Source organism: Syngnathoides biaculeatus, chromosome 4 (genome assembly GCF_019802595.1).
Source record: "Syngnathoides biaculeatus isolate LvHL_M chromosome 4, ASM1980259v1, whole genome shotgun sequence".
Classification (NCBI taxonomy): domain Eukaryota; kingdom Metazoa; phylum Chordata; class Actinopteri; order Syngnathiformes; family Syngnathidae; genus Syngnathoides; species Syngnathoides biaculeatus.
Genome location: NC_084643.1, coordinates 687533 through 1840965, shown reverse-complemented (window position 1 = coordinate 1840965; position 1153433 = coordinate 687533). Strand labels below are relative to the sequence as shown.

The 1153433-nt window shown below is 44.1% G+C and overlaps 34 protein-coding genes, 3 long non-coding RNA genes, 4 other non-coding genes and 1 pseudogene across 135 annotated transcripts in view; 22 read left to right on the top strand and 20 right to left on the bottom strand.

The window, feature by feature from the left end:
* Positions 1-15989: 15989 nt before the first annotated feature.
* hmcn2 (hemicentin 2) lies at positions 15990-65811 on the bottom strand. The gene is made up of 81 exons (XM_061816502.1): positions 65042-65811; positions 63430-63500; positions 62777-62935; positions 60429-60551; positions 56072-56243; positions 55881-55987; positions 55695-55815; positions 55346-55609; positions 55082-55226; positions 54611-54732; positions 54057-54329; positions 53595-53736; positions 53187-53314; positions 52210-52323; positions 51980-52138; positions 51710-51904; positions 51126-51221; positions 50893-51020; positions 50656-50800; positions 50237-50349; positions 48581-48740; positions 48334-48493; positions 46209-46336; positions 45793-46044; positions 44845-44928; positions 43209-43400; positions 43003-43133; positions 42701-42845; positions 41949-42075; positions 41698-41855; positions 41314-41592; positions 41095-41231; positions 40805-40955; positions 40508-40729; positions 40328-40441; positions 39330-39517; positions 39145-39241; positions 38861-39022; positions 38215-38328; positions 37836-38032; positions 37656-37737; positions 37450-37581; positions 36994-37137; positions 36729-36888; positions 35211-35335; positions 34941-35124; positions 34762-34859; positions 34321-34599; positions 34030-34220; positions 33625-33706; positions 33279-33415; positions 33056-33197; positions 32832-32976; positions 31097-31224; positions 30865-31021; positions 30664-30785; positions 30425-30589; positions 28519-28626; positions 28300-28434; positions 28090-28224; positions 27735-28004; positions 27136-27326; positions 26859-27072; positions 26534-26668; positions 26273-26463; positions 24474-24555; positions 24157-24327; positions 23661-23813; positions 23354-23491; positions 23031-23152; positions 22710-22950; positions 22566-22625; positions 22345-22464; positions 22089-22223; positions 20541-20660; positions 20297-20422; positions 18108-18236; positions 17731-18024; positions 17427-17546; positions 17223-17349; positions 15990-16902 (listed from the first exon to the last, which is right to left on the bottom strand). The coding sequence occupies exons 1-81, from the start codon at positions 65301-65303 to the stop codon at positions 16524-16526; spliced, it is 12606 nt and encodes a 4201-aa protein (XP_061672486.1). The 5' UTR covers positions 65304-65811; the 3' UTR covers positions 15990-16523.
* A 1090-nt stretch (positions 65812-66901) lies between these two features.
* On the bottom strand, positions 66902-85748 carry ncs1b (neuronal calcium sensor 1b). 3 transcript variants are annotated; one of them, XM_061816512.1, is made up of 10 exons: positions 85385-85738; positions 82269-82490; positions 81618-81733; positions 80876-80962; positions 78477-78501; positions 72102-72240; positions 70217-70295; positions 69726-69814; positions 68869-68946; positions 66902-68456 (listed from the first exon to the last, which is right to left on the bottom strand). In XM_061816512.1, exons 1-10 carry the CDS (start codon positions 85471-85473, stop codon positions 68358-68360), a joined length of 1023 nt encoding a protein of 340 aa, XP_061672496.1. In that variant the 5' UTR covers positions 85474-85738; the 3' UTR covers positions 66902-68357. The 3 variants fall into 3 exon arrangements, with proteins under 3 accessions (XP_061672496.1, XP_061672493.1, XP_061672495.1); XM_061816509.1 differs by having other exon boundaries at positions 66902-68946; positions 85385-85748; XM_061816511.1 differs by having other exon boundaries at positions 66902-68946; positions 81618-81730; positions 85385-85748.
* Positions 85749-88354: 2606 nt separating this feature from the next.
* adamts13 (ADAM metallopeptidase with thrombospondin type 1 motif, 13) lies at positions 88355-101097 on the top strand. Of its 3 annotated transcripts, XM_061817305.1 has the most exons (28): positions 88355-88535; positions 88774-88834; positions 88923-89056; positions 89678-89761; positions 89845-89969; positions 90037-90183; positions 90294-90428; positions 90659-90809; positions 90891-90995; positions 91061-91212; positions 91289-91352; positions 91658-91784; positions 91858-92006; positions 92075-92195; positions 92400-92480; positions 92561-92742; positions 92819-92975; positions 94716-94845; positions 94927-95106; positions 95173-95465; positions 95538-95667; positions 95768-95947; positions 96034-96238; positions 97802-98117; positions 98191-98334; positions 98433-98612; positions 100681-100853; positions 100942-101097. In XM_061817305.1, the coding sequence occupies exons 1-28, from the start codon at positions 88431-88433 to the stop codon at positions 101095-101097; spliced, it is 4167 nt and encodes a 1388-aa protein (XP_061673289.1). In that variant the 5' UTR covers positions 88355-88430. The 3 variants fall into 3 exon arrangements, with proteins under 3 accessions (XP_061673289.1, XP_061673288.1, XP_061673290.1); XM_061817304.1 differs by having other exon boundaries at positions 100681-101094; XM_061817306.1 differs by lacking the exons at positions 88355-88535; positions 88774-88834; positions 88923-89056; positions 89678-89761 and having other exon boundaries at positions 89846-89969; positions 90071-90183; positions 100681-101094.
* Positions 101098-101161: 64 nt separating this feature from the next.
* On the bottom strand, positions 101162-128301 carry LOC133499365 (carnitine O-acetyltransferase-like). Of its 7 annotated transcripts, none has more exons than XM_061817309.1 (16): positions 128236-128301; positions 119723-119808; positions 112416-112650; positions 110994-112335; positions 110717-110835; positions 109925-109978; positions 107112-107277; positions 106867-107041; positions 105319-105497; positions 105125-105225; positions 104912-105031; positions 104703-104825; positions 104474-104609; positions 104098-104160; positions 103863-104000; positions 101162-102347 (listed from the first exon to the last, which is right to left on the bottom strand). In XM_061817309.1, the coding sequence occupies exons 5-16, from the start codon at positions 110818-110820 to the stop codon at positions 102132-102134; spliced, it is 1575 nt and encodes a 524-aa protein (XP_061673293.1). In that variant the 5' UTR covers positions 110821-110835; positions 110994-112335; positions 112416-112650; positions 119723-119808; positions 128236-128301; the 3' UTR covers positions 101162-102131. The 7 variants fall into 7 exon arrangements, with proteins under 7 accessions (XP_061673293.1, XP_061673294.1, XP_061673295.1 ...); XM_061817310.1 differs by having other exon boundaries at positions 112201-112335; XM_061817311.1 differs by lacking the exon at positions 110994-112335 and having other exon boundaries at positions 128236-128300.
* On the bottom strand, positions 115029-116773 carry LOC133499367 (immediate early response gene 5-like protein). The gene has a single exon (XM_061817314.1). It carries the CDS (start codon positions 116100-116102, stop codon positions 115152-115154), a length of 951 nt encoding a protein of 316 aa, XP_061673298.1. The 5' UTR covers positions 116103-116773; the 3' UTR covers positions 115029-115151.
* Positions 128302-138435: 10134 nt separating the features above from the next.
* On the bottom strand, positions 138436-220514 carry asb6 (ankyrin repeat and SOCS box containing 6). 5 transcript variants are annotated; one of them, XM_061816670.1, is made up of 9 exons: positions 220434-220514; positions 199664-199733; positions 184356-184455; positions 143942-144085; positions 143610-143782; positions 142564-142670; positions 142151-142259; positions 141604-141690; positions 138436-139545 (listed from the first exon to the last, which is right to left on the bottom strand). In XM_061816670.1, the coding sequence occupies exons 4-9, from the start codon at positions 144049-144051 to the stop codon at positions 138830-138832; spliced, it is 1302 nt and encodes a 433-aa protein (XP_061672654.1). In that variant the 5' UTR covers positions 144052-144085; positions 184356-184455; positions 199664-199733; positions 220434-220514; the 3' UTR covers positions 138436-138829. The 5 variants fall into 5 exon arrangements, with proteins under 5 accessions (XP_061672654.1, XP_061672653.1, XP_061672655.1 ...); XM_061816669.1 differs by lacking the exons at positions 199664-199733; positions 220434-220514 and adding an exon at positions 186222-186432; XM_061816671.1 differs by lacking the exons at positions 184356-184455; positions 199664-199733; positions 220434-220514 and adding an exon at positions 144987-145194.
* Positions 152324-296659, top strand: si:dkeyp-14d3.1 (transmembrane protein 132C). Its single transcript, XM_061816667.1, has 9 exons — positions 152324-153163; positions 176707-177598; positions 218390-218536; positions 251949-252138; positions 273166-273309; positions 281764-281972; positions 287809-288082; positions 290901-291092; positions 295071-296659. The coding sequence occupies exons 1-9, from the start codon at positions 153118-153120 to the stop codon at positions 296220-296222; spliced, it is 3246 nt and encodes a 1081-aa protein (XP_061672651.1). The 5' UTR covers positions 152324-153117; the 3' UTR covers positions 296223-296659.
* Positions 278739-290986, bottom strand: LOC133499105 (uncharacterized). Of its 2 annotated transcripts, XR_009794548.1 has the most exons (6): positions 290569-290986; positions 287120-287202; positions 281851-281980; positions 281649-281780; positions 279307-279480; positions 278739-279206 (listed from the first exon to the last, which is right to left on the bottom strand). It is a non-coding gene; the product is annotated as an uncharacterized LOC133499105 (long non-coding RNA). The 2 variants fall into 2 exon arrangements; XR_009794547.1 differs by having other exon boundaries at positions 278739-279480.
* A 7951-nt stretch (positions 296660-304610) lies between the features above and the next one.
* slc15a4 (solute carrier family 15 member 4) lies at positions 304611-334045 on the bottom strand. The gene is made up of 9 exons (XM_061816115.1): positions 333765-334045; positions 332917-333558; positions 328512-328804; positions 327393-327537; positions 327156-327236; positions 324463-324643; positions 321873-322031; positions 316164-316322; positions 304611-307297 (listed from the first exon to the last, which is right to left on the bottom strand). Exons 2-9 carry the CDS (start codon positions 333499-333501, stop codon positions 307146-307148), a joined length of 1755 nt encoding a protein of 584 aa, XP_061672099.1. The 5' UTR covers positions 333502-333558; positions 333765-334045; the 3' UTR covers positions 304611-307145.
* A 277-nt stretch (positions 334046-334322) lies between these two features.
* glt1d1 (glycosyltransferase 1 domain containing 1) lies at positions 334323-360354 on the top strand. 2 transcript variants are annotated; one of them, XM_061816116.1, is made up of 12 exons: positions 334323-334523; positions 340071-340222; positions 340349-340454; positions 342476-342527; positions 343352-343388; positions 346164-346220; positions 352571-352669; positions 353093-353142; positions 355755-355798; positions 356074-356194; positions 357389-357487; positions 359864-360354. In XM_061816116.1, exons 1-12 carry the CDS (start codon positions 334420-334422, stop codon positions 360008-360010), a joined length of 1068 nt encoding a protein of 355 aa, XP_061672100.1. In that variant the 5' UTR covers positions 334323-334419; the 3' UTR covers positions 360011-360354. The 2 variants fall into 2 exon arrangements, with proteins under 2 accessions (XP_061672100.1, XP_061672101.1); XM_061816117.1 differs by lacking the exons at positions 340071-340222; positions 340349-340454 and having other exon boundaries at positions 359864-360353.
* Positions 335219-356155, bottom strand: LOC133498879 (uncharacterized). Its single transcript, XR_009794485.1, has 3 exons — positions 356023-356155; positions 349996-350083; positions 335219-335369 (listed from the first exon to the last, which is right to left on the bottom strand). It is a non-coding gene; the product is annotated as an uncharacterized LOC133498879 (long non-coding RNA).
* Positions 360355-360518: 164 nt separating the features above from the next.
* LOC133499629 (transmembrane protein 132D) lies at positions 360519-406552 on the bottom strand. 2 transcript variants are annotated; one of them, XM_061817855.1, is made up of 10 exons: positions 405518-406552; positions 397226-397572; positions 396693-397123; positions 386326-386463; positions 377603-377789; positions 372582-372725; positions 367477-367682; positions 366035-366299; positions 363465-363656; positions 360519-363376 (listed from the first exon to the last, which is right to left on the bottom strand). In XM_061817855.1, the coding sequence occupies exons 1-10, from the start codon at positions 405588-405590 to the stop codon at positions 362096-362098; spliced, it is 3264 nt and encodes a 1087-aa protein (XP_061673839.1). In that variant the 5' UTR covers positions 405591-406552; the 3' UTR covers positions 360519-362095. The 2 variants fall into 2 exon arrangements, with proteins under 2 accessions (XP_061673839.1, XP_061673838.1); XM_061817854.1 differs by having other exon boundaries at positions 396693-397572; positions 405518-406551.
* Positions 406553-412027: 5475 nt separating this feature from the next.
* Positions 412028-431279, top strand: LOC133499942 (uncharacterized). Of its 6 annotated transcripts, XR_009794787.1 has the most exons (6): positions 420271-420630; positions 425622-425837; positions 428354-428447; positions 428628-428819; positions 428902-430628; positions 430720-431279. It is a non-coding gene; the product is annotated as an uncharacterized LOC133499942 (long non-coding RNA). The 6 variants fall into 6 exon arrangements; XR_009794786.1 differs by lacking the exons at positions 420271-420630; positions 428628-428819 and adding an exon at positions 412028-412315; XR_009794782.1 differs by lacking the exon at positions 428628-428819 and having other exon boundaries at positions 420278-420630.
* Positions 431280-451865: 20586 nt separating this feature from the next.
* Positions 451866-454942, top strand: fzd10 (frizzled class receptor 10). Its single transcript, XM_061817245.1, has one exon. It carries the CDS (start codon positions 452562-452564, stop codon positions 454314-454316), a length of 1755 nt encoding a protein of 584 aa, XP_061673229.1. The 5' UTR covers positions 451866-452561; the 3' UTR covers positions 454317-454942.
* A 31265-nt stretch (positions 454943-486207) lies between these two features.
* Positions 486208-522982, bottom strand: LOC133499090 (RIMS-binding protein 2-like). Its single transcript, XM_061816632.1, has 21 exons — positions 522836-522982; positions 518795-518845; positions 518566-518586; positions 516790-516991; positions 515229-515380; positions 514800-514879; positions 513956-514065; positions 513006-513881; positions 509624-509775; positions 508252-508932; positions 507866-508015; positions 506497-506685; positions 501738-501846; positions 501290-501415; positions 497973-498154; positions 496448-496616; positions 496301-496363; positions 495905-496008; positions 494566-494637; positions 492835-492969; positions 486208-488543 (listed from the first exon to the last, which is right to left on the bottom strand). The coding sequence occupies exons 1-21, from the start codon at positions 522935-522937 to the stop codon at positions 488385-488387; spliced, it is 3885 nt and encodes a 1294-aa protein (XP_061672616.1). The 5' UTR covers positions 522938-522982; the 3' UTR covers positions 486208-488384.
* LOC133499094 (peripheral-type benzodiazepine receptor-associated protein 1-like) lies at positions 522842-581165 on the bottom strand. Of its 3 annotated transcripts, XM_061816651.1 has the most exons (10): positions 581075-581165; positions 580853-580953; positions 579786-579940; positions 579568-579699; positions 565991-566128; positions 531730-531813; positions 525201-525290; positions 524351-524473; positions 524091-524222; positions 522842-522940 (listed from the first exon to the last, which is right to left on the bottom strand). In XM_061816651.1, exons 3-9 carry the CDS (start codon positions 579786-579788, stop codon positions 524187-524189), a joined length of 606 nt encoding a protein of 201 aa, XP_061672635.1. In that variant the 5' UTR covers positions 579789-579940; positions 580853-580953; positions 581075-581165; the 3' UTR covers positions 522842-522940; positions 524091-524186. The 3 variants fall into 3 exon arrangements, with proteins under 3 accessions (XP_061672635.1, XP_061672634.1, XP_061672637.1); XM_061816650.1 differs by having other exon boundaries at positions 580853-581147; XM_061816653.1 differs by lacking the exon at positions 565991-566128 and having other exon boundaries at positions 580853-581147.
* Positions 580407-637847, top strand: adgrd1 (adhesion G protein-coupled receptor D1). 11 transcript variants are annotated; one of them, XM_061816634.1, is made up of 28 exons: positions 580407-580523; positions 589713-590069; positions 592647-592776; positions 595915-595951; positions 596234-596350; positions 596867-596965; positions 599769-599891; positions 600016-600192; positions 603229-603486; positions 606430-606497; positions 609276-609425; positions 609499-609549; positions 611425-611548; positions 611747-611854; positions 612712-612787; positions 614781-614922; positions 626303-626376; positions 627875-627998; positions 630937-631040; positions 631395-631506; positions 631608-631761; positions 634325-634391; positions 634577-634643; positions 634785-634876; positions 634994-635120; positions 636160-636201; positions 636333-636425; positions 636520-637847. In XM_061816634.1, the coding sequence occupies exons 3-28, from the start codon at positions 592711-592713 to the stop codon at positions 636613-636615; spliced, it is 2748 nt and encodes a 915-aa protein (XP_061672618.1). In that variant the 5' UTR covers positions 580407-580523; positions 589713-590069; positions 592647-592710; the 3' UTR covers positions 636616-637847. The 11 variants fall into 11 exon arrangements, with proteins under 11 accessions (XP_061672618.1, XP_061672620.1, XP_061672624.1 ...); XM_061816640.1 differs by lacking the exon at positions 580407-580523 and adding an exon at positions 580860-580962 and having other exon boundaries at positions 596234-596326; XM_061816633.1 differs by lacking the exon at positions 580407-580523 and adding an exon at positions 580860-580962.
* On the bottom strand, positions 585240-595004 carry stx2b (syntaxin 2b). 7 transcript variants are annotated; one of them, XR_009794545.1, is made up of 11 exons: positions 594694-595004; positions 594540-594617; positions 594369-594468; positions 592923-593146; positions 592637-592745; positions 587673-587746; positions 587385-587522; positions 587039-587149; positions 586637-586752; positions 586452-586555; positions 585240-586330 (listed from the first exon to the last, which is right to left on the bottom strand). XR_009794545.1 is itself a non-coding variant. In XM_061816648.1 (11 exons), exons 1-10 carry the CDS (start codon positions 594721-594723, stop codon positions 586657-586659), a joined length of 885 nt encoding a protein of 294 aa, XP_061672632.1. In that variant the 5' UTR covers positions 594724-595004; the 3' UTR covers positions 585240-586555; positions 586637-586656. The 7 variants fall into 7 exon arrangements, 5 of the variants coding, with proteins under 5 accessions (XP_061672632.1, XP_061672630.1, XP_061672631.1 ...); XR_009794546.1 differs by having other exon boundaries at positions 586470-586555; XM_061816648.1 differs by having other exon boundaries at positions 585240-586555; positions 592923-592996; positions 593072-593146.
* Positions 637848-639322: 1475 nt separating the features above from the next.
* Positions 639323-658940, top strand: ulk1a (unc-51 like autophagy activating kinase 1a). 5 transcript variants are annotated; one of them, XM_061816616.1, is made up of 28 exons: positions 639323-639669; positions 640015-640215; positions 640307-640399; positions 641015-641056; positions 642843-642875; positions 642963-642999; positions 646111-646284; positions 646943-647016; positions 647099-647200; positions 648971-649029; positions 649633-649715; positions 651397-651447; positions 651535-651623; positions 651733-651889; positions 651973-652033; positions 652460-652552; positions 652713-652829; positions 652925-653061; positions 653794-653894; positions 654228-654340; positions 654457-654572; positions 654725-654850; positions 656091-656245; positions 656331-656506; positions 656606-656724; positions 657910-658067; positions 658161-658296; positions 658398-658940. In XM_061816616.1, exons 2-28 carry the CDS (start codon positions 640126-640128, stop codon positions 658439-658441), a joined length of 2736 nt encoding a protein of 911 aa, XP_061672600.1. In that variant the 5' UTR covers positions 639323-639669; positions 640015-640125; the 3' UTR covers positions 658442-658940. The 5 variants fall into 5 exon arrangements, with proteins under 5 accessions (XP_061672600.1, XP_061672599.1, XP_061672602.1 ...); XM_061816615.1 differs by having other exon boundaries at positions 639323-639673; XM_061816614.1 differs by lacking the exon at positions 639323-639669 and adding an exon at positions 639749-639932.
* Positions 658941-659256: 316 nt separating this feature from the next.
* ep400 (E1A binding protein p400) lies at positions 659257-689806 on the top strand. Of its 12 annotated transcripts, XM_061816610.1 has the most exons (54): positions 659257-659545; positions 660287-661646; positions 662042-662149; positions 662240-662321; positions 665125-665366; positions 665433-665519; positions 665609-665911; positions 666722-666907; positions 666998-667138; positions 667235-667313; positions 667382-667416; positions 667487-667544; positions 668109-668192; positions 668916-669029; positions 669298-669485; positions 669555-669732; positions 669817-669953; positions 670035-670204; positions 670314-670488; positions 670597-670733; positions 671111-671297; positions 671611-671780; positions 671895-672076; positions 673316-673480; positions 673801-673953; positions 674081-674136; positions 674223-674512; positions 674732-674934; positions 675042-675211; positions 675610-675806; positions 675913-676024; positions 676121-676414; positions 676505-676579; positions 678315-678449; positions 678541-678585; positions 678703-678856; positions 679499-679734; positions 679856-680029; positions 680119-680166; positions 680277-680413; positions 680555-680611; positions 680731-680809; positions 681987-682157; positions 682252-682297; positions 682376-682482; positions 682562-682769; positions 683089-683216; positions 683497-683718; positions 685513-685687; positions 685786-685943; positions 686873-687034; positions 687115-687195; positions 687803-687847; positions 688823-689806. In XM_061816610.1, exons 2-54 carry the CDS (start codon positions 660321-660323, stop codon positions 689120-689122), a joined length of 8952 nt encoding a protein of 2983 aa, XP_061672594.1. In that variant the 5' UTR covers positions 659257-659545; positions 660287-660320; the 3' UTR covers positions 689123-689806. The 12 variants fall into 12 exon arrangements, with proteins under 12 accessions (XP_061672594.1, XP_061672587.1, XP_061672588.1 ...); XM_061816603.1 differs by having other exon boundaries at positions 665125-665519; positions 667385-667416; XM_061816604.1 differs by having other exon boundaries at positions 665125-665519; positions 679502-679734.
* LOC133500085 (small nucleolar RNA SNORA49) lies at positions 675367-675494 on the top strand. The gene has a single exon (XR_009794834.1). It is a non-coding gene; the product is annotated as a small nucleolar RNA SNORA49 (small nucleolar RNA).
* Positions 689807-690795: 989 nt separating the features above from the next.
* sorbs3 (sorbin and SH3 domain containing 3) lies at positions 690796-723690 on the top strand. Of its 10 annotated transcripts, none has more exons than XM_061817127.1 (23): positions 690796-690936; positions 692246-692585; positions 694375-694467; positions 707927-707984; positions 709508-709681; positions 710182-710254; positions 710398-710507; positions 710641-710704; positions 711059-711097; positions 711697-711781; positions 713565-713676; positions 715865-715918; positions 716001-716129; positions 716677-716735; positions 717730-717800; positions 719346-719401; positions 719497-719543; positions 719873-719987; positions 720077-720202; positions 720800-721309; positions 721425-721510; positions 721603-721709; positions 722752-723690. In XM_061817127.1, exons 4-23 carry the CDS (start codon positions 707973-707975, stop codon positions 722811-722813), a joined length of 2091 nt encoding a protein of 696 aa, XP_061673111.1. In that variant the 5' UTR covers positions 690796-690936; positions 692246-692585; positions 694375-694467; positions 707927-707972; the 3' UTR covers positions 722814-723690. The 10 variants fall into 10 exon arrangements, with proteins under 10 accessions (XP_061673111.1, XP_061673110.1, XP_061673118.1 ...); XM_061817126.1 differs by having other exon boundaries at positions 694353-694467; XM_061817134.1 differs by lacking the exon at positions 694375-694467 and having other exon boundaries at positions 720800-720901.
* Positions 715290-715363, bottom strand: trnan-guu (transfer RNA asparagine (anticodon GUU)). The gene has a single exon. It is a non-coding gene; the product is annotated as a tRNA-Asn (tRNA).
* A 510-nt stretch (positions 723691-724200) lies between the features above and the next one.
* On the bottom strand, positions 724201-724274 carry trnan-guu (transfer RNA asparagine (anticodon GUU)). Its single transcript has one exon. It is a non-coding gene; the product is annotated as a tRNA-Asn (tRNA).
* A 539-nt stretch (positions 724275-724813) lies between these two features.
* pdlim2 (PDZ and LIM domain 2 (mystique)) lies at positions 724814-762345 on the top strand. 3 transcript variants are annotated; one of them, XM_061818533.1, is made up of 11 exons: positions 724816-725098; positions 725210-725262; positions 734926-735050; positions 736661-736812; positions 740176-740245; positions 741067-741218; positions 743333-743396; positions 752716-752834; positions 759038-759186; positions 759764-759875; positions 761395-762345. In XM_061818533.1, the coding sequence occupies exons 3-11, from the start codon at positions 734958-734960 to the stop codon at positions 761585-761587; spliced, it is 1104 nt and encodes a 367-aa protein (XP_061674517.1). In that variant the 5' UTR covers positions 724816-725098; positions 725210-725262; positions 734926-734957; the 3' UTR covers positions 761588-762345. The 3 variants fall into 3 exon arrangements, with proteins under 3 accessions (XP_061674518.1, XP_061674517.1, XP_061674516.1); XM_061818534.1 differs by having other exon boundaries at positions 724814-725262; positions 759041-759186; XM_061818532.1 differs by having other exon boundaries at positions 724817-725262.
* adgra2 (adhesion G protein-coupled receptor A2) lies at positions 759882-826302 on the top strand. Of its 9 annotated transcripts, XM_061818524.1 has the most exons (21): positions 759882-760312; positions 766851-767757; positions 767840-768463; positions 799968-800039; positions 813657-813728; positions 815443-815514; positions 815601-815672; positions 815987-816150; positions 816228-816441; positions 816534-816698; positions 816773-816971; positions 817060-817209; positions 818107-818268; positions 818369-818569; positions 818660-818849; positions 820911-821119; positions 821189-821316; positions 821429-821552; positions 821630-821778; positions 822367-822456; positions 822612-826301. In XM_061818524.1, exons 3-21 carry the CDS (start codon positions 768204-768206, stop codon positions 824029-824031), a joined length of 4113 nt encoding a protein of 1370 aa, XP_061674508.1. In that variant the 5' UTR covers positions 759882-760312; positions 766851-767757; positions 767840-768203; the 3' UTR covers positions 824032-826301. The 9 variants fall into 9 exon arrangements, with proteins under 9 accessions (XP_061674508.1, XP_061674509.1, XP_061674504.1 ...); XM_061818525.1 differs by having other exon boundaries at positions 766851-768463; positions 816570-816698; positions 822612-826302; XM_061818520.1 differs by having other exon boundaries at positions 766851-768463.
* On the top strand, positions 769198-769306 carry LOC133500121 (5S ribosomal RNA; annotated as a pseudogene).
* trnat-agu (transfer RNA threonine (anticodon AGU)) lies at positions 819736-819808 on the bottom strand. The gene has a single exon. It is a non-coding gene; the product is annotated as a tRNA-Thr (tRNA).
* Positions 826303-827045: 743 nt separating the features above from the next.
* Positions 827046-844406, top strand: rab11fip1a (RAB11 family interacting protein 1 (class I) a). Of its 2 annotated transcripts, XM_061818531.1 has the most exons (5): positions 827046-827706; positions 836930-837354; positions 838981-839845; positions 842918-843023; positions 843181-844406. In XM_061818531.1, the coding sequence occupies exons 1-5, from the start codon at positions 827357-827359 to the stop codon at positions 843376-843378; spliced, it is 1944 nt and encodes a 647-aa protein (XP_061674515.1). In that variant the 5' UTR covers positions 827046-827356; the 3' UTR covers positions 843379-844406. The 2 variants fall into 2 exon arrangements, with proteins under 2 accessions (XP_061674515.1, XP_061674514.1); XM_061818530.1 differs by lacking the exons at positions 827046-827706; positions 836930-837354; positions 838981-839845 and adding an exon at positions 839872-842654.
* A 1424-nt stretch (positions 844407-845830) lies between these two features.
* prlhr2a (prolactin releasing hormone receptor 2a) lies at positions 845831-853724 on the bottom strand. The gene is made up of 2 exons (XM_061817529.1): positions 852947-853724; positions 845831-846988 (listed from the first exon to the last, which is right to left on the bottom strand). The coding sequence occupies exons 1-2, from the start codon at positions 853387-853389 to the stop codon at positions 846352-846354; spliced, it is 1080 nt and encodes a 359-aa protein (XP_061673513.1). The 5' UTR covers positions 853390-853724; the 3' UTR covers positions 845831-846351.
* Positions 853725-859181: 5457 nt separating this feature from the next.
* Positions 859182-942433, top strand: LOC133499155 (AP2-associated protein kinase 1-like). Of its 12 annotated transcripts, XR_009794569.1 has the most exons (22): positions 873500-873667; positions 878406-878578; positions 920242-920454; positions 923718-923836; positions 924380-924488; positions 924683-924825; positions 924928-925049; positions 925133-925214; positions 925299-925431; positions 925746-925849; positions 926113-926192; positions 926278-926441; positions 926590-926759; positions 927834-928021; positions 929201-929394; positions 929482-929544; positions 932369-932461; positions 932627-932728; positions 934903-935076; positions 935915-936004; positions 936471-939337; positions 939626-939752. XR_009794569.1 is itself a non-coding variant. In XM_061816790.1 (21 exons), the coding sequence occupies exons 3-21, from the start codon at positions 920295-920297 to the stop codon at positions 940333-940335; spliced, it is 3000 nt and encodes a 999-aa protein (XP_061672774.1). In that variant the 5' UTR covers positions 859182-859271; positions 878406-878578; positions 920242-920294; the 3' UTR covers positions 940336-942433. The 12 variants fall into 12 exon arrangements, 11 of the variants coding, with proteins under 11 accessions (XP_061672774.1, XP_061672773.1, XP_061672780.1 ...); XM_061816790.1 differs by lacking the exons at positions 873500-873667; positions 936471-939337 and adding an exon at positions 859182-859271 and having other exon boundaries at positions 939626-942433; XM_061816789.1 differs by lacking the exon at positions 936471-939337 and having other exon boundaries at positions 939626-942433.
* On the bottom strand, positions 873366-885410 carry adrb3a (adrenoceptor beta 3a). 2 transcript variants are annotated; one of them, XM_061816799.1, is made up of 4 exons: positions 885056-885410; positions 884689-884967; positions 883484-884613; positions 873366-873506 (listed from the first exon to the last, which is right to left on the bottom strand). In XM_061816799.1, exons 2-4 carry the CDS (start codon positions 884773-884775, stop codon positions 873479-873481), a joined length of 1245 nt encoding a protein of 414 aa, XP_061672783.1. In that variant the 5' UTR covers positions 884776-884967; positions 885056-885410; the 3' UTR covers positions 873366-873478. The 2 variants fall into 2 exon arrangements, with proteins under 2 accessions (XP_061672783.1, XP_061672782.1); XM_061816798.1 differs by having other exon boundaries at positions 883484-884967; positions 885056-885409.
* A 628-nt stretch (positions 942434-943061) lies between the features above and the next one.
* med22 (mediator complex subunit 22) lies at positions 943062-952643 on the top strand. 3 transcript variants are annotated; one of them, XM_061817297.1, is made up of 4 exons: positions 943146-943708; positions 947147-947227; positions 947443-947651; positions 952110-952643. In XM_061817297.1, exons 1-4 carry the CDS (start codon positions 943586-943588, stop codon positions 952303-952305), a joined length of 609 nt encoding a protein of 202 aa, XP_061673281.1. In that variant the 5' UTR covers positions 943146-943585; the 3' UTR covers positions 952306-952643. The 3 variants fall into 3 exon arrangements, with proteins under 3 accessions (XP_061673282.1, XP_061673281.1, XP_061673283.1); XM_061817299.1 differs by having other exon boundaries at positions 943691-943708; positions 947403-947651; XM_061817298.1 differs by lacking the exon at positions 952110-952643 and having other exon boundaries at positions 943062-943708; positions 947443-947661.
* Positions 952644-952708: 65 nt separating this feature from the next.
* Positions 952709-955709, bottom strand: c4h9orf78 (chromosome 4 C9orf78 homolog). Its single transcript, XM_061817295.1, has 9 exons — positions 955570-955709; positions 955352-955411; positions 955069-955120; positions 954900-954970; positions 954732-954809; positions 954123-954320; positions 953606-953742; positions 953426-953533; positions 952709-952949 (listed from the first exon to the last, which is right to left on the bottom strand). The coding sequence occupies exons 1-9, from the start codon at positions 955644-955646 to the stop codon at positions 952852-952854; spliced, it is 879 nt and encodes a 292-aa protein (XP_061673279.1). The 5' UTR covers positions 955647-955709; the 3' UTR covers positions 952709-952851.
* A 21-nt stretch (positions 955710-955730) lies between these two features.
* nfu1 (NFU1 iron-sulfur cluster scaffold homolog (S. cerevisiae)) lies at positions 955731-961826 on the top strand. Its single transcript, XM_061817296.1, has 8 exons — positions 955731-955857; positions 957111-957193; positions 957272-957407; positions 958714-958780; positions 958863-958980; positions 959066-959129; positions 959205-959379; positions 961486-961826. The coding sequence occupies exons 1-8, from the start codon at positions 955778-955780 to the stop codon at positions 961516-961518; spliced, it is 756 nt and encodes a 251-aa protein (XP_061673280.1). The 5' UTR covers positions 955731-955777; the 3' UTR covers positions 961519-961826.
* Positions 961827-962729: 903 nt separating this feature from the next.
* Positions 962730-987005, top strand: LOC133500049 (glutamine--fructose-6-phosphate aminotransferase [isomerizing] 1). The gene is made up of 19 exons (XM_061818609.1): positions 962730-962884; positions 966678-966785; positions 968655-968762; positions 968869-968994; positions 971897-971955; positions 972044-972178; positions 973390-973451; positions 973564-973643; positions 973741-973849; positions 973951-974114; positions 975499-975594; positions 976911-977008; positions 977124-977244; positions 977492-977649; positions 980559-980673; positions 981739-981866; positions 982103-982270; positions 983309-983470; positions 985742-987005. Exons 1-19 carry the CDS (start codon positions 962878-962880, stop codon positions 985784-985786), a joined length of 2049 nt encoding a protein of 682 aa, XP_061674593.1. The 5' UTR covers positions 962730-962877; the 3' UTR covers positions 985787-987005.
* Positions 987006-992988: 5983 nt separating this feature from the next.
* Positions 992989-1025965, bottom strand: antxr1a (ANTXR cell adhesion molecule 1a). Its single transcript, XM_061818610.1, has 19 exons — positions 1025622-1025965; positions 1023940-1024538; positions 1020953-1021024; positions 1020798-1020869; positions 1019595-1019676; positions 1019435-1019468; positions 1018365-1018444; positions 1017929-1017997; positions 1016179-1016259; positions 1015514-1015574; positions 1015297-1015395; positions 1012826-1012895; positions 1012653-1012731; positions 1011408-1011503; positions 1009187-1009228; positions 1007127-1007222; positions 1006873-1007040; positions 1005591-1005671; positions 992989-997340 (listed from the first exon to the last, which is right to left on the bottom strand). The coding sequence occupies exons 2-19, from the start codon at positions 1024095-1024097 to the stop codon at positions 996924-996926; spliced, it is 1857 nt and encodes a 618-aa protein (XP_061674594.1). The 5' UTR covers positions 1024098-1024538; positions 1025622-1025965; the 3' UTR covers positions 992989-996923.
* A 604-nt stretch (positions 1025966-1026569) lies between these two features.
* On the top strand, positions 1026570-1035785 carry LOC133500051 (MOB kinase activator 1A). Of its 2 annotated transcripts, none has more exons than XM_061818611.1 (6): positions 1026570-1026761; positions 1029483-1029649; positions 1030343-1030436; positions 1032016-1032149; positions 1033912-1034075; positions 1034249-1035785. In XM_061818611.1, exons 1-6 carry the CDS (start codon positions 1026748-1026750, stop codon positions 1034324-1034326), a joined length of 651 nt encoding a protein of 216 aa, XP_061674595.1. In that variant the 5' UTR covers positions 1026570-1026747; the 3' UTR covers positions 1034327-1035785. The 2 variants fall into 2 exon arrangements, with proteins under 2 accessions (XP_061674595.1, XP_061674596.1); XM_061818612.1 differs by having other exon boundaries at positions 1026571-1026761; positions 1029486-1029649.
* Positions 1035786-1038859: 3074 nt separating this feature from the next.
* trafd1 (TRAF-type zinc finger domain containing 1) lies at positions 1038860-1051408 on the top strand. Of its 2 annotated transcripts, none has more exons than XM_061818263.1 (12): positions 1038860-1039327; positions 1039572-1039620; positions 1039710-1039845; positions 1040274-1040327; positions 1042493-1042925; positions 1044679-1044945; positions 1045034-1045098; positions 1047481-1047732; positions 1048113-1048245; positions 1049986-1050202; positions 1050303-1050346; positions 1050618-1051408. In XM_061818263.1, the coding sequence occupies exons 2-11, from the start codon at positions 1039586-1039588 to the stop codon at positions 1050307-1050309; spliced, it is 1599 nt and encodes a 532-aa protein (XP_061674247.1). In that variant the 5' UTR covers positions 1038860-1039327; positions 1039572-1039585; the 3' UTR covers positions 1050310-1050346; positions 1050618-1051408. The 2 variants fall into 2 exon arrangements, with proteins under 2 accessions (XP_061674247.1, XP_061674246.1); XM_061818262.1 differs by having other exon boundaries at positions 1038862-1039327; positions 1050289-1050346.
* Positions 1051409-1056009: 4601 nt separating this feature from the next.
* smtnb (smoothelin b) lies at positions 1056010-1116138 on the top strand. 4 transcript variants are annotated; one of them, XM_061817226.1, is made up of 21 exons: positions 1056010-1056520; positions 1076271-1076428; positions 1077697-1077775; positions 1079544-1079622; positions 1081210-1081283; positions 1088001-1088094; positions 1092022-1092695; positions 1093999-1094041; positions 1096239-1096817; positions 1098459-1098535; positions 1105826-1106005; positions 1106253-1106328; positions 1106466-1106498; positions 1107881-1108060; positions 1108175-1108237; positions 1108355-1108427; positions 1109659-1109829; positions 1109902-1110028; positions 1110129-1110280; positions 1112796-1112975; positions 1114970-1115109. In XM_061817226.1, exons 1-20 carry the CDS (start codon positions 1056461-1056463, stop codon positions 1112941-1112943), a joined length of 3120 nt encoding a protein of 1039 aa, XP_061673210.1. In that variant the 5' UTR covers positions 1056010-1056460; the 3' UTR covers positions 1112944-1112975; positions 1114970-1115109. The 4 variants fall into 4 exon arrangements, with proteins under 4 accessions (XP_061673210.1, XP_061673209.1, XP_061673212.1 ...); XM_061817225.1 differs by lacking the exon at positions 1112796-1112975 and having other exon boundaries at positions 1056014-1056520; positions 1114970-1116138; XM_061817228.1 differs by lacking the exon at positions 1106466-1106498 and having other exon boundaries at positions 1056015-1056520.
* Positions 1116139-1117921: 1783 nt separating this feature from the next.
* Positions 1117922-1121834, bottom strand: selenom (selenoprotein M). Its single transcript, XM_061817509.1, has 5 exons — positions 1121506-1121834; positions 1119311-1119346; positions 1119179-1119213; positions 1118618-1118696; positions 1117922-1118459 (listed from the first exon to the last, which is right to left on the bottom strand). Exons 1-5 carry the CDS (start codon positions 1121596-1121598, stop codon positions 1118229-1118231), a joined length of 474 nt encoding a protein of 157 aa, XP_061673493.1. The 5' UTR covers positions 1121599-1121834; the 3' UTR covers positions 1117922-1118228.
* Positions 1121835-1122920: 1086 nt separating this feature from the next.
* inpp5jb (inositol polyphosphate-5-phosphatase Jb) overlaps positions 1122921-1153433 on the top strand; it is a 31951-nt gene continuing 1438 nt past the window's right edge. Inside the window, exons 1-16 of the mRNA XM_061818580.1 lie at positions 1122921-1122966; positions 1123284-1123339; positions 1123402-1123722; positions 1132541-1133046; positions 1134357-1134464; positions 1134593-1134701; positions 1141273-1141389; positions 1145560-1145735; positions 1145901-1146012; positions 1147376-1147485; positions 1147758-1147956; positions 1150485-1150622; positions 1150719-1150802; positions 1150874-1150978; positions 1151053-1151389; positions 1152563-1153433. The exon at positions 1152563-1153433 is cut by the window's right edge and continues 1438 nt beyond it. Coding sequence (XP_061674564.1) covers positions 1122921-1122966; positions 1123284-1123339; positions 1123402-1123722; positions 1132541-1133046; positions 1134357-1134464; positions 1134593-1134701; positions 1141273-1141389; positions 1145560-1145735; positions 1145901-1146012; positions 1147376-1147485; positions 1147758-1147956; positions 1150485-1150622; positions 1150719-1150802; positions 1150874-1150978; positions 1151053-1151364 — 2499 coding nt within the window. The 3' untranslated portion in view covers positions 1151365-1151389; positions 1152563-1153433. The remainder of the gene's footprint in view (positions 1122967-1123283; positions 1123340-1123401; positions 1123723-1132540; positions 1133047-1134356; positions 1134465-1134592; positions 1134702-1141272; positions 1141390-1145559; positions 1145736-1145900; positions 1146013-1147375; positions 1147486-1147757; positions 1147957-1150484; positions 1150623-1150718; positions 1150803-1150873; positions 1150979-1151052; positions 1151390-1152562) is intronic.

Below are 1153433 nucleotides of genomic sequence, written 5' to 3'. Positions count from 1 at the left end.
GACTTACATGAAGCCGTGAGGAATTTCCTGGACCACATCAGACAAGTAGACAAGCCTAATAGCCCCGCACATGTGTACTCTTGGTATCCTCGAAGCGCTGGCGGCTGTCAGGGCTCATGTTGATCTCATAATTTGGCTCCATGTCCGCAGGCTTTTTGTACGATAAGGTCAGGCTAAAACTCAAAGCCAGACCTGCGCTTGCAATGCGAACACCATTTGTCTCTGTTTGGTTTGGTGAAGGTACCTGGGTAACACCGACGGACATGTAACTGAAGCATTTGACTCTTTCAACCTCTTGAGTTGCATGCACGATATTTAAAGACACGAGCCTTGGATGGGGTTTCTCTGGTAAAAGCATTGAAGCAAAAGTGCAAATCATGGTTTCCATCCATCCATTTTCAAAGCTCTCTGCCTATTCTTGTTCAGCATCAGATGGAAACTGGATCGTATCCAAGCTTACTGAGGGTGAGAGGAGAGAACCCCCTTGTACTGATCACCTGGCAATCACAGAACTGAAACAGAGAACCAGAAAACCGCTCCCACTGGCCTCTCACAATTCACCCACTCAAGTTAACCCCTTTTACGAGTTTTGCTCTGTGGGACCATCTTGGAAGTATCTACGCAAGCACACGAGGTCAGGATCAAACGCAACCCACAGCCCAAGCGCACAGTCTCCAAGACTTAAGATTTAATTACCACCGCTATGACTACATACAATTAATTTCATCATAATCAATCAGTTGGGCTGAGGATATAATCCTAATTGCATCCGTTCCTTTCAGCAATGTTTAACTTCTGGAGCAACATTTTCCCAGTGAGTAAGACGTCAGATGAAACCACAATCTAATCTGTGTATTTTATTGACCGCTGAAAAGCCAGCGTGCTCCATGCAGATGTGTACAGTTAATTGTGTTTTCAGCTTACATTTCTATAAATAATGCCCTTTGACAGATCATTGGAAATGTCAAATGTCATTGGCCAGGACTTGAATTTAGTGCATAAAATGACTGCTGAAAATACTCAATTATTATATTCAGTTGGCAGTAGCAGTCACTGTTTTGGTTTCCTTCCATCAAACTGTAAACCAGATTAATTTTGGAACAGTTAAGTTCCTGTTCTTCTTCTTTTTTTAAACCCCTAAATAAAACTGAAAGTGAGGGTTGGATTCTGCCAAAGCTGGCCTTTGGCACCAATTCAGAGGCACAGAGGGGGTCATGTTTGGTGGACTCAGTATGGCACCGCTACTTTTTGCAAAATTATGTACTTCTTTTGGTTCCATTATTCTGCAATCTTCATTTCTCACTAGAGTGGTTTGCAGCCATGTGTAAAGTGGTTAGGATGAGAATCAGCCACTACAAATCTGCGACCACGGTGCTTAGTCAGAAAAGGGTGTAGTGCTCTCTCTGCGTCAGGAATGAGACCTTGCCCAAAGTGAAGGAGTTCAAGTATCTTGCGGTCTTGCTCACGAGAGAGGGAAGAATGCGACGGGAAATCGACCAGCTGATCGGTGGATCATCTGTGACGATGCGGTTGCTGCTTCCGTCAGTCGTGGTGAAGGAGGATCTGAACTGAAAGTCAGAGCTCTCGATTTACCAGTTGTTCTAAGTTCCTACCCTCACCCAGGGTCACCAGCTGTTCAAATGTAATGTTGCATTTCAAAGAACAAGATTGCGGATACAAGCGGGCAAAATGAGTTTCCTCTGCGGTGGTAGCTTGAGAAGCTCTGTCCAAATCGAGGCGCTGCTCCTCCACATCGAGAGAAGCCAAATGATGTGATGAAGATGCCCTCTGGACACCTCCCTGGTGATGTGTCCTGCGCACTTGCCTCGCAAACCGACCCAGCAGAAGGGATAGACGGATGGATAAAATATATTCCCACAGAGCAACAGTCCCCGTGTCCATGGATCCAGTTCTGTGTTTTGACATGCTAGATCTCAAGCTAGCTGTTTGAATAGCATAACCTGCAATGCTTTATTGTCTAACTCACTGCCTGAGTGAGGTGCTTCATCATACGTATTTCACATCGTAATTTGCTCGCTCATTGATTAACTGTGTGAGAGCAGCCAGATTCGATTACTGGACCTCGTGTAGAAGCGGCGACAACAAGGTATCAGGTTACTCCATTTACGCAACCATGGGAACAACGTAACCTTTTACCCCAACGCTGATTAAACCTTACCCCTGCCTAATGACAGTAAATTAAAAGAGAAGAACAGTTTTTAAGATGTTTGAGCCAAAGAGTGAGCCACAGTTATCTAATATTTGAATGTCATAACTTCCCCATATTAGAGCCAATGTTTAGTCTTGACAATTTTACCAGTACCTTGCAGGCTATTTCCACTGGCTAGGCGGAACATTTCCGTTTGAAAGACCAAGCGCTCTAGACAGACATTACTGTATTACACTCATCGCTCTGTCTGCTCAGTATGCCCAAATGATGTAAATCTTGGGTGGTGGTGGTGTTGGTGGCTGTTATGTAACCAATTCATTTCTGTTTATTTTTAACTGTTGTAAGTTTCAAGGCTAAATTCGTCTTGACTTTAACGTTGAAATTAAGGCCTGGAGTGACGGGCTTAATAACACATGACCTCAAACGTGGAAAACTGCTGCACTGTTCATTTTGCACGAATCATGTGATTTATCAAACCTGAGAGGAATTGCAACGGCTGATTTTGTGTACTGTAATACTGCATCTGAAAGGCAGGCATGAATGTTAGTTGGTGCTAGCTGCACGCTTGCTAATTTTAGCCTTTTCTTTTTTAATTTCTTTACATTTACATGAATCTTGTCTATTTTAACTATATTTTTTAAATTACAACAGTTGGTCTTCCGAATTCCAAAATCAGCATAACTGAATTTACATTGTGTAAAATAAACAAATAAATAAATACAATGCAATGCGAAAGCGTTGCCAATGCATGACGTGATGCAGTTGCATGTAAATATGCCTGGCAGCATGTGTGTTACATGAGACTGCTGGCTGTTCTTTATTTAAATCTGACTTAACCTTCAGCCATGGCTATCTTAGAACTAAAACAATCAGTCATGGTTGGTTATTTAGTCCAAATGTATGTACAATGTTTGACTCAAGTCTGACTTTGTCACGATTCTGGGCTGATTGCATTCATTTTTGTTGCGTCCATTGCATCTCTTGGCTCAGTTTTGACGCTTCTTGAGATCTCTCCACGGGCCAGATCGGTGCATCACTTTTTTTCCGAAGGACATTTCTATCGTCATTCTCATGGAACAGTGTCATTTGCGTTCACCTTACTCTTGGGCAACGCAAGCATGTGCGTCGTCATTCGTCTTCACCATTCATGTCCAGTTTCTAATCCAACCCAGCACTTATGTCTCAATGTACTGTAGAGGAACAGGACAAAAACTAATCAGAGTGGGAGACACATTGATGTCTTCTGTCTGTGAAATCTCATGAAACTGTTCTTCATCCCAACTAATACCCATTTGTTGGCCCAGTGTACATTTTAAAGTGTAAAGACCGCGCTAAATTTAAGTGTGGATTGGATTTCAGGCGCTGAGAGGAACTCCAGAGAGTGTGCGGCGTGGCCGTGCCCCACAGCACGTCCCAGGGCACTACTGACTGTGAGGAATGGCAGTCAAACACTCGGTACCCGCCCATTCTTGGAGGCCGCACAGCTGGCGGTCTGGTCTCCCTGTATGTCAGCCACGAACGCTCACAGTTCCAGGTTGGTAAAACTCCCAATCAGAGGATCCGGGCTACGGTAACGCTGTGAATGCCTGGCTAATGACAACGCATCGATAATGCAAAGCAGAACTACGTTACTCATGACGTATTTTGTTGTCGGTATTAAGAACCGTCACTCCAAAGTCCAAAGCAGTTGTAGAACGCATCTTTCTTTGAGCCGTTTTTTTTTTTTCTTTTTGCTTCAGGTTTCATTCTTTTGTCTTGAGCTAATGGTGTGAGGTTGCAATTACATCCCGTCTGTATCCGCTGACCTCAGCCTGCAATTACTCTGTGCTTTCCTGTCACTGATAAAAATAAATAAATAAATAAATAAATAAATAGACAAGGAAATGGAGACCCCCGCAGCAGAAGCTGTAAATGGTTAGTGTTCTTGCTGTATGACGGAGTTTGGTCACAATAGTCCCAAAGGTGCTCGAGACAGTTGATGTCAGAGTTCTTCCGCGTTGAAACTCTTTGGTTGACCTCTCTGAGTTCACTGAGACTCCCAACTCACTGGCCTGGAGACGAGTTGGCAATGCGTCTGAGACGGTCTTTGCAGAAGAGAAAAAGGATTTCACCAAGGTCTAAATCATCAAACTGCCCGAGATGTCTTGGTGAAATGACAAATTAAGATTCAGGGAGAACTAATGTGTCCAGGCCAACTATTGAATTATTTCATATTTGATTTAGTTTCGTCACAGCGATCATATCCATATAGTACATCATATCCACATCTGTTTAATGTCTCAGAAGTCTACATGAAATGTACAAGCTGAAAATATATGACGTTTGGAATGATGGCGAGGATTTGTGCTACGTCTGACTCCTATTACTCATCGAGTCGTCCGGGATATCCTGCGCTAAGTTATTCCATCGCGACAATGTGAAAGGATTAAGACAGCACCGATGCTGTTCTTGGCTTTCCCTTGGCCTTTGCATCGTTCCGTTATTTCCGGGTGAGATATTTCCATCCATGCTTTGATGTTTTGCCATTGCAGTGCCACGGATGAATCTGTAAGTATTGTGTTCAATCTGTTGTGACATGTTCGTTGCAGATGTATTCACGGTATTTATTATTATTTTTTATTAAAGATCATCGCTCGGACAACTAGCACTACGCTCACAAACATAATTGAGAAAACGTGTTGAAAACACTAAAAACAACAGCAACTTGAGGTTTTAAACTTTTACAAGTGTATGATAAGAGTTGTGGGGCAGTCGCTTGAAAACAGGGAGAATAAATTTGGTCTGAGTTCCTCTTTTAAATTTTGAAGCATTCGTTTTGTTTTGTTTTTTTAACATTTGAGACAATATATTTTAATGCAACACGAGTAAGAACATTTTAATTTACATGTGTAGCGCCTCTCAAGTATATATTACTTTCCTGAGAGGTGGGTAACCTGAGTTCTTTCCTCAATCAGAATTAGGTACTAATCAATTAACTTAATGGTGATTACTCTAAATTCTATTACAGCTTTACTCTGTACTTGTGGACTTAATCCCTCTCAAAAGGTCTCTGAAATAATATATCCCCTTATCAGTTACGGTTATCCCAATTTAAATAACCAAGCTACCTCAGAAACTCCCCACTTCTTTAACTCTCTTGCAGCTAGTCAAATAATAAACTTGGTTACGTAACAAAAAAGTGTGAACATTTAATAACAAAATAAAGGATGGAAAATCAAATATGTATACAAAACAAACAGTAAAATAAAGTCAACATAACAGGTACACAATGCTCACATGAGCTAAACTAAGCTAATCTACTTTAAGGCCCCACACAAATATGAACATTGCCGGCAAAACAAATGAAATTCAAACCCCAATGTCTTTGTTTCAAATGGCAGGAATGTAGAAAGTCGAGGGGTGTGTCCAATTGTCCAGCCTCATCCAAGTCCTGATGGTCCCATTGGTTGCGAAGCTTTTTCCTTGTGCTCCAATGCAGGCCTCGTTAGCGTTTGCTCATCGCTAGCGTCCTCGTCTTCATCCACGTGGTCCTAACCTTCTCGTTTTCTCTCCCGCGTCTCCTCCACAAGTCACTTCCTGTCCTTCCCTGTCCTTCTCAAACACTGGTTACAACAACAAAATGACAAACAAAAGTATTTCTTTTCACAAATTAATCAAACACATTTAAATACAAATCCCTTCAGCAGAAAATAAATTCAGCACACACTTCAACAAATATTCCACCACCTTGTATAAAGAAAATCTATAACCTAATTGCTACTCTGTTTATTTTAACTTTTAACTATAGCAATTATTAACTGGGTTACACACGCAAGGTTATTTGCATCTGCCGAGGAAGAGTGGTCGGTCCGTTAGCTAAATTCTTGTACAACGGTTTAATTAGCAAAAGTTGGCTTTTAACTTGATGTGTCGTGTGGGAAGTTTCCACCGTATTCTTTTTGTAGCTTGCCGGAGGTGTTTTGCTCACCGCTTTGGCATGAGAAGGTACCGCACTGCTTTCCTCGGAGCCTCGCACAGCTTGCTCTGTGTCTGAAAGTAATCACTGGAGCAACACTGACAATTACCTGTCTACCAGGGCAGTAAATCTCAGCCGAAGGATTAGCTGAACGACTGCAGCTCTGGCAATAGGGGGCTTTGGTCTCATGATACAGCGGACACAAAATATCCTGAGGGGGCAGTAAACTTGCTCGCTCTGCCAAATGTTTTGCCTGCTGGTGGTGAGCCAAGTTTTGGAACTTGCTGATGCAGTGATCCTGATATCTTCATCAAACCAACTGTGCAACTCCAACCGGCCGGTCGGAATCTGCAGGAGGTTCTTATCGGCGCTCGAGCTGACATCCCGGACTTCTTTCAAACTGTTTTTTTTTTTTTTTCCCACTCCCAGAGAACAGCAGTGTTGCTGCAGTTGCTGTTGTTTTGGTGGTGATGTTACTATTGTTTTAATGGGCTTCAAAATAACAGCTCCCTTTACTGCCACCACATTTAGTTGTTTTTCAGACCTGCTGCTCTCACACGCTGCAGTACAACTACATCTGCTTCTGAATAAATTTAACTTGCAAACTGGAGGAAGGGGGCAGGGGGGGGAGCAAAACCGAAAAACTCCAGATGAAAAAATCTAATCCCAGGAATCTTTGAGTTGCTTTATCATGAACTATAAGAAGCTATCAAATGCTACCTCAAAACTTGGAAGCGATTCCATGTATCTTATATATTAAATACCTCGGCGTTCCGTCTCAACCCAGAACAGAAGCTTTGAGTCTATTTATGGAAAGCTCGTGTGTGGTCTCATTTTACTTAATCACGTGTTGATCTTCCACCGCTTTCCATCTGCAAGTAAAAAAAAATTAGTTGGGTTCAGCCACTCATCTCATTTTCCCCTGTCGGCAGCCCCAGGGAGTAATGATAGGAAGCAGGACTTGGCTGCGAGGTTGGGAAGCAGGATGGATGGAACTACTGTGGTCAGCATTTGTGGCAATGAAGTCAGAGTCTGGCCCACATTAAAAACCGAGCAGACGCATGCACTCAGACAGCAGCTCCGCTGCGAGCCAACATGTTTAGAACACATGAAAGTGTTTTCCCCCAATAGACTCCATCTCCTGTGGGCAAACGCCGGGCAAGTGGAAGTGGGGATCACGGCAGCGAGAGGATATCTCGACCGCATCGATCGCCGTGCGCGGCCGTAAATCCTCTCGTATTTAGAGACTTGCTCCCGTGTGTATGCAAGAAATTTTGTCAAGCCGGCTAAAAGAAATACCAGCAAGGAATACGGCGTGGCGCGCCCCGCGCTACTCGTTTATCGTATCGGCCCACGGAGGAGGCCAATTGCTTCGAGGGCTTCCTTGATGTGCGGTCTCGTTCCAACGCTTTTTGTACTGCGTGTTGCAATGAGCTCATGCTCAATGGCACTTCTGTTTGGCCTCCACACAAAGTAGAAGCATATCATTATGAGTGATGACTAAGGTGCAAGTTAGAGCATTAAAAATGTAATTTACCTTTCATTACACACGATGACTGTATCAACTCCGCACTTGTGTATTTTGCCTCTGACCTACTTCTCCAGGTTTTTATAAGTTACAGTTGCCATGGCAATGAGTAAATATTACCCAACCACTCTTTTCATGTGTGCAGTAATTTCCAACAGGGCATGAGGTTGTTCTGGTTAAGAAAATGTGAACATTTCATATCGTATTAATTAATTAATTGCTGTGGCAAATAGATGAAAAGTGAAATCTAATGTCATCAACAACTGTCCTCCAGTTTAATTCGTTTGTCTCCACAGTCCGTGCAGCGTTGACAAAGTACCGTACGTCAACGTAAGTTCATATTTCAAGGTCTAGTGTCATCCCTACTAAACATTCTAAAAAAGATATTGTAATGAAAAATACATATAACGTTATTCACTTCCAATGTCTATAAGAAAAAATAAATATGAGCGGAGAGCGCGTCATCCATGTGCGAAGTTGCGGAAGTGTCATTCGACATCCAAGTGGTCGCCATATGGGCTGGATCTCCTGTCTGTGACGTCACCCCGGACATACTCCATTGAAAACATGCTGTGGCTCCTACTATGGGAGACGAACACAACCCTTCTGACACAGAAGCTCTTTTCGAAGAAGAAAACATCTCACAATCGAGTGAAGTGTCCGGGGCAATAGTATCCTATTGTTTCTAGCCATATTTAGATGATATGCGGGTCACGGCCAAAACAGTTCCTGCCCGATCCACCTCTGGACGGCGGTGATAAACGCCCATTTCGCCGCTACGAGCCCAGGAAGGCCGAGCCAGCCGGTAGAAATCCACAATCCGGAGGCCGTCCTTCAGCGGCTGCTGCACGGAAGCCTTCCGGTGCGCACATCGACACATTTACCACCCCTGACTTACAGATTACGCACCCCCCCAACTATTTTTATTAATAGCTGTATACACACCTACCTGTCATTTGGAACCCACAAAGCTCTTGTCCTTTGCACCTGTGCAATCCATTTTTCACAACGAACCGGGTCTCTTGGAAACTTATGAAGGGTAAATCCATCCTCCCGAGTGTTTGAGCAATATCCAGCAATGCAACAAGCCGGCATTTCAGCTAACACGAAGGATCAGCGCGCTACCTTCCCGCAGGTAAAACTAATAGAAACAAACAAGCCCGCTTGAGGGCGCTCCTGCCCCGTACGTCACTTCCTGCTTCTCCTCGAAAACAAATCCCTCAAGAGGATTTTCACGGCGGGAGTTACAAAAAGCCATATATGTCAAAATCATGTTTTGTGGTGAAAAAAGGCACGGGTCCATACCGGCTGCCGATTATTCATTAATAACATACTAAAATTCATGCATTTCATTACAGTGGCCCTTTAACTTTTGCTAGCATGTTGCTAATATTGCTGCCTTTAGTCACGGGAAGCACAGCCTGATTGAATTTAAACTCTTGGTATGCCGTGAGCTAATAATTCTGTGAATTCTGTTGGAGATGTTGACAACAATCAGATGGAAAGACATCACAAAGTTGAGGAATCCCACGTACTTGAAGCTCACTCTGTGCCCAACACTCCTGGAAAAGTTGCCACTTAAGCACGGCGAATATCCCGTGGCGACGCCGCATTTGTATTATAATCGCTACATCGCAATGTTACTCAATACCCTCAAATCGAGTTCGACAGCCTAGTGCAACCGTTGCATTACTCATCGCTGAAGCGCGATTTTCCAGTGACACCCCTGAATAGAAAAAAATGTCTTGGACGCGTCTTCCATCTTCTTGGAAACAACTGACCTCATTTGCTGGTTCTCGGCCATATTGTCATGTCAATATTGCACCTTGGCCTATCTAACTGTGTTCCATGACAACACTAACAAAGCTTGTCAGTGCTTAGACTGAGACCTGCCACCCACATTCACAGCGCTCCACCCAAAGTCGCTCGCAAACACCCGAGCGCACTTACACAACGACCAACACTAAATACCATTAACGGCTCTCCCTGGACTGTTGGTGGCAGCGCAACACGCCGAGATAACGACCAACATCTGTCCGTTCAGTCATTCAACAAACCTGTGAACACATTAGCATTCATGAGAACTCTTTCCAGCCATTGTGAAAAGTCCTCTGAAAGTATTCATAAGCACTTGCCGGACTTCTCTGCTTGTGTGGCTCCCGATGCTACGCTGTGTTGCAAAACGCGTGTTGCTAACATTGTCGTCTCTCCGTCACTGGAGGACGTCAGCAGGCCTAGAGTCAATTTGTCAGAACAGTCGAGATGTCGGGAATGTCTGCTCAGCAGAGGTGTGCGACGGACCTTTTATTATTTTACGAGATGACTTAAGTGCAGAATGACATAATAAAAAATAAACATTCAAACATAGTCAAAGAATCCAATTCAGTGTGTGAGCCATCAATTTTATTCATCATAGCAGTATGGGTAATGTGACATGTTTATTATTATTAAATCACATGTTCCGAGGTCGTCATGATCCCGCTCACAACTCTAGGGGGCGTGTCTGCATCAAGCCTTGGTATTGTTGTGATATGATGCGACGCTTTTACCAGCAATTACACCCTCACTAAGTCCTTAGTCAAACACCAGTTTAATGAAATTTCTAGGGTGTTGCAAAGCAAGAATCCTTCACTGGAGTTAATTTTGTGGGCCCTATTTTTATGACTGTTGAAAACTTCCAATCCCAACCTCTAAACATCTTCTTTTTCTTTTCCTTTCGGCTTGTCCCGATAAGGGGTCGCCACAGTGTGTCCTCTTTTTACCATCTAAGCCTATCTCGTGCATCTTCCTCTCTAACACCAAATGTCCTCATATCTTCCCTCAGAACATCCATCAACCTTTTCTTTGGTCTTCCTCTCCCTCTTTTGCCGGCTCATTCCTCAGCACCCTTCTATCAACAGACTCACTCTCTCGCCTCTGGGCATGTCCAAACCGTTGAAGTCTACTCTCTCGAACATTGTCTCCAAAACATCCAACTTTAGCTGTCCCTCTAATGAGCTCATTTCTAATCCTATCCAAGCTGCTCACTCCGAGCGAGAACCTCAACATCTTCATTTCTTGTACCTCAAATTCTGTTTCCTGTTGTTTCTTTAGTGCCACCGTTTCTAATCCGTACATCATGGCTGGCCTCACCGCTGTTTTATAGACTTTGCCCGTCGGCGGAAGGTGTCTGGTGTTCTATGCGACAGAAGAAGAAGAGTTATCTCCGATGCAGCTCTGAAATGATGTGAAGTTTTCCTTCTTTTGCTAATCATTTATTTGCTTAGTAAGCCAACATCTGTCAGGGTTGCCAGACGAAGACCAAATTAAGTGCAATTTATAAAAACGGGAGGCACGATTTAGAGTGATTCCTGCGGGATTCGTGATCATGTTACTGATCGTGGCTACTCAAGCACTGCGTGCATGCATGTGTGCGCGTGTCAAGTATGACAACAATGTGAGAGGTTTACGATTACGCAGAAAAACACATGGTAACTAATCTTAACTTTACCCAGGCTTAACAGTTTTCTGTCAAGTCCCATTTAAAAAAAAATAACGTTTCGCGACTTTGACTGTGATTGAAAGAACAGACCACCCTCTCAAAAAGAGAGCGTTTAAGAAATAGAGTCAGTGCACCCTGAGTGGGGAGCTTAATTTAGCCGGGATTCACCGCCAGTTTAAGGTTTATTGCTGTCTTTACATATTTCCCCTACACTGTTAAATTCCCAAATATTGTGTGGTCAAATTTTATATGACATGTTTCAGCCATCACGAGCAAACATACAAAGCAAAATGTGTCACTAAAAAAAAGCAATACTAAGGTGTCAGTAATGAAAAGGAGGCAAATGTGTCTGTTCAAACAGAAATAATCTCGTTAAATGTGTTAATGCTTAAACATGCATTTTCTGATTCAAATCACAAAAGAAGGGACAACTTGGCTTGTGCTCGGTAAGGAAGTGAAGAAACAGGTCCAAGCGGGGTGGAACAGTTGGTGGAAGGTGTCTGGTGTTCTATGTGACAGAGGAGTCTCCGCTAGGATCAAGGGCAAAGTCTATAAAACAGTGGTGAGGCCGGCCATGATGTACCGATTAGAGACGGTGCCTAACGGGAAGCCTAACAGGAAGCAGAACTGGAGGTAGCAGAAATGAAGATAACCCTAACACCTCTTCCCCAACACTGACTCTAATCCCCAAACTCCTTATATTTGAATGCATTTAAAAATGTGGCAATTCCAATTCAGTGCGACCACATGCTAGCTCATCTGTCTCACAGTTCTGAGGACCCAGGTTCAAATCCAGCCTCGTGTGTATGGAGTTTTGCCTGTGTGGGTTTTCTCCGGATACTCCGGTTTTCCAAAAACACGCATGCAAGGTTAATTGGAGACTCTAAATTGCCTGAAAGTGGGAATGTGTGTGGGAACTGGTATTTGTTCGTGTGTGCCCTGTGGTTGGCTGGTGACCATTTCAGGGTGTATTCCGCCTCTCAGTCAGAGTCAGATGGGATCGGCGCCAGGATGACCGTGACCCGTGTGAGGAGAACCGGTATGGAAGATAAATGCAGGAAAATTGTTCAGTGCTTGAAATGTTGCGTGAGGCCATATTCGCAGAGTTGTTTTCTCTTCATGTTGAAAATTGATCTTTTTTCCAAGTAATATCTAGTAATCTGGTGCTCATTAGTGACATCCAGACTGTGTAAAGCAGTACGAGAGATGCGACCGGAAGCCTCAAACATTCGATTTTTGTTTTACGGGAACGGCCTCCGGTTGGTCATAAGGCATCACATATGCGACTCTGAATTTGTGAAACTTTATTAAACTATCATGACACACTGGACTACAAATTTATTTGAAGGCCTGTTGTTTTTTTTTTTTTTAATGGAAAAGATGGGGATTTGTTTATTTTCTACTTTCTTTTATTGGCATTTTGATGGTATACTTCCCATACATCTGTCTGATAAAGTCTTATTTGAACTACCGATTGCTGGCTGATTAGATTAATGGCTACAATTCAGCCAAGCATTAAAGATACAACACAGATGGCATTAACTAGCTTCTTGTGTAGAATAAGGCGCATGGCTTTTTGGTTTAGGAACTTGGATATTGAGAAGGCGGCTTTCTATTAATATTTGACATGGAAAGCACAATGATCCTGCGCTTCCTGTGCACAGTTCCACTAAACAATTATTTGAAAATCTAGTAAATCCACTCAGTTGTGCTAATATTAGTGGTACGATCATGTGATGTTGATCTTTAGGAGTAAGTAAATAGACGCATAACATTCTCATCCTGTAATGTCAGGCACCAGTAAGCATCGCGTCCAAGCTAATACATCAGAAAAGCAGCAAATAGCCAAACAACTCCAGGCAACACACAACATTCAGCAAACACTGAGCTCAGCTCGGCTCAAGCTAACTCGATGTTTGCTTTTGCTCGTTTCCAAGAAATGACGAGCAACACTTTTTTTTATGTGCGACTAACTGCGTCAACATTCATCCACGGAACAGCGAGATGGCAAAACCTCACTAACTGCACAAATACACTTGGTTTGGTTTTGTATTCATACTAGCGAGGATGCTGAACACGTCCTGCTGAGAGAAAGTGCTGTTTTGTTTTGTTTTTGAGGATTTTTTTTTTGTATTTTCAACTCCAAACACTTCGAGTTATTCCAACCAACAGCTCACATCTGACAGCAATGACAGCAAAGAGACACAACAGCACTCAGCACAGTAGCGCCGATGAGCCGATAAAAAACATTTCCTGAGCAATCTGAATCCAGCTCCATCTCCTGAGCAGTTAAAGTATTACCCGAGCCAAAAAAAAAATGTTTTCAATAAAAAACCCGATCAAAGAACTCTCAAGAGGAGAGATAAAACCGTGCTTGAAAAAAATTCATGAGCCATATTGTGCATAACTGAAATACAAGGAAAGAGTGAAATTCAACATGCAGTAAGATGTCTTTGTTAACAGATATCATGATAGTGTTTATGCAACTGTTATAAACGAAAAGACAGCAGACATCTGCTGGCGGTGCTGACACTTCCATCTGATTTTTTTTTCCTCATGGGTCCTTGAGTGATGCCTTTTTTAAACCGACACTACTACTTCTATGCACAGAATAAAGGAAGGGATTTTGCTTTTGTACAATAGCTATAAAAAGTCTTCACACCCTTGTACAGGTGCCATTTTGTATGATGTGAAAAAAACGAGACCAAGATTAAAACTTTTTTTGGAATTAGCATGACCGGTAACCCATTCAATTTGATTATTTAAAAAAAAAATAATCAGGAGATTAAAAGGAATTGAGAGCATATGTGTGCACACCCTCTGGACCCTGCTAAAAAAAAATTCTATAGAACATTTCTAAAGAATTTCTAAAGAACTATAGAACTTTAGGACCCAAGTCCTCTAGAATTTCTATAGAAATTCAATTGTTCTGCCGAAATTCTTTAGAAAATCACAGCCAAAGTTCGATAGGACAATTTGTTCTGTACAAATTCTTTAGAATTCTATTAATTTTTTAGCAGGGGAGATGTGGAAGTATTTAAAATGAAGCAGTCACGTACAAACGCATATTCAATGGGAGTCTGCACATACCTTGAGACAAGTTAGTTGGCTAATCTCAAGAGGATAGTACAAAGGACCCCCCGCATATTCACCTATTTGGGGGAACGGTGGTGGGGGTAGCAAGGAACCAATCCCAAATATGTTCATTGGTAATTGTTCATCTCATTCTAGTAAAGAATTTGGTCGGGTTGAATTTAAAAATCAGCGTAATTGTGATGGGCATCAATTATCTGCAACAAGTCCCAGCAAGTCTCGATCTGATCCGAATAACGAGTGTCCACTGTGCACTTCTATCATGTCTTCCGTTTTTCAATTCAAATTTGTTTTGATGTAAATTGTTAAAATCTTAAAACCGTGTCATTGTTGAAATGCTTCAGAAATTAAGTGTATGTTGATGGTTTATTAGTCTATAATACCTACAAGCATTCCCCCATATGTATAACCTTATTAGGCTCCTGCGCTCCGAAAAAGCTCATGGAATCCAGGTTTTTATGGAAATAGTTGTTTCCTTATGACTATTCCAGATAGCAGTCGTTGACCTGGATATGACTGTTCTACTGTGGAACACATCCATAGTGTGTGCTTGACGTCATTTCTACCTCTCCTTTCCTTTTATTAGTAGCCCGCAGGAGCAGGAGCAGGAGTACCTTGACGCCGGGATTCTGTCCTCAATCTGCTAATACAAAAATGAGTCTCGTCTGAATGTCCCAGCACCTCATCTTGAACAAACATCCATCCATCCATTTTCTTAGCCACTTATCGTTACGAGGGTCGCAGGAGTGCTGGAACCTATCCCAGCAGTCAACGGGCAGGAGGCGGGTTACACCCTGAACTGGTTGCCAGCCAATCGCAGGGCACAAAGAGACAGACAACAGTCACATTCACAATCACACCTAGGCGCAATTTAGAGTCTCCAACAAATGCCATGTTTTTAGAAGGTGGGAGGAAACCAGAGTGCTCGGGAAAAAAAACGACACAGGCACAGGGAGAACATGCAAAACTCCACACAGGTGGGGCTGAGATTGGACCTTGGACCTCAGAACTGTGAGGCCAACACTTTACAGCTGCGTCACCGTGCAGTCTTTTCAACAAACAGATTAAAATTAACCAAAGATTTTTCCACATCGACTTTTTAGAAAAAGACGTTTGACCAAGTGTGTATTTGTTCGCAGATAATTATTGATGGGTTAATCTGTAGGTCTCTTCTGAGTGTAAATGGCAGCGCTAGAAACAAGATTAGGGTTAAGGTTATTTGCTGGCGGCAGCCAAAGAAAATCCAAAAGATTGGTTGAATGCTTTTTTTTTTTCATGCTATTTCCCAATCTTAGATGTTAGAACGATGGCACGGGGATAACAGACATCTTAAAAACTGTACTCATTTTATTTCCGCAGTTACTCAACATACATACAATTTACAGTGAAACGTGTGTTCGACATTTGAGTCGGTTCAACACTTATTTAGCTTTTTTTCACAGGCAAACATGGGTTGCAAATGATCTTTTTCCTCTCCCGTTCAAAAATGTCAGCTCGGCATTCTGTATCATGTCATTAATGCAAAGGAAGGCATGCCCGTACACCCATAAGTGCAATACCACTTCCTGTAAAACCGGCCTCAATAAAGTCCACCCAGATACATTCAGAAATGCACTTTTAAAAATATTTACATTGGAAAAAAAATGAAAAAAATACCCCAAAAAAAACTGCATTGATGAACTGCTACCACATACTGTTCCACTTGGTCTTCTGGCTTGTTGCTTTAGATACTGTAGGGAGCTCAAACAGACTTGGGTTTTTTTTTTTTTTTTAAAGAAATGGAGGTTTAATAATCGAAATATTGTCCAATGCCATTCAAGGGCAATATTTAAAACAGGATTTGTGAAATATTTTGCTCCTTATCCATTTTATATTCACCCTAATCAGACAGTAACCGTACCAACGAACAATGACTAACTTAAATACACCAAGAGACAAGTTTCTGGTACTTTCTGATCAATAGTAAATAATATTATTGCTTTAATGGCTGATGCGTCGAATTTTTGATTTTTGAGAGTAAGTACAGATTTTGTTTTCTTTGGTCAGGCATATCGATGATAATATTTATTTCTTCTCCACCATATTTCAGTCGCAGATTTGTAAGTCTCTGCAAGTTTTGCCAGTCACAGATACTTCCACATCTCTGATTGACCGTGTCCTCTTGATCATTTAGCCTACTGTATGTCAAAATGTCTTCAAAAGGACATAATGACGCTCACGTTTCATGGGAATTGCCTTCGGTTTAAAAGTATCTCAAGATCTTTCAGGGGCGAAGTCACCTGTGAGCAGTAGCGGCTCAGTAGGGAAATGCCGAAACAGAGATGTAGATGATGAAAATGCTCTGGTAGGTCACACGGCCCTGCTGCGAAACAGTGGCGGCCCGCACCTTGAGCCGCACCAGTTCCGGTCTGTCGAGAAGACGCAGTGTGTAGATGATCCCCCGGCCCGTTTCGTCCCGGATGCCAAACGCCCGGGCCGGCAGATCCGCCTCGGATTCTTGCTCTAGTATGGTAAAAGTTGTGCGTTCTTGCAGGATGCCAGACTCCGAGAAAGCAGATAGCCGTACTACGTTGTGATTGGCTGGTATGCCGGAGGGAAGTGTGAGGAGTTTGTAGTGCAGGAGCATCGACGAGGCTCCCGCGGCGCAATCGAGAGTGCAGGGCTTGAAGCATGTCCTTTGAAAGAGTCAGAGGAGGGACATGTCAAGGCACTTTAATGCTTTTGCTATTCGGTCTCTTCTTCTTTCCTTTCGGCTTGTCCCGTTAGGGGTCGCCATAGAGTGTCATCCGAGATGAACGCATATTTGTTTGGCATAGTTTCACGCCGGATGCCCTTCCTGACGCAACCCCTCCGCATTTAACCGGCGAGAGGAGCTTACCGCACCTGGTATACTCCCATCCAAGTACTAACCAGGGCCAAACCCGCATAGCTTCCGAGTTCTGATGTTTTGCTATTCAGTCTCGTTATAATAAATATGTCTTTTTGTTGAACTTACCCTGGGTTTCTTCCACGCTGGAAGGAAGCAGGACAGGGAGTGTCCAGGCACTGGTATCCTCCTCTGGTGTTAAAACACATCTGACCGTGGCCACACTGAATCCCTTGCTCTAAACACTCGTCAGTGTCTATATTGTGGAAGGGAACTTGTAGTTGTTGTAGTAAAAGACAAATGACATATCATTGCAAATGGATTTTTTGCTACCTTTACAGGTCCTGCCATTGGGTAGCAGCTGGTAGCCTGGAGGACATAAACAGTGGAAACTGCCAACAGTGTTTCGACACTCATGTTGGCATGGCTTCCTCAGCAGACATTCATCCACATCTAAACAAATAACAAGACAGTAGAGTGAGAAATATGTGAGTGGAAAGCGAAACAGCCAACTCGTCGACAAGTCAACTTCACTTCTGTTCGTCTAAGTTGAAGGCTCCAATTGAACGAACCGTTACTCTGCATTAACCCCCGTTAAGTTAGTCAAGGGCACAGGCAGCGTTTGACACATGCTTACCAACACATTTGCCGTCTCTGCCAGTGTATCCTGCGGGGCAGCTCTGCCTGGTAATACGAGACACCCCGTGAGGGCGGGACAAAATTGGCCTGCCGAGGGAGGACACCAGCTGCGGCCGAAGTCTCGCCCTGACTCTGGTTCCATTGGTGAAGATCTGCCCTCTCTCCAGCCCTGCACAAGAGCGCCCATCGCCAAGCAGAACAGTTCCAGGTGGACAGAGGCACCTGAAGCTGCCTGGCACATTGCGGCACTGATAGACGCATGGGCTCGGTGTCTGCAGGCATTCGTCAACATCTAAATGTATATAATACAATCATTAAAGATAAGGCATGGCACTCAATTTGGGTCTCATCTGAAAGAGACAATAAATGTCCCACCCAGACATGGCAGACCAACTCCTTGAGATCGATAACCTCTGGGACATATACAGCCATAACCCCCGACTGTGTTCTGACAGATCTGAGAGTAGCGACACATGTGACTTCCGTCCTGACACTCGTCAATATCTGAAAAACAATCCAAAAAAGGCCCATCAGTTTCCTAAAAACGCGACAAGAGTGTTAAAACGCACCTCTACAAGTACAGATTAAGTAGGGTGTAGTTTGCAGTTAATGCGGCTTTTCCAAAATTCCAGAATTACGGACCACCAACAAAATCTGGTCACTGGCAGAATAACAGTATCTAAATGGAGAACTTCGACTCACTGTAGTGTCTTGATTGGTCAGGAAAAATATGAAACTTGGGTACAACAGAAGGAGAAGAAGAAGACCACTTATTTGAATTGCTCAGGCGATTGTGTAGTCTTCTCCCAAACTGAAGGTTGTGGGTTTGACCCTCGGCCCTTGTGAGCAGGGTTAGGTAAGGTTAAGTGCGCTTGAGTGAGATACTGAACCCTAAGGTGCTCCTGATGCCGCGTCGTCACTATACCAATGAGGAGACAGCATTAAAGTGCTTTGAGTACCAAGAAGATGGAAAAGTACCATAAAAGTGAAAGCCCATTTATCAAAACATCCAGTTTAAAAATATTGTGAATTATGGCAACGTACAGCACTGTACAGAGTTGCACTCATTTTTAGTTATGTTGTGTTGTGTAAATATCGTGTCTCACTTGTTACAAACCAGCAGCATGATGACGCATCTGGTTGGATTGTTGGCCTTACAGTTCTGAGGACCAGGGTTCAAATTCCAGCCCCGCCTGTGTGGACTTTGCATGTTCTCCCCGTGCCTGTGTGGGTTTTCGCTGAGCACTCTGGTTTCCTCCCACATCCCAAAAACATGCATCCATGGCAGATTCTAAATTGCCCCTAGGTGTGATTGTGAGTGCGACTGTTGTCTGTTCCTATGCACTCTGTGATTTGCTGGCAAGCAGTACAGGGTGTACACTGCCTCCTCCCCAATGATAGCTAGGATAAGCTCCAATACACCCATGAACCCTTGTGAGGCTTAGCAGCTCAGAAATGGGATGGATGGATGGATAGTTACAAACCACAATTTCAATAATGCTGGAAATGTACCGAATTTTCCGCACTGTAAGGCGCACCTAAAAGCCTTTAATTTTCTCAAAAGCCGACAGTGCGCCTTATAATTCGGTGCGCCTTATATATGGATCAATATTGCGCCTTTGGTGCAGCTCCATCTAATGGATGTATAACATAACCCCAGCCTCTACTGTCGCATCTATTCTATGCGCCTTATAATGCAGTGCGCCTTATATATGAAAAAAGATTTACAATAGGCCATTCATTGAAGGTGCGCCTTACAGTGCGGAAAATACGGTACATAAAAACAGACAACAATGATTGGAATACAGTTTTTTGAAAAACTTTCATCTTTCATTGAAACAGCACTCAACAAGCGTGAAGACACTATCGGTAAAGGTTTGTTGGTGAAATTTTTCCCCATTCTTGCTTGATGTACAACTTCCGTTCAAAATGATTGAGTATTTGGCCCCCATCCCCAAAAAAAACAATTAAGTTTGAACATTAGGTAGCTTGTCTTTTTAGTATATTTAATTGAATAGAGGTTGAAAAGGTTTGTATTCTGTTGTATTTTTCTTTTTTTCATTGGAACTGAGATTTGTACGAAACTGATGCAAACTATAGCGGTGCTGACTACACCCTCCTGAGGTGTAAACAAAAGCCAGATCAAGGTTTACGATTCCAAATGTAACGTGGCGAGCGGAACCAAAGGGTACCACTTGTTTGAAACGTGGCTTCATATTTAGTCTCTTTGTACTCCTGCTGAGGATCTTTCGGTGGAATCTGTGCGACAAATTATAGCATTTAAAAATGCTCTCGCCGACTTTAAGGAGGGAAACCAACGGCTTTGTGCTGTCTCTAAGCAATGTAGCAGATTTCCTGTGAAATCGGACTCTTGTTACACAATGTAAAACGCAGTGCCAACAGGATCATACTCATCTCTACCCACTCAAGGAGAAAGTGTTTCTAAAATTTCCTGGCGCTTTCAACGATAATATTGCATAATCTAACCTCTGTAGAGTAGAAAACTGGAATGGCTGTTGGCATTTTTTTGAAAATGAATGAAGTGAGGTAGAACAGACACCAACCCACGCACACGCCGTTCTCGGCTTTGGTCATGCCAGCAGAACAGCTGTCGAAACACTGGTACCCTCCGTCGGTGTTGTGACACTGCTGGTGAGCTGGACACACATTCCTCATGCATTCATTGATGTCTGTATTTTAAAACAAAAACAAGGTTGTTATGTCATCACTCGAGTTAGATCACAGTTTCCAGTACCTGTGGTAATTACAAAAAAATTTAAAAAAAAGAGTTGTGTTTAGATGACTGACCAATGCATTGCTGTCCTGAAAGCTGGTATCCAGGATGGCAGATGCAGCGGAAGGAGCCCAAAGTGTTCAGACACTGGTGTTGACACGGTGAAAGGGTAGATTCACGGCACTCGTCCAGATCTAAAGCACAAAGTTAGCCTTTGGATTTATCTTTAAGTATGTGTGCTCAGTGCTATTTGATGCCTTTCAAGTCCACTAGCTTACTTTGCTAAACGCTAGCAGAAATGCATTTGTGATCAGCAGGTTGCTATTATTGCCGTTGTGGCCTTTAAATCAAAATTTGTACCTTTTGAAAGAACGCTAGCAGAGTACGGGTAGGAACTTTGATCGACAAAAGAGGGGAACGAGTGACAACGTTAGCTACTGGATCCTGTTTCCAAGCCTCGTGTTCAGCTACACGGAGCAGGTTCGTTCGCTTATTTAGCTCACGAGGTATTAACGCTATTCCAAAAGCTTTTCCACACGGAAAGTTTACAGTGCTTAGTTTCTATTGCGGCACGATGGGTCAGCTGGTAAAGCGTTGGCCTCACAGTTCTGAGGTCCCGGGTTCAATCCCGGACCCACCTGTGTGGAGTGTGCATGTTCTCCCCGTGCCTGCGTGGGTTTCCTCCGGGCACGCCGTTTTCCTCCCACATCCCAAAAACATGCAACATTAATTGGACACACTAAATTGCCTCTAGGTGTGATTGTGAATGAGGCTGTTTGTCTCTATGTGCCCTGTGATTGGCTGGCAACCAGTTCAGGGTGTACTCCGCCTCCTGCCCCTTGAAAGCTGGGATAGGCTCCAGCACTCCCCGTGACCCCCGTAAGAATAAGCGGTGAAGAAAATGGATGGATGGATGGATGGATAGTTTCTAGTCATAAATATTTTATTGTTTAGAACAGGGTTTTTTAAACCTTTTTGGTCCAGGGACCCCTTGAATTGGAGATTTTCTTTACTAAAACCCCATGTAATTGAAAATCTCTTTGGCTGGCAGTAAATTAATGGCTGAAATAATATAAATGACAATAGGTTGCTTTTACGTTTTGTTGTATTGCAAGTACTGTAAATCAGCAAAAGCTTTAATGACCACCATTAATTTTACCTGGTTCCCCTCCAAGAAACACCAGGAATCAAGGAAGTTTCACCTGTGAAGTCTACTGTGCAGGCATAGAATCACAATCCCACAGGTTGAATTTATGCCAAATAATAATAATAATATTTTGTTTCGTTTTGGATCATGTCTTTTTAAATGGGCAGAGAACGGTAATGACGAATGGTAATGTAAATTGTATTATTAAAAGAAGTGAATAATAAACTACAGCTCTTTGTAATACTGCTTTTGTGGGTTTTCTCCAGGTATTCCAACTCTTTGCCACATCTCAAAAACATGTGCATTAGATTAATCTGAGACAGTAAATTGTCCTGAGTCGTGAATGCGAATGCTTGTTTTGCGTGCCGTGAGATCGCCTGGCGACAACTCCGGCCTGCACCTGTCCTCATGCCTGTTTTGATCCTTCCAATGAATCGATGGCTCAAATAGCGAACGCGGTTGAAATGCGACTTGCCTTCGCAGCTGTTTCCTGTAATGCTGGGCTTAAATCCTGCTCCGCACTTGGCTTGGCAGCGGTAAGTGCCCACCGTGTTGACGCACTGCTGGTTGTAGTGGCACATGTGCGAGCCCTGGGCACACTCGTCAATATCTGTTGGGTTTAGTTGATGGATATGCACAAGATTTTTCACATGTATCTGCATAATCAATTCTTATTAAAAAAAAATTAAAAGAAAAAAAAACTATATATATGTCATGTGTGCCTGGTTAACCTTGGCATGTGTTGGTCTCCGTGGAGATGGTGAAGCCGGGAGGGCAGACACAAGAAAATCCTCCCATGATGTTGTTACACGAGTGAGAGCAGGGAGACTGAAGAGCGCATTCGTCTTCATCTAATCATAACCACACATTGAATTACAATAACAAAGTGGCACAGTGATATATATTTCAAGTTACATATTAGCAAACCATAAAGGAGGCAGAGCCCACCTACCTGCACAGTACGAGGTCGTGTCGAGGACGAAACCCTTAGGACACGTTTCTTCGTGACCATCTGCAAACACAGGCATATAACTTGAAGACCTTCTCACCCTGTTTTGTTCTTTGACTTTTATCCCCCAAAATAATTTCCTCTGACCTGGTATGAGAAGGCCGGCAGTAAAGTGGAAGTCCAGTGTAAGAGTCATCATATTGTAGACACTATTGATTCCAGAAACCTTCAAGAGCTGGAGCAGAGGGCCCTGGCGGTTCTCCTCGCCCTCGTAAATGATGGTGTGATTGCAGTGCAGTACCATGGGGGTACCTCCCTTTTGGTGGGTCTGTGATGACCAGGAGTACATCTGCCCGGGGCCTGTCTGCACGTAGGACTCATCGAACTCCTTCAGGATGCACAATTTAATGGTACAATTTGAGAAAACTGATGAAAATCCTCCGATAACAAGGAGAGCTCTGAACACACCTTGAGGCTCACATGTGACGTTGTCAACGAAGGAGGTACAAAGCCGTTGATCACGATATCGATCAGTAAAACTCCCTCAGAATCCAAACCTCTGGCGACATGAGTGAGACGGAGGACCTCCCCTGTTTAAAGGAGTGCCAAACCATAGCTCGCATATTTAAACATCCCACTTCTGAAACTCGGTCCTTGATATCAGCACTATTGAATGCCGCCATCTTCTGGTTGTTTTACCAACAGCAGGAATACAGATGCTAATTGCCATTGAGATAAGATTCTAAAACTGATTTCGGATTGTGCGCTGGGGGGTAAAACGCTGAACAAACCTGTGTCAAATTCCATTTGGGACTCCTGCCTGAACTGGCCACGTGCGAAGGAGTAGCCGTTCCTGGTGCGCTCACTCTGCAGCACGGTGGTCCAGTAGATGGGAGCAAAAACCGACACCAGCACCCGCAGCAAGGGACCTAGTCACATCACCATCAATAAAGTGGATGACAGCAAGAGTCAACCCTAACGCACACCAAACCGCAGGAGCACCACAAAATCAAGCCAAGCGGAAAGATGTCCCTTCTCGTGCCAGAGGTGCATAATGTACTCCATTTTGAATCGTTTGTATTTGTTGCGAGCACGAACCCACGCTGGGCGGAACGCTGTCAAGACGGGCCTGCAACGTGCTGCTGCCATCCTCTTCGTTGTCTGTGATGTTCGCCTCCAGGAAGGACACTCCGAACTCCCTCTCGTTGACCATGCCGATCAGGCTGCCTCTGGTCGTGCGAGGGGATTCACCTTCCATCAAAAAACAAAAAAACTGATGCAGCATGTACTATATTCTATAGCTCTGTCACCTCCACGAGTGTAAATACAATTAACACGTATACTTTTATTATGGACACTTGGGTGTGTAAAAATTCAAATTTGTGGTGCAAAATCTTGTCTTGATAACAACTCACAATAGAGCATCACATAGTAAACTGATTTCCATGAGCTGCAACATGACTTCAATCTCCTCATGCATCTTTCTAAGCCTTTTAAAAAAAACCTGAATAATTGAATAATGAATAATTTATAGATTGACTTTTTTAACTTGCTAATTGTATCTCTGACGATAAAGATTCTATTTCAGTTATACCCGGACAAAGGCCAGCCCGACATCTCCTGGAGTCGACACTCGGCCCGGCGCATGATCGTCCACCGTTAGCCGGTTCGGGGTTGTTGCAAAGTCGTACGCGCTCTTGGAAGCCTTCGCCGCACAAGCTACTACAAGGACCCCAGTCCTGCCAGTTGGAGTAGCCTCCGTTAACTGAAACATAGAAAGCAAAATTATTGCTGTGATTAGTGGACATTTTTTTTTTTTTTTATAATAATAAAATGAGGTTACAATAGTTTCGGGTACGAGATTTACTTTGACATTAAACACTTTAATTAGAAGCAAAAGTCAAACCTCACTTTGAACCTTGAGCGTTATGGTCCGCTCAGCTGTGCCAGCTTCACTTTCAGCCACGCACTCATAATCTCCTTCATCCGCAGCCTGTAGGTTAAAGTGGCAGACAGGAATTATTTGATATGATTGGCAATGCTATGAAAAGTTTTGGTCCCATTAAAAAAAAAAAAAAAAAAAAAAAACATCAAGACCAAAATAAGACTTTCAATAGACCCATCAGTCCAAAGCAGTTATTATACTGTTGAGAGGCCAAAATTGATTATATTAACATTTACAAGGTTTAATAGTTCTGTCTTGTTGGAAAGTCAAACCCGCTTTTGGAAGCCTAATTTTTCTACATTATTTGTGCACTTATTGCACTGTAGCAGTCTCGCCAGATGGCACTATTTGCATATCTATTTACCGCTAGTTTGCCTGACAATTTTTCCTGCACCATTTGCACAATTGCCACTCTTACAGATTATTGCACCACTAATCGCATTAAACTGCTTAAATTTCTTGAAGACTGCAGCAATTCCACATTGTCACTATCTCAGATTATCGCTGTATTCGTCATTTTAAAGAGTTCTTAATTGCTCGAGATCTCTGCATCATGTGCAAAATTATCATCAGCATTATTACATTACCGTTGTCCCTCTCCAATATATTTTTATATCACCAATTTTTTTCACCAAGAGCAGCTTCTACTACCGGGAACAAATTCCTTGTGTTTTTGATATACTTGGCAAAAAAAAAGAAGATTCTGACCCTAATGTATTCTTATATCATTCCATAGCTCTGGTCTGACTTCTCTGAGCAGTTCATCCTTGCTAAAAGCAGCTAGCCATTATTTGCCTTTTCCAAAGGCACTCTCAAGTGGGCTCCAACACCTTGCGGGAAAGATGGTGGGGGTGTTTTGATTATGGGAATGTACTCAATCTGACAAAAAGACCTTCCTTCTAATCTGTTTCATTTTTCAAGTTTCGGCTTCAGAGAGAGTGTGTGGGGGGGCTTGCAAAAGAGCACAAAGACAGATGGCCATCACCCCTTCTCCCTCAACTTTCACCTTGTCCTTTATCCCTTTGTATCTTTTTGTCCGTCATGTAAATAGCTCTTTGTAACCCCCGCCCCGCCCCCCCTCCATCTAAAAAAAAAAAAAATAAAGATAAGATAAGATTGCTTCCTTGATTATTCTGGGAAAGAGGAATTTCAAACACACTGTTCAGTGTCAAAACTGCAAGACCTTATCGACAACAAACCATTTAAAATCACACGTACACCGATGTCTAGAATAAGGTACTTCACTGGATTGTCAAAGGAGGACTCCACTAGCAGCCCCTGGAAGCACAACGATTTTCCCCAGCTCTTAGGCTCTTATGTATGAAAGAAATATTATTCTAACTTGTTGGGCAGTTAAGCATTTCTGTGACTAGCAACACATCATCAGAGAAAGAAGATGAAGAAGATGTCACACAGACTGCAGCGTGGGAAGAAGCGTCATCTGTCTGTGAGAATCTCAGCTTCAGTCTATGCAATTACGGCAGCAGTTTAAAGGACATAACGAGGTTAGAAGCTAAGCGTAGCAGGCTAGAGTCTGGGAACATCCAGTTCTCTGTTCACCTCCTCCCTCTGTTTTAAGTGCTGTTAGCATCTAACTGAAGCGGCTCCAATCAGATTGCGGTGGGAGGAGGACACAATTGTCAGCCACACAGATAAAAGCCGCATTGGTTGAATGGACCTGCATTCAGTTTCCTCTTGGAAGATAAATGATTTAAACTTGACTAACATGCAAGGAATCAAATGAGACAGTGGACTTTATATTTACTGTGATGCTGTAAATGATCAACGATCCATTGTGAAGCGTCTGCACGCGGGAAGAGCGCGGCAGGGGGTTTCCATTTCGGAGCCAGCGGAGGACGGGGCTGGGGTCTCCATGGACCGGACAGTCCAACACGGCGGAGCTGCCTTGTTTAACCGTTTGAGACGTGTGGGCTTCACCCTTCAGCACAGGAGGCTCTGAGAAAAGCAGAAAACATCAAGTTGATACAGAGCAATCCTGTTTTCAGTTACAGCTTCCACCGATCACCTCGAATGCGGACGAAGGAGAGCGCTCGGATGGAGCCGACGCTGTTTTCCGCGACGCACACGTACGTCCCGGCATCGCTCGTGGCAACGTTGTCGATTACGATTGTGTTCCTGCCCGCTTCATCGACCGAGGCGCCTACAAAATGTGATTGATCAAAAAAAGAATGAATCCGCACGTTCAGTGGTCAAAATCTTGGCTGGAGTGGAAACACAAACGTTTTATTTACTTTTTCTGAACATATATTTGGATAGCTATTTAAATTCTTACTAAGGTACTCCGCTAGTCCTGAGAATTTTACAGCAACACCATCGAAAGTAAACGGTACCTAGGTAAGGTATGTTGTTGACTGTCCAAGAGATGACAGGAGGAGGCGTTCCCTGGGCGTGACAGGACAGGGACAAGTCCTGTCCTTTATTCAAGGTGATGTCCCCGGGTAGCTCTTTAAAGGCAGGCCTCATATTGACGGACAGGTGAATATTCTGTCTCGCTGAGCCTGCTGCGTTGGTGGCTACGCACGTGAACTTTCCAGCGTCTCCTGGCTATGTAAAAACAGATAAGAGTCATTTGTAGATTCACAGCGGACTGAGACCGAAGCCGCTCACCTCGGCCCTCTCGATTATCAGCTCTCCGGATCGCAGGGATGTGAATTTGCCCGGAACGTTGACGAGAAGCGCGCCGTCCTTTTCCCATGATACTTTGGGATCTGGCGAACCCTGAGCAGCACATGGTAACAGGGCCTGGAATCCTTGAATGACTGACATCTCCGTTTGACCGGGAGGAATCATGGGGGAAACTGAAACACAACGACAAGATAACTACAACTCCGTTTTCCCAAACTCTGATCGGCTTTCATTCCCACTTTTCCAATCTTTCATCTGATCTTGTTAGTTATTTACTGTACAAGGCACCTCTCCTAAATCAGACTAGGACATTCTTATCCTGTGGACATGCATTGTCTGTGGGTTGTAGAGTTACAACTAAAAAGAATTGGCTTCATATTTTGAGAGTTTTACAGTCGTCTAACATAACACATTTTGAATTCCCATCTTGCCATACCCTTAAACCTAGCATTTTTTTCTCCAGCTGTCTGGTCTCATCTGAATTGTCAGTCTTTAACAGTTCTTGGGTTTCCTATGTATTTGTGATCAACATAGCTATCGTAGAGCATTTTCATCAGGTGAAGCTAAGAGTCGTAACTCACTTTGAATAACCAGTCGGATATCATGGCTGGTTCTGCCGGCAAGGTTCTTGGCGGTACACGTGTAGGTCCCTGCGTCACTGCGCTGGGTAGAAGTGATCACCAGTGTACCGTTTGCATATATATGAATATGAGCACTGTCAACTATAGGCCTCCTGTCTTTGTGCCACGTAACTTCTGGTTGGGGTTGACCATCCGCTGCACACTCCAGACCGACCGTTTGGCCCAGCACAGCAGTGTACTCGGCACGGGGCACGCTCAGCACGGGTGGAACTGAGAAAACACAGCAGTTGTGCGATTAGAATGTCATACGGTTTGAATACAACGGATGAGGGATGTATGAGCAGCTAAGGTATACCTTGCAGGACAAGTTTGGTTCTTCCTACAGCCACACCAGCTTCATTTTGGGCCAGGCACTGGTACGTCCCTGCATCTCCAAGAGTAACACGTGCAAATTTAAGGGCGCCGTTTGAGAGCACAGCCAGCCTGTGACCTGTAAAAGCGGTGAAAACATTTTTAGAATCATATTGTTGGACCATTTCTGCAATTCATAATGTGCTGTTGTTACCAGCTGCTATGGGAACGCCTTCTCTTTGCCATGTGATGGACGGTCGAGGAAATCCTTGAACCTCACAGGGTAAAATGGTCCCATGATGTAACACCACTTGCACTTCCTCTGCCATCGGCCTGATCTCAGGAGACTCTACCGGATCAATGTACACTTATATTCCGTTTCCACTTATGTGATGATAAACACTACAATATAATACAGTAAATGGGTCCCCACCTTGTACCGTGAGTAAGACGTGTTTATGAGCCACTCCGGCCGCGTTTCGAGCTGAGCAAGTGTACCGTCCGGCATGGCGTGGTAGCACGGCGGTGATCTCCAACACCCCTGCGCAGAGTATTGGAGTAGTACGTTTACACACGTCATATACAAACAGAGGTGAGTTGGAACACACTACAATTACTCCTTTACACTTATAGAAGTCACTTGTGGGAAAAGAAATTACTTGTCAGAGTAGTTTCAATGCAACATATCTTGTTCTTTTACTTGAGTGGCTTTCCATCCATGCATTTTCTGTACTGCTTCTACTCTTGCAGGTGCCGGCGTGGTGGACCCTATCCGAACTGGTCACTAGCTAATCGCAGTTGCGTAGTTTTATTGAGAAGAAAACCTTCATTTAATCTATAACATTGAACTGCATTGCATGTCCAACTTTTATTTGCATTTATCTCTTGCTCCGCCAATCTGTTTATTTCGGTTTGTATGAGAGCCTTGTGCCTCGGTCCCTTTCACAAAACTCCGTTTCACTCATCCAACATAGGCACCGAGGATGTTTGACTCCATTTCACCAATCATCCGGAGTCAGGCAGTCACATGACCAGACGCAAAGTCTTTATGGCCCACACAGAAGCTTCTTTGTCTTCTTTTCCTTTCGGCTTGTCCCGTTAGGGATCGCCACAACGTGTCATTTTTTTCCATCTAAGCCTATCTTGTGCATCTTCCTCTTTAACACCCACTGTCCTCATGTTCTCCCTCACAACATCCATCAACCTTCTTTGGTGTTCCTCTCCCTTGTTTGCCTGGCAGCTCCATCCTCAGCACCCTTCTACCAATATACTCACTCTCTCGCCTCTGGACATGTCCAAAGCAAGTCTGCTTTCTCTAACCTTGTCTCCAAAACATCCAACTTTGGCTGTCCCTTTAATGAGCTCGTTTCTAATCCTATCCAACCTGCTCACTCCGAGCGAGAACCTCAGCAGCTTCATTTCTGCTACCTCAAGTTCTGCTTCCTGTTGTCTCTTCAGTGCCGCCGTCTCTAATCCGTACATCATGGCCGGCCTTACCGCTGTTTTAAAAACTTTGCCCTTCATACTAGCGGGGACTATTCCCACAGCCTACACTGAAGCAAAGTTTCAAAATGACAACAATGGCGTCGTTATGGTCAGAAGGAACACAATACGCCAGGCCTCACGTTCGAATTTTATTTTACACACTATGAAAAAAAATGGCTACATCACGCGCTGTCATCTGTCTACCAAAAAACATCCACATTACAAGAAGTCCTCCCACTTGGAACGTGAAAAAACGTGTTTCAGTTTTAATGTAGTGTTTTCGCGGTGAGCATTTTGTGCTGTTTCAAAAATGTACAGTAAACCAAGAGAGATTTCATGTGCCTGAATTTGCTTGAATTTGTTATTCTATAAAGAGTTCATTCATTATTGTTTTAGTTAAAGTGACAACGTTGGACGGTATCTTAAGTGGCACGAATTCCAATGTAACATTTTTGTTTTTTTGACATTAATGCATCATTAAAAATATATTTTTAAAAAACGCTAAATTAGTCACCAGTTACTCATTTCATAACTTTAATTTGATGTGTACTTACTCAAGTAATTATTTGGAGGGCTACTTTATACTTTGACTTGCGTCATGTATTTCTGAAGTAACGGTTCTCTTACTTGAGTACAACTTTTCCCATCTCTACCCACCAAAGCGCACAAATAGAGAGACTTTATTTTATTCCTTCCAGCCTTCTCCTGCTGTAGCTGTCATTATCTTAAACCAATAATCACAATTTGCAGAGTACAAATAATATACCTGCCTCTGAAATGCGGTAATGTTGAACAATAAATACGATTTTTTTTTTTTTTTCGGTAAGGGAGGGGTGATCGAGACGTTATCTTACCAGTAGGAAGGATGCGATAACTTCCTCCTCGAGATCCCAGCTTGGCTCCACCTTTTGTCCAGGAAACGGTCGGATCAGGTCGTCCTTTAACGTGACAAGGCAACTCCACAAGAGACCGACTCACCGCCGTCACTGCTGTGACGTCGTCTTCGATGGTCGGGGGGACTACAAGGGCGTAGAGCAAATGTGCGATTTATTCAATCGAATCATTTCGAACCTTCCACTCTTGGAGTCCGTACCTTGGAGCTTGACCTCAATGACCCTGCGCTCCTCTCCAACATCATTTCCAGCCGTACACTCAAAGTAACCTTCATCCTCGTTGGACGGTGATAAAAGTACCAAGGACCCAGAAGATAATAACCTGCAAAAACGAGCACTGATGCATGCTTGTTTCTTGTATTTTTTTTTTAAGTAAAGCAGCTGCCAAAGTGTGTGTTTACCTGTATGCACCAGTTTGCTGGCTACTATCAAGAGGAGAGCCATTCCTTTTCCAAGATACTTTAGGAGGAGGTATGCCTGTCGTCTCACAGCTCAGGACAGCTCTGATGCCTGCGGTTACTGTTACGTTGAACGGGCCTGGACTGATCGAAGGACCCACTAGGAGCACAGAGACCAAATTCCGACATATTGACCACAGTCACCAGATTCAGTTTCCACTTTTACTATATTTACCAAAGACTCTGAGATCTATTCCCCGGTGGTCTGAACCAGCCTGGTTTGATGCGGTGCAGTGGAAGCGACCGGCATCGCTCAGCTGGACCTGGTGCACACGCAAGGAGCCTTCTGCTAGGATGGTGTACCTGAAGTCGGCCATATGCTGAGTCATCTTCATGAAATACATCCAATGCGATCTCAATGCCATCCATTAACATCTACCAGTATATGTCAATTGGAATATTGTTGCTCAGTATCTCCTTGGGTTTTTGATCATTTCTGATTACAATCCATCTTCAGTTAAGTCCCTTGAATCTAAATTTTTGGAACTTTAATTCTGACTATCTTAGCTATGCAGATAATTCAGTTATATTTAGCAGTGTCTCTAGATGGCTGCAGTTCCCTTGAGGTGTTGTGTCACTGTCTAAAGGAGATAAATAACTGGATGAGCCCAGACTTTCTTCAGCTAAACAACTAATGCACTTTACCAGTAATGTGAAATTCGGCAGAGCTGTTACTGGAAAAGCTTAAAGGTCAAGTGTCATGAAATGGATGACCTTTAGTATGTTATTAATGAAAAAACAGCAGCCGGGATGGACCCATCCATTTTTTTTCACCACAAAACGTGATTTTGACGTATATAGTTTTTTATAACTCCCGCCTTGAAAATCCTCTGGAAGGATTTGTCTTTGACAAGAAGCAGGAAGTGACGTACAGGGCAGGAGCGCCTTCAAGGGGACTCGATTGTTTCTATTAGTTTTATCTGCGGGAAGGTAGCTCGCTGTTGTGTTAGCCAAAATGCCGGCTCGTTGCAATGCTGGATATTGCTTGAACACTCGGGAGGATGGATTCGCTCTTCATAACAGCTACTAAAAAAAAGTAATAGTTTTGGGGGGAGCACGTAATCCGTCTCTCATAACGTAACAAAAGATACGCGTACGTATGACAGGGTTGCTAAATGTGTCGATGTGCGCGTCGAACAGCTTCCACGTCGGGCTCGGCGGCAAAGGGTTCCGCGTCGTGCCTCGCGGACGAGCATGGCTTCGGCCGGGGCGGCTCATACATACTGTCTGGGAGTTTGTTGTTAGTTAGAAGTGATCCGCATATCATCTAAATATGGCTCCAAACAATAGGGTAATCTTACCCCGGATGCTTCACTCGATTCTGAGACGTTTTCTTTTTTGAAAAGAGCTTCCGTGCCTCATAGGAGGTGGGCGGATGAGCTGCCAGCCAAGCCATGCCTCGCAGACGAGCACAGCTTCGACCTGGCTGGCTCATACATACTATCTGGTAGTCTGTTGTTAGAAGTAATCCGCATATCATCTAAATATGGTTCGAAACAATGGGGTAACATTGCCCCAGAAACTTTACTCCATTGTGAGACGTTCTCTTCTTCGAAAATAGTTTCCGTGTTTGAAGGGGCGTGTCCTACAGTAGGGGCCACAGCGTGTTTTCAATGGCGAATGTCCGGGGTGACTTCACGGTCAGTAGATACACCCAATATGGCGACCACTTGGATGTCGAATGACATTTCCGCAACTTTGCGCATGGATGACGCGCTCTCCGCTCATATTTATTTTTTCGTATGGACATTGAAGTGAATAATTTTACATGTATTTTTCATTTCAATATCTATTTTAGAATGTTTATAGGGATGACACTTGACCTTTAAAAATGAATCTTTCTATGGTCTAATCGTGGGAGAGGTGCACAGATTCTGGCTGGCCCTTCTTAACCATCCATAACGACCTACTTGTTGTTATCGTGGGTTATGGGGAAGCCATCTTTTCTCCACATAATCGCAGGAGTCGTGCCATCCTCGACTTCGCAAGGTAAAACCGCATCTTGGCCCAAATGAGCAGTCACCACCGCGCTGCTGTCCTTGATTACCGGTGGCGCTGAGAAGCAGAAGCGTGATTAGGGTCTAATGTGAATAACTTGTTTAAAACAATATCTAATAAAGAGAGAGCAACGCACAGACAATCTCAACTGTGAAGAACAGACTGGTGCTTCCGGCCATGTTGGCAACCACACAGCTGTACTGGCCGCTGTCTTCCGGTCTGACGTTTTGAATTTCAAGGTACTGGCCTCCTGCGAGCCGCTGAATACGGCCACCCAGCTGATTGGACACAACGATGGCAGGAAGGGTCAACCTTCATTTACTTCAATAGCTGTTTGTGAATGCTTTGACATCCCGTACCTGCATCTGGACCTCGTCTTTGTACCACGCGATATCGGGACGAGGGTCACTGTCAGCCAGGCACTCCAGGGTCAAATGTCCATTAAGCGGCACCGACAGAGTCCGCACATCTTCAGAACCAAGCAGGGTCGGAGGGACTGAAGTATGAACAATGTTTGTATCATCACTATTTCGGAGGACACGAGATTTCAAGAGCATACAACTCATTTTACGAAATCTACACTTATGAATATGTAAATGTTGGATGGAACCTGACAGCACGAGAGGTGCTCAGGGAACCTTGGCTTGCAAAAAGCGGAGTTCCCATAAAGTTTGCAGAGCAACGTGCAAGTACAACTTGTATCACCTTGTACTCGAACCCAGTGGTTTCTTCCATCTTCTCCAGCCGGGCTGCTTGCCAAGCAGGTGTATAGACCTGCATCCTCAACCTTGACACACACACAGGTTGTCATGTTGTGTACTTCATGCCCAGTTTTGGATTTGGAACTAGTGTACTGATGTATTATAGTACCTTGTCTATACTGGCTAATGAGAGTCGAATAATGAGGATTCAAATTTTAGCACATTGTAATGTGTAAGTATTTCTGTTGGACTCAACTGTGTTTGAATCCCAACATCTGCTCTGAGTGTTTCTTTTCTTTGAACAAGTCCAACAAACCCTAGAGCTAGCGTAGAGCTAACAGCTACACCACACGATTTTTCAGGAAAGCTTTACTCTGTACATGCACTACTGCCAGATGTTGGTCGGTACCTGAATTTTGGTAATACTGAGGATTCGTCCGTCGTCCTGAATGGCGTTTGTCCCTCCCAGTGGGCGACCATCCTTGAGCCAACTCAAGGTGGGGGGTGGAACTCCCTCTGCAGAGCACTCCAACTCCAGTGGCTTGTTCACCGCAATCGTCAGCTCTTCTGGTGCACTAAACTTGGATATCTTTGGTGGCTCTGGATCAGAATTGAATAAAGTTTGGGTTCTTGCTTGGACAAAAACAATATCTTACGTGTTGAGTGGATTCAGATATTCATTTTTTACAATTATTATTACCAAGGATGGTGAGATTGAAACTCTTTGTGCTGCTTCCAGCCTGGTTGCTGGCCACACAGCTGTAAAGGCCTGCGTCCGAGGCTGCCACGTCAGGCAGCTGCAGTCGTGTCTCCTGACCATCCAGCAGCAGATTCCGGTGAAGTGACAGCGGCTGGCCGTCCTTCATCCAAGTCAACGTCGGAGGAGGAACGCCGCGCGCCTCGCACGTAAGCGTCACCAAGGATCCTTTGATCACCGTCACTGGTTCCGCTGGTTCCACATGAGCCACACCAGGGGGCACTGTGCAACATGTAACGGTGAATCTGAAGCCTAACTGCTATACTGTAATAATAATAATAATAACAACTTTGATGTACTGTAGGTAGCCGTGTTTTAGGGTTTGGGGGTATATTGCAGGTTTTAAAGTTAATAGAACATTAACTTGATGTTGAATATTGCTACCTTGGACCTGGACATCATAGCTAAGCTCAGCGAGACCAGCTCGACTGCGAGCTATGCAGGTGTAAACTCCAGCATCTGACAACTGCACAGGAGAAATCCTAAAAGAGACAAAAGGACAGTCGGCATGACCTTCTGCCGTAATTTTATGACATATTCACAACTCAGCACTGTAGCCAGACCTCAGTACGGAGTCCCCAGAGATTAGGCGTGTGTGGGGCGATAAAAGTAGAGGGTGCCCGTTCTTGAGCCAGGTGATCTGAGGTGGAGGGTTTCCATCGGCACGACACTCAAGAGTCATAGCACTGTCCTGTACGGCCTGCACCTCTCTGGGCTCACTGCTCTCACCCAAGATGGACGGCTGAACTGTGAAAAAATGCACAAAAGCTTTAAACAACAACAACATTTAATCTGATCAACAACTATGATGAAATATGAATGTTCAAACTGACCAAGGACAAAGAGGGTGTATATCTTGCTCTCCTGACCAGCAGGGCTCACAGCCAAACAGGTGTATGTTCCAGAATCCTCTGGACTAACCCGTAGTAAGGTTAATGTGCTGCCATCAGGTGTCAAACTGGTAAACAAGTCCAAAAAGAGTTTACATGAAGACCAGAATCTTTTTCTTTTCCTTTCGGCTTGTCCCGCGAGGGGTCACCACAGCGTGTCATCTTTTTCCATCTAGACCTATCTCCTGCATCTTCTTCTTTAACACCCACTGTCTTCATGTCCTCCCTCAAAACATCCATCAACCTTTTCTTTGGTCTTCCTCTCGCTCTTTTGCCTGGCGGCTCCATCCTCAGCACCCTTCTACCAATATACTCACTCTCTCGTCTCGGAACATGTCCAAACCATCGAAGTCTGCTCTCTCGAACCTGGTCTCCAAAACATCCAACTTTGGCTGACCCGCTAATGAGCTCGTTTCTAATCCTATCCAACCTGTTCACTCCAAGCGAGACCCTCAGCATCTTCATTTCTGCTACCTCCAGTTCTGCTTCCTGTTGTTTCTTCAATGGCACCATCTGTAATCCGTACATCATGGCCGGCCTCACCGCTGTTTTATAGACTTTGCCTTTCATCCAAGCGGAGACTCTTCTGTCACATAACACACCAGACACCTTCCGCCAACTGTTCCACCCCGCTTGGACCCGTTTCTTCACTTCCTTACCACACTCTCCATTGCTCTCTATTGTTGACCCCAAGTATTTGAAGTCATCCACCCTCGCTATCTCTTCTCCCTGAAGTTTCACTACTTCACCTCCGCCCCTCACCTTCACGCACATATATTCTGTTTTACTTTGGCTAATCTTCATTCCTCTCCTTTCCAGTGCGTACCTCCATCTTTCTAATTGTTCCTCCGCTTGGTCCCTGCTTTCACTGCAGATCAAAATATCATCTGCAAACATCATAGTCCAAGGGGATTCCAGTCTGACCTCATCCGTCAGCCTATCCATTACTACTACAAACAGGAAGGGGCTCAGCGCAGATCCCTGATGCAGTCCCACATCACCTTAAATTCTTCTGACACACCAACGGCCTTCTGCTGCCCTCATACATGTCCTGTACTATTCTAACATATTTCTCCGCCACACCAGACTTGCGCATGAAGAACCAGAATAACACTCTTTATTATCATCAGCATCCCACATCTCTCTCACGGTCAAACACGTGGTGGTGTCTGTTGCACTTGAGCGATCATTCAAGCTACCGAACATTTGTAAACCAGCTGCTATTCATGTCCTCCGTGATTGTACCGTAAACAGTTCCATTTGTCTTCCTCCACATCTAACTCCAACCTTCAGCACTAATGATTTATAGTTTATTCTCCAAATCTTTAGGGAATGACAAAGATTAATAGCTGTGGCTATAGTAAAACAAATTGAGCTACTTTGTAAAGGCTAATATTGTACTATGGTATCATACAGTGTATTAAGTGTTCTGTCAGAAAATGAGGACTGGAAACAACTTACACAATGTGACGAGTACCTGACCCCTCCAAAGTCAAGCCGTCTTTAAGCCAGCTAAGGTGAGGTGCGGGGTTTCCTGCTGCACTGCACTCCAGCGTCACCTCTTCTCCCATGGGTGCGCTGACTTCAGATGGATACTCAGAGTCCAGAATAGTCGGCGATACTATGTAGCCAAAAGTTGAGCTCTCAATTGAAATAATATTACAAGTATGTTCTTTCATGAATGATAATGATGAACATTCATTCTTTCAGTGAATTGCTGCCATACCCTGCACTGAGAGAATGTAATCCTTTTGTTCCTGTCCTTCACTGTTCTTGGCCACACAGGTGTACGTTCCAGCATGAGAAAGAGTAATCGGCCCCAGCTCGAGGTGGTTCCCTCGGTTAGACCACTGCCACTGCAGGCTGCTCTCTGGAAGCAGGCACGGAACGTAGAGGAAGTCAATGCTGAAACATATATGGATGGTACTGCACTGGACCCCCGCTTTTAGCAGGGATAGGAACCGGACCAAACCGTAAATACCAAAGAGCCGTGGATAATTGTCGCACATTATTATTGAATTTAAAAATAAATGGCAAAAAAAAATCCTGAATGTGTGGATAAACCAACACTGAGCATTTCTGGGGATGGTTGGACAAAAAAAATGAAGACAAAAAAAATCCACAGATAGGTTCATCAGCAGTTTCTGTACTAAAAAAATGTACATTCCTTTGCTAATCTTACCAATGGGTGATCCATCTTTCAGCCACGTGATGCTTGGTACGGGGACTCCTGAAGCCTCACACCGAAGCAATGCATGAGAGCCCAGGGTGAAATTTTGGGCCACTTGGAGAGGCCCATCAAGGACAGGAGGAACTGTGAAAATAGAACTGTGCTGTACTTTCAACAGTTTTCACCCCTCTTTTCTGGAGCACAAAAGGTGTTCTCACCATGAACCGCCAGTCTGAATGTCCTGTCTACCTGGCCAGCCACATTGGACACTTTGCAAGTATAAGTGCCAGCATCTGCCATCTGGGAGCAAAACCATGTTCAAAGTATAGATTTCACATACAAGAGTGGAGTAGAGTGACGGCACGACTTTGGGGCTGGACAAGTCGTGTTTTCCAGACCTGAACTCCTGTGATCTCCAGCTGGTGGCGATCTGTCTTGACTCCGTTCCCCGTGGCGAGCTGGAGCCCATTTTTATACCACGTGACCTCGGGCTCAGGGACACCACGGGCCTCACATCGCAGGGTGATGGAAGAACCAAGCTGCGAGGTCACCACATTTGACTCAGCACCAAGACGAGGCTTCAGGGTGGGCACGACTGTTGGTTTGCATTTAGATTGAGGACATGATCTCATTGTGAATCACCCGCCTTGCAATGATTCACTTTTAAAGTACGTATTAGCCATCACAGCTGTGATGAACTTTTTTTTTTCTTTTGCTGAGACAACGCTTTCAGATTGGATCACCCGTGTACGACGCTGATGTGTGCAGATGGCTCACCGTAAACACTGAGGACAAGACTCTTCTGGTCCTGGCCAGCTGAGTTAGTGGCCGTGCAAACATATTGTCCTGCATCCTCGACTCTTGCCCGGGGCAACTGGAGCATCTGGCCACCTATAGTATTAAAGGTGATACTTTAAATTTTCTATACAGATTTTCTCTTTTAAATTATCTAACAGTGTTATCTTCTGATAAGTTGGCACATTGCTCGGTCCAGGTGTCTGTGCAGTGGGAACGGGGTTGTGCGGATGGGGATAAGTCAGCTGCAAGTGCCATACTCTTGCATATGCACGCTAACTGACAAGTATAATTCAGCTTCTCAGCTTAGCCGCCGCTACCTCCAGCCCTTATTGTCATGGTAACAAATTCTATATTAAACATCGGCCCAGCAGTATACGTGGCAGTGTGACCAACTGCGATTTCAACAAGACACACAATAAGTTGGGCAAACCACCCTATAATTATTTTTCGCTTTGGGTGTTTTGGTAAAACCACGTCACAAATATTCTGTTAAGACACCCGGAAAAACCTAAGAATAGTGAAGAATATCCTAACAAAAACTTCCATTTGGGTTAGGGATGGGGTAAGGGGTTGCAGTTAGTTTTACACCATTTTTGATTGTTACTTGTTATTTGCTAGATCGAACCTGGCAATATGTTGAACCCAGTATTAAAATGGAGGATCTGCCCATCTTTGGTCCAAGTGATCTCTGGTGGAGGATACGCTTGCACGTCACACAGAAATGAGACCATGTGACCCTCGGTCACGCTCAGCTCCTCCTCTTTAGGGCCTAGAATTCTTGGTGGTACTGTAACAAAAAATATTCAATTGTACCTATATTACCGACATCTGTCACCATGTCAAGTACAGCTGACTACTTCAGCTATAGTGTAATCCATTTGAACAATATCAGAACATTTTTTTTTTTACCTTGAACAGTCAAACTGAAGAGTTTCTCAACGGATCCAACCTTGTTTTCCGCTATACAGAGGTACCCAGCCATGTCTGAAACCTGCACACTCAGGAGCTGTACGAAATAAAATTCCCAGACTTATTCCAAAACACAGCGGGACATGGTTTAATGCCAGCGGCTCAATGGGTGGTCACTGCTTTACCTGCAGTTTTGCCCTGTCCTCACTGATGACATGCTGTGAATCTGCGTGAACGGGCTGTCCGTCTCTCAGCCACGAGATAGTCGGGCTTGGATTTCCAGTGACATCACAATGGAGGGCCACCGTGCTGTTGACCACTGCTCCTATTTCCTCCATAAACTCCTCAGACGCACCCACGATCACAGGTGACACTGAGAATTTCAAATGTTGGAATGGATTGGTTACATTATTAAATGTACTTCTTCTTCGCGACTTGTGCCATTAGGCTTCGCCACAGCGAGTCACCTTTTTCCCTTTAAGCCTACAACTGCCCTCGTGTCTTCCCGCATGACATCCATCAACCTTCTCTTTTCTCTTCATCTTGCTGTCTCGGCTGGAAGCTCCATCCTCATCATCATTCTACCACCATTCTCATTCCCTGGATGTGTCCAAACCGTCGAAGTCTGCACTTTGTCTCCAAAACATCTAACCTTAGCTGTCCTTCTCATTTCTAATTGTATCCAATCTGCTCCCTCGAATCATCATACCGCTCCACTCTTCTGCTGCTCTCCTACATGTCCTGTACTATTCTAACATAATTCTCCGCCACTCCAGACTCTTCTCTGGGTAGTCTGTCATCAGCTTTCTCTAGATCTACAAAGACTCAATGTAGCAGCTTCTGACCTTCTCTGCATGGTTCCTTCAAAACCCTTAAGGTAAAGAATGCATCTGTGGTACTCATTGCAGGCATGAAACCATACTGGTGCTCGCAAATACTCGTATCTGTCCAGAGTCTGACCTCCACTATTGTTTCCTATAACTAAATTGTGTGGCTCCAATTCTGTTGAACAATCTGGTCAAAAAAAATCCACAGCCACGTCTCTTGGGTGCTTCCACACCTCCACAGGAATGCCATCAGAACCAACTGCTTTTCCATTTTTCATCTTCGTCAATGCCTTTTTAACTTCCCCCTCACGAACCATCGAAAATTACAACACAAATAGGCATATGTTCATGCTTACCCAAGACCTCCAAGTCAAAATGCATGTGGTCCTCCCCGGCCTCGTTGACGGCTTCACAGGTATACCTTCCGGCATCTTCTCTCTGCACCCGAGGAATTTGTAGCACCTGTCCACCTGAGAGGACCAATCAAAATGAGCACTTAGAAGCAAAGCAAGATCGCACAAGACTTGTAATCTGACCTGGCTGTAAAACTGTTCCATCAGCGCTCGTGAGCTTTTGTCCGTCTTTGTACCAATTGAGTTTGGGTGGTGGTATGGCGTTGCTTTCGCAGGACAGGCGGATGGGATGGCCGAGGACTACCTCGCGCTTCTCGACCATCTCCTCATTGTCCTCGTCCTCCTCCCTGTCATCTGCTCCCCAGGCTGCTTCTCTGTTGGTCACACGATGGAAGACTGGAGGAACTAACAAGGCGGTGCCAAGTTTCTGTTAGTTCGCAGCCTTGTTCCACTTGTGGATCACATAAATTTCACACATACCTTGTATGGCGACATGAAAGTTTCTCTTGTCTTCTCCTGCCGAGTTGGTGACCACGCATGTGTACTGCCCTTCATGGGACAACATGGCATTCTCGAGGTGCAGGAAGGCCCCGCTCGCCTGAATGCCAACATGGCTGTTTCCTGTCAACAGCTAAGGAGGACAAGCAAACTTAGATTTGAAGTTATGCTCACATCTTGCTTACTATACAACACTCATTGCAATAAGCTGGATATGTCGTGCTGGAAAATGTTGAATGTTATGAATATTGCCAATGCTCTGTCTTACAAACCTGCCCGTCTTTGAACCAGGAAACTTTGGGCTCAGGGAAACCTTTGGCAACACAGGTAAGAGTTAAACTGCCATTGATTCGTACTTTCTCTTCCCGAGTGCCTGAAGATGTTGCGTTACCATCTATTTGTGGGGGCACTTGTGAGGAAAAAAAAAACTGAATCAGATGCATAGTGTAACAAGCAATTAGGCCTCATTACCATGTGGAAATCGGTCTTACCCAAAACACTGAGAGAATAGTGCTTGACAGCGTTGCCGGCCGGATTGGAGGCCCGACAGGTATAGAGGCCTGTGCTGTCCCCTTGTGCCGAGCCCACCCTTAAAGCCTGCCCACCCTGCGTGTACGTCAGCTGGGGGCTCGACACAATGGGTTGGTTGTCTTTCAACCAGGTGATACTCGGTGTGGGTGAACCTTCTACGTCACACGCAAGAACTATCGAGAAGCCCAGTACCACAGACACGTCTGACGTCTCACTGGGACCCTTAATTGTTGGAGGAGCTGCATAAAAAAATGAAATATTTCACCCTAAAACAACAAGATCTCCAACTAAATTGCTCAGTAATTCATTTTTCCTGTTCTATGTCCTGTTGACAAAATGGACACCTTGCACTGTGAGTCTAAACTGGCGCATCTGTGTCCCTGCGTTGTTGCTGGCCAGACATTGGTAAAGTCCTTGATCTCTCAGCCGGACCGATTTCACTTTCAGCACCTGGCCGTCTTCCAGAAACTCCACATGCGGATCCCCTTCACGGGAGAGAACCCTGTGAACAGGAACGCCAGATATCGATTTTGGCTAACATCAAACATCCAAGTCATTATGCAATTGAAGGTCTGAGCTACTGATGAATGCATACTCTCCGTCGCGGCTCCATTCCACTCTGGGTGCTGGACGGCCACTGACCCTGCACTGAAACTCCACTTCCTGTCCCAGGATGGCCGTTACCTCCTGTCGTTTGGACGTTCCTGAAATCACTGGCGGAGCTGCAACAGCCGATTAACCACAAGGGTTTGCTCACTCTCGTCTTCACGAGGACAAGTACAGAGTATTGTCATTTGCAATAAGGCCTACTGCAGTAGATTAGCAAGGATAAAATGGATTCTTTCCTTTGTATGTACTCGATGACAACATCAATGGGCACAGCTAGCAATATTTTAAATCCAGGTGAGCTAGCTCAAGCAAGCTCAATTCATGTCTTTTTAAAAAGTAGAGAAACCCTTTGTATTGGAAAATATGTTCTTGTAGAAGCAATACAGAGCGCGTAATGCACTTTGCAATGCGCTATGAGGTAACCTACTCAATTATGGATCACTTATTCAGCTAAACAAAATATTAGACGCATCACTCGGTTTGATAGACTGCAATTCTTCACCGTTGCAAGCTACTACCACACTAGATTATTGATAGAGTGACACAAATGGCAACAAATATGTAAATGATTCTCTTTTTAAATCAAAAGTTTACAATACATCCCTTGCATTTCCCTATCATGAGATTGTGCAGATATGGTAATGAAGTTGTCATCAAAGTTATATTTTTCTCGGGGTCTGACATGTTTGGCAACGTCCCTGGCAAATGATGCAGTCAGTGACAAAATTGTCAGCTCACCTTGCACCACAATACGATATTCCCTTCGTGCTTCCCCGGCTGAGTTTTGGGCGGTGCAAGCAAAGATTCCGGCATGTTCTTGCTGGACCCTGTAGATTCTGAGCAGGCGGTTCCCATTTTGAAGATACAGCCCAGCTCCGTCGACCTGGACAGATGGAAATCAGTTTAAAGTATCTCGACTGTCCCTCACATCATCTTGTAGTTACAACAAGGACCATATGATGACATTGCAGCGCTATTTATGGCTTGACTAGATTAACATGCTGTTCTAAGTTCATGCCAAGCAAGTGTCACAAACTCACAGGATGACCATCTTTAGTCCAGGTAATTGCAGGAGAGGGAATACCAAAGGCATCGCAACCCAGAGTGAGAGGCTGCTTTAAAGTCACTGTGAGGTTGCGTGCCTGCCCATCATCTTGGATTTCAGGAGGAACTGAAATAATACAGGACAACAGAAGATTTGAGTTGTGTTTTGTCATTCCCTACAGCGATGGGGCTGAGGTCTTACCATTCACTTTCAACCTGGTCTTCCTATCCACAGAGCCTGCCTCATTCGTAGCCACGCATTTGTAGTCACCGCTGTGACTGGCAGTCGCTCTGCTAATGACAAGATCTCCATTGTTCGTCACCGAAAAGTCGGATTGTCCTGCGTGTATCTCCAGGCCATTCTTGAACCAGCGCACCTTGGGATGTGGGGAGCCTACGAGGTTGAGACGGATGATGTTTTAAAGTAACATATTTGATTCTCTCCGAGCAATGCGAAACCAGCCTGGACAACCCCCCAAAAAGTTCTACTTTTCAACCTCGTACACCAGCTCAGGCTCCTTCCCCGCCAGAAAGGTGACATGATGCATCCCTAGAGCCACTTTCTGTAGCCACGGATCGGATCGCCAAGGTCCCCTTCTTTGGCCACGACCCAGCTCACACTGCAACCAACATGTATGGGATTCACGTAACCCTTCCGGGCTGTGGCCGGCCAGACCCCATGGTTGCAGGCCCAGCCAGCATTTCAACTCCCAGGCCTGGGTGACCCACATCCGGGCAAGGGAAACCTTCATCCAAATATTTTATTCATCTTAAGGGTGTTAAAGTAGTGTCTTGTCTGGTCCCTCACCTTGGATCTGTTTGCCATGCGTGACCCTGCCAGGGGCGTGGAACCCTACACAACTTTGTTCGTCGGATCATTGGGACACACAAAACCCTTCCACCACAATAAGGTGACGGCTCAAGGAGGGGCTGATGTTGTCATTTGGCATCTTTTTTGGACACCTGTTTACAGTTTAGGATCTCCGAAGCAAATTTATCTCATTGCTGTGAGAAACGCAAACAGATGTTCTGTTTAACGTTAGACGTCATTTAATAGATTCTTGGATTTATTTGCTGCGGCCGACGTAGACGGATTGATATTCACCATGTGTTTCTGAAATGATTACCGCTTTTAAAATGCAGTGCTTTAGCCGGAGAAGCAATAACACCCCCTCGGGCAGAAACTGGGTTACAGCTTTCTCTTAAGGAAGTTATCTGGAGAACAACCCGGGGGATTCTGACTTCCTGCAGCCAAATGCGTCTCTCTCTGGCTGTGCAAAGCATCACGCGCTTAGTTTCAAGTAGGCTAAGGTAGCCCGCCTGTCTGACTTGGATGCAGGGAGGGGAAGGTGGCTTCCGGTGGGTCTTTGTGTGCATCATGGTGCACCTCGGACCTGGAGTGTGAGGCCTTTATCTGCTTGCAGCAGCCTGTAATTAGGATTCCTCTCCCAGCAGGCCCAGATGCAGACGAGACCAGATGTGGCTTAGACGCAGGCCTCACTTTCTCCCATTGAGCAGGTTACCTTGGCCAGAACTATACGTACACCCCACCGTTTTGGAGAGACCGTCACAAGGCAAGCATCCACCAGGAATTCTGCTGACAAAGACTAAACGCAATGGAGTGACAGGAAATGGCAGGCTCACTACATCACACCTGAAGGCTAATGAGTTCACACCGAATCAGTGAACTGGCACAAAGGCAAAAGTGCCTCACTAGGGGTCAAAATGATGATCAAGAAAATTGATGAGTACAAGGATGTGACAATAAATGTCGACCTAATGTTTTCAATCCCGTAATAATATTTAATTGATGTGTGATTGTTTAATTTCATCGTTACCTTCAGCAGGGCAAGGGAGGATAACCATGCTGTTAGTTATTTTCTCCATGACTGCATCTCCTGGTTCTGCAAAAGAGGGGGGCTCTGTGGAGGCGGGGGGGTGGGGGGAATACATTTTTTTTTTTAAAAAAAGGCCAAATGCAGAGTCAAAAGATTGTGAAAGGGCTGCAAAGGCCACAGTGGTATTGCGATGGACCAGAGTTTCAAGACACAGGCAGTTCCCTTCGCAGAACCCAAACTTCAAATTCTACATGAACTTTATAACATCAGCATAATCATATAAACTAAGCATGTATTCAGTGGAAGAAACTTAAGTTAAAATCAACTTTCCAAACATTTGGGTTCCTGCTTGATGTGTAAAAAAAAAAAAAAAATTACAGCATTCAAATGTTTTGGAAGCCCAAAACAAAATAACCCAGGTCCAATTATGAGGGTGGAAAATGGTACACTAGAAACGTACAAATTATTTCCATCCATACATCCATTTTCTCAACCGCTTATCCTCACAAGGGTCGCATGGAGTGCTGGAGCCTATCTCAGCTGTCAACGGGCAGGAGGTGGGGTACACCCTGAACTGGTTGCCAATCAATCGCAGGGCACATAGAGACAAACAGCCGCACTCACAATCACATCTAGGGGCAATTTAGAGTGTCCAATTAATGTTGCGTCTTTTTAATGTCGCAAACTCCGCACAGGCGGGTCCAGGATTGAACCCAGGACCTCAGAACTGTGAGGCCAACACTTTACCATCTGAGCCACCGTGCCACCCAAATTCATTCCACTTTTTGAAAATCATTGAAGGAAAAGAAGACCCCATTTACGCATTCATTTTTCAATGACAAGACAAAGGTTAAAAGTGGAACCCTGGTCAGTTTTTTAAAACTAAACTGCATTAACATTGACGAGGTAGACTATGCAAAAGACCGATATTCAGCCCCAGGTATTCACCAAGAATTTCCAGTGCGATCTCCAAAATCTCCTGTCCGATGTTGTTTCGAGCCACGCACTGGTAAGTCCCTTTGTCAGCCAGGCTGACCCGCCGGATGCGAAGGGGCGAAGTGTTCTCGATCCCGACAGGAAGACCATTGTGAAACCAATTGACCTCTGGGATCGGCTCCCCCTGGACCACACACGGGAGCGTGACGGTTTGCCCGACCAGCGCTTTCAGCAGACGGGGGGCGGGCTGAATCCTGGGCTTGGCTGGGGACAAAAGAACAGCCTTAACAGGCCTTGTAAACTTTCTATTTATACTTCTAACTTCGATTCAAAAGAGAGAAGCGACACTTTAGCATGCGATTGAGCAACATGAGTGCTCTTAACAGACATGTTCTAGTGTTTCTGGCTTCAAGTCCACCCAAAGATACCTTGGATGTGCAAATTGTAGCTTAAAGACACATTTCCAGCTGGGTTCTCTGCAGTGCAGGTGTACAGTTTGCTATCAATCAGTCGGACGTCAGTTATCTTCAGGGAGCCTGAGGGCAAAACAGTGAACCTGGGGAACGGCAAGGGGCAAAGGGCAAGAAAATTACACAAAAATAAACAACACTTCATGGGCCGGTGAAGATTTACAACCTTTGCAGAAAGAAAAGTCTCCGGGTTTGAGGCCAAACTCCCTTGTTATTTCAAGAAAATTTGTAACGGGCACAAGGACATGTTCCTGCTTCGAAGAAATATTTTTTCCTCTAACGTGTTTTTTTCTTTCAAGAACATTTTTTACACCAAAATATACCCAGTATATTGGATTGGTGTATTTTGAGCTCAAAGGGCCTGTGCCTCAAGCATTGTACTACTAGATAACGGGTCAAAGGAGACGCAAAGTAGAGCGTGTCGTAGAAATATTTTGCAAACTGATGACAAGTTCTTTTTTTTAGGGGGCAGGGGATGCCCTGTAAAAAGCCGTTTGAATCTGAGTGGTGACCGTGTGCCACCCTGAGAGATGAATGAAAAGTCTAAAAAAGGCAGCACTCAGTGGAATGCAGACTTCCTCCGGGGTCGAGTGATCTCCCCTGTGACTCGCTGCCATTGTCCGAGGTAATTACGGCGCAAAAGGGGAGCCAGAGTGGAAGTTGATGGAGTCACTCCGGGAAAAGTCGCAGGGAGGCCAACGTCAAGAGAATACGCCGTGTTAAGCTTATCGCCAAAGAGTCACAGGGGATTTGAGCTAAAGAACGGCCTGACAATGGTGTTAGCAGCATGTACATCACTTCGACATCTGCTTGTGGACGGCTAACGCAAATGTAGCGATTATTTGGACTGTAAGAGACCAACGAAAAGTATGCTTTGTCGCTACAACGCGCCCAGCTGTTTAATGTTTCAAGGGACTTGAAAAGAGTTTGTGCTCATCTGAACAGCATCAAAATTGAGTTGTATACATGCAAAATACACGCAAATGTAAACAGGCCGCTCCCAGTTATGGTAGATAAGTGTTTCTGCTAGGCAACTGAATTATAACAATAACATGTTTGCTTGACTGGAAATAAGCTTGAAGCTGTTGCACACTGTGACTTATCATAGTTACCTCGAGACCGCCAACCATGTAAAGGGACGCAGCGATGTCCGACAATGTGGCTAAGCAACAGTGATTCGCGCAAAATCTTGCTGTGCAACATTTCATGAGTTCAAGCACCCGGGACAGGACAGGCCAGGACAAAGTCGCCACAGTCCCCACATAGATGAGCACAGTCTGCCACAAACACTGACTGTTAAGAGTCAGGTCTTGAAAACACAAGACCACGATAGGTGGCCTTGCAGCTTGAATGGATGGAAATCTGCCGACTCCCCTAATTTGCATGAAATCAGCACCTCAGTCGCCCGTTCTGTACCGAGCCGCTTGCATGTGTCTGCTGTGGCTACATTTGTAGAGTGCGGGGGCCGTGTGGGGGTTGCTCACACAGACATGTTATTCTCATCAGACAGGACTAGTAAAGAGTCAACATGTTGTTTTATTGCTCACGCACCCCAGGGATTCCCAACTTCAGGCAGACGGGGCTTGTATCTTTTCTCATCTGTCAGTTTTCTTCCCCTCTTCCTGACATCCCCCGCACCACCACCCACATTTCCCTTCTTCATGACGCCGACGAGCCTTTCTGCATTTGAGTCAAGCCCCCAGTCGTCCTCCCGTCCGCCCATTTCGTCAGCGAGTCTGCCTTCTATCTTGTTTGGCGCGTACTGAGTCGGGCCGCCTGTCCGCAGCCGGTTTGACCACACATGAACGTGAATTGTGCGGGTTCCAGATGTTCCACCTCAGTATAGCTCGCACATGAGGGCTACACAAAACTCCCTCGCGGACTGTTGGCTCCTGCGCCAGGCTGCACTTTGAAGGGCATCATCAAAAACTTGAGTGTCAATGACCGGCGGGCAGACTCCCATGTCGAGTCTGAGTCACATGCGAGATCAGATGTCGGGCATGCTGAGCAACTTTGTCTTTTACTAAACACACTGTTGCCACAATGATTAAAAAAAAAAAAAAAAAAAAAACCTTCCACTTACCCTGCTGTGACAGGGGGAATGGGGTGACCATTTCTGTTCCACGTGACAAGCGGCGACGGACTCCCTTGGGCCTCACAAGGTAGAACTACCTCCGTTCCCACCTCTGCAGCCATTTCCACCGTGGCGTCACCGTCGCTCACCCCCGTTATCACCGGCATTGCTGGGAAAAGGGAAACGACTCTGTGTGCAAGCTGTCAAAGGAACCGCTGCGCTCGGGTGGCTGCGGTCAGACATTTATTTGCCTTACTGTTAACACTGAGCTGGATTTCTCGACTGGCGTAACCCACGGCGCTCGTGGCGGTACAGACGTAGATTCCTGCATCGTCGGCGGTGGGGTGGGGGATGTGGAGGTGTCCGTCGGGGTTAGCCTGAAGCGAGGAGCTTTCCCGAGGCAGAGGTTGCCTTCCCTAAAGTGACAGCATGCATTCAATGCACTTCGGCACATGCATGACACTGAGCTCCATTTTAGGCGCACGGCAAAACCTTTCATGTCGAATATAATTACAAGGCGACCCACTGACCTGTTCTCTATCCTCACGACGAACATACAAGAAATCAGACCGCTGCCTTCTCACTCACTTTAAACATTAAATAGCTTTTACACAATCACACTTAATTGGCAAGTCGCCTCCTGTAATGTATTTGAGCGTGCAGCAGCATGCTGATGAAATTGTTTGGGGGGAAAAAAAAGCAAAGAAATCGGGCTCCAAGCCCTGATGTGACATTTATAAGCACAACACAGCCTTTGTAGAGCATTTATGTTTTATAGTTTTGAAAGCTCGACGGAACTAAACGAGTGCAAAAGTAAGCAAAACAGCAGAGAGCTAAACACACTGCAATCAAGGGTGCAAAGAGAACCATAAAAGATGCATGACTGAGGGCAGCATAAACAAAATGGGTCTTCATTTGGTATCTATAGCGCTTGACTCTGGAACAAACTACTTTTGAATTAACGTTATTCGATTCATGCACTCGGGCGGCACGGTGGATCAGTTGGAAAAAGCGCTGGCCTCACAGTTCTGAGGACCCGGGTTCGATCCAGGCCTCGCCTGTGTGGAGTTTGCATGTTCTCCCCGTGCCTGAGTGGGTTTTCTCCGGGTGCTCCCGTTTCCTCTGACATCCCAAAAACATGCAACATTAATTGGACACACTAAATTGCCCCTAGGTGTGATTGTGAGAAGGGATGTTTGTCTCTATTTGCCCTGCGATTGGCTTGCAACTAGATCAGGGTGTACCCCGCCTCCTGTACGTTGACAGCTGGGACAGGCTCCAGAACTCCCCGCGACCCTCGTGAGGATAAGCGGCTAAGAAAATGGATGGATGGAATTCATGCACTCTATCATTAGATTAATTCAAAATGATATTGTGCCATGGAGCAGCACAGTGAAAAACGTGGCTCACGTCTCTGCCTCACAGTCAAAGGTTCTGGGTTGCATCTCAGATCGGGGAGAACATGTAAGCTTTACTCCACTCAAAAGGGTACAAGCTGAGTTTCCAACCCAGAAAACTTTGAGTGTGATGCCAACAATGGAATAATGAAACATAATTGATATTCGGTTCAATATATTTAAAGAATATCATATGAAAAAGAAGTTGGCAAAGAAAGGGGGAAACCTAAGGCAATACGCTGCTATTAGATATGTTTGGGATATGTAATCTTTTCATCATTCTCTCCGGCAAAAGATGGACAACCTGTACAAATAAGTACCACCTTGAGAAAGTGCATATCCCTTTTCCATCATGTTTAATTGAGTACTGCTTTTATATATAAGTTGCAGGCCAGTAGTACTGTTCTGTATTTACATCTTGATGCCTCTCTTTTTTTATTATTATTACAAACCAGAGTAAGGAATACATGGCCCAGAAATGCAGCCAAAATAATAAAAAATGTCATTAGGCCTACCTTGGACCAGACCACAACTGGCTTAGGAACGCCACTGGTCTCACACGATAACGTGATGGCTACTCCCTCGTTGGCGATGTAGCGGTAGGGCCCAGCGTTGATCTCGGGGGCCACTGTGAAGAAAGTAGGGAACAGCTGACTATTTGCTGGGCCCTCGCAATTATCACTGGCCTTAGAAGGCCAACTGCATCGGCGCTTGAGGCATTTATTCATTATAAAGTGATGAGCCACAATCTGGCTTGCCTGTCATCATCCTCTCATGAGCAAAATGACCCCAGTGCTCCAAGCATGTAGCAACTTGAAGCTTCTCACTATGATGACAGCAGGTGCTCAGAATTACACTTATCCGCAATGACTTTCCTTCAAGTCTATCTGGAGTCTTCAGCACGGCGAGGCCGTGAAAACGGAACATTTCTTACCGTGGACCTCCAGGGACACCGTGATGTTCGCGGAGCCTGCTGGATTCACTGCGGTGCAAACATAGGCCCCAGAATCTTCTGGGACCGCTCTTTCAACGTATAAACTTCCATCGCTCCTGACAAATATTCTCCCATTCAGCTGAACCTTTGCAGGGGGGAAAAAAAAGACAGCCATCACACAATAACTACCGTATAATATACTGTTATCAAATTTCACAGTTCGATACGCCGCCTTACAGCTTTCCCATTCCGTGACCAGCGTCTTTCTGGGAGAGGTATTCCCTCCAGCAGCATACACGGGATGCTCAGGGATTGTCCGACGCCAGCGGTGACGACGGGGGCACCTTGAGCTAAGAGTGGGGGCTCTGCAATTGTGATTCATGCGTGAACATTAATCAAGACGCTTCAAGAGTTTGCAGTTTGTAGGGATGCAGTCAGGCGCAAAAGAAAAAAAGTGTAAACATGCCCACCCAGTCCAGTGACACTAACTCTCGCCTCGGCTTTGACGGTTCCGAACTGGTTTGTGGCCTCGCAGATGTACGGCCCCTCATCATCCAGCCAGACACCTGAAGTAAATGTGAACACCAGCACGATCACCTCAAATACAGCGACACGACACCCCCTGCACTGCTGAGATAAGCAGCGACTCCGCCAATTACGAGGAACAAAAGTCCGCACTCGAACAACAAGTGGCCCTACGCAGTAATTAAAAGTCAAAAATAGAAAGGAACAGGATTAATGGGTTTGCCTGTGCTGACAGCACACGTCCCCCTCAGTCATCCTGGCAGATGAGCGTTTGTTAGATCGAGTCTTTAGATTCTCGCGTCAAAGTTGGAGCAGACCGTGACCAGACATGCAAATTTAAAGCACATGGAGTGAGATATTAATGTCTCCTTAAATGAAAACAGGCTAACCAAAAAAATAATGTGTCGTTGACTAAGAATGATCTAATTTATCAGGATGTATAGACTGTATAACCCTTGACATGCCAGTGTCAGGCGATCACGGCATTAACGATGCTCAGGACTGGGGCAATGCCCCGTGGGAAACTCACTCTGAATCAGAAGGAATCCATTCTCCATTTGCATTTTCCTGCTGTGACTTTCCGTCCTTGGGAGAATCGGTCTCCCATCTTGAGTGTACCAGGTGACCGTCGGTCGCGGGAAACCTCGAGCGACACAGGGAAGGGTGACGTTCTCACCTACGTTAGCTGCCCTGTCGACCGGTGCCTCGGAGAAGAGAGGGCCCGCTGCGGTGCGAAAAAGGCGTCAGACGGCCATTTTCCTTTGTTTGGGTTGACTTCAGGGGGCGGTCCCGGTCTTACCTCCGACCTCCAAAGTGACTGTAGCAGAGGAGGTCCCGGCAGGGCTGCTGGCCACACATTTGTACTGACCGGCATCTACCTCCTGTACCCCTCGAATGTGCAGGCTCCCGCGTTGGACATCCTGCTCAACAAAGGGGGCGGATCCCACCTCAAGTTTCCCTGGAAATAAAAAATAAATACTTTCTTGCATTTTATCTAATTGTATTCAAGTAGGTTATACTGAAAGTTACCTTTAAACCAATGGACAAGAGGAGGTGGAGTCCCACTGGCCTGGCACTCCAGAGTGGCATCCCCTCCAACAGCTACAAGCAGGACCTGCTGGATCACTTTTATAATAGGCACCTCTGGGTGGGGGTGGAGGGGGGACAACAAGAGTCAGACACAGTTCAAGTGCAATTATAAATTATTCAAACAGTCTGGTGTTTTGTTTTGTTTTTTCCGATTCGTGAGCCAAAAGTTGCAAAACAAAACTTACTCTCAAGTCATGACTAATGTAACAGCATAGCTTTGACATTCAGTATACAGTACCAGTGAGTTTCAAAAAGCCTGTTGCCAAGCTTACATTAATAAATATCATTGTCAGAAGAGCCACATTGCTTTGAGATCCCGGAATACATAGTGCATAATTCATAATGCTCCTACTGCTCTGTCAGATTATTGACTTTTTACAAACAATATTGGCAAGTCATTTCTGAAACTTGAAATTTTAACACATCCATCCATCCATCCCTCCATCCATCCATTTTCTTTGCCACTTATCCTCACAAGGGTCACGGGGAGTGCTGGAACCTATCCCATCTGTCAACCTGGCAGGAGGCAGGGTACACCCTGAACTGGTCGCCACCCAATCGCAGGGCACATTGAGACAAACATCTCCACTCGCAATCACACCGAGAGGCAATTTTGAGTGTCAAATTAATGTCGCATGTTTTTGGGGTGTGGGAGGAAACCGGAGTGCCCGGAGAAAACCAACGCAGGCACGGGGAGAACATGCAAACTCCACACAGGTGGGGCCGGGATCAAACCCGGTTCCCCAGAACTGTGAGGCCAATGTTTTACCAGCTGATCCACCGTCCCGCCAATTTTAACACTAAATCAAATTAATAATTAAAAGAAGAGAGAGATCATGTTACGGAAGAACATGGCCACAAGTGCCATATTTGAAGCGTCATTAACAGAAGCCTTTAAAAGTTGTTCAGTTAGATACCTGCATAAGTAAGTAAAGCAGATTGCGAGGCAGTCCCAGCCACATTGCTGGCCAGGCATGTGTAGTTCCCAGCATCCTCCGGGGTGGCCCCCTTTATGGTCAAGACTCCATTTTGGTGCAGACTCAACCTGCATCAGGTAATTGGCAGAATTCACGTTGCTGTCTCACATTGATTACATTTGCAGGTGTGCTGCAAAGCGCACTTTAGTGCAAAACTGTTTTTGGTTCTCTTGTGTAACAAGTCATGCTGTATACGTTTGCCTCAATACGCACATAAACACTGTTTGGCAAAGCATTCTTTACACCAGAACAATGATTCAAACCGGATGCAACAATCTCTCGTAGCTAAAGGGGAATGTAATGAGTGCTTTGTGCGGGAGGTGTTGAGCGGGCTGAGAGGCCTCTTACCTCGGCCGATTAGCAAGGAACGCGTTTCCATGGCTCCAGAAGAGCAAAGGAGGGGGAGAGCCGGACGCTGAGCAGACAAGGCGGATTTCGTCCCCTCTGGAAAAGAGCTGCCTTTGGGGGTGAAGCACCACAGAAGGTCCCTCTGCAGTCCGAAGGAATCAAAGATTTGCGACAGTTATGACACTGTGGCATTTATAATTTACCAACTTAAACATGGGGAAACAATCCAACCCAGCGGCACTGAGGCAGCTGTTTGCGAAATTCATCAGGAAAGTGTGAGGCCGCGCTACAATTGAAACCAAACATTCTTTAACGTGCATCATGAGAAATGATTTCTGACAAGGATGTGGCTCAATACGACTGTCGGATGGCTCAACCCGTAATGGAAACCAGATGACGGCGTACAGACGGGAACCAGGAGGCCCCGGTTAAGTATTCAGACAGATGACCGTTGGAGCGTACCTGGGACCAAGAGCCACACGGTGATGCTGGTGTCTCCGTGGGCATTCGCCGCCACGCAGCGGTACTCCCCTGCATCCTGAGTCCGCACGTCGCTGATCTGCAGGGATGAGTCGGACAGCAGCCTCACCCTCCCTGAGCGAGCTCGGATGGCGCGACCTGCTCGATGCCAGGTCAAGTTGTAGCGCATGGTGCCCTCCACCTGGCAGGACAGCGCGGCCGCGCCGCCCACTGAAGACGTCACGTTGACTGCTGCCTTCAGTACAGGAGGAGGCTCTGTTTATGGGGGGAAAGACCAAAATACAACACTTTGGAGCAAAAACTGCAATAAAAATGAAAAAAATGCAGTAGAAGAAAATGAAAATAAAAATTTGACTTTTCCATGCTTGAACAACAATGAGGAAGTGTGTGTAGCGTTGTTTGTTTCCACCACGGTGTACAGCGAAGTACAGGCAACAGAATAGAATTTTAGGGAGAAATATTGTCCAAATCTGGGTTTAATGTTACACATCATGGTTAGGCAAGCTGAACTCTACCCTGTAAGTGTTGTGCAGTACCTCTGACCGTCAGCTGGGTTAGCGCACGTCCTTGTCCCGCGCCGCTCTGCGCTATGCACTCATAAAAGCCCTCATCCTCCGCTGAAGCACGGTCAATATCCCATGATGCAGTGGCAGACTTCCTGATACAAAAACCAGCAAGTTTGGTTCAGCGGCTTCGCACGCCAGTAGCAGTGAGATCTTATTTCACGTCACATTTAGTTAGTATCGAAGGTTCACACTTGGATTTTCCCCAAAGGTCTGCGGTAATTCAAAACAGAGCATTTGGGATAGATGAGACATATTATTAATTGATCAAGACAAGTGAGCGTTGTTTACACTCTATGGTCTTGCTCCCTGTGACATATGAGCCGATGCTAACCACCTCACTGCCAGAAATATGTGTGGTCGATATAATTATCTCATTAGAACTGCAGCGTGTTCTGAAGTAAGAATGTAATGCCCTTTCAAAAGGTATAAAAGAGAAGTTACTGGAAGAATTTCTCCTCCCCCAGTGTCGTTCCACTTCTGGCGAATCTTAGCCTGTAAGGTAGGTCGCTCTCCACCGAACAGCCAATCGTAGCAGGCTGCATGTAGAACGCCTTCACTGCATCAGGCATGTTCACAGCTGGGGGAGCTACAAAAGGGAGGAAACAAAGGTCAAAGGCCACTTGAGAGATTGATGAGGTGCCGCAACGTTCGCAGTACTGTATAGCCAAACTAAGAGACACGTCTGGAAGGCAGGTAGACCCGTACCTGGAACGATGTTGGTGTACGAGACACTCGACAGGCGCTGGAAGCGATAGCCCTCCTCGTCTCTGCCCGTTGTCTTGATGAAGAAACTCTGGGAAGGCGTGTATAACTCTGGGACAGGCCAAAGCCCTTGTTGGCCAAGGTCAGAGGGCAGAGGCACTTGGATGGTACGTAGGGAACGTCCTGACCCAGACATTAGCTCGACGTGACTCAAGTGACCTGGAGGTTTTAGGCCTGTGCATTTTAGCAAAACATATGCTGGAAGTCCTGAAATGCACAAAATCCATCAAACTGTCATTCCACTGCACTGTTTTTTGGACAAACAAAGAGCTAACAAGAACATGAGCAGCACCTTTGATTGGCCTCTCCCTGGTTTGGTTGAACTCTTGGACAGGTGCGCTTGAAAAGCCCGCCCGGAAGTCGAGATTGCTGACCCCTGTGACCCTCAGCGTATGGCGACCACCGCAACTCACCTTTAGGATGAACGCGAAACCATGAGCCCTGTTGTCATAAGTCCAAAAGATTCCAAGTCGGGTACCTTCAGTTTCCATGTGCCAGGCCTGGGAAGCTTCAGGTTCACAACACGAGCTGAGTTGGGAATGTTCAGAAGCTCTGTCAGTCCCTGATCAATGCCTACAACACGGCCTAAAAGGCAGAGTAAAAAAAAAAAAAAAGCAATTCCAGCTTTAATGTGTGTTGAGACACTAGTGGAGCCGTTGTGTTGTATACCAAGGGGATCGGTCAGCTCGATTTGCGGAGCAGGCCCACTGAGTGACACCGTGACCTCTCGGAGGCTGGGGTCAAAGGGCACTTCCCACTGGTTCTCCTGAGCGCTGTCGTGATTTGAGGACAGTAGATGGACCTTCATGGTCTGAATAGTCTCCTCGACCCACTTTAATACCTAGCAAGCGGAGAAAAGCACGGGGGGAGAAAATGAAATTTCATGCTGGTGAATGAGATGAAGCTGGGATCTGTCAAACTTCTTCTGTCAAGGTTTCCCTCCCAATAGGATAAAAGCAGGAAGGATATGATCGTGACCTTGCCCAAGCATCGGTCTGCTCTGTGTTTTTGCATTTTTCTTTTTCGTCATCATCTTTTTAGACTGCTGAACTGTCAAAGTGATAACCCCAATTTTTTTTTTTGCACTTTCCAGGCACTATTCCCAAGACAGCCAACAGCATTTCACTTTTTAGGAATCATATTATCTCTGCGTCTGTATGTTTTACAAACCCAACTCTATTTTCAAATCAGTTATATCAATATATCGATTCCCTTTTCCCAGACAAACGTTATTTCTCACATGTTCCAAAAGTATTCAGAACGCTCCTAAAACAACATGTGATGGCTCGATTACATTAAATTGGAAAAGCAGCCATCATGGCAGACTATAAATCCTCGTCTGTAACTCTCCAGAAAAAATGAAACTCAGACGACTGTAGTATATAGAATTACAGTTTGGACAGGTGCTCGACTACTTCCTTTTGTTGTCTGAAAAATGAAAACAGAAGCAGTAAAAAAAAAAACACTGACATTTCCCAGTCTCATTGTGGTGGCCACAATGGACCCAGTGTCCTCCACCTTCCAAACGCTTAATCACCAACCGCTGTCGAGTATTTGTTTTGACCTTGTATAGCGAGCCGTTGTGGTTATGCTGCATCTGTAAGGAAAACAGAACCTGCAGTGGGCCCTTCGATGAAGGAGCCAGATACAACACATTTTTAGACATTTACGGAAACCCCAAAACAAGGAAGCCTTTGATAACATAATCATCAGACCTACACGGTTTTGTCTATGAGGTCTACCTAGTGCTGACAGCAGCTGGTTCCTCTTTGACATTTTACAACTGGAAACAGCTGTAATGTCTGCCATATGTGTAGTCGTCACCTGCAGAGCAGGATACTGCTAAGAGGTGACCTACATCTGGCCCGAAATGGTCTCTCTTGCCTCCACAAAAGAGCACAGAAGACTACGGCATGAGTCTGCCCTCGCGGCCCAGATCAAAACAAGTGGAGGGCTGACATGGAGGGACTGCCGTCCACGCAACACTGCTCATCTGAAGCACGCTGAACTGTGCAGCTACGCCCCGTTTCAGCTCTTGGGAATTGTGAAACCTCCTTTGAGGTTTTTCCGTTGAACAAGGCTACAGGGTTCTCGCAAAGACTCACTTTGCTATTCATAGAAGAATGTCGAATGGACTAAATTAACCGACCAGAGGTTGAGACTCTATTGAACAGCTTGACTGCATTGTTGGATCAAGCGTCCATTTTGTATTTGGAAAGGTCTACCAACTGCACTCACCCGGATTTGCAAGAAACTGTTCTACTTCAAAAGAAGATTACCCGAGCCCAGATGGACCGCGAGACTACACGTTGAGCTGCAAAACACCTGCCGAGACCTTTTATGTGAGTCCTTCGGTCTTTCCAGAGAGGCGGTGTTTGTTTTGCACACTCACAAAGATGTCTTGAGGAATACGTGTAACCTTGGTTTAATTTTATTGCAAATAACCATTACAGATGCTTGAATCCCCCTGCATCGACTTAATGAGAAAACCACGGGGCCGAGTTTAGAACGATGTCTTCAACACACAAATGCATGTATAGAACACACACACGCACACACAAAACAACATGCTCCAATATTTAATATGCATTATATTATACTTTAAAACAAGCATCTTCATTTCTGACCAAGGCTCAAGGCTACTAATGATTAATGATTGCATCCCAGATTATGATCCTAGCTGGACGGTACTTTAATGAGCTACTCCAAAATATTATTAATGAGCAGTCAAATTCCAGTACTGCAAAGAACGCAAAACGCAAAGCTAACAATGATCCGCTGTGCGCAGAACCGGGACGAGCCCCGTCGGGCAGCTGTCGGACGGAGAAAAACCGTGACAGATCATATCCTGGGATTAGAAAGTAATATAAGAGTGTTTGCTCTTCGCTCTCACTCCGTGGATACCACAGACAAAGACGCTTGGCCACAAAATGCAGTCGAGGGTATTTTATAGGACCCGACAACGTAACTCTTGTTAGAAGATTGAACAATTTGCATTCATTTGCCAAATGCACGCTACCGGAGATCTGTGGCTAGGTAATCTTGAAATACATTGAATTACATTGATTTAAAACATGTCAAGATGCTAGTTCCAGCAGCAAAGCCCACCTGGGGTTGAGATAATAGCACTCTCCTGTTCCCTACACTAAAAAAAATAAATCAATCCAATTCAAATGGACATGCAGGCACTCATGAAAATGAAGTCGTGCCACACAGGCCTGCATGTTTGGTTGCATGCATGCATAACTTGATGGAAAACAGAACTCCCCTCCACCCCACCGACCTTAACACACACACATACACAAAGATGTTGGAGTTCATGGGTTCAGTAGAAAACCACAAGACAGGGCCGTTGGCTCGGGTTCGGCACGGTCCAGCCCGGTGCTGTGCTGACAGGCAGGAAACTGGCGTCTCCTGTCCAGGGAAGACGGATTTCTCTTACATTCTCCTTGGAAGCCAGCACGGCCATCTTCGGCAATTGTCTAATAATGCCAACATATGAAGCATCATCTTTACAATTAGATGGATCAGGAGAGATTTTCTGCAATTGTACTTCTAATCCCTGCCACACAATGGATTTGGGTTTGCTCTATCAGCATTTATAATGTTTCCTCATTAGTCATCGGCACATCAGTTTCCAGAACCACTGTCCTATATTGAAAACGGACCAATTGCAACATGAAGGGTTCTATGGCTAATCAACTCTTGATTTAAATTAAAACTATCGTACGGTACAGTCCACAACCATGTCCAGAATCCGAACAAAAACTATGTGAGAAGGTACCTGAACCTTTAACATCTTTTTGCTCCTACATAACAATCAAAAGGGAGACAATTTTCTATCCATGTTCTTTCAACTTGTCGGGAATATCACGGCAAACTGAGACAAGATGTTTGAGGTATCTGAGGTCAAAGATCTCTCCATCCATCCACTTTTTCAACTACTTGTCACGTTCAGGGCCGAGGGGAGCTGAAGCCGACTGACAGTTGACTTCAGACAAAAGGCAGACGACACCCCGGACTGGTCACCAGTCAGTCACAGGCAAGATGTCGAGACGTCACAGAAGGGGAAGAGCTAAATCAATTTCCTTATTCAATTTTGTCACAAGAGCCATGGCCAAATTTTGAAACATTTTAGTGGCGCCTGAGCGTCTTTAAATCAAATCTATGTTAGTACGCCTAAAAATGTACCATCACTGATCGAGGTGGGCGGAACAGTGGCTCAGCTGGTAAAACGTTGGCCTCACAGTTCTGAGGTCCCTGGTTCAATCCCGGCCCCGCCTGTGTGGAGTTCGCATGTTCTCCCCATGCGTGCGTGGCTTTTCTCCGAACGCTCCGGTTTCCTCCCCCATCCACATCCCAAAAACATCCAACATTAATTGGACACCCTAAATTGCCCCTAGGTGTGATTGTGAGTGCGGCTGTTTGTCTCCATGTGCCCTGCGATTGGCTGGCAACCAGTTCAGGGTGTACTCTGCCTCATGCCCATTGATAGCTGGGATAGGCTCCAGCACTCCCCGCGACCCTTGTGAGGATGAGCGGCAATGAAAATGGATGGATGGATGGGAAATCGAGGTAATTAGAATGCATATTAGAACAATGTCTTCGACTAATAGGAAGCAGACAAAGTGCAATACAATTTTATTCTTAGCACAAAACATTTTACAATTGTTTTCTGAACTGGCGAGTTTATTAGTAGTTAATACATTCACAACTGGGACTTGGCGCGCTACCAGTGCAATGTCATATGCTGCACTTGTGTAGTTGTGTCCCCCACAATATAATTGCAATTAATGCGCTTCAGGTTCTGAAAATATGTTGAGCGGTTTCACTCTCGTTCGACAAAAAAATTTCCATTATCAAGCTGTCCTTTTATTTAAAAATGACAATGCACTGTGCGCTTGAGGAACCAATGAGAGGCTAAACAACCCCAAAGGTTCCGCTCAACTGACGTTGACTGTCCAATCAGACGTCGCTTCTGTTTGTCGAAGGACTGAAATGGAAGACTTCTTTGTCACGCTCTCACCTCATTGACCTGCTGCTTGTCCAAGTGAAAGATCTGCCCTGAGGACGTGGCTGCAATCTCCTCGTAGACCTTGTAGCCAGGCTGGGAACGGTCACCGCAATCTCCGGTCAGCACAAAAACTACCTGCCAACACGAGAGAAGAGATAATCGACTTTCTTTTGAAGACCTTTGAAGACCAAAGTGACACTGACGCCTTTTGTCATGGAGAGACTTCTATTTCAGTGTACTTAATTTTATTGTTTTCTCATTGCCTTGCATAACTTTTTTTTTGTCCTTAAAAATGGAGTGACACTTGATATTGATTCAGTGACTGTAAAAAAATTCACAATCTTTCACTACACACTCCTCCCATATTTTATTCCTTTGAATTCTCTGAAATTTAATCACATTTTATTTTGTGTAAACCCTGGCGTGTATGTTTCACAACACCAAAATCTAAATGGATTAAATGCATAATGGCTAATCAAAAACGGAGACAATCAGTGACTGTTTTTTTTTTTTTTTAGTGCTTCAAAATATAATCCTCGTATGCCTTCATGACTCCAGAGGACAAAATCACTTTGTGGTATGAGTGTTTCACAGTTTTCCAGATGAGACTTACTGACAACATGTGAGGGGAACAAAGATCTTCTGTATTCTTTATTCTTCTCAAAGCTATGTCAAAGAACCGAATTGCATTCAAGGGGGGACTGAGAAAAATACAACAATGGAGTGTTGTTGCAACAATGTCCTGAGGCCCAGACCTAAGGAACACTAGCTGGGTAAGCTAACGTTAGCAAGCGTGTTTATGTTCGCATTTCAAACAGCTTATCCTCAAATGTTACAACTAGTCAGTGGTGCCAAATCTCCTTGGCCAGCCAGCCGTCCACAAAAGTTTATGCCCTAAACATTTTTTTGTCTCAATTAGGGCTGGCCTGTATGGGTGGTGAATCCAAGTGCATTCAAGTTCGTAGAAAAAAAACATACTGCATTCAACATTTCACATCTGACTCACAACGAGTCAAAGAATAAACTAATTGCTGTACTTTATTCTGACAAGATAAACAGATGCTATAATTTCTTCAAAATTCACAAAATATTTCACAATTTTTAGCCTTCTCTACATAAAATGTGTTTAAAATATAAATATAAAACATATATCGCTGCAAAAGGAGGCATCCATTAGCCAAGCTATGAGTAGTTGCATGGCTATTCATGGCAGCGCCAGGATTAAAGCCAAACAGGAGCCAGAATGAGAGAAAGATGATCCAGGTGAATGTGAAAGATAACGAGGAGCCGGCTAGGTATCAGTACCCAGCTTGCTAACGAGAAAGGTGGAAGGGTTAACGTACCAACACGCACAAAACTAACCTACCTATGGCCAAGGTACGGTGAGGGATCCTGGTTAAAGCAAGTCATTTTAATTTTAAACTAAAAAAGAAAAACTCTACTCTTTTTCCGGTGCAATAATTTTAAAACAATCCAAGAGTATTTTTCATATGCTGGACTATTATTTGAAAATAGTACAAGGAGCAATGATTCAATTCGGACTTGAAAGTCATTCGTTGCTGTCAATGCAAGTATCCAATCGGGATTTACAGTACGAGCCCGAGCGCTTGGAAGCCTTGGTGTGTCCTACAAATAGCAACTGGTAGTGTCAACTGTTTCCAATGCAAAAGGGAGCGTCCCTTGTGTCGTGGCTGTGTCCAGCCAAGTATGTAACGTGCTGTGGAAAAGGAGCGATTTGGAAGTCGTTTACTTTCTGGTTGCTCCTAACTTCCCCTCCGGCAATTAATCGCTCGTGGCCCGTAACGGAGCCTCAAGTAGAAACTCGGTTTTCATCTTTCTGTGCCTGTTCATCTCATTCCTTGAGTAAGCCCCAAAATCTATGAACATGTCATGTCATTATCCAAGCCGCTTATCCTCACAAGGGTTGCGGGCAAGCTCAAGCCTATCCCAGCTAGCTTCGGGCGAAAGGCAGACTACACCCTGAACTGGTCGCCAGTCGGTTACAGGGCAGATAACACCATCACTGAGCAGGAATCGATCCTACTCTGCTCGTACCAAAGGCAGGCATGTGTACCACTTCATCATCAGTGACTCCCAATCTATGAATTTTTTTTTTTTTTATTTTATGCACAATTCTTGTTGATCTTGTTCTTGTCTTGACTTTGAATACCTCGGACTTAGAGTGCGCACACCCATCCGTGTACACTTTCTCTGAACTTGTATCCTGATCCCATAAGCTCACCTACTAATTCCATATTTTGTGCCATGTTTATAATAAAATGACTCATATCTGGTGTGAACGAAACCTTTGAGATACATCATTTGTCATTTCCCAATCGTGTACGGTTATTCATGTTTACCTGAGACTGACGGAGTTGCACCAGCTGGAGAACGTCTCTTTTGAGCCGGTAGTCTTTGGCTCTGGCGTCAGTGAAGACATAAATGAAGGATCCAGGAAGAGAAACCTCCAAGGCTTTCTTAATGGCTCCAACACTCATCTCAGGGCAGTCACCCCCACCCTGCGTCAAATGAATTCAACATTAACGTACTTCATCTTTAAACGGGAAAGGATGACAACCCCTAATGGGACAAGCCGAAAGGAAAAGAAGACCAATGTGCTCCGTCAAATCCCGTTGCACAAAATTACTCATTCAGACTCGGTTCTATACGGCAACACATCCGGACATCGTCAATGCAAATGTAAAAAGATGAATCATTGTACAAAAATTCCGTTCCTACAGCCACACGTAGTGCAGCATGAACAGTTGCTAAAGGTGGCTAACATAACTGATGTGAGTTTCTGTCCAAAATACAGATGATAGAAGATTCTCTTTTGAAATTGGCGTGCCAGCTTTACCTGCCTTCAACTTTTCAGAGGTCAGAGTATTGTTTAGACTGTGTTGTACAGACTCTTTCCCGGATACAGTCCACATACAGTACACCCGTATAAAGCCTGAGATAATATTGTGGCGCATTAATGGCGCAATAATCGCCGCACGTGTTCTCTTCCCACCTGAACAAACAGCTCTTGAAGATCCTGCTGGAACTTTTTAGGGTCGGTGGTGATGGACACGGGACCGATATCTGCAAGGATGATAAGATAGACCAAGTAATCTCTAACAAAGACATACTCTGGAAAACATTTTTTTAAAAAAATGTTGAGTTGCTCTTTGTTTTTGGAAGGTGCGAAATATATCATGACGCTTTTGGAAAGATGACAATTTCTGTTGTCATCCATCAAAAACATATAAATATTTTATGGTGTTACTGGAAACCAGAGGTGGGTAGTAGTAGGCAGTAGATGAATACTGTAATCAAGTAAGAGTACTGTTACTTCAAAAATAATGCGGAAAAGATCCGTTTCCCTTGTCACTTCTCATTTTGCCATCCTGCTCGCCAAAATCATCGTTCCACAAAACAGTGTCGGTTTGCACCTGCCTTGCTTGATCCTCGGTGCGCCCGGTTAGTAGATCGGCTTCCACGTCTGTTGATGTCAGCAATCAAGTGTGCGCTCAGTTTTGCACGCACAAACATTTTGCAAATCAGGACTGCGAGTCTCATCTCAGAGTGGGTAACGACGCGGAGCTTGCATCGGGGGTCTCACTGTGGTGCCAAACGTCAGGACCCGTAAAGGCCTGACAGCGCCGTGACGTGTTTGTCAGCCGTCGGAGTTTCGGAACAACCTTTTCAAATTCTTCACGGGGGGGGCGCATTAAACAAGACGAAATGTGTGATGTTACGGCGACCCACTAGAACATTCCCTCCTTCCAGCGCCACCCCCCCCCCCAGGCTGGCTGAATTGTTTTTATTCCGGAGGCGAGGATGGTGGAGAGAGGGCGGGCTGCGGAGGGTGATTGGGGTAATTACACACAGGCAGACAGCATGTGCTTCTCATCAGGGCCCAAAACACCCTCCCCCATTAGAACGCTCTTATTTTCAAGCTCCGTGAGCTTTTTCCCGTATAGGCCATACACAGGGAAGGTGCAGGGAGTCTTACCTGCCCCACTTTTGCTTCCCTTTAACCACTTCAAAGGTCAGTTACCAGCTTGACCCACACAAACAATACAATTTGAAGGTGAAAGCAAGAGGAACTGCTGGCCTTGCTTATTTGCTGCTGTGTCAAAGTGACTATTTTGAGAAAGACCCCATGATTCATTTATGTGACATAATATTTAATTCAATAGCTGCTTTTAAAAAAAAAAATCTGGATTTTTTTTTTTTAAATGAAATGCAAATAATAGCACATTATTATTAAGACTCATAAGGTTTGATGAGGTTGCAGTATATTTAAAGTACACCCCATCATCTGGAATGGGTTTCAAATATTTGGTTGTCATTTTTAGCTACGTGAGGCAAAATACCACATGTAACGTTTTACAACAGTAAAGTACATCCACAATATTACCCAGCAATATGCAAGCATTTTTTCCTGCAGCTCATTAGATGTGCCTAATATTGTGACGAGCCCGTGTGCATTAATTTACGTTTTATACTGGTGTCTAATGTATTTAAAATACATTGCAACATTTAGTGGTGAAAGTTTTTGAATGTACTCAAATCCCCACAATTCATGAACAAAACGTGCATTTTCTCCAACTGAGCGTTTCCAGGGTTGCAAACTGTACCTGGATCGTGGAAAGGAACCAGAACAAAGTTTTTGATGGGTCTGGTCCTCCGGTTGAGGGTCTTGTGCAGGATCCGCGAGGCGCCGTCGATCACCTGCTTGAGGTCGTCGTACATAGAGCCCGTCACGTCGAACACGAACGCCAGGGTCGAGGCGCTGTCATCCGCGCCCTCACCCTGCTCCGAAGAAGCCGGGGATGCCCGCAGCCTGTGCGCGCCGCTGCACAGCGCCAGGACCAGGCACGTTCTCAAGAAACCCGTCATCTTTTTGGGGGTTATTCTAATGCATAAATCTGCTGCAATCAGACGAGGCGCTGGGAAAACTAGATCAAAACACGTATGAAGAAGATGGGGTGGTACTCAATTTTAAACTGTGTGCAAAATGCATCCAGTTGCGGATTAAAAACGCGTCCAGAGGAGCAGCCCCGTGCGTACACTTTGGAGCAAAGTGTGGGGAGGCCGCCTCCGCTTTGCGAAGCACCCCTGGAGAGCTTGGAGCAGGCCCTCTGACGCTCCAAACGGGGCGGGGAAGCTATGCAAAAACTGCTGCGGACGGCCAACCCGACTTGCATGCGACGTGTAACTCGACCCCGCCGTGACTTCCAGCCTCTCACCCAATTGATTACACTGCACGGCCGCGCTCCAAGCGTCGTCTACATCGGTCTATACTACTTTTTTTTTACTACTACTTTCTTCAATGGGACCAGTCTCGTTTGAAATAGAACACATAGGAATCGAGTAATTAACATGTTAACTGTTCTGTGCATGTACATTTCACGCATAATAAATTCAAACATTTCATTCATTAGCAGGCTGCCTCCTAACTAGGTAACAACTAGATAACATTATGAGAATAAAGGTAGTGTAGGAGATTACATTTAAGATCATTTTAGCAATTGTTTCATGAGAAAGAGTCAAAAACCTAATGTGGTGGTTCCAAGATGAACGAGTTAAAAATCCCAAATGTGTTTTCACAACTCGAACGGGATTTGTTGCTGTATCTTTGGACTCTTCCAAGAATAAATTGCTGTACTGGCATTCTAACGTCGGGAGAAGCAAAGGCGTCAGGCAAAAAAAAAAAAAAAAAACATGCAACCACATGAAAACATCAACATCAACAAATGCACATCATCATTCATTCCATTCAGTCTAGACAAGTAGAGGGGAGAGATAGCAGGGGTGGATGACTTCAAATACTTGGGGTCAACAATCCAGAGCAATGGTGAGTGTGGTAAGGAAGTGAAGAAACTGGTCCAAGCGGGGTGGAACAGTTGGCAGAAGGTGTCTGGTGTTCTATGTGACAGAAGAGCCTCCGCTAGGATGAAGGACAAAGTTTATAAAACAGTGGTGAGGCCAGCCATGATGTACTGATTAGAGACGGTGGCACTGAAGGAACAACAGGAAGCAGAACCGGAGGTAGCAGAAATGAAGATGTTGATGTTGAGGTTCTCGGTCGGAGTGAGCAGGTTGGATAGGATTAGAAATGAGCTCATCAGAGGGATAGCCAAAGTTGGATGTTTTGTAGACAAGGTTAGACAGAGCAGACTTCGATGGTTTGGACATGTCCAGAGGCCAGAGAGTCAGTATACTGGTAGAAGGGTGCTGAGGATGGAGCTGCCAGGCAAAAGAGTGAGAGGAAGACCAAAGGAAAGGTTGATGGATGTTGTGAGGGACAACATGAGGACAGTGGGTGTTAAGAGAGGAGGATGCACGAGATAGGCTTAAATGGAAAAAGATGACATGCTGTGGCGACCTCTAAGAAAGAAAAAGAAGTCTAGACATGTATATGTCAATAGTCCTTACAACTCCAACCTTAACAAAATGCGGCAGTGTCGTAAAATGACCTTGACTTAACACACGTGGCCATTTAAATGCATTTATTGTGTGCTCTCATACTGACCAATGACAGGTGAACGGCATTTGCCATTCAGTAAACTATCATTTGCATAAGGCATAAAACATCAGTGACAGTGCGAAGACGTGTGACTGCTGCAACGGAAATGATTGAGGATCGGTAGAAGGCTCGAGCTAAACACAGCTGGGCAAATATCACGTGGACAACGGTGGCCACAGAGGCGGCAAAACCTTTACAAGGGCAATTGGTGTCTGTTTGTTTCTGCCACTTGTTGTCTACTTAAGGTGAATGAGGGTCTCGAGCCTCAATTCGAACGTCAAGTCTTCAGCGATGCCACCCGGTTGTTGCACCGCAGACGTCACTCACTCATGCTCACGGGATTTGGAAACACGACAGGAATCGCAGGCCGCAAACACGGTCAAATAATCCTTAGAAAGCTCGTCGCTCCCTCAACAAATTGAAAACTCAGTTCTCACAGAAGAGGAAACTCGTTGTGAGGACAAAAAAATAAAATAAATAAAAAAAATACCACAAGAATAGTGAAAAAGGCAGTGCAAAACATTTCAAGAACTTTGATATAAAGTAAAACTTCATTCTTTTTTTTGTAAGAGATGAAAAAATCTTGAAGGCAGCAAAGCAGGAACTACGGCACGTTAACATAATACACTTTTTACACATTACAAGACACCACTTTGTAAATTTCCGTTAGTGTTCAACGTGTAACACACGTTTCCATTTTCGACTCTAGAGTCCAGGATGAAAGCAGAGCTTTCTGCTTCTCGTCGCGGAAAAAGTCTGGAAAATCCTCCAGAGGGATTCGTCGCCTGGGACTTTTGGCGGGGGAAAGCAGACGGCTGCGACATTTGCACAGACAGCACACAGCAGCGGCAGGAACACGTTGAAACGGCGTCAGAAGGTGTGTCCGCAATCCTTGTTGGAGAAACAAACTAGTCTCTTGTGATTGTCAGTCCACCCCTGGATGTGCGAGATCCACTGGCGCGCTTGTTTATGGGGGCCGCATACTGGATCCGTGTTGCAGGGTTAGGAGGAAACACATCTTTGCTCAGACCATGCAGGATAATCACTTGAACGCCGCGTTGAAAATGTGCATTCACAAGCCCACTTCACAGCTGACAAAACGGCGAGTCCCGTGTCAGCAAGAGTTGGCAGAGGGGACGAGAGGCTGGTGGATTACGAGGCGGCGGAAGAGGCTCCTCACTCGGCATTCAAAGACCGTTTGATTGCCAGCAAACAAGTGGGTCGCTTGAATAATTCATAAGAACAAACTGTGAGCAGAAAGCAGCTGCTTCGCTCTGGATTCAGGCCATTCGCTGATTTGTCTTGCTTTTTTTTTTATTTGCTCAGATGACAGGAGGATGGCAAAATATTGGATTGGCGCAACTTCCCCTTTGGCGAAGCGCGCACGTGGCTTGGCACATGAATACGCCGCTCACCTTACATTCTTAGACCAGACCGTCATAGAGAGACAGCGCTTGAACAATAGAAGGGTCAGCCTTGGAACCCTCCTGGAACTCCTGCAGGGTCAGTTTCCCGTCCGCGTTCTGGAAGAGGAACATCCGACAGAGACGCCATTAGCGCACCATTACCAGCAGGGGGCAAATGCGCCCCCCCATCAGAGCAGAGCACATCGCTGCTTTTCAGTGCTTTTGGTCTGAGGTCGGATCGGCGGCCTGGGATTCTAGCCAGTTCGCTGACACGAATCACCAAGTGCATCTTGGACACGCCCAACCAGGCTTCACTGCATCATTTACACGAGACAAGTAGATTCCCGTGAGCTCAGAGAATGGCCACTGGCACTGAGGGCCAGGGTGCAAAGAGACGATAAAATGCTGACAGTATGAACGATACTGTGGTAGATATAGCATGCATTTCTAAATATAACAGTGTCCATCCAGATACCCTGGAGGAAGCAGCTACGCATTTTTCAATGCTAAATAAGACGCGTGCACGAACCTTGTCCATCATTGCAAAGATGCGGTCCACTCGCTTTTCTGGTGTGTTTTCTTCTTCCGGCAACTCCACAGTGTTTCCCTGAAATACCGACCAATGCGACAGCAAGCAGGCTCAAGTACAGTGGAAGTGCAAATTTAAAACAGCCCAAAAGAAAATTGTGACCTCAAGATGAGATCTCAAGAGCTTGGTTCTGCTAGCAAGCAATCATTCATATGTTCTGTTTTTTGTAGAACATTTAATTAATTTTTGGTTGATTAAAAAGTGGGAGCTTAAAGTATGTTCTATTATTGTAACATACAATATTCTACTTGTATGATGAACTATGCATAAATTTCTTAAAAACCTTTTTGGAAAAAAAAAAAAAAACATTGAGCTGCACAGATAACACCAAAGCACTACAATGGAAAATGAAAAGGAGCCCTCGCTGGAGAAGGCAACCACGGCCCGGTGGCATATTTAATGGGACAAAGGCGATCCATATCAGTGTGGCGCATGAAGCCTGAGAGGCTAGGTAGCCAGCAGGCTAAGCAGCAGCGGGCTAGCTGGAAAAGTAGCAGTCGATGAGGATCTATGGCACCAATTAGCGCAAAGCAGAACTGGGCTTCTACCATAGACCAAGGTACAGTGAGGGATCCTGGTTAAAGTAAGTCATTTTACTCTAAAAAAAAACAACAAAAAACTGTACGGCAATGCGAGAGCTAAAATGTGTCATCCCAAACTCGCGTGTGCGAATTTGATTGTACACCAGTCGTTCCTTACTGTCGTGACAGATAGGAATTGGGGTTTTAGGGTGCAAGTCCGACCAACTAGTTTTTGACCCTTAAGGTTCCACAGTATGTATTGCGTGGTCAACTTACCACCATCTGATAAATGGCATCTACTATGTTCAACATCTCATCGCGGGTGATGTAGCCATCATTATCCAAGTCGTATAGCTTGAAAGCCCCTGAAAAAAGAATTCAAGTATTAAAGTAGGTGGTTTACTACAGTCCAGAGGTCTCGGCCAGCAATATGAGCTGCTGGGCAAATGCCAACATTCCAGAGTTACAGTCACCTTAATAAATATAACAATAAAACAATTGAAAAATATACATTATGCAACATTGTGCTTCAGCAAGGAATAATAAAACATTTCTTTGCTAGTAAAAAATAAATAAATCCTAAGTGGCAGGAAACTAAAAAATCCTTTTGATAAAGTAGTTTTTCTGTTAGCAATTAAAAAACACAAAACGTCTTCACATCAGGTCACGCGGGAGTGTCTTGCAAATCAACCAGCACAAAGCAGTAAAGCCCGATTGAAAATCCAGTCGTGTAATGATCAGCAATAGTGATAGAAAACACATCTTACATCTCAGTTTCTCATCCAGAGTTCCCCGAGAAGTCACAGACAACGCCTGGATGAACTCCGAGAACTCGATGCGTCCGTCCTAGAAAATGGCACAGGCGAGGAAACTTCATATATTACACTTCCTCAGAGAGGTCCTTGCTACATCCTGCTTAAAAACAGGTCCAGGTGTCTCCTTCAGGTTTGGAGCTATTTTTGCCCTGCACTTCGATCTCTCCGGGGGCAGAAATATGTCACCTCTGGCTGTTAGTTAGACGCCTCGCAGATTGAAAGGTTACATACATTGAGCAATCGCAGGTATTGGAGAGTAGTCCTTGCAGGGATTTCAAGAATATGGCGTACATTTCATCGTGATCTGCAGCTCTTAATTTGTGTGGTTTTGTACTGTGGATCGTTACTCCGTGACTTGGTTGGAAAGTCACGAGCTGTGGATTTACGCCAGCCCCACATTGGTCACTTCGCGGCTACCTTCGCTTAGCTATGTGCTCTACTCGCCCTGTTGAGACACTCTCTACGACAGCTGACTCCGACCAAAAAAAAAAAAAAAAAAAAAAAAAAAAGACTTCATTCTTCAACAACGGGGTGTCTGACGTCAGCAAAGGTAGTAGATGAACATCAGCCCCGGGGGGAACGTCTCATTTTCAAGACACAAAGCATCGTAAACAAAGCCAATCCTGCTGCAGGGCTGACTTACATATAGGCAGAAAATTTGTCTCCTAAATGACACTCAAAAGGTCTCCACAGACTGCGATGAAAAGAATATTAGGTAACGTGAATAAAGTACATACACTTTAGGCCTTTGCTCAAGAAGCTAGTCAACTACAGCAAAAAGAAAATCGAATTTGGCATGAACGTGTTGCAAACATCTACCATTGACCTGTGAGTCTAATAACCAGCCAATGAGCATACATTTTCAGAAAACTGAATCTTATGAACGACATTAATGCAAAGAAAAGCAAATTTATTTGTATAGCGTATTTCATATACGAGGTAACTCAATGTACTTTACATGATGAAAGGCACTTGAAAACAAAGAGATTTAAAACGGGATAAAAACAATATAAATGATAAACAAAATATTTTAAAAAGGCAGTTAAAACCGCATACAGTGCAAGTAATATGATCAAAAAGTGGATATATACACTAAAAAGCATGATTAAAAAAAGGAGCGTTTTCAAGCTGAATTTAAAAACATTCACACTTGGGGCTCACCTCACCTCTTTTGGGAACTTATTCCATTTATGTGCAGCATAATAGCTAAATGCTGCTTCACCACGTTTGCTTCGGATTCTGCGCTCCACTATTTGACCTGAATCAGTTGATCTCGGAGCTCTACTGGGTTTGTATTCTGTAAGCATTTCTTTCATGGATTCAGGACCTAAATCGTTTAGTGATTCATAGACCAGTAGCAGAACTTTAACGTCTATTCTAAAGCTGACTGGAATCCAGCGCAAGGACTTTAGGATTGGCGTTATGTGCGCTGACCGCTTTGTTTTGGTCAGAATGCGAGTTGCACCATTCTGAATGAGTTGCAGCTGTTTAATACTCTTTTTGGGGAGTCCATTCAGAAGACCATTACAGTAGTCAAGTCTACTTGATATAAAAGCATGGATGAGCTTTTTCCTGGTCTGCTTGACACATACAAGACATGACCTCTAGATATGTTTTCCAGATGGTAGAAGGCAGTTTTTGTGATTGATTTGATATGATTGTTAAAAGTCAGGTTGGAATCAATCAGAACATGGCATATAATGAAAAAGCTGACTTTTGTACTCTGCTCTTGCAAGCCACTGTCCTCCTAGAAGAATCTTTTTGACATAGTACTGAATAAATGGACTACAAATGGATAATTTTTTGTCCGACATAGCGATGATAGTAAATGACAAACCTTGTTTTCATCAAAGACGTTGAAAACAAAAGAGGCGAACTTTGTGGGATCTCCAAAAGGAAAGAACTGCTTGTATATCTTCTGAAATCCCACAGAATCCAGCTGTCCACTGGGACAATCTTTAATGAACCCTTTGTACCTGTCAAGAAAACGGAAAGATGCACATAATAACGAATCAGTAGACCGTCACAAAGCCGCAAAGAAGAATAGAGGGTGGAGTAATTATGGTAAACGTCAGCAAAGGGTATGTAGTTCAAATGTGTCTGATGGAAAAGCCGAAGAGCTCGGCTATTTGTCTCATTCGCAGGTAAGAAAATTGTTCTTATCCAACTGCGAGCCCGCGGTGGTTCGCCCGTAACCCAATTAGCCTCTCGTCTTTATTTGATAATTTGCACGACTGACAGACAAGTCTGATTGTTTCTCCTTACCCTTGAAAATGACACATCCAGAGAGCGACGTAATGTGCATTAGACTAAATATAGCAGCAATTCATAAGCAATTTCAAGTGCAGTCACTCAAAGTTGGGCAGCTCTCTTGTACGGTTCAATCAAGAACCGAGGCAGCGCCGCTGAACACTAATAACTTCGAGCGACGGCGCCTCAGCCAGTCGACAACTGCTTGACTGCACAAGTTCAACGATATTTTGCTCCTTTGCACCAAAGAGAATTCAGTCGCATTTGGATTGCAAATGTTCCCAATGTGTTAAAATGTGCTCCCGGAAAGAGGCTAAGGCACATAAGCGGAAGAAGCAACCGTGGCGGGAAGTTAAAACGGCTGCGTTCAATGGCACAGAACGTCAACCGTCTTTTTCACTCAATTTAGTTGCTTGAACTACTTGCGGCGCCTGGTCTAGATCGGACGTGAAATGTAGACCCGTTGCACTGTGCGCCAAATAGCAGCGTGCACTTTTTGGGTTCTGGAGATTTTACAACCCTCCTTTCCAGTGCTGTAAAGCTCAAAGGCTGTTAAAATCGGGTCAAAGCGCAGAAAGCTGCAGTGAGAGACTGAACAATGTTTCTGTTTCATCTGGTTGCAAACAGTCACAACACTGAATTGAGGAAGCGTCTCAAATTCATCCTTTTCCGTTCCACGTCAGTTTGACACATTCATGACTAAATTGTTTTTTAAATTGCAATTAAAGAACTGTACTTTTTTTTTCAAGACATCCATTTTCTATACTGCTTATCCTTGGGAGTTGGAGCTTATCCCGTCATCCAATCACAGGGCAAATGCATGACTCTGACGACCTTTCACCTTCTTTCTGTTCCTGAGTTAATTGACCTCAAAACATTGCCCGCACAGAAGTCATGAGAGTGAAACACGACGCCGTCAGTGACTCCTAAAAGAGGCATTATGCATTTCTTTTACAATTTAATTCCCAATAAAAGCTCTCTGACATTTGATACTCAAAATACACAAAAGAAAACAAATTCCAGCACGCTTGACAGCAAGTTGAAACGAATCATTTTTGTGTGTGTGTGTGGGGGGGGGGGGGGGCAGTTCTGTCAAGTGAGCCCCAGCTCAACCCACGGAGCCAAAGAAGAGTGGAGCTTGCATCGCCATGACGACCGGGGCAGAACGATGGCGACGCGACGAGGAGTCGGCGCTCGTTTTTAAGTCTGAAGAGAGACGCAATGGACCTTTCTGACCTGTCAATCACTCGTACAATAATAGCCAATCAGATAGCCGCATTTTCTTAACCCCTGGCTTGACACGCCCGTCTTGTCTTCATGTCCCACAAGCAATGCGTGCGCTTTGAAAAGTTAACGTTATGAACAAAATGGTCCTCAGATGCGCTTGGGGAACGTGCAATTCTGATTAAAGATATCCGGCTCGGTCACAAGGGGCCCGCTTGATTCATTTTCCAGAGTCTAAAACACAGTTGACGAAGTGTCTACAATGGATTAAGGCTCGCGGAAGAGTGGGCGTACAACTCAATGTGGAGAATATCAACAAACACAAGGCTGTATGTTCAAAGGTAAGCGAGGGAGAAGTATCTTCTCTGAGTTTGATTGAATTATTATCAGTGCTTTATACATACATTGCAGGAGAACAACTTTCACTTTGTTAGCGTATCACTGACCTGCTGAATGTGTCATCTTTTACGCCAAAGAGTCGGGTTAGTGATACATAAATGCAAGAGAAATATCCGTTTGTATTGCATCGAACTTTTAAGACAGTACTGGGTTCCATTACGAGCCAAGCCAAGTGAATCCACCCACTCACTTCGAAAGACTACAATGATATTGCTCGTGATCTTGCCAAGTAAAAAGTACTCACCCTGCTTTACATGCGCAGTACGATTCCACTATTTTACCCTGTTGGATATCAATATGAAGTTTGTGAGGCGTCGAACTTTTTTTGCATCGATCGCCAACGTTTTCCTCTAACTCTGACATTGCGTCCTGCTCTGTCCAAAATCTTAATTTCGTGCACATATCCTTGCGTGAAATAGTTGAGACCTCTCTGTAGAACTTTCTTGGACAAGTCTGGCGCATTTGGCAAAAAAACATACCACAATGTTACCGGAAATACGCGATAGAGAATCCACTTCAAACCTATTCTGTTCAGTCGCCATTTTGGAAGCTTGTGCGAGATGGGAAGTGTTGCTAAGGGGGGCAGAGCTGAAGACCGCCAGTTGGAAATGACCATTGTCATCAAGACAAAACGAAAGCTATATTTGTGTTTGCACTTTCAAGGAGGCAGCACTACATCACCATGCCACTGAATCATGAATGGGTGGAGTCACCTCGCTCCATTTCCCCAAAAAAGACACAAAAGTAGAGCTTGGGTTCAAAATAGAAATCACTAACCTACACAAGGAATAAAAAGAAATGTCTGGAAAATAATATCGCTCCCACGATGCTTCTCGCATTTGATGAACAGCACAATCAGCCCAAGTTGACTTGAGAACGGCGCTCTGATGAAGATGATGTCTGCTGGCTCCGCATTTCTTTAAAACTACATTTAATCTACTCTGGCGATGACGAAGCGAGCTCTGTGTCATCTGTGCTGCGATGCGCTGCTGATCCACGTCCAGAAAAAGAAGCCAGAACCATCTCACATTTAAAATATCAAAGGATGAAAGCAGGGTTGAGCTTTTAGCATGAATACAACCAAAGTGAGATTCACAGTGCACTGTGGATTAGGAGAATCATATTTCAAGCCCAAAGCAATTTACCTGGATTCCTCAGTCCGCATTAATATTCAGTGATTATTATATCTAGCGGGCACAATAATGCCTCCATTGAGAACACAGTGGTGCACGCAAGCTGTTCTTCGACGCAACATAAAAATGGAGAAAGAGTGTCAGAAGGCATTTTAGGTTGAATACATTTTGCGCTGGCAGCAAATCAGCTCAATTTGGGATACAATGGAAGAAAGTTTGAAAAAAGCGTCTGGATGGTCTCGTGTTATGCATGGTAGAAAAATGAGGTTGGCGTTTAATAAATTAGTCAAGTAATTCGGTGTGTGCAGAATAAATGGGTGGCAAAATGGATAGATCACATTGTTTAATTTGTCAGCAAAGGGAAACTTTCACTCTATATACACAATTAATCCAAAAAATATATATTTGATTACTTTTAACCAGTCTATCGAGGAGGTTTTAGTGCAATACATATCTTGGAAAAACTGACATAGGCAGAGGAAATCACCATTGTCATGCCTTACTAAAAAAAACTTTCTTTATCCAAGCCGCTTATCCTCACAAGGGTCACAGGAAAACTGGAGCCTATACCAGCTAGCTTTGGGCGAATGGTGGACTACACCCTGAACTAGTCGCAGGGCATAGATCAGCAACATCAGTGAGCGGGAATTGATCCAAAGCTGCCCACACCAAAGTAAGGCATTGACCTTTTTCACACAGTTTCTCTCCGGCATCAACAAATGCATTATTTGCTTTGAGGATGCTTGTGGAAAAGCCCATGACAGAGTACCAAGAGTGGAACTGTGGTACTGCATGCGCAAGTCTGGTGTGGCGGAGAAATATGTTGGAATAGTACAGGACATGTATGAGGGCAGCAGAACAGCGGTGAGATGTGCCGTAGGTGTGTCAGAAGAATTCAAGGTGGAGGTGGGACTGCATCAGGGTTCCGCGCTGAGCCCCTTCCTGTTTGCGGTAGTAATGGATAGGCTGACAGACGAGGTTAGACTGGATTCCCCTTGGACTATGATGTTCGCAGATGATATTGTGATCTGCAGTGAAAGCAGGGAGCAGGCGGAGGAACAATTAGAAAGAAGGAGGCACGCACTGGAAAGGAGAGCAATGAAGATTAGCCAAAGTAAATCTTAATATATGTGCGTGAATGAGAGGGGCGATAGGGGAAGAGTGACGCTCCAGGGAGAAGAGATAGCGAGGGTGGATGACTTCAAATACTTGGGGTTCAACAATCCGGAGCAATGGTGAGCGTGGTAAGGAAGTGAAGAAACGGGTCCCAGCGAGGTGGAACACTTGGTGTTTGGTGTTCTATGTGACAGAAGAGTCTCCGCTAGGATGAAGGGCAAAGTCTATAAAACAGTGGTGAGGCTGGCCATGATGTACGGATGAGAGACGGTGGCTCTGAAGAAACAACAGGAAGCAGAAATTAAGATGCTGAGGTTATCGCTCGGAGTGAACAGGTTGGAAAGGATTAGAAATGAGCTCATTAGAGGGACAGCCAAAGCTGGATGTTTTGGAGACAAGATTCGAGAGAGCAGACTTCGATGGTTTGGACATGTTCAGAGGCGTGAGAGTGAGTATATTGGTAGAAGGATGCTGAGGATGGAGCTCCCAGGGAAGAGAGACAGAGAAAGACCAAAGAAAAGGTTGATGGATGTTGTGAGGGAAAACATGAGGACAGTGGGTGTTAGAGAGGAGGATGCACGAGAGATGAAAAAGATGTCCCTCACGGGACAAGGCGAAAGAAAAAGAAGAAGAAGATGATCAACAATTTGCTTCCCATTTCCCAAAATAATAATGAGGAATTACAGCAAAGCGGCCACACATTGTCAGCCCGCTTGCGTCAGCCGGTCTTCACAGCCTGAATCAGACTCGGCTTCACTTGTCAAGAACATGCGCGTGTATCGGAACTCTGGCACGATGACAGATGCACAGCCTATGCCCGGAGTCGTGCTGCACTCGCAGGGACAAAGTAGAATCCCTGCTGGGCGGAAGGTTAGCTCACGCTAAGAAGCGGCATGCAGAAACCACAATGCCCGGGGACAGGTCAGTTTCGTGAATTCTGTTTCTTTTGTGGATAATTTGAAAGGGGAAACGATTCTGTGTGCAAGACGGGCATTTTTCGAACGCCGCTAAGTCTCGCGTCGGGTGCTTGTGCTCCAATTGCAAGCCATCTGGCATTTCCTCTGGCAAAATTCTCTCTCGATCCCTCACCCTCAGCAGCGTTGATTGCTGCTAATCTCCAAGCAGCCACTGATGCGAAGGATGTGATGGTGGGTTAGCTTGCTTCAGAACGCATAGCCTGAGGTGTGTGGGGTGTGTGGGGTGGGGTGGGGGGGGGGTTGGAATTCTGCCCCAATGCACTGAAGAGACAGGCCAAAGACAAGCTACCTTCGAGGCTTTAGCCCGTCCAGCGCTCCATCTCTTGAAAAGTGACCCCTCTCTCAAAGACGGAGCTCCTTTCAAGCATGATGATTAGCTTGTGAAATGCAAAACCAAAGCAGGAGAATTCAAGTGTGAATGTGGGATAATGATCGCTATATTACAGTGAGACTTTTTTTTTTTTTTTAATCAGACGCGCTATTCTTTGTTGTTGATTTTTCAGGCCGGCCAACAATAGCCCGGCAGCAGTCAAATGAGAGGACTGCACTCAAGCTTGAATCCTCTTTTGTGATGAAAGCGAATGGGTTGCTCCTCCCGGCGCCCCCGGCCGCCAGATCGTGCCTTCGCAATTACATTTGGGGACGGGGGGGGGGGGGGTTTCGCACCTCCACGGTAATAATCACTCTCAACTCTGTTGTGTGACTTCTTCTAGTCTGGGGTGCTTCTCGCGCAGAAATATGTGTCACTTCGATGGATGCGAGTACTGTAAATGTTACATCATCGTGTGGGCTCTGCTCTGAAAAGATGGGGGTACAGATGGAAGGAATAGTTCCCGGCAGTCGTGTGAAGTCTCAACTTCTGCCGTGATTACATTCTTGAGAGTTGTCTTGTTCCCCCGCCATTCTTTCCTTATCGGACATTCCTTGTCCAAGTTCAGCAAAAAGCTACTTGACACGTTTATGTTACTACACCTGAAAGCTATTCGGTCCCGGGAAGGCTTCCAAGTCCTTCAATTATCAGAACAATACACAAAAACAAAACAATAAACAAGTCAACTCTTTGGGCTCATGCAGTTTGGCAACGTATCATGAAGAAAGAAAGTCCACACTTACCACTGTTGCACCTCTTTTTCTGTAACTGCAAAAGAAATGGAGTCAACTTAGATTTAGAGACAACATTCATAACGCCATGAATAATTATGTTTTTAGAAAGTAAAAATGTGGCATCATGCACCGAAGTGAGCACAGCAAACATTCACGTTACATCGAGTGGATTATCAATATACTAACTGATTGCATTAGAGGGTTTGGTGAAAGAATCATTTATCCAGGCCAGAAGAGAACTAGTGCAAGTGAACCCTCAGGACTTGACAGGAGGACAAATAAGGCTGAGCGGCGAAGGGGTCGGCTGCAGCAGGAACAAAAACAGGACGCTTGAAAAGGCTTGACGTCTTGTCTTGCCTTTTTTTCGACTAATGGCCAATCCAGGTTTGCGTTGACTGTCCACGTAGCCAAAGCAAATTTACACCTTTGACCTTATAAATGTAAATTAGTAGAATGAGGTCAACTAGTCGAGACTTTCAATTCATGCTGCTCAGGATGGAAGGCGTCTTCAAACCCCCTCGGTTTGCTCGAAGTCAAAGGCAGGGCTTCATAACGTCCGGCACAATTTCGATGTTTCTTGCTGACACAAATTTCGGATGTCATCCAAACCGGATTCAAGCATAAAATTGCCCCGTCTTATTGCTGCTCGTACGAGCGCTTTGCTGCACGAGGCCCGAGTCGGGTGGCTTTCATGTGTGCAACTCACCTCGAAAGGCTCCATGTGCCCCTGGCATTCAATGTCACGGTCCGTCAAGATAAACCGCCATTACGTTTCCGCCCGTGTACACACAAATGCGGGAAGTTCAACGCAGCTATGATTTCCGTTTAAAACGTTATATAACTCAGTCGGAGCCAACGTGCAATAATGCAATCCGTCCATGCAAGAAAGGGCCGGGGCCTGGCGGGCCGGTTGGCCCTGGAGGGTCTGCTAAAACCAGTCCCGCTTGCACTCTGTCACTGCGAAACCTCTTCATGGCTCTGACAACACAAAAGAATTGTCACGCCATTTGATGGGCCAAGCCTACACCCTGGAGACCTTTGACTATACGCCGGTGTTTCCATGTGATTGCCACACTGAACGCTAATTCTGACCTAATCTGGGATGTCTTGAAGCGCTCTTGGGCTCTTTTCGGGTGTTTCAGTGACTGTACAACATCTTCCTATTTAGTTTAGAAAAACGTCGCTGCCTTGAAATCACACACTTGACAGCTCTCACTGTTGGCCAGGCCTCGGTTGGTTTTCTGTCAACACAAGCTATTATTTTTACAGAGAAGAAAAAAAAACACCCTCCTTCTTTTCATCACAGACACAAAGAGCCACTTAGAAAGAGAAATTTCCTTAGTCCCCCGATCTGTCAAAAATCAAAGGAAAGCGGTGATGAAAATGGAGACAAAGCTCTTCGCAGGGGACCGAAAATAAGGCAGCGGGCAGTATCCAAGGAAGAAGGATGGGCGATGAGACGATCTGGAGGAGGACAGCTTGGAGCGACTCTCAGCGAAGATAACCAGATAAGATCCTAATTGCACCGTTCCCCGTCCCCGCTCGAAGAGGGCAATTAGTGGATGGAACGAGAGGAAAAGAAACGACAGCGGGGAGCAGGCGGACCCGGCACGAAGCCGCCTCTCGCTCGGCAGCAATTTCCTGCCGCAGCGGCAGCCCCCCTGGCCTCCGCGGCCGGTCATTAGCCTGCTCCCACTCACACCTCCACGCCGCACCGCTGCAGCGGCAACAATCACAGGAATTAGGAGAATAACGTTGTGCTCTGACAGTAACGCGCAACAAAAAGTGCGCCTTCCAGTGGAGACATCATTATGGTAATTGCCAAACCGAGCTGAGCGCTAATCTGATTGAAAACCGAGGGGGAGAATTGCAATGTGCATCTTGTATTCCGGAGGCTGAATGAAAGAATCCTCGAGAGCAAACAGAACACTCCGCCTAAGATATGGATGAGCACTTCTGTCCCAACTGAATCATTTCTCCCTACAGTCTAACGGTAAGGCACTCAAACTACATTTATCTTTGTACAAATCCAATTAGTCAGAGTGAAGGAGCACAGCTTGCAAGTAAAAAAAAAAAAAAAAAAAAACAAAAAAACCTACAATGGAAGCTGCAGCATGATTACAAAATGTGTGTAAATTAGCGCATGACCATTCACAATTATAATTTGTTCAAGTTGAGAGTTCTTCAATTCCCCCAGCTTGGTGAATCTCGTTAGTGGCATTTGTTCTATTCAATTATAATGGAAGCAGCAGGATACGGCTATTTGCTGGAAATGACGCCCGTGGAAAGAAGCATGACAGTGCCCGTTTCGGCCTTTTTAACTTTTTGCGCAAACTGTCATTCCGTTTAAAAGTTTCATCAAGGTTTGCACGTTGAAGACAATCAACAATCCATCACGGGGTACTCACAGTAGGTTTTTCTGGTCAGTTCCTCGACCACCTCCGGCTTGAGCTTGCTGTTGGATTTCCCCATGATCGCTACCTCAGCCTGCTCCTCTGCCACAAACATACACAAAGGAAAGCCGGTTCAGGCCAGTGCCACGACCAACCGGGGAAGCGCGCATCAGTCGGGCTCTGGCTTAAATCTAACGGAGCGCAGTCTCCGCCGAGCCAAAAGGATGGAGTGCCGTCAGCTTGTTGACATATTTCACATTGCCGCGTTTGTCCTGGGAAACCGGTCGAGTGATGCGCACTTCCAAGCTTCACGTCTTCCCACCAGCACTTGACTGCTTGAGAGGAGACCCCGCCTGCCCCCGCACTCTTGACACAAGAGAAAAAAAAAAAGGGGGGGGGGTATACACGCACGGAGCTTGCCTCATGCATGCATTTTGCAAAAGAGAGAGATTTGCAGGAAAAATACAAATAGCAATAATGTTCCAATCATTGAAGAAAACAATAAGGCAGGTTGCCTAATGAACAATATTGATTTCCCGCTGTCTTGTAAAAAAAAAAACACATTTAAAGAGTGAAGGCTCTCTCTCTCTCTCTCTCTCCTCCTCCTCCTCCATTCCGACTCATCCTGTTGCTTGCTTCAAGACCACCTCGAGGTAATTTGCAGTAGACACCAGATGAGATGATAACGCAATTTCTCCCGAGTAGAGGCTGCGTGTTGGGATGCATCAGCTAGAGAAATTCGGAGGCGTGCGAGCACCTTCACTGCAAACATCTGCACGCGTCCGTGGCCGGCGCTGTCCGGCTGATGGGCGACATGCTGGGCATGACCATCTCCAGTCCTCTCCGGTCCTTTCCCGAGCTGGCCGGGTACTGCTATATGAACATGAACACACAAGAGCGCAGGAAGAAATGCTGATGACCTCGCGGAAAATGAGTGGTTCGGCCACCACAAACCACAGACTTCTGACTGAGAAAAATAAAATGAAAATAAAACAAAATAGTCCAAGCACAACGAAAGAGAAGTGTTGGCGGTCACATTTCAGAGAGATGAACAAACTGATGAGCGTGGGAATAGCAAATGAATGGCGAAGAGACATTAGTTGACTTATGACGTGGCAAGAAAAAAAAAACTACATGATGGCGGCTCCAAGCGGGCAGGTAGACACGACGTTGCCTGGCAATGCCGGAGTAAGACGCTAACACTTCATAAAGGCTGGCAGGTAGGATGTTTTCTGGCAATGCCATAGCAACACACCAACTAACTCGCGCTTCAGCCACTGCGTGTCTTTCCGATCACCCGGCTCGCGCGACGTTTTGCGCAAAAAAAAAAAAAAAAAAAAAAAAACGCAGTCTCGAGATTATGTTTCTACCCCTCCCGCTGCAAAAAGGAAAACATTGAAAATTCTACCTGGGGTCGACAAGACGGGAGGCGCCGTTTGGTCGGTCGGGCCGAAAAGGGAAACGGAGCGGAGATGCGAGCGTGCTGCCGGCGCTGCCGCGGCCGACGCCGACAGGGGAGGAGGACCCGACTTGCAAGGCGAGCTGCTGCTGCTGCTGGCCTCGGCGCGCACACGTCCGTGAGTCACGCGTGCCGCGCGCACGCGCGCGTGCGTGACCCGACTGGTTCCTCCTGCGGCCACGTTATGAGAAATTGCAAGCATGCAAGCGGCACTTTGACTTTCAACTTCAATCTATTGAATGTCCTTTAAAAAAAAAAAAAAATTCCATCCTCTACTTACGAAATTATTCCGTTCCGGAAATAGTTAGGTGACGTATATTTTTCGTAAGTAGAAGAGATTTTGTTTGCCATTTTTATTGTTTGTATCCCATTTTAAATGTTTTATCTATTTGTTTTCAAATGCTGTTAATCATGTCAATCACATTGAGTTACCTCGTGTATGAAATGCGCGATACAAATAAATTTGCTTTTCTAAATGTAATAATCCTTCCAAGCCCCCACCCCTATCCCACCAAAGCCAAAAATAAACATTCAAAGTACATAAACTCAATTTACGATCATAAATTTAGGTTAATTTACCTTTAGCCTTGGGCAACTATGCGAAGACAAGGATGAGTGACAATCAAAAGCCATCTAAGAAATATATTTGGTTTTCTTGCTTTGTTTTTGGTAGGCTCAGACCCCCTGCTAACCCCCCAAAAAAATCTGCATAACCACAAACAACCAATTAATTTTAGGAGTGCATAAGAACGTTTTAATATGTTTACTGGTCACAGTCCGGTTATCCCACTCAACTTAATCCACTCTTATTCTTATAATTTCAGCAAAATTACATCTCTACATTCCTATCCAAAAAGGAGAAAGATGTACTCGAGAAACTCAAGAAAAGTAAAGAAAATAGAGCAAACAATCACAACTCCCTCAATTTGCTGCAGTAACTATATTGATTGTGGTGTAATAACAAAAAATATCATTCCAGTTCTAGTGATAAATGTATTCTGTGTCTTTTTTGGAAAAGCTCTGTACTTCAAAATGTAAGTAAAATCCCGGCAAATGATTTAAGCCCCCTCAAGTGTTAATTTTAGTGTAAGCCGCTAAAAAAATGGACGCGGGTCCGCAAATGGCCCCGGGGATGTAGATTGGATACCCCTGGTGTGAAGTCTCTTCTGCCACTTAGCGGCCATTGTTACACCTGCTTTGAACGGGACAAGTACAGAATCTCATCCGAGGAATTCTGATATCTTCTTGTTCTGAATTTTCTTGTCGGTGTATTGAGGCTGAGGTCTCGAAAGGGAGCTTGAATAGTAACAGGAACGGTTACGAAGGTCTAACTTGGACTTTGGACAGTGGACTTTGTCACACAGGAGCCCGAAGGAAGAGAAAGTGTGTGCATCAGTTGCTAAGAGAAGTGGTTTTTGCGGACTACGGCCGGCAACATCTTGAATTCGTCAGGTGCAGACTGGCCAAAATTGAGCAAGCCAGTCAGAGGGACCGAGTTGTATGAATTGGACATGGCGTTGCAACGTTGCTGACACGAAAAGGAAGTTGCTTGTAAACATGTCATTCAATCTATACACGGTACCCACCATAACAGAAGAGGCCTTTGTTTCGCACATTTAGGTGCCACTGTTACATTGGAACTGTTTGGGGATCTTGGGCAGGGGTACCCAGACTTTTTTACCCCAAGATCTACTTTTCAAGCAGTCAGCCTCTGGCGACCTACCGACGAGGGATTATGGTGGATTATGATGATGCACCCAAACCGTTTTAAGGTAATGTTTTGTTGCCTCCTATATTTAAAATACAGAATTAGCTTTTTGTGTACTGTATTGTCTGTGTCAGACCAGACCTTTCCCATTCAGAAAAGAGAAAATCTCGTCCCGTTTAACCACTTTTTCTTCGATTATTCCCACACTTCGACAGTCACTGCGTCTTAAAACAACAGCATTTATTTTTTTTTAACTCTCTCCATTAATATCAAAAGTAAACATAAGCAGCATGTCTAGCTCGTCTTTGCTCTACGTTGCCCAGACTGTGTTGCTAACTAAAGCACAGGTGGTGGTCGCTGTCTTTATAAAACACATTGATGGGCTGCGTAAGTACTGTAACATTTGTAACTATGAGTGTACGTCTTTAAGAGTGGAGGGGGTGGGGGAGTAAATCAGGAAAAAGTGTGTGTGGCACCCCTGATCTTGGGCCTTCCCCACCAGGCTGGAAGCATACAAGTCTCCATTCTGTCTTTTCATTCCGAAGCAACTAAGGAGGGGGTCTCACTACTTTGGTCAATACGAGGCTTATCCTTCCTCGTCTGTATGTACAGTGCCTTCGAATAATTGCGTTTTTGCTGCTATCTGAAGCCATGTGAACACGTCCGACTGAACCAAATGATAATCCAGACCGTCTCCCAACAGGACAATTTCTACCCACGCACAGGAGGCTGCGACTGCACTTATCGCAATCGACCGCAGGAAACAGGGCTGGGAAAACGGAGGGTTGGGGCGGGTTAAACTCAGCAGAGACTCCAAATTTTAGTCCTGTCATGATCAGTGGGATTTCCTTGATTCTCTTGAATGTGCATCACAGGATGAAGCTGATATTTAGTCTGACAACACCTGACAACACTTTGATGTCACTTCTGTTGGCAACTTCTTCCATTTACGTGGCGCATGACAGCCAAATCCCGCTTCACCAGGTTTGCGTTATTTGACGTGAGTCTGCCAGTCTCAATGGTTTTGTATATATTTAGCATTTCTTTCATGTATTCAGAACCTAAACCATTTCCTGATTTATAGACCAGCGGCAGACCTTTTAAATTCCATTCTGAAGCTGACGGGGACCCATTGCAGAGACTTTAGATTTGAAATGCTGGGACAGGCTCCAGTATTACTGCGACCCTTGTGACGATAAGCGGCTTGGAAAATGAAAGGGTGGAAGAATGGATGTTCTGACCTCTTTGTTCTGGTCAGAACCCAAGCTTCACCCTGAATGAGGTGCTTCTGTTTAATGCTCTTTTGAGCGTCAAAATGTTTTCAAAGAGGTCACGGACGGCGCATCGGCTGACTCACTTGACTTCTTTGCCGGAAGCGTTCCCTTCGTACTTGTAAAAACAGCAGTGAGGAATGTTCTTAAGGTCCCAGATCCGCAAGATAGTCATGACTGTAAGAAAGATCTATAGACGGTATTTGTAAGACAAATCGTACGTGACCTGTCATTGGAGAGTTTGCTTCGATTTCTCGTGGACGATCGCACCCTCCTTTCGGAATAATCCTTCATTGTCAGTTTATAAATAAATGCTGCCCCGACTTTGAACAAAAAGGCCACCAGTGATGAAAGATGTGCGAGATTTCGGCAACAACCCTCGGATCAGACTGTTCTGACAAGTTAAGAAAGAAGCAGGACCAAAGTCAGCGATCGGCATACTGACGACGCCGCAGCCGTCTTTAAAAATAAGATTTCCAGACCAGATAGTCAACTTAAGATCACAGCGTTCGGTGACGAGGGGAGGAAAAAAAGAAACCTGAACAAGAGCCCGCATTCGGCGTAGAATGTCTAAATATAGTTGATGTGAAGATATGAATCTTTTACTCGCGTGACAGATGGAGGGATACGCAGTGACGAGCAGATGAACGGGAATCTTTTTATGTACCAGACCAGAGCCACTCTACATTAAAACCATCTCCGAGTGAAAATACTGAAAGGTTGGACTTAACAGCTAAAACTTTCACCAGTTAACTGTCAGTCCGTGGATATGATTTGGCAGGATCCATTTTTTTAATGTCTGAGAGTTTCTTATTTAAAACAGAAGCTTCCTTTTCAACATGAGAAGTAGAAAAGTGGCAAACGGAGATGTTTTTTTTTTTTTTAAACTAAAGCAAAAGAGCAGATATTTTGGGAAGCATTCATTATTTTTCAAAAACGTCAATTTTCCCGCGGCATTATACGTAGTGCCCTGTTGGAAAATCCCATATGGCTCTCAATATATAATTGATGACATCATAAATTTACAATAGCCACGTGGCCACGATGGAATCCGCCAGCTTGCGTCACGGTCGAGCACGCTCTGCCCGTCCGGCAAAGAACTCAGCTCGATTGCCAGCCGTGGATGTCAGACGGGGCCTTGAGCCGAGTTTCGCGCTGAGAAAATCCCGTTCGGGGCTGACGCGGTTGAGAGGGACCGGAAAAGAGGAGGGGCTCACTTCTCGGTGGGCAGCTCATGTCGAAAAAGGAAAAATGTTGAGCTTTTTTTTTTTTCCTCCAGCGAAAAAAAAAACCTCATGCTAGGTTTGAGTTTGATGGGGAAGATCTGACATCAACCCCATCAAACACAATTAAAAAAAAACATCTTGAATTACACCTTTGATCAAATTATGCACGGTGGATCAGCTGGTCAACCGTTGGCCTCACAGTTGTGAGGCCCCCGGTTCGATCCCTGTGTGGACTTTGCATGCCTGCATGGCTTTTCTCCGGGCACTCCTTTTTCCTCCCACATCCCCAAAACATGCAACCCTAATTGGACACTCTAAATTGCCCCTAGGTGTAACTGTGAGTGCGTCTGTTTGTCTCAATGTGCTCTGCGATTGGCTGGCGACCAGTTCAGGGTGTACCCTGCCTCCTGCCCGTTGACAGCTGGGACAGGCTCCAGCACTCTCCGTGACCCCTGTGAGGATAAGCGGCTCAGAAAATGGATGGATAAACGTATCAAGTGTTCTTTACTTCAGCATTGTCTATGTTCAGTGTTGACGAGTAACTAGTTACGTGTAAGTCATGAAAATGTGTCATTATATTACTTACAGTTGCTGTTAGAAAGGTCCTTGATTACAATTTTAGGTACATTAAGGAAAAAAAGCTTGGATTTTTTTTTTTTTCATCTTCCTTCCTTCTTCCCACTACAGCCAACACTTGTGATTGGCTCTTTGGTCATGTGCCTGCCATAATCTCAAACATGACATACTTTTCCAAATCTGACGTTGAAGCGCCACCTTGTGGTGCACTCTATTAGTTTGTCTGAGGTTTTGAAAAGATTCGACTCATTTGAGCGCATAAAAAGAAAGAAAAGAAAAATTACTCTTTCGACAGTTCTATCTTCAAAATTGTGGACTTTTTAGGGAACATTTAGTCAATGTCATGTGTCACATGTCGAAATTGTGCAAATTTGTCAATATTTCATCATGCTATTTTGTTTTCCATATGATGGACACATACAGAATATTTTAATAATCTGTATATATGTATAATGTAACATTCAATTATATCAAAATTAAATTACATTTCATCATGTTTATCATTTTCATATTTTTAAGGGTCCTATTGATACATTCATTCAAAATTAATTAATCAAATGTAACTAAAATGTAAATAGTTACATCTTGCCAACACTGTTACACAAACTAATAAACCTGCATTTATTGTTTTTACCTCAAATGAAATGGATTAAAATGACCTTTCCATACATCATAATTATGTTCACTATGATAGTAATATATCATTTCTCCCATAGTCTCTTTTTCTGTCCATGCATACAGATGCTGTAATGGTATTAAAAATTTACATTTAATTTAAATTAAATTGATTTAAATTTAATTTAAATTAAATTCTTATTATTAATTAATTTAAATTGAATCCCAGATGTCCTGGTCATGCGCTGTATTCTTGTGTGTGCACAGATTTTAATGCTCGTATATATAATTTTTTCATCTTTAGGCTTATGTCTGCCCTCTATTGGTAATAATAGATAACAGCACCAGTGTGCTTTTACTAAATTTGAAAGTGGGGGCGACAAGCTAAAGGGGGGGGGGAGAACATTGAGGAAATCATGTACGTTTATTGATTAAGGAAGAAATCCCTCATTGTCGCCATGACAGCGTGAATCAAATGGAAGAGGGACGCCAGAAATGCTGAAATTCAAACTGCACGATACACGCAGGTGAGGCAACCAATGAGGGGCCTCCCTGCGGTCCCGCGCCAGGAAAAACAGCAAATGAAAGGTCCCATCCATCAACGTTGTCCCTGCTGTTTGCATAAAGACGTTAGTTAGTCATTCCACCTCGGTCGGATCCCCAGCCTGCAGGGTGGGACGGTCGCATTCTGTTTTAGTGCTAAAGCAGACCGGGTATGCGCTCAGGGACGGGGGCCAGAATGGCGTCCGTGACTCCCCTCCGTCTGCTGCTGTTTCTCCTAGCGACCTTCGGCGCGCTAATGAGATCTCCGTTGGCCGAGGTAAGAGAAAAGCCAGCGGTCGCCGCCAGCGCTGTGGCTTCTCATTCCACTCCTCGCGGGCCTCTGCTAAGTACATTGGACTTTTCAACTTTAAACTGTTTATCATCTGTCAAACGCCCACAACCTGCGGAGTTGTACTACATTTTCTGGGAAACTCACAATACGAGCATGATTCAAATATGCCGTTGCTAAAATATCCAGAATGAACATGATTTTTTTTTTTTTTTTTTTTTGCCAGCTTTTTGATTATTCAAGCAGTCAAGGAGACATAGCGCCAAATTCTCCTTCTGATATCTCGGGTATGTGAGGCTGTCGCTATGTTTAAAAAAATAAAATCAATCATAAAGGAAACGTCTTGGGCATAAAAACAACGTATATCTTGCACAGCGAGAGGTCGGCCCCGCCGCTCAACTCCGATGCCCGCTGTCACGTACTTGGAACTGCTGGTAGTGGTCGGACCCGACGTCCAGCACATCCACAAGCAGGACACGGAACGCTACATACTCACCAACCTCAACATCGTAAGTGGGGGCAACTGGCGGGAATACAGGAAGGAGGAATTTCCCCTCTCAAATGTGAGCAGACGTATCAAGCTGTGAACAGAAATATTCATGCGGAGAAGGGTGAGACTCAATCATGGGTGTCGTTATTATTATGAAGAATAATAAATAACAACCATTAACGTGAATAAAGTGTGACATGGGACAGCAAAAATTGAATGCACACTGAATGAGAGAAACAAAATAAATATACACGCAAACCGATGAGACCACGAGGCACACCTGGACAAGACACGATCGCTCGATACAGGTCGAATTGAGAACCTCACGAGCAAGATGTAAACACGGGAAAAGAGGATGGAACGTGCAATTAAACTCACAACAAAAACAGTAATTAATGGCCACGAGCATGAGGAGGACACACGACCGCCACACATCATTTGAAAATGATGAACAAACGATCTTTTTTCCAATTTTCTCAGCTTTCAAGGCGCATTTTTGAGAGGAAAAAACATTGTAAAATGCACTTTGCAGCTGTTGGATCAATTGAGGCTTTGTGAAATTCATTCGACATTATAATTTTCGCAAGAATGTTGAGATGATTGCGTGGGACAATTTCCACCGTGTCCACGGTCCCCGCAGGCCTCGGAACTGCTGCGGGACACGACTTTGGGAGTCAACCTGAGGGTGCAGCTGGTTCGCATGATCATCCTGTCAGAAGCAGAGGTGGGCAACTCCTTTCAAAAGTGGGCCCACGTCGCGGCTTTTCCCAACTCGAGAGATTCTTGTTCTTTTTCGCCCGATTGCAGTCCGAGATCCAATTGTCTACAAACATCACGGCTTCTCTGCAAAGCGTTTGCAAGTGGGGCTCCCGGTTGAATCCGTCCGATGACACAGACCCGTTGCACGCCGATCTGCTTCTGTATATTACAAGGTTGGTGGCACGCCGTCGGTGTGGAGGTCCGAATCTGATTATAGCGCTTGTCACTGGTAACAAATAGGTATGACCTGGTGTTGCCCAACGGCAACAAGCAGGTCAGGGGAGTGACGCATCTGGGAGGTGCTTGCTCCGCTGAATGGAACTGTGTGATCACAGAGGACACGGGATTCGACCTGGGGATCACGATCGCTCATGAGATTGCGCACAGGTACGAACGCCCAGGAAATCACGCACAAGGCAGTTGGAAGGGCGGTGTAACGGCCAACGGGATTCCTACAAAATACAATGAGCCGACTAAAATTGATTTTATTCCCCCAGTTTCGGCATCAACCACGACGGAGTGGGGAACACGTGCAGCCGGAGCCGCTTCTTGATGGCTTCCGATGGAGGCTACAACAGCGTGGATCTGAAATGGTCACCCTGCAGCAGACCTCAGCTGCTCGCCTTCTTCAGGTCGGCGGCCCTTCCAAAATACACACTTAGCATGTTTCACTTGAGTTACTGATCATATGCTTGCAAGAACGTTCACGTCAGGTCTTTCCAATCCAGAAAACCAAACGGTCTTGGTATTTCCCAATGTAGCGCTCGCTTCCCTTTACCCATTAAACCAGATCGGTTCTCCAGGGTCGTGTTTTAGTTCTCTAAACGGAAAAGGGTAGATTCCAATGCAATTGTGTCGCCAGAGAAGGACATGCTGAATGTGTGAAGGACCTGCCGGCCCACGAGAGTTCCCTGCAGGACTGGAAACCCGGCCTTTATTACGGGGTTGACGACCAGTGTCGAATCGCTTTCGGAAGTACCGCGAGAAGTTGCTCGTTCACCAATCCAGATCTGGTAAAAAAAAAAAAATCTCCATTATTACAGTTTGTAAAGTAGTTGACCATTTCTACACATTATTCCTGCCTTCCCCATCAGCCAACGTGCAGGGTTCTATCTTGTCACACGAACCCAAACGATGAGAGCTCCTGCAAACGTCTTCTATTACCACTCCTCGACGGGACGGAATGCGGACCTAATCAAGTAATATAAAACCTTAAGTAGATATGTAATCGAAGCACACGCGTGACTTTTATTGTTCCTTGCAGTGGTGTCTGAAAGGACGCTGCGTGTCCCCGCACCAGCTCAGTACCTCTGAGGTGATTCACGGGTCTTGGTCCAGCTGGTCTGGCTTTTCGGGTTGCTCCCGAACCTGCGGCGGGGGAATCGCTCACCGCACACGCCAGTGCAACAACCCGAGGTGGACGCCATTCACAGTCACCGTCAAGACCGGAATTTATCAACATGTTCCAAAATAATAATTATGTTGTTTCCAGACCCGCTTTCGGGGGAGATGATTGCGTGGGGATGAGTATTGAGGCTGAACTTTGTAACCGGCGGGTGAGTACGGACTCTTCATATTTACACAGGGCCTCTAGGTCCTAGGTCAGTGCCGTTTACTCGGTGGATTGTTGGAAGTTTATGCTTTTATTTTGGACTGTCACCACCGAAAAAAAAAACCCTCACAATTATTTCAGTATGGATTGAGGCAGAGGAAGTTTAACAGAAGTTGACCAAAGTCACCCGTCAACAAATTAGACGGAAAAAAAAAGCCTCAACAGCTCTTGGCAGTTGTGGATGTAAATTCATGATGTCAGCATTAATACCGGAAAATGTATTTTTATAAGGCATGTTTGCCGTTGCAGCCGTGCGGGCGGACCCAGCTGGATTTCATGGCCGAACAGTGTTCCGCAACAGACCCGGAACCGCTTTTCCTTCGTCCGCGCCAGGCCTCATTCTACACCTGGATGCCTGCGGTGGGCTTCTCAAAAGGTGGGAAAACACAAAAGCCCCTCCCACCCCATCCCCCGTAAACGCATTTGTGAAATATTCTTGCCGTGGCCAGGTGACGAGCAATGCAGATACATGTGCCAGGCCAAGGAGGAGAACTTCATCGTGAGCCGAGGGTCTCAGTTCGCGGACGGAACGCGCTGCGAGGCCGACGGCCAAGCTGCTTCCGGTTCCGTGGCTGCTTGTCTGCGCGGGAAATGCCTGGTAGAGACCATTTTCATACCAAAACAAAACACGCGCGGCAGTCTTACATACATTTCGATTCCGATCAGCTGTTCGGCTGCGATGGCGTGTTGCATTCTGGGAAAGTAACAGACGCGTGCGGTTTGTGCGGGGGAGACGGATCTTCCTGCACCTTGACCTCTGACTCCTTCACTGGAGGTCGGGCAAAAGGTAAGAACGAGATCTTTGGACTGAACATTTATCGGAAACAACATCTTGAAACGCCAACGACACACATTTCAATGTGCTGCATTTTGCCGACAGTTTGAAATCATAATTATTAGATGATTGGATGAATAATGCATTTGTGTCGTGGGATCGCCTTGACTGACAAATTGTCTTCGGTTTGTTTTTTTCATTTGTATTTCCTTCCAGACTACACCACGTTCCTGACGTTGCCATTAAATGCAACGCAGGTTTATATTGTCAACCGGGCACCTCTGTTCACCCATTTGGGTGCGTGGCATCGCGTCAGCTTTGGAACCGGACCGGATTGTGAATTTCACGTCGGACTGTTTTGCACTCTGCACGCACAGCTGTACTTTACGGAGATCGATATATCATCGCCGGGACGGGCAGGACAATCACGAACGTGACCCATCCGTCCCCGCTGGATGATGACTGGCTTAAGTACAGCCTCCATCTGACCCCTGACCTTTTACCTGAAATGGAAGAGTTGCTGCTGGTCGGACCAGTACAACAGCAGATCAGCATTCAGGTCTAGAAGATGCTGTAAAGTTCCACATCGCGCAAACGGAGCTGTCAATTCAAATGTGGATGTCTTCGTTTTCCAGGTGTATCGCAAATACGGGAAAGAATATGGAGAGAAAACAAACCCCAACATTAGCTATCAGCTTTATGTTCCCAGTGCTCAGAACCACGAGACAGAAATCAAACGCGAAGGCACGTGGAGCATTGTAACAACACCCTGCTCTGTCTCCTGTGGTTCAGGTAAGCCAGTTTTTTTTTTAATTTTATTTTATTTGCCGGTTCATTCAAACCCTCCGCTAAAATACGTCCTCATCATCCCAGCGTACGTAGGTTTAGTCTTGCGCTGATACTGTCACAAATTGTTAAAGGTTGACATCTTTAACTGTGTATTGTCTATCTGTAATTGTATCTTTCTCAAAAGGAAATGAACATTTCCTGAGAAATTCTCAGCAAATATATTCAAACAATTGCCAGACGCTGGTTCAACTTGTAGCGGTCTTATACAGTGAAGAAAATAAGTATTTGAACACCCTGGTATATTGCAAGTTCTCCCACTTAGAAATCATAGAGGGGTCTGAAATTTTCATCGTAGGTGCATGTCCGCTGTGAGAGAGAAAATCTAAAAAGAAAAATCCAGAAATCACAATGTATGATTATTTTTAACAATTTATTTGTGTGATACAGCTGCAAATAAGCATTTGAACACCTGTCTATCGGCTAGAATTCAGACCCTCAAAGACCTGTTAGTCCACCTTGAAAACTCCACCTCCACTCCATGCATAATCCTGAATCCAACACATCTGTGTGAGGTCGTTAGCGGCATAAAGACCCCTGTCCACCCCATACAAATCAGTAAGACTCAAACTTGGAATAGGTCCAAGACCAAAGAGCTGTCCAAAGACACCAGAGACAAAATTGTACAACTCCACATGGCTGGAAAGTGCTACGGAGAAATTGTCAAGCAGCTTGGTGACAAAGGTCCACTGTTGGAGCAATCATTAGAAAATGAACGATCACTCTCAATGGAGTGGAGCCCCATGCAAGATATCACCTCGTGGGGTCTCAATAATCCTTAGAAAGGTGAGGAATCAGCCCAGGACTACATGCCTGGACTTGGTCAACACCTGAAAATTGCTGGGATCACGGTTTCCATTATGACTGTTGGTAATACACTAAGACGTCACGGTTTGAAATCATGCATGGCACGGAAGGTTTCCCCTGCTTAAAGCAGCACATGTCAAGGCCCGTCGTAAGTTTGCCAATGACCATGTGGATGATACAGAGGAATCATGGGAGAACGTTTTGTCATCAGATGAGACCAAAATGGAACTTTTTGGTCATAATTCCAGTAACCGTGTTTGGATGAAGACAAATGATGACTTCCATCCCAAGAACACCATCTCTCCTGTGAAGCATGGGGGTGGTAGCATCATGCTTTGGGGGTGTTTTTCTGCACATGGGAACGTACGACTGCACTGTATGAAGGAGAGGATGACCGCGGCCATGTATTGTGAGATTTTGGGGAACAACCTCTTTCCCTCAGTCAGAGCATTGAAGATGGGGCGTGGCTGGGTCTTTCAACATGACAATGACCAGAAGCACACAGCCAGGAAAACCAAGGAATGGCAACGTAAGAAGCATATCAAGGTTCTGGCGTGGCCAAGCCAGTCTCCAGACACTAAATCCAATAGAAAATCTTGAGAAAATCAGGGAGCTGAAACTCAGTGTTTCTCAGTGACAGCCCAGAAACCTGACTGATCTAGAGAAGATCTGTGTGGAGGAGGGGGCCAAAATCCCTCCTGCAGTGTGTACAAACCTGGTGAACAACTACAGGAAATGTTTGATCTCTGTAATTGCAAACAAAGGCGACTGTACCAAATATTAACATTGGTTTTCTCAGGTGTTCAAATACTTATTTACAGCTCAAGACAAGCACATAAAAGATGCTGCAGTTCAGGCTCATGCAAGGTTGTCTTGCAGGTGTGCAGAAGCATCAGCGTGTGTGTGTGGACAAAGAAAGCAACACACAGCTGGAGGAGCAGCATTGTCACGCGTCTCCTCCGGTTTTAGCTCAGGAAACAGCGTGCCAGCTCCCGGCATGCCCACCGAGGCCAGTACCGCAAAATAACAGCACAGGCACACGTTTTGGCCAGGGGCGCTGATTTGTGGCACTTGTACAACCAATTTCCAGGTGGGTCACAGGAGAGTTCGGACCCTGCAGCACTTCCTGCGGCACAGGAGAGCGAATCCGTTCCGTGACATGCGTTCGGCGACACGGCGCAGATGTCGTCAAGGTTCAGGATTCGGACTGCCCGGCCGACGCGGCTCCCGATGCTGTTGAAACCTGTCACCTTCGACATTGTCCTGGCAGGTACTAAGTGCAAACTAAACAGCAACTCGTCGTGGAGAAGAAGGAACTAACTCTTTGTGTTCTAAGATGGCGTGTGTGGGAGGCAGGGAAGTGTTCAGCAGTGTGCGGGCCCGGAGAACTCAAACGAAACGTGTCGTGCGTGCGACAAGACGAAAGCCGAGAAGTTGAAGTCGATGAAAGTTTTTGCTCAAATCAGATAAGACCTCCTGAATTTGTGCCTTGTGTCGTGGACGTCTGTCCCGTCGGGTGGGAACAGGACCAGTCGGCTTCTCAGCTGAGCTCAATGCCGAGATCCAGACTGGCCCCCATCTTTGTGTGGAGCCCGGTTGTCACTCAGTGCTCAAAGACCTGCGGAAACGGTATGGACGGCACATTCGGCCACCGCGATCGTCGCGTTCTCATGACTCACTCAAAGTACGTTCCGTCGATAGGAACGTTACAAATGTGGTTCTCATGTGTGGACCATCAGACCAGAGGGAGGATACCGGACGTCTACTGTGACCCTTCGACCCAACCGCCTCCTAAAACTAAGAACTGCAACACACTCCCTTGCCCTCCCATGTAAGAGAATCCTGTATGAAAATTGACAAGTTTTCTGGCTCTGCCAATATAAACAATCTAAATACTTTATTAATAACAATAATATATCCTCCACCACCAGGTGGCGATCTCAGCCAGGCATCTGCAGCACAACGTGCGGCGGCGGGGTCGCCAACACAGTCCTGTACTGTTCTCGGCAGGCCGCCGGACAGCAAGAGGAGGTCCTGCGGGATTCGGAGTGCGAGGACTTACCAAAACCCACAGCAGTGGTGTCGTGTAACACCCACAGCTGCCCGGCAAGGTCACACAAACGCACAGCGTACTCGTTTCTTGCCGCGTTTGTTTGCCAATGCAAAAATCACGGGAGCACGGGTTTCTTGCGTCCAGGTGGAAGGTCGAGGTCGTGTTGCCCTGCTCTGCGTCTTGCAACCTGGGTGTAGTCCACCGCAACGTGTCCTGTGTCCAGTTCGTCCGAGGCAAGGAAAGTGTAGTGCCGGAGGAGAGCTGCCGTACGTTGGTGAAACCGGCGAGCACGGTGCCCTGCCTGGTGCAGGTCTGCACTTTGGGATGGGAGGCCAAGCCGTGGAGCCAGGTACAATTCTTTCGAAAAACACACATCTGTTGACACCGCTGCTACCCAGCAGTCCTTTTTCTTCGACGCTTTTCCTTATAAAAGCCAGCCAGTGACTGCATATAACCACACAAACATCCACGGTTGCAGAGAAGGAAGGCAGGCAGGAGCCAAGAAGTGAATCAGGAACCTCTCAATTGTGAGCCAGATGTGTTAACCGCTACCGCACCGTGCTTAGCCACATCAAATTATATCACATAAGCAGTAGATGAATCTAAAATGAATATAACACACACATGAGTTAGTTTCAGATTAAATGCAAATGTGTTGATTTTAAAAGTAAATATAACTTGACTGTACTTAAAATATATTTTAAGTACAGTATATAAGCATGTATGCATTGTACTGGATAAAAATAAAAACCAAAAATATAAAAATCAAATAAAAAAAGTTTCACCCGCTGTAACCACGGACCTAAAAAAAAACAAAAAAAAAGACTGGATAGCACATCGACATCGAGCGGTGTGTCGATTGGTTGAAGCCAGTAAACCGCTGCCGTCTTGGTACTCGGTACACGGTTTACAGGTTGGATTATGGCTGGGGTTTTCTCAAATTTGGCATGTAGAATTAAAACTGGTCGTGTGAGCTTGACATTTTTTCAGTTCTGGCAACATGACGGGTTTTTAATTCGACTTGGTAAGCCAAAAAAGGCAAAGTGCAAAGGAAAGACATAGGACACCGTGATTAGTAAGAAATCTTGCATATTACCTAGGGCCCAATTTCCATGAAATGTTAACTTTTCCCAAAATATCACCATAACATAGCAAAAAAGTAAGCATTTTTTTGTCATAAAAAACTTTTTAAAGTCAATCAGTTTGATATATATTTTTTAAATAAGGACTCGCAATGGGAAAATACATGCTAGTTTCAGTTTGCAGAGTTCTGTATTATGAAATTCATCCAAAATTTCACAGAAAATGTGTTTTCTTGTTTATCCACTGATGAAGTTTGGGAAAATATTTACATTGTTTTTTTTGCAAAACACGTCATCTTATAAAGGTGAAGCAGAGAGTGAACGGTGAACAACAACGACCGTAAAAAAATTTTGAATTAAGATCATCAGAAAATAAAAAAAAAGTTTACAAACAAACTTTAACAGTGTCAAAGTAAATCTTTCTAACTTAGCTGTGGAATGTTTTCTCACAGCCACGAAACTGGCGATTAATGCAGTTTATCGCTGTCACTGCACAGGTCGGCATGGTTGTTTTGGGAGTATCAAGATGGCGACTTAAGTTTTGGTGGCCAATGAGCCATCCAGTCTTTTTTGTTGTTGTTGTTGATGTTTTTTTAAATCAGTGACCGTAACATTCTGCAAAAATTGAGCATTTACTGCGGCGATTCTCTCACGTACCACTAGAGGGAGCCCGAGCGCCACTCGTGATACTCGTCCCTCTATTTGAGAACCGACAATGTACATACTGTACAATAAGTTAATACAGCTGACATTGTGCTTTGCACCTCTGTGAATCTTTTCATCCATGTCGGGTGTGTTTTCACTCAACTGCCGTTCCTCGGTGCACGCAGTGTTCGGTGTCGTGTGGCTACGGCATCCGGTCCAGAACCGTGTCGTGCGTGGCCCCCTCCAAGCCGGAGCCCCTCAGCCCTCTTTTGTGCATGCACATCCCCAAGCCCATCACCATCCAAGGCTGCAGCATGGAAAGCTGCCCGGCTGTATCACCCACCGGGCCCGTCATCCCGGCACCGAGCCCCGCACCAAAGAAGGATTTTCACCCGTCTCCCAATAGAATTCCTAAAAGGTTCCGCATGCGCAAGCCTCTTCTAAGTCCATCACTCAACCACGGGAAGTCCAACACAACAGCCAGACCTTCCACTAAACCAAGTAACAATTACGCTCGATTGCGCGCTTTACTCACCTTCATTAGCGGCAAAACAAACTCTTCGCTCCTCACCAGGTGCGTGCGGAAAGCTGCTCCTGCAAGAATCCGCCACAGTTGACTTGAGCAACGCCACCGGTCCCTGCACGGTGGCCGTCGGTCGACCTCTGGGGGAGGTCATCCACGTCCAAGTACAGGCGAGCTCCCTGAACTGCCGGAAGCGTGAGCAACAACCCAGCACGCACGCATTCGTTAACTTCCCAATTAGACGGAAGCCGAATTAAGGACCGACTCACTTGTTGAATGCGTCCCCCCCACAGGAGAATATGCCGTCTTTTTCGACCGGCTGGTGCTTGTGCGAAAGTGCGAGCAGGCAGCGGGCAGCGCGCTGACCACCAGGACCAACGTCCTCCTTGTGCATCAGAATCTGTTCACGTCTGGGAATGGAATCGTCTTCACCTACACCTCGCGGAGGAACGTAAAAAAAAGCCCCAGTCAACGTAGGTCGAGCGTAGGAAGTGTCTGCAAGGCTGAGAAAAAAAAAGAAACAAAAAAACATCTCCCGTGACCATAAATGCGGGATTTAGATTAGAAGAACGATCATTGCACCACAAAGGAAGTCAAAAACTTACCAACATGTTGAGTGTGTGGGCTCATTTTGAGTCGCCATATCATTGAGCTCGTGGCACCTACGTCATAAATTTACGCGACTTGTTTACCGCGCCATATTGCCGGTCAAGCTAAGCATAGCTCAATGCTCAGTCAGTCGGAGATGACACGGAAATATGTCTTGCGGCACAACACCCGGATTCTTGTCCGATAGCGTCAGATGTTTAGAAGGTGAAAATAAACTAAGGTACGTGGAAAAATTAGATAAACTCGGCATAGAGGACCCGTATTTCATGCCGAAATTGATGTTTTCACTGATAAGAAATTGGATTGTTTATTCGCTTCCGCTTGTCTTGGACAACTGGATCTACACATGGATCTGGTGAGTAAGTCATCGAGATTTACACGGACAATTTTGAAAGCGCATAAAAGTCTGGAAGCATATGAATACCGTTCTCAACAGGAATAAATGCCACATAGTGACGGTTTTGACGGCTTGTGAAGGCGGAAGTGTGTGCGGCGACACATGAACCTTTCCACCAATCAATCTTTTGGTTTAGTATTCAATACAAATACTAATATTTAAACAAATGACCCCTGGTTTAACACAAACTAGAATTCATTAACTATGATTGAAACAAAAAAAGAAGACGTGTCGTCTCCATGGAACATACATGGAAGCGATTCTGGTCACACTTTATCTCTATAAATCTCTGTGACTGTTTTTTTTAAAATACGCATTGTTCTCAAATGAGCTAATTTAGCGTTATAAATACTTTTTGGTAATTTGAGATTGAGAATAATAAATCCTACTTGAAATGAAGCGATCGCTACACAGGCGTGTGTGTATTTTGGTAGGGCCATCCATCATGTTTAATTGCTGAAATCCATCGATATTTTCTGGTCTTTTCAACTGGTATTCCATAGAATGCTCTCGTTTGTTGTGACAACTAGCAGCGCAACAGGTCTCGGGTATTGTAAATATTCTCCTCCGGTTCAATGTCTCCCACAATGTCGAGCAGCTCTGTGTGACCGGCAATATGGCCCCGTGAAAATGGTGACGAGCTCTGTATGACGCCCTTACTAGAAAAATGTTTTTAAAATGTCGCTTTTTAAATATCCCGATGCATAAGAATCTTTTTGGGGAATTTTTGCCATGAGTTCGGTTCCCACTCAGCGATGGCGTCTACACTTCATACAGTAGTACATCCCCTGCGACTTGACTGGCGACCAGTTCAGGATTTCAGGATTCTGCCTTTCGCCCAAAGTTAGCTGGAAGTGGCTCCAGCACTCCCGCGACCCTTGTGAGAATAAGCGGCTTGGAAAATGGATGGATGCTATTGTAAACTGATTTTTACTATTAACCCATTCATGGGCAGGGTGGTGATTTTTTGCCTTATTGAGATAAAAGTCTCCTAACAGGCCATAATCAAGGAAATAACACTTCTTTTTTTATTTATGGCTATATTATATGATAACTTTACTCATTTATAATCTCGTCCACCAGAATCAGATTAAAACACGTCAATATTTTGATATACTGAAGGATATAATGCGTGAAAATCATGATGTCCCAAAAATGGGACGCTGCCCGCAAATGGGTTAATGAGCATCTTGCCCATTTTTTTTTTCTCTGTATGAGAATTATGGCATGAAAATGACTATAAAGTACTTGCCAATTAGGGTACTTTTAGTAAATATTTTGAAGCCGCATCCGCTGTGGAGTAAATTAGCACAGTCCCAACCGCAACAATACCTTGAATTAATTCCGCTCATAACACATTATCTTTATGAAGGCAGAATTATTGTTGGAGTTCTTATAATATTGTGGGTAAAATGGCCGCCGGTTAGGTTTATTTAACACCTCGCAACACAAACAAAATTACAAATATGTTTATGGTCGCTAAGCAGATGATGTAGGTTGCATCGGTAAAAGGCCATTTTTGCTTTTCCCCGAAGATTGCGACAAGCAGTTGTTCTCCTCCAGCGGGGTATTCGAGAATCCGACTTCGGACTCCAACAGCCCTTGTCGGGTGCTAATCAACGCTCCCCCCTCGGTGAAGATCCGAATCCAAGCGGTGCACATCGGCTTGCTCTTCAACGCCACGAACTCGCAGTCATCCTACATTACGGTGGGCACGTGCAGCCATCCTATTACCGAAAACATTCAGCAGAAAAAAAAAAAAAATGCGCGAAACCTGTCTTGTATGTGTTGTCCAGATCCGGGACATGGACATGCTGAAGACCAACGTGTTTCAAGGCCCACAGCTCTTTCGGTGGCAGTCCTCGGGAAACATGGCGGAGGTTGAATTCCATGGAGATTACCAGCACACAGCCGGAAGCTTTAGAGCGGAATATTCCTTTGTACAAGTTTAAGATTTCGCAATTTCTTAAAACTTTCACTTTTTTGTTTTTTATGTATGATACATCTGATACAGCTAACTTAAAGGGGAAATCCAGTACTTTGCATGAACAATGTATCCAATAGGTCATGTAATACGTACTCTATTTTGACAATGTGATGTTAAATCCTCTCTCATTTAATAGTGTTTTGAGAAGATTTTCATCCACAATTAGGAATTTTCAGGGGCGCTGCCATTTTCGCGAGTCACAATGACTTACGTGTGCAGATGTGGTGTGTAAGGGGCCGCAGCAAAGGCTCGATTACATTGTGCCCAGTGCTGATTTCTCGGATTCATCCTCATCTGATGAAAAAATAGCAGTATTGGTTGATCGGGAAGACGGAGGAATAGTTCCATACAGATTTGAACCTGTGGCTGGAAAGAATGTTGAATATTCGGATGGTCCTTCGGGCAGAATGACGCCCGAGTCTGACTACTCGGAGGCCTGCACGGGACGTAAGTGCGTAAACAAAGGCCCCCGGAACTCGGGGCCGGCAGACCCGGATGGTTCTTCGGACAGGAAGGACGCGGAGTCTGACGAGCTTCGGCATCCGGCGGAGGCCGTCATCCGAAGCTCGGACGCCGAAGCTCGGCGGAGGCCTTTAAATCTTCTCAAAACACTATTAAATGAGGGAGGATTTAACATCACATTGTCAAAATAGAGTACATATAATATATATAATTGTTGGTTAAATGTCACATTTAAGAAGTGCATAAATGCATAAATGCAGTTGAGAATCTTATATATATCTGTCTGTGTGTGTGCGTGTGCGTCCATTCAACAGCATTTAACAAAATATATCATATTTCCATGAGTGAGACTTGCGTTTCATTTAAATGGCCCTGCCTCAACAGTGCCAACTTCGGCTCCTCAGAAACTTTACAATGTGTTTCCTACGCAGACTCTCAGTGCATTGCAGTTCCTCGTCAGTGCGACGTCCTCAGGTGCTACTATAGTCCACCAGCCCCCCCACCCCCGACCCCCTCCCCGCTTGCGTGTGGTTTGTTTCACTGCTGGGCCGTAGCTGTGTCCTCCAGAAGCGCTCTCATGTCCACCAGAGCGTCGTTTACAGTCTGTGCGTACTTGGCCGCGTTGGTTTCTTCACAGCTGTTGAAGGCTGTGACGGCGATGTTGATGTGCTCGTCCATGGGATTGTAACACACTCCGTAGCCGTCTGGCACCATCGGACCAAAGCACATCACGCAGTCGGTCTTGGAACCAACCTGGGAACCGACAGGCACCGTGAGGATGACGGCGCGTGCCCAAGTAAGCAAATGGGATGCGACCCCAAAAAGGAATGCAAAATATAGGATTGGAGGACATTTTTGACATCAGCACAAAAATTGCCACATGCGGTGTAAAAATAATGGAAGGAAGAAATCTTGACGCATTCAACATCTATTCGTATCCCACCGGAAACCAGTGACACGTTCATATTTTGTGCTTCTAAAACTGGAGAGCTCATTATTTTTAAATCTATTTTTATGATTTCATGTATGTCACAATCAAAGTACAGTCGAACTACGATTTAACAAACCTGGAAAAACCGACTTGGGTTTTAAAAGACAAAATTGGCGTGGATGGCTAGAACTCAAAAGTTCCCTTTTGCAACGGGCAAAGTCCGTTAGTTCCAGAACTGCCGCAATCAACTGGCAGCTATGGGAACTCGTCGTTCCACGAATAGACGGCGATCTTTACTTGGCTGCTTGTCGGGTACAACCAACTATGTATCGATTATGGTTATTGTTATTGTGAGGTCCCTGGACCCGGCTGTGTGGATTTAGCAAGTTCTCCCCATGCCTGGGTGGGTTTTCTCCGTGTACTCCGGTTTCCTCCCGCATCCCTAAAACATGCACCATTTATTGGACACTCTAAATTGCCCCTAGGTGTGATTGTGAGTGCAGCTGTTTGTCTCCACGTGCCCTGCAATTGGCTGGCAACCAGTTCAGGGTGTACCCTGCCTCCTGCCCGTTGACGGCTGGGATAGGCTCCAGCACTCCCCGCGACCCTAGTGAGGATAAGCGGCTAAGAAAATGGATGGATGGATATTGTGAGGTCCTTCACTATGGCGCCCAATCATAACAAAGGTGAGAAAAGGAAGCACAGCACGCCAACTTCGCGGCGTCTGAAAGCGACGCCGAGGCGCCACCGCACCACAAGGACGTTTTCACCCCTCCCAATCACTGCGATCACGGCATTTTTCATGGTACTATTCAACCACCATCAATTTACATTTACTCATGCTTTGGTTTGTATGGAGAGTTTTTTGACCACAAAAACAAAACTGATCCAGATTAATTAACAACTTTTACGGGCGACCCCTCCCCACTACTAGTCCGTTTAATCGAGGTTCCGCAATAATTGAAAAGCAGCCGTCTCACTTAGGTGAACATGAGTGCAAAAAAAGCTGCACAGAACAACTCTTATAGCACATACAGGGGGAAGATTCCTGGTGGGATACACGGACATCGTAGATAATTGCACTCATTCATTTTCACTACAACAGCAAGATGAAATGATCACTTGGGGCTGTGAGCAGAAGCACGTAGCTAAATGCTAAGTGCAACTACAAAGCGTCAACTCTGAATTATAATTTTTTTAGGGCTCAGGATTTTACATTTTATCCTCTGGTCTGGCAAAAAAAAAAAACTTTAAATATTTCAAAATACCAGATGATTGGCCCGAATCACGAAGCATTCACGCAAAGGGCTTTTTTCGGTGTGTACACATGAAAGTACCTGACTGGTTAAGAGATTGTAATGGTGAGCCACAGCGAAAGAAGTGTCCATAAATATCTCGGGCATCGATGTGAGGTCTTCAATAGCCTGCAACCTCAATCCCAGAAGATGTCTGTCAATGGCTTGTCCGTGAATGGCCTTAAAAAAAAAAAGAGAGAGAGAGAGAGAAACCGTTGCTTAGGAGCCAAAACCACATCAAGTGTGTATTTGTGAGATTGCAATTTGGAGTTCTCACATTGTAGGCATTCTCCTTGTGCCTCTGAGTAGCTTTCTGCAACAGCGCCAATCGCTCTGCGTTCTGTGGGCAAGATTTGATGCTCAGTCGGACCACGTAATGATGGTTAAAAATTGCGTTTCAACAGGCCTGTAAATATTCCCAATCCTACTGAGTCGATTGCAACTGGAAGCTTCCTGTCTTAGAACGCATTTGGCCTCTTATCCGAGCAGGCTTCATTGGTTCCTGCACCAGGCTCGAGCTTTTCCTATCGAGCCCTGTTGCATGAACCCAGGAAGCCTGCCAGGAAGAGAGCGGAAACATCTTCTAAGACACCCTCAACACTCCACTCGCGATCGATTCAATGCCCTGATAATATTTCAACAAGGAACCACACCTGCTTTGACGGGTCCTGCATTGATTGGACGAATTTCAACGACTCCTTGGTGGTTACGCGTATTGCGTCTGTTCTTCCGTACTGGAACATTCGTAACGACGCGCTCTCATACGTGGCGCAACACACGCTATACATCCTGAAATGGGGAAAAAAAAAAAAAAAAAAAAATCAACAACGTAACGCTATGACTGTGCACCACCATTTTTTATGCTAATTTTGAATGTCTTGCCTAAAGTAGGCAAGCTGGAAAGCCATTTGAATGAAGGCATCCGGACTCAGGTTATGTTGCTTCGGCACATTTTTCCCATAATCAGTAAACATGAGGACGTTCACATCCAGGTCATGCACCATTCTGCCGATGCAAAGCAAAGAAATTGCGTGAAATAGTTGACGACGACAAGCTGATGATTCTGCTTTCTTCCCTCTCCGCGCACATACATGTTCATATTTTGTTTGGCTTTTTCAATGTCTCTCTTGACTTCGGGCGTAATGTTAAAACGCAGCTTCTGAGGCATGCTGAGAGGAACCATGGGGGAACGGACTATTTCTGTCTTCTGCCTGTGACAAAGCAAAAGTAAAAATATCTTATCATCCTGAGTCCATTTGACAATGGCGGGAGTGTTTATGTGAACAGAATAAAAGTCAGCTTACATATACTTAACAACATAATCAATGAGAAACACGATGGGAGGACCCTCCGAAGGTGCGTGTTCATACACCAGTCCGCAGGTTCCGTCTTCCCCGACAATAAACTGTGGATGATTTATTCAGATAAAAACAAATGTTATTCTTTGTCCTCGACGTGTGTGTTATCAGTACAGCAATAGATGAAGATACGGCCTCACCTGCAAGGTCTTGTCAAACCAGCGGTTGCCGCTGTTCCACCGAGCGCCGCCGCCATGCAGCATCTGTGCGGCCACGCGGCTCATGTACAGCTCGTCGGACACGCGAGGCATCGGAGCGTCCAGGCAGACGGTGAAGATGCTTTTTTGGATGGCGCGGACTGACTCTTTATTTGTCTTATCTTTACAGGTAAGGGGGAAAAAATATAACAGTCAATCATTTCAAACTACAGTAAACTTGTTTATTGTAGGCCTTACATTCCAGAAAAGCCCTTCGGGAGATTTAAAAAAAAAAGTACTTGTTTTATATATGCATTCTATACTAGCAATTTGTGAAAATGAACTTCAGAGCGTGTTATTAGTCCACATGAGGTTGCCATCCAAAACGCACAAGTCCGTTAGGCGTGCCCCGCTTAAACGACGTGAACAACGGCCCACGTGGGCATGATGTGAAAAAGGGTTAACAGTTCCTCACGGTCCTGGCAATGTAGCCAGCAAAAGCATGATGGGTACCCGCAATTAATTTTGACGATGTTTTAAATTACAGTACCGTATGTGTAGAAAATCAAGTTACCGTAACTTCTGGCTTGTAAGCCGCGACTTTTTTCACACGCTTTTAACGCTGAGGCTTGTGCGGCAGTGCGGCTAATTTGTGCATTTTTTCTAATGGCCACAAGGGGGCACTCGAGCAGAAAAGGTTAGAGTGAGACCAGTGGAATATATGTGCCGAGGAAGTGACTTATACCGGTATTTTTTTTAACTACTGTTTAGCTGTCGCGGCTATTTTTTTTTTTTTACCAGTATGTTGTTTTTTTGTTTTTTTTTAATGTTAGTGCTGTGCTAGCGTGTTGCTGCTGTTTCACTGCCATGTCTGTGATTTTTACCGGGATGTTTTTTTTTCTTTAACTGGTCCTGTTAGCGTTGTGCTAGCATGTTGCTGCGGTGTGACTGCCACATCTCAGTGATTTTTACTGGTATGTTTTTTTTTTAACCAGCCCTGTTAGCACCGCGCTAGCGTGTTTCTGCTGTTACTGCCATGTCTTGGGGATTTAGGTATGTTTTTTTTTTTTTTTTAAACCAACTCTGTTAGTGTTGTGCTACCGTGTTGCTGCTGTGTAGCTGCTGCGGCTGTTTAGATTTTATTTTTTTTACCGGTATTTTATTTATTTTTTTCCTCCAGCCCTGTTCGTGCTACTGTGTTGTTGCTGTGTTAAGATAGGTATTAAAACTTTGAAAAGTCTTTCTGTGTACCGTCTTTCTTTTTAAATATCTCGTGATGCAATATGGGCACTGGCTGCTTTTACACAGGTGCGGCTTATGTATGTACCAAATGGTATTTCCTTTACAAATATAGTGGCTGAGGTTTATAATCCGGTGCACTCTGTAGGCCAGAAATTACGGTAAACATTGCTCTTTACTTGCATTTCAATATTAAGCATTAGCGATTCATCAGACTAAGGTTGAGTAATTGGACCACGTTGCCCACCGAAAAAAAAAAATCTCTGATAAATGAACCAAGGTACAGCACGGGATTACAGTAAGACCTCTTACCCTTAATGAGATTATTATACGCTTTTCCCCAGGTGTTACGATGTTGTGACGTTAGAATACCAACAGGCTCCTTGTTGGTCTGCAAAGAAGTGTTCCAAATCTTTTCCAGTTGCATGTAGAGCTGATCTACCGTCAGCGGGGTGCCATCACTGTTGTACACATCCAAAACAAAAAACTGCAAGGGAAAACAGGCAGGATCACTTTGTGGCTTTGCGACAGAAGTACGGATAGAACAACGAGAGTACCTGGAAGTTATGAACTACAGTTATGTGAGTGGGGGGCGTTTTGCCAATCGCTTGCTTCAGAACGGTGTCTCTCTTTGGTCCCGGGATACGGCAAGAAGACAGGATCTGGTAATATTGGTCCATACAAAGCGGCTTCTTGCTCAGGTACTCTACAGGCAGGGTGTCACTGGGATAAATCAATCATTCATGATAATCACTTTGGTTTTGCTTGATCAGCAGGATGCAGCCACAACACAATCTACGATCAATGTTGAATTTTGTCTGCATTTAGAAATCTCTTTCGCCCACTGGAAAGAATATCCCCCCCACCAAGGTCAAACTGTGACCATTACGTAACGTTTTACAATGACAATCAATATCACAATTCTTCGAGAAGGAGCAAAAGCCCATTTTACTCTGGAACTGGACAAAGACATTTAAACTAAACTTTTGAAAGGTTTTGTTCACACCATCAAATTTTGCATTGAGTTTCCCTCTACAAAAATAAAAAAAAAATAAAATAAATCACTACCAGTCACTCACATTTGACGAGCATGATCGCACTCGCGCGTCTTCACGCTCGCAAATCTGCAGAGTCGAGCACGAAAATCACACGCAAAATTTGTTACGAGTAGAAAAAATAGATATTGAAAGACGTCACTTATTTTGTGTGGTATTGACATTAATTTACGTGTTTATTTCATAAACGTGATTAACAAAACAAGCCTGCTCCTAAACAAACAGTATTCACCCGGTAACAGGAAATGCAAGTTAACCATACTGAGCATGTCTGGAAGTGATGCCAAAAGTGCATGTTCAGAGCTTCTTCACGAACTGCGAGCCCAAGACAGACTATCATCCACTTCGTTGCCTGATTCAGGTGCGGCCAATACGTCGAGCGCACGCACATAAAGGCGCGTTCTAGCAAGCCGGCCAACTATTTACGGCAGTCGCAGTGACGCGTGCATCCCCCCGACCCCCAACAATACATCACGATTGCCGACAGGAATGTTTGTTCCAATGTATCGCTAGCTTGTTGCCACTAACGCCGATTATGTTGAACTAAACTTTTCAGTATTTTCAAAACATTGCAGGTAGAGACCGCTCGTGTTAATTGACCCCAGAGGCCAGAGATCTGCATAAACCAAAGCCCGTTTTTGCTCCCACCATTTTCTCAGACAACATTGCATGGTCCAGTATAGGTTTAGTTAGCGTTTTTATCGCGTATTTGGGTTATTTAACAAAAAATATGGTTAAGAGGTGTAGTCACGGACTTTGTAATAGTGACGACAGGTATCCTGAAAGGCTAGTTGGTGGAGTTCGATTCGTACCCTTTCCAAAACCGAAGACCCAGTACGAAAAATGCCTTCGATGGATCAAACTTTGTGGAAGACCGCATCATCAACTAAATCCATCTAATATCAACCGGAACACATATGTTTGCACGAAGGTATGCCCTATATTTGATTTTCAATAGATGTCTCGTATAAATGAATTCGAAGTTCTTCGCTAGCATAACACCGCTGCGTGTGAACGATTGACACACTTATTCTTTGTTGAGCGATATTTAGCGATGATCGGACTGCACAAACGTATTGATTTCTTGCTGGCTCGCGGCTGAAGCTTAACCAGACTGTGTTTGCACGAAGATATGCCCTAAATTTGATTTTTAATACACGTCTCGTATAAATGAATGAGACGTTCTCCGCTAGCATAACACCGCTACGTGTGAACGATTGACACACTTATTCTTTGTTGAGCGATATTTAGCGATGATCGGACTGCACAAACGTATTGATTTCTTGCTGGCTCGCGGCCGAAGCTTAACCAGACTGTGTTTGCACGAAGATATGCCCTAAATTTGATTTTTAATACACGTCTCGTATAAATGAATGAGACGTTCTCCGCTAGCATAACATTGCTATGTGTGAATGATTGAATGAAATCAGAAGCATGGCGTCTCTCTCAGTTAAGAATGTATTGTATTTAGAATCTATAATATATCGTTGATTTGAATGAAATCAAAAGCATGGAGTCTGTCTCAGTTCAGAATGTATTGTATTGTATTTGCCATTTTTACTGTTTGTCTTACGTCAGCGCACGTGGCGGGACGTCACTTCAGGAGGCGTGGTTAAGTGCCCTGTACGGAGCGGTCAATTCCTTGACAGGCCAGTGCATTTAACTTTTATTCAGATAAAGTTTGTCAAACCAAGAATTTTATCGATGAAAATTTTTAATTACCGTTTTATATCATGTTCTACTAATATCAGTTGAAAGTGGAAATGATCATTTCTGAGTTTTCAATTTTTATCTATTTTAGTTATGTATTTATTTTATTTTTAATTTACATTTTTGTTATATTAATCTAGTAAGTTATTTTAAGGTCTTGAGATTCCATCCCTAATCACACCCGTAACTTTATCTGCAAGCATGACTGACCACACCTGTACATTTTTCAAATGTGAGTGACCGATCACTACTACATTACATTCACAATGACAATTTTTTAAACATTTTTTTCACACCAGTGTAAAAAGATGCTAACCCATCAAACGCCACACTCTGCTTTAATCTTGCTTCTAAATGAAAATGCATAATATCCATATGTTTTGTCTTTAAGTTAAAGCGTGATCGCGTACCACGAGAACGTGACTGAAATATGTTGAGGGTGGCACTTTTGGAACTAATTGTTGGAGAAACAGAAAAACATGCCGAGTTAATTTTTTGTTGCTCGTGTGATAAGCTGACATCAAACCATAATTCCAAGTTTGACTTATGGAGATATTCAATTTAGAGGTTCCGCTGTACTATTTGTAACATCTGCTCAAACTCACCTGTCAATCAGTTTTTTAAACTCCAGCACCCCTGCGATCAATTTAGCTGCGAACCTGCAGAGGAGACGTACGTCACTGCGTTATTGACACACACAGAATGACAAATGGCGGCGTGAACTAATCGCACTAAATTCCGCCCTGTGCCGAATGAAAACAACGTACTGCTGAATGTCACGATGAAGGCACGAAGCCGTCGCGAGGGTCGCGGCGGGTGCTCAAAAACAGCCGAGCGGCGCGCCTGAAATAGCCGGCACGGCAAAAAAAGTGCGCGGAAAGGTCGGCTTGAAACTGGAGCTGCGTATCAACTTGTTTACACCAAGTTGGGTCGGGAAGATGACTTTGAAATACGTTCCGTTACAATTACAACTTACCTTGTAACATAACTAATTACATATATATCACCTTTCTTAATTTTGAATGAATGCATCATTCACTGCATGTTTCTTTGGAAAAAGTTTCAAGATTAAATTGTTCGATGTTATTTTATGTGTTCCAAACAGGAAGTGATTTTTAGAAAGCTTAAAATCTTAAGACGAACTAAAAGATTGCACCAGAAGGTGGCATGCCAAGGTCATAGTGTATTTGGAAAAGTATGCCATGTTTGAAATCACGGCAGAATGCCAAATGGCCAGAGACAGCCAATAACATCACATGCGTCGGCTTCATGAGGAGGGAGTGACACGAAAAATAGAAATTAAATTTATTGAAAAAACTCTGCGCTATTAGGACTGTTTTTCAAATGCCACTAAAAGTGGAATCATATCTCAAACAGGAGCAACGCCGGTTTCTCACCTCATCTGTCCTTGGCGGTCTTGGAAGTGCATGCGTGGCAGAACCACGCCGGGGCTGGTGTAGACGGCCACCGGCATTCGGCAGTCCAAATAGGCTGACTGCATCCACCATTCGGATAACTAGAAAATAAAAGTATTTACAATACGATTACAAACGTATTCAAGTTGCATACGCCAAATTTTCCAGGTATATGTACTTTATTAGAGTATTCATTTTTACATTTTTTTGTTACTTTTAATCCATCCATCCATCCATTTTCTTTGCCGCTTATACTCACAAGGGTCGCGGGGAGTACTAGACCCTATCCCAGCTGTCAACGGGTAGGAGGCGGGGTACACCCTGAAGTGGTTGCCAATCAATCGCAGGGCACATAGAGACAAAGAGTCGCACTCACAATCACACCTATGGGCAATTTAGAGTGTCAGATTAACGTTACATGTTTTTTGGGGATGTGGGAGGAAACCGGACTGCCGGAGAAAACCCATGCAGGCACGGGGAGAACATGCAAACTCCACACAGGCGGGGCTGGGATCAAACCCACGTCCTCAAAGCTGTAAGGCCAACGCTTTACCAGCTGATTCACCGTGCGCCCACTTTTAATCCCAGCATTTGAAAATATAACCGTGCATTGTTCATACGGGGTCAAACTAGACTTTTTCCAACCTCTGTGGATGTATTTAAAAAAAGAGGTCATCAAGCGGGTTGGATCTTGATTAAAAGATTGATATTTTGCAAACTAATAATGCGTTAAAAGACACAAAAAAATAGTGAGATAGAGGGACGTTAACCAGGGAGCATAACGACAATGGCGACAGATTCAGAGACGCAAGATATTCCCCATCCATGGCATTATTAAAGATAATTGTTTCATGCTGCGTGTTGTGCCAGCCTAAAAACCACAAAGTATGATTTTTTCCAGTCCTCATCACTAACTAGTTTAATTTTGGTGGGTGAGCAAAGCTGTTTGGATTTTTTTCCTGTCTGACTAAGAATTACTTTTTTTTTAACGTGTTTCGAGGCTTTCTTTTTTTTTTTTTTTTTTTTGCATTGTGCCAATTTATTAAAATAGGTACTTTGCATAACAGAGAGCAAAATTGCATTTTTACTTTTCATGTTTACTTTGGTGGCACGGTGTCTCAGCTGGTCAAGCGTTGGCCTCAAAGTTCTGAAGACCCGGGTTCCATCCCGGCCCCGCCTGTGTGGAGTTTGCGTGTTCTTCCCGTTCCTGCGTGGGTTTTTTCCGGGCACTCCGGTTTCCTCCCACATCCCAAAAACACGGGACATTAATTGGACACTCTTATCTAAATTGCCCCTAGGTGTGATTGTGAGTGCGACTGTTTGTGTCCATGTGCCCGGCGATTGGCTGGCAACCAGTTCAGGGTCTACCCTACCTCCTGCCTGTTGACAGCCGGGATAGGCTCCAGCACTCCCTGCGACCCTCGTGAGGATAGGCGGTGAAAGAAAATGGATGGATGGATGCTTACTTTGAGGGCGATACGGTGGCGCAGCTATAAAGCGTTGGCCTCAGTTCTGAGTACGTAGTATTGAAAAATAGAGCAAAGAAGTTAGTGGAGCTGATAAGATCGATCAGCATTGCGTGGCCTGACACGAGTTCAATCCTGCAAGACAAAGACGTGATACTCATACGCCAGCCAGCCATCTACCCAGTTGTGGGTCTTTCGGGCCCGCCGCTCGAGACCTTTCTGCAGGCGCTCCCCGACGCCGCCTTTGAGGAACTCCTCCACCAGCTCCCGCGTGTGGCCCAGCTCCTCTTCGCTGACGATGGGCTCCAGCGTGGCCAGGTAGTTTTCGCACGTCTGCTTCAAGGGTGGCACGGGCAGCTTGGGCAGGCCCGCCTGGTGAACCAGAGGCCTCTCCTGCGTGTGGGGCACGGGGCCCGGCAGGCGGCGTGGCTTCACCGCGCCTGGCCTTAGCTGGAACACAAATATTTTAAAAATTGTTTGGAGATTACAACCACAAAGACTTCCAAATAAATACTTGGGGTCATCATCCAAGTGTGGATCTTCACATTACAGACAGAGTATTTATATGATCAATAGGAACAAAAATATTTTAAAAATTGTTTGGAGATTACAACCACAAAGACTTCCAAATAAATACTTGGGGTCATCATCCAAGTGTGGATCTTCACATTACAGAGTATTTATATGATCAATACTAATGCAGGAAAATGTGTTATGTAATGTCAAGATATCTTACACTGCATTCAATTGGCCCTCTACAAAGCTCTGGTTTTGCATAATCCTGCCGACAAAAAAACAATTACGACTATCGAGCACCTCAGTTGACTCAGCCATGTGCCCAACAAGTCTCGAACATTTGGCTACGCACTCCAGCCCAATCTGGCCTACATATCTGCTCAATATCAGATGAGCATCAATCAATATGTCGCCCTGTTGTCAAACATTAACAAAACCTATCAGGAGTCTCGGATGGTAATGAGAACCTAGTTTGCAATGCGATAAGCTTGTTTAGTGTCATAAACATTATTTTTACATGTTTAAAGAAAAGAACCCGAGTCTTTGAAAACTGACATCAAAACTACAAAGCAGATGTGACGGTGCGCACCGTGCTAACTTAAAATAGACGCCGGACCTTTGGAATGGTGCAACAAACACGGGCACATGCAAGGGATGTGTGAAGCCAAATAAAGTTTGCGCTCGTCACGCGTGGTCTTCTCACATAAAACGTTAACGCCGCAAACATTTTTCAGAATCACAGGCAGCTTTTATTGGCTTTCATGACACACAAGGAATTTGGTACATGGTATTTGGAGCCACTTTATAACTTTTTATATAATTGTTCATAGAAAAATATATTGTCTCTTTTGGCTATAAGTAGTAATACGTCATTACTACTGCTACTTCTCATACTCCTCTACATTAAATGCATGTTATTCATGTATCCATTTTCTGTACTCGCTGTTGTTATTGGACTGGAGGAGTGGGCGTGGCTGTCGTCCAGCCCATCTTCAGGACACATGCAGACAAAACTTTCCCACTTCTGGATAACTTGAGTTACTTTAACCAACCGACCGGTTTTTTTTTTTTGTTTTTTTTTTTGGGAGGGAGGGGGGTGACACACACGCAAACTCCAAACAGGGGCTAGCAGCAAAGTTTAGAACCCACGCCCAAAGAACTGCGAGGCACACGCGCTAACCACTATGCACTTATTAGTCCAATAATCCCATGATTGCAAATGTGAATATGTGCAGACCGCTTACCCATTTTGTATATTACACATGTTGCGTGTTTAATAACGAGCCACTACGCGGGTCCTTGTGTCTTTTATGTTAAGAGCGTGTGTTTATTACGGAGCTTCCGGTTTATCATTCTCACATAACATAGCAAAATAGATTTGGACAGCATTAAGCGACAGCGAGGTACAATAAAACACCATCTATTATATCTATAAATGTAAATGTAGCAAGATTCGAAAGTGCCGTTTAGCAGCCTTCGCGGACGGGCACGGACCAGCCTGCTCCAAAAGCAGCCGTGTGCTACCAAGGACGAAGCCAACTGGGTTTCGTTTGGCTAGCGCCACGGCAAAGAGACCATGGCCTCCAAGTCAATCAGCGAAGAGTGCCAAAACAAGTCGGGGTGCGTCCATCCCTGCAAACCCGATGCCGTGCATTGCCCGCAAACTCCACTCACCGTGGTTCTGACAAAAAGGGCCAACATGGTGTCAGATCGACGACGCGCCCGAGTCTGTGAAGACGTCAAAGCTTGCGGCCGTCATGTCCCAACTGCCGTCAAGGACGAGCAGCTCGGCGCGTTGGGTTTGCGATCTATTCTAAGCCTCGCGGGCGCCCTCACCCCCTCCCGTGCAGCCCAGACAACTGCGAGCCCTTTTACACGCCATGCAGTCCTACCTGCGCTTCCGATATAAATCCAACTCATTCTAATGTGCTTCAAATATGTTCACCTTTAATCACGGAGAATGCGAAATGATCTTATTTTGTCAATAATTCGCTTGGAAACCTAATTATGCTTTACGTAGATGTGAATTGTGCCCCGGATGACGTATTTCTGAATTGTTTTGTTTTTGTTTTTCCAAACAAGGGCACACGGCCGGTGCGCGTGGGCGGTGGGCGTGCACTTCTTCACGCTGGCCACGTGGGGGAGCTCTTCCAACGTGGCTGCAAAAATCCCCTCCAAATGAAAATGAGCTCGTCGTCAACAAGCCAGAGACGCTTGCTCGCAACTATACTCCAACCCACTAGAAAACAATTTTGCTATTTTATTCTGGTGCACACACGTCGTGTATACATCGGGCTATCTGTCAGCTTGTACTTGAATTTGTCTCCATGTGAAATCTGTCAAAAACAGAGCAGAGGGAAGCGTTTCAATGGTGACACGTTTGTTTTATTAACAAGCAACCAAATCAAACAGCACAAAGCAAAGCGTAATACAAATCAAAATGCTTCGATTGCTCGCGTCCACCCGCTGCCCGTGAGCAAAGTGTGTTTTAAACTCAAAGTTGGCGAGGCAAATATTTGCTCCAGGTCCGCGTGCTGCCAGCTGACAAACTCAGAGAGTCCACCTGAGCCCAAGACCGAGATCAGGTTGGAGATGTTGGTGGAGTCCAAGGGCTCCGAGTCTGAAAGTGCGTCCTCGTCAGTCCTCGGCCGTTTGCACGGCACCGGCCCAAAGTCCGACAAGTACAAGTCTGACTCCGCCACATGCTCGCTTGTGTCCAACCGTCTCTTTTTGGAGTAGCACTGCGCGCCCTGAAAGTGTTTGGGCTGCGCGCAACAGTCCGAGTGGAAGTATCCATTGGTGACGGTGGTGACCACATGCGTGTCCAGGTCCAGGACGGTCTTGTGGTTGACCTGCGCGCTCGGGCCGTGCAGTGAGTCCCAGGCGGGTTTGTCCGCGCAAGTCCAAAAGCCTTCCGCCACTTGCATGAGCTCTGCGGAGTCGCTCGGAGGAACCATCGCGCACGCCGACGCGCCTTGGTGCGCCGCCTGTACAGACTGGCAGTCGGGTTGCTGGTGCTGGTGGTGGTGCTGCCGCTGCGACGGCGGGGGTTGCTGCTGCTGCTGCTGCTGCTGAGCCGCTCCGCAGCGCCAAGTATCCGAGTCGACGCCGCCAAAGTTGCAGTAGAAGTCACTGGCCAAGTCCGTCAAGCCCCCGCTCAGCTGGAGGTACTCTTGCGTCTCGCGGGCCGCGGCCACATCCTCGTACTGCCGCGTCCGCGGCGTGGGCGACAAGTTCTTGCTCATATAAAACTGCCTGGCGTTTCTCAGCACGTACGTGACCAGCAAGTTCTTGTGGAGCTTGATGCCTCCTCGCTGCGTCCTGGAGCTCTGGATTTTCCTCAAAGAAATGGAGATCAGATTCTGTGCGTCAAAAGCACTCTCCATCCTCGACGGGCCCGCTCTGCTCCCCAAGTGCGCCTTTTCAAACGCCGAGCTTTTCTACTTTTCTACTTGACACAGCCGCCCGTTTGCTCGGAGAAGAATCCCGTGTACACGGCGCTCCATGTCTCCTCGCGGAGGGCATGGCTTCGCGAGGCTCACATTTCTTGCTCGCCGCGCCCTCGCGCAGAAGCTGTCCAATGGGAGGGAGGCGGTGCAAATTTCGCTCCGAGCCTCACAAGGCACGTCGACGAGCTTGCTGCATCTCACCAAAATGCGTTCCGGGAGTTTTAAATGTCGGCGAGCCAACAGCCGTGCTCGCACAATACAACACTGGAGTATGTTACATGAGAGAAAAATGAGGTACAAGTACAAAGGAGAACAGTACAGTCTGCTAAACAAACACACCACAGTGTAGGATTGTGCCACAAACCTATTAGGATGGTTACTGTCTTGAAATACTGTTTCAGAGTATTATGAGGAAAGGACATTTTTCAAATCTGTGTGTGGCACGAGAAGGTACGCTGAAGTAGGATGTATTCAAAATAGATGGACATTATAGAAAGTACATATTGAGCAATACACTATTTGTCAGCTTGCCGTGTAACAATGTGCATTAAGCACACTTTCATAATGAGGTGCAATAAAGAGATGAATTAAAAGTCATCCCTTTATAAAGGAGTCATAGTCATTCATCCCTCCATCCATTATCAACCGCTTTTCCGGGTCAGATCGCAGGGGAAGTAGCTTCAGCAGGGATATCCAGACTTCCCCTTCCCCAGCAACTAGTTCTTACAGAGGGGTCCCGAGGCGTTCCCAAGCCAGCCGAGAGACACAGTCTCACCGGCGTATCCTGGGTCGTCCTCGGGGTCTCTTTCCGGTGGGATGTGCCCGGAACACTTCATCAGGGAGGCGTCCGGGAGGCATCCGGATCTGATGCCCCAGCCACCTCATCTGGCTCCTCTCAATGCAGAGGAGCAGCGGCTCGACACTGAGCCCCTCCGGGATGACCGAGCTTCTCACCATCTCTCTAAGGGAGAGCCTGGAGGAAACTCATTTTGGCCACTTGTATACGGGATCTTGTTTTTTCAGTCACGACCCACAGCTCATGCCCAAAGGTGAGGGTCGGAGTCATACTCAATTTTGATTGAAATCTTGGTGATTATCCTTTCAAATCATTTTTTGCTTTTTATTAATGTTGTACTGGTATACTTTAAATTTCAAAAGATCTTACAGATGTTTGAATAATTGTTTGTTTTTTTTTTTGGGGGGGGGGGGGGTAATTCAAATGTTTACAAGATCTCTTGGCATGATGTGATGCCACAAGTGCAGTCGTAAACATTTTTCTAAATCAGCAAACTTATCCTTGATATTGGATCACATTTTGCACTTTTAGGGTTGACTACTTGGGTCGCACTTGAGTCTTGTATCTGCCAAACCGGATAAAACAAGTCAGAGCAAGAAACGGTGAAGATCTGCATAGTGCAGAATACAGGGCGACGGGTTCAAGTCCCTCCCTTTACTTGCTTACTTCCCAAGAAAACAAATCTGCAGGGGTGCCGTTGAGCAAGGTACTGAACACTTAATTCCTGAGGTTTGCGCCAGGCGTCTCACGCTGACACCTCGCTATTAGTGCATGTCCACCGCAGCTGGATTGTATGAGTGTATTTCTAGCTAATGTTGGGTTTAAAAAAAAAGAAAAAAAACTGTTCAAGTTTGACCTTTTGGGCGTATTACAAGATAACTGCCTTCATGTACAAGGCAACATTCTTATTTTCATTACATTTTTATTTAATGGTCTCAGCAGGATACTTGGTGGACCTGACCTGTAAGAGCTGTCAAATATATAGTAAAGTTTTGTATAAAATAGTATAGTCAGGGATGAGAATGACCAATTTGGAAAAACACTGAAAATGTCTGTCAATGGGGGGGGGGTTTCCCTCCTGGATATTTTTTGCTCCTATCGGAACACAGCGTCCACAACACTTTGCTGGGAATGTTCACTTTTTGTATGTGTTTGCTTAGATATGTTGATACCGTTTTCGGTCCTATCTGCACGGTTACACTTTTTTCAAGCCATGCCCGTCTGAAACAGTTTTTGATTCCAGCATCCTTGTCAATTGCCCTCGCTCGATCTTCATCCTTTTTTTTTTGTCACACTTTCGCCATCGTAAAACTTTGAACACACCGTCGCTCAGTTGCCGCTATCTAAGTCCCACGCGCCATTACTTGGCTAACTAACAAGTTACACTGCGATTTCTGAGAACCGAGAACGCAAAACTCAATTAACCACTAACACGATTGGATCGTTATACTGTATAACTCTGTTGTCCAATCGAGTAATCTGCCGCAAACAAGTTTTAATGTTTATGTCGCAAAATGCAAACATTTACACTACCGAACAAGTTAGAACGGCATATGATAGTCGTGCCTGTGCGAGCACTAAGCTGAACTTGCAGCTCGAAGATCACCACCGAGAGGGAGGCGCACGATAACCCTGAAATTTTCTCAACGGATTTGCGCTTATCTCGAGAATGGCCATTTTGGTCTGAAAAAGTCGGAAATCCGCCGATCGGCGGAAAATTCTCATCCCTGTATAGTATAGTGCAGTGTAATGTAGTATAGTGCACGCATACCATAAGAACAAAAGAAAAAAGAGGAACATTGTTGTTCCGTAACAGAAGATGATATTTCTCTTTTGGTTCATCTTCAATAGCACTAATAACACTTCGGGGTCGCAACGAGTTCGACCCCATCCAGGCCGCTAACGCCCCGCACTGGTCTCCTGGTATCTATCAACCTATAATTTTTGTCCTATTGCCAAATTTGCCTTTTCTGTGAAAATTAACACAAATGTATCTTTGTCTTCTCAGTTGTTTTTATTTCTATTTTTGGGATCTTTTACACTGACTTTTACACCTTTTTTGTCACTCAAGCTGTCTTTCGCGTTAATGCCACTGTAATCTTTTTGTTGCTATACACCAGAGGGATCTGTGAGCTGAAGTGCCAGGATGAGGCAGCCATTTTGCATCACACAATAACGGACTGTTTATGTGCGAAAGTGAACTCTTGCACGCAATTTTTCTCGCTAAATATATTTCCAAAGGTGCTACTGACCTGAAGAATTCATCAGAGTAGAACAAATAAGATCTGAAGTTAAGTTGTGTGTAAAAATGTGAAACGACACGGGGAAAAAAGTATTGAACACATGAAAGGAGGTGCAAAACAGCAGGGAAAGAGAATACAACACCTAAAATCTATCAATAATCAAACAGCAATCCTGCCCCTTGTCAATGCGAATAAATATCAGCCGGTGCTCATTGGCAAGGTATGATTCAAGACGCATCTCATGATTGCCAAGAGCAGAGAGCTGTCTCAGGACCACCGCAAATTAATTGCTGCGAAACATAACGATGACATTGGGGACAGGCGCACATGTAAGCTGCTGAACCTTCAGGTTAACACGCTCGGGGTCACAAAATCAACGTGGAAAGCCAATCATACCAGCATAAATTTGCCTCCATCAGGTGCTCTTTGCAAGCTTTCTGACAGAGGAACGCAAAGAATAATCAGAAGACTTGTGCAAGTGCGAAGGAACACCTAGAGAGAGCTTCGAAAAGACTTACCAGGTACTGTGGTCACAAGGAAAACTGTGAGCAATGTACTCCACAACTATGGCCTGTATGCACACTCACGATGCAAGACTCAATTTCTGGAGGGGAAAAAAAACATGTCAAAGATCATTTAAAGTTAAATAATGTGAGAATATTAGTCTGGTTGAATGACAGTAAAACTGAACTGTTAGGATTCCATAATGCACACCACGTGTGGAGGAAAAATGGCACTCTTAAAAAAAAAAAAAAAGGTACCAACAGTCAAGTTTGCACGTTGGAACGTGATGTTGTGGGGATGCTTTTCAACAATGGTACTGGTAAACTTCAAATTATTGAAAGAATGGGGGAATGTACAGACATTCTTGTCAAAAATATGCTGGCCTCTATGAGGACGATGAAATGAGGGTGGACATTTCACCAGGGTAAAGATCCAAAGTTTACTGCTAAGGAAGCTCTCGATTGGTTTCCAAGAAATAAACGAAGCTGCGAGCATGGGCCAGCTACACACCTGAAATAAAATACAATTGGAACTCTATGGCGAGAACTGAGACTCAAGGTCCATAAAAAGTAGCCCACGCAGCCTTGAAGATTTACAGACCGTTTGTGTGGAGGAATGGGCCAAACTCACATCAGAACAAAGCATGTCACTAGTTTCTTCATGCAGGAGGCAACTTGAAACTTTCATTGCAAACAAAGACTTTTGTACAAAGTATTTAGTGAATACCCGTTGGCCTGTCCAACACTTTGTCGCTGTGTCATTTCCCATTATGACAGACAACTTAATGTTTTATCTTATTTGTTAAAATTTTTGTACTTATGGATTACTTGGGTTGTTCCCAACACCTGGTGAAATGTAGCGCCTTTGGAAATATATTTTAAATGAGAAAAATGGTGAGGGTAAATACTCGTTTCAGCCGCTGTATGCATTTATATTCTCAGAAATTGAAGGGCAGCGCATGGAAATTGTGCAACTCTCGTGATTTTGATGATAATGTTTAATGTGGGTGTTAGTACGCTGTGAAAGTCCAGCCGATGGAGTGTCGTGTTCTCGGCGAGGATACGTCCATGTACCTTCCTCGGAAAATGAGCCGGAAAACGAAAACCGCACAGTCTGGACCCGCCAACGACGGACTGCCGAGGACTGCCTCCGATAACGGAGATGTTGCGATAGAACTCGGAGGTGTGAGGTGAAGGCGCTCAGTTGGCGAGAAGATCTGTCATCCGTCGCACATCTGTTTGTGCGCGCGTGCAGATGGCTGACATCATCGCCAATACCTGGATCTTACTTGGATTTGCTGCCACAATAGGTGAACGAGAGCTGCCGCGATTATGTTATCACGCTCGGATAATAGCGGAAAGTAGAGCCTGGCGTGCGCGTCCTCTCTCGGGAATCAAATATGAAATTGCACGGAGCAAATTGATACAAATGGGTGCCAAGCTATTGAATTGTTGCTTCAGCAACTCATGAGAAAGTATTAGCGGGCCAATTAGGTTCATTTCTTTAATGGTATTAAATAAGAACGGCATTAGCTGGGGGTTGATAAATGGCCAGCGTTACGACATGATTGCATTTTGGGCAACGGTGCTGTCAGTAAAACAGTAAAAGTTATATAAAAGTTTGCCTGAGGGACATAAAGGCCCGGACTAAATCAAACAAAACACATTTGCAGAACGCCGACTTTCATTCATAACGTGTGCATTGTCAAAAGAGCAAAAGTACATTTCTAAATATAGAAAACCAAATGTTCATATTCACACTTTACACATGCATACTCAAAACCGTATCAAAATTGTGCCTTGCAAAGATACTGCAGAGCATTGAATGACATCATGAAGATGATACATATTTTAGATTTATGTTTGTTCATGTGGTTGTACTTTGCAGTGGTAGTCATTCAAATTTTCTCCTCCTTTTCATTCTAAAGAAAGTATTAACATAAAAAAAATATTTGTGTTAGTTATCACTGTTTGCTGGGTGTATTCCTGCGATTTTTATTATTTGGAACATAACATACATCTATACAGTACACCTAGTATCTGGTACACTGCTGTGATAAATATATTGTTAAAAATTAATATACAGTTAGATACTTTCTATCAAATCTGAGCATTATTATCTTTGTATGGCGCATTTTTTTTTGCTACAACTCTTCAATTAAAATGAACTTTAGTAGTGTAAATATACGCGCTTATTGTTGTGGCTGACAAGTAGTACAAAAACAAACAAAAAAAAGAAAGTAAACGGTGCAAACAAAATATATTTTCTTTAAAACAGGCTTTGAAAAAAATTCTAAGGAGAGCAATAAATATCACAAGGTAAAAAAGAATAAGTACAATGGTGTATGTATAGTTGTTTTGGGAGGAAATAGAATTTAACTACTGATTGTTAATACTACACGAGAGATATTTTCTTAACATTTAAAATGCAAGAACATTTTTTCAATATATCATGCACGTGAAGATGATTTGCAATAAATAAAGGCACTTAAATGTGATTTTATTAGATATTAGATATTATTAGATATTTTGCAACTGCACTTTTGTGCATTTATTTATTTGTTTTAGCAACAACCGTGCCTTGATGTTTTATCTATTGTTTTGTTTTGGTTTTTTTACCCAAGGCGAGGATGTTTGATTTTTATTCTGTTTTATCGCACCTTGCGGAGAAAGACTCATCATTTCATTTTATGCACAGCATATAATGACAATAAAGGCTTTTAATTTGATTTGATTGGGAAAAAAAAACACACTTTCCACACTTCAATGTCTCAAAGAATACGATTAAAATCCTGTTTAACATTACAATAGAATATAGTAATAGCATTTATACTGACAGTTTAAGAAGTACACGTTTTTGCAGTTAATTTTGATGGAATATATTTTAACAATAATTAGGTACTTTACATAAAACCGCTTTGAGACTCAACCCTAAACTCAAATGACTAAAAAGCTATGAGGAAATTGATTATTTATTTTAAAATTAGATGATACAGTCTTGTGTGAGGACAAATGACAGCTAAATTTTGGGTCGAATGAGCCCTTGAAGAAAAGAACGTCTGCTACCAAAAGCACTCCAGTCTTCGGCCTCCCCAACTTGCGGGAGCTGGAATCTGCGGCCGTGGAGAGGATGCGCCCGATTACTTCGGAGGTGGCTGCTGTTATTTACATATGCAATATGCATAAGCAAGGTTACTGTGAGGGTGAAATAACTGCCGGATAGAAGGAGAGAAAGAAGGAGGGGTTTGCTGTGTGTGTGTGATGGGGATGGAGAGAGGGTGTGCGGGATAGGCAGAAAATTGGCGTTATCAATATTTAAGCAAGCCTTGCAGCATATTTACGCCAGACAATAGAGCAGACATGCAACTGTCTCATTTGAGGGGAAGTCTATTTATTACACGCTGAAATTGAGCCCGTTTATTGCCGAATCTCTGCCACTCTTTCACCGCGAGGAGCCCAGCCCTTGCTCGGCGGACGTCACGTTTTTTTAACATATCTTCAAATTGCTCTTTGACAATCCAGAGCGTGTTGCAAATATACACGGAGGAGATATTTCTACATGTGGCCAGCACATGTATGCAATTTAATCACATGAAAAGTGGGAGGAGAAATAAAAGGTCTTGAGTTTTCTTTTTTTTTTTTTTCCGAAAACCCCCCCCACCCTTTCACTCAGAGAGCAGTGGCCTCTCAGAAAATGTTTCCATGTGTTGTGTCTGAGCACACTGAGAGCAATGAAGGAAAACATTCTCTCCTCCAAACCACATGCAACAGATTCTTTCTGAATCCAAATAAATCAACTTTGTGCGTCAGATCATGGGACATTTTTTTTCCTGCTTTTTTTTTTTTTTTTTTTTTAGCTTCGTGTTATTCCCAACATATCCTGTGTCGGGACCCGTTCCCGCCCCCGTATCCCGGCACGCATTACACATGCGTGTGTAGACGCCGCACGCACAAACACGACAACAAGGAACACACTGGAAGGCACGTTCAGAGTTTCCATTTCCCGTGCGTAAAATCACCTGCGCAGACAGAGCGGCGTGCTCGACTGCGACGTGCTCAGGCAGGAAAACAGGAAAGGAGTTCAAGGGTGTCCGACATGAAATGCGCAGAGTTAGGGGAAACCCAGCGCTCGTGGCAGCGATCCACTTTCAGAAGAAAAGTAAGTGGAGTTTTTAACTTGTGCTCTGGATTAGCTTGTGAGCGTCTTCTTTTATATTTCGGCAGCACGCACTTTGTGGAGTCCAACAAGCATGGAAGACACGAGAGATTTCAGTGATTGCTTGCAAAATACATTAAATACCTTCGAAGGTTAGTTGCTGAAAACGTGCGCTAACGCTGACCACATTAGCATTGATTTCAACAAATTACTTGTGTGTTTTCGACATATTTGGAAAATAAAGAGGATTCTGAGTCTGACTCGTTATTTCAGCTGTATGTATTTTAAAAAACAAGCGTAAGTACGCACTCGGGATTCCTGGCACGAGTCGGGCCTCCTGTTGTCCCAGTTGACCCGGCCACCGGTGCACTTGCTAGCTCACTAGCCTGTCAGCTTGCCACATCGCTACACTACGTGCACACACATACAACACAAAAACTTTTTCATGGGTGGGTCCACATCGATATATTTCCAAGAAATTTGAACCGTTTTCTAAACTAGTTCATTTTCTTCTTCTTCTTCTTTTCCTTTCGGTTTGTCCCGTTAGGGGTCGCCACAGCGTGTCATCTTCGATGATCGCATATTTGTTTGGCACAGTTTTACGCCGGATGCATTTCCCGACGCAACCCCTCTGCGTTTTAGCTGGGAAGCTTACAGCACCTGGTATTCTCTCTAGGCGGTCTCCCATCCAAGTACTAACCAGGGCCAAACCAGCTTAGCTTCTGAGATCTGAATAGATCGGGTGTTCTCAGGGTAGCATGGCCCTAAGATAGACTAGTTCGTTTTCGAAATCAGATAAATGACTGGATGAGCCAAAATTTTCTTCAACTAAATCCCAACAAAACTGTTTTTGGCAATAAAGAAAAGAGAATTGCTGTTAGTAAGCCCTCTCTATCTTTAAAAACCAAAGACCAAGTTCGCAACCTCTGTGTTCTGATTGATTCCGACCTGACTTTCAACAATCATATCAAATCAATCACAAAAACTACCTTCTATCATCTGAAGAACATATCTAGTCAAGTCTTGCATGTGTCAAGCAGACCAGGAAAAACCCATCCATGGTTTTATCTCAAGTAGACTTGACGACTGTAATGGTCTTCTGACTGGACTCCCTAAAAAGAATATTAAACAGCTGCAGCTCGTTCAGAATGCTGCAGCTCACATTCTGACCAAAACTAAGCGATCAGAGCATATAACTCCAATCCGAAAGTCCTTGCGCTGGCTTCCAGTCAGCTTTAGAATAGATTTTAAAGTTCTGCTACTGGTCTACAAATTACAACATGATTTAGGTCCTGAATACATGAAAGAAATGCTTACAGAATACAAACCCAGTAGAGCTCCGAGATCGACTGACTCAGGTCAAATAGTGGAGCGCAGAGTCCAAAGTAAACATGGCGAAGCAGCATTTAGCTATTATGCTGTACACAAATGGAATAAGCTGCCAACAGAGGTGAGGTCAGCTCCAAGTGTGAATATTTTTAAATCCAGGTTGAAATAACTTCTTTTTTCTCATGCTTCTTAGAATTTATCCACTTTTTGATCATATTACTTGTACTGTATGCGGTTTAAACTGTCTTTTTTTTAACATTTTGTCATTTTTATTGTTTTTATCCCATTTTAAATGTTTTATCTCTTTGTTTTCAAATGCTTTTAATCATGTACAGGTGAAGCACATTGCGTTACCTCGTATATGAAATGCGCTATACAAATAAATTTGCTTTGCTTTGAACGACAACAGTTCAGAGAACAGAGAACGAGAGAGATAAAGAAAGTGAGGGAGAGACTTTCGCCCATATTATAAGGAACACAATATTTTTTTTTTTAAATGAATCTGAGGGCTAACTAAATGAAAAAGCTATTTTGGAGGCTGGCATTTGTGATGCTTGGCAACGTTGCTTCTGTTTTGTTTGCCCTCATTCAGACAAAGTGCACTAAAACAACAACAACACAATATTAAGTCAGTATACTTGCCCAAACCAATGGTGATCAATACAATTACATGGTTTCTATAACCACCATCATTGCTTTGCAAATGAATGTAAATGAGTATGGTTATTATTACGGTTTAGTTGGTGATGGTGTACGTTAAAATAAACTGCATCACATAGAGTAAAGGGTAGTGACGGTTATAAAAGCATCAAATTTGATAACGTTTCTATATTTAACGTCGCAAAATTGTGCTACTAACTCTTGAGATTCCAAATCGAATTTATGAAGTGCACCTCCTGAGAAAAGAACTGCACGACAACAAAGGAAACCGTTTTTTGTTTGACCTGAACCAGAAAAAGTTCAAAATGCCTCCCAATCTATGATTTGGTCGACGTAGTGGCATGGAAACGACGTGGTATTGTTCAAACCCGAAGCAGCTACATGCGGCAAAGTGATCAATCGGCCGGGCCTCTGAGGGGCGCCGCGCTCCCCGTGCATCTGTCAGCCGTTGCGGGCTTGCTCATTGTCAAATAGGCTGCGCGCTCTTTGCCGGAGCCGAGATGCAGATTTATGCCAGAGCAATGCCGGTTCTTGCATATTAGATGAAAGCCTTGTTTGCATATACGCGCTCCCCCACTCCTCCCTCCCCTTCTTTCTCTCTCTTCCATTTTTTTTTTTTTTCCGAGGCGTCACTTTAATATGTATGCAAATGGGCTCGGCTCCACGGGCAGATACGTTGTGCAGTCCTGTCCTGCAGTCGGGAGGTTGCAGGAGAGATTGTGTTTGTATTTATGAGGCTGCCGGCCCTGCCGCTCTCGGGAGGAAAATGCAGCGCGTCGTGCGGCAGAGGCTCTGCAGTGCAGGCGGAATGCAGATATGCCAATAACAGAGGTCACGCTTGTCACTAATGATAAGAAGAGACAATTAGGATGGAGGATAGCTGTAATGTAACCTCCCCGTACGCCCTCTTTTTTGCACGCAAATCCATGAGCCTGCACATCTCCGCTCTGACGTCGAGAACAAAGCAAAAGGCAACCGTGTGAAGCTTTTTGTGAATGCTCGACGGTCTTCGCTTAGCGCTGCGCGAGGATGGGAAATCCGAGGTGATTGGCTTGCGTCAAAGACATAAAAAAAAAAAAAAAACTATTGATCCGTCGCATCCCTTTAGGGGGGGAGGATCGCTGTCGGAGGCGGAGACGACAAGGTCGGGTCACCTATGAGAGTGGAAAATCTTGACCCCGTTTCGGCGGTCTGACGAGTCCCGGACGGGATGAGGGTACCTCGGATCACATCCTCAAATTAAAAAAAAAAAAAAAAAAAATCACCCTTGCTTTCACATCTGAATGCACGCAGCAGCTATCCATCCATCCATTTTCTTTTGCCCGCTTATCCTCATGAGGGTCGCGGGGAGTGCTGGAGCCTATCCCGGCTGTCAACGGGCAGGAGGCTGGGTACACCCTGAACTGGTTGCCAGCCAATCGCAGGGCACATGGAGACAAACAACAGTCGCACTCACAATCACACCTAGGGGCAATTTAGAATGTCCAATTAATGTTGCATGTTTTCGGGGATGTGGGAGGAAACCGGAGTGGCTAGAGAAAACCCACGCAGCCACGGGGAGAACACGCAAATATCCACACAGGCGAGGTCTGAGATCTAACCCGGGTCCTCAGAACTGTGAGGCCAACGCTTTACCAGATAGTAACTATCCTGACAAAACTAATTCCACGTTCAACATTTTATATATGCTGTACATATACGGTCTGCATATATATATATATATATAAAAACACACATACATACTGCATGTGTCTGTACATGAACTTGCTCACATGGGCATGATTATATTGAAACCATAATAATACCTTGGCCTGGTGCCAATCAGTAATCTACCAATGCATGCACACACACACACACACACACACGCACTCACACAAGACTGTGAAAATCAAATGTTCTCTCTCCCTCACACACACCCCTTCCTCCATCATGAATAAACCATAGTGTGTCTATGAGTCATATACCACCCCCACATCCCTCTGACCCACTCCCCCTATTTGGTGCTGTTGGAGAGACGAAAAAAAAAAAAAATACGCTAATTAACGTGATGGCTAGCTGGAGCTTCTGTCAGCAGCTTGTGGGGGCCTCTCAAGCAGTCAGACTCTTCTGGTCTCTGGCTTTGAGCTGCTCTCTCTCCCCAACTGGCATCTCTGGAGAACCGGGGCCCTTCATTCGTATGCAGCCCCAGTCGCGGGCACCTGGAAGCAGCCACAACCGCATCGGCACCTCCTCGCTACGCCCCGCAACGTCGATCACCACCGCCCGTCCTCCCCCCCCCTCCCAAAAAACAAAAGACACGTTTTTTTGTTTGAAACTCACAATTCACCCCCCCCCCAAAAAAGTGAAAACTACGTCGAAGAGAGGTTGGCAGTTGAAAGCTCACCTAGGCCGAGTGCCGGGTTGAGTCACCCCGCAGTGGAAGGGGGTGGGGGTGGGAGCGATTGTGAGAGCAAGAGAGAGCTTGCCTCTGTGGACGAGCGCGGTAACCATGGCAACACAACCGGGCGAGCAAGAAACAGGAACATACAGAATGTGTTTCTGCTGAGACTTGCACATGTGGCACAGGGCTGCTTTTCCTCCGAGAAGAGGTGGAGGGGACGAGCGCCTCGGCCTTATGAAACATACATTGCCTGCTGACTGACTTGACTGACTGTCCAACCCCCACTCCCCCCTCCCTTTTTTTTTTTTTTTTTTTTTTTTTTTTTTGACTCACAGACATGATGGCGCAATGGAGGAACCCAAGCAAGCCTCTTTCGGTCAAACGCGCCGAGGCACAATCTGGTTTGCGCTATGAAGAAAGAGACAGAAAGGCGCAAATAAGACGCGTATTTTTTATTATTATAATTTTTTTTTGCCCATTTTCTTTCTGCGCGCTTCAACGCCTGCCTTTGCTTTTTCCCTCTCGCCGCCTCTTTCTACAGGCTCAGGCGAGCCTTCCCCCCCTTCCCCTTCCCCTCACCGCCCCTCCCCTTTCCTCAAGGGAATAAAGGTCGTAACGCAAATGATTACTCAAACCCGAGTTGCCATAGAAACGCCGTCACGTGACTGGCGCAGGCATGCATAGACCACAACAAAGGGGTGGATCGGGAACCAGCCGCACTGGAAAAAGAGCTGCTGTGGCGCCCGAGTGCATTTCGCTCAAATTCAAGCTTTAAAAAAAAAAAAAAAAAAAAGGGGGGGGGGGGGCAAGCAGCAGAGGAAAGCACGGGAAAGTAGACTCCAAAGAAGCCGGGAGCTACGATTAGAGACTTTTATGACTGCGGGCAGCAACACTGCAGTCTGCCTTATATTCACGAGCATACCGAGGGTGTGTCCTATTCATCATGTCCTTCTCGGAGGCGCAACTCCGGCGCCAGTTGTCTGGAATTTGCAGAAATGGCGTCACTCGCAGAAATGGCGAGGGGGGGGGGGCAGATGTGTCTGCTTCGAAAATAGCAACCTCTGGGCGCGCGACGCTTTCAAGACCCTACAAAACTTAAACGGGCTGTCACTCGGAGGATGATTGGTTACTTGCTATCCTCGGTTGTTCTCGTTTCCACGAGGAAATACGCATGAAAAGGGAACGTGTAAAACAAAAAGTAGTTGGAGTACAAGGATTGTCCCAGCAGATACTTAAGGATAGACGTAAAGTGAAATGTAGGCGCAGTCGGCGTCCATCATAAAACGCCACCAAACTCGGTCTATGCGCAACCTACTTCCGCATTGGGCAAAACCGGTCCGAGCATTTCCTGCCGGTTCGTTTAAATGCCGAAGGGGCCCGTGACAAGCACTTAATGCAATATCTAAATTGCAACAGTATCTTTTTTTGTCCCCCCCTCTCGACAGAAGACGTCACCATAGAGATTTCTATTGGATGCGTTGAGATACATTTATAGAAGTGAATGATATCCATGTGTTTAACTTTTGTCTGAAGACAGCAGCCCCCCCACCAAAAAAAAAATCTAATTACCAAATTTGGTTTTAAAAAAAGAGAGCTATAGCTATATAAGTATACTTAGCATCGCCATAGACACACAGGTCATTGGCAGTTTTCTATCTACAATGTCTACGATCTTGACTAACTTCTGCTTTTTTTTTTTTTTGGCATTGTGACTCCTGATATTTAAAACTAAGTAAGGAGTAGAAAGTACATGTACTTGGTTTTTTTTTTTTTTTAATGAGGAATAAAAGTTAAAAGTCACCATAAAAATAAGCTCACGTACGAAAAATCCATTTCAGTACACCGTTACAAATCAAAATCTTTGGTTACTTCCCACCTCTGATTGAATCAAAGCTGAAACTGAATCAAGCTGTGAGATGAAGTGAAACGACTACTGCGAATAAATAAATACAATTGGAAAGAAGGGTACACATGTTGGTCAGCACTTCTAATAGGCAGTTTTCGACCACATGACTACATCCGAGGCACCTGGCCATGTTGGATGGGTTCACTCTACTGACGCGCAGTCCACGCTAATGCTTTTGCATATAGACCAGAATTACACAAATGTTCGTACGACTCGTAAAAGTGACGTGTGATGGCTAAAAATACTTTGGAAAGTTATCAGTGCTCATTAGATGTTGTTTCAAGAAACCGTTACGACAAGAAGTGTGCTTTGATCGACAATATCGACCCATGAGCCTTGGAAAAACACAAACGGAGGACACAAATGTGGGCGTCGGTAACCTATCCAGACATCGTCCGCTATCTCTTCTTCTTGACAAGCGCTTATACCGTGGACCAACTAAAGCATTACAAAGGTCTGGAGTCTTACAACCAATTCATCAATGGCTGGGTTCGTCATGCGGCGGTATCTATTGTAAGAACACTGCTAAGGTTAGTGTACAGCACAATACAATTTAAATATGTACCGCGTGATAATAGTCAGCGTTGTGTTAAATTATGTTGATTATGCCAACGAGAGAGGAGTAGAATATTATTTTCGTTTTTGTTACCGAGAGAGAGAGGTTCGACCGGGACGAGTCCCAAGGGGAGCCCACACCTTTTTCTCCACTTCCACAGCTACATTTTTAACTCAACTCACAAAACAGCTAGCGGTGCGGTAACTCGTTTTTGCAAACTTATTATCATAAAACGGAAAATACAGATTTTGGAGACATGCATTGCATCCACACACGAGTATTGTGCTTGGCTGCTAGCTCGGCTCTGCTAATACGAGACAGCCACAGTTGTCGCCCTTTGGTTGCTAACTGCTCCGTTTTCTCGCACTGGCTCTTAATCAGAGATGGTGGTCGAAACAAAGACGCCCGTTTGAGCAATCGATAACATAGCAGTGTGGCCCCATTCATACGCCTTTCTGAAATGATTCATGTTTAGTTACGTGTGTTTACGCGAATTCACCAAACCAAGATGGCACCCACGTTCTAAATCGGAAGGTGTGTGACGTCAGTTGAAAACCGTCTATAATGGTTGGGAAGGTGGAGGCGCTGTGGCTTACCCTGACGGTTTGCCACAACAGTACTGAGCAAAAGCCTCGGGCCACTATTGTTATTGAATAACACCATCGTGACCATATATGACGCCCAGTATTGTAAATATGTTAACTCTGCCAAAATAGGAGGATATTTATGGAAGTAGATTAGTGCCAGCAGGATTTGAATTTGAAATGTAAAGTGATCACATCTTCAATAGTTGCTACAATTCCCTGTCTGAAATTCACTCGGCTACAATTCGCTGTCTAAAAATTCACCATCTATGCCACCAGGCAGAACACCTAGCCAATCGCAGTTCCGCTTTCTTAGTCACGTGATGTCACATACGAAGAAAGCGGAACTGAATGGATCTTTCCGACCTGTCAATCACTCTTACAATAATAGCCAATAAGATAGCCGCATTGTCTTAACCCATAGGTGTCAAACTCTGGTGTAATTACATTTGACGCGTGAGGCAATTTCAAATTAATATTAGAGCTGGCCTGCCGGTATTACAAGTATTATGCACTTGTTTGGTTCCATATTAAAAGGTTAATTTGTTCAAACTTGGCCCATGTCTTTGTTCAATTTCAAATTCTGTTCCACTATGAATTTGAGTTTGACACCCCTGTCTTAACCCCTGGCTTGACATGCCCCTCTCGCCGTATTGTCCCACAAGCAATGCCGGTTGTCACTATCGTGCGCTTGGAAAAGTTAATGTTACAAAGAAAATGGTCCTCAGATGCGCTTGGGGAATATCCTGCCAGGTTACAAGGGGCCCAGTTGATTCATTTTCCAAAGCCTAAAACACAGTTGACGAAGTGGCTACGATGAATTAAGGCTGGCGGAAGAGCGCACATACAACTAAATGTGGACAATATCAACAAGCACAAGGCTGTATCTTCGAAGGTAAGTGAGGGAGAAGTGTCTTCTCTGAATTATCAGTGCTTTATTTATTGCAGGAGAACAACTTTCACTTTGTTATGTATCACTGACCTGCTGAATGAAGTGTGTCATGTTTTATCCCGAAGAGTCGGGTTCGTGATACGTAAATGCGCGATGTCATGCAAGAGAAATGTCTATTTGCCCATTTGTATCCCGTCGGACTTTTAAGACAGAACACTGTGTTCCATTAGGCGCCAAGTCAAATGAATACACCCACTCACTTATAAAGACTACAAGGATATTACTTGTGATCTTTCCAAGTAAAAAGTACTCACCCTGCTTTACTTGTGCAATACGATTCGACAATTCTATCCTGTTGGATTTCAATATGAAGTTTGTGAGCTGTCAAACTTTTTTTTTCCCACCAACATTTCGCTGTAATTCTGACATTGCGTCCTGCTCCATCCAAAATCTTAATTCTGTGTACATATTCTTGCGTGAAATATTTGAGGTCTCTCTGTTGAACTTTCTTGGACAAGTCTGATGCATTTTGCAAAAAACATACCCAAATATTATCTGGAATAGGCGATAATCGACTTCAAACATTTTGGCAGTTTGTGGGACCTGGCTAAGGGGGCGGAGCTTATGGTTGCCATCGGAAAGGTCCACTGGATGGGTGTTCGGTTCGGACCTGAAGTGGTGGCACAGATGGTGAATTTTAGACAGCGAATTGGAGCCGGTTGAATTGTTAACGTTGAAAAGTTACACTGAAATACAACTATTGAAAATGTGATCACTTTACATTTCAAATTCAAATCCTGGTGGCACTAATCTACTTCCATAGATATTCAGCTCATGCCGAGTTACTGTTTTTAGGACACGAAAATGTCAAAAGAAAAACTGTGTGCATGCGGGCAACGGACAAACACCTACGAATCCAAGCTATTGTTTTTATCATTTCACTCCAGGAGAACCCGATTATTGGAAGTTTGTTTGACACGGGCAGAGATGTTTTACTTTAAGGACAGCTTCTTTTTCTGTGGCTGCACAACACATTCCAATGTGCACTACAGTTTCACACAAACATTCATCAAAATAAAGGTTGTAACAAGGGCATATTTATCCATTTGTGTAGATTTGTTACTTGCAAGTCATAAATCTGCACAATCAAAATCAATTGTGAGCTCGAATCCTGACTTTACAAAGCATTTCCCCCACAAGTCGAACGAGAAGGTGTCCTGTCCCAACAGGATTCAGCACTTCGGCGTCGCGTCCACCCCCATGGAGATTAGTCCCCGGCCCGGGTTGAACCTGTCGACCTGCAACCATCTCTCAAAGCTGAGAGAGCAACCGACATCCCCCTACTCTCGACACGCACTCGCACGCGCGCGCACAGAATAATTAGGGATGAGCTTACAACACAATGTTTAGGCGACTGTGGGATGGTTTCATCTCAGTTGAGAGCAACCATTCGCTGTCGTGTTCTCCATCAACAGCAGAAGCGCAATAGGACGCGGTACATTTTCAACTGATGAAGTCACCACATCTGCGGTTACGAACACTGAGCGCTCTGTGCTTCGACTCCGGCTCTCCCTCTTTCCTTCGTTTCTTTCCTCGTCTTGCACACGACGACCGGGCACCGCTCGCCCCCCATGCTAGCAAGCGCCTGGTTCACACCGGCAAACAAATGAGCCCTCAATCTGAAGGGGCGTGAGCCCCAAACCGACTCTCAAGTCCACCTCCGGTCCCGTGAGGCTTGAGGAAGCAGCTGAGTGTTTTGTGATGCCTGCAATTATCCCGTGTCTAGACAACGTCTAGTGATGCACGTTCTGCTCAGGCACCGCTCTAGAGGAGAACAGGCCTGCTGGAACACATATCGTGTTTTGCAGCTGATGACTGTCGAAAATTTAAAAAAAACAAAAACCAAAAAAAAAAAAAAAAAGTCAGTGCCAGGCTAGGAGGAAGAAAGAAGGATCCAAATTACAGTTTTGTTTTGGGGTTCTCAAAAGAAGTCCTAATGTCAAATGCACATTTGTTAAGGAGTAATAACACAGTCATGTGTCATTTGCTGTAAGATAGTTTCCATTGATCTCATGCATGTGACGTCACCATTTTCACGGTGCCATATTGCCGGTCAAAAAGGGCAGCTCGATGGTGTGGGGGACATTGAACCGGAGCAGAATATTCACAATGCCCGAGAGTTGTTGTGCTGTTGGTTGTTACAACAGAGGTCATTCTACAGAATACCAGCTGAAAAGACGAGAAAAGATCGATGGATTTTGGCAATGAATTCCCAAGAAGTATTTATAATGCCAAGTTGGCACATTTCAGAACAATGCATTAAAAAAAAAAAAAAAAAATAGGGAGTCATTTCCAACGTACACAGAAGCGTGTTGCGGTCACACGTTAAACTTCGGTAAACTTCTTCCCGACAGACTCCCCCCCCCCCCAAAAAAAAATATGCATTGTTCTTAAATGAATCCAATGCGTATTTAAAAAAAGAAAAACCATTGGTCACACAGAGGTTTACGTAGGTTAACGTGTGGTCACAACACGCTTCCGTGTACGCGGGCTGACGCCTATTCCAGCGGTTTATTTTCTTTTTTAAAATTCGCATTGGACTCCTTTGAGAACAATGTATATTTAAAAAAAAAAAAAAAAAAAAAACGTATGTCACGGAGAGGTACACCGAAGTCTAATGTGTGGCCGCAACAAAATAAATAATAATAATAAATAATTCTTGGGAAATGCTACAGAGGAGCTGACTTGCTTGTACCCCCCCCCACCCAATCATAGTTAATGAATGGGAGTTTGTGTAAAACCAGGGGTCATTTATTTTAATATTGGTATTTGCATTGAATACTAGCTGAAAAGATCGATGGATTTCGGCAAAGGTTAATGTGTAGCCGTCTCCCCGTTGATAACAGATCCAGCAACGAAGTATTTGTATGCGTCCAGACTTTTCTACGCTTTCAAACTCTTCCGTGTAAATCTCGATGACTTACTCACCAGATCCACGTGTAGATCCAGTTGTCCAAGACAAGCGAAGAGGGTTAACAATCCAATTTCTTATCGGCGAAAGCATCGACTTTGGCATTAAATATGGGTCCTCTATGCCAAGTGTGGTATCTTGGTTATGGCTATGTTAGACCGTCAATATGGCCAGTCACGTGACTTCGGTGATGTAGGTGCGCAAGCGCTATAATTTTCATGAAACGGTCTATTATTATATTTTCCTACTGCTTACAGTAACTGACAAAATGCCAGTCAAAAATGCATTTTTAAAAAATCTGCAATTTAAGAGAGTTTGCATATTTTTGGTAAGAAAATAATTAATTTTTTCTCCAACTCAGCCAGAGTTCTGGTTCCCACAGATTAGCTGGCCGCATGTAACACACAATAAAATGATTTCCAAGACAAAATCAGATTCTCCTTCATTTTGACTTGCCGTGTTTGAAATCGCCAGCACGGTGGCCCAGCTTGTAAAGCGTTGGCCTTACAGTTCTGAGGACCCGGGTTTGATCCCGGCCCCGACTGTGTGGGTTTTCTTCGCGCACTCCGGTTTCCTCCCACATTCCAAAAACATGCAACAGGAATTGGACGCTCTAAATTGCTCGTAGGTGTGATTGGGAGTGCGGCTGTTTGTCTCCATGTGCCGTGCGATCGGCTGGCAATCAGTTCAGGGTGTACCTCGCCTCCTGCCCCTTGACAGATGGGATAGGCTCCAGCACTCCCTGCGATCCTTCGTGAGGATAAGCGGCAAATAAAATTGATAGATGGATGGATGTTTGAAACCTGCGCAAGGAATACATTTTTGACATTCCATTCTACTTTGTCAGTGAGAAGCTCGCCGACCTGCACGAGGCTGAAATTCATTACAAAAACCCCTCGGCAAACGTAAATCTTGGAGACACAAAAATGAAGATTTCAGTAATTGCCCACAATACAATGTCTTGTGACATCAAAGGTGCTAAAAAGTAAGGGGACGGCCTCAACGCACACCGCACAACACTTGAAACCACAAGCAGCCACCGAAATGACGTGAAGTCTCGAGGCGCCTGTCAGGGGCCTCTGCTCAAGGAGGCACGCGTCCAGGCCAAAATTCAGTTTCCCAACGAATGTTTAAAAACGCACACAAGTACTGGGAGAATATGTAAAAAAATAAATAAATAAAATCTATAGAAAAGTCCAGATTCAAAGAGTGTGAGGAATACATGCTAGCTGCACGACTCGCCCGCCGTGCTGCAGAACCGCAGAGCATCAATGATATCCAGAATGCTTTTTTACACTATTCACAAAAAGTTGGCGCATTCGGTTAGCAAGTGAAATCTCACAATGAACCTAAAACCCACTCTAACCTTTACAGGCGAACTTCATTTGAGCTCATCGAAACTTTCGAAAGCATGACAAATAGGACGTTTGTCCTGCCCCAATAAATGTTCTAACTCTACAAGTTTCATTTGCTTCAAGAATGGGATAAATTACTGTCGTCATCTTTTCAAAATTCCAGTCCACGTACTCTAAGCTCAAAATGAAATATTCCCTAGCCAGTTTTGGAGTGAATATTATTTTTCGATAGGCTGACACACACACGGCAGAACAGCGATGATAAATATTTGACAAAGGCAATGACAAGGGCAGAATTATTGATAACGTTCGCATTTGAATCTCCATCAACTGAAATGTGTGTTAAAAAATATGTGAGTCAGAAGTATCAATAGCACATATTCAGCACCACAAGTAAACAGAGGTCATGTAATTTTTGTCAGGAAGTTGCGGTCAGCAATAGCTGGGAGGAAGCTTTGATGAATATGACTGCTTCTTTAGTAGTACATGCATCAATGACGTTAAGAAGATCAAAGTTTCTCCTACAAAACCAGTGAAAGACAATAAAACACGCTAGGCTTTACTGTATTTTATGAGATTATTACTTTGGAGTTAAGAAAAAAATGTGACCAATAAAATATGCGAGAGATTCTTTTTCTCCCCACAGAAATCTTTTCTGCTTAGCACCAAGGTGTTAACTTTTTAAATTCAAAACCCGCGAGTCATTCCTTTTTATTAGGAGGACCCAATTATGTCTATGTGAGAAAAGTCTAATTTGATGAAAATAAAGGCCTTTGAAAAAAATGGAGGGGTTTGAATCCAAACTGGTGCGCTACAGCGAAAGGAAACGGCTGAGGGAGAGAACGAGCAGGTGTGCTGGAAAGACCCGTGGGCTTCAGGGAGAGAAGAGATCAATAACTAATTTCAGCACCAAGCTTCACCCGCACCGTTTTCCAATAAAGGCTGGATGGAGGCTACGGACTCCAGCCCCCGACCGACTACCTCGATGCTATCGCCTTCCTCAAACTGGAGACCGTGGAAGGAGGCCGTTTTGTCTTGAATGAAAACAAATACGGCATTGTGGAGTGAGCGGATTGTGTGGTTTTTTTTTTTTTTTCCTCTTACATCTTGTTGACTGTTCAAAATGTTAGCCAGCTTCGCTCATCCCTGTATCTTTAAAAGCTTGTGCCTCCCGCATTCCCCCTCCCTTCTTCAGCTTGGGCCAGGGCCGGTGTTGAGGTTTTGTCAAGAGGATGCAGGCAGATTGAGGCAGACAGGAGAGTGAAGCGTGTGTCATGCAGGGCTGCTGCTGCTGTTGCCGCCGCTTCTGCTGCCGCTGAGGCGCTTCTCCTCAGAGGCTGTGACCTAGATAACCAAGAGGAGCTGGAGCGCCTGCAAACCTTGGAGCCACTCCAGCCTCGGCAATGTCAGGATGGGGTTAGTTGTGTAACACAATGTCCTATTTAGTTTGCGTGTCGCACATGAGGATGCCAGCACCATATAGCGTATGGAGCCTACGTACGAGTCGACTTCCGTTCTCGTGCGTGCCGCGGCCCGAGAGGAGACGGACGGAAAGGCTTCTGAAAATGGGAGGGGAATGAAAGAAATCATCTCTCAGCTCATTTAAATTTAAACATAAGCATTGAGAATGCTTAGTCAAACTTTCCATCCCACTGCAGCTACAATGTCACTGTGAGGCCATAAGCAAAGCACAAGCAAGCATCCGTAGGACTTCCTTGCAATCACATTTCAACACTTCACCTCATGGCGGTCAGTTTTTAAACATTAACTTCAATTTTTTTGGTGTATTATGAAGTTTATATGTGTGAGTATAACACACTCCTGTCTCCAGAGTCGGTGAAGGTAGCTATGATGCATTCTCATCGCATCATTTAGGAATTACTACGCCAGAATGTGTGTGCGCGCTCAGCGTGGACTAACAAATAGTCCATCACCAGAATCTGTGAGACTTTTTATTAGTCCAACTTCATTTTAAGCGGGAAGAAAACTAATTTCACATCACAATAATGGAGGCGATAGGTCGAAACAACCATTTTAGCTGGCTGTAGCCAAAATACCCAATAGAGAAATACTGCCACCTGGTGACATTTACATTGAAGAGCAGTACAGCTGACCACCTCACATCGCAGATGCTTTCAACCATTGATCGGATCACAAATCAAAATGATTAGTTTGGTCAACTACTGAAAAAGCGAAGCCACAAAAAGGACATGATTGAATCCAAGCCGCGTGTCTCAATGAATTTCAGTTTTTTCTGGTGTACTTGATGAGCGTACAGGTGCTTCACATTTATGTAGGTACTTTACGAAATCGGGATAGTACACGTCAGGTGATCAAAGCGGGTTTTGCTGAGGCTTAAAACAGTCCCAACCAGGTTTTGGCTTATATGTGCGCTCGGGAAGAAGGAATCCTTTCAGTCTGTCCGGTAAGGGCAGAGCATCGATTCTCACTTCCAGTGGCCAGGGTTGGAGGTGGCTCCGTATAAAAGCCCTGCAAAGGCATCTGAGAGCAGGAGGAGACGCCTCATGTTTGACCGCCCGGCTGTACAGATCTTTTATATCTTGAGCATGCGGGTGAGGGTCTTGACCAAACGCAAGCGGTTCCAGCCTGGAACGCAGCCTGACAGCGGGGTGGTTAACCCTCGCTAAGTCCAGCAGCACCTCAGCTTGCTCGAGGAGCTCGGAGGCATGACCGGGATCCGAGCACTGCCGCAGGGCCGTCTGCAGCCTTTGGAAAATAATGCCGGAAGCCCGCCAGCAGGAGTCGCTGTGGGCGCACGCCAAAGAGGCTCCGCTTTGGATGACCAGCACGGCCAGGGGGAAGAGCAGGTCAAAGTGTTCCAGGCTGGTTTGGGTCAGCGAGGACTCACAGTCGTTCCCGTCACAACTGGGATCCACGCCGTGGGCCAGCAGTAAGCGTGCAGTTTCCAGGCAGAATTTTCCAATCTGGGCGGCATCCTCGGGGTCGGCATCAAGCGCCTCTTTGACCAGAAACACCAAGGAGGACTCAACTGTTTCACCATCTTCAGTTACGGCGTTCACGTCAGCACCTGTGCAGAAGGTGCACATTCTTGAACTGAAGTTTCCTATCTTTCGATATAATAATGCTTACCGATTCCAACTTTTTTTGTCCCCTCACTTTTTTGGTATTCCAATATGACTTTAGTGACCGGTCAAATCAACTATCTCATCGTGCATCACATGGTTATTAATTTATTCACTGGGCTAACCGAAGAGCAGCACTTCTAACATTGCAGGTCACAATTTTGTATACAGTAATACAGTTTAAAAAAAAAGTACGGTCTCAACGTGGACATGATATGGCACAGTCCTCGTCTACAAACACAAAATCACGCTAATATTTCACTGCATATTCAAGCAAATGGCAAAACACAACACTGTGTGCCAGTTATGGGTGTGGCGAGCCGATATTTGATATTGTTTAGATTGCAGCAAAAAAAAAATAAAATAAAAAGAACCCCACCCCCCCAAAAAGTATTGAAGTTTTTTATTGTTCTTTCTCTATTTACGAGTCATTCCCGTTGCTTCTATGCCATCTAGTGGTGACTATTGGTAAAAACAATTTGTAAACCGGAAGCATTGATTATTAACCACTAAGATAAGGTCACAGAATTAATAGCTATTGCCAACAAGGTAGAATGAAGGGGACAACTTTGATGAAGTACACTATTTAGCCCCTTGTGGATGTGAGCCCACAAGGTTCGTCTACCTTGTTTTAATACTTTCCTTCAAAAGGTTTTTTACTCTTTCGTAAGGGCAATGTGTATTTATTTAATTTATTTTTGTCTTTGTGAGCAGTTCTTAGAACTTGTGAAAGTGAAGAATGAACCCCTTATTTTTTTTTTGTTTTACTAAACCCAATTTTGAGCTTATCTGGAGGGTGCTACATACTGGAATGGATCCAATATCCCCAATATCAACACGCTTAGTCAATTTCAGGCTGAAAGAGTGCATGTGATCACAACAACAGGTTACTGAGGTGCCAAGTTATACTAATGAAGTAGCAAGGAATGGAGTTAGCATGAATCATGGTTGCTTAAAGTCAAAGTCCATCTGAAGTTTACTGGGAAAGGAAATGTGCTAAATATTTATCACTATTGTATGTTCAAATACATCACAGAGTTGTTGTTTTTTTTCTCCACAAAAATTGCCAGCTTACAGCTAACCCAGAGTGGGAAAAACACCACAGAGAAGCTAACACTATTTAGCAGTACACTAAACAGTAGATCTCAAAGCACATGCACACAAACAGGCAATATAAGGATACGCTGAAGCATATATTGTTCAATGTGAAAAATCTCATTAACATTTGATCGTGTCGCTATCTACTTTGCAAGCGGATTGCGAGCGCCACATTGCGTGTCAGAGGTCAAGACACGCAAAGCAGGAACAGCGCAACAAGGCACACAAACGCGGCCAGTAAGAGCACCTCCGGCCTCACGACAGGATTAAAATTCACGTCTACCACAACATTGGCCAGAAATCTAAACGCCAGATCCATTGATTATAGTGTTGAGTTTAGATTTTCATATGCATTCACATCGAAAAAGATGAATGCACCAAAGAATATGTGGGGAAGTTCATTAATTTAATAAGTCTTCAAAGGGGACATGTAATGGGAAATTGACTTTATATTTGCTTGTATAGTATACTAAAATTCAGCTCTCTGGTGTTCCTTCATCTGCATCTAGTGTGAAAATACACAGCCACGTAATGTTTTTCTCAGTTCTTTCTGAAAAATGAGTCTGTGAGCCAGCAATGCAGATTTTTGAAAATGCTACATTTCTATGGGTGCTCGAAAAAGTACTCCTCGTACAGCAAAGTATGTGCAAAGAGTAGTTAAGATTTCTGGGAAGGGATTTAATTATGGAAATGCTAACTGTGCTAATGTGACTGCAGCATAGATGGACAGATGGAACATTTGGGGACAGGTGGGGGTTTTCTACAGATACAAAAATCTTTTATGATACGAACAATGCTCAGGTGGGTATCAGGTCCAGGTCTTTAGGATGTATCATGTTGTTTTGGGTTTTTTTGCAATGCACCAACAAGACCGATAAGTGATCACAGCAACGTGAGGGCAATACCTCTCTCAAGGAGAAGCCGGATGTTCTCAGTGTTGTTCACAGTAAGGCCGTCGGTGCTTGCCAAGGCATGAAGCAAAGGCGTTTTACCTTTAAAAACAATATCAAAACCATAACTTCACAAACATGCTCAATCCAAAACAATGAAGCTCTATTTACACAGGAATGAAACAATTCCCTCCATAAACAAGGGGGCATTTTTGTGATCAAAATGCACCCCATTAAAAATGGCTCTCAATGTGGATCTTGTGAAAATGCTGCGTAAATTGAACCTCTGTGCGCATACCTTTCTCAAGGTAATCTCGATAAAGTCGCAACAACAAAGTAAGGGGATGTTTACTGTGACTAGCAGAGAGACGTAACTCCTATGACAAATTCTCAAAGCGCACTTGTGGTGAGTATAATCTTAAAAATACGTCTTACAGTAGGACAAGCAGGTGGGACATTACATGGTACACTTTGGAAGCTACAGTATCTTGAGGTGTGTTTGCTTGGTAAATACGCAAAAACATGCCATTATCACGGACTTAAGAGGTGAACATGAATGTACCTCGTTTATCCCGCGCATTGACATTGGCACCCAGGTCGAGCAACGCCTGCAGGCAGGGAAGGCGGTCCAAATCCTCACAGGCAAGATCCAAGGGGCTGCTCTCGTGGATCTGATGGGGGGGATTAAAGATTGTTTGATGTGCAAAATACAACTAACAAACCATAACATGTGTACTTGGCCACATTATCTAGAGCGGAAGTACACGACTTACATTAATAATGCATCAATGGAGAAAAAAGATAGCCACATCCTGCCATCAACGAAATTTTGCAAACTAACTTTAGACAGATCCCTTGTGTGTTACATTGTAGAGCAGCACTATGCCACTCCAAAATGTGAGAATTAACAAAAACATTTTAAACAGCTCTAATAATAAATCCCATTAGCTTTATAATTCACATTGCTTGACTTACCCGGTCTCTTTTTTCAATGTCAGCCTTGTGCTCAACGAGCAGTTTCACCATGTTCGGTCTGTTCCTCAGAACTGCTATATGCAGTGGATTGTAGAAAGACACCGGGTCTGAGGAATTGAAAAATGAAAAAAGGAAGCATTACATTTAAAAGGACAGGACAAAATGCACCGCCTTCTCCTAGCTCCATTTCTTCCCTTCATGCACGGGTTTGTTTTGCATTTTTCCCCCCTTTAACGTGCCCGGCTTCTAGACATTCCACCGACATGCATTCGCCGTCCAGACCATTGGAAATGTGTGCGCCGCCACCAAAGAGGAGTTAACTCACTGAAGTTTGAGGCTGGCTGTAAATCATGGCACACTGAGTTTTCCTGAGATTTTTGAATGGCATATAACTCAATTTGGAAAAGATAGCACACTTGAAATATTTAAAAAAAAAAAAAAAAAAAAAAACACCAACCGTAATGTATCATCACCAGAAAGACACGCACACAAAACTCAACATGTTATACTTTGTAGGCATGTATTTGTTTTTATTCTGTACAAAATAAATACAGTCAGAGTATTGTGCTGATGACTGAAGACATTTTTAGAGATGTCTGTCTGCTGTTCTTATACATCAGCAGTGCTGTACAAGCTTCCTTTGCGCAACAGACTGGCTGAAAAACGTTACCATACTAAAGTCCTTGAATTAAGCTTACAAAATCAGATCAACTAAAATTTTACAAGACTTTATCATCTTCATTCTTTGTCAATTTTAGGATGAAAAGCAAAGAGTGCAGGCCCAGAAAGCATAAAAGATAGAAGAAGCATAAATATTTAAACTCCTCAATATGCTGAAACTAATGACCTAGGATGGGCCATTATATTGCATTTTATATCTAAAATCCAAGCATTTTTAATCTTAACAAAAATTTGTAAATAAATTAATAAATAATACTGAATTATAAATGTTAATAAAAATAATTTTATTATTATTTTATAATGTTATTAAAAAATAATAAATTTGGAGGCAATTGCACAGAGATCACAAAAGCTTATAAACTCACCCTCAAAATTAAGATCTGCTCTGTACCGTAGAAGCACTTGAGCTGCTGGCACCAGTCCTCGCTCAGCCACCTTAAACAGAGCGTAGCTGATGCCTTCCAGGAAGACTTCGGACTGGGACTCTCGCTCGAGCAGCGCCACCAAAGAACTGCACAGACGTCGCTCGTCTTCAGGACTTTTGTGTCAGGAAAAAAAAGGAGAAAGTAAAATTATATTTTAACTGAGTAAGATGCTGATTCTACCTTACTCTTAATACTGTCATGACAGGACCCATCTCACAATGCTTTTTTGTTTTTTGTTTTGTTTGTCTTTTTAAGGTCAGTATCATATTTACCTGCTCATGTGACTCCCCTCTAGTTGTTCCTGGTCGACCACACTCATGACAGCATCCACCAACGGCTGATATTCATATATGATCCTTCGAAATCCGTGGAGGAAAGGCATGGCTCCTTGACTCCTTCAAGCAGTGTTTCCCAACCTTTATTGAGCCAAAGGACATTGTTTACATTACAGAGAGCCCAGACAGCTCCAAAGAAAAACGTCACAAAATACTGATGAGCTCGACTCCATTTACTCACAAATGTACTTAAGAGTATAATGTAGTTGAACAACTAGCGAGCATTCAGTTCCATGAATGACAAGTGGATGCATACACTGGGTCAGCAGTTTCGAGAAAGTCTTGAAAAAACCTGGCCTGCCCTCCACCCCAAGCACAGAATTCTGCCTATCTGGACCCTGAAAGTGACTGCTGTCCAAGCCACATCCGTTATCGCCACCATTTTGTAACCATACGCATCCTTTTCTGTCTTGTTTTTACTACTTGGGCTTTTTAAAGTGGATTTCTAACAAAATATTTTGTGTGTGGCTGTCGGTTGTTCAACCCGTCCAATACAAGTCGTGCAGTTGCAGTTTCAAGGAAAGGGAGAAAAATAAATAAATAAAATACGGTTTGTTTGTTTTGTTTTTTTAAAAAGGAGGGGGGCGACGCCGGTGGGAAATAATATATATATATATATATATTAGCAAACGCTAGCACCAGTATGTACACATATGAGGAAAGGGTTTATTTTGTGTCAAAAAGTAAATATCTTCGGGAGCAACCGCAAACAAGACCATGACGGTCCTAAAGAGTTTCAAAGTCAAAACACCATCAAGACATTTAGAATGTGAACGGATCAGAGCAGATATAATCTTGGTTTAGGAGACGCCCTTTTCAACTTGACTGGCAAAGCACACTCAAACAAGTCGGACTCAACCTTCCGCCACCTTGATGTTGCAAAAGTCGCTGGCCATCAAATATTCATAAACGCTTGCCTCGTTTGGTGCTTTCGTTCCGTTGCCTGTTCTAGTGAAACGCTGCTAACGTCATGGAAGTGCACCTTCATGTCAGCAAGTTGCAGAAAGAACCAGGCGCGCGCACTCCCTGTCGCTTTTATCATTTAAACAACAGGAAACGTCCATTGTTCCGTTATCATTCTCTTCCCCATTGAAACACAATTCTCAAATAAAGTTCCGCTTGCTCCTCTTCCTCCTCGTGACATTGAAATTTACAGCAAAATTATTTTACGTCATTGGTAAGAAGGGATACCAAACCTCTAGATGGCAGCAGTGGTGTACATCCTTTCATTCTGTATCCGAGCCTGGATCAAAAATAATTTCCGGTTCTCTGTAGGTTGCTCGCCATTACCAAACCACCTGCTTTTTTAAAAAAAACTATCTATCCATCTATCTATCTATTTTCTTTTGCTGCTTATCCTCACAAGGGTCACGGGAAATGCTACAGCCTATCCCAGCTGGCAATGGGCAGGAGGCCAGGTACACCCTGAACTGGTCGCCAGCCAATCGCAGGGCACATCGAGACAAACAGCCGCACTCACAATCACACCTCGGGGCAATTTAGAGTGTGCAATTAATGTTGCATATTTTTGGGATGTGGGAGGAAACCAGGGTGCCCGGAGAAAACCCACGCAGGCACGGGGAGAACATGAAAACTCCACACAGGCAGGTCCGGAATCGAACCAGGGAACCAATGTTTTACCAGCTGATCCACCGTGCCGCCCCCATTTATTTATTTATTTATTTCCAAACCAATTCATTCGTTCGTTTGTTTGTTTTGCAGGAGCAGCCAACAACTTTGGAAGCAGACGGTTCCAGTCCTAGCACACGGTTTTCATGCTCCTTTCACTCTGACATTTTTTTTTTTTTTTTGCATGGCTGCACGCACAGTACTGCGTTACATGTTTTTTCTCCGTGCGGTGCGCCGTGCACGGCAACAAATGATCATCAGAATGTAAATTCAAGTTACCCTAGAGGGAGAAGAGAATAATATATGAAATGAATCATTTGGATTTCACCTGTTCCAAATCAGTTACATGCTGTATTTTTGAAAGACTTTGTTAGCAGGCTTGCTAAAGAGATCTCTTTCTTTTTTTCGGGTAAATTTTTACCTTTCCACATGCAACAAAAAGGACAAAAAGGCCTATTTCAGTACTTAGACAGTAACTATTAACATGCTTAAATATATATTTCTTCCATTGTTTCATTCACATTTCACTGTTAACCATGATTCAATTTATTCTAGTACTTTACTCCATTGTGCCACTGGGACCAAATGGAACGCTAATAAAGTTTTTGTTTTTTAAGATTAGCATTCATAATTAAATGCATTAAGCGGTTGATCTTTCCCGCGCGTAGTAATTTACCACACTCAAGTGTGTCGTTAAACTGAAAAAATGACAATTGGAGGACCAGAGGAAATAGACTCTTAAATGTAAGCCTCATCTATCAATACAAAGAAGAATATCGAAATTATTTTGTTAGCGATTGGCTCTTGTGAAGCAAGGCCATCACTTATCTGGTTAACGTCCCCTCTCGAGGGTGAAGAAAGTAGGCCGTCGCGTTGTTGTTTGTTCTCTCTGTGATCGATACGGCGCACTCCGACCTCTGATTATAAGTTTACCACAGGTAAAAAGAGAAATTTTTCTTCGCCTAAAATGTTGCATCTCTTTCAACTGGCGATGTCAGTAGCGCTATACACGGGTAGATTATCTCATTCTAGAAATAGATGAAACCACAATGTCTACTGGACAATACAAATGTGTTAAATTTTTGTCCCGTGAGGCTGATGCTAACGGGTGACTTTAATTGCTGGATATGAGAAAATCTACTTTCATTTGCGATCACACACAAAAGTCGTTCTTGAAAGAGTTGCTCGCCTGGGTGAAAGGTGCCCAAAAAGCAACAATGCGGTGAAAGCCGCGGCAGAGAAATGATATTAGAGCACAAGAGCATTCCGGCGCGGTTGCGCTCGGAGCTGTGACGACATTTTTGAATTATCGGACCAGCAGGTCTGGGCCTTAATATCCCTTTGTGTTAGCAGCGCATTGCTGGGTGGAGATTGTGGCTTGAAATAATCAGCCCCTTTTAAAGGGCACTGGAAGTTAAGGACACATAAAGTGGACCACGGCTGGAGAGCTGATAAGACGTGCGGCGTTCCTCTGGGAGGAAGAATGAGGACACCTCACTTTCCTTTCTCTTGAGCGCGGAGAATAATCAGAATTGGTTGCAGAAAAAAATAAAGGAGAGGCCGTTTCAAATGCAAATGGTTGGCTGGTGACCAGTTCACGCAAAGTTAGCTGGACAGGCTCCAGCTCTCCCGGAACCAGAATGAGGAAAATGGATGGATGGAATCCAGTCGTTGAACAACAATTGGCTGGCGACCAGTTTAGGGTGAACCCCCCCTTTCGCCCCTACCGAGGTAGGATAGGCTCCAACCCCTCCACCAGTCACTCACTCGAGCCGAGCCACTCCCTTTTTCATTTATTTATCCATTTTCTTTTGGCGCTTATCCTCACAAGGTCCGCAGGGAGTGCTGGAGCCTACCCCAGCTGTCAAAGGGGCAGGAGGCAGGGTACACCCTGAACTGGTTGCCAGCAAATCGGAGAGCACATAGAGACAAACAGCTGCACTCACAATCAGACCTAGGGACAATTTATCCATCCATTCATCTATTTTCTTTGCCGCTTATCCTCACAAGGGTCACAGGGAGTGCTGGAGCCTATCGGGTACACCCTGAACTGGTTGCCATCCAATCACAGGGCACATTGAGACAAACAGCCGCACTCACAATCACACCTAAGGGCAATTTATCCATCCATTCATGTATTTTCTTTGCCGCTTATCCCCACAAGGAGTGCTGCAGCCTACGGAGGCACAGGGAGAACATGCAAACTCCACAGAGGTGGGTCCAGGCTTGAAGCCAGGGCCTCAGAATTGTGACGCCAACGCTTTACCAGCTGACCGCCATGAATAATTGTGTAAATACAATAAAGCTATGCAGTAACACTTTAGGTTTAAAATATCACAAGAACATGACAACAACAAATCACTTCCAATTCCAGCAGAGGACAACCTGAATGGTTTCCCAGCTGGGTAAAAACAAAACAAAAAAAACATCAGTTCACTCCTGCCAAACCACATAAACAATGAGCTGCAATTAAATGTAGCAAAAAAATAAAATGAAAAATGAGCGCTGACGACAATAACAGTGTGTTGGTATCGAGTGGTTAAATTTTGCATTCAGAAATGTGCCACATATGTTTAAAGATTTACAAAAATGGATGTAAATTTGTATGCTGACAGCACTTGAAAGAGCAAAATGTTGTCAGACTTTTCACGACTGATCCTGGGCAGACGTTTTATACAATATTACAAAAATCTCACAGCACACATACATAAATTATGATGCCCTCCACACAATTTACCACAAATGAATTTACTCAATGTGTTGGTGGCCCTTAACAGGATGAGCGCTACAGAAAAGAGATGGTTCCATAACAACTTGCGTGCATAATGCATTAATCATATCATCTCTGAAAAAGTAAACATTCAGATTAAATCACTTACATGAATGGACGTTGCCCGTAGTTGATGCAAAGCCATTTAACGGCAATTATCAGCGCTTCTTGCAGAAATACGACATCAAATTAAAGGACGAACTGTTTGAAGTCGTGAGTCATCGCCCTGTAGGCCAAAGGAAGGTCACTGGCTTCCTTCCTTCTGGGTGCCAGGCTTGAAAATGAAGTGACAGGCCCAGAGAGGCTGATAAGTAAATAGAGTTTTAATGGGCTACCGATGGCCGGCGGAGATGCGGACGGGGCCCGGAGGTGGGCGAGGCGCAAAGGGCGACTGGGTATTCCGCAGCCGCTATTATTAATGCTATCATACATCAGATAGACCCAGAGAGGAGAATAAAAAGGCTGTGATGAATCTGGGCCTCCTGTCCCCGACTGACATGTGGAAAGCTGCCGCGGTTTGGTTAAGGTCGGGGATGAAGGATTCCTCCCCAAAAGACTCGCAATGGAACCGTTCATTAGACTGAATCCAAAGAACACAAGGACACAGCGAAGGTCGTAAGGTGACTGTGTAAGCATCCTCCATGAACCTAATCCAGTATTTGGTTCTATCTGACCATCGAGTCGCCCATTTGCTAAACCGCTTTTTCTTTTCAGGGGAGAAATTGGAAATCTCTACGAGAAGATTTAAGGTGAAAAGCAGGCTAGGGACTCCCCTCCCTGGACTAATCCCCACCAAATGAACTTCAAGATGGATTGTGAACACAACACGGGAACCCCGAACAACATGGATGGCCGCTCAGTCTGCAACTTGCTTAAGACCCATTGGCAAGGGACCTCCGGGAACACTCGATCGCAGCCCGTCTTCTCCATCGGGTGTCAAAGTCTGGCCCATTTTTTTCATGAAAATCCCTTCGTCAGGTCATTTTCAGCTAAGTCCTCTTCCATCTGGACCAGGGCGTGGGGTGGGTAGTTCATTTTCGGGCTTGTTTTATGATGTTTGATGCCGGTTTTTGATGGGTGCGGCAAATGAATCCACCATGATCTTTTTCTTCCAATTCCACCTGCAGCTGGAGCTAGTTGTGCCAGATGTGGACTTTGGTTCACGAAGGTTGCTACTTCACCTTGACATCAACACCATCACCAAATCAGTCAGTTTTTCGCCTTAAAAACATTTTCCGACATCCTGCCAACACTCGCTCATCACTTTTCATCTGGACGAAAACAATGGAGTCCTGTACCGGCGCGATACGGCATGATGGTTCTGGACAGGCTCCAGGACGTCCACAGCTCCACCACCAGAGTTTTTACCTGCTCAAAATCCCGTCCGATCATCAGATCCATCTTCATGCTGTCCTACTGAATCCCAATCCCGTAACCCCACCATGCCGACATCCTAAATCCCGACGACACGGCGCTGACGCTGGCCCGCTCTCCATCCCAAGCAACAAATTCTGTCAACCCCACTTCTGAAACGTGTCATTGTGCTCCCCTTGATTTGTGAAAAACACCGTAACGCACATCCAGAAACAGGAACACACACACAAAAAAATGATAAAGTGTTTAGAATTTCACTCAAATCTATTTGTGTCCCAGGCCAGGCGCCAAATATCTTTTTTGTGCATCCTTACACGAATGGCATTTGTTTTTTTTTTTTGTTTTTTTGCTTGACTAACCAAGGCACGAAAGCGTCGGAGACATCACAGACCTGAGACCTTTCTTCAAAGTCTTCAGTCAGTCTTCCCAATACCGAAATACCACACGAGTCGAGAGTCGCAATCCGACTTTCAAGCCGCAGCCTCCTGTGCGGCTCATTCTCGGACACCGGATGGACGATGCAAGTGTTTTTACAGCGGCCAGAACTTCTGTAATTTGGCCTGGGAAATGCAATTTCCACATGGAGAGTCTGGAGGAGTTCAGACCTTTTTTTTTTTTTTTTAATGACTTGCAGCTCCAGAAGATGTAACCTAAGCTGCGGGGGCCCTGCACGTTGCTCTGTTTGCTTTCCGGCTGTTCACCGGACCTCAGCGCGGTCCGGAACTTCGAGGGATTTATCAAACTACATTTGGGCGGCTATATCGGCACTCCAGCTCACGATTAAAACGGGCAAAGGGGGGGTTGTCTCCTGCAACACCTTTTGCTCCCCCAATCCTAATGCTTTCGCCAGAACGCTTCCTGCATCTGGTTGCACACGTCTTGGCAGACACAAACGAGGGATTTTCCCTGAAACTAAATGAATAAAAATTCAACAAAACAGATGTGCTAAAACTCAGCTTGGAAGTACAGGCATAGCGTGACACGCATTTATAAAAAAAAAAAATACGACATTCTGTCTGTGGATCTTTTATACCGCTCATCCTCACAAAGCATTTCACGTACTTCTGACGGCCAGAGTACTAGAGCTCCAAATTAAATGACTATCCCACGTCTTATTACTCTTTTCTATCTTTGGTGTTCAGTATTCTTTTGGGCAGTGTCATAAATCATATTGTGGGAGAAAGAGCTTTCAAATCCATTCTTTGATGAGGAAAAACATTGAATGGTTAGGCTGTTGCTGACTCAGCAAATCTGATATTTCTGTACGAAATGTTTTGTCATCTTGCTTTATCCTCCAAGCATTAAAAGGATTTGGTGCGCTGTTCTTGATCATCCATCCATCCATTTTCTTTGCCACTTATCCTCACATAGGTTGTGGGGCGTGCTGGAGCGTATCCCAGCTGTCGACGGGCAGGAGGTAGGGTGCACCCTGAACTGGTTGCCAGTCAATCGCAGGGCACATGGAGACAGACAACAGTTGCACTCACAATCACACCTCGGGGCAATTTATAGTCTCCAATTAATGTTGCATGTTTGTGGGATGTGGGAGGAAACCCACGCAGGCACGGGGAGAACATGCTAACTCCACACAGACGGGGCCGGGATCGAACCCGGGACCTCAGAACTGTGAGGCCAACACTTTCCAGCTGATCCGCCGTGCCGCCTGTTCTTGATCCGATTTTTTCTTTCTTTCATAAAAACCATTACGTATACATTTGATTTTCTCAAGGAGAAACCAAATCATCCAATACTCCTACCATACAATGATGTTTCCAACAGAGTAATTGTGAGCCTTTGTCACTATCGTCTTCACGAATTTTTCAATTCTGTGGAATATGTTTCATGGATGGCACAGTGACTCAGCTGGAAAGCAGTTCTGAGATCCCAGGTTCAATGCCAGACCCACCTGTGTGGAGTTTGCATGTTCTCCCCGTGCCTGCCTGGGTTTTCTCCGGGCACTCTGGTTTCCTCCCAGATCCCAAAAAGATACAACATTAATTGGACACTCTAAATTGCCCCAAGGTGTGATTGTGAGTGCGGCCCTTTGTCTCAATGTGCCCCGCAATTGGCTGGCGACCAGTTCAGGGTGTACCCCACCTTCTGCCCGTTGACAGCTGGGATAGGCTCCAGCATTCCCCAAGACCCTCGTGTGGATATGCGGCAATGAAAATGGATGGATGGATGTTTCATGGAGTGGAACAAAATATTTCACAATAAATACATTCAGTCAACTAATTCGAATACTGGACCTTCAACTACATCAACGTGGAATCGAATCAAATCAACGCCACGACTTTGCAAGCCTGACGCCCACTGTAATGGTCCATTTTATTTGGCAGTTCAGGGTTCGAACCGCAAGGGGTCGCTCGTGCCCTCCGATCTTTTGACGGGACAACTCACAAGGAAACAAAGCGGCGCATCATCCAAAACTGCAAATCAGAAAATTATTTCATTGTCACGGACGACGCGCGCGCACGTGTGTGTGTGCATGTCCAACAGTGTATTTCAACGACGCGCGTGACACGTCATTATTCGAGTGACGACCGGTCGTGGGTGGGCTTGCGCCCCGTTTGTTTTGCGGCGCGCGCCAGCCCCCGGTTGTTTTTTTTTTTTTTTTAATTATTATTTATTTTTCCCCAGCCCAACTTCGTTTCACCGCCATTGGCTTCCGTCTTTCAGTCTGCAACCAATAACGTTCCCGCACGCACCCGATCTCGTACTGAGGTCGGACTTTCGCCGAATATTTGAGGCACCTGATGCCAAAGTGGGCTGGAAGCTCCAGTTTGGTTCATCTTCGCCTGGTGAGCAGCGGCGGCAAAAGGGAGCAGCTGGAGTTCTCATCCGGACTGGATGAAATCTTGCAAGGGGACCAAATGACGCGTACTCTCCGGACTCTATAAAAAAATGTTTTTTTTGGGGGTGCGCGTGTCCATTATTTTTCCTGCCGCCAACTTCAGGAAGCTTTTATCGCACTAAAGACAAAGTGTCGCTTTGAGGAGACGCCGTTCAACACATTTCTCACCTTTTGCTTCTTCGCGGGAGTTTTCACACATCATATCTGTTTTCTTTTGCGAAAATGATTGAAAGGTGCGCGCATTTTCCCGGTTTACATCTTCATGCCGAAGAGAACAAGCAACCCACCATCAAAGGCACCTTTTATAAGTTGATTTTCAAATATTTTGTTTAACATTTGTTTGTGACCGGACCCGATTTGCATCGTCTTGTCTTTTTCTCTTGTCAAGGAGGATGCAGCGATTACACTTTTGGAATTTGAATTAAGACATTTTTTTGCCTTCATTTGATTTTGGGGTGAGTTCCCCTGATATCACTCCTGAGAAACATGTTGCATATCCTTCTGCCTCTGTCAGTGCTGACACTTTTCAGAGGTAAGAACATTTTCAACCTACTGTGTTTTGCTACATCTAAAATTTGCTTAAGAAACAAGGAATGGATGGAAGTGTGTCATATTTTATATTTATATTTTGGAGTTGCCCCAACATAATTGTGATCCGACATCAAATCGCACCCGATTTGCACCCTAAAAAGTTCAGGAACTCGTGTAGACGACGTTCATTTCCTAAATATTTCCACATGACTGTCCTTAGACTCGGCGGCACGGTGGATCAGCTGGTAAAGCGTTGGCCTCGCAGTTCTGAGGTCCCGGGTTCAATCTCTGACCCGCTTGTGTGGAGTTTGCATGTTTTCCCCCCCCGTGCCTGCGTGGGTTTCCTCCGGCCACTCCGGTTTCCTCCCACATTCCAAAAACATGCAACATTAACTGGACACTCTAAATTGCCCCTAGATGTGATTTTGAGTGCGGTTGTTTGTCTCAATGTGTCCTGCGATTAGCTGCAACCAGTTTCGGGTGTACCCCGCCTCCTGCCCGTTGACAGCGGGGGTAGGCTCCAGCACTCCCCGCGACCCTCGTGAGGATAAGCGGCAAAGAAAATGGATGGATGGATGGATGTCCTTAGACTTATTAGTGCATGATGAAGGAAAAACCTAGAGACTTCCACGGTGACAGACTTTCAACTGAAATTAAGTCAGCGAATGAGGGGAAAAAATATGAAAGTTGGAGTTTGCCTCCTGCGAATGGCAGGCGACCAGTCCTGGGTGTACTCTGCCTCTCACCTGAAGACAGCCAGGATAGGCATGTCCGCGTCCCTCTTGTGGAGAAGCGCTACAAATAATGAATGAACGGATGGACAGAGTTTGTACCAGTCCATATTTTGCCGACTTGGCACATTTCAGTTTCATCACTGCCAATCAATCACACAGGCTGGAACCCGGAAACAGATCCAAGGGCAATCGAAGTCCCGTCGTCCGTCATCCCGCGTTTAAATATAGCATAGCCATTCATCAATATTGTGATGAATTTTACGTTAGCATCTTTCCTTTTGGATTTATGAATCGCTGAGTCACATTTGTGCAAATGCTTTAGCACTTATTTATTTCACCCTACCAGCCAAAACAAAAGTTCCCTTTTCTTTTCACCTTCAGATTTAGATCCGATCAGGGCTGAAGAAATTTAATCGCGTCTGACAAGTCCAACGTCTGCACCCACCTTGAGAATATTTCAGTCCTCACAGGCGAAGACTTTGATATGACAGCCGCGATATGACGCGGCTGACTCAGTGTTTATTAATGATATTTGCCGTAGTCCGAGGCCTCCTCAGCAACTGCAAACTATGATCCTAATTGACGCGTCGTGCCCGAAAGCTGCAGGGCGCCGTTTCTCACGAGATGACGATGACAATTGAGAACGTTATCTTCGGGTGGTCGAGCGGCAAATCCGTACGACCAAAATGTCCGCGCGCCATCCAGCAGCAATCGGGGAGGGCGATCGTCCGGTATCGCACTTCAACTTTGACCGTTTGTTTTGGAAAATGTGACAGTGAGCGTGAAAACATCTGACAGTGAAACGAGACTTTGCTGTTTGTGAAAACACTGGAAGATTACCAAAAAAAAAAGGTTCATCTCTTCAATTTAGTAGAAGGTTCCAGTGAGACTCGGCGGGATTTCCTCAGAGAAATATCCAATCTCGTGTCAATTCGTCTTATCCGGGAGCTTAACAAGATCCGGAAGGGGATCAAGAAAGGATATGCGTCATTCGACATTTCTAAGTACTCGGTGCGCATCCCACGCTGTCGGCCCTCGCACATCTGGATGCGGCGTTTCCTTTAAGATTTTCCAGTAGACGCCAGCAGTTTATGTAGCCGCGGCGCAAGGTTTTCATCCCTGGGTGTCCAAAATAAACAACCTCAGTGGGCCTGTACCTCTTCTGAACAACTACTGCAGGCTCCGTGGAAAAAAAAAAAATCTGAAATGATGAAGTAGCTCATATAAAATGACGTTTCTATTTTATTTGTTGTCAAAACACTTTAACAAATTGCTAAAAGAAGACAATTCTTAGAAATGCACAAATCAGTTTTAATTGGTCATATCAGCCGTAAAACCTACAAGGCAGTTGACGTATCAAGATGTTGAAGGTTGTTGTCTTGAGGTGGACTTGCACCAAGTATGAGAACAATTTTTCAGTTTTTCATTTTTGGCAAGATTGTCTTGCAGGGATGTTTTATGTGCTTTCGTGTGTGGCACATGAGACTTGTGAAGGAAGGTCATGATTAGAAGAGGGAGATGTTCCATCCCCCCCAGAGATGAGTTTGGCACGCCGACGGTGTTGTTTGCAGCGAATCCTCATTCGGAGGGGAAAAAAATGGCAGCGGCGCCGTCGTACTGGGCCGTTTGGGCTGCAGTTCGCTGTGGGATAAGAGGAAGGAACTTTGACTTGTCACACACAAACGTGCAATTAGGCAGGAAGTCAGAGTGATGGGGACGTGCAGGCAGGTGCCTCGCTCTGAGGGCGTCATAGCAGTCTCACCAGCAACCAACCCGTCATCGCATTCCTTAGCTCGTACGCGTCTGTCGTCGTCGTACCAGGAGTGACGGTCTACAATGTGTATGCGGCTCAATGATGTTCTCAACTTGCCAAAGCGAGTCATTGCAGATGAGCCGCCGCCACCCGTGCACGATTCCAAGGCCTTGCCGCGAAACGTCCGTCACCTTAATGATTTTCTGAAACACGACGAGTGGGTGGACACTTAGCTCAAGCTCGTGTGGCCGTCCTTATCTCTCAAGTGGGAAGCTGACAGCGTTGCTTGCCATTCATTGAGTCCAATGAAGTCTTTTTTTTTTTCTCATGTAAATTCATATGTGATCATTACAAAGTGCCGTATTTGCGCCAAGTCCATTTGCCCGATGGTAATTGGGTCTTTATTACAGCCTTGACCTCCAATCCCATTGAATTAAATTTCATAAAGGGAGGGAAATTAGGGTCGGCACGGTGGAGCAGCTGGTAAAGCGTTGGCCTCACATTTCTGAGGTCCTGGGTTCAATCCGGACCCCCCTGTGTGGAGTTTGCATGTTCTCCCCGTGCAAGCGTGGGTTTTCTCGGGGCACTCCGGTTTCCTCCCATATCCCCAAAACATACAACATTGATTGGACACTCTAAATTGCCCCAAGGTGTGATTGTGAGTGCGGTTGTTTATCTCCAAGTTCCCTGTGATTGACTGGCGACTAGCTCTGGGTGTACCCCGCCTCCTGCCGGTTGACAGCTGGGATGGGCTCCGCCACTCTCTGCGACCCTCGTGAGGATAAGCGGCAAAGAAAACAGATGGATGGATGTTGAGTTCCTTTACAATCTTGTAGAGTCTTTTGTGCAAAGGCTTCTATCCTACTGCCATCCATCAAGATCCAATGATCTCATCAACAAACAAACCATAATTAAAACCTAAAACATTTTTATTCTAAAATTGTTTCCTCCTTTTGTGTTCTTCACTCTATGATCATTGGTTAATAAAAATATTTTTTATTATATAATATTTTTTATTGTCACATTGCAGCATTTTTTCATGCAGTCATTTTTGGTTTTAAAAAAAACTTTTTATCCTACCTAGTTGGAAAGCCAATCAAATAAATTAAACTCTAGAGCATAGCAAGTCTTTATTGTTTACAACAAACGTAAATTATTGTCAGGGACTACATCAACATAAAACATAAGTGGGCCTTCATATTCATACTGCAAGTTATTTCCCCCTCACAGGCGGTTGTATGAGAACAGAAATACAATTTTGCAAAAAGCAAACAAGAAATATGTCATAATGCAGCACTGTTTTATACCATCAAAAATAATAACTACAATAATAAATATTATTGAGTGTGGCGCAACGCCGGCGGGTGCGAGCACCAACTCACATGTGACCCTAAGAAGGAGGAAATATGGATGCGTGGATATTGTGGTTATATCGTGCTGTGGTGTCATTTTTTTCCCTCTCCCCACGGCAACATCTGGAATTTGGATTTGAACGAGCCCGGAGATCAGGTCGAACCAAACCTTGCTTGGATGTGTGCAGGGCTGTCGCACTCGATCACAGACATTCGAGGCGAATGCATGAGAGCCAAACAAGTGACAGCTATTCATATTGTCAAGGCTCATTGACTTGTCGAGTGCATGCTAGAACGGTGCTCGTGGGCCTCTTTGTTACTCAAAATGCTGTGCTAATGCACCACAATCTGGATTTGAAAAATAAAATATGCTTTCATCTTCTCGTAGTGGCTGAACATTATGCTTTTAAAAAAAAAAAAAAAAAAAAACATCTAGTCAAGGTGTACACCCTGAAGTGGTTGCCAGCCAATCGCAGGGCACATGGAGACAGACAACAGTCACACTCGCAATCAAACCTACGGGCAATTTAGAGTTTCCAATGAATGTATCTTTTTGGGAAGTGGGAGGAAACCAGGGTTCACACAGGCGGGGCTGGGATTTGAACCCCGGTCCTCAGAGCTGTGAGGCCAACGCTCTAAACACTTGCCTCACCGTGCCGCGAAGAGATTTTCATCGAGTAGAAATATAAAATGTTGCTCTATCGATTTGTTAGCTTTGGTTTGCTTCTGCTTAAAATTTCCAAATTGATTTGATTCCTGGCGGCACGGTGGTTCAGCTGGTAAAGCGTTGGCCTCGCAGTTCTGAGGTCCCTGGTTCAATCCCAACCCGCCTGTGCGGAGTTTGCATGTTCTCCCCGTGCCTGCGTGGGTTTCCTCCAGGCACTCCGGTTTCCTCCCAAACCTAAAAACATGCATTCATTGGGGTCTCTAAATTGCCCCTCGGTGTGATTGTGAGTGTGGCTGTTTGTCTCTATGTGCCCTGCGATTGGCTGGCAAGGGTGTACCCCGCCTCCTGCCCGTTGACAGCCGGGATAGGCTCCAGCACTCCCCGTGAACCTAGTGAGGATAAGCGGCAAAGAAAATGGATGGATAGATTTGATTCCTCTCTCGGGTCATGTGCAATTCTGTTCTAGTTTAAAAAATGAGAAATTCTTCCAAATATGACCTCCAAGCGTTCTTCCCACATCCCAAAGACACGCATTACTTGAAGGCTAAATTGCCAGTAGGTGTGAACGAGAGTGCGAATGGTTGTTTGTTCTTATGTGCCAAGCAATTGGCTGGCGACCACTTCGGGGTGTACACCGCCTCCTGCCTGGATATAGCATATTGATTGGTGTAATTGGAACGCAAGTGCATTATTGTACGTGCGTGTGTCCCTGTTTAGCCTCGAGATGATAACCAGCAACTAATCAGTGTGATGGGATGCTAATGCCCCCCCTCGGACTGTCATCAGTCAAATGTTAGCCTGGCAGGCGTGGCTCGAATTTAATGAGCTGCCTTCCCACACGGCGTGAATGTATTTATTGGCACGCACAACACCCCTAAAATAATAGCAATAAAATAAATAAAAAATAAAATAATTAAAAAAAAAAATATATATATATATGTAAAATAAAAAAATACAAAATAAATATAATTCTAAAGCAGCCCATGAAATACAAAAACAATGTATTCCCTCCCAAAATGTCAGACACCAAACCAAATTTGCTGTTCATGCAAATATTTTACTGCAGTCATGTGAAGTATATTTGATTGGTGCAAAAAGTACAATTGTAATTTTTTTTTGGGGCCCAAAAAGTTTTTTTTTTTTTTAGATTGTTTTGCTTGTTTTTCTATTGATTACTTACATCATAATAATCCTGGTAATATTGATGTCTCCGTGGCGATTCCAAGCACCTCGTTGCGTCCAATCACATCGCTCTGACGTCATACCGATGCTTATAAATTTGTTTGTAGAGGTCATACTTGTATTTGGGGGTAATTGGGGCATTTTTTTCTTCTATGATTGTTACGTTAGTGTTTATTTAGTTTTTATCTGATGTAGTCTTCCAATATTTTCCCTGGCTCACGGACGGTATTACAAACTTCTTCTTACATTCAACGTTCAGCCTCATGTATCCATCCATCCATTTTCTATGCCGCTTATCCTGACGAGGGTCGCGGGGAGTGCTGGAGCCTAGAGTGTCCAATTAATGTTGCATGTTTTTTGGGATGTGGGAGGAAACCGGAGTGCCCGGAGGAAACCCACGCAGGCACGGGGGAAATGTGCAAACTCCACACAGGTGGGTCCGGGATCGAACCCCGGGACCTTAGAACTGCAAGGCTAACGCATTCCCAGCTGCTCCACCGTGCCGCCCATCCTCATTTACTGTACATTTTATTTTTGGCACTCGAGCTGCCCAGAGTCTCCCAGATCTGCCGACGAGGGGCACTTGCATTCAGATTCATCGAGTCACAATATTGTCAGCGTTTGAAGCGTGACTCAGTGGCAGTTTGGTGCGCAGCGCCGTCATCCAGGCCAGCGGGGGCGGAGGGGCGGGGGGCCCGCGTTGGTCACTGCTTGTTCCGACCCAATATCGTCTCATGCCGATGCCCTTCCGCTCTCCCAGAGGGCTTTAATAATGCTCACAAGTTGGATAGTCACAACGGGCTGAATGGAAGTGACACAAATAGAAATAAAGATCGTTGACTTAAGTTGGGGAAAAAAAGAGAAAACCTAATATGATAGACCAATGTTTTAGTCATTCAAGACAAGTTATTAAATGGATTATAGGTGATGAGTTGAACTTTAGTTGGCTACAGCAGGCGGGTTCAGTTATCTCAGCACTCATTATAACCACAACAATTGCTCCTGTAGTTTGTTTGCAGAGGCAGTAACACACTGTTGGGTATCATTTTAGCAGATGTTTTTTTTATTTTTCATTTGTTTACAATTACCCCAACAAGATCACTTGTCTTGCACATATGGGCCTAGATTTAATATCTTTTGTCCTCCTTAAACACTGCTGCTGCAGATCATTTGGCAATAATAAGGCAGATCTTGATGTGGTTCTCTCAGAGGACGTGAAAACTGTTCCCACGTGCAAGACAAGTGCAAAAAAAAAAAAAAAAAGCTTCCTAAAAGCGATTCTTTGGCCCGCTGAGCTTCTTGCGATTCATATTGCCGTCTCTTTTCATGCTGTTCCTGCTCATTCTCGGAGAAAGCAGAATTGGACTTGTAATAAGATATTTAGCCACTGTAGCAACTTCTGAAAGTCAGGCTGATGTAATCTACTCGTGATCCAGAATTTCAAATTTTATTTAGCGAAGGCTAATTTAGCCTGAAAGAGTTAAGGGACTGCAGCGATTTTGTCATCTTACACCGTCCACATGCTCGACTTCTTTCACAAATTATATTTTCTCCCGGCTTTCATGGATTAACACGAGCGTGATATATATTGCTTTGACGTAGGGGCACAAGCGCTAAGTAGGCATGATTCTTTCAGCAATAACCGTGCCAAGGACAGAGAGCAGCGAAAAGGATAAAGGACATGTAAAATTGCTAAGCTTGTCACTTGCTGTACTTATCTAGTCTTGTTGCAGATGGGAGCGAGCGGGTTTATTTAAAAACTTCTTAATCTGACCTCTCAGGAAGCCTGCAAATATGCTCGAGGCAGAAATGTCGGTTTAAGTTTATGAATGGCGGCAAGGTGGACGACTGGTTAGAGCGTCTGCCTCACGATTCTGGGGTCTGGGGTTCAACTCCCGGGCCATCCTGTGTGGAGTTTGCACGTGTTCTCCCTGTGCCTGCGTGGCTTTTCTCCCGGTGCTCTGGTTTCCTTCCCCATCCCAAAATCGTGCACGCAAAGTGAACTGATGACTGTCAATTGCCCGTAGGTGTGAATGGTTGTTTATGTGTGCCCTGCAATTGGCTGGCAACCAGTCAAGGATTTACCCAGCTTCCTGCCCGAAGACAGCCGGGAAAGGCTCCAGCACTCCTCCAACCCTTGTGAGGATAGGCGGCTTACATAATGGATGGATGGAAGTTTTTGAATCTCAAGATGAGGGGAAATTTATGGGTCAGATACCAGATAAGTTGACTGTGAGCGCAACAGTCTTAGAATACAATTTTCTTGAACCAATGCTGAGTTTGAGTAAGGCAAAGATCCTGGTATAGAGCTCGTGCACCTACGTCAGTGAAGTCACGTGATTGGCCATATTGTCGGTCTAACAGAGCATTCTTCAATGCTCAGTCGGTTGGCAGACGGCACAAAAATGTCTTATAGCACGACGCCCAGAGTTTTGTCCGATACCGTTAAACATTTAGAAGGTGATAATAAACTAAGGTAGGTGGAAAAACAAGAGACACTTGGCATAGAGGACCAATACTTAGTGCCGAAGTCGATGTTTTCGCCGATAAGAAATTGGACTGTTAACCTGCTTCTACTAGTCTTGGACAACTGGATCTATACATGTATCTGATGAGTAAGCCGTTGAGATTTACACAGAAGACTTTGAAAGCATAGAAAAGTTTGGATGCATACAAATACTTCCTTGCTGGATCTGTTCTCACTCAATCCCACATACTGATGGAGCCACTCGGATTTTTTTCAACACAAATACCAATATTTAAATAAATGATCCCTGGTTTTACAAAAACTTGCATTCATTAACTATGATGGGGGAAAAAAAAAAAGACAGCGAGTCGGCTCCTCCATATACAGAAGCGCATTGCGGCCACACAAACTTCGGTAAACCTCTTCGTGACAGACGTTTTTTTAGATATGGATTGTTCTCAAATGAATCCAATGTGTATTTAAAAAAGAAAAACCGCTGGGATAGGTTTCAGCCCACTAACACGGAAGCGTGTTGCAGCAACACGTTAACTAACGTAAACGTCACTATGACTGACGATTTATTTTCTTTTTTTAAACACGCATTGGACTCATTTGAGAACAATACATATTTAAAAAAAAAACAAAAAAAAACATCGTATTTCGGGGAGAGGTTTACTGAAGTTTAACATGTGGCCGCAACACGCTTCCATGTATATTGGAGACTCCCTGTTTTTTTTTTTTTTTTTTTTTTTTATAAACACATTGTTCTCAAATGAGCCAACCTGGCATTATAAATACTTCTTGGGAATTTTGTGTATATTGTGCTCCGGTTCAATGTCCCCCACACCGTCGAGTAGCTCTTTTTGACCGGCAATATGGCGCTGTGAAATTGGTGACATCACGTGCACGAGCTCTATAGGATCCAGAAACACTGATCTATGTCACTCATAACCTGCTCAGTCGCAAATGCAACATAAGTACAGTAATATTCAAAGGTCATGTATCTTCACACATTTCAAAAACATGTTTCTTAGAGTAAATAGCTGTCCACCTGGCAAACGCTCCACGCTGTGCCTGAAGTCATCTCCGATTGGCTCTGCTTAGCTGCGATCCTAATGAGGGCCAGCGGTATAGAAAATTGAAAAATGGATGTGCACGGACACCCGAGGAACCGCTGAGGCTCAATTGTGCTGGAAACTGATGGAGCAGCAGTGTCACTGCTCATCGTAAAGCGAGTTTTACAGGGCCTTGGAATGAGAGAAGAAAAAAAATGTGCCAAATCCAAGAACACTTTCCTAACTGTCAAGCAGGCTGACGGTAGCATTGTGCTTTTGGGCTGCGGCGATGTTGCTCGCCGCAAGGTTGACTGAACAATGAAAAACGAGGACTGTGAACAGCAAAATCCCATGAATAATTGACACTCCCCTCAAAGTGATTAGAACGGCCTATATTAAATTCATATTTATACCACAAACTGTGATTGAAAAAGAAACCTTGGAACCCTTGCAAAGAGCCTCAAAATATCGCCTTAAAAATACAGCGCAGTAAACAAAGTTCAGCGACATGCACATACAGAACGTGGGGTACCTCTGCGTCAACAATTTTGATATTTTAAGCACAGGAGCTATAATGATCATGCCGATGATCCTGAGGTGGATTTGTAAGCAGAGGTTGCCGAAGATGGCCAGCACTTTGGTGTTTACCGAGCTGAAACCCCCCGGTGACCACGAGAATAGCCCCTCGGCTATTCAACAGAGCTGTTGATACGGATGATGCTGGTTTCGATGCTGCGTCTGGTTCCTCAATCCTCTACCTCTTATCTGAGGTCCAGTCGCGGGGTCATTAGATTTCGCAGGTATACCCAGACTTCCTTCTCTCCAGCCACTTCATCCAAATCTTCCGGGGTTATCCCGAAGCATTCCCAGGCCTGCCGAGAAATATAGTCTCAACCACGTCCTGGGTCATCCCTGGGTTCTCCTACCGGTGGGACGTGCCCGAGAACACCTCGCCAGGGAAGCGTTCGTGAGGCATCCGGATTAGAAGCTCCAGCCACCTGATGTGGCTCCACTCAATCCGGAGGAGCAAAGGCTTGATTCCAGTGGGCGGGTTCCTATCCCTCAAAAATATATTGAAATAGTTGAATTTGGGGCGGCACGGTGGGGTCAGCTGGAAAGCATTGGCTTCACAGTTCTGAGGTTCCGGGTTCAATCCCGGACCCGCCTGTGTGGAGTTTTTGCATGTTCTCCCCGTGCCTGTGTGGGTGTTCTCCGGGCACTTCGGTTTCCTCCCACATCCCAAAAACATGCTACACTGGACACTCTAAATTGCCCCTAGGTGTGATTATGAGTGCAACTATTTGTCTCGATGTGCTCTTCGATTGGCTGGCAACCAGTTCAGGGTGTACCCCGCATCCTGCCCGATGACTGCTGAGATAGGCTTCAGCACTCCCCGTGACCCTCGTGAGGATAAGTGGCAAAGAAAATGGATGGATGGACTTGGTTAATTATCAGTTATTTGATATGAATGCTAAAATCTGATGAACACAGGATTCCATTTCTCATGTTCCTTCTTCATATAGTAAAATGCTGTGGAAATCTTAATTTTGATGATAATGAATCATCTGGCTCAAAGTTTATTACATTATAGAAGGCGACTATAAAACTTTCATTTTTTTCCCCACTTGCTTCTTGCTTGAAAAAAAGCAGTTGTGACATTCTTTGTTTTTTTTTGGTGAGAAGGTTTTGCCTTTTTCCATTTAATCAATTAAAAAAAAAAGTCCTTTTACTTCAGTGGTAATGTAGCCCTTTTGTGCCAAAAAGAAGCCCACAGAGGCGGGACTCAAACACCGCTGTGGTTTGATAGTGGAAAGCAGCACGATCCAAAATGATTGACCGCCTGCACGTACTCCCATCTTCAGAAGTTAATTGAAATACTCCAGATTTTCTTTATTTATTGCAGCAGTAACACCCACTTGCTTGTCAGTCTTTAAATTGACTGAATTGACTGATTTTTATTGATTGTCATTTAACTGCTTGCTCAGCCAAATGTTTACGATCTCCTCGCCGTATCACACTGTTAGCTTCTAGCACAGTGAAGAGTACTTCAATGCAGTCACTCACACAAATCTATACAGTCGAGCACGAAAAATCACACGCGTAAAATTTTTTACGAGGAGAAAAAATAGATATTGAAAGACGTCACTTATTTTGTGTAGTATTGACATTAATTGACACATTTATTTAATAAACGTTAACTAAACAAGCCTGCTCCTAAACAATCGGTATTCACTCGGAAACAGGAAATGGAAGTTAACTGTACTGACCATGTTCGGAAGTGATGCTCAACGCGCATGTTCCGAGCTGTTTCACGTACTGCGAGCCCATTTACGTCGAAAGTCGTCAACATAATGAGCCATGTCAAAGGAAATTCAAATTCTAACGGTCATTTTCCCGCCGCGTTATCTTGAAGTTCAAAACTTTTCCCCTCTATATGCTTTAGTAAAATATAGATCATCTACTGCTTGCTTTCATCAATGGATTGACAATAGATACTGCCGTAAATTACGATAGATTTTAACAATACATCATAATTCACGATTTGCTACAATGTATCCCGAGCTTGTTGCCACTCACTCCGATTATGTTGAACTAAACTTTCAGCATTGCGAGTTTTGACCGTTCGTGTTTATTCCTTGACAGGCCAGAACATTGAGCTAAAGTTTGTCAGATGAAGAATTTTTATTGATGAAAATGTTTGAATACCATTTTAAATCATGTTCTACTAATATCAGTTGAAATTGGAAATGATCATTTGAGTTTGAAATTTTTGCTTTCTATTTTAGTTATGTATTTGTTTATTTTATTTTTAATTTACAGTTATGTTACATTAATACAGTAAAATACTTTAAGGTCTTGAGATTCCATCCCTAATCACACCCGCAACTTTATCTGCGAGCATGACTGACCACACCCGTACATTTTTCCAAATGTGAGTGACTGCAAGTGAATTTACAGTTTAGGCCAGCCAAAACCACACCAGATTTGTTTGCCATCATGAGTTTGCAAATTGGGGGTTGAATATAATACACCAAAGTCGTCGTGAAACTCAATGAAATAATGATAGCGACAAGGAAGGGGCTACATTTTCCAAATGCCGTCCCGGTAATTTTTCAAGCAATCGGCGTTTTTCTGTGCACACCGCAGGCAGTGAAGTTTGTGCAACTGCATTTTTATTGCACATTTTACAATCCTCTGTTTAATTTATAAAGCAAGCTGTGTCAAAGCCATACAGGCAGACATATTTTACACCGGGAAGTACTTTAACCTGGGCCGAATGACTCCGCCGGCGCAATAAAACGACGATAAGGGATAGACGATAACGCGCTGTCACGGCGTAATATTTACTGTTTCGCACAGCAAAGAAATGATGGAGAGTGCGCAATATCGGGAGACGCGGCAGAGAAGGTTGGCAGTTTGTGATTGTCAGAAAGAAAACCAGATTACTGCACAGCACACGCACTTGAACCGTCCACCCCCCCAAAATGAATATTCCAAATGGTTTGTCTTCCGCTGTGGATTTTCATATAATAGAGCATGAGTGATGGTCTTGCGCCGCGTACTTTTCAAAGGGAAAAAAAAAAAACAAAAAACCCCAGCCTGTATTGGCCAACAGGGATCATTTAATATGGGTAGCTTTCAACCCCGTGTCTTATTTGCACAGCAAGACATTCGCGAGGGCGCATCATTGGGAGACGATGCATCTCCCTTCCCTGCTTGTTTTTGCAATCGCACGTTAGTTTTTCCCAGAAAAATTGTGATGCGTCGGTTAGGCCTGCTGAGAATTAACTCTGACAGAGGGTTTTCTATTCTTCCTGCGGAGTAGCATGAAATGATGATCATCGTCCATTTCCATGGGAGTTACCCCCCCCCCCCCCCACCACCGCAAACAAATAAAGCTTTTCTTTTTTCCCCCTTTTTCTTTTCCGGAGAAGGAGGACTGCTACTAACGACTTAAGCCGGATGGTAAGCTACTGTCAATCACAGAATGAAAGTTCCTCTTGGCAGCTGGACTGGATGAAAGTAGGGGGGGACAAAAAAAAAACCCAGTAGTGTCCCTTGTTGCGGGCTGGAGATGTTTTTATTTGTCACTGTTGCGTGAAACCTCCCCAACATTTCCTGTGATTTCATCTCGCTAAGAAGCACTTATCTGTCTTTGCTGTACTATCTTTGGATCTCTCATCAATAGAAGTAGAACACTTATTTTGGAAGTTAGCGTCTGCCGTCAAATGCTTTAGCTGTGACATTCTGTGCAAACAAATAGTCCGGAGGTTGTGTGCACACGCCGAATAGGCGAAGCGAAATAAGATCACCGAGATTGTGGAAGCGAAAGACGGGAGTGTTCAATGACAGAACACCTGTGACGGGCAGACCTTAATAGCTAAAAGAAACAGTAGCTAAGTCCATATTTTTTCCTCCTCAGAGAATCAGAATTGACTAAATGTGTAAAGGGTTCATGATGAAACTAACGAGCACATCTGCCTCACAGTTCAGAGGTCGCGGGTTTGACTTCAGGCTCTAGCCTTGCTAGGTGGAGTTTGCGTGTTCTTCTTGTGCTTGTGAGGGCTTTCTCCAGGTATTCTGGCCTCCCGATTTCCCAAAACATGCGCGTTAGGTCAATTGAAGATGAAATTCGAGTGTAACTATTTGCCTATGTGTGCCACATCCCATGTGTGTGACGGTCTGAGCGCTCCCGGTGCTGCAAAGTCTTTTTTTGAGTAATATGCATTCTGAAACATCCCCGCCATGCTTCAACATGTGCCATTCGACAACTTGTCGCCGAGTGTTCATGTTCGCTATGGACGTCTCAGAAAGATGAACACCGCGTACGTACATGTGTGTGTATACTTTCGTTTTAAGGTTAGGTTAGGGCAGTGGTTCCCAAAGTGGGGTCCACGGACCCCCAGGGGGTGAGGGGGTGAAAAACATCTTTCCAGGGGGTCCGTGACGTGAAGACGAAAAAAACAAAATTGTCTGGAAGCGAATCATGATGTGAGAATTGCCCTTTCCAGTGTTGAACCACGTTGATTTACTTATTGTGCAAAAATAAAAAGCAAGAGCACGTGAGTCACTAAAATTGAGTATTTCTTTGTACCAGAATGAAATAGCTGTGTCCAGCACTACATGATTGGCGAAAGTTGAGGTTGGGGGTCCGGGAGCTTTTTGAACGACTCACCGGGGGGTCCGGCCCAGGTTGACTTTGGAAACCACTGGGTTAGGGTTAGGTTATAACATGTTAGCTCCCTCTTTGTAGAAGAAGGGAAAATGTTAGACCGGGAGAGTTCCCAGTAAGAGTCTGGTACGTACCCAGAGTTCCGCTATTAGTAACGAATGCGCATTCATCACAAGGAGACTTTTCAGCACGGGGGAGCGCTGAGACCGTCACACCGGCATCCTTTATCCTTTTTCGCTCTGTCACAGTCCTAAACCGTCATCAGCAACAACGATTGACAAACGGTTGAGCTCGCTTAATCTGAATGTCATGATTTGGCACAGTTTCAACAACATTTCCCTCACGGTGATGAACTATTGAGGTGGCTTAGCTGGGAAAGCGCTGGCCTCACAGTTCTGAGGTCCCAGGTTCAATCCCGGGCCCGCCTGTGTGGAGTTAGCATGTTCTCCCCGTGCCTGCGTGGGTTTTCTCCGGTTTCCTCCCACATCCCAAAAAATGCAACATTAATTGGACACTCTAATTTTCCCCTAGGTGTGGTTGGGAGTGCGACTGTTTGTCTTTATGTACCCGGCGATTGTCTGGCAACCAGTTCAGGGTGTAGCCTGCCTCCAGCCCATTGGCAGCTGGGATAGGCTCCAGTACTCCCCGCGACCCTTGTGAGGATATACGGTTAAAAAAATGGATGGATAATCTTGATCTTTACATGACATGCTAAAGGGATGTAATCCTCACGTATAAACCGTTTTAAGGAATTCTCGTATTTCCTTTTGGGATTTGTGCCCTCGTCCTTTCTTCGCACAAGTCTCTTAATGTTAAAGTTCGCTCACAAAGAGGCCAGATGACGTCTTGCAACTGCCGCTTTAATTCATCATGGTTTAAAAACAAAGTTGTGCAATCGAGGCGCGTGTAGGGACGTCAAGATTTAATTCCAGGGCACAGTTAATGTTTTGGAGTCCGGTCCATCCGCAGGAATACTGATGCGTCCACAGATATTTGCTTGTCTCAAGCGTGGAGGGCCGAATACATTCAGCACTTTTGGCCCGCAGCCACGTGGGCACGGCGGCTCAAAGGATGCGTTGTTCTCAGGTTGCTCTGGGCTTTTGCCTCCGACTCTGCCGTTCACTGTGGCGATGACGCCGTTCCGGGCGTATTGCGGCACCTGGAGGTTTTCCTCCGAAAAGCCTCGACGACGGCCCCCCGCTGACCATAACAGTGATACAATTTCTCTGTCCCCCCGCCATCCAACTCTCTCCAAATAGGCCAGCGGCTCAGTGTTGCAGTATTTACCCTTCATTGGTCGATACGCTTTAATCCCCGAGATGATGCTTTCTCTCATGAACTCAAAATAGCTCTTCCTCCCCCATGAGAAGCCGAAGACCCATTAGTCTTTATTAGCTCTTAGCATCGTAAATGCGGCCATCCATTAGGGGGGAAGGCAACAAACACCCCCAGCAGTTTTCTTCGTGGCCTCCAAACACACACACAAACACACGTCTGAACGTTGATCAGGGGCAATAAGTGCACATTTAATTCTGGTCATGTCAGAGATTAGGAAGCACGTTTTCCTTTGAAAACTCCTCATGATGGCGTTACACCCCCCCCCCACTCCCCTCCCCTCCCCTCCCCTCCCCGGTATCATATACTTATCAGCCAACTTCTATTTGCCTGAATGATTCTTTTTCTATGGAGGCTGGCAAGGAGTAATACAATACTGTGTCATTGTATTGATCCCTCCCCCCACTCCTCTTTTCTTGAATTTCTCAGCTACACAAAAGCATAAATCATCCCCAAATGATACCTGAAGGAAATATTGTATTTATTATTCTTGACGCGCAGTCAGAAATTCAATAGCCCTTATTAATTGAACACGGTGAGAAATACGATGCAGGTGATTCGATGGGACGAGAGGACTTTCCCTCATCCGTCACGTTTAAGACTTCGGTTGTCATGACAAATGGAAGGGTAATTGTTTGTTCGGTAAGCTACGGTCAGACAATCGAGACAAACAAAAGAAAAAAAAAAAAACTCGAGTTTTGATCATCATTGGAAAGTGAAGATAATTCAATAAACGTGCTGATTCGTGTTTATTTTCCGAGCATTTTCTCTTCTAAGTCTTGACACGTGTGATGAAGCAGAAATTGACCGGCCGGCCCAGCCAGACCGCTATTCCGCTGTGTCCCCCGATAGTATTTTACAAGTGGGAAGGAGAAACCGGGCCCTTGTTTCCCCGGTGACCTTTCATAGTCAGATGTTGTCTTACTTTGCTTTTTGCTCCGCTGGTCCCATTTCAACTCGACAAATCGCCAGCCGTGCAGTTCCCAAGAGGTGGCTTAAGTAAGTCCAGATGAGACTTCAGGGTCCGACATGAAACCCTTTTGAGTGGTGGCCCTATGGTGTCACCATAGCCGCTCACCACCGTAACTGGCTTCGTGTATTCATGATATAATACACAAAGTTTCAATGATTAGTCATACACAGACAGATTCATAACTTCTTCATAAGAATCAGGTTTTAGAAAAGCCCCTGTTTGAATCGCTTTGGGTAACTAATTCATTTTGGCTTTATCTGTATTCCATCAATCCATCAATTTTCTTCGCCACTTATCCCCACAAGGGTCACGGGGAGTGCTGGAGCCTATCCCAGCTGTCAACGGGCAGGAGGCAGGGTACACCCTGAACTGGTTGCCAGGCAAATGCAGGGCACAGGGAGAACATGCAAACTCCACACAGGCGGTGGCCGGGATTGAACAAGGGACATCAGAACTGTGAAGCCAAGACTTTACCAACTGAGCCACCGTGCCGCCAGGAATCAAATCAATTTGGAAATTTCTACCAGCTAAGTCGAGTCAAAAAAAGATGCTTAATGAAATTATGACATGGGATAATTTATCTTGGAAGCATGGTGGAGCAGCTGGTAAAGCATTGGCCTCACAGTTCTGAGGACCCGGGTTCAATCCCAGCCCTCCCTGTCTGGAGTTTGCATGTTCTCCCCGTGCCTGCGTGGGTTTTCTCTGGGCACTCCGGTTTCCTCCCAAATCCCAAAAACATGCAGCATTAATTGGACACTCTAAATTGCCCCTAGGTGTGATTGTGAGTGTGACTGTCTCTATGTGGCTTGCGATTGGCTGGCGACCAGTTCAGGGATAGGGGAGCTGGGATCGTGAGGATAAGCGGCAAAGAAAATGGATGGATGGATAATTTATCTGTCTGCAGTCGCCTTGACAGTGGAAGTCAATAAGATTTAAAGAAAAAAAGAAGAGGCACGTATTATTATTATTATTATTATGGTTGAAGATTGAGGATCGTTAACCCGCCACAGCCACCTCCCCCAGCTCTTCCGAGGCTTTCCCAAGCGTTCTTCAACGTAACCTGGGTCGTCCCAGGGATTTCCTTCCTTCCTGTTGGACGTGCCCGGGAAACCTCACCAGGGACACGTTCTGGAGGCATCCGAATCAGATGTCGCAGCCACCTCATCTGGCTCCTCTCGATGCGGAGGAGCAGCGGCTCGACACTGAGCCCCTCCCGGATGACCGAGCTTCTAACCCGTTTTCTACGGGAGAGCACGGACACCCTGCGGCGGAAACAAATTGCGGCCGCTTGTATGCAAGATTTTGTTCTTTTCGGTCACGACTCGCAGCTCGTGAGCATAGGCGAGGGTAGGAACATAGATGGATCAGTAAATAGAGCGCTTCGGCCCTCGTCTTAGCTAATTCTTCACAACAACAGAGCGAAACAAAGTCCGCATTACTCCAGACGTTGCACCAATCCGCCCGTCGATATCCGGTTCCATTCTTCCCTCACTCGTGAAAAAGACAGATATTTGAACTCCTCCTTTTTCAATGTGGTCAGCAGATATGATTTTCTATAAACTGTAGAATTGGGGTGGGAGTCCTTTTAGATTAACAAGAAAAGGGAATGATAAGATGCTAACATTTGATTTCTTTTTTTCTGGCTCAGCATTTTGCGAGCGATTCTACAATTAAATTCTATAAGAGAGGTTAATTTAATTATGCATGTTGTGGATTACAATTTGTATGCTGAATAAGATATTTTTCTCTCTTTTGTCTCCATTTCCATCCTCCTATGTTGCTATTATTTCACCCCTTCTTTGTTTAAGCAATAGGAATAGCAAATGTGGTATCTTCCAACATGTATAATTAATACAACAGTTTCCAACTGTTGCCGTAATCATTCCGAAATCCATCATGTAGAGTTTCTCTTAGATTACGTTTTTTGTGATGGAAATATTTATTTTTCATCTTTTGTAGCCCTTGCTAGATAATTTGTTGAACCGCGATCACTTGGAACACTGATTATAGGTATAGTTTTGATATCATCACATAGAAGTTGTGGTTGCAAAGTGCTCTGTTATTGAAATTTGTATTTTTCAGCTGTCACCACAAACTACATTCATTTGAGGTTATTTATTATTTTCAGTGTATATTATTTACAAGTAGCGGCAGTAGTCTCAGTCTTTTTTTTTTCTTTTTTTCTTCTCCCAGAAACGAGGTTTGCTTCTGCTGAAAGGAGCTGAAATGGCTTCCAATTCCAGTTTTGTGATTTGTGTAGTACGTGCGGTGCTACACACGGAAAGGACTATATTTACACCTCAATTCATGTTCCTGAACTGAGGACTTTTTTTTTTTTGGGGGGGGGGGGGGGTTGAAGGATGAATTACGGATGGTTTAGAGCAGACCTGAGCATTTTGTATCGTTTATTACTGATTTGAAGCAATATCAAATATAGGAGAGCAATGTGATTCGAACTGATTACATGTTTTTGAAATTTCCTCATCTTCTTTGAATGAAGTTGAATCGACTGTGCTTGTGCACAAGATTGTTTTTTTTTCTTCCTTATAATTCACAAAGAAAGCATTTGACTTCACAATGGGTCGGCTCAGCAGTTTGACCAAAGTATTACATTCCTGAATACGCTCCACACACATTTCTTCAAAAACTCCTCGAGTTGCCACCATGCTGTAATTTGAAGTAGTTTGGAGGGTGATTCATCTTGTCTGGATCATCATCATCTCCCACCCCCCCACTGGTGTCATTATTAGAGTATTATCACAGCGCCCCTTCAGAGCTTAAAGAAAATGCTCCGCCCCTCTGAGAATTTCATTACTGTCGCGATAATGTTTTTTGATCTCATGCTGAAAAGCGGATATTCTGATTACTGCAGATTACCTGCTTTGAAAAAGGTAACTGTTTGATTTTGATCCAAAAATAAAAGTTCTGCCAAAGAGGTGACATTCCATGTCCCTAGAGCTAGTTTCTGTGGCCGGAGATCGGATCGCCAAGGTCACTGCCCAGCTCACATTGCACCCGACCCCTATGGCCCCTCTCACAGGTGGTGAGCCCATGGGAAAGGGGACCCGTGGTACCCTTTTGGGCTGTGCCCGCCCGAGCCCCATGGGTGCAGGTGCTCGCCTTCGAGTCCCACCTCCAGCCCTGGCTCCAGAGGGAGGCCCCGGTGACCCGCGTCTGGGCAAGGGAAACCAAGATCCAATGTTTGTAGTCATCATAGGGGTTTGGGAGTCGTACTTTGTCTGATCCCTCACCTAGGACCTGTTTGCCATGGGTGACCCCTCCGGCGGGGCATGAAGCCCCAGACCACTTAGCTCCTAGGATCATCGGGACACACAAACCCCCCCACCACGATAAGGTGACGTAGCGTGGCCGTAAGCCTAGCGCTTGCTGCACTATGCTCCAGAAATTAATGTTTCATAATAGACCCCAGGTATGCCCATCATTTCTATATGCTGCAATCCATACCTGCTGTTTTGTTTACTTGGCGTGTGCGCACACAAAGAGATTACATCTGCTGTGAAGACAATAAATTGCGGCAAAGGCAGTGAGGTCTCGATTCCAGGGGGCTTTTGCTTTGACTTGAAGGCTCAGACATAAGTGTAGCACTGTTGTTACCCTGGGACGCCGAGACAAGTCTTTGTTCCCGTCCGGGTTTGCACATTTGTTAGCAATGTAACGTAACGCCTACAACAACGCTTCTTGTCAACAAACACCTCCAACCTGCTGTTTGTGTGTTCCCATGTTGCTCCAATCTCATTTTCCCCTCAAAGGCAGTCTGGATCTGAAGCAATGAGGTGATGGTGCTCGTCGGAACATCGCGACATCTGGGTTTAAGGTCAATGGCTGCATTTTGTCACGGCGTACAATTACAGCGGTGATCAGTGGAAATAAATCACGTGGTAGATAGCGAGTGCGCGCTGCAAGAGGATAATCACGGAGCAAATTGGGCAAAATGCATTTGACCTTTTCTGATGTATGATGTACAGCTTCTCAACCAGGAGAATCTTTTTTTGAACCGCAGAAAACATGGGACTTTCAGTCAATATCGAACTTCCATTCACAGGGTTCACACTCAGTATGACCCAAAAAGTTTAAGGGCTTTTTAGGGGCATTCTTAGGGGCTGACACGAAAAATTTAGGGCCATCGTGGGAAATCATGAGTAAGGAAAAAAGACTCACCCAATGGTGCCATCAACCGTTCTTGGTTCATCATATGTTCCAGTATCTCAGTACCTGTGACAGTGATCACCTGTCGCCCCTTGTGGTAGTTCTCATTGATATGACCATTGTCAACGTCTTCACATAACAGTCTACAGAAAAACAGATTCTAACTACAATTGCAACTATACACACAAATGTCTTCTACTGATGTCTGTCTCAGCACCCCTACTCTAGCTCCTTGAGCCTACCCAGTGCCTCCTCTATTTGTTGCTGCAGAGGTGCCAAAGTGGCTCTCTTGTCCTTTGCTCTGCCTCTGAGTGCATTGGCCTCGGTGATAAACCTTAGATTCCTCTTTTCTTCTGCCTCCTCACACAGCCTGTCACCCTTCTCAATAAGCGTAGATATGCCAGTCTCTATTCTGGCTTTTTTGGCTTTGAAGCAGTAAAGATGAAAAGTGGGCAGCGATGCCAAATGTAGCCAGGTACGAAGTCTTCCTTTCCCCAAAGTGGTAGTTTTTAGCAATGTCACTGTCTGGGAACATGACTGCAAACACTTTCGAATTATTTTCACAAGATTTGTAACTGTAATGGCTGCAGATCACTTTTAATGTCCACACGATCTCTGCCTTTAACGAGTCTGTCTTCGTGTATTGAACTACGTTCATAAAGCCTGACTTTTGGCTGGTTGAAGTCCATGGCTGGACAACTGTAGGTGCGCATGCACTGCTAGTACCACTGCCTGAAGTTGATGCTTCACTATCTTGACATTTTAGAAACAGATTCATACCAACGGAAGATGAGAGAGTCTTCGCCAAATCACCGTGTCTCCTGTTTTTCCGGTGCGACTCCAGCGCTTTGACGCCCATCTTTTCAAGCTGGTAACTCTGCTTGCACAGGTGGCAGTAAAACATGTGCCGATCTTTTGGATCTCGACGAACCCAGCTCCCAAACTCCTTACTTTCAACCCAAGCTTCTTGAAAAATGCACTTCCCCGTGATACAAGTTGGATCGATGAAAGAACTACGCTACGTCGTGACGAAGACGAAGTGAAATGCCGACTCATGGAAACAAACAATGGAATATCGACAAGATGGCGACTAGTTCTCAACACGGTGACTTCTGTTGACAATTTCTGGCTATTCTGGACGCCAGACAGATCGCTATTTTTTTTTAAATAAAAAATAAATTTTTGGGAGGGGGGGAATTTTGGCGGTAGAGGTCTTCCCTTTGATATTTTTTAATTTAAGGCCTTTTTAGGGGCTTGACCGGTTTTTGCAGATTTTTAAGGAATTTTCGGAGCCCCTAAATGCACCTTCGAAAATTTAGGGTTTTTTAGGGACTTTTAGGGCCACGTGCGAACCCTGATTCAACTTTTGGTTCAGTAGAAAATATTTTCGTTTATTAAACTTGTTTTCCGGAAAGTAAAGGATAGTTTTGGTGTTGAACACATATACAATGTATCCATCCATCCATTTTCTGAGCCGTTAATCCTCACGAGGGTCGCAGACGTGCTTGACCCAATCCAGGAGGCGGGGTTACACTTTGAACTGGTTGCCAGACAATCGCAGGGCACAGAGACAGAAAACAGTCGGACTCACAATACATGTTTTGTGGATGTGGGAGGAAACCGGAGTACGCGAAGAAAACGCCCCAAAAAACATGCAAACTCCACACAGGTGGGACAAGGGTTTGAACCTCAGTCGTCAGAACTCTGAGGCCAACGCTTTAACCAGTTGCTTCACCATGCCACTATATAAGTTCTAGGGTCCAATTGATCCACTTTATATTTCCATTCTCTTGGTGACTTTAGGGACGAAACACAGCTGTACCACATTTGAACATTTTAGCCTCTCTCTCTGTCGAACGCGCCACAGCCATTACTGAAAATATTCTCAGAGGCTGCAGTTCCGGTCCGGGTACTTTCTGGATATGTTCCATTTACAGCTGGGTTCCCACACTGGCGGCCCATGGGCCATTTGCGGCCCGTAAGATGATATTTTGTGGCCCCCATGTTAATATGAAAATGTAATGTTCGTGTTGCCCTCAAGTTTTATAGGATTGATATACTTCTGCACTGTTGTGTGTGGAGGTGAAGAATCCAGCAATGACAGTTGGATATTTGGCTTTCGGTGGCGTGACATTGACCAGGCTTGATGCAGGCAGCGAAACATTTTTCAATGACTGGAAGTTACAGGAGGATTTCCACAGACAGTTTTATTGGTGGTTTTTCACACAGCTTCCCTGATTACCTTATTTTATGTTAAAAAAACAAAAGACGTAAAAGACTGATTTTCTAATTCAAGTTGCACATGTGTGGATGCGTGTCTCAGCCAGACTCAAGGTAAATTGAGTTTGAGACCCCTGATTTACAGTCATCACTAAATGTCATTAAAGTGTTATAAAATAATGTGGCAAAAATACATAGCTTCAATTTTGTCCAGGAATGGTTCAACTTTGCTAAAATATATGTAAACAAAGAGGAACAATTTCTACTCGTTCAATTTTGTACATTAGTCAAAAACCTGCTGTTCCATTTTTTTTTTTGAGTATCTGTCATTAAACCTCTCTTGAGACCTGTGTTAACCTAAAAATGTAATAAAAAAAAAGTTTTGCATCATCTCCATGCGCAACATGCCGTCGCTCATAGCGAGCTCAGCACGGCTTTGGCTCAACTTGTCTCTTCTTTCCTGCAGTGGCCGACAGCCGAGTGGTAGAAGGATTGCAAAGATATACGTCCATCCCCACATATCTACCTGTCACCTACCAGCTGCTCAACACCGACTTGGCGTTCTTCCTAAAGGAAAGCAACCAAGACATCATGAGGAACTCGAGCCTGATGTCACGCACAGAGTCTTTCTTCATCTACCAGGCCAGGAGTTTGCCCTCAGTCAACTCCAGCTATGGGCCCCTCTCCGTGGAGCAGACAATCCCTTTAGAACTCCTCCAGAGTCCGGGATCCTTTCCTGCCTCTTCACTTTTTACGGTTAACTGGAAGGTTCAGACTTTCATCATGAATAGCAAGATTTACCTGGCCAAGCCCAAAGTTCAGGTCCTGTTTTACATTGCAGGCAGGGACTGGGATGACTACAGCGCCATCGACAAGCTCCCCTGTGTGCACATGTTTGCCTTTCACGAGACGCAAGAGGTGCACGGCAGCTGCCAGCTGAAGGGCGACCTGGGGCTTTGCGTGGCCGAACTGGAGCCTTTGGCCGGCTGGTTCAGCCCCCCAAGTGTGGTGCCGGGACGCCAAAGGAACCTAGAAATATCTGAGGGCACCCCGGTGGAGCTCTACTACATTTTGCAATCCACGGAGGGAGGAGGAGAGTGTCATTCTGAGGAGGCCAAGAACGAAAACTTCCTGCGCTCAAGCCAGGAAGGGCTTTTTGGTTCCTATACTTCCACGCCTCTGAGAAGGATCGGCGGTGTGAGGCTCTACCAGAATCCCAGTCCACTCCAACTGGCTGAACACAGATTGGATCGTAACTTCATGGTTTTGGTGCCCGCCACCCCAGTGAGTCAGAGAGAAACCGTCTCAGCCTATGTCACCGTGTCAGCCACTTCTTCTGTGGAGATGTTCACTCTCAGGTAAGGATCAACCTTTTGGGGATTATGAAGTATTTTACTTCCTCAGTTCTCTAATTCTTTCACACAGGTGTGAGTTATATTTACGCCTGTCGTACGTCACAATGGACCTTTCCGAGCTGCCAATCACTCGTACAATAATAGCCAATCAGACAGCCGCATTGTCTTAACCCCTGGCTTGACGCCCCTCTCGCCGGATTGTCAGTCGAGTGCGTGCGCTTTGAAAAGTTAATGTTACGAACAAAATGGTCCTCAGATGCGCTCGAGGAACGTGCAATTCTGATGAAAGATATCCGCGTAGTTTACAAAGGGCCTGGTTGATTCGTTTTCCAAAGCTTAAAATACAGTTGACGAAGTGTCTACGATGGGTTAAGCCTCGCGGAAGAGCGCACGTACAACTAAATGTGAACAATAATCAATAAACACAAGGCTGTGTGTTTGAAGATAAGTGAGGGAGAAGAATCTTCTCTGAGTTTGAATTCATTATTAATCAGTGCTTTATACATTGCAGGAGAACAAATTTCACTCTGTTAGTGTATCGCTGACCTGCTGAATGAAGTGTGTAATGTTTTATGCGTTTTTGAGATTTGGGTTAGTGACACGTAAATGTGTGATATCATGCAAGAGAAATGCCCATTTGTCCATTTGGATCACATCAGACCTTTAAGACAGAGCACTGGGTTCCATTACGAGTCGAGTCAAATGAATACACCCACTCACTTATAAAGACTACAATGATATTATTCGTGATCTTTCCAAGTAAAAAGTATTCACCCCTGCTTTACACGCGCAGTACGATTCCACTATTTTATCCTGTCGGATTTCAATATGAAGTTTGTGAGGCAGGCGCCAAACTTTTTTGCATCGATTGCCAACGTTTCGCTGTAACCCTGACATTGCGTCCTGCTTCGTCCAAAATCTTAATTCCGTGTACATATCCTTGCGTGGAATAGTTGAGACCTCTGTCGAACTCTCTTGGACAAGTCTGGCGCATTTGGCAAAAAAACATATCACAATGTTACCAGGAATACGCGATAGAGAATCCACTTCAAACCTGTTCTGTTACGTCGCCATTTTTGAAGACTGTGGGAGATGGCAACTGTCGCTAAGGGCGGCGGAGCTGAAGATCTCCAGTCGGAAACGTCAATTGAGACAAAATTAAGTAAAACACAAATAAATTTTCAGATCGGCTGTGTGGCTCGTCAGAAGACAATTATACATTTGTGATGTCAATAAATTGTAAGTGATGAAATATAGAATCTTTCCATCGGTGGACTAAACATCTTTTTATACCTGTAGTCACTGTTATTGCATCTGTAAATATCAGCACAGATTGCTTTAATCAGTTTTGTTTGGGGTGATCAAAACTGAGTTGATAGTAGGAGGTCATTAGAGCCAGAGTAATTAAAGTGCAAATTTTGTATTAAATGTTTTCTATGTAACTTGCCCAAAACCAAACGGTGTTCCGGCTTCCCATCGTTTCAATTAAATGCAAACCCCTGAAATGAAATAAAAAAAAGGTTGGCGGGTTGCGTCCTGGATACGGCTACACGGGGGGCAGGATAATTGCAGGGCACAGAACTGTCAGAATGATCCGGGTAATTAACATGTGATGGAAATGAGGACCTCATTAATTAAAATACATGTCCATTAGTGTAATGACTGAATGTGATTTTAATCACACTAAGATGAGAAGATTTAAAAACCCGGGGAGGAGACGCTGCTGCGAGGGGTCAAGCCAATTTGTTACCCTACAGAAAGATAAACAAGCCGTACCTTTTCGCTTTGCTTGGTAAATTAAAATTAATACATTTCCAGGCTGAAGCTGGGTATTCACATTTTGTGTTGCCAAGGAAGATTTCTTAATTTAAAAAGAGGAAACGTTGCTTTTGGTTTAAAATTTGAAAACATCATCGGAAGCGAGTGAGTTTGATTTACAAGATGCTAAATTGGCGGACAACGTTCGGTTCACGTAATTACCAGGTACTTTTTTCTTTTTAAATGACGCCTCGTAAAACCTTTCCTTTTTCAAAAAAGGTTAACTGGAAGATGATGTGAATTATTTATTCCGTGAGTCAAATGAGGCGACTGGCCGCAGAGGGAATCCCTGTGGTTGTGTTTTTTTAATTTTTTTATTTGGCAGCATACAACGTTGCGGGCACAGGTTGGCAATCTGAGAGTGACCGATATGCAAAGGCCTGTGTGGGCCAAGGTGATAAGGCTGGCCTTGTGTATGCGTTCGCTCGGAAATGTAATCACCGGAGCGCGGAGACTTGAAACTCCGCGTTCATAACATCATTATCGGCTGTGTACTACACAACTCGGTGACGGCCATTGTTCGGCGGGCGGCTCTGGATTGCGGGAGCCAATCAGTCAGACCTTCTGCTCCGCCTCAAATGTTCCTTTGATCAGACGTTTGACGCATTTTTAAACAAATCAAAGCTCCAATCCTGCTTTCCTATTAGTAAGCTTAAATAAGTCAAAGCACGGCTGACTGCAACAAACCCAAATTCTTCAACGTTTCAAAGCTAGTAAATTCCACAAACATTTGCCTTTAAGTTCCTCCAAACTGTTGAGCCTTCAGGTATCCTAATCAGTCAATGTATGATATGCTTTTCTTTTTCTGTCTTTGGACTCTGAAAGGATTTTTAATTGACAAAGAGTATTAAGAAGAACATGAGAAACATGAAGCTAGTTGGCTCACATTCAAAGCATAAAAGGCTCTGACGGTGTGCAAATACTTTTATCAGGTGAACTAACGAAGAATATTACCTAAAACCATACTAATATCCTGTTCTCTGCTAGTTTATTCCTGATTCACGAAGGCTGGATGGTGTCAAAAGAACTGCAGAGAGTCAAAAATATTATTTTCAGAGCACCACTATTGGTGGAGCAGGAAAATGATGACGTCCTCCACTCTGACTTTCTCTTGGTTTGTAAACGGCAGAGGGTCAAGGCGATCGTGGACCTGCAGTCACAGCTGGTGACGCAGCAGCTGTTTCAGGGTCTTCCATCACATGCGATCTTGTGATGCAGGGGATCTTCCGCGGGTTTGGGACCGTGCCCTGTTGCGGTTGAAGACGCGCTACAGAGGGTCTCCGGGTTCCGAGGTGCAGGTCTTCAGCAGTCGTGGGGACACTCCAGAAGGAACTGCTGCTTGGTCTCGACCAAACCTCCTCAGCTGTTGTAACTTTGGGCCAGCGGGGGATTCTCCTCTGTTGGTGTGACTGAGCTCTGTGGTAACCGGTTGAAAAACTGGTTTGGTATTGCATCTCCCAATGCCGACCTTGCCCGTGGGTACCTCTCTCAAACATTTAGGATTTCATAAATCGGATGAGCACTTTTCATGCTCCAACTGTGTAGCTTCTGCTCCAAGTTCCTATTGGACTGCTCCTTTGCCTCTTTCAGCTGGACTCTATAGTTCCTTCTGCCCATCCTTGCGCTCCAGTAGAAAACCATATTTGATTGCCTTCTATTTCTGGTTGAGAAGATCTTTCATGCCACTCGTGATCCAAGTTTTGTCATTTTCAAAGCAGACTACAGTTCTTACAGGAGAAATCTCCCACCTCATCCGCATTCCCAGAGGGGCACCTCGCCAACAGTTTTCTTTTTCATTTGTCACGTTACGCAGAAAAAGCCCAATGTGCCGATATACGCGGCTGTATCATAAAATGAGCAGTAATTCCCCATATTTTCAGTTGCTTAAAATCTTGCCAGTTTTTGGCTTTTAAAGATTCCCTGTATGCTGACTTGCTGCTCTTTACTTTCTCCTGACGTGGCAAGCCACATTTAATTTGATAGTCTCACCGCTCAGTTTATAGGCTTTGTCAGTCCAAAAAGTTGGACTGAGACTGTATTTTGGTGTTCTCTCTTTGGACAAGTTGTTCGAATAATAAGTACTTTTTTTTTATTGCAATCTTGAGTCATCCTCGCTATATTTCTATTTCATGTCCCGTTCTCTTACACGCGTGTTATCCGCAGGAAAGACGTGATATCATTTAGGAGAGTAAAGTTGTCCACTTAAAAGCAGATTACATAACACATTTTCTATCTTTAAACATGTATTATGGTATTAAAGATGAGGTCCGGTGAATGCGTCTAAGTGGAGGGGATTAACGGCCATGTTTTAGGCAGGTTTAAGCTTCACTCTGTTGTTAAAATCATTTTGAAATTGTTGATGCAAGAATGACGCTTATCCTTTGCCCTTGAGCCTCGGTTAGCCACTGAATCAAAAACATTAAAATGAAATTTTCAACAGTATTTCTGATGGTGCTCATGGTAGTGGAAATTATACGCAGGAATGTGCTGAATACAAAGTAAAAAATATATCATTTGTATTTTCTATGCGCCACAGTCATATTCACTGATGCATTAGATGTCATTCCAAAATTCTAGATTGTGTTGCAATGTAGACTTCCAAAGAATACTTTGACAGTAATTTGAAGATACCCATTATTCTTTGTATAACAAATGCATAGTACAACGCCAATCCTAATGAAGTTGGGACTTTGTGTTAAAACCAGATCATCGTAATTCCCTGCCCATAGAGCGCACCTGGTTACAAGCCTTACAGAGTACATCTGTAAAGGAAATACCATTTGGTACTTGGTACATACATACGTCGCAGCTGTGTAAAAGCCGCCAGTGTCCACATTGAAACACGAGATATTTACAAAGAAGGAGTTCCACGCTAGCGCAACGCTAGTGTTAGTGCTACCATCAGTGCTAGTGTTAGCTAGCGTCAGCTAAAGCTAGCACTAATGCTACCAGGGCCGGTTAAAATAAATCTTACGAGTAAATATCACTGAGACACACCAGTAACACAGCGGCAACATGCTAGCGCAGCGCTAACAGGGCCGATAAAGTTCACTTCCTTAGCACATATATTCCACCAGTCTCATTCTTACCTTTTTCGCTCGAGTGCCCTCCTGCGGCCGTTAGAAAAAAAAAAAAGCACAAATTAGCTTCATCACCGCATAAACTGCAGGGTTGAAAGCGTGTGGAAAAAAAAAAAAAATCGCAGCTTGTAGGCCGAAAATTACGGTAGAAAGATTTGCAAATCATTTTAAACATGTATTTTATTGAATACACTGCTGCCACCACTGGGCTTAAACCAGGTTCACAGAACTATTTCATACGATTGTTTCTTGCACCATCATGGTTGCTTTCATGATTGTTTATTTTTTATTCACAATTTAGTGTGAGATGAAGTTGGAAAAAAAAAAAAAGGAAAATGACATCTCGAAGAATGAGTTAGTTCAGTACATTAAGAGTTTTCAAGCAGTCATTTGAATTGCATTGTAAAAGCCCATGCTGTCCACTGCTGGACTTGAACCAACAACCTTAAATTCACAGAACATCATAATTCTCTATGCCAGCGGTGGGCTGGCGATGCCAGGCTGGCGGCCCGCGGGCTAAAACTCAGCATCAAAACATGGCATTCCGACAGCAACACTTTCAAACATCTTCAACGAGTAAACACAATTTCGCACAGCAGCAGATTTGCCACAGACGCAAAAAAAAAAAAAAACCTCAGATGCAGGAAAAAGACACTGAAAAAGCACATTAGACGTGAAGGCCAATAAATACTGCAAGTAATGTAAAAGTCATTATCATAATTAGTTTTTTTTCCCCCTTGCATCGCTGTGCGAGCAGTCTAGATGTAGAGTGCTATTGATAATTAATTATAATCTCTTTGTGTTAGGTATTTCATATGCAAATTAAATGCAAGGAAGGAAATTGTATCCTACTACGTTTCCCCGTGTAGTCCCAAGTGGCATGTTGAGAAAAAAAAAAATGGAAATTGTTCTGTATTGTTTGTACATTACTGTCAAACATTGGCAATTTGTTACTTATACATCACCCGATTGTAAAAAACGATCAGACGTTTATCTTAAGTTAGAAATGAGAGGCATGCTCCACAAGACGGAGAAAACGCTGTGAGGCATGTTCCAACTCGGGAAAGTCTGGTAATGGTAGACTAAGACACTCTGGGCCCAATTTACTAAGCTCCCTCCCCGATACTGGCCGTTAATTTGCGATAAATCACAATTAATTATACATTTTCTCAAAATCCTCCCAAATTATGCGTGATGAAGTGGGCTGCAATTTTGTGCATTTTGTCGTCTTGTCTGAGCTCGGGTGGGTGAGCCATCCAGTTTTCGGCTGTCTTTAAACGTGAAAACCTTATAGATCAGCCATGATGAGGATTCTTGTGCCAAGTTACTGTTGTCCAAAATTAAGATAATGTGGCGTCCCTCAGGAATCTATTCTGTGGCCCACTCCTTTTAATCCGCCGTAAAGACCGACAGATAAAGTGTATGGCTGCATTAGTGGCTAATCCCATCTAATTTAATACATCCCACAGATAAATATCCAAAGACTGGATACAGATAGCCACAGATAGTATAGATATTATTATTTTAGTTTCGTGGAGAAAACAGAGTATTTGAACAATTTAAACTTAAAAAAATAAAATAAAATAAAATGAAAAAAATCTGATTCTATCCATTAAACTTGTTGCTCCGCAACTTGTTGATATTAAAGAATTAACCACCCGAGTTTAGGGCTTTGCCATCACAATCAGAAGTTGTAAAAATTATACAAACTAGATAATCTTACTATGAGTAAACTAATGTAAGTTATGTACAGTAAGTACTGTATACCCATTTCCTTTCGAATTTTAGGTTGATCCGAATTATGTTCCACTGTAAATCCATAATTGGGCATTAGAGTGAAGTGGATTAATGGAAGCACTTACCTGAAAGGTCCACGGTTTCGGGGGTCTTTGTCCTTCTGTCTGAAACAAATGTGGTTTTGTGGGTGGGGATAATGTCCGCCCCGCTTGATGGAACGGGTGGCTGCAATTAGATGAAATGCATGTTTGAACTAGTTTAGATGTCAGATTTTTTGTCAGCGGTTGTGCCAACTTCTACTGCTTCTATTTGCATGCACCGCAGCGGAGGTGAAGGCTTGACTCATTTTTATCGTGCCGTGTGTCGAATGGCCCACTTGGGATCTGCGTTTCTGCCTGCTTATTTGAGCTCATATTTTCTGCAGCTTACAAAAATCCTTTCATTTTGGCACGTTTTATTCCAAGGGAGTGCATGTTATCAATCCAAAGTACATCCATCCATTTTCTTCGCCGCTTATCCTCACGAGGGTCGCGGGGAGTGCTGGAGCCTATCCCAGTTGTCAACGGGCAGGAGGCGGGGTACACCCAGAACAGGTTGCCAGCCAATCGCAGGGCACATGGAGACAAAAAGCGGCACTCACAATCACACCCAGGGGCAATTTAGAGTGTCCAATACATGTTTTTGGGATGTGGGAGTAAACCGGAGTGTCCGGAGGAAACCCACGTAGGCACAGGGGAGAACATGCAAACTCCACACAGGCGGGTCCGGGATTGAACCCGGGACCTCAGAACTGTGAGGCCAACGCTTTACCAACTTGCTCCACCGTGCCACCATCCAAAGTACAATTAAAAAATAAACAAACTTTAGTGTACCATTATTGCTTTCTGCTCTACTCATGTTAGTGCACATACAATAGCCATCCATCAGTTTTCTTTGGCGCTTATCCTCACAAGGGTTGCAGGGAGTGCTGGATCCTATCCCAGCTGTCAACGGGCAGGAAGCAGGGTACACCCTGAACTGGTTGCCAGCCAATCGCAGGGCACATTGAGACAGACAAACAGCCGCACTCACAATTACACTAACGGGCAATTTAGAGTGTCCAACACATGTTTTTGGGATGTGGGAGTAAACCTGAGTGTCCGGAGGAAACCCACGTAGGCACAGGGGAGAACGTGCAAACTCCACACAGGCGTGTCCGGGATTGAACCCAGGTCCTCAGAACTGTGAGGCCAACCCTTTACCAGCTGAGCCACCGTGCAGCCCCACATACAATATATTGTCAAAAATTAAACTTTTACCATATGTTTACCTCTCTTCTTATTCTGATCCCCCCCCCCCCCCCGATCTACCAAAACTATCATCCACATTCATAATCGGCTCAAAAAAATTTTTTTTTCATTTATGCTATCGGTGTCGAAACTTTCAGTCTTGATTACCTTGTGGGTGTTTGATCCAGTATTTTGATTAGGATTAGCAGGATGTGTGAATGTGTATTTTATATTATATATATTTGAAGGTCTGGGCTAATCGAGGTTACGAGATCGTTGCTGTTGGATATACTGAGAGAAGAAGAGAGCCCAAGAGATCAAAGTTCGACGTCGCAAAGACGGTCGTAGTAACCACAGAATTCAATTTCAAGAATTTCATCCTCAGAGCTATTAAATTGGCCACCTTATTCAATCTGCTGTCTTTTCGCATATCGTTATTTCGAAGATGAAGGAGGATCAAAGTGCCCATCCAATAATTAATTATCATCCAGTTTCAGTGTTATTCAAATGTACTTTTAATGAATTTTCCCTGGTTCACATATCATGACTCCATTTTTAGTATTTGATGGCAGGAGGTGGTTGCGACGTGGCGCGCGTAATTCAAAAGTTTGGAAAGACAACTAACAATAACGATATTGCGTTTGTGCCCTTGTTCCAAATTTCCTATTTTTCACTTTCAGAATCATGTTCAGGTCTCAGCAGGATTTCAATGCATTCACTCACCATTTGTTTGTTCAGGTCGGGTCAAGAACCGGGTTAAGGATGGTCGATGTGTTGGTGATATACAAATTATATTTCAAAATAATGCTGCCAAACTTTGAAAAACCTGATCTTGCTGGAAGGCCTGCTTCCATATTTGTCCTGAGCACACATGCACTCACACCTGGTGAGAGGCAGCCATCTTACTTTCAACCCTTGACCTTTGCAGGGAGTGCACACTTTGAAGCGCAGTAAGCGTACCTGGCCAGTGGGTGGCATTGTAAACAAAAATTCTGATGACAAAGCCATCAACGTTCGAACTTAACTATGACTAATTTACAATAACATCCATCCATCCATTTTCTTTGCCGCTTAGCCTCACGAGGGTCACGGGGAGTGCCGGACCCTATCCCAGCTGTCAACGGGCAGGAGGCGGGGAACACCCTGGACTGGTTGCCAGTCAATTTCAGGCCACATAGAGACAAACAACCACACCCAATCCAATTAATGTTGCATGTTTTCGAGATGTGGGAGGAAACCGGAGTGCCCGGAGGAAAACCCACGCAGGCACGGGGAGAACATGCAATCTCCACACTGGCGGGGCCGGGATGGAACCTGGGTGCTCAGAACTGTGATTGACGCCAACGCTTTACCAGCTGAGACCACCGTGCCGCCTTGTACAATAACATAAAACATAAAAACACAAAGTCGCTTCCACAATGGCTCCAACACTTATGCGGTGATGTGGCTAATTTGTGCATTTTTCCTAACGGCCGCAAGGGGACACTTGTACGGAAAAGGTAAGAGTGAGACCGGTGGAATATATGTGCCGAGGAAGTGACTTTTACCGGTCCGGCCCTGTTAGCGCTGCGCTAGGATGTTACTGCCGTGTCTCAGTGATTTTTACTGGAATGTTGTTTTTTTTTTTCAACCGGCCCTGTTAGCATTAGCGCGACGTTGCTAGCGTTAAACTCGTTGTGTACTGTCTTTCTTTGTAAATATCTCGTGTTTCAATGTGGGCACTTGCGGCTTTTACACAGGTGCAGCTTATGTATGTACCAAATGGTATTTCCTTTACAAATGTACTAGATGAGGCTTATACTCAGGTGAGCTCTGTAGGCTGGAAATTACGGTACTTGACTTTGTTCCGGGATGTCGCTTGAACTCAATTTCAACTTTCAGCAATTTTCAAAACAAAAAACAATCTACTATAAATGCCTATAATAGATAGAATAAATAAAATAAATACAATAAAACATCCTTGAATTAGTTTCTTAGCTTTGATGAAGAACGAGCAAGTGTTTTAAACCTGTTGCTGATCCCTCTAACCGATCAAGTTAACTTGTACGATTTAAATCAACCCCTAAATGTTAAAACATTCATCGCACAGCTAGCAGCTAGCTAAAGCTGCAGTCTTGACTCAGAGCTACTTGTTGTCAAAGAGCGCAAACAGAGTAAATCGTAATCTTTTGTTGTTCTTTTCCTTCATTCTTCTTTTTTCTTCTTCTTCTCCTTCATGTTGCCAAAAAAAAGGCAAAGGGCAATTCGGACCTCACGCAGATTTGCACGCTGCGACGCTGACGCTAAGTGAATTGATTGCTGCCGAGGTGCGCTGACCTTTCCCACAATAGGCTCATCCCGTGCATTGTGACAGTTGTAATTCCAAAAACTGTTTATGGCCCATCTATTTCTATTTCATTTGTTTTATCCGGTCAAAGTTTTGGGAAAAAGTTCAAGGTTTTGTCCTCACCTTTACCTTTTATCCCGGCCGGAACACGTTGCAAATGAAAACATTGGGTTGTCAGAACCCGGCGCAATGATCCGTCTGTTGCCAGGTGAACGTCCCATTACGGAGGAAATGTCTTGCTAATTGGAATGTTCGATGGCTTATGTCCGATGAGAGATCCAGTTTGCTCGTAATTTAGTCCCCATTTGACGGTATAATTAACAGCAAAGCAAAGATAAAGAGTAAGCGTTCCCTTGTTGATTAACGGCTGCTCGTAATTTGTTTAGTTTATTATCCGTCTGTTCATCAATGTAATGAGACGGGATTGTCTACGTGGGGTACAGTGCATGTACGACTAGTATAATTTCCTTTCTGGAGGCGGGTGCCGCACTTGGCCTTTGGTTAATTTTTGAAAATACATTTTCCTTTCTTGCACCGAGTCACAGATGTTTTATCTGCGAGCAGAGGAGCGTCGCCAGCTTGCGTGGAGGCTCGGCATAATATTGCATACAAACACGCCGACAGTGACGCTGCCGTTAAGCGCAAAGGCCGCGTAACGTTATCCATCACAATTTGAACTAGTTACGTTTGAACATTTGATAATTGCGTCGCTTTTTTTTTTTTTTTTTTTGGAGTGCAGCGGAAAGCGCGTATTCTAATGAACGGCTTGGAAATAGGAGTCAACGGTGGGACTGCGCGGAAATGGGATTACTAATGCTGAGAGGAGAATGAATGTCTGCAGCAAATGTAATTGCCCGACGAAAATGCACGGAAGTACAAAGTCACTGACTGCAAATATATATTGTTCAGGGACCAGTTCAAATCCATTCACCATTCTTTGCCAAGACTACTTGGATGTGCCAATTTGGCTCGGTAGAAAGTCTTAATGGTGAAAATTGAACAAAGACATCCGTCGTGTTTGAATTCAAACTGTTCCATTCCCCTTGCTAAAATGTTTTATCCAGTAATTTTTATCAAAACATTTCAATCTACAAAGATGCCCTTTTATTTTCATTAAGAGGGCAGCAGAACAGCGGTGAGGTGTGCCGTTGGTGTGTCAGAAGAATTTAAGGTGGAGGTGGGACTTGTTGGAGGACGCTTTTTTTTTTCCTCCACGTGTTTGTTTAATTTCGGGTAGTAAGAATGTTGGTTGTCCAAATAAAGGCTGGAGATGATGATCAGTTTCTTCGAAGAATTCGCTTACAGAATATTACGGGCACTTATGAGTTACAGACAATGGCTGTAGAGAGCAGCTCACAAGTACGAAGGTACAGAGAAAGCACACATCCTTTATCTTGTCAGAAGGGCGGACTATGGGTGGTATCAAACCCGTGGTGTGATATCAGGGCTTTCCACTTAGACAAATAGTTTCTGTCTCAACCGGTCCTAGCTGGCAATGGATTATGACAAAGTCTCCTGTATGCAGTTCATCAAGGTTAGCCTACGTGCAGAGATGCGATCAAGGACACATCTGGCTACAGAACTGAGCCACACTGAGGACATGAGTAAATTATGGACTCATGACTAAATATGGGCATAAGACATACTTCAGACTGCATCAGGGGTCCGCGCTGAGCCCCTTCCTGTTTGCGGTTGTAATAGATAGGCTGACAGATGAGGTTAGACTGGAATCCCCTCGGACTATGATGTTCGCAGATGATATTGTGATGTGCAGTGAAAGCAGGGAACAGGCGGAGGAACAATTAGAAAGATGGAGGCACGCACTGGAAAGGAGAGGAATGAAGATTAGCCGAAGTAAAACAGAATATGTGCGTGAATGTGAGGGGCGGAGGAGGAGGAGTGAAGCTCCAGGGAGAAGAGATATGAGGTGAATGACTTCAAATACTTGGGATCAACAATACAGAGCAATGGAGAGTGTGGTAAGGAAGTGAAGAAACTGGTCCAAGCGGGGTGGAACAGTTGGCAGAAGGTGTCTGGTGTTCTGTGTGACAAAAGAATCTCCGCCAGGGTGAAGGGCAGTTTATAAGACAGTGGTGAGATCTGTCCTAGGTGTGTCAGAAGAATTTAAGGTGGAGGTGGGACTGCATCAGGGATCCACGCTAAGCCCCTTCCTGTTTGCAGTAGATATGGCGGTAGATATAGGTAGATAAGAGATAGCGAGGGTGGACGACTTCAAATACTTGGGATCAACAATACAGAGCAATGGAGAGTGTGGTAAGGAAGTGAAGAAACGGGTCCAAGCGGGGTGGAACAGTTGGCGGAAGCTGTCTGGTGTTCTGTGTGACAGAAGAGTCTCTGCTCGGATGAAGGGCAAAGTTTGTAAAACAGTGGTGAGGCCGCCCAGAGCGAGAGGAAGACCAAAGAAAAGGTTGATGGATGTTGTGAGGGAGGACATGAGGACAGTGGGCGTTCGAGAGGAGGATGCACGAGATAGGCTTCGATGGAAAAAGATGACACGCCGTGGCGACCCCTAACGGGACAAGCCCAAAGGAAAAGAAGAAGACTATGAATAGTTATTTTAACGTATGAAAGAAACGTTCTTGATTGTCCTTCAAGGGGGGATTCGTATCATCTCTTTTCTTTTTTACCTCCCTCTAAATATCCGAGCCACACACAAGAAAACACATGACATGCATTCAAAGGAGCGAAGGCTTTCAATGTGGCGTCTGTTTAATGGTAAATGGGCTTAGTGCTCGTCTTTCTTCAAGTTGCCACTTTTACACTCCCACCACATTTACCCATTCAGATAAAAAATGTCATGGTCATGAGCGGAAAGTAACAGCTGAGTCACACAGTTAGTAGAATAACATGCACCAAGGAACACCAAAGCCTTGCATTGAGTCACTTCTGTACAAATATTAGCAAAGCACCTTTATCTGACTGTTGACCTTTTGCAAAATTGGCGGCGGTACAGTAGCGCAACTGGCTAAAGCGTTTTCTGTGGACTGGGGTTCAAATCCCGGCCCTGCCTGTGTGGAGTTTGCATGTTCTTCGCGTGCCTGTGTGGCTTTTCTCCAGGCACTCTGGTTTCCTCCCACATCCCAAAAACATACATTTATTGGAGACTCGAAATTGCCCTTAGGTAGGTTGCGAGTGCGAATGGCTGGGTTGCACGTGATGTCATGTTTGTTCATCTGGGTACTTGACCGCCATTGTTGCAGTCATCGTGACAGATTTTTGTTGTCTACGGATGTGGAAATCGTAGAAACAGATATCGGGAAGCGATTTTTCTGTGTTCCAAAATTAGATTGCATGAAGGCGAAGATACTGTCACGACCCATCGATACAGAGGGAGGACCTAAATGCAGGACTCGGGAGACGCAGAGGTAATTTGGGAATAACGTTTATTGTTCCAAAGTCGGGGACCAGGCAGACAGTCAGGTGCAGCAGCGGTAGTCAGGACGTCGGGCGTAGAGAGCAGGTCCGCGGGCAGGCAGGAGTCGGTACACGGGAGATCGATCAAAGAAGGCAGGAGTGTCAAAGGAGTCAGGCTTACGGGGTCGGTCAGCGGGCAGGCGCAGGTCGGTACACACGGGTTCACGGTCAGAGAAACGGAAGTGCAGGAACGGGGCATGAGTTGCAACGATCTGGCGGAGGACCTGTCGTCCCCAGGGTCCTATATACACCGGGACCAATCAGCCAGCATGAGGCGCAGGTGTGTGTGTACTGATTGGCTGGCTACGCCCAGCCCGGGCTGGAAGCCAGGAGCATGACAGATGCAATGGAGTTAACGAAAAAAAGGGCAACAAAATTGGCATGAAAATATACGACGTGCAGAACTGAACAAAGCTCGAGTACGGAAGGCAAATGGTTATTTTAAAGAATTCTGATTATTTTGTAAGCAGTAAGCATGTGTATTTCTAGTGTCCGGAAATTCTACTTCAGGGAAGTCTTTCAGGTCCTTTGAAAGTACGTCGTTGTGGAGAGTATACGGATCAATATCTCCTGTACATATCTTACGTTAGCGCGACACCTTGAGTTGTCTTACCTCTCTTACAGGAACAATTAAATGCAATTATTTGCACTTGTTAAGTCATATAAAATACTGTGATTTCTTGTCATTGAAACAGCAATCATTTGCTGATTTTTAATCCTAAAAGAAATTCGGGTGGGGTTCGGACTCAGTTTCCCAATGTTATACTGTACAGAGAGCAGAGAAAAGAGAGAAAGCAGGCAGAGTCAAAAGGATACATGAACAATTGTTCTCACCTCTCACAAAATTACATATTACTCATAAATTAATACAATTCTGAACACAATAATGCCACGAAATAGACTTTGATGATTATACATTAACTTCAGATATTATTATTATGGAGATCTACAATAAAAATCATTGAAAAACTTTGTTTTTTCCTCTCCATTATTTTTTGCTCTCCATGAGGATTTTTTTGGTAGTTTATACAGTTTGGCACTCCGAAAAGTTGACAGGTATGCTGAGTCAGTCCCACCACACGTCAGTTCTATAGTCAGGTTCACGACCCTTGTCCTGCATGCTTCTTCTCCTTTCCTTGTCCTGTCCATCGTCCCCCACAGGGTGTAACGCCACAGCCTCATGCAACATCCATATTTATTGTTTCCTTGTTTAATGATATGACTTTTCTCATCTTGTTTACAATTCGCGCTTTTTCTTTGTCTCTCTCCCACTGTTCTGTTCGACAGATCGACTGTTTCTCAATAGATCACAATTATAATATTGAGAAACCACAGAGGAAACTTTAAACCTCCTCTGTGACCCAGTAAAACTGTTCCGGTCTTAAAGGGATAGAGATTCTCCGCTCTGCTTGACCTAGCAGCCGAACGGGATGGAAAAACAACAATAAAAGGATATGTAAATGGACGTATGTGGCTATTTGAGATGTAAACATTCCTGTTTAAAAGAAGTGATATGACTCCAGATTTTATTGACATTTGAAATAAAGCAAACTATGAATAATACAGTAAGTCTGCATTTTGTGCATTCGTGACACAAAGATGGGTTTTTCCATGCGGTGTGCAATGTACAGAATGGACCTCATCCTCGGATTTACATGAAAGGGAAAAGGTGCACTGTCTGACACTTTTCTACCTGCACAGATTCTCCCATTTTACCTCGGTTGTTTACCCACTTTCACACCAGATATACGTGACCTGTACGCTCGCAATCCTGTGGGCGATCCCTCTCAAATCTGGTCTTCTGCGTATTCTGAAGCACCAGTATACTTCCAGAACGCTATCAAATCTAATGTCTATGTTGCGAGACTAAATAAAATAAAAAAAAAACATTTTATCGAGTTGCTCGGAGAAGTTATTTATTGGAGAATAGATAAAATTTGTGCCAAGGGACTTTTTCCCCCCGTGAACAATTCTCACAACGGCAAGGTGCAATTCGGCCTTGAACATGGTGCTGGCTGACATTAAAAGATGAACCTCTAAAGTTTTTGAAAATAAAAAAAAAAAGATTTCCCCAAGATTGTCATATTAAAGACAAAGACATTTAAGCACAGCTTAAACTCCAGCCTCCCACTATTCACAACTATACTCATCACAATTTCGAGTTATATTGTCAATTGTTTATAATCAACTCATCTAAACCATGACACTGTCAAAATATCCATCCATCCATTTTCTTTGCCGCTTATCCTCACGAGGGTCGACTGGAGTGCTGGAGCCTGCCATTTGTAGGACGCGAACGCCAACCGTCATACTTTTTTCCCCTCATTCGCTGACTTTTAATTTCACTTGAAAGTCTGTCACCCTGAAAGTCTCTAAATTTTTCCTCCAACATGCACTAATAAGTCTAAGGACATCCATCCATTTTCTTCACCGCTTATCCTCACGAGGGTCGCGGGGAGTGCTGGAGCCTATCCCAGCTGTCAAGTGCAGGAGGCGGGCTAAACCCTGAACTGGTTGCCAGCCAATTGCAGGGCACATGGAGACAGACAACAGTTCACACCTATGGGCAATTGAGAGTGTCCAATTAATTTAGCATGTTTTTGGGATGTGGGAAGAAACCGGAGTGCTCGGAGAAAAGTCACGCAGGCACGGGGAGAACATGCAAACTCCACACAGGCGGGGCCGGGATCAAACCCGGCTCCTCAGAACTGTGAGGCCGATGCTTTACCAGCTGAGCCACCGTGCCGCCACTGTCAAAATATGTCATTGCGAAACAGCTGGTCTCAAACAGTTGGTCCGTGGTGAAAAACAAGATTGTAGCCTGCCAATCTAGAGATAGGCACACCCTCTTTTTTGATTGATCGACATCGAAAAATGCAATTAATCATAAGCATAGTATTCTCATGTAATTGCTGTTACTATATTGGATTTTTTTCATACGGAATGAAAAAAACGAAACAAAAACAGGAGAAAAAAAACAAGGAAAAGCAGGAGTAGTTCACATGTCTTGAATGGACAACTTCACACGCCATAAGCTACTGTGAATTTTCAAATTGAAGTAAAACTATAACTTTTTTACAGCTACCAGTGACACAAATCTCCAAAAAAGTACACATTCCAGGATCTCTACACAGAAGATGATGTCAATACGTCAAGCGTGTTTCTCCGCAGTCATTCACAACCTGCACGCGGCGCATGTGTCACGAGTGTTGACGGTGGAACGTGCGCAAATGAAAAGCAGTCCAGTCCAGGCGCTCGGAACAGGATGTGTGCAAACGGGAGAATATGGATCTGTGTGACAAGTCAAGTCGTGCGTCTCAAATTATTTACTTTAACGATCCATCACAGGTGAATTACGCAGTACATTGTCAGAGTTGGGGAAAAACACTGCTTTGGAGCTGTAGTGTATTATTATTGTTATTTTTAGAACATAAAAACATGCCATTTGTCCCCCAAATACATTTTTTGACAAACTTGCCGCAGGAATCGATATCTTTCTGTGGCAGGACGAGTGTGGCGTTTACAATGAATGGTTTGTCTCCGGTGTCGAAGTTACAATTCTTTGGCCGACACGATTGCTTACCGGTGCAATGCTTCAAAGTGTTGATTGAAAACTGCTCTCGTCAATCGCTTTGGGGCACAACATATTCATCAGGCGCAACTCGGAACGTTTTCAAAGCCGAAAAACCCTGGCCCTTTGGTGGTCGTCATGGTTTGAGTATTTAAAGGGGAAATCCAGTGGTTTGCATGAACAATGTATCCAATCGGTCATGTAATATGTACTCTATCATGACAATGTGATGTTAAATCCTCTCTCATTTATTAGTGTTTTGATAAGTTTTTTTTATTGACAATTACGAATTTTCAGGGGCGCTGCCATTTTCGTGAGTCACACGACCTTCGAGGACGTGTTACGTGCCGTTCCAAACGCTGGATTACATGGGACACCACTATGCCCAGCGCCGATTTCTCGGATTTATCCTCATCTGATGAAGAAATAGCAATATCGGTTGATCGGGAAGACTGAGGAATACTTCCATACAGATTTGAACCTGTGGCTGTAAATAATGCCGCCAAGTGGCGGAGCCGTGACCTCGCTCCCCCGCGAGCGAGCTCCGCCGGTCCGCTGTAAATAATGTTGAATATTCGGATGGTCCTTCGGGCGTAATGACAGGTTTGCTACCCCCCGGCCGAGCGAGCTCCTGGCTCGCCAGGGAGCGAGCTCATCGCTCCCCCATTCTGTATGGACGTATTCCTCCGTCTTCCCGATCAACCGATACTGCTATTTCTTCATCAGATGAGGATAAATCCGAGAAATCAGCACTGAGCATGAATGGTGTCCCGTGTAATCGAGCGTTTGGAACGGCACGTAACACGTCACATCCGCGCACGCAGCTCATGTGACTCGCCAAAATGGCAGCGCCCCTGAAAATTCGTAATTGTCAATAAAAAAAAACCTTCTCAAAACACTATTAAATGAGAGAGGATTTAACATCACATTGTCAAGATAGAGTACATATTACGTGACCTATTGGATACATTAATAACGGAAACCACTAGATTTCCCCTTTAATCAGTGGCTGGCCAGACGGGGACCGTATCAGGATCAGACGTTGTTTAAAGGTTTTGTAAAGACTTGGCATGTGCACCTACACTTTTGGCATTTTTGCTGGGTACCATTTAAACAATTACATTCGCTAAAACGTTTTTGTGATACTTGTCTTTTGAACGATGAATGAACAAATTCATGTCCCAGCTCGTCAAATCCTTGGCCCTGGATTGCATCAACCAAACAATGAATGTGATTTTTTTCGTGACATCAAACCTTGATCCAAGAAAATTTTGAAGACGGTCGGTCACCTTGCAGGGTATTCACAAAGGAACATCCACCCATCCATTTTCTTAGCCGCTTATCCTCACAAGGGTCGTGGGAGTGCTGGAGCCTATCCCAGCTGTCTATGGGGAGGAGGCAGGGTACACACTGAACTGGTTGCCAGCCAATCGGACGGCACATAGAGACAAACAGCCGCACTCACAATCACACCTACGGGCAATTTAGAGTGTCCGATTAATGTCGCATATTTTTGGGATGTGGGAGGAAACCGGAGTGCCCGGAGGAAACCCACGCAGGCACGGGGAGATCATGCAAACACCACACAGGCGGGTCCGTGATTGAACCCGGGACCTCAGAGCTGTGAGGCCAACGCTTTACCACCTGATCCACCGCGCCGCCCACAAGGAGCATGCACCTTTGATTTCAGCTGCATCAGCTATTTTCCAGACATCACACAAACTCAAAACTGTTCTCCCTCTGTCATAAATATACATAATCATTGATAGTTTGAAGATATTTATTGGAGCGTCATGACAGCGAGACGCTGCCATCATATTGAAGGTTAAAGTTGATGAGTTGTGCCATAAAAGGTCAGGCAGTATTTTATAAAGCCATCCCGCAAATTGAAATATTGTAATAATTGATCCGTCCTGATTCATTTCTTCTTGAAAAGCTTTAATAGCAGCGGGGAGTCTATTCGATCCCATTCTTTTATTTATTGTTCGTCAATGGGTTTACGGTATCATCAAGCGCGGTTTCCCGACTTTTGAATTATTCAGCGGGATTCAACCACTGCACACTGTGAATCTGATACATGTTCAATTAATCTGCACGTTTCATCCTCAGTACAAATATTTTAGTTGTTGCTGTTGGGCCAATTTTGATGCTGCACTGCCACACTGTTTTGCCACTAAAGGTCTCAAGCTGTCGATTTTTAAAAGTTTTATTATCTTTGATGTTCTTTTAGCGGGTTTATAAGATAATTTGGGGTAGAAATAATCTCAATGCCCTTTTCCAAGATATTACAGTTTGTCTTTTTTACCAACCAGTTGAAACGTACCGTAATTTCCGGCCTATACGCTGCAACTTTTTTTTCACATGCTTGCAACCCTGCGGCTTATGCGGTGATATGGCTAATTTGTGCATTTTTTCTGATAGCCCCAAGGGGGCACTCAAGTGGAAAAGGTAAGAGTGAGACCAGTGGAATATATGTGCCGAGGAAGTGACTTTTACCAGCATCTTTTTTTTTTTTTTTTTTTTTTAACCGGTTAGGGCCACGCTAGCGTTAGTACTGCGCTAGCATGTTTCGGCTGTTTATTTTTTTTTTTACAAGTATGTTTTTTTAAATTTTATTTTAACCAGCTCTGTTTGTGCTACCGTGTTGTTGCTATGTTAAGCTAAAATAAGGTATTAAAACATTGAAAACTCTTTCTGTGTACCGTCTTTCTTTGTAGATGTCTCGTGTTTTAATGTGGGTTTCAATTTGGGCACTTGCGGTTTATGTATGTACCAAATGGTATTTCCTTTACAAATATACTGAGTGACGTTTATAATCCGGTGCGGTCTGTAGCTCGGAAATTACAGTAGTTCTCTTTAATATTCAACATGTACATGGGCTTTGCTCTGATTGGATTGCTCATCTACTCAGTTTTGCTCCGATTGGCCTTTGGCAGATCCTTCGATGCGGAGTCTTCTGATCATTGTGACGCAGAATTCAACCAGCAGCACCCAAGCGACGAATAAGCCAAACTGCGACGATTTCAAATCCACCCGTTTTGCAAGCAGTTTGCCGTTTGTTCAAAGGTTCTTGCAGTTAATTGGATTTTGATGGCATGCGATCTTCCATGGATGCAGTGGATTTCAAATCATAATCATAATGGTCATTAGATTTTACAGTGATTTGATTGGTCTGATCGGTTTAGGCCAATAATTAGCACTTTTTACAAAATGTGGATATACAGTGGTGCCTTGGTTCTCGAACAGAATCCGTTGCAGAAGGCTGGTTGAAAACCAAAACGTTTTCCCATGACAATGAAACAATGCGTTCCAAGCCTAAAAAATTGGTTTTTTTTAAGCGATTTTTTTTAGCTTTTCCTGATAATAAACTGCATAGTAGAAATACGTTTAGTTTAAATACTTTATAAAATTAAATCATTTAAGAAATATATTTAATTTTTTGCTAAAAATCCATGCTTTAGCCTAGTATTCTAGGCTGGGAGTGCATTCCTGAATCTGGAGCGACTCGGCCCCCAGCCTTGTAAACTTTTTTTTTTTTTTTTTACAAAAGTGCAGAATAACTTTAAACAAGCAATGAGGGGGAAAAAAAACTTTTTTATTTGCACAGAAAGTACATAATGTAAAAAAAATTAACTTGCAACTAGAGGTAGGGTAATGGAACAAAAGAAAAAAGCAACGCAAAACAGTTTCAAATGTCTTCGGTGGGGGTGACTCGCCCCTTTTTCACAAAGAACGAATAGCATGTTTGTTCCTGCTGTCTTTTAAGCACTTTTCTGAAGTGGCTCATAACAACATCTTTAAAATTTTGCAGTGCTCTGCAACATTCAGCTATATTCGGGTGATGAAGTTCTACAAAATTATGGATATCGTTCCGTTTAGCGCAGATAGCTTTAATATCGGCACTTGAGACATCCTTCTTGCCTTCAGTCTCATCAGACGACGTCTCCTCCCTTCCTCGCCGACACTATCCCCAGCTCACTGCTCCTCGTTCACGAAAATAAGAAGCAACTTTTCGACTTCCTCCGCGATCTGCGGCCTCTGCTTGGTCAACATGGTTGCTCCTTTAGCAACATCACTTGCTTCGAGGGCATCCTTGCGTTTCAGAACGGTGGTAGTCCTTCGATAACTCAGAAACACGCACCGCAGATTCCTGTTCGGCTATCAAATCCTTCTTGAAGTCGACAGTTTTACGTACCACTTTCCTTTTTTCAGCACCAGCAGTTACGCTCGCCTTCTTTGAAGCCATGATCGGGGGTTTAAAAAAAAAAAAGTCACTCCCGGGACACGTCCGCTTGCAGAGGAGTGTGTGGGTCAACTGGTTGCGTCACGCGCGTTACGTCGTTTCCGTTTTTTTTCAGGGGTGCGTTCGAAAGCACAATAACTAATCGCCGTGGGTCAGCTGGGTGTTCGAATACCGATTTTTGTTTGAAAACCAAAGCTAAAAAAAAAAAAAAAAAAATCTCGAAATTTTTGTTCGAAAACCGATTTGTACGAAAACCAAGACGTTGGAAAACCGGGGTACCACTGTACTCATTTCTTTACGTACTGCCATCTTATAGCGAACCATCCCTATGACCCAAATGACATCTTGTGATCGGATCAGTGGTGGGTTATCATTTTTTATAAACATCCCGATCGGTGATCCCTCCCCCAAAAATCCTGATTGTTTAAAGCCTCACGGTCATTTTCCCTTCTTCCAATGTGTTGATTGAGCTTTCACATACACCCCCAGTCTGATGTTACACATCCACTATTTCCGAGAGTCCAGCACACTTAAGGATTGATCTCGAGGTGACGTAATGGTCTTGGTCTGTCGATAGCAAACGTACTTACCGGTCAAATGTGTGTTGTAGTTGTAGAGCCCTAATAGAAGATGTGACAGCGCTCTATGTTTTCCTTGTGTCTGAAACAAACAGCATTTGTGCATGTAAGAAATACCATCAACTGTTTTGATGAATCATTTTAATATGTGCTGGCTCCTCAGATTAGAAATTTCAGCACAGCTTTGCACGATCATATTGCTGCTTCCTTCTTTGCATTACATCCGCTGCCACCTGTAATAATCTGCGGAAGAAATTGTTATTAACCTGACGTGACCCTGTTCTCATAAAAGAAATAAGAATCTAGGACGTGAAACTACCGATAGATGAGAATGCATGTCAGGAAGTTAGCAAGGAATAATGTATAATTTAGCTCGGACTTTGAAATCTTATTTCAACAACCGATTTATGGAAAATGTTGCATCTCCAAATAATCGAATCATGCGGTAGCGCCATGATTCCATCAAGCAAAGCCGGCAGATGTGAGTGCTCTGCATTTTTCTTTTTCACTCTGCAAGATAGTGAAGAGACTCGCATTTACTCAGCGATTTCACAACCTCATTTAGGCATTTTCCACACATACCGTACTTAGACATGGATTTGTGTTTATTTACTGCTTCTCGGGGCCCCAGCCCATTTTTTTGCGAGCGTGTGCCAGAGGTCGTGGCCTGATTAGTGCTGCACAAGGAACTGATCAACAATGGCAGTCAATTATATGTTGTTGTTTCTTTTCTGCCCGCAACTTCCTCCGATTTCTGTCTTTAATCAATTCCGCTTCACCTCAGCCAACAGCTTTGACTACTCCAGGGTTAGCAGATCTTGAGATGGATGCGCTCATCACCACAACCCTTCCTTTAAGTTACATTTTCCGCTGTAAAAAAAGAACAGTTTGAATTTACCCAGTAAATATAGTGTAACAATTTGCAGCCACTTTAATTGGGTGAATTTAAACCACGCATTTTGGGTGAAATATACTTTAATTCAAGAGATGTAAAATACTTGGGTAAGGTTTAGAGGGAAATTTGGGATTACATTCCACATGCCCCCCACATCACACTGTAGCTCGCATACTTTATTTTTCCTAGCATGTACCATATTTATTTCATTAACGTAAGCCTTCTCATTTTGACAGTGTCAACCAGTCAACCAATAAGATGTCTACAACTGGATTTTCCCTTCACATTTTAGTGAGTGTGGCTGAGAAATGATTGTTTTTCATACAATCCACAGGCTTAGTTTTATTAAATAGACTGCACATGTAACACCTCTCAACTATATAATACTTTGACGAGAGGTGACTAACCCTAGTTCTTTCCTCAATCAAAATTAGGAACTAATCAATTAACTTAATGGTAATTACTCTAAACTTTTATTACAACTTCACTCTTGTGCACTTATTCCCTCTCAAAAGGTCTCTGAAATAATATTTCCCCTTATTAGTTAAGGTTATCCTAATTTAAATAATCAAGCTACCAAATAAACTCCCCACTTTTTTTTTTTTTTACCTGTCTTGGAGATAGTAAAAAAAATAGACCTGGTTATGTAACCAAAAGGTGTGAACATTTAATAACTTAATAAAGGATGGAAAATGAAATATGTATACAAAAAAACATTCTAATAAACTAAGTCAACATAGGTACACAATGCACACATAAGATAATCTGAGCTAATTTAGGAGCCCATAAAAATATGAACATAGCCGGAAAATCAAAAGAAATTCAAACCCCAATGCCCCTGCAGTGTTTCAAACGGCAGGAGTGACGTACGTCGAGGGTTGTGTCCAATGGTCACGCCTCAACCAAGTCCTCACTGGCCAATCCGTTGCGAAGCTTTTTCCTTGTGCTCCAAGGCAGGCCTCGCTAGCTTTTACTCGTCGCTAGCGTCCTCGTCTTCTTCCCCGTGCTCCAACACAGGCCTCGCTAGCTGGCGTTAGTTTGTCGCTAGCATCGTAGCAAAGTTCCAAGCATCCACTTAGCCTCTGTATTAGCGGCTAACTCCACCATGTTACGTCATGATCCGAGTAGTCCACTCAAACGACACACGATCACAATTGAACTGTCAACAGTCCTTGTCGAACACGATCAATGTTGATAAATGTTCGTTCTTAACTTTTCTTTTCTTCAATCAACCAGTTGTACTTGCACTTCTTTTCTCTCTCTCCTGTCTCTCTTCACATCACTTCCTGTCCTTCTCAAACACTGGTTACAAGAATAAACTGACAAACAAAACTATTTCTTTTCACAAATTAAGAAAACACATTTGAATACAAATCCCTCCGAAAGAAAATAAATTCAGCTCACACTTTAACAAATATTCCACCACCTTGTATAAAGAAAACCTAGAACCTAATTGCTACCCTATTTTTTTTAACTTTTAATTGTAGCATTTTTTTTAACTGGATTACACAGATGTAGCCTGCTAAGCTAACACGACACACACATAATACACGCAGGAACACGTTTAAGTATTGTTTAGCCAAGCTTGTTTTAGCATGTAGTGCCCTTTCTTTTTGTAGGTTCGCTGGCGAACAGCCAATCAGAGAGATATTTTGTCACTGACAGGTGACGTTATTTTGATCATTGAATCTAGCGAAAACGTGCGAGCCACATGTGAAAACGTCGTACCAATGTCTTTTAGGTAGATTTTCTTTCATTTTTATTGGTACTACTTTTTACTGTTGTCACATAGGTAGGGTGGGTCAAATTTACCATATATTTATTGGCTAATATAATCATGTCAATTTTGGATGATTTTCGTGAATTTACTACAAGCGTTGGCCTCACAGTTTTGAGGTCCCGGGTTCAATCCCGGACCCGCCTGTGTGCTGTTTGCCTGTTCTCCCCGTGCCTGCGTGGGTTTTCTCCGAGCGCTCCGGTTTCCTCCCACATCCCCAAAACATGCCACATTAATTGGACGCTCTAAATTGCCCCTAGGTGTGATTGTGAGTGCGGCTGTTTGTCTCAATGTGCCCTGCGATTGGTTGGCAACCAGTTCAGGGTGTACCCCACCTCCTGCCCGTTGACAGCTGGGATAGGCTCCCGCGCTCCCCGCGACCCTTTTGAGGATATGTGGCTAAGAAAATGGATGGATGGATGGATTTACTACTGTCCAAAATATTTTTTTTTCCCCAGTGTAAAACAGACCACTCCATCCGCCACCCCCACCCCAGAGTGTAATATGAATTTTTTTGTTTGTTTCACGGGAATTTACCTCTCAACCAGGTTGTGCAGCAGGAATAATACGATGGCTCATCATGTACAAATGCGCATCATCTGACATTTGGGAAGGGGAAGCGGAGCAAAACGGTCGGTGTGAGTGGCTAAAGACCACGGTGGCCTTACCCCCCCAGATCTTCCAGGGTCAGGGATTCACCACTGACCAGGTAGCCACGCGCGAGTGGACGGACACAGCGGCCGGCTCGGCGTGGGTCAAACGGAAGACTAATGGCGAGCGAGAGCAAACCTGACGTGCGGCAAGGAAAGCTGCTCCCGTTCCTTCCACCTGCCATCCATCACACTCGGCGCTGATAGCGAGAGGAGATGGTTGCCCCGTGCCGACGGGGGCGGGGCTCCAAAGGAGTGGAACAGCTGAGGTGTCCACCGTCTGGGCAGTGGGCACGTAAGGGATAGGGACTGATTGAAGGGGACGTGGACCTGGCTGCATTTTACAACCGCAGACAAAATGGAATACTGTTATGCGCATTCTGTCAGCGAGTCCAAGCTCAAGATGAAATGCTTTTATTTCATGAGGAAGCTTTTTTTCATAAGTAGATCAGACGATTTTTGTCTTGTTGGTGTATTTTCTTTTCTGGTGAATTGTTATTTTTTTCAGTGAGGAGGATTCAGTTGAAGATTTTCAACTAATCATTTAAGCTTTTCTAAGTGAAACAGGGGACGCCGGGGTCTTTAACACACTCGCACAAAATTGGACTCTGGTGCACACGCCCGCAACAAAAGCCAGTCAAATGGCTTTTGCATTTCCTTTTATATCAGCACAGATAACGGTTCTTTTGAAACAGATGTCACCTTGAAGGCAAAGAAAAGAGATTATGGATTTTTTTTTTTTTTTTGATCACCTCTCTACAAGGGCTACTTTACCAAACCCTGCGGCAATATGCGCTTCAAAATCAGCAACATTCATCAGAGGTGCGCCTCCAACATTAGAGCTTATCATAGGAATGTGGATGGAAATTGAACAAGTCATCCAAAAGCTACAATCTGATAGCGATGCAAAACGATGATGTGCACTTATAATATATAAAAGTATGCTTCTGACCATCCAGCTATTTATTCTTTGGGATGTTATTTATCTTGTCCAAAGTCCTGGCCAGTGGCGCTTAGGCTGCATCCAAAGTGACACAGAGCATTTTTTTGCCACTTTTGAGAGATGCAAAAACTAATTCAACACGTACTTGTCGTCTTCATTGTATATTCCACGTAACACTAAAGTAAAGAGTAAACGCAACTGAAAGTTCATCCATGATTGAATTGCATTTATTTCAACTAACGGAGACCGTCTATTAATCACGTTCCACGCGCTCTAGCCATAAGAGACATAACCCGGGTTTTCATCGAGTCTTCTATTCCAATTAGAACCGGACTAGACGTCCAAACTGGATAAAAGTGCTTCATGTCAACACTTCAGTTGGAATAAAGGGCTGCAAGCGGGTGGAATTTCATTTGGTTTCATGGGTTTTTTGTTTCCCAAAGCAATCAAAAGCATTTTTTTCATCATGTACAAAGTCATTAGGGATATGAAATATGTTAGAAAAGTACAGGACACGTATGAGGACAGCAGAACAGAGGTGAGATGTGCCGTAAGTGTGTCGGAAGAATCTAAGGTGGAGGTTGGACTTCATCAGGGATCCACCCTGAGCCCCTTCCTGTTTGCGGTAGTAATGGATAAGCTCACAGATGAGGTTAGACTGGATGCCCCTTGGACAATGATGTTTGCAGATGATATTGCAGGTGATGTGCAGTGAAAGCAGGGAGCAGGTGGAGGAACAATTAGAAAGATGGAGGCACGCACTGGAAAGGAGATGAATGAAGATTAGCCGAAGTAAAAGAGAATATATGTGCATGAATTAGAGGGGTGGTGAGGGAAGAGTGAAGCTCCACGAGGAAGAGATACCAAGTGTGGACGAGTTCAAATACTTGGGGTCAACAATACAGAGCAATGGAGAGTGTAGTAAGGAAGTGAAGAAACGGGTCCAAGTGGGTTGGAACACCTGGCGGAAGGTGTCTGGTGTTCTATGTGACAGAAGAGTCTTTGCTAGGATGAAGGGCAAAGTCTATAAAACAGTGGTGAGGCCAGCCATGATGTACAGATTAGACATGGTGGAAATGAAGAGCGAACAAGAAGCAGAATTGGAGGTGGCAGAAAGGAAGATGGTGAGGTTCTCGCTTGGAGTGAACAGGTTGGATAAGGATTAGAAATGAGCTCATTAGAGGGACAGCCAAAATTCAATGTTTTGGAGACTGTCATGATCCTGCCGCTCCAGCACGAGCTGTGCGGGTGCCCGCGTGGGTGCGCTGATTGGGAGGTGCACACCTGCGCCTCATGCAGCCAGCCTGATTATGCTGTGGATTTATATGATCCCAATGACAACTGGCCGGGGCCAGTTCGTTGAGCTTCATGTCCCGTTCCAGCACACTCGTATCCCTGATCGTCAACCTGTGTGTACCGACCTTCGCCTGTTCTCCGACCAACCTTGTAAACCTGAGTCCTTCGTTACTTCTGCCTGCTTTGATTGTTCTCCTGTGTACCGACTCCTGCCTGCCCGCTCACCTGCTCTCTTCGCTGCTGCACCGGACTGCCTGCTCGATCCACGACCTCGGCATATAATAAACGTTTCTCCTTGAACTACCTTGCATCGTCCGAGTCCTGCATTTGGGTCCTACCCCCGATCCGATGGGACGTATTCATACCTCGCTGGCGGAGCGTAAGACACGGAAGCGGAGGACGTCAGGGAGCCAACCCGGATCGGACAGGCTTGTTCCTCCGGCAGACGGTCTACCGTGCGTCGGTCCCGGCGACGCCGGGTCTTTCCTGCTGGGTCCTGTGTTGGCCAGTTCGTTCTGTCACGTCCCATCGGATCGGGGGTAGGACCCAAATGTTGTCAGGTTGCGATCTTTGTGTCTTTTTGACATTCACGCGCAGTGACCTCATCCTTTACGCACTTCAAAATATGGCAGATTTCAAATAAATTAGTCTGGATCGTCACCAAATTATGTCTGTGTGTTGCAACCCTCCATAATATTCACTTTAAAAATCAATGATGTACTTCAGTTTTTGCATAGCCCTCCTGCCAAAAAACTACCAGCAAACAATATCGCTTGCCTCTGCTTCACAACACTTGGAAAATGATTGATGTATTACCTCAGTATATCCCCGATTCATTTGAATCAATCATGCTGCAGCATTTGAACATCACGTGCGCTTCTCGCAAATGTAGCGCAGGTGAAATGCACACAAACACACGCTTGTCTCCATCTTGATGATGACACGCACACATGCAAACGCAGGTCAGTGTTTACAGTTCTTCGCCCGTCCTCGTGGGCAGGACCCTTGTCTTGGTGGGATGACGAAGCGCTTTGTGCTGCGGGGTTGGGTCTGACAGCTAAGTCTATGGGCCGGCTTCTGCTTTTTAACTCGGTACACGGGACAATGTCAGAACTTCCATGGCCCACTTGAGGGCATTGTAGCAGGCTCTGTCACCTGTCACTCACACCTATTTCTCGACCTGTGATGATAATCAACTGATCTGGTAGTTCTGGGTCAAATAAGTCTCAACCGTAACTAGAGAATCAAAAGGTTAAATTGCTTTATCAAATATTTGCGCTGTCATCAAAATTCAACCCCCGTGGCATTCAAAAATGTAGTCAGTCACGGCTGTCGTATTGTAATTAACAGCTTGCTGCTGTGAGTTTCTTTACAATATCAAATCCTGGTACCGTGTTACCACAGAAAGGTAGAAATGTCGACATGGGTCAGGCAGCCATATTGGGTGAAATGTGACTCATCCATCTGAGACAAGGGAAAATTGCTTCACTGTGGGATCGGCCACTCCTGGTCATGGTCTGCTCTGGTTGGGTTGGTTTTGTTCCATATTTTCCATGTCTCGTGTGCTCATTTTGTCAGCTGTGTCAACCTATTCGCATTCATCCTCCTCCCTTGTGTTGACCAATCAGCTCCCTCCGGCATCTTGCATTTTGTCCAGGTTTTCCTCGTTTTCTCACCAATCTACGTGTATTTAACTCCCTGGTTTCTTTCAGTTCTGGTCAGTCCATTGGTTGTTGACGTCATGTTTGTCCGTGGCCATGCTATTATCTCTCTGGCACGTCTTGTCTTGTGGCAGTTTAGGTTTAAGGTTTTCTCTGTTAACATATTTTCCACACTATAAGCTGCACCGTATTATAAGGTGCACCGCATTATAAGTCGCACCACATTATAAGGCGCATAGAATAGACGCTACAGCAGAGGCTCGGGTAACGATATGCATCCATGAGATAGAGCTGCACTTAAGTCTCAATATTGATCCATATATAAGGCGCACCAGATTATAAGGCGCACAGTCGGCTTTTGAGAAAATGAAAGGCTTTTAGGTGCACCTTATAATGCGGAAAATAGGGTACTTTGATAATTGGTTGTTGGACTCTTGTTGGCTGTTTTTGGCCGTTAAATGTCATTTTTCGAGATTCCTGGACTCCTACCTTGACTCCCTGGTTCCCTGCACTTGGGTCCTCCACATCTTTGTCTCGCCTTCCAACGTGACACATAAAACGTAATAATCGATGCAATGTGAGAATGTCCATTTTCTTTGCAAAAAAATATAGTCTATAATTCCCACTCTTAGACATTGTTGCATTACAATAACATTCCTTTTTCAAATGATCACAAAATAACCTGCTATGCAGTATGCAAGAAGGTAGAGTCGAAGAGGCAAGCGTAAATGACCAGGAACTGGCAATGATGAGTAAGGGGGAAGTTAGAAAGGCAGTAAAGAGAATGAAAAATGGAAAGACAGTTGGTCCTGATGACATACCAGTGGAGGTATAGAAGCAATTTGGAGAGGTGGCTGTAGAGTTTTTGACCAACTTATTCAATGTGTCCGCTAGGATGAAGGGCAAAGTTTATAAAACAGTGGTGAGGCTGGCCATGATGCACGGATTAGAGAGGGTGGCACTGAAGAAACAACAGGAAGCAGAATTGGAGGTGGCAGAAATGAAGATGCTGAGGTTCTCGCTTGGAGTGAGCAGGTTGGATAGGATTAGAAATGAGCTCATTAGAGGGACAGCCAAAGTTGGATGTTTTGGAGACAAGGTTACAGAGAGCAGACTTAGATTCCCGGTGTGAATAGTTGCTCTGTTTATATGTGCAAAAGAATATGACTGATAGTGTAGCGGTCCATTTGATCTCAGCGCAGTGTCGTGTGGGTTCAATTCCTCCCTCAGCGGCGCCGTGGAAGTGTGAATGTGAGTGCGAAATGTTGTCTCTCTCCATTTGCGCCCCGTGAATGACGAGCAAGCAGTTCAGGGGGACAGTCTGCTTTTTCAACCCAAGTCAGCTGGGACGGGCTCCAACTTTCTGTGACCTTGATCGGGATAAGCGGTGTAGAACACGAATAAGTGGATGAAGAAGACTGTTGCGTTGGTTGAATTATTTTTTTTTTGTTTCAGGGGTAACAAGATGTCTTCATCGCATTCATAATATAAACAAGGGCCGGCAAGTATAGTGCTTTGCTCTGTGGCGTCAGCGCTGCAGACGTGATCTGATCGGGTTCTATTTACTCTCCATGCTACATCAGGCCGAGCGTGGCCGCGCATGATTTGAAGTGTTATGGCGCTACATTATCGGGCCGTGTCTCTTTCAAATCTCATTTGACTTGTGGTTCCAAAAAAAAAAAAAAAAAAAAAAAGGTGCCAGCGCCGACACTCTACAGAAAGAACAGGCAGCGGTTGCCGGGGAAGAGGCAGCCCCGCTTCACTTGACATCACTGGCTGACTTTAATGCCTTTTATCTTGTGAGACTTCAGAATGAATATTTAAGGCCTACCCCGTGCAGTTTACGCCTCGCGAAAAGTCGGGAAGAACACAGTTGGATACAAGATAGCAAGGCTGTAACGATGTAACGCGGTGGCCCAGTTGTCTGCCTTCAGCCTATTCCATCCATTTGACGTCCGATTGCTTTTGGAACCGGAACTACCGCGGTGCCGTAGTTCACGTAACTCGAGGCATTTGCGCACCTCTCGCAGACCTCTCCGTCACCTCGTTGCCGTCTCATCTCGCAAAGATGTTATTGTTTTACCGCGGAGTCTGTTGATGTGTCGCCAAGGTGGGCGGGAAGTGCTTCTTCTGGAAAGGTCACTGAGTCACGGAGGACTCTTGTTCATCAGATGATTGACAGCTCATTTTCATCAAAGGAGCAGCCGTGGGCGAGGAGTCCCAGAGAGCCCGGGGAGGAGGGTGGGGGTTGATGGTTGGGGGGATGGGGGGGGGGGGGGGTGTAGCTACTGTACTCTCTCACTCATTGCATGTCCACGTGGCCTTGGATTCTGCACTTGCAGTCTACGACAGTAGCCAAGTCATTTTGTTTTCCTAGAAAAACTGCATCAGATTATTTTTCTCCTTTGAGCAAAATCTTTGCCAGGCCACACTTGTGAAACTAAAAAAAAAAAAAACAAAAAAAAAAAAAATGACAACCTCCGCCATCGTACAGCTTGTTTGTGCTCAACAGCAACAGAAGTCGGCCATACAAGTTTGGGTTGATATGTAAAAGCAAAATGTACTTTTACAGGGTTGTGGACTTATTTGCTGTAATAGCTTGGATCACTCCAATCATTGTAATGTATTTACACATGCAGAATATAAACACGTCTCTCCAAATGCACCCTTATGTCTATGTCCATTGTCACAGCCGCTTATCCTGGCAAGGATCACGGAAGAGGCGGAGCCTATGCCAGTTAACATCGGGTGAAAGGTGCACTACACCCTGAACTGGTCTCATTTATGATCCACATTTTTGTGTCTATCCAAAATAACATATGAACAACTGTTCTTTCACATCCACGTACAATAAAAGCATATCCATCCATCCATTTTCTCTGCCGCTTATCCTCACGAGGGTCGCAGGGAGTGCCGGAGCCTATCCCTGCTGTCAACGGAGAGGAGGCGGGGTACACCCTGAACTGGTCACCAGCCAATCGCAGGACAAATAGAGACAAACAGTCGCACTCACAATCACACCTGGGGCAATTTAGTGTTCTATTAATGTTGCAAGTTTTTGGGATGTGGGAGGAAACCGGAGTGCCCAGAGAAAACAAACTCCACATAGGCGGGACCGGGATTGAACCCGGGTTTTGGGAACTGTGAGGCCAACGCTTTTACCAGCTGATCCACCGTGCTGCCGATAAAAGAATATATATATATATATATATATATTCACACACACACATCTATACTGTCACACAAATTATGGTTTACGTTGCAGAGGATTAAACAATGCCAGTGTGACGTAATTGGTTTGCGACCGAGAGTTTATTTCGACTGTGTGTGTTTGAAGAAAGATGTCAGCGAATTTCGGAATTTCCTTTTTTCTGACTCCGTAAGCAGCAGATGGGCACGAGCGCGTCTCAGAGCGTCCCCGCCCGCAGAGGTCAGCGGTTCCACGTTCGCACGCTAAATCCCCACGTTGTTCAAGCCGTGTCAGTTGCAGCTACGGCGATCCGAAGCTTATCTTTTCGGAACGGTGCGCCTTTGCAGAGGGAAACGTGTAAATGATGCACACGGCTGGTGTAAATAACTGTGAGCTTGGGGGAGCAGTAAGAACTTAATAACACGTTGAATATCAAGAGCTGTCCCGAAAAGAAACCTGGACTTATTTTGAACGTGACAGCTGGAAACAACACATCAGTCATTGATTAGAATCATCTTGGTCAGTGTGGAATTAAAGCCATGAAAAGTCGGAATTTTCTTTTGACCTATTTGGAACGCCTCTTAAGTATATAATACTAAGATGAGAGGTGGCTAACCTGAGTTCTTTCCTCAATCTAAATTAGGAACTAATCAATTAAATTAATGGTAATTACTCTAAACTTCTAATTCCAACTTCACTCTTTACTTGTGGACTTATTCCCTCTCAAAAGGTCTCTGAAATAATATTTCCCCTTATGAGCTAAGGTTATCCTAATTTAAATAGCCAAGCTACCAAATAAACTCCCCTCTTCTTTTTAACTGTCATGCAGATAGTCAAATAATAGAGCTGGTTATGTAATATAGTGTGAACATTTAATAACAAAATAAAGGTTGGAAAATCAAACATGTATACAAAAGCAACACTCATTCAAATAAAGTCAACATAACAGGGACATAATCCACATCTGAGTTAAGCTAAGCTAATTGAAGCTAATATAAGGGCCCATACAAATATGAACTTAGCCGACAAAACAAAAGAAATTCAAACCCAAATGTCTTTGTTTCAAAGAGCAGGAATGGAAAAAAGTTGAGGGTTGTGTACAATTGTCCAGCCTCATCCAAGTCCTGACTCCGAAACTATTTCCTTGTGCTCCAATGCAGGCCTTGGCCTTACCGTTTGCTCGTCGCTAGCGTCCTCCTCTTCTCCCTCGTGGTCCAACACAGGCCTCGCTAGCTGGCGTTAGCTGGTCGCTACCGTTCTACCAACGTTCCACTTAGCTTGTGTATTAGCGGCTAACTCCACCACATTACGGCGTGATTTGAGTAGTCCACTCAAACGACACACGATCACAATTAACCCCTCTGTACAGGGCACTTAACCAGGCCTTCTGAAGTGACGTCACGCCACGTGAGCCTACGTCAGACTAAGAATTAGCAAAAAGGGCGGCGCAGCAAGAAAAGAATAGAGCGAAACTGTCCGATTTACCGGTTGATTTCTCACTCGCATTCTTAGCTAACAGTGAAATATCGTTGAAAAGCAGACAGCAGGGTTCAAGTATTTCAGCGAGGGGTATTTCAATGGTATTTACATGCATATCGACGGAGAAACCATTGATATTAGCGCGAGATCTTTCCACAGTCAGAGGAAGACCGAGAAGCCACATAATATATTATAACCCAAAGACGAATTCGTCATTGACAGTTTCCTATTTTCGTGTTACATATCACACTTGTGTGCAGAACCTGTATACGTATCCGTATAGCCGTTTGTCAACCGCCGTATGAAGGAAAAGAAGAAGGCGAGGCTTGATTTTCGAGTTGTTTCTCTCGTTTTCTTTGTGTAACGTCACGCGCTCCCCTCAATAATTATTCTTGAATTAGTGCCGAACCTACGTAAGTCCCGACAGAGTACGACAATCACTACTTTAGTGTCCTCAAACATCCTTCCTTCAGTCTTGGTCTCTCGGTGCACGTCGAAGGCTTGTAGGACTGCTAGTCCGGTTTAGCTTAGCTCATTAGCCGCGAACAAAGGGACACGTTTGTGCCTTCAGATCATCGCAAAATATCGCTCAACGTAGATCAAGTGTGTCAATCATTCACACTTAGCTATGTTATCCAAGAGAAGAACTGCTAATTCATTTATATGAGACATGTATTAAAAATCAAATATACGGCATACCTTCGTGTAAACACAGTCCGGTTTACCGTAGCCGCGAACAAAGGGACACGTTTGTACAGTCAGATCATCGCAAAATATCGCTCAACACAGATCTAGTGTGTCAATTATTCACACTTAGCTATGTTATGCATGCAAAGAACTGCTAATTCATTTATATGAGACATGTATTGAAAAATCAAATGTCGGGCTTACCTTCATGCAAACATATCTGTTCTGGTTGATGGATTCAGTTGATCATGCGGTCTTCCACAAAGTTTGATCCATTGAAGACATTTTTCGTACTCGGTCTTCTGTTCCGGTTGATTTTAGATGGATTCAGTTGATGATGCGTTCTTCCACAAAGTTTGATCCATCGAAGACATTTTTCGTACTGGGTCTTCGGTTTTGGAAATGGTACGAATTGAACTGCACCAACTAGCCTTTCAGGATACCTGTCGTCACTATCATAAAGTCCGTGACTACACCCCCTTAACCATATCTATTGTTAAAGAACCCAAATACGCGATAAAACGCTAACGTAAGCTATACTGGACCATACAACGTTGTCTGAGGGAACTGCGGGTCCTAAAAGGGGCGTGGTTTATGCAGATCTCTGTACTCTGATTGGTCAGCGACACAGATGACGCAATTTCTACGGAGGGGTCAATTGAACTGCTAACAGTCCTTGTCGAACACCTTGATCAATGTTGATAAATGTCCGCCCTCTCTTCTCCAAACCTCCTTAACACTTCACTTCCTGTCCTTCTCAAACACTGATTACAACAATAAATTGACGAACAAACGTATTTCTTTTGACAAATTAATAAAACACATTTAAATACAAATCCCTCCAAAAGAAAATAAATTCAGCACACACTTTAACAAATATTCCACCACCTTGTATAAAGAAAACCGATAACCTAATTGCAACCCTATTTCATTTCACTGTAGCAATTTTTTAACTGGGTTACATAATCGACTTATAATCCTGTCAAAAACATGTTGAGACACAAAGTTTGGTCAAGTTGTTACCAAACTTGTCAATATGAACGACAATGCATTTTTTGTATTTTCTTTTGTAGCTATCCATACTCCATACAAAACATTTGACATTACTTGCAAAAAATAAAAAAAACAAAATAAAATAAAGCCAGCGATATGAGCAACTCAGGCTTCAGCTCAGCTTCTCGTGTGCCGCAAACCTCCTCCGGGCATCCGACTCTCGAGTTCCCTTAATTTTCCCTACACCGAAAACAGTCGAAAAGGAGAAAAACAAGTGCGACTGTAAAACCCTTTTGCCGACGGCGACTTTGCTGAGTGGTTGGTGGCTTTGTCACGAACGTCTGTGCAGACGCACGTGGCGGCCATGCATCTTTCCGGCTGTGTGTTGGCACGCGGCAGTGCCACTGTGACTTTTTGAGAATCTTTGCTGTTGTGCTTCGAATGAAAGCCTTAGCATCCTGCCTATTTTCTGATCTGCAGATTAGCCTGCAGCTGACTGCGGCGGCCGCTCCAGCGCAGGATGAGCAAATACGCGCTCTCCCGCAGCCTTTGTTAAACGATCACTCGAAATCAGCTTCTTTTGGATACACCCAAAATATCCTCCTGTCGGGACAGCAGTTTTCTGGCGATGAGAATTTAAATCTGATGTGCAATATTCCTTATACAGAGTGACCTCAGTTCAAGGAATTAATAAGTGGGGAGGGAGTCATCCATTAAAGCCATTGGTCTGTTAATTTGAAGCACTTTTTTGGAGGTCAGCATCATATAAAATGAATGGCCATTTAATATACCGTATTTTCCGCACCACATTATAAGGCGCACCTTCAATGAATGGCCTGTTTCAAACCCCCCCCCCCCATATATATTACGCACCGCATTATAAGGCGCATAGAACAGACATTACAGTACAGGGTGGGGTTATGTTCTGCATCCATTGGATGGAGGTGCACTAAAGGCTCAATATTGACCCATATATAAGCCGCACCTGATTATAAGACGCACTGTCGGCTTTTGAGAAAATAATACAGTAAATTTAATTTAAGCATCCATTGGTGGTCGAATAACACGATAAACGTGCTTTGCTCTCCGCGGTGCTTGGAAGGGGTGATAACGGCTAGCGAGTGGTGGCAGAAAGTTGTTGTGCCACCGTCGCATTTCGGCATCGCTTTCATGAGCTCCAAGAGGACAGACACTGCGCTTCCATTTTGCCGCTCTGATATTGTGGGATGCCATATCTTGAAACCCACAACCCCTCCTCTCCAGAGCCGAACTTGTCCTCTTCTGGGTTAACGCGCCTCCCCGGATGGCGACGTGAAGTGAGCGGTGAGGCGGCCGGCCAGGCAGAGATAAACTGCAGAATGCGGTTTGTTGGCCGTACCGCACAATTATACTCGGGGACTGCAGTAAACGCTCGTTTATCGCAGGGGTTCCGTTCCAGAAAAGCCCCGCAATAAAGGAACTCTGCTGAGTTTGCAATTTCCTGGCTTAAACGTTGGCACCGTTCCTCATAGTGGCGGTCTAGGCAATGGAGGCTGTGAAAAGCATTGTGGGAACTTCAAACTCATCTCAGTCATGTTTCTAAGTATAGGACTGTAATTGTAGAAAAATCGATCTGTTTACTTGCATTTGTTCTTTTTGATTTTATTATTTAGCGGTTTGTTAGGCTACAGTTGGCATTTGTAAAATAAAACTCTGACTGTGGCTTGTACTTCAGTCATCTTCACTGTATATTCAAGCAATTTGGTGACATTGCAAATGTATTAGTTGAGATGAATCAAGGTCTAAGGGTTACGCTAAAGGTACTGTGCAGTTTCTACGTCCTCCCCATGCTTGCCTCGGGTTTCTCCAGATCCTCTGGTTTCCGCCCATGTTCCAAAGACTTGCATGTTGGGTAAACGGAAGAATCTAAATGATTAGGAATTAGAGCAGTCCAAAATCAATACCGGTAGTACTCAAAGATACTCGACCAAAACGAGCTCTGTGTTCTATCTAGACTTTTCTTTTAGCCATCTAGCATAAAGCAGCGTACTGTCTTGTTCTTGCTTTTCTCACCACTGCGGCTTTTCTATTGTGACGTTGCCTGGCGGGGTTTTGCCGTCCTCGCACACTTGCTGCAGTGTGCCGGTGAAATGGCAGAATAAAACCAGAAGTCCCTACTTGGGAGAGGGGGTGGGTTGGGGCAACTTATTATGAATGCCTCTGATCCAACGTGGAGTTTTTAAAAAGGTGGTGGGGCCGGATCGATCCAAGCAGTCCTGGCTTGTTTCCGGACTTGACCTGTCATGGATTTCCCAAGGAAATTTTTATGTACTCTTTCTCTGACATCTGAAGACCATTAAAGAAACCTCGCCAAGCATTCTCTAAGTTCTAAGGAAGGATATCTATGAAATGAGAACCGTTGCAGTGTGCAGTTTTTTTTTTCTTTTTAATGGAGGAACGGATCATGATGAAACGGTCTGGCAAAATATTCAAGAGCGAACCGCTCAGAACTCGCTGAAAGGCTTTTTGATAGCCGCATTCGCAGTCTTTGTTCGACTCAGTTTGGCGCCGACTCACAGCTGCGCTGATGAAGCCCTGTCAGGTTTTCTGGTGATTGCTGACACTTTGGCGGAGTTGGATGGAGGGGTAACTTGAAGCTGTCAGCTAAACGCTGTTACCTTTTTCACATCTTTCCCCTCTGCAGGCTGTTGTTGTGGGCTTCTTTTTCTTTCCCCTCGGGCTACGCGATGCTCGGCATCCAGAATGCCTTGATGGGGAGTCCTCAGCTTCAGAAGCGGCGCACATACAGACCGAAGAGAACTGGTACCTTGGTTTTGGGTATCCTGGGAACGCGCTTTTGCTTTTTTTTCCCTGATTTTTGTTGAGCTCGCCTATGATGTGTAAATGTAAAAGGGAGCGAGGAGAGTTTGCAAACTATTCCCCCATCACGTGCCCCCCCCTCCCTCAAAGATGCCGAATGCTATTGTCGATGATGTAAAAACAATACACTGAAGACCATTGTTACCTTCTTCCGACGCTGACATAACCCAAATTTTCACGTCCATAAATGCCAATTGTGATATTATACACCAAGTAAATAATACTGTGAGGTCTCAAACTGGCGGCCCGCGGTCCGGAAAATGGCCCGCAAGATAATATTTTGTGGCCCCCACCTTAATATGAAAGTTTAATGTTAGTGTGGTCCTCGAGTTTTACATAAATGACACTTTGACAGTGTTGTGTGCAGAGCCAACCAATCATATGGCTCTCGGGCAAGTGCAAGCAGAGAAATATATTTGAGTGAAAATTACAGCAGCGTTGCCATGTAGCGTTTTACTAGTAGTTTTGTACACAAGTTGTTGACACAAGCATCTTTATCTTTTATCATTCATTTGTTTTCCGAGCTGCTTATCCTCACCAGGGTCACAGTGGTAGTTGCACCAATTGGGCGCTATCATCGGGCAAGAGGTGGGGTACACTATAAACCTGTTGCCAGCCAATCATAGGGCACATAGAGACAGACAATAGTCGTACTCACAATCACACCTAGGGGCAATTTAAAGTGTCCAATTAATGTTGAATATTTTTTGGGTATGTGGGAGGAAACCAGAGTGGCCGAAAACCCGCGCAGGCACGGGGAGAACATGCAAACTCTACAAAGGCGGGGCCGGGATTGAGCCTGGGTCCTCAGAACTGTGAGGCCAATGCTTTACCATCTGAACCACGGTGCCACCCATGGTAGACATATTTGTTGTTGGTTTTTTTACTACTCATTCCACCACCGTTCCTAGCATTACATCAATTTTAGAATAGCAAAAGTACTACACCTTGTACGTAGCTAATCAGTTTTACTTATGTTACTTTGTGTGAATTTTCTATCCATCAATTTTCCATGCAGCATCCTCATTAAGGTTGTGGTAAATTCTAGTTACTCGCACCCTGGACTGGTTGCCAAAGTAATCACAGGGTACATGAAAATGACCACACAATTATGGGGTATTTAGGTCTTAGGGTGGCACAGTGGATCAGATGGAAAGCTTTGGCCTCACAGTTGTGACGGCCCGGGTTCAATCCTGGAGGCACCTGTGTGGAGTTAGCATGTACTCCCCATGGGTGCGTGAATTTTCTCCGGGCACTCCGGTTTCCTCCCACGTGCCAAAAACATGCAACATTAATTGGACACTCTACATTGCTCCTAGGTGCAATGTTCCCTCTAAGCTGCGCAACTGCGCATTGGCGCACTTGTCGCACACTCTCAGCGCAGATAAAAAGAGATCCAGCGCAGTAAACTACAGTCTGATGTTTTTTTTAGTTTGTTTTTTTAATCACGGCAGCACACTCCCTCTCACAACGAGCTGCTGCTGGGCCACACACGCTACTTCCTGGTTTACCTGACTCCGCCCTCTCCGCTTTAAAGGGGTAATTACAATTGGTGTGTAATGTTAAAATTCCACATTGGCACAGCCTGATCGAGGCTGAAAGCAGAGACGATACAGTGCCCAAAAAGCTAATTCCGTATTTTAAATACAGGAGGCAATCTAACATTAACCCTAAAACAGTTTGGGAGCATCATTCAGCGTTCAACATGGATTGCTAAAGATATTCTGCAAGCAAAAATTCAGTTTTACACCAAGAAAAACAGACGGGGATGTCATTGTGGGTTTAAAAAAAATAAATGAAACATTTTCAGTGTAAGTTTAGTGTAAGAGAATCAAACCCAAATCTCCTGACTGTGAGACTGCTGCCCCTGCCTGAGTGTTCTCCTCAATAATTTTCCAATCTTTGAAAATTGCTGCTGTAATTGTCCATCTTACAACAATTTCGTTTTGTTCCGTAAGGGGAAATGCAAAAGATGCAAGTCGCTGGCCGCTTGCATCTACTTCAACCCTTAAAATACTGAATGGTTAATAACATCCTGCTACTAAAAGTACATCATATGGTGTTTTTTTAGGCTGATAAAACACAATGTGTTTAAAAAAATGAAACAAAAAACATGCATCAAATAGGATGTCAAGAGAGCCAATGTAGCATCTGGGCCATCTTTGGAAGGAACATCTGGATAATGTTTTGCTGAAATGATCAGTTCCTCTGTGGACATCCACGTTCAGATCAAAAAGCCGCCGGCGTACAACGCAAACTATGCGTCCATCCGCGGAGATGCATTCAAAATGTCTTTCTTCCCGCACAGGGTGAAGTTGAGAGAAGGCGTGACGTTCCTCGGGGCCCGCCCCGCCAACCCCGCGCAGTGGATGGTTAGCCAGGATGTGAGGAGTGAAGGCCACCGTGTGGTGACCCTGCGTTGCCAAAGGAAGGAGTCCAGCTTCGAACAGGACAGGTTAGTCCGTAAAATTACTTCGCGCACAAGCGTTTGGAAACTGTGCTCAGTTTATCCTGAAGATCTTTTTCTACCTTGTTAAGTTTGACCCACAACCCAACAATGTTGTAGCGTGTCAACGGGCAAAACACATTTTCCTCATCGCATTGCACTTCGGCTGACTGGTTTGCGCCTCTGCCTCAGTTCAAATCCCGGCCTCACCGGTGCGCCGTTTGCATGTTCTCCATGTGCCCGCGTGGCTTTTCTCCAGGAACCCTGATTTCCTTCTACATCTCAAAAACATGCACGAGAGGTTAATTGAAGACTAAATTGCCTGTAGGTGTGAATAGTGGTTTTGTTTACATGTGTTCTGCGATTGGCCGGTGACCAGTTCGGGGGACACCCAGGGATGAGAATGACCAATTTGGAAAAAGACTGAAAATGTGCACTACCCCCCCCCCTTTGGGCACGAAATGTTTTTAATCAAAAACACTGTTAAACGGTGACCTCTGGTTACTTCTAACTGTGTAAATACAGGGCAATCTTAATATTTTGAAAACTTAAAATATGAGTCCAAACAACCAAAAAATTCTTCCCAAACTTCAGACATAAAAATGTAGACTGACTGAAATTTAGAACAAATGGGCTACTGCACTTAAGTTATACTTATGTAATAAGTACACAATTATATATATATATATATATATATATATATATATATATATATATATGAGAGAGAGAAAGAGAGAGCATGAGTGATAAAATGCGTGATAATGCAAATCTTATTAGCAGTTGTCAATTATATAATATTTGAGAAATTTACGTCCAACTTACCTTTGTGTTCCCTGGTTTGGATATACTCCTGGATATTTTTTTGCTCCTATCGGACCACAAAAGTGCACAGCACTTTGCCGGGAACGTCCACTTTTTGTGTTGATACCGTTTTCGTTCCTATCTGCACGGTTACACTTTTTTCAAGCCGTGCCCATCTGAAACATGTTTTTTTACCCCGTGATTTTTAACAATTTCCCCGGCACGATCTTCATCTTTTCGCTCCAAGACTTTCGCCATACTGGTAAACGTGGAGACCGCTCGATAACATATCCGTACTTATGTCTATAAGTTATATGTATGCCGAAGTAAACAGAATGCTTCACTAAGAAATGTTAGCATCACAGTGAAAATACTGATGAAATACCACCAAAATGCTGCCGGAAACTGTAATGTTGTCGTTATCATAATCACCAAATTCAATGCAAACAGGTAGCAATGCCATTTTCCGCTATCACACTTGTGACTAATTTCACGACGAGTGTTGCCAATAGATGCTGGCGGCTGGTATTGATCACAGCATCGCCCCGCGCCAAGCCGTACACCCCCCAAATTTACATGTTTCATAAAAATGACATTTTCAGCAGAAAAAAACTCAAATTCTCTTCCCTGCAGCATATTAAAGTTATTTTCTTTCTGTAAACAGCACAGAATACACATTTAGCTAACAGCACATAAATAGCATCCCCGAACATTTCTCACATGCGATACGTTTCAATGTGCTGCAGCTTCTTCTGCGCAATGTATGGAACAAAACTCTTCAAAACAACATTTTCATTACAAGTGAGTTGTATCCTAATTCTAGTGTTCAAGAACATACCGAAATCAAATATGACAAGTTAAACATCGAAAATAATACAGCCGGATGAGACATAAATATCACTAAAACACTCCTGCCGACCTGTCGCTCTTATTGTGAAGCAACAGGAAGTTGCACACTTTTTTCCTGTCCTGTAGTTCTTTTTACGTGGGCTTTATAATGTTCAATTAACGTGTCAAAACTTAGAAAGACGTTACAAGTTCAACAGCAATGCATATCAACAGCAGCAACGACGCCCCACTCCACCCACTCCCGTGCGTATCTTACCTTTAAACAGGACAGAATACACGTTTAGCGCACAGCACATAAATAGCATCCGCTGACACTTTTCACATTTCACTGTACTGCATCTTCTTCTGCGAATGAACTGGGAAGCGTCGGCCGGCGGACGCAACACAGCGCCCACCGCTGGCGAATTGCTGTTACTATAAGAACGAACACACTTAAACGAAACAAATGTAATACATGTCCAGTCACACAAGAGTTGAATTTGAGGGGTAAAGTATTCTAAAAAATGTTGTGTGTGCTGTGTAGTGGGTGGGCCAAAAATAATAATGTTTACAATGTTATTAATGCCTGAGCCATTCCACTCCAAACACAATGTGCCACAGACATTGCATGATATGCTTTACTTTATTGTCAGTTATGATTTCACCAGTTGAACATTTTACTGGATAGTTGTTCCCATAGGGGTCACTAAGCATCATATGAACCATAGTGACATTATTTTATAGTTACATTTAAACATTCTTCTTCTTTTCCTTTCGGCTTGTCCCGTTAGGAGTCGAGCAATTTGGAGAGGTGGCTGATGAGTTTTTGACCAACTTATTCAATAGAATACTAGCAGGAGAGAAGATGCCAGAAGAAAGGCGGAAAAGTGTGCTAGTCCCCATTTTTTTAAGAACAAAGGGGATGTTCAGAGCTGTGGAAATTATAGAGGGATAAAGATGATGAGCTACACAATTAAGTTATGGGAAAGAGTAGTGGAGGCTAGACTCAGGTCAGAAGTAAGTATCTGGGAGCAACAGTATGGTTTCATACCTAAAAAGAGTACCACAGATGCATTTTTCGCAGTACAGAGAAGGTCAGAAGGAGCTGCATTGTGTCTTTGTAGACCTAGAGAAAGCAGTACCAAGAGAGGAACTATGGTACTGCATGCGCAGTAAAGTCTGGTGTGGGAGAGAAATATGTTAGAATAGCACAGGACATGTATGAGGGCAGCAGAACAGCCGTGAGATGTGCCATTGGTGTGCCAGAAGAATTTAAGGTGGAGGTGGGAGTGCATCAGGGATCCGCGCTGAGCCCCTTCCTGATTGCAGTAGTAATGGATGCGTTGACAGGTGAGGTTAGACTGAAATCCCCTTGGACTGTGATGTTCGCAGATGATATTGTGATCTGCAGTGAAAGCAGGGAGCAGGCGGAGGAACAATTAGAAAGATGGAGGCACGCACCGGAAAGGTGAGGGATGAAGATTAGCCGAAGTAAAGATAGCGAGGGTGGGGGACTTCAAATACTCAGGGGTTAACAATAGAGAGCAATGGAGAGTGTGGTGAAGAAGTGAAGAAACGGGTCCAAGCGGGGTGGAACAGTTGGCGGAAGGTGTCTGGTGTTCTATGTGACATCTGTTACTCTACCATTCGTATGTGCACTCAGCCGTATACTCAACGACTAACGTTTGCAAAGGGAGGAAAGTGACAACTACACGGCTCATTTTATAATGTACAATTAACGGGTGCTTTGAGAGCCCCAGAAACTGTTACAAAAGTCTAAACTGAGGTCATGTGGGGGGAAAAAAAAAAAGTTCTCAACAACCAGTTTGTGCACGTGTCCTCAAAGTGGTGAGTTAATCAAGTCCAGCGTGCAGGGGACGTTGATTGTGTCGGCCTCCTGAAGTGATTAGACGACATCCTGCGTGACGCGATCGGACATGAGACGATTAGAAAGTGACAAACGTCGCGGATCAATGTGCCACTGGGAGAGTCAGCCCCGAACTGATCAAGAAAAAAAAAAAAGCAGAAGACGTGACATACGTTGGTTGACAGCGAGATTTTTGATGGACTTTGATTGTTCCAATCAGCAACCACAGGAACCACTTTACCTGAAAATGATTCGGTTTTGGGATTCCAGCTTGAAGTGATTAAATTGTTTTTGCATGAAGGGCTGGCTGTGTTTGGAAGGAGCTCCGAAAACCGCACGACGCCTCCTTGTCAGACGTGATTGAGGTCTCGTTGACATGAGCATAAACTTGTTTTCACCGAGAACGTCACACCCCGCTCTGCGCCAGGCTGAATTTGTCAGTCGGCTGTGATCCGCGTTCAGTTCTCGGCCTCGGCGGCCCCGCGGATGTCGCCCGGCATGCCGGTCGGCGCCTGACATTGACTGGAGCCGCGGCATCTTGAAGCACAGAAAAACAAGTCGTCAGCACAGTGCTCACGAACCGCTTGACAGTCGGCCTTTACAATTCGTTGTCTGGTTTCCTGGACTTCTTCTCGTTTGCACCTCGCCGAGCGACTGGACACGCGCGCTTCTTTGTGTTCTAATTATTTTCGTATTGATTGCGCAGAAGTTTTATTCCGACCGTTTAGACCGCTTACGGCGGGCCGCCGCTTAATCCCTCCAGCTGTCAAAGTCAACGCCGAGAGGAGAGCGAACCTGTCTGGCGATGGCTGGACAAAGCGCAGCGCTCAGCTCTCCTTCTTCTCCTCCTCCTACTTGATCCCCGTCTTTACAATGAAGCTTTTTTAGAAGGGGATTAGGCGCAGCTATCTCATCTGTCGAGCTGTCATACGGCCGCTTTTCTTCCCTCTTTAAGGATGAAAGGAGGACTGCCTGTGTTCCAAGTTGTGTACTGTAGGTCAAACAAACTTGCTCGAGCTATTTATTTTCTTTTCGTATCAATGCAGTGAACATGAATATCCATGAATTTGCGGTGAAAATAACGAATCGAAACTGCACCTGCTGTTGATGAGCCAGCCGGAGTCTTAAAGGTCAAGTTTCATCCCTATAAACATTCTAAAATAGATATTGTAATGAAAAATACATATAACATTATTCACTTCAATGTCTATATGAAAAAATAAATATGAGCGGAGAGCGCGTCATCCATGCCCAAAGTTGCGAAAGTGTCATTCGACGACATGTTGTTTCGAGCCATATTTAGATGATATGCGGATCACGGCCAAACCGCCTCCCCGTCCGATCCACTTCCGCGGCGGAGATGAGCCATCGCGGCCCGGCGTCGCGACCAGCCACTCCGGCCTATAAGGCCGGTGGCCGGCACCGCGACGAGCCACCCCGGAAACCCCGCGACGAGCCGCCTTGTCAGCCGGGATGGCTCATTTTCGGCGCCGAGGTGGCTTATCACGACGTTTTACGGCGGTGTCGTCGCACACGGCTGAGTGCGCCATTGCCGGTAGCATTGATTATAGCCGCCGCCGTCCGCGGCAGCTGTCTGACGCGCACATCGACACATTTAGGACTCCTGACATATGCGGATCTTTTGCTACGTTATGAGACGGATTACGCGGTCGGCCCCAAACTATTATTGTTTTTTTTTTTTTAGTAGCTCTATAAACACCTACCTGTCATTTGGGATCCACTAAGCTCTCGTCCTTTGGACCCGTACAATCCATTTTTCACGACAAACCGGGTCTCTTATGAACTTATGAAGGGTAAATCCATCCTCCCATGTGTTCAAGCAATATCTAGCAATGCAACAAGCCGGCATTTTGGTTAACACGAAGGAACAAAGAGCTACCTTCCCGGAGGTAAAACTAATGGAAACACACGAGTCCACTTGAGGGCGGTCCTGCCATGTACGTCACTTCCTACTTCTTCTCGAAAACAAATTTCTTCTAAAAGATTTTCATGGTGGGAGTTACAAAAAGCCATATCCGTTAAAATTATGTTTTGTGGTGAAAAAACGGACAGGTCCATACTGGCTGCTGTTTTTTCCATTAATAACACTAAAAATCATCCATTTCATGACACTTGACCTTTAAGGTGCTTAAAAGGTGGAGATATAACATACACGGTATACTCTGTGAAAGACCACAAAAGGGGCATTTTCAAGAATATGATTCCAAAGTGTTTGTGTGTTGTGTGTTTGTGTTTTGTGTACACGGTGAAAGTACAAGGCCATTAGGGATTACACTTCCGAACATAACCGCGGCGAGCTTTGCGTGGTTAAAACACGGCTGAAGGTCACGAAATCAATGATGCTAAACGCAGCAGGGGAAAAACTAAAGATAATTATGGTGATGACAATCCAAACTGAGCATTATTACCTGCACCATTTGAATGAAGGTTCATTAGTTGCTGCTTAGTTATTTAGGACTGCAAACGAAAAACCCCCAAAACTGACCCAACCAAAGTGGAGGGGTTGCCCAGAGAACAATACGGAGGCCACTACATTTTGGTAAGGATCTGAAAACGTCTTCTGGTCAGTATAAGTGCTACTTAGGATTTACTCTTTACATGGCATAAACACCGGCATTCCTGCGACCCTTGTGAGCATAAGCAGTTTGGAAAATTGTCATATCATTATCCAGGCTGCTTATCCTCACAAGGGTTGCAGGAAAGCTGGAGCCTATCCCAGCTAACTTCAGGTGAAAGGCAGACTACACCCTGAATCGGTCGCCAGTCAGTCGCAGGGGGGATATCGACACCATCACGGAGCGGGAATCGATCCCACGCTGGGTGCACCAAAGGCAGGCGTGTGTACCACTACACCATCAGTGACTCCCTCAGTTTGGATAATTGATGGACTGATTCTCTCTTTTTTGCAAGGACAGAACTGGAAAGGTGGCCAAGTCTTGGTGTTTCTAATTTATCTTATTTATTCTCATTTTAATATGGAATAGTTACATATTTTTTGTTTACGGTTTTGTTATCTGGTGTCGCTAGTTAATTACTTTCTCGATAATGGAAAAACTGCATGAACTATTTTCACAAAACACTGGAGAGGTTTGACACAAGGGTCAAGAAAGACAATGTTGCATTTTGATCCAGATAATCATCCATCCATCCATTTTCCAAGCTGCTTATCATCCATCCATCCTTCCATTTTCTTTGCCTCTTATCCTCACGAGGGTTGCGGAGAGTGCTGGAGCCCATCCCAGCTGTCAACGGGCAGGAGGCGGGGTACACCCTGAACTGGTTGCCAACCAATCGCAGGGCACATAGAGACAAACATTGGCACTCACAATCATACCTAGGGGAAATTTAGAGTGTCCAAATAATGTCGCATATTTTTGGGATGTGCGGTGAGTGTCCGGAGGAAACCTACGCAGGCACGGGGAGAACATGGAAACTCCACACTGGCGGGGCCGGGATCAAACCCGGGTCCTCAGAACTGTGAGGCCAACGCTTTACCAGCTGATCCACCGTATCACCAGCTGCTTATCAGATTGTGAAATGTATTTTTAATCTTTTCATGCTTTTTGCTGATGAGGTGACCAGGGCATCCAGTTAAACTGGATGCTCACTAGTGAGGTGTTTTGGGCATGTCCCGCCGGGAGGAGAACCTGAGGATTACCTGGGACGTGCTGGCCGTACTACAAACCCTGGCTGGCCTGGGAACCCCTGAGGATGGATGGATGGATGGATGGATGGACATGCTGAGGTGGTTCCAGCAGAGTTTTCTTTGAAAGACAACATCTGCTGGTTATTGTCACGAACTATCGGTGCACGGGCGGACCCAAATGCAGGACTCCAAGACAAGGACACGATGTTCAGTTTGTTTTATTATAAACTAATGTTGTGCATGAAAAACGCAGTCCAAAAAGGCAGGATCCAAAACACCAGAAACAATGCCCGATAGCTATGAATCAACTAAAGAGCATAGACAAAAGCGTCACTGGACTACAATGGCGGAGTAACCCTGGACGCGGGAAAGCATACTCCGCCAACTGGAAAAAAACAGTTTTTATTAGAGGCACATAAGCGACAAAAAGGAAGAATGGATTGGATTACTTGAGATCACGATGGCACGAGGGACACATAAGATCCGTTCCCTCCCACTGCAACGCTCCTCGCTCAAAGGAAGTAACGTCAGGTAAGCGAGATGTCGTCAACGCCCGCACACAACAACACGCCGATACACGCACACCAAGACACACCAACAGTGCACGGGCCGACCCAAATGCGGGACTCCAAGACGAGGAGATGATGCTAAGTGGGTTTCATTATAAACTAAAGTTCTGGATGACAACACAGTCCAAGAAGGCAGGATCCAAAACACAAGAAACAATGTCCGAGAACTATGAGTCGACAAAAGAGCATAACCAAAAGCATGACTGGACTATAATGGTCCAGCCTTGCTCGTGACAGTTATGGACTTTACCTCCACGTCAAACACGGCGCCTCGGGCCAGACATCTGTTAGTGGCTGAACTCATGAAACCGGAATTCATACAGAATATGTCATCAGTCCTGATTCTTTTATTAGCTGACACAGACACATGCACACACGCACACAGACAGAATACTCGCAGTACACACTGACTCGTCTAATCGATGCTTGAACTCATTTGCTCATTTACAGCCGGCGTTTGCGCCACAACCTCTTCTTTGGGTTAAATAAAGATGCCGCGCACGTCACTTGATCTTCCTTCTCGATAAGGCCCACCTTTCAAATTCAGACACGCGTGTGCATTATTTAGGATAATATTAAAACGCTTAGCCGTCGTTAAGCAACCGCTGTGGAAAACCGCAAATATTCATCAAAAAGTATTATTTATATTCTCACTGAATGCTTTCTTGACCCTGCAGACACAGACCTGCAACTCTTTCTCTCTCTCTCTTGCCGACTCTCTCTTTCTTTCTGACTTTTTCTCCCCGAATGGCGCCGCTGAGCCCCGTAAAGACACTGCAAGGTCATTATTTGTTCTTCAAGGGCTGCGGCGGTGTGCAGATCGCTTGTGCTCTTTAGAGAAAGAAAAGACAGAAGGCGAGGGACTGCAAAACAGTTTGTTTGCAGAAAATGTTGCAAGCGAGCAAACGTAACGGTCGTCAACTTTGGTTCGGGGAGCGTGGGATTGATTCCCAGTCAGGGACGGTATCGATATGTGTCTTGTGACGGGCTGGGAACCAGTAAAGGGTGAAATCCCCCTTTCGCGCAAAGTCGGCTTCTTCAGTCCTATGGCCCTTGTGAGGATAAGCGGCTTGCAAAATGGATGGATTTTTTTGTTGGGAAATTACAGAATTTCTCATTTGCTGAAACAGGAAATCCATCCATACATCCATCCATCCATTATCTACTGCTTTTCCGGGTCGGGTCGCGGGGGAAGTAGCTTCAGCAGGGATACCCAGACTTCCCTTTCCCCAGCCATTACTTCCAGCTCTTCAGGAGGGATCACGAGGCGTGGCCAAGCCAGCCGAGAGACATAGTCTCTCCAGCGTGTCCTGGGTCGTCCCCGGGGTCTTTTTCCGGTGGGACGTGCCCGAAATACCTCACCAGGGAGGCGTCCGGGAGGCATCCGGATCTGATGCCACAGCCACCTCAGCTGGCTCCTCTCAATGCGGAGGAGTAGCGGCTCCAGGTGACCGAGCTTCTCACCCTATCTCTAAGGGAGAGCCCGGACACCCATCCATCCATTATTTACCGCTTTTCCGTGTTAGGTTGCAGGGGAAGTAGCTTCAGCAGGGATACCCAGACTTCCCTTTCCCCAGCCACTTCTTCCAGCTCTTCCGGAGGGATCCCGAGGCATTCCCAAGCCAGTCTCTCCATTGTGTCAAGGGTCATCCTCAGGGTCTCTTTCTTCATATTTCAGATGAAATAAAAGCATTCATTCGCCCAGGTTTTTGGAAGTCCTCCAGGATCTAGGAAAAAACCCTAAACACAGTGTTGGATACCATACTATACAATACATAGACCAGCAGATAGTATGAATTTCTCATCATTTCACGTTCCCCTGAGGCAGCCAGGAGTTGTACTTTACCCAACGGGGAGATTTAGCACTCCATAATCAGACATAGAGTATTCAAATCACACACAATTACGACTTCTCATCCTGCAACACGGAACCATCTAAAATATGTGCCGTGTATTAAGGGGGGAGCGCTTTGCTTAGAGAACACGGCATGCTTTCTCGGTCAAAATGAGATTCCCCGTGATGATTCTAAAACATCGAAATAAGGGCCCCGTGGGAACGAACAATTTTCGATGTGCGGCGCACATATTTTGTGCCACGACGCACTCTAGTAAATTGAAAAGTCCACTCTGTCGCTATTGAAGGCCGGCCCATTCAAAACAAAGGCGGCCACGAGTCAAGAACGCCGTCTTCAGCGAACGTGCCGCGTCCGGGTCTTCGGAGTTCATTAAGAGTGCCCGCACGCTGATGGATTTCCCCCGGCGAGTGGACACCGCTTCATTAATCGCCCACGCCGCAGCCAGCCCGGGATGGCAGCCGCGAAAGAGCTGCCCAATTCGGTGGGGGGTGGGGGTGGTTCCGTTTCGCTTTTCATCATCACGGCACGCGTGCGGCTGTCTTGCTCGGATTGGCAAACTGAGGAAACTTGCAGCCAGATCATAAAAATTAAATTAAAACAGCGTACAGTGCAAGAAAGGAAATGTTAGAAATGTTCTAAAAAGTGACCCACTAGTTAGCGCATGTGCCTTACAGTTCTGAGGTTGCGGGTTCAAATCCCCACCTGGGTGGAGTTTGCATGCTCTCCCTGTGCCTGCATGGCTTTTTTCCCCAGGTACTCCAATTTCCTCTCACATCCCCAAAACATGCCCGGCGAGTTGACTATATACTCTACATCACAGATGTCAAACTCAAAGCCCGCGGGCCAGATCCGGCCCGCCGGATGATTTTATGTGGCCCGCGGACGCAAATCACGTTTATCAACTTCCATGATTTTTGTTCAAATCTGTCCCTCTTGTCATAAATGATAACGCTGATCTATTGCAACCATTTTTGTGTTACCAAACAACAATAGTTGGAAAATCCCATTACCCTTGATTTCTGATTCCAAAAATAGTTCAGAAATTTTGTGTAAATATCACGAGGCAGTTAAAGATTTTTGTGGTTTCACAGTCAAAATGATCCTCTGAGGGAAACCCTCAGTAAAATGTGGCCCGTGACAAAAATGAGTTTGACACCCCTGCTCTAAATTGTCCATAGGTGTTAATGTGAGTGTGAATGGTTGTTTTTGATTGTATGCGCCCTGCGGCCGGCTGGCAGCCAGTTCACAGCGTACCCTGCCTCTTGCTCATAGTCAGCTGCGATGGACGACAGCACGCCCGTGACCCGTGTGAGGATGAGTGTTTCGGTAAATAAATGAATAAAGCATTCTAAGAAGCGTGAGAAAAAAAAAAAACACGAAAAAACGTGTTCCGTTTGTGTGCAGCATAATAGCTAAACGCCGCTGCACAATGTTTGCTTTGAACTATCTCACCCGGGTCTATAGACCTCCGAGTCCTCCTGTGTTTATCTCCCATTTGCATTTCTTTCATGTATTCAAGACCTCAACAGTTTAGTGATTTATAGAGCAGTAGCAGAACTTTCAAATCTATTCGAAGGCTGATCAGGAGCCAGCGTAGACCCTTCAGAATTAGAGTAATATGGTCTAACCCATTTGTTTTGCTCAGAACCCGAGCTGCAGCTGTTTAATGCCCTTTTGGGAAGTCCAGTCAGAAGACCATTACAATGGTCAAGTCTACTTGAGATAAACACATGGATGAGCTTCTCCAGTTCAAAGTAAAAAGTTGTTATTCAAATATTTAATTGACAAAGTTGAACTGAGTAACTTATGATTTAAAAACTAAATCAGAGCATGTAGGTCAAATAAAATGTGAATAAAATCAAGAATACAGGTAAAGCGTTGGCCTCACAGTTCTGAGGACCCGGGTTCGATCTCGGTCCCGCCTGTGTGGAGTTTACATGTTGTCCCCGTGCCTGCATGGGTTTTCTCCGGGCGCTCCGGTTTCCTCCCACATTCCAAAATCATGCAACATTAATCGGACACTCTAAATTGTCCCTAGGTGTGATTAGGAGTGCGGCTGTTTTTCTCTATGTGCCCTGCAATTGGCTGGCAACCAGTTCAGGGTGTAACCCGCCTCCTACCAGTTGTCAGCTGGGATAGACTCCAGCACTCCCCGCGACCCTCGTGAGGATAAGCGGCAAAGAAAATGGATAGATAATGCAGTCCATACACACGTGCCACAATGTACACTTTTGAGTGGCCCAAAATTAACAACACATGCATTGAGAGAGAGAGAGAGAGAGAGAGAGAGAGAGAGAGAGAGAGAGAGAGAGAGAGAGAGACTAAGAAATAAAGATAACACCATGGCAGGTATCCCCAAGAACCCCGTTTTACATTTTTTTTTACATTGATATATGACCGTAAAATAGGGCTAATGCCCCCATATGCACTCCCAGAACAACAATAGAAATACTGCAAGTTGTAGGCTGAAATGTCCATGTTTGGGCAAATGCAAGACTCCACTGCGTCATAGAGTTTTCTTTGTTTTTTTTTTTTTTCCAGATTCTGTACACACTCCAGGGCTATTTTTTTTTAACCCCCACCCCACCCCCCCGCAAAGTGAGTCACTTTGATGGGCCCACAAAGGCTTTGTGTGTGCTCACGTGACCGCCTTGTGCCATCTAATCTGTGAATTGGGAGTCAAATGACCCGAGTGACAAGAGAAGAAGAGGAGACGGCACCCTACGTGGAAGTCGAGGATGAAGTCTCAAAATAGAGTGCGCGTGCAATAATGGATAAATAAAAGTAGCGAGTGGAATGTTGATCATTCCAACCAAGTAAAAGTATTGATTCGTCTTCACACAAATTCTCATAAAAGTAAAACATATGGTGCATTCAAACTACTCTGATAAACAATTGATCTCAAAATGCTATATGAGTAAATATTACAGAGTAGAAATTACGCTTTACTACCCATCTCTGCATATAACCAAATCGGGAGTATTCTAACTAAAAATAAAATACTCATCTTGGGACATAAGTGTCATCAATCACAATAATGAAAACTCACAGAATTAACAAGTGGGCTTGGCCAGGACGTTATCGTTGGTCTACATTTCTCAACTCAAATCTAAAACGACTGAGCAAATGTTTTGTGCAAAAGATGCTGGATCAACCCTTTCAGGAAAGGAAATTTTTCCTTAAGATGAAGTCAAGAATTCTTTGAAAAAACATCGACATTTCAGCCTACAACTTGCGGCACAACCAGAGGATTTAAGGCTTAATGCGCCACACTTTGCTTTTTACATTTTGCATCCAATAACATATTATACATATGTATATACATCCATTCATTTTCTTCGCCGCTTATCCATATGAGGGTCGCGTTGAGTGCTGGAGCTCATCCCAGCTGTCAACGGGCAAGAGGCGGGGTACTCCCTGAACTGGTTGCCAGGCAATCGCGGGGCATATCGATAAACAGCCGCACTCACAATCACACCTATGAGCAAGACAGAAAAATAATAGGTTCACTGATCAAGAATTTAATGACTTAATTGCTGGAGGGAAAAAAAAATGTTTGAGTACCTGCTAGCTTTGACTTTCATTGATCGGAATCGCTATCCCGACGGAAGGAGCCGGAAGAGCTGGTGGCCAGGATGCGGAGGGTCCGAGTGGATCCTGCCTGCTCTGGACCTAGTTCGCGTTGCATGCAAGTCCTCGATAGTGGGTAGCGTGGTGCCGACAATCCGTTCAGCGGTTTTGATTATCCGTTGTAGTCTCAGGTTATCCTTTTCAGTGGCGGCTCCAAACCAGACTGTGATGGAGGTTCACAGTACCGATTGGATAACCGCTGTGTAGAACTGTCTCAGCAGCTGTTGTACTTCCTCAAAAGCCGCCAAGTAGTACATCCTCTCCTGGGCTTTTTCGAGGATGGAGTTGATGTTCGTCTCCCACTTCAAGTCCTCTGAGACTCTAATTCCCAAGAACTTCATTCATTTCATATTTTAAGCTTTGTATGTCGAGGTAAACCAGTTGAGAACAGATTCTCAACGGAAATTTTAAAACTTATGTTACCTTGGCATGACTGGATTCAGTGGACTGCATTGAGTGAGCCCGATGAGTTCCAGCTTTAAACTATGTGGTCAGTATTGCAAACAGCGTTTGTAATGGGGTGTAAGACTTCTGGACAGTACCATATCCTCCAAATAATGAATCAACTCTTTCCCATAAGTGGGTTGACAGCCCGTTGTCAACACAATTTAGTTTTTCTAACTTTCAAGGAGTCAGTCACAGTTCGGAAGCATGCACCTATTGATCTGGAAGTAGAGCTATCTCGTGATGGGATGACACGTGGATGCCGCCAGACTTCAGTGACACTTAACACCGTCCAGATTTCGACTTCGCAAAGGTGACCCACAGTTACCACTTGAATGCTAATGCTAATGCTAGCGTAGCTAGACTGCGCCGTTCACCACACCAGGTTCCTCTTTTGCATGACATTGTATATTCATACTGTCCCGGACAACTTGTCACACCGACAAGAAATATTGAATTGCTTGTCGTCAGCGGTCGTGCGGTGAATGCTGTACGGCGCCGAGCGCTAAACGCTTTTATGCGCGGCAGACAAGGGACAGATTGAGGTTTGCGTGCATCCCCCCGAGTTCATGTGTTTCAGATTTATGAAGGTTTATGAGAGAATAGCCTGCTCTCAGAGGTAGAGGTTAATCCTCGGGGAGATTAGATTACCAGTAGCACTGTTTGAAGGGCTGCTGTACAAGTGATTACCAAATATGGTTATTGTTTTCCCACATAAGTAAACATACTCTCACAATAATGTCGGAGTTATAGTCATTTCAGATCCATAAGCTGAACTCAAGAATTCTTTTTCAAAACATGGACATTTCAGCCAACAACTTGCAGCACAACCAGTTGATTTAAGGCTTAATGCGCCACACTTTGCTTTTTACATTTTGCATCCAATATCTTATTATACATATGTATATCCATCCATCCGTTTTCTTTGCCGCTAATCCTCACGAGGGTCGCGGGGAGTGCTGGAGCCTATATCTTAATGTTGCATGTTTTTGGGAAACCGGAGTGCCCGGAGAAAACCAGCGCAGGCGGGGCCGGGATCGAACCCGGGTCCTCAGAACTGTGAGGCCGACGCTTTACCAGCTTCAGCACCGTGCCGACTTTTTTTATGTAAGTGAAATGTGTAAGGATTTTTAAAATGTATTTGAGTTATATGAAAACGAATATGCAGGTGCATTTCATTTTTCCATCCATTATCTGCTTATGCTCATAAGGGTCGCGGGGAGTGCTGGAGCTTATCCCTGCTATCTTCAGGCAAGAGGCCTGGTACACCCTGAACTGGTTGCCAGCCAATCCCAGGGCACATCGAGACAGACAGCCGCACCAATGGTCAATTTACAGTCTCCAATTAATGGAGTGGATGTTTTTGGGGGCGGTACGGTGACTCAGTTGGTAAAGTGTTGGCCTGACAGTTCTGAGTTCAATCCCGGACCCCACCTGTGTGGAGTTTGCATGTTCCTGTGTGGGTTTTCCCCGGGCACTCCGGTTTCCTCCCACATCCCAAAAACATGCAACATTAATTGGACACTCTAAATTGCCCCTAGGTGTGATTGAGCGGCTGTTTGTCTCCATGTGCCCTGCGATTGGCTGGCAACCAGTTCAGGGTGTACCACGCCTCCTGCCCGTTGACAACTGGGATAGGCTCGAGCACTCCCCCGCGACACTTGTGAGGATAAACAAAGAAAATGGATCGATGGATGGATGTTTGTGGGATGTCGGAGGTAACCGGAGTGGCCGGATAAAAGCCACGCAGGCACGGGGAGAACGTCCAAACTCCACAGAAGCGGGGGGCCAGGATTCAAACCCTGGACCTCAGAACTGTGAGGGAAACGCCACCATGCCGACAAAATAGGGCCCTATATATTTTAAATCAGCCTATGAAAAGGCCTGTCGAAAAATGTACCCAAGTGTTCTTATGGGGAAACAAGACACAACGTAAGGGACCGATCCCCTCAACAAAGAGACGTTGACACACCGTTGAGATGCAAACGGACAGCGCGAGGGAAATTGAATCTGCCGCAAAGAGAAACACGTTTAACGGTTGTTTCGTATTCTGGACCGAAGCAATTCTATTTCTCGTCGCTCCGGTCATTCATAGTTTAAGAGGTTTAAAGCAGCAACAGCTCCGTTGAGCAGAGATGGCGCACTTGGCAGCCCTCAAGATGGGCAACATTTACCAGCCCTGACATGCAATCAGAGCATGTTCACACCGCGGTGGGGCCAGAAGAGGCGGCGAGGATCTGGAGCCCCGGCGACTCAGCGGGCCAGGACCGCTGGCCTCGCGCCACGTGAGATGCGACACTTCATACATGTAACGTAGTGTAAACACGGGAGCGTGCGCTCGTCCTCGTGAAGGTCACTAAGCGAAGCGAACCCACGAGCTCGCCAGCCCAACGTTGAGAGTGACGCGATCTTCGGTGCCGGCCGCCGTGACGCCGATGCCGGTTGAGGAGCAATTTGGAACCGCGGCGCTCGGAGAGCGCGGACGTGCCGAGGCTTCGACATTTCTCACCTGCAAAATCAATGCGCTACCATCTGGAATCTTAACTAGGGGCCAGTTTTCCCATGATATTGAGTTTTAAAAAAAAAAAAAAAAAAAAAATTTTACGGATAATGATACGGCTTCGCCAGCATGACCTGTGTCACACAAAACAACGCTACACCCGAATTGTCCCTTAGCAAAATAGACTTCTATCCATCCATCCATCCATCCATCCATTTTCTTTTGCCGCTTATCCTCACAAGGGTTGCAGGGAGTGCTGGAGGCTATCCCAGCTGTCAACGGGCAGGAGGCAGAGTGGACCCTGAACTGGTTGCCAGCCAATCGCAGGGCACATAGAGACAAACAGCCGCACTCACAAATCACACTTCGGGGCAATTTAGAGTGTCCAGTGAACGTTGCACGTTTTTGGGATGTGGGAGGAAACCCACGCAGGCATGGGGGAGAACATGCAAACTCCACACAGGTGGGGTCCGGGATTGAACCCGGGACCTCAGAAACTGTGACCCCAACGCTTTACCAGCTGATCCACCGTGCCGCCAGTTATTAACTCAAAATCTAAAAAAATTCTACGGATAATGATACGGCTTCGCCAATAAAGTTTACATAACCTGTGACACACAAAACAATGCTCCACCCGAATTGTCCCTGAGCAAAATACATTTCCATCCATCCATTCATATTCTTCGTCGCTTATCCTCAAGAGGGTCGCGGGGAGTGAACCCGGGTCCTCGGAACTGTGAGGCCGTGCCGCCCAAAATAGACTTGTCTAATCTAATTTTCTCAGGTACACCAAATAATAGCACTTTTTCACACAATTAAAAAATGGTTAACTGCTCATCATATCATCAAATAATATGTTAGCTTACCACGTTTTAAAGTGCAACTGAAAATGTTTGAATTTAAGAAAAACAAACTTCAAAGGACTTTTTTTGTCAGTATAGTTCCATGTTAAATTTAAATTCAACACCATATGCAGTATCGATTAGATTCACCGCCCAAAACGCGGGGAAGTAGCCATTAGTGCCTCGACTGATTACAGATACAAAAAAAAGTTTGTTGTATAAAAACTTTGGTGCGCAGTGACAAATTCATATTTATGATAACAGAACCTTAGAAAAGGTAGAATAAGAGGTAAATAAAGGAATTGGATTAAACCTCCACTTCTAATTTCCACATGTAATTGAAATCTTTACAAAGGGCCTCTGCATAACAAAAAGACTCAACGTACATCATATTTCTGTTCATTTTTTGCGACATTACATGCTGCGATCATTTCAAGTGGGACAGCGACGCGCCTGCTACAACCGAGCCAGGGACAGCAAAAAAAAACCCTCAAACTGCAAGAGGCCTGCCTCACTCTGTCGTGTGCATTAAACGCAACTACAGGGCAACCGTGGGCCAATATGACCCATCGTGTCGTGATTTTGAAGACAGATTCATAGATAGATAGATACACAGAGTCGATGAGTTCAGCGGCGGGCAGCAAAGTCGCACCACCGTCTACGCGGCTGACGATAACCCGGCCCGACGTTCCAGACGCTTGTCGTTAGTCTATCATTTTGTGATCTGACTCAGCCCCTTCAACTCTTTCCAGATCATCGCTCCGACCCTGGCGGGGGCTGGCGGGCGGCCGCCACTTGATCGCTGTGCTGAATATGTAAATGAAAGACGTCAAAGCGCTCTTTCTTTAATTATTCACCGAATTTCATGACTGACTGCTTCCAATTATGGATCAATGTCTCATTTCTGCACCCCTGGCTTTGTGGTGGCAGTGGGGGTTTCATTCTCTCCCTTTTTTTTTTTTTTAACCACACTTTCTGTCACAAAATGTTGCTTCTTATGAGTTTGCCTCTGCCGAGATGGCCGACGTTCATATTACAGTTGTTAGCTGCCGATCAGCGAAAGATCTGACTGATCCAAGGCCTCTGGTATGGTATTTTTCCATTCATTGTAATGGGAAACATCGATTCAGTTTTCGAACAAATCACTTCTCGAACCGTTTTCTGGAACGGATCGTGGCCGAGAACCGAGGCATCACTGTATGTTGTTTGGAAATTTTCTACATGTATGTGTGACTTTGTTGTTCGGAAGTAATACTGTCCTTGTCATAATTTGGTGAAGGTGTCCTCGCTGGCAACAATATCAGTAAAAAGAAACTCGCCTACAAGAAAAGGGGCTTGCAGTCCTCTGATAAGATTGCTCCAATACATTTTGTAGTGAGCGTGCAATCATTAAATACTGGAGTCTTGTGCTGAGTAACTTCATTTAGGAATTTGTTCATTTAAATTGCAGCAATCCCAAATATTCCCAGACTGACCCCCCCCCCCTTAATTATGTAGACAGCTACAGGTTAAAAAGAAAACTACGATCTTTAAAATGAGATCCCCCCCTAAAATCTCAAAACGAGAATGCCTAGCGTACTCTACTACTTTAGCATACATTACAAGCAAAAAATATATTTTTTAATTACTTTATTATAGAAAGTATTTAAACTGTATTTCTATTATGCAGTTTATTATCAGGAAAAGCTAAAAAAAAACGAAAAAAAAAAGCCCATTATTTTTAGGCTTGGAACGCATTATTTCTTTTTCCATTCACTGTAATGGGAAACAACGATTTGGTTTTCAAACAAATGACTTCTCGAACCGTTTTCTGGAACGGATTGTGATCGAGAACCGAGGCATCGCTGTATTGCAAACAAATGCAAACTAATAATATAAATGATAAAGCTTCACAGGCCAAAAAACGTGTGGTTCATTTTTTGCAAGACCCTTGAATGTATCATTGCTTTGTAGTGATGGGAGTGACACTGGGAGAAATAAGTGGTGTCACTAACAATACTTTTTCTCCTACTTTTTCAATCATTATAACATAGCCGCGGCTACTGCCAAAAACGTGGGACATTACTTTAATTACTGGCTCATTGAGGCTGTTTTGATCAGACCAACTGGATCTGCAATAATCATGCTGTCTAATCAGCATCTGGGCAACGACCCAGCTGGATGCCAGGATGACAACTGGAAGCTGTTTACAACACTCAGACTGAGTTATGCGGCAAAGACCTGAGCGAGGAAGAGGAGCGCGGACACCGAGCCGCCATCAAGCCGTCGGGGACGAGCGGCCGTGCCGCCGCCAGCCGGCTTTCCTGATTGCCTCTCTGTAACGATTCCAAAGGAGAATTGGCAGAGACGCCGGCGGCTGCTGCTTCGTTTACGGACCTCGCCGCGCTGTGCCGCTTCGGCGCGGGGGCGTCGGGTCCGTCGGATCTCGTGTTTGCGTCAAGCGCGTAAGCTCTGGGCCAGCGCGGCCGGAGGTTCGTCGTGTCGCACAGTGTATTTTGCAGAAACTTGGCACAAACCGAGGATATGCACACCTACTGTGCAGTCCGCGTCAAAAATCTGGACTGCCATATAAATTCCCCCTAACCCAAATTTCCTGTTTGCCAAAACAGTCCAAACCGAAAGACTGTGTTCGGAACGAATTCCATTCAATATTCTGATCTACTTTGGAATGTCAAAGGATTGTCTGCACAATGGTTACAGAAAAACAAAGAGATCTTCACTGAATACGTTTACTGCTCATATTTGGCCAAATATCAAAATACGAAGGTACCGGTTGATAATGAACAATTAAACCGCTGTGTAAATCTTGATGATTGTGTGATTTCAACTGTGTTGGCAGCCCTGTGTTTGTTAAGTCTCTCCAAGTTATCCGAGGCTAAAAACCGTTTTATTTTCATTTCTGTGATTCTCCAGATCCCGCCGTTCCGACAAATGAGACATCTGGCCGTCTCTTGTTTACCACTGACCTGTTTGCTAAGCTCGCGCTGAAAGATCAAACTGATCTTCGTCTGATTTGTGTCAAACGAAGACAGTGCTTGTCCCCTCCGCAGGGTGGAAAAGTCTGCTTTTCAAGACGGCAGCGCTGTACCTGAACGACTTCAAGCAACCAAAATTCATGAAGTAGTTCATATTTTGGGCGAACGTGATCTGGACGTAGCTCATTTCTATCTGATGAACGTCGCTGAGCTCGCGCTCATGGCGTCTGTCTACACTTTTCGGACAAAAATTCTGTTTCATCCAAGAGTGCTCCGTTTTGTTGAGGACTTCCAGGAAAACCCCATCGGAACACATTATATAGGAGCCTGCATATGATGGCGGATAAACGCCATATTTGGCAAGCTATTACGTGCCCCCATGGCCGCCATTCAAGGCGGTCCCGTCCTAGGTGGATTCAGGGACACTGCGTAAATGGGAGTCAATGTGTTCTTTGGTGGTTCTTTTGCAATATAGTACATATTTAAAAAAAAAAATGTTGGTATTAAAACGCTTTAGTTAAAACTGCTTGATCATCATGAAATTGCTTTTGTTTTGTACTATAAGAATCAGCGGGGGAGGCCCCGAAGCTCAGTGGTTAGAGCACTGGTTTGGTAAACCAGGGGTTGTGGGTTCGTATCCCACTGGGGCGTCCACTCCCTGAGAAGGGTTGCGTCAGGAAGGGTATGCGGCGTAAAAATTGTGCTAAACATATATGTGCGTTTATCTGAGATGACACGCTGTGGCGACCCCGAAAGGGACAAGCCGAAAGTAACCTCCATTATAAGAATTGGCGGCACGGTGGAGCAACTGGTTCGAGCATTTGGCCTCCGAGTTCTGATGTTCGGGATTCAAATCCCGGCCCCCGTCTGTGTGGAGTTTGCATGTTCTCCCCATGCCTGGGTGGCGTTTCTCCGGGCACTCTGGTTTCCTCCCGCATCCCGAAAACATGCATTAATCGGAGACTCTAAATTGCTCGTAGGTGTGATTGTAACTGCAATCGGTTGTTCGTCTGTTTCTGTGACCTGAGACTGGCTGGCAACCAGTTCAGGGTGTACCCTGCCTCTTGCCGGTTGACGGCGGGGAGAGGCTCCAACACTCCCACGATGGATAATAAAAGAATAGATCAAATTATATTGTTAGAATTGTGAGGAATGCAAAGTCATCAGTCCTTTCAAAATCATTTCCTGTCATATGATGTTTTTGTCTGCACAGTAAAGACAAACGCTCTGGTTTTGTCTAAATTCCTCATTTCAAAAAGAACATTCAAGTGGGATGTTTTTCCTCATGCTTTTGAGATAAGCGTGAAAAATGAAGCTGGCCACTATTGAGGACTAAATGGGTGACAATGATGGGAAAATGAAAACGCCAGGATTTTAAACGGAATAGGGCGTCAGTAACATATTGAGAAGAAAACAAAAAAGAAATGTGAAATGGTTCATTTTTGGAACAGTGAACACGGTCCAAAGTTATGAGTTAGGAACTGTGAACTGAACTAGGTAATTTTTGGAAGGTTGTACTGAATTTTGTACGAGTTCACGTAGAACTTTGCCAGCACTGCAAGGTTGGACTGACCGTCTTTGACCTTGAAGTCTTTAGCCCTGTCACCTGTGGTAAAGCTAAAGGCACCAAGGTTTTATGGATCCGTGAGGACCGCTAACGACACCGCGGAGCCGCAGAAAGAGTCTCAGCGCTGACAGACTCAAGGACGAAATGTCACGTCGCGGCGTCCACAACCCAACTCCGGTCAGACACTCCGTGGAGAATAACTCGCTTTTAGCGCGCGCGCACACACACACAAACACACACACTTTTCTCCTCCGGGGCTCAGTCATTGTCTGCTGCCCCCTAGTGTTTGTATGGACCAGATCTAGAGCAACTGTGGTCAAAGCTTCTTCTCCAGCTTTGAGCAGAAAATTGAGGGGAACGTTGGGCATAACGAGCAGTTCATTTCATCGCCCTGTGCTCCGAAATGCTCATTTAGCGGACTATTTTCCGCCAAATGAGACAAATATTGCGTGCAGCTGACTGGGAAGTAGCGGCTGCCGCGGGTCCGAGGTCACCAGTGACGCTAACTACCCTCATTAGGTGTCCATTACATTGACTTCCACTGATGGAGTCTAATGCCGCGCTGCGGGTGGAAAGGCGTTCAGTTTTGATTAGGCAGTTGTTGGCATGGCGCATTTCATTAAGTCCGTGATGAGATTTTGCAGCAGGGGAATTGGGACGAAACCCTGTTTAAGACGGCCGGATCCGTCAACCCGTTTCCCTTGAGGCCACCTGAGCTACAAGTTTTGCCATGACATTCTTCTTCTTTCCACGGGGCTCTAATGTGTGACACTAAAAGTATGTTATGAGTGTAACACACGCTTTTGTCCATCACTTAATTCAATTTATTTCCTTTTTTTTTTTTTTTTTTAAATTGGACCTGACCAATATTACAGTAGGGTTAGCTTATTAAATTGATGGCAAGTATATTTTAAAAGTTCTGTGGAGATCGTAATACAGGGCGTCCTCGGGTTAAAACGGTCTCGACCTAAAACGTTTCAACTTTACAACGCCTGTTCCCCGTCCGCCATTTTGTCTCGCTAATGTGCATAGTGCTCATCAGTTTTTGATCTCCGGGAGAATCTTCGCATTTATCGCCCTGCTTTTTCGACATTATGGCCCCGAAGAAGAAAACTGTGTCTTTTAGCGATGTGTCTGCAGCCAAAAGAAAATCCATTACCATGGAAACAAAGCTTAAAATCATAAAAAAAAAAAAAAAAAAAAAAAATGAAGAAAGAAGAGACGGCGACGAACATCGGTTAAGAGTTAGGCTTCAGTCGGTCAACCGTGGCGACAAACAAACACAAAACCTGTATTTTAGCGCATGTGAAGGGTTCCGTTCCTATGTCGGATACAGTAATGACAAAACAACGTTCTTTGGTATTTGTCGAGATGGAGAGGCTACTTCGGTCACGGATTGAGGACCAGATTCCGTCAGAATAGCTAATATATAGCTGTAGCTAGCTTTATTCCAATGTATTTGTTTTCTTTATACCAAATATTTTGACGTTAATTCAAACTTTAACGGTGAAATCGGATTTACAACGGAATTCGAGTTACACTACCAGTATAGGAACGGAACTCGTTCGTAACCCGAGGACTCCCTGTGTGTAGGAATACAATAATAACAATAATAATGTGTTTTGTTTGTCTTGATCTTTTTTGACTCCCTAACTTCAATGATCAAAATGGAATTTTATATTTTCTTTTGGGTGACATTTTCATTTCTTCAGTAGCGATCCTCATGAAGAGCATGTGCAGATTACTAAAAATAAAGGCTTCTGGTAGTTTTTCTTCAACATACAAAGTGCTTAAGATATGATCTCATGGCATGGTATTTTTTATTTATTTATTTTTTACATATGCGGTGTATATTGCATGAAGTACATTTATAAGCGGAAGCACGGAAAGCCTCCAAAGAGAGCGGTTGGTTTCTCATAGTCTGCTTGGGTTGAGCCAGTTTAGATTGCTGTTGATGGATGTCAGCTGACGTGCTATAAGTCCATGGTATTGGTTTATTATTTCGGAGCAAATGGCAGCAATATACTCTCTCTTCTGCTGTGTAGGAAACACTTGAGCATGTTCAAATGAAGTGTAGCGACCTTCTCCAACACTGACGTGCATTTCCTGTCCTCGGGAACCCAACGGGCTTCCGTGTCAGCGCCGTCGTGAAATGCAATCAAATGTCAATTTTGCTGGGAAGGTACTGACAAGATGCCGTTGAGGGCTGCCGGTGACGTCCGTCATCGGGTGCTTTTCCGAAGGTTCTTTGTGGGTGAAGAGGGTACCGGAGGCGCGGAGACGTGCTCGAGAGAAAAGTATTGCTTCGGTAAAAGTTGATTTCATCCTTCGGGGTGAGGTTTTTAAACAAACGAGACATGAAAGAAGTTCATAATTGCTTGCGATGACATCCTGGGACAAGGTCCTGTCTCTAAATGATCTCTCTTACGATAAAACGTCAACTTGAGCTATGATTTAAACAAATTTGGTCATGTTGATGAAGTCCGGTCCTATTTCAAACCTCAATGATACCGACAACGCGTCTGCGTAAGCAAGAAGGTCCAAAGCCGCAAATGCGGGTGCGCCCCCTCACATCCATCACAACCTTTCTCATTCCTATCTCCGATGTTTCATGGACAGTCGTCACCATCTTTCTTGTAGTTCTGGAAAAGTTGAATTGAAAAGCTTTGTTGGGGATCTGCAGTGTGCCTACCGCCTTCATTCGCAACTCCACACACCCCAGTTTCTGAGTTTCTGCCCCCCGTCACCGTGCATCTTTCGCAGAAAAACTTGGTCTGACCGAAAACCCGCTCGGAATATTTAAAACAAAATACAATTGTGGAACACGCATAAATGTATTTCCTTTTCAGTTTGGACTTTGGAAGGACCACAAGTAAAATGTTACTTGCACCAGCGGGATACTGGCAAATAGTGGCAACGACATATTTGAAAGTTTTGCAATTGTATTTACTGCAGTTCTCTTGAAATCTGTCACCGCATTAATTTTATTGTTTTGCATTACTGCAGAAAAAGTCACGTATAAAAAGTTGTTAGGTTCAGTGTTGCATTTTTTTTTTAAAGTTGAATTTTGCACCTTTATGCGCTCCTTTGTGCATTTGACATTTTGTATCTTCTTCCAGCGGTTGGACAGACTAGCCGCCGAGTTGATTGGTCGGTTTTTCTTCCCTCCGATGTTTGGACGTGACGTCGACAAGCCGCTAATGACGCGTATTTCTTTGAGCTGATTGAATTTCGTATCTTAACTGATTAAATGGACCTTTCCGACTGCCGATCGTCAGCTCCGTCCCCCTGAGCCACAGTTGCCATGCCCCACAATCTTCCAAAATGGCAACTGAACATAACAGGTTTGAACTGGATCCTCTATCAAGTAGTCCAGATAATACTGTGTTATGTTTTTTTCCAAAAGTGTCAAACTTGTCCAAGAGAGTTCTACAGACAGGTCTTAAATATTTAACGCAATATATGTGGATATGTACACGGAATTAAGATTTTGGACAGAGCTAGTTAGAGCAAAACGTTGGTGATCGATGACGCCTCACAAACTTCATATTGAAATACAACAGGATAAAATAGTGGAATCGTACTGCGCACGTAAAGGCGGGTGAGTACTTTTTACTTGGAAAGATCACGAGTAATATCATTGTAGTCTTTCGAAGTGAGTAGTGGGTGTATTCATTTGACTCGACTCGTAATGGAACCCAGTGCTCTGTCTTAACAGTCTGATTTGATACAAATTGGCAAATTTGTCTTGCATTACATGGCGCATTTATGTATCGCTAACCCGACTCTTCGGCATAAAACATGACACACTTCATTCAGCAGGTCAGTGATACACTAACAAAGTGAAAGTTGTTCTCCTGCAATGTATAAAGCACTGATAATAATTCAGAGAAGATACTTCTCGCTTACTTACCTTCGAACATACAGCCTTGTGTTTGTTGATATTGTCCACATTTAGTTGTACGTGCGCTCTTCCGCCAGCCTTAATCCATCGTAGACGCTTCGTCAACTGTGTTTTAGGCTCTGGAAAATGAATCAAGCGGGCCACTTGTAACCTAGCTGGATATCTTTCATCAGAATTGCACGTTCCCCAAGCGCATCTGAGGACCATTTTCTTCGTAACGTTAACTTTTCGAAGCGCACTCTACTTACGACCAGCATTGCTTGTGGGACAATACGGCGAGAGGGGCGTGTCAAACCAGGGGGGTAAGACAATGCGGCTGATTGGCTATTATTGTACGAATGATTGACGGGTCGTAAGAGCAAACTTGGAGGGGAAAAACACAAACTCAAAACATTTGCAAAGCCAAAGGAAAGTGGGGTATTACTCCACTGCACACGAAGAGGTTCACCATGATTGGCAGAAGCTGCTGCTGTGTGGCGCCCGTTGGATTATCAAATACCCATCCATTTTTGGATTTTCCATTTCCCCTCTAAATTCAGGCCAGAGTTCAAGTCGCAGTCTTAAAAGCAGGTTTGGCGCGAGCTCTCCTTCTCCATATTTTGCTTTGTGCCGGAGAGAAGAGTAAAGAACGGCGGCTGCACTTCTTTTCGAATGCTCGTCTATTTCACGCGCCAAGTTTTGCATACCCAGAAGCCGACCCGGAAAGATCCACGTCGTGTCCCACTGGACATTTGGTCTGGTTATTCAAATTTAAGAAGACCAGCCACGCGTGTAACCAGCCGACATTTGCGTATGCCTACTAATGTAAATCCTTGCATTGCTTTGTGTGTGTGTGTTCTGACTTTATTCTACTGGCTGTTTTCTGCTGGATCCAGTTGACAGCGCACGTCAACAGCCGAGTTTCAAGCACCAGTGAACCCATAAATTTAAAGTTTTCCCTCTACGAGTCATTTGGATTTTGCTTGTGAATAATCCACTCACGTCTCCTCGGGTTCCGCCCGCCTACGTTTTGCCATTTTCGGCTGCCGTTCTGTTTGCATTCAACGTCCCGTGTTTTTGCGCATCCACACGGTTGCGTGCTGAACTGCGATGACTTGTCACGGGCGCCGCGTGGTATTTATACACCTTGTGTCTGATACACACAGCAAATTAGACCTTCCCTGACCTTCAAATGTTTCACCCGAGATCGCCATAATACCGTGACCGATGGGGCAAGAAAACAAATATTTCGCGTCACTTTATTGCTGAGACTAAAGCTCTTCGTGCAGCCTCTCTTATTCCCTCAACACAATCGTTCGGGCCTCTCCGGTCGAGATGAAACAAGGACTGTCACAATGGCACAGTGAGTTTGATCACTGGGCAAAAGAAGCTCTTTCAATTATAGCGTTGGAACAAGAACCTTTCCCACATTTCTCGCGTGACTGTTTATTCTTTTGGACACTTCAATCCGGTTTTCTTGAGTCTGGTTTCAAGACGGGCCTGTTGAGATCTTTCAAGGTTAATCTTCTTCTTTTTCTTTCGGCTTGTCCCGTTAGGGGTCGCCAGAGTGCGTAATCTTTTTCCATCGAAGCCCATCTCGTGCATCCTCCTCTCTAACATCCACAGTCCTCATGTCCTCCCTCACAACATCCATCAACCTTTTCTTTGGTCTTCCTCTCCCTCTTTCGCCTGGCAGCTCCATCCTCACCGCCCTTCTACCACCATCGTACTCACTCTCTCACCTCTGAACATGTCCAAACCATCGAAGTCTGCTCTCTCTAACCTTGTCTCCAAAACATCCAACTTTGACTGTCCCCCTAATGAGCTCATTTCACTCCAAGCGAGAACCTCAACATCTTCATTTCTGCCACCTCTAGTTCTGCTTCCCGTTGTTTCTTCAGTGCCACCGTCTCTAATCCTTACATCATGGCCTGCCTCACCACTGTTTTATAAACTTTGCCCTTCATCCTAGCGGAGACTCTTCTGTCACGTATTCCACCAACTGTTCTATCCCGCTTGGACCCGTTTCTTCACTTCCTTACCACACTCATCATTGCTCTGTATTGTTGACCCCAAGTATTTGAAGTCGTCCACCCTCGGGATCACTTCTCCCTGGAGCTTCACTCTTCCTCCTCTGCCCCTCTCATTCACGCTCCAATATTCTGTTTTACTTCGTCTAATCTTCACTCTTTCATTCTTTCAAATGTATATTATTCTTATTCTTTATACATTTGCTGGAAATGATTGCAGTTCCGAATAATCATGTGAGTATATGTTGCGTTCTTATGGATGTATAATTTGTCTCATCTTGGCAGTTCGTTGGCAGCATTGTGCAAACCATCAGCAGGCTCTCCTCGTCGACACGTCATCTTTGCTATCGACCCAAAGAGTTCAACTTTCAAGCCGGCAAAGACGCGAGCATCTGTCGTCGGCCGGCCTGGCCGCCTCTCGAGTCAGACCGCAGCGATTTTGCCGATAATTATCGGAGCGAGGCCACAGGCGTGGCGTGCATCCACGGGAGCTTTTGTTGCTAATCCAATTAGAGCCCGTGCTGCAGTGACAGCAAAATGAACACCCCCCCCTTGAAGGCTGCGAGCAGGGAGGATGCGGGCTCAGGGTGCCACAGGGGTGCCCACTCAGGCGGGGTTCTGTTTCACGAAATATCGTCGAGGGTCATATGCGGCAGACAAAAATCACCAGACTTTCCGTGTGCTAAAAATGTTTTTACCGTTCCTCTTTTTTTGCCATCTGCTTCAAAGCTTATTAGCAATCAAGATTCACTGCCAACAGCTTTGTTTTTTTACGACACCGCAAATAAAATCTCATAATGGACTCCTTTACTTTGTATAGATGGAACTGATGGTCCCAACAGATTTATCCACGGCGAGGAGGCACGATATGATCCAAATGGACTCTTTGAAGTGACTTTGGTTCACCCCAATGTGTCCAGAAACATAGTGCACCACGCAACTTCTTTCCGCCTTACTCAAGTCTTGCAAAGTTGTCGGACGGTTGTTCACGATACTCGGTTCTGCCACCGTTGGGCGTCTGCTGCAGTCCGGCAACCCCAATGTCCTGGCACACTCTCATGGGATCCCTTCTGTTTCTTATACGCCGATCAAGTTCTGACATTTCGCGCTTTCTACGAGTCAAACATCGGCACAGGGCAACTTTTGCACCTAAAAAGAAGGCCCGAAAACGTTATCAGTCATTGCGGTGCTGGAATTTTGTTCAAAAACTATCGTCTAATAACGTTTTAGGCGAGGCAACATCGAGGGACAGTGTGGGTTGATGCTGCCCGAACCCATTTGGATGCCCACCCAAGTGTTGCAGTCTCTTCAACAGATGGTTCATTGTGGGATGATGAATGCCGGGGTAATGATTTATGTATTTATTTGAATTCAGAAGCGATATTTTGTCCACTCGGCTTTGACTTTTGTCTTTTTGGCAATGAATCCCCTTGGCTGTCAAGCGTCACGAAGTGTACATCAGAGTGTGCGTTGAATTTTTAATAAACCCGAAGCTCGGAGACTTCTGCCTTTCACAGAGCTGAAGGGAATCCTCAATTATATTCATGGAATTCAAATGTATTAAACTCTTAATGACAAACAATTATGCCAGCGTTTACTTCTGCGAGGTATCACTGTGCGTACTTGTAAATGTTTCCCAAGAGGCAAATCCAGAAATAAAGGGGGCTGATTTGGGGCTCTACAAATACTTGACAATTGAGTGATAATGGTGGCTTGTGGAATACTGCATACTGTCGTAGTGCAGTGACGTTTCATTCAACTTATTTTGGAGTGGGCGGTACAGTGAACTGGCTCACAGTTCTGAGGACCGGGGTTCAAATCCCGGCCCCGCCCATGTGGAATTTGCACGTTCTCCCCATTACAAAAACATGCATCTGAGGATAGTTGAAGACTCTAAATTGCCTGCAGGTGATGTGTGTTTGTATGTGCCCTGCGATTGGCTGGCAACCAGTTCAGGGTGTGCCCCCCACCCCACTCCCCTCGCCCCAAGAAAGCTGGCATGCCCCACATGAGGAGAAGCAGGACAGAAAATTGATGGATGGATTTTGGAGGAACGGCACAGTGGAGTCGCTGTAGAGTGTTGGCCTCACAGTTGTGAGGACCGGGGTTCAAATCCCGGCTCCACCTGCGTGGAGTTTGCATGTTCTCCCCGTGCCTGCCTGACTTTTCGCCGGGCACTCCGGTTTCCAGAGAGTTCTCAACTATTTCACGCAAGGATATGTACACGGAATTAAGATTTTGCATGGAGCAGGACGCGATAGTCAGAGTTACTGTGAAATATTGGCGATCAATGCAGAAACGTTTGACGCCTTCAAATTGAAATCCAACTGGATGAAATAGTGGAATCGTACTCCACATGTAAAGCAGGGCGAGTACTTTTTACTTGGAAATATCCCGAGTAATATCATTGCAGTCTTTATAAGTGAGCTATGTTCGATTTTCTACATTTAAACAATGGTGATTAACTCAGTCAGTACCGTAGTCACCAGATGAAAAAGTTTGACTTGGCTCGTAATGGAACCCAGTGCTCTGTCTTTTAAAGTCTGATGTGATACAAATAGACATTTCTCTTGCATGACATGGCACATTTACGTATCCCTAACCAGACTCTTCGGCATAAAACATGACACTTCATTCAGCAGGTCAGTGATACACTGACAAAGTGAAAGTTGTTCTCCTGCAATGTATAACGCACTGATAATAATGAAATCAAACTCAGAGAAGATACTTCTCCCTCACTTACCTACGAAGATTGTTTTGTTGATATTGTTCACTTAGGCTTTGGAAAATGAATTAATCTCGCAGGATGTCTTTCATCAAAATTGCACATTCCCCACGCACATCTGAGGACCATTTCCTTCGGAACATTAACTTTTCCAAGCGCACGCTACTGACAACCAGCATTGCTCGTGGGACAATACGACGAGAGGGGCGTATCAAGCCAGGGGTTATGATATTTTCGCCTATCTGATTGGCTATTATTGTACGAGTGATTGACAGGTCGGAAAGGTCCGTTCCATGTCTGTTTGGTGGCCGTTGGAATTGCCTTTGAGCGCAACCTGTTCCGGAGTTGAAGAAATCTCTTTCATAGGCTGCGGAGCGATGGAGCGTGACAGCGTAAAAAAATGTCACTTAATAGCCAAGGCGAGCATCAGCCACTGTACGAAGCGCGTTATACAGTACACTACACATCTATCTTATTATGCAGTCACTGCACATGCAGTATGTGCATGTGAGTGTGTGTTTAAATGTATATATTTGGCAAAGCAGCTTCTATGCGCATATCCTAGAGAAAGTAGGGCATTCACGCACATGGTTAACGCAGGTTTTAGCGACTTTCTTGCCAGGAAGTTGTTTTTTTTTTTGTCTGGTTTGCAAGCAGAGGGCATCATCTGTGGCTTTTTGCAGCATTATGGAGCAGTTATATAAGTCTGCGAGGTCGCACAACAACCTCGTATTCTCGCTATCGCTATGCCGCGATGAAATGTGACACAAGTTATTTGCATGTCATCTTTATTATTTATACACTTCCTGTTGTATGGGAAACACTATTTTCCTTGCTCCGTTGCCCAACAGATCTTTCGCTCGCTTAAAGCAAGCCTGAACAACACGAGAATCATGCAAAAAGGAGTGTAAGACTTACAGTATGTGAATCTACAAGAACAAAACATGTTATATTATTTATCATTTTTGTGTTTTAGGGCTTTATCTATAATTTAGGATGTTACAAAGTACATTTCCACTGTTGTCTTTCCAAGATGTTCCTCTCTTCATGACATTAACATTTTTGGTTTGCTTTTAATGACGGTAGACCTCAAAAGGACTTTTTTGGGTTCTTTTTTGCTATGGATTTGATTGAATTGTTTTCAGTGGCATTAATAAACGTATTTTTGTCACAACAAATCTTTGTATATTATTTTATTTGTGAAGTAGGCTTGAAAACAAAACAAATAGTTCTATAAGGATAAATCCAAAATGATGTAATTTTTTGAGATTTATCATTTTGCCAACAATATTATGGGAATTTCATTTACTCAAATGTTATGATTAAAACTGTTATACATGCAGACTGTTGAGGACGTTTTCACAATTCACGTTTTAGGATTTATTCCTCATTATAATGCAAAATGAATAGCCCCTCATTGGAAGATCAGATGAAAAGAGAGAGCCACCTTCTCAACGCGCTCACTTCATAATTGATATTGTCTGTCCAATTGTTTGATCTTTTGGGATTGACTTGATAAGTGCAGTGATGTATTCATGTTTATGCAATTCATAATATTTCTTTCCTTTGACATTTTGGCTGTGTAACTGCGCTTTTCAGCATTTTCATTCAGTTCCTTGTCACCAAATGCCATTTCTTCAAAAAAGCATAATGGATTAGCCCTTTGTTTAACACACACGTCACCCCCCCACCCCCCACCCCCCCCAACATGTTTAAAGCTGACCTTTCCTATCTCCGGTCTATTTAACACCAAAGACTTTCTTTTTTGATTGGAGCTCTTCGTTCGTCTGCCTTAATTCAGGCGTGTTGTGTATTTCCACGCTGGTATGGCAAACAGGCACCTGTGACCGAGTCCGGCATCAGCTTTGTAGCGGGGCGAGCGACAGGCACGTCAGAAGTACCGCCTTGAAGCGGTCCGAGCTGCCGGCGCAAAATTGAAAGCGAAAATCCAGTGGTTTGCATTAACAATGTATCCAATAGGTCATGTAATATGTACTCGACAATGTGATGTTAAATGCTTTCTCATTTAAATAGTGTTTTGAGGAGATTTTCATCGACAATCACAAATTTTCAGGGGCGCTGCCATTTTAGCGGGTCACATGACCTACGTGGGCGTATGTGACGTGTTACGTGCCGTTCCAAACATTTGAGTACATGGGACACCATTTATGCCCAGCGCGGATTTCCCAGATTTATCCTCATCTGATGAAGAAATAGAATCAGTTGATCGGGAAGATGGAGGAATACTTCCATACAGAGGGGCGGAGCCGTGAGCTCGCTTCCCGCCGTGCCAGGAGCTCGCACGGCAGGGGAGCGAACTCACGGTTCCGCCGCTCGGCGGGTGAAACTCGCCAGACTCTGGTCATTCCGCCCGAAAAACCATCCAAATATTCAACATTATTTACAGCCGAGCGGCGGAGCTCGCTCGCAGGGGAGCGAGCACATGGCTCCGCCGCTTGGCGGCATTATTCAAAGCAACATTTTCCAAATCTTTATGGAAGTATTCCTCCGTTTTCCCAATCAAATGAGCGGCCCAGCCACTCACGGCTCTGCCGCTCACGGCTGTGTATGGAAGTATTCCTCCGCCTCCCAGATCAACCGAGCGGCCGAGCCACTCATGGCTGTGCAGGAAAGTTTTCCTCAGTCTTCCCGATCAACCGATACTGCAATTTCTTCGTCAGATGAGGACAAATCCTAGAAATCAGCGCGGCGTCCCATGTAATCGAGCTTTTGTTGCGGCACGGTACACATCACAGCCGCGCACGTAGGTCATGCGACTCGTGAAAATGGCAGCGCCCCTGAAAATCCATAATTTTCAATAAAAATCTTCTCAAAACACTAATAAATGAGACAGGATTTAACATCACATTGTCAAGATAGAGTACATATTACATGACCTATTGGATACATTGTTAATGCAAACCAGTGGATTTCCCCTTGAAGGTGTTTACACTGCACGTCAGCCTTGGTAAAGTGTGAGAGGAATGCGCTAGAAAGGTGATCTAATGCCACAAAGTAGAGAGGTGGCCTGAGAGTTAAACACAAAGGGACTTGACATTTCCAACAATCGCTCTCGGGAAAATGTCACAGATTGCAGCCGGCGTCTAGCGTTTGTCATCATTAGGGCAGATTGCGGGTTGCGCAAACTCATGTTAGCGGGTACGCGCATACACGCTTTGGCTCATTATGTCCTGCTTCATCATCAAGTGGCACCTTGTCCTTTGTGTGCTCTGCCAGGGAGGATCTGGGCGTTCAGAGGGTGCTGCAGGTGGATCTGAAAATCGAGAGCTCCCTGGAGCTGCCGGGCGGCAGCCGACGTCTGGCGTGGCAGGTGGAATACCCGGCCGCCCGTGCTGCCACGCAGGAGGCTGACACCGAGATCCGACTGGCGCAAGAGGACGTGGCGGGCATCGTGCCCTTGGCCATGGTGAGGTGACCACCCTCCACGCACACTCATAAATACAGCGGAAGCGCCAATGTGGAGCTTTTGGCCTGCCGAGTAACTCATCTAGATGATTCATCACCAAATTACAAATTGTGACACAGTAAAGCAACGTTTTTGCTTCGCCTGCTCGGTAGCGAAGGTGAAAATGAGAGGAAATGAGGCGCATCCACTGGAAAGGGAGTTTACTAAAATCCTCATGAGAAGTGACTCGCCTTTCAATCCTGCCTCTCCACTTGTTCAGAACCACACATCTCCGTTGTCATCCAAGGTCGAGTCCGCGGTTTTTGCATTTGACGATTCACGCCGGTAAACTTGCTTTCATACTTTCATAAGAGTTAACAGTTTTATAAACGTTCCATCAGTCAAAGATCACCTGTTGTTACAGGCTGTGTAATTCTTAGCAAAGATTAATTTCATCTAACCATTTTATTTGCCGCTTACAACCGGTTTGCGACCATCTTTGTTTTTATCCAAATGACTGGTAGCAAAAGTGTATAAAAAAAATGAAATTACATTACACAAATGTATGCAAATGCAGCACAGAGGCATGATAACATCCATCCATTTTCTTTACCGCTTATCCACACGAGTGTCGCGAGGACTGGTGGGGCCTATCCCAGCTGTCAACGGGAAGGAGGCGGGGTACACCCTGAACTGGTTGCCAGCCAATCGCAGGGCACATGGAGACAAACAGCGCACTCACAATCACACCTAGGGGCAATTTAGAGTGACCAATTATTGTTGCATCTTTTTGGGATGTGGGAAGAAACCGGAGTGCCCGGAGAAAACCCACGCAGGCACGGGGAGAACATGCATGCTCCACACAGGCGGGGCCGGGATCGAACCCGGGTCCTCTGAACTCTGAGGCCAACGCTTTACCAGCTGAACCACCGTGCTGCCATATTAATTTCAAATCCTATCAAATTAAAGATTGAACAACGACTGCGTGTCTAAAGTTCCACTGTGCATCAATGGAAGTCTTCCAATAAATATTACAGCCATTGAGGAAAAAATGTCCACAAAAGAAAAACCTGGAATTGGTCATAAATCAATAATATTTTGACCAATTACGTGAAATGCAAGAATTTCCCTCGGCACACCAGAAGAGCTCTTTAGGCACACTTATGTGCCATGGCACACTGCCTTAGAAGAACTCATTATCAGGTTTATTTATTTCTTTATTTTTTTGCCCTCCACTTGTGCTCACACTTCGGAGCAGTTTGCTCAGCAGACATATTTGTGAAACAATATTTGGGATAGTATTGCAGTAGAGCAGATTGCTTGGCACAAATGAGTTACATACCCCGGAGGATTTGCAAGATATTCTTCAGTTTCCCCATCAACACCATTATTTTCTTCTACAGAAATATAAACATGGAAAATATAGCAGGTAATCTTGTCATTTGGCAGTTTACCAAGGCCCCCCCGCCTCACTAATTTCATGTTGCAGTGTTATAAAATTGAGTACACTAGATGTCCAAGCTCCATGTTCAATGGAAATATATAAATGCAATTCATATGGTATCAAGGACAGTCTTATCATCACTATTTTGACTCCAAGTGGCCACCATATAACCATCTCAGATTCAAATTCAAAGTGGGGCGACAATTTGGACCTGTGCTGCTCGAATTCGGAAGCAAGACGGGAAGCGAAGAGATCTGGCTTTGGGTCCCGGTGGGAATTCAGGATCCGGGGCCGTCGCGGCCAGAGGGCGAGCCGTCAGATGAGCCTCCCTCGGCGGGCAAAAACCAAGATCGAGGGAAGTGGAGCTTGCGATTCGGACGGCGAGCATCCAGATGCAAAATGAGCACCGTCGAACGCGCGAAGACAAAGACATCAGCGCCCGATTACTAAAACAAAGATGGCTTCCGTTTCTATTTCCGAGCCGCGCGCCAGAAGCCCGACTGCGGCGTCGCGTTATCCTCTAAGCAGAGACGATAGCGCCGGAGATAATAGACGCCTGTGGGTGGCAGCCGCTGGATGCAGAAGAACGCGACGCATCCGCCGACGACGCCTTCTCGGGATAATTGAAACTACGCGTTTAATGCCGGATTGTTCCACTCGCTTCTCTCGCGTCCTTTCATGTCGCTGATGTTTCGACTGCCTGCTCGCTTGCTCTAAGAATAAATACAGTGGAAGGCACCCACACGTGCTGCTCAACAAACCCCCCCCCCCCCCGTCCCCCCAAAAAATGCTAATATTTGAATGAATTCTCAGTAAAAGCTTCGGTTAAGGTTGGCAATGGAATCAAGCCTGACTTCCCGCACAAGGCGAAGTGTGTCCACCTTTTATCAAGTCAAACATATTTAACGTGCTTTAGGGGACCATCACGCAAGGAAAAAAAAAAGACAGAAGTAATTCCGCTGTTGTCTCCGTAAAATGAATTCCTGGAACTCGTCCCTCGTCTCAAATATACCGTCATCAATCCAGCCGAACAGCGTTTCCTCTTTCGCTCCCTATTATTCGGCTCTGTCTACATTGAGGAAGGATTTTATGGCTTACTATAAATCATAAATCAGGCATTATCCGCTTCACTTATCTGATATCTCAAACAATTTGCCGAAGCTGGCTAAAATCGACGAGGAGCGGGCGGATCTGGGAGGAGATGACGAGTTGTTGCTAAGTGTTAGAACAGACGACGGACGCGAGCGCTGATATTCCCGTCGCAGACTTTCGTTTGCATCCGGCTGCTCATTATCAATCCAATCCGTTCTCCACGCTCGCCAAAGAAATGCGCCGCACAACTCTACTGCGGCTATTCCGAGTTCTTGTCATGTTGTAAATGTTGAAAAATGGTCGTCACATGCGCGTGTCTTTTCCAGTTTCTAATAGCGGTGGAAACGTGACAGATACATGGACTGTAGTCTCTCTCCCCTTCTTCTCTCTTAACTAGTCAGAAAAACGAATGCTGACCTAATGATGTGACGAGAGGCGCGCTCAAGTCTCATTAAGTCGTCCTGTCCCACGTGCAGAAAAACACCCCCAAAGCATGATGTTACCACCCCCATGCTTCACAGTAGGGATGGTGTTCTTGGGATGGAACAATTATGACCAAAAAGCTCAATTTTGGTCTCATCTGAACAGAAAATCCTTCTCCCATGACTCCTCTGTATCATCCAAATGGTCTTTGGCAAATTTCAGACAGGCCTTGACGTGCTGGTTTAAGCAGGGTGTTTTATTGAAAGGATCGGTGCTGGTCGGCGCTCAGGAGACAAAGACGACACTCAACAAAAGACCAACATTCCCAAATGCTATTTAGGCTCAATAACTGGCATATTTATTTCGACCAAATGCAAGTTCTCAAAACACAGTCGACATTGCGTGAAATCAATCATATGAGCCCCTTACCTATGCCGAGAAGGTGGAGAGCCAGTCACCCAGGTAGAGGTCCGCTTTGTCAACCAGCTGGGCGTCCGTACGAAACCCGCAGCAGACTCTACCTGTTTGTACTCTGCATCTCTCTATTATACTTTTCACTTGGGTGCGAGAGAAAGGACGAGTGGCCTACCCGTCCCACCTGGCGCCGCAACAATTGTAGCCGATTTACTATTGACACCGAAGTGTGTCCTTCAGGCTCTGAGAAACATCTTACACAGCCATAACTGTCAAGACATCCCACAACAATGTTCGTCTTTGGTATGCATGTGAACAAGATAGTGAAAAACAACTTATATGCCAAAAACAGGTGAGTGTATGCATGCGAACACAATAGTGAAACGGTCAAGACGTCTTGACCAGAAAAACAAGTGAGTGAAAAACAGGTGAGTGAAAAACAACTTATATAACCATGGTTGCACAATACATTCGGGTATTCGATGGTTATGGGAAGCATCACTAATTAACACTCCTTTCACAGGGGAACCTCCCGTGCCATGCATGATTTCAAACCATGATGTCTGATGCATTACCAACAGTCGCCTTGGAAACGGTGGTCCCAGCTCTTTTAAGGTCATTGACCAAGTCCTCTCGTGTAGTCCTGGGCTGATTCCTCACTTTTCTAAGGATCATTGAGACCCCACGAGGTGATATCTTGCATGGGGCTCCACTCCCATTGAGATTGACCGTCTTGTTTAGCTTCTTCCATTTTCTAATGATTGCTCCAACAGTGGACCTTTTTTTCCCCACCAAGCTGCTTGGCAATTTCTCCGTAGCCCTTTCCAGCTGTGTGGAGTTGTACAATTTTGTCTGTGGTGTCTTTGGACAGCTCTTTGGTCTTGGCCACGTTACAAGTTTGAGTCTTACTGATTATATGGGGTGGACAGGTGTCTTTATGCAGCTAACGACCTGACACAGGTGGATCTGATTCTGGATAATACATGGAGAGGAGGTGGACTAACAGGTCTTTGAAAGTTAGAATTTTAGCTGATAGACAGGTGTTCAAATACTTATTTGCAGCTGTATCACACAAATAAATCATTGAAAAAAAATCATACATTGTGATTTCTGGATTTTTCTTTTTAGATTATCAAAGTGGATATGCACCTACGACGAAAATTTCAGACCCCCTCATGATTTCCAAGTGGGAGAACTTGCAATATAGCAGGGTGTTCAAATACTTATTTTCATCACTGTACTTGACATTGGAAACGTGACCAACAATACCTCTCCTATGATTACCGCTAATTAAAAAAAAAAAAAAAAAAAAAGAGAACCTGACATAAGCATCTAATAAAGCAAATAAAAGATTTCTTTTAAAAAACACGATTAAATCTATAGAAAAATGCGTTCAGAAGAATAGCAATAGCAGCGAGTAGTTCAGCATCCTTGTAATTTCAATACACTCAAATGCATTTGAAACGCAGCACATGTGATTCCAAATCAAAACTTGCAGAAATGCGTCTAGTGTAGAAAACTGAATATTCCAGCAGTTCCTGGATTTTACCTTTGAAATTTAACCCGACCAAGCCCCCAAAAATACAAAAAAAAAAAAAAAAAAAAAAAAAAACATACAGTATGAAGTAAAAATAAGTGAAGACTGAATATTTTCTTTCCCCCACCAACATTGTGTTGCCTGGCCACGTGCTTGACGTCTGCGCTGCACGGAAACGACCGACTTCTGGCACCTGAACCCGCTCTTTTGTAAACAGTTTTTCTTGGGTCTTTGCCAGGCGGATTTGTGAAACAAACTTGTAAAGGCAACCGTCTGGCTTGTTGGCGATATAGAAATGCTCATCGTGTTGGCGCCGAGTCGCTATAAAATTGCCAACATCTGGACCGGGCGTAGGTTGTCAAGATTTAAAGGGCCCAATACTCTCTTTATACATGAGCTTGCGGGACACTTTGAAGGAAGCCAGAGAGCATAAAAATGAGTAGTCGCATTTATACTTTTACTATATGATAATTTTACAGAATTAGATTTAGCACACCGAGTCACTGATGGTGGTGAACTCGGCTGACTTTGTTGCAGGCAGCGCGGCTTCAGTTCTGACTCTGTGACTGACTGGCGACCACTTCAGGGTGTCTGACATTTGCCCAATGTTAGCTGGGACAGGCTCTGGCAGCACTCCCACGACCCTAATGAGGATAAGTGGCTCAGAAATGGGTGGACAGACGTATCACTTAGTTATTAGAACATGTTTCACCCTCAATCATTTTTGAGCTTGCTTTCTTAAATCAGTTCAAATTTACATTTCTGTGTTTTGTCTGATCCCGAAAACAGGTCATTTGGTCAATTCAAATCTTCCGTCCATCCATCCATCCATTTTCTTAGCTGCTTATCCTCACAAGGGTCGTGGGAGTGCTGGAGCTCATCCCATCTGTCAACAGCCAGGAGGCGGGGTACACCCTGAACTGGTTGCGAGCCAATCACAGGGCACATAGAGACAAACAGCCGCACTCATCATCACACCTATGGGCAATTTAGAGTCTCCAATCAATGTTGGATGTTTTTGGGATGTGGGAGGGATTGCCTGGGGAAAACTCACGCAGGCACGGGGAGAACATGCCAACTCCACACAGGCGGGACTGGGATTTGAACCTGTGTCTTTAGAACTGTGAGGCCAACGCTCTAACCAGTTGCACCACCTTGCCCCATTCAAATCTTAAGAATGCTTACTAATTTTGTGTAGGTGTACAGTGAAGAAAAAAAAAAAGTATTTTAAATCCTATGAGTTTTTGCAAGTGTTGTATATCATGCAGCGGCACAGTGAATCAGCTGGAAAGCATTGGCCTCACAGTTCTGAGGTCCCGGGCTCAATCCTGGCCCCGCCTGTGTGGAGTTTGGATGTTCTCCCCATTGCCTGAGTGGGTTCCTCCAGGGATTCCGGTTTCCTCCCACATCCCAAAAATTGGACAATCTAAATTGACCCTCGGTGTGATTGTGAGTGCGGCTGTTTGTCTCAATGTGCCCTGCGATTGGCTGGCGACCAGTTCAGGGTGTAACCCCTCCTCCTGCCCGTTGACAGCTGGGATAGGCTCCAGCACTTCCTGTGACGCTTGTGAGGATAAGCGGCTTAGAAAATGGATGGATATCATATCATATCATGCAAGTATAACTCAAGAGCTTACAAATATCCTCAAATTGTAGCCAGTCGCGTTTATTCACTCAATTATATCAAGTGTAACAGATGTTTATTACAAGAGAGGTCTTTATTAATACAAATATGTCTGCGAAGGTGGAGCGAGACAAACTGCTGACCATTGATTGGTTGAGAATCGTTACGTTTAAACTTTGTGAATGTGAGTGGAATGAATCACTGCATGGCTGTGATGGGGGGGGGGGTGCGGTGTGGCTTTTAATGTATGCACCTTTGGAAGCGGCACTAATCAGATCTGTATTTAATTTTCTGGATATATCTTTAGACCGTCCATACCGTATGGACGCATCCGCCTGAAGGGTTTGTCGCCTGCCCGGCAAAGATTCCTCTTGACAGTTGTGCTTGTTGCACAGCTGCACGATCTATTTTTATTTGTTTGCCGTATATTTCGTTACAGTGCCGGCATGTCTTTAAAAACTGAATTAATCACCGGATGTGTCAGCCCATACAACCCCCCAAAAAAAAAAAAAAAAAAAAAAATATATATATATATATATATATATATATATATATCAGATCTGTCAACTAAGACTAAAATAACCCCTTTTCTCCCTGAAATGTGAGCCGTTCTCCACCCCGAGATGCGCGCCTATACATGATATTTCCCATTTAATTTTCTCGATACGGCTGCACTTTCTTAAGGTTTTTTTTTTTTTTTTTTTTTGGTGCACTTGAAGTTCCCAAGGTGCACGGTGTCTGCATCCACTCCAGAGTACTTAACGCACTGCAAGAGTACTCGTACATGCAGACACATTCAGAACTCATTAACTCTCCGTCTCCCCCTACTCCCTTTTGTCGCTCGTCCGTCCCTCGCTCCTACACACTCGCAGACAAAACACGTGCACGCGCGAGACGTGTGCAATCTGCACGCGGCGATATGAGAGAGGCGCACAAGCGACAAAAAGGGAGAACAGATTGGATTACTTGAGATCACGATGGCACCAGGGACGCATGGGATCCGTTCCCTCCCGCTGTGACACGCACACAACAACACGGCACACACACTAAGACAACAATGTCACGAACCAATGGTGCGCGGGTAGCCCAAAATGCAGGACTCCAAGACGAGGACATGATGTTCAATGTGTTTTGTTATAAACGAAAGCTGTGCATGACAACACAGTCCAAGAAGGAGGGATCCAAGACACCAGAAACAATGTCCGACAGCTATGAATCAACTAAAGGGCATAACCAAAAGCGTGACTAGACTATAACGGCGCAGTGGCGGAGTAACCCTGGACACGGGAAAGCACACTGAACGAACTGGCGAATGCCAGTGACAACTTTCCAACTTAAACACATTGTCTAATCACAGTGCGTCATGTGACACAGCCGTGACCGGCAACAGGTGTCAGAGATGAAACAGCTCGCAGCGGTGGATAGGCCACGCCCCTCTTGGCCGTGGTCTCAACCCTTGCTCTTAAACACACACCAACACATCAATACGCACAAGTCAGGCGTGCTGTTAACCCACATACAAACTCATGCAATAGGAATTTTAAAAGATCTACCCATTTTCTGAGCCGCTTATCCTCATGAGGGTCCCAGCTGTCAACGGGCAGGAGGCGGGGTACACGCTGAACTGGTTGCCAGCCAATCGCAAGGCACATGGAGAAGGACAACAGTCAACGGGCAATTTAGAGTCTCCATTTAATGCATGTTGGGATGTGGGAGGAACCCTATGGAGGCAGGAGGAGAACATACAGGCGGGGCTGGGATTCGAACCCCGGTCCTCAACGCTCTACAGCTGTTCCACCGTGCCAGCTCTTAAAGCATCATGAGCAAAAGTCTTAAAAGCTTCCTGTAAGTCTCCAAAATTTGACAGCACAGAGAAGTGTTCTCGGCAACGCTGCCAAATATCAAATGATGACAAAAAAATGCAAAGTACACAAAACGAGGCTTCACAAATATGAAAAATCAATCTGTTGTCTCCGCTCTTAAAAGCTGTGGGCGTGTCCACTCGCCACAATTGAGTACCGCATGCACTCCTTGAGTATGTTTTTAGCAATTATCTTCAAACATGTACATAGTCTGTAACCGAATGGCACAAATTATGAACAAGCGGATCACGGACGACGACGTACGTTGACAGTGTATCATTTATTTTTATTGTTTTCCGAAGGAGAAATGGAAAAATAAGTAATAAGATCGACATCATTAGCCATTGCTGCACTTCTGGTGCTGTCTCAGTTTGACAATCGTGCTTCAACGAGGATGACACAAAGCGGGACTTCGACGTCTTGGGCCGAACGCTTCAACTCTGACTCAAAGACAACATACAAAATCATACATTTGCAGAAGTAATCATTTCATGGTATCTTTTGCCCAACTATGTTCGTCGGAATTGTGTAATCAAACAAACAGCAATCAAGACGATACACCAGGCCCTTTCAGTTGTCACAGGGTGATTGGATTTTTTTAATCCCCCGTAGTAATTTCCAAGATTCCAGATCACCTCGAGTCTGCGGACTCATTGTGGCGAGCTTTCGCTATTGATCCGCTATCCAGAAACAACCGAGCGCTATTGACATCCTGTCGGGGTCCGCTCTCGGCACCAGAGGAAATCAAGCTTGATCTTCGGTTGTTTAAACGAGCAGTTTCGTCCTGGAAAATGATCTTGCTGTTTGAACGGCGCCAACGCTGCGGTGGGAGATGTTGATCCTTCCGTAACGTCAGCGCTTTCAGGTCATCACAAAACATCACTTTCAGCTAGCGGCACGATGGAGCAGCTGTAAAGCGTTGGCTTCACAGTTCTGAGGACCCAGGTTCGATCCCGGACCCGCCTTTGTGGAGTTTGCATATTCTCCCCGTGCCTGCGTGGGTTTTCTCCGGGCACTCCGGTTTCCTCCCACATCCCATAAGCATGTATTAGTTGGACACTAAATTGCCCGTAGGTGTGATCGCGAGTGCGACTGTTGTCTGTCTCCATGTGCCTTGCGATTGGCTGGCAACCATTTCAGGGTGCACCCCGCCTCCTGCCCGTTAACAGTTGGGATAGGCTCCAGCACTTCTGCGACCCTTGTGAGCAATGTTCCCGCTAAGCTGCGCATTTGCTACTTCATACTTTACCTGACCCCCCCCCCCCCAGCTCTTAAAGGGGTACACCCATCATTACAAACACTGCCCATCACAAAGTGGTTTAGTTAGCATCGCAGTCTGGGCAACGGAGAGCAAATACGAGTTAGACATGCTGCATATGTTTACTCTCGAAAAAAAAAAAGTGCTGTTGCTTTAATGAATGTCGGGGTGTGTGAATAATGGAAGAAAAAATGGTGGAACTGGGTGAGATTTTCTCTTTTTTGACTGTGAAAGATGTAGTCTGAAGCCAAAATAGAAAGTCCAGGATAAGATGGTGTGTAATGTTAAAATTACACCTTGCTACAAACCCGAGGATGAAAGCACAGATGATGCAGTGCCCAAAAAGCTAATTCTGTATTTTAAATATACGAGGCAACATAACATTAAGCCTAAAACTGTTTGGGAGCATCATTCAGCTTTCAACATGCATCGCTTAAGATATTCCGCAAGCAATAATTTGTTAATTTTTACACCACCAAGAAATACAAACGAGGATATCATTGTGGGTCAAAAAAAATAATAATAAACGAAACAAAGTTGAAAGTGACATTTCACATTTATAGTTCATAGTTGGTTTGGTTGGCAATGTATTTTTTTCCTCTTTTGATATTTTCGCGTGTAAGTTTGCAGAAACAAAATTGTTCTTAAAAATGTTCTGATGGGAATCTAATATGAATCTTTTAATGAGACATGTGACTTCAATGGATGACTGTGACATGTGACCACAATGCATACGTCTGTTGCTAACAGTGGCCAAAGGGGGCGCTCACTGCCTGAGTGTGTTTGCTCAGACACGTCAAAAATTAGAGGGAACATTGCTTGTGAGGATAAGCGACAAAGATTGATGGATACTTTCAGCTGATTCACAACAGTTGTTATTTTCGAGAAGGCTGACATTGAATCAAGATTTGAGACTAAAGGAAGAACCTCACGAGCACTCATCGGAGAAGAAAGACCGCTGGCGTAAGCCGAATTTATGGCAACGGAGAAACAGCGGCTCGATCTGTCTTTTTTTTTTTTTTTTTAAATCAAATTGAGAGCCGAGACTTCACAAAGCTCGCTGAAGGCATCTGTTGACGCAACACTTCTGTGGTTTTCTTGGGGGAGGTCCTTTTATCTGTGATTAGCACCAATTAGTCCAATAAGCTAGACGGTCGTTTGTCATCACGGAAAAGCCGCCGTAATTAAATAACGGCTTTCGACCTGGAATAATCTCGTCAAATGAAGAAAGATCCGTGACTGACTGCCTCCAAAGACTGGAATATGATAAAAACAAAAATAAAGCCTATTGCTAGTGGGAGGCTAATTTTGAGCTTCTTTTGCATTTTTCTGACGGTTTGCCTTTAACTCGTGATGCCTGGGAAGTTTTTTGTAACCTGATGAACTTGAAAGTTGTCACAAACGCACGCTCTAACACGCCACAAATTTCAAACCAACAAACTGGAGTCAGAGTATACATCCCATTATTACATTATTGTTGACGCTAACATTAGCTGCGCATCCCGGATTCTTCTACTCTTTCTCTCATCTAGCCTCGATTTCTAGCAGCTTCTTGCGCTTGCAGAGAAACATTCAATTTATAGAATTGCCTCCATGGTCACCTTCTGTCCTCGTGTGTTGCCGCATTCCATTACACTTGAAAGAGATGTATTTTTTTTTTTTCTTTCAATTTTTGGGTCATCTCCAGATGAATCTTAAAGGCAGTAATTGGATGTCTGAGCGGATTCCGCTGCACAGTAGGAGGCCGCTCCATTATCTTTTGCCATTGTAGAGTAACACGTTCCTGTCCGGCGCGCCCTCATCATCGTTAGCCGAGCCGAGGAAGCGCCGCGACGGAGCGGGACCGGGAGGACGGGGCATGCATCATATCTGGCTGGACGCATCCGTCTTTCTGCTCCAAACTGCGCTCTCGCAAGGAGACGAGGCGGCGCGACAGCGGCCGGTCAGCATTCGCGTGCCGTTTCCGATGCGTCCTTAACCGATATATCAAAAAAATGCTTCCCGCGGTGAAGCCATCGATCAACACCCGCCGACGAGCGGCTTATTTTATTCTTCGATTCCGCTCGCTCTGCAATGCACGTTTTCTTTCCCCGCCAGAGCCAACTCGGGAGAGCTATTTATCAAACGTAGAGCCAGATGTAGAAACAAACATTTATATGCTGAACCAGAACACATGTAGCATATAAAACAACTGGACATAAATTGCGCATGGATGTCCCGTGACCATCGTGAGGATAAGCAGCTCAGAAAATGGATGGATTCATGTATGGATGTGCATTGATATATCCAGCATGACTTTACATTCTTCTCATCTTTAGCATCCATTTGTGGTCTGCTCAAGCTTTTAGAGGCATGAAAAAGAACATTTTGAGAATTGTGCGTGGAACCCAAATATTTGCATTTTCATTCAGAAGCGTACAGATGCCAGCGTGTGAATCTTTTAGTTTAAATGTTTTAAAATTGTTTTTGATTCCTGGAGTCACAGAATCGTTTCAGATTCTCCGTTGTTTACTGAAATCGGTGACATCAAATAATTATTAGTCACCGTCGTCCCATTACCGATTTAAAAGGGTTCAAAAATTACATGTTAAAATTGCAACAATTTTCCAAAAAGGCTCGGATGTGTCCCCTTGGAAAGCATTTTATGTAATTTTCTCTTCGCTAATGTTTCGGAGACAGATACCAATTCAGTAGATTTTTCAATTCTCTTTTTAAGGAATGTTCGGTTCTCGGCAGGGAGGAAGTCCGAAAACTCTGCTGCTGTGTTGTTGTCCAAGCAGCCCGCTTCTGCTCGCTCGCTGAGCTTCGGGCCGAACGTGCGTATTTCTCGGTGGTAATAGACTTGAAAGTGAGGCCGACCTTTGCGCCTGCTCAGGGCCGCTCAGCCGAGCCAAGATGACGCACCTGGATCAGAAACCCGACCGCAGATCAGGAGGTCGTAACCCACAAGCACGGCCGGCCGGCGGCGGAGAATTCTTCTTGCCATCGATATATCGACGAAACTGATACGTGGCTGAAAATGAGCATGAGATCGGATGGATGTTTTCCGGATAATCGCCGTCGAGGCATCGCCTCAGCGTTGCCGGAGTCAAAGCTCTTAGGGCGGCGCCCTCCCCCGAGCCCCCCACTCATGAGGTGAGACGAGAAATGTCCGCGTCCCCGCGTGCTGCTGACCTTGATTCCTCCCCCCGGATAAGCCCTGCCTGTTGTTGACATTCACAAGGGTTCTCCCGCTCGCCCCTTCCTCCTGGCAACTTGATCCAAGTGTATTCCAGGTATGCAATTCAATGGGAATTGCAGAGGATTTGTCCACCAAAACTTACAATGTACTCCTTGAAATTGGGCTCATCCATGTTTTATTCACAAGCTCATTTTCGCAGCGTGAGGTATAATATGTGGCCGGCGAGACCGGGAGAGCGCTTTCCAACTTCCCTCAGCTCCAACCTGCAATCAAGTCTACAAACTATAATTTTAGGACACTAACTGTTCACGGTCTTTGACGCTGGATAGTCACCTTGAGTTTACGTTTGAGGATAAGAATATCAAAATACAGCTATTAACAAATAGACCGCATGAAAACTCACACAGACCAGTCAACCTGTCCGGTTCAGCCGTAGTTCATACGGATTTTGTGGTGAATCTTACGTATACAGCCGTCTATCACAAATCATACGGATTCTGAAAATTTCCTATTTGCATTTGCCCAGAATGGCGCTAGTCTACTCTATTGTGGGGGAAAACCCCAAAACTGGGGAATTCCAAACGTAGCCTGCAAAGATTTTTGTCGCAGCAGGTGTGATGTTTTAGCGCAGCGGCGAATGATGATTTAGATTAGCAAAATACCTTCATTTCCGGTAACTTTCCAGTAAATCCTCGGCCCGGATCGAGGACCGCCGAGCCGGACACCTCACCACGGGAAACGTGGAGGCTGAGCCCGAGGTGCTGCAAGCCGGCTCTCGGCTACCTGCCACAATCGATCAAATCGTTAACGATACGCTATTGCCAACGCCGACCTATCGAGATAGGAGCAATACGGGGATATTACTTGACTGCAACAAAAAGTGTCTTTTTTTTATCTTGACTTTGATCATTTGTGACTCAAATTTTTTGGACTTAGCTGGTAGCTAATGTAGCGTGCAGGCTCGCTAGTTGGCCGCTCGGGCCTCGTTACAAATACATGGGATTATTGTAGCTCTCTTGCTAACATTCTAGCTCATGGTCGTGTTTTTATAAACAGCTGACAATGATATAATTGAATGCTGTGTTTTCGCCACATATGTATGTCAAGCTAGACGTTCCTTTGACTATGATCAAGAACGGCTTCATAGGAACAATAGCTAATGTCAGTGAGTTCATCTATAGCTTACTGTTAGCCTTATCATACAGATCAGCGCCTTCTTTGTTCACTAAAAATAAGGAATTCAGTAGATATGTAATCTTTCAAAACTTTCTTTTCCCCATCACTGATTCTCTTCGGTGAATCTCTCTTACAAATATCTGAGGTATTGTAGCCTGGCTGATAACTTTTTTTTTTTTAATCAATTCCACTTAGTAGAATTAGACATTAACTTCAGATATTATCATTCTGGAGATCTACAATAAAAAATAATTGGAAAAACTTTGTTTTTTCCCCCTCTGTTATTTTGACATATAATTTATTCAGGTATAAGGATTTTTTTGGGGTATTTTTTACAGGTTGGTGCTCCGAAAAGTTGACTGCTATGCACACGGACTACAAAATAGGGCGGAATTAAGAACTGGGAGGGCATTTGTCATGTCAGCAAGGTGTCACTAAGATGCTTCCCTGCAAAGTTTACCCATAAATCATGTCCCCTCAAAACTCATTTACATTGGAGAGCGGTTTGGTGTGACGGAACCATCAATACCGTCCATGAAATGCCAATATTCAATAACAGACGGCTCACCGATGCGGAGAACATTCCGGGTACAAATTTTGTTTTGAAGTGAAAGCAAATCTGGAATTCAAGTTCACCAGTGAGTCCAGTGGGCTCGCCAATGTGATCAAAAGGGATTTTCTCATTTTAGGCACGCTCTTTTGCACTTTGACTGCCTTTTTATTTTGACATGCTGCTCAGATATGAAATGATATGCTTTCAATTTCTTTCAACTTATTCAACGATACCAACAATAAAAGCATAAAGTATATATTGGAGTGGGTAAGATGTGGTGAATGAAGAAGATTGTCGGAGCTTATGGATAGAAAAACGATACGAAACTACTGAGTACAATACACGGAAAATGTATTCACCCGCTTTTCAGATTGTTTTTGTGTATCACATTGAAATGTTTTGTCCACAAACAACCCAAGCGAATACAAAATGCAGTTCCTCAATGATGACCTCAATAAAGGGTCCGCATATAACATCAAAAAATATCCACGATGGCATGAACGTTGCTATTCAAACCTGCAAATGTATTCAAGAAAATTCACAACGCAATCTGGAATCAGAAGAAATGTATTTATTCACGAACATAATGCTGGTGATGGCAATTCAGCAATCGTCAGAAAGAAGACAAAATGCCCCCGAGGCGTCAGGAGAAGCGCGAGGATGCCATCGGAGAAATCTGATCAGACGCGCTTGGTGCTATGAGCTTCTGGCAATGCCCTTGCATAATTGATCTTCAGGGGGGCAGAGCAACTGATTTATGTTCCGGACGCTTCAACGCTGTCGGATGAGATTTATTCTCTTCAATTTTGGAGATGAATTCTGCTGACAAACGAGCAGCGATTCGAACCCATCACCTCTGGACTGTGAGGCGCAGGTGGTAACCACAGGCCCCACCATGTTGTCCACACACATGATTTATATTTTTTTGTCAAACGCTGTCGTTTCAGCAACAAGCGAATTTATGCGTTCTGACAATTCTTAAATGCAATGTCACAGTTTGCTGTACACTCTTTTACGATGAATTAAAATGTTAGCAAAACAAAAAGTCTTCCGTCGGGCTAAAGCTACAGCACATGCAGTTTGTGCAAGCTAATTTTGGGCTGCCAAGTCTTCCTGTTCATGTGACGACCATCTTGATCCCTCATTAGCAGTCTTTTCCAGGTGATACTTTCTGCAACGGACCACTTTGTGGCCAAGTGCGAAGTTAATCTTCTGCTCACCTTGCTCAGCCGTAATGAGCAAGCTCCTGTCTCTCCGTGGCTTGTACGGTACCCCAGACAGCCCAGTTAGCGTGAGCTGTTTCAGAAAGCAGCCTGAGTCTCATTGCTGAGCAAAGAGCACTTTTTGTGAGCCATGCAACTGGCTGCGGCCACCTAGATTCCATGAGCTGGAAAAGAAGGTGGAGGGGGGGGGGGGTTGAGCTGAAAATGGGTTTATCCTCGGAGAAACACCAAGAGAAAGAGACGGGAAAATAGCGAAGAGGGAGACTCATTAAAAGGCAACGGGTCGTCTCCACAAGCATCCCTCGACTTCAATGTGCTTTCCTGCGATGATGTATCACTCTGCATGGGGCTTCCCAGGTCTTTATTCCCACTCTCTTCCTTGTGTCTTACTTCTGACCAATTAAAGACCCGCTGGAATAAGGAAGTGGAGGTTTCCCCATTGTGCACGAGGATTGAGGCCGATGAAAGGTCTTCTTCGTAGCTCCGGGGCACTCTTTGATTTGTGTTTAATGTCTACGGCTCCTAACCAGCGATGCCCCTGCTTCCATTTTGCTGTCCTTTTGCTTCTGTCTTCCATAATATATTATCAAGCAATGGAACTGTTGATTAGAACTGAGAATATTTCATTTATTTCACCTTAGTCGGCCATTCATCACATCTTTATTGCATTTGTTGTTGAGAGGACAGGGAAAATGATCAAATGTTATTAATGGCTGTGAGGCAATGTACTGCATTCCAGATTTATCTTCCAGACGGTCGTGACCGAAAGAACAAGATCCCGGGTAGAAGCGGCCGAAATGAGTTTCATCCGAAGGGTGTCCGGGTCTCCCTTAGAGATATGGTGAGAAACTCGGTCATCCGGGAGGGACTCAGTGTCGAGCCGCAACTCCTACGCATTGAGAGGAGCCAGATGAGGTGGCTGAAGCATCTGATTCAGATGCCTCCCGGACGCCTCCTTGGTGAGGTGTTCCGGGCGTGTCCCACCGGAAAGAGACCCAGACGATGACCCAGGACACACTGGAGAGACTATGTCTCTCGGCTGGCTTGGGAACGCCTCGGGATACCTCCGGAAGATCTGGAAGAAGTGGCTGAGAAAAGGGAAGTCTGGGTATCCTTGCTGAAGCTACTTCCCCTGTGACCCGACCCAGAAAAGCGGTAGATAATGGTTGGATGGATCTTACAGATGTGCCCTCTTGCTCATAGATCTACTCAATTATCTCAATATTTAAGGACACACATAATGAGAGATTCACACACGAAATGAAATTGTGGCAAGGAACGGCAGGTAATCAGCTCATTTCTGCAAGGATTGATTGTTTGCTGTAGACCAGACGTGGCGAAGAAAGTGGCCAGGCACAAAAATTGTAGTTCCTTCATAAAGTATGAATGTATGAAAAAAAATAAAAAAAATTGCATGACAACTAAAGTATCTCGACACTGTAGCAAAATCTTGTTCCACAAAAACGGCATCTAAAATTTACTGTATAGCCCAGGGAACCGGAACCAGGACAGAATGTGGCTGCGTTACTGCGCCCGAGAAGGAGAAGCTAATCACGACAGCAGAATGGGCGGCGTTCCTACTTCTCATGCTGCCCGTGTCACTCAGGCTGACACCATAAATCTCACTTATTTTCAGATCCAGCTGAGACACGGCAGAAATTACGGCCCAGAACACATTACCAGCAACTGCGGTGCGCTGAATGCTAAAAAAGAGATCCTTGATAAAGCAGACAGCCCCGTCTCCCCAGATTATAGGACACAAAGACATTTCTGTAACACAGAGAGGCACATTGCCAGGGAGGAGCAGCACAAACAAGGAAGCTATGTAGAAAAGTACTTTCCTCCCTTCAAATATTTCCAATCTATATGCATTATGTCTTGCCTCAGTGCAGTTTGGGAGAGTCAGCATTCGTTAATTATATTCTGTTATACTGTGATGACCAATCACTACCCGACCGCTTTTGGGTGCCTCCGTTGGGAAATGAGGTAGTCGGGTGTTTCGTGCTGATTTTGACCCAGTGAGAATCATTCCAATTCACAAAAGGGACTGGCATGGGGAAACATAGAAAAGTAGGGTTACAACCGTGAGCTGTTGAGCAATGCAGAGGTCAACCAGGATATATGATTACCATTCAGACATTGCAAACTGTGCAATTTTTAACTCGAGCCTCATAGTAAAACCCTGAGAACGCCGGATCTAAGCTAAGCGGGTTTGGCCCTGGTTAGTACTTGGATGGGAGAGCGCCTGGGAATACCAGGTGCTGTAAGCCTCTCTCCCCGGCTAAATGCAGAGGGGGGGGGGGTCGCGTCAAGGAGGGCATCCGGCGTAAAACTGTGCCAAACAAATATGCGTTCATCTAAGATGACACGCTGTGGCGACCTCTGACGGGACAAGCCGAAAGGCAAATAAGAAAGAGTCTCATAGTAAAATGAGACGATTACCTTCCCGAGCTTCACTGTGATGGGATATTCATTCAGAAAGCGCTGTTAACATCCTTCGTTTCCATTTTTTGCAGCTAATTATGTTGCCCACGTCTTCGTGTGTGGCCCACTGCTGCATCACTGAGAGATCCCACTGAGGCTTATTAGGGCCCTGCTCTCATTTTCCTTTTAGCCCGCTGGGTCGTCTCCCGCTGCAGTAATCTCACACTCGTCATTTCTCAACCATTTACCAAGTCATTTAGAACAGACCACCCTCTGGAAATGGAATTAGTTGAGGGTGTCGCCCCGTTTAAAAGGAGAATGGACTCATGGGAGTGTGGAAGGAAGTATGTAGAGGCTATCCTTTCGTGTGATATTAGAGCTTTCATGCTCTCTGCAGTTTTATGAAACAAGATCTTTAAGATGACTTTGTCACAAATTTGTACTGGTTGCCTTAGTTCATAATTATCTCAGCCCAATGCTAAGTGGATTCTACAAGTATCATTGATGCTTTAGATGAACCAATGCTAGTGCTAAACATTGCCTAGCACAGAGGTCCCCAAACTTGTTCAGTTTTGAGATGACAACCCTCAACCACCACACACACCAGGAAAAGTGTACGAGTAGATGCTGATTCTCATTCGGATGTCCAAAATTTGTATGAGATATTTTGACTGACAGACAAGGTTAGACTGGATTCCCCTTGGACCATGATATTCGCAGATGATATTGTGATCTGCAGTGAAAGCAGGAAACAGGCGGAGGAACAGTTAGAAAGATGGAGATACGCACTGGAAACAGAATATATGTGCGTGAATGAGAGGGGCGGAGGAGGAAGAGTGAAGCTATAGGGAGAAGAGATGGCGAGGGTGGATGACTTCAAATACTTGGGGTCAACAATACAGCGCAATGGAGAGTGTAGTAAGGAAGTGAAGAAACTGGTCCAAGCAGGTTGGAACAGCTGGCGAAAGGTGTCTGGTGTGTTATGTGACAGAAGAGTGTCTGCTAGGATGAAGGGCAAAGTTTACAAAACAGTGATGAGGCCGGCCATGATGTACGGATTAGAGACGGTGGCACTGAAGAAACAACAGGAAGCAGAACTGGAGGTAGCAGAAATGAAGATGCTGAGGTTATCGCTTGGTGTGAGCCGCTTGGATAGGATTAGAAATGAGCTCATTAGCGGCAGCCAATAGGTGGATGTTTTTGAGACAAGGTTAGAGAGAGCATACTTTGATGGTTTGGACATGTCCAGAGGCGAGAGAGGGAGTATATTGGTAGACAGAGGCTGAAGATGACACGCTGTGGCGACTCCTAACGCGACAAACCCAAAGAAAAAGAAGAATTTTGACTGATACATTTATTTCTGAGCCCCAAATGTAATGCGCTTTGTGCTTGAAGTGTTGAAAATAGAAGATCCACTGTAATTACTAACATCAAATGTGTTTGATTTTTCTTGTACACGAAGACTCCGGGCTGCTCCTCAGTAGAGAGAGAAAGCAATATTCTGCGGTCTCTCCAGTGTGAACTCAGAGAATCTCGAACGCATCGCTCCGTGAGCGACTTTATCCCGGCTGTCTGTTGGCAGCATTCTTCAACGTCAGCCACCGCCTTGCTGCTGAGAAATGATCTCGCAAGCCACGTAATTGCGGAGTTAATTTCTCTCAGACTGAATAGGTGTTCAACGGGTGCCCGCAGAGAGCAAAATGTTACCATAAACATATCTCAGCAGGGCCTCATTATCTTCTGTGACAACCTCAGAGTCTTGAAGGTGTGCACGTGTGATTAAAGGTTAAGGCTTGTGTTCAGAGTGATGAAGCAGCGCTGATAGCATTTGAAAAAAAAAAAAAACAGGCTGTCGTTTGTGCTTTTAAGAAACCCAATTAAAACTGATGGGTTCAGTATTCCCTCCTTATTTGCATCGTGCTCCTTGCAGCGCTCGCTCGTATAACGGCTCTCCCTTTGCAGTCAAATTCCCCCAAAAATTCTCCTTGTTGCCATTTGCGATTCGCATATTGGCAGCACTTAACAACAACATGTCCACCTCAGTGATCGCAACCTTACCGCGGGGGCACGAGACAAAGACACGGTGTGCGGCCCCTGTGGCTTAAAGAAGATGGATGCTTGACGGTATTAGTCTCCCCTGAAGCTGAATGATTACTCAGAAGGTTTGCGAGAAAAGAGGCCAGAGCACGTGGCAGAAGTGGCATGTAGTCTAAATCCTCGACTAGCACTGATGTGTCCTTGCCATTCTTTACTTGCCAACCGTAACTACACTGATGTATTATCAGATACGATTGATTATTCTATTTTTCGGGGGAAAAAAAATAAACGTTTCACACGGGTATAAAAAATAAGTCGTGTTAGACCACTTGGCAAAATACTATTCTTAACACATTAGTTTTTCCTGGGTAATCAGCAACACATTTATTTCAAGTCCCATTTCAAGGCTAGTCTGTCCTGACTAATTGGGTTTTGTTGCGTGAACCGACGAAATGAGAAGGGAAGCATATTCGAAGACAACCAAAATAGTCCAGCTGCACTCGATTTAGTGCCCTGACAATGAATTGTCCTGGATGAATGAAGCTATTCATCAGCACATTTCATATTTTTTCAGTTCGAGGGTCAGTGGACACTGCCCACACCTCATAAAATCAAAAGAATGGAGGTTTAACCCCAAATATCACCAGACGATTTATTTGAATTCCATTTGTTGATAAGCGACAGCATTGCCTCTGCCTGTTCGTCCTGGGTCTCGATTCCTGAACTAACTGTCGTCTTCCCTCCATGGCAGACCGGGATTTGTTTTAATTTTTTTTCATTTTTTGGAATGAACTTTTCAGAATACTGAGATTTTAAACACAGCCGTCCTGACCGGGAAGACTGTGGCTGTTCCCGTGAAGGTGGTCACCATCGGAAAGGACACTTCCATTGTTGATGTCTCCGAAGCGGTGGAGTGTTGCACCACAGATGAAGACGTGGTCAAGGTTAGTGAAATTATCTGCGTCGCTTCCATCATCAAATATGACCTTTATGCAGGAATCAAAGATTTATCTGACTTTTAGTAGTGCAAATATACTGTTTTGCGTCAGTTTAGAAGATTTATGGAGCACAAGTGATCCTCTTACATTTACTTACATTTTTTTTGAGGAAGGGTGGGGGGGGGTTAATTAAGATTTAATTCAGGGTTGCCCAGACTTTTTTTTAACCCCAAGATCTACTTTTCAAACAGCCAGCCTCTTGCGAGGTACCGACGCCGGGCGGTTGGGGAAGGGGTGATAAGGATGATCCCAAACCATTTTAAGGTTAATGCTGTGTTGTCTCTTATATTTAAAATACAGAATTAGCTTTTGTGCACTGTAGTTTCTGTGCTTTCTTCCTGGATCAGGCTGTGCCAAGGTGGAATTTTAAAATAACACACCATCTCATCCTGCACCTTCTACTTTGGCTTAAAACTAGACCTTTATCACTCAGAAAAGAGAAAATCTTGTCCACTTTTACCACTTTTTCTTAGGATTATTCACATACTCCGACAGTAATTGCATCTTAAAACAACAGCATTTCTTTAACTTTCTCCATTAACATTGAAAGTAACATAAGCAGCATGTCTAGCTCTTCTTTGCTCTACGTTGCTAACTAAAGCAGTGGTCTTTATAAAACACATGGATGGGCTGCGCAAGTACTGTAAAATTTGTAATTACGTCTTTAAAAGCTACGGGGTGGGGTGTAAGGTAAACTAGGAAAAAGAGAGCGTGGCGGAGCAGCAGTCGTCGTTAGAGAAAGTTCCCTGTGCTGCCTAAAAGAAACCAGTGGCTTCTTCTTTTCACAGTCCGTATGTGAATTGTGCCATTGGATGTAGCAACCAATCATCCCTCACTCATTGAATCACATTGCAAAATGCCACAAACTGAATAGCTGTATGTTATACTTTCAATTTGCACAACGCAGAATATCTGCAAAGAGACTGAATCAGCGGTGGACCATTGCGCATGCGCGCAGTTCAGAGGGAACATTAGCTGACTTTTTTTTTTGGCACACCGTCCCGCGATCGACCAAGACTGCCTTGTGAGCGGCCGGTCAATCCTGATCGATCCATTGAGCGCCCCTGATTCAATTGATTTGGATGATTATTTTCTCCAATCAAGGAAACTGAGTAGCTGGTGACCACAATATGTCTAGGACATATAGGACTTGACTTGGAGTCACAGGTTCTAATACTGTTGCAAAACAAATATAGGCAGCCTCCAATGTCAAACAGTACTTGGTAAGAAGCAACAGTATTCAGCTGTACTCAGTCGTGTACGGTACCATACAACGTTATTTTCAGGAGTAGACGTTCTGAGGTCTTCGTATTCTCGACTGTCGTGCAGATGTAAACTTAAAGGTAACTCGTGTCAGGATACAATACATTATTCGCAATCCAATAATATGTTCATTTGGGCATATTGATGACACCCTCAAAAGACAGTGGTGAGCAAGCAGCGTGAGGAACGACGCAAGGTCTCCAGAGTCACATTCCTCCCCAAACCAAAATAGTGTGAATTCAAATTGGATAGAAAATGAAAATGGAAATTGGTTACTGATGATGACATATTGCAGCATACTTCGAAAGCACTGTTATTGTACCTCTTAAGACCCCACTCCGATGTTTGTTTGGAATACAATGCATTCTCCATAAATTAGTATAAGTAAACAGAAGCATACCGCGTACAAACCCAACACACATTCAGTACCTTGTCACTGTCAAACCCAGCTCAGAAAGTATCAATAACAGACCAACGATGATGCGTTAAAGTAGAGAAATAAACATTACGCAAGATCAATAAATATGTGGCAGATGCCATGATTTCTATGTTTAGCAAGCGTGTATAAATTCCTCTGAAAGGATACGCAAACGCCAGGAAAGCACATGAAAGCGTGTTTGATAATCATTGACAGCTGACGGCCTGCTCCACTCGTCTCGTATTTTTAGAGGGCCTCTCAAACCTGGGTCACGAGACTCGACGGCACGACGCTTTCCTCGTAACTGAGGAAAGTCGAGGCGTGCAAATCAGCGACTTTGCTGCCGTAGATTCCCACTAACTCCTGAATAATCCATGCGCGAACAGCGCCCGCATTGTGTTTCCGGCGAGGGATGCGGTTAAGGATTCGCGCAGAAGCATCTTGATGTACCGGCCTGCTGTGCACACACACCAAAAAAAAAAAAAAAAACAAAAACAAAAACAAAAAAAAAAAACTCTTACCGCTTTGGTTGTCCCGTTTGAAACCGGACAGCCTGATGAGGCATCTCGAGCTCAAGTAATGTTCTGATAGAACCAAGTCAAAAAAGGACCAAGTTTTGTGACTTGGATCCACTTCGTCATGCCCGACGTGGGACTTTGGATTGTTAAGGGGACTTCCGCAGGGAAATTAAACTGTCGGCAGAGATGTACGAAAGGAAAAAGTTGCAGCCCCGCCTGTGGGATCTCGGGTCAGAACGTTCATCCTGCACGCTCATTGCTCTCAGTGAATGGGAACACAGAGTGACATTAAACCTGAATAATGAATCAGTGTGCGCATAAAATGATGCACTCACTTGTGGCCTTGTGATTATAGTGAATTTGGAAAAAAGAGAAGGTCACGACATTTTCTTTCCTTTTTAAATTCTGGGGAGTTCTGTGTCACTTCCACAAATCTTGTCAGACACTGAGACAATAATAATGCCGTGCAATCGTTATTTTGCACGATCGTTCCTCCTTCCGAATTTATAGTTTTGGCAGCTCCAGGCCCAACTGTATAAACAACTACATCCAGCTCGTCCCTCGCATAAACAGCTTTATAAGAAGGTGCTCTGGCCCTCTCCTTTTTTCCCCCCTTGTGGTTGTCTCAAAGTCCATCCAGCCATTTGTTTACCACACTGCATCCTAACCCTGACCTATTTTGTTGTTTTCATTCGTATTTCACGCGAGGCAAGCAATACCTCAGTAATCTGTGGATACAGGTGCATACGGTGACATTTTCATACGTAATCTGGGTTTCTAGCCGTTATATCCTCTAATAAACTCTCAACAGATCAACGCACCAAAAGACGAACTTTTCACCTCAGTGATCAGACTTCATTTTATTTCTTCACTGTTTCCACTGCTCCGGTTGTTTGAGCAGACTCTCATTTTTGTTTAAGCAGACTCTCATTTTTGTTTAAACAGACGCACTTCTTGTTTGAGGAAGGCCCACATTTTTCATCGACTCGTTCAATCTCTGACAACACTCCTCGAACATCAAGGACGATAACACAAAGAATGCTTCAAGCTCAGTTGTTTGTTTTGACTGCAGGAAGCAAGTGGCTGTTAACAGTTATCGATGTCTACATTTTTGTCCGACACGTTATCGTGCCACATTTACACACATTTGTGTAATGCTTTTAATTTTTTTACATTTTTGCTACCATTCATTTGGATTAAAAAAAAAAAAAAAGATGGTCGCAAACTGGTTGTAAAACAGTGTCATCATTTTACAACGGGACGGACGCGGAACATTTCCGTGTAACAAATGGTATAAGAACACCGACCTTGACTTTGCGTGGCACAGGTGGAAAGCGTTGGCCTCACAGTTCTGAGGTCCTGGGCTCAATCCCGGGACCAGCTGTGTGGAGTTTGCATGTTCTCCCTGTGCTTGCGTGGATTTTCTCCAGGGCACTCCGGTTTCCTCCCACATCCCAGAAACATGCAACATTAATTGCCCGTAGGTGTGATTGTGAGTGTGATTTGTATTGTCTGTGATTGGCTGGCAACCAATTCAAGGTGTACCCGCCCTCCTTTCCATTGATAGCTGGGATAGGGTACAGCAGTCCCGTGACCCTTGTGAGGATAAGCAGCTAAGAAAATGGATGGATGACTTTGAATGCAAATGTTTTCAACGCAAAGATTTAGTGTAATTATGAATTTAAAACTATATTTGTGTGCATAGGTTAGTGATCAACAATGGCAAGTAGAAAGTTGGGTTAAGTTTTTAACCGCAGGAGCAGGTAAGGCATTCCCAAAAAAACGATTTCTTCACAAAACCAAAACAAAGGCAACCAAGGATCACCGAGGCAAAAAGCTAAATTACCAAAATCCAAACACAAAGTTACAATGGAACAACAGGGACCAAAAAAACTAACCACTGGAGAAACATGAAGTGAAGTGACCGACGACAAACGACAGACTGAATGAAAACGGGGCCCTCAAGACTAACACATGGAAAAGACAACGAGGAACACCTGGACAAGGCGGGTGGGGCTGGAGGCAGCTGATTGGTTGACACAAGGTCAAGGGTTGCCCACAGCAGGTGGACACGATCACCAAACGAGCACACGAACAAAGTGGGATGCAGAAAAACATGAAACAAAACTAAACATAATCAAAAACAACACTGGACTTTCATCTTGATATTCGTAAATTGCATGTAGGCATTTAATCCACAATAGGAATGGTTGAAGGGTTTCGTTAGCAGACTTGTTTTTTTTTTTTTTTTCAAGAGGCCACTGATTCTTCATGTTCATTAGCTTTGCCGCGTCCCCTTTTTACTTGTACTCTTCACAACTGAGTGTTCTCGGTAAAGTACTGCACTCTTATAGTGTCTATTGTTTGCTGCGTAAGGACTTGGCAATTTGCAATTATACTGACTTTGGTGCGGGCAGCGTGGGATCGAATCCCGCTCAGTGACGGTGTTGATTTGTGCCCTGTGACTGACTGCGGACCAGTTCAGGGTGTTAAGTCCACTCTTCACCTGATCTTAGCTAGGATAGGCTCTGGCAGTCCCGCGATCCTTGTGAGGATAAGCGGCTTGGGAAATGAACATTGACTACATGAACTGAATCTCATGACCACCGTTTCCATGGACTACGTACACACTGAAGGCTCTGAAGTGAGAGCAGTGTTGTCAATGTATACGAGTCTGAGTGGTTAATTGCTTCTGTCAAGGCAGAGACAGCCCGAGCCCACCTTCATGGTGTCTGGTCCCGTTGTTTCATATCTTCAGCGGATTGTCTCTGTCTGGTGAGTTGTTTAATTTACTGGGCCGGATCCAGAGACGGCCCTAATGTGCGCTGTAAGTATTCTGCCGTTAGCCGGCTAATGTGTCTGATTAATGCGTCAGCGCAGCCTCCCCGACATTTACGCTTCTTCGAGGACCGGAATGACAGAGATCTAATTCACACGCCACTCGAGGATGACCTAAGGGTTGAGTCGGCAGCTATTTCAATCTGGGTTGTTCTGGTAGATTCATTGATTTGTAAGCGGGAAGGTGAACGTGTGAAATGCTATGTACAAAATGTGTCAGCTTACACGTTTTTCATAATTGTTTTATTTTTAGATTGTTGATGCAGCCGTAGCTGGATGATGATAATTATTACAAACATAAATAAAAGTTCTTTGTTATATCACAAGAAGCTGGCTTTTGAACACGGGAGTTTAGACTTTTTATAGCCATTGTTTATTACAAGATGTTTCAGACGAGACAAGTGAAACTAATATAAAGAAAATGCAGAAGACCAGAAGAGTAACGGTTAGCTTGCCTTCCTCACAATTGAGAGGTTCTTGTTTGAAATCTGTTGACTGTCAATCAAACAGAATCTATGAAGCACTTTTCATACACCGAGGGCGTACCTGTTAAGGTGCTCAAAGCATGTGCTGACCATGTTGGCGTTTTCGCCAACCTTTTTAACCTGCGTCAGGCACAGACCACCATACCAGACCGCCATAAAGCCTCCACCGTCATCCCCGCCCCCAAAAACGTCAGCAGCGGTGATTCTCAATGGCTACCGGCCGCTGGCACTGATGCCTGTGATCCTGAAGCGCTTTGAAAGGCTGATCTCACGGCACACCAGAGCCCGTCTGCCTTCCACTTTGGACCCCCACCGGTTTGCCTTAAGGGGAAACCGATTCACAAAGGTGGCTGTAATCATTGCACTCCACACTGCACTGAGTCATACGAAGCACAGGAGGAACTACGTAGAGTTGGTCTACCTGGAGTCGTGGAGATGCCAGTCCAGAAACTGTCTCACCTGAGCATTTCTGAAACACCATCCTAAAAATTGTGGATGGTACCGCCGTGCTCCGGCTCATCTAAGACGTAGATCAGTCGAAGTACAGAGATGAGGTCACCCAAATGACAGACGGTGCTTATCAAATATCCTGCCACTGGACACAGAACCGAAAGAAATAATGAATAACTTCAAGGAAGGGCAGGGCAGACCCATCGCTGCTTTACATCCGCGGAGACTCCATCAGGTTCCTGGGAGTGCAGCACCCTATTGATGAAGGCGGTGAAGAAAGACCAGCACCGACTGCACTTGCTGAGGGTCCTCAAGGAACTCTGCTCAGATGATCAGTGGCGGTAGTTTGCCCAGCCCTGAGGACATTGACAACTCTGGCTACCTCAGCAGAGCTGCCATCATTATCTGGGACACATCTCGTGTGCGCTAACCATCTGCTTGACCTATTAGGCTGTTCCCCGGATGGGGCTGTGAAACTGGAACTCTGCCACTTGCGACCCATCCAGGGTGTAGTCTGCCTTTTTTCCTGAACGTGAGCGTGAATGGGCATTTGTCTGTATGTTCCCTGTGATTGGCGACCAGTCTGGGGTGCGACCCGCCTCAAGTCAGCTGGAAAAGGATCCAAGTTACCGCACCCTGAATGAAGACTCACTTTTTTTTTTTTTTTTAAAGGATGGATAAATAAGAACATTTTTCTTGGGAATGAAATATTTCGAAATAATAGCTTCCTGAATTTCATTAGATTGCAGTTGAAGATAAATATAGCTTTAGCTGAAGAAAAAAAAATGTTTTTGTGGCAACATGCAGGTTGCCATATTTATATTGGAATGTACAACTCATTGTTTTGTTGTGTGTCAGTGTCGGTTCCAATTTCACCTAGACACATAATATTGTTCAGAAACCTTAGTCCATAGCTTTTGTCTATGTTTTCTGGAATCAATTCCCATCAAAACACATTTCCCGAGTATTACATCTGCCTCAAATATTAATGCATTTTAAGGGATGTTCTTGAATCTTGAAGTCTTCCTAACAGCTGAACACATTGAAATATACGCAATATGCTTCACACGAATCGTCATTGAGCAATAAGTATGTTTCATGAGTTGATTCAACCAATTTACGTATCTCTCTTTATACGTTACTGGGATGTCAGCCCTGACCATGACCTCACCCGTTCATGGGCGGCGTGGCAATTTTTTGCCTTACTGAGATAAAAGTCTCCTAACAGGCCACAATCAAGGAAATAACACTTCTTTTTCATTTCTGGTTAAGTAATATGATAACTTTACTCATTTAATCTCGTCCCAAAATTGGGACGCTCCCCGCGAGAGGGACTTGGGTTTTCTTAGTAGATAGCCCCAAAAACAGAATCATAATCAGATTAAAACACTTAAATATTTTGATATACTGAAGGATATAATGCGTGAAAATCAGGATATCCCAAAAATGAGACGCTGCCCACGAATGGGTTATTAATTATGGTTTTTCTCTGAGGGTTGTTGTGACTGTGAAAACCAGGTAAAATGGGGAAAGGGCATGCATGCAAATATAAAAATAATAAAAGTTTGCTTCCTGGGCAGAAAAAGATGGAAAGATGCTTTGGCAACGTGTCTTGACAAATAACTGTTTTTATATCTCACAGTAGAGGAACACCCATCGAATTCAAGTCATACAAAGTTGCTATTTGATAGGCTCAATGAGGCGGGCCTGAGAGTCCCCCACCCACTGTCCGAGAAACAAGCAATATCTGTTTATACCTCTATTATTTACCTCTCAAAGAGTGCATGCTTTTTTTCTTGATAACCCTCTTGAGACTTTTTGCATTATTTGTTTGTAGCGCCTGCTGCTGCTGCTGCTGTACCATAAAGCTTTAAAAGAGACACAGAAGGGAAGGGGGAGGGGGAGGGGGGGGGTTGTTGCGGGCATCCTTTAAACTCTGCCACAAGTTAAAAAGAAGCAAAAGATAGAGTTCAAAGACAAACACGGCAAAAGAGTTGCGTCTTTCTATAGCGCAAAATTGGCCCGCCCGTCCTTTTTCGTAAGGCAATTTATGAAACAGATGGCTTTGAGTTTGGTCATTTCATCAAGTGCTCTCCTTTTCCCCATTTCCCCATCTGTTGGTTTCCTCTTTTAGCCATAAGAAAAATTTCAACAGAAACGTCTTCTTTTATTCTCGAGGTTCAAAGATATCCTTGCTGCCGTTTTTTATTTCTTTTTTTTTTTTTGTTAGGAGTGGGGTGGATCGAGGACTTTTCATCTTGTTCGAAGTACAGGTAGTTAAGTTACTAAAATATCAGGAGTGTAAAGTCTTACATTCAACGTGGAGGGCGGAATGACGGCACTGTTGGGTGTAGCCTCATTCGCTGCCGTGCAAAAGCTGACCTTGACGACCGTCGCCCTTCTCCCACCCGCTCGTCTTCCTCCGCAGGTGTCGGAGAGGTGCGACTACGTTTTCGTGAATGGCAAAGAGATGAAGGGCAAAGTGAAGATGGCGGTGAACTTTACCTACGCCCACCTGAGTGCTCAGCTGGAGCTCGACGTGTGGATCCCTCGGCTTCCCCTCCAAATTGAAGTGTCTGACACGGAGTTGAGCCAGATCAAAGGGTGGCGGGTGCCCGTCGCGGCCAGCAGTCCCAGGTAAAGTGCTGCAAGAGGCTCTTATTAAGTGACATTAGTCTCTCCCGGGCCCCCCAACCCTTTGAACACACTTGATGGGTTGTCCCTTATAGCTTACGAACTGGACCACATCACTGGACCACTTGTCTTAATATTCAAAACCATTTTTGATCTAACTAAAACGTGTCAATCTTCAAAATTTAGGATTGCCCAGTCATAATTACAACAACGCTTTTTGCAAACTGTCAAAAAAATGATTGTGAAAGGATATCTGATGCTAAGGGTTCGCAAATCTCCATGGATTCTGATCGTTCTCACAGCCTTGCTGTGCCTGTTTGCCAATTTGGCAAACTGTTTTTTGAAATTTGTGGCTAATCGAGGATGTCTCCGTGAAAAGATGTGCCCAGCACAGTGACAGTTTGGTGGTAGGAAGTTGTTGTAAATTTTCACCTGCTTGGACTATCTTGATGCAAGGTCGACGGCTGGTCTAATGCAATTTATGTGAATTTGATCAGGCACACAGATACTGAAGTGCACCAATGGATTTAAGTCATTCATTCTTATTCTGTATTTAATTCTCTGTTCTACATTTATTAAGGGGCGGCTGGAAAGCGTTGGCCTCGCGGTTCTGAGGACCTGGGTTCAATCCCAGCCCTCCCTGTGTGGAATTTCCATGTTCTCCCGGTGCCTGTGTGGGTTTCCTCCGGGTAATCCGGTTTCCTCCCACATCCCAAAAACATGCAACATTAATTGGACACTAAATTGCCCGTAGGTGTGATTGTGAGTGTGGCTGTTTGTCTCGATGTGCCCTGCGAGTGGCTGGCAACCAGTTCAGGGTTTACCCTTCCTCCTGCCCGTTGACAGCTGGGATAGGCTCCAGCACTCTCGTGACCCCTGTGAGGATAAGCGGCTATGAAAATGGATGGATGGATATTTATTCAGCGAAGTGACAATGCTCCACTCATACACAGATTGCTGCGATAATCCTCTACTACACAGACGTGTCTCCGCCGAGACTGTCATTGCGCCACGTTTAAAGGGAACGAGAGGAGCCGCTTTGATTGGCTTAGAACGAATACAGCCGTGAACAGACGCACCCCGACTCTCGGAATCGCCCGGCTGCCCTCACCTATAAAATCAGCAGCAAGGGCATCAGGACGCATGAATAAATAGCAAAGGCAGGCAGTAAAAAAAGAAAAAGAACTTGATGCTGGTGTCTGGTGTCACTCGAATTCAAAAGGCAAACCACGGGGCGGGGGTGGCACCAACACGCGCTCATCACACCACTGCAAAGTTGCAGATACCCACAATCTGAAGAACAAAGGTGCCCTAGAACATCACTCATTTCAGTGTACCTTGATGGGGGAATAGAAAAGACTTCAAAAAGAACAGCGTCCATAGTAAATGTAAAACTCAGAGATCACACAAGATCTTTTTTAGCAGGATTCATTAGGCGGATCAGCAATGATCACGTTTCGCATGACAATTGGTGTAAAGCCACACTGCTCAGCCAAAAGCATTTTGTCACTCCGCCAACAGGAAGTGAAGAAAATAGTTACTTTTACGTCAAATAGCTTTCATTTTTCAGCACCTTTTCCTAGGTTGGACCTTGGAAGTTCCAAATTAGATATAGCTCATGTCATAACATTAAGAATGTAACAATAAATGTGAATTCTGTCTGTCACTTTAGGGCACAAGAGTAAAACTGAGTCAAAATGATATCTGTGTCTGATCTTTCTTTCTGTCCGCGATTCACAAATTCCAATCAGTTTTACCCACTTCACATCATCTGTGACACTTTTCTTTACTTTGTCTCTGTGGCTAATTCCTGAAATGTTATCAGAACTGTTCTTCTATGCCTTCCAGTCTTATGTAACATTCATATCCATAATTGTCCTCTGAGCAAAAACAAGCTTAATTTTCCGACTGTAACGATGGCCTTTATTACTGCCGCTATATCAAGTGTTGTGAGAATTATGCTGTTCCAGGTGTGTATGAAGTAATGACGAGCGCCGTCCCTCGCCACCTTCAGGCGCGCCGATACTTCCAGACCGATCCGAAAATGGCTGAGCTGTGCAATACAGCGTGTCATTACAGCCGGCTTAAGGTGGCCGTCATTGCACCTCTCAGCCGTCAGCTGGCCAGAACATTATTAGAGCTGTATCGAGGTCAGATAGCTCCCCGGGGTTCTCATCACCGGCAGCATCTGCCAACACCTCGACTCCGGAGCTGATGAATTACATCAATTGACGGAAAGCAGACGCTTATACTTGCCGTAATTACTTTTGGAAAAAAGTTGAACTTGGAGTCACCGGTGTGCTAATTACTTGTGCCGTCTTCTAGTGACAAAAGTCGAGGGCTGGCAACGGGTCCCGGGTGTACCCCCGCCTCCCGCCCAAAGTCAGCCGGGATAGCCTCCGGCTCACCCGCTACCGTAATGAGGCCGAGCGCTGTAGTGAACGGACGCAGTGAAGAAAGTAAAGAATTCCCCGAGGTGTGCTGGATGACTTTATCGGGAGGGACAGCCGGGCTGGCTTGTAATTGTTGATGCCAACGTAACTGCTTGTTTTCTTTGTCCTTTCCCTGTTTTGGTTTATCAGGGGGTAACAGACATGACCTTTTAAAGTCGCACTCTGTCACTCGGAGAGAAACGCCGATGGTCCATTTTGCACAATCCTATGAGGAAGTGAGCCAAAGAGCTCCGATGCTAATCGGAGGCAACTTATTCTCTGGGCCGGGCTGGCGACGTTGCGGCTGCGCTGAAGGGAAACCAGACGGCGTTAGTTGCATTTTTTTTTTTTTTTTGCGAAAGCTCTCCTCTCTCTCAGTTTATGACTGGCACTGGGTGTACGCCTCACCCCTTCCCTCCCTAATCCCCGTCAAAATGGAGACACGATAAGCCCTCGCAGAAGACAAACTTGTGTAGGAGTGGCGCTCGGCATAACTCTTCTTCCCCAAAAACTATATTAAGCTTCTTTTGCTTCCTTTATACCATTAAGATTATCTGCATCTTGTGGTTTTTCTAATTTAGATCTTGTCTTCACATCTCATCTTTTGATTTCTTAAGAATAAAAAAGAGTTGCATTTTAATCAAATTCAATTCAAACAAAAATGCGCGCCCACTAGAATAACAATTGCCAAGTGGAGACCCCTTCGAGTGTATACAAAGATTGTTCAGGATCACACGCCCTTCAAAATAAAAATTCAAGCGTGCGAATTGAATTGCTGAACCAAAACAGACCTGAAACTCGTCCTGGAAGTCAAAAGTGGAAAAATGCTGCTCTCTGGACCCATCATTCGGTCTTCTATTCGAGTGTAACTTCTCCATTCGATGAAATCTAAAATGGAGGCTACTGCAGTTTCCCCTTTTATTGGCTCATAATAATGTTGACAGAATAAATGGATAGAAATTAATCACAACTAACGAGACAATACAGTTTGTTAGGGTAAAGTTGAATTTAGCTAGCTGGTGTGGTAAATCGGTGACGGGGGGAAGAAAACGTTGCAGTTGAAAAACAATGTGATGTAATGAGAAGAGAAAAACAAACTATAGCCCTTCCTCAGAAATTAGGAACTGTATTCCTTTTTATGTGAGGAAAAAGACATAAAAGTCATGAGTAGGGGAGTTAGCGTTCATAAATATGCAAAAAAAAAAAAAAAAAAAAAAGGCCTTGCCTGCTCAGAGATAACGGATCTGCTATTTTCAGCCAAAGCAACAAGCATTTTTAATTTAGTGTTGGAAATTGCGACCGTGGGACAAGTTTGAAGTGTTTTTGCAAAGAGGAAACAGCTGCTCTGTAAACCAATTTAGTGCAGCGGCACCTGGCCGCCGTGCATTTCTTCTTTTGCTCGATATTGCGCTGATAGTTTCATTGGTACTGCAGCGTGAATCCCAATTTATGGCATAATAATGAAAAGCAAATCAGCCTTGCTCTCCTACTCCAGGTAGCTTTGGCAACGTCTGCTTAAAGATGAGGTAAAAATTGACTCATGATTGGGGGTTTGGTAAATTTCAAAGCACTTGATCTCAATACTATCCCAAAATGTAACTCAGAATTGTGCGGCCTCTATAATGGGTGACCCGTTGTTCTGGAGCTAAAGCGGATGCAAAATGATTTCTACTCTCGATCATCCATGCACCCAAACATATCTTAAACTCGAAATCTCACAAAGGTTCTCAGAGTGGACATTACCACACCAAAAAAGCCAGTTCAGGGCGTTGGATACCCCCCCCAACCCCCCGCATTTTATGATAACGTCAGTATCGATAAAGGATGAAATAATGACAACAAAAAAATGGTGGGACTATTTGACCTCGGAAATGAATGACAAAGCAGTTTTGTGATTACAAGGATCCACAATTGACTGAAGACCGGCGACAGCCGTTGTCCTCCCACATCTGTCTTTTATGAAAAGATCAAGGCTCGAAAATCAAACGATAAATGTCAGTGACGCTAAGAGTAGGTGAAGGAGCGATGCTGAGGGAGGATAATGTTATGCGCGCCGCATTGATCCTCCCACCGTTTTGAAAATCATCATCTTCATCATCACGGTGTTAGTTTGCCTACTTTGCCTGAACACTTGTCCGTTAAGATGTGTCAAATTTTTTCTATAGCATCAAACAAAGCGATATTTTTCAATGTCGCTGTTATGACCAAGTGAATTTTTAATCACCTCGGCATGCCAGGGTCTGCGCCCATCTGAGGCCGATACCTTGTCCGAGTAGAACCTTATTCCATCCCGACTTCAATGGTCACCACAGTCCCGGGAGTCCCTTGTCCGCCATTTTGAGCGTCTGAAGCAAGTTAGCGTCTATGTCAACAAAGCGAGCAAGCCCCTTTCGTCCGATCATAATGGGCCACACATGCCTAGTTTGGAGCTGTACTAACCGCGTACTAATCTGGGCAAACAAAGAGGTAATATTTTGATGTCAGGGAAGTAAAACTTAGCGACTGTCAACAGAAAGACGGAGTTTATGGTTGTCGAGGATCAACCGAGCCGGATTTCGTCCTGATCCAACAAATAGACGCTATAAAGTTTGCTCGGATAATTTCGTAACACGTAACGTTTTCAATTAAATACTTGAGGCAACAAGGAATGACTAAAGAAGAATTCTTTATTCTAAAGACTTAAAGACTTTAAGAGGAAAAAACAAAAAATCGACTTACATTTTTAACTGCTGAGGCCAGTAAACAGTCAGATCTCTCTTCTATAACTGTCTCGGTATCCCGTAATTTTACTGAAGCCTCGACTGCAAAAAGAAGGACAGCCACGTGTGAACAGAGTTCTCCAACACCGTCCATACAAGTATAATGACCGCAGAGAATGCAGTCATCTTTTTGGGATATGATCCAGGGAAGTAGTAGTGGATCGGTAGACCTCTGAGAATGTCTTACTCGAGCCCCCATTACACACTGATTTGCGATCACCCGTTGCCGTACATCTTGAACCCACCCACTTACAGAGTCATTGTAGGCTTGTAAGAGTTTAGTTCATTAAGGGTATATGTGCTCACACAATTGACGAGATAATTAACGATATCGGATATGTAACGTCAGGGTAGCCTTCCACATTGTCACTCCAGTCGCTTGCTTGGAATTCATATGGATCTTTGCCGCCGATGTCCTTCGATTTCTCCAAGTATCTGAGTCTGCTTAAAGCATCAAACGTGTTTTTGTCCGCTACGTTTGCTTTAAACGATGTCATAACTTTCACATCAAATGGAAAAATTAACAACAGAAAAAACTTCACGCTTCACCATTCACCTACGTTCTCTGAACTCCAAGACACACAGTATGGCCTCCCTCGCAAGGCATGATGGGTAATCGGAAACCGAGTCTCGTTTTGTAATTGCCAGGTCCACACGGGACAGTGAGGATGATGACGATGAAGAAAGACGAGGACGAGGCTGCGTCCTCCAGTACCAGCACGCCATGGTCAGAGTCCTAACGCAGTTCGTGGCCGAATCCGCCGATCCCAGGAGCCAGAGAGGCTACATGTTGGGTAGCGATTGGCAGGTGGACATCACGGAGTTAGTGTGGGAATTTCTCAACGTGGACAACCCTCAGATCGCAAAGCTACTGGACAGACGCATGCTTGTGGGACGCGGCGTGGGGATGACCACGATCCAGGTAGGTAGGTCGTGCGCTAGCATGAAATAATAAATACACATTTTTATCAAATAAAGTGCACATTCGCTTATTCCACTTGCTTAATCATATGCAAAACGGTGGGGTGCTTAAAACCAGGACGGTTTCATGTCAATAATTCTACTTTCTCATGACAATCCGTGCCAAAGTTGGGTTGCACTTTCCATCAGTATTGTCTGACTACTGCCCTGCGCTGCGCTCAAGCGAGCTACACTTCCATGCAATCTGTCCTCCCGCTAGTTATTAATAATTGCTACCTTGCTCACAGCACCAGCGTGAGTACGTCCTGACTGTCGACTTTTTTCACTTCGCATTTATCTCCGAGCAGTAATGGACTAAACTGCAGAGACAACACATTAGCAGTCTCGCTCTGTCCCATTATTGTCTGTTGTCTATGTGGCGCAACATACAATGTTAAAAGTGACAATTCAGTTTAGTTAGCTGGAGGAACGACATACGAATGAACAGAATTGCCTTGATTTATTTAATTAAGGTGAAGTCTCGAGTTTATGCGACCACATAGAACACTGCCATACACCAGTACAGGCAACGTTGTTGGATTTTTTCTGGGGTTCTGTCAAAGGGCTGAGCTGCCCACAAAAGCGAGATCTGACCAAAATACTGTCGGACATAGACAGAGATTAGTCAAAACTGCTTAGAGAGAACAACATAAAGAGGTCTGCAAGCTGCAAATTTTTAGTGTGAGCGGAAACGGAACTGGGCCATTATTGTTTGCAAACCCATCAACTGATTGGAGTCCCCAAAAAGGGGGGAATTACAGGTGTGCGTTCAGAACGACGCTTGGGGTGCACTCTGCTCCACGTTGGATCGTTCGGAAACTCAGAGTGTTGTTGGGCTGTGATGTTTAGTTCATCAGAGCGCCAGAAGAGAAGAGTTAGGGGCAGTTGGGGTGTTACCTTAGGTTACCAGCAGGAACTGATAATTGCCTAAAATGGCCACCACCTGAGAATACTGGATATTGAAGAACTATTCAGTTTTACCAAATCCACTCTTTTGAGTATTTGAGATGGAAAAATATTTTAATGGGGCGTCAGGAATTCCTCGAGTTTATCTACGTCGCTAGCGAAAATGTCCACGCGCCTCTCCGATCCTGAGGGAGCAATGTTGACTCTCACAAGACGGAAGCAACCAATCAGAGGAAAAGAAAGGTGGTCTGATCCTAATTAGGACTAAGCGGATACAAAACTGGGTCAAACAGAGGTAGCTGTCAGAGGGCCTTTTCTGGACACTTATGATAAAACCAAGATATTAGTTATTCGATGAAATTGAAATGATTTTCCTTCGCTGGGTGTCCGGGATCTCCCTTAGAGATAGGGTGAGAAGCTTGGTCATCTGGGAGGGGCTCAGTGTCGAGCCGCTACTCCACCGCATTGAGAGGAGCCAGGTGGCTGGGGCATCTGATCCGGATGCCTCCTGGACAGCTCCCTGGTGAGGTGTTCCGGACATGTCCCACCGGAAAGAGACCCCGAGGATGACCCAGGCCACGCTGGAGAGACTACGTCTCTCGGCTGGCCTGGGAATGCCTCGGGATCCCTCCAGAAGAGCTGGAAGAAGTGGCTGGGGGAAGGGAAGTCTGGGTATCCCTGCCGAAGCTACTTCCCCCACGACCCGACCCGGAAAAGTGGTAGATAATGGATGGATGGATGGATGGATGATGAAATTGACATTTTTATACCAAGATGACGCCCTGTGGCGACCCCTAAAGAGTCACTCTCTGGTTATCTAAATAGCAAAAATTTGGGACCTGAAATTCTTATTTAACAGACGCACTATTAACCAGAATACCGTGTTTTGATTAGCGGTGGCGCGTAGAGTACAGTACTGCGTATTCTTGAAAAAAGTGGGTAGACTTCCACTTCAATTGAACTGCTCATCACCGTATTCATTACATCAGCAGTTTTTCTCAGGTTTTTCTCAGACTCACGCAGACTGACGCAATCCTTGTCGTCCTCCCACTTCGATGGGAAATGTGTCACATCTCCAAACCGAACGTATGTGCCTCCTTGTTTGTGAACTTTGTTCCACTTTCGACAAGGCAAACACAAATGAGCATGATGAGTTGACGGCAGGGTTGCCTTTGTCGCGCACCTCCCTCCGCCTGACAGACGAGCAGCCTTTCATGTGGATACGCGTGGAGGAAATAAAGGTAACGCTTCAGTCACACGACATTCATCTTAAACAAAGTGTGACTCCTTGTCTCTGATTTGAGGGTTAAAGTGTGTTTCTTCTCTGGATTACAAGTATGAATCAAAGAAATTGATTCCTACCTGCAGGAGGTTTTTGGGGGTCAGGCGGCAGCCAAGCAGAGTTGTTGTTTGATCTACGCAGCTCGAGAGAGCGGATGGAATAAAAAGTAGTTTTGGGGTATCATTTCGGATTTCGCACCGAGACATTTATGTGAGATGAAACACTTGGTGAGACGTTTTCTTAAATCACCCGTAACTCACACTAATCTGCTGTTTTTCGCTGCCAAGTGCCCGTTGACGTGACGCTGGTGCCTTCCGTTGCGAGGAATCGCGTGTCAGTCAAACGGCGGCTTATTTCTGTTTGGATTTTCTGTCGATGAAGTTTTTCTTTGTGTAGTTTCAGTCGTTCTCGCTGATGATTTCTCCAGGGGGAGACCTCCCCCGGCCACAATGTCTGCAAACAGGAAATTAAAAAGATTTCACGAAGAGACTGTAGCGTAGATTGAGACACTACTTTCCGAGGCCACTTTTATGATCCGTATCGAAAAATTAGTTTTTGGCACTTGCTGTACTATGTCTCTGTCTCGGGGTAGGTGCTGTCTCCTTTGTCAGACTCGATCCTGGCCGAGAGGACCATCACGGTGGTGGATGACAAAGTGACCATCACAGAGTTGGGGGTCCAGTTGGTCACGGGACTCTCCATGAGCCTGGAGCTCAGTCCCGGCAGCAACAGAGCCATCGTTGCTACCACCACCGCTCAAGAGGTTCTGCAGACCCCCAAACAGGTCAGGCCAGAACTTTGCAATACAACAGTAAAGGAATGTTTATGCTCATTATGTTTTCATGCTGAAAGGTGAAATTGCTTGTCAGCTTTTGGCCACTATCCTCAAAGTATATCTCACTCACCAAGATGGCATTACAGTGAAGAAAATAAGTATTTGAACACCCTGCTATATTGCAAGCTCTCCCATCTTGGAGGGGTCTGAAATTTTCATCCTAGGCACATGTCCATTGTGAGAGTGATAATCCAGAAATCACAATGTCTGATTTTTTAGCAATTTATTTGTGTGATACAGCAGCAAATAAGTATTTGAACACCTGTCTGTCAGCTAGAATTGTGACCCTGAAAGACCTGTTAGTCCGCCTTTAAAAGTCCACCTCCACTCCATGTATTATTCTGACTCAGATGCACCCCATACAATCAGTAAGACTCAAACTTGTAACATGGCCAAGACCAAAGAGCTGTCCAAAGACATCAGAGACAAAATTGTACAACTCCACACGGCAGGAAAGGGCTATGGAGAAATTGCCAAGCAGCTTGGTGAAAATAGGTCCACTGTTGGAACTGTTAGAAAATGGAAGAAGCTAAACATGACGGTCAATCTCAATCGGAGTGGAGCCCCGTGCAAGATATCACCTCTTTACTTCAGTCAGCGCATTGAAGATGGGTCGTGGCTGGGTCTTTCAACATGACAATGACCCGAAGCACAAAGCCAGGAAAACCAAGGAGTGGCTCCGGAAGAAGCACATCAAGGTTCTGACGTGGCCTAGCCCGTCTCCAGACCTAAACCCAATAGAAAATCTTTGGAAGGAGCTGAAACTCCGTGTTTCTCAGCGACAGGCCAGAAACCTGTCAGATCTAGAGAAGATCTGTGTGGAGGAGTGGGCCCAAATCCCTCCTGCAGTGTGTGCAAACCTGGTGAACAACTACAGGAAATGTTTGACCTCTGTAGTTGCAAACAAAAGCTACTGTACCAAATATTAACATTGGTTTTCTCAATTGGTGTTCAAATACTTATTTTCAGCTATATCACACAAATAAATCATCAAAAAAACCATACATTGTGATTTCTGGATTTTTCTTTTTAGATTTCTTTCACAGTGGACATGCAGCGACGATGGAATTTTCCGACCCCTACGTGATACCTAAGTGGGAGAACTTGCAATATAGCAGGGTGTTCAAATACTTATTTTCTTCACTGTAAGTGTAAAAGACGTTGTATGAAATCAAGTCTCACTTTAAAGCTCTTTTATCCCCCCTTGATAGCGACAAATATTTCACTCCAAAAACAATTTGTGGTTCTTATTTAACGGAACGCGGTGATTATTCAATCGTTTAGTTTAATTAAGCGTGAATCCCACTTAATGGGATTGCAATACATCACGATCTCATGATAAACTAGTGCTGTTCACTAGTGCGGGGGGGAAAAAAAAAACAATTGCCGAGGCATAGAGGTGGGGGAAAAAAAATATGAACATACAAGTGATCCTTCATCATAGCCCTGACAAGTGCACCGGGAGAATTGTGCACCGAGCGCACGCGGGGCACGTGGCTTTCTTGCCCGTTATGCTGCGAGCTGTCTTTTCCCGGGATCGCAAGAAAATGAAAGGGGGAGTCTTGAGTCTGGATTGATTGCCCGTAGTCAACGTCGGCCTTGACGGGAGTCGCCTGTGGGAGATCGCGATACGGATCATCAGATTATTGAATGAACATGAAGATGATGTGAAGTGAGATAATTTTTTTGCCCTCTTTTATGCATGGTTATCTGTCAATATGTGCGAGAAATCCAGTAGTCTGGCTAATTTATGGATTGATGGATGGATGGATGGATGACATTTTCAATTACAGTTCTAGTGACTTACAGATTCACTTCGTTAGAATGTGTGCGAAAAGAGTTTTAACCTAAAATAGCAAAGTTACACAAGTATGTAACCATAAATAATATTAAAAGTAATGCTTCCCTGCCAGTGTCAGTCCAAACTCAGCAAAGTTATCTTTTATTAAACCGCTCATATATCGGATGTTTTTAAATACAGTAAGTAAATCATACTTGAACCTTCATTATAATTGAACAGAATGGTGCTAATATTATAAAAAAAAACAATAAAATTACAAATAAACATCTGAAAAATGTTGTGTTAATTGAGCACAAATGCCACGTCCCTGGTTCGAGACATTGATGAACATCATTCCCGATGATATTTTATGAGTGTTTTGCAAAAGTCAAGGGTTGTTGCTTTCTATGAGTTTGTCCCGCACGCGCCCCAACCCGCGTTGAGCGAAGACCTGAAAGTGACAGCGTGACCGAATCCGTTTCCTCGGGCGGCTAATAGAAGCAGCGGCTTAATCTGAGCGCGTGCAATTGCAACAGCACAGTCTCTGTACCCAAATATGATTTCTATCCCCAACGTGGCCCTCAAATCATATTCCGCTTCCCCTTCTCATTTCCCCGAGCTAGCGTCGTTGAAGCCGCTTTGATCTTGTTGTCAAACCTCGTCTCTGAACTGCTACTTCATGTTTCTTGCCACTCGGTGCCTTCAGTTCAGAGAAAATGGAAAGATCACATCGCTGTGTGCAAAGTCTTCTGGTTTGAAGTCGAAATGAAAGCAACTTCAATTGCTGTTGTTTTGTCTGTTGTTTTCCACACAACAGCGTCATGCAACAAAAAAATAATTTGCCGTTGGATCACCGCAATAGGTTTGCACTGAACTAACAACACGATTGTGAGGAACCAAGAAAAGGTGAATAAAACCAACATAGTCGTCGTCAGGGTCCACGTGGTCACCAAAGTCAGGGAAAATTCAATATACACTGCATGGATGTACAGTATTTGAAAACTGATTGTTTTGTTTTCCATGTACAACTGGTGCTACCTATAGCACACTTTAAAGGTCAAGCGTCATCTCTATAAACATTCTAAAATAGATATTGTAATGAAAAATACATATAACATTATTCACTTCAATGTCTATATGAAAAAATAAACATGAGCGGAGAGCACGGCATCCTTGCGCAAAGTTGCGGAACTGTCATTCGACGACATCCAAGTGGTCGTCATATTGGCTGCATCTCCTGCCCGTGACATCACGCCGGACATTTGCCATTGAAAACACGCGGTGGACCCTACCATGGGAGACAAACACGCCCCTTCTGACACGGAAGCTCTTTTCGAAAAGGAGAACACCACACAACTGAGTGAAGTTACCGGGACTATTGTTTCGAGCCTTATTCAGATGATATGCGATCACGGCCAAACCGCCTCCCCGTCCGATCGACTTCCGTGGCAGAGATAAGCCATCGCGGCCTGGCTCTACGACGAGCCACCCCGACCTACAAGGCCGGCGGTCGAGGTGGCTCGTCGCAGCCGGCCGGGGTGGCTCATTTTCGGCGCCGAGGTAGCTTATCATGGCGCCGAGCCGGGCCGCCTTACAGCGTTTGTTCATTGCCGCACACAACAAATCTTGCAAACTTATGAAGGGTAAATTCATCCTCCCGAGTTTTCAAGCAATGTCCAGCAATGCAACGAGCCGGCATTTTGGCTAACACGAAGAAACAACGAGCTACCTTCCCGGAGGTAAAACTAATAGAAACAAACAAGTCCACATTGGGGCGGTCCTGCCATGTACGTCACTTCCTGCTTCCTCTCGAAAACAAATCCTTCTAGAGGATTTTCATGGCGGGAGTTAAAAAAAGCCACATACGTCAAAATCATGTTTTGTGGTGAAAAAAACGGACGGGTCCATGTCAGCTGCCGTTTTTTCATTAATAACGTACTAAAAATCATGCATTTCAGATTAAAAATCTTTGCTTTAACTAATCCTGAAAAAGTCGAGCTTGTGTTTGGGCTAAACAATACTGAACGTGTTAATAAGACACTGAAAAGTAATTTCTGCCCAGTTTGTGAAGTGAAGGTGGTCGTTGCAGTTTGGCACCACAATGTGTCACGTTGTCCGTCTTCACCGTTGTGCTGGTCTTCTCACAGGAGGCCTTGATCAGCGCCTGGTTGCAGTTCAGCGACGGCTCCGTGGCTCCTTTAGACCTGTACAACTCGGATTTCTTCATCCTGACGGCCTCGTCCCTGGATGAGGACGTGGTGACGGTGCAGCAGAACCCGGCGTGGAAATGGCCCGTCGTCGTGACAGAAGCAGAGGGCCAGGGCCTGCTGGTCAGGGTGGAAATGACCGTATGCGAGATTTGCCAGAAGTTCAAACGGCGTAGTGTCCTGGCAGCGGGCAACTGTTACGTCAAGGTGAAGTTCGGTTACGCTGACAGCTCCAGGGGAGGGAGCAATGACTACAGCACCGACGGCGAGGAAATGGAGAACAGAGGAAGGCCGCCCTCTGCCGACAGGATGGGACTGGACAGCAGCTACTACGGCAGCTCGATATCGGACTTGGAGCAAGGGGTGTCGAATGGGGCCACCACCACGGGAAACGCAATCATGCGCAGACCCAACGGGGATAAACTCTCCGGTGATGGGAGAGAGACAATCCCGATCGACTTCGCTGACTTCCCCGCTCAAGTGGACCTGCCCCGTGGGCGCAACATGGAAGATGACCTCGTACAAACCGCCCGTGGTCTCACCGATCTGGAGATCGGCATGTACGCCCTCCTGGGGGTCTTCTGCCTTGCTATCCTGGTGTTTCTTATCAACTGCATCTCCTACACGCTGAAATACCGCCACAAAGAGCTGTCGGTCGAGGGCCAAGAGAACGTGAACCACGCCCACGACTGGGTGTGGCTGGGAAACGAGGCGGAGGCGCCGGAGAGCGAAATCAGCTTGTCGCCGCAGCAGGAGGAGCAGACCTCCACGATCGACTCCAGCAGCGGGCCGGAGGAAGGCGGCCGCCTGTTGAACGGCGGCTCGGCCCAGAAGAACGTTCAGAGCCAAGTGCACCGGGCGGCCGACACGGGCTGCCCGACCAAGGACGGCAAGGGAGAATCGCCCACCACAAAGCGGAAGCGGGTGCACTTCACCACATTCGCCGCCGCGCCCTCCGACGGCGGCTTCGGCACAGTTAGCACGCTCACCCGTTGTCACAATCAGGACATCAAGTGGGTGTGCCAGGACGTGGCGCTCCGAGACTCCGAGGAGCTACGCAATTACATGGAAAGGCTAAACGACAGCACTTGAAAGGAGCCGGCGAAATACACGGACGCGCTCGTAACAACTCACCCTTTTGCCTTTCAGGGGGAAAGTGGCTCAAAACTTTTGCTGGAGAATCAGAACCAACCTGCCAAAGGCTCAATTGTCACATCGCCACAAATGTCACGTGTGACACGCGAGAACGACGTCACGGAATGAGGACTCGGTGGATTGTTTCGTTTAGTTTCCTTCATCGGTCTTTGTTTTACGATTACAGGAGCGGGAACTTTCCCCGTAACGATCTGCTGCCGACAAACCTGTGAAATCCCAATGGCAGAACTGAAAAGAAACCATAGATGTTCAGAATGTTTATGGAGCGGGTTTGTGACACTTTTGAGAAAAAGAAAGGGCAAACGAAACGCGTGCATGCAATTTGGAAAGAAATGTTTTGTTCCTCATCGTGGCCCCAACAAGGCCAAGTGTACAACCCCATATAAAGTACTGTATTGTACCGTTTCTCTGTATATTGTATTTTCATAACATTTAAGGAATATACGACAGTGTCAAGAGTGTGTAGCAGCTTTTTATTGAGTGCGGCGTCTTCAAACATCTCATTTGTCTGGATAACTCTTGCTGTTTCACACGCGGGGGTGAGAGGAGGTGGTGGTGGTTTGAGAACGGCGACCATATTGCGCGTTAATCCTCATGTTAAGAGAATTTTATACGGCGCACTTTAGCCAGACGGCAAGCGCTTTAGACCTTTATTGCCGACCAGTGAAGGAAAAACAGCGGCCATTAAAGCACCCCCGTCCTTAAAAAAAAAAAAAAAAAAATCCGTCCTCACAGGACAGCGAGAGGATTGCGGGGGTTTTTAAACGGCGGGACAACATGGTAATGTGACATTTCTTATGCCGGCCCACAGTTTTGCGAGCTTTGGAGAAAATACCGATAAAGGTCTCGTTAACCTCCGCCGTCGCCAGATGGACGACGCTCGCAAGACGTGAAAGATAAAGAGCTATAATTACAAGCAAGTTTGGACGTGGTGGGTTTTTTTTTCATCATCGTCGCACAAATAATAATCATCTTTCGAAATGTCCCAAACAAAGCCAGCCGTCTGAAAAATTGTATTTTCTCACACTGATCACAGGGTTATCAATTTATGATTGTTTTATTTTATTTTTTTCATTCCCATGTGTGCGTTTATTATTTTCCATCTAGCGAAGAAATGCACCCGTTGTGTGAACCATCGCTGCCGTGTGGCTCAGGTTATTAATCAGCAACACTCGCAATATTATAATTTGGACGAAGGGATACTTAAAATACTTGAACAGCCACAACACACGAACATTGAAAACGTTTTCTTGGCTCTTTTTGCACTTGCTTAATTAGTTCAAGCGCCTTGTTGGCATTCACTTTTCATCTTCAATATTCTTGAAATTATTCCAAAAACAGCACATGGAGCATTTGCTAAAATAACTACAGTATGATATGATAGAGCAACATTTCATATACAAGAAATGTGCTCAAGGGGCTATTTGAGTGTTAAATGAGAATATCAGATAAGGTTTTTTCACCTCCATTTCAAATCCCTCTTGCGTTACATATTTCGGTGTGCGCACGGTGCGACGTTTTATGTTCGCGGGGCCAGGCGGGCACAAAAGTAGCCCCCGTGAGGAGGAGGCGCCGCGTTATGGTCCCAACGCTGAGCCGGCAGCCTGTGAAGGGCGACGGGAGGTCTGGGTGGATTGAAGCGTCGGCCACGAGGGGCATGATGGATGGGGGGGGGGGCCCCCGCTGCAATTAAAGCAGCGCCACCGCCGCTCGCTGCGACCGTCAGGTCAGAATAAAGCATCCCGACGTCTTTAGACCCCTCGAGTTCCGCTTGAAAAATAGACCACTGGAGAATAACGATTCCATTTTTGAGGCTGCAAATTGAGCACTTGGTCAGCTAAGTCTGGACTCCCAAGGAAGAAAAGTGAACAAGATATCTCCCCGAAGGCCTCAATCTTAAATGGACTTTTAATGGAATTAATGATGTGAGCACAACCAGCTCTCGCTAATTCTTGGCCGTTCTCCCTGTGGTCTTTGTTTGCAATTTCCAAATGATTCAGCGCCTGATTCGTCCCCCCACCCCCCCACCCCACCCCCCTCCTGAGCCGTTTTTGAAATAAGAGCTCTGCATTTTCTGTGTAACTACAAATTCTATCCAAAGAAGAATGGGAAAAAAGTCACTGGCATTGAACAATGCATATTTTAACAAACGAAGCTTCAAAGCACACGGATGGAACGCATATCCTGGTAACAGACCCAAACGTACACTATTGATGATATTCCTCCATCAAATCTGGAGATCTGTGATTGGCTGACATCCCGTCCAGGGTTTGCCCCGCCTCATTCTTGAATTCAGTAGGGATTGGCTCCAGCTCTTCCGTGACCTTAATGGGGAAATCCACTGGTTTGCATGAACATTGAATCCAATAGGTCATGTAATATGGACCCTATTTTGACAATATGATGTTAAATCCTCTCTCATTTAATAGTGTTTTGAGAAGATTTTTAATCGCCAATTACGAATTTTCAGGGGCGCTGCCATTTTCGCGAGTCACATGACCTACTCGCGCGGATGTGACGTGTTACGTGCCGTTCCAAACGCTCGATTACACGGGACACCATTCATGTTCAGCGCTGATTTCTCGGATTCATCCTCATCTGATGAAGAAATAGCAGTATCGGTTGATCGGGAAGACGGAGGAATACTTCCATACGGAGCCGTGAGCGGCTCAGCCACTCGGTTGATCGGGAAGAGGGAGGAATACTTCCATACACAGCCGTGAGCGGCTTGGCCATTTGGTTGATCGGGAAAGCGGAGAAATACTTCCATACACAGCCGTGAGCGGCTCGGCCATTTGGTTGATCGGAAAGACGGAGGAATACTTCCATACAAAGCCGTGAGCGGCTCGGCCATTTGGTTGATCGGGAAGGCGGAGGAATACTTCCATACACAGCCGTGAGCGGCTCGGCCATTTGGTTGATCGGAAAGACGGAGGAATACTTCCATACAAATCCGTGAGCGGCTCTCTGCCGCTTGGTTGATCTGGAATGAATACTTCCATACAGATTTGAACCTGTGGCTGTAAAAAAAATGCCGTCGAACGGCGGAGCCGTCAGCTCGCTCCCCGCGGACGAGCTCTGTCGCTCGGCTGTAAATGATGTTGAATATTCAGATGGTTCTTCGGGCGGAATGACGCAGTCTGACGAGCTCGCTGGGCTGGGGAGCTGTATTGAAGTACTCCTCCGTCTTCCCGATCAACCGATACAGCTATCGGATGACGATAAATCCGAGAAATCAGCGCTGGGCATTAATGTTGTCCCATGTAATCGAGCCTTTGTTGTGGCACGGTACACGTTACATCTGCGCAAGTAAGTCATGTGACTCGTGAAAATGGCAGCACCCCTGAAAATTCTTAATTGTCGATGAAAATTTTCTCAAAGCACTATTAAAAGAGAGAGGATTTAACATCACATTGTCAAGATAGAGTACATATTGCATGACCGATTGGATACATTGTTAATGCAAACCACTGAATTTCCCCTTAAAAGGTCACGGAGGAGCTGCAGCCAATCCCTACTGAATTCAAGATGAGGCGGGGCAAACCCTGGACGGGATCTCAGCCAATCACAGATCTCCTAAACTACAAACGTAAAGCAAAAAACGTTCACACCTAAGTACGGGTTACAATCTTCACTCAAGCGAAACTGCATATTTGAAATGCGCCTTTTGAAACTAAATGGCACACGAACAGACGAGAGATCATGCCAGGTCCACAAAGCAAGACCCACGTCTGAACCCTCAACTTCAGAACTTCGAGACGAATGCGCAGTCACCACGCTGTCGATCGATAATAGCGGACCACCCCGTCAACACCCGAGCAGCCTCTTATTTGTTTGTTTTCTTCTCTTATGTTAGGAGCCAATAACTGAAATGTTTTTTTGGCGGTTATTTGAGATTTTGGGGTTTATAAATTCCAAAACTATTAAAATGGGTATCAAGGGATTTTTGCTATCAGTTGCCTGGTCCGGTTGCCATCCCCATTGTATTCCTAAATATTATCTTCTACCCTGCAAGATGTGATTAAAAATAATAAAACAAGATATCTGCATCATGCTCTTTACTTTTCAATGCATCTGAATAAAATAATAAAAACACAGTAAGTAGTTCTTTCTAACATTCTTGTTTGTTTCTCTTGTGTGAAACATCCGTCCAACCACTGGCGCTTATTCAACATCGGGTCGCTTGGTCGGTAGCTTTAGCGGGGACGCCCAGACTTCTCACGTTCCATTCTTCCCTTGGTTGTGAACAAGATCTCAGGATACTTAAACTCCTCCACTTGAGTTAGGATCCCATCCCCGACCTGGAGAGGGCACGCCACCCTTTTCCGATTTAGGACCATGCTTTCAGATTTAGAAGTACTGATTCTCACCCCTAGTTACTTCAAAAGATGTGGAACATCCATCCATCCATTTTGAACGGCGCTAATCGGGTAGGGATGCGGAGGCCTGGAGCCTATCCCGGCTGACCAAACCCTGAATTGGACGCCAGTCAATCACTGTAATAACCCAGCGGCAAGGGGGCGGACCCAAATGCAGGACTTCCAGACAAAGGCATAATGTTCAGAGTGGTTTTATTCCAAAAGCAGGTCAATACCAAAAAGGGCCATCCAACACAAGTAGAAGCACAAAAACGCTAGGCTAGTGGCAAGGTCCTGAAACATAAACAGGGTCCAATGACAATGAGGCAAAGTGACAAGGGATTGCTCTACACTTACTTACCCACAGTACCGGAGTGTCCCAGAATACAGTGAAGCATGAGTAACAAACTGGCAAATGCCAATGAGACATTTACCACTTAAGTACTTGGGTCCCAAATGTGACAACTGTCCGAGGTGGCACCACCCAGAGCAGTGGCCTGGCGGCGCCCCTCACAGGAAGCGCCGTCCACGGCAGTGGCCAGACCATGCCCATGACAGTCACAGGGCACATACACACACACCTTCACTGAGTGGGAATCGAACCCGTGCTGCCTGGTGAGTGTACCACTGAAGCATCAGTGAGCTTGAATGTGAAACTGACTACTATCTGTTGGAAAACCAGACCGAAATGATCGCACGGCAATGAGCATGGAACGGTACGGAATTTCACCTTCAGGCCTCAAATGAAGATCTACTAAACAGACCAAAGATCTGCAATGCGTTTAATTATACGGCTCAGCAGGACTGGATTGAACAAGACGGTATTATCCGAAAAAGACTGCGATGTACTGTAGCATCAGACAAGGAAAACACTTCCAGTGAAGAGCAAACTTTTCCTGCTGACTAGTTGAGACGCACAACCGCGGTCGCGATGGAAGAAATATCAGGCCTGAGTCTGAAAGCCAAAGGCCAAAACACAATTCCATTTGCTGTCCGACTCCTTCTCGCAGCCGAGGCCGGGACCCCATCCACCACGTCGCTCTCAGTCCTGCAGTACGGTCGGGCTCTGTGCGTGCAGTAAAAATAACACCCAAAACAAACCGGGGTTATTTGCCGCCTGCCGGAACGCAATGTCAGGCCTACCGAGTCACCTGGTAGAATTTTGCTAAGAGGGTGACATGTTTATCCTGATACCTGTACCTTCGTATGCAAATCTAGTTCCACTGTGAAAACTGTGCTGTAAAACTGGACCTGCAAAATATTCTTCCACACGAAGGCATCCTATAAAATGTGATTAGGATGCCGCTTATCCTCAACAGGGTCGCGGGTAAGACGGAGTGAGATGCGGGGTACGTACAGGCCCGTATTCTCCCGTCCACACTTCTGACGCAACATGCATCAACTGCGAGCGAACACGAAGCACGAGAGGGGCGTTTTTCCACCGGAAGTCATCCATCCGTCATCTGAGCCGCTTATCCTCACAAGGGTCGCGGGAGTGGTGGAGGCTATCCAAGTTAACTACGGGCTGGAGGCGGGGGGTACACGTTGAATATGCAAGGCACATAGAAACAGACAACCAATCGCATTCACAATCACACCTATGGGCAATTTAGAGTCCCCAATGAATCTTCTTGGGATGTGGAAGGAAACCGGAGTCCCCGGAGAAAAGCCACGCAGGCCCGGTGAGAACATGCAAACTCCGCACAGTCGAGGCTGGGATTTGAACCCCAATCTGGGGGAACTGTGAGGCTCACGCACTAACCAATTGTGCGCTGCGATTGGCTGGCAACCAGTTCAGGGTGTGCCCCGCCTCCTGTCCGTTGAGAGCTGGGATAGGCTCCAGCACTCCCCGCGACCCTCGTGAGGATAAGTGGCTAAGAAAATGGATGGATGTTTGTACAATGACGCAACCTCGACAAAGATTAGTCTCCGCCTTCAGGACAACTCTTCGAGAAAGACAGTTCTGCTAACTGATCTGATTAATCGAGCCTCCGCAAACGGGAGCGATTAGCGGCCACAACGGTGACGTATTCTTAAACATTACGTCTGCGGTAGTTCATCTTAATTATCGCGCAGCCGGTGCCCACTAATCCCCCAATTACCGAACGACCCGTTGTCAGCGGCATCTGCCGCCGCTCGTTCGGCAGGTGAGACTCACTAATTCAATTAAAAGCCGACGTAGCGCATGAACGTCATCTAGAGCAGTGATTCCCAACCAGTGTGCCGTGAGAGCTGCTCTGCTGGGCCGTGGGAAATTCCACTCGATTGATCAAAATATTGTGCCTTTGTTCATCTATCTATGGCAGCCGCACGTAAAGATTACATAACGTAAATTTCCGGCCCATAAGCCGTGACATTTTTTTCCACACGTTTTCAATCCTGCGCCTTACGCGGTGATGAGGTTCATTTGTGCACTTTTTCTAACAGCCACAAGGGGGCACTCAAGCGAAAAAGGTAAGAGTGAGACCGGTGGAATATATGTGCCGAGGAAGTGACTTTTACTGATTTTTTTTTTTAAATGGCTCTGTTGGCGCTGCTAGCGTTAGCACTGTGCTAGCGTGTTGCTGCCGTGTCTCAGTAATTTTTTTACCGGTATGTTTTTTTTTTCTTTAACCGGCCCTGTTAGCGCTGCGCTAGCATGTTGCTGCTTTGTTACTACCGCGTCTCAATGATTTTTACCAGTATGTTTTTTTTAACCGGCCCTGTTAGCGCCGCGCCATCGTGTTTCACTGTGTTACTGCCGCATCTCAGTGATTTAGGGATGTTTTTTTAAAACCGGCTGTTAGCGCTGTGCTACCGTGTTGCAACTGTGTTACTGCCACGTCTCAGTGATTTTTACCAGTAGGTTTTTTTAACCAGCCCACTAAGTGCAGTGCTAGTGTGTTTCTGCACATTTCTTACTCCCGCATCTCAGTTATTTAGGTGTGTTTTTTTTTTTTAAACGGCTGTTAGCGCTGTTTACCGTGTTTCTGCTGTGTTACTCCCGCATCTGTGATTTAGGTATGTTTTTTTTTTTTTTAAACCAGCCCTGTTAGTGCTAGCATGTTACGATATGTTAAGCGAAGCTAAGGTATTAAAACTTTGAAAAATGTTGTGTACTGTCTTTCTTTGTAAATATCTCGTTTCAATGTGGGCACTAGCGGCTTATACACAGGTGCGGCTTATGTATGTACCAAATGGTATTTCCTTTACAAATGTAATGGGTGAGGCTTATAATCAGGTGCGCTCTGTAGGCCCGAAATTACAGTAAACTGTCTTCTTTCTGGCGCAAAGTGTATAATTGACTTGAGTGTCTCTTTTTGTGAATGTAAGATGTGTGTCTCAGCTCAATAAAGGTTAGGAATCACTGACGATGAGGGCAAGACACGCACTAAGAATAACTGAAGCGATGCGAGGGGCCCATATGCCCGCATCGACGTGACCGATATTCCTCTCAACGCGAGAAACACCGCGTCACACCCGAGTTGTGAGCCGGGGGCATCGCGTTACTTCGAAACATCAGGCCGCCGTCTGCTCATTCGCAGCGACTGATTGGGCGTATTATTTCAGCGGGGAAACGCTTCACTCCGAGCAGTCAACAATGATGACTCATTCATCTCAATTTGTATCCGGGAAATTCAGGAAGTTTTCATTCCAGAGTCGAGCATAAAGCATAAAGCGAGGCTTGATATAAATTGGTGAGGTCGCAACTTCAGCCAAGCCCGCGCCTGCCTAGGGGGATACTTTTGTTGTATAAATAGTTGTGTTACTCCACTTTGAGTTCACCGTGAGGCCAATCAAGCCTCGTGCCTGCCGCGGCCTCCTGAAACCTGCTCGAGTTAGCATTTGCTCCTGGAAAAACAGTCTGGCGGCCAGACAAATTTTAAACAATCATAAACAAGAACTGAAATGTGTCAGTTTTTGTCACTCGCACGTACGGAAGTGCCAATTAGAGAAAACGAATCGTTCAGAATTTGAAATCTTTTAATGTACAAAGATACCGCTCGATTCTGCAAAAAATGGAAAATTGAAACTAGACTCCTAAAATAAGGATCATTTGTTTCATGGATCAAAAAACGCATACAAATAGGATCCTAAAGGCCAAGATAAGTTTCACAAATGTAACTCAACAGTGCTACTGTCAATGGTAAAATATACAAAAAAAGTCAAAAGGCACCTTTAAATGCACAAAGACGCAGTGAACATTTCAAATTTTGGAGAAAGTTTGACATAAATTCAAATGGAATTTTGACAACAAGTCTAACACTAAAATGGCAGAGAACAGTCCTAATAATTATATATATATATATATATATATATATATATATACACACACACACACACACACACACACACACACACACACACACACAACACACACACACACACACACACACACACACCATAATTTCCGGCCTACAAGTCGCGACTTCTTTCACACGCTTTCAACCCTGCGGTTTATGCGGTTTTGGGGCGCTGGTCAGCATACCTGGTTATAAGCCCCGGTACACAGAAAGCGCTTATAACCAGGTGCGCTCTGTAGGCCGGGAATTATGGTGTGTAATAATATATATATATATATACTGTATAAAAATTGAATAAAAACAGTCTATGCTTGTGGATAAATTTGCTGAACAAATTTTCCATTACAGTTTATCTTTCTGACCACTGATAGTTTAGTTCCAGTTATATTTCCAACTTTGTTAATGAAACTGACCTGAATATTGCAGATTCGCGCCCCCCCCCCCAAAAAAAAAAATAAAATAAAAGAATCTTCATTAAGGCTTCATTCAACATGTTTTCGGTATAATCCGTGGATTTAAATAAGTCAAATATATTCAAATGTATAAGCGACTGCGGTCAATAATAATGCAAACATTTTCAAATTCCTATTTAAATTGCAACTGCATTGGAGAAATTTCATATTAATGAGGGGAAACTGACACTCGCTCCCAATGGCCCTTCAAAAGAAAAGTGTCCATAAAATGCTTATAAATTAGTTGAAGGATATGACTAAATACTGATGTTTCACACCAAGATCAGGAGTGAAGGTGGTTAGAAAAATAGCGCACCCATACTGCATATTAAGAACGACAATTTAAAAAAAAAACGTTTTCACAATATTGAGTGGATTTAAAAAGTCTAAACATCTTGTTCAAATGCCAGATTTTTGGAATCTATTAAAATGAGAGAAAAATAACTCATTTCAATACTTTCTCTCACCATTGATGTGACCATTAACCTGTATTCAATACATTGAAAAGAGGGAAAGTAAAAATAAAGATAATAGGGTTGCAAAAGTGTGCACACCCCTTTGTACGTGGGCCTGTGTCTGTTTCTCTGAACTTTTTACATTAAATGGCAGTCAACACTCATCTCAAATTATGTTTTGCTGTTCTAGTAGGCTCTCCCTGACATTTTTTTTTGCTTTGTAGCATAAGGCTGAAGGTTTTTTGCATACACTGACTGAAATTTGGAAGTGTTCATAATTCCCTCCATCTTGACAAAGACCCCATCTCCAGGTGAAGAAAAACTGGCTCAAAGCATGATCCCAAGGTGCATTCTTCAACCTTGGTTTCGTTGGACGATAACACATTTTTCCGCAAAGCGTTTAGAAGAGTAGGTTTTTTTTTCCTTTGTAAAATGAGACTTCTCCTTTTTCATTCTAACCCCAGACATAGGAAGAAGTCAGGATATTGCTGTCATATGTACTAAACGTCCAGTACTTGCCAGAAATTCCTGCAGCGTGAACTTTTTTGTCGGCCTGTTGGCAGTTTTGTGCCATATTTTGTTTCCCACTTGATAATAACTTTTATTTAATCCCTTGGAAATTATTTTGTACTATTTTTCTCACTGATATCTTTGCATAATGATTGTTGTAGAAGCTTTCTGCAAGCATGCTGTTAAGATGAGACTACTAAAATGTCAGTAAAAGCCTACTAGAACAACTGAACTTGAATTGGTTTTGTCAGAGGCACTTTAAATGACGGCAGATGTGTGCAAACTCCCACTTATCTCAATTCTGAATATTAAATCAGAACGCAGCCACATCCCAAGTTATAAAACTGTGTGAATTGTCCAACTCTAATATGTTTTTTGTTTACTTCATCATTTTTTTTTTTTTTAAATCGGGGTTTACAATTCACAATAGTGGAAAAGTTTAAAATTACAACTTGGTCTCTTTTTTAATTGTTATATTAAAATTAATATCACAAAAACCTGCATTTGAACAAGGGTGTGTAGACTTTTTCAAACCTTCAAATCTTCTGGCACCATTGCAGGTCAAGTGCAAATGAAAGAGAGTAAACACACTTTTTGCAGTTAAGCCTATCATGCCACACAGTCAAATAATTTTTTTTTTCTTTTTTTTTTAAAGGAAAACGGAGCCCCTTAAAACGTACCATAGCATAAACGTATTGATTCCAGTGAGTGGAGAACTGAAGGATTCGATTAGTAGGCAGCGTTTGGATCGGACTGGACACGGCCAGGTAAGATGTGAGCCATACGGATTCACGTGTTCGGGTCAGGACGAGATGAGTCTTTGCCTTCGGCTTCCTGCTCGGCCTCTCTGCTTGTCGTATTTCACGGTCACGATCAGGAAGATGAGAAGGGTGACGCCCTGAATCCCGGCCAGGAGGAAGAAGTAGTAGTGCAGCGAGCAATCGTTGATGTTTCCTAGACGGATGGAGAGGGAGACAAACAAGAGGCCAGTTCAAAACAGGCAGGTGACAAAATGACACGAGCAAATTGTGAAGAACAAAAAAGGCCGCCTGGCGCGTTCCGTAAAAGAATACTGCAGACGTATTGAGTGACCGCCGTTTTTTTCATGTTTTCGACGGATAACGTTCAGTCATGACGCGCGAGTCTCGGCAACGACGAGAATGTCAGGAGGCCCCGCTTGGCAAGCCAGCTTCTTACGTTTCAAAATCAAATATGGTTGATCGCTGGGCGTCACGACAACAAAGCGATGACTGAAGAATCAGAAGTTACAGATCGCTGTGACCTGTAATTTGAAAACACGCTTTGATACCTATTAAAAGGAAAAACTCGTTTTCCCAAGGGAATGGGACGCGACAAAATAAACTGCCTTCTCTTTTCAAACTCAACTGCGAGAAATAGATTTTTTTTAAAAACAACCATGCACAATGAAAGTATGAACCATCAAATATGGGAGCAATATTTTATATGATGGGAGAATGGAAGACTTTTGATGGTGGTCAGTGGCACAATCTAGAGGCGACCGTTTATCAGTCCTCGGGATCATCCGGCTCGTCAGTCCTGGCCAACCACAGGCAACTATATGAAGTTATGTATTATAACAGCAATTAAAAAAAAAATCATATCGTACATCAAATGTCCCCTTTCCTTAAATGTGATTCACTTTTTTTTTTTTTAATATAGCTTCTAAATTAGACTGAGGCACTCCAAACTGCATCGCAAAAAGAGCCCAATTAAATGTGACATTTTGGAAAATGTGAACAATAATTGCTTTGCTCTAAAATCTAAAAAACCTCCATCTCTTAAATGCGTCCCAAGAAGCGTTCGCAGGAGTGGAAACGTCAGCACCTGAAACCCGGCAAACCCCAGCACTGGTGCTCCGCTTGTCCTTGTAAGGTCAAGGTACACTGAGGGGTCAAACCTCTTTTATACTGCATTGTATGTCAAACCCAAGATGCATTTACTCCTTCTCTCCTGGATTTTGGGTTAGGAAGAAGGGAAAAAAAGGCAATAAATAATAATCAAAGAGGAAAAAACTAAAAAGTTTATTTCCTTGACGGTCATCTCGGGCAGAGCAGTGGCTTCGATAGACTACCCAACTGCAGCATATTCAATAACAAATGTTTCGTTCGTCGAACAAGCTGCACTGAAGTCACAGTTTCTCCTGTGAGTAGATATAGTACATAAAGTATATGCTTCTGGACCGCATTATTGTCAACGCAAAGCCCCCGGAGCGACATGTTCCCCACAAAGCGCCTATTAGCTTCTCCAACTTGAGCTGTCACTGCACATAAAGTTGCCGGAAGACACTCAAGCTTGGCGGCAGTGAAACATGGGTGCAACGTCTGCGTAGGCTAATGCGACGAAAGAGGACTCGAAAATGATCTTTTGGCTATGTTATTAAAATAAAACTGTTTACATATACCCTTTTTAACCAGTTTTGACCAATTTGATAATCTGATGTCGATATGTGCCCTGCGACTGACTGCCGACCAGTTCGGGGCGTAGTCCGCCTTTTGGAAGTGAGGGGATTCTGCCTGAAAGTGTCGATTATATAAAATATGAGTAATGGCTTCCACTTTCTGTTTTGGTACGATCCTCTGTCCACACCAGCCAAGCACTGAATTTGGCTCCTTGCTCCATCGCTGACGTCGCACCAAAACGATGAAAAAAGGAGCGCTCCAAGAACATTTAGTTTACTTATAAGAATCAGCTATGTTGGCCAAATATGTGAACAATGCACAAGGAATTTGTCCCCGGTAGTTGGAGCCGCCCGAGTATGACACACATGTTGAGTATGACAGCAGACGGACATTTTTTTTTTTTTTAACTCCCAGTTGTGCAACTAGTGTGTCTAGCATTTAGAAGACCCATTAGAGCGGTAAATCCAAAGGGTGTCAAGACTTCAGGGACTGTATGCTGTTTAAAATGACTAGTCCTTCCATCCATCCATCCATCCATCCATTTTCTTTGCTGGTTATCCTCACGAGGGTCGCAGGGAGTGCTGGAGCCTATCCCAGCTGTCAACGGGCAAGAGGCGGGGTACAACCTGAACTGGTCGCCAGCCAATCGCAGGGTACATGGAGACAAACAGCCGCACTCACAATCACACCTAGGGGCAATTTAGAGTATCCAATTAATGTTGCATGTTTTTGAGATGTGCGAGGAAACGGGAGCGCCCGGAGGAAACCCACGAAGGCACGGGGAGAACATGCAAACTCCACACAGGCGGGGCTAGGGTCAAACCCGATGATAATCTACTGTATATATTACTAATTGGCCCAGCAGGATGTGACAACAAACTCGAGGCAGAGAATTGGCAGCATATTGCAGTGGAATTGTACTAAGTAATTGATTTTACTGGAAATGACTGCTAGTTTTATTTTCTCATGCAGAAAACTACAAGGAGGACTTGTTAGTGAGATATCTGGATACTATAGGCGGATACAAGGTACTTATGACCGGATTTTCCGCACTATAAGGCGCACCCAAAACCCTTTAATTTTCTCAAAAGGAGACAGAGTGCCATATCATAAGGTGCGCCTTATATGTGGATCAATATTGAGCCTTTAGTGCAGCTCCATCTAACGGATGTATAACGTAACCCCAGCCTCTACTATGTCGTCTATTCTATGCACCTTATAATTCGGTGCGCCTTATACATGGAAACAAGTTTTAAAATCGGCCATTCATTGAAGGTGTGCCTTATAGTGTGGAAAATACTGTATATAGGCATATGTACAAACTTTGTACATTTTATTTTATCCAGTTTTGCTCCTGGTTCGGGCTTATTGCCATGAGAATCTGTGGTAACCAGTTTAGAAACGTAATCACAGAAGTATGATTAAAATAAAACAAAACAAAAAAAAAAAAAAAATCAAGAGAAGCTGCAAAAAGTGAGCCTTAATATTGCGACGGATGACTGCATGCCCTAAAATCCGTAGCGTGTACATTTGAAACAGCCATTCTGATCACACAGCAGGCATAGCCTAAAAATGTTCACTTTTCCTCTTTGAAGGCAACGGTGGCAGAAGATATTCTGTGCTAACACAAAACCTTCATGTTCTTGTACATGATTTAACAGCCGGATCTATCCTGCGGATCAAACTACAGGGATAACACATATGAAACGAGATCGTCAAGTCGTGCGTGATCAGTCGGGCTCAACGAAGCGTCACAACATCGCAATGTGATTGCGCAAAGGTTGTTTTACCAACGCATACCCGAGTAGATAATTAGACATTCTGTGGAAGAAAGAATCACCGGGATGACAGGATGTAACATACACAACTGATGCTCCTATCGATGGACCGTCAACAGTGTGAAATATTTGATCGTTAAAAGAGCGCTGGTGAACGACTGCGGTGTTGTTGCACATCATTACTAAAAGATAAGAGGTAGAGACAAAAATCTGCCACTGGCCATATTTATTCTGCGATCATCTTAATCTGGTCAAATGTTTAGACTGTGACAGGTGGACCAAAATCTCAAAAAGATTCGTGAATAATTTATAAGGTGTAAAACAAAGTTGCTGGAGGTGGAGGAAAATGTGGTGGTGCATTTGCTGAGAGAGATACTTGGATAATCATTCAATAATTGAATTTATCAGGTGATGAAATCATAGTCAAACTGCCACAGCCTAAATTAATCAACTTTATAAACAAATTTGCAGACTCAAGTAACGAAAAGAAAAAAACACCTCTGTTGGTAAATGCTGATCGAATGTATGCCCAACCTACTTACCGGTACTTCTTCTTTTGGCAAAACGGGTTGTTTCTGTGTTCTCACGTCATATTTGTATAAATCAACGACATATGTGTATTTATCTTTTGTCTGAAGACACTAGCCATAAGGAATATGAAATTTGAGCAAGTTTGACTTCAACCTTGTTATCAAACCAGTCAGCAATCCGGTTTTCCCAGGCTCGTTTCCCATGGAGCAAATTTAGAACAAACCATATAACAAATCACAATATTTTAATGTCTTCAAGAGAGGTTTGAATTCTCCAAGGATTACACTCCAAGGTACACATTCATACTCCAAAATCAAATTTCGTCTTATGTCAACTACAATAATTCCCAGCCTACAGAGCACACCTGGTTATAAACCTCACCCAGTACATCCATCCATTTTCTTTGCCGCTTATCCTCACGAGGGTCACGGGGAGTGCCGTAGCCTATCCCAGCTGTCAACGGGCAGGAGGCGGGGTACACCCTGAACTGGTTGCCAGCCAATTGCAGGCCACATGGAGACAAACAACAGTTGCACTCACAATCACACCTAGGGGCAATTTAGTGTCCAATTAATGTTGAATGTTTTTGGGATGTGGGAGGAAACCGGAGTGCCCGGAGAAAAGCCACGCAGGCACGGGGAGAACATGCAAACTCCACACAAGCGGGTCTGGGACCTCAGAACTGCAAGGCCAATGCTTTACCAGCTGATCCACCGTGCCGCCCACCCAGTACATTTGTAAAGGAAATACCATTTGGTACATACATATGCCAAAGTTGTGTAAAAGCCGTAAGTGCCAACATTGAAACCCACATTAAAACACAAGATATTTACAAAGAAAGACAGTACACAGAGAGTTTAGTGCTAGCGCCGCTGCGCTAACGCTAATGCTTGTGCCGCTGCGCGAGCGCTGCGGTAAGGCTAGCAGCGCGCTAATGTGGCATTAATGCTAACACCAGCGCTGCGCTAACAGGACTGGTAAAAAAAAAAAAAAAACACCGTTAAAAATCACTGAGACGCGGTAGTAACACGCTAGCCCAGCGCTAACCGGGCCGGACCGGTAAAAGTCACTTCTTCGGCACATATATTCCACCGCTCTCACTCTTACCTTTTCCGCTCAAGTGCCCCTTTGCGGCCGTTAGAAAAGAATGAACAAATTAGCCGCATCACCGCATAAACCGCAGGGTTGAAAGCGTGTGAAAAAAGTCGCAGTTTATAGGCCGGAAATTACGGTACATTAGAAGTTCCTTTTCCACAATCTGCCACATAGGTGCCCAGCCAGCCGATTTCACAGTCAACAATACACGTGGAATCGCTGGTAAAACTATGAGGAAGCCCAAATACAGTATATTTGCAGGCCCAGTAAAGGGAAATAATCTGGTCTAAGTATTTTGAAAAATGACTGAGACTTGGCTTTGACCGGGCCAGTTTACCTCGCCAAGTAAGTAAAAGAAAAGTCTGTGATTACACAGAGGGCCTCTTATACAGTATGTGGGACAATTTACCTGACCGTGGGAATCCAGACAAAATATATCAATATCAATTTAACATTTGAAGATGGATCAACCGATCCAAACTCAGAAATGTCAGGACTCAACAATCTAAATGCTTCAATATCAGCTTGAGCTGCAGAATTAAATTTGAGAGGAAATCAATGCATCTTTGTTTCAGCTATAAACTGGGTAATTTTCTGCAAGTCACTTGCTCATAAAACGTAATTTGAACAACGGTCTAACAGTCGACAGTTTGGCGCAATAACCTGTGGTGCAAACCGCCTTCTTACGACTCTTCAAATTACGTTTAAAATACAGCCCATGTCAAGTTAGCCGATTGTGATATCAAAGGCCTCCATTAAAACGTTGACATTTCACTCAATGTGACCCTGAAACTGGTCTAGTGGGAAGTGCGAATGTCATCTTAAAAAGTCCCCGACATCTGATATTAGATAAGCGACATCTACAACGCTGGTCAAATGCAAGACCATTTGCCACCTTGGGACTGCGAGAAGATGTCACAAAAGAGCTCACTCGGAATTAAATGCGCCCACATAAAAGGGTTTCAAATTAAATGCAGGAAACGACATTTCGTGAAACAAAAGCTTTGTATGTGAAGGACACGCTTGTGAGAAGAGGAAGAGATGCCTGTGAATGTAAAAAGCCTCCTGCTGGACCTATTCCAGACCAATATGGAGCACATGGGGAACAACGTATAGTGGGGTGAGAAGGACAAAAACATAAACATTGAAAGTTGAACCAGCAGAAATTATGTTTTCACCCCAACTTTGTCAACTGATGAAAATATACTGCAACAACATACTGAACATCCACAAAATGATCTGCACTTGCCCAATAGAATGATTACCAAATATTTTAGCATTACATAGGCAATGATGTTCAGTTTTGACTGGCACTGGCAGAGAAGAATAAAAAGTCCACTTCCATCAGAATCCAATTTTTTGGAACCTTTTTTATGCTCATCATAAAACTCTTGGGAGGGACATGAATCTCAATGTTGCATCGAATCAAAAAGGACATTTTTGGGACTGCCAACAAAAGTAAACATGCAACCCCGAGAAAAAAAAAAGACAAGGAGAAAATTAAAAAGAAAACAGTGATGAAGGGGGACATTAATTGAATGTGAATATGATTTTGGTTGATTACAGCACAGTGGTAATGAACTGTAGTGCTGAGTCATGAGAGAAATCTTGACTATTTTGGTTAGATGAGCCAAAAATACAAGGAACACGTCTGAGTACAATGATGTTGAATGAGTACCTCTGACCGTTTCAATCAAAAAGTGAACATTATTATTATGCAATTGGGGACTTTTTTGTTACAGCTTTTTATTTGATTTCATTATGCTGTGCAAGCAGGCAAAATGTGTGGGTGCTTGCTGTACTGCTACGTATAAATTGGTGATACTGAATATAGTGTTATTACATTACATCGCTGTTTTCTTTTTTTTACGAGGTATGACTAGATCCTCTCGTTTAAATCGTTGGTTCACATTTTGGGAGCTCAATCCTGCACCACTGGCAGCTGTTGCAGCAATGGATCAGAAAGAGGCATAGAACCTTCTTATCACACACTGGTCTAAACATTTGGATCCTCATTTCCTTTCTGTTTTCCAAATGTTTTATCTCGGATCAAAAAAAAAATATAGGTATTTTATGCCACTCAGATTAGCGAAGACAGCTAGAATGAAGTCATCTGAAGATCTTTTTCCCGAGTTGGTCTAATTCAATCACAGTTCATATGATCTATACCGTAATTCCCGGACTACATAGTGCACCTGGTTATAAGCCTCACCCAGTACATTTGTAAAGGAAATACCATTTGGTACATACATACGCCGCAGCTGTGAAAAAGCCGCAAGTCCCCACAATGAGAACCCCCATTGAAACACGAGACATTTACAAAGAAAGACGGCACACAGAGTTTAACGCTAATGCTAGCACCGCGCTAACAGGGTCGGTTAAAAAAAAAACATATCGGTAAAAATCACTAAGACACGGACGGCAGTAACACGCTACCACAGCAGGGCTGGACCGGTAAAAGTCACTTCCTGGGCAGATATACAGACGGTACACAGATTTTAATGCTAATGCTAGCGCCACGATAACAGGGCCGGTTAAAAAAATAACATACTCGTAAAAGTCACTTCCTCGGCACATATATTCCACCGGTCTCACTCGTATCTTTTCCGCTCGAGTGCCCCCTCGCGGCCGTGAGGAAAAAAAAATGCACAAATTTGCCGCATCACCGCATAAACTGCAGGGTTGAAAGTGTGTGGAAAAAAAAGTTGCAGCTTATGGGCCAGAAATTACGGTACTTTGAATAATTAACCTGATCGAAATTATTACCTTCTTGTGACCTAAACCTGTTAGTTGACATCCTGAACTTCTTTTAGCAGAATGTACTATTACAAATGTAAATTCAAGTCAACATAAAAACGACTGTTGACTTCACTGAAAACATACCGGCTAACTTCATCAAACATGGAATTTTAGCTTTTTTCAACAAGCCGGGAGAGTGGAAGTCTTAACGCAACACTGCTGAGGGATGCTGACTTTTTTTGGGACAAGCAGGTGGAGCCAGAGTGACAGAATCAAGGCGCGTGTTGCCGGACTAGCACTTCAATCTCCATGTTAATGCTCAAGGGACAGCTTTACTGAAGTCGCGCAGGGAGGTGTAATCAGACCCCCGGCCTGTGATTAATGTTGCTCATCTATCTTTAGGCCAGTGCGGCTCAGTAAGACTCACAACAGTTCACCCGGGAAGCTGTTTACTGAACACCGTCATGCCTGAGGCCATGGAAATGAGTTGAATCTTTTCCACCTTGACAGCGAAAAGGACGAAATGCTAACATCGAACAAACTGTGGAAAAACGGCCACAAAACAAACTACAATTTCTGACTCTACCTAATACCAAAGCTTTTTCGTGTGTGTGCGGGGCGGTTCGTAATCTGTGGCCAGGAGGATGTTTTGTTCCATTTTTTCAGCTCACCATTCAAATGATTTGCTTTTGAAAAACAAAAGACGTCTTTCAGGCGATCTGGTTCAACTTTAACTGCCCCTTAAATGAAGTTAAGATGAGAAACTGGTGGATTTATGAAGCGTGGAACGCGGCTTCCAGTGCCGACATCTTCAAAATCACACTCATACCCAAGGCACGCTGTATTAATGAGCAATCAGAGTTTTGTGGGTAAATTATTTACATGTTTAGATGCTCAGAGAGAAGGGATCTGGTTCAGCAACATTCTCTTGGTAGGAACCCATCAATCTGCTGCCCACACCTCCTGATTCAATCTCCCACTTGGGTATGCTCACGACGTTTTACATTTTGGATTTTTTTAAGGAATAATTCCCTGAAAACAACAGTACGGCACAGCCACTTCTTAAGTGTTTTCATATCACCACATTATTCATTAATGGGGTCTTTTATCTTACCGAGAAGTATTTCTAAAATTCTGACCCTCCCATGGAGCTAAATAGGAACATTAAAGCACTGACAAAAAACAAAAACAAAAAAACAACATTAAAAAAAAAAAAAATCAATCTGGGACCCACAGTAAGATGGAGGTTTAACTCACCAAAATCTTTATGGGATGACATCCAGCCGATCTCTTTGAGGGACACGATGGCCAACAAACCTGAGCCCACAAAGGAGCCCATCCCAGAGAAAAAGAAGAACAGCCCCATGATGGCGCTCTGCATAGATTTGGGTGCAGCCGAGTATGCAAACTCCAGTCCTGCAGACGAGAGAGAACATGAATTTCATTAGTGAGAATGAAAACTGTGAACAGCTTGGCTGGTTGCTTGATTGGCTGAATGAATGGAAGGGTACAAGGGTGAGGTGCATTTATGCAGTTGGGATGCACAAAATAACTGATTCATCAATTGATTGGGAAGAATTGATTGCGTGGATACAAATATCTGCACAATCGTATCTTGAAGCAATTGAGGCAAAACAGAATGTGCCACTTTGCTGCGACATCAGCAAAGCATTTGTAAATTTTGCATTTTCTGCATTTCAATCTACATAATAGATACTTTTCACTGACGTCACGCCGATCGTGTATACGTATCATGGCAAGGAAGCGATCAATCACAGTTCCTATGAAATACACCGGCCTACATCGCACACCTGTTTATAAGCCTCACCCAGTACATCTGTAAAGGAAATACCATTTGGTACATCCTGTACATGCGCCGCAGCTGTGTAAAAGCCGTAAGTGCCCACATTGAAACCCACATTGAAACACGAGATATTTACAAAGAAAGCCGGTATACAGTTTAACGCTAACGCTAGCGCCACGCTAACAGTGCCGGTTAAAAAAAAACATACCGTCAAAAATCACTAAGACACGGCAGTAACACGCTAGCGCAGCGCTAACAGGGCCGGACCGGTACAAGTCACTTCATAGGCACATATACAGACAGTACACAGTTTGACGCTAACGCCGCGCTAATGCTAATGCTAGCACCGTGCTAACAGAGCCAGTTAAAAAAAACATATCGGTAAAAATCACTAAGACATTTCACTGACGTCACGCCGATTGAATCTACATATCATGGCTAGGAAGCAATAAATGTTTAAATGTAATGTTTTGGCTACGGTTATCGTTGGAGCTTTCATCTTGAAAGTCCTTTGACATACGAACGCTGTGACCAGAAGTGATTGAGGCACTTGTGCTGGCGTGAGGAATAAAGAAAGAAAGAAGCCACATGTGAATCTGAGAGCATTGTGTCGACGTCAGCGGGTCGCAACGAGACAGGACGATAAGGAAGTGAGCTAGAGAGGTTGGGAAGCGAAATAAATGTCACCACATTAAAAAGTAGTTGGACTCACGTCTACGTTATTCAATAACACGACAGCCATATCATAACATGGTGTCAGAGTGATGGAAGCATAACTACGGACTGGCGGGAAAGAAAAAAAACCAACGAAGACGACCAGGAGGCGTTCGGTGTTCCAACTCACCCAATCTACCAGATGCGTGGCGGAGATTCAAACGACACGCCAAACTCATGTTCACAGCACCGCTTAAAAACAGAGGTGAAGAGGAAAAGTGCACTTTCCTCCTACTGTGGATCGGCGAAAAAGGATGGGATACGTGGACACTGACCGGAGACGAAGATAAGTTGCTAAAAACCTATTCCGAAAAATTCTTTGATTACCTCATTCCGAAAGCAAACCCCATATTTGCTCGATATCAGTTTCAGAGAAGGCGCAAGGTAAGTCATGTGAGCACTTTGTGACAGAACACAAGCTATTGCTTAAAGACAATAACTACACAAACAGCCATGAGATAGTCAGAGACCGCATACTTTTAACTATCAACTCACCGAGTGTGCGCGAAAAGTTACCCAGCCAGGGGCCGGCGCTCACGCTCGAAGAAAGCGATCGGCACAGCCCGCTCCCACGTGTTAGCAATGGCGCAGCTAAAGGCTACGGCTAGCGACAGCCAAGAGGTTTACGTTTTCCACCGCAAACCTGGAAAGCAAAGTTTCACTGCGGGTGCTAGTAGGCATATTGATAGGCCAAAAACCTCGATAAAAATATGTAACAAGTGTGGAGGATACCGCAGTAAATTAGCTGAATGCCCAGCAAAAGGTAAACAATGCCTGGAGTGTCAAAACCCCTTTTCTGTCTGTTCTTACAACCATAAGCCACACAATGAAATACCATGATGAAAAGGCTGTAAGACGCTTATCATCAGCAAGCCAATATTCACAAAAAGATCACTAAAACACGCCAGATGTATTGTAGTTTTGCCGTCCAGTGGGCTGGGTAAACAAAACATGACGTCAGGTGAAAAGTATCTATTGTCACGTGACATAGGTGACCTTGCCATCGGTCGACTGGCTATCCGCTAGCAGATAGCCTGGAAGTCAACCGCATTTCACATTTCTGGAAGACAAATTTCTGCTGCGGGGCAAAGGTAAAAATCCTAAGAAAATTGTCACAGACAGATTAAAAGAAGACTTGCAATGGGGCTGAGTCTTACTTTCCACCAGCAGACCTGTCTGCCTGCAAGCTGACACTGATCATTTCATGGCACCTCATGTGATTTTTCAAATGGGGCCCGATAGCTACATCTGTCTGGGGAGATTACACAACATTTGTTGAATGTGTCTTTTTTTTAAGACTTTAAGGACCACTTCCTCACAGATATCCATGTTCTGGAAAAGGGGCTACAAAAAGGTTGGAATTCGAGCAATGTCGACCTTAACCTTCCAAGGCATTGTATGGGCACCTTGTAGGTCACTAGCTTATGGATTTTAAAGCACCACCAACTGAATACAGTATTACTTTAGGTAATACAGTGGTACCTCGGTTTTCAAACGTCTTGGTTTTCGAACGAAAATTTTGAGATTTTTTTGCTTTGGTTTTCGAACAAAAATCTGTATTCGAACACCCCGACCAGCTGACCCATAACGATGTTATTGTGCTTTCGAATGCACCTCTGAAAAAATTTGAAAAAACGTAACGCGGGCGGCGCAACCAGTTCACTCACACATTCCTCTGCTCGCAGATGTTTCCCAGTACTGTAGTAGTGACTTTTTAATCTTCAAATTCAGCAACATTAACCTCCGATCATGGGTCTAAAGAAGGCATTTGGAACTGCTGGTGCTGAAAAAAGGAAAGTGGTGCATAAAATTGTCGACTTTAAGAAGGATTTGATAGCCGAGCACGAATCTCGTTTGCGTGTTTCTGAGCTATCGAAGAAGTATGGCGAGGCGAAAACGACGATCAGCACCATTCTGAAACACAAGAATGCCCTCGAAGCAAGTGATGTTGCTAAAGGAGTAACCGTGTTGACCAAGCAGAAGCCATAGATCCTCGAGGAAGTCGAAAAGTTGCTTCTTATTTTCGTGAACGAGCAACAGTTAGCTGGGGATAGTGTCGGCGAGGAAGTGAGGAGATGTCGTCTGACGAGGCTGAAGGCAGGAAGGCTGTCTCAAGTGCCGATATTAAAGCTTGTCTGCGCTAAATGGAACGACATCCATAATTTTGTAGAACTTCATCACCTTATATAGCTGAATGTTGCAGAGCACTGCAAAATTTTAATGATGTTATTATGAGCCACTTCAGAAAAATGCTTAAAAGATGGCAGAAACAAACATTAGATTCGTTCTTTGTGAAAAAGGGGCGAGTCACCCCGACCGAAGACATCTGAAACTGTTGCTTTACATTGCTTTTTTCTTTTGTTTCATTACCCCTACCTCTAGTTGGAAGTTTTTATTTTTCTTACGTTATGTACTTTCCGTGCAAATAAAAAACAATTTGTTTTTCCCCCCTCATTATTGCTTGTTTAAAGTTATTCTGCACTTTTGTTAATAAAAAAAGGTTTACAAGGCTGGGGGCCGAGTCACTACAGATACGGCAATGCACTCCCAGCCTAGCATACTCGAAAGCATACATTTTAAGCAAAAAATAAATATATTTCTTAAATTATTGAATTATATAAAGTATTTAAACTATAGGAATACTTAAAAAAAAAAAAAAAAAAAACCGCTTAAGAAAAACTTTTTTAGGCTTGGAACGCATTATTTCATTTTCCAGCCACTGTAATCGGAAAACGTGGTTTGGTTTCCGAACGTTTTGGTTTACAACCAGCTTTCTGGAACGGATTGTGTTCGAGAACCAAGGCACCACTGTACTTGGATACAATTCAAGATAAAACCCAGGGGCCATATTCTCTTCAGGCATAACCTGAGAATGTGTTCGCCAACACTCGAGAGGCGTGACTCATTGACGTCTGCATCAGGAGTGCGAAAGAGCAAGAGTGCTCAAGTCTGTTGGAGAATGGACGCATGTTCAACATGGGGGGGCCAGGTTTGACAGGGGAAGAAAGCCCGCATTTTCCAACCCGGCAGGAGGATGTGGGAATGACAAATGTCAGTGGATAGGGAAAACGTGCGCAGCCTTTTTCTGACTTACAAAACATGGGATGTGAGTGATTTATCTTCCAAAGGAACTAGAAAAAGTGATTTTTTTTTCCAGCAAACAAAATGTCCTGGATCATTCCAGGAAAACAAAATAAAACAAAGTGGCATGGTACGTAAGTAAAGGTTCCCAGTTGCCTTTTAAGACTCGGGAAAATGAATATGTTTGATGGCAGCGGCTTTTAACAGCTTTATTCAAACAAACGAAGACTAAAGCAAAATATTTTCTTTCATTCAACATACTTAATGTCACAATTCTGTCAGACTATATTCTCCTTGAAGTAAGCTCTAAAGAATGATGATAGAAACAGGGATCATTTTTAAGGATTTTAGGGAACGATAGCTTTGTCTGCATTTGGATTTGATACAAAGCCTTCCTCTTTAGCAGACCCGTGAAGATTTTAAATTCAGGAGCTTCATTCAAGGAAAAAAATGTCTCTGTCCATGCATTGTAGTTATAAAATTGATGATTAAATAATGTTAAATCCTAGTGACACGATGATGATTTTTGGAGTAGGATCTGTCGGATCACAGGAGGCTCAAGCGACAACATGGCAATCAACTCAAATGCAAAGACAAATTGAAAATATAGTATTTTCATCATCCAGTGCCCGAGGGAGTTACTGAACTGCAGAGGGTGCAGACATTCAGAGGTTAGACAGATATGAGTTCTTCTTGTGTAGACCATGTCCAAAGTGCTACGAATCCATTTTTATACTCTCAGAAAACGACATTACGCACATGTGCAAATTTGAGAAAACACTTTCTTGTGTGCTTATTTTTATGTTTAATTTACCTACGACGGCGACTGTCGCATAAATGTTTGTAACACTTCATGTCGAATGTGTTTGTGTGCGGGTACGAGACAAGAGAGAGCGCAAGAGTGTGCGCTAGCGAACTACGCTGTGTGAATTACTGAACTAGTTGTTGACAGAACATTAATCTTATCATTTATTAAGCAGCGGTACGTGCAGACGCCGACTCTGAAGTCTGGTTCGGCAAAGAGGCTTTTGACTCTGACGGGGGCGACATACGTAGTCAGAAATTGACCGGCATCCATGTTTTATTGGTAGAAGTCCTTGACAGAAGGTGAGAAACCAACCGTGGGCCGAGTGGCGGTGCGCCTTTCAGCCCCTGCCTTGAACTAACAGCAGCATTTTTCATGCGGTGATTAAACACGCCTCCTCTGAATTGAAGCACGTGTCACGGTTGGTGTAATTGATGGGATAACGTGAGGATATTTGTCACTTTCAACTGATGATCCGGTTTGAGTGACTTGAGTTGAGGTGCATCATACTCGTTATTTCTATTTCAAATGAAAGGTCACGCAGTAGAGCCAAATTCAGTACCTGCGATGCTGGCGAATATTTCGCTGATGCCGATCAGCACATATTGAGGCACTTGCCACCAAATGGGTAAATCTGCGGCGTAGTAGATGACGTTGCCGAGCACTTGGTCGATGGGCCCATTTGCTTTGATGATCTCCAGGCGTTTTGTCTCCAGAATACCTGATGGGCAGACAAAAACAGGCAGTGAATATGAGGACAAGTAGAAAGGAAACAAAAACAAAAAAATCAGTACTTGTGGCCTCGCTGACAATTTAATGACTGAGCTAGTTTTGATCAATCCGAGCTATTTCAATACAATCGCATCAACGTCCTTTTGTATTATGGCCACTATGCAAACTCAAATTCGAATGAAAAGAGTGACTGTCAGTTGACACATCAACAACGTCAACATTCTTCATTTTATTTGATGCTATTTGATGATGATGATCCATAGTCCTGGACAGGCAACTGAACTCCAGAAGAAGCACATTCAAATACACACTCAAAAAGAGGAAGTAAAAGATATTGTAAGAAAAAATACTTCACACGCAATGTCCTTCCTGCTTTCTACATTCAAAAGCTTAGAAACACTGTACAAAAACAAAACTCAACTAAATTATTCGATCATTCTCTGCACGCCAGCATATTCTTTGGTGGCCTCTTCTACCGCTCAAGTGTGCCCGTCATCCCTGACAGCAAAATCCCAAAAACTTGTACTGCACCCTTTCCATTACGAGAAATTTGAAGGCTGAAGATTTTGTTACACAGTAGATTTTTCTGGTAAAAATGACCCTGATCAGACAATAGATTCCATCCATCCATTTTCTTAGCCGCTTAACCTCACAAGGGTCATGGGGAGTGCTGGAGCCTATCCCAGCTGACAACAGGCAGGAGGCGGGGTACACCCTGAACTGGTTGCCAGCCAATTGCAGGGCACATAGAGACGAACAGTCACACTCACAATCACACCTATGGGCAATTTAGAGTGTCGAGTTAATGTTGCATGTTTTTGGGATGTGGGAGGAAACCGGAGTGCCCGGAGGAGACCCACGTAGGCACGGGAAGACCATGCAAACTCCACACAGGCGGGGCCGGGATCAAACCCGGGTACTCAGAACTGGAAGGCAAACGTTTTACCAGCTGATCCACCGTACCGCCACAATAATTTCCCATTTGTTTATTTTAGGATGACATGATTTCATCCGATTTCTTTGAGGTTATTTGTATATGCCCCAAGGATAACCTCTTTGGGTTATAGGAGGGAAGACTCGCAAAATTGAGGATGCCCAGGAATCAAATTGTGAAAATGAATGCAAGGCACAGACAGCAACGGTGCTGATTTACGGCATTCAATCATTTGTATGATGTGTGCCGTGCACCGCTTAAACGCTGTCACGAGGCGTCGCGGTGGTTAGCACATCTGCCTCGCTGTTTGGAGGTTATGCGTGTGAATCCAAGCTGCAGTCTTCCTGTGTAGAATTTGCATCTTCTCCTCGCCATGTTTGGGTGGATTTTCTCCTTACAGTACTACCCTTCCTTATGCATTCCAAAATCCTGCATGTTTAGGCTCTAAACTGTACATACACTGTGTGTGAATGTGGTGTGACTGATTGTTTTTCCATATGGGGCCTGCGATTGGCTGGTGATCAGTTCAGCCACAACGCTGGTGAGGAAAAGCGGTATAGAAAACAGACGAATGGAAAATCTAGAGTACGTTTTTGTCAACATGACATCCAAACTGACTGAGTCCAGCCACATCGCTTGCATGTAAACTCACTGTCCTGTGACCAATGCCCACACCGCCACTCCGTCGTAAACCCTTTCTCTCCACTCCTAGGAATTGCTCGCTGCAATATTCTGAATTTATTTTGCAGCGGAGCGAGCTTTACTTTCACCCGAGAAGTGGGGGGCGATAAAAGCAGATACCGAATTGGTATGTCCACATCGTAACTGAAGATGTTCCAACGTTTTTCCGATGCAGAAATGTCCATGTTCCCTGACGAGAAAAAATCTTAAAATTTAGCTAACGTCACATACACTTTAGACAAATGTAAAATATTCTTCCCTAGCACTTCTCAATTGTATCAAAACTACGGAACAAAGATGCAGGGCCACTTTTTTTTTTTTTTGGACTGTCATCCTCTGCTGTACCTCTATAGTTGCCCCCCCCCCCCCCACAGGACAGGTTGGACTTACACTTTCAAAACAAAAATCCACAGGCTAGAACAGAAAATGACAGTGACAAAAGGGAAGCAGTCATTCAGGGCCAACCAGTGGGATGCCTCAACTGCTCAAGGAAAAATATCTCGGCTGTCGCTGGGAAAGTGATGTTCACATTTAGGGACAATATATCAATCTGTGACAGAATACGGGGATATTAACTAGATACCGTCACATTACGTTTGCTTCATATTAAAAACATGGTGCCATTTGCAGTTAGGTAACATGTTTTTATGGACATGAAGATGTATTGTGATATGAAGGAGAGTTGGTTCCACCATGTATGCGCTTTGAAACGTGATAAAACGATCCATAACTTGTTTTGCTGTCCTAGCTTGCCAGGTCAAATTCCAAGAAACAGCGCACGGAGGAAGTCTGTTTGTGTACACACCCGCTGCCACTGCAGACCACATGACAAAGAACATCCCCACTGCGATCCTCTTCAGAGAGGAAGGCAGCAGGCCACGCCGTTTCAAAATAGGGTCCACCACTTTGTCCTTAAGAGGAATCAGCATGAGGATGAGCACGGCATCAAACATCGTGAGCCAGGCTGCCGGGAAGCGAAACATCATCTGTGGGATTCAGAGAAAATAGATGAGATCAAACTGTACAAAATGCAATCTAGCATGAAAAGGTGCTCGGAATTTTTGCAGTCTAACGACACAGTTGACTGAGTTTGTATGTGTGAGCTGTTTGCGCGTTTGGCTTGCTATTACTTTGGCACCCCCAGGTGTTCATAGTTAAAAGTGACTGAAGAAAAACAACAACTCCAAACCGTTATATGCATTATGTGATGCATTAATGTAATATTGTATCATTAAAAGAATACATTTTGGTCTGCATGCAGACTACGAGACTCCGCCAGAGAGGAAATCAAATGGAATTCATGAAGCACATCTACACACTTAAATTACGTACACAAAAACTGCAAAGACTTCAATTATATAGAGAAAAACTGCAAAGATTTCAGTTCAAATGTTAAAGTAGTGCGTCCCTAGTTCATAATTATGTATTTCCAAACCAAGCTCACTTTTGTTCACTTCTTCTTTTGTTTGAACATTCTCATTTTAAACTTCATCAATTTTCTTTCCCGCAGAAAACCTGGATAAATGAAGCGAGCTTGAGCTCCTTTCCGCTTATCCATCGCGTATTATTTCCGACATTTCTCAAACGTACAACAATTCTATTGGAAGAACACCATAACATTTGGACTCAGCTCAATTTTATGCTTGCGTGTAAATAAAATTCGGAACAAGAAAAAGCACAGGGAAAACCTAAGAGGCAGTTAATCGAAGTTAACTAATAAAGCAGGACGATGACTTCAAATCAGGTCATGAACAATAAATGATGGGGGGAAAAAAATAAATTGAAAAAAAAACAAAAAAAATCAGACCAACATGCATTAGTTTTTCTGACAGTTCTAAATGCTTCTCTGCATCTGAAGCAATGCGCTTAACGTCACAACGCACAAATTAACCAACTGCACAGGGCCAATTTCTGCCGCGAAAGTACATGACAAATTGCTCCGTTCCTAACTCATGCATATGTATTCACGGGAGGCCCCGGAGAAAAGCGTGGGTTTCGTGCAAAGAGGATGAGGACGCATAAAGAGAATCTGATTTTACATTCTATTATACCTATGACAACGGCGGGGAAATGCATATTATTGTTTTATCTATTTTTAGATCATCAAGCCTTGAATTCCTGTTTGTTCAGTTTTTCTCTGGGCACGCCAGTTTCTTCCCACGTCTCAAAAAAATCATGCGTGTTACGTTAATTGAAGAATTTCTCTGAGCTGTGGATTGCTTGTTTGCATTTGCCCTGCGATTGGACTGCAACCAGTTCAGGGTCTACCCTGCCTCTCACCCGGAAATAGCTGGGATAAGCTCCAACACACCTGCGACCCGTGTGAGGACGAAGCTGTACAGAAAATTAACGGATTGACGGTGTAGTTTGCATTTGCAGGTGATTCAATGGATTCGCTCAGTCCGGACTAACACAAAAAGGTTGTGAGATGGCCTTGATGTGCTCACTACTACTGTAAATGTAAACATATCCGTATTAGATTGAGTAAATGTATATTAAACAGGATGAAGTCTGGCCACGCACTTCCAATATTGTCCAGCATGCCTCAGTAAATAATATAATATCTATCCATGCATCCAACCATTTAATAACACCTTACACAAACGGGCAGGCAGACAGACAGATGGCAAGGTAGCGGAAGACGTGAAAGAAATGCATTTCATTTTGAATGCATCGCACCATAAGTAATTACAACAGATTCACCCGCGTGCAGCTCCACTTTTCGTGTGCTTTGTCTTCTTGAATAGATTTAATTTGTTCGGTTGTGCCACCGAACTGTGTCAGGTGAGGAAGTTAAAAACACTGCAGCCTCTAATCTCATTTCCCTTTTCGTTTTGAGAAGTGTCGAGACTTGTCGCAAAACAGTCTTGGTGGGTGTAATGTATGTAGGGGAAGAAAATAAGATACGGTGTTGGTTTTGATACGATTAGTCAAATTGCTGCTTGGCATGGTCTTGGAGAAATATGAGGGCAGACGGATTCACATATGACATATTTGAGATTACTCAAAAAGGTCCCTGAAAAAATAAAAACAGCTGCGCAATATAATGTATCTTTGTTGCAATTTTACTCTCTACATTGGAATGCAACAATGAAGCTGTAATTGGTACCGCGTCTCATTATCGCCTCCCGATATCTATGCCAAGATGGAAACGCGCGCAAAGCAGACTTCCTCTTTGAGAGCATATCGGATGGAGGCGCTGTTGCGGAGTGTTCCAACTACAGACGGGTTGCTAATCTGCAAGGTATTAGTCTGTTAAGTAAAGTTCTGACTTAATCCCCAAGGCATTACCGCAACCTTTGCCGCAGCCTCCAGCTGTTACCTACCCACTGTCGCTGTGACACAGAACTCCGCTTTCAAACGTGGAACCATCAAGTTTCGTTTTGCAGGAAAAACCCCACTCGCTATATCGCCGCACCCTAATACTTTGTCTGCATGTACACTGCAACCTTTGCTCAGAAATGTGCGGTATTTGCACCATTTCTTCTTTCAAGTTACCATGTGAGAGTCGGTGGAGCTATTCGACGCAGCGACCGGAATCTTTAGATGGAGCCCTTGCAGAATGTACGTCGTCTGCATCTGCAGCATCAGAGGGAGATAAAAGTTGCCGCATTAGGGAATTTATTTTACATCCCTACGTATGCTCTGACATGGCAGTACTTTAGTTTTACATCTTGAATTATTTTGGCCACTGGATAAACAAATAACACATCCGTGAATTTGCGGTTGATTTACCTGGAAATACACCGTCCAGTATGGGATAAGGGCGAAGAAAACTGGGAGGATTTTCACCAAAGACTTCACTTCCTCCACTTTCTCTTCTGGGAATTTTCCTCCGTAGGTCACTTTGGCACCATCCAATAGTGTTGGTTTATTGCTTCTAAGAGAGCAACAAAAAAAAAAAGTTTGACAGAGTTAAATCAAAGTAATGACATATTAATTAAGATATTCAAACTTTGCGAATCTTAATTCTGCCTTTTGTAGAACATTTTATCAAACTTTAAATAACAGCGCTTTTAACACATTCATGAGCAGGGTGGCAATTTTTTGCCTTATTGAGATAAAAGTCTCCTAGCAGGCCACAATCAAGGAAATAACACTTATTTTTTGTTTATAGTTTAGTTATATGATAACTACTCATTTATAATCTCGTCCCAAAAATGGGCTCGATCCTGGCCCCACCTGTGCGGTGTTTGCATGTTCTCCCCGTGCCTGCGTGGGTTTCCTCCGGGCACTCCGGTTTCCTCCCACATCTCAAAAACATGCATTGGACACTCTAAATTGCCCGTAGGTGTGATTGTGAGTGCAACTGTCTCGATGTGTCCTGCGATTGGCTGGCAACCAGTTCAGGATGTACCCAGCCTCCTGCCCGTTGGGAGCTGGGATAGGCTATGGCACTCCTCGCGACCCTCGTGGGGATAAGCGGCAAAGAAAATGGATGGATGGATGGATGGATTAATGATGGAAAAGAATCTTTAGACTATAAACCCTATAATCCCCATCTCAGGAAAAATAGTTGAATAAAGCTTTCACTGGGATTTTGTAATTTAAGATTCAAAATCCAGTTTTTACACGTCAGTTTTCATCTAGTTTTGGTTTTACCGCAAGTCAAGTAGAATCTCGGAAAAACTAGTCAACAAGGGGAAAGAGAAGTGCGAATAAAAAATATTCTCAGGATTAAATACACGATCAGGTTTCGCCGCAGTACCTCGAAAACTGCAGCGGAGACCTTTTGGCTTTGTATGTTACAGTCCCCACTGCAGTCATTTGAAACAAAGCACATGCATTTTTATATTCTATTAAGAGGCGTAACATTAATCCTTATTAAATGGACAGAGATGGGTGACGTCTTACCGAAGCAGGTCAGGCTCCTTGGGTTTTGAGGAGCAACAAGCAAAGCTCAGTATCTTGAACATATCGGTGAAAGCGCTGCCATCGGCGGGCTTGGTGATGAAAACGGTGCGGCCCAAGAGGAAGACCAGGAAGGAGATCCCAAGGCACACGGTGGGAATGATGTAGCCCAGCTCAAAGCTGTAATTTTGCTGGATGTAGGCCACACCTCCCAGTGACAGGATGGCTCCCAGATTGATGCACCAGTAGAACCAGTTGAAGAATCGGCGCGTGGCTTCTGGTCCTCGGTCTTTGACCTGTTGGATTACAAGCAAAAAAAAAAAAAAATCACTGCCGTGGATGTGATACATTGCGGTTAATAAATCATAAAAGTCATCTCATATAAAAGGCTCACAGCCTCCGATAAAGCAACAATGCAAGTTGTAAGCGAGTCAACCATCCACAGCTGCACTGGGCAAGAGGACAAAACACAACTTAAAAAGAAAAAAATGTTCTGTTTCATAGCGAAAAGATTCAAAAAGCTGAACAAATCAAAATTAAAAGTGGTGTAAAAACGTTCTGCATATTTTGATCTGTGTAATATTAAAGACACTTGTGATGAGAACGTACTAACAAAATTAAAGAGATTACTGTGTCTTCAATTCAATCTACAAGTAATATTGCGACAGCCCAGCAGTGACCCGCATGACATCGGCCCTATGGAGGAAAAAGATTTTATCTAGGTGATATAATGGTGGGAAAAGAAAGAATTGTGGTATAGAACTGCAGCTAACATCTGGAGCGAGATGATATCAATGATGCAATTCCATTGAGCTCCATTGCTGTTTTCATTTGGATTTGGATCTGCAAGATGATCAGTTTGATGGTATTAACTACAATTTGTAATTGTAGGGTGCAGGAATTTCATTATCCACAGAGTTTGTTATTTTGCGCTGTTGGTTTGTGCTTGTTACCTGTTAATTACCCGGGATGAAGGTTTTGTTATTCTATTGCTCTGAGTGGAGCGAAATGCGATTAATGGTCACTTAATGTAACAATGTTTATAAGTATACAAATATACAGTAATGCCTCGCTCCATTGCAGTTCACCCCTTTTGCAGATTCAATGCATTGAACATATTTTTTTTCTCTATTGTGCAGCTACTTACTCATCTCTAGTACAGTTAGCACCGCTGGCTCCTTGACTTCAACAAAGCAACACTGAGGACATGAGGACGAATGGAAACATGATTTTTAACTTTATGCACGTTTTGTTAAAAAAAAAAAAAAAGTCATCTTTACCCAAGCTATTACTAGAGGAGATGGCACAATGTAAAGTAAGCCAGTCAGTTCCTTTAACTACTTGCTGTATTTGTCAACATCTTTTAATTTTTATGTTTAGTGAATGCGCTATTTAATTCGCACACTGGCACGTGGTGATGCCGCACGGAAACGATAGCACGGAAAATGACGCGTGTCCTTCAGACCATAAGTAAAATGTTGCGTAACTACATGTAAAGGGCATACCACGAGTTGCCTACGTCATACTGAGGCGACGGCTCTCTGATGCAGAATTTGGGTTTCGAGGGAGTGCCAAAAGTTATAGAATTTAGCGTTAATTAAAAAAAAAAGTCCTTTTAAATCTGAATGCTACCGTTGAACACATGCATAGCAATTCATTAAAATTCACAAATATACACATAAGCAGATGTTTAGCTAATGTCATAACAACATGGACAGGAATAAAATTGAAATAAAGGGGAATGTTTACAAAGTGGCTTTATTTTCTCCTACTCCAGTACCATACTGTACTTAAAAAGAGTACCGCAAAGATTTCTGGGAAGCAGCAGGATCTGCTGGCCCGACTTCCCATGATGCTTTGCACTACCTAAACGCCAGGACCGTCCGTCACTGTGGAGCACAGCGACTAATGCTTGAGACATGAAAAACGCCTGTTTACGCCCTGCCCGCATGGACTGGTGTTCACATCGTGGCACGGTGGCGCAGCTCTAGAGCATTGGCCTCACAATTCTGAGGACCGGGGTTCAAATCCTGCGTGGAGTTTGCATGTTCTCCCCGTGCCAGCGTGGGTTTTCTCCAGGCACTCCGGTTTCCTCCTGCATCCCCAAAAACAATTGGACACTCTAAATTGCCCTTAGGTGTGACTGTGAGAACGACTGTTGTCTGTCTTCATGTGCCCTGCGATTGGCAACCAGTTCAGGGTGTACCCCGCCTCCTGCCCGTTGACAGCTGGGATTGGCTCCAGCACTCCCGCAACCCTTGTGAGGATAAGCAGCTCAGAGAATGGAGAATTTGTGGGGTTTGTCCGTTACAAGGAATGATCATCAAGTAGTAACATCCACCTTTAGTTATTGGAACTTTATACTGTCACTAATTATTCTAAAAAAAATAAAAATAAAAAATACACTGCCTTTGACAATCAGTTAAACGCAAATGTTCTACAAATGTTCTGTGTCTTTGAGTGTTGTGAAATGCAAGATCCATTTATTTCTGTTTTTCTCTTTTGTTTCCTATAACATAAAGGTCCTATTTGAAGCGGCGCGTCGGTGCAGGATCAAAAGCATTGACACAAAGTCAGAAACATGTAATGAGGGTGGGCCGCTCGCTGGCGTAATGATATCAGCCCACCTGCGACAGTTTTCTCATGGCTGCTGTGATTATGTTCAGGAAAAAAACAACCTTTTTTTTAACAATTATATGCATGTTTACAGCAAAGTTGTTTTTTTTTGCTTCAGTTTATTTCATGTATTATGTAAGGTACAGCTCTTGGCTCGTGTTTTTGGCTGTGATTTTGTGTTTGTGGCAGACTTATGTGTGTACGTGTCTCCCTGTCCATCCAAATATAATTTTCTCTGACACTTTAGTAGATGTGTCCTAAATAATGGATTAATCGACTAATAACTGATCATCAAAATAAACAACAACTATTTTCAGAACTGATTAATCATTTAGAGCCATTGTTTAGCAAACACAAAAGTGTTGAAACTGAAACGCTCTGATTTCTGCAGTCCTTCATAAAATCATCAGTTACCTTTTGCAGAAATCTGATTTTACTTTTGAAAAAAAATATTGATAAACATTTTTGCCTATTTTCTGGCATGTTACAGACCAAATGAGTAACTGGATTGCGATCAATTTGTGGAGAAAAAAAAGTGTCACTTTAATCAATTACAAAATTTTTCTTTGTAACTGCGGTATGAATAATCTGAAGTGACATAGTTGAAGTTGAAGCAAAATCTGATGTGTACGTCGAACCAGAAGCCAAGGAGTAGCGCTCAGTTTTTATCCATTTTCCAAGCTTATCCTCACAAGGGTCGCGGGAGTGCTGGAGGCTATCCCAGCTCACTTCGGGCAAAAGGCGGACTACACCCTAAACTGGTCACCAGTCAGTCGCAGGGCACATCCATCTATTTTTCTTAGCCACTTATCCTCATAAGGGTAGCAGGGGTGCTGGAGGCTATCCCAGCTGTCAACAGGCAGGAGGCGGGGTATAGCCTGAACTGGTTGCTAGCCAATTACAGGGCACATAGACATAACGGTCACACTCAGAGTTACACCTAGGGGCAATTTAGAGTCTTGCATGTTTTTGGGATGTGGGAGAAAAACTGAGTGACTGGAGAAAACCCACGCAGGCACAGGGAGAACATGCAAACTCCACACAGCCCAGGCCGGGATTTTAACCCTGGTCCTCAAAACTGTGAGCGTGATGATCTACAGCTGCTACACCATGCCGTCCTATGGAATAATCCATCCATTTTCTTCACCGCTTACCCTCACGAGGGTCACGGGAGTCCTGGAGCCTCTCCCAGCTGTCATCGGGCAGAAGGCGGGGTACACCCTGAACTGGCTGCCAGCCAATCACACATAGAGACAAACAGACGCACTCACAATCACACCTTGGGGCAATTAGAGTGTCCAATTAATGTTGCATGTTTTGGGGATGTGGGACGAAACCGGAGTGCTTGGAGAAAACCCACGCAGGCACGGGGAGAACATGCACGCAGGCCGGGCTGGGATTTGATCCCCGGTCCTCAAAACTGTGAGGGTGATGCTCTATAACTGGTCCTTGGGAATAATCGATTCGAAAAATATTTGCTAGTGATACCGCAACGCTTATCCTCATTCGGATCACGGGTGAGCTGGGGACTCTCCCAGCTGACCGGTTTCCAGCTACTCGCAGTGTGTGCACGCCTGCCTCTGGGTGTGTAATGCAATTAGTTGGCTGTGACGATGAAGGATGCGCTTGCCTAAGTGAACTCTCATGGCAAAGATAAAGTCAATCACATGTCTTGCTGCATTCCCAATTACTCGGGTCCAGATCAAAAGACTGATCACATTGAAAGACACGACAAGGATGGGATTAGTATTTGCAAATCCTAAATCTCAATACGACACTGTTCATACTCTACCTGGTCCGCCCCAAATGGAGTGATGTTTGACTTGACGGTTCCGACACCCAGCGCAATCAAAAAGAGTCCACTGTAGACGACGGCGCCGCAATAGGGCGCGCGAATCGGGCAGGTCACATTGCTCGGAGGGGTGCTGTTGGCGCCGAGACATTCGGCGGGTTGCACGGGAAATGCCGCCTCTTCGCCGCATAGATTTACTCTGGTGTCATCATTTGAAACGAACGGGAAAAAGAGAATGCCAATGAAGTATAAAATCAAACTCGAGGCTATGGTCCAAAACTTTCCAAGGTACGCATCCGCCAACCAGCCTCCAAACGGGGATATCAGGTAGGTCACCCCCATGAACATCAGAGGAGCCTGGCTGGCTTGCGTGCCCTCCCAATAGAAAGGGCTGCTGTTTAAAAAGAGAACGAGGTTGGAAGTGATGCCGTAGAACGCGATCCTTTCCAACGCCTCGGCCAGCAAGATGGCAGCACACGCCAGTCTTCTCCCCTGGAAAACGGATGGGGGTGAGGCTCTCACGTGAGTCCCGGGGTCCGAGTCCAAGAGAGGGGTGCTCTCGTCGGCATGCTTGTTGAGAGCCATAAGCGTCGACGGAACCGACGAAAGCTTGCTTCTTAAATCAGAATGAACACTCCGGTGCTACAACAGAGAATACAAGCCATGTTAATAATAATCACATCTACTCGTAGCTGATTTACAATGTCGACATTAAAACTAGGTGAGAGAAATACAAACACATGAGAATATGAGGTTAATATTGCCACATAACGACTGTCTTCATCGAACCGTAAGCTAACTTTAGCATGCTGACAGTTCGGCGCGAGTTGAAGTGTACGTTACATTACCGTCAATATTATTGACACACGTCCAAGGGGTGAGTCGTCTCCATGAAGCTTTAGGTTGTTGTTTCTCCTTCAAATGTTTACTTTGTCGATCTGGAAGTCGACCAAAAGTGTCACAGCACTACCCCGTGACACGCCAGCCCAGTCAACAATCTGTTGCATTTGCGCGTGGTTTCACAAGCGATCTACAACTAATGTGCTACGCAGTGCCGAACGCTAGGCTGTCGCATCCGTGTCTTATGGAGATCTGGTAAAGCGCTTCTGACAACGCAGAATCGAAAGTAGGAAGTGGAGTTCCGGCATTGGCGAGAAAAAAAAAAGTTCCGGCGTTTACACGCGAACACTTTTTTTTTTAAAAAAATTATTGTTAATGCCGTTGATACCCGCACTATTGTGATTAACTTTCAAAAAAGAATATTTTTCTGGTTGAATTGTTTATTATGTCTTGTATTTTTAAGGGGGCGGAGTTGGAGGCCGTATCGTCATCCGTTTGCAAAGCTTTGTTTCCTGGGACCCAAATGGCAGACGGACACGTAAACAGTCCTGAAAGCTGAGGTAAATTCACAAGTCATGAGTAAGCCTCCGGGAAACCTGTTCCGTCACGCTTGCTCGCCTGCAACGTTAGCACACACGGGCTTGCTTGCCCTTCTATTTATTGATGCATTTGCGCAGGCACGAAGCCGTCACTGAAACCATGAAATTACTTTTTATCGCTTGTCTCGAGCCCAAATCAGGGAACCACACCACAGCTCAGCGAATCAGGTAATTTTACCCCCTACCGTAGTTTGGCTGCAGCTGAGCTCATGCAATGAGAATTCAGGCGAGATCGGATTTAAAAGAGCAGAGGTCATTGTTAACCCCAAGCTTGATCCATACCTGTTGTTAAAATTCTAGCCTTGGTTTGTCCCCACTCCCACAGATTCTTGTACGGTACTTCTGCTTGTAACTGGTTTGTGTCCAGAAAAACTTTTTTTTTTTTTTTTTAATTCACCTTAATATTCCTAACAGGGCTTTCCAAAAATTAATTGCAGTTGACATATTGTTGAACTATAGAACTTCAGGACCCAAGTGCAATAGAATTTCTATGGAAATTCTATTGTTCTGTAGAAATTCAATAGGAAATCACAGCTAAAGTTCTGTAGAACAAGTTGTTCTGTACAAATTCTATAGATTTCTTGATACATTTTTTCGCAGGGACGATAATGAAACATGGTTGTATTATTTTTTTTCTTGAAAAACTAAAAAGTTCTGTGCTGAAGTATTGAGCCACTGTGTAAAGTACAATTACAACTGTAATTTCTGTACGAGGTACATCTCGACCACCTTGAAACATCTTTCCGCTGGAATGTTTGCTCGTTCGTCATACAAAATAGTTGCCGCTGAGTCGGTTTTTGTGTGACGCCGCAGATTGTCAGTTTGGTCTGCATTTGACTGGGCCATTACTGTAACCGCATGAAGTGTGAATGCGTTTTGCTCTAAACTGGAGTCGCCTACCTTGTGTCTTCTGTGAGATGCTTTGACACAGTGAAACGTGCTGGCATGCTGTTGTAGGGTAGCTTTTCTTTACATGTAGAGGGTTGGAATTCATTTCTCAGGTGTCCGCAGTCTCTAAAACCATACATAACCACCACAATCTACTGTTTAATAATTCTTAACATTGCAAATTGCCGTAAGACATAAATATGCTTGTTTTGCAAAAATGCATATTCAAAAATGTTGACGCAAGATGTGTCAAAGACCTTAGATTTACCAATACAGTTTAAAAAACTAAAGTTGTATACGACTGTGTAATACTTAAAGCTCCACTGTCATGCCTATAAACATTGTAAAAAAGATATTGTAATGAATAACACATAACATTCACTTCAATGTCTATATGGAAAAAAATATGAGCGGAGAGCGTCTCAGTATGTAGCGTACTCAGCCGCGAGCGACAACAATGCCACGGCCCATGCACGGTGGCTCGTCGCACCCGAGCAATAAACAACGGCAACGACGATAGCGCACTCAGCCGCGAGCGACGACAAATTCAGCATCACTGATTCACGTACGTGGATATTTTGTTATGTTCTGAGAGGATTATGTCCCCGTTCCCCACAACTATTTTTTTTAGTAGCTCTACACACCTACCTGTCATTTGGAACCCACGAAGCTCTCGTCCTTTTTACCCGTGCATCCATCTTTCACCACGAACCGGGTCTTTTTGAAAAGTATGAAGAGTAAATCCATCCTCCCGAGTGTTCGAACAATATCCAGTAATGCAATGAGCCAGCATTTTGGCTAACACGAAGGTACAAAGATCTACCTTACAACAGGTAAAACTAGTAGAAACATACGTCTGAGTGTGCGTCTGCTACTAACGTCACTTCCTGCTTCTTCTCCAAAACAATTCCCTCGAGAGGATTTTCATGGCAGGAGTTACAAAAAGCCATATATGTCAAAATCAAGTTTTGTGGTGAAAAAACAGATGGGTCCATTCTGGCTGCCTTTTTTTTCTTTAATATACTAAAAATCATGCATTTCATGACAGTGGAGCTTTAATACTTTATAAGTTCTTGTATTAAAAACTCAAATTTATTAACAAGCATTGTGCGAAGTGCATTGAAATCGTTTTCAATCATCAAAACTGAGGTAGCGCCTCTGAGGTCGTCTTCGTTTTCAGTGTATTATGTCCTGTAACAAGGTCACACATCCCTATTTAAATGCCAGGTTTTTGTCAAATAGAAATGTAAGACCCAGTTAAATCATTTCAAAATGTTTTCTTCCATTCAGGCGACCTACTATACAACTCATTTGGACAAAAGATAAATCTTTTCGATTTCAACGGCGATAATGTGGTCGCTTCGGTGTGCAAGTGTGCCTGCGTTCATCATATTCAAACTAAATGGGAGTCAGCACACACACCTGCCACTATTTGGAGTGAAAGCTCCTGGATTTTGGCTATTTAGACCTTCATGGAGTGACTCTCGAACATGGACTAAGTATAAAAGTGTCAACAGCCTTTCCAAAAACACCTTGATTTTGTCCTCAGAGCATCCATAAAAGCCTCCTCCCGTCGACAGCTACTTCTGTTTAAAGCAGTTTTTTTTTTAATCTGCTTTGTCCATATTTAGCTCTCCTACGATTGGTTGTTTCGTCTTGTAAGCGCACATAATTTTGTTATGTGGACCGCACCGGCTTGGCAGTTGAGAGGTCAACGGACATCTTCGCTAATGATGTAGATAAGCCAGAGAAATTCGAATAGGTTGATTTCAGGTCTGTACACAAAATAGCATCTGCAACTCATTTTAATTCATATGTGCCATTTACCACAGTGGCCTCACGGTTCTGAGGTACTGGGTTCAATCCCTGAACCGCCTGTGGAGTTTGCATGTTCTCCCCATGCCTATGTGGGTTTCCTCAGGGCACTCCGGTTTCCTCCCATATCCCAAAAACATACATTAATCGGACACTCTAAATTGCCCCTAGGTGTGATTGTGTGGTTGGTTGTCTCGGTGAGGCCTGCGATTGGCTGGCAACCAGTTCAGGGTGTACCCCGCCTCCTGCTTGTTGACAGGTGGGATCGGCTCCAGCACTCCCTGCGACCCTTGTGAGGATAAGCAGCTAAGAAAATGGATGGATGTGCCATTTACTGATGCATACAGACTATTACATCCCACATCCCAGAAGAAAACCTCTAAGATGCTCTTTTTGGCCCTGAAGGTTTTTGAATGAACACCGACTTATATTTGGAACTATTTCAGAATCAGAATCATATTTATTTTCCAAATATGTCAAAAACACGAGGAATTTGTCCCCAGTAGTTGAAGCTCTTCTTGTACGACAACAGGGCCCGACACACAAGTCAACCTTTTCTAGTATTTGGGATGTAGTATTCTTTGTATGGTGGTTCAGTAAACATGTCAAATATGAATTAAAATCCTCCACACGTTTGTGAGTTGGAGACATTTTTCTGCCGATAGGTATGAAATCCGGTCATTGGAATTTCAAGCTTATCTATGTCACACTCCCCAGTTATCAGAGGGTCCTCATGCTTGTGCAATGGCACTCTCATTTTTATTTCATTTTTTTTTTTTCCATTCCCCTCAATTGAGTTATCTAGAATATCGGTCACATTCATGGTGAAAAAAGTATTGAAATCATTTGCCTTGGTCTATTTTTTCCAAATCATAAACCAGACATTTGAACAGGGGTGTGTAGACTATTTATATGCACTGCATCTGCACGTCATGTTGCCATGGCAGTGCTGTAAAAAAAAGTGATTGCCTCCTTGTTGATTTCAGGTTTTTTCAGCTCGTCAAACCAAATTTAAAATTGCAGAAAGACAAACAAAATATTATAAGTAGTATATAGTAGTTTCTAAATGATGGTTTTATTCTTCAAGGGGGAAAAGAAAATCCAAAACTATCCAGCCCTCAATAAAATAGTAAACACCAGAACCTTGGAACTGGTTGTGCCTCCTTGGCAGCAATAACAGATATTTTTACTGGTGATGAGTCCTTCAGCATCGCTGTGGAGGAATTTTCTTCTTGGCATGATTTTTTTCCCCCTCATTTAAAGTCTTATTACAGCATAACATTTGTATTTAAATCCAGACTTGGTCACTCCAAAACCTTCATTTGCCGGAGATGTACCTGCTGTTATGTTTCTGGTCACTGTCCTGCTGGATAATTCAAGAGCACTTGAATCCGAGGACCCACACTGGTGGCAAGACATTCCCAGGCAGGATTTTCTGGTCGACAGCAGAATTAATTGATGAAATAATGACAGTAAATCGTCCAGGTCCTGAATTGAAAAGCAGCCCCAGGTGACTGTTTGTTGGTGGTGTTATTCTAATGGCTGCAACGGCCCGCACACCATCCAAGTGTTCAAGTTTTTGCTCCCAAGTGAACAGAGTGTTTCTCCAAAAAGTCTTCAGTATCATCAAGATGTTTCTTGCCATCATTTTTTTTTTTTTTTGTCAGCAATGGTTTTCACCTCGTTTCACTGGCGGAAAGGTTCCATTTGTGCGTAACGGTGCACTGTTTGTAGCTCTCTGGAGTTGTTTTTGAATGGGTTTGGGTCGTGATATGATCTATTTCTTTTGTAGATCTTGTAGCCTACTTCACTTTGACACATTCTATTTAAGTGACTTCTTGATTAAAAAAAAAAAAAAAAAACATTTGGCTGTAAACAAGCCAGCATGTGGCCATTTAAATTGAACTCCACTTTCCAAAAGCTGTGGTTCGTGGCAGTTACCGTAATTTCCGGCCTAAAGAGCGCACCTGATTGTAAGCCTCACCCAGTACATTTGTAAAGGAAATCCCATTTGGTACATGCATAAGGCGCACCTGTGTAAAAGCCGCAAGTACCCACATTGAAACTCACATTGAAACAAGATATTTCCAAAGAAAGACTGTACACAGAATCTTCAAAGTTTTAATACCTTAGCTTAGCTTAACATAGCAGGAATCAATAGCACGAACGCAAAAACATACCGGTAAAAGAAAAAAAACAGCCACGGCAGCTACACAGTACCAACATGCTAACACAGTACTATGGAGGCCGGTTAAAAAAAAACATGCCTAAATCACTGAGACATGGCAGTAACGCAGCAGAAACACGCTAGCGCGGCACTAATGTTAGCACGGCGCTAATGCTAGTCCAGCGCTATCAGGGCCGTTAAAAAAAATATCCTGGTAAAAATCCATGAGACACGACAGGAATACTGCAGCAACATGCTAGCACATCACTAACAGGGCTGGTTTAAAAAAAAAAACGTACTGGTAAAAATCACTGAGACACGACAGTACTACAGCAGCAACCCGCTAGCGCAGCCCTAACGCTAGCGCAGCCCTAACAGGGCTGGTTTAAAAAAAAAAAAAAAATACCGGTAAAAGTCACATTCTCGGCACATATATTCCACCGGTCTCACTCTGATCTTTTCCGCTTGAGTGCCCCCTTGCGGCCGTTAGAAAAAATGCACAAATTAGCCGCATCACAGCATAAGCCGCAGGGTTGAAAGCGTGTGGAAAAAAGACGGTTTATAGGCCGGAAATTACAGTCATTTGTGATTTTACAAGCAGGAAGACGACCTTTTCCGATTGGGCCAGATAGGTTTGGAGTCCCCCTCTAATTAATAAAATCATAATTTAGAGACTTTCATTTTTCATTGACATGGGTTATCTACGTGAGGTATTCAAATTGACTTTGATTGCCCAAAATGAAGTGTGAGAAATATGGGGTGAAAAAACAAAAACATTTTGAAACTAGTAAGGTGGCTCCTACTTTTCCTTGGACGTGTATGCATTTAATTCCCCTCATTTGTAGGTCTTACATTGAATCAGCAGGACACACATGTGAGCTCAGACATGTAGAGGAATTTGAGTCTCCTTCTGATGTGGCAAACCTGGTTTCACAAAATCCTCAAATTGAGGCTGCGCTGGCTATTCATCTTTTCAAAGCAGGCAGACTCCTACTAGGTAAAGCGCATGTTTCTCTTTCAATCTATTGTGTCATTCAGTAAAAAACGTGAACAATATCAGGAACGCCGTTACCATTCCCGTATATTCCTGAACAAATGTCTCTATGTGTAACCTTCACAACAGACATCCGAGTACCCTTCGGCATTATCTTTGGCGGAACAGACCTCAATGAAGATGTGAAAGTTGAGACGAGACGTGTGGTTATGGAAAAAGTTCTACATAAAGCACGGTGATATTATGATAAATCTATGAATCGCATCATCTTTGGTTTGACACATCACAGAAAATATTGGCAGCGGGCAAAAAAAGGAGGGGAAAAATCACGGAAAGGCAAAGGAAATCTTGCTCGTGGTTCTGCCATACATTGCCTTGCAAGTAATGGGTTGTTTTCACTGACGTCACATTTTTTTGCCAAACCACTGCGCGCCGCCATTTAACCTCTTTAACCCAACGCGTACCCCATGTGGAGATCTATGGAATACTCTCGGTTACGGTTTGTGTTTTTGTGTTTCACGGGCGTCTCAGGACTCAAGTACACAAGATAGGACTTGCTAACCATCAGAGAGCCTTCTTGTAACTTTTCTTCTGACTTTTTTCACAACTCTCGCCAATCCGCTGAAGCTTTTTTCGAGAGTTGCTCGTCGGCGCGCTCTTCAAAGCCTCGCCTGTTTGCGGCAAAATTCAGACTTGGTTCATTTCACGTACATAAAATATTTTTCTTTTAATTTATTGTAGTAAATGACATTACAGGTATTTTAAAATTTTAATTCACGTGAGCAAGTCAGATTCAGAATTTAAAGCACAAATAATACTAACAATTTGTGACCTATGGTATTTTTAGAACATACCTCACTGGCGCCTTATATGGTCCTCGCGGGCTACCTTTCGCCCGCGGGCACCGTGTTGGTGACCTCTGGTCTAACGCTTCCAACGAAAGACTTTGGACGTTCTGCGGTTCTGTGTTTCACCGAGACTTGGCTTTGTGGACGATTGCCCAATTGCTATCAAGCTGCCCGGTCTCACCCTCCATCGTGCTGATGTGTCGCTGAGCTAAGCTAACAAGCTTAATCGACACTCTTTTCAAAAGGCCAACATTACAGTTAAGATCGTTTTTTTGTTAGTCACTTGAAAGATTCGAGAATTTTGTGAAATAAGTGGTAGCTCGGTTTTCGAACGTCTCGGTTTTTGTACAAATCAATTTTCGAACAAAAATTTTGAGTTTTTTTTTTGCTTTGCTTATTTTTTTTTTTTTACGTTACGTACTTTATTTTCAAATAAAAAACAATTTGTTCCCCCCCCCCATTATTGCTTGTTTAAAGTTATTCTGGACTTTTGTTAATAAAAAAAGAGGTTTGCAAGGCTGGGGGCCGAGTCGCTACAGATTTGGCAATGCACTCGCAGTGATTACTAGGCTAAACCATACATTTTAAGCAAAAAAATAAAATATTTCTTAAATGATTTGATTTTCTAAAGTATTTAAGCTATGCATGTATTTCTACTATATAGTTTATTATCAGGAAAAGCTAAAATAAATTGCTTTAAAAACCATTTTTTAGGCTTGGAACGCATTATTTCATTTTCCATTAATTGTAATGGGAAAACGTGCTTTGGTTTTCGAACGTTTTGGTTTTCAACTAGCCTTCTGGAACGGATTGTGTTGGAGAACCAACGTCGCGTGAAAACAACCCATACAGGTCAGAGAAGCATGTGACGTGGTGTTTAATGTCTCCCCAAGTTTCACTCAAAGGCACTTTTGTTATCTTTCGGATTCAATAACGATCTGTGTTCGCTGAGCTCTACTTTGATGTGGCGGATGCGCATCTCCCAGGTGCGACAAAGTCAAAACTCCATTGTCGTCTTTATTCTGTTAAGATTCAAATCGACAGAGGGCGTCTGTCGTTTAAAAAGTCAGGGGCCTGTGGGAGGTCTTAAAGCTAAAACCGTCTGAATCCACGCAATCCCCCATTAGCGCTTTGACGATTATGAAATGAAGTCATTTTTGTTAGCCTAATGGCCTCTGGAAAAGTCACTCATGCAAGCGAATTCCCGTTGTCTTGCTTCTTTTCCCCATCGCCTTAATTTGCTTTCAAATGCTTTGCCATTCTTGCTGCTTGCATTTCATTTCCTGTTGGGATAGTTGCAGCTGCTTAAGGCAAATTGATAGCAAGGTTTTTTTTTTTTTTGGTTGTTTTTTTTTTAAACTGAAATAGCATCTGCAAGGGTAAGTGACAAATTGTATTCTTCGAACAGGTTTGCGGTCGCGTTCACGGACAAACTGAAAAAAGAGGCAGAGCTATATTTGGTAGGGATTTACTTTTTCTAAATTGCATTGGACCATCTGCTGTATTTAAAGTACAGTAATTGCTTCACCGTTAGTTCTGTAGTCTACGGGTCCCCCCGCCCCCAAGCAGTTACAATTATTTCCCTCTTAAAAAGCGATTTATTCATGTGATAAATTATTCACCGCTATGTTTACTGTCAGCATGCATTATTCTTCATGCTCACACAAAGTTAAAAGGAACAAATATGTGGCTAAAATGAATGCTCTAGATGGTATTTTAATTTATATAAAATGCTGTTTTTAATGTATTTATTTATTTGCATTTATAGTGCATTAGCAAACAGTAGTAGCCTGACTACTTTAATAAAAACAAATAAAGGTTTGTACTACACAGACAATTAATGCACACCCCGTGGCAATCTGGCATTTTAAAAAATATTAGATTGTTTTATTTTGCATTCTAGCAGTAAATTGTGGCTTGCTGCGTGCTTTATTTGCGTTTATTTAACGCAAGTATTATTACGTTGACAGGGCACGTACTTAGTCACGGTCACACTTTTTACTTGACAGAAAAAAATGGGTCATGTGCGATAACACAAAATCAATTTCCTTTCTATTTACTCTTGATCTTGTATGTGGAAGTTCCAATCGTTCTCGCGTTATCTTTTTTGAAGGGCAAATTCAGTTGGAAAATCTCGACAGCGCAAGATAATCGCCTTGTCCGTCATTTCCTTCGCACAAAACATTATGAAGCATTTACTGTACTTCATCATAATCATAAGTGCTGCAGACAAAATGGAAAACTATTACCCATGTTATTTTTTCCAATTTTGTCTGTCCCAAAGCATTCCCAGACTAGCAAAATCTCTGTCCAGCCGCAAGGTAAGTAAAAAAAAATAAAAATTCACGCCATATGTGTGCATCGCTTAATCACCTTTTGACAATTTTTCCTCGTTTCACTAATGCGAAGTTGCACTTTTGGATCGCATGCTAATGTTAAGAAAGCTCAAGTGCAGTAACTTTCCCATGTTGTCTGCTTTGAGCGTTAGGTGTACATAATCGTGTTCATTTTGTATTCTTGCCAGCAAGTTTTCCAAATTCAAACATACTGTACATATTTACACACACATGCTACACTTGAAAAACAATTGCATTCGAAATATTCAATGGAAAAAAATAGCATCGTGACAAGTGGCTGTCGTATTTGTGGCATTTACTTAAAAAAAAAAAAAACATTGAATGAGCAAATCAAATACCTCCAAAATAACAAATAAAGGAAAAGAACAAATGTTGATTTAAGCACGTGATCTACTGTCCATACGGCTCTTCTAACGAATAGTGTTGATTTGCACTATTTATGTGGAGCTTTAAGGGTAAGTGACGCTTAGACTTGGAGAACTGCTCAGAATTTCATCTTCTACGAGCTTCTTGGTGGGTAGTTTTAACTGATAATTGACCCCTCCGTACAGGGCACTTAACCACGCCTCCTGAAGTGACATCACGCCACGTGCGCTCACGTAAGACAAACAGTAAAAATGGCAAATACAATACAATACATTCTGAACTGAGACAGACTCCATGCTTCTGATTTCATTCAAATCAACGATATATTATAGATTCTAAATACAATACATTCTTAACTGAGAGAGACGCCATGCTTCTGATTTCATTCAATCATTCACACGTAGCAATGTTATGCTAGCGGAGAACGTCTCATTCATTTATAGGAGACGTGTATTAAAAATCAAATTTAGGGCATATCTTCGTGCAAACACAGTCTGGTTAAGCTTCTGGCCGCGAGCCAGCAAGAAATCAATACGTTTGTGCAGTCCGATCATCGCTAAATATCGCTCAACAAAGAATAAGTGTGTCAATCGTTCACACGTAGCAATGTTATGCTAGCGGAGAACGTCTCATTCATTTATACGAGACGTGTATTAAAAATCACATTTAGGGCATATCTTCGTGCAAACACAGTCTGGTTAAGCTTCTGGCCGCGAGCCAGCAAGAAATCAATATGTTTGTGCAGTCCGATCATCGCTAAATATCGCTCAACAAATAAGTGTGGCAATCGTTCACACGTAGCAATGTTATGCCAGCGGAGAACGTCTCATTCATTTATACGAGACGTGTATTAAAAATCAAATTTAGGGCATATCTTCGTGCAAACACAGTCTGGTTAAGCTTCGGCCGTGAGGCAGCAAGAAATCAATACGTTTGTGCAGTCCGATCATCGCTAAATATCGCTCAACAAAGAATAAATGTGTCAATCGTTCACACGCAGCAGTGTTATGCTAGCGAAGAACTTCGAATTCATTTATACGAGGCATGTATTGAAAATCAAATATAGGGCATACCTTCGTGCAAACATATGTGTTCCGGTTGATATTAGATGGATTTAGTTGGTGATGCGGTCTTCCACAAAGTTTGATCCATCGAAGGCATTTTTCGTACTGGGTCTTCGGTTTTGGAAAGGGTACGAATCGAACTCCACCAACTAGCCTTTCAGGATACCTGTCGTCACTATTACAAAGTCCGTGACTACACCTCTTAACCATATTTTTTGTTAAATAACCCAAATACGCGATAAAACGCTAACTAAACCTATTCTGGACCATTCAATGTTGTCAGAGAAAATGGCGGGAGTAAAAACGGGCTTTGGTCTATGCAGATCTCTGGCCTCTGATTGGTCAGTGACGCGGATTGCGCAATATCCACGGAGGGGTCAATTGTCAGCTCAGAGAAGGGCTTCCCAAAGTAGCACACAAAATTCAATGGCCAAAGAAATATGTTGAGGAATAATAAACATTACATATACTCGTCTACCGTAATTTCTGGACTTTAAGCCGCACCCGATTATAAGCCTCACCCAGTACATTTTTAAAGGAAAAAGCATACATACATAAGCCGCACCTGTCTATAAGCCGTATGTGTCCACACTGAAACAGGAGATATTTACAAAGAAAGACGATAGACAGAGTTTTCAAAGTTTTAAGAATATACCTTAGGTTTTCTTTCCAAACAGTGCTTGTGACGCAGCAGCAACAGGCTTCAGGCCACCTGCTTTTATTACCTCTGAAAGCTTTTTTCATCTTTTTTACATTACTCCAGTTCTTCCCGCTGTTGTTTTCACTTAAAAGGTGCGTCATACGCATTTCTTCTTGCATTTTCCATGATGAGGGTCTGTTCTTGCTAATTTCATTCATGCACAAAGCGCAAAGTTACATTAAACTTGCGTCTTCCTTGACACATATTCCACCTGTGTCACTCTTACCTTTTCTGCTCGAGCGTCCCTGGCGGCCGTGAGAAAAAAAATGCATAAATTAGCCGCATTATTGTATAAACCGCAGGGGTGAAAGCATGTGACAAAAGTCGTGGCTTATAGTCCAGAAAGTATGGTAATTTGAAGGTATTTTTAAGCTGATTTTCTATAGGAAATTTCATACTAAAACATTCTCAAAATTTTCCCCAACCCATAAACATTTTCCTGCAACTCATCATCTGATTTTCAAAATTCTTAGTGTCTTGTCACATTGCCACTTAAAGCCTCTTTTTGTGAAGGTGGCCAATCGATCGTACAGTACTGTAAATATGCCTGAATTTACTTTTACAGCTTCATGAAATTGATTTTGGTCTTCAACTGCTTTTATGTTAAAGGTGTTGTGACGCAAGCAGCAGAAGATTTCAGCTGGTCAGAATTCTTACGGAAATCAGGTACCTCAAATCAGTAGGACAGCACGGAATGATTTAAAGTTTGTATTAACAAAAACATAATGCCAGACAGTTGTACAAAAACATTTGAATAAAAACAGGCTCCAGTAAAGAACTGAGACCAACTGCACACAGTGAACACCAAGCGAGAAAGAAATGAGCTGGCACTGTCAAGGGCAGAACACAGGATAGGGCCCAAAATGCACGACTCCACAAACAAAGGACAGTTCCAGAAGAGGATTTTGATTGCAGGCAGAGGTCGGTACACAGACGGGTATTCTGTAAAGGGAACGGTATCCAAAACGTGACGCAGAAGTAGTCTTCTTTGTCTTTCGGCTTGTCCTGTTAGAGGGTGCCCACTGTCCTCATGTCCTCCCTCACAACATCCATCACCCTTTTCTTTGGTCCTCCTCTCGGTCTTTTGCCCGGCTTCTCCATCCTCAGCACCCTTCTACCAATATATTCACTCTCTCGGTTCTGAATATGTCCAAACCATCGAAGTCTGTTTTCTCTAACCTTGTCTCCAAAACATCTAACTTTGGCTGTCCCTCCAATGAGCTCATTTCTATTCCTATCCAATCTGCTCAGTCCGAGCGAGAACCTCAACATCTTCATTTCTGCTACTTCCAGTTCTGCTTCCTGTTGTTTCTTCAGAGGCACCATCCCTAATCCGTACATCATGGCCGGCTTCACCACAGTTTTATAAACTTTGCCCTTTATCCTAGTGTGACGCAGAAGGCAAGGTCCAAAAACAAGGCAGGGTCTAAGCTTCCAATGAGTCAGTGACATGGAACAAAGAACGCTGGAACGTGATGACAAAGTGTGACGAACTGGCAACAGACAGAATGAGATACCAGGCATATATGCATGGAGTACTTCGGGCAGATGAAGCACAGGTCTGGAGGCTGCTCATGGGAGCGTTTGCGTATGGGCGAAGAGAGTTGGGGGGGAACCACGCCCTTGGCAAGCCCAGATTTGCTGCGGTGCTGAGGCTGAAGACCGGGAATTGATTGCAACTGCTCCGTGGTGTGCACCTCCATGTTAAACCCCTCCCTGCCTTACCAACACCCACCAAAGTCCGACCCAGGCAAAACTGATGAGCAAAAGCAAAAATCTAAACATTACTCAGACAGAACAGGAAACCACTCTTTCTCCTTTTGTTTGGTTATGTCAAAAAGGCTGTCGATCAACTGTTCAAATACAACAAAACAAAGGAAACAAACAAAAACGAGGGTTTGTAGTTGATGACGATACCCTTTCTACACAAAGTCACGCTCGTGCAAACAGTTTACAGAGTGCAAAGAAAACAAACACTTGTTGCTAAGTGTTTAGTGGCTCAGTTGTGGAGTGTAAACACCACATGGCTGGCCAAGTTGGTCATGTTGACAGATTTCGTTGAGTTGCAGATGCCTTTCATAAACATGAGACATAAGGTACATCATAAAACAGTAATAGTACAAGTATACCCTAGAAATTAGTTGCAGCGCAACTGTTTTGTCAGCTAAAATTTGCATGGTGAATGTACTCGATGCATTCATCTTTAACTTGGACTCTACAACGTGCTGGTACCTCAGCACTGTGAACAGAGAGGAATACTTGATTACTAGCGCTCCAGTCTCAGGCCATTTGTCATTACACGTCACAACTGCTGCGAGTCAAACTAATTGCTAAAAGCCTCTTCATTTGTTATTCTGGAAGTCTGAATTCCGCGCAAGTACTCAGTCCGAAGGAAAAAGCACCATATTATGATTTCCAGTGTTTTCCTTTCACCGCTATCATCTAAAACCTACCAGTTTGTACTTTCATATAGTACTGTTCTCATCATAATCACACCATTGTTTGTCATTGGGTGACTGACTAATATCTGGATGATAGTTAACTGAAGGAGGAGAGTTTATTTGCGCCTTCTCCTGAGAGTAGTATTGCCTGAATGATACTACTATGTACCGTAATTCCCGGCCTACAGAGCGCACGTGGTTATAAGCCTCACCCAGTTTGTAAAGGAAATACCATTTGGTACATACATACGCCGCAACTGTGTAAAAGCCGCAAGTGGCCACATTGAAACACGAGATATTTACAAAGAAAGATGGTACACATAGAGTTTAACGCTAGCGCCACCGTACTAATGATAACGCAAGCACCGCCATGCTAACGATAATGCTAGCACCGCGCTAACAGGGCTGGTTAAAATACCAGTGAAAATCACCGAGACATGGCAGTAACACGCTAGCGCAGCGCTAACAGGGCCGGACTGCTTGCGGCCGGTAGAAAAAAAATGCACAAATTAGCTGCATCTCCGCATAAACCGCAGGGCTGAAAGCGTGTGGAAAAAATCACGGCGTATAGGCCGGAAATTACAGTACATTGGAATGAAAAAGAACTGGCTTCACAAATTTCTCAGATTCTTTACAAAAAATGAAACTTTTTTTGCTGCCCCCCCCACACACACACACATTTTAATGTTTAAGATCATCAAACAAACGCAAATACCAGACAATGATAGCCAAAGTAAACGTAGAATGCCATTTTTAAATGGTAATTTTATTCATTAAGGTGGAATCAGATTTGAGCCTTCTCCTCAGAGTAGTCTTGCTTAAATGATGTACATGTACGTTGCAGTAAAAAAGAATCTCAAATTCTTTTTTAATATAACTTTTTTTTGCAAAGTTTTCCCCACTCTAGTTTTTAAGATCATCAAATAGGATGGCCCAAGTAAGCATGAAATCCAATTTTCAAATGCTGAAAGAAAGATGGTACACAGAGTTTAACGCTAGCGCCACCGTGCTAATGATAACGCAAGCACCGCCATGCTAACGATAATGCGAGCACCGCGCTAACAGGGCTGGTTAAAATACCAGTGAAAATCACCGAGACATGGCAGTAACACGCTAGCGCAGCGCTAACAGGGCCGGACTGCTTGCGGCCGGTAGAAAAAAAATGCACAAATTAGCTGCATCTCCGCATAAACCGCAGGGCTGAAAGCGTGTGGAAAAAATCACGGCGTATAGGCCGGAAATTACAGTACATTGGAATGAAAAAGAACTGGCTTCACAAATTTCTCAGATTCTTTACAAAAAATGAAACTTTTTTTGCTGCCCCCCCCCACACACACACACACATTTTAATGTTTAAGATCATCAAACAAACGCAAATACCAGACAATGATAGCCAAAGTAAACGTAGAATGCCATTTTTAAATGGTAATTTTATTCATTAAGGTGGAATCAGATTTGAGCCTTCTCCTCAGAGTAGTCTTGCTTAAATGATGTACATGTACGTTGCAGTAAAAAAGAATCTCATTCTTTTTTAATATAACTTTTTTTTGCAAAGTTTTCCCCACTCTAGTTTTTAAGATCATCAAATAGGATGGCCCAAGTAAGCATGAAATCCAATTTTCAAATGCTGATTTTATTTCGGAAGGAAAAAGACGTTTAAAGCGATATGGCCTTGTGTGAAGACGTCATGGTCTCTTAAACCTAAGAAGTGGTGGAGCCACTCGTATGAGCAACAACTGAAATCAAGCCTTTTCTAGAACTGGGAATGAGTCTTTTACATCTCTGTGGAGATACTCTGGCCCACTTTTCTTTAGAGGATTCTTTGAATTCAGCATGAATGCCCTATTGAAGACCATGCCAGTGCATTTCAACCAGATTCAATTCCTGACTTTGACTAGGTTCCACTTCATATCCTTCAATTTGCTTTTTCATTCATTCAGGAGTTGATTGTTAGTGTGGTTTGCATCATTGCCCTGCTGCAGAACCCAAGTACTCTTTACCTTGTTGATGACCAATCATTCTCTTCTAGGGTTTTCTTGTAAAGAGCAGAAATAAGGGTTCCATCAGTCACAGCAAGTTGTCCAGGTCCTGAAGGAGAAAAGCAGCCCCAGAACATAACACTCCCATCAGCATGTTTGATTGTCAGTATGATATTCTTTTTCTCATTTATGCCAAATGTAAAGAAGCAGACCTTCCAAAAAGTTCACATTCCATCTTGTCAGTTCATATATTATCTATCATCCTCAAAAGTCATTCTGTTTTTTGGTGTGAAAGTAGCAGTCGTTGTGATTTGATGGGCGCGTACGCACCTGCGTGCCATCACACACGCAACTCTGCACAGTTGAGCACGAAAACAACAACAAGTAGAAATACAAAGATATTAAAAGACGCCGCTTATTTTGTGTAGTCTTGACCAATATTTCCTCTAAGTTGCCATTTGCGCACTTGTCACACTCTCAGCGCACATGAAATCCGATCCAGCGCAGTGAACCACAGCCTGACGTCTTTTTTTTAATATTTAACAAACAGCTGCTGCTCAGCCTACTTCTACTTCCTAGTTTACCTGACACCGCCCCCCTCCGCTCTTAAAGGGGTACACTCATAATTAAAAAACAAGACACACACCCGCAACTTTATATCTGCGGGCATGACTGACCACACCCGTACATTTTTCAAACGTGAGTGACTGAAGTAAGATGTGGCGTTTTGTTACTTTCTTTTTGGTCAGCAGTGGTTTTGGCCTTGAAACTCTGCCATGGATGCCGTTTTTGCCCTACATCTTGCTGATGTAGTTGGTTGCAGGTGATTCATATAAATTGAAGTACGGTTTTTATTTTGTCTGTGTGTATTAATGTCTGCTAACACTACAACCATCAATTAGAACAATAAAATTCAGGCACCATGACTCACACTCTAAATCCAGATTCTGGTCTGTTCACTTATGAGTGAATCTGTTTGTCCTTTTGATAAGTGCTTGACTGTTTTGGCTGCATGTCAAACATATTCAAACGCATTTCTTATGATTGTTGAAACGGGCATGAATTAACCCCAAAGACCTGCACTTTAGGTTGTCTGCCAGAAAGAATAGAGTATTCTACCTGATCACAGCTGCTGCTTTTTATTCTTGCCACAGTGTCAAAATGTCTCTCTTGCTATGACATAAGGTGTCATCATTTTAAATCCTCACAAACGATTTCCATGATTGGGGAGGAAGGGGAGAGATTAATTTGAGCAGTTCAAGTAAAGACCACTTTCATGCATACGCAGACAAATCTAATCTTCTCTTCGGCGCATCACGGATTGTACGAAAAGCCCTTCTGAAGTCAAAGGGAAACAAACCAAAAACATTTTTCATCGAGCTCAGTGAAAACTGCGCAAAAGGGTGGTGGGTGGGGTTGTTAGCCATGCTTTACATTCTTATCCCCATTGAGAAAATGGATTGCGGCAAGATTTTTGCTTGTTTGGACAGATCTCCACTACATTTCTTAACCATTATTTTAACGCACCTTGTTGTGATGTTAAAATGTATTCTGTGTTAATGTGGTTTTACATGCCCCCCCCCCAAAAAAAAAAAAAAAAAAAAAAAAAAATCAACACAAGGCCTTCCCGAGAGAATGAGGCACTCCACTGACAATAGGCTCCAAGGATCAGGGTCAATGCCCCGACTCCGTGCTGTCATGTTTAGATCCTCTCTAATAGCTTTAAACAACTGCCTCAGCCTCCTGATCTGGACTTAACTGGCAGCAGGGGATTTCTCCCGAATGTCGTGGTCAGCTACTTTTATCGTGTCGCTGTGCGTCTTTGTAGTGGGTGTGTTTACAATATACTCTTACTACCAACATCTAGGGGAATGCTAATCCCTTTCTAATGTTGAGGGATTGCCATTTCTGGAGTTTGCTTGCGTTTTGTCAATTATTGTTGCTAGGTCACGTAACTTGATCCCAGACATTCATTCTGTATTTATTTCTGACAAAGCCGAATAGCTCTAATGGGTCAAACGTAGTGAATGTTGGGGAAATCAACTCCGAACTGTCACTGCACGGACAGCGCTTCTCCGACGCACGACGGGGAAAGCAACCGTTTCTAATTCATGCAGTAAGTCGGCTGCGTGCTTGGGTTCTAAGGATTTACGCCTTTTGAAGGTCAGCTTGCTGAACAGCAGTCATTGGCATTGTTCTCCTGCAAATAATCTCTGGATCGCATCCAACGTCGGACGCGTGGGGGAAAAGAGCTGACTCGGTACTTTTTCCCCAAACAGTTTGACACCGTGACTCGTTTTGCAGCAGTCCGCCGCTGCTCTTGACACTGTCACGTTGTGGCTGTGTAGTTATGACTTTTTTTTTTTTTTTTTAATACAGTGATTAGGCCGCAGCCTATCCGACGCCTCCCAGTTTCCCCGCTGAGCGTTACAACTCTGTTCGGGGAATTGCGCAAACACATTTGTCACTGCTGTCTTCTTTTCTTCGTGACCTTGGTTGATGTATCACTTTCATTAGCTGCCAGTACTTTGGCTCTTCATTATGCAGCGTTTTGTTATTTTAGCACTGTCGTTCTTTGCGCCTGGCCCCTTTCCAGGTGTAAGTGGCGGCCATGTGGAACGGCTCCGTGTCTTCCTGTTGATCTGCGGCCTCAGAAGAGTCAAGGACCCTCTTTATTTAGTGGAGACTTTTTCAGGTACTTCATACATACGCACTTGTGAATTTTGGTACCCCCTTCGTTTTAGGGAATGAGTTTCTTAGCTTATCTTCACAATCAACGAAATTGCAAAGCTGTTTTTATTGTAGCTCATAGCTAAGGCTTATGAATTAAAAGACGGTTTTTGATCTGTGGTTGACGATGCTATCATCAAATCCATAGGGGAAAAAAATCTGAAAACTCTGATCCAATTGATGGGAATTTTCATAATTTTTTTGATGTGCCACCATCTTTTCAAAATCAAACATTATTTTTTAAAAAATAGTTTTACATCATTGACACTGCTTTTTTAAGGTATAAATTTCTCACCAGAGGCAAATCCTCACATTCCGAACACACGACAAAAGAAAAATTTAGGTGCTGTTGTTCCTCTTCCATATTTGCCTGTTTTTTGTCTTCCAGACTGGCATAATGAGAATCCCCAGAATGTGCTTGTTATAATTGGTCCAAGGGTAAGTACACAGGCACTTAGGTGTCCAGTTGTGTCTTTAAACGTCCAGTTGTGTGTTTTTTGTCCAACATTTTCTCTATGTATCACCACCACGATCGTGCTATTACTCGTGGATTATACCAAGGCCTTCAGGTATTGAAGTAGATTAGTGCCACCAGGATTTGAATTTGAAATGTAAAGTGATCACATTTTCAATAGTTGTATTTCAGTGTAACTTTTTCCAAAGTTAACAATTCAACTGGCTACAATTCGCTGTCGGAGATTCAACCGGCTACAATTCGCCGTCTGAAATTCACCGTCTGTGCCACCAGGCAGGGTTACTTAAGGTCAGAACCAGACAGCCACAGCCAATCCAGTTACACTTTTTTAGTATGTGACGTCATGTGACTAAGAAAACGTAAATGCGATTGGCTGGCTGTTTGGTTCTGACCTGAAGTAACCCTGCCTGGTGGCACAGACAGTGAATTTTTAGACAGCGAATTGTAGCCGGTTGAATTTCATACAGTGAATTGCAGCAACTATTGAAAATGTGATCACTTTACATTTCAAATTCAAATCCTAGTGGCACTAACCTAGTTCCATATTCAGGTGGCTGCTGATTGGACGTCGTCGTTATTCCGCTTTCACTATTTCGCTGCAATTGTATCCTGCACTCAGCGTAAATCGTCTTCGAGCAGGCTGAGTCATCGGGCATTGTGCCTGTTCAATTCCCTTTTGTTTCTAACTGCCATCTGCTTATTGCATATTTCAGATGAGCGCTTAGCGAGCTAGTCATGTATACGGCAGAGCTGTGCGTCTTCTTCGATGCAACGGATGGATGAGCAGAGATATGCAGAAGCGCTGGCTGACTTGTCAAATGACGGAAATCACTTGTTGCCCCGTTTCTCACATTGTTTCTGCCCTTTATATTATTCCTTCAAACAGTGAATGGATCTTGTGGAATTTGATCCTGAAGCAGTTTTTCCAAAAGTCATAGCACAGTAATGTCAGAGTCCTGAATTGTGAAGTCACAAAGTCGCAGTGCATCCACGAACAGCAGCAGCTGCTCTTTTCTTTTTTCTCTCCCCAAATTCATTTTCCATTACTCATTCATTGATGTCACACTGCATCTTTATCACCTTCCGAACTGCTTTGTATGACATCAGTGTACAGTATTTCTGACGGTTCTCCATTTCAAAGCATATTGTCAAGGAAGAGTTTTGTTTACTTTACGGTTAGCCTTGGCCAAGATCTTCTCTCCTGTCTCCTGCCGCAGCAGTCGCCTCTGTTTTGTCTTCTTCTTTGATAAAAAAAGATTCAATTGAAGCAGAGATGTATGATTAGTCTCAACATGCCTGAATCACACTGGACACTTTCTTGTTTCTTGGTTTTGAGGGTTGAAAAAGTGTTTTGTATGATTGTCACATCTGCCCAAAATGGTGTTCAGCTCCGAAAATCAGCATTTTCAAGCTGCATTATAAGATAAGCATGACATCTAAAAAAAGACTAGTGACTGTATAAAATGATACATGCTTTGCCCAAGGTGTTGTGGTGCGCCACAAATCCGCAGGAGGAAAATTCAGGTCAGTTTGTTACTGATGACACATCTCACTCCTCTGTCACTGCACCGCAGACGACATGCTCTTCCACACTTGAATGAAAATTGTTCCGAGCACGCTTCTTTATTTGTTGCAGTAACACTCTAATAAACCTAATAAGTGTACTGTAATTCCCGGCCTACAGAGCACACCTGGTTACAAGCCTAACAGAATACATTTGTAAAGGAAATACCATTTGGTACATACATACGCCACAGCTGTGTAGAAGCCGCAAGTTCCCACATTGAAACAAGATATTTACAAAGAAAAACGGTACACAGAGTTAGCGCTAATACTACCGCCGCGCTAGCGCTATCACCGCGCTAGCACTAACTCTAACAGGGCCGGTTAAAATAAAACTTAGCGGTAAATATCACTGAAACACAACAGTAACACAGCAGCAACACGCTAGCGCAGTGCTAACAGGGCCGGTAAAAGTCACTTCCACCAGTCTCATTCTTACCTTTTCCGTTCAAGTGCCCCCTTGCGCCAGTTAGCAAAAAAAAAAATGCACAAATTAGCTGCATCACCGCATAAACTGCAGTGTTGAAAGCGTGTGGAAAAAAGTCGCGGCTCGTTGGCTGGAAATTACGGTAATTATTCTCCCAAAATTTTGCACCACTATCCCGACCGCTCCTGGCACAACTGCAGAATGACTGCAAAATCCCTGATTATAGTATGATTCTAAAATGCTGTGTTTTTAAATGGATCTGTTCTTAAATGTTACCACACTTGTGCTCCTGTTTAATTTAACACGGCATGGGCCTGTAACGGAAAAGCTTGCTTGGCAACATCTTTGACCCAAATTGATATGTGACTTTTTTTTTTTTTCTGAGGTTAAGCTAATGCACACAAATCCCACATTGCAATTAATCAGATTGGCCATCCACCCTACGCTGACCCCAATCTCTTGAAAAAACAGACCAAAAAAGCTGATTTTCTGAAACTGATTTACTTTCTGTAGAAGTCATCAACTTTATCATTGTCTATTTTGTCCTCGCGTTCTTAATGGTTCTGAAGCTTTTCTGTCTCCCAGATCGATCCTGTGCTCACTGATGAAGTCGAAGCTGTTGTGAGGAGGTAAGTGGCCATTAAATTTTGATCGTCAGTTGCACAGTGTAAAGACTTTGGGATTCGGGAGGCTGCTCAAGAGTCTTGCTTTTCTTCCTCCTAAAATGTTCAAAAGTGAATGCAACAAAATAGCTGCATCTTTTAGTTTTTGACCGTAGGATTTCAGGCGCTCTTGTACATATCACGAGTAGCGCAGCCGCGTTTGTTGCTGTGAGCTCGTCGCTGCTGCTCACCGTCATTCATGCCTTCGTGAGCCCTGAGTCACGCCAGAACTGCTTCTCCAGAACGCCGGGGGTCTTCTTGGCCCGGGAGAGGGGCCAGCCGGAGCTCCACGCTGCCATGAAAAGGTGCTTTGCCGTGGTCAACAGTTCCATTTCAGAGGGGATGTCGGCAGCCATCCTGGAGGTAAACACCTTGAGGCCTCGTAGGGAACTGCAACACTAATTATTGTATGCAATGAAAACAGCATCAAACATTATCTGATTTGATTTAAACCCACACATCTCTTCAAAACAGGTTTCATTTCTATGTTAGCATGTTTGTGTCAACCTGCTGAATGAGCTGACATAGAATCTTCAATTTGAAGGAGAATGAAAAATCTCATTAATAATGATTATTCCAATAGTTAGCTAGCTTGTATAATTGAGTACACTTTTTAAATGGCACATGATGAAATATTTCCAGCCCGACATCACATGCATGGAAACATTTGGCTGGTACGGAATGGTACAGTAGGTTTGGTGGTGTCAAAGAAAACGGTCCCACTTGTCACGCATGGTGGGTCTAACTCCGGTGGGATTATTTTGCGCAAAATGGATAGAATACTTGCTAAAAAAAAAAAAGAACCAAACAGTGGAGTATCTAAATGTGTGCTGTAAAATCATTGCAAAAATAATGCCAAGATATAATCCAAAAGCCCCAGTGGAATGCAGTGTTCATGGCTGTGATTTAGGAACGTTAACGTCTGACCGGTGTGACGGTCTGAGCGCTCCCCCGTGCTGAAAAGTCTCCTTGTGATTAATGCGCATGCGTTACTAAGGGGGGAACTCTGGGTACGTAGCAGACGCTTACTAGGAAATCCCCCGGTCTCATTGTTCCCCTTCTTCTACATAGAGGGAGCGAACATACGTTATAACGTAACCCTAACCTAACCTTAAAACAAAAGTTGACAAGTTGTCGAAAGACACATGTAGCATGGATGGGGATGTTTCAGACTGGCCGGATGTTTACAAAATATACGCGCATCTGCATTAATCACAGGGAGACTTTTCCGCACCAGGAGCGCTCAGACCGTCACACCGGAACTGAGTTCTGTATGAGTCATTCTGTACTCCATAATAAATATAGTTCAAATAACACAATTTGCAGATTTTGACTCCTCTTAATAATGACCAGGTGTTTTGTCACGGATGAATGTGCAAGATATGCCTGTAGAGAAAGTTGCGAGATTTGCTCTCTGGTCACACACGTAGATCCTCTTCTGTTAAACAACACACGTAAGACAGCAGTAACAAGACTATTACGATGGTGAGGAATCTAGCAATGACCTGCGCCGCGTCTGAGACGACTCAATAATCTAACGCTTTGTCCTGCCGACAGGCAATGGATCTGGGAGTCCCTGTGGTGGCCAGGGATATTCCGGGAAATAAAGCTGTGGTACAGCACGAGGTCACAGGTCTACTATACTCTTCCCCTCAGGTATACAACAAAAATACCGATCACACATGAAGCTTCAATACTGACTCGCTTGATTTACACTGTGAAGGCTTTGGTCAAAAAGCTCCTGCTGCCATCCCACTGAGTAGTTTCTGCTAACAAGTTGCTTTGAAGCCACAACCGGCAATGAGTGTGTGCCTCATCGTTGACGGTCTCTTAGCCATTTTAACTCAGTATGTACTAGACTTGTAATTTGTGTAATTCAGACAGATGCGCCAGAGCGAAACTGGAACTGAAAGGTAGAATATTGCAAAGCAACAGAATTTGGACTAGGAAGACAGTGAAGAAAATAAGTATTTGAACACCCTGCTATAGTGCAAGTTCTCCCACTTAGAAATCATGGAGGGGTCTGAAATATTAATCGTAGGTGCATGTCCACTGTAAGAGAGATAATCTAAAAAGAAAAATCCAGAAATCACAATGTGATCGTATGTGATGATTTTAACAATTTATTTGTGATACAGCTGCTTTGTATTTGAACACCTTTCTATCAGTTAGAATTCTGACCCTCAAAGACCTGTTAGTCCGCCTTTAAAAGTCCACCTCCATTCCATGATTATCCTGAATCAGCTGCACCTGTGTGAGGTCGTTAGCTGCATAGACACACCTGTCCACCCCATACAATCACTACGACTCAAACTTGTAACGTGGCCAAGACCAAAGAGCTGTCCAAAGACACCACAGACAAAATTGTACAACTCCACACGGCTGGAAAGGGCTACGGAGAAATTACCAAGCAGCTTGGTGAAAAAAGGTCCACTGTTGGATCAATCATTAGAAAATGGAAGAAGCGAAACATGAAGGTCAATCTCAATGGGAGTGGAGCCCCATGCAAGATATCACTTCGTGGGATCTCAGTGATCCTTAGAAAGGTGAGGAATCAACCCAGGATTACATGCCTGGATTTTGTCAATGACCTGAAAATTGCTGGGATCACAGTTTCCAAGGTGACTGTTGGTAACGCACTAAGACGTCACGGTTTGAAATCATGCATGGCAAGGAAGGTTCACCTGCTTAAACCAGCACATCAACACCTGTCTTAAGTTTGCCAATGACCATTTGCATGATACAGAGGAGTCATAGGAGAAAGTTTTGTGGTCAGATGAGACCAAAAGGGAACTTTGTCATAATTCCACTAACTGTGTTTGGAGGAAGACGAATGATGAGTTCCATCCCAAGAACACTATCCCTACTGTGAAGCACGGGGGTGGTAGCATCATGCTTTGGGGGTGTTTTTCTGTACATGGGACAGGACGACTGCGCTGTATTAAGGAGAGGATGACCGCGGCCATGTATTGTGAGATTTGGGGGAAGAACCTCTTTCCCTCAGTCAAGAGCATTGAAGATTGGCCGTGGCTGGGTCTTTCAACGTGACAATGACCCGAAGCACACAGCCAGGAAAGCCAAGGAGTGGCTCCATAAGAAGCATATCAAAGTTCTGGTGTGGCCTAGCCAGTCTTCAGACCTAAACGCAATAGAAAATCTTTGGAGGGAGCTGAAACTCCGCGTTTCTCAGCGACAGCCCAGAAACCTGTCCGATCTAGAGAAGATCTGTGTGAAGGAGTGGGCCAAAATCCGTCCTGCAGTGTGTGCAAACCTGGTGAACAACTACAGGAAACGTTTGACCTCTGTAATTGCAAACAAAGGCTACTGTACCAGTTATTAACATTGGTTTTCTCAGGTGTTCAAATACTTATTTGCAGCTGTATCACACAAATAGTTAAAAAAATAATAATAATACATTGTGATTTCCTGATTTTTCTTTTTAAATTATCTATGTCACAGTGGACATAACCCCTTCTTTATTTCTAAGTGGGAGAACTTGCAATATAGCAGGGTGTTCAAATACTTATTTTCTTCACCGTATGTGGGGTCCCGTGAGCCGGATGGGCTGAGGTGAGCTGGAGTGCGTCTCCGTCTGCTGTGAGCCATTAGGTTCATGGATTGATTGCGGTGGGGACGCGCCATGTGTCAAGTAATGGTGCCGTCACTAAACATTGATCATCTTTTAATTGGTCTAATTTTCATCCTCGCTCTCCCACCCAGCAGGTCTCTGTAACAGATGGCGGCTCACGGTCTTCAAAGTTGGGAGTTTGTTCTTCATAAGAAAATTGCTAGTGACAGCCATTATGGGATAAACTGAAAAAAGTCCAGCGGACTTGATTTGGGCCCGGAGCCACAAATAGCTCAATCCTTTTGAAGTATTTACTCATCAATGCAAATACCTCGATCTGCATTCTACTCTCATGTCTTGTAATATTTTTTCGCTTTTAAAACCTCCGCGGGCGACTTCAATGGCAGGCTTCAAGCGGCATTTGGCAGTTAAATGAGATTAATTTTTGCCTCCATCCCCGGCAGGAATTTGTACGTCAGTCTCAGAGGCTGTTGTCAGATCGCGAGCTGAGAGGCCGCGTGATAAGGAACGGAAAAGCCTACGTGGGGAAGCACCACAGCCTGAAACGGGAGCGGGAAACCTACCAGAGGTTGCTGGACACGCTGCACTGAGGCCACGACGCCTCTCAACTCTTTCGTTTCGTCGGTGTGACATCACAGTGCCAAGATTCTTAAACTCTCTTGCGCTGGCCGGATTTGGGCAATACATACTGTATTTCGTCGGTGGATATATTTGTAATAAACTGCCATATTTGACGACGACACACTTTAAACGTAGTAAAATATATATATAATTTTTTTTTATTGGCGTTTGGATCCAAAAGGGACTGATGCAAAAACAAAAAAAAAACAGCAAAATGTTCATTTGCTACAGTATTGTATTTTATACATTTGAAAGTCTACTATTTATTTTTTTAAATGAAATAAAGTCAAATCTTGGTGTACTGCGTTGTCAGTCCCTTTCCTTGAATTGGACCACAAGTTCATTCAGACCAGTTTTTGCCCGTTTGCAGAGACTCAAGGGTTCCTTTTCACAGAGCACACAGTAGGCTACATACTTTCCATAGCAGGTATAAAAAAAAAAATATATATATATATATATATATATATACACCCCAATCATAACTGTACATATTATTAGGAGCTGCCTTTTAGAACAAATCTTAATTAAAACTGCCATAAATGCTTTCTGGGCGGCACGGTGGTCAGCTGGTAAAGTGTTGGCCTCGCAGTTCCGAGGTCCCGGGTTCAATCCCGGACCCGCCTGTGTGGAGTTTGCATGTTCTCCCCGTGCCTGCGTGGGTTTTCTCCGGGCACTCCGGTTCCCTCCCACATCCCAAAAAAAAACCATGGAACATTAATTGGACACTCTAAATTGCCCCGAGGTGTGATTGTGTTTGTACCCTGCCTCCTGCCTGTTGACAGCTGGGATAGGCTCCAGCACTCCCTGCGTCTCGTGAGGATAAGCGGCAAAGAAAATGGATGGATAAATGCTTTCTTAGCAAGGTTTTAGGCCATTTTTGATTGACCGATAGAGGAATTTGCATTATTTACTTTTGACAATAACAGTGTTGATGACCTGCATTTTTTTTTTTAATCTCATCTCTTCTGGATTATATACACGGGAACATTTGCACATTAGGAACACATTTTGACATAAGAGACTTCATATAACACATGACCTCCAACATGCACACTTGAACATTTGAATATTTTGCAAAAGGCCCAGTACTAAAAAAATAAATAAAATGGTTACTGTGGGTAAGAGGTTTTAAAGTCTTAATACAGTTCAAATGAAGTAAAATATAAAATTACACAGAAAAAAAATGGCTACTGTTGAAAAGAAAAGCGCTACTTGTGACTTCCTGTATTAGATTTAACCCATTCATGGGCAGGGTGGCAATTTTTTTGCCTTATTGAGGTAAAAGTTTCCTAAAATAACATTTCTTTTTCGTTTAACGCATAAAACAAAGGGTAAAAAAGATATACCCTCTCGCGGGCAGCGTCCCAAAACGGGTATGTTATCAGTTCTGTGAAGCGGTACATACTAGAGATATGTTTATTAGTGCATTCTTATTCTAGAACGACACCTCTGTATTAATAATACTGATGGATTTAGCATTTTGAAGACAAACCTGGTTGCATACTGACCTTTCTCTCTTTCTTCTCTTGGAAAACGCTCTTATGTGGACTTGAGGCAGCCATGTTGGGTCAGGAAGGAAAAGGAAATAACTCCGCGCTAACTTTGACCGATGAGTTATCCTCTCCTGATACCAAATCGCGGCTTCAGATTAAAACACTTCAATATTTTGACATACTGAAGGATGTAATGCGTGAAAATCACGATGTCCCAAAAATGGGACGCTGCCCACGAATGAGTTAATTTCAAAAGCTCGTCAATTCCTGTCGTGTCGGTCGCTCATCAGGAAGTGCAAAATATAAAAAAATTGGAGATCCGCATGCAGCACAGCATTTGGTGCCTTTTTCTTTGTGTTAAGTAGAACAACCGGCTCATTTCTTCTGCATTATACAATAGTCTAGGTGTACAGTTGTGTACATCTAGAAGGCCTTGGTAGGTTATGAAAAGGTTGCGTATTCCCCCCCCCCTCCCTATTTCCGACAGTGAGTCAGCAAAGGCATTGAGGTGATCAAAGCCAGATTTCCCGCAACGTGAGATCCGATCAGACTTCTTCTTTCTCACGAGCCGTCCCGACATTCCGCAACGGGCACCTGACGTCCCCCCTCGCGGGCGTCGTCCTTGCCGACCCAGTGGATGCCGTGTCCGTTCTGCCTCGGCGGCGGGTGCGGCGAATGCGTGGAAAAGGTGGTGAAGTGGACTCGCTTCCTCTTGCTGGTCGGCGAGTGCAGGGACTCCGCCGGCGCAGGTTTGCCCCGGAATGAACCCGCGCGGCTGACGGGAGAGTCTGTGACCGATGCCAGGCAACTGGGCCTTCTGGACAGCGTCGCGGTCTTATCGGGGCCAATGTCGATCACGGTGGTCGTAGTCTGCGAGTCTTGTTGAACGGGACTTCCCGGGACGCTCATCACTAGTTCAGCATCGGTACCGAGCCACACCCAGTCGTGTCTGTGGCCTGTGGGCTCCTGGCCATGTGACTGAGACTTCTTATGTCTGAACTTTACGACATATGATATGCAATTTACGAGAAATACCATGATGGCCAAGCAAAAGACCCCTAAAAGCGCGTACATGCCGATCTCTAAGTCAGAAAGGGGCCTGCTGGTCAGCGTATCGTCCTCGCCACTGATCTCGACCTCCACCGACTTTTGCCCGGGCACGACGATTCTCGTGGGAAAATTATTGGAGTTGAGCAGGTTACCGGGAGCCTTCACGGTACTTGAGAAACGGACACTGTCCACTATCAAATTGTCGGAGTCAAACGATTCGCCGGCGTCACCGGGGCTGCCCTTCACGCCGACCGCGCCGGTGGGACGGCTTCCCGAAGTGCTCGGTTTCCCCACTCCGCCCAGGCTGCCGCTGGTCCCGAACGTCCATTCGGTAGATTTGGTTGTGGTCTTTGCCGAGGCGCTCGGGTCTTTCTCCGATGTGGTGATACGCAATGAAGGGACCTGCGATGGCCTTCTTTGCTTCCTGTCCCTGTCCGTCTCTTCCCCGTCATTTCTGAAGTCCCCGTCGCTGTTGTTTTTTTCGGCGGTTTTGCCGCCGACGCCGTCCGGTCGTCGACTTTTCACCTGGAACTTGACCTTAAGACTGCCGTTGCCCACAGCGAAAGTGCTTTTCCGTTTGGACTTCTGGCAGGCCTCGCAGATGGAGATTTCCACCCGTACCAGAACGCCTTCGCCCTCTCCCTCTGCCACCACAGCCGGAGGGGTGCCCCTCACTGACACCACGCCCTCGTCCAGAGATGACACCGTCACTCGGTAGAAGGCCGGATCATAGACGTCAAGCGGTGTTTGGCTGCCATCACTGAACTGCAACCATGCGGTGACCATGGCTTCCTAGTAGGAGAGAAATCAAAAACCAAAAAAAATATGCTTATTGGCTTTCGAGCATTCATTCACGTTTGTTTAAGATTAAAATTGTTACCTGTTTGGGCAAGCGCAGAACTTCCTGTGTGGTTGTAGTCGCCAGAATGGCCCGGTTGCTCCCCGGGCTGAGCTGGAGGGTCATCGAGAGACCCGCAACCATCTGCACCCCCAGTTCGGTAATGGTCACTTTTTCATCTGTGACTTGCACCGTCGTTTTTGCCAAGATTGCGTCAGAAAGCGGAGAAAACACCTGTTGGGCAACAGTATCACGTACGGTTAAGTGCAAAGACCATTTGGTTTCATCAGACTTTAAACTTTTGTTAATTTTCCCAAGGAGATTGAGATCAGATTCTCATTTAATATGCCGACCTGGCTACAGACTGCAGAGTGAAACAAAAATCTACTACTACTGTAATTTCCGTTTTATAAGCCGCGACTTTTTTCACACGCTTTCAACCCTGCGGCTTACGCGGTGATGAGGCTAATTTGCGCACTTTTTCTAATGGCCGCAAGGGGGCACTCGAGTGGAAAAGGTAAGAGTGAGACCAGTGGAATATAAGTGCCGAGGAAGTGACTTTTACCGGTATGTTGTTTTGTTTTGTTTTTTTTTTTTTTAATAGCCCTGTTAGCACTGCGCTAGCGTTGTGCTAGCATGTTGCTGTTGTGTTACTGCTGTGTCTCGGTGATTTTTACTGGTGTATATATATATATATATATATATATATATATATATATTTTTTTTTTTTTTTTTAAACCAGACTGTTAGCGCTGTGCTAGCGTGTTGCTGCTGTGTTACTGCCGTGTTTCAAGTGATTTTTACTGGTATATATATATATATATATATATATATATATATATATTTTTTTTTTTTTGTTTTGTTTTTTTGTTTTTTAAATCAACCTGTTAGTGCTGTGCTAGCATGTTGCTGCTGTGTTACTGCCGTGTCTCAGTGATTTTTACTGGTATTTTTTTTAACTGGACTGTTAGCGCTGTGCTAGCATGTTGCTGCTATGCTACTGCCATGTCTCAGCGATTTTTACCAGTATGTTTTTTTTTTTTTCAACCGGCCCTGTTAGCGCCACGCCAGCATGTTTCTGCTGTGTTACTGGTGCGTCTCAGAGATTTGGGGATGGGTTTTTTTATTATTATTTTTTTTCATTGGCTCTGTTAGCCCTGTGCTAGCGTGTTGCTACTGTGTAGCTGCCACGGCTGTTTTCTTTCCCGGTATATTTTTTTTTTCTCACGAGCCCTATTCGTGCTACCGTGTTGTTGCTATGTTGAGCTAAGATAGGGTATTAAAACTTTGAAAAATCTTTCTGTGTACCGTCTGTAAATATCTCGTGTTTCAATGTGGGCACTTGCGGCTTTTACACAGCTGCGGCTTATGTATGTACCAAATGGTATTTCCTTTACAAATGTACTGGGTGAGGCTTATAACCAGGTGCGCTCTGTAGGCCGGAAATTATGGTAGTTATGGTCATAGTTCTTAATTTCCCATGTGCGTTTTATGGCCAAGGATGAACTTTACAGCTCACCGTCCACTTCAGAAACACAGAATGACGATCGCATCAATTTGGGCCAATGTACAATCGACGTTTGAAATGAGCGATGTCATCGAATGCGGTTCTCCAATGTCAACATCTCTTCTAGGAATGAGCAACTATTTGGCACCCATAATCCCAACTTTGTAATTGACTTTACGCGTTCCTGTCTGCTCTGAACGTCGCCTTTTAATTCCATTTGCATAAGCCACTTTGACAGCTGTCTCGGGCCCGGGGAATGCCGCTCCGCTAGTCAGCTTACTTTTGCTTTTTACCATTCTGTAAAAACTGCACGGAAGGGCAACGTATCCTGGTGCACCCTACTTGACCTTTTCGAGTACAATATGGAAATAAAACAATTCTTCATTGCTTCAATACATGTTTTCCGTTGAGTGCGACTGAGTGGAAAATACTTTGGCGCAATCATCTCCTCCTCGACGAGGCGGTTGTAATGTCTACCGTTTCAAAATGAAGACTATAATTGTCAGCCACATCGCAATATCTAGGGCCCTCATCTCGCATCTGTAGTACTTCCCGCGAGTCCCTGAATGCAACATAATCAGGTCTTCTGACTTGTAATGACTCAAATCACCAAATTGGGAGATTGAAAAACGTGGCAACCTTTGCGGTCGCCGTTCTCGGCCGGCGAGCAGGAATAATGAAGGTCAGTCGGTCAGACGTCATTTTCTCAGGGAATTTTGATTATATCCTGGCTTCACCGAGAAAATCCTCGTGGCACCCAGAGGGGCCTTTGCATGGAAATCGGTGTGTCGATATATACTGTCTCCAGATTTGATAAAAATCTGTATTTCCCCTCCCAAAAAACGGAGGGTACTGAGGACTGCTGGGAGTAATATTTTTCTTGCATCCAACATGGGGTCTGTGAGCTTTGTCATTGTGTTTTTGCACCATATTTCCAGGGAAAAAGGAGTTACAATAGCACTCAGCGTGTCACAAAAGTGAAATCCTGCTGAGTCTGGTCTCGCTGACCTTGACAGACAAGTCAGACACAATCCTCACACAGCGCTCACGCGTTCTATTTTCCATCCCGGGGTTCCCGTTTTATTGGATTGATGCTCACGCTTACCTGGACGGCGGTAGTCCCAATGTCGCGCCCCGATAGGACCCTCCCCGCCTGGAGCCAGGCCACACGGGGGTCTTCCACCTTCATGAAATATCTGACCAGTTTTGTTACATCCACCTGCCAGTCAGAGCCCAGGAAATAGGCTTTCGGGTCCCGGGGGTCCGCCTGCTCGGCCACAAAGTGGGTTAGCACCCGCACCAGGGCGTGCTGAAACTGCAAGGTGCAGCCCTTTGCCTTCTTTTCATCCACTTCACTCTTCCAGCCAGATCTGAGACACAGAAAACACACCACGTCAGATCTTTGAGTCCTTGGGCAACCCTGATTTTGACGCAGTGCAAGCAAACTCGTACTCGAGCGGAAAAGGTAAGAGTGGGACCGGTGGAATATATGTGCCGAGGAAGGGACTTTTACCGGTGCTGTCCTGTTAGTGGTCCGCTAGCCTGTTACTGCTATGTCTCACTGATTTTTACCAGTATGTTTTTTTCTGTTAGCGCGGCGGCGCTCGCATTAAAACACTCTGTGTACCGTCTTTCTTTGCCTTTTGTCTTTTCACATGCTTTCAACCCCAACTTTTACGGGCCCTGTTGGCGCTGTGCTAGCGTTAGCGATGTTCTAGCGTGTTGCTGCTGTGTTATTAGCGTGTCGCAGTGAAATTTATCTGTAAATTTTATTTTAACCGGCCCTGTTAGCATTAGGGCTCGCGTTAAACTCTTTCTGTGTAATGTCTTTGTAAATATCTCGAGTTTCAACGTGGGCACTTACGGCTTTTACACAGCTTCAGCTTATGCAGTGATGCGGCTAATTTGCGCATTTTTTTCTAACGGCCGCAAGGGGGCACTCGAGCGGAAAAGGTAAGAGTGAGAATGGTGGAATATATGTGCCAAGAAAGTGACTTTTACTGGTATGTTGTTTTTTTTTAACCGGCCCTGTTAGCGCTGCACTAGTGTTAGCACTGTGCTAGTGGGTTGCTGCTGTGTTACTGCCATGTCTCGGTGATTTTTACCGGTATGTTTTTTTTTTTTTTTTTTAACTGGCCCTGTTAGTGCTGTGCCACCATGTTGCAGCGACTGTGTTTTTGTTAATTGGTATGTTTTTTGTTTTGTTTTTTTTTACCAGGCCTGTTCGTGCTACCGTGTTGTTGCTATGTTAAGCTAAGCTAAGCTAAGGTATTAAAACTTTGAAAACTCTTTCTGTGTACCCTCTTCGTTTGTAAATATCTCGTGTTTCAATGTTGGTTTCAATGTGGGCACCTACGGTTTTTACACTGGTGCAGCTTATGTATGTACCAAATGGTATTTCCTTTACAAATGTACTGGGTGAGGCTTATACCCAGGTGCGCTCTGTAGGCAGGCAATTACAGTAACTGAGATGTTTTGGACTGGAGTAATGAATGCTTCTGGAGGGCACACAATGTTGAGTTTCACAGAGACAAATATGTAACGCACCTCTTGGAAGTTAGTATGGGGACCCTCCAGCTTTTGATTTGGCTCAGCTCTGAGTCTGACACCTCAATCTGAAGGGGGAGTCGCGGCATCCACACGTTCAGCTCGAGTTGAGCGCTGAGGTAGCTGTAGGTAAAGTTCACCGCCATCTTGACTCTGCCTTTTGTCTCCTTACCGTTTACAAAAACATAGTCACAGCTGTCCGAGACCTGCGGAGGAAGAGAGACAGGGATAATTTATTGTTTAATGAAATTGGTTGGTGAAAACAACCAGTTTGTCCAGGTGCATTTTTGGGAAAAAAAAACTGCAGCTGGAATTGGGTTGAGAGTGAAGGTTATGTCATTTATGAGCTGGAATGCTATGCAATCTCTTAAGTATTTTTATGGATAACTTTTTTTTATATTAGATTATTTATTATAGGATTTATTTTATTTTACATACATGGTGAACTGAAAGATGTTTGAATCTAATTGTGCATGTGTATGATGACAATAATGCCTACCTGCCTATCTACCTAGTGACGAACATGATGAAATTGTCTCATAAATGTCTTTTTTTTTTTTTTTTAAATGGTCGATTCCCACCATGATAAATGTCCTTGAGGTAGTTTCACGCTGCATTTGTCACCGCGGCGATTGGTAGTTACCAGCAAAAAAATACAGCGATGATCGCTGCTCCGAAGCTTTCGGAAGACGGCGCGTTGCAATTTTGTGTTACGTAATCAAAATATCACGCGCACTCCGTATCTGTCCTTCACAGCCAAGCGCATTTATTACATGATCATTTCAGAAGCGACCTTGGCGAGATGAATCGACTACAGCACGGTTAAGATCGCGCGGCCGTTCTAAACCGCGAAGCGGGAAGTTCCCGTCGGTGCTCGCGTCAGGCCAGGCGAGGCCACATTTAAATTCAGTCGCCAGCCTCTGGAAATGCACACAGGAGTGGGGAAAAAAATAATAACAATGTGACTTTGACTGAGGGCCTAAGGAGGAATACGAATAGCAAATCTGGCTCTTATTTGGACGAATGCGGGACTTGGCGACACGATGCGCTGCCATGTGCACATGTTATTTTGGATAGGATCATCGGCGCATTTCAGAATCCCCCCTTTCCCCCCATCCGTAGCTAAAGCTTTTAAATGACCCCGTCGCTATGTGTCATCCTGTTGTGGCCTAACTTCCTGACAAATAATCTCATGCATGAATTCAATCCAAACGGCGCATTGACACTGTGGCAGTGATGGAGACTTCCTAATGCAAACGTGGATCAATAGACAAAAAATGGAGTCGTTTTCAAGTGTTTCGAGAGCTAAACTGTCCTCCTTTTTTCAGACACTGGGAAGGCAGCCATCCGTTCATCCATATTCAGGCGCACATTGTTCATTTCTGATTTTTAATGAAAACGTCAGCTTCATGCTTAAACCGAACTACGAGCTACAGTATGTTCAAATAATACTTTCCAAGATCATTTTAAAGGGAATACATTTTAATGCGGCAGCCACACACTCTTCTTCGTCACAATCCCATTCTGTCAACAATAACAGCACCCGGCGGGGGTTTTTTCAGTCATAAATTGAAATTTGTTTTGAATTGAATCTTCTTTTCATGAGACAGTACACACAGATTGCACTGATAACTACAGTAATTTCCGGCCGATAAGCAGCGACTTTTTTCACTCGCTATGCGGTGATGAGGCGAATTTGTGCATTTTTTCCTAACGGCCGCAAGGGGGCACTCCAGCGGAAAATGTAAGAGTGAGACCAGTGCGATATTTCTGCCGAGGAAGTGACTTTTACCAGTATGTTTTTTTTTTTTTAAACTGTCCATGTTAGCGCTGCACTAGCATTAGCACTGTGCTAGCGTGTTGTTGCTGTGTTACTGCCAAGTCTCAGTGATTTTTTTTTTTCACCGGTATTTTATTTTATTTTTTTTTAACCAGCCCTGTTCGTTGGCACATTGCATCTTTCCTCCGAAAAGTGGATAAAAAGCATAGATTTACCGTATTTTCCGGCCTGTAAGACAACTTTTTTCACAGGCTTTCAACCCTGCTGTGTTACTGCCGTGTCTCAGTCATTTTTACCGGTATGTTTTTTTTAACCGGCCTTGTTAGCGCCCCAATAGCTTTAGCGTCACGCTAGCGTGTTTCTGCTGTGTTACTGCAGCGTTAGCGTTGATTTAGGCATGTTTTTTTTGTTTTGTTTTTTTTTTTAAACCAGCCCTATTTGTGCTACCGTGTTGTTGCTATGTTAGGCTAAGCTAAGGTATTAAAACTTTGAAAACTCTGTGTACCCTCTTTCTTTGTAAATATCTCGTGTTTCAATGTGGGGACTTGCAGCTTTTACACAAGTGCGGCTTATGTATGTACCAAATGGTATTTCCTTTACAAATGTACTGAGTGAGTCTTATAATCCGGTGCACTCTGCAGGCCGGAAATTACACTATGTTGTTTTTTTCTGAAGATATCATTTAAAGATTTGAAGAATATTATATTACTGTATTTGATAGTAAACTTCAGCAGCTGGCCAAATGAAATTCGGCAAGGAAAAATTGACGAATGACAACATAAAGATCCTAACACACGTCAAGAACCTTTTACTGAAGTATCGGTTCTTCAGTTCTCACCTGACTAAGACATCGAGACTCCCCTCCGAGCATATTGTACAGGAGATGAAACATTGAGGTCTAGTCTCACATTCATCTTTTGATATCAAACACAAAAGTTTCCAATCGAAACCAATAGTAAAGGAACTGGCCTCACTGTTCCGGCAAGCTCGTAAACTGAGCGCTCCTCTCGGCTTAGAAACAAACAACAATCCGTGTAGGATGATTTAGTGCGCAGACCGTGTCTTTACAGTTATTTATAATCCTGCTCTCCTTACAACCGACACTACTTAACGTCATGTACTGCATACCGCCAGCCGTAGTCATCAGTAAATCCCATCATAAAATACAGTAGGCCAAAAATAAAAATACAAATGCAACACTTATTTTTTTTTTTTGCCCCAATTTTTCACGAGCTGAACTCAAATCTAAGACCTTATGTCCACAAAAGGCTTTTATTTCTCAAATATAAATACAAATCTGTGTCATTCTACTTTTGTAACCATGTCCTTGCCGTATTTTCCAAGATAATCCATCCACTTTCCAGATATGGCGTATCAAGATTTCATCAGACAGCGAGATTATTGGCAAGTGGGCGGGCTCCACTGTCCTTCAAACTGGCCTCCCCACCACAGAATACAGCCCAGATCCTCCACCTTCAGCATCTTCATCTCGTCTAAGATCAGCCGTTCACACACCCACAACAATCGCTTCGCAAAAGCAAAGAATTCAAAGAAATGAATGCAAAGAAAAAAGGATCCCGAGGCCTTCCCAGGAAACGTACTGGGTCGTCCTCGGGAACTCCTCCAGGTGGGACGTGGCTGAGGAGTTACATTCAGATGTAAACCGCTCCAGTAAAATCGGAAGTTTGTTGGATACATCACAAGCAAAAGTAGAGATCCGCTACTGACATCGCCGAACTGGACCTCCTAGAACTGCACCTACAACACCCAGAGCCTTCAAGAACTCTGAGCGGATCTCATCAACCCCTGAGGACCCAGCCCAAAAGCAGAAAACTGCACATTTTAGAGGGGCTTTTTAATGTGGGCAGCCTGAGGCACAACTGTACAACAATCTTGTTGTCTACTTAGCATCTTGCTAAACCACAACTGGGAGGTAGGTGGATTGTCTCGGCAAGGAAAAAGTACTCATTAACACATCACGATAAACAATATTGTGAATGATATTCGAGCCAATTACCGTAATTCCCGGCCTACAGAGCGCACCTGTTTATAAGCCTCGGTACACAGAAAGAGTTTAACGCTAGCGTGGCGCTAGCATTAAACTTTTTCTCTGTATCGAGGCTTATAACCAGGTGAGCTAATGCTAGCGGCACATCACCGCATAAACCGCAGGGTTGAAAGCGTGCGAAAAAAGTCACGGCTTGTAGGCCAGAAATCACGGTAGCACATTTAATAAAAACAAAAGTGTCGCATTCATATTTTGCGTGTGTATAGGTATCTGGTCTTCTGGTCGAGAGAGTCAAACATTGTATGCCTAAATTCTTGAACATATTTTATGATGAAAGTGTACAGTCTGCTGGAGTACATGTAAATTTTTCCATCCTGAGAGCTCACAGGCCTGCGCCCCGTTTTTCAATTTCATCAGTCAAAAAAAAAGAAAAAAAAATGGCTTTTGCAGTCAGCCTTGACCAGCTTCACAGGATAAAAAGGCAAAAGTTACAGGATGAGAGTCGCGAGGTCACTTAGCTCGGCGGCTCTTCATCGAAGACCAGATTGAAGCCTGAAGGGGGAAGGGAAAAGCTGACTTTGAGAGAACGTATTTGTCTCCACTTGTGCACGCTTTCATATTCATGACCCAGCACTCCTGTGGACAGCGTTGTGTGAATGAATTTGGAATTGTATCAAATTTACAATTACAAGTGACCCTATTAAAAATGTAAAAGTAGTGTAACTATGTCAATTGTTTTCTCAAAGTAATAGAATTACATATGACTTTGGCCCATTGCATGTTTCCTCCAAAAAGTGGATTAAAACCATAGATTTACCGCAATTTCCGACCTAAGACGCGACTTTGTTCACACGTTTTCAACCCTGTGGCTTTTTCTAACGGCCGCAAGGGGGCACTCGAGCGCAAAAGCTAAGAGTGAGAGCAGTGGGATATATGTGCCGAGGAAGTGAATTTTATCGGTCTGGCCATGTTAGCGCTGCGCTAGGGTTAGTGCAGTGCTAGCGTGTTGCTGCTGTGTTACTGCCGTGTCTTGGTGATTTTTACCGGCATGTTTTTTTTTTTTTTTTTTAACGGCCCTGTTAGCACTGTGCTACCGTGTTGCTGCTGTGTTACTGTCGCGTCTCAGTGACTTTTACTGGTATGTTTTTTTAACCGGCCTTGTTTAGCGCCATGGTAGCTTTAGCTGAAAACAGGATTAATTAATTAATTAATTAATTGTAAATACATAAATACATTTACTAACTTCTTTACAAATATTCTCGCTGTAATGTATTGGATTACAATTTTATTGTATATGCGAGCGAAGCGTTTTAGGACCTTTAGAGCATCTTCGTCAGTAGAGCTGCATTCCGTATATTCCGAAACGTCGGTGAGCCGGCCGTCCTCTTCCACGGCAACTGTTCTTACAGGCACCAGAACTTTCTTGCCGGTCAGGACCGCTGTGTTCAGGATGTCAGGCTCCTGCAATCGAAGGAATACATAAGTCTTGGGGGGTTTGGGGGGGTTCAATTATACATTTTACAGAATAAAATAACACAAGACTAGTGACGAATGAAGTAGAAGGTTTTTTCCCCAGCATACACACTCAATTTATTGTGGATAAAAAAACATGTAGGCAGTCGAAGCTCCACTGTCAGACACTCTCACCTCATGGGTGTGTTCTGCTTTTTCTTTGGCTTTTAGGGTTTGATTGCAATACTTCATTTGATGTCATGCGAGACATCAAAATACGTGGGGGACCTTAGCGTACCTCTTGACGAATCTGAGAAACATTTTGAAAGTCTTAACATCAGGTTGGCTTTTTCTTTGGCTTTTGCAACTGTTTTCCAACCCTTGCTCCAAAAGGACAAGTGTGAACAAGCCGTGGAAAGAATAAAGAATTAAAACTATAAACCAGAAACTACAAAATGTAGGCAAACTCACATTCCGAGAAGCTAAGACTCCAATTTTACTTTGTTACAGTTAGTGATTTGAAAAATGGAACGCCTGGAAGAGAGACCACACCGTATAGAGCTCGTGCACGTGACGTCACCATTTTCACGGCGCCATATTGCCGGTCAAAAAGAGCTGCTCGACGGTGTGGGGGACATTGAACCGGAGGAGAATATTTACAATGCCCGAGACTTGTTGTGCTGTTGGTTGTTACAACGGACGAGACAGATATTCAACGAGGTCATTCTATAGAATATCAGCTGAAAAGACCCAAAAGATTGATGGATTTCGGCAATTAAACGTGATAGATAGTGCCCATCCAAACACACACGAATGTGTAGTGATCACTTCATTTCAGGTAGGAATTATTCTTAATCTAAAATTACCAAGAACTATTTACAATGCTAAATTGGCTCATTTGAGAACAATGCGTATTTAAAAAAAAAAATACGACAGGGAGTAGTCTCCAACGTACACGGAAGCGTGTTGTTGCCATACGTTAAACTTTGGTAAACCTCTCAGTCACAGACGGTTTTTTTCGTTTTTTTTTAATAATATGCATTGTTCTCAAATGAGTCCAATGCATATTTAAAAAAAGAAAAACTGTTGGTCACACAGAGTTTTACGTAGGTTAACATGTGGCTGCAACACGCTTCCGTGTACAGGGGCTGAAGCCTATCCTAGCGGTTAATTTTTTTTAAACCCATTTCACTCATTCGAGAACAATGCATATTTAAAAAAAACGTAGAAGTTTACCAAAGTTTAACGTGTGGGCGCAACAGGCTTCGTGTACGGAGGAGCCGACTCGCTGTCTTTTTTTCCCCAGATCATAGTTAATGAATGCGAGTTTGTGTAAAACCAGAGGTCATTTATTTAAATATTGAAACTTGTATTGGAAAAAAATCTGAGTGGCTCATCACTATGTGGGATTTATTCTTGATTGAGAACAGATCCAGCAACAAAGTATTTGTCTTTTCACTGCTTTCATACTGTTCCGTGTAAATCTCGACAACTTAGTCACCAGATGCATTGATAGATCCAGTTGTCCAAAACAATCGGCGTTAAATATGCGTCCTCTGTGGCAAGTGTCTCTCAATTTTCCACATACCTTCGTTTATTATCACCTTCTAAATATTTAACAGTATCGGACAAAACTCTGGGAGACCTATTTTAGTATCGTCTCGAACCGACTTCACATTGAAGAATGCTTTGCTAGACCGGCAGTACCGCCAGTCACACGACTTCGCTGACGTAGGTGCACGAGCTCTATAGACAACACAAAGTATTTAAATCTGACTTTCTCTGGTGTCATCGCTAAACTGCTCACAGCATTTTGGAAGTATATCGACACTTTTGGATGCCCAAATAATTTCTTTCCACAATTGTGTTTGTCAGTCCCCACGTGGGTGTTATTTTCCGCTACGATACGATATTATTGGCTCAACCAACATGCCGCTTATTGTGTTTCTCAAAATGTTTTGGGGATGCATGAGATGTTATGATAGGCTGTTATAGAAAAGCGCATTTTATAGTGCTGCCATTTTTTTGTGTGTGTTTTAACACTTTGGGTTTGCAGCAGTATCCCTGATGACATTCAATTACAGAGGGAATTGCAATTTGTAGTTAAAAGGGCACACATGCAGTCCAGTTCGAGTTGACGGCTCAATGTTCTTTTCTCGTGGAATAATACGCATGACGCACACGCTTGTGTGCAGCCACGAAAATTCCAATTGAAGCAGATGGACGTGTGTCTTGTGTAAAATCACAATCGCATCCGAATGACGTTGTGTAGCATGTGTGTGTCTGTGTAAGTGTGCACATGTGCATGACAGTTTGGGAGTACTGGAGCGTGGCCGGGTCAGGTTCTACGAATGATCGGTGAAATTCACCCAGAGGGCAGAATAAAGCAGATGGATGCTTTTCTCTCAACTGTAAAACTGGTCTAAATGAGGCAGAAGTAACTTGTCTCTCTTTATTTTTTTTCCTTTGACTGGCATTAAAATATTGTTCAAAGGCAAATGTAAAAATGGAAATTCTGCGGCATTTGGCATTGCGGAGTTCCGTATATGATATGAAATAAGACAAATAAATCAGGTTCGATCCAACTGTCGATCACTGTGGTGAAAATGCAATATCACAGTGAAGAAAATAAGTATTTGAACACCCTGCTATATTGCAAATTCTCCCACTTGGAAATCATGGAGGAGTATGAAATTTTCATCATAGGTGCATGTCCACTGTGAGAGAGATCATCTAAAAAGAAAAATCCAGAAAACACAATGGCCAAATGGTCAATTGGCAAACTCAAGACAGGCCTTTACATGTGCTGGTTTAAGCAGAGGAACCTTCCGTGCCACGCATTATTTCAAACCATGAGGTCTTAGTGTATTACCAACAGTCACCTTGGAAACGGCGGTCCCAGCTCTTTTCAGGTCATTGACCAAGTCCTGTCGTGCAGTCCTGGGATGATTCCCCACCTTTCTAAGGATCATAGAGACCCCACGAGGTGATACCCTGCCTGGGGCGCCACTCCGATTCAGATTGACCGTCATGTTTAGCTTCTTCCATTTTCTAACGATTCCTCCAACAGTGGACCTTTCTTCACCAAGCAGCTTGGCAATTTCTCCGTAGCCCTTTTCAGCCATGTGGAGTTGTACAATTTTGTCTCTGATGTCTTTGGACAGCTCTTTGGTCTCGGCCATGTTCCAAGTTTGAGTCTTAGTGATTGTATGGGGGTGGACAGGTGTCTTTATGCAGCTAACGACCTCACACAGGTGCATCTTGATTCAGGATAATACATGGAGTGGAGGTGAACTTTTAAAGGTGGACAAACAGGTCTTTGAGGGTCTGAATTCTAGCTGATAGACAGGTGTTCAAATACTTATTTGCAGCTGTATCACACAGATAAATCATTAACAAAAAAAAAAAAAAAAAAAAAAAAATCATACATTGCGATTTGTGGATTTTTCTTTTTAGATTTTCTTTCTCACAGCGGACATGCACCTACGATGAAAATTTCAGACCCCTTCATGATTTCTAAGTGGAAGAACTTGCAATATAGCAGGGTGTTCAAATACTTTTTTCTTCATTGTATATATTTTATTGTTAAGATTATAAAGATTGGCTCCGGTACGTCTAAAGCTCACCTGCACCAAGCCCATTTTACACGGGACGAGTGTAACGTCGGACCCCAATGCAGGACACCGGGAAAGTTGGAAAGGATTTTAATAATCAATCTGACCTTCATCAATTTGTAATTTGACCTGTGACAGGTCAAATCAATGCCAGATCGGAGGTCCGTTCAGAGCAGTCAATGTCACACATCATAGTTGAGTGGGTCAGGCTTTGAAGATAGCCCAAAGGGATGGAAGACTTTGTAATCCACAGATATGAGGTCAGCAAATGCTCAGATTTCACTGTTGTCCGAATCCACAATTCACAAAGAGCCGAATGAGGAACTTGGACTAATCGCAGAATCGCCAAAAGACACGGACGGGGACAGGCAAATGTCAAACAGCAGATCGCTCACTGGGTCATGTTGCGGCATCTTGCCTGTATTTTTGGCTTCACCGATTTAATTAAAAAAAAAAAAAACTTAAATAGGGAGGTATCACTAAATCTGGCTAGTAACATGATTGGCTGACATTGGCTGTCAAGAAGAACGCGATTGGCTGACATGATAGAAGAATCGGCAAAGTGACACTCATCATCCATCTCTGACAGGATCTTAGCCACTTATCCTCATAAGGGTCACGGGAGTGCTGGAGCCTATCCCAGCTGTCAATGGTACACCTGGAACTGGTTGCCAAGCCAATCGCAGGGCACATAGAGACAAACAGCTGCACTCACAATCACACCTAGGGGCAATTTAGAGTGTCCAATTAATGTTGCATGTTTTTGGGATGTGGGAGGAAACTGGAGTGCCCGGAGGAAACCCACGCAGACACAGGGAGAACATGCAAACTCCACACAGGCGGGTCCGGGATCGAACCTGGGACCTCAAAACTGTGAGGCCAACACTCTCCAGCTGAGCCACCATGCCGCCTTTAATTTAGAGTCTTCAATTAATGTTATTATTATGATGATGATGATGATGATTATTTTTAATTTAGAGTGGCAGATTACGAGCAAGGCCGACAAAAATAGAAGCAGGTAGCGCAAGGAGAAGGATGACCACATGAGTTCCCGTCTGAACACAGAAGAAAGACATCAGCGGGTTTCCAGCAGTCAACAACGCACGGCCATTCTTTGCTAAAAATAGAAACCATTTGCTGAACAGTCCGAAGCGGCGTCAGCCAGACAGGAACGGATTTCATATTTTCACGCACCGATGCTCTAAGTACACAACCCGAGCTTCGGAATGATGAGAAACATGATTGCCTCGCTCCAAGTTGCTGCCGACTCACCGTTAGAAGAGGGGCCAGGCCAACAAAGTCTCTCTGAGTGGTGAAGATCCTCATGGCGCCTTCCGTTTTGGCTACATTTTTGGACTGGAGCTCCAACTTCCATACGATCACCTGACTGTCGACGGGACTGTTCTGCTCGTCCACCTCAAAGTCCATTTGAAGCACCTCCATCAGATTGCCGTCAAGCCTAGGACGGGGGCACCAACCATCTCGTTAGGACGCCATTTTGATTATGACAGCATTGCAGAAAATTATCTTACATCATTGCTCGATTATTATTATTTTTTTTTTCAACAAAGTACTACATATAGTTGGAATTAAACAGAATAGACCTCTGGAATTTAAAAAAATACTAATTTTGTCCATCGACTTGTTACTTAGCACACATACATTTTTGGCAGGTTACTTCCATCGATAGCAGAGGGATGTGAAAGGGTGAAAATCCATTCCTGTGTTTACATTTTTCCAAATCCTTGCTAACAACCAATCTGTCTATTCCACTATGTATTTTTTTTTTTTTTTTTTACTTAAACAGGTGTCACCAACGCTGTCAAACATTTTTTGCTACTATTAAATCAGACTTGCGTTGATGTATATATTTAAAGGTCACGTGTTAGGAAATGGATGATTTTTAGTATGTTATTAATGAAAAAACGGCAGCAGACATGGACCCATGCGTTTTTTCACCACAAAACATGATTTTGACGTATGTGGCTTTTTGTAACTCCCGCCACGAAAATCCTCTCGAGGGATTTGTTTTCGAGAAGAAGAAGAGGCGATTTGGCCGTGATCCGCATATTATCTAAATGTGGCTCGAAACAATAGGCTAATACTGCCCCAGTAACTTCACTCGGTTGTGAGATGTTCTCTTCTTCGAAAAGAGCTTCCGTGTCTGAATTGGCGTCTCCCATAGTTAGGGCGCACCGCGTGTTTTCATTGGCGAATGTCCGGGGTGACGTCACGGACAGGAGATGCAGCCAATATGGTGACCACTTGGATGTCGAATAACACTTCCGCAACGTTGCGCATGGATCACTCCCTCTCCGCTCATATTCATTTCTTCGAGTAGACATTGAAGTGAATACTGTTATTATGTATTGTTCTATATGTATTTTCATTACAATATCTATTTTAGAATGTTTATAGGGATGACACTTGACCTTTAAAAAAAATCTAGAATAGTTCAAATGTCAGTATTGTCGCAAATGACCAAACCGTAGCTTTTTTAGGTATAAGCAAAGATGATGCTATGTTTTATCGCCAAATAATTTGAAGCAAATCTGTTATTTCAGAAATGTATATCAAGCTGAGCAATTTGCATAAATCAGTACCTGAGAAGTAGTTCTGTAAATTAGTGATCCCATTTTTTTATTCCATGTCAAATCTTTTTAGTCAGTCATTTAAACAACATTTCAAATGGAGGTTTTTTTTTGTTTTATCTTATCTCTCAGCTTAAATCTCATGTAGACTTGACTATTGCAATGGTCTTCTAAATGGACTCTCCAAAAAAGAGCATTAAACAGCTGCAGCTCTTTCAGAATGCTGCAGCTCGGGTTCTGACCAGAACAAAGTGGTCAGAGCATATGAATCCAATTCTAAAGTCTTTACAATGGCAGCTTTCGGATACATTTTAAAGTTCTGCTGCTGGTCTATAAATCACTAAATGTTTTAGGTCCTGAACACGTGAAAGAAATGCGAATTGAATAAAAACCCAGTTGGGCTCTGAGATCGACTGACTCAGGTCAAATAGTGGAGCGCAGAGTCCAAAGCAAACATGGTGAAGCAGCATTTGGCTAGTGATGTCAGCCCCGAGTGTGAAGGTTTTTAAATTCTGGTTAAAAACTTGGTTTTTTTCTTCTTCTTCTTCATTGAGTTACCCTGTGTATGAAATGTGTTGTATAAATAAAACTGCCTTGCGTTGCGTTTATTGGGTCACTTGCAGTCAGAGTAAAATGTACTCTCTGTTATTGATAAAGTTTCAGATCACGACAAATTCAAGTTGTTGTTTACTCTAGATTAAGTCAATACCTGTTCTGGTCTTCATCATGAATTCAACAAATGTGTGTACAGGTGATGAGTTCAAATCCTGGGGAACCGCATTTCTAATTTGGATCTTTAAGCTATAAAGGTCTGGGGAAAACTTGTGTGAGACAATCAGTTGACTCAACATAGTGAGGTGTGTGACGAAAAGGATCGTCTTTAATTAAGTGAAGGTAAATTATATATGTGGCGGCACGGTGGTGCAGCTGTAGAGCGTTGGCCTCACAGTTCTGAGGTCCCGGGTTCAATCCCGGACCCGCCTGTGTGGAGTTTGCATGTTCTCCCCGTGCCTTCGTGGGTTTTCTACGGGCACTCCGGGTTCCTCCCACATCCCAAAAACATGCAACATTAATTAAAGACTCTAAATTGCCCGTAGGTGTGATTGTGAGTGTGGCAGTTTGTCTCGATGTGCCCTGCGATTGGGGGGGAACCAGTTCAGGGTGTACACCGCCTCTTGCGCAGAACTGTGAGGCCAACGCCAAACCAGTTGTTCCACCGTGCCGCCCAATTTGAAACAAATATCCATCCATCCATCCATCCATCCATTTTCTTTGCCCCTTATCCTCACGAGGGTCGCGGGGAGTGCCGGAGCCTATCCCGGCTGTCAACTGTACACCCTGAACTGGTTGCCAGCCAATCGCAGGGAAAATGGAGACAAACAGCCGCACGCACAATCACACCTATGGGCAATTTAGAGTGTCTAATTAATGTTGCGTGTTTTAGGGATGTGGGAGGAAACCGGAGTACCCGGAGAAAACCCACGCAGGTACGGGGAGAACATGCAAACTCCACACAGGCGGGGCCGGGATCGAACCCGGGTCCTCAGAACTGTGAGGCCAACGCTTTTACCAGCTGATCCACTGTGCCGCCTTCTTTGAAACATAAAAATTTAAAAACATAACTTAGCCTCTTGCAATTTTTTGGAAAAGGGAAGAACTTGTTGGCATGCTTGTGCTCGTTTTAGTTTGCACTCATAAGCTGCAGCAAATGTCCGATGCAAAATTCACTTTCTTCTAATATGTTTCAGGGGATGTCGGATTTGTGCAAAAGGTAAAAGACTTGGCCTTTCAGAGGTCCTCATGAAATGCAAAAAAGACGCCGTGATGTTCGCCCTTTGGAATTTTTCTTGGTGAACTTTCTTGCGCAAAATCCAGAGCGTGCGGTTTGATGGTATTCTGAAATAATTACGGAACAATAGAGGTTTGAGGGCAGCCGCGAAGCATACCGTCCACGTATGCCTTTGTGACCTTTCTATAATGGCTTCTCAAGCAAGGATGTCAGCCTTAATGGTCACTTGGCTGGGGATTCAATTTTCTCATGTGACCAAAGTCGCTATTGTGTGGTTCATTTCTGCACAAACCACAAAGAAGGGGGCAAAAAATGTATTTTGGTTGCGGCTGCATGGGCATGCCAAAGCCTGACGCAAATGAAGTCGAAGGAATTACAAAGAAAGAGTGTCTAATTGAACCAAAATTACCATTAAAGAAACTATTTTTTATTAACTATTTTATTAGCCCACATTGACACCAACCCTAGTAATCAAAAATTGTTTATTTGACCATATGAGCTCTTGACAAGTGACCTATTGTCCATTGGCCTACTTTACAGTAACATTAAAAAAAAAAAAAAAAAAAAACAGCGATCATTTGTTAATCCACCATTAGCCGCAAAGTCAACAACAACAAATGCAAAGCTGCGTTTCCTTTCTTCTCATGTTGTGATCTATTATATCTGACTTGAGTAAAAACAGCGACTTACAATAATTGAATAATCTCAGCATATTGCAGCAAGACCTGACATTAAAAGGCCGTGTCATTTTAATGAAGTATCAAAACAAGAAAAGCTTTTGACCTGACATCCGAATCCATCTATCCTCTTAAGTATGTATCAACACAAACGTGTCAAGCGGGATGAGGCTGCTCTGTTCGCATTCTTTGAAGCGTCTTGTTTATGATCCGTGAGTCACGGTTTGCAACAATAAGATCAAATTACTGTCACAGGGGACGTCGAAGCTTTAAAGGGTAAATCCAGTGCTTGCATTAACAATGTATCCAATAGCTCATGGAATATGTACGCTATTTTGACAATGTGGTGTTAAATCCTCTCTCATTTAATTGTGATTTGAGAAGATTTTTGTCAACAATTACAAATTTTCAGGGGTGCTGCCATTTTCACGAGTCAGATGATCGGTGACTTGTACCGTGCCGTTCCAAACGCTGGATTACATGGGACACCATTATGCCCAGCGCTGATTTCTCGGATTTATCCTCATCTGATGAAGAGATAGCAGTATCGGTTGATCGGGAAGACGGAGGAATAGTTCCATACAGATTTGAACCTGTGGCTGTCATTAATGTTGAATATTCGGATGGTTCTTCGGGTGGAATGATGGGGAGTCTGACAATTCGGAGGCCTACGCGCGACATAAGTGCGTAAACAAAGCCCCCCAGGAGCACGGGCATGGACCCATGCGTTTTTTCCACCAGCTCCAGATGGTTCTTCAGATGGGAATGACGCGGAGTCTCATGAGCGAGCTCTGGCGGCGGGCCGCGAGCGGAGCTTTCAGGTGGCAGAGGCCTTTAGCCGAGCTTTAGCGGTGGCGTAGGCTTTTAGCCTAGCTTTGGCTAAACGGCCTCCACCTGCTTCGTTAGCCCTGGATGCCCAAGCTAGGCTAAAGGCCTCCGCCGCCACCGAAGCTCGACTAAAAGCTTCCCCGGACGTCGAAGCTTGGCTTGTGGGCCGTTGCCGGAGCTCGCGTCCCACCTTCGGTGGTGGCGGAGGCTTTTAGGCTAGCTTCGGCATCCGGGGCTAATGGCCTCCGCCGCCTGGAACCTCGGCTCGCAGCCGCCGCCGTAGCTCGCTCGTCAGACTCTGCTTCATTCCCGTCCAAAGAACCATCTGCGGCTGCCAGCCTGGATCTCCCGGGGGCCTTTGTTTACGCACTGATATTGCGCGTGGGCCTCAGAGTAGTCAGACTCCGGTGTCATTCCGCCCGAAGAACCATCCGAATGTTCAACATTAATTCCAGCCACAGGTTCAAATCTGTATGAAAGTATTCCTCCATCTTCCTGATCAACCGATATTCCTATTTCTTCATCGGATGAGGATAAACCCGAGAAATCAGCGCTGAGCGTAATCGTGTCCCATGTAATCCAGCGTTTGTTGCGGCACGGAACACATCCTATCCGCGCACGTACATCATGTGACTCGCAAAAATGGCAGCGCCCCTGAAAATTCGAAATCGTCCACAAAAATCTTCTCAAAACACTATTAAATGAGAGAGGATTTAGCATCACATAGTCAAAATAGGGTACAAATTACATGACCTATTGGATACATTGTTCATGCAAAGAACTGGATTTCTCCTTTAAATACAAGGATACAGCAAATGCATTTAAAAAGAGGGAATTCCACTTATGTGGCGTGAGTGCGGATGAACTCTGCAGGGGTTCTTGTTGTTTCACCCCACTATAGGAGAGATTAGCAGCTAAAAAATATTATACGGAGATCCATGAGGAAGGTGTGGTGAACAATGTTTTTGTCCCTGTTGTTGTTTTTTTTATCTGTCGAAGAGGGAAAACAACATAATGAGGTCAAATCCAGTAAGAGGAGAAAAGCGCAGATCATTTCACTGGCGAGCCCAATTTTCATTGAATTAGGTCTGACAGCTGTTTTTAACTTTTTTTTGGGGGGGGGTCCAAAAGTGATCTGTTTTTCGTGATCAAATCAAGTTTTTGAACTCTTGATCCCAGTTTTCTTTAAAAAAACAAACAACATTTAAATTCTTGTACTTAACAGATACCATATGTGCTTTTTTTAAAAAAACTTATCAAAGATTAACATATGAGGACATCAGTCACTGTGATTTAACGCGCCATCGCACTTGCAAATCTACACAGTCGAGTACGAAAAATTTGTTGCAAGTAGAAATACATAGATATTGAAAGACGTCGCTTATTTTGTGTAGTCTTGCCAATGTTCCCTCGAACCTGCGCAATTGCGCACACTCAGCGCACACGACAATCGGTCCAGCGCAGCGAACCACAACCTGATGTCTTTTTTTTCTTTTTTTTTTTATACGCGGAAGCACAGCAGCCTACTTCTACTTCCTATTTTACCTGACACCGCCCCCCCCCTCCGCTCTTAAAGGGGTATACTCATAATTACAAACAGAACACACACCCACAACTTTATATCTGCGGGCATGACTGGTGGACCACACGTGTCACTTTATATCCGCGGGCATGACTGACCACATCCGTCCATTTTTCAAAACTGAGTGACTGATAACATGAAAGAGATGACTGCAATGTTTAATAATGGAACAAATGCTCTTAATTCTTAGTACACTAGCTTTCTGTATGCAGTTACGGATAGTGTTCACCTCCTGGGAGTTAAACACACTTCTCAACTGCGAGTGCACAAGCACGTTGCTATGTAGCTGTAAATTAGTCCAATGGAAATCAGTGTGCAAATCTTATTACTGTAACTTCTGGCCTATAGAGCGCAACCTGATCATAAGCCTCATCCAGTACATTTGTAAAGGAAATACCATTTGGTACATACATAAGCCGCGCCTGTGTAAAAACCGCAGGTGCCCACATTGAAACCCACATTGAAACGCGAGATATTTACAAAGAATGAATGAACAGAAAGAATGTTCAAAATTTTGATCCCTTAGCTTAGTTTAACATAGCAACAACATAGTAGCACGAACAGGGCTGGTTAAAAAAAAAAAAAAAAAAAAAAAATACATACTGGTCAAAAAAAATAAACGCCGTGGCAGCTACACTGCAGCAACACGGTAGCACAGCACTAATAGACTTAAAAAAAAAACCTAAATCACTGAGACGCAGCAGTAACAGCAGAAACACGCTAGGGCGGCGCTAACGGGGCCAGTTAAAAAAAAAACAGCAGTAAAATTCACTCAGACGCAGCAGTAACATAGCAGCAACATGCTAGCACAGCGCAAACAGGGCCAATTAAAAAAATGTATATATGCCAGTAAAAATCACTGAGATGCGGCAGTAACACTGCAGCAACATGCTGGCGCTGCGCTAACAAGGTCACTTAAAAAAAAAAAAAAAAATGGAAAAATCACAGAAACGCAGCAGTAACACGCAAGTGCAGCACTAACAGGGCCGCTTATCTGGGGGGTTAGAAGTGGATAAAAAAAAATTGACATGCTGGCAAAAAACAAACAAACTGACAACAATTTTGGAATCAGCGTGCCAATTTTAATTTTAATCAGCGTAAATAAACAACAAATTGTTCCCCGGTGTAATATTTACTAGAACCGTGTTGGATCCATTGCTATGACCTGGAAAAATGTGTTTGACAACAAGCACGAACAAGATGTACTGCGTTCACTGTGCCTTTTCCGATTCCTTTCAAGGTACAAAGTATTGCACATTGTCATTCTTTTGGCTTCCTGCACGTTTTCTTCTTTTCCCTGAGTGCCAACACTCCGTGCACAGATTAGAGCTTCACTTTGCGAGAATTTCTCAGCGGCAGAATTAATCTTGCAGATTGAGTTGAACCTCGGCGGATCTCTTTTGGGGGAACGCCGCTAAGCTTGAATGAGCTCGCATGAATAAAAAATGTGAATACTGTACACGCACAACAACGACAATATGCTGAATGTCGTGCGCGTTGCAGAGAATTTGCATGGACAACAATTTGTTCATCTTTGTTTCAGATTTTTTTTTTTTTTTTTTAACCAAGACTGCAGCTTTAGTTACGGCCACATCTGGTGATATGGTACAGTGTATGTATATATATATAATATATATATATATATATATATATATAAATTATTGTTGCCCTATGACTGCGCCCCAGCGCGCACAGCAAAATTCATATTGGCCGGCTTGGATGAGTTTGCCGTGGATAAACTGCAACAGAGATTCTCCGACAGACGCTTTCCAACACGTCGTCTCACCTTGAAAATATTTTGGGTGCGTGAACAAGAATTCGGCATTCCTAAAGAGCGGAATTACAGCGTGTTTCCCGTGAATTACTCTTATTTTGATGCAGTTATTGCTCCATTCTGCTGAAAGTATGATTGAGCTTTGTGTTGGCAATATGTCTAAGAGGAAGTCATTTCCGCCGGATAAGCCGCGAGTTTTTTTCCCCCACACGCTTTCAACCCTGCGGTTCATGCGGTCCAAGGGGGCACTTGAGCGGAAAAGGTAAGAGTGAGACCGGTGGAATGTATGTGCCGAGGAAGTGACTTTTACCGGTACGGCCCTGCTAGCGCATAACTGCCGTGTCTCAGTGATTTTTACTGGTATGTTTTTCTTTTAACCAGTCCTGTTAGCGCGGCACTAGCGTTAGCGCGGCACTTGCGTTAGCGTTAGCACGGCGCTAGTGTTAGCGCAGTGGCGCTAGCATTACCGCAACAGCGCTACGGTTAAACTCTCTGTGTACCCTTTTTCTTTGTAAATATCTCGTGTTTCAATGTGGGCACTACTACTGAGGACCATTTGACGTTTCTGTTCGACAAATAAGGGACGCGTCCAAAATCAAGTGGCAACACGTCTCACTTTAACACCAAAAGGAGAAAATGTGCTCTTTTAAAAAGTACATTGCTTCCACACAATTATCACTATTTTATTCATGATCATCATCTCATTAAATTCCAGTTTAATTAATATCTTCAAGCGGAACGTGGACAAACTTGCCTTTTTCCAGCTCCGGGAGCCTTCCTCTGACAAGTAACCGAGATGGCTCCATCCGCGCCCGTGTCCAGCGAGATGTCCCACAGCAAAGCGTTACTTGGCGTCGCCGTACGAAAGGTCACGCCGTTCGTTGTTGTCGCTCTGTGGAAGTAAAACAAATAATGAAAATCAAAAAATGTGAAGGTCAAGAATGCGGTAAACAAAAATGAGAGCCAATGGAATACAAAGAAGCAACTGACCACTTGGATTGTGTTATTGCATTAAAATGACACTTTTTTCTGTAGAAGCAAAATAAAATCACGCGTGGAATCATTCTTTCGTCATTCCTGACAATATGTAGTTTGTTTCCGCTCAAAATTGATCCTGGAATCTCGTAGACAATTTCTGATCGACTGCCTACGACTGGCGAAACGACGGCAATGATACTGGTTCGGGTTGAATAAATCCAGCCAAAGGATGAAGAAGAAGAAGAGACCGTGCTTCCTCACAACGCATTCTGTCTCAATTTAAAATATTCAACATGACCTGAAGATGTTTGTGTGCCCACTTGCGTGTTTGTGTGCGCGCGACACCATCTGCATGTTCATCTTTACTCCACTCTGGAGGAAGTCTCGAGTGGCGAGCGATGTTGGCATGCGGGCGTCTGCTGTATCATCGTCGCTGCCGCCAAATGACGGCGCCAGCTTCCGCTTCACGACTTCGCTTTTCTGAAACTCCACCGTTGGCCTCCTTTGTGTCTTTTTTTTTTTTACCTTCTAACATTGTTGTTGGGCAGCTCGCAGGAAACCAGAGCCAGTACGGATTTCATATTTGATACAGAGGCGATTCAATTTTTATTATTATTCATTAGAAGAAGCAGATTGACTTCAATCCTTTATTATGCTAGGAACCATCCATCCATCCATCCAGTTTCTTATCCGCTTATCCTCACAAGGGTCGTGGGTGTTCTGGAGCTTATCCCAGCTGTCAATGGGCAGGAGGCCAGCCAATCGCAAGGCACATGGAGACAAACAGCCGCACTCACAATCACACCTAGGGGCAATTTAGAGTGTCCAATTAATGTTGCATGTTTTTGGGATGTGGGAGGAAACCGGAGAAAATACCCGGAGAAAACCCACACAAGCACGGGGAGAACATGCAAATTCCACACAAGCGGGCCCGGGATTGAACCCGGGACCTCAGAACTTCGAGGCCAACACATTCTAGCTGCGTTAGGAACCTTTTCCAAAAAAAAAAAAAAAACCTTTGCTTTTTTTTTTCTCCCCTCATCAACCATATACTCTTGTACAATTTTTGGCTGAATCTTCGGTATGCAGTCCTGACAAAAGTTTTCGACTCTAAATACTTGCCTTCAGATCTTAGAGTTATAAAATATGTTTCTCCAAGCAACAGCGCTGGTGATTACAATTCATAATCACAACATAACCGCACACAAAATGTGTTGATGTGTCGCATGTTTTTACATGACTGCATGAATAGTGGAACTGTTGGATAGTCAGTAGAGGTTGTAGGAGCTGAATTTGAATTCATTAATTTTTTTGGTCAATATTCTGATGAAAGTAAAACTGTTATTACTTTTAGTGGGATGATTTGACTTTTCTGTGACTGTTCTTAGTCCTGTTAGCTTAGCAGTGTTGGGAAACTAATACTGTATTTTCTGCACTATAAGGCGCACCGCATTGTAAGCCACACCTTCAATAAATGCCCTATTTTAAAACGGTTTTTTTTTCATGTATAAGGCGCACCGCAATATAAGGCGCATAGAATAAATGCGACAGTAGAGGCTGAGGTTATGTTATGCATCCATGAGATGGAGCTGCACTAAAGCCTCAATATTGATCCACATATAAGGCGCACCAGATTATAAGGCGCACCATCGGCTTTTGAGAAAATTAAAGGCTCTCGGGTGCGCCTTATAGTGCGGAAAATTCAGTACTCCCCAAAGGAGTTCACAATCACATAAAAGGAGCTAAAAAGCTTCTGAGATTTAGATTTAGACCACAATTCCCAATTGTCAGACTATTTTAAAGGTGGAATAATTACTTTCATCAATGACTACGCCTATGTCTAATCCAAGCATCCAGTATTATGTTTTTGCTCTGTGTCATCATAGTTCTGCACAATTGCAAGGTGCAGGATCTGGGGAATGTGATGATATAGAGCAGGGGTGTCAAACACACTTTTGTCACGGGACACATTTTACTTTGGGTTTCCCCTCAGAGGGTCATTATGTCTGTGAAACCATAAAAATCTTTAACTGCCTCATCATATTTACACGTGAAATTTATGAACTCGTTTTGAAATCACAAATGAAGGGTTAAAGGGTTTTGCAACTATTGTTATTTGGTGAGACGAAAATGCCTGTAATATCTCAACGTTATCATTTAGGACGTGACAATTTGGAATTTTGGGACAGATTTTAAAGGAGAAATCCAGTGTTTTGCATGAACATTGAATCCAATAGGTCATGTAATATGGACCCTATTTTGACTATGTGATGCTAAATCCTCTCTCATTTAATAGTGTTTTGAGAAGAGTTTTGTCGACAATTACGAATTTTCAGGGGCGCTGCCATTTTCGCGAGTCACATGACGTATGTGGGCGTATGTGACGTGTACTGTGCTGTTCCAAACGCTGGATTACATGGGACACCATTTATGCCCAGTGCTGGTTTCTCAGATTTATCCTCATCTGATGAAGAAATAGCAGTATTGGTTGATCGGGATGGCGGAGGAATACTTCCATACAGATTTGAACCTGTGGCTGTAATTAATGTTAAATATTTGGATAGTTCTTCGGGCGGAATGACGCGGAATCTGACTACTCTGAGGCCTACGCGCAACATAAGTGCGTAAACAAAGGCCCCCGGCAGCCGCAGATGGTTCTTCGGACGGGAATGAAGCAGAGTCTGACGAGCGAGCTTTCAGGCAGTGGAGGCCTTTAGCCGAGCTTCGGTGGTGGCGGAGGCCTTTAGCCTAACTTCAGCCTCTAGGGCTAACGCTCGAAGCCACGGACGTCAAAGCTTGGCTCGCGGCCATTCGCGTCATTCCGACCGAAGAACCATCCGAATATTCAACAATAATTACAGCCACAGGTTCAAATCTGCATGGAAGTACTCCTCCGTCGTCCCGATCAACCGATACTGCTGTTTCTTCATCAGATGAGGATAAATCCGAGAAATCAGCGCTGGGCATAATGTAATAGAGCCTTTGGTGCGCACCTTACACGTCACATCCGTGCACGTAAGTAATGTGACTCACGAAAATGGCAGCGCCCCTGAAAATTCGGAATTGTCGATAATAATCTTCTCAAAACACCATTAAATGAGAGAGCGTTTAACATCACATTGTCAAAATAGGGTACATACTACATGACCTATTGTATACACTCTTAATGTAAGCACTGGATTTCCCATTTAACAAAAATCATGGAAGTTGATACACATGATTTACCTCCGCGGGCCACGTAAAATCATGCGACGAGCCAGATCTGGCCCCCGGGCCTTGAGTTTGACACCTGTGATGATCCCTTGTTTACTTATTGTCGACGTGCTATGTCTGGGGGAAACGCAACTTTAGAGAGAAGAGAATTTATTCAGACTTGACAAGAACGATAACGTGGATATTTGCCAAAGTATGCAAATAGAGCTTCCTGTGAGACAATTAATTTTACTCAACTATTTTCATATTTCTTTTTCCCGTTTGCTTTTAAAAAAATATTTTCATGCTATTTTCATAGGATGTTAGACTCAATGTGGCAATAAGAAAACCAAGATGGCGTTCAAGCCGGGCATAGCTGCTTATCATCCCCAAAGGAGCAGGATTGAAGTAATAAAAAGCGACAGCAACAAGAAGACTTATCGGCCCTTGTTGCCCCTTTTTGCACTCCCCGGGAAGAATAAAATCCCTTGTGATTTGAGGAGAATATTTTAGAACGCCGGGGAGTAGGAAGCAGCGTCCGCGGCGTCGGCGAACCGGCCCCGGGGAAGCGGCGGCTGCCGCGACGGGCGGCCACGGAGCCCGAAGCAGACGCTGTGCGCGGAAAAACAGCTCCCAGGTGCGGCACCTGCCATCCATCTCGGGTCGGAGCGGGCAGGGCCTGCGTGAGCGCCACGTTGGTTCGCCCTCTGCTCTACAGGCGCGTCATCTTCTCTCCACTTACTCAATTTTGAAAAAAAAGCCAATTCCAACATGTGCACGCGCACATACTTGCTGTAAAACAGAGAAGTGCATTTTTCTGTTTTATGTAACACAATGAGCCATCACATCCGGCAATATTCCCTCATGTGCATTTTTTACGAGACGTTATCTTATTTCATATCTGTAGTGGACCCCCACTATTTGCGAGGGTTTATGACCGGCCTGGAGCGCAAATGGCAAAAATCATTGGATAAGGAGTTTATATATTAAAAAAAAAAAAAAAAAACTTGTGGTTCCGATTCCCCAACCGACCCTAGAAATTCCTGCTGACCCTAATATTTTTACACCACGTAATAAATATATCAGGGGCATGATTATGTTATGTATTAAGCCTTGTTTTTCATGCCACTTGTCGCCAGATCGCTGCGTGTACGTATATGCATGCACGTTCACGAGCGTCAGCTAGCGTAACTGCCTCGTCCCATGTCGTGACTGAGCCATATCAAGTCAAGTTACGTTTTCATATTCTGCCATGTCTGATTTTGGACATCGTTTCATGTTTTTTTGGACCGAGCCTTCGTGCATTTTGAACTCGTTATGGACGAGTGAGCCTGAATTAACGAGAACTGACACGAAAATAGCGGCACCGTGCGCTGGAGACGGAGTAAAAATATTTTGTAAAAAAAAAAAATAAAATAAATAAATAAAAACTACCCTACCCTAGTTCTGAAATGTAGGAAGTCAGAAAAACAATATATATTTTTTTAATTTGGCCTAACTATAATGGCACTGGGGGGCGTGAAGACAAAAAAGAAAAAAAGAATTGAAAAAAAATATATTTTCATGTAATTAAAACAAAATCCACAAAGGGGTCAATTTACGAGTGACAGGTACAACAAATGGGTCAACAGTACAGTCAAATAAATTATTGACAATAAATTGTCCACATTGGATGGATGGATGCATGGATGGATAGAGACCCTTTCAAATATTTTAATTTGACTAAAAAAATAACTAATCAACGCATAAATGAAATGCAACTGAATACAACACAGATTTCCAATTTTGTACAGATGCTCTAAAAGCATCTTTTTTTTCCCCCCACTGAGGCTATTTTCAAGACACAACAGCGGGTTTGTAACGATTCTCACATCTCCATAAATTATTTGTGGTCCCCGTCTCCGGTTTTGCGACTGCCTTCACTGCGATGGAGCCGTGCAATCATTTACAGTATTTCGGGCAGACGTCCAGCGTTTCACCAGTCTGATGGCCGACTATCAGCAACGCGCTTATGGTACTTATGGAGCAGTTTAGCGGGTTGGGAACCGGTTGATGCAAACGCCGCTGCCAGATGGCACTAAAACCGCTTGTAAATTTGTCACAGAGACTGCAAACGCTGAAGCTTCCGGTTGGGACGGCGACGCTGTCCTGACTTGAAGTCGAAGCCGCACAACCGTGACAAAGTACTGCGTGATTGAAAAGCAACAAAAACATCAAGAAAAATAAGTCACGTCATGGTCATGACAAAATTAATCGCGATCGCTACTTCAAAGAAAATCTTTAATAGCATTCCATTGTCAAGTTTGAGAAAAAAATTAAATATAAAATATTTACTATTTTGGTTGGGGTTAGTATGGCTATTGTCTTATTCGGCAAAATATCGATGACAGCGCAAATTTATTAAATGACAAGAATCATTTTAATGCCTACATCGAGGAACGAAATCTCAAAGGGCAAGTGCAAATAATGTGATCTGTGGGTCAAAGTCTTGGTTTTTGAACTGAAACGAACGAATCAATACATCTGGTTTGATGGAAGTGCCTGACTGAGGTGATAATTTGCAAGTGCAGGTGTTGATGTATAAATCCTGCAATGATCAAATAGCTTCTCGCCCCCTCACCCGCACGCCTCCACCGACGCATGTCATCGCACCGACAAGATGGAAATGATTTCTCTTTCAGGGGTGTATTGATTTATTCTTCCGCTAACCGGGAGGACTGTAAAATCATCCAGAACCCAACACGAGCAGGCGTCGGGATCCTGACGGTCTCATTAATAATGTCAAAAACCATCGCAGTCAAATGCCTTCATGCTATCAAGCCTCACATGATCCAAATGGAAACACAAACACAGCCAGTTGACTGAGCGTGGACTTGAATGAAGCTCCACGGGGTGCCGACCCAGGCCCGGAGCGTGTCAGGCGCTACACATCATTAAAGCCTACTTTGCACAAGATAAACGTATTCCAAGTGTTGCACTGAAGTGACTCGTCGCTCACTTTAACAAAGTTAAGACATTGCTGGTTTTCCCCGCTTCCTTGTTGATTTTCATAATTTCTTGTTCGGACTAGGCATCGAAACTGGGAACCAAAAACTGGAATTTTGAACAATTCTGGGAGAACAGTAAGGTTAGACCCCATTCCAATTGGTTCTCGATGCCCAGCTCTAAGCGTCTTGTGTTTCCAGGTTCAATTGCTGGAGGTAAGACTGCTATACACAAGAACACACTTCCGGCCTGAATGTGAAGTATCGATCCATTTTCTGCACCGTGTGTCCTCCTCACTGTCTCAGAGAAACTGGGAAGAACCTGCACTGGTTTCAAGCTCATCGCAGGAACTGATTCACCAATAGCCACTCAGATTTCATTTAGCCTTCAACTGACCCGATATTCATGTTTTTGCAATGTGGACGCACGTAAAAACCCAGGCAAGCACATGTACGTTTGATACACTGTGCCAAAACTCAAACCCACAACTTCTGATTGGTAAGGAATCAGATGTGGATGAACAATAGGTGAACTTTACGATGGCTACGACTTTTGACATTGCCATCCAAACGAGTTCTGAGAGAGAGATTCTGGCACTTCATTATAATTTAGTGATGTATTTTTTTAATCACAAATCTATACAGTGAAGAAAATAAGTATTTGAACACCCTGCGATATTGCAAGTTCTCCCACTTAGAAATCATGGAGGGGTCTGAAATTTTCATCGTAAGTGCATGTCCACTGTGACACAGATAATCGCAAAAGAAAAATCCAGAAATCACAATATGTTTTATTACGATTTTTTTGTGTGTGATAGAGCTGCAAATAAGTATTTGGACACCTGAGAAAACCAACGTTAATATTTGGTACAGTACCTTTGTTTGCAATTACAGAAGTCAAACGTTTCCCTCCTGCACACACTGCAGGAGGGATTTAGGCCACGGCAGACCTTGATATGCTTCTTACGGAGCTTGGTTTTCCTGGCTGTGTGCTTCGGGTCATTGTGATGTTGAAAGACCCAGCCACGAGGTTGTTCCCCAAAACCTCACAATACATGGCCGCGGTCAATACTCTCCTTAATACCGTGCAGTCGTCCTGTCCCATGTGCAAATAAACACCCCCATAGCATTATGCTAGCACCCTCATGCTTCACAGTAGTGATGGTGTTCTTGGGATGCAACTTATCATTCATCTTCCTCCAAACACGGTTAGTGGAATTATGACCAAAAAGTTCCATTTTGGTCTCATTTGACCACAAAACTTTCTTCCATGACTCCTCCTTACCATCCAAATGGTCATTGGCAAACTTAAGACGGGCTTTGACATGACCTGTTTTAAGTAGAGGAAACCTTGCGTGATTTCAAACTATGACATCTTGGTGTATTACAAACAGTCACCTTGGAAACGGTGGTCCCAGCTCTTTTCAGGTCATTGACCAAGTCCTGTTATGTAGTCATAGGCTGATTCCTCACCTTTCTGAGGATCATTGAGACCCCACGAGGTGATATCTTGCATGGGGCTCCACTCCGATTGAGACTGACCGTCACGTTTCGCTTCTTCCATTTTCTAATGATTGCTCCAACCGTGGACCTTTTTTCTCCACCAAGCTGCTTGGCAATTTCTCCGTGGCCCTTTCCATCTGTGTGGAGTTGTACAATTTTGTCTCTCGTGTCTTCGGACAGCTCTTTGGTCTTGGCCAAGTTACAAGTTTGAGTCTTACTGATTGTATGGGGTGGACAGGTGTGTCTATGAAGCTAACGACCTCACACAGGTGCATTTGATTCAAGATAATACATAGAATGGAGGTGGATTTTTAAAGGCGGACTAACAGGTCTTTGAGGTTCAGAATTCTAGCTGATAGACAGGTGTTCAAATACTTATTGCAGCTATATCACACAAATAAATCGTCAAAGAAAATAATAGATTGTGATTTCTGGATTTTTCTTTTTAGATTATCTATGTCACAGTGGAGATGCGCCTACGATGAAAATTTCAGACCTCTGAATGATTTCTAAGTGGGAGAACTTGCAATATACCAGGGTGTTCAAATACTTATTTTCTTCACTGTACATTGTTGCCTGTAGTTGAACAAATGAAATGTAGTCAAATTACCCATCCCAAGAATATATGTCAAAGGTTTAAATTGCTTAAGTAAGTCAGCGTCAAATTGGCGATGTAAACATTGGCAGTATTACGAGAATGTGAATTAAGATTCTTCCTGGTCGATCAGCATCAAGCAATCGCTGAGAAGATTAGTGTACCATTGGAAAATGTACTGTCAAACTGTTTTCATTTTTGTCCCTCTGCAAGATTATTGAGTCAGAAATAAAACATGATGATTTGATGGAGGCATTAAGTTTTTGGAAACGTGGGCATTTCTTTACAAAAAAAATAAACGTGCACACACACCTCCATCCCAAAACTTGTCATACAGATAATGGCGTCGTTCTAACACTGTTTCACATTCCTTCAATCGGTAATGCGTTTCCCGAAAGAGAAACGAGCCTCCCAGCAGATTGAGGCAGGTAATCTCTGTTTCCAAAAAGAAGGTCAATGATGTGAAACCATTTACCGAGAGTCCCAGGAAAACCGTTTCAAGTCGAGCATAATGAAATTCAGTCTCCGGGGGATTTTGTTTGATCCACGTCGGTCTTGAGCAATAGGATGTTTGAGCCCTTAATGGCATCAGGCTGCGCCAACTCAAATATGAATGTATGCAATTTTGAACGTTTACTGCCATTGCAGGGAAAAAAATTAAATAATCTTGAGATTAGGTTCCTAGAAATGTTTTTCCTCTGATGTTCCGTTGTTTTGGAAGATGAGAGCTCACAACACGTGGCTCGCTTTTTAGAATGTTAGTTAAAAGGGGAATTCCAGTCCTTCCAGATTTGAATGTGTGGCTGTAAATAATGTCCAATATTCAGACGGTTCTCTGGGCGGAAAGACGCCGGAGTCTGACTACTCGGAGGGCTACCCGCGGGACGTAAGTGCGTAAAACAAAGGCCCCCGGAGCTCCGGGCCGGCAGCCGCGGATGGTTCTTCAGACAGGAATGACGTGGAGTCTGACAAGCAAGCTCCGGCGGCAGGCCGCCTGGAAGTTTGGCTTGTGGCCCGCAGCCGCACGCTTTGTTAGCCACTGACGCCGAACCTAGGCTAAAAGCCTCCGCCGCCACCGAAGCTCGGGTAAAGGCCTCCCCGGATGTCAAAGCTCGGCTCGCGTCTCGCCACCAGTGCTCGTGGCCTGCCTTCGGCGGTGGCGGAGGCCTTTGGCCTAGCTTCGGCGTGCGAGGCTAACGGCCCCCCATCAGCTCAAAGCTCAGGGGGCTTTTGTTGCAGACCTTGAGCTCGCGGCCTCTGTCGGACGCCGAAGATCGGCTCGCTCGTCTGACTCCGCGTCATTCCCGTCCAGAGAACCATCCGCGGCTGCCGGCCCAGAGGTCCAGGGCCTTTGTTGCCGAGCTTCGGCTAGTGGCCTCCGCCGCCAAAACTCGCTCGTCAGACTTCACGTCATTCCCAGCCAAAGAACCATCCGCGCCTGCTGGCCTGGAGCTCCAGGGGCCTTTATTAAGTATTCTGCCATCTTCCCGATCAACCAATACTGCTATTTTTTCCATCAGATGAAGATAAAGCCGAGAAATTAGCGCTGGGCATTATGTAATCGAGCCTTTGGTGCCCACCTTACACGTCACATCCGTGCACCGAAGTCATGTGGCTCGCAAAAATGGCAGCGCCCCTGAAAATTCGCAATTGTCGATAAAAATCTTCTCAAAACACTATTAAATGAGAGAGGATTTAACATCACACTGTCAAAATAGAGTACATATTACATGAAGTATTGGATACATTGTTCATGCGAAGTACTGGAATTTCCCTTTAAGTACAGTAATTTTGGAATCAACTGGGTGATGTCATCCGGATCAGCATTGAGCAGGAAAAATGGTCATGAAGAAGGAAGCGCAAGCTTACCTGAGAGTGAAGTTCGTCAGCTGAGCAGAGCCGGCCATGAGGATGTAGAAGGTGGCCACGTCAGTCTTCTTCAGCGGTTTGGAGGACGTCCGTATGACGACGGAATTGCCGAGCTTGAGTCGCGACAGGGTGGCCATTCCTTTGGGCACCTGCAGGAGACGCACGCTGCCGATCCTCCGCATGGGCGTCACGGGAACGTATTCCGCCTGCTGTTGTTGGGAGCTCCCCCAACGACTGCCTTCCAGGGCGTTGCAGTTGCCGCCGACTTTGGCCTGCGCCTGGTAGTAGAGCTCCACAAGGTTCCCAGCGGCCGGGTCCTGTTTCTCCCAAGTGGTGCTTTCGGAGCCCTGACCGAACCAGCCGGGCAAAGGTCGTAGCTCGGCCACGCAGGTTCCCCTCTCGCCTCCCACGGCACAGGAACACCTGACCTCCTGCGTTTGCCAGAAACCGTAGACCGTCACACAAGGCAGCTCATCCTCGGCTCCTTCCACCCTGGTCCAGTCCCTCCCCGCCACGTAGAAGAGCACCCGCACTTTGGGCTTGGTGGAGAAGACCCGAGGCGTCAGCACGAAGGCCTGAATCTTCCAGTTGAAGGTAAAGGCGTCCGGGGCATTGAAGAGCCGCACGGGCCGGACCAGATCCAAAGGCACCAGCTCCTCTACCGACACGACGCCGTAGCTCGCGTTGACGGCCGGCTGGCGGCTCGCTCGCAGAATAACCAGGGGCTGCGTGCTGCTCTGCGTGCTGAAATTCCGCATAAGGTCCTGGCCTGCTTCCTTTAGGAAAAGGTAGTCCGCATCCCGAACCTCGTAGCTGACTGGCAAGAAGACGGGAAAAGGCACCGCGCTCTTTGTGTCGGGCAGCTCCTTAGTGCTGAAGTCTGCGAAATTAGGGAAAAGAAATACTAATAATCTCATCAGAAAAGACGACAAATCCCGACGGTTACAGTCAGAGGTTAATGATTGCAAAAACGTGGACAGTAGAGGGAGTAAGTAAGAAATATTTAGGAAAAAGTCTCCAAATGAATGTCAGCACAAAGAATCAAAATTACAAGAAGCGACTTTTTGTGTTCACGGAGCGGCAGTTTACAGGATCTCGGCTTGAGTACCACTCAGCGAGCTAATTGTTGCATATCTCGGTGCAGAGAAGAGTGGATACTCAAATTAATTCTGCCGGAACGTCAACATGTTTACTTAATGTCGAAAATGTATCCGTCAACTCCGCTTGTTTAGCCTTCATTTGCCATTGTTTTGCTTTCTTCTTTGCTGCCCTAGTTTCTTCTCGCACACACGGACGGCGGGACTCGGTCTTTGTGTTTGTGTGTGCAGTCGGTCGGGCTTTGGGAGGGGGCAGCGGGCTGGGGGGGCTTGGTCGGACGTGAGATCAGCTACATCTGGCTCAAAGATGAAGTTAACCATCATAAAGCGGGATTAAAGCAGCCTTTCAGATTCGCTCAGTCGACTGTGAATCAGATCAAAAAACAAGCGCACGTGTCAGGAGAAATTTGTAAAACTGCTGCTGAGCCGATCAAAACACACTGCTCACAAGTGACGGTTGCGGGTCGGTATCGCTATGAAGGACCTTCTGGGTCCTCAACAGAATCACTCAGTTATGAAAAATGTAGCAAAATAGAAACATGTTGATGTTATCATACTGGAAGTAGACAAAGATTTGCACACGAAAAAGTCCAACAGTAAGGTTTCTAAAGTGGGTTTCTTTTCATTTTCTGCATTTTTGTTTCATTGAATGTACATAATTTTAATATTTTCCACGCAAAATAGTTAAATACAGTGGTTGAGTGATACTAAATGTTTGTTTACATGGTTTTACTGCCCACAAGTTATTCAATAAATCATTTGATTATGTAAAGTGGATTCCATTTTTCACAATCACGTCGAACATTTTGAATGTCACTTATATTAAAGTCCACCTTGTCAATACGATTATCTTTTATGATGAACAATTTCATAATTACATACACAACTGCATTGACAAGTACAGCTGTGGTATTAAATCTCGTGTAACTAATGAGATTTGGGATATGTTTTCATTTTAGTAGTCTACATGTTGATGTAAATTCTATCCAGATTTCCCTTTTATTAAATAAGCAGGGATGGCAGCGGCTTTTCGAAGCCACCCTTTTGCATCAAAACAAAACGATTAAGTGACTATTACAGGATATGATCTGATATGTGATCTGGTTCGAGTGCTTAAAGTGCCACTGTCATGAAGTGGATGATTTTTAGGATGTTATTCATGAAAAAAACGGTAGCCGGATATGGGGTTATGGAGCCATCCGTTTTTTTTCCCCCACCAAAAAACATGATTTTGACGTATATGGCTTTTTGGAACTCCCGCTCTGAAAATTCGAGGGATTTGTTTTCGAGAAGAAGCAGGAAGTGACGTTAGTAGCAATCAATCAGTCTCGTCTGTTTATACTAGTTTTACCTGCTGGAAGGTAGCTCTTTGTTCCTTCGTGTTCGCCAAAATGCCGGCTCGTTGTATTGCTGGATATTGTTCGAACACTTGGGAGGATGGATTTACCCTTCATAAGTTTCCAAGAGACTCGCTTCGTTGTGAAAAATGGATTGCACAGGTGCAAAGGACAAGAGCTTCGTGGGGTCCAAATGACAGGTAGGTGTGTATAGCGCTATTCAAAAAAAAACAATAGTTGCGGGGGGAGGACGTAACAAAAGATCTGCGTCCGTAAGTTAGAGGTGCTAAATGTGTTGATGTGCCCGTTGGCGCCGTGTCCGCCGATCACGGCTTTGCCCGAGCTTCTGTGTCTCATAGTAGGTGGGCGGACAAGCCGGTGCCGAAGCCCGGGGCACGGCTTCGGCCGGGCTGGCTCATACATAATGTCTGGGAGTCTGTTGTTAGTTAGAAGTGATCCGCATATCATCTAAAAATGGCTCAAAACAATAGGGTAATATGGCCACGGACACTTCACTCGGTTGGGAGATGTTCTCTTCTTTGAAAAGAGCTTCCGTGTCTCATAGTAGGTGGGCGGACGGCTTCGGCCGGGCTGGCTCATACATACTGTCTTGGAGTCTGTTGTTAGCTATATGTGATCCACATATCATCTAAATATGCCTCGAAACAATAGGGTAATATTGCCCTGGTCATTTCACTCGATGCTCTCTTCTTCGAAAAGAGCTTCCGTGTCTGAAGAGGCGTGTCCTACAGTAGGGTCCAGCGCGTGTTTTCATTGGCGAGTGTCCAGGGTGACGTCATGGGCAGTAGATGCAGCCAAGATGGCGATCACTTGGATGTCGGATGACACTTCCGCAACTTTGCGCATGGATGATGCGCTCTCCGCTCATATTTATTTTTTCGTATAGACACGGATGACACTTGGGCTTTAAAGTGCATCCAGCACGCATTTTGCCAATGTGTCTCCTCATTCGACGTCGATTCCGACGTAACCGCCGTGTGCTCAGTTTCTCATGTGGATCACTTCCTTACTGAGTAAATTCAGGACTGATCGACTCGTGTTTACTTTGCAAATGAACAGAAAACGGATGCTGTTGCATTTCAACCGTTTTAGAGGCAACGCGCAGCACGTGTCAGTCTCGATGTTGCGCAAAGAGGCATTAGAAGGATACCGTCCTCTGAGGAAACGCGCGAATGAAAGCTCCGAGCTTTTGTGCGTCCAACTCAGTCGCCGCCGTGCCCCTCCGAGGAAGTTGACATTTAAGGAGTCGGTCTGCCGCGCTCCCCTCCGCTTTCCATCTGGACTCATCCCGAAAGCCCGCGATGGCGTCTGACAGTTGACGGGACACGTCGCCGGGGCCGCATGTGTCACCCGGGCCGACCAGCCAGAAGCCTTGTGAAGGGCACAATGGCTTCTTTGCGTCCCCCCCCCCCCCCTTCACCTTGCTTGCAAAGTGCAAGGAGACAGCGAAGGCTGTCCTGACTTGGCCCAACAGGCCCCCACGGTGACAGATGTGCAGCTTAATACCAGAGCTGGCAGCGTCTCTGGCCAGAGGAAAAATAAAGTGGATCACCGCCTCCTGAGCAGAGAATGCGGTGCAACGAGCTACTTAGCATGCAACCTCTCATCCCTTTACGGCGTGTGCACACCCTTTGCAGGACTTCGCCTACTTTGAGGTGCACGCAAATCCAAATATTCATCTCGGGACCGTTTCCAAAAGTCCAATCCCGCCGTGTGTTTATCGCATAAAAGGCACCTAGTTTCAAATTTAGAGCGAGAGGCGAACCTCTTCAGTTTCTCGGCATGCGAGCGCTGCGTTCACGCGACAAACCTGAGAGCAAATATGTTGGCGCAGCTGTTCCAATCTTTCATATCTGTCATAATCACAATATTTCTCTTTTTCCTCATGCAGCATCAGTGTTACTACGCAGACGTTACAACAGTCTGTGAAAGCCTCGTCTCCCGTTTTGCACAAAATAACATCACCGACCCCCTCCCCAAACTGATATTCAAACCTGCGTTCAACGTGGAATGATGCCAAATGGAAATGTTACGTGGATCAAATCATGTAAACGTCAAGCAGAGCAGAGACGGACGGAGCTTCGGGTTGAAATCCCGGGCTCGCTTGTATTGAACACTTGAGTTTCAATCTATTCCGGTGATTCCCAACGAGTGTGCTACGGGAAATTATAACACTTGACATCATCCCCCCCCCCCCCAAAAAAAAAATGTTTCTTTAAAATAAATTTCCTACCTTAGTTCATCAATTTATGCCATTTAGGCATCGTGACAGACAGAACAAAAACCACCACTTTTTCTGACATTTTTGTTTGTTGCTATGACGTGAGAGTTCTCAATGGGTTGTTTTCACTGATGTCACATTTTTTGGCGAATTACCCACAAACCACTGCGCGCCGCCATTTAACCTTTCTACCTAACGCCTACTAGTGTTGTAGACTCCGGAATGCTCTCAGTGACTGTGTTTTTGTGTTTCACGGGCATCTCGGGACTCAAGTACAAAAGAGAGGACTTACTAACCATCAGAGAGCCTTCTTCTGACTTTTTTTCGACAGTTCTCCCCAATTCGCCGAAGCTTTTTCCAGAGTTGCTAGTCGGCGCGCTCTTCAAGGCCTCACGGTCCGGTACACAAGTCCCGCTGCGGCATTATGGACGAGTGCCCGACGCTGCTATCACGTTAGCCGGCTTCAACCTCCATCGTGCTGATGTGTCGCCGAGCTAGGCTAACAAGCTTAATCGCTAATCTTTTCAGAAGGCCAACATTACGGTTAAAATCCTTTTTTGTTAGTCACGTGAAAGAATCGAGAATTTTATGAAATACTGGATCAGTTTATTCCATTGGTCATCAACCTTTTTGAGGCCGAGTGCGACTTCGTGAGAACTGATTGTACGAGGGGCTACATGACTTGTTTGCGGCAAACTTCAGTCATAGTTCATTATACATTTATAAAATATTTTCGTTTTAATATTTTTGTATAATGTGACATTACAGGACAAGCAAGTCAGCCTTAAATTGTCCTCGTGGGCTAGCATGCGCCAACGGGCACCGCGTTTGTGACCCCTGGCTTTTGTCTTTCTGCCATTGCCATCAAATTTTAAACAAATAATAAATATACAGGTTTTACTTCTTGGAATAAATGGAGTTTGCCTCGATATTAAAAAAATAATGTAAAATTCCTAAAATTCCGTGTTAGCATACAAGTGCGTGCCCATATTTACCTGTATGCTAACACGGGAAACGAAAGGCGGTGGAATATGCTTTTATATCAACGAGGAACGGTGCACGGACCACGGAGATCGGCACACACTGCAGCGATTGCCGTTACCTACAACAACCTGACTATAAAAAAAGCAGACAAGTGTCCGATCTCACTGCTCCTCCTTCGTGATTTCTGTCACATAGAGTAAAAGATCAAGGGCGCAATATTGCGCCTTTGTGACGCAGTCCTGAGTCCCGTGATGTGTGTACGCCACATAGCCCAATCGTCAGTCTAGGCTTGATGTGCTATCGGTCGCGTCTTTAGTAAATGCAGTTAGAAACACAATGTCGTCCACCTTGCGTATCTATGAGTAACGGGAGCTCAGGGATCGAAAATGGCCGCCGTTCTGGGCACCACAACGGGTGACGTCACGTGAAAACAACCCATTGTGAAATATGCGCCTTGGCTCCACAAAGATTGTAAATCACTGCTCTATTCAATTAAAATGGAAACGAAAAGCAATCACGCAGCCCGGGAGAGGTTCAAAGTCTATTCACCGATGTATTAACACAAAACCATTTGAAAATAATAACCTTCCACATGAACAATAGAAACTAGTTACGCAGTTGCATACGCTTGCCCCACTGCATTTCAGTTTCCTTCTTCTACGTTAACTTTTATCTTTTTTTTTTTTGTTGAAGTGGCAACGATTCTGTTTGAATCCGCAACCTTGAATGTGCATCGGGAATTCTAAGGAGCCGTAATGGCTTTTGAGCATATGTAGCAAACAGCTGCCACACGTCAACTGACTCCCAAAAGTGCCATTGAAAGACAAATCTCGGCTTTCAAACGCGAAAACGGCCGAACGCATACAAAAAGTTCCTCCCGTGCCGTCGGTCAGTCGTTTGGAGGACGTGCGAGCAAAGATGCCAAATTTCCTTCCCCTCATAATATTTCCGCAGAACAGAAAAACGATGTTATTGATCAAATTGCATTTCTGATTGGTGGCAAATTGAATAAAATATTTATCAAGGAGTCATCTCTGGTTTATGACATCATCCGAGCTATTCTGCGTTCCAGATCACTGATGAGCTGTTTAGCTTCACTTTGGGAAACAGATCAACTGTCCAAATATGTATTCAAGTGCATACTGTACACTAAATACGCAGATCTTTATGCGGTATACATGCAAAGCTGTATCGCAAATTCCCACATTTGATATTTTCTTTGACACGTGACATTGACCTTGTTTGCAGTAGTAACCTTGACATTATTTAATGATGTCATTGGGGCAAAAATAAAAATAAAATTAAAAAAAAAACTCCCAGTATGACGAAAAGCACTTCCATCAAAAAGCAGACTACATCCACAGTCATGGAAAATATGCAATAAAATCCTCTTATATTTAGATTTTCTTTTCTTTTGCTTGAAACTGAGCATAACTGTCATTAAAATAAAATCTCATTTTGTATTTAATGGGGCTGTTGGGTGTTTATCATTTTTTATTTGAGCTGTATGATATAAAAGTCTAAAAAACAAACAAAAAAAAACTTGGCCTGACGTGAAAATAGTCACATTTCTCTGATTTGTCATTACTATAATGAATGATGAACAAAATGACTGCAGTACAAGTCTTCTTGAATCATATATCGGCGGCACGGTGTATCGACTTGTTAGAGTGTTGGCCTCACAGTTCTGAGGACTGGGGTTCAAATCCCGGTCCCGCCTGCGTGGAGTTTGCATGTTCTCCCTGTGCCTGCGTGGGTTTTCTCCGTGCACTCCGGTTTCCTCTCACATCCCAAAAACAATCGGAGACTCTAAATTGCCCGTAGGTGTGATTGTGAGTGCAAATGTTTGTCTCTATGCGCTCTGCGATAGGCTAGCAACCAGTTCAGGGTATGCCCCACCTCCTGCGCATAGATAGCCGGTATAGGTTCCAGCACACCTGCAACCCTCGTGAGGATAAGCAGCTCAGAAAAATGGAGGGTTAAATTAGCAATTAGCATTTAGCAAGTGCTTAATGAAGGCATAAATAAGATGTCTATGAAGTTGCTCACCCAGGATGCACTGCTATTGGAGGCTGCAAAGTGAGAGGGTGGAGGAGATAAACAGCAGGAAGGAAGGAAGGAAGGAAGGAAGGAAGGAAGGAAGGTTCCGACAGTTCAGGGTTTAGTGTGCCTTTCGCCCAAAACTAGCTGGGATAGGCTCCAGCACTCCCACGACACTTGTGAGGATAAGCAGCTTGGAAAATGGATTTATGCATCTTGCTTCAGCAAGTGCTTAAAAAGGCATAAATTAGATGTCTATGTAGCTGCTCACCCAGCATGCACTGCTTGGAGGGTGCAAAGTGAGAGCCTGGAGGAGATAAACTGCAAGAAAGAAAAAAGGAAGGAAGGAAGGAAGGAAGGTTCCGACAGTTCAGGGTTTAGTGTGCCTTTCGCCCAAAGTTAGCTGGGATAGGCTCCAGCACTCCCACGACACTTGTGAGGATAAGCAACTTGGAAAATGGATGGATGATTGGATGAATGAATAAGATTGGTCGAGGAGAAGATTATAGATGTGATATTTTCTGCTTGAAATATATTGATAACCCATCCATCCATTTTCTGAGACGCTTATCCTCACGAGGGTCGTGGGGAGTGCTGGAGCAGAGTGCTAGATAGATAGATAGATTATATAATACACTCGTTTCACATTTAATTGTAACCATATAGTTTCAACAAGATCAAAAATAATATTTCGCTTTTGATGATAACACGTCTCAAAGGTGTTCGAACACGCGACGAAGCATGACACGCCGCACTTGGCATTGAGAAAGTGTGGCCACCATTCAAATCTTGCTCCGTGTTCGCTGCTCAATGTTTCATGCGCCATTATAGCGCGCGCGACATGTGTAAGTTTGTGTCACAAATCAGGACATTTATGTATTATTTACACTTGCAGACATGGAAAAAAAAAAAGCTGCACTGTGGTGCACAAGATTTGTACTACATTCCCACGGTTGCTATTGTTCCGTCTTTTTTGGTCCACGCTCGAGACCCAGCCTACTCAGAAGTGGTACTTTTTGGAGACTTGATCTTCCGTGATCATACAGTTGCCATGGTTATTATAATAACTGTGATGATGATGATGGCTGTGATCATTTGATGGGCTTTGGTACAAAGCGGTCTTACCTTGAGGGACAACTGCCGTCAAAGTGGCAAATATCAGGTGTAAAATCCTCCACGTGAGGCAGTCGGAGCTCATTTTGGCACCCGGCGCGGCTCCGGAATTTGGTCCGGAGAGAAGTTCCGAGCCTCGCTTTGCTTTGCAAACCGCTCCGGCGAGTCGACGTCGTTTGGCGGCTGGCGGCGTCACACCTGTTGTCGGGATCCTGCAGCGGAAAGTTGCGCACGTGATGACGACGACCGACCCGGTCGGGGGTGGGAGATCCGCGGCGCCGTGCGCAAAAGTTAAAACACTGTAGCTCCCTTGGATTTAATAAAAAAAAAAAAAAAAAAAAAACAAGCAAACTGATAGCAAAATCAGTCTTGCTGCGTGGATTCGAAAGCCGGTAGGTCAAATTCGGTTCTCCGGATTGTGGCTGTCGGTCCGCCGTGAGCGGATCAAGTGAGCGTCTTGAGCTTCAAGCTTCTGCGGGGCACTGAAGTCATCCTCTGATCGTCTGTCACCGCTCACCGCCCGCACCGGAAAGCGGCCGCCGCTGCTCCACTGCGCAGCTGCCCGGGTTCCTGCCTGCGTGCGTGGCCAGGCCGGACAGCCAATCCCCGGCTTGGTGCTCGTGATCTCGGCGGCTGGTCACACCTTAACGAGGCACTACTGTGCCACCTTCCTCACTGACTGGCTGGATGAGAATTGAAAACAAATCCCCCCCGACACTCTAAACGGTCGTAAACCGAGTTAAGGCTTTCCATGGAGATGAATGGAAATGGTATAAATCTGTTCCACCCGCAGCACGATGTAACCTTTACTTTATTCTGATCGTTTTGCCCTTAAAATGAAGTATTGTGCAGTATAGAAATAGATGCAAACACAATTTATGATGCTAGCTAATGATTGGGCAGCGCTTTACCATTTTCATGTAGCCAAAAGTAACGTTTACGCTCACTGTGGATCCTGCCAACCAGCTCATCATCTCCGACAATGCAAAGCAGCTTTTGCGCCACATTGTGGGATGTGGTGGCCATTTTATGCACAAAAAAAATAAATTACCCAAAGAACAGACCCTGTTGTTTATGAAGTGCAAGAAAAAGTCAAGAATACACTTTTTTTTTTTACAGTTTTGTACATTAATTGGACACTCTAAATTGCCCCCAGGTGTGATTGTGAGGGTGACTGTTTGTGTGTATCTGCCCTGCGATTGGCTGGCAACTAATTCAGGGTGTACCCTGCTTCCTGCCCGTTGACAGGTGGGATAGGATCTAGGCACTCCCCGCGACCCTCTTGAGGATAAGCTGTTAAAAAAAATGGATGGATGGAGGTTCAGAAACCGAATTGTTAGTTAACCAAGGGTTTTGTGTAATTGTAAATAGGTTTTAATGTTCCTTATCTGAACATGCGCAATGAAATTCAACGGCAGAGGTTTTCAAGATGTTTTGGGTTAAATCTGATTTTTTTTTTTCCAATAGTGCTCTGATTTGTCTTACGAGAGGGGACAAAGGCCGGCTTTCCCTGGCGAATGAAAACTAAGTTCATCCATCCATCCATTTTCTTCGCCGCTTATCCTCACGGGGGTCGCAGGGAGTGCTGGAGCCAATCCCAGTTGTCAACGGGCAGGAGGCGGGGTACACCCAGAACTGGTTGCCAGCTAATCGCAGGGCACATGAGACAGACAGCAGTCGCACTCACAATCACACCTAGGGGCAATTTAGAGTGTCCAGTTAACGTTGCATGTTTTTGGAATGTGGGAGGAAACCGGAATACCGGAGAAAACCCACGCAGGGACGGGGAGAGCATGCAGACTCCATACAGGCGGGGCCGGGATCGAACCCGCGTCCTCAGAACTGTGAGGCCAATGGTTTACCTTCTGATCCACCGTACCGCCAAAGCTAAATTCATGATCTCTGAAAACCGTCAAATTATTAAGTCGGAACATTTGAAAATTGGAAGAGTTTACAAAATGAAGTTCATTGTTTAAATTGATCACAAGCTTGTGAGGAAACCTCACACCAAATATGTGCGGCAAAATATCCAAAAATATTGGAATATTGCATAAAAGTTCATATTTTCATGTAGAAGTCTCTCCAAATGTCATTTTAGGCACTTATCCATGTGTGTCCTGCTGTTCTGAGGATTGGAGGGCACAGATTAAAATAAGCACTTTTCTCACCAAAATTTCCACTTAAAAAATAATAATAAAATAAAGTCAAATGGATGGTTCATGATTATAGCAAACCTTGCTCACACAACTCCCTGTTTTTAAAATTGGGTATTTTAAAATTCCGTGACCTAGTTGCATTTAAAACGGGCCAGATTTAGTACAAAGCCCGCAATGATTTGTTACCAAGCAACGTCCAATTGCTCTTCGTGGCCACCGTCGAAAAGGTAAAATGTCATCTCGAGCACCCCATCATCCGTTCAAATTAAAATATTATCCATATTTGTGTGCGCAGTGTCAAGTTGTGACGCGGACGAGAACATAAAAAATCTGCATGAATTTGAAAAACAATTCCAAAGGAGGGACAAACAAACACTTACATTTTTCCAATAAATTATTTTAGTCAGTAGGCATTTCATGAGTGTTTTATTTCACATTAAATTTTAAAGTTTTTACAATGCGCGGACTATGCGTGTTTTTTTTTTTTTTTTTTAAATATTCATTTGCCACTGATCATGCCAGTCGGCCTCTCCTTGCTCGTCTGTGCGCTGGCGTAAACGTTGACCTCTCCTCGATCTCTGACCTTATGTCGACCCGCGCCGCGTTTCGGATATCCATACGCGGGTAAGGTGAAAGGTCAAATGAAGCTACTTTGCAGTGAAATTATTTCACCCCTCTAAAGTTGCCCACTGTCTTCCAGTCTCTTCACTGCTGCCGCGTATTTAGTTTGTACGAATATTGCACCATTGTTACACCAGTGAATCTTCTCATTTCACATTCAGACTTCAAATAATTATGAATATTATCATTCGTTTGTTTCTTAGCTGAAGCCCAACCGAAAAGGGCATTAAAGCACCTTTAAAAAAAAAAAAAACTCATTTTTGTTTCTTTCTAGAATCCCACTGGGATCGGCTTGAGCCCATCAGGTGGGTTTTAGTGCCCCCTGATGGCAAAGTAGAGCTCATCAAGCAGTCATGTCGGAGGTGACTTGAGAAATGTATGATCCTTTTCCTTATTTCGTCAGTTATGTAATTTCATATGGAGGTGAAACTTGAACAGGATGCAAACATGTTTGTTAAAATCGATCTATGTGGTGGAGGTCAGGACTTATTTAGGCTTACTAACATGTTTCATTGACTCCTTTCACACCTCCATCCATCCATTTTGTTTGCCACTTATCCTCACGAGGGTCGGGGGGAGTGTTGGAGCTTATCCCAGCTGTCAACGGGCAGGGTACACGCTGAACTGGTTGCCAGCCAATTTAGAGTGTCCAATTAATGTTGCATGTTTTTTGAGATGTGAAAGGAAACCGGAGTGCCCGGAGAAAACCCACGCAGGCACGGGGAGAGCATGCAGACTCCATACAGGCGGGGCCGGGATCAAACCCGCGTCCTCAGAACTGTGAGGCCAATGGTTTACCTTCTGATCCACCGTACCGCCAAAGCTAAATTCATGATCTCTGAAAACCGTCAAATTATTAAGTCGGAACATTTGAAAATTGGAAGAGTTTACAAAATGAAGTTCATTGTTTAAATTGATCACAAGCTTGTGAGGAAACCTCACACCAAATATGTGCGGCAAAATATCCAAAAATATTGGAATATTGCATAAAAGTTCATATTTTCATGCAGAAGTCTCTCCAAATGTCATTTTAGGCACTTATCCATGTGTGTCCTGCCGTTCTGAGGATTGGAGGGCACAGATTAAAATAAGCACTTTTCTCACCAAAATTTCCACTTAAAAAATAATAATAAAATAAAGTAATGTTGCATGTTTTTTGAGATGTGAAAGGAAACCGGAGTGCCCGGAGAAAACCCACGCAGGCACAGGGAGAACATGCAAACTCCACACAGGGAAGGCTGGGATTTAACCCGGGACCTCAGAACTGTGAGGTCCACCATTCCGCCTCCTTTCACACCTAATTAACGGATATATTTAATTAGCCCCAGCACACATCAATGGGAGGGCAACACTGTGGAACCGCGGTTAGCAGATCTGCTTAACAGTTCTGGATTTCTGCGTCAAAACATCTCCCCAAACTTTGCAAGTCCTCCCGTGCTTGTGGGGGCAGTATGGTTGTTCGCGCACGTTTGGAAGAGCGCACGTACAACTAAATGTGGAGAACATCAACAAACACAAGGCTGTACGTTCTAAGGTAAGTGAGGGAGAAGTAACTTCTCTGAGTTTCATTGATAAAGACTACAATGATATTACTTGTGATCTTTCCAAGTAAAAAGTACTCACCCTGCTTTACATGCGCAGTACGATTCCACTATTTTATCTGGTTGGATTTCAATATGAAGTTTGTGAGCCGTCAAACTTTTTTGCATCAATCGCCAACATTTCGGTGTTACTCTGGCATTGCGTCGTGCTCCGTCCAAAATCTTAATTCCGTGCACATATCCTTGCATGAAATAGTTGAGACCTCTCTGTAGAACCCTCTCAGACAAGTCTGGCGCATTTGGCAAAAAAACATACCGCAATGTTACCGAAAATACGCGATAGAGAATCCACTTCAAACCTGTTCTGTTCAATCGCCATTTTGGAAGATTGTGGGGGATGCAACTTTCGATAAGGGGGGCGGAACTGAAGATCGCCAGTCGGAAAGGTCCATTGTGTTATTCATGGGGTCATTGACTAGCAAACCTCTGCCAATTCTGAATAATAATTCTTTTTAACGTGTATTAGAGCTCCCTATCCGCTTCATATGATTCATGTGAAAAGCGGAATAGAAATACTAGCAAGCTGTTAGCGCAGGAAGCTTTTGCGGCTGACTGGAAGTCATTGCGGCAGATATCCGCCTCTCACTTCAGACGTCCACGCGTCGAAAAACAAACGTGATAGTTTCAATGAAGACGCAAAAGTGTGAATATGATTGCGAACGGCGTACCCGGCCCCAAAACCCAGTTGGCCCTCGATCCTAACCACAGTAAGCCGCATAGAAAATGGCCGAACGGACAATCCTGAGGATCACCGACTGCCGCAAGTGAGCGAATCGAACCGTTCTCTTCCTGCTTCAGTTTTCTTGTCCAAATGTAGTGAGCTGGGGGCTCGTTCGGTCGGAGACGCGAGGTGGCTGGAGCGTGGACTGAAATGAGGCTACGTTCAAATATTGCTAGCAGCTTGAAAACTTCTTGTCCATTAGAACAGACCATATTTGTAGCTAGCATACAACCCAGACAAACCACCCTCCACCACTCAATCAACTTTTCTGAATTATGTCCGATAGCCTCAACCGAAAGCATTTTAGAATTTTCTTTGCTATCGTGTGTAAATACGAAAGCTGCTAGTTAAGGAACAATCTGCCAAGTGACTCATTTATAAAAGCGGTGAAGCTTTAAGCTGTTCGTGTCGCCGGCTGCGGCACGAGGAGTGTCATGCATGCTTCCATCATTATTTTATGATGTAACACGTAAGAAGAGCAGTTGGGAACGTGCATTTTGTGGCCGTCTTCCTTGGAAGAGACATCTACGATTACTTGCAAAGAGAACACAAGGTAGGACTTAGTGTGTTTATCAACACAAGAAAATAAAGCCTGAGGATATACGCCGTGCACTTTGTTGCGTTGACACAGATGGAGAAGCCATCTCCATCGTGGAGAAGCTACGGGAGTGTAGCTAGACCAGCCGTAAACTGCCGATCGCCGCGAGTAGGCCGATGGTTTTTTTTTTCAGCCTGCGCCATTCTTCTGCGTAATACACGGACGCAACGTCTGCTCAGGCGCAATTAGCCCCACACGGGGGGCACGGATCTCCTCATTGTCATTCTCCACAAAGCAAACTCTCAAAGTCACTTCTATACATTATAAACCTCTTCCCTATATGATGGTTGCAAGAGTCTAATTAGAAAAGCACTTCAACAGAATTTATTGCCAATGTACAAACAGCGCTGTGCACCGTGCACACTAATGAATCATTTTTGATGTCATGACCCACTGATATTTTCAAAATACTCTGAATTAAATGAATTTCTAATTCAAATTTTAGTATGATAAGCAAGGAAGGCACCAGCCATTGTTTTTCAGTTCTCCAAGAGGATTCCCCCACACATGAAAATCCCCGATTTCGTACAGTCCAATGTTTTGCAAATGTTTTTGTAAACCGGTTTAGAAAAAATGTAAATAAAATCATAATTTTTAAAAATTAGTTAAAAAATTAAATAAATGGAGTAGCAATTTGGTTATAGATTTTTTTCAATACAAGGTGGGGGAATATTTGTTAAAGTGTGTGCTAAATTTATTTTCTTTTGGAGGAATTTGTATTGAAATGTGTTTTATTAATTTGTGAAAAGAAATACTTTTGTTTGTCATTTTATTATTGTAACCAGTGTTTAAGATGGACAGGAAGTGACGTATGGGAGGCGGAGATGAGGGGAGAGAGGTTGGAATAGTGTGAAGAAGCTAGTTTGAAAAAAAAAACAAAAAAAACTAAAGTTCAGGGCTGACATTTATCAACATCTTCGACAAGGATTGTTGACAGTTCAATTGTGATAGCGTGTCGTATGAGTGGACTACTCAAGTCACGTCGTAATGTGGTGGAGTTAGCCGCTAATACAGAGGCTATGTGGAAGCATAGAACTTTGCTATGATGCTAGCGACAAGCTAACGAGGCCTGTGTTGGACCACGGAGAACAAGACGACCACGACTTGGATGAGGTTGGATAAGTGGACAACCTTCGACTTTCTTCACTCCTGACGTTTGAAACACTGCAGGGACATTGGGGTTTGAATTTCTTTCGTTTTGCGGGCTATATTGATATTTGTTTGGGGCCCTTAGCTTAGGTTAGCCTAGCTTAGCGCATGTGTGTATTGTGTACCTTTTATGTCGACTTTGTTTATTTGAATGAGTGTTTGTTTTGTATACATATTTGATTTTCCAACGTTTATTTTTATTAAATGTTCACACTTTTTGTTACATACCCAGATTTATTATTTGACTATCTGCAAGACAGTAAAAAAAAAAAAAAGTGGGGAGTTTATATGGTAGCTAGGTTGTTTAAATTGGGATAACTTTAACTCATAAGGGGAAATATTATTTCACAGACCTTTTGACAGGGAATAAGTGCACAAGTAAAGAGTTGTAATAGAATTTCATAGTAATTACCATTAAGTTAATTGATTATTTCCTGCTTTTGATTGAGGAAAGAACTCAGGTTAGTCACCTCTCGACAAAGCATCAAACTGAGCAGGTTTCTCAGTATTTCAACTCCTCAAATAGCATTGTGTTAACATTTAACACTCCCACTCAGCCTTCAGCAGAAATCATTGGTGACATTTTAAAGTGTGGAAACATCATGAAGTTCGTTATGGACAGAGGAAATAAAGGACAGTAGGCGTTGAGTAATGGCATGCAGACACATTGCACAGTAGACAGTCGAATGAAAACACAAATAAGAATATCATGAGAATAAAAAAAAAGCATTTGCCAAGTCAAACAAGAACCCATTAAATCTGAGCATCAAGCAGACGACACACAATTGCATCCCCGCTCTGCAATTAGGTATACGTCTACCTGCACAAGCATGTGTTTGTTCTTTTTCACCCGCTAAACCTTCAAAAAGCCAATCTTCCTCAGCCTAAAATAAATAATGAGCTCTCTGCTCATGTCGCGGAGGCTCCTTTTTTTTTTTTTTTTCTTCCCAGTAGTCTATCTTCTTCCCATGATACAGCAGCAATAGAGACATTTGATATGCGGCAAGCATTCTACTTATTATCGCCGCAAAGAAAATGGCTTTTGCGTCCTTCACAGGCGGGAGGCAACGGGAGCCTTTTCCATTAGCGTAGCCGCCGCAGGCTGTTCCCAATCGTTGATGGCAACTTTGGAAAGGTTGAAGGGTGCAAAGCGGAGGATTGAACAAACTTAGCTGCCGTCGGACCCCCGCCGGCCTCCTCTCGCCGGTTGGTCAAGGCGCCATCAGGTCGACTTTGCATTTATAAATACAACAGCAACAATGCCTTTTGAGGTGGAAATCGTATGAAATTTTAAGCACTATATTATGGTAGGGGACTATTTTTCCAGCAGCGTGCATGCACCAAGAACAGTAGTATCCAAATATGCTTTGGCAGAACACGAGTGACTAAAGTTGATGGAAAGAGCTCAAGCGGCGGCTACCGTGGACAAAGTAAACCTGTCGGGGAGATTCTGAAAGAATTTCGTTGTGTTCGGAGTTGCACCGCCCAAAACGGTTTCATCATCACTGCGAGCTTCGTTTGAGTGAACGTCGAGCGGAGTAAATTGACAGCGCTCGATCCATTTTGCTGTCAAAACAACGCGACGGCGCCATTAATCCGAGCAACAGAAAAGTCCGGCTCAAGCGATCGTAGCCTGCGCGGTTAGATAACGCGGAAACGGGCCATCCATCTGAGCTGAACTGATGGGAAGTCATCAGTCAGCAAAGGAACCACCAAACGGCAAGCGCCGCCATTGGCGAATGACGGTGGTATGCAAGACGTGTGCTGCGACTGTGACTGAGGTGAGGCCATGTTGTTTATTGCTACATCCTCCATTAATTAGCCAGTGCCTCATTTACCACGTCTCGTTAGACAGGGTGATCGATGTCTATGAAGTTCCACTGTGACTATTTTTCCATCATCTTTCCCGTCGAAATGTAATTGATGTTGAAATGTAACCTCATCTCGCTTTTATTTTCAACTGACAAGTTGCACATTTAAACTATGACGCGAAAGATTTTCAAACAAAGCTAAATGGAATCATTCATTGAAGGCATTCACCATTTTTATTTTATTCGTTTTTTTTGTAAGGTCACTGACGGTGTGCAGTGGTACACAAGCGTGACTTCGTTATGGCAGTTGTGGGATCGATTCCCGCTCAGTGATGGTGTCTGCCTTTTGCCCATTGTTCGCTGGGAGAGCCTTTGGCACTCCCACAACCTTTGTGAGAATAAGCAGCTTGGAAGATAGATATGGTCAGTTTGTATTGCAGACTGTTCAGGCACATCTCCGCCGCACAGTTTTGAGGACGACAGTTGGAATCCAGGCCCCGCCTATGTGGAGTTTACATGTTCTTCCCCGTGGGTTTTCTCCGGGTACTCCTCCTGCGACATCCCAAAAAACGTGCATTTATTGAAGACTCTAAAATTGCCCTTAGGTGTGATTGTGACCGCAAATGCTTTTTGCTATGTGCCCTGCAAATTGGGTGGCGACCAGTTCGGGGTAAGCCCCGCCTCCTGCCCAAGGATAGCCGGGATCGGCTTTCACACTCCCGCGACCCTTGTGAGGATAAGGGGCTCAGAAAATGGATGGATAGATGGCTTCTTTTTCAAACACTGCCTTGCTCATGGAAGACATTTTTTTGCAATTTTCACTTATTTTTACTTCAAATACTTTCTCAAGAGTGCAACATCTTACAAACAAACAAAAAAAACCTATACATAATTTCAGGCTTAACTCGTCTTATTTATGCACGTTCATTTTGCAGTTGAAGCATTGCTCTGTATTAAATATCAAACACGTGTTTTTAAAAAGTAAAACAGTGCCATCTTGTGGGGAAAATAAATTTGTGAAGCCACGCTGCTTTCTACATCTCGTGCAATATTTTTTTATGCATGCCACATCGCTGCTTATCATTATCCAAGCCGCTTATCCTCACAAGGGTAGCGGAAAAGCTGGAGCCTTACCCAGCTAGCTTCGGCCGAAAGGCGAACTACACCCTGAACTGGTCGCCTGTCAGTGGCAGGGCAGATACTGTATCAACGCCATCACTGAGCAGGAATCGAACCCACGCTGCCCGTGCCAAAGGCAGGCATGTGTACCACTACACCATCAGTGACTAGCTTCTCATTTTATTTTCTGAATTTATTTTTGATCTAGTTTTTTTTTTGTATGTACTAATTCAAGGGAAGATCTCCTATCTCAATGTATAGATTTTCGTACAATGGGATTCATTCATTCATTCATATTTTGGGTGAATTCTCTCTCAGGCCTCCCAAATCCCTGGCACTGCCCGAACTAATCCAGCCTTTGAACACCCGCCAGCGGGTTCAGGAGGAGTCGACGAAATCTCCTCCGGGTGGTCCGCAATTTGGTCCCCTACTACAGTCCGGCGTCTGTGGCGCTTTCCGGTCTGGGAAGTCGAGCGTCGAAGCGGGCTTTTGTCCCATCGACGTGCGCTGCCGGCATCCCAATCATCGCAGCACTACGACAGAGACCCCTGATTGGGTGAGGCGGGGCAGAGTCGCGCCTCACCCACGCGACAGCATCTTCGATCTCGACACGGCGACGGGAGCCGCTTCACATGAAAATTGGCGCTCACGCTTGACTACGGCTCCAATTGATGTTTACATGCCTTGACAAATTGAAAAAGAAATGCATAAATCAACCCAGATTGTTTGAATAGAGTCCGCCGGTGTGATGTGTGTTTGATTTTTCTCATATGCCTTCTAAGTGTTCAAAGCAGCTTTGCAGGAGAAAAGTCTTTATTATTTTTTAGAAGACATCAAATGTCCAACTTTTCAAATGAAATTTTCAACGCATTTCAACTCATAGAAGGCAGGAGAAAACAGGGAAAGACATTTCCCACACAACCTCTTTGGAACTACTGAGGACCATTTGACGTTTCTGTTCGACAAATAAAGGACGCGTCCAAAATCGAGTGACAACACGTCTCACTTTAACACCAAAAGGAGAAAATAATGTGCTCTTTGAAAAAGTACATTGCTTCCACACAATTATCACATTTTATTCATCAACATCTCATTAAATTCCAGTTTGGTAATTGTCTGGAGGGGGAAAAAAATCAATTATTCCGCAGTTCCAAATTAAGACTTGCGGCTGTACAGATTATAATTTTTTTCGTCTCCCATTTATCTCAATCAAATTTTTCTGTCTACACACACTACCGTAATTTCCGGCCTATAAGCCGCGACTTTTTTCACACGCTTTCAACCCTGCGGTTTATGCGGTGATGCGGCTAATTTGTGCATTTTTTTTTCTTCTAACGGCAGCAAGGGGGCAATCAAGCGGAAAAGGTAAGAGTGAGACCGGTGGAATATATGTGCCGAGGAAGTGACTTTTACTGGTCTGGCGCTATTAGCGCTGCGCGAGCGTGTTACTGCCGTGTCCCAGTAGTTTTTATCGGTATGTAAGTGGCCCCATGAACAAGCGCTAGCCTTAAACTCTGTGTATTGTTTTTCTTCGTAAATATTTCATGTTTCAATGTGGGCAATTGCGGCTTTTACACACGTGCGGCGTATGTATGTACCAAATGGTATTTCCTTTACAAATGTACCGGGTGAGGGTTATGACCAGGTGCGCTCTGTAGGCCGGGAATTACGGTAATTCCCCTACTTGAGATTTCCTATTGGAGTTTTTCTCACCGATAAGATCTGCTTTGCACCTGTTGGGCTTGTCCTTTACGGAATTCTTATTGGCATAATGTCACATGGCAACAGAACAAAAAACAGTTTGGATGCCCGATTGGCGGGTACGATGAGGCATGATAAGCGTGAGAACAAATTTGTATTTGGCAATAGGACACAAACACACCGATCACGTCGGCGCACCGCACGAGAACCAAAAACAAAGATGATGTCAACTTCGCCTGGGAAGTGGACTAAAGGGCAAAAATAACGGTTTACGGAGAGTTAAGATGGACAGCAGAGGAATGAATCCAGTGGCGGCCAGACCGGCCTACAAAGGGGTGATGAGGTTCACGGAGGGGTCAGCGTAAGCGAATTGCAACAGCCTATGGTTAAACATTAAGGTCATGCTGGAATCAAACCGTCAAGCATGAGAGACACGGAGGGTAACATTCAGTAAAACATGCGAGTGATCTTCTCAACTGGACGAAACCCACTTTGGGGTTCGATTCCGAACACATTTCCCCTGAGAACCAAAGGACAGAGAAAAAACAAAATCATCTTTATTCACCATCAGATCTACGGCCGACGGCAGAAAAACTGCTGGAAATTGGTCAAATTATCACATGGAATGTGACCTCTGACGAATGTTTTCTCGCCCCCCCAAAAAATATGATTCCGAGATAATAATATCAGTCCACTTCGGCTCATTGGCTGCTGATATTGGCCGCTGGATTATCTCATTTAAGGAAATATCTTCAGGTTGCGGGCAGCCGGCTCACCTTTTCCTCAAGACGCTGGAATGGAAAAGGTGACATGCCCGAACGCCCTTTCGCAAAGAATGAGTGAAAATATTTTTTTGATTTTTTTTTTTTTTTTTTTTTTTTTTTTTTTTTTTCGCTCGCCTGAGCTGCGAGTCTCCCGTGACGCGGCGGCGGCGGGGCGATGACAGCTCCATCCCCATTGACTTCCACCAGGTGTGAAATGAGGAGCCGGATGATAAGCTTCTCGCTCGTGCTCCTGATAGAATGAATCCTGATGGGGAAGCCCTCATATGTATATAGATATCTATATCTATAACAACATGGTGTGCCATAATGTAGGCAAAGCGTGCATTCTCTCACCGTGTATTGAAAGGCTTCTCCTTGCACGCGCTCACCATTTAATGTCTGCAGTTGTGTGACTGACAGATGGGGTGGGGGACTCGGGTCAAATGACTTGACCGCAGTCGAGTTGACTCGAGATGCCACGTTAAACGGGACAACCTGTCAAGTCACGTAGTCCGAGTCAAATTCAAATCTTTCCGAAGTATTTGGCTTCCAAGCACGAGTCATAACAGCTGGAAAAGATTTACATTTTTCTTTAAAGTGCCACTGTCATGAAATGCATGATTTTTAGTATGTTATTAATGAAAAAATAACAGCCGAAATGGACCCATTAATTTTTTCACCACACAATATGATTTTGCTGTATATGGCTTTTTGTCACTCCCGCCATGAAAATCCTCTCGAGGGATTTGTTTTCGAGAAGAAGCAGGAAGTGACGTTAGTAGCAGACGCCCTTTCCTTTACCTGCTGGAAGGTCGCTCGTTGTTCCTTCGTGTTAGCTAAAATGCCGGCTTGTTGTATTGCTGGATATTGTTCGAACTCGAACACTCGTGAGGATGGATTCATTCTTCATTCTTTTCAAAAAGACCAGGTTTGGCGTGAAAAATGGATTGCACAGGTGCAAAGGACGAGAGCTTCGTGGGTTCCAAATGACAGGGAGGTGTGTATAGAGCTATTAAAGAAAAAGGTTTTTTTTGAAGGGGGGGGGCGTAATCCTCTCAGAATGTAACAAAAGATCCGCACACGTAAGTCAGGGGTGCTAAATGTCTTGATGTATCCGTTGACACCGGGTTTGCGCATACATACTGTCTGGGAGTCTGTTGTCAGTTAGAAGTGATCCGCGTATCATCTAAATGAGGCTCGAAACGATAGGGTGTTATTGGCCCAGTCACTTCACTCAATTGTCAGATGTTTTCTTCTTCGAAAAGAGCTACCGTGTCCCATAGTAGGTGGCACAGCGTGTTTTCAATGGCGAATGTCACGATGTGACGTAATGAACAGACGACGCAGGCAATATGGCGAGCACTTGGATGCCGAATGAGACTTCCGCTACTTTGCGCACTCTCCGCTCATATTTATTTTTTCGTATGGACGTTGAAGTGAATAATGTTATGTGTATTTTTCATTACATTATCTGTTTTAGAATGTTTATAGGCATGACAGTTGACCGATAATATCTAAAAGAAAGAAACGTTTTGGGGGTCTTTTGCACCAACCTGGCAACACAGTGCACGGTATAAGTTGCCGGGTGCGTTATATGTCGACTGTGTTGGATCGCCAAAGTTTTTTGGCGTGATTCAGCCTATCTTTAGTTCAGGCACAACGGCCTTCCGAGGCGGCCTGCGATACAAATGGGTTTGAAACCTCTGCCGGCGGATGGTGTGATCCTCTGATAGAGATCCAACCATCCATTTTTTTTTTTTTTTATTCCCCCTTCCCTTCGGGCAGGTCGGACGGACCCTATCCCAGCTGACTCTGGGAGAGAGGCGGCGTACACACCGAACCGGTTGGCAGCCAATCCCAGGTCACATAGAACCTACCCTTCGTGTTTTGGGGATGTGAGGAAACCGAAGTCCCCGGAAGAAAGTCTAACTTCTTTCGTATCCAGAAGCTGGCCGCGTTCACGACCCACAACAGGAATTCAACTTTCATTTCTGCCCATCTCTTTCAAGCGAGCTCACGACATGACAGCATGCATGACACGCAGGCTGAGCAGTTGGTCAGCCGTGTTATTAGATTTTTTTTTTCTTCTTACCGGGATGACGGTGAACACGTGAGTTTTTTTTTTTTTTTTTTCCAGGGAGGCACCATGACAGCCTACCAGTGCAGGTGAATCATGTTATGGTATCCAAATAAGGAGGGGGGGGGGGGGGCGGCGTTGAAATAGTCAAGCGGCAAGCAGCCCCAGCCAGCGCTGCTTTGTGCCATTTAGTGTTCCGTTAGCTTCTTGTTCAGCCTTGCATTGGAAATAATGTGCCCATGCGCTCAAGCTTACTCTTTACATCAGAAATTTGCCGCGGGCGATGTCGAGCAAATGAAGAAGAGTGGTGACATTTTTCTAAGCCTTTTGTCTCACTGGAAATGCACAAAGTCAACAACCGGCATGCACGAATTATGCTATGAATACTTCTTATGTATGCCTCTTATTTAGTCCTCAATAGATGATAACGGATGCGTTGCTCGCATTCTCAGCATTAGCTACAACCTACAGACGGTTACGTTTTCTTCTCCGACTGATATCCTATAGAGCTCGTCCACCTACGTCATCAAATAACGTCACTGGCCGGAAGTGCCAGTCAAGCAAAGCATTTTTCAATGCTAAGTCGGTTGGAAACGACGCGGAAATACGTCTTATAGCACGACGCCCAGAGTTCTGTCCGATATCGTTAAACATTTAGAAGGTGATAATGAACTAAGGTAGGTGGAAAAATGAGAGACACTTGGCATAGAGGACCCACATTTAATGCCGAAGTCCATGTCCGATAAGAAATTTGACTGTTACTCTGCTTCTGCTTGTTTTGGACAACTGGATCTACACGTGGATCTGGTGAGTAAGTCGGCGAGATTTACACGGAAGAGTTTGAAAGCATAGAAAAGTCTAGACGCATACAAATACTTAGTCGCTGGATCTGTTCTCAATCAAGAAGAAATCCCACATCGTGATGGAGCCGCTCAGATTTTTTCAATACAAATACCAATATTTAAATAAATGACCCCTTTTTTACACAAATTCACATTCATTAATGATGATTGGGGGGGGGGGGGAAGCAGAGTCGCCTCCTCGTACACGGAAGTGCGTTGCGGCCGCACGTTGAACTTCGGAAAACCTGTCCGTGACAGACTTTTTTTTTTTTTTTTTAAATATGCATTGTTCTCAAATGAGTCCAATGCGTATTTAAAAAAAGAAAATAAACCGCTGGGATAGGCTTCTGCCCCCGTACACGAAACTGTGTTGGAGCCACACGTTAACCTACGTAAACCTCTGTGTGACCGACGGTTTATTGGACTCATTTGAGAACAATGCATGTTAAAACAAACAAAAAATGTCTGTCAGGGAGAGGTTTACTGAAGATTAACAAGTGGCCGCAGCACGCTTCCGTGTACTTAGGAGATGGCTCCCTGTCTTTTTTTTTTTTTTTTAAACGCATTGTTCTCAAATGAGCCAACTTGGCATTATAAATACTTCCTGGGATTTTGAGATTAAGAAAAATAATTCCTACCAGAAATGAAGTGACCATCCATCATGTTTAATTGCTGAAATCCATCCATCTTTTCTCATTTTTTCAGCTGTTAATTCTATAAAATGACCTCTTTGCACATCTGTCTCAGCACAACAGGTCTCGGGTATTGTAAATATTCTCCTCCCGGTTCAATGTCCCCGACACTGTCGAGCAGCTCTTTTTGACCGGCCATATGGCGCCGTGAAAATTGTGACGTCACGTACACGAGCTCTTTAGAGTAAAGATTTGGCAAACAATGTTGCAAAGCAATGGTGAGGGCTGCAGGACCAGGAAGTTGGCGCTTGACATGAGAATAAAGCCAACGATGCATGCTTTGTCGTACAGCGTGGATGAAAGAGAGTTCGTTTCTGCCATTGCCACAAGTCAGCCCAAAAGCAAGACCCGAGTCTTGGGAACTGTCGGTACACAGGTGACCGGGTATCCAAAGCGGTGTCGTGGGGCACTCTAAACCAGTGCGAGAAAAAAGGGACGTGCGGTGACTGCATACAACGTACGAGGCGATGAGACAGAATTAGAGGCGAGGTCAAATCCACTCATCCGGGCCACCCGGTGTGACTTTTGCATGAAATTGTCCGCAGGTGGTAAACGTTGCCTTCCAGGCTGGACGTCGCTGGCATCGGCTCCTGCTCATTTGCGACCTTAATGAGGACAAGCGCTAGGAAATTGATGCATGCATGATTTCCAAATAATGCTTCTGCGGAGAAGAAGAAGCGTCTCAATGCTTTTTGCCAGGAAGTTGCAGTATTTATATTTTAATCTTGCTTCTGCTATGTTTGATCAAGACAAAAGCAAAAATAGAATTAAAATAAAAACCTTTGTGAGAGTACAGAGGCCATGAACACTGAGAATAAACAAAATTCTCAGTTAGCATCAACATTGAGCTTAAGTGGAATTGAAGAGGAACTACATACATTATTAGTGTAAAAGTCCAGAGATCAAAATCAAAGCATAATCATTGAGTTTTTGTGTTGACAACAGCTTGATTATGTCAGACAGGATTACATTTTCAGAAAGAAAAGACCTGCGCTGGACCATTACGCTGAGTGAGTCGGAAATGTAAAAATAAACCGAAAACAGACGATGCCCAATTTAAGCGCAATGGCTTTCCTGTGATACGGTGACATCTTGTCACTGTTGATGTCCGTGAAAAAGCATTTGGTGTTCATTCATCCGTTTTGCACCGTGCTTGCCCTTGCGGGTAAGCTGGAGCCAATGCCAACTGACTTTGGACATTGAGCCAAAGTCCCGCCTGTAGCACTCCCCGCCATACCGCCGCTGTGACCTGTCCATGAGGACAAAAAAAAAAAAAAAACCCAAAACAAAACAAACTCATGAGTAACGAGGCAGGGCACTCTTTACCGCTTTTTCCTGTTGTGATGGACGGGAGTAACTCTGTTAATTCTATCAAATAGCAGCCATGCTAAGGTGGACTTTTGTAGAGTGCAAATGAGGGGCGTGGCTTTGGTCAAAAATGAGAGGGGGGGGGTGGTGTGTAGTGAAATGGGGCTACTTTCAAATCTTTACTCTAAAGAGCTCGTGCACGTGACGTCACCATTTTCACGGCGCCATATTGCCAGACAAAAAGAGCTGCCAGACAGTGTGGGGGACGTTGAACTGGAGCAGATTATTCACAATGCCCGAGACTTTTTTTCATCCTGTTGGTTGCTACAATAGACAAGACAGATATTCAAATAGGTCATTCTATAGAATATCAGCTGAAAAGATGAGAAAAAATGGATGGATCTTGGCAATTGAACATGATGGATGGTGCTCTACCAAATACACACGACTGTGTAGCGATTACTTAATTTCATGTAGGAAATATTGTTCTCTATCTCAAATTCCCAAGAAGTATTTATAATGCTAAGTTGACTCATTTGAGAACAATGCGTTAAAAAAAGAAAAAGACAGGGAGTCGTCTACTACATACACGGAAGCGTGTTGCGGCCACACATTAAACTTCAGCAAAGCTCTCCCCGACACTTTTTTTTTATATATGCATTGTTCTGAAAGGAGTCCAATGCATATTTTAAAAAAGAAAATAAACCGTCGGTCGTACAGAGGTTTACGTAGGTTAAGGTGTGGCCGCAACACGCTTCCGTGTACGGTGAAGCTTATCCCAGCGATTTGAGAAAAATGCATGTTTAAAAAAAAAAAAAAGTCTGTCACGAAGAGGTTTACCTAAGTTTAACGTGTGGCCGCAACACGCTTCGTATACGGAGGAGCCGACTCGGAAGGAAACTTAGACAGTGAGCCATCCATGTATGTACTATACCATTTATTCAGATAAGAGCCACACGGAAGATGAAGAAGTCTATGCCAACTGACTTCGGCTGAGAAGTGGGCATAACCTGGACTTTGCACCAGCAAACATGTTGCTCTTTATAGGAATTACGTGAAAACCAATGCGAAATGTCACGGAAATCCCACACCCCTTAAACGTTCCCCAATTTTTGAAGTTGTGGCTTTACAGGTAACATTTTGGCTGGCTTTAACATGGATTGCCTGCAGCACAAATAATATTCCATTTCACGCCAGCCGCATTGGGATGGTGAAAGTAATTCAGGATGAACCCAAGGCTAAATGAAAAGAATTCAACAACGCTGGCGGACTGCTTGGTTCTAATCTGCATATGAATGAATTTTTGATCGAATGACTTCATTTGAAATAAAACTGCAACATTTTACGATTGCTACAGGTCGTGGACACGGCACAAAACAAATCCCTAACATCCTCATCGGCACTATTGTCAAAAGTATTGGCTGACCTCCTTTGACTCACATCCAAATCCATCCATTGGCTGAGCCGCTAATCCTCACAAGGGTCATGCGAGTCTGGAGCCTGAACAGGACTTCCACCATCAGCTGACAGACAAAATAAATTTCAATGAAGGAGATAGTTTTCTGTCATCATCATGATGACACCAGAAGACATTTTTTGGTACATTTTTTTGCTTTTGACGTGATTGTTCACAGTCTGTCAGCCAAACGCCATTACATACTTATTTTAGCAAAGCAAATTTATTTGTATAGTGCACTTCATACATGAGGTGACTCAATGTGCTTTACATGATTAAAGACATTTGAAATCAAAGAGATCAAAACTTTTATAATGAGATAAAAATGACAAAAAACAGATAAAATCAGATACAGTGCAAGTAATATGATAAGTGGATATATTCTAAAAAGCATGAGAAAAAAAACCGAGTTTTCAACCTGGATTTAACACTTTTTCACACTTGGGGGGGGGGGGGGTGTGACGTCACCTCTGTTGGCAACTTATTCCATTTTTTTGCAGCATAATAGCCAAAACCTGCTTCACCATGTTTGCTTTGGACTTTGCGCTCCACTATTTGACCTGAGTCAGGCGATCTCAGAGCTCTACTGGGTTTGTATTCCGTAAGCATTTCTTTCATGGATTCAGGACTTAAATCATTTCGTGATTCATAGACCAGGAGCAGAACTTTAAAATCTACTCGCAAGCTGACTGGAAGCCAGTGCAAGGACTTTAGGATTGGAGTTATCTGCTCTGACCGCTTTGTTTTGGTCAGAACGCGAGCTGCAGGGTTCTGAATGAGCTGCATTTGTTTGATACTCTTTTTTTGGGGGGAGTCCAGTCAGAAGACCATTACAGTAGTCAAGTCTACTTGAGATAAAAGCATGGAAGAGCTGTAGTAGTTTACAGGACACACAACCAATAACAATATTCCCATCATAGTGAATGTTGCACTGGCTGGCAGACTCCAACTCGCCCGCAACCCAAATGAAGACAACCACCAAGTTCTGTAAAAAGAAAAAAATGGATTGATGGATGGAGAATTGACCTCGGAACCAGGATATAGCCTGTAGTAAGATTAAAAAGTCTCATGTTTTCAAGTGTTTTATTGTCATGTACCGTACATAAAGTGAGATTTCTTTTGTCACAGCTGAAGCAATGCCACACCTTTGTCACTCTTGTTTTATTCATTGCAAACGGGCAAAGAAAACAAAAGTTGACTTCAACCGGACATCTGCAGAACTAGTGAACAACTGACATGATAGCGATGATGATTTGTTTTTGTTTGTTTTTTTTTGGAGCAAGCCATGCGTGAAGCAAATGATTTTCCCTGATTTCCTGACGTGACCCGGGATCGCCCCGCGAGCACCCAAAAGAATTATTTTTGATTTATTTCCGCGCTGTGCCCAGACAAGGTATCAGCGGGTCAATCCGGTTTATGCACGAGTCGTCTGATTGATGGAGATGAGTGATTCCCTCCGATCTCTCTCCCCCCCCCCCCTCCTCCCTTACAATTTTCCAGCATCGTGGCCAACGCGGCAGCCGATGAATCCTCCCAGGGAAAGAGGCGGTGGCAAAGATTCGATGTTCCATCTCTGACCCGAGCGTGCCAGCGCCCGTCTGCTTGGCTTTGGCATGCACGCGCCTTGTTAGACTAAACGTTTTGGAATATTACTCAAGGATTAAAGATGACTTTGGGGATGAAGCGTATGCCACCGCTAGATGGCAACGTCGGGATGTAAGAAGATTGCTTATTTATTCTGCCTCAACATCATGTCGCAGTAAATTATATTTGGCAAGCTGTCAAACGGAATAGCGATTGAGATGCTGCTGTCGGTTTGGTTAAGTCGAGTTGCCCGAGTTCTTACACAAACAAGATGGTTCAATCAAGGAGTCAATTGTAGAGATTATGCTAAAAAAAAAAAAATAAAAAAAAAAAAAACATTTTCATCCCCTGTGTCAAGATGAATGATTGCTGTTTTCCAAGTTGCCAAGGCCTGCAACTGCAAAACCGTTTACCATAAATCGTTTTGATTAAATATATTCAAATAATACCCGGTAAATCTTTATTTTGATAAAAAATCATCGTTATTCCTCACGGGTTCCGCCTGAAGCATAGAAAATTGGGAATACTTGTTTTCATATGTTGTTGAATCTACATGAATGGATTCTTTAAAAAAAAATGCTAAAATTGTTTTCAAAAGGTAACATAGTACAGTTTACATATATTACTAATTCTTCATATTTCAAATTTATTAGTTCCATTATAATACACAGCACAAGCGTATGTGAGTTACAATGTTTTGGACTACTTCTCCAGTACATTATCGTAATTTACGGCCTACAGAGTGCACCTGATTATAGGCCTCACCCAGTACATTTGTTAAGGAAATACCATTTAGTACATAAAAGCTGCAAGTCCCCACATTGAAACAAAATTCCGGTTTAAAAAAAAAACTGCCGTGGCAACACGGTGGCACAACACTAACAGGGCCGAAACGCCCAAAAACGCCCAAATCACTGGGACGCAGCAGCAACACGCTAGCGCGGCGCTAACGGGCCGGTTAAAAAAAAAAAGTTGACAGTAAAAATCACTGAGACACAGCAGTAACACAGCAGCAACACGCTAGCACAGCACTAATGCTAGCTTAGCGCTAACAGAGCCGGTAAAAAAAAAAAAAACTACCGGTAAAAGTCACTTCCACGGCATATATATTCCACCAGTGTCACTCTTCCCCTTTCCGCTCAAGTGCCCCCTTGCGGCCGTAAAAAAAACGCACAAATTCGCCACATCGCCGCATAAGCCACAGAGTTGAAAGCGTGTGAAAAAAGTCACAGCTTGTGTTTTTTCTAACGGTCGCAAGGGGGAACTGGAGTGGAAAAGGTAAGAGTGACACCGGTGGAATATATGTGCCGAGGAACTGACTTTTACTGGTATGTTTTTTTTTTTTAATCAGCCCTGTTAGCGCTGTGCTAGCCTGTTGCTGCTGTTTTACTGCCGTGTCTCAGTGATTTTTACCAGTATGATTTTTTTTTTCAATTGGCCCTGTTACTGCCGCGCTAGCGTTAGCGTCGCGCCAACGCGTTGCTGCTATGTTGCTGCCATGTATCAGTGTTGGGTTTTTTTTCACCGGCCCTGTTAGTGCTGTGCTACCGTGTTGCTCCTGTGTAGCTGCCGTGGCTGTTTTTTTGTATAATTTTTATTTTTTTTTAACCTGCCCAGTTTGTTCTACGATGTTATTACTATGTTAAGCTAAGCTAAGGTATTAAAACTTTGAAAACTCTTTCTGTGTACCGTCTTTCTTTGTAAATATCTCGTGTTTCAATGTGGGTTTCAAAGTGGCGACTCGGGGCTTTTACACAGGTGCGGCTTATGTATGTACCAAATGGTATTTCCGTTACAAACGTACTGGGTGAGGCTTATAATCAGGTGCGCTCCGTAGGCCGGAAAATACGGTAATATTCGCTAACTTTGACAATAGCGGCAACAAGGTAAGTAGCGCGTAATGCTTGTTGCTTGCTCGCTGACTTTGGTCGTCGTTCTGGCTGTGGAACGCGACAGCCTGTCACATTTTCAAGGCCGGCTTTGGTCAAAGTGGAGCAGAACGTCCCGCTGACCCGGCCCACCGCGGCGTATACCAGCTGAGGCCTAGAAACTCCCCAGTGGGTTTCAATTCCTTTCTGTAGGCACGAGATCAGAATTGTAGGCCACGATTGAGGTGAGTATTTGGATCAGTTGTATCAGATACTATCTGCTGGCTTCCTCCTTTATGGCTTTGCTGCTCCACCAGAAGAAGTTTTATCTGGTGTCCTTCTCGTCTCTCCAAGAAGATGAGTGACACATCAGAGATAGCCTTCAACTAATCCGTTCCTTTACGCCGATGAGAGTAAGCTGTGAGCCTGTCGCCCTTTCACACTTAACTCGCCGCCGTTTGAAATCATTCGAAATGTCATGCTCGGCATCAGATGAGGAGCTCGGGGCTTTTTTTCAACTTCGCTTTCCACCAAATGGAAGAAACAAACACATCAAAGCGGGGCAAAGGGATACTTGCACTTTCATTGATGGAGTCTTTCAAGGGGAGACTTGAGGAATTTTCAAGATGAATTAAAATAAAAAGAGGTCTCCGGACTCTTAATAAGGCTTCAGACCAATTGGAAATGAAGCCAATTGTACCTTCACACAAAACGTTTGGAAGCTTGATTCTATGTGACTCTCAAATTATTATTTTTTTGCACGTCTCGCTCTGTCCACAGAGACAAAAAAGTTTGTGTTACCGGCCTCAGGCCGAGAGGAATCTGAGTCGGCACAAGCGACACACGGGCGGTCGGCGCTGTGGATCTGTGAACGGTGAGGAATTGACAGGGTTTTTGTTTTATTAACTGCGCATTATTGAAGATATTCATATATACAACCTATCACCAAAACAATATAACATAGTCCAATTGACTTTTAGTTGAGATGGCTCAAAAATACAGAAATCATTGGCCGGCCTCACCGCTGTTTTCCAAACTTTTCCCTTCATCCTAGCGGAGACTCTTCTGTCACATAGAACACCAGACACCTCCTTTCTTCACTTCCTTACCACACTCCGCATTGCTCTGTATTGTTGACCCCCAAGTATTTGAAGTCGTCCACCCTCGCCATCTCTTCTCCCTGGAGCTTCACTCTTCCTCCTCCTCCGCCGCTCACATTCACGCACATAGAAGCTGTTTTACTTCGGTAAATGTTCATTCCTCTCCTTTCCAGTGCGTGCCTCCATCTTTCTAACTGTTCCTCCGCCTGTTCCCATCTTTCACTGCAGATCACAATATCATCTGCGAGCATCGTAGTCCAAGGGGATTCCAGTCTAACCTCGTCTGTCAGCCTATCCATTACGACCGCAAACAGGAAGGGCCTCAGCGCGGATCCCTGATGCAGTCCCTCCTCCACCTTAAATCCTTCTCACACACCTACGGCACACCTCACAACTGTTCCGCTGTCCTCATACTTGTCCTGTACTATTGTAACATATTTCTCTGCCACACCAGACTTGCAGACGTGCATGGAGTACCACAGTTCCTCTCTTAACAAAAGGCAGTTTCTAAACTCTCTACACTTGCGACTCACATCTTAACTGAGCGAGAATCAAGCTCATCCACCTCCTCAGCTTTGTCGTCGCAGTGCCACCTGCGTGTACAACTACCGTTTCATATGTTTTTTGAATTTTATTTTTGGGGTGGGGGTGAGGGGGTTAGCTCTAACTATCAACATGTTATATTCCAACTCAGTAACCGCTGAAGTGTGTTATCTTTGAAGCATGTGCAATTGTTTGAAATGTCCAGCAGGTGGCGCAGGCGGGTCAGAGACACCACAGACTTGACTTTGGCGGCCTGTGCCGGGGCTGACCTGACCCGCTTTGCCGTCAGCTGCACGCGCCTCCTCGTCATCTTGGGCCTAGTCGCTGTACCATGCACACACTTGACCTTGTTTACTACCATGTGGCAGTCTCCCTTTGGTGTCCCGCCTGACTTTACTTTTCTATACTATTGGAACAAAGAGAACAACGTAGTCTGCTTCCACAGCTGCTGTCAGACACGGAGAAACTCTCATGCTCTCGTTGTTTTAGTTACCAACGAAGTGTTGTCTTTTACAGTGACCTTCCATAGGTAGGCTATGAGGACTCGTGTTCAGCAGTTGGAACGCTGATTTTTATTATTTAATTGAAGGGTAAACAATCTCTGTAATATTTCCTATGCATATGGAATGCTTATATATATATAGTATTCCATTTAGCAGCAAAAAGAACCAATCTGACAATAGTAAAATAATGGGGTCATCTCATTTTTACATACTCAGCTGTAGTTTTGTGTTTCTTTTTCTTGGCATGAAAAGACAAACTTTGAATGTTCTTTTTGGGCATGACAATACTTGCTTGCTTTCTCACAGTGAAGACAACACGAGTAGCGGCAACATTTAAGTGCTGTATCATTGCGCTCTGCGTGGGTTTAAAAAAAAAAAACCTTTATTCGAGTACCCTTCAGAATATTGGACAATAGAACACTTACAGCGACTGGCATAATAGAATCCAGATCACACCAATGAGGACATGCGGCATAAAAAAATGGTAGATGGATGTTTTGACAATGGCCAGTAAAAGAGGTAACGTTCAAAAGGACCGTGAGTGTTTACATTTCTATTTTGGTTAAACCAACAAAACACTTCAAGGTCTTTGTGCTCTTCAGACAATGTGAACAAGAGCGGATCATTTGGGGGAGGGTTCGTTCTACTGTAGGCGAAGGTACACACAGCTGTGCGTGCCGCACTGCTGTGTTTGCATTCGCACAAAACGTATACGTTGCCCCGAGGCCTTCCACCAACACAACACAGATAGATAGATAGATAGATAGATAGATAGATAGTTTTCCTCACTGTCATCATTCTGACTGCTACTATTTCATTTGTGATAGATAGATGGATGGATGTGCCGTCAAGTGTGAAAGTCACCTTTGGAGTTCCAAGCCACTAACTCAACCCGTAACCCAACCGTTGGTGAGATGTCACATCCCGTTTTGATTCTAATCCCAAGAGCATAATTTATGTAAGATGTTTGAATGTTTTTTTTTTTCCTTTGTAAGAATAGATGAAAGCAAGTTTCATGTTGGAGGAGGCCAAAAAAAGCGCGTGCAAAGCAGTCTTTTGCAAACTCCCGGGGCTGCACGTGGGGGTTGACGAACAAGGCGCGGGGTGCAAGCGCTGATTAGCGCGAGCCGTTTATTGCTCCGACAACAGTGTGCCAATCACGGGCTTCCCTCAAGTTTTCCCTCCCGTTTCCGTAAATATGAAAGACGACGCCCCGACAGCGACTTGAAAGGGGGGCAACGGCGGGGAGGCCCCGTACCAGGACGCGGAGTCTTCGTCAAAGTATGATCAAACCCCGTTCCTGCACACATCAAACCCGACTTGACGAAAGAAGCTCTGGGCGGCGTAATGAGTCCTAGGGCGCCTTTCAACTACGTGTGAAATGCGACATTTGCGTCTTCTTCCTCTTTTTTTGTGGCTCGCGTTGACGTCACGGCCCTCGTGTGTGTCGGGAGCTGACCGGATCCGGCAAGACTAGACCAAGAATCCTCGCTCTGATGACATTTTGATGACTTTGTTTTTGTTTTGAATGAATCAATTAACAGAATTGGATAAATGCCCCCCCCCCCCCAAAAAAAAAAAGATAATTCTTTTGGAATTAACAACATATTTTTTCTTCACAACAAATAATAAACTGACACCAAAACCCGATGAGGTGTAAATACAAACATTATTAAAATGTTGGTTGTTCAGCATTTGGAAAACACAATGCCATGTTGACCTAAAAAAAACAAAATATGTACAATTTAGAAAATGTCGCACCATGTGACAACCAGATAAGTGAATGTTCCATCAAAAGAATCCAAATTGATCAAGATGAAACTATTCAAAAGTCATTTTTCTTTCATTTGTTCAGTAATTCGACGATGAATTGAATCTTTTTCAAAATCTGAGGATCAACTAATGGAATCCACCACAAGGTGGCGCTTTGGGGTTATGTTTGGAAAACGATGTCACGTTTGAGACTACAGCTGAATGTCACATGACCAGAGAGAGCCAATCACAAGTGTTGCTTTTAAAAGGGGGGGAGTGATATGAAAAAAAAAAACATGCTTTTGCGACTATTTTTAAAATCTAACTATAATTGTGTTGGTAGACGACTTCTCTAAAATCTGAGCCACGCTGCCCCAAATTCTTTCTGCTTACGCCTATTATAGCTTGCAACATTACTCACACTGTACACTTAAAGGTCAAATGTCACGCTAAATATTCTAAAATAGATATTGTAATGAAAAATATATATAACATTATTCACTTCAATGTCCATATGAAAAAATAAATATGAGCGGAGAGTGCGCAAAGTAGCGGAAGTCTCATTCGGCATCCAAGTGCTCGCCATATTGCCTGCATCGTCTGTTCATTACATCACACTGTGACATTCGCCTTTGAAAATACGCTGTGCCATCTACTATGGGACACGGAAACTCTTTTCAAAGAAGAGAACATCTCACAATCGAGTGAAGTGGCCGGGGCAATAACACCCCATTTTTTCGAGGCTCATTTAGAGGATATGCGGATCACTTCTAACTAACAACAGACTCCCAGACAGTATGTACGAGCCAAGGGGTACATCGGCACATTTAGCATCCTTGACTTACGTGCGTGGATCTTTTGTTACATTCTGAGAGGATTACGCCCCCAACCCCAAACTATTATTTTTTTTTTAGTAGCTCTTTACATACCTACCTGTGATTTGGAACCCACGAAGCTCTCCTCGTTACCACCCGTGCAATTCATTTTCATTTCGAACAATATCCAGCAGTACAACGAGCTGGCATTTTGGCTAGCACGAAGGAACAGCGAGCTACCTTCCCGCAGGTAAAACCCGTATAAGCAAACGAGACCGCTTGCGTGGGCCTCTGCTACTAACGTCACTTCCTGCTTCTTCTCGAAAACAAATCCCTCCAGAGGATTTCACGGCAGGGGTGACAAAAAGCCATCTATGTCAAAATCTTGTGTGGTGAAAAAACGGATGGCTCCATTCCGGCTGCCTTTTTTTTCATTAATAACATACTAAAAAATCATGCATTTCATGACACTGGCACTTTAAGTACAACTACACATAATAAACAACAATTACTCATTTACATGCTGTACTTAAGTAAAAATGTACAATCTTAATTACAAAAGTATTACAGCAAATATGTATTTTTATGTCAATGATATTCAATAACATATTTGATAACTTTGCGAAAAGAAAAGAACTTCTCTGCACTTCCCTGTTTCACTTTTAATCGCTTCTACACTGGCACAACCGGCTCAGTGGAACGCTACAAATGAAAAAAACATGTATAAACATAAGATAAATATAAAATATAAGTAATCTTCAGAATCAGATTTAGCTTTACTGGCCAAGTGTGTAAAAACACACAAGGAATTTTTCTCCAGCAGTCGGTGCTGCCCCGGAACGATTTTCCGAACAAAGAACAAGGAACAACGACAACATAGCAACAAGAACAAGGAACAAGAGGACATTTCTGTTTCTAGGAACGATTCCTTAAAAGACGTGCAAGATGTAAAATCTAGATAGATTGAGTTCAAAGATGACAAATGTGAGCTTCAGATCAAGGCCGCATCTGAAGGAAGCAGTAATTTTACTGCCGGTCTCGTCTTGCTTCATATGGGACGAATGACGAGGGGGGAGAACGGAAGCTTCTCTTGCCTTGACGTATTTGGGAGGTGATGGCGACTATTAACAGTGGATTAGCAAAAGGCCGAGATGTCCGAAAGTACTGCATCCGACCTCACGAGCCTTGAGCAGGTTCACTTTTCGAGGCCAAAGCCACACGACCGTGCGGTGCATCTTTCATACCACTACATCACGGGTGTCAAACTTGAGGCCCGGGGGCCAGATCTGGCTCGCCACATCATTTTATGTGGCCCACAAAGTCAAATCTAGAATGTCAATTTCAATTATCCATCCATCCATCCATCCCTTTTCTTCACCGCTTATCCTCACGAGGGTCGTGGGGAGTGCTGGAGCCTACCCCAGCTGTCAACTGGCAGGAGACGGGGTACACCCTGAACTGGTTGCCAGCCAATCGCCGGGCACATAAAGACAAACAGCCGCACTCACAATCACACCCAGGGGCAATTTAGAGTGTCCAATTAATGTTGCATGTTTTTGGGGATGTGGGAGGAAACCGGAGTGCCCGGAGGAAACCCACGCAGGCACGGGGAGAACATGCAAACTCCACACAGGGAGGGCTGTGATCGAACCCGGGTCCTCAGAACTGTGAGGGAAACGCTTTACCGGCTGATCCACCGTGCCACCCCAATTTCGATTATTCTCGTAAAAATTTGTACAAAAATTTCAAATTATCATGCATCGTAAATGATAAAGTTGAGATATTACAACCAATATCGTGTTCGCAAAAATGAATAGATGAAAATCACATTACCCTTTCTACCATTTCTGATTGCAAAAGTAGGTCATAAATTGATGATGTAAATACGATGAGACGATTAAATATTTGTATTGTTTCACAGTCATAACGGCCCGAGTGTGACACCCGTGCACTACACGGACGGAACCAAAAGTCGACGGGAAGCCGCACGAGGCCGAGCTCTGACCCGGAAGAGGCGGCCGTGAGCCGACATCCCGCAGACGCAACAGATACCGCGGTAGCATTGAAAACGCCAGCTGTCGTAGTTTTTCCCAAACGCCCCAAATTCCCCACAACACGGGCCGTCATATCCACTTTTCAGTCGTCCCCCTCAATCGCGCCAATCAACGGGAGCGTCGCTTATCTGATATGGCTTTGCGTGAGGTTTTCACTGGGCGGTTCTTCTCAGTTTGAAAGAGTTACCTTGGAGTCTGAGGGTAGGAGCCGTCCCGCTTTCTTTCGGCGGCCCCCGAATTACCTCTGAGCGCTGCCAAAGATGGGGGCCAGTATTGTTTTCATGACAGAGATCAATGGGCGGCTGAATATGCTTTAATTCCGCAGGAGCTCCTCTCCCAGGCTAATAAATGCAAGCCTCCCCGCTGACTGCGCTGTCGTGCTGAGCCCAGCGGGGGTTTGCCTTTTTGTCTTCTTGTGCCCAAATTATGGAAGCATCAATACGCTGCCTGGAACCAGTCAATAGAAGGCCGCTCTGCGGCTCGAGGGAGGCCGACTTCAAGGCTGATCAAAAAAAAAAAAAAAGGCGGAAAGACTAAGCTCTGACACATTTACCAAATAGAATGAGGATCAAAAATGCAAAAAAGGGTTAGTCCGGTGCGACTCGCAAATATAAGATACATTTAAATGGGTGCGCCGCACACGCACGCAATAAATCAAGGGATCCCATCAAACCAGTTTTCAAAACAATATGCTCAAAGCGGCTTTGCAACCAGCCGGTAGGGCATACTTCCACTTTGAAATGGTTGATTACTGTTTACGAAAACATTCCGACGTTCAGAGTGAATTCGTGTTTGTGCCCGCCGCTTGCACTAGAGCTGCGTGGGGCCACAACTCGCGCAACTTCTTCTTTTCCTTTCGGCTTGTCCCGTTAGGGGTCGCCACAGTGTGTCATCTCAGATGAACGCACCTTTGTTTGGCACAGTTTTACGCCGGATGCATTTCCCGACGCAACCGCTCTGCGTTTTAGCCGGGAAGCTTACAGCACCTGGTATTCCCAGGCGGTCTCCCATCCAAGTACTAACCAGGGCCAAACCCGCTTAGCTTCCGAAATCTGACGGGATCGGACGTTCTCAGGGTAGCCACTTGAACCTTTCAAAAAATATTGATGGTTAGGGTTAGGTAGGGGAAGCTGAGCCTTCCCATCCTGGTGTCCATGGCGAGCGCCCCTTCCCTCAGGACGGGAAGGAAATGCACGGTCCATTCTCCTGCGCCCAATTCCGTCGGTGTCCCTGCGGTGGTGGTCGCGGCGATGCCCGTGGTTTTGGGTCGCATGTGGCCTGGGCCCCTCGTCACGGCTCGAGTGCGTCATCACGGCTGTGTAAAACCTGGTGGGAACTTATTTTGCGGGAGGCAATGTGTGCGAGGTGGCAAAAAAGCACTTACCCAGGGGGGAGAAAATTACCCATCAAAAGAATGACACCCAAAAACAACGTGGGTTGCCAAAAAAAAAAGGCAAAATGCAGCAAAAGAAGTGCAGATATATAGTCAAAAAAAAAAAGGTTGACAAAAAGTGAATGAAAACAAATCATTGCAAAAAAAGGCCAATATTCCTTCTCTACCAAACAAAAGGAGAAAAAAGATGGGGGGCCTCACCAGCAAAATGGAATTCTGCAGGCCAAAAAACTGGTCTAAGAGTTGCTTTGCTGGGGGGGTCCCTGGCACAAAAAAGGGGGCTCAAGACTGGCAAATAGTAGGGTTAGGGTTGGGGTTAGGTTTAGAGTTGATGGATGTTGTGAGGGAGGACACGAGGACAGTGGGTGTTAGAGAGCAGAATTTACGAGATGGAAAAAATGATACCCTGTGGCAACCCCTAACGGGACAAGCCGAAAGAAAAAGAAGAAGAAGGTTTAGGGTTAGGGTCTTATTTGAGTGACCGTTGCTTTTGAAGCCAAGCGGAATTCGACCACCTGATGACAACGGTTCCCACATCCTTTCCTCCGACAAGGCGCGAGCGACGCGTACCATTGTTGCTCGCGAGTGTTTTTCCACGCCGCCTCGCCGCCGCTCGTAGCGTCAAGTGAATTATTAAGTATCCGGCTTCAAATAGCTCGTAAAAAAAAGTCCGTCCTGCTCAAAATAGGAAACTTTCTTTCCCGTTTCCTCGCACTTTTATTTTTGTTGGCTTCCCAAATATCGGGTTGCGTGCGGATTTTCAAAGGGCTGGAAAAATAAGAGTTTCCCCGGCTTGCGGGCGCCCTCAAAGGGCGCCGCCTTCAGATGTGCCACCTTGCAGCGTGGCGGCGGCTGAGCAGGAACGCGATCATTCACATATGCTAATGGATCAGCGGGGTAGCTCGGAGCGCGGCTTAGCCCGCTTTAAAAGACAGCTGCCTTCTCCCTTTCTTTTCATGCCCTGCTCTCAGCCCGCCTCTCTTTTTTCCCCACTCGACACCGATAGCAGGTGGAAACGGAATCAGCATTACATTTCTGCTAATTAGACAGATCGCGCAATTAGCCGGGTGCATGTAATTCCGGGTTGGCAAATACGCCCCGCAAAGGGAGTTCAGACGACGAGTTTGGGCGGGCATCTGGCGCCGGCGCGCCGAGTCATGATATCGCTCTCAATGCGGAGAGCCGCGCAGAATGGAGCCAAACGGCCACCGCCCCCAAAACTAACCCCCCCCCCCCAACCCCTGCCGTCGGCCGCGCTGCCCGAGCCCCCCGGTCCCACACTCTCCCGGGCTATCTATTCACTCCAGCCAGAGTCATGCTGCGCAGGAATCCCGGGCGATTGGGTTTCTTTCAGGGGCCTCACAGTCAGTCATAAATCGGAGGGGATCCCGCCCGGCCCCTCGCTCTCGCCCCTAACCCTGGCTCCAGCTGGCAGGGAGACGATTGTTGGAAGGCCGGGGTCATCGCGGGGTCGCTCTCTGTGGTGCTTCTCAACTCTCCTTGCCTATTTTTTTTTTTCAACCCCTCCTCTGCACTCGACCCCCTTTTCTCTCTGTCTCCCGGCTGAGGTTGCTAAGGCTTGGTATTTGCGTTTTAGGAGCATGTTGTAATTACAGAGAAGCTACCGCCGCCTCTGGCTCCCGCGACTCTTTCACTACCGACGGGTGCTGAGAAACTGTCCACCGCTACGGGCTCGTACCACACTGCGTCCTCCCTGGGCACAGATGGAGCGGATCCACCGAAAGAGCCGGAATATCGTGGAGACGTTCCAGCGGACGCTAGGTCAGAATGCGGCAGACAAGCTAGCGCCACCGCCGTGTATCCATTTTGTATTCCGCTTTGTTGGGGTCTGGCAAAGCAGAAGTTGCTAGGCCAGACCTTACCCGTAGGGTGAGTTGGCGGGTTATCAGTAACGGCGTGTCGTCATCGCGGCACAACACGATGTTGACTGCCGCTAAAGACGACACAGCCTTTCACAACAATACAAATGGGCCGACTGCCCTGCATCAAGGGCAGAACCACATTTTGTGGTCTCCCCGTTGCTTTTCCATCTGGTGGCTCCAGAACACCACCGCTCCACATTCATTAATTTAGTACCTGTTTTATTGTGGCGATACAAAGACATTGAGGAACAATCCTGGCAAACAACTTCCCATTTTATTTCTGTTGAGGTTTAAAAGTTGCACGTGCGCATAAACATTTGCAAAATCCTCAACGTCATCGTAGAGGTAAGTCACTTGGAACTTCCCAGGAACTTCCGACCCCCAGAGTGTTCCGGTCAAAAGTATACAAAAAATATCGCTGATGACCTTTATAAGTGGTAGCACAGTAGCTCAGTTTGTAAAGCATTGGCCTCACAGTTGTGAGGGCCCGGGCTCGATCCCGGCCCCGCTTGTGTGGAGTTTGCATGTTCTCCCCGTGCCTGGGTGGGTTTTCTCCGGGCACTCCGGATTCCTCCCACATCCCAAAAACATGCAACATTAATTGGCTGTTTGTCTCCATGTGCCCTGCGATTGGCTGGCGACCACTTGAGGGTGGACCCCGCCTCCTGCCCGTTGACAGCTGGGATAGGCTCCAGCAGTCCCCGTGACCCTCGTGAGGATAAGCGGTGAAGAAAATGGATGGATGATGGACCTTTATAAGCATGGTGTTTAGTATTACAGTATAGTCAATCATCACAATTATAAGAAATAACTAATAATTAATAAGTATAATTTTATTATTTTTTTTTAACCAAAGTAGTACCCACTGGTGTGCGGCGTCATTATCCACTTGCACTCTTGCAAAGATAATCATGTCCAATACGAAAGCTGGATCAAATATTCTAAACTTTACAACATAATGGATGTTTCCGACTGGCGATTTTCAGCTCCGCCTCCCTTAGCTACAGTTGCCATGCCCCACAAGCTTCCAAAATGGCGATTGAACAGAACATGTTTGAAGTGGATTCGCTTTCGCGTATTCCAGAAAATATTAGGGTGTGTTTTTTTGTCAAATGCGTCAGACTTGTCCAAGAGAGTTCTACAGAGAAGTCACAACTATTTAACGCAAGGATATGTACACGGAATTAAGATTTCGGACGCAGCGGGACGCAATGTCAGAGTGACAGCGAAATGTTGGCGATTGATGCAAAAAGGTTTGACGCCTCACAAACTTCATATTGAAATCCAACAGGATAAAATAGTGGAATTGTACTGCGCATGTAAAGCAGGGTGAGTACTTTTGACTTGGAAAGATCACGAGTAATATCGTTGAAGTCTTTATCAATCAAATTCTGAGAAGGTACTTCTCCGTCACTTACCTTTGAACATACAGCCTTGTGTTTGTTGCTATTGTCCACATTGAGTTGTACGTGCGCTCTTCCGCCAGCCTTAATCCATCGTAGACTCTTCGTCAACTGTGTTTTAGGCTTTGGAAAGTGAATCAACCGGACCCCTTGTCACCTAGCCGGATACCTTTCATCAGAATTGCACGTTTCCCAGGCGCATCTGAGGACCATTTTCTTCGTTACGTTAACTTTTCCAAGCGCACGCTACTGACGACCAACATTGCTTGTGGGACATGACGACAAGAGGTTAGAGGTCAAGGCAGGGGTTAAGACAATGCGGCTATCTGATTGGCTATTATTGTATGATTGATTGACAGGTCGGAAAGGTCCATACTTTTTAGTTTTGATTGATGAGATATCATTATATTGTATTGTGAACTGAGTTTCAGCAAACTTCATTTATTTCCACAGCACAATTATATCATATTGTATTGTTGGAGGGTCATTATGGTCTGTTGGGCGGGTGTATCTTACGGCAATGTCTATATGCCAGAGAACAGGGGTCACTTACGCGGTGCCCGCGGGCGCATGGCTCCACAGACAACAGACTATAGAGTGTCTTTCGGCTTGTCCCGTTAGGGGTCGCCATCTCAGATGAATGCTCATTTTTTTTTTGGCACAGTTTTTACGACGGATGCCCTTCCTGACGCAACCCCTCTTGACCCCTGGTTTACCAAACCAATGCTCTAACCACTGACCTACTTTCCCATTTTTTTGATAGTAGCACAGAAACGTTGTGCGATCGATTGCCAAGGAAGAAGCAGGAAATGGGTGATGAGGAGGGAAAGAGGGAAGATATCAACAGTAATTGATCACCCCGATCACATTTCAACCGTGGAGATCCTTCAGGCTTTGCTTTCTGGGAAAAAAAAAAAAAGGTCATTCACCTTAGAACCTGATTTTTGGGTGTGTGTTTGTGAATGCTCATTTGCATTTTCAATTGGTTGTTAAATCCAAAACCTTGATTGTAATTTTACATCTTGAAACCATTTGTCAATATGTCCCCGTGTATTTTTGCGCTCTCAATGGATTGTTATGCGAATGAATAATCAAAAGTTCAACTGTTTTGACTTTGCCAGTCGTGCTCTCGGGCGAGACAGCTGTAACGTGAAAACGTGTTTGGTTTGCTTGAGTCAAAGCAGAACAGGTTGCCACAAGCTCATGTGCTCGCGTTTTTTTTAGTTCTTCTCTTTGCCGCCTCATTCTTTTCTTCGACTCAGAACGGACCAGTCCCAGCTGCACTCGTCTCTGCCAACATCTGCGATCATAAGCTGAAATCAACAACAACAACAGTAATGTCGTTGCGCAACATATTACGAGTCCCATTTCAGGGCTTTGGCGAAGTGACTTGAACTGAATCGTGTCTAGACTTAAATCAGAGAGGAAAAAAAACAATGGTTTGAAAGGGGATATCACAGTGGACCCTCGGGATGGAGTTAGATTCGGCACCGGAACATAAATGAACTGCACATGTAACACATTAAAATGTAGTCTGGAATCAAAGGACTTTATCTACATTATAAATCCTCAAATCTCTACAAATCTCACAAATATGGACAGAAGTGTGACTTGTCTTTCAGGCCTATGGAACAAATACGACAGTGTTCCGTGTGAAATGTGACGCAGGCCGGGAGAAAGCATTGTTCTGTTTCATTTTGCAGTTTGGTGCCCGTCGGCTTGTCGCCGCCGCCGCACAATTCGGACTGACGAGAAGCCGGGACTGGGCTTCCTCCCGCGAGGCAGTCGGGAACAAACCCAGACGGACGGGCTTCAAATGAACAGGATGCCGTTTATTGTTTGCCCCCGCCGACTGAAGCGCTTCCCTCGGTAGTCAATGAGATCTTGACGAAGCTTTTGAATGTTTTTGACTCGTTACATATGCCAATAGTGAGAGATGCAATCACTGGCAACATACGAATCGCACATTTTACCCGCATGTGCAGGTATTTTTTTTTTCTGCAGCTCAAACGTTCCATCTCCCGGAGACAAATTCCCACTTTGTTTTAACATAACTGGCCAATCAAGATGATCGTGATTCTGATGATCTTCCAGTGTGTTGGTGCTAAATTTGAGGAATTTGTGTGGTCACCGTCACATAAAGTTGAAGGTGTCGTGGTCCTGATGCACTCGCGACAATGTCGGCGGCAGGACAAGGGGAGTTCGGTCCCAGATGGCAGCTGGCGTACGTTTCATCTCTCACAGATGCTGAGACGTCGGGAGATTCTTCTCCATTTGCCTGCAAAGCCAAGATGGGGCTGTCAGAAGCCGTTGACGTCTGCGTCGTGCTCTTTCAACAGGGTGAGAACTGACACTTGTCTGCAGTCACGGGCCGGTCGACAGGAGTGGAAGTTGCCAGCGACTCCGCTGACCCTGCTCCCAATACGGCAATTAGAAACAGGAAGCGCTGTCACGACCGAGCAGGTTTCGTCCAGTCGAGGCAGAGGACCAAAGCGGCGCTGTCTTTCACTGCTTTGAGTGTTCTCTTTCAGCACTTCTCCCTCTGTGGTTTGGACATGTAAGCTGGTATTTCAAGTTCAGGGCGCTTCCATTCGCACCTGTTGGTGAGCTCCTTTCATGTACCCGGCGCAACCCTTCTGATCGCGTGAGGCCCGCAACTTGGGGGCAGAAAGAAGACCGCTGACAAGAACGATCGCCAGCGTCGTCTCAGGTCTGTCGTTTGTCTCCGCAAGCGGGGCGGAACTCGGGCGAATGGCGATTGCTTGGTCGTCGATGTGAAGAAGGTGACATCAGATCAGAACTTTCACTTACAGATCTTTTGTCGAAGGACAACATGAATTTCCTCAGTTTTACAAACCTGCTAGGACTGATAACAATGTCATCAATATTTCAGCTCAGTCGTTGCTTCTGTCTTTTTTTTGTTTTTGTTTAGGAAAGGAAACACAACACACACTGCTTGTCCTCTCGCGTCTTTGCTTAAGACACATTTGAAATTGTCCCCTCACTCTTTGGACTTTATATTTTATTCATGTATGTAATGCAACCTCGCCAGACAGAGTGGTGATATAGTCAACATACACTTTTTGGAGAGATGTTAGAAGCACAATCTGAACTTTTGGGATTCACGTCATACTTGCACTGAACTCTTTTGAAGCATGCAAAAATCATACGTTTACAGCGTAATGTTCAAAAATATCCACCTAAGAGACATACCTTCAAACGAGAATTTTTCAGGCTCCGGGTACAGCGAAAGGCCCAAAAAAAAAAAAAAAAACGTTTTTATTCCGTTTGCGATCGAAAGCTGTCAAACAGTCAGACTCGTATTCTACACGTAAAAACCAAAACCTCGTACCACTGCAGCGGAGCGTAACCCTGCACATACAAATTGAACACGTGCAACAGGGACAGATCCAAAGCGATCTATTTCAGTTTCAAGAGTTATTTGATAAGACGGCAAAAGCGTCATCCCCAATGATTCCATCCAGTCGGCTTTGCAGAACAAATGCGAGCACATCAAACGGGATGTAATGAAGTTGCATGTCAAACAAGTCAGTTCAAGACGAGTTTGGGCTCGCTTGCTCAACGAGTCAAAGGTTCCGCATATGATCACTCGGAAAGCGCCGAGACGCGATGTGGAATCACTGAGTATTAAGTTGCTTTTTGTGTCTGGGACGGGTCTTGATCACCAGATACAAAGAAGCCGAGCAGCCATTGCGCTTGCAATCAAAAAGCGTGAGAGGGAAGAAAGCCCAGCAGCACATTCCAGAACTGGGTTGCCAACAGCTGTCGCATTGCTTTCGTGACAACTTCCATTTGCTAAGGCAAATGTTTTTCCCCAAAATATGTCTGGGGGATTACGTTATTGTCTTCCAGCGTTCAACAACAACACCTGAATATGACTCCTATTTAACTTCATATTTCTCCCGTAGTATGACTTTGGATAGCTTTTCAAGTTATGCAGTCACATCTGACCCACAGGCTTGATCAAGCCGGCGCTAATGTCGCTCGTGCGCTGTATTGTGAGTGTAACCCGGACGGTGTGATCGGGAGAGTGTGGTTGAGAAAAAGGGCAAAGAAAGTGAACGGCGGACATTTATCAAAAGTTGATCAACGTGTTCGACAAAGACTGTTGAAAGTTCAACTGGGATAGTGTGTCGTTTGAGCGGACTACTGACATCGCGCCGTAACGTGGTGGAGTTAACCGCTAATACAGAGTCTAAGTGGAACGTTGCTAGGACGCTAGCGACCAGCTAATGCCAGCTAGCAAGGCCTGCGTGTTGGACCACGAGGGATAAGACAAGGGGCTAGCGTCGAGGTAATGTGGCTAGCAAGGCCTGTGTTTGGACTTCAAGGAAGAAAAAAAAGGACGAGGACCGTGAGGATGCCGGACAGAGGAAAAACCACCTTCACCTTTCTTCACTCCTGCCTTGGGAAGCACCACAGTGACATCGGGGTTTGAATTTCGTTTGCTTTCCCGGCTAGATTCATTTTTGTTTGGGCCCTTAGCTTAGGTTAGCCTAGCTCATGTGTGCAGTGTGTACCTGTTTTTTTTTTCAATTTATTTACTGAATGACTGTTTGTTGAGTAAAGAGATTTGCTTTTCTAACCTTTATTTTTTTATTAAATGTTTTGTTACATAACCAGATATATTATTTGACTATCTGCAAGACAGTTAGAAGTGGGGAGTTTAGATGATAGCCGGGTTATCTACATTAGTTAACCTTTACTCATAAGGAAACATTATTTCAGAGATTTTTTGATAGAGAATTAAATGCACAAGTAAAGAGTAAAGTTGTAATAGACATTTAGAGTAATTCCCATTAAGTTATTAGTTTCCTACTTTGGAGTGAGGAAAGAACTGAGGTGGCTAACTCGTTGAAGTATTTTATACGAGAGAGGCGCAACATGAGGAATGAGACTGACAAGTTATTTAGTGCTGTTTTGATATTTGAGCCCGAGGAATGCCTGCAGATGCGGTCGTCCCCTGTCTGGGAAGGAAGCCTCGCAGATGAGGTAAGACCGCTTACAGCAATGAAACCATATCTGAAACATTTTCCTCTGCGTGATTCGCTTTGAGCTCGCAAAGGTGATACAGATCACAACGGGCGAGGCGAGGGGGAGCGGGATGGATGTGCACTCGCAACGCGGAACCTGTTCTGAATGCAGAAAATAAAGAAAATTCATTTTCTTGTCAGTTGTTTTAGCTCCCAGTGCCGGCTGACAGACATTTGAGATTTCGCCTCAGCTGTCTTGACATCCCGGCTTCATTGTTCTTCTGCGGGGAAAGATTGATGTGCAAGAATGTGCAAAGATCCCGACTAAGGAAAATGACATCAGAATGGCAAACAGTCTTGGTCTGCAGACACTCGCTCTTCCATCTTGTCTTGAAACATCTTCGGGTTTCACGGTGAAGAAATCGATCCCTCCCGGGACCTCAAACGTTTCCCTTAATTCACACCTCGCGACATCCTGTAGAATAACGGCGCATGAAAGACTCCTACGTGTCGAACTTGGACTTCAACTAAGCCAATTTTGTTTGCTTCTTGTGTTCATCAGCGGTAAGACACATCTGAGTTCGCTTTCTCTTGTTTTGAAGGCAGACGACTCTCTCTCCAAGATGCCGATTAGCCGCCGTGCATCAGTGAGAAGAGTCATCTGTGCTTGCTTCTTTGCGCGGCATTAAAGCAAATCAAAGCGGCCAGAGAAATGCCGGGGATGACGCGGCGCGGCGAATATTGCAAGTGGACCGCGGAAGCTGAGTGGGTTCGTTAAAAAAGGATTTGCCTGTGAAGACAGTGACGGAGCTACACAAGAATCCCAACGCGAATTTGTTCCCGTGATTATCGCCGGTCCAGGCGCTCCTTGTTTCCCTCCACTTGCTATCGACCAAAAACCACCAAATCTTTTCCATCCCAGCCCGCCGCTGTGGAAAAGCTGTCGGTTCCAGTTTGTTACGGCAGTTGTGTTTTCGCTTTCTGTATCGACGGCCGTTTGCGCTTCCCTTCCAGCGGCATCAGAGTCTCCCCGCGCTCCCGCCGAGCGCAACCATAGGAGGAAATCAATAGAGAAAATATTGCTGCGGGCCCGACATTTTTATCTGGCTTTGAAAGAGTCAGCTTTAATTTTGCTTTGATCTCAATTTACTGCTTTTGGGATAGCTTGGCTGCACATAGAAGCAATGGGGGGAGGGGGGAGGATGGAGGTTGGGGGGGGGGTTCTTCCACCAGGGCTTTCACACAAAAGAGCCTCTTCAGCTGAAGCCTTGATTTTGTCCATATCTGTCAGTCTCCGTTACAGGTTCGCTAGGACCTAAGATGGCACGACGGTAATACCGGCGGACTCGCGGCGATCTGCGGCCGATCCCGGTAAACGCCGATCAATCGAGCGGCTAACAGGTTGACGAGGTGACGCGCAGCTGGCGCCGTTTTCAACGCGGGCGCCGCGTCGCCCTCCTCCCGGCCCGACCGAGCGACCTCGCCCGCGCATCATTGGAGGTGACACACCAAAGAGATGATGATATCATAGCATCACCTAAGGCCCACGAAAGACGCCCCCCTCCCCTCCCTGCTTCATCCTTTTCCAAACCACTCCGTTTTTTTTTTTTTTTTTTACAAGAGGAGGTGTTTGGGAATGTGTTTCTCTTTCATACATCCGAGACAAAAGGGAAGGATAAATGACCAGGGCAGAGAAAAGACCAGCGCCTTGCTGGGGAAAGAGGGAAAGGTCTAATCTAATTTGGATAGAGCAGGATATGCATGTGTGTGTGCAGACTCGCACGTCTCCGCCGCACAGTGTGAAGGGGCTGTGGGAATGGGACAGGAGGGCCGCGGTCTTGAATGGCGCCCCCCACAGCCAGAAGCAGTGGGGAGTCTCCCCCGACGCGTCGATTCCGGCCGGCCACTCAAAGACGGATTAGTCCAGCCGAGGCCTTCCCGATTAACAATTCGCGTTCAAGTATCCGCACAAGGGCTAATAATATCGCCGTCGGTCCCCTCCGCCGACGCAAACGCTCAAAATCTTTCACCCTTTTATGATTTTCGTCCTCCCGGTTGAAGTCGCTCTCACCTCTCGTGTGACAAAAAGTCCCCCGACAAGTCTTCGCTGTGTCCGACGTGCATTTCAAGCATCTTTTCATTTGAAAACGTAAAACATCTTCTCGTGCTCCTCCCTGAATGTCTTTTGTCGGTGCGTTCTGCTCGGAATTGTCCCTCCCGTGAAAGAGTTTCAAAGCCGCTGCCTCGTTTGCCCTTTTGACAAACAAACAAACAAAGCCTCCGTGAGACAGACTCTCTTGGCGAGCGGCCTCTCTGCCGTCGCCATCGCTCCTCTAATCTCGGAACGCTTACAAGGTTGCAATAACTCTGCCCCTTCCTCTTAATTAGGCGCAAGGAACAAAGAATGAGGTCAGAGGTTGCGCCCTCCATTGACGGCTGCGGTGGAAATTCCGAGACAAAAAAGGAACAGACACAAAAAGACAAATTAACCCTCATTAATAAGTGACTTTATTGAGCCATTTGAAACGCACGAGGATGAATACGGCAGGCTTTGATGGAGGCGGCCCGCCTTATTATTTAATCTGACTCATCTCCCGAAAACCGGAGCTCCGATTCAAGCGATTCTGGCACGCAAGACGGACAAAAATAAATGGACGGCGCGGTGCCAAATCAATTTAAACATTCCGACGCGACGTTTGCCGTGACACCGAATTTCGAGTAAAATTCATTTGGGGGATCATCCCGTGCGATCGTGGGGGGGACAGGATCTTCGGACAATGCGTGCAGCATATGAACAAATAGTCTCACCTCCAGCTGAGAGTGTTGTTTCTTCTCATTGTGCACTCTGAAAGAGAAGAGGAGGGCCTCAGTTAAGAAGATTACAGCCCTGCCCCACCCGTACGTTTAATCGACACGGCCTTTCAATGCCGCCGACAATGGCGAACGTGTCCGAAATGTCTCTCGGCGCAACTCGGGACGGAGGAGCGGCCGTCCGGTCGGGGCCCGGAAGAACCGCCGTCGAGATTATTACGTGCCGGGGACGCCGCAAACGGATTTGTTGTTTTCAAAAAAAAAGCGCGACGGGAATCCCGTGGAAAATTGTCGCCATTGCGGTGATATCTGACGTATTTAAAACCTGAACAAAATGCACCAGTTAGCAAATTCTCTTAAAAAAAAAAAAACCTGAGCGGCTTCCTTCCTTTCATCTGTGGTTAAATATGTAAATAAAACCTCTAAAGTCATTCTTCAAAGGGGAACAAAAGACGGGGGGAAAAAAAGGGTTCTGAGGGAAAAGACAGCCATAAAATTCCTCCGATTCTCCCCAACACGGGCCAGAGGGGGGCCAGAGCCGAGCAGCAGGGGAGCCGGCGAGATGGCAAATCCCGCGCACGAAAAAATAAAATATCTTTTCAGCTTCAGCCATCAAAGCCCGCCCACTTTCACTTCATTACCAGCCCGATTAGCTCACAGTTACTGATTTCTTGGAGCTGGGCTGCCTCCTTCCCCCTTTCGCTCGCTGTTGTGCTTGCAAAGATGAAATCGACTTTTCTAATGGCTGCGTGTTGCTCATGTATGTGAAACGATCCATGGGGAGGGGGCAGCGAGGTGCCGTGTATGAAATCAGGTCCGAGGATAACATGAATCCTGAAAGCGACAGTTGAAGCGGCCTTGAATCTGGGTGTCCCTTTTCCGTTTAGGTTTTGTGAGCATCGAACATGACCGGCGCAAATATGACAAATCGAAACACGAGCTTTGAAATAACAATCGAGCACGCGAGTTCCCCGCAGAGGGAAACATAACATGACTGGAATAACTCATACAGCAGCATCGACAATAAACAAACCGGTGAAAGAAATACAAGCTAAGCGACGAAACGACGAGGCACACCAGGACAAGACCCGAGTGTCTGGAGGGAACTGAACGGGGGACACGAGGAACAGGTGGAACCTAACCAGCGAGATGAGAACTCGCAACAGGAAAACAAGACACAGCGTGAAACAAAACGAAATCTATTCTTGACTAAAACACATCTGATTATGACAACAATAAATATGTAGTATATCCCGCTGTTTGAAATACTGAAGAATTCGAACAAATTGGTAGTCATTATTACCCTAACAGTGTCGTTTTTACATCTGATAAATGCGTACAAAGACGCTGGACTGGATCATACTGCGAGATGAGGCTTCAAATATAGCTAAATATGATATTAGGTGATTAGATATTACATTCCAACCCTCACCTATGGCCGCGAGTTGTGGGTCATGACCGAAAGAACAAGATCCTGGATACAAGCGACCGGAATGAGTTTCCTCCACAGAGTGTCCAGGCTCTCCCTTAGAGATAGGGTGAGAAGCTCGGTCATCAGGGAGGGGCTCAGTGTCGAGCCGCTGCTCCTCCGCATTGAGAGGAGCCAGATGAGGTGGCTGGGGCATCTGATCAGGATGCCTCCTGGACGCCTCCCTGGTGAGGTGTTCCGGGCTTGGCCAATCGGAAAGAGACCCCGGGGATGACCCAGGACACACTGGAGAGACTATGTCTGGGAAAGCCTCGGGATCCCTCCGGAAGAGCCTAACCCGGAGAAGCGGTGGAAAATGGATGGATGGATGGATGGAAGATATTAGGTGTTTTGTTCAATTAATAGCCGTAACAGTGCTCAGACATTGTAGTTTTTTTACATTGCTGCAGTACAGGATCTGGTGGATAGTAAATGTGAAACAGTTGGTTTAGTTTTTCTTAAGGCGATCCGGCTTACTTCTTAACATCAGCAACTGGATGAGAGGAATCTGTGAAGCGTGTCCGTGTTGTGTTCCAAGTGAGTATTTGCAGCCTGTACGCATTGCTGAGCCCGAACAGCTGAATCGTCACCGAAAAGACGGACTGGGTTTCGCCACACCGGTTCCTGGTTTCTCTTCTGGTGCAGGCACATTGCCGAAATATTTTCTCAAAGCACATCAGGTATCTTCTTGTAAAAATGCACAAAAACGTCGCTGCTACATGCGATAGCTAACGAAGAGCAGGGCTGACACCTTTTACAAGGTCAAGTGGGTCAGGTCTGGAAGTTGTCTCCTGTAGCAGAAGGGCGCGTTCAAGCCGAGGTCCGCCACAGCTGCCTGGCCGACCCGAAAGCGGCACTTTCCGGACCCCATCCGAGTGATGCTATGTACTATTTAGTCTACGTGGCACCCCCACGAGGAATTGTTGTGTTTTAACAAGGCTATAAATGCCAACCATTTCATTTCATTTCGACAACGAGGCTTTTTCTGTGTGGGATGGGGGCTCGATGTAGTCCAGACAAGCTATAGACAGCTGAATTAAGGGTAGAATAATCCTCAGGTCAAAAAAATGGCCACGCATCTCTCCGGTGTTCCGTCCTCGCAAATCACGATGCTCAAATTGTTCGTGGCTGCGTCAGGACATGCAAATACATTGAAATCCTTCCCAAAGTGATTTGGTCCAGCTGCACAATTTCATGCGCGCCACGAAAAGGGCGGCGTCGGAATTGTTATATGCAAATTCCAAAGTTTTGTTTGACACTGTCGAAACGTTATTGGCGTCCTCGGCTAATTGTTGGGGTTTTGGCTTACTTTGCAAAAGCTGTTTCTCAACTTGAATGTTTCATCGTGGTATGTAAACTTTGTACGGCAAGCAACGTTGCGCCTCGAGTTTTTCGATCGGACTCGCATAGCGTCAGGTTCACTTCGGCGTTGATTGTTTTAAAAACTTTTTTGAAACTAAAAGTCGGCGCCTTTCTTGATAAGGGTTGCTTGCACGCTCGTCCATCAACTGTAGTTTGGTTTATCATTGTACTGAGACCTGGAATGTTTACTTTTTGATTGATTGACTGACTGACTGACTGACTGACTGATTGATTGATTAATTGATTTGCAACTTTACATTGTGGCTGCCATTTAATCATTCAGGTGACTTCAATCTTAACGATGACTGATTTTTGTTTTTGTCTGCACGAGACATCCGACGATATTTGTTCTCAGGAATGTCCTCCAAAAGAACCCCAAAGACTTGACCTGGAACCCAATAAAATATCGGCTGTATGATATTAAGAGTGGCGGCATGGTGGGACAGCTGGTAAAGCGTTGGCTTCACAGTTCTGAGGTCCAGGGTTCGATCCCGGCCCCGGCTGTGTGGAGTTTGCATGTTCTCCCCGTGCCTGCGTGGGTTTTCTCCGGGTACTCCGGTTTCCTTCCACATCCCCAAAACATGCAACATTAATTGGACACTCTAAATTGCCCCTCGGTGTGATTGTGAGTGCAGCTGTTTGTCTCGATGTGTCCTGCAATTGGCTGGCAACCAGTTCAGGGTGTACCCCACCTCCTGCCTGTTGACAGATGGGATAGGCTCCAGCCCTCCCTGCGATCCTTGTGAGGATAAGCGGCTAAGAAAATTGATATATGGATGATAATAGAGTGCTTTTTAAGACCATGTGTCTGCTGGACAAGCATCACATTTCAGCTATTGGGAGAATGCTTTGAGATCGTTTTAATATTTAGGACGTGTTCACGAGCACGTCGGGCGATGTTATCGCGTCGTGGCCGACGCTCCAAAAACATCTTCCAGCGCTCACTCCTGCTTCAAAAATTTCTTGACCGATTTTAATTCCACAATGGCATCGTGTTGCATATAATGTCAATAAAGGCTTTTCGGTTCCGTTTTATTCTATTGCCGCGCTTGCAGGTCCGTGTTATGAAAAGAATTGAACTTTTTTGTTCCTTCATCGACAAAACCCGTTTTGTTATCGGAAGGCGCTGTTGCAAGAAGAGGCCCAATTAAACAGACGTCTTCATGACAAGCAGTCTCAAGACACCCACTTGAATGACAGTCTTGTACATTTTTTTCCACAAATATCTTTTTGATAAGTGAGGGGGGGGGACATCATTTTGAGTGCAAGAGGCAAGACTTTATTGGCTTTCACTAAAAACAAAAACACTACTGTACTTGTTTTGTGATTCAAAATGTATGTCAATTTATTTTCATTCTTCATAAGAGGCTTTTATGTACGCAGGAAGTTGATTCATATCTCAGGAAAGCGACACCACATTTGTACTCAAGCCTTTGGGAATTTCTCGATGTACAACACGTGAAAATCTTTAAACGCATGACATTTTTATTTTGTTTGACCATTTATCCATTGCCAGGTGTAGACACACAAAAAAGGAGTTTACGATACATATTTCAAAGGCCATAATAATCTTCTAGTATTGATTGATCCAAACTATCCAAAGTAATGGTCAGATTTTATTGAAACTACAAAAGATGTTTCGATTAAATGTATTTTTACCATTTGTAATTTTGTATCGTGCAAAATATAATAATCCTGTTGGGTTTTCAATTGCACTCTATTAAATTTACTTTAAATGAAAGTAATCGAACGGCTCAAAGTTATGAAACATGATAAGATATGACAATATTAAATATACAGGACAGTTAAAAGAACTATCCCCTGCTAAAGAAAAAAAAAAGAAAAATTCTATTGAAATTCCATAGAAATCTTTGCATTTTGTACAGAACAGCTTGTTCTATAGAACTTTGGCTGTGATTTTTCTATAAATTTGTACAGAACAATAGAATTTCAGTAGAAATTCTATAGGACTTGGGTCCTAAAGTTCTTTAGAAATTCTTCAGAAATGTTCCATAGAATTTTTTTTTTTTTTTTTTTTTTTAGCAGGGGATCAATACAAATGAAGCATTATTTTCTTTGATGGAGTTGTTTTACTGGCACAAATGTGACTATCGAAAGTATTTGTGCACATGAAATGTAATCCCAAATGAAAACGTTTGAAAAAAAAATGCGTGACATCGCCGTTTATTACGGTATAATGCGCCCGTGAAGTGGTGCAAAGGAGCAAGTTGTGCAAGATTGAAGGATCGCGCGTGATGTGAAAATGGGAAAGTTTGTCGTCGAGGAGGAGAGAAGAGAAGAGAGGAAAAGAAAAGGAGGAGAGCTGAGGCTGCGGGGCCGTTTTCAAATGCACTCGTGAACAAGCTGTTCCACACGACGAGGAAATAATCCGCGTGTCAGTGTCATCTTTCTTATGCTAAGTGGCTGCCTTTGAAGGCGGATCCTTTGGCAGGTCGGAGCGGGGAGCGGGGAGCGAGTGCGAGGCGGCTCCGAGCAGCTCAGTCGAGCACATCCGCAGCGGACCGGCGTTGCTCGCCACAACTTCTTGCGCTGGCGCGGAAAAAGTCTGCGCGGAACCGACGCATCCTCACGCGGAAAAGATGTTTTTTTTTTGTTTTGTTTTGTTTTGACGGGGGCAGACACACACATCCGAAGCTTCCTGGAGGCGGATGGGAACTGATTGAATGAATTTTGAACCCCGAAAGCATGCTGAGCGGCAACGCACGCTCCCGTCTCCAAAAACTCTATTTTTGGGACCTTTTTGGGATTTATGTCGTGAATCGAAACACCCTGGAGGTGTTGCGAGAGGAATTCGTGTAAGTTCCGCCTTGATCTAAGACTTTGTTGCTGTTCAAGACCACCGAGGATGGACAGTTTTCGCGTTTGTGTCCAACTCGAGTAGTCAGGATGCGTTCAAGTGCCGACCTGAGGCTCAAAGTGTTCATCTTGCTGCTGCTGCGCGCGGGCGCCGGCTGGGCCATCAGCTCCATCGAGCCGGAGTGGCCGGGAGAAGGCAAATGTCAGCAGATCAGCATCCCGCTGTGCAAGGACATCGGCTACAACATGACGCGCACGCCCAATCTCATGGGCCACGATGACCAAAAAGAAGCTGCCATGAAGCTTCAAGAATTCGCCACGCTGATCCAGTTTGGATGCCACAGCCATTTGAAATTTTTCCTTTGTTCGCTGTACGCCCCAATGTGCACCGAGCAGGTGTCCAACCCTATCCCCGCTTGCAGAGTGATGTGCGAGCAGGTCAAAGTCAAGTGCTCGCCCATCTTGGAACAGTTCAGCTTCCCCTGGCCGGAGTCGCTGGACTGCTCTCGGCTCCCCACCAAAAACGACCCCAACTACCTCTGCATGGAGGCGCCCAACAACGGCTCCGACGACCCCCCCAAGGTCTCGCACACCCAGACGCCCGATTTCCGACCGCAGCGGCCCCTGGGCCCGCCGGAGTCGCCCCAGAGGGACACCGGCGGCGGGAGGTTATGCGGCAACCCCGGCAAGTTCCACTACGTGGAGAAGACCGAGTCGTGCGCCCCCAAGTGTTACCCCAAAGTGGACGTCTACTGGAGTCAAGGAGACAAGCGGTTCTCCCTGGTGTGGATGGCCGCCTGGTCCATCCTGTGCTTCGTGTCCAGCGCTTTCACCGTGCTCACGTTCCTCATCGACCCCCAGCGCTTCAAGTACCCCGAGAGGCCCATCATCTTCCTATCCATGTCCTACTGCGTTTACTCGGTGGGCTACCTGGTCCGACTTTTCGTGGGCGCCGACCGGATCGCCTGTGACCGAGACAGCGGGGTCCACTACGTCATCCAAGAGGGCCTGGAGAGCACCGGCTGCACCATCGTCTTCCTCATCCTTTATTATTTCGGCATGGCGAGCTCCCTTTGGTGGGTCATCCTGACCCTCACGTGGTTCCTGGCCGCCGGGAAGAAGTGGGGTCACGAGGCCATCGAGGCCAACAGTAGCTACTTCCACCTGGTGGCGTGGGCCCTTCCGGCCGTCAAGACCATCGTGATCCTGCTGATGAGGAAGGTGGCGGGGGACGAGCTGACCGGCGTCTGCTACGTGGGCGCCATGGACGTCAAGGCGCTGACGGGCTTCGTGCTCATTCCGCTCTCCTGCTACCTGGTCGCGGGCACTTCCTTTCTCCTGTCCGGCTTCGTGGCTCTCTTCAACATCAGGAAGATCATGAAAACAGAAGGCGAGAACACGGACAAGCTGGAGAAGCTGATGGTTCGGATCGGGGTCTTTTCCGTGCTTTACACCGTGCCGGCCACGTGCGTCATCGCCTGCTACTTCTACGAGCACCTCAACATGGACCACTGGCGCGCGCTGGCCGTCCAGCACGAGTGCCGGGACGACGGCGGACCGGAGTCCGAGTGCCTTTTGAAGACGTCCGTGCCCGCCGTCGAGGTCTTCATGGTCAAGATCTTCATGCTGCTGGTGGTGGGCATCACCAGCGGCATGTGGATCTGGACCTCCAAGACCTTGCAGTCCTGGCAGAACGTGTTCAGCAGGAAACTCCAAAAGAGGACGAGAAGGAAGGCGAGCGGCGTGTTCGGCGGCGGCGGCCGGCCTCACTCCGATCCTCGGCCGTCTCTCAAAGGCCACGCCGCAAAGTACCAACCCACGCGACCCCCTCCCGCGTGCGTGTGAGCCCCCCCATTTGCCCGTCCGGCGACGCTTTGAACGTGAGACGTTTCATTCGAGAGGGCCCTGATGTATTTACGCGAGCTGCGTTGGATAAATATCACGCGAGGTGTTTTGCTGTTGTTGCAGCTCGTGCGACGACAGCCGCCTTTATTTTGGGGGGGGGGGGACAAAACCAAACAAAACGACTGCTTCTCTTCTGTTAGCCTACTGAGGATCCTGCTGTTGTTTCAATTATGAGAAGAGGCGCGGAATAAGCAATCGAGCTGTGCCACGGGGGTTACTCGAATAATGTGCAATAGAGGTCTCGCTTCCGCTCCACAAAGACACTTGTACTGTTTAGTGGACGATTACGGACCGGGAAAGGACACCCCCGCCCCGGGGGACAATGGCGGCAAACGCTCCGAGAGACGAGTGTTGCGTTTTGGAGGCTTTTCGAATGGAAATGGCCTCATATATGTTTGAACCGCGGCGAGAACGGCTGCGGAAAAGCAGCCCGGACTTTCTCCAGCCGCCCTTTGTCACGCAATCGCACCCCTGCTGTAAATTCATTAAAGCGCTCCGGACTGAAAAAAGTTGGTCGGACGCGCTGCCGGTTTATAGCGCGGCGGAAATGTTTGTATGTATTTCTAAATGTGCAGATTTTATTAAAAAGGAAAAAACGTTCTAGTTTAAAATGTCGGTTGTGCCGTTAACGCCGTCTTCGAACACGACGTGCAGAAATTGCTTTTGTTTTTTGCGGCGGATTTAATTTGTCTCCACTCTGTGCTGCTATTATTAAAGATTGACTTCATAGTTAGGAATGTAATGGCGCTATAGGCAAGCAGAAAGTGTAATTACCGCTGTACGCGCCGCGGCCGTCGCGACTTGTGTCTACATTTTTTTACCTTTCCGAGTAGAATAATGCTCAGGTTTTCAACCGATTCCCCTCAGGAAATGATGAGCGTTAACGATACGCTTATTGTCGCGCTTGGAGTTTGCAGCGGTGCCGAAATGCATCATCGTGAAAATGGTCTTGCCTTCGCGTATAGATTTCATTTGCCTCACACCAGGAAAAACTAAATATCGGACGTAGCTGGCACACAGATGACTCAGGTCAGGTCCACAAAACTGCAAGGTACAACAATTGTCTATAAGATATTAAATGTGTCACTGCAACCTCAAAACAAAACATGATATTTGTAAACAGGGTGGGTGGGAGGCGGTGATCCAGATCCTGGATTGGACAGCACTACATGGTGCAGCTGTACCTAATTTTCTGGCCCAGCGAGTAGAACTGATCCCGTTCTTGTAAAATATTAACCCATTCATGGGCAGGGTGGCAATATTTTGCCTCATTTAGATAAAAGTCTCTTAAAATGACACTTCTTTTTCGTTTAACGCATAAAACAAAAGGGCAAACAAGATGTACGCTCTCGCGGGCAGCGTCCCAAAACTGGGACGGGTATGTTGTCAGTTCTGTGAAGTGCTACATACTACAGATATGTTAATTAATTAATTAATTATTATTCTAGAATGACACTTCCGCATTAATAACGCTGAAGAAAAACTTGGTTGCATACTGACCTTTCTCTCTTTCTTCTCTTGGAAAACGCTCTTATGTGGACTTGAGGCAGCCATGTTGGGTCAGGAAGGAAAAGGAAATAACTCCGCGCTAACTTTGACCGATGAGTTATCCTCTCCTGATACCAAATTGTGGCTTCAGATTAAAACACTTCAATATTTTGAAATATTGAAGGGTAAAATTGCGTGAAGATCATGATGTCCCAAAAATGGGACGCTGCCCACAAATTAAATATGGGTTTAAATAAATAAGGCAGGTTTTCTCATCTCCATCATGTTTAATCATAAATAAACCACTCACACACACGCACACAAAATTCCCACATAATAATCAAACTATTTTAAAAATCCAAACACGGGAAGACGAATTGATTTACTTTTGGAATTTTGGGAAGATATTCCCGCCGATCATTTCCCAAGATTCATGTCGGCACACGCTTTTGTGCGACTCCTGAAGTCGGTTTCAGCGCATTCTGGGCACCGGTCTCTTGAACAGTGTATCCTCGGAGGGGGACTGGGGGGAGTTCTCGTTTGATAATCCCGCTCTCATTCAGAACGGGATTAGACCGTTTGAAGGGTTTGCCTTTGGATAGAGCATTTCTGCAGACCCAAAACAGAAAATATCTGTCATCTCTTCCCTTCTTTATCAGCGGCGCGTGGTGACGATTTCTAAAGGCGCATCTGGTCGGCCATTATTGACTCAAAAGCGTTTCTAAAGCGTTAAGAGTAAACGGAGGCGGCTGCTTTAAAAGCGAATCGCATCTCGGATAGAAGAAAACAGACTTCGAGCGAGATAACAAGGGGATAGCATCATTGTATCAAACATAGCATACATTAAAACCACTTGACCCTCTGAAATATGACCTCTCATGTAAAATATGATTACATGCTGGATGTTTGGAGATAAAGCAAATTTCCTAAAACATCACTCATTTCGAAAGTATTTGAGAGTTTTTGAAGCCGACGGCGCGCACGGTCCCGCGTTTGGTACGCGGGCGTCTCGTAATGCTTTTTTTGTCCCTGAGGGCGTTCAAGTGGCGGCGTCGACCGAACCTGTTTTTACAGTCCGAGGCACGTGACTCACAAGAGCGACGTTGGCTGAATCAAAGCACGGCGGCGCCGAGTGAATCTCCAACTTGCAAAAAAAATAAATAATAATAATAATAAAGGAGAAGAGGGTAAAAAAAAAAAAAAAAGAAAAGAAAAGTTGTGAGCTCTTCTGAGAGCTTCTGCGAGGGCCACCTGGATGAGAGCCCCCGAGGTGTCTGGGAAGGCTGTAAATCGAAGTGACAGTTAGCCCCCCCCTCCCCACGCAGGCTTCACTTTTCTTCTTCTCTCTTCAAAGGGAAGAAATTCCGCTCAGAGGAAATGCAAGTTTTTTTTCTTTTCTTTTTCAGGAAGGGGGTATGACACTATGTATGTCTTTGTGAATTGATTTCTTTTTTTTTAATGTCGAGATGCATTCAAGCATTCATGCAGTTTTTTTTTTTTTTTTTTACTTGCACGGCTCATTGACTTCATGATTGGGTTGTTTTCACGTGACGTCACCCATTGGCGGCCATTTTCGATCCCCGAGCTCCGTCGCTCGTACGTAGGCAAGGTGGACGACATTATGTTTCCAACCGAATTATTGAAAACGCGAGTGACTACTGACTACTAGGCTACCGAGCATACACACATCAGGGGACTCAGGACTGCGTCACAAAGGCGCAATATTGTGCCCTCGATCTTTTACTCTATGTGTCCGAAATCACGAAGGAGGAGCGCTTACCCGTATGCTAACACGGAAATCAAAAGTCGCTGGAATATTATTAGAAACTCCATTTATTTTCCAAAAAGTAAAACCTGTATTTTAGTTCACCACAACCAAAGCAAAACGTTTATTATTTGTTTAAAATTTGATGACCAGGGTCAGTTAGAAAGTTAGTTAGACAAAAATCACGAAAGGAGGAGCACTTACCTGGATGCTAACACGAAAAGCGAAATATTTTTTGGAATATTTTTTTTTTTAATGGTGGCAGAAAGACAAAAGAATGAACAAATCCAGTATCTCACAAAATTCTCGAATCTTTCAAGTGACAAACAAAAACTGATTTCAACTGTAATGTTGGCCTTCTGAAAAGAGTATCGGTTAAGCTTGTTAGCTTAGCTGGGCGGAGGTTGAAGTCGGCTAGCGTGATAGCAGAGTCGGGCACACGCCCATAAAGCTAAGTCTCCGCAGAACGTCCAAAATCTAGACGATGACACCACTTACGCAGCCGGACTTGTGTACCGGATCGCGAGGCTTCGAAGAACGCGCCGACTAGCAACTCTGGTAAAAGCTTCAGCGAATTGGTGAGAGTTCTGGAAAAAAAGTCAGAAGAAGGTTCTCTGATGGTTAGCAAGTCCTTTCTTGTGTACTTAAGTCCCGAGACACCCGTGAAACACAAAAAACACAAACCGTAAGCGAGAGCATTCCGTAGACTTCCACACCGGGTACGCGTTCGGTAGCGAGGTTAAATGGCGGCGCGCAGTGGCGCGTGGGTAATTTGGCAAAACAATGTGACGTCACTGAAAACAACCCATTGTGCGCACCTCACCCTTGCACTCAACCCGCTTCCTCATGTTTGTTCTTGCGAGTTTGCCGCCGCCTCACATTGCGGTGACAAAAAAAAAATCCTCGCCTGCCTGTGATCAGCATTGTTGCAGCAACAATAAAACCTTGCTTTAACATTCATCTGACAGATTTCGCCTGACGCAATTTGGGATTGAAACCTCGAGGGCACGAGAGACAACAAGTTCTCTTGCGTTAAAGGCAGAATTGCAATGGACACACCTTCTTGTTGTTCTTGTTCTTGTTCTTGACTCTGACTGTTGCGGTCGTACATAAGGCTGCCGAGGAACGTGTGTAAATGGCCTTTGTCCGCTCGTGTTGCAAGCAGCCCGTAAAGCTGTATGACACAGTGACATAAATCACGCCGCCGGCGGGGGGTGACTGACGCGCGAGGCGGCCCGTCTTCGATCAGGCTTTCGGGAAACGCCCTGCGTGCTCATCGTCAGCTGTTCCGACAGCACCTGTTTACTCGTTCAGGCCTGTCTGTTTTGGCGAAGCTGTTGCGAGGATCTCAAAGCCGTAGATGTATAAGTGAGACGCGGATATGCGCACAAAGGAATCTGGCTAGCAATCGGGGGGGTGGGCGGACGCCTTTTTGGAGCTTAGGCGCCGCTAAATGGGCCCGACCCGTCCTCTTCTTCGCGCTCTTTACCCTTCGAGACACCCGATCGTCATGTCACCCTGCCGCCTTTCCGAGAGTTATCGCCGCTTTGACTTTCAAAGAGATTGAAAAAGAGTCCGCTTTGTTTTGTCGCTCAAGAGCTATTTGTAACTCGGAGAAAGACGGTTTCGAAATTAAAAAAAAAAAAAAGAAACTTTCGCGAGTCGGAGGAGCAAGTTTCACAGACCCAAAGACTTATCAAAGACCGCGAAGAAAGCTCGCTCACATCCCTCAAGTTCTTCTGGCGCACAAATCCAGATTTCAGAGGATTACGGTTCAAGCGCGCGTGGGTGGCCTTCATGTTCGGAACTGATCTGTATAGCGAGGAATCAAGGGCAACACGAGTACTGTATACATGCCTGACGTTTCTCCTACAGCGGCGCTTAATAGCTCCCAGACACACAAAGGCACACGCAAGACGGTTTGCTCATCCACTCCTGAAGGTGAGCGTCATTACACGACGAAAAACAATTAAAAAAAAAAAAAAACGGGTCACAATGAAATGTCCTCGTGCGAGGAAAGGGTTAGGGGCACCTTTTCAAATGGCTAATGAAGCCCTCCCGCGATCAAACGAGCGTTTGATAGCGCCTTCGGTTTGAAAGGCGGCTGAATATGTTTACTGAAGATGCGAGTGACTTTGTGGCCGAGATCAGGCAGATTAGCGTTAAACTGATGCAGACCTGCGCAAGCCCCCCCCCCCCACCGCCCACGTCCCGGCGTACCGGCGGGGCCCACCGCTCGCTTCCTCCGCGGAGGACCAGTTAGTCAGGCTGGATAAAACAGCGGTCGGCCGGCGAGTTCTGCTACTTTCCGCTGCTAGCCTGCTTTAACAGCCCGAAAGAATCATACCGTAGCGAGGTTGTTAAAATCATAAAATATATATTTTTTAATCAGATCAACTACAATCAGGGGTGTCATGGGCCACATTGCAAGTTACGGTTTCCCTCAGAGGGACGTTATGACTGCAAACCATAAAGATATTTCCTTGACTTGTCATATTACCGTAATTTCCGGCCTCCAAGCCGTGACTTTTTTCACACGCTTTCACCCCTGTGGTGATGCGGCTAATTTGTGCATTTTTTTCATACGGCCGCAAGGGGGCACTCGAGCGGTAAAGGCAAGAATGAGACCGGTGGAATATATGTGCCAAGGAAGTGACTTTTACCAGCTCTGTTAGCGCTGTACTAGCATTAGCGTTGTGTTAGCGTGTTGCTGCTGTGTTACTGGTGTGTTTCAGTGATATTTACCAGTAAGTTTTATTTTAACTGGCCCTGTTAGCATCAGCGCTAGTAATGCCGCGCTAGCGTTAAACTCTTTCTGTGTACCGTCTTTCTTTGTAAATATCTCGCGTTTTAATGTGGGTTTCAATGTGGGCACTTGCGGCTTTTACGCAGCTGCGGTGTATGTGTGTACCAAATGCGTATTTCCTTTACAAATGTACTCGGTGAGGCTTGTAACAAGGTGCGCTCTGTAGACCGGGAATTGCGGTACACACCAAATTTATGAATTAGTTCTGGAATTAGAAATCAAGGGAAATGGGATTTTCAACCATTATTCATGTTTGGTAACACAAAAATGGTTATTGTATCTCAATGTTATTGGACTATTTCAAATGGTGACACGGATTTTCACCAGAACCATGGCAGTGTGCACATGATTTGCCTTCGCGGGCCACGTAAAATCACGTGGCGGGCCGGATCTGGCCCCCGGGCCTTGAGTTTGACACCTTTGAACTGCGGTATAACACAACACGTTGCCAACCCGGTACCCGCCATCAATTTGATCATTTGAAAATGGAAACGTTTTCGAATGAATGAACCAATGAATTATCAGTATCAAACCAATATACTATATATGCGTTCATCTGAGATGACACGCTGTGGCGACCACGAAAGGGACAAGCCGAAAGAAACAGTAGCTACATAAATCAGACAATATTTTTCTTGAAATGTTGAGGAGGCGAAAAACAGAGGACGAACTTGACCTTGTACTCACATGAGGATGTTCAGAGGTGTCAAGTGGAACATTAAAATGTTCGTTATGACATCGAGTACTGTCCCGATCTGTGTTGTAGTTTTTTTTCGTCATTTGATTTGGTCGTCATCGTGTTTTGTTGCATTTTCTTGTTACGTTTATGTTTTGTCTGCTCGTTTTGTTTTCTTTGGCCACCTGTTCTCGTGACCTTGTTTCACCCAATCAGCTCTCCACACCCACTCGTGTCTTGTCTACGTGTGCCTCGTTGTCTCGTCAGTTTTCGCGTATTTCATTCCCGAGTCTGTTTCAGTCCTGGCGGCACGGTGGATCAGCTGTTAAAGCGTTGGCCTCACTGTCCCGAGGACCCAGGTTCAATACCGCCCCCCCGTGTGGAGTTTGCATGTTCTCCCCGTGCCTGCTTGGGTTTTCTCCGGGTGCTCCGGTTTCCTCCCACATCCCCAAAACATGCAACATTAATTGGACACTCTAAATTGCCCCTAGGTGTGATTGTGAATGCAGCTGTTTGTCTCGATGTGCTCTGCGATTGGCTGGCATCCAGTTCAGGGTGTACCCCACCTCCTGACAGCTGGAATAGGCTCCAGCGACCCTCGTGAGGATAATCGGCAAAGAAAATGGATGGATGGACGGATGGATGTTTCAGTCCTTGTTGAATCATTGTGGTCTTTTGCCGTGTGTCTCATTTCTCTTTTTAATGTTATGGTTTGTGTCGTTTGAGTTTCCACCAAATATTTTTGCGTCACTTTGACCATTTTTTAAAAGACGTGTGTGAAATTGCTCTCTAGATTTTTCCGTCCCTTGTTGTGTTATTTGGCCATTTTTTTGCTGCCTTGTGGTCCAAGCCGTGACAAAATGTAACACTGTACAGTTTTTTGTAGTGTAATACAGGGAGTCCTCAGGTCAAGACGCTTCGACTTTACAACGCTCGTCCCCCGTCCGCCATTTTGTCTGGCTAATGCCTGTCTGTGTTTGTGCGCCGGGAGTATCTTTGCAGTTTTTGCCCTCCTTTTTAGACATTATCGCCCCAAAGATGAAAGGTGTGTCTTTTAGCAATCCTTCTGTGGCCAAAAGAAAATCCATTACCATGGAAACGAAGCTCAAGATCATAAAAAGATTGGAGAAAGGAGAGACGCCAACACCACCAAGGCTTCAGTCGGTCGACCGTGGTGACAATTATTAAACACCAAGACCGTATTTTAGCACATGTGAAGGCTTCCGTTCCGATCTCGGATATAATGATGACAAAACAAGGTTCTAACGATTGTGAATTAGCTTCCTTCGCGGTAGCTAAGCACAGCCTCCCGTTCTTCCTTTCCATCCACCTCTCAGCAGTAATGCTAAAGTACCTCATCTTGTTTATTTCAATGTATTTGTTTTTTTATACAAAGTATTTTGATGTAATTTCGGACGTTAAGGCTCCGTCACACCATGACGTTCTGGTCAACGTTCTCTGAACATTTCAATCGTTCTATTTTTCAGCGTTCTCAAATGCGGATGACACATCTGGCGTGTGATTAACGTGAGTTAACGCGTGTCTAACGCACGAGAAGCGTGTAACAGCGACCAACTAAGATACCCCTAAAAGCCATTAGCGTGTGCTAACGTCTCACTGGCGCGCGACGAGCGATTTGTCAACATTAGACGAGCGTGTCGAGTGTGTGACTAAACGGGTGAATAACGACAGAACAGCGTTTTGCTGGTGTGTAATTTTTACAGTGGAGCGGGAACAAAAACGTTGGAAATTTCATCCTCACTTCAGTTGTTCTCGGGAGTTTGAACAGTCAGCATCATGCCGCCTAGACGAAAAAAAGGTGGGGTGCGGACTTCAGCAACTAGCGCTGCGAGGAAGAATGCAAAGCATCGGTTTATATACCCATATGCATGGACGTTCGGGAAACGCTTGAATGACGCTCAATCGACGTTCGTTTGACTTTAGTCACACGCTGCGTGTGCTTGGGGATTGTTCAGTGGTCGTTGACGGGTCGCCAGTGAGTCGTTAACTGCAAAGCAAACGATTAAGTAACAACCAAGTAACGCTACAGTAACGACTGACTAACGATAGCCAAACGCGTGCAACGCTCGGTGAACGTTAGTAAAACGTTCTACGAACGTTCTTGAATTAAACGTTGATGAACGCTGGTCTCGGTGAGAACTTTTGTGCATGTTCTCCGCCGATTCCCAGCGATCATTGACGTTCACTGGCGTTCAAACAACGCTCTTCTGGCACTATCCCGGCGACCGTGGGCGACTACCAACGTTTCCTCAAACGCTAGAGAACGCTGACCAGAACGTCATGGTGTGACGGGGCCATAAATGGTGAAATTAATGGTGAATACTGTAGGAACGGATCTCAATCGTAGACCGAGGACCCGTGTATAACAAAACCGTCCCATTCACAGGATGATTTATCCTGTCCTATGACGGTTATCAGACGTACTGTTCAGTGATTGTGTATTTCATTATGTACATCGTACAATACTAGTCTCTATTTTGCAAACCCGGGCAGTCACGTGACTTCAATTTGTTTTGAAAATATCTCATATGCTTGAATTTCAAGAGAAAACATGAGGCAGTTTTGCCATTATCTGCGACACTGGTAACTCACTCGACAAAATAACAACGACGACCAGTTTTTCTCATCACAGTTGATGCAAAATAACAGCTCCTCGATAAATGATGAGACATATTCACGGACGGACTTGACATGACGCCGCATCATCAAGTGTGTAATCGCGCGAAAAAGTCAGAGAAAATCGGCGGCGACACAGGGAGAGTGTGCCCGGATTTGACGGACGAAGCGAAGGATGCGGACGAGGAATGAGAGAAGGATGGCGGCTGATCCCGCCAATGATGGCGAACGCCGCGGGGGGGGGGGGGGGGGGGGGGGGGGGGGGAAGAGAAAAAGCGCCCGTGGTTCAAAGGCGAGCTCGGCAAACCAAACAAAGAGCGACGGCGCAGAGGGAGATCGCATAAAAGGCAACAACACAACCGAGTGTCACATGAACTTGGAGACACGTTGCCAGAAAGAAAATGAATGCTGGCCTTTGTGAGTCACTCCGAGCAATCGACCGTCACGAACCGTCGTTGCTTCATATGATAATCAGCATTATCATATTTTCACACCTGAAAGAGTGGAGACAATAAACAACGTTGTGTCCTTACCTGGCTTTTTAATAGCTAACTTGTGACAGAAACGAGAATGAATCATTGCGCTCAGTCGGATTCCATTGGTTCTGTCTTTTGTTTGATATTGCCCTGGACATATTTTTATTTTCTTGCTGTATTATATTCCTCGTTTGCAGAAAGAGAATACATTTTATTGCCCTTGTTGCAGAGCCGTTGACGCTGTCAAAATGTATGTTTGTGTAAAACGGTTATAATACGTTAAATATAAAATTCACAGTGATACAAAGAGTTAATTCATGAAATGTCCATCCATCCATTTTCTTTGCCGCTTATCCTCACAAGGGTCGCGGGGAGTGCTGGAGGCTGTCCCAGCTGTCAACGGGCAGGAGGCGAGGTACACGCTGAACTGGTTTGCCAGCCAATCGCAGGGCACATGGAGACAAACAACCAATCACACTCACAATCACACCTATTGGCAATTTAGACTCTCCAAGTAATGTTGCATGTTTTTTGGGATGTGGGAGGAAACCGGAGTGCTTGGAGAAGACCCACGCAGGCACGGGGAGAACATGCAAACTCCACACAGGTGGGGCCGGGAACCTCAGAACTGTGCCGCCCTTCATGAAATATATATTTCATATATAGGAAGATATTCAATTTATTTCTGATGACATCATTATGATTTTTTTTTATACAAAACCGACAGTAATGACACAATAACAAAGAATGAATTTTTTTGTTTTTGCTTCAATCTAGTGGGTATTGTGATGCTCCCTGTGGCCCCCGGGCCTCGGCCGTCAGACGTACGAACGGACGTGGACCTTCATGTCCATCCTCGTCCCTCCCAGACAAAATTAGAAGTTCATTGAGGAACGTCATCGGTTCCTGCTCACGATCTGTCTTCTTCTTCTTTTCCTTTCGGCTTGTCCCGTTAGGGGTCGCCACAGCGTGTCAGTTTTACGCCGGATGCCCTTCCCGACGCCACCCCTCTGCATTAAGCCGGGGAGAGAAACTTACAGCACCTGGTATTCCCAGGCGGTCTCCCATCCAAGTACTAATGAGGACCAAAACCGCTTACCTTCCCAGATCTGACGAAATCGTGCGTTCTCAGGGTAGCGTGGCCGTAAGCGCACAATCTGCCCGGCTGTGACGTGTACCAAATCTGTCTGAAAAGCGAATATTTCATCAGAAAATGTCATGATCCTGCCTCCCAGTCCTGGCTGAGCGTGGCCCAGCTCACCGGCGATGATTAGGAGGAGCACACCTGCGCCTCATCCTGGCTGATTAACCCCAGTATTTATAGGACCCTGGGGACGACTGGTCTTCACCAGATCATTGCCTCGCATGCCTCGTTCCCGCACTTCCGTACTCCTGATGCCAACCTCCCGTGTACCGACCAACGCCTGTCTCCCGATCGACCCTGTAAGCCTGACGTCTTTGATACTCCCGCCGTCGCTGATCGATCTCCCGTGTACCGACCCCTGCTTTGTCGCGGACCTGCTCTCTACGCCCGACGTCCTAACTACCGCTGCTCCACTTGATTGTCTCCCTGATCCCCGACTTTGGAACGAGTAAACACTTTTCCCAAACTGCCTCTGCGTCTCCGGAGTCCTGCATTTGGTGCTCCTCCGATGGGTCGTGACAGAAAACGAGCTTGAAATGTCTACTGAATCTATTTTGAGCGAGATTGAACGATAGAATACGTGCCAATATTCTCAGGATTCAAAAGGTCCTTCAGCAAGAGTTTCCGAGAAGTGTATGGCTCAAGATATTTCGAACTGCTATACGTTGGAGATGCAATAAACTGGGGAGCAAAACCTACCATAGTGCCTGTGGGACCGCACCAATGCAACTGGTACCCCAACTTCCAGTTGGACATCAAACCAAACCACACTTTGCTCTTTAATCAGCTACCGTATCCGTCGGTATATCCACTTACTCAGTTCCACCGTCTCGAAAGCCACATTGCAGCACTTATGCAGTTTGACGGACGGCTTTGTGGTCGTCTTAAGCCCCGCGTTCGCTTTCATTCCCCTTTTACAAGTCAATATGAACTGGCAGGCAGAGACCGAAAATGTTTTACCGTCAGGAATTCCAACATCATGTCTGAGTTTGCTACGAGCTTGCCGAAAACAGGGCACAGGACTGGAAGCAATTTGAGATAAGTGCTGAAGCGCAGGCGGACTTGGGACTTGTTGGACTCGCAAGTGTATCTGATCATTTGCATACTGAAACAAGTGCACGGCAATTGCACAAGAATATTATTTAGTCGGCGCTAGTGACGAGCCAGATTGTCTGGTGCTGATAATTGGGCCGACGGTAGCAACTCCACTTATCTACCCACCCAGAAAAAAGTTCTCTAGATTCTAACGCTGAAGAAAGAAAAAACGGTGATGGTCACTGAAAAAAACTCAACACATGAGAAAATAATACTTATTTTGGTCTATCAAACTAATAAAAGTACCCCTGACAAAACCAATGGGACGGAACATTTTGAGGCCAACAAAGGGGTTCCGTGACCGGCAACTGTGTTTTTCAGACACTTTCCAGCACATTTTGTTTTAGGACGGATCGGCAATCTTATGATTTCTTCATATCAGGCACAGTTACGGGACGGCAAGCAAACCACTTCCAGAACAGAACAAACTGATCTTCCTTCACGTTTGAGAATAGGGTGGCTTTTTTGTTGTTGTGTCATCGGAACTCGACAAATTTACAGTTTTGTATAAAAATAAAAAATAAATACCAGAGGAGAGGTCAGCCCTAAGTGTGAATGTTTTGAAATCCAGGTTGAAACCTCTTCTTTTTTTCTCATGCTTTTTAGAATATATCCACTTTTTGATTATATTGATTGCACTGTATGTGGTTTTAATTATATATTTTCTTTAAATATTTTGTTTGTCATTTTTCTTATTTTTATCCTGTTTTATATGTTTTATCTCTTTGTTTTCAAATGCCTTTAATCATGGAAAGCACATTGAGTAACTTTGTGTGTGAAATTCTCCATACAAATAAATTTGGTTTGCTTTGCTTTGCTAGAAGCTTTGTGGCTTGTAAATATGCATTTTTTGGAAATTCCATAATAAAAAAATGATGGTAAGAATTAGATGCACGTAAGAGACATTGTAAGGAAATGTGAGAATCAATTCTGACATCCCACTTGGGTCATTGTTTATCCAGTTATTTACTGTCTTCAAAATGCTTCATATTTACTCAGGACTAATGATTTATTCCCGTTTGGAACAGAAGCTAGCATAGATGCATCTAAGTATAGGCCTCGGATTAGGGGACAACACTTTGAATGAGCACGAATGAACAACGCTATGCTTGTGTTGTCTTATCGGGAGCAAGAACTCCTGATGACAGGAAGTTGAGAAAGCAGACAAAACGCAACAAATCTTCTATCGGGAAAAATGTGAGCCTTTCGTCAAACTCGGGATCTTGTGTCCCATGGCCTTTTACCAGTGAATCACAGAGTCAGTCTTTTACAATATGAATTTTTCATTTAAAATGTAAACTATAGAAGTAAAATAGTGCCACCAGGATTTGAATTTGAAATGTGAAGTGATAACATTTTCAATAGTTGTATTCCAGTGTAACCTTTCAATGTTAATAATTCAACCGGCTTCAATTCGCTTTCTAAAATTCACCATCTATGCCACCAGGCAGGGTTACCTCAGGTCAGAAACGAATACCCAGCCAATCCACTGATGCTTTCTTAGTCACATGACATCACATAGTCATTTCATATGCATTACAAATTGAAATCCTGGTGGCACAAACACTTTATGCCTGAGGGATATTAACTTATGATGATGCAAAAGACCAAAAAAAAAAAAAAAAGGCCAAGTCTGATTCACTTTAATATTTATTTAATATATGTACAAAGTTAGCACTAGCAATAGCTTGCTAGTCTACATAATGTTTTGTTGCCTGCTTGGGTCAGATATCATATTAAAAGTATATGAACATACTTCAGCAGCACGGTGGAGCAACTGGAGAGCGTTGGCCTCACAGTTCTGAGGTCCCGGGTTCACTCCCGGACATGCCTGTATGGAGTTGGCCTGTTCTCCTCTTGGCTACGTAGGTTTTCCCCGGGCACTCCGGTTTCCTGCCACATTCCAAAAACATGCAACATTAATTAGACACTCTGAATTGCCCCTAGGTGTGATTGTGAGTGCGGCTGTTTGTCCCTATGTGCCCTGCGATTGGCTGGCAACCAGTTCAAGGTGTACCACGCCTCCTGCCCATTAACAGTTGGGATAGGCTCTAGCGATCCCCGCGACCCATGTGAGGATAAGCGGCTAAGAAAATGGATGGATGCTTGAACATTCTTCGAGCCCTGACCCAGTAGAAGAAAATCTTGCCAGCAAACTTGGCTTGATGCATTCTACGGTGTTGGGGCCAGTGCAAAAACAAACCACGGCCATGATGTGGGGAGGGATCCTTGTTAAAGTAAGACATTTTAAAATTAAAAAGAAGTGTTTTGACAACAGCTTTTCACAAAGGGAAAATCAAGCGCTAAAATGTGACAGCCAGAATGCATCAACTGTCTCCTCCTGGGTTGTGACAAACTCTCCGACCCCATAGTCGTTCGCTAGTTCATTACTGTCAAAACAAATAGCGAGGCGGGGGAGATGCGTTACATAGCTTGGTGGCAGAAGCTTTATTTCAAGAGGAAAAATATTCAAAACTTTTGTGTTCTGTGTTTTTTTTTCTTTTCTTTTCATACTGCCCATTAAGGCCATTTCTTGACAGCTTATTTTCTGTTTGAAAGGGTGACATAGAATCGGGGCAACATTTCGCTTCCAACATGGCGTCAGCGACATGACACAGCAGAAATTGCACGTTTTTGTCAGGGTTAACAGGAGCCTGCCACTCGTTGCGCACACACCCTTTGAGTTAAAAATACGTACATTTCATTGTCTGAATGAGTGTTGCTGCGTGAGCTGATTGAAGGCTCGCCACGGACTGGAAGATCCTGCTTCGGTGAGTTCTTTCTGAAAGGCAAAGGCGGGTAAAAAGAAGCCGCACACCTCTGACTCAGCAGTTTTTCAAAAAGGCAGTGTGAACATCTTAATATCTCAAATGGAAGTCAACAATCAGCAAACTACCTGAAGAGACATTGGTTTGACAACACTTTATTTATATTAATGCCATTTATAAATCCTTCCTTGTGATACCTTTCTCTGTCAGTTCAAATTTACATACCATGAACATTTGCTTCTTTCCACGTTATGTCCGTTATTTACTGGGCGTGTCATGTACTGGACCTGTTGAACGGATCAAAATAGTGATACCAAACATCAGTATCACATACTTGTCATTGTGTATCATTCCTGTAGAGTCATTTTTACTGAACTGCTGGAGTGTGGAGCGCTACACCGAAAAAATATTGAAATATAGAAAAGGGTGCTAAAATTACACTTCCAGATGCTGTCGTAGTATATTTTTGGGTATTAATTTCAGCAGAACCAGACACCTTCCGCCAGCCGTTCCACCCCGCTTGGAGCCGTGTCTTCACTTCCTTATCACCAATGTTGACCCCAAGTATTTGAAGTCATCCACCCTCGGCATCTCTTCTCCCTGGAGCTTCACTCTTCCCCCACCGTCCCGTCCCTCTCATTCACGCACACATATTCCGTTTTACTTCGGCAAATCTTCATTGCTCTCCTTTCCAGTGGGTGCCTCCATTTTTACAATTGTTTCTCCGCCTGTTCCCTGCTTTCACTGCAGATCACAATATCATCTGCCGACATCATAGTCCAAGGGGAATCCGCTCTAACCTCGTCTGTCAGTCTATCCATTACTACCGCAAACAGGAAGGGGCTCGGAGCGGATCCCTGATGCAGTCCCACCTCCACCTTAAATTCTTCTGATACACCGAGAAATGTGCTCATTAGAGGGACAGCCAAAGTTGGATATTTTGGAGACAAGGTTCGAGAGAGCAGGATTCGATGGTTTGGACATGTCCAGAGACGAGAGAGTGAGTATGTTGGTAGAAGGGTGCTGAGGATGGAGCTGGCAGGCAAAAGAGGGAGAGGAAGACCAAAGAAAAGGTTGATCGAGGTTGTGAGGGAGGACATGAAGACTGTGGGTGTTAAAGAAGAAGATGCACGAGATGGGAAAAGATGACACGCTGTGGCGATCTCTAATCGGGACAAGCCGAAAGGAAAATAAGAAGAATATCAAATTGGGTTTATTCATTGTCTTTTTTTTTGTACTCAACAGGCTTGAGAAGCCATCTGGCAGACCAGAAATGAACCGAAGTCGACAGCAGCGCACCAGCGCCGATGAAGTGTTGTTTAACTTTGTTAAATGGGAAAGCGGCAAAAAAAAAAAGCCAGAGTCAGGTCGCGGGAGGTCAGAGGGGACGGCGAGAGCTTCTTATGCGCGCCCGAGACACTTTTGAGGACCGCAGCGAGGGGCACCGAGTCAGTTCATTTATATTCAAGGATTTGACCCGGGGACAACAGTGGTGTCAGTTGGGTTAAGACAGCTGCGCCTCGTTGCATTGTGCCCGTGCCGAAAAAAGCCAGTTGGTCCCCTGGCCCCTGGCCCCCACCCTGCCTTGCGTGGTTCCCATGGTGAGCAAATGAGGCCAAGAGTATTTTGTCACACTCATGTAAGTCGCACATTCTCCCTCTTTCCGACAATGCTGCCACACTAAGACGGACCCAACTAAGACTGTTTGGTCAAATGACAACGAGGAGAATTCTCCCACCACGCAAAAGTTCCCCTTCCCAAATCACGGCGCTGTTATTGGTCCGCTCTCTGCCGCGAGTGGATCGTTCCACCGTTTGAACTAAACGAGAAACGAAGACAACACGGACGTGTAAATCCGGTTGGTGATACTCAACGAAAAGGATCGCGGCCCGGCATTCGGAAGAAACGGCAAGAGGAACCCGAGTGTGACGCTTCTAATGGAAACCACGTGATTGGCAGCGTGCCTGCTCTGTGTCTCGTTGTCACAGAAAAATGTTCTTCGGGGCGACTTCAAGGAGGCGAGACTGAAGGGAAAATTGCAGCTGCGTTTAGCAGTCAAGCTGGCGGGAGGCCGCTCTCAGGTGCTCGGGCACGTCCGCGGCCTCGCCAAACGTGTGTGACGGCGGCCGCTAGTGGCACTGTAATTACAAGTCGGGCATAAATCACAGAGAGACAGAAAGCGAGCATAGGGCCCCTCCCAGGGGTCAAGCGGGTCACGATGCCCCCTCCTAAATCCTCACGCCATCCATCCCAAATGTTTCAGTTTCTCCCTCTCAAAGCAACACGCCTTCCCCCGTTGCGCCGACGGGAACTTTAACCTTTCCACAGCTGTGGCGGTCGGTCGGACAATTCAAAGTACTTCTTGATGCCTGGTGTGGTTTCCTCATTCCATTTTTTTTTCATTTTCATTTTTTTTTTACCCACACGGTGCTCTTTTGTGAGGCGGCTCACGTTGAAAATAACGACAACAACGAGTCATGTTTAGCTTAAATTGTTGAATACGCTGCTCCGAGTTCTTCAGTGGCTTTGTTTTTACATTTAAACAATATACACTGGTACCTCTACTTACAAAACTCTCTACTAAAGAAAGATTCAGGTTACAAAAAGCTTCTACGGAAAATATTTGTCTCTAGTTCCGAAAGAAATTCAGGATAAGAAAGGAAAAAAATGGCGCTGGATTCAATCGAATGTAAACATCTCGTACTGTATCTTGGTTCGAAAGCGGCGGAAGAGAGCAGCTCTCCCATTGGCCAGCGCTGGAGCAATTTCCTGGCATCACATCCGGTCTCTTGGTATGTGTGGCGCAATACAGCTCTATTGGCTAGCACGTAGAATCTTCATGGCATCACATCTCTCCATTGCCTTGGCGCAACGTCAGTATTTTATTTTGGAGGGGGTGGGGGGGGGGGGTGTCAATATTTACCCATGTATATTTGTTATTTAATTCTATAAAGACAGATCACATTAAATTTTAATTTTGCTACTTAAGGGTTACCATCATTTTGAAATGGGTTGGTAATTGAAAAACAGTTCTTCTTGTGAACTGGTTCCCAGGACACTGATTTATTATCTCTTAAAACACAAATGACCACATGTAAAAATGATAAAGATTGCTAGAAATATGGCAGAACTGCTCTAACGTTTGGCTAAATCTGAGGTGTAGAAATGATACTGAGGCAACTTCCAACACTTGTAAAGTTTTGACACCCCCCCCCCCAAAAAAAACAAAAAAACAGCGCTTTGACTGGGCTTGTCTGCTGGTGAGGTCGCTTAAGGCGTTTGGTTCTCAGGTGTCATTCAGCCGTCACAGAAGAGGGGGAAAGCAAGGAGCGAGAGGAGGAGGAAGAGAGACAAAACAATAAAAATTAGTGCTTTGGCTGGCTTTCAAAATTGTAAATGACAGACAAGCTGCATCTTGATATGCCTGACTTGTGAGTTGGACGGGTTTTGGGGAGCAAAGGTTGTGTAAAATGTTTGACGTTTTTTTGTAACTTTTTTTGTACACTGAAAAAGTCTTACATCTTTGCACTCAACTCGTAAAAAAACACTATTGGATTCATATTCCTGTTCATCGTAATTATTTCTGATTTCTTCTTCTTTCAATCTCAACAAATGGTAATGACATATGGGGTCCCTCAAGGATCAGTTCTTGAACTCCTCCTGTTCAGCCTGTATATGCTATCCTTGGGTCAAATTTCCCAGGACTTTAGTTTTGACTATTATAGCTCTGCAGACGACACACGGTTATATGTAGCAGTCTCTCCAGGTGAAACACAACAAAACTGAGATCATTGTTTTTGTCAATAAAGGAAAAAGGATTATTGTTCATAAACACTTGGATTCTGTATCTTTAAAAAGCAAAGACCAAGTCCGAAACCTTGGTGTTCTGACAGATTTCATGTCAAGTCAATTACTAAAACTACCATTTAACATGGGAAGAACATATCAAGAGTGAAGGCTTGCATGTGTCAAGCAGACCAGGAGAGACTCACCCATGTTTTCAATCTAAAGTAGACTTGACTATTGTAATAGTCTTCTGACACCCGCAGCTCTTTCAGAATGCTGCAGCTCGGGTTCGTCCAGAACAAAGCGGTCAGAGCACATAACGCCAATCCTAAAGTCCTTGCACTGGCTTCCAGTCAGGTTTAGAATAGATTTTAACGTTCTGCTACTGGTCTATAAATCACTAGATTATTTAGGTCCTGAATACATGAAAAAAATGCTTACTGAATACAGACTCTCAGGTCAAATAATGGAGTACAGAGCCCAAAGCAAACATGGTGAAGCAGCATTTCGCTAAGTTGCCAACAGAGGTGACATCAAATCCATCTTAAAAACTATTCGTTTTTCTCATGCGTATTAGAATACTTCCACTTTTCAGTGCCATTTCTTGTGATAAAGCTGCTTTAATTGTTTTGACTTTGACGCTGACTGGACCCAACAAAGGCGGCCATTTCTCTTCCCATGCGTGCCAATCTGTAGCTTCCACTTTTTCTGTATGTTATGATAAAATAGCCCGAGCCACATGCTCAAGAGTAGAGCGTCGAATAGGACAAGTCTTTGTAAGGAAACAACGTTCTCTCTGTAGTTTACATCTCGGAGTGGTGTGCACATGTGGCCCCTCAGGCGATTTCGGTCAGACTTGAACTGGGCCAATTCTGTTCAGCGTCAGGGGCTTGACTTTATAGTCGCTGGAACGAATCTTACTCGTAAAGATCACTTGGAAGACGTTTGAGAGTAAACAGGAGTTCAAATGAGGGAAACTGTAATTATTATGTGTTATGTTTTCAAATGTATTGAGGAAAAAGTAAAATGTCATCCGAGGCAATTGCATTGTTCAGTCGAGTTCTCGTTCCAGGAAGGCAGCCACGTCCTTCGGGTGTTTCCACAGGTCCATTACGGTCGGCCGCTGCGCAGTTGAAGATGTGCTGCGTGTCGCATTTCGGGCCGAGGTCGACGATGGTATTGTCGACACGAGCCATATGGTCATTGAGCGTGCGGCGTCATCCGCAGCGGAGTTGCGATAGTTTGGATCTTGCGTCCAGCGGAAGATCGATTCCGGTAGGGTAGCCACCAACGATGACTACCGGTTTGTACCCGGCCAACCGGCGTTCGGTGGAGCCTACGTAGCCCATCTCAGTAGGGTTGTTTGTCGAACACCGTGTCGGTGGGGGTGGGGTTGTCACGACGATGGCCTCAGCGCGCCAGGACCGTCCCGGGCCAACCCGTTCAGGCCAACGATTGTCGAATCCTCCAGGGAATCGCTACAGGTCAGTCGTTTTTTTGCCAGTGGAGCGGCCTAACCTGGCCGGGCTGCTCCGTGTGATTATCAATGATCAAGACGTACTTCAGATTTCTGTAAATTCCAGAAACATTTTTTTCAAATGAATACTCACATGGTGATGTTTTCGTGTTTTTCTTTTTTGACAGACGGTGGTCGGAAAATCTTGTTCAACATTGCGCACGGCTGATTTTTACGGGGGCTGCATTCGGGGGTCAGTGATTTTGGCAGATTTTCTGTCTTTATGTGCGCCCTCAAATTCACCGTTGATGAACTGAAGGTGCAGTCTTGTCGTTTGCCCAAAGTCGGATGGCTGCGGCACACTCAAGTTGGAACCCACCTCTCGCCCTCCACGCCACAGGATCTGCGCCGATAGTACTTTTGGTGCCGGGTTGTGCTGAACTGATCCCACAAACGTGACGTAAGCGCCTTCTGCTTGCTCGAATCAGGCAGATTTTACCAGATGATTGCGATTTGCGTCAGATTATTAAAAAGGGTGTCCGGGCTCTCCTTTGGAGATAGGGTGAGAAGCTCGGTCATCCAAGACGGGGGTCAGTGTCGAGCCGCTGCTCCTCCGCATTGAGAGGAGCCAGATGAGGTGGCTGGGGCAGCTGATTCGGATGCCTCCCAGACGCCTCTCTGGTGAGGTGTTCCGGGCACGTCCCACCGGAAAGAGACCCCGAGGACGACCCAGGACACGCTGGAGAGACTATGTCTGGGAAAGCCTCCGGATCCCTCCGGAAGAGCTGGAAGAAGTGGCTGGGGAAAGGTGAAGTCTGGGTATCCCTGCTGAAGCTATTTCCCTTGCGGCCCAACCCGGAAGCGGTAGTTAATGGATGGATATTTAGAAGAACTACAGTCTACTGCGGTTTGGTCTCAAACTCGTGGCCCGCGGGCCAATTGCAGCCCCCAAGGTGATATTTTGTGGCCCGCACCTTACTATGGAAATTAAATGATGGTGCGGCCCTGAAGTTTTACATGAATGGCACTTTTACAGTGTTGCGTGCGGAGCTGACGAACCTACCAATCACGACGGGGCCGTGGCTCTCGGGGGTGTGACAGCGACCAGGCTTGATGCAAGCAGAGAAATATTTTTCATTGAAAAGTTACAGTGGTGTTGCCATGGAGAGTTTCACGAGTAGATTTGCACAATAAAATAAAAGGACGGTTTTAAAATTTCTCATTTAAATCGCATGCAAGTGCACCGAGGCTGCGGCCCAGCCTCAGCTAGAATGTGCCCACAGCGGCCCCCCGAGGCGAATTGAGTTTGAGACAACTGGTCTACGGCAAGATGGCGGCGGGGAATCTTTTAAATGTTGGATCCGTGATTTCAAACATTCAGCAGCCGTGACCTTTTCCCTTGTAGGAAGGAGAGCCGAAGAAGGGCTCAGCGGCGTCCCGGAGAGGCCGAGCGCCACAGTGGCAGGCCTGACGAGATCTCCATGTGATCTCGGGAAAGTCAACAAGACCCGGTCCGCGGCTGGGCATCGGGAGAACACGGTGGCCTCGCGTAGCGACACCCTCCCGCCGGGACACGCCCACGAGACGGACGACTCAACGTTTGATTCCGTCCAGCACAGGTTTCCAACCCCCCCGATTCCTTACACTTCCTATTTTTAGCAGCAGCATCATTTCTGTTCTGATTTTCTCCTGTATTGCTTTCGCACCGACTGTCTGACATTTGAGCAAAACAACAACAAGTTTCCCAGAGTTGAAACATTCTCAAATGGCTTCAGAGTGTCTCCATGTGTCCAGGCAATAAGCCACATTTGCGAAACAATGATGTCGCAAGCCTCTCATTACAATCTGTGGCTTGTCTCGACGCCAGGAGAAAAGGTTCTGGAGATTGCAGCCTTGTGCTAAAAACGAGGAAAAAATGGAGGGGGAAGTGTGAATCTTTCATTTACACACCCGCACGGACAAAAACGAAGCTGCCGTTTGCATCGAGTTGAAATCTCAATGGATAAATCTTTCCCTGTCCAAAGCGTCAGCTTTGAACAAAAAGGTGCTGGGGGAAGCGTCACTAGCAAAGAATATAAAAAGCCCAATGTGGGAATAAAACAGAGGTGGGGAGGGGGGTTGGGGGTGGGGGTTGAGCATCAAAGGCAGCCAGGCACAGCAGGACTGGCATCGCTGTGAACTCCCAACTTAGGACACTCAGCATGCTCTTCACCGATTCCCCCCCTTCCCACCCCTTTTAGATCAGTCCCGGCCAGTAATTAAAACCATCATTCCCACTGCCTCGGTATCTCATTAGCCCGCACAACCCCGGGCTTTCCTCCCTGCTTTTCCTAAAAATATCGCTCGGCTCGAGCAAACACGAGACGCTCACGCCCGAAACACATTTGCGAGACGAAAGCCGCGTCCGCGTCTACACAGACACAGACACACGGTTGAACCGTCAACGGGGCGAAGGAGGAGAAAGGACGTTTTTAGCCTAGCAGAAGTCTGAAGAAAGATTTGGCACCGGAAACAGAAACTTGTGTGGACCTGATGGAGAGCAGGGAAAAAAAAAAGTCAACAATACCAATAAAGGCAAAGGCGTGGCAGAAGCTCATTGGAAAGGATTTTGGCTTTGGAACCAGAAGGTTACAGTTTTACACCCCCGCAACAGACAAGAAATTGCCAGTTTTTGGAGACATGCTAGTGCAGGGGTGCCCTGACTTTTTTACCCCAAGATCTACTTTTCAATGATACTGATCATGCTCCCAAACCGCTTTAAGGTTAATGTTGTGTTGCCTCCTATATTTAAAATACAGAATTATCTTTTTGTGCACTGTATTGTTTGTCCTTTCATCCTAGATCAGGCTGTGCCAAGTTGGAATTTAAAAAAAAAATGACACACCATCTCATCCTGCACTTTCTACTTTGGCATCAGACCCAGACTTTTCCCACTTGGAAAAGAGAAAATCTCGTCCAGTTCTTCGATTATTCACATACTCCGACAGTCGTTGCATCTTAAAACAACAGCGTTTCTTTTTTTAACTTTCTCCATTAATCCATTCATGGGCTGAGTGGCAATTTTTTGCCATATTGAGATAAAAGTCTCCTAACAGGCCACAATTAAGGAAATAACACTTCTTTTTCCTTTATGGTTAAGTTATATGATAACCTCGTCCTAAAACTGGGATGCTGCTTGGGTTTTCTTAGTAGATCGTGCCAAAAACCAGAATCAGAATCAGATTAAAACACTTGATATGCTGAAGGATATAATGCTTGAAAATCAAAATTTCCCCAAAATAGGACGCTGCCCACGAATGGGTTAATATCAAAAGTAAACATAAGCATCATGTCTAGCTCGTCTTTGCTCTACGTTGCCCAGAAGGTGTTGCTAACTAAAGCAGCGGTGGTCGACACTTTCATTTTAAAACATATTGATGGGCTGCGTAAGTACTGTAATATTTGTAATTATGAGTGTACGTCTTTAAGAGGGGGGAGGTGTAAGGTAAACTAGGAAAAAGAGTGTGGCGGAGAAAGTTAGAGAAAGTTCCATGTGCTGCCTAAAAGAAACCAGTGGATTCATCTTTTCATTTTTTTACAGTACGAATGTTAATTCTGCCATTGGATGTAACAACCAGTCATCCCTCACTCATTGAATCACATTGCAAAATGCCACAAACTGAATAGCTTTATGTAATAATTTCACTTTGCATTGGATTATTATAATTAGTTTTTGCACGCCACGCAGAAGTTTTGAGGTAAGATTGGCTTTTTTTTTTTTTCCGAGCACGCCGTCCCGCGATCGACCAAGATCTTTGAAGCCCCCCTGTGCTAGTGTGTATCCTGAGTGGTGAGCTGCCCTTGAGCAAGGCCCTCAGCTCAGGGACACTACACCGTTTTGCGCAGGGGAACAAGATCAAATCACCCCACAAATGTCAATTGTGTTTGTTCAAAAGGGGGGGGGGGACATCCTGCAGCGTTCACAGCTATGAGACCTTAAAATGAGGACAAAGTGATACATTTGAAGCGCTTACACTTTCCCTATCAAAGGGAAGATTTTGGAGTGGGTGAATGTCTGTTGCAGTGGTCAGATTTAGCACTTTGGCTGGAGATAAAAGGAAGCCCGTCTCCCCATGTTTAATTCAGTGTGAACCGTGACTAAGTCGTGATAGCGGCCTTCTGAAGTCAATCGAAGGCTTCTTCAGCCGCGTGCGCTTCAGACGAAAATAATGTCGCCGGATCGCTGACCGCGTTGAGCGCGGGGAGGAGGTCGGAGCGGTCCGGAGAATCGCGGGAGGCTCGTTTCATTCCTCATTTGATGAGTTTGACTTGCGGGGCAACAGTGCGTCGCCGCACAAAACCTTAATCCGTTGCATGTCATTAACCTACTTGGCACGGCTGCCGGGCGGGTTTCGTGCATTCGCTTGCAAGAGAACTTGTGGAAAAAAAAAAAAAGATGTCATTCACGGCTTCATTTGGGCTTCATTCACGTAGGCTTTCAACTTCAGTAAATTCCAGCACAAAGGGCAAAACCATACCAGGAAATAGTCAGTTCCGGGCTACGGGTGACCTCCGACCTTCCTTTGCGGCAACGATTTGAGATGCCAACAAATGTCGGATCTATGTCTAAGGCCGCAACCAATCGATCTCGATCCGTCGCGAGTTAGTCGCCGTTAAAAGGCGGACGCGAGCGGCTCCCCGGCCCAATCGGGCTAAGCGCGCCCCTCCGCTCGCTTTCTCCGCGAAGCCTTTGAAGTTGGCGGGGGGCAGGGGGGGGGGGTCTTCTGCACTCGCACCGACGCTAACGAAAGATACTTTAAGCGATTCTTTTTTATCTGGCAAGCCTAATGAAAGATTAATGGGTTTGATATTTCCCCTTGTTTATATTTTATTCAGATAATAAAGCCGCGGTCCTTCAAAACCTGTTAAAAGCTCCTCGGTCGGGATTTTCAAGCTCGGGGAAAGTCGCATCGCGGTCGTTGGCCACGAAGACGGCGAGAAGGTTCTACCACCTTGCCGGTGAACATTGGACCTTGTAGCAACACATACAGTGCTTTATAAAAGTATTCGAACCCTTTGAACCTTTCAACCTTTTGCCACATTTCAGGCTTCAAACATAAAGATATACAATATACATTTTTTTTTTTTTGGTCGAGAATCAACAAGTGCGACACAATCGTGACGTGGAACGAAATTTACTGGATATTTTACATTTTTTTAACAAATAAAAAACTGAAAAGTGGGGCGTGCAATCGTATTCGGATCCTTTACGTTCAGTGCAGCAAACTCACTCCAGAAGTTCAGCGAGGATCTCTGAGCGATCCAATGTTGACTGAATAGAATCCAAATGCGTGTAATCATGTCTCCGGATAAATGCACCAGTTCTGTTATAGTCTCGGGGTTCTGTTTAAAGTGCAGAGAGCGTCATGAAGACTAAGGAAAACACCAGGCAAGTCCGAGATACTGTTGTGGGGAGGTTCAAACCCGGATTTGGATTTCCCAAGCTTTAAATGTCTCAAGGAGCACTGGGCAAGCGATCATATTGAAACGGGAGGAGTATCAGACCACTGAAAATCTACCAAGACCCGGCAGTCCCGCTGAACTTTCACCTCGAACAAGGAGAAGACTGATGAGAGATCCAGCCAAGAGGGCCAATGATCACTTTGGATGAACTGCGGAGATCTACAGCTGAGGTGGGAGATTCCGTCCAAAGGACAGCAATCGCTCATACACTGCACAAATCTGGTCTTGAGTGGCAAGAAGAAAGCCATTTCTCAAGTATATCCATCAAAAGTCTCGGTTAAAGTTTGCCTCGAGCCACCTGGGAGACTCACCAAGCATCTGGAAGAAGGTGCTCCGGTCAGACGGAACCAAAATCGAACTTTTCGGCCACAATGCAAAGCGGAATGTTTGTCGTGAAAGCAACACAGCGCATCACCCTGAACACACCATCCGCGCTGCCAAACATGGTGGTGGCAGTCTCATGGTTTGGGCCGGGGAAGATGAATGGAGCCAAATACAGGACCATTCTGGAAGAAAACCTGTTGGAGTCTGCAAGAGACCTGAGACTGGGATGGAGATTTATCTTCCAACAGGACAATGATCCAAAACATAAAGCCAAATCTACAATGGAAAGGTTCACAAATAAACATATGTCGCCCCGATCTGGTCGCCGAACCTAGCCGACAGCCATTGGAAGGAACTTCAGGCCAGCCAAAATCACGGGCTGCCACCTGATGTCCTCCACCGACCTCCTGCACGTTGAAACCAAGACCCTACGACATCTCTCGTTGGCAAACGGACATAGACCAGTTCGACAAACGGCGAGACGACCAACAATACAAGCGCGGACTTACTGAACTCCACACGTCGGTCGTCACCAAGTCCAGGCTGGCCTAAAAGCCTAACATCGTCCTTGGGGGCTACCCGCCTCCAATCCACGACGACGAACGGTCTCTGGCTCGGGAAGCACGCTCCATCCTCGCCCAACTGCAGCTTGAGCTTCTGTCGCCCGCTGAACAGGTACAAACACCGCCTCGATGACACAGTCGCCGACGTCTCCTCGGACTGTGGCAACGGGCCACCCGCCACCCGGCGCACCCTACTACGCTCACAGCAGAAGATCTATGGCGGCGACCGACCGAGGCGGCCGCTTTCCTACGGCTATTAGGCTTTTGCGCGATTGTGTACGTCGACGCAGCAACGCTGTCACGCTGGCTATCACAACAACAGATAAACATATCCAGGTGTTAGAATGGCCAAGTCGAAGTCCAGACCTGAACCCAATCGAGAATCTGTGAGCAGGGCTGAAGACTGGTGTGTTGCTGCCTGGAGACATTTGGCATCATTGAACAGCTCACGCAGCTAAAGTGATGATCGAAACTTAGCGGCTCGAGGAGTGAGCAGCTCGTTGAGCAAAAAGGGTGAGGATTGATATCATGTGAATAATATCATACAGATGGCAAACCCAGAGGGAAGTTCTAAGGGTTCCTGGGGGGCCCGTGGGAACCTGATAGGAGCGACATAACCAGGTCCAAATGTACAAGATCCTTTGCATTTAGTAGCACTTGTCGGGCATTCCGTTTTGCGAAACCTTTCATTTAACTCTCGGGAGGTCGGCAGTGAATTGGTCTCTTGAGGTCATGCCAGAGTATCTCCGAGAAGTTGAGGTCAGGTCTCTGACTGGGCTGCGGCTGTTTTGCTCCACAGCGAGTGCCCTGTGTTCTGTGTTCTGTGGGACAGCAGTGAAATCCTCCAAAAGCAAAGTCGAGGACTGATGCGGAGCTCGATGGGACCGGAGAATGGAGACATTCTTTCTGGGTGCACGTCGCTCCGTTACAGACGCGACAGTTGCTTGGTTCTGTGGAATTTTCCTCGTGACGTCAGGAACGCTGTGATTGCAACATCGTTGATCAGCTGCTGAAGGGGGACTCCCGACCTCCTCTTTCATCTGAAACCGCTTTCGACAACAAAGACCATGGAGGTCTGGATGATTTTTTTTTTTTTTGTATTGTTTTGCTCTGCCCTCTGTATGTTTATGATATTTTGAGGAGAAATTCTATCATAGCAGACCATAACAATAAATCATTTGTTTGTTTTAGTTTTCATGCAGTTTTGTCAGCAGTGTTGAATTCAGTCAAGTTACAACTAAGGATGTCAAGTGGGCCTGACTGGGTCAAAGCAGTGGGAATTTGTTTTTCCGCGCTCTTGGCAATCTGCTGGTTCGATTCCACGGCGCATAACATTTTGCAAAACTTGTATCTTTCTCAAGGTCCAAGATGTCTTCTTGTGAGCTAAGACGCTGACATTTTAGGCAGATAACAACACGTGGCATCCAGGCCATCTATTTCAGTGTCCTGACATCCATTTTGTGTACCGCTTATCCTCACTCAGGCCACTGGACGCTTTTTTCCCCCCTTTAAGTATCGATTTCTGCCGTGTTTCACAAACAAGTGACTTTGAAAATCTGTGTCTAAATAGTGAAAATGAGTCAAATTTGGCGGTACAGCTGTCAAGCGTTGGTCTCACAGTTCTGAGGACCGGGGCTCAAATCCCAGCCCCATCTGTGTGGAGTTTGGATGTCCTCCCCGTGCCCGCGTGGCTTCTCCGGGCGCTCCGGTTTCCTCCCACATCCCCAAAAACATGCAACATTAATTGGACACTCTAAATTGCCCCTAGGTGTGATTGTGAGTGCGGCTGTTTGTCTCTATGTGCCCTGCGATTGGCTGGCGACCAGTTCAGGGCGTACCCCGGCTAATCCCCGAAGATTGCTTGGATTGGCTCCAACACTCCTGCGACGCTTGTGAGTATAAGCAGCTCAGAAAATGGATTGATTGATAATATTGACGCGAAAGCTTTAGACTGCAGCGTATATTACCATTTATAAATAACTACAATGGCATAAACTTGTGGATTGAAACATGAATTTGTATGTGAACAATGAAGTAATAAATGAAGGCAATAAATAACTTTCATAATGAAACAAAACTTTTTTTTTAAGTTACATGTTGGAATAAAAACAATTATTTGACTCATCCCTACAGATTTCCACAGTCACAAAACTCCAAGGAATGTCCTACATCAATTATTGATACAGAATTTCGAAAATCCTTCTTCGCAATTTCTACTACTACGACTCTAGTAGTATTTTCCTTATATTCTCAAAAACGGGATAAAAAATAATAAAAAAAAAAAAAATTCCAAAATATAGTTCAACACACAGAACCGGAGTTGTGTTTGCATCCGGGCTTTGCTGCCACCAAGTGACATTAATTCAAACTGCAATTTTAAAATTTGGGCCTTAAAGTCAGACACATTACCGCTCTAGGGAAAAAAATATAGAAATATATACATATATATATTATATACACACACAGAGAGTATATGGTGGCACTGTGGTGCAGCTGTTAATCATTGGCCTCACAATTCTGAGGACTGGGGTTTGAATCCCGGCCTCAGCCGTGTCGAGTTTGCATGTTCTCCTCATGCCTGCGTGACTTTTCTCCAGGCACTCCAGACGATTCTGATTCCCCTCACATCCCAAAAACATGCATTCGTTGGAGACTTTAAATTGCCCCTAGGTGTGATTATGAGTGCAAATGTTGTTCGTTTCTATGTGCTCAGTGATTGGCTGGCAACCAGTTCAGGGTCTACCACGCCTCCTGCCCGTTGAAAGCTGGGATAGGCTTCAGCACTCCCTGCGACCCATGTGAGGATAAGCGGCTAAGAGAAAGGATGGATGATATATGTAAAAAAATAAAATAAAAAATTCCCAGGAATAATTCGATAACTTTTAAAAGTTTCAAAAGGAAGAAACTAAAATGTGTTTGTTCAATTGAGAATAAAAAATGTATACGCAAAAAAAATTTTTTTTTCATTTGTTTGCATGCGGATTACTTTCAAAATCAAAGAGATTACTGTATAAAAAAAAATAAACGTACAAAAATAACTTTTCCTAAAATATTCCAATCATCATCTAATCATATCAATAGTTGCCTTTTTTTTATTTGCAAGTAGTTTTTTTAATATTTCAAGTGCAATTTTCAGCTCTTTTAAAGGTAATCCAAACGTCAGAGTCAGGTTCAGGTTTTGTGTATCTCAAAGAATCTGACGTGCGTGAGCTCGGACAGCTCTGGGATGAGCGAAGCCCGGTCCAGGAGATGTTTGACCTCCAGCAAGACTCTTCACGTGCTTGATCAGGAGAACTTGATTGCTATCCTGGATCTCCAGACCATATTGCTAAAATATAATTGAAACACATAAGATGGCTAACAAATTGCAAATACAGCATTGGTAATAGTAGATGTGACTAATTACTTTTCCTCCCTTTGGTTAGAGAGCGTTCATGTGAATAGCAATTCTTGCAACAACAAATACTTACTCTTCATGGCATTCACAATATTTTCCCAAAACGTTGATGCGATGAAGTCAAACATTCCTGGAACTATTTTGTATTGTTTCCAGGGGATCACCGCAGTCCCCCTTCCCCTTGCCGGTGTGCCGACAAGTTGGCTTTTCTTGTGGGTCGAAGCCTCCCCTGGGAGCCCATCTTGGAGCTGGATAAAGTCCTCTTTCATTTGTAGAGGAAGGATGCTTGTTTTGCTGTTTGTTTTCATTTTAGATGTGGTGCCAACGAGGAAATGGATCTCCCGGACATGTCAAACACTCGTATAATAATAGCCAATCAGATCACCGCGTTGTCTTAACCCCTGGCTTGACACGCCCCTCTCGCCGCAGTGTCCCACAAGCAATGCTGGGTGTCAGTAGCGTGCGCTTGGAAAAGTTAATGTTACAAAGGAAATGGTCCTCAGATGCGCTTATTGTATCACTGACCTGCTGGATGATGTGTGTCGTGTTTGATGCCGAAGAGTCAGGTTAGTGATACATAAATGCGCCATATCATGCATGTGAAATGTCTATTTGCCTATTTGTATCACATCGGACTTTTAAGACAAAGCACTGGGTTCCATTACGAGCCAAGTCAAATAAATACACTCACTCACTTATAAGGACTACAATGATATTACTTGTGATCTTTCCAAGCAAAAAGTACTCACCCTGCTTTACACGCGCAGTACGATTCCACTATTTTACCCTGTTGGATTTCAATATGAAGTTTGTGAGGCGTCAAACTTTTTTTTTTGCATCTGGCATTGCGTCCTGCTCCATCCGAAATCTTAATTCCGTGTACATATCCTTGCGTGAAATAGTTGAGAACTCTCTGTAGAACTCTCTTGGACAAGTCTGATGCATTTGGGGGAAAAAAAACATACCCCAATATTATCTGGAATACGCGACAGAGAATCCAGTTCAAACCTGTTATGTTCAGTCGCCATTTTGGAAGCTTGTGGGACATGGCTAAGGGGGCGGAGCTTAAGATCGCCATCGGAAAGGTGCATTGTGGAGAGCATTTGTCTGAGATTGTGTTTGTTTTATGGTTCGAAGCACATCAAAAGCATTTTTGGGGTGAATCATACATGCAAACGTTCCAAAATATCAAATTTATTTAAAAAAGATTGCACATGCACCCACACAGTAGTTTGGATCCATCAATATAGGCTGATTATTATTGTTATCATAAAGCTAGCTCACATTGCAAACTAAAAGGTCTTCAAGACACCATGGGAAACACTGCTTAATTATAAAGTGAACATACAAAAAAGGCAGTTTGAAAATCAAGTATAAACATTTATAAACAATTTACAAAAGAGCAACAGTCACAACCCAAATGAACGGAAGCAACGCGGCCTAAAGGAAGTCATCGGGTCGATGAGGTCGTGTGTACACTCCAGACGGGGTTTGCATACATTTGATCTATTGGCAGTTGCAGTACTTGTCAGCGTACGGCGTCACATTTGACGGAATGAGGGTCGAACGCTTAACATGGCCGTCGCACCGTCGGGGGCACCAAAAAAAAAAAAAAAAAAAAATGAACAGCTTGGCTTTCAAACCGATACATTCGCCACAGACCGCGGAGGGAGCGTGAAACCTTCTCGAAATTTACAGTACAGTACACGGATCCGGCACCGTCGCCAGTGTTCACATCGAACGTTTTGCGGTGATGTGGGCTTCGGGTCCCCGGGCGGAAGGACTGGAAAGAGGTAGTAGCCTTTTTTTTGTTTGTTTGTTTGTTTGTTTTTGTGTCAGGCAGACTCCCACCGGCAACCGAATCTTCAGTCTTGCCGTCGGCAAAGGGTCATAACATACTGCGAGTGGTCATTTTTACTGCTGGGGTTGGGGGGGGGGGGACAAAAAAAATAAAATAAAAAAATAGCATTTTGAAGTCATCATCCGAAAGACTCTCGGAGGGTTACATGCAAGATGTGATTTTTCAGGAAATGGGACAGTGACAGGATCTCGGACAACGGATGAAAAGTGCCGACGTCGCTTGACAAAGCAAAACTAACCGATCAATTAAGGCAAGTTCTGTGTGCGGAGATGTCGGGCGGAAGCGGCTACCGAGACCCTCTGTTGCTTGGACCGTCCCTTGTGGTCCGCTTGATAACTGCTGATTAAGACCTGGTACACACAGAAGGACTTTTCACGTTGATAAGATTATTGATCGGGCGACAAAACCCCCCACACATGAACATTCAAAAAAATCTCGCAGCTCACAGTTTTACTTGCATTGTGCATTGTGTGCTGTGCGGCAACAATTTCAACGACGCAAGTTTCTGCCCCACCGCTGATCTCGAAATCCCACCTGAAGTAAAATAAACGAAGAAGAAATCTTCTAACGCAACGAAAATACGCTTTTTTTTACCCCAGGTACGAGCTCGCTTGCCTTAACTCACAAAAGAACCTACCGGAAGTCGAATCCCATTGCTGATCAATATGACGTGTTTCTGGATCTGGCTCTCAGTCTCCACTCGAATTCTTCCCAAAACTGGTCTATCGGGTCGAGTTTGCGGCAGTTGCCCAACGTGGACTCGCTTTTGGCGGGTTCTGACCTTTCCAGATAGGAGCTAGGTCCTGCTCTCTGGGGGTGGCGGTGTTGGGGAGTGGTAGTGGTCCAGTACCCTTGCCCCTCCCCTTTGGGACTGGGCAGGGCACTTCAGTTAGGCTGGGGGACCGCCCAGTTTTTAAAAAGGAATGGCATGTCAATTAAGTTCATATGTGAGTCAAGGCAACCGAGCAATGAATGGAAAAAGAAATAATCCGTTCCAAGCCTAAAAAATGTGTTTTTCGAGAATTTGTTCGAAAACCGAATCAATGTTTCCCATTAAAACGAATAGCACAAGAAATAATCCATTTCAAGCCTAAAAAATGAGTTTTTTCGAGAAGTAATTTGTTCAAAAACGGAATAAATGTTTCCCATTACAATGAATAGAAAAAGAAATAATCCGTTCCAAGCCTAAAGAAATTTGTTTTTCGAGAATTTGTTCGAAAACTGAATCAATGTTTCCACATTAAAATGAATGGAAAAAGAAATAATCTGTTCCAAACCTAAAAGAAATTGTTTTTTGAGTAGTGATTTGTTCGAAAACAGAATCAATGTTTCCCATTACAATGAATAGAAAAAGAAATGATCTGTTCCAAGCCTAAAAAAATTAGTTTTTCGAGAAGTGATTTGTTCGAAACATAAATCAATGTTTCCACATTAAAATGAATGGAAAAAGAAATAATCTGTTCCAAACCTAAAAGAAATTGTTTTTTGAGTAGTGATTTGTTCGAAAACGGAATCAATGTTTCCCATTACAATGAATAGAAAAAGAAATGATCTGTTCCAAGCCTAAAAAAATTAGTTTTTCGAGAAGTGATTTGTTTGAAAAATAAATCAATGTTTCCACATTAAAACGAATGGAAAAAGAAATAATCCCTTCCAAACCTAAAAGAAATTGTTTTTTGAGTAGTGATTTGTTCAAAAACGTAATCAATGTTTCCTATTACAATGAATGGAAAAAGAAATAATCTGTTCCAAACCTAAAAAATGTGTTTTTGCAATTACAATGAATGGAACAAGAAAATTTCATTTTGTTTTGTCAGGATGCCTGTTAGCTACTCCCTGTCCATTGTCACACTTCTCAGCGTCATGACTCAGGAGAGGTCAGTGGCCCCCCACATGCAATGCAGAGTATTGAAAACCTTCATTTTGTAAGATTTCAGCCCCGACTTCTTTCTGAACCTAAAACTGTGACAAATCCACTACCAATTAACACACATGAGACCAAAAGTCAGCCTGATAAGATCCACTTCTAAGATTGGTTTGACTTGCTTGTTCGGGAAGAGGCAAACTCGGGACAAAAACAGGCCAAGTGTCTTTGTGTGTGTACCGGGCCTAATCCACAGCAAACTGAGCAAACCGTGTTAAAGCACAACATACTCTCAGTTTCCACGAGGAACTTGTCAAGGCTTTGCTAGTGTGAAACAAGATTCTGTCAGGGAAGAAATGCCACCTGTCCACTGAGAGTCACAAACGGGTCAAGTTGTCTGTTAAGAGCGCCAAGCAACAGTTTCTTCCCTCGGGACTGCGGTCCTTTTGTCATTTTGGAGCCGTGCGTGTCCAGTGGGGCCCTGATGGGACTGCAGGATGTGTGGATGCACTGTGGGAGAGCCTGCTCTTCTGGGCGGATCCCATTTGTCCCACGGAACCTAATGGGAGACCCGTAGGGGACAGTTGAGGGTGTTAAACAGCCAGCCGCCAGTCACACGAATCAGTGAGCTCAAGTCTAGCTCTAGAAGGAGACTAGAAGCACTCTGAGGCCCTGCAGAGTACAAACACTGCTTGCCGTGTTTCTGTACGAAGCTGCACGCAGGGGGGGAGGAACAACACGACGGAAGCGCCGAGTGACTTCCACAATTTAACTAGACATTTCCGAATTGACGGCAGCTCCTTACACAAAGGTGTTTGCGTTTGGAGACAAGAGGGACATGGCACAGCACTTCTTAAATACATGGATCTAGAGAGACTAGAGATACAACTGGGTTACAGAGAAATGATTGGTCACGAGTCACGACTCCGTTTCTGTAAGCGTAAGCTAAAAGGCTTCTTCGAGTTGCACTTCAGGAAGACATACATGGGGAGTACAGTACTGAGATACACCCTGGTCTACGTGGGAGGTTTAAGGACTGAAGTACTGAGCCACCTCCACCTCATTTTCCCAAGACGTTTCGGATAATAACAATACGAAAAAAGACAATTCCGCTTTCGGGTGAAATTTCAAGATGACCAGGAGACTCGGAAATGAGGTTTCTAATCTCAATGACATTTTCCCGGAATGGAACCCTTATGGGGAGGAAACAAGACGGTGCAAACTGTAGGCCGGTCCCGGGCCCGGATAAATGCCGAGGATTGCGTCAGGAAGGGCATCTGGTTTAAAACTTTCCCAAACAAATATGAGCGTTCATCTCAAAAATCCCATAACGTTGCCAAACTCAAGGCCTGGGGACCGGATTTGCCCCGCCATATGGTTTTATGTGGCCTCCGAAGGCAAATCATGTGTGTCGACTTTCAGGATTTTTGTTAAAATTTCCATTTGCCATGTCATAAGTGACAACTTTGAGATATTGCAAGGGTTTTTGTGTTACCAAACATGAACAATAATCGAAAAACCCATTTACCTTGATTTCTGATTCCAAAACTACTTCATAAATTGCATGTGTAAATATAATGAGGCGATTAAAAATTTTGACTGTTTCACAATCATAACGGCCCTCTGAGGGAAAAAACGCAACTACACTATGGCCCACGGCAAAAATTAAGTTCGACACCCCTGCCTAACGGTCGTGGACCAGATTTGAGTATGTGCATCCAAGAGAGCAGGTGGCTAGAAGATTTTGGGTGGGGTTTAAATTATTTTACCATGGATGAGATGGGAATAGAAATGGATTAGGAGCTATTTTAAAGGAAGAGCTAGCTAAGAATGTCTCAGATCGAGTGATGGGTGTGAAACTTGAAATTGAGGGTGTTATGTAGGTAGGATGTGAGCTAGAGTTAAAAGAGAAATTCTGGATGGAACTCGATCAAGTGGTTCTGAGCATTCCAGACAGAGAGAGAGTTGTGATTGGTGCAGATTGTCATGGACATGTTGGTGAAGGAAACAGGGGCGATGAAGAATTGATGGGTAAGTACGGCATCCAGGAAAGGAACTTGGAGGTGAGAGAGGGTGGCGGACTTTGCAAAAAAGGGATGGCAGAAGTCAACACTTTTTTTTCCAGAAGGGGAGAAGCAAGGGCTGACCAACATGAGCAGAGGTAGAAGCATGCAGACAAATGATCAAATTTGGTTCAGATGATGTAATCTGAAGGAGGTTGCTGACTGTAAGGTACTGGTAGGGGGAGAGTGTAGCTCGACACCAGAGGATGGTGGTGTGTAAGATGACTCTGTTGGTGGGGAGGAAGAACAAGAAGACAAAGGTAGAGTGGAGAAACATGTGGCGGACGGTGAGAAAGGAAGAGTGTTGTGATTCTCGGGAAGAGGTGAGCAGAACAGGAAGCGAGGCTGGAGGTGGCAGAAATGAAGATGCTGAGGTTCTCTGGAGAAGTCAGATGGTTGGATAGGATTAGGGACGAGCTCAAAAGAAGGACAGCCAAAGTTGGATGTTTTGGAGACAAGGTTCGAGAGTGCAGACTTTGATGGTTTGGACATTGGGAGAAGGGTGCTGAGGATGGAGCTGCCAGGCAAAAGAGCGAGAGGAAGACCAAAGAGAAGGTTGATGGATGTGGTGAGGGAAGACATGTGGGCAATTCGGGTTGGAGAGGAAGATGCAGGAGATAGGCTAAGATGGAAAAAGATGAAATGCTATGGTGACCCGTAACGGGACAAGCCGAAGGGAAAAGAATGAGGCTTTTCTGGACAAATGAAACTCAAATCAAAGCAACCTAAAATGCATAAATGTGAACAAAATGTAACTTGTAAACCTTAAAATGCACACGTGCAAAAAGTACCAAAGACAGGCTTGTAACCAGGTGCGCTCTGTAGGCCGGGGAAAAACCAGTTGCACAACTTGCTGTTCTCCAAAAGGAGCCGAATGGCAAAATCCAGTCCAAGTGCCTTCCTGTGACACTTCCAGTCTCTATCTGGGTTGCAACCTGTTGCCGACCCCGTGGCACGAATCACTGCGGCCACTTTCCTCTGACGACATCCCGTTTGAGGCTTTGCAAATTGTTCTGTCCAATCCCAAAATCCAAATTTTTCTTTGAACCAAAGAGTTTATTGGTTGATTTGTGGAACCGAGACCTGTTGCAACTTTTGACCTTCATTTCCTGGTTTCAAAAGAGAAGTTTGTGCAAGAAGTACCGAGACATTATGCAGTTGGACGTTTGCATCAAACGGTCACTTTGAGTTCACCCATAAAAGTTCAAATGACTTCCTGGTTCATCTGGAAATTTCACCCAAAAGTTGAACATCCCAAACTTTTTTTTTTTTTTTTTCGAGCAGTCTACAGGCTTTCAACGTCAGGCTTTCCGGATGAATGGACGACAATTGAAAGTTTTACGACTGGGGTGGAAAGTCAAACAAAGCCAAGTTTGTACTTGGACTGTGACAAGGAGGTGTCGCAAAACTTTACTGCATACAAGTGTGACTTTGTGCCTTCAGAATTTCAATGGGTAGGTCTTGCAGCTATGGTACAAGTATCACATACTATCTTTACCTGAGCACAATTTATTATCCATAACTTTTAATGTCTCTCTGCAAAATGAGTACTTAATGGTCAATTGATGTTTAGATTTTTCTGAATGTATTTGCATAGAACGTTGTAGGTTTTGCTGTCCTTGCTAACGCCGATTCCTGATTCTGCCGTTCGTACGGTGAAGGTGTTGGAATCGCCAAGCGCCGTTTTAACTCCGAGGAACACGGACAGTGCAAAAATGGCCTTTTAGCTTAGCGCTGGTTACAGCAGGAGACTCGTTGGAGGAGACACACATCGTCAGGTACAACACTCGGAGGAGAAACAACTGAAGATACCACACGTCTTGTCTAATGCATTGGCTAGGGTTGCCGTCGCCTGGCGACACACGGTCGAAATCAGCACCTTTGAGATTTTGGGCCGACTCGAGATCGAGCCCCGCCCCGACCCCCCCACCCCCCGGCCCTGCCCGGAAGTGAAGCAGAGTTAAAAAGGAAGAGGGGGCCTGCAAAGCGTTCGTGTTGCAGGCCAGAAACTGAGGGTGCACCCGCGTCATCTGCATTAGACGAGGGGGAGCGTAAATCTTGGTATCCTCAGTTGCTCACTTACGTGACGGAAACAGAGCCTTTAAGGTGTGAAATGAACACTCTTCTTCTGTTTTGCCAAGCAGGTGAGGAAAAGAAACAACAAATATATATGGAGACGGAGTTTCAAAAGTTGGCACCATCAAAAAGTCGGAGTTCAGAAAAATATCTGACCACATCTACTGTTGTTGTTTTAAAATCATTGCATTATTTGTTTGACAAAAATAACATCACGTTTAAAAAAAAAAAAAATTCATATGGTAACAGGGGCTACTTTACAAGAAAGTAAGATTAAAAAAAAAAAAAAAAAGGCATTCTGGAGCAAGTACAAAAGTGCATTTTTTTAAAAATAAAATATTGAAAAATGCATGCACGTGAACTGTGAAATCATGCCGGCCGAACATTAGGTGTCATCTTTTAGTACAGCAAAACAGAAAAATTTGAAAAAATAAAAGTATGTCAACGGACAGAGCAATTACAAAGTTTATACGTACACTCAAAATGCTTTATAAATAATATATACTAGCTTTCGTCTTAAACAAAAATATTTCTGTCAAGTATTAGTCTTAAAAGGTTTATATTATTTTCATTGAGCGTACACATCTATATATTTACAGCATCAGTCAAAATGTTATTGCACTTTGACCAATGAGAGACGCACGTGCGCCCGACTAAAGTGGAAACGAGAAAAAAAGAAGTAAACGTCTAGGACTGCGAAGGCGCATGTACCCTTTTAGTCTTCAGCCGTGCGGGCGTGTCCTGGGGGTATCGAGATGGTGAGTCCGTGAGAAAAACCTCCACATCGTCAGGCACTTCTTCGAGAAAGTTGGAAGGAACGAGTCCGTTGTGCCCGTTGAGCTCCCCCTGAGGGCGACAAGGAGGCCGGTGACACTACGCGAGCCGCAAAGGAATCGTACGCGAGCCTACAGTACACGTCGGCAGCACCGCAGTCCCGGCGCCAAGCAACGACGTCAGACCTGAGTCATGAATTTGACGACTTTTGACTCGTCAATATGTTAAAAGACATGCGATTCCATTTGGATCTGAACAGCAATGTTCACAACCGAGGCACTGAGAAAACAAGTGTGTGTTTCTCTACCTGCAGTTATTTGTGCAACTTCCTGTTTAACTACGAGAAAATACTGTATTTGACATCAGTGTCTGCTAGTCCTAATGATAATAATCCCGTCATTTCTGGCCCACAAGCCGCAACTTCTTTCACACGCTTTCAACCGTGCTGTTTATGCGGTGATGTGGCTAATTTGTGCATTTTTTCTAACGCCCCCGAGGGGAACTTGAGTGGAAAAGGTAAGAATGAGATTGGTGGAATATATGTGCCGAGGAAGTGACTTTTACCGGTCAGGCCCTGTAAGCGCTGCGCTAGCGTGTTCTTACCAGTATGTTTTTTTTTTTTTAATCTGGCCCTGCTAGCGCGGCACTAGTGTTAGCGTTAGCATGGTCCTATCATTAGCACGGCGCTAGTGTTAGCGCAGTGGAGCCAGCGTTAATCTCTCGTCTTTCTTTGTAAATATTTCGTGTTTCAATGCGGGTTTATGTGTTACTGGCGTGTCTCAGTGACATCTACCAGTAAGTTTTATTTTAACTGGTTCTTTTAGTGTTAGCTTTAGCTCAGAGCTAGTTTTAGCACTAGTGCTAGCTCCGCGCTAGCGTAAAACTTTTTCTGTCTACCGTCTTTCTTTGTAAATATCTCGTGTTCCAATGCAGGTTTCAACATGGGCACTTGCGGCTTTTACACAGCTGCAGCGTATGTATGTACCAAATGGTATTTCCTTTACAAATGTACTCGGTGAGGCTTGCGCTCTGTAGGCCGGGAATTTCGGTACATTGAAAACTAGTGGCAAATAATAATAATAATGATAGATAGATAGATAGATAGATAGATAGATAGATAGATAGATAGATAGATAGATAGATAGATAGATAGATAGATAGATAGATAGATAGATAGATAGATAGATAGATAGATAGATAGATAGATAGATAGATAGATAGATAGATTCTACTAGTGAGAAAAAAAAAAAAAAAGAGTATGGTAGTTTGATATTGCGCGTTTCTCCCAGTTGAGGGCGCCAGAGAGCTATTAGGGAGGGTTGCCATGAAGTGAATAAAAATGGCTTCAACCAATCAATATACATTTTTTTAGTTGTGAGAGTCCTGAAACAAAATTCAATTCAAAAGAAAATAAATAAGTACCTTGTAGTCCTTTGTACTACTGTACTGAGTTTTGAGAGTGGAAAAGTGTCACAGCTGCTCAGGTCAAAAGGGAACATATCATATTTTATCGTCGACTACACAAAATATCCTCATTCGTTTACAAAATAGGAATAATGGGTTCGATTTGTTTCCTTTGGTCAGGTCAAATGTGCTTGTGAGTGAAACTGCAAGAATTTATTGTGCAGTCAGGGAAGTTTGAAAATGAAACGAAAAACTTGTACTTACATAATAAAATCCATCTTCATCTATTTCCCCAAAAACCGTGATGACATCCCCGGCACAGAAAGTCAGTTCAGCCTGTCAGAAAGAAAAATCAGCACACATCAGGTCTATTGGACAGGTACTTTTTTTCGAGGGGGTTGGGGGGACGGGGGTGATTGACTCTTCACAGACTTTCTAAAACGTCACATCCACAGTGAACTCGGTAGGACCGGGGCTTCTCTGATTTAACGCCGAGCATCACATTCACAGAGACCAGAGTCAATTGGGCTGAGGTCGTTGGGACACCGAGGAGGGCGGAGGCCGGCTCGGGCGGCGAGCGAGTCGGGGCCAGCCGGAGCTGCCGCCGCCGCCGCCGCCGCCGCCGTCTCCTTCGGAGCCCGACACGTAAGGAGGGGAAAACACACGCACGGCAAAAGGGAAACACATCCTCTTCGCGCTCACTCACCTCGTCATCTAGTCTGGTGCCCTCGAACTGTGTCGGCGGGGGTGCCAATATAAAGGTGAGATGAAGTCAAAACCAAGGAATGGGGGGGGGGGGGGGGGGAACAAATCAAAACAGTTGGCCTAAGTTTTTCCCCAGCCTTTCTCAAGATTTTACAGGTAGGTCGTTTCACAAATCCATCCCGCTGAGGTTCTGATTGACGCAATTGAGGCGAAGTTCACAAATTGTTCACACCCAAAGCAAATTTCACCTCAAAATGACAAATGGCGAACGACTAAAACGTCATTTCTGCTTTCATAACCTGCGAACTTCTAATCTCGAACACATTTACAACATTGGATGTACGTACTCACAAAGAAGTTTTTATTTACCATAATTCCCGGTCTACAGAGCGCACCTGGTTATAAGCCTCACCCAGAACATTTGTAAAGGAAATACCATTTGGTACATACATAGGCCGAAGCTGTGTGAAAGCCGAAAAGACATTTACAAAGAAAGACGGTACACAGAAAGTTGAACACTAGTGCCGCCACGCTAACGCTAGCGCCACGCTAATGCTAACGCTAGCGCCACGCTAACAAGGCCGGTTAAAAAAAACATATTGGTAAAAATCACTGATACACGGCAGTAACACGCTACCGGACCGGTTAACGCCACTTCCTCGGCAAAGATATTCCACCGGTCTCACGCTTACCTTTTCCGCTCGAGTGCCACCTTCCGGCCGTTAGAAAAAAAATGCTCAAATTAGCCGCATCACCGCATAAACCGCACGGTTGAAAGCGTGTGAAAAAAGTCACGGCTTATAGGCCGGAAATGACGGTAGTAAAAAAAAAAAAAGTGCAAATATGTTGATTTATAAACGGGTAGTGACGAGTGGCGTCAAGGGAAAGTGGGAATTACCTCCATGTCGATGTTTGGGGAGCTCTCCCTGGGGTCGTAGTCATACAGCGCCACCATTCTGCGGGTTGACATCGGGTGCTGACGGCCGCTCCGTCTGTTCCGCTCTGTGAACAAGACGTTCCCCCCCCCCCAAAAAAATTTTTTTTTTTAAATAAATAAAATAGACGGACATGCACGTTTTCAGTCAATTTGGTCATAATCAACAACGCCCAATAATTCTATCGTTACGAACAGTTTGAATTTCAAGCTTATTGCTATCGTCATTATTAGTAGTGCAGTAGTAATTGGCTAATAACAAAAAAAATAATAACAATAATCCTGTAAAGTTGCAGTAACTTCAGAGGTTCCCCAGTACTTGAGAATTAAGTCTCTGGCAGGAGAAGAGAGGACACGCACCTCGCTTGGACTTCCTGGACCTGCGGTTGATTGCACGTCCATCTTTGAATCGATCACAGTTTACTTGATAGGAAAGCACAAGTTGAGTCAGTCAAACGGACGCAGGAGACCAGAATGGCGGCGGCAGGGTGGAACGTTTGCTCTCACCCAACTTGTCCACGGGAGTGTTGAGCGGCAGAAAGCCTTGTTTGAGGAGCTGGCCCATCATGTTACCGTCCTCCGTTTGGATTTCAGACACCATGTTGCAGGGGATCAAGCCCACTCGCTCTCGGATTTCTGCCCTGTAGAAGCCGTCCGTGTCTTTTTTTCCAAACACCTAAAGAGAAAAGTGAGCCGAGAAGAGTTCAAAAAAGAAGCGAGGAACACTCGGGAATTCGGGAAGGCCCCTCCTTGTCGTCATAGAAAAATCATTCGCCACTTTTATATCATGTAAGTAAGTACGAGTTGTAAACGGGTAACATTGAGGAAGCGGGATGGCAGATTAGCAGAAAACTTTCCATATATGTACATTTATCTGGGCCTAACTGTAATTGTTTGGCAATTACCGTAATTTCCGGCAACTTTTTTTCACACGCTTTCAACCCTGAGGCTTATGCGGTGATGCGGGTAATTTGTGCAATTTTTTTATAACGGCCGCAAGGGGGCACTCCACCGGAAAAGGTAAGAGTGAGACCGGTGGAACATATGTGCAGAGGAAGTGACTTTTACCGGTATGCTTTTTTTTTTTTTTTTAACCGGCCCTGTTAGCGCCGTGCTAGTGTGTTGCTGCTGTGTTACTGTCTCAGTGATTTTTACCGGTATGTTTTTTTTTTAACCGGCCCTGTTAGCACCGCGCTTGTGTTAGCACCACTCTAGCATTAGCGCCGCGCTTGTGTAACACTGCGCTAGCGTGTTGCTGCTGTGTTACTGCCGTGCCTCAGTGATTTTTACTGGTATGGGTTTTTTTTAACCGACCCTGTTAGCAATGCGCTTGTGTTAGCACCACACTAGCATTAGCGCCGCGCTTGCGTAACACTGCGCCAGCGTGTTGCTGCTGTGTTACTGCCGTGTCTCAAGTGATTTTTACCGGTATGTTTTTTTTTTTAACCGGCCCTGTTAGCACCACGCTTGCGTAATACCGCGCTAGCGTGTTGCCTCTGTGTTACTGCTGTGCCACAGTGATTTTTACCGGTATGTTTTTTTTTTAACCGGCCCTGTTATTGCTGTGCTAGAGTGTTGCTACTGTGTGGCTACCAAAGCTGTTGTTTTTATTACCGGATTGTTTTTTTGTTTTTTTTTAAACAGCCCTGTTCGTGCTACCATGTTGTTGCTATGTTAAGCTAAGCTAAGGTATTAAAACTTTGAAAAATCTTTCTTTGTAAATATCTCATGTTTGAATTTGTTTCAATGTGGGTACTTGCAGCTTTTGCACACGTGCGGCTTATGTAGGTACCAAATGGTATTTCCTTTACAAATGTACTGGGTGAGGCTTATAATCAGGTGCGCTCTGTATGCCGGATATTACGATATCAGTGAAACGCTCATGAAATGCGCAGTACTAATCCCAAACTTATTTAAACTGTCTTAAAATAAGAAGCGTAAAATCACTCAAAATAACAACCCGGTAAGATTTTGCATTTTTGCAGCGCGTCTCGATCAAGCGTGAGATCCGAGGATGCGCGTCTCTCCTCACCTTGATGACCTGGCCCTCCTTGAACGGAAGCTCCTCGTCGACGGCGTCGGGGTTGGGAGACATGGACAGCGGGTCGTAGTCGAACAGGGCCACAAAGACGCGGGTCAGCCCGTCCGCTTCCGATCGCTCAAAGTAGTCCGGCGAGGGGCGGCCCCGCCCCTGCCTACGCCCGCCGTAGCTGTCTGAAACACAGAGGAGGCCTTTGCAGCTACCATCATCCGTCAACAGTCACAGGGAGAGCAGAAGACGTCCGGTGGTTAGAACTGATACGGGGGGAGTAGGCGGAACCCCAAATGCTCCTCTCAAGACAAGATTTCCAAACAATTACAATGTATTTGACATCGCAAGCTTGACGCTTTGCGCACACGTACAGGTTGCGCTCAGCCGTTCGTTTGACATCGCGGGATGCAGAGCAACACGTGAAGCAGCATTCGGGTGAAGGGAAAAACAAATTCGAGGACAAGACAAGACAAGAAGCAAAACACAGTCGCTCATTGCTGTTTCACCGGGTAAAAAAAAAAAAAAAAAAAAAAAATAATGCCTTCCTTGGTTTGGACATAACGAGGAGAACATCGCGACATTCAATTTTAGTATTGTCATGCTGACGTTAGTTACCGTGCGAGGAAAAAAAAACTTGAAGCCAAATGGTCAGCAGACGCCCATTCCAGACACCAAAACAAAACATTAAATACCCGACGAGTTCTCGGTGACATATTTAGGACGACACTGAGGGGAAGGGATGAGCCTGCCATCGCTCTTTATGCTTCTGCTGGATCATCATGTCAAATGTTTGAATGGCATAACTTTCAGACATCTGTCCAAAAACCAAGGAAAAGAGTGAAAAGTGATTTGGGAATGGTTCAATCCAATGCAGTGGAACCGCTCAAGTGGTATACGGTAATTTCCGGCCTACAAGCCGCAATTATTTTCACACGCTTTCAACCCTGCGGTTTATGCGGTGATCCGGCTATTTTTTTTTTCTTTTTTCTAATGGCCGCGAGGGGGGACTTGAGCGGAAAAGGTAAGAATGAGACCGGTGGAATATATCTGCCGAGGAAGTTACTAGCGTTAGCGCTGTGTTACTGGGGTGTCTCAGTGATATTTACCGGTAAGTTTTATTTTACCCAGCCCTGTTAGCATTAGCACTAGCGTTAGCACACCGCTAGCGTTAAACTCTTTCTGTGTACCGTCTTTCTTTGTAAATATCTCATCTTTCAATGTGTGTTACACAGCTGCGGCGTATGTATGTACCAAATGGTATTTCCTTAGGGTTAGTACAAATGTCCTCGGTGAGGCTTGCGACCAGGTGCGCTCTGGCGGCCGGGAATTACGGTAATCATGAATTCGAGCAAAATAAAAAAAAATATATATATATATACTCACTGGAAAACAGAACTGCATGAACCAAATTACGGAGGAACTGAGAGTTCAACATATACAATATGTTATTAGCTCTGTTTACCAAACATTTTACAGTTAATAGTGTTTTTTTAAACAGTTGCATGAGCACACATGAGGCATGTATTGTTTAATGCAAGTATGAATGTAACGACCTGTGATTGGCCGGTTAAGAGTCGGGTCTCCTTCAAAATCAGCTGGGCTAGGCTGCCGCTAAACCGTTCGTGAGCCCGTGAGGATATGTTGGCCAAAAAGTGGATGGACGATAGCCACAGTTTGACCCTTGATTATTTTGATTTGCTCTTACTGAGTAAGGGGACGACTCGATCAGCACTTTAGTAGTTCCACTGGAACTGAAGAGAGTCATGCAAAATGAAGAGTGGAAAACTACAACAATCAACAAAATAATGGAGGATTAGAGGCAGGGTAAATTGAACAAACGGGGTGGGATGAAAACATTTTTCCAACAGGCAGAAAGATGCAACAGTTCTGTTCGTCTGAGCTCGGCACAGTAAATTTTGAAAAAGTGAAGCTTGTTTGGTCTTTTTGTGTCTTCGATATCAGCGTTACATACTGAAACCTGTGAGTTCATTCTACATGCGAAAGAAGAACTCAGAAGTGCACAAAGACGCAAATTCCGGTCAATGATTTGTGGTGCAAAACTAATCTGGGCCTAGCAACGGGTTGTTTTCACTGATGTCCATTTAACCGCTGTACCTAACGTGTACTAGTGCGGAAGTCTATGTAATACTCTCGGTTACTGTTTGTGTTTTTGTGTTTCACGGGTGTCTCGGGACTCAAGTACATAAGAGAGGACTTGCTAACCATCAGAGACCCTTCTTCTGACTTTTTTCGACAACTCTCCCCAAGTTTTTTTTCCAGAGTTGCTAGTCGGTGCGCTCTTCAAAGCCTCGCGATCCGGTACACAAGTCCGGCTGCGTAAGCGGGGACCTGGTCTAACGCTTCTGCCGAAAGGCTTTGGACGTTTTGCAGCTCTGTGCCACGGAGACTTGGCTTTGTGGACGATTGCTTGACGCTGCTATCGCGCTAGCCGGCTTCAACCTCTGCCGAGCTAAGCTAACAAACGTAATCAATTCTCTTTCCAGAAGGCCAACATTACAGCTATGATCTTTTTTTGTTAGTCACTTGAAAGATTTGAGAATTTTGTGAAATACTGGATTTGTTTATTCGCTTGTCTTTCTGCCATTGTCATCAAATTTGAACCAAATAATCAAAATTTTGCTTTGGTTGTGGTGAACTAATATAAAGGTTTTACTTTTTGAAAAAAAAATGGAATAAATGGAGTTTGCCTTGTTATAAAAAATATTATTCCACCGCCTTTCGTTTTCCATGTTAGCATACAGGTAGGTGCTCTTCCTTTGTGATTTCTGTCACGTAGAGTAAAAGATCAAGGGCGCAATATTGCGCCTTCGTGACGCAGTCCTGAGTCCCATGATGTGTGTATGCCAGGTGGCCTAATAGTCAGTCTGGGCTTGATGTGCTGTCGCTCGCGTCTTCAATAAATGCGGTTAGAAACATAATATCGTCCACCTTGCCTATATATGAGTAACGGGAGCTCAGGGATCGAAAATGTCCGCTGTTGGAAGCAGCCCAACGGGTGAAATCACGTGAAAACAACCCATACTTTGAAAAATGTCAGCGTGTATCCAACGGGACCAAACTGTACCGCTCGATGTTCTCGCAAAGCGCGGCGGTATGGATGTCGGAGGCTTTTGGGTTTCTTGGGATTGGAGCAGACGCAAAAGTGCAGCCGGAAAGTGAAGCGGCAACTCTTTCGCTAATCTGTTTCGTTGAATAAATGAGTTAATAGCGCTACGATTTCTACGGTCTTGGCCTTTCTCTAAGATTGTCGGTGTGAAGTCGAGCTCTTGCGCTTGGTGAGAAGCTGCGCCACGTACCATATGGATCGTCTGAGGACACAGATGGCCATATCCTTCGGCGAGCTACACTGCCATAGTAAACATCCTCCTTGACGGGTGAGAGGTTCCCCTCACTCCCCTCACTGTTACTGTCCATGGTGATCTCTACAGAAGACACCAATCACAGCATTACGGTCAGAGATTCTGCACACACGCACTCTGTGCCATTCAATCATGCTGAGGGAGTTGGGGAAGGACGGTCTGAGGGGGGCGGCACAAGGTAATGAGAACTCCCTTCGGAGCCATGTCAAACAGCAATGCTTGGACTGTTGCCGTGGCGACTGGTAAACACGGCGAGGTACCGTAAACACAGGCTTAACACATTCGGACGATCCGGCTCACGACGACGTAGCCGCAGGGGGGAGGGAAACACGCGCGATCGATGGCGACACAAATGGGCGTCTCCTCACGCGGTGACCTCACTGACCGATGGACGGGATGGGCCGTCGCTGAGGGGGGCTGCCGACGTGGACCGGCCTCCGCCCCGCGTGGTCCAGGCGCTCGGCGTTCCCGTGAGATGGCGAGTTTCCAACGAGCTTCGGGACAAGAGAAGACAAGACGGTTACAAGGCCGTGCTGGTCGCACCGCGGGGGGTGGGGGGGTGGGAAAGTGAGCATTTGAGACTGTTTTCAAAAACCCCACAAGTCCCTCAAAACAAGTACAAAGCCAAGCTTGAGCAAATGATCGGTCCATTTGTCCTTAGGTAGGCTGAATGATAGAAATAAAAATTGAAAAGAAATAAAGAAACAAGTAAATCATATCAAGGCCCAACACAACATTGTGGATTCGAGTTAGTAGGGCCACAAGTTCAACTAAAGACCATTTGTTTGCTTGTTTTGTTCTGTGCATGTCAGCTCCATGACGAGAAACAAACAGAAAATACAAAAACAAAAAGTTTGGGTGAAGCTCGACATTGAAGTTACCGTGGCAACCAACAAAGTACCGTACGAGAAAATAAGGATTTTGTTTTCTTGCCAAAACAAGAAAAAGAGATTCAGGTGGAAAAACTTAATTAGAAAATGCAGGCGTGGTTTGGGGGGGGGGGGATTGTGTGGGTGTGCGAGCGAGATGAGATTTGTTAGTAAAGCTCCAAGTACGACATCTGGCGCAACACTAACGAGTCATGAAATATGATTTATGCAGCCGGCAGACAGGAGGCGTAATGTAACCACGCTTGTGCTGTCCTTCGAGTGGGACATGACACGTCAAAACTTGTTAAAATGGCCTTTAGGGAAATTAAAGTTTGGCTGTATTAATTGTTAAAAAAAAAACAAAACAATAATAATAATAATAATACAACAAACAAACACCTGTCAGTCAGAGAACAAGCAAAGCAACTTCCACAAAACAAGACATCAAAGCAGACCGACCATGAAATGCGTTCACAAAATGAAAAAATTCAAATGATGCGAGGGGGGGGGGAATAAACATGGGGGGGGAAGAGACAAGACTCAGAAAGTAAAAATGTCTGCAGCTTGCTGATTGTGAAGTGCAGCAGAAAGCGGGAGGCACACACCGGCGGCTGGTCCCAGTAGAGCCTGGACCAAGACCGGGCCCTAGCCTCCCTGTGTCGAGCGCAATAGAGCTCGTTCAGCCCGCCCTCACTCAGGGCCCCCTCGCGGGAGGACATCCGTGGCCCAAAGTGCTCCCGCTTTTTCAAGTCACCCGTGTGGACGGACTTTGCGGAGGTCGCCGCGACGTCAGCAAAGTCCTCCTGGACGCTGCGCTGGCGGGTCAAAGTTCTCTTGCGGCCCATGGCTAGCGCTCGCCTTTCTACCGGCCCTTCGCAGTGGATGATGCGCACGGGGCCGCCGTGGCCGCAGTAACCACGATGAGCCCTGCCCAGAGATCCTTCTTCCTCGCTCCCGCAGTCGAGACCGCTGTCGGGACTCTTGGCGTTCTGGCGGTTAGGTCGGCCCGGGACGCGGTCGTCGGCGCCGTAGTAGTAGCGGATGTCGGCGAAGCGAGGCAAAGAGCGCTGGCGGTGCAAATGGCGAAGATTCTTGCCGGAGGTGACGCGCCCGTGACTGTCGCGGCCAAAGTTCCGGCGCTCGGCTCGCGGCGTTCCCGGCCGGCCGCCTTCCTCGAAGCGCAGGCGCCGGCCCGCCTCGTCCACGCCGTCGGTCTCTTCCTCCACCTCCGGGATGCTGTGGAGACGCTTGCCGCGCAGCGACTTCTGCTTGACCACCTCCCTCTGGAGGTCCCAGCAGTCCCTCTCCTCAGCAAGATCCTGACGCTTGTAGTACGCCTCCAGCGGGCAACGTGGCGCACGTTTTGACAGTTCAGTTAGTCCGTTTCAAAAGGTTCAGTTTAGTGTTTTGGAAGGGGAGTTGACGCGTGTTTGAAGGTTTTAACACAGGCAGGAAACAACGCAACATGTGAATAGAATAAATGGGGGGAAAGACAAAAATAAAGACAGAATTAGTTATTTGTGGCAATAAAGCAACTCATGCAGTCTCATTCGGTGAAGAGGAAATGGCATGCTCTGAACAGGAATCTGCCAAACGGTGGAGTGACAAACGAGACGTAGACAGAGGTCGATGTGGGGGGAAGAGACATTTGCGTGTGGAAAGGGGAAAAATACAGAGGACAAATTGGACGGTAGAGCAAAGGGTTTGCTCGGAAGAATTCAAGTGGAATAATCAGCCTCAAAACAAATGGGAAGCTACAGTGAAGAAAAAAAGTATTTGAACACCCTGCTGTATTGCAAGTTCTCCCACTTAGAAATCACGGAGGGGTCTGAAATTTTCATCGTAGGTGCATGTCCACTGTGAGAGAGATAATCTAAAAAAAAAAATCCAGAAATCACAATGTATGATTTTTTTAACGCTTTATTTGTGTGATACAGCTGCAAATAAGTATTTGAACACCGGTCTATCAGATGGAATTCTGACCCTCAAAGACCTGTTAGACCGCCTTTAAAAGTCAACCTCCACTCCATGTATTATCCTGAATCAGATGCACATGTGTGAGGTCGTTAGCTGCATAAAGACACCTCTCCAAAGGACTACGGAGAGATTGCAAAGCAGCCTGGTGAAAAAAGGTCCCCTGTTGGCGCACAATCGGAAAAACGGAACAAGCTAAACATGACGGTCAATCTCAATGGGAGTGGAGCCCCATGCAAGATATCACCTCGTGGGGTCCGAATGATCTTTAGAAAGGTGAGGTATCAGCCCAGGACTACACGACAGGACTTGGTCAATGACCTGAAAAGAGCTGGGACCACCATTTCCAAGGTGACTGTTGGTAATATACCAAGACGTCATGGTTTGAAATCATGGATGCCACGGAAGGTTTCCCGTGCTTAAACCAGGACATGTCAAGGCCTGTCTTAGGTTTGCCAATGACCATTTGGATGATACAAAGGAGTCATGGGAAAATGTTTTGCGGTCAGATGAGACCAAAATTTAACTTTTTGGTCATAATTCCACTAACCGTGTTTGAAGGAAGACAAATGATGAGTTCCATCCCAAGAACACCATCCCTACTGTGAAGCATCAGGGTGGTAGCTTCATGCTTTGGGGTGTTTTTTTGCACATGGGACAGGACGACTGCACTGTATTAAGGAGAGGATGACCGCGGCCATGTATTGTGAGATTTTGGGGAACAATATCTTTCCCTCAGTCGAAGCATTGAAAATGGGTCGTGGCTGGGTCTTTCAACATGACAATGACCCAAAGCACGCAACCAGGAAAACCAAGGAATGGCTCCGTAAGAAGCATGTCAAGGTTGTGACGTGGCCTGGCCAGTCTCTAGACCTAAACCCAACAGAAAATCTTTGGAAGGAGCTGAAACTCCATGTTTCTCAGCGACAGCCTAGAAACCTGTCTGATCTAGAGAAGATCTGTGTGGAGGAATGGGGCAAAATCCCTCCTGGAGTGTGTGCAAACCTGGTGAACAACTACAGGAAACATTAGATCTCAAACAAAGGCTACTGTACCAAATATTAACATTGTTTTTCTCAGGTGTTCAAATAGTTATTTGCAGCCGTACCACACAAATAAATCATTAAAAAAAAATCATACATCGTGATTTCTGGACATTTCTTTTTAGATGATCTCTCTCACAGTGGACATGCACCTACCATGAAGAACTTGCAATACAGCTGGGTGTTCAAATACTTATTTTCTTCGCTGTAACTGCGTACAAAATGCGGCGTCACATGCTGTATCCGCATGTATTTCGTAAAAGTTTACACTTGCAATGCGTACAGAAATCCCACCTACAGTCAAGGAAAAAAATGATTACGTTCATTTGATTCTTGAGGAAGTATAATGAACAAGACAGATGAAGAAACAACTTTTGTCAAATCATATTTTCCATGACTGTATCTCGGAACAACCTCATCCTAGTCATGTGATTTCAAATTTCTTTAGTGACCGTGAAAATGGCGAAATTCACGTTTTGTGGTTTTCGACCTTCAAGGTACCCAAAGTATTTTTGGAAGGGGGTCATCCGCAACAATAACATAAAGAAATACAAAAATAAAAGGCAATGATAAAACAAAAAATTCATTTTAAATAAATGCAAAGTAAAGACATAAATGACTGGGTTTCATGGATCTGCAGTTCGACGACATTTGGATTGTAAAGTCGGAGCCGTTTGACTTCTGACAGCAGGCGAACACAAAAATTTGTCAGCATTGTGCCTTTACATCCACACAGAACAAATGATAACTGATAACCGCTGCCAATAGGAAAAAAAAAATTAAACATTCAGACATGACAGACATGAGCCAAAGTGAAAACTGACATTTAAGTGCGCACTTAAATGAGATTCCCACGTGCACTCGGTATGCCATAACCACTTGAAATCGTACGCTTGTATCAATTTGCTTACACGTATCTAAAAAAAAAAAAAACGTCTCAAACTAGTCAAAGCGCATGAAAAATGGAGCATAACCCAGAAATATACATTGTTTTAGTATTCTGGCAGCATGCCGTATAGATTATTGTGGGTACACGTACGCAGCCATTTTCATGACTCAGCTTGGCGGTAAAGCGGAAAGCGGGAGGCCAAGGCCGGACGGCTTCCTTCGGCTAAATGAAAGCAGAAGCGCTCAGCCGGGCAAAGCCAGCGGCGGCCCCCGCCCCTTGTCAAAAAACTTGTCACCTATTCCCGCCATCTGTGTGGCGGGCGACAGAGCACCCCCCACCCCCCACCCCCGCCGGTCGTGCGGTCGCTACCTTGAGAGAGTTGTGAGAGTTGATGCTCCTCCGCCGGCCCTCTTCCAATTGCATCTCGGAGTAGAGGTCTTCCTCGTCCTCCTCCATGATGTCGGACAAGTCCGAGCCACGGCTGCTCTCCGTGTAGTACTCCTCACTGTGGCTGTAGTGCTGATGGTGCGGGTGATGGTGATGGTGATGATGGTGGTACTAAGAGAAAGAGTTCAAATAAATGAGCAGAACAATAAATATTTCTTTTCTTCACAGTTTTTTTTTTTAACTGTAGCTAGAAAATACATCTGTGTAAGAATGCAAAAGAGATTATTGGGGCCAGGACCATGTGCAGGACAGAATCCCGACTCATCCACTAGCGCACAAAAATGATTGGATCACACTTCAAAGGGACATTTTACAAACACCGTAATTTCCGGCCTATAAGCCGCGACTTTTTTCCACACGGTTTCAACCCTGCGGTTTAAGCAGTGATGCGGCTAATTTGTGCATTTTTTCAAATGGCCGTGAGGGGGAACTCGAGTGGAAAAGGTGTAAGAGTGAGACCGGTGGAATATATGTGCCGAGGAAGTGACTTTTACCGGTCTGGGCCTGTTACCGCTACGGTAGTGTGTTACTGCCGTTTCTCAGTGATTTTTACCGGTGTTTTTTTTTAACTGGCCCTGTTAGTGCGGCAGCGCTAGCATTAGCGTCAGCACGCCGCTAGCATTAGTGTTATACTCTCTGTGTACCGTATTTCTTGTAAATATCTTGCGTTTCAATGTGGGTTTCAATGTCTTTTACACAGCTGCGGTGCACGTATGTACCAAATGGTATTTTCTTTACAAATGTACTGTGTGAGGCTTATAATCAGTTGCGCTCTGTAGACCGGGAATTACGGTAGTTGTGTTTCTGGAGTGGCTTCCCATCTATTAAGTGTGAAATGAAGCCACTAAGTAAATCGTTGGCGATCTGCCTGCTTCTCAAAATGCCTATTGGAGCAAACCGCTCTGCAATTCCGCCCAACTTTAATTTAATTTAAAAGTGGGGCAAATTTATAGATCAAACGGTGTATAGTACTGTATCTGGTTTAATTAGCTAATGATGGTTTTGAGCATTCTGGATGTGGGATCTTGTTCTGCAGGGAGTCTCCACCACAAAAAGCCACAATACCTGGCACACCTAAGCAGGTTGGCTACGTGACATCAGTTGCCACAGTTGAACAAAGTGACCGAAGTTCGCTTAAGTGTGTTTGCATAAGCCGCCCTCAAAATACCCGCATTAGAACAAGAGTGACAGGTAGATATTAACTATGCTGTTATTCTTGATCTTATGAAGACATGTGAAGCGTTTTGGATTGTGGAAAAAAGCCATACCGCTTGTAAGGTTAACACCGTACCTGTCTGCCCAGTTCGGAGCCTCGAAGAAATTCATCCACGGAGGCGCCTCTCCTTCTTGCGTGAGGAGAGTCGTAGCCGTCCTCCTCGTCGTCGGAGTTTAGCGGGTGCAAGGCGTCGCCTCGCTCGCTGAAGATGTTCCTCTTCTCCACCTGATAGGAGAAATCACATCATGCCGCGCGTCAAGTCGTGCGCTTTCTCTTAAAATAAACATTTGAAGCGTTTTCTTGATTTCTTTGGAGCCGGTGCCGTTCGTCTACTCTGTCGTGCAATTTAGTGAACGTAGCCTCCCTCTCCGTACGGCTGCTCAATGAATACGATTTCGACCTCGTGCCTTCCGAGCCGCCAATTACGCTGCAGTGGTTTGACATTGAGCCTTTCACCGTACCCTGTTGCCTTGAGCAAAGACTCTCTGGGCAGCTTCCCTGGCCATGGCCTTGGCGACGGTGTTGGGGATGGGGACTCCCTGAGGCTGCGGCAGGATCCTCTGAGGCGAGGGCGATCGGCGGCTTTGGAAGGGCGGCGGCTCCAGGTCGGCGCCGTGTGCTGGAGGCAGGGGCGAGTGGGAGGGTTCCCAGGGCGGTCCGGGCCGCACGCCCGCCTCGCGCTCTTTGGTTTCTGGCTCTGTGGCACTTATGAGCGGATGTGACTTGGGCGCGGGCTGGCGCTGGAACTGAGGACTGGCGTGGGGCGGAGGGTGACAGATGGGCTGCGGGCGCGTCTGCGTGCAGGGCAACGTGTGGGGCTGGGCTGGAGGCAGAGGATGCCGCACCTGCGGTTGGGGGTGGATCAGCGGGTACGTGGATGGATACGGAGGACGGGTTTGGGAGAGAGCGGGGCAGGACGCCGGCTGCGGCACAGAGTGCGGCGGCGGCGGGGGCGGCCCAGTAGTTCGGTGAGCGAGGCGCGGCGAGCCCAAGAGATTATGCGGGATGATGGCCACGGGGGAATCCTGGGACTCTCCTTGTGTCGATAATGTCCTTACAATGACCTCCCTGGCCTCCAGGCATTGGATTCTGTTTAACTCCACCGTCACGTAGTCGGCGGTGGGGTACAAGACCTCGGCAATCTGCACAAAGCCAACAAAAACCGCCAGTTCAGTGTGGAAATACAATTATAACGCTCATGTGAATTTCACACATCTATGATTACAAAATTTTAGGGACATTCGGGTTGTGGTTGAAATTTCTGGATGAATGCGGAACACTCAAAAACTTTTAAAAATGAATTTTTAGCCGCTCAGGTTTGCAGTAGTTTTCAGTTCAGCTTGAGGTGAAAAAGCCTTTAGCATTGTGAATTTGTTGCTATTTCAGCCGCCCTCTTCATACCCGCTGCTCACGTTTCGACACCGTGAGACCAAGTCGACAGCGAACAATTGATCGACAGTAAAGTGGCCACTGAACGTCACCGGCAGACAGAAACACAAATACAGAGACAGGAAGAGCCACATTGAAACATTTTCACCAAATACCACATTTGAAACAACTTTGCCCGTACGAAATGTCTCTCAAAAGCCAATATCCCAAACTTTTTGGGTGTATGAGTTTTACACACATGACCTTTTCAAAAGTAAAATCTCAAAATGAATTTCAACCGTGGCGAAAAAAGGGTTTAGATGAAGAATACCGCATCTGCTGATATTTGAGCTTTTTATTTTGGTTGTATATAAACATAATTTTCTTCCTTCAATAGATGCCGAAAGAGTAGTTGGTGGGCGATACGCACCGCCTTCGATCACCTTCGAACAACCCGGTTGGTACCTTTTGTCCCTTTGTGCACACAGCGTAGCCGATTACGCTGGCACCGTTGGAAGTGCCAGCCGTAGTCAGCGGTGGGGGCTTCCATCTAACCTGCAGGACCCCGGGTGTCTGCCCACACTGGACCTGAACCTCCTGTGGAGGGAGTGGGGGACCTGGAGATCACAAGCAGGGGGGAAAGAAGTGACTTGCTGGCCCCACTGACCCTGTGAGTGTGACAAGTCCGTAAAGTGTCCCAGTATTCTTTGTTCCTATTCAGCCGTCCATCCATCCATCCATCCATCCATCCATCCATCCATCCATCCATCCATCCATCCATCCATGCACTTTCACTATTCTTGGCCCAGGGAGCTAGCTGGGTCAAAGGCAGTCTACACCTGCGACTGGTCGCCAATCAAAGTCAGGCAAGTAAACGTTTCCATCATTGGTGACTTCGTTCTTTCCAACATGTTACATCCGGACAATCGTTACTCAGAAAAGAGCTCAAGTTTTACAGGTGCCTGGATTTGTTCCTGACAACATTGCATGGCTTTCCGACGTGGAGAGCCACTAATATGAAATCACACGTTAGCGCTTTCACACGCTTTGTCCCATGCTAGTGCACATTAGAACTTTTTCACAAGTTTTTCGTTTGTTTTTTTTTACGCAAGTTTATTCATCTTTCTTCACCATGGACCCCAAGAAACTTTAATGGAATGAAGTTGTGTGCTTGCGTCTATTCGTACTTATGTTTTCGCTTAGCTGTCAAACGTTTGCCTCCTCCTCCATCCCCCACGATACCTTTTGCTTCTCACTCACTTTCTCGTCGCATAGTCGCCCAACGCCAAAGGTAAATGAACATTATTTTTATTATTCATTACATTACGTACTCCGAATGCTTCTTTTTTGTGTGTGGGTTGAACGGATTATGCTATTTACATATAAAAAGCGCTTCTACTCACGAAAGATTCACATTAAGAAAACGTCCGGAATGAATTAATGTCATAGTTAGAGGTACCACAGTATTGGAAATGGCTACCTTGATGATGCACTGCACATATTACACATAGCGGTCATCCAGTCAGTACTGTGTACCTCCATCACACTCTGGTTTGGGGTTGCCACAAAAAAGGACAAACTCCAACTGCAACGGAAAATCAAAACGGCTGAACGGATTATCGGCACCGCTCTACCCACTATTGAGGACTTACACGCAACGCAAACTAGGTCCAGAGCAGGCAGGATCCTTTCGGATCTGTCATGAGCAAGACTTGGCCACTGCCAAGAGGGGCGTGGCCACAGCTGTTTCACGTTCAGACTGTAATTAGAAGGGCATTTAAGTTGGAGTTTTCGTTGCGGGCATTTGCCAGTTTGTTGCCTTGCGTTAGTGGGTCGCATTCACTGTCTGTGGGACTCTCCGCGTCTACGGGTAAGTTAGAGTAACCCTAGTGGCAGCAATTCTGTACCTTTTAGTTTGATCGTGTCCTGTTGAGTTGTTAGTTTGCCCCAGACGCATCGGACCTTGCTGCATGGCTTTTGGATCCCACCTAGCCTAGCGTTTCTGCACCTCTGCCTTGTCGGACTGCTACAGTGTAGCATAGTTAATATCTACCTGTCACTCTTGTTCTAATGCGTATGACCCAGTTTCCGGAATAAACTACATCGAACATTATGCCTCTGTCTCGAAGTCCTGCATTTGGGTCCGACCCCGTACCGGAGGTTCGTGACAGGTTCCTCCACATCCTGCCCACCAGCTCTTCCAGCTCCTGTGACCCCTGTGGGTTCACTAGGGTTAAGTCATTAAATTCTTGATCAGCATGTTTACTCTTTCCTGCCTTGTGCTATTGTTGGGACACTCACTCACATCCTGCTGGTCCAATCAATCTTAGTATTAGTAATATATTTTGTAGACTATCGTACGATTCGTCACTTTAAACTGCTCTCCGTAAAGGGAACTGCGAACGAGTAAAGGGACTCTGTACAAGCTTTACACAATGCGGGACGTTGACACACTTATCTCTTACCTGTTCTAAATGAAGAAGATTTTACATGAGTCTTACAAGGAATAGTTCCTATAAATAGAAATGTCTCTTGTTCTTTGTTGTTGCTGCTTTGTTGTTCTTGTTCTGTATATCGTATCAGGGCAGCATCAACTGCCGGAGAACAATTCCTTGTGTTTTTACACACTTGGCCAATAAAGCAGATTCTGATTCTGATTGACACCACAGTCAATTAAATACACAAAAATAAAGATACTGTCAAAATAATACCTTTCTGACTATGTCAATGCAAACAGGGTAGCAAGTATTTTGACCTAGCTTGTATTGGATTGTTTTTTTGTGCAGGGTGTGAGGAGTTCTGTAGTAGCTGGTACCTTAAGTGTATCGCTTCTGTATTGGTAATACTGTATTTACAGTCCTATTCTTTAAGTGAGTGAAACCAGCAGTGGGTTTTTACAACACAGATCGCTAAGACCAAGAACAAAAGTTCTGATTCTGGTTTCTGAATGCTTTGCAATCACAGCCAGCTGTCAGATTGTTAGTTAGACTACGAGACAAAGGAATGACGTGGTCTCCACAGTGTGTCGGCGCTCCAAGCACCCAGCGCTAAGCGGCGCAAAGCGATTAGCCGCACTTAGCACTGCGCGTCAGCATAAAGCTCCACCACCGCCGACGTGTTTCCACCCTCACACAAAACAGTTTTAGACCGGAACTTATACCTGTTATGCGATTCTATTTCGCCTTATGATGATTAAACTTGTCAAACCAACAAATAGCAGCTCTTAGAGCACTGAATGAACGATTTTGTCGAGCGGCTTTCGTTCCTCCCAGTTGCAGACACCGAATTTATGGCAGCAAACTGGAAGCTGCTGACGGTGACTGCTTTTCATTTCAGAAGCGCCGTTACTTGTTTGAGGATATGAAAGTCTCTGCAGCCTGCCCGGACGGCACCACCTCAAGAATAGCCCCGCACTGCACGCGGAGACACGCGGAGACAATTTCCACCGCCTCTTATTAAATTGTTCAATGGGCGGCTAATCTAATGAACTCTCGGCAGGTTTTTCCCCATCAAAAGGCAGCAGAAAAAGCTCAGCGTGATGCTTCTTACGATGCCCTCTTTCCATTCATCATCTTGTCGTTTCTGTGCGGCATCTTCATTTTCAATCAATTCAAGCCCTGGCGCCCCCTCTTTAGAACTCCACTCCCCCCCCACCTCAATTATTCCTCCTAATTACTCCTAATTGCCTGCTTCTGTTTTCTCTGTTTTTTTAACTGAATCCGCAAGAACAGACAGTGAAAACAGAACTGAGCAATCTTTAAGGACATATGAATTAAAAAGCTGGGTTAGTGATGAGTGAACGTGTGAACTGTTGTCCTGAATGCAGCGCATCGATTCGCTCGCTCACCTGCAGGTTGAGTGCAGAATTCCACAGAGATTTCCCTCTTGTCCCTCTGCTCCGTCGGAAGCTGCCAAGGCACCTGGTGCGTCTGTGCCACAACCTTCACTTTGTAAACCGTCATGGGCTTCAGGTTGAAGAACTGATATTGATACCCCCCGGCCTTGATCACGTCGTACTCGGCGCCGTTAAGGAAGAGGCTGTGACTGTAGTTGCTGTTGCTGGGCATCCACGAGAGCTCCGCTGAGCCCTGCGTGATGTTGTCCACCCGCAAGTAGTAAGGTGCCACCACCACGTCTTTGCCCACCAGCAGCGTGCACCGCAGCTCGTCTGACAAGCCGCGCTCGGTGACGCTCTGCACCGAGATCCGGTAAGTGTTGGTCGCCAGGTTGAGTTTCTCGATAAGGGCCTTAGTCCTGCCCCCGTAGGGGACGCTCATCCGTAACTCCTTATCCACCGAGACGTTGTAGCCACTGATGGAGCCCCAGCCAGGAGGAACCACAGGGGGGTCCCAGCCAATGATGATACTCTTGGCCAGTTGTTTAATCAGGTTAATGCGGCGAGGGTAAGGCACAACGTTTTCACCGACCTCGTCAATACTGACATCTAAGGTTCCTGTCCCGTTGCTGGAGGAGCCCAGGAGGTCCGCGCCCAGACTGCTGCTGCTGCTGTTAGGACAGCCTTGTTTGTCGTCAGACAGCAGGCTGCCGAAACCCGTCCCGATCCCCCTGCTGACCCCCGGTCTCTGAGGTCCCAGGCTACTGTGGTTGAGGTTGCCAGGTTCTTTAGCTAGCGAGTCCCTGCGTTGAACGGAGGATGTCTCCTCCTGTATAAAATCCACAAAATTGGAGGGGACGAGTCCCCGTTGGCCATCTAGCAGCTCTCCTAAAATACAAAATGAGAAAGAGGCGGTGGGCAATCTGGGGAAAGTGCAGAATAAACGGTATGAGCTTTCAGACCTTCATAAAAGCCATCCTCGTCCATCGTTCCGTAAACGTAGAGGTACTTTCCTGCCACCAGGGCGAGCTCAGCTTCTGGATGTTCATTTGGCCCATCGTAAGGATTGTAACTAGCACCAAAGCACATCAGACCAAGTTTTACATAAACGGATTCACGACATCAGTAATATTCGGTACCAAAGGGTTCACTGATTTTAAAGATAAAAAATGGAATTATAATTAGTGAAAATTAACAACTACCTAAGCTAATAACGGGCATGACTGGTTTATTTTATATTAATGCTACATATGCATTCGCTTCAGGGCGGCCACCGGAGTCACATTCCAGGCCCCCGTCTTTTTTTTTATCACCAACTATCAAAAACTGATGTGCTGAATCATAGTGCGACTTTGAGCCTTGGGGACTGAGCAGCCCCGGCCCCCACGGACACCGTCATGAACTGGGAAAAACTTTGCAAGATTTGTATGTACGGTAGAGAAAAAAAAATGGCCCAAATAACATGACTCACTACATTTCGGGAAAACGGGCCTGCCGTGGCCGCCAGGAAAATGAAGTGAACGAAGCAATGAGTCGTTGTACGGAAAGTTATACATCTTCTCATTCAAGTCTTTTGGTGTTTAGCAGAAAACTCTTGAGAGAACATGCATTCTATCGTAAGAGCTCAAGTCACACCTCAACAAATGTAGGACTAAAATTAACTTTACGATGGTGACAAAATATTCTACAGTAATGATGGTGTGCTATTGACTTGATATTTTTTGCTTGAGTTTATTCAAAGTCTTATCTTGGCCCTAGTGATACCTTAAAATTCTCGAAAAGTTGTTGTTGTTTTTTTAAACATACCTGTAGCGAGCTATACACAGACGGACCTTCCCTGTAAACCTTGGTTTAGACCTGGTGGTTGAACCGAGCTCTTTGTCCATCTACGGAAGGAAAATGCAATTCTTAAATATATTCATTTGGTAAAAGTACAAACAAACGGACAGTTGAGTGTAAGGACCAAGTACCTCAAAACATGGAATCTTATATGTAAGTTTGCCTCATGTGGGCAATGCGGGGCTGCCCTAAAAAAAATTAAAATAAGCAGGCCTCACAACCAACTGGATGGGATTTCTGAATGTCTGTGCTGTGCTGGAAATGCACTGCATATGTCATACTGCTCATAAAAACTAGCCAAAAATATCATTTTTGACATTGACTTCTTCATTAAACCACGTCGGCTCCTTTTCATTCACCGTCGACAATAATATCCATTTCAAGACGATCACCAACCTCCGAGAGTAGCGTGCGTGCCGCGCCGGTGCCGCCTCGACTGCGATGCAGGAACGTCGGCTTGACCGAGAGAAGCTCCGCTTTGTCGCTGGCGCTCTGCAGTGGACGGATGAACTCCGATATCAAAGACCTGCTCGTCGGTGACTCGCTGCCTGCGGATCAAAAGAAAAGCTCGTCGTCGCGCCTCCCAACCCGGTAACGGAAATCTGTCTGGAATCGAGAGAATAAACAATAATAATGCCATCGAGGGGAGCAAACTACACTGGAAATTATATCAATTTGGTTACACGACAGGAATATTGCGCTCAAGCAACATGAAGGACAACAGTTTTTCTGCTTTGGAAATTTTTCCGTTCTATACCTTTACACTCAACTTCAAATAGTCTTAAAGAGAATATAGTTTTACAAATACAAGTGACAGTTTTTTATTTACAGTAATTACTCGTGCAGTACAATGTGCATTCTCAAAGTTGACCAAAAAATAAGGAAAATGCTTCTACCCATATATAAGGCGCAGTGTCAATTTGCTGCTCTCCATAAGCTCAAAACATTTCATGTGTGCATTTTATTAGATTTTCCAAGAATTAGTCTACTCTGTGTGCATGCGGCAATGTAATTGTTACAAATTTCTTCATGATCTTTAAAAGAATTGAGACGAAATTGGACCGTGCTTTGGCGCTCCTGCCTTCCGTTGTGAAATAAAGTCTCACCTCCTTCACTACCCCTAGGTGGGAGTATACATTTGTCAGGTTCATCACCTAACTGCTGGACAGATATGCACGTAACAGGGACAGGAGAGGTCTTCAATTCGCTCATGAGGAGGACGGGTTCGGCTGACTAGCTGCAACTCCGAACCACGTTCTGAGTCAGCCTCACCGTTGTGCCTCTTTTTATTGCTTTCTCAGGTCAAAAAGTTGCAAGGTTACAAATTCACGAAAAAAATAGTGAAGTGGATGGCAACACTATCACAAACACTAAAGTAAACATTTCTTCAAAGCTTCATCAGGGTCCTGATAAACCAGCTAGAGATTAGCAGGGCATCTGATATAAGGCATGTTTATGGTGTTCATGAGTATCTGTTTCAAGTCAGCAGGGGGGCATCGCCATTCCAGGTGTCACTGGGTCACACGCTGGGTCACACAGCTGCTTGCAAAGAGAATGATTCGGGCAAGAACAATAGAAACAAATGGATGATAAAACAATAATCCTCACAACATTGATATAACAAAGGTGTTTCTCATCCATTTTCCTTATACCTATGTAAAATGCCCATTATTGACTGGAAAAATTGCATTATACGTGAGAAATTATGGTGTGTATGTGGTATTGAAGCACTGCAGTAAAATTTTTATAGCATGATCAATTCCCATTTCTGACAGATTTGGTCAATAAATGGAAAAATTGGCTGATTTTTTTCACTTTTGCTCATGTTTTTAGTGTCGAGAGCTCATTGACAGAGCATACTTGCACAACGTGATTGCCTTTCACAAAGGAAAACACTTTACAAAAAAAAGGCAAAAACAGCCCCCCCCCGTTTCGGATTCTCTTTCTTGGGCCTCACCTTTGCCTACGGGGGTTGCCAATCCATTGAGGAGCTGGGAAAGAGATTTGTTGGGAGAAGCAGGTGACTCACACACTGTCAAAGGTTCAGTGCTGAGGATGTCGAACCCGGCCTGCAAGCGAAACTTCTCCAACTCTTTGGACAGCAGGTTGAACTGCTCGCTCTGATTCCGACATTTCTCCTCCAGCTCGCGCACTTTGGCCTATCGGCGGTGAGGGCGAAGGGAACAGGTGTGAGTCACAAACGAATACACGAGGAAAAGACAGAGGGAGCAACAGGATTAGAAAGACAGAGAATGAAAAGGTAAGAAAAGTGCAACTTGCAAGACTCAAAATAATCGCATGCTGGAGAGCACAACACGCACCCTGAATTTGTACATCGTGTCATAAAAGGTGCAGGACAGCTACTGTCTAACACAGGGTATAGACAATCATAACAGACAAAATGGAGATGCAATTCTTATGGAAAATGAAAAATAAATATTTCACCATGCATACATGAAAGAAAGGACATTCATAAAAAACAAAAATCAAACTACCATCAGGCAGACAGAACTTCACTTGTAGGTGCTGAAGCCTAATTTTCTTATTTGCACAATATACACAATGTAAGAGCTAAAAAAACATCCATCCATCTGAGCAGCTCATCCTACAAGGGTCACGGGAGTGCTGGAGGCTACTGTGGGCAGGAGGCAGGGTGCACCCTCAACTAGTTGCCCGCTAATCGGAGGGCACATCGAGACAAACAGCCCCCTCACAATCACACCTCGGGGCAATATAGAGTGTCCAATTAATGTTACATGTTTTTAGGATGGGGGAGGAAACCGGAGTGCCCGGAGAAAATCCACGCAGGCACGGGGACAGAATGCAAACTCCACACAGCCCGGGCCGGGATTTGAACCCCGGTCCTCAGAGACAGACGCTCTAACCAGTCACACCACCGTTCCACCAAGATAAAAAACGGAAAAAAAATTGAAGCATAGGTCTCTTTTGTTGACCACAGCGTGGTGCTGCCGCAAGATTTCTCAACTGTGCAACAGCTAGATTACTACCTGACCTCAACACGCAACCTGCGCTAGAGTAGCCACGAAACCACCCGTGCAAACATCACGGGTCACCTGCATCGCGACTGCATAACTTTGGAGGTTTGACGTCTTTCGGCACATCCTAAAAATCTGATCGGATCCAATACATCAAATAAACTTCATCCTTCACAAAGATGCTGGAACGCTTACATGGAATTTGCACTTATTTAGGCGTCGCCCAATTTTCGCAAACAGCTGTCAGCACGAAGCATTGCTGCTTGACTACAAGCGCAATAATAAATTCTGAATGAGTACAACATATAATCGCTCACACCTTTTTTTCTTTATGCATGCAATGAAAGTTTCATTTTGTCAAGTCTTTTCATCAAATATTAAACAAGAATGGCTGAATATTTCTCTGTGATCAACGCAAAGTGAAGTCTTCTTTATACTCTCAGTCACATTCCAGAGCCTCATCGTGTGTGACTTTGCTTTGACGGGAGGCCAAAGGCGAGGAAGGCGGACAGCGTGCCCCGGCGAAGCGATGCAAAACCCCGCATAATAGAAGCACTTTCACTTTCCACGTACACTTTGCTGTTCTCGGACTCTGCTTCGGATGAGTAATTGTTTCTGGCCTGAATGTGATGTCGAGCAATTTGCACTCCAAAGAGCAAACTGATGCACTTTCCACTGCTTGCACAAGAGAAGGCGTAAAAATATCCAAAAAATGAATAAAAACAAATATGAAGTACCTGCATGCTGTCCAAGTGGTTCTAAACATCGACACGCAGACAGTTAAAAAAAAAAAAGAGAGAAAAGGAATCACTCACGCACATAGGAATAGAAATTCACCATCAATATTAACCTAAACTTTACAGAAACAATGAGCACAACTTGAAGATAATTTGGTAGCTTAGTGAAGGAGCAGTTGACCAATATGATGAACTGAACGCCACCCGCCCCTCCCGTCCGGCACCTCACCTCTAACAGATGGACAGCGCCCTCATGTTCCTTTTTAGCCTCAACCTGAGCCTGCAAAACACAGGTAAAGCGCTTCAGAGCTGGGCGACATTCCGATTGCAATTACTTTTTCGACTCTTTTCTACTTGTTTACTTCGCAAACAAATGCCGGCATACATCCACGAACCACAATATTGTGCACAGCTCCAAAGTCAAATAACATAATACCGATTCCATATTCTCTGTTTTTAATATTTAGGAAAAATCTATGCAATGGCAAAATTGGTGATACAAGTTTTACAGGCTAATTTGGATCCAACTAGCACACCTATAGGCTCCGTCACACCATGACGTTCTGGTCAACGTTCTCTGAACATTTAAATCATTCTATTTTTCAGCGTTCTCAAATGAGGATGACACATGTGGCGTGTGATCAATGTGTGTCTAACGCATGACTAATGTGCGTCTAACGCACGAGAAGCGTGTAACAGTGACCAAATAAGATACCCCTAAAACCATTAGCGTGTGCTAACGTGTCACTGGCGCCCGACGAGCAATTTGTCAACGTTAGACGAGCGTGTCGAGCGTGTGACTAAACGGGTGAATAATGACAGGATAGCGTTTTGCTGGCGTGTAATTTTTACAGTGGAACGGGAACGAAAACGTCATCCTCACTTCAGTTGTTCTCGGGAGTTTGAACAGTCAGCATCATGCCGTCTAGACGAAAAAAAGGTGGGGTGCGGACTTCAGCAACTAGCGCTGCAAGTAAGAATGCAAAGCATCGGTTTATATACCCATATGCATGGACGTTCGGGAAACGCTCGAATGACGCTCAATGGACGCCAAAGGACGTTCGTTTGACTTTAGTTACACGCTGCGTGCGCTAGGGGATTGCTCAGTGGTCGTTGACAGGTCGCCAGTGAGTCGTTCACTGCAAAGCAAACAATTAAGTAACAACCAAGTAACGCTACAGTAACGACTAACTAACGATAGCCAACCGCGTGGAACGCTCGGCGAACGTTAGTAAAACGTTCCACGAACGTTCTTGAATTAAATGTTGATGAACGCTGGTCTCGGTGAGAACTTTTGTGCACGTTCAAATGTTTTTCCCGGACCGGCGTTCTCCGCCGATTCTGGTGTTATCCCGGCGACCATGGGCGACTACCAACGTTTCCTCAAACGCTATAGAACGCTAACCAGAAGGTCATGGTGTGACGGGGCCATAAGGAAGTGTCTGATGAGTTTATTACTTTCACACCCATCTCTCGATTTCTCTATGCTGATTCAGTTGAGGCTTGCCATTCGGGTGGATGAACCAGGCCTGTTTCTTTCTGGATTATAAAAGTGCGCATGAAAGTAAACAGGAAGAAGACGTGATGTATGGATGAATAAGAGAAACAGAGCTCGTCAACACCCGCCGTTCAATTTTCGACACTACGCCTTCTGTTCAGCGTCACGGGGAGTGGGAAGCTCATCCCGGCTGATTCAGGCAAAAGGCAGACTTCAACTCGGACGGCTCGCCAGGCAGGAAGTGACATATACGGTACAAACAGACAAACATTCACACTCACACAGTCACTGAGTGGGAATTCAAACCCAAGCTGCCTGAACGAGTCAGTCGAGTGTACCGTGGCACCATCGGTGACGAGCTCTCTTAACCAACGAAAGCCAACTTGTTCTTTTTTGATAACTCGGGGAAAAAGATGGACAATGAATTGGCTAGATCTGAAAGTACCTCAAAGGACCTTTCCGATGGCGATCTTAAGCTCCGCCCCCTTAGCCATGTCCCACAAGCTTCCAAAATGGCGATTGAACAGAATATGTTTGAAGTCGATTCTGTATCGCGTATTCCAGATAATATTGGGGTATAATTTTTGCCAAATGCGTCAGACTTGTCCAAGAGAGTTCTACAATGAGGTCTCAACTATTTCACGCAAGGATATGTACAAGGAATTAAGATTTTGGACGGAGCGGGACGCAATGTCAGAGTAACAGCGAAATGTTGGTGATCGATGCAAAAAAAGTTTGACGCCTCACAAACTTCATATTGAAATCCAACAGGATAAAATAGTGGAATCGTACTGCGCATGTAAAGCAGGGTGAGTACTTTTTACATGGAAAGATCACGAGTAATATCATTGTACTCTTTGTAAGTGAGTGGGTGTATTCATTTGTCTTGGCTCGTAATGGAACCTAGTGCTTAAAACTCTGATGTGATACAAATAGGCAAATGGACATTTCTCTTGCATGGCATCACGCATTTACGTGTCACTAACCCGAATCTCAAAAACGCGTAAAACATTACGCACTTCATTCAGCAGATACTTCTCCCTCACTTACCTTCAAAAATACAGCCTTGTGTTTGTTGATATTGTTCACATTTAGTTGTACGTGCGGTTTTCTGCAATCCTTAATCCATCCTAGACACTTCGTCAACTGTGTTTTAGGCTTTGGAAAATGAATCAATCTAGCAGGATATCTTTCATCAGAATTGCACGTTCCCCAAGCGCATCTGAGGACTATTTTCTTTGTGACATTAACTTTTCCAAGCGCACGCTATTGGCAAACAGCATTGCTTGTGGGACAACATAGCGAGAGGGGCGTGTTAAGACAATACGGCCATCTGATTGGCTATTACTGTACAAGCGATTGACAGGTTGGAAAGGTCCATTGTTTGCCGCGAATGATCTTCCTTCAGCCTGTTACTGTCTGAGCAGTTTTAATGACATGCTAAACGAAAGATGTACTTGGTAAGTGGACGTTTTCATCAGCTCAACTGCTGTGTACTTGCAACAACCTGCCATGTATAATTGGTTGCTTTGCCAGTTGGAATTGATCATGTTCAGTTTGCTTTCTCCGTACAACCAAACTGCACCGAGTACATTTGGGAGTGTGCCAACCTTTTGGTTTGGTCCGAACCCAAATTCAATTGCTACCAAACGTATCTCACCAAGAGGGGGGAAAAAAACAGACTTGATTACCCTACAACAGAGGAAGCTATCTATTGGGCAAGTATTTTGTATTAGGAGCATTCAAGCATAATTTGCAGTAGCTGAAAATAGCAATCAAGTGCCTTCTGAGTGTCTTCTTGTTGCTGAAGGCAGGTTGGTCTTCACATGCTGCAGGGAAATGAACGGCACGAGGAAGCTTAATACCGCTCTGCTCTGGTGTTTTCCAAAAGTATGAGAGGAAAAAAAACTTTCGACTCTTTCAAACTGGCCTCCAGAGGTTAGCAACGATAAGTATTTTTCCTTGGAATCGTATCTTCTTTTTTTTCTCCAATCAGGGTAACAAGAATAGCAAAATAATAAACATGTTGTGGCTGTTAAAGCTTTTAAGGAGGTCTTTTGTCATCATAAACGATTGCCGGCAAAACCGCCATTTCGCCGTCGTCGCTGTATCCAAATTGATTATGGCCGATTTGCGACCCATCAAATGTTTCCAAATGTGGCGGAAGTGTGTCTTTGAAAACGAGGGAACATCTGCTGGGAGAAAATATGAAAGCATCCGTCGACTTAACGCTTCCATAAATCTATTTTGCCGGCAATGAATTCAGGAGAACGGCGGGCGTCTGAAGGCAGATTAGGCCGTAATGAGCTTCTGCTAATTGAGAGAAAAACGCCGCAACTGTGAAGTTGGCGCAACGCGACGGCGACAACGCCGAGCTGCACGCGGGAAGAACTGGCGACGATTCTCAGCACGTTTACACTATCAACAATGTGAGCCTTTACTCTGCTCGCTCTAAACTCAGCTCCCGTGCATAAAAAGAGAAAAAGAAAGGCCAAGTGGCAAAATGGCCTTGGCCTGAACTTTTTTTCTAAGTAGGCCTCTTAAAGGTGTCATCAAAAGTGCTCCTGAAATGTTGCAGGTAGGATTAGGTGGGGAAAAGAAAGCTGGGGGATGGGAACAGAGTGGACAGCTCTGACAAATTGTCGGCGAGGTGGCGTGCGAGCGGACTCGTTTCACTTTCGCTTTTATCGTAATGCGGCACAGCCTCGGATGGCAGAAAAGCTCGTCGAGAGCTTTGCGGCTTTTACCTTTGAACGACCTGACTCCTCTTACCTTCTGAAGCAGGTCAATCTCCTGCTGCTTTGCATTGAGTACAGCCAAGGCCTGCTCATGCTCCAACTCGAGCTGCTGCCGCCGCTCCGCAGCCTCGCGCATATGCTGTCCGCAGGGCACGAGAGGTCGGGGAGGGGGGATGGTGAGGGGAGGGCATAAAGACGGCTAATGTTAGTGCTGCTAAGAGCATCCCCGGCTCTTTCCACCGTGCATTCCACTCGACACAAGTGTTACATGCGCACGGGCGTCGCAAGCTGGTTAACGGTGTACCGAGACAAAACTGCAGTTCCCTCATATAATATGCATGAATGCTGAGAGATGCTGCTGTCCAGACAAAACGCCAAAAGAAAATCATCAGAGATGATAACGTTGGTTTATACAAAAAGAAGTGCAGGGACAGCATCATACCCATCTGCTTGAGGCAATGCGAGGGCATACTCATCACACCGTTTCTGTAATTGCTGCAGCAAACGTCCAATGTTACGTTTTACGGGCTGCAGGAGAAAAAGTGACAAGAAGCTACTTTTGTTCTTAGCTCCGGCTAGAATGTGTTGCGTGACAGGACGTGACAGGAAAGCAAAGACGAGCAGATGTCGAATGAAAACGACACTTGTGCGAATGCTGACACTTTCACGACGGACGGGCCGTGCCCCTTTCGCAGTGACCCTGCGGCTCGCACGCAATCAGTTGACCGTGTCGTCCACCTTTGGCTAGGACAAAGCGAGACGTCTCTCAGCATTCACGCTGTTCCAACCGCTAGGTGACAACAGCAGCAGTACAATCCGATCAATATTTGCACCGAGGTACATGTGGTCGAGGACAAAAACCATCAGTACGCATCAAGCTAAGTTTGCTTGCCCCCTTTAGGTAACACGATCCCTGTCGGAGGCCTCGTTACTGAGAGGAGAATTTGTATCTCGGGGCGGAGCCTTGTTACATGAAAAGGGGCCGCAAATTCCAAAGTGCGCCTGCTTGTCTGTGATCATCCGCAAGTACATTACAAAAGATGGAGTGGCATATTGGACATTTGTGACGTGATAAAGTGAAAGAAGAAGCCAGTGACACGTGCGAGTCGGCGACGTTATCACGACGGGGGTGAGCCGGCCTCGCGTTTCATGCGTCAGCGCGTTCCGCGCGGCTGCGCTCTCAAAGCCAGGTGAGCATTCACGTGTATTTCCGTAAGCATCCCGCCAACGAAGAAGCATTCAGAACGAAGCGAGCAACACTGCTTCCAGGGTGGACGTCGCCGCGATACCTTCAAATTCTAGCAGGGGGAGAGGCATGTAGGAATGGGGGTGGGGAAAACGTGAAATATTGCAATAGAAGGGAGGCAATCCCAGCTTCTACTCTTTCACTGCTCCTGGTCAGAAGACCTTTCAGCACGGCACTAGAAGGCAACAGACACGTCAGGCACGTTAGACGAGTACAATGGAGGAGGAGCTAGTGCAGCACCAGAGAGACCGATGGGGAACCTGGGGTCGGTGCACTCGTAAGCCACGGGTTGGCTTCGCTCACCTTGAGCACCTGCTCTAGGTTCTCCAGTTTGCCTCGGAGCTGGTTCCTCTCCCACAGGGCAAAATCTCTCTCCTGCGTCACAGCACCGAGCGTATCTTTGAGTTGGGCATACTCGGACTTCACCTGCGCACACAAAACAAGGAGGGCACAAAGGCTGGAGAGCGCCGCAGTTGTCGCTTTGTTTGTTTTCCCGAGAGAAACGCGTGGTCCTTGCGCTGAAGGTAAATTTTACGTTGGAGTATTTGACGGAAGACAGTGAAAGCTCAGCATTTCACATGGAAATGTGACACAATTTTTCACATTTTTAACACATCATAATTTGGAAGAACTGGATGCCATGGCTAATTGTTCCTATGAACATTTGATTAAAAGAAAAATGCTGAGCGACATATATTGCAAGATAGATAATGTTGTAACCCAGGCAATTCAACGCAGTGGTGCTTCATGTAATTGCCTTAGTGTCCAGAGAGACTGGCTTTTTTGTTGATTTAGCACTTGGCTTCAGTGGATTCACTGTCGAGAACTTTTAAGGTCATTTGGACCGAAAGGGAGATGAATGTTTCTCTTGAATATTATCAACGTTGGGACAGTTGGGCGCAGTTATTTTGCCTGAGAAAACCTTGAATTCGAGGATTCAATTCTCCAAAAAGTGAAAAGCTTTCACAATACAGCAAAGCGGAGAGACAAGTTGGACGCTGATGTTGAATTCTTATTGTTCCATCTTGAATAATACTAAAATAAGACTCAGTTAATGTTTTGTGGGGCTGTGAACTTCCGTAGCAATCCAAAATGGCGGAGCAGTCCGACATTGGCTCATTTCAAACGCGACATCTCCGTTGTCGGCTCTTACCTTCTCATATTCGGATGATTTGTGACTGCCGTTTAAAAAGTGGAGGCTCAACTGCGGGTTCTCCTGGAAAATGGCTTGAAGCTCATCCTCCTAAACACAGAAGAAAATAATTGCGTTCACATTGAACTGAACTGTGACCTCGTCATTGAACAAATAAACTTGACTTGACTATTAGTCATATAGAGCACGTGCAAGTGACGTCATAATTTTCCCGGCGCCATATTGCCCGTCAAAAAAAGCTGCTCGACAGTGTGGGGGACATTGAACCGGAGCAGAATATTCACAATGCCAGAGACTTGTTGTGCTGTTGGTTGTTACAACAGACGAGACAGATATTCAAAGACGTCATTCTATAGAATATGGTATTCTGAAAAGATGAGAAAAGATCGATGGACTTTGGCAATTAAATGTGATGGATGGTGCCCAACCAAATACACACGACGGTGGAGCGATCACTTCATTTCAGGTCGGAACTATTCTGCTTAATCTCAAATTCCCAAAACGTATTTCTCTGCGTACACGGAAGCGTGTCGCGCCCACACGTTAAACTTTGGTAAACCTCTCCTCGACATGTTTTTTTTTTCTTTTTTTTTTAAATATGGATTTTTCTCAAATGAGTCCACTGCGTATTTAAAAAAACAAAATAAACCATTGGTCACAGTGATTTTTACGGAGGTTAACATGTGGCCGCAACATGCTTCCGTGTACGGGGGCTGTTTTCTTTTTTTAAATATGCATTGGACTCTTTTGAGAACAATGCATATTTAAAAAAAAAAAAAAAACGTCTGTCACTGAGAGGTTTACCAAAGTTTAATGTGTGGCCCCAACATGTTTTGTGTACGGAGGAGCCGACTCGCTGTCTTTTTTTTTCATAATTAATGAATGTAAGTTTGTGTAAAACCAGGGGTCATTTATTTAAATATTGGTATTTCTATTGAAAAAATCTGAGTGGATCCATCACTATGTGGGATTTATTCTTGATTAAGAACAGATCCAGCAACAAAGTATTTGTATGCGTCCAGACTTTTCTATGCTTTTAAACTCATCCGTGTAAATCTGGACGACTTACTCACCAGATCCATGTGTAGATCCAGTTGTCCAAGACAAGCGGAAGTGGGTTAACCGTCCACTTTCTCATCGGCCAAAACATCGACTTCGCCATTAAATATCTATGCCAAGTGTCTCTCATTTTTCCCACGCACCTTCGTTTATTATCACCTTCTAAATGTTTAACGGTATTGGACAAAACTCTAGGAGACGTATTTTCATTCCGTCTCAACGGATTTAGCATTGAACAATCCTTTCCTTAACCGGCGATATGGCCAGTCACGTGATTTTGGTGACGAAGGTGCAGAAGCTCTATAAAATGTTCTCTGAGATCATATCTTTCGAGCTGGTTTATGTTTTTTACAACACAAATAAAGAGAAGGGAGGAAAAAAAGGCACAAACCCGTGAAGCTGGGAGTAATATCGTGGTGTTATATAAAGCGGCACATACGTGCAAGCGACTCACCAGCTAGATTGATTTTCGGTGTTAACTCACAAACAAAACTAGCCGTGACGAGATATTTCTTTGCCCTCCGATGGCTCGTCACGATGTAACAATATTCTGGAAATACAAATTTGGAGGAAGCAAGGCACAAGTTATCGTCTGAAATGGCAACCGTATTGGAGCGCCGCACATCTGCAGGGATTCCTAATGTCAGGCAACATGTTTGTGGGATCTTTTGTTTGGATCGTTTCGAGTTGCTGTAATTACATGCGTATGAAATGACGCAATTACAGCGTAGCGGTGGAGTCGATTGCCGTGTGGGTTGTGTCTAGACACGGCCTGACTCAGCTCGGTGGCCCACACGTGTGCTTAATGTCAGCCCGACTGACGGATGACTCCTTGCTGCCATTTGGCTCCGTCGCTCCCGCGCATCTGCTCATCCTGTGGTCAGAAATCCCACACACTCAAAAACTCTCCTTACTTCTAATCTTGCGTGCATTCAATTCATTTAGGGGAGGACTTGGAATGTCGCAAATATTCACACCTACCAAAAAAAAAAAAAAAAAAAATTCCCAAATCTTCATCGATTCACCATTATTCCCTTCTCCTTCAACATTGCACAACTCACGGAAACTATTCCACCGTCAGCGGGTTCAACATTTAGCACAGATTTACCCAATTTCAAAATAAAAGCCACACACAAAGATTTTTTTTCATTTACCTCCCATTTTACGATTGCAATTGGAGGTGCTGCAGCATGCTTTGCGGCACTAAGGATGTAAATCGCCTTTAAAGGTCAAGTCCCATCCCTATAAACATTGTAAAATAGATATTGTAATGAAAAATACATAACATTATTCACTTCAATGTCTATAAGAAAAAATCAATATGATGCGGAAGTCTCATTCGACATCCAAGTGGTCGCCATATTGGGCTGTATCTACTGTCCGTGACGTCACCCAGACATTCGCCATTGAAAACATGCTGTGGCCCCGGCTATGGGAGACGAACACGCCCCTTCTGACAGAGAACCTCTTTTCGAAGAAGAAAACACCTCACAACCGAGTGAAGTTACTGGGACAATATTACCCTCTTGTTTCGAGGCATATTTAGATGATATGCGGATCACGGCCAAACCGCCACCCCACGTCCGATCCACTTCCGCGGAGGAGATGAGCCGTCACGCCGGCCTTGTTGGCCGGAGTGGCTCGTCACCGGCGAGCCAGAAGCGGAATCCGTCCGAAGCGCCTATCAATACATTTAGCACCCCTGTCATACGTATGCGGATCTTTTGTTATGCTATGAGAGACGGATTACGTGGTCCCCCCCAAACTATTATTTTTTTAGTAGCTGTATACACACCGACCTGTAATTTGGAACCCACCAAGCTCTCGTCCTTTGCACCTGTGCAATCCATTTTTCACGACGAACCGGGCCTCTTGGAAACTTATGAAGGGTAAATCCATCCTCCCGAGTGTTCGAGCAATATCCAGCAATGCAACAAGCCGGCATTTTGGCTATCGCGAAGGAACAACAAGCTACCTTCCCGCAGGTGAAAGTAATAGAAACAAACGAGTCCGCTTGAGGGCGCTCCTGCCCCGTACATCATTTTCTGCTTCTTCTTGAAAACAAATCCCTTGAAAGGATTTTCATGGCGGGAGTTACAAAAAGCCATATACGTCACAATCATGTTTTGTGGTGAAAAAAGGCATGGGATCATACTGGCTGCCGTTTTTTCATTAATAACATACTAAAAATCATCCATTTCATGACAGTGGCCCTTTAAAGTGCATGTTTGTATGTCAATTATTTCTTCAATCATTATTTTATGACTTGCTAGTTATATTATCCTGTTTGCTCTGGTGTGATTGTTTTAATTTCAACGTGACACCGTGATCATTCAGGACATGATGTTCAGTGGGCTTTATTGTAAAGGAAAGTTGTGCACCACAACACAGTCCAAGAGGGCAGGATTCAAGACACCAGAAACAATGTCCGATAACTACGAGTCAAGTAAAGAGCATAACCAGAAGTGTGACTGGACTACAATGGCGCATACTCAACAAACTGGCAAAAACCAGTGCCAAAACTCCAACTTAAATACATTTTCTAACCACAGTGCCTCATGTGACACAGCTGTGGCCTTGCTCATGACAATTTCCACATTTCTTGACCAGCTCAAACCTTTCCAACTGTGCTCATTCCACCTCCTTGCGGATCACTCAATGTTATTCCGTGTCCTACAACATTATTCCACATCATTCCGCGTGTTTTCGTTCACCATTCACAAGCAATTTCTCCAGAAACTGTGCCCAAGATAAAGTGGAAATGGGTATTACAGCGCTTGTTCAAGTCTGACGGACATAAAATCCTCAGAGGGAATCGTCAGTTGGAGGCAGCTTGCGAGGATGCGTCCAGTATATAGAAGACCTGCCAATCACACGTTTGACGCAGGGCGCCGTGTTTGCAAACAGCTCGCCGCGGAAGCCGAGAGGAACGAGACTGCAGGCCTCGCCCTCGCCTTCTTGACTCCCTGCCGCCGGCCTCTGCTGATCTTCGATGAGCGCCGAGACGCCACGCGCTTGCGGAGTTGACGCTTGTTGCCATGGTTGTTCCAGACTCGATATCCCAGCAGGGTGGAGGGAGCAGATGGCGGCGCTTGTGTTAAGTCTGGTTCGCGCAGACGACGTGTACGCACAAAATGGAACTTCTCTCAACAGACGCGGTATCGCTACTTGCCGGAATTCATGACACACATCGTCACACTTGCCCAAAAATTCTTTTCACCCTATCTTGAAGTAAATGCTGCAAACTGCCAACGAACGTCAATAAGCTGAGCGACTTTTTACAATGAGGGGTCGGCAGAAAGTCCTGCGGGTAAAAGATAGAATTTGCACTAAAGAGGAAGCGACTTTGCTGTCAGTGGCGTCGTTTGTGTTTGTTTGTTTGTTTGTCGTGTGCACGTAGAAGGAGCCAAGCACCGCCCTCGTGCCATTTGGGGACACGGCGGCCTTGAGGGGGTTCCGCCTTGCCTCGGTGGGCTGACAACGGGCGGGAGGGGAAGTGCAGCTGTGGGCTGGGAGTGTGAGAAGAGCAACCAACTCCTAATGGAATGTTGATTTTGTGGCATTTTGTGAGGAAGCCATCAAATGTTATTTCATGACACGACTGCTGAATGTCCTCCCGGGTACTTTCTTTCTCTCTCGGATCTTTTTCAATCAATCTGTTATACAAAACGGATGCTCCCCCCCCCCCCATCTGAATGTTTTCTCATTCTGAACGCGGACTTCTACCGTGTAAAAAGTAAATAACAGCAGCGAACTCAACTGGGCGACCGCTGGGCTGTTGGGAGCCAACTTTAAGATCCACCATTGGAGCAATGAAGCAGCAGTTAGTCGCATTCACACTTAAGCTAGAACATAAAGTGTCTCGCCCTAAATCCACAGCGTGATATAAAATAATAATAAGAGAAAATATTCTGCATCTATCTGTCTTGTGGGAGCGACGTAACTGCAGAGGTGAAAACCTCAAGATCGCATTGTGTTGGTTATCGTGTTGCGATGGAAAACAGTTTTCAAAGCCACATTCAAAGCAATTAACTAAAATCAAAATGAAAAGTTGACATTATGTAACTGTCCATATACAGACATTCAATTAGGCACGCCTACATAATTACATTACAGGAGCTGAAGTATATAAAAAAAAAAGAAAATGATACTGAGTTTTGATCAAATGTGGTATAACGGGGACAAACTTGTACAATGTGTGTACTGGATATGTTGTTAATGCAACCTACCCCTCGTATTGCCTCTGCCAAGTATAAAATGCAAACTGGAGCATGAACTGAAAGATTATACTTTTTTTTACTTTTTTTTTTCAATAGCAGGATTCTATCACAAAGCACATTTCAGGAAGAACATTGTGCAAATATGACGCAAAGGACAAATAAGAAAGCATTACGTTTTGTTGTGGAACAAAATAGAGCTGTGGTTTGTTTACAAATCATCGTTCCCCAGCTCAAGGATACATATTTTACCTGGTACATGAACATACCGGGTAAAATATGTATGTAGGTCACGGACTAGTGTTCAGCATCCGGTGTTGTTCTGGCATCAATAACGAGCACTCAGTTCTATTAACTTATCAGAAAAGAGAAGTACACAATGCGTACGGCTCGCAACGTTTTTCACATGCTTTCGACCCTGCGGCTTATACGGTGATGCGGCTATTTTGTGCATTTTTTCTAACGGCCACAAGGGGGCATGCGAGCGGAAAAGGGAAGAGTGAGACGGTGGAATCAATGTGGCGAGGAAGTGACTTTTACCTGTATGTTTTTTTTTAACGGTCCTGTTAGCGCTGTGCTAGTGTGTTGCTGTGTCTCAGTGATTTTTACCGGTATGTTTTTTTTAAACCGGCCCTGTGAGCACCGCGCTAGCATCTTGCTGCTGTGTTACTGCTGTGTCTCAGTGATTTTTACTGGTATGTTTTTTTTAAACTGGCCCTATTAGCTCTGCGCTAGCATTAGCGCCGTACTAGTGTGTTGCTGCTGTGTTACTCCTGTGTCTCAGTGATTTAGGGTTTTTTGTTTTTTTTTTTAACCGGCCCTGTTAGTGCTGTACTACCGTGTTGCTACTGTGTAGCTCCCACGGCTGTTTTTTTTTTTGTACCGGTAAGATCTTTTAACAGCCCTTTTCATCTTACCGTGTTGTTGCTATGGTAAACTAAGCTAAGGTATTAAAACTTTGAAAACTCTTTCTGTGTACCGTCTTTCTTTGTAAATATCTCGTGTTTCAATGTGGGCACTCGCAGCTTTTACACAGGTGCAGCTTATGCATGTACCAAACGATATTTCCTTTACAAAAGTACTGGGTGAGGCTTATAAGCAGGTGCGCTCCGTAGGCCGGAAATTACGGTAATTTGCCATCGCTATCTGACATTACAGGGGGATATTTCAAGGGCTTAAATCGCTTTTTCTTTTGTTTTGTTTTTCCTGTGTTCTTTTATTGTGCGGCTGCGTTGCATTCTCCAAGCACTTACCAAAGTCTGGCATGTCTGATTTTTTCTCTTCACCTCCGCCTCAAGCGCTTGACACTCCTTCCTCTTGGCGCTGATCTCGGTCTCCTACGAGTGGAGAGAAGAAAATATCACACTGCTTCCGAAAACAGAAGCTTCCAGAGAGAATGAGGCACGAGGGTAATGTGAAATATTCGCAAATGAAGGGCGACACGATGCAAAATGAAAACGCTGCATGTTTCTTTTGAAAATTATTTTTTTGGGACATGTATATTATGTATAATATAGTATGTACTGCATCACCGGCCATCAATCATTGAGTAACTTCTTTTCACAACACAAATCAGCCTCGCTTTCAATATCGGTTGACGACTTCCTTGGTTGGTGTCGGCATCAGATGCTTTTAGGCACCCACGCGCACAAATTTAATTCAATTTGAACGGGAAACACATTGCTGCATCTGTCTGTTCCTCCTTTTGCCCTCTGAGTTGCGCCTACATTTAATAAAACGGGGAAAGTCAGAGAACCGGGCGGGAGGATGAACAAGATTTTAACCCTTTAATGTTCCGGATTCTTGATGAATTTCTCCTCAGGCAATTTGAAGAATGCATGGTTAATTATTTCAGATGAAAAAAAAAAGCAAAGCTCATTTTGATGCGCCTTTTAGGATAAAGGCTCAAGATTGGGGGAATGAAAAATCATCATTGTTAACCTGAATGAAATTCAACTTGAATGCAAAACACGATTGTTATGCTGGCAGATGTTTCTGCAACCCAGGGGGATTAGAAAGAGCTCACCAACAACAACCTAATCAAAAAGTACCCATGTGTACACTACAAGGCGCCATTAAATTGAAACTAAATGACGGCGAATTCCACAGCGCCTCAGCAGACAGCTTGTCATCTCTCATGCGGGCCGGCTTCTGAAGCGAGCATTTTCCACGAGCAGACGGCGTCGTCATTGTGGCGACGTGCGCAATGAATCCTCACAGCGCTCGGCCTTCTGGAGACGCGACCGTTTTCCCAACGCGTGCGCCGGCAGTATTCAAATCAAATTCCCTCCGGAGGAAGATTCAAATGGCTGCAATGCTGAGACTCGAGTTCGTAGAGAGGCAAAGCAATGTAAAAGTTTGGAAAAGGCAATGTGTCAAATGTCTCTGCTGCTTCTGAATCTCAGCTGATTCAAAGGCGCACCATCAATTTTGGTCATCAAAATGAGGTTCGGATTCTCTAATTATTGCAACGGCTAATAAACTCGGGAGGGCTTTTGCCACCCTGATTCCGGACTCCTCTGATCTTCAGTCGCTGGGAAAGCTCAGTACACATAATCACAGGCAAGCGAGGGGAACCTCATTACACACGCTTTGGCTCTCGCTTTCATCCCCTGTTGTGTTCAATATGCATCGTGCGTATAAAAGGCCAATAATCCTGCCCAGAGCTGATTTTGTGTGTGCGCATGTGTGTGTATTTCCATCCATCCATCCATCCATTATCTGAAGCGCTTCTCCTCACACGGGTCGCTGGAGCCCATCTCAGCTATCTTTCGGCAAGATACACCCTCAACTGGTCGCCAGTCAATCGCAGGGACAGACAACAGTTGCACACACGATCATCCCTCGGGGCAATTTAGAGTCTCCAATGAATAAATGTTTTTGGGATGTGGGAAGAAACCGGAGTGCCAGGAGAAAACCCACGCAGCACAGGGAGAACATGCAAACGCCAGACAGGCGGGGCCGGAATTTGAACCCAGGTCCACAGAACTGTGATTCAGATGCTCTAACTGGTCTTCCACTGTGCTGCCATGTGTGTATTTGAAATGACCCAAACAGGGGTGGCGAAAGGTGTCTGGTTTTCTATATGACAGAAGAGTATCTGCCAGGATGAAGGGGAAAGTTTATAAAACATTGGTGAGGCCGGTCGTGATGTACGGATTAGAGACGGTGGAACTGAAGAAACAACAGGAAGTGGAACTGGAGGTGGCAAAAATAAAGATGTTGAGGTTCTCGGTTGGAGTGAGCAGGTTGGATAGGATTAGAAATGAGCTCATTGGAGGGACAGCCAAAATTGGGTGTTTTGGAGACAAGGTTAGCAAGAGCAGACTTCGATGGTTTGGACATGTCCAGAGGCGAGAAAGTGAGTATATTGGCTAGAAGGGTGCTGAGGATGGAGCTGGCAAAAGAGGGAGAGGAAGACCAAAGAAAAGGTTGATGGATGTTTTGAGGGAGGACATGAGAACAGGGGGTGTTAGAGAAGAAGATGCACGAGATAGGCTTAGATGGAAAATGATGACATGCTGTGGCGACCCCTAACGGGACAAACTGAAAGAAAAAGAAGAAGAAGAAGGGGTGGTTTTGTGATAAGAAGAGATACACGAACTTCAAACACAGGTATTGATTCACTTGTAAACTTTTAACTTCTATTCTAATTAAGACACTGAAGGCAAATCTCGGCAGTCGCGGTGTGTGTGTGCTACAATTCATCTGAGATATCTCGAAGCATGCACAGGACAGTTTCAAGCGGGTCGCACAGGGTCTTCAGATGGCGAGCCGGCTCTCCGTCGACAAGGTCTCCACGGGCGCATTCGCTAATACAGAAGACATGCAGTCTTTAGCCACATCTAAGCGCTGACTCCGCAGCGTACAGCGCCAGGCCAGACGCGGCAGTCAAGTCCGCAACAGTCAACAGTCACTTGTGCTTTCAGATCATTGGAAATGGCAGAGTGAGTTACATAACCCCTGCAGCTTAGGCCTGGGTGTGCAGCCACAGATGCTAACACTCCACTAATGCTTCGCTGTCCGTGTGTGTGTGTTTGTGTGTGCGTGTATATCAACTAAACTGGCTGCTTCAGAGTTACACAGGAAGACAAGACTCAAAAATGGATCACCGGTATTATTTTGTTCCCTTGAGGAAAGGTTTAAATCTGGAACTTGAATTTGTTGATTAAAAATTTCTTCTTCTTCTTTTCTTTTCGGCTTGTCCCAATAGGGGTCACCACAGGGTGTCATCTTTTTCCGTCTAAGCCTATCTCATCCATCTTCCTCTCTCACACCCACTGTCCTCATGTCCTCCCTCACCACATCCATCAACCTTTTCTTTGGTCTTCCTCTCCCTCGTTGGCCTGGGAGCTCCATCCTCAGCACCGTTCTACCAACATAGTCACTCTCTCGCCTCTGGACATGTCCAAACCATCTAAGTCTGCTCTCTCGAATTTTGTCTCCTAAACATCCAGCTTTGGCTGTCCATCTAAGGAGCTCATTTCTAATCCTATCCAACCTGCTCACACCAAGCGAGAACCTCAACATCTTCATTTCTGCTACCTCCGGTTCTGCTTCCTGTTGTTCCTTCAGTGCCACCGTCTCTAATCCGTACATCACCACCTCACCACTGTTTTATAAACTTTGTCCTTCATCCTAGCGGAGACTCTTCTGTCACATAGAACACCAGACACCTTCTGCCAACTGTTCCACCCGGCTTGGACCCGTTTCTTCACTTCCTTACCACACTCTCCATTGCTCTCTAATTGCTCTCTCTCTCTAATTTGTTGATTAATAACACAGAACAAAATCCATATCAAGCATGACTTCAGGGATAGACCTGGTCTGAATCTGAAAGTGCAACCCGGGTCAGACTGAGATGACAGCTTTGGTTTATTACAGTTAATAGCGCCATCCGCAGGGATAAAAAACAAACGCACACTTTCAGTGCAATCTTGATGGACGTTGTAACTCTCGAAAGTCAACACATACAACTAACAAACAACAAAAATCAAGGCAGATAAAGTAACAGCATGAAGCGAGCAAACAGATTCACGATCGTTCAATGAAAAACGGGGTGAGAGCAGGATTTCCTGTCAAGCTACGCAGCGGCCCGTCGCAAGTACGAGAACGTGGCAGATAAATATCGCGGCGTAGCAGGAACATGCTACCTCTCCTTGGCCGATTTTCTTTGGATGTAGCCGGCGCCGCTATAGGCGGGGTGTGACCTCTTCGAGCCAGCGGGCGCACCAGCTGCCTCCTGATGTTTTACCACCTCATCACACTTCAACTTTTGCCGTCGGAGGCAAAAGAACAGGAGCTGCTGAAGCGTTCGCCGAGGAAGAACAAAAGCGGATCGTGATCATGTGGCCTCTGCCGCCACTATAAGAAGCCTGGACCAGAACGGACAATCGAAAGGAAGGCGCGGGAACGGAGCATAAACGATAAACACAACAGTGGGAAGTTGAAATCGCCCGACTGATTTGAAAAACAGACTGCATGTGCGGGTCTCCAGCGAGAGGACGGCAAATCTGATAATCCACTGAACCAACAGCAAGATGTCAGATGAGACTTTGCCTTCATAAAGGAAACTAAACAGTGATTCACTGAGCCACCACAGACTGCTACAAAGGGGAGAAGGATTTATATACAGTACACTCCGTTTTACAGTTGCCTACCAAATACCTGAGTAGAACAAATGTGATACAGCACGAAGAAGATCAAATCTCCGATCTTCGATACGACGGGAAGGTGAACGGCCGCGTGTATTCATTTCTTTTTACTGCCGTGACCCTTTTGCTGACAGAAGGTCCGCGGAGAACTGTTGATGATTGCTTGTGCAGCCAAGCAAACGACGCGAGCCCACTGCTGCACTGCTGCCCACACTCCAGCAAGATTACTCATCCTCAACTGGACTCGCAGGCCGAGCTTCTGCTTCCACGATCTTCATACCCTCGACGTGGGATAAACTCAACTCGGAGTGAAACTGTATCACCTCTGTGAGCTTTCATGGTGGCCGGTGGCCGGAGCCATAAAACCCATTTGACAAACAACTTTGTGTTGGTGAGAACGTTTTTTTTTTCTTTTTGGACAAGGAACAAATGCACAAATAAATATGACACCGCTCTTTCTATGGCGCTCGTGCACGCGACATCACAGTTTGCTCGCCGCCATATTGCCGGTCAAACCTAGCTGCTCTCCACTGCGGGAGCCGTTGAACCAGAGCAGATTTTGCCCGAGACCTGTTGTGCTGTCGGTTGTCACAACAGATGAGGCAGATATTCAAAGAGATCATTCTATGGAATACCAGCTGAAAAGACCAGAAAATAATCGATGGATTTCAGCAATTACACATGATGGATGTTGCCCAACCAAAATACGCACACGCCTGTGTAGTGATTGTTTCATTTCACGTAGGAGTTGTTCTTCTCAATCTCAAATTAACAAAAAGTATTTATAATGCCAATTTGGCTCATTTGAGAACAATGTATATTGCAGAGGTTTACGGAGGTTAAGTGTGCCTGCAATCGCTTCCGTGTACGTTCCGTGGAGATGACTCCGTCCTCTTTTTTTTTTTTTCCCAATCATAGTTAATGAATGAGAGTTTCTCTAAAACCAGGGGTCATTTATTTAGATATTGGTATTTGTACTGAATACCATCTAAAAACATCGATGGATTCTGGCAAAGGTTAACATGTCACCGAACAGTCTTCCGCGTTCACAAGCCGTCAACCCATTACTATATGGGATTTATTCCTGATTGAGATAAAATCAAGCAACTAAGTATTTGTATGCATCCGGACTCTTATACGCTTTCAAACTTTTCTGTGTAAATCTCGCCAACTTACTCACCAGATCCATGTGTAGATCCACTTATCCAAGACAAGCAGAAGCGAATTAACAGTTCAAATTCTTATCGGCGAAAACATCGACTTTGGCATGAAATACCGGTCCTCTATGCCAAGTTTATCTAATTTCTCCATGTATCTTTGTTTATTTTCACCTTCTAAATGTCTAACGGTATCGGACAAGACTCTGGGCATCGTGCTATAAGACATAGTTTCATGTCGTCTCCAACCAACTTAACATCGAACAATGCTTTGCTTGACCAGCAATATTGGCAGTCACGTGATTTCGCGGACGTAGGTGCACGAGCTCTCTACAATGCTCAACAAGATATTCAATCATATTTTCCATTCATCACCAAAAGGTTAGTAGAATGTGGCACACGACAAATGAATAATAAATGAGATCGTTCCATAGGTCAGACTACAAAGCGATTGGCCCAGGCAGATGTCAAGAATACAGAAACCTGCCGTACTATTCAACAGTGTGTTGCTGGAAAGGACACCATTTTTGAATGTCATTATTTAGTTGTGTGTGGGGCGACGCAGAGGATGTGAGTTTGTAATCCAACGGGAGGGTCACCGGTTTGTACCCCCCACAAGCACATTTTGTTGCCGTATTCCTGGGAAAGACGCTCAATCACCATTACCTACGAATGAATCCGGCTGGATGTTTAGTGGTGGTCGGAGGGACTGTAGGTGCAGAATGGCAGCCACGCTTCCATCAGACTGCCCCCTGCAGGCCAGCTCTAGCCACACAAGCATCTCACCACCACCAGGGCGAGACTGAGGAGTGACTGAATAATGCGTGACATTGTAAAGCCTCTTTCAGTGTCTCAAAATGTTGTAAATAGGTCAAATGTGAAATGTCAAATATTACTGTTTGTTGTAAGAAAAACTCATCATTGATTTGGAGAGTAAAAAAGGAGCAACCAAATTTTCCCTCCTACTGTCACCACGAGCTCAGTCACATCTCGGAGGCCAGCGAGAAAGACAGCCTCCGAAACACGTCGTGATCAAATTCATTCACAGCAAAGCCGCCTGTTTGGGCCACAACCACATAAGCTGATTATTACAAACACACACACGTACACACACACGCTGTCCTATTTGTTCTGATCCAGTGTTATCACAACCTCTTTGCTGATTCCGAATCACTGACCTATGAAATATTCAGGGGGATAATTCGAAGGTAGGCAACGTGTGATGATCCAAAGTGTCGTACCAGACTTCATTGTTTGTATTTCGCTAGTAATCCTAATAATGACAATAATTTGGAAAACCCTCCAAAAACTTGATTAGCCCCTTTGCGGCCGACGTGGACGGGCGATACGGAGCCGCCGGATGCTCATTTCCCCATCGACAGCGGCGGTCGTTCTCCCGCTTTGATGGCGTGCCAAAGCCGAAGACTTCCAGTATGTTGCGCCTTCCCCCAGGACCGAGCAACTGGATGCGGCGGATGGCGGCTCTCCGTTGCTTTTTCCGCTGATTCACAGCTGGTGCCAAATTAGTGTGCGGTCCAGATGGCAAACCCGAAACTTCGTCGGCGCATCTCGGCTTTGCATTCCTTCACGTTTCTGAACAGGAGTGTGGAACGCGGATTTGACATGAGCTGAACTGTACACGTTTGCCGCGGTCCGGATGACGACGGGCATGGAAAAGAGGGGAAAATGTTCGTTTGGAGTGATCGCGATGAGTCACAATTACACAGTTCAAGTGTGGGGAAAATAAATCCTTTACATAAGGGGAGGCAGGTGGTGCCGAGGAGGGGGAGATAAAGAGGAAAGCTTTTGCCCCACAGGAAGTTTGGCGCAGTCACAAGAGAAAAGAGATCCCTCGCCTTTCCATCTGGGACGACGCCAACTGCTGCTTCCAATTCACAAGTCGAACCGCGGCAGGTCACTTCCGGTGCAGACGTCGCCGCCGCACTAAAAGCGCCGCGACTTCCCATTTGTACAGTAAATTCTCTCCGGAGCACGTTACCCTCTGCGTCAAAAAAAAAAAAAAAAGTTTTTCCTATACAAGAAAAGGGAAAGAGTGATAATCCATTCCAGGGCAAAACTAGTCCGCAACAACTTCATAAAATGAAGTGGAAAAATGAGATGACGAACTGTAAAAATTGAGACTAAATAAATTTGAAACGCTCAGTTTTTCAGGAAGCGGCTTGTTGGTTTGAGACTCAGTAGGTCTACCATTATTATAAATATATGATATCATAACACTATCATAAATAGTGTGGAGTCGAAGGTTCCCGCTTCACAAATGTCAATGTAGTCGGTCTTCCTCGTCCACATGCGCCAAGGACTTTGATTTCTGCACATGCAGGATGATTAACTGCAGAAAAATTAACATTCCACGTAATCAGCAATAACCAAGCACGTTTTCCCATCGACAAGCCATCTGGTCTCATCTCATCTTGTGCTACATACTTCACATTTTAGCTTGTTGTCAGTCAGGAGAAGATTAAATATTCCTCTGCTTCTTCAAAGATTCTTTTTCACTTGTGATTTTACTGGATTAGCAGATCGACTTGGATATTTTGTATTTCACCCTGCTATTGATCTCATTTTTGGCAAAATATGTTCAAGCGCTTGTGGTAATGCTCAATGGGGTGCTCAATGCGTCGACCGCGAGGCAGTCTTGGTCGATCGCGGGACACCATGCAAAAAAAAAAACACAGCCAATGTTCACCGCTGATGCAGTCTCTTCGCAGATATTCTGCGTTGCGCACAAAAAAAAAAATAATAATCCAATGCAAATTGAAAATATAACATATAGCTATTCAGTTTGTGGCATTTTGCAATGTGATTCAATGAGTGAGGGATGACTGGTTGTTCCATCCAATGGCACAATTCACATACGTACTGGTTTCTTTTAGGCAGCACACGGAACTTTCTCTAACAACGACAGCTGCGCCGCCACACTCTTTTTCCTAGTTTACCTTACACACACACCCCCACCCACACTCCTAAAGACCTACACTCAAAATTACAAATATTACAGTACTTGGGCAGCCAATCAATGTGTTTTAGAATTAAAGCGTCCACCACCACTGTTTTAGTTAGCAACAGTCTGGGCAATGTAGAGCAAAGATGAGCTAGACATGCTGGTTATGTTTACTTTGGATATTAATGGAAAAAGTTAAAAAAGAAATGCTGTTGTTTTAAGATGCAATGACTGTTGGAGTATGTGAATAATCGAAGAAAAAGTGGTTAAACTGGATGAGATTTTCGTTTTTCCGAGTGGGAAAGGTCTGGTCTGAAGCCAAAGTAGAAAGTGCAGGATGAGATGGTGTGTCATTTCAAAATTCCACCTTGGCACAGCCTGATCCAGGATGAAAGCACAAACAATACAGTGCACAAAAAGCTAATTCTGTATTTTAAATATAGGAGGCAAAAGAACATTAACCTTAAAATGGTTTGGGAGCATCAGCATCATCATCCCCCCCTAGGGCGTGGATAGCTCACGAAAGGCTGGCTGCTTGAAAAGTTGATCTTGGGGTAAAAAAAAAAAGTCTGGGCACCGCTGTAGTAATGTATTGACAAATGCTGTCATGCCGCAGGGATGACAACACCGTCAGTGATGAAAAGCAACAAATGTGAAAACTTGGTGGGTGTTGTATGAGGAATAAAGTTCTTGTTTCCCCAGAGTTGTTTGCATTATCTCTGTTGTGTAATCACGCATGGGCTCTTTGTTACTTTTCTATTTCCAGAGATGTGCCTCTGCCCTCTGCCGGACGCATAATGATGTTGACTTGTTGGTTGGACATTCCGCTGCTTCGGAGAGCTTGAGTCTGGCGAGACCGGCAGATGGGCGAAATTGCAAATGGACCGACCAGAAGATGAGATGCCAATAACGTGATTAGCGATTAGTCGACCTGCCTGGGCGGAGGTTCTAAAAATTTTCGCTGCCCGCCGACACCTGTGCAGTGCAAACACTCCGGCGTCTGAGCCCGATATCAAGAGGCGTGTGACGAGAAAGAGGCAATGGGCCAAACTGGAGGGTGCAAACAGCAGCTGTCCTCTCAGCAAAGAAAATGCAGGAGGAGAAGAGACAACAGAGTTAAAGACGAGTCACTTTTTGAAAGGGGGAGTCTTTCAGTGAAGAAGGGGTCTGAACCATGCTAGTACTTGAGATCAAGACCAAATGGTGTGCCGGCATGTGCACTCGGGGAGGAATGTCATCGTTAGAGTGCCGCCGTGGGCAATTCAGTGTTTTGTTCCATGATGGGATAAAACCCCAAACATACCACCAGTAGAAAACAAGTCATTCAAAGCATCCAGCGACAGACATAATGAAGGCAAGCTGTCTACAAGTTCTATTTGCAGTGATGCCCCGGTTCTCAACCACAATCCGTTCCAGAAAACGGTTTGAGAAGTGATTTGTTTGAAAACCGAATCGATTTTTCCCATTAGAATGAATGGAAAAAGAAATAATGCGTTCCGAGCTTAAAAAAATTACGCTTTTTAAAGCATTATTTTTAGCTTTTCCTGATATTAAACTGCATAGTAGAAATACATGTTTATTTTAAATACTTTATATAATGAAATAATTTTAGAAATATATTTATTTTTGCCTAAAATGTAAGCTTTAGTAGGAGAGTACGCTAGGCTGGGAGTGCATTGCCGTATCTGTAGCGACACGGCCCGAGCCTTGTAAACTTTTTTTTACTAACAAAAGTGCAGAATAACTTTAAACAAGCAACTTGCCTTCTTGGGAGCCATGATTGGGGGTTAATACGATAGTCTCGATAACAAGAAAAACAACAGCCACTACCGGGACACGTCTGTGTACAGAGGCTGCGTTATACAGAATAACAAAAGCGCGCTGGTGGGTCGACTGCTTGCGCTGCACGCGTTATTTCAATTTTTTTTCAGGGGGCGTTTCAATTGACAATAAAAAAGTGAGTCGTGGGTGGGTCAGTTGTTTGCGCCACGCGCATCATGTTCTTTCCGGGTTTTTTTGCGCATTGTGGGAATTCACAACAAATAGCATCAGGGGTCACCCGGTTCGGCTGTGCGCAATATTTCTGGGTTTTATCGCAGCCGTTCGAGTACTGATTTTCATTCAAAAACAGAAGCAAAAAAATCTCAAAATTTTCATTCGAAAACTGATTTGTTCAAAAACGGGGACGTTCGAGAACTGAGGCTTTACTGTACTTGAAATAACTTCATGTCATGAGCAAGCGGCACGGGGTAGGACACAAATGCAGGACTCCGAGGCAGGGACATGATTTTTGAGGGAAGTTTAATTCGGGCAGAGGTCATACACAGATAAATAATCCAAATAAGCAGAAGCACAAGAAACACGTAGCAAAAAGGCAAAGTCCAAAAATCCGGAAACAAAGTCTGATAACTATGAGGCACAACTTGAAACATAAACAAGACTGGACAGCGGCACAGAAACGCTCTAATGAGGGTAGGACTCTAACAAGACACTTGCGTAGTCACACAATGCTGCAGTGTCAACCACAATGAACTGGCACTCACAATGCAACACACAAGGCTTACATCCCTGGCCTAATTGGCGTCAATGAGGCAAAGGTGAAGAACTGCTGGCCTGGCCACACCTCTGAAATTCATATATGATGCTAAGAATGCATTTATCACCTCGAAAGCCCCAAAGGGATTTTTTATTTTTTTTTAACAACACGGTTTGTCTGCGACCAGGATTACCCCAAAAATGTCCGACGTATCATTCTGCAATTTGATGCGGGAGGTCAGCCGTTCTCAGATTAAGAGATTAGTTTGCGGTCCAAATGAAGTCAAGGTCGTAAAATCGCATCCGAATCACTTTTTACCAATGATTTCTCTTGCAGTCTCTTTCTTTGTTGTCAAACCAAAAAAAAAGGAATAACTGGAGGCCCGTCATAGAAAATCTGTTTAACAGTCAAATAATGCACAGTGGAAGTGGAAATACAGAACTCGTGTCTGCTATACACACGACAGCCGTTGCAAAAAGATTATAGCCAAATGCAAAAGAAATACTCCATCCATTTTGTCAATCCATTTTTTTATTGCGCGTGTCCTCAAGAAGGTCACGAGTAAGCGAGAGCCCGTCTCAACTCTATTTGGGCGAAAGGCAGCGTCTGACGTCGCACTGCTCGCAGTCCCTAAGGCAAAAGCTTTCTTAAAGAAAAAAAAAAAAAAGATGCAAGAGAATTGGTCCGAACATTGCTGTGAAGTTTTGCTTCATTATGCTGTCATTAATTATTCAAGTCAAAATGTGGATTTTGGTGACATTGTGAAAGCTGGTAGATGTTTGAGCAAATTAACAATTGCTTCTCGCTGATCACAGTTAGAGGGGATACAAAAATAATGTGACCAAATGACTTCTTAGCTTCCTCTCATGCTATCTTCCATTACAGATGACACCAATCTCGATATAACAGACACTGACATCACGGATATCGGATCAAACGGACCTACGGGACTTCAACTCTGGTTTCCTCCCACATGCAACATTAATTGGACACTCTAAATTGCCCCTAGGTGTGATGGAGAGTGGGGCTGTTTGTCTCCACGTGCCCTGCGATTGGTTGGCAACCAGTTCAGGGTGCACCCTGCCTCCTCCCCGTTGACAGCTGGGACAGCCCCCAGCACGCCCCGCGACCCTTGTGAGGATAAGCGGCGAAGAAAATGGATGGATGGATGTAATACTTGTACCAGATGTTTTAGGCCATGAAAAAAAGCTCCAAACCATTAATTATGGATGGTAAGAAAGTATGGGTGCAACTTCTTATTTTTCTTTCAGCTTGACCCGCTTGCATCTTCCTCTCTAACACCCACTGTCCTCATGTCTTCCCTCACAACATCCATCAACCTTTTCTTTGGTCATTCTCTCATTCTTTTGCCTGGCAGCTCCATCCTCAGCACCCTTCGACCAATATACTCACTCTTTCGCCTCTGGACATGTCCAAACCATCAAAGTCTGCTCTCTCTAACCTTGTCTCCAAAACATCCACCTTTGGCTATCCCTCTAATGAGCTCATTTCTAATCTTTTCCAAACTGCTCACTCCGAGCAGGAACCTCAACATCTTTACTTCTGCCACCTCCAGTTCTGCTTCCTGTTGTTTCTTCAGAGCCACCGTCACATTGAGCACCAGACACCTTCTGCCAACTGTTCCACCTGGCTTGGACCCATTTCTTCACTTCCTTACCACACTCACCATTGCTCTGGATTGTTGACCCCAAGCATTTGAAGTCGTCCACCCTCACCATCTCTTCTCCCTGGAGCTTCACTCCTCCTCCTCCGCCCCTCACATTCACGCACATATATTCTGTTTTACTTCGGCTGATCTTCATTCCTCTCCTTTCCAATGCGTGCCTCCATCTCCCTGCTTTCACTGCAGATCAAAATATCATTTGCAAACATCATGGTCCAAGGGGATTCCAGTCTAACCTCTTCTGTAAGCCTATGCATTACTACCGCAAACAGGAAGGGGCTCAGCGCGGAACCCTGATGCAGTCCCACCTAAACTTTAAATTCTTCTGACACACCAATAGGACACCTCACCGCTGTTCTACTGCGCTCATACATGTCCTGTACTATTTTAACATATTTGCATCTGCATATGGCCTTTAAAAAAAATTCAATGTAATGGAAATAAAGGACAACCCCCTCCTTCTATTACTCCCTTCCAACGAGGTCCAACTGTAGTATTTACAACAGGCAAGATATACTGAGCTCATGCAATGGAAGTCCTTCATTTGTAAGTGTAGCCAAACGTGAAACTATTAAACCGCAAAAGACTCAAACATTATCAGCTGAGGCACATCTGAGCCTCCGCAGAACCTGCTGAAAATGCAAGCTCACGCGGCGCATCCAATACAATCTTCCGTTCACAGTGGAGCACACTGACAACTAAGGGCAGATCATCCTCTCTTCTTGCGCTGGCCTCCGCTGACCCGCTTTCGCACTCCAGCAAACAAACACCGCAGAGAAACACGCTGCGTGCCGACGGCAACACGAGCTTCCTGACTGCCTGAAACATGACTGCAGCAATATCGGTACGCCGTGCTTTGAAAAGATATGACGAAGCCATCAGGGCAAAAGAGAATAAGACGAAGAAAGGGGGGAGAGGGGCGGGGTGGCGATCGGTAACCGGCCGGCGTCCTGGTCCGGTGGCCCTCGTTGCGGGGGGCCGTTACGCAACGCCGCGCGCATTCGGCGAGGAGGAACGCGAACCGGGCTTCGGCACATGTGGCTGAAGCCCGCCTCGTGGGCAGGCAAAAATCATTTCGATGCGCACGTGCGTGCACGGGATGACGCGGCCGGGTTTTGACACGGCGGGCTAAAAATAGCCTGTTCTTAAAAGATGAGGAGAAATGCAAATGCCAGACCGAAATCCAAAAAATCCAGACTGGCACAAGGCAGAAAGATCAAGCATTGCTTTGTAGACAGAAGAAGAGCCACCGTTTGAAATCCTGCCACACGCTTGCATGTCTGTGTGTGTATGTGTGTATGTGTGTACCTCACCTCACAGCTGCAATCACACATCCCCCCCCCACACACACACACATTTAATGAATTAAAGCAATTAAGAATGTGCATGAGCAACTTTGCAGCTCCGTTATGCAACGCTGGGCCCGTGGGGCCGTGCGATTGGAGATGGCGGCAGGCTGGCCCGGTTGTGTTTGCTGCTATGCAAGCATGATTATTAATCACGCTCGGGCTCTTTGCTCTTTTTCTATTTCTCGAGAAGCGAAAGGCCGCAGACGTCACGCGGCCCGCGGAGACGGATCGAGAAAGCCCGGATGTGCTGCGGAATCATTGGCGGGTGTGATGTTTTCTCAACGTCTAATAATCTGATACACGACGTTAAAAAAAAAAAAAAAAAAAAGACATGTAATTGCAGAGAGAGCCAGGTTACTTCAAGAGAAAATATGATACCCAATGCAAAATAATATGCTGAAGGGCTTAGGTATGCATTTAAAATAGTTTAAAAAAAAAAACAACATTTCGGGAATACTGATGAGTATTTACGTAACCAAGCGCAGAGGCGCAGACAAAACAGGTAGAGCAGGAGACATAAACAGATTATTATGTCTTTGGGAGCAACATCAAATAATGCATCTTTTCCCCTCTCTCACTTTCTCCTCTGCGCGAGAGAGGAGATTTCTGCAGGGTGTGCTGGAGTGTGAGTCATCATCGGCGCAAAAAAAAAAAGGAGGGGGGGGGGGCATTCTTTAAGTGAGGGGGGGGGGGCTTATGGCGGCGATGCAGCACACATTTACTTTACACTCTGCCTTGAAAATATGTCATTACGGTTCAATTCCAACACGGAATAGGAAAAGCACACAACGGTAGAACAAGGACACCTCGCTGGTGCGACTGCACTGCATGTAGGCAAGCGTTACGTAACGGCACAACTGCTCCGAGCGGAAAGCGTGATTGTGGCATCAGGCATGACTGTCTCGGTGCCGATGCCTCGCATTTGAATAATAAACCCGTCTCTGCAAATGCTTTGCAACGTTAACAACGCAACCAAATATATTTAACCGCCGAGAAAGACAAACTGGGGCGATATAATAAATGCAAATATTAAAGACGCCAGTGCAGATTTGAGTTTTTGTACTTCAACTGCAGAACGTTCACAGCAAAGTGCCTTTTGAGAAAGGAAATTTCATTTCATTCTTGGCGACGTTGCTGCCTCGCGTCCAAGTTAGACGGACCAATGCTGCGCTGCAGTTAGTTTAGTTTTAGCTCTGTCAACGGTCACAGCTGTTTCACATGCGGCACTGTGATTAGACCAAGTATCTAAGTTGCAGTTTTGTCACTGGCATTTGCCAGTTCGTTGCCTTGAATGAGTGAGGTGCGTTCACTGCCGGCAGGAATCGCCACCACAGAGAGAAAGTGTAGTGTGAGCTTTCCTCGTCACACCGATTCTGTGCCACTGTAGTCCCGTTTTAGTTCATGTTTCCAAATTTGCCTACTAGTCATCAGACCTCGCTTCATGTTTTTGGACTTTGCTTATTGCCTAGCGTTGTTCTGCCTCCGCCTTCTCGGACTGCTTACACCGTGTATGACCTCAGCTGTCAATAAAACTACGCCTAACATCATGCCTTCGTCTCGTAGTCCTGCATTTGGGTCCAGTCCCGCACCGTTGACTTGTCACAAACCGTGTCTGCAAAAGTCAGCATTAAATTATGCCACACTTTTGTTTTTGATGTGCAGGACTGGACGATGTCACCCTATTTATCCATCCATCCATTTTCTTAGCCGCTTATGCTCACAAGGGCCGCGGGGAGTGCTAGAGCCTATCCCAGTGCACAAAGAGACAAACAGCCATACTCACAATCACACCGAGGGGAAATTTAGAGTCTCCAATTAATGGTGCATGTTTTTGGGGATGTGGGAGGAAACCGGAGTGCCCAGGGAAAACCCACGCAGGTAAGGGCGAGAACATGCTAACTCCACATGCGCGGTTACGGGATTGAACTGTGAGGCCAACACTTTCCAGCTGCTCCACTGTGCCGCCCCACCCTATTTATTATTATTATTATTGTTTGGTGGAAACTCGGCGTTAGTGCTAGAAATTGTTTTAATTTCCCAAAATGTGATTTAAAGCTGTCAAACATCACTAATTAAAGGGAAGAAAAGAAGGAAAACAATGTGAGAAGATGTTGGAAATGTGTGAAAACGCTTAAGACGTTTGATTTTGTGCAGTGTAACCTTTAATTAGAGTTAGGAGCATGCACGATTCAAGGAACAGCAAAAGGCGAGAACGCTCAAGCCCAGTGTGAACAGCTGTGACCTCAGACGACAGCGCATCAAGACTCGCCCTTCGTTTGGTTCGCTGGAGCCACTGCGCCGGATTACTTTGCAAACCGTCCGAGCGCTAAATACGCAGCTTCAAACACACACGCCAAACAAACAATAGAAGCTTCCCTGAATTGATGAACCGTCACACACGCAGCACTGAGGTCAGAATTTTTCCGTCATTTCTAGATATGTGTGTCATCTCAAACTCTACTTATACACGAACAGATGTTACATGATTATAAGCGATCTTTAACGCCTTTGAAAAAAGTCGCAATGTGACAAACGGCCGCTATCTTTGTGGTATAAAAAAAAGCACATCAAACATTGACAAACAAACAACGTGTGGAAGCTATTCTGCTGCTCTTCTTTGTGCTTTTTAAGTTGAGTTTCGATGGAATTTTGAAAACGTGTCAATCTCTTGGAAATTTGGGTCTGTTGGTGGATGTTCTTAACAAAAACTTGTCAGCCATTGCAGAGCAAAAAAAAATCAAAGGTTTGTTGAGATATGTTGAGAAATTATCAAGCTGTGCTGTTTTATGCTTACTTGTATGCGTTTTTGGACAAAGATTTTCTCGAGGTGATATTGCACAAAAGCATTTATGTTCAGTGTAAAAGTCTTTGATTTCCCCAGAACCCATTATCAATCCATCCATCCATCCATCCATCCATTTTCTTCACCGCTTATCCTCACAAGGGTCACAGGGAGTGCTGGAGCCTATCCCAACTCTCAACGGGCAGGAGGCGGGGTACACCCTGAACTGGTCGCCAGCCAATCGCAGGGCACATGGAGACAAACAGCCGCACTCACAATCACACCTACGGGCAATTTAGAGTGTCCAATTAATGTCGCATATTTTTGGGATGTGGGAGGAAACCGGAGTGCCCGGAGGAAACCCACGCAGGCACGGTGAGAACATGCAAACTCCACACAGGCGGGTCTGGGATTGAACCCAGGACCTCAGAACTGTGAGGCCAACGCTTTACCAGCTGATCCACCGTGCCGCCACCCATTATTCAATTTTCCTAATTCTTTGTGCGTTGCACTTAAGTTGAGGGTTCCATTCCTGATTATTGTCAAAGATGCTGCAAAAGCTGCTTTGCGTCAATGGTGGTCGAAGCTCTTGTGACATGCTCCGCCCTTTTGGATGACTTTTGTATTACGTCATGCCATGTTAGTTTTTTGTTTTTGTTTATGTTTGATTGTTGTTGTTTTTTTGGGTCAACATTCATGTGTTGTCCTGCTCGTTAAGTTTTCATTTCCGCCTGTTCTCGTCAACCTTGTCCCTTGTATGGACCAATCGGGTCCCTCCAGCCAACGGCGTCTTGTCCAGGTTTGCCTTGTTTTCCCGTCAGTTTGGCTTTATTTTGGCCCCTCCTTTCCTTCAGTCTGCATTTTCGCGTTGTGGTCAGGTCTCACGTTTCCTTAGTCCCGTCCTGCTTCTTAGCGACGAGCGTTTTCTTTCCATGTGTGTCTTTATTACTTGTGGGTTTGTTAATTTCATGTTTCGTGTTGCATAATTCTTAATTGCCTTTGCTGTTTGTGAAAAGAAATAGGTTTTTGAGAAACCTGGATTGGTGCCTTGCCCACCTGATTCCCGTCACTCACTTGACATTTTGCCTCCATGGCAACACCACTAAATCTCAATCGTGGCGTCTGTGCTAAAGCTTATCAAACTGCGTTTCAGGGGGTTTCTCTCAGTGCCACCAAGGATCCCTTTTTAACAAACTACTTTTGGTGGTGTGACGTCAGAATTAGGGCACCTATCAACATGAAGGAAGTTTCCAACCAGTGAAAAATGTCAGACAGGAAAGATCTGACAGTGGCCCCACCAGAGAGGGTTTCCAGAGTTGGCATTAAAATGCAACATGGGGCCTAAATCTGAAATTAAAATTTTGAAATTTGAAATGTACTTTTATTTTTACTTGCCCAAAAATCTTTATTCAAGCGAAGCAACGTAACTTGCACATACCTGGAGAGCTATACACCGTACGGAGGATTTTGTTTACATTTTCAGGTGGAAGCTTCAATTTTGTGAGGATCCTACACTTTTTTTCATGTTATTTTCATTTTGCAGTTACATAATCATACAAGAATCTGAAAGGTAAGACTTCTGTTGATTCACAATGTTAAATTGTCAAGCATTTAAAATGTATTGAAAAAATAGGATTGGCTGTGTTTAAAAGGCCAATTTTGTCATTTGCTTTTGCTTTTTAATGAGAGGGAAACAAATATATCTCGTTTTTTTTTTTAATTGAAAAGAATGGTGATTTTATGTCAAGGACGTATGGTCCATCCCTAATTACTCGTCAGGACCCTCCGACGCGGGGGTGGGTACAAATGCAAGACCTCGAGGCAGAGGCATAATGTTCAATGTGGTTTATTCCGGAAACTGGGTCATACACGGAGCAGTCTGTAGCAGTCTGACAAGACAGAGGAAACGCTAAGAGAGGCGGGATCCAAAAGACATACAGCAAGGTCTGATGACGATAGGTCAAACTATCAAACTCAACAGGACAGGATTAAACAAAATGGCACAGAATCGCTGTGACTAGGGTTACTCTATCTTACGCATAGAAGCAGGCAGTGAATGCAACTCACTAACGCAAGGCAACGAACTGGCAAATGCCAGTGACAAAAACTCCAACTTTAATGCCCGTCTAATTACAGTCCGAATGTGAAACAGCTGTGACCAGTGACAGGTGTCACCGCCCAGAGCAGTGGCCTGGCCACGCCCCTCTTGGCAGTGGCCAAACCTTGCTCATGACATTACTTTTATGACAAGCTGTGTTGGATTAGTTGCATTTTAAAATGAATGAATTGTTATTGAAAAGACTCATTTGGGTGACAATAAGAGTTCGGCTACATGGTAGTTACAATCGGTGTGCTTGTAAGTAGCATTTCTTCCCAAACCGGCAGACGCTAGTACTGTCAGGAACGTTAACGCATTCTAGCGTAGTTCCATTTTGCCTCAACTGCATCCAGACCCAATAAAACAACCCAAATTACCGTAATTTCCGGCCTATAAACCGTGACTTTTTTCACACCCTTTCAACCCTGTGGTTTATGCGATGATGCGGTTAATTTGTGCAATTTTTCGAACTGCCGTAAGGGGGCACTCAAGCGGAAAAGGTAAGCGTGAGACCAAATATATGTGCCGAGGAAGTGACTTTTACCGGTCCAGCCCTGTTAGCGCTGTGCTAGCATGTTACTGCCGTGTCTCAGTGATTTTTACCAGAATGTTTTTTTTTAAACTGTCCCTGTTAGCGCAGCACTAGCGTTAGCGCAGCGGCACTGGCGTTAAACTCTCTGTGTACCATCTTTCTTTGTAAATATCTCGTGTTTCAACGTTGGTTTTAATGTGGGCACTTGCGGCTTTTACACGGCTGTGGCGTATGTATGTACCAAATGGTATTTCCTTTCCAAATGTACTGGGTGAGGCTTATAACCAGGTGCGCTCTGTAGGTCGGGAATTAGGATAAATCTACACAAAGGACACAATTCCTAATCATTAAAATGACCAACATGATTGTCATCCCACCATTAATACAAGTGAAAAGTGCAGTAACTTGAAACTATCTTGAAGAATTGAATGCCAACTTGAGCTGTCCTTCAAGTGAACTCCGTTTTCAATTCCGTTTTTGGTATTGGTGATCTCTTTGGACTTGAGCGACGTAACGATAAGATCCAACTTTCGATAGTCATTTCCAGATGTATGCACCGTATTTTTGCAAATCGTAATTTCAACACACCCCACAATTGTTTTTTTTCGTCGCAGTGCATTCTGGGTCGTGACGTCAAACGGAGATGTGCCTCGGTAGTGTTTGGCAGGCCCTGGCAGCGACCAACGGCGTTCAGCCATTTCATTTCGAGCCGGGAAAGGAGGAGAGCGAGGAAGACGCAAGAAATAAGGATGCAGATGACAGATGGGAAGAAACTGGAGTTGCTCATTGTCACTTGTGTTTTCGATGCCTCTGCGACAGTGCTACGTGGCCAGCACCTCCTGTCTGTCCTGTCATTTTCCTCAGTTTTGGCTTGTCACGCGGCCGTTTAGGCTCCTTGTGAGAAAAGAATAAAACGAGAGAATCTGAGCTGAAGTGACGAGAACGCAGCCGGCAGCTCAGCTCTTCCGACCTCATCCTCCCTCTTCTGACCGCTTCCTTCCAGCGTTTCCTCAACTTGATCTTTTTGGAAAAAGCTTTGAACGCTTACCTACTTTTTTTTTGCATTCCAGCCTGACTGGAAATTGATTTTTAACTCTTTCACTGACGATAAGTTGTTCGCAAGTGGTTAGCTTAGCTCCACAGAAAACTGCAACTTAACAATTTTTCGACAGCCATTGTACGTCATCACTCCCAGAAGGCTTTGCACATGCTAAAACATGGCGGCGATAGTGTATCAAATTATGCTCCAAAAGATAATTTTTTTTATTTATTTATAGGAGTCAATAATAAATATATATATATCGTTGTATATGAGTAGTAGAGGGCAACAATTGTAAAATTAAATGTATTTGTCATTTCAATGCGGGAACATGGCTGGCATCGTTGCATATTTAAACAAGCGATGTCCACATTGCAAATGCATAACTGCGGAAGATGTGGAACTGGCCTGCCTGCAGTCCGATTAGTGCATCTTTTGCTGCTGCCCCTCCTTCCTGTTTGCCCTCCAAATTCATTCTTCAGCCGAGACGAGGCAGCCACTTGCCGCCGTTGCGCCTGTCACAGGCAGCCTGACACCCCTGACGCTCCCGCTGGGTTACATCCAGCAACTGCATGGTCAGCATTGTTCAACAGATTGTTGTTTGGAGTTTCGTGCAGCGTTCCTGACTTACCCTGACACTAGAAACGTTCCACTCAAATGAATGAAGACATTTATCAGAATCCAGAAAAAAAAGAAAATACCGTAATTTCTGGCCTACAGAGCGCACCTAGTTTCAACCCTCACCAAGAACATTTGTAAAGCAAATACCATTTGGTACATACATACGCCGCAGCTGTGTAAAAGCCACAAGTGCCCAAATTGAAACCCACATTGAAACGAGATATTTACAAAGAAAGACGGGACACAGAAAGAGTTTAACACTAGCGCTAATGCTAGTGCTAACACTAGTGCTGCGCTAGCGTTAACGTTAACAGGGCCGGTTAAAATAAAACTTACCGGTAAATATCACTGAGACATGCTAGTAACAAAGCAGCGACACACTATCACAACGCTAATGCTAGTGCAGCGCTAACAGGGCCACTAAAAGTCACTTCCTCGGGACACATATTCCACCGGTCTCATTCTTATCTTTCCCGCTCGAGTGACCCCTTGCGGCTGTTAGAAAAAAATGCACAAATTACAAACAAACAATCACAGCATAAACCGCAGGGTTGAAAACATGTCAAAAAAAAGTCACGGTTTATAGGCCATAAATTACAGTACATCTTATCATAAGAATGTCTCTTTAACGAAAACAATAATACCACAAGTCCCAAAGCAGTTTCTGGGTTACCTTGTTCCATACAGAGAAAGTGCAAGACTGAAAGACAAGTTCCCTCATCTCCAGACAAGAACAACCAGCAAGTCTTGAGAGGTTCGTCCTGGCGGGACTCGACGTGGCCGCATTTAGACCAGGCTCACGGACCGCAGGGACAACGTGCAACCGGATCCCCAAGAAAAGTCAGCCAAGTCCAGGACGCTACCTGAGCCCGCCGATTAAATTACTGCACGCCGAGCGGCGCTCTCCAATAATGCACCGTGAAAGACCGCAGCCGATATGCATCCCTTGAAAGTCAAGTCATATGAACTCAAGGCCAGCATCACACGTCACATTAAAACCAGGAAAGTGTTTTTAACAACAGTAGCAAGAGAATCTGTAAAAATGTCATTTATCTCCAATTCATTTTGGGATCAACGATTAGCAATCCTCTGGCGAGGGCCGGGGTACACGCAGAACTGGTCGCCAGCCCATCGCAGACCACATAAACAAACAACCATTCATTTCCAGTTACGGGCAAGTGATAGTCTTAAGGGAAAGCCACGCAGGCGAAACTCACACACGGGATTTGAACCCCATTTGGCAAAATTGGGAGGCAGATGTGCTAAGCAACTGACTACAATAATATTTTAAAGTCCATGCTGGGGTCCTAATAATCTTTTTAGGCCGACCTTGTACCGAAGCTTTATTTTCTCTTGTGTTTAGCTGGCAACTATCATCCCGGGTGTACCCAACCAGTCGCCCAACGTCAGCTGGGACAACTGCCACTCCACCACTTGCTAACCTGATGGACTGAAACTCTCTGGAAACAAAACAATTACCATTTCCAGCCAGAGTAAAATATGGTAAGGATAAGAAAAACCGCAAAAGGGGTAAGTTGTTGTTGCCCAGTGATTTTGTTAGCGCTGGCACATTCTTGACGTTGATCAAGAGGTGGCATTAATTTCACAGGCTTAAAATAGCTGATCTTATTTAAAAATAGTGAAGAGGAGAGATGCGATCTCAGTAAATGACCCAGAAAGAAAAGCTTCCCCTGGTGAACGCCATAAAAAAAAAAATATCTCAGCAAGAGCTTCATCCCAGGGTCTCACATTTGAAAAGCGGCAAGTCACAAGGGAATGAAACGAAAAGGCAACAATGAGCTCAAACCAACAAACAAAAAAAGATAACGCTGAATAAAACGTGAAGAGAAAGCAACGTTTAGAGCGAGTGAATGGGGAACGCGAGCTCGTCGCCGTGATGGCAATCGCCGTCGGCGCCAAAACCTGGCGACTTGATCAAATAATAATGTCAATGGACAAAACTCGATTTGCAGTTTGAGGGGAGGGCGCCACGTGACATACAAAATACACACAAAGAACCTGCGGTGGTAGATAAAGATGCTGATTTGTGTGAATGCATCCGCGTGCGCTTTTGTGAGATTTGAGTCATTCATCTCGATAATAAATAATGCGCATGGTTGTCGTTGGGAAGAAAACTGGCGAGCTCTGAGTCTACTTTCCATATCCTTTTGTTTCCATTCAAAAAAAAAAAGTGTGTGTTCCTGCTAACTATAATTGGAATTAGGAAGGTCTGGGTGGTTTATTGATCGAATTGAAGGGCACCGATGGGCCTCAGTGGATGAACTTCTGCACTCCAGGCCATTTTATTTCAAAGACTATTTTTGTGATAGGTGATGCTGCACTTCAGGACTTCTGATTTCAGTCTATTTTATTGCACACAAACTGCTCTACATGTACGATTCCAGCAGAACCTGGCAATGCATTCTGGTCCACTGGTTTCCACAGAAAATAATGAAAACAAGCAATCTGTCAAACTGTCACCATAATATAGATTTTAGTAACAATGTACACACATTTTAACTTGCAGTTTACCAGCATGAAAAATTATCAAGATTAAAAAGGAGTTTAACAAGTTACATGGGACAGCAATTGTGTGTGACTTATGTGGCCTATTTTCCCTTAAAATAATGGTGTAATTTTGAACTGTAAAAATATTTGATTCTAGCGATGCCATTGTACAGTATATACATTTATTAAACACCTCTTTAAACTACTCTTAACTCAATAGAGCTTGTGCACCTACCTCATAAAATCACATGACTTTTGTTTACGTCGCCATATTGCCGGTCTAGCAAAGCATTGTTCAATGCTAAGTCGGTTGGAGACGACACGACATGTCTTATTATTAAAAATTAGATAAACTCGGCATAGAGAACCCGTATTTATTGCAAATTGATGTTTTCCCCGATAAAAAAAGTGGACTGTTAACCTGCTTCCGCTTGTCTTGGACAACTGGATCTACACGCGTATCTGGTGAGTAAATCGTCGGGATTTACACAGAGAAGTTTGAAAGCGTATAAAAGTCTGGACGCATACGTATACTTTGTTGCTGGATCTGTTCTCATCAGGAATAAATCCCACATTTTGACGGTTTTGACAGCTCGTGAACGCAGAAGTGAGTTTGGCGACACGTTAACCTTTGCTGGAATCCGTCGATCTTTTCAGCTAGTATTCAATACAAATACCAATGTTGAAATAAATAACCCCTGGTTTTGCACAAACCCTCATTCATTAACTATGATTGAAGAAGAAAAAAAAGGACAGAGCCGTCTCCACGGAACGTACATGGAAGCGATTGCGACCAAACTTAACCGTAAACTTCTGCAACAGAGTTTTTTTTTAATATGCACTGTTCTCAAATGAGACAACTTGGCATTATGAATGCTTCCGGGTAATTTGATCTTGAGAAGAATAATTCCTACCTGAAATGAAGCGATCGCTACACAAGTGTGCGTGTATTTTGGTTGGGAACCATCCATCATGTTTAATTGCCCAAATTAATCAATATTTTCTTGTCTTTTCAGCTGGTATTCCATAGAATGATATCTTTGAATATCTGTCTCGTCTGTTGTGACAACCAACAGCGCAACAGGTCTCGGGTATTGTAAATATTCTCCTCCGGTTCAATGTCTCCTACAATGTCGAGCAGCTCTGTTTGACTGGCAATATGGTGCCGTGAAAATGGTGACGTCACGTGCTTGAGCTCTATACCAGGGTTGTGACATATACCACAATTGGAAACTCCGCGCAATGTAACAAATTCCGGGGCTTGCTAGGTCAGAAGGACACTTGCATTATGTCAATGAACACAAGCGCTGAATAACACTCTTATTTGTTAATTAAGTCATGTCACTTCAACAATTTTGTCACTTTATCGCCATCAGGCGATGAGTGCCCAGACACCTAAGTTGTATAGACACGCGATCCAATTAGTCTATCTCTAGGAGGGCACCTATCAATATCTGTGCACTGACGACTGAGTCCATAATTACAAACACATGGCCCAAAAATCAATATATATATATATATAGATAGATAGATAGATAGATAGATAGATAGATAGATAGATAGATAGATAGATAGATAGATAGATAGATAGATAGATAGATAGATAGATAGATAGAGATAGATAGATAGATAGATAGATAGATAGATAGATAGATAGATAGATAGATAGATAGATAGATAGATAGATAGATAGATAGATAGATAGATACACATACATACACACACACCTACACATGCAATCACATCAGTCAATGCGTTGAGAATACAGGATGGGCTGACCCTCAGTTAGTCTGACTAATTTAAGTGAAACACACTCTGTCTGCATCAGAGTGTTAAAAACAATGAGAGCTCATCCGACATAAATGGATTACAGAAGCTGTCACGTGGGCGAAGAACAAGCTGGATTTTCAGGGTCTGGCTGTGCGCGCGCTGGATGAATGTGCATTATAGATGAGGCAGAGGAGAAGGGGAGTGTTCAGCCAAGCACTATCAGTTACCAGAAGACCAATCTAAATCGCCCACCCCCACCCCCACCCCACACCCCCCACATCATTTTTGGTCAACCTACAGCAGGTTTGAGAACTGCGGGAAAAAGATCAGCAACCAGCTGGCGCAAAACTTGGACGAAATGGAATACATTGCCATAAGGAAAAGGCAGGAGCTGTTATAGTGAATCTCCTAACTCCACGAGAGTTTCTCACGTTGCTAACAGGCTTATGAAAGTCAGATGAAGGCGTCACGATCTTGTTGAAACCGGCTACGTTATTAAAAGGGCACGTTCACTGTGCGAGGCGGCAAAGAGAGCCTGTAGCAGATCGAAAAGTTAATAAGCTCAATGCACTGGCCAGATTGAGAAACTTGGCAAAGATTTAGTCCCATTGTATCAAGGATGCACTCAAGTGGGTTAAAAGATGAGATTCTGCAATCCTGGGTTAAACCAATTAAGCAACTGAACCTGTCATACCTCCCTGCTGAATAATCTAATCTGGCAAAGACTAGTTTTTATGGCAGGCCGTTGAGACAAGTATAATATTATACTGTACAGCGAAGGCCTGCTCATGGCGCGGGGGCACAGTCCAGACCAGGGGTGTCCAAATATTCGCTTAGTGGCCGCAATCGGAATAATGGATGGATGCAACGACCACTTTGATCTTTAAAGGGGAAATCCACTGGTTTGCATTAACAATGTATCCAATAGGTCATGTAATATGTACTCTATTTTGACAATGTGATGTTAAATCCTCTCTCATTTAATTGTGTTTCGAGAAGATTTTTATCGACAATTCCGAATTTTCAGGGGCGCTGCCATTTTCGCGGGTCACATGACCTATGTGGGGGTATGCAACGTGTTACGTGGCGTTCCAAACGCTCGATTACATGGGACACCATTTATGCCCAGTGCTGATTTCTCGGATTTATCCTCATCTGATGAAGAAATAGCAGTATCGGTTGATCTGGAAGGCGGCGGAATCCTTCTATACATAGCCGTGAGCGGCACAGCCATGAGCGGCTCAGCCACTCGGTTCATCCGGAAGACGGAGGAATTCTTCCATACAGATTTGAAACTGTGGCTATAATAATGCCGCCAAGCGGCAAAGTCGTGAGCTTGCTCAACGGATTCATCTCTCGGATTTATCCACAAATGATGAAGAAATAGCAGTATCGGTTGATTGGGAAGACGGAGGAACATGTCCATACACACCCGTGAGCGGCACGACCGTGAGCGACTCTCCGCCGCTCGGTAGATCGAGAAGACGGAGGAATACTTCCATACACAACCGAGAGCGGCATGGCTGTGAGCGGCTCGGCCGCTCGGTTGATCGGGAAGACGGAGGAATACTTCCATACAGATTTGAACCTCTGTCTGTAAATAATGCCACCAGGCTGAGCTCCGCCGGCTGTAAATAATGTTGAATATTCAGATGGGCGGAATGACGCGCAGTCTGACGAGCTCGCTCCGCCGCTCTGTATGGAAGTATTCCTCCGTCTTCCCGATCAACCGATACTGCTATTTCTTCATCAGCTGTGGATAAATCTGAGAAATCAGCGCTGGGCATAATGGTGTCCCATGTAATCGAGCGTTTGGAACGGCACGTAACACGTCACATACGCCCACGTAGGTCATGTGACTTGCGAAAGTGGAAGCACCCCTGAAAATTTTTAACTGTTGATAAAAATCTCATTAAAACACTATTAAATGAGAGAGTATTTAACATCACATTGTCAAGATGGAGTACATATTACATGACCTATTGGATACATTGTTAATGCAAACCACTGGATTTCCCCTTTAATTTAGGTTAAAAATTATGAAGCCAATTCACATTGGAATTTTCAAAAAAATGTAACCTATTTCTATGCCTTTGCTTTTATAACACAAAGCTGCTCACTGTAAATTAAGATCTAACATAAAAGAAAAGAGAAGTTGTTGTTAATCTAGATTAGTTCCACCTCTCTGCTTAGTTGTTCTGACCTCTGATTCCATCGGGTCAAAGTAGGACAAAGGAGGCCGTCTCGGCCTTATTGTAAGCTACTCAGGAGCTTCAGCCCCCTCAGTCCCAGAGGGAGGGGTTTCTTGTGCCCTTGAGGGGAACATTGTTCATGGTTTTAATTCCCCACAACTCCTCTCTGAGATTTCTTGTTGGCCTTGGTTTTTTTTTAATAGCTAAATGTATCACGCTGCATTGGACCATTCATCCATCTTCGAATGTCCCTTCAAGGTGTTTTGCTCGGATTCCGTCATTATCGTCATTCTTCTCCCAAACTTCCCCATTTTGGTGGACACTCACAGCTTATCATTGTGAAGGTTTTTGTGTGCTTTTGTTGGATGCACGGTGGAATCTCTGAGGTCAGCAACAATCCATCACGGGATGCCGCTCGTCCTCAAGTCAACATGGGAAATGATGGAAATTGAATCTAAAAATAATTCAATGCAAATCTTTTAACTGCCAACCTTGTAAGCCTTTATAAATGATAAAGCAATTTTGAAGTAATATTTTTCCATTCTGAATGCTTGTATCAGTGTAAGAAGTCAAGAAGGGAAAAATTAAAAGAGTCAAAAGAAAATTCCTTCCCTCAATGATAAAGTTGCAATGTGAATATGATTTGGCCACAGACATTCCTCATTTGCACTTTTTCTTTACATTAATTATCTTATAAGAATAAAAGCAAAAAAAAAAACATTGCTGAGCAATAACAACATTAAGGCTCGTCCCGCTTTTGCAAAAATCTGACATCTGACTCCTTCCCAAGACTTTGGAGAGAATATTCTAAATTAAAGTCAAACTCTTTGGAAGGTGTGTGGTTTTTTTTCCAAATGGTGGAAATGAAGTGCAGAAGTTAAGAAAAAGAACTTAATACAAGGTTGGTTGTGGTGTGATTGTTTGGGGCTGCTTTGCTTCTTTGGAACCTGGACGACTTGCTGTGATTGGAACCATGTATTCTGCTCTCTACCAAAACATTTTCAGTCTTGCCGAGTTAAATATTTGTACAAGGAACAGTGGAACAAAATATCTCAGGAGAGACGTGAAAGACTCATTGACAGTTCTCGAAAATGCTTGATTTCAGTTGTTGATGCTGAGTGTGGCCCAACGACATGACCATATATTTTTATTTTTGCCCCTGCTGATGTCACGAATTAAGACCAAGAATAAGCACAACAATTATGTTAAGTCTTTGATGCTCACTGAAGTCACTTCAATTGCGGATGAAACAAAAATAAACAAACAAACGTTTTTTTTTAGTGCGAGTTCAGAGGGATATTTTTCTTGACATACTTGGCCAAATTCCAAATTGTACAGCCTTTGAAATTAGATGAGACTACAGAAAAAATACAGGCACATTCTACAAAAACCAGATCACAAAACGATTGATCGAAGACCTGTGATAGTTACACTGTCAAAACTCACGACAACAACAGCGTTTCATTGTGCCAGACATTCTGACAGTTGGGATGGAGAAACACGTCAAAGTGGCTAAGACAAGTTGTGTAATCAGGGATGGCGTGTCTTCAACAAAACGGGCCTGTGGTTGGATTGTTCATGATCAACATTCAGGTTTCCACAGAACAATTACTTAAGACCTCCAGGAATGAAATTGAGTGTACTGCGTGATTTAGCCTTTGGGGAAATTTGTGTAGTGATAACATTTGAGAGCATTTCAAGGCTGCAGGGCTCTTTATACATTCGCCAAGTGTATGGAATACTCAAATATGAATTGGATCATTAAAAAAAAAAAAAAATTAATGAAGACTGTGTTCGCGTGGGGAGTCCCTGGGTCAGTCAGCAGCCTTTCACCGTCAATAAAGAGGAGTAATTAAATTAGTGGATCAGTGGAGGCCTGTCGTGTGGGCGTCACACAGCTTTAATATCATTAGAAGTGATGTAAACGTGTCGTCGTGCCCCCACCAACGGCGGACCACCCACATCGATAGATTTACAGGACCGAATGTGCATGCAAAAACAGGGAATACTGGCCCAAATGAGGACATGGAATTGCTTCATAACATCAGACATATTGCAAGTTGACATTTAATAATCCATTTATGCATGAGGGATAGCGGCACAATGTCAAACATGATCAACAGCGTCAGCTGTTTGTTCGTTGTGTGAGCAAACCTCTGCTCCATAAAAAAAAAAGACAGATGAGAAACCCTCGCGTGAAAAGCGCACATTCCCCATTATGTGTCCGAATATTAATAAAGTGGAATAAATTATTCATCTGGGCAATTATGGTAGAGTGCAAAAGAATAGATGAGATAAAGTTAACTTAAGTTCTGTTTGCTCAGAGGAAAATTAAAACCCTGACACTGTCTAGAAACTCTTCAGCCTGCGAATGACAATTTTTTCTGGTTGCTTCATATTTATGACCATCACTAAAAGGTGTCTCTGTGTGATGATTCACACCAGCGTCAAAGCCAGTGTGGTCCAAGTCAAGTTGCAGGCCACTCGCTCGCATGAATATTTATGAGAGTAGGAGTTAACCAGGACGGAATGTTCACATCCCATTTTAAGACTTGCCCCTTTGACACCTTGGCTGGTGCAGGGGGACGTTCAAGAGGCTGAGGGATAATTGGACGCTTCCTCAATGAAAGCGCCGGATGAGAAGAGCCTGTGTCCCGATCAAATTCACCGAGATTGTGTCAGACCAGCAGTATGCCTACTGCACTGCTCTCAGTGGGCTCAGAAGACGCAAGTTTAGAAATTCTCACTGCACCGGGCGCATGTCAAATGACACACCTTGGTTGCAGTGAAACTTCTATCTTGCGGCAGACTGGTCTGCCAAATTGGCAAACGCGTGCACTGATATCAGAATATGCGCTTCACCGCCTTTATAGCCATTTATAGAAAAACAGAGCTTTTTGTGTTCAACAACCTCAGCCTGCCAAGTTATCTTCCAAAAGTGTGCTGCATCTTGAAAATATGGTCTGCCGGGTTTTGGTGTTAGATTGGAGAAAATAACATTCCTCTGTTATGAAAATATTAGCTACTCTCAGTATTATTAAATACAGGTGGTCCTCAGTTTATGACGCAGTTTCATTCCAATGGCGGTGACATAAAAAAATATCAAAAACACCTCTCAGCATAATGTATACCATTTCTTACCTTCGCCAATTTGCATATGACTTTAAAACATCATTCGTCAATCCGTTTTCTGAGCCGCTTATCCTCACGAGGGTCGCGGGCTGTCAGCTGTCATCGGGCGGGAAGCATTGTACACCCTGAACTGGTTGCCAGTCAATCACAGGGCATATGACACACTCACAATCTCACATATTTTAGAGTGTCCAATGAATGTACGTTTTTGGAGATGTGGGAGGAAACCGGAGTGGCCGGAGAAAGCCCACACAGGCACGGGGAGAACATGCAAACTGCATACAGGCAGCGCCAGGATTTGAACCCAGGTCCTCAGAACTGTGAGATCAACCGCTCTATAGCTGCCCACCGTACTTTGGTAGAAAGTGTGGTCCAAAAGTTGTAGCCAGTTAGTGTCACACTGAACGATTAACACGTACTTGAATTTTTTTTTATCTTGCAATCCATTATATTTTTCCAATGTTACAACAGACCAATCTGCAGTTAGCAAAGTTTCACACTGCATCCAACACGTTCCCGCTTATTTCAACAAAGGCAATAGCAGGTGTATGGATAGAATACATAATAGATCAGATGAACTTAATGTAAAGGGTGCAGAAAGCTGTGTGGGAGGAGACCTTTACAAGGCTGTCTCCATTTTGATGATTGCATCTCCATCATAGAACAACAGGGCTGCAGGCTAATGTTGCTCGCTGAAGAAGAACATCATGCTCTGTCAGTTTTTCATTACCGTGTCACTCAGTCCTCCAGTACAAAGGACCGTGCAATGTCGGTAATTACAGACACTACGCCAGTTTTTCAGGATGCATAACCATCTGTTTTCGCACTTCAGGGAACTAATAATATCCCCTCCAACCCATCCACCATCTCCTCGTTTCTGCTGAGTAGTCCACGTCCCCGCTGACTGAGGAGTGCAAAAAAATAAAAAATAAATACAAGTAAATAATGAAAAAAACCCCATCATAATAACACAGCAAGATGAACAGCAACCAAAATAATCCAAGCAATACCACGTGTACAAGGGTGCAGCTTTCTTCAGAGATTACTTCCCTGAGAAAGTCTTGAAAGATCAACATTTCTGCGTGTTAATATTGTTCTTATCACTTATTAACATAATTCCATGCATCGTTTCAACCATGTCATCGCCATTTTTCATTCTGAGAACAAACTTTGCACCATGGCCTCAGCTACTGAGACAAGACAAGCAACTATGCAGCCATGATCACAGCTCACAAGATTTCAAATCAACCAATCAGGTTTGTCAAATTTCATCTCTAGGTGCATCCAATCACATGACACTGAGGCAATGCCCATATTCTATCCATTAATTTCCGATAGCACAATAGACTATACATTGGGCAAGAGTTTACGCACCTTAAATTGGTTGGCAGCCAATTGCAGGGCACGCATAAATAAACCAGGCAGATCACCACACCGTGCTGTGCTGTTTAAACGTTTTTAACAGGATTTTGTCACACTGCCATTTCTGTCATCACAGAATCTGTCAGCCAATGACATTCTTCCAGCCACTGTGACACCCCCAATTGAAGGCTTTGCTGGTAATGCAATCAGCGTCAAAGTGTTCAACAGCCATCCAAACAAGACGCTACAACGCTAACTCATGATTCCACTCTGCCAGATCAAGTTTGTGTCACTTTCCTTGTTCCTGAGCTCTCTGAACCGTGAATTAAGTGAAATTTGAACATTTTCTGAGCTGCCCTCTGTGGATGACGGACCACTTTATGGAAATGATGGAACACTTTGGCCCAACACAAATTTCCCATCTTCAAAGCCAGACCCTCTTATTGTGAAGTGAACTGCACGGTGTACTGGCTTTGATTTGACCTGTTACAGTTAAAGTTCTGAAATTTTTTTCATGAATACGTTTTCCCACCTTTACGGTAATTGCGTGCTAGCACTTCTTCACCACACCCGTGCAGGCTTTTAAAATTAAAATGCAAAGATGTAGCAATGAAGCTCAAATTACTTACGAAGCAGCCACGCTGTTTGCCCCTCTGCTTCTTGCACACGTTGATGTGATGTATTAAACAACAAGATTGAACTCATTCATGTCTGTATTACATCGGCCAGCAAGTTTCCTCTTCCTTCGAGGAGAAGAAAATACAGCAAATGCCTGTTTGTGAAGTGAATTATTGCATAGTCGTGTTTAAAATCACATCATGGCTTGTGATTCACACTGGTCTATTTGAACGAGATGCAGCTGAGCCCTGACGAAACATTGACAAGCTAATCATCAAGTAGTTATATAACAAGCAGGTGGGAAATTTATACATAAACCCCATTTTTGCCAGCAGTCACAATGAGTGGCGCTAAGCTCAAAGCCATACGTGGAGACCACAGCTGGTAAAACATTGCAAAAGTTTCAAACACAGCCCTTTGACACTTGTCAAAGTATTTCATAAATTGGCCTGAGAACCAAATCTAAAACCGGGTAAAATACACAATCATGCTTCCATAATTTCAGAGGACAATCATTTCTATGAACATAACCTTCAGCCTGATGTGATGGCAGCAGTTCCACGATGCAACACGTATTTTTTTCTTAGGAATAACACTGCAGAAATATCACCACAGCATGAGAAATACACAAACGCTCACGCCGCTCTGCAAGTATCACACTGGGGCGCGATGGATTCCGCTCATTCGTGAGGAAGCAAAGACGGCCAGGAAACCCAAAAGTATTTGCGAGCAGCCTGAAGAAAGCCTGATGAGGATGAGGGGGTGTCAGTGCTGCAAAGATGCTAACCCTTCATTACTGTTAAACAACATGGCCACAAGTGACCCCATCCATTCAAATAGACTCCACGATGGGACAAATTGTAAATTTGCAGTCCTCACCACATGATCTCCGAGTGTCTCAGCATTTCACAGAAATTATTATTATTTTTTTTTTATTAATAGCATTCATATCTGGCTTTTCTGAGGCTTATCCAGGAGGCTTTTCCCTTGGGGAAATATTGAGCCAAATTAATTCCAACCACCAGATTCAAGCTAAGATCATTCATAACAAACCCAAGGAAGAAAGTAATTAATATGTCATTGTACTTATAAGTCAATGCATTAAAAAGTATGGAAAAAATCTTAATATAACTAGCTTGATACTGTCCGTGTGTGCGGGGAGCATTATGTGCAAAATGTACTCTACAAACAACCTAAAAATAAATGCAACACTCTCACAACAATTTTTCCATATTTGAAGTAAACTAAATATGTATAGACTCAGTGAGTAGATAAATGTGTTTAAAAATAATAATTTGGTAGTACAACAGTTGAGATCCCTGCATTACAGAGAGTTGTTTTATCGTGACCATTTCTGTGTAATTACGGTATTCTGATCTTTTTTCAGCATCTGGATATGTCAGTTCTTTGAAAAGTTAAGCAAAAAAAAAAAAAAGAAAGAAAACAAGAAAGTATTGCATTCCGATTTGTATTGCGTCTCATCCACATCATCAACAAGCGTTAAGAAGGTGAGCTAACCAGCAAGCTGTGTTTTCGCCTGTGGCTGCTCAGGATGTCCGGGTTGAGCCCGAGGGCTGCGCCGCTGTTGTCCGGAAGGCCAAGGTCGTCCAAACGCTGCACGCTGGGGACCTGCGGGGGCGCCGCCTCCTTTCTTAGCTGGACCAGACGGGGACACAATGGAAAAGAAATCTATACCTCATTTGTATTTTCACCAGAAGTAGAAATCTATATTCCATCGCCGGTTATCACTGATAAAGTACACTATAATACCCTACATTATACTGTATATTGCCACGAAAAAAAATGTCCTCAATTGAATTAAATAAAATCAAATAGTGAAAGTTCACTGCCGCTGCAACATCCCACCGTGGATAAAACTCAGCTGGCGCTCAAATTTAGTGGATGTTTTGCTGAGTGTTTGCTAGACAAACAAATTGAACAGCCACACACAAGCAAACGATCCTTTGCTGAGATTTACAAGTTCTGCCTGGACTCAAAAGCCTCCACTGAAAAAAGCTTCAAGTGAACTATTAGAAGTGCAAACAAATTCATAATTCAAAATAGTTACTGAAAACACAGCCATTTTTTATGCTTGTTATCTGGTAGTGTCATAAGATTTTATGGGATTAATTAGAATAATGGTCCGGCTACGTTAAGTCAAATTAGGCTTCACGGAGCAATTTTCTTTTTATTTTTAATCATGTGAATAAATGTAAGAACCTTTGATTCGGCTCTTTCGAAGAAAGGAAAATACAAATACAATTGCAATACAATTGCCTCCGGAACACTCTAATCCTGTATTGTGCCACTGCTCCAGAAATGCTGATGTAACAACTGTATTATTAACATGTTTTAATGATTCATAACGCGTAGTGAGGTGAAACCTGATGCAGCTTTTGCACAATAGTGTAACACAACTCGGGCACGACGGGCCAAAGTCTTGTCGTAGCAAACACGGACAACGAGACGTCATTTTACTTGCTCGACTGCGACCAGAAGGCAGCTTCAGTAGCTTGCGTCCAGCCGGGCACTTAAGTCTGAGCTTCCCGTCCGTTCACGCCACCCTGCCGGTGTCACTTGGGTCTCTTTCCTGGCACGGAGGCCACGGCCGCAAAATAACCTTTTAGGTCCGTGCCATCCATTAGTAATGACTATTAATGCAACGCTGCCGTGTGTGCCCGCCACTTACTGGAACGAGCGAAGATATTTTTAGATGCGTGCATGTCCCCAGCTGCACGTGTACGGCTCAGGGCCAATGGGCAGTTCGTGTTTGGTTCTAGTTGCAGAAAGCAGTGCCATAACCTCCGGAACACAAGGCAGGACGTCTGAATCTGTCCCGCCATGAGGCACGGGTCCTGAAGTCCGGGAGTTCCTCTAACTGAGAGGGGTTCTTCATGCTACTAATTTATGAAATCTATACGAATAAAATTGTGCTGTTGGAAGATAGCGAAGGTGGAGCAAGTTCGCATCCAATGGTCGTCTTTTTGAGGTAGACATGCTCGTTGGCGCATTGGGGTCAGAATCAGAATCAGAATTAGCTTCATTGGGCAGGCATGTCTCAAGACATGTTTCCTTTGGGGCTCTGGGGGCAGAATGCTGGATAATGAAATATCTACAAGGATATTTGCACAGAGCAAAACCCCTGCCCACAGATATTCACATAATTTTGCCACCTTATGAAACTCCTTCCACGGGTTTCATGGAATACCAATAACTTGACATTCGAAGTGAAGGAGAAGTGCCATAAAAAAATGGTCACTTTCAAAATGGGATCAGTACAATTTGCTGACAAAATACATAGATATCACATGAATTAGTGACAAGGCAAATCGTATTTGAATAACTGGATGTTTACGGTTCTTACCCCAGAACTGTAAAATGGGGCTAAACGCTGCTGGTGCCTTTCCCATTCCAAAGAGCAAAGAGATGGGGAATTGAACCTGATCCAAGTTGACTGTTCATGGATGAGTGAAAAGATTTTTTTTCGCATGCAAGCACCAGAAGCTACGACAACAGAACACTTTCAGACTGAACGGGAGCGCTTTACTCCATTTTAGGAGGCCACTGCAACTTTGTCTGGACTGCCGACCATCCTCAGACGACCAAGGAAGGTTTTGGTTTGAAGATTTCAGTGACGTGTACACCACTGGCCGTCTCAAACATTAACAGTCCATCAAAACCGAGATCATTCCGTTTTCATATTGCGAATTATGTCATCCTTCAGATGTTTGAGAATGGGATGCATCATGACTTGCCATTGGGTTTGATCAGAATACATTGTGATACTTATTTTAACATGTATAACATTGACATGCTACATATAACTTAAAGGAAGACTCTCCCCAAAATTATAGGAATAGGACCACACATTAAAAGTTAGTAGATGAGGGTTCAGTGTTTCTTTTAATGCCAGAGTTATCCACAAATTTCACCAAGAAACATCTCGAAATTGGAAAAGTGTTATCGAAATTCCTTTCTCGCTCAGACATTCCAATGAGCCCGGCTGGGGAACTGACAGCCGATCAGCGTTTGCCACGCCTACATCGCTTGCTGTTGTGACACCCCATTGTTCGTGGATACGTTTCACTGAACAGAAAACGTCCACTATCTGGCATTTTGTGGCCAATTTTAGTGAAAAATAATTACAAACAAACCAAAAATAGTTGTACAATGTTCAAGCCTGTGCGCTTGAGCCATAATACACACAGGCGGAACGTGACGTGCTGGAGAGGGGGCGTGGCAATAACAACGAACAATAGTCCCATTATATGGACCGCGGAGATTTGTTTGATGCTTTTCTGAGGAGTTGGTTTCGATGTAGAGGATGTACAGCAGGCGTGGCCAGACTTTTTTTTACCCCTAGTTGTACTTTTCAAGCAGCCAGCTTCTCGTGATCGACCGGTGGCGGGGATGGCGGGAGGGGGGTAAGGGGGGATTTCCACGTGCGCATTGCCGTAAATAGTAACCAGGAAGTGTTGTGTGCTTACACGTATATATCCATCCATCCATTTTCTTAGCCGCATGATTGTCGTAGGAGTGCTGGAGCCTATCCCAGCTGTCAACGGGCAGGAGACAAGTTTACATGTCTCCGTGTCATGGGGAGAACATGCAAACTCCACACACAGAGGTCTGGGATTGAACATCTGCACCACTGTGCCGCCTCGTAAAGTATGTTGTTGCTTATACAGTACCACCACGAGAGGCTGTAACTAAGCGGCTAATGACCAGTAATGATTAGATGCGTGCAAATTTCCCCAGCTGATGAATGAGCCTCAACTGTGACAGTCACAGCTTTATCTTGTCAGGTTGACCCCACGGGAGGTTAAAGAAGGACGAATTTAGGTCCGCTTTCTCATTTTGTTGCAGTTTGGTGCAGAACACGTCGGCATTTTGGCTTAGCCAGAACGAATGGTCCGCAATGCTAAGCACAGGTGATGACTGGGGCAGAGTCTGGATCTCAAAGCTGGCACATATCCAGATTTTGCTTGGATTTCTAAAATGTTCTTCATTTTTTTTTTTCAATGAATGTCCCAAATATATGTAATAATAACATTACTTCACATTGGAGGGTTTATTGTACATATTAATTTTGGGGAGAGTCTTCCTTTAAAGCCTTTCCTACACTCTTACAAACATTTCATATGTTCTTGAACACAGTTGTTTCTTCTATGAAATATGTGGTAATGATTTTTTTCTCTTTTTTTTGTTACATTTGTGATATTTTAGGATACTGGGCATTTATTTTACACCAAACAAATTACAGCATATACTGGAAATCTCACAATATGGTGCATTATGCATGATGTGATCATGAGAAAAATTTGCAATGCGCCGAATCCGTAAGAGGTGAATTGCAAAGTAGCGACGGGACAGTGTACACTATTTAGCAGAGGTGCGGACTCAGGTCACATGCTCGGGATTCTCTCGAGTCATAAATTTTGATGACTTTTGCCTGGAAACTGCGTTAGAAGGCACTTGAACTCGAACCCGTTGACTTAAAAAGACTCGTTACTTTGACCAAGCATTGATAAACCAACTTTTCATACCTTTCTCTAATTTCAACTGTACATGCAACTCACTACTTTATTGACGGAATTCATGTCAATTGTCAACGTGATATTGGAGATCTGAACGATTATTCATGACACTGACTTATCCCCACACCACGATTGCTTAACCTATTGCTACTTCTTATTATCTTTAAACAGTTCATGTGTTGGCCAATCTTTCACGCATGACCTAAAGTGATGGTTTATTATAAAACAACGACCCTAAAAAAAGTACAGCTATAAGAAAAAAGCTAAATCACTCCAGCTTGTTTTACAAGTTCTTCGTGTAATTCCCAGCACGTGGGCATGTGGTGGTCTGGCCAGAAGGAGGCGAGACAAACCCCACAGAGAATTCTTGCATAAAACAATCTAGCAAGCCCCATTACGCTGCTAACGAAGATAAATCATAGCAAACAGAATAACAGCCGCCACCGTGTGCAGTACAGTGGAGGCCAGCTTTTCCCTGTTAATCCACTGTGAAATTCCGCTCGATCGGGACATTAGCATCAATTACGGCCCCACATAAACACATAGCATTAACTCCAGAGCACATTAGCTTTCAATTAATCATCCCCAAAGTTAAAAGTGGGGTGGAGCAGCAACTTTGCCTCATATTAACCACCCTGGGTCTCCGTGCGAAGGCCTGCCTGCCGATAATGCGTTATCAAAGAATGCAATTAACCTCCAACGGGTAGCGTGACCCCGTGGACCAAGCCGGCGACCTCAAGAGGATGCTGCTCGCGCTGTTTTGGCGTCTGAGGGAGACACAGGTGGTGGTTGCCTGTCACCAGTTTGCAAAATGCAAAGAAAAAGGGAATCAAAGCAAAAGACAGAACCGGATGACAACCGATACATAAAAACAAGGACGCAGCGCGTGCAACCTGGAAGTAGACGGAAAGACAAACAATGCAACTTGACGCTGTGTCTGAACTTTCGGAGTTAAGCAAATTCCGTGCAAAGGTAAATACTGAACAATTATTTCCTAAATACGACAATATGGGTTAGATCATCCCAAGTCCCCAACACTCTCCAAAAATTAGCCAACAACGCTAATTGACAGCATCCGAGGCAAACGAGCTCTGCGGTCACATGATCGCGTTACTATGGAAGAAAGAGAACCCTACGTAGTCTCAAATCTACGAAGCTGCATTCACAATGCCGTACAGTGACATAGATAAGCACGAGAAATTCCAATGAGCTGATTTCAGGCCGCTCGACGGAGAAACAAGAGGCCTCAGGGATGCGGGGGACCTTTTGAGGCATCCCAAATACTGGAAAAAGTGGGTTTGGTAAAATACGGCAACTTTCAGGGATAATTTGAATCGTGTGTTGCAGAAAGTCTTGGGAGCCCAGACCTCAGAACTAAAAAATAAATTGGTCCAAGGACCGATTCTAAAATTTGGAAGACAAATTCCACATTTTTTTTGATTCGTGTTATTTTCCTGTAGGTATATCAATACTTCCATTAGCATACACCTTGAAATAGTCCTTACATCGATTTGATCGGCTTGACCGCTATCAGCTGATAATTGGCATTTTGAGGATGACTGGAACAAAAACACAGATCATCACTGATCGACTCCGCAAGACATTTACACCATGAGATGTAATGTACAGTATGTTGGAATCCAAAACCTAGTTTTTTTTTTTAGCCTTGTCCCAAGTCTTTTGATGGGGTACTGTAAATATCTGACCAGCAACAAATTAATTTTAAAAAATAAGATAAAACATGTCAGCAGTGCAGCAAAGGCAACACGTCTGAGACAGCCAATATGTAATGAATGCCTGGATCAGACTACAAGGCAAATGTGCTCTTTCCCGATTGCACAGCAACAGATTCCGCCAATAAAATCGCATTCCGTCTGATACCATAACTGGGATTTAGCTCGTCAACGCTAACGTGACTGGATACACACGTTACCGTGGCGAAGACAACAACACTGATTTGCAAATGTTTTGTGTTGGATTTAAAAGAAGAAGATGGGGAAATACATGCGGTGCTGGTGGTCTAGCGCTAGGACTTCGGTGAAAAAAAATGTCTGTGTTATGTCGAGCATGTCAAATCGTCCTCTCAGGTTTCGGTGTGTGTGAAGCCATTTAATTACAATAAAGTAATTTAGTTACAGTGAGAACCAATTATTTCTCTTATATTTTTATTTTAGTTTGACTGGACTGATTAGAATAGACTGTTTTTGACTAATGCTTTTGCATATACCGGAGTTACACAAATGTTCGTACGACTCGTAAAAGTGACGCATGATGGCTAAAAAGACTTTGGAAAGTTATCGGTGCTCATTAGATGTTTCAAGAAAACGTTACGACAAGAAGTGTCCTTTGATCGACAATATCGACCCACGTGCCTTGGAGAAACACAAATGGAGCACACAAATGTGGGCGTCGGTAACCTATCCAGACATCGTCCGCTATCTCTTCTTCTCGACAAGCGCTTATACCGTGGACCAACTAAAGCATTACAAAGGTCTGGAGTCCTACAACCAATTCATCAATGGCTGGGTTCGTCATGCGGCGGTATCTATTGTAAGCACACTGCGAAGGTTAGTGTACCGCACAATGGAATTTAAATATGTACCGCGTGATTATAGTCAGCGTTTGGTTAAATTATGTTGATTGTACCAACGAAAGAGGTGTAGATTATTATTTTTGTTTTTGTTACCGAGAGGTCGAGAGAGAGAGAGAGGTTCGACCGGGACGAGTCACAAGTGGAGCCCGCACCTTTTTCTCCACTTCCACGGCTACATTTTTAACTCAACTCACAAAACAGCTAGACCCGTTTTTGCAAATTAATGAAAATAAAACAGAAAATACAGATTTTGGAGACATGCATTTCATTCACACACACGAGTATTGTGCTTTGCTGCCAGATCGGCTCTGCTAATCCACAGTTGTCGCCGTTTGGTTGCTAACTTGTCCGTTTTCTCGCACTGGTTCTTGATCACAGCTGGCAGTCGAAAGAAAGACGCTTTACAACGCCGTCTGGGTAACCGATAACATCACAGTGCGCCCCCATTCATACGCCTTTCTAAAATGATTCCTGGACTTAGTTACGTGTGTTTACGTGAATTCAGCAAACCAAGATGGCGCCCGCGTTCTAAATCGGAAGGTGTGTGCCGCCAGTCGAAAACATGTCTATACATGAACTGACACGCGTATACAGTAAACGAATAAATCATATAAATGGACACATTGCTCCATCTTGCGATCGGTCGTAATTTTTTTATTTATTTAACACGGTGATCGTGCTCACAAATCCTGATCGTGTTATACCCACCAATGAATATGAACTTTCTAAAAGTCGATCATCTCTGATCAGCCAGATGTAAAATTGTTTATTGTGGCAGCACGAAACAAGTCCGACATCATCCCCAACCCAGGAACTCTGCAAATCATTTGAACAGGCCTGAGGGTGACGTGCAGGACATGATATCAATTTGCCCGACACCGCTTGATTTTTCAGCGCAATTGTGCAACACAAAGATGCGCAAACATGCATTCTTTTGTCCAGTTGAAAGGATGGATGCCAAAGGGTGCGTGGACGGAGACACATGTGCAATTATGTTTGGAGGCTTTGCAATTCCGGTCTTATAAAGCACAAACGTACAATGCACAAATCTTCCCTAGCAGGGGAATAGCCCGAGGATACGACAAGCGAGAGTGCTAAAGCCTCGCTTGCGCCGTCAAGCACGCCAACGTCCGACAATCCGTCCGAGCGACGTGGCTGCTAACGATGATAATGCACTTTCGCTCTGCTGTCACGGAGCCTCGCGCAAAAGCATCTCTGGAGCCCTTTCCCAGTGAAGATAGTGTTACGTAACATCGCGCCAGCCCTGCTGCTCATCTCACTCCAGCCTCACACCGTGGCTCACGTGCTTTATCCAGGCCACGTTCCGGCGCCAGCAGCAGCGGCGTTCCAGCTGTTACTACGAGCCGACCCGCTTCAGCACATGCAGCTACAACGTCCGCCGATGCGCGGTCTTTCTACTAGGAGCTCTCCAATAACGGGACGGAGCTCTTCATGCATCATTTCTGGATCGGCCGCATGATGTATAAATGTCGCAGTCGAGCATTTGGAATGAAATCCAATGGGAATGATTGATGTGTAATAACATTGACCCCGTTGCAACTGAAATATCAAGCATAACCTTGACTTATGTGGTTCACACACCGCATTTTACCACCTTTGACATAGTATGTACATTGCCAAAATGGTAAATACTACTGTATATACACTCCAGGTCCAAGTGCGGGATTCTGATTGTTTATCCTCGTTAACGTGTACATTTCCATTGACCCATTTCTGGTGTCACTTGTTTTTTACATTCACTGAAACCATAAACCAATCAGTAATGTGAAATGCGATACATTAATTTGCTGACTTAGACTGGCCAAACTCCAAACCGAGGAAAAACAAAATTCAGATATTTTTTTCATTCATTTTTGTGTGTGTGTGTGTGGTCAATGGATTCTTTGTGAGTTATTCATTAGCAGGAACCAGTAAAAGTGTGGCACACTTCCCAAGGAAGGTAGTAATTGGTGAGGAATCATATCGGGATAAAGACAAGGAAAGATGCCTTGAATTTCCAAGTTTTGCCAACTGGGTTACGAGCATCGACATGAAATTCATGTTAGGGTAGCTCAATTAGATCACATTATTTGAAATTAATTCTCAACGCAGTACGAAATTTCGAAAGCACATTTTATTTGCAGGTGAGTTTGTTTTCCAGGTGTCATTTTTTTTTTAATTTAGATTAAAAATACTGTAGCTTCAGTTACTACATTTTTCTTGTGATTACTGTTGTGGTGTAGATTTATATATAAATATTTGTTTATTTTCTAGAATTTGTTTTTGCAGTTGAGGTGCAGGTTTTGCTCACCCAAGAGACAGTACTGCATCTAGTTCAATTATATTCATTTACTGGTATATAGTTCCTGGTTCCTTCAAAATAGATGGCCGTAATCAGCGTGAAATTCGCCATGGAAGATGATTTGAGGATCGTGTTGATGTCGGTAGCAACGGTGGCAACGTACCGTGGCGCCGTCAGGCTGACTGATTTCACTCGGGAACAGCAGATAAAGAAGATATGCGCATTTAATATATACTACAACATTTTGAAATGGAGAGTCAATGATGGAGTAGTGGTACACAAGCCTGCCTTTGGTGTTGTTGATTCCCGCTCAGTGATGGTTTTCGAGATCGGCCCTGTGACTGATTGGCGACCAGTTCGGGGTGTAAGTCCGCCTTTCGCCTGAAGCTAGCTGGGATAGGCTCCAACTTTCCTGCAACCCTTGTGAGGATAAGCGACTTGGATCATGACATGACATGACAAGACATTTCGACATGTGAGCTTTAGTTCCCCTTTTGAGGCAACATCTTCTGAAAAATTGACTGTTGTTTGGCTCTCTCTGCCAACATCCCCTCATTTGTGAAATCAACAAAACGAATAAATCTTCCTGTCCGAGTGAGCCCTCCTGCAACTTCGCCCCACGATTGCGTAACAGAAGGACTAATTGACTTTCATAACAACACTCACGTCACGTTTCTCTCCGATGACATGAGCGAAGATCCGTGGCCACTTTCAAGACACTTCCGGAGCTCGGTGCTGTGATTTAAAGTCCAAAAGGGTAAGCAGAGCTGCAGTGTGAGCATCGATTAGCATTCACTAACAGTGAAGCCACCATTCACTTGTTGTCTTTGGGTTTTTGTTCCCATCTGGTGCCACATTCTCACATCTGACGAGTCATTTGGCGGATAAGTTAATTAGTTAATCCACCCATCCATTTTCTGAGCCGCTTATTCTCATAAGGGTCGTGAGAGTGCTGGAGCCAATACCAGCTGTCATAGGGCAGGAGGCGGGGTACGCCCTGAACTGGTTGCCAGACAACAGTCGCACTCACTATCACACCTTGGGACAATTTAGTCTCCAATGAATACATGTTTTTCGGAAGAAACCGGAGTGCCCAGAGAAAAGCCACGCAGGCACGAGTAGAACATGCAAACTCCACACAGGTGAACCCCGGACCTTAGAACAATCACCTTAATTCTTTCAGCAAGACAAAAAAAAAAAAAAAAATTATTCGTCCCAGCTTTGCTTTTTCAGTCATCTAAAGAATTTTTTTCCACACCGACGGAACCTTATTCAACTTATTTCAGAGCGAACGTTAAAAATACGAGACCGTCTCTCTCCTTTGCGAGGGGAAGATAAAAGCCGCTGGCTGGCAGCTCGGGCACATCCTGCGAATGATGAATGAGCATGGCTGCTCGTCAAGGTGCGCAGGAGGAGGAGGGGCGACGGCGTCAATGGGAACTCGTCACCCCACAACTTGCTCATATTTCAGCAATACAGTAGTTGCGTCCAGATTGACGCCTCTGAATTTGGATAACGGTTCTTACGAGTTACAGACAACTTCTGGCCACATGAACAAGTGAGCGGATTTTTCCACTGGTAAGCGATTTTTGTGTGCTTCGACAGATTCTCACGTGGTTTTATATATTGCGGAAAAATGCTGTGCATGTAAAAATGTAATCATAGCACATTCAGAAGTGCAATTCTATGCAATAATTCTCTGCAACGGTGTCATGCAAAGTGACACAAACACACAGCAACACCTTTTTTTTTTTTGTGACCCACAAACAAAACGAGTAACCCAAGAAGTGCGGGATGGTTCATGTTCTACCGGGCTGCACCATTGATTTTGCTGGTCTGGATTTATATGTCCAATTTATTAATGCAACTTATCTTCAGACCTGAGAGAGAGAGGGCGAGAGAGAGAGAAAGAATGCCTCTTGGCAGGCGAGGCGGTCTCAACTGGAGCCGACGCTAAGCCCCCCGAATGACATTCGAACATCCGTGGACATGAAAACATCCAAGAATTATTTCAAACTTGGGGCATGGTCATTATGATAAGGAGGAACACAAACACGGAACAACTGAATGGATACTGCATGCAAATGAAATTCAATGTCCTCTGGATCTACTTCAGCCAACCCGAAAAAAAAAAAAAAGGTAGTGTTCACCAGCTAAGTGAACGGGCAGTCGAGTAATTTCCACGATCTTAATGTTACAAAATGTGAGAGCCCGAGTATTTACCCCTCAGCAGCAGCTGCAGCTCTGCAATTCTGCAGCAAAGCAAGCAACACACAAACCCCAGATTGTAGTAAAAAAAAAAAAAAAAAACAAACAAACAAACGAAAACAGCAGACGGCAAACGTTGCCGTACCTCAGCAGCAGCAGCAGGAGCAGCGTCGTGGCAGGTGTGTCCCACAGGGCTCCAAGGACGGGGACACCAGCAACAAAATGATGGCTATGGCAGCTGTGTAGCATAAAATGGTTCATCAGTGCATGGCAGGAAGAAGCACAGCCGGGCAGTGCGGACAGAGGGAGAGAGAGAGAGGAGGAGGAGGAGGAGGAGGAGGAGGAAGGGAGGAGAGGAAGAGAGTCAGCCAGCGAGCATCATTCAGCTCCCACTGCCTCACTTGTGCAGCGCACGTCAACACGCCCCCTTTCTCGCTCTGCTCTCTCACTTTCTCACGCATTTAGTCGCACACACGCCAGCGCGCAAGGGGGTGCAGAGGCAGCGCAGCCCACGGTGGCGCTGAGCGGTTTTCTCCACGGCCACATCTCACTCTAGCATGAAGCCGTCACGCGATACTCGGGCCCCGGGGCCTTCCGTCCTCCGCCGCAGCGATCGTTTGAGCTTCTTCCGCGACCCCGTCGCCCCTTCATCCCATTTCGGTGCGGAAAATACGCCTGACCTCGTCAACGGGTCAGAAAGCCGCAGAGGTTTTCCGCCGATGACCCCCAGGGGGTCAAACCGATCCGCCGTCACGAACAACTGGAAACATCAAGTGAACGATGAAGAAATGAAATGCAGAAGAGAATGAAGCGGGAAGATTTGGAAGATGCTCTTTTTCACACTGTGGGGCAAAGTGAAGGAGAGCGGTGCCACATGACTGCCCTCAGTGGCCGACGAGAGAACTGCATTTGTTGGAGGAAAAGCAAGGCCAGCGGCCTAAAAGAAACATGGCGTCCTTCGTGAGTATGCATGGCAACCGGGAGGCTTCCTTCCCGCCCCCTCCAGCCAAAGTCTCTTAGCAAGCTATCAAACAGCGGCCGTTCACGAGTACAACTCACAACACGCGAGCTCCAGCAGAAAACAAAAATAGCCAAAGCACGAGTCTGGGCGAGCGTTTTGCTTTCACTGCAAAAGTTTGATCAGCTAGCCGTCGGCGTACTATGGAGCTGAATTCCGAGACAAAATTAAATTCTGAATCTTTTGGCTCCCTCGTAAAACATCAATTGTTCGTGAAATATTTTGGGTAAAGTTACGAAACGCCTCTTAATAGATTTCACTTATTGCGGGGGTGGTCCGGAATCAAACGCCTCCAATAAATTAGGGATTACTCTCTTTATTTTAGTCATTTTCCTGATCAACAGTATTTTTGTGACCACAATAATTCAGGCGAACATACTGTAACTCAATTTTGTTGCACGTAGAGTGAAATGACACTGATTAATATATATATATATATATATATATGAGTTTATAGTGGCACGGTGGGTGAGCTGGTAAATCCTTGGCCTCACAGTTCTGAGCACCCGGGTTCGATCCCAGCCACGCCTGTGTGGCGTTTGGATGTTCTCCCCGTGGCTGCGTGGGTTTTCTCCAGGCACTCTGGTTTCTTCCCACATCCCAAAAACATGCAATTAATTGGACACTCAGAGGGAGAATTGGGGGGGTTATGATCCTAAATTTGTTACCCATGAGGGACGTTTCATTAGAGGTCACAATCATAGCAGAAAACCTTTGCCTTGAAACAACCCTGACACATGTGCACAAACTTTTGCACCGCCGCTAACAAGCCACTGCGGCTACACGATGGACTCAAACAAACGAGCTCCCTTTTGCAACGCACCAAAATACCAGTATTCATATATTACAGTCGATTACAGCAACAACAAATATTAACTGGAAGTTGTCGATTTTTTTTTTCCTGTTGATTTAGGACAACTTTGCAATCAATCAATTTCTCTTGTTCAGGTCAGTTTTTTTATGCCAAGTTGTTCACTGTTTATTTAACAAATGTTATAAACGTCATTTCCTGCAAATTGAACAGTACACATTGATAAACGTAAGAACCTTTCAATTAGATGTCATCATTGTTCAAAGATCAGGGCATGAGCCTCTTTTTTTTTTTTAATTCAAAAGAGAAAATACCTTTACATAGAAACAAAGCCCTAAAAATAACAAAAGATGACCATAGTTGGAAAAAGTTAACATATTGTAAATGAAGAAAAACCAACGTGATATCTGTAGAATTCTAAGACAATAAATAGTTGCTGACCATTGCTACTTCTTGTTATCCAGAATTGAATTGTGATGAGAGCTAAATTACATCAGTTTTGCCGAGTGAATCCAAAAGCTGGCACCGAAGGAGGTTGCCCGAGTTCGTCCGCACGCCGGACCGCGAAGGGTTAGGACCGACGCCGGGACGTGTCTCTGGCCGTCCGCGAGCGACCCCCGGCTCACCTTGGCCGTGCTCGGCGTCTGCCCGCTCCTCTCGGCCGAAGGCGAACTTTGTCTCGGGCTCACGACATCGTCCCTCTGAGACTCTTTCAGGAGTTGCTCCACCCTGCAAGACTTCGGCCACCCCAGTGACCCCTGGGGTGAAAAGGAAGGGGTCATAAAAAAAGAACGAGCCCAGCGGCGGCCATCGTGCTGCAGATTGTCTTCAGCGAGTCACCTACCATGTCGCGGCAGTTTGCATGCCAGCCCCAACGCTTGCGCTGGGTGCCCGGGTGATGTCATAACTTCAGATTATAAATATCTGTATCCAGCGGAGTTACATAATAAATGGATGTCGGATTATTGTCGGGACACACAGACAGCGCAGACTGCACAGCTGGCACAGGAAACACATGACATGGAAAAAAAAAAGAAAGCTAAATTAAATGTTACCTCGCTTGAAATGTCAAAAATGTTTTCTTCTGATCTGATTTTTACCGTTACTGTGTTGTTCGTGAAATCAAATAATAATCACGAAGAGAGAGTTGTTGAAAATGAGCTTTGACAAATGTACATTATTTTGACAGCAGTCATTCAGCATCTTATTAATTGAAGGGGAAAGAATCATTCACACAACATTATACTCATGGTAAAATACAATGTTTACAATTCAGGAGAGACCCAAAGAGCAGCATCTGTCAATCAACCTAGGTCTTAATCCATCCATCCATTTTCTTCGCCGCTTATCCTCACGAGGGTCGTGGGGAGTGCTGGAGCCTATCCCAGCTGTCAACGGGCAGGAGGCGGGGTACACCCTGAACCGGTTGCCAGCCAATCGCAGGGCACATACAGGCGAACAACCATTCACACTCACAATCACACCTACATGCAGACTCCACACAGGCGGGACGGGGATTAAACCCGGGACCTCAGAACTGTGAGGCCAACGTTACCAGCTGCTCCACTGTGCCACCCTCAACGTAGGTCTTGATTTTTACTATAATTTTCATTATTATATTACTGTATATTTTTCTCAGACCACGATGAGAAATTGATATGACTCAACATCAAGTAGTACTGCGTGTATGGAAACATGCCTTTGGACATCAGCGTCACGCACACTTGTGAGCTCAGGAGGTTTCGAGTCGGAATCTCGACTGCGGCCTTCCCGTGCGGACCTCAACTTCCTGCCATTCCAAAATTGTGCACGTGAATTCAGATTCGCGACTGCACGACTGCCACAGTAAACCAATCGGTCGATATTTTTGGAAATACATTTTTTTTCTAATTATATAAATTCTGTAATTACCTGACAAGAAAATACAACCCGATCCAGTGCGCCGCCTCTGTAATATGCTTCTTCTTCTGTGGTGCCCACTATCCGCCTCTGCCCTGTTGTGCTGTCTTCTTCTGGGAGAGGTGGGTGACCGTGTTTATGTTATATTATCCGTTTATAATGCGTTTTTTTTAGTCTCTATATTATCGTTATATCTTTTCCCGTCACATGGTGGGTACATGTCAACAGACTCACTTATAAAACTGGCATTTTCAAACAGTCGAGGATCTCAGACATGACGCTGTGACAAGCCGAAATGACTTCCGGGTTGCCGATCGTATCTTTATTTTCTTTGTGGAGCACAAAATTTTACAGTTTCTTATGTTTATTCCGTCCGATATGTTTTTTTGTGTTTCACCGCGTAGTCACGGACCCCTTTTGTACAATTTTCCTCTGGGAGAGAGGAGGTCGAGCGGACAGTCTTAAATTTATACGGAGGTTTTTCCTGATTATTATTCCATCAGAATAAAATGAAATCATCCCCTAAAAGGTCCCGGTGTCACATCTTTCTTCGAACCGACAACACGCAGAAAACCACCCGTCACAACATCAGTGGTGCCCTGGCTTCCTCTAGGTGTGCGCAAAAGAATCGCTAAATTAAATTAAATGCAAATAAAGCAAAATTCATTTAACCCTTTCCGGGAAGGGGTTCCAAATTTGCAATCGGTTCAATATAAGTGAAAATTTTAAATCCAGAGTATCATTTTTCTGAAAAGTATCAGATTTTTCTCCTTGCAAAATTTTATGTGGTCCAAAGAGGGTTAAACATAAAATAGAGTGCAATATATTAGAATGAAAATACCTATCAACTGATACCAAGAAAATAAAGGGTAAAAAGAATGAATGTACAGGTTAAGTTCAGTTGTGTTTAACTTTGAAGTAGCATTTAATGTTTTAAAACATATGTTCAAACGTAGGGTATCTTAGCGACAATACATTTTAATGAAAGTATGTGCACTTTTTCTATTTGAATTCCATATTTAAGTGCAGTGTTAATGTTGAAATTGTGCATAATGTTTCACAATCTTCCAATCATATTCAATGTTTCGGGGAAATGAAACCTCAGCCTTATTTTTGATTAAGTGATGAGCATCGTGACCTGATGTGGACAAAATGGCCAAAGTAATGTTTTGAAATGATTTCAATATTTATTCACATTTTTCACACTGTTTTATAACATACGTTAAAAGGTACGTTTTCCTAGCAACAATACATTTCAATGAAAGTATGTGCACTTTTTCTATTTGAATTCCATATATAAATGCATTGTTAATGTTCAAATTGTGCATAATGTTTCACAATGTTAGAATAATATTCAATGTTTTGGGGAAATAAAACCTCAGCCTTATTTTTGATTAAGTGATGAGCATCGTGACCCGATGTGGACAAAATGGCTAAAGTCTTCTTCTTCTTCTTCTTTTCCTTTCGGCTTGTCCCGTTAGGGGTCGCCACAGCGTGTCATCTTTTGCCATCTTAGCCTATCTCCTGCATCTTCCTCTCTAACCCCAACTGCCCTCATGTCTTCCCTCACCACATCCATAAACCTTCTCTTTGGTCTTCCTCTCGCTCTTTTGCCTGGGAGCTCCATCCTCAGCATCCTTATACCAATATACTCACTCTCACGCCTCTGAACATGTCCAAACCATCGAAGTCTGCTCTCTCGAATCTTGTCTCCAAAACATCCAGCTTTGGCTGTCCCTCTAATGAGCTCATTTCTAATCCTATCCAACCTGGTCACTCCGAGCGAGAACCTCAACATCTTCATTTCTGCCACCTCCAGTTCAGCTTCCTGTTGTTTCTTCAGTGCCACTGTCTCTAATCCGTACATCATGGCCGGCCTCACCACTGTTTTGTAAACTTTGCCCTTCATCCTAGCAGACACTCTTCTGTCACATAACACACCAGACACCTTTCGCCAGCTGTTCCAACCTGCTTGGACCCGTTTCTTCACTTCCTGACCACACTCTCCATTGCTCTGTATTGTTGACCCCAAGTATTTGAAGTCGTCCACCCTCGCTATCTCTTCTCCCTGTAGCCTCACTCTTCCCCCTCCACTTTTCTCATTCACGCACATATATTCTGTTTTACTTCGGCTAATCTTCATTCCTCTCCTTTCCAGTGCATGTCTCCATCTTTCCAATTGTTCCTCTCCGTGCTCCCTGCTTTCACTGCATATGACAATATCATCTGCGAACATCATGGTCCAAGGGGATTCCAGTCTAACCTCATCTGTCAGCCTATCCATTACCACTGCAAACAGGAAGGGGCTCAGAGCTGATCCCTGATGCAGTCCCACCTCCACCTTAAATTCCTCTGTCACACCTTAGGCACACCTCACCATTGTTCTGCTGCCATCATACATGTCCTGTACTATTTTAACATACTTCTCTGCCACACCAGACTTACGCATGCAGTACCACAGTTCCTCTCTTGGTACTCTGTCATAGGCTTTCTCTAGATCCACAAAGACGCAATGTAGCTCCTTCTGACCTTCTCTGTACTTTTCCACGAGCATCCTCAAGGCAAATAATGCATCTGTGGTACTCTTTCTAGGCATGAAACCATACTGTTGCTCGCAGATACTTACTTCTGTCCTGAGTCTAGCCTCCACTACTCTTTCCCATAACTTCATTGTGTGGCTCATCAACTTTATTCCTCTATAGTTCCCACAGCTCTGAACATCCCCTTTGTTCTTAAAAATGGGAACTAGAAAACTTTTCCGCCATTCTTCAGGCATCTTTTCGCCCGCTAGTATTCTGTTGAATAAGTTGGTCAAAAACTCCACAGCCATCTCTCCAAATTGCTTCCATACCTCTACCGGTATGTCATCAGGACCAACTGCCTTTCCAGTTTTCATCCTTTGTAGTGCCTTTCTGACTTCCCCCTTAGTAATCATTTCCACTTCCTGGTCCTTCACTCTTGCCTCTTCAACTCTTCCTCTCTCTCATTTTCTTCATTCATCAACTTCTCAAAGTATTCTTTCCATCTATTTAGTACACTACCGGCACCAGTCAACACATTTCCATCTCTATCCTTAATCACCCTTACCTGCTGCACATCCTTCCCATCTCTATCCCTCTGTCTGGCCAACCTGTAGAGATCCTTTTCTCCTTCTTTCGTGTCCAACCTGGTGTACATGTCTTCATATGCCTCTTGTTTAGCCTTTGCCACCTCTACCTTTGCCCTACGTCGCATCTCGATGTACTCCTTTCGCCTCTCCTCAGTCCTCTCAGTATCCCACTTCTTCTTCGCTAATCTCTTTCCTTGTATGACTCCCTGTATTTTGGGGTTCCACCACCAAGTCTCCTTCTCCCCTTTCCTACCAGATGACACACCAAGTACTCTCCCGCCTGTCTCTCTGATCACCTTGGCTGTCGTCGTCCAGTCTTCCGGGAGCTTCGGTTGTCCATCGAGAGCCTGTCTCACCTCTTTCCGGAAGGCTGCACAACATTCTTCCTTTTTCAGCTTCCACCACATGGTTCTCTGCTCTACCTTTGTCTTCTTAATCTTCCTACCCACCACCAGAATCATCCTACATAATACCATCCTATGCTGTCGAGCTACACTCTCCCCTACCACTACTTTACAGTCAGTAACCTCCTTCAGATTACATCGTCTGCACAAAATATAATCTACCTGCGTGGTTCTACCTCTCGCTCTTGTAGGTCACTATATGTTCCTCCCTCTTCTGGAAATAAGTGTTCACTACAGCCATCTCCATCCTTTTTGCAAAGTCCCACCACATCTGCCCTTCAAAGTTCCTTTCCTGGATGCCGTACTTACCCATCACTTCTTCATCGCCCCTGTTTCCTTTACCAATATGTCCATTACAATCTGCACCAATCACAACTCTCTCGCTGTCTGGGATGCTCAGAACTACTTCATCTAGTTCCTTCCAGAATTTCTCTTTCAACTCTAGGTCACATCCTACCTGTGGTGCATAGCCGCTAACCACATTATACATAACACCCTCAATTTCAAATTTTAGTCTCATCACTCGATCTGATACTCTTTTCACCTCCAAGACATTCTTAGCCAGCTCTTCCTTTAAAATAACCCCTACTCCATTTCTCTTCCCATCTACTCCGTGGTAGAATAATTTAAACCCTGCTCCCAAACTTCTAGCCTTACTACCTTTCCACCTGCTCTCTTGGATGCACAGAATATCAACCTTTCTCCAAAATGGCTAAAGTAATGTTTTGAAATGATTTCATTTTTATTCACATTTTTCACACTGTTTTAAAACATACGTTCAAACGTACGTTTTCCTAACGACAATACATTTCAATAAAAGTATGTGCGCTTTTTCTATTTGAATTCCATATTTAAGTGAAATGTTAATGTTCCAATTGTGTAATGTTTCACAATCTTACAATAATATTCAATGTTTTGGGGAAATAAAACCTCAGCCTTATTTTTGATCAACTGATGGGCATCGTGACCTCATGTGGACATAATGGCGAAAGTAATGTTTTGAAACTATTTCATTTTTATTCACATTTTTCACTCAACTTTGATACAAAATATAATTCACAAGATTGAAGCAATATAAATGATTGTTTTTCCCACAATGAGTAAAATGTGCCCTAGCAATGACATCAAAAATATTTTTACACACCTTTCCCACATCGCGTTCCCAATGAAAAATGCTTTAATCAGGTATAGAGAAGGCACAAATTCACATTTTTGAGTTCTAAGTTCACATATGTGCTAAGTTAAGCTAAGCATATGAATAATGCTCAATCGCAGGTGGACAATCTGACACAAAAGGAACATTCCTTCTTTTCAAAAAGTGTTGCAAACAAACAAGATCCTGAGATATAAACACACTCGTATTCACTTTGGGTGACTCTGAGTCAATAATTGCTTTGCCAAAGCCCAAAAAGCTCAAGTGAGCTTATGAAACATTTGGGCTGGCCTGATGGTGACTCGTTTTGTTGTTGGTCTCGCACATCGGCGAAAAATCAGGACAACAGAAGTCTGCCACATAAACCTCATTCTTGCAAACGTGCTTTTGTTGTTGTTTTGTCTTTATGCTACGGTCGGTGGATGTTAGTCAAAAGGCTGTTTTCTGCATTTCTAAACTAGAATATTATCACAAAAGAAGAAAGGTCCAACAGACCTTTTTTTTGTTGTTTTAAATGGATCTACAATATATCAGTGTTCCAAAATACCCACAAATCTGTCAGCACTGGTTTCATCACAGAACTCTAGACTGGAGAGCCGCAACATTAGGCACACTTGCACAATGGAATCCAATGGAGGAGCTGAATCACGTTGGATTACATCAATACGTCTCCGCTTTCTGATGATGGCAGACATTTTGTCATCAAATGACTTTTTAGACTCAGAATTTCAACAGTTTTTGTTTAAATCTTGTTTGAAGGCGCAGTGGTAGCTAATGTTGAGGCCAGTGAGGTTGAGTGCGGTCACGAGGTTTTTGTGTTCCTGCTGCAAAGATGAAAAACAAGACAACTTGTCATACTTGATTGGGTTGCTTCCTGTAATGCGGTTACAAGGTCAATGAGACGGCGCTATTGGAAACGTGATCAGTACAGGAACAAGAGATTACTGTGAGGTCGTGACCCACGTAATCCTTCACCCGAAGACGCCAACTCGTGCAATGAGGAAAATGAGGACACTCGCAACTCCACTCACAGGAAAGCAGAGTGGTCTCTGTTAAAAGGGGTTAGGGGTGCAAATATCTGGACTGAAGGACAACATTTGAAAAAGATGGACGGAGGGAAAAATGATTACCTTATTCTCTGATCGGCGCGTCAAGCAGGGGGTTTGGTCAGTCCGACGGACAAGCCCACAATCAAGGCAATGACGGCAAGCAGGATCAGCAAAGCAAAGGCAAGGATGATCAATTTCTGCCAACCAAAGAATATCGACTTCATCCAACCTGAAACCGGAATAATGACTACAGAAATCTTTTATGACCGTGGCCGAGTTGGACACTCACGGAAAACTATTAACAAATTGTTTCATAGTACAGTGGACAGTTGGCGGGGGACAGGGACCGGGTCAGGATAGTCAAAATCCACAGATAATTGACAATAATGGGGAAACTTTGGTGAGCAAATACTTTGAACTTCTTTGATTGTCCTTACTTAAAGGTGCCCGACTGCAGCAGAATCTTTCTGAAGCAGCACTTACCCGCCTGGATTTTTTCTGGTATCTTACGGCCTTTTTGGTTTCTTCTTTAGCTCGGCAAATGTATTCAGCTGCATTGGAAACGTTGCTCTCGATGTTGTTGACCATTTCTCCCTACAAGAGAGATAGATCAGGAATACTTTTATGTGGCAAATGCAAATGTCGTGGGGGCATTTAGCAGTTTTGTTAAAACAAATGACAGACACAATATCACTTGGGGTCTTGGAAGAGCTGGCGCCTTATCGCGGCAAGGGGCGGGCTACACCCTGGACTGATCGCCAGTGGGTCTTCAGGGCACTGCTTTTCAGAAAGCAAAAGAAGCGGCAATGCGGCCGAGTTGAGTGTGTACCTGAGTTTCGACCAGCGTTGCCATGTCCATGAACATGGCGTGCAGCTCTCGAATGCTGGACTCCAATCGAATGATGTCCTGGTGGCGTGATTCGATCTCATCCACCACCTGACGTGCGATCTTGGAGTCCGAAATGATCTACAAGAACAGCAAACGATACATAAATTTGAGACTACAGAACTTCAGAAAAAGAACAACAGGTTTTTTTTTGCCAGTAAATGATCAGTTGTGTACCAGTTATTTGAGTCATTGGTTGATTTTTTTTTTTTTTTTTTTTTTAAACCTTACCTCAGATGTGAAGATGGATGGAATTCCACTCTCTAGCATGTCTTCCAGTTCTTCATTGGTGGTCACCCGTCCAGCTAAAATTGGGGTTTTTAAAGAGTAAAGTATGTCTTGTGACACCTAAATGTAACATTTTGTTCTGATGCCATGCTGCCAGTAAGGTTTTCATCAATTATATTACAGTCATCGATCCATGCATTCATCCAGTTTTCGTAACACCGACTGTCAGTGTAGCGCAATCTACAATCTACGGCAGGGCATATGCAGACAACCAACTGGACATCGGTGCTTTTGGAATGCGGGAGAAAGCAGAGTGAAAGACACAAAAGCACAAAGAGAAGATGCAAACTCCACACAACAGAACGAACCCAGATGATACTCAAACCTGCGATTTTTCAACATCTGTGAATGGGTGAATCCAGAACTTTCCAGTGGCTGACACACTGGTTTTGATGTTTTCATTTCTGAATAATGTTTGGACCTTGATGCAACATCTCTGGCTTGCGGTGGAGCCCCCGCTATAGAGCTCGTGCATGTGACGTCACCATTTCACGGCGCCATATTGCCGGTCAAAAAGAGCTGCTCGACAGTGTGGGGGGACGTTGAACCGGAGCAGAATATTCACAATGCCCGAGACTTGTTGTGCTGTTGATTGTTACAACAGACAAGACAGATATTCAAAGAGGTCATTCTATAGAATACCAGTTGAAAAGACGACAAAAGATCGATGGATTTCGGAATTAAACGTGATGGATGGTGCCCAACCAAATACACACGACTGTGTAGCGATCACTTCATTTCAGGTCGGAATTATTCTTCTGAATCTCAAATTCCCAAGAAGTATTTATAATGGCAAGTTGGCTCATTTGAGAACAATGCGTTTAAAAAAAAATAAAAAAACCCAGGGAGTCGTCTCCAACGTGCACGGAAGCGTGTTGCGGCCATACGTTAAACTTTGGTAAACCTCTCCGACAGACTTTTTAAAAAAAAATAATAATAATATGCATTGTTCTCAAACGGGTCCAATGGATATTTAAAAAAAGATAATAGACCGTCGCTCACAGAGGTTTACGTAGGTTGTGTGGCCGCAACACGCTTCGGTGTACGAGGGCTGAAGCCTATCCCAGCGATTTATTTTCTTGTTTTAAATACGCATTGGAGTCATTTGAGAACAAAGCATATTTAAAAAAAAAAAAAATGGCTGTCACAGAGAGTTTTACCGAAGTTTAACCTGTGGCTGCAACACGCTTCGTGTACAGAGGAGCTAACTCCATCTTGTTTTTTGTTTGTTTGTTTGTTTGTTTTTTAATGCATTGTTCTCAAATCAGCCAACTTGGTATTATAAATACTTCTTGGGGAATGCTACGGAGGAGCCGACTTGCTTGTCCTCTTTTTTCCCCCCCAATCATAGTTAATGAATGCGAGTTTGTGTAAAACCAGGGGTCATTTATTTAAATATTGGCATTTGAATTGAATACCAGATAAATGATGATGGATTTCGGCAAAGGTTAACGTGTAGCCAAACACACTTCCGCGTTCACGAGCCGTCTCCCCGTTGAGCACAGATCCAGCAACAAAGTATTTGTATACATCTGGACTTTTCTATGCTTTCAAACTCTTCAGTATAAATCTCGACGACTTACTCACGTGTAGATCCAGTTGTCCAAGACAAGCGGAAGCGGGTTAACGGTCCAATTTCTTATCAGTGAAAAAATCGACTTCGGCATTAAATATGGGTCCTCTATGCCAAGTGTCTCTCATTTTTCCACATACCTTATTTATTATCACCTTCTAAATGTTTAACAGTATCGGATAAAACTCTGGGAGACGTATTTTCGTGTCGTCTCCAACCGAACCGTCGTCTCCAAATGCTTTGCTTGACCGGCACTTCCGGCCAGTGATGTGATTTGATGACGTAGGTGCACGAGCTCTATATGCGGGGATACACGTACATTCAAATGTTTAGGGTTTTGTTTTTTTATGTTTTTTTTTTGGGGGGGGGCATATGTTAGAAAATATGAGTGAATGTTTGTTTCTTCATAGGTGGAAGGTTAACCCTTTTAGCACCACCCGCACTCCTGAAAGTCAGCAACGATCGGCTCCAGACCACATGGGAACTAAAACAGGATGAGCAGGACAAAACAGATGGATGGACGCATGGATGTCTGCATTTATTTCAAATGTTGACTTTGCACCAATGTAATAACAAAAGCAGAGCCTTAACCCCCAAAAATCACTGCAGCCCGTTTAATCCCAGCCTGCAGATGAGGTCTTGTTACAAGGATGCTACGTGTTCAGCCCACTGGGTACCGAGACCAAGTCCCTTAACTAACAATATCGCTGTCGTCCTCCTCCCGAGGGACAGCGCTACCGACAAAATGCTGTCTTTCCTACACGCAGGTAACAGTCGCTCCTTATTTTGATTGAATGCAAACAAAGGCCAGGCTTTACTGGGATCAGCAGCATTTTCTTTTTGTCGCGGGACACTGAGTGCAAAATTGTAAGCATTTGTTGGAACAAATTAGCAACTGATCCATGCGGTGGACGTCGTAAACTTGACAATGGCTATTCGTTCATTCTATTTTGGGATCAAGATTGCCCCAAAATAGAACTCATTAGAAGTCACCCAGGAACACATAATCGACATTTCTTATCCAGAAGCAGCACCTGAGATTTTATAAACAGATTTTTTTTTTCCTCCCAAAGCCATTTCTCCCGTTGCTCACCCCCTGGAGAGGAAGGTGCTTACTGGATATCACACCCTTTTGTCTCATCTTTTCCTCAGAGAGCTTCAAGCTAACAACAAAAAGCGGCAACAAAAAGAAAAAAAAAAGGTCACTCGGCATGGTGTCATTTATTGTTAGGAGTGTCAAATATAGGTGAAATCGTGTTACACAATGCCTCTCGCTGTCGTCCCGGCAACGGTGACACAGCGCACAGCGCCTCTCCGGTTTCAGACCGCCAGAGCTTCTCATTAATGCGGGCCGCAGGGCCCAGGGGAGCGGACCCATTTGTCACTCTTGTCTGCTCTCCATGGGAAACCGAGCAAACATCCAATACACACTTGCCGCACGCCTTTTAATGCGGGCCATTCAGTTATGCGTCGTCAAAAACAAATGGTGCAATTATAATTGAGGCAGGAGAAGTGTGCGGGCTTTCTCAGCAAAAAAAAAAAAAAAAAGAAAAAGAAACATTTTCAACTTTGGTCAATGCAAAAATCAGCTCTGTACATATTTATAGAGTTAAAAGGGAAATGCACTGGTTACCATTAACAATGTATCCAATAGGTCATGTAACATACTCTATTTTGACAATATGATGTTAAATCCTCTCTCATTTAAAATTTTTTATTGATAATTACCAATTTTCCGGGGTGCTGCCATTTTCGCGAGTCACATGACCTACGTGTGCGGACGTGACGTGTACCGTGCCGCGACAAAGGCCTGATTACATGGGACACCATTTATGGCCAGCGCTGCTTTCTCGGATTTATCCTCATCTGATGAAGAAATAGCAGTATCGCTTGATCGGGAAGATTAAAAAAAACTTCTCAAAACACAATGAAATGAGAGAGGATTTAACATCACATTATCAAAATACATGACCTATTGGATACATTGCGAATGCAAACCAGTGGATTTCCCCTTTAATAAAAAAAGGCAACACCCCCACAATGTCTAATGAGCAACAAGTTGGAGCAAGGGGTGAAACAAGCACCATCGACCTTGTATTTTTTTGCAACTTTTCTGTCTGTGGACAGGATGGACCTTGCCGACCTCGTACTTGTACAATAATAGCCAATCAGATCGAGTCTACTGAGCTTATAGCCTGAAATCTTCGATCTGCATCCGGAAAAACATCGTCCAATGGACCTTTCCGACCTGTCAAACACTCGTACAATAATAGCCAATCAGTTAGCTGCATTGTCTTAACCCCTGGTTTGACACGCCCCTCTCACCATATTGTCCCACAAGCAATGCTAGGTGTCAGTAGCGGGCGCTTGGAAAAGTTAATGTTACCAAGACGATAGTCCTCAGATGTGCTTGGGGAACGTGCAATTCTGATGAAAGATATCCTGCTCGATTGGTTCATTTTGCAAAGCCTAAAACACAGTTGACAAAGTGTCTCCAATGGATTAAGGATTGAGGAAGAGCGCACGTACAACAATGATATTACTGGTGATCTTTCCAAGCAAAAAGTACTCACCCTGCTTTACATGCGCAGTACAATTCCACTATTTTATCCTGTTGGATTTCAAAATGAAGTTTATGAGGCGTCAAACTTTTTTGCATCGATCACCAACATTTTGCTGTAACTCTTGACATTGCATCCTGATCCGTCCAAAATCTTAATTCCCTGTACATATCCTTGCGTGAAATAGTCGAGACCTCTGTCGGACATTTGGCAAAAAACATACACCAACATTATCTGGAATACGCGAAAGAGATTCAACTTCAAACATGTTCTATTCCATCGCCATTTTGGAAACTTGTGGGACATGGCTAAGGGGGCGGGGCTTAAGACCGCCATCGGAAAGGTCCATTGTCTCCCATTCACAAACGTTATCGGGACAGAAAAACAAGCATGACAAACGGAATGATGAGCTGAGCGCTGTGGCTGAACAGCATCAATACAGTAGTCTTCAAAATAGTAGAAGTCCAATATGATTAACCACTTTAATCCACATTTCAGTATATTTTTTTTATTGCTTTTTATTGTCACCAGGAGGAGCAGGTATATTCAAAAAAATCTTCTGCCATTGACTTCACAAACTCAAAACTACTTGGTTCAATTTTTTTCTTGGATTTACCCGTCCTTTGAATCACTAAACTAATATTTAGTTTAAAATCTACTGAACACGTGGATTAATCTGGTTAGCCACATTGGACTGCTATTAATTTGAACACAACTGTAACTTCCATTCTGCGGTTGCACTCTGACCTCCCCCGCAAAAATATGTGCCTTACTTATTTCCAGATGTCTTTGGATCCGTCCTTTGCTTCGCTCCCGAAAAGAAACTTGTGTCTCGTTGTACTGGGTCATGACCTCCACAAACTTCCTGGACAGCACCATGTGCTGCAAGACCAACGCAAGCACAAGGCAGACGGTGAGATGTTTTGGGGGTTTTTTTCGACCTTCATTTTCCATACTTCGCCATCGATTCTAGATGCCACAAGTTACCCTTTTCCGGTTCGAACTCATTGGATACTTTCGATAATGTACTGAACAGTGACTTGCTAAGTAAAGGGCTACCTGTGTTTTCTGGATCCTGAAGCCGACGGAGGATGCCTCGGCCGCCTCATCTTTGGGCATGTTCTGCTCCATGGCTTGGGTGCAAGAAGCGCAGACGTTAATGACTTGTGCCCTGCGTGGGAGCGCAACGCCTTTGGAAGCGGACTCACATTTCAGCTTTGTCCGCACCACCGTGGCATTGCCCTTGATATCGCTGGTCAGGGCGTGAAGACGATCTTTTGTTTCTGCAGGAGAAAGCAGACTTTGACTCCACGGGAGATGGCAACGGGGAAACGTCGGGTGACTTCCGGCAAGTCTGCGCGCGAAATCGCTCTCGGCTCGCGTCGTGACTTTCCTCACGGACGCAAAACTTGAGCCACTTGCTCAATGTAGTTGTAAACTCAATAAGGTTTTTGAAAAAACATATTTTTCAGCAGAGGAAAGCAAACAAGTACTACCTTTACAATGAAATCCTTGTCACAAGTCATGTGAAAAGGTTCGCTTTTTCATTAATAATGTGAACATTTGATTGACACTGTCAGAAAAGAGCTGATTTCACAAAATATTCATTATCGTTTTCACCGTTTGCTGTTGTGTGCAACTGCGCTGAATTGTATTGAATATAGTATTGCAGATGGCTCACCCTATGGGAAATTGCAAACACAACAATGAACTTCATGCGCTCTCTAGGTGTCTGTAAATCTTAAACATCCATCCATTTTCTTAGCTGCTTATCCTCACGGGGGTCGTGTGAGTGCTGGAGCCTATTCCAGCTGTCAACTGGTTGCCAGCCAATCGCCAGGCACATAGAGACCAACAGCCGGACTACAAATCACATCAATCCTCCCAAACGGCTTATATGAACGAGGCTGAGAATTTCTGATGAAAAATTGGGGTATCGCTAATTTCAATGTCCATTCATCCATTTTCTTTGCCGCTTATCCTCACGAGGGTTGCAGGGAGTGCTTGAGCCTATCCCAGCTGTCAACGGGCAGGAGGCGGGGTACACCCTGAACTGGTTTCCAGCCAATCACAGGGCACATAGAGACAAACAAACAGCCACACTCAAAATCACACCTTGGGGCAATTGAGAGCGTCCAATTAATGTTGCATGTTTTTGGGATGTGGGAGGAAATCGGATTGCCCGGAGAAAACCCACATAGGCACGGGGAGAACATGCAAACTCCACAGAGGAGGTGCCGGGATTGAACCCAGCTTCTCAGAACTGTGGGGCCAACGCTTTACCATCTGATCCAACCTGCCGACCAAATCTTGAACATTTAAATATTTACATTCGATCGGATAGTAAAGTCACGTTCATGTGATAAAAACTGCTTGGCAAGCATCGACAATGACGGGAAAAGAAGCAAGAAGTCACAAAAGTCGGCAAAGTCAAACTGCAGCCTCGGTCACACATCAAAAGGTGTAACCTTGGCAATGAGTCCAGTCCGGCAAAGACCGGCTTACTGTCATCCGGGTGCGGCGCAGACAGCATCATGCTGTGCACCTTCTTCATGTCTTGCACTTGGACGTGGATCCGGTCGATCAGCGCTCGAAGCTCCTCCACCTGCACAGGGCAACTTGTGGATCATGTTCGCATGCAAAAACCCGAATGGGCGCACAAGTCCGCTCACTGACCCTCCTGAAGAAACCCTCCATCAAACCTTCTCGCTCCACCGGCACAGCGAGCCCATCTTCGTCCGCCGATGCTCTCCTCTGCAAGGAAAACTTACTTTAAAAAAAAAAAAAAAAAACACTGAAAACTTGCATCCAAGCAATGAGCGACGCTTACGGCGGTCAGATCGGCCAGACGATCCTTCATCGCAAAAGCCAGCTCGTCTCCTCAACACTTGATCGCTTTACTCTGTCGATAGTCTCTCCTGCATCATCATCCTCACCTTCGCCTTTCGACCCTCGACGAGCCTCCAACAAAATAGAATTCCCTTTCCACTTGACTGTCTGACGCGGAAGATTTTCCGCAACTGCTCGGGTCTTTTCGCGTCCCTCCCCCAAGGTGAAACCCGCGCGACTTCGATCGGATCCAAAAGCTGCTCATCGTGCAAATGATGTGGCGCGCTTCACATTTCTGATAGCGCGGACGGTGGCCTGACTGGCGTGGCTGAAAAGAAACAAAACCCAGAGACGTCCAGCGCGTCAGAAGAGAAATTAAAAAAAAAAAGAGGGACGCAACGAGAGCTGCGAGGCTCGGTGATAAAGATGGCCACACGGTGGCGGTGTAAGTCAACAAAAGTTGCAACCCCAAAAGCGTCAACTTTGGCCTTGTGATTTTTCCCTCAAAGGGAATTTTGTCGTCTGTCGAGACAAGTTTATAAGGGTGACGTCGCAGCTCTCCATTTTATTGGAAGAAAAGTGAAAAAGAAGGCAAGTGTTGTCCGTCTAACTGAAGAAAACCCAAAGCTTGTCACTCTTCTTTGAGAGTCACCATTGGTCCGGCCTTCTTCTAGACTAGGCAGGCGTCCAGTTTTTGGGTGGTAGTCACCCTGCGTGCGCCAATAACGTCAGCCACTCGACGCCCCTCCTCACAAGATCCAAAAATGACGTTTTCCCTTCCACCGCTTCACTGGGCACTCGGCACGCTGAGCGACGTTACCTCGGATTCTACGCTTGGATGCTGACGTTTCTTTTTTTTTTTTTTTTTATGAAATGAAATGAAATGAAAAAAAAACTCTTCAATGAAATACACTTCTGAACTGAACTCTTCCACGTTTGAGACAAGTGGTCTCATCTTGAGGTTCTCGCAATAATGGATGACTTCCGCTGGATTCCTTTTAACGTGTGGATTTAACTTTGGTTGCTTTTAATCAGATCAGTTGGGCCTAAAAAAAAAACAAACAAAACATGACACTTTCTTTGGGAATTCATCTTTGGACAGTTTTTGTTTTTTGTGTTAAGGTAAGCTTCATTTTCAAATGTCATGCGTGTTTAATTGTGATCTTCAGTCAGGCCTTGCGGATTTGCCATCAGTATAAGTCTTTTTTTTTTTTTTTTTCAGGTTTATGCCCAACTGGTGAACCATATAAAGCATCCAGGTAGAAAATTTAAATTTTTCACCAATGCATGTACTATGTGACGGTGCCGGGTCATTTCAAAACCAAGTTTGAGTCGGTCCGTTCTTTCGGCGAGAAAATATGAACCCGACGTGCGTGACTTTTGCAATGTGGAAGGAGGGAAAACCCGTAGAAAAACCCGCAAACTCAAGCCGAGATTTGAGGCGGACGGGCTAACCACTAGCTGCACTCCAAAGCGTTATTCCACTTTAATACGTGAAGTCGCAGTGTGTTGCTTTTGACCTCTGACCTCTGACCCCGCAGGCCTGCAGGTTTTATCCACAGCCTCCCATTATTGGCCTCTCGATGCTGTGGATGGGATCCACGGACTGTGGGACCAAATTGGAAACAGACCAGGTTATGTTAACGGAAGTAATATAAGTATGTGCATCCCCGAGCAAGCATCTGCAAAGTCTCCTTTTCTGTTTGCATGATCTGCTTTTCCATCACAATTATCGTGCTCCCTTCTTTTTTTTTTTTTTATCCCTGTTAATGATCCTGATCAAAGTTCTTAGACCTGTCCCTGGTGTTATGTTTGCCATAGCTTTTGCAGTACGTGCGATACGATACCCTCTGCACTCGAAGCATGAGAGCGCTTTGGGGCGCGATGTTGAATCTGTTACACTCGGGGCCTTTTTGTTTGCGGCGCATTTTGGCCACGTCGCGCGACGGATGTAGATTGCGAGGGATCAGGTATGGACCTGAGCACGATGCGCGGAGCCGCTCGCACGTTGAGGAAATCCCTCGAAAAATGCGGACGTCGCTCAGCTCGGCATCGCTCTGTCCCATACCTGCGCACCATGTCCCTCCCGTTGTCCTTTGTCTTTCACCGTCTCCTCTGCTATGTGTCCATTCAGGTGCGAATCACGTCACTGTCTCTCCGTTGTCTTTGTGCAGCTCTCAGAATCCACAAGCACACTGTGCTCCCTTCCTCCCATAACACTTCCTATGTGTATACCAATGACTCTGCCTACACTAACATTTCTGCAACAGTAGGTGAGGATCAGCTCCCCAGACGTCCAGATTTGTAACACCCTCTGTTGTCCTTTCTGCACACACACTCACGCACACACACATCTCTTACCATTTCTCACTCTTCGCTTTGTGCACTCGTGCGACAAATGTCAAGCATTATTCTTTAAAGCGCCCCTTCCATCACAGTCCTACTATTTTGTTTTCGAACGGGTCAAAATGAATACGAGCCACATCTACAAAAGTTGTTGTTTGAATGCAAAAGTCAACAAATGGCAAAAACAGGTGCGTTTGAAATCGCTGACATTGTGGCATCCTTTTGTAAATGGACCTTTCCGTCCTCGTACTTATACAATAATAGCCAGTCAGATACCCGCATTGTCTTAACACGCCCCTCTAACCATATTGTCCCACAAGCAATGCTGGTTGTCAGTAGCGTGCGCTTGGAAAAGTTATGCTATGAAGAATACGGTCCTCAGATGGGCTTGGGAACGTGCAATTCTGATGAAAGATATCATGCTAGGTTGATTCATTTTCCAAAGCCTAAAACACTGTTGACCAAGTGTCTCCAATGGATTAAGGATTGAGGAAGAGCGCACGTACAGCTAAATGTGAACAATATCAACAAACACAAGGCTGTATTTTTGAAGGTAAGTGAGGGAGAAGTATCTTCTGTGAGTTTGATTTCATTATTATCAGGGCTTTATACATTGCAGGAGAACAACTTTCAATTTGTTAGTGTATCACTGACCTGCTGAATGAAGTGTGTCATGTTTTATGCCGACGAGACGCGTTAGTGATACGAAAATGCGCCATGTCATGCAAGAGAAATGTCCATTTGCCTATTTGTATCACATCAGACTTTTAAGACAGAGCACTGGGTTCGATTATGAGCCAAGTCAAATGACTAAAAGACTACAATGATATTACTCATAATTTTTCCAAGTAAAAAGTACTCACCCTGCTTTACATGCACAGTACGATTCCACTATTTTATCCTGTTGGATTTCAATATGAAGTATGTGAGGCGTCGAACTTTTTTGCATCGATGGCCAACATTTCGCTGTAACACTGACATTGCGTGCCGCTTCGTCCAAAATCTTAATTCCGTGTACATATCCTTGCGTGGAATAGTTGAGACCTCTCTGTTGAACTCTCTTGGACAAATCTGACGCATTTGACGAAAAACATACCCCAATATTATCTGGAATACGCGATAGAGAATCGACTTCCAATATGTTCTGTTCAATCGCCATTTTGGAAGCTTGTGGGACATGGCTAAGGGGGCGGAGCTCAAGACCACCATCGTAAAGGTCCATTAATAATCGAGTACCTGCACACCGTTCGACTCGGCATTTCGGGGTTTCAAGCCGCCGACTGAATTGCTGTCGAGCTGCACAAAGGCAGGCTACCAAGTGTGTTGGGTTTTACAGCAATACTTTGCTATATTCATCATAGAGAATGCAACAATGGCAGTGGATGATACAGCAATGCTTTGCATTCAATAATCCCAGCGCCACTAATCATTGGAGCAATTTAATTTCAAATCTAGTCATCCACTTTTTATTTTCACCCACGTCGCCTTTCAGATCACATTTCCAATTTGTGGGTCAACAATCCAACACTCGGTGACTTGTGCTTCACAACGATCGGAACGGGGGATGGGCGACCCTCTGGGGGCCGTGGCCGCGAAGTTCGCGAGGGTCGTAAGGGTCACCGTTCGGAGGAGATGGAATGGGAAGTAGAATTGGAAAGGAAAAAAAAAGGCATCAAAGGCACTGCAAGGGACGCAACATCGCTACGAATGCCAGGCCGCCCCAAGCGTCAAGGCGAGCTGATGCGTGAATGTGGGCCGGCCAAAGCCAAGAAATTTTTTATCTTTGAATTAGGGAAGATGAACCATCCAATCACCTCAAAGCCCAATGACATAATAATAGGAAATCTGATCGTTTCGAATGCCAAGCAAGAAAGACACAACAAGAAAAGCTTGAAAATGACATTTTAGGGTATTTCCAACCCAAATGGTCTCGCAAAACCATTTTTACGTCAAAGATTTTAATCATGAACTGATGGAAGGGGACACTCATTTACTCCAACAATTGTAATCTACATACACTGAGAACAACAAGTACAAACTATTTGGACAGTTGGAGGGATTTTACTATGCAAGCCACCACAATTCATGTGAAGTAAAATAATCCAAATCTGACTCAAGTGTACACTTTCAGTTTTATTTTCAAACAATCGTTGAGTTTTTGGAAGAACTGCAAACACTTTCTGCAGGACACCGCCATTTTCATTTTCCATTTCTAGAAAAAGAAAACATTTTTAATCCTTGGGTTCAAGTTCTTTGTTCACGCAGTTCAACATTGCCCCACCAAAACGCTGCGCCCTTCAAGTTCATCATTTGGTTTCAAGCTGATCTTACTGAGAGCTGTCAAAAGAATCGAATTCTAGAAAATTGGAGGCAACGTTCCAAAGTAGAAAATGAGAATTATGTCCCTTTTTTTCCAAGTACATTTGAGCCTGTGAAAAATATTCAGAATCTGCATAAAACAGCCTTTTATAGTACTTCAACAGTAAGTGCAGTTTTGTAAGTTTTAGGGCTTCAAAGTCACTTCAACCAGATATTGATTGTTTAAAAAAAAAAAAAACTGTCGCTGTTGCAAGTAAAGACACATTTATAAGGAAAAAGACAATATTTTAAATAGTTCTGGGGCAAACGGTCCTGTTTACATACTTGGAAAAATTCAATTATTATAGGAGAACGTGATGCATGGTCATTATTAAGCCTAAATCCTGAAGTCCCTTTTAACTTTTGCCACAGATATTGTTGAAGGAATGGTCAACAATGGCATTTTCCTGAAAGGAGACAGCGGTGGCACTTTTCTCCATTTTGGAAGCTACCAGAACTCTTGCATTAGTGACCCCACTCTGTGCAGCCCAGATGGTAAGTACACATCCGGACCAAACTGGAGTGGACTAAGCACCGTCAAATCATATGACAAATGTTTTATGGAGTCTTTGTAAAGATATGGATTGTGATTTTTTTTTTTTTTTGTGCAATTTGGCAGGAATTACCTTCTCCTTTTTTTGGAAGAACCATGAAGCGGAATCCCGTTTTGCTGTCGCATCTGGAGGGAAAGTCATCTCGAATGGTTTCTCCGTCTACACCAACCCCCTCGGAGGTTACGTGGAGTTCTACACTCGGGGCAACAACCACAGATGGAAAGCCAATATCGGAGTTCCAGGTACAGCTTTTATTACCTACACACAGTGAAGAAAACAAGTATTTGAACACCCTGCTATATTGCAAGTTCTCCCACTTAGAAATCATGGAGGGGTCTGAAATTCTCATCCTAGGTGCATGTCCGCTGTGAGAGAGATAATCTGAAAAGAAAAATCCAGAAATCACAAAGTATGATTTTTTTAAACGATTTATTTGTGTGATACAGCTGCAAATAAGTATTTGAACACCTGAGAAAAACCAATGTTAATATTTGGTACAGTAGCCTTTGTTTGCAATTACAGAGGTCAAACGTTTCCTGTAGTTGTTCACCAGGTTTGCACACACTGCAGGAGGGATTTTGGACCACTCCTCCACACAGATCTTCTCTTGATCAGACAGGTTTCTGGATTGTTGCTGAGAAACACAAAGTTTCAGCTCCCTCTAAAGATTTTCTATTGGGTTTAGGTCTGGAGACTGAATCTTGATATGCTTCTGACGTAGCCACTCCTTGGTTTTCCGGGCTTCGTGCTTTGGGTCACTGTCATGTTGAAAGACCCACCCACGACCCGTCTTCAATGCTCTGACTGAGGGAAAGAGGTTGTTCCCCAAAATCTCACAGTACAAGGCCATGGTCATCCTCTCCTTAATACAGTGCAGTCCCCCTGTCCCAATGTGCAGAAAAAACATCCCCAAAGCATGATGCTACCTCCTCCATGCTTCACAGTAGGGATGGTGTTCTTGGTCTCTGAGGGTCAGAATTGTAGCTGATAAACAGGTGTTCAAATTCTTATTTGCAGCTGTATCACACAAATAAATCATTAAAAAAATCACACATTGTGATTTCAAGATTTTTTTTTTTTTTTTTTAGAGGATCTCGAGCACAGTGGACATGCAACTGCGTTGAAAATTTCAGACACTTCCATGATTTATAAGTGGGAGAACTTGTAATATATCAGGGTGTTAAAATACATATTTTCTTCACTGTAACTGCACTGAGACTGACGTAGCCTGAAATGTCGAAACACATCACGCAATCATCAGCTGGCGCAACAAGATCGGGCTTAGCCCAACTTTGGACCGTAAATTCGGAAGAATAAAGGTTACAGTCACATGAGTTCAATCACGAGCAGAGCACTTTGTTTTCAAAATATCCGCCATCCCCAAACCTGTTTTGGAAAAACAGGATAAAACAAGGCGGATATTTAGTGTTTGGAAAGTTTCTTCTCAGCACTATCAGATTTTCTGTTTTGCGCGCTATTGAGTCCGCAACTCAGTGTTGACGAATGTTTCGGCTCACGGCGGCCATCTGCTTGTCGTCCCGTGTGAGGTGCAGCGTTTTGGGAAGGATGGAAAAGATCTGAGAGGAGATCACAGCCCTCAGGCGTCTTGTGACAGACTTTATTAAGCCTCCAGTGACACGCCTGCTCTGAGTTGCTATGGTTTGCTGTGACGTGTTCCTCAGACAGTTCCTGCTCTTCGCTGAGTTTCTACCCTTGTCGAAGTTTGACTTTATAAAACTGTCTCAAGTCTGTAGATAGATGTACTAGTAGACGCTGGAGTGTTGCCCAGGTTGGAAAAAAATGCCTGCTAGTTTCACGAGGGATTGTGTACTTATTTAATTATCCTCAGAGTTTCAAGGGACTCCTCAGGATTGAAAGGACGATACATTTATGACCTGATGTGTGCCTGCTGTATAACCATCACTATTTTTATTATTTGTTTAGAAGTACTTGTGATACTGCAATTCATGTATCTGCAGACGTGGCTGCACGGTGCGCTAATGGTTGGCACATCCACTGTTTTGAAATTAAGGGTTTGATTCCCAGATCAATTTGCATGTCGAGTGACTGAAAAACAATAAGTTGGGTTGGAATGTAAGTGCGATTGGTTGTTTGGCTGTATGTGCCCTGTGATTGGCTGTCCAGGGTGCACACCAATTCACGTGAGATCGCGGATGAGAACAAGCCTTCATGACGATGAAGGAATGGGCATTAATGTTTTTGGTCTTCCGGCAGTTTTTTACTTTTGTCTCCTTGTACATATTCTGTTGGGGACATGGCGGCACGGTGGATCAGCTGGTAAAGCGTTGGTCTCACAGTTCTGAGGTCCCAGGTTCAATCCCGGACCGCCTGTGTGGAGTTTGCATGTTCTCCTCGTGCCTGTGTTGGTTTTTTTCCGGGCACTCCAGTTTCCTCCCACATTCCAAAAACATTCAACATTAATTGGACACTCTAAATTGCCCCTAGGTGTGATTGTGAGTGCGGCTGTTTGTCTCAATGTGCCCTGCGATTGGCTGGCAACCAGTTCAGGGTGTACCATTGACAGCTGGTATAGGCTCCAGCACTCCCCTCGTGAGGATAAGCGGCAAAGAAAATGGATGGATGGATGGATGGTTGGTTTATACTATACTTTACGTGCCCTGTGATTGTCTGGCAACCAGTCCTGGCCCGAGTCCTCTTCTCGGCCTAAGTCAGCTGGGGGAGGCTCCGGTTGACCCATGACCCCGGTGAGGATTGACAGAACAGACGAGAGATGGATGCGTGCACATGGAAATGATAAAACGCGCCGCCATGGAGAATGTTTGAGATATCCATCCATCCATCCATCCATCCATCTTTTTAGCCGCTTATCCTCACAAGAGTCGCAGGGCGTGCTGGAGCCTATCCCAGCTGTCAACGGGCAGGAGGCGGTGTACACCCTAAACTGGTTGCCAGCCAGTCGCAGGGCACATAGAGACAAACAGCGGCACTCACAATCACAGCTACAGGCAATTTCGAATGTCCAATTAATGTTGCATGTTTTTGGAATGTGGGAGGAAACCATAGTGCCCGGAGAAAACCCACAGAGGCACGGGGCAAACATGCAAACTCCACACGTCGTGTCTGGGATTGAACCCGGGACCTCAGAACTGTGGGGCCAATACTTTACCAGGTGATCCACTGTGCCGCCTGTTTGAGCATTTAAAAAGTTTCAGGGTTGTGAGCTGTGTAAAAGAGCAGTGTTTGCAAATCGGAAGAAAACGCCAAACTTTGTCACGTGATTATTCTTTCTCTCTCAGGGCCTTATTGGACCCACATTCTCTTCACGTGGCAAAAGTCAGCAGGTCTGAAGGTTTACATAAACGGCACCTTCACCGCCGGCGACGAAAGCGGAAGCGTTTCCGAAAACTACGGCGACCCCTACTCCGACCTGGTCATCGGGACCGGCAATGACCGGGCGTACGGCCACTACATCACTGGGGCCTTTGACGAGTTCGTCATCTGGGAAAGAGCCCTTCTGCCCGCCGAGGTCTTTCTCTACTACAGTGCTGCCATAGGTAAAGACGCCACACTCCGATGGAACATGTACTGACACTATTTTGATGAACACTTATCATTCAATCTATGACATCCAGCCAATAAGCTCCATTTTCAGTTGCCTTAAGGAAGGGGTGTCCAAACTTTTACCTCCGACGGTATCTATCTATCTATCTATCTATCTATCTATCTATCTATCTATCTATCTATCTATCTATCTATCTATCTATCTATCTATCTATCTATCTATCTATCTATCTATCTATCTATCTATCTATCTATCTATCTATCTATCTATCTATCTATCTATCTATCTATCTATCTATCTATATCTATCTATCTATCTATCCATCTTTTCAATGTAACTTTCCGTTGTAAATAAATTCTCTGCATCTCATCAGTATCTAGAAAATTGGCTTTATGAATGTATTATTATTAGTACATAGTAGTATCAGTGGATGTAATAGTTTTCGTAGTTGTCGGGGGCATCGCATTGAAAGTTTTTCACTTTTTTTCACTTTCAGTTTTTTTGGGATCGAATTGCATGGCGCATTTATTAAAAAAAAAAAAAAGAACGGGAGGCCAGACTTTGGACATCTCAATTGTATCGTGTGCAAGTGCAATAATAGCAACCATCGTAATAATTTTAAAAATAATCGGATGAGAGGACGTTGCCAATGTCCATCGACAAAAGTCATGAATCCACGAGAAGAGGCAAACCGTACGGTTGTCAAGCTGACGCCAACTTCATGAAAGGAATCACGGAGGGCTTATGATGAGGTGCAAACCGCTGGCAATATTTCAGAGCAGGAAAGCCAGATTAGACTTTGCCATCAAACAGCGGGGGGGAAAAAAAGAATCGGTCTGCAACATGTTCACATTGACGGCAATTGTCTTAATAGCTTTCAGCCGCTGCAAATATACCGCAGTTACTCAGCGTCAAGCTAGCCGTGACCAAAACCGCAACTTTTCAGGAAATAATACAAAAGCATTGCATGTTTGTTGATTAACATTTCAAATATCCTCAAAGAGAGCAAGCTATTTTCAACACGTTGTTTTTTTTAATAATTTGTCCAATTACACACCCGCATGTGCAATACAGTACTCTCAATTTGTGGGGAAAAAAAAAAAATTAAATCAACCAAATTTGAAAGATTTTGGCCCGACGAAGCCATAAAAAGATGGATGTCCATCATCAATGGTAAAGTCTTTAAATGAAATTCTACACTTCAGTCAGATATTGTTTGCTCGATGTCAAATCCGTTGTCATGGTGTCAAACAGCAAAATTAATTAAATTAATTAAATCGGAAAAGTTTTCTACTTGTCTGCCGCTGCTCTTTTTCCAGATCAGTGTCGTCATGCACATACAGTGAAGAATATAAGTATTTGAACACACTGCCATATTGCAAGTTCTCCCGCTTAGAAATCATGGAGGTGTCTGAAATTTTCATCGTAGGTGCATGTCCACTGTGAGAGAGAGAATCAAAAAAGAAAAATCCAGAAATCCCAATGTGACAATAGAGGAGACCAAAATTGAACTTTTTTTTTGGTCATAATTCCACTAACTGTGTTTGGAAGAAGACAAATGATGAGTTCAATCCCAAGAACACCATCCCTACTGTGAAGCATGTGGGTGGTAGTATCATGTTTTGGGGGTGTTTTTCTGCTCATGGGAAAGGACGACTGCACTGTATTAAGGAGAGGATGACCGTGGCCATGTATTGTGAGATTTTAGGGAACAACCTCTCCCTCAGTCAGAGCATTGAAGACGGGTCGTGGCTGGGTCTTTCGACATGTCAATGACCCGAAGCATACAGCCAGGAAAACCAAGGAATGGCAACGTAAGAAGCATATCAAGGTTCTGGCGTGGCCGAGCCAGTCTCCAGACCTAAACCCAATAGAAAATCTTTTGAGGGAGCTGAAACTCTGTGTTTCTCAGTGACGATCCAGAAACTTGTCTAATCAAGAGAAGATATGTGTGGAAGAGTGGGCCAAAATCCCTTCTGCAGTGTATGCAAACCTGGTGAACAACTACAGGAAACGTTTGACCTCTGTAATTGCAAACAAAGGCTACTGTACCAAATATTAACATTGGTTTTTCTCAGGTGTTCAAATACTTATTTGCAGCTGTATCACACAAATAAATCGTATAAAAAAAACAATCATACATTGTGATTTCTGGATTTTTCTTTTTAGATTCGCTCTCTCACATTGGACATGCACTTACCATGAAGATTTCAGACCCCTCCATGATTTCTAAGTGGAAGAACTTGCAATATAGGAGGGTGTTCAAATACTTATTTTCTTCACTGTACTTGTTCCTTTATTTTTATTTGTGGGTGCTTAAGTATGTTGGATTGCACAAGTGAAGGTCATTTCATTGTGTTCTGGAATGGGCGGAATTGTATCTGGCATGAACCAGTCTGACCAAATATGTCTAGTCGTATTGTTATTTGATGATTTGCGAACATTACATTTTTGAAGCACTGTTACCTGACACGACCCTCTGCGGCTGACCCCTCAAATGCCTCTCATCACGGCATGCTGTAAAACCTGACAAATTCCACGGAGCCTGACTATTGCACTTCCAAATGACTATTTTACTTCACGACGAGAGCACATATTTCAAAGGCTGCCCTTAACTAAAGGAGAACACGCAGGAATGGCTCAGACTAATAACTACATCCATATTTAGGCATTCTCGGGCAGCTGTTTTTATTAGACAGCATCAAAGACATAAATAAAATGTGTCTGCGGCTTGTATTTAGGCAAGTGTTGGAATATTTTACTGCTCTCGTGAAGCTTGTAATGTTTTTTTTTTAGTGACTGAGTGTGCGCCTGTCTGCTGCCCGTGCCGCACGACGGAAGGCGGGGGCAGCGACACCTCACCGACACGCGTCTGCTCGAGTGGGGCAAAGCTGAATGCAAATGACGATTTTGACTTTTGTGTCGCCTTGTCTAGGTCACGCCGTGGAGTCTGCCACAACCCCCCGCGTCTTACCACAGCTACCTGTCGCTACGACAACCGCGGTAAGTTCATGTGCCAGAATTGGAATTGAAGCGTTTACACAGAACACTCCGAAATGATTTCTAGTAGATAGAGATGTATGGAAAAGTGTGGATGGGGGGCATCCCCTGAATACAGACCTTTTCATATTATCTCACGGATTTAGGTCTGGGCTGTGGCTGCAAAAATGTTCTCTGCTTTTCGTGAAAGCATTTTTGTTTTAAGTGGAATACCGTCGCGGTTGTTCTACAAATGGGTTGATTTGGCCAGTTGCTGCATTTTCGATGGTCACGTTTGTCGCGGGCAAACTGGACTCGCAAGCGTCCGGACTCACATTCAAACCTCCGGATTAACCAAAGCATTCAATGGAGCTCACACGCATGATCTTGGAAATTCAGAATCCGGTGTACATGCAGAAAAGCCACACACACACCTACCGGGGGAAACACGCAAACTCCACACAGGAATCCCAGAGCCGGGATTCCAACCATCAGCCTCGGATCTGTTAGAATTCAGGGGTGGTGAGCTTGTGTTTGACACGGGCCACATCGTAGTTCCGTTTTCTCTCGGAGGGCCGTTATGCTAGTGAACCCAGATGAACGTATGATCGTCTCATATTATTGCATATAGGCAAATTGATGGATAGCTTCTTTTTCAAATCAGAAGCTAGTAAAGACTGTTCGACTGTCACTATTTCTTTTAAATGCTTGAATTACTGTATCTCAATATTTTAAAAGGTGCAGACAATTTGAAATGTTGGTATTTTATCAGGAAATAACAAGTATGCACAGGATTTCATTTCGCGGGCCACATAAAATAATGTGCCGGGCCAAATCTGGCACCGAGGCCACCAGTTTGACACCCGTGTGTTAGATGGACATTACGGAATTCTTTCCAAAAAACATCCAAACGTGTTTGAAGCAATAGCACACATGAGCGCATGTTTTCGAGAGACTTGTTCAAGTTCAGCCTTGCTTGGAGGTTTGTTTATTTTATTTTATTTTATTTTATTTTAAGTAAGGGAAGGTTTCCATTTTACCTCCCTCGTCCTGAAATATGAAAAAAGGTCACAGACAGACAAGTCCCGCATTGTCTACTGTTTGGAGAAGCCATGGTTCTGCAATTTTTTTTCCCCTCCACTTATTGATGAATGTTTAGCTTTGTTCTTGCAAACATCCTGGAAATTATTTGTAACGACTTTCCACGAGAAGGTCTTTATCTCGCCTTTGGTTTGCTTTCCGCTGGTTTCCACAAATTTGTTCAGGATGCATTCCTGCCAAGTCGCGGTGGCAAACACACCGTATGGAATGATGGCGCATACCGGGGTTACGTGTGGCCTGAATGTATCGTTGGTTAAACTGGATCGATGCCATTCATATACAGTAGCTCATCCTTTCAGCAATAAACAGATGCAGGATGCATCACAGAATAAACTGAAATATTTGCTACTCCAGTGAAGAAAATAAGTATTTGAACACGCTGCTATATTCCAAGTTCTCCCACTTAGAAATCATGGAGGGGTCTGAAATCTTCATGGTAAGTGCATGTCCACTGTGAGAGTGATAATCTAAAAAAAATGTCCAGAAATCACAATGTATGATTTTTTTTTAACGATTTATTTGTGTGATACAATTGCAAATAAGTATTTGAACAGCTGAGAAAACCAATATTAATATTTGGTACAGTAGCCTTTGTTTGCAATTACAGAGGTCAAATGTTTCCTGTAGTTGTTCACCAGGTTTGCATACACTGCAGGAGGGATTTTGGCCCACTCCTCCACACAGATCTTTTCTAGATCAGACTGGTTTCTGGGCTGTTGCTGAGAATCACCGAGTTTCAGCTCCCTCCAAAGATTATCTATTGGTTTTAGGTCTGGAGACTAGCTAAACTACGCCAGAACCTTGATATGCTTCTTACGGAGGCCCTCCTTGGTTTTCCTGGCTGTGTGCTTCGGATCATTGTCATGTTGAAAGACCCACCCACGACCCGTCTTCAATGCTCTGACTGAGGGAAAGAGGTTGTTCCCCAAAATCTCACAATACATGGCCGCGGTCATCCTCTCCTTAATACAGCACAGTTGTCCTGTCCCATGTACAGAAAAACACCCCCAAAGCATAATGCTACCACCCCATCCTTCACAGTAGGGATGGTGTTCTTGGGATAGAACTCATCATTCGTCTTCCTCCTAACACAGTTAGTGGAATTATGACCAAAAAAAAAGTTCCATTTTGGCCTCCTCTATCGTCACATAGGGATTTCTGGATTTTTCTTTTTAGATTCTCTCTCTCACATTTCAGACCACTCCATGATTTCTAAGTGGGAGAACTTGCAATATAGCAGGGTGTTCAAATACTTATTTTCTTCACTGTATTAGTGCTTGCACTATCAATGCAAAGATAATAAAACACTTTCTGTAATTGTCCATCTCCGCATCTCTTGCTGTCTAATCAGGTACCCGACTACATTTATAACAAGACAAATAACCTAATTAGGGGAGCTTGTAAACAACAACAACACAGTATCTTACAGGCGAAGCACACTTTTTCCACAAGAACTATAGTTGTCAAAGCTACGAAAAGGAATCAGTTTTTGGAGTTTTTGCGGCCAATGACAAAAAACACAAGCGACGGCGGTCATTCGGCACAACCCACATGACGTACACCTTCCAAGCAGTGGCCTGAAAAAAAAAAATCTGAAAAAAATTCAGGCCATCTCGCTGCATTACGCATTTTGTGTATTTTCTGTGCAACTCCCCGGTAACAGCCTCGTGATTGTAAACGCCACCGCGGTTGTTTCCTCAGGGAGCCGTTGAAGGGAGTCCTCCTGTCGTCAGCAGTTTGCACGAGGAGGTCCAACGCTCCCAGGATCCGGAGTCTCTGCCAGTTTTGGGGTTCCTGAAGGCCCTGCCCAACAGGACCATTCCTCACAACAGCGCCAGCAACCTCACGCAGGTCTCCAATCACGACACACTAATTGTGCAACTGTTTACAAACAATGCCAGTTACCTGATGAATTTGTTTTCAGGCTTTTCTCAAAAATGTGGAAGAATTGCTGTCGTCTCAAGGGTTACCCGAGGTAAAGGACTTCACACTGCTCAAAGATCAAGTCAGCAAACTAAATCGCTATGTGGTGAATTCAAATTCAAGGCATTTTCCAGAGATCCGTGACACTCTGAACTGAGGCTTTAACGCAGTATAAGGCGGGCAAGAGAATGTCAAAAATGGCGACTTGTTTGTGTAAAACACCTTCACGCAGATGTCGTCAAGTTGTGTGGCTACGTGCGCCAAATTCCTGGCCCAAACTTGGTTTCATATCCAAACATAATAGTGCCCGAGAAAAGTGTGTAGTTTCAGAACATTGAGTGTTCAAAACAAACGTCCTTGTTTAGTTTTTTTGCAAACTGAAACAGATGTTCACAGAAAAAATAGTCTTCAATAAATGACCTTACCTTCTCCCGTTCAGTCTTTGAGAAGCGCTTTCCAAAGAACACAAAGAGTGCCTAATAACGACCATGTGACATACGTTGATTGCAACCATGTTCATATTTAGCACTAAAAGCAGACACTAGTGAAACATTTGTTTGCAAATATTGTACTCACTTTGCAACTGTTTCATACAAGTTAGATATCGACCACCAGCACATTGGACCTTTCCGATGGCGATCTTAAGCTCCGCCCCCTTAGCCATGTCCCACAAGCTTCCAAAATGGCGACTGAACAGAACAGGTTAGAAGTCGATTCACTGTCGCGTATTCAAGATAATATTGGGGTATGTTTTTTGCCAAATGCGTCACACTTGTCCAAGAGAGTCAACAGAGAGGTCTCAACTATTCCACGCAAGGATATGTACACGGAATTAAGATTTTGGACGAAGCGGCACGCAATGTCAGTGTTACAGCGAAACGTTGGCGATCGATGCAAAAAAGTTCGACGCCTCACAAACTTCATATTGAAATCCAACAGGATAAAATAGTGGAATCGTACTGCGCATGTAAAGCAGGGTGAGTACTTTTTACTTGGCAAGATCACGAGTAATATCATTGTAGTCTTTAGAAGTGAGTGGGTGGATTCACTTGGCTTGGCTCGTAATGGAACCCAGTACTGTCTTAAAAGTTCGATGAAATACAAATGGACATTTCTCTTGCATTTATGTATCACTAACCCGACTCATCAGCGTAAAACATGACACGTTTCATTCAGCAGGTCAGTGATACGCTAACAAAGTGAAAGTTGTTCTCCTGCAACATATAAAGCACTGATAATAATGAAATCAAACTCAGACAATCTTCTTGTCCCTCCCTTACCTTCAAACATACAGCTTTGTGTTTGTTGATATTGTCCACATTTAGTTGTACGTGCGCTCTTCCACAAGCCTTAATCCATCATAGGCAATTCGTCAACTGTGTTTTAAGCTTTGGAAAATGAATCAATCGGGCCCCTTGCAACCTAGCAGGATATCTTTCCTCAGAATTGCACGTTCCCCAAGCGGATCTGAGGACCATTTTCTTCGTAACATGAACTTATCCAAGCGCACACTACTGACAACCAGCATTGCTTGTGGGACAACATGGCGGCAGGGGCGTGTCAAACCAGGGGTTAAGACAATGCGGCTAACTGATTGTCGATTATTGTACGAGTAATTGACAGGTCGAAAAGGTCCATTGGACGATGTTTTTCCAGATGCAGATCGAACATTTCAGGCTATAACCTCAGTAGTATCATTAAATATGTCTCGTTTTCCCATAAATTCATGAATTCATTGACAGCATCTTGCATGCAAGTATGGACAATCCAGGAACCAAGAGGTATCTTTTATGAGCGCACTCGTGTGAAACGCTAGCTCGTCCCCGCGCAAACATACAATATGCCACACAAAATCCCACAAAATGACGTGACAAGAAGTGATGATGTCAAGTGAGCTGGGCTTTTGTAAAAACTTGATGTGACCCAGCAGTCCGGGCCTGTGGTCAGCGGACTGATCCAAACGGTGGACCGCGTCATGGAGCACATGGTGGCCAACTTGGAGTCCAGCACCAACGCGCTCGTCTCGCTGGGAGGGACATCGTTTGTGGCAGGTTGGTACCACGGCAAACGGACTCTTTGTAGTTTGTGTGCTAAGACTTTTGAACAAGAAACGGAAGTGGAGCAAAAAGTTGATGTCATTGGTTTTATTATTGGAGAAAGTACATGTGGCTCTTATTATCTGGTGCGTATCATTTTTCCACGACCTGCTCTCATTGGTCCCTGCCTGTTTGGCCCTCGCTGATCCACAGATTATTCGTTGCTGAAAGTGCCGCAGAACTACAATTTGCCGCACTACCGCTTCCCCACACAGGGAAAGAACTACATATCTGTACCCGGGGAAGCCTTCACGACACAGTGTAAGTGATCCTTTATATGAAAGTCACAGCTTGTCGCGGTTGCGTCGGAATGCGTCAGGCACTCAATCCTTCGCCTGAGTTATTTGCCTCTAAATTACTTTATAAAGATTTAAAACTAGTGACATGCTATGGCTTCGAGTGGCGAGCTTTGCTTTTGTTTGGCTTTACGACGTACGATAGAACTCCAGCTCTGACTTGAAGGCTAGTAATTACCTTTTCTTTCAGAATAAGAGACGGCGCATTTTTCCCCACTTTGCTCCGTCATTAAAATGAATGGGAACTTTAGAACGGCTATTACAATTGTGCATTGAAGCACGGTGGACTTGATGTGCGGGTCACATTCCCCTATCACTACTTGGCCGCCGCACAAATTTTGTTGACCTGCAAGGACATTTGGGACCATTGTTAATTTTCAGAATTTTAAAGAAAAAAAAAAAATCCTGCCACAAATGTGCGGGACACTTGCTAAATGTGAGCCAAAGTTGGCGGAAGAGGGTTGAAAGCCTTTGAAAAGAGGAAAAGGAAAATTGAGGACTTCCTGCAGTCCCATTGTTTACGTTACAGTTTTAAGGTGGGACCACGGCGGACGACGGGGCTGATTAAGGGGAGGGCGACTCGATCCCCATCCCCCTCGCTCCACTGATGAACTCGCGCTCGGGTTTCATAAGATTTCCCAACAAGCACATAGCTTACAGACCCCTCCCTTTCACCACTGTGCAACTTTTCAAGTCTTCTATTTGGAGGCGACGAGGCAATGTTAATGAACTTCTCCTCTTCTCGAGCATTTTAGCAGCACTGCTTGACATTCTCCTGCCTCATGCACTCACTTCTGCCCCCCCCCCTCCCCCCTTCATTAGATCAAACCACCATCGTTGGCCTCTTTTACCACAACATGCACAGCTACTACAACGAAATCAGCCCCGTCAAGACCAGGTAAGACAAAGTGCCAGATTGTGTCCTACAACACGAATGTTTCTGCTGATGGTTTCACCCGTTCCAGCTCGGACCTTTGTACTTCCTGTGTGGGGGAAAATCATGTCCTCTGACTGGAAGGCGCCCGAGTTTCCTGGAGTCAGGGCCTTATCTGTCCCCTGGCCTATCTCCCATCTCAACACTCAGCTCCACTGAGTGATACGCCCCACTTTTAGCGCAGCAGCTCCATCGCGCCGATTCAAAGGTCGTCTCGAGCCGGACGTCAGCCGTGACGCCGGAGCCTTTCATTTTGACTGAGTGCGACATGCACTTCCTACCTCAGGGATTTCTGTTGACAAATGGGCTCACATAGGGAAGAAATACGAGTCTCCCGGTGCTGCATTGTTAGCTATGATTAATGGCAAAGAGAAATTATCATAACGTTGCTTGTTTACAAATATTGTTGCCGTTTGCTACTGTTTGACATCTGTTTACCGAGCACTGGATAGTTATGGCACTCAGTCATTTGTAAGGGAGACAGGCTATTAAATGTCCACTGTCATGAAAAGCATGATTTTTAGTATGTTATTAATGAAAAAACGTCAGCCGATACGGACCCATGCGTTTTTTCCCACGACAAAACATGATTTTGACTTGTATGGCTTTTTGTAACTCCTGGCTTGAAAATCCTCTCGAGGGATTTGTTTTCGAGAAGAAGCAGGAAGTGACGTTCAGGGTAGTAGCGCAATCAAGCTCATCTACGCCGCGCCGAGGTGGATCGGACGGGAGGTCGTTTGGCCGCATGCAGTTTGGCCGTGATCCATATATCATCTAAATATGGCTTGAAACAATAGGGTAATAATTCCCGGTCACTTCACTTGGTTGTGAGATGTTCTCTTTGAAAAGAGCTTCTGTGTCCCATAGTAGGTGGGCGGACGAGCCGCCGCCGAAGCCGTGCCTCGTGGACGAGCACGGCTTAAGCCGGGCTGGCTCATACATACTGTCTGGGAGTCTGTTGTTCGTTAGAAGTGATCCACATATCATCTAAATATGGATCGAAACGATAGGGTAATATTGCCCTGGTCACTTCACTTCGAAAAGAGCTTCCGTCTCCCATAGTAGGGGCCACAGCGTGTTTTCAATGCGAATGTCTGGGGTGACGTCACGGGCAGTAGATGAAGCGAATATGGCGACCACTTGGATGTCGGATGACACTTCCGCAACTGGATGACACGCTCTCCGCTCATATTGATTTTTTCGTATAGACATTGAAGTGAATAATGTTATATGTATTTTTCATTTCAATATCTATTTTAGAATGTTTATAGGGATGACACTTGGGCTTTAAGTACATGAAAACCTGCTGAATAGATTTGATCCAAAACTGATTTTCTGCACATGTCAGTTCATTAGGACACAGAGATTTTGTGTCGGCAGCAGTACTTGACAGCTCAATGATGTAACGAATCTCTTCGCTTTGGATGATGTCATGACGCTTGTCTCTCATTGTCAGTGTCGACAACTTCATTTGAGCCGATTCAGCAGTTTGGCAATTTCTCTGGTCCACATCCATACACAGTACATATTCAGTATCATGACCAGCTGGAATGTAATAGTAATAATAATAATAATAAAAAATTTGAGTCATGTAGCAACTTACCGTATTTTCCGCACTATAAGGCGCACCGTCAATGACTGGCCTATTTTAAAACTTTTTTCATATATAAGGCGCATAGAATAGACGCTATTAATAGATAATAGAGGCTGGGGTTATGTTTTGCATCCATTAGATGGGCTGCTCTAAAGGCTCAGTATTGATCCATATATAAGGCGCACCTGATTATAAGGCGCACTGTCAGCTTTGGAGAAAATCAAAGACTCTTAGGTGCACCTTAGTGCTTAAAATACGGTAAACATTTTCCATCTTCTGTCCTTTTCTATAAAGACTTTGCCCTTGTGGCGCTCTGTCTACCGCCGTCATTGAAGCTGCTTTTTTCTTTTGAACTCCCTTCAGGATTAACGAGGCCGCTAATTTTAAAGCCCACAAAATCCAGGTAGCGAGCTGTTTGATCTCTCTGAACGTGGAGCCATCCCCCGCCCTGTCGGTCAACCTCTCCGGTGCACCTCTCGTCAAGATCGTTCTCAGCCACATTTTGGTGAGTATTAAAAACAACGCAACGCGCCCACTGCCCTACTTTCCTTGGGGTTGTAGTTGACTCATGTGTCCATGTTCCTTTCGCTGCGCGCACGCGTGAGTCAGTCACGCTGGGAAAAATGCCGTGTTTGGGTTTTCCAGTTTGGCAGCTCCGGTTGCAGGGTGCGGGAGGCCCGCCTTATCAAAGGCTCCGGATTTACTTGCGGTGGCAGCAGCTGGCCGCATCTCCCCTTTTGAAAAGTAGCAGCTCTATTTGCGGCGTTCGCTCATGCAAGAAGAAGCGACTGCGCGCTCGCAACACAAAGAGCAAAACCTGCGCTGGTTTCCATCAGCATTACAGTATTGGCTTTTCCCCCTCAGAAAGCTTTTGGCTTCCACAGGGTGAACTGATTCTGCACATTTGACCTGCGGGTTTACGGTAATGTGAGGGGAACAGTAAATTTCTGCTACGAGCAAGCGTTTCCTCACTATTTTGAAGACTGTGCCGGTTTCCGTGGGAATAAATTGAAACTTTTACTGAAAAATAATCATAGTTTACGGTCACTTCCATCCAGGAAATCAAAGTTCTTATCCTTTGCTATCTTTTTAATTATGATGCTATTTTGTTCTTTCAAATGTATTATTTGAACAAAATTTGATGGTTGAATATAATTCCACTCAAGCCCTCCACACAAAAGGCTTCCCTTTTGCATCGAAGGTATTTATCGAAAGAGCAAATGGAAACCATTCAGCTTTGTTTGGAATCAATGTTTATGCCTCAATTATCTGGCAGCATCCTTACGATGGTTTGGAGTATATTTGTTTTGCTTACACTCCATGGAAGGAGCCTTAAAATCTCGTTTTTCATGAGAGCGCTGGAGATGGTCAGCAGGCCTATTACGCGTTCAAATTTTACTGTTTACAGAAGCTCTGAGGTACAAATGAATCATGTCTTGCTACCATACAGTACTATTTTAGGATAAATATATGAGTCAGCGTTCAATATTAGAAAACAAACCACCCTTGATTGTGAGTGACCATTCGAACATTTTTATTCTGTTTCGAAGGAAACGATGGAGGCAATTGGTTAGTTCATATTGTATCGCTGGGTCAAATGCTTCGTTTCCGTGACGTTATTTCTACCGCTATCTTTTTCGGTGCACCAATGAGGGGCTCGGTGCAGAAAATGGATTGGGCATTCGCTAAACACAAGTAAAAAAAAGATGTTAGAGCAGCTGAGAAGCTCAAAGGTCTAGCGTCATCCCTATAAACACTCTAAAATAGATATTGAAATGAAAAATACATATAAGATTCTTCACTTCAATGTCTACACGAAAAAATAAATATGTCCGATGCGCACATCGACACATTTAGCACCCCTGACTTACGTGCGTGGATCTTTTGTTACATTATGAGAGACAGATTACGTGGTCCGCCCCAAACTATTAATTTTTTTTAGTAGCTGTATACGCATCTACCTGTCTTTAGGAACCCATGAAGCTCTTGCCCTTTGCACATGTGCAATCCATTTTTCACGAAGAACCGGGTGTCTTGCAAACGTATGAAGGGTAAATTCATCCTCCCAAGTGTTCGAGCAATGTCCAGCAATGCCACGAGCCGGCATTTTGGCTAACGAAGGAACAATGAGCTACCTTCCCGGAGGTAAAACTAATAGAAATAAATGAGTCCACTTGAGGGTAGTCCTGCCATGTACGTCACTTCCTGCTTCGTCTCGCAAACAAATCCCTCGAGAGGATTTTCATGGTGGGAGTTACATTAAAATCATGTTTTGTGGTGAAAAAAACGCATGTCGGCTGCCGTTTTTTCATTAATAACATACTAAAAATCATGCATTTCATGAGAATGGCCCTTTAAAGTACTGTATCCTCCATTTTATCTGTCAATCTCTGCTGAGATGATTTCCATTGAGCTGAACTGCAATTAGGCATGGAAGGAGCGTGTTGTTTTTCTTGCACTGCTCTGCTGATTCCAGGAGCGAGAGGTATCTGGCAGCTGACGGACGTCCACCCTGCCCGCGAGCCAGGGCGGACGGACCTTTCTAGGCGCCCTTTACCTCGCTCGTTATTGCCCGCAGCAGTTCCACCTCCCAGATATCCTCGCATGCCATCAGTACGCAAGCGTAGGCCGTGATTTGCAGCTCGACCTCTTTGTTTCTTGTCGGGGAGTTGACTTCATTAAAACTTAAAAGGGAGAATGAATGGGTCTACGGCAGCCGTGTATCAGCTTCCTTTGAAGCTTTTTGGTCGCTATGGTTACATTGTGGCGGATCGTCTGTCGCGGGGTGCATAGGTTTCGGTCCCAAATGTCATCTGTTTTCCTTATCAAGTTCGTGTCACGAGCGTAAAACCCCTCATATGGCGGACGGTGTCGCCAAGCAGGTCGGGCACCGAATGCAATGAGGTCATGCCATTCCCGTAAGGCTCAGTCATGCGTCGCATGGCATCGGGCTGACCGAGTTCAGTTCCCATGCGGAGAAAATGTTATCAAGGCTCCAGGAGGGGCGCATGCTTTCTCACGCCACTCGGCTTCGGCGTTGATTAGAAGCTGGCACCGGCGGAGATTTATTTGCGCTCTCTGACTTGTTGGGGTGGCGAAAAAGGGAGAGGGGAGGCGCTAGGCGCTGTAGTTAAACATTAATACTCATGTGCCGTTCTCCTACGTCCGAGCGCCATTAAGAAATCAATACAGGGAACGTCTTACTTCACGGGCAAAGAAAATTAATTGGGTCAAAAATGAAAACGTGTGAAAAAACACTTTTTGATCCTGTCCTCATGAAGGCGTATGAAACCGTGCTCGTTTGGTGACCTCATAAATAGATGAAAAAGTAGAGATCAATTTGTCGTCTCGTGCAAGTCAGCAAGCGTCTAACCTCTTCCCAATACCAAATACACATTTTCGCTACCATGACAACTGGGCCACAATTAAAAAAAAAAACACAACATAAAAAAAACTTGATTTGAACACGTCTTTAATTTGTCTGAGCAGCAGCAGCTCAATGTGTGCGTACGCGTGGAGGCAGTGGCAAATTCAAACACCTTTGCGAGATGAGGCTGGATGATTCCATATGTTCATTATTCTGCAATAATTCTGCCAAGTTTTTATGTGGCTCTCCTTACAAAGACGGATGTGTACACACGGGCGAGAGACCGAAGAAACATTACACTCGGCCCTTGTGAAAGAAAGCCTGTGGGAATCAAACATGAATTCATTTGTGGAAAAGTACCAATGTGTTCATGCAAACGAGAAATGACAAAATATGTTTTCCATTTCAACCAAAGGGTTATTAAGACCGCGCGCCCCGCACTGCATCCAAAACAACTCCCGCGGTCGTTGGATTTCTCCACATTTTCAATCGCGTCCCCCCTCGGAGACCGATCCAAAACCGCGGCTGCGCGTCAACTTTTTCGTGTCCCCCGACACGGTGACCTCACTCGGGGGCTCCTGCGTCTCGCGCTATACGTTCAGAAGGGCGGTCCATGGACACGATGTTGATTTGAAGCCAACCCTCGACTGAAGAGACTTGTTCCAACGCCAAGATCGCAGACCGTCACCTCGGTACTTTTATACGACCAGCTGATGGGCGCTCATATGGCTTGACATGTGTTCCAGAACTCTTCATGAGCTTTGTGTAGATAAACATTACAAATACTTCCCATTTTCCAGTTGTTATGGCACTAATTAGACAAACATATCAAAGCGTAAATTGTGTCAATACCCTCATACTGCCCTGCGACTGACTGGCAACCCATTCAGGTTGTTGTCTACCTTTCGCCCAATGTTAGCTGAGATAGCCTCCGGCACTCCAGCAACACTTGTGAGGATAAGCGGCATGGAAATGTATGCTAAAATTTGTGGGTTTGAATGGAACATGAGCGGGATTGATGAAGGGCTGCATGAGCAGATTCGCTTGAAGCAACAAATGCTGTAGCTCACACAAACTGCAAAATAAACATCCATCCATCCATTTTCTTTTGCCACCTATCCTCACGAGGGTCGCGGGGAGTGCTGGAGTCTATCCCAGCTGTCAACGGGCAGGAGGCTGGGTACACCCTGAATTGGCTGCCAGCCAATCGCAGGGCACATAGAGACTAACAGCCTTACTTATAATCACACCTTGGAGCAATTTAGATTGTCCAATTAATGTTGCATGTTTTTGGGATGTGGGATGAAACCGGAGTGCCCGGAGAAAACCCCAGCAGGCACGGGGTGTCATGAGGCAGCGGAACGGGAGTGGACCCAAATGCAGGACTCCGAGACAAAGGCATAATGTCCACAGTCCGAGAAGGCAGGATTCAAAAAACAAGAAGGTCTGATAACTGTGAGACAACTAAAGAGCATAACAAAAGCGTGACTGTACTATAATGGCGCAGTGGCGGAGTAACCCGGGATACAGTAAAGCATACGCAACGAACTGGCAAATGCCAGTGCCAAAACTCCAACTTAAATACATGATCTAATCGCAGTGCTTCATGTGAAACAGCTGTGACCGGCGACAGGTGTCATAGATGAAACCGCTCAGAGCGCTTGCCAGGCCACGCCCAAGCCTTGCAGATGACATAGGGAGAACATGCAAACCCCACACAGGCGGGGGTGGGATAGAACCCGGGTCCTCAGAACTGTGAGGCCAACGCTTTACCAGCTGATCCACCGTACCGCCGCAAAATAAACTAGTAAATAAAATGAAATATGCATAAAGACACAAAAAATGCAAATGAAATGTGAAATTCGTTCTACGTCCAGATTACTGTCGAAATTATGCACGACAGAGATGAGACGCTCTCATGACATTGAACAGCAATGGGAGCTTTGGGACATATTTAATGGGATTTTGCGCGTTGAATCTAAATTGCTGCCGGATGTGCAATCTGGCGGAGATACGACAGGCAAACACGACTCTGATATTTCTGAGTCACGTTCAAGATGGATTGTGAGTGAGTACAAATCTTGCCGCCTAACTACAAACACGCTTGTGTTTCCAAACGCAGAAGACAGCCGAGGCGAAGCTTAATTAGTTCTCATGGACGTGACCTTCAGTACACCGACAAAAATGATTTTGGCTTGTCGCGTTGGATCTTCATCAAAGCCGTCCTCGCGAATCTTCAAAGTCGAAACTGTGTTTTGCCGTATGTTATGATCTCATGTGATGGAAGAACTGCCGATGTGTTTTTATTCTTTTATTTGTGTATTTGCGTATCTTACGGCTCATTCAGTTTTTGATGGTTCAACTTTTAAACCGGCCTTAAGTTGTCGAACGTATGGTCGCTTTTGCGCGTTCTTACCATAACCCGACTGCGGTTTGTCACCGTGCCAGTTGCGGGTGGTCTGGCTTGACTGCGTGACGCAGAGGCCTGAGGACCGTGGATTTACTTTATCGCTGCTTTGGAATTATCATCTTAGACCGCTTCCATTGGCTTCGTTTTCATCCCCTGTTTTCCCCATCAGACTCACCCAATTACAGTATATGGGCAATACAAATGCATTTGTGCTCATTTAATGACAGACTTAAACCTTTTATTTTTCCTGCTGAAGCAATTGGGAAGCGATTCTCATCCGACCTGGCTGCACGCCGCGGAGTAAAACAAAGAATGTCGGTCAGCTGGCACTTTTCCTTGTTAGTGCAGCTGGTAGGTTGACAGGAAAATGTTTCCATTTACACGCGGGCCTTTAACATACTTTCGTTTCCCGATGGACTCAATATTGCAATACAATCTTAGTGTTCATTTTAAGAGTTTGGACCTCATCCATAGGCTTTGTAATCCGTACATATGTAATCTTCTAGGTTAGAGGTCTTTCTTCTTCTTCTCCTTTCGGCTTGTCCCGTTAGGGGTCGCCACAGCGTGTCATCTTTTTCCATCTCACCCTATCTCGTGCATCCTCCTCTCTGACATGTCCTCCCTCACAACATCCATCCACCTTTTCTTTGGTCTTGCTCTCGCTCTTTTGCCTGGCAGCTCCATCCTAACTATCATTCTACCAAGATACTCACTCTCTCGCCTCTGGACATGTCCAAACCATCGAAGTCTGCGCTCTCGAACCTTGTCTCCAAAACATCCAACTTTGGCAGTCCCTCTAATAAGCTCAGTTCTAATCCTATCGACCCTGCTCACTCCGAGGAAGAACCTCAACATCTTCATTTCTGCTACCTCCAGTGCTGCTTCCTGTTGTTTCTTCAGTGCCACCGTCTCCATAGACTTTGCCCTTAATCCTAGTGGAGACTTTTCTGTCACATAGAACACCAGACACCTTCCTCCAACTGTTCTACTCTGCTTGGACCCATTTCTTCACTTCTTTACGACACTCTCCATTGCTTTGTATAGTTGACCCCAAGTATTTGAACTCATCCACCCTCGCTATCTCTTCTCCCTGGAGCTTGAGTCTTCCCCCTCCGCCCCTCTCATTCATGCACATATATTCTGTTTTACTTTGGCTAATCTTCATTCCTCTCCTTTCCAGTGCGTACCTCCATCTTTCTAATTGTTCCTCCGCTTGGTCCCTGCTTTCACTCCAGATCAAAATATCATCTGCAAACATCATGGTCCAAGGAGATTCCAGTCTAACCTCGTCTGTCAGCCTATCCATTACTACCGCAAACGCGAAGGGTCTCAACGCGGATCCCTGATGCAGTCCCACCTCCACCTTAAATTCCTCTGTCACACCTTAGGCACACCTCACCATTGTTCTGCTGCCATCATACATGTCCTGTACTATTTTAACATACTTCTCTGCCACACCAGACTTACGCATGCAGTACCACAGTTCCTCTCTTGGTACTCTGTCATAGACTTTCTCTCGGTCTACAAAGACACAATGTAGCTCCTTCTGACCTTCGCTGTACTTTTCCACGAGCATCCTCAAGGCAAATAATGCATATGTGGTACTCTTTCTAGGAATGAAACTATACTGTTGCTCGCAGATACTTCTGTCCTGAGTCTAGCCTCCACTATTCTTTCCCACAACTTCACTGTGTGGTTCATCAACTTTATTCCTCTATAGTTTCCACTGCTCTGAAGTATTTCAAAGAAAATAAAAAATTAGAGACAATACAATACTCCTTAACTGTTCAACCTTGTCATGGTTTTCAAAATAGATTATTACAACATTTGTCTTATCTCTTTGTCTAGGTTCTGGCTAGTCTCGGTCTTAGTGTTGACCCTTTCTCAACTCTCAAATGTGTTGGACTTGTGTTTAGCCTCGGGCAAGACTTGGTCACGCTGACTTCTGGTCTCGGTTTTGTATTCGGCCTCGCTGACTTCTGGTCTCGGTCTTGTATTCGGTCTCGCTGACTTCTGGTCTCAGGCAAGTCTTGGTCTGGACTTGCGCCGTCTTGCGCGCTGTTGATTTTAGGGAAGCATCTAGGCGCACCCCGAAGTAGGGCACACCACCATCCACATTCACACCAGAGGTCTTCACGGAACCAAATCTGCATATTTTCTGTTGATTGAGATGAAACCAGGACATACAAAGAAGGTGGGAGACCGTGGGAATAAAAAACTTGTGTGAGTCAGATGAGCTGAATCCATGCGATACCACGCCAGTCATATTTCTTTCAACAACAAAAGTTATTGTGAAATAATCTTTTAATTGTCTTCTTCAGTATTTTAGCGTAGTCCAGATTTGACATCAAAGTCAATGCTGGTGGCAACTGCGTCAACAAGTACAGCAGAGACACTTTAAAAAACCCGTTTTTGGTCAGATTGAGCATCTTGGCTTTCAAAATCTTTTCTGTTCGTATCCTTGTCGCTCTTTGTCTTTTTTTTTTTTTTTTGCTGGCTGGCTTTTTCTTCTTACAAGGCCCCGAGGAATTTCCACGATGGTGTTTGCTCGCCTTCTGTTTTTAATAAAGAGTTGGAGCGAGCGGCTACACTCTTGGCTGGGAGGTACTGCGTCCTTATAGCACACCCGGGAACAAAGTGGTGCGCTCGGCCAGATGCCTAAGCGCATTTTAACGCTCACCAGCGTTCCCGCATCTTTGCTCGGATAACAACTCCAAACCGCGTTCAGGACGGACCACAAACAGAGTGTTGCTGGGGGGGGTTGCTTGAGAGAGAACTAAACCAAGCTAAGCAATTCTTGCCACATGTAGTAAAAGTACAGCCGGGTGACAAATTAAAGGCAGAAATCCGAATACTGTATGTTGATACTGAAACCAGGAATAAGAATGTGCCCGTACAGAACACTTGAAGTTCTTACAATGGGTGGGGTGGGAACACAATTAGGGGCAGACTTGCAGGAAGTGAGCCGCTGACACTTGATTAAAACAACAGGAAAACGAACAAACAAACACAAGCAATAAGCGGTGCCAGGAACAAAGGATGCCTGACCACAGCCGAAGAACAAATTGGTCATTAAAAAAAAAAAAGACTAAACCTTGGGGGACAGGACAGGCAACAGGAGCAGACCACTTTCAACTTTAAAAAGTACAAACAACCAAAGGACTGAAAAGCGGTTGAAATCGCCCAGACATTCCGCAACGCCTTCGCTCCAACTGCAAATTGTATATGATCGCGCGAGCTGCTTTCTTTCTACCAAATCCAAAATTAGAAGCACATTTTTCCAACTCTCCGTTTTCTATTCCGCTTGTCTTCGTTGGGGTCGCAGCTGACTTTGGGCGAGAATCTTGGAGGCCAACCAGTCGCAAGTCGCACAAATGAAGAAGGGTATCAAGATACACCGTATGCCGCAATACTTTTCTTCAACAAAGAATGTGAGGTTACTTAGAAATATAAACCAGAGATTTTTGGGGCTTTCGGATAAATTTCGATGTTTATAAAATCTATTTGAGGGAAAAAAAAAAACCTCAAATGTATCTTATTTAGTCTTTCTTGTGTCAAGGCCACCTCAATGTCAGGACTCATCACAAATTTATCCATCCATCCATTTTCTTTCCCATTTATCCTCACGAGGGTCGCAGGGAGTGCTGGACCCTATCCCAGCTGTCAACGGGCAGGAGGCGGGGTAGACCCTGAACTGATTGCCAGCCAATCGCAGGGCACATGTAGACAGATAGCCACACTCACCATCACACCTAGGGGCAATTTGGAGTGCCCGGAGAAAACCCACACGGGCAGGGGGTGTCATGAGTTAGCGGAACGGGGGTGGACCCAAATGCAGGACTCCAAGACAAAGGAATAATGTCCACAGTCCGAGAAGGCAGGATCCAAAAAAAAAAAGAAACAAGGTCTGATAACTGTGAGACAACTAAAGACCGGAGCAAACCCACACAGGCATGGTGAGAACATGCAAAATCCACACAGGGGATTGAACCTGGGACCTCAGAACTGTGAGGTCAACGCTTTCCAGCTGATCCACCGTGCCACCAGCACAAATTTATATATAAAAAAATGATGTATCAAATATTCTCTGCTCAGGTGATTTGTTGAGAGAAGCATGAAGTACCTCTGCTGATTGTGCATTTTGAGAACTCCCACACAGTCAAGCCGTCAGGGTGGGCTCAGCTGGGAAAGCTTTGGCCTCACACTTCTGAGGACCCGGGTTTGATCCCGACCCCTCCTGTGTGGGGTTTTGCATGTTCTCCCCGTGCCTGATGGGTTTTCTCCGGGCACTCCGGTTTCCTCCCACATCCCAAAAACATACAACATTAATTGGATGCTCTAAATTGCCCGTAGGTGTAATTGTGAGTGCGGCTGTTTGTCTCAATTTGCCCTGCGATTGGCTTGCAACCAGTTCAAGGTGTACCGTTTGACAGCTGGGATAGGCTTCATAACTTCCCGCGACCCTCGGGAGGATAAGCGGCAAAAGAAAATGGATGGAAAAAGGAGAGAGCAAATTAATCCTTCACTGGAATTCATGTGAAGACGATGACAGGAGCTTTTTGATTCTGTTCCTTCTGGATTCAAGAAGCCAAAGTTGTGGTCCTATCCTGTGTCTGGTAGTTTGCAGGCCACCGCTCGCTTGTGGCTCACGTGCAGTGAAGTCAGACCTTAGGAATACTGTCAACTGTTGGCAAGGAGTCCACTGTGGGGGAAAAAAAACACACACTCGCAAAAATATGTTTGTCTATTTGCATTTTTATGAAGATGTGTACCAAATTTGAAGCTGTTCAAGCAACATGAAGTGGCCTAATTTAAGTCATCTTTTTGGACTTTTGAGCCTGAGTATGGCGCACACTAAGAGTTTGACCATTGCGAACGCTTTCCCGCAGTCCTTGGCGTGCCTAATTAGTCTTCTATGATTGCAGTGTAATTGTCGAAAGCTAATGTGACCCCGTAAAGTCACGCTCGCACGGTGTCAGTTACACCCCGACTCTCATAAGTGTGATTTTATACACGGCAAATTAGAAGGAGGAGTAGATCAAATTCTCAGTGGTGCGGCAAAGTTCTTCACAGATACGCTCGAAGCTGCTCAAAACTCGCTCTTGTGGTCTTGGAAGCCAAAGAAACAACTCTCCTCGCAATCATCTGGAGTGTCACAATCGATCTGGAAGTACGGAAGAGACGGCTAATGAGAGCGCGAGGGCTCCCGCGATGAAGTCAAGGTGTTGCGTTGGAATCCGAATGAATCACTGGACTCGCGGGCCAGGAAACGGTCGGAACTGTCGATTCGGGCTCCAAATGGCGTTTTTCCAGAAGGGAAAAGGTGCAGGCGCAGTCCGCCGGATGACTCGAGCGTGAGAGGCGAGGCCGAGGTGAGCGATCGCCGGGGATGCTTGCGCGGCCCGGTGAGCGCGAGGATTTTTGCTTTGACCCAGCGAAAAAGGTCGTTCGCTGCTCCGCAGTCATTAGCTCACTCTCTTTGGGGACTCCAAATCTCCTAATTCCAGTTCATTTGGAAGGCGTGCGTTATAATCAAATCAAATTCACAAGGAGAAGGGGAGGGGGGGATTTTAATTCTGCTATTATTCGTTGAGTTATAATATTGGCGCGCTTCTCCGAGCTTCTTTTGTCTGTTTGTTTTTGTGATTCTCAGTCATTCGATCAGTTTTTCATTTTAAACATCCTGGGTATTGTTTACTTTGGGATCCCAGCGTCACTTACGGCGCATGTCCATCAGAATGAATGATTGGAAGTTAGTCCATAACGTACATACGTACTGTATCCCACGGGTGTCAAACTTAAGGCCCGGGGGCAAGATCTGGCCAGCCACATCATTTTATGTGGCCTGCAAAAGTTAATCATCTGCATCTACTTCTTGTTGTCTTGTTAAAAAAGCCAAACTTGTCTTAGTAATATTGTGATATTGCTTTTTGGAGTATTTGTAAAATTGTGATTATATTCGAGTTCAGTTAGATTGGGCCTTAAAAGGAAAAAATTAACCGCGAAGTGGCCCACAGCAAAATGAGTTTGACAATTCTGCAGAAAGTTGTCTTTTTATTAAACAAACAGGACTTTTCCATAAATCCAATATGTCTTCCTCTTTTTCAGAGTGAAGAACAGCAGGAGCAAATATTAAATCAAAGCAATAAAGTCTTCCTGTACTGTGGCTTCCTGGATTACAGGTGGGTGCGTGTTTATGATTCAAATGCAAATGCTGATTTCATATGATCTGAAAAATGTAAAAAAAAAAAAAAAGTGCTTATCCTTCTTCTATTTCAAATGCCTATCTATGGTGTGATGGTTATGCAGCAAAATTCTTTTAAAGTATGTATGATATTCTGATAAAGGAGTCGTGAAAATTGGCCTGCATTACTCATGCATCGTCGCCGTAACAAACCATTGCACGAGATCCAAAAGTGGCCCCGGGAAACATTGTGCTGCTTTGCTGCCTTCCTCAGACGTGATTCATTTAAAAAAAAAAAAATGGCTCCGGTCAAGTGAATCACATATCACTCTTTTTTTTTTTCAGTCCATTTGCCACCCTTTCCACTCATTGAAACATGGAAACCACGGAATGCTTTTCTTTTTTCTCTCTTTTTTTTATGGGAGGATATTTTTATTTTATTATCTGCCTTCTTTTGTTTTTTTCTGACGCCCCGTTGGTCCTAAAGTTAAAAATAGTGGCCGACTACAATGTACAAGTCAAGTTTAGATTTAGAGTCACCAAATAGTCTCAAAGGCCTTCACAGCCCCGGAGTTGGCAGAGATCTCAACCCACCATCGGGCAAGATACGGGCCTCGGGGAGTCCAGAAAAGACATTCATCTCTCACAATATTTCAATTTGTTTCATCTCCACAAGCAACAAAATTAAAGAAATCAATAAATTGAGTAAATAATTAATTAACATAAATCTATTTTAATTTGGTGGCATGGTGGATCAGCTGGTAAAGCGTTGGCCTCACAGTTCTGAGGTCCCGGCTTCAATCCTGGACCCGCCTGTGTGGAGTTTGCTTGTCCTCCCCGTGCCTGGGTGGGTTTTCTCCGGGCACTTCCGGTTTCCTCCCACATCCCAAAAAACATGCAACATTAATTGGACACTCTAAATTGCCCATAGGTGTGATTGTGAGTGCGGCTGTTTTGTCCCGATGTGCCCTGCGATTGGCCAGTTCAGGGTGCCGTCCTGCCCGTTGAAGCTGGGATAGGCTCCGGCACTCCCTGCGACCCTTGTGAGGATAAACAGCAAAGAAAATGGATGGATGGATATTTTAAGGTTACCTACCTCATAGTTCTGAGGACTGGGATTTAAATCCCGGCCCCCACCTGTGTGGAGTTTGCATGTTCTCCCCGTGCCTGCGTGGGTTTTCTCCGGGAACTCCGGTAGGAAGATAGCTGGGATGGGCTACGGCACGCCCGCCACTCTTGTGAGGATAAGCTGAACGGAAGATGAATGAAAGAATGGATGGATATTTTGAGCTCATATGTAGTGGTACACTTGCTTGACTTTGGTGCGGGCAACGTGGCATCCATTCCCGCTGAGTGACGGTGTCGGGATAGACTCCAACACTCCCGTGACCCTTGTAAAGATTGAAAAATGGATGGATATTTTTAGGTATTTTTTTAAATGGTTGTACGTAATGAGAAATGGGTTTTTTTTGTTTTTTTTTTTTTTTTTTTTTCAGTTCCAAGGAGGGAGTATGGTCCAATCAAGGTTGCGTGCGTTCAGAGGGGAACGCGAGTTACTCCGTGTGCTTGTGCAACCACCTCACCAACTTTGCCATTCTGATGCAAGTGGTCCCCTTAAAGGTAGGTAGGATGCTTTCACTTCCGCAATGGGCAGCTTCACCTTCGCTGTACGACAAAGTGGACACGTCTAAAAATGCCTTCCGGAATGCTGCTTTCATTCTCTGACCTCTTGTTGTCTGTTTTTAGCATGAGTATGCTTCATCTTTAAGTTTTCCATTTTTTAAAGCTTTTTTTTTTCTTTTTTTTTATAATTTATTTTTGCCACAGTTTTATATACAAAGAGAGAAAGAAAGGAAGAAAAAAGGGAGAAATAAATTTAAAAAATACAATTAATTTACATTCATTAACAGTGGGATAATAATACCTTTATAAATGATAGGAGGGTTTCTCTCATCTCCAATTTTCTGATCTAGTAGGTCATCCTCAACCAAGTTCACACCCGTAAGTGAGCAAAGAATCTAACCTTAAAGGGAAAACAATAACAATAATCATAGTATTAAATAAAAAAAAAAGAAGAAGAAAAATGATACCACCTCAAAGCACCTAATAACAAATGTTCCAAAAACTATGTGCAATGATTTACGTATTCGCTTCAAGTAAAAACATTTTTTTAGGTTTCAAATTTTCATGGTATTTTTGGCTTTTTTTTTTTCCTCTACAAAGACAGCTCTGAGCGGCACAGTGGAACAGCTGATAAAGCGTTCGCCCCACAGTTCTGAGGTCCCGGGTTCAATCCCGGACCCACCTGCGCGGAGTTTGCATGTTCTCCCCGTGCCTGCGTGGGTTTTCTTCAGGCACGCCGGTTTCCTCCCACATCCCAAAAACATGCAACATTAATTGGACACTCTAAATTGCCCATAGGTGCGGTTTTGAGTGCTGCTGTTTGTCTCCATGTGCCCTGCGATTGGCTGGCGACCGGTTCAGGGTGTACCCCGCCTCCTGCCCGTTGACAGCCGGGATAGGCTCCAGCACTTCCCACGACCCTCGTGAGGATAAGCGGTAAAGAATATGGATGGGTGGATGAATGGAAACACAGTTCTTGTCTCAGACAGTTTAAGTAAATCCAAATCTGCTGCAAATGCGATAATATGTAAACATCATGTAACAATGTCCTAAAATGAATCCGTTCCGTTTTGACCCAAACTGTAAGCAGATGTAGGTCCTCGGTCTTCGAGTTCATCTGTGTACAAAAGGCCTCCGAACGAGGAGGGTCGCGTCCGGCTTGACTGACGAGGCAAAATAAGCAATGCGCCGGCTGCAAATCACGAGCTGACGGCGCCGCCGCCGGCGAATGTCGAAGGATAATGACACGCTGTCATCCACTCGGACTTCGCAGGCCTTTGCAGATTTTGCATGCCGCCCTGCGATAGTGACGGAGCATTTCTTTGGAGGACATGTTTGCAAAACAAACTACTGTACGCTGGACTTTGGAGGAGGCGCGCCGCTTCAATAACTGTAGTTTTGGGACTGAGCTCCATGCACCATTTGCTGCCCGCTGCTGCGTCTCAGTTTGTCACAATCTGTATGTTGCGTTCGCTGCTGGCTTCCTCCACATGAGTGAATGCACTTCTTTGGGTGACTACAAAGGTCAACGGTCCATCCCTCAGGCGCCACAGTCCCGTAAGGTGGCGTACTACGGACAGTACGGCCAGCGACTCCGGCAGGAGTGAGCGACTCAGCGGTCGAGGACTGTATTTAAATGCAGAAGTCTATTTGATGCTATTCTTTCCCTTTTACTTCCTCCACAATTAGCGGTCCGCCTTATCCCTCAGCTGCAAGGGAGTGTACCGCACATCCGTTTCGGGGATGGCCAAGACTGCTCTGCTCTGGTAATGACAAGGCTCATGTGAAGACAGTTAATACACAATCAAACCAACCTCTTAAAATAGCTCAGACGAAAATAACATTTAAGAGGAAGGCCTGCACTAATGTAAGGATAAAGTACAACATGTTGTCAGTCTTTACTAAAGTGCACTTGCAATAATGTAATTATTCAAAAACAATTAGGAAAGATGATCCATTATCTACCGCTTTTCCGGGTCGGGTCGCAGGGGAAGTTGCTTCAGCAGGGATACTCAGACTTCCCTTTCCCCAGCCACTTCTTCCAGCTCTTCCGGAAGGATCCCGAGCCGTTCCCAAGCCTGCAGAGAGACATAGTCTCTCCAGTGTGTCCTGGGTTGTCCTCGGGGTCTCTTTCCGGTGGGACGGGCCCGGAAAACCTCACCAGGGAGACGTCCGAATCAGACGCCCCAGCCACCTCATCGGGCTCCTCTCAATGCGGAGAAGCAGCGGCTCGACACTGAGCCCCTCCCTGATGACCGAGCTTCTCACCCTATCTCTAAGGGAGAGACCGGAGGAAACTCATTTCGGCAGCTTGTATCCGGGATCTTGTTCTTTCAGTCATGACTTAAGATAGGCGTGATGATGCAATCTAAAAATACGCATGAATGGATTTCAGATCAGGGTGGCTCAGCTGGAAAGCGTTGACCTTACAGTTCTGAGGTCTGGGGTTCAATCCCGGCCCCACCTGTGTGGAGTTTGCATGTTCTCCCCGTGCCTGCGTGGGTTTTCTTCAGGCACGCCAGTTTCCTCCCACATCCCAAAAACATGCAATATTAATTGGACACTCTAAATTGCCCCTAGGTGTGATTGTGAGTGCGGCTGTTTGTCTCAATGTGCCCTGCGATTGGCTGGCGACCAGTTCAGGGTGTACCCCGCCTCCTGCCTCTTGACAGCTGGGATAGCCTCCAGCACTCCCCGCGACCCTCGTGAGGATAAGCGGCAAAGAAAATGGATGGATGGATGGATTTCAGAGCATTGACGTGTTTATTGACAGCAAAATTAAAGTATTTCTTCACATCATTTCTATTGTTGTATTAAGCCTTTACAGCAATTACAGTGGGAACCTTACCTGAGTTTTTTCTGTGTCTGTGTTGCGATTTTCAAAGCTAACTTGTGGACAAAATCAAATAAATGTGTTGCCTCTCTCTGTGCACAGCTCACCACAGGCCACCGGGTGGCGCTGTCAACCATTGGCTACGTTGGATGCTCCATTTCCATTTTCTGTCTGGCCATCACTCTCGTCACGTTTGCGGTCCTGTCGTGAGTATCACCATCTTCACTTACACTGCTGATTCTCGAATGTGTCTCAATATCTGTATTTTCATTTCGATATTTCATGCAAACTCCTTCTTCTTGGTTTGGGGTCACAGTACCCTTAATGAAGTTGTTTGTTCCCACTACATACAGCGACAGCACTGGACGTGGAAGTTGTTGAAATTTGGAATGTTTTTTCAAACACTAACTTTTATTGCTAGAGTATCCAAATATAAGTATTTTTAATCTCTGGTATATCACGAATAAGGAGTTAAAAAAAACAAAACAAACCTATAACCCTAACTGCCTAGTAGTGTTTTAATGAAGTATTGTATGTCGTCTGCCATCAATGACACTCAGGTCGGTGAGTACCATCCGCAACCAGCGCTACCACATCCACGCCAACCTGTCTTTTGCCATCCTGGTGGCCGAGATCCTGCTGCTCATCAGCGCCAGCTTCGACCCGGGAACGGTAATCCCGCGCTATCCCGGTCGCCGACGACGACGCGAGAGACTGACGACCGCATTCCGACCGATGACCTTTCGCCCGATACTTTTGCCCTCCTGTGCCAGCTTCCTTGTAAGATCATGGCTGTCCTGCTTCACTTCTTCTTTCTGAGCGCGTTCACCTGGATGCTGGTGGAGGGCCTCCACCTCTACAGCATGGTGGTCAAGGTGTTCGGTTCCGAAGGCAGTAAACACATCTACTACTACGCCATCGGTTGGGGTAAGTCACTCATCGGTGTGCCGGTTCGCTCGCTCCAACCGACGACCTCCACCTTATTTGAACCCTTCAGCCACAGGCTGCGCTCTGAATGACCTCTGACCTATTGTCTTCACACCAGGCTTTCACAGTACTAGTGATTTTGCTAAAAAGCAAATAACTACATCCATCTACATCTCTTTTCATTTGCATTCCCCAGTAACAAGTCCCTCATTGTACTTGTCTAAAAAAAAATCTCACGTATTTGTTAGCCATCCGCTCGCTCACTGGTGTCAAACTCAAGGACCGGGGACCAGATCTGGCCCACCACGTGATTTTATGTGGCCCGAGGAGGCAAATCAAATGTAACAACTTCAAGGATTTTTGCTCAAATCTGCACCAAAATTTCCTATTGTCATATCCTGAATGATATTATTGAGATGTTGCACGCATTTTTGTGTCGCCAAACATCAACAATAGTTGAAAAACCCTTCCCTTGATTTCTGATTCCAAAACGACTTCATAAATTCCACGTGTAAATATGATTAGGGAGTCAGAGATTTTCATAACGGCCCTCTGAGGGAAACCGTAACTACAATGTGGCCCGCGACAAACATGAGTTTGACACCCCTGCTCTAGCTAGAGAGGAGCACGCTGTGCCCGTTAGCGGCAACATAATGCTTTTTGAGAATAATACGTCCTTTATTCCACCTTTTATTCCGTCCTTTATTGTGTCGCTTTATGTGGCCAAATGTAAATGACACTGAAAAGAGGGACCGGGTAGTGCACATAAAGTACAGCATATACAATAAATGTGCCTTTCGTACAAATTCAAGTAGATTTCATTCGAGGCTGTAGTGTTTTTATCTATTCCGAGCGCTGATTACGGTTTGAACGGGGTGTCCTGGACAAGGAACCTTGGAGCTAGACAATGAGTAACATTTACTACTATGTGTTGGACATTTACTACTGTACATACTACAATTGTGGTGGTGTGGTAACAACCCGACAATATGCAACCAGCGCTTAGTGTGTCATATCAGCAAATATACAATATCATATTCTGTGTCCCATTTTTGTTAAAGCTCACCATTACTGGACAGCAGATGTGAGTTAGCTTGTTCAATGTCAACATAGTTTGGTTCAGTTTTGAAATGTATGCAAGTGGCTATCAATGGACTTGGCAGCGAAAAGGAGAAAAGGATCATTTGGACTGTTTTTTTGTCAAACAACTGTTCCATCCATCCATTATCTACCGTTTTTCCGGGTCGGTTCGCAGGGGAGGTAGCTTCAGCAGGGATACCCAGATTTCCCTTTCCCCAGCCACTTCTCGAAGCTCTTCCGGAGGGATCCCGAGGCGTTCCCAAGCCAGCCAAGAGACATGGTCTCTCCAGCGTGTCCCGGGTTGTCCTCGGGGTCTCTTTCCGCTGGGACTTCCCCGGAACACCTCACCAGGGAGGCGTCCGGGAGGCATCCGAATCAGATACCCCAGCCACCTCATCTGGTTCCTCTCAATGCAGAGGAGCAACGGCTCGACACTGAGCCCCTCCCGGATGACTGGACCTCTCACCCTATCTCTATGGGAGAGCCCGGAGACCCTGCGGAGAAAACTAATTTCGGCCACTTGTATCCGGGATCTTGTTCTATCGGTCGCTGCCCACAGCTCATGCCCATAGGTGAGGGAAGGAACGTAGATCGACTTAGCTCCCTCTTTACCACAACGGACCGATACAAAGTCCGCATCACTGCAAACGTCTGTCGAGCTCCCGCTCCATTCCACCCTCACTCGTGAACAAGACCCCAAGATACTTGAACTCCTCCACTTGGGGCAGGATCTCATCCCCGACCTGAAGATGGCACGCCAAGCTTTTCCGACTGAGGACCACAGTCTCGGATTTGGAGGTGCCGATTCTCATCCCAGCTGCTTCACACTCTGCTGCGAATCGCTCCAATGAGAACTGGAGTTCACGGCTTGATGAAGCCAACAGAACCGCATCACCTGCAAAGTTCAGAAATGCAATGCTGAGGCTATCAAACCGGACACCCTCTACGTCTCTGTTGCACCTCGAAATTCTGTCCATAAAAGTTATGAACAAAATCGGTGACAAAGGTGGAGCCTTGGCGGAGTCCAACTCTCACCGGAAACGAGTCCGACTTATTGCCGGCAGTGCCGACTAAACTCTGTGACCAAACAGCTCGTATCAGGGGGTTCGGTACCCCATACTCACGAAGAACCTCTGCACAGGACTCCCTGAGGGACATGGTCGAACGCCTTCTCCAAGTCCACAAAACACATGTAGACTGGTTGGGCGAACTCCCATGCACCCTCCAGGATCCTGCCGAGGGTGTAGAGCTGGTCCACTGTTCCACAGCCAGGACGAAAACCACATTGCTCCTACTGAATCCGAGATTCGACTTCCCGACGGACCCTCCTCTCCTTTCTTAACAACTGTTCAGGCTAAAAATGTTTTGATTTGTTAACAATAGAGTCATTGATGCCACAGGTGCACGAATCAAATTTCGAAACTGTTGAAGTTTTTTGTATCTGTACTGTGGCTGTTGTAGTTCTTGTTGTTGTTTTGCGCAGGCTCTCCACTGGTGATCTGCGTGGTGTCCATGACATCATCTTTGGGGAGTTATGGCGAAGTTGACAAGTAAGTGCAATCAAGGGGGAAAATAAACGTCATTGGATCGCACCCAATTGAATTAAATACCCCGTGGTAGCGTAGTAGCATTGCATCATCGTGCAGTGAAGGCTGTAGAAGAATATTTTTTTTTTTGACAGATGTATTACTCGTGAGCATAACATGCCCCCCCCCCCCCCTTCCCTGCTTTTCAGCTGCTGGCTATCCCTGAAGAACGGCGCCATCTGGGCCTTTGTGGCACCAGCTCTCTGCGTCATTTTGGTCAGTATCGTTCAGTCTTTTCGTTTTTTTGTCCTTTTTCATTTTACATCAATTTGTCGTCCACGGAAGAATCAAGTCTATTCCACCTCGCGGGAACCAGATGTCGTTTCCTTCATTGTTATTTCCCTTTGTGATCACCAGGTAAACATTGGCATTTTGATATCGGTCACCAGAATAATATCTCGCATCAGCGGGGAGAATTACAAAGTTCACGGCGATGCCAATGCACTGAAGTAAGTGTTATCATACCCTTCCTTCCTCAAGCATTTTTTTTTATATATTGTTTTTGTTGAAACACTGCACAGTAGAGTAGAGTACAGCAAAACTACAAATGTTGTTTGTCCTTTCAGGCTCACCGCGAAGGCCGTGGCAGTACTTTTACCGATACTGGGCATTTCCTGGATCTTTGGCGTCTTGGCTGTTAACACGCACTCCTTGCCTTTCCTTTACATCTTTGCCATTTTCAACTCTTTGCAGGTACATTTTTTTTGTACTTCCCCCAAAGTTTTGCTGTCCAAGATCCTCCTTAAAGGGGACATCTAGTGGTTTGCATTAATGTATCCAATAAGTCATGTAATATGTACTCCATCTTGACAATGTGATGTTAAATTCTCTCTCATTTAATAGTGTTTCGAGAAGATTTTTAATTGACAATCACAAATTTTCAGGGGCGCTGTCATTTTTGCAAGTTACATGACTTACGTGGGCGTGTGTTACGTGCTACGTACCGTTCCAAACGCTGGATTACATGGAACACCATTATGCCCAGCGCTGATTTCTCTGATTTATCCTCATCTGTTGAAGAAATAGCAGTAGCGGTTGATCGGGAAGACGGAGGAATACTTCCATACACAGCCGTGAGCGGCTCTCCGTCGCTCAGTTGATCAGGGAGACGGAGGAATACTTCCGTACAGATTTGAACCTGAAGCTGTAAATAATGCCGCCGAGAGACGGAGCCGTGAGCCGAGCTCCGCCGGCTGTAAATAATGTTGAATATTCGGATGGTTCTTTGGGCGGAATGACGCGGAGTCTGACGAGCTCGTTCCTTCGGTCTGTATGGAAGTATTCCTCCGTCATCCCGATTATTTGCTCCGTGTGTAGGTCAGAGCCACTTTCAAACACAAGACCAAAGTGTGGTCTATCACCAGCAGTATTATTTACAGCCACAGGTTCAAATCTGCACGGAAGTATTCCTCCGTTTTCTCGATCAACCGATACTGCTATTTCTTCATCACATGAGGATAAATCCGAGAAATTAGCGCTGGGCATAAATGGTGTCCCATGTAATCGAGCGTTTGGAACGGCACGTAACGCGTCACATATGCCCATATAGGTCATGTGACTTGCGAAAAATTTCAGCGCCCCTGAAAATTCGTAATTGTTGATGAAAAATCTGATCAAAACACTCTTAAATAAGAGATGATTTAACATCACATTGTCAAGATAGAGTACAAATTGGATACGTTGTTAATGCAAGCCACTGGATTTCCCCTTTAACGTCGTACTTCTTTTGTAGGGTTTCTTCGTCTTCCTGTTTCATTGCCTCCTGAACTCCGAGGTACGGTGCCGAACATGTCAAATGTTTTCTTTTTTGTCACGTCTCGTGGGAAGCACATCTCCGCCCACCTTCAGCAATGTTGAATTTGGCCAGAGCGTCCAATGTTGTCATGTTATTTGCTCCGTGTGTAGGTCAGAGCCGCTTTCAAACACAAGACCAAAGTGTGGTCTCTCACCAGCAGCTCCGCGCGAAACATCAACGTGAAGCCGTTCAACTCCGACATTGTGAGACCTCGCGTGACCGATGGGCTCGACCAAAAAGAGCGCAGCAACTCTGAACCGCCCGAGCTGAATACTCTCCCCCTCTTCTATCTTGCAGATGAATGGAAACAAGGAGGGGGTATCCCCCACGAAGATGAACACATGGGACAAAAGCAGCAACTCGGCCAATCGCATCGACCTCTCGGCGGTGTAGACCACCGCGCCGTTGGCGTGCGGACGCTAGTGTAGAATGACGAGCGTTGGCAAAAGCATCTCCACGCTATTTGGTGTGATTAACACTCACCGCGGGGCCTCCGGCGCAGGGGGGGGGGGGCGCCAAATGGGCTGACCCCCCCGTGCGGCCGCATCATTCAAGACAAAGCGACTCCAATAACCACGTCTCATTTATCGACATATCGCGTGAGAGATCGGAGGTCAGTGAGGTCCCGGAGAGATTCCGTTATTCAGCGTCTGACTACGACACTCTACTCAGCGGAGTGTCTACATTTGCATTTTGATTTGTTTTCAGATTTTCCTTTTCTCACTACCGCTTTGCAACGTATTCCTCGGTCTGACGACGACAGAGAACGCGACCGCGTTATTTCCACGCCTTCGAAACAAGAGCACATACTGTAGCTTCTGGAAATGTCATCCACAAAATAACACTTAAAGTAAATTGAATCATGTCCCCGCCTGATATGACATACGGTATTTATTTTGTGTTTGGAAGGTCTGTTTCTTGTCTTTTACTGTGTGTAACCGTTCCACAGTGTGCCTGTATGTTTGTGTTTTGTTTCCACTCTTGAAACGAGCTGACTGGTATTAAGCAGTACCTCACATCTTGGCAAGATGCAGTATGGCATGTTCTCTTTAGGTTAGGAAAAACGTGTGTGTTTTGGACCCCGTCCTGTGAAGTTTTGCAGCGTCTTAACTATTTCTAGAGCTACATTTCATACTGGTTGCATATGGAAATGTGTCCACAACGGAATCCCACAATAAGATTGTTTTTGTTTATAACTGTGAGAATAAATGGACATGACGTCGACATGTCGTTCATCTGTATCAACACTGTACCAACAACAGCTTTTTTGGGGGGGAAAAGAAATAACGGGATTTAATGTACGTCTCTAAGCACTCACGTCCAATTGGAATTCAAATATTGCAACTGTTCAGTTTTGTATATGACTTTTAATGATTTTATTATAAAGTTTTTTTTTCCTTCCAATTATCTTTATTAAAATGTTTGAGACACAAACTAAGTTATTTTCTATAACCAACAAAGCCTTATATTGTACAGTATGTGTGTCCCTTTCTAAAAAAAAAAAAAAATGATAGCATTCTTTAGTAACCTCAGTGTGGTGGGTGTGGAAATGCGCTTGCAGCTTTAAAAAAAAAGTTTTCTGATACAGTTTTCGTTTCATTTATGATTGATTATGAGGAGGCAGTACAGTGGCTCTGTCATTAGTCGAGTCGCCTCATTTACCTGTATTATATTTACACAACAAATTGATGGATAAATGAGAAATCAGGAGCCAGTAAAACAAAATGTTTGTTCAATTATTGTTCAATTTAATTGAGGGGGGGGGTGTTAATGAAAGACGCTTGCAGCATTTCAATGATATTAAAAGTGAAGACAATTTGCATTTTTGCCAAGAACAGAGAAGTTGATGCACATGCTTGACCTTGATCACAGATCTAAACAAACAAACAAAAAAAAGACTGGATGGCTCATTGGCCACCGAAACTGAAGTCGCCATCCGCCATCTTGATACTCCTAAAATAACCATGCCGACCTGGGCAGCGACAGCGATTAACTGCATTAATCGCCAAATTCGTGGCTGTGAGAAAACATTCCACAGCTAAATTAGAAAGATTTACTTTGACACTGTTGAAGTTTGTAAAGTTTTTTTTAATTTTCTTACGATCTTAATTTACTTGAACAAAGTTTTGTTTACAGTTGTTGTTCCCCGTTCACTCTCTGCTTCACCTTTATAAACCGACGCAAAAAAGCGATGTCAATAGTTTCCCAAACTTCATTAGTGGATAAGCAAGAAAACACATTTTCTATGAAATTCTTGATGAATTTCATAATACAGAACTCAGCAAATTGTATTTGATTTTCAAATGCGAGGAAATAAGTTTAAATTTTCTGTCTGAAATAGGTCGTCGCAGAGACAACAAATGAACAATGCGTTTAGCATGTATTTTCCCATTGCGAGTTCTCATTTCCAAAAACACACAGTATCTAACTGATTGACTTAAAATTTCATGTTTTTATGACAGAAAATGCTTAGTTTTTTGCTATGTTATGAAGATAGTGCTTCACAGCGTATTTTGGGAAAAGTTAACATGTCACGGAAATCGGGCCCTCGCTAATATGTTAGCTTTCTTGGTAGTCACGCTGTTCTATGTCTTCCTTTGCTCTTGTTTTTTTTTTTTGGTCGGGGGGGAGGATGGGGGGGGGCTTACCAAGTTGAATTAAAAATCCTTCCTGTTACCAGAACTGAAAAAAAACGTCAAGCTCACACGACTAGTTTTAATTCTACATGCCAAACTTTGAGGGAAAAACCCCACCATAATCAAACCTATAAACCAGTGATTTATAGAGCCAAGGCACATATTTACAATTGAAAAATCCCACGGCACACCACAAAAGTAAATGTCACCAAAAATGGATTGCTTAATTACTGTATGTACTTCCTGGCATCTAATAGAAGAGGATTTTTTTTCTGTCATTGTGCCTCACTGGCATAAATAGATGAACAAAGACACATTATTTCTTGGAAATAAATATATATTTTTAGCAATTACATAAAATTGGATAACTTCCCACGGCACACCTGAAGAGCCCTCAAGGCACACTAATGTACCCCGGCACACTGTTTGGGAATCACTGCCATAAACCACGTCCGCCACACGATTTGGGAGTACCAAGATGGCGGTCAACTGGCTTCAACCAAATCGACATACCGCTCGTTGTTTATGGATATTGACGAGTCCCACCGGGATTTGAACTTGAATAGGATTTGAATTGCAACATCCATACCTATCCAGTCTTTTTTTTTTTTTTTTAAATCAGTGACTTTGATGGGCCACATCTAAGGACGTGGCAGGCCGCTAGCATACGTCATAGTCACGGCCGAAGTGAGCGACCCTGATGAGCACGAGCAGTTCAGCGGACCCCCTCGGTAGCTGTGCTATCCTCTAAGAAATCTTAACCGATGCATGCTCTTTAAATGACCGTCTTTGACGTTTCACAAATTACCACGTGGGTATGTTTCTATCTATCCATCCCGTCGTTGCTCCATAAACTGTAGTTTACAAGATGTCATTGAAGGCAGCGCCATGCAACCACTGCCGCCGCTCTGCGCATGCGCGTAGCGAGCGTGGATAAAAGGTGAGGAGGACGCTAAACCTCCCCCAAAAGATCGCCAACCTTATCGCCGGCGGCGGATTGCACAAGTTCGACTGTAATTTATTGTTTTGTGTGCTAGACAAAACTCTGAACGCCAATTTAAGAAGACATTCTCGGTCTGTTTACATCCAGTAGCACGTGGTTTAACCCCCCCCCCCCCCACCACCCCGCTATTTTTTCATTTATTTTTTGTTTTAGTCCAGTGACAACAACTTTATCGGTTGGTCGTCGTCCTGAAAATGCGGCAAGTGCTGTGTGAAGAGTCCACAAGTGGGCACTAAAAATGGGATTCCTCGTGCGCGGTCCCAAATGGAGTCTGTCGGCCAGTTTGAGTTCAGCAGGAAAGACCTGATTGGTCACGGCGCCTTTGCGGTCGTCTTCAAAGGACGACACAAGGAGGTAACGTTCGTGTCTTTGACATCCGCCATCGTGTCTGTCCTAATAAAAAAAAAAAAAAAAATCATAATGTTCTCTTCTTTTGCCGGTCAAGAAACATGAGTGGGAAGTGGCTGTCAAGTGCATCAACAAGAAAAAGTTGGCCAAATCGCATTCTCTACTCGGAAAAGAAATCAAAATATTAAAGGTAACTTAAGACTCGCGTGTGAACGTTCCACAAATGCCGAGCTATAAAAGTGTTAAACATAGCTTTCCATTTACGCCATCTTGTGTGTCATAAGAGGTCAGAGAACACAGGTCATAGGTGAAGTTTTTTTTTCTGTCGTTAATTTAAATGATTGGTCTAATTAAGGACTGTGGTGACGTCATTAGAAACATATCCATAAGTGAATATCATAGCAATCTCGGAAGTCGTGTACAAATATATTCCCCCCTGGGGTCCGAGCAACATCTATTTGGAGAAACTAGCTAGGAAGGTGTTGCAATGTTAAAGTATTCATGTGCTCAATATCTATTCGTGTCCATGAACTCACCTCTTAAACTATTGCTGACCTACTCTTTGTGGTAATAACAATAACCTCACCGATGGATTTAATATCCATTTAAAAAAAAAAAAAATCCTACTTGGATGATTTGTACTGAAACTGCTCATTTAAAATGAACACAATAAGACAACTGTTAATACGATGCACAAACACAACATCATGATTGTGTATTTTGTGACACTCGCATGATAAATGTATTTTCTAACCATGCCAAATATGCTTTTTTGGGTGTTTTGTTTTTGTTTTTCCACCTCCAGGAACTCAAGCATGAAAATATAGTGAGACTTCTCGACTATCAGGTGGGTTTGACTTTCTTTTCCACTTTCCACAACTCTCATCGCTTCTTGTTGATAAAGTAGGAGGAGCTACAAATACAGCACAGAATGTACTGTCATCACTGATCTTAAAAAAAAAAAAAAAAAAAAAAATTAGCACATATCTAGCGGTATGTTGATTTGGTTGAAGCCAGTTGGCCGCCATCTTGGTACTCCCAAAACATGTGGAGGACATGGTTTACAGATTGGATTATGGCGGTGTTTTTCCTCAAAGTTTGGCCTGTAGAATTAAAACTGGTCGCGTGAGCTTGACATTTTTTCAGTTCTGGTAACATGAAGGATTTTTAATTCGACTTGATAAGCCAAAAAAGGCGAAGTGTAAAGGAAAGACAGAACACCGTGACTACCAAGAAACCTTGCATACTAGGGCACGATTTCCATGACATGTTAACTTTTCTCAAAATACACTGTGAAGCACTATCATCATAACATAGCAAAGAACTAAGCATTTTTTGGTCATAAAAATATTAAATTTTAAGTCAATCAGTTAGATATATTTTTGGAAATAAGGACTTGCAATGGGAAAATACATGCTAAACGCATCGTTAATTTGTTGTCTGCGAAGTCCTATTTCAGACGGAAATTTTAAAATTTTCCTCGCATTTGAAAATCAAATTCAATTTGCTGAGTTCTGTATTCTGAAATTCATCAAAAAATTCACAGAAAATGTGTTTTGTTGCTTATCCACTGATGAAGTTTGGGAAAATATTGACATCGCTTTTTTGCAAAAAAACGTCTGCCGATAAAGGTGAAGCAGAGATTGAACGGTGAACAACAGCCGTAAACAAAACTTCAAGTGAATTAAGATCATCAGAAAATAAAAAAAACCTTTACAAACTTAAACAGTGTCAAAGTAAATCTTTCTAACTTACCTGTGGAATGTTTTCACACAGCCACGAAACTGTCGCTGCCCAGGTCGGCATGTTTTGAGAGTATCAAGATGTCGGCATGTTTTGAGAGTATCAAGATGGCGGATGGCGACTTCAGTTTCAGTGGCCAATGAGCCATCCAGTCTTTTTTTTTTTTTTTTTTTTTAAGATCAGGGACTGCGATACATTATATCATATATATATACACACACACATTATTTTGTGAACTTTCCAGCACCTAAAAGTGCATTTTGAGAGAAGCGCAAATCATTTCAAGCAGCCCCCAGCTCGGAAAGTGCATTTTTTTTTTCATCCTCCGACGCGTGTTGGTGTCAAATATGAACGTTCACCTGCTAGCCAAGCACGGATCTGCGAGCTAATCCCGTATTTGTGACAGATGGACGCCTCGACAATGGCTTCCAAAGCATCTCACGCTTGAATGACTTTAAGATTATGCGCTTTGGCTCAGGTTGCTGAGGTCAGTGATCACCTGTTGTTATTATTATCATAATCGTTCAAAAAGATGGATTACTCTGGATAATCCCATTTTATGTTTGTCCCAGAGACAAAGAGGAGGGAGGCATCGTTTGTCAGCCAACCTGATGGTTTATATTTGTCACCCGAGTACTTTGCTCGATCACACAACTTCACCTCATGTGTGACTTTGTGCGTGTCAGTGGGCAGAAGGAGGAGTTGGGGTAGTGGTTCAGGTTAGGGAGGAACAGCTTCAGGCGCCTTTTGGCCCAAACTTTCAAATTTTGCTTGTATTTCCGCGTGCGGGCAATCGATGGTCGGTGTTAGCATGAGCTGAGGCGGTAATAACGCGTGAAGAAAGCAATTCTCCAAACTGGATTGAAGCTGTATTTGTTTTTGATCCGCAGGAAATAGGCGGGTGTGTGTACCTGGTCATGGAGGTATGTGGAAAAGAAAACCGCTTCCCCGACATGGCTGTGTTGTTCCAGTTCTTCCCTTCTTGTAAACGACCTCTCTTGTCTTCACAGTACTGCAATGGCGGTGACCTGGCTGAGTACCTTCAATGTGAGTGTATTCACGCAGTGTGTTACTTGGTCAATTCAGCGTGGCCTTGAACGGGTTTTGCTAATTTTTTTTGTGGTCTGGAGGTTCAGGATTAAATCCTCCCACATGTTCTTGATAAATAGGATCCATATTTTCCAAAGCAAAATGAAATAAAAGGCCAGGAATTGCCTTGTGATGAGCTCATTTCAATTACGTAAAAACCATATTAGACTTGAGTGTCCGCTAATTATTTTGCAGATTTATTTATTTTTTGTGTGTTTTTGCCTTCTCAATTCTCAGAAGGACCAATCATCATAATAGTTATTAAACTCGCGCGGTCTTCGTCAGGGTTGAAACAGCTTTGATGGCACTGCTCACGAGGCTCTATTTAGCCACTCAGCGTCATTGTTTGAAATGCGAATTTAAAATACTCGTTTAATTCTGCCGGCGTCTCCTATTTTGTAGCCCTTGACTGTTTTGTGTCCCTGCCAGCGGGCACCGCCAGCTATTCGCAGCACGCCACGGGAGCACCCATGTGACCTCACCCATCTGTTACACACTTATCCTTGTCCTCTGGTGGGAAAAACAGTGCAGCCTTTAAAACGAAAGACCTTTTGTAAACAAAATTCTCTCCCGCACAGCGTGACGTGGATGTGACGTGAATGTGATCAGACTTCTGCCCGAATGTTGTAATGCTGCCGGACCCCCCCCGTGTAAACAAACTTGTGAAATGAACAGTTGTCAGTAGGGAGATATTTTAGAAGTAAGAGTCTGAGTGAGTTTAACACATCTCACACTCTGGCGCTGCCTTCCTTTCCAAAAATAGTAAAAAGTAGTTCATAAAAACAGTTGTCGAACCAATTTTGTAGTCATTGCGGACCACTCCGAAAACGAAAAAGGTGCTTGAGTTTTGGGTCATGTGAAGTTGCCTTTTATTGGGCTCCTTTGACTCTGTTTGACATTTGGATTTCGTTTTTTACTTTTTAAATCAACACCCCCCCCACCCCCCGCCTATTTTCTATAAACCGTATTTTCCGCACTGTAAGACGCACCACATTATAAGGCGCACCTTCAACGAATGGCCTATTTCAAAACCTTTATTCATATATAAGGCGCACTGTCGGCTTTTGAGAAAATTAAAGGCTCTTAGATGTGTCTTGTAGTGCGGAAAATACGGTATATTTATATAATGAATATGTGTGTGGCAAGGCGACACGGTGGTTTAGCTGGTAAAACGTTGGCCTCACAGTTTTGAGGACCTGAGTTCGATCCCGGCCCTGCCTGTGTGGAGTTTGCATGTTCTCCCCGTGCCTGCGCGGGTTTTCTCCGGGCGCTCCGGTTTCCTCCCACATCCCAAAAACATGCAGCATTAATTGGACACTCTAAATTGCCCCTAGGTATGATTGTGAGTGCGGATGTTTGTCTCTGTGTGTCCTGTGATTAGCTGGGAACCAGTTCAGGGTTTCCCTCGCCTCCTGCCCGTTGACAGCTGGGATAGCCTCCAGCACTCCCCGCGACCCTCGTGAGGATAAGCGCCAAAGAAAATGGATGGAATGTACCAACATAGTTTTGGTACTCGTCTTGTCTGGCAAAATTTTGAGTTAACAACCCCCCACTTCCTATGGCCCATACAAAACCATTGACTGGAGGCTGCCCCCCCCCCCCCCCTCCCCAAATAAAATTTGTCCAGAACTGCCACTGTGCCTGCCAAGGGGTAGGTCAAAGAAATGGTGGACGGGCTGATGAGTGCCGTCACCTGCATGCAACATTACTCGAACACTCTAAATTGCCCCTAGGTGTGATTGTGAGTGGGGCTGTTTGTCTCTATGTGCCCTGCGATTGGCTGGCAACCAGTTCAGGGTGTACCCCGCCTCCTGCAAGTTGACTGCTGGGATAGGCTCCGGCACTCCCCGCGACCCTCGTGAGGATAAGCGGCAAAGAAAATGGATGGTTGGAGTGTGTGTGTGTGTGTGTGTGTGTGTGTGTGTGTGTGTGGTGTGTGTGTGTGTGCGCAAAGAGAGCCCTCTGATACTGTGGAAGCTTTCAAGGCTTGTGATGTTAGCTGCACTGCAAATGTGTGAGGAAAGCCTACTAGAACAGGGGAACTTTATTTTATTAATTAGAGCCACTTTAATTTGTGGCTGGTGTGTGATAATTCGGTGTGAGTTGTACAGGTTAGAACACAGGTGTGAAACGCAAGCCCCGGGGGCCAAATCTGGCCCGCCGCATGATTTTGTGTGACCCGCGAAGGAAAATTATGAGAATCAACTTCCATGATTTTTAAAAAATATGTACTATAGTTTCAAATGGTCATATCATAAAGGATAACATTGAGATATTGCAAGCAATATTCTGTGCCCAAACAACAACATTAGTTCAAAATTGCATTACCCTTGATTTTGTGATTACAAAACTAGCTCATAAATTTCATCTGTAAATGTGATAAGGTAAAAGATTTTCATGGTTTCACGTTCATAACGGCCCTCTGAGGGGAAACTGTAACTACAATGTGGCCTGCGACAAAAATGAGTTTGACACCCCTGGGTTAGAAAATTGTTTGAAGTGGTTGCCAGCCAATCGCAGGGCACAAGTAGACAGAGAACAGTGGCACTCACTATCACACCTACGGTCAATTTAAGAGTGTTCAATGAATGTGTGTTTTTTTTGGGATGTGGGAGGAAACTGGAGTGCCTGGGGAAAACCCACGCAGGCACGGGCAGAACATGAAAACTCCACACGGGATTTGAACCCCGAACGTCAGAGCTGTGAGGCCAATGCTTTACAGCTGCGCCACTGTGCTGCCAAATGATTTATCTTGCTCTTTTCTTTCTTTATTTTTTTTTTATTTCAAAAACCTGGGATTTGAATAACTTTTCATATCCACTGCGTATAATTAGATAAGTCATTTGTCAGTGCTTCGAGATCATTGGAAAAACTTTTAAATTGTTCTTGAAATTGCTTGAAAATCTTCAATTTGACTTTTGGGTTTTTATGATTATTCAAGTGTATTACTGGACATTCCCTGCACTTACTGGAATGCAGTTTATTTGTAACTTTAAGTTTAATTGCTGAATTGGTTTCACTGTCTCAAGAAATGTTATCGATGCACATTTTCCTCCCTCGGATCCTCAGCCAAAGGGACCTTAAGCGAGGACACAATCCGAGTTTTCTTACAGCAGATGGCTCAGGCCATGAAGGTTCTACACAGCAAAGGCATCCTTCACAGGGACTTGAAACCACAGAACATCTTGCTCTGCCACCTAAAAGGACGGCGGTCCAGTTCCACCACCACCAGTGTCAAGATCGGTAAAGACTCAGCAGAGATACAGTGAAGAAAATAAGTATTTGAACACGCTGCTATATTGCAAGTTCTCCCACTTAGAAATCACGGAACGGGTGTGAAATTTTCATCGTAGGTGCACGTCCACTGTGAGAGAGACAATTAAAAAGAAAAATCCAGAAATCACAAGGTATAATTTTTTTAACGATTTATTTGTGATACAGCTGCAAATAACTATTTGAACACCTGAGAAAACCAATGTTAATATTTGGTACAGTAGCCTTTGTTTGCAATTACAGACGTCAAAGGTTTCCTGTAGTTGTTCACCAGGTTTGCGCACACTGCAGGAGGGATTTTGCCCCACTCCTCCACACAGAATTCTAGCTGATAGACTGGTGTTCAAATAGTTATTTGCAGCTGTATCACACATAAATCGTTAAGAAAATCATACATTGTGATTTCTGGATTTTTCTTTTTAGATTCTCTCTCTCACAGTGCACATGCACCTACGATGAAAATTTTAGACCCATCCATGATTTCTAAGTGGGAGAGCTTGCAATATAGCAGGGTGTTCAAATAATTATTTTCTTCACTGTATGTAACAGTAGAATAAAAAGTTTTGTATCGTAATACTCCCAGTATGCATCACACTACAATGTGCTCTCCCTCTCTCAAATTTTGCAGCTGACTTTGGCTTCGCGCGTTATCTTCAGACAAACACAATGGCAGCAACACTGTGTGGCTCTCCCATGTACATGGTGAGTTTTCAACCAGTCTGCATTGCTTCACGTGCTCAGGTGTCGGAACGGAATAGCTCTATTCAAGTGTGTCTGGACCCAGGCTCCCGAAGTCATCATGTCCCACAATTATGACGCCAAAGCTGATCTGTGGAGCATCGGCACCGTGGTCTACCAGTGTCTGACCGGGAAGGCGCCGTTTCACGTAAGTAACGGCAACAAGCGTACTCGTGCCCTTGCACAAACATGTTCACGTCAGTCACCTCCTGTGTGGAGGTCCGTGACATAATACCTCGTGAATCTGCTTTGCGACATCCGGAGTTCCTAGAAAGGATCTTCTCATATTTGTCAACACAAAACTGAACATGAGGCATCCTTTTGGAAACACAGAAACATGATTCAGCGCACACCAGTTGCCCGACACCATCCCTGGTGTCCAGTGTTATGTGGCAAAAACTGGATGTTCATTAGGAAAGACCCTTGTTTACAGGACGGGGTTGTGGGCCTTGAGCAAATATTGTTACACAATCCGGCTTTTACTTGCGTCGCTCACGTGGTTGTGCCGATAAAAGCGCTATTTGTTGATTGCTTCCACTTTTATTTATGCGTACAAGGAAGAACGTGACACTTGGCCTGATTGTGAAACGTCTTTTATATAGTTGAGGAAGTAATATCCTCGATTTATACTGGTTATTTTTCCGACATATTCAAAAGGAATGTTTTCATTTTGTCAGATCGGCGGGATTTGCAAAGCGCTGAGGTCCGTGGAAGGTTAGCAGAAGGCTGTGACGATGCTGTCAATTTATCAAGCAGTTTCGATCATTGCTCTTTTATCAAGTACTTCATATGTGGACCACTTGCTGCAATGCAATGTTTAAAGCCCAGATGTCCTCCCTACATTCTAAAATAGATATTGTAATGAAAAATACATATATTACTCACTTCGATGTCGATACGAAAAAATAAATATGGGCGGAGAGTGCGTCATTCATGCGCAAAATTGCGGAAGTGTCATTTGACATCCAATTGGTGGCCATATTGGCTGCATCCCCTGTCCGTGATGTCACATTCGCCATTGAAAACACGCTGTGGCCCCTAACATGGGAGACGGAACACGCCCCTTCTTACACGGAAGCTCTTTTCGAAGAAGAGAACATCTCACAACCGAGTTAAGTGACCGGGGCAATATTACCCTATTGTTTCGAGCCATATTTAGATGATATGCGGATCACGGCCAAACCACCTCCCCGCCCGATCCACCTCCGCCCGGCGGTGATAAAAACAATGCCGCCTGCCCACGAACGTCGACGACGCCGCGGCCAAACCGCCTCCCTGTCCGTTCCAATTCCGCGGTGGAGATGATCCACCACAGCCCAGCTCGGCGTTGTCAACAAGGCCGGTGGCAATCCAAAAGGCCGTCCTTCAGCGGCTGCTGCACGGAAGCCTTCCGACACGCACATCGACACATTCGCACATCGACCCTATTCATGGATTACGCCCCCCCACCCCAACTATTGTTTGTTTTAGTAGCTGTATACACACCCACCTGTCCTTTGGAACTCACGAAGCTCTCATTTTTCACGACAAACCGGATCTTTTGCAAAAGTATGAAAAGCAAATCCATCATCCGGGGTGTTCGAGTAATATCCAGCAATATAACAAGCCGGCATTTTGGCTAACACGAAGGAACAACGAGCTACCTTCCCGCAGGTAAAAATAATAGAAAGAAACAAGTCCACTTGAGTGCGCTACTGGTGGGAGTTACAAAAAGCCATATTTGTCAAAATCACGTTTTGTGGTGGGGAAAAAAAAACTGCTGGGTTCATACCGGCTACCGTTTTTTTTTCCATCAATAACATACTAAAAATCATGCATTTCACGATAGTGGGCCATTAAGTCAAATGTGTTTTGCAACTCACAAGCAAGTAATCGTATTGCAGGAGGAAATATTGAACACAGTTTTATTTTTGGATAGGCGAACACGCCACAGGAGCTCCGCCTCTTCTACGAATGCAACAGGACCCTTGTACCAAGGTTGGTACACCTTTTGAACTATACACTATATCTACTGTATTTACTGTGTGTGTGTGTGATATGATATGATATGATATGTAGCGTCCATACAACTAACCGCACAAGACTTGTGGTAACAGATATACACATGTATAAAAACTCCATTAGGCTGTCGTGTTCAGCATGAATTATCAGTTTTGTTTTGTTTTTTTTCCGAATGACAACCTCGACTTTGCCAGTTTGTGTTGCTTTTGGCCATGCTTATCTCATACTAAAATAAAGCCAGTGATATGCCGGCCAAATGTGTGAGGAGGCATGATTTGTTGTTTTCTTCTTAGGGCTTTCTATATATAACCCGTATTGCGCTGCCAACTAGTCGTCTGCACTGCGATCATTTTCCATGTGACCCACAAAGCGCCGTGCGTACATGTACACACACACACAGCCTGCAAAGACTATCACCTTTAGTATCTTAATGCTCAAGGATTTTGTCCTGATAATCATAAATAAACACAAAAAAACACATTTTTCAGCTCACTTTGGGGGTAAACTGTTCGTTCAATTTTGTTTTGTAGAGGATTCATATATCTGTTTGTATAAAATTAAATCTTCTCTTGACTGCAGCATCCCAAAGGAGACTTCGACCAACCTCAGACAGCTACTGTTGGGACTCCTTCAAAGAAACCACTCGGATCGGATCAGCTTCGGTAAACATCCGTCTTAATGAAATGGAGTGACTTTTCCCAATTATTGCATTTTAGGAAAAGTATTGACAAAACCTGTTGTCGTACTTTAGTGTCTTCATTCATTTTAAATTCACTGCAGTACTTATTTGTAGACTCATGCACATGTCCACTTGAAATGTCACTGCATTTATTACATAGTAAAAAAAAAAACAAATCTACCATAATTTCTCGAGTATAATGCGCACCCCCAAAGTTGACCCCCAAAAAAAAAAAAAAAAAAAAAAAAAAAACCCCCTAGGAAAACCCTTCTACCAATGTACAATGCGCACCACCAATTTGCTGCTACCCGTCTGCTCAAAATATTGGGAATTATCTGTATTTATATTTTTTTTAGGTTTGTACTTGTATTGTTTAAAAAAAAAAAAAAAACCTGTCTGTACGACAGTCATTAATAATAATCATTGTGCATGTGCTGATGTAGCAGGAATATAATCTCGGGAGAGGCCACAGGACAAGCTTGTCCTGGTCCCTGCAATTGTCACAACAGAATCCCTCAACCGACTAAAATAAATGCTCAATGATGGCATAACATTTTATTCATACTGTTGATAACACATATTACAGTCTTAAAGAAATATTTAACACTTTGACCCATTTTTGGATGAAATATTTGTGCATAAAACGTTTGCACCTAGTGCAGTTTATCCTCTACATTGCACATCCTTGGCCAAGACTTCAAAAGCGACATCTGGCTCATCTCCAATCTGAAAAATATCCATCGTAGCTACCTTTTGGTGACATGGTCCAGTTCTGGTGCCTCTTGAATTCATGAACCGTGATCCTATTTTGCTCCCGCAGCATGTCATCCTCTGTGCCATGCATGGCGTTTGCGGGAAAACATTTTTTTGAATCCCAAGAGTTTTGGTTCCGCAGCGCAGCCTCTCAAAACAAACAACGTGAGCTCAAACTACATAGAAATGAGGGTTATGGGCACACTAAAAACAAACAAAAAAAGCGACCATTTCAATTGTGTGCACTCTCCCGTTTTTTTATTTTTTATTTTTTATTTTGATGTGCCCATGACGCTCGTATTACGTAATTTGCGCTCACGTTGTTTTTACACCCACTTGAAGCCATTGAGGCGAGCTATCGTTGTTTCGAACTGCGGCGCTACTTCCGGGTTGGCGGCGTCATCGGCACGAGCGATGACACATTTCTTTTAAAAGCAGCTGCACAACTAGCCGTTGTAGTCAACATTTTTTTGTCTTGGTTTAAGTTAAAACAAACTCACGGGCAGTCGTTTCTGATCTCTGGTGCCGTAGCAACAAACATGCTACGCTAACGATTGTAAAATGCAAGCTTCCCGAGAAGGTCATAGAGTTCAGGTTGGGGGCGCACATTACTGTAATGAATATACATGTGTAACATAAGACATTGAATATCATAGCAACATCTATATGTCTACCTTTTTTTTTTTTTTTTTTTTTTACCACTCTATGTACCCGAATACAACTATACAATGTGATTGTATTTTTTATTTTTCATCCATACCTAAATATAATGCACTCTTAACGTTTTGAAAATATTTTTGGAAAAATTTCCACATTATTTTCGAGAAATTAGACTATTTCGAAAGCATGGTCATATTACTGTATGTCACTGTTGTAACTTCCCTTATCCAACTACCTCTTTCCTTTTGCAGATGAGTTTTTCTCTCATCCTTTCTTGGAAACAAGCTCGGCCTCTCGAAAGTGTAAGTAGTCTCACCTGACTCAATACGCCACACGCAATCAGCGGGTCGACTCGCCATCCTCAAACAGGCCGGGCTGTTTTTTAACAGGCTCTCCAGCTCCGGCGCGCTTCTATCCCAGTTCCGCCTCAGGCAGCTCTTCTAGCAGCTCATCCACATCCAATTCAGGCTCTCCTCGCGTGGGTGCATCTCAGAAACAAAAGTGTACCTTTCAAAATAAGAGGGGGGGGGAACATGCTGTGTCTTTGTTTTTTCTTCCTGAAATGAAATTTGTACGTCATTTCTCAGCTTCACTGTGTTGAGAAGCATCGTTGTCAGACCAAGTTGAAAAAAACTCCTATGCCGGATACTGTCGTCTACCAGTTGAAAGAAATTGCCAATCAAGACAGCAGGAACAGTTGGTCTTTCAGCGAGGACTATATCATGGTACATCCCGAGTCCCCTGGTAAGAATTGCAGTCAGGCAGCATCTCGGCCTTCTGACACTTTTTTTCGAAGGTTTTATATGTCTTGTTTTACTGCGTCACAGTTGAGTACACGTCTGAGGAAGACTGCGGCTCACCCGTTGAAAGTTGCCTGATATACGCTAGGTGGGTCTGGAACACGATAATCTACGGACTCTCAAGTTTTACGTTTATTACATGAGTGTGATGTGCTAGGAGGCCACAGAGACACTTGAATTCTTCCATTGATTTCATTTACCGTATTTTCCGCACTATAAGGCACACCTAAAAGCCTTTAATTTTCTCAAAAGCCGACAGTGCGCCTTTATATATGATTCAATATTGAGGCTTTAGTGCATCTCCATCTAATGGGATGCATAACATAACCGCATCCTCTACTGTAGCGTCTATTCTATGCGCCTCATAATGCGGTGCACCTTATATATGAAAAAGGTTTTAATATAGGCCATGCATTGAACGTGCGCCTCATAGTGCGGAAAATACGGTAGATGGGGACACACTATATCGAATGATGAACCCTGCTGAACGAAAATAATTGTGACCTTTTCTTAGCAGAAGCCCCCTGATGAGTGGGAGGGTTCTTGAAGCAGTTGGCAGGATACCTCCTTCCTCCCACACGCTGCAGTGTCACGCCAAGCCTTCTGGGTAAGCCCGTCTGGGATGGCTTTCAAACTGAAAGGTCTTCTGGGATCTGGGAATGAGCTATTGTTCAACAATCCAACTCCTCCTTCAATTGTTGTGTACTGAATGTGAATTTTATGTGTCTGTCACTTGTCACTGTTATTTATTTGTTTTCCATCTGCAGGCAGCCTGCGCTGTGCGGCCGCAGCCGTTCAGAGCCTATTCCCGTCCCAACCCAGATCCAAAACTTCCAGCGTATGGAGCAGCATCTGCAAGCATCAGGCTCACAAGGCTCCGCCTTGTACAGTCTATTGTCTTTCTTTAAAAGTCATTCTCAGGAGATTCCCAGTTAGTAATTAGAATCAGAATTTTGTAATTGTTTCACACATCCTCCAGGGTCCGCCTCTGCTATCCTGGCTCTGGTGAAAGTTCTTCGCCATGTGGAGGATGTGGGCCTCACGATTCCTGCGTTGCCGCCTACTCCTCAAGTCCAAGTAGAAAAGGAGACCAGGCACCCCAGTCCTCCCCACGTGGTAGGAATCAATCCACTGCTGATCAGTGATCAGTTCTTCTTAAACTTTGAACACCGAGGTCCGTCTCAAAAAAGATGATGACAAACATTAAAATATAGTTATGTACTAGCCTCAAGGGCTCATAAAAAGTTATTTTTCTTAAAAAGTATATTATTGTATTACTGTAACATTATGTACATTAAATATTGGGAGAGGTGGGCATCTAATGACTCCCTTAAAATGGATATTACTGTATGTTGCACATAAAAATTGAATCAAAATGATCCATCCATCGATTTACATCATAGGTCGAACATCCAGTTGCACTCACAAGCCACCTGAGGGCAATTTAGAGTCTCCAATTATCGCATGTTTTATGGATATGGGAGGAAAGCGGAGTGCCCAGAGAAAACCCACGCAGGCTCGGGGAGAAACTGAAAACTCCACACAGGCGGGGCTGCGATTTGAACCCTCGACCTCAGAACTGTGAGGCAGACGCTCTAGCCAATTGTCTCCTGTGTCACCAATAAAAATTATGCAAGACATATATCGTTGTCAACAAAAGAATTAAATTAAATACAACTGAACAGTACTTGAAAAATGTACTGTACTTAAAGACAAAGACTATGCTTGGAGAATCACTCTAGTAAATGATAAATGCACGATGATAATGATGATACAGAACAATATTTACAAGGAATTGTAAGTGAACGTTTCCCACGTGGATGATCCCTTCAATATTCTGTGATCTAGTTGGAACCACCCCAAGGACTTGGGAGCAGACTCTACCGCTTAGTGCGAGAACCGGATGGGCCGCAGAGACGCTTGATAAGCGGGACAGCCCCAGCCACAAGGTCAGACGTGTACCACAAACTTACTATGTTCAGAAAGATTCTCTAGACAACAATATATAAAGTATTTAAATGTGAATTTTGAGGTTATCATTGCACACTTAAGACACATTGCATTTTTTTTTATTAGACATTCAATGAAATCAACTTTTGAAAGGAGCAAAAATATTCGTGTTTTATTTTCATTCCAAAGTTAACCAAGATGAATTCAAATTCTACAAGAGTCCAATGTTACTGTGGTGATTCTGTTTATGCTGGAGTGTCTTGTGTTGCTTTTTATATCTATTTCTCTCTCTTTTTTTTTTTTTTTTAATTACTTTTGTTCTTTCCAAGCAGTACAATTCATGCAGAACAATGTCAGACCTGCGTAGCGATAGCCCGCCTCCTGCTCCTGCTCCCTTCACCGACCACGGCGGTAAACCCTCCCCCGGAAGAGGGCAGTTTAAAAGGTCAGAACAAGTTATTGTCTGGACTACCAGAGCTAAGAATAGGCAACAGATTATTACAGTTGAATAAATGCTTAATTATTCACTTCACTGCCCGTCTGTATGTATCGAATGGACAGATCAGAGAATATTGGCAGACTGTCTGACATTATGCTTCAAGATTCATTCGGAGCGCAACTTCTTGAACGGAGAAGTCATGAAAGTCTATGCCATGAAAAGACCGTGGACTTTGCAGGTTGGGGCCTTCCCATGTTAATGCAACACCTAAAATATTTTGTTGCTTTTAGTGTTGTGTGGACACAAAGATAGTATGTCCAAGAAGTGCCTGCATTTGATTTGTCTGTTTTGTCTTTCTGACCTTTCAACTTAACATATTTAAACTTGTAGCGCCACCTGCTGGCTTCCACAGAGGACGTCCGTCATCGGGTAGCCCACCAGCTGCCATCTTCTCCGTAGGGTCTCCATCTATTGGAAACACTCCTCCTGATACCGTGTTCCCAAGGATGCTGACAGGTATTGTTGACTGAATTGAATTTTGGATTTTCGCCATGGATATTTGTATGGGTTATACCAACAATAACAAGGTTAATATTCAAATCAAAAATGGCCATCGTGTGAATAGGAAAGGTACCAAGGCCTCACACCATGAGGCAATGACACATTAACATATACATGGAATTTTTTTTTTTAATTCCCTGAAAGACAGAGTCACCATTATGTAAATATTAGCTCCTAATTCCGGGGTGCCCAAACTTTTTTTTTTACCCCCATCTACTTTTCAACCAGCCAGCCTCTCGCGAGCTACCGACGATGGGGGGGTGTTGATGCTCCCAAACTGTTTTCAGGTTGTTATGTTGCCTCCTATATTTAAAATACAGAATAAGCTTTTTGTGCACTGTATTGTCTGTGCTTTCGTTCTGGATCAGGCTGTGCCAAGATGGAATTCTAAAATTAGACAGCATCTCATCCTGCACGTTCTACTTTGACTTCAAACCAGATCTTTCCCACTCGGAAAAGAGAAAATCTCGTCCAGGATAACCACTTTTTCTTCGATTACTCACATACTCTGACAGTCATTGCATCTTAAAACAACAATATTTCTTTTTTTAAACTTTCTCCATTAATTTTGAAATTAGCTCATCTTTGCTCTATGTTGCCCAGACTGTGTTGCTAACTAAAGCAGCGGTAGTGGATGCTGTCATTGTAAAACACATTGATGGGTTGTGTGAGTACTGTAACATTTGTAATTATGAATGTACGTCTTTAAGAGCAGGGATGGGGGGCAGGGTGTAAGGTAAACTAGGAAAAAGAGTCGTTAGAGAAAGTTCCCTGTGCTGCCTAAAAGAAACCAGTGGCTTCTTCTTTTCACAGTACGTATACGAATTGTGCCATTGGATGTAACAGTCATCCCTCACTCCTTGAATCACATTGCAAAATGCCACAAAGTGATGTTATACTTTCAATTTGCATTGGATTATTATTGTTTTTTTTGTGTGCGTAATGCAGAATATCTCAGAGACTGCATCAGCGGTGCACAATTGCGCAGTTTCGACAGAACATTGGCTGACTTTCTATTTATTTTATTTTTGGCGCGCCATCCATCGATCCGCGATCGATCCATTGGGCACCCCTGTCCTAATTAATATACATTTGCCAATAAAATGTGAACTCATCCAGTAACAAAAACTTTATCCCAAATTAAAAGCTTTTTCTCTCCGGGTGTTTCAGCTGCGTATTTTATGTATTTATGCAGGCTCCCCCAGGGGTATTAGCCCCACCTGGTTGCTCAGCGGTCCCCATCATTGTCAACGGAGCCATAGAAGCAGTGAGACTGAAGCCATGGATGATACTCCGCAGTCAAGTTTGGCCTTTCGACCACCTGAGCTACCAGAAGATCCGTTTGTGGAGGTATTTTGTGAAAGGGAATGCTGCAAGTAGTTTCATCACTGACGTAGCTGAATTTGGAACGGAGCTTTCTGTCGTCTTTCCACAGCAGGTCCATACAGATGGTCTGAATGACCTCCAGTTCACACTGGCTTTTGTGCAATGTATCATGGAAGTGGCTACTTCGAAGGACCCGGTCCTGGATCCCATCAGCAACTCCGAGGAGTCCTTTTTAGAACACAGTCTGTTGACAGACCAAATAAGCCTCTTAAGTCGAGAATGGAGGTCAGCACTATGACTTTGTCCTGTTTTCTTAATACTCACAGTCCGAGTCTGGTCCTGACGAGTCACTGAACGCCTCATGATGTCATGTTCTCCTTGCAGCTATGCAGAACAGTTATTGCTTTACTTGAAAGCGGTGGACTCTCTGTCAACAGCTCTGCGCAATGCCAAAGAAAAGATCCTGCAAGGTCGACTGCTTCCTTTAACTTCAGTCAAACAAGGTTCGGTATTGTCAGCTTCACTAATCTTTTAATTAGTTCACTTGCAGTGAAGAATAGAAGTATTTCAACACCCTGCTATATTGCAAGGTCTCCCACTTGGAAATCATGGAGGGGTCTGAAATTTTCATCATAGGTGCATGTCCACTGTGAGAGAGATAATTTAAAAAGAAAAATCCAGAAATCACAATGTATTATATATTATTATTTTTTTTTTAACAATTTGCGTGATATAGCTGCAAATAAGTATTTGAACATCTGTCTATCAGCTAGAATTCTGACCCTCAAAGACCTGTTAGTCCATTTGGATGATACAGAGGAGTCATGGCAGAAGGTTTTGTAGTCGGATGAGACCAAAATGGAAGTTTTTGGTCATAATTCCACTAACAGTGTTTGGAGGAAGACGAATGATGAGTTCCATCCCTACTGTGAAGCATGGGGGTGGTAGCATCATGCTTTGGGGGTGTTTTTCTGCACGTGGGACAGGACGACTGGACTGTATTAAGTACTGTATTGTATTGTGAGATTTTGGGGAACAGTCTCTTTGCCTCAGTCAGAGTATTGAAGATGGGTCATGGCTGGGTCTTTCAACATGACAATGACCCGAAGCACTTAGCCATGAAAACCAAGGAGTTGGTCCGTAAGGACCATATCAAGGTCCTGGTGTGGCCTAGCCAGTCTCCAGACCTAAACCCAATAGAACATCTTTGCAGAGAGCTGAAACTCCGCGTTTCTCAGCGACAGCCCAGAAACCTGTCTGATCTTGAGAAGATCTGTGTGGAGGAGTGGGGCAAAATCCCTCCTGCAGTGTGTGCAAACCTGGTGAACAACTACAGGAAACGTTTGACCTCTGTAATTGCAAACAAAGGCGACTGTACCAAATACTAACATTGTTTTTCTCAGGTGTTCAAATACTTACTTGCAGCTGTATCACACAAATAAATCGTTAAAAAAAACACACATTGTGATTTTTGGATTTTTCTTTTTAGATGATCTCTCTCACAGTGGACATGCACCTACGATGAAAATTTCAGACCCCTCCATGATTGCTTGTTGGGAGAACTTGCAAGATAGCAGGGTGTTCAAATACTTATTTTCTTCACTGTAATATGTTTTTTCTACAGCTGGCAAAGTCAGAATAGAAGTCAAAATAATTCATTTTTACACATTTGTGTTTTCAAAATGAAGTGCTTAAGAAGCTGAACGAGTCATACAAGTGCTGCGTCGTTTGCTGTCGCTCCCTGAGTGAGCGGCTGCAGAGTTTTTTAACGGACAAGCAGAAGCTTATGGATCGCTTCAACGGACTCACGGCAGAAAAGCTCATCTATTGCCACACTGTGCACATGGTGAGCTCCCCTCATCACTCATAAACGATGTACCGTACTTCTTGTGTTGCGTCGCTGTCTCAGCCTTGTTGCGTGTTTTCAAATTGCATTCAGGTTCAGTCTGCAGCTTTAGACGAAATGTTCCACTGTGGCACAGAAATAGTTCAGCGCTACCACAAAGCTCTTCTGCTTCTGGAGGGTCTGTCCCGGTTCGTCACAGAGGAAAAGGATATTGACAATATACGAAGATGTATGTGAACAAGATCGCAACACTGTTACCTCACCCACAAACTTATAAAGCTGGGACTTTATTGGTTATTAGTATGAGTCAAAATTTCTCTGTTTTCCCAGGTAAGTGGCGTATTGAAGGACGCATCTCTGCTCTGCAAACTTAGCAGTAGTCCTGCCTTCACGGAAATTGTCATTCCGCATCCACCTCATATCAATGCAGCGAGATAGCACCTCCTGTTGATGTACACGAGCACTTTCATCTTTCTCAAGGGAACGACCACTGGAGCATCTGCTCCGAGCACAAAGTCCGGCGTGTGAAATCCTTAATTATGCGCAGAAGACTGGACCTCCTTGGGTGTGAACTTGAACAATGAGACTTTATGACCGTTTGATGAGACTGATGCTTTACTTGGTATTTGTTACGTACCATTTGTTTTTGTGTGATTTGCACATAGAAATATCCAGTCATGTTGTACTTGAATCAAAGTTTATTTTTTAGGTGTTTACTGAAAACAATAAGTAACAACCAAGAATCAAATGATGCTAAATGAATTGACCAAATATTGTGAGCGTGTAGCAATAATCGTGCCTTCCTCAAGTTGGATTCACGTGATATTTAGTTTGAATTCAATATGCAAATGAAAAGTGTTACTTTTATTAAGACTCGAGTGTTGTTATTTATTATATTTGGGTTTTCTGCATGGCCAGAATTTGTACTGTATATTTACACTGTTTTGTATTAGATGCATATAGATGTATTGTGTGGAGAAACAGTTTGCTTCTGTGTAAATGAACTGATGTGTGATTCTTGCTTCAAATGCGTGTACAACTAAACTAATAGAAAATGAGCTGTTTGTATTTTCTCTAGATATATAATTGTCTGGTTTGTAAAAGCGAGATTTAAAATCTTGTAAACACCCCAAATCTAATGAATATGAGTCATTTATTGACAAAGCCACCATTACCCGCAATGGTTATTTGCTACCGAGCTCGTGTTTTGTGAATTTTAATCGAATCTCGTGCGATTGATTTATTATTTTTCCATTTATTTAATGGTACTCGTCAACTTCCTGTAAGAGAGAACAAAATCCGGGTTAAGTCATAGGTCGCTCTGGTCGCCATGTTGGTCAATGAAATTAGCTTCCAGCATTGAGTATCCGATGGCAATATTGTAACGTTTATCTTCGTCCTATTACATTTGTAACTACATTTGTATGGTTCTAAAATGACGTAGGGAATATTAAACGAGCAGAGAGGACTCATACCACGTAAGTAAATGCATGATATAAGGTTTAATATATCTGTAGATGTTGGCCTTCTAGTAATAACAAGCTAACACTATTAGCATTCGCTAGCACGCGTACCATTGCAAGGGTAATGGTATGGGCTGAAATGTCACAGCTTTGCATTAGGTGTGTTCATTTATTATGTACATTTTTTGTGCACTATCGTTAAATCCCTACGGTCAAAGGTGGCAAATATGCGGGTTGATTAGCAGAGGACTGTACTTCACACCGGGTTGCCAGTGCTAACGTTACGCCCCTGAGCGATATCGTTATTTTGACAGACGCTACCATTTAAAAAGAAACCAGCATAACAGTGAATTGTCAAAGTCTTAGTCGTTGTTAGCAAGTGAAATTTCTATACAAAAAATGCATTATACAGCCCTAATTAGTTACTAGTTCTTCATAAAAATCCCGGGACCGATAATGTTATTTGTTTTTTTTTTTTAAAACAAAATTTCACGTTACACTAACTGCGAATGACAAGGAACCAAACGAACTGTTGGTACGATGTGTGATAATGTTGTCATATTGCTATTGATGATGTACAACACAGTATTGTGTTTAGAGCAAAGCTTTTTAAGCATTGCAAATATTAATCACGCAATCCCACTTTTGTAAAGCTAAATCGACAAATATAAATCTATATTTAGTCTAGTAGCCTATTAAAATGCATACTATATACATGTATAACATTAAAATATAGCCTTTTTTTTATCTCCTCAGGTTATTGAGCAAACTTGCGTAACACTGTCACGCAATGCACCATGGAAGTGGGTCACAGAACATTCAACGACAACTCCAGAGATCCAAATCTGTTAGTGGTGCAGAAGTTGAGGATCAGCAGCAGCAAGCGACCATGGCAGCGTCGCAGCAGCAAACTACAGTTACTCACCCTCAGTCTCCCGTGACCACGTTTTCTTCTGCTGCCAGCCCATCGGCGCCTCAATCTCCCAACTATCAGATAATCATGAGTCGCAGCCCAGTCACTGGTCAGAACATGAACATCACTTTACAAAACGTGGGACAGATGGTGCCCGGCAACCAGCAGATTACCCTAACCACGCTTCCCATCCAAACCCCAGCGTCCCCTGGCTTCCAGCACACAACACCGCAATGGAGGTTTGAGCACGGTCCATCTTCCTACATTCAGGTCGCGTCCCCCTTACCCCAACCCATGCAGCCTCAAAGTCCTACCCAGCACAGCCCCGTTTCGCTGCAAGGCGTCACGAGGCCCGGGGCCCCCACACCTTCCCTTGCTGTGTGCGGACAGAGTCCGACGCGGTTTGTGGAAGCCGGTATGTTAGTGCGGCAAATCAGTTTAGGCAGTCCGTCGGTAAGTGGTCATTTCGTACACCAGGACGGCACTGGGTTGGCCCAGATTGCAGCCGGGACTGCTGGTCAAATACAACTGTCTTCTCCAGCAGCAACAGGTTCCGTCAGGGAACGCCGTCTTTCTCAGCCTCACTCACAGACTGGAGGCACCATTCACCACCTTGGACCTCAAAACCCCGTGGCTACCAGTACTGCTCTCTCTACTTTGGGCAGCCCTGGACACATTACCACCTCTAACCTACCTCCACAGATCAGCAGCATCATACAAGGACAGCTCGCACGCCCCGTGCTATTTGATAAGACTCCGCAGGGTGTAGTTACTGCAGTCGGAGCTACATCCACAGCATCTTTTACTCTACCTTCCACCATCCCACCCTCCAGCCCCTCCCTCACTAGTCCGACGCAAACAAATGCCAACAACCCTCTCGCAGCCACCAACACTGCGGCAGGCACCGTTAAAAAGCAGTTTCCCAAGAGGTTGGAGGAGATTGCTCCTTCCACTCCAGAGATTGCTCAGTTACGCAAACAATGCTTGGACCACCACGCCAAGAGGATGGAGAGTTTAAAGGAAGTGTTCAAAGAATACCTTATAGAACTCTTCTTCCTTCAGCATCTCCAGGGAAATATGATGGACTATTTGGCTTTCAAAAAAAAGCCCTGTGTTCCCCTGTTTACCTACTTACGACAGAACGACTTGGACCTGGAAGAGGATGAAGAGGAGGAGGAACAGTCCAAGGTCATCAACGATGAGGTATTCCGTGAACCAGAATTTAGGGTGTGTTCAAGTAAACGTGACTCCGTTAATCATGTCTTCTAGTGCTTCATCAAAAGGCAACTTAAGCTATATAAAATTATTCCAAGAATGCGTTGAATGTGCCTCCACAAGTCTAAATACTTTATCTGGATTGTTATTGAATTTGTGGATTAAAAATTCAACAGATTAATTCATCAAATTTCATCCATCTCGGCAATATCGCCCTTTGTTGTCGATTTTCATAACTGCAATTGTGCGTGTATTGCGAACGTCACATGACCAAACCTGAAAAGAGGGTCGCAAACTCTCTGTGTATTCTGCGATTAATGAAAATATTCTCGAGGGAGGGGGGAAGGAGTTTGAAGTTTTGCCTTGAAACTTTTGCTTCTCAGGTAAAAGTTGTCACAGGAAAAGATGGCCAAGCGGTGACGCCTGTTGCCATAGCGACGCAGCTTCCTCCCAATGTATCGGCGGCTTTCTCTGCCCAGCAGCAGTTTCAGGTTATAAATGCGGTCTTTGTATGGTCCACTATCTTCAGCGGATTATCTGTGGCTAAGAAGGTCATCTCCCTTCAATTTCTTACTGTACAGGGACTCCAAGGACCAGCTGGCACGGTTGCCAACCCCGCAGACATGGATGCCTTCAAGAGGCAACAGGCCCTAGTCCAAGCAGGTAGGGCGAGGATCGAAAACTCCTGCGTCCGTTGCTTTTTTTTTTTTTTTTTTTTTCCGTCCCCTGTTTGCTTTGTTTTTTGTTCCTTTTTTCTTTTCTCCCTTTAATTGCTTCTGCTTTTAGATATTTGGCATCCTCTACTAGCGCTCTATGTTGAAGTCTTTTCTTCGAGGAAGGAGAGGTGGTCCTTTGAGGTCTTCCGAAGGTCATTGCCTTGTGCAGAGTACTTGTTTTCCCGTTATGAGGGTATTGTGTGTTTTGAATCCCAGATCAGGCTAAAAGATCCCGGATTGACGTTGGTCGCCATGGGCTGATTTTCCAGCATCCCGGTGTAGCTCCTTTAGGATCGCCCGGCGTGCCACTCCAACAGCTTATGCCAACTGCGCAAGGTAGGAGTGCTACAAGCAGGCCCTCCTTTCTTCTTATGCTGCTGTGGATGCTTTGACAAATAAACTCCAAGCTGCATCAGTCAGCTGTTCTTCAGATGTTGGAATTCTCAGCGGTCCTCCCTCAGGAAATTCAGTCTTAGCTCTACCAACACCATCTCGCTGTCAGGATGAAATGGGAAGAAGATTTTCCAACGGTCAAGAATAGTCGTCACACACTGGGAAGATGCCTTGTCTTACCATTTTCCTTTGGTTGTGTTTTTGGCCATTCTTTGTTATCCTTTTTTTTTTCTTCTTCCTTTATTGATTTGATTTTTGTTGAACTGGAGTTGGATCACAGAAAGTGGAAACCCAGTGGGAAGGAACACACTTTCTCGTGGCTTTCTGACACGAAATGACTCCATGTGTTGTCACAGTCTTTTGTTTCCACATCGCCGTTTCTCATTACAAGTCTTCCACTCTCTGGTCGTCCATGCATCATCAACAGAGTTTCCGAGTCATCGTTCCGATGCCTCTTCTCGCGTATCTCATGATCACACTGAGTTGAGTTTTCCTTCATGTTATTTCATGGCATTTTGTTCTGACTTGGCTTCTTTCCCCCAGTTTAAGAAGGAGGGGAATCATATGGAGGAGTTGTGTTCACCGCACAGGTTTTTGCGGGTGTGATGGTGTGGGTGTGTCAGGGCCAGGTGTTGGTGGTGTGACGTGCAGGGAGGTAAGGCAGGCGCTGCTTTAGATTGCACAGCTCCGCTCAGACCTGCTGTCTGCAAGACCCAATGTTTGTCCTTGCGCTCACCTCTGTGCTTTGCTACCGTACGAGGCGTTCAGGTGCCTCGATTACTGCTAGAATGACATAGCTTTCATGCATGTGAAACATGCTGTTTTTGTGTCTGCTTTGTGTTTTTATTTTCCCTTTTCCTATCTTTGTTTAGTGTTTCTTCCCCATTTTCCTCTCCTTTTAAACATCTCTACTCTTTCAAAGCCTCTCAATGCATGGAAAGTTTTTGACATTTTAACCACATTCAACATGAAATGCAATGTTTTGATTTTTGCATTACTCTATGTAATGTTTTGTTTTGACAGACATGTAGATGACCACATTAATTTCATTTCTTCTGTAATCATTTTTGCCGTATTAGTTTATGCTATGATCACCAGGAAGTCCTAGACTTCTGTTGAATCAAGTTCATCTATTTTCATTTGGCGCTGTCGTCAGGAGCTCCAATTGCTAATATTCACTCAAACTTACTCAAGTATTATTTAATTCACCAATAACTTCTATTGATCAGGGAAAGTTACCAAACACCAGTAATAAATTAAAAACCTTTATATTCTAAGTAAACCACAAGGTGTTTACAGGGCATTGTAGAATCCCCTCCAAAGGTTTTGGAATGGCAAGGTCAATTCCTTTTGTCTGTGTTGCATACTGAATAGATTTAAGTTTCAGATCAAAAGATGAAGATGAGTCAAAAGTTCAAAATTCGAGCTTTTATTTCATGGTATTTACATGTGTTGAACAACTCAGAGCACCTTTTGTTTGAAGGCACCCACTTTTCAAGTGAATAAAATTATTAGATCGTGTGTTAAAATATTAGCTTCAAGTGAAAATAAATATTTGGTGGCATAACCCTTTCCTGCAAAAACTAGCCATGACATTATCTCCAGAGAGGGGTCCCCGGTGACCCGTGCCCGAACGAGGGAAACCTACATCCAATTATTTTATTCATCATTGGGGTCTTATAGCCCTGCTTTGTCTGTTCCCTCACCTCGGATCTGTTAGCCATGTGTGACCTTGCCAGGGGCGTGAATCCCCAGATAATTTAGCTCCTAGGATCATTGGGACACACAAAACCCTTCCATCACAATCAGGAGGGGTCTCAGTAAACCCCCCCCCCACACACACACACACATTCCAAATTATCGTATTTGCTTTGCCTAATGTTTGTACAATAGCTGTGGTAATTTTCACTCTTCTCTCAGTTTTGAAATGGTTTGCTTTTCTCCATTAGACAACTCTCTGATCTTCATGTTTGCTTTTTCGCAAATCCAATTTTCACAAGTGAAACTCATTGTCAAAATGAAGAACAATCTAAGGCAACAGCTGAGCAACTAGAATCACCCATGTGTCCCGTTCCAATATATTTGCTGACTTGAAAAGTGAGTGGGTTCAAAACAAAAAGTGTTATGTCTTTAACACATTTAGATATAAATACCATTAAGCAAATGGTATTCTGGAACTCTGACCTTTTTGTCTCTTTCGATCTGAAACCCAAATGTCTTCAATATACAACAAAAACAAAGGAATTGACCTTGCCATTCCAATGCGTTTGTAGGGGGCACTGTATATAAGAAGAAACATCTGTTTCTTTTTACATCACCCCCTTGTTTGTCCTATAATTTGTTTCTTATGTGTCCAGGCGGGATGCCGCCTACACCTCAAGCGGTCCAGATAGCAGGACAGAAGCAGAACCAACAACAATACGACCCGTCCAAAGGACCTCCAGTGCAGAATGCAGCTAGCTTACATACGCCACCCCCTCAGCTGCCGGGCAGGTTGCCGCAAGGCGCTCTCCCCATGACTGGCCTGTCAGTGCCACTGTCGCAGCAGCCTCAGATTGTGGAGAGTACAGTCCAAGCAGGTTGTCAGCTCCAAGCACAGGTGAAAGTGCAGACCAGTGGCCCAATCGTGACATCAGTAAATCCCCACACACAATTCCATGCTCAGCTTCAACAGCAGATGCAATCAGGTCTTCATCTCCAGTTGCCTCCCCAGCAGCAACAGAGCCAGGCAATGGTGCAGTCAGGACAAGCGGTCAGTATGCCTGAACTCATATACACTATATACTGAAATTTGCTCTTAAAATGTAAAAACAATCTTCTGATGTGTCGTCTTCCCCGCAGGCGGTGACTCTCGGTCGTCCTCTTGGAGAGTCAACTCAACCAATTCAAAGGCATATGACCAATTCAACATCATTGGCCTCCGGGTCATCTACTCTTCTCCCTACTTCGAACTGCGTTGCGACGCCTCAAGCAACGAGTCCTCTGCGTCCCCTCGCTGCCAACACAAACCCAAGCACCCAGGCCAAACTGACAGGTACCAACGCCATCTCTGGAATCAAAATGAGTGGCTTTGGTCAAACTGTGACCGTACAGGCAGCATCCCAGGAGACTTCCCAGGATAAACAAGTCGAGCAAGCTAAACTGGTAGGTTCACAATCTCTCCACTGCAAGATCATTTTTAATTTTTTTTTTTAGTCCCTTGCGGTGATCCGCTGATTGCTGATTCTTTTATATACACCATCAACGTTGTTCGATTTATAATTTGAGTAATAAATCTTTATTTCCATAGACAACTTAGTTTCTGACAGTTTTTTTACAGACTTGAAAATGAGCGCTTTATGCTCGCTTCACAACAATCTGCAGTCGTAATTAATTTATAAAGAGGCCTCCAGCTATTTATTGCCACTCTCAGCTCAAAGTGATGAGAATTACACGTGTATTTAAGGCAACCACAGACCTGCTGCTGTCTTAGAGCTATCAATGGGGAAACTCCATTGGCACATGGGCTAACATTAGTATCTGTGTGGTGATGGCGTAACCCTTAAAGTAATGAATATCTGAACAGAAACAGTGCTGCAACACATGCAGACAGACCATATAACAAGACTCAAAGGCATTTATTGTCGATCCGCTTGGAAGACTAATATTAATGCCGTACTGATAATTGGTGGGAGGAGGTAAGCCTCCAGTACATATTGGTATGTTTATCGCATACTGCCCCCAATTGGCTAAAACGCGCACAGCAGACTGAGCGGCACAAGCGAAGAAGTCTGACAAAAAGTGTTTTGTTTTCTTTTCATGTAATTTTATTTGTTATAAAGTATGATGATTTAGAGGACTATTATGCTGAATCCCCTACGTAATTCGATTTACTTCCTTCTGACTGGACTAGCTTTGAAGCTCTGGTTTGAAGGTGATACATTTCTGATTTATTTCTCATTGTTATATTCTTAGGAGACCCAAGTGCATCAACGCATCGCTGAGCTTCGAAAGGATGGCCAGTGGTCACCCAGCAGGCTCCCCAAACTTGTGGAGGCCTCTCGTCCAAAGTCCCACTGGGACTACCTCCTGGAGGAGATGCAGTGGTTGGCAGCTGACTTCGTCCAGGAGAGGAGATGGAAAGAGGCTGCAGCAAAGAAGGTACAAATAGATGGAATGAGTGAATTTAGAAAGGTATTCTACCTCTGTTCCTCAGTTTCCTCAGTCGAAATGTTTCCTCCTCGATTTAAGATGGCGCGCACATGTGCCCGTTACCATCAAGAGCAGAAGAAAAGTGAAGAGCGATCAAAGAAAGAGAAGGAACTTCATCTTCGCCACATTGCGAGCACAATTGCCAGAGAGGTGGAATTCTTTTGGTCAAACATTGAGCAGGTATGCTTCCTATGATTGTATTAGAAACATACGACAATTACAGTGCTATCGACTTGCTACGAAATCTGATGGAAAAATAAACCCATCTTTTCTTAGGTTGTGGAAATTAAACTTCACTTTGAAATTAATGAAAAGAGGATCCGGGCACTTGGCTTTGAGAAGGCATCAGTCAGAGGTATGGCTTATTCATTATCTTTCTGTTATAAAATATAAACACCATACAAATTGAAACTGTCGTTATAGCAGGTCAGTCTTTTGGAGAGACGGCTGATAAAGAGGTATGTTCCTTGCTTAAATACAAATACAGGTGTAAAATGATGTCACATCTCACCTGTCTTTCTTTTTTAGGACTTTCAGAGTGTACATAGAAAAAGAAAATCAAATTCACCTTTGAGTGTTGAAGCTGGTACGTTTTAAACCAGTTTAAAATTTTATAAAAGATGTTTTATTTTAGACAAATTCTCAAGGAAAGGGGAAGGAAATTCAAACCTTTTGGGGGGGCAGAATATGTTGTAAGCGCCCCATATAGTGCCTCAAGATGGTATTCTGATTAACAGTGCATTTGTGGATTAACAATTAAACAAATTCAACAATTTTCGCCAGTCCCAGGGGGGCAGCAATATTGGGCAATGTCACCCTGTGTTGTTGCCTGAAATTAATATCACAAGTGCAGCTCTCGCGATTTCCGCGTTTTGTCACGAGACGCTTTCAATGAAACCACAAGGGCACATGTGACATTAATTTCAGTTGACACCAGTCCGATATTGTCCAAAATGGCTGCTCCCTTGGAAGGATAAAAGTCCAAATCTATCAGTTTAATTCTTATTCCACAAACAGAACGTTTATCAGAATACCATCTTGAGGTACTTTAAGGGGGCCCTTAGAACATATTCATGCCCCAAAAATGTTTGGATTTCCTTCTCCTTTAATGTGATATTACCGAGTGTCTTTTTTTTTTTGTTTGTTCTAGATGAAGACAGCACAATTGAGGAACAAGAGGTGATGGAGGGAGAAGCAGATCACAAAGCAGAGTTGGTTGAGCTTGCCAAAGATGGTATTACTCTCTTTGCCTATCTGTCCAGAAACAATCACCCGAACAGCTGCTTTTCTTTTTTATATATATATATATATATATATATATATATATATATATACACACACACATACATTTAGTGCATGGGCTGTTGAAATGTTTGGTTTTCCCACAACATACTTGAATAAATTTGGGGCTGGAAGATGCAGCCAAAAGATGAGGAAATTTTGCAAATTGAGTACGATGTACATGCTGGTGTTGATTTTAGTATTAACTGTTGTGCACTGTACAAGGCAACAACAATACAAGTTCAATGTCAGTGTTCAATCAAAATGATTGTGAGCCAACTCATGTTTACCTTGTGCATAACGAATGCAATGTGATTCCGTTGTAATTCTAACTCAGTGCCCCTTTATTTCGGGTTTCAACCAGTCACTCGGTTGATTTTTCACCATGTTGCTAGCCATAATTTAATGTATGAGCAGGTTTCAGAAGTGTCGCCAGTTGAACAAATTTCTTTAAAAAAGGAAACAATTCAGGTAGAACCTGCGTGCCTCTCTCAGTGATCACTCTCCACCAATTACTGAGCTGTGCCTTCTCTCCCACAGCGTATTTCATTTATATGAGTTATTTGCTGTTGATTAACCCTTTGTACGGCACTGAGAAAAGTGAAAGTGTGAGTGTGTGTACTTGCAAAGTTGAATATTTCTAACTGGTCTACTTTTATTTGTCATTTGCCTTTAGCTGAGTTGCCGCTAGATGCTCTGAGGAAGCAATATGCTGGTGCCTACACGGAAGGCTTTGAGTGGCCTCTGCCGAGTCCACAAAGCAATCTAGATGATGAAGAAGAAATTGAAGGTACCAGTGTGCTCTGAAAAGAATGCTTTTATTTTGGGGTTGTGTTTTACACGTGCACAAATTTGTTAAAGAAAAACCCACAACGGTCTGAAATTTTCCCTTGGACAAATGGGAAATCTTTTTTTCCCCCCATTTTCTCTTTTGCTAATTCTGTCTCATTAACAGATTCAAGGTATTTCAGTGATCACTCATTCTTTCCAAACAGCGGTTATGACTATCATTTTTTTATCTACTTCTTTCCGAAATTAGATTGCTCTGTAATTTTCAGGAATATCCTCTCCTGCAAGCAGTCCGCCTGAGGCAGTAGTCATAGACTCTCTGCTTATTGTGGACCAGTTTCGTACTCCTGAGAAGATGTCGTGCAATTCTGATGGGAAACCTGCCAGAGACATATCTGAAGTGGCTGCAGCAACAGAGCTTCTTCTGCCGAAGGGCGCCTTCAAGACCACGTCCTCGGTAAGACACAGACAAGTGTGAACAAATAGTTTCACATTTGTTGTTGTCATAATTGTTTTATTTTTCCAGACTCACAACCCTGCGCCACATTTACTACACGGCTCGCTGCGAGAATATCAGCAAATTGGGGTTGACTGGCTGGTAAACCTATACAAAAAGCACCTCAATGGTGTCCTGGCGGATGAGACGGGCCTTGGCAAAACTGTACAAACGGTTGCTTACATGGCCCACTTAGCTGGCCAAGAGGGTAAGCTTCCATTAGTACTATTTATTGATGGGCAGTAAATGATTTATGTACAATATAATAAATGCCATTCGTTTTTTCTGTCAGGTGTTTGGGGACCCCACCTCATTGTCCTTAGGACGTGTAAATTGCTTAACTGGGAGGTGGAGTTCAAACGCTGGTGTCCTGGCCTTAAAATCCTCTTGTATCTGGGAACCGAAAGGGAACGTAAATTTCAGAGAACGGTAAATGTTTTTGCGGTAATGACAACTATATGATCACGGTCGAAAGAAATGTGGTGTCATCTGGTCTGATCCGCTCCGCAGAGATGGCGGGAAGCAAATAGCTTTCATGTTTGTTTAACGTCATACAAAGCGATGATGAAGGATCGCAGCCATTTTCTGAGGCAAAGATGGAGACACCTGGTTCTAGATGAGGTGCAGCTCCTCAAAAATATGACTGAAAAGCACTGGCAAACTATATTTGCTCTTCAGAGGTGAGCTGAGTGATCGTTATTTTTCTGACAATTGACAAATCTATGAATTGCTTTAGTCTGGCGCAGTGTCCTCAGTGCTTGTTTTTTCTCCCCTCTATATATTTTATAGTGAGCAGCGGATTCTCCTCATCAGTACTCCACTACAGAATACTCTAAAGGAACTATGGACTATGATCCACTTCCTCATGCCAGGAATCACCAGGCCCTACTCTGACTTCCCTGTTAAGGCAGGCACAGACCAGAATCAGGACTACTGCCACAAACTTGTCATTCGTCTCCACAGGGTGGGTGTACTAATATTAACTCTACAGCCAAATGCCTCTCTCACATACTGTTTGATGTATTGAGCGAAACAGTAAACAGCATCAAATCCACTTTATTTTACCATTTAGATGATTCAACCTTTCATTCTGAGGCGCTCCAAAAGAGAAGTGGAAAAGCAGTTGCCAAAAAAGTACGAGCACATCCTGAAGTGCCGCCTCTCCAGCAGACAGAAGAGCTTGTACGAGGACATCCTTACTCAGCCTGGGTGAGATTTTTCTCTTGTTGAAACTCATGGAAATCCCACCTGCGATTCACACTTCACATTTCATGTTTTTTAAAGAACAGTTTCAGTTTTGTAATGACAGAAGTTGGAAAAACCCATTTTGGGTCAGAGGAATATTCCCGATGACCAATTTTATTGTCTACTTAACAAAGTGAAATTAGTCATTGTTAATTCTCCCCGCTCCTGCTAAATATAGGAAAATTTAGTCCGTGAAAAATACCGTTTTAATTCCCATTAGCATACACCATCCATTCCCTATATTGTCACTTACCTGTTATATGCTTCCGCAGCTGGAAACTACAGGGAGGTGTGTGAGTAATATCTATTTTCCTTGGTTGTTTTTTTTTTTTTTTTTTTAGAGCTCAGGAGGCCCTGAAGACTGGCCACTTCGTCAGTGTGCTTCAGGTCTTGATACAGTTGCAGCGCGTGTGTAACCACCCTGATTTGGTTGTACCTCGAGAGACAACCATCTCCTACTTCTGCTCGCCACTGCTATATAATATCCCATCGCTTTTACTGGATGCAGTGCAGAATGACTCAAGCAAAGTATACACTTTGATTATTTACACACACATTCCCTTTGTTATTCTAGTTCATATAGCAGTTTAAAAAAACTTCCATCTTCCAATAATGTCATGGATTTATGCATCTGTCTCACAGATGATATTTTGAATTAGTTATTACTTTTCATAAATCTTTTTCACCTAAGTTGCTGTATTATGATAGTCCCAACAGTGTCATTCTTATTACTGCTCCTTATTTATACAGTTTGATACTTTATAGATAACATAAAATAAGACCCTATTTGAAATCTGTACTGATTTGTTGCATCTCTTGTCCTTTGACTTTATTATTTTAGGATAGAAACATGTACCTGTTTGACTTGATCAATAATGAGAATCGGTTGAGTCGATATCAGACTGAAGAAGCGATTCCCAAACTGAAGGTCACACAACAGCTCATAGAGGAGCTCTTCAGTGCTCCAGAAGCGCCACCACATCCCAAGCCATGTCCAATCAAGCCAATGAGGTACAAAAATATTTCTTTTCCCCATTCTTATTTTATTTTTGAAAATTATAATACATGTATTGCAACATATGTGGTGGATTTGTCACATTATCGTTTAATGTATTTCCCAATTAGATTGTTCCAGCCAGTGCAATATGGGATAAAGCCAGAAGGGCGACTGGTTACCATTGCAAGTGCAGCAGGGCAAACTCCTCCGACATGCTCTTCTGGAACGATGAACTCTGGTTCCACTTCCAACTGCGGCCAGACGAGGGGAAAGTCGCCTGTAACCACTGCAGCTGCTACAGCAACTCAAGGTAAGAAATCAAAGTGTATCAGATAAAGCTCAATTAGGAGTGTGTCCACACGACGGCCTTTCCGATAGTCTGACACTTACCATTGCTTTTTGTCCTCTCACTTCTGTCCAATCATTTTACCTCTGGATCATTAATAATCTTTAGGGTCTTCCATTTGTCATTTTCTTTTATTACTCATAATTTTCAGTGAAACTGGAATTTTTGGATTTATCTGCTACCCTGCCTGTCGCAGAGGTATTTTTTGTTTACAGAACAGAGGGCACTTATTTGCTATATGTTCATATTTTTGCACTTGTTCCAGATGTTTCCTGAAAATGGTATATCTTCATTTTTGACAGACGATACTGTATTTGACTTTTCTATTGAAACTTTCTATAAACATTACCACAAAGTAGATCAGCTATTCTCTTTATTTCTACCACTGTGCTACACACGCATTCGAGTTGGACCGGTGTTACAAAAGATAGATTTCAAAATCAAACTGAGTTTAACCCTTCAGTGTGGGCCTGCGGATAAATCACTACAAAGTCTTCAAAGAGATCCTGCACCCTTTACTTTGTACAATACACAAGAAGTGACAAGAGTTATGGTAGGAAAATCAAGGCTGCTTCATCACGACAGCGCACCTGTTCACAATGCCGTGAGAATCTGAAAGTTCCTTGCCGAGATCATAGCTGGGCTAGGTCAACCTCCCCACTCACCCTTACCTGGCTTTATGTATAAACTAATTTATTTAATATTCTTTCACAAGCTCAAAAGGGGTCATCAAGAGAAGGCGTTTTAAAGCTGTGCTAATGGAACTGTCGAGAGTTCCTAAAGAATTCTTCCAAGAGTGCATGAAAGTCTGGCAGGAAAGGGTGTGAAACTGCACCAGGAAGATTACTATGAAGAAGCAAACATGTTTTGTAATTAGTTTTGAAATTATTATTTTATAATTACAACTCCACTCCTGGAACGTTTCTTCCACCTCATATGTGAAAATCCAGAATTTGTCTGGTGGAATGCCATGTGCATATGCATTTTTAGTCTCTCTTGGATGGATTTCACTGCAGGAAAGTGGAAAAAAGTTTTTCTGATGAAAAAGTGCTAAAATGGTGGACTAGTGCTCCACTGCTTATAGAATTTGAGTCCTCCACTCTTCACTAATCGATCCTGCTTTGTTTTGCCCAGTATTTAATTCAGTTTATCTTTATATATATATATATTGTCCTCTTTTTACATTATTTCTTTTCATCAAAGGAGGGGATGCAGTGAAAATTGCCCAGCTGGCCAACATAGCTGGAAGTCAGAATCGTATTTCCCAGCCAGAGACTCCTGTCACTCTGCAATTTCAAGGCAACAAGTTTACATTGTCTCCCAGTCAGCTCCGCCAGCTCACTACCGGACAGCCTTTGCAGCTCCAAGGTACACTGGTTCATATGGCGTTTATGGTCATCATTCAATTTTGCATTTGTGGTGACCTTTTATTGTTTTTGTTTCAAAAGATGTGTGGTAAGATTCATTCATCTAATGTATTAACAATGTAACACGAGCGCAATCATCGCAAACTGATGTTTTTTTTTGTACGTCCCAGCCATTATCCTTAAAAAGATCATTTTACTTATGCACCTGCTTCTGCCTGAACATGTTAGCACCGTTTCCTTTTCAGTAACAGCAGACAATCTTCATTTTAAAATGTGCTTGAATTAGCAACCATTGTAAATGTTTATATGTCATGATTTTAGGAAACATTCTACAAATTGTGTCAGCTCCTGGGCAGCAAATCATCAGGCCCCAGGGTTCTGTGGTTATGCAAACGATGGCACAAGCCGTCCCTAACTCCAACGCCTCCGCTTCACCCAATGCACCTCATCCAGCTCTGCCAACAGTCCAGCAAGGTGACATATCCATTCCCATTTCATCTCATACATCTTGTCTTGTAAAGCAGATTCTATCATTTGTGTGAGCAATAGAATGCAACTTGCTAGGATGTGTTCTTCAGCTCATACAGTATATTTGGACTAGGTGTTACGACCAATGCCACAACAGCCTCTAACAAGCTCACTACTGCCTCCTCACAGGTTTGTGCATTAACCTAATTGGAGATGGCTAATGAAACTGTGAATGGATATAAATATTTTGTGCCCTTGTGTATAATTTCCTTCAGGAGGCTTCCGAAGAAAAGACTCGGCAAGCAAAGCAGCGTTTGAGCCTTCTCTTTGAAGCAAACGAGCGACGCTGCAGCCGACGGGTTTTGTACGGGTCAGACTTGTTGCAGGCGTGCACTCTCAGCACAGAGCCTGGGCACTCCGCTCTCACTGCTGGAGGTTGGATGTGGGTGGGTCGGGAGAGTTGCGTCAGGGCCCAGAACACCTGTGTGGATACCACCTCTGCACTGCAGTCTACACTGCTCTCTGTTGAGAACCAAATGCAGGCTACCAGCAGCCTTGCCAAAAGGTGCTTACGGTTGTACCTCAATGTTAAAGCATGTGTCCCTAATTTGTATGCTTCAAAGTTTGAAACTGTTCTCAGGATATTAATTCATCCATAGTCTGGGTTTCTACCTCATTAAAACAGATATGATTGCAATCGTATTTCTGTATAGTTTATATTTCCAATCATGCGTTGAGCTGTCATATTCCAAGTCTTACAAACTCTCCACTTGTCACCTTGTAGGCTGGTATGTGTGATGCCAACAGCTGTTGCACCACCTCCTCAGTTGTATGCTGCCAATCCACCCATCCCTTACGCTATTAAGCAAAAGTTATTCCGCCGTGAGCTGCAGGAATCCTTTGCTCCCTACTCTGCTGACATACACCACTTAGTGGCCTGCCATCGTTTCTATTTCCCAGACCTTCAGCTGCTGCAGATGGATTCAGGTTAGTTGGGTTCTTTCCCTCTTTGTTTCTTATACATGGGGTTCAGATGCTGCGCATTTTTGGACGGCAGAACGAATATTAATTTTGGCTGTGTTTTTCATCAAAAGGCAAACTAGAAGCTCTGGCCATTCTCCTTCAGAAGCTTAGGTCAGACAATCGCCGTGTCCTCATCTTCACTCAGATGCTGAAGATGCTTGACATCCTGGAGGCATTCCTCGATTATAGGCACCTCACTTTTGTGCGTGTGGATGAAAGATACACTTCAGATGAGCGTCAGGTAAAACAAAAGACAGGCTTATTTGATGCATTTTGTAAATTCGGTGAATGTTGCTAAAATAAGAGCAAAGGACACGCTTGCATGCATACACTGTGGTGGTCTGGAGACAAGGCGGCAAGTCTGTGTGGCTGCATATGCATTGATAGAAATTGTTGCTTCCCTTCTAACATCAGAACCTCCCAGTGTCCGTGCAGCGTTCTGACTCAAGGGGATATATTATTGTGCACTTTTCCCTCCTTGATGGATTCTGTTCCATACAGGGCCCAAAATTGTTGCATATATCAGTACCGTTGCATTTCCACCACTACTGGTGTTGGTGTTTTATGCGTCAAGAAAGATTACAGATTGTTTTTAAATGAATGCCCTTTTTTCCACTTAACACGCTTGTCTCCTGGCAGGAGACTATAAGGACCTTTAACAGGAACAGGCAGATTTTCTGTAGCATCCTGACAAACCATTGCTGCACTACAGTTGGAACAATGCTGGACGCAGACGCCATCATATTCTATGACACAGACCTAAATCCCAGCATGGATGCTCACACCCAGGAGTGGTGTGACAAAATTGGGCGTGCTAAGGATATGCACATTTACAGGTGATTATAATTTGAGCGAATGCGTCAGTTCCTGTTTGCCATGTATTTGTTTTGTTTCACTAGCTAAACGAGTTGGGAGTTTACCAAGTTTTCCATGTTTGCCTAGGTTAGAGAGTGGGAATTCCATTGAGGAGAAACTATTGAAGAATGGAACAAAGGACCTAATCCGAGAGGTGGCTGCACAGGGCACTGATTATACTCTGGCTTTTCTCACACAAGTAAGATCAGCTCATCCTTATTTTGTCCATGAATCTTCGGAGAATTGTCTATCTATTTTGTCCACATGATAAATGACTCGTCTGGTCTAATTCTAGCGGACAATCCAGGATTTGTTTGAGGTAGAGGCGGGCTCAGGGGAAAAGGTGGAAGAGTTTGTTGTCCTTCATCAGGAGCCGTCAGCCTCTGAGACCATCTCTCCAAAAGTGGCTCGACCCTACATCCAAGCTCTATATAGCATTAACTTGGAGGATTCACAAGAAGCAGATGGTGTGAAAATGGAAGACATAGAAGTAACATTCGGGCAGTCTGAATTGGCCGATGAAGACCCAGAGAGCCAGACCAAAGAAGAACCTGGTGAGATGGAGGAGTTGAATGCAATTATGGAACAGGTACCTAGATTCATTTTGTCCCGGATTGAACGGAGAAGCAATTTTAATTTCGTTTGTATCATGGTTTTTCTTCTATATTATTTCAAACAGCTTACACCAATTGAAAGATATGCTCTGAACTACCTGGAGTACCTTCATGTCAGTGACGACGAAACTGCTCTCAAGGTAACAAAAATTGAAGTAATGCAAAATGTACCGTAGCATGGTCACGTTTCTGTACAAATGGAATATGGGTAATGGTTGTAGCTGAGCTGACATTTAAAATCATGAAAACAGAAAACAACTAGAATGAAATCATTTGAAACCATCTAAGATGACACGCTGTGGCGACCCCTAACGGGACAAGCTGAAAGGAAAAGAAGATTTATCTTCACTAATGTGATTATCTTCTTTGCTGTGTTTTAAGTGGTTTGCAAACATAGTGCCTCATTGTCCCGCTCCTATATTCACCTAGCATAGATGACGTAAGCACATTGTCGTGGGTTTGGTGTGCTGAGCTTCACAATTACCTCTTCTGCCTTTAAGAAGCAGCGACTTTAGATACAAATACTACCAAATCGACAGCGCTTGGCAGTGGATGACTTGAATTAGGAGTTCCTGGAGGCAGAATTTTTTTTTGTCCTCGAAATACTCAGGCATTGATTGCAGGCCAAGTTTGGAGCAAATGAATTTGCATTTCATCTCATTAAATATTTTCAAATGCATGTTGGCCAATTAATACTTCCATGGCTGCGCGGTCGACAACACCCACATTAGATCACGTGACCTACGCATTGCCCTACGCAGGACCCCTCCGTAGCTTGTGCGTAGCCTGCTGCGCACACATTTAAAAAAAAAAAAAAAAAGTTGCTACACGGGGAAAGCCGCAGAGCTCATCTCTCGTGATTGGCCCGTTTAGTCACACTCACATCCTGCGATTAGATGCTCGCCGTTCCTCCCAGCTCCACATACCACCTATATTGCCGCCTTTTCTATCGATTTTTCAGCATAATTAAACATGTCATCTGGTCATTTAGGTTCATTTGTTCAAGCAGACACGCTTCCACAGTCGCCATTGTTGTTGCTTCCTTCTTGTTATGGACAGTAAAGTAAAAATGTCTACCGGAAATGACCAAAATGTGCTGAGAAAACACACTGTGGCTTCATAGCCAATATCAACTGGAGCGATACATTTGTCTTGTAAAAAAAAAAAACTGCAGCATATTTTCAAAATTACACGCTTGGGTTGAGCTTTCATATAAAAGCAAACTATCTGCAGTGATGTCAGCATGGTTGCCACATGCACAAGTATAAAGAAGCCTGAAAGGAACAGAAAAAATTGTTACATCTTGAATAGTGATTCTGTGAAAAATAATTACGGTGCCACATTAAACTTTATTTGTCTGAAGATTATTTATTAATTATAAATATCCTCGTTCGTACGAGAGCGGCTCCAACTACCGGAGACAAATTCCTTTTGTTTCTTAGATACTTGGCAGACCAAGATAATTTTGATTCTGATTAGTGATATGTAGTGGTATTTGTAAATGGGTTTGCGAGTTATCTCAAACGGTGGGAACTTTTACAATTAAAAAGTAGAATTTTCATATCATGTACAAAGTGTGTTGTGAGTAGTTTATCAATTTAATCAGGATGAATATACTGGGATGGTGTATGGGGGCCCATGTTTGTGTTTTACGCTCCTGCTCTAGAATTTGCCCATTAGCCATTTTGCTTGTACCAGTGAGCCGGTAACAACCAAGAGCTTCCATGTTCTTAATACTCACAGCTAAGGGATATGTTTTTGGAGCATCACTGCCGTGTCGCACTGCAGAGGCGGACGTGACTGGAAGAAAGAGACAATTATGGTCAGTGCTTGTAAAACATATTGAAAGTGACTCATTCACGGCATCTTGCTCAGGAGCGATTGGAGTGCTCTAAGAGAGGCTGGGAGCTGCAACAGCTGCAGAAACTCAAAGAAGAGGAGCAGGAACGGCAGGTGATGGAGGGAGCTGAAGAGCTTTTCACCTACACGAGAGAGGATGCCTACAACATGGTGGGTAGTCGTTGGATGTTACTTTTCACAACCTCTTATCTGTATCTATAGTGTTGTCTGTATAACACTTACGTCAAACATTTGTTTTCAGGAGTATGTATTCGATGCTGAGGATGGGCATACAGAAATCATGCCGGTAAGATAGTTTTTGCGTTAGTCAATATTCTAGACACCACTTTTTAAAGAGCGTGACTTCTCCTTTCTAGGTTTCGCTTTATCAATTGTACTTTTTTTTTCATTTGTCATCAAAAAGGTTTGGACTCCACCCACACCACCACAGGATGACAATGATATTTATATCGACTCTGTAATGTGTTTGATGTATGACACAACCCCCATTCCTGAGGCCAAGCTCCCTCCTATCTACATCCGCAAGGAGCACAAGAGACTGAAACTGGACCCCTCAGGTATTGATTTTTGTAATCATTCTAGTCTCCATCTTTTTAACACTATTGATACAACTGTGACTCACATATACAAATTGTATTATGATTAAAGGTTCATAACGTAAAATTGCATTTTTCAGGTTGTAGTAATAGTTGGCTAGTGAGCTAACTTTGATGCTATAGAGGTCGAAATAGACCGAATAAACAGTCACCTCCAAAAATATTGGAACAGCAAGGTCAATTAATTTCTTCTTGTTGTACAGTAAGGACATTTGGGTTTCCGATGAAAAGATGAGACAAAATCTCCGAATTCCATCTTTTATTTCATAGTATTAGCAATCTGCATCTGTTAAAAAATTAAGGACAGAGCACTTTTTGTTTGAGCATAAATTTAGGAACAGGCATTATTATATTACCTTGAAGTGAATAATCTTTCCCCCCCAGATGAAGTCACCCATTCCCTGTGGAAATTCGCAGTAATGTCACTGCCTGTTGTCTTTGCATGTTTCTTCACAACTCTCATGTTTTATACATTTCAAGTCACTTGAACAGGCTTTTATATCTATCCACTCTTGAATAAAGTAGTGAAGAAACTTGTGACTCCTGCACCATTCACTGTCTTTCCACCATTAATTTTCTCTTTTCATGGACATATTTGTTCAGCAGCAGCCAGAAAGAAAAAGAAGGGCCACGGGGAAACAGTCATTCCGCCACGCTCCCTTTTCGAAAAGGCCAGCATGCTGAAGGTTCGCAGGGAAGGGAAAGACCAGAAAAAGAACTTTTCCCTCAAGCAGCAGGCACCTTTCGCCAAGCCACTGCCGTCGCTGGTTAAACCCGCCATGGAGGCTGGTCAGGACAACCCCGAGTGGCTCATCAGTGAAGACTGGGCTCTCCTTCAGGTAAACTCACCAATTTTTTTTTTTTTTTTAAACATTCTGCCAGTGCTTATTGACAAAATCATGGTGAAATGCGCAAACGTTTCGTGCTTATTCAGATTTTAAGACTCATTGTTTGTTACAGGCTGTGAAACAACTGCTGGAGCTGCCCTTGAATCTGACAATCGTGTCCCCCGCTCACACGCCCAATTGGGATCTGGTGAGCGATGTGGTGAACTCCTGCAGCCGCATATACCGCTCTCCCAAGCAGTGCCGTAACCGCTACGAGAATGTCATCATTCCCAGAGAAGAGGGCAAGGTAATTCATCTCCTCAGTCCTGTACTTTTAAACTCGATGTTGAAACTATCTTTTGAAATTTTCTCATAAATATATTTAACCATTTTCAGTTGATGTATGAGGCAAACCCTAAGAAGAAAACAAAGAGCATCTACAAGGTTCTATCTATCTATCTATCTGTCTGTCTGTCTGTACATTTTTCTTTTTCTTTTCACTATTGAATTATTGGGCTCACTTGTTTTTGTCATTCGATTCTTTTCTCACTTAGTCTAAGAATAGCCGTCCTCTAAGGACTTCTCAGATCTACACCCAAGATGACAACGCCACTCAAGTCCAGCTCTTCAACAGCCGGTTTGAGCTCATGAAAATTATAGCAAGCAAGAGGAGCCCACCCATCAAACCGCTGTGAGTAGAACAAAAATGAATTTAAGATGAATGTGTGATAAAATCCTTAGCGGCAAATTCACATTTTGTCACTGATTTTTGCATTGCATTGTTTACTTAAATTTAAATTAAATTAAAAAAAAAAAAAATCCACTCTTGCAGGCTAGGCATGAATCCATTCCAGAAGAATCCTAAACATGCCTCTGTTTTGGCAGAAAGGTACGCTTTGTTATATTCTGATTGTATAAATGTATGTGTATGAATGTATATTGTACTGTAAAAAATCCAGCAGTACAGAGCAACATCTAAAAAAAAACAAAACTTTTTTTTTTCTACAGTGGGATAAGCTATGACAAGCCTCTCCCCCCTATTCAGGTGGCATCACAACGTGCTGAGAGGATTGCTAAAGAGAAAAAGGTGATTTTTTTTTTTTTTTTTTTAAATGATTACTGATGGGCATTTGATTAATTTTCTATGATCACTGATTGGAAATATTGTTTATCATGGAATTCTTGATTTGCTTTATTTATATTAACTATTTTTTTCTGTTATGGACGGCACGGTAGTTCAGCTGGTAAAGCGTTGGCCTCACAGTTCTGAGGACCCGGGTTTGCATGATCTCCAGGCACTCCGGTTTCCTCCCACATCCCAAAAACATGCAACATTAATTGGACACTAAATTGCCCCTAGGTGTGATTGTGAGTGTGAATTGTTGTTCGCCTGTATGTGCCCTGCAATTGGCTGGCAACCAGTTCAGGGTGTTCCCTGCCTCCTGCCTGTTGACAGCTGGGATAGGCTCCAGCATTCCCCGCGACCCTCGTGAGGATAGGCGGCAAAGAAAATGGATGGATGGATGTTTCTGTTATCTCTATTATTTTGACTGTCTCGGGCAGCAAACTACTTCTATTTGGCCTGGAAATAATTGGTTGCCAGTCCATTTGCTTCCATTTTGTTTCAAGATGTAGCTCTAATCTGACCTAATTTCTTGGATATGAATGGTAGGTAGATTTTTTTTAAACTTTGTAGGATCATTAAGTAAGTCAGTTTCATCAGCTTTTTCATATTAAAACGCAAAAAGGAAATGTGATTCCTCATCAACATGCCTGGGTCCTTGTATAGAGAGAGTCCCATGTGCAAGGTTTTGAGAGTATTTAAGGTGCGCAATGGACTAGTTCACTGAGTGGCATCATACATTCTCATGCAGTGGACTCTGTTAGCTCTGTACTTATATTGTGAAATATTTTTGATTCTGTTAAACATTCGACTTTACTATTGCCTTAATTTAGGTTCGTTATAGACTACGGCGTGTTTGGCACTTAACGGCAATTGGAAACACCGTAAAATTGACCGACATTAATAGATTTATTGTTATGCTCATCCCATGTCAAGAACATCCAGCAAATAAAGAAGTGTGTGTGTGTGTGTGTGTGTGTGTGTGTGTGTGTGTGTGTGTGTGTGTGTGTGCGTGCGTGTGCGCGTGCGCATGTGCGTGTGCGCGTCTCGATCAGTCACTGGTAAGATGTAATATGTACCAGGGAATGTGTGTTGGGGTACAAGTACGTAATCTTTAGGTTGTGTTTGTATGCGTTCGTAGGCTCTGGCAGAACAACAGAAAGCTCAGCAGTTGGCACAGCAGCAGCAGGCTGGAGCTCCCCAGGCCCAGACTGCACCCAGCCAGGCCCAGACCACTTCTGCGACCCAAGTTCAGGTCCCGCAGACTGCCACGGCGGCTGGAGCCGCTGCTGTTCCTAATGTGGCTGTTCTGGTGAGAAGCAATCCAATAATTGTCTGTCAACATTGGCTCTTATAGAAAGGCCCAAAACGCGCAGCTGTCTATACATACATTTCTTCTCTTTCAGGCTGGAGCTATCAAAAACGCTACAGCAGGAACAACCATCCAGGCTGGTGCGTAGATGCACGTTTCACTGAAGGAACCTCTGCTTTCACCTTAGTTAATTTCTCTGTCGTGGTCTGGTCATGCAGCCGCTGTCGGAGGGAATGCGATTGTGAGCACGGTTGCTGGCGTGCCTCCAAGTCCGTTCCAGACCAACAAACGCCTGGCATCCCCAGTCATACCAGGCACCCTGTCTGTGAGTCATGATGATGACACAAATGTCACCTTGTAGAAAAATGATCTTCTAAAGTCTGCTGTGTCGGGTGTTACACCAGCCTGCCGGTCCTTCTGTTGGAGCGCAGGTGGTCCACGCTCAACAGAGAGCGGTTACAGCTGCCGCTGCTGCCCCGGCAGACGTTGTTGCCATAGCAACGGGGCAGAGTGTCCGCGCAGTTACCCCGGTAACTGCATCTGCTGCAGTTTCAACCACTCTGAGCCCAGTCCAAGCTCAGACTCGCCCACTTGTCACTCAAGTAACACCAGGTGATGAACGAATTCACTGTCCCCTTCCATCAGTTTTTTTTTTTTTTTTTTTAATTTGAATTTGAGAATCTTTGCTGTCCATTTATTAGGTGTGCTTGATAACTTTGGTTGAAAATGCCCAAAAAAGCCATTGTAGTTGGTCGGTTTTGCCTGCCATTTGAGACGGTCGGATTCGTCATTGTTACCTGACATGTAAATGAGCTTTGCTCTGATAGGATTACTCATCTTCCAAACAATTTATTTCAAGGGCATATTGCCCAGCTCCATCCTAAATATTCTGTGGTATCCCACTGATCTGAATGTGTTGTGCTCCGCCAAGCTGCAGGTATGCAGCTTGCACAAGGTAAGGCCCTCACCCCGGCCCACCTGCAGATGCTTCGGCAGCAACAGCTTCAACAGCAGCAGCAGGCTGCTTCTCCTCAGATCAAAGCCGTAAACAAACCACAGGTAAATATAAAAATATATAAAATAATAAAGCATTTTGACAGAAACAAATCATGTAACCTGACGGACCAAGCTTTTCTTTTTTGGAGTGGTGTGACGCGTACGAATGTGAAGTACAGGATTTGTATGTTGTTAGTCATTTTGTAAATGTTACTTTTTCCGCTCTCAACTGTTTTATTTTATCACCCGTGCGTTTCAAAATATTTTATGTTAATGCTTACTGGTGCAACCAGCAAAGTTTCCCAGCTGCAGGATCAATAAAATTGTGGTCTTCTTCTTAAAGATGCACAAACATAAGCTTCAGCTGCAACAACAGCAACAGCAGGTCGCTGCGGCCGTGGCTGCAGCTGCAGCTCAGGGCCAGCAGGCTGCAGGAGCCCAGCAGGCGCAAGTGCAGCCGACCCAGGCGGCTCAATCCAATCCTCAGCTCGCAGCGGTGGCGGCGCCGAGACCGGGATCTGTTTTGACAGGCACCACAGTGGCCAACCTGCAAGTGGCCAGACTGGTAAATGTTTATTATTCTACAGACAAAATACACCCCTGATTTGGTCCTCAAAATTCATTCAGAGTCCTGTCAGATAAAATATTTACTGTGTAGTTTACATTTCTTAACTGTGAGACAAATAAATAGAAGCAAAAGTCAACATTTCTCGAATTACGAACAACATTCCAAGACCCAGCTCAGATCAAACGGAAATATAATTAATCAGTTCCAGGAACAGCACTAATTAATGTCTGTTTTTTTTATTGGTCAAGTTAAAAATAAATACTGTATAAGAGTATAGCAATGAATGAAACCTTTGTTGCCTATTTGTTAATATTACAAAGCCAAAGCGCCCGCGTTAACGTCGCCAAACTGCTTCCTGTTGAACTGCCAAAGTTCGAAGTTAATTTTTCAAAAGGAATACTAACTGCTCTCATTGCTAAAAGCAAAGCAAAGCAAAGCAAATTTCTTTGTATAGCGCACTTCATACACGAGGTAACTCAATCTGCTTTACACGATTAAAGGCATTTGAAAACAGTGACAAAACATTTTAAAATAGGATAAAAACAATAAAAATGACAAAATATTTTAAAAAAGAATTAAAACCGCATACAGTGCAAGTAATATGGTCAAAAAGTGGATGTATTCTAAAAAGCATTAGAAAAAAAAAGAAAAGTTTTCAACCTGGATTTAACATTTTTTCACACTTGGGGCTGACCTCACATCTGTTGGCAACTTATTCCATTTTTGTGCAGCATAATAGCTAAATGCTGCTTCGCCATGTTTGCTTCGGACTCTGCGCTCCACTATGTGACCTTAGTCAGTCGATCTCAGAGCTCTAACTGGGTTTGTATTCCGTAAGCATTTCTTTCATGGATTCAGGCCCTAAATCATTTAGTGATTTATAGACCAGTAGCAGAACTTTAAAATCTATTCTAAAGCTGACTGGAAGCCAGTGCAAGGACTTTCGGATTGGAGTTATATGCTCTGATCGCTTAGTTTTGGTCAGAATGCGAGCTGCAGCATTCTGAAGGAGCTGCAGCTGTTTAATACTCTTTTACTTGGGGAGTCCGGTCAGAAGACCATTACAGTAGTCAGGTCTACTTGAGATAAAAGCATGGATGGGTTTGTCCTGGTCTGCTTGACACATACATGACTTCACTCTAGATATGTTCTTCAGATGGTAGAAGGAATTTTATATGATTGATTTGATACGATTGTTGAAAGTCAGGTCGGAATCAATCAGAACACCAAGGTTTCGGACTTTTTTAAAGATAGAGAGTCCAAGGTGTTTACTAACAGCAATTCTCCTTCTCTTCTCTTCTGCTAGAAGACTCTGCGTCCTTTGCATAAGGAATGACTTTAAAATTCGGCTAATATTTTTCGTATTCAACATGTATGTTGTACTAAGCCGGTCCAACTACCTGAGACAAATCCCTTGTGTCTTGTTTACATACATGGCCAATACCGTTGATTGGGATTTAGAAATTTCTCCGAAATGGTCAGGGTTCATTTAGAGCAAAGATACAAAAGGCCTTGTATTTGAAATACTTTGTTACATTGTGTGAGCAAAAAGCGCACACTGAGTCTTCCAGGTGGACGCCCAGACTGTATGTGAACAGCGCACTGTGTACATCATCGAAGCACGGTGCATAAACAGCTGTCTTCAGTCGTTATAGTAACACAAACAAACCAGCTTAATATGTGGCTTGTGTGTGTCTGTGTGTTTGTGTGTGTGAGCGCAAGCAAGCATACTCTCCTAAATGACTCACTGGCACACAGACGTGACCTCACACATTCTCTTGGTTGTTGTAGACCCGGGTTCCTGCCCAGGGTCAGATTCAGACCCAGGCGAGCCAAACAGCCCAGATGACCCTCACGAAACCTCCCGTCGTCTCCGTGCCTGCAGTGGTGTCATCCGCCGGCGTCACCACGCTGCCGGTCACCGTAGCTGGCATCAGCGTGGCAATTGGCCAGGCCCAGAAAACGGGTACATTACCAAAATGCTTTCTCAGATTTTGGACACTCTTGACGTGCTTGCTATCAGTCCCCCTCATCTTCTAAATCCTACCATCTCTTCTCCTTCAGGCGGTCCCGTGCTGACGCCGTCCTTCCCGCAGATGCAGGTGCAGCAGCTGCTTCAGATGAAGAAGCAGCAGCAACAGCAGGCGGCCGTACAGGCGGCTCAGCAGAAGGCGGGACAGCCGCAACAAGGACAGGCCGCAGCCCAGCAGAAGGTAAACAAGGTCTGCATCAATCAAACGTCTCTGAATCAATGATTTTCATTAGTTCTGTGCTGAGCAATCTTGTGTGTGTGCTAAACGTAATCTTTCGGAATTATGGCCCAAATCTTCGTCTTCGTTTCATCGGACCATGTGGCGTTTTCCCACATGCGTTTGTCTGGGTTCTTTTTCCCCCCTGGTCCTCACGTTTTTTGCAATTGTTTTTGTATCCTGTAGTAAGTTCTGAGGTCCCGGGTTCGATCCCGGCCCCGCCTGTGTAGAGTTTGTATGCTCTCCCCGTGCCTGCGTGGGTTTTCTCAGGGCTCTCTGGTTTCCTCCCACATCCCAAAAAACATGCAACATTAATCGGACACTCTAAATTGCCACTAGGTGTGATTGTGAGTGCAGCTGTTTGTCTCAATGTGCCCTGCGATTGGCTGGCAACCAGTTCCGGGTGTACCCCGCCTCCTGCCCGTAGACAGCTGGGATAGGCTCCAGCACTCCCGTGTATAAGAGGGTGTGCACACTAGTTGAACCATATCTGTTTTTTTTTTTTTTACTTCCACTCTGAAGAAATTCATATTTTTCTATCCATTTTTGCAATTTAGTTGTCTAGTTTGTCATCAATGATGTACAAACAAACGTTTTTATCTTGGTTTAATTTGTTTGTCACAAAAAACAGCGATTTTGAAAATTATAATTTTTTTTCTCAATTGCTCCAAAATTTAATTCCAAAAAGTGACGGTATCTTCAATTTATTTACCGCGCTACTGATCAATGCAAACCAAAACGAGCAGGCATCGCAACAGCTTCTTCCCTCTTGCTATTAAGTTATTAAATTCTTGAACAGCTAGCTTACACTTCCAATGCCGTGACATTTTTTTAATTTTAAAATATGCGCCATGGCTCCATAAAGGTTGTAAATCAGTAATAAACACGATATGTTTCCTTAGATTGGCACGCAGCAGGTTACAGTTCAGGCTGCTCAGCCCGCTCAGCAGCAGCAGAAGGTGACCTACACGACCACCACCCAACTTCAAGCCGGCATCAAGCCCCAGTTCTTTACAACGTCCATTGCCCAGACCCAGAAACCCGCAGGACCTCAACAAATCCAGGTACTTGTCTTACATGTCTGAAGAAGGTGCAGTTTGTGTGTTTCTCGCCTTTTGACAATTTTTGTTATTGTTTTGAGCAGGTGGCGAAGCTCCCGCAAATAGTGCAACAGCAGCAGCCCACTGTGGCTAACATTCAACAAATTGTCTCGTCTCCACAGCAGGTACCGCCTTCATTCACGAGTTTTTTCAGATGAAAATGTCATTTGAAACGTGTGAATCCGTTGAGATTTTTTTTTTTTTTTTTTTGGGGGGGGGGGCGTAGCGTATGGCTTGACGCGGGGCGATGCTGTGATCAAGACCGGCCGCCAGCATCTATCGGCAACGCTTGTCGAGAAATTAGTCACAGTCGTGATAGCGAAAAACGGCATTGCTATCTGTTTATATTAAATTTGGTGTTTATAAAAACGACAACATTCCGACTTCTGGCAGCATTTTGGCGGTATTTCGTCAGTATTTTCACTCTGATGTTAACATTTCATAGAGAAGCATTCTGTTGACTACGGCATAGTTACAACTTATAGACATACGTGCGCAAATGGAATTGAGCGGTTTGCCAGTATGGCGAAAGTCTTGGAGCGAAAAGATGAAGATCGTGCCAGGGAAAATTGATAAAAACCACGGAGTAAAAAAAACTGTCTCAGATGGGCATGGCTTGAAAAAAAGTGTAACAGTGCAGATAGGAAAGAAAACTGTATCAACATGTCTAACCGAACATGTACAAAAAGTGGACGTTCCCGGCAAAGTGCTGTGCACTCTGTGTTCTGATAGGAGCAAAAAATATCCAGGAGTATATCCAAACCAGGAAACGCAAAGGTAAGTTGGACGTAAATTTCTCAAATATTATGTAATTGACAACTGTTAATACGATTAGGCCGGATTTTTTATTGCTCACTTTTATATTTCATGAGCTCTCTCTCTCTCTCTCTCTCTCTCTCTCTCTCCTCTCTCTCTCTCTCTCTCTCTCTCTTTCGCAATCTCTCTCTTTCTCTTTTTTTAAAGTATATATATAATAAATTGTGTAGTTATTTCTGAAGTATAGCCTATACAATATCAATTTCACTCAGTCTACATTTTCTGTCTGATGTTTGGCAAAATTATTTTGGTTGTTTGAACTCATATTTTAAGATTTCAAAATGTTATGATTGCCCTGTATTTACACTGTTAGAAGTAACCAGAGGTCACCATTTAACAGTGTGTTTTATAAAAAAAATTCGTGCCCAAAGGGGGCTGCACCCCCGTTTTAACCCCCCCCATACACACACACACACACACATATATATATATATATATATATATATATATATATTATATATATATATATATATATATATATATATATATATATATATATGTATGTATAACTTGTAAGTGCGGTGACCTATTTGATATAAATTTCATGGTTTACATTTTTATGTCTGAAGTTTGGCAACATTTTTTGGGTTGTTTGGACTCATATTTTAAGTGTTAAAAATATTATGTATTTACACTGTTAGCAGTAACCAGAGGTCACCATTTAACAGTGTTTTTTTTTTTTTTTATTGTGCCCAAAGGGGGGGGGGCGAACCCCCCCACCCAAGGCAGACATTTTCAGTGTTTTTTCCAAATTGATCTTTCTCATCCCTGTTGATCAGAGCGACTGGATTCTGGTGGAGTGCGTGTGTGGTTTAATGCGTTTCAAAGAGTTCCGGGGTCGAACTGAAGAGGCCATCAAGCTTCTTGCTTCGCGCCGAAACACAAGCAGCCGGAGAGCGCAGCGTAAACGTGCTTTTCTCCCTTTGTCCGCCTCAGATCCAAACGCAGCCCCAGACCGTGACGTTGACCACGTCGGCCCCCGCCCAGGTCCAGATGATTCCGGCCGGCGCTGCCGCCGCCGCCGCAGCTCAGGTGGTTCAGCAGAAGCTGATCCAGCAACAGGTGGTTGCCGCGGCCGCCTCGCCGCAGATCCAGACGCCGCCGCCCCGCAGCCCCGCCCAGCAAGAGGCCTCCGCGCCGCAGCCCGTTCAGTCCCAGCAGCCCGCCAAAGGTCAAGCCCGCCAGGGTGGTATACGAGCCAAACCCCCTGCAAAGCCCGGCGGGGGCAACAGTTAGGGTGGTGAATTCAATCGGGTGTTTTCCTGCAGTTCCCACCGCAGATGGTACACAAGTGGTCTTTGGAGCGGGCCCCCCCCCCTCCCCCCCCTCCCCCCCTCCCACCAATAACAGCAGTCCATACAGAAAGACCCGTTGGTCAGCACAAATGTTCCAATGTCGAAATCTCAATTTGTCAGGAAACCCACCCTGGTGGGATTCTAACTCCTTTGTTCATTTGTTGAATGTTTCAATCCAAGAAGATAAAATACCCTTACTAAAAATGACCCCCCCCCCCCCCCAACTTCATTTCCAACAGAACTCAGTGATCACCTGGCCTTCAACCAGACAAAATATCTGAGGTGTGTTGATTTGGAGCCGGCCAATATGTGTATTCTTCATCGTCCCTTGCATGTCAAATTCCTTTGTCGTGTTTAGATACTGATTGGAGAGTAGTGCACGTTCCTTTACTTTTTTGTTGTTGTTTTGGGCTTGTTTTTTTTGTTTTGTTTAGTTTTTTTATTCCAAGAAATACACTGTAAACATGTCTGTTAGTACTTTGGGTGTCTTTTTTTTTTTTTTACTTGTCAAAGAAAATGTAAATATCAGTGAAAAAAAAAAAAACATTTGTACTTGTAAAGTAGTTGTGTTTTCATTGTTTTTTCTTTTTCCAGCCTAATTGTAATAAAGTGCTTTGTTTTTATACACAGACATCTTTTTTTTTTTTTTTTTAATTATTGGTTTTCCATTAAATCCATTGTAAGTGCCAGGGAGTCTTGTGAGTTTTTGGACCGGCTGGATCTTTGAGCGCGATCTCGTTTGGTGGGGGACAAAAAACCAACATGCAGGAAAATCGTTTTCGGCTTTGGCTCCCTCTGGAGTTAAAAAGTGTACGCGAAACATTGGTTTCTTAAACAGCTAATATAGTTTATCGGGAGTTCCAAGGTGCCATATGTGGCACACTAATGTTATAAGGCACTGGTGTCAAAGTCAAGGCCCGGGGGCCAGATCTGGCCCACTGCATGATTTTATGTGGCCCGCAAAACAATATGTATATCAACTTCAGTGATTTTTGTGATAATCTGTAACACAATTTCAAATTGTCATATCATAAATGATAAAGTTGAGATTCTTCATTTTTTTGTGACCAAACACGGACGATAGTTGGGGAAAAAACCCATGAAGCAATAAATGAGGTTGTCACCCCTGTTATGAGGGATCATCAGGTGAATTTGTTGTTGAAAATTGGCTGGCAACCAGCTGAGTGTGTACTCCTGCCTCCTGTCTGAAGATTGCTAGGATAGGCTCAAGCACTCCCGTGACCCTTGTGAGGATAAGTGGCTAAGACGATGGATGGATGGGTGGATAAAAAATTAACTGGAAATATAGCTGTAATTATCAATATCAGGAACCTACAGCGGTAGAATTAAATGCTGTTTATATTTGGTTAATTTAGCATTATTAATTTCATAACGTCAGTGCTTTTGATAGTGTTCAGGCCATCACAGTACGCCTGCCTTGCTCACCCTGACCCTCAAAAACTGATATATATATATATATATTTTTAGCAAAATAATATCATAGATGATGCCACTAATTAAGAAATGTTGAGGCAGCCGGTTTTAACACAAGCAAATTATGCTGTAATATTGTATCACACTAGTTGGAAAAGACTAATTATAATTTTAAGGTTAACTGTGAAAGGTCACTTTAAAAAGCCCGGATGCAAAACAGTCCACAGTTGAGGTCTTGAAGCTCAGGAATTTGTCCAAAGTCAATTAGTAGTTGGTATCACGAAGGCATCATGGAGTGATTATCGACAAATTGGACCCACGGTAAACATGACGATTACTTCTTTTGTGAACTACTCAAGATAAATAAATGACTTTGTGCCTAAAGTGTAGCTGCGAACGGGATGCATGTGTGTTAGCCTCTCGCTAGTTAGCTTAGCATACTCGTTTATGTGCCTCAATACAACATCTTTAGCTTTTGTATGTTGCATACTGAAGCTAAGTTAACATAACCTTAAACTTAAAGTGACGTAGGGGTGGTTTTTTTATTGCTGTGAATTTCCCGTTTTATAAAGATAAAGCTATTCCAAAGGGTGGATTCTTTGCAGCTGTCTGAACTGCCGATTAGCAAGCAAGCCAGTCAGTGCCTTGCAGAGAGGACAGAGGAGAGGTGCTGAACCTTTATTTGGCCCCTTCACACAATTTGAAAAATCCATCCATCCATTTTCTTCAGCGCTTATCCTCACGAGGGTCACGGGGCAATTTGAGAAATGAATTACAAAAAAATGTGTTTGCACGGTTTTACTTGGAGGAAAATGTTCACCGATGGGTTTGAATGTTTTCATCCTATGATCAGCTTCCTTGTGGCCGTTAGTGCTTGCGAAGATTGCAAAATCATCAGACATATGGAAGTAGGTTTGTGCAGCAGGATTTGAATTTGAAATGTAAAGTGATCACAATTTCAATAGTTGCTACAATTCGCTCTCTTAAATTCAACCGGCGACAATTCGCTGTCTTTGAGATTTGCTGTCTGAAATTCAACCGGCGACAATTCGCTGTCCGAAATTCACCGTCTGTGCCACCAGGCCGAACAGCCAGCCAATCGCAGTTATGCTTTCTTGGGATGTGAGGTCACGTGACTAAGAAAGCGTAACTGCGATTGGCTGGCCGTTCGGTTCTGACCTGCAGTAACCCTGCCTGGTGGCACAGACGGTGAATTTAAGACAGCGAATTGTAGCCGGTTGAATTGTTAACATTTGAAACGTTACACTGAAATACAACTATTGAAGATGTGATCACCTTACATTCCAAGTTCAAATGTTGGTGGCACTAATCGACTTCCATACAGACAACTTTACATCTGCTGTCCACGGCACACAGAAGCAATATTCCGAGTGGAGAATTCTCCAACGGAAAATGGCTTTTGATCATTTTCTAATCAGCCAATCAGTGGCATTCCTGCTTTTTCACTAAAGATTGTAGTTTGACGTACAGAATTCTAATGTACGCCGTACAAATTTTAAAATGAGCTTTCAGTTGCGCAAATTACAACAAAGGTGGACCATTTGACAGGTATGCGTTTGACCTTTGTCTTTTGACCCCAGCTATTAAACATTTGTCTTGCGTGGCCCAGGTGGAAGCGTCGAGAGTGCAAAAGGCTACACGACAAAGGAAGGAGACACGTGAGTAGAATTACGAAAATGGGACTTTACACAGGAGCTTTGTGTAGTTGCAGAAATGCAGATAGATGATCCGCTTTGATAACGCCGCGCGGCGAGCAAAGGAAAGCCGTGGGGCCTCCGCGCTTGGCGTTGCGGCGGATGCCGTCCTGGAACGCCGCATGGAAACACTGACGACCTCCTCCAGGCCTCGCCGCTCTCGTGTGTGGGCGCGAACGTGCGCGTGCACGCGTTGTTTGCAGGCAGGAGTTCGCCGGGAGAAAACGCACACATACAGATGCCCAAACTTTGCAGGTGAGAATAACAAAAGTCGCCAAGTGGATAAAACGAGGCTTTTGACACGGTAAAATGTCAAGCCGTTCTCGACGCTTTCCAGTGTGCACACTAAATGTCAATTGTCAATCAAATACCTTGGCCTGAAAAAAAAAAAAAAAAAATGTATCTCTCATCTCTCTTGAACCTACAGATCCCAACATGTTTGAGCCACGAAAATAGATCCGCTTAAAGCCTCAGATGCTTGCCAGCAGCTACTGTAGCTTGCGAGCTAACTGCTTTGGTTGTGTCTAGTGATAATCATGAGTAACTTTCAATTTGCAAGAACTTACAGAAAACTTCTGATCATAGCAGGGCGCCCAAATTCGGATATAGTAGGAGGTAGGCGGAGGGGGGGGGGGGGGGCTAATTCCGGATACGCACACCGCCCACTTAGTTCTCAGTCTTTGCCTGTTTTGTTTTTTTTTTTTTTTTTCCTAGCAGTTTTCTTCAAAAGTAAAATATATTTATAGTGGAAACAAAGTTCAGAATTTCCTCAATAGGGTCTTCAGATTTGGGTTTGAGGTCCCGCGTTCAATCCCAGACCCGCCTGTGTTGAGTTTGCAGGTTCTCCCTTTGACTGCGTGGGTTTTCTCCGGGCACTCTGGTTTCCCCCCACATCCCAAAAACATGGAACGTTAATTGGACACTCTAAATTGCCCGTAGGTGTGATTGTGAGTGCGATTGGTCATTTGTCTCAATGTGCCCCGCCATTAGCTGGCGACCAGTACAGGGTGTACCCTGCCTCCTACCCGTTCACATCTGGGATAGGCTCCAGCACTCCCCATGACCCTCGTGAGGATAAGCGGCAAAGAAGGATTGATGGTCTCCAGATTTTTCAGCTACCTGTACTTTATTTTTCTTACAACTTTTTACTTTTACTCCCTACAATTGAAAATTGATATCTGTAATTTTTGTTTTCTTATTTTTTAACAGTCAGTACTTTTTAACCTCAGCTGACGACAACACGATTAAAAAATACATACATAAAAAATCAATAGCGAGAGAGCTTGATGAGCTGGATTTTGATTAACTAAGGTCTTATTGCAAAGATGGGGCAAAAAAATGAACAGAAATTACATGAATTTTATCTTTGCCCAAAGCAAATATAAAATGCTAACGTTTTATATTAGTTTTTTAAGGATGACCCTAATTCGCAGCCTACAGAGCGCACCTGGTTATAAGCCTCACCCAGTACATTTGTAAAGGAAATACCATTTGGTACATAGGCCGCAGCCGTGTAAATGAGGTTGAAACACGAGATATTTACAAAGAAAGACGGTACACAGAGAGTTTAACACTAGCGCCACCGTGCTAATGCTAAAGCTAGTGCTGCCGCGCTAACAGGCCGGTTAAAAAAAAAAACAAAAAACATACCAGTAAAAATCACAGAGACACGGCAGTAACACATAAGCGCAACAGGGCCAGATCGGTAAAAGTTACTTCCTCGGCACAAATATTCCACCGGTCTCACTATTACCTTTTCCGCTCGAGTGCCCCCTTCAAGCCTCCAGAAAAATGCACAAATTAGCCGCCTCACCGCATAAACCGCAGGATTTAAAAGCATGTGAAAAAAGTCGCGGCTCACAGGCCGAAAATTACGGTAAGTACAGGAGTTTATTCTCCAGTTCTACTTTTAGCCCTTTTTTTTTTTTAATTACACACGTACTATGTCTGTACTTTTAATGAAGCAGTAAGTGTGCGTACCTTTTGTTGCCTGTGCTTTCTTCTTTGTTCAACCATGGAGAGCTTCTGACGTTGTGCATGACAGCGTTGCTGAGGCAGAACGGAGGAGAATCCAGGGGGCAGTCGAGATGCCACATCGTCACATCTCGCTAGCTCGGGAGAGCTGAGGCTGCGCCAGGTGACGACACTCAGCCCGCCCCCCGTTTCTTTGACCTTTAACCTACACTCTAGCAGGCACAGTGGCGGTTCTAGACCCATTTTAGTTGGGTCGGGGGGCAGCCTCCGGTCAATGGTTTTGTAGGGGCCATAGGAAGTGGGGGGTTGTTGACTCAAAATTTTGCCAGACAAGACCAGTACCAAAACTATGTTGGTACATTCCATCCATCCATATTCTTTGCCTCTTATCCTCACGAGGGTCGCGGGGAGCGCTGGAGCCTATCCCAGCTGTCAACGGGCAGGAGGCGGGCTACACCCTGAACTGGTTGCCAGCCAATCGCAGGGCACATAGAGACTAACAACCACACTCACAATCACACCTTGGGGCAATTTAGAGTATCCAATTAATGTTGCATGTTTCTGGGATGTGCGAGGAAACCAGAGTGCCCGGAGGAAACCCACGCAGGCACGGTGAGAGCATACAAACTCCACACAGGTGGGGCCGGGATGGAACCGGGTCCTCAGAACTGTGAGGCCAACAGTTTTACCAGCTGATCCACCGTGCCTCCTCGGTTCATTCCAATCATTAAAAAAACAAAACGGTAACGAGGTTGGTGTACTGACTGAACTTATATGTATATATATATATTTTTTTTTTTTTGGGGGGTCTGGCTTGATCCAAACATAGGATGGGGAAAGCACAACGTTAGGGTGGCACTGAGTCCCTAGAACCGCCACTATCTTTAGTCCAACAGAACCAGAACTAACAAACTCAAAGACCGTTTCTTCCCACAATCCATCAATGCACTAAACTCGTAATAACACAGCACTATTCCATAATATTGCTATTTTTTTAACATTTAAACCAATCCTGACTCCACTGCTATAATGTACATTTAAAATGTGACTTTCCGCCATTTGCGTTGCTTCATATAATTTTTGATATAGCTTTTTAATTTCTATTCTATTCTGTGCCCGTCATAAATATGACGCATTACGTTAAAAGAGAGCGAGTAAGGCCATTTAATTACACGACATGTCGAGGGAAAACGACCTCGTGGTGGCTTCGCCTTGGAGGCGGTACCGGCGGGTGCCTGAATGGCCCGAACGGGAAGTTCTATTACTTCCAGCTGTGGATGGAAACTATTAGCGAGCGCCATCTCCCCGATGAGCGCCAAAGTGTGCGCGTACGCTCACACGTGCAAACATAAACTGTGCGCGCACACGCCAATCCGCCCTCGCCTACTTTCTGGGAGCCACGCCGGAGAGTTCAACGTAAGATAAAGACGCAGTCTTGGTTGGGGACGGAGAACAAGAGAGAGAGGGAGAGAGAGAGAGAAAAGCAGCTGAGCTTGACTCCTTCCTCCTGCGCTTCCATTCACTTCATTCCTTCACGCGTCCACGCCGAGGAGACCAGCAGTCGCCCTGCGCTCGTCGGTGAGTACGCGCACATCTCGACCACGACCAGGGAGGAGAGACGGAAGAAACAAAAAGCAAAATGACGGCCTTGCTTGAGCCTTGTTTGCTTCTGATGGGGAATCAAACAGCACAGGATGGGCCTCAAGATCGCTGCGGTCGGTTTTGGTTGATCACTTTTACTCTAAACAAAGACAAGAACATGTTCCACAGTGGTAGGGGAAAGGACCAAGATAGGAAGTTTCACAACAGTGTCCTTATTGTCAGCAAAGATTCACACACACCGTGTGCTAAACCAGTTGTTCATTCATTGTTATGCAATTCTTTTCATTTTTTTTTTTTTAAATCAAGCTGAAGTTCCCCTGAGGCTCTCTCAGGATATTAGTGCGACATGTATCGAGGAGCAAAATGTTGTTTACTGCTAGAACAAACACACCCTAATGCTTACATATTTCTTCTCATGCTTACATTCCTTCAACGCTACCTCCGAAAACAAGATGTGGACTAAACAAGGCGCCTTTGAGTTCTAACCCGTGGTACCTGTCGTTCTGACGCTTCCGTGCCGGTGGAGTCTCTCAAATGACTGAGTGTATCAAAAGTTAATCGTGTTGTGGCAGTAATAGGGTGATACGGTGAAGAGAATAAGTATTTGAACACCCTGCTATATTGCAACTTCTCCCACTTGGAAATCACAGAGGGATTTGAAATTTTCATCGTAGGTGGATGTCCACTGTGAGAGAGATAATCCAGAATTCACAATGTATAATTTTTTCTATGATTTATTTGTGTGATACAGCTGCAAATAATTATTTGAACACCTGTTTATCAGCTACAATTCTGACCCTCAAAGACCAAGAACACCATCCCTACTGTGAAGCATGGAGGTGGTAGTATCATGCTTTGGGGTGTTTTTCTGCACATGGGACAGGACGACTGCACTGTATTAAGGAGAGGATGACCGCGGCCATGTATTGTGAGATTTGGGGGAACGACCTCTTTCCCTCAGTCAGAGCAGTGAAGATGGGTCCTGGCTGGGTCATTCAACATGACAATGACCCGAAGCACACAGCCAGGAAAACCAAGAAGTCGCTTTGTAAGAAGCATATCAAGGTTCTGGCGAGTCTCCAGACCTCAACCCAATAGAAAATCTTTAGCGGGAGCTGAAACTCAGTGTTTCCCAGCGACAGCCCAGAAACCTGTCCGATCTAGGGAAGATCTGTGTGGAGGAGTGGTCCAAAATCCCTCCTGCAGTGTGTGCAAACTTGCTGAACCACTACAGGAAACGTTTGACATCTGTGATTGCAAACAAAGGCTACTGTACCAAATATTAACATTGGTTTTCTCAGGTGTTCAAATACTTATTTGCAGCTGTATCACACAAATAAATCGTTAAAAAAAATCATACATTGTCATTTCTGGATTTTGAAAATTTCAGACCCCTCCATGATTTCTAAGTGGGAGAAACTGCAATATAGCAGGGTGTTCAAATACTTATTTTTTTCACTGTACATATTTTTCTGCTTCCATAGGTGTTTTTTTTTTTTTTTTTTCTTCCGGGTGTATTCACCATTGCCTATAAGAGTCACACACTATGGATTATGGTTGATCGGCAGCCAATGTCTGTTTAAAATGAAACCCGTTGCAAAGGGTTGAGCCAGACCCGGGTGGGTTAAGCGCACGCTCGTGCATGTGTTTGTGAATGAGGTTGTTCTCCTCCTCCTTCGACATGTGATGACATCTTCAGGGGATTTGCTGCTTTGGGAACTAGAAGACATAAAAGGATGTTGGGAGGAGTGGAAAAGGAGAGTCACTTGCAGACGCGTTGACGGGAGCAGCAGTTTGACGCATTGGTGACTGTTTTTTTTTCTCCTTTTTGTCCTCCAGCACCTTTTGAAGGTTTTCATTCCTACCGAGCAAACAGTGCAAAGGGTCAGAGGTATTGTTTTGATTGCCATTTGTTGGTGTATTGATTAGTTGGGTTATGGGCAAAGTAATACTGTGCACTAAAATTTGTAGAGCGGTGATGCATGCCAAAGAAAATGACATTACGTTTCAGTGAGGATTTTATTTTCAGCATTTGACGTCACTATGGCATCCGTCCACAATGGGGAAAAAAATGGCACACCCTATCTATTCATAAGAAGAATTTGTCGTAAATACTGATGAGCGTTTTGAACTCTTAACTTTGTGGATGCGACAAGAGCAATTTCTACTGGGAGGCAGCCCATGGTGATTGGCTCGGTGATTTTCCTACTCGTTCCTTTCGGCTTTTGTTTCCCATCCCGTTTGTTGGTTGGTTTATGTTTGAAACAAATAATTTTCCTTCAATTTTTATGTTTGGCGTATAACTGGGTACAGTACACCAAAAGTATTGTTGAAGGAATGTCTGTCTGAAAGTGTCGGTGAAAATTGATCTTTGTTTTTGTAAAGGTTGCATTTTTTACTTTTGTTTGGACCGCAGGGGTGTCAAACTCATTTTTATCGCAGGCCACATTGTAATTATGGTTTCTGTCAGAGGGCCATTTTGACTGGAAAATCTTTAATTGACCCATCATATTTACACATTAAATTTACCAACTAGTTTTGGAATCAGAAATCAAGGTTTTTCAACGATTGTTGATGTTTGGTAACATAAAACTTCTTGCTTGCAATATATCAACGTCATCATTTATCAAATGACAGTTTGTAGTTTTGTTTCAAATTTTAACAAAAATCATGGAAGTTGGCGGCACGGTGGCTCAGCTGGTAAAGGGTTGGCCTCACGGATTCTGAGGTCCCGGGTTCAATCCCGGAGCCGCCTGTGTGGAGTTTGCATGTTCTCCCCGTGGCTGCGTGGGTACTCCGGTTTCCTCCCACATTCCAAAAACATGCAACATTAATTGGACACACTAAATTGCCTCTAGGTGTGATTGTCTCAATCTGCGATTGGCTGGCAACCAGTTCAGGGCGTACCCCACCTCGTGCCCGTTGACAGCTGGGACAGGCTCCAGCACTCCCCGCGACCCTCGTGAGGATAAGCGCCGATGAAATTGGATGGATCATGGAAGTTGATACATATGATTTGCCTTCGCGGGCCGCATCTGGGTTCTTGAGTTTGACACCTGTGTTGTAGCGGATCTTGCAGCTAATCTTGAATGGCAATGAAATAAATTGGAGATCTGAACATAACACGGATGTCCATCAGCTGATGGCTAAAGGTAACCTTCTACTGTAATTGAGGACACTGATGTAAGTCATCGGTTAAAAGTCATAAACGGACATGATTTGATGATTGCACTTTTGACTGTGACCCAGACAAGAAGCCCTTGCAATAAAGATTTACTGTTTAACGACCTGAAATGTGCTGAGTTGTAATACAGTTTCAATCTTAAGTCTGGATGTCCCCATTCAAGCCCCAGAAGGGAAGAAAAATGCCAATTCAGGACGCACTAGCGTGAGCGAAGACGGCGTGAACATGTGGGGAAAGAACACAGAAAGCCCTGTTGTGAACTAGGATGTGTTGTGACGCGTGGGGTCAAAGTGTAATCACCTCTTGCGTGATTTGCCGCAGAGTGACAAGGTGTTGGATGTGTTCACAGTGGGGACAAAGTCTGTTCATGGCGGGATGTATGTCATTACCCCCCCCCACCCCCGGGAGCAGACCCTCCTCGAGCCGCAGCGCTGTGCCGGCTTGTCTCTCGGCTGGTCCGGAGCCTCGACTACTTGGCAAAAACAAGCCCGCGAGGAGGGCAGGATCAGTACTGTAAATGGATATCTGGCCTTGGATAGCATCAGTAAGCCAGACCGCTGAATTATTAAAAATGTTGAAATCCTTCACTTTCTGCCTGTGGAACCAAACATAATACACAGAGAATGTTACAACAAACCAAAGTCTCTTGGATGTCTCGGGGTTTATTGGCCCCAGAAATGAAAGTACACCTGAGAAAGAAAGCAATCAGGATTGCGACGAGGTAACCGGATCACTCCGCCGGGGCACGGAGTTCGGAAGCGCAACACGGGGGGGGCAAGACAAAGCTCTCTGCGAGCTCGTTTTCAGGTTCTGCACACTAAGCGGGGGGTGCGGCTGAACTGGAAATCCAAGTTTTGGATTGAGCGAGCGGCAGTGGCGTCCTGCTGGGCGCATTCAAATCTGGGAGTTTGGAATGTGTAAACGTGCAACTTCTCTAAATTGCCACCAGAAGGACAAACTATCATCCAGTCCCTGTTTATTTAACAGCATGTTTGCGTGAGCTCATGGGAGACTTTGCTTTATCAAGAGGGGATGACGTGGCCGGGAGAACTGAAAGAACTCCCGTCGTCTGAGGCTTTTGGCCTTTACCCACGCACATACACACACAGACACGGAGGGGGAGTCAGAGGACAGATGAAGATATAAAGTCCTGGTGTCATGGAGTCACCGGGCAGCGACTGGGAGGCGGAGGTGATCAACTATTTTCATTGGCCTTTGGTTAACCCCAGGCCGTAAAATAGCACCTTATCACAACAATGGGGCTTCTCGGCGGGGTCAGGTGCCCCGAAGTGACAAGCCAAGAGCAGGATGCCTTTTGAGCGGGGTTGGGGGGGGGGCGCGAAGGGGTTGCTATGGTGAGGTTTGTCATCTGGGAAGTCTTCTGCAGAGGCATGCAGAGTGAGATCGAGAGAGAGAGTGAGAGCTTTTATTCTGACGAGGTCGTTTAGTGAGAGCGGCAAAGTTTTGCGGAGTCCAATTAGGCGGTGAGTACAGTTTTGTGTGCTGAAGATCACTTTGCATTGTGTGCTGTTTTTTTTTTTTTAATTATTTTTTTATAAATGTTGATAAACCTGTCTGGCCGCTTAAAACTGGCAGGATTAGAACACCTACTCGGGAGTGATTAAACACCGGGATGCTGCCGCGGAGCTCTTTTAATCATTCCTCACATCCACTGGACTGCCTGTTGGACATTGAAAAAGCAACTCAAAGGAAAAAGATTTCCCTAGATTGCTCTGTCAGATCAATTTCCTCTGGGCCTTCTGATCCCCTTTGTACTGTTACCGAGGGTCCTCCCGTCAACCCGCATGTGCGCAAAGCGCCGGCGTCTTTAGATCCGCGCGATGACAGCCGTGAAGATTTGTGACGTTTTCCTCAAGGTGTTGAGGATGTGTGGCGTCCTCAAATTGCTTCCACAAAGTTGCGACCGCCAGATTGTGGTTAGTTGTTTTTACGACGTTTCAGAGGCCAGGGATGCCCCTTTCGAGACTTACTGCGGAATGAAAATCTCACGAGTTGCAGTTTGCTTCCGGAGTACTGTAAATTGGCACTTGAGCAAGGCACTGAACCTTGTTAAGAGGAAAGAAATTCCCCTGGCACGGGTTCCATTGCATTTTCCAGAATTGCTCTTGAGTGATCAATCCAGATTGAATTCTGGAATAGGTTCCTGCCCCCGCCGTGACCCCGAACAGGATAAGCCGCACAGAAAAATTAATGAGTGGAAACCGTGGCCCGATCACATCTGATGGAAAATAAAAGAGCGAAAAGAAATTTTGCGCCCGGTGGAGCATTTGCTTTGTGCGTCCGTCTCAAGTTGAAAACTTCGGCGAACTCCGACTTCCTCCCGCATTCCCAAAACAATGAAAACTCTAAATGGTAAAATATTCTCGTTTATGTGCGCTGACGTTGACAGTCGAAAATGATTGAATGAATACATTTCCTGCAGTTGTGTAGTTTTATCTACCAGGTGGTGTAAATGCGCTCACTTCGGGGGATTTTCAGGGTTGTTTGTGTGTCGTTTTAGTGCTCGGATCGAGTTCCTCACAGGCTTCTTTCTGTTGACAAGAAAAACACTCCAGCCGTCCTGCGGTTCGCACCGCAGAAGCACCATACAAGGACATGAACTACTCCTCTCCTGATAAATGAGTGTATCTGCCAATAACTACATATCATAAACTTGCGCCGCAGATCCTTGTATGGGCTCTGTCCGTGTCGGTTAGCGCCGCGCAGTTTATGATCGCCTGTTCCGTCGGACCTCGGACACCTCTCGCATAACCGCAGCCTGACTCACCTCACATTTGGAAGTAAATGCCGTCACCTAACGGCCTGATTATCATCTCATCACTTTGAAATGCGGGCCGTCGTCACTTTTGCGACTATGTTAGGTCAGCTGCGTCCGCAACACTTTCTTGGTGATGATTTGCCGGTCGTGTTTTTACCTTTTGTGGCTCTTTGCTACACTGCGATTATGTTGAAATGAAATATATATTTTTGCACCGTTATAAAAGATCTTATGAGCTGCATTTGTAATTTTCTAATTTGTATAAAGTTATACAATGTACTTCTTTCCAGACCGGTGTGACGGTCTGAGCGCTCCCCCGTGCTGAAAAGTGTCCTTGTGATTAATGCGCATGCGTTACTAAGAGGGGAATTCTGGGTACGTAGCAGACGCTTACTGGAAAATCACCCGGTCTCATAGTTCCCCTTCTTCTACATAGAGGGAGCTAACATGCATTATAACCTAACCTTAAAACAAAAGTTGATAAAAAGATAGACACATATTTGTACATTCGCTGTGTTCTTTTTTTTGAGACGTTCACAGCGAACATGAACACTCAGCGACAAGTTGTCGAATGGCACATGTTGAAGCATGGATGGGGATGTTTCAGACTGGCCGTAAGTTGACAAAATATACGCGCATGGATTAATATATATATATATACACACACACACACAGTGACATTTCCTATTGGGTTGGCATTTGGAGTAAATCAAAACATTTTATTTACCTACAGTAAGTTCTACAACTGCTTTACATCCAGCAAAGGTTGTGTTCAATCTGCAGTGGGTACAATACTGTAAAATCGAGACCATCAAGGCATTCTTGGGGTGAAATCTGCTACCTAGTGCCCAAAAAACTGGTCTCAGCTGCAGGTCCACCAACTGGATAATATCCCAAAATGTGTAAGTAAAAATACCAATATCTGTACTGCTTAATATCAAAACATTGGTATTATGGAGACCCCTGATCGCAGGGCAAAGTTTATAAAACAGTGGTGAAGACGGCCATGGTGTACGGTTTAGAGACGGTGGGACTGAAGAAACAACAGGAAGCAGAACTCGAGGTGGCAGAAATGAAGATGTTGAAGTTCTCGCTCGGAGTGAGCAGGTTGGATGGGATTAGAAAAGAGCTCATTAGAGGGACAGCCAAAGTTGGATGTTTTGGAGACAAGGTTAGCGAGAGCAGACTTCGATGGTTTGGACATGTCCAGAGGCGAGAGAGTGAGTATATTGGTAGAAGGATGCTGAGGATGGAGCTGCCTGGCAAAAGAGCAAGAGGAAGACCAAAGAAAAGGTTGATGGATGTGGTGTGGGAAGACATGAGGACAGCGGGTCTTAGAGAGGGAGATGCAGGAGATGGAAAAAGATGACACGCTGTGGTGACCCCGAATAGGGGCAAGCCGAAAGGAAGAGGTTCAATGAAAACTATATGCATGAGGAAAAGTCGAGTGTGCAAGCCGAAAGGAAAAAAAAAAAAAAAGTTACTTTTATTAGTTGTGGATTTTTCTCGTCCCTTTACTAGAAGTGTTGTTTAATTATATACCAGTAGTATAAAGGGTAGGTCATACCTGAATATCAATGATATTGCCACCTTCAGGAACCTACCGTTAGCTTCATGGATCCTTCATGGGTCATGACTTCCAAGCATCAGATTGTGTGGAGTCGTTCCAACTGATGGAGTCAATGATTAACAGAGTCCAAGGCTTATCTTGTGGAGGAGTGATCAAGTTAACAGTTTTACCTGTCCCATTAAAAAATCTCAGATGGTTGCCTCAGCTCACATCATCATCACTTGGCTATGTGGATGATTAATGAATGGCAAGCTCCTCCTCCTGACCACAAATCATCAACTTCCCGGTGCCGCACCATCAAGTTTCAGAAATCTGGCAGTCAACACCGTGCATGTCATTAATTCTTTGTGTGGTCAATTTAGCAAGGTAGAACAATGAAGTGAATTCTGTGCTCAGGGGGAGGAGGGGGACTCTGACCCGATCACATCCTTCGCTAGGAGCAAATGGTTAGTGGTTTGATTGGCTGCGAAATGAAATGCAAACTCTCAACTCAAGCATTTGTCGACCCTTTTCATTGCATCAACGATTTCCTGTGATGTGATAAAATCGGGTGTGGCGATGAAGTCCACTGACCCGCTGAACCCGGCAACTTCTAATAATAGTCTGGTTCCTTATCTGGTTCTGCTTCAAGACTTTTTCGCAGCTAGTTTATGAGTCGCAATGCAGACGTGTGATTTAAAAGATTCTGCCTCTTGGATGACTCGAGTGGCGCTGTGTAGATTCGCGCTTGGGTTTCCTTTTGAAGTGTTTCCGAACATCTGGCCCGTCGCTTGAAGTGAGAGATTAAGTTTCCTGTAGACACAAGCGCATTAGCGTATTCCGTAGATCCTGGTCTTGCATTCCCCTGCGTTACGCCAAGAAAAACCGCGGCTGCTATTTGACAGATAGGAAGCAGGAAGTCTGGTTTGCAGGAACGATCTCCAACGGCTCATTTCATCTTCATCTGAGCCGCACCTGGCCCTTTTATGACGAGTTTTCTTTTCCGTGCTAAATACGGATCCAGGGGGTGGGAATAGATAATGCCCATAGTGGGGGATTAACGCGCCACGGCCTCTGCATCTGCTCTTGATACTCGGTCATTACGTAAGAATTCACCGCACATTCAAAGGCAAAACCAGAACCTCTGCTGTTTTTTAAGACACCGAGAGTTTCTTCTTCTTTTTAAATTTTAATATCCTTATTAGGAAGCATTAATTAATGCCCCAGAGGTGAACACGTCCAGTGCCGAATGCTGATCCCTGGAGAAATAAGACGCAGCTATTATAACGACAGTTTATTTGTAGCGATTCTACTTGGACTTTCAACATTGGAGGTTAATTGACTGCATAAATGTATAAAGCAGCAATATTTAATAATTTTTATTTACTAACTTCAAAATCCCTTTGATGCGCATCAAACAGAAGCTTCCGTATCTTTCACCTGCCTCCCTTTACTAATGACAAAGAGCATTGACCGTGGAGTTGTGGATTAGCGGTTAGCCTGTCAGCCTCAGGGTTCAGAGATTAGCGGTTTGAATTTCAGCTCTGGCCTTCCAATGTGGAATTTGCATATTCTGCCTTTTGCGTGGGTTTATTCTGTCACGAACCAACGGTGCGGGGGCGGACCCAAATGCAGGACTTCGAGGCAGAGGCATAATGTTCAATATGGTTTATTCCGGAAACTGGCCGATACCAAAAAGCAATCAAAAACGAGGCGGGGGCACAGAAATGGTAGGCTCGGCAGGATCCAAAAGACATACAGCAAGGTCCGAGGACTATGGGGCAAACTAACAAACTCAACAGGACATAATCAAATAAAAAGGCACAGAGTCGCTGTGACTAGGTTTACGCTAGCTTACCCGTAGAAGCGGAGAGTCCCACAGGCAGTGAATGCAACTCACTAACACAAGGCAACGAACTGGCAATGCCAGTGACAAAACTCCAAACTTAAATACATGGTGTAATTAGAGTCCGCATGGAAAACAGCTGTGGCCGGTGACAGGTGTTGGTGGTGACACCGTCCAGACTGGTAGCCAGGCCACGCCTCTCTTGGCCATGGTCCAGCCCTGCTCATGACATAGAGTCTGAGTACTTTGGCTTCCTGCCCCATTCCAAAAACCCGCATTTGAGGCCGGTTTCGTTCGCCAAAGTCTCTAAATTATCCGTAGGTGTTAATGTGAGTGAGTTTAGCATAGCAAGGGACCAGTCCAAGGTGTACCCCGCCTCCCTCCCAAAGTCACCTGGCATAATTCCTAACAAAGATGAACACAAGCGTAAACAAAGTGTCGCCACCATAACCATATGGTTGGAGTCCTGCATGAGGCAAAAAAGAAAAAAAAAGTGCCATATTTTGTATGGATTTAATTAAAATGAATATTATTTTTCCTTTTTGAACGAAAGCCGTGCTGGACGTGTGATTCCAGCAAGCCTTGTGCAGCCATTATTTTCTGCTGATGCCAGTGCGTTACTCATGCGGTCATGTCGGCTGAGAATGTGTCCAAAACATTGTCTACTGATTAAGATGCAGTTATGTATTTTGTGTGCATTGTTCTCTGTTGAACAGATAATGAGCTGGCTGCGATTGTCGTGGCCATTTGTCATCACCGAGCAGAAATGTTATTTTTTAAAAAAGTTCTTTGCTGTTATGTAACCGTGTTTATTAAGAGATGATGAGCCTGATAGCGAGATTAGTGTCTCCCCAAAAAACAAAAACAAAACACCGGACTCACGGGTTCTGTGCCGTCCGTGGCTGTTTTCACAGACTTGACCACAATCCTAATAGCTGAAAATTCCATGCGGAAAAATCATCAGTGCAAATTTTGTCGGACAGCCCCCAGCCTGTTGTGTTCCCACCCACACACGTGGACTTTCTTACCCATGCACATTTCTTACACCAGAAGAACTCAAATGGTCAATTGTCAAGAAATCCCCCAAATCAAGCCTGATCTGGCCTTCTCCGGGGCCTCTCTGTGTGCCGTGCTCTGTTGACGTCAGTCCTGAGCACCCTGACAAAGAACGACAGTTCGACCATAGAAAAAGGTTGGAATCACTCAAACAGGAATGTGGCCACTCCAGGGCCACACGTTTGCCACGGTAGACGACCGCCTCCCTCCCTCAGTCGCACAGTAATTGAAATTTAACAGGGTCACGTGATTAGAAGTGACTGCAATTCCCGGCCTACAGAGCGCACCTGGATATATGCCTCACCCAGTACATTTGTAAAGGAAATACCATTTGGTACATACATACAGTGCAGCTGTGTAAAAGCTGCAAGTTCCCACATTGAAACACGAGATATTTACAAATAAAGATGGTACACAGAGTTCAACAATAGCGCTGCCGCTCTAACGCTAGCGCCGCACTAACAGGGCCGGTTAAAAGAAAACATACCGGTAAAAATCACTGAGACACGGCAGTAACACGCTAGTGCAGTGCTAACAGGGCCGAACTGGTAAAAGTCACTTCCTCGGCACATATATTCCATCGATCTCACTCGTACCTTTTCCGCTCTAGTGCCCCCCTTGCGGCCGTTAGAAAAAACTGCACAAATTAGCCGCATCACCACATAAACCGCAGGGTTGAAAGCGTGTGAAAAAAGTCGCGTCTTATAGGCCGGAAATTACGGTAGTTTGTTTTCAGAAAGTGACCCGCTCCATTAGTCCATCTTGTTCTGTAACTGTTTGAAGTAGAAGAGATGTCATGGTGGGTTTTTTTTTTTTTTTTTTTTCTTCCTCCCCTACCAACAAGAAAATGGATGATGCTAAGTTTCCTCTGGAACACTGTGGGGCTAGATAATGGAACATTGTCAAGTCTGGCTGGATGTAAAACTTGATTTATGATGACTCCACAGTCAAGAGGTTGAAGGTTAAAAGAGGCTTGATTTCTGCTGCCAAGAATTCAGTACATCTGAACAGAAACCAAATCTGTTACAACGTTTCCATGCGGATCACTTTAACAAGACGTCCTTCTGGACATTTCTGTTGACGAATGTGACAAAAGTAACAAATGTACAACGTTGCGCTCTCCACGAGGGAGTAATAACAATGAACAAAATGTTAAAACCATCTCTGTTCACTATTTTGAAACAATGAAGGTCCTTTAATGATGTCACAAGTTGTCCAAAATGGCCTCAACATGAGAGAGTCTGAAGTCCTGAGACCGGCAAGATTCAAAACTTTGGATTTCAAGTTGATCTAACTAGGAAGATACATTTTTAAATGCTAACATTTTTTTTAATACTTTCAGCATGAAGTACAACATATGTCTTTACTTTTTATTTTTTGGGGGGGGTGTATTAAATATTTATTATTATGATCAACTGTAGACCTGTTACACTTATTTGATGATTTCAGTTTTGTCTGGTGTTTTTTTTTTTTTTTTTTTTTTTTTGGCACAAAATAGCTACCTAAAACTTTTAAAAAAACAAACATCTGATAGCATCTATTTTTAGCATTTAAAAATGCTTTGACGGGTATATTGACTAGTTTTTTTTTAATTGTTTTTCTGCAGTTACTTTTGGGGAAAATTTGCTGCGCAAGAACAGACGAGTGAGCACATGCAGTCGCAGGTAAAGTGTTTCTAAATATTGTTACAGATTTTTAAGCACACACCTTTTTATTCAGTTATATAACAAACTACGCACCTTTGAATGGTAGCACACTGAGTATCTTGTGTATGTAATACACTATATAAGTACATTTAGTTTGATCTGTTGCTGTATGATTTTGGGGGGGCTCAATTTTTTCTTCTTTTTTTACTTCATAATACCGACACAGTCTAATGAGAAGCAACGGCAGAGACAAATGTGATGAAAACAAACCAGAAAACCTCTGTGTGATATAGTACATATTTAAACCACTGCAAACAATGATAATAATAACGATATTGTTAAATGAATGCATATTTGAAAGTGTCAATCAAAACTGAATGTCTCTAAGCATAACACATTTTACGATAGAGTTCTTGCATTGCACCCCGTGGTATTGTGCTTAATGTCGCGGCCGGCGAGAGTTACGGCGCGCTGATGCGGCCGGGGAGCGTTCCCATGACCTCCGGCGAGCGCAGCGCCAGATTCAAAAGTTCCAATCGGGGAGTCAGGCTGGCCATCGTTAGGGGGCGGTAAAAAGATCGCCATGGTGACCGTAAGACGACAGCTAGCTCGCTGGACTGAGGTCTGAGGCGGGTGACCCCTTTGCAACCTCTCTTTCCCAGCTCCGTCTCTTGGCAGCAGGATGAGGGGCGGCCTGGTGAAAAGAGACTTAATGGGCTCCTAATGGGTCCTCTCCGGTTTCTGTGCGCCCTCTGCACCTTCAATGACTTCTTTCCGCACTTGTGGCAGAATGAGATGATGCAGTGGGTGGAACTCCACCGCCCGTTGGTCCTACTTGAAATAAATTAGGGCCCTTTCATCCGGTGTCGTTCTTCCATTATTGTCTAGGGAACGGTTCAATTCCAAACATGTTCACAAAATATCGCATGGATTTTTTTTTTTTTAACACAGGATGACGTGACAGCTGCTATGTACACTCATTGTTTTTCTTCATGCATATAGTTTTCATTGAACCTCTTCTTTTCCTTTCGGCTTGTCCCGATTCGGGGTCGCCACAGCGTGTCATCTTTTTCCATCTCAGCCTATCTCGTGCATCTTCCTCTCTAACACCCACAGTCTTCCTGTCCTCCCTCACAACATCCATCAACGTTTTCCTTGGTCTTCCTCTCGCTCTATTCCCTGGTACCTCCATCCTTACCATCCTTCTACCAATATACTCACTCTCTTGCCTGTGGACATGTCCAAACCATCTACAGTAAGTCTGCTCTGACCTATCCAACCTGCTCACTCCGAGCGAGAACCGCAACATCTTCATTTCTGCCACCTCCAGTCCTGCTTCCTGTTGTTTCTTCAGTGCTACCATCTCTAATCCGTACATCATGGCCGTTCTTGCCACTGTTTTATAGACTTTGGCCTTCATCCTAGCGGAGACTCTTCTGTCACATAGAACACCAGACACCTTCCGCCAACTGTTCCACCCCGCTTGGACCGGTTACTTCATTTCACTATAGTTTTCATTGAACCTTCTTTGCTATTTGCAGCTTGTCGACGAGCCTGGCTGTCCAAATGGCTTCTCGAGGGAGCCCGGGGGACTTTCTGGGGAGCACATCATAACTTCTCCAGATCTGACCCAAGAGGTGGTCATCTCCCCGGGACTGCCGACTCCTCCTCTCAGCCCCTTCGGAACAGCGAGACTTTCTTCCGGAGAGTTTAAGGTAGCCGCTGAAATGTTAGAGAAGTTTTCATCATCTTTTCTCAAGATGAGTCCCTCACCATGTGGACAAATGTAGTATCATAGTCTTCCGGAATCTTATTTACCCCACACAAGCCACCTCTTTATACCACCACATACTGTGTTTTAAATTACTGAATAAACAACACATGTGCATGTATACAACATTTCTTACCACATACATGGATTGAAGTGATCTTTTTTTTTTCTCTCACCTACGTGCATGTCGTCCCAACTAAGTATAAAAGCACAAGTTTTGAAAATATGTCTATGTATGTTTGCATACATAGACAAACGAGCATAACAAACCCCACGGGCTCCATCCGACCCACTGACCTCCTGGTTCCATGTTTGACACTTCTAATGTGTGTGTGTGTGTGTGTGTGTGTGTGTGTGTGTGTGTGTGTGTGTGTGTGTGTGTGTGTGTGTGTATATTACTGTATTACATTTTTTATTCACACTGATCATTCCGTCTATCCCAAGGCCTCAGATTTCACCGGAAGTGGACAATCTACTCCCAGCTTTGGATCATATTATGGGCCCTCACAGTCACACGGTAATAAAGTCTTATTTGATTTATTTTGGAGCATGTGGAGGAAAAAGCTACTTTTTCAACAAAATATTAAACAAACAAAAAAAGATCTTACAATGGGTAAAAAAAAAATGTATAGTAGTACTAACATGCAAGTTGTTGCCCAGGTGGGCTCACCAATGGGGTCCAGGGTTCTCCCACCAAGGAGGAAAGACTCATCAAATACTCGGGCATTGGCCCGGTGGACGAAACCGGGATGCCCATTGCCTCCAGATCGGTAAGATGAAAGAAAGTGTTTAAAACACTTTTGCAATTTTGATTTTGCAAATGTCGCTTTCAGTGTCATTTCATGCTGATTTGATGTGTCGCTGATCTGCTTCTGTCCGTCCTCCTTTCTCTCCCCCCACCAGAGTGTAAACAAGCCCAGAGACTGGTACAAGAGCATGTTCAAACAGATACATAAGAAGCCGGAGGGTACGATTGCGCCTTCTCCTCTTCTCACACAGTCGCTCTTGCCAGAATGCCTCTCAGAACAACATCATGACATTCTTTTATTATCCTTGTTATTAATGCCTTCCAGAATTCATGCTAGTTTGTTACTATAAACAAAAGACACTCAAAAATAAGATCAAGTAGAAGTGGTCACTGACATTTGTGCTATACTCACCTGAATTTGATGCGGGCGGTGTAGCGCACCAGAACTGCACTTTTGAGAATGGATGGGTTAAGTAGAAGTTCTGCTCACATCACGAGCCACAAAGTTATGTCTTTTGAAATAATTGTAGATGGAAATTACTAATGGTTTTGTTTGTTCGTCTATTTTTTTAGAATGTGAGCTTGAGGATTCAGACAGGTACTCGACTGGATGTAAGTGTTTCTTCTTCTTGGGATGGGCTTTTGACTAGATTTCTGTCGTCAACAGTGGACAAAATGAACCATTCATTTATTTTGGACATTTTTTAAAAATTCAATCTGCCCTGCGACTGACCGGCGATCCAAAGCTAGCTGGGATAGGTTTGTGAGGATAAGCGGCTCGGACATGACATGACATTTTTTTTCAATTGACTTGAGAATTTCCCCAAATGGTCTAAAATGTGCCCTGCAATTGGCTGTTGACGAGTTCAGGGTGTACCCCGCCTCTCGCTGAAGATAGCCGGGATAGGCTCCCGCACACGTGTGAGCCTCGTGAGGATAAGCGGTAAAGAAAACGGATTGATTGTATGGGCTGAACTAATTTCCGTGCCATTTGTGGATGTTTTCGAGGATGTTGTTAAACTTTCCATAGCTGACTTTAGTTTGGTGAGGCTAATGTTTTAGCACCTCAGCTGGTTACAACCAAATAATACGTCTTAAAGCCGTCAATGGCACTGAATGCATTATTATGACCGTTACTAGATTCTACCACATTTAACCTTTATTTTTTTCAATTCCTATTTATTTATAACTAACACCACATGAATCCGCAGGCCTGCAGTCCTCTGTGAAAAATGAGGATGAAGAAGGTGATAAATATCTCTTCAGGCTATCGCCTCATGGAGCCTTACCGGACTGGTGAGCTGATTCACAGTCACGCACAGCCGAACACATCCTCCCCGGCTCTCTGGCGCACACATGCCAATTACCAGTCTGTCTTATGGTCGTATTGCAGTAGTAGTAGTAGTAGTAGACAGGAAAAAACTGAGTCTTGGAGACTGGAGCGTGCTCTGACGCAGGCGAAGTCTGAAGTCTGTTTGAAAATTAAACATGTTAAACAGCCCGTCACAAGTCGGACTCGTGTATTTCAACCTTGAGAAAAATGAAACGCTACGAAAACAAAAATGTCACAAGTTTCTATAGTACAGCATATTGAGATACAGCAACAATAACTTTTTTGAATTTACAGTAAATTAAGTACCTTCTGCCATCTAGTGGACTAACATTTTACTCTCCTTGTCACAATGGCACTAACAAATGAACAAAGATCATTTTCAGGCCAGTTAAGTGAAATTGGATAATTTTCCATGGGACACTTGATGATCTCCCACATAAGCACAAATGTGCCACAGTGGCTGGCAGGGATGAGAATTTTCTGCGGATTCGCGGAATTCCAAGTTTTTTCAGCTGAAAATGTCATTTTTGTGAAACGTTTAAATCCGTTGAGATTTTTTTTTTTTTTGGGGGGGGGGGGGGCGCTACGGTTTGACACAGGGTGAGGCTGTGATCAAGACCGGCCGCCATCATCTATCGGCAATGCTCATCGTGAAATTAGTCACAACTCTGATAGCGGAAAACGGCATTGCTTTCTGTTTGCTTTAAATTTGGTGTTTATAATAACGACAACATTTTGATTTCCGGCAGCATTTTGGCAGTATTTCACTGGTAATTTCACTCTGATGTTAAAATTTCATAGAGAAGCATTCTCTTTACTACGGCATAGTTATAACTTATAGACATACGTACGCATACAGTATGTTATCGAGTTGTCTGCACGTTTGCCAGTATGGCGAAAGTCTTGGAGGGAAAAGATGAAGATCGTGCCAGGGAAATTGATAAAAACCACGGGCTAAAAAATTTTTCAGATTTGGCATGGCTTGAAAAAGGTATAACCGTGCAGATATTAACGAAAACTGTATCAAAATGTTTAACCGAACGCATACAAAAAGTTAACTTTCCCGGCAAAGTGCTGTGCACTCTGTGTTATGATATGATCAATTATGGAAGCCGAAGAGAAAAAAATATGTAGATCACGCATTTTATCGCTTACTTTGATAAGCAAATTACTTATGTACTTATTTCTAAACTATAACTTGTAAGTGTACTAGCCTATTTGATATAAATTTCACTGTCTATATTTTTACATCTTAAGTTTGGCAAAATTATTTTGGTTGTTTGGACTCATATTTTAAGTTTTTAAAATGTTATGATTGCCCTGTATTTACACTGTTAGAAGTAACCAGAGGTCACCATTTAAAAGTGTGTTTTATAAAAACATTTCGTGGCCAAATGGGGCGCACCCTCCTTTGAAACTCCCCGAACGCAGACATTTTCAGTGTTTTTCCAAATTGGTCATTCTCATCCCTGGGTTGGGGTCACTGGACGAGATTAAGTTTGTTGGCCAGACGTGATTTTCGTCTTTATCTTTTTTTTTTTCCTGAATGTGTTTTGCGAGATAGCGTTGCTTTCTCTGACTGCAGGTGACAATTAAAGAAAGCTCACGTTCGTGTCAGGAGGAGTAGGGGTGTGCGGGGGTGGTGGGCTGCAAGTTGGGATTTGTTGTTGCAGCGCTTACAATAAGGCAATGATTAAGTTTTGTGTTTGTGTGTGTATGTGCGCCCATTCGTGTGTTACGTTTCAGGAGCCAGAATGTCAGACAGCTGTCAGAGCCAGGGAAGCAGCAGCCTAAACCCAAAAGCATATTTGACTTTGAGCCTGAAAAAGATGTTTCTTCTGTAAACTTCAGCAGCCAGGTACAGTGTGTAACGTTTGTAACCAACTGACCACTTTCCGTGTTTTCTGCCCGATTCCTTAACGGAGCAATACGCTGTTTGCTTTCTTTTCACAACAAGGTAATGAGTAACTTGGGGTTTACTATTGGTCCTATTCAAAAGATCAAATGAGCTTTGTCCATTCTTCATCTTCGAATTTCCATCAGGGTTTCTATTGAGCGCAGTGGCAGATAAGTCTCCTTTGTCCGAGGACAGAGTTTATGCTCTTTGCTCCGTTAGTGCGATATAAAGACCCGTGCATGTAATCCCAAGTACAAGGAATCTTTATCCCCGCCGCCCTTGTGATCTGTATTACGGCCTTAACCTTTTGAGGTGCGGCGTTTCCTTTCGACGACCAAGAGCGTCTGAGGCAAACTGTGCACGAACCGTGTCGGGTGCTCCACGTCGTCTTTATAATCTGTGAATGAAGTGCGGATGGCACCAAGCTGGGAGGAAGCCCTCGGCATACAATTAGGAAGGTTCTGCTTTTTGCCAGCTTAGACTTTTATAGCCACACTTGGTAGAATTGAAAGCAGATGGAAACGTGGCTTTATTTGAGCTGTGGTAATGCATTCATCTGAAAAACGTTACTTTCATGAGTGCGTAAATTCAAAACTATTACCCGTTTTATTAATCACAACGTAAACAACTTTTAATAGTACAAAACGTGCCTTCATCTGTTTCAGACTTAGCAATGTGTTGTAATGTCATATGTTGTAATGTTTTGTGTTGATGTATGGAAGTATCTCTGGGCAAAAATGGACACATGTTTTTAAACTACCTTACATGTGTATTATAGTCTGTATATCCAGCATTTTAAATAACAGGTTGGGATATGCTCCAGCTCACCTGTGACCCTAATGAGGACAAGTGTTGTACAAATAAAGGTCCTTGCTTTCTCGTCAATCATGAGCCGTTTTAATATTATTAGATAATATTGAAAACTACACAAGTCAACGGTGACGATGCAGAAAAGTAAAAACACTTTTAAATAAGACTGATTCTCAATTGAAGATTAAAATGAACGTTACACGAAAACACTGCAAAAAGCGATAAAATATTAAAGATTTTATTGTGCAATCCGGATATTCAATCATGCAATTCATAACAGCATTTTATTATTAATCTAACAATCATCCACACCGTCTTCAAACTATTGCTCCATGACGCACCTTTTTCCCTCCACTATTTATTTTTCATTCATTCATGTGTTCATTCATTCATCACAATGCTGTTTTATATCAATAGGGGAAGAATCTGTAAGGCAAATTGGGTGCAATAGATAACCAAACTTCAAATGTAGGCATTCACACAACATTATTGCAAGTTTAAACTTTTTTTTAATACATCTAATCGTTAAAATGGCTTTGTGTACTTTGGTGAATGAATTTGTCACCCAGCAGCTTGTCTGCAAGAAATTAAAGAGATTTCATGACATCACTGTAAAGTTAATCATGTAGCCTGAAGATGGTCGTACATTATACTTATATATTTACCTATGAACAATTGGCTATTCCGGTGTATGGTGTATTTTTTTTAAGACCATCTCGAATGGAACAATTGCTGACAATTTAGAGCCAACGGTCAAAAGGCAACGTCCCTGGGTGGGCTCGAACCACCAACCTTTCGGTTAACAGCCGAACGCGCTAACCGATTGCGCCACAGAGACATGTTGTGACTCAGGCAGACAACTGGACCTACCACATTCATGCACGAAGCAATTGACTGCTTTAGCAAATATGAAGTTATGATTAGTAGTAGTTTTAGTATTGCTAAATTTGTTGTATAGATCATAACAGATGCAAAAGCACAGACAGAAGAGAGAGGTCACAAATTTAATTCAACATTCTCTAAACATCTTCAATGCACATCTGTTCGGTGTTCTCTAAAAAATATACGGCTGAACGGCAAAATTCACATTTCCTATGAAATGTGCCACTTGCATGACTTTTTGTGACTATTCCAAACTTCCAAACAAAATTTTTGATGCCCAGCAATGCCAAGGCAATGTTTATAAAACATTCAGTGTCATTTTTGTCTCGTGATAAAAAAAAACATGAAGAGCATGTTGAAAAGGTTTGTTTAAATACCAAATTGTGTTTGAACGTTTCATGCTTTGAACATCTGGGAAATGAAATCAATTAATCAATTGATTTGTTTCTGTCTGTAGGGTTACCGGTCGCCCACGAAACATCCGGACAAGTCAAAGTCTCCTTCAGTTGAGGTGAGCGATCCCCTGGTTTAATATCGTGAAAACAATTTTAAAACGACCTACGCCAACTGTGACGTCGTCGCCCGGGGCTCAGGCCAGTCTGGTCTCCGAACTGAGTCGTTTTGAGGCCGAGTTGGACTCGGACATCCAGGGCCTGGAAAAGAGACTGTCCCAGAAGCAGCGGCAGAAGCAACAGCAACAGCAGCGTCAAGGCTGGGGTGAGGTACTGAGCCCTCCCCCGCCCCACCACCTTGCCCCCAAACCCACCTTGACCGTCTTAGCTGAGGAATCCCTCCTTAGCCGTCGCCAAACTCCCGACCCCTCCCGTCGCCGCTGTCTGAGCCTCACTGCCGTTTTTTGTGCGTCCCGACCCGGATGACGGCTAAAGAATCGCCACCCCTGTCTTGCACGTTGACTCATCTGTGAAATCATTTGCCTGCAAACTCCCCACCCTCCCCCTCCCGCGCCCGCCTCAGCCAAGTTTGACGTGCGTGCCGTAATCAGCCGCCGCGTCCGCGGTTCGCCGCCGTGCTGATTGCGTCGATGTCACCCACCCCGCCTGCGTGCCTGACACATCTTGCATGAGCTGTTTGTGAATGTTGTGAAATCACTTGTTGATGGGGGGGGGGGGGGTTGATTTCCAACTCCCCCTGGGAGTGGTCAGCACCACCGTGTTGCGGAAAGAATTCCTCCACGCTGGGAGGCGGTGGAGGCTGCAGGGAGAAAACTTTGACTGGAAATAATAATCATAATAATCACTCTACTTCCAGGAGACCAGGGCCGGGGGGGACCCAGTGACTGCTGCAAGGGCTGCAAACACCAACTACAGGTCTGTAACCACTTGACAAAATATATTCGCTATAACAACAGTGGCTTTATATGAAAATCCTGAGCAAAAACAAGCATTGTTCTTACTAATCTTCCAGTTTTTGTTCAAAGTTATGTAACTTTTTATTACGCTAACTAATGTGAAACTTTTTGAGTTGTTTTGTTTTGCAAATGAATTGTCAGCTAACATTTTAATGTGGGTGTTTGTAGTTGTTTTTGGTCATCTGTGCCAAAGCAAATAAACAGAAATTCCAGTTTAGTCTGAAGACCAGGATGAAAAATCACATAAAACAAAAATCAGATTCTTCTCCTTTAGCACTTTTTGTCCTCCCCAAAAGAAGGTCAACAAGGTTTAAGTACAGTGCATTTTTTTTCATACTTCAGTCGACATTCCACATTTCTAACCGTGCGTGTTATGCATTTTTGGAAGATTCTCACTGTTTTTTGCCGTGTCGGGTTCACGGGCGTCGACTTTTTACGGCTTTCGGAGTTCAGCGGCATTATTTAAGCAGCCTCTTTGTTTCCGAGGACGTGTGGAATGACGAGATGAAGTGAGAAAAGTACTGCAGTGTTTGTTTTTTTTTTTTTTTGCATCCTGTTACACTGACAAGTTTAGTTGTGAGCATGTGCAGCTGTTTGTTTGCAAAGCAATTTAGAAATACTTAAACCTTCAATCAAATACGAGTTTCTGAGTGCTTGAAGATGATTTAATGAAGTTACTAAATGCCTCTCGAATGGATGAACAGCAAATGTTAGAAAATAAACAAGGATACCACTGAGCTCCCCATTATTTATTTTTAAGTAGAAATGTTAAAAAAAACGTGCGTAATTTCCTGTTTTGATAAATTGGCACAACAAAAACGTCCACACACAAAATAATTAATCTTTTATTAACTTGCATTGTGCTCATTGTACTGCGAAGTCAATAAAGCAAATAATTAAAATACAGATAGCCGAACAACTGACTTCCCTCGTATTTCTCCATTTCTGTTCAGCACTCCGTCGGCGCCAAAGCAGCCCACCCGTCACTCTGGTGGCCCCTCGTCAGTCTTTGCCCCGACGTTTGGTAAACAACATTCTTTGTTCGTGTCAGTCTGCAAGAATGTGTTTATTGTTTAATGAGCTGTTGATGCCAGTCGCCCGTTTGTTACGGGAGGTTATATCAAGCCCTGCTCTTTAAAGAAACAATGTTTTGCAACACGAGACTGGACACACCAAATGAGCTCTTCAGAGACCTGCTGGAATCGTCTTGTAATGTCATGTAATTGTGTGATGTTGCCTCTTTTGTTTGGGGCTCAGACTCCTCAAGGTTTAATGGACCTTTCCGATGGCAATCTTAAGCTCCGCCCCCTTAGCCATGTCCCACAAGATTCCAAAATGGCGATTGACCAGAACATGTTTGAAGTTGATTCGCTATCGCGTATTCCAGATAATATTGGGGTATGGTTTTGTTTTGCCAAATGCGTCAAACTTGTCCAACAGAGTTCTACAGAGAGGTCTCAACTAGTTCACGCAAGGATATGTACTCGGAATTAAGATTTTGGACAGAGCAGGACGCAATGTCAGAGTTACAGGGAAACGTTGGCAATCGATGCAAAAAAAGTTTGACACCTCACAGACTTCATATTGAAATCCAACAGGATAAAATTGTGGAATTGTACAGCGCATGTAAAGCAGGTTGAGTACTTTTTACTTGCAAAGATCACGAGTAATATCATTGTAGTCTTTATAAGTGAGTGGGTGTATTAATTTGACTTGGCTTGTAATGGAAACCAGTGCCCTGTCTTAAAAGTCCGATGTGTTACAAATATGCAAATAGACATTAATCTTGCATGACATGGCGCATTTACGCATCACTAACCCGACTCTTTGGCATAAAACATAGCACACTTCATTCAGCAGGTCAGTGATACACTAACAAAGTGAAAGTTGTTCTCCTGCTTTGTAAAGCATTTATAATAATTCAATCTTTCTTCTCCCTTGCTTACCTTCGAACATACAGCCTTGTGTTTGTTGATATTGTTCACATTGAGTTGTACGTGCCGTCTTCCGTGAACCTTAATCCATCACCGACACTTTGTCAACAGTGTTTTAGGCATTGGAAAATGAATCAATCTAGCCGGATAGCTCATCAGAATCGCATGTTCCCCAAGCGCATCTGAGGACCGTTTTCTTCGTAACATTAAATTTTCCAAGCGCACGCTACTGACAACCAGCATTGCTTATGGGACAACATGGCTAGAGGGGTGTGTCAAGCCATGGGTTAAGACAATGCGGCTATCTGATTGGCTATTATTGTTCGAGTGATTGACAGGTCAGAAAGGTCCATTGCTGTCTTGGAAGAAAAAAGATGCCTGAATACTAGTATGTGGGTTGGGAGGAGGAAACTTTGGAAAAGAGGAAGAACTGCCCCATCATACTTACTTGAGATTCACTTCAACCCATTTATTTCCCCGTTTTAGTTATGAGATCATCCAAATTACTTCACCTCAGTTTTGAAGTTGCTTTTCTTAGAATTGTAATACAGGACATAAATGACTTTTTATCCTCTACTGGAGATAAAGGACTTTTAATGCTGTACTAATCCTGTTGTATGATGACTTTGCCCTAGATCAACGTTCTCCCAACGACACAATGGAGCGCTCACCTAAGAAAGACGAAAAGAAGGTCGATCCTTGTGGAAAGCATCACTCCTAGTGGACTGTTTGCACTTTTGTCATCTTGTTTTTCAATGAAATCTCAAAGTCGTTGTGTATTTTCAGATGAAAGCAGCTCGGGTCAAATTCGATTTCCAGGCTCAGTCTGCAAAGTGAGTTAGCACATTGATCTGGTTTGATTTAAAAACAAAAAAAAAAAAGAAAAGAAAATGAATAAAGCACAGGGCGGCACAGTGGATCAGCTGGTAAAGTGTCGGCCTCACAGTTCTGAGGACCGGGGTTCGATCCCTGCCCCGCCTGTGTGGAGTTTGCATGTTCTCCCTGTGCCTGCGTGGGTTTTCTCCAGGGATTCCTGTTTCCTCCCACATCCCAAAAACATGCAACATTAATTGGACACTCTAAATTGCCCCTCGGTGTGACTGTTCTTTGTCTCAATGTGCCATGTTTCTCATGTTTCTTATCCCGTTCATCTCCCACGCAGGGAGCTCACTTTGCACAGGGGCGACATCGTATACATCCACAGGCAAGTAGACACCAACTGGTTTGAAGGAGAACATCACGGTAGAGCGGGCATCTTCCCCACCACATATGTGGAAGTAAGAAAGAAAAAAGAAAAAAAGATTTCACGCTGTTTTTCTCTGTCCTTTCGCATCGTTAAGATGAGCTTTTAAATTTCCCGTCGCAGATTGTGCCTCCATCCGAGAAGCCAACGCCGATCAAGCCTCCCTGCATGCAGGTGCTGGACTACGGCGAAGCTGTCGCACTTTATACTTTCAATGCTGACCTTCCGGTTGAGCTTCCCTTTCGAAAAGTGAGTTCCAGTATGCGAATTGTGCATCCTGTACATTCGGGTCGTGTTAGTGTGCTTTTTCTTGCATCATACTTTCATATCCAGCATCTCTTTCTTTGAAAAATATGACAGAAATTACTAGAATTGGGGTAAAAAAAAAAAGTTAGGTTCTACACTACTTGGATTTTAAATCTATAATTTGTTCTTTATCATTCATTATGATGATATATGAAATTTTATCTGCTGAGGTGATTTTCTGAGAATCATGAAGCACCTCTGCTTATTGTACATTTTGAGAACTCACATAATCGGTCAAGGCGGCACGGTGGATCAGCTGGTAAAGAAGATGTGATCAAGAGCTTGGTGCTCGGCATATGAAGGCTTACAACAGCAGTTTGCGACATTTCCATGTAAATGATTAACTGCGTTCAACCGCTTGTTTTGGTAGTAAAATACAGTGAGATAATCTTCAACTTCGTTTTTTTTTTTTTTTTTTTTACGTGACAGTGACTTTTGCATGTTATCCCCTCAAATATTTTGCTTTTGTCACAATAGCAATAACTTGAATGTAAGGAATGTTTTTTGTTCTTCTATTTTTTGTCCATTCTTGTCTTTTAGGGGGAAGTAATAAGCATTACGAGATGCGTCAATGACAAGTGGCTGGAGGGGAGGATCTCGGGGACCAACCGCAGCGGCATCTTCCCCGCCAGCTACGTTCAGGTCAACAAGATGCCCCGCACCAAATCCTGCGCGGACGACTTCTCAACAAGCCCCGTGTCTCCTTTGTGCCCTGGACCTCAGAGTCCGGGGCGTCCGCTCCACTCGCCTTGTCTGCGGTCGCCGCTGTCGCCGTCCAGCCCCGCATGCATCAGCCCCAAAGGAGAGCACTCCCCCCGCAATCCTTCGTCACCTCTGCCTTCCGGTGCTGTCCCACACTTGCACTCGCCTGTGCGGTCACCTCTGTCCAAAGAATCTGCCAATCGGTGGTCCCATAATTCCTCCAGCCCAGCTTCACTTGCAGACCAGAATAATTTCAGCTCCGCGTCACCTTCTGCTCGGTCCTCAGCATCTGCACATAGCACAGAAGGGCCCATAGTGAACACTCCTCGATGCAATGATTCCTCACAGGTCTGCTCTCACCACCTCTTGTGGAAACTCACAGCATTGCCACATCGGAGAAAACTTGGCTTGTTTTTATTGTCGTATACCTGGCTGACAGCATATTTTTATTTTTCCTTTCTAGGGTGCGTTCCCTATTCCCAGCGCTAACTTACCGCGACCCGCTCAAGCGGCAAACACCGCCGGCTCCACAGCGGTGCAGCGTAAACCGTAATACAGCGCACTGGTTCAATTTTAGCACAAGTAAAGAAATTTATACAGTTTTGTAACCGTATGGAATTTGCGGTCCCGCGTTCCTCCAGGTATAAGGCTGTCTACAACTACAAACCACAGAATGCAGATGAGTTGGAGCTTCGAGAAGGCGATGTCGTACAAGTCATGGAGAAATGCGATGATGGCTGGTTTGTAGGTGAGAATATCAAAAAGGCAAACGAGTTCACGTTGCAATCAATAAACATTGTGTAAGTGCAACCATCTAGTGGCCAGTGTTAAGACTTCAGTCACTGGCACAATGAGGCTTTATTAAAGGTCAACTGTCATGCCTATAAACATTCTAAAATAGGTATTTTAATGACAAATACATATAACATTATTTACTTCAATATCCATACAAAAAAATAAATATGAGCAGAGAGCGGGTCATCTGTGCGCAAAGTTGCGGAAGTCTCATTCGACATCCAAGTGGTAGCCATATTGCCTGCACCCTCTGTTCATTACGTCACACCGCGACATTCGCCATTGAAAACGCGCTGTGCCACCTACTATGAGACAAGGACGCTCTTCTCAAAGAAGACAACATCTCACAATCGAGTGAAGTGACCGGGGCAATATTACCCTAGAGTTTTGAGCAATATTTAGATGATATGCGGATCACTTCTAACTAACAACAGACTCCCAGACAGTATGTCTCACCCACCCCAAACTATTATTTTTTTTTTACTAGCTGTATACACACCTACCTATCATTTGAAACCCACGAAGCTCTCGTTCTTTGCACCTGTGCAATCCATTTTTCACGGCAAACCAGGTCTTTTGGAAAAGTATGAAGAGCGAATCCATCCTCACGAGTGTTCGAACAATACCCAGCGATAGAACGAGCCGGCATTTTGGCTTACAAGAAGGAACAAAGAGCTACCTTCTCGCAGGTAAAACTAATGGAAACATACGAGCCCACCTGAGTGCGCTGCTGCTGTTAACGTCACTTCCTGCTTCTTCTCCAAAACAAATCCCTTGAGAGGATTTTCATGGCGGGAGTTACAAAATGGATATGTCAAATCATTTTTTCTGGTGGAAAAAAACGGATGGGTCCATACCGGCTGCCGTGTTCTTCATTATTAACATACTAAAAATCATGCATTTCATGACAGTTGACCTTTAATTTCCTGTGTGTATGTATATCTATATTTTTCCTGTTATATAATAATACCTATTCTCAAATATGTATGCTCCAGGTACGTCAGAAAGGACTCACGCTTTTGGGACTTTTCCTGGGAATTACGTGACACCTGTTTAAGCATCTTGTTTGACCACATTCACACTCATGGATTCACAAGAGCTCCACTGCCAACCCGCCCCCCCTCACCGCCACCCTCATCACCTCCCTTAAGACAGGCCAGGCATGCTCCCCACTTTTCTGCGCCCACAAATGAATACAGGAGAAGTCCTCACCTCCGCCGCATGAGCGCATGAGTGTGTTGCACTGGCTTCATTATTACACGACCACCCAGCATAAGAAAGACTGGATTCTGAATACGTGGGAAGAATTAATGATTTTTTTTTGGTCCCACAATTATTTTGCACTTTTGTATTTCTTCCCAAAATGATGACTGTTCTTTCTAATGTTCTGCAATCAGCCGCCACAGACCACCCTGTGAATTTGATGTGAATTTCTAACATTTTGTGGACTCGATGACTAACATTTCCATCAAATGTCTGTCCCAGATTATTTTTCAGATCTTTGAAGAAGTTGGAAGCAGCAACTCGAACCTCTCGAGAGAAGTTAGAAAGGGAAAATATGTGCCATTAAGAGTTTTATCCATCCACAAGCGTATTCAGAAAAGCAGTTTCCTAGCACATGCACTCATTTCTTCCTATCAATTGCTAAATGTCTAATTTTTGGGGGTATTTTCAGAGAAAAACAGAAACAGGAAAAATGACTAGTCTAATAGTTAAATACAAAAGTTGTATTTCATAGTTGTCTAACCCCAACCCATGTCTGTTTCGCTCATTTGTCTTTCCTGCTTTCAACCACAACACAAACAATCCCTTTTCAAATTGTTTTTGGAAAAAGAAATCATGACATCATCACTGTAAAATTAATCATCGAGTCTGAAGAGGGTTGTACAGAGTGTAACCTGTTCTAAAATAAAATCCCAAAGTGTAATATACAATTGCCTGTGAGTTATTGTTTTTTCCGGTGTATGGTATTGTCGCTGTGGTAGTTTTGTTCAGCCATTAAAGCAGTGACTCCCAACCAGTGTGCCGTGGGAAATGATCAGACTTCCATTAATTGGCCAAAATATTATTTACAACCCAAAAAAATGTAGCTTTGTTCATCTATCTATGGCAGCAGTGTATAAAGACAGACAGAACAAATAAATGCTTTTCTATCAGATGGCAGAAAGTGTATGAGGAACTTGTGTAGCCACTTTTTTGTGACATTTTTATATGCTGGGAGATTTTTCCATTGTAATATTTAGGTTGGGAATCAAGCATGAAACAATACAGTATTCCAAAATGACTGCATTCTTGTTTTTAATTGGTCACAGATTCTAAAATAAGCAAAATAGACGTTTTGTACAAGAAAAAAAGGTTAGCTACCACTTTTATAACGCAGTACGACGTATTCCACGATGAATAGGACTACTGAAGACAATTCAGAGCGTGCTGTTAAAATACAACGTCCCTGGGTGGGCTCGAACCACCAACCTTTCGGTTAACAGCCGAACGCGCTAACCGATTGCGCCACAGAGACATGTTGTGACTCAGGCAGACAACTGGACCTACCACATTCACGCCACAGAGACTGATCAGCCCAAGCTGGTTTCAATGAATTAGTCATGTTAATGTAATACGAATAATTTGTTATTATAATAATCCGTCCATCCATTTTCTTAGCCGCTTATCAATAATAATTATTATTTTATCATCCTGAAATGTTATTTGAATATTCTCATCCTTTTGTGGTTCATGTATTTCAATAAATAAGAAATCTGAGTAAATATAAGAATGCAAATTAAAGACAAAAATACATGCATGGCCTGAAAACATTACGTAGAGGCGAAAACTCGCAGTTGACTCAGCGAAAGAATTGAAAATGTTTCCAATGGCATATGACAATAACAAATATGCGTGCGTCATTGTTATTTTTAATCATCTTTATATTATGTGCGTCATCGAAACGACCATTTTTTTTAGTTGTTGTTCTTCGGGACACTTCCCGAATCAAACCGCGCTTGGGGGTCACGTGAGGATAATCAGCCAAATGAGATGACGTAGCAGGAAGTGATTTGAAGAGGAAGCAGTCCTCCGCTTCACCAGCAGGTGGCGGAAGGGAGCCGACGGCGGCGCGAAGTTAGCGGAGGAGAAAACGCGACAGTCACCGCGGCGATCGCCTGGCCTCTGCCCGCCCCTGCGGTGCGACACGCCCCGGCTTGCTGCCTTTGACAAAGCATTTATTTTGGTCGGAGCACACAGCACATGGCAGCGAGAGTTCGTCCCTGTGAGAACGTCCGGCGAGCGGCCACAACTTTTTGCCCGAGTTGACCCTTGCTAGCGCCGGACAACAGCAGCTCACCAGTTGCGCCAGTTCACGATTCAAAATTGACGGAGGACACTTCATAAATTTATCAGCTGACGACACTTGTTTTTTTTCTTCTTCTTCTTCTTCTTTTTCCTCCCCCTCACAAGTTGTCCACAGGTGGAGACGGCGACGCACTGACCTGAGCTCAAACTTATCTTCGGTGAGTAAACTTTACCTTTTCCCCCAACCGCCGAGACAAAGTTGGCTTAAAACTCTTTCATGCCTCTGAAGTCTGTTTTTAACTTGCCGTTTGCTTCCCGTTCGAGTCAAATGTGCTATGTCTGCCATTCTTATATTCTTTGTGACTGATAATTATTTAATGTTGTCCGAATAATGAACAATTGTCATTTTTTTCCCCTAAATATCATAAGTGGACGTCTACCCGTGTAATTGCCTGTAACCAATTATGATAATGAGGGTATTAAGAGGCTACTGGCTTATTTTAAGATATCGGGTATTCGTGAAGGCTATATTTAAGGAAATCAATAAAATATGAAATGAAGTCCTTCAACCCATTAGTTGGTGTTGCATTGCAGTGATTTGACACTTTGGATAATCATCATGTGCATCAGAAACAAAGGTCTTTGTTCTCAAGTTGCCATTATGATGATAAATGACATTTTATGTAGCCAAGGTACTGGTGGTATATGGGATTCAGGTGTCAGTCAGGAGTGGGATTGGGGGTGGGGGGTCATCACACATCCTCAATAATAGTCAAGCGCCTCTGGCTACGCGAGGTGCCCCGTCTTGTGTAGACCAAACACCTCTCCGTCTCGCGTCGATGAGGAGCAAGTCGGCCCGAACTCATAAAGGAGTCAGGGTGATTTGTGGAGGGGCCAGGTGCAAGGGTGATAAAGGGCCGTGTTGGACACCTTACCCGCTTAACTGCTCTGTTCTCCAATAGCAGACAATTCAAGTGGGCTCTTCCTTGCTTCTCTTTCCTGTTCCTTATGGGGGGAGGGGGTGTCTAGACATGACTGCACCTTAGCAGCTCATGTTTGGAAATGAACAGTTCCGGTGTTACTGTGCAGAAAACCAAGAATCACTCCCCACAAGTGCTGCTGCAAAAAAAAAAAAAAAAAACATAACCTGTGGGTTTTCTCAGGGTGGAACTTCCAAGCCAGCAGGAAGTCACTTTTTATCAGCACAGATACTTGAATGATCACTTTCCCATCCCATCATTTACCGAGGTTTTGTTTTTCTTCCATGTCACTTGGCTTCTCCCAGAAATAACACGCAGCGTTACGGCAGCGACGTTTCCACCGCTTCAGAAAGCTTTTCGCTAACCCAGCGTAAAACGTGACCGAATCATCAGCGGTCCCCTCTGACGCGGTATCGTTCGAGGAGGTTCGCGCATAGAACACGCTGAGAAAGGATGAATAGTGAGCACAGAGGATGTGGTGAACCGGCCCCGATTGCGGAGCGCTATAGTGCGGAAGCTGTTGAAGAGGTAGAACGCGGCTGAGCGGGAAGTCGCTGCGTTTAAGTAGAACCTAAGACTTTACTGGCAGTAGAGCTGCAGTCCCAGTTACGATTTAATATTTGACACTGTCATTTTACAACACACCTGCAATACAAGGGCGTAGTCCTCACAAATTACAGGTATGTCGCCGTCAGTGATCACATTCGACGACACGAGAGCCGTTAGCGATAAAAGCACCTGAACCGACACTCTGACTTGATTTGTTCTTGTTTATTTTCCCATCTCCTTGGCGACCGCGGCGAAACATCACCAAAGGGGTGTGATTGTGATGCATGAATAAAATGAATGTTATTTTATGCAGTCCAGACTCCAGGGAGAGGCTTGCGGTTGCATTCCTCTTGTTTTATTCAGCGGGTGTGTACCGCCGTCGCAGGTAGGTTTCGACCTGTCGGCCACGTGGTCCTCCTCCTCCAGTATGAAGCATCTGTTTTGTTCATCAGCCTTGCTGTTTTTTTTGGGGGGGGGGGTTTATTCTGACCCCAGTGGATTTTTGTCCAAACACCAAGAAACAAACACCCTCATTCAAGGTGAAGGTGTTGATGGAAGTGTCAGCTGTTTGGCTGCCTTGGATTTAAATGTGCTAAGTATATTATCCCAATGTCTGCTAAGTCACTCTGGAGCTTTTCATTCTTGGAGTCTGCTTTCCGCAAAAAAAAAACTTTTTTTTTTTCTTCACAGCCGATCTTATAGATTTTTTTTTTTTTTTTTTAAACAATTTGCACTGCAGTTTTAAACAGAAACCACTATTCAGTTTATCCAGAAAATGTTAAAGTATAGCTAGACTTCCATTCGAAATCCTGTATAAGGGTCTTAAACCGCTGAGCCGCAGACCCATCACGGGGCCAGCAGAGAGAGACTTGAAGAAAAAATATTTTATTGCTCATAAGATTTTTCATTTTGAAAACCAGTTGCATCCGCCAGTCAAGAAGCCCGTTCTGGTCATGTGATATTAAAAGTATGCTGAAAAATTAGGTTTAAAAAAAAAAAAAAAAAAGCTGGTGAGCTTCTTCATAAGAGTGCAGGTCCAATAATGAGAGAAGAGTTTGAACATCCAAGAAAAATTAAGCTGTTTGTGACAAGACTGGGAGTTTTACCGCATTTTCCGCACTATAAGGTGCACCTAAAAGCCTTTAATTTTCTCAAAAGCTGACAGTGCGCCTTATATATGGATCACGATTGAGCCTTTAGTACAGCGCCATCTAATGGATGCATAACGTAACCCTAGCCACTACTGTAGCGTCTATTCTATGCGCTTTATAATCCAATGCGCCTTATATATGAAAAACATCTTAATAGGCCATTCATTGAAGGTGCGCCTTATAATGCGGTACGAAAAATACGGTGCCTTAAATACGGGTTGATCACTACAGGTAATTTGTAAGACATCTACAGAGATTTTACTGTTTATAGGTGGAATTCCGTCAAGATTTGATTAATATATATATACATATATTCTCAGTTTTCTGCAATATTCTGACCGTGACCCATGCCAGAATCCACCCTCGTTCATATTCCGGTCAGACTTTTGCAAGCGAGGTAGAAGATTAGAGAAGAGTCTGTTGTTTGGTCGAATGTGTTCCTCCTGACCAATGAAAACGCTTGTTGTATGCGAGGCAGATCATGGGGCCATTTTCAAGTCAACACGATGGCGCTGCTAAGAGGAAAGACGCCTCTCAAGTGAAAGAAATTGTTAGATATGTCAAAAATAAGTTCCAATGGTATTGGATGGAACGAGAAATTGTCGATACAATTGGAAAAGAGGAAGTTGCCACTCTAAGCGACTTCATTCTCAAAATCGATCCATCTGGTAAAGCAGGGTTGTCAAACAAATTTTTCTCGCGGGCCATATTGCTGTTCCGGTTTCCCTCAGAGAGCCGTTATAACTGTGAAACAAAAATATTTAGTCATGTCATATCATTTTTACATGATCAATTCATTAACTAGTTTTGGAATCACAAATCACGGGTAATGTGTTTTTCAGCTATTCACGTTTGATAACACAAAAATGCTTGTAGTATCTCAATTTCATCATTTATGATATATGACAATTTGAAATTTTGGTACAGATTTTTAGTAGAATAATGGAAATTTACAGTCTAGATTTGGCTTTGTGGGCCACACAAAATCATGCGGCGGGCGAGATCTGGCCCCTGGGCCTTGAGTTTGGCACCTGTGTGGTAAAGCATTGTGCACATGGGGTCAGGACTATGGATCCGGAGGTTTCAAGGCATTGGAAGTTCATGCGAAACAACAAAAACAAACAACTGAAAGCAACGAAAATGGACTTTTCCATAGCTGTTGCATTAAGATGTCACCCCAAGGCCAATCCCAGTTGCAGACAGTGTAGTCAATTACGAGGTGAGAGTTCAGATGCAATTACTTGTAAAAATGTCCATTATTTACTGATAATGACACATGACGTTAATAATTGTTGTCAAATCCATGTGTTTCAGTCATTAACTAAAACAAGAAATTAAAACATTTTTGAATAGATACAATATACAGGCTATGAAAGCATGCTTGCATGCCATGATGCAAATCTCAATTCAATTTAGTAGTTTACTTCGATGAATTTGTAATTTTTGGGGGTAAAGGTATGCGTCTAAATATACGATCCTATTGTGTACATTTTGAAAACAGAATGCATTTATTTATAGATGTACTAGATGTATTAATAATACAATTTATAAAACTTGGACGTTAAAATTGGTGATCATCCTTTGATCATGTTTGCAGTTTTTCAGTCTGTTTTTCATTCAGTAAAATCACATGTCTGCTGTGTAAAATCTTCATATTTGGCAGCAGGCTGGCAAATGAGGAAAAGAAGTAAGCCGCCAATCTTCTTTGGCACGTGGAGCCCAAGCATCTGGCATTATCGCACGATTCGACACTTTTTTTAACTGCTCCCTTTGCACAATTGTCATTGCACTGATCTATAAGGGTGAACCGCGAACGGGTAAGGACACTCTGCCTAAGCATAACATAATGTGGGGTGTTGCTGTAGTCTAAATGCTCGAAGACTCTGCATCTTGCACAACTGTGACTCTTATAAGGAGTAGTTCCTATTAATTGAATGTTGTTCTCGTTAGCTTGTTTGTTCTTCTTCTCAGTACTCAAGATGAATGTCGGTACCAGGGCGGCACCGACTCCCGGAGACAAATACTTTGTGTGTTGTTGCATACTTGGCCATTACATCTGATTCTGATTAAAAGCCTCTGGAGATTTTTGGAAAGGGGGAAAAAAAGATTACACAAAGATGGGTTCTTGAAGAGACGGGGGCGCAGGGGTTCCACTAATATTGATGATATTCATACAAATGCACTTTTGGTCACTGGCTGCACGTGAAATACGAATCAAAGTTAATGATCCTAAAGAATACAGTCATTATCATCCCTGCAACTCTACGCACTTACACACTCATTTACCGACTTGTGCTAACTGGTTTCATTCATTCGTCACTCTTACACGTTCCAGCAAATATGAGTTAAGTCTTGTTTCTGTGGGCATCAGCCCAAGTGACACCCAAAAATTTGCTCAGTGGCAAACTTTACATTTCTCCCCTCTGCATTTTGAGTACAATGAAATCATTGCCTCCAAACTGCGTAGGAAGGCGTGCGGGATGTTGATTTACACGGCCAGACGGTTTCCAAATTAAGCAATGTCACAAAGAAGTTGCGCAAATATCGGTAATTCAGAAGTCACATTTGTAGAACCCTAGAGGCAGGAAGCTAGAAGCACCAACTTGATTTTAACACTCCCTCACGATTACTTTGTGTGTTTTACCCTGAAGGGTCAGGCTGTCATAATTGTTCCAAAATGACTTTACACATTAGACTGTGTGAATTTATTCGACTGAAATTCTTCTTAGAAAATGGGAGGGTGTCACTGAAGAATAGAACAAACTGATGATCGTTGCAACGTCATCTCGCTCCTGTTCTCTGAACACAAAAGCAACATGGAGTTCAGCAACCTTAGTGCCAAATAGATTAAATAACATCTGATGAAAAACACTTGAACACTGGCTTGAAATATGCTTGAGTTGCGATCATGTGATAATCTCCGCCATTTCTACAGACAAGCTAGGCGTTGCAGACGGCATCACCATGGCAACGTCCACAGACCTATGTGTAAGCGGCGAGCGGCGGATGTTTTCTGTCTACTTTAATTCCCACGATGATGGTCGGCAAAGCTAGATGCGTACAGAAGGTCAAACCCTGAAGATATCGATCCGTATACTCTCCACAACGACGTACTTTCAAAGGATCTGAAAGACTTCCCTCAAGTAGAATATCCGGACACTAGACATACACATGCTTACCGCTTACAAAATGATCAGAACAGACTTTAAAATAAACATTTGCCTTATGTACTCGAGCTTCGTTCAGATCTGAACGTCGTATATTTGCAAGCCACTTTTTTTTTGCCATTTTTTTTCGATAACTCCATTGTGTCTTCTCCTTCATGCAATCTAATCTTTGGAACTGAAAAAAAAATCTGGCATGATTATGATGGGCAGCTGACTCCTTTTCTGCAACAATGGCGCTCAAGTACCCAGATGAACAAGTGTGACGTCACATGGAACCCAGCCATACTGTATCTAATATTAATATAGTGGTCATCACGATTTTACTGTAGTTTTATTTACAGGGCTGTTCTTGTTCAAGCAAAATAAGTTTATGGTAGCTCTGGCATGTTGGGACTAATGTTTTTCTTCTCTGAGGAATCAATGTTGGCTCAAACACTTTTCCTCTTTGCCGTCATTGGTTTGATGCCCTTCTGTGGTGGCATCACAACAGGAGAAAAACAAACTGAAAAAGAAAACTTCTGGGGGAGTTAATCCTTTAGATTTAGGGTTTCGCAAACTTTATTTTGAGACCCAAATTAGATATCTGGTTTGTGTCTGGGACTGAAACTTGTGTTGTCTTAAACTTTGTCAGTTTTACATTCGTGCATATGAATTCAGATAATCAGAAACAACGTTTGCCTTGCAGTATTTCAGAAGTTGTGCATTTTCTCACCCGTTTCCATCTTTCTTTTGTGCCACTCAGCTGATGTTGGACTGCAAGCCAAATGGTGATTTCATGAAAAGAATTCCTCCCATTGTTTGAAAGTGTTGAATTGTGTCCGAAGTGGTGGGGCAGCAATAGCTAGATGTTACCAGAACAGCAGCCACGTTTTATGAATGTCTTTTATCTGACTGAACCAAATGTGCTCGGGAATGTCCCTCATCAAACAGTTCAGCACTTACAGCGGCTGACATAAAAATGTACCATGTCACCATTATTCTCATTAAATATATTTCCAAAGGTGCTATTGACCTAAAAAAAAATCTACAGAAGTTGAAATCAACCCAAAGTATGGAATAGATGATGAAAAGGGGAGGAAAGCAAAGGACAACACCTGAAATCTATTAATAATCAAACTGCAATCCAGCCTCTTGTCAGTGCAAATGAATATCAGTGGGTTCAGTCCTAGAAACTGGCCTACTAAAAGGTGTCTTCCAAGGCGCATCCCATGATTGCTAAGAGCAAAGAGATCTCTGCAAACCATCCATAAATTTTCTGAGATGCTTTTCCTCACAAGGGTCGCAGCAATACTGGAGCCTATCCCAGTTGTCATCGGCAGGAGGCAGGGTATATCCTGAACTGGTTGCCAGCCAATCGCAGGGCACATGAAGACCAACAGTCACGATCACACCAAAGGGCAATTTAGAGTCTCCAATTAATGCATTTTTCTGGGGACCTAGGAGGAAACAGAAGTGCCTAGTGAAAACCCACACAGGCACGGGGAGAACATGCAAACTCCACACAGGCGGGGTTGGGATTTGAACCCTGGACCTCAGAACTGTGAGGCCAACGCTCTACAGCTGCACCACCGTGCCGTCCATTACAAACCAATCGTTTCAAAATATAATGATGGCGATGTTTACATGCGCATAGCTAAGCATCTGAATGGGTCACTGCACACGGTTGGGGCCATAATGCACAAGTGGAAAGGCAATCGTACTACCATAATTTTGATTGATTTGGGTGCTCCTTGCAAGATTTCTGAACAGAGGAGTGCAAAGAATAATCAGACGATATCCAAGAGCCAAGGACCACCTGTGGAGAGCTTAAATTATTTGCAGTTACTGTTGTCACAAGGAAACTGGTGACTAATAAATTCCAACGCTATGGCCTGTATGCATGCTCGCCACATAATACCACATTGCTGGAAAAAAATAAAAAAAGCATGTCAAAGCTTGTTTAAAGTTTGAACATTTGGACAAGCCTTTTAAATACTGGGAGAATATAGTCTGGTCTGATGAGTGAAATTGAACTGTTTTGATGCCATAATGCACACCGCGTTTGGCACTTCACAGCAACCTAAAAGCGCCATACCCACCAGTCAAGTTCAGAGGTGGGAACATGATTGTTTGGGGCTCCTTTTCAGCAGACTGTCGTGGTAAATTTCACGTTATTGAAGGAAGGATCATTGGGCAAATGTACAGAGAAATTCTTGACAAAAAATTGCCGCCATCTACAAGGATTATGAAAAGGGAAGATAATGATCCAAAACATACTCCCATGAAAACCCTCTCTTGGGTTCAAAGAGGGTGGGGGGTGGGGGGGGGGCTTCAAGAATGGCCCAAACAATCACCTGACTTGGATCCAAGTGAAAATCTATGAAAAGACCTGAACTTTAAGGTCTATAAAAGAAGGCCATTCAACTTTAAAGATTTGAAGACTGCTCGGTTGGAGGAATGTGCCAAAATCACACTAGAGCAATGAATGAGACTAGTTTCTCCATATAGGACGCATCTTGAAGCTGTCATTGTAAACAAACTTTTTTTACAAATCATTAAATGAATACCTGTTCAAATACCCCCCCCCCCTCCAATGTCATTTCACAATTGCATCTTCTGATTCTTGTTTGGAGTGTTTTCGTTGTCTGGATTTCTTGGGTTGTTCCCAACATCTGATGAAATTTTCACGTCAATAGCACCTTTTGGAAAATAATTTAATGAGGAAATGTGGTGATATTAAATACTACTTTCAGCTGCTGCATGCTTTGTCCAAGTGCAATTTGAACATTTTCAGTGACCAATTACTGTAGCTTCAACTGTATTTCTTCTTTCCTGTTTTATAGCTCATACTGTGATGACATTAGCCCACCACTTGACATTTTGTAATGTAAATAGTGGCTGGTTTAGTATTTTTAATTGCTAAAAGCTGTTCTGTGCCCAAATTGTCTGGGCTTCTTGCTTCTCCCTGGTCTCGTCAAAACAGTTCTGGAGGATACCTCAATTAAAAGATACTAATGATGGCTCATCTAGTAGGCCTGCTCATTGTCCCCCTGAATATTTGTGAGCGACTGCGAGATAATGCACAGCTCTTCCTGGAAAAAGTGTTGTAATGTGCGGACAATTAAATGGGCTGGGGGGAGGGGGGGGGGGATGAGGTGAGAAGTGTTGTCTGTGTAGGTTGGATCCAGGTTTTGCAGACATTTCCCCCTCCCCTCCCCTTGAGTGGACGCTTTAATGGTATTTTTTGGAATGTTTGTAGTTATTGGCTCTGTTTTAGTTCCTGGGGATGCTGTGTAAAATCATGATTTCTATAACACATGGTTAATGTGTGTATTATTGAGCTTCTATTGCTCTGGAACCCTGGATATTGTGTGTGAGATTTGCTTAAATTGGATGACAAAAATTATTAATTAGAATGATTTTTAGGGAAAGCCAAAGATTCAGTTTTTTTTTTTTTTTTTTTTAAACCTAACTTTGGCTGTAAACTTTGAGGGACAGGGCAGTCTGGTTTTAGAAATTGGACTGATGGATGAATGGTAACAAACGGATTTATGGGCGTGCATTCCAGATAAGACTCCGAATGGGGAGGGGAGGGGGGGGGGAGACCAACTTCAAATATTGTGAACTTCAGGAGCAAGGCGGTTTGGGGGCGGTTACAGGCCACAAATTTTTATATGCGCAAACCCTAGTCCCTCGTTGGCCTGCCATATATTATGGGCATTATATGCAGTTGTATGGTTACAGTAAAACACGCGCCAGTGCTTTGACAAGATGCATTTATTTTCCTTGTCTGAAATGTCCTTTTGGATTTATTGAAACGATTTGCCTTTGCAGGTGCTTGATTAATGTTAGTCATTCCTCCCATTCCTCTTTAATATGGTTATGCAGTTGATGTCAAAAGGATTTAGCTGAGCGAAAGTGGTGGAAATGAAAAGCAGATTCCACTGTTCACTGTCTTCACTTATTTTTTTCTCAAGCAATGCCAGCAGATGCTCAATATTCAAACATTTGAATGCCTGTGCAGATGCTATAAGTTGTCATTATTTTCATTTAAGGTTTTTCAAGACTCTGCGTGCCAGCCTGATCAATGGCACTGACCGTGAACTTGATTGGTCCATCACCATGGGGCTTCAGAATCGTCGGAGGAAGGGACTTCAAAAAGGCCATAACTGTATCTAAGGTATTTCAAGACTCGCCCTGTTGCTGAACCTTGTCTTGCCTTATCAAACCATATCCTCTGTTTTTGTCAAAACACAGACTGTAATGGCATACCATGCAAAGTCAATTTCCTCCTCACTACGCCCCTTTTCTTGTCTTTGTTTGCATCCACAGGCTGTCTCATACCTATTTCCTTGCCTCCCAGACCCGTTAGAATAGAATGGAAGTCGATTACATTAGACGGAAACCACTGATTACAGTTACAGTGGAAGTTGAGGTGGGAGGTTTGGTCTCCCAGGTCAGCTGTCCATGCCGGAGTGTGTTTAAGTACTGACATGTTTTTGTCAGTGATAACGTGCACTTAACACATGCACGAGTAGTTTTTACATAAGCTTACTATACTGTTTTGCAGACACACCTCCCACCAGTGTTCCACACTCCAACATTCTCAGTTTCAATCTCCTTTGACTCCAAAAGCATTTATTTGCCTTCTTGAAAAATGATATATATAATGTGTGCTAGGTTGGCTTTTTTTTTTTTTTTTTTTTTTTAACCACTGCCCAGTTCTTGTCTCAAATATCAAACATTTTCTTTGAAGTCTCATAAAGTCCTGCTGTAAGAGATAAAACTTTATTGAAAACGATTGGTGATGTTCAGTTTGACTAATGGCCATTCTTCATAGTTCTTCCCTTTTTGCAGCTGAGAAGCCTTTAAGGCCCGATTTAATGTGAATCTGCTGGCACCGTCTTGAGTGTGCTTTTTTTTTTTTTTTATTGTTGTTGGCCTGGATAATAAAGAATTCTTTTTTTTTTTTTTTACTTGGGCAAAGACTTGAGAATAGCTCATCCAACTGTCATCCAACAATTGATGTTAATCCAGGCATGTCCTGATCAGAAAAGGCACCCGCTTTTGTGGGTCACCACAGCAACACTTAATTGTTCTTGAAGGGCCACAGGCATGGCACCTCTGCCCTCTTGCTTGGCTCAAGCGACTGGCATTCTCTCTGAAACAGAAGCTTTTTTTTCTCTAGAGACTGAAAGCTCACACTGTCTAGCACTTTTAGTGTTTTGCATTCTTTGTTCTTCCCTGTCTTTATTCTTAATTGCCGTCAGAAAATAGGTCTCATAAGCACATTTTTGCTGAAAATGTCAGTCCATAAATCTTACCAATTGTATCATCATCGAGCCTTTGATTTTGGGCTTTTATTTTTAATGCCTGTCCGCCGGGGTGTGCGAGGCCTGAAAACAGTAACCATAGTTTGCTTTCATTACTGTGGAATTTCCTCTGATGTGGAAGTGTGACATTGCCTTTGACATGCAATGAGTGTCGTTGTAAAGGTCGAACCATCAAGTCAGTCACACCAAGAACTTCAATTTTACTACTAATGACTGACATTGCCTTTCTACATATGTGCTAATAGCTGTCAACTCTGTCTTCTCTAACGTTTGGAAATTAGACTCTTGGATTAGACACATGATACAGACATTAGATAAATTCATAGCATTTGAGTACATTTCTTATTTCCGCCCACCCACCAATTTATCATTGACAGGTTTTCTCTGCACACTCACTTGTTAAACAGAGTATAAATGGGACCTGTGTTTATTTGAATACTTTTCTTGTTTTCAACAGGTCAACGGAGGCAGCAAAGCAGAGCAAGCAGCTCTCCAAGCAGGTGATGTCATCTTGGCCATCAATGGGGAAAATACTGCTGACATGCTAAACGCAGAGGCCCAGAACAAAATCAAGAACTCAAAGACTCATCTGCAGCTGATGGTGGAGAGGTATGTACCACGAATCAAAGGATTATCATCTCTACATTTTTGTGGTTGAATTTTGCATTTAAAAATACAAAGACTCCATAGTTCAGTTCATAAACATCTCACTTTATGCCAACACTACAGTAAGCTCCACTTCTTTCTTCCTCCACGCTGTTTTGTTTTAGTTATCATGTAAACACTGGACAAACAAAACAAGTGATTGCAATCAGGGGAAATACCAGTTTGAATTGGAGCCACATTGTTGTTGTCCCTAATCCTCCAACAAACGTGTCTAGAAGACCTGAAAATGTTTGCTTTCACTAAGGCCTGCTCTTGACTAGAAATTTAATACGGTCTTCCCTTGATTTCCATTCCTTGTCAGTCTCCCTATATCCTCCTCCCCATCGTGTGTACCGTAATTCCCGGCCTACAAAGCGCACCTGGTTACAAGCCTCACAGAGTACATTTGTACATACCTACGCTGCAGCTGTGTAAAAGCCGCAAGTGCCCGCATTGAAACATGAGATATTTACAAAGAAAGATAGTACAGAGAGTTTAGTGCTAACGCTAGCGATAACGGGGCTGGTTAAAATAAAATTTACCAGTCAATGTCACTGAGACACAGTAACACAACAGCAACATGCTAGCGCAGTGCTAACAGGACTGGTAAGTCACTTCCTCGGCACATATTCCACCGGTCTCATTTGTACCTTTTCCGCTCGAGTCCCCCCTTGTGGGTGTTAGAAAAAATGCACAAATTAGCCGTGTCACTGCATAAACCACAGGGTCTAAAGCGTGAGGAAGAAAGTTGCGGCTGGTAGGCCGGAAATTAGGGTACTTCCGCGTTAACGCCTTCGATGATCTGTGTCCATGTGAGCGTAATTTATGTACCCTGATGACATCGTGTCGCCCACTGAGCCAGAAGCTGCACTATTACTGATCGCCTGCCCATACAGATGTGGCGTGTCTACTTTAGCACTGTTTGTCGTACTGTACAGCACAAACTTCCAAGACATTTGTAATGTGGCAGCGTACATCTTCTGTTTATTTTGCTTTATGCATATTTTGGAGGCACACCCTTTTCCCAGTGGCAATGTGGTTTGCAGTGACGTCACTTCGAGGGATCAACACGTTGCTGTCGACTGAACATTCATAAGAAGAAAAAAAAATGAACAAAACTATTTTTAAAATACTTTAAGTGGATGGAAGGAGAGGTTAGATATACAATAGCACAGTTAAGCAGCATTTATAGTTGATAAAATCCATTAAGTTGGCATCATACACAAAATATGAGCCATCATGAGCAGTTAAAATAACATTCCCAATATTTCTTAGATTTATAACACCTGTGCTTGGTCTATAGAGAAAATTTCCCAAGCTGTGATTAAAAACTAGGACGTGTGATGGCCTCCATCCTTTTTTTTTTTAATTATTTTTTTTTGTTTGTTTTACACCACCACTTGCTGGATTGGAGGGGAAGTGCAGTTTATTATACCACTGCTACATATAATGCAGTTCATTAGCGCTCTCATTTGAATGAATTACAGTGAACATTTAGGAGTGGTGGTGATGGAAAGCAAATAGGCCACAGGGACATTTTTGGTACCAGGAACTCCAAGTTCTTGGGCTTGTTAAAAGTGGCTATTTATGAGATATTTACCATGACTTCTTTTTTGTTGAAGCACCTTCTTCCACCCTCTGAAACATAAAAGTAAAAATATATTAACTCTTATTCACCACAAGAAATAAGAAAGCTGTAGCACCTTCATCAACCTTCCTTGAAACTCTTTTCTCTTCCATTCCTTGAGTCTTTTTATAGTCTGGCTAAACTGCGTGTGAATAGCTTCCGGGCGTGAGTGAGTTGAGGTGGAATGTTAACTATTTCGGCCACTGAATCAGTGAGACTGCTGTCGGATCTGCAAGATCCTCCTTGTCAACAACACAGCGGGTGGATGAGTGAAGCAGCTCCATTTCAAATCAATTCTTTGCAGTAGCTTGACATCGCTCTATGAAGCACTCCATCACGTGTACCGTAATCTGTCATTTTCTTTTGAAGTAAATAATGGAGTGAATTTATCCCAAGTTTTCATATATATCCTGTATTTCAGCCAGGGTAGTTATTTGTTTTTGTACCATTTTTAAGAGGTTACCTTTTTATAAAATAGTGTTGTTTGCAATTCCTAGGATGTGTTTACAGGCACATTTTTAAATGATCTATATTTGCACAGAATTCCAGCATATCTGGTTCTGTTGCAATAACTGAGAACAATTATAAACTGCCTTATTTTGTATCATGGAAGAAAGGCTGATTTGCATTAGCTTGAATCTTGATCACTACAATGATTTCTATACATGCTCAGCATGAAATTGTTTCCTGTAATTTCAATCGTTCATAATTTTTTTTGAGTGAGAGAGATTGTCTTACAATGCACACGTTTGAGGAATCCACCCGAGGCAAGTCCTTTTGGTGACAGCTGTGAAGATTTTCTATTAGCAAGTCGAGTGCTGATTTATGTGGATAACATCTATGGTGGAAAGTCACAGTCAGCATTTTTGTCAAACGGACATTCATCTTTGTATCGCAGAGGTCAGTGCTTATAGACTCAACACAGATGTAACCATTCAACCTTTAAGTCGTATGATTGTCCGTTGGGCCCCCCCCCCCCACTTGTCAACTCGCACTGACAAAGGTAGAAGATAAGGGTAGGAAGGAGTTGGAAAGTGAAGTCATCACTCATCACTTTCCCCTTTTTAAATCATTGACATTTGTCTAACTTGGTTTGGATACGTAACATTTTTAGCTTGTGCGCTGCTTCCTCTTATTGTTATCTCTTTCCTACATGCAATATTGGGCGCTTAGGTAACGAGAGGTGGTGTGTTTCTGCGTGATTTACCACAGGCATCCGGGCCTTCCTGCGTGCCTCATTACCGTACCTCAGCCTCTGGTGCTGCAGCTGGGGGGGGACCCTGTGTTTGAATTGGCCACCGAACTGCTCATTTTTCCCCTTCAAATTTAATCATCAAATTGCTTGCAGAGTGTGTTTTTATTTAACTAAAGCAAATGTGACTACAGTAGTTGGAAGGAGGAGAGCCATCAGAGGAATATTTTTGAAAGAGACGCACTGTCGGATGCCAAAAGGCTCACTTGAACATTTTCCAGAGCAGTCTGAAAATTTTCCGTAGTGTCATTTTTAAACGCTATTCCAGTCAGTCAAAGTTTAATATAAGCTTCCACAATTATTATACTTCATTCAGCAGTAATTGTTTCAACATTGTTGCACTGTAAAACTGTTGGATCAAATATTAAGTTAACTTTAAAGCTACTTTGAAAGCATATATAATGAGTGTTAATCCTTGGCTGATACGTGTGGGTTTCTGTCTCTCAAGGCTTGACATTTCCGGCCCTAGGCAGACAAATGGCATCAGCACCCCAGAACAGCTTACTGGACGCTTTCAGGTCAGAATTTTATTTATTTTTTTATTTTTTTTCAATTTATTTATTCCTCTCTCCTGTCAGCTGGCTATTTGGGATTTTTTTTTGTAAACTATACTCTGATGCACAAACTCAAGACATCTTTATTCACAGACGAGCATGAGGATTTTGGCAAATATGGTAACGGATCTTTCGTTTTCGTTGATTTTTGTCGTGGGAAACGATTTTTCGGTTCCCATTGATAATGCTCATGGGAACTCGTTTTTACATGTACTTCAAAATAAAGCCTTAGCAGGCATGAGCATTTTGTCTTTTACGCTTAGCAAGCGACATGTTTGACTAGTGTTTGAGTGACCCGGATATGAATAACTCGACCTTGCGCATGCGTAGCACAGAAGCTGGAACCGGTGCTGTTTGTAAACCACACTGACAAAGCTGGGCGTTTTATTCATTAAAAATAAAGGGGTTCATGTAGGTTAGTTTTGTACAGATTGCTATATTTCGTTGAGAACTTGTTTTACATTCCACACATGGGCGAATTTTATTAAAAGTAAGCCCAGAGATCTGGGAAACGGACTTTCGGTTCAGTGTTTTCTCAGGCTGGGTAACGATACGGTAACGGAACAATCGTTTCCGTGAAATGCTCATGCTTGCACAGATGTATGTTCTGTCCCCTGTTGAGCTAATGTTTCTTGTCATTTATTTTTGATCATAACGGGCACATTTGGGGGGGGGGGATTGAATGTGGTTGCGTAGTCACTGTGAAATCCAAATGCAATGATAAGGAAATTACAAAAAAATCAATCAAATTCTGAAATACTTTCCTGCAATGGTTTGATTTGTAGGAAGCAGTAATAGTAAGTCGAGATGAGAACCAGAACTACAGAGAGTACAGCATATCCAGCCCCGCATCACTGTCCCCTGTGCCGTATTCACCACAACCTCCTAGCAGTCCTGATGGCAAGAAGGAGAGGTTGACACCCAACATGAACAAGAGGTAACGGCAAATGTGAATGTTTACACCGATCCTTGAAATGTAATGCTGTTTTCAAGATCCCATGATGTATGGTTTTGTTTAAAAAGCAAAAAAACCTCTGGATGGAGAATACTATGTACTGTATATATTTGCGGAGAGACTGAAAACGCTTCAATTGGTCAGTGGAAAAGTTTTTCAAACACTACGAAGGTTGTGTCTAGAAAGCAGGTTTATTCAGCCGTCATAAATGGTAAAAGGACATTGTGCAAAAAATCAGGCCTGACAACATAGTTCTAGAATGTCGAATGCCAGGAAGAATGAATGAATGACTGATTCATTATGCAAATTGGAAGGCTTTTAAAAAAAAAAAAAAATCAGTTGTACAATTAGTTTATCATATCAAATTCAACATGCAACACCGTAGTACAGTTTTAATCACAGAAACTTGAAATGCATAGAACATTTAACTGTTGCAATACGGAGGAAAAAGCTCAATTGCGTTATTCTTTCTCACAGAACAAATCCATTTTACCATGGCATCCGTGTACTACTTTGTTTTAGTACTTCACCAGTATTCTATACTACTGTTGAATGACATTTTGGAGCATGAAAGCATTGAGTTTCTTGACACAGAAGGTTGTCCACCCACACAAATAAATGTGTGCTGGAGTTTTAATGAAACCAAATGATCGTTTCTCAGAATTGGAAGCAATCTTAATTTTTTTTTTGTCTGAAAGCAGTCACTCTTTAATCTCTTTAAATTTCCTTCAAAGGATAGTCTTTGTGAAATGTATTCTGTTGAACATGTTGAATAGGATTAAAATTGGACAAAGTGCACTCTTGACGCTGCAGCATCCAGTGTCAATAGGTATGACAATAACAAAGTGGAGCCGCAAGCTTTTACTGTAGTAACAAAGAATATGCATAGGATATCACATTCCACCATTTGCATTCACTTTAACAAAAGCAGAATGTGGAACATTCACCACAGTTGTTGTATGCTGGCAGTTTGTTGTCTTTCTGCGACAACTTTAGAGGCCACGGGTCAAATATTTGGCCTCAATGAGTTGTTTTGCCCTTCGTCTCTTTGTGCATTCATGATAATCATATTTAAACTATTTTCTACGATATTTAAAGTGGCTTTGTGTATGTATTCATTCATGGAAAAAAATGTTTGGCATTATACTGTGACACCGATTACCTTATTACTGGACTGGAGATTTTAATACCCTTAAGACAAATGTGTATTCTAGAAACATTGCATTATTAAGTCTTTCACATTCATTTGTCAAATTGAATTCCATAGTAAAACGTGTGTGTGTGTGTGTGTGTGTGTGTGTGTGTGTATATATATATATATATATATTTGTAACGTGACTTTTTTTTTTTCATACGTAGCAGTGCTTTTTACATGTAAATAGCCTAATCCGTTATCGCCACCACCAAAAATAAGCATTCAAAGTACATAATGTAAAGAATAATGCAAATTTTGTCCATTTACCTTTGGCATTGGGTGACTATGCGAAGAGAAGGGTGAGTGACAAGCAAAAGGCATTGTTTGGAATGGAGGAGGAGGCAAACATTTGACAGGCGAGAGAAAACACGCCCACAACCTAATTTCTCAAATGATTCTTGGGGCCCATGGTGAAGAAAGATGAATGAACTTGCAAAAAATAAAAAAACTCATGGAAAAGTTGTCCCCCCCCCTCCCAATGTGTGCTAGCTTGTGAAAGCCTTCAGTGACGAGTGTCCAAAGGAAATGAAAAGCACCATTGATTAAAGATTTACATCCCTCCTAGCCAATGGGATGCCAGGAAGCTGCTACGGTGATAGCCAATGGGAGAGCAGCTCTATCGCAACACACAAAACAAGATACAAGATGTTTGCATTTGGTGGAATTTGAGAGCTGCGAATCCAGGGCCTATTTTTTTTTTTCTTTCGTATCCTGAATTTTCCTTCATAACTAGATCATATTTTTCCGAGAAGGCGTTTCATAACCTGAATTTTTCATGACTAGAGACTTTCATCAGTAGAGGTACCACTTTACACCATAAAGGTCCTAACATAATACTGTCCATATTTCCTGCCCCATAAATAAAAGCATCACCTACTACTTGCTTTCCTTATGTTTATAGTGTCCATCTGCGCTCCTGGTCACCAGAGGAGAAGAGTCATAGACTGTCCCGGCCACTTTCACAGGTTAGTTTTTGGAAACACTTTTTGTTTTTTGTGTTCAACGTGATTCATGCATCAGTCTCAGTCAAAAGCTTCTGCTTTTGAATCTTTGTGTGGTTCTCTGTGCCGGCGTGAGTTTTCGCTTGGTATGCCGGCTTCTTCACACATTCCAGACAAAGCACGTGTGTTTGTATGTGCCCTGTGATTGACTCGCCACCAATTCAGGATGTACCCCGCCTTGCCCAAAGTCAGCTGGGATAGGCTCCAGTGCACCCCCTGACCCTGAACAAAATAAGTGGGAGAAAATGGCTGGATGAATGGAACGCTTGTTTTCAGTGATCCTAAAGTCAGTCTTACCCTTTTAAGATGTGCTATCAGTTGTGAGGATGGAATAGAAGTGAAGGAAATGGATCTAAGCAGATTGGAACAGGTGGAGGATGGTGTTGGGTGCGGTTATGTGACAGTCTTCTTTCGCTGCTACGTTGAAAGGGAACTTTTAAGTCAGTCGTGAGGTTAGCTATGGTGTACAGATTACAGACTGAAGAGATGACAGGAAGCAGACCTGGAGGTAGCACAAATTAAGATGTTCAGGTTCGTGGTAGGAGTGAGCAGATTTGACAAAATCAGACTGCCAAGGTTTGATGTTTTGCAGACAAAGTTCAAGAGGGCAGACTTTGATGGTTTGGACATGTCCAGAGGGGTAAGAGTGAGTAGATTGGTAGAAGGGTGAAGGGGCGCTGTAACGACGTCTAACGGAACAAGCCCGAAGGAGAAGATCAGTAAAAAGTTGTCCTGATAGTGTGCTTCAAGTTTGGCTGCATACCACTGTATTGTTGTTGCGGTCATAAAGTCTGTGTACGTCTCAGGGTTTTGTTTCTCTTCTAACATTCTGAGATGGAATTTTTATTTTTTTACTGGATACCCGATCCAGAAATTAAAGAGGTTTTACTTGAATTGTAGCACATTGTGTGTGTGATGCCCTTCAAAGTGTCATTTTGTCTTAGGAGTACTTTACTGCAACAACACAACAACATTTTTCCAGCAGGGAGTGTATAAATAAGAAACGCGTCTTATGAAATTTTTCACATTGAAGCCAGACAGCATTTCTAGGAGATTTATCATCAAAATAATGGCCCCAACTTTGGGCCGTATGCAAGGAAACCCTATTAATCTTCTTAAGCCGTCAAATATGTTAAGGGGACGCTTGGGGTTATCATGCGACTGCCACCAAACAACGTTGCGCTTATTTAGAGTTCCAGCAACAAACTCAAAAAGGGGGGTGAATTAGGCATCTGCAGAGCTGTCAGTGAGCCACAGAACATGTTGTGGGAAAGTTCATTGGGAGCTATTTCAGCTATGTGTTCATTCTCGGCCTCACTAAAGACTGAACATGTGAGATGTCCTAGCAGGAAAAACATACAAGACCCCTTGTAATGGCGCAAGGCATTCCAGACTTTTTTAGAACTTGTGTGGACACTTGATAGTTAGACAAATATGCTGAAGTTTTAACCTAAAAATGTGCGTGTTCTCCCCTTCCCACACCCCAGAGGCTTCTCAAAAAATGTCTGTTTTGTTGGCAAATGAAATGGGATCCTGATCCACGAGCCGCTTTCACACTCTGTCGGCACATCAGATACTCAAGAGTACCGCAGGACCGGGATTTTCAAATCCATTTGGCTGCGCCTTTCAGCGAGAACTCGTAATGTGTGCATTACGACAGCTGTTGGGCTTGCCCCAATTACGAAATAGGTGCATCATGACAGTGACAATTGCTTTTCACACGTCGGACCGTGCGCGGTAACTTTCCGGTGGTAAACGTCACACAATGGACTTGGTTAGAGGTGCCAGAAGCTGTCAAATTCCCAGTTTGACTTCAATCCCACATCCGTACCGTAGAACCTTGACGGAGAGCTGTGAAAATGGCAGCTTAGACGGTTGGTGTGAAAGACAATTCTGCCACTTCCAGCAGTGTCCAGTCATAAAGTTAACTGCATATTTAGCTCCTGCAGACACAACAGAAATGCGACAAGAGATCGTTCCTGATATCATCACATGTGGTAGGACTGCAAAGTCATGAGACTTGTCAATTCAAGCGGTTTTAGGGCAAGAAGACTTTACAAGATTTCCGTAACGCTCCTTGAATCTGTTCAAGGCTGACAAGTGAGATAAGTGATATCCACTTGGATGCCCGAGGCGGGGGATTGAAAGGGACATGACAGAGTTGCCCAGAGTGAAGGCTAGCGGAAGAGAATGAGGTCTCGCTGCCAGGAATTTTAACAAGATGATATAAATGGCTGGAGGCTTTTTAAGTCATTGTTAATGGTCATTTAATGCTTCGTTTGAGGAGATGATATCACTAGAAAATTCGGTGGTGTGGTGATTTGATCAGAGGCATAGTTGTTTAAAGTACTGTTTTTTGGGGTTTTTTTTTACTTTTCAAACTTTGCAAAAACTAAACTGTATTTGACATATGATTAAATGGCTCGTAAAATGGATGGCTTGATGAATTAGTTGTGTATTTTCATTTTAAACTTCCAATGCATTTTTTATCCCTGGAGAACCCATGGCATTCACACCCTCTTTTGAAATTGTTACCCCAAGGGTTCAACAAGGAATAAATCATTGGCATCTATTGTTCCTATTTTTTAGTCATAAAAAAAATTGTGACTTTGTCAGTGTGCTAAAATTGATGGAAACCTGTTTGTAACTGAACTGCAATTTGAGATTTTAGCCTTTTGCAGTGGAGTCTTTTTGCGCCGCAATTTTTACATTCTGTAAACTGATATAAAATGTAATTTCTGACTCCCTTCTGCGCTTGACAGCTTCAGTATCATACAATTTTGCCTGGTGCATGAGTTATGGGATTTGGCTGACCCTTCTCCGTGAAGGTTGTTGACTGAGGTTTTAAAATGATTAGCGTCGGTCCCACTGCAGTGCTGTGATTAGCGAGTTGAATTCTTTGGGAGCGCCCCGTGGGGAACCGGCCAGGAAGAGCCTTGGCTGCCGCGTACATTATGCTGCTTGGGCTGGCAGGAACACTGCAGCTCAGTGTACGTGAGCAGGAGGAGGCTCAATGACAAGGTCCCGACTGCGAGGGGAACAGCGCTGCGATATCAGGTGATCAGCCTGTATGAAAAGTGCTTAAAAGGCCTTTCCACACTTCCTTTTGGATCCCTCAGTGAGCAGAGTGGGATGTGCGCAACTGGATCCCTCCCGTTTTCCAGCGTGTTGGGTATCCTGAGAAAATGTTGTGTACAATAGAGGCTGTGACAGTCCCAGGCGGTGTCTGGCTGGTGCTCGTTTTGCTTATGAATTACAAGGCTTTTCCTTGTGTGGCGAGAGCTTGAAGAGCGACTTGCTTGTGTCACGTTGTGGAAAACGAGGAGCCCGCCGACCTTCCCAAATTGTACTCTTAAGACATCGCAGCAATTGGTAGAGTCAAGATGTTGCTGAAGTGAAGTGCTCTTTGCGCCTGAGAAACTTTAAGACTCACCTGTCCTAACATGCACATTTATACAATTCATTTTCCTGAATTTACATGCCCTTACTGTTTCTTAGTCAGTGAGGTGTGTGTGGTGTGTGTGTGTGTGTGTGTGGTGTGTGTGTGTGTGTGTGTGTGTGTGTGTGTGTGTATATACATTTTTTTTTTTTATGAACTCTGAGAGCCTGATGCGAGTTATGTAATCCAATGTTATAAAAGTGCATGTTTTTCCAGGAAGCATTTGATGTGGCAATTGCACTTCGTGTTCCTTTACTTAATGTTATGAACCTTGATAATGCTACACTGTCACAAACCTAGTGATAAAGTACGCTTGTGTTTGGGGAATAAAGAAAATCACGGACCATTTTCGTTTCTGAGCGAGGCTGCTGATTTGGCAGTCCTGCATAGGCCAAGCCAGCGTCAGGAGTTGTGCCGCAGTTTGGCAGCGTCCACGCTGAAGGGAGGTTTTCTTCCTTGGTGTACAGTGAGCCCTATGACTGGTCTGTGTAGGCCCTTTTCACATGGACTTGGAGCCATTGTGGCCTCTGCAGGCATCATGCCTCTCCTCATCCTCGCCGATGGGTCAGCCTGCTTCTTTTTCTTTTTTTTGAGAGCGGCAACGCAAACTGGGGCACATTTGATTTTCACTTTGCTGCGCAGACCCTGACACATTCACAGGGGAGCACGGCCCCGCAAGTTTTATTTGTGGGTGTTGGCTTGGCGAGATGAGCCTTTACAAGTCGTTGCTGTTCATGAAGGTGGTTGAGCTCCGTGTCGACATTCCAAAAGTTGTCAAGGGAACTAGATCTGTAACTTCAGTGTATTCATCCCAAAGTGTGTGCCAGGCTGCCAGTGTCTGTTTTCTGTTTTAATGGCGCCACAGTTGAAATTGTGGGAAATTATCACATTTTTTTGTGACTGCAACTAAATGAGACTTAATTTCATTTTTTGCATGCCAGTCTTCAAATTCTTGTAAACATTAGGTCTTTGGCTGTACCCTTGTATTGTACAGCTATATTTTGTGTTCTCCCAAGTCATTTTGCCTCTCTGCAACACCAGACCGACTGGTACCACATTGGTTCTTGTTGTTTGAAAGCCCCCCCCCAAATGTACAGCAAGTCTCATGTGTTCAGTCTTATTTGGCCAATTATGATTAGAATTGTTTTACGTGTCCTGTTAAATCATACAGTTCTATTACCGAGCACATGTAAAACTGTGTTAATGTACAGTATAACCAATAATGCCACCCATTCTAATCTTAGGAGTGACTGGCACCTAAACGTGAAATAAATTCTTCGCACCGTTTTCCAAAACATCGGAGACAAATAGACGACCGCTTCTTCTGCTTGCATGCTTGAATGATGTTTTAATGTACTGTCCTGCACATTAAAACTCCAACACGATTGTAGGTTGGCAAGCTTTGTATCAGGGTCTAAGCAATTCTCACGCTTAGGCACTATGAATGATGAGTTTTTTCTTTCTTTTTTTTTTTAACATACAGAGTAGCATTCTGTGAACTTGGTGACGCGTAGCTCATCATCCCGTTAATCTCCGCTGTTCATTTGGCCTGTAATCTTCTACAGATGGTTTATATCAGGAGGAGCCTCATCGTGTGTGGCCAGCAAATCAAAACGGGGGGGATTAGTACTGGTATCACATTATTCCATGTTAATGAATGCTCTATTATGTAAGATTGAGCCAAAAAAATATGACCGTATGTTATGGAGGACTCCTATGATTTTAAGTTTGACTTGTAAAGCTTGACAGGGAGCATAGTTAAATATTAAAAGAACAGTTTCTTACAAACCGACCATAGCCAGAGTTTACGAAGCTGGATCATTTGCGTATTTTTCTTGAAACCTATGCAGAGCATAGTTCAGACTAAACTAACCCACACAATTGAAAATATTGTACTGTTTTGATAATTAACAGGAGGGGGTTTTTTTTTGTTTTTTTTTTGCAAAGTGAGATTGCCCTACTTGAAGTCCGAGTGGCCATATTTGTGACATCTGCGACCGCAGACCTCGTATTAAGAAGTTGATCCAAGGCTATAAAAACTTGAAAAAATTTTAATGACATGGAATCATTTGTGACATAACCCGATGGTCTTTGTGATGTTGACGGTTGCGTTCTCCATGGTAGAATGCGGGCCCAGCTATGCACTAGCGCTGAGACGTACTGTAATTACAAGGCTGGCTCCATCAGTGACAGTGAAAGACTAGTGAGTTGATTCCAGCCGCAGGCTTTTTGTTCGAGACCTCTAACAAAGAAAACCACTTGATAGTAAAGCCTGTATGTACACACTTTTATTAGTAGTTCTAATGCTAGGTATTTGGCCCAGTAAGTCTGCCGTATTCCACCTCATTCTGTATGTCATTATGTGGGGAGACAGTTGACAGATATTGCACTTTCTAATGGCAATACCGACAGTCCCAAAATAAAACGACGCGAGCATCTGCGCTGTGTAGCGCTGGCCCATGCCCTGTAATTGAATCCGTAGGGTGGTAATGATGCCGCCAGAGTGGCATGCTTGGAGCCAGACCGAAGGCCCCTCCACTGGCACTGTCCCCGGCATCTCCGCTGGCCTTGATCTGAAACAGCTGCGCTCAACTCGAGTTTGCCATTTCCTGTTTTTGTTTCTTGGTCTGACCAATAATCGGAGCCTTGTTTGGCTTTTGTACACAAACTAATCATGCTCGATTTAAATTGAATGCCATTGCTGAATTAGGTTTCATTAAAAGCACTTTTCTAAACATTATGGTCTGCGATCCATCTTGGTGACAAGACTTGCATCAAGGCCACGTTTTTAATCTCAAACTCACTGACAAGTGAGTTTACATGAAAGAGGAACTTTATTTGGGGCACTTGCAACACCTAATTGTCCCCAGAATTCCGTATTTAAAAATACAAGAGTTTAAGTTTTAATTGTATGTGTTACAGTACTGTTTATTTTTCTGGTAGTTTAAAAGGTGTACCTAATATTACAGTATGTGGCAAGTCTAAGGGTATAACACTGCTGCCAGATATTTACATGTACGTAGCTGTCCTTTTGAAAGAAAGTTATGTTATATAGAATGTAAACATAATTATTTTATGGCAAATACCAGGACTGCTGAATAGTGTGCGCAAAACATACGGGGGTTAGGTAAAAATAATACTGATCAAATTATTTGAATAGTTGTGAAGAAATGCCACAGGAGACTGTCTTTAGACCACAGTTGTTTTCCTTGGACATTAATCATGTCAATGTTTATGAAAACAATGAAATTCATCTCTGTTGACTTCATTCCCCCCTCAGTTGAACCAACTTTGCAAAATCTAGTCTGAATTTTATACATTCCAATGCACACTTGCTAACATTGCTGTGAACTCCAAACAAATCGAAAAATAGTCTTCACATAAAAAGAAAATTAATAAAATGTAAACATTCTGTTGAAACTCCCTGGAAAGCATTTCCTGCTTTAAGTATTTGGCCACATGAAGTCATGACATGTCTTAACAAAAACACGTAACAGAACTTTTAGAACAAACTGAAGGTTTTGATCGCAATCTTTAACAAAAATATTATGCTCCACTGCATGGTACAAGTATCAGTTTTGGACTGTCAGTCAACAAACCTTTGTTTGTCCAGCACCATTTATACTTTAAAAGCAACGTGTACATTCTTTGTTTTTCTGTATATACTTTGCTTGCATTTATATTTAATCCCCTATATGAAAAAAGACAGCTTTCTCTCAATTGGCCCTCCCTGAAAAGGTTAAAATTAAATACAGCATGTAATACACATTGTAACAAATGGATCGCCAAACAATTCTTTCAAAAATTATATTCACTCTTTTGGGAAGTCTGTTCTTGTACTAGAATGTGCCATCTCGTACTCCTGTGCTTATCATGTACTTGGACTGAATGCACAGCGACTAATGCGCTTGGGTGGCATCCAGTTCAAGGTGTACCCTGCTTCTTGCCCGAAGATAGCTGGGATGGGCTCCAGCGCCCCTGCGACTTTTTTGAAGATAAGCAGCTCAGATAATGGATGGATGATGATGATAATCCTATGTCCTAAATGGGCCTTTGTTAATTAATCCCCGCGTTAATTTGCTGTCAGTTGTAGGAGCTAAGAAAGCACGGCTGGCGCACACGCCAAGCGGCCACCATTTACCATTTCATCAAGTCTTCGTAATGATAATTGGGGACACTGGCGTCTGAGTTCATGTAGTATTTATATAATGGATGCAAGATGCACCAAGCAATGTTTTTCAAGCAGTTTTGTGAGAATCTCATCTAAAGTATTTACCAGCTGTAGTGTTTACTGCAATTAAAGCCTTCAGAGGCCATTGTTTGTTTTTCTTCCTCCTTTTTGTTTTTCTCCACTGGGCTGCATTCCTCCCAAGTCTCATAGATGACTGTTGGGATATTCACAGGGGAAAAAAAAAAAGCGGGGGGTGGGGGGGCTGCTGCTGTTGGAGAGGACGAAGATTCATATTGAGCAGCCAGACGGTTACATAACCTGCGATTGGTTTGAATTAGTGAGGATTCATCTGCACCACGGTGTGGCTTCTCAAGGGATCCCAAAAGCATGTCGGGTGTATGCACGCCTCTGAGGTGGGCACACAGCAGGGGAGGACCTGGGTGCTTCGCCCATGTCGCACTCTGACCATATGGAATACGTGATCTTTATTAGTCTGCAGTTATTTTGGCGGGATTATCCTGGGAAGAATCCCAGAGAGATGTCTCAGCAGTCGTTTTGGGGAACTGCTTCACGGCACGCACCACTAATCTGCCCTCCTCACAAAAAGAGAACAGAGAGGAAATTGCGCTCGATCGATAAGACGGAAACATTGTTGAGCGAGGAGTTGGCTCGAAAGTGGGTGGTTGCAATGCACGGGCCACATTTTCATCTCGTCGCTGCTGCTGTATCAAAGCCATGCCAGGAAATGGAACTTCAGTCTTGAAATGCAGGGTGGTCATTTCACCTCGTATTGACTCTTTTAGAACAGCTGTCGAAGGTTGACAAGGAAATAAGTATTTCTGTCAAAGCTTCACTTTTTTTTTTTTTTTTTTTTTTTTTTATAATTTGCATTCTGCAACTTTGCATATAATAAAATGGGAGTCATGCTTCCCTCAGGTTGTGTAAATGTCCTTAAAAGAGCCTAAATGGCATTTAGTCTGCATGTGACTACAGCAGCAGACTGATTCTACATAAATGAGGTCAGTCATTTTTGTGGCGGGCAACACAGTCAGTCCGGTGGGCAAATTCAGTACAGGTGCGTTAGACCGGCAACGGGCTTGTGAACTCTTATGACATAATTATAGCTAAATCAGTCAACCTTTGCTCATGATGTAACTGGCCCCGTGCTTGCTTTCTGCTTGGAACAGCTACAATAACATAAAATTTGCACCTTTGCGCAAATGTGTTCTTTTGTCTCAACTGGGTATGTAGCGCCCTCTTCTGTCCAAATTACATGGAAAAAAAAAAAAAAAAACCAAAACATCCTGAACTATGTGATTTAAAGCAGCATGCCTGATTTTATGACAATGGATATTGTTTAAATCCATTGTGGCTAAGTGTGACTTGCACTTTATCTGCGAACCACTTAACTATAAGCTGCCTCTCCCATCGAAGTCAAAGTTTGTTGGTGGCGAATGTTTGTTGCCACGTAGTTTGTGGGACCGAAACACAACTGTAATTTACAGTATAAATCGAGATTAAAAAAAAATGTAAGTTGCTGTGAATGTTCTGACTCTGCATCAAAGGAATGCAGGGTGTGTCTCTTATCAAAAGAGCACAAATGATGGTGACTAAGACTGGCATTTTGGTGTTTTGTTAATGTAGTGATGTTTTTTTTTGCCCTCCTTTGACAGGACTTCTCTCCGTCAGACTACAGAAATAGTTCTTTGTCCAGCAGAACCCCGACCCCACCGGGACGTTACTCGCCTCATAGTGCCATTGATCAGGACGTGCCCCTGTCTCCTCATCGCTGGTAAGCTCCCTGCATGCACTTTGTCACTGTTTTGGGCTTTGGAATGTCCATCCATCCATTTTCTTTGCCGCTTATTCTCATGAGGGTCTCTGGGAGTGCTGGTTGCCAGCCAATCGCAGGGCACATAGAGACAAACAGCTGCACTCACAAGCACACCTAGGGGCAATTTAGAGTGTCCAATTAATGTTGCTTGTTTTTGGGATGGGGGAGAAAACCACGGAGGCATGGGGAGAACATGCAAACTCCACACAGGTGGGGCTGGGATCGAACCTGGGTCCTCAGAACTGTGGCGCCAACGCTTTCCCAGTTGAACCCACCGTTCCGCCGCTTTGTAATGTATTGATCATTATGGTAAAGCCCGATAAGTTGTTTTTCAGTGTGACTACATACCACTTTACAGTGTTTCCCGACTTTTCTTATGTGTGTGTTTCCCAACTTTTCTTGTCAAGGTGCATATTGTACATGAAAATATCTCCCGACACACCACAAATCTGGTGGATGCAATGGTTAATTGTAGTCTGTTGCTCACAGATATGTATTCATTTTGCTAGCGAGAGGCGCAATTAGGTCAGCCAAAATTTTCTTCAACTTAATCACAACAAAACTGAGACAATTGTTTTTGGCAATAAAGAAAATAAAATTGCTGTTGTTAAACACCTAGACTCTCTATCTTTAGAAACCAAAGACCAAGTCCGATACCTTGGTGTTCTCATTGATTCCGACCTGACTTTCAACAATCATATCAAATCAATCAGAAAAACTGACATCTACCATCTGAGGAACATATCTAGAGTGTAGTCTTGTATGTGTCAAGGAGACCAGGAAAAGCTCGTCCATGTTTTTATCTCAAGTAGACTTGACTACTGTAATGGTCTTCTGACTGAACTCCCCAAAAAGAGTATTAAACAGCTGCAGCTCGTGTTCTGACCAAAACAAAGGAGTCAGAGCAATATAACTCCAATCCGAAAGTCCTTGCACTGGCTTCCAGTCAGCTTTAGAATAGATTTTAAAGTTCTGCTACTGGTCTATAAATCACTAAATGCTTTAGGTTCTGAAAACATGAGAGAAATGCTTACGGAATACAAACCCAGCAGAGGTCTGAGATCGACTGACTCAGGTCAAAAAGTGGAGCGCAGAGTCCAAAGCAAACATGGCGAAGCAGCATTTAGCTATTATGCTGTACACAAATGGAATAAGTTGCCAACAGAGGTGAGGTCAGCCCAAGTGTCGATGTTTTTAAATCCAGGTTGAAAACGTTTTTTTTTTCCTCATGCTTTTTAGAATAAAATCCACTTTTTCATCATATTACTTGCACAGTTTAGTTTTAATATTTAGTTTGTCATTTTATTGTTTTTATGCCGTTTTAAATATTTTATCTTTGTTTTCAAATGCCTTTAATCATGTAAAGCAAATTGAGTTACCTCGTGTTTGAAATCCGCTATACAAATAAATTTGCTTTGCTTTGCTAATGATGCGTCCTGTAACTTTACCCTTCAGTTTTCTTTGAGGTCAGGAATTTGGGTGGGGGCATCCAAAACTATCCAATCAACATTTCTTAAGGACAGATAAAGAGAACGAGGCATTGTGTGCCTTGTTCAAGGTCACATCAGCAGTGCTCAGAAGGTGCCTTCTTTCTCCGGTTGCCGATGTCACTTTAGCTGATTTATTCTGTCTGCGTTTGTTCCACGGTTGCTGTCGAACACACAGTACTTTTTATTTTTTTTTATATCAAACCACAGCTCAGAAGCCCTTTAGAACAGAATTACTGCAGCCTCACAGTAGATTTTTAAATGCTTCCCATATCTGGAATTCCTCTGGGTTGAATGAAACCAGATACGCAGACATTCCTTTTGTATCATTTGATTGCTTCTTTTGGTTTAAAGGGCTGTGTTGAAACTGCAAATTGGTCATCAGAGCAACGTCTCCATTGATTGTCCAATGTACAGGTGTGCAAACGCAATCTCTGTCCCTGCAAATGACATCACTGAGGGTGTGTGCCGCCCACATGGCATAGTTTAGCTCACTCGTGTGATAAAGTGACATCGCTGTGATTTGACTCATTCCAGTGTGTGGGCGCTGCCCTCATACCGTTGTTGATTTTAGCCAAATATTTTGTCTGCCAGAAGGACTGCTTGAGGAAAAAGCCTTCGTCTGTCATGGGGAAATTTTTTATTTTTATTTTATTTTTTTTCCTGTTTAACTTCTTGCTGCAGGAGGATGGACTTCGGCCCCGTTGGGTAACCGCAGTTGATGTGTCAGCAAATGCCGTCATGTGCCTAACAGCCAATGTTTCCAAAAGTCCGATCTCCCCCTTTTTCCCCTAATTGGCCTCCAGTTTGAAGCCCCCCCACTCTGCTTCCCTTTCCCCTAACCAATCACAAGCCCTATGACACCCTTTTCACCCACCCTTTTATACAGCGTGACCAATGAGTTGCAGTCCAGGGACACACCTTTCACTTAAATTCTTGTTTTTCAGTCTTGTCCGCTCTGGATATTGGAGGTGTCTGCTATGCATCTGGCTGTGTGTGCTGCTGTGTTTTTGTGCGCATGTTAAGTGACCCGGACAATTTTTTTCTTTTTTTTTTTTATTTATTTATTTTTTTTAAATTTAGTTGCCCTCTCACTGTCTTGGAGGTGAGTGTTACCATTTCAAATTTTCCATTTATGTTGGTCTTCTCAATTATGTATATATAAGAGATCTGCACTTTAAAGGCACATCTCAGGTTGTCCCCAAACGTTTTGTATGCTACAAAAAATGCTGACCACATTTCAATGTCTGGAATTCTGTCCAAACTTCTACATTTCTGTAGTCTCCTGCTTCTTACCCCTGAGCCCGACTGCTGCTATTTGGTTTCCTCACAGTGTTTTCTTCGAGATTGCATGTCAGGAGTGGATGAGGACCAATGTGGGGAAAAAAAAGGAAATAGAGTTGCTGAGGGTGGAGAACTTGGAGCTTAGACTTTCACGGTCTGTTTTTAATTTGAGCCATGTTCGGGGAAACAGAGGAAAGCATCTGAACTTTTGCTTTGACTGAATTTTTTTGTCTTGTCTATTTGCCATCTCTTGTTTCAGCCACATTCATCTTGTCAGAACAACACACACACAAACTTTGTGATGTAGGAACTTTCACATTCAGACCTCATTGTGGTGAAATGATTCACCTTGGCCCATCATTCTTTCGAGACTCTGGCTTTCCTGGTTTTTTCTTTCTCTAGAAGACTCCTCATCAGGGGTGTTGGGGGGGTTACACTGTCTGAGCCCACAGGCACCGTGCAGTGAATGCCACACTGATTTTAGTCACCATCCAGCCCATCCCTCACCTCACTGCCAAATGTCTCCATGAATGAACCCATCACCGTTTGCCTCTCGTTTCGCTCAATTCTTTCATCCTCACCTTTAGTTGCAACTCTTAAGCGAGTTCGTAGACTCAGGGCTTCAAATTTCTTTTTCAGTCCAGTGGACCCACGCTATCTGCTGGGGATGGGAACTGGGCTACACCGCAAATCGCAAAAATCTCTGGATAATTGACAGCAGTTATAATTGCGTCATTAAAAAAATAATTAATTACCGTAATTCCCGGCCTACAGAGTGCACCTGGTTATAAGGCTTGGTACATAGTTTAACGTTAGCACGGCGCTAGCATTAAACCAGGGCTCAGCAACCTTTTTGAGGCTGAGGGCTAATTTGTGAGCACCGATCGTATGAAGGGCTACGTGACCCGTTTGCAGCAAATTTCAGACTCAGTTCATTACACGTACATAAAATATTTTTGTTTTAGTTTATTGTATTAAATTACATTACAGGTATTTTAAAATTTTAATTCACATAAGCAAGTCAGATTTCAGAATTTAAAGCACAAATAATAGTAACAATTTGTGGCCTATGGTATTTTTAGAACATACCTCGCAGGCGCCTTATATGGTCCTCGTGGGCTACCATTCGCCTGCGGGCACCACATTGGTGGCCCCTCCATTAAAGTCTTTGTGTACTAAGCCTTATAACCAGGTGCGCCATCGCCATGCTAAGGGTAGGGCCGCATCACCGCGGGGTTGAACGTGTGTGGAAAAAAAGTCCTGGGTTGTAGGCCGGAAATTACGGTAAGTGGCGATAAACTGCCATGAAGTGTTTTTCGGGTCGGCCCCCTCCCACCTGACAAACACACAAAAAAAAACAGAAACTGTGAGTGGTGGGCGGGGGCCAACCTGAGAATACTTGCTGAACTCCTGCAAAGTTCCATTGTAGTCCTATTTCAAATTAAGGTTGCATCAGAAAAAACAGTGGCTCTTTTTTTTTATTTTTTTTTTTATTTTTTTTAAGAACTCGACTGTTCACTACATCCCGAATATTTGCAAGTTTCCTCAGCTGTGTTAGGTATTGGTGTGTAACAGCCCTTTGGGCAAACTCTGCCGTCTCCGGCTGTCACCTCACTCTGCCGCAGAGCCGTTGCGTGCGCGTCGTCGTCGTCGCGTGCCTGGCCCGACCGGTGGACCCGGTTCCTGGCGACGACGCGTACCTGAGATTTGAACTGATGTTTCTTTAGTGGGTGGTGAGAGTGCTTTCACATCGAGTGTGCAAGAACCAGTAAATGTTTTCCCACCACATCAGGAACAAAGAATGTGCTCGTAAACAGAGCTACTGTTCTCTTGGCTCTGTCTTAATTAGCTGCCATGTTGTACTAGCAGTGAGCGCTAACCCCCACCCCTGCTGTGTACAGACTGGCTGCAAGTCGCCACACACACACAGGTGTTGTAAAAACTTATAATCGCATACATGGAGGCCTCACACTTAGTTAGCCTGGCCACATTTTTGCGAGTTTCAGCAGTGTTAAATACAACGTCGTCTCGAGCCTGTGGTGTGCACTTCACACTTGATGTGTAAGGGTCATCAGGGTCAGAGTTCAAAAGCCACCTGCTGCCCCCTTCATTCACTTCCTCTGCATTCCAAGCGCGAAACTTCTCACCCAAGTACATTTTCTACTAATCATGTTTTTTTTTTTTTTTTTTTTTCTCGACCACAATCCGTTCCGGAAGGCCGGTTGAAAAGTGAAATGTTCAAAAACAGAGGCGCTTTTTCCCATTACAGTGAATGGAAAATGAAATAATGCGTTCCAACCCTAAAAAAAAAATATATATATATATATATATATATATATATATATATAATTTTAAAATTAAACTGCATAGTAGGAATAGGTGTATAGTTTAAATGCTTTATATAAATAAATCATTTAAGAAATATATTTATTTTTTGCTTAAAATGTATGCTTTAGAAGTAGGCTGGGAGTGCATTGCCATATCTGTAGCGACTCGGCCCCCAGCCTTGTAAAACTTTTTTTAATTAACAAAAGTGGAGAATAACTTTAAACAAGCAATAATGAGGAGGAAAGTACGTAACGTACAAAAAATTTAACTTTCAACTAAAGGTTGGGTTAATGGAACAAAAGAAAAAAGCAATGCAAAAGAACGGTTTCAAATGTCTTCGGTGGGGGTGAATCGCCCCTCTTTAACAAAGAAAGAATCTAATGTAGACTATTTCTGCCGTCTTTTGAGCACCTTCCTGAAGTGGCTCATTAACAACGTCATTGAAATTTGGCAGTGCTCTGCAACATTTTGCTTTGTTAGGGTGATGGAGTTCAACAAAATTAGAGATGTCGTTGCTCCTTTAGCAACATCACATGCTTCGAGGCCATCCTTGCGTTTCAGAAGGGTGTTGATCGTCGATTTCGCCACGCCGTACTTCTTCGATAGCTCAAACGCGCATACCAGATTCGTATTAGGCTGTCAAATCCTTCTTTAAGTCGACAGTTTTTCGCGCCACTTTCCTTTTTTTCAGCACCAGCAGTTCCGCTTGCCTTCTTTGGAGCCATGATCGGGGTTTAATATTGCACAATTGGAAGGAAAAAAAGTCACTACTGGGCTACGTCCGAGTGTGTGGGTCAACTGGTTGCGCTGCGCGCATCAAGTCTTTTCCGTTTTTTTTCGGGGGTGCGTTTGAAAGCACAATAACAGATCGTTGTGGGTCAGCTGGTCGGGGCGTTCGAATACTACCAATTTTTGTTCAAAAACCAAAGCAAAAAAATATATAAATTTTCGTTCGAAAACCAATTTGTGTGAAAACAGACTTTTGAAAACCGACGTACCACTGTATTACGCTCGTTCGATGGGACTATTAATTGTATTTTTTTATTTTATGATTGTTTACAGCAGTTCAAACTCTGAAGCGGTCATGCAGAAGTTTGACAAGGACTCCGAGGTTTACAAAATGATCCAGGAGAATAAAGAATTCCGCACAGCACCTCGTCAGTCCAACACCTTCAAAATGCTGCAAGAAGTCCTGGAGGCCGACGAGAAAGGTTTGGAATCGCACAGCTTGACAAACAAATGTGCTCATTTGTAGATGCGGTGGGGGGGGGGGGGGGGGGGGGGTTTAAAATGTAAACCTCACATGTAATCGTTACCACAAATGTGGTGAAAAGTAGTGGCTAATTTAGACTGCATGTTCGCGAGCCGGGCTGAAAGCAATTACGATAAACAAGTAACGTCGACCGTCTCTGATGGCGTGCGTGGTTTACAGCAGCGCAGCCTGCAAGCGCTTCAGCTGCCTTTGTCAAATGCAACAAGATTCTGCGATTGTTTTTGTTTGGCAAAAATCCTGTTCCCAATGCCCGGTGCAGCTTGCACTTCCATATGGACGTCATCTGTGCTGCGAGAAGACGAAACTCTCCCGAGTGCAATTTTCGTGATGAACAGCAGATTGCGGAATGCGTGTGGGAGGCAAATCCATTCACTCTTTCACGACATGAAAATGACCGGCGATAGGGAGGGTGAAAGATGCAAACAAGCTTCAATGGGAGTCGACACGTGACTGAATCCCTTCAGCGCCTCACACTGTTTGTGCGGGTGTGTTTGTGTCTGTGTGTGCCACTGCAGAGGCAGCATTGAAGTTCCCGGGCAAGTTATCTCCCAATGTCCCGAAACCAAGCGCACCCGTGGGAGGAGTCAGCAAATACCACACCTGTGAAAAGTGTGGCACCAGCATTGTGTAAGGTCACCTTTGTCCTCGTTTACTTTAATGAGCAACAGCAACAATGAGCCTTGGCATAATTGCAAATGGAATGGGGGGGAAAAAAAAAAAGTCAGATTGGTGAAGGAAAAAAACATTTGTCTTTCTGTGGATATTAACAAAATGTATAGAGCTCGTGCACCTACGTCATCAAATCACGTCATTGGTTAGAAGTGCCGGTCAAACAAAGCATTGTTGAATGCTAAGTCGGTTGGAGACAGCACAAAAATACGTCTTATAGCACGACACCCAGAGTTTTGCCCGATACCGTTAGACATTTAGATAAACGAGAGTACGTGGAAAAATGAGAGACACTGGGCATAGAGGACCCCGAAGTCGACGTTTTCGCCGGTAAGAAATTGGACTGTTAACCCGCTTCCGCTTGTCTTGGACAACTGGACCTACACATGGATCTGGTGAGTAAATCGTCGAGATTTACACGGAAGAGTTTGAAAGCGTAGAAAAGTCTGGACGCATGCAAATACTTTGTTCCTGGATCTGTTCTCAATCAAGAATAAATCCCACATTGGGATGGAGCCGCTCAGATTTTTTTCAAAACAAATACCAATATTTAAATAAATGACCCCTCGTTTTACACAAACTCACATTCATTAACTCTGATTGGGAGGGGGGGATAGCGAAGTCTGGTCCTCCATACACGGAAGCGTGTTGCGGCCACATGTTAAGCTACAATGAACTTTTCCGTGACAGACGTTTTTTTTAAACATGCAATGTTCTCAAATGAGTCAAATGTCTATTTAAAAAAAAAAAAAAAAAAAAAACCCATTGGGATAGGCTTCAGCCCACGTACACGAAAGCGCATTGTGGCCGCACGTTGAACTTCGGTACACCTCTGTGTGACTGACGGTGTATTTTCTTTTTTAAAATATGCATTGGACTCATTTGAGAACAACGCAAATTGGGGGGGTTGGGGAGAGGTTTACTGAAGGTTAACGTCTGGCCGCAACACGTTTCCGTGTACGTTAGAGACGACTCGTTTTTTGTTTTGTTTTTTTTTAAAGCATTATTCTCAAATGAGCCAACTTGTCATTATAAATACTTTTTGGTAATTTGAGATTGAGAAGAATAACTCCTACATGAAATGAAACGATCGCGACAGGGTTGTGTGTACTTGGTTGGGCACCATCCATCACGTTTAATTTCCAAAATCCATCCATATTTTCTGGTCTTTTCAGCTGGTATTCCATAGAATGAACTCTTTGAATATCTGTCTCGTCTGTTGTGACAGCCAACAGCACAACAAGTCTCGAGCATTGTGAACATTCTGCTCTGGTTCAATGTCCCCCACAGTGTCGAGCAGCTCTTTTTGAACGGCAATATGGCGCCGTGAAAATGGGGACGTCACGTGCACGAGCTTTATAGGGTCAGATGAAAATAGATAAAATAATACCGTGAGATGTCCCGGGAAAATGTTTGCCCTCGAAGGCGTCCACGGCGCTGACCTCCGACTGGATCCTTTCGTCTTTCCCCCTCGCAGCACGCAGGCCGTGCGCATCGTGGACGACCGCTTCCGCCACCCCGAGTGCTACACGTGCACGGACTGCGGCCTCAACCTCCGCATGAGGGGCCACTTCTGGGTGGGCGACGTGATGTACTGCGAGAAGCACGCCAAGCAGCGGTATCAAGGGCCGGCCGGCTCGCCGCAGTCCGGCCTGTCCACACGCCACTGAGCGGTCCGACGTCCGCCGCAACGGACCCTCTTACAGACAATGGGAACGTGGGAGTGGGGGGGTGATCACCAATGTGGCAGAATTTCCTGTTCTCATCACATTTAAGTGTTGGGCAATTTTTGATTAGCCTTCACTTAATGTTCTTTCATGACAATTTGGGGAGTTTTTCCTCATGGCCCATCCCAGTCATTGTTGATTTATTTCTAAAAATACATTTTCCGTGAGTCAGTCCATTGACGTCACATGTACTGAGGCCACCTTTGACAAATGCTGCAAAACTTGACAACCATTTCTCGGACTCTTTGGACTTTCCAAGATCTGGATAATCATTCATAAAACAATACTATACTAATAAAAAGGGACTAAATTGGACCTACACCGCACACACCTTGCTGGGTGACAAAAAAAAAAAAAAAAGTGCAACGTTGACGATTGCAGACTCCAATTATTATTTTTTTTTTGCGCTAGGCCAGCAACATGTTCTATATCTCTGTAAACACAATTGAATAGGATGCAACAAAATATTTAGTTGCTGACTTTTGCTGTTGTTGCTTGAGGGATTTATTATATATATATTTTTTGGATATACAATGATTTTGGATGTTTGTGTGATTGAGCTGTATTCTATAATATATACACTATTTACTATGCATAATGTATGCACAGGACATTGAGTGGGGAAAAAAATATTGTATTTGCCATGCAATTGGAGCAGAACTCTGCATGTGGCACTTAATAAATTGCACAACTTGAAGTTCCATGCGTGGGGTGTGTGCAGTTTTGATTACATACCAGATTTTCCACAATTTGTGAATTTGGTATTATAATTGCAACTTACTCTCTCTCGCTCTCTTTTCTTTCGGCTTGTCCCGTTAAGGGTCGCTACAGTGCTGTATCTTAGAGGTACCATTTTTATTTAAGAGATTTTTTTTTTTTTTTTTTAATTACTGTACCGCTTTGTTGCTGAGTTTCCACCTCGGCAGGTTGACCGCCAGAGGGCGGCATTACTCCATAGAAAATTTTACTGTACAATGAAAGTTATGTACACGTTTAATGTCAATGTTACTTGAGGCTTTGGATTTAATCTAGTTTCGGTATGATTTTTTTTTTTTTTTTTTTTTTTTTTTTCTAACACTGTAATTTCGTCAGGAACTATGGTTTATCCGAGCAAATGCGTTTTTATGAAGGGAATATTCGTTTCTTGACTGCAAAATGAGTTAACCCTTTAAAGCAGTTTCAACGCCTCATCGACCGGTTGTGTCAAACCTAAGATCTGTGGGCCCTAGTGGGCCCACTACGAGGTACAATATGGTCCACAGGATGAATTTGAAAATGAGATAAAACTTGCGGTGTGGGCTAAGGATAATTTCAATTATTGTCCGCATGAAGAAAACTGGTCATATTTCCTACGTCTTCATTGGGTGATTTCATTTTAAAGCGCAATATTTTAACTTCTAAACACCTGTGACCTAAAGCTTTCTGTCTTTAAAATGATTTATGATCCCATGGATGACAAAGTGAAGCAACGTTTTTTTTTTTTCACGCAATCTGAGATTTTCTGAAATACATTTTTTTGCAATGTATTTGTTTGGTGTCAAACTGGGCTGTATGTGGCCACTGGACTACAGGGAGTTTGACACCCATGTCATAGACCATCGCTGCTAATATTTAATATTTTTAAACCATTGAAATCTGTGTTGGAAATGACACACATTGTGACTGTGGCACAAAAATCAGGATTTATAGGAAGATTGCAGATTCCATTATTTGGAAACCAGAGACTTGCTCACAAGGTAGCACGATAGAGTAGCACTGCCTCACAGGTTCTTGGTTTGAATCTCGGCTCTGGCACTCATCTCGTCCATTCCGATGGGCTCCGGTTTGCAGTGCACCAAAGAGGGCAAAAATGGATCACGCTAAGACTTCAGAAGGTGTACGACGTGCAAAAGACACGCACGATATTCAACTCTTGTAACAATCAGGACTGCGTCGTTCAACTCCAACCTCTTCCACTCGTAACTTGAAGATCAGGAATACGGGTTGTTTTCACTGACGTCACATTTTTTGCCGAATTACCCACACACCTCTGCGCGCTGCCATTTAACCTCTCTACCCAACGCGTACCAGTGTGGAAATCTACGGAATGCTCTCGGTTACTGTGTGTGTTTTTGTGTTTCACGGGAGTCTCGGGACTCAAGTATACAAGAGAGGACTTGCTAACCATCAGAGAGCCTCCTCCTGACTTTTTTTCGACAACTCTCGCCAAATCGGTGAAGATTTTTCCAGAGTTACTAGTCGCTAGCTCTTCAAAGCCTCGCGGCGAAGAGGCTCGTGATCTGGTACACAAGTCCAACTGCGTAAGTGGGGACATCGTCTAAACGCTTCCGACGAAAGACTGGACGCTCTGTGGTTCGCGGAGACTTGGCTTTGTGGACGATTGCCCGACGCTGCTATCACGCTAGCCGTCTTCAACCTCCGCCGAGCTAAGCTAACAAGCTTAATCGATACTCTTTTCAGAAGGCCAACATTACAGTTAAGATCCTTTTTTTGTTAGTCACTTGAAAGATTTGACAATTTTGTGAAGTACAGGATTTGTTTATTTAACATTTCGTTTTGCTTGTGGTGAACTAATATACAGGTTTTACTTTTTGATTAAAAAAAATGGAATAAATGGCCCTGCAAAACAAGAAATCTATAGAACATTTCTAAAGACCTATAGAACTTCAGGACCCAATTCCTATAGAAATTCTATGGTTCTATAGAAATTATATAGAAAATCACAGCCAAGGTTCTATAGAATAAGTTGTTCTGTACAAATTGTATAATTTCTATAGAATATTTCAGCAGGGGAAGTTTGCCTCGATATTAAAAAAATAATATACCACCGCCCTTCATTTTACGTGTTAGAATACAGGTAAGTGCCCATACATATTTTTTATATAGTTTATATTTTTTGCATTTACGTCGCTGTAGCTAACAAAAATTGCTGCAGTGTGTGCTGAGCTCGGTAACGTCCGTGCACCATTCCTCGTTGATATAAAAATTGTATTCCACCGCCTTTCATTTTCCGTGTTAGCATACAGGTATGCCCTTCTCCTTCGTGATTTCTGTCACATAGAGTAAAAGATCAAGGGCACAATATTGCGCCTTTGTGACGCAGTCCCCGAGTCCCATGATGCGTGTATGCAGTTAGCCTAATAGTCAGTCCGGTGTTGATGTGCTGTCGGTCGCGTCTTCAATAAATGCAGTTAGAAACATAATGTCGTCCACCTTGCGTACGTTTGAGAAACGGGAGCACAGGGATCAAAAATGGCCGCCATTCGAGGTAGCGCAACGGGTGACCACGCGAAAACAACCCATTGATTTCTCAAAATGTGTCGCTACTCCGTCGCCAGAGCCTTGACTTTGTGTGTCTGCCAAATGAAAAGCATGCATGTCACCAGGAAACGCTGCGAGAGTTTAATGAGGAGCTCATGAAGGGATAAAGGGACAGCGTTGTGTGTCGGCGGTGGTTTGGGGGGCCTTTTTCGCCGCTGGATGTGGCTTTCCTCAGTGGCCGGCGCGCTTGAGGTCTGCGGCGCTGTTCTTTTAGAAATCCCAGCAGTAGCGTTTGAGCCGCGCCGCTACAAACGTTCCAGCTAGCGTGGCTATTTTTGTCCATAGAGGAACTCAAATGAGAACTTTTCCTCGTCATCCGTCGTCTCGTTGTGTTTGTTTTGCACTTCCGAGCCACCGTACGTGTGTCATCTGTCCTCGCTTAGATCTTCTGTCCCTTTTCCCCCCCGAACGTTGCGCAACTTCCACGCCGTCCCCTCGACATTATCTCTGCAGCCGTCGGCGTTCCACCTCTTTTTCGCCGACGTGCTCCGCTTTCCCAACACTGCTGCACCTGGAATCAAGTCCAGATGTGGATCTGGGAGAGGCGAAGATTGCTTGCTTGGCCATAAAAAAAAAAGGGGGGGGGGTCTATGGGGTGTATAGAGAAAATGTTGGAAGGGCATTAAAGTTTGTCTGGATGGCATTAAGTCCAATTTGATGTAACGTGTAGTCAGGGGATGTGACATTTTCAATGGAACCGGTTCTCTCCAGATGAGAAGGATTTGGGCCTATGCGGCGTGTTGTGTTCAAAGTCTTTTTTTCTTTTTTCAACAGCTCGGATAAACAGTGGTCCCGTTTCATTATCGAGCCGGTGCCTCGACCCGGTCTTCACGGTACAGTACGGAAATGACAACCCTGCGAGGTGCCAGAACACGACTCAAATCCCGTGGACCAATTCGACGGGCGATTCATTCGATTTATAAAATGACTTGCTTTAAAATGTAAGAATGCAGGCCGAACATTTGACTGTTTACAATCATTTCAGTGAAAGATTGAAAATATTTGTCTCCTACTGTCATGTGCAAAAGTCTGAATGACCATCCATTCATTTTCTTTGCCGCTTATCCTCACGAGGGTGGCGGGGAGTGCTGGAACCTAGGAGGCGGGGTACACCCTGAACTGGGCGCCAGCCAATCGCAGGGCACATAGAAACGTAAAACCAATCGCACTCACAATCACACCTAAGGGCAATTTAGTGTGCAATTAATGTCGCATGTTTTTGGGATGTGGGATGAAACCCCACCCAGGCAAACTCCACACAGGCAGGGCCGGGATTGAACCCGGGACCTCAGAACTGTGAGGCCAACTCTTTACCAGCCTCTCCAGATTCTTATTAATTTTTTCCCACACTCCGATATGAACCTTTACCATGCTTCTTTCGGCTTGTCCCTTTCGGTCTCAGATGAACGCACATATATATGTTTGGCACAAGTTTTACACCGGATGCCCTTCCTGACGCAACCCTTCTCAGGGAGTGGAGGCCCCAGTGGGATACGAACCCGCAACCCCTGGTTTACCAAACCAGTGCTCTAACCACTGAGCTACGGGCCCTCTATATGAACCTCTACCATGCGCTTCCAAATTTGTTCTGTACTTTTCGAACTCCGAAATGTACAGTAATGCACAGTGGTACTGTACACTATGTGCATTTTATCACTTTTGTTCGGTTTAATAGAGTTTTTATGATTTAGGCAAGCAAGCCTTTGTTTTACCTCCAAAGAAATGATTGTGTGGACTCAAAATTGATGCAGCAAATTGGTAAAGGAAAGAAAATCACAATGCACAAAATCCACAATATGTGAACCGCGAAATAGTGAGGGAACACTGTACCCGCGATACCTTTTGGATGAAGTCTATACTTAAGTTACGTATTGTTCTGTTTTAGATCACTGGCGGCACGGTGGATCTGCTGGTAAAGCGCTGGCCTTACAGTTCTGAGGTCCCGGGTCCAATCCCGGAACCGCCTGTGTGGAGTTTGCAAGTTCTCCCCAGTTTCCTCCCACAATTGGAGACTAAATTGCCCAAAGGTGTGACTGTGAGTGCGACTATGTGCCCTGCGATTGGCTGGCGACCAGTTCAGGGTGTACGCCGTCTCTTGCTCGTTGACAACTGGGATGGGCTCCGGAACTCCCCGCGACCCTCGTGAGGATAGGGGTTGAAGAAAATGGATGCATGGATGTTTTAGATAACTAGTGGTGATGTACAAGGGGGGGTGGGGGGGAATACTTATGCATGTATTTTGTGTAGCTAGCACTTTTCTTCACTTGACTCCATTCTCGGGTGACTCCTCCATCAACAAATTCTAATACAGTACTGACTTATTTTTGCTCTCCTTGAGATTGTTATACGCATACTTTTGTAATCTTTGCAAAAACGTCATGTGATCAAAACTGCTGAGCAGTTTCCAACATTTGCAAAGCTATGGGATAACTTTGTTTTGATAGCATGTTTGTTTTTTTTTTTTTAAACTTTTGTACTTTTTAGATTGAGTGATGTTTTTATTTTTATAAAAGACAATTAAAAAAAAATAACAATAGTGAGTATCAGTACTTCAATTTAAGAGTAATATAGAGTAAATCCAGTGCTTAGGCCAGCACTTCTTGCGGCCCGGAAGCGCTAGGACCCGGGAGACCTCTTCGAGGCGCCGCAAGTGAGTGCGGCAAGCGGGCTGAAAGAACCGCAAGATTGGGACTTGACACCGGAGCCAACTGGACCGGCGCACAGACAAGAACGGCTTCTCCAAGCTTTCCTCGAGTTGCGCGAGGCGAGAAAGAGAGAGAGAGAAAAAACTGGTGAACAGATTTTTTTTTTTGGGGGAGGGGGGGAGAAGAAAAACGTTTTGGGGAAACTTTTGGTCTTGACTGCTTCATTCAGATATCAGCGCGACTTTGAGTGAGAGTCGCTGGAGATTCGGTTCGAAAAGGGACTGCACGCATCTGCACGCTCCCCCCAGGAGAAAGTTGGAGGAGAAGTTGGGATTTCCCGCTGGATTTCAAATCAACACACGCAAAATCATAATCAAAGAAAAGCTTTTGGAGCAAAAGAAAACGAACACATCGGGAAAGGAAGACCAGTTTCGGTTTTTTTTTTTTTTTTTTTTAAAGCAAGGGACCGGCAGCTGCAGCGAAGTCCCCGGCAGGCTGTGTCATCTTTTCCCAAAAGTGAGGAGAACTTTGCTCGCTCCATGCCGGAGAAATGGGTTGACCGGAGGCTGAGCTGAGATCCAGCCCAGGGGACAATGAGCGCGCCCGGCCGCCCCGGCATCCCTGCGCCGCCGCCGGCTCGCCTGGTACTGATGCTGCTGCTGCTGCTGCTGGCCGCCGTCGGGCCGCCGCCGGCGCGGGCGTGCCGCGGCCCCCTCGGCTGCAGCTGCGCGGAGGAGCGCTCCAAGGCGCACGGGGCGCAGGCCGCCCCCGGGGGGCGCAAAGTGAGCTGCGCCAAGGAGGAGCTGTCCGAAGCGCCCGACGCCAGCCTGCTGCCCAACAGAACCGTCACCTTGTGAGTCCGTTGTTTTGTTTTGTTTTCCCCAGCACCGCGACTTCATTCAGTTGAAAATGTTGCATGGAAACTCTTTCTTCCGCCCCATGATTTGGCAAATTAAACAAAGATAATTTGATATTTACCAGACATACCGAGGAGTGTAATTTACAGGTACAGGAGGTGTTTATAAAGTCACAATTAGAATAACTCCAATGAAGAAATTGGTCCAGTTGACCTTCATCAAAGTTTTTTTTTATTTTTTAATTTTTTTTTTAATTTTTATTAATGTCTTGGTGTGCTGCTCTTATGAGCTGACACGTCATCGGCGGCGCACGCATTTGATTTCAAAGTTTTGCTTTATCTCCGGCAACAGCCCCAAAATAAGAAATGCCTTGCCGTCATCTCATCATCGTCAGCGAAATGATATTCTTCCTAGTCCACACGCCCACGCAATAAAGAATTTGGTCTTCCAACGGAACACCCACTTTTGCCCCCCATAATTTTTCTTTTTTTTTTTTTTTTTATTTGCAAAGACAACAAATCTTAGTTTTAGTCACAACTACTCTGGTTTCATCTGGCAATTGACGAACTGATGGAGAGATGACTGACACCGTCAAAGAGTCGTTCTTGTCCCGCTGCATTTAATATTTGGCGCACCTCGTGTATCTGCCCAAGGGACCAAAATCCCAGACGGTTTTCCAACTTCAAAAATCTGGATGCATTTGGCCGTGTTATACATAACGATATTATTCGCTCACAGCCACGCTACCCTGAAAACGCCCGATCTCGGAAGCTAAGCGGTTTTGGCCCTGGTTAGTACTTGGATGGGAGACCGCCTGGGAATACCAGGTGCTGTAAGCTTCTCTCCCGGGCTAAAATGCCAGAGGGGTTGCGTCAGGAAGGGCATCCGGCGTACAAACTGTGCCAAACAAATATACGTGATGACCCCTAACGGGACAAGCCGAAAGGAAAAGAAGAAGATACATGACAATATTCATTGGATCTTCTTCTGGTGAACTTATGTACAATACAGCCTCAGTTTCTCGAACAAATCGTTTTTTCGAATGAAAATTTCGATATTTTTACTTGCTTCTGCTTTTGAACGAAAATCGGCACTCGAACGCCTCCGACAAAACCCGGAAATAACAGAACGCGCGTGGCGGTTGATTCGGGATTCACTTTTCGAACCGCCTTCGAGAACGGATTGCGGTCGAGAACCGAGGCTGTACTGTGTACGGCCAAAAGTGGGAATGAGTTTCTTTCCTCCATCTTTGAAACCGGCCATAATTATTGCATTTTGTGATCCAACGGTCGGTCTGTCCCGTCTTTCCGATTTGACTGCGACGCCGAACGCGGCGGCGTAAGACTTTGCGCCAAAAAAACTCCAACCACAATCATAATCATGTTTGCTTCATGACTTCAACACGTATGACGTCTGTAACAATGTTTGCCGTTTGGGTCGTAATCAATTGTGCGGGTGTACCCAATATTGCGAGTGTAAACAGAACGAGGCTCTCGTTCACAGCTGCGAGCCCGGTTTGTCTTGACGACTTGCTAAAATTACGCTACACGATGATCCAAAGTGGCCATCTTGAACTACTTTGGCCTTAATTTGGACCAACTGTCGTCGTCACCGCCATGTTGCGGCCCCGCCCCTTCGACACTAGCCCGTCACTTCAAACTTTCGTCTCCTTTCCGCGAGAACGAACGCGTTTCACACTGCGTCGGCGAAAAGCGTCTCCCGGTTACGTCGCGCCGAGGAGACGAGACGAGCGTGTAGCCTGACAGTTTGGTCGGATGCGTGTCGGCACGACGCCGCACTCGGGTGTGTGGTCCGTTCGGACGTCAGTTAAAAGGACGGCGGGCCCTGCCAAAACATACAAGCTCGCGTGATGAATGGCCTCATAATGTATTAGTGACACATATTTGGGCGGCGGCGGCGTACACTCATGAGGAATTACCCCCTAATACTTTCTTCGCAACTCCTTTCAGACTTGATTCGTTCCCACAGCGTGTTTAGCGTCGGGGGCACTGGAAGAACACGTGAGGCTAAAGTAAATGGATTTGGGCCTCGGGAGAGCCAAAGTCAGCCAGTGGTCCGTTCACGGAGCCGCGTGTTGCTGGCTTCGGGAAGTCGGGATTTTACATCTGGTAAACACATTGCTGCAAAATGGAGGCGGGGGGGGGGGGGGGGGGGGCAGCGGTTGAGGTGATTGACGAGCATTTCCATGGACACACCCACTCATTATGGCCGACTTGTTTTGGTTCAAATACTTAGCACGCCGCCAGAATGTGCATTTATTAGATGATGTTGAGTATGAAACTCAAACTTGCCGCTCGCAGGCGCTGGTGAAGCGCTCTCATACAAAATAGTAAAAAATTTCGACCGCAACTGAAACGCTCACAGGCACGACTGAAACCCTTTCACAAGTCGTGCTGAAACCGCTTACGTAATAGACCGAAATGTGCGTTTCGGTAGCGGGAAAGAAATCTTTTCAGTAGCGTTTTTTTTTTTTTTTTTTTTGAGTGTATGAGAGCGTTTCAGAAGTGCTTCTGTAGTGTAAACGAGAAGAAGGAAAACGGTGACGTATATGAGAAAAAGAAAATTCATTAGTACATATGAGAGCATTTCAGTGATTTGTACGAGAGCATGAGAGCATTTCAGTAGCATATATAAGCGGGAAAATGGTGGTGAATATGAGTTACAGAATTTGATTGCGTATATGAGAGCATTTCAAAGCTGTTTTGTGTAAGACCAAAAAAAAAGCGTGTGTACATGAAATCATTTCAGTTGGGGGGCATTCAGAGCATTTTATATCAGTAAGAAATGTTTCAATCGTGCATGAGAGCATTGCAGTAGTGCATGAGAGTTTTTCAATAATGTGTGAGTCAAAAAATAATAATTACTCAGGTGTGTGAGAACATTTCATTAGTACGTATGAGAGCATTTCAGTGATTTGTATGATAGCATTTCTGTAGTGTGCATGAGAGCATTTCACTAGCATATAAGCTGGAAAATGGTGGTGTATATGAGTGACAGAGAATTTCCTTATGTGTATGAGATCATTTCAGAGCAGTTTTGTGTATGAGCAAAAAAAAAATGTGTTTGTGTACATGAGATTATTTCAGTTGGAGGGCATTGAGAGCATTTTATTTCGGCAAGAAATGTTTCAGTAGTTTGCATGAGAACATTGCAGGTAGTTTGAGAGTTTTTAGCAGTGTATGAGTAAAAAAAATCACTGTGGTGTCTGAGAGCATTGCAGAAGTGCTTCAATAATGACATAAGTAGAAGGAAAACAGTTGAAAAAGAAAATTTGTTATCCATGACACCTTTTAAGTGATATTCATGAGAGCATTCCCATTTCAGTAGCATATATAGGCGGGAAAATGATGGTGTAAATGAGTGACAGAGAATTTCCTTGTCTGTATGAGAGGATTTCAGAGCGGTTTTGTGTATGAGCAAAAAAAAAAAAATGTGTATGTCATTTCAGTTGTAGGGCATTTTATATCAGCATGAAATGTTTCAGTAGTTTTCATGAGAGCATTGCAGCAGTGCGTATGAGAGTTTCAGTAGTGTGAGTAAAAAAAAAATCACTTGGGTGTCTGAGAACATTTCAGTAGTGTGGATGAGAGCATTTCAAAAGTGCTTCAATAATGATATGAGTAGAAGGAAAATGGCTGCGTATATGAGCAAAAGAAAATTAATTAGTATGTATGAGAGAAGTTCAGTGATTTGTATGAGAGCAATACCGTAGTGTTCATGAGAGCATTTCCGTAGCATATGTAAACGGGAAAATGGTGGTGTATATGAGTGACAGAGAATTTCCTTTTGTGTATGAGAGCACTTCAGAGCAGTTTCATGTTTGCATAAGATCATTTCAATTGGAGGGCATTGAGAGCATTTTATATCAGCAAGAAATGTATCGTAGAGTGCATGAGAGCATTGGAGTTGTGTTTATGAGAGATTTTCAGCAGTGTGTGAGTTTTAAAAAAACACTTAGTTGTCTGAGAACACGTCAGTAGTACGTATGAGAGCATTTCAGTGGTTTTTATGAGAGTATTTTCGTAATGAGCATGAGAGCATTTCCGTAGCATGAATAAGTGGGAAAATGGTGGTGTATATGAGAGCATTTCAGTGAAGTTTTGTGTATGAGCAAAAAATTTGCATGTGTACATGAGATCATTTCAGTTGGAGGGCATTGAGAGCATTTTATATCAGCAAGAAACGCTTTCAGTAGTTTGCCTGAGAGCACTGCAGTCGTGTTATGAGAGTTTTTCAGCAGTGTGTGAGTTAAAAAAAAATCACTCTGGTGTCTGACAACATTTGAGTAGGGTGTATGAGAGCATTTCACCTGTGTTGTCCAGTGCAATATTTTTCATTGTGTACAGCCTCTCATAGAACATTCCGGCCACTGTTCAGGTGCGTCTCAGAAGAAGAATGTGCGACGCCAGGTGCGTCGTTTCGTTCTTCCCGCAACCGCTCGCAGCGTGAGGCGGGCGGCGTCCCCCCCCCCCCCCCTCGACCGCACGGGCCCCTCTCTCGGGGATCCCCCCCCCCTGTTCTCCGAGCGAGGGCCCGGCGGGTCCGGAGGCTTCCGGGGGCCGGGCCTTCGGAGTAACGCGCAACAGCTGGCCCCTGCGAACATTCCAGCCGAGGCCCCTCACCCTCCTGGGAAAGCCCAAATTGCGGATTTGTTGATCAAAACGATTTGTCCGCCGTTTGTTTTCCTCGCCCGGCCGTGACGGCGCGACCCGCCGACCGACCCGCTTTTTTTCCACCTCGTCTCTTTTTGTCTTCACGTCTGCTTACTTCGATTCGGCGAGCACGTTGTTTGACGCCCCCCCCCCCTTCATCTTATCGCTGACAGCCGCACTTTCCCTCTTTTTTTCTTTATCTCCGTCTCTGAGATTCTCTCTCTCCCTTTCCCACCCCTTTATCGCGGGCTCGTCCACACTCAGTAACTCTTAACCTAAATATTTAGGCGTTTTTGGTAGGAAACTGCCATGTCCAAACTCCTTCCAGATGTGAGACTGCGCAGGGCTCGTGTTTAGCTCTAATTATGCACGGGGGGTGTGTGTGTGGGGGGGGGGGGGGAGCAGATAAGAGGAGTGAAAAGTGCATTTGTTCAGGAGAGACTGAGGACAAATGACGGACGGTGCACGTGCAACGCAAAAAAAAAAAAAAGAAGTGGAGAAAGTGAAACTGGAGGTGGAGAAACAACAGAGGAGGGAAGGAGAGAAGAAGGGGGGGGGGGGAACGTGGCCCCCGGAGACTGCAAACTCGGTGCAGCCAGAACGAGGGCTTCAATTTTCTTCACGCCGTTGTTATTATTGGTGGTAACCAAACAACAACAAAACAACTTAAAAGATGTAAACGGGATTTACAGAACGCATTCCGAACGCCGACGTCGGATCGTTTAGTCGCCCGACAGCTGACTCGAGGAAGTTGAGCACCTTTTGACCTTTTGGTTTGTTTGGATTTTACGGTTGATTCTCTAATAGGAGAAGCTCACTTGAGGAAGAACAGACATGCGTCCATACATTTTCTTAGCCGCTTATCCTCACGAGGGTCGCGGGGCGTGCCGGAGGCTGTCCCAGCTGTCGGCGGGGTACATTCTGAACTGGTCGCCAGCCAATCGCAGGGCACATGGAGACAAACAGCCGCACAATCACAATTTAGTGTCCAATCAATGTTGCATGTTTTTGGGATGTGGGAGGAATCCGGAATGCCCGGAGAAATCCCACGCAGGCACGCGGAGAACATGCAAACTCCACACAGGCAGGGCCAGGATCGTACCCGGGACCTCAGAACTGTGAGGCCACCGCCCACTCCCAATCACACCTTGGGGCAATTGAGAGTGTCCAATTAATGTTGCGTGTTTTTGGGATGCGGGTTGAAACCGGAGTTCCCGGGGAAAACCCACGCAGGCACGGGGAGAACATGCAAACTCCACACAGGGATCGAACCCCGGACCTCAGAACTGTGAGCCCAACGCTTTCCAGCTGATGCACTGTGCCGCCAAGAATATACATGGACATAAAAAAAAAAACAACCCCTCCCCCTCTCCTCTGCTAAAAAAACGAGGAATAGAAAATGTAAAACAAGGCGGAAGTCACGTCACTTGGTCTCGTCTTAAAACTGATCCTGGTTCTTTTTTGGACTGCAGATCGAGTTCGGGATTCTTGTTCAAATTGTCGAGGATTTTCACCTTTTAATCTAACCTTTTAACATTTTTTGGTCTTCTTTTTCAATCTTAAATCTTTTTAAATGCTTTTTTTTCTAAATTGATGTACTGTATTTTATAAGGCGCACCTTCCATGCATGGCCTATATGTATAAAAAAAAAATAATAATTCATGTATAAGGCGCACCGCATTATAAGGAGCGTAGAATAGACGCTACAGTAGAGGCTGGGGTTACGTTATGCATCCATTCGATGGAGCTGCACTAAAGGCTCAATAGTGATCCATATATAAGGCGTATAAGGCGTACCGTCGGCTTTTGAGAAAACTAAAGGCTTTTAGGTGCACCTTATAGTGTGTAAAATATGGTATTTTTTTGTCTTTTACAGTATAATAGAAGCTCGCAACTTTGATTTTTAAGACACAATAAGTGGACCATGATCCACTTTGTCTGTTCCGTGCAATGCGAAAGTGAAGATGCATTACATGACATACAGTCACGTTAAAATGTGAAAATTTTTGACTTTAGGACGTCAAATGGATCATTTTATTTTTTTCCCAGGTGTGACAGTTTGTCTGTACGAGCCTTGCGATTTCCGGACTTCTTACGCCGCCTGTTGCACAAAGTCAGCGAGGCTCGAGCCCAGCTCACCGTTGACCCCTGCCGAGGACGAGTGTTCCGGTTGCATGAAGGCCGTAAACATAATCCAGCGCAGGGGTGCCCAGGTTTTTTTTACCCCAAGATCTACTTTACAAGCAGCCAGCCTCTCGCGAGCTACCGACGATGGGGGTTAGGGGTTAATGTTATGTTGCCTCCTATATTTAAAATACAGAATTCGATTTTTGCGCACTGTATTGTCTGTGCTTTCATCCTGGATCAGGCTGTGCCAAGGTGGAATTCTAAAAAAATGACACACCATCTTATCCTGCGCTATCTACTTTGGCTTCAGACCCAGACCTTTCCCACTCGGAAAAGAGAAAATCTCGTCCAGTTTAACCACTTTTTCTGCAATTATTCACATACTCCGACAGTCATTGCATCTTAAAACAACAGCATTTCTTTACTTAACTTTCTCCATTAATATCGAAAATAAACATAAGCAGCATGTCTAGCTCGTCTTTGCTCTACGTTGCCCAGACTGTGTTGCTAACTAAAGCAGCGGTGGTGGGATGCTGTCATTATAAAACACATTGAGGGCGTGCGTAAGTACTGTAACATTTGTAATGATGAGTGTATGTCTTTAAGAGTGGGGGGAAAGGGGGTGTAAGGTAAAGGAGGAAACAGAAAGTGTAGTGGAGCATTGGTTGTTGTTAGAGAAAGTTCCATGTGCTGCCTAAAAGAAACCAGCGGCTTCATTTTTTACAGTACGTATGGGAATTGTACCATTGGATGGAACAACCAGTCATCCCTCACTCATTGAATCACATTGCAAAATCCCACAAACTGAATAGCTGTATGTTATAATTTCAATTTGCATTGGATTATTATTTTTTTACGCGTAAATCAGAATATCTGTGAAGAGACTGAATCAGCGGTGCACAATTGAGCACGAGCGCAGTTTAGAGGGAACATTGGCTGACGTCTTTCTTTGTTTTGTTTTTGGCACCCCGACTAGTCAATCGGGATCGATGGATTGAGCACCCCTGTGGCTCACATATTGCACTCAAATGGATCAGATGAGGGCGTGGTAGGCCAGGGTCTAATTCGGAGCGCAGGACGGACAGGACCGACGCCTCCTTGATGGCGCTTGTCGTCCTTCTGTCATCGATGTTCTGTCTGTCAGTGTCAACCTCAATTCGAGGCTGCGCGTATTATGAGGTCAACACGGTCGTCGTTTGGCCGACGTCCCCTGACCCGGGACAGCTGCAGCGCAAGGTGGCGCGTGGGCGCTTGAATCCCACCTCGGCCATTGTTTTCGGCGAGATTCCCTCCTTGCAGTCTGCGCTACGTCTGCGTCTTTCGTCATTTCTAGATTGATCCGAGCGGCCGTTTTCTGCAACTTCCTGCCTTTAGCGAAACTAAATCAACAAGTCCCCTCATGCTCGGTTCATATTTAGCTCAGGCATGTGAACGAAAGTGAAGTCGTCCAAAAGCTTTGAGCGAGAAGTGCGGCTATTTGTACATCCTCGTGTTCTCGTGAGAAAGCCGTATGCAAACTAGGCCAATGCTTTTATTTATTTGGGGAGTATTTAAAAAAACAAAAAAAAAGGTTGAAAATGTTGAAATCAAATAATCCAGTGCAAGCATAAAAACTGAAGACAGAGTACTCCGTCGATGTGGTTGTCGAGATATTCCAGAAGAGATAACGGAAACAATATGTTCCCGATTTCCCCGACGTAAACGCTTTACTAACTGTACAAGTAGCGTTTAAGTCACAAGCTGACGTCCTTCACTGTCGTACAAGTCAAAATGACAAAATGAGCTTTACAAAAGACAAAATGTGCGATTCACCCAAATTCGGACGACAGATGATTAACGTGGGATTGTAGAGGGAAGGAATATTTGAACGTGAAAGTGAATCTGATTCTGACGTTGTGATCTTCTTTTGTTATTTTTGGACCAAATATAAAGCCGTACTGTACTGAGCAACAACGAGAGCGCCGCCTTCACCGTTTCGCGATATGTTCCTTATCGGTTCTGCGGCCATCAAATGTTTTTCCTCTTTGGTGCAACCTCGTTTGTCTCCTCTGTTTTCGCTTTTGAAAAAGTATTTATGAAAAAAAATCACACAAAAAGGAGGGGGAGGATTACTTAACGTTAAACTGAATCTCTTCACGTCGTGACCGAAAGAACAAGATCCCGGATACAAGTGGCCGAAATGAGTTTCCCCCGCAGGGTGTCCTGGCTCTCCCTCAGAGATAGGCTGAGAAGCACGGTCATCAGGGAGGAGCTCGGTTTCGAGCCGCTGCTCCCCCGCATCGAGAGGGGCCAGATGAGGTGGCTGGGGCATCTGATTTGGATCCCTCCTGGACGCCTCCCTGGTGAGGTGTTCCGTGCACGACCCACCGGAAAGAGACCCCATGGACGACCCAGGACAAGCTAGAGAGACGACATCTCTCAGCTGGGTCGGGAACGCCTCGGGATCCCTCCGGAAGAGCTGGAAGCAGTGGCTGGGGAAAGGGAAGTCTGGGTATCCCTGCTGAATCTACTTCCCCCGTGTAGATGATTGATGGATGGATGGATGGATGGATGGATGGATGGATGGATGGATGATGGATGGATGGAGGGATGGATGGATGGATGGATGGATGGATGGATGGGTCTCCGGCCTCTCCCTTAGAGATAGGGTGAGAAGCTCGGTCATCAAGGAGGGGCTCAGTGTCGAGCCACTGCTCCTCCGCATTGAGAGGATCCAGATGAGGTGGCTGGGGCATCTGATTTGGATCCCTCCCGGACGCCTCTCTGGTGAGGTGTTCCGTGCACGACCCACCGGAAAGAGACCCCATGGACGACCCAGGACAAGCTAGAGAGACGACATCTCTCAGCTGGGTCGGGAACGCCTCGGGATCCCTCCGGAAGAGCTGGAAGCAGTGGCTGGGGAAAGGGAAGTCTGGGTATCCCTGCTGAATCTACTTCCCCCGTGTAGATGATTGATGGATGGATGGATGGATGGATGGATGGATGGATGATGGATGGATGGATGGATGGATGGATGGATGGATGGATGGATGGGTGTCCGGCCTCTCCCTTAGAGATAGGGTGAGAAGCTCGGTCACCTAGGAGGGGCTCAGTGTCGAGCCACTGCTCCTCCGCATTGAGAGGATCCAGATGAGGTGGCTGGGGCATCTGATTTGGATCCCTCCCGGACGCCTCTCTGGTGAGGTGTTCCGGGGAAGTCCCACCGGAAAGAGACCCCGAGGACGACCCAGGACACGCTGGAGAGACTATGTCTGGGAAAGCCTACGGATCCCTCCGGAAGAGCTGGAAGAAGTGGCTGGGGAAAGGGAAGTCTGGGTATCCCCGTTGAAGCTCCTTCCCCCGCGACCCAACCCAGAGAAGCAGTAGAAGATGGATGAATCTGTTCACGCTGATACTAAACGCAGCTGACCTTCTTTTCTTCCTTTATTATTTTTGGACGTGGCATAAAAAAAAAAAAAAAGTCGTCAAAGAAAAAGCAAAACACATGAGATACCGTGATGTCTAGCATGAAGAAAGGCATAAGAGCGTTTTGCAATCAGAATTTTTGTACGACTCGAGCAGAACATATTTCACGGCCTTGGACGTTGCCCTCGTAGGATTTTGCGCCGCGTGCATCCGACCGAGCGAGCGAGCACCTGCACGTTATTGCTTACATGTGTTGGCTTCTGTTCACTCAAAGCCGCCCCTGACAGAATGTTTGATCGTCTCCGTCGACGTCAAGCCGAGCGCTCCGACTACGGTTTTCTTCCCGCGATGCCCGTCGTCGGCGCCGCCTTAAAAGTGCCCGCGGTTCCATCGTAGAGGGCGACCGCCTGCCCGGACGGGAGGACGCGGACGCCGCTCCCGAGCGGCCATCTTATCGGCGGGGAGGATCCCGATTGCGGGAGGAGCGGCGGGCTGAGGCATTCCTGCAGCGCTGCAGTTTATTTATTTGGAGGGGTGGGGGTGTTGAGACGGGGCGGGGGGGGGGGTGGGGGTGGGGGGTTTAGCTCCTCCGCACATGTGAGCTGGGGCAGCGGTCAGCAATAAATCAAAAAAGCAAACAAAAGCCCGACATCGGATACTCTGAGCTTACAGCCCATCGGAGCACCTGCCAGTGCCACACAAGGGTGAGATTTTAGAGTGTCCTCGTAGGTCAAGGTCACGAGACCCCTGCGGCCCCCCCGAAACAGACGCACACCTATTGCGTCGAGCCCCGCATCCGCCGCGAATTCACTTATCACCTCGTCGTTCACGACGATTTCAACGGCCCGCGATGTTTCCCGGCCTCGGCGAGGACACAAAGATGCGTTGTAGTCGTCTCGAGCGGCCCCCGCTGTTGTTTCAGACTCCAGACTCTTCTTATCTCCCTCCAAATATGGCTGACTTTGACGTTTCCTTTGCCAGTGCTAACTTCCCCCTCCTCCCGCTCGACCACGGCGGCCCCCGAATTTCCCGTTCTGGCTCTGCAAACACACGCACGCGGACGCACGGAGAGAATGGTGCCGTCTATATTGGGAATGCCTGCGGCTATATTGTGGATGTGCGCGTGTGATATTTGTGACAATGGCGCATTCATCTGCCGTGCTACAATAACATACGTCTGCGCGCTTCCTTTCGACAATTAGTTTCAACACAATCCCGTTCGCTCGCGTAAACATCACGTCCAACAACAAATCAGTTATGAATAATACATCTTTGCCAATACAACTGCATTTATTGGCTTGGTTTTGAGCATAAGCAAAGCAAATTCATTTGGACGCATTTGACATGATTAAAAGCATTCAAATACCAAAAATTTAAACATTTGAAAACAAAAAGCACAGGTTTTATCCGAGAAACATCACTGAAAAATGGATTTGAAAAACATTCACACTTGGGGTTGATGTCACCTCGGTTGGGAATAGCTAAATGCTGCTTCACCATGTTTGCTATGGACTCTGCGCTCCACTATTGGACCTGAGTCAGTCGATCCGTAAGCTTTTTTTTTTCATGTATTCAGGACTTAAATCATTTAGTGATTTATAGACCAGTAGCAGAACTTTCAAATCTGTTCTAAAACTGTTTGGGAGCCACTCTAAAGATTTTAGGATTGGAGTTATGTGCTCTGACCTTTTTGTTCAGGTCAGAACTCGAGCTGCAATTCTGAAAGAACTGCAGCTGTTTAATGCTCTTTTCTGGGGAGCCCAGTCAGAAGACCGTTACAATAGTCAAGTCTACTCAAGATGAAAGCGTAGATGAGCTTCTCGTGGTCTGCTAGGTAACAGGCAGTTTTAGGAACCGATTTGAAGGTCAGGTCGGAATCTCAAGGTTTTGGACTCGGCCGTTGTTTTTAAAGATAGTGAGTCCGGGTATGGCAGCACGGTGGATCAGCTAGTAAAAGCGTTGGCCTCACAGTTTTGAGGACCCAGGTTGGATCGCGGCCCCGCCTCTGTGGAGTTTGCATGTTCTCCCCTTGCCTGCATGGGGTTTTCTCCGGGCACTCCGGTTTCCTCCCACATCCAAAAAATACACGCAACATTAATTGGACACTCTAAATTGCCCCTTGGTGTGATTCTGAGTGCGGCCGTTTGTCTACAGGTGCCCTGCGATTGGCTGGCAACTGGTTCAGGGTGTACCCCGCCTCCTGCCCGCTGAAAGACTCCCCGCGACTCTCGTGAGGATAAGCGGCAAAAAAAATGATTGGAGGATATACACTTTGAGTGTACTGTATTGTTTTGCACCAACACAGTTTAGCGAGAACCGGTTTCGCGTGTGTTGCTGTGTCACATTAACGTCTTTCTCAAAACAAAAACATTTTTTTAGCATTACATTTCTTTTGCTTCAATTCTGAACTGTTAGCTTGAAATTGTACTTGTCACTTGAATTTAAAAAAAAAATAACGCTCCCAGTTGTGGCGGTCCAGCTGGGGAAAATACTGTGTATGCAACACTGTGCGTGCTTTGGATGGATGGAGTCCAGGTATTTACAAACAGCAATCCTTTTTCAATTCATCGCCAAAAACGATTACCTCGGGTTTTTTTGCGGTTGAGTTGAATGAAATTTTGGTTCATCTAGTTATTTATCTGCGTTAGACAGTTGCACACACACAGTTGGACTATAATCATCTGAAGACTGCTTCTTATAACTGTGTGTCATCTGCATAGAAGCTATGATAGTCAAAACTAAAGTTTATGTAAAATTTGACCCGCGGGTAGCATGGACAGGCTGAACAGAAGGGGTTCACGAATTGACCCTTGAGGGACGCCAGATGTCATTGCCATTTGTTGAGATTGACCACTTCGCTCCTTTCCTCCAGGTAGAACTTGAACCATTTAAGGACCGTTCCATTCAGGTTCCAACCTGTTTAGTTTAAAGAGAAGCAAAAGTATCGAAAAAGTCCTCTGACGCCGCAGCGTAGAACGTTCCAGATTTGGAGAAGAAAAAAATCTGTTGAACATACAAATGATTTATTTTTCCGAAAGTAACAAAGAGCCATTGTGGAGGATTTTAATGTGCGGTGAGATCACCTTTTTTTTTTTTTTTGCCTTTCCAACGAGCGGAGCCGCATTTTGCGCGTGGTGAAGCCAACGAGCTCGTTAATTACAACAGCAGAGTTACAAAGAGGCCGAGGAAAAATAAATATCATCAAAATTAAATGAAGGGATGCTGGGAAAAAAAAAGAAAAACATACATTGTTGAAGTGCCTCCTTCATCATAAATAGCTACATTTCTTTTTTTTTTTTTTGGAAGGCTCTGATTGCACGAAAATCAACATCGCAATCTCCGGTCTCTTTTTCCTTCTCCCCCACCCCCCCCCCCCCGGCCTCTCTCATTTTTCATTTTCAGAGTTATGAGAACTCGATGAAAATGAGCACCTCGCGCCATTTCCTCTTTCGGCAGCATGGCGGTCAAGATGCTTGCGTTGTACGGCTTGAACGTTCCCGTGCATGCGCGTCTTGCTTACGACGTCCTCCCGCTGACAAAAAACACGAGAGTAATGTTAAAAGTGGCCGGGGACATTTTTCCTAGCCTCTTATCCTCACAAGGGTCGCGGGAGTTTGCCAGTTTTTTTGTGACAAGCAAATGAAATCAAGATTTTTTTTTTGTGCACCATTGATGACATAAACTAGACAACTAAATGGCATAAATGTAAAGACAGAAATGAATTTCTTTAGAGTGGAAGTAAAAACAAAAATTAAAAAACGAAAAAAAAACAGATGTGGTTGCAATAGTGTGCACACCTTCTTATAACTAGGAGCTGTACCATTGCTGTGTAGAATTTACCAGTCACATTGAAACTCGTGCTAAGTGGGAGTCGATATCCAACTGGGCCTGTAATAATCCATTTTTTGGGACGATATATTCATCCATCCATTTTAGTTGCCGCTTATCCTCACGAGGGTCGCGGTAGTTTGCCACTTTTTTGTGACAAACAAATGAAATAAAGATAAAAACTTTTTTGGGGGGGACACCATTGATGACATAAACTAGACAACTAAATTGCATAAATGTTCCAGAGTGGAAGTAAAAAAAAAAAAAAGTGGTTGCAACAGTGTGCACACCCTCTTATAACCAGGGGGCTGTACCATCGCTGTTTAGAATTGACCAGTCACATTCAAACTCATGCTAAGTGGGAGTCGGCATCCAACTGGGCCTGTAATGATACATTTTTTAAAACGGTATATTCATCCATCCATTTTCTTAGCCGCTTATCCCCACAAGGATCGCGGGAGTTTGACAGTTTTTTTGCGACAAACAAATGAAATCAAGATAAAAACTTTTTTTTGTACACCATAAATGACATAAACTAGACAACTAAATTAGATAAATGTAAAGAAAAAAATGAATTTCTCCAGAGTGGAAGTAAAAAAAAACCAAAAAAAAACAGATGTGGTTGAAATAGTGTGCACACCCTCTTATAACTAGAGGCTGTACCATCGCTGTTTAGAATTGACCAGTCACATTCAGGCTTGTGTTAAGTGGGAGTCAGCATCCAACTGGGCCTGTAATGATAAATTTTTTAGCACGATATATTCATCCATCTATTTTCTTAGCCGCTTATCCTCACGAGGGTCGCGGGAGTTTGCATGTTTTTTTGTGACAAACAAATGAAATCAACATAAAAACTTTTTTTGGTGTACACCATATTTGATTGAGTGCCTTGTTAAGAATATTGCATATAAATATGTCAGAGACAATATTGGTGTTTGCTGACTAATTGTGCCCATCACAGATTCCGCAAAACAATACCATAGGCGCAGGCCCGGTCACAAACGCCTCGGAGGGAAAGTAGGATGGATTGTTCCGCTCCTTTGTGCGCGGTAAATTTCCCAGCGGCGGCCTTTGCTCGGGAGCAGAAAACAGAGGCTGGTTATGAGACCAAAACAATGAGACAATGCGCCAGCGCACAACCGCCGCATTCCACTCGCGGATTCAAGAGGCTAAAATTCACCAAATTGCCTCATTAGAGGTGTAAAAAAAAAACACTTTAGGCTGAGGCGAAGATGACGGTTCCGTTCGTGCGAGGCGGCCATAAACATTCCGCGTTGGTTTGCCTCTGACTTTTTAGCACGCGGTGGAATTTCAACTCTTAATATTCATTGCAGCTACAGTGTTTGTTTGGGCAATCGCGCTCACTGCTGGCCGGCCATCTTTGGCAACTTGTGCTCACAAAGAACGACTCACACCAAGTAGAAAACCTCCTCTTCCCCTGTGTGCGTTTTGCGTCTTTGTGTGTTTGTGGATTTACCCGTCGGTGTGCCCCAACACACACATGTGGAAAAGGGCGTGCGCGGCCGCAGCTCTCAAAATAGCCGCCCGGTCCTCAGCACCTTAATTAGAGACGTTTCTAAAACCCCTGATTTTAATTTTAGACCAGTAGCGATCGGGCCGCTCGCGCACAAACACTCCCGAAGCACTCTCCAAGTTCAAATTGAGCGCTTTCCATATTTGGACATCTGATAGGCCTGACATGAATCTAAATGCGCAGGCCGCAAACCGCACGGCCTCGCCGCCTATAGCTGGCGCCGCTAAGCACGGGACAATGCGCCGTCGAATGCGGCCGCGCGTGCCCTTTAGCAAGCCTCAAGGTTACACTAGTTACGAGTTAGTGGCCAGAAAATGGATGGATGGTTTGTTGTTATGGTCAGAAAAGTGAACAGAACAATCAGGAAGATGGAGGCATGTGCTGGAAAGGAGAGGAATGAAGAAAAACAGAATATATGTGCGTGAATGAGGGGGGCGGAGGGGGAAGGGTGAGGCTCCCGAGAGAAGAGATGGCGAGGGTGGATGACTTCAAATACTCGGGGTCAACGATACAGAGCAATGATGAGTGTGGTGAAGAAGTGAAGAAATGGGTCCAAGCGGAGTGGAACAGTTGCAGGAAGGTGTCTGGTGCTCTATGTGACAGAAGAGTCTCCGCCGGGATGAACGGCAAAGTCTATAAAACAGCGGTGAGGCCGGCCATGATGTACGGATTAGAGACGGTGGCTCCGAAGAGACAACGGCAAGCAGAACTGGAGGTGGCAGAAATGAAGATGTTGAGGTTCTCGCTCGGAGTGAAATGAGCTCATTAGAGGGACAGCCAAAGTTGGATGTTTTGGAGACAAGGTTAGAGAGAGCAGACTTAAATGGTTTGGACATGTTCAGAGGCGAGAGAGTGAGTATCTTGGTAGAAGGGTGCTGAGGATGGAGCTGCCGGGCAAAAGAGCGAGAGGAAGACCAAAGAAAAGGTTGATGGATGTGGTGAGGGAGGACATGAGGACAGTGGGTGTTAGAGAAGAAGATGCACCAGATAGGCTGAGGTGGAAAAAGATGACACGGTGTGGCGATCCCGAATCGGGACAAGCCGAAAGGAAAAGAAGAAGTCAGAAAAAGTGAATACAAGTCAATCGCTTGGCTTTCATCTTTCATCTTGACTTTCAGTTTTCAAAATTCAATCGCTCGGCTGTCATCCATTTGCAGCCAAGCAGGATTCTCGGTTGTACGAACGTCGTCTTGAATGAGTATTGGCTAATCGGTTATAGAAGTGAATAAAAAGTCAATTGCGAAGTAATGATTGTCATTTATTGGATGGTTTGATAATGTACAGTACCTAAATTGTCACATCATGTCATTATCCAAGCCACTTATCCTCACGATGGTTTCGGGAAAGCTGGAGCTTTCCCAGCTAACTTCGGGCGAAAGGCGGACTACGCCCTGAACTGGTCACCAGTCAGTCGCAGGGCAGATATCGACACCGTCACTGAGCGGGAATCGATCCCACGCTGCCCGCACCAAAGGCAGGCGTGTGTTCACTCCCAGTAACCTAAATTCCATGGATCTTTTCCATGTGCTGGCAGATCCTTTGGCGCAAATCCAGATGATGATTTTATTCCCCGCGACAAATACCCTTTCGGCCTCAGATCCTCCGGAAAGCTGAATGGGTTCCTGAGCAGTTTCTTTGCGGAATCCGACAAAACAACAACCCAAAATATGATCCCCAAACCCCGACATTTAGGGAAATGTACATTTCTAGCAGCTCAACCTTGTTTGAGCCTTTTTTTTGTCCTCCACTGTGCTCTATTTGGTTCGGTTTTGAAGTTAGTAAGTAATCTCTTCCACTCCTCATTGTGGTCTCTCGGGGGACTGACGCACTCCATCGCCGTCCATAAAAAGACCGAAAATATTATGCGCGCAATTACACGGATGCCCCTTTCCATGACAAGCATTGAACGGCTCTTGTCGTCAGCCGGCGTTCTCTGGCGGTCGCCGCGAGCCCGCCGGTGGCTCCGCAGACAATGAGGACATTCAAACCTTGACGTGCATTCGCCGCTAAAGTGCCTGTCGTGCTCAAGGGCAGTTTAGTCTCTCTCTTTTGCATTGAGTAAAGTGACTCTCGGAAGACGAGCTCGGGGTCGAAGGGGGATACCGGGACCACGGGCCCCGGGGGTTGGATTTTGACAAGCGGAGTCATTTGGACGTACCCGGGCGCAGTCCGGAGGCCTCTTCAGAAGTACTTCTTGTGACAAAAATGACACAGCCACCTCCCAGTCTGAGAGATCCCCACCATTTTTTTTCAAGTCTGGAAACAATCATGGTACATATCATCATCGTTGGTGATAAAAAAAAATATGATTTGTTTTGAGATTCACGCCACGCAAGGCGCAGACATGTGTTAGTGCTACTTTGGCACTAACACGCAACTGTCATATTCCCATACAGTACCGCGTTTTGTTTTGATTAATTTTTTTTTTTTACTTTAATCACGGTCAGTTTCTCAAAATGATAATCTACTTGGCTAAAACTATAATCACCCCCCCCCAAAAAAAACATAGAAAATTAAACATCTAAATTAAGCTGCCGCTGATTGCTTCTCATCCTTCAGTCGCATCTGGACTTACAACAGCAAAGACAAATTACAAGTGGGGAAAAAAAAAAAATCTATGACGCATCCGATATTCTGATGATTGCATCACAGACGTGATATTGTTGTGTGGCGGAAGCCCGGAGGGCAATCGCTCGCCTCGCTCATATTTTACCTTTTCACGGGTTTCTTCTCTCCTATTCCGCAAAAAAACTGTAAACGTGTTACCCAAAATAAATCCTTTACATTTATCAAGGTTGCCCCCCCCCCCACGCCAAATGAAAAATTGCAAAATCCTATCACACGAGAGGCCCAAAATGCTTCGCGTTTAACCCCCGAGGTTCGCCTGCACTTCTTAACACAACTCCACGCTTTGATGTCTGACTCCAGCAAAAATGTATTTCAGTAATGATTTTTCCTGTCCAACCAACACTGAGCGTTTGAATCCGTCTTTGCTTTGGCAGCCCCGACACTGTTGACCCTCCACGTCTGTCCTCATGACTCTGAGCGCAAAGTGTGTGATGTACTGTATATCTGTTTATAAGGCAAAGGATCTTTTTGATGTGCGGCACACTTTAAATAGAACGAGGGTGGGCGGGGTGGGGTCGAAAAGCAGTAAAAACGGCGCTTCGCAGAATGTTCCGGGCCCTAACGTACACAAATCAAAGTTGTCACGCGACGCGGGGCCTGTATCGCTTCTCACCAGGCCAGAATCACCTCTCTGGAAACTTCTCGTACAGTATTTACAAGAACCGAAGCACCGGTGGGACGCGGGCGCTGCGTGCATCATGGAGTCGCTATGCTAATTAAAACAACTGTAATCCAGCCGGGAGCCTGTCATGGAAAATCGCTCTCACGAGCTGGCTCCCATCGGTCTCCGAAATTCGGGCTGCTTTTACTGCTCTTTCAAGGGTTTTTGCTCTTTCGCCTCACGTGTGGACCGCCATTGTAAACACCAAATCTGGAGTGAAATGCTGTTTACACAGTGGCCCGCTGCTTTGTTTGGACGCACTTTATTGGATTGATGCTGCGCCGCTTTGTCCTTGCGCAAGTAAGTCTCGAACTACAGGCGGCGAATCATCATCATCTTCACACTTTATCACCAGGTCTCATTTTTAGGTCGGAATTCCATCCTTCCATTGTCTGAAAGCTCGTGGAGGTTGCTGGTTGACTTCTATCACTCGGCACATACGAACATACCGTAATTCCCGGCCTACAGAGCGCACCTGGTTACGAGCCTCACCGAGTACATTTGTAAAGGAAATACCATTTGGTACCAGCTGTGTAAAAGACGCAAGTGGCCACATTGAAACTCGCATCGAAACACGAGACGTTTACAAAGAAAGAAAGAAAGACGGTACACAGAAAGAGTTTAACGCTATGACGGCGCTAGTGCTAATGCTGCACTAGGAACGTACAAACGCTTCATTAGTGCACTCAACTATATATTTTAAGGATTCTGTATTTGAAACCCGCATCGAAACACGAGATATTTACAAAGAAAGACTGTACACAGAAAGAGTTCATCATTAGGTCGATGCTAGTGCTAACGCTAGCGCCGTGCTAACGCTAGTGCTGACGCTGTACTTGGAACAATGTACAAACACTTTGTGTGTGTACTCAACTATATTTTTAAGGATTCTGTAGTTTACTTTATGACCTTTTACTCCCTGGATTTGAAAGCAGACATCTTGCTTATTTTTTTGTGTACTACTTTCAAAATATGCTGGGTTGTGGTGTTTACATAATTCACCCGCGGGACCTCGAGTTGAGGTGCGGGGTTCCGCACGGACTGTTTTTGTTGTTGCGCTTCCGGAGAAAAGGTTAACAGAGTTCCCGCCGTTATGCGAGTAGTTTGGTGATGTTGAACAATAAAGCAAGTTGTTTCTGTGTCCGACACTCCGCCTCCGACTCCTTTTCTCCGGCGCTACACTGGTGACCCCGACGTCAGTCCCGGCGTTTTCGAGACTGAAACGAACATGGCAACCGCCATCCTCAAATTGCCGGAGTTTTGGGAGACGTCCGCGGCAGCGTGGTTCGCACAGACTGAGGCTCAGTTCGCCCTCCGCGGGATCTCAGATGATTCCACGCGTTACTACCACGTTGTCTCAGCACTCGGGAGCTCAACGGCGGCCAGAGCAGTGAACTTCATCACCTCTCCCCCGGCCCGAGATAAGTATGCTGGGATCAAGGCTCACCTTCTCAAGGTTTTTGAACTTTCACGGCCGGAACGTGCCCGACGTCTGTTGGCTATTAATGGACTGGGGGACAGCAAACCTTCCGAACTCATGGAAATGATGCTAAACCTGCTGGGCACGGAAGAGCCCAATTTCATTTTTATGGAACTGTTTCTCAGGCAAATGCCACCGCATGTTCAGACGGCGCTCGCGAACAGTACTATCACTGAGCCCCGGGCCCTGGCCGAGGAGGCCGACCGTTTCTTCCTGGCAACCCAGCGCTTCTCCCCTGAGACGCTGGCCGCGACGCGCAGTTACTCACCTTCGGGCGCGGGGGTGGCATCCAGCAGGGGCCCCTTCAGCACCGACGGCCGTGCTGGCACAGGCTTGTGCTACTTCCATGCCCGTTTCGGTGCGAAAGCGAAGAGGTGCCGCGCCCCTTGCAACTACGACGCGTCGGGAAACGCCAAAGCCCACGCTTCGCAGCGGCCGTGAGCGTGGGCGCGAAGAGCCGGCTGCTGTTCGTCAAGGACAACCTTTCCGGGCGCAAATTCCTTTGTGACACCGGCGCCCAGAGGAGCGTCCTGACGGCCACTGCGGAGGACGCCGCTGGCGGGACTCATGGGCCACCCCTACTGTCCGCTAATGGCTCCCCTATCCGCTCTTATGGCATGAGGACTGTGGACTTGTGTTTCGGGAGTCAGCGCTCACATGGGACTTTGTCACTGCGGATGTCTCATTCCCTCTCCTCGGCGCTGATTTTTTTTGTGCCCACGGGCTGCTGGTGGATGTTAAGAGGGGCCGTCTGGTGGATGCACTGACTTTTTCCACGGTCGCCTGCGTCCGCAATGAGGTCTCTCCAGTTCGCTATCGGACGGCACCAAGTACCAACTCCTCCTTGGTGAGTTCCCTGCCTTGACATGGCCCACTTTCTCCTCTGCCACGACTAAACATGGGGTCGAGCACCACATTGAGACCAAGGGCCCCCCGATCCACGCGAGGGCCCGACGGCTTGATCCCGTGAAGCTAGCAGTCGCTAAGTCCGAGTTTGCCAACATGGAGCGTCTGGGCATCGTCCGCCGCTCGGATAGCCCGTGGGCCTCGCCACTACACATCGTCCCTAAACCGAGTGGTGGGTGGCGACCGTGTGGTGACTACCGCCGCCTTAACGACGCCACTACGCCCGACCGCTACCCTGTTCCACACATTCAGGACTTCTCAGCCCACCTGGCAGGCAAAATCTTGTTCTCCAAGGTCGACCTGGTGCGCGGGTATCACCAGGTTCCCGTGCACCCCTCAGACGTTCCCAAGACAGCTGTAATCACTCCGTTTGGACTGTTCGAGTTTCTGAGGATGCCGTTTGGTCTTAAAAACGCGGCACAATCTTTCCAGCGTTTAATGGATTCTGTGCTCAGGGACTTGCCATTTGTGTTCGTCTATTTGGATGACATCCTCGTCGCCAGCTCCTCGGAGGATGAACATCTGATGCACCTCCGCGACCTCTTCGCAAGACTTGAGCAGCATGGCCTGATCATCAACCCGGCAAAGTGTGTTTTCGGGGTGCCCTCTATCCAGTTCCTCGGGCACCTCATAGACAAGAACGGCGCCGCCCCCCTTCCGGCAAAGGTGGAGGCCGTCTCCGCTTTTCCCCGACCTCGCTCGGCTCGGGGCCTCCGGGAGTTCCTGGGGATGGTGACTTTCTACCACCGGTTCATCCGCCGGGCGGCCCACATCATGCGCCCGCTCTATGAGGCTCTTAAAGACAAGGCCCCCAACCGGGACGTTGAATGGACGGCCGAGAGGATGGAAGCCTTCGAGGCTACGAAGGCCGCGCTGAGTTGTGCCGCTATGCTGGCCCACCTGACCCACGGGGCCCCTGTCGCTCTCACTACCGATGCATCGGACTACGCTGTTGGAGCCGTATTCGAACAGTGGGTCGGCGGCGCCTGGCAACCGCTTGCCTTTTTCAGCCGTCAGCTGGTCCCCAGGGAGCGCAAATACAGCACGTTCGATAGAGAGCTCCTCGGCCTCTGGCTGGCGATCCGCCACTTCCGCTCCCTATTGGAAGGCCGTGAGTTCACGGCATATGTGGACCATAAACCCCTCACGTTCGCCATGTCCAAGGTGGCCGAGCCGTGGTCCGCCCGCCAGCAACGCCAACTGTCGTTCATCTCTGAGTACACTACGGACATCCAACACATCGCCGGCAAATCCAATGTGGTCGCGGAGTGCCTCTCCAGGGCGATCGTCGGCACTGTGCATCTGGGTCTCGACTACTCCCGCATGAGCGCAGACCAGGCCTCGGACCACGGGGTGCAGGCCCTCAAGACTTCTGACACGGGTTTGCGCCTGGAGGAAGTCGCGGTTGGTGACTCGGGCGTCAGGTTGCTGTGCGACCTCTCGGCTGACCAGCCTCGGCCGCTGGTCCCTGCAAACTGGCGAAGAGCTGTTTTCGAGGCGGTCCACAACCTCTCCCACCCCGGAAGGAAACCGTCCGTGAGGCTGGTGGCCCAGAAGTTCGTGTGGCGCGGTCTCAAGAAAGATGTGCAGGCCTGGGTCGACTCGTGCGTGGCCTGTCAGCGGGCTAAGGTGCATCGCCACACAAAAGCCCCCTTGGAGCCCTTTGCTGTCCCCAAGAGGAGGTTTGACCACGTCAACGTTGACTTGGTAGGTCCACTTCCTCCCTTGCACGGATTCACCTACTTGCTCACCATGGTGGACAGGACGACCCGCTGGCCCGAAGCCGTTCCCCTCTCCTCGACAACGTCGTCAGACGTGGCCCGGGCGTTCATCGGCACGTGGGTTGCACGCTTCGGGACACCGTGCGACCTTTCTTCAGATCGTGGCCCTCAGTTTACCTCTGAACTCTGGAACGCAGTCGCTGAGAGTTTGGGGGTCAAGCTGCACCGCACTACCGCCTATCACCCCCAGGCGAACGGTCTTTGCGAGCGGTTCCACCGCTCCATGAAAGCAGCCCTGCGTGCCGGCTTGACGGACGGCAACTGGTTGGATAAGCTCCCGTGGGTCATGCTCGGCCTCAGGTGCGCCCCCAAGGAGGACCTGTTGTCCTCATCCGCCGAACTCGTCTACGGCCAGCCACTGCGGGTCCCCGGCGAATTCATCCCGGACGCCACAGCGCCCTGGTCCGCAGCCAGGCAACGGTCCTCCCTGCTGGAGGCCGCAAAAGGGTTTGCACTGGTTCCCACGTTGCAACATGGCACCCCAGCTGCCCGGCTGCCCCGTCACCTGCGCTCTGCGGATTTTGTGTTTGTTCGTCATGACGCCCACCGTGGACCTCTCCGCCCCCCATACGACGGGCCGTTCAGGGTCCTGGAGCACGGGGATAAGAGCCTGCTCGTGGACATTGGCGGCAGACCCGAGACTGTTTCCGTGGACAGGGTCAAACCCACGCACCTGGACATTGCCCAGCCTTTGGGGTTGGCGCTCCCCCCGCGCCGGGGTCGTCCCCCTTTGCCCTGTGCCCCTGCGCCCGCCGGGGTACCCTTGACCCCGCCTGAGCCCTTGTCCCGTGACTCAATGGACAGTGCGGCCCCGCCCCCATCGGCCCCTACAGTGCACACTCGCCGGGGTCGGGTCATCATCCCTCCACGGCACAAGGATTTTGACTATGGGTGAATTCTGGGGGGGCTTGTGTGGTGTTTACATAATTCACCCGCGGGACCTCGAGTTGGGGTGCCGGGTTCCGCACGGACTGTTTTTGTTGTTGCGCTTCCGGAGAAAAGGTTAACAGAGTTCCCGCCGTTATGCGAGTAGTTTGGTGATGTCGAACAATAAAGCAAGTTGTTTCTGTGTCCGACACTCCGCCTCCGACTCCTTTTCTCCGGCGCTACAGGGTACAATTTTTCAGCTTCCAGGTGACAACACAATGTACTGTAATTCCCGGCCTGCAGACCGCACCTGGTTACAAGCCTCTGCGAGTACATTTGTAAAGGAAATACAATTTGGTACCAGCTGTGTAAAAGACGCAAGTGCCCACATTCAAACCCACATTGAAACATGAGATATTTACAAAGATGATACGCAGAAAGAGTTTAACGCTAGCACGGCGCTTACAGTAGTGCTAATGCTGGTGCTAAAACTAGCACTGCGCTAATGCTAACAGGGCCAATTAAAATAAAACTTACCGGTAAATATCACTGAGACCTGCAAGTAACACAGTCGCATGTCGCAGCCGGAAAAAGTCACTTCCTCGGCACGTATATTCCACCGGTCTCATTCTTACCTTTTCCGGTAAATATCATTGAGACACGGTAGTAACACAGCAGCAACACGCTAGCACAGTGCTAATTCTAGTGCAGCGCTAACAAGGCCAGTAAAAGTCACTTCCTCGGCACATATATTCCACCGGTCTCATTCTTACCCTTTCCGCTTGAGTGCCCCCTTGCAGCCGTTAGAAAAAAAATGCACAAATTAGCCGCATCACCGCATAAACCGCAGGGTTGAAAGCGTTTGAAAAAAGTTGCGGGTTCTAGGCCGATAATTCCGGTATAATAATTTACTTTCACATTCACACTTCTGGACACAGGGAAAACATACATACCACACACAGGAGCAAAGATTTCAACGCAGAACCTATCAAATGTGAAGCGGACACGCTAACCGCTAGCACGCTGTGCTGCCCTCGCATTCAGATTCTCCTCTAAATGAATTCTGATGCAGCATCAAGCATCCGCGAGCAGCTTTCTCGCTATTGAGCCGTGCAGCTGCAGAGCACCTTGGAGCAATCTCCAGTGCAGCACATCTAAATATTTAAGGGCCACACAGGCCTATTGGAGGACGCACTTTAGACACTAATGCACCTCATTCATGTCCCGAAACAAATAGCAAGACAGGATGGAGAATTTCCTGTATATGCTTTGTGTTATAAATTCTCAAAAGATGGAGAATTCTGTCACCAAACCGGCGGGTGATGGACTTGTGTTTGGCTTTTTTCAAACCTTCTGGTTGTAGTTTGGACGGGACACGCTTCTGCCCCAGGTTGCGATCTGGCAGGCCGCCGCCTCCGGGCTCTCCGGTTTCCTCCCATATCCCCAAAACACGCAACATTAATTGCACACTCTAAATTGCCCCTAGGTGTGATTGTGAGTGCGTCTGTTTGTCTCTATGTTCCCTGCGATTGGCTGGCAACCAGTTCAGGGTGTACCCAGCCTCCTGCCCGTTGACAGCTGGGATAGGCTCCAGCACTCCCCGCGACCCTGGTGAGGATAAGCGGGAAAGAAAATGGATGGAACTGTTTTAACTATTTAAGCCAACTGGATAAATCTCACATTTGTATTGGCAATGGAGAGCATAGAAAATGTATTGTCGGTATTGATGGATGGTTTGAGTCCGCGAGCAAGGCTGTTCGTCGTCATCCGGTGTTTTGATCTCATGCGCATTATTTGTAAATGGATTACAAGAAGTCATTAAACGAGACTCTGGAGCCCGACACGGAGCCTCGCTCTCCTCGTAGATGACATCGACTCAATTAGCGTGCGGGGCTTCCACACTGAAGTGAATGAAAGACGCTAAACACGGCGCTGAGGTCGTCTGGACTGAGTCACGGCGTCCGTCCGCCATGTGTCGGTCGGCTAATTCGATGAATTCACTCCGTCTGCTAATCTGTCGCAGAGTCGACTCGGCGCAAGGCAGATCTTTTGAGGACGTTTCTCGCCGCGTTTGGCTTTGCGCATGTCGTCGGGGCCACCTGCCTGCGCGCAACCGCCCGCCCGAGGGCCGTCCGGGAAATGCTCTCTCTCTTCTCGGCCTGACCCTGGAAGTCGACTTCTGAATAAACAGCTAATTGGCTGGATTTCCTGTTTAGCCTAATGGGAACGCCGACTATTTCGGTTCTGTTTACAGAGGTCGGGCCCTCTTTTTCTCAGAGAAGCTCTTTCTTTATTGTTTATTCGAGAACAATGTCCTCAATGTGGCTAAACATCGCGCACATGCGCACGTGTGCGACGCCTGGGAGTGCTCAATATCGCTAAAAGCGTCCGACTTTTGTTGTCTGTGGAGACTTTCACATAACTAAATAAATTTTTGTGGTCTTTTGCTTATTTTTGAACGTCAGCCATAAAGCTGATTTAATAATCTTTTGCTGGGTTCCACAAGTCCGCAACAGTCAAATAATGTACGTCCGTTGGAACCTCAAAAGGTTGAATTCTTCTTCTTTTCCTTTCGGCTTGTCCCGATTCGGGATCGCCACACCGTGTCATCTTTTTCCACCTAAGCCTATCTGGTGCATCTTCCTCTCTAACACCCACTGTCCTCATGTCCGCCCTCACCACATCCATCAACCCTTTTTTTGGTCTTCCTCTCCCTCTTTTGCCAGGCAGCTCCATCCTCAGCACCCTTCTACCAATATACTCCCTCTCTCACTTCTGGACATGTCCAAACCATTGAAGTCTGCTCTCTCTAACCTTGTCTCAAAACATCCAATTTTGGCTGTCCCTCTAATGAGCTCATTTCTAATCCTATCCAACCTGCTCGCTCCGAGCGAGAACCTCAACATCTTCATTTCTGCCACCTTCAGTTCCACTTCCTGTTGTCTCTTCAGTGCCACCGTCTCTAATCAGTAAATCATGGCCGCCCTCATCACTGTTTTATTAACTCTGCTCTTCATCCTAGCGGAGACTCTTCTGTCACATAGAACACCAGACACCTTCCGGACCCGTTTCTTCACTTCCTTACCACACTCTCCATTGTCCAAGTATTTGAAGTCATCCACCCTCGCCATCTCGTCTCCCTGGAGTTTCACTCTTCACCAACCGCTTCTTTCATTCTGTTTTACTTCGGCTAATCTTCATTCCTCTCTTTTCCAGTGCGTGCCTCCATCTTTCTAATTGTTCCTCCACCTGCTCCCGGCTTTCAACTGCAGATCACAATATCATCTGCGGACATCGTAGTCCAAGGTTGACCATAATCTTATAAGCCAAAAAACGTACGGAAAACTAAAGTAAAGCCGCTCACTGTTTCATGACTTGAAAGTGTTCTGGAAAATGAAAATTGGCAGAGTTGGAGAAAGTCAAACTAAAAAAAGCAAAACAAAACAATGAAAGTGTTGACTAATTGTGTTGCGTGACACATGCAGTAATGAACATGGAGTGGGAGGATAACTTTTCATGTCTTAGTGTTGAATGTCTTCACTACAAGACTAAACAAAAGCAGTCTACGTACTGCTGTTTGATACATTTGTATAAATTGTGACCCTTTTCTGACAGTTTATAAAGCATTTTTTCTTGCAGATGATAGAGTGCTACAAAAGGTAATGCGTGCATACTGGGCCAAACAGATGGTCAGTCGTCTGATGAATGTTTTTTTGTATTTTCGTTTTTCACAATAAGCTGAGTCAAAGAAGAATCATCTGTATTCGAACCGTCTGCACTGACTTAAACGCCGTGTTCCCGCGCCAGATGGGACTTTCTCCTCTTCTATCTGTTTTGAATTATTCTGTACGTCTCTCGCTTTCATATCGCGGCTGCTTCGGGTTTCGCCAGCGACGCTGCGCCCGAAGTCAAAGCGAGAGACCTCGCGAGGTTCACGCTCGGGCTACAGCGCGCGTCATTTATCCACTCTGAAATGTCATTCGGTCGGCGTAGGTACTGACGGACGACTCCAAGATGGACCGCGGACAACTTGTCCGTTGCGCCGAGATCGGCGGTTGAACTACGAGGCGACCCTCCCACCTTACGTGTGACCCTTTCAAATTCAGTGCTTGCGGGGGTTGCAAGTGGGCCGGCGCCGATCTTAGCTGACTTTGGGCGAGGGGCAGGGTACCACCTGAACCGGTTTTTGAAACCCGAGTTGAAAGCAAAGCAAAGTAAATTTATTTGTATAGCGCATTTCAAACACGAGGTAACTCAATGTGGTTTACATGATTAAAGGCATTTGAAAACAGAGATAAAACATAGATAAAAAAAAATAAAAATGACAAACAAAATGTTTAAAAAAAGGGAATTAAAACCACATAAAGTGCAATTAATATGATCAAAAAGTGGCTATTTGACCTGAGTCAGTCGATCTCAGAGCTCGACTGGGATTGTATTCGGTAAGAATTTCTTTCATGTATTCAGGACTTAAATCATTTAGGGATTTATAGACCAGGAGCAGAACTTTAAAATCTACTCGCAAGCTGACTGGAAGCCAGTGCAAGGACTTTAGGATTGGAGTTATGTGCTCTGACCGCTTTGTTTTGGTCAGAACGCGAGCTGCAGGGTTCTGAATGAGCTGCATTTGTTTGATACTCTTTTTTTTGGGGGAGTCCAGTCAGAAGACCATTACAGTAGTCAAGTCTACTTGAGATAAAAGCATGGATGAGCTTTTTCCTGGTCTGCTTGACACAGACATGATTACACTCTCGATATGTTCTTCAGATGGTAGATGGCAGTTTTTCTGATTGATTTGATATGATTGTTGAAAGTCAGGTCGGAATCAATCAGAACACCAAGGTTTCGGACTTGGTCTTTGGAGAGTCCAGGTTTTTAATAACACCAATTCTCTTTTCTCTATTGCCAAAAAAAAAAAATGTCAGTTTTGTTGCGATTTAGTTGAAGAAAATTTTGGCTCATTAGCAGCTCCTCCTCATTTCTCCTCTTCTTTGGGAGTCCAGTCAGAGGACCAATCGAATAGTCAAGTCTACTTGAGATAAACGCGTGGAGGAGCTTTTCCTGGTCTGCTTGACACATACAAGTCTTCATTCCAGAAATGTTCTTCAGATTTTAGAAGGCAAAGAGGGCAAAGAAAGAAGCAAACTAAATCACAAATGTTTTATTTGTGTCAATGAACTGTTTTTCTGAGCTGCACGTACAGTTTACTATCTGGACTTGAAGCACAGCAACACATGTTGACACTCCCCCCCAGCCCCCAACCCCAAAAGGTGCAGGTTATAAACACGGTTGCCAAACATAATAAATAGTTGTTCACTTTTGCTCGGCTTAAAGCGACAGAATGTATTGCTGGAAATGGCTGGCTAGCAAGCTCCATTATACCTTGAATACAAGCTCGGTTCACACTCTTATCAGTAGTCCTTTCTGCTCCAACATTTATGTGGTAGTCAAGGAAGATAATTGCAGGAAAGCGTTGACATGCAAAAAATAGTTTGCTTACAAGTTGCCTTTCTTTTCTTCCAGAAAGTTCTTTTTTGTTTCTTGTTTTTTGTGGAAAGGGAGAAGTGAGCGTCGGCCAGTTTGTTCCAGTAAACCCAGGCTGGATGATTTAATCAGGCCATTAACTGACTTGGAAGGCGTGGCGCTGAAGGCAGTGTTTTTATTGATGTGGCAGGAAACAAGTCGGGCTGGCGAGGCGGGGGTGTTCGCAGCCAGCCCCCTTTTAAAGGTGCACCCACGGCTCGGCTGTCTCCATTACGGCACATTTAATGTCGCCAACACCCCGTTAATCGCCGCGTGCTACGGAGGGAAATGCTGTGAAAGCGCAAAGGTGTGTTCGTGACGCCGCTGGTGTCGACCTCCTGCGGTGAGACACCGCCGGGCCGTGTACTGGGCAGTCAACCCCAAACATTGTCAACAAGCTCATGTGCAGCTATGCAAACTTGAATTTCACTCTGTCGAGGTTGAACTTATACTAAAAACATGGAATAGATTTCTGTTGGTCTCATATATGAGCAAGCAGCACTATTTGCAGTCGAAAATGTGGAAGACAGCCACGTGCTACCGTAATTCCCGGCTAACAGAGCGCACCTCGCCTCACCCAGTACATTTGTAAAGAAAATACCATTTGGTACATACATACGCCGCAGCTGTGGCCAGATATTGAAACACGAGGGATTTTTACCGGTATGTTTTTTTTTTTTTTAACCGGCCCTGTTAGCGCTACGCTAATGCTAGCGCCGCTGCGCTAACGCTAATGCTAGCGCCGCTGCGCTAATGCTAACACTAGCGCCGCCGTGCTAACAGGGACATTTAAAAAAAAACATATAGGTAAAAATCACAGAGACACGGCAGTAATATGCTAGCGCAGCACTAACAGGGGCGGACCAGTAAAAATCACTTCCTCGGCAAATATATTCCACCAGTCTCACTTACCTTTTCTGGTCGAGTGCCTCCTTGCGGCCGTCAGAAGAAAAATGCGCAAATTAGCCGCATCGCCGCATCAACCGCAAGGTTAAGCGTGTGAGAAAAGTGGCGGCTCATAGGCGGGAAATTACGGTAAATGTTTTCCAACAGATGGCATTAGGGTTTGTAATAGTTGTCCGGTGCAGTCAGCTTCAGACGCCACTCAACCTTCAAAAAGAGGAAATAAATTCATCTGGATTTTTATTTTCATATCCTGCCAAGATTGAAGGAATAATAAGTGTGTGTGTGTATGGGGGAGAATTGTAGTAAAGGAGGGCCGTTTTTGTGTTTGTTTGTTTTAATTTGTGCTTTAGTAGGCCACTTCCTTGCAAATGGAGGATGTTATGAATGGGACTGCATCATTTTTAGACTGTGGAGCGGCGGGAACAGTTGCGTCATGACTCAAGAGGAAAAAAAAACAAAACAAAAGTGTTTTATTTCTCGTCAGGTTCGTGGGGATTTATGATTTCTTCAAGATGTCAGACAGGAAGACAATTGTAATGATTTCATTATTAATCGCATTTATCCTCATATTTTCTGTAGCCGGCCCGGGGGGGTGATACGCAGGGCACGGTGGCTGGAAGAAGGTGACACAAAATGTTATCTTTTTCGCTACTTAAGTCTTGCGGAGATGAGCGACGCCAAAGCAAACATCCCGTTTATGGAGCCGGCCCACACTTCCTCCCTTCAGCGCTGGAAGAGCGTCACATAAGTCACATCGCTCGCCACCCGGACGTCACTCTCACATTGTGACGACTGAAGGGCCTTGTTGACTCTGAACTGTCCATTTCCCATGATCCCTTGTCACTCATGTCAGCCTCACTTCCGAGCGCGTCTGTGCGGCGATAAGACTCCCGCGTGCCGGCGAGAAAATGAAAAAAGGCCGAATGAACACGGGCGGCGCTTCCACGTGCTCGACGCGCACAGACTTCCTTTCGATGTACAAACGCACGCGGAATGATGATCAAGATTAGCACTGCGCCGCTAATCTCGACGTTCTTTTCGATCGTGAATCGGAACCGTAGCACGTCTGATTGTAGCAACAACTGCACGCTCAATTGCCGCTCGGTCCTTGTCGCATGCAGCATAAAATGTATCTCAATGTTGGATTTATTAATCACGTTTTCTTTGCGTTTCTTTTGCAGAATACTGAGCCACAACAAAATCCGAGTCCTGAACAATGGCTCCTTCTTTGGACTGAATGCCCTGGAGAAGCTGTGAGTAGCTCATCAATCTTGATCAATAATCAGCGTGGCATGTGTAAAAGCGTGTGCAGCTCACCATATGCGTGAGCTGCAGTTTCGCTTCGGGGGCCCCGCGGGGAGCGAATCAGACGAGGATGCGATGAGAACCGAGGGTCTCTCGGGTGGCTCGGTTCCAGCGCGTAGGATGCTTCCATCTGCGTTAGTTCCACTGACGGGTTCTCGGAGTTCCACCTCAGTCACTGCCAGTCACGTAAATCCCTCGTCGGGGGAGGCTGTCAGTTTCGCCACCTTTAGAGAAAATCTACTTGAATCGAATTTATTGGCTTGTCGCCTCTACGGGTGGACTGAGCCTCCTGACCCGAGCCCTTATTCAAATCTACGATATCTTTTTCATAATCATACATCGCTTTACATCATAGTGTCATTGTGTTTCATTATTTTTCCTATGAGATTCCACTCATCAAACAAGAAGTTGATCATTTTACGCCTTTGTCATAAGCTTTGCAATATTATAAATATGCATAAGTGCCACACATTTGTTTCACTTCATTGTCGCACAAGATTAAAAACGTGAAAACAATAACACGCGCAATCGTAACTTGTGTAAGTGCTACATCTTCCATAAATGGTTGCATATTCGTCTTCTCCGCATAGCTGCTTTATCTCTTAACACCCCCTGGTTGAGGCCAACCCTTTTATGGGTATAAAAGCCAAAGGGGAAAAAACTGACAACTAAAAATTCAGTTCATCCTTTAGGGCTCGTTGAACGGAGGTCTCGTGAGGTACGCCGAGGTCTCGTGTGATGAGCTTCGAGACATAGTTTTCCTCAAAATGTTGACCAAATTCCAGATTGTAAGACTTTGGGTATGTTTGACTTGAGTGCTTCGGATGTATTTTCACCTTTCACTGGTGACATTCCTTTGAAATAAAAACAAAACAAAACAAAACAGAACAGATCCTGAAGAAAATGGGCAAAATATTACCTCAAATCTAAACTAAGAATCGTTATAGTAAAAAAAAACGAGTATTTGAACACCCTGCTATATTGCAAGTTCTCCCACTTGGAAATCATGGAGGGTCTAAAATTTTCATTCAGTTCATTCATTGCCAATGACTATTTGGGTGATACAGAGGAGTCATGGGAGAAAGTTTTGTGGTCAAATGAGACCAAAATGGAACTTTTTGGTCATAATTCCACTCACTGTGTTTGGAAGAAGACGAATGATTAGTTCCATCCCAAGAACACCATCCCTACTGTGAAGCATGGGGATGGTGGCATCATGCCTTGGGGGTGTTTTTCTGCACATGGGACAAGACGACTGCACTGTATTAAGGAGAGGATGACCACGGACATGTGTTGTGAGATTTTGGGAAACAGAGCATTGAAGATGGGTCGTGGCTGGGTCCTTCAACATGACAATGACCCGAAGCACACAGCCAGGAAAACCAAGTAGTGGCTCTGTAAGAAGCATATCAAGGTTCTGGCGTGGCCTAGCCAGTCTCCAGACCTAAACCCAATAGAAAATCTTTGGAGGGAGCTAAAACTCAGTTTTTCTCAGCGACAGCCCAGAAACCTGTCTGATCTTGAGAAGATCTGTGTGGAGGAGTGGGCCAAAATCCCCCCTGCAGTGTGTGCAAACCTGGTGAACAACTACAGGAAACGTTTGACCTCTGTAATTGCAAACAAAGGCTGCTGTACCAAATATTCACATTGGTTTTCTCAAGTGTTGAAATACTTATTTGGAGCTGTTTCGCACAAATAAATTCATAAAAAAATCATACATTGTGATGGCTAAAAAGGATTTTTTTTTTCTTCGGGTCAGGTGCCTGATGTTTACCAGCAACATCTCGGCCCGTCCAGTCGTTTTCTTCCCGCAGGGCTTGAAATGACTGAAAATGGAAGTAAAGCGTGACGGCATCCTGGTAGCCGACAACAAACACGTTCTCTCAGTCGGGCTACACACGATAAAAAGAATATTAGTTCCACATGCCCCTCGGGTCTGCCACCCATGACGATTAGAAAACAGCTCACTAATGTAAGAAGAGAGGTCATTTGCCGTTGTAATCATCTTGTTTGCGCACACTTTCCGGTGGAGAGCAAAACCAATTTGCTGATTTTTTTTTTTTTTTTTTTTTACTCGCGTCTGCAGATCGGCCAAGTTGTCACCTCATTTGTAAAGATGTTGTTGAAGAACAGATGGAGGAGAATGTGAATATGGAAAAAAAAAAACATTTTGAATGTAAAAGGAGCTGGACGTGCTTGTTTTTGTACGTGTGGACAAGGCTCCCCGGCAGGCTGAAGGGTCGCCGGGTCAAGTAACCCGAGCTCAGCCACTCGCCGGCCCTTATGAGTGCAGCGGCGCTAAAACCTAGCGGGAGGCATCCGGGTGGAGATTTCCCTGGACTGGAAGAGGTTGATAGAGTAACTCGCACATGTGACGGTGATTTGGGTGCCCGTTGTGAGAAGACATACCGCACAGCGTAAATTGCGCATGCCTCGTTTTACTCCTCCGCTGTCCGAGCGGCCGGCACATAACGGCGGAGGGTCCGCCCGCTCGGCCTTTAATTGAACCGCGCCGCTCATCACTGCATTCGGTGGAAAATTGCCGCCCGATGTGAAAAACGCGACCTTCACCACGGAGAGACGGAGTCACGATACGTTTTTCCTCCCTGCAGCTTCGGTTTCTGCTCGGCACAAATGAACCTGCCGCGGCCGCTCCGGGCGCCTCATTGCTTCCAGTATGTCATCTCCATGTGCTTGTCATTTGGAGCAGTAGTGAACAGTTAGTCATATTATGTGGTCAGTACTATAATCAAAGGGCAAGCCCACGAGGGCTGAATAAACACACATCAGGGAAATACACGGCAACACTTCCCCAACGAGAAGAAGATAAACACTCACTGGCCGCGCGCACACACACACGCACACTTCGTTCAATTTAAGAACATTTTAACATTTATTTTACCCATTATAATCCCTCAAGTGGAAATTTAACATACCCGCCGCTGTATACGCCGCGCGGAAAACCAGATGACACACATGCAAGCGTGCAAGGGAGAATTCAAAGTTACAAAGATGGAAAAAAAAAGAAAAAAATGACAAATTAAAATGGAAAGAAATATATAAGAACCCACCCATCACGTCCCCACATATAAACACAAAATACACTTGCACGAACACACGCACATGCATACACATCGGGATTAATAGTGTAGAGACATGGTTTGGCAATAATTAGTCACTATTATCCATCCATTTTCTTAGCCGCTTATCCTCACAAGGGCCGCGGGGAGTGCTGGAGCCTAACCCAGCTGTCACTTGGGCAGGAGGCGGGGTACACCCTGAACTGGTCGCCAGCCAATCACAGGGCACATGGAGAAAAACAGCCGCACTCCTAATCACACCTCGGGACAATTTAGAGTGTCCAATTTATGTTGCATGTTGTTTGGGAGGTGGGAGGAAACCGGATTGCCCGGAGTAAACCCACGCAGGCACGGGGAGAGCATGCAAATTCCACACAGGCGGGTCCGGGATTGAACCCGGGACTTAAGAACTGTGAGGCCAACACTTTCACCACTATTAGATGAGAAAATAAATACTTTTAGATTTTATAATTATGTAATTATGGCTGTATGTATATTATATATAGGTGTAGGGTTTTTTTTTCATGGTTGCTTTGGTTGATCTGTTTTCTTTTCACATTATTAAAATTAAAAATATTTCTGTTACTGATGTAATCATTTGGATTATTGTATTAGTGTGTATAGGAATAAGGATGTGTGTACATTAATATTTCCGACTTAATATATTATCATCGTCCTATATTGACGTCGTATAGGATCAGGAAGGAAGGAGAGATACTCCTTCCTACTCTTTTTTTAGTGCCATGAACTAACGGTGCGGGGCTGGACCCAAATGCAGGACTCCGAGACGAGGGCATGAGGTTAGGTGTAGTTTTATTCAAAGCTGAGGTCGTACGCGGTGTAAGAAGTCCGAGAAGGCAGAGGCACAACAACGCCAGTCTATAAGCAAAATCCAAAAACATGAAGCGAGGTCTGATGACTAGGAGGCAAATTTGCAAACATGAACTCAGACGGGACTAAACTATGGTGGCACATAATCGCTGTGACGAGGCAACGAACTGGCAAATGCCAGTGGCAAAACTCCATCTTAAATACTTGGTCTAATCACATTGCCGCATGGGAAACAGCTGTGACCGTTGACGGGCGTCAGAGATGAGACCGCCCAAAGCGGTGGCCAGGCCAAGCACCCTGTTGGCCGTGGTGCATTCTTGCTCATGACATTTGGATACCGGAATATTTTGTTCAATCTTTTGCTTCCATATTGCTTTATTTTTTTACATGTCGCAAATAAAGAAAAATTTAATTTGATTCAAGAGGGAAGGGACACGCAAATAGTTCTGTGCCCACTGAGCCGGGTGAGTTGGAGGTGCCTTGCTCAAGGGCACCTCTCCAGCAGACAGGAAGCAGACCGGACTCGAACTTCCAGACGAACGACGCGGGAGCGTTCTGCGTGCTCTGAGCAAGCGTCCTCGCGTGGGCACCCAGAGTTCTTGTCAGAACGTCGGAAATAGCTCTGCTAAAGACAACTCTCACACCAGACGTATTCATTGTGAATGCAATCTGATCCGCCGCCGCCTCCGCTCGCGGGACGGATAAATGAATAGCTCAGCCGCCCTCGGCCAGACGCTGCAGAAATCGACACAGTTAGCCCTTTCATTGCGACGAAACCTCCTCAAAAGCCACGATCGCCTTCATAACAGGCCAAACCACCCAAGTGCAGTGGAGCAATTTAGCCTTGTTTGTTTTTGCCTTCCAACTGTGTTTTCGTAGCTCTTTTAAATAGCCGCGCCGTCCAACAGCTACATTTGGACCTCGGGATACCTCATTTCTTTTTCCCGTTTTGGGGTTGAATCATACCTGGCGTCAGCGGCAGTGAGTGTGCTATATGTAGTGTGGTTACTCACACACACGCACGCACGCAGATGCACGCATGGATGGATACAAAGTAACAACAACAACAAAAAAAAAAGCAACAAAAAAAAGTGACAATAATAGCAGAAGTCCATAATTGTGCTCGTTCGTCCGTCTGCATGTTACCGGGTTACGTCTCGGTTCAAGGAAAACCCTTTCATAATGGGGCGAAGCCAGTTTCGATTATGGTGGAAAATTTCCACGGAAACCCGAGGAATGCGTCGGTAAAGTCACGGCGCCTGCTATTGGGTGTTTGTTTGGTCTTGCTGCCCGTTAGTTAGCGAGCCGCTTTCTGGCTGATGGAGGATGACATAACCGTTTTTTTTTTTTTTAAATTCCGGTGCGGGGAGAACGGTTCCATTGTGACTTGAACGGGGGGGGGGGGGGGGGGAACATATCTGCTTTCCTAACGCTGTTGAGATGCCCTTGAGCAAGACATAGCATGGAAAACCACATCTTGTCCTTTTGTTAGTCAGTCCGTAGGCTGGTTTACGGAACAAGATGTTAGGAATACACCGATGAGATTATTTGTGTGACGTATCGTTCATCACGACTGCAAAAGTTCTATGGCATTTCATTTAGTTTTTGTGAAATCCACCTAACGAACAGACACACTAAGAATTTTCATGTTGACAGTTGTTGTTAATCCTCCGATTCGGGTGTAAAAGTACAGTATGTCGATCGAAAGCGGACGTGCAGATGCAGTTCAGGCGATCGGGCCTCCACAAGTACAACGCGTCCACCCTCCGTGAACACCTTCTGATGGGGGGCCGATGCCGGCTGGCCCACTAACAAGCCGGGACCTTTATGAGTTGCGGACAGATCCCAGCAGCCCGTCCTCGGCTGATTTGTGGCGAGGTAATGAGAATAATGAGCAAAAGCGGGCCAAAGCCGCCTGGCTCTCGTCCAACTGGGCCCCCGGTGCACCGTGGGACACGCAGGACAGGCGGGCAAGGTCCAAAGGGGCCCTGATTACCGGGCCTGTTCGGCCTTCTGGGGGAGAGCAGAGGGCAGCCGCGATGATGGATGAGGGAGCAGCAGGACGCTGCGGCGGACGGGTCCGAACGGCAGCAATGAGCTTGATGGCTCGGGAGGTGTGGGGGGGGGGGGCTTGGCAACATTACGTGGACTCCTCCGCTCAAGAGTCAGAAAGGACTCTCCTCGGCTAGAGCACATCATGCAGCATTTAGCTCGCGTGCCGGATTGGTTTGGTCCACGTCCATCTTACATATACACTCGAGGCACCATTATCACATTATGTTTATTATTGATAAAAGTCAGCACACGTTGTGCCATTTGCTAAATGCGAGATGGGTGACTTTTGAGCGTTTAGCGGTCAGGAAGTGGTCCAACTTAAACAACTGACACAAGGGCGGGGTAGCCGTGGCGGCTATAGATGGTACGGTGGCCGGAGCGAGCGGGGGAGAGAGCGAACGCGTGCCCCTGCAATTTGTCTTAAATAAATGTGAGGTTGTTTTCCTTAGCGAGAGATTTCCACAGAGGCGAAGCGAATGACGCTGATGAGTTGGAACAAAGAAGAGAGGTGGGCAGCAGCACATAAGAAAAAAACCTCAGAGACGAGACCCTTTGTCTCGCCCCGTCTGGGTTCGCACCGGACCGCGACTCTGAAAGGACCGCGGACGCCACACGCTGAAAAAAAATGAACGTTTACGGCGATACACCCTCCTTGGGTAACCTCGCGCTTATCGTGCAGGGGTGGAGCGGGTGAGGAAAGGGTTAAGCGTGGCGGAGTGAGGAAACCGAGAGGGGGTGGGGGGTGCCGCTGGACTTGATAGACTCCAGATGTGTCTCGCAGATAAACTGAAGGAGCTGGGTGTTTGTGTTACAAGCCTCGCTCCGCCATGGCTCTGGGGCTTTATTGAAACACATAGCGAGTCACCTCATAAGCCAATTACTAAATCAAATGCTTTACGTATATCGCCACATCTGTTTTACACGCTTGCTGGTAAACGTGGTTACGGTATCAACGCTTTGAGCTTCAATGTATTTTTGCTGAAACAGTTTCTCTATGTTTCCCGCATCATGCCAGGCCTAACCTCTCATTTGTTGTTGTGGATATTGTGTCATATTGTACCATTTTTTTTCTCCTTTCATTTCTTTTGCTATGAAAGCGTTACATCAATAGTAGTACGATCCAAATTTGGTTCTACGGTCATCGTTAGGTCTCCGCATCACTGGGTTTTGGACCTCTTAACTTTTGTTGGGTGGATTTTCCAGAATACAGTTTGTTCCGTAGTCAAATTCAAAACAGTCTCGAGAGCGGTGATTCTCAAACTGGTGGGTCGGGAGCCAAAAGTGGGTCAAGGATACATTTTAGGGGGATCGCGGACAGCTATTAAAATATTAGTATGTAATTTTTCTCCCCACATGGAACATATTAGGTCAGCGACAGGAAATGTTACCCACTTGTGTTTTAGTCACTAGTTTACTCTGTAAACAAATACGGTCCCACTTGGGTTCTAGCTAGAGGGCATCAAGGCTGGCAATATGCTTTTAAAATATGTCAAACATTTGAAACAGCGCTGAAAATTGTACATTGTACATGCGTTTTCAGAGGCTATTTCCAAACAAACCCCCCAAAAAATCTTTATTGTTCTTAGTTTTGACAAAAGTGGGTCACCACTTTACAACGAAAGGAAAATGCAGTTGAGAACCACCGCGGTACAGGTATTGATAATATTAAGTCAACATATTGTTGAAGAGAAATGAAACGTCATCAAATCACGTAACTGGCCGGAATGTCGGTCAAACAAAGCATTGTTCAATGTTAAGTCGATTGGAGACGAAGCGAAAATACGTTTTGTAGCACGACGACTAGAGTTTTGTCCGATACCATTAAACATTTAGAAGGTGATAATAAACGAAGGGACGGGGAGAAATGAGAGACGCTTTGCTTGGAGGATCCATATTTATTGCCAATAAGATATAGGACTGTTAACCCACTTCTGGTTGTCTTGGACAACTGGATCTATACGTGGATCTGGTGCGTAAGTCGTCGAGATTTACACGGAAGAGTTTGAAAGCGTAGAAAAGTCTGGACGCATGCAAATACTTTGTTCCTGGATCTGTTCTCAATCAAGAATAAATCCCACATAGTGATGGAGGCACTCGGATTTTTTTCAATACAAATACCAATATTTAAATAAATGACCCCTGGTTTTACACAAACTCACATTCATTAACCATGATTGGGGAAAACAAAAGACGGCTTCTCCGTACACAAAGCGTGTTGCGGCCACACGTTAACCTACTAAACCTCTGTGCGACTGACGGTTTATTTTCTTTTTTTAAACACGCATTGGACTCATTTGAGAACAATGCATATTGGAAAAAAAAAAGTCTGTTGGGGAGAGGTTTACCAAAGTTTAATGTGTAGCCGCAACATGCTTCTGTGTACATTGGAGACGACTCCCTGTTGTTTTTGGGGTTTTTTAACGCATTCTTCTCAAATGAGCCAACTTGGCATTATAAATACTTTTTGGGAATTTGAGATTGAGAAGAATATTTCCTACCTGAAATGAAGCGATCGCTACACAGGGGTGTGTGTATTTTGGTTGGGCACCATCCATCGTGTTTAATTGCCGAAATCCATTGATATTTTCTGATATTTTCAGCTGGTATTCAGTAGAATGATCTCTTTGAATATCTGTCCCGTCTGTTGTAACAACCACGTGCACAACAAGTCTCCGGCATTGTGCATATTCTGCTCCGGTTCAAAGTCCCCCACACTGTCTGGCAGCTCTTTTTGACCGGCAGTATGGCGCAGTGAAAATGGTGACGTCACGTGCACGAGCTCTATACGACCCAAAGCCACTGTCCCTGTTCGAAAAGTGTTCCCGTCGCATGAAATCTTTTATCAGCAACAAAGAATCACTAATGGCAGGCACCTTCCCTGCGAGCTGAGCCCATAGAGCCAAAACAAGCGCTAAAGAGGTAATCATCTGCCTCTTTGGTCCGTCCAAGTGCCAAAAATGAAGTCAACAACATGTTGAGAGCTATAAAGTTTTTCTTGGCAGGACAGGATCGCACTCCTGTTGCTGCAGACTATAAAACTAAGAAGCGACTCAGGAAATGTTGCACAAAATAAAAGTGTTACTCCTGTGCACATCTCCATTGACGGTTGTCTCAATTACCGACATAGAAGATAAGATATTATTCACAGCAGCTCATCTTTGTTTTACTAGATTTTGCTTTACTTTTCACAAAGAAATCAGTCTTCGGATGAAAACAGACAAAGGTTGATTAGGTGTCCAATCTCAGGGGAACAGAGCAAAGAAAGAAAATAATCAGGGGCAATGGGCAGCAAAGCAGGAAATTAGCAGAAAAACAAGAGCTCTGCAGATCCTGGTTTCCTGTTTTGGGGGAAAAGGCAGGAGTGTGTTTGGGGGTGCGGTACAGAGACCCCATTGTGAATAAGTGTGTTAAGGAGTAAGGAGGTGGAGTCTGAACTGTACACGGACAATTTTGCTCAGCGCTCAATTCCCCCAAACCACCTGCCCCCTCCCTGAGGGGGAAAGCTAGCTTGTGAAAAAAAAAAGGAGAAAAAGGAAACTGTAAAAATAAACGAGTGAGGGCCTCCGCTAAGACGGCAACCAGACAGGAAATGACACGCGGAACAAAAATGGTTCCTCTGACCTTTGTCAGGAAACAAGGAACTAGTAAACGCTTGTTTTTGTATTTTCCCCCCAAAAATACTTCTGACACACAGATACGCTTATAAGAGGAAATACATGTAAATAGAACTGCAGCACAGGAGAAAAATAGAATTGCAGTAAAGATTTTTTTTGCCTCAGGATTGCGACGGCTTTCCATAAGAAAATTACAGGAACAGGAAATTCCTGATTCTCGTCTAGCGATAATGAGTGGCCATTCCCCGGCCTCAGTCATTTTTCCAGTTCCCTCCGGGGCCGGGCCCTAAACAATGTCAGTTGAGCACTCAAGTCCCCGACGCCGTGCTTCTTATATCGCAACTCGACACGTCTGGGCTCTTCGGCACGTCTTGATTATTATTCTATCGCTGCCCTCCATGAACATTGTTTAATCTGGTCCAATACACTTTATTTAAACAAACACGAGGTTCCCGAAGTGCTGCGCAATGCTGTGAAAACACAGCAAATATACAAAATAAGGATGAAAGCACAAAAAAAAGAGCTAGAAATTACATTAAGTGATCAAAATCATCGTAAAATAAAATACACTACCCGCACAACAAGTATACAAAGAATCAGACGTGCTAATGGACGTTGAAAGCCAGGGTAAAAAGATGAAGTTTTAAACGAGGATCTAAAATGAGACAGTGATGAGGGTTGACTGATGTGAAATGGCAAAACATTCCACAGTTTTGGAGCCGCAACGGCAAACGGTCCTTCACCTCAAAGTTTCGACTTGGATCTTGGCTCTATCAGGAGCAGCTGGTCAGCTGACCTTAGAGAGCGGCTGGGAATGTTGGGGTGCAGCAGCTCAGAGAGGGATGGCGGGGGAAGGCCGTTCCAGGCTTGAATTGGAAATAAAAGAATTTTAACACTGGTGATATACATTACACTCATATTTTCTTGCGGCACAACATTTTGAACCGGTTGGAGACGACCAAAGCAAGATCCACTAAACCGCATGTACTGTAAAGTGGATTGCGATAATCCACTCCAGTGGTCTCAAAGGCCTGGATTACAATTTCAAAGTGCTGTTTCTGAAGGACCGATTTTGATTTTCGCTAGCTGCCTTAACTGAAAAAAAGTAGCTTTAACCACGGCTTTAATTTGGGTGTCAAACTTAAAGATCTGTGTCCACTTTTACACCCAGGTTGTTAACGATGGACTGTGCTAAGGGACTCACGTCAACTCGGGTCTCTCAAAGAAATTTCACCAAAGACCAGGATCTTTTTTTCCACTAAAATTTAAAAAGTAAAGAGACATCCAGGCCTTAATATCATGTAAGCACTTTAGGAATGGCTTAGCACAATAGGAGTCTGAATTTTTATGGCAGGCATAGATCTAACTGTCATCTGTATGGCAATGAAAATAAATACCGCGCTTCCTAAGAATTGAGTCGAGTGGAAGGAAACAGATGGAAAATAAGAGCGGGCCAAGCCCAGAATGCTTTGGCACCCCACGTGAAAAAGCAGCAGTGGATAAAACAGAGTCAGCAAGGCTAACACAAAAGGTTCGCTGAGACAGGTAGGGCCTGAACCATTCAAGTGCTGGACCGCTGATGCCCACCCACTGCTCCAAACTAACAATCAGGATTTCATGGTTCACTGTATCAAAAGCGGCAGTCAGACCTAAAATTACTAGGACAACACAGTGAACCGAGTCAGTAGCTAAAAAGATGTCATTAAAAACTCTTCAAAGTGCTGATTTGGTGCTGTGCAATTATTTTAAACAGGATTGGGAAAGGCTCAATAATATTTTGTTTATTATTGTTGCTCTTCTCTAGCCGTGCTGCCCCAGGAGAAATCTTCAGAAGTCTTCATAGAGTACAGTAGTGCTGACTCGTCGCTATTCGTATTTGCAGTCTTGAAGGACTCCTGAATCATAGTTACATTGTTACTCCCTGGACTGATCCAAAATAATAGTCCAACAAATGAAAAAGCCAATTGGGTTATGCAAAAACCTTTTGAACTAGTCTTGGAGGACGTTTTTTTCCTCCGCGTGTTCGTTTCATTTCAGGTAGTGAGAATGTTGGTTATCCAAATAAAGGCTGGAGACTTCGAAGCTTTTTACTCACAGAATATTCCGGGCACCTATGAGTTACAGACAATGGCTGTGGGAGATCATAAGTGCACAGGTACAGAGAAAGCACACATCTTTTATCTTGTCAGAAAGGCGGACCACGGGCGGTATCGAACCTGTGGCATTTTCGGCTAGACAAAGAGTTTTTGCCTAAGCCGGTTCTAGCTGGCAATGCATTACTAAACAGTTTCCAGTATACAGTTCAGCAAGGTTAGCCTACGCGCACAGATGCGCGATATCGCTCAAAGACACATCTGGTTCCAGAACAAATTATGCAGTAATTACTAAATATGGGCATAAGACACACTTCAATAGCAAGAGAGAACACCGGCATGTTTTGACTTTTGTGTTTTAACTGTTGCGTCTCGGTATGAATGTTTTTTCGTTTTAGTTTAAAACGGCTTACTTTAACCTGCATCCCTCACCGTACCTGAGCCTGATGTGGTTCGGATGCAAAAACTCAAATTCAGGATTCATGAGTTGATGCTAATCACCACTTATTTGTTCACAGCTCTTACCCTGCGCCATCGGATAAGAGGCCCGATTGGTCGAGCAGAAGAAAGCCTGTCAGAACGTCGGAAAGCAAACATAGCACCATATACTGTCGCCGCAACTGCACTCCTTTTATATTTTCTTGCTCAGCACGCATGAAGCTTTGAAGTGTATTAGGTCTGATATTATCCTTACTTGGTGACAGCTGTTGTCAGACGTCAAGCATCGAGACCGCTCAGATGTGAAGTTCTTGTCGGGGTCTGCTCAAGAGGGCACGCCGATAGTCATCACCTATGTATCAACCTCACCGGAGCTGCAGTTTCTGGGTAGCTTGGAAAGAGACTTGTCGGTAGCGAAAGGATGTTGCACAACTGATATTCAGTGGTTCAAATTTGCAAATTATGTCATTATGCTTAGAAATTTCAACTTTTTATAGACACTGCACATGATTGTCACATTTGCACGATATATGCTATATCTGGAACTGGTATCTATAATCCAGCAAAATTTAAATCCCAGATGTACCACACCTTTTTTTTTTTTTTTTTTTTTGCAGAATCTGTTTTCAGAAACCGCCGTCCTCTCCCGGTTTGATCAAAATAGCTCTGAGGTTACGCATGGCGTAAGGCAGCGCTGCTGAGAGAAGTGAGGAAAGCCAGATTTTGTGACCGAGAATCCCCTGATGACGCCTCGACTGCAGTGGCATCCTTGATAGAAATAGAAGAGATAAAAGCCACATCCTGTATAGGCTGCTGTTAACGCGTGTGCGCAGAAATTCGTTTGATGCAAGTGTGATGAAAACGGGCATTTGTCATGCTGGGAAAACTAGGACATTCCAACTTTCCCTGACCATGTCCTGCAGATAACTATCAGTCTCCTGACCTGCTTGGCCCTCACTACTCCCATCAGAGGAGTGCAAAAAAACAAAAAAAAAAAAACAAACCTTGGACGTGAAATCAAACACGGGACAAAGTTGATTGGAGGGGTGGGGATTTTGCTAAATGCTTTACCACATGGGTGTGGAAGCGGAATGGGAAGCGGCTGGAGGAAAAGTGCGGTGGGGAGGATGAAATCAGAGCTTCAAAGACAGCTGAAAGAATTCATATTTATCCGCCACTCGGAGCAGATAATACTATATCGAGAAGATGACTTATCTGGTCATTTTAGGGGCCAGTTTCTCGCATCAAGCCCAGGTGGTTGCCGGATAAGGTTTCCTATCGCTGCGCCGTACCCTGCTGCGTCCTGCTTGAGGAGCCACGTTAGGCCATGAGAATCCCTCCATTGCTTTTCCCTTGTTTTGTTTTATAAAGCGTTCCTGTGAAGGGTCTCCACGAAGATGTGTCAACATTGCCCCCGCGTCTATTATATCATTTGATATGTTCTCTCTCCGCAGGGATCTCAAGCACAACTTAATCAGCACCATCATGCCCGGAGCCTTCCAAGGCCTGTCTGAGCTGCGGAAACTGTAAGTGGATGCGATTCACCTTATTCCCGTTCACACGAGCAAATGTTAGGGTCATTATGAAGGTGTTCCATCTTCAAGTCGGCCATGCAAAGAAAACAAAAAGGCGCTCTGGTTTTCTCAGAAGAGTTTAAACTTCACATTTGAACTGCTTTCAATTTGGTTGACCTGCAAATTTCTGTTTGACTCTTAAGACGAGGCAGAGGATGTTTCTCAGTGTTTGTCCTCAGGTTCTCAGGCCTCTTAAGATGTATGCTCACGATGTATGTATGACTCGTACCTGGGACCCTAATCTGGATAAGCAGTGTAGAAAATGATAATGAAGTGAAAATGATAGCAATGTGCACCAGGCCCTCAGATAGAAAAGCAGCCCCATGCCATGACCCCAAGGCCACCAAACTCCACATACAAAGGACAAAGTTTTACTTATCTTCCAGAAATGCTTATATATGCCAGAAATTTCAAATCATTCTTGAGCCTACAACAGGATTTTTCTCAAAGCCAATGAGCCATTTGCACTAAGATTTTGGAGGATCGCCACTCCTAGGGAGACGAGCAGAAGAGTAGAACTTTCACCATTTATGCACAGTCTGACTAATTATAATTTGGATTCTTGAAGTTATTTGGAGGGTTCACATAAACTATGTGAACCTTTTGAGTAGTTCCTTTCCACCATTTGCATCTTGGGGTTAGTGGAAATCTGTCCAGCATGACTGCAAATTTGGTACCTGGACTCAGACAACTTAATACAGGTCGTAATATATGACAAAAACATTACATGTTGCATAAAAATGCTGCCATTACTGGGAGCCAGCTAGCTGCTGAAGCAAATTTGAAAATTAATTGGTTCAAGAAACAGTTGCAGTTCTCAAATCGTTTACCGGCAGTACTGATTCTGAAGATTGACAAAACAGCACATGGAGACTGAAAACTGATTGAACATAAAAATTTAATACCCGTGTACACATACTACAAGCAGTACAGCCAAAGAAACTTTATGAAATATAGTGCATAGACTGGTGGAAATAAATTATTACAATTTCGCGAAATAAAAAGAAAGGTTGTCAATATCGAACAGTGCTTCTTCAAATTTCAGATGATTGGTCATGTAGCACAAAGCAACTCCTCATCAATCTCCGCGAGAACTGTTCCCCGCGCAGGACAAGATGGCGGTCCGCTAGTCAGCGGAGGCGCTGGCGGGTGCCGCTGTCATCTGCGCTGCACCGCGTGACTCGCCTTCCCTCGTTGCCCCCCCTGCTTGTGTTTTCCCTTCAAGGTCTGGGGCTTCTCAAAACAAACAGGGGGGAGATAGACATGCTTTGGACAGTGCTCTGCTGGGTAGCGTCAGACGAGGACCAGAGCACATCTCTCTGGCTGCGGTGATACATCACACTCGGGCCAGGGGCCCCTGCTTTCGGTGATAAACATTTACTGGTGTTCCATGGAGCCACGGAGTAGAGATAAGTGAGGTGAAGCCTTCAGACCTTTCTTATTTTGACGTAACTTTACAGGCGGTCTAGTGGTCCAAAAACGATCAGCGGTAACGTATTGATGACGGAGGCAGAGTTCAAAAGAAAGCCTTCCTTTTCGTGCACCGTAGTTCCATCCGATGTCACAGGAACATAACGTGACGGAGCCGTGATCTCATCCCTTACTGAGACACATCTCATTGATCAAAAGTAACCAAATGCGTTTCTCGGTCTTTCCCCTCTTCCAGCGACCTTTCCAACAACCGCATTGGCTGCCTGACTCCAGACATGTTCCAAGGGTTGACTAATCTCACGAAATTGTAAGAGGAAACTACCACGATCTACTTGCATTCTCTGCATCTTAGGAAAACGACCGATATGTTTATCCAATTTGTGCTTGGGGTAGGAACTTATCTGGAAACATCATATCAACCTTGGATCCGGGCGTGTTTCAGGAGCTGCCGTCGCTTAAGCTTGTGTGAGTCTTTTTCAGCCTCCTCACAATATCCCGGCGTCACGTTAATAATTGTCGACTTACGGTAAACACGTGTCTATTCTGGAGTCGTGTATTGCAATCCTCTCAGGAACTGTGGAAATGCAAATAGATGCTGGCCCCGAGCCCAAATTCCAAAGAATCAAAGAGTCTTTGGTGAATGCATCACAACATACCATTATATTAAATTATCCATTTTCAACCCAGACTGAAGTCTTCAATGAACCTAACGCGCATGTTTTTGGGGAATGCGGCACGAGTATGAAGTCGTGTCTCATGACCGTGCGTTTTGTCACCAGGAACTTCAACTCAGAATATCTGTCATGTGACTGTGGGCTGCACTGGATCCCTGGCTTCTTTCGCAGCAGCTCGGCTCGACTGGGGGATGAAACCCTGTGTGCCTATCCGAGAAGCCTGCGGGGGAAACCCCTACGAGGACTTCGGGAGAGCCAGTTGAGCTGTGGTGAGGATTTGCTCGCTCGGGTTGAAATCTGGTGCGATATGGGCCAGTCTCAGACATTGTCTCCTCTGTCGTGCCAGAAGGCCCCCTGGACCTGCACACCCTGACGCTGCTGCCTTCCCAGCGTCAGGTGGTCTTCAAAGGAGATCGACTGCCGTTCCAATGTACTGCTGCCCTGGTGGACAAAGTCACCGCTTTGCACTGGCATCACAACGGTCACCTAGTGACCTCTGACCCGGAAAAGGGTGTCCAATTGGAGAGCAATGTCGTACATGATTGCACCTTTGTTACCAGGTAAAGAAAACTGCCACGAGTGCCCTCGGGCCACGTTTTCTTTGACAATGTGCACTGAAATGCGGCATATGTTGTGCATCTTTAATACCCAGTGAACTTATTCTATTCAACGTACATGTGGAGGCCAGTGGCGAGTGGGAGTGTGTGGTTACAACCGGGAGAGGAAACACATCTCGCTCTGTTGAAATAGTGGTGCTAGAGAACAGCGCCTCCTTCTGCCCAGAGGATAAAGTTGTCAACAACCGAGGAGAGTTCAGGTAAGTTCGAGTTAATGCTGAATGTTTAAATGTGCGTTGGTCACGTTCTTCTCTGGGGCGGGGGGGAACTCCAGGTGGCCAAGAACTCTGGCGGGAATCACCTCCCATCAGTACTGCCTGCAGCTCCGTTACCCCTCCCTGTCTGTAGAGGGGGACGTGGAGCAGAAAAAAGCCTCTCGCCTGTGTGACCGCTTTGGAAATTGGCAGGAAGGCAACTACACCAACTGTCACTACACAAATGGCATCACCCGAGTCCTGCATACTTTCATCCTGGTCAGTAAAGGCTGCGGTCTTGTGCTCAATGCGTCCTGGGTGTCAAATATCAGACTCCAATTTGTTTCCCCAAACGTTTTTATTGCAGAGGCCCATCAATACATCAAACGCTGTCACTCTGGCCCACCAAGTGCGCACATACACCCTGGAGGCGGCGGGCTTCACCGACTCGGTGGACGTGCTCTATGTTGCGCAGATGATGGAGAAGTTTATGGAATACGTCAGACAGCTGCAGGAGGTTGGAAATCGTTGTTACGCGCGCGCAGCTTGTGCAAAGATGGCAGCTGTCACGTCTAATTTTGCTTTTGAAATTTGATTCTCATTGTGTTTATAGCTGTAAGGCTAAGTCAGAAGAAGGCATGCAGTTATTCATATTTTACATTCAATTTGGCAACAACAAAAAAATCAAACTTCAACTTACCCACAAATGTACGTGGGTGACTGGTTAGAGTATCTGCCACAAAGTTCTGAGGAACAGATTCAAATCCCGGGTCCACCACTAGCTGACTTGAGTCTGTGGATCTCAGCGCCCAACTGGGGTTTTATATTCCGTTAGCATTTCTTGAATGTATTTCCAACATAAACCATTACACCAGTGGTTCCCAAGGCGGGGTCCACGGACCCCCAGGGGGTGAAAAATGTCTTTCCAGGGGTCCGTGATGTGAAGATGAAAAAACGAAATCGTCTGCAAGCTAATCATGATGTGAGAGTTCCCCTTTCCAGTGTTGAACCACGTTTTGATTTATTGTGCAAAAATAAAAAGCAAGCGCACGCCAGCCACGAAAATTGAGTATTTCTTTGTACCAGAATGGCATAGCTATGTCCAGCACTACATTTATTGGCGAAAGTTGAGGTTGGGGGTCCGGGAGGTTTTTCAACGACTCACTGGGGGTCCGGGCACAGGTTGACTTTGGGAACCGCTGCATTACTCCAATCTAGCGGAGGGACATTTAATTATTCTGTCACATCACGTCACTCGTGGATAGATGACCAAAGATGAATGTCATAATCGCCTGAGCATGGAAGTGAAATTGGATGATTGGCACAGATGATGCTCACTCACAGCACACTAATGTGTCACGGCGCAGTGATTGTGAACATGAATCATATTTTGGTTTGTCTGTTTTTGCTCCAGTTGTCAGAGGTGTTGGTAGAGATGGGCAGTAACCTGATGCAGGTGGATAACCAGATCCTTGCTCTGGCCCAGAGAGAGAAGAGAGCCTGCAGCTCCATAGTGGGCTCCTTGGAGTCTCTGGCCTGGCCTCAGCTGCACAGCCACGCTCAGGACTTCTCCATGGTAGGAACTTTGTAAAAAAAAAAATCTCATTCTATCTTTGCGTATCAGATCATAACCCGTTTGAAACACGACTCTCTCGTTCTGTTTTTGGTTTGTCCAGGTGTCGAGGAACATCGCTATGGAAGCCCACTTGGTTCGACCGGCCCACTTCACCGGCATCACCTGCACCGCATATGAGCGTCGTGACGTCTCGACAGCCACCGCCGGAATGGAAATGCAGGAGTTCACCCACGAACAGCAACTTCGTTTTCGCTGCAGCACAGGCACCCACAACACATCTCTGGACAATTTTCCCCTCAAGGTGAGCGTTGAGCATCACTCGTGTGCATTTATTCCAATGCATTAAAACCACGCTTGTGAATTTCAAGCTCGTTTTGTTCCCTTTCTCTAGAGTTCAGTCGCCGTGGCCTCCGTGACCCTGCCTGCTACTTTGTTTCCTTCTGATGCGCCTGCAGACTGCAAGCTGCAGTTCGTGGCCTTCCGAACTGGAAGCTTTTTCCCTCTGACTGGGAATTCGAGCGGCAGCGGGGGACGCTCCCAAAGGCACAGTGTCAACACTCCGGTCATCTATGTGGGCCTTGGTGAGCAAGAATGAACTCCACCTCCACCTCTCTTCATCTCATCACTGCTGAATGATCCTCTTTCAAGTAGTTACAGTCAAACGGTTTGCCCATCCCACTGCATTTCTCTTGACACACAAAAATTCCATCAGTGTTCCTGGTGGATGAATCCCCGCCAACTTTTGACACAAATACGATAACCACTTGCAAAATACAGTGAGGTCAAATGCAATAGCTGGATTAAACAATTTAATAATGACACTCTCAGGGAATTTATCCATTTTTAATAAGATATGCATGTGGGTATAGTGAGCAGTGGTTGATAAACACAAGTATCAAAATAACTCAATATATATAAGTAGATTGAAGTGAAGATGCTGCAGACTGAAATGTACCTAAATCTTCTTCTATCCTTTCGGCTTGTCCCGTTAGGGGTCGCCACGGCGTGTCATCTTTTCCCATCCAAGCCTATCTCGTGCATTTTCTTCTCGAACACCCACAGTCCTCATGTCCTCCCTCACAACATCCATCAACTTTTTCTTTGGTCTTCCTCTGGCTCTTTTGTCGGGCAGCTCCATCCTCAGCACCCTTCTGCCAACATAGTCACTCTCTCGCCTCTGAACATGTCCAAACCATCAAAGTCTGCTTTCTCGAACCTTGTCTCCAAAACATCCAACTTTGGCTGTCCCTCTAATGAGAACCTGAGAACCTCAGCATCTTCAAAATTCTTCTGACACACCAACGCAAAGACACAATGTACTGAAATGAACTAAAAGTTTCTTTCAGCTTGTCCCTTTCAGGGATGCCACAGCGTGTCATCTGAGATGAACGCACATATACGTTTGGCACAATTTTTACGCCGGTTACGCCGGATGCCCTTCCTGACGCAACCCTTCTCAGGGAGTGGAGGCCCCAGTGGGATACAAACCCACAACCCCTGGTTTACTAAACCAGTGCTCTAACCACTGAGCTACAGGGCCTCAATGTACTGAAATGTACTAAAATATAACATTCAAAAAAACATATTTTCAGTTCATTTTGTAAATGGGCATCAATAGGAAATATTTTGCTTCTCCAAATCTGTTACGTCATCTTCGTTTATGCTCCCTGGTTCACGGTCCTCCACGTCACTGCTTTTTTTCCACCTTACAAAATTCTGAGATCTCAATCAATTAAGATCTTCGACAATCACCGTCTGAACTTTTTTTTCCACATTGTATCGTCATCTGCAGAATATAAAAAAGTTTGAAATATAAGGGAAGAAAAGTAAAAACTCTGTAGAAAAATAAATACTCTGAAAGAATACATTCACTCATAACGCTGTGGCTCGTCGTTGTATATTTTCATTTTCTGGGAAACTAGCAGGTTGGTTTCCTGGAGAAAGCCCAATACTCCGAACCTCCTGAATAGTACACGTGCAATAATATTGTACACATCCAACGGTTCAAGGTTTTATTGCAATGCTTCAGGATAGAAAATGGTTTTGTCTTATTCTCTGCCAGTATACGGAAACTATTACAGCCGCCAACCCTTGAACAAACAACATGAAACTGACCCTGAGAAAAACACAGAGAATGCAAATCCAATCTATTGGAAAACAAATAGATATCGGAAACTGAAGCATTCTGAATTGAACCGGTCAATCATTAGGAAATGGGATTCGGGGTAGAAATGCTGTTTTACCTGGAGAAGAACCCGCCATTATAATAGTTTCAAGCACGTTAGGCAACAGCTATTTACAGCTCAAAGTTTGTGTCCAACAAATACATTTTCTTGCACGTTTTTGCACATTCCTACATGTTTTGCAATAACACTCCACTTATAGTAGATGTTTCTGGATGCTTTTACATATCCTTGGTTGCAAGGATCGTCCTTGTATTATCACTTTGGTATTTAAAGAGGGTGATGAAACCTTGGAATCGTGCAGGAGAGTGCAAAACGTGTGGGAACATGCGGGACCATTCGGGGGCGTATGTGATGGCGGTTCATGGAAAACGGACACACAAACTTTGACCTTGAAGTGAATCGATGTCATTGGACCATTAATGACTCGGCCAATGGTTTCTCTCCTCTGCGATTCAGACGGCTGCGCTATGTGGAACCACTCAGAGCCCGTCTGGGTCTCGCTCCGCCACCTGTCACCTGGAAGCGACGGCGTGGCGGCCCAGTGGAGTCCCAAGGCGCCGAACAAACACGGAGGCTGGAGCCCGGAGGGATGCCAGCTCGTCCGCAGCGGCGGCAGCACCTCCACCATGCGCTGCTCTCTGCTCAGCAACTACGCCGTGCTGCAGGCAGGACGCCGCTCACTGACCCGACGCACGCTTGCGAGGTCATCATTTGACTTGAGATTTGTCATCTAGGAGGTGCCGGACTTGCCCAAGTCTTCACCCATCTCCGCTCGGGTGCTCCACCCTGTGGTGTACGCCTGTACTGCACTGCTCCTCCTCTGCCTCTTCACCATCATCATCACTCACATACTACACCACAGGTAACTTCACATTGTGGTACATACGGTACATGCTGTGCCTTAAATGTTACCACAAACTTTCTCATGCTATTGAATTAAATAAAATGCAATGGTTTTCTATTTCCCTTAACAGTTCCATTCACATTTCAAGAAAAAGCTGGCATACATTACTGAATACTTGCTTCCACATCGCCATGACAACAGCCATCTACGCAGGAGGCATAAGCCTGACCAGCTACCCGGTTGTCTGTCAAGCGGTAAGATTTTTTTTTTTTTTTTGCTTGACGTCCTTATTAGTAATGTGAAAACTTGACGTATGAGCGTCATGCGACAGGTGGGCATCGCGCTGCACTACTCCTCGCTGTCAACCCTGCTGTGGATCGGCGTGAGCGCCAGGGTCATCTACAAAGAAGCTATATGGAGAATGCCGCCGCCGGCAGAAGGGGATTCTTCCGTTCCGCCGGCTCAGCGACCGATGCTCAGGTCAGAGCGAGAACTCGCCTTCACCTCCTCTCGTTCCAGAAGATTGTCGTCGGCTGTCAATACGGTTTATGTTTAAGACAGATGCGGATGTCCTTGTGCTCGACCACCCGGACTGCGCGGCGTTAAAGGCATCATTGTGCCCGACAACAAAGTCCTTCACTTTTTTAGGAAACCTTGAAGGATTTCTGTAACCACATGAAGCTGTAAGACAAGATGTAGGCGAGAAGAATGTATGAATCCGGCCCAACGGGGCAGAGGGAGTCGCTGTAAATCTCGGAGATTCAGGGGGTGCACTGTCTTTCCAAATAATCCCTTGTGTTTGTCCTCTCCTTGGCCTCGTCTTGCCCCTGCGATCCCACAGCAAAGATCATCCACCGTATGCGCTCCTCCGAAGCCTCTTTGTTGCCCACTCAGATATATTGCGCCATTTCGCAATAAATCTCAGCCTTGTTGACCTTAGCCGGCTCGGAAAATAAAGGATCACACAGCTCTATTCATATTACAGCCGGGGACAGATATGACACAGTCTTGCATGCGTTGGAAATGTCACAGCCAAAGGTCAAACAGATGTTTTAACTCTCGTTCAAGGTTCTATTTGATTGCTGGTGGCGTTCCTCTCATCATTTGTGGGATCACTGCAGCTGTCAACGTCAGCAACTACGGAGACAACAGCCCTTAGTGAGTACCGGACCTCTTCGTCCTTGAGCCGACCCCCCTTCGACTTTGCGATTACGTTTAGCGGCAAACTGAATCATTCCGTGCGATTGGACAAATTCACAATGACGTCCTTGTTCTGCGTTGACCCTTCGCTGATTCTTGACTGCCTCTTGCAGCTGCTGGCTGGTGTGGCGCCCCAGTCTGGGGGCTTTCTTTGTCCCGGCAGGCTTGGTGATGTTGGTGACTTGGATCTACTTCCTGTGCACTGTGTTCTGCCTGAGGCAGCGTACAACCAAAGAATGCGCAGGAACCGCACCGTCTTCTCCTGCGATTGAGAACCAGCCTGCACTGGCCGGAAGCGTCAGCCTTCTTTCTACAGACTCAGTTGTGGGTCCTTTAAATTCCAACGCGGCATCAGTGGACCAGTACTCGCTAAAGACACAGTTTTTAATTTTGGTGGCCACCCACTTCCTGTTTGTGGTTCTGTGGTGTTGTGGGGCCATGGCGGTGTTCCTGACTGGGCACGCCAGCTTGTTGTTTAGTTCTCTTTACGGAATGGCGGCCATCGCCCTAGGGGTGTTCCTGGTGGTGCACCACTTCTTCCGACGAGCAGATGTGCAGGCTTCGTGGCTGCCGTGCTGCCCGGGTCACGGCGGCGCCCGTCCCGCGTCCGCCTACGTGCGCACCTGCACGACGAGAAGCGCAGCGCAGACCTCGGAGCAGGGGTCCCAACTTTTCATCAACTGCCATCAGCCCGGTGACTCGCACAACTCTTCGTCGACTCACTCGTCATCCACACCGAGCGGCATCAGCAGTGTCGGACCCGGGCCCTGCAAGCTCACCAACCTGCTGCAGGTGGCGCAGGACACTCCGAGCAACGCCTCGCGGGCCGCTGCCAGTATCAACACTGGCACCAGCACAGACAATGTCGCCAAGCTATCAAATCATATTTTTCCCAGCATTAACTCTTCGGTTCCAGTGCATCCTCAGAGAAGGAAAGTGAACAGCAGGACTAAGCAAGGCGCCGGCCAGTACCACCATCGGGGCGATGGCAGAGGTCACTACCGTCTCAAAGCCTTAAGGACAGCAGGAGGCGGGGGCAGCCTCGGAGCTTTGGGTCCCACGGGCTCCGAGCACCTCAGCTCATCACACGGGGGCCATAAACAAGCCACCAGTGAGAACGGGAGCGTTCATCACAGCCTCCCGGAGAGCCACGCGGGCCCGCTGGCAAACGGAAAGCGCGTGACTCAGTCGGTGGCCACCAGCCCTTCGGAGGGCAGCGACGGGGGGAGCAGCGGCAGCCGCAAACCTTACCCACTCCTCCCGTCAGCCGCCAGCAGGGTGGCCATGAACGGCGCGCACAGACGTTGCATCAGCAGAGACAATCTGAAACTCGCGGCGGCTGCGGAGCGGGAGGCTAAGCGTTGCTCTTACCCTTTGAACAGCATCACCACGACCGTGCCGGGGGCCGCCGCTCCGAACGGCGCCCTGAAGAACTCGGTCCTGGAGCTGGACCGCGACTTGAGCGGCACGGATCACTCCCAAAGTTCTCTGGGAGTGAAGAGCAGTTTTTGGAAAAGCGAAACCACTGTGTAATCTGTACTTGTACATGAACTTCAGTGTTCCCTTGACAGCTTTTTGTGATGAGAAAAGACTTTTAAATGTGCTCCCGTTTAATTCTAAGTAATTTAAGACCGATCCAGGACCCCAAATTGCTACTTAAGTTTCCGTGGCAAATCATTTGAAATGGTTAAAAAAAAAAAAAACTAAGATATTCTTTTTATTCAACAGACAATATTGCAGAATTGTGCATATATGAGGTGTATGTGGATTTAAGTTTAATAAGAGATTTATTATTTTAGTTTTGATCTTTCTATGCATTTCAGAAGACTTTCATAGTATACAGCTTTATTCAATTCCTTTCATGGTCATGTTTTCTTCAATTTGTGTGCATGCGCACTGTGTGTGTGCGTGCGTGCGTCGCTGTACATAATCCATTGTCAAAAAGAAGAATGTGAGATTTCTGAATACAGACTGCAAATAATTTTTTTCAGCATTATGGATTCCCATCCGCACTCCTGATAATAAAATCAAATTGTGGAGGATGTACATATGATTAACAAATGGGATATATATATATATATATATATATATATATATGCATGTCAGTCAGGTATCATCCATTCTTGTGGCATTTGCTTATCAAATGTTAGGCAAATGGTTGTAGACCAGCAGTTCATTTTTTAATCTTTGCATTTTATTCAGCTACTAAGGAAGTTGTATGAGGAACTTGGCCTTGCGCTATCAATCTTATTGTCACCATCTTTTGCCCGTTGTTCAAAGGAAGTCTTTGTGCAATCCAGAGAACGATACAACAAATGGAACAACTTCCTAATACGCACACACATTGAATAATTACTGTGAAGAAAATAAGTATTTGAACACCCTGCTATATTGCGAGTTGTCCCATTTAGAAATCATGGAAGGGTCTGAAATTTTCATGGTAGGTGCATGTCCACTGTGAGAGAGATCATCTAAAAAGAAAAATCCAGAAATCACAATGTATGATTTTTTTAATGATTTAAGATCATATTTGTGTGATACAGCTGCAAATAAGTATTTGAACACCTGAGAAATCGTTGGAATTGTTAATATTTGGTACAGTAGCCTTTTTTTGCAATTACAGAGGTCAAACGTTTCCTGTAGTTGTTCACCAAGTTTGCACACACTTCAAGAGGGATTTTGGCCCATCAGATCTTCTCTAGATCAGACAGGTTTCTGGGCTTTCGATGAGAAACACGGCGTTTCAGCTCCCTCCAAAGATTTTCTATTGGGTTTAGGTTTGGTGACTGCAGAGGCCACGCCAGCACCTTGATATGCTTTTTAAGGAGCCACTCCTTGGTTTTCCTGGTTGTGTGTTTCGGGTCATTGTCATGTGGAAAGACCCAGCCACGACCCATTTTCAATGCTCTGACTGAAGGAAAGAGGTTGTTCCCCAAAATCTCACAATATGGCCGCAGTCATCCTCTCCTCAATACGGTGCAGTTGTCCTGTCCCATGTGCAGAAAAACACCCCCAAACCATGATACTACCACCCCCATGCTTCACAGTAGGGATGGTGTTCTTGGGATGGAACTCATCATTCGTCTTTATGACCAAAAAGTTCCATTTTGGTGTCATCTGACCACAAAACTTTCTTCCATGACTCCTCCGTATCATCCAATTTGTCATTGGCAAACTTAAGACGGGCCTTGGCATGTGCTGCTTTAAGCAGGGGAACCTTCCGTGCCATGCGTGATTTCAAACCATGTCTTAGTGCATTACCAACAGTCGCCTTGGAAATGGTGGTCCCAGCTCTTTTCAGGTCATTGACCAAGTCCTGTCGTGTAGTCCTGGGCTGATTCCTCACCTTTGTAAGGATCATTGAGACCTCACGAGGTGATATCTTGCATGGGGTTCCACTCCGATTGAGATTGACCATCGGGTTTAGCTTCTTCCATTTTCTAACGATTGCTCCAACAGTGGACCTTTTTTCACCAAGCTGCTTAACAATTTCTCCGTCGCCCTTTCCAGCCGTGTGGAGTTGTACAATTGTATCTCTGGTGTCTTTGTACAACTCTTTGGTCTTGACCATGTTACAAGTTGCAGTCTGACTGATTGCATGGGGTGGACAGGTGTCTACATTGCGTCATGTATGACATTAAAAATCACAAATTTCTGCCTTTCAAAAATTACATTTATGATCTGGGAGAGATAAAATTAAAAAAAAACCCTCCCAAATAAGGTACATTTTTCAGTTATTATCATTAGTTAATTCACTATCTTGTCCTTCATTCACAATGTTAGCTCCCGGAATATATTGATTTGATAGCATTAAAGTAAATTATTGCGGTGGTTGTGAGGCAGTTTTGTATTTTTATCTTGCATGAAGAACAAACTCATTTCCGACGAACAGTAACAGTTGGAGGCAGTTTATTAGTCAAGATGTTCTTCACAGTCCCAGTGTCACGTCCTTATGGTCGCAAAGCATGCTGGGATCGCCTCCTGTTTCCCAGCGACGCCGCAATACTGTTTTGATAACATAAAAGTCAAACAACGCAAGCTAGCTCGTGGAAAAAAAAAAAGCAACAGAACATTTTTATTTTTTTCTCGGGAATAGCTTTATATATGTTTTTAAAAAGGGGGAACTATTTTGTGCGGATTTTAAGTTCAAATACGCAACTTTCGACCAAAATAAAATATAAAATGAAAATGTGTCATCCTACCCGCCATACATGGACGTCACAAACATCAAATTCTTTTGTACTCTGACGTCTTTCTTTAGTTTGTAACAACGTGTCAACACCAGAGACCTTTGTTAGTCACGACTCTTTTTTGGGAGACATTTGGTGACGTACTTTTTCTCTTTTTTGGGGGCCCGACTCGCCTCAAGAGTTTGCAAACTGATTCCCGACCAGTGGTTAGTAGTATGCTGGAATGTTTACGCCCCGCCTCTAGTCATAAGAGTCCAATCAGTGAACCGTCTGAAATATTGACAGGTCCGTCCAGCCAATCGGGTGGCCGCGTGTGGCGTCGCGATGGGAGTCCTAAACATTAGGGAGGTAAGCGTTTTAATTTTCTGCAACTCACGTTAAGAGAGTCGTCGGTGGTACTTGAATTAAAGCTTCTACAAAAGGTCGTCCACTTATCTAATATTTGATACTGTCGGTTAATGTACACTGGCAGAGGCTTAAAATGAGGACGAGGACGAGGGGGACGTACTTCCTGATCCGAAGCCGAGCTGGTTAACTCCAAACCTGCGTTTGGAACTTATCAGAGGACGGAGAAGGTGAACGGCGACGCCAGGTCCAGACCAAGCCGCCCTTCCTGAACCGTTCCCGTTCGGGGGAATCAGTCGCTCGCGTCTTCGTCGACTGCCGCGATGTCTCTGGTCGAGCAGAGCCAGCAGGCGTTCCCCACCGACGTGCAGGTAACGGTGCACCAGGCTCGGAACCTTCGGCCGAAGGGGAAGAACGGCACCAACGACGCCTACGCCATCATCCAGGTGGCCAAAGACAAGTTTTCCACCTTAGTGGCCGAGAAGAGCACCGCGCCGATGTGGAAAGAGGAGGCGACGTTCGGCCTGCCGCTCTTCCACCCGGGGAACGTCGATCGCTGCACGCTGTACATCACCGTCATGCACCGAGTCCAGGCCGGACTGGACAAGTTCCTGGGCCAAGCCGTCGTCAACCTGGTGCAACTGTACGAAAACAAGGCTCGCCAAAAGCCAGAGTAAGCCCTCCTCTTCTATACATCTTTTGTGTACCCCTGAGGTTAGAAGTGATACAAAGATGGACACTAGTGGAGCATCTACTTAAAAAAAGAGAGAATTTTTGGTCAAGTTCATTGTTCATTATTTTAGTTCTTACTAGTTTTATTGACGTTGATGATGCACGTATAATTAGTTTCTTATTGTGACACAGAGGTCACCTTTTGAGTCATGACCCAGGCCATGTGACCCATTTGTTTACTATCTCTTACTCAGTCAAAAAAAAAAAAAAAAGGAGAAACAAACACATGGAAATCACCTACATTTATATTTAACATTAACTTCACATTTTCAGAAAAATATGATGACTCGCTTTCCTTAAATTGCACATAGGTGTGACGGTTGAGTCGCCCGTCTGGGTTCGAGCCAGCTTCGAGATCACCCGTGACCCAAATGACAATAATGGGCGTATTATTTTTGACATTAATTGATCTTCTTTGGGAGCGTTGTCGGCGTCGCACCGCTAACTACAGTTGAATACTCTGTTCTCGAACGTCTCCGTTCTCGAACAAATCGGTACTCCCCAACGCCTGTGACAAAACCCGGAAGTAACGTAACGCAGACGTGGGAAAATATCGGTTGGGTTTTTGAACAAATCGGTCCTCGAAGCGCCTACTGGAACGGATTGCGGTCGAGAACCGAGGTTGTTTTGTATTTCAACTCCAAGTAAAGGCCTTAAACGGGACTTTGCACGCCCGCGTCTTTTTTTGTTTTTGTAACATTAAAGTCAAATGCGTCTAAAAGCTTTTAATTCCTTGCCGCCATGGACCACATTTCATTTTTGTCCTGATTTTGATTTCTCGCAAGCCCATCTTGAAATCAATGTTTCTCAGTGCTGCGCATACCTGGGGGTCATTAGCTTGGTGCTCACACCCTGACGTCTTGCATGACTTTGTAGCACAATGAAGCTTGGGTGTAACATTTCGACACACACCCTCCAGTGTGAGTACATCATAAACATAAAAAGTTCACCGTAGAGGAAAAAGAACCATTCGCAATGTGACCTTCTTCATTTTCAAGTGGTCCTATCTGGTTGACTTGTTCTTTTGGAATACCGCGCTCATATTTTTATCTTGTGTTTACACGTGACCTTTCTACACTCTGCTGGGAAAGTTCAGTCCTTGCGCTCTTCCTGTTCATGGCTGACTTGTTTCTCACTTCTCGAGCGCTCCGCTCGCTGTGTTTTGAGGGCGCAAGGGCATGCGGGATGGCTGCAGGATCTTTTCACCTTGCAGTCGACCGTCTTAGATCGCTCCACTCCTTCCGTCACATGACACGGGGTGTGTGAATACTGACGAAAAACATTGCAGTTCCACAATGATTTACTGATATTAGGTCTGTTGGCAATAGTTTTTTGTTGTTGTTTTAGCGTGTAATTTACATCTGCAAATTATATTGTCTTAAGAATAAGACGTAAACTGGCATGTCGAGCCATCAGCTTCTCGTACTTTTTTAACTCTTAAAAACAAATCTGGAGTGAATTGTTACCGTTTTTGGACAAATGTGAACGATAAACATTTCTGAAATGAATGAAATCACTTCATGAGGTGAGCAAATCGCTCCCTTTGTTTGCTGCAACTACGTAAACGTAAATGATTTTTTTTCTCCACATTTTTTTTTCTGCATAATTCGAGTGAACAATGCAGTATTTGGAGTAAGAAGAAATGGAATCCAATATCCTCAGATTTTGAATACGACGTGAATATGATAAAAATCCAAAGTTATTTGCCCATGTGACTACACCATAAATGGCTAGATAGTATGTACTGTACACCGCGAATGCTAGCTTGACGCCATCTTGGTTCCCCGAGTATTGCCGTCCAATGTCTCTTTCCGTGGAGATCTCAACAAAGGCTAAACATCCATCAATTCATTTTCTGAGCTGCTTATCCTCAAAGGAGTCGCGGGAGTGCTCGAGCCTATTCCAGCTATTTTCAGGCAGGAGGCGGGGTACACCCTGAACTGGTCGCCAGCCAATCGCAGGGCACGTCGAGACAAACGGCCACACTTACAATCACACCTAGGGGCAATTTAGAGTGTCCAATTAATGCATGTTTTTTTGGGATGTGGGAGGAAACCGGAGTGCCCGGAGAAAACCCACCCGGGCATGGGGAGAACATGCAAACTCCACACAGGCGGGGCCGGGATCGAACCCAGGTCCTCACAACTGTGAGGCCAACGCTTTACCAGCTGCTTCACCGTGCCGCCCTTCATGAAATATAAATTTCATATATATGAAGATATTCATTTTTTGCTTCAATCTAGTGGGCATTGTGCTGCTCCCTGTGGCCCATGGGCCTCGGCTGTCAGGTGGCTGTATTTTCCGGACGTACGGAAGGCCAAACATATTATGTAGAAACATATATGTACCTATAGTTTTTTTTTAAGTAAATGCAGCACTTGCGTCTCTTTAAATAAAGTTAGTATGATATTCCAAGATTCATTCTGTTTCAATTCCAAAAATTCTCTTCCGATGTTTGCTTTTCTGCTCCCATTCGAGTCACCTTTAATTTGTGACTAGCTCTCGTAGATATATATGCTTGATTTTGGAAATTGTATCTTGAGTGTGCAATACTAGATATTAACATAATGTTACACTAAGGTTGTCAAACTAATATTTGTCACGGTCCACATCGTAGTTACGGTTTCCCTCAAAGGACCGTCATGATGGTGAAAACATCATTTTTAATCGCCTCATCATATTTACACACGAAATCTATGAACTAGTTTTGGAATCAGAAGGCAAGGGTAATGTTTTTTTTTCTGCAATTGTTAACCGATTCATGGGCAGGGTGGCAATTTTTTTGCCTTATTGAGCTAAAGGTCTCCTAAAATAACACTTCTTCTTCGTTTAACGCATAAAACAAAAGAGCAAAAAAAGATGTACCCTCTCGCTGGCAGCGTCCCAAAACTGGGACGGGTATGTGATCAGTTCTGTGAAGCGGTACATACTAGAGAAATGTGTATTAATTAATTCATATTCTAGAATAACACTTACGCGTTAATAATACTGATGGATTTCGCATTTTGAAGACAAACCTGGTTGCATACTGACCTTTCTCCCTTTCTTCTCTTGGAAAATGCTCCGTGTGGACTTGAGGCAGCCATGTTGGGTCAGGAAGGAAAAGGAAATAACTCCGCGCTAACTTTGACCGTTGAGTTATCCTCTCCTGTTACCAAATTGTGGCTTCAGATTTAAACACTTCAATATTTTGATATACTGAAGGATGTAATGCGTGAAAATCACGATGTCCCAAAAATGGGATGCCGCCCACGAATTGGTTTTAATGTTTGATAACACATTAATGCCTAAAATATATCAACATTATCATTTCTGATCTGACAATTTGAAATATTGGTACAGATTTTCACAAGAATCGTGGCACAGGATTTGCCTTCATGGGCCACACAAGTTCATGTGTCGTGCCAGGTCTGGGCCCCGGGCCTTGAGTTCGACACCCGTCTTATGTGGCTGGCCGAACTGTGAAATTGTGTGACTTTGGAGGCTTTTTTTTTTTTTTTTCTTCTTCTGAAAATCATAACCCAATTCAGACGAATACCAAATTGCGCAACCTACTCTACTTGCTGTGTATAGCACATGACATTGACGATTTGTTAAAACATTGAAATACAAATAGACTTTTCATACATCGCATTTCATGTACTTGGGAGGGGAGGTGTGGCGTTTCATAAATAAAACAACCTATTGTTTGTCATTTGGCACCAAAAAAATACAAAATATTCTCAGCGGTTAGCAGATGGAACCTGACTTGCAGGATTGGCGAGCGCGTGCTTGGGATTCGTGCCTCAGTAAAAACATCTTGTTAATGAACACCCAGTCGCTCGGTTGACGGAACACTTCATTGTGTCTCAAAGCCAACTTAGGGCACGCCGTGCTGACGTTGACGCAGGCCAGATGCCGGCAAGCAATACAGCGCGCAATTTCCTGATAAACCTTGACAAACGTCGCCTTACGTACTGTAAAGCAAGGCACTTTAGCTTTTTGCCAGCATTTTCTTTAAAAAAAAAACAAAAGCAGCATTTAGTGCAACAAATGATGACTTTTCAGTGACTGCACAAGACTTAAATTAGCTTGTGGTTTGTATAGAGCAATCTTTCAACATTTAATTTCTCAGGATTATTTATTCAAATTTTTGAGAAAGAAGCTAAATCTTATTTACTTTTTAAATTTTTTTTTTTTTTCAACTTTAACCCATTCATGGGAAGGGTGGCAATTTATTTTGCCTTGTTGAGATAAAAGTCTCCTCACAGGACATCAAGGAAATAACACTTATTTTTCATTTATGGTTATGATAACTTTACTAATTTATAATCTCGTCCCACTGCCCACGAGAGGGTGCTTGGGTTTTCTTAGTAGATCGTCCCAAAAACCAGAATCAGAATCAGATTAAAACACGTCAATATTTTGATATATTGAAGGATATAATGCGTGAAAATCATGATGTCCCAAAAATGGGACGCTGCCCACGAATGGGTTAAATTTGACAATAGCAGTTAATCATGCAAATCCATAACTAAACATTATACATGATAGTTCAGGCGGCACGGTGGGATCAGATAGTAAAAGCGTCTGCCTCACAGTTTTGAGGACCCGGGTTCGATCCCGGCCCCGCCCGTGTTGAGTTTGCATTTTCTCCACGTGCCTGTGTGGGTTTTCTCTGGGTACTCCGGTTTCCTCCCACGTCCCAAAAAGATGCAGCATTGATTGGACACTAAATTGCCCAAAGGTGTGATTGTGAGTGCCATGCAATTGACTGGCAACCAGTTCAGGGTGTACGCCACCTCCTGCCTGTTGACAGCTGGGATAGGCTCCAGTCCTCCCCATGACCTTCGTGAGGATAAGCGGCAAAGAAAATGGTTGGATGGATGTGATAGTTCAAACTTTTCACTAAAACGTGGTTTTAATTAAGTAACAGTGTTTAATGTAGATATAAATATATATTTAAATGGTATGGAACTGATCTGCATCACACTGAGAACAACGAGAAGCGTCTTCTGTCCTGTCCTGTACTACACTGAAGGCATTTGTCAAGCATTTTCCCGGTCAGTGTTTTTATTTTTTTTTTTATAACCAGATCCGCAGTGGCCTGCAAAAAGTCCGCCTCGCGATTGCTGTATCGGAGACGTGCGGGACGAATTCCGCGCTTGCTGATAAGTTCTCATCACGCCTGTGCAGGCGTCATTGCTTTCTAAATTTGTGATTACAGGAATTGTGGCGCACGCAGTTTGTGGTAATATCTTGCTGGGCCCTTTCTCTGAAAAAGAGAAGGTGGCGGTGAGGTGTCGTGTCTACTGTTGCAGTGCCACACCAACTGTGTAAAATTTGCTGGTCTCTTTAAAAATAGGAACAAAAACAATTCGTTACCTTAAATCCTGTGCAAGCTTCCACACTGGCTGTTGTCACCAGTATCCTGAACATCATGAATGGAAACTTATTCATTAATTTGGCGTCTTGGGCACTATGTAGTATTCACAAAATGTAGTGGATGCGGTAACTGTGTCATACTGCAATAATTGGTCTTCACCGCCAAGTAGTGTCTTTAAAGGTCCACTGTCATGAAATGGATGATTTTTAGTATGTTATTAATGAAAAAAGGCAGCCGGAATGGACCCATCTGTTTTTTCACCACACAACATGATTTTGACATATATGGGTTTTTGTAACTCCCCCTATGAAAATAATCTCGACGGATTTGTTTTGGAGAAGAAGCAGGAAGTGACGTTAGTTGCAGATGCCCACTCAGCTCGAATGTTTCTATTAGTTTCACCTACTGGAAGGTAGCTCGTTGTTCCTTCGTGTTAGCTAAATTGCCGGCTCGTTGTATTGCTGGATATTGTTCGAACACTCGGGAGGATGGATTCATTCTTCATACTTTTCAAAAAGACCGGTTCGTTGCAAAGAATGGATTCCATGGGTGCAAAGGACAAGAGCTTCCAAATGACAGCTCAGTGTGTATACAGCTACTAAAGAAAAAGTTTTTTTTAGGGGAGGGGGGGCGTAATCCTCTCAGAATGTAACAATAAATCTGCACACATAAGTCAGGGGGTGCTAAATGCGTCTATGTACCCGTCGGCGCCTTGCACAGCTTCGGCTGGGCTGGGTCAAACATACTCCCTGGGAGTCTGTTATTCGTTAGAAGTGATCCGCATATCATCTAAATATGGCTCGAAACGATAGGGTAATATTGCCCCGGTCACTTCACTCGATTGGGAGATGTTGTCTTCTTCGGAAAGAACTTCGGTGTAGGTGGCGCTGCGTGTTTTCAATGGCGAATGTCGCAGTGTGACGTAACGAACAGACGACGCAGGCAATATGGCGACCACTTTGCGGACGGATGACGCGCTCTCCCCTCATATATATTTTTTCGTATGGACATTGAAGTGAATAATGTTAGATGTATTTTTCATTCCATGTCTATTTTTGAATGTTTGTAGGCATGACACTTGACCTTTAAAATTAATGTGTGTGTGTGTATTCATGGATTTTTGTCAAGAGTGCTAATACTCTTAACTCATGGAAAAAAAAAAAAAAGTTATTTTTTGGGGGGGGGGCATCTGGCATTTGCGGATTTCGCAGTGAAACGCCTACAAGCACAATTATTAAATCCAAGGACCCCAATGAAAACAAGTCTCCAATGTTATTGACATTTGTTTTTAACGTATAGTGTATTTGTGCAAACTAACCAATAACATACACTGTCATTTCTGGACTATAAGCCGCACATGTTTATAAGCCTCACCCAGTACATTTTCAAAACAAAAACCATTTTGTACATACATAAGCCGCACCTGTGTATAAGCCACATGTGCCCACATTGAAACACGAGATCTTTACGAACAAAGACGGTACACAGAATGAGTTTTCAAAGTTTTAATAATATACCTTCACTTTTCTTTCCAAACAGTGCCTGTGACGCGGTAGCAACACGGTTCAAGTCACCTGCTTTTATTACCTCTGAAAATCGATTCATTTATGCCAAGTTTACGTGCAGCAGCTGCGTTTCCTTCTTTATCGGCCAGCTCGATTCGCATTTCTTCTTGGATTTTCCATGATGAGGGTCTGTTCATGCTAATTTTATTCATGCACGAAGTCACATTAGACTTGCGTCTAACTGGAACTTCTTTTTTTTTTTTCTCATAGTTTTGAGACTTGTCAAGACAGTCTTGTTTGACTTGGCGCGGCGCACAGGGCGGAATATGGGAACCGCGCTTGAATTAGTGTAACCTTCATGACATTATACTCGGAGGAATGCTGATTCATTCCCAAGCTTGTCTCCTGATTTGTTATCTTTACAAGCGCGCCGCTAGAGGTCTCTGACAGCAAATTGACGAATGCGGCGATTATCTCCCATCAGCTGCAGATAACGCAAATTCACAAGCATAAATATTTTCCAGTGACTACATTAAAGGTTAACAACTTGACCAGAGTGAGAACTTCACACGAACTCGCTTTGGTGAAAGGTATTTTTTGCTTTTCATCCAACAAGCTCAAAAGCACAAGGCCTGTCATTATTTCTGCGCATATTACATAACTACCTAAATTTTACCAATGACAGTCAAAGCTAATTAGTGTATCAGTAATTGCTTGTGTTTTGTTTTTCTGTGTTTGTTTTTAAACGGGTCCAGAACACTCCTCTCTCTCTCTCTCTCGCTCCAGAAAATATGTGCTGATCCTTAACAACTGAGAAAACACAGGTTGGGAGGCTGCAAACACTTAATTGTACTGCTTCATTTGCCTTTGACAATAGAGAGTGCAACGAGCTGAGTAATATATTCCACGCCTTTCAATCTTCGCAACTATAACAACGAATCAATTCAGTCGGGGTAATGTTAGTATTGATTTAGCGGCAAGCTGTACAGCTTGACTGAATATGTTAATTGCTCATTTGACATTACACATACACGCGTTAAGTGTGCTACAATCAGTCCACGAGTTGAAATTCTGTCTGTGCACAGACGGGTAAAAACTGAAAATGACAGTGTGGTATTTTTGGCAGATGTCAATCGTGCAACTTTCTGCTTTAAATCAGCCCTCGGCCTTCAAGCTAATTGCTCTCATTGACTGAAGGTTATTGACATTTTCATCAATTAGCCAGTGATATCGGGCCACACTTTAATAATATTAATAATGATGATAATAATCATAGTGGCACTTATTCCAAACTCATCATAAAATGGTAAATGAGACACTCCCATGAGTTCTTTTTGTATTCTTACTAATATCGACACTCACTGGTCGCAAGCGGTTGAGTTTGATGTAACCCAATTCTGGTGCTGAGACAGATTATTATTATTATTTGTTTTGACATTTTTGACTGATGCGTTACCGGGGTGACGGTCTGAGCGCTTCCCCGTGGTGAAAAGTCTCCTTGTGATTACTGCGCATGCGTTACTAACAGGGGAACTCTGGGTGCGTAACTGACTCTTACTGGGAAGTCACCCGCTCTCATTCCTCCTCCTCCTCCTTCTACAAAGAAGGAGCTGACATATTTTATATCCTAACCTTAAAACAAAAGTTGATTAAAAAGATATCCACAAATACGTACGTACGAATTTAGACTAACGTCCCCTTTTTTCAAACCAGCAAAATGCGACGAGGCAGTTGTAATTCCGCGTTTCTGACAATTTAATTTCACACACATCAACACAACACAAACACGATAAAATAGCTTACACAAAATAGGCGTTCAAGAATAGTGTAGTTGAGCCACAACGGCGAATTGTCACAAATGTTGAACGAGTGTTCCCAAACAAGCAAACGTTCGTCCAAGTTACCGAAAATTCCAGCCGGTCCAAAAACGAAAGTCAGCCGGCGTCTGTGTAGTTAGTGTTCCAAACAGCGTAATTTCCCAGAACAGCGGTGAGAAGAAGCCTTCTTGTTTCGTCTTTCTCGTCCTTATATCGACAATCCTTGAAACATTTCACGTACACGTTGAAGCATGGATGGGGACGTATCAGACTGGACGGAAGTTTACAAAATATAACATAGTTAATCACAAGAAGACTTTTCAGCACCGGGAGCGCTCAGACCATCACACTGGCCTATGTACCGGATCACCCGTCCAATTGCTCTTTTTAATCTTGTAACGTAATTTAAAAAAAAAAAAACAGTTGAAAGTATCGTAGTATTTTGAAGTTATGGTGTGCCTTCTCTGTCGTTCTCAGTTGGTTCCCATTGGTGGATAAAAGCGGAAAAGCTGACAAGCTGCGAGGTGACGTGCTGCTCGGCATCACCTTCACGAGGAACAACATGTCGGCGAGCATGGTGGACCTTTCCGTGCGGGACAAGCCCCGTTCCCGCATGTCAAAGTTCAAAGACAAAATCCGCCTGAAGAAAAAGGACAGCTTCTCAGACTCTGGCTCCGTTATCAGCCAGGTCCTGACAGACAGCGACGGGGACCACGATTCACTGTCCCCCAATCAAACTGCAGGAGAGAAGAAAAAAAACAAGCTCAAGAACCTTTTTGCTCCTAAATCCAACTTGGAACGTAACACCTCGCAATCCATGTCGACTTTAGGGAGTCTCCCGAGGAAGAACTCATCCCTTAGCGGCAGCCGCTCATCTGGCATCAATGTAGAAACTCCTGAAGGTATACAGTTTTTTTCTGTGTAGAAATAGTTAATAATTTTATGCTGGTTTCCCGCTGCACCATACTGACTTCACTTTTTTTTTTCCCAATGTCTGTCTAATCAATATTCTAACAAATTACAACTATGGAGTCTAGTATTTACTTATCGCTAATTGGGATGCACAATAAGGAGGGTCTTCTCACATGGACAGCAAAGTTGAGACCACTACTGACCACACATTAGTGGTTTGTGTCACCCATAAGGAGGCTTAGAGGCTCAGGCTTACCAATTACTAGAAGAGTACTACCTAGTAAGTTTCTTTCTGCTTGTCCCGCTAGGGGTCGCCACAGGGTGTCATCTCAGATGAACGCTCATATTTGTTTGGCACAGTTTTTTACGCCGGATGCCCTTCCTGATGCAACCCCTTTTGGGGAGTAGAGGCCCCAGTGAGATACAAACTCACGCCTAAACCAATGCTCTAACCCAGTGGTTACCAAAGTCAACCTGGGCCCGGACCCCCAAGTGAGTCGTTCAAAAAGCTCCCGGACCCCCAACCTCAACTTTGCCAATAATGACATTCTGGTACAAAGAAATACTCAATTTTAGTGGCTCACGGGCTCTTGGTTTTTATTTTTGCACAATAAATCAAAACGTGGTTCCGGACAATTTTGTTTTTTTTCGGGCTGGGGCGTGGCGCTGCCTGAATCACTCATCTGGGCTGGGCTCAAAATAGGAAAGATCGGATCTGAGACATAGCGAGACAGAAGAAAAAAACTTTTTTTCTGTTCTTTTCTTCAGAAAAATCGTTTATTATTACTCTTGTCTCAGACATCGTGTCGCGGACCCCCTGGAAAGGCATTTTTCACCCCCGTGGGGTCTGTGGACCCCACTTTGGGAACCACTGCTCTAACCACTGAGCTATGGGGCCTCAGACGAGTAGTACCTGATTATGTCAATTTGTTAGTCGCGAGTCAACCCAGATAGGTACAGTGGAGTGGAAAAGGGACATTAACACAATTGAAATACCATCATTTCCGGCCTACAAAGCGCACTTGTAAAAGCCGCAAGTGCCCACATTGAAATGTAAATTTATATTTACAAAGAAAGACGGTACAGAGTTTTCAAAGTTTTACCTTACCTTTACCTTTCTAGGTTTTACCTCAGCCTAGCTTAACATAGCAACAACACGGTAGCACTAACAGGGCTGGTAAAAAAAACATACCGGTAAAAAAAAAAATATACAGCCACGGCAGCTACAAAGTAGCAACACGGTAGCACAGCACTTACAGGGCCGGTTAAAAAATACATACCTAAATCACTGAGACACGGCAGTATCACAGCAGCAACACGCTAGCGCGGGGCTAACGCTAGCGTGTTGCCAGTTAACTGGGCCAGTTAAAAGGAAAACATACTGGTAAAAGTCACTTCCTCGGCACATATATGCCACCGGTTTCACTCTTACCTTATTCTGCTTGAGGGCCCCCTTGCGGCTGTTCGAAAAAAATGCACAATTTAGCTGCACCACCGCATAAGCCGCAGGGTTGAAAGCGTGTGAAAAAAGTCACGGCTGGTAGGCCGGATATTACGGTAATCATGTGTTTCATGTAAGCTATAATCTCACATCGTTCCCTTCTCTTCTTCCACAGTCAAGAAGAAATTCAAATTTCCTGGACACAAGCGAAGCGGTAGCTCTGACAGCAAGGTCTCTCTGGGTCCGTTATCATCCTTACTGAACCGCTCCAAGCACACCAAGATTGACCAAAACAACACCGGCGTGATCAGCAGCCACGTGAATGCAAACGAGATGGATGCCGGGAGCGACTCTACTTTCAGTCTGAACAGCTCCGGCCAAGGTTCTATGGAGAATGTAGAACAGCAACAACACACCGCCAGTGTGGGGCACTCATCAGTGCCTTTGTTTCGGTCCGAGACTAGAGATAGGCTCATGATGGAACAGCAGTACCGACAAGAGGAAGAGGAAAGAAGGCAAATTGAAGCGATAAGATTGCAGGAGGAAGAGGAAAGGCTCAAGAAACTGCAGGAGGAAGAGATTTCTAGACAGAACGAGGAATATGAAAAGAACAGGCGCTTTCTTGACGATGAGGCGAGACGAGAGAAACAGAGGGAGGACGAGGAAGAAGAACGCCGGAGGGTGGAAGCAGCCGAGGATGAGGAGCGTCGTAAACTGGACGAGCGCACGCAGAAAAACGAAGAGCAGAAAAGCCACGAGGAGGCTTCCATGAGCGAAAGGCTCTCATCTCTCTTTGGAATCACGAGAAGGAAGGAGGAGACCCCCGAAGAAGCGACCACGCAAGATTCTCGCTATGACGCAAGAGATCCGCAAGTCTTCGGCGCCACCAGTTTGGTCGAGAATATTTCCCTGAGCACGAGCACCCAATTTAACAGCAGTGAAAGTCCAGCCGGTGAGCAGAATTCCAGCCTTAACCCACAAACCTCGTCAGCCACGTACTTCCTAAATCGCACCGCGAGAGTGTCCACGGTCAAACCGAGGTATGCCTTCTCATTTACGTTATATTATGATGGAAGAAAGGGTTCCTCTTTTTGAAAGTTTTTTTTTTTTTTTTTTTTTTTTGGGCATATTCTTCTTTTGCTTTGAAAGTCATTAACTTTGCTCTTCATGTGCATTTTTATCTCCTGGCTGAACCGAGGAGCCCACCAATTTAAATGTGAATTTTACTTTCATAAATAACATTTTGCAGTAAAATGCACATAACTGCTTGACATGCACATGAAAGTATCTAACATGTACGTACTCCTACGACCTTCCTGACGTTGACTTTCACACTGGTGACTCGTGGACTACCTTTAGTATTCCACCCAGCAGTTGATCGACTCGTTTGTCCAGACTCCTCTGCCGTGGGATGAGAATAAGGGCGTGTCAGTTTTGTGGCGATGTTGTGGAACAGGTTGTGGAAACAGCTTGCAGAAGTAGTTAAAGCGGGACTTGTAATGTGGAACGTCTTGGGTGCGTGGTTTTCCTTTTTCCTCTCTATTTTTTTTCTTTACGTTTGGACCTCGGTGGCTTTTTAGTCGGGTTTGAGACATCATGGTGAGTAAACTGCACTCGCTTTTTTAAATGATGTTGGATTTTGTGTTCGGTGATAAATTGTGGCTTATGTATTTTGTTAGAATCAAGCGAGCTTGGAAAAGGTTTTATGTTGGAATTTAAATGGGTTGAAGAAAATAACTTATAATGGGTTAGAACTCAGAAACAACTTAAAATGGCTTCAAACCTGTAGAAATGGTTTCTCTAGCTTCTCTGTGCGTTTTAAATGTTCTGTTTGGTAAAAGGAATGTGCAATCATTACAGCTCACGTTTGCTCATTGGTATTCTGAAAGTATTGAATAGGGTTTCCGTAAACAATCACAGGAGTTGCACAATGTTCGACGAAGGATTGTTGTTATGAAAGTGTGTTGACCTGAGAGCCGCGAGTTAAATTGGTGATGGGCTTATACGTCGGTGGACGCAACTCTGGGGTTATTTGATGGTGTCACTGATTTGTAGGCCTTTGTTTTCACTTCTTGGCAGATTGAGTCATTCTCTGGAATCTGAATCCTCTGAGCACCTGCAATTTGAACACTCTGAGCCTCAACTCGCCAGTGTTCCAGTGGACCAGCAGTGGTCTTCCCCAGGTGCCTCTGAATCTACCCCCTCTAGTGTACCGTATGACTCCCCCGACACGTTCTCCTACCTTCATACATCTTTGGCTCCCCTCAGATTAAGGGAAACGCCGCCTGGTTCCCCTTGTGAAAGTCCTCCTGGTTCTCCTCTTAAAATTCCAACTGATTCTTTGTGTGAACGTTCAACTGGTTCCCCTTCTAACAGTACAGACCTTTCATATTCCCCCACAATGGCAGACAGGATAGGAAGATCCCCCTTGCCACCGTTGTATCCCATATATGAGGCCCAGAGTGGTGGAACCCAAGAGGTGCAGAGCGCCACGCACACAAATGGATCTCAGCAAGGCAAAAAACTCTCTCTTCCACTTCCTGATTATGAAACCCTGTATCCCCAGAAGAGGCACGGGGTAACGGGGACCACTCGATGGGATCACATCATTGCTGAAGTCAATCAAAGACAAATGGACACTACACCAGAACTTGTAGGTCCAGAAATGAGTGTGGATGGTCCAGAGAACTTTGGGGAGGCTAGACCTTCATTTTCAGAGGAAAGCCCTGATGTGGGATATTTTCAAACTCATCAACAGGAAAACAGACGTCGGTCATCCAAAAATGTAGCAGCCCCTCCTCCACCAAACCAAGTGTTAACTACGCACAGGCGATCAATTTCAGATTCCGGTCGAAGGGAAAGCCAGGATTTCCGTTGGAGCGACGAGTCTCTCACAAGGTCTTTTTCCTCAGCAACTGCAGGAAGCGAGAGTCTCCAAGAGATATCGCTGGATGAATCAAGGAGTGCTTTGCAACCGTCCTTTCTACCATCACGTGAGAACAGATCAACGAGCCAGATGGACTGGGATTCAGGATTGCCTACGGAGGACACACAACTTTCAGAGACCTCCGACATCAACATTCCCACTGCTAGACCAAGGAAAAGGGCTGTCATTAACGAACCAACAGAACATTATTATTCTGGAGCCACAAAAGCTTTTTCTGATATGAGCGACAGCATCCAAACAACACCAAGTTTCAGTATGAGCGAAATAGACGATAGTGGCAAACAGGATAAAGAAAATAATTCAGCGTTTTGCCCATATACAAGCACAGATCTTTCTAGATCCATGGGGGCACCAGAAAAACCAGCGAGAACATCAGAGGACCTTTTTTCCAGGGTACTGCAAACAGAACAAAAACCCAAAGACCTTGGAATGACCGCAGATGATCTTGATCAAATTTTCAACGAAGAGAAACCAGTCGATCCCTTTGCAAGGTTGAACGGCTACGAGACGAGCAAAATGGAGGATGAATTCGGGGAAATCAGTCCGGTTTTCCAAAGAAGAAGCTCATCCAGACGAATGTCGTCACCTCCTTCGAGAAGTAACTCACAGAAAGCTTTGAAGTTTCAGCAGGAATCTTCAGATGAAGAAAAAAGTGCAAGAACCCAGAGGGATGATATCATTGAGTCCATCGCACAAAGGCATCCGGCCGATGGGAAGGCACAAGTCCATCTTTTTGAGGGAGAAGATCCATTTGGAAGTAACCCAATGGAGGAATCGTCCTCAAAAGCGGAAGTGGTTTCTGTGAGAAAGAAACCCAAGAGAGCGTTGATGCCACCCTCTGAGTCTCAGTTTGTCAGTGCTCAGATTAGCAATGGAGATGGCCTTTCCTCTACTTTATCCAGGTGAGACTTAGAAAGGTTTGCGTCGCCGTGTGATTGCAGCTGGTGGTTGGAGAAAGAAATCTTTGGTGTGATCTCTGCTGGGATTCTCGGTTTTCTTGGTGAATTCGGGCTCGGATTTGGAAGATGATTAAAACCTAAGCAAAGACTCAATTCTGTCACTTTTGAACACGATGACTTGACATGTGCCCAGTTTGCAACAGATACGCGTCCGTCCTTTTTCCGATGGCTCAATGTCTAGTTGAGAAAATCCGTTTTCCTTCCAGGCCGCATCCGGTGAAGCCCATTCACTCGATTGAAAGTCAGTATCACAGCGGCACTTCGGCGCTGAAAGACGTGCATGTTCCGAACGGCACAGCTGGAAAGGTTAAGGTACTGTGGCATGAATATAAAATATATACACAATGACACTTTTGCTTCCCACACGGTGACCCCGTTCTAAAAATTCTCCAGTTGACTCAGTGGTGACATTTTGGGCCAGATTGTTGAATCTTTTGAGTGATTGTCAAATTTTCTCCACTTGACGCAGGTGGCAGGCGTGGCTGACAGCGGGCCGTTCACTCAGCTGACCCACGAAGAGCTGATCACGCTGGTGGTGCGGCAGCAAGACGATCTGTCCAAGAAAGACTGCAAAATCAGCGAGCTCGAGGAGTACATAGACAACCTGCTGGTGCGCGTCATCGAGGAGAAGCCCGCCATCCTGCAGGCCTTGAACAAACCGGCGTGAGGTAACGGCGAAGAGAAGGAGACCACCCCGGTACGCATCTTGGCCCGCTCGTGATTTACTTGACTGCGTGTGTGTTCTGTAGTCAACGTGTACCGAGACACATCCTCATGTAGGTTCAATATCATATGCACTTTGTGGAGAAATATTCAGGTTACTTTTAAGAATGCTGGAAATTCTCTGATTGATAAACAAGCAATTAAACGTGTATATAAATCAATTTTTTTGGACACCGGTACCGGCATGTGCTTTAAAAACACTCGTTGAATGGTTTTATTTGAAATCTTTACAATACTTGAGACATCTGATGTGCTTTATTTCATCTCCCCCCCCACTGTACACAAACTGTATATGACTATTATTCCAAATGTATTCCCCATAATGTACATGCATTTTCAGAACATTTTCCAAACATAATTTATAAATTAATACATTATCAATTAATGATCACTGATTATCCCCCCCACACACATTCCGGTGAGCTATTTTTTTTTCTTATCAGCTGCTTTGCCTTCTCTAGAGATACCGTGCCTTTTAATTATTATTTTTTTTTTTTTTTTTTGTAAATTAAGAAATCCAGCATCAAGCAAGCGCCTAATGTCATCTGTATATTTGCAATTGGCTGAGTTCTATGAACAGCCGGGTCGGGCGGCACTCACGTTTGAGAACACGAAGAAATAACACGGAGAGATTTTCTTTCAGGAAGTCTGTGATTATCAGAGATGGCAGGAAAATATTTGCCAGACCGTATTTGCCTTTATTTTGACCATATTCTAGATTTGCTTTTGCATACATTCTTGCAATATTTCCATTATGAATGTAGGGACATGTTGATGTCTCATTCGAAGAACAATTTTTTTTTTTTTTTTTTTTGCTACCTCTCTTCTTCGCCTGCGGGCCGAGCACTGAAACAGTTGAGAATGTCCCCAAGATGCTTTATGGATTACAGCTCAAATAATTCTCTTGAAATATATGACCGAGGTGAAGAAATGTGGTTTCGTTTTGAATAAAGACACTCAATTTTATGCAAATTCAAACTGGTTTTATTTCAATCAAATACACAATTCAACAACACTCCTCAGTTTTATATTTTTGAAAAAATTCCGTTTCGCTACTTTGCTTCCAATCACAAGTGTTCAGATGTATTTCTTTGTAGCCTGTTCCCTCGTTTCCACTCTTTTATTTGTGACAATGTGTTGAAAAGAATATTGAATGACACCGTTTACATCAGTTCGACTCTGAGCCTCGTCAGGGTCGCGGAAATGTATGTCAAGAGCACAGATTATATTGTCAACAAACTCATATTAATGGCGACGCATTTTAAACATTTACTTATCCACTGTGCAAATATTTTTGATTTTATATACAGCAGCTGACAGCAAGAAACCCTTTGACTTGAATTCTAGTCGTTAACCACACAGGCAGCTTCACTTACAAAACAATTGGCTTCTTCTCTTCTTCTTTTCCTTTCGGCTTGTCCCGTTCGGGGTCACCTCAGCCTGTCATCTTTTTCCATCTAAGACCATCTCGTGCATCCTCCTCTCTTAACACCCACTGTCCTCGTGGCCTCCCTCACCACATCCATCAACCTTTTCTTTGGTCTTGATCTTTGATCTGTTTTATAAACTTTGCCCTTCATCCTAGCGGAGACTCTTCTGTCACATTGAGCACCAGACACCTTCCGCCAACTGTTCCACCTGGCTTGGACCCATTTCTTCACTTCCTTACCACACTCACCATTGCTCTGTATTTGAAGTCATCCACCCTCGCCATCTCTCCTCCCTGGAGCCTCACACTTCCCCCTCCACCCCTCTCATTCATGCACAGTGTTTTACTTCGATAAATCATCATTCCTCTCCTTTCCAGTGCATGTCGACATCTTTCTAACTGTTCTGTTCACTTTTCTGACAATAACAACAAACCATCCATCCCTTTTCTGTACCTCTTAACCTTAGAACAAAACCAATCCGAGCCCATCAAGAGAATCTCAACATCTTCATTTCTGCTACCTCAAGTTCTGCTTCCTGTTGTTTTTTTTAGGACCACCGTCTCTAATCCGTACATTATGGCCACCCTCACCACTGTTTTATAAACTTTGGCCTTCATCCTAGCAGAGACTCTTCTGTCACATCGAACACCAGACACCTTCCGCCAGCTGTTCCACCCTGCTTGGACCCGTTTCTTCACTTCCTTACCACACTCACCAAAAACTCACAAAACAATTAGCTTATCTCTCTAATCCCTTTTGCCAAATTTCACCCTGATCCTCCGGTCAATAACTCAAGATGAGCAATCTGCCTCCTTTGTGCAGACTGAGGGGACAAGAGGTGGGTTTAATTGTATTTATGCAGCAAAGTTACAGCAACGGAGAACAGATAATCGTTTGCAATGCTTTTTTTTTTTTTTTTTTTGGGCATACATGTCAAAAGCAAGAAAAGACATTAATGGACTCGGCAATCCTTGCCGTACATTGCCCGCAAGACCTGACTGTGGCCGAACCCACCACAATTGGTCACGTATTATTCAGTTAATGTCACGTGAGTCTTCCTTGCCAGTTATTCATGATAATGAGCACATTCAGACGTGAGCTGCACACACAGGCAAAGCCGGGGTCGAACCCGGGATCTTCAGAACTGTGAGGCCGACGCACCGTGCCGCCGGGGTTTAAAGTCAACGGTCGTAAAAATGTTCAAATGTTACTGAATCGCTCAGATGGAAACACTTACTGTTTGCAGCCCTGTTGTTAGTAGAAGGAGTGCAAGTCAGCAGGCGACAATGGGTGAGCATTTTAATTCAATTGAATTTGCTTGCTTTTATGTTACAAATTTTTAGCTTGAAATGTTTAAAGATGAAAGAATTCCACATGGTGGTTATGAAGTGGGTCCTTGGGGGTGGGGTGGGGGGTAAAAAAACAATTTAAGGGGTTTGAGGACCCAAGTCCTGTCCCCGCAGTGACTTGTCTTCCCTAAGTGTGTTTCACAGCACAACGCTCGCCGTGGCGCCGTTGTTGGCGGCGATGCCAATGCGCCGGCGGCACGCCATCGTTTTGCGGAGCTCCGCGCGAAAGCGGTTGTGGAGCCAAGCGTACAGGAAAGGATTGCAGCAGGATGAGCTCATGGCACAAAGGTGACAGAGCAACTGAATGAGCAGGAAGTAGCGCTTATCAATCAGATCGATGTCAATATCGCGCAACACGTTGAACACGCTGATGGGCATCCAGCAAACGGCGAAAGCGGCCACCACCAGGCTCACCAGGCGGAAGGTCTTGCGTTTGCGCATGCGCTGGGCCTCGGCCTGGCTCCGGGTGTGGTAGCCCGGGACCACGCAGTTCCTCAGTTTGACCGAGATGCACAGGTAAGAGATGCACAGGGCGGACAGAGGCAGCACGTAGGTGATGAAGAGGGTGCTGTACGCGTAGGCCAGGTGCTCGCCCTCCTGGCCCATCCAGAATTCCTCACAGATGGTGAAGCCCTCGCTTTGGAACTCCACATGGTATGTGTGAGCCACAGCAGGAGCCACCAGAGCACAGGACAGCAGCCAGATCGCGGACAGCAAGTAGGCGCACGCCAAGACTGAGATGCGCTTCTTCAGAGGATGCACTGTGGCGTAGTACCTTTCACGCAGAAAATAAGACAAAAGAAGGGATTAGAGTTCCTTGGCTACTCGCAAAATTTTTTTAGGGTGCTGCAAGATTCTGTCACAAGAGACATCAAGGTGCATTGTTGGTATGTCACACTACACTACGCAACAAATAAAACAAGCTAGACTTTTCTGTTTCTGCAAAAGGGCCAAGTCGTTGGTTGTGGATTAGTGGATGTGTTGGAAAAGTTCTGTTGAACATATACAGTGAAGAAAATAAGTATTTGAACACCCTGCTCTATTGCAAGTTCTCCCACTGAAAAATCATGGAGGGTTCTGAAATTTTCATTGTAGGTGGATGTCCACTCAGAGAGATAGAGATAATCTAAAAGAAAAATCCAGAAATCACAATATATGATTTTTTTTTAAATGATTTATTTGTGTGATACAGCTGCAAATAAGTATTTGAACACCTGTCTATCAGCTATAATACTGACCTTCAGAGACTTGTTAGTTCATCTTTAAAAGTCCACCTCCACTCTATGGATTATCTTGAATCAGATGCACCTGTGTTAGGTTGTTAGCTTCATAAAGACACCTGTCCACTCCGTACAATCAGGAAGACTCAAACTTGTAACATGGCCAAGACCAAAGAGCTGTCCAAAGACACCACAGACAAAATTGTACAACTCCACACAGCTGGAAAGGGCTACGGAGAAATTGCCAAACAGCTTGGTGGGAAAAAAGGTCCACTGTTGGATCAATCGTTAGAAAATGGAAGAAGCTAAACCTGATGGTCAATCTCAATCGGAGTGGAACCCCATGCAAGATATCACCTCGCGAGGTCTCAATGATCCTTACAAAGGTGAGGAATCAGCCCAGGACTACACGACAGGACTTGGTCAATGACCTGAAAAGAGCTGGACCAACGTTTCCAAGGTGATTGTTGGTAATACACTAAAACGTCATGGTTTGAAATCACGCATGGCACGGAAGGCTCCCCTGCTTAAACCAGCACATGTCAAGGCCCGTCTTAAGTTCACCAGTGACCATTTGGATGGTACAGAGGAGTCATGGGAGAAAGTTTTGATACAAAATGGGAATGTTTTTGGTCATAACTGCACCAACTGTGTTTGGAGGAAGACGAATGATGAGTTCCATCCAAAGAACACCATCTCTACTGTGAAGCATGAGGGTGCTAGCATAATGCTGTGGGGGGTTTATTTGCACATGGGACAGAACGACTGCACTGTATTAAGGAGAGGTTGACCGCGGCCATATTGTGAGATTTTGGGGAACAACCTCTTTCCCTCAGTCAGAGCATTGAAGATGGGTCGTCGTTGGGTCTTTCAACATGACAACGACCCGAAACACACAGCCAGGAAAACCAAGGAGTGGCTACGTCAGAAGCATATCAAGGTTCTGGCGTGGACTAGCCAAGTTCCACATCTAAACTTGGAGGGAATTGAAACTCCGTGTTTCTCATCTGTGTGGAGGAGTGGGCCAAAATCTCTCCTGCAGTGTGTACAAACTTGTTGAACATCTGCAGGAAACGTTTAACCTCTGTAATTGCAAACAAAGGCGACTGTACCAAATATTAACATTGGTTTTCTCGGGTGTTCAAATACTTATTTGCAGCTGTATCACACAAAATAAATCGTTAAAAAAAAATCATAATTTGTGATTTCTGGATTTTTCTTTTTACATTATTTCTCTCACAGTGGACATGCACCTACGATGAAAATTTGAGACCCCTCCATGATTTATAAGTGGGAGACCTCGCAATATAGCAGGGTGTTCAAATACTTATATTCTTAACTGTATATGCTGTACTAATATTATTTTTAAACAACGTTCACAAGCTCTACTGTGTTGCCATGTTATGACTATTGTCATACTGGTTGCAGATAGTTGTCTCTTTCTATCTCAGTCTGATATAACAAGCGAAATTTTTGCTTTGACGTCAGTAAGGGATGACAACTGGTAAGACTTGTACCTTTTCCTCTTTTTGTCAAGACTTTTCTTTGTAATAAAAACCGACAAAGAAAAGGTTGATTCTTCACTTATTCTGTGAGAAAATGATTTGTTAAAAACATGGATTAGATTAATTTGGACTTCTGAGTTTGTGTTCATGAGTCTGCGTATCGAAGGTCAGGTAGTTGTGAGTTCCAAAGACTGTACAGATGAGCAAAAGGGACAGTGACGTAGGTGTAGGGGATCATTAAGTAAGTAAGATCAGTAAGATATGACGGGGTGAGGTTATGATATCCTTGAAGCTGAAGATCAGAATTTTATATTAGATGTGGTACTACTCAAGGAGCCAGTGAAGTGTCAGAGTTCTGGAAAAGATGTCGTATTTGTGGTGACTTGCGGGGGAGACCAAACAGGAGAATGTTGCAATAACTCAGGCGGGAAGCGACGAAACGATGAACAAGGACAGCAGGAGTGGGGGATGGACGGAGGTGGTGATGTTGTTTATGTGGGCTTGGAAGGACAGGATGAAACCCAGACTTTGAGTTAATCATGAAACAGAGGAATCATTACCAAAAAAGTTGCAGAATGTTGGATGAAAACCAGTATTTGAGTTCAGTGATGGAGTTAAGGCCAGAAGGAGGACGAGTGGCGGTGGGTACGGTGCGGAGGTCGAACTTGGTGTCTTCCAAAGCAGCGGAAATTGAATTTGTACAGGTGATAAATCGGATGGGACCAAAGACGCAGCCTTGAGGAACGCCTGAAGAAATGTAAAACCTTTGGGATTTGCACGATTTAATTTGAACAAACTGGATGCAACCGGACAGTTAAGAAGTGAACTACTGCAGGACTCGTGTGTGTGTGTGTGTGTGTGTGTGTGTGTGTGTGTGTGTGTAATGCTGCTTTTGTGAATCTGTTCAGGAGGAGGATGGTGTACTCACCTCTAGGCCCCGGCGCTGCATAAAAATATCACATTTGGGTCTAACCATATGAAGGTTTCCAATTCATATCAGAGCCACAGGATTCAATATGCAGACCAAACCTCTCAACCGTCTTTCTACAACCCATCCATCCATCCCTCCATCTATCCATCATCGGTCCACCATTCACCCTCCCCCCTCGCTTTTTCTCAGCGGTTTGCAAATTCACATCATATTCCATTAAGGAATGAATGCTCAACCACACAGAGTAGTTTTCTGTTATTTAACTCCACGCACAGGCACTTTTTTTTTTCATGGACACTGAATACGGTCTGAATAAACTATTTTGCTATTTTCTACCAATTATCCTTCAAGGTCCCAGGTGAGCGGGACTCTATGCGCAAGTGTGCGCGGTCAACAATATGTCTTTATGTTCGTGAGACTGCAGCACAGTTTTCCGTCACTGCAAATGACCATGAAAGTACCGAAATTTCTCGAGTATAATGCGCAACCCTTCTACCAGTGTACAATGCGCACCACCAATTTGGGGCTATCCATATGCTCAAAATATTAGGAATTATCTGTATTTCTATTTTGCTAGGTTTATAATTGTATTATTTTTAAAAAAAAAATCATCTGTACAACAATCATTAATAATAATCTTTGCGCATCTACTGACGCAGCGGTAAGGCGGGTCTTTGCGCGAGCGCCCGCCCTCCTCAGCGAGCCGACTCATTTCAACCCAACAACTCATTTCTTTAAGCCGGGAGTCAAGGCTGTTTTTCATGCTGCTCGGGTGATGAATTGACGGGACAAATCATTTATAAGCGGCGCGTGCAACTCTACAATTAGTGTGCGGAGACGCACTTGATAAAATACACAAAACGAGCACACTGTCACGTAGCAGACTGAGGGACTCCGCGCACAAAGATGCGTCTTTTCCCCACGTAACGTGCGTTTCGTCGCGAACCCAAACTCAACTTTAATGTCTCTGCAACTATCGAAAACATATTTGCAGGGGAGGTGTCAGGGGTGTGTAATGGGTGCTAAACATTACTTTTGCCTTATCGAGGTCCGGAATTAAAAAAAGAAAAGATCTTAAATTTCTTCTAGAAAACAACTACATAGTTTGAGTCACTTGCTACTTATTTGTCCACTACCATAATTTCTCGAGTATAATGAGTCCTGAAGTATAACGCGCACCCCCAAAGTTGACTGAAAAAATATCAGGAAAAGCCTTCTACCAATGTACAATGCGCACAACCAATTTGCTGCTACCCATATGCTCAAAATATTAGGAATTATCTGTATTTGTATTTTGTTAGGTTTGTACTTGTATTGTTTTTCAAAAAACTGTCTGTACAACAATCATTAATAATAATCATTGTGTGTGTGCTGATGTAGCGGGAATATAATCTCGAGACAGGCCAAATGACACGCTTGTCCTGGTCCCTGCAATTGTCAGAACAGAATCCCTCAACCGACTAAATGTTCAATGATGGCATAACATTTTATTAATACTGTTAACACATATTACAGTCTTAAATAAATACACTATTTACCGCTGTTTAACCTAAACATTTTTAGCAATACATATTTCTGTATATAACATTTGCGCATAGTGCGGTTTATCCTTGATTTTACACATCCTCGGCCAAGACTTCAAAAGAAGCATCTGACTCATCTCCAATCTGAAAAGTATCCATGGTAGCTACCTTTGGTACATCACTGTCAAACTCATCATTGATGACTTGGTCCAGTTCTGGCGCCTCCTGCATTCATGAATATTGATCCCATCTCTCTCTCACAGGATGTTTTGAATCCTGAGAGTCTTAGTTCCCCTTAGTCCTCAATATTGTCAGCGCTTTGAGGGGGAGGTCCACTGTGCTAACACCGTTCGGCTACAATCTGTCCCAGCTTTTTATAGCGTCACATCGCAATCCAAACGAGAGCTCAAACTACGTGGAAATGAGCGTAATGAGCACTTTTTAAAAAGGCGAGCCTTTCAATTGTGTGCGCTATCCCGTTTTGTTTTTAAACGTGCCCATTACGATCGTACTACGTAGTTTCAGCTCACGTTGTTTTGCTTCCGGTATGGCCGCGTCGTCTGCAGTAGCGATGACACATTTCTTTTAAAAGCGGCTGGACGGCTAGCCCTTGTAGTCGACATTTTTTTTGTCTTCGTTTGAGTTAAAACAAACTCACGGGGAGTCGTTTCTGATGTTTGGCGCTTTAGCGACAAATATGCTACGCTAACGATCGAAAATGCAAGAATTCAGGTTGGCGGTGCACATTACCGTAATTTATATAAATGTAAACGTAGAACAAGATCCCGGATACAAGCGGCCGAAATGGGTTTCCGGAAGAGAAAGGGCGACAATCTCGGTCATCAGGGAGGGACTCAGTGTCGAGTCGCTGCTCCTCCGCTTTGAGAGGAGCCAGATGAGGTGGCTGGGGCATCTGATTCAGATGAGGTGAGGTGTTCCGGGGACGTCCCTTCAGAAAGAGACCCCGAGGACGACCCGGGACTTGCTGGAGAGACTACGTCTCTCGGCAGGCTTGGGAACGCCTCGGGAGGAGCTGGAAGAAGTGGCCGGGGAAAAGGAAGTTTGGGTAGTCTAAGCTACTTCCCCCCGTGACCCGACCCAGAAAAGCAGTACACGATGGATGGATGGATATAAATGTGATATAGAAATTACCTTTGTAAAGATGGCAGAATGTTTGGTACATCTTGTGTAGTTGCATTTTTACACAAATCATAATGTGTTGTCCATTATTGCGTGAGTGGGTGAAAGTAGTTGTAGGAATCTGCAGAGAACTCAAAGACTAAGACCAAAGGTAAGGACAAACATTGCTCCATGTTTATGTCAGTCAGTGCTTTTTTTCCTCTTACATTAAGCTATTTGCTTGCAGCCCGAAACACATTTTTACGGCTAAAATCCGCCACTCCAATTTCCAGGTAATAACATTCATTTTTTTTTGCGGGTGCGTGTGAATTTATGCACCAAGGTGTCAAAAACACGATGATTAGAAAGCTCCGAGATGAGAGCCTCTCACCTCCCGTGCATATTTTCTCATTGGATGATGGAATCGTGACTCACCTATCAACCCCGATGGCGGTGAGGGTGAAAACCGACACGTACACGGTCACCGGCTGGATGAGATAAATCAGGTAGCACATGAAGCGGCCGAACACCCAGCCGTGTGGGTTGAGCGCGTACGCCAGCGTGAAGGGGATGCACGTGGCGCACATGAGCATGTCGGAGAAGGCCAGGTTGCCGATGAAGAAGTTGGTGACGTTGTGCATCTTGCGGGCGCGGCAGATGACGTACAGCAGCAGGTAGTTGCCCACGACGCCCACCAGGGCCACCAGAGCGTAGCAGGGGATGATGAGCGCCTTGAAGGACTGCAGCAGCTCCACACCCTCGAACTGGGGTTTGCGCTCGGCGGACGCGTTCTGGAGCGCCACCTCGAAGACGCCGCCCGAGTCGTTCGACTGATGGGTCGCGGGCGAGGTGATGCGATCGCCGGCTGGGCCCTCCATCCTGAGAGGCAGACGTCGACGCGGGAGGGAGAATTAGCTTGTGATCGCTACAAGATTGGACTGCATTCTACGCGTCGCTTATATACCCGATGGGAGTTGACTTGGAGATATATAATAGATTGAATTGAAATGACAAGGACGGATATTAATACGGGCCGTGCGATGGCTAATACAGGGAGGGTGGCGACCGTGCGGCGGCAATTGCCCGCCTGGCGCTGTCGCAATCACGCTTTCGGCATTTTAAAGATGTACAGCTGACACGCTGTATGTATCATTACCGTTGGCGGTAATTGCCATGCACGGAACGTGCGATCGCGCAGGCCATTATTGGCAATTTTCAGATAGGGGTGTGTATGTGTATATATATATATATATATATATATATATATATATATATATATATATATATAACATAGGATGTCCGCGTCAACAAAATGTTTATATTTGTGCTTGAATGTGACACTATTCCAAATGGATGGGAAATTTCCCATCCATTTGCAACCTCACTAAGCAGTTCTCCACCGTTGCTGCCGTTCTCAAACAAATAAGCACAATACTATGTATAATAATATTAATACTATTATAGACATGATATAATTGGGATATAATGATTAATATATAATAATAGATAGATACTAATACAGTGATGCCTCGGTTCTTGACCACAATCAGTTCCAGAAAATGGTTCGAAAAGTGATTTGTTTGAAAACCGAATCGACGTTTCCCATTACAATGAACGGAAAAAGAAATAATGCGTTCCAAGCCTAAAATATTAGCCTAAAATATATTTTCCTGATAATAAACTGCATAGTAGAAATGCATGTATAGTTTAAATACTTTATTTAATAAAATAATTTAAGAAATGTATTTATTTTTTGCTTAAAATGTATGCTTTGGTAGTAGAGTACGCTCGGTTGGGAGTGCATTGCTATATCTGTCGGCCCCCAGCCTTGTCAACTTTTTTTTTTATTCACAAAAGTGCAGAATAACTTTAAACAAGCAACTTGGCTTCTTTGGATCCATGATTGGGGGTTAATACGGTAGTCCTCCGTAAGAAGAAAAACAACAGTCACTACCCGGACACGTCTGTGTACACAGGCTGCGTTATACAGAATAACAAAAGTTATGTTATTTTTTTGCTATTTTTCGTGGGGCGTTCAAATTGACAATAACGAAAACGGAAGCAAAAAAATCTTGGAGTTTTAGTTCGAAAACCGATTTGTTCGAAACTGGGGATGTTCGAGAACCGAGGCTTTACAGTAATATATAATACAATAATAATAATAATTAATATAATCCATAATGATAATAATAATGCTCTTCCACTAGATGGCAGAAGGCACAATTAATCTGTAACTCCAAATTCAGATTAACAGACACAGATTTTACACAAAGTAAATTTGGGAGTAAATTGAGATTTTTTGGGGGGGGTTTGAGATTATTATTTCCTTGTGTACTCTTGTTCGCTTGGTTGAGGAACATTTTTTTTGGGAACACAGTGCTGGCCCGTGACCCCTGAATAACCTCCCGTTTACCGTCAGGTTTTTGTGGCAATTTTTGATATGGGCAACCCGGGAAGTCGGCTGCAGGGCATCCATCATACAAGACGAGTCATTTTTATGTGTTTTCCTTTCAATTTCTGTGAGCGCTTGCTGCTACAGTTTTGAGCCACGAGTGAAGAATATACAACTAAATTCACGTTCCAATCATGATGTTCAAGCCCAAGAAATATTGTTTTTCTGTTCAATCAATAATTTTTTCAATAACTAATATTTTAATTAATTTTAATCAAGAAATAAAGGCTTTTTTTTTTTGACAGTTTGCATTATCAATGGGCGGCACAGTGGAGCAGCTGTAAAGCCTTGGCCTCACAGTTCTGAGGACTAGGGTTCAAATCCCGGCCCCGCCTGTGTGGAATTTGCATATTCTCCCCGTGGCTGCGTGGCCTTTCTCCGGACACTCCGGTTTCCTCCCACATCCCCAAAACATGCAACATTAATTGGATACTCTAAATTGCCCCTAGGTGTGGTTGTGTGCGTGGCTGTTTGTCTCCATGTGCCCTGCGACTGACTGGTGACCAGTTCAGGGTGTACCCCGCTTCCAGCTGGGATTGGCTCCAGCACTCCCCGCAACCCTTGTGAGGATAAGCGGCTAACAAAATGGATGGATGGATGGAATATTATCCATCCATCCATCCATTTACTTAGTCGCTTATCCTCACAAGGGACACAGTGAGTGGTGGAGCCTATCCCAGCTGTCAACGGGCAGGAGGTGGGGCAAACTCTGAGCTGGTCGCCAGCCAATCGCAGGGCACATGGAGACAAACAGCCGCACTGACAATCACACCTAGGGGCAATTTAAGTGTCCAATTAATGCTGCATGTTTTGGGGATGTGGGAGGAAACTGGAGTGGCTGGAGGAAACCCACGTAGGCACGGGGAGGACATGCAAACTCCACACAGGCGGGTCCGGGATTGAACCCGAGACCTCAGAACTGTGAGGCCATCGCTTTACCAGCTGCACCACCGTGCTGCCCTGAATATTATTATCATCATTCTTAGTGTCATACATAAGAATAAAAAAAATCATGGGTAGCAATCATGATTATATTTCAACATTACAAATATTATTTTTGGTTCAAGAGCTTCTACATACTGGAGTATAAAACACGATTGTGGGAATTATCGATGCTTTTAATGCTGAGCGGTGTGTAAATCCCACTTTATTACGTGTCAAGCACAGAATCCTGTTGCATATCAAACTTATATTAGTCTTTTTTTTTGACTGAACAACCACATTCATTTTTTTGCTGACTTTACTTATCTGAATTCATTGCACTATTTATTTTTGTTCACATTTCAAGCAAATAGTTCAGTTTAGTTAGTTTCTCCCTTACGTCAAATTTTTCATTTGTAATATGAATTGCACGCGTGGAGAAAAGAACCACAGGCAATGAAATGGAAATGGGAAAATATAAACAGAAAAAAAAAATCCTGTGGAAAAACATAGTGAAGCGCGTCGACGCACGCAAACTCTAAATTGTTCTCCTTCTGCATGTCTGTGCCTACCTTGTGCCGGCGGCCGAGCGTGGAGCATCGAGGTCCGGCGTCTGCGAGAGCGACGGAGGTTCTGATGGAGGTCCGATGTGAAGCGCGCTCGCCTCTCGCGCGCTTCTCGCGCTGATGGACGCAGCCTGACGTTGGCTGAGCCCAGACGCTCGCTTTCCCCCCTTTTGTGATTTCAAAGGTGCCAGTTCTCAGTTCTCCTTTGCATGATCTTTCGCCCGTGATGCCGCGTTTGTTTTCCAGCAATTTGAAATGAAGGTGAGATTTTCCATTATGCGGTGAGGAGGAAATTGTAGGCAACATTTTTTTTTTCTCACCTGAAAATCCATCCAAATGTCATTTTAGTCGACTTTGTGGGCGAGCGCATGCGTTCAACTTTGTCTGCGGGGGACGTTGTGGAACACGAAATGTGGAATTCATCCATCCGTTCATCTGTTTGCTAAGACGCTTATCCTCACAAGGGCCGTGGGAGTGATGGAGCCTCTCCCTGGTGTCATCGGTCATGCGGCGAGACACAACAGTTGCACACACAATCACACCTACGGGCAATTTAGAGTCTCCAATCACTGGATTTTTTTTTTTTTTAGGATGTGGGAGGAAAGTTTCAAACCCCGGACCTCAGAACTGTGAGCCAATCGCAGGGCACATCGAGACAAACAGCCACAATCACGCCTGGGGGCAATTTAGAGTGTCCGATTAATCTTGGATGTGTGAGGACACCGGAGTGCCCGCAGAAAACCCACGCAGGCACGGGGAGGACATGCAAACTCCACACAGGAGGGTCCGGGATTGAACCCGGAACATCAGAACTGTGAGGCAGACGCTCTAAAATTGCTCCTTCGGTTGAATTAAATTCCATTCAAATTCAATTCAATTGATTCCATTGAGTGTATTCATCCATCCATCCATTTTCTATGCTTCCACCACTTCCCTAATTTCAACTGGCTTTGGCAAACTTCTGCTGCGACGTTCTCTCGGTCGGTTGAAGCCCCCTTCATGAAAAGATCTTTAAAACTCAGGTTACAGGTCCTTATAAATGGTGGAAAAGGTTTGGAATTTCTTTATCTTGGTCTCGCTTTTTACGTCACAAGCACCTGGCTTTTGAACAGGGGTGTGTCGACTTTTTATATCCCCTGTATTTATCTGTCAGTATTGATATCTGCGTGTCTAAAGTTAACATTTCCATTTCCAACCCAAAAATATATCTCCAGCACTCTCGCGACCCTCGTGAGGAGAAGCAGCTAATAAAATGGATGGATGGATGGATGGATGGATGGAATATTATCTCTACTTCGAAAAAAAAAACACCTCTCAGACTCACCCAAAACCTTCAGAATATTTCCCATTACATTGTGCCATATACATCCATATGTCCAATAGCCATTCATTTTCTTTGCCGCTTATCCTCACGAGGGTCGCGGGGGGTGCCGGAGCCTATCCCAGCCGTCAACGGGCACCGAGGTGGGATACACCCTGAACTTGTTGCCAGCCAATCGCAGCTATATCGTGTCCATTTTTTTTATGTTACCATTTTTTAATTAACCGGACTGATTACAATCCAGCGCGGGAAATTAAATTAGCGCGTACGTATTTTTCTTGCACACCACACAGAGGACTCGGCGCCACATATCAAGCCAGAGTACGATGGGTGACCCGGCGGTGATCACGAGGCAGACTAACATCTCCTCCTTTTATTCGGACCAAAATAACTAGCGGTGTTGTCGCATCCGTTGTCATAGCAATCAACGGAGATCGCACATTCAGTGGCGGCTCGGGAAAAAAGTATCAACAACTATTTCCACAGTGATTTTCCGGTTGTCTGGTCTACTTTTCCTGCTCACTGTTTTTTTTTTTTTTTTTTTTGGGGGGGCGGTGGCTTCAGAGTTCTTCAACCCAAATTCATATACGCCAACTTATTGTACGTTATTGGGGCTCAATTTAATTAATTATGTTAACGATCGGAGAGAAGAATCGAAACGAGTCGGTAGCCTGGCTTTGCTGCACCTGGACAGTGGCTGAAATAACTCATTTAATCCATTTTCCATCCATTTTCGTTGCCGCTTATCCTCACAAGGGTCGCGGGGAGTGCCGGAGCCTATCCCAGCTGTCAACGGACAGGAGGCGGGGCACACCCTGAACTGGTTGCCAGCCAATCGCAGGGCATATGGGGACAAACGGCTGCATTCACAATGACACCTATGGACAATTTAGCGTGCCCAATTAATGTTTTATGTTTTTGGGATGTCGGAAAGCGGAGTGCCCGGAGAAAACCTACGCAATCAACATTAACGATTGCCTGACTTGCCCGAAAAGCATCTACGGGAAAGTAAATGTTACGGCACGATTGACCGACTCGGCTCGCGGGAATTTTCACTGAAATATCGTAATTTTGCATTTATTAAAAAAAATTATTGTGTCGCGTCGTCAACATGTTTTATGAATTGCACAGTATGATACAGGGCTCAACATTAACGATTGTCCGACTTGCCCCATAAAGCATCTTCGGGAAAGTAAATGTACGCCACGATTGCACGACCGGGCAAGGGGGAATTTTCACAGAAATATCGTATTTATTTATTTGTTTGTTCATTTATTGAAAAATTTCTTGCGTCCAAGTCGATAATAGTTTTTTAGTTTTGATAATTCACGGCCGACATCGCGTGAAACCACGCGACAACAACGGCTTAACATACGAGTTTCTGATTCGCTGGAGCTCAACCGAACAAGCCAATGAGCTGCTTTCTTCTACGGCGTCATGGCCGCCTCGCGCTTTTGGTCACGAATACGCGCATCGAATCACAATCAAAGAAAAGCTGAGGTAAGAAAATCCGACGTAGTTATTATTATTATTTTTTTATACAGATGATTAAGTGCTGTCATCGATGACAATAATATTTTGACATGACACAATTAGTTTTTTGTGTATTCGTGTATATTGTAATGAAATGGCGACACACGAAAGGGAAAACAGGTTGTAAACAAATCCACGTGTTTGAAATTACACACTGGTTGGCAATTCATAATTCCAATATTGAGTTGTGCTCAGGAAGGTGACTTGCTAGATTTCCTGGTAAATAAAAATATTATTTATTATTTTATTCTCTTGTCATTTTGCCGAAAGCCATTTAATGTGTTAGTCAGTTGTTATTGTGCCAACATTTTGCCACATTTTTTTTTAAATTCACTAGTCATTTGTTAAAAAATCATTATTTAATGTTTTGTCATTTTATTTTTTAGTCGTTTTTTACTGTGCCAAACTTTTACCATATTTTTTCTAATTTAGATTTATGTTTATTATTTAATTTATTTTTTGTCACATGGATGCAATAAACGATAACAAAGCCTATAATATATTTTATATGATATAGGAATTATCAACAGTTGCTATAAAATAATGTAATATTTGTTGAAAGCTATGGCAAGTGGGATTTAGATTCACTTGCCCAATAGGGCAAGTCGCTGCAAAAGTGAATGTTGAGCGCTGGGAAAACATGCAATCTCCACACAGGCGGGGGATCGAACCCAGATCCTCAGAATTATGAGGGCAACGCTCTACTGCTGTTCCACTGTGCCACTATTTATTTTATTATTATTATTGTTTATATCCGCCGGGGTTTATATTGAACGAGCACTACTGAAAAAAACAAGTGGGGAAAAAAAAACGATTGCTTGAAAATTTGTGAAACCGAATCAAGTGTGCCGTCGTCCACATGTGGTTGCACTTAAAAAGGCCAACGACAAAGGTGAAGGGAACGCTTAATGCAACGTGACTCTCCTGTTTGAGTTGTAATCATTCATTATCCCGAAAAGTGTTTGCACAAGCCACCGAGGGCTGCCTGATAAGCGGGAGACGGGAAGTGCCGTCTGAATCTTTTGTGAGCGCGTGATGTCTCATTTGAACCTCCCGACGCAGGCTGACGTCAGGGCGCTTGTTGAACCATCGATCGGAGTCTGGTCTTGGGAATCCTGATATTGTCCCCCGCGGCGGGAGACTCGCCGGCCACGTGCCTCTCTGCCGCGCGTATTCATTTGGAGTTAACTTGCTGCATGCGTGAGGCCGCTTGGAGTCATGTTGACCCTTTAGAGGCAAGAACCAAAAGGTGGCCGAAGTCCTCGAACGCTGTACTTTAGTTTAAGCACAGAAACTGAACAGGTGTGGGGGGGAAGAGGACTGATAAAAGCAGAAGTACTGGTTTAACCCTTTGGATAATTCGACTGAAATTTACGGAAGAGCAAAACTATAAAATAATTGTTCAATTCAACCCATCCATCTATCCATTTTCATTGCCGCTTATCCTCACAAGTGTCGTGTGGAGTGCTAAAGCCTATCCCAGCCGTCAACGGGCAGGAGGCGGGGTACACCCTGAACTGGTTGCCGGCCAGTCGCAGGCCACATAGAGACAAACAACCACACTCACAATCACACCTTGAGGCAATTTAGTGTCCGATTAATGTTGCATGTTTTTGGGATGTGGGAGGAAACCGAAGTGCCCGGAGGAAACCCACGGAGACACTGGGAGAACCTGCAAGCTCTACACAGGCGGGGCCGGGATTCAACCCAGGTCCTCAGAACTGTGAGGCCAACGCTTTACCGGCTGATCCACCGTTGCGCCCAGGGCTAAACATATTATGTAGAAATAGATATGTATCTATATATTTTTTTTTAAGTAAATGCAGCACTTGCGTCTCTTAAATAAAGTTAGTATGATATTCCAAGATTCGTTTCAATTTAAAAAAAAAAAAAATCCAACAACACCTAGGGCCAATTTAGGGTGTCCAATTAATGTTGCATGTTTTTTGGAGGAAGCCGGAGTGCCCGGAGGAAACCCACGCAGGCACAGGGGAGAACACGCAAACTCTACACAGGCGGGGCCGGGCTCGAACCCGGGTCCTTAGAACTGTGAGGCCGACGCTTTACCAGCTCGTCCACCGTGCCGCCAGAAACTAAACAGATGGGGGGGGGACTGATAAAAGTAGAAGTACTGATTTCACCCCTTATAGGTAATCTGACTGAAATTTACTGAAGAGCAAAAGCATGAAAGAATTGTTCAATTCGATAAAATACAAAAATAGAATATCTCTTGATCATGACATATGATACAGAAATTGTTCTCCACATAGCTCAAGAGCCTCCTTTTTAGTTTGTGTTTTAACTGATTCTATCTTGTTTTTAACAGGATTGGAATCAGGAAGTTGGCGTGTTCTTCCTGTGTTTACATAAAAGTGCCAACTTCCTCCCTCCTTCACTCCCAAAACTTGAACGTTAGGTCCACTGAAGGCTCTAAATGGCCGATTTATCATTATCTAACCTATTTAGCATTTTATTTCCGGCTTAGCCTTCTCCAGTTTGATTGCCCGTCACTTTTTTTCCTCTTGCTACCCATGATTTATTTACTATATTACTCTGTACTCGATATTTCCTCGCTGAGAGGAAAGCTGCCGCTCCTCCATTTTTCGGAGGGCCTCGGAATGAAGCGGCTCGGGCATCCGCGAGGGATGCTGTGTATTTTTGGCTCGTTCATCTGCAGATGCTGGCGATGCGCTGCCACCTCCGTAATTGCGGGCCCTTGTCAGAAGTCCCCCGGATCCCACCACCTGCACTTGTTAATCGCCACGGTTTTACAAAGGACTATTTTTGCCTCTCGCTGTAATTTAATGTCAGCAGGCCGTCCCCGCAGCTCTCATTTGTACGTACCGCTGTCTTTGTTGTTCTCCGGCACAAACATGAGCGCATTTGGTGGATGGGTCGGTAAGATTCCAATCTTTTACTAAGATCCCAAATAACACTTAAGTCATTCCAACGGTGTAAAACTGGCAGAGAGGGTTTTGTACTCAAGGTACAGTTAGCTCTGCTGGTTTTCACCATTGCTAGTGCAAAGTGACGTTGGACGTGATACAGAACTGAAATGCTGGTCACGTAAACCTTTTACTTATTTGCAGAAAACAAATCAATTGTTCCCAAAATCTTGAGAAAGTCAGTAGTCACTTAAAAGCCATATAAGCCACGACTTTCAACTCTGTGGTTTATGCGGTGACGGGGCGCTAGCGTTAGCGTGGCCCTAGCGTTAGCTACACTTTCAGTACACAGAAAGAGTTTAACCCTAGCGGTTATTAGCCTCGGTACCCAGAAAGAGTTTAACGCTAGCGGTTATTAGCCTCGGTACCCAGAAAGAGTTTAACGCTAGCGGTTATAAGCCTCGGTACACAGAGTTTAACGCTAGCGGTTATTAGCCTCGGTACCCAGAAAGAGTTTAACGCTAGCGGTTATAAGCCTTGGTACCCAGAAAGAGTTTAACGCTAGCGGTTATTAGCCTCGGTACACAGAAAGAGTTTAATGCTAGCGCCGTGCTAACGTTAAACTCTTTCTGTGTACCGAGGCTGTTAACCAGGTGCGCTCTGTAGGCCGGGAATTACGGTATATATAATTTGATGTACACAAAACAAATACTAAAACATGTACACAAATCACAACACGCACAAAGTAGAAGTAAACAGTGGCTCTTGAGATGAGAGCGTCTGGTTTGACCAGTCGGAGGGCGTCCGTGATATCGGCTGTCTCTCGGGGTCCTCCGCAGTTTTGTGCTTAATTGTGGCATCTTTGGGGAGAATTTAAATAAATATCTACAAGAAGTCCACAATTTTACTGTGTTTTTTCTTAAGTATGTCTGGTAGCGTCACTGATGCTTTAGCGGTACACACGCCTGCCTTTAGTGAAGGCGGCGTGGGATCGATTCCCGCTCAGTAACGGTGTCGATATCTGCCCTGTGACTGACGAGCGACCAGTTCAGGGTCTAATCTGCTGTTTGCCTGCAGCTAGCTGGGATATCCTCCAGCTTTCCCGTGATCCTCGTGAGGATAAGTGGCTTGGATCATGGCTGGACGGATGTTTGGTTGCGAGTTACTGTAATATTAGGGTTTTTTAAAATGATATGATAATAGCCTGCAAAGATACTGACAATGGAGCCCCATTGAGTGTGCTGTGATATTCAGCGGCTATGATGACTCCTGAGTCGTTTTTTTTTTTTTTTTTTTTTGCAAATCACAACATTGGGTACGGCCTGATAAAATGAGGTCCACTAGGTCGTCTTGTTCTCTTTCTGTCCTAAACAGAGAAAGAACAGATGAGTGCATCTGGACGGAAGGATGAATACGCTCGTAGGGTCATAAAACTTCAAGACCGCGGCGTCTAATGGCTGCGACTTTGAATGATATTGATTGTGCTCGGCGTTCACCAAAGGCCACACAAATGAAAAGAAGTTTTTTTTGGGGGGGGAGTGGGGGCAGTGGCTCCATTAAATGTGATTTTGAAACCTGTGAAAGTGGCGGAGGCTTGCAAATTAGAGAAAATTGCAGGAAGTGGATAAAAGCGTTTTTTTTGGGGGGGGGAGGAAGAAAAAGGCTGTGACGGACATCTTCGGTGACTGACAATATACACTTATGTCACTTTTATGAAAAAGTACGCTCCGTATAAAATGTATTAATATAGAGGGGGTTTGCAGCTACTGCAAGGAAGTTGTTGAGGGAGAAAGCTGTGAAGTACTGGAAAAAAAACACATCGCTCATGCTCACAAAAAAAAAAAATGCCATACTGAGGAAAAAAAACACCTCTCAGACTCACCCAAAACCTCCAGAATGTTACTCATTACATTGTGCATGTAATATCCATCTATTTTCATTGCCGCTTATTCTCACGAGGGTTGCAGGGAGCACCGGAGCCTATCCCAGGAGGCGGAACGGGTTTCCATTCAATCGCAGGGCACATAGAGACAAACAGCCGCACTCACAATCACACCTCAGGGCATTTGAGAGTGTCCAATTAATGTTGCATGTTTTTGGGATGTGGGTGGAAACCGGAGAGCTCGCTCAAAACCCACGCAGGCACGGGGAGAACATGGAAACCCCACACAGACGGGGCCGGGATCGAAACCGGGTCCTCAGAACTGTGAGGCCGACGCTTTACCAGCTGAACCACCGTTCTGACCTTGCATGTAATATAGTTGTTCTAAATAGACAAAATGTACCGGTAAATATGAGATGGTTGGATTGGTTACTGAAAATATGTACAATTGTACTACTGTCATTATTTCCTAACCCTATTGTAACACCAGTAATGGGAAGAGAATCATTAAAACATAGGATGCATCAATACCGCTTTTTTTTTTTTAAACTGAGTGTAATTTTCAATACTCACTAATACTGATTAGCCATCCATTTTTAAAGGTCAAGTGTCATGTCTATAAACATTCTAAAATAGATATTGTAATGAAAAATACATATAACATTATTGACATCAATGTCCATACAAAAAAATAAATATAAGCGGAGAGCGCGTCATTCATGAGCAAAGTTGCGGAAGTCTCATTCGACATCCAAGTGGTCGCCATATTGCCTGCATCGTCTGTTCATTACGTCACACCGCGACATTCGCCATTGAAAACACGCAGTGGCCACCTACTATCGGACACGGAAGCTCTTTTCGAAGAAGAGAACATCACACAGTCGAGTGAAGTGAACGGGGCAATATTAGCCTATCGTTTCGAGCCGTATTTAGATGATATGCGGATCACTTCTAACTAACAACAGACTCTCAGACAGTATGTATGAGCCAGCCGTCTGCACCGGATGAGGCGCTGCCGAAGCCGTGCTCAGGGCCAACGGGCACATCGACATATTTAGCACCCCCTGAGAGATTACGTCACCCCCCCCCCTCCAACTATTGTTTTTATTAGTACCTGTATACACACCTACCTGTCATTTGGAACCTACAAAGCTCTCGTCCTTTGCACCCATGCAAGACATTTTTTACTCCAAACTGGGTCTTTTGAAAGCATGAAGAATGAATCCATCCTCCCGAGTGTTCGAACAATATCCAGCAATACAACGAGCCGGCATTTTGGCTAACGCGAAGGAACAAAGAGGTACCTTCCAGCAGTTAAAACTCAGAGAAACACACGAGACCGCCTGCGGGGGCGTCTGCTACTAACGTCACTTCTTGGTTCCTCTCGAAAACAAATCCCTCGAAAGGATTTTCATGGCGGGAGTGACAAAAGGTCATATCCGTCAAAACCATGTTGTGTGGTGAAAAAACAAATGGGTCCATACCGGCTACTGTTTTTTTTTTTTTTATTCATAACATACTAAAAATCATCCATTTCATGAAAGTGGACCTTTAAGAATTAGAATATTGCTCATTCCACATCTCTTCCAAAACTTTTTCGTCCAACTCCTTCTTCGTAACGTTTGTGACTAACCTGAGGTGGCTTTTCCACGTCAGCTCCAGCAAAGCTCCCGAAACCCAGAGAAATAAGTCAGCCCAAAGAAGCCAACATTTTCTAATAGTACTTTGGCGAAAACAGCACTGGCGGCACGTTTCAGAGCGAAGAATAACACTCTGGAGCGGTTTATGAAACTGATAAATAATAGCAGACGGACGATTGAGACCACCGCAGTGCGGACCGAGTGGCGCTTTCCAAATGGCCACGTCGTTCAAGCCCAATCAGCGGAGCCTTGCTGGCACCGGCCCAAAACGTCTGCGTGGGGTGCTCGGCGCGTACCCGTTGATTGCACTTTGTCTCCGACAACTTCTGGAGAAGATGTACATGTTGCTTATGTCCACCATGTGCGCTGAAGTAGGGAAACAAATTAGAGGATTAGCCGTAGTTCGTGACTGGAATCATCGGGTAAGAAATTTGCCATGTTAGGAACAAAAAAAGCACAAATTGATTTTTTTTTTTTTTCCTTAATCAATTTGGTTGGACTCATCTGAATACTTGGCAACCAATAACTTATTGTATAGTATCTAATAAGCTGGTTATTCATGTACACTATATGAAGCCACAACTATGACCGCAGGTTTCAAACTCAAGGCCCGGGGGCCAGATCCGGCCCACACCAAAATATCGAATTCAGATATCATAGCATTTTTTGGACCAAACATGAACAATAGTTGAAAAATCTGGGAGCACGGTGGCTCAGCTGGTAAAGTGTTGACCTCACATTTCTAAGGTCCTGTGTTCATTCCTGGACCTTCCAAGATTTTTTTTTTTTTTTTGAGGGGGGGGGGGGGAAAGAGGGGGTGTTTGTTTTTTGATCGGTCCTTCCTGATGGCTGGATGGATTTCTGGTGGCATGGTGGAGCAGCTCGAAAGCGTTGGCTTCACAGTTCTGAGGCCCCGGGTTCAATCGCAGCTTTTCTTCTGTGGAGTTAGCATGTTCTTCCCGTGCCTGTGTGGGTTTTCTTGGGGCACTCCAGTTTCCTCCCACATCCCAAGAACATCCATCCATTTTCTTCGTGCTTATCCTCACAAGGGTCACAGGGAGTGCTATAGCCTAACTCAGCTGTCAACGCGCAGGAGGCGGGGTACACCCTGAACTGGTTGCCAGCCAATTGCAGGGCACATAGAGACAAACAGCAACACTTGCAATCACACCGAGGGGCAATTTAGTGTCCAATTAATGTTGCATGTTTTTTGGGGGGGATATGGGAGGAAAGCAGAGTGCCCGGAGAAAACCCACTCAGGCACGGGGAGAAAATGCAAACTCCACACAGGAGGGTCCTGGATTGAACCTGGGAGCGCAGAACTGTGAGGCCATCGCTTTAGAAGCTGAGCCACCATGCCGCCTGCCAAAAACATGCAACATTAATTGGATCCTCTAAATTGCCCCTAGGTGTGATTGTGAGTACGGCTGTTTGTCTCTATGTGCCCTGCGATTGTCTGGCAACCAATTCAGGGTGTACCCCGCCTCCTGCCCTTTGACAGCTGGGATAGATCCTCCTGTGCTCCCCACGACCCTCGTGAGGATAAGTGGCTAAGAAAATGGATGGAAGGCTAGATGGTTTCCCTTGATTACTGATTCCCAAACTAGTTAATAAATTCCATGTGTAAATATCATGAGGCGATTCAACGTTTTTCTGCTTTCATGAGGGAAACCATGACTACAATGTGGCCCGTGAGTGAGTTCGACACCCCCCGAGATCGACAGTGGGTGGACGTTTGACCCTTTGATCCTTTACGTGGGCTCTCAATACGTCTCCAAAACAAATCGCCTGCAGTGGCGACGAGAAGGAAGGCGGCTGCCCACGTCTTCCATTGAACGAGTCCAAGAATCCAGGGCAGAAGCGATCAGCGGGACGGCGACGAGTCTGTCGAGGGCAATTCAAGTTGGCTTGATAGCACAATAGGAAGTGCAATAACGAGCCACTGATTGGGAGAGCGTTCTGTTCCAGCGGGGTGGTGTCCGCAAACTTTTCAGATCCACCAAAATCATCCCCGGCAATAATGACGACGGATGTCTCGGAAGCCGTACCGTGACAAACTGCGAGAAGCAAACGTCAGCTTCAAACTCTTTCCTTTTATAATGACACAATTTGTCAAACAAAGCATGCACAGTGTTGCACAGACAGTATTTTCCGCAGCTAGACTGCCAGAACTGGGAGTGTTATTCTTTGAATTCAAGTTAATAGTTCAGAATTTAAGGAAAAGAAATGTAATGTTAAAAAAATGTAAAAAAATTTTTGGGGTTTTCGAGAAAGAGGTCAACACACGCAAAACCCAATCTCGCTAGACTTTGTGTTGTTGCAAAACAATACAGTGCACTAAGAGTGTATATCCTCCATTCATTTTCTTTGCCGCTTATCCTCACGAGGGGCGCGGGAGTGCTGGAGCCTATCCCAGCTGTCAACGGGTACACCCTGAACTGGTCGCCAACCAATCGCAGGGCACATAGATATAAACAGCCGCACTCACAATCACACCTACGGACAATTTAGAGTGTTCAATTTGTCGCATGTTTTTGGGATGTGGGAGGAAACCGGAGTGCCCGCAGGAAACCCACCCAGGCACGGGGAGAACATGCAAACTCCACACAGGCGGGGCCGGGATTGAACCCAGGGCCTCAGAACTGTGAGCCCGACGCTTTCCCAGCTGAGACACCGTGCCGCCTAAAAGTGTATACTGTAGCCATTAAAAAAAAAAAGTGATATTTTATCAATTGTAATTCTATTCAAAGAAGGCAAATGTTTAGTTCGCATCACAAGGGGTGGAAAGGGCGTCGGGCACATAAGTGAGGATCAGAAATAAAGAAAATAAATGGAAATGACCAAGGTTTCAACTTTTGATTTAAAAATGAATAAATAAATAAATACAAATAATTGCAACTTAATATCTATGGATCATCCAGGTGAGGGGAGTGCTGTTTATCTCCACGTTTACAGTAGCCGCTTCTCTAGTACGGCCTTGGAGGTGATGCCTGTGTGGCTGTTGTGCTCAGAAAATGTTTACAACAGAAACACAGTACGAATCAGTCAGCAAAACTACACTCCACAATCATAAAGAAAGTCTTTTAGTTGCCTTTATTTCAGTCAAAAATATTCGGGCTGTTCTGATTATGATGCACTGCAGTTCCATACAACTGCAAAATACACTTATAAGCAAAAGATCAGCTAAGGCCACCTTTATTGGATTCAAAATGGGGACATTTTCATCGTTTCAACAGAAATAGTGGATTATGTCACATCCCAGCGATGCGTAAGCGGACCCAAATGCAGGACTTGTAGGCAAAGGCATAATGTTCAGTGGGTTTTATTCTTAACTAAAGAGATACACAATTATACAGTCCAAGTAAGCAGGATAAAAAAAAAAAAAACGAGAAACAGGGTTCAACGACTATGAATCTAAGTATTGGAGTAACCCGGGATGCGGTGAAGCATACTCACTAGCACAAGGCAACGAACTGGCAAATGCCAGTGACAAAACTCAGACTTAAATACTTGGTCTAATCTGGGGCTCAGCAACCTTTTTGAGGCTGAGGGCTACTTCGTGAGCACCGATCGTATGAAGGGCTACGTCACCTGTTTGCGGAAAATTTCACACTCAGTTCATTACACGTACATAAAATATTTTTGTTTGAATTTATTGTAGTAAAAGACATTACAGGTATTTTAAAATGTTAATTCACGTAAGCAAGTCAGATTCAGAATTTAAAGCACAAATAACAGTAATACTAATAATAATAATAATAGTGGATCAGCTGTAAAGCGTCGGCCTCACAGTTCTGAGGCTCAGGGTTCAATCCTGGCCACCACGTGATATTATATGGCCCGCAAAGCCAAATCAAGTATCAAATTCCACGATTCTTGGGGAAATTTGTACCAGAATATCAAATTGTGGCGGCACAGTGACTCAGCTGGAAAGCGTTGACCTCAAAGTAGAACTCATGCGTGTCGCTCCAGTTCAACATTCTAGCGGGATCCGGTCGCGCGTGCACAACGTAACGATGCAGTCGGCCGGAGGCAATCGAACCCAAGAGACAATTCCGACAAAGGGTCGTCGTGGGGTGGTCTCTGGCCAAAGCGTCACCGCGCGGGGTCTTCCCTTTTTTTTTTTTACATCGAGACGACGCCTTCTGCTCCATTTTTAATCGCGCGGCTTTTGTTTGGGGCGAAGGTTGCCAGGCAACAGAAACGGTCACCCCGGCAACACGAGCTTCGTGTGGATTCATGTCATTTTGTGACCAAAGGGTGAAAGGTAATTTTACAATAACACGTTAATGATGATTTGGGGGGGGGGGATTCTGCTCACTTTGGAGTGTGATGTACGCTTTTTAGGTCACAACAAAAGACTCTGGGCCACTTTCAAGCGACTTCGGGAGAGTCCATGGTTCTTGGGGAGAGGACTGAGGAGTGAAAATTTGCGGAAGAAAATATTTTAAACTGGTAGTAACAAATCAGTGCAGCAGGTGGCAGTAAAAGCAAACACTTGTTGGCACGATGAGCGTTGAGCCCGGCAGGCGGTGGTTGGCCGCGTCCAGCCTCACAGTTCAAAGGTTGCCACTTCCAATGCGTCCTCCATCCAGCCTTCAAGGGTGGGGGGTTCGCACCCCCCACCCGCGCGCTTCAATGGGTTCCTCACAATTCCCAAAACATGCTTCTTATTTTGAATTGAGCACTATAAATTGTCCTGAAATGTGCCCGCTTTATGAGCTCTACTGACTGGTGACCAGTCCAGGCTCCAGCTCACCTTTGACCCCATGTGAGGAAACTATTGTGGCCCGATTCGGACGTCACACCACACCAGTCGAAGCTGTGAGAAGTGAGGTCCTCGCACCGCCACCGTGCGGATTTGGTAGCGTCAGACAAAATCTCTACATCACACGCTTGAGAAGAACCTCTGAAAATGAGTGCACTGACCCCAAAATGGCCGCCTCAAAACAAAATGTCAACTTCCTGTCTTTTGGGTCGGGCTTCTTGGAGTTTGTGTTTGTGGGTCTAACTCATGACTTCCAAGTATATGGCCACACCCAGTGGAAACTCTAAAGGGGGCAAGGAGGGGTCAGTGCCCCCCAAGCACAAGGCTTGGTCCCCTCTGCACCCCCCCCCCCCCCATAAAAAAGATCCATCTAGTCTGGGCAGCCCACTAAAATGGAGCGAGGTCACACCTTTATTTATTTTCAAATAGCTGCAGTATTTGTTGATTTGAATAAAAGGAACATTTGTAGCAGTGGTCTCGAACTCAATTCACCTCGGGGGCCGCTGTGGCCGCTTTCTAACTGAGTCTCACATGCACACAATTTAAATGATACATTTTCAAAAATGTCTTATTTTTTTCTACCATAAAATAACATAAGCAAGGAAGCTGGTGTAAACCAGTTGTGTGCAAAACTACTCGTGAAACTCTCCGTGGCAACACTGCCGTAACTTTTCAATGAAAAATGTTCCTCTGCTTGCATCTAGCCCGGTCGCTGTCACCCCCCCCCCCCCCCCCCACGGGAGCTGCAACCCCACCCTGATTGGTGGTCGTTTAATTTTCATAGTAAGGTGGGACCCACAAAAATATCATCTTGTGGACCTCAATTGGCCCGCGGACCGCGAGTTTGAGACCAACTGATTTTTATACATGGCAAATCCCTCAAAATAGTCATTTATTTTGCGCAATCTACTCGAAACATAAATATGGCATATTATTGAGCATCATATATATATTTTTTTCCATGAACTTGTGATTTAAAATAAAAAAAATGTAATCTTCAGTTCACAAGTGCGATTGGCAGTTTTCATGTGACCAAAATGGTTTCTCCTGCACGCTATTTCAATAATGTCACCGTTTTTGAGAAAACGATGACAAAAATGTACGCAAACGTACAGTGAAAATAATCATATTGGAGCTGGTGGGTTCTGCAGGGAGCACTCACGCAACAAACGTTTTGCATTTCTAGTTTTATTTGTCAGTGTAACACAACTATATGACACCGTCACACACTTAACACACACCAAAGATCCGGGGGAAGAAAAGTCATTGACGAGGCCGATGAATTTCGACCGCATCGAGCCGTAACTCAGTGGACCTGGCAAGCAAGACTCGGAGTGGAGACAAGAAGCAAAATACTTGCCGATCTCGCTAAATTGGGACTGTGTTGGACTTTAAAGTTGAAATCCACTGGTTTGCATTAACAATGTATCGAATAGGTGTTGTAATTTGTACTCTATTTTGACAATGTGATGTTAAATCCTCTCTCATTCAATAGTGTTTTAAGAAGATCTTTATCGGCAATTCCGAATTTTCAGGGGCGCCGCCATTTTCGCGAGTCACATGACCTACGTGCGCGGATGCGACCTGTTACGTGCCGCAACAAAGGCTCGATTACATTGGACACCATTTATGCCAAGCGCTGATTTCTCAGATTCATCCTCATCTGATGAAGAAATAGCAGTATCGGTTGATCGGGAAGACGGAGGAATATTTCCATACACAGCCGCGAGCGGCACAGTTGTGAACGGCTCGGCCGCTCGGTTGATCGGGAAGACGGAGGAATACTTCCGTACACATCCATGTGTCATATGGCACACGGCTGTGTACGGAAGTGTTCCGCCGTCTTTCCGATTAACCGATACTGCTATTTCTTCATCAGACGAGGATAAATCCGAGAAATCAGCGCTGGGCATCAATGGTGTCCCATGTATTCGAGCCTTTGTTGAGGCACGGTACACATCAAATATGCGCACGTCGATCATGTGACTCGCAAAAATGGCGGCGCCCCTGAAAATTCGTAATTGGCGCTAAAAATCTTCTCAAAACACAATTAAATGAGAGAGGATTTCACATCACATTGTCAAAATAGAGTACAAATTACAAGACCTATTCGATACATTGTTAAGGCAAACCAGTGGATTTCCCCTTTAAGAACGTTGCTCGTGTCATGCCATCAAAGTGTGGCAGGACAAGATTCACGCGCTGTATAAACATACACTGTGCAGTACTGTACAGTACACGTGCGGAGGAGCACATGTATCATTTGTGTACTTTGGTGAAGGCGGATCGGTCAACGCAGTGATTCGATGTCGGAAACGGTCCCGATCAACTTTACATCTTTGGAGCCAGGTAAACATTTCATATGTCGGAGCCTTAACATGGTTCTCCAAAGACTTATTTTGCACACGTCCATAACCGGAACTGGCGACGTTCGGAGGTTACTGCAAATTGTTAATGGACGGCAAAAAAAAAAAAAAAAAAAAAAAGTGGTTTAGATTTACTGTACTTGCATTTCTATTTATAGTCAAGATTTACGCAACATCAACAAGCGAATAACTGTGAAAAATGAAGGCTGAAAACATCCCAGAATCGATTTCTCAGGGCGGCCCCTTTGAACGCTGACGCAATTAAAATTCCTTAACTCAACTGTGAAAAGAGTTTATTCAGTTAGCGAGCGCATTCCGCGAGCCGTCGTGTATATCATAAATAGATAACTTATTCTATCATTCTGTGCAAATGTTTTTTTTTTCTTTTTACAATTTGAAACCACAAGCAAGTCTGCATGTCTCTTGTTTTGTTTTTGTTTTGTTTTTTTAAATGTAAGTCCATATCCAAATTCAGTCAGTGTTTAATTCCAGGTCGACGGCGGTTTGTGCGATCGGCCGTCCACGGTTCGAGTCCCGCCGTCCCGGTGCTGGGTCTCACCGTCCGCCGCGGAGGCTCCTCATTGGCTGCCGGGATTCACAGTAATGGCTTCAGTAGTGCGACGTCGGCAGTCCTCATCCTTCTTTTTCCTGCAATGTGAAGCTGCAACATAGACACACGCAAACGGATTACAACCTTGATTGAGGCCCCTCCCCCGTCGGACTCGTCCGGGACATTGCTGAAGACGTTTTTACCCCCCACAGAAGAACGCGTTTTCAATCCCGGCGTGGGGAGGCTAGCGGTGACGTGTTTGGGGTCCCGTTGTGAGTATTTGTCGATAATTCTGCAACGGTTGGACAGATTATGTTGTCGACGTGCACTTCCACATCTCCAATGAGCGATAGTTTATCCACTTTCGCATGGATTTTTTTTTTCTTTTGAATCCCACTCCAAAAAATGTTCCAGCAGAGAATCAAAGCACAACAATAACTACATTATTATTTTGTGTATTTGCAGTTCAATGAGAGAGAGCCAAGAAAAGAAACTCAAATGTTTTCACGTTCAGAAAGTAGCAACTTGGGTTCACCTGATGAATTATGGACACAATTTCCAGGACAGCAGTGTTCCCGTTTTAAATGGAAATAAAAAGATGGGGGCGGCACAGTTCTGAGGTCCTGGGTTTAATCCCGGACCCGCCTGTAGTTTGCATGTTTTCCCCAGGCAGTCCGGTTTCCTCCCACATCCCAAAAACATGCAACATTAATTGGACATTCGAAATTGCCTGTAGGTGTGATTGTGAGTGTGGCTGTTTGTCTCAATGTGCCCTGCGATTGGCTGGAAACCAGTTCAGGTTGCACCCCGCTTCCTGCCCGTTGACAGCCGGGATAGTCTCCAGTACTCTCCGCGACCCTTTTGAGGATAAGCGGCTAAGAAAATGGATGGATGGATGTTGTACTGCACTGTTTTCAATCCACGAGAAAGTGAACGTAGAACCGAGGTTCCAATTGACTTAATGATGAAAAACAGAAGAAACCCTCACAACTAAGATGCAATGTGAGGACAAAGAATATATGCCCGTGAGTATTTTTGTATGCTCTGTCTACTGCAGGGCTCAACAAACATTTTGAGGCTGAGGGCTACTTCGTACGAATGGCCATATGACTTGTTTGCGGCAAACTTCGGACTCATTACACGTACATAAAATATTTTTGTTTTAATTTATTGTAGTAAATTACGTTACAGGTATTTTAAAATTTTAATTCACGTAAGCAAGTCAGATTCAGAATTTAAAGCACAAATAATCGTAACAATTTGTGGCCTGTGGTATTTTTAGAACGTACCTCGCGGGCGCCTTATGTGGTCCTCGCGGGCTACCATTCGCCCGCGGGCACCGAGTTGGTGACCCCTGTTCTACTGTATGTTGTGTAAAGGGTTATTATTCCGCCAACATCAATGTCATTTTCCTTAGCCTGTCTATGGCATTTCATGTTTTAAGTTAGCATTACGCTAAAGGACTTTTGTAAGACAAAGTTAATGAGGTTTACTTAAAGGTCCACTGTCATGAAATGCATGATTTTTTTAGTATGTTATTAATGGAAAAAAAAAAGGCAGCCGGAATAGACCCATCGTTTTTTTTTTTTCACCAGAAAACATGATTTTGACGTATATGGCTTTTTGTCACTCCCGCCATGAAAATCCTCAAGGGATTTTTTTTTTTCTCGAGAGAAAGCAAGAAGTGACGTTAGTAGCAGACGCCCACGCAGGCGTTCTCGTATGTTTCTACTAGTTTTACCTTTTACCTACGGGATGGTAGCTCTTTGTTGCTTCGTGTTAGCCAAAATGCCGGCTCGCTGTATCGCTGGATATCGTTCGAACACTCGGGAGGATGGATTTACCCTTCATAAGTTTGTAAGAGACCCGGTTCGTCGTGAAAAATGGATTGCATAGGTGCAAAGGTTCCAAATGATACTTTGGGAGGGGGGGATGTAATCCTCTCAGAATGTAACAAAAGATCTGCGACTGTGAGTCAGCGGTGCTAAATGTGTCGATACACCCGTCGGCCCCTCGTCCGCCACGGCTTTGTTTTTTTTAACGTTTAGTTTAATAGTAAACACTAACAAAGCACTTGACCATTTTTTCATAACAATTGCTCATCATCTGCAAAACTGCGGTTTGCTGTTCAGTTTGCCGCCAACGCAGCCAGCACTCGAGTTTTTGCTATCAAAGCCAGAAAAGAAAATCCCGCTTTTATACCACGTAAACTATGATCGTGTTTGGACATTAATAACGTGTACGGTTAGAAACATTTTTATTTTTGGCCCACCCACTACACAACACACACACACACACACACACACAATATTTAAAAAAAAAATACTTTACCCCTCAAATTCAACTCTTGTGTGACTGGACATGTAGGACATTTGCTTCGTTGCTGCGTTTGAGATGCATTGCTGTCGAACTTGTATCGTATTTCCAAGTTTTGACACGTTAATTGAACATGATAAAGCCCACGCTAAAAATAACTATAGGACAGGAAGAGTTCTTCAACTTCCTGTTGCTTCACAATAAGAGCGACCCTCGGCAAGAGTGAGTTATTTTTATGTTTAATCCAGCTGTATTATTGTCAATGTTCAACGTGTCATATTTGATTTCTCTATGTTCTTGAACACCGAAATTAGAATGGAACTCATTTATTTGAAGTATTGTTTCAGAGAACTGTTAGCGGATGCTATTTATGTGCTGCGAGCTAAACGTGTGTTCTGTGCTGTTTACAGAAATAAAATAACTTTTAATATGTTGCACAAAGAATTGGGTGACTCCAGTCCTTTAAGTGTAACAATCGCAGAACATTTTTTTTCAAAACCTCATACACCGAATTGCAGAAAAGGTACTAAAAAAAGACAGAAATTTATTAATTTTGGGGTGAATAACTAAAGCAACAAAATGGGGAAATTTTGACAATTGTGAACTGCGAATAGGTGACAGTTCAAGCTTCACTACACCATCTTTTAAAGTTTTGCGCCTCACCACAAAATCTACCTAGTAACAGTTTTTTCTTTTGATTGTGAAGTTTTATAATATATAACTGTGATTAATTGTTGACTGTATGGTTTAGGATCAAGAAAGCAAAAATATACTTCAGAAAAGAAAGAGTACTCTATGTTTCACCTCATGTAATCGGTACATATTTTTTAATTATTATTTTTAGGATAAAAATGACGATTTGAATGTACTTGTGGAACTCGTTTGCCCGTGTTGGTCGTGCCTCATATGTACTGAAATGTCATTTGCGATCAGATAAAAGCGGATCCCGACAACAGTCGAAGTACGTCGGGCTTTTTACAGAGAAAACTGATGGTCGCAGTGTATTTCCATTTTGCCCTTGTATTTTTTTTTCTTGCTAATGAGAGCAGGCATCCCCTATTCCTTGCATTCTTTCACGGAAGTCCATCAGTTTTTGCCAACGCATGATGGTGGACACTGATACTATCGCGTCCAGCGTGCATGTCTGCACAAGAAGGCTCACACTCCTCCGCACCGATAAGAAAAATGCAGATTACAAAAAAAAGCAAAACAAACAAAGACCTTCTACAAATCTGCTTGCAAAGTGTGTTGCTTAAATGAAATAGTTCTTCTCTGTTGGCCAGAGCAAATTCCAAATATTTAAAATGCAAAAAAAAAAAAAAAAAGACATTTGAATAGACACAAGAATAGAACAATCTTTTTGTGGGGGCCAACCACAGTACATGATGTGTTGCAGATACTGTTAGCAACGAGTTTTTCTGAGTTTTTTTCTCATTTTCCATTCTATTTCACAACAATGGATTTGAAGAAACCAATCGCAATGTGATTCTACGGACGTTCATCTTTAATTTAAGGAAGCTTTCACATAAATCTTGCTTTTGCAACACATGAGTTCCTTTTTAGCAGTGCCGGCCTAAACATTTACGACCTTATATCTAATGTCAGCACTCTCTGCTCGACATTTCGTAGCATTTCTCTTGACGACTCTTCTTCCAGCATACTGTATGTGGATGCTAGATTCTTTTGTCCAATCATATTTCATGACTGCCGGTCAAGCAAAGCATTGCTCAATGCTAAGTCGGTCAGAGACGACACGAAAATACGTCTTATAGCACGACGCTCAGAGTTTTGTCCGATTCCGCGAAACATTTAGAAGGTGATAATAAACGAAGTTACGTGGAAAAATGAGAGACACTTGGCATATAGAGACCCATATTTAATGCCGAAATCGATGTTTTCGCTGATAAGAAATTGGATTATTAACCCTATTAATCCGCTTGTCTTGGACAACTGGATCTACACATGTATCCGGTGAGTAAGTCATCGAGATTTACACGGAAAAGTTTGAAAGCGGACAAAAGTCTGGACGCGTACAAATACTTCGTCGCTGGATCTGTTCTCAATCAAGAATAAATCCCACGTAGTGATGGACCCACTCAGATTTCTTTCAATACAAATACCAATATTTAAATAGATGACCCCTGGTTTTACACAAACTCGCATTCATTAACTATGACTGGAAAAAAAAGACAGCGAGTCGGCTCCTCCGTACACGAAGCTTGTTGCGGCCACGCGTTAAACTTCAGTCAACTTCTCAGTGACAGATGTTTTCTTTCTTTTTTTAAAAATGCATCGGACTCATTTGAGGACTATGTACTGTAATTCCCAGCATACAGAGCGCACCTGGTTATAAGCCTCGGTACATAGAGTTTAACGCTAACACTAGCGTTAGCTCAGGGCTAGCGTTAAACTCTTTCTGTGTGCCGAGGCTTCTAACTAGGTGCGCTAACGCTGGCGCCGCATCACCGCATAAATCGCAGGGTTGAAAGCGTGTGGAAAAATTTGCGACTTGTACGCCGGAAATTCCGGTATATTGCTTGTGGTATTTGTTGCATTTCTTTATTTGCGGAAGTAATGACCACGCACAAAAAGGAGAGTTCACGGTGTACATTGTGTACAGTAGTCAACGGTTTAAAGAATAAGCTCAAGCATTGTTCATGACAGTTTAAAAAAAAGTTGTCCCTGCTCCCACAGGTGAAGAATGAAGAGGAGGCTGCTTCAAGCGTGACGACCATTTAAGTGAGGACAACATGCGCACATTCCTCTCAGCACTGGCCAATAAGGAGCACCCAGGTGGCGATAAGAAATTGGACTGTTAATTATTCGTTTCCGCTTGTCTTGGACAACTGGATCTACGCGTGGATCTGGTGAGTAAGTCGTCGAGGAAAAAAAAAAAAGAGGCTGTCGGGGAGAGGTTTACCAAAGTTTAACGAGTGTCCGCAACACGCTTCCGTGTACGTTGGAGATGACTCCTTGTCGTTTTTTTGGGTGTTTTCTTTAAACACTTTGTTCTCAAATGAGTCAATTTGGCATTATAAATACTTTTGGGGAACTTGAGATTGAAAAGAATAATTCCTACCTGAAATGACGTGTGTATCTGGTTGGGCATCATCCTTCATGTTTAATTGCCGAAATCTATCGATCTTTTCTCGATTTTTCATTTCGATTTTTTTGGTATTCTATAGAATGACCAACAGCACAACAATTCTCGGGCATATTGAATATTCTGGTCCGGTTCAATGTCCCCCACACTGTCGGGCAGCACTTTTTGACCGACAAAATGGCGCCGTGAAAATGGGGGCATCACGTGCACGAGCTCTATATGTTGCTATGGCAACTTAATCCACTCCTTGAGAATCAGTTGCGCTAACTTCACCAAGAACCAATGCGACTGCTTCTTTAGCCAATCAGATGACAAATTTATCTCCAGTTTTCACTGAATGTTGCTATTATTTATTTTTCTCCTCCTGTCCAAACGATCAGATTCAACAGCATTGAGACGCTTTTGATGTTTTCAGGCTTGCTTTGCTGCGAATTAATGTTTTTGGTGTTTTGTGACTTTTTTTTTTTTAAAGCAACCATTCCAAACGCCGAACAAGCATTGTTAGGACATTTAGCTTTGAACATGTGATGACACATGATCAAACTAACTAACATAACTAAGTAAGACAAGTTAAATGACAACCATGTGCGAGGCCTTAGGTAATAAGGAACGGTACAGCTTAAGATCAATTCTAATTATGCTGTGCAAGTCACGTCCTGTCGTGTAATGCGTTTAACACGGAAAACAATATTTTACCGGCTACGACGACGTTTCTATATCAGGTTGGTGAAGCAAGACTATTACATTTTGAATACAGTTTTATTGTTATAGTAGAACAATGTAACCGCTGAAACTCCCTCCGTGATGCCTGTCAACTTCCTTTTTTTTTTTTTTTGGAATGTGTTTTGATGCGCAACAGACACGGTGATGAGCGTGCAAATAGGGGCAGGATGCAAGTGGCCTCGTGCAGACAGCGCAATTGGTTTCGCTTAACGGCCAAACAAACACAACCGGAGCAATTTGGGTCTGCATTTTTTTTTTTGCGCCGACCGACGTGAACGCCGCGAACGCACTCGGCACTTCGAAAAGCTCCAAACGCTCCCAGGTGTGTTGTTCAAACTTCAATGTGAGCACAGAACCACTTTAGGTTCAGATGTGGAGCAGACCGAGAACTGGGTCCCAATCCAAAGTTGGACTCGTACATGTTTAAATCCTTCTGGGCTACTGTACTAGTTCATTTAAAATGGACTATAGTTGAACGCTTCCCTAACCGGCTTCAAAAAAGGCCACATTTAATATTTTATTTCATATTGAAACGCTACACGGTGAATCAGCTGGTAAATTAAGTGTTGGCCTCACAGTTCTGAGGTCCCGGGTTTGATCCCGGACCCGCCTGTGTGTAGTTTGCATGTTTTCCCCCGTGCCTGCGTGGGTTTCCTCCGGGGACTCCGGTTTCCTCCCACATCCCGAAAAACATGCAACATGAATTGGACACTCTAAATTGCCCCGAGGTCAGATTGTGAGTGCGGCTGTTTTGTCTCCATGTGCCCTGCGATTGGTTGGCGACCAGTTCAGGGTGTACCCCGCCTCCTGCCCATTGACAGCTGGGATAGGTTCCAGCACTCCCTGCGACCTTCGTGAGGATAAGCGGCACAGAAAATGGATGGATGGATTGAAACGCTATTCGTACCTATCAGAATGACCTCTAACCTGGCCAAATATTGAGTTAAAGTGAAGCATTTCGGGGCCATCGTGTTTCATATTTTCCCAGTGGCAGGTTTGCCTTATCATCATCCCAAAAGATCCGTAAACATTTGTTATGCCCTCAATTCATCCATCCATCCATTTTCTTCACCGCTTATCCTCACGAGGGTCGCGGGGAGTGCCGGTGCCTATCCTAGCTGTCAACGGGTAGGAGGCGGGGTACACCCTGAACTGGTCGCCATCCAATCGCAGGGCACATGGAGACAAACAGCTGCACGCACAATGACACCGAGGGGCAATTTAGAGTATCCAATTCGTGTTGCAGTATAGTCACTGATGGTGTAGTGGTACACATGCCTGACTTTGGTGCGGGCAGCGTGGCATCAATTCCCGCTCAGTGATGGTGTCTATCTGACTGGCGACCAATTCTGGGTGTAGTCTGCCTCTCGCCCGCTGTTAGCACCGGCACTCCCGTGACCCTTGTGCGGATTAGCGGCTTGGAAAATGGACAATTAATGTTGCATGTTTTTGGAATGTGGGAGGAAAGCGGAGTTCCCCGAGGAATCCCACGCAGGCGGGGTTGGGCTCGAACCCGGGTCCTCAGAAATGTGAGGCCAACGCTTGACCAGCCGCGTCACCGTGCTGCCCCACTCAATTCAGAACATCAGATATATTGAGAAGATGCATCAATCATTTTGGACAGGTAATATTTTGTCAAACTGTAAAGAAAATAATGAAAAATAGCTACTATTACTAGTCACTATTTATTTTCAATCATTTGCTACTTTTACCTCCTTAAATACGCCGCGTTCAATAAATTCACTTCAACACAATGTTTGAAATGTATGATTTTGGGTCTTGTGTGCGCATTTGGACTTTCTTCACATTATCTTCGGCACGTACGGATGGATTGGACAAGCCTTAGCCTCCGTTTTCACTCAGAAGAGTAACCAAAAGCGGCCATCATGAAAAGCAGACAATTAGTGCGTTGTCGTCATTAGGACGGTGTGCCGTCTACGTGACCGAACTGTGTGGGCTGTTGGCAATGTTGATAAGGGCCGCCGTGATATTCCTGCGAGCGTCTCTCGGAAAACAAAGTACCTCGACTATTGAGCGTCAGCACGGAGCATCACGACTACACTGAACTAGTATTTCAAGATGATAGTTGCACTCATTCAACCGGACTGCGAGCCTCCCTAAAACTCCCTTGAATTTCTTTTTATGTGCTCCTAAATGTCTCTTATTGTTTAATAGCAATATCGATTACGCCTGTAAAATTCCACCAGATGTATTTATGATTCATATGGGTGTACAAAGCAACAAAGTAAATATTTAAACATGAAGTACGCGACTTCCATAAAAATTGAGTTACATAAGGACGTGCAGACCGGGCGACCAAATTGAGATTGAATGACTCACGAATACTTTCTGTTGTTTTCGATTTCAAACTAAAAACTTGAAATGAGGACGGTGCAGTTTTTGTGCTTGTCGTGGATGCACGTCGGCGTGACGGGGAGCAAAAAAAAAAAAAAAAAACGTTTTGGCGTTCCAGCTTGGGCTTAAGCGATGTGCTCAGCGGCCTGCGCGGTTGATTGGAGAGAGCGTGCTGCGCCTATATGATAAAGATTTATCTGCTGTTCACGGTCCGCGGAGGCCCCCGCGACTGGCGACGAGCCATCCCAATACTTGCCGCAGCGTGCCACAAATCTCGCACTGTCGGCCGGACCGGGCCGCTAAATCCGCTGCTTTAATTAAAAAAAAACAAAAAAAAAAAACAAGAGCCCGGAAAACTCTGTTGGTGATGGGATGTTTTTACATCAATACAAGAAATGAATTATACGCACAATCATGCAACTGATAACGTTGCAGCCCTCGTGTGTTCTAATTGAATAAAGGATTAAGTTTTGGTTTAATTTAGTTGTGCTGAAACGGCGAATGCTTCCGATTTATTTATTTTCCAGTACAGTTGTGATGATTTATGACTGGAAAAAAAAGCCCAATATGGAGCTCGCCTTTCACTGTATGCAATGCGGCAAATATCGTTTATTTTGCGGTAACCAGAAGCCGGAAATGACAACTAATAGTTTTGTAGGAAACAATTATTTCTGTATTTGTACTTTTGTGTGTTGTAAGACAAGAACAATAATTCAAATGCTTCGAATAAACTAACTTCCATATCTGTACAGCATGTTGAGAACAGAATTAATTCATGTGATATCTTCTCTAATAGGGGATTTCTATGCATTTCACGCTCCAATATCATAAATTAACCCATTCATGGGCAGGGTGGCAATTTTTATTTTGCCTTATTGAGACAAAAAAAAATAACACTGCTTTTTCATTTGCGGTTAAGGTATATGATAACTTTACTCATTTAGAATTTTGTCCCAAAAATCCAACTGCTAACTTTGGCCGATAAGTTCTCCTCTCCTGATACCAAATTATGGCTTCAGATTAAAACAATATTATATATATCATATAAATATTTTGATATACTGAAGGATGTAATGCGTGAAAATCATGATGTCCCAAAAATGGGACGCTGCCCACGAATGGGTTAAGTTCTATTTGAATTTGATGTGCTTTGGCTCTGAAAGACTCCCCTCAGAATAAAACGTATTATAAATAATATATTGATATATTTCCTTGTCATCATTCTGTTAGGATATAAACATCCTGTTTACCCCCCGCCAATCTCACCGCATGTTTTGTTCCTCTGCAACCGGATGTCAAAATGTGGTAAACACTGTGACTCGTTAGTTTCACGATGGCGGCGGTCTCACGCGGCAGAAGTGCCGGCGCTAAACGCTGAACTCAGCCAAGGGAGGGCAAATGTAAGATGGCGACGTCGCCCATCAATGCGTCAATGCCGCAGGGGTTCAAACCTGTACCATTGCCGTGGTTGCCCGGTATTTGCACGCGCGACAAGCAGTAAGCATAAAACCGCAGTCGTCGGGAAAATTGACCATGAAAACTGTTTGGAGGATAAAAATGTGACAAATCATTTTTGTTTTTCCAAACTTACAATATGGCCTCCGGTTGCGGCGACTCGCCGAACTGCGTGGCGCCGTTGGACTGGAGCGGAACCGGGGACACGCCTTCGCTCCCACTCCCTTCGGTAGTGGGCAAGCTCGGAGGTTTGTGGAAAGAGCCCGCCAGGCCCGACTCGGCCCGCCACTCAAAGCAGGAGCAGCGGGTCCGCACTTCTTTGTAGAAGTTGTTGAGCCACAGGGTGGACAGCCACGGACAGCCCAGGAGGTTCTTGAAGGCGGCGCGGAACTCGGGGCTCCGGCAGTAGATGATGGGGTTGAGCCCGGAGTTGACGTAACCCAACCAGTTCAAGAGTCTGAAGATCCTCTCGGACGGAACGCTCCGGTCGAAAGCGTTGATGATGTTGGCGACGAAGAACGGCAGCCAGCACACGGTGAACGTCCCCATGATGATACCTAAAGTTTTTAGGGCCTTGTGTTCCTTGACAAGCAGCAACCTCGACGGTCTTCGCTTGACGCCCTTGCGCCACAGCCCGCCGTTGCACGTTCCCTGGCTGATGCAGGCCGACTGGAGGGCCGCGTTGTTCAACTCGGAACCGGCTTGCACTCCCATCGCTGGACGCTCGTGCTTGAAACGCGTCCTGCTTTTGTCGATGAGCTTTACCTGCCGCCTCGCGATTAGGAAGACCTTGGCGTACACGAAGATCATGATAAAAAGAGGGATGTAAAACGACACGATGGAGGACACGATGGCGTAGGCCCGGTTGGTGACAAAGTCACAGCAAGCGGGGTCGTCGTAGCACATTCTGGCCTCGTATTCGTCGTCCGCGCGCCAGTAGCCTTTCATGATCGGCACGAACGAGATCAAGGCGGAAACCATCCACACCAAGCAAACGATCGCCCTGGCGCGCCACTTGCACAGCAGAACCTGGTGCCGGAGCGGCCTGGTGATGGCTACGTAGCGGTCCACCGCGATCACGCAGAGCGTCTCGATGCTCGCCGTCACGCACAGAACATCCACCGAAGTCCAGAAGTCGCACGAGGTTTCGTCCAGCTGCCAGTTGCCAGTCAGCACGATGGTGGCCCCCAGGGGCACCACCAGGACGCCCATGATGAGATCAGCGCAAGCCAGAGACATGATGAAGATGTTTGTTGTGGTCTGGAGCTGGGAAGTCGAAGCGACAGCGATGATGACTAGCAGATTTCCCACCACGATGATGACAATGACGGCGACCAGTACGAGGAGGATCCAGGATCCGGCGGCGGGGTGGTAGGGCGCCGTGCCGTTGCTCAAGGCGGAGGCCGGCGCGCTCAGGTTGCCGTCCATCGTTCGCAAGGTCAGTCGCTACAACTTTTGCGCGGCCGGCCTTTCGAAAGTCATAAACGTGCGAGCTGCTTGCACAAAAGCGGATGCGCCTTACATGTCTCGCCTCAGGAGGATCGCTTGGCCGCGCTCGAACTCCAGCCCGGGCTTCCCGCGCTTCCACAAACGAGGACCTCTTAATGGAGTCAACATGTTCTGTCCAAAAAAAAAAAATAATAATACAAAATACACTTCCCTCAATGCTGAAACAATAAAAGTTCACCGAGTGGGTAAAAGTCCAAACCTTAATTGAAGTAAGAAGTCCGCCTTATCCACAATCATCTGCAGCAGCTGCACGAGCCCCGAATGCAACAGTTTGATAACGACAGTGAAGAGGAGACGTGCATCAGAGTGAGAGTCCACCTTTTGCGTCTGCTCTCTTTCCCTCCCTCGCTCGCTCTCTCGCTTTCTCTCTGTGTGTGCGGTCGACGAGGGGAGGAGTTGAAGGGTGCGAGCGCTGTCCGGTTTGCACAAACCAAACAGGCCTTTGTGGCTTCACCCAATCACAAGGATGCAAATTGCTCAAAGCACCGAAGCACTGCTTTTACGTGCAGCGTCCCTGACTTGTGAAAATACATTTTGCGCCTTTTGCTTTTTCCGAAAATGACACAGTGCTTATTATGAAAACATCTCGTATTGGATTGTGGTTCTCCTTCTGACATGATCACGGACCAATGCTTGAAAAATGCTTTTTTTTTTTTTTTTTTTTTCCTCCCCCCCAAGAGACGTTAACTTGTTTTTGAGGCCCAGAGCTCCCCTTAAATAATGCCCGACGAATATTCTTTTTCAGAGACATATTTATGATTTAAATGCATGGTGGAGCGGCTGGTAAAGCAGTGGCCCCACAGTTTTGAGGACCCGGGTTCAATCCCGGCCCCGCCTATGTGGAGTTTGTATGTTCTCCCCGTGCCTGCGTGGGTTTTCTCCGGGCACTCCGGTTTCTTCGCGCATCCCAAAAACATGCAACAAATTGCAACATTAATTGGACACTCTAAATTGCCACGAGGTGTGATCATGACTGCGATTGGTTGTTTGTCTCGAAGTTCCCTGCGATTGGCTGGTGACCAGTTCAGGGTGTTGCCCGTTGACAGCTGGGATAAGCTCCAGTGCTCCCTGTGACCCTCGTGAGCATAAGCGGCTAAGAAAATGGATGGATGGATGTTAACTTGTTTTTGTGGCCTAGAGGTGCCCTTAAATGATGGCCCAAAGACAAATTTTCTTTTTCAGACATATTTATGATTTAAATGCAAATACATAGAAATGTTTTTTTTCACCATCGCTTACATTTGCTTGAAATCTGTCATAATATAAACAAATATGAATAGAAACAGTGCTTTTCAATTTTACTTTCAATATATTTCGATTCAATTGTATGTCCACAGTAAACTTTCTGACTCTTTTGGGGGGGCATTTTGAAGCATTTTAACATGGCTGCCATTTGCTCGGGCTGCAGTAACACTCGTTTCCATTTAGTAGCATTTTTTTTTTTTAACACATAAAATGTGTTTCTGTTTTGCTGTTTAGTACATATGTTTGGATGGGGAAATACCGATGTGGAGGTTTTAATTTGTCGAATATTCTGTATTCTAAATAAATGTTCGTTATCTTTAATAATAAAATGACTTGAAATCCACTGGGTCACTGTTGGGATTTCGTTGCTCTTGAATTCTTTTTCACCCTGTTGACACATCTAACTATAAAAGTTAAGCATATTAAGAGCAGCTCTAAAATTAAAATCAAACCTCTGCATTATATCAACCAATCTATCTGGAACAATTTAGTTATATTTCATGAAGGATGGCCTCGGGCTGGAACTTTTCTCTGGTTCTGTTTCGTGCGCCGTGAAGCAACGAGGGAATGGACAACTCCGCGTTGGGAAACCTTGAATGAGTCAATTGTCCAGATACTTGATTCCCTCACAATGGAGGAAATTTGCAAAAAATAAAAATAAAATGGCTGTTCATCCTACAGTAATATTGTGAATGCTATATTTCTGTAAAAACCTCTAGAATTTTAGAAAGTCTATAAAATCTTGAAATTCGTAGTGTTGTTACATGAAGGCAAGATGACTGAAGCCTTGGCCCAACCCCACCCCACCCCCCTTTTCTAAGCTCTCCGACATCTCTAAATCATGCGTGAAATATAAAACTCGCAGATGCTGCCACTTTCCAACGTGGCAAACGTTGCGCGTTAACCAACTTGTTAACCTCTGTCAACATCGCGACAGGCTTCCTCCGCGGCCCGCCCCCGTTCGGATTCTCGACTGCCAGATGAGACCCGAGCGAACGCAGCAGTCGGCCGACTCCAGCGAACACACGAGAGACGTTTTCCCGCTCGGCGGTTACATTTTACTGACAACTTGGCAACGTCGGACATCGTTTGCAGATGTCGTGAAGGCCACAGATGAAAGGGGGATGTGGGATGCGCAAGGAAACAAGAACAAACCTTTTTAATTTAATTTTTAATTTAGGAACATTTGGAGAGCTGGTTTGCGATGTTATCAATCCATTTTGATTATTCTCAGAAAAATCACATGGATGTGCAAAAAAACAGCAAATTTGACAAACATTCATGTTATTGTGCTAAATCAGTTTATTGTCGAAATATTTACATAGTCAACAAAAGACCATACCAGAGGTCAGGGGTCACCAACATGGTGCCGGTAAGGATCACACGACTTGCTTGCAGCTCTGTTCTAAAAATAGCTCAGCAATGATGCGACATTGTGATTTCCAAGGAATGTCATTGAACACTATTTTTAAGAATTGTTGTGAGGAATCATTAACATGATCAGTGTCCGAACACAGATGATTTTTTTTTTTAAATAAAATAAATATGATGAACATACAGCTAAGTGGTAGTTTTAGCAAAAAATTGTATTTCAGAAGTGTGTATAAAACTAATAGAGCTTCACATTAAGCTGTACCCAAGAAGTCGCAGTAAGTTTTCAAAACTTTCGAGACGGCTGCTGGAGATAAAACTGAGATTTTTTTATGATTTTTTTTTTTTTTTTTTGGGTGGGGGGCAGTGTTTTTTTGATTGGTTCTTCCTGAATCCTGATAGTGGCCAGTTACGTATTTATTTATTTTAACAATTTGGGTTGATTTCTGGCGGCATGGTGGATCAGCTGTAAAGTTTTGGCCTCACAGTTCTGAGGATCCTGGTTCAATCCCAGCCCTCCCTGTGTGGAGTTGGCACATTCTCCCGTGCCTGCGTGGGTTTTCTCCGAGCACTCCGGTTTTATTCCACATCCCAAAAACATGCAACATTAATTGGACACTCTAAATTGTCCCTAGGTGTGAATGCGAGTGCGGCTACTTGTCTCTATGTGCGCTGCAATTGCAGGCATGAGGATTTCGGCAAGTATGGTAACCGATCTTTCGGTTCCGTTGATTTTTGTCCTGGGAAACGGTGGGAAACGATTTTTTGGTTGTCATTGATAATGCTCATGGGAACCGGTTTTTACATGTACTTAAGTATAAAGCCTTAGCAGGCATGAACATTTTGTCTTTTACGCTTAGCAACCGACATGTTTGACTAGCGTTTGAGTGACCCGGATATGAATAAGTCGACCTTGCGCATGCGTAGCGTAGAAGCGGAAACCGGTGCTGTTTGTAAACCGCATTGACAAAGCTGGGCGTTTTAATCATTAAAAATAAAGGCGTTCATGTAGGTTTGTTTTATACAGATTGTTGTATTTTGTTGAGAACTTGTTTTACATTCCACACATGGGTGAATTTTATTAAAAGTAAGCCCTGAGATCTGGGAAACGGACTTTCGGTTCCGTGTTTTCTCAGGCTGGGTAACGACACAGTAATGGAACGATCGTTTCCGTGAAATGCTCATGCCTGCAATTGGCTAGCAACCAGTTCAGGGTGTACCCCGCCTCTTGCCCGTTGACAGCTGGGATAGGCTCCAGCACTCCTGAGACCCTTGTGAGGATAAGGGGCTAAGAAAATGGAGGGATGGATGAATGGATTTCTTCCACTGGAGCAGACAGGCAGGCATGCGCGTAGATTCAAAGCATTATCGATTCCACAGCAAGCTGTGGAAGCCGTTTCAAAACCTTCAAAGGGGGGAATGGGATGGGAAATTGACTTTGTAATTGAGTGCACACAAATAGTTGATTTGTTAGTGTGCCCAGCCGATCATTCACTGTGAAATCTAACAAAGCGAATCTCTTCTCTGCCTAGTTCAGGAAAAAGTATCTGCGAGAGTTACATAACGGTGCGGCTGACCTTCGCCGCTCGTGACATGACCAGCTAAGTTCAGCTGGGCAAAGTTCCGAGCCATTTTCAAGTGACTCCGCTGTCTGAAACCGTCACATGGGAGTTGCATTACTTTCACAGTGAAAATGTCAACGCGGTGGGGGCCGGGCGGGGGGAACGTGCTACATGTTCTCAATTTAATCACTAAAAATGCATCGATTGTCTTGATGGACGCATGCATTTTTCCACTCTTAGCGCTGCTGTCTTAAATAGAAGCTTCTGTAGTCGCCATCATTTTAAGGAAAGCCAGACTCGCAATTGGCCGAGCTCGATACGGGCCGGGGTGTAATTGGTTACCCCTAAAAACACCCACAGTTCATCAAAACAGTGGTCTGCAAAATACGATTGCTATAATTCTAAATTTCGGGGTATTACCATGAAAATGTGTCACAGACGTGTTGTTCAAAAGGCTTGGAAATGGGAACTGGGCTTCTTTTCAGTCAGACCTGTTTCGAAATTTGAAGACTAATCGATGAAGGCAGTGACAAAGGAAGTATAAGCAGAAGAATATGATTTAAAAAAAAAAAAAAAAAAAAAAAACAACAACAACCCAAAAGCTTACTCGGGATCGCGCTGGAGTGATCACAACAATGAAGGGTATGCTGCACGCTGCTGCACCTCTGAAATGAATACAACCGCGACCTGAGTCTCCGGAGGCAGAGAGAGGGCGTTGCAGAAAGAAAAATGTTGAGCGCTGTTCACAAAAAATTATCTGGAAAAACACATTGAATTGACAACACATTCAATTCAGTTCCTCTTTTAAATTAGATCTGCTCACTCAAGGGAGCCAATCATATATTCAAAAATAATTACGGCACATTTGATTCTATTCTCTGTACATTGCTATAAAATTCTCTGAAATGCTAAAGGTTGTGACATTTTCATATTTTCATTTTGCCTTTTACTTTTTGGTCTACTCAGGAGAGCAAAAGGCGTCCTAGAGCGTAGAGAATAGGAAGTCTTTGCACTCCCGCTGACTCTTAGCGATAAACGAGATGGCTATCGATCCAGTCAACTGGAGAAGAACATTCAAGCCAAATGCCTTCCATGAGACTCGAGATATTCATCTCGCCGCAGCGCTCGCCCGGCGGCTCCTTCTTAGGTTAGCAGCGCCGAGGGTCCTTCTTGGGTCGCAGCAGTTGATTGATGGTTTTGACATTTTGACCCCGGTACCGCCGTCAATCTGCGTGGGTTACCCCTTTGCATTCGAGCGACGTGTACCTCCAAATATAATCAACCTCAGCAAAATATGACGTAAATCCAAATGATCCAGCATTTCGCCGCTGAGTTCGATAACAGGAGGCCGTCCTGGATTCGCCGTAAATCGTCATATCGGACGACTGCGTGCTTACAATTTTGCGGCAACAATTTGGGTTTTAGGCCTTGCGTGACTGTTTCGCCGTGCGCTAAGCAACGTCCTGGAAGGCAAGGTTCACCTCGGGGGGGCAAATAAACTCCTTGGATAGTTGGATAATGAAGTTGGAAATTATTTATGGCTGAAAGGATTAAAATCGTGAGGTCAATCTTTAAACCAGCATGACCGTCGAAAATTGACTGCAGAAGCAATAGCAGAAATATTTCGGTAGATTTTCTGAAATGTCTCACTGATTACTGCGATCGTATTTTAAAGCGAGCGCAGTCTTCCTGGAAATGAAAACAGAGTGTGGACGGCATGTGGGAGTTGCCCGTTTTCTCGAATGCAAGTCATCCAAGCTATCGTTGAGTTTCAACAAGCTCGTCATGCTCCCCCATTTCACACATCTCAACCTGGGAATGTTTCGGTCCCTCTCCACGGAAACCTGAAAGACAATATGTCGTAATCATTTGTGATAAAATATTCCTCCGCATTGAGAGGAGCCAGATGAGGTGGCTGGGGCATCTGATTTGGATCCCTCCTGGACGCCTCCCTGGTGAGGTGTTCCGTGCACGTCCCACCGGAAAGAGACCCCATGGACGACCCAGAACACGCTGGAGAGACCATGTCTCTCAACTGGCTTGGGAAGGCCTGGGGATCCCTCCGGAAGAGCTGGAAGAAGTGGCTGGGGAAAGGGAAGTCTGGGTATCCCCGCTGAAGCTACTTCCCCCCGCTACCCGACCTGGAAAAGCCGTAGATAATGAATGGATGAAAAAAAGAATAGCTGCTGATATTTATCAGTATGCTACTATCGTAAGGGCTGATGTACGTCAGCCATCTGGATTTTACGAGTTTGCTTTTCGAGTCAACTCGCAGTGCAATTCAGCTGCTCTTTGCCAAAGTTCCCATGTTTAGAGAAGCGCCTCTCATTCAGTCCGCCGTCCCCTGAGAACGATGACATTTGAAGGGAATTATGTTGCTACATTGATTGATTGCGTCTATTCTCTTTTTTGATTTTTATTGGTAAGCTGGTAACTCAATCTTTTAATGATGTCAGGGTCAACGGAAGAGTAACAGCTCACTTCATAAAATTCACTCCGGTTTGTGCTCCGTCGAGCATTTGGATGGGATTCTTCACAGCACGCGCTTGGCTTTCTGTACATTCGATGTTTACAAATTCCTTCCGCGAGTGTGTTTGGGGAGCTCCGAAGACAGGAAACGGTCCATTAGATAGTGGAAGTGGCTCAAGACTGGAAGCGGCGGGAAGGCATGGCTTCAAGCGAAACTCACTCGGGTGGAGGGGAGGGGGGGTGGTGCAAATAAAGCCTCCGTTTGTCCTGGCAAAACAGGCGGCGAAAGACTTGGAGGAAGATAAACCACAGGACCGCCATGACGAAGAAAAATAAAAAAAAACCTCAAAAGCGGCTCCCGTGTGAACATCACATCAGCGTGGGACATGTTTATTTATTCTGCCATTAAAAAAAAATACAAATGAAAAGAGCCAGCAAACAAAAAAATAAAGGATTTTGCTCTTTAGCAATTTCCATTCACGCTTTAGTTTATTACTGTAATTCTTGGCTGACAGAGCACACCTGGTTATAAGCCTCACCCAATACATTTGGAAAGGAAATAACATTTGGTACATACGTGGGCCGCAGCTGTGTAAAAGCCACGAGTGCCCACATTGAAACCCGCAATGAAACACGAGATATTTACAAAGAAAGGCGATACACAAAGTTTAACGCTAGCGCCACCGTGCTAATGCTAAAGCTAGCGCCGCCGCGCTAAGAGTGACAGTTAAAAAAAGCATACTGGTAAAAATCAACGAGACATTGCAGTAACACGCTAGCGCAGCGCTGACAGGGCCGGATCGGTAAAAGTCACTTCCTCTGCACATATATTCCACCAGTCTCAGTCTTAGCTTTTCCGCTCGAGTGCCCTCTTGCGGCCGTGAGGAAAAAAAATGCACAAATTAGCCACATCACCGCATAAGCCGCAGGATTGAAAGCGTGTGAAAAAAGCCGCGGCTCATAGACCGGAAATTACGATATTTAACATTGCGATGATAGATTCTAATTATGGTACCCTAAGGCTTGCATTCATACTCAAGTCACATTTCGAGTTCACAATTTTTACGTATTCATTTTCTTATCGGACAATTTTAAGAGATAATTTTTTCCCTCTTCTGTTCTATTCTTCACGCATATGAACAGGCACCGCAAATTTAATAGACTGGCTATTTGGGTATTAATAAACAATTTGGCCAATTTAATGAAGACAAGATATTTTGTAACTTTCTCATAACATTTATAGTCAAAAGCTATCTATTCACCAAGAGAACTTCCCGCCCAAAATCATTTTAATGCTTCAATTTAAGCATAGTATAAATAATTTTCTACTCAACTGTCCATTGTTGGAAATTTTACCCCTCATCTTGTGACTCACACACTTATTTCCATCTGAACGGAAACATATGTTGGGGTTTCCTGGGGTCTTTTCTGAGGGTTGTGCACAAAACCCTTAAATCACCCATGAATGTCCCACCACACACTCTCAGGAGAACAATGTCGGGCTATTTTGGGGGCTGTTCGAAATATTTCATTGCGAAAACCCACAGGCCTTTTATGTCTTAACCTCCGATTCATAATTAAGTGGGAAGCAAATGATGAAAGCCGCTTTAGTGTTCCTTTTTTTTTTTTTTTTACCATAATTAATATTGCCTTGTTCTCTGCTTTGCATGAATTCTCAAGGGCATTGTGACAGGAAATTACACCAGCGCCTTCTCAGCGCTAATTGTCCGATCAAGTCCCCCCCAAAAAAAAAAATTTTAAAAAGAAGCTCATCTTCCATCGTTTCAAAATTCAGAGTGAGAAACAACTCACGACAGGCGCATTATTTGATATCGCTCATTGTTAATAACATGATTAAAGGAAAAAAATGAGCAGAGGTGTTACTTCAGAAGTATAAAAGAAAAATAAATATTCCAAACTGACATGTACAACTTGACTGAAGTGGAAAGGGAATCTCATTTTCCCTTGTATTGCACACTTTATAATAATTTTTAGGAGAGTGTCTGATGATATTTTATTAACATAACCCTGTTATGTTTTGTTGGTCAGATGAGCAAAAGATGAAATTGCTGTTTTATTTTGATGCAATGCAAGGTTACTCTATCTTATTGTATTGATTTTTGGGAATTGCAGATGTTTTAACATTTATTTGAATCAGATCCTTCTGATATGATTTCATGTTGCGCTCCGGTCCCGGTGCTGCAACATTTTGTTTGGTGTTTTACAAACCCGTAGAGGCATGCATGTCTCAGTAACAACAACAACAAAAAAAAGATTCACTTAAATTAAATCTCACAGTTCATTTTTAACACAAAGGACTTATTGTAGAATTCACAATCAAATGATGGCCACGGGTGTTTTCAGAAAGTTCCAGGAATATATTTGAGGTTGGGGTGGGAATATGTCTGCATCACAATTCATTACGATTCTTGATTTATCATGAATGGGTGTCTTTTTTGTTATTTCTTTAAATACAGCATTTGTAACGGAACTGTCACCAGACCTCAGCAGTATTAAACGCAGGCGGGGGTCCGATTCTTCTTCGTCGACAGTACATTTTGTGGATGATGCCGTGCTCTTTTTCGGGCAGCATTGACACGGATAATTATCACATAAAACATAACCAAAAAATAACAACGTATAAGCCGCTACCGCTGACAAAATCACTCCTCATAATTTCATCCATCCATTTTCTTTGCTGCTTATCCTCATGAGGGTCGCAGGGAGCGCTGGAGCCTATCCCAGCTGTCAACAGGCAGGAGGCGGGGTGCACCCTGAACTGGTCGCCAGTCAATCGCAGGGCAGATCGAAACAAACAGCCACACTCACAATCACACCTAGGTGCAATTTAGAGTGTCCAATTAATGTTGCACTCACAATCACTCCTATGGGCAATTTAGAGTGTCCAATTTAATGTTGCATGTTTTCTTGGGATGTGGGAGGAAACCAAGAGTGCCCGGGAAAAAAACACGCAGGCACGGGGAAAACATGCAAACTCAACACAGGCGGGGCCGGAATCGAACTCTGGACCTCAGAACTGTCAGGCCAGCACTGTACAGCTGATCCACAGTCGTGCCTCCTCATTATTTAAAACGATTAATCACAGAAGCACCGAAATCGACAAGATACTTAACATATATGTCACGAACCTCCGGTCTGGGGCTAGACCCAAATGCAGGACTCCAAGACGAGGACATGATGTAAGGCATAGTTTTTATTCAAAGTTGGGGTCATACACGATGTAAGCAGTCCGAGAAGGCAGAGCTACAGAAACGCTTTATCTTAGATGAATGCATTATTGGTGGGCACAGTTTTTACACCATATGCCCTTCCTGATGCAACCCTTCTGCATTTAGCCAGGGAGAGAAACTTGCAGCACCTGGTATTCCCAGGCGATCTCCCATCCAAGTACTAACCAGGGCCAAAACCGCTTCGCTTCTGAGAGCCAACGAGATCGGGCATTCTCAGGGTAGCGTGGCCGTGAGCTCGGCAAGTTTGCATCGCTCCGCAAAAAAACAAGTTGAGCGTGAAAGGGCTTTTTGAGCAGTGCTTTGTCGGGAAGAGTCTCCGCTAGGATGAAGGGCAAAGTTTATAAAACACCGGTGAGGCCGGCCGTGATGTACGGAGTAGAGACGGCGGCACTGAAGAAACAACACGAAGGAGAACTGGAGGTACCAGAAATGAAGATGCTGAGGTTCTCGCAGGTTGGATAGGATTAGAAACGAGTTCATTAGGGGGACAGCCAAAGTTGGATGTTTTGGAGACAAGGTTAGAGAGAGCGGACTTCGATGGTTTGGACATGTCCAGAGGCGAGAGAGTGAGTATATTGGTAGAAGGATGGTAAGGATGGAGCTACTAGGGAAGAGAGAGAGAGGAAAACCAAAGAAAAGGTGGATGGATGTGGTGAGGGAGGACATGAGGACAGTGGGTGTTAGAGAAGAAGATGCACGAGATAGGCTTAGATGCAATGGGACAAGCCGAAAGGAAAAGAAGACAAGGCAATGTCAGTCAGCCATCTCTCGAGGGCCCCTGAAGCTCTGGGCCCGAGACAATTGCGACAAGGTTGCCTGCCCCCGAAAATTACAGGGAAGGGGCGATTTCCACTTCTTCCCATTAATTACGCCAAATCCTCTAGATTAGCAGACCTCGCTACTACCCAGCGTGTTTCGGCATAACATCGTAATACACTGATGGCACGCAAATCTAAATTCAGACTTGTCTGTAAACTAAAAAAAAAAAAAAACATTAAAACAAAAGGAGACAATTGTTTGAAAATCTGCATGGCCGCAAATGTCGTAATAATTGGTCTTCTCCGTCAAATAAGCACTGAAGAAAATGTGACCTGGCTCGTCTTTAGTCGAGCTTGTGATGGTCACGAGGTGTTTTTATCTGCGGTCCTTCCGGCCAGAAGCAGCGGGAAAGAAGGTCTCCTCATGATCTCGCTTTAGATCAAGACCGGGGAGGGCGGGCGTTTGGGAGCGTAGGGGTGCGCGGCGTCAACGTCCCAGACGCACTCAGGGAGAAGAACCAGAAGGTCCGGATCAATAACGAAAGCCAAAGTCAGGGGAGCTTGTTGTTGCGGCGCGCTGACAGTAATTGCCGTTATTACTCATTATTAGCACGCGTGATCTCATTGAATGAGTGAAAGCGGTGCAGTCGCAGGGCCGCAAAAAAAAAAAAAAAAGACCTGCTAAAGTAAAGATTGAGTGCCCGGAGTAATGGCAGCAGTCTTGTCAGTGCGGCAGATGAATGGGAGCGAGAACAGCAGGGACTTAATTCAGCATAAAAAGGTAAATAGTGTATCGGCGCAAAAATAGCACACACCAGGAAGGACTACCTCACATGGAAATTGTGAGCCGTTCAGAAACACTCGCGCACTGAGTTAGCCTCCAGCGACGCTACAGTATTGTATTGTATTGTATGGTAGCGCTCCCAGCATGCTTTGCGGCAGGATGCAAACAGGCTTTAAAGTGCCCTATTTCTTCAGTCATTGTTTTATTATTTGCTAGTTATACTATTCCGTTTGCTGCGGTGTGATCATTTTAGTTTCAATATGACGCCGAGATGGTTCGTGACGTGTTTACGAATGCCTTCCCTACGCCTGTCATTGTGTAAAGGAATGTAAACTTGTTCTTCTGCTTGCAAAAGTAAACGTGCAATTGTCGTGAGCGTGTTTTTTTTAGCTAGCATATCGTATACCGTGCCTGCGGCCAATACTTTGGTGCGCATTACGGTATTTGAATTTGTGGGGCGGAACGGTGTCTCAGCTTGTAAAGCGTTGGCCTCACAGTTCTGAGGACCCGGGTTCGATCCCGGCCCCGCCTGTGTTGAGTTTGCGTGTTCTCTAAAATTGCCCAAAGGTGTGATTGTGAGTGCAGCTGTTTGTCTCCATGTGTCCTTCGATTGGCTGGCAACCTCTTCAGGGTGTACCCCGCCTCCTGCCCGTTGACAGCTGGGATAGGCTCCAGCGGTCCCCGCGACCCTCGTGAGGATAAGCAGCAAAAAAAATGGATGGATAGATGGATGGATGGATGGAATTTGTGGTAGCCCAGGCCATTTTTTTTTTTGCAGAAAAACACTAAAATTCACTGTGCATTATTACTGTATTAATAAGTAATGCTGTCTTTAGAATTTGTTTGGGAAAGCAGATTATAGCGCATATGTGTCAAACTCAAGGCCCGGGGACCAGATCTGGCCCGCCACACGATTTTACATGGCCCGCGAAGCCAAATCTAGAGTGTCGAGTTCCACGATTCTTGTAAAAATCTGTACCAACATTTCAAATTGTTTTATATCATCAATGATAAAGTTGCGATATTACAAGGATTTTTGTCTGACCAAACGTGAATAGTTGAAAAACACATTACCCTTGATTTCTGATTCCAAAACGAGTTCATAAATTGATGATGTAAATGATTAAATATTCAATATTTTGTTCCGGCGGTACAGTGTAATCAGCTGGTATAGAGTTGTCCTCATAGTTCTGAGGACCTTGGTTCGATCCCGGCCCCGCCTGTGTGGAGTTTGCGTGTTCTCCCCGTGCCTGCGTGCTACTCCGGTTTCCTCCCAGATCCCAAAAATTAATTGGACACTCTAAATTGCCCCTAGGTGTGGATTGCTAGTGCGACTGTTTGTCTCTATGTGCCCTGCGATTGGCTGGCGACCAGTTCGGAGTGTACCCCGTCTTCTCCCCGTTGACAGCTGGAAAGGCTCCAGCACTCCCCGCGATCCTCGTGAGGATAAGCGGCAAAGAAAATGGATGGATGGATATTTTGTTTCACAGTCATGATGGACCTCTGAGGGAAACCAGAACAACAATGTGGCGTGGGAGAAAAATGAGTTTGACACCCCTGTTTTAACATATATAATATCATACACAGATGTTTTAAAATGGCATCAATAAGTGGCCAATTTCCGGGATTCGAGGGGGGAGGAATGTAACCCCCCGCGAATAATATAGCGAATAGTATAGCGAATAGTATACTATATTGTACACTCATGGGACACCAGCAAAAGATTCCAAACAAGCTCACTTTTTGTCACACATTAATTTCATCCCTATTGCCTCTGAATTTTCTTTCATGCTTCATTCTATTTTTCGATGAAATCGTTAAGACAATATCTTTATAAATTTCTCTCCATTTTCAGCAGATTTTCATCGACCCTCCACTGGCTTTCAAAGAGTTGTGGTACATGCAGATAAAATAATTAATATAGTTATTTCTTTGAAAAAAATGGAAGTGCTTCACAAATTCCTGCAGAGATGTACGATATGGCTAGGTTACAGTCAATCAACACCACCTGTTAATGAACGAAATCTCATTTGAAATTTAAGGCAGTTGTCATAAGTCACCATAAAGCTGTCGAACGAATAACGTGGAATACTGAAATTAATTAGCATTATTATAGAAAGAATAACGGTAAAGCACACGGGTTGTTCCGCATTAAGATGTCAAAGGGTATTGTTTACTTTGATTCCAGATCAGAAAAAAAGTGCCCTTTTTCTTTTATTTTTTTGGTTCTGTGGTTGAATATGAATATGATTAGATTCTGACGTTTTAGAAAAGATCACTGAGCTGGCTCGCACTTGTGGATGAAAATGTGAATTCGGTTTAAAGTAAAACAAAAACAGTTCTTTTCTTTTTTTCAAGTTTTTGAATCCGTCATATAAGTTTTTTTCACATTTATGACAGGGTGGGTGAAAAAAATCTGATGAGCCATCTTTTTGCCAATTTATGAGTTGCGCATAGAGCTGATCGCGTGCTGTGAACGTTGCAGTTCCTCCTTCCTCAGATAGCTCGAAAGTCCCAAAAATATTTTCCGACAACCGAATGGCAACATGATACACAAGTAGTCTGTTTTGTAGCTTGTGACCCGATGTTATGATAACACGAGTACACTGTGACTGTTGTCAAGTTTGACAAGACATTACAAACGATAAGATTATTTCGGATCGCAATACGTGTCTTCATTATTAATATTTGGATGACTACCCTTTGTGCGTTTATTTATTGTTTCTTTGTGTTTTCGAAAGCTTCTTCAGATTTATCTTCTATTTCCAGTGCAAACAATTACTCTTTTTTTATTAATTGACATTACTTTTCCTTTAAACTTGATTTTAAGACATTTTTGTATCTTCCTATTCCTTTAACTTTATGAACTTTATAACTGAATCCACGGGTCTTTAAATAAAACCCAGATATGTCCAATTCAAGAATTTTTTTTTTTTTTAATAAGTAAGGGAGTCTTAAATCATAATCGCATTTCACCACTATTGTTTATTTTTTCTCAGAACTGGAAAGACTAATGAAAAAAAATCATTATAGTTGGATGGATTTTGAACCACTGTAAGATTTGAACAAGTCACCCTAAAGTGCATGTCAATTGAAAAATTATAAAAACAAATAAAAAGGGTTTGGGCGCGTGCATTTTGACTGCATGCTACATTATTTCTTGACATTTGCCAGATATTTTGGATACAAACACTCGGAAATAATATTACCAAGTCAACAGCTTAAACTCATTAGTTCTTGTTTTAAAGCACAACATTATCTGTTTACAGTGAACTTTTTTTTTTTTTTTTTGTTCTTCAACAAATCTCCTCACTGGATTCAGAAATGATTTCTTTGGCTGAGTTGCACAGAAGCGGCTCAAATTTATGCAAATGAACTGAATGCCTTAATGGACAGAAAACTTGTTAAATAAAATTTGCATTAAAAAAAAATTGAACAAGGGGTGAAAATGCAAAAAAAAAAAAGGTTTGCATGAAAGCATTTTGACGAGCTAGATTTTATTGTGACATTTGCAAATTATTTTGGGTATAAACAGTCAGAACTAATATCACCAACTAAGCAGTTTAAATCTATTTTTCTTTTCTGTTTTGCCGTTCTAAAGCACGACATCATGTGTGTACCCTGAACTTTCGTCCTTCGACTTTTTCCCCCGACGGCTCGGCTGCCTCGTGCACACCTTCGCTCGAGATTCCTATCAATTTGATCGGCTGAGTAGTGTCATGTGGAAGGCGTTAAAATACACGAAATTGTCTGTACGCGTTCAACGTGATGAGAGGAAAAGCCGCGGAAAGCAGCACAAATTTAAATCTACATTTATTGTCGAATGCTGAAAATTTTGCACTGGTTAAATTCATTCAAATGAATCCCCCCCGACACTGCAGATTTTTAGTATACTCATCTTTAAGCATTTTTCTAAATTGCACTTATTTTTATTTTTGAGTGAAGCACGTGGCTTCCATTTTGACTCAAGTTTAGGTTACCTACAGTATAAAGGGCTGTAAATAATTACCGAGACTCACATGAAATTTCATGGTATTACTGAAACCAGATGCAGCAAGATGTTGTTTCTAACTGCATGGAACCCGCCTCTTCAATCAATCGGGGGGGGGGGGGGGGGGTCAACGGACTGTGGCGCAACGCTGTTTTGGAGCAGGGACCTGGAAAACCTCAAAGTACCTCTTTTGAGGCGCCCTCGTCTTCAGGTCAGACTGCGGTGGCAATTAAATCCACCTCGCGGTCGTGCGTATGCAATACTCGGCGTGTGTCAAGGCTGGTCTTTGTGCGAGCCGACTCATTTCGACCCAACAAGTCGTTTCTTTAAGCCGGGAGTCAAAGCTGTTTTTCATGCTGCTCGGGTGATGAATTGACGGGAGGAATCATTTGTAAGCGGCGCGTGCACCTCTACGATTAGTGTGCAAAGATGCACTTGATAAAATACACAAAACGAGCACACAGCCGCATAGCAGACTGAGGGACTCCGTGCACAAAGACGCGTCTTTTCCGCACGTCACATGCGCTCCGTCGGGAACCCAAACTCAACTTTAATGTCTCTGCAACTACTACCTCGAAAACATATTTGCAAGGGATGTGTCAGGGGTGTGTAATGGGTGCTAAACATCACTTTTGCCTTTTCGAGATCTGCAATTAAAAAAAAGAAAAAATTCTGACATCTTAAATTTCTTCGAGAAAACAAAGACATAGTTTGAGTCAGTTGCCAGTTATTTGTTTACTACTGTAATTTCCCGAGTATAATGCGCACCCCCAAAGTTGACCTAAAAAAAAAAAAAAAAAAAAAACTTCTACCAATGTACAATGCGCACCACCAATTTGCTGCTACCCATATGCTCAAAATATTGGGAATGATCTGTATTTATACTTTGTTAGGTTTGTACTTGTATTGTTTTTCAAAATAACTGTCTGCACGACAGTCATTAATAATAATCATTGTGCATGTGCTCATGTAGCTGTAATAAAATCTCGGGACAGGCCACAGGAAGCGCTTGTCCTGGTCCCTGTTATTGGCAGAACAGAATCCCTCAACCGGCTAAGATAAATGGTCAATAATGGCATAACATTTTATTCATACTGTTGATAAGACATATTACAGTCTTAAATAAATATTTAACACTGTTTGACTTCAACATTTTTTGCATTAAATATTTGTGCATAAAGCTTTTGTGCTCTACATTACACATCCTTGGCCAAGACTTCAAAAGCAACATCTAGCTCATCTCCAATCTGAAAAATATCTATCGTAGCTAACTTTGGTGACTTGGTCCAGTTCTGGTGGCTCCTGAATTCATGAACAGTGATCCTATTTTGCTCCCGCAAACATTTTATTAATCCCAAGCGTTTTGGTCCTGCAGCGCGGCTTCTCGCCTACCTGACACCATAGATTTCCTATGGCGTCAGGTGGCTATCAAAACAACGTGAGCTCAAACTACGTAAAAACGAGGGTAACGGGCACATTGAAAAAAAAAAAAAAGCAGCCATTCAATTGTGTGTGCTCTCCCGTTTTTTTTATGTGCCCGTGACGCTCGTGCTACGTAGTTTCCGCTCACGTTGTTTTGATACCAGCCTGAAGCCTTTGAGGCGAGACATCGTTGTTTCAAACAGCGGCGCGACTTCCGGGTTGGCGGCGTCATCGACACGAGATGACAGATTTCTTTTAAAAGCAGCTGCACAACTAGCCGTTGTAGTCGATATTTTTTTTTTAGTCTTTGTTTAAGTTAAAACAAACTCACGGGCAGTCGTTTCTGATCTCTGGTGCCGTAGCAACAAACATGCTAGGCTAACGATCGAACAATGCAAGCTCCCGAGGAGGTCATAGAGTTCAGGTTGGGGGGGGGCACATTACTGTAATAAATATAAATTTGTAACATAAGACATTGAATATCATATCGAAATGTATATGTATACCTTTTTTTTGCCACTCTATGTACCTGTATACAACTATACAATGTGATCCATTCCTAAATATTATGCGCTCCATTAACTTTTTGAAAATATTTTTGGAAAATTTTGCGGATTATTTTTGAGAAATGACGGTATTTTGCGCGCTGTGTAATAGGCGCAGAAATCTGTAACTGTTGTTTGTTGACACCATTTGGTGCTCTTCGGGGTGTAAAATGTTTGGGAGATGAGGTATCGCCAGCATGTAATGTCATGACAGAAAAAGACATTTGAAAGCTCTCGGGACATGAAATGAAAAGCAGTGTGTGATCCATATTTTTTGCAGTACGTTAAGGCTCCGATGTTGTGCTTGATGAGATTCATTGTGCCACTGGGGATGAACATTAATGAGGTGGCCGCAGTTTGACAACACTAAACCCCGTGGGCAGCCGCTGGCACCGCGTGGGGAAGGCAAACTATAACCGGCTTTGGCGTGCTGATCGGGAATAAAGACAAGAAGAAAGTTAGAAATTCTAGGAACGGAAATTGGGTTGCGCAATGTACAATAAAGCTATTCTTTATCGAAAAGCGAATAAAAGTTTGAATGGGAATTGTGTGATAAAGCTCCAGCTCTCTCTCTCTCTCTCTCTCTCTCTCTCTCTCTCTGTCTCTCTCTCTCACGGCTCTTGAGCCGATCTCAAGAGGTTGTCGAGATAAAAGGCTGATGAGGCCATTGGGGTGGGGAGATTGGGGCATCTGCCTTCCTTTGTCCTAAATTCCTCGTCTGCACGCAAGTCCCTTGACGGCCTCGGCTGCAGATCGAGATGGGCAACAAGACGCACTTCCTGTGCTAGCATTCGGACGATCCGTCTACCTGCATGTTGCCAAGAATCTTGACAGGCCAGTTTATGCTTGGATTGCAATGGAGCAACGGGGTAGATTTTTAAAATGTCACAACGTGTGGACAGAGTAGGATAAGCCCGAGCAGAGAAGATAGGTCTGAAGTTTTCGACGGCAGACCGAGACAGGATTGGTATCAAAACACGAGAGACGGCGCAGTCTCCGCGATAGCATCTCTTTTTCTTCTGACTCCCTCCCGCGCCGGAACCTTGCCGACATTGTTAACGATGCGGTGCGTGTCTAAGTTGGTTGACAAGCTCGGAGCTGAAAATAGAACAACCTGCCTTGTGTTTGGCGGGCCGGTCGAGTACCAACCCGAAATAGCAAGATATCTCATCGCTTGGGGCCGGGAGAGGAGGGGGAAGCATAACAAACCACATCAAGTGGAGACAACAAACAATTCTGAGACACATGCCCCTGTCATCATCAAGTTATTTGTCATGTCGGGCATAAATGTGACAAGCTTTTCCATCTGGTACTTCGGCTGAATGCGTGAGGACAAAACGGCAAGTCGAGGGAGTTTAACGCATCGCCTCGACAAGCGCTTATGTGAGTCGCAAGCGCGCGGGTCATGTTACAGTTTACTCACATGGTACGCACGGCTAATGGGATTACGTGTTATTGATACGATCGGTCGCCAGATTCCTCGTCTGTACGCGGCAGACCGGTGGCAATGTGATCCTGCCAGCGCCTGATGCCGCGTCACTTTGTAATGGATCCGACCCTAAACCGTGCAAAGCGCAAAACATAACAGAATTGGGAACACGAGGCTTTTATGGAGATGATGTGAAGAAAGTGACAAAAAAACCAGTGCTGTCCCTTCGTTTTTGCCATCCATTGCTCAAGCGTTAAAAATCTGATGTCACAAAGGAAACGCCATCCTGTGCGATTTCTTTAAGCCCCAGCCTTGTGTGCTCTTATACACTATATTTGGATAGTCTTGTTGATTTCTGGTATTGTGATTTTGGTGTGATTCCAGTGGCAATAAAAAGTGGATTAAGTCATGTAAATCAGTCCTTAATGTGTAGATCAGTGATTCCCAAACAGTGTGCCGGGGTACATTAGTGTGCCGTGAGCGCTCTTCAGGTGTGCCGTGGGAAGTTATCCAATTTTATGTAATTGCTAAAAAAAACCCAATTTATTCCAAGAAATAATGTATCTTTATTCATCTATTTATGCCAGTGAGGCACAATGACAGACAGAACAAAAAATCCTCTTCTATTAGATGGCAGGAAGTACATACAGTAATAAATTGATGCATTTTTGGTGACATTTATTTTTGTTGGTGACCGTGGGATTTTTGAATTGTAAAATCTCTGGTCTAGATATCGAATGCACAGCCTGCTATTGAGTTCAGTGCATCATTGTTGCTCTTGTTGCATCATTTGAAAAAAAATGTGTTCTTGTTTTTCACTTTTAACGGGTACGTACGACATGTAAGACTTTCAAATGCCTTTCGGTTTAACATTAAGATGAGTAAGCAGACCTTCATTCCGTTCTGTGCTGATTTTTTTATCCATTGCTTCTTGTTTTTGGCAAATGTATGTTTCTTTAGATCAGAGTCGGAAACCTTTAACACTCAAAAGGGCCATTTCAACCCGGTTTCCATGGAAAAGAAAAGACAGCACTGGGAGCCGCAAACACGTTCTGACATCTGAAATGAAGCTGTTAGCATATATACTCGTATATTTTTGCGTGTCCATTCAAAAATGTATATTTATACTTGTAAGATAGTGTTACCTATTAAACCCATGCAGTGCATCCATATTTCTGAAAATGTCCTTTTTATACACTAAGTGAACACATTTTAAACTATTACTCCAAAAAATTGCAATTGAAGTTCTTTCAAAATAATTAAAAGCTGAAATTAAATAATCGATCTAGCAAACAAAAATGTCGTGAGCCTTGACATGAATTTAAAAATACTGTAAGATCTGTAAAGGCGGCACGGTGGCTCAGCTGGAAAGCGTTGGCTTCACAGTTCTGAGGTCTGGGGTTCAATCCTGGCCCCACCTGTGTGGAGTTTGCATGTTCTCCCCGTGCCTGCGTGCCTTTTCTCCGGGCACTCCGGTTTCATCCCGCATCCCAAAAACATGCAACATTGATTGGACACTCTAAATTGCCCCGAGGTGTGATTGCGAGTGTTTGTCTCAATGTGGCCTGTGATTGGCTGGCAACCAGTTGAGGGTGTACCCTGCTGGGATAGGCTCCAGCACTCCCACGGCCCTTGTGAGGATAAGCGGCTCAGAAAATGGATGGACTGATTTAAAATCTGTAATTATGAGTGTACTCTTAAGGTAGACAATGAAAGAGAATGAGTGTAACCGAGTTGTTGTTGGAAAGTTTGGTGTGCTGATGGAGTGTTAAAAAAAGCACTATTTCACTGAACAATGAAAATAAATATTTGCAAAATAAATGCCCGAATATTTATTTTACATGATTAATGGGACGTCTGATCCTGCACCTCCGCGCAGAGCGTCTGCAAATCAGGGCCGCAGGAAGTCATTTTCATCTTTTTGCGGGACTGGAAGCTGCCATCTGATCTAATACAATATATATTAAGATTTTGAGATCATAACAATTTTACAATTTACAACTGCAGTTAAACAAACGGACAAACAAATACAATATTTTGTTCAGATATTACGGAGGTTTTGTGTCGTTGGGCTTTCCGCTCGCGCCTGCTGACGCCCGGAGGCTGTCAAACAGCTCTGAAAAAGGCAAATGTCGATCACCGAAATTGTACAAGATTTTGAAGAAAGAAGTTAAAAACTTTGACTTAATAAGAGGACGTGATACACGTTTATGAGACAAATGACATACACTTCAATCGGACCACGCAGAGCCGCAACATAAGGATGAAAGAGCCGCATGCGGCTTCGGAGCCGCGGGTTGTCGACCCCTGCTCGAGACCCTTACTGCGTGCTGAATGAGAATCTGGTTGATATTAGCTGGAGTTTGGGCCTTCCTGCAGAAAAGAGAAAAAAAAAAAACATACAACCTGACTCAGTCGTTTATCAAATCATTCCGTCAATTGTCAGGAGCCTCTTAATGGACAAAATGTTAAGTACGCCAATTTTTACTAATTTTTGTATTATTTGTTAATTGTTTATGGTGTGTGAGATGTCAGACTAAGTAACCAAAATATCAGAAAGAACTTTCTTTAACAAGACCTTAAACTGCACACATGTAAACAAAATCTTGACACAGAGATCATCATCATTTTTGCGGATTTATAAATTGTGATACGAGGCATGTTGAGTTGCCGCCGTCCTCGCTTCTCCAGTGTCACACGGCAGTTGTTTTTGCTCCGACATTCTGCCGATGGAATTCTCTTATCTGGTGGCGAGATCGTGATTCCTTCGTGAGCTTTCGTTTCCGTGGTTGCAGTTTGTTTGGTTGTTTGCGCCATTCCCGTGTCCTCCCTGACTACCGATGCCGGTGCAAAAGTAACAAGTGGGAGCACGGTTTGGACTACGTGGTCGTTTGGGCTTTCTAATAACTTGTATGACAGGTAAAAAATGTGCAGGACTGGAGTGCGACTATTATTTAATAATGTAGTACAGACGGCAGTGCAGTGAGGAAGGTCACTAATCTTTTTTTAGTCTCTTTCTTGAAACCTGATCATGCCCCAAAGGAGATTTCCAGGGCTGCACGGCAGCTTGTCGAATTTGTGTGCTGTGTAAATTTGTCCTCCATCACTGGTTCCTCAAGTAGGTTCAGCAAGACCACAGGTGGCAAACTCCAGGCCCGAGGGCCAAATGCACAAGTCCCCATGAAAATGAAAATATCCTAATGTGGGCGCAGTTATATAATATAATGGAGGAAAGATTAGATTCCCAGAAATAACATATTAGGTAAGGGAGGAAAAAAAAAAAGTTTAACTGCCTTGTGCTCTGGTGACAAGCCATGGCTGTAAATATATATATATATATATATATATATATATATATATATATATATATATATATATATATATATATATAATCACAATGCAGCTCAGTTTCTGGCTAATAGATGTCATGGCTAGCCATAGTTTTTTTAAATTTATGTATTTTACATATATACTGCCAGTTGACACTCCCCAAGAGGGGTTGCGTCGTCAAATATGAGCGTTCATCTGAGATGTCACGCTGTGGTGACCCCTAACGGGACAAGCCGAAAGAAAAAACAGCCCGTTGACAGCTGGGTTAGGCTGCAGTACTCCCACGCCCCTTGTGAGGATGGATGGATGGATATATATATACACATATCCATCCATCTATCTTCTTTGCTGCTTATCCTCGTGAGGGTCGCGGAGAGTGATGGAGCCTATCCCAGGACAGGAGGCAGGGTACACCCTGAACTGGTTGCCAGACACATTCACAATTACACCAAGGGGCAATTTAGAGTGTCCAATTGCATGTTTTGGGGATGTGGGAAGAAACCCGACTGCCCGGAGAAAACCCACGCATGCACGGGGAGAGCATGCGAACTCCACACAGGCAGGGCCGGGATCAAACCCAGGTCCTCAGAACTGTGAGGCCAACGCTTTACCAGCTGCTTCATCGTGCCGCCTATCTATGTATATTTGCCCATTAATTGGACACTCTAAATTGCCCCAAAGTGTGATTGTGAGTGCGACTGTTATCTGTCTTCGTGTGCCCTGTGATTGGCTGGCAACCAGTTCAGGGTGTGCCCCCCATCCTGCCCGTTGACAGCTGGGATAGGCTCCGGCACTCTCTGTAACCCTCGTGAGGATAAGCGGCAAAGAAAATGGATGGCTAGATATATATATCTTAGTCACATGATGTCACATACTAAGAAAGCATCTCTGGATTGGCTGGGTGTTGGGTTCTGATATCATTTGCTCATGTCTGTGGCCTGAAGTAACCCTGCCTTTTTTTTTTTTTTTGTTACACTGAATTGAGACATTGAATTTCAGCCAGTTTAATCTCAGGAGACTGAAAATATCGCGTTTGAATTTTGAAAGGTTGTTTTTAATATGCCAAATTTCTTAACATTGAAAAATTAATCTGAAACAGTTATTGAAAATGTGATCACTTTTGAAATAATAATGTCAATTTCAAAATGCAGTCAAAATATGCATACAAAAATACAACATAACATTTTCTGTGGCATTTTTAATTCAAATCCTAGTGGCACATATTTACTTCCATAGAATTGAACCATAGACTTAAAATCAAAGTGCGTGCACAATCTGGATATTTGGAGTTTGCGCTACACCCGAAGAGATTTAATGGGATCTACTATCTTTATGTGGTTTCACCGTTTTATAACCTATCCCTTGAGTACAACTTTAGCCTACGATAAGGCCTGTGGTTAAAAATTTGTTTGAAATACCCCTGACCTTGGCAGAGTTTCAATGTTCACAAAAAGACTTAAATAAATTTACAACATTTTATCAGTCAATGCAATTATTATTTTTTTTCATCGAACCACAAATATGTTAATCGACTCAGTCTAAATGAAAAAGATGAAAATGATGTGGATTGTAAGGGCCCATGATACAAAACTAGATTTGTTTACCCAGTCACTTCTTCGACATCTCTCCTTTGCAAGGTACAATTTATCAATATTTTCATGTGCTTTCTGTTAATGGATTTCAAGTAAGATAGAAAAGAAGTTAGTTATCTCTCAACAGCAACCTAAATAATGCTAAAATTACATGGACTGACCTTTATTTCTCATTTGAATTGCCAATTTTTAATTTCTAATGCTGATAAAACTCCAGATGAGAGATATTTACTTTCATGAAACAATCACACGGGCGTCATCACGTGGCCATTATGACATCAAAGCACTCCAGATGCTTCAACAACACGTTGTTTATTACCTAAAGCGGCAGAAGACTTTGTCTACTCGGTGTCACGTTTGAGAGCGGAATAATTGCGAGTCTTTGATCGTGTGACGGTCTCGACTATAAACAAGAAAATTAAAAAAAAAGATGCAGTTATTAGTGTGTGGTCCGAGAGCAGGGCCTTTTGCTGCCGACGCGGTATTGTTCGTCGTCCTCTTTGTGACTTACACAGTCAGCATGTGAGCAACCTCACGCAGATGCCCTGTGTAAATCCGGACGTTGCATCTGGTGATCAAACTCTTCTCATTCCTCATCAGATGGAACTGCTTTGCACCTTTCACCTCGTGGGCTCCTTCGCCGGCCCGCGTTTTTATTTTCCACTTAAAAGGAATCCGCGTTAGTAAATCCATCTGCCGATTGGACATCAGCACATACCAAAATCTTATCAGTGCGAATTATGCCACTTGAAAAATATGAGGAAACTATCATTTTTAGCGTGATGACCGTGGATGGACTCCCGAATGTGGCCTTATCACAAACTCTGAACGTGAATTTATAAGGCAGCAGTAGTGTTGTAGGACTAAAACGCGGGTTGTAAAGCGCAGCAGATTTTCTGATGACCTTCGCAACTTCCACTGCATTCGAGCAAGCGTTATTATCAGCAATCCCAATGATGGCATGCACTGTTTTTAGTGCGGAATGACAGCATGTGAGTGAATTGTGATCTTGAAAATGCCAACTTGGACACATTCTCACACACACACACACACACGCACACAGCCAAGGGGAGTTTGTGGGAATGGATGGACGGACAAGAAGGATGAGTACAATTCTAATCATCAAACACTCCTTCCCTCGAGACATAAGGTATATAATCCTGATCATCAAGATAGAGCTTACTGTGGAAACCAGTAAATAGTCATTTGGTGTTTCTCACAGATTTAGTTTGAAGCAAGTTTATAAGTATGTATATATATATATATATGTAGCTTTTCATTTGCTTGTAAAGTCACATTCCAGCCTTGTTCTGGAACCCTCACGCTGGCCTTCCGCTGGGACAAATGCAAAACAGGATACTGTACATGCGCGGCACGGTGGATCAGCTGGAAAGCGTTGGCCTCGCAGTTCTGAGGTCCCGGGTTCGATCCCGGCCCCACTTGTGTGGAGTTTGCATGTTCTCCCCGTGCCTGCGTGGGTTTCCTCCCACATCCCAGAAACATGCAACATTAATTGGACGCTCTCAATTGCACGTAGGTGTGATTGTGAGTGCGGCTGTTTGTCTCGACGTGCCCTGCGATTGGCTGGCAACCAGTTCAGGGTGTACTCCGCCTCCTGCCTGGTGACAGTGGGATAGGCACCAACACTCCCCGCGACCCTTGTGAGGATAAGTGACGAAGAAGATAGATGGATACTGTACATTTTAAGACAGCCAAATCCTATATAGCTTGGCCCAAATCCATTTGGACTGTGACAAATGTTTTATGTTTTTCCCTTAATGCATGTTTCACAAAAATATGGCATTTCCTCTATAATAATAATAATATAGTAATATTAAAGCCCAAGTTGTAATACTTGGAGGGGAGTCCATTGATGTCAACAAGTCCCAGTGTAGAGTCCATGTAAAGTTCATCACCAAATGGTGAGGGACATACATCTTTTTATGGGCTTGATTCCTTCTCTCTTTTCTTCAGGAAGTGAAATTCATGCTCTTGGCTTAAAATGAGGCATCTGACTTTGCTATTGACAAACATTCATGTATTTCATCTTCAAAATGTGTTGACTTGCATTTACAATAATCAGCAGTTTGGATATTAAAGTGGTAAAATTGCAAAGTTCTTGCAAATATGCAGTATATGATACATACGGTATATGAGAGATTTTCCATCCATCCATCCATTTTCTTTGCCGCTTATCCTCACGAGGGTCGCGGGGATTGCTGGAGCCTATCCCAGCCGTCAACGGCCAGGAGGCGGGGTACACCCTGAACTGGTTGCCAGCCAATCGCAAGGCACATGGCGACAAACAGCCGCACTCACAATCACACCGAGAGTGTCCAATTAATGTTGGATGTTTTTGGGATGCGGGTGGAAACCGGAGTGCCCGGAGAAAAGCCACGCAGGCACGGGGAGAACATGCAAACTCCACACAGGCGGGGCCGGGATTGAACCCTGGTCCTTTACCAGCTGATCAACCGTGCAGCCTATGAGAGACTTTATTTTTAGGAAATAAGGGATCACATTAATATGGGTATCGGTCTATTAGAATGTAACACAACACATAAAAAAATGCAATATGTTTTGAAAAATTCTTAGTGACTGTAAAATATGGGAGAACCTTTGAGAAAATGGACACCTACAAAAGTTGACGAACAAGCTGAACATTTTGATTCAAGCAACATTGTTTTGAGCACCGTAATCTCAACAAAATTTCACTGCAACAATTGGAACGAGTGAATGTAAAAATGTTTCTTAATATGACCTTAATTGGATGTCATCACAGATTTCAATTTAGACATGAGAATTAAGGGTAGTAGTATTAGTAGTATTAGTGGTAGAAGTAGAAGTACAAACTCAATTGCGTTGAAGTTGGAATGTTGTGTTGAACAAATAAAAACAGAACACATAACGTCCATCCATTATCTGAGGTGCTCATCCTCACAAGGGTGGCAGGTCTACTGTAGCCTACCCCAGCCATCTACGGGCAAGGGGGCGGGGGGGTGCACCCCGAACCGGTTGCCAGCCAATCGCCGGGCACCAAGAAACAAACGGTTCATGGTTGAAGTGTGTATTTAGGTCAGCATTTTATTGACTGATTGCATGTTAATGCAGCATATAATTAAATCAACAAAGTTTAGTTATTTGCACCCTTAATTGGTTCATGCAATTTTCCCATTAGGACGAATGAAACCATGATGGTCGGAACTGATGTGCATCCTAAAGTCAGGGGAATGACGGAAATAATTTCATGATTACAATTTATGACAAACATAAAATTGTAACCATAGTCAATCCAGCTATTTGGACATGTGACCTTTTGTTTAATTTTCTCATGATCAGTTTTGTCTATTAAACAACTGCACATTTTTTTCTTTGTTAGCATTTACAAATGATATTTTACCGCTGCAACATTTCATCTGAAATGTCAATCCAACCTCCGAGATGAGATGAGATAAATCGTAATTTAAGGTGTGCATTACTCGTGTTAATGTGATTCATAAGAGACAGTTATGACCTTTGAACTTCTCCCAATAAAACAGGGTTTGAGCGAGTCTCTGGAAAGAGAGCGAGGGGAATGATTCGCTGCTTACGTCACATTAATGGATCTGATCTCGCCATAAAGTTCTTATCAGCATGACGTGCTGGAACACCGCCACGGTGGTACCAAAAAGCCGTTTCTTCTCTCGGCGTAATTGGCGCGATTACAGGACGCATTAGGCCGTCCTGATTAGATTGAGAATCGGCAATATGAGAAAACTGCAGCGCCTTGTATGGGCGCCGTTGTCGGGGCTCAACCGCTGTTGCGCAAAGTGACACAGCGCCAGGCACGCTCACTCAGTCAACATTTTAAATGGGTCAAATTGTAGTTTCAGACTGGGAAAGAACCATTAATAATGCGGTAATGATCGGTGATAGGATTCTTCGGTTTTCCTAAGGCGCTAGATCAAATTGACCCAAATTCCCGTTATTTCGTGAAAACAAGAAATAGCCGGGTACACCCCGTCCAACTCGAGACCATTTTAAGTCTGATTTTGGACCCGCACCGAGGCTCCTATCACAAACGGATCCATTTCTGACATGTCAGAAATTACCAGTAGTTGTTGTGACAATACACTGTAGCAATTCCCTTGTTGCTTTTTCATCCAAGTGCATATTTACTGAGCCGCCCGCCGCCAAGATGGTTTTTCTCAGGATATTCTGGCTTCGCTCTCCTTTCCGAAAACATGCATGTTTGCTTAACTGAAGACTGCAAATTGCCCTTCGACGCAACGAGTCTGAATGGTTCTCTACGATGTGAGTCATGTGATTGATGGGGACGTTTGCTGGAGTCAGCTTGAGACCGAGGCTGCAAAATTGAAGTCGTTTTAAAAAATGCTTGATGCAGTTATAAGTCAAGTAAAAATTAACTTTTTGAAATGATTGCTGCAGTAATAGTTTGATTGGGACGCTGTCGCACTCGTTCACAATGTCGCTTTCTTCGCAGAAGACTACCTTAAATGGTTTGCGGTTTGAATTTTGGTTCGGACAATTCTGTGCAGAGCTACGCGTTCTCCCTGGGCTTAATTCAAACCAGCTTCCTTCTGGTTTGGGCCTGTTAACTACACGAGTGACTTGAATTCAAGACGAAATTACTGCATTGTTAAGATAAAAGAGCAACAATAAAAGTAATACAGTAGTAAGTAAGTTGTAATTGCTTTCTGTCATTTGCCTGCATTTCAACAATTTGCGTGAATGTCTGCGTCAATTCACACCTTTTATGCGGAAAATGGTCAAGGCACCACAGATCATCAGCTGTCTTCCCTCCTCTTCCTCCCATGAATGAATATGTTGTTTTTTAATCCTACCTACATTTCGGCACTGGAGATGAAGCTCAACTTTAATTGATTGTACGTGTATATAATATGTTATTGTGACAATAAAATGTATTGTATTCTACTCTATAAAACCGACTGACAAGAGCAGGTAGAAAAAAAAGAACAGGTACAAAAAAGGTGAAAAAAAGCACAAAAGGTAGGAATCATACAATTATGGGAAAGAAGCAAAGGCAAAGCAAATTATATATTATTATTATTATTACATTTACATAGCGCATTTCATACACAAGGTGATACAATGTGCTTTACATGATTAAAAGCATTTGAATACAAAGAAATAATACATGTAAAATGGGGAAAAAAATAAAGATAAGAATGACAACATTCATCCATTCTTTGAGTCGCTCATCCTCACGGGGGTTGCGGAAGTGCTGGAGCCAATCCAAGCTGTCATCGGGCAGAAGGCGGGGTACACCCTGAACTGGTTATCAGCCAATTGCAGGGCAAATGACAGCGAAAATATGTATACGTATTTTAAAAAATGGAAAGAAAAGAGAGTATACATGCACAAAAAAAAAATGGAAAAAAAGACTAAATGGAAATAAATAAAATCAATTTCTTAATCAAGTCAATCCGAAAAAATGCCTGAAACGAAATCTTTAAAAGTTATTCCATTTTTTGTGTTTTATTCAGATCATGCAATCGTTCACACAATCATTTGACATGAAAAATAGATATTTTTGTAAAAAAAAAAACAAAACTTTAAAAACAAAACAGTTACAGTATTGCCACTACCTCTTTTAAAATGGCCAAATAGTCGGGTTCTGTATGTGAAGAATCAGCAAGTTCTGACAGACATGTTTTGAGGTTCATGGGAATGATAATAGTTGTGGATCATATATAGACAAAAAAAAGTACACAAGAAGTCATCAGTGTCTAAAATATAGTGTCATGTCTTGAGCTGCACTGTAAAAGTACACAAAAAGTACTCATGTTGCACATGTGACATTCATTTTCTTCCAAAAAAAATTTGAATAAGATGTCAGCACTGGTCTGTTTTTACTAACAGAAACATCGCTGTTCAGACTCTTCTTGTCTTTTTACATTTCCTCATATTTCAAATCTCAGTATAAGAAGAGCTGTTTTCCAAAACAAAATACATGCTTACAAAAAGTGGGGGATAAAAAATCTTGCCATGACATTGTATTATGTACAAAAATCTTCTGTTGAACTTTTTCAGACTGAACAAATAACAGTTTTCTAACGGGGGGATGATGCTTTATAGTAAAAGTAGGCATGGATAAATAGCGCACTTATTTCTGATAATAATCCAAATTAATTCATAGTGTTTTGCAAAAATTCTCTTCATATTACCATATACGTACTACGGAAGCATAATATATAACAAGTGTACACACACACACACACACACAATCACACACACACACACACACATATATATATATAGAGAGAGAGAGAGCGAGAGAGTGAGAGACAAAGAAATTAATTAATTATCATATATATATTCTATATATTGTATTATTATTATTGATATAATTATATATAAATATAATATATATATATAACAAGTTCACATATATATAAACATAAAAAATAAAATATACAAATTAATTATTTAAATAATTTTGTGTGTGTGTGTGTGTGTGTGTATATATATATATAAAAACATGAAAAAAAATATAAATTATTTATATAATTATATATGCATTAAAATATATATATAACGAGTGCACATATATATATATATAAAAACATGAAAAATAACAAATATATAAATTAATTATTTTATTTATTTTTTTTTGCTTTTTTTTTGGGGGGGGGGTCTGGCAGCAATATGCCTCCATAACGTAAAGGCAAGGAATTCGATGTTTATTCTCACTGAAGCGAGGTGCAAAACACATTATCTTACCAAGACATGTCGTACATTTTACTTACAATATTATTTACAGTATAAATACATGCTTTGATTGGTTTTCCATGGAAGAATTTAGAAGTCCTCACACTAGTTTCACTTTCAGTTCTTTTCTACTCTCTAAAATCATTAATCAGAGGTTGCCATGACTGCCGTGATATAATATTTCCACCGTAGCAGGCAGGTAAATAAATTGTCACCACGTCAAGATCCCCTGATGGTGAACAGCGGGAGGACGGATCCACAAGGTGCTGGTGATGCAGACAGGGCAGGTGGCAAATTCTCACATCACAAGCACACATGCGAGATTTGATGCTTGAGCATTAGAGAAGGTTAACGTGCAAGCATGTGTGATATTTCCTTAAATATTCATTGTCTAAATAGGGAGATTCTGTTGATATACCCCAAATTCTAATGGGTTCTTACTTGGCCCAAGTCTTCAACTCGCCACAAAATTTCATGAAGTTTTATTGCTTTTATTATTTTTCATCACCTTTACGCTAAGAACATCAGATTATGTGGTATATCGAGGGAGGGCATCGAGATTGAAACGAAGAGAAAATTAACTTTTGTTGGCGAGCGAATGAGGCATTACAAGAAGCTCGCACGCATCACTGCCAAACTTCGGATCCAAAAGGGGGACGTCTGTTCTCAATTTTGTGCGCTGTTGTTTGCGATGAGAGCAGAAGGAGCAGAGAGCCAATCGCAGGAAAGAAAGGACTGGAATGCGTTTCAAAGATTTTAGATTAAAAAAAAAAATAACAATAATAACGTCACTGTAACAACCGCTTGCGACTCACTTAATTGGAACCAATCTGAAAGCCACCTTAACTAAAAGTGGCCCTGGGAACAGTGAGAGCATTTGTGAATGTTGCCACACGTTTGGAAAAACAAAAAAGATCTTTTGTTTTGCATTAATAATGTACACATGGACAAAAAGCAAAGCAAATTTATTTGTATAGCGCACTTCATACATGAGATAACTCAATGCGCTTTGCGTGATTAAAGGCATTTGAAAACAACGAGATAAAACATTTTAAAACGGGATAAAAACAATAAAAATGACAAAATATTTTTTAAGAAGACAGTTAAAAGTGCATACAGTGCAAGTAATATGATCAAAAAGTGGATAAATTCTAAAAAGCACGAGGAAAAAATGTCAATACTTTTTCCATTAAACAAAGAAAAACGTACAACATAACTCGGAAAATAGTTTAGTTTGTTTTGAACACTTAACCTAAATATTCATGAATTTGTACAATAGAAATTGACCACTTCGACTGAATTAAATTCAATATTTATCATTTGTCTTTCATTGATGTGCACTGCTTCCACTGGCTGGCAACCAGTTCAGGGTGTACAGTTGACAGCTGGGATAGGCTCCGGCACTCCCCGCGACCCACGTGAGGATAAGCAGCAAAGAAAATGGATGGATGGATAGTGATCAAGTTCAATTCCCACAAAAGAAACAGAAAACACGATCAGAATCACGTTCACATTGTTTTGCAGAACATCCCCAAATCGCCATTTCTCCTTCGTAAAAGCGTATCGATATGTCGGCAACTTCTGACCGAAGGTACAGCATGTGATTTCAACCCACAAATATTTTGCGTCGGTCGTGCTGCCTCCCCTGTAAACCTTTTCATGAGAAATGAGTGAGGGAGCTATGAATGGCGTGTGCACGCACGGAGGTCAGATGTGCAGTACGCGACACCGTACATCACAATCATATCAGCGCTTTTAATTCACCCAAAGCGGAACTAGCACGCTATTTATGGAAGTAGATTAATGCCACCAGGGTTTGAATTTGAAATGTAAAGTGATCACATTTTCAATAGTTGCATTTCAGTGTAACTTTTCAATGCTAACAATTCAACCGGCTACAATTCGCTGTCACCGTCTGTTCAACCAGGCAGGGTTACTTCAGGTCAGAACCGAACACTCAGCCAATCCAGTTACGCTTTCTTAGTATGTGACGTCACGTGACTAAGAAAGCGTAACTGCGATTGGCTGGATGTTTGGTTCTGACCTTAAGTAACCCTGCCTGGTGGCACAGAGGGTGAATTGTAGCCGGATGAATTTCTTACAGTGAATTGTAGCCACTATCGAAAATGTGATCATTTAACATTTCAAATTCAAATCCCAGTGGCACTCATCTATTTCCATACTAGTCCCCGTACTGTATAGCATGTACACATGCACTTTCAAAAAAAAAATGTTACCACGTAATAATTCATCCACTTTTACACAACAGGAAGTCCTCCGACAGCCTAAAAACACGCACTTAACAGGATTATATCATATCCTCAGTCAGATTGTCTCCAGCTGCATTGTAACGCTGCAACAGCAAATAGATTTGAGCCATTATCGAGGTTGCAATCTGCAATGTTGGAGACTAAAACCACAATCATAAACACATTGGGGAAAAAAAGACTTTTTAAAAAAAATTTTAATTTTATTGACCTCATTAAATTTTACCCAGTCAAGTGGTCAACAAGCATATAAACACCTACCCAAGTTCTCAAAACGCCATCTGCGGAGGTTCCCAGTACGGTTTTGGGCACACATCTAACCAGTATGTTGATGAATGATATTGCTTATCCCAAATGGAAAGCTTAATGGCTCTGCAGAAGTAGTCCCTTGGAGAAGGTGTTTAGACAGGATGCAATACTTTACCAAATAAGGACTGTATCAAAAGAGTGATGAATACAGCAAACAATATCACGAGCGTCGCCATGAAGTAGACGGGGAAACTTTGCGATTCATCTTCACTTTGTCTCACTGGAACAGGGCAAATTGAAAACATAACAAAAGCTCCGTCATGGGTTGCCATTGTTAATTGCCAGTTCTATTTACAAAAAACATGAATCATTGGCGGGATTATTTACAAACAAAGAAGACTGCGCACCAAATGGCACGTCTAAAACCCGGGCACTAATTCAAATCTTGACAATTTTACGATTGTGTGAGCAAACGGGGAATATGACAAATGTGATTTCCCACAGGAGGGGTTTGAGAAGTGCCTGTAGGGGGGAGGTTAATTTATGTGGACGGAATACCGTACAGACTCACAAATATTGTTTAACATCAAAGTAACAATTTGCTCCGGAATGAACTTTGCTGATAACGAAACTGCGACTCCACTCGTGTTTGCAGGGACCGTTAGGAAAGCGCATTTATAATATTGACCTTGAGCCAGACTTCCCACATCTGCCCCGCATGTAAGTCTCTACGATTTTATTGTCAGGGGACCGCACGAAATGACAAACGTGTGTTTTAACTTTCATTAATGTTTCAACAGAGAGACGGTACATTGTAGAATATCGTATATATGAAAGCGCCGCACTGTCTGTCATTCATCACTGGAGCGCTAACAGCGTTGTAATTTAAAGGCAAAATGATTTCAACAAACTAGTCAGCGTGTTTAAAATTCATAACGTACATTGGTGTGAAGGTTGCGCCAGAAGAGCTGTAAATAAATAACAGTGTTTGAAACCTTCTCATCATGAATTACATGAACATACAGAAAGTGAGCTCACCCTTTTAATGTCTTTCTTACAGTTACAAATATAAAACATGTGTAAAAGGTTTAAACAAGCATTTGAATACAACGGAACAAGGGAGTCATTCATTTGATAATGAATTGAAGAACTTACTCATGTGAGCTCTAGTGTGCGTATTAAAATAAATGTACAATTCTTTTTTTTTTAAAACAGAATCTAAGAATTGGATTTTGCGGGTAAATAGCGGTCTCTACAGGGACGATTTGTACATTACATATAGAAATTGAACCAAATAACCCTTACACATTACTGTAATAATAAATTTCAGTACGACAAAGTACTGTGCAGTACTTTCATTTATTACATTACTAAAATGTATTATTCCAATCATTAGAATACTGTAACTTACTTTTATTCCTATTAGATAGATAGATAGATAGATAGATAGATAGATAGATAGATAGATAGATAGATAGATAGATAGATAGATAGATAGATAGATAGATAGATAGATAGATAGATAGATAGATAGATAGATAGATAGATAGATAGATAGATAGATAGATAGATAGATAGATAGACAGATAGACAGATAGATAGATAGATATTCAGAAAAAACAAAGTCCTTGAAAACATTACTCAGAAAAACATCTTTTTTCCCCAAGTGAATATAATGCGCTTCCATTGTCAGTTTATTTTGAAAGGGACCCATTATAGTTCCGGCTGGGGAAGTGATATAAACCAATCACATTGAGTAAAATGATGCCGGTACTTCCGCTCAGGGCCAGCGTGTTGTCGCTTGGTTATCTGTGTTAGTAAATTATTTAATAAAGATCACCGGACATGTGCTGCATCGACAGGGAAAGAAACAAAATTTATTGCCGGTACAGACAGGAGAGAATTGTTTGGGTATTTTTTTTTTTTAATACACGTGATGTGATATTTTAGATATTACACTTTCTGTGGGCATGTCAGATAAGCTGCTTTGGGTAGTTCGGACCGGCTGCTAGATACCTGGCTGCCCGTCTATGCAGCTGTCATCGCACCTTGGTGGTTAGCTTAGCCGCATAGGTGAGCTAACGTCCCCTCCTCCGGACTGGCAGTGCAGTCATCCAGCAGCCGCTGTTTAGAGTGGAGAGTAGAGGAGTAGTTCACATTTTCAAAACACTACTTAAGGGATTGGGCTTCTGGTCCTCCCTTTTCTTTACGTCTAATGCGTTAGCTAGGAAACTCTGCCCGGTCTTTTTGGGAGACTTTGAAGTCCGATTCGTCGTTAGCATCTAGCTAGCAGCTGTCATTCACTACAAGCCAGCTACCTCAAAGCCACCAGCTCGATCATTGATTCACAGCGAATAACCAACGACGCGTTTTTTTTTTCTTTCGTAGCTTTTCTACAACTGGGAATTGGAATTGTCGCTTTTGGATTATCCCTTGTGGGAATGAAGAAATTTTTTGACTCTCGCCGGGAGCTGGTAAGCTCGGGGCCTGGTCCGGGAGCCGGCGGAGGTGGCGCCGGTTCAGGCGGCGGAGGCAGCTTCATCGGCCGGGTCCTGAGCATCGGACGACATCAAGTGACCATCGAAGAGATCGTGGCTGAAGGTGAATGAATGGACGTGCATGCTCTTGTGATGAATTCATTGCAGCCGAGATATTTAATTTAATTGCCACACTGATGGGAAGCAGGATTAATTTACTAATCCAGTGTCCCGTTCCAAAATAGGTTTATTTTGAAATGTTTAATTCGTGATTTTTCTTTTTTTTCCCCCGGTTATACTATGTTGTAGTGCATGGTTATTAACTCGTGGCAGTTGGAGATTTACCCTAAATTGCCTCTTTGATTTGGTTTTGTCTCTCTAATCATGCATGAACATCTTTTGGTTCATATGAAATATAATCTGTTTGTCCAGTGCTCTTTTTTTCCCGTCTTTGCATATGTACAGTTGTTCTTCATCTACTAAAAAAAACAAATACCAAAAAACAAAAGCCACACTGAATTTACTCGTTGCACATTTAACCTGGAGGCTGGGAGTAACTTGGTACAAAAGACGTGCTGAGACATTGGTAACACAAACTACTGTAAGCATAACCATCTCTGGCTCGAACATTTTCATGCTTGCACAATCATGCAATGGTTTTGCCACAGGGACATCCAAATAGTTTTAATCTTATTGTTGGATAAGATTAAATAAAGAGAATTTTCTGATGATTTACTCCACGGTTAAACAGGGATGGTCTTTTTCACTACCCCAATGAGAGTCAGCCCTGTTGTGTTGGCCAAGAGGCCTTGTTGAATAATGGATTTAAAAAGACTGATTAATTTATCACAGTGTTTTGGCAGGACTCCAGGTGTCTGGCCACTTTATGAATGGTCTGGTCATCTGACTACAGACAGCAATACAAACATACACCAAAGTAACGTCATTGAAAACCACAATTGCGACATCCATTCGTTCATTTTCTGAGCCCCTTATCATCACGAGGGTCATGATAAGGGAGGTAACTGTCTCCCTCTGGACACACATGCAAGTACTGCATCTCCCACTTTTTGATGGTGTGCATTACACATGGCTCCAATGATTTACTCCCTCATCTGTGAAGCAAAATCATTCACTCAGCTCAAAGTCGGTAAAGAAAACACCGGAGGCCCCCAAGCTCATCTGTCTTCAGTTGACAGAACAATGTGGCTTGTATCTTGTTTCATCTTTGCCATGTTTGCAGTAAAGTAGTTGTAAAGATGTGGAACATTCTAAAGCCTCGTCATCCATTACTGGAATGACAAGTGGGACCAAACATTGCATTTTTTATGGCTGTGCCCAAAGTGCATTTTTGTGACCATTTTGTTGTTTGCATAATCGTGTATATATAACCCAGTGGAGCATAATCCTGACAGTTGGTTACGTCACTGGGCACTAGCTATTTGTAGCTGTACTTACTGTTGTTCTTCTGGCACTGTCTCCCGAGAGAGTAGACCAAGGCCAAACGGTGCTCAGGAGTGCTGCTAAGCCTTCTAATTTCGTACAGCCATCTCAGATTAGACAGCGGGTCTTAAAATGTCTGAACTATCATGGAACACCCACATACACGCAAGACGGAGATTTAGGATCTCAAGCAGATTGGTATTGAGTTATCAAAAAGATGATTCCTCTTAAAGTCACTGATTTACATGCTTTTTTTCCATACAGAATGGTAAAGAAAAGAGGATAAAAGGGATAAAGGAACAGGCAACTGCACAATTTAATCACCAAAATTATCAGGTATCATTACTATCAGGATATCTCATGAAAAGGGCACTTCATTTTGCATCAATAGTGCACAGAATTCTTGACGGGCAGGTAATCAATAAAATCGTCATTATACCTTTTGCAAACTATGCCACGACATGTCATTGCTTTGGATCATGTCTCCTGCAGACGTATGTGGTGTCCAATGACCGTGGTCAGCTCACTGTAAACTCCCCCATTTCTTGACTGTCTAGTAATGTTTCTGGTGATTATATTGAACATGACTAACTGACTAGCGTCCTGTCATTACAGGCGGTTTTAGATGCTCACTCAGTGAATTCAATGACATCACATCGTCAAAAACACGATCTGATTTGAATTGATTTCTTGAATCAGTATAATTACTGACTCCTGACAGAGCTCTTGCACGTGACATCACCATTTTCACGGCCCCATAATGCCGGTCAAACAGAGCTGCTCGACATTGTGACAGACATTGAACCGCAGGAGAATATTTACAATACCGGAGACCTGTTGCGCTGTTGGTTGTCACAACAGACGAGACAGATATTCAAAGAGATCATTGTATTGAATACCAGCTGAAAATATCAGAAAATATCAATGGATTTCGGCAATTAAACACGATGGATGGTGCCCAACCAAAATACGCACACACCTGTGTAGTGATCCTTTAATTTCGGGTAGGAATTATTCTTCTCAATCTCAAATTACCAAAAAGTATTTATAATGCCAAGTTGGGTCATTAGAGAACAATGCGTGTTTTAAAAAAAAAAAAAAAAAAAACTGTCGCAGAAGTTTATGGAGGTTAAGTGTGGCCGCAATCAGTTCCGTGTACGTACCATGGAGATGATTCAGTCCTCTTTTTTTTTTTTTTTTTTCACTTATAGTTAATGAATGAGAGTTCGCGTAAAAAAGGGGTCATTTATTTAAATATTGGTATTTGTATTGAATACTAGCTAAAAAGATCGATGGATTCCGGCAAAGGTTACCGTGTCGCCGAACACACTTCCGCGTTCACGAGCCGTCAAGACCGTCACTGTGAGATTTATTCCTGATGAGAACAGATCCAGCAACAAAGTATTCGTATGCGTCCAGACTTTTCTACACTTTCAAACTTTTCCGTGTAAATCTCAACGACTTACTCACCATATCCATGAGTATATCGAAAACATAGACTACGGGTCCTCTATGCCGAGTTTATTAAATTTTTCCACGTACCGATCGTATCGTTTTTCACCTTGTAAATGTCTGATGGTTTCGGACAAGACTCTGGGCGTTGTGCTACAAGACATATTCCCGTGTCGTCTCCAACCGATTTAGCATTGAGCAATGCTTAGCTTGACCGGCAATATGGCGACATAAACAAAAGTCACGTGATTTTTATGACATAGGTGCAGGTGCTCCATATACTCCACTAACTTCTTTAAAATGCTGAGTAGGTCTTTGTCAGTACTATATGTAGTTCTGAGCCCCTGTGAACAGTCACAGCATTATGTTTACTTCTGGTGAATACCAACAATGAAAAACACTTCAGTGTCATTAACGTAGTCTAAATGTTCTGTGAGCTCCACTTCCACTGAATAGTTCGTCTTCCTTTCTTGTCGTTCCATCTCTTGGCAGGAGGTTTTGCCATTGTGTTCTTGGTGCGAACGAATCAGGGTCAACGGTGCGCTCTTAAGCGGATGTATGTTAACAATGAGCACGATCTACAAATCTGCAAACTGGAGATACAGATTATGGTGAGTTAAAAAAAAACCCAAAATTTAAAATAGAAATTCAAGAGTGAATTTTTGGTGAGCTTTTCATGACGTTATACTCTAGCTCGTTGTCTTCTCACCCCTTTTGTCTTTTTCATTGTATTTTGTGCTCAGTAAAATGACGAGATTTATGTCATATCTATAACATTGTGACAAACAATTTAATAACAATTTGTTAAAGCTAAAGGCAGTGACACGGCGGGGGCTTAATCGGTCGTACTATTTTGTAAATTCTCATAAAGTAATATATCATGGGTCTCGTAATTTTGGCCTTCAAGCAGATTTAATGTCATTTTGCAAAGCAGAGTCCTCAATGTTAGCATAAATAAATAAGAAGTTCAGTCACATCCTGTGTCGTTATGACTATAGTGAGTTTTTCCACTCATTTTACAGCATTTTTACAGAAAAGATAAAGGGACAAGCCAAAAGAAAGTTAGTTATATACAAACATGAACATATTTTTCTTTTTCACCCTTGCAACGGTAACTGTTTTTCCACCTTTTTCTTGTCTGTTTATTGACATAGCTGGACCTTGTTGGCCACAAAAACATAGTTGGCTTCCTGGATTCCAGCATAGCCGCAGTTGGTGCTGGTGATGTCTGGGAGGTCCTTATCTTAATGGACTTCTGTCGAGGTACATTTATTCCCTCTTTTTGTGTCTCTATATTGAAATAATTGGGTTATCGTTTCAGTCATGGTTTTAGCATTTAAGCAAATCATAAACCATGAACAGTTTAGTTTGATTGCATAAAAAGATGCAATGTCAGATTGAGGTAGAGCGTTGTCATGGCAGCAGCTGTTTCAGCGCATGTCTTTTTCCTTTTGTAGGTGGACAGGTGGTTAACCTCATGAACCAGCGCTTACAGACTGGCTTCACAGAGGCAGAGGTGTTGCAGATTTTTTGTGACACATGTGAGGCTGTTGCTCGTCTGCACCAGTGCAAGACTCCCATCATTCATAGAGACCTCAAGGCAAGTTGCAAGATTCAAAGTTCATTTATTTGGTATTCTTGCACAACAGAATTGCAGTTAATTGTTTTTTTTGTTTTTTTTTTTTATTCCTCAATGTGTTAGGTGGAAAATATTCTTCTGCATGACCAAGGACATTATGTGCTGTGTGACTTTGGAAGTGCTACAAACATCTTCCTGAACCCGCAGACAGATGGTGTACCTGTCATTGAGGAGGAAATCAAAAAGTCAGTTTTCTGTGCCACTGGCCTTTTGCTTGTAATTGCATATTTCATTTTATTTTTTTAAATGACGTGGCTCTTTACACCAGGTACACGACTTTATCATATCGCGCTCCAGAGATGGTCAACCTCTACGCTGGTAAAGTCATCACAACGAAGGCAGATATATGGGTGAGGTGTTTGGATCACATAATATTAGCGCATAAGTGTACACTGGGCTTACGTTAACTTTTGTTTTTGCAATTTTGTGTCCAGGCTATGGGATGCCTACTTTATAAATTGTGCTTCTTCACGCTTCCTTTTGGGGAGAGCCAAGTTGCTATCTGTGATGGCAGTTTCACTATTCCAGATCATTCACGCTACTCCCACGATATGCACTGTCTCATCAGTAAGCAGCATTAGTCTTACTACTTCCTGTCCTAGTTTTTCTGTATTCTGTATGTAGTTGGAGGTGCGCTATTTGTAAAATGTCTGTTTTACAGTATGTTGCCAAGTGATAATGCATATATGAAGTTTATTACCCACAATGATCTTAAAATCCATGGTGTATCAGAGTGATGCAAATTTATGGATGGATGGAATCTAAAACCCCGTCCCTGAAAATATGTGCGTCTGCAATTTCTCTACAATTGTGGATTGGAATATTTATGTTCCGGAAAGTTCAAGATCCCCCGATGTGGTTTTTTTTTTTTTTTTTTTCAGGATATATGCTGGAACCAGATCCCGACAAGAGGCCAGACATCTATCAAGTATCTTATTTTGCTTTTAAACTGAATCGACAAGAGTGTCCTGTTCCAAATTTACATGTAAGTTCAGAGTGACAGAAATAAATATTTCTAACTTTGACCACAGATTCCTATGGCTCAGCACATTCTAGTTACCTAGGAAATAAAAAATGATGACTGCTGCTAAAGGGCCTGTAAAAATACCAAAAAAATCTAGATTCCTTTCCAGTATCCTGCACTTTTGGCTGAATTTTCTTTACAGTATTTCAGATATAAGAAATGATACTTCTTTTGTCTCTCCCCGATTAGACACAGATGTCATAATTTAATTTCATCTCATCTAGAATTCATCCATTCCTGCAAAACTTCCCGAGCCTGTCAAAGCCAGTGAAGCATTGGTTAAAAAGAGTCAAACCAAAGCCAGGTGAGAGACGAGCAAAAATTCTGGAGGTTTTCTTTAAAAGTATATTCGAACATTAGAAGTTCGTTGTCCCCTTCCCTCCCATCAGGATCACAGACCCCATTCCTACCACAGAAACTTCAATAGCACCTCGGCAAAGGCCTAAAGCTGCCCAGACACAACCGCAGCCCATATCAGGCATTCTTCCCATACAAGCCGCCATGACCCCACGCAAGAGGCCCAACGTTACCTCCGGAGCACCCCAGGCCATAGGTAGTAGCTCTTTGATCCAGCTCCACATCACAGCGAAAGCCAGGGGTCTGTTTTTATGGGGGATCGATACACTTTAGCATTGGCTTAGCATATGGCGTTATGATTTTTTTTTTTTTTTTAATGTGTTGTCTTTGCTTCCGTTCTCTAGTTGTCGGGAGCAATGTCCCACCTTCAGCTCCTGGTGCTGCCCAGACTGTTCAACAGACTCCCACAATGCAGACCACCAGCATTCAGCCTCAGGTCACACTGCAACCTCAGCAGCTCCTCATGAAACACCAGCAGCCTTCTGCTTTCTTACACCCTCAGAATAACCAGCAGGTAGGCATCCTGGTAGGAGAACTAGAAATAAAATGCAGCGAGGCTGCACTCAAGCCCTAAAAAGGTCCAAGGTATAGAGTCCATAAAAAAAATCTAATACTGCAGGTTTTCTGTCACTCTTGATCGATGGTTCATGCTTTCACTCAATTTCAAGCAGTAATACGCAGTATTAATAATCAAATTGTATAGGATAAGGCATCAAATTGCAGTCATCCACAGCATTAATATTCAAATTGGATCGAATAAGGCATCAAATTGGAGAGAAAATCCCCCACTTTCGCAGGATGTGCATTTTTTTTTTTTCTCCATCTCTGCCCCATGCCTTTGGATCACCAATCTCTGTTGTCAGAAATAGCAAAAATATTCTGGAAATGGAAAAATGTGACCACAAAGTGGTCGGTGATTTTCCGGTGTTGAATCATCTGGCATTGACCGTTTTCCACCAAATGCAGCATAGTGTCAGTGTGGCGCCCACTCTGCCGCAGTTCAAATCTCAGCCTGGTTTTCGTGCTCTCTCACTGCAACCCCCGCAGCAGCATGAGGTCCATGAAAGCCCAGGTCACCATCTGACTTCCATCCCCGAGTGCTCCGTCATTGGACCAGATCCTGACCCAGATGTGGTAATATCTTGTTAAATAGTGGCGTCTGCTGCTCTTTACCGGCAGAGCTAATTATTAGCTGACCTTAACAATCGCCAATCTTCTACTTCTGCTGTGGGGCTTTGGAATGAAGGAATCGTCATTGATAATTGTATTCAGTGTGGCATTGAAAGGGCCTTGTCTTTATAGCACTCTATCTGAAATCAGTGCATTTACTTACTCTTGATCAACTCTAATATGGACAAGCTTAAGGTACTTTTTTTATGTGGATGCTCTCATTTCTTTAAAGGGTTGTCCAAACCTTGTGTGTTGTCTTTGGCTTTTATTGGCAGGAGGTGTTGGAAAGACATGATCTGTCTTTTATTCTGTTCTCTTCAATCACTCATCCTGACTGGGAATTGTTAGTTGGTGGTTTTCTTTTGTTGAACATTGTGCAGATATTGCTCATGCTAACAAGCCTCATTGTCCCCCATAGACAGGTGGAAGGGGGCTTCACAAAGTCAGCTCCCTAACACCGCCATCATCACCGAAGATGGCGACCAAGAGCGGCCACAGACGCATCCTGAGCGACATTACTCACAGCGCCATCTTCGGGGTTCCCGTCAGCAAATCCACCCAGCTACTGCAAGCCGCCGCGGCCGAGGCCAGCCTCAACAAGTCAAAGTGAGTAGAACGAGCTCCCCTGAGTGATATGAGGAATGACTGTACGTTCATGACACTGCAATAGAAAATCTATTCAGATGACAGAACCACAGAGTAAAAGCAATCCTTTTACATCAGGGGTGCTCAATACATCGATTGCGGGATGGTGTGTGTGTCCCCCCCAAACCCCCAAAAAAAGAAGTCAGCCACTGTTGCCTCTAAACTGCGCGTGTGTGCAATTGTGCACCGCTGATGCAGTCTCTTCGCAGATATTCTGCGTTGCGCACAAAAAAAAAATCCAATGCAAATTGAAAGTATAACATACAGCTATTCAATTTGTGGCATTTTGCATTGTGATTCAATAAGTGAGGGATGAGTGGTTGTTACATCCAACGGCACAATTCATATACGTAATGTAAAAAAAAAAAAAAAAGACGCCATTGGTTTCGTTTAGGCAACACACAGAACTTTCTCTAACAATGACCGCCGCTCTGCCACACTGTCTTTTCCTAGTTTACCTTACTCACCCCCACCCCAAAAAAAAAAAGACGTACACTCATAATTACAAGTGTTACAGCACTTAAGGAGCCCATCAATATATTCTATTATGACAGTGTCCACAGTGTGGACAACGTAGATCAAAGACGAGCGAGACATGCTGCCAATGTTTACTTTCGAGATTAATAAAGAAAGCTAAAAAGAAATGTTGTGGTTTTAAGATACAATGACTGTCAGAGTATGTGAAAAATCGCAGAAAAAGTGGTTAAACTGGACGAGATTTTTTCTTTTTCGAGTGGGAAAGGTCTGGTCCAAAGTAGAAAGTGCAGGATGAGATGGTGTGTCATTTTCAAATTCCACCTTGGCACAGCCTGATCCAGGATGAAAGTACAAACAATACAGTACACACAAAGCTAATTCTGTGTTTTAAATATAGGAGGCAACATAACATTAACCTTAAAATGGTTTTGGAGCATCATCCCAACCCCCTGCCCCTTTGGTAGCTCGCGAGAGGCTGGCTGCTTGAAAAGTAGATCTTTGGGTAAAAAGAAGTCTGGGGACCCGTTTTACATCCTGGAGAATCTTGCTAAACAAGAATTGCTCATTTCATGCACTTTGTTCGCATACATGACCAAACCAAAGACCACAGAAGTAACGCACAAGCTAAAGTCTACTGTAACCTTTCTTTTATTTGATTTGTAGATCAGCCAGCACAACTCCTTCTGGCTCCCCATGCTCATCCCAGCAGACTGTATATCATCCAGCAGACGCTGATACTCTGTCTGCCCGTGTTACAACCAATCCGCAGCCCAGCTGGAATCCCTTTGGCGACGATAACTTCTCCAAGCTAACTGCGGAAGAGCTGCTTAACAAAGACTTTGCGAAGCTAGCTGAGAGTAAGTGCAATATTGTATGTACTGTATATTAACGCACAGACAAATGTGAGAGAGTTGTTTCATCCAAAAACCTTTGTTTTAACACAGCTGCTGCACCAGAGGAAAATCCAAGGGGTGACAATCTCATTCACGGTCTCAGTTCATTTCCAGGTAAGAGTTTCTTTGAATCTTGTTGTTTGCGTGCATTTACATCTTTAGCCACTGTATGCAATCTTAAAATGAGAGATCCTGCAATATCCAGTGCGCATAATCGTTCCTTGTACTTTATTTAAGGACAGTCGCCAACATCAAAATTGCAACTGCTCGTTTCAGAAGCCCATCTTTGTTGACATAAGTTAGTAGTCGCACAGTGTGTCCTTGTCAGTTTCCATGAATAGGGTCTCTGGAACTCCAGCTAGAGCGCATCTCGTTTGCAGCTCTGTGCTTTTGCTGTCACTCACGACTGTGAGGGCAAACACTCCTTTGTTAATTGGATTTCCTTTCGGCTGGAGCACTGTGCTTACAAACCTGTGAGCTCAGTCACTGAGTCTTTTATTTCCACTTTTTGCCTTCACTTATATTGGAAACAAACCCCTCTAAGCTCTTGTTCAGCGCTGCTTAGTTTTCTTTTTTGTATCGTTTGTAGTGTCAGGGTGCCGCTAATCTCCTTTACAGAAGGTGTCTTTGTGAGACGTTTGAGCATTTGGATTTTCTCTGCTGTCAAAACAACTACATACAATAAGCACAATGCAGTCACTCACATTTGAAAAATGTACGGGTGTGGTCAGTCATGCTTGCAGATAAAGTTGCGGGTGTGATTAGGGATGGAATCTCAAGACCTTAAAATAACTTACTGGATTAATAAAACTGTAAATTAAAAATAAAATAAGCAAAAACAGGCGGCACGGTGGCTCAGCTGGTAAAGCGTTGGCCTCACAGTTCTGAGGACCCATGGTTCAATCCTGGGCCTCCCTGTGTGGAGTTTGCATGTTCTCCCCGTGCCTGCGTGGGTTTTCTTCAGGCACGCCGGTTTCCTCCCACATCCCCAAAAACATGCAACGTTAATTGGACACTCTAAATTGCCCCTAGGTGTGATTGTGAGTGCGGCTGTTTCTCGATGTGTCCTGCGATTATCTGGCAACCAGTTCAGGCTGTACCCTGCCACCTGCCCGTTAACAGCTGGATAGGCTCTAGCACTCCTGTGACCCTCATGAGGATAAGCAGCAAAAAAATTGATGGATGGATAAACGAATTGTATGTAATTCTTTCGGCTTGTCCCTTTCGGGGTCGCCACACCATATCATCTCAGATGAACGCACATATATGTTTGGCACAAGTTTTACACCGGATGCCCTTCGTGATGCAACCCTTCTCAGGGAGTGGAGGCCCTAGTGGGATACGAACCCACAACCCCTGGTTTACCAAACCAGTGCTCTAACCACTGAGCTGCAGGGCCTCCGATGGCTGGATAAACGAATACATAACTTAAATGGAAAAAAAAATTCAAAGTCAGATATGATAATTTCCAATTTCAGCTGATGTTAGTAGAACATGATATAAAACGGTATTTAAAATTTTTCATCAATAAAAATTATTGATCTGACAAACTTTATCTGAAGAAAAGTTAAATGCACTGTCCTGTCAAGGAATGAACACAAACGGTCTATACACGTAATGTTTTGAAAATGCTGAAAGTTTAGTTCAACACAATGGGCGTTTGTGGCAACAAGCTAGCGATACATTGTAACAAACCTTCCTGTCGCCAATCGTATTATTATAATCTCACGTAATTTACGGCGCTAGCAGTAGATGATCTATATCCTCCCAAAGGAGCAGTCCTGTTTTTGAAATAAACACTTAAATTAATGTCGAGACTACATAAGCGACTACATAAGCGACTAAATAAGCGACGTCTTTCAATATTGATTGTTTTTTTTTTTCTACTTGTAACAAATTTTACGTGCGTGATTTTTCGTGCTTGACTGTGAAGATTTGCGAGTGTGATGGCGAGCAGGCGCGAACGCGCTCGTCAAATGTGAGTGACTGACAATGCAGAAAATGTCTTGATGAAATATAATGTGCACATTTTTCACTGGACATTAGTTACACCTGTGTCAAGGTCATCAAAATGTTTTATGAATTCGTCTTACAGGGTATGATATGATGCAATTCTACACCATTTCAAACAAAATTTGGATTAAATGCAGTATATTGTTCAACGAAAACCTCTCAAAACTTTATCTTCACAACAACTTATACAGCCCTTCTTTTGGATCTCCTCAAGTGTACCACCAAATGTTGGGGCCAATATGTGTATATTCACACAATGCAATGTACAATATTTTCACTTTCTGATGTTCGCACTAGCTTTTCAACAGTGCTCTTTCCTATAGAGAAACGGGTAAATGGTCACATCTGCTGTGCCATTTTCTGAGCCAACACATTCCTTCTCTAAGACACCCCCCCACTCCTCATTTTTTTTGCCATTGTAGTTTCTTGTAAGTATGAACTGCTGTGAGTTTTGCTTTCTGCATGGGCCGCATTTCAATAAACGTCATCAGATCAAGTCATATCTGTTAAGAGTTGATGCATCCTGTGTTTCCCCGAAGGAAACTGTGGTGTTGTCAACTCTGTAGAGTGTCATGAATTGTGAGGTTCGGCGCGGCCCCTCTCTGCTCAGTGTTGTTTGTTCAGTTGACCGCTTGCTTATTATTTCCCAAGCTTGTCTTTGCCTGCTTGGCCTAATACTCATGGTAAAATTCTCATTTGAAGCGTGTTGCTGTATTCACTGGAACTATGTGACTAACCAATTAGATCATTGCATGTGCTACAATAAAATACTACCAACTTTGACTTTTAATCTTCCTTGGTTTTCAATCAGATGGAACACTAACATTGCTCAAATGTCTACTATTGCTGTTCTGTTGATGCTTTTCTTGGAAACTCCTCCGATTTGTCTTTTGTGTCCCCTGCCATGTTTGTATGTGTCCCTCAGACAAGTTGATTAATCATGGACCGAAGTCTCACGAAACCTCTCTACTCCACCCTGACCTCTTAACCCTGGCTGAACCTCTGAGTACAAACGCTGGTACCATCTTTTTGTTTTTGTTCCCAGTCGTATTGGAAAAAACTTTCCACTTTACATGCATTTCTGTTGCCTTCCTTCACTTTCTGTCATGCATTTGCAACCTCAGCAAGATGTCTTAGGGAAGGAAATAGTTCTTTCTTGCATTCTCCTCTTATGTTTGCATAGCAAAGGCAGGGGTGTGTGTGGATTCACTGATTCCTGGGTTGGAAGCCCCTCGAGCCCAACGGCAATCGGCCCAGTCAGAGCTCACTTCTGCCAGCATGCCAGGTTAGCGTTGTAGGCCTCATCATAGGAGACAAAAACGGAATATAAATATATTTCTCATCTGTTTATGGGCAGAGTTTGATTGACTATAACTTAAGTGTTGCTTGGATTGGAAGTAAGTTTCATGCTAGAAATTGTTCTTGCATGAAATTGAAATAACTTGGTTCAGGGTCAAATTTTTGGCATCATAAAACATATATTTACTGCACATATAATATCTGCATTATTCTCCCATCAAATTATAATGTAAAAGTTTTTTTTTTTTTTTCAGATGTAGCTAACAAATTCCAATACTTGTGTTGTCTGAACAAATACAGTTGAAACCAAAAGTTTACATACACTGTGCCAAAGCACACATTTAATTTTTTGCCTCACTTTCTGAGAGAGAGAGAGAGAGAGAGAGAGAGAGAGAGAGAGAGAGAGAGAGAGATAGAGATAGAGAGATAGAGAGATCGCTCGAGATCGCTCACTATAGAGTCTAGCGCTCTCGCTCTCTTCTCCTCCTCTCTCTTCGCTCGTTCTCTCTCTCTCTCTCTCTCCTCGCTTCTCTCTCTCTCTCGCTCTCTCTTCTCTCTCCGCTCTCTCTCTCTGCGCTCTCGCTCGCGCCTTTTTCTCTCCCTTTTAGATTCTTTTCTTCAAGCTCAAACCGTTTCCATACATTTCCTTAGTATGCAGTAGGATTTCCTTTGAACTCCATGATGTGGGTTAAATGTTTTTGGTATCCTTCAACAAGCTTCTGACAGTGCTTTGCTGGAGTCCTGCGCCATTCCTCCTGACAGGACTGGTGTAACTATGTCGGGTTTTTTGGTTGTCTTGCTCGTACATGCCTTTTCAGATCTGAGCAGGTCCACAAATTTTAGATGGGATTCAGATCTGGGCTTTGTGATGGCCATTCCAAGACATTGACTTTGCGACTCTTTAACCATTTTTGGTAATGTTCTGCGGGTCATTGTCCATTTGGAAGACCCATTGGCACCAAAGTTTTAGCTTCCTGGGTTGTGTCTTGAGATGTGTCCTTAATATCTCCATGTAATGTTCTTCCTTCATGATCCCATATATCTTGTGAAGAGTTCTAGTTCCTGCTGCAGCCAAACAGCACCACGGCATGCTGCTGCCACCTTTATGCTTCAGTTTGTATGACGTTCTCATGCCTACAAGCTTCCCCCTTTTCCTCCAGATGTGCTGTTGGTCATTATGGCCAACTAGCGCCACTTTAGTTTCATCAGACCACAGGACATGTCTCCAGAAGTTAAGGTCTTTGTCTTTGTGTCTCTCTGAAAACTCTACTGTCTTTTTTTTTTTCTTTGAGTATTTCTTCATTCTCAGTGAGTGACCTTTCACCCCAAGTCTGTGCAGGACTCGTTTCACTGGATAATGATACTTTCTTACCAGCTTCATCCAGCATCTTCATAAAGTCTTTAGTTTTTTGATCACATTTAAAACCAAAAAACATTCATCTCTGGGACTCAGAGCCCATCTCCTTCCTGAACAGTGTGATGGCTTGACATTCCCATGATGTCTATACTTGCATATAATTGTTTGACCAGATGAACGTGGCACTTTCAAATATCTGGAAACTGCACCCAAGGATGAGCCAGACTGAGGCATCAATTTATTTTGATTTTCCCATGATTTCAAACAAGGAAATAGTGTTTGAGGTTTGACCTTAAATACATCCCCAGGTGTGCTGTGAGTAAACTCACATGTTGTCACTTAACCTTTCATGAGCTTCCGAAGGCATGGCTTCATCATTTGGGCTTCCCCATGTTCTTGAAAGCCACAGTACTTTTTGTTTTATGTAAAATTTGTTCTCTCTCTAAAATGTTGTCTCTCATTATTGTGGCATTTAACAGTTCAAATAACTTTGGTAATCCCGACTGACCTCAAACAGGAGAGTTAGTCTGGTTTAACTTCAAACAGTGAGACAATGTATGTATGTGTGTATGCATTTATGTAAACCTCTGGCTTCAACCATCTGTATAAGGTTACGAAGGCTCAAATTAAACCTATTTTTGGAACTGATACATGTGATTAATTCAGGCTACATTCTCAACCGTTTTCCTTGTCAAATCCCTTCTGCTAATTAATTGGCTTACTGTTTTACTTACTTTGCTTTGGCTTCTTCTTTTTATTTCGACTACTTCTCACTATAAGTTTGTATTCTTATTGTAACTCAGAGACTTTAACTGGGGAGGACTCTCTGCTGGGCTGCCATCTTCTATCTCATTCTTCGCCTCATGGAAACCAGAGTGTTTCTGCTCTGAATGTTTCCTGCTATCGCCCCTCTGCACCTCTCGGTTCCTGCTCCGCATCCTGCCTGGAGGAGCGACAGCCTGCCCAGGCTGCTGTTGGTAAGCCCGTCCACTTTCGCTGAACTTTTTGTTCATAAGCATGATATTTGTTCTTGTACTATTGTTGACTAACGCCGCTTAAGTAAAGCTGATGTGTGAACACACAGCCAATGTCTATGTATCGAATATTTGTCCTTTCCATTTCCAACTGACAATTGAAAAATGAAAGGCTTTTTTTTTTTTTCAGTTTGGTAATAAGCTCTACGTTAGCTTGTTAGCCACTGCAATCAGTCAATCCATCGAATGATTCATCAGCCATAATATATCAACACCATACTGTATGTGCTTCTAAGCGTTGTTGTTATATAATTCCTTTTACTGCAGTCAGTTCGAGTTTATGGACATTTTCCTTATGCTAGCTCAGTTTGAACCATACAGAGTATTAAAGGGCCGCACGCCCTAAGCGGTACATACTAGATCTCCACGTATTGTCTGGACATGAACGTGTTGTAACTAATGCGACTGGACAGACGAACCGTGGTGAAAGTATATCTTCTGTGTCTGAAGATGAGGCATTATAATACCGCGTGGTTGTTTTAAAATAATCTGGTTGATGAATAATTTGATGGATCATCATTTTGGTCCAGACAACACCACTTTTGTATGTTTTTCATCTTTTTGATTGCCAATTATAAACCCTGAACAAATAATGCACAGACTGACAGTGTCACTCACATACTTGTGAAATAACCCACAGCTACCCTGCAATGCCACATTTATATTGTGCCTTGTTTTTAATCTCTCTGCCCCTCTTTTTTTCATTGCCTGTTGCCATGGCTGAATTGACCGCTTGCCCGTCACATCTGCCTTTCCTTTTCATCCTCTTCCTTCACTGCAGACTCTCCTTTCCTAATGTCGCAAGTCGGGAAAGGAAATAATGACGAGTTTGACCCTATTCCCGTGCTCATCTCAAAAACCCCAGACCAAGGTAAGAATAGAATCCCGAGATGCTTTCAGCAGGACAGATTCTGAGTCCCCGTCCCACGCATAGCACCCTTCCCTCTGTGACTTTCCGCTGCGGGAAGTCTTCCCAGTCAAGCGCTCACATTTGGAATATGTGATACTCTGGCCTGCAGGGGTTTGCCTTGTGTCGATTGTTACAGCTAAAGTCTCCCCATGTTAGCTTGGCGCTCCCCAAGTCTCCCCTGTGATGATACAGCCATGTTAAAATGATCCCAGCTCACTCTCTGCTTCTTTCTCTTGTCCCGCCCCCGTTCGTGCACCCCTCTGCTCTGACCTTTTGCCCCTTCATCCTCCTCCACTCCTCCCTCTTATTTCTCTTCTCCGTACAACCTCATTCCTCATGACTTATTCTTTGGCTCACCATCTCCCTTGGCTCTTCCATGTACATCTCTGTGTCTCGTCTCTCTCTTTCTTTCTCTGACATGTTTCAGGTGGGCACTCACGCAACAACAGTGGCAGTTCAGAGTCCAGCCTTCCCAACTTGGCCCGCTCCCTCCTACTGGTGGATCAGCTCATCGACCTCTAGAGGGGGTGGGAAAGGTCGAGGGGGCAGTTTGCAACCCTAACTTTGGGACCGGGGAGGAGGGTCAGAGATTTGGAAAATGTAGCATCTCGTGTCGGCGAAAGAGAGGACTCGGCATAGACTTGTTCACCTTAGGCCCTATAGGCTGTTCGCATAAAGCTCTGCTAACGTTCCCATTAATGCTTAAGCATATCTTCTGCCACTAACACGGCTACACCATGGCCTTCTTCATGCTTCCCCCCCCCATAATCGCTCATTTAACGTGCGGCCATGGTGGCGTACTTCCATTTCATGACGGAGTCCTCATTCACTGCTGCTTTGCTTTCCCTTTGTGCGAGTGTGTCTGTGTGCGCGCACGTTGAAGGTTGAAGCTTCATTTGAAACCGCTCATGATCAAAAGGGTGTAAATTCTCTCAAAACGTGCACAATAAACTTGCAGGTAGCCCTCATAACTGGATAAACACTTACCCGGATTGACCCACTAAGAGAGAAACTATCTGCCCGGACAGATTTTTTTTTTTTTTTTTTCAAACAGCTGTGGGTTTGTTGGTGCATTCGGTTTCATACACTGAAAGCACACGAAAATATTTCCAAGATGAAGAATTATGAATGTAGAGTAATTCCTGGCATGTGTCTCAAAACGTTTGTCCATGTGGTCTATTTCAAATGTCTTGTTAAAATCGGGAAGCCAAAGCGGTAGAATAATGAAGTGACGCACCGTCAGGAGACGTTCCATTTGTTTTAAAATGAAGTCAAGACGACTTGTCGCGTCCTTGTCAAAGGCAGAGGGGAAAGACACCTGAGTGAAGCTCAGTGAATACGTTGACGTGTGAAGCCGTAATCTCCTGTTGGATGCTTGGGTTGAGCTGGCATCATCGTAGGAAACCCCCAGACCAACGTAGCGCCCTTTGCACAGGCTCAAATAACAGTTTTTTTCTTTAGCTGGAAAGTTACTCCCATCAATACAGTGTTCCCCTGGTTCAGAAAACAATATCTAAACATGAACATTATTAACCGTTTTTTTTTTCTTTTTTTTTTGTGGTTTTGTCATGAAACACATTTTTAAGTATGTAATCGCATCACATCTGTCATGACTCTTTTGAGTGCTTTAGAGTGAATGTATACATGTGACATGTAAAATGTATAGAAAAATGGAACAGAGTCCTTTTTGTTTATAAATGCTAAGATGTCGTGAACTTTTTTTTGCCTGTCTTTTCTCTATCGTGTTAGATCTTGGTGTGAAACATCATGGGGTCAAGGTCTCCCATCCACATCTATCCATTAGGTTGTTTTTTTTTTGTACAATTGAAGCCAGACCTTTACATCATTTCATTTTTTTTTTTTAATCTTACTGTCTGAAGTCAAATCAGACTAAACCTCTCCTGTTTCAAGTCACCAAAATTAAATGCCAGAAAAATGAGAGAGAACATTTCTTAGAGTATTTTATATTGTTTTCTTTAAGCTCAAAAGTGTACATTTCCTTAGTTTGCAGTAGCAGTGTTGTGGGTTAAATGTTTTGGGTATCGTTCAATAAACTTCTGACAGTACTCCGCTGGAATCCTGGGCCAAATCCTCCTGACAGGACTGGTGTAACTGTCAGGTTTGTCGGTTGCCTTGCTCGAACACGCCTTTTCAGATCTGGGCAGGTCCACAAATTTTTGATGTGATTCAGATCAGGGCTTTGTGATGGCCATTCCAAGATATTGACTTTATTATCCTCAAGCCACTCTTTCACCATTTTGGCAGTATGATTAGGGTCATCATCCATTTCTTGCCAGCTTCATCCAACATCTTCACAATGTCTTTAGCTTTTGTTCTGGGGTTGAGTCGGACATTTCGGGCCAAAACTCGTTGATCTCTGGGACACGGAGCCGGTCTCCTTCCTGAGCGATGTGATGGTTGGACATTCCCATGATGTTTATACTTGTGTATAATTGTTTGAACAGATGAATATGGCACCTTAAAGCATACGGTAATTGCACCCAAGGATGAGCCAGACTAGTGGAGCTCCGATTTATTTTTTTTTTTTTTTTACTCTTATTTCCTGGCTGATTTCTTTAGATTTTTCCCTTGATTTCAAACAAGGAAGCAGAGAGTTTGAGGTATGGCCTTAAATACATCCCCATTTGTGCTGCCAATTAACTTGCATGTTGTTGTTTTGTTATTGTGGCATTTAAGAGAATTAAATAATTTGGGTGATCTTGACTGACCTGAGGCGGCACGTTGGATAAGCTGGTAAAGCATTGGCTTCACAATTCTGAAGACCTGGGTTCAATCTCAATCAGTTCAGGGTGTACCCCGCACTCCTGCCCGTTGACAGCTGGGATAGGCTTCAGCACTCGCCGTGACCCTTGTGTGGATAAGCGGCCAAAGAAAATGAATGGATGGAGGACTGACCTGAAACAGGATTTGACCTGAGATTGTGAGACAAAAAGGTGTTTTTGCACAGTAAGTAAACCTCTGGCTTCAACTGTACAGTAGCTTTATGATAAGAGCTCTAAAATAAGAAATGGACATTATGTGAGCAAATTGAAGAGTGACATTGTTCTCTGTCACGGCAAATAAGTTGTGTCGCACAGACAACGGACTGTATTTGTCACTGCGAGTCTACGTGAGTCCTCCCAATTGCAAAACAACTGTTGGAAGTGAAGACATACAGCACTTGTGCAATCTTATGGTTTCAGTCTTGGTGAAGAGAAATAACAAATCAGGTAGTTTGCCTTTTAACTGCTTGGTGAGAGCCGCCCGCTAACAGCTGCCGTCGACGCCGCCGAGGTAAGACTGACCGTGCGCTCGCCCGTGCCCGTCTTGTCTAACTGCGCCTCCCTCTCCTGCCAAAGCCCCCTCTCCTCCTTTCTTCCGACTCCCTCCCCTCCCATCCGTTTGAACTGTGGAGAGGAAGTTGTGGAAACAAGGCTTGCGCCGTGTTGTGATGATGAATGTCGTAGAATGTGCGTGTTTTTGTCATGACACGTCGTCGCTTTGTAAGAGGTGCTTATCCTCTATGTCCGACGGACCTTTCGATGGATAAATGAACTTATTCTCTTCTGCTTTTTGATACAGATGCGCAATTGGAGAGGAGCGACTACTCTGTGCTCGGCCAAGCGGGACTTGAGGTGGAAACCGTCGGAGATTCTACAGCAAGCGAGGGATGTATTCATTCCAGTGATGAAGACCAGGAAAAAGAACCTTGTCAAGATTTTCGCAACCCGCAGCAGATTTTCGAGACTACCACCGAAGGTCACACTTCTGCGCATGACTGCGGCGGCTCCAGACCGCTGCTGCTTGACTCTGAGGAAGACGAAGAACACGGTGTTCACCCCAGACTCGCGTTGTCTGCTGCGACCTTCCCTCCGCCCGCCGCCCACAATCATTCCCAGCCCGATCCCGAGCCGGCCCGTGCAGACGTCTTCTCAAAAGCCCCTTTCCGCCTCGCGCAGCAAGGAGCGGGCGACGTTTTCGCCAACGCGCCATTTCCGAGCGGCCCCTTCGCGGCCCAACAGCAGCCGGACGTGTTCTCCCAGGCTCCGTTCGCAAAACGAAAGGAGGCCGCAACGCCCCCGTATCCTCATGGAGCAGCTGCGGTCCCCGAACAAGGTGTGTTGGGACAGACCGCCCCACATCCGTTCCGCCCCCAAGCTCTAGCCAAATATTCCCGCCACTATGAGGGAACGGTGACCTCGCAGGATGGGAGCCATCAAGGTGGCGTCCACGCCGTTGACCCCTTTGTGTGCGCGCCCTTTCACCTCAAAGCCCCACAAGAAAAGCCTTGATGGCACCAGCGCTGCAGCTGGACCGCAGGTTTTGACCAAACTCATTTCTCAAGCTACATCATGAACCTCTTTTTGTTTCCCTTGAAACAACTGTTTCAAAGTTTCATGGGCGACAATGCAACGGGGGCTCTTTTGATTCTTGCTTTTTTTTTTTTTTTTTTTTTCAAAATGAACAGAAAGAAGGTGCATGCATGCAAAGGATGCAGACCGCAACCTTTCCTTGAACCCACCCAAGTATTTTCGTGCTTAACCACGAGCAGACTTTAACTGCACTGACATATCAAACGCTTATGCTTGAAAATGTAGCTGTTCACATCAGCACGGTAACGGTGAGTACTGTGCACAATTGTCATTTAGGGTTCTTACACTATACAGGACTGCTGCTCTGTGGAAAAACAGAAATTTTGTTACCAGTTTACATTTTTTTTTTTTTTCACCCCAATCACAAGTTATTCTTTAAATGATGCAAGTGTCTTGCAATTGCAATCTATCACAGCGGAGTTGTTGCTTAGAGGGGAAATCCACTGGTTTGCATTAACAATGTATCCAGTAGGTCATGTCATATGTACTCTTATTTTGACAATGTTAAATCATCTCTCATTTAATAGTGTTTTGAGAAGATTTTTATCGACAATTACGAATTTTCTGGGGCGCTGCCATTTTCGGGAGTCACATGACCTACGTGCGCGGGTGTGACGTGTTACGTGCCGCGACGAAGGCTCGATTACATGGGACACCATTGATGCCCAGCGCTGATTTCTCTGATTTATCCTCATCTGATGAAGAAATAGCACTATTGGTTGATCGGGAAGACGCAGGACTACTGGAAGTATTCCTCCGTCTTTCCGATCAACTGAGCTCATGGCTCCCCCGAGCCACTCACGGCTGTGTATGGAAGTATTCCTCTGTCTTCCTGATCAACCGATACTTCTATTTCTTCATCAGATGAGGATAAATCTGAGAAATCAGCGTAACGGCATCAATGGTGTCCCATGTAATCGAGCCTTTGTTTCGACACGTCACATCCTCGCGCGTCGGTCACGTGACTCGCGAAAATGGCGCCGCAAAGGAAAGTTCGTAATTGTCAAAAAAATCTTCTCCAAACACTATTAAATGAGAGCGGATTTAACATCACATTGTTAAAATAGAGTAGATATTACATGACCTATTGGATACCTTGTTAATGCAAACCAGTGGATTTAGCCCAAATTTGATCTCACTGGCATTCCTGGACTTCATTTTTCTTATTCTCAATCCTTTCGGTATGACTATCTACAAAAAAAAAACAACTGGATGGTCAAGCATTGTTTGTTCACGCCTACCTCAAATTGGTCTTGTCTATGTCTATTTGATTCCATGCTGGTCACTCTTGGCTATGTCTCTATTGTCTCTTTCCATTGTTTAGGTCACTGTCGTGTGTCTGCTAAAAACGGAATTTACTCTGTGTCCATTCCATACATCACAAGGACCTTTTTGTGTACATATTAGAGAGAGACTCCATTATGTTTATTACCTAACCATACAGGACACTATTCCACACGTGCTCGTTATGTGCATTCGATAATGTCGCTTGTAACACGTTCCTCCAAATCATCTTGCTGCAAAACATGGTATTGAGCACCAAGTACTACAATATCTCCAAATATCCATTTTGCACAACACTCACATTCACTTTCTCAAATCAGTACTGTAGGTTTTTGGAATGTTAGTTTGCACTGTATAATTCACAACTCCTGCAATGAATGCATTTCCTATGTCATTGAACTATCAAGATCACTAAGGTCGGCATCATTGGCCTAGTCCAAGACACTTGCTAAAAACTTTTCTTTTTTTTTTCTGTGCTAGCACGTATATTCATCATGGCACTTTTACGTAACAACATCCAAACCGATTGAACCCAAAGTTGAATAATGTTATGTCTGTTGTAATGTAAAATGTTCTGTTTTCATATTTGTTTGAATGTAGCGCAACTGGAAAGTGTCTGACATGTTTGAAACGCAGGATTCCACAGCTGACTCGTTGGATGAAAAATGCTTTAAAATACGTACAGTACAGCCTGCCTTTGTCCTGAAGAAATATTAAATGAATGTAAATCGTACTTTGTCGTGGTCAGTTGTACTTTTGTTCATTTTAAAACTTTGGAGGCTAATATTAAAGTAAAATTGAGATGTAGCAAATCCCAGAAACCATCTAAATAGCCCTGATAGACTTGAAGCCAGAGGTCACCGATTATGATTTTTGTGTGTGCCAAAAATCTTGCAAGGGCCAAAGGTAGAGCCTGGTGGCCCGTTGCATAAATAGCTCACCAAGAAAGGCAGCTTGTGATTCCTGAGGATTGCTGTACAAATAATTATTAGAAATTGATAGTTATAGTTGTTTTGGATTATAACTTTGCTAATAGCACAAGCAACACTCGCAGGCCTGAGCCAGAAGTAGGTCGCCCTCAAGACATCAAAAAATAAGAGATCACTGAAATTATCAGTTCTTCACTTAGATGAATAATCAGTGGTTATTGGTGATAACCAAAAGGTAATTCAACCAGCTGGTTATTTGTCAAGTGTGTTTCAAACTGGTAATCTTTTGCAATTGTCTTTGAAAGTAGTTAAATTGTATGGAATCATAGATCTTTCTGAGTCCAGTATCTTAAAACTCATGGTTTTGAATCGTACAAGAAAATATTATGAACCCTAAACAAAGCTTGTTGAGCCTCTTGAAAAATGACAGCGGTCTCGTACGCTCGAAGGCATTTTAAAAGATGACTTGGTCAAACACGTAGTCTACTGTGAATACGTCGATAAATGACTGAAATAACGGGATGCTCATAATTCCGGAATCATAAAATTAGATTTATTGTTGTTTTTTTGGGCATGTGCTCACTAGATGGCGGTAGTCGCAACACACCGCGGATGTCACCCGCACTCGTAAAAGAAGACAGCACTGACTTATTTTTGTTTTTCGTCCCTTACATAGCTCATTAATCTGAACAAATAGTGATTTAGACAGCATGTAAATACTTATTTTTTTTCACTGGGCCTACATTTACAGCATAACTTCACTAAGACGCGTCTGTTTCTTTTTTTTCCCGGAACAAGGTTACATGTTCGTGCCTTGCTAGCTTGTACTGCTACAAGGTGCTAACAGTTCTCGTCGCTGCTAAGTTCACATTTTGCTTTCGCGCTCAGTGGACGAAGGCGTCTTATGTTCATGGGAATTCTGTAGCTAAAACCACAGTTGCCTTTGCTTGAGCACAATGGCGACCCAGAGAGTGCTTCCTCAGAGCAAAGAAACTCTGCTGCAAAACTACAACAAGAGGCTGAAAGATGACATCAGGTCTATCCTGGACAACTTCACCGAGATCATCAAAACTGCTAAGGTATTTGTGTCTACGGGTCCTGTTTTCGCGATTATCATTCCACACACACAACAAAAGTATCTTTATCTACTGCACTGTTTACCATCCTTGCTAAGTTAAGACACACATTTTACTTTCGGAAAATCTCTCGGCACACTACTGCATAAAAATGTCACAGAACGTATGGATACCGAAATGGTGATGTCCTCCACATAAACTTAATTTGTATGAACAATGAATTTATTTCACTGTTATGCCTGTCACTGGTATGGATAAATGAACATATGTACGGTACGTGCTGAAAGGTATAAATATTTTGGCACATGACAAAAATTTAAATTGGATAATTTCCCACAGAACCCCTATTGGCAACAGCGTTATCACTAACTTACACCAACACTTTAGGAAAGTCATAATTGCAGTAGGGATATGTCCATATTTTTTTTTCAGTACTTGCAAATGTTGAATAATGATATTTGATACTGCCATTATATCTTACAGTTTTCATTTAAATGTTTCACTTAAATGAAGTATTGTTTAAAAGCACCACTCAATCTTTAGCATGAAATAAATTTCACTATAATACACTGAAAACGGGTGGCACAGTGTCTCAGCTGGAAAGCGTCGGCTTCTCAGTCCTGAGGTCCCGGGTTTGATCCCGGTCCCGCCTGTTTGGAGTTTTCATGTTCTCCCTGTGCCTGCGTGGGTTTTATCCAGGCACTCCGGTTTCCTCCCATATCTCCAAAAACATACAACATTAATTGGACTTTTGAAATTGCCCCTAGGTGTGATTGTGAGTGCAGCTGTTTGCCTCCATGTGCCCAGCGATTGGCTGGCAACCAGTTCAGGGTGTACCCCGCCTCCTGCCCAAACATAGCTGGGATGAGCTCCAGCACTCCCCGCGACCCTTGTGAGGATAAGCGGCTAAGAAAATGGATGGATGGATTTACTGCTAACACTTACACAGATTGCTGTTATTGAATGTCGTGGTATTAGAGAATTTATCCGGAATGCAGGAGTCCAGTGTCAGCATCCCCAAACTACTAAATATGTATGAGAAAAACACATCTGGGACATATAAAATAAACACTAGAAGGGCATGAAAATATTAAATGAATATCTTCTTGTAGAGCGTGACGACATTCTTGCATGGCTGAGCATGCGCCATTCGTCCCCGTTAGATGTCATGCTGTGTCGATATCATCTTATAGAGATTGTGTACGTGACGTCACCATTTTCACAGCGCCATATTGCCAGTCAAACAGAGCTGGTCGACATTGTGGGAGACGTTGAACCAGAGGAGAATATTCACAATACCCGAGACCTGTTGTGCTGTTGGTTGTCACAACAGACGAAACAGATATTCAAAAAGTATTCTTTATTTTCTATCGAATACCAGCTGAAAAAACAGAAAATATTGATGGATTTCGGCAATTAAACATGCTGGATGGTGCCCAATCAAATACACACGCCTGTGGAGCGATCGCTTCATTTCAGGTCAGAAATATTCTGCTCAATCTGAAATTACCAAAAAGTATTTATAATGTCAAGTTAGCTCATTTGAGAACAATGCGTATTAAAAGAAGAAGAAAAAAACATCTGTCGCGAAGGTTTACAGAGGTTGATGTGTGGCCGCAATCGCTTCCGTGTACATTCCACAGACACGACTCTGTCCCCCTTTTTTTTCCCAATCATAGTTAATGAATGCGAGTTTGTGTAAAACCAGGGGTCATTTATTTAAATATTTGTGATGAATACTAGCTGAAAAGATCAATGGATTCCCGCAAAAGTTAACGTGTCGCCGAACACGCTTTCGCATTCAAGAGCCATCAAAACCGTCACTATGTGGAATTTATCCCTGAGAACAGATCCAGCAGCAAAGTATTCGTACGCGTCCAGACTTTTCTAAGATTTCAAGCTTTTCCGTTTGAATCTCAATGACTTAGTCACCAGATCCATGCGTAGATCCAGTTGTCCAAGACAAGCGAAAGCAAATTGACCCCTCCGTACAGGGCACTTAACCACGCCTCCTGAAGTGACGTCACGCCATGTGCGCTCACGTAAGACAAACAGTAAAAATGGCAAATACAATACAATACATTCTGAACTGAGACAGACTCCATTCTTCTGATTTCATTCAAATCAGCGATATATTATAGATTCTAAATACAATACATTCTTAACTGAGAGAGACGCCATGCTTCTGATTTCATTCAATCATTCACACGTAGCAATGTTATGCTAGCGGAGAACGTCTCATTCATTTATAGGAGACGTGTATTAAAAATCAAATTTAGGGCATATCTTCGTGCAAACACAGTCTGGTTAAGCTTCTGGCCGCGAGCCAGCAAGAAATCAATACGTTTGTGCAGTCCGATCATCGCTAAATATCGCTCAACAAAGAAGAAGTGTGTCAATCGTTCACACGTAGCAATGTTATGCTAGCGCAGAACGTCTCATTCATTTATACGAGACGTGTATTAAAAATCAAATTTAGGGCATATCTTCGTGCAAACACAGTCTGGTTAAGCTTCGGCCGCGAGCCAGCAAGAAATCAACACGTTTGTGCAGTCCGATCATTGCTAAATATCGCTCAACAAAGAATAAGTGTGGCAATCGTTCACATGCAGCAGTGTTATGCTAGCGAAGAACTTCGAATTCATTTATACGAGACATCTATTGAAAATCAAATATAGGGCATACCTTCGTGCAAACATATGTGTTCCGGTTGATATTAGATGGATTTAGTTGATGATGCGGTCTTCCACAAAGTTTGACCCATCGAAGGCATTTTTCGTACTGGGTCTTCGGTTTTGGAAAGGGTACGAATCGAACTCCACCAACTAGCCTTTCAGGATACCTGTCGTCACTATTACAAAGTCCGTGACTACACCTCTTAACCATATCTATTGTTAAAGAACCCAAATACGCGATAAAACGCCAACAGAAGCTATAATGGACCATTCAATGTTGTCAGAGAAAATGGCGGGAGCAAAAACGGGCTTTGGTCTATGTAGATCTCTGGCCTCTGATTGGTCAGTGACGCGAATTGTGCAATATCCACGGAGGGGTCAATTATCAGTCCAATTTCTTATCGGCAAAAACATCGACTTCGGCATTAAATATGGATCCTCTATGCCGAGTTTACCTAAATTTTCCATGTATTGTCTTTTATTTTCACCTGTTAAATGTCTGACGGTATCGGATAAGACTCTGGGCCTCATGCTGCAAGACTTATTTCTGTCGTCTCCAACCGATTTAGCATTGAGCAATGCTTAGCTAGACCGTCGATATGGAGAGGTAAACAAAAGTCACGTGATTTTATGACGTAGGTGCACGAGCTCTATACCGATGAAATTAAAAAAAACATTTTAACTACCATTCCACGACCTGCTTTTGAGTTCAGGCCCACCAGTTGAGACCGCTGGTCTAAACTGCTGTCATTATTTTAATCCTCAGATAGAAGACGAGACGCAGGTTTCTCGAGCAACTCAAGCAGAGCAAGACCATTATGAGATGCACGTTCGAGCAGCTAATATTGTAAGTATAAATGTGAAGAAGAAGAAAAAGTCTCTTTACATAACTGAGTGGATTGAAACCGTCTTTGGGTTTACATAGTTTAACGGTCATGTCTAAAGTGATCTTCAAAGTTCATTTATTTTGAATGTTCGTGAAAATGGAGGGCTGAAACGCAAACTTCGGAACTGTGAGGCAGCTGTGGCAACCACTGCTGAAACGCGTCGTGGGTCCATCAGGTCCGCGCTGGCGAGTCGTTGATGAAGCTGGTGTCGGATCTGAAGCAGTTCCTGATCCTCAACGACTTCCCCTCGGTCAACGACGCCATCAGCTTGCAGAACCAGCAGCTGCGGTCGTTGCAGGAGGAATGTGACAAGAAGCTGACCTCCCTGCGCGACGAGATCGCCATCGATCTGTACGAACTCGAGGAAGAATATTACTCCTCCAGGTACAAGTAGACAATTACTCGCCACCCCCCCCCCCCCTCCATCCCACCCCTGTCCTGCCCTCCCACCCTCACCATTCGCCGCTAAGCCCCAGAAGCCGTCATCCTGCTCATCATCGTCACCGTCATCCAGTCGTAGCTGTGTGGGAGTGCTGGATATGCACCATGTATAGTGGCATACCGTAATTTCCGGCCTACAAGCCGCGACTTTTTTCACACGCTTTCAACCCTGTAGTTTATGCACTGATACGGCCAATTTGTGCAATTTTTTTTTTCCTAACGGCCGCAAGGGGGCACTCGAACGGAAAAGGTAAGAATGAGATCGGTGGAATATATGTGCCGAGGAATTGACTTTTACTGGCCCTGTTAGCACTGCGCTAGCATGTTACTGGCATGTCTCAGTGATATTTACTGGTAAGTTTTATTTTAACCGGCCCTGTTAGCGCGCCGTTAGCACTAGCGTTAGTATTAGCACTAGCGCTAGCGTTAGCACCGTGCTAGCGTGTAACATCTTTATTTGTAAATATCTCGACTTTCAATGTGGGGACTTGCGCCTTTTACACAGCTGCGGGGTATGTATGTACCAAATGGTATTTCCTTTACAAATGTACTCGGTGAGGGTTGTAACCAGGTGCGCCTATGTAGGCCGGGAATTACAGTAGTTACCTTCGCCAAATATTCCAGTGCCGTACATTTTGCTGCTCTTTGAAATGAGAATCGATGCTGAGCAGAATATCAGAAGAATTACACTTTTTCGGTGGGCGGGCAACAAAGCTAATTGATATAGATTCAGAGTTACCCCTAACCTTTAAGCCAAGTCACATATTTTTCAATTAGAAAAATTAGGTGGCACACCACCAGACAAAAGTTGAAAACTGATATCATGATCTCTTATCAATTAACTCTCAAATTGAATTCCTCGGTGTGCTGAGTTGAACACAAAGTTATCATACTGTTGTCTGAAAAAACAGGTAGACACAGGATAATGCCACCTTCACCTATCTACTGCTGGTCAAAAGTTTTAGTACACCCCAATTTTTATTATTATTTTTTTTTTACAGTCTGGACATTGTGCCTTTTTTGTATAGTTGAAATGTAATTTTGTTTATTTTTCAATTCTGGATAACCTTACCTTTTTGTTTCTTCATGTAGTTCACATTTATCTTAGTTTGTGCTACAGCTGTACAATTGAATTTTAATCTTGATCATGATTTGAAATAAGCCTGGTCGTCAGGTGAATTTTGTTTTTACATAAAAAAAGTGTATATATATATATATATATATATATTATTTAAAGATTATTTTTACACTGAAAACTGTTCACATATTGTTTGTTGAAAAGTAGTGTCATAAAAATAAGGGTTTTTCTTAAACATGAGGAATAATTGTGAACGGTAATCATGATTACACTATTGATCAGATTAATTGTGATAGTTTTTTGGCCATAATTTTGCACCCCTAGTTGTTATCATTCCAAGCACTTCAACTGGACTTGAACGACTTGACTTTCAATTTTTTTAAAAAATGATGGGGGCGTTCTAAAATTTTTGACCTGTAGTGTAGCTGTTTTCTCAAAATGCACTAAATTGTTGTGCCGCTGTGGTCGGACTCACTTTATTACAGGGGTGTCAAACTCAGAGCGCCATAATGATTGTGAATCCATATTGATGTATAATTGCCTCATATTATTCATTAGACGTACACCACAAATGAAGTTGTTTTGAAATCGTAGGTCATCAAAATTTGTTTGCTCAAATATTGTTTTCAAAAGGGCGTTGATAAAGATATAAAATAAAGGCACTTTTTACACGAAAGCAATTTGCCATTTTGGTATTTTAGTAAGAAATTTTAAGTCAGTGATTAATTTTCGCGGGCCTCATAAAATGATGTGGTGGACCGGGTCTGGCCCCCGGGCCTTGAGTTTGACACCTATGCTTTATTTGGAGACCAGATTTGGATATTATATTTTCAGGAAAATAATTAAATTGATTTGATAGTTTGGAAACAAGTTTATAAATGGATGAATGGGTGGTTGATGGTCAAAAACCTCTTAAGGAAAAGTAGCACTCCCCCCCCCCCCCCCCAAATTAAGTGTATGACACTCTTCAACCACTTTATTAATTAGACATGGTTGGTGCAACAAAAGTCTAAAACACGGGTGTTCAAACTTTGACTGGATTAGCTTGATCCGCCATGGAGCTTTCAAGTAATCAGTGACAGCTCCTTTTACATTAAAGAGCGAACAAAAAAAGTGTGTTTTTAACATTGTTTGGCAAGACTTCTCTCTGGTCACGTTGCATCAGTGTAAGTGAGGGATCGGAGTTTTTTTTTGCGAGTGTCCTGGACTCCTATTTCCGTGGCAGTTTCTTATAGAGCAGAATTATGCCGCTTAACGGAGTTAAAAGGTCAGTGTGGACGTAGCAAAACGTCCTTCGTGTTGTTCTTCCAGAGTCGGTTAACAGCTCCTCTGCCATTTTTTTGGGCCTCAATTACCGAATTTGGAACAAGGTATGAATCAGGTCATGTGTGTGTGCGCGTATGTACACACTAATGGGCTAAGAAAATATGATGGTGCAATGCCATCTTATCAAACGGACCTTTCCGACTGGTGATCTTAAGCTCCGCCTTCCCCTTAGCTATATTAGCCATGTCCCATAAGCTTCCAAAATGGCAACAGAACAGGTTTGAAGTCGATTATATATCTCGTATACCAGATAATATTGGGGTATGTTTTTTGCCAAATGCGTCAGACTTGTCCAAGAGAGTTCTACAGAGAGGTCTCAACTATTTCACGCAAGGATATGTACACGGGATTAAGATTTTGGACGGAGCAGGACGCAATGTCAGAGTTACAGCGAAATGTTGGCGATCGATGCAAACTTCCTATTGAAATCCAACAGGATAAAAATCGTACTGCATATGTAAAGCAGGGCGACTACTTTTTACTTGGAAAGATCACGAGTAATATTGTAATCTTTATAAGTGAGTGGGTGTATTCATTTGACCTTGCTCGTAATGGAACCCAGTGCTCTATCTTTTAAAGTCCGATGTGATGCAAATAGACATTTCTCTTGCATGACATGGCGCATTTATGTATCACTAACCCAACTCTTCGGCATAAAACATGACACACTTCATTCAGCAGGTCAGTGATACACTGACAAAGTGAAAGTTCTTCTCCTGCAATGTATAAAGCACTGATAATAATTCAGAGAAGATACTTCTCCCTCACTTACCATCAAACATACAGCCTATTGTTTGTTGATATTGTCCACATTTAGTTGTACGTGCGCTCTTCTGCGAGCCTTAATCCATCGTAGACACTTCCGTCAACTGTGTTTTTAGGCTTTGGAAAATGAATCAATCTAGCCGGATATCTTTCATCAGAATTGCACGTTCCCCATCTGAGGACCATTTTCTTCGTAACATTAACTTTTCCAAGCGCCCGCTACTGACAACCAGTATTGCTTGTGGGACAATATGGTGAGAGGGGCTTGTCAAGCCAGGGGTTAAAACAATGCGGCTATCTGATTGGCTATTATTGTACGAGTGATTGACAGGTCGGGAAGGTCCATTTTGACCCTTCCACCTGAATGTGGAAATTGAAGTTCAGAGGTGTTTTTATCGTCTCCGGTTGCATAATTTTAGCCTCTTCTAAAACCTGTCACGGTCTTCTGAGGTTGTGGTGTGGTCACGTAGAATGTTTTAGCTTTGCTCTTCTACTTATTTTGTAGCCGGTGGGTTGCGTTATTGTTGCCTTTCGATTGACTATACAACGCACAGAGTCATCCAAACTTCCTCGGTCTGGCGTCCTACTTTGTGGCTGATACGGTTTTTACATTGAGTAAATGAATAGGTGTCCCTATTCTCCCTTCGTTGGTTATTATTATAGTTCCGCAAATGACTAATGCATGCAGTTTTGCAGATTTTACTTTGATTAGACTGAACAGTATGCTGTTAATTACGTACCTGATAAAGGAGACATTTTGTTTTTTGAAGGCATTTCCCTCCAAATATTGGCTTCCACCATTGTGTGCCTCGAGGTGGAAATGGGGGAAAAAAAATCATTATACTATAAAGAAATAAAATAGAGAGGAAAAGTGGAGTATTTTGTCTTGTTTTTGTACGATAAATAAGTAAGGTGCGGGTTCTTTTTGTCACTGGTTGCATTTGCTCTGCTTTCTCCCTCCATCGTCAACTAATCATTTTGACAAGCTTTGACCTGATTAGCATTGGCTGGAAGTTCTTCACCAAGCTGTCGTCGTCCTGATCAATCTTCCAGTTTCTTGCGCTTGTTTGCCTAACCCCCCCCCACCACGCTTGTCTGCGACTGACTCAGCTTTCTTAAGCGTATGAATGTTGCTCGTTCTCACTCGGCGCTCTTGTCTGCTCCTCTCCTGCTATGCTGCGCCTCCGCCGCGCTGGTTCTTTGCCTCCTGTCGGGCCTTCCGCCACTCAAAGCTACAATCAGTGGGACAGCGCCGAGCTGCCCCTGTGCGAGGCGTACCGGCGACGGGACAGCTGGACATCCCCGGGCAGCAGCTGCGGCTCCAGCCAAGGGGAGCAAGAGGACGCCGAGGGACCCCCGCAACAAGAGGTCAACCCGCAACACCACCTCAACGGGCACACGGGCGCCGCGCCCATTGAGAAATCCTGAACATTTGAATCGTCAAATTGTTGACATGCGGAAGGAACCTTACTTCCTCGGGATTGGGAAAATTATGAAATACATTCCACTGAGTTTCATCTGTTGTCCTATAAAAAAGCTTTTCCAGTTACTTGATTACCGTATCAGCATTAAAAGTAAGTCCACATGGAAGTGAAAATCTAGTTAGCTGTTTTTTTTTTTTTTTTTTTATTCCCAATGTCATCTAGTGAATGTACAAATTTCCATTAATTTCACGATAGACCAGACTCATTTATAATTTTAATTTGTAACAAGTCCTGAACTTACTCCACAACGCAATGCCAATAAATAACAAATGCTGATGTTGATTTTTTTTGTGTTTTTAATCAAGTAAAATGAATGCTAGGTATGCAACTTGAATTATTTACATTATTTACAGAGCAAAACATTGTCATGATAGGACGATTCAAGCTCGAAAGATGTTTTCTCTCAGGCGGCCACTTTTTCCAGATAGTACAACATACAAAAATAATTCAGAAGAAAGAGGGGGGGAAAAAAAAAAGACTCCACGACAGCTTAATATCGTCGATTCATCTTCTTGAACTTCTCGTAATGGTAGTCATCGGTAGCCTTTTCGTTATTTGGCCGTTTGCGGAAGTTAGGTGGCTCTGATGCTGCGGAGTAGAATGTTGAAATGAAAAATATGTTGCAAATAGATGATTTCCACCCCCCCCCCAAAAAAAAAAAAAGGTTTTAAAATCAATGTCGGTCAGGGGTGTCAAACTCATTTTTGTCACGGGGCACATTGTAGTTCCGATTTCCCTAAGAGTTAGGACTGTGAAACCTAAAAAATCATTTTATCGCCTCATCATATCGACACGTGAAATTTATGAATTATTTTTAAAATCAGAAATTAAGGGGAGTGGATTTTTCAACTATTGTTGATGTTTGGCAACATAAACACACTTCCAATACCTCAAGATTATGATTTGTGATATGACAATTTGAAATTTTGGTACAGATTTGAACAAGAATCACGCAAGTTGACTTCTGTGAATCGCCTTCGCGGGCCACATAAAATCATGTGGCGGGCCAGATCTGGCCCCCCAGGCCTTGAGTTTGACACCGGTGATGTAGGTGGGACACTTACTTTCCAGCCCAGGTTTCTCAGTGTCCCCCACACGCAACGGCCTCGCTTTGGGTTCCTCCCGATCTCGTCTGTGGTGCCTCTGAGCAGCGTTGGCGTCCTCGTGATAGACTGGAGGAAGACGTTAGTGTGGTAAGGAGACATTTTTCCATGAAAACAGATTTCCATAAAGTTTAGACCTACAGCGGTTGTGCTGGACATAGTTTACAGCAATATTGGTCGGTACAAATGACGTTCCGTTGTCTTTTTTCTTGTTCCTTTGCTCTGCAAGCAGCTTGGCTTTAGCCTCCTCTGTCTGGATGATGTTCTTTATCTTTGCACTGGAAAATAAATCACATTGTAGTTGTTTTGTACAGCTTGTAATTAAATACAGGAAAGCTTCGGTTTTCGAACGCCCCCGTTTTTGAACGAAAATTATTTTTTTTTCCTTCCGTTTTCCAACGAAAAGCGGTACTCGAATGCCGCTGAAAAAAAATGGAAATAACATATTGCTCGCGGCCAGACCAGCTGACCCACAATGCACTTTGTTTGCTTTAAAAAGCCTATTTTTTTTAGGCTTGGAACGCATTATTTCTTTTTCCATTCATTGTAATGGGGAAACATCGATTCGGTTTTCGAACGATTCACTTTTCGAACCGTTTTCGGGAACGGCTTGCGGTCGAGAACCGAGGCATCGATGTTACTGTAAAAGTCTACATACTCAATACCAAGGTCGACTTCAGGGATGCCGCTCAGCATCTGGTTAGACAACATCTCCTCGGTCTTCTTGGCGGAGTTAACTCTGATGTTCTCGGGCAGCTCGTAGAGGTGGTCCTCTGCGTTTTTCACCTTGACTTTTTGTTCCTCCGCTTCCACGAGGCCCTTTTTTCTTCTCAGCTCGGTCTCAATGTATTTCATCCTGTCCGGGAGTATTTATCAAAACAATCATCGGGTGTGTTGAAATCCAGTCGGAGCACATACGATTTGTTAAAATACAAAGTGTAAAATTGTAAATAACCAAAACGTAGTCCCATGACCCTTGTGAGGATAAGCAGCTCAGATAATGGATGTCTAACCAAATGTTCAATAAAAAAAATTATTCACGACACTTGCTGAAAACAATATGTACATAGTTTAATTTCTATAAAAGTATATTAATGAATGTAAAAAAAATAATTTAGTCTGAATTAAGGGAAACTGTATTAATAGTCTGCAATTGTAAGATTGCTTCTTTCGGCTTGTCCCGTGAGCGGTCGCCACAGCGTGACATCTCGGATGAACGCTCATATTTGTTTGGCAATGTGTAAAAAAAAAGATGACAAATGCATACATGTCTGCATCTTCATCTCTTCTGTTTGTTTCAGCTGAGAACGAGGTACCCAGATTAAGGTCGGTATCGTCCTCTGTCCTATAAAGAGAAATACATTTTCATATATTAATGAATGCCAGGCTTGAAAATAAAAAAACAATACAGTCAACGTGGTTTTGGTTGACTTACATGTCTCGATTCCGATCCTTTACTTTCTTCATGTCAACAACCCCTCCGGTTTTTAGCTTAAAGGGGTCATTCTGTAAAATGACGGCATGTTGTTCATAACACTGTATCAATACAGTATTGGTACATTAATTGTAAAGCTCCGATCTTTAAAGTACATGAGGGTACTCACATCAATCTCAACCTCGGGTGGCAATTTTTCCCCAACTAGTAACGCAGTAATGCTGTGCACAAAACAATCATAAACATTTAATGGATAGGTTTCCAATTACGCCATTTTGTGTATCACGGAGGTCAGATAACACAGGTGATAGGTGAAATGTGAAGTTTTTTTCCTATCGTTAATTTATCCGATTGGTCTCAGGACTGTGGTGACGTCATTGGAAACCCATCCATTGCAAATACATTGTATTTATTTGTAGCTTGTGTTGTAATTAAAACACGTTAAATGTTACCTGACTCCGTTCTGTCGTCGCCGCAGGCTCTGCAGTTCTTTAGCCTCTTCTACTTTACATCTGAACGAAAGACGGAGGACGAAAAGAACATGATGATGGAGTGGGGGAGAAAAATGAATTTGAACTGTATTAAATCTGGACAGAATACTGTGGGAGCGGTTAGCTCTATTGGCTAACAAGTTAGCTTCGTCGCCCTCTTGTTATGTGTAATATGTTACCTGACTTCTTGAGTCGTTTCATCTTCTTCCACATCCGAAGAATCCCTTCTCCTCCTAAAATTTTTGCCGGAAGGCATTTTAATATGCAACTTTCGCCTTCGATTCGGTGCATAAACACTTTACCGCACACCGAAAAAGCGTTCCTGGAAGCATGTGGGGGACGACTATAAACGGCGAACAATAACAACCAGCAAGTTACTTCCGCTCAATGAATATTACCAAAACAAATATGGCGACTTCCAGACAGGTCGGCAGTTTGCTGGCTGTATCTGCCAGACTTTTGCGTCCGTAAGTTTTTTTTTCCTCCCTTCAAACAGAACCTTTCCTTTGTTACAATCGATTACTGTTCACAGCAGTGGCCCCAAATGTTACTTTAACGTTGGGCAAGGTTAGCTGCGAGCGGCTATTAAGCTAAAGTATGGGTGACGTACAACGTGAGCTCAACTCTTTTATTACAACAGATGTCTTCCGTTAACAATATTTGCTTTATATCACTAAGTTGATATATATGCAACAAAAATGAAAAAAAAAAAAGACGCGAGAATAGTTTTGAACAATGAGAGTTAACTTTACTCGCTTTGGACACGTGATGGTGCTATGATTGGGAAAGACACCATACTAGCTATCAAAGACAAGGCCCGAGGGCCAGATGCGGTCCGCGACATCATTTTACGTGCCCCCTAATGCCAATCATGTACTTGACATTTGTCTATATCAATTCTGAAAATTGTTTCACAATAATAAAATACAAGACGTCCAAAAACTATTTTCCTTTTCATTTCAATTAATTAGCCATCAATTTGTTGTACCAAAATATGTGTCGATTTTATGTTTGGGTCATTGACATGTATGCAGGTTTTCATTTATTTAGCAAGAAAATAATAATAATCTATTCATGATATTTTATTTTGTATTCTTACTTGATTTATTTTCATACATTATATAAGCGCCTCAGATACTAAATGTGGGATTTATTCCTGATTGAGAACAGATCCAGCAACGAAGTATTTGTATGCGTCCAGACTTTTATATGCTTTCAAACTTTTCCGTGTAAATCTCGAAGACTTACTCACCAGATACATGTGTAGATCCAGTTATCCAAGACAAGCGGAAGAGGGGTAATAGTCCAATTTCTTATCGGCGAAAACATCGATTTCGGCATTAAATACGGGTCCTCTATGCCGAGTTTATCAAATTTTTCCCATTACCTTAGTTTATTTTCACCTTTTAAATGTCTAATGTATCGGACAAAACTCTGGGCGTCGTGCTATAAGACATATTTTCACTTCGTCTCCAACCGACTTAGCATTGAGCAATGCTTAGCTAGACCGTTGATATGGAGAGGTAAACAAAAGTCACGTGATTTTATGACGTAGGTGCACGAGCTCTATTAGTCATTGTCATTGAAATCTCTTTCATCTTGTCAGTCGTGTTTTACATTAAAAGTGGGTATGAGTCAGTCTGACGTGATTCTTTGCAGAATATTTATTACTGTGGATATTTTTTTCCGTGTGAATCATCCTCCATTGTCTTTCTGACAGTGGTTGTCAGAGTACTGGTTTTCACTGGCTTTCGCACAACACAGCGGTCAGGAGCAGATGGCCTCAGCGTTGGGTTGTCCCTGGTCTGTAAACCGGCTTTGCGCTACTTTGTGTTACGCTAGTGATGGGTAATTCATTCGCTGTGCAATGTATCTTCACAGGGAGGAGCATGTTTGTACAGACACAGGACACGCCAAACCCAAACAGCCTCAAGTTTCTGCCCGGACGTGTTGTTCTCGAATCAGGAACTATGGATTTCGCCAGCCCCCGTGAAGCGTACACCTCGCCCTTAGCTAGGTTTGTAGTTACTGAAGGAGATAAGACCACATTAACGTCACTCCACTCTGTCACATTATTGTGTGCTGTGATACAAAACCTCTGGCATATACAGTAATTCCCGGCCTACACAAGCGCACCTGGTTATAAGCCTCACCAAGTACATTTGTAAAGGAAATACCACTCGGTACACACATACGGTGCAGCTGTGTAAAAGCCGCAAGTGCCCACATTGAAACCGACATTAAAAACGAGATATTTGGAAAGACGGTACAGAAACAGTTTAACACTAGCGCCGCCACGCACGCTAATGCTCGCGTCGCCATGGGCCCTAATGCTAACGCTAGCGACGCCGCGGGAGCTAATGGTAATGCCGCCGTGCTAACAGGGCCGTTTAAAAAAAAAAAAAAAAAAAACATACGGGGAAAAATCACCCTAACCCTCACACGGCAGTAACAGGCTAGCGAAGCGCTAACAGGGCAGGACCGGTAAGTCACTTCGGCACATATATACTACCGGTCTCACTCTTATAAGACTCACCCAGTATATTTGTAAAGAAAATACCATTTGGTACATACATACGCCGCAGCTGTGTAAAAGCCGCAAGTGCCCACATTGAAACATGAGATATTTACAAAGAAAGACAGTACATAGGGAGTTTAACGCTCGCGCCGCCGCGCTAATGCTAACACTAGCGTCACCCCACTAACACTAGCGCCGCGCTAACAGAGCCGGTTAAAAAAAACATTCCGGTAAAATTCACTGAGACACAGCGATAACACGCTAGCGCAGCGCTAACAGGGCCGGACCGGTAAAAGTCACTTCCTTGGGACCTATATTCCACCGGTCTCAGCCTTACTTTTACCGCTTGAGTGCCCCCTTGCGGCCGTTAGGAAAAAAAAATGCACAAATTGGCTGTACCACCACATAAACCGCAGGGTTGAAAACGTTGCGACTTATAGGCCGGAAATTACGGTAATGAAATATAATTATACAGTATCAAATTCATTTTGTATCTAGTATACATAATATGTGTGCTGGCCATTTTTTTTTTTGTGCAGCATTAAGATATTCTAGATAAGTGTCTCCCAAGCTTTTCTGAGCCAAGGCACATATTTTACAGAAGAATATCACGGCACGGTACCAAATGAAAATGGCAAATACGGGGTTAATAAAGTCATTTTTATGGACGTGCACGCCTGATCATCTGACAGCATACTGTTGTTAGATTCATTTGAACTATTTTTTTTTTCTTTAATATACATATTGCTATTTTTTAAAGCAAGGAAAGAACTGAACAAAAAATATTGTTCTGGTTTGTCTGCAGACAGCTATTTAGGATTGATGGCGTCAAGAGTGTCTTCCTGGGTCCGGACTTTATCACCATAACCAGGGTAACGCCAATAGTTGGAAAAAATATAGATGTATATCCATATATAATTGAGTAACCTGTTAACATTTTTTGTCCTCATTTAGGTTGATACAAATATTGAATGGAAAGTAATGAAACCTGATATTTTTGCTGCCATTATGGACTTTTTCGCATCTGGGGTTCCTGTTGTCAATGAGGACGCCAAACCCAGTGAAGACACCGGTAAAAGTGAACCCTGAAACTATGTTTACTGGTCTCTTCAAGGACTTAAGAGAAATTATTATTTTTTTTTTTTTCCTCTTTGCAGCACCATCAGATGATGACGACGAGGTAGTTGCAATGATCAAAGAACTGTTGGACACTCGAATAAGGTAGTTGGCGCTCTTTGGGCATCCGCAGCCATCCCTTGGCATCGGTTTTTGTCATTTTGCCCGCATCTTCCTCAGACCCACGGTGCAGGAAGACGGAGGAGATGTCGTGTATTGTGGCTTCGAGGATGGCGTGGTGAAACTGAAGTTACAGGGATCCTGCACCAGTTGTCCCAGCTCCATTGTCACCTTGAAGAACGGAATCCAAAACATGCTGCAGTTTTATGTCCCAGAGGTTGAATCAGTCGAGCAGGTTGGTCTCTTTCCAAAACGCATTTTGATCTGCATTATTTTCTCGTTTGCGTACGTCCCATTTCCTCGTGTTAATGGTATATCAAGCTATATAAGCTAACATAATTCCCGGTCTACAGAGCGCACCTGGCTAAAAGCCTCACCCAGTACATTTTTAAGGGAAATACTATTTGGTACATACGTAGGCCGCACCTGTGTAAAAGCCGCAAGTTCCCACATTGAAACACAAGATATTTACAAAGAAAAACGGTACACAGGGAGTTTAACGCTAGCGCCGCAGCGCGCACTAATGTTAGCGCGGCCCGGAGTTTAACGCTAGTGCCGCAGCGCGCACTAATGCTAGCCCTATCCTAACCCTAACACTAGCGACCCCATGCTAACACAAGCGCCAGCACGCTAACAGGGCCAGTTAAAAAAAAAAAAAAAACGTTCCGGTAAAATTCACTGAAACACCGCAATAACACGCTAGCGCAGCGCTAACAGGGCCGGACTGGTAAACGTCACATCCTCGGCACATATATTCGGTCTCACTCTTACCTTTTATGCTCGAGTGGCCCCTTGCGGGCGTTGGGGAAAAAAAATGCACAAATTAGCCGCATCACCGCATAAACCGCAGGGTTGAAAGCGTGTGAAAAAAGTCGCGGTTTATAGGCCGGAAAAGAAAAAGACTAATAATTTAAACTAGATCCACTCAATATTTTGTCATTTTTTTTGGGCTACAATATGAACAACTTGAACTGTATCATTCAGATTTTAAAAGGGGCAATAGACTGGATAGTGGTATGTCGATTGGTTGAAGCCACTTGGCCGCCGTCTTGGTACTCCCAAAACATGTGGAGGACATGATTTACAGGTTGGATTATGGCTGGGTTTTTTCTCGAAGTTTGGCAGGTAGACTTAAAACTGTCCGTGTGACCTTGAGATTTTTTCGGTTCTGGTAACATGAAGGATTTTTAATCCGACTTGGTCAGCCAAAAAAGGCTAAATGCAAAGGAAAGACATACAACACCGTGACTACAAAGAAACATTGCATATTACCTAGGGCCTGATTTCTGTGACGTTAACTTTTACCAAAATACGTTGTGAAGCACTGTCATCATGACATAGAAAAATAAAAAAAGCATTTTTTTTCATAAAAACATAAAATTAGATATTTTTTGGGAAATAACGACTCGCAATGGGAAAATACATGCTAAAAGCATTGTTCATTTGTTCTCTGCGACGTCCTATTTCAGACATAAAATTTAAACTTGTTTCCTCGCATTTGAAAATGTAATTCAATTTGCAGTTCGGTGTTTTGAAATTCATCCAAAATTTCATAGAAAATGTGTTTTCTTGGTTATCCACTGATGAAGTTTGGGAAACTATTGACATCGCTTTTTTGTGAAAAAACGTCGGTTTATAAAGGTGAAGCAGGGAGTGAAGGGTGAACAACAACAACTGTCAACAAAACTTTGTTCAAGTGAATTAAGGTCATCAGAAGAAAAAAAAAACCTTTACAAAGAAACTTTAACAGTGTCAGAGTAAATCTTTCTAACTTATCTCTGGAATGTTTTCTCATAGCCACGAATTTGGCGATTAACGCAGTTAAATCGCTGTCGCTGCACAGGTCGGCATGGTTGTTTTGGGAATATCAAGATGGCGGATGGCGACTTCAGTTTTGTTGGCCAATCAGCCAGCCAGTCTTTTTTTTTTTTTTTTTTTGATCAGTGCTCGGTACACAGAACGAGTTTAATGCTAGCACGGGGCTACCGTTTGCGCGGCACTAGCATTAGCGTGACGTTAGCGCGGCGCTAGCGTTAAACTCTTTCTGTGTACCGAGGCGTATAACCAGGTGCGCTGACTCTAGCGCCGCATCACCGCATAAACCGCAGGGTTTAAAGCTTGTGAAGAAAGTCGCGGCATGTATGCCGAAAATTACGGTATATTGTTTGTAGTATTTGTTGTATTTCACTTTATTTGTGGAACTAATGACCGCGCACAAAAAGGAGCGTTCAGGGTGTACATTGTGTACAGTAGTCAATGGTTTGAAGAATAAGCTCAAGCATTGTTCATGACAGTTTAAAAAAAAAAAAAAAAAAAAAGAAAGTTGTCCCCGCACCCACAGGTGAAGGATGAGGAGGAGGCTGCTCAAGCGTGACGACCATTTAAGTGAGGACAACATGCGCACATTCCTCTCAGCACTGGCCAATAAGGAGCACCCAGGTGGCGAGAATACAATACGACGCACTAGGAGTATTCTGATCATCAGCCACAGTTCTATCATAAAATCACATGATTCAGATTGTGTATACTGAACAGTATTTCGACATAGGGCAACTTCTTTTCAGCCATTCTAATTTATCAAAACACATTAAGGAACGTGACCTCAAGTCGCGACTCCGAATGGCTTTCTTGTTTAAAAACGCACAATATTTATATGAATAAAGAGTACTCGTAAACTGTAAACTGTTGCTGTGTTTATTTTGTGAAGGGAGAAACACATTTTACACTTATTAGTATTTGTTTGTCATACGTTTATTTGACGACGCGCATCGTCTGTCGTCGTCCGATTGTACTGACGGATCCGAATCCGTCTGCGCACGGATACGGCCAGGTGAATCCAACACGCCCATTTTGCACTAAGATCTAGAGTACAGGTGTCAAACTCGAGGACCGGGGGCCAGATCTGGCCCGCCACATGATTTCATGTGGCCCGCAAAGGCAAATCATCGGTGTCAAAATCCGTGATTCTTGTGTTCAAATTGTCATATATCATAAATGATGATGTTGAGATGTTATCAGCATGTTTGTGTTACCAAACATGAACAATGGTTGAGAAACCCAACACGCTTGATTTCTGATTCCAAAACTAGTTCATAAATTTCACGTGTAAATCTGATGAGGCGATTCAGGTGTTCTATGGTTTCCCCGTAACGGACCTCTGAGGGAAATCGTAAATAGAATGTGGTCCGTGACAAAAAAAAAAAAATGAGTTTGATGCCCCTGAGGTTAAAGTCGGCCGTGCTTATTTGGTGCATTCTCTGTGTGGTCGTCAATACAAAATGGGTGTTGATACATTGTGCTGCATACAGTTCCCTAAAAAAATGCATTTTTTTCCCCAAATGTGTTTTATTAGCATACGCGTTGGCCTTGACAAAACAATAATCCTCATGACAATCTATTGAGAAACGAGCAAGTTACGACTGAACCGTTTTCTTCTATGTCTTCATTGTCTTCTATGGGAGCGACGACCCCTCCAACATGGCTGCCGCGTAGGCGCTTCGGAAACCCGGGTTGATTTTAACGCTGTTGTTCATATCTATGCGTTTGCCACGTCAATAGAAGCAACGTTCGCAGGTACGGCCTTGATTGCCAGATCACGCTGGCCAATCAAAAAGATGCGGAAGTATCCCCTTGGCTCTGATTTGCGGCCCAAAAATAAAAGGCGGAGTCTATTTGAGAGGCGTTCACAGCTGCACGAGTGAAGAACTCACACATTGACAGCCGAACTGAAGACATGTGTGGTGAGTACCGGATGATTTCAAATATGAAATTCATTTGTCGGTAGCCTGTGTTTTTCCTGAGACTGTCGGAGAAACGCGACAGTCAAAAAGATACAAACAAGCTCGTCCTTATTGGCGTCTGGCTTAGCCAAGCGTGGCTAACAGATGTTAGCGAACTGAAAGGAGACGCGAACGATGCTGTTAGCTTGTGCAAATATTAAAACGAATTAACGGAGTTAAATGTTCTGCAATGCTTGAATTGACAACGTTTGATTTTTCGTGAAATGAAAGCTAGAAAGCCATCACGTCATGCTTTGGTCCAGGATAGCTAACGTGAGATTTTTTTTTTTTTTTTTTTACGCAATTGGCTGTGAATTTAACAATTGTACTGAGATTTAGTCATTCGTGCGCTTGAATCCACGTTAGCTATCGACCCAACAAAGAAGGTTCCGATGCCGCCAAGCGTGGAAACAGTTATTTAAAGGATTCTTTTAATTTGGGGACTTGAGTTTGGCTTGTCAGTGTTTTGGTTTGTCACAATGAATAATCGGAAATGTTCTACCTGTCTCCCATCAGTGTTATCAAAATATCTAACAAGTCAGGTCACGTGTTATTTTTACAATAAAAGTGGCACAATTCAGCTCAGGTGGTATTTTTACACTAAAAGTGGCTCGTCATTAGGTCAGCCAAGAGTTGCATGATCATGGCCTCAAAGTAAATTATCTGATTTTCCCCCGAAAACAAATCCGGTTTCGTGTATTTCCCTTCCAGTTTATTGAAAGTGTAAACAACAATTTCCTGTTACCAGCAACATTTGGGACTTTCAAGTTCCAGTTTTCCTCCTAGCTTTTCTTCTGTTATCGTGCACATCACAGTTTGTTTTGTTTTTTCAGATTAAGGGACAAATGTGTTTCACTTGGGGGTGATACTGGCCAAACAAACACTTTGCTTAAAAAATAATACATTTAAAATGTTCGATAAAGTAACTTTTTAATGTCATATATTGAGCCAGCATAATGGATGAATTGTTTAACAGTGCACCCTCTTGAGCGCTGGCAAGGTGGCCTCTGCAAAATGTTGTGGTTTAAAAGTGCACGCTGTCAAACGTTTCTGACGTGTCATTCATTCTATCTGCAGTGGTCCCTCGTTTTATGCGGCGCTCCAATTTACACTTTTTTGTTTTGAGTGAATTTTCAGAATCTCCACTGCTTAATGTCGACATTGACACAGAATTTAACAATATCCGACCACCATCAGTTTGCATTTGATTGGTAAATACGGCATAGTGACCAAATTGCTAAGCTAGCGGTCACTGTTATAAACTAGCTCCTCTGTAGACATGAATTTAAGCTTCGTACGTCAGCAGGCGTATGAATGAATGAATGAATGAATTAAAGATTTGTCATCATACGACTGTACTGTACAACAAAATTGGAGCACCTCTCTTAAACCAGTGCATACATAAAAGAATAATAAATAAATACCCAAACCTTCAAATGTTGATTGATTAATAATAATAAAAATACATGCTTTCAGATACTAAAGCTGCTAAAAATAGATTTAAAAAAATGACTTTAATCAAACTCAAGTGAGTCAAAACATTTCCCCAGCTCTTGTTAAAGTACGTGTACTGTACTGTATTCCTGTGTGAGGGGTCAAATCCTGCTCTGGTTCGGATGTTAAAACCAGTACAGACCTATAGAGTTACCATTTTCACTGCGTCATATTGCTGGTCAAACAGAGCTGCTCAACATTGTGGAGGACGTTGAACCAGAGGAGAATATTTACAATACCCGAGACTTGTTGTGTTGTTGGTTGTCACAACAGACGATACAGATATTCAAAGAGATCATTCTATGGAATACCAGCTGAAAAGACCAGAAAATATCAATGGATTTCGGCAATTAAACATGATGGATGGAGCCCAACCAAAATACACACACGCCTGTTTACTGATGTTTCATTTCAGGTCGGAATTATTCTTCTCAATCTCAAATTAACAAAAAGTATTTATAATGCCAAGTCTGCTCGTTTGAAAACAATGTGTGTTTAAAAAAAAAAAAAAACTCTGTCACAGAGGTTTACGGAGGTGAGGTCTGGACGCAATCGCTTCCGTGTACGTTCCGTGGAGACGACTCCATCCTCTTTTTCTTTATTTTTTTTCAATCATAGTTAATGAATGCGAGTTTGTGTAAAACCAGGGGTCATTCATTTATTTATTTTGTCGCCGAATATACTTCCGCGTTCACAAGCCGTCTAAAACGTCACTATGTGGGATTTATTCTTGATTGAGAACAGATCCAGCAACAAAGTATTCGTGTGCGTCCAGACTTTTATAGACTTTCAAATTTCTCAGTGTAAAGCTCGACAACTTACTCACCAGATCCATGTGTAGATCCAGTTGTCCAAGACATGTGAAAGCGAATTAACAGTCCAATTTCTTATCTGCGAAAACATGGACTTCGGCATTAAATACGGGTCCTCTATGCCGAGTTTATCTAATTTTTTCCACGTACTTTCGTTTATTTTCACCTTCTAAATGTGTAACGGTATTGAACAAGACTCTGGGCGTCGTACTATAAGACATATTTTCATGTCGTCTCCAACCGACCTAGCATTGAACAATGCTTTGCTAGACTGGCAATATGTCGACGTAATCAAAAGTCACGTGATTTTATGACGTAGGTGCATGAGCTCTACTCGTTTAAATTGAACTTCACAAAAGATTGTTTGGAAAGAAGAGGGGTGTGGGAAATAATAAAATCACTTTAAAATTAATTTTTTCTTTCCCTTTTTTTTTATTTTCATGGGAAAGCTGGCATCAGAGTTTTGAAGAAATGTTTTTTTTTTTCTTGTTTTTTTGTTTTATTTTAAATAAACTCTCGCTCATATCAAAAAAAAAAAAAAAAAAAGCATCACCTGCCTTTATGAATGAAGGCTCTGTTTTGCCAGGCCGTCCTCTGCTTCTGCTTCATCAGTGCTTAGTTGTTCGACCAAATATACGCTGCACTCATGATCATTGGACATGTTGAAGTCAAATCTTTGTTGAAAAATGTGATCCTCTCGTTTAAAAAAAAAAAAGTTTAATTACAGAGCACGGGTTAATCCAAATTTAACAAATTTTAGTTTGTACAGTAGACTGTTGTTGATATGATGATGTGAGAGGTCCACAAATCAGACGATTTAACTAACTAACCCAACTGTTTTATCTTTTTTTTTCCCCCAGTCATTTTTTAAAATGTTGTTTTATTGTACATAACCCTTTGACAAAGTCAATGTTACAAATGTATTACACCTTCCCATGGAATAAAAAAAAAAGAAAGATGAACAGTTGTCAACCTGTGTCATGGAGTAGATTGTGTTTGACGCAGGAGGTTCTGTACTTCTGTTTTTCCCGTATTTTGTCTGCATGTATCAGGTCACGTACTCCACTATATACACACACACTCGCATGTTCCTTTGTCTTCGAGCAGGTCACACCGCTCGGTAACACTCACAAGACTGGTTTGGTTGTCCTGTAACAGATCAGCATCTGATGTGCGCTTTATTGTTCATGACGAATGCATTACTGGAAGAATGCGACAATATTGCGACTGGCCAACTTTTGTTCCTTTTTTTTTTTTGTCAGCTGCTCAAAGAAATGCGAGGACAGATGAACAATGAGGGCATTCTTAGCAATGATCAGATGTACAGTTTGCCAAAAATGAATATGTAGAAATATGGTCATGCCTCTTACTTCCCTCTCTGTACTGAATTCGGGTGAACATTAGCGAACAGTGTCAACATTAACGCTGTCCTCCCTCCCTCCATTCAGGAATCTTCGCCTATCTCAACTACCATGTGCCAAGGACTCGACGGGAGATCCTTGAAATCCTCCTCAAAGGCCTGCGGCGTCTGGAGTACCGAGGCTACGACTCAGCCGGTGAGACAGACGAGAAAAAGGCTTATCGGCGACGCGCTCTGCTTTTGTTTATCCACGGCTTGCTATCTCCTCACTGTTGACCCAGAGGACAGTTACCTTGATTATGTCACACAGCTGCTGCTATTCACAGGCGCTGCACAATGGAAAGAGGACCGGCCTTCTCTAGCTGCTGTAGATACAGATCATGAACGCGCATTAGGGTGGAGGAATACATCATCTATCCATTTTCTACATCAATTGTCCTCATTCAGGTTACATGTGAGCTGGGCTTGACTTCGGGCAAGAGGGCCGTGCACACTGGACCAAAAAAAAAAGCCACACTTGCAGACAATTTGGCTTTAGTTAACCTCAATATTTGGATTGTGGAAGCAAACTCCACACAGGAGTGTGAGCTGAGATTTGAACCCGGGGCATCTCAACTGTGAGGCATGTGTGCTAGCTCAATAAATAAATCCAAAACTTGTGGAAACAATGTTACATCAAATCTTCACTACTCAGTCAAAAATATATATATATATTGTGTAGGTAACTAAAACTGATACTTTGTTGAATAAGTCCTTTCTTGTAGGACATCACTTCCTTCAAGAAGCTCGAGCGCTCCAAAACTTACATTTTCTCTGGTGAACCCATTTTTGTTTTCTATGGAAATGTGGTCTTTGTTTCATTTACTTCAGCTCCAACTTTCTAGGCAACATCTAAGGTTTTAGTATTTGGAAGTTTGAAGCTTTCATTACCGTATTTCCCGGCCTACAGAGCACACCTGGTTATAAGCCTCACCCAGTACTTTTGTAAAGGAAATACCATTTGGTACATACATACGCTGCAAGTGCCCACATTGGAACACGAGATATTTACAAAGAAAGGCAGTATACAGAGAGTTTCATCCTAGCGCCACCATGCTAACGCTAGCGCCGCGCTAACAGGACCAGTTTAAAAAAAAAAAAAAAAAAAGATTCCGGTAAAAATCACGGAGACACGGCAGTAACACTGTAGCACAGTGCTAACAGGGCCAGATAGGTAAAAGTCACTTCCTTGGCGCATATATTCCACCAGTCTCACTCTTACCTTTTCCGCTCGAGTTCCCCTTTGTAACCATTAGGGAAAAAAATGCACAAATTAGCCGCATCACTGCATGAACCGCAGGGTTGAAAGTGTGCGGAAAAAAGTCGTGGCTTCTAGGCCCGAAATTACGGTGGTTTCTTCCCCCGACCATCACTTAGACAAAAAAATTGATTCTCCCAAAAGCATGATTACTCTACACCTAACAGTGTACATGCAGAACACTGTACTCTGTTTCCATTGTACAGATCCATCCATCCATTTTCTTTGCTGCTTATCCTCACAAGGGTCACAGGGAGTGCTGGAGCCTAACCCAGCTGTCAACGGGCAGGTTCCCAGCCAATCGCAGGGCACATAGAGACAAACAGCCGCACTGACAATCACACCTAGGGGCAATTTAAGTGTCCAATTAATGTTGCATGTTTTTGGAATGTGGGAGGAAACTGGAGTGCCCATAGGAAACCCACGCAGACACGGGGAGAAGATGCAAGCTCCACACAGGCGGGGCCGGGATTGAACCCAGGTCCTCAGAACTGTGATGCCAAAGCTAGTCCATCTGAACCACCATCCCGCCTCCATTGTACAGATGATGTAAATAATATGAGAAGCTCCTCTCAGCACAATGCGGTGGATTTGTACAACAGTGTGGAAAAATGATCAAAAGATTGAGCATTACCTGTGTAAAGGGGGAGTATTTGATGTAGATTAAGATGTATTGAATATCATTACACACAGGGATTGTAAAAGTTGATATTTACATGTCAGACAAGGTGTTAAGTCTGTAAGGTTTTACGTTTGTTTGTTTATGAGGTGTGGGCATTGATGGCGGTAACAGCAAAGATTGGGAGACCAGCGCCAAGACCATCCAACTGATCAAGCAGCGCGGAAAAGTGAAGGCTTTGGATGAGGAGATACACAGTAAGACTGAAAGAGCTGACCACATGACGATGAACGTTTCCAGACTAGCCCACTATTTTCATTTTGGGTGCTTAAAGTCGCTTGTTTTTTTTTTTTGTTTCTTCAGAACAGCAAGATCTGGACCTCGAAATGGAGTTGGATGTCCACCTCGGCATCGCTCACACCCGCTGGGCCACTCACGGAGAACCCAGCCCGCTCAATAGCCACCCGCACAGATCAGACAAGACCAATGGTCAGTTATATTCCATTATTCTATCATTTTATTTATATATATATATATATATATATATATTTCTATAATAGGTCATCATGTAAATAGTGAGCGAGTGCTTTAACAGAACTTTTTTTGTGTTTTTTTTTTGGGTCTTCGTTCTACACTGGACAAAAAAACATGAATCCAACTATTTTTCAAAGCTCTAAGTTTTTGTTTGACCTGGTACAAATAAAATCAGGGTGTTTTTGTCCCTTCCCAACCAAGGATAACGGACGCCAAACTGTTTGTCGTATGAGATTGTGCTGTAGTATGTGCTATGATAAAAGTATCCAAAACTGGTTGGCGCAAACGATCTCAAGTCGTAAACGGGCTCAATATTTACAACCAAAAATATTTCCGTGTGGGGAAAGCAATGTACTCGGAATCAGCTTTATTGGCCCAGTATGTAAACGACACACAAGGAATTCGTCTCCGGTAGTAAAAGCCGCCCTAGTACAACATACACGTTGAGAACGGCAGCAGACTGACAATCAATTGACACAGAACTTTTTCTTTTGACTCCTGAGTCGTTATTGTATGAATTGTGACGTGAAACGGAATGTAGTCAATCAAGAAGTGACCTCACTGAGCAACAAGGAACTGGCTGTAAACAAAAACAAAGATGTCTTACCCGATGTCTTATTTTGCATGAATGGATTCACCAGAGCAGACACGCCTGTGTGGAGTTTGCATGTTCTCCCGTGCCTGCATGGATTTCCTCTGGGCTCGCCGGTTTCCTCCCACATCCCAAAATTATGCAACATTAATTGAATGCTAAATTGCTCGTAGGTGTGATTGTGAGTGCAGCTGTTTGTCTCTATGTGCCCTGCGATTGGCTGGAAACCAGTTCAGGGTGTACCCCACCTCTTGCCCATTGACAGTTGGGATAGACTCCAGCACTTCTACAACCCTTGTGAGCATAAGCAGTGAAGAAAATGGATGGATGGGTTCACCAAATGGCAAGAAATGCTTTCATTTCTCATGGATAATGCATGTAGTATTTCCCCCCCCCCCCCAAAAAAAAAGTCAAGTCAATTGTGCGTATAAAACAAAAGTATAGGGGAAAATTTAAAAAACTGTCCATATTTTATAAAAATATATGCTACCATCTAGAAGTAATAAAAAAGCTGTACAGTTTTATTCTATTATGCCACCGAAATATGGCTGAATTTGTTTTATTTTTTAAGTTGACTGATGGCTGACCAACAAGCATCATTAATTTCTGTAGTTATATTTTGTTTGATAATGCTGTTTAACTTGAATCCCATTCAAATCAGTTTAATTTATTAAGTCATTTTTACTTTAATAAATTTAAATCTTTTACTGGGCCCCTCATGTTTTCTTTAAAGAATTGAACCCATCTTGCAAATTCTGCCGCTTATCCTCACAAGGTGTTCGAGAGTGCTGGTACCTATCCCAGCTGTCATTGGGCAGGAAGCAGCGTACACCCTGAACTGGTTGCCAGCTAACAGTCGCACTCACAATCACACCTTGGGCAATTTCGAGTCTCCAACGATTACATGTTTTTGGCATTTGGGAGGAAACCAAAGTGCCCAACGAATTCCCACATAGGCACAGGGAGAACATGCAAACTCCACACAGGCGGGGCCGGGATTCAAACCCCAGTCCTCAGAACTACAAGGTCAACGCTCTAACCAGTTGCGTCCCGGTGCCGCCCGGTGTGTTTTCTTATCTACTAAATAAAAGTAGGGCTGTGAATGTCAAAGTAAGAGCAAGTAATTGGAAAATATTGCATATTCAAATAAAGAATTAGTCTGTCAAAAAAAACAGAGATAGAAAGACAATACTTCATGTTTTGATCATCTGGGTAAAAACAATCATTTTGTGAAATGCATTATACGTACATAGAAGGCTTTTCCAGAATTTTTTGGGGTGAACTTTATACAAGGGCGCGCATTATACACGAGGAATTACTTTATTTTGCAAAGTCAATATTTGACGTCACAAACATTCTACCGCATCCCCGCCTTCGGCATCACTCAGGGAAACATCAATGCAATATTTCCGTTGCTGTTTCGTTTCCTTTTTGTTAAATCACGTTGATTTATGCCAGATTTCTGTTTTGGAGGACTGGATTTTAGGTCAGTGGCGTGTTTGTGATGTTCTTTTATCGGGGCAGTATAACCAAAACTGTTAAAATACAGATGTGTTTCTTTCTTAATGTGTAGGCTCTGTAACATATAAGTAATATTTTAAGAAATTTATTGTGTCCCCCAGTCCTTAGTTGATAGCTTCTCCTTTGCTGAGCTAATCCGCCTCACAGGTGTAGCGTACCAGTTTGCTGATGAGACTTTAGGAACACGTTTTGGACAGGTGTGCTTTAGTTGCCCCCAAATAAAGGCCACTTGAAAATGTGCACATTGACTATTTATGGGGTGAGGGGAAAATTTCAAGGTTTTTGTAGTTCTCACTCTCAGCCCTCGATTATTCCAAAACAGTAAAACTCCATATTTTAGAGTGGCCTTCAATTGTGGGCAGCCCAAAGCATACAATAGTCATGTCCTGTTAGCATCTTTATATATGTCACAACTGTGTGGTGGATGACTTCTCTTCCCCAACAAGAAGTGTTCACTAACTCCAGCTTCAAACATTTGTGACAAAAAATAATAATTTGGAGACAGAAATAGGCTTTTTTTTTTTTTTTGGGAACATAGAAAAAGTTTGAGGTCTGTGTGTTCAGCTCATAAAAAAATAGGAACACAAGCGTATATTTTTGTCATTTTGTTTTGTTTTGTTCATATTGTCAAATGTTTTTATTTTTATTCCAATATTCACCCATACTTAAATGATTTTGGAAAAATTAAGTCGAGTGAGTCATCAGGTCGCCATGTCTCAGTGTTGAATGCTTTATGGTCTGCAGAGTTCATTGTCATTCACAATGGAATTATCACCAACTACAAAGATCTAAGGAAATTTCTGGTAAGCAGAATTTTTTTCTTCTTCAGCCTCTGTTATTATCCTCGCATATGACCTCGGCAGGAATCTGCTCTTTAATCCCACCCTGCAGATGAGCAAAGGCTACGAGTTTGAGTCGGAGACCGACACGGAGTCCATTGCCAAGCTGGTGAAGTACATGTATGATAACCGTGAGAGTGATGACATCAGTTTTGCCACTCTGGTGGAAAGGGTAACGCAGCAACTGGTAAGGACACACATACATGCATTAGTCACTCACATTTGACTGGCGCGATCACGCTCGCGCGCCATCGCACTCGCGAAGATGCACAGTCGAGCACGAAAAATCACCCGCGTAAAATTTGTTACAAGTAGATAAATTAGATCTTGAACGAAGTTGCTTATTTTGTGTAGTCTTGACATTAATTGACCTGTTTATTTCGTAAATGTTGGTAACACAACAAGCCTGATCCTAAACAATCAGTATTCACCCGGAAACAGGAAATGCAAGTGAAAACGTACTGAGCATGTTCGGAAGTTATGCCAAAAGCACATGTTCCGAGCTGCTTCACGGACTGTGAGCGCATTTACGTCAAAAGTCATCAACATCAAAGGGAATTCAGTTACACCTGGTGTGCTCAGTGTGTCGATCGCGAGGGAGTTTTGGTTGATCGTGTGATGGCACACACAAAGGCGTGTTCTAGCAAGCCAGCCTCCTATTTACAGCAGTCGTGGTGATGCATTCGTTCACTCCAACCACGCCCCATCCGCGGCCCCCACCGCCCCACTGGTCGATCGCGAGAGGCTGGCTGCTTGAAAAGTAGATCTTGGGATGGGGGGGGGGTTGAGAATCTGGGCACCCCTGAGTTGCATTGAAAACATTTCTGGGATATAACACAGGCAATGTTTTAGTATCTAACTATAATAAGTATGAGATTGTGATTTACTTTGACTTGATCTAAGTTCTAGCGTTAGACTAGACTGTCCGTATATCTAAATGCGAACGGTCATTCTCCCCCTTGAAGTTGAAAACTTTTCCCCTCTACATGCTTTAGGAAGATATAATCTAGTGCTAGCTTTCATCAAAGAATTGACAATAGATAGCGCTGAAAATTACGTGAGATTATAACAATATATCATGATTCGATGTGAATATTTAGTTTTGAAATTGAATGTCTATTAACCTCTTTAAAAATGTCTGTCTTTGTCTGTGCAGTGTCAATAAATTGTGATTATGGTAATAGGTAACAACTAGTTATTTTAAGGTCTTGAGATTCCATCCCTAATCACACCCACAACTATATATCTGCGGGCATGATTGGTGGACCACACCCGTAAATTTACATCTGCGGGCATGACTGACCACACCTGTACATTTTTCAAATGTGAGTGACTGCATACGCTCAAAACAAATGATTCACGTTGATCAATTAAAATGCGGTTCACTGTACTTCTCAGGAAGGCGCTTTTGCTCTCGTCTTTAAGAGTGTTCATTATCCTTCCGAGGCAGTCGTCACAAGGTAAATTGTCACCGTTTATGTTTTGCCATCGATACCTCGAGTTTTTCTGAGTCCAGTTGACTTTCGTACCAACGTGATGAGCAAATGTTCTAATTGTCTGGTTGGTGTGCAGGAGGGGAAGTCCTCTTTTGATTGGTGTGCGAAGTGACCACAAGCTCTCAACGGATCATATTCCTGTGGTCTACCGCTCGTGTAAGTGTCCTTTCAAGCCGTGTTTGTCTTGAAGGACTTCAGTTGCCATTAGACCTTGCTACGGTTGAATTATTTATTTTTTTTTTTTTCCCCCCAGCTGGCAAAGAGAAGAAGAGCTGCAGTTCCCTCCCCAGAGTTGACCAGGACACCTGTTTGTTCCCTGTTGATGAAAAAGCTGTTGAGTACTACTTTGCCTCCGATGCAAGGTAAAGGGGCATCTCCGTGTACTTTTCAAGTCAAAGTACCATCGTGTCACTCTTCTGTGCCGCTATCGAAATGGGAATCAATGTTGCGTTTGTGACTTCAGCGCAGTTATCGAGCACACAAATCGGGTGATCTTCCTAGAGGATGATGACGTGGCTGCCGTGACCGAGGGAAGGCTGTCCATCCACAGGATAAAACGCCGAGCCGGAGACTACCCTGCCCGCGCCATCCAGACCCTTCAGATGGAGTTGGAGCAAATCATGAAAGGTGAGTTGAGGGTCTTTTTGCCGTTTATTTTTGCTCTCGATACCACCTCAGCTGTTCTTCCCAAATACGCTGATACAGTTAGTTTTCGAACTTATTGCATCCATTGTCATGAGGAAGGGGTGCCCAATGCGTCAATCTCGGAGGCAATACCAAAAAGAAAAAGATGTCCGGCTATCATCCCATCTCATCGCTCGATTCAGGTGTAGCCAATACATCAATCGCTTCAGTAGATTGGTTTGACCATTCCTGGCCTCTTCTGACATGTCACGGCCAAAAAAAAAAAAAAAATGTGGGCAACCCCTGCATCAGGTTATTATGTAGATGAATGGAGTGATAACTAGCAGCTTTGAAGCAGTAAATATGAACATCAAAGTTCTTTATAAACCACTTTAATCTTCTTTTCCTTTGGGCTTGTCCCGTTAGGGGTCTCCACAGCGTGTCATTTATTTTTTTTTTTTTCCATCCAAGCCTATCTCGTGCATCTTCTTCCCTAACACCCACTGTCATCATGTCCTCCCTCTGAACAAACATTAATGATTTATAAACCACTTTAGTAGTGCCCGAAATTCAAAATTTCTATTTTAATTGACATTCAATGCATTCTGTATGCATCTTACATTTGAAATTTTATAAAAATTCTATTTGAGTTGATGTTCTATCCATTCTGTATGCGTCTTATATTGTAATTCATTTCATGGAAAAAGTTGAATTGCAACTAATTTGTCATTCATAGTTGCACTTAATGTCAACATTTATTTCCATTTCAATGTCTTGAATTTAAAGATTATTCCATGATACTCTTTGTCAGCATTTTTTTGATTGGATGACAGTAAAAAAATGACAGTTTAATCTGTTTCTGTATCTGCACCATGGACTGGTGTTTGTCGATATCCATCCCCTGGCTGTTCCCCAGTCGTCCAGCAGGGAGCAGAAATTAGCCACTGTTGGCTTGACTCGCACATTCCTTTGCGGTCTAATCATTTCTCACCCATTGGCCTGTTTCTGGAAGTGATCTGCTGAATAACCTAATTCGCATGACCCAAATTTCTTGCAGAGGGAAACTGAAAAACACACATTTCCCAGTTGCAGTTTATTAGAGATCGAAAAACATTAACTCCCCGATGTCCTGTCTTTGTTTTGCTTGATGGAAAAGGTTTGTTTTACCCGATGTAGCAAGCATGCGTGTTGTACAGAGTGTAACCCCTTACATTTCCAAGCAAGAAAAGCCAAAGCTGTAAATATTTGTTCCCGTCCTCGGGAGCTTAATGTGTGTCAGCAGTACTTCATCATGTCAGCAAGCATGTTGTCAAAAGTGTAAACACTGTCGTCTTCAGCTGAAGTTACTGTGTAACATATGTTCCTTTATGTTATCCTTCCACCACAGGCAACTTCAGCTCCTTCATGCAGAAGGAAATCTTTGAGCAGCCCGAATCCGTGGTCAACACCATGAGAGGAAGAGTCAACTTTGATGACAACACAGGTTAGTTGGTTCCCCTAAATCCCCACTGTGTTCTCACATTTTGCAATTAGACATCCATCCATTTTCTTTGCTGCTTATCCTCAAGAGGGTCACGGGGAGTGCCGGAGCCTATCCCGACTGTCAACGGGCAGTAAGCGGGGTACACCCTGAACTAGTTGCCAGCCAATCGCAGGGCACATCGAGACAAACAGCCGCACTCACAATCATACCTAGGAGCAATTTAGAGTGTCCAATTAATGTTGGAATGTGGGAGGAAAGCGGACTCCCCGCAGAAAACCCACGCAGGGACTGGGAGAACATGCAACCTCCACACAGGCGGGGCCGGGATTGAACTCGGGTCCTCAGAACTGTGAAACCAACGCTTTATCAGCTGAGTCACCATCCCGTGCACATTTTATCTTAAAAGGAAATACAGTGCCCCCTTGCTTTTCACTTGGGTTAGCGGCCGAGCACTGCCAAAAATTTCAAAACAGGAGGAACAGAAGCCCCTTAAAATGTTGAATATGTTACTAGTTCAAACCATAAATATTTAGCCCAAAACACTTATATACACTCACACAACTTCAAAGTCATCTTAAATTACCCTTAAATGGCTAACAGGTGACTGCACTTGACAAGAAAATACATTCACATGTGGTGAATACAAACCATGCTAAACTCGACTCTTCCTTCACATAAAACTTCTCGGTTGAATTGTATCACTTCAACATAGTTCCTTGACACCAATGCATTACTTTTCTATTAGACAGGGCTCTGGCACCATCTTGTAGCATCTTTGGGCTCTTTCAGTAATAGGATGCAAAATTTCAGTAGGTTTTTCGTAAACAAGCATCTTTAGCTCTTGCTGTACCTTAGATTAAGCTTCTAGCTGTTCATGACTGATCTATCATTAATTTTAGCCACTGGCAGTCGTGATCCAGACTTTTTTTTTTTGCAACAACACAAGAGCTCTACCACCCCACAAGGAGCCTCATCTTCCTGTTAAATCCTGTGTGATACTGCTGTTCACTCAAAAGCAGGCTTTTAACAAAGAATGGGGCTTTGGGTGGTATTTTCGAGCATTGAGAGTACCAAAAAAATGCATGTATAAGTCAATAGGTTCATTTTACTTTTAGCAAATACAGAAAAAGTTGTGAGTCACATATCGGTGGGCGTTGACAGTATGAGGGATTAGAATTCCATGCGAAAACATAACACATGAAGAATGACTTTGTGAGTGACTGACTTTTCTCAGCACTCTCATGGGCTGCCTTTTTTAATGAGGTGGAAAGTGGTGAGGCATATGATGATGGATCGTGTGTTTGGTTTCTTCCCAGTGACCTTAGGTGGACTGAAGGACCACATCAAAGAGATCCAGAGATGTCGGCGCCTGATCCTCATTGCATGTGGCACCAGCTACCATGCCGGCGTCGCAGTGAGTCGATACGCAACAGTTTTTGTGTAAATCGGCATCGTTCGGCAGGCCTGCGCTCAACCTGTTTTAACGAGAGGATGCGTGGTAGTGATTTCATGATTTGTTGTTTCCTCAGACCCGGCAGGTCCTGGAGGAGCTAACAGAGCTGCCTGTAATGGTGGAGCTGGCCAGCGATTTCCTAGACCGGAACACACCCGTCTTCCGAGATGATGTCTGTTTCTTTATAAGCCAGTCAGGTGAGGACTGATCTCGTGCACAGGCCCCGTTTGTTCTCCACTTTCCATGTCGGAGAGCAAGTCTGTACACTGCTTTGAAATCTCAATTTTTTATTTGTCTGTCTATTATGGGAATTCTTTTAGGTTTGCTCAATTACAGCCTTGTCTGCATCATTTTCTACCAAACTAACTGTCAGATTCATAACCTTTACAATTAACTTTGTTAATCTTTGAAAAGGAACCAATTTTTTCATGTGTCGTCCGACAGGGGAGACCGCTGACAGCCTGATGGCCCTGCGCTACTGCAAGGAAAGAGGGGCTCTTACTGTGGGCATCACCAACACGGTGGGCAGCTCAATTTCTCGGGAGACCGACTGCGGCGTCCACATCAATGCCGGACCCGAGATCGGAGTGGCCAGCACTAAGGTGAGGCAGGAGAGTCTTGATAACATTGCGCATTTCCAGGATTCAGATTTCTTTACATTTCCGAACAATTTTTACCAACAGGAAATAATATAGTACAGTCAAGCACGAAAAATCACGAATGTAAAATTTGGTACAAGTAGAAAAAATAGATATTGAAAGACATTGCTTATTTTGTGTAGTCTTGACATTAGTTTGTGTTTATTTCATAAATGTTGTTAACAAAACAAGCCAGCTCCTAAACAATCCGTATTCACCCGGAAAAAAAGGAAATGCAAGTTAACCGTACTGAGCGTGTTCTGAAGCGACGCCAAAAGGCACGTGTTCCGAGCTGCTTCACGTACTGCGAGCGCATTTACGTCGAAAGTCATCAACATCATGAGCCATGACAAAGGAAATTCAGTTACATCAGTGGTGCTCAATGCGTCGATCGCGAGGGAGTTTTGGTTGATTGTGTGACGTTGTGCTCACCCCCCAAAAAAAGGCACCACCCCCCAACAATATATTACGGTTGCCGACAGGAATGTTTGTTCCAATGTATCACTAGCTTGTTGCCATCAACACAGATCATGTTGAAGTAAACTTTCAGCATCTTCAAAACATTGCGGGTATAGATCGTTCATGTTTATTCCTTGACAGGCCAATGCATTTAAGTTTTCTTCAGATAAATTTAAACAGGTCAAGAATTTTTATTGATGAAACATTTTAAATACTGTTTTATATCAAGTTGTTAGTTGAAATTGGAAATGATCATTTCTGAGTTTGAATTTCTTTTCAAATTTTAGTTATGCATTTGTTTTCTTTTTAATTTAGTTATATTAATCCGGTAAGTTATTTTAAGGTCTCGAGATTCCATCCCTAATCACACCCGTACATTTTTCAAATATGAGTGACTGTAGTAACAAGTATAATAGGAGTCCTTAGGTGTCATTAAAAAAAACTTTAGTCAGTGTTTGAACATAATAACCTTCTTAACGGTTGCATAAATTAGGAAATGGAAACTCCCTATATTTAACACTCAAGCCTTAACATGGATGTAATGACATGGTGAGTTGTTGTATCTGCACTTCACACATCTTTTATCAACATGATTTATTTCCCACAAGTGCAAGCCTTAACAATAGCTTTGATAAATGCACGGGGATATGTTGGATAGACATGTCTGCTTATTTTTCACTTCCAGTGGATATTCTTGCTCCCTCTTTTCACATGAGTCTTACATTTTTTGGGGGGGCTTAAAAAAATATGCAAAACCCTTTTGGAGAAAAAGAAAACACACTCTCAGATTTAGTTTCATGCTGAGATCTGATTCTCATTCTCCGGTGTATTATTTTTCTATAGATTATAGTTTGAATTAAAGGAAAGATTACACATTTAAAATGTATATAACTGTGTGGTGGGGAAAAAAACACAAAGAATTCTAAACTCTTAATATTCACTGGTGGCACTCTGGTTCAAATTTCTTGGTTTTGGGACGTGCCGTTCTATCTCCTGCACATGAGCCACTACGCTTTCCATCTCGTGTGATGTCACAATTTGGCAATTTTCAATATGGCTTTCTCACCAGAGACATTTATGGGAATAGGAAGCTAACAAAAGATTTACTTGGTTGTTTAATTTCACACTTGATGGCTGGGCATAAACTCAAGATATGTATACAAACCATTGAAGAGTCAACTTGTATTGGGATTCATTAGGTTGTGCAAGTGGACCTGCTTATGACAGTAATAATGTGTGTGTGTGTGTGCATACACACACAATGCCACACAAGTAATATCTAGGCTTATTTGTTTAAAGCGAAGGAGTGACGCAGGTCCTGTCCTGGCTCGGCCCCCACGCTTGGCTTGGGGACCCGCGTGGTGTGCCGCTCCAGAGCCTGCAAGCACGCCTCAGCGACGCCATCACTAACTGCTTGGCTGCTTGGGCCACACACACCCGGGCCCAAGTAGTGCTCCACCACCGATCTTACCAAATCACTGGAGAACGTGTGTCACGTCCCATAACTCCGATTTAGAGCACTGTAATCTGGTGTGTGCTCGTTCTCAAATTTGTATTCTATATTCATTCTACTCTTGTTGAACTTTTTTTTGTCATTGAGCCGACGTTGCAATGAGGAATCGATTGGCAGGTCCACGGCGTTCCAGTGGAAGGCCGCCTTCAGGGATTATGACTTGTACTTTTTGGGAGTTTCAACATCAAAAACTAAGAAGGATCACAAGGAACAATCTATTTTTGAGATTTTAGCCTGGGTGGTCATCATTGTTAGATTAAGGTCAGCCTGTTCCGCATGAATCACACTGCGTGCACCAGTCAATGTTATGAAAAACAATTGTAAAGGTTTTTACAATTATTTTATTGGCAGCAAAGGGATGGGGGTTTTATGTAATGAATTGTCTTCAGGTGAACATTGTCTCCCAAACGGGCACAGAAGGTCCTCTAAACTTGCGCCATGGTTAAGGAACAAACAGCACATTGCTGATGACAGCAGGTGTCTGAAGACTCCTGTGACGCGGTGCTACGTATTCCCAAAATTTCAAGCATTATTTTTTTTTTTTTTCTAGAATGAGCTCCACATTTGCCTGCACTCATTGTGCCTTGCATCTCATCTGTTGTGCATTATTAGATGGAGATGAAATTAATTATGAGAACAGCTAGTAAAGAGATCACAAAAGCTTCAGGAACATTGCTTTTAATGGGATTGCATTGCTTATTGCTTTATTTGTAGGGGTTGAAAACTTGGCTCATGCAAAACAACATCCGCATTTGGAAATTTTTGAGTGATTTCCCTAGTGTTTTTGTTTTTTATTATTTTATTGGGATGTGTGGGGTTGAGTGTAGGCACTCAAGATTGTTCTAACACCCCATACAACATTTTGATTGTTTTTTTTTTTTTTTTTTTTAAATCTCCGCAGGCATACACAAGCCAATTTGTGGCCCTGGTCATGTTTGCGCTAATGATGTGCGATGACAGAATTTCCATGCAGCCAAGACGTCGTGAGATCATCCAGGGCTTGAAGGTCCTTCCAGGTAAATCAAGGCTTTGCCGTGCTGGATTTGACAGATTACAGCACACTGGAAAAGTCATTAGGTTCACTGACTCATCCAGTATCCACTAAGGCAGGGGTGCTCAATGCATCGATCCGGTCGATCGCGAGGCAGTCTTGGTCGATCACGTGACGGCAATTAACACGTGTGCATGGATAAATTATTGGGAAAAAATGTTTTGAGACACCACTTACACTGTTAGTTTTATAGAACCACGAATAACATGGTGCGATTGCCAATGAAGAACCCCCCAAGTGGCCAGTATACACTGTATTTATGTATATTGTGTACACTCTCATGGTAGCGGCTGGCTGAATATCTTAGACCCGGAAGCCCATATTTCCTTTTTTTTTATTTTTAGAGTAAAGAAATTGATGCTTGATATTGCCCCTAAATGTTCCCTATTTCTTTAAACTCTGTTATTACAAAAATTTTGGGACAATTGTCCAATCTGTAAGGTCCCAATACAACAGCTGTATCCAAGTGTCCTTTCTAAATGTGTAATATTGACATTTGAGTGACGTACAATGGTTACAGCTTAGTTAAGAGGTGCTATGTATCACGCAGGATGCACTTGTAAAATTTTGGTAGCATTATTTAGATACAAGTTACACTTTAGACAAGCACTCTGTATGATGCAGTGCACTTATACACCACTACAATCTACAACCACAATAATGTGATTGAACGATTAGCTTTCTGAATTTTTAGTGGCGCTCTTATATTGGAACATTCGTAGATTGTGTCCAGTTGTCCTGAATATTGTGACCACAGAGTTTATAGTCAAGTTTTTGTGCATATATGAAGCAATCCATTTGTCTGATTCATTTGCTGTAGCTCTAAATAGTGGCAACGAGGGCTCATGAAAAGGGAGGTTGTGGATGTGGATGATGGCATCTCCTGAATTGTAAAGTTAACATTCTAAGATTGTTTACCCACTCTGCTGCTTATAGTTAGCATTCCGATATCAAATCCCAAATCTCCACATGTGCATTTTTTTAACAGCATTTTTCAAATCCTAATTTGTTGACCTCCTGTGCGTATCAGACCTGATCAAGGAGGTCCTCAGTTTGGACGATGAGATCCAGAAGTTAGCAACAGAGCTGTACCAGCAGAAGAGTGTCCTGATCATGGGCAGGGGTTACCATTATGCTACATCTCTAGAAGGAGCTCTGGTGAGCAAATAGAGACATCCTCGAGCTTCTATTCCCCCCCACCCCCCGCATCACTTATAAGCTCTTTCTACGTGTAATGATTCCAATGTTCCTGGAGGAATAAAAGGAAAATCTCAGTCCTTTGTTCAGCTCTTGCCAAAATATGCCTTTTCGTATTTGCCATTTTATTCCTCCCGAGTAATTAGGTTATTAATCTACCACGGCCGTGTTGAATTTTGATCATTTTGCGCACCTAGAAAATCAAGGAGATCACATACATGCACTCTGAGGGCATCCTGGCAGGCGAGTTGAAACATGGACCTCTGGCTCTTGTGGATAATCTCATGCCGGTCATCATGATCATCATGAAAGACCACACGTACACCAAATGTCAGAACGCCCTGCAGCAAGTCGTCGCCCGCCAGGTAGGACACAATGGATAATGAGTTTTACGCTAAATGTTGTCATGTAATGCAAAACTGTCTTTTAACAGTTGGGAAAAAAAAAAAAATTCCGACTCATATCTAACCACTTAAAAAGTATTCAGAGCTGCGTCAATAATTCTGGCTCCGAAAAATTCTTTAAAATATTTGACATTTACAAAAATGATTCTTTTTAAAGCATTTTTTCTTTCACATAAAAACAAAGTATTCTCAAAGCGTATTATTATTATTATTATTATTTGCTTCATACATTAACTCTAGAGTCTAAACTGTTTTAATGGTGTGTAGGCTTGACTTTGCTCGGGGCAGCATGGGTTCAATTCCCACTCATTGGTGGTGTCTATCTGCCTTGCGACCAGTTCAGAGTGTCGTCCACCTTTCGCCCGAAGTTGGCTGGGATAAGCTCCTGCACTTTTGTGACCCTTGTGAGAATTAACGTCTTGGAAAATGGATGGATAATAATCCTTTGACACCGTGTTTACAGTGCAATAGACCCGCTTCATAAAAGCTGTTTTTATCTATCCATCCATTTTCTTTGCTGCTTATCCTCATGAGTGCTAGAGCCTACCCCAGCTGTCAACGGGCAGTAGGCGGGGTACACCCTGAACTGGTTGCCAGCCAATCGCAGGGCACATAGAGACAAACAGCCGCACTCACAATCTCACTTTGGGCTTCGGTATATGCTCTATTGGTACCTGTGTACCTAATATTATGGCCATTCATAGGGTGACCCGAAACACATTTTGATGTTTTTGCCCAATAAAAACCTGTAATGTGTTTTGAATGAAAACATTTACTTTTATTGATTTATTGGATTAAAGGGTGGGGGTGCGGAATAAATTCCCTGGCCTGTGGCTCACCTTTTTTTGTTGTAACATGACATCACTATTGGCCAACTAGACCACAGGATCTTTATGAGAGGTGTGACATGAATTAAACCATTTTTGTGTGTCTTTGTTCAAAATTGAGCTTTACAAGAGAACCCCCCCACCCCCCTTCCTTTCATTTTTGCTCTGTCAGGGCCGCCCGATCGTGATCTGCGACCGAGACGATTACGAGAGCATCAGCAACTCGTGCCGCACCATCAAGGTGCCTCACTGCGTGGATTGCCTGCAGGGCATCCTGAGCGTCATCCCCCTGCAGCTGCTCTCCTTCCATCTGGCCGTGCTCCGAGGCTACGACGTAAGTGCAAATCGCTCGTCCGCAAAGCGTTTGGCCTCTCTTGTGGCCACCGACCGCACCCGCGTCGCTCCTGATGCCATCTTTGGAGAATTAGGTTAGGTTTATTAACATTCAGAAACACAAATGGCGGTGGACGCTCACATGTTTGGCGATCTAAAATGTTAAGGAATATAAACATTCCTGACTGGAAGCCAGCAATATACATATATAGAGCTTACTATGTAGTCTGATTATTTTTGTGAGGTCCCGGTTCAATCCCGGACCCTGCCTGTGTGGAGTTTGCATGTTCTCCTCGTCCCTGCGTGGGTTGCCTCCCACATCCCAAAGCCATTCCTTAATAATAATAATTAACATTAATTGGACACTCTAAATTGCCCCATAGGTGTGATTTTAAGTTTGACTGTTTGTCTCATTGTGCCCTGCGATTGGCCGCCAACCAGTTCAGGGCGTACGCCGCCTCCTGCCCGTTGACAGATGGGATAGGCTCCAGCGCGCTCTGCGACCCTTGTGAGGATAAGCGGCAAATAAAATGGATGGATGGCTGGATGGATTATTTTTTGTTGGAAGACTATTTATGAATTGGTTTCAGGTGGCTCAGTAACTGATGCCGTACTCCAGGGGTGTCAAACTCATTTTTCTCGTGGGCCACATTGTTGTTCCGGTTTCCCTCAGAGGGCCGTTATGACTGTGGAACAAAAATATTTAATCATCTCATCATATTTACATCAATTTATGAACAAAGTTTTGGAATCAGAAATCAAGAGTAATGTGCTTTTCAACTACTCACATTTGGGAACACAAAAATGCTTTTAGTGTATGACAATTTGAAATTTTGGTACAGATTTTTACAAGAATCATGGAAATTGACACTCTAGATTTGGATTCGCGGGCCACATAAAATCATGCGGCGGGCCAGGTCTGGTCCCCGGGCCTTGAGTTTGAGACCTGTTGGCGTCGTCCTTCATTGGCCAGCTGGGCTCAGTTCGCCATTTCATGACTGTGTGGATGAAGTGTTGTCTGTCTGAAAGTGGGCCTTGTCATTGACTGGCGGCCAGTTCGGGGTGGAGTCGGCTGGGCGAGGTTCCGGCTCACCCAAACGACTGCTGGAGAAAATTAATCGATCCTTGATGGTGATATTTCGTTAAGGGAGGGTCTTCATCTTGGTCAAGTGGCCTTTAAGGTTTTAATGAATAAATAAATCTGGGTTCTTTAAACTTGCAGGTATCCTATGGAGATATTTTCTTGTTTTTTTTTTTATCAATTTAAATGATCCCATTGTTTTACTTCCCCAAATTTTTTTTTTCCAATTAATTTTGACCTTTGACATTAATGGTGCAAAAAAATATATTTTTTTTTTTTTTAAAGTGTATTTTGATTTTGTAGGTCCATTGTTCCTGGCAATTAACCATGCTTAATTCTTACTTAGTGTACTTTTTTTCGTAAACTTTTTAATGGGGAAGAAAGTTATGGGTCCACATGAGAGCACGGTAGCAACAAGAAAAATTATTTTAGAATTTTATTTGGTGTTTTAGCTTGAGGAAGGCATAGGCCAAAAACTGGCAATACAGTATTTACCGTAATTCCCGGCCTACAGAGTGCACCTGGTTATAAGGCTCACGAAGTATATTTGTAATGGAAATACCATTTGGTACAGGCATGCATACATGCATACGCCGCAGCTGTGTAAAAGCCGCAAGTGCCCACATTGAAACCCGCACTGAAACATTAACTAGTTACAAAGAAAGACGGTACACAGACTTTAACGCTAGCGCTGTGCTAAAGTTAGTGCTAACGCTAACAGCCAGTTAAAATAAAACTTATAGGTAAATATCACTGAGACATGCCAGTAACACAGCAGCAACACGCTAGCGCAGGACTAACAGGCTGGTAAAAGTCACTTACTCGGCACATATATTCCACCGGAGTCATTCTTACCTTTTCCGCTCGAGTGCCCTCTTGTAGCCGTTGGAAAAAAAAATGCACAAATTAGCCGCATCACCGCATAACCCGCAGGGTTGAAAGCGCGTGGGGGGGGGGGGGGGACTTGCGGCTTGTCGGCCGGAAATTACGGGACAATTTTGACCTTAACTGACTTGTTCTTTAATTTAGAAAAAGAATTGTACTGCTCGCTATGATAATAAAAGCTTACTGGATCAGAATCACAAAGATGAAAGATGGTGGATGACAAAACTCTCATTCTTGAGAGTTTCAAAACAATACAATTGTGCAATGTTTCAGTTGAAGATGGCTTGTACTGTGCTGTCCAATTAGGTGGACTGTCCGAGGAACCTGGCCAAGTCGGTGACGGTGGAGTGACCGGCCCGTTCGTCAAAGCTGACCGGAGGAGACGCGGGCGTTCGGCGAGGGAACGGAAAAGAACGCGTCCTGTTTCGTGTGTCCTCTTTTTATGCATTTTACTCATATCTGGCTGTTGCAACTCTCTCTTTATCTCCCCGTGTGACTTATTAGTGTTGTTGTCGACTGGCGGCTGTCTGGTCTGGGCTGGCACTCTCGTTATTCTCCGTTCCGACTCGGAGCATCGAAAAGAAGCTTTAATCGGTGCAATTCGGTTCATTTCACTGAGATGATGCGACTTGACCCGCGGACGTTTTGAAGAATAATTAGCCTCCTTTCTTATCCGTTCGTCCATTTGTAATCTGTGTCTATTTGGCAGCTAATCACTTGAAGTGTCAAATTAGGAGTCACAAACTGTTGGATTTATGTGCACAAAATTTTGTTGAAGTAGCAGCATTCCGCATGTGCTTTCGCATCATGGTCAAATTTTCAGAGCGTGTTCTTTATTTATGCTTTTTTTTTTTTCTAATATAAATCACACAACGTTAAATCTTTGAATGATTCTCATTCACTGTTTCATGTTACGCATTATGTGACCCCAGTGAGATGAAGTTACTGCCAGCCCACACCCACGACTACTGCAAATGCAATACTGGGACCATCTGTAGTTACTCATTTTCTATGTATTTTCCATTTTCTTAAGAGGAATCAGAATTTTGTATTGTTACTCTGATTTGAAATGTGAACGTCAGTCGTGTCAAATCTTCCGGTTTCGGGGCAGGTGGAAACCAAAATGTATTTGATATGCACGTGCGATTTTTTTTTTTTTTTTTTTTTTTTTTTTTTTTTTTTTTTTTTGTAGCCAAATGTACTCGAGATGTTTCAAGGTCTTAGAAGGCTTACATACACACACAAACGTACTGTCATTGTCATGGCAGTGTAATTTACTGTAGATGTTTTAAGAGGCAGATGAGAAGCGAGTGATGTAATTACGCATCTGTGAATGAACAAGAGCTGCTATTGATACCTCTCTTTTTTTAGGTTTGCTTTTGACGTTTGTATCGTTTCTGCAATCAAGCTTTAATCTCAATTTGTGCATGTACCCCCCAACATTGAGGTTTGGTTTGAAGTCCATGTTATTAGTGAGCAAAACTGTATTCTCCAGTCCTGAAGGTTCCCAGGATGCGTGGGACACTGTTCAGCGTCCCAGCCAATGTAATAAAGTGTCTTGCTAGTTTCTCTTCGTGGGCTCATTTAGTGAGATGGTGCAACAAGAAGTGTGTTTAAGAACGTTCGTACAGTTCAGACAATAATTTGAAACATTAATGGAATGTTGTGTGAATGAACAACATGAGTTTAAAATTTAGGGATTTTGGATTTCAGAGTGAAATTTCAGGATAAACGTAAAATGCACAGATTTGACCTCTAAATCTAATTTGAACGAAGAGCTGTTTCAAGTACTTCATTCTTCGTGAAAAGAGTTTATCTAATAACTCGTCTGAATCGACTTCGAAACTAGGTCGACGCGAAATTTGGCTCTCGAGCTCTGGCCAGACAGCAGAAAGTGGTCCATATTCCACCTAATTCCTTGTTTCACACGGACACTTGTTGCAGACGGAAGCAGCGTTGATCCCGTCCACTGGTAAACGTTGCCAAAACTACACAGGAGCGTTTTGTAAGTATTTTTAAAGATATTATTAAACGTGAAATGTGTATACATTATGATGTAGGAGTAAGACGTGGATGAACGGTAGCGTTTTTATTTGACTGTTCGCCAGCGGGCTAATGCTAACCGCTATCGTCCACCGTTTAGTTTTTTGCTCTCTAAAACTCGATATGCTAAATGAATACCGAACACTCGTCTTATGCGGTCTAAGGATAGAAGTTAATCCCTCATAAATCAGAATGGAATACCAAACTGTTGTAAAACGTCTTTTTTGTTTGTTTTCGGGGAAGGGAAGTAATTATTGGATCCGTGGTGAAGAGAATAATTGATTCTAAAAGGATTTAAAGTGACAGCCCTACTTTATACTGTGCAACTTACACAACTTTTATTACTTCCACTTAAGAAGCTATTGTCCGAACTTCTAATACTGTAAAAGTGATGAAGTACAGTAACTTACCCCCCTTGCTGAATCAAATTAACTATGGCTAATCACGTGGTTAGTTGTCACTGACCACACCCAATCCCGATTACCTCAAGACCCGTTTAATTCAGAAATCACTTAAATAGAACCTGTTTGACAAAATGAAATAAGCCAAAATGTCACCATCCAAAGAAATGTAGGAACAGGTGAGCAATAAAGTCATTAACATCTGTCAGTGTGGAAAAGGTTACCAAGCCAATTCTAAAGCATTTGGACTCCAGCGTAGCACAGTGAGAGCCACGATGCACAAAAGAAAACAGAACTGTTACAGTAACAGGAGTGGCCAGCCTACAAAAAGCACCCTTTGAGCCAAGTGACAACTCATTTAGGAGGTTACAAATTAAGACCGGGCAACATCTAAACACCTACAGGTCACCCTTCCCTCAGTGGATGTCAAGAGTTAGGAAGAGACTAAAAAAATGGATCCAAGGCTAAAAGAACCTAAAACAACGAAGGCTTGTCTGGCTTTCACCCTCAAAACACCGGAATGATTTCATAGACTAGGAGAACATTCTATTATGAACTCAATCATTAATTGCATCTTCATCATAATAAACTATTTTATAAGACATGTACATTTGAACTTTTTTTCAAATTTACAGTAATTTCCGGCCTACAAGCCGCGACTTTTTTCACACGCTTTCAACCCTGCGGTTTATGCGATGATGCGGCTCATTTGTGCATTTCTTCTAACGGCTGCAAGGGGGCACATGAGCGGAAAAGGGAAGAATGAGTCCGGTGGAATATATGTGCCGAGTAGGTGACTTTTACCAGCTCTGTTAGCGCTGCGCTAACATTAGCGCTGTGCTAGCGTGTTGCTGGCGTGTCTCTGTGATATTTACCGGTAAGTTTTGTTTTAACCGGCTCTGTTAGTGTTAGCACAAGCTTTAGCGTAGTACTAGCTTTAGTGCAGCGCTAGCGTTAAACTCTTTCTGCGTACCGTCTTTCTTTGTAAATATCTAATGTTTCAGTGCGGGTTTCAATGTGGGCACTTGCGGCTTTTACAGAGCTGACTTTTGAAGGAAGTGACTTTTACTGGCCGTTAGTGCTGTGCTAGCGTGTTGCTGCTGTGTTGCTGGCGTGTCTCAGTGATATTTACCGGGAAGTTTGATATTAACCAGCCCTGTTAGCGGTACTATGGCGTCAGCACTAGTGCTAATTTTATTTTATCGAATGTCATGGCATTAGCCTGTCTGAGTGATATTTACAGGTAAGTTTTATTTTAACAAGCCCTGTTAGCACTAGCGTTAGCAGTAGAGTTAGCACCGTGCTAGCACCGCACTAGCATTAAACTCTTTCTGTGTACCGTCTTTCTTTGCAAATATCTCGTGTTTCAATGTGGGCACTTGCGGCTTTTACACAGCTGCGGCGTATGTTTGTACCAAATGGTATTTCCTTTACAAACGTACTCGGTGAGGCTTGTAACTAACTCTGGAGGCCGGGACTTACGGTACCTTATCAATAGATGATGATTTTTTTTTTAATTATTAAATGAAATTTGGCCCTAAAGAACAAAAATTTGCCCACTCTTGTGCTAACCACACACCCCTGACTATTTTGTAGCTTGGACTTGTGGATGAACACAGTCGAGAGGCCTATGCTTCTCGAGTCGGTCATCTCGGTGCTAAATGTACAAACGGAGCCAAATGATGACCTCATGCCCAATGAGCTCAGGCACGTTGTGATACTGCCAAGACACCAGTGCTCGCTAAGCAAAGGATATCTTTTTGGGGGGCGGGGAAAAGTATTTTATTTCCAAAAAATTAGGTAGCATCGGTAGGAATATCGCGCACTGTAGAAGACAATCGTTTACCGTACGTTATGTTCGGATCAAAGAGGATCTCGTTTGAAGGAAGGAAAGCTCATGAGGGTTACAGATGTTGCCATGCGGCGCAAGAGAGAGGTCGCGGGGAGAAGTAAAAGAGGTCAGATGATGATGATGTGTTTTAGCCGTCCCAAGCGCCACATTTCATTACTTTTCAACACCTAAAATACACGTTGCACCACCACTGCCGCCATTTTTCTACATTGCTGTCACAGAGACTGCAAACGTTTATTTTCTAAGGAAGCAGAGAGGCGGCACGGTGGTGCAGCTGTTAAAGCGTTGGCCTCACAGTTCTGAGGACCCGGGTTCGATCCCGGCCCCGCCTGTGTGGAGTTTGCATGTTCTCCCCGTACCTGCGTGGGTTTTCTCCGGGCACTCCGGTTTCCTCCCACATTCCAAAAACATACAACATCAATTGGACTCTAAAATGCCCCTAGGTGTGATTGTGAATGTGACTCTTTGTCTCGATGTATCCCGCGATTGCCTGGCAACCAGTTCATGGTGTACCCTGCCTCCTGCCCGGTGATTACAGGGTTGGCTCCTGCACTCTTGCACCCCATGTTAGGATAAGCAGCTAAGAAAATGGATGGATGGATGGATGGATGAATGGTTAGGGCAAGGTTTGGAGCATGAGGCAATTCAGGAATAGTTAAGGTTAGTATTAGGTTTGGTTCGGGTTAGTGGGGAAACCTTTTACCGCCACACTTAAAGTGTCACTGTCATTAAATGGATGATTTTTAATGTTATTAATGAAAAAACGGACCCATGCGTTTTTTCACCACAAAACATGATTTTGACGTATGTGGCCTTTTGTAACTCCTGCCATGAAAATCCTCTCCAGGGATTTGTTTTCGAGAAGAAGCAGGAAGTGACGTACATGGCAGGACCGCCCTCAAGTGGACTTGTTTGTTTTTTATTAGTTTTACCTCCGGGAAGGTAGCTCTTTGTTCCTTCGTGTTAGCCAAAATGCTGGCTCGTTGTATTGTTGGATATTGCTCGAACACCCGGGAGGATGGATTCATTCATCATACTTTTCAAAAAGACCCGGTTCGTGGTGAAAAACAGATAGCACGTAGCACGGGTGCAAAGAACGAGAGCTTCCTGCGTTCCAAATGACAAGTAGGTGTGTAAAGAGCTACTGAAAAAAAACAATAGTTGGGGAGGGCCGGGGGTGGAGGCGTAATCCTTTCGGAACGTAACAAAAGATCTGCGTCTGTAAGTCAGAGGTGCTAAATGTGTCTGTGCGCATCGGCGCCTTGCACGGCTTCGGCCGGACTGGTTCATACATACTCTCTGGAAATCTGTTGTTAGTTAGAACTGATCCGCATATCATCTGAATATGGCTCGAAACAATAGGGTAATATTGCCCCTGGACACTTCACTCGATTGTAAGATGTTCTCTTCTTCGAAAAGCGCTTTTGTGTCAGAAGGGGCGTGTTCGTCTCCTATAGTAGGGTCCACCGTGTGTTTTCATTGGTGAATGTCCGGGGTGACGTCACGGGCAGTAGATGCAGCCAATATGGCGACCACTTAGATGTCGAATGACACTTCCGCAACTTTGCGCATGGATGACGGGCTCTCCGCTCATATTTATCTTTTCGTATGGACATTGAAATGAAAAATGTTATATGTATTTTTCACTTCAATATCTATTTTAAAATGTTTATAGGGATGACATTTGACCTTTAAGTCAGATACTTTCTCGGCACGAGCGCAGTAGGCCATTGATCTGTCCAATTCTTTCTGTTGAATATTTGTTGCTAACCAGTTGTAGATATTCCACCACATTTTTAGCTGTCAGTTCACTATCAGGAAATATTGACTCTTTATGTTGTTGTTTTAAAATGCAAATCACCTAACAATCAAGTATCGATATTAAGTTACTTTCCAACACTAAAACATGGTATGCTGCGTTTCTTGAAACCGGTTTTGTGTGATTCCCCACAAAGCCTCAAACAAAGTCACTTTCTTCATGTGAGACGTGGCCTGAGCTCGTCATTCCACCCGCCCGCCAAGCCCGGCCCGGCCAGGAGCCATTAGCGCCATTTAGCCTTTCCTAAGGCTCGTCCATATTTCCACAGGATTAGTCGGGCTCCGCTATTTTCCGTGATGGCTCCGCACATGTGTGCATAATGCAGCATACGAACATCTGGAGCTGGTTAGCCATACTTGTGAATTGAGTTCCCCCCACCCCCACACCCCCACTCCTTCACAGTCTACATTGCGCGAGCTGCCCCGCAAAACGTCACTGCGTGAACCCGATGACCCGAGTCACTGTGTTAGAATACTGTACACCTAACTCAATACCCAGTAGTGGGTTTTGTCAGAACCATCAATTGACAACTACAATGAAAACCATATCCAAGTACCATAATTTATCAAAAATAATATGCTAATTTTTCCAAAAATAATTTCAAAAACTTAATAGAGCGCATTAAATTTAGGTACGTATGAAAAAAAAAATACAATCACATTGTATAGTCGTATACAGGTACATAGCGTGGTAAAAAAAATGTATACATATACATTTCGAAATAATATTCAATGCCTTCTGTTACATATTTATATATATTACGGTAATGTGCGCCCCCAACCTGAGCTCTCTGCATTTTACGATCGTTAGCGTAGCATGCTTTTTGCTACTGCACCAGTTATCACAAACGACTGCGGGTGAGTTTGTTTTAACTTAAACTAAGACCAAAAAAAAGTGTCAACTACAGCGGCTAGTTGCGCAGCTGGTTTTAAAAGAAAAATCTGTCATCACTCGTGCCGATGATGCCGGCAACCCGGAAGTTGCGCCACAGTCCGTAACAACGATAGGTCGCCTCAAAAGCTTCAGGTGGGTATCAAAACAACGTGAGCTCAAAGTACGTCATATAAGCGTCATGGGGATATTAAAAAAAACGGGAGTGCCCACACAATTGAAATGCTCGCTTTTTTAAAAAAAATGTGCCCATTACGCTCGTTTCTACGTAGTTTGAGCTCACGTTGTTTTGATAGCCACCTGACGCCATGGTGAAAGATGCTACGGATTGGAGCCGAACGGAGGGGGAGTGGCTGCGCTGCGCAACCCAAACTCTTAAGATTAAAAAAATATTCCAAGTTATCAATGATGAGCGATGCACCAAATAAAGCTACTATGGATCTTTTTCGGATTGGAGAGGAGTCATACTGCTTCTTTTGAAGGCTTGGCCAAGGATGTGTCACGTAGAGGATAAACTGCACTATGCACAAACATTTTATGCACAAATATTTAATGCAGTGTTTAATAAACAATGTTAAAGAGTTATTTTTAAGACTGAAATCTGTGTTAACAGTATTAATAAAATGTTATGCCATCATTGAACATTTAGTCGGTTGAGGGATTCTGTTCTGACAATTGCAGGGACCAGGACAAGCGTGTCATGTGGCCTGTCCTGAGATTAGATTACTGCTACATCAGCACACGCACAATGATTATTATTAATGATTGTTGTACGGACAGTTTTCTGAAAAACAATACAAGTACAAACCTAATAAAATATAAATACAGATCATTCCTAATATTCTGAGCATATGGGTAGCGGCAAATTGGTGGTGCGCATTGTACATTGGTACAAGGCTTTTCCTGTTTTTTTTTTTTTGTTTGTTTGTTTGTTTTTTTTTTAGGTCAACTTTGGGGGTGCGCATTATATTGAGGGCGCAATTTTACTCGAGAAATTACAATAACATCATACAGGGCAGGGCAAAAAAATTTGACCATGACCATGACGGCTATGAAGTTACTGTATAACAAAAATCCAGAAATGCAAAGTTTAATTTTATATTAAAAGGTTTACTTTTTTTTTTTTTGTTAATGAAACACAATGTATCATATATTTTTTTTCATTTGTATATGACATTCAGATTGGCAACCTTCAAGAACATTCTGGCGAGATCAATCTCACCATTATAATAACAGAAAATAAAGAAAAAATCTTTACACTGAGCATTGTACACAGATGCTTTGCACCTTTTTTACAAAAGAAGAAAATAAATGATGACTGTAATAACGCATAACTGGTGTATCTTACTGATCATGATAAATTTTAAATACAAAAACACACGGAAAGACATTGTAATGAATTAAGCACTATATCGCCCCAAATGGTGGTGGGGCATTTTTTTACTGAATGTAAAAAAAAAAAAAAAAAGCTTAAATAAAAGAAAGCTTTTATTTATACAAATGCGTACGTACATAATGCAGGTGGTGCTGGACATATTTATGGCTGTGTCACAATCGATGTGAGATGCGGGATTTTTAATAATCGCTAACAATCGTGCAGTGCGGTTGGAATTCGGGTTTTGAAGGACTTTACAAGTCATTTGTTGTTAATTAATTGGCCTCGCAGTCCAAAGTTCTGGTCTCGAATCTCGGCTCCACCTTTTCTGCGCGGACTCGCCGCGTTCTTGCACCCTGCTGGTCTGGTGGGTTTTCTCTCGGTGTTCTGACTTCCTCCCACATTCCAAAAACGTGCACGTGAGGTTAATTGAAGATTCAAAATTCTGACTTAAATTCGAGGACGGCGTATTAAGGGTGCGGCGTTCAGCGCTTGCCTCTGATTGCGGCCTCTCTTTCTCCACCTCTTGAAGGAGGGAGGATTTGCGATTGCAGGGTCGGACTTCAACGGCCATAAACGTGTCAAATGTCGTGTCCAAGTCCCCGGCTGTTTACTGCGAAGCGCACAAAAACGCGGGCCAGCTGTGACTCGCATCATGCTGCTTCAGCACAGTGAGGAACACGATGAGGATGCTGAAAAACTCTTGAGCAAATTGAAAGGCAAATAGGCGTCATTTATGGCAGCGGTTCTCAAACTGGGGTCCCCGGCTTTACTTGAGGGTCTGCAAAATGGTTTTCCAATAAATGATGTCATATCAGTTCCAAAAGTGGACACCTACAGTATATAGAGCTCGTGCACCTACGTCATAAAGTCACGTGACTTTTGTTTACGTTGCTATATTGCCGGTCAAGCTAGGCAAGTCGGTTGGAGACGACATAGAAATATAACTTGTAGCACGACGCCCAGAGTCTTGTCCGATACCGTCGGACATTTAGAAGGTGAAAATAAACGATGGTACGTGGAAAAAATGAGATAAACTCTGCATAGAGGAGCCGTGTTTCATGCCGAAGTCGATGTTTTCGCCGAAAAGAAATTGGCCTGTTAATTCGTCTCCGCTTGTCTTGGAAAACTGGATCTACGCATGGATCTGTTGAGTAAGTCGTCGAGATTTACAAGAAAAAGTTTGAAAGCGTATAAAAGTCTGGACGCATACGAATACTTTGTTGCTGGATCTGTTCTCAGATGGAATAAATCCCACATAGTGACGGTTTTGACGGCTTGTGAACGTGGAAGCGTGTTCGGCCACATGTTAACCTTTCCTGGAATACATCGATCTTTTCAGCTAGTATTCAATACAAATACCAATATTTCAATAATTGACCCCTGGTTTTACACAAACTCCATTCATTAACTATGATTGAAAAAAAAAAAAAGAAAAAGAGGATGGAGTCGTCTCCATAGAACGTACACGGAAGCGAGTGCGGCCACACTTAACCTCTGTAAACCTCTGCGATTTTTTTTAACACGAATTGTTCTCAAATGAGCCTACTTGGCATTATAAATATTTTTTGGTAATTTGAGATTGAGAAGAATAATTCCGCCATGAAATGAAGCGATCTCTACACAGGCGTGTGTGTATTTTGGTTGGGCTCCATCCATCATGTTTAATTGCCGAATTCCATCGATATTTTCTGTTCTTTTCAGTTGCTATTTCATGTAATGATCTCTTTGAATATCTGTCTTGTCTCTTGTGACAACCAACAGCACAACAACTTTCGGGTATTGTCAATATTCTCCTCTGGTACAACGTCTTCCACAATGTCGAGCGGCTGTTTGACCGGCAATACGGCGTCGTGAAAACCGCGACGTCACGTGCACGAGCTCTATATGACGACCTGCACGTCAATAAATGTGTGTGATGCGTCACACGGCGAGACATCCCTGTATTCATGTCGAATTCTTACCTCTCTCGTGCTCTTTTCGCATGTAGAGTTGTACAGGCGAGGAGGCAAGGTGACCTCCCCAACCTCTCGGATGGAAAAATAGCGAGGAAATGGCTTAAATTGACTGACTTGACTGTCCATAGCGGTCTTGTTATTAGATGGAGTTCAATTTGCATTTAATTCACTTTAATTTGTTTTTGTTCCTTTCTACTACATGGATAAAAAATATTAAGTTTGAAATGTTCCAAAAAGGGCGAAACGGTGGAAAAGCCTCACAGTTCTGAGGTCCCGAGTTCAATCTCGGGCCCTCCTATGTGGAATTTGCATGTCCTCCTCGTGCCTACGTGGGTTTTCTCCGGGCACTCCGGTTTCCTCCCACATCCCAAAAAAACCCCAACATTAATTGGACACTCCGAATTGCCCCTAGGTGTGATTGTGACTGTGACGGATTTTATGTCTCCACGTGCCCTGCGATTGACTCGCAACCAGTTCCGGGTGTACTCTGCCTTCTAGCTGTTGACAGGTGGGATAGGCTCCAGCACTCACCGCGACCCTTGTGAGGATAAGCGGCTAAGAAAATGGATGGATGAATGTAGAAAATACTGTAGGGTGCACATGGTAGTTATAGTTGATTGGTGTTTGAACCCCTGGATCCAAAAAGTTTGAGAACCTCTGATCTATGTGCTGTGTCGAGGGAAAAATAAATTGCTCGGCTGTCTCCGAATTTTCCAGGAGTGTGAATTTCAGCATAAGTGGTTGTTTGTACTGCGACCACTCCTCGGGTGTACCTCACCTCTCAACTAATGTCTGCAGGGATGAGCAGCAACTGCCCTGTGATGTGTAATACTGCTCAGGTTTCAATGATATGAAAAAGGAAGTCCTTGCGGAACTCGGTGCACTATGTCTGTACAGGAGCAGGTTTCATTGTTTGAGACTACGTGCTCTCTCTTCGGGAGTGGACGCTTAATGCTCTCATGTCAGTGATTCAAGCATCGATTGGGCTAAATGTGTACAAAAGTCAGTGTAGACAAGTAGCGGGAAAGCAGTTCCTCGTCGACCTCCGCGCAAGGCAGGAAGGCCGCAGCCTGCTGGGCTTTGCTCTCCTCCGGACAATCAAACATGGCCATGCGCTGAACGATCTCGCTGGGACTCGCAATTTGTCAGCTACAGGCCCGGGCGCGGAGGGGGGCGGGCGGGAGGCGGGGCCCGTCCCGTGGGGGGGCCTTGAGGAAGCGGGGGCAGCGCGGCGGAGGGCGACAGGGGCGGCGGCGGGGTGGGCGGCAGCTCGGGCGCGGCGGGTATGTGCAACGAAGTGGGAGGGAGAGCCCGTTTGGGGGGCGGGGTGTAATAGGGCGGGGTGGACGGAGGGGAGGCGGATGAGTCGGAGGGCGTCGCCGGGGGCGGCAGGAGGGGCAGCGTAGCCGAGAACAGCGGGGACGACGGTGGGCCCCCAGGGGTCGGCGGGAGGTTACCCTGTGGCGCGGGCGGACTCCTGCTGGGAGGGGTGTAGATGGGCGACGGGTTGTAGTGGGGGTAGCGAGGGGTTGCCGGCTTCACGCGGATGAAGTTCATGCAGCGGCCCTGAAAATGACAAAAGCGGAGCAGATGTTCGACTTACAGTGCAGCGAACTCAAAGAACTTTGGGGTGCATCCAGCAGGCACAGAAAAGAAGAGAAGAACCGCTCCTCACAAGAATTTGGGAGGGAAAGGACATTTTCATCTGTGCCATCAAACTAGTATAACTCTCTTTTATGGCACTGAAAAATAGTACAAAGGACAAGTATTTTTCAGGTATTTGTACTTGACCGCTTCAAAACAGACAACCATAAATTTTGTCTTGTTTTTTCTCCAGTGGTTATTGAGAGCTAATTTAGCAGATACAAAGCAGTCAAACCTCCAGTTACTAATAATAATAGAAGACCAGTTGTCACTTCAGTCCTGATTTTCCTGCTTAGATTATTGCAAAGCAATATTCAGTGAAATACAAGCAATATGCAAGTTAATAAAAGAGGGGAGCTTGCACGCTATTAAAATGGGTCTCTTCTATAAATACCTGAGTATATTTTCGAGACAGTATTGCTGCCAGCCCAGGAAAAAAGGTTCAATATCACGTTATGATGTGATGGGTTTCACCTTATAACATGATAAATTTCACATTTTAACAGTGTAAGTTATCGGGTTATTATGTGACAAGCTGCTAAAAAACACTAACCAAAGCTCCGCCTTATGAAGATACGTGTGTATTCATTTCGTTTCTCATTAACCCTAAAGTTACCAGTATGAGCTGTGTAATTATGCTGCAATTCTATAATACAGTAAAAATGAAAACAGTTAAAAAAAAAAAAAAAATAGGCCAAGTCTTGAAACTTCTATTTTTCTATTTTGGCAGCAATACACCTCCATGCATTTCAGTCTTACTTTTATTATACATGAAAAAAAAAGGAGTGAAATCAATATTCCGACTCATCTTAATGCAGCGTTTGAGTACTTGCCACCTGTTTTCGTCGCAAACAATGAATGTTTGAGAAGATTGCAAAAGGCAGGGACGTGTCATTGTTTTGGAGCGCATCCCCGCAAGATTGCGCACGTGTGCCAAGCTCAGCTCGGAGCAGGCCCGATCATTCTCATATTACTGGAAAATACAGCGCTGGAGTCCAATTTAAACATGATAAAGTGATTTGCTTTTGCTTTTAGGATCTTAACTCGCTACAAAATGCTGACAGAGAAAACATTCTGTGGGAAAGGCCAAACAGGTTAACCCTGAATTAGCAGTGGATTAAACAATTTCAGCAATCATCATATTTTAACCTGCGCAAGGCTTTTTTACTGTGTAATGACAACAAAGTAGGCGGCACGGTGGATCAGCGGGAAAGCGTTGGCCTCACAGTTGTGGGGTCCCCGGTTCAATCCCCGAATTCCTCGTGCCTGCGTGGGTTTTCTCCGGGCACTTCGGTTTCATTCCACATACCAAAAACATGCAACATTGATTGGACACTCTAAATTGCCCCTAGGTTAGTTTGTGAGTGTGGCTGTTTGTCTCGATGTGCCCTGAGATTGGCCGGCGACCAGTTCAAGGTGTATCCCCCTGTTGACAGCTGGGATAGGCTCCAGCACTCCCCGCGACCCTTGTGAGGATAAGTGGCTAAGAAAATGAATGGATGGATAGATGGATGGATGGACAACAGAGTAAAAGAGAGTGTAACTGGTCATTTTAAAATATTGACATCTCGTTTGACCAATCAGAGTTGAGTCTCCTTTTCCGGGCTAGCATTGAGCAAGTTGCCTGAGGGACTTTTGTAATATGATCAATATTTTATTAACAGTAATGTGGTGTAGCAATACACACGCCTGCCCTTGGTGCGAGCAGCGTGGGATCGATTCCCGCTCAGTGATGGTGTCAATATCTGCCCTGTGACTGACTGGCGACCAGTTCAAGGTGTAGCCTGCCTTTCGCCCGAAGCTAGTTGGGCTAGGTTACAGTTTTCCGGCAACCATTGTGAGGATAAGCAGCTTGGATAATGACACGACATTTTATGAACAAAATATCAAAGGTTATTTTTGTGTGTGTTGTATATTTTAAATATAAGTGCAAGTGTTTGTGGAATTTGAAGCTTGCATAATGAGTCTGCTTTTGGTTCTTATGGTCGTTTTCTGGTCCTTATTTTGTTGCTTAGGCTTGAGCGGGTGTTTGTTGGGAGTTCAATTGAGATTTTCCTCTTCAAGAAGACGTCTGGCTTGCGTGTGCTGTTTTTTAACTCTGTGTTGACTAGCATCCGACACCTGCTTTCAATTACAACACATCTGTTAATTTGTGAAATTGATTGCGTAGAATTTCCTGCCAACATTTCTCAATTTATCAGCTTACGGCCACGGTACCCTGTGAATGCCCGATTTCGTCGGATCTCGTAAACTAAGCCGGTTTGGCCCTGGTTAGTTCTTGGATGCGAGACCGCCTGGGAATACCAGGTGCTGTAAGCTTCTCTCCCCGGCTGAAATGCAGAGGGGTTGCGTCGGGAAGGGCATCCGGCGTAAAAACTGTGCCAAACAAATGTGCGTTCATCTTAGATAAGCTGTGGCGACACCTCACGGGACAAGCCGAAAGGAATAGAAGAAGAAGAAGATTTCTCAATTTATCAACCAGCATTGGTGTGACGAGTAGAAATTCTTCCAGTGATGTTTCCATTAAATTCTAATGACATTCCACACGCTGACAAAAAGGTGAATATCATATCTCAATTCAAATGGAGTGCGTACGAAGGGTTCATGTTTTTGGTAGCTCGCATGCGATATTCTTAACTGAAAGGAAAATTCCGGTGGTTTGGAGTAACAATGTATCCAATAGGTCATGCAGTATGTACTCGATCTTGATAATGTGATGTCAAATCCTTTCTCTTTTAATAGTAATTTGAGAAGATTTTTATCGACAATTACGAATTTTCAGGTCGCCCCACCCTCAGCCGAGCTCACTCGCGGGGGAGCAAGCTCACGGCTCCGAAGTATTCCTCCATTTTCCCGATCAACCGATACTGCTATTTCTTCATCAGATGAGGATAAATCAGAGAAATCAGCGCTGGGGATAAATGGTGTCCCATGTAATCAAGCGTTTGGAACACCACGTAACACGTCACATACTGTATGCCCACGTAGGTCAGCTGAAAATTTGATAAAAATCTTCTCAAGACGCTATTAAATGAGAGAGGATTTAACATCACATTATCAAAATAGAGTACATATTATGTGACCTTTTTGATACATTGTTACTCCAAACCACTGTAATTTTCCTTTAAAAGTGTGTTCTGTTGCTCATGTCAGTGGGAATGTTTAAGCGTTAAAGCAGGCGGTCAACGTCAAATCTGTTTCATAGTTGAGCAAACAAACAAAAAGTTGCAACGTGCATCGTGGAAAATGAACAGACACGCATTTTGTTGTCAAATCTAGGTTAAACGCAACAAACGTACGACTAACCCTCGTTGACCCACAATTGCAACCAGCAGGGATTTTCACTTGCTGCCTTTTTTTATCAATTTGTGGAAAAACTCAGGGATTCCAGCAAAATTCCAGTGTTATCTTTAAAGATGTATTTTATTGTTTTTTTCAACCAAGTGTGCTCTGTTTTTTTTGTATCTACTTATCGACCTTATTAAAAACGCAGTAGATCTTTCCGGGCCGTGTAGCAGACGACATGTTACAGGAACCTGATCGCGAGTTTGCCACTGATGGATCTTGTTAGTCCCACTATGGCATCCATTTAGGGGAAGTTATAAAAGGGAGGATCCCTAATTGCAACCAGAGCAGCTTTTTCCAGTGCCCCGGAGGAAGTTTACAACGAGGAAGACTTACTTAAGCCCAGGATGTTTGCTGCTGGTTTTATAAAGCCAAAAAGTCCATGTTGTTGGACAATTCGGTATTCCCGACATCCACCCCGCCAAAAAAAAAATCCGACTCAAAAGTCCTGCACGGAACTTCAAAGCTTGAAACGCCATCATACGTGACATCAGATGAGGCGTTAGCATATCTCGTGAGACCTCAGTTTACAAAGCAGAAAAAGATTATATTTTTGGGGATGTTCTTTGGCTTTTTTGTTTTTGCTTTTTTATTTTTTCCCTACCACAAACGGACGGTTGTCACCAGTAACGAGAACACAAACGGACCTCACCGGGTTTCAGTTGTGTGCCTGCGTGTTTCGCTTTTTCTGCCTTTGTCATGTGATGTGGCCGTCCCTCAACCATGTTTAAAGGGAAGAAGAAAATGTGATGGCGGTATCGTGTAAACATTTTAAGCGTCACTGAGTTTTAAGAAAAGTGCAATATACATTTGATGTATTATCGTTATTAATAACATTAACTCTAATTCTACTTAGCAGTAAGTTGCTCCTTGACTTTATTGGTAGCCAATATTTCTATTTCATATTATATATTTTATATTCCTGCATATTTCATTTTAGGGGGTGGGGGGTTGAACCTATAATTTGTTATTCGCTGAAAAGCTCACCTATTTGCTAATTTTGTGCTCACGCCAAAGCCATATCTAAAAAAAAGTGCTTTACCACCATTTTGTGAACTCTCAAGGCAGTTACGTTGATTTTTGAGTGGGTTTGCAAAGCGGGGGGTACGGATTTTAGTGGGTGAAGAGTAGGTATTTAAGGTTTAAAGAAATAGTCCACCAAAAAACGAAAAGCCTTAATGCAATAGGTCATGCCATATGTACTGTACCTTAAAAATTTGAGGTTAATCCGATATCATTTAATGGTGTTTTGAGAAGATTTTTATCGGCAATTCTGAAACGTCAAGTACGAATCCTTCGTTATACTCTCCATCTGTGAATTTAAACACACAGTAGACCCCTCCCTCTCCACAAAGGCTGTCCATTCTTGTTGAAAACTTCACTACTCCTCATATATTTTTTCTTTGAGCGACCTTTGTCAAACGTTTCCATAATAATTGTTCCGACACGATCGACCGTTCTGCGCCTGTGGTTAGTTAGCTGGGCAGACTCCGCGTCATTCCCGGCCGAAGATCCATCCAAATATTCACCATTATTACATATTCATATATTACATATTCCGCCGTCTTCCCGATCAACCGATACTGCTATTTCTTCATCAAATGAGGATAAATCTGAGAAATCAGCGCTGTCTGTGATTGTGTATTCCTTTGTTTGCGCCCGGGATACGTCACATCCTGTTTTTTAAGTCATGTGACTCGCCAAAATGGCAGCACCCATTAAAATTTGTAATTGCTGATAAAAATCTTCTCAAAACAGCATTAAATGATATCGGATTAACCTCAAATTTTCAAGGTACAGTCCATATGGCATGACCTATTGCATTAAGGCTTTTCGTTTTTTGGTGGTGTATTCCTTTAAACTATTAATACAACTAATTCAAAAGTCTTATTCTTAAATGTGCACTATTTGGGGCAGATTTGCTCCCTAACACCTACAAATCCTTTGTCCTAAATGGGTTCCAAATCCAAGGAATAATCTTTTTTTTCTATTACCGTAATTTCCAGACTATAAACTGTGATTTTTTTTTTTTTTCGCACACTTTTAACCCTGCGGCTTAAGCGGTGATGCAGCTAATTTGTGCATTTTTTTCTCACGGCCGCAAGGGGGCACTCGGGCGGACAATTTAAGTGTGAGACCGGCGGAATATATGTGTGGAGGAAGTGACTTTTACCGGTATGTTTTTTTTTTTTTTTTTTTAAAACCAGCCCTGTTAGCACTGCTACTACTACTATGTAGCTGCCACGGCTGTTTGTTTTTGGTTTTTTTTTAACCGGGATGTTTTTTTTAACCAGCCCTGTTCGTGCTCCCATGTTGTTGCTATGTTAAGATAAACTAAGGTACCCAAACTTTGAAAACTCTCTGTGTACCGTTTTTCTTTGTAAATATCTCGTGTTTCAATGTGGGCACTTGCGGCTTTTACACAGGTGCAGCTTATGTATGTACCAAATGGTATTTCCTTTACAAATGTACTGTGTGAGGCTTCTAATCCAGTGCGCTCTGTAGGCTGGAAATTACGGTATTTATACGGGGGGGCAGACACACAATTGAAGTGTAAGTGTAACTTTGGAGGAAATGACTTGAGTGCGACTATAGGTTAATGTTGAACACCTTTTTCCACAGTGACCTCACTCAGTCGACAGACTTGAAGAATGAATGCCTAAATATAAGAAGTAATTATGAGTGCGTGCGTGTGCGCACGCTTACTTGACATGCGTGTTCCTATGTGTAGCAGCTGCGCAATTCCATTCGAAGCCGGCTGTATAAAGTGTTAATGAGAGATTTGGTAGCCAGGCAGTCCTCCGGTGAGCTGCACCGCTGCCTTGGGCAAAACATTACGAAACAGATGTTCGACTCGACACGGGCTAACCCGACCGAATGATTTAATGAATAGAAGTGGAGTCTTAGCGCCGCTTGCATAACTTGGCCAGGACACGTCGTGGAGCATTTTGTCAGCAGAAATGGATGTTGATCATTCAGGAATGTTGTTTTCATTTTTTTTTTTTTCCCCCCCTGTGATATTTTCAAAAACATTTTGCTTTTGGTCAATCCCATTGGCCTTGTATCTTCGTGTTTTTTCACTTCGGGCACTTGTTTCACCTACTAAGCTCCGATCACTCTCAGATCTCTCTCCGCTGAACAACACAAAAAAAAAAAAAACTTTGACCCCCTGAGAGTTGCCCCTGCCATTCCCTCTGTTGTCCTTTTGCGGGTAAAATGAGAAACACTCAAGCGGTGACTCACAATGTTCCATAGTCCCAGTCCGACCGGAGTGTAAACACAGCTGCGTGCCACCTGACACAGTTTTGTGAAAACAATCAAGCAGCTGGTATGGTTCATATGTGAATCCGGAGGCCTTTAAATAGCAGTCTGGATTGTAAAGTTGAATGAATACGACTGCTGTGCAACAAGAGTTGGATGTCAAATATGTTATTGTTCAAAATATAAAGATGACGTTACACCTTATCGAGTACATGATTGTGATTACCCAAGCGATTTCCATGGAACTCTGTGAGGAGATGGCAAAATGTTGGTGTAAATTAAAAAAAAAAAAAGGGGGGGGGGTGATTGTATCTAAGTTTGTGAGCTTGTCTGAAGTCTGACCGCACTGCAGAAGATTTCTGCAGAAGTCATCACAGGACAAAGCCAAATGTTATTTCTCAATGGACAGTTGTGCAAGGGGGCGGCGAGGCGAGATATCGCCGCACTTAATTCGCTGTCGGCAGTAAATATGCAGTCTTGGAGAGTGAGGGAAAAATACAATAATCAGTGTTGTAGCCGAATATGAGTATGGCACTGCATACAAACTAGATTTATTTCCAGTTGAACCTTAACGCAAGTTGATTGCCATTCATATTGTAAACTTGTTCATTTATGCCAATCCCACCCAAGACTGCTTGGTGGATGGCAGCAGTCAAGCACCGCTAGCTGTTGTCGCCTCTGAGACGACTCTTTAACGTTTGGCTTTTTTCCCTTATGATGACTTTAGCAGACGTCTTTTCCCCGCGTGATTTTGTACTGCAGCCAGACTCAAACGAAGTCACACTGGGGAAATTGTAAGTAAAACTGGAAAAAAGATCATCCTTATTTCAGTATTCATACTTTTGGTAACATTTTTGCTCGATGCTGTGGTGTGAATTTTTTTTATTCGGTGACCCTGAGCTAAGTATTAAGTGCTCCAAGCTCCACTATGTTCTCTCCATTTATCCACCCATCCATCCATTTTCTTATCCTCACAAGGGTCGCGGGGAGTGCTGGAGCCTATTCCAGCTGTCAACATGCTATCATAGTAAAGCTTTTTTTTCTGCTGTACCTTACAGGCTTGGTTACAAGGCCACCCCCCAAAAAGATGACACTTTTTTCTGTCGTCATTTCTTCAATATCCATCCATCCGTCCATTTTCTTTGCCGCGCATCCTCACAAGGGTCGCGGGGAGTGCTGGAGCCTATCCCAGCTGTCAACGGGCAAGAGGCGGGGTACACCCTGAACTGATTGCCAGCCAATCACACGGCACATCGAGATAAACAGCCGCGCTCAAAACCGCACCTATGGGCAATTTAGAGTGTCCAATTAATGTTGCATGTTTTTGGGATGTGCGAGGAAACCGGAGTGCCCATGCAGGCGCGGGGAGACCATGCAAACTCCACACAGGCGGGTCCTGGATTGAACCCGGGACCTCAGGACTGTGAGGCCAACGCTTCTCTCCATTTAGTTGTACAAAATGGTGTCCTAGTTAGACATGGTCAGGTCCATGTCAACAGTAAAATGTTTGGATCAATCCCTCGCACTGATTGACTTTATCTGCAGTTTTGTGGAATTCTTGCTTACCTTGTCACCTGGATGAGGTCTCATCACAGACACCCGGTTGTAGCCTTTTTTTAAAAGGGCCCACAATGCATCCAGCTTGTTCTACAGAAACAAAGAAGTCAAAAAAACTTTGTGACACAGATCTTTGCAGTCGTGCAGTAACAGTTAATTCGCTTCTTTTATAATATCTATGAAGGCCCTTTGCACTAATCAGCATTGTGTGTTGTCGTCTTCTTCTTCATAGTTTTAAACAAAGCAAATGTGCTGAGGATAAAGGGAGGTAACACACAGCTGTTTTATTTTTTTTCTTCTCCCCCCCTAACCCCACAAAAATGTGAGTCGCGCAGCCCCATTCCCTGGAGGTCAGTCCAACACGAGCCTGGTTTCCATTAACAATCTCTTGCTGGCTAGGAAGGTATCGTCGCTGTTTTATCCCATTTATGCCATTGCTGCATGGAAATTATTTTTTTATTTTATTTGTATTTTTTTTACCTGAATATATATCCGGAAAGAGAAACTGCTCTCAGTTCCCTTTCCTGGTTTAATAAAGACAAAATGTCTCTAAGGTCATGTTCACAAATAGATCTCGGTACGGTTTGTACTTGCGTGTCTTGTTGCAGCTGGCTAACATTGGTCGTTTTGTTTGTTGGCGACAGACCAAAATGCAAACAGTTGATTTTGAGAGCATTTTTTTAAAATGCATCCAACAAATCGTGAAATATTGCTGCCGGAACGTTTTCATGAGGCGTTGTTCTTCCAAGATTTAGGTGAAAATATTCACATTAAGGTATAGAAAAAGCAGTAAAATACTATTTAAAAAAACAAAACAAAAAAAAAACAGCAAATTATCTTTCAAATGTGACATTTAAACAAATTAATTTGAATACCCCTGAAGAAATCCAAATTTAATGTCAATTATTTATAATTGTGTGTTAGAGAGGAAGATGCACAAGATAGGCTTAGGTGGAAATAGATGACACGCTGCAGCGACCCCTAATGGGACAAGCCGAAAGGAAAAGAAGAAAAAGATTTATAATAGAGGCTGATGAGGCTCTGCTGTATCTCTAACACATTTTAATTTGGAAAATATGTATCTAGGACTAGTAATACCAAATGTAGTCTTATTGAGGTCCGAACCTGGTTGGGTTTTTATTTTGCAGCAATTTATCGTGTTCCTGTTCAAAACTCATCAGATTAGGTCACACGCTTTTTTTTGTATTTGTACAAATGTACTACATTTAATTCCCTAATATGAGTATGGATGAAGTTTCTCTTAGGATTGTCATTGCACTCATTCCGGTACCTGGATGGGAGAGTACCACTTGTGGGGGCCTAAAGGTTTTTGCATGCCGTTGTTGAGAACCCGCGTGGGCGACTGCACAAACTCCTGCTCAGGCATCTTGACTTTGGCATTTTTGGCCTTCTCCAGCTTTGCTCCTTCTTCGGTGGAGCCTTTCTCACCCCAGCGAACCTTAACAGAGACCACTTTGATGTGTAGTTCATTCCAGTCTGTGCGATTAAGGCCGACGGTGCAGTCATTTGTCAGGCTATTCTCACCTCCATCCTCTTGATTCCCCCAACTCCCCGTCCTCCGTAATAGGAAGCGTCTACTGTGGGCCATTTCTTCTTTGGCGCATCCTCATCCTCTTCATCCTGTAGGATTGTGACAGGAAGCAAATCTTTGAGGCGCAATTTCACTGCCTTCATGTATCTCACTTATGCTTCTTAAGATATCTGATTACAGTTTGCTGCAATATAGAACTGCACTGCATCAAACCCACAGTTAATTCTGAAGATTTTAATGACTTTTCTTGGATTAAAACATTAGACACCGTTCTCAGTTTGATACGGAGCAGCTCTACATGGCTGTACACTAAGATCACAATAATAAAACCTCACTGACAGCCGTCTTATGGAAGTTAAATAGTGGCACCAGGATTTGAATTTGAAATGCAACAGAAAACAGGATTTGAATATGAAACGTAAAGTGATCACATTTTCAATAGTTGCTACAGTTCGCTGTCTGAAATTCAACCGCCTACAATTCGCTGTCTAAAATTCACCGTCTGTGCCACTAGCCAGGGTTACTTGAGGTCAGAACCACACAGCCAGCCAATCCAGTTACACTTTCTTAGTATGCGATGTCACGTGACTAAGAAAGCGTAACTGCGACTGGCTGGGTGTTCAGTTCTGACCTGAAGTAATCCTGCCTGGTGGCACAGAGGGTGAATTTTAGACAGCGAATTGTAGAAACTATTGAAAATGTGATCACTTTACATTTCAAATTCATCCATCCATTATCTACGGCTTTTCTGGGTCGTCTCATGGGGGAAGTAGCTTCAGCAAGGATACCCAGACTTCCCTTTCCCCAGCCACTTCTTCCAGCTCTTCCGGAGGGATCCGAGGCGTTCCCAAGCCAGCCGAGAGACATAGTCTCTCCAGCGTGTCCTGGGTCATCCTCGAGGTCTCTTTCCGGTGGGACATGCACGGAACACCTAACCAGGGAGGCCTCCGGGACGGATCCGAATCAGATGCCACAGCCACCTCGTCTGGATCCTCTCAATGCGGAGCCCCTCCCGAATGACCGAGCTTCTCAGCCTATCTCTCAGGGAGAGCCCGGACACCTTGCGGAGGAAACTCATTTCAGCCGCTTGTATCCGGGAACTTGTTCTTTCGGTCACGACCCAAAACTCATGCCCATAGATGAGGGTAGCAATGTTGATCGACTGGTAAATTTAGAGCTTTGCCTTTCGACTTCGCTCCCTCTTTATCACAACGGACCGATTCAGAGTCCGCATCACTGCAGACGCTGCACCGAACCGTCTGTCTCCATTCTTCCCTCAGTCGTGAACAAGACCCCAAGATACTTGAACTCCTCCACTTGGGGAAGGATCTCATCCCATTTCAAATTGAAATCCCGGTGGCGGCAATTTACTTCCATACGTCCCCCGTTAACTTTGGAAGTCTAGAATTTTGCAAACAGCCGTTGAATTGTGCGGGTGTAGGCAATTTCGCAACCTGTGCAGACGCCCTCTCAATGTAGTAACCGCTAACCAAGCATCCTTTTTAAGTCGATCTCCTGGTGTCCGCCTTCTCCACTCTGACATCCATTCTTTTTTTTTTTTCTCTCTCGCTCTCTCTTTGCCTGTGGTCACTTGACAGATCCAAGGAAAGAACCCAGAAGTCCAAAAGGAAAATCTTGGGACGTTTCATGCTTGTAATATATTGCCTCTCTGACTAATAATCTATCATCTTGCCAAGTCGACAAAGTCCCATGACAGTCTGTTTGTTTCATGACTAAATAGTATTATTAGTGTAAAGAAATGCGCTGGGATGTTCGTGGTTTATTCGCCGGGATGTGCTTTACTTCCAACCAGAATGCAGAGAAATTTACTCGCGGCCGTAAAGGAAAAATCAGCCGTCCAACTGGGATGGGTTGGAAAATGGCAAAAGTCTGAATTTCATTGTTAATGTTGGAGGGCGTTAACTCACGACACATTTAAGGGATTGTTGAAGACTTTCATTCCAGGGAGGGGGAGAAAGAGAATGTTCAGTCATTGAGGTTTAAGATGTCAGAATAAACTAAACACTGGAGGCAAGGGTATCGTCGCTCCTACCGAGCTCTCCTCCGCAGTAGGTGGTGGCGGTTCGTGGATGATCTGGAAAAAAGAATCAACACAGGGAGAGAGACGACCGTGCCACATCAGATAAAGTCATGAAAGCGTGCTTTAAACTTTGTTGTCCCCGCCCACGGCTGAGGAAATGCTTTGTCCGGTCAGATGAGCAAACACACTGACTTAGAAATCTGCCTTTCACATTTGTTTGCAAAAACGAGCTTTAAAAGTACTACTACTGCTTATTCCTCCATCTATTTGTTCATTCATTGATTGTCGTTGTAGTATTATCGACTCGGGGCAAAGGATTGATAATTTTCTCAGATTTTCAGATGTAAATTGTTTGGGCTTGCAGCGAGGCTGAGCAGTCAGCGGCATATGTGATGGCACGTCGCTTGCACGAACAGTTAAGTCTGCCTGGCACAGGCGGCACGGGCCTCTCGTGTGTTTTTTGTGTCATTTTTGCCATCTACGGTCGAGCCGTCAGCTCAATTATAAACCAAATAAAGACGGCAAATGCAATGCATTCAGCGAATCGACCCTGATTTTTCTGATTTGTGATTTTTCCTCCATCCTTCCACCACATCTTGGAGCAGGAGTGACTCTCCATGGCAACCCGGCGTCGTTTTTCCTAAACAGGCACACGTGTACTTCAAGTGCCATAAAATAGACGAGAACTGAGAGAGCATAAAGGCGGCCATGTTGTACAAGTGGACACATTAGTCGGGTTGTTTCCAGCAGTGGTAAAATGTTTTTTTTTTTTTTTTTTTTCCTTTCCAAGGGAGAAAGACTGAATTTAACTGTTACGAGATAATTTGTTGCATTATTCTGATACTGGCACACTTGTGGTGTTCCATGCATATTAAATTGTCCAGAGCAGCTGACTATTTCACAAATCACTTCACTTCTGGTTATATTTATAACTATACTATCACCTTTTTTCCAACATTCTAATCCAACAATATATTTTTAAAAAATAGTACAATAATGAAATTAAATTTCACAATAATAAAGTTGCAATATTATGAGGGGTAAAACTCATACTTTCATGAGAAAAAAAGCTGACTTATTTTTCACAAAAAAAATAAAAGCCATGAGTGGAGTAACCTGCACGAATGAAAATGCAAAAGTCGAAGACCAGAAGCCACGATTTTTGTCATGGCTCGTATACAAATACCAATTTTCATTAAATATTTGTTAAAAAACATTTCTGGTTGTTCGTGGAATGCACCCAATAAAAGAAAACATACCCACAGTTTTCTAGATCAGGGGTGACAGACATTTTTTTTTGTGGTAGGCCACATCATACTTATGGTTTCCCACCGAGGGCTGTTTTGACTGTCAACCCATACACAGTAAATCTATGATTGTCTGGTGTTATTACATGTAAATAGCAAATTGTTGGATAACTAGTTTTGACATCAGAAGCCAGTAAAAAAAAAAAAAGAAAAGTTTCAACTAGTATACAATGAACCGTAATTTCTGGCTTACAAGCCGCAACTTTTTTCACACGCGCCTAGCGTTAAACTCTTTCTGCGTACCGAGGCTTATAACCAGGTTGCGCTATGTAGGCCGGGAATTACAATACTTTAAAATGAGGCTTTGAAACAAACCATCCTAAAAATGTCTATATTATGGAACGGGAAGACATTTGAAAATGTTACTTTTAAACATTTAAGTTGACATGATTTTCTTTCGTGGACGCCTGGCCTAACAGTTTGACACCTTCTAGATGACAGTGCTGAATTTTGAGTGACATTATCAGAGGTATATCCCGTCGTGAATTCAGATCATTTTAAATGGATATCAATATCAATTAGAACCAAGTGATTATTATTTTGATACAGCACTTATTTTGGATCTCATTAAATGTATTTAATGTTGTGACCAGAGAACAAATTTTTACATGCACTCAGCGAGTAAATTTGACTTGAATTTCAGATCAAACAAGACAAATGAACCCAACAGACCCAGACCTCTTTTGTCTGTTGGCCCCATTTTGCAAAAGGAGTCCAAATGGGTCACGCACCCTCACTTGACGCATCGACCATAAACTTTTTACTGTGGGAATTCTGTCTCGGTTAACAAGATGCTTTAGGTTGGTGTCGGCCACACACGAAAACTGCAAACGAGAAGCTCCGTGACCGCCTCTCGGCAGCAGTTTGTCATCATGGTCAGGATAAAAGGGATTGACTACTAATCTATACGAGGCGGGTGGACTCACCACAGTGCAGCAGAGGGGCCAGAACCACCACAGGAGAGCCAAGATGAGGAGCAGCATGAGGATGAGCAAAGTGATGGCCAAAATGGTCCCATCCGACTGTGAGATATAAACACAGAGCGTCACACTGAGGAGAAGAGCATACGATCAAAAGACTGGAGCCCTTTCAGTTCTTGCCCCTTCATTGAGTCGAGTTAATTTGGCTGTAATTTAAAGGACCACCGTGTAATTTCTTAGTCGTGAGTGACAGAAATAAACATTGTCAACCGCTGAATAGCATTGTTAGTAGAATTCTTCTGTACCACATGATAAAGTCAAGCTTCCTTGGGTGGCGCCAATTTTTCCGTGTTTTAGACCAGAAGTCACATGGTCGATCGAGGAGGTCCAGCTGCCTCCTCACTGCGCGTCAAATCGAGGTAAATGAATGGCGGGTTCTCGCAATGTGCGTCGGGAGTTTTGGGATATTCAGGGCAGGCATCGGTTCACCCATCACAGGTGATGAGGTGAGATGGATTGTTTGGTGTCCAACTGTGACGTCGACGACGGCTACAATAATGCTAAATGTTTTGAATGTGTGCGGGGCGATAACACGTATGGCTTCTCTATAGATTACTTAGTAGAAAGAATGTATATTGTTTATACCTTCAAATATAAATGCGGTGACGTGTCTTTACATTTTGTATGACAGTCAACAATGTTGTTGAAGTTATCTGTACACTTAATTGGACAAGACGCCAATACAAAACACAAGCTCCATCCCAATCTTCATAATCTATCAAAATGCAATGCACTGTGACATGATATTGACCGACCCCCGGGTGTCAAACCCGAGCCCCGGGGGCCAGACGCGGCGCGCCACATGATTTTATGTGGCCCGCAAAGGCAAATCATGATTTTTGTTCAAATCCGTACCAAAAATTTCAAATTGTCAGATCATAAATGATGACGTTGAGACATATTTTGTGTGACCCAACATCAGTCATAGTTGAAGAACCCATATCCCTTGATTTCTGATTCCAAAACTAGTTGATATATGGATTGTGTAAAGATGAGTTTTAGGGTTTCACAGTCATAATGGCCCTCCGATAGAAACCATTACGACAATGTGGCCCGTGCTAAAAATGAGTTTGACACCCCTGATATAGACCATTTTCCCGAGTTGTTCTTGTTCTCCTTGTGTGTTTTGAGATTTACAACACATCTGTCTAACATGTCAGAAGACTCGTTCTTGCGTCGTGTTGTACTCACGCAGCTCACAGTTGTAATGGTGACTGAACTGGAGATGAAACTGAGACCTTCGTTCATACTGACATAAAGGTTTGCTGCCCTGAAAAAGAAAAAATGGAAAGTGACTCAACAGTCGGGTTGGTGGTACTGCGGAAAAACTAAAAGGGGGGGAATACGGTGTTGGGTGACCTTACATTCCCTCATCCTGAAGCACAGGTGCCTGGCAGAGAAGGTATGTATCCTCCACTATCAAAGGTTTCACCACTAGAAGCAAAGATGGAAGAGGGTCAGGAAAACAGCACGGGACCAGGCTCATACCCCAAAATAACTCAGTGTTTCCTGTTATTAATCGGTTTGTTGATCACGACTTCTTACCCACAAGACAAGACATCACAATAAATGAATGAACGTTGTGCAATCGGGACTCCAGGAACACGTTCATGGAAAGAAGTGACTATCACGAGAAGTCAGTTCAGAAATTTCTGAGAAAAGCCTTCCCTCAAAATCAAAACAAGTGTTTTCGATGAAGGGGAATCAGGTCTCTCAGAGAAACACCTCAACAAAACTGAAAGATTTTGTTATTGAGGCAAATCTAGGTCTTGTCCGTTTCCAGCTGGCTTTGAGGAAGGCGGCTCCAACAAGCACAATGACCAGTCCGCTGTGTTTATCCTGGCAGGGGGAGAGCATACCCCAGGACTGAGGAAATCAACACGAGAGTCACATGGGTCGCAGCGGATCCACTCTTGAAACTTCACGCAGGATGAAGGGATAAGCGAAGTCACGGGGCCAGAAACGGCTTAGCCCCAATGGGAACTGAGCCACATCATATATGATCGCACTCAAAGTTTATCCCTACATCCAGAGTGTTGTTTCTTACATTAAAGACTGATAAATTGGACTGAGAGGCTTCTTAAGCACAACTTCGGCAAATCCAGGGAAGAGCACACAGGATTTAATTCCTCCAAGTCTGCGGAATTCCACCTAACTCCCTTTTGGAGGGTTATTCAGTTTCCACACTTTACCCGCAGTTCACCTTTCACCAGGCCAGTTCAGCTTTGATCAAACAGTTAACTAAAACTATAGACAAAGACAAAGGTCAAAAGCACCATTAGACACGGTTGTAGCAATTATATAATGAGCCACATGCGATTTTTCATTTCTTTAGCCATCGTGCAACCAATGTCTAAATGGCGTAATCTATAGCTTTACAACAGACATTCAGCAGAGTCAGCAGAAATGTTTCTTCATAATTGGACCAGCACCTCCTGCAGAGCACAGTCGGAAGCGGTTTCCACAACTGTTTCATTAAGACTGGGGGGAAACTGTTTGTTAGCCCCAGGCTGTAACAACACAAAAACTTTTTAAATGAATTAGCAGAAGCAGTAAACCCGGCACTTTTCTTTGAACATACACGGTTCCAGCTGTGGCCCAGCATTTTAATTTCAACTTCACCCTGCGAGCCAACACAAGGGGGAAAAATCCCCCCTTTACAAAGATACCAAGGCTCAGTTTTGATTGACACTGTCACAGAAATGTTGGTAGTATCTCTCAAAATATTTGGCTTACCGTAATTCCCAGCCTACAGTGCGCACCTGGTTATAAGCCTCAGCCAGTACATTTGTAAAGTAAATACCATTTGGTACTTACATACGCCGCAGCTGTGTAAAGGCCGCAAATGCCCACATTGAAACCGACATTGAAACACGAGATAGTTACTGTATTTTCCGCACTATAAGGCGCACCTAAAAGCCTTTAATTTTCTCAAAAGCTGACAGTGCGCCTTATATATGGATCAATATTGAGCCTTTAGTGCAGCAGCATCAAATGGTGCATCCGTAACCCCAGCCTCTACTGCAGCGTCTATTCTATGCGCCTTATAATGTGCTGCGCCTTATACAGAGTATGAAAAAAGGTTTGAAATAGGCCATTCTTTGGGGGTGCGCCTTATAATCAGGTGCGCCTTATATCTGGATCAATATTGAGCCTTCAGTGCAGCGCCATCTAATGGATGCATAACGTAACCCCAGCCTCTACTGCAGCGTCTATTCTATGCGCCGTATAATGCGGTGCGCCTTATATATGGATCAAAATTGAGCCTTTGGTGCAGCGCCATCTAATGGATGCATAACGTAACCCCAGCCTCTACTGTAGCGTCTATTCTATGCGCCTTATAATGCGGTGCGCCTTATATATGAAAAATGTTTTGAAATAGGCCATTTTTTGGAGCTGCGCCTTATAGTGCGGGAAATATGGTACACAGAGAGTTTAACGCTAGCGCTGTGCTAGTGATAACGCTAGCGCCGCGCTAACACACTGGTAAAAATCACAGAGACACGGCAGTAGCACGTTAGCGGACCGGTAAAAGTCACTCCCTCGGCACATAGATTCCACCGCTCTCACTCTTAACTTCTCGAGTGTCCCCTTCTGGCCGTTAGGGAAAAAAAAGCACAAATTAGCCGCATCACCGCATAAGCCGCAGGGTTGAAAGCGTGTGGGGAAAAAAAAGTCGCGGCTCATAGGCCGGAAATTACGATAGCGCAATTAAGTGCTCCTTGACTGCTGAGAGGTATTTCTATTACCTTCACACTAATACAATGTCAGTGAAAACTATAGCCGGGATAATAAAGGCATTGTTCATTTGGATGATTGAATATCTTTCACTCACTTTTAGTAACTGTGTCGTTAATGCGGAAGCTGCACAGGACCTTATCAACATTGCGAGCGTGGAGGAATCCATTTCCTCTCACTACAACCTGGAAAGACTCTGATGGGGGGGAAGGGGAGAGGGAAAAGAAACATCACCTCAACAAATGGTGGCGACCCAAAATTCTCGGGTGCCAAGTTTGCAATGCTCAGCGTCAAGGGAAAGCCCGCTTCCTCACCCCCTGCGCAGATGCTGGACGGTTCGGCTGCCAGAATCTCGATGCAAGACTTTTTCAGGATCTGAGGAAATGAGAGGGGGGGAGTCGGCATCAATATGGAAGCCTTACAACGGGAATAACTTGGCATTCCCAACAATGTTTTTGCAGTTTTTTTTTTTATTATGCTAATATCTCTCGCTTCCCGTCCCAGAGCAAATTTCAGCAAAATACACTTTGTGGCGTCGTCCTGTCTGTTGACACGACACCGCTACTTCAACTGTTTTTAACAGCCTTCGCCGTCCGCAAGGACGTTCAAAATAGATGGTAATGCGCTGCAGATGACGAGCCGAACGTATCAAAAGGCAGACGTGTTGTCACGACAAACTGTGCTTTATTCCCTGACAACAGCGAAGTCACGTGTGATCCAGTACGATATTTGATCCTGATCGGCCAAACGTGGTCTTCACCGATCAGAAATGGGAAAGTCGTCATCACAATAAAAAAAAAATTCTGAAATTCTATCCCTAGCAGACTTTCGTGTCCTTTAAATCTGGCATGCATCGAATTATGAGGTCACGTAATGCAAGGATTTTATAATATTTCAAAGTGATTTCCTGCGGGCGGTGTTGTAACCTCGGTTGTTTTCGCACAGGTGCCGTTTGTGCGGACGAGGGTGAAGTACTCACAGAATCAATGACGCCTTGCAAAGCCTCAAATCCGTCGTTGACGGGGAACACGTGGTCCTTGCTGTCGGCAATCTTTGCCAGCTGAAGGTGAGCGATGGGGGGAGAACGAGACGTTTCATTCTTTAGCACAAATAAATCCACTTCTTAAGTCATTGTCCAGATCGCTACGTTTGAAAACTCGCCACATATTTATTAACCAAACAACTGACAACATACATAATGAATACCATATTGTACATCGGTGTTTTGCTCTGCTTTCACTTTGCATTTTATATTGAACACAAAGCAGCATTAAATTAAGAAAATGATGTACAGTATATTGATAAACATTTATCATAAACCTTCGACATGTTTTGGGCTAATTTTCTTAAATATGTGTGTCTGGCTGACTTTTTTTCTAGCCGCTGTCTGTCAAGGTGCGCTAATATGGAAGTCAATATGTGTCACCAGGATTTGAATTTGAAATGCCACAGAAAACAGGATTTGAATTTGAAATGTAAAGTGATCACATTTTCAATAGTTGGATTTCAGTATAACTTTTCAACGTGAACAATTCAACTGGCTACAATTCGCTGTCTAAAATTCACCATCTGTCCCACCAGGCAGGGTTACTTTAGGTCAGAACCGAACACCCAGCCAATCGCAGTTCTGCTTTCTTAGTCATGTGACGTCATATCCTAAGAAAGCGTAACTGGATTGGCTGGCTGAGTGGTTGTGACCTGAAGTAACTCTGCCTGGTGGCACAGACGGTGAATTTTAGACAGCGAATTGTAGCCAGTTGAATTGTTCACGTTGAAAAGTTACACTGAAATCCAACTATTGAAAATGTGATCACTTTACATTTCAAATTCAAATCCTGTTTTCTGTGGCATTTCAAATTGAAATCCTGGTGGCACATATTTACTTCCATACGCTAACCCCATTTGTTGTCATTTAAAGCAGTGATTTCCAATCTTTATAGAGCCAAGGCATATATTTTACAATTGAAAAATCCCACGGCACACCAACAAAAGTACATGTCACCAAAAATGGATCAATTTAATTACTGTGTGTACTTCCTGCCATCAAATACAGGATTTTTTTTGTTGTCTGTCATCGTGCCTCACTGGCATAAATACATGAATAAAGATACATTATGTCTTGGAAATATATATATATATATATTTTGGCAATTACATAAAATTGGGTAACTTCCCACAGCACACCTGAAGAGCGCTCAAGGCACACTAATGTACCCCGGAACACTGTTTGGGAATCACTGATTTAAATGGCCTGAAGGGTTTGGTTGGCAGTGCTCTTTTTTTTTTTTTTTTTTAATTTGGCAAAAATTTTCCGGCCGAGTAAATGTAATCAGGAAAAAAAAGTAAGTTAAGATAAGTTTGGATACGGATGACACATTTACTAATATTGCCCTTGGGAGAGGCAGAGACAAGACAGTCTGGTTTTTTTCCTGGTACATTCTGAAGTCTGACTTTGCTCTCCCATTTTTTTCATATAAAAATGTCCCGTTAAAATAATTTTGAGAATTATGAGTTCAACATTTCTACATAGCAAGAGTTTTTTTTTTTTTTTATTGCAATTTTCAAGAAGATTAGTTGACAGGCAGACCCTGGAAACACCACATTCTGAGAGAGTTGTTGCTAGGTTTGGTGAAAGTGCATTTGCTGCTAGAGTTGCTTCACTTTGTCACGAATAAATGTGAAATATTTTTCACGTTTGGGAATACGGACTAAAAGTTGGAAAAAGCCACCTGAGTCTCATTGAAGTCCTTCACCCCGACGCAGTAAACTGTGGCCCCCAGGCTCCGGGAACGGTTGGCCTGTCGGGCGGGCAAAGATTCAAAGCACCAATAAGACGACATTCCGCACAGCGACCTGGATTCAGTTACATTGTTACATTTTTACAAGATTTTACGAAATCTATCCTCCTGTTTGTCATTCAGCTCAATGTTTTATAAGACATGCAACATCCAAGACCGTGCTGAATTTTTACATATTTTTTTTTTTCATGAAGTAGAATTATTGCTCTGGCTGTCTGACACACTTCACCTGTACCGGGCTCTTAATTAGCAGGGCACAGCAGGACGATCAAAGTAGTGATGTGGCGCCATTTAACAGGGATAGTGGTGCAAAAACACACGTTTCACCTGCTTTCAATTAGTCTGGAAGCCGATTTGTCTCACTCACCTCTCGCTCGGCGTAGAAGAAGAAATCCTCGTGCAGCTCTCCATCTGTCAGCGCTATAATAACGCTGGCGGTGCGATAACCTGCGGGTGCAAACCGCGTGATCAGATCATTTTTGAATAAATATGAGAGCTATGCTGAACATGCCTGACCTCCTGTTCAGCAATAATTCCTCATTATGAGCACACAGACAAATAGTGATGGTGCTTCAGTGTGTGATGATGCACACTCAGCTTCTTATTGAAGGTGATTTTAGCTGTGTATACTTCAAGAAATTTATAAAAATATTCGGCAAATGGCGGCACGGTGGGTCAGCTGGTAAAGCGTTGGCCTCACAGTTCTGCGGACCCGGGTTTGATCCCGGACCCGCTGCGTGGGTTTTCTCCAGGTGGGCACTCCGGTTTCCTCCCACATCCCAAAAATATGCAACATTAATTGGACACTCTAAATTGCCCACAGGTGTGATTGTGAGTGCGGCTGTTTGTCTCCACGTGCCCTGCGATTGGTTGGCGACCAGTTCAGGGTGCACAACGCCTCCTGGCTGTCGACAGCTGGGATAGGCTCCGGCACTCCCCGTGACCCTCGTGAGGATAAGCGGCAAAGAAAACAGACGGATATTCAGCAAATTATGACGGAAAAAAGTGTCATTTTATAACAAAGGTGCCTTGCAGTGTACCAAATAATTCAAATGAACCCATTAATTGGTTGAAACACCTTCACAAAATGATATAGATTGTTTAAATCTTTGGATATAACTCTGGTCATCTTTGGGGGTGGGCTTGTAACCAACCCTGGAAGGTACACCGTGGAAAAAAAGCTTTACTATGATAGTATTTCTTACCCCCAACACAATTTTAGTCACTTTCGATTCACGTCTGTCATTTATCTGTCTCACTTAGTGTCTTGTAAGAGGATTTTTTTTCATGACTCTTCCCCCCCCCCCCCCCCCCCCCCCCCAAAAAAAAGGCCTTAAATCTCCACAGACCCTCTGCCTCTTAAATATTTCACATGACGGTTACATATTGGTAAGATCGAGCATGACAAAATACTCTACGTAGGGAAGTAATACAAACCTTCTGTGTTTCCGTGGTATATCTGCTCACTGGCCTGTGGATCAAACACACGGACAATGAGCCGTCGAAAGAAGCTCAGCCTGTCGCAAGGCAAATTCTGTTTGCCTGACTGTGTCGTGTTCTTAGACGGTGAAGGTGAGGGTGAGATGCTGCGGCTCACCCTGAGGATGCCCTCGTGCATGAAGGTGTCTCCTCCTGGATTAACCCCCTGCAGCTCCTCCAGACCTTTGCGAATGCGTTCTCTGAGGTGGCCACCACAAAATACCCACATCTCATCTACTGCCAAATATTTATTCATCATGATACGTTCATACTTTTGGAAGGCAGCGCCTATGGTGCACATGTATTGATCGCTGATGAAGTATTTGAACACACAGCTATATTGCATATTCTCCCGCTTAGAAATCAGGGAGGGCTCTGAAATTTTCATCGTAGGTGTGAGAGAGATCATCGAAAAAGAAAAATCCGGAAATCACAACGTATGCTTTCTATTTAACGATGTATTTGTGTGATACAGCTGCAAATAAGTATTTGAACACCTGTCTATAAGCTAGAATTCTGACCCTCAAAAACCTGTTAGTCCGCTTTTAAAAGTCCACCACCAAAGTCCACGTATTATCAGATGAGACTAAAATGGAACTTTTTGGTCATAATTCCACTAACCGTGTTTGGAGGAAGACGAATGACGAGTTCCATTCCAAGAACACCATCTCTACTGTGAAGCACGGGGGTGGTAGCATCATGCTTTGGGGCTGTTTTTCTGCATGTGGGACAGGACGACTGCACTGTATTAAGGAGAGGATGACCTCGGCCATATTGTGAGATTTTGGGGAACAACCTCTTTCCCTCAGTCAGAGCATTGAAGACGGGTCGTGGGTGGGTCTTTCAACATGACAACGACCCGAAGCACAAAGCCAGGAAAACCAAGGAGTGGCTACGTCAGAAGCATATCAAGGTTCTGGCGTGGACTAGCCAAGTTCCACACCTAAACTTGGAAGGAGCTGAAACTCCGTGTTTCTCAGCGACAGCCCAGAAACCTGTCTGATCTAGAGAAGATCTGTGTGGAGGAGTGGGCCAAAATCCCTCCTGCACTGTGTTCAAACCTGGTGAACAACTACAGGAAACATTTGACCTCTGTAATTGCAAACAAAGGCTACTGTACCAAATATTAACATTGGTTTTCTCAGCTGTTCAAATACTTTTTTTCAGCTATATCACACAAGTAAATCGTGAAAAAAAAAAAAAATCATACATTGTGATTTCTGGAATTTTCTATTTAGATTATCTCTCACAGTGGACATGCACCTACGATGGGGGTGGGGTGGGTGCAAAATACTGTATACAGTAGCTCAAAGGTACCCACCTGTCCTCTGTCAGGCTCATCAAAATCTTGCCTTCAGTGGAGAACACGATAAATGACATCCTTAATTGCGGACTGTAGCAAAGTAGAAATGAACACCGTTAAATCGGCTAACATTTCTTGGAAGCTTCTCCATGCCAAAACATTGATTACTTTACCTTATAAATTTATGAGCTAAGTGCTCAACAAAGTGGTAGATTTCAGTCCAGTGGTCCATCACACTCCCAGATCTACCAAAAGGGAAAAATCACATGGTTAGATTCCAACATTTAACCTAAAAGAAAAGAGCTGCTTTCTAATTGAGTGCCTAAATTGCAACCAGATTGCTTTTAAAGAAGCAAATCAGTAAATATTTTACGCTTGAAGTCGAGGTCCCCTGAGGAATTACACTGCTCATTTCAAGTTACTGTTAACATCTTGATTATGCAAGCGCAATTAATGGAGTTTGTTATTCCAATCTAAGAAATGACCACTCATGAGGTTTCCTTGCTGTGGTCATAACTACCGTAATTCCCGGCCTACAGAGCGCACCAGGTGATAAACCTCGGTAGACAGAAAGAGTTTAACGCTAGTGCCTAGCTGTGTTTGGGGCCGCCCTAGCGGTGCTAACACGGCTCTGTTAACGCTAATGCGGTGGGGCTAACGCTACCGCAGCAACGCTAACGTAGCGGTGCTAATGCTAGCGCGGCACTAACGCTAACACAGCGACGCTAACACAGCGACGCTAACAGGGCGGCGCTAATGCTAACTAGCGCGGTGGCTGTGAAAAAAGTGGCGGTTTGTAGGCTGGGAATTATGGTGGTTCAGTGTTGACGTTAATCATTTTTACTCTTTACCTTCTCGTGTTGCTCCTTTCCAAGTTGAGCTGTTGGCATTCCTTTTTTTTTCCTTAATGTTTTTATTGGCCCGTAAAACAACTGCCATAAAGTTCTCGATATCCTGCGCAGTTAAAAAAACAAGCGCAACACCTCTGAAGAGCGGAAAGAAGCCATTCATCATACTCATAACTAATATCTATCCGTTACTACCAAATGACACCGAATCTAAATAGCTTTGATCAAACACAAAACAAACGTGCACGCTTGTAACTCTGAATCACAGTTAACGTCCTCATTTAAACTTTGCTTTTATAACCTCCTCCTTCTCACCAAACACCTATTTTTCCATTGTTACCATGACATACTGAAGGTTCCAGCGCGAAAAAAAAAAAGCCAAGACAACGGGGTAAAACATTGGAACATCTGGAGCCAATGAAGAATAGGCCGCGCGGACACCGAGAGATGATGAGGCGAACGCTGGGGCAGGAGGGAGGCCATGGTCGCCGTTCAAGTTCGGTCCATCCAGGAGATAATATCAAGCAAAAACGATAAAAGGAGGCAGTAACATGATACATGCAGACGTGCATGGACTTTGACACATGCATCAGTCCCAAATGGGAAATAAAAAAAATGGACTCAGACAACTGGACAATGCATCAGCGTGTCTGGAGCTGCAGGGCGAGCACGCGGGCACGCAGTCAAGTCCCAAGTCCCACGTCCCACATGCAGACATAAATGGGACCGATTTTTCTTGTCGGCCGACTTGGCCGGCTTGCTTTGCAAATCAAAATGGATGAAATGAAGGCTTTTTACTGTCGCTTTGAATCCAGGGAACTGACATTTTCTCCAAGATTGACATCAACTTTGTTTTTCTGTTAAGATATGTTAAAAGTGCAGCAATGTAAAGTTGGCAGTTTAGTCTTTCGAATGGACTACATATGGATACATATTTTGATTAGTACCAGATAGGGTAAAGTCCAGTTACTCATACAGTGGTACCTCAGTTTTCGAATGTCTCTTTTTTCGTACAAATCGGTTTTCAAACGAAAATCGGTATTTGAACGCCCTGACCAGCTGATCCACGACGCTGTGTTCTTGTGCTTTCTAACGCACCCCGAAAAAAACGGAAAGGACGTAACGCACGCATTGCATTGCTTTTTTCTTTTGTTCCATTAACCCTACCTCCAGTTGCAAGTTAAAATTTTTTGTACGTTACGTACTTTCTGTGCAAATAAAAAAAACTATCTGTTTTTTTCCCCCTCATTGTTGCTTGTTTAAAGTTATTCTGCACTTTTGTTAATAAAAAAAGTTTACAAGGCTGAGTCGCGACAGATACGACAATGCCCTCCCAGCCTAATATACTCTACTACTAAAGCATACATTTTCAGCAAAAATAAATATTTCTTAAATTATATAATTATAAATTATTTAATTATAATAATATATTATTCATTATATAAAGTATATAAACTATGCATGTGTCTCTACTACACAGTTTATTGTCAGGAGAAGCTAAAAAAAATGCTTTAAAAAAGGTTTGTTTGTTTTTTTCAGGCTTGGAACACATTATTTCATCTTCCATTCATTGTAATGGGAAAACGCGCTTCGGTTTTCGAACGTTTCAGTTTTCAACCGGCCTTCTGGAACGGATTGTGTTCGAGAACCGAGGCACCACTGTACATGCAGTCATCAGGTAGTTTATTAGGAACAACGTAGTAATGGCGCTGAATCAAAGTTCTGCCTTTGTACATTTAATAATGCTCAGTGTTTGTTTATTGTAGTTGGACTGTATCATCGTAAAAATGTGTTTTTACTATTTTCCTTTATTTTATGCAAATCAACTCAGCTAAATATTAGGCACACTCGCAGTTTAGTACAATTATCATTCGAAAGAGAGAACTCTGATTATTCTTGCACTGTATTTCGTGAAATTGTGCAGGTCTGCTGAATCAACTGTTTCGTGACTTAGCAACGCGTACAAAATTATTGCCTAATAATTTCAGGTTATGCCGACGAAAACAAACAAGTGCAATAATGGTTAGCACATGGAGATGTTTTGGTGCGCCAGGCTGGAATGTAGTTTAAAGCCTCTTGACACCATGGCAACATCAGCCCATCCAGACTCCTGCGTGACAGTGCAACAGGGGCCCTATTGATCAGTTCAACATTTCTGAAAACTGTCCCTTAAATATGCTTCAAATTCCACGGCTCGACATACTTTACGCTTTTTTTTCTCAGTTTTACAAAATATAAGAATGAATTCACGCAGCGCAACCGAACACGGTGTGCAGTCTCACCTCGCTGTCGTGCAACAGAGTTCGACTCACTTGTCCAAGACGAAGTAGAGGTCAAAGCCTCCGTAGCACGAGGACGACCCCGCCAGCCTTCGGTCCCGGCTGGATCCGGCAAGAACGGGAGGAACGAGCACCAGGGCGGCCGCAAACACAGCTGGAAACCAGGATCTTCCGCTCCGGCATGAAGGCATTATTCCGTGTGAAAATCCACCACAGGTTAAAAAAAAAAAAAAGATAAAGCCAAAAAGCACCTTTTAAAAAAAAAAAAAAAAAAAGAGCCAAGACGTTTTTTTTTTTTGTAGATCCCGCTGTCAGTCCTTTAAAGTTATGTGTGACATCCAAAATAAGCAATAATCCAAAGCAGAATTGTACCTCAAGGGGTGACTGGAAGTGAGCGAGTGGCTGCGGATTGGAGTGGACTCGACAGAGATGATGCAAAAGGCCTTCTCGAATCGCAACCTCCCACTTGAGCGCTCGGTTCACCACATGACCTTGCAAACCGGGGATCCTCTGACTTTTTAACTCTTCACTTTTTTGCTCCTTTTTTTTCTTCTCTTTTTCTCCCTCATGGCCTCCAAGGTGATGAAAGCGGGACAACGGGAAGGCCACCACCAATTAGTATAGTCTGCCCCCTAGAGGTGATAAATGACGTGAAACAGGTCTGTAAATTGTATTTATCGTATGTTGCCTTTTGTTATTGGATGGCAAATAACAAGGGCAGGCCTTTGCATATGCTGTACCAAACACTTATTTTTCTTAAAATACACCATACACCCCAAATATTAAACATAAAATTTGGACACCGTGCCTATCAGTAAGTGAAATCTACGCCCCAGTGAATTCCCGATGTGTTTGATACCTGAGCCTTCATTGTGGACTGAACAACTTAATCCACCTCTTGTATCAGCACAACATCACAACTAGAAAAATATCAACACAATACAGTGTACAGCACGCAACTGTACCACCATTTGAGGTCGTTTAAAATTAATATGCATCTAATAACGATAAAATAACTCCGACACGTCATGCTGACCACACGTGTGGATTTTTTTTTTTGTTTTTTAAAGTCTATGAACAAGTGGAATAGCGATTCAGCTGGTAAAAGCGTTGGCCTCACAGTTCCGAGGACCTTGGTTCGATCCCGGCCCCGCCTGTGTGAAGTTTTGATGTTCTCCCCGTACCTGCGGGGACTTTCTCCGGCAACACTGGTTTTCACCCACATCCCGAAAAACATGCAACATTAATTGGATACTCTAAATGGCCTCCTGCCCGTTGACAGCTGGGATAGGCTCCAGCACTCCCCGTGTCCCTTGTGAGGATAAGCGGCAAAGAAAAGAGATGGATGGAAGTCTATGAATACATTCACTGCCATTGGCGGTTATAGAAGTCAAATAGTAAAATTTTAACTGGGAGGCCTGCCCAGCAGGCACAAGACGTGGATTTTATGTTGAAACAACGTCCAGGTCCAACGTCGAAAATTTGTTTTAATATTGTATTTGTAAATTGTGACGATGTCACAATCTAACCGAGAATCAACGTGGAATCAACGTTGAAACAACGTTATTTGACAACGTAAAAAAATTCTACTGTGGAATTCACGTTGAATTTAGGTTGTTCGACGTCGCGACCTAAAACAGCCTCAATTGAATCCACGTCTTGTGCCTGCTGGGTGGCACTAATTAATATGTGCAGATGTTAAGTGTTGGCCTCACAGTTCTGAGATCCTGGGTTCAATCCCGGCCCCGCCTGTGTGGAGTTTGCATGTTCTCCCCGTGCCTGCGTGGACTTTCTCCGGCAACACTGGTTTTCACCCACATCCCGAAAAACATGCAACATTAATTGGACACTCTAAATGGCATCCTGCCCGTTGACAGCTGAGATAGGCTCCCTGCGACCCTTGTGAGGATAAGCGGCAAAGGAAATAGAAGTGGATGAATAGAAGTCTATGAATACATTCACTGCCATTGACTGTTATAGAAGTCAAATATCCATTTTAACTGGGAAGCCTGGCAGTAATTAATACGTGCAGATGTAAAACGGTTCTGAGGTCCATGGTTCAGTCCCTGCCCCACCAGTGTGGAGTTTGCATGTCGACCCCCCCCCCCCCCCCCCGTGCCTGCGTGGGTTTTCTCCGGGCGCTCCATTCAACATTAATAGGACATTCTAAATTGCCCCAAGGTGTAATTGTGAATGCGACTGTTTTGTCTCTATGTGCCCTGCGATTGGCTGGCAACCAGTTCAGGGTGTACGACGCCACTTCCCCGCCGACAGCTGGGATAGGCTCCAGCACTTCCGCAACCCTCGTGAGGATAAGCAGTTCAGAAAACGATGATGTCTCTGGCCCTGTGAATACATATTTGAAATCGTGTTGATGAAAGAAACAGCCCCATTGCTAATTTAAATGACATTGTCTACTGATTCTGAAGGCTGATGAGGTGAAATGTAATTAAATGAAAAGAAAATACCACATCTGCATGTACTGGAAGCAGTGCAGCAGATAAAATGCTTTGAAAAGAAAACGTAAGTATGTTGGTAGTACATGAATACAATCTATAGGACAAATATCGGAATTTGAAGTTGTAATGTAGGTCAAATTTGCGCAGTTTTCTTCTGTCAGACGTCACTTTTCATCAGACGTCAGTGGGTTCTGAGTGCACGCAACAGGGGGCGACAGAGGAAGAGCCTCAGTGAGCGAGTGCGGTTGATGTTAGCTTAGCTGACAAGACGTAAAAAAAAAAAAAAAAAAAATTTAAAGTGGTCCCTTGTCAAAGTAACAGTCGCCGTCGACGAACCCGGAGCGAGGTTGAATCGAGGCACCCGCACGACCGCTTCGCCACGATGAGCTTTCTGTTGTAAGTAAACTTGGCGAACTCGGCGTTGGAGTGCGTTTGTCGTCGACGATTTGCGGTTAACGTTAGCTCAAGTTCCACCAGGGGAAGTAACTCTGAAGCAAACCACCCTTGCTTCAAAAAAACCCTTGCTACCATTCCGATAACGATTAAAAGTACTTTTTGGCAGCCGCTTATTGTCATTTATCTGATTTTTATACGTGGGATGTGCTTCTTTGACCGTTCCGTCAAATGTCATTTAATTACAACTTGGATGCTAGCAACACCGTTAACGCTAGCATCAAGTTGGATAGCTGCCTTCGTCTGACGCTTTAAGCATTGTGAACGTTTTCTCTCCGTTTATATCGTTGTCCATGATGTTAGTTACGACCCCTCACCTCAGTTACTGCGAAAGACCAAATCATTTTTTGACCCACACTTTTGTTATTTGGCTGTGGTGACGCTCACATCTCACGTACTTGACGCGTTCTATGACGTTTACGTCTCCTATAAGTATCATGAACGGGATCTTTATTTGATACACGTCACAATCCGAGAGCTGTATCGAGATTTCTGCATTTACAAAAGATGAATGATACTCAGTTTTGATTACCACTCGCAAAGAAGTCTCAGTGAACGTCTAACCATGTCTATTAATGTGATTACTACACTATAAATAGAATACTAAGAGATGTTATGAAGATGGATTTGTGATAAAGTTTCTTGAATAGATCTCGGAACACTGATGCATCCACAGGGTGTCCATTGTCTTTACAATTGAACACCGTTACATACACTGTATTACAAAAGAACATGAATACTCAGGTCTGTGGAGATTATTCCAACTCGATAATTATTGGACCTTTTCGGTCGCGATTGAACAGAACATGTTTGAAGCCAATTCTCTATCGCGTATTCCAGATAATATTGGGGTATGTCTTTTGCCAAATGCGTCAGACTTGCCCGAGAGATTTCTGCAGAGAGGTCTCAACTATTTCACGCAATGTGTACATGGATTTGAGATTTTGGACGGAGCAAGACGCAATCTCAGAGTTACAGCAAAATGTTGTCAATAGATGCAAAAAAAGTTTGACGCCTCACAAACTTCATATTGAAATACAACAGGATAAAATAGTGGAATCATACTGTGCATGTAAGGCAGGGTACTTTTTACTTGGAAAGATCACGAGTAATATCATTGTGGTCTATAGAAGTGAGTGGGTGTATTCATTTGACTTGGCTCGTAATCGAACCCAGTACTCTTGTCTTAAAATTCGGATGCGATACAAATAGGCAAATAGACATTTCTCTTACATGACATCGCGCATTTAGTATAACCAACTCGACTCTTTGTCATAAAACATGACACACTTCATTCAGCGGTCACTGATACACTAACAAAGTGAAAGTTGTTCTCCCGCAATGTATAAAGCTATAATAATAATTCAATCAAACTCGGAGAAGATACTTCTTCCTCACTTACCTTCGAACGTACAACCTTGTGTTTGTTGATATTGTTCATATTGAGTTGTACGTGCGGTCTTCCGCGAGCCTTAATCCATCGTAGACACTTCTGTCAACTGTGTTTTAGACTTTGGAAAATGAATCAATCGAGCAGGATATCTTTCATCAGAATTGCACATTCCCCAAGCGCATCTGAGGACCATTTTCTTCGTAACATTAACTTTTCCGAGCGCCCGCTACTGACAACCAGCATTGCTTGTTGGACAATACGGCGAGAGGGGCGTGTAAAGCCAGGGGTTAAGACAATGCGGCTATCTGATTGGCTATTATTGTACGAATGATTGACAGGTCGGAAAAGGTCCATTGGTTTTCCCTCATTAAATTTGATTGTTTGTTGTCCCTGTTGTAGAAACAGAAAATTCCTTCAGCCATGCACAAATTGACAAACGTGACAATTCCATACTGAATCCTGCAGCTGATTGTTTCAGTAAACCATCATATCACATTGTGATCGTGATTTTTCTATCCTTCATTAATGGAGGACTTGGAATACACAAACTAATGGCGATTAACAAGATTTTTAACTACTGAGTCTGTAGAAGAAATCGTAACATCATCTCACCAATTGATAGTTTTCGACTGACGTCACACACCTTCCGGTTTAGGATGCGGCCGCCGTTTTCGATGGGTGAATTCAAGTAAATAAACAGTAACTAAGCAGAAATCAGCTCAGAAAGAGCGTATGAATGGGGGTGCACTGCTCTGTCTTCGGTTGCTTAAACCAAAGTGGGCGTTGTAAACCGTCCTTCTTTCGACTGCCATCTGTGATCAAGAACCAGTGCGAGAAAAATGAGCAGTTCTCAACCAAACTACGACAACGGCTATCTTGTATCAGGAGAGCCAATGTAACAGCCAAATCATTCCCTTATGTCAGGGTTTCCTCTGAGAATTTTGTTCTTGGTAGGTATTGGAATACATTTTACAATTTCACACCTACTCATTCCAGATAACTTTCCAAACTCTTTTTAGCCAACATGCGTCACTTTTAACAGTCGTACGAACATTTGTGTAACTCGGGTCTGCGTGCAAAAGCGACAGAGTGAACGGCGCGTCCGTAGTGAACCCATCCAACATGGCCGCGTGCCCGGATGAGGTCACGTGCTCAAACTATCTGTAGCTGTTAAGCAAGTTTGTGGGCAGTGCACTTTTCCCGCAACCGTTCATTACACAGTAAATCGCTGCATCAGACAGCTTTTCAGCTCCGCTTGTGTTTCTCTCCAGTAGCAGTCGCTCATCCAAGACCTTCAAGCCTAAGAAGAACATCCCAGAGGGCTCGCATCAGTATGAGCTGCTGAAACATGCTGAGGCCACGCTGGGCAGCGGGAACCTGCGGCAGGCGGTCATGCTGCCGGAGGGAGAAGATCTCAATGAGTGGATCGCAGTCAACAGTGAGTCCAAAAATAAAGGATTCAACAATTGTATGAAAGATGTTGTTTTAGATGATGCTGTGAAGCCCCATTTATCATGGGGGATTATCGTTCCGGAGTAAAAATCTGTGACATATTGAGACTGTATCAAAAACGTCTGAGCCTTTTACCCTGTTAATAAGAAAAATAATCTTGTTTCCTTTTTAATGTGTGCCAAGAAAATTCAGAATTGAAAATGAGCAGTTTCCTCTTTTAAAAGCTGGTTAATGTTTTGATGCATTCATTATTCAGTTTTGACTGGAAAAAACATACTTTTATATCAGTTACTGCTACATTATTATTAGGATTTAAACATATTTGGTAATGCATACAACAATAATTTTCTGATCAGTGTTAATGATGGTTATTGCTTGATTTGAGGTTGGAACCTTCTCTCGTTCTCTTCATTACTGCGGTAGACTTCGGTGCTGCCCGGCGCACAATTCCAAATTCAGACTTGTCTGTCGTGTACTGTGAAAAAACAATTTAAATGATTGCTTAAAAATGTACGATATATCGGAGGACTGAATGATGAAGTGCAATACAGCCGGAGATCACCGTAGTTCACAGCTCTAATTTAGTGAAGTGAAGAAATCGACCATCTTGCATGTTAGCGTATTTCTTTTTCATCATTGTTTCAAGATAAGTCACAAACTCCATGTATTTACTTTACAGCTGTGGACTTCTTCAACCAGATCAACATGCTGTACGGCACCATTACGGAGTTTTGTACGGAGGCCAGCTGCTCCGTCATGTCTGCTGGCCCAAGGTGAAACAATAAAGCGCAGTGGAGAATGCAAATACATTACAATGTACGCCTGCATATTCACAGTTCAACACCAGCGGATTCACCTATTTAGATTTTTATCTCATTTAAAAAAATGCCATTATAATCATTTATTGTTCACAGATATCACACACAAATATCAGGGGTTCGCTTGACTGCCTTGACCAAAATATGACCTTACTTGCTTGACTTGCTCCGTCACTGATATGTGGCGGTGCGGAAACTAAAGTGGGGAACTATCACTACCACTGCACTGTATTATTGAGAGGGACCCATCAATTATCTCCCGCTTTTCCGGGTCGCGTCGCTGGAGGACGTAGCTTCAGCAGGGATACCAAGACTTCCCTTTCCCCAGCCACTTCTTCCAGCTCTTCCGGAAGGATCCTGAGGCGTTCCCAAGCCTGCAGAGAGACATCGTCTCTTTCCGGTGGGACGTGGCCGGAACACCTCACCAGGGAGGCGTCCAGGAGGCATCCGAATCAGATGCCCCAGCCACCTCATCTGGCTCCTCTCAATGCGGAGGAGTAACGGCTCGACACTGAGCCCCTCCCGGATGACCGAGCTTCTCAGCCTATCTCTAAGGGAGAACCTGGAGGAAATTCCTTTCGGACGCTTGTATCCCGGATCTTGTTCTTTCGGTCACAGACCCACAACAGCCATAGGTGAGGGTAGGATCGTAGATCAACTGGTAAACTGAGACCTTCGCCTTTCGACTTAGCTCCCTCTTTACCACAACGGACGGATAGAAAGTCCACTTCATTGCAGACGCTGTGCCGATCCGTCTGTCGATCTCCCGCTCCATTCTTCCCTCACTCGTGAACAAGACCCCAGGATACTTTGAACTCCTCCACTTGGGGAAGGATCTCATCCCAGACCCGTAGAGGGCATGCCACCCTTTTCCGGCTGAGGACCACAGTCTCGGAGTTGGAGGTACTGATTCTCAAGAGAGGGACCAATAATTAAAAAAAAAAAAAAATACACAAAAACTAACTTCATTACATATCAATGTACATCAGTGTGCCATGCATACACAAGCATTTAGTCCGATAAAGGGCTCCCCTTAAATGAAAAACTCCTAAGCTGTTTCGTGGTACTCCTGGTAGTTATGTTTAATCGTCATGAGATATATGTCGTCCTCCCTGGACCGCGACAAAATTTTGAGAGCCTCTGAGCTAAAGGCTGATTTTGCAAGCAATTGTCTGCACTGAAATGACCAAATGTTGTCCTGACATTTGAAATGAGAAAACGTTTTAAATGGCAAATTCAGTAAGAGACTGAAAGCGGCCGAAGTTGACTCCCTTCGTCTGCTTGCTTTTCTTTGCTCAAATCTAGATCTGGCACTTCCTCAACCTCTCTTGCCGTGACTGTCATCGTTTAATCAGGAGGAAGGAAACCAGGCTCACTTCCTGCTCACCGAGCAGCTATCACAAATATACACGAACAGTCGAGATGGCGCTGCATTTCCTACTTCTGCTTCTATCTCATGCCAAAACAGTGTTTAAGCCCTTATGATCTTCAACCAAATCACGATTTCCTAGGTGAATATGAACTGTCTTTGCAGATATGAGTACCACTGGGCCGATGGCACCAATATTAAAAAGCCCATCAAATGTTCAGCGCCCAAGTACATTGATTACCTGATGACTTGGGTTCAAGACCAGCTGGATGATGAGACTCTCTTTCCCTCCAAGATCGGTAAGGTTTGATTTTGTCATGATTAGATCAGTGAAAACATTTTTCGGGCGATGCTGCCTGATGACTTTTCCTGGGTCCTCATTCATCTCTGTACTTGCGAACAGTACTGTATAAGACAGTCAGAAACTACTGTAATTCCCAGCCTACAGAGCGCACCTGGTTGCAAGCCTCACAAAGTACATTTGTAAAGGAAATACCATTTGATACATTCATACGCCGTTGCTGTGTAAAAGCAGCAAGTTCCCACATTGAAACCCACATTGAAACTGGAGATATTTACAAAGAAAGACAGTACACTAGTGCTAACGCTAGCTCTGTGCTAAAACTAGCATTAACGCCAACGCTGCGCTAACAAAAACAGGATCGGTTAAAATAAAACTTACCGGTAATATCACTGAGACACGCCAGTAACATAGCAGCAAATGCTAGCGCAGCATTAAAAGGGCTGGTAAAAGTCCCTTCCTTGGCACATATATTCCACCGATCTCACTCTTACCTTTTCCGCTCGAATGCCCCCTTGCGGCCGTTAGAAAAAAAATGCACAAATTAACCCCATCACCGCATAACCCGCAGGTTTGAAAGCGTGTGAAAAAAGTCGCGGCTTGTAGGCCGTAAATTACGGGAAGCATTCTTAATATTTTCTGCCTTTTTTGTCGCAAAGATAACCAAAATATGAAAAACACGCAGACAAGAGTTAAGAAGTGAATATTTCAACAAGAAATGCAAGTGTTAACGCAAGCGCCGCACTAACAGGGTAGGTTAAAATAAAACTTACCAGTAAATATCACTGAAACACAGCGGCAACATGCTAGCACAGCGCTAACGGGGCTGGTAAAAGTCCCTTCCACTGCACATATATTCCACCGGTCTCATGCTTACCTTTTCTGCTTGAGTTCCTACCGGTTAGAAAAAGTGCACAAATCAGCTGCATTGCCGCATAAACCGCAGGGTTGAAAGCGTGTGAAAATAGTCGCGGCTTGTAAGCTGGAAAATACGGTAAGCATTCTTAATATTTTGTGCCTCTTTTGTCGCCAAGATAACCATAATATAAAAAACATGCAGACAAGAGTTAGACGTGAATAATTCGACAATAAACGCCAGTGCTAACGCTAGCTCCGCGCTAAAGCTAGCAATAACGCTAGCACTAACACTAACAGGGCCGGTTAAAATAAAACTTACCGGTAAATATCACTGAGACATGCCACTAACACGGCAGCAACATGCTAGCACAGTGCTAACAGGTCCGGTAAAAGTCCCTTCCTCGGTACATATATTCCACCGGTCTCATTCTTACCTTTTCTGCTTGAGTGCCCCCACTTGCGGCCGTTAGAAAAACTGCACAAATCAGCCGCATCACTGCATAAATCTCAGGGTTGAAAGCGTGTGGGGAAAAAAGCCACGGCTTGTAGGCCGGAAATTGCGGTAAGCGTTTTCTTTCAGTGTATTAATAAATAAAACAAAGGTAAGCCTGTTCTGTATTTAGATGGAAGAATGTAGCAACTTGTGCAGCCCGAGGACAGCGCTTCAGCTTCTTAGCGCAAATGACCAATCTTGTGACTTTAATTTTATGGAACACTTTGATGAGGTAATGTGGTCAAGCACGCCAAGGCTCATCAGTTCTGTGAAGTTGTTGCCATCGTCTGAAAGTCTAATGAAAACTGGTCAAACTGCAGCAACTAAAAAGAATTTCAAGCAGCGATCCGGTCAATAAATTTGTTTTATACCAAGTAAAGTTGTTGAATCTGAATGTTTTGCACCAAAGGGGTTCCTTTTCCCAAGAACTTCATGTCTGTGGCCAAAACCATCCTGAAGCGCCTGTTCAGGGTTTACGCGCACATCTACCATCAGCATTTTGACTCTGTGATGCAGCTGCAGGAGGAGGCTCACCTCAACACCTCCTTCAAGCACTTCATTTTCTTTGTCCAGGTCAGTTCCGGCGTCACGTTAGTCCCCGATCGTATTTTTGTGTGTGTGTGTGTGTGTGTGTGTGTGTGTGTGTGTGTGTGTGTGTGTGTGTGTGTGTGTGTGAGACGGGGGTATTATTGAATCCTTCACAATATCACGTTTCAAACAAGCTTATTTATCTCTGTCACATGTAGGAATTCAACCTTATCGACCGCAGAGAGCTCGCGCCCCTGCAGGATTTGATCGAGAAGCTCGGTTCCAAGGACAGATAGACATTACATCACACATCTCTCCTTTGATTTTTTTGCTTTTGAACACTTAGTTTTTCCACCCTCTCTCTTTCTCTCGCTTTCCTCGGCTTCTGCTGCTACCTCCGCGACTTCGAGACTCAAAACTCGGTTTGTGCCTTCTTCTCGTCATTCCTCTCAGCAGCGCATTTGAATTGTACTTTTAATCCATCTGCTGTCTTGAAATACTGTCTGAGCCTTTTTCCGCTTATATTATTATTATTATTTTTTTGTCCTTTTTTCATATGAAGTCGCAATGTGTACTAAATATAATATTTACAAGACTGGTTAATGAGGGAAAAAAAGGGCTGTTTAGTTTTGAATTCGGACCAAGAAAAGAAGTGAAAATGAGCTGTTTCCACTTTTAAAAGCTGATATTTTATGCATTCATAACTGTGTTTTGACCGAAAAAAAAAAATTACATGATCATTTCCTGTTAGATAAGTGAAATTTTTTTAGCAATTATTGGTGGACCAAACCAGGCTACAGATTTCCGGTCCAACGTGAAGAACGGTTGACGTGCTCAGTGCCGTCTAAGGCAATACAATGCATTGACGGGTGATTGCGAGAAGCCTTTTACTCAGATATGACTCAATTTCTTGTCCATGTTCTCATAATTCCATTTTTTAAATTAAAATAGAAGATAGCGAGTAGGGCTTCCAGTAAACTTCTGTATAGTGAAAATACAAAGTGTAGAGACATTGTGAATGCAAATTTTTAGTCATTAGATTATTTTTGTTTTTGTTTTTGTTGGGTTATTTCTATGGTGCCGATCATTTGTGGAACTGATGACTGCGTTTCCTCAGTGTTGGTACTGATTTCCCTGGGGGTCAACAACGATTACCTCTGCGTAGCAAGAGGGCAAGTTCAGTGTAAATATTGTGGCGGCGGTCCTGTTTTGAACCTACTGCCATCTTTTTACTTAACCGATAGCAACTGATATTCCAGTGGATTTGGCAAAAATCGCTGCAAATGGATTTTAATTCCTGAAAAAAGACATTTCTGCCATCTGCTGCAGTAACCAGTCATTTTTTTAGTAGTTCCGTGCAACATTCCTTCTTTTATTTGATTTTCATGCTCATAATGCCCCTTTATGTGAATATCACACCAATCCATGTCAAATTTAGTCCCATAACCAGATTTATCACCGCCACATTTCATATTTTTTATACGTGTCGAATTACAGAGTGTGCAAGGGCTGGCAAATAAATTGAGGTTTTTTTTGTTTTTTGTTTTTTTTTTATCACGACCTTGGTCATTTTGACTGATAAAGCGTGCACAAATGTACAGCGTCTACTGCGTCCAAATCTTTTGCTGTAAATAAGATCAGCATTTTTATCTGATTGAAAATGGTGCCTTTTACATAATTGAAATGCCTTGATGTGACTGTATTGGCAGATTAGCAATTAAAAAAATAAAATGAAATAAAAAGGACAATGCTCTATGTCATGGGTGTCAAACTCATTTTTGTCCCGGGCCACATGGTAGGGTTTCACTCAGGGCCGTTATGACTGAAACCATAAAAACCTCTCATCGCCTCATATTTACAAATGAAATTTATGAACGCGTTGTTGAATCAGAAGTCAAGGGTAATGGGTTTTTCAACTGTTGTTCATGTTGGTAACACAAAAATACTGATAATATCTCTCAACATTTTCATTTATGATATGACAATTTGAAATTTCGGTACAGATTTTCACCGGAATCACGGAAGTTGATAAGCGTGATTTGCCTTCGCGGGCCACATCTGGCCCCCGGGCCTTGACTTTGACACCTGTGCTCTATGTTGTGAATTCATCACTGCAGACACACCCTTATATTAGTCACTGTGAACATTTACAAGATTGTTGACATTGATGTGAAAAGTTGCGAAATATAAAACATGTATTCATTGGCAACACTCTTGATTCAAGTCCTAGCTGTCCCTGAAAAAAAAAACACAGATAATAGGATTTGACGCTGACATCTATTGTCACGAAGTCTTTAGAGGGCCTGGTCCTTCCCTACAAGTAAATCACTTCCCTGTTCCTGGACTTGCTGCAGTTTGCCCACAGACCTCTATTCTCGGGTTGCGATCACGTGATAATGGCCGCCATTTCTACAGACAAGCTAGGCGTTGCAGACGACATCACCATGGCAACGTGCGCAGACCCATCTGTGAGCGGCGAGCGGCGGATGTTTTCTGCCTACTTGAATTCACTCGATGACGGTCGCCAAAGCTAGGTATGTACAGAAGATGAAACTCTGTGAAGGTATCGATCTGTATACTCTCCACGACGACGTACTTTCAAAGGATCTGAAAGACTAACCTGAAGTAGAATATCCGGAAACTCGAAATACCCGCTTACAAAATGACCAGAATAGACTTTAAAATAACCATTTGCCTTGTGTCCTCTAGCTTCGTTCTGTTCTGCACGTTGTAGATTTGCAAGCCACTTTTGTTGCCGTTGTATCTTCTCTTCAAGCAATCTAATCTTTGGAACACGGAGAAATCGCTTCCCGATGTCTCTTGTTTCCGCGATTTCCACATCCATAAATGCAACGAAAATCTGGCACAATGACGATGGACAGCTGACTGCTTGTCTGGAACAACGTCGGTCAAGTACCCAGATAACGAGTGTGACGTCACGTGCAACCCAGCCATTTGGTGTAGTCAATCCAGGTCTCCATTTCATTCTTAAGCATCTGGACTACCCAAGAACATACGGCAGGATATGATCGTGGACTTCGGGAAAGTCAAAGCACTCAAAAGACTACGCCATCACCATTCTGGAGTTCTTCCTCTTCAACCACAGTTGCTCGAGAGCTTCACTGAACAAAATGCCCAGAAGAGGATATTCGAGTTGTCAACTAAAATGTTGGTCCCGTTTGTAGACCTTGGGCCCCTCTCCCATCAGACAGGAGGTGACAGTCTGTTTTGGACCAGAATCTTCCACAACATGAACAGCTTTCCCATGACTGTCAGACTCATGAGCACTTAAGATGGTATCACATATTATCACTTCAAACCTACACCTGCTGTTTGGTGTTCTCTTATCCCACATTTTCTTTCATTTCTTCTAAAGCTACAGCACATTTGAAATATTTTTGTTTATATTATCTTTGTACGATCAGACCATGAAATATGTCCTGGAATAAACTGATTTCAATTCAGATTTTTTTTTTTTAGGTTATTACATCAACAAACATTAAGGGATGCTGTACAACTGAAGGAGTTTTAGGTTTGCGGAGGTAGCTGATGAATATCGGATGGCCAAGCGGAATCCAGATTTGATCGCTGAGGAGAAACCTCAACAACGACTCAAGGTTTTCACTTCCTTAAAGGTCCACTGTCATGAAATGCCTTATTTTTAGTTTGTCATTAATGGGGGGGGGGGGGGGGGGAGCAGCCGGATTAGACCCAGCTGTTTTTTTCACCACATGACATGATTTTGGCATGTGGCTTTTTGTCACTCCCGCCATGAAAATCCTCTCAAGGGATTTGTTTTCGAAGTGACATTAGTTGCAGACGCCCACTCAAATGGTCTCGTCTGTTTATACTCGTTTTACCTGCGGGAAGGTAGCTCGTTGTTCCTTCGTGTTAGCCAAAATGCCGGCTCGTCGGATTGCTGGATATTGTTTCGAACACTCGTGAGGAGGGATTCATTCTTCATAGTTTTCAAAAAGGCCAGGTTCAATGTGAAAAATGGATTGCATGGGTGCAAAGGACGAGAGGTTTGTGGGTTCCAAATGACAGGTACGTGTATACAGCGACAAAAAAAATAATAGTTTGGGGGGGGCGTAATCCTCTCAGAATGTAACAAATACCGCACGTGCTAAATGTGTCGATGTACACATTGGTGCCAAGCACAGCTAAGGACGAGGGGTACGGCTTCGACCGGAATGGCTCATACTTACTGTCTGGGAGTCTGTTGTTAGTTAGAAGTGATCCGCATATCATCTAAATATGGGACAAAACAATGGGGCTTTATTGCCCTGGTTCTCTTCAAAAATAGTTTCCGTGTCCCATAGTAGGGGTCACAGCGTGTTTTCAATGGTGAATGTCAGGGGTGATGTCACGAACAGTAGATGCAGCCAATATGGCGACCACTTGGATGTCGAATGACACTTCTGCAACTTTGCACATGGATGACTCGCACGCCGCTCATATTTATTTTTTCGTATGGACATTGAAATACAAAATCTATCTTAGAACGTTAAGGCATGACACTTGACCTTTAATCATATCATAATGCAAATTTGTGATCATTGGGCAATGGCTTGGTTTATGAATATGAGCGATGACAATGCACATTCATTGCTGCTCTCGTCCCATCCCTCCACATGCAAACTGAAACGTGCCTACATGTTTAGTGACGTCACAACCGCCCCACTACTAAACGGGCCACAGAGTTGCAAATTCCTAATTATAAAACTACTAATATAAAAAGAAAACTCACGTTAAAATTGAGCAAGTGTAAATGTGTGTGGTGTTCATAATAGAATTTGGCTGGATTTGGCGTTGTTGTATCATACGTGGAGCGCCTGAGAGGCAATGCGCAGGGCACACTCATCCCCGCTCTCTACATCGCAAAGAAGAAACGACCGTGATGCACTTCTAGCGACTAGCCTGCGTCTCTGCCAATTTCCCATTTATTCTTTTTTTTTTTTTAAATCATTTGGAAGTCCGATACTCGTCATGATTATTTGTATGAGGTTGTACAACGTCGCCTATTTGACCCGTTCCGTCTGACAGAATTAAAACGATGCGGCAGCTTCTCGGGTACTATTAGCCAGGCTAGTTTTCGGCTAGCAGCAAGTTAGTTAGCAATAGCCGAGGCCAAGCTAGTCTTAGGAAAGGACGGTTGCCAAGCTACATTCTCGGGTTTCGTGCTCCATTCATATTTTACCTGTGGGTAAAACACTCCCGTCGGCTTGAGGCGAAGATGCTTGTTGTTGGCGGTCGTGACTGAAGACGATCGCTTGTCTGCTAACGATTGTAGCCGGGTAAGCAAAAGTGAAAGAACCGCTGTCATTTTCTTATGTAAATACGTGAGTGTATTTTTCCAGCCATGTTTCATCACTTGACATTACAGTAGTGTGTATGCAGTTAAATATGATTTCCATGCTCAAGTTCAGTCACAGACGGTCTTTTTTTTAGGGCTGGGGGTGGTAGTCTAAATGAGATTGAATTCCTCTTAAAGTAAAGGCCCGTTTTATAATAACGTAATAAATTTGTATTAAAATACAGGCTCCAGCAAGACCATGGCCGATGAAAATACTCAATTTTGTGGCAACTGGTAAGTGTACATCTCGAACCAATCAAGGATTTACATTTGATGTTGATTGTTTCATTGTCACTTGTATTTTTTTTTCTTTTTTTTTGTAGCAAACACGACATTCCAGAGGCAAATTTCACCACCCATGAAATCCACTGTAGAAGAAACATCGCACTTTGTGATGTGTGCCAGGAGCCGGTGCCGCGCTCAGAACTGCAGGAGCACAAGCAACAGGAACATATCCAGGTAATACATTTTAAGAATCTCAGTTGAATAAGAAATATCGTGTAGGTTTTCTCAAGTAGAAGCACGATAGGCGGCTGGTAAAGCATTAGCCTCACAGTTCTGAGGACCCGGGATTCGATCCCGGCCCCACCTGTGTGGAGTTTGCATGTTTTCTCCGGGCACTCCGGTTTCGTTCCACATCCCAAAAACATGCGACATTAATTGGACACTCTAAATTGCATATAGGTGTGATTGTGAATGCGGCTGTTTGTCTCTATGTGCCCTGCGATTGGCGGGCAACCAATTCAGGGTGTACCCCGCCTCCAACCCTCATGAGGATAAACGGCAAAGAAAATGGATGGATTGATGGATGGATGGAAGCACAATAGATCAAATCTATTCTGAATTATCATCCATCATTAATCATTGGTGTCCCCTTTCCATTACAGATAACGTGCAAATGTGGACTCAAGATTAATAAGAATCAAAGTGAGGTTCACCAGGTATGTTATTTTTCAGATTTTTTACACTTAGGTCCAAAACTGTTTGGACAGTCACAGAGTTTTTAAGATTTTACATTTACTGTAGACCACTGTCATTGGCAGGGGTGATAGAGACTCAGCCGGAGGACAAATAGCGCAAATTTATATATATATATAGCAGCAGAATTCATCATCTGAAAGAAAATGTCAGGAAAAGGAAGTGGTATTGGTGCATTTTTATGAATACACGGACAGATTTGTAGTATTGGGACGGATGCTTGTATCGGTGTATGCATATACACTTCTTACAACGACCAGTTTTCTTCCTGATGTGCTTTTTGTTGTCTTTTATGTAACCATCTTCACTTGCAATCATTTGTCTTTAAAAAAGCCTTAGCTGGTGCTGAGATCAGATTACTGACGCGAACATCGAAGAATATTCAATTTATTTGCCTTCAAGAAGTATTGTTTCTTTCACAGTACGTTTAGGGTCGATAGTCATTGATGCTATCACTTTGGTAGCATGAGCTCAAATGTGATGCGAGGCGAGGCTCCCGTACACTTCGCTAGCCGTCTTGTTTTGGTTTAACCGTTTTAAGTCCTTTACAATTACATCCATAAAGGCGTCCCTTGACTGGTCGGCAGTCATGCCCTGGGTAAAATACAGGCAACAAACTATTCATAATCACATTGACACCTAAGTACAAGTCTTCAATTAATGCAACATGCATATTTTTGGACGATGGAAGCAAGCATAAAAACCTCAGAGCAAAGATTTATACATAGAAGCTGCAAACAGCCTGCCAGTCCAGTTACGCTTTCTTAGTATGTGACGTCACGTGACGAGGAAAGCGTAACTGCGATTGGGTGGGTGTTCGGTTTTGACCTGAAGTAACCCTGCCTGGTGGCACAGACGGTGAATTTTAGACAGTGATTTGTAGCCAGTTGGATTGTTTGCATTGAAAAGTTACACTGAAATGGAACTATTGGAAATGCGATCACTTTACATTTCAAATTCAAACTTGTTTTTGGTGGCATTTCAAATTCAAATCCTGGTGGCACATATTTACGTCCATACGTTCACCCCTAAAAATTTAGCTAGTCTACATAAATATAATTGGAAAATGCCTTACTTTTGCAAAAACTGGTAAGTTAAAGCTGGAAGTCTTCACTTAAAGCTCATCTTGGTTTTGTTTCAAACGTTGTGTAGTGTATCAACGCAAAATTATAAGAACTCCCAGAATCCAAATCCGGTGGTGCCTCGGTTCTCGACCACAATCCGTTCCAGAAAACGGTTCGACAAGGGATTTGTTCGAAAACCGAATCGATGTTTCCCATTATAATGAATGGAAAAAGAAGTAATGCGTTTCAAGCCTAAAAAAAAAATTGGTCTTTTTAAAGCATTTTCATTAGCTTTTCCAGATAATAAACTGCATAGTAGAAATACACGTATAAAATATATTTATTTTTTGCTTAAAATGTGTGGTTTTGTAGTACAGTATGCTAGGCTGGGAGTACATTGCCGTATCTGTAGCGACTCGGCCCCCAGTCTTGTAAGCTTTTTTATTAACAAAAGTTTAGAATAAGTTTAAACAAGCAACTTGCCTTCTTTGGGGCCATGATTGGGGGTTAATACGGTACCTCGATAAGAAGAAAAACAACAGTCACTACCGGGACACGTCTGTGTACAGAGGCTGTGTTATAGAGAATAACAAAAGTGTGCTGGTCGCGCCGCGTGCAGGCATGAGGATTTCGGCAAGTATGGTAACCGATTTTTCGGTTCCGTGTTTTCTCAGGCTGGGTAACGACACGGTAACGGAACGATCGTTTCCGTGCAATGCTCACACCTGCGTGTGCGTTATGTAATTTACGCGTTTTTTTTTCGGCAATAACAAAACGCGTCATGAGTGGGTCAACTGCTTCCGCCGCGCGCACTATGTCATTTCCGTGTTTTTTCGACGCCGTGGGAATTCACAACAAAGCGGGTTTTGGGTCAGCTGGCCTGGCCGCGCGCAATGTTATTTCCGGGTTTTGTCGGGAGGCGTCTTTCGATAACAGAAGCAAAAAAAATTGCGAAATTTTTGTTCGAAAACGGGGACGTTCGAGAACCGAGGCTTTACTGTACTAGCAATCCTTGCTGTATATTCATCCGTAGTGATGCATTTTCACAACTTTTCCTCCTCCAGAACTCCGAGTGCTCTCAGCGATTGGTGGCTTGCCGGTACTGTGAGCTGGAGATTGCCTTCAGTCAATCCAGAGAGCACGAGGATTACTGTGGAGCTCGCACCGAGCCCTGTCCGCAGTGCAAGTGCAATGTCATGTTGAGGGAAAAAGCACTGCATCCAATGTTATGCGGCAGTCCCACGCTGCTGCAAGAGAGGAACAACAGCTACTCCGGTCGCAATCCGGCAGATCCCCCCCGTGTCTGGTTCGAAGGCCACTCCATCCGAAACCCTCTGAGAACCGAGGAGCGAGGCCCCAAGGAAAACAACCTCAGTGCCGAAAAGCATCAGGCTGCTCCGGCCGGTTTTGACTCCGCATTTTATAACACTTCAAGGGGACCAAAAGGCAGCGCCGACTGGAAGAATATTGCCCCGAGGAATATTTCGTCAAGCCGATGTGAGTTGATTCTTCTTTTAAATCGTGTCTGTCTTCTCTATTCTGGATCTCATTTATCCAATATACATTTGGTTTTTCAATTAGATCATTAGAAAGAATGAGTCTGGCCTAAAGGTGTCCAACCAAATAAGACATGTCCAATAAAAAATGAATAACAGTGAACCCCCTTTTTATCGCAGGGTTACGTTCCAAACTCAACCTAATTAGGTGAACAACTGCCACATAAATAATGACATGTATTCTTTTAAATGCATATGTACCACCTCCAACACATTTACTACTCCATCCAGCCATTTTCTATATGGAGCATATGCACCTACGTCATAAAAATCACGTGACTTTTGTTCATCTCACCATAATGCCGGTCAAGCTATGCATTGCTCAATGCTAAGTCAGGTGGAGACGACACGGAAATATAACTTGTAGCACGACGCCCAGAGTCTTGTCCGATACTGTCAGACATTTAGAAGGTGAAAATAAACGACAGTACGTGGAAAAATTAGATAAACTCGGCATAGAGGACCCGTATTTCATGCCGAAGTCGATGTTTTCGCCGATAAGAAATTGGACTGTTAATTCGCTTCCACTTGTCTTGGATAAGTGGATCTACACATGGATCTGGTGAGTAAGTCGTCGAGATTTACACGGAAAAGTTTGAAAGAGTATAAAAGTCTGGACGCATACGAATACTTTGTTGCTGGATCTGTTCTCAGATGGAATAAATCCCACATAGTGATGGTTTTGACAGCTTGTGAACGCGGGAGTGTGTTCGGCGACACGTTAACCTTTGCTGGAATCCATCGATCTTTTCAGCTAGCATTCCTTACAAATACCAGTATTTACATAAATGACCCCTGGTTTTACACAAACTCATTCATGAACTATATCTATAAATATATCTCAGTACTCATAGGCATATATCATTGCACTGTAGGAACAACAATTGGAGGTTGCCTGCTTCTTATTGCGATTATTATCCTTTATCTATTTTTTTCTCCAAATATTTGTATGAATACTTTAAGCTATATCTCCTCCAGTAGGCCCCAGTGCTACGCAGCATGGTATTACAGTACACTGAAGAAGCGCAACTCAGTTGGTCTTAGTTGTACAGTATAAAACCCCATTAAAAAAAAACTGCTTATAAATGCGCAATACAGTGGGAGAACACTTCAGGTTTTCATAACGTTCTGTTTGAAGTAACTTGACTTGTCCTGAGTTATAGCTCGATATTTTTGGCAGCTGTCATCATCCTTATAATTTGGCAAGTTAAAAAAATAACAATTGTGTCATACTGAAAAGAGCATTCACATGTACAGTGCATCTGGAAAATACACCCACCACTTCACATCTTGCCATATTACGACTTTGTTCCAAAAATGAATGCTCACCCCCCCCCCCCAATTTATTATTTTATGGGAGGTAGGCGGGGTGTTCTTTAATCAATTCTGGAATAAGGCTGTAACATTACAAAATGTGGAAAAAATTTAAGTGATGCAATCAATTACTTTCCGTGATGCGCTGCGTCTGTGTTCCGGGCTAGATGTCAAAACTTGACCCGCATCTTCTAAAAAAAGTTAATTCAGTCATTTTTGTTATGCAAAATTGATTTTTTGTATTCAAATTGTTTCCATCTTTTTATTTCTGTTGTGGGGCGGGAGGGTGTTGTGGGGGGGGGGTGTTAAAACACTTCAGCAGAACATTGTTTGGTTTGAATGTTTTTTTTTTTTTTTTTTTTTTTTTCCCCCTCTTGAAGTATCGGAACAGAGCGAGTTCCTGAGTCGCAGTAGTGCCTGGCCACTTCAAGACGAGGATTCATCAGGCCTCGACTACATGTTGGCCCTCAGTTTGCAGACCGACGGCGATTCCATGGCCGGTGGTGGGGAGGCCAGTCTGTGGAGCGACATCTGGGACCACACGAAGACATCCGACAGCTCCGTCGGCTGTCAACTCCCCACGCCCAACAACAACTACCCGAACGTCCCCTCTCGTACAAGTGCACTTTTGGACCGGGATCAAACGGGTAAAATGCACTTGAACACCATCCCCTTCCTTTTCTTTCTAACAGTCGGCGTTCTGCAGATGACCGGAATGGAAATGATTTCTTACAGACATCATGCTTCCCTGTGAGTTTTGTGAAGAGCTGTTTCCAGAAGAGGACCTCATTTTGCATCAGGTTCGACATCATTTCAATATCTTGACCCACAATCCTGACACAGGTTGAACATCTTACAAAGATTTAACAATGGTGCAAAAGCTTGAACTTTTACTGAATCTAATTTGATTGAGCAAGTCTGAGAAGCAACAAAGTAGCATGTTAGAAAGTGTCAGTACTTTAAAAGTGCTCAGGCAAATATAGTACAGGGAGTCCTCGCGTTAAGACGGTCTCAACCCAAGATGTTTCGACTTTACAACGCCCGTCCCTCGTCTGCCATTTTGTCCGGCTAATGCTTGTCTGTGTTTGTGCGCCGGGAGTATCTTCGCATTTTTTGCCCTCCTTTTTTGACATTATCGCCCCAAAGAAGGAAGCTGTGTCTTTTAGCAATGCTTCTGCAGCCATAAAATCCATGACCATGGAAACGAAGCTCACGAGCATAAAAGGATTGGAGAAAGGAGAGACAGCAACACCACCAAGGCTTCAGTCGGTCGACCGTAGTGGAAATTATTAAAGACAAAGCCCGTATCTTAGTGCTTGTGAAAGGTTCCATTCCTAAGTCGTATAAAATGATCACAAAACAAGGTTCTTTAATACTTTTCGAGATGGAGAGGATTGAGGACCAGGTTCCTTCGCAATAGCGAAGCACAGCCTCCCCTTCTTCTTCTCCATCCACCTCTCACCAGTAAAGTGGCAGTTTGTTGCACATTGTGCTGTTCATTGTGATGTGCGCACATTGGCCACCTGGGGGCAGTATAAGATAGACCAGGGGTGCTCAATGCGTCGCAGTTTGGCTCAATCTCGATGGCATGGGGGGGGGGGGTACCCAACAGAGACAGCCATATTTTTCTGACCTTTAGCTGAACGCACATGTGCAAACGACACTTAGTACAGGAAAACACGCTAGTCAGTGAGTTCCCCCCTAATTTAAGACCTCGCTTAAGAACTCTTATCAAACATGAGTATGGATGCTGGAGTAAAGAAGAAGATAAAAACTTACCACTTTCATACAGACTTATTTTTCACAATGTCATTTTCGAAGTGAGTTTGCCTCATCTGCCCGTGGACTATTGTAATACCAAAGAAGGGAAACGTGGAGCGGCATTTTCGAACGGTTTATGGAAAATACGACGCCGACATTCCGCCGAAAAGCAAGCTGAGAATGAAAAAAAGTGTACCAACTAAAATCCCAACTGGCGCCCGCACATCAGTCACTTTTCTCACAATATAGTTCCAACAGCCAAATCTACAACCGTAAAGGAGTACAGTTGTACGGCGCGTGATGCCATGGCCGATGTGTGGAAGGACATCGGAGATTGAGTGTTTCTCACTGCAGTTGGACGAATCCACTGACATGAGTGACAAAGCCCAGGTGTGCATTTTTATTCGTCTGCTGTTTAGTGACCAACGTGAACTCGCATAGTTCCAAAAAATGTTCATGCAAGGCACACAAACATACATTAACACATAAAGAATCTTAATATATACTTATGTTTACCATTTTTGTAATGGCTAGATCTTTGTGACTTGGTCATTCTAATCCCGCTACCACCCATCACTGCCACCACCACCCTCGTCGATCGCGAGAGGCTGGCTGCTTGAATAGTAAATCTTGGGGTAAAGAAAAGTCTGGGCACCCCTGCTGTAGACAAGACATCAGGACTCATCAGCAGTCATATCTGTTCTTTGCGGAGGATAAAAAAAATATATATAACTGAGCACTTGGGTTGGAATGGTTTTTGACTAACGAGGTGAATCAGAGTCCAGTATGGCTAATGCTAGCCAAGATGTCGGGAGGATGGTTACAGCAGCGCATTCTTATTAACCCTTGTGACTGTAGTATTAGCTAATTATGGTCCTGTTCGCGTTATCAATCCTACTTGAGTTCTAGGCCGGACACGCCTATCCAGTGATCCTGCAGCCCGTCATAATGTAGTGGGACGCAATATTGTTTTGAGCATTAGCTTTAAACTAGCAGACTAAAGGATATGTGGTGTTGTTTGAAATTCACCGTGTTTTGTATAGTTTGGTAGGAGACTTCAACTGTGAGTGACAAAAAAAATAGCATGAAGCCTCTTTTTGAAGAATATTTATTAATTCTGCCTGACCAACTGCTGCTTGGTGTGAAGTTAGTTGTCACTGCCACCACACAGCGCTTGTATGAGTTCCGCGCTCGCCAGACTGAACGATGGCTCGTATCTGGATAAACTTGTGAGCCGGGTCACTTGTATCGCAAGGCACTTTTGGCACTGACTTTTTTTTCCAAGCAGATCAGGGAGCAAGAATCATGCAGACCTCTGCCAATGGTTTTTTGCAAGAGATGGAAAAATGCTCAAATTAGACCCTAATATTGATGTATGTTTCTGTACGTACGGTAATATATATCACACTATTGTCTTCCAGACTGGCTGCAGCCCCGCGTCCGCCTTTGCGTCCTTCAGCAAGCAGCCGCCGTCCCCCCCTAAAGAGGTCAGGAACGCTACGGGAATGATGCGTGGCCTTCCGAACACGCTGGCCTCCAACATCCCCACCTTCCCGGGCTCCGTCTCGCCAGCCTCCTACAGTCCACCGGCCAGCCCACTCGAGGGCGACGTGATGATTCCGTGTGAATTCTGTGGCGTGGCGCTGGAGGAGGCTGTCGTCTTTCATCATCAGGTATGTTACTCCTCCGGTTAGTTAGACCAGCGTTCCGCGGGAGCTCTTCTGGTGTGCTGGGGGAAGTTATCAAATTTCCCTTAATTGGTCAACATATTATTTATTCACAACAAAAAAATGTATCTTTATTCATCTATCCATGGCAGTGGCGTGTAACGACTATTCTATGAGATGGCAGGAAGCGTATACGTAAATTGTGTACCCACTTTTTGTGACATTTCCGTCAGATTTTTCAATTGTATGATACGGAAAGTGAAAAATAAGTGACCTATTTTCACATCGTCTCTTCTGCAGAGCGTAAAAATAAATCGGAATGTGTTTATGAATAATAACAGCAGTGTAACTGTCTCATTATAACTGCGTATGCCTTTTCCACGCAGGACAAATGCGACATGCGCCCTCAGACCGCCTTCCCGTTCAACAATATAACAAAAGCATCTGTCAAAAAAACTCCTGCCAAGGACGCGTTTGGGCGGATTTCTCCGGATTTTCACCGCAGGATAAAGCAACAAGGTAAATATGTGGTACAACGAAGGATTCAGTCAAGTGGGGAATGGGGAGAAACAATTGTTGCATGGGGGAAGGATTGAAATTGCATACCACAAAAATGTATAATGTATAATAATGTATATAAAATGTATGTAAACAATGTAGTGATAATTAATTCTCAATGAAACCATACGATAGTGTTGCAATAAGTGTTTGTTGTCACGACAGTATTCCCTCGTTTTTCATGGCTAATTGGTACCAAACCCACCCGTGAATAGGGAAAAACTATAAACTGGGGGCAAACGGTGTTTTTTTTTTTTGTTTTTGTTTTTGTTTTGGGTTTGTTTGGTTTTTTTTTTTTGCTTCTTAGGTCCTTGTCGTCATGGGGATGTCACACTACAGTGCTGTATTCATGTATGCTGGTTTTTATTTTTTTGCTTCATTGGTGCATGTCGTCTTGCTGGGGATGGCGCATTATATCCTATTAATGTGGCTTCCCGCTACTACTACTACTACTACTACTGTACTAATTAATGTATGCTGGTGTTTATTTTTCATTTTAATTTATTGTATTATTATTATTATTATTTTCTTGCTTCATTGGGCCGTGTCGTTGCGCCGGGCATGGCGCATTAGTATGTAGCGATCCAGCTTTTTTATTTATTTATTTATGGTTCATTGTTGGGCTCCCAGATGTCGGGCGGCGCGGTTGTTCAGCTGGTAAAAGCGTTGGCCTCACAGTTCTGAGGACCCCGGTTCGATCCCGCGCCCCCTTGTGTGGCGTTTGCATGTTCTCCCGGTACTTGCGTAGATTTTCTCTGGGCGCTCCGGTTTCCTACCGCATCCCAAAAACATGCAACATTAATTGGACACTCTAAATTGCCCAGAGGTGTGATTGTGAGTGCGGCTGTTTGTCTTTATGTGCCCGGCGATTGGCTGGCGACCAGTTCAGGGTGTACCCTGCCTCCTGCCCGTTGACAGCTGGGATAGGGTCGAGCACTCCCCGTGACCCTCGTGAGGATAAGCAGCAAAGAAAATGGATGGGTGGATGGTCTATGTCGTCTTGCTCAGGATGCCGCATTCTATTCTATCAATGCGGCTTCCCGCTACATTACTGCACTAATTTATGCTGGCATTTCTCTCTCTCTCTCTCTCTCTCTCTCTCTCTCTCTCTCTCTCTCTCTCTCTCTCTCTCTCGTCTCTCTCTCTCCTCTCTCTCTCTCTCTCTCTCTCTCTCTCATATATATATATATATCTCGATCGCTTCATTGGTCCATGTCATCGTGCCGGGAATTGTGCATTAATATGTAGGGATCCAGGTTTTGGTGGTTTTTTTTTTTTTTTTTTTTTGGGGGGGGGGGGGGTGGGGTCCCCGGAAATCTGATACACTGAATCCGCAATAGGTGATCCGCGAAGTAGGGAGGGATTAATTATAATTACCTTCTAAGCCATATAACCAGGTTCACAGATTGATGGCTACACAAGGGAAATACATGAAACAATTGACTATTATTACATTTGAAAAGTCATTAAAACACTATTCATGAATGGCTAAACAAGACCTGATGAAAGCAATTTCAAGTTCCGCGCCAATGTTTGATAGTCATCAAGCACAATGATAAACACATTATTTGACTAAAGTTAGTTGAATAAAAAGTTGTTTTGCAAAGGGTACTTTGTGCTGGTGTACCTAATGTGGCTGCTAAGTGGACATAATTATTTGGCTTGTTCCTGGCTCCTGATAGACGTTGTTTCTTCACACAGGTGACTTTTTGGAGGACAATCTAGGAATTTCCGGCGATCTCCCACCCGGACGACACCAGCAGGAATTGCAGCGAGGCTACATTGGGCGGCCGAGTCAGCGGAAAACGTCCAACTGTGAGGTCGCAGCGCAAAACAGAGCTCAGCACAGCAGAGAAGCCGAAGGGCCGCTGTCCTCTTTCTTGGACTCTGACAAGCCAGGCTCGGACTATCTAAAGGGGTAATTTTTAAATATAGTCGTTTCTACTGTAACACAATATGTGAGAAGTGATTTCTTTTTTTTTTTTTTGCATGTGTGACAATCAGACTGCATTCAACAGAGAATAAAGAGGCCAGAGGAAACAGAAGGAATGTGTTGACAAAGGTACAGTTCCAATTTAAGCTCTATTAATTTCTCTTTTGTTTGCAGCATAAAAACAGTTTTGTTCCTCACGCGAGCGACATAATGAGAAACGCACAACCAAACCGTTCACTTTGTAAGATTGCTATTTAATAGCGGAAAAAAACAATGTTTAAATTCTTTTGATGGGCGCATTTTCCCTTTTTCGAGTGTAGACAATTTTATTTGGCACCGATTTTTTTTTTTTAATGTATTTTTTTTTTCTTCTCCCTATTGACCTTTCTTCCGCTCACAGCTCCCGAAGAAGCAGAACGAAGACCAGCAGGAGGAATGAGCGCCACAACATATATACACACACACACACACACGTCATTTAAACACAAGAAAGATGCTTTATTTGCGCTCTGCTTTCAATTTTGGTCCATGTTTGGCAATCATAAGTATATCTGATAAGTGCCTGTGTCAGCAGCAACACCACTTTACATGTAACAATTAAAGCTCATTTGATATTTTTTATTAATCTGATACTCTATAATTTGTCTCAGCCGATATTAAAATGTTTTTTTTTTATTTGCTGTAAGCATTTTTATTTACCGTCCCTAATTTGAATGTCTTCATGTAACCTTAATGCAACTCATTTTTGTGCGTTTTTATACTGTTGTATATTCTTTCGTACCTTCGCTAATACTTGATGGTTTTTCATCATATCCTTAGAAATGTGTCTGAGCTGACATTTCCAGCTGTCGCCTGTTCAGTCTTAATTTCACGTTTCGCCAAAAGATAGAATAAATAAATGATGTGGTTTTGTATAATAGAACTGCAACTACAGTATGCTGTACTCTTGTTTCCACGTGCCACACGTCTGAAGATCTGCAGCACATCATTAGTTCAAGTGAAAATGATCATTTGAGTAAAATCCATAATTCATACCAGAGAGGAGTAAATGAGTGGCAAAATCTCCTGGTTTTTGGTGTCTGACCGTGCACGTGGATGATGGTTGTTTTGTGTACTGCGGCCATCCCGACGCGCTCATATCTGTGATTCTCCTTTGGGTGTTTTGTAATGTCAATAAATGTTCACGGCTTCCGTTTGTTTTTTGTTTTGTTAAACCTCAGAGCAGCCTGTCGGATAATAGGATTCTTTTTTTTTTTTTTCTTAATCTTAATATGTGGATCAAATGGAAAGTCTTGGCCTCACAGTTCTGAGCTCCCGGGTTTCCTCCCACATCCCCAAAACATGCAACATTAATTGGACACTCTAAATTGCTTCTAGGTGTGATTGTGAGTGTGGCTGTTTGTCTCCATGTGCCCTGCGATTGGCTGGCAACCAGTTCAGGGTGTGCCCTGCCTCCTGCCCGTTGACAGCTGGGATCGTCTCCAGGACTCGCCGCAAACCTTGTGAGGATAAGCCGGACAGAAAATGGATGGATGGATCCCTTATGGTCTATATTCAGTTAACAGCATCAATGAGAAAGGCATAAAAGCCACACTCAAGTTGGGATGGGGAATAATTAAAATCGATGTAAAAGTGCAAGTTAATAATTACAATTAATTATAAAACGAGTTCCTAATTTTAGTATATTTAAAACAAAAATATTTACTCCAGGGTACAACAACCAGCTTGAGAACAAATCACTGTGAAATCATTGCAATAGTTTGTTTACAGCCAGCACGGTGGATCAGCGAGTAAAAGAGTTTGGCTCACAGTTCTGATGTCCCGGGTTCAATCCCGGACCCACCTGTGTGGAGTTTGCATGTTCTCCCCGTTCCTGCGTGAGTTTTCTCCGGTCACTCCGGTTTCCTCCCACATCCCAAAAACATGCAACATTAATTGGACACTCTAAATTGCCCCTTGGTGTGATTGCTGGGATAGGCTCCAGCACTCCCCACGACCCTGGTGAGGATAAGCGGCAAGGAAAATGGATGGATGGATGGTTTGTTTACATTTTTTTGTGTGGACCCATCACAGAGTCCAGATTTACAAAGTTAGAGTTTGCAATGTAAAAAGGCGAGTGGGGGGTCCTCCGGAACCATAAGTTGGACCCACTTATGGTTCCGGAGGATGCCCCCCCCCCACTCGGCTTTTTACATACATTATCGATAATGTACACAGGGTGAGCCAAAAGTATCCACTATTTTTTAAATTGACCCATGAAGTGTAGTATGTGACGTCATGTGACTTAAGAAAGCATAACTCCGATTGGCTGGGTGTTCGGTTCTGACCTGAAGTAACCCTGCCTACTGGCACAGACGGTCAATTTCAGATAGGGAATTGTAGCAACTATTGAAAATGTGATCACTTTACATTTCAAATTCAAATCCTGGTGGCACTAATTGGCTTCCATACACCAACTTTAAGCCCAGATTTAAAACCTGTACCCACACTCGAACCCCTATTTCGAAATGCTGACCCTGGCTCAAAACCCCACTTTGAAAGCCCAAATCCCGTCTTGCCACCTTACTTCGAAATCACGAACCTTCCATGCAACACACTTGAAATCCACATTTTAGAAGCCAAACGCTTGCTTGCTAACTGCTACACCGTCAAAGAGTTTGTCTCAGAAGTTTGAACTGAAATTGATGAAAACGATGGAGGAATTTTATAGTTTTGAAGGAAGCCGCTTTCAAACTACTGCAAGAATAAACTATTGTAATAAATTGGATGTTGAACTGCTAGACAAAAATACACACTTTCTTTATATAAGTAGAAGCATTTAAAAAACAAAAGCGAGCCAGCGTTGACTCAGGCTTTTACGCAATCTAAACAAAACTCCCCCAGCTTTGCTTATGTTTGTGAACCGGCCAACAGTAATGGAAAATCCATGAAATTAAGATAACATTTTGATTAAATGTTGGTACTCAAGTGCTGTTTATATATTTCTTTATTTTAAGGGCTTATGAAGTGATTAAGCGTTCAAAAGTGCATATTTAGCTTATCTGGCTTTTACTGAAACAAAGAGAACATATCCCCTCTAAAAGTGGTCATAAAGTACTTTAAGCCGGGAACACGGGATTTGGGACACGAATCATCACCCGTCCACTACTTTTGTGTTTTATTGTGAACCATTTGGGTAAATAGTGCACCAGTTGACATATCATCACCACATATTACCTGGTAAAATGTCATGTCTCGGAAAAGTCATGCAAAAATTGTTGTACAGTAATAGTGTGCCCTGGTTTGTCATACATCGTCCTTCTCAGGGGCAAGCGGAACAATTTTTTAAGTGGGGGCGCACAATACTTTGGGGGCATATTTGAACACTTTGGAGGCAATAATCAGTGTGGGTGGGGTTGGGAGGTGCTGATGGAAAATTTCCCGTCTGTAGAAAGGGGATTACACCTTACCAAAAGCGCATATCGCACACAAAGGGGGAAAAAAGTCGGGGGCATGTGCCCCCATTAGCCCCCTGCCTCCTCTGGTTGTTGTCGTCGCTGATCTTAAAAAAAAAAATAAAGACTGGATGGCTCACTGGCCACCAAAACTGAGGTCGGCATCCACCATCTTGATACTCCCAAAACAAGCATGCCGACCTGTGCAGCGACAGCGATTTAATTGCGTTAATCGCCAGTTTCGTGCCTGTGAGAAAACATTCCACAGGTAAGTTGGAAAGATTTACTTTGACACTGTTAAAGTTTGTTTGTAAATTTTTTTTTTTTTAATTTTCTGATGAGGTTAATTCACTTGGAGAAAGTTTTATTTACGGTTGTTGTTGTTCACCATTCACTCTCTGCCTCACCTTTATAAGCCGAAGGTTTTTCATGAAAATGCGATATAAATATTTTCCCAAATTTCATCAGTGGATAAGCAAGAAAACACATTTTTCTGTGAAACGTTTTGATGAATTTCATAATACAGAACTCTGAAAATTGAATTTGATTTTCAAATGTGAGGAAACAAGTTTCAATTTCCTGTCTGAAATAGGACGTCGCAGAGACAACAAATGAACAATGCGTTTAGCTAGTTTATTTTCCCATTGCGAGTCTTTATTTCCAAAAATATATCGAACTGATTGACTTAAAATGGAATGTTTTTATGACAAAAAAAAAAGCTTAGTTTTTCGTTATGTTATGATGATAGTGCTTCACAGCCTATTTTGGGAAAAGTTAACATGTCGCGGAAATCGGGCCCGAGCTAATATGCAAGGTTTCTTGCTAGTCACGGTGTTATATGTCTTTCCTTTGCACTTGGACTTTTTTGGCTTCATTAAAAATCCTTCATGTTCCCAGAACTGAAAAAAATGTCAAGCTCACACAACCAGTTTTAGTTCTACATGCCAAACTTTGAGGAAAAACCCTGTCATAATCCAACCTGTCAACCATGTCCTCCACACGTTTTGGGAGTAATAAGATGGCGGCCAAACTGGCTTCAACCAATCGACATGCCGCTAGATATGTATGCGCTATCCATTTTAGACTGTACACGGAAATGTCATAGAGTAGTGGAAGGCAGTGGTGGAAAAAATGTTATTTGCCAGACAGTTGTTCTCCTAGTGCATGGTTGTGATTCTACTACTATGTCTGATTCATTCGACAATGAGCAAAAATGTCAGTCGTGGGAGCAGGAGTATAAAACCCCCCACTACTAAGTGAGAGCCATTCTACTAGAGTGCCCAAGTTGTTGTACTAGTGTGCAGAAATGTCGTGAGGTAGTGGAAGGCAGTTGTACCTGCTAAAAAAAAAAATCTGTTGAATTCTATAGAATTTGTACAGAAGAACTTGTTCTTTAGAACGTTGGCTGTGATTTTCTATAGAAATTCTATTGGACTTGGGTCCTAAAGTTCTACAGTTCTTTAGAAATTCTTTAGAGATATTCTATGGAATTTTTTTTTTTTTTTACCAGGGCTATTCTACTACTGCATGGTAGTGATTCAACTACTGTGTCTGATTCATTTTACAATGACAAGCAAAAATGTCAATAGTGGAAGGCAGGAGTATAAAAAAAAAACTACTACTAAGTCAGAGCCATTCTACTAGTGTGCCCAAGTTGCTGTACTAGTGTGCAGAAATGGAAGGCAGCTGTGGAAAAGTGCAACAAAACAAAAGTTGTGCTAAATGTGCACTCTAGTATTTCTACAAGGGTGCGCCAGTCCACCAGTGCAGAGAAATTTCATACCATAGTGTGAGGTGGGCGGGACGGTGGATTCAGCTGGTAAAGGGTTGGTCTCACAGATCTGAGGACCGGGTTCGATCCCAGCCCCACCTGTGTGGAGTTTGCATGTTCTCCCCGTGCCTGCGTGAGTTTTCTCCGGGCACTCCGATTTCCTCCCACATCCCAAAAAGATGCAACATTAATTGGACACTCTAAATTGCCCATAGGTGTGATTGTGAGTGCGGCTGTTTGTCTCTTTGTGCCCTGCGATTGACTGGTAACCAGTTCAGGGTGTACCCGTTGACAGCTGGGATAGGCTCCAGCAATCCCCGCGAGCGTCGTGAGGATAAGTGGCAAAGAAAATGGATGGATGGATGGTATGAGGTGGTAGCAGGGAAAAACGTCACTAGTATAAGTCGTCGTTCTACTAGTGCGCAGAAACATCATACATCAGTGGAAAGTGACAAAAACTATACTAGTTTATGGGGACATTTTTTAATATGAACACCAAATAATATGTGAATATCAAATACTAATAATATGGTCATGGATTTCTTCTCTTTTTGTTGTAGTTGTTTTTTAACTGTCCCACGAAGAGGTGCGCTTCAAATTTTCACCGGGAGCAGCAGGCGGGCCACATGCGGGGGGCGGGGCTTTGCACCTTCCACTCTGATTGTGCGGTTCAAAAAGCGGCCAACGTCTCTTCGCCCGGTGAGCGACTTCACTTGCTCGCTTTCACCCAACGACGCGGGCCGACAAAATGCTCTCGACGTGAATACCTTCGCTGTTTTTCATTTTTTTGAAAAAAACAAAGAAACAAAACAAAACAAAAAAAACCCCCATTTCTGTCAAGAAAGAGAATTGATTGAACGACACTTGACCGAAGACCGCGAGGGAGCCGAGCAGGTGGGACGGCGGCGTTGACGTCGTTGTCGTCGGGAGTCGACAAGTCAAAAAGTCTCGCTGAAGTGTGACCGAAGCGTGTGTCGTTTGGCACTTGAGTGTGATAACGAGGCTGGAAAAAAAAAAAAAAAAAAAAAGGAAAGAAAAATGTCCAAATTGTCCCAGGAGAGCTACGCCGCCCTGGACGAGTCCTCTCTCCGAGCTTTGGTGAGTAAACGCGAGGACACTCAACGTGGATGCTCTTCATTAATATTATTTTTTTTTTTTTTTTGCTGTTGTTAGTTTTAATCACAGTTTCAGCTTTCGAAGCTCACAACATCCCACTTGGTGACATTTTTGTCTATTAAAGCCACTTTTCTTTGAACCAAACTTTTATTGAGCTAATTAAGGCACTTTTTTTTGGGGGGGGGGAGGTGACATTTGAAAACTACTCCCTCCATTAAAAAAAAAAAAAAAAAAATCAAAACTTAATTGTAGCTTCTGCCATCTAGTGGGAGAGCATTTAATAGTTGGACGCTGACATGGTGGAATTGGGGACTAATGAAATAAAATGATGATGTGCGTTTTTGGGGATTTGTGGCGTTTTGTTTCTCAAGACCCGCGAAACTTCTTTTGAATGCGTCACTCCATTTTGATATGTTTGCACGGAGTCTCGTATAAACGTCGTCGTTGTTAATACTTCATTGGACGTGAGCCAGTGGCGGAAAGTCGAGTCATTGTCTGCCAATACCCAGACAAATTCATGACAGTCCCTCAATAAACTATCATTCAGCAAAAAAGAATCTTGATTATTTTATTGTTATTGCGGGCTCATTCTTGGTATTATTATGATTTATTTATTTTATTACCCGCTAGCTTTTAACACGACTAGCTTGTACAGTTTGGATTTGATTCATCTCAAACAAGAGTTTAAGATTTGTAAAATCCATTCATTTTTTTTGGTCTTATATTTATCGTGATAAGGCGGAATGGTGGAAAACCTGGTCAAGCGTTGGCCTCACAGTTCTGAGGTCCCGGGTTCGATCCCGGCCCCGCTTGTGTGGAGTTAGCGTGTTCTCCCTGTGCCTGCGTGGGTTTTCCTCCCGGCACTCCGGTTTCCTCCCCCTTCCCCAAAACATGCGACATTAATTGAACACGAAATTCCCCCGAGGGTGGCACGGTGGCTCAGCTGGTAAAGCGTTGGCCTCACAGTTCTGAGGTCCCGAGTTTAATCCTGGACCTCCCTGTGTGGAGTTTGCATGTTCTCCCCGTGCCTGCGTGGGTTTTCCTTCGGGCACTCCGGTTTCCTCCCACATCCCAAAAATATGCGACATTAATTGGACACTCTAAATTGCCCCTAGGTGTGATTGTGAGTGTGGCTGTTTGTCTCGATGTGCCCTGCGATTGGCCGGCGACCAGTTCAAGGTGTATGCCGCCTCCTGCCCTGTTGACAGCTGGGATAGGCTCCGGCACTCCCCGTGACCCTCGTGAGGATAAGCGACGAAGAAAATTGGATGGATGGATGGAAATTGTCCATAGGTGTGATTGTGAGTGTGGCTGTTTGTCTCAATGTGGCCCTGCGATTGGCTGGCAACCATTTCAGGGTGCATCCCCCCTCCTGCCCTGTTTACAGCTGGGATAGGGTCCGGCACTCCCGTGACCCTCGTGAGGATAAGTGGTGAAGAAAATTGGATGGATGGAAATTGCCCTTAGGTGTGATTGTGAGTGTGGCTGTTTGTCTCGATGTGCCCCGCGATTGGCTGGCAACCAGTTCAGGGTGTATCCCGCCTCCTGCCCTGTTGACAGCTGAGATAGGGTCCGGCACTCCCGTGACCCGTGTGAGGATAAGCGGTGAAGAAAATGGATGGATGGAAATTGCCGTGTGATTGTGAGTGTGGCTGTTTGTCTCGATGTGCCCTGCGATTGGCTGGTGACCAGTTCAAGGTGTACCCCGCATCCTGCCCCGTTGACAGCTTGGATAAGCTCCGGCTCTCCCCGAGACCCTCGTGAGGATAAGCGGCAAAATAAATTGGATGGATGGGTTTATCGAGAGCAAATTCGCGGGTGAGCTGTCAATTACGGCCGTGGGGTGGAGACCACGATGCCAGCCTGTCAATTTCAGGGGACATGGAGACAATAAAATGCATGTTTTTACATAGTGAGTACCCATCGGGAACCCCCCCCCCCCCCCCCCCCCCCACAAGAACAAGCAACCTCCACATCCAAAGGACGGTACTCAAAATTCAAACCCAAACCTCGCAATGAGCCACTAGTTCATCATGCTGAATTTGTAAAACGCGTTGACATATTTGGTGTAGAACAGACGCTGTCACGCAGTTTACTCATGTGAAATTGTCGTAATCAAGTTTGTGTATGGTTGAGTAATCACACGTCAATGAATGAGTGCGACTTACTGTGCAGTAAGTTCTATGACTCCGCTTCACACATCTCCTCCCAATTTGTCACGAATCGGCCCTGATGACGCTTTCTGGGCGATTTTACGTCCTGCTTTGTTTACATTAGTCATGTCTCGAATACATCCTGAAACAGAAGAGCGTGCAATATTTTTTATTTTTTCCTCCCCGTGCGACACCTGGAACATTTGGATATTTGAGACAGCCTGACTCATCTGCCTCCAACACACCTCAAGTCGTTGCGCAACATTTGCGCAGCACGCCTGCGACCCAATCGGCTCAGGTTCACGTTCTGAAGACCGCAACATTTTGACATACCTGCTCAATATAATGACATCCATTACACAACCTTTATTAAAGTTGCACTTTTACAAAGATTAGAACACTCGCCTTTGATTGACATTGGCAGAGAAGTATTCAGTCAAATACAGACGTCAAACCACAGTCAGTTACAGGATGCCTATTCACATCATTTGTTAGAATTTTGAAAAATATTACAGTGCGACCTAATGGACGTATCACAATGATCTGGTCCGGGGTCAAACTGTCACCATCATGAATCGTTTATTAACTCTTGGCATATTTTTGTCACCTCACATTTAAAACTGTCATTACTGTACACCCGTGAAGAGAAGTAAAATTCTCTAATGTATGGCATAACAGTTTTGGAAAATAATGCAATCACCCCCCCCCCCATTGCAATCCCTATTTATTTATTTTTTTTTCTTTTACCAAAAAACAAGTGAAAATAAATTACTTTATTACTGTTTTATGATACATAAATACTTCGTCGTAGGCTACCGTCTCATGTTATGATAAAGGCACCTGGTGCTTTAATACATTTGAAAGATACTGTAATTCCCGGCCGACAGAGCGCACCTGGTTATAAACCTCACCCAGTAGATTTGTAAAGGAAATAAAATTTGGCACAGACAAACGCCGCAGCTGTGTAAAAACTGCAAGTGCCCACATTGAAACACAAGATATTTACAAAGACCTGTGCACAGTTTAACGCTAATGCTAGCGCCGCGCTGACGCTAGCGCTGTGCTAAAACTAGCATTAATGCTAACCCAAACAGGGCCAGTTAAAATAAAACTTACCAGTAAATATCAGAGATACGCCAGTAGCACGCTAGCACAGTGCGAACGCTAGCGCCGTGCTAACAGGGCTGGTAAAAGTCCCTTCCTCTTACCTTTTCCGCTCCAGTGCCCCCTTGCGGCCGTTAGGAAAAAATGTGCAAAGTAGCTGCATCACCGCATAAACCGCTGGGTTGAAACATGAGATATTTACAAAGAAAGACGCTACACAAAGAGTTTAATGGTAATGCTTTCGCCGTGCTAACAAGGCCAGTTAAAAAACAAACAAACAAAAAAAACCATACTGGTAAAAATCACTGAGATACGCCAGCAAGACACTAGCGCAGCGCTAACAGGGCCGGTAAAAGTCCCTTCCTCTTACCTTTTCCTCTCGAGTGCCCCCTTGCGGCCGTTTAGAAAAAAAAACCCCCACAAATTAGCCGCATCGCTGCATAAACCGCAGGGTAGAAAAAAATATATTTACAAAGAAAGACGGTACACAGAGAGTTTAACGCTAATGCTATCGCCGTGCTAACGGGGCCAGTTAAAAAAAATAATAATAATTGAGACACGGCAGTAACAGTAGTGCAGCGCTAACAGGCCCGGACCGGTAAAAGTCACTTCCTCTGCACATATATTCCACCGGTCTCACTATTACCTTTTCCGCTCGGGTACCCCCTTGCGGCCATTAGGAAAAAAATGCACAAATTGGCTGTACCACCACATAAACCGCAGGGTTGAAAGCGTGTGAAAAGAGTCGTGGCTAATAGGCCGGAAATTACGGGAGTTTATTCTACAATATCTACTTGAATTCCAGTTTTATACTTGCAATTAATCACTGAAACCAAAATTCTTATGAACTTGTGACGCAGAATGTCATAAAAGCTGCTCTACCTCCGACTGTCACTTCTGAATATGTTGAGTTTCCAAATTGTACTACATAACTGCAGATTTTTCAAATTTTGAGACGCCGTTTTTTTTGTTATTGGGGTTCTCTTTTTTTTCTCTGTTTATGCTGTACCACGTACATAACCAGGGACATGCTGCCTGTATTACGTTACAACATTCAAAAACCAAATTTTATTAGCGACCATTACCGTACTAACACTGCTAAAAATGACAACCACATGTATATGTTATTAAAACTATACCTCTCAAAACCGAGCGTTAACTTTTTACAGGCGGAATTTCCGCTCAGCTGCTTCTCATTAGATTGAGATATAAAGGATGTGGTGCAAGTTTACTGATAATATTGTTGACTAGCAAGTGCCAGTTTGTGACTTTTTTTTTTTCTGTTTTATGAATTTGTGCATGTAGGCAGTTCGCCTTTCTTTATTCACAAGATTGTGCTTTAAAAAAAAAAAAGGGCCTCACGTTTCGATTTCTCTTTTTAGGTCTCAGTAAACATGAGAAAATGCTTGTTTAATCTGGGGTGGGGAAAAAAAAAAGTGTGAATGTTCTGTTGACCTTTCAGACTATCTGTTATTCGTCCAAACTGTAATCATCTTGCCAAGTCGCTCGCAAATCACCGGAGGGTCCCTCTTTGATATATTTCTTTTTTTTTTTTTTTCTTCCCCCCTTTCCGTGTAATAGCTGTAATTAAAGTCCTGCGCGCTTTGATCAGTCAATTTATGAGTTCATTTAAGAGGGCAAAGCTGTGGGAGGAACAAGGATGGACTTCGGTTTTTCTCACCAGAGAGGATTTGGGTCACGGTTCCTGATGGCGTTGTGGTTCAATTTAGGGCTTTCGCTCGCGAATCTTTTTAAAATGCAACCAGTGTTTATGATAAGAATAATCCCCCCCACTCCATCCCCAAAAATAAGAAAACAAGTATTTACTCCTAATTTATGAGGGTTGTACTTCTATCATTCAAGTGTATATGTTGTATGGGTCGGTGTACAAAATGCCATTAGCATGCAAATGCTTACATTTTAGCGCTAATGCTAATTGCCATTCAGCTCACTTATACTTATTATATGTACACGACAGATCTAACACTGTCTTAAAAATCACATTGAGATGCTCCTCGGTCATTTTTGGCAAAGTTAATCACGGGGCCAAACCTAGCATCCGATTGCAAGAAATGTCGGGGCGAAATATGAATTCCACTTGGGCAAATTTTGCTTTGAAATATTTTTAAAATCGACTGAGCATAAATTATTCAATTACACCCGCACCACCCCCCCTTAGGCCATGCTCAATGGACCTTTCCGACTGTTTTTTGCCAAATGCGTCAGACTTGTCCAAGAGAGTTCAATAGAGAGGTCTCAACTATTTCATGCAAGGATATGTACCTGGAATTAAGAGTTTGGACGGAGTGGGACACAATGTAAGAGTTATAGAGAAATGTTGGCAATCGATGCAAAAAAAGTTTGACACCTCACAAACTTCATATTGAAATCCAACAGGATAAAATAGTGGAATCGTAAATTTAGTTGTACGTGCGCTCTTCCGCGAGCTTTAATCCATCGTAGAAGCTTCGCCAACTGTGTTGTAGGCTTTGGAAAATGAATCAAGTGGACCCCTTGCAACCTAGCCGGATATCTTTCATCAGAATTGCAAGTTCCCCAAGCGCATCTGAGGACCATTTTCTTCGTAACATTAACTTTTCCAAGCGCCCGCTACTGACAACAGCATTTCTTGTGGGACAGTACGGTGAGAGGGCGTGTCAAGCCAGGGGTTAAGACAATGCGGTGATCTGATTGGCCATTAATGAACGAGTGATTAACAGGTCGGAAGGGTCCACGATGGACCTTTCTAAAGAGAGCTCTGCATTCGCAAATAGAGAATTAAAGAAGTCGGAATCCAGGTTTGTGGTCGTGCGATGGCGAGCGAATCGCAGACTGAACTCCTGAGCGAGAGCGGTGCTCCCTCAAATGTGACCACCCTCGTGGGTCAGCAAGATCCCACGTTCTCACTGGACATGTTTGCGGTGACAATCCGCATTTTCCACTCCCGACAGCCCCGTGAGACTACTATCCGGTTTGAACACGGCACGCGGCGCGTTCACATGATATCGGCAAAGTAAGAACGTACGGATAGAATTGTGATCCAAATCGTTTTCTTAGCGGCTCGGTGGATCGTCTGGTAAAGCGTTGGCCGCACAGTTCTGAGGTCCCGGGTTTGATCCTGGCACCGCCTGTGTGGAGTTTGCATGTTCTCCCTGTGCCTGCCTGGGTTTTCTACGGGCACTCCGGATTCCTCCCACATCCCAAAAACATGCAACATTTAATTGGACACTCTAAATTGCCCCTAGGTGTGATTGGTTGTTTGTCTTTATGTGCCCTGCGATTGGCTGGCAACCAGTTCTGGGTGTACCCCGCCTCCTGCCCATTGACAGCTTGGATAGGCTCCAGCACTCCGGTGACCCTTGTGAGGATAAGCGGCAAAAGAAAATGGATGGATGGTTTTGTTATTAAGCACCTGCAAAAAACTGTTACAAATGGTATTATTTAGAGTAGTTGTGAAAATGACCCCTCAGGCAGTCAAAAAGCATTTTTAATGCATTTATTTTTTTTAATCTCAACCATGTTTTGACGGGTTTCAGGGCTCTCGTTAAAGTTCTCGGTGGCGCGGCAATTAATGAGCACACGCTCCCGTCCTGCCTTATTCTTGATGAACTAAGCGGTCAGAAGGTCATATGGCGGCCTCTCCAAAGCCGCTAATCCCATCGCCACTCGTCTATTCACGGCGCCGGTTGCTTTTTATTATGCGCATCTAATCCCCTCCATGGCAACCAATTTTTTCTTTTTTGCTCAGCGAGCGGACACAATTATTTGAATATATATATATATATATATATATATATATATATATATATATATAAAAACAAAGCACGGCAGTTGCATGTGTGTGGTCATCCGTCTGGATGGCAGAATTAGAGCTGTGGCTGCAACAAAATGACCTGCTTAAGATATCGTGTCCTCGCCTACTTAAGAGCAGTTTTAGATGCCCCCCCCACCCTCCTCCACCCCACCCCACTCTGGAAATAAATGTTTATGCCAATGGATTAAAAATATTAAAATAAATGCCCTCATGGAAAGACGTTGGCTGGCAAGATCACGCCAAAGCAACAGGTGGTGCTATAATCAGGGATGAGAGTTTTCCGTGGCTTTGCGGAATTCAGAGTATTTTCAGCTGAAATTGTCACTTTTGCAAAACGTGTAAATCCGTTGAGAAAATTTGTTGGGGCGGGGGTTCGGCATGACGCGGGGCGAAGCTGTGATCAAGAACGGTCGACAGCATCGTCGTGAAATTAGTCACAGCTGTGATGGCAGAAAACGGCATTGCAATCTTTTTGCATTAATTTTGGTGTTTATAATAACGACATCACTCCGATTTCCGGCAGTATTTTGGTGGTATTTTGTCGGTATTTTCACTCTCATGTTAACATTTCATAGAGAAGGTTTCTGTGTACTACGCCATAGTTATAATTTATAGACATACGTACGCACATGTTATTGAGCGGTCTGCACGTTTACGAGTATGGCGAAAGTCTTGGAGCGAAAAAATGAAGATCGTGCCAGCGAAATTGGCAAAAACCACGGGGTAAAAAAAAAAGCATAACCATGCAGATGGGAACGAAAACTGTATCAACATGTCTAACCGAACACGTACAAAAAGTGGACGTTCCCAGCAAAGTGCTGTGCACTTTGTGTTCCGAAATGATTAATTATGGAAGCCGAGGAGCAAAAAATATCCAGGAGCATATCCAAACCGGGAAACACAAAGGTAAATTGGACATAAATTTCTCAAATATTATGGAATTGACAACTATATATATATATAATATATATATATATATATATATATATATATATATATATACACACACACACAACAAATTACTTGTACTTATCTCTGAAGTATAACTTGTAAGTCCAGTAGCCTATTTGATGTGAACTTCACGGTTTACATTTTTATGTCTGTTTGGCAAAATTATTTTGGTTGTTTGGACTCATGTTTTAAGTTATATTTGCCCTGTATTTACACTGTTAGAAGTAACCAAAGGTCACCATTTAACAGTGTTTTATAAAAAAATTTCGTGCCCAAACGGGGCCGCTCCTCCCAGGCCCCCCAAGGGAAACATTTTCAGTGTTTTTCCAAATTGGTCATTCGCATCCCTGTATGTATAATTCCCAACATTTCGGCTCTTTTAGGCCAATTGAAAGCCAGGAAAAGGTGACTTGTGAATGTTTTTACTCTTGCTCATTCAAATGCTGACCTTCAATTGGGGGTAAAATATTTTTTTGTTGACAAAAGACCAAATCGGGCAGGAAAAAAAAAAAATCAACTAATTCTGCCTAAGCCTACAAGCATGGCGGTTTGTGTGTGCAGTTTTGGAGTTTGACAATGTTTTCCAGCAATAGTCTGTACGTGCTTTTTTGAACCGTATCCACTGAGCCAAACCTGTACGACAAGCAGGCGGTGGCATCTGGCAGCTGCAAACCTGCCTTACAACACCAAAGGAATGAAGATTGACTTTCCTCTTCCTGCTTATTAATGCAGCAATTTTGCAAAAACAAAAACCGGGCCGCCGTAGGGGACATTTCTGTGGTAGTTCTCCCACACTGCACGTCTGGCAGATTTTGATTTGTAATTATTCCTACCAAGTCGTGTGAGCGTCCTTTTCTCCCTGGAGATCTAGACTCATCGGTATGTTTAAGCTTTGCGCCGTGATCGGACCCCTACCACCGGCCTTCATTTTATGACCCTCTGGACTTTTTTTTGTGTGTGCTTTAAGCGGTCACAGGGAGAGTGGAAGAATGAGTTTGCCTGTCAGCTCTCTGTCGTTCCCCCAAGAGACGTGTTGAAAAATGTCCGCCTCATCAGCGGGGAGCAATAAATCAACCAAATCGTGCTGCGTGATGTAACGTGTCCGCAACATGGAAACAACAATAATGACATTTATCATCGCTTCGGTAAATTAAGATGATTATACTTTTTATCCCGCTGTTGTTTTTCCACACCAAAAATGTCCATGAAATAAATACGCTGTAGACGTTTGGAAAACATTTACCTTTCATAAATAGTCTGTTTTCAGAGTATGTGATGTTGCTAGAGTTTTCATGCTAGCAGAAATATGCTTGTGTGCAAATGTAAACATCTGATTTTGTTCCATTTCTATTTGCTTTCATGCTGATGTGCATACTTTTTGAAGAGCGAGTACATTTTTCTCTTCTATTTGGAAAGACGTTATCTTCGCTGCTGCACTGACAGTCCAGAACAAAAAAAACCTTTGACATCTCTTCTGCAGATACGCAGGACAAAGATAAGAAATCGTGGAGTTTATTGGATTAAACAGGGAACCTATTTTTTTTTCTTTTTTTTTTTGTGAATACGGCTATAAATGGCCACATTTAGTTGCCTTCCTATAAGCCTCAAAGTCTATATTTGGTGTTGGGGCTTTTGAGTTTATTGCGCTGAAACAATGCAACTGTTCCCCGTCTATACTTTAGCAAATGTTCCCCGTGCGTCCGTCTGAGGTTGAAATAAAGTTCAGCTCGTTTTGTACTATTTAAGGAGACACTTGTTTTGTCGTTTTCAAATGGCGCTCTTTAATCAGAGGTGTTTTTTTTTTTTTTTTACTAGAACTGAATCGTTGTTCCGTAATGGAATCATGTGGCAATTTACCATGTAGCTGACTAAATGAATGTCCCAGAGATTGACTTTGGCTGTGTTGGTGTGGTAATGAGATTTACGGTACATTCTTACAGTAAATCAGTGGTTTTCAAACTGGGGAAGGCGTGCCCCCTTGGGGACGCATGGGATTATGACTGGGGGGCACGAGGCTCCCATGAACACTTCTCATTATTAAGTCACACCCAGCAGATGGAGCTGATTTTGCTATCGAAGGCACACCAGCCACTGAAATCATCCATTTTCTTTGCTGCTTATCCTCACGAGGGTCGTGAGGAGTGCCGGAACCTACCCCAGCTGTCAGTGGGCAGGAGGCGGGGTACACCCTGAACTGGTTGCCAGCCAATCGCAGGGCACATAGAGACAAACAGCTGTACTCCCAATCACATCTAGGGGCAATTTAAAGTGTCCAAATAATGGCCCTTGTTTTTTGGGATGTGGGAGGAAACCGGAGTACTCGGAGAAAAACCCATGCAGGCACGGACGGGGAGATCATGCAAAGTTCACACAGGCAGGTCCGCGATTTAACCCGGGTCCTCAGAACTGTGAGGCCAACGCTTTACCAGCTGAGCCACCGTGCCGCCAACCAGACACTGAAATATAAAATGAAGTAATAGATAATAGATTTTCTCTATTGTTGTTTGCTTGATAAACTTACAAGTGCATTGTTTTTCAACTGTAAAAGTGACCACTGCAGTGTATTGATTATTGCAAGGTAAGTTTGTTTATAGAGGGGAAAAAAAAACCAAACTGTCTGAAATAAAATGATTTGTAAAATAGAGAAGGAGAGAGGGAACACGTGTTGTCTGCATGGTTAAATGTGGATTTTGGGGAGAAATCCCTGAGGATAGTCATTTCCTCAAATCTTGCACAAGTCCTCCAAGAGGATGTTGATGTTTGGCTTTTCAGCTCACCGTTGTTAATGCCGCAAGCTTCTGGAGATATCATGTGCATATCTCATCTCCTCATAGGTTTCCCAGGTCTTGTTAAAACGGAGTCATCTTGCGTCTGTTGAAACTCATAATTGACGCGCTTCCCATTGAGGGTTGTCCACATGCAGCAAAAACCGATGCAGGGCCTTGGTGTGGATGTGCAGTGTCTTTGCACCGTGTCCCATGTGGCCAGCACTCAGGAAAACAACATCTTATCTGGAAAGTGGAAAGGTTACCCGGCCCCCTTCCAGGCCTTTTTGGCTTTCTATCTAATGAGAGAAGCCAGACTCGCAAACGTGCAAGAGACAACTCCTGTCGTGTCCTTTTCCTGCCATTGGTTCAAAGTTGTTGACTCTCTGCGAGGGATATTATCCCATCTGAGTGTTAAAAACAAGTTAAGCCGAGGTAAAAGTAAAGTACCGTAATTTCCCGCCTCTGGCTGGATTGCAAGTGACGTCACGCTTGTTCATCCGGGTTCTTGACCGCCATTGTTGCAGTCGTCCTCGTGCCAGATTTTGTTTGCGTCTACAGATGTGAAAATCGCAGAAACGGAGACATTGGGAAGTGATATTTCAGTGTTCCAAAGATTAGATTGCATGAAGGCGAAGATACAATGGAGTTATCGAAAAAACGGCAACAAAAGTGGCTTGCAAAGATATGACGTGCAGAACTGAACGAAGCTCGAGTACACAAGGATAATGTAATTTTGTAAGCATGTGTATTGCTACTGTCCGGATATTCTACTCCAGGGAAGTCTTTCAGAACCTTTGAGAGTACGTCGTCGTGGAGAGTATACGGCTCGATGTCTTCACAGAGCTTGATCTTCTGTACATATCTAGCTTTGGCAACATCATCGAGTGAATTAAAACAGTCGCTGCTCGCCGCTGACACATGGGTCTGTGGACGTTGCCATGGTGATGTCATCTCCAACGCCTAGCTTGACTGTAGAAATCGTGGCGGTTATCACGTGATTGCAACCCGAGCATGCTTTCAACCATGCGGTTTGTGCATTTTTTTTTCCTAACGGCTGCAAGGGGGCACTCTCCCAGAAAAGGTGAGACCGGTGGAATATATGTGCCGAGGAAGTGACTTTTACCCGTTCGGCCCTGTTAGTGCTAGCGTGTAACTGATGTGTCTCCGTTATTACCCCCCCCCCCAGCACTGTTAGTGGAGTTAGCTTTAGTGCAGCGGCGTTAGCACGGAGACGCTAGCGTTAAACTCTGTGTCCTGTCTTTGTAAATATCCCGTATTTCACTGTGGGCACTTGTGACTTTTACACAGCTGCGGTATATGTATGTACCAAATGGTATTTCCTTTACAAATGTACTGGTTGAGGCTTATAACCAGGTGCGCTCTGTAGGCCGAGAGTTACGGTATTATTAAAAATAGTAAATGAAATGGCTTCCCACATCCATAGTTTTGTTTTACAGCATGCTGGTCATAGATTTTAAGCCTGTTGTTACAAAATGTAATGGGCTGTTTATTTGCAACAGAGGAATATATTTTTCTTTTCAGGCAAAGCTTCTTTGGGAGTCCATTGTTTGTCCCGATTTAGTGTCACATGTACCTTCAGGGACTCTATTGTACGCCACTTTCATACTCTGTAACGCAACAGTTGGCCTGGTATTACATGGGATGAAATAGTTTTTCAGTGCATGAATGCTTTGTGTTGTATAGAATGTCATTGATGCCCTATATTCCCCCCCCCCGCCGACTCGCATACATTCCACTTGCGTCTCTTCTTTTGTTTCTGCTCTCTGGACTGGAAAGGGGGGACCACTGTTTTCCTAGGTTCCTTTCCATCCTCCCATCTAGTCGATCTCCCCCCGCACATGCAAGCGAGCACGTTGCCACATGTACGCTCATCTTCCTCCTTTTCATGTTTTAATTCAGAGGTCGTCCATGTTCAGTCTTGTTTCCACGCTATGGAGGCCCGCTGGGCGCCGCACCATCGTTTGGGCCAACTTTTTAATCGAGCTCATTTCATTGTTAATATTCCAGCTGTGAGGCAACCGAAACGGTCTCCTCTTTGAAACGTATTTGGCTCGCTGTGCTCTCGTGTATCCTGACGTTCCCATTTTTCACAGGGTGTGTGCTTGCCTTATGTCTGTTTTCATTGTTTACCTGAGCTGAGAAATTGAGGATGACTGTCATATTTGTGTTGACACTGTATTGTTTCCATTTCTAATTGAGCTCATTGGTATGTCTCTATTCAGACAGCCTCCACCGTGGTAGCTGCTAACTGGCTTCGACATCGCTACAAGGGGTTTCCTTTATCCTTATAAGGCAAAACTACTCTTGACACGAGCGCGCTAAAAGCTCTCTCATCGCATCTGCTTCCTGGATGCACTCTAACATCTGCCTGCTCTGGAAATGATTATTCCGGCGCTCAATTTACTGCTTACACGCCGTACCCCGATACTAGTCGTGCACGTGCCCTGTCTGTGTGGTCTTCAATGCATCATATTTCACAAAGCACCAAGTGAAAGATGTGCTAAAAACATAATGCGAACCGGATCTATGGACACAGTGGGAATCAGAAGGTCTAGAATGGGCCCAAGGGGTCACTAGGCTTCCACATGACCCTTGGTGGGCGTCTCTGGGCTCTTTTCTCACACAGAAACAATGAGGGCTTAATCCATCAATTGCGAGTATCTTCTCCTCCTTGTGGGCAAGCAAATTACAGTTCATAAGAGACCAAGATGAGAGAGCCCCCAGGGGGTTGCAATGGAAAAACAAATGCGGTCTCGAGACAAAATAAAATGAGCTGACGTGTTAGACTTTCCTGGCACATTCTTCTGTCTATAATTATTTTTTTTATTGTAATGGACAGGGTTAAGCCCCTTTTTATGTGTACAATTATTTCTGGTTTTGTATTCAAAATTTTTCTGTCGTCTTCTTTTCGTTTCGGCTTGTCCCGATTAGGGGTCACCACAGCGTGTCAACTTTTTCCATCGAAGCCCATCTCGTGCATCTTCCTCTCTAACACGCACTGTCCTCATGTCCTCCCTCACCACATCCATCAACCTTTTCTTTGGTCTTCCTCTCGCTCTTTTGCCCGGCAGCTCCATCCTCAGCACCCTTCTACCAATATACTCACTCTCTCGCCTCTGGACATGCCCAAACCATTGAAGTCTCTCTCTCGAACCTTGTCTCCAAAACATCCCAACTTTGGCTGTCCCTCTAATGAGCTCATTTCTAATCCTATCCAACCTGCTCACTCCGACCGAGAACCTCAACATCTTCATTTCTGATACCTGAAGTTCCGCTTCCTGTTGTTTCTTCTGTGCCACCGTCTCTAATCTGTACATCATGGCCCGCCTCACAACTGTTTTATAGACTTTACCCTTCATTCTAGCGGAGACTCTTCTGTCACATAGAACACCAGACACCTTCCGCCAACTGTTCCACCCCCATTGGACTTGTTTCTTCACTTCCTTACCACATTCTCCATTGCTCTGTATTGTTGACTTCAAGTACCATATTTCCCACAGTATAAGCCGTACCCAAAAGCCTTTAATTTTATCAAAAGCCGATGGTGCGCCTAATAATGTGGTGCGCCTTACATATGGAGCCTTTAGCGCAGCTCTGTCTAATGGATGCATAATGTAACCACAGTCTCTACTGTATCGTCTACTCTATGCGCCTTATATATGAAAAGTTTTGAAATAGGCCATTCATTGAAGGAGCAGTGTGCCTTATAGTGCGAAAAATACGGTATTTGAAGTTGTCCACCCTTGCTATCTCTTCCCCTAAGGTACAATTTTTCATGACCACACAAGTACAAAATTATACTTTCACCACAAAACCTTTAGTTGAACTCGGACTTGTACAACTTCAGGGGCATACAGTTTTAGAAGTTTACATGTATAGTATAGCACTGTACTATTTATAAAAATGTTTTTTTTTTTGTGTCTTTTTTGCTGATATAGTCTTCACACGCCTCTTCATACTCAAACAAAACCTCATGTCTTGCCCCAGGCTGCACCTTTGCACCAATTTCAGTCAAAGTCTCCCTGTAGGTTTTTCAAAATCCCACAAATAGACAGACAAAGCTGCAGCAGTTGAAACAAAATCCCCATTTAGCAGAGGCTGACTCAAGGGGTGTCATTTAGACCAAGCTCAACTGGGAAACCACTTGTATTTGTACGGTCATTGAGTTGAGGGGTCTGTTTTCGTTTTTCAGGTAGTCGTTAAAACCTCCATTGTAGGCCCAGATAATCATACCTTTAGGGTATTTTGTCTACCTGAGAAACTTTTAAAGTAGCTGCTGGATTTTGACCACCTTTTTAATTTGGAGTTAAACTGACCTTACGAACGTTGAAAGTCAGTCCACACTGAGGCCTGCAAATAGCCGCGAGTCGGAGCGTTTTACCAGCTGGATGAGATTAAAGTAAACCACGTACGCTCCCTAATTGATCGTGATTGATTGAGCGGCTCAGTTGGACTCGGAGATGCTACACGGTGGCAGGCCGGCGTCAGAATGTTGTTTAGACTTGTATGTTGTTTGATTCCTGCCATGTCACATCCTGCCTTTGCAGGTACAGTCATTAAGTATGCAGTATCATCTGTCCACTTTGTTTTATCTTTCATCATCCTGTCAGTCATACACTTCCACCGTCCTGTCGGCCAACATTCTTCCCGGTCAGACGACTCCCGCCAGCTCCGGTTCGTGCGCCGGCAGCGTTTTTAAAGAGGCAACAGGTAACTCGGCCTGTCGCGAAATGAGACGCAACTGGTGCTGACATAGTTTTCAATAGCTCTTTGCGTATTCCTCGACCCCCGCACGTATGCAGGCAAACAGTGTGAAATGAAAGGCACTTCTGTGTGTGTGTAACGGTTGCGCTCTGGTTCGTACAATGGAGGTTTTTGATGAATTACTGACTGTACCGTTGAGTTTTCGTGGTTTTTATTTTTCAAAAATGTCTCCAGGCGTACTCGGTGGCATTAACGTGTTGCCAACGAGGCAGAAGTTTCCTCTCCTCTTTATTTCCTGTGACACATTTGCGCTCCCTCACCGTGTAAAGTCAGGCCACTGCATCTGGACTCTGCACTTGCACTCGTTTCCCCTCTCCGTTTCTTTAACGGCTATTCTTGTTTTTGTTGGCATGGTCATGGTCACTCATTAATATACAGAGTTGGGACAGTATTTTTGTTTATTTTATTTTTTTTTTGCTCACTCAATCTTTTAATTCCTCAGAGGGGGGGGGACGGGGGACGTAGCAACTGCTGACTTTTTGCCAGCTCAGTATTGCGTCAACTTCAAATGATGCAACCAATCCAAATGTACTCAACCCAATGCCTGCGTCCCTATTGGCTCATTTTAAAGATCAACCAGACCTCGGGTGCAACTGTTTGAACTTGCCAAAGTCCTGTTTTTTTTATTATTATTTTTTTTTTAATTGAAGCATAGGAAATTTCTTTATATAGTGCATTTCATTCACAATGAAACTCAATTTGCTTTACTTTATTAAACACACAATACAAAGGAAGATAAGAGAAACAATTACAAAAAAAAACGATCAGGTGGATGTTTGAAAGCCTTTCCTTCATTTGCAGAGTCGGTAAAGGCCCAATTCTTAGGTGTGTTGTGGGTGGTGTTAAGAGTATTCCCCCCCCACTTCAGAAAAATGTAGGGCCCAAGAAATGTACCGTATTTTCCGCACTATAAGGCGCACCTAAAAGCCTTTGAATTTTCTCAAAAGCCGACGGTGCGCCTTATAATGCGGAAGATATGGTTATTAAATTATTATTATTATTATTCCATATTTTGGCTCAAATCCTTGTGTCAGATTAACGGAGTTCAGATGAGGCGTGGACTTTGGGATTGTTGTATAAAATGACAATTTGAGGTCACGACTTCACATGGTTGGACACAATTGAAGTAGCAGCTTGTTGTGTGTGTGTGTGTGTGTGTGTGTGTGTGTGTGTGTGTAATTTCATTCACCATTAAAAACAAGGCCACAATGTATTTACCAAATTATCTAACAGTTAATCAGGTTTTCTACATCACTACTACTACTTTTGTAAATGTGTGCCTGTACTCCATGTTAGATGAAAAACATGACTCACTTCGTGCGATAAAAGTTATGACAGAAACAAGGACTGCACGTGTTATCTAGTCTCCACTCAACAGTTCCCCGCTCTTTTAAATAAAAAAGCGACCTGATCTCGGTTCGTGACTCCGCTGTCATCGCTTTCCTTGTGAGTCAGCAGGAATGTGAGGAATGACCTTCCCCCCCGTTCTCACCCATTTCTCCTTTGCCCTTTTTTAGGCAAAGCCAAGCCCAGCTTCATTTTTCTTTTTATCCTCCTTGTCATCGCACCTCCATCCTGTTAAGCGTTTCCACTCTTCCTCTTCCTCCCTCTTCCGTCGTAATGTTCTTTTCGGTTACGCCAACACTTTGAATTTCCACAAAAGGTGGCCCAAGAGCGACTCCTAGCTAGCACATATTTTCATCAAACCGCAGCGAGACCTCACAAACCGCTCGTCATCCTTTTATGCGAGATCCCGCCCCCTCCGACTCCAGCATGTGCGGCGGGGCCGCCGGGGAGGCAACGCGTCACCCTCTGCTTTGGAGTCGTCACGGCGTGTGGCTTGGCATGACAAGCACGCGCGTCCACCGACCAATCTGGTAGAAGTGAAGCAGTTGGTGTTTCTCCGCTGCACATTTTTGGCCAAAGCGGCGGGGAATTATAAACGGTGCAGCCTAGCGTGAGGAGTATCAACCCGTCTTGGATCCCTCACCTCCGCATGTGTTGACAGGCGCCCGGCGTCTGCCAAAAGAGAGGTCTGTCTCTCATGCGACGGCACACGGATCACTCGCGGGCTCGAAGGCCGAGCTGCTCTCAGTGTTTACACATTAGAAAATTAGCAGCTTCCTCAAATTAGCTTGAAATAATTGAAGGATGTCTGGAGCGCCAAAGCTCTGGACGCTCAACAGCAGTTCTTTGTGTTCTCCTCGCCCAGGTGCAGCAATCTCCTCACATTCGAAAGGTCATTGCAGTGTGCACTTGTCAGCACCAATCTCCTCTCGCTGGCCACTTCATTAAGTACACCTGCACACGCTTATGAAAATGAATTCAAGAACGCTGTCAAAAACGAAGCTGAGCTTGGATTAGCCAAGATTTGTTGTTGTACGTAGTTGTTTTTTCAGTTACAGAACTGTTGATCTTTTAACGACAGTAGTTAGGATCAGCTTATGAATGGCATTTATTGTCAAATTATTCACATTTAACTCTTGTCTGCGTGTCCTTTCAAGTTTTGCTTATCAACAAAAGAGGCACAAAATATTAAGAATGCTTATCGTAATTTCCAGTCTGTAAGCCACGACTTTTTTCACACGCTTTCAACCCTCCGGTTTTTGGGGTGATGCGGTTAATTTGTGCATTTTTTTTTCTCTAACGGCTGCAAGGGGACACACGAGCGGAAAAGGTAAGAATGAGACCGGTGGAATATATGTGCCGAGGAAGGGACTTTTAACACAGCGTTAAACTCCGTGTAAAGTCTTTCATTGTAAATATCTCGTCTTTGAATGTGGGCACTTGTGGCTTTTACGCGGCTGGGGCTTATTATGTATGTACCAAATGGTATTTCCTTTATAAATGCACTGGGTGAGGCTTATAACCAGGTGCGCTCTGTAGGCCGGGAATTACGGTAATAAAATTCAGTGCAGTTCTACACCTGCACAAACTATTTCTCACATCCTTTCAAATCTGATGAATCTCCAGTTCAATGTTCCCTCTAAACCGCGCATTTATTGCACACTCAGCGCAGAGGAAAACTGATCCAGCGCAGTTAACTATAGGCTGACTTTTTTTTTTTTTTTTTTTTTTTTCTAAACACTGCACCACACTGGCTCTCACAAAGAGCTGCTGCTCGGCCTCACCTGGCCACACACTCTACTTCCGACTTTATCTGAACCCCCCCCCCCTCCATTTAAAGGGGTACATTCATAATTACAAACACCGGGGTATGTCAATAATAGAAGAAAAAGTGCTGCAACTGGATGAGATTTTCTCTTTTTTTGAGTAAAAAAGCTCTGGTCTGAAGCTAAAGTAGAAAGCACAGGATGATATGGTGTATAATGTTAAAATTCCACTTTGCCACAGCCTGATTGAGGATGAAAGCACAGACACATTTCCCCCAAAGGCTAATTCTGTATGTTAAATATAGGAGGCAATATAATATTAACCCTAAAACTGTTTGGGAGCATCATTCAGCTTTCAACATGCATTGCAAAAGATATTCTGCAAGCAATAATTCAGTTTTACACCGAAAAAAACAGACGGGAATATCATTGTGGGTTTAAAAAAAAAAAGTTATAAACAAATTTATAGTTGGCTTGGTATGTATTTTTTTTGTTTGACATTTTCAGTGTAAGTTTGCAAAAACACAAAATTGTTCTTAAAAATGTTCTGATGGGAATGTAATATGAAGCTCTTAATGAGCCGTGTAGCTCCAATGGATGACACTGATCTGACCACAGTGCAGACGTCTGATATTGCTCACAATGGTCAAAGGGGGCGCTCACGGCCTTAGTGTGTTTGCTCAGAGGCGTCAAAATTTAGAGGGCGCATTGCTCACGTTGCCTTTTTGATTTGCAACTTTTTTGTTGTACACATTAGATTATGCAGGTGTATTTAATATTGTGATGAATGAGCATATAAAGTTCACAGCTCTTGCATTGGAAACTATTCACGTCGATTTTCAGATCAAGCAAATTCCTGATTGCTGTAAAAATGGATGAGTCTTTATTTTTTCTTGCTCCGTTCATTAAACATGTTGACACAATGAAGCAAAAGTCACTTCCTACAAGCTAGTATTTACCCAAACGGTGCTGTAACTCATATGTAGCTACTGTAAAGTTTGGACACTAGAGTATAAGCCACCCCCTTTTGCGGCGTGCTCGCAGCTGGATGGAACCGTGGATCTGGACGAGAGGCGAATCATCCGTTCAGCCATCCGCGAGTTGAGGAGGAGAGAGATCGAGGACATGGAGGCCGCACTGGCAAGCAAGAGGTTCCGACACACGCGCCTCAAACAGCAGGAGGACAAGGAAAACCAGCACAGGTGAGACCACACACATAAATGTGAATGTGCAAATTACAAAGCAGTCCAGGTGAAATGGATATACTAAGAAACGTAGCAGTCGGAAAAGTCTGGAAATGTGAAGTCTGTAAATCGTAAATGGCGACCACAGTGGATTTTCCATTTTCCATGATGGGTGCCCTTGTTACAATAAATAAGCACATTTAACAGATTGTCTACATATCGAGTTACCAGTCAGCATTTAAACCGCCAGTCAAATAGAAGAGTGCAAGCTGTGTTAGTTTTATTAAAGCATTTTTGTCTTTATTTGCACATTTAGAGCCTTTTTCTAACTAGATTTTGCTGAGGTATGTGGAAGAAAATCTGTTGCTTAAATTCTTGTCGTTTGATAGTTTTGCCACTTAAATCTAGTTGGAAATGAAAGGTTTTTAAGTCATCCGTAAAGATAATTTTGGCGTTTGATTAAATAAGTTGACTATTTATAAATTTAAGAAGATCAGAGGAGATCTGCGTTTTAATCACGTTGCTTTTCTTACACGACTGCTGCGTTAATGAAATCTGTCTAGTGGGGCCACGTCGCATCATTACGAGTAAGAACCACCATAATCCACATTTGGCAAATTTGACTTTAAAAAGATGAGAAACTTTCTCTCAGCCAAACAGATTTCAAGCTTAAATCCTTTGGGGATAAAAACTAATGATTTGACAGGATGGAGCACCGACCAGTATTTCACAAAAGTTGACCAGCAAAGTTTATCTAATTGGTTTCTGTTAAGGTGTTGATTAATCCCAAAATGTTTCACACACACTATCACTATATTCAATTACAGTATAACATGCTGGACACAATTTAACGCATGCATCCATTTTCTTTTGTGCTTTGCCCTTATTAGAATTTCAGGTAATCCTGTCAATTCGGACTTTGGATGAGAGGCAGGCTACATCCTGGTTTAATTGCAGTTCAATGCCGGTGCTCGCAACCGAAGGAAACCAAAGATGATGAGAGACCTCAAATAGCGTATGAGTAATAGAAAGCAAACCAGAAAAATGAGCCCAAAATAAAGAGGATGAGAGGTGTCTTTTTCAAACCAGCTGTGTCCGTGATGCCAAATTTCTTCCGCTTCTGTATAATTATTTCCAATTATGGAATATTGTTTTTGCACAGCTAAGGCAACTTATTGTCCTGCCCCGTCATCATATAAATCAGCAAAGCCATCGTTTCTATTGTGAAGGTCTGGGCCCCTCATGATGACAAATTTATTCTCGCCACTGTTGTGTTGGTCTCTCAGGTCAGAATCCAGCGAGGCCTTGGATGTCCTGTCGCACAAACTAAAAGCGATCAGAGATGTCGACGAACTCACCAAGATGGTGAGTATTTAGGGATGCTGTCTAATGGAATTCCCGATTCTGTCCTTAGGGCTGAACTGATTTATTAGTCACGTTAAGCAACTGCGCTACTTACTAACTGTACTACTTCAACTAGAGGCACTGTTCAGTCAGTCCGAACTAGTTTGTGGTCTATGGGAAGCGGAGCTTCTTGCAACTGCTCGAGGCAGCAATATTTTGCTTAATGCAACACTTGCATGAACACACGAGATTCGTTCATCGTTGATGTTTTTACAAAAAAATATAAGTGTTTCTGACTTAAAGTTTCTCTTGCCTGCAAAACGACTCATTTCGTGGGCGGACCTGACGTCACAAATTCTGGGATGGGCTGTTATGGAATGACGATATGCTGCGAGTCTTTTGTATTCACGCCGAAGTAAAACCCATTAGTTTCGAGAATTCCTCAGTGATTGTAAACTAAAACCAATCCATACAAATTTATTATTTTTATTTTATTATTATTAAAACTGTGCCAAACAAATATGAGCGTTCATCTGAGATGACACGCTGTGGTGACCCCTAACGGGACAAGTTATATTATTACTTATATGTGAAAATATACCAACTTAGACTACGTTATCGACTTCTGTGTGTTTTGGTGCAATAATAAACATTTTACACGCAAAGTATTTGCTGCGGTAGTCGTGTACCAAATCACTAAATACACACAGTTTGCATAATTGCAAAATAAGACCAGAAACTTTGTATATACTTTCAGAACATCGAAGCCTTTACCATTTACAGTTTATGACTGACTAAACCAAACAAGAACTTCACAAACGTGTCGGTTCTTCATCGCCAGTTACTTCGTCTGAATTCGAACGTGTGTGCTGCCTAACTGGCTCAAATTGATAACCTTTAACGCCTTCATATAGCTCGTATTCTTCACCGTCTGTGTGGGACCCTTCAGAATAATGTTCATCGCTCGAATTATGTGTATATGTATTCCTACGGGATCCATGTTGTTGTCACAACGTCCTACGTCACGCCCCTGAGCGGCTGTTTCCGCTTCATTTCTGTCTTTTTCCGGCGAATCCAGCAATGTGTGATCATTTGTTGCAAATAATTGAAAAATAATCTTTTTCATAAAAGATTTAAGATTCTTATTCAGCATAAAAAACTGGATAATATTCGCAAAAATGAGCATTGCAGTCCTTCCATTCCCTTTAAATATGTAATCTCTCCTGGGAATTTGCGGGGGGGAAAAAAAACACTTTTTTTTAAAGGCTGTGTTCAGAATCTATTTAGTGCCCTTTAACTTGATGAACATTTTGTAGTCCAGTTTGATTGCTCAATGATTACAGGTTATCAGTGATCTATTCCATGATGCATTGCACTTATACAGTGAAAAATGTTTCATTTTTTGTTTCCAGGGTGTTGTGATTTTCAGCACGACACAAATTGAGTTGTGGCATGAAAGCCTTTAATATTATAAGCAAAGCATCCATTTAACACGCAAATTGACATAAAATGCTTTTGATTTTGTAAAATACACCCAGCCAAAGTTAAAACGATTTTTTTTTAAAAATATTATTTCACAAGTTTGACCAGCTGTCGTGAATCAGAGTTGTTTTAATTATGTGTCAGTAATAATGTGATTAATACCGCACCTGAGTAAAACAATTTTTCATTCGACTGAGTGAACTTGTCAAGTACAGTCCTGTAAAATAAGGTGTAATAGTTGGGCAGAGTGAAAGAGTGATTTCAACACCAGCCAAATTCTTGTGCTGTGTGCTTGTATTAATTGTAGCTACGTGCTGCCAGCGAATACGAGGAGAGGAAGTTGATCAGAGCAGCCATTCGCCAAATCCGAGACGAGCAGCTCCAAGGTGATTTTGATGATGTCACAATTTTCCTGATAGTAGATGACACACTCAACACACTATGGACCTTTCCGACTGACGATCTTAAGCTCCGCCCCTTGCTACAGTTGCTCTGTCCTACAAGCTTCCAAAATGATTACTGAACAGAACATGTTTGAAGTCTGTTCTCTATCGCGTATGCCAGATAATATTGCGGCATGTCTTTTGCCAAAAGTGTCAAACTTCTCCAAGGGAGTTCTACAGCAAGGTCTCAACTATTTCACGCAGGGATATGTACACGGAATTAAGATTTTGGACGGAGCAGGACGCAATGTCAGAGTGACAGCGAAATATTGGCGATCGATGGGGGGGAGTTTGACGCCTCACAAACTTCATATTGAAATCAAACAGGATAAAATAGTGGAATCGTACTGTGCATGCAAAGCAGGGTGAGTACTTTTTGCTTGGAAAGATCACGGGTAGTACCATCGTAGTCATTAGTAGTGAGTTAGGTTCGGTTTTCTACAAGTGCATTTAAACTGGTGATTAACTCAGTCAGTACCGTAGTCACCGGATGATAAAGTTTGACTTTGCTCGTAATGAACCCAATGTTCTGTCTTAAAAGTCCGATGTGATACAAATGAGCAAATTAGGCATTTCTCTTGCATGACATGGCATATTTACGTATCACTAACCCGACTCTTTGGTATAAAACATGACACACTTCATTCAGCAGGTCAGTGATACACTAACAAAGTGAAAGTTGTTCTCCTGCAATGTATAAAGCACTGAAAAAAATTCAATCAAATCAGAAGATACTCAAAAGATACTTTTCCGTCACTTACCTTCGAACATACAGCCTTGCGTTTGTTGATATTGTCCACATTTAGTTGTACGTGCGCTCTTCCACGAGCCTTAATCCATCGTAGACACTTTTTCAACTGTGTTTTAGGTTTTGGAAAATGAATCAATCTAGCAGGATATCTTTCATCAGAATTGCACCTTCCCCAAGCGCATCTGAGGACCATTTTCTTTGTGACATTAACTTTTCCAAGCACACGCTACTGGCAAACAGCATTGGTTGTGGGACAATATGGCGAGAGGGGCGTGTCATCTGATTGGCTATTATTGTACAAGTGATTGACAGGTTGGAAAGGTCCATTGGGTCACAGTATAACATGGCTTATACCATAATAATATAATAGCAAGCTTTTCGTTTTTACAACTTTTACAGATACTCATAATGTATCGTTGATTGTCTTGATGTTGGAGGTCCTTAAATCTCCTAGACTAACTCTGGCGATGGAGTATATGTGTGATGCCCAGTCGGATAGTGGATTCCTGCCATTTTTTTGTCATCCCGTCAACTGTGCGCAATCCTTGTGCCGTTTTATATCTTTGTGGTAATTGTACTCTGCGTTGTAAACACACGCACAATCTGTCCTCATTCCACCCCGTCTCTGTTTTTCTATGAGGCCTGTGAGGACACAGTAAACAATTCGGTAATCTTAGTGCAAATCTCTCTTGTCTGCGTCCTTTCTCACGTCAACAAGATGATGTGTAAGTTGCCAAGGCCTTGTCCCACTGTGCTAACTTGTTTCTTTTTGGGGACAGTGGAAAGGGTTAAAGACCCCGGTCGCGGCCTGGAGACAGAGAGTCTGGAGACCCACAGCATCAAGGGGACTGCGGTGAGTACAGTTCAAAGGAAAATCTGCTTTTAGCAGGAATGCAGAGAGCATTTAAATGTTCTAGTCGTGTACCGATATAATCGAACTGAAGTGTCTGCAGGCTGTGTTTGCAAATCTGTACTGAGCATTGTCTTATTTGTGGGTGCAGTTTGTTTGCATGGTTGTGGCGACAATTCAGTTTTCTCTGCTGCCACAGTCAATGATGTGGTACACAACAAGGAGCGTAGGACTATGTCATAAGCAACGCTAAATACAACCCTCACATTTTTCACACTGTGAGGAGACAGGAACTTGAAGTTGTACTTTTTTTTTCAATTTTATCACTGAGTCTTATTACGCACATCCGTAGACACATTCTTCATATGGCTCCTTCCTTCCTGTGAAATCCATTTTTTTTTTTTGGTCGTTGTTGTTTGAAGTCGCTCATTCTTTCAGCTGCCCAAGCCCTCTAGTGGACAACAGTAGGTGTGTTCACATTATAGTAAAACAAAAGATGACGTGATATGATTGTTTCGACGAGGATAATGTGACAGCCTCCCCGGGGCCAGATCTTATCTGCTGCGTTTGATCAACAGTTTTGCTCAGTTTCCGCCGCAAGTCACGGTAACTCTTACTGTATGTGGCCGCTGGTGTGGTCCACTTAGATTAGGAAGCCATGACAGCAGGCTGGCGTCACAGGATGCCGGAGCAATCAGGGTCCCCCCCCCAGCCCACTCCTTCTCACTTCCTGAAAGACAGCTGAGTGGTACACAGTGGGGATGTCATGAGTCACAGGCGCTCGGGCGCGTCATGAGCGAGGTGAGACGGCTGAAGGCGGACCGACAGGCAGCCCACCAGCTGAGCTCCGCTGGCCTGAGGTCGGCCCAGAAACGCGTACGTGTCCAAAAGCAACACAAGTTAGCAGCAATGGGGGCTCCTTCCAGCCACATCACAGCAGCGGATCTCTTTGAGTCGCATGCAATTGTACCGCGGCAGATGAACGCCTCAGATAGGCCCTTCACACACCCGCTCATGCAAACACGCTCGCACACAAACCATCCAAAATGGACGCCTCAAAACTTCAAACGAACACCGACTCGTGAAACTTCAGATGGAAAATATGCAGTCTCGGTTAGCGTATTAATGCCGTAGCGTAGCCAAAGATATAAATGACTGTTTTGAATGGCACAACTGAAGTACAGTAAAAGATTCCTTTTGCTCCTGGAGAATCCACTTGGTGTTAGGCTATTAAAACTTCATAAATGGTTATCGTATAGGAATGTGACAAGTGGCTGCCATCTTTGTGGAATTAAAAAAGAAAAATACTGCACATGGAGTGACCACTTGAAGCACCTCTTAAATCCATAGATAACAAATTCACATAAATGCTATTGATTATTAAAATACATGAGCGATTCTACCACCCACACAGCTCTTCTCATGACTAATTTTCCACGTGTGTTATTTAAGGTAGTCTGCTTGATAGTTTGAAATGTTACAGCAGGGGTGCCCAGACCTTTTTTACCCCAAGATCAGCCAGCCTCTCGTGAGCTCCCGACAACACTGGGGGGGGGGGGGTAAAGCTGATGATGCTCCCAAACCGTTTTCAGGTTAATGTTATGTTGCCTCCTATATTTAAAACACAGAATTAGCTTTGTGTGTACTGGAGTGTATGTGCTTTCATCCTGGATCAGGCTGTACCAAGGTGGAATTTTTAAATGACACACTATCTCATCCTGCACTTTCTACTTTGGCTTCAGACCTGACCTTTCCCACTCTGAAAAGAGAAAATCTCGTCCAGTTTAACCACTTTTTCTTCGATTATTCACATACTCCGACAATCATTACATCTTAAAACAACAGCATTTCTTTTTTTAACTTTCTCCGTTAATATCAAAAGTAAACATAAGCAGCATGTCTAGCTTGTTTTTGCTCTAAGTTGCCTGGACTGTGTTGCTAACTAAAGCAGCGGTGGTGGACGCTGTCTTTATAAAACACATTGATGGGCTGCGTAAGTACTGTAACATTTGTAATTATGAGTGCATGTCTTTAAGAGTGGGGGGTAAGGTAAACTAGGAAAAAGAGTGTGGCGGAGCAGCGGTCGTTGTTAGAGAACGTTCCGTGTGCTGCTTAAAAGAAACCAGAGGATTCTTCTTTTCATTTTTTACGATACGTATGGAACAACCAGTCATCCCTCACTCGTTGAATCACATAGCAAAATGCCACAAACTGAATAGTTGTATAGCTGTATGTTATACTTTTTTTTTTTTTTTTTTTTTTGCCTGCAACACAGAATATCTGCAAAGAGACTGCATCAGTGGTGCACAACTGCGCAAGCACGCAGTTTAGAGCCAACGTTGGCTGACGTCTTTTTTGTTTTTGGCACGCCGTCCCGCAATCGACCAAGACTGCCTCGACCGTTGAGAACCCCTGTGTTACAGCAATTTTGACAAGTCGACTTTGAGAGCCCAAAGCCATTTGAGCCCTCACAAGCTGGTTGTTAATTTTAACTAGGACTTGGCAGACTGTTGGAGAAGTTGTGGCCCGACCAAATGAAAGGGTCGAGAACATATGTTGAGAAATAATCAAGTTATACTGTTTTTCTGATTCAGAGGTGTCCCTCGACCAGATGTTGTACACAGGATATCTCGTGCAAAAATTTTACTAAAAAACTTTGCATTTTTTTTTTTTTTTGCTTTTTCTGAAAATATGCCACAAAATCCCCATAAAGCTCAGTCTAAATAGGTAACTAGTACAGTAATTTGTTTTTGCAGCATTTACAGTCAATGTGCACTTTGGTTGCATTCAATATCAATCTGTAAAATGGTTCCATTTTGAAGGGTACTGTTTAAAAATGACTTCCATCCATTTTCCAAGCCACTTATCCTCACAAGGGTCGCAGGACTGCCGTAGCCTATCCCAGCTAACTTAGGGCGAAAGGCGTACTACACCCTAAACTTGTCGCCAGCCAGTCGGAGGGCACGTATCGACACAATCGCTGAGCGGGAATCGATCCCACGGTGCCCGCACCAAAGTCAGGCGTGTGTACCACTACACAGTCAATGACCCATAGAATGACTTTTGTTTTATTACATTGTTTTGGAGTCATACATTGTGGTATCGACTTGTTAAAAGCCATTTAAATTGATTTTTTGTTTGGAATGGACTGGAAGAATAGGAATTTCCGTTTTAAAATGTCAAGGAATTTCAGGATTTTGTTTTTAATTGGTTAGGAGGATATTAATTGTGATTGACTTTTGTTTTGCGCACTCTGTATGACCTTGTCACTTTGGCGGTAAAGCTTTCAGGTTTTTGTGTAAATGTGGCACTTTTGGGGAAAACCAAGATCAAAACAAAGGCAGAGTGTCAGACGTTAATGTGTCAACCAGGCAACCCATTAACTTGTCTGTGGGTGTGGAATTGTGTGTGTGTGTGGTGTGTGTGTGTGTTGTGTGTGTGTGTGTGTGTGTGTGTGTGTTGGGGGGTGGGGGGGGGGGGTGTTCCAGATCCCTTTGGAGACCAAAGAGGATGTAGAAGAAACTGAGGCCGTGGCTTGTTTGTCCTTTGTCATGTGTGTGTTGTGTACATGTTTGTGCACATGGTGGCGTCTATGTGTGGATTGACTACCTTGACGTCCTGATGAGAGAGAGAGAGAGAGAGAGAGAGAGAGAGAGAGAAGGGGTGGTCGCTCTGTGAAGAGGTAAACGTCAGTCTTCTTTTCCTTTCACACAGCAAGTGGGCCAGTGACTTTATTTTTCCTCCCTGCTTGTCTGTGGCACAAAATAAGCCAAGCAGACAGCTTTACTCATTCTCGTTTATTTATTTTTTATTATCTGACTGAAGAATGGAACAATTCCGCCCCTCTCGTTACATTTCAGGTTTGTAAAGAATTTTTTAAATCTAATTTAAACAGCAGCTTTACCACGCAAGAAGTTTTTTTGCTGTGGGTGTGGTTAAATGGTCTTGATGATGATTTTGTGACCGCAGCCACCTTCTGTGGGTTTACATGCCAGAAGAGCGCAGATGTTCCTAGCCAGGATTCCAAAGATGAAAGGGGAGAAAAGTTTGTTTGATTTAATTTTGACAAATTTCCATGTCATTTTCATGCTTTTTCTCAATACAGGCATGTCAAACAATGTAAATTTATTGCGGAATTTATTGCTCTTGTGTATTCTTACCGATTGTCAGACATGACCAAGATCAAATAGATTGCATTGAATATTTTTAACATACCTTATATCTTGTTACGGTTTGTCAATTCTAACATGCAAATTCACTTCAGCTCAAATTTGTCCAAGGGTTTGAATTAAATTCCAACCTCAGGCAACGCACCGGTATAGTATACAGCATTCAAGTTGTGAGCGTATCTGTGTATGTACTCTTTTTTTTTTTTTTTTTTTTTTTTATTTTTTTTTCCTCCTTTTAGATGTTTGGAAAATAAACTTGACCCAAAAAAAAAAAAAAAAAAAAAAAAAAAACACCCAGCACTGCAAAAATGATTCCTTGTGAGGTTCTAGAAATGAACATTTATGCGATGACAAGCAGAAAGTAACGGCAATTAATTTTCTTTTGTGGGTTCGGTCATCCCAGGCTGCGATGCAGACATGATTGCTACTGTAGCTTTGATTTTGGAGATGAGCCGTGTGTGTGTGTGTGTGTGTGTGGTGTGTGTGTGTGTGTGTGTGTGTGTGTGTGTGTGTGTGTGTGTGTGTGTGTGTGTGTAGGCAGTAATGGAAAAGCCGCCTGATTTTCGTCTCCCTTCCACATGATGGCATGGAACACTGATGCAAATTCCATGTCTGAACCTCAGTTTATTAATCCACGTTTCTGAAGCACATTGTGCGGAATGTGCTAGCCTCAGTTTTAGCAGGGCCCGGGCTGCGCTGTTTTTGGTTAGTTTTTTTTTTTTGTCTTTTGGAGGTTCAGAAGAGGGCGGATGGCACACGCTTTGCTGTGGCCGCACGAGTGGACGGTCCCCATATTTGTGGTCGAGGTTATGAGCTTTTGTAATTACAGTCTGAACACAAACATGCGCCTGTGGCTAGGTCGGGGTGAGTCTTTCAGAGAAGCAGGGCATGAGGACGGTGTCACTGTTGGTTCTTTTGGGTCTCAGCAAATGACAGCACAACGACAAGCGGCAGGTTTGCATCACCATCCTAAACCCCCCCCCCCCATTTATGAGGAACATGTTCCCAGCGGTTAAGTTGGGAGCTGTGAAGTGACAGACGTCACCACTTCTGGAAGCAACGAGCAGGCACGGGAAGGCTCTTTTTCTCTCTAATTGTGTTTGTAGCGCAAACACCATTATTTGGCCCTGCGGCTCCCCGTTTAGGTCCACTTACCCAGACGGTGTCCTTTGTATGCAACTTAACCATAATGGCTCTCTGATGTCTTTCAATGTTAAATAAGGCAAAAAAGCTCATTAAGCACTGCATTAACTCATTAAGGGAGAATTCCGCAGAATTTAAGCCGTTTGACGGCGTCTACTTATCTTGATCCGCGAGCACTGGCTGTCATCTTGAAAGTTGAGGAGATTTTTAGTGAGGCGATGCACTTGGTCACTTGAGATTATTTTTGTTCCACAAGTGCAGGATATGAAATGGAAAAAAAAAATGAAATGAGGGAGCATCTTTTTTCCCCATTTACTTGGCGGCAGTATTCCAGTTCGCCTCCGTCAGAAGTCTAGCACGCAAATTGATGTCGGCTCGACGGAGCGAGGCTGAGCTAATGAGCACTTTGTGGCTTTTCACACTGTTAATGCTGTGCTATGATTTGTTAATTACCCTAACAGAGAAACAGCTTTCCTGTTCTCTGGCATTTTTTCTGATGGGAACTATTTCGTGCATTTCTAAAACCTACTCAAGTCGGGGACAGTCAACGCAAGAGTGCATCTCACTTGTGTTTGGGGTCAGGGAGGGGGGGGTGCTTTTGTCTGCGCGTCTGGACAATCCATCTATCCTTTTGTGTCTGATCACACAGCTATAAATGTAAAAGCTCTTTGAAACGCACATTAGAGTCGTTTGTCTTGGCTGTTCACACGCTGGTTGTGTGAGCTTTCATGCCGTGCCTGAGATTTTGCTTTCAGAGGCTTTTTGAAGTTAAGGTAGGTTGTAAATCTCGACTAAAGTCGTTTCATCCAGCAAGGTTTCAGAATCTTGAGTGACCAATATTTTTTTTTAATTACTGAAAACAGTGCTTTATCTGGTTAGTCATGTTGTACTGCTAATTATTTTGAACATAACTGTAGTGGGAGGAGTATAATTGATGCAGCCGATGCTCCAGTGGTGTGTTTCACGGTCTAGCATAAGAGGTCTCACCTTGGTGTTTGCTTCCGCTCCCTCTGTCATCCCCTCCGTATTCTAAAATACGAAAAAGCTCCTTGGCGATCGCCCTTTGTTGCGACCTAGCTTTGCATTGAATATCACCATGTAGCATGTTTTTTTTTTTTTTTCCAGACAAGTATTCATGGAGCTAATATAGCAACCTAAGTCAGGCAACTGCTAGTACAGCTTTGTGTCATCACTGAATCCATATGGGCGGGTCTTTCCTGATTCCCGACTCGTACCAGGGAAATAAAACTCGTGTGCACTTTTCCAGCTAGCAAAGTGTGTTGCACAGCATGGCTGCGTCTCCTAGCAGCACTTGACCTCTAACAGCATTCCTCAGCTGACTTTAGGCATTCACGTAAAGGTTTTACCTAATAAGTGTTGGGTTTTTTTGTTTGTTTTTTTTTTCCAGCGGAGAGAGGACTGTGAACAAGACCACCTCAAATCTCAGATCCGCGAGTTGCGTGGCCAGCAGACGAACCAAAGCCGAGAGTTACAGAGACTAGGTAAGAACCGCGTCCCTATAAGTAGGGCGCACCCTCACACTCTGATGTATTTTCCACATCCCACACAGACAGTAGGATATTGTTGCCATACAAAAGCGTGTATAGGCTGTAAACATTCAAGTGAAGGTCAAATTTCGATAGCTACCAGGAAAACACTGACTGTGTCTGTGCAATATACCTGTGGCTGCATGAAGTCCTCAACACAATTTCCTGTCAAATGCTTGTTAAAACAGCCGGCTAAAGGAGCTTTTCTTCTGAGGTGGCAGTCAAAAAGTTATTGAAGACCTTTCATGTAGCTTCAACTGTGGAGAGGAGCTCGAGTCACAGATTAAAATTTTTCCTTTTAAGTGTGAAGAAGTTTCATGCGCCATTAAAGTTAATTAATAAAATGTTGTGAATGCAAGCCTTCGGGGCAGAAAGAATACCGTAATTCCCGGCCTACAGCGCAGCAGGTTGTAAGTCTCACCCAGTACATTTGTAAAGGAAATACCATTTGGTACATGCATATTCCACAGCTATGTAAAAGCCACAATTGCCCACAATGAATCACGAAATATTTACAAAGAAAAACGGTACACAGTTTAACGTGAGCGCCGCTGTGCTAACGCTATCAGCACGCTTACGCTAGCGCCACGCTAACAGGGCCAATTAAAAAAAACAAACAAAAAAAAACATACTGGTAAAAATCACTGACACATGGCAGTAACACCTTAGCGCAGCGCTAACAGGGCCGGACCGGTAAAAGTCACTTCCTCGGCACGTATATTCCACCGGTCTCACTCTTACCTTTTCCATGAGAATGCGGCCGTTAGTGGGGGAAAAAATGCACAAATTAGCCCCGTCACCGCATAAACCGCAGGGTTGAAAGCGGGTGGAAAAAAAAAAGTCGCGGCTTATAGGCTGGAAATTAGTCTTTTTTTTTTTTTTTTTAAATATAATGCCTGATGATTGAAAGCTTATTTGTTACCCACATCTATAGCTTATCTTCTAAAATCCCCGAATAAACATTGTTTTAAATCATTCTTGAATGATGACACAAGTGCTATTCTTGCACAATTAAAGCCCACTCTACAGCCGTAATATAGTTCTGTTTGTCTTCGTCCACGAGTCAGTCTCACGGATCTGGACTCCGGCGATTTGGGTTTTGAGAACCAACAGAGAGAAACCGTCAGCCACACCTCAGCTAAATTAAGTTGATACGAGAACAGAGCCAATGTTTTCTTGATGTGCCACACCAAACCTCCTAATGTTCCTAATTTTATTCCTGCTATATAATTTAAGACTGGGTCAAGCTTCTGTCAAAAAATAAAGACCGCCGGTGTAAAGGACTTGTCAACAAAGGCAGAGAACATTGTGCGGTTGGTACGGGAGCGAGTAGGCAGTCTGCGCCGGTGGTTTTTTCAAGCGCCTCGTTGTCCTTTTTTTAGCGTAAAAGTATGTGAAAATGAGAGATGAGCCTCTAAAAAGTACATTCTTTGAGATTGTCAACGTGTGTGTGTGTGTGTGTGTGTGTGTGTGTGTGTGTGTATATATAATATAAAAAACATTCCCATGCGCCTCAGACAAAAATAAGCCTCTATAGAATTTACAAGCTTTAACTCTATGAGCATGTGTTCTCCCATACTGCGCTGTGCAGCAAATGTTACTCCCAGGGCTGTGATTTAGAAAATGAAATGTTTGTACGGACTCCGTGGGATGCATTATATCCTTGTTTGACATGACCACTTGATGTTCTGCCCACAATGGATGCCTGAATACGATTTTAACTACGTATAGCGCTGCAAAAATAACTGAAAACATCGAAAACCCTTTGAATGTCCACACGCACACTCGCCGTTATTTCTCTTATTTCTTTGCACTTTTGGCCTGTATTCTATTACCTTTGAATATTGAACAACCGTAAAACCAGGAGACTGTTAAAAAAAATCAATGTACAAATTCAGCAGCGGATCAATTAATTTCTTCTGCTTTATTTTCTTTAATATAACGTCCCTTATTACAGTCACTGTATTCTTTTGGTAGTCACCCACATTAACACCTAAAAAAAAAAAAAAAAGTTATATGGTTATTGATCATAACCTCCTGAGTTACATTTAGTTAATGTAAAAAATTATAATAAATAAAAGATTCTTCGTATTACAAGATTAATGGAATGGGGCGGGAGATAGTGGAGCTTCACCTTTACTCGCTTGACAACCAAACAAAAGCAATCCAATGCCAGCGGAAACATTATCTCCACTGTGGAAGTCAAGTCAGCTGCTCGATTAGACGGATTCAAGTTATTGAGTCTGTGATCCGGTTTCTTCATCTCTGGAATGTGCGCAGCCGCTGATTTTCGCCCATAAAACGCACTGTTGTGTGTTTGGAGGTAGAGAGGATGTGGGCGCCGCTGCGTTGTTTGGTCCGTGGTTTCCTGGAGAGAGAGGGAGCAGGGAAGGCGCTCAGACGGAGAGGATTGAAAGCGCTTGTCTCCATTTCAGTCCCGCTTCCTCCTTGACGTCTCGCCACCTTCAGCTGCGCCGCGTGCGCCGTCTCTCCGCTTCCTCCGCTTTTATGCGCAACACAATCTGACAAATCTAACTCAGGAACTGAGGCCAGTCTGCAGGAAATGCGGACATCCCGTCATGTCTCCTTCTCTGATCTTGTGATATTTTACGTCCAGGTCTCTCTTTTGAGCTCCATGTTTGTGGAAGTATTTCATTCCCACTCAGGTAAGCGCTACCTGTTTCTCTTCATCCCAATGAAACAAAAAGGAAGCACTGAATACTTACTGTAAAACTCGGGATATACTGATACCAATTTTTCAAGCTGAGTACTTGTGTACTCACCGATAAGTAAACCCTGATTCCAGGCCGACAAAACGCACCTGGTTACAAGCCTCACTGAGTACATTTGTAAAGGAAATACCGTTTGATACATACATACGCCGCAGCTGTGTAAAAGCCGCAAGTGCCCACATTGAAATACGAAATATTTACAAAGAAAAACGGTACACAGATACTAACCCTAGCGCTGTGCTAATGCTAGAGCTAACACTAGCGCTGCGCTAACGCTAACAGTGCCAGTTAAGATAAAACTTACCAGTAAATATCACTAAGGCACGCCAGTTAACACAGCATCAAGATGCTAGTGCCGTGCTAACGCTAGCGCCACACTAATGCTAGCACTGCGCTAACCCTAACAGGCCCAGTTAAAATAAAACTTACCGGTAAATATCACTAAGACACTCCAGTAACACAGCAGCAACACACTAGCGCAGCGCTAACACTAGCGCAGCACTAACAAGGCCAGGAAAAGTCACTTCCTCGGCACATATATTCCACCGGTCTCATTCTGACCTTTTCCACTCAAGTCCTCCCTTGTGGCCATTAGAAAAATTGCACAAATTAGCCGCATCACCGCGTAAACCGCAGAGTTGAAAGTGTGTGGGGAAAAAAGTCGTGGCTTGTAGGCCGTAAATTACGGTAAGTATCCTGCAATTGGAATGAAAATGTATTTTATTTCAACCAAATATTGTTCAAAAACAAAATAAACCTTGAATATGGCACAAGTTTCGCCAGTTTTTTTAGTAGTAACTTTTTTTTAACATCTGACTGCATGTCTTGCCACACATTTGACCTAAATATATCTTGTAACAAAAACCGCTTCTCGTGGGCAGGCAACGAGGCTTGAGAGACTTGCCGCTTGCTGGACGGCCACCTGCCTCAACTCGGGTGTCACTGCCTAAGTGGCGTTTGCAGCCATTATATGTTATCTTCCTTGTTTAGGTGAAAGTAGCTACACACGACTGATGTGGAAGCAATTTCTACTTGGTGAAATTGTATCAGTCTTGGAATATCACAGCATTTTCATTCCAGTACATGCGGAGTACAGCATTAGCATCCCTACTTCAAACCAGCTCAGTGTTGTTTATCTTGTGTGTTGCAGGCTCCAGCTCCGGCATGGTGCTGGTTCTTGACAACCTGGCGAAAGAGGACGGCTCTGGACCTCTGTTGATCCAGCCGCAGAGAGAAGCGGTGGCCGCTGAGCCAGACCTGGTCCTGTCCAACCGTCAGAGGTCCGATTCTACAGTTTCAGACTGCAGCGTGGACTCTTTACTTTCCAGATCCAATATGGATTCTGTGACTACAGAAAAGAGCCTGAGCTCGACCTACAGAGCCCGTTCGGACTCTGGGGCCTCAGACAGAAGCCAGGGCTCCTCTCAGCGCAGCAGACGGGACTCTGGCGCCTCAGAGCACGCTATCGACTCCCAATCTTGCGTCAATCAAACACCGGGATCAGATTGCTCCGATTCTTGTGTCAGGAACCTTTTAGGTTCTGGAGATTTTCGCAGCATTGGTTCATCGAGAAACCGCAATGACTCTGTCACATCAGATCGCAGCGTGAGTATGTCCTCTGAAGAGAGGTGTACAGCAGAGGAAGAGGAGGTGGATACCAGCGTCTCGGCTCACAGTACCGACTCAGAAACTGAGACCAGAAGCCGAGGTCCAGACAGCCTCCAGAGCGGCCTTATCAACCAGGATCTTCCAGACGGCTCCGTCCTGTCTCGCAGAACCCTTGAAACTGGCCCAGTCAATGGTATTGCTGAAGAAAAACTCGAGGTAAACAAGATGGTAGTCAATTGGTAGGTAGTTTCAATGGGGACAAATAACAGCATCAAATAAATCCATCCTTCCATTTTCTTTGCCGCTTATCCTCATGAGGGGCGCGGGGAGTGCTGGAGCCCATCCCAGCTGTCAACGGGCAGGAGGCGATTTAGAGTGCCCAATTAATGTTGGGTGATTTTGGAATGTGGGAGGAAACCGGAGTGCCCGGAGGAAATCCACACAGGCACGGGGAGAACATGCAAACTCCACACAGGTGGGGCCGGGATTGAACCCGGTTCCTCAGAACTGTGAGGCCAACGCTTTACCAGCTGACCCACCGTGCCGCCTCGCAAATGCATATTAAGGCAAATCATAAATCATTCTCTTAAAAAGACTACAGATGAACTGAAATTTAACATTTAAGTCCTTATTTTAACATCCTTCTACAGATAACACTAAATGTCAAAATGGGTTATAAGGAGAGAAAAATAAATGGATTTTATTGAGATTAAAATCTAATTCTTCAACCTATCCGAAAGAAATATTCTTACATCTGGGGAAAACAAGAGGTAATCTTGAAGGTTTTTTTTTTTTTTTTTTTTTTAAATCCAAGTACAGATTCCTTTGAATTTCCCAGGCTAAATATAGTTTAAAAAAAAAGCTTTTTCAAATCCATACCGCTAGAGGGGGCTATTTAGTCAGAAGGCATGAACCTTTGAGATCTCGTTTCTTCCCATGACACCCAGTTTACATTGGCATCCATAAACCCGCTGAACTGACATCCAATTCCGTGCCGTTTATCTTTTGTTGCTCAGCTACACAAACAAATACGTGTGCGCATAAGCATCTCTGCTTCCTGTCAGCACTGTGGGGGCCCTCACCTGTTGTCAGAGAGGAGAAAGCGAAGCGGTGTTCTGTCTTTCTTCACCCAAAAGCACGCAAATTCAATGTTGCAGGATCGTCTGTGTTCACTGTTCGTTCTCGACTTGGGTTTTCTTTAAATGGGTTTAAGAAGCCAGTGTCGACTTCATTTACCGTCCATTTTGATATTGGCCGATGCTCAGTCGCCTGAATGTCATGTAAACAACCTGGGGCCCTGCGGCCAGAAAAAGAACAGAGGCCCTGCTGCTTCGCTGAAACGCAAATGTTGCATAATAAAAGCAGTTGTGTTGTACTGTTAATTATGGATCGCTGTTCCACCGCCTATCCATGCCAATTTTAAAGCCAGTGTTTCATAATCCAGGGCAATTGACCTCCAAATCTCTGTGCCGCTCTCCACTGATCCCTATGTTCTCTTTTTTGCTTTCCCCTCATACAGACCGCACCATGTGATGGAACAGTCACTCGAGGCAAAGATGCCGGTAAGAAAAGTTATGCACTGATTGGTCGGTGTACCGTGACGCCTTCACATACAAGCACCCCAATTTTAAAGTATTTTGAGTTACAAGAATGGGATTTTTTTTGCTTTGTCTTGAAAGCAAAAATTTCTGATAGGAGCACTGATGGTGGCAGGAAGTTGACAACAAGCTGTTTGGCAGTTACCAAAAATTCCTTATAAAAAGACTTCAAGCTGCTTCATGCCACTCCAGGTTAAAGTTTGTCAAATGAAACATAAAATAAAGAGAATTTACATGTTGCATATTTAAACAGCTAACTTTGGTTTAGTCTGCTAGCTTAATGCTAACACAGTCGGGGTAAAAAGTGGAGAAGAGCTAAGAAATGGCATCCAACGCATGCCGCATGTGGAGATTTAAACACAAACAGTGCAGCAATACATGGAGACAAATATTCTAATCCTCAAGAATATATTCATCCTTTTTGGAAAAACAACTACAGGGAGTCCTCTGGTTAAGACTGTCTCGACCTAAGACGTTTTGACTTTACAACGGCCGTCCCCCGTGCGCCATTTTGTCTGGCAAATGCTTGTCTGTGTTTGTTCGCCTGGAGTATCTTCGCATTTTTCGCCCTCCTTTTTAGACGTTATGGCCCCAAAGAAGAAAGCTGTGCCTTTTAGCAATGCTTCTGCAGCCAAAAGAAAATCAATTACCATGGAAACGAAGTTCAAGATCATAAAAAGATTGGAGAAAGGAGAGACACCACCAAGGCTTCAGTCGGTCGACCGTGGTATTAAAGACAGACCGTATTTTAGCGCATGTGAAGGGTTCCGTTACGATGTCTGATGCAATGATCACAAAACGAGGTTCGATACTTGTCGAGACGGAGAGGATTGAAGACCAGGTTCCGTCGCAGTAGCTAAGCACAGCCTCCCCTTCTTCTTCTTCTCCATCCACCTCTCAGCAGTCATGCTAAGTACGCCATCTTGTTTATTTCAATGTATTTGTTTTTTATACAAAGTATTTTGATGTAAATTCTGACTTTAATAGCGGAATCCGACTTAAGTCGGAATTCGAGATAAGTTGCTACTGTAGGAACGGATCTGTCGGATCTGTGTAGGACTCCCTGTAATATTACTGAGTCGCTTACGGTAGTCGAGTGAAACTCTTCTTTTTGTCTACCTGTGTGACTGCATGATACGGCTGCTCTGTGGCTGTCATGTACACTAGAAATAGCAAATACTTATGATGCACAAACTGTTGAATTTTTCAGATTCCTTTTACCGCTTTTTCCGCACTACAAGACGCACCCCATTATAAGGCGCACCACCGTTGAATGGGCTTTTTAAAACTTTTCCCATATACTGTATAAGGCACACCGCTTTAGAAAGCGCATAGAAAAGACGCAACAGTAGAGGCTGGGGTTATATTATGCATCCATTAGTTGGAGCTGCACTAAAGGCTCAATATTGATCCATATATAAGGCGCTCTTGGATTATAATATATATTATTATATATCTGTTTTTGAGAAAATTAAAGGCTGTTAGGTGCGCCTTATAGTGCGGAAAATATGGTAATTGTTTGTACTACGTATATGATTTTATAAAGTATTTTATCATAGGACGCGTTTTAACAAACATTACAGAAATGTTGAGAAACTGGAATGGATTGACTTTTGTTCCATTCATTCTAAAGGAGAAAGAGGATTTGAGTTACAAGAGTGGTCTCTGAACAAATGAAACTTGTCTCTCAAGGCACAACTCAACGTTATGTCATAGTCTAATAGCAGGGAGGATTTTATTTTTTTGTCTAATCCCAGACAAAAATGTATCCAATTTTGTTATATTTGGTTAAAGATGACATAATCATATACGTGCTGCCAGTCCCTGTAATACTTTTCAATGTCACTGCGGCTTGAGCATATAACAAACCAACCAACGGCCACATTATATTCATGTTTGTTAGTTCTCGACTTTGTTCCCATCATACTGTGTCTGACTTAGTGTAACCCAAAGTCTTAACGTAAATAAAAATGTATCAAATGGATGGGAGATTGAAATGTAGATACTGTAAATTTATGTGACGCAAAATAAAGCTGGGTGCGGAAGAGGTTCTATGGAGCCCCACCTTTGGGTTGTGGGTGGAAGCAGGGAGGATCAAAGATGGAAAATATACTAAATTCAGATAAAGAAAGCTCAACTTCTATCCGCTCTATCTTCACAGCACCTGAAAAGCGAGACGTTCCGCCGGAACAGTCCAAGCGCAGCAACTCTGTGCGCGATCGGATGCGCAAGTTCAACGAGGCCAGTCAGCCCGCGGCGTTCCCCGCCTTGAGGAAGACTCCTCTGAGCAGCAGCGGCCAGACAAACGTCTCCAGATCCGCGGAGCTGTTTACTCCCCCCGCGACATCCCTCATCTCCTCTGGCAACAGGCCGGCTTGGGCGCACGTCGACTCCGCAGCGCGCACCTCCGCCGCATCCAAGGGTCAGGCCACACCTCATCTCAGAGGCGGGGCGAACAAACCTCTGTCTTCGACCGGCCAATCCCAGCAACCCGTGGGCGGAACGAGTCACCCGGCTGAAAAGAGCGGACCCGTCCCGAGGGATTCGAAGGAAGACCAGACCCTCGGGGAAGAAGCTGGTGGACAGTGGCACACCCAAGAAGAGGTAGACCCAGACATGAAGACCTTTCTCACCATTGAGATCAAGGACGGTCGCGCCGCATCCTCCCAGAGGGGCAACGTCGTCGCCGTCAGCAACATGACCCCACGTGTCACGACTAACGCTCTGGGGCAGAGAACAGGTAAGGCATGTCCGCGAAAATAAACCACTTCACATTCAGGTTTTACTTTTGATGAATAAGGCACTGTTATTTGACAGCCGTTGACGCTGTAGGAGGAGAAAGGTCAAAAGTCGGTCGGTGACAAAGCTCGTCTTCAGACCGCCCAATATGAAAAAGCACGCTTGTTATAGAGAGGCCTTGTTGAGTGGGAGAGGTCAGAAGGTCGCCTCAGAAAGTACATGAGGACACAATAAGTGTCCCTCTCAAACCAGACTGAACAGTCCTTGTAAACCAACACAGTGAACACGTTTGTCTGCTGTGTGGTTTGTTTTCCGAGAGGTCAATTGGAGGCTTACTGGTGTCTCATTTAAGCCACTTAGAATCTGTTGCACCTTGTAGAATTAAATTCATTTATAACTTCAGTGATTTATTTTGAAAACGCATTTCATGGTGCACTCTGGTGGGCTTTCACACACTTCTGTGCGCTACAATGCAGTTTGAGGAAAATGTTGTCAATTTGCAGCGACTACATTTTGTCACATATGTTGTAGTTGGTATACTGTACAGCGGGGGTGTCAAACAAATTTTTATCGCAGGCCGCATTGTGCTTGTGGTTTCTCTCAGAGGGGCGTTATGACTGTGAAACCATAATCATCATATTTAAACACAATTTATGAACTAGTTTTGGAATCAGAAGCCAAGGGTATCGTTATCATTTATGATGTGACAGTTTGAAATTTTGGTACAGATTTGAACAAAAATCATTGGAATCGTGATTTGCTTCTGCGGGCCAGAGCTGGGCCCCCGGGCCTTGAGTTTAACACTAGTGCTGTACAAGTTTAAAGGCTTTTTTTTTTTTTTTTTTTTTTTTTTTTTAAATCCTATTTTTGTATTTGTACCTTGATTATTCGACTTTGTCATTAAGGATATAATAGCAGAATAAGAACCATCTTTATTTGTCAAAACGCAAGGAATTTATCGTCAGTCGTTGAAGTCGCTGTCGTATGTCGTCCTCGAGCAATTAGAAATTACAAATAGAGTAATAGCAATGTGATCAATCTGTTTGTAGAGCTTAATTGGTAAGCTGTATGCTGCCATTACCAGCTATGCAGAATTAGTCAAAATTGACAAAGGATTTATTCACATAACATTATTAACATGGCATTGAAAGTTTTACTCGCCCCGTCAACCGTGACAACCGACTCAAATGTGTCATTTAAATCAGGCAGGACTTGTTTTTTATGCCGCGTGACCTCCTGTAGGACACACTCCGACGCTCCTGCTATGCTGCTTCATGATTCTTTCATATTGCGCACACACACTCCTATCCATCCATCCATCCATTTTCTCTTGCCGCTTATCCTCACAAGGGTCGCGGGGAGTGCTGTCAACAGGCAGGATGCGGCTTACACCCTGAACTGGTTGCCAGCCAATGGCAGGGCACGTAGAGACAAACAGCCACTCACAATTTAAGAGTGTCCAGTAAATTTTGCATATTTACCCTGATTTATGTCTGAAGTTTTCCCACGCATGCACTTATCAAGTCTTGGGTACATGATGATCTGATGTATCAGGAGTGGTTTGCACACTCACGGAGTTGTGTTAAAAGTGGCATCATGTGCAGATGACTAATCTATAAATGCGCATCTGTGTCTCCTTCAGAGCTGACCTTCGGCCTCAGAGCTACACCGTTCAAGATCTCATCTTCCTCCTCCATCCCCTCTGGATCCTCCATCAAGGTACTGGCTCTGTCAACTCGAAATCACCACTGAGGCTCTCCAGAGTCGATCAAAATGCGTAAAAGCGTTTTTTTTCTCTAAAACGTGTTCAAAACGAATCTGCGCTTTCTCTGCGAGAAAATTCCCCTATAAAGGAAGCGACCACGTCTGTTCACCGAGAGCCGGACAGAGTAAGAGAAGCGGCGGGACGAGCAGTGTTTATCAAATACGGAGAGTAGCCAGTCACATCTTTCCTTCTAGGGTATATGAAGGAGAGCAAAGGAGGAGGAGGCGCTCGGGGGCAGGCGTCTTTTTCTCTCAGCAGGCAAATGCCCGCCGAGATCTACCCGAGAAGTGTTGCTTGAAAAATCACATCTGTCTATCATCCATCCCACCGAAAGACAAGTTGTTCCATCTTGTCTTTATTTGGCCGCGCTTAAGACTCATCTCGTTTGGAAAGCTTTCAAAGATGAGCGCTGATGGAGGAGAGTGACTTCTGTTCGACGGTCCTCTCTGCTCAGTGAGGAGTTAAATCCGAATGGCCGCCTCTCGTAACCTCCGCTGACCCACCATGAAAGGAAGCGTTCGAATGAACTGAGCACGGGGGGGGAGGAAGGTGGGAAGGTGAGGAGAGGTGGGGTCTCGCCCTACACTTTAATGCCACTGGTGAGAGCAAAAATAATCTGGTTTTGGGATCGGGGAGTTGGTCAATTGGCGCCAGGGGGCGCGTTCGGGAGGCTGCTGGCTTGATATAACGCGTTGGAATGAGCGCGGATTCATCACTTAGAGCCTCACTGAGACTAAGGTACGAAACTAAGACACTTCCTCAGTGTCTCACCGGGAGAAGGTAGCATTTTCTAGGAGATGAGACTGACGTCCCTGAGCACGACAACCTAACATGCAGGTAACCGCTAAAGTTTTTAAAAGGACACCTGTAATGTTGGTAAGTCTTATCCCGTCTTTTAGCTAGCCAGGACATCGCTGTTTTCCGAAGTCCACGTGTGGATGACAGTCGCCCACCAGTATCAGTATTTGTTACATATTTGTTGTCAACAATCACATCATCATTGTATTACTCGAGCAATACTGTAGCTGGTAAATCGTTGCCTTTAGTGCTATGACTTTAAGGCTTTGTAGTATGATTTTTTTTTTTTATTATTTTTTATTTTTTTTAAACATTTGCATTTGTTTGCGTACTTTCATTATTTTATTTTCATTTTCAAAACACATCTAATACCGAGCTCTATGACAGCTTTTACTTTTACACAATTTTGGTTGACTCCGCCACAGAAGTAATGATTTACCATTATGTTTGGTATTTTTATACAGCTCTTGTGTTAATTGTCTTTGGCTTCTTCATCTGTACCGAAATGACTTACTCGGTGTGAATACAAAATCGCTTGTGCTTCATCAAATAGGGAAAAAAAAACTTCTTAATTTTTTAAAATGTTATTTCATCTTAACACTGTCTTACTAAGAATTTACATTTTTTCTTTTTTTATTGTTGGTCACACCATAGGGCTCATTCCCACAGTTAGTCTGGTCTTGGCTTCTACTTAGTGGTCCGCAGTCCAAAGATCAAATATTTCCTTTGTTGTATTTTTATTGGTCATATACGTGCAACAGCTGTGAGCATAGGCAGCGTTGCCTTTTTGTTTTGTCTGACAGACGCCCATCTGCCCGTTTCAGGAGCATCTAGACCATAGGGTGTCAAACTCGAGGCCCGGGGGCCAGATTTGGCCCGCCACATGATTTTACGTGGCCCGCAAAGCCAAATCTAGAGGGTCAAGTTCCATGATTCTTGTAAAAATCTGTACCAAAATTTTAAATTGTCACATATTATCAGTGATAAAGTTGAGATATTACAAGCATTTTTGTGTTACCAAACAATGAGTAGTTGAAAAACACATTCCCCTTGATTTCTGGTTCTAAAACTAGTTCATAAATTGATGATTTAAATGATTTAAACATTAAATATTTTGTTCTACAGTCATAAAGGCGCTCTAAGGGAAACCGGAAGAACAATGTGGCCCGGGAGAAAATCGAGTTTGACGCCCCAGATCTAGACAATTATCACAATATTTAGAATCCTCCAATTCAAGATGATCTTGAATTCTTGAGTAAGGCAAAATATTTATTATTCAACATCATCATACATGGATGAAAATTTTTGTGAAAAAAATAGAAATTTTTTAAAATTTTAATTGATTGGATAAATACAAAAAGATCAATTGAAATAAAAAATATTAATAATTTAGGGGGATAGGGTTTAAATTTGACCCTTAAAGTTTCAGGTCATCATTGTCCGATATTTAGCCACATATGTTATTACTAAATTCAATGTTGTATGTCCATGACAATTACATTGCAGCCTGAGAGTGTAAGAAAAACACTCTCATAGCCAGATCCCAAAATTTCAGAAAGCGTCAAAGTCGCTTTGCATTTGCCCTTCATTATTTATAACATCACAAATAAGATTAGATCAATGGGGAGGTCCGACCCGCCCCAGGACCGTTTAGACAGGTGCGACCAACGGCGAATATTAATGCGTGATCACAGCTGTTCCCCCTCTTCTTACCACACTCGTCCTTGAACCCCAACATGATGTAAGTAGAGTGATGACAGCCCAGTCATTCTTTCTCGTAGTCACGGGAAACCGTTTAGCCCCATCTCATACTTGCTCTTTGCGTTTACTTTTGACCCCTGTGGCCCCCAATCAATGATGGCTTTTCTTAGATTTACACAGCGGGATGATGAACCCTTTGTTAAAATACCGCTGAGCCATGACACATGCTGCCTAGCTGACCGCTTTGCACTTTGCGTGCGCAAACTGGAACGTTTTATATCCCTGCTTGTCCTCAAGCCTTAAGATTTACTCAAGTTTTCTGCTCTTTCATGTTTAATATTCTTCCCTGCTTGCTGATTTGTAATTATTCCTGAGCTTTGCGGGGTGCTACGCTGCAATATTTTTAGAAATGGCAGCAGCAGAGGTTTACACAACACTCTCTCACTCACACACACACTCATACGGTACACTGACATTCTGCGTGGAGAGGAGACTCTCCAGTTCAAGGACAAGAGTTCAGTCAAATTATTCAACATTTAAATGTTTGGCACCTCATACTGGAGATGAAAAGCACTTTAATCTGAGTAAGATAATGGGTGCTAATATTCCGTATTGTATATCTGCACACTGATGTTCAAATTGTTACATGCAAGATAACCCAGAAGCCTTTTAATGGCTAAACAACTTGCTCAGAAGATGAGCATAAAGTGGAGTCTGACAATGAAAAGAAGAATTTGAGGTCACAAGAAAGCAGTGTCTGGACCGGTCTTGTTTGTTAAATAAGAAAAACAAAAGATGTTATGTTGCACAAAATAGTTCTTGGAAGAGATGCAATATGAGAACAAGGTCCAAGCCGACCATCCCGGGGGCAGCCATTCTTTTAGTCAGACCAAAAAACAAAACTAATAACACATCCCAAAAAATGTTTTCCTTCTGATGAAGGTGTGAAGAACTTAAATTTTTTTTTCATTTTTTTATATTGGTAACGCTATTGACCCCTCTCAGGCTTCCCCCGTTGCCCCTCAGCTGACTGGCTCGATGGAATAATGCCTAAGCCAGAGATAAATAGACGTGTCTGTGGCACCTGGAAAAAGGGGAGGGGACCCCGGTTGCCTGGCAGCGGGATTCCTCGCACGCCGATTGGTTGGCACAGTGTGGGTCACTGAAGGGGGGGGGGGGTTTGTGGGCTGTATAAAGAACCTGTTTTTTGACGGCTCCTGGAAAAGAGAATATAGTTTGGTTGTTGTTTATCTCAATGATATTTTAATTTGGCATTATAGGATCTTTAGAATTCAGAACATAGAATTGGAAATTTTTGAAGCGCTAAAAGTTGTGGTGGTGGTGGTACAACTTTTCTGCCGATTACAACCACTGCGGCAATGCCGGGTGTTAACTTGGACTTCCTACCGGCCTCAGAGGCTCCAGAGGCACTGGGTAGCCCCGATAGCGCTTGTTCTGCTTCCGGCCTAGAGGAGGTCATTGGGGATCTCCTTTTACAGCAGGAGTACGAAGAAGAGCCGTTCGGCGAGAGGAATTTTGAATTGGCACTGCGATGTGCGGTGGAGGAGATCCACAGCGACCTCAAGGAATTTGGAAAGCGAGTGGATTCGCAGCTGAAGCAGGCAGAAGTTCAGGTGGTGCCGCTGGCCCAGGCGCTGGCCAGTTTGCAGGAGGAGAACTTGAGGCTGAGGATTCAACAGGAGAGGTTGGTTAGGCAAGTGGATGCTCTTTGCCAGGCAATGGGGCTTCCCGATCCTTTGCCACAAATCATCGCAACCCCAACATCCGGTTGTCTTTTGAGTGACTCCCAGGTCTGCGCAGTACCAAATGAACCGTTTGGTACAGCCCATGATGAAAAGTTAAATACTTCAACTGCAGATGCTCCACCTGTTGAACCCCTGGAAACGGAACCGAGTGCAGATGACCGGGGGTCTGCTTCAAAATGGACAGACGCAACATCAAGTTTGAAAGCCGAGCCTGCACCGGTCTCTCATCCTCCGGCCTTTGCCTCATGCCGTTCTCTCTCTGCTCCCACTCTGATAGGAAACCTTCCAGGGAACGGCAGCACGGTACAGCTCATGTTATGATTTACTTGCGAATTCTGATCATAATCTCTCCTTAATCTGTTGCATGAATTGGAACTTTTGGTCCCGTGCGGACAATGGTTGTAGAACCATGAGTGAGTTTTACTGAAGGCCGGGAATTGTTTTTAACCCTGCTGAATAGTTTTATTCCATGCTCACTATTGCAGCCCAAAGCTCTTTAACAAAAGAATATCATTGATCTAACTAATTGAGACCAATTGGTTCAACTGTTTCCAAAACAACAAGACACAGCGTTTGGTGAATTGTCCTAAACGTGAATCTCAGACAAAGGCTGTTAGCTTTGTTTTTGTTTTGTTTTTCCCACCCCGCACAGGCCCACACAAAGTTCTGCCTTTACTAAACGCGTACGGCCTTGTTTGGCTGCGCTGCAACCCAAAACATTCCTCGTGGGTCAAGTGACTCTCAGTCCACCCAGTCCCCGGGGCCACAAGTTCACAAAGCTTTGGTCAGCAGGGATCACGCAAAACTGGCTGGTCTCGACTCGGTCAGTCTTTCCAGGCCGGATCCTTCATTCGAGAGTGGCGCACCGGGACGGAGACAGCTGTCCGAGCTATATCTGAACCCGGACCTGATTACGGCAAAAGCGCAGAGGCCGCGGCTACAAGTGGTCTTCCGCAGGCATTCAGCACCATGTGAACATTTTCCGAGGTGTTTTGTTTAGGATTCATGGTCACTGAATATAATGCGGTACACGCCTAAGGCGTTTCCCTCCCCGACATCTAGAGCGAGATACTTTCATTATCTCAAATACTTACCACAATGTTCCAACTTCAAGAATAGTTTTTAAGGGTTTGTTGTACCTCAAACTGCAATAGGTTGCTTTGGTCGGTCAAGGTCCAGTTTTTACACTCAGCATGCATAGTCGGTGAGACAAAATTTAGCCCCCCCGCCGTGACTGTAATGTTCTCGTTAGTTCCAACCTTAGCCACCAGCTGAAGTGTACTTAGGAGTGTTTATTTTTGTGCATAATTTTATATACACATATTTTATGACAGTATGACATTTATATTTTTTCTCCATTGCTATTTATTGGTGCTGGGCCCATGATTTTTACTAGCCACATTAATTCAGCATGTCAGGTTTGTACATGTTCGTTCTTCATTGTTTGGTCAACAGACTGTTCTTTCGTTCTCGTGATTTTTAATGCAACTTTTCAACTTTTTGCACATTTCAAAACGGGCTTTCTGCCGTCTATGTCTGATACTGTCACGTACATAAGCGGCGAGTTCCTGGCAGCACGGTTACAAACCCCACCGCCAGTCGCGCTTGACGAACAAGTTACTCGGGTGTGCCCACTGTCACTCTTTCTTCCATGGCTGAACGGGGCTGGGGGTGGAAGAAATAATGAGCTATGTGGAGTGGGGCAGTCTTTGACCGAGATGAGAAGATTATCAGGCGGAGGGAAAGATTTGGGCTTTGAAAGCAACTTCACTGATTCAGGCCTATTATGGTGTTCACCTAAATCCTTCTGCGCTCATTACTTCCTCAACGTCAACAAACTTTGTTTCTATTTTCTTAACATCACCCTGGTCTCGTAATGATAAAACTGAGTCAAGGGCTAACAGATTTTTATTCCTTCCAACTATGGTCACCGTCCAACTATGGTCACAGTTTAGCAATCTCACGATAGGTCATTAAAGGTCAAGCGTCATGTTTATAAACATTCTAAAATAGATATTGTAATTTAAAAAAAAAAAATAATATTCACGTCAATGTCCATATGAAAAAATAAATATGAGCGGAGAGCTCGTCATCCGTGCGCAAAGTTCCGGAAGTCTCATTCGACATCCAAGTGGTAGCCATATTGCCTGCAACATCATTTCATTACGTCACAGCGGGACATTCGCCATTGAAAACACGCTGTGCCACCTTCTTTGGGACACGGAAGCTCTTTTCGAAGAAGAGAACATCACACAGTCGAGTGAAGTGACCGGGGCAATATTAGCCTATCGTTTCAAGCCATATTTAGATGATATCCGGATCACGTCTAACTAACTAACTAGATTCCCAGACAGTATGCATGACAACGGGTACATCGACAAATTTAGCACCCCTGACTTCCGTGTGTGGATTTTTTTGTTACATTCTGAAATGATTACCCTCCCCCTTACCCCCCCCAACTATTATTATTATTTTTTTTTTTAGTCGCTGTATACACACCTACCTGTTATTTGAAACCCACAAAGGTCTCGTCCTTTGCACCTGTGGAATCCATTTTTCACGATGAACCGGGTCTTTTTGAAAAGTATGAAGAATGAATCCATCCTCCCGAGTGTTCGAACAATATCCAGCAATATAACGAGCCGACATTTTGGCTAACACGAAGGAACAATGAGGTACCTTCCAGCAGGTAAAACTAGTAGAAACAGCTTGAAAGGGCGTCTGCTACTAACGTCACTTCCTGCTTCTTGTCGAAAACAAATCCCTCGAGAGGATTTTCATGGTGGGAGTGACAAAAAGCCATATATGTCAAAATCATGTTTAGTAGTGAAAAAACGGATGGGTCCATCCCGGCTGCCTTTTTTTTTTTTCATGAATAACATACTAAAAATCATGCATTTCATGACAGTGGCACTTTAAACATCCCTTATTGTACATGTTTTTGTCATTTCCCTGATTGTCTTGTTTTATCTCGCGGAGATGGAGACGGAGCCTGTCGCCGCCCCAGAGGTGACGTTTTCATCCGGACCCTCAGTCCAGGTGCACATCCCCGCCATTCCGAACGGTTCCGCGATCCAGACCGATGCCGAGGAGCGTGGCGGAAAATTGACCGCTGACCAGCTGGCCGCCATCGAGGATGAAGAGCTACTTGATAAAATGGTACTTCACACCCAAGTTATGTTTCTGAATTATTAATAGATGAGTTTATTGGCAGATGCAACAGCTAAAGACGTGGCGAGTTTGTGTATGTGCAGTAAATCTCGTCAGCTGGGTTATATTTGGAAAATTCCCAGCCTGTTGCTGTGTCTTGGCACATTATCATCATAACCGCGTGCATAAACAGTCGTGTGACCTTTTTGTGTCAGGACCAACTTCTCATCGTTACTATTTGTATCTCTTCCAACAGCTCGACGAGTCCAAAGATTTTGAGGAGAGGAAAATGATCCGTGCAGCCATGAGGGACCTCCGCAAGAAAAAGAGAGGTAACACAACAACAACAAAAAATACCTAATCTATTATCTACTTCCTACACGCAGCTTCCAAAATGCAAACCTACGCCACAAACGATAAACAAGTTCAGGGGTCATTTGCCAAATATTTCTGTCCGCTCTGCTCTCAGAGGCCATGCTGGGGTGTACTCAAGAGGAAATAGGTAGGACAGGTTGGTTTGCAGTGTGGTGGAACAGCTGATAAACTTGCATATTCTATTTTTGCGTGTGTGTGTGTGTGTGTGTATTTGCAACATGCACCCCCATTGGATGCAGTAAGACACACGTCTGCAAGACAGGATGGCGCATGCTTGTTTGTTTGTTTGAGAGTAGTGTTTACCAGTCCCTACAAGTGATTTTGAAATTCCACATCTTAGTACAGTGATGCCTTGGTTCTCGACAACAATCAGTTCCAGAAAACGGTTCGAGAAGTGATTTGTTCCAAAACCGAATCGATGTTTCCCATTACAATGAATGGGAAAAGAAATAATGCATTCCGAGCCTAAAAAATTGGGCCTTTGAAAGCATTTTTTACCATTTCCTGATAATAAACTGCATAGTAGAATTATAGTTCCAATACTTTATATAATAAAATAATTTAAGAAATATATTTATTTTTTGCTTAAAATGTATGCTAGACTGGGAGTGCATTGCCATATCTGTAGCGACTCGGCCCCCAGCCTTCTAAACTTTATAAAAAAAAATTTTAAAAAAAGTGCAGAATAACTTTAAACAAGAAACTTGCCTTCTTTGGAGCCATGGTTGGGGGTTAATACAGTGGTCCTGGATAAGAAGAAAAAACAGTCACTACCAGGACACATCAGTGGACAGAGAGAGGCTGCATTATACAGAATAACAAAAGTGGGCTGGTTGAGCCGCACGCGTTATGTTATTTCTGGCGGGGGCGTTCGAAATGACAATAACAAAACGCGTCGTGGGTGGGTCAGCTGCTTGTGCCGCGCACATTATTTCCGGGTTTTTTCGTGGGGCGTTCGATTTGAAAATAGCAAAGCACGTCACGGCTGGGTCAACTGCTTGGGTTGCGTGCATTATTTCTGGGTGTTTTCGGCGGCGTGAGAATTCACAACAAAGCACGTCGTGGGTCAGCTGGTCTGGCCGTGCGCAATATCTTATTTCCGGGTCTTGCAGGGGCCGTTCCGGTACCGATTTTTGTTCGCACACAGAAGCAAAAAAAAAAAATCTCAATTTTCATTCGAAAACTGGTACGTTCGACAACCGAGGCTTACTGTCTATTCATCTGAAATATGAAAACTCTTAAGTGCATGATCATAAATGTAAAGTAATGATTTAGAATATTTGAAACTTAGTGATCACTGTGTGTTGTCACTGTATGTTTTTGCACATAACAGTTGGCTGATATTTTGTAAAAGTGTTATGCAATTTCTCTCAAAAGCTTTTTCCTTCTTTTGTGACCGTAAAAGCTTTTCATAGCATCATCTGTTTTTTTTTTCTCCACACATGAACTCTTTGTACATCATCTCTACTATTCCTCCCTGGCTTCAATCATCATTCATCTCCTCTGCAGACCAGAGAGAGAAGGAACGAGAGACTCGCCTTCAGGAGCTGCGGCAGCAAAGAGACGAGCGTTCGGGCAAAAGTCGCGCAGGTGTCGGCGCGGGAGAGATGGTGATGAGGAAGGTGGAGAAGTCTGCAGATGGCTCCACCCTCAGCCAAGTCACCAAGATGGACCGCTTCGCTCAGTCCGGTGTAGTTTTCTTTTTAAGCATTTTTGCCTTTCCTTCCCTCTATAAAATTTTGCATTTCTACGGAACCTTTTGAAAATATAAGCGCTGGAATTGTCAACTTTGTGTATGCGTAGATGATGGGAGCAGATCTTCTCGCAGCACTCTTGTTGAAGCTAGTTACGTGCAGAAAACAGACAGTGAGTTGTCTCTTCTTTCCTTTTTTCCCCCCCACCTCTTTTAATCAATTCCAATCATTCACTGTACATTGCACATTTTGCCCAAGTGATGTAGTCACATGTTTGTCAACGTTTCAGGAGGGACAGTCCAATCCAAATCTTACAGCTTCACATCTTCGTCATCCTCTAATACGAGCAAAAAAGTAGGCAGGTGAGTGGTGAAACCTTTTGCATGACATCCCAGCACTGGTTATGTTGAATTAATCAAAGTCCTCCATTCCCAAAACACAATTTATTTTTACATGTACAAATTTGTTGGACTTGAGCATTACTTGAAAATGTCAAAAAATTTGACTTTTTTTTTTTTTTTTTTTTTTTTTTTTCTTCTCAGAGATTCAACATAACCAAAAACTCTTATTTGAACTTACCTTATTATCGGAACCTCATTGTTTGCATGAATGAATTTTTCTTAACTGTACATATGTAAGTCACTGATGGTGTAGTGCAGGGGTGCTCAATGTGTTGATCGCGAGGCAGTCTTGGTTGGTTGTGGGACGACGTGCCCAAAAAAAAACAAAAATGTCAGCCAATGTTCCCTCTACACGTACGCAATTGTGCTAACAACAACCGCTACTCCGCCACACTCTCTTTTCCTAGCTTACCTTACACCCCCCCCTCTGCTCTTAAAGACGTACACTCATAATTACAAATGTTACAGTACTTAAGCAGCCCATCAATGTGTTTTTTATAATGACAGCGTCCACCACCGCTGCTTTAGTTAGCAACACAGTCCAAGCAACTTAGAGCAAAAACAAGCTAGACATGCTGCTTATGTTTACTTTCAATACTAATGGAGAAAGTTATTAAAAGAAATGCCGTTGTTTTAAGATGCAATGACTGTCGGAGTATGTGAATAATTGAAGAAAAAGTGGTTATACTGGATGAGATTTTTCTCTTTTCTGAGTGAGAAAGGTCTGGTCTGTAGCCAAAGTAGAAAGTGCAGGATGAGATGGTGTGGAATTTTAAAATTCCACCTTGGCACAGCCTGATCCAGGATGAAAGCACAAACAATACATTGCAAAAAAAGCCAATTCTATATTTTAAATATAGGTTGCAACATAACAATAACCCCTCCCCACTGTTGTCGGTAGCTCGCAAGAGGCTAGCTGCTTGAAAAGTAGATCTAGGGGTAAAAAAAGTCTGGTCACCCCTGGTGTAGTGGTACACACGCCTGCCTTTGGTTCGGGCAGATCGATTCCCACTCAGTTATGGTGTCTATCTGTCCTGTGACCGACTGGCGACCAGTTCAGGGTGTAGCCTTTTGCCCGAACCTAGCTGGGATAGGCTCCAGATTTCCCGCACCCCTTGTGAGGAAAAGCGGCTTGGATAATGACATATCGTAGTAGCCCCATACCTTTCTTAATGAAGTGTGACGCTTTCAGCGTGTTTGACCGCGAGGATGAGTCGTCGTCCCGCAGCGGCGGGTTGGCCGCGGTGGAGCGGAGGCAGGCCGAGAGGCGCAGGGAGCTGATGAGGGCGCAGACCTTGCCCAAGACCTCGGCCATGCAGGCTCGCAAAGCCATGATAGAGAAGCTAGAGAAGGAGGGAGGCGGGTGAGCATATGAATGCGCTGAGCCAGCACTACCAAAGAAAGGAAATATTTGACACCAACTCTTCTGTTTAAGCCCGGGACATCAGGTGGTCTCCAAAGTAAACAGGGTGCAGCGTTCCACCAGCTTTGGTGTACCCAACGCTAACTCCATCAAGCAGATGCTGCTCGACTGGTGCCGCGCCAAGACCCGCTCGTATGAGGTGCCGCACGCTCACCGCTCCGCTTCCGCGCCACCCATTAAAAGTTGCGTCGAATGTTTCCATCACTTAACTCCTCGCTGTGTTTTCCGTCCCCGGTCAGCACGTGGACATCCAGAACTTTTCATCCAGCTGGAGCGACGGCATGGCGTTCTGCGCCCTGGTGCACAACTTCTTTCCGGAGGCCTTCGACTACAGCTCCCTGAGTCCCAGCAACCGTAGGCAGAACTTTGAGGTGGCCTTCAGCAATGCCGAGTGAGTCCAAACACGCAAAACGGGTCAACTCGCTGGGCGGTGACCGACCCTTCGGACGTGGACGAACCACGTACGCTCGCGCAAATTCGAGCCTTGTCGGGAACGTGTGCCGTTTACGATGATCTGATGAATTGTCATAGATTAAAAACACAGAGCCATGTAGTTTATTATTGTAGTCGTAAGAGTATAGAACTGCTCACCATCAAACATTCCTAACTGCTCGTACCTTATTTAGCCATACGAGAGGCGCCAAGAACCAAATGTTGCAGCCAGTGTTTTATTGTTTTCAAAACTAATGAAATACACATTAAAAAGCCACACGAGCGCAGGGGCCTATTTACACATTCTGCAGCATTCCTTCCTGAATACAAAGTGCACTCATTTTACGACAGCGCCGACGTGACATTTCGAGGCGCCGGACGGACTGTGTGCGGTGTCAGAATGCGTCATCTTACCGCACAAGACAGGATGCTTATTTTCCAAATGACTTGATTTTCATTCCATTGTTTTATATTCATGGTCTACAACTTTTTTTGGATTATTTTGTAGAATTTGGACATCTTGAAAGTGAAAGCGGCATGCAATGAACTAATTTGTGCAGCGCCGTACGACCACAACGTCACGTCCTATAAGAACGCACGCTCCGTTATCGCTGGACATTTTATTTTTCATATAGATACTGTAATTTCTCAAGTATAATGCGCACCCCAAAGTTGACCTAAAAAATCAGGGAAAACCCTTCTACCAATGTACAATGCGCACGACCGCAAGTTGGTCTTGAACATTACCGTAATATATATAAATGTGTAACGTAAGACATCGAATATCATATCGAAATGTATGTGTACTTTTTTTTTTCCACTCTATGTACCTGTATACGACTATACAATGTGATTGTATTTTTTTTATTTTTCATCCGTACCTAAATATAATGCGCTCTTAACTTTTTGTAAATATTTTTGTAAAAAAATTGCACATTATTTTTGAGAAATTACAGTATTTAAAGAACTGCAATTATAATGTTAGTACAGCATTTGCCGAGTTAGGGAGAGAATCCCATCATAACCTGAAATAAGAAACAAGTTACATTTATTCTCATGTATGAAATACAAGGTCAGCTATATTATTATGAGGCTGATTTAGTCCTTGAACGACTTCTACAGTTTATTAATATTTCTGAACCTCCTCTCCTAGTCTGTCTTACACAAGTCCCCACCATGACTGCCGCTGGTGCGACTGTCTGAGCGCTCCCGGTGCTGAAAAGACTTCTTGGGATTAACGTGCATGCGCGTATATTTTGTAACCTTCCAGCCAGTCTGAAACGTCCCCCTCCGTGCTTCATCGTGTGCCGTTCGGCAACTTGTCGCCGTGGCTCAACTACTCTGTTCTTGAACGCCTATTTTTTATCGCGTTTGTGTTGTGTTGATGTGTGTGAGATTAAATTGTCAGAAATGCAATACAACTGCCTTGTCGCATTTTGCTAGTTTGAGCAAAGGCGACGTTAGTCTAAATTCACACGTAACAAAATGGACGCCTCAGAAAGACGAACACAGCGAACGTACATTATCTCTATCTTTTTATCAACCTTTTTTTTTTAAGGTTATGTTAGGGATAGGATATAACATGTTAGCTTCCTCTATATAAAAGGAGGAATGAGAGCGAGGGATTTCCCAGGAAGCGTCGGCTACGTACCCAGAGTTCGCCTGTTAGTAAGGCATGCGCATTCATCACAAGGAGACTTTTCAGCACGGGGGAGCGCTCAGATCGACACACCGGCTCATCGCCGTAGTAGGTGACTCAAAGAATCATCAGGTCAAAAAAAAAAAAATCGGACCAAACATCGGCCTGGTCTGCCTTGCGATATCGTCTCCCTTCTGTTCTCTCTTCTACCCCCCCCCCACACCCCCTTAATTTTGATACCTCTTGTCATCATACCATTTTCAACCATGCACACCAGGGTGCTCACGTCCGCACGGGTTCGGGGTTCGTTATTTCGTATTTATGGACTGTCACTCGACCACGATCGCCACCTGTGTGCTTGTGTGTGGATGCGCACCCGTCACGTACTTTACCCCCCCCCCCTGCAATTTGTGAGCACGCAGGGGACACGTATGCACACGCACATTCACGAGTGTGCTTTCAATCACCTCAATGTTGTCGTCATGTTTTTACGCAAAAGAAAAATGAGCAATGCCTGACGCTCATTTGACATTTTGTTCTGTCTTGCGTGTATGTTTGATTTATGGATATGTTTAAGAAGCATGATTGCCGACACGAGGCTAGTCGCGCGAACACTGAGAATGTAACGTTTGTCTCGCACTGCTGTTTCCGTTCACGGGATTTGGTATCGTGGCTGCTCACTGCATTGTGTATATCTCCTCCATGTCTTCCCCACCTGTTGTTTTTGTCCTTTTCTTCTTCTCCCTTTCACCTTTATACTGTTGCCCCCCCCCCTCCACTCCTTCCTCTCCATCCGTCTTCCCGTTCTCGCCTCCCCCCTCCCCCCCGGGCGCAGGAAACTAGTGGACTGTCCGCAGCTGCTGGACGTGGATGACATGGTGAAGATGCGCGAGCCCGATTGGAAGTGTGTGTACACGTACCTGCAGGAGTTCTACAGGGGTCTGGTGACCAAGGGCCTGGTTAAAACCAAAAACTCCTCCTAAAGTTGCACCCGAGCCCTAAAAGTGAACCCATGGTGAGAGAGGGGAAAGGAAGCCTTGCCGTGGTTCTTCGTGCTTGTGTGAGAGAGAGAGAGAAAGAATGTTATGTTAAAGGGGAAATCCAGTGGTTTGCATTGATGTATCCAATAGGTCATGTGATATGTACTCTATCTTGACAATGTGATGTTAAATCCTCTCTCATTTAATAGTTTTTTGAGAAGAGTTTTTAATCGACGATTGCGAATTTTCAGGTGTGCTGCCATTATTCGCAAGTCACATGATCTACGTGGGTGTATGTGATGTGTACCGTGCCATTCCAAACGATGGATTACATGGGACACCACCATTATACCCAGCGCTGATGTCTCGTATTCATCCTCATCTGATGAAGAAATAGCAGTATTGTTTGATCGGAATGACGGAGGAATAATTCCATACAGGTTTGAACCTCTGGCTGTAAATAATGTTGAATATTCGGATGGTTCTTCAGACGGTAATGACGCGGAGCCTGACGAGCGAGCTGCGGCGGCGGAGGCCTTTAGCCGGGCTTTGGTGGTGGCGGAGACTTTTAGCCTAGCTTCGGCGTCCGTGGCTAATGAAGCGGAGGCTGTTAGCTGTCAGGCTAAAGGCCTCTCCGGATGTCGAAGCTCTGCTCGCGGCTCGCTGCCGGAGCTCGTGGCCCGCCTTCAGTGGCGGCAGAGGCCTTTTGCCTAGCTTTGGCATCCGGGGCTAACGCCTGGAACCTCGGCTAAAGGCCGCCGCCAGAGCTTGCTCGTCAGACTCCTCGTCATTCCCGTCCGAAGAACCATCCGCAGCTGCCGGCCCGGACCTCCGGGGGACTTTGTTTACTCACGTCACGTCCCGCCCGTTGGGCTCCGTGTGGTCAAACTGTGGCGTCATTCCACCCAAAGAACCATCCGAATATTCAACATTATTTACAGCCACAGGTTCAAATCTGAACGGAAGTATTCCTCCGTCTTCCCAATTAACCAATACTGCTATTTCTTCATCAGATGAGGATAAATATGAGAAATCGGAACTGGGCATAAATGGTGTCCCATTTAATCGAGCCTTTGGTGCGGCACCTTACATGTCACATCTCCGCAAGTAAGTCATGTGACTCGCGAAAATGTCAGCGCCCTTCAAAATTCGCAATTGTCGAAAAAAATTCTCAAAACACTATCAAATGAGAGAGGATTTAACATCACATTGTCAAAATGGAGCACATATGACATGACCTATTGGATACATTGTTCATGCAAAGCAGTGCATTTCCCCTTTAAGGAGGTCTTATTGGGAAGCCAAATGTATATCCTGAGAGGACGTCTTGAAGAGCCAAACATGGGCCGCTCGTGTCCTTTTGTGCTCATTATCCCGACTTTGATTGAGTCATCTGGCCAGGTCGAGCGGCTCTTAAAACACTCTAAAAGGAACAAATGTATCCCGGCGTTTCAAACAGACGGCTTCAGAGACAAAACAGAAAAAAAAAAAAATAATAAATCGGAAAGCTCTTTTTGGTATCTCATGGTTTCATTTAATCGAGTGATAGTTTACATGTGTTTACACGTGAGGCTTTCAAAGCCTTTTAAAGACGCTTTTAAAGCAAGAAGGACCCACGTCCGTGGTTCCTAATATAGCTGGACGCGTTTTTTACTATGTTGGTGTTTATCTTCTCATGCAGGAGGGCAAGACTGTATAACTTTGGCAGCTTTGATGGACTGTTTTTGTGTAGAACGCTGTGCCAGTGCCAAGTTGTAGACATCCTGGCACCGTGCGGACTTTTTTTTTTTTTCTCGAATTGGCTAACAAAGCGCGTCGTGTGTGGGTCTAACCTGGTTAGGGGGTGTTCGAGTACCTATTTTCGTTCGAAAACAGAAGTGAAAAAATCTCAATTTTCGTTCAAGAATGGGGACGGTCGAGAACCGAGGCTGTACTGGATCGCATATCGAGACTGTCGTGGTTTTGGCTCACTCATCGAGCGTCTTGGTCCTCCGGGTCCTTCCGCTCACGCCCCCCTCCCTTCCCCCAGGACGTACGCCGACTGCATGCCTCTGCTGGAAGTGGAGGACATGATGATCATGGGGAACAGACCCGACTCCAAGTGCGTGTTCACCTACGTGCAGTCCCTGGTCAACCACCTGCGCAGGCACGAGATGGCCATGGGTCGGCCCTCCGACCTTTGACCTGTGACGAGCGTCGAGCCTCCGCGTGGCTGCTCACACCTTCTGCGCACCAACAAGGCAGGGTGGATTGTGGGTTTGTGCGTTTAAAAAAAAATTCAGTCAACAGTGTTGTCGTCCTCTCCTGGATAAAAATCACATACAATGTATTCCCCCCCCCCCCCCCAAAAAAAAAATACCGTTGGCTGAGCAACACTACATTTTTAAATATCCTTTTTAGCACAACCACCTCTTTGCTGCTTTTAATATTTCAGTCGCATCCATACTAGTGACACACGAGAGAGGCAACAATATACTGTACACTACTACGACTTTTTAACTTATTTATACATACATTTTCTACCGTACATTCAATATCCATCCCACGAAACGAGAGTTCTTGATACATTAGTAATATAATGTTGGTACTTTTTAATATTTTTTGTGACCCACCTTGGCTCACTTTATTAAGATTTTAAGTTATTATTCTCCCTCTGGTGACTTCATTTAGCATAATTTAAAAAAAAATTGAATAATTTCACTGAGTTGTGTGTAATAGCGCAAGTTTAGCGGTCTAAAGTCTGCAGTGCTACTTGAAACTCATCCGTTTCAGGCAAAATTTTGTGTCATGATGACAAATGAGTGATTTTGCCACCACCATCATCATCATCATCGCACTTGGGGGGGAGGCTAACTCTAGGAGTTGTTGTAGATTTAAAAAATATTAATTTTGTTGCATTGGAGGGCCTAATGAGGTCGAGACGACTCCTGACCCAACACGTGCAAGGGTATATTTTGTAGCAAAAATGATAAAAAAAAAAAAAGTTAAACATTTTTGTTTGTCTAGAATTTGCAGTCTTTTAAATTCTTGTATGTATAAAATTAAGGGTATTAACTGTGTAGATTGTTGGTAAAATTGGAGAAATACTCATTGCTACTGACTAAGAAAAAGAAAAATGCTGTACATAAAAGCTTCAAACACTATTTGATGTTTCTGTGCACCACAATTCAACGAATCTATTAAAGCAGAGAAACATTTTTTTTTTTGTGTGTGTATGCGGGATTATTGCGCTTTGTGGTCTAAATGTAATTTACATGCTGCGACTGATCATTTGGGATTACCAGTCACAAAGTGGTAGGGAATGCATTTTAGACCCGGGCCTTAATTGGGGATTTAGGGTGAAATAATCCCCCCCTTTAATACAAACGCTACCATAACAATATTACAAAATATATGAAAATGACATTTTGGATGAATACTATAGAAGTAAATATGTGCTACCAGGATTTGAATTTAAAATGTAAAGTGATCACATTTTCAATAGTTGCTACAATTTGCTGTCTAAAATTCACCGTCCGTGCCACAAGGCAGGGTTACTTCAGGTCAGGACCGAACAGGCAGCCAATCGCAGTTACGTTTTTAGTCACGTGACGTCACATACTAAGAAAGCTTAACTAAATTGCTAACATTGAAAAGTTACACTGAAATACAACAATTGAAAATGTGATCACTTTACATTTCAGATTCAAATCCTGCTGGCACATATTTACTTCCGTGAAGCAAGGAAATATCTCGTCGCGAAACAATTTGGAGCAGTTAATATTTATGCAACAACAACAACAAAAAAAACTTATAAAATACATCCTCCTGACCAGAGACTGATAATATATAGACCATTAAAATCCATCATCCTCTTTGTTCCTCAGCACTAGCTGTCACGATCATACTGCTACTCCAGCGGTGCCTGATAAATACTTTTTTTTTTTTAATTTACCCAGTCAGTAATGGCCTCCCAAAAGGTTTCAGAAGACAAAACACATTTCAGCACCTCCAAATCCGAGACTATGGTCCTCAGTTGGAAAAGGGTGGCGTGCCCTCTCCGGGTCGGGGATGAGATCCTCCCCCAAGTGGAGGAGTTAATCCCATCGTGGGGTCTTGTGAGGGAAGAATTGAGCGGAAGATCGACAGACTGATCGGTGCAGCATCTGCAGTGATGCGGACTTTGTATCAGTCCGTTGTGGTGAAGTCCAAAGGCGAAGCTCTCAATTTGCCAGTCGATCTACGTTTCTACCCTCACCTATGGGCACGAGCTGTGGATCATGACCAAAAGAACAAGATCCTGGATACAAGCAGCCTTAGAGATCGGGTGAGAAGCTCAGTCATCCAGGAGGGGCTCAGTGTCGAGCCGCTGCTCCTCCGCATTGAGAGGAGCCAGATGAGGTGGCTGGGGCATCTGACCCAGATGCCTCCTGGACTCCTCCCTAGTGAGGTGTTCCGGGCACGTCCCACCGGAAAGAGACCCCAAGGACGACCCGGGACACACTAGAGAGACTATGTCACTCGGCAGGATTGGTAACACCTCGGGATCCCTCCGGAAGAGCTGGAAGAAGTGGCTGGGGAAAGGTGAAGTCTGGGTATCCCTGCTGAAGCTACTTTCCCCGTGACCTGACCCGGAAAAGTGATGGATAATGGATGGTTGGATGAAAACACATTTTTTGTGGATATGAATATTTTGAGATAATCCTGCATTACGTCCCTGATGACCTCACATACAGCGGCCAGCTAACGTCTGACCGTAATTTCCAGCCTACAAGCCACGACTTTTTTCCGCACGGTCTCAACCCTGTAGTTTATGCGGTGATGCAGCGCAAGCATTCGTGCAGTCCGAGCGTTAGTGCAGTCCTAGTGTTAGCGCAGTGCTGCGCTAACGCTAGCGTTAAACTCTTTCTGTGTACCGAGGCTTATAACCAGGTGCGCTCTGTAGGCCGGGAATTACGGTAAATCGTTTGAATCTGCTTTTCTCGGAGTAAATGCAACACAATTTGTTTGAAACCTTTTTATTGTTTTACAGTGGTGACACTTGGGCGGTAACGTGTTGCGCGGCCCACCCACCGGTACATGTAGCATCAGCCTCAGGCCAATCGGTTGATTTTTAGCCTGCGGCTTCATTCGGTACCTCAGCGGGTCGGACGCGGACACAACTGGATACGAGACGGGCGACGCGGGACTGGAAAAATGATATGCCATTAACCAACTAAAAATGAAAAATTTGGTGACGCAAAGAGTTTGTCCCTGTATTACGGGGGTCATCTGGCCTCGTCTAGCAGCAGTCTCTCATTGTGGCATCGTTAGAGGTCAGAGTGCTTGGCCTCGGGTTCGGGCTCCGACGTGGAGTTGTGAGTGACCACGGAGGCGGCGGCGGGCTTGTAGGCCGCCTCACTTTCGAACGGGCTGTCTTTGGCGGGGGACAAGCGGAACTCTTCCGGAACTTCCTCGTCGGCTTGAGCCTTCATGTAGAAGCCCAGTTGGGCCAAAAGGTCGTTGATTTCAGAGCGTGTCATGTCAGACAAGGCGATCCGCTGAGGGAAACAAAAATTAAGCATTTAGAGTCGTGACAAACGTCATCGAAATAAATAGACTGATGCACTTCAAAGACGATATTTATTAGCTCGCGGACGATGTCAATCAAAAATGAGCATTTGGAGAGGTTTCAGCACATAGACAGAGCCGTACTTACGTCCAGCTCCTCGTAATAATGGTTCAGGAGGACAAGCTCAGGGTCGGCCCCAGGAATGTGCTTCATCACCAGGTTATGGCTGAGGGAGCGCCTGTCAAGGATCGATCGGATTCACGGCGCTGTGCGGAAATCGGATTTGTCGTGATCAATCCCGTTACGAATTCAGATCGCTGGATTGGCTTTCGGCCCATTTTGTACATCGACTAGGGCTGAACTGTGAGATGAAAAAGAATTCCGAGCAGTTTTTTTTTTTGTCATTTTGGCAGGCTAACTTTTAATTGAATTTAGCAATCAAGGGGACTTTTAGGATTACAAAGTGCCGAAAATATGGATTTAGACGGACCGATATTTTCTTATCTAGTGCACCATCCGTTGATAAAACTTTCTGTAAATTATCTATCCGTCCCTACTTTACTGGTTTCTACGTTAAAAAAGGTACATGATAAAAGAAATAAAAAACGTACTGGACAATAAAAGGAGGCGCTCCAGCGCAATCTAACGAGAATATTCCATACATCTCATTTTTCAAAACTTAATCTGATGTATTTCACGAAAGGATACTAAAGAGGAATGTCCTGGACCACAAAGGCTTTGACCTGCACACAAAAAGTACACGTTCAGGGTCACGTCCGCCACAGGTGCAGTTTTTGTGCGTTTTGGTTAATTTTTTTTACAAAAAAAAATTTACTGTACCTCTCTGAGTCGGTTCAACTGTCATCCGCCGCATGTCTGGAAAAAGAATTTTGACATTTACGTTGTTACATAAAGTAACCTTTTTAAAATGTCATTTTTTTGCTAAGCAAGTATTCTATTTTACTCCATTACATTGGGCTAATATATATTGTTTCTGTGATATTTTGGGGGCAATATAATAATAAAAATGACCACGTATTTTATATTTTTGCAGACTATTTTTTTTTTCACTGAATATAATTTGGAGAACTATTTTATTACTCCAATAATTGGACATTGGGATTGTGAGTACGACTATTTGTCTCTATGTGCCCCGCGATTGGCTGGCAACCAGTCTAGGGTGTCCCCGCCTCCTGCCCGTTGACAGCTGGGATAGGCTCCAGCACTCCTCGTGACCCTCGTGAGGATAAGCGGTGAAGAAAATGGATGGATGGAGGGATACTTTTTAATCGAAAGTAAGATTCCTCAAGTTGAAGTTGTTGTGTGTACTCTACCCACATCTGCATGTTATATTAAAAAGTTGCTGCAATTTCAGAATCAAGCAAAAAAAGTACTATAACCTTTCATGTTGTCCAACTGTCCAATGATTCAGTACGTTTGAGCAACTTGCTGTTCATCAATGAGGATAATGAGGAAAAAAATTAACTTTTAACGTTCCATGGCCAGTGGGAAAGATGTCCAATCTATTTAATGGGAACGGGAGAATTGAGGTTCGGGTTTCGGGTGTTCCCGTCGACAGGGGAGGCAGGACGGGTCCTCCCCTCAGGAAATAAATACCTCTTGCTTTTCAATAGTTCAACCATCAGTCCCTTTTTTTTTGGGGGGGGGGGTACATTGATTCAGCACATGATGTACCTATTAACCAGCCCATTTGCCTACTTTTGATGATCTATAAGAAAGGGAAAGAAAAAAAAAAAAAAGACTGGATGGCTCATTGGCCACCAAAACTGAAGTCGCCATCCACCATCTTGATACTCCCAAATTAAAGCCATGGCCGACCTGTGTAGCGACAGCGATGGAACTGCGTTAATTGCCAGTTTCGTGGCTGTGAGGAAACATTCCACAGGTAAGTTAGATTTACTTTGACACTGTTAAAGTTTGTTTGTCAAGGGTTTTTTTCTGATGAGCTGAATTCACTTGAACAAAGTTTTGTTTACGGTTGTTGTTCACTTTTCACTCTCTGCTTCACCTTCATAGGCCGAAGGTTTTTCGCAAAAAAGCGATGTAAACATTCTCCCAAACTTTATCAGTGGATAAGCAAGAAATCACATTTTTCTGTGAATTTTTTGATGAATTTCATAATACAGAACTCTGAAAATTGAATTTTGATTTTCAAATGCGGGGATACAAGTTTAAAATTTCTGTCTGAAATGGGACGTCCCAGAGGCAACAAATGAAAAATGCGTTTAGCGAGTTTATTTTCCCATTGCGAGTCCTTATTTCCAAAAGTATATCTGATTTATGTAAAATGTAATGTTTTTATGACAAAAAAATCTTAGTTTTTTGCTATGATATAGTGCTTCACAGCGTATTTTGGGAAAAGTTAACATATCACAGAAATCGGGCCCTAACTAATATCCAAGGTTTCTTGGTAGTTACAGTGTTATATGTCTTTGCTTTGTCTTACCAAGTGGAATTAAAAATCCTTCAGGTTACCAGAAATGAAAAAAAATGTCAAACTCACACGAGCAGTTTTAATTCAACGTGCCAACCTTTGAAGAAAAAGCCCGCCGTAATCCAACCTGTAAACCTCCAGACGTATTGGGAGCACCAAGATGGCGGCCAATCGGCTTCAACCAATCGACATACCGCTCGATGTGTCCTTTTTAATTAATAGTATTGTTATTAGATCAGTGTTAGTGGTGCTATATTGCACACAGATTGTTTTAGTTCACCGCTGTTCTCCTTTTACGCATGCGCACATCGCCATTTATCACATAACTGTCCTCAAACGGGGCCGAAATTACTGCGAAATCGTGACATGGGTGCCTCGCATTACGATGGTGTTACCATTCGAAACCCGGATGCGTACGCAGGATGGAGGCGTCTTAATCCATCACGAGCCTTACTGAAAATTTGTCTGTAAAAAAACAACTTGTAGATCATAAAATTTGTCTTTTTGCTGTAAACAGAGTCTCTCCCCCCCCCCCCCCCTCCTTGCACACATGGACCAGATGTTGAGTATTGTTCGGTACCTCCACCCTGGCTCGGGCCAATCCGGACAGCTTGTTGACGTCCACCTCGTAGGAGGACGCACAGGAAAGCACGCTGAACAGCAGCAGCCACATTATTCGGAACCGGGACCGGTGAAGATCCGCAGCGCACACCTGAAGGCAGCACAGATGCGCGAAGAAAAAAAAAAAAAAGGAAGTCGGGATGCGGAGGAGGTTGCGTGCTGACGTCACATCCGGAGCTTGTGCCACGTCCAAGGTTTTCCTCGGCAAGAAAGTGGGCGTGTCCAAGCCATCTTATTCCGGTGACATGTCCGAAAGTGTTCGATGGTTTTCTTTTTTCCAAAGGTGCCAAAATCAGTCACACTGCCAAAATACAGGTTGAAAAGGTCCATTTTTATTATGAAATTATTTTAGCACTCACACATTCCCGTAGTCTTGTTTCTACATTCAAGCACACCTTGACCCAGATCTAGATTGCTTTTCTTCCATCTTTTATAATAATCTGCCTTGAGTGCAAATATTGAAAATCTGCAAATAATTGACTCCCATTGTACTTTCACTGCGGCGGAACGGTGGGTCAGGTGGTAAACCATTGGCCTCACGGTTCTGAGGACCCGGGTTCGATCCCTGCCCTGCCAGTGTGGAGTTTGCATGTTCCCCCCCGTGCCTGTGTGGGTTTTCTCCAGGCGCTCCGGTTTCCTCCCACATCCCCAAAAAACATGTAACGTTAATCTGACACTCTAAATTGCTCATAAGTGTGATTGTGAGTGTGATTGGTTGTTTGTCTCTATGTGCCCTGCGATTGGCTGGCAACCAGTTCAGGGTGTCCCCCGCCTCCTGCCCGTTGACAGCTGGGATAGGCTCCAGCACTCCCTGTGACCCTTGTGAGGATAAGCGGCAAAATATAATGGATGGATGTACTTGCACTGCATTTTTTTTTAAGAAGCAGGGGCAATACAGTCAATTAGAGGGTTAATTAAATAAAAAATAAAAAACGGGCCAAGTGGCTGGGGCCTGAGATTTCCAGAGGGCATTGAATGTGTCATGAAAACTGGTTAATTGAGTTTTGTTTATTTATTTATTTAAAACAATAATGTTCTTTTACGGGTTTTTTTTTCCAAATCATCACAATTTTTATCTACTCCCAGGGTGTCAAACTCAAATTCCCAGCGGGACAAAATCTTAAATTGAACAAAGTCACGGGCCAAAGTTAAACAAATGACCCTTTTCATATGGAACCAAACAAGTGCGTAAAAGTTGTAATAGCGGCGGGCCAGCTCGAATATTAATTTGAAATTGCCTCGCGGGCCAAATATAATTACGGGGCCACAGTCTTGTGCACCCCCCTCTGTTGTCTTACTTTGAAGGATTCAATCTCACTGCACATGTGCCGACTTGAACCAGGAAGACGTTCGCGAAACAAACTTGTGAGCGAAATGAAGCGGCGTTACCCTGGTGACGTGAAAATGGAGAACGCGAGAGGTAAACGAACCATTTTTCATCAAAAATGACCTTTTTCACAGTGAGGCTGAAATTTGGGAATTGACAACAGTGAGATGGTGTCAGTGTCTGCTGAGGAAAGCGCAGCAGCGGTGAAAACAAAAGTTTGGGGGATGGGCGGGGTGTGGGGGCACGAGTGAGTGTGCATCGCGCCCCCAACACGACTTAAATACGCCCCTGGTCGAGCTCTTCCCGATTGTGTACTTCTCCACTGTTACCACCAGGGGGCGCTGTGGGTTTTAAATCCCCCCCTCTGCGGCCCCATTGGTTTATCTCATCTCGGTCCAATCACGTCTCAGCAGCGGCGGCGGTCGGCGTTTGGTCCACTCACGAACGGAAGCCCGCCGGCGTGGCTGTCCGTGCCGCACTCGGAGGGGGTCTCACGCCGCCGAATTCGCTCACTCTCGCCCGCGGTAGTCGAGCGTACCTTCACCGGCGGTTTCCGGAAGCGGTAAAAGCTGGTTTTGGAAGGTTCAGTCGGCGGCACCGCGGCGGTGTTTGTGTTTCTGGAACGCCCAGCGGGACAAGAAGGAAGAGGTTGCGTATCCGAAAGATGTAGCCTGCCTGCCGCGGGTCTCCAGCCTCAGCCCCAGCTCCTGCGCCCCCTGTGGCCGAGGCCCGACGACAGCCAGCCAGCCAGCCAGCCAGCCGCTGGGATGCCCCCAACCTCGTCCTTCAAAGTCGACCTTCTCTCGGGGGCAAACGTTTGAAGAGCTTTTTGAAATCGGCACAACGCAGGTAAGTGAGCGTGGCGTGCTGACGTCATCTTTGTATTCGGACTGTAAAGAGTGCGACTCGCCAAGGGACGCGACAACTGCCACTGATGTCTTGCTCCCATCAAAAAATACCGCACAAATACTTCATGTTACACACACTAAATGTGATTTATGCAAAGCCGTTTGAGCATTTTTTGGCAAAATCCATCTCAAAATGGGAATTTGCAATTTTTCTAACTATGATGCCCAGCGCTCCCGCGACCCTTGTCGTGAGGATAAGCGGCAAAGAAAATGGATGGATGGATCATGTTATAAATGCAATTTTGACATGACATTAATCCGTGGTAAATATGATCTCAAATCATCCGTCTGTGGCCTCAATTCTGATTTGATACGCAAGAAAACACTGCACCTGAGGAAAAACAACCAATTTCCAGACAGAAGGTGTAACGTACGAGGTGGGCGCACCAATGTGGCCTTGCAATAAATAAACCCATCCATTTTCTTAGTTGCTTATCCTCACGAGGGTCTCGGGGAACGCTGAAGCCTATCCCAGCTGTCAACGGTACACCCTGAACCGGTTGCCAGCCAATCGCAGGGCACATCGAGACAAACAGCTACACTCAGAATCACACCTACGGGCAATTTAGAGTGTCCAATTAATGTTGCATGTTTTTTGGGATGTGGAGGGAAACCGGAGTGCCCGGAAAAAAGTCACGCAGGTACAGGGAGAACGTGCAAACTCCACACAGGTGGGCCAGGATCGAACCCGTTACCTCAGAACTGTGAGGCCAACCCTTTATCAGCCGATCCACCGTGCCGCCTAAAAAAAATATTAATAATAAATAAAAAATGGTTTTATTAACACATCAGAAAGTTTTTTTGTTTTTTTTTCTAATATATATATACAGATATATGTATGTATATATTCTGCTTTTGAAGGCCAACCTGCCCTCTCCACAATTAAAACTTACTAGTAAACTACTCGGGCGACACGGTCGGATCAGCTGGTGAAGCGTTGGCCTCACAATTCTGAGGACCTGGGTTTGATCCCGGCCCCCGCCTGTGTGGAGTTTGCATGTTCTCTCTGTGCCTGTGTGGGTTTCCTCCCGGCACTCCCGAAAACATGCAACATTAATTGGACACTCTAAATTGCCCGTAGGTGTGATTGCGAGTGCAGCTGTTTGTCTCGATGTGCCCTGCGATTGGCTCGGCAACCAGTTCAGGGTGTACCGTTGACAGCTGGGATAGGCTCCGGCACTCCTCGCGACCCTCATGAGGATGAGCAGCAGAGCAAACGGATGGATTGCACTAGTAAACAGTCCTAGGCCCAGCCGGTTAACTGAGTCTCATCCTTTGTCCTTGAAGCGGCTCTGTAATGAGGCCACTTGAATTCCTCCCCGCCGGAGACGTTAGTCACTGCTTTTTGCAATCTGCAAATGAGCTCGGACCCCCGGGGGTGGGGAGGGGGGGGGTCACGTTCAGGCTATCGCTCCATGTGAACCTGACACGACCCAATTTGCCATATGTACAACAGTATCTGTGGTCAGGTCTCACAGCTACCGTGTATGACGTGGGCGCTCGCGTGTCCGGTTGGTTTCGTTTGAGATGAACCGGCCCGACGGCGGCTCGCCCGCTTCCTCGGGAGGCGTAAACGGCGCCGAGATGCTGTGTCGCTTGTGCAACGCTCGCACTTCGGTTTCTTGACAGGAAGGAACACGCAGGCGACGAAGCTGCGCAACCTCTTGCAGATATCCGCGTGCCGCGCATCGCGTCGGCTTCTGTCGCTCGGGTTTCGGCCCCGACTGCGCTGTGGGGTTTTTGCTCCCCTACCCAGGTGAGCGTCAGCCGGACTTCATTCCGGTTTCCGGAACAGGCACGTGATCTCTAGATTATGAATAAGACATTATTTTTTTTTGTCCATGGATGTTGTACAATGCAACACCTGATTTGGCTTTCACGATGATGTTTCTGGTCATGTGTTGGGAAGCAAGATTGCACAAACCGGTCTGAAGTGAGTTACTCAAAAACCTTGTCTGGATAAAGTTTGCGGATTCGGGATTCTTGCCGTGGCGCCGCGACCCAGCGCCCCACAGCTCTGAAATTGGAGGGTTCCGGGGCTCCAGATCTGTGGATTTGTGTTTGCGTGGGTTTTCTACAGGTAATCTCACATTCCAAAAACATGCATGTAAGTGGACCGTGACTCTCAACAAAAGTCCGCTGAGATCGGCTCCCGTTACCTTTGACCCTCGTGTGGATATGCGTGGAAAAAAATGAATGGATCGGAATATGACAGCAATGTTAATTGATGAAGAGAAGTTTGATTGTATGGAATTCGTTAGGGTGGCACGGTGGGGCAGCTGGTCAAGCGTTGGCCTCACAGTTCTGAGGTCCAGGGTTCGAGCCCGGCCCCGCCTGCGTGGAGTTTGCATGTTCTCCTCGTGCCTGTGTGGCTTTTCTCTGGACACTCCGGTTTCCTCCCACATCCCAAAAAACACGCAACATTAATCGGACACTATAAATTGACCGAAGGTGTGATTGTGAGTGCGATTGGTTGTTTGTCTCCATGTGGCCTGCGATTGGCTGGCTACCGGTTCAGGGTGTGCCCCGCCTCCTGCCTGTTGACAGCTGGGATAGGCCCCAGCACTCCCCGCGACTCTTGTGAGGATAAGCGGTTCAGAAAATGGATGGATGGTTACTTTTATTCATTTTCTCAGGTAACTGTTGTCAATCCCTTGTTCAAATTCCTGTGACAAATTTGTTTTGCCGCATGCATGTGTGGGTTTCCTCACGGGACTCTGGCTTCCTCCCACATTCCACAAACGTACGAGATACTTGCCGACTGATAATTGGTAGGTGTAAACGTGTGTGTATGCTTGTTTGTCCATATGTGGCCCGCAATTGGCTGGCGAACGGCTCTATTCCGCCCGATACCCCAAATCAGTGGCATCGAGCTCATCCGTGACCCGAATGGAAAAATAAAATGGATGTATGGATAATTACATGTGTACAATTAACTAAATAGTTTTGCCGATGAGGGATGTGAAAGCCCCACGTTGAACAGCGGCGTGAGGCGCTAGGACCTGGAGGAAGCATTTCTAGGCGTGGCAGCCCGTCATGGGAGTGAAGGTCGACATTGGTGTGTCCTCTCACGGGGACGGAGGCCCCCGGAGGCCCTAAAACGGCAACGCTCTCGTTTGGCTGCGATGTCAAAATTAAACGGCAGACATGACAGGAGCTGAGCCTGCAGGCTACACGTGCACATGACCATCGTTGACTGTACTATACTCAAATGCTCATTAGACACTTGATGAAGCCCTTAATTTCCGGCCTATAAGCCACGACTTCTTTTCACACGCTTTCAACCCTGCGGTTTATGCGGTGATGCGGCTAATTTGTGCACTTTTTTTCTAACGGGCGCAAGGGGGGCACTCGAGTGGAAAAGGTAAGAATGAGACCGGTGGAATATATGTGCAGAGGAAGTGACTTTTACTGACCCTGTTAGGGCTAGCTTTAGCGCGGCGCTAGCGTGAGCACTAGGGTGAGCGTTAAACTCTGTGTAGCGTCTTTCTTTGTAAATATCACATGTTTCAATGTGGGCTTTTGTGGCTTTTACAGCTTTTTGCCGAGGACGTGACTTTTACCGGTCCGGCCCTGTTAGCGCTGCGCTAGCGTGTTACTGCCATGTCTCAGTGATTTTTATCAGTATGTTTTTATTCTTTAACCGAGCCATGTTAGTGCGGCGGCGCTCGCGTTAGCGCTAGCTTTAGCGTGACACCAGCGTTAGTGCGGTGCTAGCGATAAACTGTGTACCGTCTTTCTTTGTAAATATCTCGTGTTTCAACATGCGTTTCAATGTGGGCACTTGCGGCTTTTACGCAGCTGCGGCGTATGTATGTACCAAATGGCATTTCCTTTGCAAATGTACTCGGTGAGGCTTGTAACCAGGTGCGATGTGTAGACTGGGAATTACGGTAGTTTTGTGTAGGGGGTCTTGAGCTTTTTGGGTCCAGGGGGAGACATTTCTTCGAAGAACCCATTATAACCACAACACCAACGATCGCCAGTAATGCTCCGGTATGATTGAGGAAATATTTTATAAATTGTGGATCATGTTTGAGGCGACGGCCGAATGGCACGTGACCAGAACGAGCCAATCACAAGCATCGACTTTAGAAGAAGGAAGTGATGTTAGTTTGGGGGGAGCAATTACAGTTACATTTTATAATTACATTACATAATCTTGTTGCACGTAGTTGGTCGCTCCCCAACAACGCACTTCATAACTTCAAATGATCAGAAGTCTTTGAACGCATCGGCATTGTCAGAAATCAACCCGGGGGTCTGAACGGGACTCGATGGCGCTCGGTTCCTTGAGTTCCTCCATCCACTCGAATCTTTCTTTCGCCCTCAGGGGGTGCATGCGAACACCATGACACATTTGTTATTATCAAATTGTTCCGCTCTCTCCGGTGTCGACGTGAGCGGAATGGGAAACGCTAATCTGTCCTGACTGTTCCCGGTGCCAAAAATAACGTTTTGCTCTTGATGTGACATACATTTAAATAAATAAAGAAAGAAGAAAATTGTGAGCTCAAATGCACCGAATGTTAATTTTGCTGTGTGCAGTTTGGCTTCTACCTGACCTCAAGATGTCTTTCTGATGTCTCGGTGTTTCCTGTATTGACACCAGACTCGTTTGACTAGAACTCGTGGGCATGACGTCACCGTTTTCACGCCGCCATATTGCAGGTCAAACCGAGCTGCTCGACATTGTGGGAGACGTTGAACCGGAGCAGAATATTTACAGTACCCGAGACCAGTTTGTGCTGTTGGCTGTCACAACAGATGAGACAGATATTCAAAGAGATCGTTCTATGGAATACCACCTGAAAAGACCAGAAAAGATCGATGGATTTTGGTAATTAAACGTGATGAATGGTAACCAACCAAAATACACACATACCTGTGTAGCGATCCCTTCACTTCAGGTAGGAATTATTCGTCTTAATCTCAAATTAACAAGAAGTATTTATAATGCCAAGTTGGCTCATTGGAGAACAATGCGTGTTTAAAAAAAAAGTCTGTCGCAGAGGTTTATGGAGGTTAAGTGTGGCCACGATCGTGTACGTTCCGTGGAGATGACTCAGTCTTCTTTTTGTTTTCAATCATACTTAATGAATGGGAGTTTGTGTAAAACCAGGGGTCATTTATTTAAATATTGGTATTTGTATTGAATTTGAATAATGTAGATTGAAGACAAAAAAAGAGGAGGAAAGCAGCTTAGTCAGCAGAAGAAGAAGAGGCGTGCACTGACCCTACAACTGTGTGTAGGGGCTTTGAATGTTGGGACTATGATAGGAAAAGCTCAGGAGTTAGTTGACATGATGATTAGGAGAGTCTCCGCTAGGATGAAGGGCAAAGTTTATAAAACAGTGGTCAGGCCGTCCATGATGATTAGAGATGGTGGCACTAAAGAGACAACAGGAAGCAGAACTGGAGATAGCAGAAATCAAGATGCTGTGGTTCTGGCTTGGAGTGAGCAGGTTGGATAGGGTTAGAAACGAGCTCACTAGAGGGACGGCCAAAGTTGGATGTTTTGGAGACAAGGTTAGCGAGAGCGGACTTTGATGGTTTGGACATGTTCAGAGGTGAGAGAGTGAGTATATTGGTAGAAGGGTGCTGAAGATGGAGCTGCCAGAAAAACGAGCGAGAGGAAGACCAAAGAAAAGGTTGATGGATGTTGTGAGGGAGGACAAGAAGACTGTGGGTGTTGCACGAGATAGGCTCGGATGGAAAATTATATGCTGTGGCGACCCCTAACGGGACAAGCCGAAAGGAAAAGAAGAAGTATTGAATACCAGCTGAAAAGATCGATGGATTCCGGAAAAGGTTAACGTGTGGCCGAACACGATTTTGCGTTCACGAGTCGTCATAACCATCACTCTGTGGGATTTATTCCTGACTGAGAACAGATCCAGCAACGAAGTATTTGTATGCGTCCAGACTTTTATACGCTTTCAAATTCTTCCATGTAAATCTCAACGACTTATTCAGCAGATCCATGTGTAGATCCAGTTGTCCAAAACAAGCAGAAGCGAATTAACTGTCCAATTTCTTATCGGCGAAAACATCGACTACGGGTCCTCTATGCCGGGTTTATCTAATTTTTCCACGTACCGTCGTTTAGTTTCACCTTCTAAACGTCTGACAGTATCGGACAAGACTCTGGGCGTTGCACTATGACATATTTTCATGTCTTCTCCAACCGACTTAGGATTGAACAATGCTTCGCTAGACTGTCAATATGGCGACGTAAACAAAAGTCACGTGATTTTATGACATATGTGCACAAGCTCTATACGAGTACACTCCCATCCCTTGTTTAAAATGCTCTTTACTTTTCCAAAAAGGACAAAGAAAAAAAAAAAAAGACATGCAAAGTCCATTTTTTGACAGCCCCCAAACTGCAGCATTGCATGAACGGTCCATCGTTTGGTTTTTAAAGAAAGTCCAACAAAAGTCAGTTAATCATTGATCATGCTCGAGATGTGTTGGTTTCACTTCCTGTTGTGAGATAACACGAGCAGAAAGATAATAGTAGAGATGAAAATGAATGCAAAACAGCAACTCGGTGGTGAAAATGTGTCACGAAATCGGGTGCACTGAGGTAAAGTAAAATGGAGCTCAAGAAGCGAGGATTAGAGACAATAAAAGAGAGAAGGAAAGATGGCGAGCTGGGGATTAAATCTCGGAGAAATAGACGCCGCCGCCCCGAGCAAGTATTTCGTACGGCGAGGAAGGCCCTTGGCGCCGCTAAAATGGGACGGCTCTCTCAAGTGTCCGTCCATCGCCGCTCTTATTATTTCCGAGTCACCCACGTGGGCGCGTTTGCCCTCCTTTTCTAACGGGCGAGCGCGCAAAGATAAGCGCGGCGGTTGGATCCCTCCCCCCCGCGTCGAGCCACGGCCGCCGCCGTCTTCCTCCTCAAGGTCGTGACGCGGCGCTCCGCTTTGATTTTTGCGCTCAGCGTTTTGTCGCGTCATTTGCTTGGACACGCGCGAGCGTGAAGTGACTTCCAAAATCAGAGCGTTGGCCCCATCTGGGGAAATCTGCAGTCCGTCTTTTTTACAGTCGGCATTCATGAAGGGAATACAACAAGTGAGGAACGGGATTCCATTTTCAATTATTCAATGGCCGCAACGTGGTTTCGATCACGGCGTTTTATCAACATAATCACATTCCTCTTAGACTTACTGAAGATCATACTGGCTCTTGATTAAAATCTCTCTTGTATTCTGATCCTTCAGCACGGGGTATCAGTTATTATTTGACAATTAAATAGCTAAAAGGTCTTAAAAAATCCTGCTGTGTCGCCTCGCCGGCTGCAGCTGCCGCGTCTCGTATTGTGGACTTGCGGCGGCTCCTCCTCGTCTGATGTGTTGGTGTTTGTTTGTCAGGTGCTCTGATTTTGAAATGAAGCGACGGAGGATCTCCGTGGTTACCGCGGGAAACCGGGACAGACACAGCGGGCGAGAGGCCGCAGTCTGGGTTTTATTTTCTCTGTCATACAAATGCATCATTGTTGTTTTATTGTGTTTATTGGGTGCCCTTTAGCAATTCATTTTTGCTTACAAGGTTTTGAAACTGCAGGAAAATGATGTGGCAGAGTCACAGTGACTAACTGAGGCATCCTGTTGGGTCAATAGAGCGAGCGTGTGGAAAGAGGCCAAGAATATAGATTCATATTTTTTAATGGAATTATTCTGCTATGAAATTGAGGCCCCCATAGCTCAGTGGTTAGAGCATTGGTTTGGTAAACCAGGGACCGTGAGTTCCTATCTCACTGGGGTCTCTGGTCCCCCCGAGGCGAGCATCCAGCGCAAAAACTGTAACAAACAAATATGAGCGTTTCGCTGCCGAAAGAAACAACAAAATTGCAGAATATTTTCTAGCGGCGCTCGAGATTTCTGAACTGAACAATATCTTCAATTTAACTCCCCAAGATCCTTTTTATGTTTAGGCATTTCCATTTCTTTTTATTGTGCAGGCCTATCGAAAGACGTTGGTGCTGCCACACCAGAAAAAAAAAATCAGTTTCACGTTACAACATGAAAAATTTAAAAAAAAATTATGAAGTAATTTGTTTCTCATTCATGTAAGTGACATAGACCTTTGACGCTATATGTGTCTTATTTTGAAATCTTGCTCTTATGTTGTGACCTGAACTGGAAGGAATTGTTCCGTTTGATTTTGCTCAATGGAAAGCTTAACCTTAACATGTTATAGCTTGATAACTTGTCACATTAAAACATGAAACTCATCACGTAAAAATGATAAATTTATTACACTTCAATGGGTGTTGAGGAGTGCAGAATTCTGATTCTTTGGAAAAACTGGGGGTGGCACGGTGGGTCAGCTGGTAAAGTGTTGGCCTCACAGTTCTGAGGAACCGGGTTTGATCCCGGACCCGACTCTGTGGAGTTTGCATGTCCTCCGCGTGCCTGCGTGGGTTTTCTCCGGGCACTCCGGTTTCCTCCCACATCCCAAAAACAGGCAACATTAATTGGACACTCTAAATTGTCTGTAGGGGTGATTGTGAGTGTGGCTCTTCGTCTCCATGTACCCTGCGATTGCCTGGCAACCAGTTGAGGGTGTACCCCGCCTCCTGGCCGTTGACAGCTGGGATAGGCTCCAGCGCTCCCTGTAACCCTCGTGAGGATAAGCGGCAAAGAAAATGGATGGATGGATGGATGGAAAAACCGGTTTCTAATTTTATCTAATAAAACTCTTGAAATGCAAACGTTTTTACTTTTTTTTTTTTGTTCTTTGTGTGACAGAGATCACAGGAAATGGACGAAGACAATCCCATTCAAAACCAGACGCCAACGGACGACCCGAGTGAAGCAACGGAGACGGTAACGTCTCAAAGCGCTGCGCCACATCCCTCAGATCCAGCATGCGAGCCCACCACTGCGCTGCCCGCCGCCACCGCCAGGCCACGGCGGCCCCAGAGAAGCTCCAGAGTAGAAGGTTCCGTAGACGTGTGTGAGCCCAACGCCGAGCCCACGCGGGGAGATATCCTTGGCGAATGCGACGCCGACGGCGCCGCGCCAAGTCGTGCAAAAGCTGCCTCCGGCCCGCCCGTCAGACCCTCCGGCGACCGGCCCGCTCCCAGCCTCAAAGCCGGCCCAAAGGGTCCCGGGCACCACGCGGTCAGGGCCGCCTCGGTGCCCCACCCGCCTGCCGTCAAGGCTGTACCCGCCCACCTGAACCCTTACGCCCAGAGAGCGCTGTCTGTTGCAGGCACAGCCGACACTCAGGCTCAAACTGTCGAAGATTTCAGGCAAGTTCCCCGACTCGCGTCTCTCGGGATTCGTGCGAACTTACCTCCGCGTCCCACTATTTCCCGAAATATACGGTTACGGTGTTTTATCACGGTTGTATTGTGCTGGAGAACTGCACATGCACACAGCGCAATACATTATTTAGTAATGCAACATCTCATAGCCATGTTAGCAATCACATAGACAACAGTGACACAGTTGCCCCGTTTCATGGCGCAAAGTAATTTGGGCCCCGAAACCCAATGCTAAAAGTTTGCCACCCCCACTCGCTAATTCTAAATATGAAGGCTGACATTTTGAAAAAAAAATTCTTTATGTGCATTAATTTTCCAATTTCAGCAGTGCTCCGTAACTAAAAAATGAACATCATCTGCCCTTAAGTCGCCACTGTACTGCAGATGAGGTGTACAATCAATCAAAGATCAAAGCAAAAAACGGTTTATTTTATTTTTAAAAAATCTATTTAACATTTTGATTAAGTACTTGTCACTGTAGATGATGATGTGGACAACTAAATGTACACGTCTCCTTTCAGCCTTGAGTTATCTCGTAGAATCTGAATATTTTTGACAGTCCCCACATTATTTTGCCGCCGTTCAAGATGAGGAAAAGGCAAAACATCATCTGAACACTGATGTTAAACTGGTTTTACTGTAAGTTATTCATACACACACCGAAAGCAAAAACAACCCAACCACGCCGTCGTCGGCTCGCTGCACAAATCAGATAAAATGGTTTCAACGAGCCGCACTTGCTCCTTGACGTTTGTGAATAATTGCCAGGACTCTCAAATAATTAACCTTTCAAAGATTTGCTTCGTTGCACTCTTAAAATACAGACATGAATAATGCATCGCCAAGTCACCGTAGTTCTCGACCTACAGAGCGCGCCTGGTTATAAGCCTCACCTGGTACAATTGTAAAGGAAATACCATTTGGTATGTACATACGCTGCCACTGTGTAAAAACTGCAAGTATCCACATTGAAACACGAGATATTTACAAAGAAAGACTGTACACAGAAATAGTTTAACGCTAGCGCCGCGCTAACGCTATTGCTAACGCTAGCACCCTGCTAACGCTAACAGGGCCGGTAAAAGTCACTTCCTCGTCACTTATATTCCACCGGTCTCATTCTAACCTTTTCCGCTCGAGTGCCCCGTTGCGGCCGTTAGAAAAAATGCACAAATTAGCCGCTATCACCGCATAAAACGCAGGGTTGAAAGCGTGTGAAAAAAGTCGCGGGCTGTAGGCCGGTGATGACGGTAGTAGGACATTAGGTGCAAGATGTTGACAAGTTTATGCCAAAGGGTGCACATCATCACTTGGAACGTGGGTTCAGCCACGCCCCCCGACGACATCACCTCCTTGCTGGGTCTGAACGTCGGCGACGGCAACACTGACATGTACATCATCGGGTGAGCGTCGGCGTGCCGCTGTGGCAGTTTCGCCTCAGCGGCGAAAGTTAACCCGCGAGTGCCGTCAAAGGCTCTCGTTCCGCCGGCTCCCGCTGACCCCCGTGCGCGTTGTGTCGTGTGTCTCCAAGGCTGCAGGAAGTCAACTCTATGATTAACAAACGGCTGAAAGATGTCCTGTTCACGGACCAGTGGAGCGAGGTCTGCATGGAGAGACTCAGCCCCTTCGGATACGTGCTGGTCAGTAATGGAACATGTGCTCGCTGATTACAAACGCAGTCGGCATTCGTATGCATTCATATGCATTTTGCGACGACTTGACGAGCTCTGCGCTCGTAGCCTTTTGTGTCCGTTGCTGATGCTGCCTGCGCTCATTTTGTTCCCTGGGCAACAAATGGACTGATGATTTTTAACAAGCGTGTAATGTTAGCACGTCCGCTGTCTTCCGCTCTCTCGTCGCCCGATTTTCCTCTGTGCCTATTTTTCCCTTTCAAATGCTCCACATTACAACTTAATTATCTGTACATCCAATATCTTTTTTTTTTTTTTTTTTTTTTTTTTACAAGTTGCAGCCATTTGTTTATTTTCTTGGAATATGACGGCCGCTGTCTGTGTGCACTTTGCATGTTCTCCCCGTACCTGCGTGGGTTTTTCTCCGGGCACTCCGGTTTCCTCCCACATTTCAAAAACATGCAGCATTAATTGGACACTCTAAATTGACCCGAGGTGTGATTGTGAGTGCATCTGTTTGTCTCCATGTGCCCTGCGGTTGGCTGGCAACCTGTTCAGGGTGTACCCCGCCTCTTGGCCGTTGAGAGCTGGGATAAACTCCAGCAATCTCTGTGACCCTCGTGAGGATAAGCGGTGAAGAAAATGGATGGATGGAATAACACAATGATGCTGTTTTACTCTAATTTTAAGGTGATTTTTTTTTTTTTCAAAAAGGCATTTTTTTACCAACACAAAAATTCTATAGCATATTCTCGAACACATCATCTGATTTACATAATTCTTGGTACGTTGTACTCAGATTGAAGTGGCCAGTCGAGCCAGATTCAGAATTTTGAACTTACTCAGCTACAATAATGAATATTGTTAAATTGATACATCTGGGCGGCACAGTGGATCAGTTGGTGAAGCGTTGGCCCAGTTCTGAGGACCCGGGTTCGATCCTGGCCCCGCCTATGTGGAGTTTGTATGTTCTCCCCGTGCCTGTGTGGGTTTTCTACGGGCACCCCGCTTTCCTCCCACATTCCAAAAAACATGCAACATTAATTGGACACTCTAAATTGCCCCTAGGTGTGATTGTGAGTGCGGCTGTTTGTCTCGATGTGCCCTGTGATTGGCTGGCGACCAGTTCAGGGTGTAGCCCGCCTCCAGCCTCTTGACAGCTGGGATAGGCTCCAGCACTCCCCATGACCCTTGTGAGGATAAGCGGCTAAGAAAATGGATGGATGAATGTGATTGAGTGGGACTGTTGTCTGTCTCCATGTGCCCTGCAATTGACCCCTCCGTGGATGTTGCGCAATCCGCGTCACTGACCAATCAGAGGCCAGAGATCTGCATAATCTCGGACTCAAATCTCAGACAACGCTGGCTGGATGGTCCAGTATAGCTTCTGTTGGCGTTTTATCGCGTATTTGGGTTCTTTAACAATAGGTATGGTTAAGAGGTGTAGTCACGGACTTTATAATAGTGACGACAGGTATCCTGAAAGGCTAGTTGGTGGAGTACGATTCGTACCCTTTCCAAAACCGAAGACCCAGTACGAAAAATGTCTTTGATGGATAAAACTTTGAGGAAGACCGCATGATCAACTGAATCCATCAACCGGAACAGATGTTTGCACGAAGGTAAGTCCTATATTTGATTTTCAATACGTCTCATATAAATGAATTAGCAGTTCTTCGCTTGCATAATATAGCTACGTGTGAATGATTGACACACTTGATCTGTGTTGAGCGATATTTTGCGATCTGACTGCACAAACGTGTCCCATTGTTCGCGGCTAATTAGCTAAGCTAAACCGGACTCGCATTCCTAAAAGCCTTCGACGTGCACCGAGACACCAAGACTGAAGGAAGGATGTTTGAGGACACTATAAAGTAGTGATTGTCGTACTCGGTCGGGACTCGCGTAGGTTCGGCACTAATTCAAGAATAATTATTGAGGGGAGCGCGTGACGTTACACAAAGGAAACGAGAGAAACAACTCGTAAATCAAGCCTCGCCTTCTCTTCCTTCATACGGCGGTTCACAAACGGCTGTACAGATACACATACAGATTCTGCAACACGAAAATAGGAAACTGTCAATGACGAATTCGTCTTTGGGTTATAATATATTATATTATGTGGCTTCTCGGTCTTCCTCTGACTCTGGAAAGATCTCGCGCTAATATCAATGGTTTCTCCGTCGATATGCATGTAAATACCATTGAAATACCCCTCGCTGAAATACTTGAAGCCCTGCTGTCTGCTTTTCAACGATATTTCACTGTTAGCTAAGAATGCGAGTGAGAAATCAGCCGGTAAATCGTACAGTTTCGCTCTATTCCTTTCTTGCTGCGCCGATATTTTTCCCAATTGTTTGTCTGACGTCAGCGCACGTGGCGTGACGTCACTTCAGGAGGCGTGGTTAAGTGCCCTGTACGGAGGGGTCAATTGACGCCTCCTGAAGTGACGTCACGCCACGTGCGCTCACGTAAGACAAACAGTAAAAATGGCAAATACAATACAATACATTCTGAACTGAGACAGACTCCATTCTTCTGATTTCATTCAAATCAACGATATATTATAGATTCTAAATACAATACATTCTTAACTGAGAGAGACGCCATGCTTCTGATTTCATTCAATCATTCACACGTTGCAATGTTATGCTAGCGCAGAACGTCTCATTCATTTATACGAGACGTGTATTAAAAATCAAATTTAGGGCATATCTTCGTGCAAACACCGTCTGGTTAAGCTTCTGGCCGCGAGCCAGCAAGAAATCAATACGTTTGTGCTGTCCGATCATCGCTAAATATCGCTCAACAAAGAATAAGTGTGGCAATCGTTCACATGCAGCAGTGTTATGCTAGCGAAGAACTTCGAATTCATTTATACGAGACATCTATTGAAAATCAAATATAGGGCATACCTTCGTGCAAACATATGTGTTCCGGTTGATATTAGATGGATTTAGTTGATGATGCGGTCTTCCACAAAGTTTGATCCATCGAAGGCATTTTTCGTACTGGGTCTTCGGTTTTGGAAAGGGTACGAATCGAACTCCACCAACTAGCCTTTCAGGATACCTGTCGTCACTATTACAAAGTCCGTGACTACACCTCTTAACCATATTTTTTGTTAAATAACCCAAATACGCAATAAAACGCTAACTAAACCTATACTGGACCATTCAATGTTGTCAGAGAAAATGGCGGGAGCAAAAACGGGCTTTGGTCTATGCAGATCTCTGGCCTCTGATTGGTCAGTGACGCGGATTGCGCAATATCCACGGAGGGGTCAATTGGCTGGCAACCATTTCAGGGTGTACCCCGCCTCCTGCCCAATGACTGCTGGGATTGGCTCCAGCATTCCCGTGACGCTCATGAGGATGAGCAGCTCAGAAAACGGATGGATGGATGGAATAACACAATGATGCTGTTTTACTCTAAAGTCTAGATGGAGATTTTTCAAAAAGGCATTTTTTTTTTTACCCTAATCCTTTTGTACAGTTACTATATTTTGTAGATTATCATCATCATATTGGATACACAGCACTTCTTATGACCTTTAACAACATTGCAAATTAGTAAACAAAACATAATCGCCTCAAGCATGAATTTTTGTGTGGGTATTTTCATGCGTTATGAGGACAGAGGGTCTCAACAGTCGGTTTCCCTGCATCCTGTTGTGAAAGGATGTTTGCCGGGGCCGCCGGCACGAAAGCGCCGTCATGGCGTCTATGTGAGCGTGAATCAGGTGTTGAGCTGAATGGGTGAGACTAACGTCTCCCAGGCTGCGGTTTTATTTTTGGGTCAGAATCTTGTCAGTTTTGATGGGCCTCCGGCAACACCAGTGTCGTTATCGTCCGACTCTTCTGGTCAGCTACGTGACGTGGGTGTGAATGCTGCGGGGTCGACAAGCACCCCAATTAAAAAATAAAATTAAAATTTGTATGAGGAATTTCCACCTCTTTGGTGGTTGCTCACTGGAGAAAAGATGCAATGACAATTGTACACCATTTGAATATAAGAAAACAAGTATACTTGTAAACAAAGCCAAATTTATTGCAGTTAGGGTCCCATTTTTTTCCCTGACTCGAAATGCTGTGTTTCATTCATTTTGATTATTCTTTGCTGCAATCCTGTACGGTCATAACTCCAGAAAATATCAGGTACATCGCATTGTTTGTTTTTTAATCGGTGTGTGCGAGGACTGCCGCTGCCCAACCCGTGCGAAAGACTCTAACCTCTGACTTTTATGAGTGTGTCGACACCTTTGGCCGTCAGCCAACTTGACACAATAGCCGCCTGCGACCATTATCAAGAACGGTGCACAAGAGACCTAATCTCTCGTTCAAAAAGGTGCAACTAATGAAACTGTTAGAAGTGATCCATTACTTTTACAGGGCAGATGCATTTAATATTGTATGAACAAATTAGTTTTACTTTGGATTTGACAGGGTTTTTATCAATGTGGCAAGTTTGTAAAGCTACGTTTTCTCTTGGTTCTGTGCCGCACATCGAACCAATGCACACATTATTTCTGAAATACAAACGTATGTGTTTGCATTTCTCCTCACTGGATACCATAATGTTGTATCAAGACTGTGAATACTAAGGGGGAAGTTAGAAAGGCACTGAACAGAATGAAAAATGGAAAGACAGTTGGTCCCGATGGCATACTAGTGGAGGTATGGAAGCCATTTGGAGAGGTGGTTGTGGAGTTTTTGGCCAATTTATTCAGTAGAATTCCAGCGGGAGAGAAGATGCCAGAAGAATGGAGGAAAAGTGTGCTAGTCCCCATTTTTAAGAAAACAAAAGGGATGTTCAGAGCTGTGGAAACTACAGAGGAATAAAGATGATGAGCCACACAATGAAGTTATGGGAAAGAGTAGTGGAGGCTAGACTCAGGACAAAAGTAAGTATCTGCGAGCAACAGTATGGTTTCATGCCCAGAAAGAGGACCAGAGATGCATTATTTGCCTTGAGGATGCTCGTGGAAAAGTACAGAGAAGGTCAGAAGGAGCTACGTTGTGTCTTTGTAGACCTAGAGAAGAAGACCTATGACAAGACTACCAAGAGAGGAACTGTGGTACTGCATCTGCAAGTCTAGTGTGGCGGAGAAATATTTTTTAATAGTACAGGACATGTATGAGGGCAGCAGAACAGCGATGAGATGTGGCGTCGGTGCGTCAGAAGAATTTAAGGTGGAGGTGGGACTGCATCAAGGTTCCGCGCTGACCCCCTTCCTGTTTGCGGTCATAATGGATAGGCTGACAGATGAGGTTAGACTGGAATCCCCTTGGGCCATGATGTTCGCAGATGATATTGTGATCTGCAGGGAACAATTAGAAAGATGGAGGCACGCACTGGAAAGGAGAGGAATGAAGATTAGCCAAAGTAAAACAGAATATATGTGGGTAAATGAGAGGGACGGGACGGTGGGGGAAGAGTGAAGCTCCAGGGAGAAGAGATGGCGAGGGTGGACGACTTCAAATACTTGGTCAACAATACAGAGCAATGGCGAGTGTGGTAAGGAAGTGAAGAAACTGGTTGGATGTTTTGGAGACAAGAGCAGACTTCGATGGTTTGGACACGTTCAGAGACGAGAGAGTGAGTATGTTGGTAGAAGGGTGCTGAGGATGGAGCTGCCAGGCAAACGAGCGGTAGGAAGACCAAAGAAAAGGTTGATGGATGTTGTGAAGGAGGACATGAGGACTGTGGGTGTTAGAGAGGAGGATGCACGAGATAGGCTTCGATGGAAAAAGATGACACGCTGTGGCGACCCTTAATCGGGACAAGCCGAAAGGAAAAGAAGAAGATACAGATGAATGAAAACAGTTATGATACAAAGCCGTTGTACTAGTGACGCAACATTTTTGCTCTCTTTTTGTGTACGTTTGTTGCGTCGGATCGGTACCTAATGACTGCTCTGCACTTTTTAATATTTGTTTGCAAACACCCACCGTATAAAAGATGGTCCACTTCACATTTCAAAAGAAATGATTGCGCCAAAACAAAAGATGCACAGCTAGCCAGTAACAACACAAGCGAGAGAGTCTTCGGTCACGTGGCGTAATGGAGTGCGCATCCATTACTGGCCACGGGGCATTTCAGACTCAGTGTGATTATGCTTCATTGGCCTGCAGTCGGGATGAGTGGACGAGGGAGGGGGGCAGAATCACGGTGGAGCTCGGGATGGCAGGCATTTTAAACAATGCACGTGTTTTATTCGCACGTGCCGCTTTGAAAATGTCAAAATCTGCATAACACGGTGTAAACGCGAGGCCGGGAGAGAGAAAACAAATGAACCTCAAGACGAGCGACGTTTCCGCTGCAAACCGGCCTGTTACCATGGTGAGGGCTGACCGCGAGCGACGCCCTGGTTAGCGTGTAGCGCTTCTCGTAAATTGCGGTAGAGCTCGGTGGCGGTTTAGGGCTGTTATCAAGTCGGGGTTGAGCTCATGCAATTTGTTTATTGAAATTTAAGGGCTGTCATTGTTTTGCTAGTACATATTTAACTTACCTCTTTTCCAAATGATGTCAATTACTTGTTCCTCATAACTGTCTGTGTCTTCTGCCACGTTGTCCTTAGGTGACCTCCCAGAGGATGCAGGGCGTGCTGCTGCTGGTTTTTGCCAAGTACTACCATCTGCCCTTCCTCCGCGGAGTCCAGACGGAGACCACCCGCACTGGCCTGGGGGGTTACTGGGTGAGACAAGCACGGACGCGCCACTCTTTTTCGCGCTGTGATATCAAACTGTCACGAAAATGAAAATACTGCAGCTGAAAATGAAATGAAAATTTGCTACATTAGGTTGTCATGGAGTTGCACAGATGGTATCATCATCAATCACGATAATGCTTGTTGATGACATAATCGTAACTTGTGAAACCGTGGAAAATGACGGAACTGCCGCCTGCCGCTAACTTTGTCGCCTCCACGTCGAGCAGGCGCCCATCCTCAAGGCCGGCTCGAGAACTGTCAGGGGATTGGTTGGCGCTAAGCTAATTTGCACCCGCACCACCTGGGGCAGGCTAGCCGCCGTAGCTGAATACTTTACTTCCAAAGTGCTGATCTGCGTCTTCAGTCACTAACCTGTCCTCCATGGGGACATATGTTTTTTTCACGTCGAACGGCGGCCATTTTTGATCCCTGAGCTCCCGTTACTCATACATAGGCAAGGTGGACAACATTATGTTTCTAACCGCGATTATTGAAGACGTGACCGACAGCACATCAAGCCCGGACTGACTACTAGGCTACGTGGCCTCATGGGACTCAGGACTGCGGTCACAAAGGTGTAGTATTGTGCCTTTGATCTTTTACTCTATGTGACAGAAATCACGAAGGAGGAGCTCTTACCTGTATGCTAACACGCAAAACGAAAGGCGGTGGAATATTATTTTTTTTAATATCAAGGCAAACTCCATTATTCCATTTTTTGTTCAAAAAGTAAAACCTGTGTATTAATTCACCACAAGCAAAACAAAATGTCTACTATTTGTTTAAAATTTGATAACAATGGCAGAAAGACAAAAGAATAAACAAATCCAGCATTTCACAAAGTTCTCAAATCTTTCAAGTGACTAACAAAAAAATGATCTTTACTGTAATGTTGGCCTTTTGAAAAGAGTGTCGATTAAGCTTGTTAGCTTCGCTCGGGGACACGATCACCGCATTGAAGCCGGGAAAAGCGCGATAGCAGCGTCGGGCACTTGTCGGGCGCTCGTCCACAAAGCCAAGTCTCCGTGAAGCACAGAGCCACAGAATGTCCAAAGTCTTTCTTCGGAAGCGTTAAAGCGTTACGCAGCCGGACTTGTGTCCCGGATCGCGAGCCTCTTTGTCGCGAGGCTTTGAAGAGTTGCCCAACTCGCAAGTCTGGAAAAAGCTTCAGTGAACTGGTGAGGGTTGTCGAAAAAAAGTCAGAAGAAAGCTCTCTGTTGGTTAGCAAGTCCTCTCTTGTGCACTTGAGTCCCGTGAAACACAAAAACACAAACAGTAACCGAGAACATTCCGTAGATTTCCACACTGGGTACGCGTTTGGCGAGAGGTTTAATGGCGGCGCGCGGTGGTGTGTGGCTAACTCAGCAAAAAATGTGACATGAGTGAAAACAACCCAAAATTAACACTTTAGTAGCTAAGCTAACCGCTGATGTGAAGCAAGAAGATAGACCTGGAGAAGACGAAAAAGCCATGTTAACCCCAAAGCTATTAGCTTAAATGTGGAGTAGCGGAACACCAGAATAAGTGCTTTGGTGGTACAGATCACTTTTAACAGAAGTCTGTCTTTGTTGCAGCGGAAAGTATTCTCATTTTTAATGAATGCAGCTCTAGATAAACAATTATGCAACAGCTACACGTTATGCACACATCAGAGAATACTACATGAAGCAATATGTAAATAAGCAGGATAAGGGGCCGATGAGGACAGAAGTATGTTAATTTATCAAATGTGTGTGTGTGTGTGTGTGTGTGTGTGTATATATTTGCATCTATTTTTATCAATTATGCTTGCCCAAGATACTATATACCCCATTCAGAAATACTTCCATTATTATTTTAATCGTGATATACACCACTACTGTGAAAGAATTCAATTCCGTGATATTAATTATTTGGCCATATTCCCCTGTCTTGGGTTATTGTTTAGAACCTCCCGAGAATATTCTGTTTACCTTATTGGGCTATTTGTGAGGCACAGACCGCTGACGATGCATTTGCTGAACAAATATGCGACCATATTTTGGTACCAGCCGAAATATGGGGGCATATTTGTTTTGGTTGATCGTCCCGACTTGCATGTGGGTTCCACCCCACATGTAGTCAGCCTTTCGTCCAGAGTCAGCTGGGGTGGGCTCCAGCTTCTCGCGACCCTCAACGGGGTAAGCGCTCTGGAAAATGGATGGGTTTTTGTCTTGTGGGTGGTCACACGTCCAATAATAAATTAATAAACACAAACTGACTAGTTCCTTAACCAAGCTTCATCGTTGCGACTAAACCGGTATTAAAGCTCAAGTGTCATCCCTATAAACATTCTAAAATAGATATTGTAATGAAAAATACATATAACAATATTCACTTCAATGTCTATACGAAAAAATAAATATGAGCGGAGAGCGCGTCATCCATGCGGAAAGTTGCAAAAGTGTCATTCTACGACATCCAAGTGGTCGCCATATTGGCTGCATCTTCTGTCCGTGACGTCACCCGGACATTCGCCAATGAAAACACGCGGTGCACCCTACTATGGGAGACAAAACGCACCCCTTCTGACACGGAAGCTCTTTTCGAAGAAGAGAACATCTCACAATCGAGTGAAGTTACCGGGGCAATATTACCCTATTGTTTCGAGCCATATTCAGATGATATGCGATCAGGGCCAAACCGCCTCCGCGTCTGATCCACTTCCGCAGCGGAGCTCAGCCATCGCGGCTCATCGCAGCTGGTCGGTGTGGCTCATTTTCGGCGCCGAGGTGGCTTATCATGGAGCCGAGCCAGGCTGCTTTAGGGTGTTGTTCATAGCCGTCGCCGTCCGCGATGAACAACACCGTCGCCCCGGGGTGCTTTACGGCGTTGTCGTCGCACGCGGCTGAGTGCGGCATTGTCGGCAGCATTCTTCCAATGCAGACATCGACACATTTAGCATGCCTGTCATACGTACGCGGATCTTTTGTTATGTTATGAGAGACGGATTACGTGGTCCGCCCCAAACTATTTTTTTTTTTTTTTTTTTTTTTAGTAGCTGTATACACACCTACCTGTCATTTGGAACCCACGAAGCTCTCGTCCTTTGCACCCGTGCAGTCCATTTTTCACGATGAACCAGGTCTCTTGCAAACTTATGAAGGGTAAATCCATCCTCCCGAGTGTTCGAGCAATGTCCAGCAATACAACGAGCCGGCATTTTGTCTAACACGAAGGAACAGTGAGCTACCTTGCCGGAGGTCAAACTAATAGAGTCCACTTGAGGGCGGGTCTGTCCTTTACGTCACTTCCTGCTTCTTCTCTCAAACAAATCCCTCGATAGGATTTTCATGGCGGGAGTTACAAAAAGCTGTATACGTCAAAATCATGTTTTGTGGTGGGGGAAAAAACGCATTCGTCTATGTCGCCTGCCGTTTTTTCATTAATAACATAGTAAAAATCATGCATTTTATGACAGTGGCCCTTTAAGAAAGCTTAATGTGTAATTTGTGCTTTTCAGCTCTTTCCTCGCCAGGCACAACACTAGGTCCATCTGCAATGACGTTAAATTCAAGAGATACCTTATATGTTCATATTTGGATAGTCACGAAAACCAAAACTAACCAAATTTCACACTGCAGTCTGGCAAAAATGCCTACTTATGCCAGTGTATGACAGTTATTTTTGCTTTCTTTTGTTATATCTGATTTAAAAAAAAATAATAATAAATTGCTGCAGCGCATCCCAATCAGCCACTCGCATGCAGATAATTTGGCTGCATTGTCCTCATTGCTGAGGGATTCAATAAATAACTGCCCTCGGAGTTACGCAACCCTGACTCCCAAGTTAAATCCTTCTGTTGTCCGGAGAGCACGGCAGGACGTCAGCACATTCTGCGCGTTTTACACGCCGCAGCGTCTTTCGTGATTCGGTGAGGCAGAAGATTGGGGAGAACAGTGGGAGGATATCCGCACGCTCGTCTTTCCAAACGATGCTTTACGCGTGCGGCTTGTTGGCGTTGAGTATTCTCTGACTCGCGATGAACACATTTCCTGTTACACAGCAGTAATGACACAAGCACACAGCTCGGGCGCGCTTTCAAAACGGGTAGTTTCTCACCTTTTATATTCAATGGATTGAATTCATATTCATCACAAGTACCCTAAATAATTCCCCTGCCTCTGTGTGTCACAGGGAAACAAAGGTGGAGTCAGCGCCCGCATGTCAGTGTTCGGTCACACGATCTGCTTCCTCAACTGCCACCTGCCGGCTCACATGGAAAACTCGGATCAGCGCATGGAGGACTTTGAGAGCATCCTGCAACAGCAGCAGTTTGAGGGCCAGGCGGCCTCTGCCGTCCTCGACCACGAGTACGTCACAAACTCGTTTCAACGCTCACATACTGACGACAGACCTAGATCAGATTGTATGGTCTCAGTGTTTTAAGATAAAGAGCCTGCAGTATGAAAATTGACTTCTAAAAGATCGGTAACGTGTACACAAATCTATTTCACGATGAATAAATTGAATTACAGTGTGGTGTTCTGGCTTGGGGATCTCAATTTCCGCATCGATGACTTGGAAATGCAAGTGGTGAAGACGGCCATTGAAAATAACAAGTTTTCGGTGTTGTGGGAAAAAGATCAGGTAAGGAAAAAAAAACGTTGCATGTACATTAAAGTACAGGATGTTTAATGGGAGACCATTGAAAAGGACACAATGAAGATCACTTATTTTGTTTTGATTATATAACTATATTTTTTTAACAATACAGTAAAGCCTCGGTTCTCGAACGTCCCCGTTTTTGAACAAATCGGTTTTCAAACAAAAATTTTGTGATTTGTTTATTTATTTATTTATTGCTTCTGTTTTCGAACGGAAATTGGTACTCGAATGCCCGCACAAAACCCGGAAATAACATTTTCCGTGCGGCCAGACCAGCTGACCCACGACGCGTTTTGTTGTCATCAATTCGAACGCCCCCCGAAAAAACCTGGAAATAACATAATGTGCACGGCACAAGCAGCCGACCCACCCACGACTTGTTTTGTTATTGTCAATTCGAACACCCCCGAAAAAAAAAACGGAAATGACATAACGCACGTGTCGCAACTAGCGCACTTTTGTTATTCTGTATAACGCAGCCTCTGTACACAGTTGTTTTTCTTCTTATCGAGTATTAACCCCCAATCATGGCTCCAAAGAAGGCAAGTTGCTTGTTTAAAGTTATTCTGAACTTTTGTTAACAAAAAAAGCTTACAAGGCTGGGGGCCGAGTCACTACAGATACAGGAATGCTCTCCCAGTGTCGCGTACTCTACGAATAAAGCATACATTTTAAGCAAAAAATTAATGGGTTTCTTTCGGCTTGTCCCTTTCGGGGTCGCCACAGCGTGTCATCTCAGATGAACGCACATATATGTTTGGCACAATTTTTACGCCGGATGCCCTTCCTGACGCAACCCTTCTCAGGGAGTGGAGGCCCCAGTGGGATACGAACCCACAACCCCTGGTTTACCAAACCAGTGCTCTAACCACTGAGCTACAGGGCCTCCATTAAGCAAAAAATTAATATATTTCTTAAATTATTTGATTATATAAAGTATTTAAACTATATATGTATTTCTACTATGCAATTTATTATCAGGAGAAGCTAAAAAAAAATGCTTTAAAAAGGCAAATTTTTTTAGGCTTGGAACGCATTATTTCTTTTTCCATTCATTGTAATGGGAAACAGCGGTTAGGTTTTCGAACAAATCACTTCTCGAACCCTTTTCTGGAAGGGATTGTGGTCGAGAACCGAGGCATCACTGTACTTGCGAAGAAAAAAATACTCACACTGGATATATTTGAATGAATTTATTTGAATTCTTTAGGTGCATGTCCATTACTACTATTACTGAAACTAATGTGGTCTTGTGTGGGTGTGATTGTGATTTGAGCAACTAGGGGGTGGAAGAGAGGCCCAAGGGAAATCACCCATGACAGTAAAACAATTATTATGATTTCAGTTAAACATGGCAAAGGAGAGCGAGACGGTGTTGGAGGGATTCCAAGAGGGGCCCCTGAAGTTCCCCCCCACTTACAAATTTGACATTGGGACAAACGTATACGACACAAGGTTGGTGATGCCAGTCAAGCAGCTGCAACGTCCGCATCGGTGCACAGTTAACTGGGGGGGGGGCATTAGGTCAGCGTGTGGGGGCCACATTCTTCAAAGGAAAAGGGGGGGAGGGTCACAGTAGCTTATTTTGGGGGTGCATTCCCGCACATATTGAGCAGCAATTGATTCTCAAGAAAATGATCACATGGCTCTGGAATGCAGCCATCAGATTTCATACAATATCATAATTTCAATTATTTGAGGAGATGTTCTTTCTGTCCCACTCCCAGCGGAAAGAAGCGTAAGCCAGCTTGGACCGACCGGATCCTCTGGCGCCTGAGAGCCACGGTGCCCACTGCCGGCACCGGGAAGCGGAGTTCTGTTTCGGGGCTGACCAGCGGCACGAAAGTAACGCAGCACTGCTACAGAAGTCACATGGAGTACGTCGTCAGCGACCACAAACCGGTCTCTTCCATCTTTACCCTGCAGGTGAGAGGACAGGACTGTCTGTGCAGGGTAACCACAATGAATACTTACAGTATTAAAGTATTTTACATAATTGAAGACCATTATTATCTTTATTATTTTTGGTTGGGGGGGGCATCCATAAGCAGGAAAGATGAGGCTATAATATGACAATAGGTTCCTCCAAGTTCAGGATCACAGGGGCAGTAGCTTTAGCAGGGACGCCCAGCGCTCCCTCTCCTCTATTTCCCTATTTTTCTTTTTTATCTTCCCATTTTATATGCTTTTTATATCTTAACACAGTATGGATGAATATTGATTTTCGTTGCAAAATACTGACTTGTGGTTAACTAACTTTTAATTTTGTGGTAAAATAGTAAATTTAAAAATTGTCTTATTTGTTAACCCACTCGATACCATTCTGAAAATTATTACTGAAACATGCAGTCGTGTTCAAAATAATAACAGTCCAATGTGACTAACCAAATTAATCCACGTGTTCATGTGTACCGTAATTTTTGGATTATAAGACGCACCTGTTTATAAGCCTCAACCAGTACATTATTAAAGGAAAAACCATTTTGTACATACATAAGACGCACCTGTCTATAAGCCACATTGAAACATGAGATATTTACAAAGAAAGACGGTGCACAGAAAGTGTTTTCAAAGTTTTTATAATATACCTTTTCTTTCCTAACAGTGCTTGTGACGCTGCAGTAACACAGCAGCAATACGGGAGTAGCACAGCACTAACAGGGGGGTGTAAAAAAAAAAAAAAAACATACAAAGTCAATGAGACGCAGCAGCGACACGGTTCAGGCTACCTGATTTTATTACCTCTAAAAGCTTTTTTGTCATCTTTTTTACATTGCTCCAGTTCTTCCCGCTGCCGTTTCCAGCGTCTCACCGTCGATTAATTTATGCCAAGTTTACATGCAGCAGCAGCTTATTCCTTCTTTATCGGCCATCTTGATTGCTTTTAACTTGAAAGCTGCGTCGTATGCATTTCTTCTTGCATTTTCCATGATGAGGGTCTGCTCATGCTAATGTTATTCATGCACAAAGCGCGAAGTTACGTTAAACTTGCGTCTTCCTCGACACATATATTCCCCCTGTGTCACTCTTATCTTTTCTGCTCAAGCGCCCCTGGCAGCCGTTTAGAAAAAATGCATAAATTAGCCGCAAGGGTTGAAAGCGTGTGACAAAAGTTGCGGTTTATAGTCTGTAGATGAGATTCTAGAAAATAGACTGAAAATGTGGATGAATGTGGTGAGTCACATTGGACTGCCAATATCTTGAACACATCTGTAAAAGGTGATATTGGTGATGATGCTGTTAATTTAGGGTAGCTGTGAAATAAACCTTCCATTTAGCAGCTGTCTAATAAATGTTAAAGCCCAAGTGTCAGCACTATAAACATTCTAAAATAAATATTGTAATGAAAAATACATTAAAAACAATATTCACTTCAATGTCTATATGAAAAAATAAATATGAGCAGAGAGCGCATCATCCATGTGCAAAGTTGCGGAAGTCTCATTCGACATCGAAGTGGTCGCCATATTGGCTGCACCCCCTACCCGTGACGTCACCCCGGACATTTGCCATTGAAAACACGCGGTGGACCCTACTATGGGAGACAAACACGCCCCTTCTGACACGGAAGCTCTTTTCGAAGAAGAGAACGTCTCACAATCGAGTCAAGTGTCCGGGTCAATATTACCTGATTGTTTCGAGCCATATTTAGATGATATGCGGATCACTTCTAACTAACAACAGATTTCCAGACAGTATGTATGAACCAGTCCGGCCGAAGCCGTTCCCCTCGTCCGCGAGGCACGGCTTCGGCGGAGGCTCTTCCGCCCACCTACGATGACACACGGAAGCTCGGCCGAAGCCGTGATCGGCGGACACGGCGCCGACGGGCACGTTGACATATTTAGCACCTCTGACTTACGGATGCGGATCTTTTGTTACGTTCTGAAAGGATTACATCCTCCCCCCCAGCTGTTTTTTTTTTTTTTTTAGTAGCTGCATACACACCTACTTGTCAAGCTCTTGTTCTTTGCACCCGTGCAATCTGTTTTTCATCACGAACCGGGTCTTTTTGAAAAGTATGAAGAATGAATCCATCCTCCCATGTGTTCGAGCAATATCGAACAATACAACGAGCCGGCATTTTGGCTAACACGAAGGAACAACGAGCTACCTTCCCGGAGGTAAAATTAGTCTAAACAGACAAGACCACTTGAATGGGTGTCTGCTACAAACGTCACTTCCTGGTTCTTCTTGGAAAAAAATCCCTCGAGAGGATTTTCATGGCAGGAGTTACAAAAAGCCAAATACGTCAAAATCATGTTTTGTGGTGAAACAACGGATGGGTCCATACCGGCTGGCGTTTTTTCATTAAAAATATACTAAAAATCATGCATTTCACGACAATGGCACTTTAAGCACTTTGCCTGTTTCTGATGTTAAGCAGTTTCTTGTTTCATCGAGTAGTCGTGATTCAGGGGAGCCTTGTTGTTCATGAGCAATTTCGTCTGCAGTTCCCTTACAAGGTGGACGTTCCCCTGGTCACGGTGTTGGTGGAGGATGAGTGGAATAGCATCGCTGACGCCGTGGCCAAGTTCAAACTGGCACCCAACTATTCGCGCAGCTCCTGGGACTGGATCGGACTCTACAAGGTAGAGAACGTCACCTTCGCTGCTCACGCCTAACATCTTTTACCGACCGACATGGTTGCGAGGACTCCGTTGGTAACTTTGCCCGTGCTACCTCAGGTGGGTTTCAAACACCACAAAGATTATGTGGGCTACGTGTGGGCCAAACAGGAAGAAGGAGATTATCATAGACAGGAACATCAGGTAAGACGGATGCGTACTGTAATCGCGACGTCCTGCCAAATTCGATGAATGTCTCACAAATTGTTTTGCAGGTAACCTTTACGGAAGAGGAACTGCCCAAAGGCTCAGGAGATTTTATCTTGGGTTACTATAGCAACAACATGAGCACCATTGTGGGTGTCACGGAGCCATTCCAGGTCATCACCAACGTATGTATCGCATTTGAAAATATGTAACATCTACTTCATCCGTCTCCATCTTGCACCCGCAGATCCAGCTCCCCACATCCGGCCACGACACCAGCTCGTCAGACAGCTCCGACTTCAGCTCCGAGGACGACAGCACCGTCGTCCTCATGAAGTCCAGGTCCCGCAGTCCCAGTCCTCACAAGGCCAAGCATCACCGCCGTCGGAGCGGCAGCCCCAGCCGCTCGGGTAGTCCCGCGCGCGGCAAAATGAAGGAGGCCGACGGCGCTCCATCCGTGCCGGCGTCTACGGGCGAGTCCACAAAACCCCCAGCAGAGGGCGGCCAACGGCTTGCGGCTCAAGAGAACGACAAACGGCGAGAGGAGCCGGGAGCCTGATTCTGTCTCTTGGAAAGCAAAAATGGTGCGTCTTTGATTGGAGAATTACCACACTGGGTGTTTGTTTCCTTGAGGGAGTGCAACTCGGGATGCCGTCCTTTTCAGGAACAACCGTTGAGCTCCTCAAAAGGGTTTACTCTGCCTTCAGTTGTTGCTTCATTCATTCCCAAATGTTTCACTCGGTCATGCATTTTCTCAGTCTTGGTCCGTCATTTTGGTGTGATCAGCACAACCATACAGAATTGTAGGTTTATATACGTCACAGTTCTGAGGAGCCGGGTTCGATCCCAGACCCGCCTGTGTGGAGTTTGCATGTTTTCCCCGTGCCTGCGTGGGTTTCCTCCAGGGACTCCGGTTTCTTCCCACATCCCAAAAATATGCGACATTAATTGGACACTCTAAATTGCCCCTAGGTGTGATTGTGAGTGCGGCTGTTTGTCTCTATGTGCCCTGCGATTGGCTGGCAACCAGTTCAGGGTGTACCCCACCTTCTGCCCATTGACAGCTGGGATAGGCTCCAGCACTCCCTGCGACCCTCATGAGGATAAGCGGTGAAGAAAATGGATGGATGAATATATAATTGTGTATGTATATGTGTGTGTGCATCTCTCGCTCTCTCTCTCTCTCTCTCTCTATGTGTGTATGTGTGTGTTATATAGATAGTGCATGTGCATATGTGCAAGCATATCTCTCTCTCTCTCTCTCTCTCTCTCTCTCTCTCTCTCTCTCTCTCTATCTCTCTCTCTCTCGCTCTCTCTCTCTCTCTCTCTCTCTCGCTCTCTCTCTCTCTCTCCTCTCTCTCTCTATCTCTCTCTCTCTCCTCTCTCTCTCTCTCTCTCTCTCTCTTCTCTCTCTTCTCTCTTCTCTCTCTCTATATATATATATATATAGATGGTGTGTGTGTGTATGAGGAGGATAAGCGGTGAAGAAAATGGATCTCTCTCTCTCTCTCTGTGTGTGTATATATTAGGTGTGTCTGTATGTATGTGTGTGTGTGTGTGTGTCTGTGTGTGCATGTACGTGCATCTCTCTCTCTCTCTCTCTCTCTCTCTCTCTCTTCTCTCTCTCTCTCTCTCTCTCTCTCTCTCTCTCTCTCTCTCTCTATATATATATATATATAATTTTGTGTATATGTCTAGGGCATTTTCTCATCTTGTTGAAGTCAAGTGTTCATTGGCTTGGCCTTTTTTCTGGGCAGCGAATGCCTTCAGGTGCTGACGCACGATGGCCACGCTGAGGAAGGGTTCTGGCTCAGGTCGCAAGTCTTGTCATGTGTCAAATCTAACGCTGCAGTCCAAGTATGACGAGAAACTACTACGACTGCCCCGTCGAGCAGACGCATTTGCCATCAATGATCTTTTGTTGCTTGTAATGATGCATTTTCTCATTTCAAACCCCATCATCCATTCCCCTTTGGAAATTTGTTATTTTGAGACATGCACATGATTGCTTTCGGACTTTATTTGCAAGCGGATGTAGCCACAACAGCGACTACAGGAAGACGGCGCAACCAGCAGCCGACTTCTCAAACCAATCCCCCCCCCCCCCGGCGGGGTTAATAACTCTTCCTGGATGGCCAACCTCAAATCTAAAAGCAAATATTTGTACGAGGGGCTTTCGCGACTCCGCCGTTAGCAACGTCAGCGGCATTGCACGTGTCGGCGCGGAGAGCGAGTGCAAGCGTCGAAGGCCTTTAAATAGACCCCCGAACGAGATGCGGCGTCCTGCGGGAGGATCGCTCTCAGCTGACACAGCACAGCTGTCCTGCCAGAATTCACTTTTATTGGCTGCGGGGCAGCTGATATTGTCGAGCTGATCACAACGACAGCCGAGATCTGAGCGGCCATCTTTGAAAGAAATTAGCAACAAAAAAATGAATCTGCAGAAATCCCTTTTTTTTTTCCCCCCGCATTATCACTCAATTATGAACAGTTGCATGGCTTGTGGAAATAACTCTACCATGTAGAGCAGCTACATGGCTTCGCATTTACAACGTGAACCACACCTGGCGTATATTATTACGACATATCTCGATTCCAACGTGCTATTTCAAATACCGCACATGCTTC

Bases quoted from the DNA above. Each gene is read 5' to 3' on its own strand.
- hmcn2 (XM_061816502.1), bottom strand. From the start codon at position 65,303: ATGACGGGTTTCTTGAGAACGTGCCTGGTCCTGGCGCTGTGCAGCGGC. The intron at 34,860-34,940 runs GTCTGGCTACAG...TGTCTCTTTTAG, and splicing joins TCTGGGGACTCCGTACTGAG to GATTTCTCCTGTGCAGTTGT. The intron at 32,977-33,055 runs GTGCGTTGCTCT...TCTGCTTCTCAG, and splicing joins CTTCACAGTTGAGATTGTCT to CGCCACCGGTAATCAAGGAC.
- ncs1b (XM_061816509.1), bottom strand. From the start codon at position 85,473: ATGACTATCTTGCGGATCTGGGACCTTAAGAACATTCCTCACTGCTGT. The intron at 72,241-78,476 runs GTAAGTGTGGAC...TTTTCTTGACAG, and splicing joins GAAAAAGAGGTGCAACAGTG to GTACAAAGGGTTCATTAAAG. The intron at 68,947-69,725 runs GTAAGTTGACCA...TCGGTATTTCAG, and splicing joins ATGCCATTTATCAGATGGTG to GGAAACACTGTGGAGTTGCC.
- adamts13 (XM_061817304.1), top strand. From the start codon at position 88,431: ATGCGCTCAGGGACGGGGGCCAGAATGGCGTCCGTGACTCCCCTCCGT. The intron at 90,810-90,890 runs GTAAAAAAAAAA...CTTCCCCATCAG, and splicing joins CGTTCACCAATCCAGATCTG to CCAACGTGCAGGGTTCTATC. The intron at 94,846-94,926 runs GCCAGTACCGCA...ACCAATTTCCAG, and splicing joins CTCCCGGCATGCCCACCGAG to GTGGGTCACAGGAGAGTTCG.
- LOC133499365 (XM_061817307.1), bottom strand. From the start codon at position 114,417: ATGTTGGCCCTTTTTGTCAGAACCACG. The intron at 109,979-110,716 runs GTGAGAAACCGG...TCTCCTCTGCAG, and splicing joins GACCGCCAAGGACAGATGAG to GTTCGCAGCTAAATTGATCG. The intron at 107,042-107,111 runs GTACTCTCGTTG...TTTCCCTTGCAG, and splicing joins CTGTAGTTCATAACTTCCAG to TTTTTTGTTTTGGATGTGTA.
- LOC133499367 (XM_061817314.1), bottom strand. From the start codon at position 116,102: ATGGAGAGTGCTTTTGACGCACAGAATCTGATCTCCATTTCTTTGAGG.
- asb6 (XM_061816670.1), bottom strand. From the start codon at position 144,051: ATGCCTTTCCTCCACGGATTTCGAAGGATCATATATGAATATCAGCCG. The intron at 143,783-143,941 runs GTAAATATGATA...CTGACACAAAAG, and splicing joins GAGGGGAGTCACATGAGCAG to TCCTGAAGACGAGCGACGTC. The intron at 141,691-142,150 runs GTACATTCATGT...TTGTTTTTAAAG, and splicing joins CAATGCGCGGGATAAACGAG to GTAAAACGCCTTTGCTTCAT.
- si:dkeyp-14d3.1 (XM_061816667.1), top strand. From the start codon at position 153,118: ATGTTGCATATCCTTCTGCCTCTGTCAGTGCTGACACTTTTCAGAG. The intron at 153,164-176,706 runs GTAAGAACATTT...TCTTTCCTGCAG, and splicing joins AGTGCTGACACTTTTCAGAG to TGGCCGACAGCCGAGTGGTA. The intron at 252,139-273,165 runs GTGAGGTGACCA...TGAACTTTTCAG, and splicing joins GCATCGTGCCCTTGGCCATG to AATACTGAGATTTTAAACAC.
- slc15a4 (XM_061816115.1), bottom strand. From the start codon at position 333,501: ATGGCTCTCAACAAGCATGCCGACGAGAGCACCCCTCTCTTGGACTCG. The intron at 322,032-324,462 runs GTGTGTACACAA...TCTGCCCATCAG, and splicing joins GTGGTCTGCAGTGGCAGCGG to GTATTCTGGAGACAAAACGC. The intron at 316,323-321,872 runs GTACTGAATTTG...TCTCGTCTGCAG, and splicing joins AATATTCGCCAGCATCGCAG to GACTGGAGTTTGCATACTCG.
- glt1d1 (XM_061816116.1), top strand. From the start codon at position 334,420: ATGCATTTGCGCAGGCACGAAGCCGTCACTGAAACCATGAAATTACTT. The intron at 340,455-342,475 runs GTGATATTATGA...TTCTTCGAACAG, and splicing joins AAAGTTCTACATAAAGCACG to GTTTGCGGTCGCGTTCACGG. The intron at 346,221-352,570 runs GTACCTCAAATC...GCCCCTTTCCAG, and splicing joins AGAATTCTTACGGAAATCAG to GTGTAAGTGGCGGCCATGTG.
- LOC133499629 (XM_061817854.1), bottom strand. From the start codon at position 405,590: ATGAGCTCCGACTGCCTCACGTGGAGGATTTTACACCTGATATTTGCC. The intron at 377,790-386,325 runs GCAAGTTTGTCC...CCCCCGTCCTAG, and splicing joins GCTCCCGGAGCTGGAAAAAG to GCTTGACGGCAATCTGATGG. The intron at 372,726-377,602 runs GTGAGTCGGCAG...CTTCGATTGCAG, and splicing joins GCCTGGCCCCTCTTCTAACG to GAGCCTGACATCCTGAACAC.
- fzd10 (XM_061817245.1), top strand. From the start codon at position 452,562: ATGCGTTCAAGTGCCGACCTGAGGCTCAAAGTGTTCATCTTGCTGCTG.
- LOC133499090 (XM_061816632.1), bottom strand. From the start codon at position 522,937: ATGCGCGAGGCTGCGGAGCGGCGGCAGCAGCTCGAGTTGGAGCATGAG. The intron at 516,992-518,565 runs GTACTTCATATT...CACCGCCGATAG, and splicing joins ACCACTTGGACAGCATGCAG to GCCAAAGTGCGCGAGCTGGA. The intron at 501,416-501,737 runs GTCAGTGAGGTC...TGTCTTCTGTAG, and splicing joins ACGGCCCATCCCGTCCATCG to AGATCACCATGGACAGTAAC.
- LOC133499094 (XM_061816651.1), bottom strand. The intron at 525,291-531,729 runs GTAAGTGCTTGG...TTCTGTGTTTAG, and splicing joins ATCAGACATGCCAGACTTTG to GAGGATGAGCTTCAAGCCAT. The intron at 524,223-524,350 runs GTGAGCGAAGCC...GTTGCCTTCTAG, and splicing joins ACCTAGAGCAGGTGCTCAAG to TGCCGTGCTGAAAGGTCTTC.
- adgrd1 (XM_061816636.1), top strand. From the start codon at position 592,711: ATGACCTCCACAAACTTCCTGGACAGCACCATGTGCTGCAAGACCAAC. The intron at 611,549-611,746 runs GTTGGTACCACG...GCTGATCCACAG, and splicing joins AGGGACATCGTTTGTGGCAG to ATTATTCGTTGCTGAAAGTG. The intron at 626,377-627,874 runs GTGGGTGCGTGT...TTTTTTTTTCAG, and splicing joins TGTGGCTTCCTGGATTACAG to TTCCAAGGAGGGAGTATGGT.
- stx2b (XM_061816645.1), bottom strand. From the start codon at position 594,723: ATGAAGGATCGTCTGGCCGATCTGACCGCC. The intron at 594,469-594,539 runs GTCAGTGAGCGG...TGCCCTGTGCAG, and splicing joins TGGAGGGTTTCTTCAGGAGG to GTGGAGGAGCTTCGAGCGCT. The intron at 587,747-592,636 runs GTAAGGCACATA...CCCCAATTTTAG, and splicing joins CCAAAGACATCTGGAAATAA to CTGGACGGGTGACCACCAAT.
- ulk1a (XM_061816616.1), top strand. From the start codon at position 640,126: ATGGAGTCTGTCGGCCAGTTTGAGTTCAGCAGGAAAGACCTGATTGGT. The intron at 642,876-642,962 runs GTATGTGGAAAA...TTGTCTTCACAG, and splicing joins GTGTGTACCTGGTCATGGAG to TACTGCAATGGCGGTGACCT. The intron at 653,062-653,793 runs GTAGGAATCAAT...TCTGTGATCTAG, and splicing joins ACCCCAGTCCTCCCCACGTG to TTGGAACCACCCCAAGGACT.
- ep400 (XM_061816602.1), top strand. From the start codon at position 660,321: ATGCACCATGGAAGTGGGTCACAGAACATTCAACGACAACTCCAGAGA. The intron at 668,193-668,915 runs GTATTACTCTCT...ATTTGCCTTTAG, and splicing joins GGTTGAGCTTGCCAAAGATG to CTGAGTTGCCGCTAGATGCT. The intron at 682,158-682,251 runs GTGAGAAGCAAT...CTTCTCTTTCAG, and splicing joins TTCCTAATGTGGCTGTTCTG to GCTGGAGCTATCAAAAACGC.
- sorbs3 (XM_061817123.1), top strand. The intron at 709,682-710,181 runs GTAGCCGCTGAA...GTCTATCCCAAG, and splicing joins TTTCTTCCGGAGAGTTTAAG to GCCTCAGATTTCACCGGAAG. The intron at 711,782-713,564 runs GTGAGCTGATTC...GTTACGTTTCAG, and splicing joins CATGGAGCCTTACCGGACTG to GAGCCAGAATGTCAGACAGC.
- pdlim2 (XM_061818533.1), top strand. From the start codon at position 734,958: ATGGCACTGACCGTGAACTTGATTGGTCCATCACCATGGGGCTTCAGA. The intron at 741,219-743,332 runs GTAACGGCAAAT...TTATGTTTATAG, and splicing joins ACACCCAACATGAACAAGAG to TGTCCATCTGCGCTCCTGGT. The intron at 759,187-759,763 runs GTTTGGAATCGC...GTGCCACTGCAG, and splicing joins CCTGGAGGCCGACGAGAAAG to AGGCAGCATTGAAGTTCCCG.
- adgra2 (XM_061818524.1), top strand. From the start codon at position 768,204: ATGAGCGCGCCCGGCCGCCCCGGCATCCCTGCGCCGCCGCCGGCTCGC. The intron at 815,673-815,986 runs GTGAGTCTTTTT...TTTTGTCACCAG, and splicing joins CTGCCGTCGCTTAAGCTTGT to GAACTTCAACTCAGAATATC. The intron at 821,553-821,629 runs GTAAGATTTTTT...GTCATGCGACAG, and splicing joins ACCCGGTTGTCTGTCAAGCG to GTGGGCATCGCGCTGCACTA.
- rab11fip1a (XM_061818530.1), top strand. From the start codon at position 840,841: ATGGTGTCACTGATTTGTAGGCCTTTGTTTTCACTTCTTGGCAGATTG. The intron at 842,655-842,917 runs GTGAGACTTAGA...TTTTCCTTCCAG, and splicing joins CTTTCCTCTACTTTATCCAG to GCCGCATCCGGTGAAGCCCA. The intron at 843,024-843,180 runs GTACTGTGGCAT...CACTTGACGCAG, and splicing joins GCACAGCTGGAAAGGTTAAG to GTGGCAGGCGTGGCTGACAG.
- prlhr2a (XM_061817529.1), bottom strand. From the start codon at position 853,389: ATGGAGGGCCCAGCCGGCGATCGCATCACCTCGCCCGCGACCCATCAG. The intron at 846,989-852,946 runs GTGAGTCACGAT...TCTGCGTGAAAG, and splicing joins ACCGCCATCGGGGTTGATAG to GTACTACGCCACAGTGCATC.
- adrb3a (XM_061816798.1), bottom strand. From the start codon at position 884,775: ATGGACGGCAACCTGAGCGCGCCGGCCTCCGCCTTGAGCAACGGCACG. The intron at 873,507-883,483 runs GTAAGTTTGGAA...TCTATGTTGCAG, and splicing joins CCGCAACCGGAGGCCATATT to CTTCACATTGCAGGAAAAAG.
- LOC133499155 (XM_061816790.1), top strand. From the start codon at position 920,295: ATGAAGAAATTTTTTGACTCTCGCCGGGAGCTGGTAAGCTCGGGGCCT. The intron at 925,432-925,745 runs GTAAGCAGCATT...TTTTTTTTTCAG, and splicing joins CGATATGCACTGTCTCATCA to GATATATGCTGGAACCAGAT. The intron at 926,760-927,833 runs GTAGGCATCCTG...TGTCCCCCATAG, and splicing joins ACCCTCAGAATAACCAGCAG to ACAGGTGGAAGGGGGCTTCA.
- med22 (XM_061817297.1), top strand. From the start codon at position 943,586: ATGGCGACCCAGAGAGTGCTTCCTCAGAGCAAAGAAACTCTGCTGCAA. The intron at 943,709-947,146 runs GTATTTGTGTCT...TTTAATCCTCAG, and splicing joins AGATCATCAAAACTGCTAAG to ATAGAAGACGAGACGCAGGT. The intron at 947,652-952,109 runs GTACAAGTAGAC...CGCCACTCAAAG, and splicing joins GAAGAATATTACTCCTCCAG to CTACAATCAGTGGGACAGCG.
- c4h9orf78 (XM_061817295.1), bottom strand. From the start codon at position 955,646: ATGCCTTCCGGCAAAAATTTTAGGAGGAGAAGGGATTCTTCGGATGTG. The intron at 954,971-955,068 runs GTGAGTACCCTC...GTCATTTTACAG, and splicing joins CACCCGAGGTTGAGATTGAT to AATGACCCCTTTAAGCTAAA. The intron at 953,534-953,605 runs GTAGGTCTAAAC...GTCTTCCTCCAG, and splicing joins CTATGTCCAGCACAACCGCT to TCTATCACGAGGACGCCAAC.
- nfu1 (XM_061817296.1), top strand. From the start codon at position 955,778: ATGAATATTACCAAAACAAATATGGCGACTTCCAGACAGGTCGGCAGT. The intron at 958,781-958,862 runs GTAACGCCAATA...GTCCTCATTTAG, and splicing joins ACTTTATCACCATAACCAGG to GTTGATACAAATATTGAATG. The intron at 958,981-959,065 runs GTAAAAGTGAAC...TCCTCTTTGCAG, and splicing joins CAAACCCAGTGAAGACACCG to CACCATCAGATGATGACGAC.
- LOC133500049 (XM_061818609.1), top strand. The intron at 973,850-973,950 runs GTAAAGGGGCAT...TTGTGACTTCAG, and splicing joins TACTTTGCCTCCGATGCAAG to CGCAGTTATCGAGCACACAA. The intron at 974,115-975,498 runs GTGAGTTGAGGG...CTTCCACCACAG, and splicing joins GTTGGAGCAAATCATGAAAG to GCAACTTCAGCTCCTTCATG.
- antxr1a (XM_061818610.1), bottom strand. From the start codon at position 1,024,097: ATGCCTTCATGCCGGAGCGGAAGATCCTGGTTTCCAGCTGTGTTTGCG. The intron at 1,007,041-1,007,126 runs GTGAGAATAGCC...GTCTCTGTTAAG, and splicing joins GGGGAATCAAGAGGATGGAG to GTTCGCTGGGGTGAGAAAGG. The intron at 997,341-1,005,590 runs GTAAGCAAGAAT...TGTCATTTTCAG, and splicing joins GACCTCATCCAGGTGACAAG to GGCCGCTGCATGAACTTCAT.
- LOC133500051 (XM_061818611.1), top strand. The intron at 1,032,150-1,033,911 runs GTAAGGTTTGAT...TTTGCACCAAAG, and splicing joins TCTCTTTCCCTCCAAGATCG to GGGTTCCTTTTCCCAAGAAC. The intron at 1,034,076-1,034,248 runs GTCAGTTCCGGC...TGTCACATGTAG, and splicing joins ACTTCATTTTCTTTGTCCAG to GAATTCAACCTTATCGACCG.
- trafd1 (XM_061818262.1), top strand. From the start codon at position 1,039,586: ATGGCCGATGAAAATACTCAATTTTGTGGCAACTG. The intron at 1,047,733-1,048,112 runs GTATGTTACTCC...TTTTCCACGCAG, and splicing joins CTGTCGTCTTTCATCATCAG to GACAAATGCGACATGCGCCC. The intron at 1,048,246-1,049,985 runs GTAAATATGTGG...TTCTTCACACAG, and splicing joins CCGCAGGATAAAGCAACAAG to GTGACTTTTTGGAGGACAAT.
- smtnb (XM_061817225.1), top strand. From the start codon at position 1,056,461: ATGTCCAAATTGTCCCAGGAGAGCTACGCCGCCCTGGACGAGTCCTCT. The intron at 1,094,042-1,096,238 runs GTAAGAAAAGTT...CTATCTTCACAG, and splicing joins CACTCGAGGCAAAGATGCCG to CACCTGAAAAGCGAGACGTT. The intron at 1,109,830-1,109,901 runs GTGAGCATATGA...CTTCTGTTTAAG, and splicing joins CTAGAGAAGGAGGGAGGCGG to CCCGGGACATCAGGTGGTCT.